General features: G+C 36.9%; 29 protein-coding genes and 2 long non-coding RNA genes across 61 annotated transcripts; 16 read left to right on the top strand and 15 right to left on the bottom strand.

Annotated features, from left to right (window-relative positions):
- Positions 1 to 24,772: 24,772 nt before the first annotated feature.
- LOC133521322 (cyclin-dependent kinase 11B) lies at positions 24,773 to 56,859 on the bottom strand. Its single transcript, XM_061856222.1, has 12 exons — positions 56,544 to 56,859; positions 55,940 to 56,095; positions 54,836 to 55,671; positions 53,537 to 53,761; positions 53,118 to 53,331; positions 52,748 to 52,919; positions 51,427 to 51,609; positions 31,419 to 31,563; positions 31,036 to 31,157; positions 30,258 to 30,482; positions 27,166 to 27,384; positions 24,773 to 25,826 (listed from the first exon to the last, which is right to left on the bottom strand). Exons 1-12 carry the CDS (start codon positions 56,624 to 56,626, stop codon positions 25,617 to 25,619), a joined length of 2,790 nt encoding a protein of 929 aa, XP_061712206.1. The 5' UTR covers positions 56,627 to 56,859; the 3' UTR covers positions 24,773 to 25,616.
- Positions 56,860 to 60,194: 3,335 nt separating this feature from the next.
- On the top strand, positions 60,195 to 69,348 carry LOC133521325 (sorting nexin-29-like). Its single transcript, XM_061856228.1, has 11 exons — positions 60,195 to 60,403; positions 60,745 to 60,911; positions 61,676 to 61,803; positions 61,891 to 62,032; positions 62,868 to 62,974; positions 64,710 to 65,439; positions 65,729 to 65,849; positions 66,421 to 66,597; positions 67,062 to 67,202; positions 68,064 to 68,191; positions 69,155 to 69,348. The coding sequence occupies exons 1-11, from the start codon at positions 60,401 to 60,403 to the stop codon at positions 69,243 to 69,245; spliced, it is 1,935 nt and encodes a 644-aa protein (XP_061712212.1). The 5' UTR covers positions 60,195 to 60,400; the 3' UTR covers positions 69,246 to 69,348.
- Positions 69,349 to 82,242: 12,894 nt separating this feature from the next.
- LOC133521331 (uncharacterized) lies at positions 82,243 to 85,256 on the bottom strand. The gene is made up of 2 exons (XR_009799888.1): positions 85,104 to 85,256; positions 82,243 to 84,495 (listed from the first exon to the last, which is right to left on the bottom strand). It is a non-coding gene; the product is annotated as an uncharacterized LOC133521331 (long non-coding RNA).
- Positions 85,257 to 85,392: 136 nt separating this feature from the next.
- On the bottom strand, positions 85,393 to 104,233 carry LOC133521329 (kinesin heavy chain). Its single transcript, XM_061856238.1, has 18 exons — positions 103,907 to 104,233; positions 101,857 to 102,028; positions 101,597 to 101,740; positions 101,374 to 101,517; positions 101,167 to 101,291; positions 100,817 to 101,070; positions 99,986 to 100,094; positions 99,372 to 99,506; positions 98,394 to 98,566; positions 98,010 to 98,199; positions 96,943 to 97,233; positions 95,090 to 95,251; positions 93,434 to 93,600; positions 90,720 to 90,821; positions 87,770 to 87,887; positions 86,972 to 87,199; positions 86,616 to 86,730; positions 85,393 to 85,693 (listed from the first exon to the last, which is right to left on the bottom strand). Exons 1-18 carry the CDS (start codon positions 104,051 to 104,053, stop codon positions 85,536 to 85,538), a joined length of 2,934 nt encoding a protein of 977 aa, XP_061712222.1. The 5' UTR covers positions 104,054 to 104,233; the 3' UTR covers positions 85,393 to 85,535.
- Positions 104,234 to 105,958: 1,725 nt separating this feature from the next.
- On the top strand, positions 105,959 to 142,827 carry LOC133521324 (integrin beta-PS). 3 transcript variants are annotated; one of them, XM_061856227.1, is made up of 17 exons: positions 105,959 to 106,117; positions 124,119 to 124,449; positions 125,678 to 125,830; positions 126,466 to 126,694; positions 126,934 to 127,018; positions 127,649 to 127,819; positions 128,016 to 128,123; positions 129,349 to 129,501; positions 130,267 to 130,386; positions 130,885 to 131,052; positions 136,352 to 136,588; positions 137,219 to 137,393; positions 137,827 to 137,933; positions 138,781 to 138,931; positions 139,706 to 139,842; positions 139,992 to 140,144; positions 140,852 to 142,827. In XM_061856227.1, the coding sequence occupies exons 2-17, from the start codon at positions 124,149 to 124,151 to the stop codon at positions 140,915 to 140,917; spliced, it is 2,514 nt and encodes an 837-aa protein (XP_061712211.1). In that variant the 5' UTR covers positions 105,959 to 106,117; positions 124,119 to 124,148; the 3' UTR covers positions 140,918 to 142,827. The 3 variants fall into 3 exon arrangements, with proteins under 3 accessions (XP_061712211.1, XP_061712209.1, XP_061712210.1); XM_061856225.1 differs by lacking the exons at positions 137,827 to 137,933; positions 138,781 to 138,931; positions 139,706 to 139,842; positions 139,992 to 140,144; positions 140,852 to 142,827 and having other exon boundaries at positions 136,352 to 136,926; positions 137,219 to 137,358; XM_061856226.1 differs by lacking the exons at positions 105,959 to 106,117; positions 137,827 to 137,933; positions 138,781 to 138,931; ... (1 more) ...; positions 139,992 to 140,144; positions 140,852 to 142,827 and adding an exon at positions 120,513 to 121,062 and having other exon boundaries at positions 136,352 to 136,926; positions 137,219 to 137,358.
- A 6,231-nt stretch (positions 142,828 to 149,058) lies between these two features.
- LOC133521326 (RNA binding protein fox-1 homolog 3) lies at positions 149,059 to 313,508 on the top strand. Of its 7 annotated transcripts, none has more exons than XM_061856230.1 (14): positions 245,882 to 246,287; positions 266,367 to 266,411; positions 292,161 to 292,415; positions 292,825 to 293,094; positions 293,217 to 293,270; positions 296,461 to 296,553; positions 297,552 to 297,606; positions 298,700 to 298,720; positions 299,755 to 299,857; positions 300,913 to 300,973; positions 301,123 to 301,143; positions 308,644 to 308,816; positions 308,968 to 309,031; positions 309,145 to 313,508. In XM_061856230.1, exons 1-14 carry the CDS (start codon positions 246,276 to 246,278, stop codon positions 309,187 to 309,189), a joined length of 1,272 nt encoding a protein of 423 aa, XP_061712214.1. In that variant the 5' UTR covers positions 245,882 to 246,275; the 3' UTR covers positions 309,190 to 313,508. The 7 variants fall into 7 exon arrangements, with proteins under 7 accessions (XP_061712219.1, XP_061712214.1, XP_061712216.1 ...); XM_061856229.1 differs by lacking the exon at positions 299,755 to 299,857 and adding an exon at positions 299,899 to 300,022 and having other exon boundaries at positions 245,976 to 246,287; XM_061856234.1 differs by lacking the exons at positions 245,882 to 246,287; positions 299,755 to 299,857 and adding exons at positions 265,703 to 266,077; positions 299,899 to 300,022.
- An 842-nt stretch (positions 313,509 to 314,350) lies between these two features.
- Positions 314,351 to 328,941, top strand: LOC133521323 (cGMP-dependent protein kinase 1-like). Its single transcript, XM_061856224.1, has 11 exons — positions 314,351 to 314,624; positions 318,072 to 318,445; positions 321,473 to 321,756; positions 322,075 to 322,244; positions 322,497 to 322,735; positions 323,025 to 323,125; positions 323,726 to 323,942; positions 324,832 to 325,063; positions 326,657 to 326,755; positions 327,442 to 327,695; positions 328,456 to 328,941. The coding sequence occupies exons 1-11, from the start codon at positions 314,529 to 314,531 to the stop codon at positions 328,613 to 328,615; spliced, it is 2,226 nt and encodes a 741-aa protein (XP_061712208.1). The 5' UTR covers positions 314,351 to 314,528; the 3' UTR covers positions 328,616 to 328,941.
- A 129-nt stretch (positions 328,942 to 329,070) lies between these two features.
- On the top strand, positions 329,071 to 362,783 carry LOC133521319 (ATP-binding cassette sub-family C member Sur). Its single transcript, XM_061856218.1, has 28 exons — positions 329,071 to 330,138; positions 336,802 to 336,950; positions 337,491 to 337,651; positions 338,384 to 338,598; positions 343,980 to 344,213; positions 345,432 to 345,761; positions 346,183 to 346,377; positions 346,632 to 346,932; positions 347,204 to 347,385; positions 347,482 to 347,803; positions 347,880 to 347,985; positions 348,512 to 348,663; positions 348,747 to 348,991; positions 350,745 to 350,966; positions 352,000 to 352,145; positions 352,417 to 352,536; positions 352,961 to 353,034; positions 353,120 to 353,247; positions 354,205 to 354,360; positions 354,753 to 354,965; positions 355,471 to 355,628; positions 357,635 to 357,830; positions 358,150 to 358,366; positions 358,502 to 358,629; positions 358,782 to 358,940; positions 359,158 to 359,290; positions 359,823 to 360,025; positions 360,824 to 362,783. The coding sequence occupies exons 2-28, from the start codon at positions 336,814 to 336,816 to the stop codon at positions 360,962 to 360,964; spliced, it is 4,974 nt and encodes a 1,657-aa protein (XP_061712202.1). The 5' UTR covers positions 329,071 to 330,138; positions 336,802 to 336,813; the 3' UTR covers positions 360,965 to 362,783.
- A 1-nt stretch (position 362,784) lies between these two features.
- On the bottom strand, positions 362,785 to 394,996 carry LOC133521321 (carbohydrate-responsive element-binding protein). Of its 3 annotated transcripts, none has more exons than XM_061856219.1 (17): positions 394,538 to 394,996; positions 391,508 to 391,614; positions 389,740 to 389,813; positions 389,208 to 389,333; positions 388,497 to 388,653; positions 387,810 to 387,905; positions 380,570 to 380,737; positions 379,613 to 379,879; positions 379,158 to 379,504; positions 378,112 to 378,315; positions 376,576 to 376,756; positions 374,735 to 374,844; positions 369,452 to 369,616; positions 368,234 to 368,361; positions 367,144 to 367,267; positions 366,212 to 366,341; positions 362,785 to 365,585 (listed from the first exon to the last, which is right to left on the bottom strand). In XM_061856219.1, the coding sequence occupies exons 1-17, from the start codon at positions 394,894 to 394,896 to the stop codon at positions 365,461 to 365,463; spliced, it is 2,868 nt and encodes a 955-aa protein (XP_061712203.1). In that variant the 5' UTR covers positions 394,897 to 394,996; the 3' UTR covers positions 362,785 to 365,460. The 3 variants fall into 3 exon arrangements, with proteins under 3 accessions (XP_061712203.1, XP_061712204.1, XP_061712205.1); XM_061856220.1 differs by having other exon boundaries at positions 378,112 to 378,312; XM_061856221.1 differs by lacking the exon at positions 394,538 to 394,996 and adding an exon at positions 391,666 to 391,850 and having other exon boundaries at positions 391,508 to 391,576.
- A 434-nt stretch (positions 394,997 to 395,430) lies between these two features.
- On the top strand, positions 395,431 to 398,774 carry LOC133521328 (RPA-interacting protein-like). Its single transcript, XM_061856237.1, has 3 exons — positions 395,431 to 396,644; positions 396,722 to 396,918; positions 397,877 to 398,774. The coding sequence occupies exons 1-3, from the start codon at positions 396,384 to 396,386 to the stop codon at positions 398,193 to 398,195; spliced, it is 777 nt and encodes a 258-aa protein (XP_061712221.1). The 5' UTR covers positions 395,431 to 396,383; the 3' UTR covers positions 398,196 to 398,774.
- Positions 398,759 to 410,679, bottom strand: LOC133521330 (ribosomal protein S6 kinase beta-1). Its single transcript, XM_061856239.1, has 9 exons — positions 410,388 to 410,679; positions 410,090 to 410,130; positions 409,719 to 409,980; positions 409,164 to 409,297; positions 408,487 to 408,678; positions 408,126 to 408,216; positions 407,499 to 407,741; positions 403,429 to 403,536; positions 398,759 to 403,023 (listed from the first exon to the last, which is right to left on the bottom strand). Exons 1-9 carry the CDS (start codon positions 410,490 to 410,492, stop codon positions 402,844 to 402,846), a joined length of 1,356 nt encoding a protein of 451 aa, XP_061712223.1. The 5' UTR covers positions 410,493 to 410,679; the 3' UTR covers positions 398,759 to 402,843.
- Positions 410,680 to 414,584: 3,905 nt separating this feature from the next.
- Positions 414,585 to 508,713, top strand: LOC133521312 (phosphatase and actin regulator 1-like). Of its 8 annotated transcripts, none has more exons than XM_061856205.1 (14): positions 414,585 to 414,838; positions 435,437 to 435,538; positions 454,963 to 455,130; positions 455,636 to 455,734; positions 462,156 to 462,341; positions 490,544 to 490,654; positions 493,227 to 493,397; positions 495,527 to 495,725; positions 496,796 to 496,828; positions 499,585 to 499,770; positions 501,172 to 501,299; positions 503,224 to 503,363; positions 504,772 to 504,908; positions 505,021 to 508,713. In XM_061856205.1, exons 1-14 carry the CDS (start codon positions 414,748 to 414,750, stop codon positions 505,034 to 505,036), a joined length of 1,767 nt encoding a protein of 588 aa, XP_061712189.1. In that variant the 5' UTR covers positions 414,585 to 414,747; the 3' UTR covers positions 505,037 to 508,713. The 8 variants fall into 8 exon arrangements, with proteins under 8 accessions (XP_061712189.1, XP_061712188.1, XP_061712191.1 ...); XM_061856204.1 differs by having other exon boundaries at positions 414,586 to 414,838; positions 493,224 to 493,397; XM_061856207.1 differs by lacking the exon at positions 496,796 to 496,828 and having other exon boundaries at positions 414,586 to 414,838; positions 493,224 to 493,397; positions 499,588 to 499,770.
- Positions 432,339 to 433,991, top strand: LOC133521314 (uncharacterized). The gene has a single exon (XM_061856213.1). It carries the CDS (start codon positions 433,125 to 433,127, stop codon positions 433,977 to 433,979), a length of 855 nt encoding a protein of 284 aa, XP_061712197.1. The 5' UTR covers positions 432,339 to 433,124; the 3' UTR covers positions 433,980 to 433,991.
- Positions 508,714 to 508,922: 209 nt separating the features above from the next.
- Positions 508,923 to 561,637, top strand: LOC133521310 (atrial natriuretic peptide-converting enzyme-like). Of its 2 annotated transcripts, XM_061856201.1 has the most exons (13): positions 508,923 to 509,347; positions 534,846 to 535,032; positions 538,494 to 538,689; positions 547,309 to 547,465; positions 553,074 to 553,334; positions 555,324 to 555,507; positions 555,976 to 556,191; positions 556,610 to 556,805; positions 557,401 to 557,576; positions 558,153 to 558,331; positions 558,933 to 559,149; positions 560,115 to 560,263; positions 560,699 to 561,637. In XM_061856201.1, the coding sequence occupies exons 1-13, from the start codon at positions 509,285 to 509,287 to the stop codon at positions 560,882 to 560,884; spliced, it is 2,367 nt and encodes a 788-aa protein (XP_061712185.1). In that variant the 5' UTR covers positions 508,923 to 509,284; the 3' UTR covers positions 560,885 to 561,637. The 2 variants fall into 2 exon arrangements, with proteins under 2 accessions (XP_061712185.1, XP_061712186.1); XM_061856202.1 differs by lacking the exon at positions 534,846 to 535,032 and having other exon boundaries at positions 508,924 to 509,347.
- Positions 540,114 to 745,310, bottom strand: LOC133521318 (uncharacterized). Its single transcript, XR_009799887.1, has 2 exons — positions 744,658 to 745,310; positions 540,114 to 540,483 (listed from the first exon to the last, which is right to left on the bottom strand). It is a non-coding gene; the product is annotated as an uncharacterized LOC133521318 (long non-coding RNA).
- LOC133521305 (uncharacterized) lies at positions 565,023 to 592,135 on the top strand. Of its 2 annotated transcripts, none has more exons than XM_061856189.1 (6): positions 565,023 to 565,186; positions 585,602 to 585,757; positions 587,418 to 588,786; positions 589,828 to 590,485; positions 590,713 to 591,776; positions 591,860 to 592,135. In XM_061856189.1, exons 1-6 carry the CDS (start codon positions 565,130 to 565,132, stop codon positions 591,901 to 591,903), a joined length of 3,348 nt encoding a protein of 1,115 aa, XP_061712173.1. In that variant the 5' UTR covers positions 565,023 to 565,129; the 3' UTR covers positions 591,904 to 592,135. The 2 variants fall into 2 exon arrangements, with proteins under 2 accessions (XP_061712173.1, XP_061712172.1); XM_061856188.1 differs by having other exon boundaries at positions 591,855 to 592,135.
- Positions 592,131 to 598,902, bottom strand: LOC133521307 (probable cytosolic iron-sulfur protein assembly protein Ciao1). 2 transcript variants are annotated; one of them, XM_061856191.1, is made up of 6 exons: positions 598,647 to 598,902; positions 596,518 to 596,739; positions 595,597 to 595,728; positions 595,196 to 595,372; positions 594,472 to 594,665; positions 592,131 to 592,472 (listed from the first exon to the last, which is right to left on the bottom strand). In XM_061856191.1, the coding sequence occupies exons 1-6, from the start codon at positions 598,652 to 598,654 to the stop codon at positions 592,288 to 592,290; spliced, it is 918 nt and encodes a 305-aa protein (XP_061712175.1). In that variant the 5' UTR covers positions 598,655 to 598,902; the 3' UTR covers positions 592,131 to 592,287. The 2 variants fall into 2 exon arrangements, with proteins under 2 accessions (XP_061712175.1, XP_061712174.1); XM_061856190.1 differs by lacking the exons at positions 592,131 to 592,472; positions 594,472 to 594,665; positions 595,196 to 595,372; positions 595,597 to 595,728; positions 596,518 to 596,739 and adding exons at positions 597,021 to 597,828; positions 597,902 to 598,089; positions 598,168 to 598,487 and having other exon boundaries at positions 598,647 to 598,890.
- LOC133521304 (methylosome protein WDR77-like) lies at positions 599,231 to 607,259 on the top strand. The gene is made up of 6 exons (XM_061856187.1): positions 599,231 to 599,585; positions 599,682 to 599,851; positions 600,745 to 600,921; positions 601,851 to 602,016; positions 605,321 to 605,492; positions 607,008 to 607,259. Exons 1-6 carry the CDS (start codon positions 599,474 to 599,476, stop codon positions 607,207 to 607,209), a joined length of 999 nt encoding a protein of 332 aa, XP_061712171.1. The 5' UTR covers positions 599,231 to 599,473; the 3' UTR covers positions 607,210 to 607,259.
- On the bottom strand, positions 608,708 to 636,438 carry LOC133521303 (tyrosine decarboxylase-like). Of its 2 annotated transcripts, none has more exons than XR_009799885.1 (11): positions 635,697 to 636,438; positions 620,120 to 620,171; positions 618,368 to 618,438; positions 617,589 to 617,825; positions 615,150 to 615,436; positions 614,537 to 614,789; positions 612,911 to 613,097; positions 611,501 to 611,565; positions 610,640 to 611,113; positions 610,029 to 610,109; positions 608,708 to 608,862 (listed from the first exon to the last, which is right to left on the bottom strand). XR_009799885.1 is itself a non-coding variant. In XM_061856186.1 (11 exons), exons 1-11 carry the CDS (start codon positions 636,009 to 636,011, stop codon positions 608,751 to 608,753), a joined length of 1,878 nt encoding a protein of 625 aa, XP_061712170.1. In that variant the 5' UTR covers positions 636,012 to 636,089; the 3' UTR covers positions 608,708 to 608,750. The 2 variants fall into 2 exon arrangements, 1 of the variants encoding a protein (XP_061712170.1); XM_061856186.1 differs by having other exon boundaries at positions 610,896 to 611,113; positions 635,697 to 636,089.
- LOC133520969 (integrin beta-1-like) lies at positions 643,259 to 646,528 on the bottom strand. Its single transcript, XM_061855689.1, has 3 exons — positions 645,318 to 646,528; positions 643,778 to 643,947; positions 643,259 to 643,564 (listed from the first exon to the last, which is right to left on the bottom strand). The coding sequence occupies exons 1-3, from the start codon at positions 645,553 to 645,555 to the stop codon at positions 643,457 to 643,459; spliced, it is 516 nt and encodes a 171-aa protein (XP_061711673.1). The 5' UTR covers positions 645,556 to 646,528; the 3' UTR covers positions 643,259 to 643,456.
- LOC133521317 (ribonuclease P protein subunit p25-like protein) lies at positions 664,020 to 665,940 on the top strand. 2 transcript variants are annotated; one of them, XM_061856217.1, is made up of 4 exons: positions 664,020 to 664,256; positions 664,334 to 664,518; positions 664,673 to 664,729; positions 665,750 to 665,940. In XM_061856217.1, the coding sequence occupies exons 1-4, from the start codon at positions 664,161 to 664,163 to the stop codon at positions 665,874 to 665,876; spliced, it is 465 nt and encodes a 154-aa protein (XP_061712201.1). In that variant the 5' UTR covers positions 664,020 to 664,160; the 3' UTR covers positions 665,877 to 665,940. The 2 variants fall into 2 exon arrangements, with proteins under 2 accessions (XP_061712201.1, XP_061712200.1); XM_061856216.1 differs by having other exon boundaries at positions 664,040 to 664,256; positions 664,673 to 664,792.
- LOC133521316 (MOB kinase activator-like 4) lies at positions 666,139 to 668,492 on the bottom strand. The gene is made up of 4 exons (XM_061856215.1): positions 668,334 to 668,492; positions 667,961 to 668,124; positions 667,633 to 667,842; positions 666,139 to 667,370 (listed from the first exon to the last, which is right to left on the bottom strand). Exons 1-4 carry the CDS (start codon positions 668,385 to 668,387, stop codon positions 667,124 to 667,126), a joined length of 675 nt encoding a protein of 224 aa, XP_061712199.1. The 5' UTR covers positions 668,388 to 668,492; the 3' UTR covers positions 666,139 to 667,123.
- Positions 668,748 to 671,512, top strand: LOC133521311 (T-cell immunomodulatory protein-like). Its single transcript, XM_061856203.1, has 2 exons — positions 668,748 to 670,228; positions 670,632 to 671,512. Exons 1-2 carry the CDS (start codon positions 668,878 to 668,880, stop codon positions 671,060 to 671,062), a joined length of 1,782 nt encoding a protein of 593 aa, XP_061712187.1. The 5' UTR covers positions 668,748 to 668,877; the 3' UTR covers positions 671,063 to 671,512.
- On the bottom strand, positions 673,566 to 679,422 carry LOC133521315 (corepressor interacting with RBPJ 1-like). The gene is made up of 5 exons (XM_061856214.1): positions 679,203 to 679,422; positions 678,934 to 679,028; positions 678,273 to 678,523; positions 675,386 to 675,644; positions 673,566 to 673,997 (listed from the first exon to the last, which is right to left on the bottom strand). Exons 1-5 carry the CDS (start codon positions 679,272 to 679,274, stop codon positions 673,913 to 673,915), a joined length of 762 nt encoding a protein of 253 aa, XP_061712198.1. The 5' UTR covers positions 679,275 to 679,422; the 3' UTR covers positions 673,566 to 673,912.
- Positions 679,791 to 750,595, top strand: LOC133521308 (receptor-type guanylate cyclase Gyc76C-like). 7 transcript variants are annotated; one of them, XM_061856196.1, is made up of 25 exons: positions 679,791 to 679,808; positions 680,387 to 680,570; positions 723,837 to 724,038; positions 728,701 to 728,898; positions 729,629 to 729,694; positions 729,953 to 730,193; positions 731,161 to 731,307; positions 731,539 to 731,741; positions 732,165 to 732,333; positions 732,708 to 732,877; positions 733,749 to 734,039; positions 734,662 to 734,781; positions 736,927 to 737,067; positions 737,560 to 737,631; positions 737,710 to 737,799; positions 737,884 to 737,959; positions 738,237 to 738,392; positions 738,738 to 738,927; positions 739,606 to 739,746; positions 741,271 to 741,493; positions 741,603 to 741,747; positions 741,930 to 742,132; positions 747,040 to 747,178; positions 748,875 to 749,007; positions 749,766 to 750,595. In XM_061856196.1, exons 3-25 carry the CDS (start codon positions 723,865 to 723,867, stop codon positions 750,301 to 750,303), a joined length of 4,026 nt encoding a protein of 1,341 aa, XP_061712180.1. In that variant the 5' UTR covers positions 679,791 to 679,808; positions 680,387 to 680,570; positions 723,837 to 723,864; the 3' UTR covers positions 750,304 to 750,595. The 7 variants fall into 7 exon arrangements, with proteins under 7 accessions (XP_061712180.1, XP_061712178.1, XP_061712182.1 ...); XM_061856194.1 differs by lacking the exon at positions 679,791 to 679,808 and adding an exon at positions 679,837 to 679,972; XM_061856198.1 differs by lacking the exon at positions 679,791 to 679,808 and adding an exon at positions 679,855 to 679,972 and having other exon boundaries at positions 680,475 to 680,570.
- LOC133521309 (guanylate cyclase 32E-like) lies at positions 750,549 to 814,895 on the bottom strand. The gene is made up of 26 exons (XM_061856200.1): positions 814,177 to 814,895; positions 804,123 to 804,252; positions 800,618 to 800,733; positions 786,713 to 786,820; positions 785,561 to 785,701; positions 784,062 to 784,254; positions 783,904 to 783,981; positions 779,941 to 780,179; positions 778,272 to 778,417; positions 771,829 to 771,946; positions 768,980 to 769,070; positions 765,919 to 766,095; positions 763,921 to 764,159; positions 759,019 to 759,123; positions 758,469 to 758,540; positions 757,744 to 757,915; positions 756,619 to 756,832; positions 756,028 to 756,162; positions 755,644 to 755,756; positions 755,073 to 755,224; positions 754,557 to 754,655; positions 754,279 to 754,423; positions 752,645 to 752,743; positions 752,035 to 752,302; positions 751,531 to 751,639; positions 750,549 to 751,269 (listed from the first exon to the last, which is right to left on the bottom strand). Exons 1-26 carry the CDS (start codon positions 814,195 to 814,197, stop codon positions 751,012 to 751,014), a joined length of 3,738 nt encoding a protein of 1,245 aa, XP_061712184.1. The 5' UTR covers positions 814,198 to 814,895; the 3' UTR covers positions 750,549 to 751,011.
- Positions 814,896 to 826,769: 11,874 nt separating this feature from the next.
- Positions 826,770 to 832,990, bottom strand: LOC133521301 (uncharacterized). The gene is made up of 6 exons (XM_061856184.1): positions 832,569 to 832,990; positions 832,252 to 832,451; positions 831,154 to 831,261; positions 830,874 to 831,053; positions 827,341 to 830,729; positions 826,770 to 826,948 (listed from the first exon to the last, which is right to left on the bottom strand). The coding sequence occupies exons 1-6, from the start codon at positions 832,598 to 832,600 to the stop codon at positions 826,937 to 826,939; spliced, it is 3,921 nt and encodes a 1,306-aa protein (XP_061712168.1). The 5' UTR covers positions 832,601 to 832,990; the 3' UTR covers positions 826,770 to 826,936.
- Positions 832,991 to 833,782: 792 nt separating this feature from the next.
- On the top strand, positions 833,783 to 838,963 carry LOC133521302 (syntenin-1-like). Its single transcript, XM_061856185.1, has 5 exons — positions 833,783 to 834,052; positions 834,166 to 834,405; positions 834,492 to 834,823; positions 835,337 to 835,600; positions 835,892 to 838,963. Exons 2-5 carry the CDS (start codon positions 834,175 to 834,177, stop codon positions 835,938 to 835,940), a joined length of 876 nt encoding a protein of 291 aa, XP_061712169.1. The 5' UTR covers positions 833,783 to 834,052; positions 834,166 to 834,174; the 3' UTR covers positions 835,941 to 838,963.
- Positions 838,964 to 844,949: 5,986 nt separating this feature from the next.
- LOC133521300 (sterol O-acyltransferase 1-like) lies at positions 844,950 to 879,838 on the bottom strand. 2 transcript variants are annotated; one of them, XM_061856183.1, is made up of 10 exons: positions 879,665 to 879,838; positions 878,389 to 878,633; positions 877,534 to 877,685; positions 870,126 to 870,262; positions 859,339 to 859,481; positions 853,663 to 853,792; positions 853,085 to 853,231; positions 850,436 to 850,573; positions 847,150 to 847,327; positions 844,950 to 845,764 (listed from the first exon to the last, which is right to left on the bottom strand). In XM_061856183.1, the coding sequence occupies exons 2-10, from the start codon at positions 878,631 to 878,633 to the stop codon at positions 845,619 to 845,621; spliced, it is 1,416 nt and encodes a 471-aa protein (XP_061712167.1). In that variant the 5' UTR covers positions 879,665 to 879,838; the 3' UTR covers positions 844,950 to 845,618. The 2 variants fall into 2 exon arrangements, with proteins under 2 accessions (XP_061712167.1, XP_061712166.1); XM_061856182.1 differs by lacking the exon at positions 879,665 to 879,838 and adding an exon at positions 878,845 to 879,658.
- Positions 879,839 to 898,951: 19,113 nt separating this feature from the next.
- On the bottom strand, positions 898,952 to 907,377 carry LOC133521299 (fungal protease inhibitor-1-like). Its single transcript, XM_061856180.1, has 3 exons — positions 907,222 to 907,377; positions 905,183 to 905,382; positions 898,952 to 899,112 (listed from the first exon to the last, which is right to left on the bottom strand). The coding sequence occupies exons 2-3, from the start codon at positions 905,379 to 905,381 to the stop codon at positions 898,994 to 898,996; spliced, it is 318 nt and encodes a 105-aa protein (XP_061712164.1). The 5' UTR covers position 905,382; positions 907,222 to 907,377; the 3' UTR covers positions 898,952 to 898,993.
- Positions 907,378 to 946,310: 38,933 nt separating this feature from the next.
- Positions 946,311 to 1,005,401, top strand: LOC133521298 (5-hydroxytryptamine receptor). 2 transcript variants are annotated; one of them, XM_061856179.1, is made up of 5 exons: positions 946,311 to 946,681; positions 1,002,393 to 1,002,477; positions 1,002,857 to 1,003,117; positions 1,003,733 to 1,003,976; positions 1,004,295 to 1,005,401. In XM_061856179.1, the coding sequence occupies exons 3-5, from the start codon at positions 1,002,883 to 1,002,885 to the stop codon at positions 1,005,160 to 1,005,162; spliced, it is 1,347 nt and encodes a 448-aa protein (XP_061712163.1). In that variant the 5' UTR covers positions 946,311 to 946,681; positions 1,002,393 to 1,002,477; positions 1,002,857 to 1,002,882; the 3' UTR covers positions 1,005,163 to 1,005,401. The 2 variants fall into 2 exon arrangements, with proteins under 2 accessions (XP_061712163.1, XP_061712162.1); XM_061856178.1 differs by having other exon boundaries at positions 946,312 to 946,681; positions 1,002,854 to 1,003,117.
- Positions 1,005,402 to 1,005,640: the final 239 nt, after the last annotated feature.

The following is a 1,005,640-nucleotide window of genomic DNA, read 5'->3' as shown; positions in this document are numbered from 1 at the left end:
CCTTAGCGTCTGCGAGGCTCCGGGCGGAAAATCTTTGTTTTGCCTCTATTAGTAACAATCATAACAATTAAATATGTATGTATAAATAAACTTTATTGTATCTCATTCTAGGACCTTCATCGGCAGTAGATGTAATCATGTTAAGAAGCGCTGGCATTTGAAGAAGTGATGAAAATATATTATAAACTGATATCGACCTAAATAATTGTGCAATAAGGATGAGATTTCAATGTATACCGAATCAAAACAAGGCCAAAATTGGCACGAATTCGGTAGCAGTCTAGCAGAGCCCATGGGTACGATTCACCGAACGGCCGTTCGGTGAACGAAACCTGGCAAATATGTGGAACCTATTACGCGAACAGATTTTGAAAATAGTGTTTGTATCGTAATTTATATGGCGTAACCACAAATTTTACATTAAAACGTATAATTGAATCCATCACAAAACCGTAGAACTTACCTATTACCAAAAGTGACGTAAAATACCTCAATTTTTTTTTTCAATAACCTTGCGAAAAAGCTTATTTTGAAGCTAAAAAGTCGTAAAACATTATCATTTCAAACGCAGTTTTACAATAATATATATAGGTAATTGTTGTTCGTTTTGCTCATTAAATTACAAATACATTTTTTTTTATTTGTGAAGTAAGGTAGTTAATTTAAATAGTTCATAATCAACCCCTAAAAAAATAATTTTAAAAACATACGCTTTCTCTGATTCCGGACGCTGTTCGGCAATACCTTATAATCAAATTATGGGTGCACTCATCACCGAATCCACATTTTACTTAAGTTATGAGAACATGACTGCATTGAAATAGCATATTTTGCTAAAATACACACATTAATTAAATAATAAACCATATTCTGAAAGGATTTTATGTCCGTAATTTGAAACGGTTTTATGTCCTTAAGAAGTATACGCAATTACTTAACGATTTTCTTAAGGTAGCCCATACAAAGCGGCAGTCGGCGGAAGTCGGCCGACTCTTTCAATTGTTCCATCCCGACTACGGTGCAAACTATTAGCTCTGCCACACAGTAGAAGGGAAAGGTATTTAGCTTGCGGAAAAAAAATACACAGCTTAATATGAGCTGTAAGTAATCGACTTATAGCTTAAAGTAGACGAAATTCGGAGAAAGGGACCATTTTCGTCCGTTCGGTGAACCGTACTTTTACCTTATAGACATTTGATCCTCAGGAAAATCAAGATCGATTGAAATTATTTACAAAAAACTGTCAAGTCAAATTTTGTTACGTCGCAAGCAATATGGAAATAGCTAGAGTGGGGGTAGGTAGGTCCCAAACTAATAGTAGAGGTTGTTTCCTACTTCCTAGTAGATGTCTTATTTGTAAATAATATCTGGGAGACCGAGCTTTGCTCGGATAACATATTGAAACTCAAAAATGCGCGTTTTCCCAGAGATAAGACCTAGCTAGATCGATTTTTCGCCCCCGAAAACCCCCATATAACAAATTTCATCGAAATCGTTAGAGCCGTTTCCGAGATCCCGATATATATATATATATATATATATATATATATATATATATAAGAATTGCTCATTTAAAGGAAAACATATTGAAACTCAAAAATGCGCGTTTTCCCGGAGATAAGACCTAGTTAGATCGATTTTTCGCCCCCGAAAACCCCCATATAGCAAATTTCATCGAAATCGTTAGAGCCGTTTCCGAGATCCCGATATATATATATATATATATATATACAAGAATTGCTCATTTAAAGGTATAAGATATATGCTAATTAGCTAGAACTACTTTTACGAAGCTACGTGAAATTAGTCCGTTTATTAAACCACACACCTACGCTGTACTTTCACCATGCAACGAGACACGTCATCTCAGATAGAGTAGCTGTTGCTCACAACTTGTTCCGCGTGGATTTATTTCCCGAATGACACAGGCATGCAGGCATGCATTTTCAAAAGCACATATTATTTTTCGTACTTTCTAAGATTTTCTCTTCCTACGAATTTCAAGCCACCACTCAAGTTGTTCCAGTTACACGCTTTCAACCCTTTTTAACCCTATTAGGGAATGAATTTTCAAAAACGCTAAAAATTCGTTTTTGTATTTTATGAAAATGTCTTATAATAACGCAGTTCCAAACTTGATCCCCATACAAACGTTCATTCCATTTATAAAACCCCCTTCGGGGTTGAATTTCCATAAACGATTAAACTACTTTTCTTATTTTAATATAATCCTTTTCAAGACTTTTAAAACTTGGTTTCCATATAAACTTTCATCCCCTTTTTAATCCCCTTGGGGAATGAAATCCAAAAACACTGAAATCACTTTTTCACGTCAGCAACTGGAGCAAGGGTAATTTGCTGCTTAAAAACAATGAGCAAAATCGCATTTTGCTCACTGAGTGAGACAAAATAACATTCAAGTGACCTTTGTATTCGAATGTTTCAAAGTCCGAAATATTTGAATTCTATTGTCTTTGTCCCTTTCACGTCATAAGCAAAAAGAAAGAGACAAAAAAGTGCATACGTAGTTCAACGATATATTGACGGTTTATAATAGACCCCCGAAATAAGGCAGACCGCATTGTTCCAAAACACCCTACGAATCCTCATTCGTAATAATTAATTAATTAAATAAAAGTTTTTATTTGTAATAATAACACCATATTTTACGTATTTTATTATACAATCAAAAAAATGAACTCAAAAAAATACGCAATTGCTACGCAAAGTCAATAATTCTACTTTTAACGATCTCTACTATAATTGACAAATAGTTGTATCCGCAATTCTCACAAAGTTTTTTTTTTTAAAAAAAGTTGTCGTTTGAACTGTCAATTGAAGTTCGTTATTTCATTATTTCCGTATTATTTTATTGAAATGTATTAAACTTTTTTTTATTTTTATTATAGGACATTATTACACAAATTGACTAAGTCCCACAGTAAGCTCAATAAGGCTTGTGTTGAGGGTACTTAGACAACGATATATATAATATATAAATTGTTAGAATACCTTACGAAAATATTAGTGAAATAGTGATGAAGACGGATTACATTTTTTCAGGTTGTATTTTTACCTTCTAAATATGTTATATTATATATTATAGAATCTTTCGCTTGCACGGAACTCAAAATAAGCACTTGAAAGAAATATCAAACTTTGCTCTCTTGTTGTACCTACAAATAACTATTCTTCTTTTTTAGGGTTCCGCACCTCAAAAGGAAAAAACGGATCCCTTATAGGATCACTCGTGAGTCTGTCTATCTGTCCGTCTGTCACAGCCTATTTGCACCGAAACTACTGAACCAATTAAGTTGAAACTTGGTAAACATATGTAGGTCTGTGACGCAAAGCTGGACATGTAACGAAAACAAATGATTTTTTAACACAGGGGTAGGGTAGGTAGGTAAATGAGAAAATTAAAAACAAAGTTTTGCAAACTAAATTGTGTTACATATATCGAAAGAAAGGGCTCGGCTCATTGTGAGGATATCAATTTTTTTATAATTTTCAAGTAAACGATTTAGAAATTATTCAACAAAATTGAAAAAAAAAATACCCCAAAAACTTATACTAAATATGTCATATTAGAAATCTGCAGTCAAGTGAGTCGGACTTAGAACAAAAATTCGCACAGCCGCAATAATTTACGTGAAACGTGGTAAGGACAGGCCGCGTAGCCAACGTTACAATCGTTAACGCTCCGTAGCGTAGCGCAGTCATCTCTGTCTATCACTCTTCTATATTATTGCGACTGTGACAGTTGCGTTTCGTTCGCCACGGAGCGTGAAAGATAGGCACGTTGACTACGCGGGCAGGTATTGCAAAGGCCGAAGGTCAAGATTCGCTTAGAGACGAATGCCCGAAATGTCCTGAAGAGTGGCTACATGCGAGACTGAAGGCCGTGCTGAGGGAGGATAGTGCTTGAGCACTTACTGTGTTTGAACAAAAAACAATAGTACAAGTAGCCATGTGCATACTTTCTGCCAATTTCACAAGATTCCGCGTAATCCGTACGCGTAACGTTAAGTAGCTAGTAGTAAACCCCTTTGAGTTGGGCTCATAAAATTAATTAATATAATAATTCTAATAATATAAGAGTACCATAATAATATAACCTTATAAACAATTAATAATGTAAACTAAAATTAAAATATGACTAAATATATTATAATTTATTTCACAGATAAGACAGCATTTTAACCCCTTCTCTTGGGGCCATAGAGGCAGCACATTGCACCGAGGCCAGGAATGTTTGGTCACTAACCTGTGGCAACACAGATCCACCTTCCAATCCCTGCTCGCAGAGGCAGTGGGACGAGCCGCTCTGCCGCCTAGTACGGAATAGTCTTGTTGATACGTCAACTGGTACGGCAGATCGAGCTCGTCTTCTTGCCACTGCGGAGTGGGAGTCGGGACTGTGGTTGCAAGCTCTACCTTCACCATCCATAGGCACCCTAATCGACAACTCCACTTTTCGACTGGCAGCTTGTTTGCGTTTAGGGACTATAACGAACGTTCCCCATCGCTGTCGTTGTGGTGCCATGGTGGATAGTTATGGTCACCATGGACTCTCTTGTGGCAGAAGCGCCGGCCGCATACCCCGACACGCCAGCATCAACGATGTCATCCGAAGGGCCTTTGTCAGTGTCAAAGTTCCGGCCATACTGGAGCCCGTCGGTTTGGCAAGGGACGATGGCAAGAGGCCCGACGGTATGACTCTGGTGCCTTGGAAGTTGGGACGGCCTCTAGTTTGGGATGCCACATGTCAAATATCAAACATTTATTCAGCAAATAGGCCACAGGGGCACTTTTACATGTCCATTTTTACAAACAATAAATAAAAAAATAAAAAAACAATTACAAATATCGAATCTATGAAATAATAAATACTTTATTAGAGATGTATACTGTCTCTAAATGTCAAATTACACAAAAAAAACTATGATAAAAAAATAAAACCATAAAATACTAAAATTCTTTAGAGATGTATAAGTCTCTAAGTGTCAGAGATAAAATATAAAAATATATATTAAATTATCCTTGGAGATGTAGAGGGTCGCCAAGGCTTGAATTCTTATATAAATAATTAAAAGACAAAAAAAATTAAAACAGACAAGAACCGAATGAAGTGTCTCACGTTAATGTCACTCAAAAGTAAAGTTACATACTTTAACATAACCTGTACCCCGTGTAAGCTTAAACAGACCGGTCTCCACAAACATGCGTTGACACTCTCGCGCCGTCCCACCTTCCGGGTACCAGCAGTGGTGCTGGTCGTGCCGCGTCCGCGGCCGAAGACCTCAAACGCCGAAAATACGCCACCCTCGTCAGTAGCTACATTTTCGAGGCGTTTGGGGTCGAAACGCTGGGGCCGTGGGGGCCAAGCGCGCGTCGGCTCTACAAGGACCTAGCGTCGCGCCTTATAGATGCCACAGGTGACCAGAGGGCTGGCCAGTATTTTGCTCAAAGGATAAGCATTGCCATCCAACGTGGCAATGCGGCCAGCCTTCTGGGCACACTGCCCATCGGCAGCGACTTGGGAGACGTTTTTTATTTACTTTAAGTTTATTTGTAGCCTTTTTTATTATTATTAAGTTTATTTATAGTTTATTGTTATAATTATGTAATATCTGTGACTAAATTAAATCTAAAACTAAAATAAATCTAAAAATGGCCCCTGCGGCATAGTACCGAAGACGCTGGCAGCATTTCCTCGCTGGATCGTTAGACTGATACGTTGAGCGAGGAAGCTGCCAGCTCTTTGATCTCCTGAATTGGGCTCATTAGATTCCTATCAACGGGTCCAATGAATTGAGGGTCTAAAGGATCACAGTTGCAGTCGACAATAAAAGTGTGTTTTTAAATTTTTTTATTTTTGGCAGAAAACATAGCTAATAACTACTAAAGAGTTCCACAATCCGCTTTCTGGTTCCCTCATGAGATCAACTGGATTAATTTGATGGAACCAAACAATCATTTTATTACTTAGTATCTATTAACAGAATTTAGTATAATAAAGTTCTATATATTATCGATTTTTGTTACAAATGAAGTCTATATTTCCGAGCGTTAAAGTAGCTAATCTTTTTCATGTCGGCTTGTCAGTTGTCACTGTAAATAGGTAAATAAATAGGTATCTGCAAGTGACTTTTATACTTGATAAGTATATTATTATGTATGTATACCTGCTTAATATAAGATTTAGATACGATCATTACGTAACAGATAGAAATAAGACGACAAACTAAATACCAATCTAAATAGCATACTCGTAGTCATAATAATATTTTTATGTTATGATGCAAATTAAAAAGACTAGAACGTACTTACGGCGGTAAAGGCGATTGCTCACTATTCTGATATGATAAATTGATAATACCGGAAGATAACATCTTGACCTTTAATAATTTAAAGGATTTGTGATTACATTTAATAAATTGACTATTTTATATAATATCGTCAGGTGACAACCAAATCTCACTAATTACTAAAAAATAATTAAGCAAAAATCAATATGGTTCATTATGGCTATGAACTTGTGGTGGTAATTAGTGAGTTTTGCTTGTCACTTGACGATATATTAATGTCGCAACTTGCTCACATCACAACCGAAATATCTTGAAATACGTCTAACTAGAGTAACGAGACCTCGTGATGTCGACGTTAAGTTCCTTCGTTTAAAATCCTTTTTGTTGCTGATGCGATACATAAACCGACACATATGTACATATCTTTCTTTCTTAATAGCCTATTTAACGCTTATTCTAACGACTTGAATAAATATATACTTTCATTTCATACATCATCATTATCATCATTGGCCTTTGCGTCTATTTCAGACGAGACTACATTTTGGGTGGCTCAATAGATAAATACACAGATACTGTCTCTCTCAGACACTCAGACACACTGTACATCTATCGGGTCTCCGCAACTTGACTGTTTTAGCGCAAATCTGCGGCGCCACTTGAATACTGTTCGCGACGCCACTTGTGAAATAAAAATAATAAACATATTCGTATCTCGTACATACAAATGTAAATCCTACAAGTACGATTTGCAGCAACCAGAGTAACATGACTAGCATGTGCACCCCGACAGCGGCGCTAGAAATAATGCTAGGACTCCTACTATTACACATATACATACAGAAAGAAGCGGCTACCACGGCTCTTCGATTGAAAAATCTAAACCTATGGACATCCTTTAGCTCATCGCACAAGAAGATCTATGAAAATGTGATGTCAAAACTACCTATGCTGGAAGGGCCCATCGACAAAATACCAAAAACTATGATCTTCTGGAAAGATTACGCCATATCATTAACAGAAGATCCGAAAGAAGGACTAGACTAAACAAACCTAAGAAAATTCACAGATGGCTCAAAAACAAATGAAGGGACAGGATATGGTGTCTTCTCGGAGGACCTGAACATACACGTCTCAAAACTTCTAGGAAAACCCAACACGGTATTAAGTAAAGTAAATAAGTAAGTAAATATTGTTTATTTCAAAAAAATTAACTTGGATACAGTTTTTACTGACCTCCACACTAGGCTTTGCCTGTCCCGTGGAGGAGAGAATGATAACCCTAAATATCTAGTAATACAATAATGCTAATAACGAATAACAAGTTTAAATGAAATTATTAGACAAAATAGTATTAGAGAATTGAACAATGGGTAGGTACATTCGTTACATACATACATCACAGACTAAATTGTAAAACTAGACGATATATATTTAATATAGTGAAAGAAGATAGAGAAATAGAGATAAAGATAAAGTAAAATAAAATTGTTGCCTTCTATTAACTTAATAAAGTAAAATATTAGGATAGAATAAGAGTTGTACTTGTGTGTGTGTGTGTGTGTGTGTGTGTGTGTGTTTGTGTGCGAGTGTGTGTATTGGACTGGGATGCATAGGAGTGCATATGTTTGTGTTCATATGAGTATGCAAGTGTGTATCAGTATGGTATCCTTATGAGGTTCTCTGTCTCTGAATAGGATAGGTGCATCATGCACTTTATTAGTAGCTTTTTTGCTTCAATTACTGAGTGTTCCTGAAATTTATAAAGCCTGATTAATCGGTTGTAGATACGGGGATACAAGAAAATTGCAAAGCGGTGTGAAAATGAAGTGTTGACGGAAGTGACAGGTACTTTGAATATTCTGTTTGTAAGTAATGTCTTATATTCGGGGAGGTTTAAGGCTTTTTTATGTACATGTAATGCAACCCTTATTATATATAGCTTTCGAACACTGAGCACTTGAGCGTCATGGTATAGAGTAGATGTGGGATATCTCATTGGCTTTCGCAAGGCTACTTTTAGAACAGGTCTTTGCGCTCGTTCAAGTTTTATAAGGTTGGTAGTTGTTGTGCCTCCCCAGGCAAGAATACAATAGTTTATTATTGACTGACCAAGGGCCAAATAAACTGTTTTAAGTAAGGAAAGGTTAGCGGACTCTCGGAGCATTTTCATTGTGTAAATTAATTTTCTTATTCTTCCTGAGACAGCAATCATATGCTCCCTGAAGGTGAGTTTATCATCAATTTGAATTCCTAGGTACTTGATTGAACTGGCTCTCGTCATGGTGTCACAATTGCATAGTTGGGCTGGAGCGAAAGGGGTAAAACAATTAGGGATATGGATTTTAAGATTACTTAGAGATCTTGGAGATGAAGCAGATGTTTTATGGAAACAAAGAAACTTAGTTTTTGATGTGTTCAAGGTAAGAAGATTCTGTTTCAGCCACTTTGATACTAGCGAGATTCCGTGTTCGGCGGTATCTTGGACAACCTCCCAAGAAGGACCGTGGAAAACTATTGCAGTATCGTCGGCGTAACACAAGATGTCAGCATTTTTTATTGATACAAGCGAGATATCGTTTATATATAAGAGAAATAGAGAAGGTCCTAAAATGCTGCCTTGTGGTACACCGAACGATATTGGTTTAATGTCACTAAGGTATTTGCCAATTTTGATGCATTGAGTTCTATTTGTCAGGTAGCTATTGAACCAATGCAGTATTTTACCTCGAATACCGTATGCTTCCAATTTCTTCAGCAGGATGGGAATGGAAACTGTGTCGAAAGCCTTTGCTAAATCAAGAAAGACTCCGACACAGGCCCGTCCCTCATCCAAATGCTTTGAAATTGTTTTTGTAAGAGTCGATACCGCATCTTCTGTCGATAGACCTTTGCGAAAGCCAAATTGTCTATTCGTTAAGAGTAAATTTGTTTCGAGATAAGCCACTAATCTTTTATTAACGATACGCTCTAAAATCTTTGAAATAGATCCTAATAGAGATATCGGCCTATAGTTACTAGGTGTATTTTTCGCGTTTCCTTTATGTATCGGTACGACTGCTGCTATTTTCCAAGCCGAAGGGAATACTCCGCTCTCAATACTTAGGTTAAATATTGTTACAAGTGGGTCCGCAATCACTGTTGCGATAGCTTTCAAAATCTTATTATTTATGTTATCTAGGCCTGGGGAACTGTTAGGGTCTAATTTTTGAATGAGGCAGATGACTTCTTGCTTATCTGTGGGAGGCATGAACATAGAGTTCGATGGGGACCAGTTTACTTTAAGCTTGTTGGCTAGGGACTCTTGTGTTTCATTTTCCTGAACGAGTATTTTGTTTGAAAGGATTTGGCCGACTGAGGAAAAATATTCATTACAAACGTTTAATGAATCCGTTTCATTGTCTTTTATTTTGGTCAAATCTTGCACCGCGGGTGCTGATGGATTACGATGCGTAATTTTATTAATGGTTTGCCATAACTTTTTGGGAGACTTTTTGTGAGCGGTTAGTTGGTTTTTCTCGTATTCTGCTTTTAACTTTCTAAGAAGATTATTGAAAAAGTTGCGATACCTTGTGTAAATAAGTTTCTTAGTGTCATCATTCGGGAATTGTTTTGAGATGAGATGGAGTTTGTCTCTCTGTTTTGAGCACCTAATGAGCCCAGGCGTCATCCATGGTTGTATGCAGAACTTGGCGCGGCTTATTTGAATGAGTTTAGAGTGTTTTGAGATTGCTTCTGATATTGTAGTGCTAAAGCTGGATACTGCGTCGTCGACAGAGTTAGTGTATCCAAGGGGGGACCAGTTTACAGATTCTAGCTCTTTATACAGCCCTGCATAGTCAACTTTCAGCGTTGATCTTTTCAGAGGTGCTTGTTTAGGATGTTCTGTTTTAATGCCTATCATGGTCAAATTATGGTCAGTGAGGTCAGTGGAACAAACGATTGATTTAGCTTCAAAGGTACTTTGAATGAATATGTGATCTATGCAGGATTTACCACGTGTGGGTTTGTTGATGTATGGTAGTAACCCATAAGAAGCAAGTAGTTCAAGGTAATTAGATACGTGTTCTTCATCTGATGTTGCGTCTACAATGTTAATATTTACATCTCCGGATAGTATGAGGCAAGGATTCCGACTAACAAATTTAAGGAGTTGATCTAAGGATGAGATAAAATTATCGGTATTAATAAATGACGGTGACCGGTATAAACCTAGAACAGTAAAAATATTTGGAACTTCTATCTTTAAGCAATTTGCGTCAATTGTATCTGGTTCAGTAACGGTTGGTGACCATTTGTTACTAACATAAGCAATTACTCCGCCGGATTTATTTATGTATTTTTTGGTGCAGAATGATGTATATCCTTCGATTTGTTTAATAGTAGAATTATCATTAATCATTAATCCAAGCTGAATGTCCAGGAATAATAGATCCGAAGCTTGCAATGCTATAGCTAGACTACAAGTGAAACACGATAATATACTAATACGGTCAGACAGTAAATCAGTACTACAAGCGCTATGCAGCGACAAACTTAATACAGAGCTCATACTCGAATCTCATGGAAGCCTCACGGAGCTGAGCAGAGGGGGCAACAAAGTAACAATTCAATGGACAAAGGGGCATAGTGGATCGAGAGGAAACGATGCAGCGGACGAACTGGCTAGGAAAAGTTCACAAAAAACCGGCATATGGACCCGTCACCCGAGCCCATCATACTCTTACCAATATCATACACATAGACCTACATCACAGACAACTGCACAATAAATACTGGAATGACATGGACACATGCAGGCAGACCAAGGATATTTTACCAGAACTGAACTACAAGCTCACTAAAATACTACTGAAAACACCTTGACACCAACTCCGTATAATAAAACTTTTTATCAAAAAATAAAACCGAGTTCAAAAATTACCAAAAGCGCCATACATGTATCTAGAACATTTGAAGAGTTCTCTCGATTTCTCCAAGATCCCATCATCAGACCCCGACTTGGTGCCAACGGGACCATCTCGGGGTTATACCCGTTCGATTAAAAAAAAATTTGAAAATCGGTTCACGATTCTCGGAGATATACCTACATACAAAAAAAATCAGACGAATTGAGAACCTCCTCCTTTTTTGAAGTTGGTTAAAAATTGTAGAATTAATTACAGGACATAACACACTAAACAAACACCTACACAATATGGGTAAACAGGCAACCCCATGTGCAGAGCGTGCATGGAAGAAGAGGAAACAACAAAACACATTCTCCTAGACTGCAAACAGGTTAGAGTATACAGGAACAAATACCTACTCCGTGCACACTAAGAGAGGCAGTTAGCAACCTGAAAACTTTGCTAGGCTTCATGGAGGAGCTGGGGTGGTGAGAGTAGCGCTACCTCGTTTCACGCAAAATAGGCACAATGGTTGTTGTTATGCGGAAAATGCCCAGAAGCACTAACTAACTAACCACAGTAACATCTGAAATTTATTAGCTACGGGCTACTGCGTAGCACTTCGTAGCAAATATGTTTTTTCGTTTTCGCTTCCCACAATGCACTGAAAGAGTAGGTAGTGGGAATAAAGGGGGTTCGGCACATAATCCCTTTCATATTAACTCATTCACATAATGACTGAACATTTCCAATGCCTCTAATTTAATCGGTTTTATGGTAAAACTTCCTTTCCTTGCATATGAAAAGACATACGAGATGAGACTTACACGCAAGCTTAAGTTTATGCGATAAATTATTTATCGTACAAGCAATTTACGACTTGCGGCCGTATTCGAACAATGCTTATAAGATGTCATAGCGATACGATACCGATCTGACAGTGTCAAAAGTGACGTTTTTGGAAAAAGAAACCCTTTACTCGACTTAATCTTAAAGTTTAAATCAATACTAGTACTCTATAGATATAAATGAGAGTGTCCTGACTGAGGAACCTGAAACTTCTTGAAAAGGTATTATATTAAGATAAAATAAAAGTAATATCAGTGATGTTGGAAATTCATCCCCTAAGAGGCTTTAAAAGGGGATGAATATTTGTATGGGTATCAAATTTTATTTTAAGTTAGGAACTTGAAACTTCGTGAAAAGGTGTAATAATAAATTAGAAGAAAAATATTCAGCATTTTTTGGGAATGCATCCCCTAAAGGGGTTAATAAAAAAGCGGCCAAGTGCGAGTCGGACTCGCGCATGTAGGGTTCCGTACCATTTAAGACGTATTAAAAAAATTTACTTACTAGATCTTGTTCAACATTTTACCACTTTGGACACACATTTTACCACTTTGATACTATTCAATTCCAAGCAGCCGTCTTATCTCTATAAGAAACTCCTGTGGTTTGGAAAAAGTAGCATTCATCACCAAATGAGAGCCTCGCGAGCGATAGTGTTACAGGTCCCCCAGCACCGGTCTGCAGCTTTTAGAGGGAGTTTTCGGTACCGCGCAACAAAATGTTGGAATAATATACCACCTCCAATTCGTCAATCAAATAGCAAAGCGATTTTTAAAGTAAAATATCGACTTCAACTTCTTAATCAACAGAAACAACAATGTAAGCCTTAAACTCCTTTTCGCTTCATCCTCCTATAACTAAATACTTTGCCAACCGCGTTTTTATCTTTTTATCTTCATTAGAATTTATCAAAAGCCCATAAAATAGAAAAAACACGCACACACGCATATATATGTATACACTCACTCACATAATACTTACAAAGTACACGGCACACACACAAATTGCACAGTAGTTTTTCTTTATTTCTTGTACCAACTTAGGTGTTTAAAAAGCGTTGCCCATTTTTGTGTAAGGTACTGGCAGAATACCAGCGATGTGGCTTGCTGCATCATTATGCTGAGTCAGCGCCTTTTCTGTGCCACGACACATGGCGTATTAATTAACTAAAAAATGTTATTATTTTACACTTTTCTTTTTTGTTTGTTTTGATGCTAATGCCATGTATGTTGTGGTTATGAATAAAGAATGTATCTATCTATCTAAGTTACAGGGGGGGGGGGGGGGGGGGGACACACATTTTTTTCACTTTAGAAGTGTCTCTCGCGCAAACTATTCAGTTTAGAAAAAAATGATATTAGGAACCTAAATATCATTTTTGAAGACCTATCCATAGATACCCCACACGTATGGGTTTGATGAAAAAATATTTTTTGAGTTTCAGTTCTAAGTATGAGGAACCCCCAAAATTTATCGTTGTTTTTTTTCTATTTTTGTGTGAACATCTTAATACGGTTCATAGAATACATCCACTTGCTAAGTTTGAACAGTATAGCTCTTATAGTTTCGGAAAAAAGTGGCTGTGACATAATCGGACAGACAGACGGTTAAGACGAATCTATAAGGGTTCCGTTTTTTGCCATTTGGCTACGGAACCCTAAAAAGGGGATGAACCTTTGTATCGGGAACTTGGAACTACGTAATAAGACATTTTCAATAAAATAAGAGAAAATTAATTTTAGCGTTTTTGATAATTCATCCCACAATAGGGTTAAAATGGGTTGAAAGTGTGTTACGTCGTCGTGGGAAACAGCTAGTAGGTATTTGATAAAAAAGTATAAGCCATTCAAATAAAACAACAGTGTCTAAACCAACTGACGTTATGTTTACATTATGTATCAAATTTTCAATAAAAATGTACCTGTGCTATCAGTTGCTTATCTTCGTTTCTTGCCTAGTGGATGCAAACCCTTACTCCCGTTGCGGCCCGGGGAGCGGAGGGCGAGCTGTCGCACGCATTGCTCCGTGGGCCGTCTTCCGCTCGAGCGCCCATCCCTGCCGATAGCCGATACCACCCACAACATAACTCGGCAACAACCGCATTTAACCGTCGGCTCTTACCGCAGCCACATCGCACTACATACTCGTAGTTCAAGACGGCTTAGCTCGATTCATTTGGCAGTGGCTTTTGGGATTTTAAAGTTTTTTAGGGTAAGTAAATTTAAGCAAAAAATGTTAAATAGAGTCTCGACACTCGCAAACCTAGAAAAAGGCGCGAAATTCAAAATTTTAAAACTAACCCCTACATTTTAAAAATTTGCCGCCCTTTTCTACTCTCAAAATTGCCTTGCCCAAGATTTTTGGCTAATATGTAGGTACCACCTACTATTTTTTTTAAATACGTTTGATGGGCCTGTATATAATTAGTGAACTTATTACAATAGATTGAGATCTCATATCAGATAACTTTTCGGCTTGGGCCGGTGCGTTATTCACGAAGATACGTGCCTTGACTCATATTGTCACGTTATTAAAGGTTATGACACGAACTATAACATATATCTAAGTCTGTCCTGTTCTACGTTTTATTGTTTACCTTGGAGGATTCAACAACCGGAATCGCCTTTAAGAGCTTACCCCTCTGTCGAAAACCTTGGTCAATGGTCATATGTATAATATATATTGTATGGACTGACGTTTATCGGACATAGCTATTTATACGTTACGTACAAATAGCCATACATTTGACGTGCCCCTCCCCCGCAAAAATAGGCTGACTGTTTTGTACAGAAAATTACAGACAAGGCGTCTCCAGTTGTTAAATCCTCCAAGATCGTTTATCCTATGCCTCTTATATACAAAAATACAAGTTTCTTGTAATTTCATGCTATAATCAATTGCCTATTTTACTTACCAGGGGGCGTAGCCAAGATAGAATGACGAAGATTTTTTTAAAGTATCAGGATGACCAATGCTACGAAAAGGCACATGACTATTTCCATGCATTATTTAAGTTTCGAGTGGCATTTTCTATCCATGACTGTCATCTTGACTAGGCCCCCTGCTATTAATAACAAAATTTTACTCTAATTTACAAAAGTGCTGTTTCAACGAAGCTTCCGTTACATTTGAAGTGGATATAACCGGTGTAGCTAATCCCATCCGTTCAAAGCTAAAAGTGCCGCACATCTAATTACCCGAGTGAGGATTGAGTAGATTGGCCATTAACGAAATGCCATCGAGATATGAAATCTGCTTCCACGTGTTATGCACGATATTGATAAATTCAAACGACAAAATAATATTTTGTATTAGTAGAGATGCAATGGCTGATATGTACATTGCATTATTAGGGTTCCGTAGTCTAAATGGCAATAACGAAATCCTTATAAGTAGTTATTTCTTGTTGAAATTTTGCATGTAGTATGTTTTATGAGCCAGTTTGAATAAACACTTTCCAGGAATTATTTTGAATATGATGATAATATTATAGGTTGAGTGATCAATGTTTTTTCTTCCAAAAACTTTTCTTCATATTAAAAAACGTGCCGCAAACTTATGAATTAGGGTACGGAACCCTCCATTATGCCTGTTCCAGCACACGCTTGGCCGGTCTTTGTTAGTTCAAATTAAAATAATCACTAGTGGCTCTGTGAGCTATAGGCCTCCCGAGCATAGCTTAAAACTGAATAAATGTACTTATTATTCCGCCATTATGGAAAAATTACAAAAACTGATTCGATATATTTAAATTAAATCATCGATACTGCTCACAAAATTTCACTAGAATCGGTTGAGAATTGTGAACTGTAGAAGAGGACATCCAGACATACGACAGCATTTTTACCCAAGCTGAAATTGAGACCTTCGCTATAACTCTCGATCAATAAATGTGACCGCGGCCGGCAAAACGTCCACTTTGTCGCTTGCCATTAGGACAAGATTTGTTTGTATCTTTATACGAATACCCTGTCAAGGCGTCCTTATGGCAAGCGACAAAGTGGGACGTTTTGCCGGCCACGGTCACAAGTACAAAATTGCTTGGTAAAAATGAATTATTTAATAGTAACATACTACATACACAGAAAAAAGTGACTAAATAATATCAACGTACCTACTTATACTTATATTTTTTTTATACTACGCCGGTGGCAAACAAGCATACGGCCCGCCTGATGGTAAACAGTCTCCGTAGCCTATGTACGCCTGCAACTCCAGGGGAGTTACATGCACGTTGCCGACCCTGACACTCCGCACCTTCGTTGAGCTCTGGCAACCTTACTTACAACACTATGAGTAGGTTTAAAATGAGGATGAAAATAAGTTTCTCAAGTCTGTTATAGCTACGTTTGACATTGACTATGTTCTTTTTAACCTACTTAAAAAAGGAAAAGGTTTTAAATACCTATAGTCCCAAGAATTATCGTCGAGTTGGACCCCGCTAAGTTTCATGCCAAGGGTTATGTCATGTTTGTCGCTCCTATGCATTTTCAGCCGTTAGCTTGCAAACTTAGCGTAGTCGGAGTACTAGTTTTTTCGAAAGTGACTGCCATATAATTTGGCCTTCCATCCAAGACGAGATACTAGGTCTTGTTGAGATTATTTTGCTTTTCTCGCAATGTTTTCCTTAACTGGAGAGCCACGATTAAAACCGGTCAAGTGCGAGTTCGTTTTACTCGCACACCGAAGGTTCCGTTCAAGCTTTGAATTATCTCGTGTAACTATAAAGGCGAACTTTGGACCAGAAGTACCTATACATTGTATAATACACAAATAAATAAATAAATAATAATAAAAAATATTATAGGGACATTCTTACAAAAATTTACTAATTCTCACGGTAAGTTCAAGAAGTCTTGTGTTGTGGGTACTCAGACAACGATATATGCAATATACAAATACTTAAATACATAGAAAACATCCATGTCTCAGGAACAAATATGTGCTCATCCCACTTCTGAAATATTATAAATATATCCCATTGCTCTAATTATAAAATGGAAGTGCCTCTTTAACTTTGCTCAACCCGTTACCATCAATATGTCGTCTCTTTGACTTCCACAATCAAAGTGAACGAGTCTGTACAACACTCTCCTTAGCTTTCGCTTACCCCTACCACTTCTTAACTAACGTGTTGCCAGGTAAGTCATGAAACATTACCGATTACTCTCACATTAATTTAGGTATTTTCGGAATGTTGCCAACGTAAAATTCATATTTGCTTACACTATTTAGTATTATTATTAAGAAATCATGACATTATATTTGTCGTATAATGACGACCGGTCTGGCCTAGTGGGTAGTGACCATGCCTATGAAGCCGATGGTCCAGGGTTCAAAATGTTCAAATCCTGGTAAGGGCATTTATTTGTGTGATGAGCACGGATATTTGAAGACCGGTTTTGCCTAGTGGGTAGTAGTGACCCTGCCTACGAAGCTGATGGTCCCAGGTTCAAATCCTCGTACAAGGGCATTTATTCGTGTGATCAGCATGGATATTTGTTCCTGAGTCATGGGCGTTTTCTATGTATTTAAGTATTTATAAATATTTTTATATTATATATATCGTTGTCTAAGTACCCTCAATACAAGCCTTATTGAGCTTACTGTGGGACTTAGCCAATTTGTTGTGTTATAGTTATATAATGTAATGGATTGAAATTTAATTTGAATTTATTGTGTAATGTAATATTGAAATCTAAATTGACATTATTGTGTATCTTTAGCGATAAGGTATTATAAAACTTCGAATGTAATTTTTTTTAGGAAAAAATAAGTGTCAGCCGATGTAACAAAACACGTGCTAATTTTTTTTTCCTGCTCTCAAACATATAAGTACTCAAACCAGCCATTAACTAGCATGTTGCTTGAGCATCACTTTCTATAGGAGTTAGAAGATTTAGTAATTTTTTAGTACTGTGGAGGACAAAAGGTTGAGTTTGAGCAGCTAAAAAAAAATACGTGTCTGTTATTTTAGTCTACTCTATAACATATATAAATATAAATCAAATCGGAACCGGACAGTTGGGTACCTTTCCTTGTTAGTCAATTTGTGTAAGAATGTCCTTAATATAAAAAAAAAATGGTGTACAGCGCCATCTATCGGTAAAATGTCTAACTTGCGCGTATGTAATGCAATTTAATATAATTTCATAGAAATTTCAAGTGTAATAAACACGTGAAGTTTTAACCAAATTGCAAACTGAATTCGGAGATGTTTTTTGTTAATAAAAAAAAAGTTACCAAGATAGAGGTCCGATTATATTTTTCCTGTAAAATTTATAGTAATGTTAATATTATGTAAAAATTTCATAATTTTTCTTCGGTAACCTTCGGAGATAAAGGGGGGGAGGGGTTTCACATTTTCCTCCATAAATCTTTTTTTTTTCACTACGAAAAAAAGAAAAAAGTTTATAATGTACAATTTGAACTCTTTTAAATGATACCCCACTTAACCTAGTCAGTCACTAGACTTTGAATTTTTGCCCCCTCTTCATATTGGGTGTTTTCCATAGTTAATAAAAATAAAATACAAAAATAATACTTTCAATGTATCTAGTTTAGCGTTGTTCATAATTACTCCAAATTTCAAATCGAGTTATTTAGCGTTGTGACAGACAGACAGACGGACAGAGTCACCCCATAAGGGTTCCTTTTGTACCTTTTTGGTACGGAACCCTAAAAATGAAATGACCAATCGCCTTTTATACAATGTTTCCTTGTTTTGTGACAGCATGGCAGCCGTGAGGTGGCACCTCTCAACGCTGCTAGTGACACTGGTCCTGGTCTTTGGTGTGGCTGAACACAACTTCCGGCAGAACCACCGACCGTTGTCGGTGGAACCGTATATTACAGACGAGGAAGTATGGCACCATTAATTTGAATCATTCTAAATCTGCAAAGTTCATGTAGGGTCAAGGCCGAAACAGTGGCTTAGTCGCCCAAATATCACCTCTCTCGTATTGATCTTTGGTTGAGTGAGCCACTGTACCTGGCGGTTTGACCTTACTTAGCAGGAAATTGTAACTTTCAATCGCGGGGAATCATTGAACTTCGAATTTAAAAAGGATTTGGTTTCAGAACGCTTTCATCATGTACTTATTTGTTAACGTGTATTATAGCTGACTACTTTACTCTTTGTATTAAGTATATAACATATCATAAAATTCTTAAGCTTGTGTTAAAAAATCAGCTCCCTAATTTTCAAAAAATTATCATTTCATTTATTTATTTCAACATAAACTTACATTGCATCACCAAAACGTTTACTTGAGAGTTTTACATATACATTATTTATATCAAAGACATTAATAAGTATATTAAGAAACAAAAATAAATAAATAAACAATCATCATCAATGTTTCCCCGAGATTCAAAGTAGTAAAGTTTACGGTATCTTAATATTTAGTGGCCCTACTTAACATATTTTAACGTTACCGAAATAACAATTATGATCAGATCCAATGAACATTCATCGCATCTTTTAGCATCAATAAATATAGGTAGGTACCTATATAGGTAGCAATAAATATAGGTAGGTACCTATATTTACGCCTAGGTATAGGTATACACGAGTAGGTATTTTTTCAACCGTGAGCTAGGTACTTTTACTTTAGAAATGGAACCAACCTCAGAATTACAAAAATATTGGTTGTTACAACAGAAATGCTAATTGCAGAAACTTGCCAACAAGTTTGAAAAGGACTCGGGAGTTTCTGGAAATTTCGTAATAAAAAGCTCGAGCAAACGAACGTTCAAAACAAGTTCCGTAAACACTTATTTAAATTGTATATTTGTGACCACGGCCAGCAAAACGTCCCACTTTGTCGCTTGTCATAAGGACACCTTGTGACTAGCCATATGCCTATTTCGTAATATTAGCCTTGGTTTTATATTAAAACACATAGAAAATAATGGAAAACTATAGTCCTATTCGTTTGCATCCTCATTCATGATTTCACTCCGTATTCTAACAATTACAACTTAAAGGACACGTTTCCGTATTTTACCACTTGTGATTTCGATTAAATACATAACACTCAGTAAATTTTCATTTTTATTTGTTTTAAAATGCTGCGTAGAATGGTAATAATGAATTGAAGTTAACCTAGGATAAATGCATAATTTTTGGTGTAATAAAGAACAAATACTTACTAACTTAATAATAAACGTGAAATATTACAATACAGACGTTATTTTCAGAACACAAAACTATAATACCTGAAATTAAATAATAATGTTAGCATATTCATGCTTGACAGGTTTTGGAACGTTCCCTTTTTATCATTGTTTTGGTCTACTTAAACTGACTACTAAGCAAATGCTGTCGTTGGGTGCGTAAAATACATTGTATGCGTGACCAACATAATGTGCGTAAATGTCATTGAAATTATCACCGTCTTTCTATGAACCGCGTGAGCGAAAGAGACACAGATGATAATCGGCGCTAGCGTGAACGCTATTGTATAGAGCGTACGCATTGGTAAACAGGACGGAACTTAGGACCTTCTTCCTTGAATCAAACGCAGTCAGGTGCCGCGAGGCGAACAACCTCTTCTCTGATTTTGATGTCCTTTTACATCTAAGCTAAAATGACGTCATTAATCGTCGCCTGTCGCTGTTATGTCGCCATTATGTCGCTAATCGCCGTCATGTCGCTAGTCACCAATATGTCGCCGTTATGTCGCTAATATATCGCCGTTATGTCGCCAATATGTCGCTAGTCGCCGTTATGTCGCTATTATGTCGCCGTTATGTCGCTATTGTGTGGCCAATATGTCGCTATTATGCCGCTAGTCGCCGTTATGTCGCTAGTCGCCAATGTGTCGCCGTTATGTCGCTATTATGTCGCCAATATGTCGCTACTAAAGAGTATAAAAGGCCCGGAAAGTACGGTGGGGAGGCATTCATTCTTCGACCATCGGACTAGCAGTATCTCTGGCTTTGGGTAAGTGAAGTTTCTCTACTATTCTTTCTATTTGTTTGTGTTTGCTGGGAATTATCCTGGTAAATTTAAACTTGTAAAATGTGTCTGTGTCTGTTTTTGTAATGCTATGGTGGAGATACTTTACTTCCCTATTTGTGTTACTATTATTGTGAAGTTTGCTACACTGTGTCTTTCTAAGTGCCGTTGCGCTATGCAGGGACAATACCGTTGCATATTCGGGACTTGGAATCGTGTCTCTAGTTTAATTTTACGGGAAGAAATTTTCGTAATGTCAAGCTTAGATGGTGTCTAAGGGAACTTCATTTTTATGTTTATTTGATTTTTAATGATTTTTGTTAATAAATTTAACTTTGTTATTTTACTACCTTTCTATGGGGTCAGTTTGTTATTTTATAAAGCCAGAGCGCTGTTTCGACTAACAGTTTGTACGTCTAAGCGACTTCTCCCTAACGGTGCCAAACTGAAGCCGTTTAGAAATCTTTTGCTCCAAGTTGAGTTGCCTTGGCGTCTCTTCTTTACCAACATAGGAGCCGAACATACTCTCCTTAGTCTCAAGGTCCAGCTGTTAGATGAACGCGAGGGCATCACGTGCGTGCCATTGGGAGTGATCCCTGCTCGCTGAAGTCTACAGTAATTGAGGCTAGGTCGTATTATATCCATTTATATATTTCGGTACTCTGGCTCATGCTGGTGCTGGTTATGGGGAGAGCTTCTGTCGTGATTGATAACAAACACAAATAAAGTTTTAGTCATGGCAGGGTATCCCATGTGACTGGTGCGGAGGTGTGTGCTAGTGTGCTGATTACCTATAGACGTGCTAGGGCGTGTGGGCGGAGCCTATACCCTTATCCGCGACATTGCTCTTACCTTGTAGTTTAATATATAATTATTTTCTTTCTACTCATAAGGTATCAGTACCTGGGCGACCGAGCCTTGCTCGGTTATAACTATTTATTGTAATATGGTGGTGTATAGGTGATAATCATAACTACCGTAAAACCACCCAACTATAGTCCAATACTGCAACTATGGTCCATAAGTTCAAAAGGAAATTAAGTATCTATACCAATGTTCCTTGTGGTTTACTCCTAGTTTTACCTTCCATTTATAAACATACTTTGCCTTAGAACTACAAAAATATAGTAAAATACACACCTGAACGAGAAAGAATGAGTTTATTTGTGGACCATACTACCATAGTTGGGAGCTTTGGACTATAGTTGGGTGGTTTTACGGTACATTTTTTTACTAAATTAAACTTGTCTAAAACAATAAAAATTTAAAAATTATATATAAACTTGAACATATAAAAAAAACATAAGTTAGCCACCGGGCGAGATTCGAACCCGTAACACTCGTTTCTAGCCATCCGCGTCTTAACCCGCTGGACCAGACGGACAGTGGCCGCTAACACGAAATTAGCGACTATATTCTGCGTCGAAAGAAAAACGTATGAAAACTCGAAAACTTGCGTTTTCCCAAACATAAGACTAATCTAAATCGATTGTATACCCCCAAAAACCCCCATATACCAAATTTCAGCGAAATCGTAAGAGCCGTTTCCGAGATCACAGAAATATATTATACAAGAATTGCTCGTTTAAAGGTATAAGATATTTAATATAAAAACCGGCCAAGAGCATGTCGGGCCACGCTCAGTGTAGGGTTCCGTAGTTACTCTTCCGTCACAATAAGCTAAACTGGAGCTTAAAGTATAGTAAATTGTTAACCAAGGGATGAAACGGTACCTTTCACGCGAGTTAAACAAATAGGCAAATTTGCATAATCAGTACCTAATTAAATAAGTCTTTTTACTATGAAGGGGAAACTTTGCGATAACTTAAAAACAGCTAAACTGATCATGTCCGCTATAGTTTTCATTTAATGTCTTTCTTAAGCTCTACTACCACGATTTTTTTCATATTTTTTGGACCTATGGTTCAAAAGTTAGAGGGGGGGGGGGGATACTTTTTCTTTCGGAGCGATTATCTCCGAATATATTCACTTAATCAAAAAATGTTTTTTTGAAGACCCATATTAGTTTTGAAAGACCTTTGCAACGATACCCCATACTGTAGGGTTGAAGCAGAAAAAAAAATTCACCCCCACTTTACGTGTAGGGGAGGTACCCTAAAAAAAATTAAATTTTTAGATTTTATTGTACGACTTTGTCGGCTTTATTGATTTATATATCCATGCCGAATTTCAGCTTTCTAGCACTAACGACCACGGAGCAAAGCCTGGGACAGACAGACGGACATGGCGAAACTATAAGGGTTCCTAGTTGACTACGGAACCCTAAAAAATGGCTTACAATAACTTAGTTGTACGATGTTTTGCTGGAGGTGGAATCTTAACAATATCCTTTAAATTATTTCCTATTACCTTAATAAGTTATTTAGTACAGTAAATATCTGATCCTTAACATCTAGGTAATAAATAATTAGGTACAATCACGAGTCCAAGATTTAGTTGTTTCTCATTAAAGAATTAGGGTTGCGCGGTTCACTTCGAGGGGTTCTAACCTTTAACTAGACCAGTGGTGGGCAAAGTACGGCCCGCGCAAGGGTTCCATCCGGCCCGCCGCCGGTCCTTCGAAATAATTAGTATATGGCTCGCGACATAACGGTTTCAAATCAAAATACATTTATTCTGCAGTTCTGGCCCTCCTTGGATTTTTTTCAAATTTTCTGGCCCTCCGTGAAAAAAGTTTGACCACCACTGAACTAGACGATCACTTGGCCAAATTATTGTTGGGGTAAGATTTTAGGGCTAATTTTAAAAGTGGGGTTGTTTACGAATAAGTAGAGTATTTTATTAGGTCTGGGGTTTATTTAGAGGGGTAGGTTGGGTTCGTTTGGCTTAAGGTTAGAGTGTAGGTTGAGGAAGTTACAACCTTGACAGGTCATTCGTATAAAGGTACAAGCCAATCTCGTCCTAATAGCAAGCAACAAAGCGGGGCGTTTTATAGTATATTTATAATACTAGTCCATGACATTATCCGAATTCTATGTGGTAAAATTAGCTATTTCCGAAAATTTCCCTTGGTAGATCCATCGGCATTTGGTATATGGTACTTGGTTTTGCAATCTGAATCCGTTGCCTAGAATTATCCGGGAGGGTGTTAGGGAGGGAACTTTGAGGCAGAATTTTTGGGTAGATAAACTTCATAGGGATTCATATATAAAAATATTATTTGCAGTACATCCGTCATATCCATTCCATGATCGACGCATACAGAGGAGACATCGGCGGAAGATTCATCATAGAGACCAACGCCCTCATCGACACCAAATACCGGACGTGGAAACGAAACGCGGACATGATCAACTCGCTCCTAGCTCTCCCGAAGGGCCTGAACGATGCTGGACGCTAAATACCTCGCACTGCCTTGGCTTTTATTTTAAATACAAAGAACCGTGATTATCATTTAATTCGAATATTTTATTTAATGTTAGGGACTTTTCGTGTTTAATACGACTGAAAAAAATATTTACAGTACATATGGTGCTACTTTAGCACTAGTGCGAAAATTAGCATATTACGTTACTGTGTCGAACATTTAAAGGGCCATATGTACTGTAAAACGTTGTACGATACATGTGCGAATAGGTAATTCCTATTTTTCGCACTTGTATCGTAATGCACTATTATAAAATGAATGTTAAAGGTACGTGATGAAAACGTCAGTTCTATAAACTATTTAATGAGTAGTATCCTATTTCACTGGCGTTTTAACGATTATGTGAGAAAATTTGGATGTAAATAATAAAACATTGTTGTCAAAACACTTTATATTGTACCATATTTTATTTATAAGTCTAATTAGACTAAAACTATTCTATTGTTACCATAATGTTAAGGTATACCATTAACAGATATAATAGCAAAAAGTATTAACCCTATTTACACAATATTATATTTCAACTAAAAAGTGAATTTATTCAGTGTAAAGAATGATTGGTTTCTCTACTACATTGATAAGCCATCTCACAGAATTTAAACTGGCCACATTTACATCAAAATTTAACTGTAATGCAAAAATATCGATCTATGTATATACATCTGCTATGACACCAAGTGTTTGACTAATTTATATCGTTAAAGATACCACTACGTATTATACATACACATTTTATAAGTACATGTGGTTATTTGTTTTACCCATGTTTGCACAAAATGCTAAACATGCTAATGTTAAATAAAGCATTTATTAACATTTCTCTCGACTATTTTACCCGGACACAACATCTAATCTCGTGCGGGACAAATAATACTACCGGGAAATCTGATAACAAATATCATACAAAAGATGAAGACCTTATCACTAGCGAGGTAAGCAAAAATAAGCATCTTTGTGCTAAACATCAACAAATAATACAACAAACGATTCGTTTAGTAAATGCGTCACCAGACAGTTTATCATGCATTGGTTCGGGATATATTTCAAAACATCAGAGTACAATTTAAAATTTGAATCCCAACAGTGGCCACGAATGTCAACTCCGGGCTTGTAAAACGTATCACATAGAACGGCAGTTTCTGTAGTAGAGCGGATGACCACACGGCGGCCGACAGCAACAGCAACGAACGTCACCGAGTTTAGGTGCGCGCGGGCCGCTAGAACTTGAGCGAGAAGCCGGGCGCGACGTTGAGCGAGCGCGCGGGCTGCACGCGGAAGCCGAGCGCCTCGTCGGAGTCGGCGCGCGCGTACTGCGCGTAGGCCGCGCCGCCCGCCGGCGGCCGCGGGCTGTGCGTGCTGCGGCTCTTGCCCTCCGACTTGGCGGGCCACGTCGGGAACATCGCCGGGTCGATGGCCACCGGTTGCTCCTGCAATGTTACTTACTTATTACACTCGATCTCAAACATCATCATTATCTTTAACTAGGCACTATTTGCGTTCGATATAGAAATAAGATTTTGGCAAAAATTTATTTTTGGTACAAGCTTTTATCGCTGACTGTACCTTTCTTTCTACAGGCAACTAATACACATCGAGACGATTCTAAAAACCCCAAGCACCATTAGGTTGCGTTGTTTTATCACAGAGTTCTCATGGCGACTTCCTCTCTACATCATCAGATTGGCTCGATGGTACCACAATATTGCATTGTCACCTGACTTACATATGTATGCATAATATCAGCTCAATCGGAAACCGGGAAGTGGGTCAAATTTAACTTCCAAGATTTGACCCACACATACATTCTAACAGGGCAAGTCAAATTAAAGCTTGTAACAAGTAACCGTCAAAAATATTTTTGCCGACTGCACTTTCTCTTTTTTGTATGTCTATCAAGTACTTCTGGAAACCTTTCAAATGAGCCTAAATTCAATGTGTTTACGTTATCCCATCGAAGCGTTCCTTTGGCTACCTTCTGACTGCATCAACAGATCAGCTCCATGTTAGCATACTATTGCATTGTCATTGGAAATACGGAAGTATACCAGGAAGTGGTTCAAATTTAAGTTACAAGATTTGAAGCACATATATTATACATATGTAGATTTATACAAAGAAGATACGCGGTGAAGCTAAATAAAAGTGTGTAAAAATATAAATTAAATCAACTTTCATACTAAACAATTCGGCCGATTTATAACACAATATTTTCAAAGCTATTTATTACTTAAAGTCGGAATATCTAAATTTACTCCTCTTTTACACTCTATTTTAATATGAGTAAGGAATGTGTTTATTCGTCATCAACGGAAAAAATATTTTAAGCAATCAAAAAAGATATAGCCATCTATAAAATGAGGATCAAAGAGGAAGGCTTGTAGTAGCATTACCAGTTTATAACTCAGCCTCTGGCTCAGTCGGTCCAATAGGCAACTTTGGAGTTACGGGAGTGGTGACAAATAACGTCACGGTAACTTCACGCTACCTACCACAAGCTACACACGAAATGAGATTGATTTGACAACAACGACGATATCTAATAAGTAATAACCGTTACGTGAATATTAGATTACTTTCACTTCTAAAAATAAACCGAACCGATTGTTTACAATAAGTAATTTTATTCTTTCACTAATTCAGAATCATCGAATTAAAAATATACACGTCCAAAAATTCTGCTTACTCTTTTTAAAAACCGACGAATGATAGTTTTTGTATTATATTTATCACACAAATGTTATAACAATAGAGATGGTGTCAACTCACCTGAAAGTATTTATGCTCCAACGCGGCATCGGCGGTGATCCTCCTGGCGGGGTTGTAGGTGAGCAGCGCCTGCAGCAGCGACAGGCCGGTCTCGGAGAGCAGGTCGGCGCCCACGCGCTGGCGCAGGCCGCCGGCCGGGTGCTCCGCGAACGTCATCTTCTGCACCGCCGGCAGCTCGCTGTAGCCCGGCCACACCAGCTCCGACGGGGTGCCCAGGTCCTGGTGGTTATTTAATGTCGACTTAGTATCAGACATCGATATTTTTTATTTTATACTAAGAATTAGGTATTATTAATTATAAAAGACTAACTAACTAACTGCTTTGGCTCAGCGATCCAAAAAGAATCTTGGCCTCCGAAACGAGAGAACGCCACCTGTCCCGATCCAGCACGGTTTCCTGCCATGAATTGGCATTCAGCCGACGCAGGTCCGCCTCCACGACATCACACCAGCTTAATTTTAATAATTTTGTACTCTTACTGAGAAGCCTGGACACCAATACTTTATGGAGGGCTGCACTACATCGTAGTGCGTTTTGAATGCGGAGTGCAACCTCCTCCTCCCGGGTGTTTGTATCGGTGACTGTACATCCGAGGTAGCGGAACTTCTCAACACCCTGATAGACGGTACCCTCCACATGAAGGCTGTCACGGCGAACTCGCGTGTTTTTGTACCGTTTCATGTGAAGGTATTCGGTTTTTGCTTGATTGATCCTGAGACCTATCTTGGTTGCTTCCTACTCGAGGACCTTTACCGCCTCAACCACCTCTTCACGGCGTTCCCCTAACAAAGCAAGGTCATCCGCGTACCCAATCACCTTGTGCCTCCCACCCAGCTCTACTCCTATGTCAAGGGTTATCACGTTGGGGACGACATGCTCTAGAGCCAGGTTGAAGAGTACAGGCGACAGGGCATCACCCTGCTTTAGGCCGGTTATTACCGCGAATTCGTCCGTCAGTTCTCCCCCAACTCTAACTCTCATCCTGCTCTCCTTGGTTGCCGTGGCGATCAATGAAACTAGTTTTTTAGGGATGCCAAAATTAATGAGGATGGAATATAGAGCCCGCTGACCCACACTGTCGTAGGTGTCGTGTATTATAAAAGAACTATATTTTATAAGTCGGTACTTTATTTTACGGGTAATGTGGAATCTTTATTATTTTTTTATTGCGTCTTACTGTGTATGCTTTACAAATAAAATTATAAATACAGATTAAATAAATGATATAAATAAGATATCTTATTACAAAAACACTTTACTTTTAGTTCTTACTGTTTGGTCGGTTGCTTATTGGCTTTATTGGGTTGGATGGAACAAATGAAAAATAGTACATTGTGCAACGCGAGGGGTAAGTGATATTTTGCAAACGAGGCTTTAGATCAGGGGTTTCCAAACCCCGGCCCGCGAGGTTACAATCCGGCCCGCGGACACCCTATACGACAGCCCACGTTACTGCCCGCGGGAGGTTGCCAACAGACTCCAGGGGTTCAGCATTCAATGAGAGTGGAACTGTTCCTAACAGCAACTAATAACTTGAAGACCCCTGCTTTAGATGATTAGACTCGAGTTTGCAATATTCTTACCACCGGAGTTACACACAATGTTTTTTATCACACTTGCGAAGAAAAAACTAAATTTTAAGCGAAATAATTCTAAAATACGGTGACATTTCAAACATTCGTCCGCCATATTGTCATTCTTGAACAGGTTAGGCATCGAAGGCACAGACCTATCCGGCATTAATTAAATAATAAAGGTCAATGTATTAGTCAAACCAGTGGCGTGCCACTCGACCTTTCTGACGCTCTCGGATCAGAATTGCTCCGAGCAGGGCCCGTACTTTTCATGCTGTTGACGAAAATATGACGTAATTTGACACACATGAAGTTTTTTTACAACACTACAAATTTAGATAACTTACTTATTGACGCGTAGAAAAATAAATACTTGTTAGGTGAAATATGCTGTTAAAAATCAAAAATATGTATTATTTAATAAATCAATAATCTATTAATTAGTTGAGTGACGATAAGATGAAAGCCAGTTAGACGTTTCTGTTCTGATTGTCAAGTATATGTATCAGTTAACTAAAGAGGTTGACAAATGATGAATTATTCATCATCACAGGCCTTGGCGTCTATGCAGACGATTTAAGCATTGCTGTTTAGACAACAGTTTTGGTGACTGTGGAGGCCGATGTGTGAGCGGCACGACCTCCCACATTTTTGGCAGAGAAAGCTCATGCCACCTGAGGTTCCAGTCCCGGTTTGCTTTCTGCGACACCTTCTGCTATCTAATGTATTGGCCAGGCTTGGTCGCATAGTCTTCTCCCCTCCACAACACGTTTGCGCCATCCATCACGGTCTTCAGCTAAGGTTTCCCAGGTATGGTGGTCGATTTCAAATGCTGACATGCCTCGCTTAACTCAGTCTAAAGCGCAGCATCGGTCTTCCAACGTTCCATTTAGCATACGCAACTGCACCAAGCAAGACACATCGAGGTATTCTAGAGGGTTCCATCCGATGCACATGCCCCAGCCACCGCAAGCGCCTGTTTGAGAAGAGCTGCTACGAATATACTAATTGGAATCATACTCTATGTAGCGTGACGTCATTTTTCTGTCAACGGCATGAAATGTACGGGCCCTGACTCCGAGCAATAATTATGGCACAACTTGACGTCCCTTTGCGAGCACAAACACAGAAATTGCATACATTAGAAAGGGACAACATGATTCGTCCCTGAATTGCTGTCAAACTTCGATTTTGTAGGAAGTGTCATATCTGTACGGTAGTACTATTGTTTATTCTGTGGTAAAACTCATTTATACCTACTTGGTTCGTATGAATTAAAGACACAATTTAAAAAAAAGCTTTAACTCCCGGGAGTTACTAGATTTTTTCCACGATCCATAACTCCCGCGGGAACAATACATGCCTTTGTCCTTCAGTACACCTGCATGAAACAAGATCTTATTCGAGCCAGTGTGATGAAAAACAAAGAACCAAATCTAAGTAGTCAGAGCCGCAGACGCTTTTGAAATAACTATTGTGTCGACGTCGGCGTCCGCATGAGATATAGAAAAGCTAACCTTAAAAATTCGATTCAACTGGTCCACTTCGGACTTTCCAGGAAACAGCGGATTCATGGTAATAAACTCAGCGAAGATGCAGCCCACACTCCACATGTCGATAGGCGTGGAGTACTCCTTGCCGCACAGCAGCAGCTCGGGCGCGCGGTACCACAGCGTCACGACTATGGGCGTGTACTGGCGCAGCGGCGAGCCGTACTCGCGGGCTAGACCGAAGTCACCCACCTGTATATAATAATATGGCGTTAAGTTTTAATTCGGTAACAATGACCTAGTTACCCAAAAAATCTGCAGGCATATGTTACTTTAATATGATTCAAAAAGAAATGTTAAAGATTGCGCCAGTTGTTTGCGCAAGAAAATATGACTATTCGTCAGCCAATTATACGGATTATGTGTTTGACGCTATCGTTAGTAGGAACTTTAATGATATCATTAGATTCGACGACCAGTTTGGCCTAGTGGGTAGTGACCCTGCCTACGAAGCCGATGGTCCCGGGTTCAAATCCTGGTAAGGGCATTTATTCGTGTGATGAGCATGGATATTTGTTCCTGAGTCATGGGTGTTTTCTATGTATTTAAGTATTTATAAATATTTATATATTATATATATCGTTGTCTAAATACCCTCAACACAAGCCTTATTGAGCTTACTGTGGGACTTAGTCAGTTTGTGTACTAATTTTTTTTTTTAATTAGATTTACTTGAGTCTTGACACTCAACGAATTTATTTATTATAGTCTAGCAGATAAACTCTAGTAGACCAGTATAACGTACCTTTAGTATTCCCTTGTGTGAAAGAAGAAGATTGCTAGTCTTGAGATCCCTGTGCAATATCCAGTTATCGTGAAGGTGGTGAACAGCTTTCAGTAATTGAGTCATCAGACATTTTACTTCCCCTGGAAGAGAAAAACGTGGTTTGTTAATGTTTTCATTACATGCATGATTGATGACAATGACGACATGTTCAGACACGTGTAATGGTTGACAATTAAAAATATAATGTAAATGTAAACTCACATTTATCAACAAACGTTTGCAACTCTCAGTGAGCCATCACTTAAAGTCCGAAAAATTTTGCAAAAAGAGCGAACAAGCGACAGATACTACTTACGCCAGCGATGAAAATAAGCCCTTGAGGGGGTAAAAGGATGGCTTACCAGGTAAAAACACCTGCTTCTTTCCCCTCATTGTTTCCATAAGACTTTTCAGATCATGCTCCACGTAGTCCATGACGATGAAGATCTTGTCCATATTGGAGCCCACTACGATCTCCCTCACGGTGACTATATTCGGATGTTGGCCCTGCAACAAGCAAATGGAGCGTGTCGCTTGTTAGTTAAAATAGGGCGCACTTTGCTGTTCGCCATGACGGCGAGACCCCACATTAAGAGACATTTACCCCCAGGCGCTCAAGAGACGAACTTTCCACCACATACGCTTCAGGATCTCCATTGCAGTGACAATGACACATTGATCGAGGGACCGTACCTTTATGCAGTAATTTAATTGTACATCCCTCATGTCACTGCCTTAGTTACACTAAAACAGCTTTGCTTGACGAACCTGCTTTACTGTGGTGATGACCCATGGGATTATCACAGTATACCGCGTTGGATAATAATAATAGTGGCAGGTAGATAACATGACAGAAGTGTCTTCACTACTATATCCATCAAGAATTGCTATCACAATGAGAATTAAAATATTTTAATTATCAGAATTCAATAGAAAAGCTTATATACTAATATTTCAGAAAAACATGGTGTGAGTCTAAAATATTCGAATAACTGTCCATCATGTCAGTATTATTAAGAATGGATAGTGGCCAAGCCTCAAAAACATTATTTCGTCAGGTAACAACTAAAATTCTGTAATTACTACCACAATTTCAGAACCACAATAAGATAGTAACAAAACAAGGTTGATTCGTTTATTTATTTTTATGCAATTAGTGAGTTTTAGTTAACGCCTGACGATTTGATAGTTTACATTACATTCCTACTACCTACAAGCAGCATGTGGGATAATAATCTGGTCTTTGACAGTCTGGCCTCTTATCCTAAGTAAATAAAAAAACGTATCTTTATCTTATCGTAATAAAGTCAACAGTTCAGAGGCTCTACTTCGAAAAACATACGTTTTTCACGGTAGGACCTCAGAACCACAACTTTTATTGCGTACATAACTACGTAGCAAACATTTTACTAGGTTCATTTATTAGCCGTATTTTTGTTCTCAAAATCAAAAACCAAGCAAGTATGCAATAATACATTGTGCAACGAGGGGGGGTAAGTGAAATCCTGGACACGAGGGTGGTAATTCCCGACAGCCGCAGGCTGGAGGGAATTAAAGACCCGAGTTTGCAATATTCTTACCGCCGGAGTTACACACAATGTTTTTCATCACACTTGCGAAGAAAAAACTAAATTTTAAGCGAAATAATTCTTAAATACGGTGACATATCAAACATTCGTCCGCTATTTTGTAATTTCTTGGCAGGTGAGGCATCGAAGGCATAGACCTATTCGGCATTCAGCCACGATTGAAAATTGTGTAAAAATATTTTAATCGGCTGTTAAATTAATCAAATTAAATAATTTTAATCATAATTTCATAAAAAATAAAACATTAAACGTCAGTATTTTAAAAGTAAAACTCATTTATGCTACTTGGTTTGTATGAATAAGTGACATAATTAAAGAAAAAGCAATAACTCCCTAGGGAGTTATAGCTTTTGTTTTCCAATCCATGACTCCCGCGGGAACAAAATAGGCCTTTGTCCTTCAGCACACCTGCATGAAATAAGATTTTTTTTCGAGCAAGTGTGATGAAAATGATTTTAATTCTCATACAACGCCGCATGCCTCATCAGTGTTGTATAGGGCCTTACTGAGATTGCACTGATATTTTTAACTTTATACCCGGAAATTTGACTTTACAAGCACTAAACAATGAAAGCATAATGAAAGCTTTCATATGGATAGTAAAGTATACTCCACTAATGTTTTAATTCACTCGAAAATATCCATCGGGCTCACTGGATAGTATTGTACTTTAATAGCTACATATACCTAAACATCTTTATTATTTATACTGCCGTTGTTATTTTGTGGCTGTGGCAGATGTCAGTAGGCTTAGCACTTTTTTCGCTATATTGTGCTAAGCCTACACCAAAGTCAGCCACAAGACCAGCCAACGGGTATAGCCGGGTAAGCTTGGTCAAACTCCCTTAGCGAAAAAAATAATTTCCTTTTACCGGATTATTAACCTATTATATATATGTAGTGCTTGAACCAAAAATTAAGCCTCGAATGCTTCAGGTATTAAAAAAATGCAAAAAAAGAAAAACCACTTTTATTTTATTACAGCCAAAGTACTAATTCGATTTTTTGTAATTTGGGTATGTTGTATATACAATTAAGGTGGTTTCCTGAAAAAAAAAAATGAATTATCTCTTGAAAAAAATAGTAAACAATTGAGTTGAAAAATTCCAAAAAAATTAAAAAAAATACGTGCGAGATTGCGACTGTTATCAAATTTACATATTTCATGCAGAATTTAATAATGTTTAACATTCGAGTTTTCAGTTTTAATTTTTTTTTAAATATATTTTAAAAATTATTAAAGTCTACATTAAATATGTAAATTTGATAACTGTTTAAATTTGTAATTCAATATCTTTTTTTTTTTCAGAAACCTTAATTGTATATATAACATACCCAAATTACAAAGAAATCGAATTAGTACTTTGGCTGTAATAAAATAAAAATGTTTATTCCTTGTTTTGCTTTTTTTTTACACCTGAAGCATTTGAGGCTTAATTTTTGGTGAAAGCACTACATATATATCGCTTAATAATCCATTAAAAGGAAATTATTTTTTTCGCTAAGGGCAGTTTGGCCATGCTTACCCGGCTATACCCTTTAAATAGCAATAGCAGAAAAATGAGTTTACCGTCGCATGCGGCGACATGGAGTTCATTCTTCTTAAAAAAAAATTATGGACCTGTGAAAATAACATTCCTAATACTCAAACATATTTTGGATTCTCGAGAGTAGATCCTTATATAATTCGATAGTTCGTCAATTGCATTATGGATATATTACATAGTAAATTTTAGTAGAAGCGGTGGTGGCCGAGTGGATATGACGTCCGACTTTCAATTCGGAGGTCACGGGTTCAAATCCTGGCTCGTACCAATGAGTTTTTCGGAACTTATGTACGAAATATCATTTGATATTTACCACTAGCATTTCGGTGAAGAAAAACATCGTGAGGAAACCTGCATACATTTGCGAAGAAATTCAAAGGTGTATGTGAAGTCCCCAATCCGGGCTTTGCGCTAGCGTGGGGACTGTAGCCCCAGCCATCTCGCGCACGAGAGGAGGCCTGTGCCCAGCAGTGGGACACGTATACACCGTGTTTTTTTTTTATTTGCTTTAATTTCGAGGGTGCACTCTTGAGCTTAAATTAAGTAACTTTCTCAAAGACACCGATATTCTAATTACCTCCATTTCGGAGATAATCAATCATTAATTTTTATCTTATAAGGCCCTTACGAGCGTGTACACTTGCCTTAGGGCCTGTTTACTTATTGATTAGTGTTTAGTGCGAGTTCATACATTTACTACTAAACGTAAGTACTATCTCGGACGATCGACGTTCGAAATGACATTGATATGTCACAGTTTTCAATTGTTTGGTTGAGTTAAATGTAATGCCCGTGTTACAACAACGCTATATGCAACATTTAGTTACTTTTTATAAAAATAAAAATGGTAAAAAAATAACAAAAAAAATTTTTTTTTTTGCAAATTAACTATGCCATTTAGTTTCCTTAAACGTACTTACCAATACCCCGAAGTTAACGGAATTCAATAAAAACACGGTGTATAGGCTGAATTATCATTATTCATATAAATGAGGACTAACATTTATATGAATAATGATAATTTTGGACCTTAAGTAGCATGACGTTAAAAACGGACTCGATTAAGAAACGAAAAGACGACCAAATAATGTTAAAAAAAATCTGTTTGAAATAATTTTTCGAAGCATATGATAGCCTTCGAGAATTTGTAACTGAAAATCAAAATCAGGTGATACCAGTCCTACAAAAGTGACAGAGATTATTTTATAACTTAACTTTACACATAACATTTAATATACATATTGAAGTAAACATCTGCTCAATGGGACATTCTGTTTTTCGGACCATTATAATCGGTTTTTTTTATGATAGAGGAGGCAAACGAGCAGACGGATCGGCTGATGGTAAGCGATTACCGCCGCCCATGGACACCTGCAACACCAGAGGTCAACAACATCAGTCTTCACATTTAACGTATTTCGAGATTAAACTAAAAGTAAAACTAAATATTGCACCACATACAATAAACAATTCGAGCCGCAGTCAAGATATCAATGATTTATGTACAAACGCCAATCGAAAAGTTAAATGTATCGTGTTGACAGAAGCGTTCCATACCTACATTACTTCAGTTTCTACTTAGTCATAAGTTCTGTCACCAAGATTTTTACTGATAAAAAGTTATAGGTAACGATCCCTTATTATTTATCTTTATTTTAATATATGTGAATTGGGCTGACAAGATAGCGACTATACATGTTTTACCAAATGTACTTGTTCTAAGACAGTCAAATCTAAGCGTACTTAAGTACCCTACGTTTGAAGGGTGAACAGAAAACTAAATAAACAATTATTGTACCTACCTATTTTATTAATGTAAATTTTTTGTGAATTATAATTTTTCATAATCCATCAGCCGCGTATTCACTTCTAACGACATTCCCAAAGTAAACAAGTAATGTCGCGATCTAAATTTTAAACTAATTATATTACGTTTTGATCAGTATAAAACAAGGTTTTTAATCATGGGAAACTTTTTTTATTACAAGCTTTGTATTACATTTTATCAGTCAAAATATTTGTGACCGAATTTATGACCTGACTAAGTATAAACGACTGTCACTTGGCTAGATAGTATCTAGCTGTGTGTCTAATCTTTTATTATAAGATAAGACACACTGCGGCGTTAGCAAGATTGCGCCGCGACACTATCTCGCGCGAGAGATACATGCCCCTCTTCTTCAAAAGAACCGGGTCGCGTGCGAGATACTGTCGCGGCGAGCTCGAGCGACGGCCGTTGGTCAACTCAGCTGAAGAAGCTGTCAACCCATAGACAGCTGTCAAGCTTGTCATATAATTTTTACAAAAGTATGTAATGTACAACACTGGGATAGGGAAGAATCCCAATTATATGGTAACAGCAGTGGTATTTCGTGTGGGTAACTTGATGACTGCTTGATGCAGTGGTAATTTTTAAGTACAAATAAATAAATATTATAGGACATTCTTACACAGATTGACTTAGTTCCACAGTAAGCTCAAGAAGGCACAGTAAGTACAAAATATTACAAGAAAGCAACACGTGTTATTTTGCGGGCAATCAACATTGTCGGTTGTCGATAAGGGTAATTGTAACATTTTTATTGTGACCTTATAAGAACCGACAATATGTTACATTTTGCTTTATACATATATATTTCATAAATTCATGACAAACAATGGAGCTAACATATACGATGAGGGTAAAAGAAGCGTTTAAAGCTATTTAAAATTATTAAATTCTCATCCCTGTTTTCTAGCCCGAAAAGTAGAATGGCCCATTTAGTAAATGGTACAACACAATTTTGTTGAATCTGGAGAGTAAAATGTTTGTTACGTATATATCCCACGAAAAAATATATTTAATATTAAACAAGGAAACAAAAGCGATTTTTTTTCAGAACTCTGATGATTAAAATATTTAAATACAAATTAAGATAACAATGTAAATTATCTTACATTATACAAAAACAGTCCAGTGGGAGAATAGTTAACTTAATCTAGTATAAAGACGTAACAAATGATAAAAGTAATATTTCCGACACAAAGTTATTTTAAATGGCGATACAATGTCCAATACACGCATAGATGCATACTAATTATTGCATGATTCGTACATAAATGTAAGAAACCACACATTTTAATAATTTATACTAACATCACACACATTATTGATGCCACAAGCTGACACTGACATTTTTTATTGTAAACGTGACAAGAAAAATATAACATTGATAATATGTATACAATGCCGTGAATCACACTAGTCTGTAGATGGAGCTCCTAAGAACCCTTTCCCACGGCAACATACCATTTTTACATGTACGGTTTTCTGCAAGGGGATCCTTTACTCGTTTACATGTTTATATATACGAATGTTCACACGGGCATTCAGATTGCAGTATCAGGCAAAAAACCGCTTAGATGTGCCCAGTATGCTCATTTTCATTGCTGTACCGCAAAAAAAACTGGATGAAAACTAATTTTTGCGGGATTCAATAAAAACCGTCCCGCAGAACTGGACCTTAGTGGGAAAGGGCTCTAATTTTGACTGCATGCCTGTGCGTGTGACAACTAGTATTTGTTTTAAATAAAAAAGTTGGTCTGACTTAGCCGTTGCCTCGGGCAAAAAACTACAGTGAGCACAATACGTTTTAGGCATAGAAATTGAAAATTTTCTTTACTTGGCTCTGTACCCATATTTCAAATAACAAGGCTTCTTAAGTAATTCTATATATTCATAAGAACGCGTGAAGTCTCGTCATCCTGATAAGACCAATAACAGTCCACAGGGGTGCAAGCGAAAATAATAGGCTTAACTATGTTTTTTTTTACCTGAATGCGCAACTTGACGTCTATGTATATAAATGTCAGTATTTTTTTTACCTACATATACTGAAGTTTACAACATACTTGTAAAGACACAGAGTACATTTTTTTGCATACTAGTAGCCTTTTTAGGTGTAACATGAAATCTTGTTTAATTATTTATTGTGATAAAAAACAATCATAATCTAAATACATAACTTTATCAACAATGAAAACTTATTTATATTAGTCCGTCTCACAGTACAGTCCTAACCGGAACAGAGAATGTAGCTTGTCGGGAAAGCAACTTGTCAATCACTTTTTCCCACTTTGCAGTTTTTAATTTTTATTAGAAAAACGGTTGATGTTACAACATAATTGGCAATGTATTCTTAATTAACATTCTCTACAATAGTTGCTTTGGAATATGGTAAGGAATTAAGCTCAACACATGGCGAGAGCGTGCATGCGCGGGCGTGCGCGCGCCTAAGAGGGCCCGCGACGGGTTCGCGGCGCAGTGTGAATGCTCGGCGGCGGTTCCTACGTAGTCTGTATTAAGAGGCTGTCAATACCTAAAGCGCGCACACTGTCTATTTGTATCGGAGTAAATGAGATAGCACTGTCGCATGTTACTGGGCCTGGGCAAGGGAATAATAAGAAAAATATTTAAATAAAAAAAAGTGGATTATTAGTGTGATATTTTACTCAACAGCGGTTTAGATACAAATGTTATCAGTCTTCTATAATTCCACAGTGAGTAATTATTTCAGCGATTCTTATAATGATATTCGTAAGTTAATTTAGAGAGGAAATAGGGTGTATATATTTTCTCGAATTTTGACTATTCATACAATAGCTGGAGAACTGGTAGACATTTTATAGTATCTTTTATATTAGGTATTTGAAGCAAGCTAAACATTTATCTCATGCTTCTATCATACCCTAACTTAACTGCAGGGCAGCGGGACTACACTGATGCTTATATTTTTAAAGATTTCTTTTTATTTGCCTAAAAATTTTCTTGAGTCAATTTGTAATTTATTGTAATTCAAAATACTTATAGATAAATGTTTTGGGTTATTATTTTTATTACTCTATGGTATATTCTATTTTAACTTATGATACATTAGCCTCGGTCAGGGCGGCCTCTTACCACATAGAGGCGATCAGTTGAGAAGGAGGCTGGACAACAGGACTCGGATGGACAGAGCTGGAAGTAGCCGCTCAGCGAGCCCTATATCCCTAATGAGGGATAACAGGATTACATCATCAAAAAATTCATAAAGTTTTTGGGCAAATAAAAAAAATCTTTATAAATACAAGGATTGATTTAGCCCAGCTACCCTGTAGCTAGATCTGCAGTTCGGAGTTAGGGTACCTATTATAGAAAATATCAGACAAATTTTCAGCTTTAAAAGTTTGTAACAATTTATGCACAAAAGCTATCAATATGAAAATTGCTTCTAAAAAACTTATCAATTACTTTTTTTTGTTAAAACTTAAGTACAGAAAATTAAAATTCAAAAAAATGATATCCGCGATCCTAACACGCACATTCATCTCGCTTATGTTCATTGAGGGCATAGAGAAATAGCTAAGCAAAGAGTGTTCACTCCATTAACTCCATACACCAGTTTTGTTACCAAAACGCTTATTATATTCGTAGTCGACATCTAGCGTCAAGCGGACCCCAGGCTCCCATGAGCCGTGACAATATGCCGGGACAACGCGAGGAAGAAGGAGTCGACATCTAGCGTCAAGTAGCGGATTTATCAGTACCGCTATTTGACACTAGATGTCTCGGGCGTCGCGATTGATGAAAAGTGTATTGCTCAACAATTTACAACTAATATTACAAGCAGAAGGATTTGAAAATATAGTTCCGGTTAATCCGGTTATAATATTAGCTGAAAATTATTATTAGAATTTTCGTTCGTCGCAACATCTATTGTCAAGTATAATATATAATAAATAAACTGGTAGTTTATCATCATCCTAACAAAGTCATTATCATTTTCCTAACAAAGTTCTAAAGTTTCTAAATACGCATAATTATATTGCTGTCCCGTTCGCACGTGGCATTGACTACCGGCATCATCGTCGGGACATCAATATTATTATGCGCGTGCGATTGAGACAAGAAATAGCGTGTCAATGTACCAAATTCTTCGTGATTAGAGTCCTAAACAGTTCCTTCCGTAAGAAAGCATGTAACTTGGCATGCATGTAGCTTAGCTTATGTAGGTAAGAAAAAATGGAAGGGAAAGCAACTTATCAAGTAGATGATTCCCTTTCCCCCACTTTTGTATCCCATTTTCCAGATTTTAATTGTTTTTAGATTTTTTTTAAAGTTACGGCAAAACTTTATATGAACAAAATGGTACGTAAAATTTCAAAATTTTCTGCCTTTAATTTTAAGTGTTTCTAGAGCGTATTTCTAAGTCACCCAAATTTTGACTAGAATGTTTTTCTACCTTACGACGCTGTACGGGCAGTATGGGCGACGTGGGAGATATCGGCCCAGCGGAAAGATTTATTTGTCAAGTACTGTAAATCAACATTTAATGTCAAAACCCGTCCATAGCCTGTCTCTTAGCAAATAAAGCCTTTCTTGCCAGGTTTTTGTTACTCAGGTTGCCCATACCTTGATGTATGGCAGAACAGAATCATTCGTCAAAATTTATAATTTGAAAATTTTGAAATTTGAAAATGCTCAATGCACATGCACGACGGGAGCGGGAGTAAGCGTACGTGCACGGGCCAGAGCGGGCCCAAGGCGAAGAGTGAATGCTCGGCCGCGGATCCTACGTAGACATACTAGCGTCTTTTGAGCGTCGGCGTTATGGAAAATGACGTTGCTGCGCTGTTGCACCAACGTTGCGTCGAGCATGTGCCATAGAGTTGACTTGACGCCGACTCTCGGGAGACGCTACTGTGAGCCACACAGAGCGAGCATACGCGCGAGGCAATTTCCTCGCACACAAACCGGCGAGTGTAGACGTGCCTCGGCCTTGGCGGTTTGCGCGTTTTCCTCGCCTGAGCGCTCTACACTGGCCGGTTTGTGCGTAAGGAAATTGCCTCGCACGTATGCTCGCTGTGTGGACCCGCCCAATGCAGCGCACGCACGACCCGACCTGCGCACGCCCCTGCACGACCTGCACAGGCTCCTGCACGACCGGTCTCGCGCCCTAAAATGAACATTAATACTGACTACGCCTACGTAGTCTGTATTAAGGGTCCTAACCCTCCGCCGAGCATTCACACTGCGCCCGGACCCGTCGCTGCCGCGGGGCAATCTGTAATTTATTATAATTGAGAATAGAGAAATGTTCTGACATACTATTTTTATTACTCTTTGGTATAATCTATTTTAACTTATGTATAATCAATTAGCCTCAGGAACATTTTTTAGGCAAATATATTTAAAAAAAACTTTATAAATACAAGGGTTGATTTAGCCCCGCTACCCTGCAGGCAGACCTACAGTTCTGAGTTATGCTAGGAGAAGTATGAGACAAATTTCCAGCTTACCCCAAATACCTACTCTAAAATGTCTCGGACCACAAGCGGTCAAGGTGCGGCAGGTTCAGAGAGCGGAGTTTTTGAAAAATCGTACCACTTACGGTTCACAATACGGTTGTCAAAAATTTAATTAGCTTGAGGATTTTTTCCAATGGCTTCATCGATTCGAATCCTGATTTTCTTACTTTCGCTCAATATAAAAATATCACGAACATTCTAACACGCAATTTAAAATTTTGTAAAAAGGGTCTAGCAGGCTAAAGAAGGAGAAGTGGCCCCTATAACAAATATCGGATTTTTATAAAGTAATTGGTTGGCTATCTTATAACATAGAAACACCTTAAGTTTCAGCCCCCTATCTTGAACCGTCACCGAGATAATGTCAATAACGTCATTTTATGGACACATTTTTGAAAGTCGTTTTTCTCCTGAACTAATAAGGTAGAGCAATCAAACTAAATCATATCTACAAAGAATGAGTAGGAGTGTAACTCACGATTTTTTTAAATATTTCATTCCCTGAAAAAATAATGATTAAAATGTCAGAGATTTTTTGACAGCTCTTTTCAACAAGTATTTGTAAAGGTACACCTATGGAAAAAATCACATAAACTGCAAATAGTATTAGCTGCTACCATGCGAAAAACCAATTAAATATGATTGGTGCAATATACTTAAAAAAAAACAACGAAAGCATTTAACTATCAAATGAGTCTTGCAATTTCATATTTATTTGTTATTTGATAGTTCTTATATACCTAGAATAATAAACCTCTTCGAGACATACGTATACTACGAAGAAGTTTAATATATTTTATTATTAAAAATCTGAAAGCAGATAGGGCAAAGGAATACATGTGCAAATACCTTAAGCTGAAAGTATCATCTATATGGACCTACACTACTACTCAATAGTTAGTACCTAGTCGCTTATTTGGCACCCTTTTTAACTCCTAATTACTTAATCAACGCTATTACAGCACTACTTTAGCGCTCTTCTACCTGTTATTTCATCTTTTAACCTTATTACGGAGTTATAGCCGGCTATAACTCCTATTTTTAGAACGGCAATAGAACCTTTGGAGTAAACGCTTATGTAGATCTCTTTTAACCCTTATATTTAGCGCCTAATGTTAGTTGGGTAACGTTGTTATCTACAAAAAAATCTTCATCTAATCTGTCTTAGGATTAGGATATATTAACCGATCTCAAATAGTTATATGATCTCAATTACTAGTTTATTGTGAAATACGTAAACTACGATCTTTCGTTTGCATTTTTTATCGTTAATTGTATCATTTTATCGCTGGGCCGTTTCGTAGTGTTAGTAGTTTTATTATTTTTATTCTATTTATTTCTATTGGACCCCCGGTTTAAATGTTAAATGGGGGAGGGTGGAACGTTTTTTTTTATGAACTTAAGCCGATTATTTTCATTTGAAAATGGGAATGTATTTACGTTTACTAATTGAAATAGTGTTTTAGATTCTTTATATATATTGTATCATTTATATCGAATGATATGCCACATGTAGATGTTTGTGTTTTTTGTTTTTAGCGTGGGTCTCAGTCGCCGAGTAAAATAACTTTTTCTGTAAATTTGCTTTCACTGCCCTTTTGATTTAAATTAAATACCCAGCATGGTTTTTAACATTGACAAAGGGTAGTTTTGAGTGAGTCAGGATGGCGGGTGTACCTAAATAAAAATAAAAACCGGCCAAGAGCATGTCGGGCCATGCTCAGAGTAGGGTTCCGTAGTTACTCTTCATCCACAATAAGCTAAACTGGAGCTTAAAGTATGGTAGATTGTTAACCAAGGGATGAACTGTGGGTGTACGTCTTTTTACTATGAAGGGGAAACTTTTTGCGATAATTCAAAAACAGCTAAACTGATCATATCCGTTATAGTTTTCATTTAATGTCTTTCTTAAGCTCTACTTCTAAGATTTTTTTCATATTTTTTGGACCTATGGTTCAAAAGTTAGAGGGGGGGGGGACACAATTATTTTATATTTCGGAGCAATTATCTCCGAATATATTCACTTTATCAAGAAATGTTTGTTGAAGACCCCTTTTAGTTTTAAAAGACCTTTCCAACGATATCCCACACTGTAGGGTTGAAGCAAAAAAAAATGTTCACCCCCACTACGTGTAGGGCAGGTACCCTAAAAAAAAAAAATTTTTTAGATTTTATTGTACGACTTTGTCGGCTTTATTGATTTATATATCCATGCCAAATGTCAGCATTCTAGCACTAACGACCACGGAGCAAAGCCTCGGACAGACAGACAGACAGACAGACGGACATGGCGAAACTATAAGGGTTCCTAGTTGACTACGGAACCCTAAAAAGTGGCGGTGACATGATCGGACAGACAGACGGACATGACGAATCTATAAGGGTTCCGTTTTTTGCCATTTGGCTACGGAACCCTAATACATAAAAAGCAAACCATATTTTTGTACCTAAATTGTATGTTCAATTAAAACCTACTTAAAAAATTTTTTTTCCTCTTGGTACTTTAAGTTTCACTAAAAAACAGTATACCCGCCTTTAAGATAGGGTGTATTTTATTACACAATGATCCTGCGTTTATATTGATAAATTCTATATAAAAAACATGAATATTCAATTATGAATTGAGGAATTTTATTTGCGGTTTCTAATTTTTACTCATTTTACTTTTTACATTGCTATTACATGAAGGCTGGCTACCATTTTTCACCTCACCGATTTCATTTTTAAGCAAAAATGCTACGGTACAATTATTTTTATTACGCTAAGAATTAGTACCTTTCACGTTCAATCTAGTAAGTTCAATTAACTCAGAAAATTAACACTGCATAATTTTCTGAGTTAATTGAACTTACTAGATTGATTCTTACTAGGAAAAAGAGTTTTTCTTAGAAAGAATCCCTAGACACGGTGCCTGGGCTTTTTAGACACAATTTTCTGAGTTAATATAAACGTATCATATTAAACGTGAAAGGTAAAAAAAATAATTGTACCGTAGCGTTTCTGCTTAAAAATGAAATTGGTAATGTGAAAAATGGTAGTGCCTGCAAAAACGTAATAACAATGTAGTAGTAGTAGACACTTTATTGCACAAAACAAGTACATAACACAGAAAGAATAAATGTAAAAAGTGAAATGAGTAAAACTAGGAAACCACAAATGGCTCAATTTATAATTAAGTATGAAGGTATAAAAATTTGGATTTTATACAATTTGCCAATCATTGCGTAGTAAAATACACCCGCCATTCTGACAATCAGAATAGCAGGTGTACTGTTTTTGGTAATAACTTATAGTATCGGGCGCTACAATTTTTTTTTAAGGAGGTACTAAATAGTAGTAATTTGGTACGAAAATATGGTATGCTTTTTGTTTATTTTTATTTAGGTACACCCCCTGTCCTGAATCTCGCAGTTTAGATACTATTATATTTAAAAAAAACGCATATATCGGTTATAAAAAACAAGTTGCTTAAATGTTGCCTTTCGATATCATAACAGAATAAAAGTTGGAAAAAAAAATAGTGTGACTGAATTTTCGATTCCGATTTCGGCAGATTTCACAAAAACCATGAATCTGCACCGTAACTGCACCGCAATCACGGAAACTGAACCCTCGGCCACAACAAAATCAAAACCGAACCTTCAGTTTCGGTCGGAGACTACAAAAATAGTGATGTATCACTAGCAAATCTCTCTCAGAAAGGTTTTGATCCGTACTGAACGCCCTGAATAAACGTGGTGTTATGTTGATAAAATATACATTTGAAGGGTCTCAAACTATTTCTGCTTCCGAAGAACTACACAAATACACAAATGTCTCTGTTTGACCCAATGGTTGACTGGTAGAGAATGCCTTTTGGCATTAAGTTCGCCATTTGTACATTTTTCTTTATGTGTGCAATAAAGTTTAAATAAATAAATAAGAACTATTAAACGGTTTAGTGGTCAATGCGTCATCTACTATCCAGGTGTTAACGAGAATATAATCCTATAGTATCAGCGTAAGGCAATTTACCCATTTAGACCTTGACAGATAATTTAAGCCCCTAATTGGTTTAACGGCCCTTCGCGATGGCAGCTTTAAACCCATCGCGGTCTTAAACAAGATCGTGTCACGTGCTCCATTCGATATTAAAACTATGGCAAACATTCGATATATCGCGTTTAACGCTGTCCTTGAAACGTAGCATTGAACGTCTTACGTGTCGCTTTCCATCTTTCCAAGTGCTACTTGGCTCACCATAATCTCTCTCTGCCTTGGTAAACGAGTACTGTCCACGCGTTGCACATGTCCAAGCCACCGCAAACGTCTTTATCGCAATAGGGCGGTGATCTGTGCAATCTCCAAGACTCGTTAGTGGCCTAGTCCTTGCAAGAAATGTTGAGGAGTACAGACGTCGAAATTTCATCGACATTTAACTCAATCTGGTCATAAGGGCGCAACTGGTTAGTGGTAGCTAAAGTGATTATTGCCAAGATTAATTGCTATTTTGTAGTTCAAATCTATATCCAGTTGTGAGAATTCAGGACGCATCGTAGGTAACAATTTCCTTTGATGCTGATTTATATTGTTTGGGCTGACAGAAATCACTGATGCACGGCATAATGAAGTTTCACGCATAGTTCCATGCCTTCCGTGGGTCCTTACAGGAACCGCTGGAATCAACAAATCATAAAACAGCTCTCAATACAGTTGCTAACAGAATCCCACTTCTGAGCTGCGAGCAGCAGTAGAGCTTTTAATAAAGACCAGCATTAACCACGAAAATCTCTTAGTAAAATATACAGCTGTTGAAAGAGACTGCCACATGTATTTACAGCCTTTTGGTGTGATTCCGAAGGGGTTTTCATTTATGAATCTTTATTTATTGTTCGAGGTTCTTAATTATTTCCGTTCTCGTTGACATCTAGATAGTAAATGACTTTTTTATGACTTTTTACCAAAACAAATTAAACTCCGAAGAGATCTTAAATTGCGATTCATCAAATCAGTATTTTATGGACTCGTCTGATTCTTAAAACGACAGATTTTCTCAAAAGCGCTAATTTAAAGATTAATAACATTATGACTCCAATACGAACTAGATCTAGTATTACTTTTACGCTTTAGCGATGTGATCGCCACCATTATACTGGCTAATTGAAGGAGACTTATGAATCTTACGATAATAATAAAATCACAAATTTTCAGTCTTAAACTTTCTTCCTGTATGATAGTCGTTCTGGCGCATTTTATTGAAATAAACACCTAAAAAAATGGAAACTACCTCATTGTAGCAAACTTTGCCTCGTAAAGCTGTTCTGTTGTAAAGTCGTTGAACAATGTACAATAAAATAGCACAAGTGCTAAAACAGAAACTATTACTATCATCTATGATGGAATAATAAGTATTACAATGTTTAATATATACTTTGAACAGATTAATATGTGTAGATGTGAAATTCTAGTTCCAGCACTATTCATTTCTTACAAAATCAAACTCAGATTTTGTTACTGTTTTAGCCGTTCCGTGTGTAGCGTTAGTAAAAATATATATATTAGTTTCTGATATTTTCGTCTTATTACGCAAAACTAAATTTTCGTATCTCGTTTCGGATTTCGTCATTGCTCCACTGCTGTCATTACCACTTGGTAAGTAAAGTAACTTGTATATTGACTATTTTGAAAAATAAAACTTATTGAAGCGACAGCCATTTTCATTTTAGTTAAGGATCACTCCAACTTAGCCAAGGGTATTTTTACAACAAAACGTCGCATTGGGCAGCCTCGGACAAGGTATTTTCTCATTTTATTTTGATGCTTTCGTGTTCATGTGTTCAAAAAACCTGATATACACAAATAATGATTATGAAATTTATGAATTTTGTTAATTGACCCATGAGAAAGACAAAATCGTATTCTGTACCCCTAGTGTAACTTTGATCGACATCATAACGTGACGAACGCGTTTGCGTTAAGTCTCATTTTGTATAGGATTTTGAGGTTCCAAAACGTCCCGCTTGGCGCGCTCTTTCGAAATCCAATACAAAATGAGACTAAACGCAAACGCGTACGTCACGTTTGGAAATCGAATTTATTTACACTAGGGGTACTGTACTAAACGCCTGTGAATGTCGTCAACGAGCTACATTTTAGCACAGCGCTGCTCGAAGTTAAAAAAAATATTGTAGTACCACATTTCCGTTGATGAAAGTCATAATCTGTAGATTCAGGATGGCGGGTGTACCTAAATAAAAAAGCTTACTATATTTTTGTCCCTAATTTGTACTATTTAGTACCTCCTTTAAAAAATATACCTCACGGTACTTAAAGTTATCACCGAAAAACAGTACACTCTGACACTCGGACAGTACACCCGCCATTCTGACAGTCAGAATGGCGGGTGTACTTTACGCGATGATCCCGCAATTATTGATAAATTCTATAAAAACCAAATTTTGTACCTTTTTTTGTACCCCCATATTCAATTATAATATGAGCCAGTTTATTTGTGGTTTCCAAGTTTTACTCATTTTATATTTTGCTTGCTTGCAACCATGTACTGAAATGTTCATTTTTCTTTAATTGTTGGTGATTAATCAAATAAAATCTGCAAATTATGCGCCTTTGTCGGTATATTATAGTAATGAATAAACTTCTTTGTGGGATATCGATGATGTTTTTTTCGTCAAATATTTCTACTATGACTACGACTAGTGGCTCTGTGAGATGTAAAATGTAAAAACAAAACAATACTTCGTTGAGCCATTTTCACAGCGTACTTACAATGGTCTTACGTGCCATAGACGACAAAACGTTTATATGTCCGTAACTAGAAATGAGCATAAGGAATATAAAGATCCTTCTCTCATGGAAGGGCACAATTGGTTGTTTCGTTGTATCAAGATGATAGAAAAACATGTAAATTGTAAAAGTCAAACTTAAATATTGCTTTGTAAAAGTTATGTACATATTTTAAATGACATAAGCGTTAGCGAAGGTCTACGTTTTAACGCGAGCACAGGATGTTCTCATCTACGGGTCGTAATTCTCAACAGAATCTCGTGAAATTTTGTGAGGAGGTTCAGTAGCTACATGGAATGTTTCTGTCGTTTCGTTTTTTGGAAAATGTAAAAACTGGTGGAAATTAGCCTGAGGACTTAAGTGAGTTGACCATTGTGAGTACGCTGTGAAACTGGATCAACGTAGTATTTTTTTGTTTTTACATGTTTAATATTATCGATCTTATCGCGATCCACATCTCACAGAGCCACTAGTCGTGTCGTAGTCATAGTAGAAATATATAGGTATGGTACTTGGTACATTTTACAAAAAAGGACATCATCGATATCCCACAAAGAAGTATATCAATATAAAAGTATATTATTTTATTTGATTAATCACCAATAATCAATGAAAAACGAACATTTCGGTACATGGTTTTTCTTTGAAGGAATTCTTTAACATGGCGCCGGACCTTTTTCAAGACACTATTTTCCGAGTTATTTTAACCTATCAGATTAAACGTGTAAGGTACTAATTCCTGGCATAATAAAAATAATTATACCGTAGCGTTATTTCTTAAAAACGAAATCGATAAGATGAAAAATTATAGCGCCTGCAAAAGTGTAATAGCCAGCAAAATGAAAGATAAGTAAAACTTGGAAACCACAAATAAAATGGCTCATATTACAATGAGGCAAACTGTCATCTTATCACGCCAGGTGGCGACCTCATAACAGTACTGCTGTCACTGTCAAATCACTTTTTTTTTCAAAAAGATTGCAAACTGTTGTGTTGTTCTCCAAAATACTTCAATGTTGTGCGACAGATTGTGGAACTATAGGACCTCACTATTTTCCCAAGGACTAAGGGAATATTTTGGAAACAGTAAATACATAGATAAGCTAAGTTTTATTTTGATGAAGTAATACATAATATAAGGCATGGCTTGGCCACACATGCTGTACTCCGTACGCATCACGACTTATATGAAACACCTTCTTGTACATCCAGGTATACTCCAAAGCTTTGATTTCGATCGAACACTCGTAATATAAGAGGGAAAACTGCACGTGAGCCTTCAAAAAATGAAATAGGCAGTAAAATACAAAAGATAACCTCAAATATATTAAGTGATTACCTTTGTATTAGCCTTTTCTCCATCAACTGTAGCATTTATTCTTGGAAGATTGGTTGGTTGGCAGTTCCCGTACAGTCAGAAAAGAATACATTTTACTTTAATAATCACAAGTATTACTAAAAAATCGCAACCATACACTTGACACGAATCGTAAACAAAGAACGGTCGAAGTGGCGACATCTGTCCTAACCTTTCAATGCGCCTCCTTATTGAATATGAAGGAAAAAGCAAAAAGGTGCAAAAGTTTGGTTTTTATAGAATTTATCAATAATCGCGGGATCATCGCGTAATAAAGTTCTGACTGTCAGAATGGCGGGTGTACTGTTTTATGGTGATAACTTTAAGTACTGTGAGGTACACTTTTTTTTAAAGGAGGTAGTAAATGGTAAAATTGGGTACAAACATATGGTATGCTCTTTATTTATTCTTATTTAGCTCACCATTCTGACTCTCACCATAAACTCTATGACAAGTTCAATAGAAAAAAAAAGCTACACTCTGCCCTTTGCAGGAAACGTATATAAAAAATATAACATTTAAAAGTAAACAGGTTTGAGTCATTGCACAAACAACTTGTTTGAGTAAAAATTAGATTAACTTTAGTATTAATATCTTGCAATAACATAATGACATTTATGTCCACATTGCCATTTTTTTATGTATTACACTTAGTTTGTACTAAGTGTAAACATTCGTGTGACGAATATCTGTCTTTATGACCAACATGTTCGTTAGCTGTGCGAAAAGAGAAGAGTCGTGGTATGAATTGGGCCCCATACATTGGCCCAATACATTGAACAGACTCTACTATTGAGTACAATGTTTGCACTGGCCGACAAACAGATTAAGTCATATCTGAACTGTTAGTGAGATCCTGGTTATCGTTAACACAGCCGTTACACTCCTCAAAAGACGATATAAACTTGTTAAAGTGAGGAGAATTCTTAACTTCTGCGATAAACTTAATGTATTACGCAAGCTATCATTAATCATATTATACTTAATAACTAAAGGGCCCACCACACCGAAGGTCGACGCTGCGTTCAAGCAGTGACACGTATTGTATGTCTCGTTGTTGATTAACGGTTGGCTACGTTAACGCCGTGTCAATTCAATTAAAATATTCGGTGTAGTTGGTCTTTTAAGCATTACCTGAACAGATGTGATGAAAGATGATCTTCCTATGCACTTCAATTAAACTATCATGGATATTGTATCGCCATCTTAAATAACTTTGCAGCTCAATAAATGTAGCTAAGCATTTTTAATATTTACTCATCAGTGAACATTGCGTTCGTACATAATTAATTGAGGAAGCATTGGAGGGTCGATCCCCTGGAATAAATCCCTTATAAGATACTTAGGCCCGCCCGTGTATCGAAGTTGTTAACCCTTGCAATTGGGTCACACCTCTAGCACAACCCTCTTGCAGGTAAGAGGTGCCGGGCCTGTAGGAATAAAATACAAGGCATTAATCAATTGAATTGAACACATGAGCCATCGAGTGCTTCACAGCTTGCGGCTCAAACAAGCTGCCTCATTGCAAACTAATATTTGTGTCATTCTCTGGAAAAAGAGCTTTAGTGCATCTCACGATAAATGTGAAAAGTGACCTAAATACACTTTGCGACTAAGCCCTATTTCACACCTAATCGCAAGGTGCATTGGTCCCTCTTTGAAGAGAATGACACATTTAAACTAAATACCTTCTAACAGCCAGCAGTGATGCATTGAGATGGCTCAAGTGAGCTTACTCTAATAGAATAATACGAAATTGTGATCCTACCTTAAGTAATGTGTTGATCTCTCTCAGAGAGGTTATAGGGAAGCCTTCCTTTTCCTTTTCCATCTTTAGTCGCTTCAAAGCAACTATTTCATCACTTGTTTTGTCTCGAGCTCTGTAAACAACTCCATATGTGCCTTCCTCTATTCTATTCAGACATTGAAACTCCTCAACCGATCGACACCCCTGTAAATAATCTTAGTTAATCATTTTTCCACTACATATTTTAGGAAACTAAAATAATACAACATGCAGTAAACAATAAGGAAAACAACAAAACAACATTTCGAAGCACATTTAATACTTTTAATCTGGTTATGTTATATTTTGATCTTAAAATAATTTATCCAATTAATAAATGTGTTCAACTTACTCATACAATATTAACAAGTATAAAAAATCATCACAATGAACTCTAGCTGTTGTATTAATATACACTAGAATAGTAAAATCAAGGAGAATTTGAAATAGAGGTGGGTTGTCAAAGAAAATTTTGTAGCCACAGTAAAGGGTATAGCCGAAAAAAATTATTTCCTTTTACTGGATTATTTGCTTTCACCAAAAATTAAGCCTCAAATGCCACAGGTTTAAAATGTCCAGCAAAAGGAAATTATTTTTTTCGCTAAGAGCAGTTTGGCCATGCTTACCCGGCTATACCCTTTACTGCTATCTTTAGACACATGATTAAAACTTTTAGAACACCATTTGACTTTGATCCCTATTTCACTGATGTGTTAAATATCAAAAAGTGGCGCCATCTTACCGGGCATAATCCAAGAGTTGTATACCCTTTGATCTATTAGATGGCGCCACTTTTTGATATTTAAATAATTTAACACGTGAAAGAATAGGGACCGTGCGCGTTGGAGGGTCTGCCATCTTGTGGTCTGAATCGGAACCATAAACAGGCACATTTACACGTCAAGTGTTTTCTTGTGCATAGTAGGTTCTGCCATCTTGTGGGCTCCATCGGAACAAAAAACATCACATTTACGCCTCACGCCAAAAATCTGACGGCTCCTGTGCTGCCTCCTATAGTTCATGCACGCTCCCTATAAGGATCAAAGTCAAATGGCGTTCTAAAAGTTTTAATCGTGTGTAGAAAGATGGCAGTAAATTTACTGTAGCTACAAAGTTTTTTTTGACAATCCACCTCTACTTCAAATACTCTTTGGTATAATTACACAATTAGGGTGGTTAGAGACCTCAGAACTGCTGTCAAAAAAACACCAATTAAATCTGTCAAAAGCTACCAAGCTCAAATAATGCGATAAATATTATCACTTTATTTTACCAGGGTAGTAAGGTTTGTAAAGATAATTACCTGTAGTGCAGGGAAATATGGTGGCAAAGCATTAATAACCTCTTCCCTAAGACGAACTTGCTCTTCATCTTCCTTAGATGGTTGTGTTTCTTCCGCTGGTTTCCCATTTTCTCCAGGTGGAGGAGGTGAAAAAGAGTGAGACCGGCTTCTACTTTTGGATCTAGAGAGTGATCTACAATGAAATGTTGAGATTAGATACAATATATTTCTGTAGCGACAGGTTATTGTTGTAAGTATATTAATTAAGTTAAAAAACAGTATAATACTCAAGATTATTGTTCATAGACATCAAAAAGTGTTAGAACTGAAATTCCTAATATTTGTTCTTATTTGGCATGAAACTGTAGCAGTGTAACTCTAATTGACTTACCTTCTAGACTCATTTGATGATGGAGTCCCATGATTTGATTTGCGGACTAGTGGTGACTGAGATTTTTGTTTAACATTCTCAGTTTTTTGCTCTTCCTCCTTGTCAGTTTTCCTATCCTCTTCATTTTCATCACCTTCATCTGATTTTGAATCAACATCAGAGTCTGAATCTGTACTAGAACTACCATCCTCTGTTTCACTATTTGAATGCTCTCCTAAAATTTAAAAACAGTTTGTTACATATTGGACATATTGGTGTAGAATTATAGACAAATCGAAAAACCATATGCATTTAAATATGCTATGTACCAGTGTTGGATGAACGTTAATTAGAATTAACCATTACAAATTGAACCGTAAACTGTAACGGACGGTTACAGTTTATGGTTTACCCTAATACTGTCAATGTCAATGAATTACCTTCCTCTTGTTCCGAATTAGATTCTGCCTCACTCTTCAGGTCTACATCACTAGCATCAGACACTGTGACAATATCCCCATAGTGTGGAGAATGTGTGGATTTATTTTTTTTGCTAGAAGGTTCTTCAGAAGATGCAGAGCGTTTTTTACCGCGACGACGACGCTCTTCGCGTCTTGCTTCCAATTCATTGCGTGATTCTGTTTTCCTTTTTTCCATTTCTCTTTCTAAAAAGGAAAAGTTCAATTGAACAAATCTAACTAGTTTAGGAGGTTTAATCATACATGCATGAACTTAAAAGTTCATCAAGCTTAAAAGTTTAAGTATCAGATCATATAATCTATATATATAAACGCAAAAGTCCTGACTGACTGACGAACTTAAATCAACGCCTGGAGAGCTGAATTTTTCACAATAGGTAGTTTTTATGACGTTAGTATCCACTAAGAACTTATCTCTCGAGGTGGTTAAAAAGGGATTGAAAGTTTGTATGGAGATCATTATGTTTTTCGAGTACGGAACTTGAAACTTTGTATATTTGCATATTATTAGAATACAAGACAAGTAATTTCAGCGTTTTTAAAAATTCATGCCCTAACTGGGTTAAAAAGGAGATGAAAGTTTGAATTTTTGTTGAAGTTAAAAAGATATATTATTAAAATACAAGAAAACTAATTTCAGTATTTTTGAAAATTAATGCCCAAAGGTGGTGAAAAAAGGGTTATAAATTAGTACACAGAAAAAAATATATGCGGAACTTGAAACTTTGTATATGCGCATATTTCAGCATTTATAAAAATTCATCCCCTGAAGGAGTAATGAGTTGAATTTTTTAAATAACGCAAAGCAGGAGCTACTATGGCCAGAAACTTGAAGTTAGCACATCAGGTTATATTTATAACGTGTACCAACAAGAAAAAATTACCGGTCAAATGCGAGTCCGACTTGTGCACAAAGGGTTCCGTATCATTTTAGGGGTCATTACGCAAGAAACTGCAAAAAATCACGTTTGTTGTATGGGAGCTCCACTTAATTATTCATTTTATTTTGTTAGCAACAGAAATACATTTACTGTGAAAATTTCAACTGTCTAGCTATAACGATTCACAAGTTACAGCCTGGTGACAGACAGACGGATAGTGGAGTCTTAGTAATACGGTCCCGTTTTTTGGGTACCAAACCTTAACAAGTTTTCAAAATGTATCGCCTTCATTAATTGCACCTACTGATGTAAAATGTTCAAGATAAGATTCCACGCGGACGAAGTCACAGGCAACTGCTAGTAAGTAATAAAAGCTTACCTGCTTCTAGTAATTTGTTTCTTCTTTCTTGTTGGTGTTTATCAAGAGCAGGTTGTCTCTCAGGCTTGGACTCCTTTTCTGTATTATCATTCTGTCTTTTTTGATCATTACTCTGCATTCTTTTACTTAATAGTCTACTTCTTAAATCTTCTAAGGCTTTATCCCCTGATGACCTATTTTCTTTTTCATTGTTATGGTTTGCATGTCCATCTTCTGCTAACAATCTTAATCTGGATTCTATTCTTTCAGTGTCTTGATGTTTTCTTTCAGTTTCAGAGCCCTTATATTGCCTTTCACGATTTGCATACCCATCTCTATCTCTCTGTGGCTCTTTGTCTCTGTATGCTTCCCTTGGTCTTGCTGCTTCTCTATAAGACGGGTCTCTGAACATTTCCCTATCTCTGTAGTGTTCTCTATCTTTGTATGACTCTTTTTCTCTATATGTTTCTTTTTCCCTATATCCTTCCTTTTCTCTATATGCTTCCTTGTCTCTGTATACTTCTTTTTCCCTGTATACCTCTTTTTCTCTGTACTGCTCTTTATCTCTATAGGCCTCCTTCTCTCTGTAGGCTTCTTTTTCTCTATAAGGGTCTTTTTCCCTATAGGATTCTTTCTCTCTATAGCCTTCCTTCTCTCGGTAAGGATCTTTTTCTCTATACACATCCTTATCCCTCATTTCTCTCTCCCGAACAAGTTCCTTATCTCTAACTTCTTTGTCCCGATAAGAATCTTTTTCCCTGTAGTACTGTTTATCTCTATGATAATCTTTGGACACATCATCACGTTCAATAGCTTTAGAATTTTCTCTAGTAGATTTATCAGACTTTTCACGGTCCCTGTTAGAATGGAAGAAAGATGTAGAATTAGTTGAATTTCTCTGTCACTTGTTTTTTACACAACTATTAACCTCTTGTGTCCTTCCGATGTGACATTGCATCAGCGATGACAATCAAAATTCAATAGTAAATATAAAGCCTTGAGTTCATTTTTAGAACCTTGGGACTTAAGGGGTTAATGTTTTATGATTTTTTGTATTTCTGGATTACATATACAGGATTTTGACTATGTTAAAAATAATTGACAAATTTAGATAGTACTGCTTACCTATACATATGTTTCTTATCTTTTCTTGAACTTTCTTTGTATCTGTCTTTGACAGATCTCTTGTGTCCTCTCCTGTCTCTATGAGATGGCCGAATTACAGCTTGGGGAGGCTTGATCACCAAAGAATCAGCATTGTCACGGTCCTCATCAGATAAACTAAAAATAAACCACTTTAGGCTAAATTTCTATAACATGGACTAATTTATAAATTACCGTTATTTATCGTTAGCTTGAAGCTATTATTATACTATTATCCTAGCACTAAAAATTGTTGATTTGTTAATTGCACAATGCTTTCCTGATCGAACATTATCAATCAAATGCAAGTTAGGTCATAGAAAAGATGTTAGGTACCCAAATAAAAGCAGTCAACTCGATTTCATTACAATTTTACGTTGTAATATATCATCAAACGCAGATTACTATGTACGTATGCAATATAAAACATTACACAAAATACTCGTGTAGTGGCTCTGAAGAGTATGTGAGTCATGTGGCAGTGAAATTGTTAATCAGCTTAATGGCAATAAGTTAGACTAATTCAAGTTAAAGTAATTCATATAACGTTACTGTTGGTATTGAATTGTATGATTTAGATAAATACCTGAAATCCATGTCTTCGTCGTCTTGGACAGGGCTACGCGCTAATTCTCCATCTTCACATTGTTCATCATCGTAATTACTCATAATGAGGTTTCACGTTTAATATCACAGTAATGTTTAGACTAAAGTTTTATAAGCACAGTCACAAATTTTTACACATACACGCTTTTGTCATACGTAAAATTCAGCAACGTAACGGGGACTTCAACTCAACAAAAAAGACTCGACGCCATTTTAGTCAAGTGTATATGTCATTCCATTCGTAGAAAAGAAAAGAATAAAAAAATAACGATGAGACTATGCATGGACTATGCGCACGCTCGAACAAGTGAAACAGGATTACCAACAATACAGACAGAATAACAGACGATTGAACGGACTAATGTGGAGAATAAGGCCGTGGACCAAAGAATACAATACTCACTAGGAGGCTCGACCCGTGAGTGAGTATTGTATTCTTTGCCGTGGACTGGACGCACCAATTACTATTTCCACACTAACTCAGGTCAGAGGGCCTACCGAGAACCACGTTCGACGTGTTACCTCTCTGTCGCACTTGTAAATTCGTACGTAAATGTGACAGGAAGGCAACACGTCGAACGTGGTTCGCGGTAAGCCCTCAGGGGGCCTACCGCGAAAATCGATCGATCGAGCTCCATCCGCACGTAACATAACTCGAACGAAACGACCCGATTTTGGGCCCGAAAAAGAGTATTTTTCAGTTTTACCAAATATCAGCACATCGTTTACAATATATAAAATGTAAAGAAAACATTGAGCATTTTTGAAAATTAGAGACAAAGGATTTTTTACACTTCAAATATTGTTAACGCTGATATTAACGAAAACGATTATCAGGCCCGAAATCGGGACTGATTTCGGGCCCGAAATCAGAAAGTGTGGATATAATAGGGTTGTTTCCAATTTTTTGAAACGCTTGTATATGCCCTAAACTTCAGCTTCTATCCTAAAAACGGCTTAAAATATGTTAAATTAACAAAATTTTTTATTGACAAGAACAATATACATAATGGATATATACAGATGATTACTATAACTAGCTTATATATAAAATAGGCCCTTGAGGCATTGTACCAAGGATGCTGGCGGCATTTCCTCGTTGTATCGCAATACTGATACGTTGTGCGAGGAAGCCGCCAGCTCTTCGGTCACCAGTTACGTCAACCAGACGTTTCGCGATTTCTCCAAAAAACTTGTGCACGCTGGGACCCCATGGACCTAGGGTTTCAACGCCAAAAGGTACAAAATGGTACTCTCTACCGAGGCTCTTATATTTATTACGTTTCAAAATTTCGGCGCTTTCCGCCGCTGCGCCCGCTTTTACATTAGTCCGTTGGAGGTGGGACGGTGCCAGTGTGTCTACGCAAGTAGCATCCCACACTAACATCCGTCCCAAGCTCCAAGGAACCAAGGACACCCCATCAGGCCTCTTGCCATCATCCCTGATAATGCCAGTTGGCTCAAGAAGAGCAGGCACATTGATGGTGGCAAGAGATCGACGAATTAACAAAATATATTTTGACAGATGCTTTTGCTCCCAAAACGCTCTTTGAAAATTGTGTGACGTCACAGTTTACGGTTTGACACATAACTACATACACACGTAGAAGATACGAACTGTCAACTGACATTTGTCATTTGTTGTTTATCGCCTAACTGTCAACAGTGTCAATCCGAGAGTTGTGACGTCATCAGAATCTTCAATGACGTTTCGAGTTTGGTCACGTGACGTGTGCCAAAAGATATTTTAAATTCAATATTTACAAAAATATGGCCATTACAGGTCCCCTAAAAGTAGTTTAACATGTTTTTATAATCCAAAAGAATTTATTGGGATACAATTCTGCCCTAAGATTTGTAGATGGAAACAACCCTATTGGCGCTTTACAATAAATAGTATGTAAAATTTCAATCGATCGATTAAATGCGGCAATGTATTGAAAATCGTAGGCGATTATCGTAACGTTAGTATAGTTTGTCAAAGGGCTATCTCATTTCAAACATAGACAGAGGGAGTCATACTATCTTTGTCTTACACTAGTACTAGCATCCAAAAGAAAAGGATGAGTATAGTTTTTTTTGTTCTTATTTACTGACAAATTGGTTTGACCAACTATAGTATCTCTACCTTCCGTAGTTAGTAGAGTACATTAAAAAAAAAAAAAAAATTTTTATTTTGTACACAGCCATAAAACAGATTGACCATAGAGGTACAATAAGTATAGAGATAAAATGGTAGACCCGGCAGATGACTGAACTAGATGCTCTTATGGAACTTTTAGTAGGAGTATCAGAGAAAGAGCTATGATTTTTTGTCCTTGGCACAGTTTCAATTTTTTTATTCCCCACCGTAAATTTTAGAGTCTGGCTAACCAAATATTGTTGACAGATGTTGTATCACCAATTGTCTATAATTAAAAAAAAACTAAGTAAGTCTGATGTCAATTTATGTCATTCATTTAAATTGTTCGCGGTTTATAAGGGGTTTATTTCAGTTTATTTTAAATAATATTAGATTCGTAATAAGATTCATATACTAGCCGTGTCTTATCCACCCTCGACATTGGCAGAATCATCAACACCTTGATGGAGCCATAACACGAAAAATTGATTGAAATAATATTAATAATGACTATACCGAGTGAGGTCCGCAAACTATTATTTAACCTCGTAAATAATTACGACAATGTGCGAAGTCGACGTGAAGCGTTATATAACGAAAAACTGCAATGTTTACAAGTCGTAAACAATTTAGCAGGTTGGAGCTCTAATAATATTTTGATACTTTAAGTACCAGTTCTAACATTTGCCTATAACTTTGATTAAGTACGTGAATTTCTTAATACCTGAATCTCATGAACAGGACAAGTGTGTAAAGAAACGGATAAACTAGAAGTTCTGGAAAATATCAATAAAATCGAAACATTGGAACGTAACGAGTTACTGAAAACCAATATTTAGAAGAAATCTGTGGAGTGACTGGTCAGTAGTAATTTGATATAAAAATATAAAATATATAAAAATATCTTGGCGAAACATGTCTATACATATATGTCTTTGTACTTTACATAGTGCACGTCAACGTATTTTTAACTCATTTCCTTAGGTACCTTACGTGTGCATTAAAAATCAAAAATATTTTCTAGTATCAAAATTATAATTCCTAATACACAGTGTGACCAGCCCAAGATTTTTTGAATTTCCCGCCAAAAATGTGTAATATTTGAGTAGCCAGACTCTATAGTTCGTTCGCGTTTAGAATGCAGTAAAATCATTATTGTCGGCCGGCCTAGCTACGCCCGTAACCAATCAAATCGTTCCCAATTAGAAAATATAGTTTGACAATGATCATTTGAAGGCATATTTTCTAATTGGGAACGATTTGATTGGTTACGAGCATCGCTAGGCCGGCGGCTTGTAATGATTTTACTGCATTCTAAACGCGAACGAACTGTAGTATCGCTTATGATGGGCAACAAATAACGCGACCAAATAACGTAGGTTGTTTTTGGTATGTTGTCAGAGATGTTCAAACGTGTTTTTAATTTGGCGCATTACGTATGTTCTGTCCCTTATTTATATAGCACATCTATTTGATCCTATCATCTATGAGATTGACAGTGAGCGAGACAGAAGTCATGGACAGTCACAGTCAGACAAATCAGACAAATGGGCAGTTTATTATTGTAAGACACAATACGAAAACTATTTATTTTTATATTAAAGTAAATTAATTCTAATTATGATAGTGTTAATGATGATGTAAATAACATAATACTTCGTTTATTTATTTTTACGATTGAATGAGGCCTATAAACTAGGAAATCATTTGAAACAATGGTAAGCTTGTTTAGATTTACATTCAAATTGTTATTTTTTAATTATTCGATGTTATCGATAATATTGGACGCAACTAAACTACACTAGATAGAACTACTTAAAAACATTAGTGTCCTCTCCTTGAACAGCCACTTTTATTACCTGGTAAAGAATTTAACCAGCATTATAAGTGTCCAGGGTCGTATTTACCCTAGGGCCAAGGGGACCATGGCCCGGGGCGGCAGGCTTCGAGAGGCGGCGAAGCAGGTTTTTTTTCTTTATCAAGTTAACTGGCCCGGGGCACCAAATATTTAAATATGCTTCTGTACATGTCTATTAACTTGCTAAAATGTCAATTACAGAACAGTAAAATATTGAGTACAATTGCTAATGCTATAGACACCAAAGAGGAACTAAAGAAGCGGATAGAATCATCTAAACTTGTATCACAAGAGTTGCACACATGCATTCAAAATTGCCAAAACCGATTTGGAGGTAAAGCTGAACTTGCTACAGAAGATGATATAAGGTGATTGCTTATTTTTATCTGTATGGGTAAATTTACAAAAAAATATAATTAATAAATAAAGAAATGTCAAGACAAAAAAGAAAATGTCAATGTATACATAGCTAGGGACAACCTAGGTATTGTTGAAATGTCAAAAAGAATAAAATACAAATATATTTACAAAAACATTAAGTTATAAATAACTTTATCTGTAAAGTAATTTAAATGAAAAGTATAATGCTATTTATAAATTAATATTAGACTAATATCATTTGATAAATGCTCAACGGGTCTCAACTGTGCAAAAAGTTATTGTAATTGACCAAGGAATGGGATACAGTACAGTTTACTTGCATTGAACATATTGAGTTACAGCAATATCAGTTCCATCTATTTTGATAAGCATACTTGAATAGCAACAAAATTATATTATAGTAATTATAATCCACCAAACTAAAACCAAAAATAGTGAAATCTCAATAATCCGAAACTTTAATGGTCCGATCCTTCCAGTAATCAGCACTGAAATAGGACTGCAAGAGATCATTCTATGTCCAAGTTTACTATCTGTACTTATATTATAACACTGCCTTCTCTTTATAAATTGCAAAATAACTGTCAAAATTCTTTGGAATTGAAATTACTTTAGTGTAATGTATTTCTACAACATACTTAAAACACATCAAAATAAATACAAATTTAGTCTGACCTTGTGTCAGCATTAGTACCAGATTAGCGAGATTGTACTGTAATGAATAGACAATAAATTACTTTCTTTTTTACAGAATAGTACAGCTTTGTGAAAAATGGGAAAAAGTTCTCAGTCATGGTATAAGAACCAACTTATCCAACTCTGCTTTACAAAGCTTAGTGACTGCTGGGTTAAATTTTACATTTAATATTGTCAATATTGGTGTGTACCTTATGATACTACATTATATGATATATCACAGGTATTTATTTTGATGTTATTGTTACATTTTTCATTTTCTTATTTCAGGGAACTCATTGTGGAGTTACACATGTCTTCACCTCACTAAACATGAGAAAGAAAGATTTAAAATTCTATCAAATATTAACACTCCACTTGGGTACTTCAGGGCCTTCATTAGAGCTGCTTTAAATGAAAGATCACTTGAAAGGTTTGCTATTTAACACTTTTATTGGATCTTATTTATTGTATGTATCATTACTTACTTACATACTTTTTAAATGCCTATTTTCTTAATTATATCAAGTTATGGTGTCTTCAAATATATATATATATTTTTAATTACTTTAATATACCTACACTACAATCTAAACCAGTTTCCAGAGAAGCAAGTAGCAAGTTGGAGCTCTTATTCACTCCCATACCATCTTTTAAGCTTCTTATTGTATGCCAATTGTTTTTAATATGCTAGAAATCAGATTGTTTTTTTTTTTCTGGCCTTTGCTTAAATTATGCTCGACACCCCCCGGGAGGGAGGGATGGGGGATCCCTATCGTACATCGCGTGATTTGTGCACAAGCCCTTAATTAAAAAAATCGTCAGCTGGTTGTATCGCGGTGGAATGAACGTCAGCTGGTCGCATGAACATGTAAAAATAAGCGCTTTACTTTACCTTTTTATGATAGTAATAATAATCAATTAATGTAGCATTCCATCAGGCGTTTCAAATAAACGGGATGGATCGGAACGGATCACGCATACTTTGCGGACATAAGTGGTAAGATACGTATTTTTTAGATGTTCATGTAAAAACAGTATCAACTGGTAGGCGATGACTGTTTTTTTTATATGTTCATGTCATCAACTGATGGTCTTTCCACCGCGGTACAACCGGTTGACTATTTTTTTAATTCATGATAGCATCTAAACTATCATCTGACAAAGTATTAGCCGGGAGGCGATGACTGTCGATATATGCTCCTGGCCCGCGGTCTATATTTGCCGGAGTTCATGTAATTGAAGTGCAAACATTATCAAATTGACAGGTATCTCCAAAGCTGGGTAGCACATGGTCTTCTGATGGAGTACTATGAAGAAGGCGCATTAGTCAGGAACAATGAATTAGCATATCAGTTACCTAACATGGCTTCAGGTAATTCCTTACAATATTTAATTCCATCCAAGTTCTTTAGTAAACGACTAACCAGAAACCCTTTTATGTATTTTCACTATTATGCTGTCTCCCTGTCCATCTGCAGCTCAGAGACCATTACATACATACATACATATAATCACGCCTATTTCCCGGAGGGGTAGGCAGAGACCACGGATTTTCTCTTGCTACGATCCTGACATACCTCTTTCGCTTCCTTCACTTTCATAATATTCCTCGTACACGCTCGTCGGTTTAGGGTGCTATTGACCTGGCCTTTCTTCAGGATTTCCCCGATTTGATCAGAGAAAGTCCGCCGAGGTCTACCCCTTCCTGCTCCCTTTTCTACTTCGCCCTTATACACTGTCTTTGTTAACCTTCTTTCACTCATTCTTTTCACGTATCCAAACCATCTCAACATACCTTTCTCACTTTTTGTCACTACATCTTCGTTCAGTCCACACTTTTCCCTTATCACACTGTTCCTAATTCTATCTTGTAATTACACACCACACACTTCTCAACGCTCTCATTTCCATTGCATTCACATAATTCTGATGCCTCTCGTGCCATACCCACCTTTCGCTACCGTACATAAGTGTAGGCACCAACAACCCCTCTATGCGCAGCGTTGAGTGCCTGATTCACACGATTTCCAGCATTCACTCTCCTTTCAATGTCTTCATCATTGTGAACAAGGTTCCCAGATACACAAACTCTTTCACTTGTTCCCCTCTTTCTTGACCAATCAAAATTTCACAGTTTGTCATACTTTCTCCCTTTTCAAATACCATTACTTTCGTCTTACTCACATTTATTTTCATTCCTTTCCTTTCAAATAAGGACGAGATTTGCTTATATCTTTATGATGATGATGGCCTCCCAGACGTATCCGTCGACGGCGACATCCTGACAAGATTTTTTATTTATTAATATAGTTTTTAAAGGTTCTTTATTAACTATTACGCGCATGGGCGCGAGCGTGACTTGCAAATCCAAATTTGGTTTTGAAAGTCCGGCTGCAAGGAACACAGTAGAGCTGTCCAGATGAGTTGTATGTATAGTTGTAGGAGGGCTTGGCCGAGTTTTTCGGAGCTGACGTTTGGCGTCAAGATCTTCAAGCCAAGCGTTCAAAGTTGTCAATACCCGTATTGACAGCAGTTCGCCAGTCCGATCTCCGAGTCGCAAGCTCCTCCCACGACTCACAAGATATGCCGGTGGCCGACAGGTGGCGTTTTACGAATATCTTTATACGAATAACCTGTCAAGGCGTCCTTATGGCAAGCGACAAAGTGGGACGATTTTCCGGCTGTGGTCAGATTTTTTTGGTTATCTCAAACTAGGTCTAGTTAGCTCTTGATAAATTGTTCTCTAAAAATAATTGTTCCGAAACTGATATTTTACCGCCTCCTAGCCTAGTCGACAGTGACCCTGTCTACGAAGCAGGAGGTCCCAGGTTCGAATCCTGCTGTCATTTATTTGTGTGTTTATCACTATTTATTGTGCCTGAGTTATGGATGTTTTCTATGTATATAAGAATTTAAATATAACTATATATTGTATATACTCGTATCGTCGTTTAGTATTCATAACACATGCCTTATTGAGCTGTACTGTAGGACTAGGCTGATCTGGTAAAAAAAATACCAACTATATTATTTATTAAACTTATATTAACTACTTATCTCTTTGATTTGGTACTATTGGAATGCTTTAAAACTTGTAGTTTTTTTAGGATTATCAACAATTTTGTTTGCATTATCAATTGATAGAGCGGAATTAAATGAAACTCAGCAAGCAAATCAGTCAAATAAAGCAGAACTAGTCATATCCTTGCCTGCTCCTGTGAAACCTTCCAATGTAAAGAGGAAGCCGCTGCGCCAAGTCATATCATTTGACAAAAATGATTCGAAAAATAAAACCAAAGATGACAGAAAACTGTTACGCTCGCCAAGTATGAAAGATGACTCTTTATGGAACAGCGCGCCCGCTACATGCCTGAACTCTCCAGATTCTAAAACTCTTCCTCAAGCTTCCACTAGTGAACCCACCAGTTCTGAATATAAGAATAGCATACGACATTTCTTCCCAGATAGCGTAAAGGGCATAGATAGTCCCTCGCAAATCCTTTCAAAATTGTCAGAGTGTGCTAAAGAAATATTTTCGTCATCTAACAGCATAGATACAAACAATGTAGCAAAAGATGATATATCTGTATCGAGTATTAACAATTTAAAGATATCGGAAAGTGACAGTGAAGAAGTAGCGGGTAGCATTGACGGGAGCACTTCTTGCCTGGAACTCTGTTTTACGGAAGACGAAAGTGTACCTGAAGACAAATCTTACTCCATTTTAGAAATAAGAGAAAAGGAATATTTGAATTTACAATTAAAGTGTAATCATATTGAGCAGACCAGCAAGGAAAAAATACTTAAATTAGAGAAAATCATTTTGGATTTAAGCAAGTAAGTTTGACTCCACATATATTATGATTCTAAATGATATTATTCAAATCAAAATATAATATCAATGTATATTTTTTGTGAGATAGTTTAGTTATAAACATTGACATAATATATATCTAAGGACGGGCCTTACGGGCAATAAGAATGAGGCCAGTAGCGGTGTCACGTACACGAATTCGAGTCAATCGTGCAGTCTAACGCAACTAGTTACACTTAGACTGCAGGATTGGCTCGAATTCGTGTATTATAAGTATATACCAATGTTGTAAGATAATGTTTTGTATTTCAGAGAAAATGATCGTCTTAAAGAACAATTAAGACAGTACATGTCTGCTGTTGAAATGGGGGTTGCTTTGAAAAACAACGGCGAGGAGCAGGAAGCTGAACAGTATGAGAAAAAACTGGTCCAAGTATGTATCATTTTACACATCTCTTAAGTGTATAAGGGTATTCGTTAGTTATAGTAATAGTTAGTATGTTAAGAAAGTATTAACAAAGAAACCCGACCCGAAGTGGGTGTTAGTCCTGCGCGTCTTTTTGTGCCATTTCCGCCCAAAGAATTCTTCTTCCTCGCGTTGTCCCGGCATTTTTGCCACGGCTCATGAGAGCCTGGGGTCCGCTTGACAACTAATCCCACGATTTGGCGTAGGCACTAGTTTTTACGAAAGTGACTGCCATCTGACCTTCCAACCCAGAGGGCAAGCTAGGCCTTGTTAGGATTAGTCCGGTTTCCTCACGATGTTTCCGTCCAAAGAATTATGCTACTCAAATTTGTCAGCCCATATAGATTGTGCTTAGGGAAGGTGTTTTTCATACGAACTAATTAACAGTTGCATTCCCTAAGTGTTGTACGGTCCCAATCATTATGCGGTAGTTAGTTTGTTTTGCGCTAACACTGAGTTTTGCACCGCTCTTCGTTTTAGTTTTCCTTATATAAATATGGTCATAGTCCTACTCTTGTGTCGTCTATATTTACAACAGGTTGCAGAAATGCACGCAGAGCTGATGGAGTTCAATCAACATTTACAAAAACGCTTACAAGAATTAGAGAGCAGATCGGAACTCGAGATACTCGACCATCCTGAAACTAATGTGAAGGCTTATATCCCCACCGCGTTTCTGGTCGGGAAGAAAACTCAGTCCTACCACGTCTATCAGGTTATGACTACCTATAATCTATATAAAAGATAATCTAAGATTTTCTTGTTTTATATGTTATGAAAAGCACAATAATATTAATGGTCTTTTGCCATTAACTACATTCTAATATTTCTGTGACTCTGTTAAGTCACATTTAGGATTAACTTTACATTGGACATTTCATACCGTTAATATTTACAACCAAATTGGCTTGAACCCTAAATGGCTCAACAATCAAAAGTCTATTTAAGTTTCTACACGATATAAATATGATTTTATTTTTCAAATAGTCATTGGATTGGTATTGAAAAAGGCGAAAATATGGTTTTCTATATATAATACATATTCTAAATTCACATAAAATATCAATGTAAAACTCTACTATGAGTGACCGTTTTTTTTGCTTAGAGGCAAGAGACTGAACTTTCTGACCGAACAAAGCTTTGAAACTTGTATGTTAATTGATGTTATAAATTTCACAGATATTTCTCAAAATTGGTCATGAAGAATGGAATGTGTATCACCGATATGCTAAGTTTCACGAGCTCCACATGCAGCTAAAGAAATTACATCCAGACATAGCCTCATATAATTTTCCTCCAAAGAAAACGCTGCGAAAACGGGTACGTTATACGTTATTTATAGTTTTGGTTTAGTTAGCTAATCGCACACTAGATAGCGCTGTTCCGTTAGTTACAAATTCTGAATCGCGCTATTGAGCTTTTTATTGTTATAATGACACCTAGACTCCTACATTTTTTTAGTTTCCTAATCTCACGCTAGATGGCGTTGCTATTAAGATTTTTCTTTCTTTGATTAATGACCCCAGACTATTTAACTAACATTATATTTAATTATCAAATTCCTCGCTAGATGGCGCTGTTCCCTGCTGCAAATTTCTGAATCGCGCTATTAAAATGTTCTCGTTACAATGACACCCAGAATCATATTCTTTAGTTACCTAATTCCACGCTAGGTGGCGTTGCTCCCTGCAACAAAAATTCTGAATCACGCTATCAAGATTTTTCTTGGGATAATAACCCTAGACTAATATAACTAATTTTATTTAGTTATCCCGTTCTTCGCTAGATGGCGCTGTTCCCCTACAGCAAAATTCTGAATCACGCAAATTTCGAACTATTATTTATAGCTGACAGCTGGACACTTTTGCAACAGTTCTACCATAAGAGATTTCACTCCTTTTAAATCCACTCTGTCCTTTATGCCAATTTCCACCATTATGAACTTTTTCCAAAAAACGATACGTCAGTAAAATTATATCTAATTCACAAAATTTCACGAGAATTGCGACCTGTAGAGAACATACGAAAGCCGTTTGCCCGACTAAAAACTGACACCTTCGCTAACGCTTCGGTCAATAAATCATCGCGCTATGGTGAATTGGACATTGACCACGCTAACTTGGTGGACGGTCGTAACTATCAATGAATGGACTATAAACCGTTGGTTTGTTTGTAAATCAGGACGCGCATCTCGTGGAGAGCCGGCGATTGGCGCTGCAGGCGTACCTGCGCCACATTTTGCTGGTCCAACCGGAGTTGAGGGAGTGCACCAGTCGAGCGCAGCTTATCACCATCTTGCCGTTCTTCGGGTAAGCAAATATAAACAAATAATACCTGGATAAGATCAGATGGAGGGTAGATCGTATAATCGCAATTGCTACCAAACCAGCAGTTATTTTACATCACTAGCAGTACAATGTATGACGCCATTTCATCCCGCCCCTCTTGCCATATTGTAGTAACCGCTCAATAGTGTGTTAGGAACGTTTAAAAAAACGTGTGAACAGGGTGAAATTTATTTATTTATACTCTATTTTGAATTTAATGGATAAGACTGGATTTTTCAACGTATGCATGCAACTTATTTTCCTTGCTTTAGAGTTCGAATCAGCAATTAGTCCGATCTTGAAGAAAGAAGAAGGTTTGCTGTCTAGAAAAATATTTTATTTTTTATCTTTATTATTTGCATGTAACATTCAGAAGTAAAAGTTAGTGAGAAATAAGTAATATAGTTTTTTGTACCGCCCTTCCAACTCTACTAAAAATAGCCGATCTTATCCGGGTATACCTTATACAGAGAAATTCAGCACCATATAGTTAACTTCTTGCCTTCAGCTCTCAAATCTGCTACAATATTGGGCTATTTTACAGTTTTAGGGCTCATACCTCAAAATTAAAATAATTCAACACTTGTCGTGCTCGTCTGTCTGTATGTTACAAAATTACTGGACCGATTGAGTTGAAATTTGATGTGTAACCTTAATGAATTAACTAATCTAAAACGTACTTTGTGGCACCTTGTTGGTTAAATTAGAAAAACAAGACATACTTTATTGTGTGATATGAAAAGAAAGGGCTAGATTGAGAATCTCAAGTATATTTTTATTATTTTAAGGAAAATTGTTGCGAGGTCGGCATAATATACCTACTATGGTTTTTAAGCAATAAGACGGCCTGTTGTTTACCTTTACTTCTGTTGCTGTTTTTTTCTGTATTATTTTTTATTGAGGCGTGCAATAAATAATATTTGTATTGTCTTGGATTCCTTCCAGCACATCATCGTCCTCGAGATCGAACGGATCGAGTCACGTGCTAAATCGTCAACATTCCACCGAGTCGACTTCCACTTACGATGCTCTCTGATTGCCAAGTAAATAGCTACCATTATTATTATTACGACCTTTAGACATGGTTGCGTAAATAAACTGCAATAAAACATGTGTAGAGGCAGTTATCATGTAAGTCAGACATGTATTTTTACTTTACACAGTTTTTTTCACGTACCTAGTTAATTTAGGCTTGTCTAAAGCCTGCTTTACAGAAAACCTATGAGAATTAGCTAGCGTAAATTGAGGGCCGTTTTGAAATATACTTTTGTATTTTTTCGTTAAAATATAAATAAGAAGAAGTAACTTACTAAAATATTATTTATACAGGCTGTTTATTTAGTCACCTGCAATAATTTACGGACTGAATATATATGTAGGTCATACTGACACCGAAATAGTACATTACGATACAAGTGCGAAAAATAGGAAATTCGAAACGAGTGGCGATAAATTAAAACACGACCGAAGGGAGTGTTTTAAATCGACACGAGTTGCGAATTACCTATTCGCACATGTATCGTACAACGTTTTACAGTACATATGGCCCTTTAAATGTTCGACACAGTAACATAATATGCTACTTCTCGCACTAGTGCTATAAAGTAGCCCCATATGTACTGTAAAGTATTTTATAACAGACAACTTTAGGGCAAAGCAACAAAGTAGACTGGGTATCTGGCAATCTAAATAGGAAAGCTTAGTTATTAGAAAAACTACTTGGAATAATAAAATATATTGAGTAGTTGTCATGTAAAATTGTAACTAGAATTCATAAAAAATTTTGAAAAAAATAAATAAAAGCCATACATCTCCTTAAGGTGGTTCGATTTTCATACAAAAAACAATCGCTATTAATTAATTAATTACACAATATTATTATATAAATAGTTGCGCATCTATCTACTTTCGAATATTCATTTGCGCTAAATTAATAGAAAAACTTTGTTTCATACAGAAATCATGCAATAATCAACGTTATATTTTTATACATTTTACTCATGTGTGTGTGACAAATGTCGTGTACAAATACATTGCGGCGTTGCCACTCCATGCCTCGCACGGCCATCGGCGCGACGTTGCGATGTTTGACGCGTTTTTAGCTGACTCTGTCGACACTGACACTCAGTGTGACCAGGCGTACGATAATTGTCGTACATGTAAGATAATTTGAAGAGCATTATCGTACACTAAAGTACTATAATTTCAGCCCTTGGATGATGCCACCTTAAAAGTCTAGTAATTTGAAGCAAAATATGACACTTTCTCTCAGAAATAGGCTAAGATTAGTATCTTTTGGGTGTTCGGCTCCTTGGTGTAAGTTTAAAGTTTAAAATGTCACAATTTCCTGTATACCGTTTGAGTCTATCCCAAAAATACACAAACATAAACAGATTTTTTGCGCAATTTAGACGAAAATTGTCTTTTTTTATTATATATTGGAAATTTAAGCTTATTTTGCTAGACATTTTTAGGGGCTGCCTTTTTGATTGGCGTACGATATTTTTTTCAACGGTACAATAATATTGACACTCAAGTGCGATAATTCTCTTCCGGTCACCTGGCAACACTGCTGAAACTTGACAGGACCTGGGGGCCTACCGCGAAAACCGAAATTCGCAAATTGCGGGGATCTTTCTCTTTTACTCTCACTAAGACGTAATTAGAGTGACAGAGAAAAATGCCCGAAATTGACGAATTTCGATTTTCCCGGTAGCCGCCCTGGTGCTTGAGGTACTTGATAGAAAACAACGCTGCCGCATGTTCTGAATTGTGATTTTATTTGTTTTTGGATTGAAAATGATAGCAACGTCTAAATCAAGTTACAAAAATCATCGATATTCTGGTCCGCGAAAAACCAGGAAAAGTGTAACTGTAATTGGAGTCTACAAAAATGACCAATTCATAGAAAATATGACCTAGAAACTAGTTCACTTTTATAAAACTCAATTTTGCCCGAGATTGTACTTAGGCGAATACCTAAGGGAGCTAAGTGTATTGATCTTGAATAATTAGTTGGCTAATACATATATGACTCCAACATGTTATGGACATTTACATCATAACTATTATACCTAGTTGGTTACTAAGTTCTGTTACTCGATTTCTTTCTTTCTTCCTAGCGTTGTCCCAGCATATTGCCACGGCTCAATGGAGCTTGGGGTCCGCTTTGACTACTAATCCCAAGATTTGGCGTAGGCACTAGTTTTTACGAAAGCCACTGCCATCTGACCTTCCAACCCAGAGGGTAAAACTAAGCCTTGTTGGGATTAGTCCAGTTTCCTCACGATGTTTTCCTTCACCGAAAAGCGACTGGTAAATATCAAATGATATCTGTTCTGAAGTTCTGTTACTCGATTTGCAACCTCTTTATTTCCGTTAAAACAAATGCTACCGAAAAAATAAAAAATGACATAATGTGGTGGATTTGTGAGCTATAATTATATATCACACATAACGCTTATCTCGTCGTATCTATAATGAATTGGGGCCTAAAAGAGAATCGTATTCCAATTTTTTGAAACGCTTGTATTACTTTCTATATTAACTAAAAGTTGCCTTAAAATTCAGCTTTTATACTAAAAACGGCTTTAAATATGTTAAATTAACAAAATATATTTTGACAGATGCTTTCACGCCCAAAACGCTCTTTGAAAATTGTGTGACGTCACAGTTTATGGTTTGACACATAACTACATACACACGTAGAAGATACGAACTGTCAACTGATATTTGTCATTTGTTGTTAATCGCCTAAGGGGGCGTCCATTAATCGCGTCATACGTTTTTGGCTTGTTTTAGACCCCCCCCTCCCCCATGGTGATCTTTGGTGATATTTTCAGGACCCCCCCCCCCATCCAATATGACGTGTATTTTTTTCGACAACTAAAGAACAGTTTTCTAACAAATGAACCTAAGTACACGTGAAGGATAATAAGGGCGGAAAACTATTATTTTTATTTTATTGACTATAATACAGTATAGCACAGATGAAAAAAAAATACACGTGATACGTGTCCATACCCCCCCGTCCCCTGTGGTGATCATTGGTGATTTTTTGCTGACCCCCTCCCCCCCCCCTATACAATATGACGCGATTAATGGACGCCCCCTAACTGTCAACAGTGTCAACATGTTTTTATAATCCAAAACAATTTTTTGGGATACAATTATGCCCTAAGATTTGTAGATGGAAACAACCCTATTGCGTTGCACAAATGTGAGCACCCGCCAAACATGATTTTGGGTGTGTCATACTCAGGGCTAACACAGATTCATTTCTGTGAAAAAGGTGTGAAAATAGTGAAGCCCTTAAGCCACACCCTATTTCAAAACCAGCCATGGATCTTTGAACAGGACTTAGCTCCTGCACATAAGGCAAAAACAACTCAAGCCTGGTTTCGAAGGAACAAAATTGACTTTATTGCCCACGAAGACTGGCCGTCCTCCAGCCCGGACCTTAACCCCCTGGATTATACCATATAGCAGGTTATTGAGGAGAAAGCCTGTGCTAAACCCCACACAAATCTTAACTCCCTCAAGCGGGCCATAGTTAAGACAGTGACGGAATTAGACATGACAATCGTGCGTGCCGCTATTGATGACTGGCCTCGTCGTTTGAGGGCCTGTGTCAAAGCCAGAGGAGGCGATTTTGAATGATATTGTCATATGTAATTCCTGATTTTGTGTACTTCATTTTAATATATACTTTATTATACTTTCGTTGGTATATTTTATGTAGATAAAGATTATTGCAGGAACAGAATTTAATAACCAACTAGGTAGAAAACAATGCAATACATAAACACATAAATTGGATATGATGTGATCCGTTGAATGAAATTGACAATAAATAAATAATTTTCTATCTCTAGGCATTGTGTGAAACTTCTAGTTGTGTCAAAATATCGGGAAATCAATAATATAAACAAACATGGTAAATATCTCATTTCTTTTTATAATGGTTATAAATAGAAGGCCATGCAATTTTGTAACTCACTGTAATTTAATTAAATATATCGTAAAAAAATGTTTTAATTCTACTGTAAAATAGTACCTACTTTTTTAAAGGCTGGGCAGTAAGGGATTGCTTTAATTTTAGAACAAAACAGCGTTTTTTTTTTTTTGAAAAAAATACCGGAAAATCTGACTTACAAATTTGACTTTCTTAGGTTCATTCTACTTAGAATCTTCTCCACCCTAGCATTAAAAAAAGATATCCTAAAATATCCATACTATTACGTCACATTTTAGTGTGAAAGAAATTTCAATGTAAAACTAAAATTTCAATACAAATTTTCGGGTTTTTTTAGCACGAGGATTGATTATGCTAGTGATTCTGAGTTGGAAGAACCCAAAAATATCATGATGTGTGAGAATCAGATTTTTAATATTTTTATGGAAAACGCTCATATTTCTCATAAAATAATTTATTAATAATAGGTACTTGATAATACTGATAACAAAAAAAAAATTAATGAGTCTCGAACCCACATCCTCTTGCATGTATTTCCACGTACATACCGCAACGCTATTGAAGCCTACTCACGCTGTGCCAAATTGTCTACTACAAGGATCCCAGTAAGACTGTTTGAATGTGTGAGTGATACTTAGAAATAGAGTCAAGAAACATTCTGTCGACATTAAGGGGTAGTTTTTGTACAATTAAGTGTTCAATGTTTGTTGTAATAGTTCAATATTTATTTAAAGAGTGCGCTAAACATAATTTACAGTATAGAAATACCAAGACTACTCCACAAAAAAATTAAAACTCAAAATTTGCAATTGTGGCGCCATCTAGTGAGGTTTAAGCTTTGGGTAACCTAGTCGAACCACCTTAAATACGCGCTTGCAAATGTTAGTTTGCTCTAGCTAATTCGAAATAATACAGTAGGAAATATTTATTCATAAGCTCATTACAAGCTTGAATTAGCGCAAGCAATCGTTTCTTGAATCGTTTGTCTTTTTCTTATGTCTTAATTTGACATTTTGACTTATGTATTCGTAAGAAAGGGATAAAACATCTATTTAACTAAATCAGGCTCGTAAAGTTTTATGAATAAGGAGGTAAGTTAAGAACATTTTCGTGCAGCTTGTTTGTAAAAAGAGAGTGTTAGTTTAAGGTGCAGTAAGTTCGTGTTCTTCTCTCACTCTCACTGAGCGTAAGCGTGAGCGAGATGGAAGCGCGCGCCCGGGAGCGCGGATATCGTTTGATTTTTTTTTGTATGTTTAATAAAAAGTAATCGCTGTGTTACCTCAAGCATATATAAGCATATTTGTGTGTGTCTTTTGCTCATTTTAAAATAAAACTTTAGCTTCTGTGCAAAATTTATTAAGTATAATTTTTTAAACTGCATTTAAGACTTATGTTCGTGATTTGTTTGTGACTTTTTAAAATGTGTTTTCTGAACCTACTGCACCTTAATGCTGTGATTACAGCAAGTTTAAATAAACGGAGTGGAATTAAAGGTTTCAATTTAATAAAATGTATGTATGCGGCATTGGTATGAAGCCTCAATGCAATCAGTTTTGTAATATGCTAGAAAACATTGGAGATCATAATTTGGAAACGTATGTACAGTCAGCAATATTATTCGCTTTGCATACAAACTTATATGCGGTGGGGGGGGGGGGGGGGGGTGAGGGGGGGGGGTGCCTTTTCTCTGCAGCCGACAGTACAATTACACCATCACTCTAGGAACTCTCTCTCTTTGATCAGACAATTACAATAAGCCAATTTCACATATATCAAAGATTCATTGATTGTTAGTAATGTGTAAAATCTAAGACAAATTCGATCGTGCGTCCAATTTGACATCTAATGTAGATGGCACTGTACACATCCATACATTTGTGGCAACTGTGGTTGTTAAAAGTTAACGTCAACTGTCAAACACCGGCGCACGATTTTTTTCTTAAACTACCAGGCGTTCTTCACATTAGGTGCGAATTCGCACGTCGCTGCGGTGTGCGAGCGGGACATCGCTATTTACGTGCATAGCGCTGTCACGCTCGTACACCGGAGCGACGTGCGAATTCGCATCAATGTGGGAACCGCGTACATGAATCTATGCCCGTAACAAATGACGAGTGCATCTAGTCAGACCAAGCTAAGTTTGCACCGATTTTGTTAGCCCAGCCCGTGCAAGTGTTAAGTAAACGTCATAATTTCATAGAAGTTTGACGTTCAAAATAACACTTGCACTGTCTAGGCTGCCAAAATCGCTACCAACTTATCTTGATCTGATCTGACTCTATCATGTCTCTTCTCACGATAGGATCTAATTAAATATAAGTAGTATAATATAACAAAATCAAATATTTTCAGTAAAAATGCACGTAGTGTTAAGTATTAGAGTAGTATTATTTACTTTAATATTTTGTACTTTATATACATTTAAAAGTACATATGAGACATACACTAGCTTTAAAATGTATTGAGACGTATAAAATATTGGAATTTAATTTTTATACGATTCCGTTTAGTATAGTTTCTATTTTTCTCCGTGAGCTTCTACGGATTATCGTCTTATCTATTGTTTAAAAACCGCAAAGGCGCGTGCCACTATGAAAAAATGGTCAAGCCGCATAGGTAGCGTTTATTGAATTACTACTCTATTGAGCACGGAATAAGATTCATTATGAACTAATACAGAATTCTAACAGAATAGCTGTCTGATCTCTATTGGTGCGTTTAAGGTAGGCGACTAAACGCTCTCAAACCAGCTTAACTTGTGACACTGCGATCCGAAACAAAGATACGTATTCGAAGACCTCGCTTGCACTGGTAATGCGAGCGCACGGCTAGCTAGCGCCAAGGAAGCAATGTTATGTTTCTCGAGGAGCAGGTAAAAAACAGGGCCGGATTTTCACACAAATATATTTGGGTGGTCACAAGTTAAGCTGGTTTGAGAGCGTTTAGTCGCCTACATTAGACGCACCAATAGAGATCAGTACCCCTAGTGTAAATTTGATCGACATCATAACGTGACGAACGCGTTTGCGTTAAGTCTCATTTTGTATAGGATTTTGAGTTTCCAAAACGTCCCGCTTGGCGCGCTCTTTCTAAATCCAATACAAAATGAGACTAAACGCAAACGCGTACGTCACGTTTCGAAATCGAATTTATTTACACTAGGGGTACAGACAGCTATTCTGTTAGAATTCTGTATTAGTTCATAATGAATCTTATTCCGTGCTCAATAGAGTAGTAATTCAATAAACGCTACCTATGCGGCTTGACCATTTTTTCATAGTGGCACGCGCCTTTGCAGTTTTTAAACAATAGATAAGACGATAATCCGTAGAAGCTCACGGAGAAAAATAGAAACTATAGAAACATACGAAAAAAATCATATTTAAGTAAATAAGGAATAATATATTTATTTTTACTGTTATAGTCAGCATTGCCCTTTTGACCGATTATTAGACTCTAGAGCAGCGTTTCCCAAATTATGGGTTGCTTGGTGGGTCGCAAGCGCATATTGAATGGGCCCTGAAACTAATAGGTAATGTGAGCGTTAGCAATAATATTTTATGCTCCCCTTTTAAGAGGGCCAAGAGGTTCCGAATGTGGCAATTTTGTTAGGTGTGTCGGAACCCAGTTAATTTGGGAACCACTGCTCTACTTAGTAAATAAAACTAAATTGTCCTCAAATATATGCAGTCAGCATCAATTTATTTATGAGTGTTGCTGTTAATTGATCGATCGATTTTATTCAACTTAAACTAACGACATAATAGCGTTGGGCATTAACTTGGGTGTCAGTAAATTTATTGTGTAACTGCAAAAACTTAAAATACAAGAAAATGATAATAGCAATGTTGACAATATCATTAATGAGTTCTAAGTATGTAAGTATATATGTTTAAAGTATCTAAATACTACGTACAACTGCAAAACGGTAAATAATTTACTTATAACTTGTAACACCAGCTCATACTAAAACCCGCATCCCGCGAGCCAGGAACAGATTCCCTAGCTAGACCAATGGCCTCCCGGGCGATAAATCGTATAGTAGGTAACGGCTATACATGATGAGCCCTCATGGCCGTCAGCTACCGCTCCGTTGCTGGACAGTCACCGAAACATATAAAAAAAAAAAAAAAAAATTTAGTCATCGCCTCCCGTTTCATACTTTGTCAGATGATAGTTTAGATGTGAATTTAAAAACGTCAGCCAGTTTATTTTATTTATAAATAGCATCTAAACTATGATCTGTCACAGTATCAATCGGGAGCCGATAACTGAAAAAAAAAATTAACATGTTCATGTCTTTTCGCCGCGTTACAACCGGCTGACTATTTTTTTTATTTACTTCATGATAGTATCTAAACTATCATCTGACAAAGCATCAACCAGAAGGCGATGACTTTCATTATATGTATGCTCCTGGCCCGCGGTCTATTACGGGTAGACCTTAAGTTTGTGTTCTGATGTTTTGGAACTCCCGGGAGTTCTGTGTACTCAGGTACCGTTCAAGACCCGCGCCGTATCACATTCGTCTGAGGACTTCAGTGACGCGACGTGAGTTTAACATTTTGGTATATTGAACACCGAAGTTCGCCAATTGCGGGCATCTTTCTCTGTCACCGTAATTAAGTCTTGATTGGAGCAAAAGAGAATGATGCCCGCAATTGGCGAAATTTCCGCCCTCTGGCCTACACCGCGAACCACATTCGACGTGTAGCCTCCCTGTCACACTTACGTACGAATTTACAAGTGCGACAGGGAGGCAGTTAAATAAATAAATAAATATTATAGGACATAATTACACAAATTGACTAAGTCCCACAGTAAGCTCAATAAGGCTTGTGTTGAGGGTACTTAGACAACGATATATATATAATATATAGATATTTATAAATACTTAAATACATAGAAAACACCCATGACTCAGGAACAAATATCCATGCTCATCACACGAATAAATGCCCTTACCAGGATTTGAACCCGGGACCATCAGCTTCGTAGGCAGGGTCACTACCCACTAGGCCAAACTGGTCGTCAGTTAGGTACCACTAAATACTTGACGTTCAGTTCCGTCAGCGCCATTTAGTGGGGGTAACTATTAGGACGCAACGAAATATTTTTCAGTTTCGCACGTCAGTTGTCTACTGCAAATAATGGGAATCTAATAAATCAAAACAACCGATATTCTTGACGTCTCGTTTCTTTAATCCCCGGTTAATTTAACTGGTACTTACTAGATTTATTTCCGTTCGGCAATATTTTGAAACGTTTTGAAAGTTGTACGTGGTAGGTAAGTACTCACTGTTCTATAATTCCAAGTACCTAATCGCATACATATTATAATGTGTTTCAAGAATGATGTCTGTGATATTTTTAGTCAGTATAAATGAAGAGAAATGTTATGTGAAGGAATATTTATTGGAGCATTTTATTTGTCAGTTATCATGATCAATACGTATTATAAGTTTTTATTTTAGAAAATATCATTAAGGTAGAAAATATACTATTTTAGGAATCATTAGCCTTTATATTATTTTAAAGCATTAATAATCATATAATGATTAGAATATAGCAATTCCTCCTTAATGGCTTAATGGTCTGCTCAGAATCACGTTATTTATAACGTCTGTATAAACATATAATTGCTGTTTCCCTATACTTTTAACAAGCGTGTTATAAAATGCGAATCAGACAGTTTTATTTAAAATATTATAAGAAATCCTTGCGAATAAAGTATTATTCCTATGAATATATTGTTGTATTTGATTTACAATACAAGTACCTACCAGTTAGTATTAAGAGCCCATCAACGTGCTCACTAGCGCCACTGCTAAATAATTGTGATTATTTAAATTTAACGATAGATATTTAAAAAAGGGGGCCCCTACGTACTGTATGTAGTATTTAAGTACCTTTTGAATACATCAGAATAGTTTTTACGTTGCTGGATTCGTCAATCTAGGCGTCCAAAGTTAAAACGGCCGTTTTTGTTTCTAGTTCATAGATCGACGAAACCAGCAATATAGAAACTAGTTTGATGTATTCAGAAGGTACTTAAATACAAAATACAGTACGTAGCGGCCCCCTTTTTTAAATATCTACCTACCGTAAAATTAAAATAATCACAATTATTTTCCAGTGGCGCTAGTGAGCGCGTTGATGGGCTCTTAATTCCGCAATTATTTTTACACACAATGACACAAAACACGAAAGCCCTACTGTCAGGTCACTCCATTATGCGTGGACACACACACACCGGCCTGGGAACCCCGGTGCCTGATAAATGTTTAAGTTACACTTGACCCAATTTTGAATTTTTCAACTGGCTGAAATTTAGCAGTCAAATTGTAAAAGTCCGCATTTTGTAAAAACCTTATGTAATGATATTAACAGCGCCCTTTGCAATTTGCCGCGGCATAACTCGCGGCGGGTCGAATTCGTTCTCTAATTCACCACGCGTGGAGCTGCACATCAAAACTATCAAAGAGCTGTATAGAAATAGAGGTGTATTGTCTACGTATCTTTCGACACATAATTAAAATTTTTAGAACGCTATTTGACTTTCATCCTTATTCTTTCGCTGACATGTGTTCAATTTGTTAAATGTCAAAAGGTGGCACCATCTTACCGGGCACTACCTAAAGGTTATGGCGTCATCGCTCGAAACGATGCTGCTATACCTTTGGTATATTAGATGGCACCACTTTTTTGATATTTAACAAATTGAACACATATATGTGAAAGAATAAGGATCAAAGTCAAAGGACGTAAAAGTTTTAATTATTTGTCGAAAGATGGCTGTCGCTACAAAGCTAGTTTTCTTTGGCAATACACCACTATTTCAAATTCGCTTTGAAACTGTGAAAAACGCTGAGCGTAGAGCGTAGGATGGCGGGTGGACCTCAGCAAAATTAAACGAAATATTTATAAACATATTGTACCTTCGGTGTACCTTTAATAAAATCCAGTGTACCTCGCCCTAAAACGAGATAAGACAAAAAAAGCGGCCAAGTGCGAGTCGGACTCGCCCATGAAGGGTTCCGTACCATTTATGACGTATTAAAAAAAACTAATTACTAGATCTCGTTCAAACCAATTTTCGGTGGAAGTTTGCATGGTAATGTCTATCATATATTTTTTTTGATTTTTCATTCTGTTATTTTAGAAGTTACAGGGGGGGGGGGGCACATTTTTTCACTTTGGAAGTGTCTCTCGTGCAAACTATTCAGTTTAGAAAAAAATGATATTAGGAACCTAAATATCATTTTTGAAGACCTATCCATAGATACACCACACGTATGGGTTTGATGAAAAATTTTTTTTTGAGTTTCAGTGCTAAGTATGGGGAACCCCCAAAATTTATTGTTTTTTTTTTTTTTGTGTAAAAATCTTAATGCGGTTCGTAGAATACATCTACTTACCAAGTTTGAACAGTATAGCTCTTATAGTTTCGGAAAAAAGTGGCTGTGACATAATCGGACAGACAGACGGACATGACGAATCTATAAGGGTTCCGTTTTTCGCCATTTGGCTACGGAACCCTAAAAAGGTCCACCCGCCATTCTGACGTCAGGATGGCGGGTAGACCTATGAAATTATGGAAGGTAGAGGCAAGGAACAGAATCTCCATAGGCAGAACTGTTTCAAAAGTGTCCAGCTGTCAGCTATAAATAATAGTTTCAAATTTCTCCAGAGTAGCGCTAGAGTAGCTAAGAACCTAGGCGTTATTGACGGAGTGAAGTGCGCTGTCTATGATTAGATTTTTTTTCTCAAGCATTCTAAGTATTGTTTATAGTTTTTTGTCGGACACTTTTTGGTATATGGAGATTCTGTTCCTTGCCTCTACCTTCCATATATGAAATCTTGCATTATGCTGCACTTAAAGTATGCAGTTGTATTGTATCTTTATTATTTATTTTTTGAACCTGGTGTCAGGTTGGTGGGTGGACCTATTAAAATTTGCATTATTTCAAACAAAATATATGTAGTTATAATGTATCGTCAGTGTACCTCTCCCTAAAACGAGATATTATTAAAAATATGGTCCACTAAATCGGGTTTATTACACGTAACTCAGTTTTGGGAGAGGTACAGCTATTTTTGTTAAAGGTACAGTGACGTACACCAGAGGTACAGCAGCATAACCACTTACATTTTGCGTAAAATAAAGAAAGATCCTGACGCTAGTTTGTAATTTTAGGGTTATTTAGGAATATAGGTTCTATTTGGTCTTTTCTGTTCCTGAATATGAAGGCCTTAAACATTTTACGATTTTGGGGTTAATAGGGAACCAAGCGGTAGGGGAGAGTGAGGCAAGATGGAATACCTAAGATTTATACATTTGCTTAATGCTCACTATTACTATTTTTTCATAAGTAAAATAGTAATCGGTGATGGTAAGTAGTGATTGTGGGGTGTCCATCAAATCTGAAGTTCGTCTGATTTATAAGGGGGACGGGGGAGGCTTTTGCATCTGGGTGCAATGGGTCCGGCACTCCGGAAGCACAGTCCTTCCGCCCTCGCGTGACGAAGCACGGAGCACGGACACTACACTTGGCTCCGCAGCTTCGGCTTGCTGGTCGCCCCGATTTCGCATTGCTCTCTCTAGGGGTACGACAGACAGGACCACGTGTATAATGGGGTGCTCCGATTCGATTTTGGGTGACCTTGAGGATGGTGGTGTGGTATAAAAGTGAATAAAACACTAAATCATTATATCACCCTTAGACAGCCGAATCTTACTATTTGACTGGAACTCGTACATAACTTCGGTGACAACTTGTCTGACTAAAGATTATACACCGAATAATGTATAAAATAGTGATCCGTAATAATCTTTGGGCATGTTAAAATTGTCTTGACGAGTACAATATATATTTCTTAAAGTTAGCTTTCGATTTCGAGCCAAGGAAAATAGCTTGATTCAATTTTATTTTCAGCAGTAAAATGTTGAAATTATTTGAGGAGTATGCTGCACTCTGGATGGATATTCGTATTTCAATTAATTTTGTGCCAAGCCTTAGGGATGGGGATTGGCTTTTGGGAAATGAAAAACACTCTAGCAAATTAAATTCATAATTTTATTTTATAATAAATAAAAATCAAGAAAACGCTCTTTCTGAGATTTTCCTGTATATTAAATACATCATACAAAAGATGTCAATACAAACTAAATCACTTGGTGCAAAGGCAAGCCTGTCGGTTTGTTTGCGATGCGCCGAAGCCCGTCGAGCGCCACCATCAGGCGCGTGTAACCGAGGGTAGCCTCTTATGTACCTACACGACAACAAAACAAAACAATCTAGACTTAACGACGACAAAGACACAGACTTGAGTTTCCTCGTGGAATGCATCTTTGCTTACATCCCCATTTTTAATGAAAAAATATATGTATTTGATCATGATTGTTAAAATAATGTAAATAGAGGTATGTAAAAAAAGCGTACAACACTTTAAAAGTGAAAAAAAACGAGATAATTTTGGTTCGTAAAACAATAAATAAAAAATAATAAAATCGAGAACCTAACTTAATTGTGAAATAATTTACTATAACTTTACACCTAAATCATATATGTATTGCAAGAAAAACAAGGAGTTTTGGAACCATCGAGTAATTCGGGATATAACTTATTGAATTTCAGGTGGCATTTAATCTCAATCAATAAATCTAAAAATGTGATTTATCTTTGGTTTTCTGACATGTGGTTCACGTAGTTCCATAACTCCTCATGTACGCGACGCGGCACTGCTGGCCCCTATCCGTGATTACATTCGTAAGTACTTATATAAGTTACAGATCTAGATGAAGCGGATGTATCCTAAAAGCAATAGAGAACTTCAACCAATCGGGTACTGGGTATTTTAAGCATCACTTCTCATTCGTTTATGTGCTTAGGAATATTGCACGTTTATCGTTTACGTTCCGCGGCATTACATATTACTTGGAACTTACTAAAATAACCACTGAGACTTTCTAAGCAGACGGGGTTCATTATATTATGTGCTAAAATCACAGATCACAAGCAAACGTGAACATGACGCGCGATGAGAGCTAAGCGAAAGGTGATAATGAATGATAACCAACCTACACTAATTTATGCAGAAACTCTTCTATAAGTGCTTTTACTACGCATTGGTAAATATTATTTTATATGTATTCCTATGTAACCAGAGCAAATATGTAATTAGTGAATGAGACTTTCATATTCCTGGATGGAATACAAAAATCACCCACTAACAAAGTATAATATGAATCCTTCCGGCGCCGCAGACTGTGCCTGACAGCTGAGAACTTGCTCGTTGCAGCAAGTCGCGCAGGCACTCTCGTCCTGAATCCAATGCCCGACAATCTATTATAAACTGTTCCTGACTGTTTCGAGTTCTCGTTATCACCCATGACACCTTAACGAACGTACCAAATCTTTCGTTAGTAATTAAATAAATGCTCGCTTGTCGGCATAACAACGCTTATCACAATATATAAAAATATATATCAATGAAGCCTAATCTACAACTACACATTGAAGATGCATACTGGTATGCATTTGCCACCACACGTGATTACGAGGACCTTTACAGCAACCGTAATAGACACTTATTTTAAAACATTTTTTTTTTGTATTTTTATTTTATTTGTGCGGTAGCATATGCAAGTCTGCAAATTATTCACAGCGATTCTTAACATAATAACGTATTGCAACTTTTGAAAACATTAATCGTGTCCGATGGGAGAAATGGGAGCACTGTCTCAGTGATTCCAGAAATCTTGGTAACTGGCTCGGTATGTCTTTGTACTGCACATTTAACGTACTTTCATCGGCCGCATTTCATCCCACGGAATCATACCACTAAGATTAATTAGAATATTTAATTTAGTATGTAATGCGATCAGCACTCAAGACGTTATCAAGCTAAATTTAATACTTTGTCATTTCATAAAAATATTTTATCTTCTTTGTAAAAAAAAGCAACCGTCAATGCTCCTGATCTGATTATATAGAAAGTAATACTTTTTGCGGGGGTACCTAACAATTATACATATCGAATTTTAAGTAGCTTAAATATTAGCAAAAAGCTATACCGTCTAAGTCCATGTGCACTGACATTATTAATTAGATCGCCCGAAACATTTAAGCTTAAGAGAACTACGATATTTCTTTTTTTTTTTGCAGCTTAAATTAGGCTTTTATTAAACACGTATTTTTATTATAATGGATATAATGCTCGAGAATGATTTTCGCCGTAAGTTAGGTACACCTATGAAGTTCCATTTAAATTCTCTAATATGTGATGCGGTTAGCTCTTCAACTTTCATCTGAAACAAACATTAAATAGGACATTATTGTTGAGGCTCGAAAGTAGCTACTTGCTGGCTGAGGCAGATTCGTTTGAAACGGACGACTTTTCCGTTTAATTGAATCCGACGCCAGCAAGTAGCCTTCTTGCGGAGGCCTATATAGTGTTTTCTCCAAATATGCGAGGAAATAAATTATTTAAGCATCAAGCATCAGTCAAATCGAACCTTCACATAAAAAAGTCAAAAACTATTACTCTCCTTAATTATATAAAAAAGTTAAAGCCACAACTCATATTGTCATTAATTTTTCGTTTATTCAACGTATATTATGGAGAACCCAGTTTGTGAGTAGAAAAAGGTGCGAATTTCAAATTTTCTATGCGCCTATTTTTTTTAAACTTGCCGCCATTTTGTACTGACGGAAATGACTTGCCAAACTCAAATTCTGCAATAAAAAATATGGTAAATTCATTTTGTCATTAGAAAAAGGCGCGAAATTAACATTTTCTATGGGACAACATCTATTTGCGTACACATTTTTTAAATTTGTCGCCCGCCGCCGGCGCGGGTCGGTTCCTTGCTATCTAGTATAGAGTACAGGTTGTAGTGAGTGGGGGGGTACTGACCGCGGCCGCCCACGACGATGGACTTGCGCTTGATGTCCTGCGGCGGCGCGGGCCGCAACACGCCGGGCGCGCCGCCCACCAGGTGCCCGCCGCCGGCGCGGGTCGGTTCCTTGCTATCTAGTATAGAGTACAGGTTGTAGTGAGTGGGGGGGTACTGACCGCGGCCGCCCACGACGATGGACTTGCGCTTGATGTCCTGCGGCGGCGCGGGCCGCACCACGCCGGGCGCGCCGCCCCACCAGGTGCCCGCCGCCGGCGCGGGTCGGTTCCTTGCTATCTAGTATAGAGTACAGGTTGTAGTGAGTGGGGGGGTACTGACCGCGGCCGCCCACGACGATGGACTTGCGCTTGATGTCCTGCGGCGGCGCGGGCCGCACCACGCCGGGCGCGCCGCCCACCAGGTGCCCGCCGCCGGCGCGGGTCGGTTCCTTGCTATCTAGTATAGAGTACAGGTTGTAGTGAGTGGGGGGGGTACTGACCGCGGCCGCCCACGACGATGGACTTGCGCTTGATGTCCTGCGGCGGCGCGGGCCGCACCACGCCGGGCGCGCCGCCCACCAGGTGCCCGCCGCCGGCGCGGATCGGCTTCGCTGGAACATTACCGAACACATTACTTATACACATCTGTAATTTACACTCTTTATTTCAAGTTTTTATTTTTATTATTTTATTTATTACATACAGACAACCATCGTTACAGGCTATCCTAATTCGACAGTATGGAATTTGACACACAACAGAAAAGAAATACATAGGTATATAGTACATAGATTATTACAAACTATAGAAACACAATACATATAGCGTGGCCCTTGTAAATTCGCTCAAAGAACAAAGAAACAAATCTAACTCGATCGCTACTCGATTCAGTGTCCGAATTGCTTGCGTAAAGGGGGCCTGGCGAAGGAGTTGCGTTGGAGCGCGCGGCTCGGCCGCCGCCGCCGCCGCCACACGTACCGATCTGGTACGGTCAAACGCACCTCTGCCAGGACTCCAGGGTTGCATAACTTGCCTCATACCAATTTAAATATATATGAAGCTAGCCCCAGTTCCCTTCTAACTTCTAGTTTATTGTATCCTACCATTTCTAACACGAACAATGTAGGATACATTAAAGGATAAAAGGGTATACTCCGTATAATTTTAAATATATAAACCTAATAAATTTATTTTGGATACGTTCCAACATTAGCCTATATTTGGCCTCGTGTGGACTCCAGATGGCCGCATTACCTTCTAAATGACTCCCGACTATTGCCTCGTACAATACACGTTGTTACAATGAGGTGGCTAATTTATATTCTTATTCTCACAACCACTTCCGAGTAAGGACGCCGACCATAAGATAGGTACAGACGACCTGACTAATATTCGATAAATGATTTGAAGAAATTTTTTTGCAAATCCAATCTGATGTGACTTTACATCGAAGTGCTAAGATTGAGATTCTATCGACTCGTAAATAGTAAACATATCGTCCTATACCTCGAAAAGGATTAATAAGATACGTACCGATTTGCGCCTGTGGACCTCTTCGGGCGAGATTCTTGGCACGAACGGCCTCTTTGATCCTGTCCACTTCGAATTGGTACCTTTTGCGGTCTCGCATAGCGCCCTCCTTCGCTTCCTACAATTAAAAACAAATCAAGTCAACTCAATGAATCTTTTAACTTTCGAGCTTGCAATAGAATAATGTATGATGTCTGAATGAAGTCAATATTTAAAACACGCCGCTAAATATTGTGATCCTTGTAATATAGTATTGATAATATTATACCTGTATTCAGATTCACAAGCTAAATTTGACCAAAAAATATCTGCAATTGACATTCGTACAGAAACAATTGGCACGAGTATAACGCAGGTACCTTGAGCGCAGTCTCCAGCGCCTTGACGCGCTCCATGGTGGCGCGCAGCCGCTTCTCCAGCTTGGGCAGCTCGCAGCGCAGGTCGGCGTTGTCGCGCACCAGCTGCTTGTGCACCTTGGTCAGCTGCTCCAGGTTGTTCTCCAGGAACGAGATCTTCTGCTTCTGGGCCAGGGAGCCGCCCTCCTCCTCGGCGCCTTCCTCAGAGTTGATCGATTTCTTTATTCTCGCCTGCGAGTTTATGCCAAAGGTTAGACCGGGAGGTACCAAACTTGTATGTAATGCGACTCCCTTTACGTGTTATAATTTATAACGACGCCCTTGAATATGGAGATAACCTACGGGTAGCTCTAGAATCTAGAGCCTAGAGACAATCAATGCGCAGAAATCACTGGGTTAGATAATAGTTAAGTATCGCACTGTAATGGACATGTGCACAACAACTCGTTTAGTTCTGGCATAAAAATATCAGTGTTATCTTGATTTATCACTTTCTACCGGTCTGTGTAGTTCAATTTTGATGACTGGTCTGGCCTAGTGGGTAGTGACCCTGCCTATGAAACCGATGGTCCCGGAATCGAATCCCGGTAGGGGCATTTATTTGTGTGTTGAACACAGATATTTGTTCCTGAGTCATGGATGTTTACTTTGTATGTATTTATCTATATACGTATGTATATCGTCGCCCGGGACCCATAGTACAAGCTATGCTTAGTTTGGGACTAGGTCGATCTATGTAAGATTGTCCCCAAATATGTATTTATTTGTTCATTATTTAATTCATAGTGAACATGTACTCGCCTGCAAGTCTTGTACGAAGAGTTTGCGCAGGTTGTGCAAGGTCTGCAGCTCCTTAGCAACCGTGTCCTCCAAGCCCTTGAGATCGGCCCGCGCCTGCTCGCGCCTCTCCACGCTTTGACTGCACCGAAACAAAAACCATCACTTAATAAATAAATACAAACAAAAAAATTTAACAAAGTATGATTTCCGAGTTTACCTGCGAACAGATGCGATTGAGTTGTCATGTCACTGGCACGACCCATACATATACATCGTCCCCTGCTGTAAGGCCGTTTCGGATCGCCAGCTCCCGGCGGAATGAATATGAATGGGATACGTGCGGAATAAAATGACAACTCAAAATTTTATAAAAAGCAGAAGGCGTTGCGACAAGACTGCACTACGTCTACTTCATACTTACGCTACTGCGACTGAAACTGTGCGCCTTACTGTAAGGCCTGAGTGGACGCTCGAAGCGGAGCGTGCAGCGTGGCGTCGGGCGTGCACTAAGGCCGCTCCTATACGTTTGCATTTGTTTAACATGCACGCTGCACGCCCAAAGCGAGCGTCTACTCAAGCCTTACACTTAAAAATGTACGGCTGCGATTACTTGAGATGAAATCGTGTGTAGTTGCCGATGACAGGAAGCGCACAGTTATAATCGTAGTACTATACAGCCGGGGTCGGATATGCTTACATTATTTTGAAAGATCAAATAATGAGTTTAAGAAATGCAAACATTTTGGACCTTAACTGTACATCGACTAACAATTAGCATCCTAGAGAATGTTTAGTAACTACACATTACAAGACTAATCTAGAAATTCCTCATTAAACAATTTCATCTCATAGGTTTAACATTTTCTAGATCAAGTCTTGACCAACCTTATGGAGTTTTGTGCAAATAGTTTTTTTTTTAAGTAGACTAGGTATTATGGAAATACATGATTTTCTATTTACACAAGACTGCATGACCGGGAATAGAGGCAACAATCACTCTTCGGCATTTCGAGTGCACATAGACTAGAGGGAGTGACGTGGACACAAGGACAATGTTATCTGTTAAATGCAATATAATACTGCTAGAGTGGTAATGGCAATGATCAAATGTCTCAAGCATGCGTGATCACAGGACCTGACTATAGAAATAAGAAGTAAGCATAGTGCTCACTCCATAGATCAGTTTTGGTATCAAAAGATGTTGCGACGCCGACGAACGTAGTATAATGCTCAACAGTTTTCAGTTAATATTGTAACCGGATTAACCGGAACTCTATTTTCAACTCCTTCTGCTTGTAACATTAGTTGTAAATTGTCGACAAATGCAATTTTTGTCAGTCGCGACATCTAGTGTCAAGTAGCGGTACTGATAATTCCGCTACTCGATGTTAGATGTCGACTAAGAAAATAATAATCGTGTTGGTACCAAAACTGGTGAATGGAGTGAGCACTCTATGCTGACTTCTTATTTTTCCATGACATGACAGAGCAACATGACAATGATATAATTAAAATAAAAAATGGTAATGATATGTAGATAAAATGCCAACATTGGAATGTCCTAAAATGGTTCTAAAAGCTTATTATATACTGTATTGCCGTTATTACTTAATGGTTCCGTGTTACCTAAGTAGCGTCTTATTGCATCGTATTTCTTACTAGAATAACGTATTGATAGAATGTATACAACTAGGTAATAAATTCTCCTATTTCTATCTTCTGTGAACCATACTATATCTAAAAATGTTGATGGTTTATAGTTGTCATATATAAAAATATTTGTTAAAAATATGCGCGCGTTCTCTATACAAACATTTAAACTATTTACAATTATTTACACATTGATAAGTTTAACGTTATAACGTTTTTTGTAGAAACAATTCATTTTGAAATATTGTGCCTAAATTTGCACCTTTAAGTAGAAATATGAGACCAAAATAACTGCACCGTTCAATTTCATCTTTTCAACGATTTCCGAACGAACAATATACTAGACAACTAATAACAAGGCAGTGTAAGTCAACACAACACGAAAACACACCAACATTTTTAATTTACCTACCCGAAATGGATCCGGCGTTGAAACAATATCATTAACAAGTAGGTATTTGAACTGAACATTATCACGTACGAGTAACGACCAACTTTAACTAAAATGCACATCACACTATCAAACATGCTACGAAGTCAAGAACTACGAACACACGTAGATTGCGTACAACACGTATTTATCTTACAAATAGATAATGTAAATATTCTCTACTTATAAGTAGTTTGTGACTAGTGAATTATTTAAATGCTTTATCGACTAGCATCACAACTCTCGGAAGCGAAGCATAAAATGTATAAAAAAATAAGGTATATGTTAAATTCCAAAATAATTACCACTTCATCCAAAGTGGTGTTATAAAAACGAGTAATTTTCACTACTGGCTGATATTATCGACGAGAAAAAGTTACCTCTAGAAGTCCATTATTGATTAGGTCATACATAATATAAGCCAGCTGAAAAGCATTAACTTAATAGTTTCAAGACAAACCATGGATCTCCACACATAGTTTGGAACCCTGGGTAGTGGTCAACCAAGGAATGAAAAGGCACTGCAACTAATATTGTACTAAGTGTACAGAGATCCATGCAGAATATGAGACACCCGGGTAAGCTTAAATCAAAACAACTATTTGGGGGTAGCGATGGGTGAGGAGGATCATGGTCACGGAGATAAGTAGATGCAGCTGGAGGGGGTGAATGTTGCAGGAGTGACGGGTGAAGGATTTGGGGAGTGCCGAGAGCGACTTTTCCTCTGTCGCCGCGGCCTTCTCGAGGCCCATGGCGTATCCGAAACCTAGCTTCCCCTTCTTGGGGGATAGCATGTAATCCCTGAAGGGGTCGAATTCGTCTTTGAGCAGCATCTGTTGGTTGGCCTGCTCTTTGGCCGCCTTGTCGAGGCGGCGGCGCGGGGACACTAACATGAGCTCCTTGAGTTTGGCCGACTTGTCCGCCTCCTCGCGCTTCAGCTTGTCGTAGTCGTCCTGCAGCTGCTGCCGCGCCAGCGTCAGCTCCTGGTACGTGCTGCAACAGGACAAACGGGGCCCTTTATTCCTCATTCATTATTACTTACGTAAAGCGGCGTGTGCGTCATCAATGGTAACAATACAAGTCTGTTCTTGTCAAGGTTAAGGTAACACTTGTTCAAATATTTATATGAAAGTTCAATGCGATAGGTTCATGACTGGATTATGTCATTGAATTGAATGAGAATATGTTTGTATCTTTAAGAAATTTGTCAAACATGATATGATATGATGGAAGGAATTAAATATGGGATTTCTGACAGTAAGAAGAGCATCATTTAAAGATTTTAAAGTAACTATTAGCTGTTTAAAGTAAACATAATAAAGCATTTTTCTGCATATCGATATATGAAGTAACAAGAAAAAATGATTGTGCGCATATGTGTTAAAACAGGTCAGTGCGTTAGGGTGCATTATCAAAACGGTTGTAAAATATTATATCTAAATAATAAATATGATTGATGATAATGAGAATTGATGATGTAGTCTAGGTAAAAATCCCCCTAGCTTGACAGCCTAAAAAGATTATCGTATAATATACCTACGGAGCCAAATTTGTCTTAAACTTACAAAAGAAATAAAACAATTGGCGGTCACAGTAAGCCAGGGTCGGTAGCTGCAGCTGCAGATGGGCCGGTGGTAATGTACTCACTCCTTGAGGTCCTGGTGGTTGCGCTGCACGGTGGCGAGCTCGTCGCGCAGGGAGGACAGCTGCGTGGCGTGCGCGGCGCGCAGCTGCTCCAGCTGCGCCTCCAGCGCGCCGCGCACCTGCGTGTGTAGGCCAGGGTCGGTAGCTGCAGCTGCAGATGGGCCGGTGGTAATGTACTCACTCCTTGAGGTCCTGGTGGTTGCGCTGCACGGTGGCGAGCTCGTCGCGCAGGGAGGACAGCTGCGTGGCGTGCGCGGCGCGCAGCTGCTCCAGCTGCGCCTCCAGCGCGCCGCGCACCTGCGTGTGTAGGCCAGGGTCGGTAGCTGCAGCTGCAGATGGGCCGGTGGTAATGTACTCACTCCTTGAGGTCCTGGTGGTTGCGCTGCACGGTGGCGAGCTCGTCGCGCAGGGAGGACAGCTGCGTGGCGTGCGCGGCGCGCAGCTGCTCCAGCTGCGCCTCCAGCGCGCCGCGCACCTGCGTGTGTAGGCCAGGGTCGGTAGCTGCAGCTGCAGATGGGCCGGTGGTAATGTACTCACTCCTTGAGGTCCTGGTGGTTGCGCTGCACGGTGGCGAGCTCGTCGCGCAGGGAGGACAGCTGCGTGGCGTGCGCGGCGCGCAGCTGCTCCAGCTGCGCCTCCAGCGCGCCGCGCACCTGCGTGTGTAGGCCAGGGTCGGTAGCTGCAGCTGCAGATGGGCCGGTGGTAATGTACTCACTCCTTGAGGTCCTGGTGGTTGCGCTGCACGGTGGCGAGCTCGTCGCGCAGGGAGGACAGCTGCGTGGCGTGCGCGGCGCGCAGCTGCTCCAGCTGCGCCTCCAGCGCGCCGCGCACCTGCGTGTGTAGGCCAGGGTCGGTAGCTGCAGCTGCAGATGGGCCGGTGGTAATGTACTCACTCCTTGAGGTCCTGGTGGTTGCGCTGCACGGTGGCGAGCTCGTCGCGCAGGGAGGACAGCTGCGTGGCGTGCGCGGCGCGCAGCTGCTCCAGCTGCGCCTCCAGCGCGCCGCGCACCTGCGTGTGTAGGCCAGGGTCGGTAGCTGCAGCTGCAGATGGGCCGGTGGTAATGTACTCACTCCTTGAGGTCCTGGTGGTTGCGCTGCACGGTGGCGAGCTCGTCGCGCAGGGAGGACAGCTGCGTGGCGTGCGCGGCGCGCAGCTGCTCCAGCTGCGCCTCCAGCGCGCCGCGCACCTGCGTGTGTAGGCCAGGGTCGGTAGCTGCAGCTGCAGATGGGCCGGTGGTAATGTACTCACTCCTTGAGGTCCTGGTGGTTGCGCTGCACGGTGGCGAGCTCGTCGCGCAGGGAGGACAGCTGCGTGGCGTGCGCGGCGCTCAGCTGCTCCAGCTGCGCCTCCAGCGCGCCGCGCACCTGCGTGTGTAGGCCAGGGTCGGTAGCTGCAGCTGCAGATGGGCCGGTGGTAATGTACTCACTCCTTGAGGTCCTGGTGGTTGCGCTGCACGGTGGCGAGCTCGTCGCGCAGGGAGGACAGCTGCGTGGCGTGCGCGGCGCGCAGCTGCTCCAGCTGCGCCTCCAGCGCGCCGCGCACCTGCGTGTGTAGGCCAGGGTCGGTAGCTGCAGCTGCAGATGGGCCGGTGGTAATGTACTCACTCCTCGAGGTCCTGGTGGTTGCGCTGCACGGTGGCGAGCTCGTCGCGCAGGGAGGACAGCTGCGTGGCGTGCGCGGCGCGCAGCTGCTCCAGCTGCGCCTCCAGCGCGCCGCGCACCTGCGTGTGTAGGCCAGGGTCGGTAGCTGCAGCTGCAGATGGGCCGGTGGTAATGTACTCACTCCTTGAGGTCCTGGTGGTTGCGCTGCACGGTGGCGAGCTCGTCGCGCAGGGAGGACAGCTGCGTGGCGTGCGCGGCGCTCAGCTGCTCCAGCTGCGCCTCCAGCGCGCCGCGCACCTGCGTGTGTAGGCCAGGGTCGGTAGCTGCAGCTGCAGATGGGCCGGTGGTAATGTACTCACTCCTTGAGGTCCTGGTGGTTGCGCTGCACGGTGGCGAGCTCGTCGCGCAGGGAGGACAGCTGCGTGGCGTGCGCGGCGCGCAGCTGCTCCAGCTGCGCCTCCAGCGCGCCGCGCACCTGCGTGTCCGCGCGCTGCTCCGCCGCCGCCGCCGACACGCGCTCCGCCGCCTGCAGTTGCACCACACATCAATATTATAGTCCATTTTTACATAAATCGACCTAGTCCCAAGGTAAGCTCAATAAGACTTGTGATGTGGGTACTAGGCGACGATATATGTACTAGTTTGGAACATACGGTCAATCAATGTTGTGACGTGGCTTCAACCTACACTTACTCAAAGGCCACGAAACGCACACTCGTTGCTGACGTCGACCACCATACATTAATTACAAATTAATAGCGGCGGGCGTCAGCGTCGAATGTATACGCTCGAAGCGTGCGTTCCGTGGCCGGCCGGGCTAGCTAATGTTCACATATAAGAAAACTTTTTTGAAAAATACCACACCACGGTAAAACTTTAAACACCTAAATATTACTGCCGATATAGTGGCTCGAATTTTATTTTTATTTAGCATGAGCATGCTATTACACATTTAAGTTCTGCGAAGTTCTTTCTAATGCCAAATAAATCAAAACTATATCTGATGACCTCGAAGACTGAAACCCAGACCTGTATGGTCTTAGTTGAAGCCGGTTATTCAAAGGTCATTATTAAGTAATTAAGTTGCAGGACGTATCAATCAGAACCGGACGCAAAGGGGGTTTTAAATCTATGGACGACAAAAACATCCTGTGCGCCAGATTTCTATTGCACTTCCGAACGCACAATAACTTGTGTACTGGGTCGTAACTTGCTGTACTGTCCACTAATTACGATCAATAGTTTAAGCAGTTGTTGCTATTCATCACCATGGATTAATGTGTTGCTAAATGTAAATATACCATCAGAGTTTGAACAAAACAACGTCATATTTGTATACATTTTATAACACGTTTTTTTTAATACAATTCTAATACCAACAGAATTCGGCGTTCAATTTTAGCGTTGCGCGCTAAATTTGGCAGCCCATTAGTTACAAATGACTAATCACACTAGTGATAGCGGATCCATTACTTAACGGTTGCGCCAAAATACTCTTTCCTGGGCATCAAACATCTATGAATAATTGCTTCACGCATGTCCTGTCGCGTTGTTTTTTTACGTTACCCACTAAAGACAGCGTAAATGCATTATTTCGATGTTAAATCGCATTCCACTTTTATGCTATTTTTTTGCTTGTACGGTCCGTCTGGACTTATTTAACAAGTTCTAGAGGTTATTCCCGCTAGTGACCATCAAGTTGTTATCAGTGGTTATTAAACAATGATTTTTTTCACATTTTACCACTGGGAACATTTTTTCCTTTCACTTTTACCCTTCGGTGGTAACTAGGGGGAATAACCCGTTCCTTGCAGCATTGGATCGAATTATCCCATCTAGAGATCTCGGCGAGAGTTGCACATTACGCCTTGTTTTCCGGGATTTCCAACCTTTTGGGTCGCGGGTCACGGCCATACCTTCGCATCCTCATTGAAGGCCGGATTTTATTGAATTCGGCAATTGATAGGCTCGGCTCGGCTGTGGTTTGGTTAGGACATGAGCAGCCTGTATGTTACCTGCAAGCGAGCACACTCCTCGCGCAGCGCGTCCGCGGCCTCCTCCAGCTGCCGCTTCTTGTTCTCGGCCTCGCGCATGGACTCGGCCAGCGACGCGCAGCGCGCCTCGTGCTGCGAGATGAGCAGTCTGCATTCTCCCAGCGAACGCTCGTACTCCTCGATCTGAAACAAGGTTAACGAAGATGTTGATCTTTTGGCCTAGTTATTTGAATTGGAAAACTACCCTTTGACCCTCCAACTTCTTATTGCATTTTATATTGGAGCGTTATAAGAAATATCCTGTATCCTACTTAACAACACATGTTTCAAATTGGAAAGAAACAAGATGCGACATGCAGGTTCTAGCTGGAGTCCGAGGAGACTGCAATGCACATTCTCTGTTCCTGTGGAACACTAATGTTAAAAAGGCCAATCCTATTTAGGGTGGCATGTATTGCAACCCTATGAGTTACAGAACATTACGCCCCAAGAATCTGGACCTTCCTGGATTCCACGGGCATTAGTAATGAACTTTTAAGGGCCGTCACAATAGATCACTGCTTGGTCGACGTGGCACTCAAAAGGCCCGCAACACCCCAGTAATAATAATCCTACTTAGGGTGACCAGATCTAATTTCCGGTTTTACGGGACAACTGCATTGAAAATACGGGATTCGAGGTTATAATACGGGAAAGGCCGTTTTTTATTAAAAATCGTCATTATTTTTTTATTATTAAAATTTAGCATTATCAATTAAATAACCTATACAATTGCCAAATTTATATCATACAACACAGCAATTTTTATATTATCTGGAATAGAAAATGTGAAATATGATTGAGCTTTCATTAATGAATTGAATGCCATTGAATCATAAAAATACGGGACAATGTACTGTCCCGTATTGGTTTCGCCAAATTACGGGACACTGAAAAGATCGTGCCTGAAATACGGGACACTACCACTCCTACTCCGTGTAGATATACTACATCCCACCGACCTAGGTATGTATCTGAAACAACATTAAAATTTTTCGGGTACTGAACCCTAAAAAAATAATTTAATTGACTTCAAAAATTAAAGAGCAACATTAATTCGAGATGACAGATTTATTACTGGCTACACACGTAACTATATAACATATTAGCCATTTCAGACTGTGCAGATAAATCGAAGGTTTAATATAAACTGGAACTGTCACCGATGAACGATAATCTACAACGATTTTTCATACACACGATCGATAAATCTGCGCAAATCGGTTTGGACAGTTTATTCGCTACGATATAAAATTACGTATGTAGCCCGAATTAGATAACAATTCAACCAAGGATCAAAGTTAGACTTCTAATGCAAACAAAAATGATGACATAACGCCGATCCGGCTGACCGTAACCATTAAGTTACATAAGGTAAAATAAGAATTACGAGCACTTTCTAAGTATTCTGAAGTATGGCCTTCATTCAAATGAATATTTCCTATCGCCGCAACAGTAACTGGGTCACACAACGTAACACAGAGTAATTACTTTTGATTGGTGTCGAAGTTTGCGGCATCTAACGAGAGGCAGTGTTGGACGATGATGACGTTTTTGACTTTGCTTTTTTTCTACAGGTTATATACATCAGCATATATATTTTTACTTTCTTATTAACTATATTATGTTCAACACCAAGCTGTCTTGAGACAGTTACTCGTTCAATAGTTTTCTTCGTCTTTTCACATTGGATTGAACAGTGAAATAACTTACCTTCTGATTAGCGTCAATATTGGCAGTCTCCAGCGAGTGGCACCACTGCACAATGTCCTTACCCTCACTCTCCATCTTGCGAATGTGGAGCCTGGCAACAGTGAACTCCTCCTCGATCTTACCTTCTGATTGGCGTCAATATTGGCAGTCTCCAGCGAGTGGCACCGCTGCACAATGTTCTTGACCTCGCTCTTCATCTTGCTGATATGCAGCCTGGCCACGGTGAACTCCTCCTCGAGCTTGCCCACAGTGTCGACGTTGAGCTTGAAGTCGAGCTCGGAGCCGCCGACGGCCGCGCCGATCTCGGCGAGGTCGCGGAGCAGGTTGGAGAGCAGTTCGGCGATGCGTTTGCGCTGGTGTGCGGACATGTCGCGCAGCTGCTGAAGCTCGGCCGTCGCGGAGGCTAACGCCGTCTGTTCAGAGATATCATCATTAAAAACTCACGCAACACATAATAATGTTGGCCGTACATAGTTTCAGTGGGATTAACAATATATTCGTGTATTGCAGCTTAAATAGAAACTTACTATCATAAAACCAGACCAAAGTCAAAAAGACTAGATAAGTCAAAAACCTCTAAGTTCATGGGTTTTTGGTTTATATATAGGAAATCATCACGGTGTGCGACACAGTGTCCGCCGGACTCAAGGGGTTAAAGTCATTATTACAAAAGCAAATTAATTAATAGCAATTAATAGCAATCAATAGTGATATGGTCCATAAATATGAATGGCTGGTAGATGGTAATAATCTAATCAGCTGGTCTATTAAAGTTGAAGACTATTGCATAGCATAATCAAACTAGCAGTAAACATCTCTTCAGTCACATTCGTTAAAGTTTACATGTAGCATAAATGTACCTTACATTCATGCTACATGTAAACTGTGACTCAATTTTTACTTGTACTACCGCATTGACGGCATACTTCTCTATCAGGTGAATTTGTTTGAAGAGCCTTTAAAACTTGAAAACATTGTATACTAGTGACATTGTAGAGTTTAAAATGGAACACCACGAGATGTGGTCTTCAAAAATATGTTTACACTTTTGCACCTCACTCTTTTGTAATACGGCGAAAATGTAAACTTATCGTTCACTGCAACTGTAAATTTACTAGTCGCGTTCTTTTGCTGGATGTAATTCATGTGATACCTTCAACATTACCTAGCACAGAGTACCATATGTTACCTGCTTGGCTTGCAACTCCTCGGACATCTGGTCGCACTCGCGGCTCTTGCTGTCCACCTCCTGTGACTTCTGATCGTAGTTGACGGCCAGCTCCTCGAGGGCCTGCAGCACCTCCTTAACCTCCTCCTTGGCGGCCTCGTTCTCTTGCTGGATGCGGTTCATGTCACCCTGCAGGGCTTCGTAGTCGCGCCTGAAATGCAACATTTGGTTAATTCTTTCAATTTAAGGGTGTAAAAGACTAGCCCATAGGAATGTCTTGTTCTGTTTTTCGACGTGTTACCAACTTTATTGCACTAATAGTGAAACGATTTCTTTTTCCACTAAAATCTTTCAACAAATCCTTTGTCGAATACGATATCTATATAAAACTTTCACATAACGCACCTTGTGCAAGCAATGAGCTCCTCCTGCTCCATCATCTGGTCCTTGAGTTTCTCAACCAGCTGCGACTGCTGGTTGATCTCCTCGTCCTTGTCATCCAGCTGCTGGTACAGAGCTTCCAGCTTGCCCTGCATGGCCGCATCTTCCACGGCACTTGAAACGGCCACAGGTACCGGCTACAAATAATCAACGCCATTTTAACTCTGACATGATGAACCGAGGATGTGTACAATGTCTCATCTCAACTCAATTATCAAAAAAGTTTTAACTTTAAAATTAAACCTAATGTAGTTTTAAAATTTTGCATGCCATTATGTGGCGGAATGTATCTGGAACATTGTATGTACCCTTTTTGTAACATTTTTGACCTGTATTCTTGTTCTTGCAAATAAATGTATTTCTATTTCAAGTGATTCAAAAGACATGATCAGCAACATACCTTTCTGACACTATTTATAATGAATGGTCCTTTTAGCAACAAGAACATAAAACGAGTTTAACATGGGTTTAGTTTTAGTTTGATCATATCTCCTAAATCTTACTAAATCGTACATGGTGAAGTGAGATTATTTTGGCTCCCCTATAGTTGCTGAATCACTTATAATTAGTTATATGGTATCAAATTTAGTCACGATGTTTAAATTTAAAGTTACTGTAATACAAATTATCAGCGACTGTAAGAACTGTAAAACAAATATAATAAACAAGAATAGTTTTGCCAACAATAATAGAATAAAATAATGCATTCCTAAGAAACAATGGAAATAACAATTCAACCTCACTGACGTAACAAATCCTGGAATGACTTTAATTTTCCTGTAAACATTAGATCATCCAATTGCTCCCGCGCACGAGTAGTAGCAAAAACCCGTATAAGTCCTTGCTTACTAATAATTGTCATGGACCTCGAGATCACATTAAACTGGTCAGTCTAAAACCTATTCCAGTCCAGATGAGTCACAGATATAAACGGTCACTTACCGGCGCCGGAGGTTTGTCCTCGATGAATGACGTCACGGGCGTAACGGCCTCGAGCTCCTGCAGGTTCACCTGCTCCTCGGGGCGCACCGTCTCGCCTGAGCGCCAGCGTGCCAGCTCTGCCTCTAACTTTTCAACCTGACGAAGAACGTGTACATTTCTATTTCCAATTTGTGACACACCAGTTGCACCTGAGAAACAGGTCAACTCTTCCTCGAGCGAGGCGCAGTCATCAAAATAGGAATAATTTTCAAAGTGAATAAATAAAATAAAGTAGTATTTACATTGACACCTAGGATTTTTTTCATTAAATCTTAATTTATTGGTATTTATTTATTTGGTGGAGTCACAGATCACACATTCATACGTACATGTAAGATGTTCTCACTACCGTATGACCTCGTGATTTTAAAATTAATCGTAATAATCCATTGTGTTTTTAATATAACTCTACTGACAAAAACACGTTCTAGAAGACGTTCTTTTACTTAACAACTAAAATGTAACTAAAGACTTGTTATTATTAGCTCACAGGCTAAAATATGATAAACATGTGAGATATGAGGTTTACAACAACAATTGTTAATTATTTATAAACAAAGGAAATGCTCGCTAACCTTGCCCTTCAGCCTAGCCACCTTCTCTTTCTCTCTCTCGTAACGTCGTTTCCATTCCTCGGCAGTAAGCTCCTCATTAACACATACTACATTCTTCACAGTCTTGGCCCTGAAATTTACAAACGTGATAATCAGTCCATCTATGATTAGGTCAGCCACTAATTGCATCCATTTAAGAACAAAAGTCAGTACGAATTTCATGATCATGTTTTCGGATCAATCAAGCCAACAGATTTAATTAAGCATTTAAATAAATATGAGAGCATTACAGACAGGGAAATCAGGCTGTCGACTAGACGGAAGGATTTGAAATGCAACTTTGTCCCACGTCTTAATATCATGAAGCATGCCGCTAGCCATCAGTCAGTCTTTCTGTTTAACAAGTTACCAATCGAACTGAAATCTATTTTAAAAAGCAAATTGTTTAATGCAAGGCTCAAACAGTATTTTTTGAAAAAATCCTACTACTCTATAGCAGATTTCTCATCAGACGATCAATGCTAGTGTTTTTTTTTCTAAGACACTTGTCTACATTACTGGAAGCAATTGTTAATGTTTTGTATTATTGTAATAGGAATTTATTCAGTTATTTTTGTATTGTAATTCTAGTAAGTGATTGTTAAATTGGAGGAGTGCTGTGAATTTTTATTCTAATAATTTTGTAATTCTGTTGACATGTAATTGTAATTATTTATAATTATCTTCAATATTTATTTTGATTTTTAATAGGTACAATGTAGATAATTTTAATTATTAAGTAATTATGTTCGACACAATAATTATTGTTGAGAATTAATAATAATAATAATAATAAAATGCTATAAAGATTACCTTTTGCCGAAATCAAGTGTACTCTTGGTTTCACTCTCGTTAAAAGAAGCTGGTGAACAACAAATTACAATGGTTGTCCTTGCGTTACCACCGAGTGATTCTTGTAAGATACGCGTCAGTTTAGAGTCTCGGTATGGGATGTGGGATTTGTTTCCGTCCGCGAGCGCTGAGATGACGTTACCCAATGCAGATAGTGATTTGTTGATGTTCTTAGCCTCATCAAGTACCGTACCTTCAGCACCAGTTTTAGATACCTACACAAACAAATACAAAATTACACTTAGTAGTCCTAAAAAAACACTAAGGCCTAGGCCATTTCATGTATTCCACAAAAAGAGATAAATAATTACCTTTTCAGAACCAGCCAAATCTACAAGGTATAGTTTCCCAGAAAGTTTTTTCTGATTTTCTAAGTTTTCCTGTTTTACATTAATGAGGAAGACAGAATGAGATCTAGATGAGTGTTCATTCATGTCTGAAAAAAGGAAACACATTAGTTACACATTTTAAACAATGCTTAATACTTAAGATAATAGGTAGGTATGTAATACACTTACTAGTTACAGCAATGTGTCGATTTGACTTTCCTTCCTCTATAACTTCAAAGACTTCTTCGGGGCTCGACACAAACCGTTCTGTAGCACCTTTTACAAATGGAACTCTATTTTTGTCTTCATGAACACTGAGGTTAACCTTTGACACTAAAAACAAAATATAAATTATATTATATTATAATATTTGTAATGTTCGAAAATTAAATAATGAAATATATATTTTTACCATCTAATAAATCCCGAATCTTGTCCATATATATTTCAAAATATGAAACTTTTATATGGAATTCCAAGTTTTCCTCCATTGCATAGATGTGGTTGAATATGTCATTGACTATCCGTGGAATAATACCCTGTTTCCCTGGATCTCCTGCAAAGTTACATTTATACATTAATATTCAATATCAAGCCATCAATTTAGTATCAGGCATATAGAAAGAAACTGTAAAGGAATTGCCACTTTTTATAGACATTTGATGTACCCACCTATGACACCTTCCATGGTATGTGTCTTTCCAGAACTTGTCTGTCCATAAGCAAATATAGTGCCGTTATAACCAGCCAGTACATCGGAGACAATACTTTTGGCAGCTTCATTGTATACCTTCTCCTGAGTCGCATTTGGCTTAAATACTTTGTCAAACAAGTAAACTTTACCCTAAAAAATATGATAATTTGAGAATTTTTCAAAATTATATATAGTTTTAAACTAGTACACTTAAGCACTGCTGCTTGTTTCTAATAAAAATATATATATGTATTTTATTACCAAGTATGATAATTATTATGCAATTGACATAGTTTACAGGAGGAATTAAATAAGTATGTGATAGCCATACATCAGGGTTTTTGGTGTGATTGATTTCATGTATTTATAACTTTGTTTACTGTAAAGTAAATACCAAACTATGAATTAAAAATAGGTAGTATGCTCCAAATTTGCTTTAAAAAGTAAAAATATTAATTTTTTTTACAGTGGTACCCATTTTTTTGGCTAGTTTAAAACATTCCCGCACCAAAAACCCTGATGTATGGTGATAGTAAATATTATTTATTATTAGTATTAATTGTGTATTCTTTGTATTGTTTCTGTATTGAGATGTGGAATAAAGAGTATTTGTATTATATATATTCAAAAGAGCTTGTTGCTAGACCTACTTGAATAAAGCATAGTTGATATATACTTTTTAGTATTTCAGAATATTCTGTAGTGACTAATCTTTAAAATTATTCAAATTTTATGCATATCAAAAAGGAAATGGGTTATTTTTGTTCTTAGATGCTAAAAAACACTGAAGAGATAAGACAACACCTATCTGGCTGTTTGCCATATTGGGTTCAAATGAGTTCAATGAAACTAGGTAACACATATTATTTGATACTTGAAAATGACACTTCCCAACTTTTTAATAAACCACTTCTAAGGTGCAGAAAAATTATCAGATATTTTTTGACAATGTGATTGCAATCTGGCAATACACTGTATCACATTGTATCATGTAGGTATCTAGAGATAACAGTTAATAATAAAACATCGGGAATTTGTAATTGTTTTAATATTTAGTGAAAACATATGATGTTCGTAACAAGCCTCTACAATCTTGTAACACTGTCAACTTCATAGGATAGATTGGGGAGAGAGTGGAAGCCTGTTGTAAATTGTTTAATTTTGATTATTTTCACTTATTTTTAATTTTCTCCATCAGATTTGAACTCCAGCCTATTAATCTTGTGCCTAAATCTTTTAGTTTCAGCTTTATTTGCAACTATATGTCACAGTCATAGGTTATTATATATTGAGTTTATAAATATAATATATTTTAATACCCAGTTAGTTAAATAATAAATAATATAATATTAATCTTTATAGTTGTCTAATTATTTTCTGAATTTTTAAAGTAATCTACTGTTTCATTTATACCCCAACCTTACCTACCATATTGTGGCATATTTACTACAAGATTATAGAACTCTAACTTCCTTAAAACAGTTTCATTCATACCTACCCAACAATATATTTAAAAAAAATCTAGACTGTTTTAATTTCAACACATGAAATAATGTCTCTTATTACCGATAATTACGAGAAAAAAACAGGATTTTCCTATTTTACAAAAAGATATGTTATTTTATATTATTTATTGAAAAATATTCTCACTGACAAATATTCTAATAGTAAATAAAAACAGTAAAATTGAATAAACTTTAATGAATTCTGGTGTTATCTGTAACTCTATCACAAAAACAAACAAAGTAAAATAGTGATACAATTCAAATTATTCAAAAAATATTCGAGGTCAAGGTCGGAAGATATTTGTATTGATTTTTAGCAAAACAAAGACGTTCCTGCATTAGAAGTTTCGATTTCAGCGAAATTCTTTAAAATTTCGTGATGGTAATCATAACCACCGAAGCGGAATAAAAAAGAAAGGCCATTTCGTAGCAGGTGAACGAGTCTTAATGTATTAGTCATCATGATCTAATTTAGGGCGATGATACAAAAACTGAGTACAGAACACACAGAATGCTCACTTACCCCTATGGAAATGCAATTGTCATCAGGTCCCGAAGGGAATTTCACAATAAATTTGGAACCAGCTTTTTCCTCGGAGTCATTCAATGGTCGAAATCGGCACACCACTCTTATGCTGTCTTCAGCAGCAATCTCTCGATCAGCTGCCATGTTTTGTAAAAATAAAATATCTTATACTACACACCGTCTATTCAATTAAAAATAAAACGTTTTTGGAACTTAAAACCGTGCATGAAGAACTACAAAGGTAAAATTTGTCACTAGAAAATCTTCATGACAGCAAGACCAAAATGTCGGCCATGTTCTCTACGAAGAAAGGCACGAAATTTTGTTATTGGTTAAAAAATATTACCAACCTAAGCAAAAAAATCGATGAATAGCCAACACTCAGAAAATATTTAAGTATCTATTACACGAACATTATGAGAAAACAGCGCAAAGTTAAACGGCAATTACGTCCACACTTCCCGATATCGGACTGTGAATCGTTTTCCGTTTCACGGAATATCAGCACATCATTAACATCGGGACTGACTTCGGGCCCGATATCGGGAAGTTTAGCTATAATTGGCCCTTAAGACCCGAAAGTGCCAATTACATCCACACTTTATCAGGCCTGATATCAGACCCTATTTCGGACTCGAGAAAGAGTATTTTTCCGTTTCATCAAATATCAGCACATCGTTTACAATATTTGAAATGTAAAAAAACAAAAAGGTTTACATAAAGCTTGTTATCTAGGAACGTCCATGTAAAAAAATGGTCCATATGAAAAAATATCAAACATGGAACATTTTTGGCATTTAAAGACAGTATTTTTACATTTATCAGGCCCGAAATTTGGACAGTTCGGGGCTATAACCGTGAATATCCAAGTTCGTCAATTGCATGCATTTTTCTCTGTCACTCTAATTACGTCTTAGTGAGAGTAAAAGATAAGGATCCCCGTAATAGGGTTGTTTCCAATTTTTGAAACGCTTGTATTACGTTCTATATTAACGAAAAGTTGCCCTAAAATTCATCTTTTATACTAAAAACGGCTTTAAATATGTTAAATTATGCTTTCGCGCCCAAAACGCTCTTTGAAAATTGTGTGACGTCACAGTTTACAGTTTGACACATAACTACATACACACGTAGAAGAAATGAACTGTCAACTGACATTTGTCATTTGTTGTTTATCGCCTAACTGTCAACAGTGTCAATCCGAGAGTTGTGACGTCATCAGAATCTTGACGTTTCGAGTTTGGTCCCGTGACGTGTGCCAAAAGATATTTTAAATTATATATTTACAAAAATATGGTCATTACAGGTCCCCTAAAAGTAGTTTAACATGTTCTTATAATCCAAAGGAATTTATTGGGATACAATTCTGCCCTAAGATTTGTAGATGGAAACAACCCTATTTGCGAATTTCGGTTTTCACGGTAGGCCCCCGGGCCCGATATGGGGAAGTGTGGATGTAATTGGTGCTGAAGATGCGCTGAAGGCAAGATAAGTGCTTAAGTGCCAATTACATCCACACTTCCCGATATGGGCCCCAACTCATGACTTTGTATGCTGTGTATCCGAACGTGCTGCTAATATTGGGGTTGCCGGTATCAATTAATTCCCCCCAATTCAGGAAAATTAATTGTACTTTTGTAATAATAATTATTTTTATTTTTTTAGTAAATAAATATTATAGGACATTATTACACAAATTGACTAAGTCCCACAGTAAGCTCAATAAGGCTTGTGTTGAGGGTACTTAGACAACGATATATATAATATATAAATATTTTATAAATACTTAAATACATAGATCGAATGTAACTTGATTATGTATTTAATACTTTCACGTCATTATAAAAAATACTGCTACTTAAAATCAGAAGTGAAACGGAAGTACCATTTTAAATCACTACGTCAGTTTAGTCCTCTGGAGTTGCAGGCGTACATAGGCTACGGATACTGCTTACCATCAGGCAGGCCGTATGCTTGTTTGCCACCGACGTAGTATAAAAAAAAAAGTAGTTAGTTTCACATCATGGATATTATTTTTCTTTAATTTTGATGGAATTATATGCAGTGAACTAGCAACACTTACACTTTCGACTCAACAAGATGAAGTAATTTCTTTTAATTTGACTTTGTTTTTAAATAATCAATGAGCTATGATTGTGTAGTGTAAATGTTATTGTGCGTTAATTTGTTCACGCGATTATAAGACTGGTAAGTTAACATTAATTATGATTTAGTAAATTAGCTGATCAACGGCCAACCCACGGACGACCTGATTAGTCAGCTCCTATGTAAACTTTACAGCCATATAAAGATTGCGGAGAAGAATGAAGTTTATACAATGTAAAATCATGAATAGATTGTCTACTGGGTAATTTGGTTTAACTTATAACAAAGCAAATTACCTTTGCGTAAAAATACTTATAGTACTTAGCCGCTGTTGTTTATTTGAGCAATTAATGCCAAAATAAATTGTTTATATTCTTCCTATATTTCTAAATGCATACATTTCTGATATCTGCATCATTTTGTAGAGAGTTAAGGATATGAATAGAATTGTATAAAACTTTCGTCTTTAACACAAATGTTATTAATGAAATAAAAACAATTTAAAAGATAATGTGACACAAATAAAAATACTTTAAACACTTTGCCAAAAGTTTTTAGCTTATCACCGGCTCTTGTTGGCTGTGAAAACATAATAATAAGCGATGCCATTAATATAGTTGAACTGTTGGTTGAGCTGGAGTGAAGCCAGAAGGGTCGCTGAAGATAAGAAAGTGTGGTGCAAGCTTGTGAAGGCCTTTTGCACCTCTAGGGTGCCTTGCCTTAGGACAATAACAACATGAATAGTGTTTTTGGCCTAATATTTATACTGAATACTTGGCCACACACTAGGCCAAAGTTACAATGAAACCTGTTCACCTATAAAGCACTCTACCCAGAATTAGTGTAATGTAGTAAGAGCCAAATAAAAATAGTGTATGATAAAAATAACATTATTTGTAATTATTAATTTATGTATCTCTGTAATGCCATATGGCATTACAGTTACTGGATAATTAATCTAGAGGTCAATCTCTCAAAACATCAAGGTTTTGCACTCTACAGATACTGATTGGCCCTTTCATTGAGGTACGCAAGGTCTTCAGTCTGTCTTTTGAATTTGGTGAAAGGGCATTCCAGTACCCCTAGTGTAAACTTGATCGACATCATAACGTGACAAACGCGTTTGTGTTAAGTCTCATTTTGTATAGGATTTTGAGTTTCCAAAACGTCCCGCTTGGCGCGCTCTTTCTAAATCCAATACAAAATGAGACTAAACGCAATATATATGGAGCAGATCTGCTTTTATGCATACCAAAGGTTAAGACGAAAGTGGAGGCTCCATGTGAAATCGCCTTTTCATACAAACAGTCCTCATTTTCCTATCTGGATATTAACGTTACTGAAAATATTTTGACACAATTTGTTATATAGCAACCACAGCTACGCGACTACGTTTGATTTGTTCCGAATTTTCAATTATTATAAGAGTTAGAAGCTTTTAAAAATTGGTATGTAATTTGTTTTTCGCTCCTTATACAATGATCAAAAAATTTGCGACTTTTGGTTGCTAGTACTAGCGTAAGACCAAGACAGTATGATTCTCACTGTCTATGTTTGAAATGAGACAGTCCTGGGCCAAACTATATCTTACAAGGTAGGCACATAATTTTACACCCTCTTTTTGTATTTTTTTTTGTAGAGCATTTTATTTGCTCCTCCATCACATGCAAGGGAGGCTTGAACTTTGAACTCAGGATCTTTTTTTAATTTTGCCAAGTAAATGGACTCCTTAACCTTTTTCTTGGCACACCCACTGTTAGGTAAAGGTTCCTCTTTCCCGATATTTGGTCCTATCCAATGCACACCACAATTTAACCTAGTAGGTAATTATCTTTTATATTTTAAAACCCGTTCACCGGTTACGGAACTTAATTTTATGCTCAAATTCGGTATAAAATCGTAATAAAGTCGCAGCGTCCGCACGGGTAACGGTCATTGACCTCGTCCCGGTTGCACCCCTTAACCGTTATTGTCGATATATGGTAACTGGTTGAAGGCTCAGTCGAAGGTCTTACGGGGATTATCGGCAACTTGTTCCTTGGGCCTGTTATGTCCGTTAAGTCCTGTGATTGCTAAGTACCTAGTAGTTGAATAAAATACCTATTAACAACAGCTCAGGCTGTAAAGTTGCGATTACGGCCAGCCACTGGCAGAAAATCACTTTTACTACTTAGAATAGAATAGAAGACCGCTATTCGATAATAATGCTTTTGCCCACCTCTACTTTTAGTAAGGTCACGTCACGTCTGAAAATATCGATATGGACAAAGTGCCAAAAATATGTACACACCACCCTAATATATGGGCCATAAGGTCGTGTCATTCTTGGCACTTGGATTGTATCGATGTTTTCAGACGTAACTGTACCACACTAATAATAAAAAAAATGCCTCAGATCGAATGTTTATCGGCCTAGTCTCGAGGGTCGCCATTCGTAATTAAAAAATCTTGTCTTAATTTGATATTCAGTGTATCTTGCTTACACTAACATATAAGAACCTAATACAGGTGAGATGCACTGATAGTAATATCCTTAAAGTTACAGTACATTTATATAGTTCGGGTTCTACTCCAGTTCTGTCGATGAAACAGCAGACAGCTGCCCAAAGAATAAAATACGTAAACAAGCCCCCAGTAGATCGTTTGCAAAGCATTTAAGCAACTCATAGCGTGCCAAAGCTGAAATTTGCATATTACTATGGCCGCTTCGGTGGATTGTGTAACCGAAAGAATGCCTACGATGGCTTTGAATCATCGGTATCTGATTATGACGTAATTCGCCCACTATACAGTAAACACCGGTTTCTTGTTCTTAATTAACTGACCACCAGTCACACAGTAATATATCCTTAACATTAACTTTTCGAGACATTAGCTTGCGTATTACTACCCAAACCTTGTTTTTTACATTTCTCCTATCAGAGGTTGATATAAAAAAAAATCTTAAGCGTACCGAATACCGAAGTATATTTATTTACGTAAATCTTTATTGCACAAAGGAAAAAAAGCGGCCAAGTGCGAGTCGGACTCTCCCATGAAGGGTTCCGTACCATTTATGACGTATTAAAAAAAAACTACTTACTAGATCTCGTTCAAACCAATTTTCGGTGGAAGTTTGCATGGCAATGTATATCATATATTTTTTTTAGATTTTTCATTCTGTTATTTTAGAAGTTACGGGGGGGGGTGGACACATTTTACCACTTTGGAAGTGTCTCTCGCGCAAACTATTCAGTTTAGAAAAAAAATGATATTAGAAACCTCAATATCATTTTTAAAGACCTATCCATAGATACCCCACACGTATGGGTTTGATGAAAAAAGATTTTTCGAGTTTCAGTTCTAAGTATGGGGAACCCCCAAAATTTATTGTTTTTTTTCTATGTTTGTGTAAAAATCCAAATGCGGTTCATAGAATACATCTACTTACCAAGTTTGAACAGTATAGCTCTTATAGTTTCGGAGAAAAGTGGCGGTGACATAATCGGACAGACAGACGGACATGACGAATCTATAAGGGTTCCGTTTTTTGCCATTTGGCTACGGAACCCTAAAAATGGACTTAATGTAAGGATAAGGCGCTTTATTATTTTAAAATGAATAAGTAAATCCACGAGGCCGCGGACTGGACACATATACTTACTTTATATTAATACTTTCGTGGACTACAAGAAAGCTTTTGACACTATTTCGCATGAAAAGCTATGGGTCGCACTCGAAGAACAGGGAGTCGACAGCAAATATATAAATATTCTTTCAGAAATATACAGCAGGGGAAAGTCGCTAATTAGGTTGGAGAAGAAAGGAGAGTACTTTGATATTAAACGTGGCGTGAGACAAGGAGACCCAATCTCGCCCAACTTATTTACGGCTCTCCTAGAATACATACAATACAATACAATACAAATATACTTTATTGCACACCTCAATACAGAAACAGTACAAATAATACAACACATAAAGAAGAGGTAAACAACAGGCGGTCTTATCGCTAAAAAGCGATCTCTTCCAGACAACCTTTAGGTAGCGGAATTAAAAAAAAAAAACAGTTATGACAGTAGGTGTTCCAGATGCAATAAAAGAAGTCTAGCACAGAATAAACACAAAACTAAGCAATATAATTATCATATACAAATATAAATAAAAAAGATATATAAATACATATACATACATATATTAAAATACATATTTCGAAGACTAGACTGGCAAAACTATGGTATTTCCGTAAATGGCGAACGGCTTCATCACCTGCGTTTCGCTGACGATATAGTTTTGATGACAGAAGACCACGACGAGCTCGTATACATGTTGAAAACTTTACAACATGAAAGTAAAAAATGTGGTTTAGAAATGAATCCCGAAAAGACATGTATTATGACCAACGGCGACACTAAATCTACGACAATAGCATCTAAAAATATAGAATACGTTAAAGAATACCTATACCTCGGTCAAAATATAACTGTCAAGGATCGCGACCCGGTTCAAGAAGTCGAGAGACGAATTAAAAAAGCCTGGCAGGCATACTGGTCGTACAAACACATATTTAAGTCTAAAATAGACATAAAATTAAAGAAAAAAGTCATGGACTCCGTAGTAACGCCCACCCTATTATATGGATGCCAAACTTGGCCATTAACTAAAGAACTTGTGCAAAAACTTAAAGTGTTTCAAAGATCAGCCGAAAGAAGCATGCTAAATCTTAGGCTAACAGATAGAGTACGCAGTACAGATATCCGCCGTCGCACTAAGATAATAGATGCAGCGGAAATGGCTTGCAGATTAAAATGGCGATGGGCTGGACACACGGCTCGCACTAGTGACGGACGATGGAGCGAAAAAATCCTGCATTGGTACCCGCGCGGCGCCACGCGGCACGCGTACCGCCCGCGGCGACGCTGGCGAGACGACATCGTCGCCGAGGCGGGCATCACCTGGACCCGAGTAGCCGCTGATAGGAACGAGTGGAACAGGAGGGAGGAGGCCTATGTCCGTAAATGGACAGCCCAATAGATAATAATTAGATACTATAATACTACTAATTAATATAAACTAATTTATCATCTAATATATATATATATATAAATTAATGTCTTATGCTACTGCTATTTATATTGCTAACTATATAATTATACAATCAAAATAATAATAATGTAATTAATATATCGAAGCGTGGAATGTTATCTATTGGAAATAAATGGCTTAATTATTATTATTATTATATTAATACTTGCTAAATCACTGTGTGACACTGCCTTTACTGTTCTGAGCTATCTTCTTGCCCTGGGCTCCACGGAAGACCAGCGCTGTAGCATATATATGTTAGAGCATATGCTGAGTGGTGTCCATTTGTAGCCTCTATTACAGCATCATCACTGTAACTACACTCGCGTGCAAAAGTATTGCATCACTTTGCATTTTTTCAACTGCACCCAATATCTTTGTAATTCTAGAGCCGATTCTGAAAAATTTAATGAAATTTCAAATCTGAAGACTGAAAAAAATCAGAAACTGAAAGTAGCGACATAATGGTCGAGAAGTAAATTTAGGAAAGTTAAGAATAAAAGTCATTTATTTAATACAAAATAAATTATTATTATTAAATTAATACCTGGTGTTGCCACCCCTAGCCCCCCTCACACAAATCAAGCGGTTTTTCATAGACCTTATTAATTTTCTAATGAAATCTTGTGGAATAGCGTCCCACTCCTCCAGCAAGGCTCCCTTCAGCTCCTCAACATTGGCCGGGGCAGGATTCCGCTTCCGAATCCTCCTTTTCAGGTAGTCCCACACGTGTTCAATGGGGTTAAGGTCCGGGCTCATCGCTGGCCAGTCCATGGTGTCGATGCCCACTTCGAGAAGGTAGGCTGCGGTGGCCCTAGCGGTATGACACGGGGCATTATCCTGCATTAGGATGAACCCCTCATCAAAAATACCGGCATAAGGAACAACATGTTCCTCCAGGATGTCAGTAATGTATTTTGCAGCGGTCAATCCACCGCCACGGCCCCCGCCAGGCACGAAAACCAGCTCTGTTCGCGCGTCGTAGGAAACACCGCCCCAGAACATCACGGATCCACCGCCATAGGCGACCCTTTCGGAGAAGCAACATTGGGCGAACCGTTCTTCTGACCTTCTGTAGACTCTTCCTCTTCGGTCACATCCATTCAAACATATTCTGCACTCGTCCGAGAAGAGAACTGGGTTCCATTGCTCAATGGTCCAGTCCATATGATTTTCTGCAAACTCTCTTCGGGCTGTACGGTGTCGCGCCAGCAATCTGGGCCCCGTTGCAGGCCTCCTGGGTGTCAAGTTCGCTTTCTTGAGTCTTCTTCTTATTGTTCACTCACTGGCAGCCACTCCTCGTATCTCACGCAGACGCTGCTGGATGGCAACGCTTGTCAGGTGTCGATCTCGGAGAGATGTTGTGACAATGAAGCGGTCGTCCCTCTCTGATGTACACTTATTGCGGCCGCTTCTTGGTCTTGAAGTAAAGGATCCAGTCCGTTGGAACCTCTGGTAAACTCTGCAAACTGTAGATTGACTTAAATTCAGCGTGGCAGCTACTGAACGTTGGCTACGCCCCTCTTGCAGGAGCTGGACGACTTGGCGGACTTCAGCTTCAGTGGTTTCCATTTTTCAACTTTTGATACCGGTCAACTTTTGATAAGTGACTGATAACAACCCCTCCCCCACCCCCCGTTTTATAGGGGTCAAGGGTAGCGCAACTCGTGCGCGTGATAACGCGAAACCGCTCATAAATCGGGAAAATGCAGATTTGAAAAATACTGGGCCGTTTTCCATGTTTTTTAACTTTTCGTAAAGCTAAAACTTCAAGGAACATGATCCCATTAAAATAATTAATCGAAAATAACCGGTTTAAAACGAAGCGGTGGTGGCCGAGTGGATATGACGTCAGACTTTCAATCCGGAGGTCGTGGGTTTAAATCCTGGCTCGTACCAATGAGTTTTTCGGAACTTATGTACGAAATGTCATTTAATATTTACCACTAGCTTTTCGGTGAAGGAAAACATCGTGAGGAAACCTGCACACATCTGCGAAGAAATTCAAAGGTGTATGTGAAGTCCCCAATCCGCATTGGGCTAGCGTGGGGACTATAGCCCGAGCCCTCTTGCACATGAGAGGAGGCCTGTGCCCAGCAGTGGGACGTATATAGGCTGAATTATTATTTTTTATTATTAACCGGTTGGGTGCAGTTGAAAAAATGCAAAGTGATGCAATACTTTTGCACGCGGGTGTATTGCATGTTAGTATAAGTTACATGTAGTTATAACTGTTTAGTGTATTAGATCTTCTTTCTTACAAAAGGCGAACTTAATGCCACGAGGCATTCTCTACCAGTCGACCTTAGGGCAAAGCAGAAAAGACTAGGCGGTGCGTTTAAAACTAAAATAAATTGTTATTGAAAGAATTAGAGTCCTAATACACATACATTAATTATAAACTACTTAAATACATAAAGACACATACATACATTACATAAATAAATAGATATATATACATAATCGATTCGTGAGACTGATACTTAATTGATCTTTGAACTGCCAGCAAATAAATCACGCACAGATTTTTTGAAAGCAAACTTGTTGGGAGCTTTTCTAATGTTTGACTTAAATCTAACAGTAGAATACTTGTACAACCCTATACTGAAAGGATTTTAATTTTGGTGTATTATTTATTTGTAAATAATATAAAACACATGATGCTGAACACTTACCAATTTTTCAGGTAATACAGTGAAACCTGGTTAAGAGAGAGTTCAAGGGACCGTTATTTTTTTTTCGCTTATAGAGGTTTCTCACTAATCCGAGTTTCTAGCTTATAGAGGTACAAGAAAAGTCTCTCTCACTTACAGAGGTTATTCAATAATATGCAAAATATTTTGTTATAAACGAGATAAGCAAAATTTATTAGAGTAATTAGTTTACAATGAAATCAAATAATCTAACAATTTTATTTAAAGAAATCCGTTTTTTTTGTGTTTTTGATTTTATATTTAGTGCACATTTTTCCAATTCATAAATTTAAATAAACATAGCCCTATCAACAACTGCTGAGTATTCAAAAAACTTGTGGAGCGTTTCCAAAGCCTTTTAAAAGCCTTTCCTTCGGAGAACTGAGACTATCGAATATTTGAATTTTATAATTTTATAAAAGGTAGATTCTGCTAATCCAAATTCACTTCGTATTTCATTACGTATCTTGCCCGATTCAAAAGCATTAACAATTCTGAGCTTATCATTTAACGACAACACGTTTATTTTTGTTTTGACATTTTTTGTACCGAGCCTTCCTCTGTAAGTATTATTGATTACAAATTAGTTAGGATAGATTATTATATTCTTCGAACTATAAAGAAAACAAAAATATACACAGTTCCTGAAAAATAAAGAATGAGTCATACATTGCCAGTATTAAACTGCCGCTTATAGAGGTTCAGACAAGAGAGGCTCTCCGTTATAGAGGTCAGGGCGAGAAAAACGACTGTCGCTTATACAGGTTTTTGCTTCTCACTTATAGAGGTTTTTGGGGGGTCAAAATCCGGGACCTGAGAATTATTCTCACTTATAGAGTTTTCTCGCTTACCCAGTTCTCTCTTACTCAGGTTTGACTGTATACAAAGTATTTTTATTTTATTTGATAAGCCATATAATAAGGTATTTTTATGTAATATAATATCAGTGATTTCGTCTATTAGTTTGTGTATGGCTTGGATTAAAACAACATGGTCTTTATTTTAGCAATTTTTATTATTCAATTGGGTTTTACTTTCAAGCCACACCTAGCCTTTTACCAAAAAATAGCACAAATGATACCTTAATTATCCAAAATAATTACCTAATTGCTTCCAGCTGCCGGTGCCTTCAAACTTTTGAATAATGACCATTTAACTAATGAGCGTATTTATAGGTAGGACTAATAATGACATAGATAAACACATTAATGAGGGTAGTTAATTAACAAATGACTTGATTTGGATATAAAATGCGTATGCTATTGTCATTTTCTTCATTTACTATTATCGATTCAAGAAAGTAACATTCTTATTATTTATAGTCATAGCAAGTTTCAGCATTTCAAATGCAGAGTTAGTCGGAATTGCTATTTCAAGTGACTGGGAAGTGCATAAGTTTTATCTATGCAGAGCTTGTAGTACTGACCGACTATCAGAGTATATGCGGATGGGGTAGTTCAAGACATCATGATGCCCATACATTCTGCCTGGAAGACTGTATTATGGGTACCTAGTGGTGTTTAGGTCCTCTGAGAATACTCCAGCGCCAGTGCCTGACCTGGTCTTCGATCCATACGTGAAGATTCTCAACTCTCTTAGGTTGAGTCCTTCACGAGGTTCTTCGTGTAACTGTAGCTTGTATTTCTTGGTGAAGACGAATTGCCTGGGTATTCTGTCAGTCATCGCTTCTATAAGCGGTTCCTTACCTATCGCCTAGTAGAGGATTTCGGTGTGTGGTATCCTAGGTGGTCTCCAAAGATTAGGTTTTTTGAGACGTACCGCCGCTTCCTGTTGTATAAAGAGGTGCAGCGGCGGCAGGCCCAGCAAGGCTTCTAGGGCCGTGGTTGGTGTTGTCCTCATGCAGTCCGTGGTCGCCATACAGGCCAACCTCTGGAATCGTTGCAGTTTAGCTTCAACTATGGATAGTTTGGGGCCACGACCACGACCAATAATAAGCTACGGTGCGATAGTTTGGTGGCCACCCAAACTATCGCACCGTAGCTTATTATTGGTCGTATGACTACCTGTTAAAGCCATAGAGTTAACTTTGGAGTTAGCCCCCAGGTTCTACCCACCATTCTACGACATTGCCAGAATACAACTGTAGCTTTGGAATTCAGTTTTGAACAGTTTGGGAAGGCGGAAGTTTCCTAAATTGCGTTTGTTGGTGAACATACCCAGCTCAGTCTTGTTGGGATTGACTGAGAGTTCATTGTTACCACACCAGCGCAGAGCGGGTAAGATCGCATACCGTACCTGAATGATTGCTGCTGAATCACTGTCGTCAGCATAGCCGATTGTGTAACAGACTGTTACTAAATAACAGTCACTGTTACTAACAGTGACTGTTATTTAGTGTGGTGTACAGGTCATTCACCACAAGGTTCCATAGAAGTGGCGAAAGGACCCCTCCTTGGGGGCATCCTTTTGCCACTATGCCTGCTGTATTTCGCCTGTCCCAAGTTTGATGATTCGTTGGCTCAACATGTTGTTTATCCATTCTGTCATAACTGCATTCGCGCCATGTCTTACGAGTGCCGCTGTAATGCTGCTGAACTTGGTCCTGTCGAAGGCCCCTTCTATATCTATGAAGGTTCCTAAGCACATGGACCTGTTTTTGATCGCCACCTCTATTTTGCTTACCACTGCATGAAGTGCCGATTTTGTAGATTTGCCAGGCATGTTGGTTTGGATCCAAGGGCACGTTAATTAGCACCCTCTCCCTCAGGTACCTGTCGCACAACCTCCCTAATATTTTCAGCATCAAAGAGGTCAGCCTGATGGGCCCAAAGGATTTGAGATCCGAGTAGTCGCTTTTACCTGATTTCGGTATGAAGATAACCTTGACCTCCCCATTGCTTCGGCACGTACCTGTGAGCCAGACAGGCGCGCAAATGGTGGTCAGCTTCATCACGGTGAGATACTTCCCGCCCCATTTAAGAAGTGCAAGCAGGGCCGTCTTTAACTATGCTGGGGCCCCTGGGCACACATAAATTTGGGGCCCCTTTGGAAAGTAAAGAAAACTAATTATATTAACTTTTTTCTACTATGATTTAATATTTATTATTGGTAATCAAATATACAATATAATGTGTCATTAATAATATTAGTAGGCTGCTGCACTATTCTTTTTGATGGTACGCTTGCGATAATAGTGTCCTTCGCGATTTCTGTTGAGCAAAATCTTCTATTATACCCTCAAAGTCCATTTTTTGAAGGATGTCATTTTCTATGCACATAATTGACAAGTTAGTTAGTCGTTCTTGTAACATTGTTGTTCGCAATTCATTTTTTATTCTCTTAAGCCGCGAAAATGACCGCTCTCCACTGCAATTGGTAACCATTAGGCAAAGGAATATTCTTGCAGCAATTTCAACGTTGGGAAAAGTTTCTTCTAATTTATCTGACTTTATTAGTTTATGTAAGGTAGAGATATTTAAATCCGCTGATTGCATTGCTGTGTTTTTTAAATATTGACTTAAATGAAAACATTCTGTTTTGAACTCATATGCATTAATATCTTCATGATAAAATTCTGCAAATTCTTTGCATTTTTTGGTCAACTCGCCAGATTCGATTTTTGTCAACTGACAAAGAAAACTAAATCGATTACCGATTTCTTGGTATGCTGCCGAACGTATTTTTAAATGTGTTATTAACGTGTCAATAATGGGAATGAAAGTATCTACACGAAACTTTTCCTTGCCTCTCAACTGTGTAGTCTCTGATGATCCTTCAAAAAAAGTGATTCGTGTGCTGCGAATTATTATTCTTTCAAATTTATCTTTGTAGTCAGCGTCAGGGTTTTTTTCTTTAGCAGCCGATTGATCAAAATTATTGCGTGCGTCATTGACATAACTGATCAACGATTCGTAAAGTTTTGTTACAATGTCCATGGTTATAGTGCTATTCTGTAAACTTAGACTCGTTTTATTCATAATTCCTAAAAGATCATTCCAAATTTCCGTTAGAAGAAGAATCTCAAATTTATCCATTTTTTTTGCTAGGCTTTGGGCTTCGTTTCTCGTGTCTCCTGGTTGATTTCTGTCACTTGCGATTGAGGACAATGCTTCAGAAATATTTAAATAACCATGTTTCAAAGCATTAATGGCATTGGCACGTGCAGACCACCTAGTTTCCGAAAGAGACTGCAGGACTCTATTTGCACCTAAATGCTCTGTCAAAATTTTCCATCGTTTGGTCGAAGCTGAGAAAAAATTGTACAATGTTTGCACAAATTGAAAGAATGCTACTGCTTCAGTAACACACTCAACAGCCTGAACACCCACTAAATTTAGCGAATGTGCCGCGCATGGAGCGTATATTGCAAATTCGCAAACTTCTTTTATTCTTGACTATACACCGGAGTATTTTCCAGACATATTTGACGCATTGTCATAGCTCTGCCCGCGACAATCTTTTATAGGAATATCAAGGCTTTCAAAGAAGTTTAAAATAGTATCTGCTATATATTGCCCACTATGTTCATTTATAGGGAAAAATTGCATAAATCTCTCAATAGGCTCTCCGTCTTTTACGTACCTAACGATGAAAGTGAGTTGGTCAACGTGAGACAGATCTGGCGTAGAATCCACGCTAATAGAGTAGTATTTTGCTGATTTAAGTTCTTTTACAATTGTCATTAAAACTCGCTGTCCCATTAAATTAATAAATTCATTACAAATATTTGCAGATAAATATGATTTGCTCCCCTTTCCACGATTTCCGTAGTTTTGTATGTGATCAGCAAGAAATGGGTCAAATTCTCTAATCAATTCTAAGCATCCTAAATAATTGCCATTATTTTGCGATCCCAATATCTCATTATCACCACGAAATGCAAGACCTCTTGAAGCTAAAAATTTCACCACTGCAACAATCCTTCTAAGCACATTCTTCCAATAGTTAATTTCTGTATTGTATTGGGATAGCAACTCACTATCAATTCGTCCAGTAGTTTTCACTCTTGCAACATAATTCATCTTAAATTGCCTGTGCTGTAAACTGTTCTCATGCTCCATCAATAAGTTACTTATATGCTTCCAATCTTTATATCCATTTGGAGAACTCAAGTTTTGTCCAGTTCCAGTACCAGCAGTGGTATTAAATAGACGGCAACAAAAACAGTATACAGATTTTTTTGAAGGCGAATAAAAGAGCCATTTTCTTTCTAAAGACTCGCCATTCGTCAATTTACGGGTAAAAATATTTTTAGTCAAGCATCTAGTTTTTGTTTTACCACTTGAATCTGCAAAACTTGCAGAAGTTTCAGAAAAATCACAATTTTTATTTTGGAAAAACTCTGGCCCTTTTCGTATCCAAATATCACGGACTTCTTCCGTTAAAATATCGTCACAGTACGTACCAGGGTCACTAAGGTCAGGAGATACAGATACATCCTCCATGCTTGCAGTTATTAACTCACAGTTGCTTGAAGTCGAGGGTTCAGCATCTGATATTGATATGTGCTTGTCATCTTCGTCACACGTAAGCGTAACCTCTTTTTCCAGTTGATATTCAGGGGTATTTTTATCTTGAGGTGATGAGGATGAAGAGTCTCTCAGCTTACTTGTTTCTTCAACCGTAAAAAATGAAGTAAGCTTAGGAAGTTTCTCCGATACTTCTTTTTGAGTTATAACTTTTTTTCTTTTTTGTGCTTTTCGACATAATGAAATACTGTTTATAAGAACAAATCAAAACTTCTATTATCTTACACAATAATAAATTAAATCATTGACTTCCCAACTTCTGTCAGACTGAAAGTTTAATACACGTATATCATCCGGGGATTCCCAACCATAGACAATGCCAACAACTTTTTTTAGGCCTTGTTTAGACTGTACAACGTGACTTTAGAATCGGAGTAGTTTGCATGGGTGATCGCTAGATGGTGTAGTTTACTAAATTAGAATGCGAACTGAAATATATTATTAACATAATAGTACAACCCAACAAGAAAACGTGGAACTACATGTTTCCTATTTTTGTCAAATATGTCAATGTTGTTGACTAAGTTTATCACTGTATCCGTGGCTGACAAAAATGTTTTGAGGATATAAATATGAGAGAAATTTATTGTCCTTCGGGGCCCCCTGACGATGGGGGCCCTGGGCACGGGCCCCGTGTGCCCTTATGGTAAAGACGGCATTGAGTGCCCTTATGGTAAAGACGGCATTGAGTGCAAGGAAGATCCCGTCCATTCCTGGAGATTTGAAGGAGTCAAAGCTGTTTCAAGGCCCACTGATTACATCGTATGTCTGCAGCCATTCGTTCGCCGTCGGTATGGTTGTCTCCACCTCGTCCAAACTTACTTCGGGTTGGTTTCATTGATACGATAGCATATTGACGACTGTAGGCGTTAAAAGCTTATAAGTATTAAAAATAAAACTTATCAAAACTACTTTACAACTAATATTTGTGAAGTTTCACGATCTTTATCACCGGTGCATTTTATTATTAATGTGCAGCGAGCTGCAAAAGTAAATAAAATATATTCATAAAGTGCAGATTCAATTTTGCAGCTCGTTGTATATAAGAAACAAAAGCGAAGAAAATACAACGCTCTATTAAGGTCTTTTAAGGTTAGTTCGATCCTTGACACACTGAGATTGCTGTAAGTGCCAGACCACAGTCTACCAAGGAGCTTATTGGGCCAATAAACATATTGTGTTGGTGAACTCTCGCTAAATACTGTTTCGGAGAAGCGCCGGTGACTGCGGCTGCTGTATCACCGATGACGAAGTTATTTTCTGTACAATTAGTCAGCCTCGTATCCGCCGCGAGCGCAGGTCGTGCGCTGCGTTGCCCCATCTGTTTTTATTTACACGAACAGTTAGTTTTAGACAAAAAAGTGGCGCCGGCAACGTCTACTCTTCAAACCTCCCTCAGTTAAATGATCACTAGTGAGTGATCAAACATTGATAACTTATCGTCGCTTTAGTTTTAAGCGTGCCTAAAATAGTCTGTATCTCATATTGAAGTAGTCCATCTCAATACTTGCCGAAACTTCTGTATATTAACCGTGGAAACTGTACATAAGAAAAGCTATGTTGTGATATGTGATTCTTGCCACCCTTAAATACTCTAGTATTTTTGAATAGAAATGTGAGCCAAGCTGTGATAAGAAACATTGCGAAAATAGTGGATTCGTTAGTTATGAAACTGAAAGTGTTGTGAAGTACTATACTGTAACGTCTTATGTAAATGTCCCAGCTGTGAACGGAAGTGGGTCGACGGTGTACCTGTATATACACATGTAAAACCACATATAGGATTTTAAACCTTGTTTTGGTAAGTTGTCGTAATAAAATCTCTTAATGGTTGGAAAACCAAGACACGCACTTCTCGTAATACCATTGTCAGTCAGTCATGATTAAAACCTGAAACTGAGACAACCACAGTTCTATTATGTCAATAAGACAAAGTAGTTAGCTAGGCTTAAATAACATCGATCCCGATTGCAAACACGCTGTGCTTTCCCTCTTCTGTTCAAGTGACAATGATAGTTGGATATAAATATTGATGGTGTAGTTCCGATTGTAACCCCTAATTTTGCCGCGATGATTTCATCGCAACATCCACAACGTGACTTCTTAGCTTCTTGCAAGACAGCATGAGTAATATAGGTAGGTAAACTCAATGAAATGACGCGATTGACATTGACGGCCTCGATTACTAGTTTTTTTGTTGAATGTAACATTTATGCACTTCGCGCCTGAAGACCGTTCAATCTAAAATTAAGAGTTCAATGAACAGAGTTTGATACAGATGTATATCACTCTTCTTGTTGTATCTTAAACATCTGGGTTATGATTGTTATTATATGAACCAAAAATATTTGATATTAGATTTATTGATGATACCTACGGCATGTTGCAATGTTAAGAGCCTCGCGAACTAATGTTTTTGTTGAACTATTGATTCGTTAGTGAACTTTTGATGTTAAATGGAGTAAAAAATCATTGCAATTCACTTGAAAAATAAATTTAAATATTTGTTGAAAATGTTATATTTTATACATGGCGATCATCTCATCAAGGCGATTCTAAGCGGAAAACCTGCATGACCGACTTCTACAATCAATGCATCATTATTTTTCAAGTCGGATAATATAATTCCGATAAATTGCACTCGGGTAGTTGTTTCGAGTTTGTCATAATTCTGGCCATAGCTCTCGACTGGTTGGTAACATAAATCTACATTATTTATGTTACCATCAAGAGTTAAGTCTAACGAAGCTCACGTAGCAGAAAACTTGCACCATTTGGTATTCGTAATTAAGATCTCGTGTGGTGCAAATGTTGTTTTTAGGGTCATTTTTTTTTTCTTTATATTATAGGACATTATTACACTAATTGACTAAGTCCCACAGTAAGCTCAATAAGGCTTGTGTTGAGGGTACTTAGACAACGATATATATTATATATAAATATTTATAAATACTTGAATACATAGAAAACACCCATGACTCGGGAACAAATATCCATGCTCATCACACGAATACATGCCCTTACCAGGATTTGAACCCGGGACCATCAGCTTCGTAGGCAGGGTCATTACCCACTAGGCCAAACCGGTCGTCAATTAAAAAATCAAAATTAAAAAAAAAACAAAAATACAAAAATCATGTGACATAAACCGTCCATTCAGCTTTACCTAAAGCCCACCATACAGATGTAGTAAACTGACTTGTACAATCGGTCACACGTTGCTCCCGTAACCGTGCCGGCCCACACGTCAAGTCTGGCTGGCCTCGATCCGTGCGTGGGCGGCGCCCTTTCTAGTTGCGCCCGCGCAACGCCCGAGCCCATGCGGCGTGTGCGGCTGTTTCCTTTCCGCGACACTTTTTCAAATGTTTTTACATATGTAGTTTAACCTGAACTTTGCGGCACGAGTAAGATGGGAGCGGGCGATTTAGCGAAGTTAGAAATGTCATTATCTTCATCTCTATCTTTTTATGTTTCTGAAAGCGATGTAGAAGAACCTACCTACTAAATGTTGTTCATAACTTTTGAGGTTTAGTTAGTTTAGGTTAGTGACAGTTATTAGTTTCCTGCTTAATCAAAGGTTGCCTGGAAGACATCGTTTTTAGGGTTCAGGCACAAATTGAAAGTGTTCTTTTTTTGTTAACTATCGTTAGAAAGAGCTGAAATTGAAATGCAATTCCCCCGTATCTCCGAAGTTTACAAAAGAAAAATTATCAAATTTTTACATAACATTATCATAAATATTACACGAAAAAAATATAATTACACCTCTATCTTGCTAACTTGATAGTTATCAAAAAAAAAACTAATTTTATTTGCAATTTAATCTACTTTGCGGGTGTTTATTATATTTGAAATTTCTACGAGATTACGTTAAAAACACCTGTTCACATAATTATCCCAAAAAAACAACATTATACACAGGTCGCTCAAATTACTTACCGATAGATGGCGATGTTCATAATTATGCTTAGTATACTTTTAATCAAAAGCCTTTCATGTTTATTTTTGACATGCTTTTATTAGCCTCACCTGTATGTTTGTAACCGACTCCTTTGGGCTCGATTTTGACCCACTTTAGATGGACAGATTTAATTCAAATTTTGTACACTTATCAGTTATCAAGAACCGGTGACAATACAATTCGATAAGTTTATCTCATTATCCTGATCAGGATCGCCGGAATTAAATCATTTCCTTACGTATCCTCTTTGAGAGCAAGAGAGATAAAGCAAGGGAGTGGTCTGCGCATGCGTGCTATTTCGACATTCTGCTCAGCACAATGAGATACATAATTATAATTATGGTATCGAGCTGATTTGATAATGGAGACAGGAGATGACCATGGGAACACTGTGATAAAACAACGCAACCTAATTGTGTTTGAGGTTTTTAGAACAGTCTCGATGAGTATTAGTTGCCTGTGGAAAGGAAAGTACTGAAATTTTTGTCAAAATTCTTCATTATGTGGTGCGCAATAAACAATATTTATGTATATCTGCTATGTTTTTATGTTGGCCCGCTAATAAACTCATTTAAACTGCTACTGAAATAAAGTTGTATAAGTGACCTTGTTATCGCTTGCAGGCTGCAGTTTCATATTTGTGTTTTTACATGTTCGTCATCGCACGATATTTATATGTAGGTAAAGTATATCGACTGTGTTTATCTCCGTTGCGCATGTTTATTCAGTCAGGACCTAGGTGTTTGTGAGTGCAGTATGGTTCTCTTTTTCGCAACGACCTCGACTATTAAGTAATTACTTAATTCAATTGGAGCAAATCATATTCAATAGTCTGTAATTATAATTAGGAATTAACAATGAAATAAATATGTGCAACATTTTCGTTTTCTTTCCAGATTTCGATCTGAACACAATCATATCGCACAATGCACACACAACGAACGACGTTACGACTGTGCCTATGGGCTTGCCTGGTCGCGATATGTTGGGCGGATGAACCCGCCCCGCTGGCCCAACTAGCGCAGAACCCCTGCTCCAGCAAAACTACCTGCAGCGACTGCATACGGGCGGCTAGCTGTGCCTGGTGCTTCGCCGCCGGGTTCAACGGCCCGAGGTGTTTCAACCCTGCCTTAGAAGGAGGCACAGCGGGCTGTAATGAAGCCTACATCTTCAACCCCGACAACGAGCTGTCCATAGATCAAGCTTATAACAAGGAACTTAGTAGAAGTAAGTAGACCTTAGAGACACTTACCGCTCTCCCTCCGCTAGCCGTACTCGCCCTAAACATGCTCCAGCAAAACAGCGACTGGGAGCCAGTTGAGCCTTGGTGCTTCGCCGCCGGGTTCAACGGCCCAAGTTGCTTCAACCCTGCCTTAGAAAGAGGCACTGCGGGCTGTAATGCAGTCTAAATTTTCAACCCCGACCTCGAGCTCTGTGTAGATCTAGCTTATAGTAGAATTTAGTGAAATTATTGTAGCCGTTCTCTTCCTAAACCCTTTTCTGGAGCAGGAAAAGGCATCGGTGACCAGGTTTTGACGGCCCCTGCTGCTTAAACCCCGCTGTGGAACGTACTTTAGCTCTTGATTTGCAGTCTAAAAAACTCCATTTACAACAAAGAACTGAGCAGAAGTAAGATTTTCTGAGTAAAATGAGAAGATTTACCTACTTTAACGGGTCAATGTCAAAAATATCACGTGATTTCGAAGTTCATGTTCTTTGTGCTATTATGAAAATGCTAACAATATAGACTAATAAGAATAAGTATAATAAGGCTAATGAGATCCGCCGGTAGGTACTTTTGATAACCCACCGGTTGGCCCAGTGCAATTTACCTACACTTTGGCTTTCGAAGCCGAAGATTAATCAGTTCTGCTGCGACCTAGACACTAAGATAAACTCTGTTTGCCTACAAACACTGCAGATATGAAATGTTAAGTTAGTATAGTTATGATATAGGTATTTAACTTTTGACATAAACCACAAATAAAATAATTTATTATTTCGATATTTGTGGTTTATGTAAAACCGACATAGCCTATTACCAATTTATAGTTATCATCCTCATTCCTCATTAAAGGATTTCGTGATATAAACAAACGCTTAACGCTGTTTGTTGGTATTGCTAACTACTGTGTTATCATTCTTCCCGTGTACCCCGGCAAGTTGCGATCAGAAGGATAATGTGTAATTCCGTAATGTATAGTTGATAAGTAAATGAGTCATATTTTATAGGAATATATTAAAGTATTTGAAATGTTTAAGAGAAAACTCGGATAGATCCTGCATCTAGCTTGTGGATCTCGTCTATTCGCGGAGTGCGGTGGGAGCGACGTAGGGCTCCTGATGATAGTTAATCGATTGCCCGGTTCGATTGACTATTACGTATCATTACTACGATTACTTTTTCCTTTAACTTTTGTATTCATATTTGATTAATCCCTCGTTTGTGTTTCAGCGCGGTCTCGCTCGAGCTCCAGTTCAGGATCGTACGGAGAGTCCGGTTCCTTTGGAGCCGGCGCCAGCGCCGGCGGCGCCATGTCTACAGCGGGCTCTGGCGAGAACCTTGTTCAGATCAAACCCCAGAGAGTCAATTTGCAATTACGACAGAGTAAGTACCTGTAAAAAAAGTGGCTGTGACATAATCGGACAGACAGACGGACATGACGAATCTATAAGGGTTCCGTTTTTTTGCCATTTGGCTACGGAACCCTAAAAACTGCCGATTTATTTTTATTTTTTTTATTCGTCAGATTTAGATAAAATTTGACTGGTTTGGAGAACTCTTTCTTTATTTTGGGCGGATTATAAATAAGAAATCCCAATTTGGGACCAAACAATTTATTTAATTATCCGTTTACTTACGAAAATACCATACGTTTTCTTAAGTCAGTTAAAGATTATTAAGGCGTAAGATGAAATTACGTTATGTACAGTTTAGGGAACTCTATCTATACACCTGGGCAACAAAAAAAAAATCAGCTTAATTATAACACTCGGTACTTCAATAATTACTTTAGCAATATTTGCAATCACAAATCCACACAATTCGCGTATCGCGTCGGCCCGGCACGGCACACACGGTTCAAAATTCATTTAGGTGTAGTTCTTCCATTACTTTGTCTTTTAACTAATATGAAAATGAGGTTTTTCATTCGGTTTGAAGGTTTTTTATGTCTACAGTTTTTTTGTTACATATAAAAACTTCTTACCCGAGTCATTAATTACATTTTAATAATTTTACAGACCAAATGCAGCAGTTGTCCTTCGCCTACTCCCGTGCCCAAGACTACCCACTAGACCTGTACTACCTTATGGACCTCAGTCGCTCTATGAAGAACGACCAGGAAAAACTGGCGGCCCTCGGCAATTTGCTCTCCGCCACTATGAAGAACATTACCTCCAACTTCAGGATTGGCTTCGGCTCGTTTGTCGACAAAGTTGTCATGCCTTATGTTTCTACTGTCGAGAAAAAGTAAGTAGTTGCTCTCGTTGCTAATTTAGATGTGTCTATTTATTTTCTAAAGATCTTGATAGACTTGAGGATTCACTCGAGCATACGCAATATTTAAGCAAATTCGGCGAATTATTCAACGAACGCTAGTACATTTTTCTGAAAATGGACATGAATTTTAGGCGTCAGCCTATTATCATGAAAACTATTATTTTATCGATTTATGTTTCTTATTTACTAATGATGATATTTGTTTTCAGCTTGAGGGCACCTTGTGAAGGCTGTGCGGCACCTTACGGCTTTAAGAATCAAATGTCACTTAGCACTGACACCGCTTATTTCGATGTACGTATAATGTAGAGAGTATAATTATAAGACAATTGTTATAGCTCTAACCCCCTTGCCTAGACGAAGTATACGAAGCCATATTTGGCAGTTATAATAATTAACGCTATTGAATGGGGTTGGCCGGTCGAAGTATTAAACAGATGGCGCCATCATAGCTTGCCCTGTCAATCCCTAGAATTGTGTCAAATTCTTGTTTTTTTTTTGGAATTTTGTGACCTGGATTCCAGTACTTTAAGCCAAATCTCATAGAACAAAACTAGAGACAGGGGCAAGCTATGATGGCGCCATCTATGCAAACCTTTGACAGTTGCCAACCCCATTGACAACTATTGAAGTTCAAAGATTGCGTAAAGAGGACATTCGAAGTTTTTTTGCGAATAACCTATTTCAAGAAAATGCTATTTGATAGAAAATTACTTAAGGAACGTTACATGTATAGGAACTTGTTCGCAGGGGTGGGGGGGGGGGGGGCAGTTATTTCTGCAGCTTACTGTTCATATTTTCAAAATACGACATATTTCAAACCGAAACAAAAAAATCAGTTTTTTTAAGGAACCTAAGCGCTTACGCGAGTTACATCGTAAGTTTAGCTTGCATTTGATGTAATTATTGTAATGTTATATTCAGCAAGCTGTATCTAAAGCCGACGTGTCCGGCAACCTGGACGCGCCGGAGGGCGGGTTCGACGCCATCATGCAAGCCATGGTGTGCAAGGAGCAGATCGGTTGGCGGCAGAAGGCCAACAGGCTTCTTGTGTTCTCCACTGACGCCGGGTTCCACTACGCCGGAGATGGCAAGGTAAACATGTTTACACCAAATAGTATCATTAGGTGCTTCTACGGGACTCATACATGCCACTGCCTTGTCATTTATTTGTCGTTGGTCAACTTTGTAAACGGAGTGTATGTACCATACGACAGCATAACATAAATAATTATAACAATGGAGTATAAAATATACTAGTATGTGAAAGTCTAAATATGTTTGTTCCCAGCTTGGCGGCATTGTTCAACCCAACGACGGTGAATGTCACATGGAAAACAACCTGTACACGTACTCTACCGTACAAGATTACCCCAGCATTTCACAGATCAATCAAAAGGTATGTTATAGGTGTCATAAGCAAACCTGGGATAAATCGGGGCACTCCCACTAAAGTGAGTGAAATATTTTATCGACAATTAAATATATCGATGTTACTGTCAACATCTAAATGTCCTACAAAATAAATATATTGAAGTATTTAAGTCATAAAAATACTATTAGGTACATAAACCATTTCGAAAACTGGAAAACTGTATTTTTCTTGTTAATATTTGGATGAGTATCGGAGTTGACGTGAAGCGTGGCATAATATTTTTTCGGGTGAAAATTGATGTTGCATTTAGAACAAAGTAACTTTGACTCACGTGGTTGTTATCAGGATTAGAACAAAATCCCGAGCCGCCAGACCTTATTTATTTTCTCATCAATAAAATGTATGGGATAATATAGTGTTACTATTTGTCCGGTACAAGGTGCTAAAGTTGGGCAAAACTATTACGAACTTTTCTTAAATTGTCATGGCTGATTATCACGTATGTTTTAGAAAATATTGTTAAAAATGTATCATTAACATTGCCAGACCATTTCCGCCGGCGGTAACTATTACCAGACGCTTTAAAGCTGTCAAAAATATCGTAGCTTTACTTATAGTCTATTACATTTTGTAAGTAGCCACACCAATTGGAGGGGCCCAACCATCCCCCAGACCCACATAAAGTTTCACACAAATACACATATAAACTCTATGTGGGTCTGGGGGATGGTTGGGCCCCTCCAATTGTTAACAAATGTGGACCACTGAGTGTCTGAATAAAGAAATTATTTATTTATTATTATTATTAATTGGTCTGGCTACTTACAAAATGGTTTGAAAAAGGTGTGATATCGAAACTTTTTATAGTGATCGAGAATTTTCAATGAGCACATGTATTATTATATATCGACATCTTTTTTTATCGATATCAAATCCCTAGAATGTGCTCCGAGTTATCACAGGTTTGGTCATAAGGTGTTGATATTCTATCCCGTCAGCCAAGATAAAACGAGAACGCACTTTGTTTTACATATGGACGTCTCGAAATGCTGGCAGTTAACTCTTCAATTAGTTGGAGCATATGTCGTTTTTGAGTTATTGGAATGTTGATTTTATTTCAATTAATCAAATTTGAAATTTAAATGACATAATCGGTCAGGAGTCGACGGCCTACCACTCAACGAATATCAAAACTCCACCTATGTATACAAAGAGCAACATAAAATATATGAGTTTTGATTTCCCTCAGGCAAAGGACCACTCGATCAACGTGATATTCGCGGTGACATCAGAGCAAATCGGCGTGTACGAGGAGCTCAGCAAGCACATCCAGGGCTCCAGCAGCGGCGTGCTGACCGAGAACTCCGACAACGTCGTCGAATTGGTGCGCGAGCAGTACAACGTGAGTACCGTCGGCAGTTGGACCACTCCACCGACGTCATACTCCTGGTGAAGCAGCACATCGTGTACGAGGAGCTCAGCAAGCAAATCCAGGGCTCAAACAGCGGCGTGCTCACCGAGAACTCCGACAACGTCGTCGACTTGGTGCGCGAGCAAACCTGAGTTAAACCAAAAAACGACATTAATGTTTTCAATTTAATTTTTAACCATCCTTATGCAATAAGCAATAAAATGCACTTTAACTTATTAAGCATGCAGTAGTCGTATTTATGCAGTGGTGGTTGTAGGACGGTTGCGAAGCGCGAACCATCCTATTGCACAAGGATGGTTCGCGCTTCGAGCAATAAAATGTTGGTGTTCAACCTTGCAAGCAAATAAGAATACGGTGTCAATTCCAATGTGTTAGTTCCACCGGAGAAATATATCTATATGCCAATTAAAACTCAAACTTTTTTATTTGATGTACACCAAGTAGCTCGATTTGCAGCTCGGCATATGTCCATACATATGATGATTGTAATTCAGAACTTACTCTTTGACGCACCAATCTTAAAAAAATTAAACGTTTGTCATAATCGTATTCCCATTACATTGTAGCATATATGTATGTGTCACAAATAGGGAAAAAATACTTTATTGTCTGTATTGTTGACTAATAGTTTGTTTATTCTTTTCTATTAATGCTTGATGATGATACGTTGTTTCTTAGGATTAAGTGACTAAGTTCTTATCTCGTTTCTGATTATTTAATTGTTGTTTCCTCCAGAAAATCACTTCGGCTGTCGAAATTACGGACACATCGAGTGACGCCATCCAAATCGTGTATTACTCATCCTGCCTTGACAAAACCAACGTAATTCAGACGAATAAGTGTGACGGATTAAGGGTAAGTCATATTTATGCATTAATAATATTATAGTAAGAATTGTTAGTAACTAACCTTTATTTAGTACTAATTATTACTTATGAAAAATTGTTGAGTAGACATAGTTCCACATTTTGTAGTGTACGGTAGGGTTTCCAATTTTTTTCATACCCCACGTACCCCTTATCTATTTATCAGCTGACTGCGAACCACATGGCGAATAAATAACAATACAGTAAAACACACACTACTATAAATAACAGTATTTAAGAAAGTCTGGTCATGTATTTGTCGCGAAACTCTCAGGCTTCGCGTACCCCTGGTGTACGGGATTTTTATTACTGTAGGAAGGATAGTGCAGAACTGTCTTTGTTACATATTAGAATAATATTGAATTTATACTGCACTTCTATTATCTGCACTATGATTTTTATCTTAGTTGTGAACATCTAGTCATTAGTTTATACTCGCCTGTAACGAAAAAAATCTAAATATAAATCGGTCTGTTTATTATTGTAGGTGGGTGATGTCGTGGAGTTCACGGCTGAGATCACTTTGAAGGAGTGTCCGAAAGACCCGAGCAAGTGGAAGCAGACGTTCGTCATCTACCCCGGAGTCATCTCCGAGGGCCTCACTGTGGAGCTGGAGATGCAGTGCGACTGCCCGTGCGAACATCGCGGACATCACGTAAGCTAACTTCTGTATATTTATTTATAACAATCCGATATAACATATCAACACTGAAGAATTAAATCACGTTTTAGATATCTGTGTTTATTAAGAGGAATTCCTAGTTGAGATTTTTCCATACAAACGCTCTTGACTGATTCCTCCCTGGATTTTCAACCTAGAGCAGTGATTTTTTCAAATAAGATCAATATCATCAATATCTGTGCCGCTATGTTTTGCTTTTTTGGATTATTTTATGTTGAAGAAAGATACAGCGCCTCGAAAATCGCAAAAACGGCTAAATTGAATTGGCTGTAAAAAAAGGCACAGTATACAAATATGACAAAAAATATCCAAAAAATCAAAACATAGCGGCATAGATTATTTCTTCCTCTTGCAGTTTCCAAAATTTCATACAGATTGATTGCGTTTTGGAGGAGGAAACAGTCGAGAGCGAAACCTCGATTTTTGAGTTTTTTGCGTGTGAATTTTAGTCCGAGCTGCAGTTGTCCTTATCGCACGAATTAGAGGCGGAGACAGTTTCTAAATATACGTACACAGAAGGAATAGTGATGGGCATAACATGTTAATGGTTAAAATGAGAAAAAATACACCAACAACCAACAGTCGATCGCCGTAATATAACCAAAATACCACGTAGTTCTAAGAAAAGGGTGCCACTCTGTAATGTAACAACTATTATGTACCATGGTTTCGTAATAAAGATTTAAGTATATTCTATTCTATTCTAAAATGTACCCGTAATGGTCTGTCACTTCAAACCGTTTTTTTGTATTTTTTTACATTGCAGGTCATGTAGTGCTTATGTTTAGTGCTATGTTTACTATTAAAGGCCTGTAAACAAAGCTAAGTAGGATAATAGGTACAACCTGCTTATTTTGATTAAAACATCATAAATACCCATTAACAATTTGATTGTCTTGCATTGCTCACACTTGTGCGTCACAAGTAAACCACTAGATAGCAAATTTACATTACGGCTAGCCGATATCAAAATAAGGGCCATTTTGAAATGCGGCGGTTCAACGATTAAGGTATGTTGGGATAATACCGGATGTGGGTGAAGAACGTAGCAAATTCATTTCTCCCTAATTTGGCTTTCTTTTTTAATGTTGGCAACATTGTGTAAGATGCCATTTCATTGCCTCGACTGCCAGTGTCCCAGCGCCACTCGGGGATATTGGGCTTGTGCTATGCGCAATCACATAGAGCAAGGTAAATTTCGTGTATCCGATCGTCGCCCTTTTTTTTTTATACTACGTCGGTGGCAAACAAGCATACGGCCCGCGTGATGGTAAGCAGTATCCGTAGCCTATGTACGCCTGCAACTCCAGAGAAGTTACATGCGCGTTGCCGACCCTAACCCCCCGCCCCTCGTTGAGCTCTGGCAACCTTACTCACCGGCAGGAACGCAACACTATGAGTAGGGTCTAGTGTTATTTGGCTGCGGTTTTCTGTAAGGTGGAGGTACTTCCCCAGTTGGGCTCTGCTCTAGATCTGGAATGACATCCGCTGTGCTGTGCCCTACCACACAAGGCGAGATGACATTCACAATGCCCATACCTCTCTTTTTGACGTAGTTTAAGGACATACCCGGGTCCAGGCCCTGTAATTTATTTTGTGTATTGTGATGAAAATGTGTTTGTTTTTGTAATTGTGTTAATGTATAATTTCGTTTTAGATGTTTATTTATAAAACAATCCAATCAAAAACAGACCTAGGATTGCTGTAGACCAATATCCAATTTTGACCCTTCCAGTTAAAGATCGGAAAGAAACAATACGATCTTTACCCATTTAAAAAACAGCAGTGTAGGTCAAATTTTAAATTTTCTTCAATTTACCTACTTAATTATCACATTTATTGTTTTCTTGATCACACTTTCGTACCCTTATTATTATCCAGTACCAACGCGACGGTAAATCAAAAGGAAAAGATTTAGGTAGTCTATTTTGTATGTATGTGTATGTACACCTACTTACTGACAATGTCATTTTTTTTAATTTCCGCTGCCCAAAGGCTGCCTGGAGATTGCGTTTTAGCGATTAGACCGCATGTTGTTTACCTGTGCTTATGTTTCTGTTTTCTTTTGTATTGTTTTCTTTATTCCATTTTTTATTCCATTCTTTTTAAAACCTTTCTACATAACATTAGGTCTACTTGGGTGGCTTACAAGTTAGTATTTTGTTTAATATCTTGTAAACAGAAAAACTATGAAAGTTACAAGAAATCAAACATAAAACTAACATGTATACCGCCGAAGTAGACCTAATATTATGTAGTACGAAAGTACCTACACATACGGATGCATACGTAGATGCGAACGCACACATATATAGTTAGTTTCAGATACAAAATAGAGATAGCACTTCGAAATTAGTTTCCTTAAAATGCTTCAAGAGGGCTCTTTTTTCCTATATATTTTATTCTATTACTTTACTCTTTGCATACGATCCTTACATTTTATGCAAAAAAGATTGTATATCAACTATATATATAATTGCAATATTTTACCGTCAAAATCGCAATTGTTAGCACATTGTTTACTTATCAAATTACCTTATGACATAAGTATCAAAGTTTGAGAGCCAACCACCACCATTTAAACCAACTTTTATTCACCATCCGATGTTACCCCTTGATGGCAAAACACTTGTTACCCTAAAAAAAGTATGTTTCATCTTTACACGTGTACAAAACTAAAACCTTTATATATTGAAGATTACCAAAATTCCGAATCTACGGTTATTATTTAACGATTTGCTCTGTACTTCAAGAATCTGACACGATCTAGAAAAAAAAATCGCGAGTTCTCTCAATTGATCCCAAAATTGTCCGGCATTATCCCAACATACCTTACCCAGATTGTCATTGCGATACGTTCTTCAATAAGACGGCACAAGTTTAGCCCCATCGTACTACTACTACTATTTAGATTGTAGGTTAACCATACCTACTAAAAAAATTCACAACACACCATGATCATACCCAACTTATTGTCACGGATAGGTACGACGACCGAAGCAAGGACCTCATTCTTTTTCGTAGTCTTTATCTGAATTAATTACTAGATACAGTATAATATAATAAATAAATAATCAATATAAATAAATATTATAGGACATTATTACTCAAATTGACAAGCACCACAGTAAGCTCAATAAGGCTTGTGTTGAGGGTACTTAGACAACGATATATATAATATATAAATATTTATAAATACTTAAATACACAGAAAACACCCATGACTCGGGATCAAATATTCATGCTCATCACACGAATATATGCCCTTACCAGGATTTGAACCCGGGACCATCAGCTTCGTAGGCAGGGTCACTACCCACTAGGCCAAACTGGTCGTTAAAATAATAATTAAAAACAATATTATGTGATAACATCAAAAACAACTTGTGTCGGGCAGCGCAGGATGAATTCCGGCCGGCTCGCCGGCAATGTCAACGGAACGGCGCGCAATGAGCGGGCGCTCGCGTCTCGCATCTGTGTGCGCGCACTCACACTTAGATAGCTCCCGCTCCCGCCCACCGCAGCGCGACAGAAACATAGCTTCAAAAATTCGAGATTTGAAAAGTTGCTCAGCTAGGAATTGCTCTTAAGTGCAGTTCACCTTGACTGATATTCATTTACTTACTATCTTGTATATTTTGTATAGTCATTTAAGAATATCAATGTTGATCAGATTGTTTTTCATTCTCATTCATAAAAATTAATGATTAATATCTTATATCTTTCTTTTACTGTGTGACATGTAAATTTTCTGTCGAGAAACAATATACTTTAATTTTACTTAAGATAGGTGGGGCATATAAGGCCCGGCGGGTAACAAGGCCCAGCATTCAAAAATATCAGTTGCACTAGTATGATTTGTTCAACATATCACACACATATAGAAGTAGCAGATATAACGAGCTGGCAACAACGCTTGTGCATGCACCGCTATTTTGTCAGTAGCATACAGCTGAATGTTGTTTTTTACGAAAACAAAGTTTGTTTTTATTGACTTTCTTGTTTTAATCAGCGTTTTAATGTTTAACGGAAGATATTTAACTGTGTGAGGAAGGGAAATTTATAATTTTAAATATATTTTTATATTGAATATTCCCTATTATTCTTGAACTTGTACTTGTTGCTAAGTAGGCGTACTGTCAGTGCGGGTAACAAGGCCCGCTCCCGGGCCTTATTGAACGTATGAGATGAAATAATAAATTAAAAATAATTTTGAGTTTTTTCGAGCTCTTAACAAGGCAGATTTGATTAGTTATGAGTGTACCTGACTCAATGCTGGATTTAGAGGTTTGGAGGCCTCGGGCAATAAAGGAGTGGAGGCCCCCTGGCCCCAAATTATTTTCCAAATAAAATGGTAAATTTTCCGAAGTCTATTGTGGGGGCCCCTCTTTTGTGGAGGCCCCGGGGCTACAGCCCCGGTCGCCCTCCCCTAAATCTGGCCCTGAGTCCTGATTTAAGAAAGTATAATTGTAGTGTCTCAATGTTATTAGACTTTTGATTCTATAAAACATATGAGTACAATAAAGCCCAGAAAATTTACGTTAGAATGAAAAATAATTACCTTTTTTATATTTGTTAAAAGAGCTGTAACGAATGAAAATTAAATTTCAGTTTTTCCTACCTATTTTCGAGTAATCTAGATAATTTCTTATACATTTATGATAGTAAGGCCCAAAGCGAATTATTTCCACAAATTAAAAATATTCTCCTGTTGTGAAGATATCAAATTTTGTTATTTGTATAACTCTAAAGTTAAAAACAAATAAAATCTGTTATTACTGTCAAAATGAATATTTTTTGCGGGCTTTAATATTCTGCTAATGTTTCATAACGCCCAAAATAGTACTTTTATAAAACGTCCATTTTCCAAGATTGCCGTAATATTTTTATAACTATTTTGGCATATGAAGAAACTTAATTAAACGAGAAACTTATATTGCGTGAGTTTTACATAATATCCTGATTATTTTTAAAAATATTTCATTTTAAATTAAGGTGGGCCTTATATGCCTCACTTACCTTAGTTACAATTATAATGACCATGGATCTATTCTGTTATATTGCTTTTATAAGACACGATATGGAAGATACAACACTAAGTTCTTAATTTTAGGGTCCGATATTCTTAATTAGAAAAATAATGGTAATGCCAGTATAAATGCAAGTTCGAAACGACCACCACGAGCATATTTAGTCGTATCTCGCGATAAATTCGAGTCGCTATTATAGTCTTGATGTCAGCCGGGTTGACTTGGAGTGAATGATGTCGCAGGCGTACGACGACAGCGCCGACGTGTGCAGCGGGCACGGCATCTCGGCGTGCGGCGTGTGCCTGTGCCAGCCCGGCCGCTTCGGCAAGCACTGCGAGTGCTCGGCGCAGGGCGGCGGCTCCACCGACCAGGACCGCAACTGCCGCCCCACCAACGCCAGCTCCGGCGCCGTCTGCTCCGGCCGCGGCAACTGCATCTGCGGCGTCTGCGAGTGCAACAAGATGTCCGACCCCACCGAGGTACGTCACACCCAGCAAGCACTGCGAGTGCTCGGCGCAGGGCGGCGGCTCCACCGACCAGGACCGCAACTGCCGCCCCACCAACGCCAGCTCCGGCGCCGTCTGCTCCGGCCGCGGCAACTGCATCTGCGGCGTCTGCGAGTGCAACAAGATGTCCGACCCCACCGAGGTACGTCACACCCAGCAAGCACTGCGAGTGCTCGGCGCAGGGCGGCGGCTCCACCGACCAGGACCGCAACTGCCGCCCCACCAACGCCAGCTCCGGCGCCGTCTGCTCCGGCCGCGGCAACTGCATCTGCGGCGTCTGCGAGTGCAACAAGATGTCCGACCCCACCGAGGTACGTCACACCCAGCAAGCACTGCGAGTGGAATTAGCAGCATGGGATCTTATAACTGCCCTTTTACCACATCAAATACCGCCTAGTTTTAATAGTTGTTCCTGTCTGTCACCTCTCTTGTTAGGAATTAATATTGAAGGTGGCAACTTACAGGACAGTGTTAAGCACTAAAACATTAACATTATATGTAAGCCTTAATGGTGTCATATTCTACATAGTTACTACCTACCTAGAAAATTAATTAAAAAAAGCATCACGAATTCAGAATAACTCAACTAATCATTGTTTTCAGGTGATATCCGGGCCGTTCTGCGAGTGCGAGAACTTCTCTTGCGACCGCAACAAGGGTCTGCTCTGCTCCGGGCCGGAGCACGGGGAGTGCGTGTGCGGCAAGTGCCAGTGCAAGCCCGAGTACACCGGCGCCGCCTGCGACTGCCTGCTCGACACCAAGCCGTGCATCCCTCCAGGTTAACTAAATACGCTAGCCACGAACTATTTCATACAACGACCTGTCTGTTGCCACCGATGATGCCACTGTGCGAGCGGGACAGCATTATAATTGTGCGTGAGATAGAGATTTGCTTGCTTAGCATCCTTACTTCAAACACGATGTAGTAGCTGCCGCGCACCGCTACGGAGCGGACGCTTGCTCGCGCTTGCGCCACCTTGCGGCCATATCTGTCGTAATTGACGCGTTTTATTAGAGAGTGAACCTTCCGTACGTACTGTTATTTATTCTGTGGTATAAGGTACTAGTGCAGTCAGCCGCTGTGTATTCGAGAATATTTTGCCCTAATCACAGCAACCATAAATGTTAATTATTTTATATAGATATTTCGTATAGGTACACGCGAAACGAAATATTTGACCAAGAATTGTAACCATTTTTTGGGATTACAGGTGACGGTGAAATATGCAGTGGCAATGGGCAGTGTGTGTGCGGTCAGTGTGTGTGCAACGTCAACAGCGCACAGCACTACTCGGGCAGATACTGCGATAAATGCCCAGTGAGTATTTCAATGAGACCCAGTACTCATATACTTTTAATCACCCACTTTATAAAAAAATAATAAATATTATAGGGACATTCTTATACAAATTGACTAAGTCCCCTGGTAAGCCGAGAAGGCTTGTGATGTGAATACGATATATAAATATACAAATACTTGAATACTTAGAAAACAACCATGACTTAGGAACAAATATCTGTGCTCATCACACAAATAAATGCCCTTACGGGGATTCGAACCAAGGACCATTGGCTTCATAGACAGGGTCACTACCCACTAGGCCACACCGATCGTCTTATCACTTTCTGAAAGAATTCCATTCATAAAGTGGGTAACGACTTTTGCAGCTCGCTGTAAACTAAGTTTGACATTCGAGAGAGGGGGACTGAACGCTACGGGGCTGCAATTCAAATTCACTTTGTGACAGAAATCAGAAATGTTGTCATAATTGTATTGTCAGAAATGTATTGTATAAGCTGTATAGCCATTTGCCATTGCCGCCATTTGTACTTTTTGTATTGTGCAATAAAGGTTAAATAAATAAATATTGCATATATTTGATAGGTATCAACAGTTTTTTCGGGCATACAATCTGTTTTATAATATAAGTTAGAACCTTGTGTTTTAGGGATCTTTTAAAAGTATTTTCTTCGAGGCTTTTAACTTCGTTAGACAAGACATCAAAATGATAGCGTAATGCACGCGTGACTATGGCATTTCGAATTTATATATATTGGCGCGAGTGGGACGCACGGACGACTGACATCATTAAGATATTATTTTGATGCATCTAAATGAATATATCTGGCCGATATATGAATCCAACATGTTTCCTATGTTCCAGACATGCACCGGGCGCTGCGAGAAGTTCAAGGAGTGCGTGCTGTGCAAGGTGCACCACCGCGGCGCGGAGTGGAGCGACAAGCAGGTGTGCTTCGAGTCCTGCAAGGACGCCGACGGCGTCACGCCCATCCCCGAGAAGGGGAAACTGGAAGGTAACGGATAAGAACACCTGCTCTAATATCTCACCTTTCTGTAATCTAATCTTTGAAATGGAACATTCTACAAAAAATTTGCGTGGATAGTTGTTCTTTTAGTACTTTTGAAAATACTACCAAGCTTACTTATTTTGAAAATATTACAGTGCCAAAGAAAATGAGTAGCTTTCATAAAATTTGGCGGAACGCTCGAAATAATCATTGAAGGGTAAACAACCCAATGATTTGCACTAAAAAGTGAAATTGGCACCTATTTTTGTAGGATACCACCACGCTCCCTTGACAAGAGATTGAAGGTGCAAAGCGTAGGTGGAGTGCATATACACCATACATATGAAGTTTATTCTATACATACGGAATTTGTTTTGGCAATTAAACAAGACCCCGGCGCTAATCCCTTTTACGTCAAGTATCACTTAACTTACTGCGAAAATAAAAATAGAAATAGCCTTTATCTGCCTGTCTAACGTTCAAATATGCAAGAGGGATACAGAGTCAACTAATGATTTTCAATTTTTCGACCTTGGCGGTAGCCCCTCAGTTTCCCGTGGACAGATAAATCTTATAGCTATAACCAAGCAATCATGGTAATAATTCGGGGATTTCGGAAATGACTCTGACGATTTTTATGATATTTGCTATATGGAGGTTTTCGGGGTTAAAAATCGATCTGGCTAGATCTTATCCCTGGGAAAGTTTTTATATGTTTTCCGAGCAAAGCTTGGTCTCCCAGATATTATGTAGTAAACGACACAACTTTTTATATCTCAGCGAACGAGTCCAGAAATGAGCACTTGTGCAGCTTCCAAGACGAAGAAGACGACTGCCTGTACGTGTTCGTGTACTCGTACGACGAGAAACAGGACCTGTACATCAGGGCGCAGGAGGAACGGGAGTGCCCCAAGAAGGTCAGATATCTAGCATATATTTATGTCCCTTTCCAGGATTAAATAAAATAAAGTATCAATAATTATTAATTATGGAGTTAGATTTGAACTTTTGATTACCGTATTAGATGTGTTTTGATAAGTTTTAAAAGGTTGAACATTATGTGCAGGTATTCATCCTGGGCATCGTGCTGGGCGTGATCGCGGCCATCGTGCTGGTGGGGCTGGCGCTGCTGATGCTGTGGAAGATGGTCACCACCATCCACGACCGCCGCGAGTTCGCGCGCTTCGAGAAGGAGCGCATGATGGCCAAGTGGGACACGGTATGCGTATACTTACTCATTACATCCATTTTTCATAAGGTCAATACGGGTAAGTGTAGCTACGGGGTAAGAGTAGTAACTGGCCTTCACAATAGGGCCTGTTTAGACATATTAGCAACACAATTAGTGATTATTGCGAGTTCATACATTTCGTTGTTTAAGAGTGTAAACCGGTTAGATCCATTTTTAAAAACGGTTTATTTTTTATTTTATTATATAGTTAGACATGTCGTCTTTTTTTGCCAGTTGCCAGGGGGGGGGGGGAGTTCATATGGATGATGGCCAGGGGGGGAGGGAGGGGTATACATATAGTTAGATATTTTGTTCTCTAGGGGGAAGGTGGGAACTCCTACAAAATTAGAAACTTCTAGGGTATTGATTTGAGGAATTTCACAGTAGCACACGAAAGGTTAATTATTATTGTTAAAAAAAAGAAAAACAATATTTTTACCCAACTGTGGCGAAGCCCAAAAGGAGGGATTATTTGTTTATTTAATAATAAAGTCACTAATAATATAATTTAATAAAACAAAAACTCTCGCCGCGTCTGCCTGTCTGTATGTTCGCGATTAACTCAAAAACTACTGAACGGATTTTCATGCGTTTTTCATCTATCAATAGAGTGATTCTTAAAGAAGGTATAGGTGTATTTGTATTTTTTAGGGTCGCTAGTTGCTTATAAACAACCGATTAATATTTGTTCCCAGGGCGAAAACCCCATCTACAAGCAGGCGACGTCCACCTTCAAGAACCCCACATACGCCGGCAAATAAGGATCTGACAACGCGTAATAAGTGTATCAAAGGTTTCAATGTCACGAAAGTAGTCGTCTCAACAAGCGCCCGCGGTCGCGCATGTACCCTCTACGACGCAGATAACCGAGGATCTACCGTAACCAATTAAAATCGAAATATCGTTATTTGTCACTCTATCGCTCTAGTTCTATATATTTGAGTGATAGAGAGGTAAATAACGATTTTTTTTTGTAGGCCCTCTTACTATTCGTAAACCTTATTACAGCGTGATAAGGTTTTTAATGGTCACTCCAGTGTGTCTTCGTTTGTACTGGTCAGTAGTTAGTATTTACTATTGTAGAACCTTTTATGACTTGAAATTATGTAGTCAGTAGACTTTCGATTGAAAAGTTAGTATGATGCCTTAAATTGTGCCTTTGTCGGTAATTTATAGAAAAATCATTTATAATTGACTACTTTCGAATTATGATCGCCGTAATGTGCTAATTATTTCATTAAATCTCAAATAGATCATTAAATATAATAAGTAATGAATTATTTTATACGTTTATGAATCTTGTACATTTTTTATTGCAATAATATGAATTTTCAAAGGGTCTGTTTTTATCAATATTTCTCTACATTGTTTGTAGTACGCTTTTTGTACTTATTGTGCGAGTGTTTGTGTATTGTACTTACGTATTGTGTGATAAATAGGGGAAACGAATCGAGCGTCTGATCGAAACACTATAGCCTCCTAAGGCCCAAGGTTTCAGTTCGATGAAATTTAAATCCTATTCAATTGGAACAGAGTCGCTTTTACATAGTTTCTTTCAATCAAACAACGCAAAATCAACTCCGTTTCCTACACAATAGGTTCAAATTTTAGTGGCGTATTTTGTATATTTCTTTTGTATGGTTGGGCCTTAGGATTGTAGTTATTCGAAATGATAGGTTTTCTCCTTGTCGCGACGACTGAATAGTGCGACGCGTCCTTGGAAACGATGTAATATTGGAGTTATTTTGAATAATGCGATATTCATTGAAATACCGGTGTTTGATTCCCGATTCCGTAAAGAAGCTACTTGTAATGTTGTGTACTTTTTATATGAATTTGTTAATTATCATAAACGTACCCTAAAGTCAGTCCTCGATTGTTTGCAGTCGATGATAATGTAAATTATAACAGAGGTTTGTAGTTTCTCAGATGTAAGTTTAACGTATTACAAAACTGTAATGATGACAAGAAGATGTTTTGTGTGTAACGTTTTGTGTCACGAATAACTTCCATAAAATCTGTGCATATTGAAGATATGTTCACTGCCAAGATAATATTGTCATCATGTGCCTTTTAACGTGAGAAGTAACAAATTGTGCCATTACTAATGCTAAAAATAGAATATTAACAGTTTTATACACGGGGGTAAATGATGAGAAGCGAATTCATTACAATTGCAGAAAATCAAGAGCATAGGTATTTGTACGAAGCAATACGGTTTCGATACAATCTATTGAGATTCGTTACTGGAACATTCAAAGGCCGGTCTGTTGTTGATATTTATTTTTTAACTAAACAGCTGACAAATTCATTGCCAATGATGTGATGTTTTACTTACGTTTTTTGCAATTGTAATAAAAAATGTGGTTGTTTACTTCTTTGAATGAAACGGTACAGAATATATATTATTTATTGAAATTAATTATAGTTATAAGTGTAATTTACATTTTATTTTCGAAATTAAGTTAAAATAAGTTTTATTGAGCGTGCCTTTATATATATTTTTATTATGCATTTAGAACACAGTCATAGTCATATTGACCGGCAGTCAAAGTTAAAACCAATTAATTCATAAAATAGTAACAAGTAACCTCGATCTGTTTAGAGGGAACAGTATGTTTAAATACAATTTTGTCTATATTAAACTATAGCTAATAAATATTAACGCTAATTTATGCTCTTTCATTTTATTACAAGATTGCGATACATTTGGACACAGCATCTCCGCACTCCTTGCCACGACTCATATCTTTACGAAATAGAGCGTGCAAGCTGTTGTAGCCATGCTAGCACCATTTTCCCACCACCGTAACGCCGGCCAGCATCCAACATATTACCATACCAAACTTAAATGATTCGACCTCCAGGTACCCGGATTAAGGGATAAAGATAGATAAGATGCCATACTTCACACTAGATGCGGATCGGCACGCCTTCTGTATGCGAGCAGGACATCGCGACAACTTGTGGATATTCGAACAATCACTGCTGACTATCAGGCGTGCTGTTAAGCGACTGAAGCCAGGTACGTCTGCAGGTCCGGATGCAATTCCAGCATTCATAATTAAAGGTTGTATTGATCTCCTGATTGATGTGATCACATACATTTTCAACTTGATACTGAACAGTGGCGAGTATCCTGATACCTGGAAAATATCCCGTATCACCCCTATCCTAAGAAGGGTTCCAAGTTGGAAGTGGAAAACTATCAGCCCATTGCCATACTGTCTGCCCTTGCCAAGATGTTTGAGATGGTTCTCCATGATTACCTTCTACCACAGTGCTCGCCATACATCGTAAGCCAACATCATGCTTTACTACCCAAGAGATCTGTGGCCATCAATCTGGTAGAACTGGTGGACCTTCTCTCTAGTAAGATGGACGATCACTGTCAGGTTGACGTCGTCTATCTCGATTTTCAGAAGGCATTCGACAGGGTGGACATCGATGTACTGCTTCTTAAACTGGAAAAAATGGGATTCAGCCCCGCCTATTGCGCTTGTTTTCTTGTTACCTTAAGGACAGGAAACAATTTGTTAAGTATGGCCCATATCTTTCCAAGCCGTACACAACACGCTCGGGTATAAGTCAGGGATCAAATTTAGATCAAATTCGACACAGTAACGTAATATGCTAATTTTCGCACTAGTGCGGTAAAGTAGCACCATATGTACTGTAAAAAATGTTATTCTCTAGTCTAGGCTGAATTGTATTTCCACGCAACGTCGTAGAATAGACTTCTGCCAGCTGATTCTGATAGGTGAGTATGTATTTTAAAACGTTAATTGTTTGTTTCCCTCTGGTCATCATCATCATCATATCAGCCCTTTATCGCCCACTGCTGAGCATAGGCCTCTCTTCCAGTACGCCACTTGTCCCGGTCCTGAGCTAATCGCATCCAGAAGTGACCCGCAATTTTCCGAATGTCGTCCACCCAACGAGCCAACGGACGCCAGGGGCTTCTTTCATCCGAAAGCGGCCACCATTACGTTAACATTTTAGTCCACCTGCCATCACTCTGCCTAGCATAAAGTTCAATATTGTTGCTTGCTCAAATTCCAATCTTAGAATTCGTGGTATAAACAACCTTGCACAGCAGTTTGTTACACAGTCAAGTTTCAGAGAAGTACCTTGTATCTTAAAGTTGATTAAAAACTAAAATAGTCCTCCTCATCGATTTCGATGGCGGCGACCTCAGCAATTACGGATTACGCCGATTATGGGCCCTAATGTGGCCTCAATTTTATTTAGTCCTTATACTTACGAGTGTTATGTTGAACACAAGTCTCTCAAAAGCAAAACAGCGGATGCCATTCAGGATTTAATTAAGGCTTTTTGAATTGACGTGGCACTCGCAGTCGCCCGAAATAGAGAAAAGTACCTGAATAAAAAATAAATCAGTTTCCTGAATAGATGCGGATTATTTAATATTTTATTTAAGTTTAGGGTTCCATAAGCCATATACTTAAAATGAAGCGGATTTACTGAATGAACTGAATGAATGGGTAGGAGCCGAAGCCTAATTAATGCCAGACAAAAATACTGGATGAATGAATAGTCTATTGAGGTGTTCCCGAGAGAGGGACTACAGTAGGTGTGGCATTGACTTATATATTACTTCGTAAAGACGGCCCGTGCCTTCGGGGAACTAAGAATCATCTACTCGTAAGAATGGTGCCAGTTCACCGGTGACTTTTTGGGTGTCACGCACGAATTTGAGAAAATCATGCAGTCTAACGCAACTAGTTGCAACTAATCGCGCGCGTGATGCGAACTCATCAACCAATCGCGTTGTGTGGTATTCCACCGAGTCGAAATAATTCAGGTGTGGGATTTTTTTAGACTTTTGGAAAAGTTAGATATTTTAATCGCAACAATCAATTCCTTTGGGTCCTAAATTCGGTTAAGATTATAGTGATTATAGTGTTGAGTTTTACAATTTTGCTACGGAACCCCTGAAATACCTAGGTATTCGTTTTGACATCGTTTGAAATAAAATGAGTAAAATATTTGTTTGGCCACGATAGGCTTAATTTTAATTAACCTCTTCTGATCTCTTATGCTTTCGAACTTTTTAAGTCCCATCTTAGTAGCAAGGCTTTTGAACTTTTAAAATTTTCTACTTGCCGAATTATCCATCTAAGTAATTCCGTTATAGATATTATTTAAATGAGTAGGCAGGCAGGTAAAAGGCTTTCTAACCCTAATAATTACTCGGAGCAATGCTAAGCCGAACGGAGCCGACAATGACCGAACGCTATAGTGTCTCCCCACATAAACACCTTGAACCTTAAACACCTGGTAGGTATCTAAAAAAAAACTTTATTTAAAAGAATGCATACGACAGTGGTACAGTCAGCGTCAAATAATTCGTAGCAGTCAAAGTAGCCAAATAGTTCGGTACACCATATATTTGGCCACTTTGACTGCTACGAAGTATTTGACGCTGACTGTACACCGTATACGCAAGAGCACCAACGGGATCCTGAAAATGATAGCCGGGCGGTTTGATTCTGTTATTTTGGGACGATTTATCGAATTGCATGTTTACAAACATGCAGTTCGATAGATCGGCCACAATAATCAGCAATCTAAACTAAAGTATGTAAGTTACCTAATTTAATTTATGTTATTTATTGTACTGTAACGTAACATAGGTTGTAAATTGATACTAACAAATATGGACTGAATTAATTGTCTGAGAATAAATATTTTATTTTTATTTGGCAAATAGGCTACAAACTGGCATAAAGACACTTTTACACATTTATTACCCGTAGATGCATTTTAGATACAATTGAAAATAACAATTCAATAATATGTAGTTAAATATTTGTTTGACAAGGGGGCAAAGTTGTTGTTCCAAAGCTCCAAGCGAGATATTCCAAAATTGAGCGTAGCGACTGTTTCGAAAAGTGGAATCTTGAACGTTGCGAAGGTTTCAAGGCACGGGGGTTAAAAACCTTTGCTACCGAGTGAAACATAAAAAAATTCACCACACCAACACGTCGGAAATACTAATTGTAAAAAATTATCAAAACCGACGAATAAACGCTATCTACTAAATATTTATACACGAGGAAACAGCTCAAAGAAATTTGCAATAACTTACTTTGCCACACTTGTGGATAAAATGCATTTTTCAAACTTTTTGAATAATAAAGAAAGCGTTTACGAGCTGGTGTAGAGAAGGTATTATAATTACTAATTTATCACATTATATCCTTAGAGATATAATATAGGTCGGGTCTCACTGAGTTGAAGACATTGAAGTCCCATATAATTAAAACAAAAACACAACAAACAAAGAAGAAGGAACCCAATGAGGTGTCTCAAGTCAAACGAGTCGGACTCGCCCATGAAGGGTTTCGTACCATTTATAACGTATTAAAAAAAAACTACTTACTAGATCTCGTTCAAACCAATTTTCGGTGGAAGTTTGCATGGTAATGTATATCATATATTTTTTTTAGTTTTATAATTCTGTTATTTTAGAAGATACAGGGGGGGGGGGGGCACACATTTTACCACTTTGGAAGTGTCTCTCGCGCAAACTATTCAGTTTAGAAAAAAATGATATTAGAAACCTCAATATGATTTTTGAAGACCTATCCATAGATACCCCACACGTATGGGTTTAAAGAAAAAATTTTTTGGAGTTTCAGTTATAAGTATGGGGGACCCCCAAATTTATTGTTTTTTTTTTCTATTTTTGTGTAAAAATTTTAATGTGGTTCATAGAATACATCTAATTACCAAGTTTAAACAGTATAGTTCTTATAGTTTCGGAAAAAAAGTGTCTGTGACATAATCGGACAGACAGACGGACATGACGAATCTATAAGGGTTCCGTTTTTTTGCCATTTGGCTACGGAACCCTAAAAATGAAGCTTCAAATATACCTTATATAGCCAGCCAGTGTAAGCTTAAACAGACCGGTCTCCACAAACAGCACCCGTTCATGACGCGTATCTCAGCCATCGCGTCCCTCAATTTAACTATCCTACTTATTTGAGATATCTAAATTTGATATCTATTACGAACTTTTTTGAACTTTATAAGCCCCACTCCGATTAAATACACTGTACTTATTTCTGATGCTTTCTGCCGCTGACTGTACCGCAATTAACCGGTTAAACAATACACCGAATGTTGCATTTGCTACGGTTACTAAGTGATGTATTGTTCCTATCATGTCCATATTCCTATGTGGTCCACAGTGCTAACTCGCCCACATTCTTATATGGTCCACGTGGTGGCATTGGTGGAGGTCAAAATGACAGGCCAACAAAAGTTTTCAGTTGGAAAAGAGAAAGTAATACAAAGGTAAATGAAAAGTGCAGAAGTCTTATCTATAGAAGGCAGTCAGGACAATGGGTGGTACAATAATTTTGACTATTTAGCACTGGTCAAAATAGGAATGTAGACGAGTTAGGAAGGTGTCGACTTATGAATTGTATGCTGACGACATGGCATTGTGGACGATTAAAAAAGGTGACGAAATAGGATTGTGGACGAAGCGGTCCTGAGCCATTATAGGCAACGAATAAAGTAGAGTTATGATCGTGATGTTTTTGTCTGTTAAAACCTAACTGCATTTTTTTCTATAAATGGGGAAATTGCAGAAACAAAAGATGATTCCTAAGGGTACGTACGAAGTGAAGGGGACTGGGACACTGGCTCTGAAGCAAAAGTAATGGCACAAATACACCAAACATCACTTATCTAAGGAAATTCAATTACTGCATTATTGTTAACATATAACACTGCTAGTTTCCGGAGCAAACGACAGAAGGACTATACTCCTGCCCGTGATGTATCAGTACATGTAGGTAGTGAATAATCATTTCCCATCGTTTTTTTACGTACGAACGTGTTATGTCAGTTTCAGTACAAAATGTACTGAGGTTGACTGAAGTAGCATGACAAATACGAACGATCCCGAGAAAATACGATAGGAAAGGACTATTCACTACATCTGTCTGTACTACCTAATTAGTAGGTAATATAGGAGTTACCTTCTCCTAAATTTTATTTTACTATTTTTTCGCTGTGACTTTACTGATCTTACTATAAGGTGTCTATACAAATACTTAAATTCTGTGGCCCTAGTGAAAAAGGGTACAAGTCTCTGGCAGTTTAGGTGTATAAGGGCATAAGTGTTACGTGGAACTTACACCCCTTTACACCTGCGCTGCCAGAGACTTGTACCCTTTTTCACTAGGGCCACAGAATTATTATATTCATTTACCTACTGTACATCTCAATAAAATTAATCCCTAATTTCTTAAACCCGCTGAACTGAAATACGATCACTTAATTAATTCAATCAATTATGTCTTTGACGCTGACTTTATTTGTAATTGAATTATTGACTAAACGTCAATTAAGAGTCCGCAGCATGCTCGGCCGAATTTGAACACCTCAATAAAAAAAATATACAGCAAGAAACTATTTCTAGAAAGAAACTACGTGTTGGATTGTGATGAAAGTTTGCACATACCTGCAATTAGTTTATATAGCTCCAGCTTATAAAACAAACGAAATAGAGCAAAAACATAATTCTCATGAAAAACTTAGATTTGCTTTATTTTATAACTATGGTATTTGAAGCTACATAAACTAATTACTGGCATATAGATATCCTATTTTAAGTACTAAGTTTCAGAGCAATCTAGCTGGTCTTTTTAAAATAAGAGGACTCTTAAAGAAACGGGACACCTTATTTCGTTTTAATTTACATTTAGGCGAGTTCTCGATGTAATTAATGCTTTCAAGTATCGAATTATCTTATATTTATATTATTTGCGGAAACATCATAACATAACATATATTCCTAAACGCTACACCGGATCCGCAGGTGGCTTGCCGATTAATCACAACAAAGAATCAAAGCTCGGGGCTTTCGACATCAACCTAAATCGAAATGCAAGTCGATAAACGAGATTGTTAATAACCTTACTGCACATTACGGAATTCAGCGCGAACGGGACAGAAGTTGTACTCGAACATTGTGGATTACAAAGAGCGAATTTGAGTAGGGTGTTTCAGTGGTCGTTGGGCGGGCGGCGAGCGGCGGGCCGGACTCGGAAGCGCGGTAGTGCCACCGCGGTGCCGCGTGATACCTCTCGCTTCGCATCCGCGCTGCCCGCTTATCCTCACGCCAGCGAACGCGGGAAAACCTAATCTACTCGCCTAAAAGTTTGGCTGTTACTAACAGTTACAATAAAGGTAAGAACTTTTTTAATCATCAACATTTTAAACAAACAATGTGCTTTGATAAGAAGTCGTTTATAATTTTATTTGTTATTGAGATGTAATTGTTAAAATACAGTTATTTAGATACCTACTGTAACCGGATCTGAATCTGTTGACTGCATTTTGGTACGTGTAAGTTAAACGTAGACATTTCGTTTTACCGGGTACTCAAATTCCTTAGATAAACTGGCAATGCTTTATCTCTTTCCAATATTTATATCTTTTTGCTTCATAACCAGAGAACACGTCCCACATATGGTCATTTGTTTGGAAGTTGAAAAGTCGGAAATCCAATTCCAAAGTCCTGGATATCTGGGCTTCATTACGACATTACGAGTTCTGTGATCCGCTGAAGCCCTCTCACGAGCGTGCAACGACTTTTTGAACTTTGAAAGTGCCTGAAACTGAAGTGTTATTGATGCATATTTACGGGCCCTCATTTTGCAAGTAGGTAGATTTTGTTTACGCAAATTGCCTGGTATCTGGCAGGATATTCAAAGTAGGCTTTGTGGTGGCCATTACCACAAATCCGTCAACGTTGATCGGAAACCACAAATTCCCTGTATTTACGAGTACCAACTTGCTTGTTTACGCTTGGGTTACTATGTAGGTACTTATGTTCAGGTTTTCAGGAATATATCAATATACCTACACTGAAAAAAATAATAGCCGAACTGGTTTTGTAACTTTACTAAATAACTAAACTACGGTTATAAGAAAATAAACTTTGCATAAATTTACAAAACTTATTTTGTAGTGTATACCCAGCCACTGAACACTGATAGCCAAACACGGTTTTGTAACATATAACACATAGTTCGCAAGTCCCAATTTTTGTGTAAACAGTAACCAAAATGCTTGTTACAGTTATGCAAACATTTCTTTCAGTGTATACCTAAGTACACAGGTATTAAATATTTTGAGATTGACAGTATTTTTATTTTTCCAGTTTTGTTGCCATTAAGTAAGTTTCAGTTGCTTAGTTATAAACGGTACTGATTGCGGCCGCCCTATCGTCCATTAATTATCTCTAGTCCATCAGATTAAATAGATAGTATGTAGATTGAAACATAGTTGATCGCGTGCCGGGGTGCTCGCAGAGCGTTGATGCGTGTCTATCAGCGGGCGGCGCTGGCACGACGCTGTCGGCGGTGCTGGCTTCACTGAACATTTTGCTCGACTGTAAACAAGTCACTAGTTTAACTTGACACCGAGACTCGTAAGAAAGATAGGTAACTAGGTCAGACTTTATACTGGTACGCCATTAGTGCAGAAGTCGGTAAGAGTTGCGAAAAGCTGTATGCATTATGTTACTGCTGCCCACTTTACAAAGTGTAATTAATAAATACCTACTGAGCACTTGAGGAGGTGTAACATTTTGTAATGTTGATTTACGATACATGTATAAAATACTATGTAGATGTGGGTATTAATATTAACACAATACCTCCTAGAGTGGTCGAATTCTAGAACAATGCCAGGCCGCGTAGCCAACGTGCAATTCGTTAACGCTCCCCGTAGCGTATCGTAGTCATCTTTCTCTATTACTGTCGTACTAATGTGGAAGAGTGATAGAGAGAGATGATTACGATACGCTACGGAGCGTTAACGATTTGCACGTTGGCTACGCGGCCAGCTCATTTTGCGTAAAATGGAAGGACGTCGTAGGATGTAGGTATATACGTATACCAAAATAAACAATAGACAAAAACAGAACATGTTAAGACCCTTCACAAGTTAGATCATTCCAATGACCGGGTGTCAATAAATACTCCTAACATCGGCAATACTCGTGTTATATTCAGTTCACCAGACTGGACAGTAGTTGTGAAACAGATGCATCTATGCAGATTGTGCTGGGGTAATTCCAGTCGCTTACGAGACAAATTGAGTCCTTGAAGGATCAGTGACTTCGAGGTCCGTGGAATACTACTGGGTATGCGTATCTGAAAGGGCTTATTCTGGTTCATATGAGCTTTCGACTTCTCTGTGCTCAGAGCGATTAGAAGGAACTGAAATCGCAGCGTAGCGTGCTCGCTGATGCGTGTCTATCAACGCGCAGGACGTCACGATGCTTGCCGGGCGCATCGTCTTTAGATACCAGTGTCAATGATCTTCAGTATTGCCTGTTACCCGAAATTATTTATACTGGCTGATTAGAATTCCCTGACCGAGTTATACTAGAGCTGAGCTCCCAGCTTAAACAGGCGCGGCTCATTCTACCTTGTATTTACTGCTACATAAATGTACGCACACTTTACATGTGCTGTCGGCACCTAGTTATTTTAGGTCTAAATTATCAAGCTAAGTCTAACGTGCCAATCGTTTACGCGCCGTAGCAAACGAAATGCAACTGTCTCTGTCGTACTAATATGAAAGAGTGGTAGAGAGAGATGCCTACGATACGCTACGGAGCGTAAACGATTGACACGTTGGCAAGGCACCCAGGGTTCGCGCACTTCGCATTTGCAATTGCGATTTCGCACACAATTCCAATCAGCGTATATAAACTTACATATAAATTTAGTTTTTGTTATTCTGTGTAGTACCTAAATACTTACTAGGTATTAAATTTATTTATAGCTGTTAACTATTTGTCATGCCACTTTTAGGCTAATCAAATTAGATAAAAAAAAACGTTTGGAAGAATTAGTTCCCATTCCCAGCAAGCTGGAAATAATTTTAATATCTTCATTTTGTCCTAAATGCGTCCAATCCGAGTTTGTGCAATCCCAGGAGGTGTGCATAAATTTTGGGAGCCTTGGGAAAAACTTTTTTCCTTGGATTGCCAAGCCACTCGATGTAGAAGGAACCGTCAGTTATAATTAGAGATGTCACGAATATTCGCATTCGTATATACCTACGAATATTCGCATCATTTTCAACATACTCATTATATTTTTTGACGACCGGTCTGGCTTATGTGTAAGTAAGTGACCCTGCCTATGAAGCCGATGGTCTTGGGTTCGAATCCCGGTAACGGCATTTATTTGTGTGATAAGCGCAAATATTTGTTCCTGTGTCATGGGTGTTTTCTATATGTATTTAAGTATTTACATATTATATTGGTTATATAGGTATATCGTTGTCTGAGCACCCACAACACATCAAGCCTTATTGAGCTTACTGTGGGACTGTCAATCTGTTGCAATGTCCTATAATATTTATTTATTTGTATGGACATTCGCATCCGCATTAAATGAAGCGAATGTTTTGGGAATGCGAATGTGCGCAGGTCGTGCCCTTGTCTCGTCGACTCGCGTATGAACAGTGTAGTGCGCGCAGACTGTTTTCAAGTAATGCATTTTGACCAGTAGACAACATTTTTCAACACTTTATAACATCCTGTTCTAAGGTAACATATCTTTTATGTGCTAACACATTTTTTTTAACCGACTTCAAGATTTCAAAAGAGGAGGTTATCAATTCGGTTGTATGTTTTTTTTTTTGTTTTTTTTTTTTTATGTTTGTTACTCCATAACTTCGTCATTTCTGAACCGATTTTGAAAATTATTTTTTTGTTTGAATGTACATATATACAGATTGGTCCCGTTTTTGTCAAAACTGAGTTCTGATGATGGGATCCATGAGGAATCAAGGGAACTCTTCAAATGTGAAAGGCATACATATCGTGATTTTTGTATTTTTTTTGACAAATCAAGCGTTTACATTTAAAAAAGTGACATTTGATGAAGTGGAACTGCTGATGATGATCAGAATGGAACTCTTCAACAACGCATAGTACACGTTTGGCGATTTCTCCTTTTTGTGTGTTTTTTTGTGTGTGTGTGTGTGTGTGTGTGCTTTTTGCTTTGTGTGTGTGTGTGTGTGTGTGTGTGTGTGTGTGTGTATTAGATTTTCAAGACAAATTTTTGTCAGGTTCGAGTTCTGACGATGGGGTCCATGAGGACTCGAGGGAACTCCTCAAATGTTAAAGGCATATATATAGTGATTAGTATTTTCATTATCAAATCTAGTATTACATTTGTAGAAGTGACATTTGATGAAGTGGAATTGCTGATGATGAACAGAACGGAACTCTTCAATGATGCATAGTTCACGTTTGGCAATTTGTTCTCTTTGCCAAGCAGTTAGGTTTTCAAGGCACATTTTTATATTTCTATCCTATTAGTTTTTTTAATAATTATCTGGTGCTTTATTTCATGCATGGTTTGAAATACCTAATTTATCTTAAATACAGTCGAATATCATCTCAGTCAACCATAGGGCAAATCTGAAATGTGTCAAGGTGGGGCAGTGGCAAAAAAAAAACATGTTACCTCCTTTTCTACATAATTAGGCGCAGGACGCTGTCTTTTTATTTTCATTGTATGAAATCTCAAATCAACAATAATCGTTCTTTCACCGGTCTCCCTCAATGAAGTCGGTTTTTTTTTCTTAAAAATTATTCTAATTAGGAATGATATTAACACCTGCATATTCCCTAACATTCGTATTCGCATTCGGACATTCGCAACCTGTATATTCGGATTCGCATTCGCGAATGTGAAGAATACGACATTCGTGGCATAACTGGTTATAATGGCACTACCAGCAAGGTTTGGTGGACCAAACATAGATGAAAAGGCTTTTTCGTATTTTAACATGATCCAACCAAAAACAATATGGCGGCAATTTTTTACAACTTTTGACTACAAATGTATAGTACCATTCGGTTCCTCTGATCAATTTTCACCATGATCAGAGCAAATTTTCTGTCGGACGTACCGTACCGTTTTCGAGCTACAAGCGAAAAACTGAAAAGAGCAACTTTTTTTGCTCACCTTGGGATTACGCAAGTTGAAATTACACGCATTATAATTAGCCTTTTTCACTACCATTGATTTTATTATTTCAACAAGCCAACACGATTTTCCATCCGCATCCGCCCTGTTGTATTCCGTGACATTGGAGCAATAACTAGCTACCTACCTACTTAGTATAATAGAAATAGAACTCTTGTATTCAGTCGACACGATATGTTTTGTGAGTTAGATAACATTTCACGGAGATATGTAGGCACCTACTGTAGTCCAGGGGTCACCAATTAGTTTCTTGAGAGGTTCGGTTCTTAAAATAAGATGACCCGGTTCTTTTCTCGGAGGGTTTATTAAATAAGCAAAAAAAATGTATAGGTCGGCGGACCGGATCCTAATCGCGGTCCGCCATTTGGTGACTCCTTAACTACCTTGATGCATAATGTGATGGTAGCTTGCTGTAAGGATATGCGAGCGTCTGTAATTACATAGATATACCTAATTAAGGTCGAGTTTCACGTGTTGTAGTACTAAATTAACAATCTATCTCTGCTGTTGTAGGTACCTAAGTAGCATGGGAGAGATCTATACCAAATTTAACTTATCAGGTTGTACAAGGTTTTTCTACTTTTTATATAGGTTGTAGGTTTAGGTTTTCTACGGGGAAAGTACCTCCACCTTACAGATAACCGCAGTCAAAATACAATTAATAAAACAATAAAAATAAAAGCTCAGCCTTGCCAGAGCTCAACTAGGGTGCGGAGTGTTAGGGTCGGCAACGGGCATGTAACACCTCTGGTGTTGCGTCCATAGGTTACGGAGACTGCTTACTATCAGGCGGCCTTATGATTGTTTGCCACCGACGTAGTATAAAAAAAAATGTGCGTGGAGTCCCTCCGCGCGGAAGAAGTGAAACTTCATAATGCGGAGATGAAAATAATGCTCTAAAATACATATTGTTTTTATTAAGAGGTAAGTGATACGAAGTTCACCGGGTCATCTAGTATTATTATTATTATTATTTATTTGTTGTAAAGTCATGTACATAATAAATCAAGATGTTATACCATAAAATACAAGTCAGACCATGACACCCTGTAAGGGCACACAACATTAACTTAAAACTAAACAAAACAAGTCTTCTCATTAATCATGACAATTAATAATATTACAAAAAAAAGCATGTTATAAACTATCGTCATTAAGAAAATCCTTAACCGAATAATAACATTTATCAATTAATAATATTTCTAATTTATTTTTAAACACTGTGTTTCGAGTTTCTAGCTTAATATTATTGGGAATTTTATTTGTTATTAAAATACATTTATATTGGGGACTATTTTTACACATCTCTAGGTTAGTCTTTGGTAATAGTAGTTTATTTCTAGACTGCGTTCTCGTGTTTTCCTTGTCTTGTTTTAATGTGAATAAATATGAATGTTCCCGAACAAAAAGTGCAGCCTGTAATATATAAATACAAGGCAAGGTTAATAACCTATATTGAATAAAGTATGGGCGGCAACTGTTTGGGATACGCACATTAGGCCATTAGCTAAGATACGAACACATTTCTTTTGCATCACAAACAGCTGGTCGGCCTCGGTGCTGTCCCCCCACAGCACCACGGCGTAGCGGAGCCATGCGTACGCATATGCGTAGTAAGCTGATAACGCACATTTAAAATTAGTATTAGTTCTTAGTACATTAAGCGCATATATAAATTTAGACATTTTTGTTTTAATATTTTGGATATGTCCTTTCCAATTTATTCCAGAGTCTATTGTTATGCCTAATAAGTTAAATTCTGTAACTTCCTCTATCTTATATGAATTACTTTCCAAATTTAATTGTATTGGTTTTTTTTGTACCGGTTTAAATTGTATAATTTTAGTTTTATTCAAATTAATTTCTAAATGATGGTCACTAAGCCATTTTTTTACCGTGGAAAAAATATTTTTGAGTAGTAGTAGTAGTAATGAATATTATAAATTAAAATACGAGTAGAACAACAAGTACGTACGAGTATTTCAGCTAATTTCACGACGCTCACACTGTTTACTTCGCTGCATAGCAAGAATACCACGCGCATGTGCTTGGGATCTACTGACTCACTCTGTTTCTCTCTCCTACTTTCTACATTTGTGTATCGTTCTTTCTCTCTCCCTCTTGCGTTGGAATATTGGACGCTACTCGTTGCTAACGCTCGCGCTGGCCTGTAACAGGTATACTACGCGCATGCGTTCAGGTGCCACTCTCGCTCTCTCTCTTTCTATTCCCCCTCCCCAGGAGCGTTGAACGTTTAACGCAACAATGCTTTCATACCCCCTCCATGATAGCGTTAAAAGTTTTTCCTACTCCTCTACTGTTATCTGTCATTTATGCATTCATTAACACGAATATAAGAACATACATAAAAGATTTCAAGAAAAGTCTATATTGTCTATTCCTCATAAAAGCTCTTGCGCTTTTATAATCTATAACGTTACTGCGATTAATGGCTACCAACCTAACAAAACCAAAACGAATACAGTTATAAACTAAGTGCATTGCTGCTAACTTACAAAATATTCATTTGGTTGCATAGTAAAAATAATTACTTCATAAGTCAGAAACACACATGTGACACCCGTAATATAGCAACACCCATAGACTACGAAGACCGCTTAGCGTTGCTTGTTAGTCTCCGTAGGCTACGGTGGCCAAAATTGAGAAAAAACTGTCCAAAAAATTAATTTAGCAAGTAGCAAGTACCAGGGCCTCATGAGTTACGAGAAGGTGTCGCTGACCGGCCGGCCGCGGCCCGGGGCGGGCCGGGCGCGGAACAAGGTATGCTCGCGCGTCTTGGCTATATACTTTTGCTGTAATTTGTTTACCTAAATTAAGATTTATTTTTGTTGACTCGTAGGAAAAATATTGTATGCAACGTTGTATAAGTAGGTCAAAAAATGCTCGTGGCGTATTCCTTTACAATGTTCGCCTACGCCTTCGGCTCCGGCTCACATTGTAACTCACGCCACTCGCCTTTTTTGACCCTTCTTATACAACTGTTGCATAAAATACTATAACACAACCTTGTTGGAAGTCGCATAAGAAGTTTCACTTCAAAAAGGTTTTTCTAGGAAGGATAAAATCAATAGGGTTGTTTCCAATTTTTTGAAACGCTTGTATTACGATTCTATATTAACTAAAAGTTGCCCTAAAATTTAACTTTTATACAAAAAACGGTTTTAAATATGTTAAATTAACAAAATATATTTTGACAGATGCTTTCGCGCCCAAAACGCTTGTAAAAATTGTGTGACGTCACAGTTTACGGTTTGACATATAACTACATACACACGTAGAAGATACGAACTGTCAACTGACATTTGTCATTTGTTGTTTATCGCCTAACTGTCAACAGTGGCAATTCGAGAGTTGTGACGTCATCAGAATCTTCAAAGACGTTTCGAGTTTGGTCACGTGACGTGTGCCAAAAGATATTTTAAATTAAATATTCACAAAAATATGGTCATTACAGGTCCCCTAAAAGTAGTTTAACATGTTCTTATAATCCAAAAGAATTTATTGGGATACAATTCTGCCCTAAGATTTGTAGATGGAAACAACCCTATTGAAGATTTGGAAAACTAGGTATTCACAGCGAAAAATCGTTTTTTTCAAGTTTTTAGGGTTCCGTAGCCAAATGGCAAAAAACGGAACCCTTATAGATTCGTCATGTCCGTCTGTCTGTCCGATTATGTCACCGCCACTTTTTAAATATTAAACGAAAATGATTTTTTTTACATAATACAAGTTGGTGTCCCTTTTTAAGTATACTAGAATATAATAGAAATATCTGTGTTAAGCAACACCGCTCAGTACCCCTAGTGTAAATTTAGTCGATAGCGAAACGTGTCGTTTTTGAACAGTGCGCCAAGCGGGACGTTTTGGAAAGTCAAAAATCTCATACAAAATGACACTTAACGCAAACGCGTACGTCACGTTTCGCTGTCGAAAATATTTACACTAGGGGTACTGAACTGTAACAGTAACAAATATGCAACTCGCAATACTTTTTTTTAAGATCAACATAAGTAGTATAATACTACTTGTGTACCTTCTAGAAATCAAATAATCAAAGCAAACTCTTTGTGTATCTTTGTCTTACAAATCACGGTAGTAAATAAAGCGTATCTTTTACAAATGATTTTTAAAACGTTAATCATGATGGCGATGTGACGATGGACCTTACCTATATGTTTGTCTGTAGTTACAGAGATACCTATAAAATTATCTTTGTCAACTGCTTGTCAATCGGCCACGCAATTAATCAAATATTTGCTTAAACCCTCTGCTGGAATGTATGCTTGATTGCCAGCCAGTTTCATAGCAGTAGTGTACCTACTATAATCCGTGGCAGTCGATGTTACATGGCTGCAGGCACTTTACAAAGTAGGCTCTGTACTAGTGGACATTTGTAATTATAATTAGGGTGGGCGTAGCAAGGACCGTCAGCTTAAAAAACTGCACGTGGGTCAAACACATTTTAGAAAAGGTCACTTCTGAGGACAATACAATAAAAGTTAACGAGTCTGGTACATATCCCGTTTTTCTTATTACTGAAAAAATCTATCCCGTCTGTAGAGGTGCCGCGTAAAAATTTTCTTTAGATAAATATGCGATGTCTACAGGAAAGACGCGAACGAGTCCGAACACCTTTCAGAAATAGGACAATATCTCTACAGGAAAGACGCAAACGAGTTTTCTATAAAATGTGTATCGACCCACGTACGTAATATGGCCGTGGTTTGAGTTTGGCCAAGAAGTTCAAGCACCAACTTTATGCATTTATCAGCTTTCACGTTATACCGGCTGACGAGATAGATATTTACAGCATTTAATGTAGCTTTTAATCTTAAACCAACAGAATACAGGCATATTTGCACTTTACTGTACTTAACATGTACTTACGGTACCTAGTTAGTCATCAAGTACTTACGAAAGCTATGAACTTTTCTCGAGTTTTCTTGGTATGACCTTTATGATGTCGAAAAAAAATACATGCAGATAGGTACGTATTTATAGACTATATTGATTAATAATATTTACAGTACATGGGTGCTACTTTCCCGCACTAGTGCGGGAATGAGCACTTTCCGTGCCTATGTCGAAAGTGTAAAGGGCCATATGTACTGTAAAACGCAAAAAAATCGCAACTCGTGTATAATTTATCGCCACTCATTGCTAATTTCCTACTTTCCACACTTGAATTGTATATCGTATTTGGCACGTTGTGTTATACAGGTAATGGCGAGTGCAGTGCAATTAGGTTGATACGGAGAAACCTGGATAGCGTCTCAGACGTCGGAGATAAGCTAATAGAGGTTTTCACGAACAGGTTTCTTGTCCAACTGCGATTTTTAGATCTGATACCAGAGCTCGCGTAGCGTATTTATTTTAACGAGTTGTCGCTTTTCCTTGTTAGATAATAATATTATATTTTAGTTTAGGACGCTATATAAATAGCATAAATCTTAACGACAGCCATTTGGAAAGCTTTATTATTTTTCTATATTTTTACATTATCCATTCGTTTATACTCCATTTTATTTACAACTCTGACCATTAGGTATTTCAGTCATAATACTATGTAGTCGATTTACATTGTAATGGAACAATAAAAAAAACATTGGGTGAATAAAGTCATACCAAGATAAGTTGGCAGCGATTTTGACAGCCCAAACAGTGTAGGTGTTATTTTAAACGTCAAACTTCTATGAATTTTTGACGCTTCCTTAACACTTGCCCCGGCTGGGCCAGAGACATGTCAGTCGCTTCGCTTGACAGACAGATGAAGTGTGCGAAAGGGAAGCCATCACGTATATGAACAAGCCATAAGTGCGAAAGAGACAGACTACATATGAGAAAACATAACCATTTTTGAGTTCGAAGGCGGCCGTGGCGGCCAAGATCATATTGCCGTATTTTTTAACGTGAAAAATATAAAAATTATAATAATAATTCAGCCTATATACGTCCCACTGCTGGGCACAGGCCTCCTCTCATGCGCGAGAGGGCTCGGGCTATAGTCCCCACGCTAGCCCAATGCGGATTGGGGACTTCACTTTTAATTAAAAAAATTAATTTAAAAAATACACCTTTGAATTTCTTCGCAGATGTATGCAGGTTTCCTCACGATGTTTTCCTTCACCGAAAAGCTAGAAAAATATAAGAGAATCAAAAAGAAAAATATATATTAAGTAATTTAGTGACGATGGTGTCTTGTGTTGTTTCAGGGCCAAAAAACCCAGGAAAATACTCATTTTACTGGTAATTATGATAATCGTAGCGAAATTTTCGTAACGCTATTTTATCAAATTAACAGCATAAAAAGTGTAAAAAGGCAATTTATACAGTTCATTATAAGTTTTTCTTCAATTGTGTGTTAATATTTCATCATATTAGTCAATAATTTAGAATATTTTGTGTAAAAACCTAAACTGTTACTTTACGCTAGGGCTTGACAAAATGTTCATATGACTGTATCGATAACTCGTCGGTATATTAGTAGGTATGGAATTAGTTGTTCACAAGACATTATTAAGATATTAACCTTTATAACCGATTTAAAATCATAACGATTGTTATAATACCTGTTTTGACACATACAATTTAAACTTCACTTTCCAACACAGTACTTACATTTTAACCACTTTTCCACGACTTTGCTGCCAATACAAGGAAACACAAGACAGCGTATACTTGTGCACAGTGTATACACACCCAACCCAACTTGTCAGTAGAAAATGGCGCGAAATTCGTATTTTCTTTGGTAAGTCAACTCTTTGCGCCTACTGTTAACACTAAGCATGTGTTTGTATTAACGACATTACACATGTTACACCACTCACACCCGCATACGACAGAAACCTGCTTTATCAACGCGAGTCACCTGCTTTACCGATAGCGCCGCGTTCCTTAATGCTTGTTCGGACTAACTACGTTAGTAATTTAATCAAGTAGCGAGTATTTTTAGTTACTTAACGTCCCAGAACACCAAACAAGGTGAGAAAAATAAAAAATTGCAATGAGTGGCGATACGATTTTAATTCGACACGAGTTTCGAATTAATTTGCAAATGTATTGTACAACGTTTTACAATACATATGGCCCTTTAAATTTTCGATATAGTTACGTAATGTGCTAATTATCACACTAGTGCGGTAAAGTAGCTCCATATGTACTGTAAAATAAGTAACAATATATATCTGACCATTTTGATGCTGACTGTAACTGTAGCCTCGGTTATCACTATCAGTATTGTTATTTACTATGCGTCTGCTGTAAAAGAAAATTAAAGGTACTATAGGCGCTAATAAGGTCTAATAGTAGTAATAATACTCATACCTATTACATTTTTTATAAAAACAAACACATTTGAAAAAGTAGTCAATAAAGCAGTTAAACGTCGATAGATTATTAATATGTTGTAACATGACATCACTATTTTTGTTCGCACATAGACAATTTACGCACACACTTGCATTTCATTTTTGGTCACACTTTTGAAGTTTGACAGTCGTTCTATACTATCCTATTTCTATGGGCTGGGCTATCAAAATCGTTGCCAACTTACCTTGGTCTAACTCTATATGTTTTTCCTTTTTTCTCAGTAAACACATTTAAGTTTATCCCTCTTTCGTACTGTTCCTCTTTTCAACAAAGGATTTTTGACAGTGTCATAATGTCAAACAGTAATGTGTGCGATTTAAAAATATTTAAGCAAAAAATAAATAATGAAGTGGAAGTGTCAGTCAAGAATACAATTTAATAGGTCCATTAAAAATACATGTTTTTTTAATGTTTAATAACTCTATGTTTTGTTATTGAAAGTGATTCCTTGTACTTACAAATATAAATACCATATATCGGAATTGAGGAAGGAGGAAGCATCATGCATATGCCATAGGAACAACTCGTGAGTGAATTGAATAAGTAGTAAATGTAGTGTGCAATGCCGATGCACGTAGAGCCTCTTAGATATATCAAGCAGTATCAAGCACTATAAATTGATACGCTTACTCTGTATTTGCTTGCTTTACTACATACTGTAATGGGTGATTTTGGATCCCGAATGTAAAAAAAATATTGAGATGGTCATACTGAACAAGTAGCATTTGATAAATTCTACACATAGCGTTTACAATAGTGACTAGCCACCCCCTACTAAACTGTAGACCTCCTAGATTCATTGTTTACTCGTATAATGCCAGCATTGACAGTTTGCTAATTGAGCCGGCCCGGCCTGACATAAACAACAATGCTAAGTTATTTATTGTTGTCTTTATGCATTGCAGTTTGTTATAATTTTTAAGAAAATAAAACCGACTTCAATGAGGGAGACCGGTGAAAGAAAGATAATTTTTGATTTTGTATTTCATACAATGAAATTAAAAGGACTGGTAAAATACCCGCAATAGGGTATTCGCTTATATTTAGAATAAATTATTTCACACCATGCATGAAATAATATTAAAATTGGCTATAAGTTTGCTTAAAAGAGTTGAGAAATACCCTCAATTCCTCATGGTGTCCATCATTCTCAAGCTTAACAAAACTGTACCTTGAAAACCTAACTGCTTCACAAACATGCAAAGAGAACAAATTGCCAAACGTGAACTATGCGGCGTTGAAGAGTTCCATTCCGTTCATCATCAGCAGTTCCGCTTCATCAAATGTCACTTATACAAATGTAAATGCTTGATTTGATGATGAAAATACAAAAATCACTATATGTATGCTCTTCACATTTGAAGAGTTCCCTCAATTCCTCATGGATCCCATCATCAGAACTGAGTTCTGACAAAAACGGGACCAATCTGAATATATATAGATTCAAGCAAAAAAATAATATTCAAAATCGGTTCAGAAAAAAAAACATACACGCCGAATTGATAACCTCCTCTTGAAATCTTGAAGTCGGTTAAAAAGCACAAGTAAAGCCCGACCAGAAATATATGATCATTGTCAAGAGGGCGCTGTATTTCTCATGACAGTTCAGTTTAGTATGAAATATTTAGTTCCTATAAAATTCCGCAATATGGCGCGTGTTCATTTATTACTGGTCAGGCTTTACTATGCTTGGAAATCTACGAGTGGTCCAATTAAATTATTCTTTAAAATTATTTTTTTTAGAATTAAATAATAAATACTTCTACGAGTAAATTACTAAATAAATATATTGATTCGTCGGTAAGAAATTTTACACTATTTATTTTCACAATTCCTACATTTCTTAGATCGCTGAAACAATGCTAGATTACAACTGATGTAAATCTACAAAGGATCTACTTAATATTTCTTATTGCACTGTGATATATATAACAGTTTACTGGAAAACCGATAATATCTACATATGAAAAGTTATGTCGGTATGTTTATATTTATGTAAAAGCTATTGCGGCTGTGCCAGTCAGTGTTTTTTCAGTAAACAAAGAACTAAGGATAAGCGGTGGCAGCGAAAAATGCGACATTGATATCCGCCAGAACCTTTCACTTTGAAAGGCTTCTTTTATTCTGATACAGTCAGACTATAAATTATTGCGCTACGACGAAAGTAGGATTTACAGTCTATGGAAAATGTTACCATGTCATTATCAGAAAAGCTTTTAAGAGTCCATATAAATTATTGTGTCAATTTTGCTTACATTTTCTTTACTGTTCTATAATACCTAAATAAGAGGATTTTGTGTTCGTTTTAGGGTTTCCTACCCGATGGGTGACAATTGGAAGCCTACTGGAAGCGTACGCTATATACCTATCTATCTTTCTACCTGTCTGTTAGCCGGCTCTATCTCAAGAACCGTTATTGATAGACAATTGAAATTTTCTTAGAGTACCTATTGGTGAGCTCTTGCCAGTATTGCAACAAATAATGATGATTGAAAATTCGCCTCCGTACAAAAAACTTGGTTTTATGGTTTTTGTCGTTCAGCGGGCTCTATATTATGGGCCTTAATAGGTAAACGGCAGAAATTTGACACATTCATTATTATGTAGGTCGTGTGTGTATATTGCTATTGCATTCAACAATAAATAACAACATTACGAGTATTCCTACCAAGAAAACTGGTTTAATTTAATTTGTATTTTTGGATCATAAATATTGTATTTTCTGTTTGAACTTTGCAATTAGCCATGGTTCCGATTATTTAGGTACCCACTTATGGTTTAGTACTTAATTAGACTAGTGCTCACTTTACAGTTATGAAAAGTCATTTCAGTAAAACATCTATTTAGGTACAATCCACAAGTAGGTAATAATGAGAAATATAGGTAGGTTTACCTTTTTCTTTTACAGAAAACACTGAGCTTATGCTATCCTATCTATCGCCCAGCAATATGACCTGAATTATCTTTCTCCCCCCTCCTCTTCAACTACATTATTGAAGAATAAACTTAGCAAGCGGTACAACAGCCGGTCGAACAGTGGCTCGCCCAAATATCGCCTCTCTCGTGTTGAAAATAGGTTGAGTGAGCCACTGTATCCGGCTTTTTTTCCACCGAGTCACTGTTCCCTTCTTGACCCCACTCTTGTGTTAATTTGCATGCTACTTTCCTCAGATTTCAATCGTTTGTAAAAAAAAATTAGGAAAACGCTGTACCATTGAGTGGATCATGTGTTTGTTTGTTACTTTCATGGTATTAAACAGGCTTATAAAAATTGTTTTTGAAAGTACCACCGTAAAGTTCGCCTAATCCGTTGTCATACGTTGTAACAATAACCTTTCATTGTTACTCATGTATTTCCCCTGTGGTCGCCGCTTTACGAACTCAGAGAACTACAACTTGATGTAAGCAGCGCGCGCTACAAACGCAATCCTTTTTTTCATATTTTTAAATGAAATGTCAGTCAAAATTAGAATGTTATTTACATTACATTACAACACAGTATACTTATAATAAAATGAATATAAAAGGGCATTTTCATACGAACCGATGAAGTCCCATAGTAAACTCAATAAAATTAATATTGCGCCCACATTTGAACCTAAGACCATCAACTTACACCTTCACATATAGGTATATCTTTAACCCTGACCGCCGTAGATGGCAACAGACCCGCGCAGTTACCTACAGTGTTACGATAGTGTTATATTTAATAGGCGTGGCGTTCAAAGGGTTAAATAAAAGGCTCTGCAGTTGTCTGTATCTGTAAGGATATTTTAGACTATTTGTGAAATGTAACATTACCAGCTGTTACATTTGGCAACAATATCGTGTTTGTTACTCATGTATTTCTCTTGTGGGTCTCTCTTTAGGAATTCGGAAAAGCACAAGTTAAAACCGCGCAAGGAATTTTTAATTTTAAACAAGGGAAGCTAGTACTATCAAAATATTTAATAAATAACATTTACTCTATATTGTACGTATTAATCAGGAGGAAGGAGGGGAAACTTGCCGAGCGGGAGGCACGAGGGAGACCTCTGTCCCTTTCAAAATTTTGCCATTTAAGGAAAATTGGTCAAGCCACAGTCATGACTCCGGTTAGATTCGGATTAAATCTTGGGCATTTACTTACTCACCATAATCTTTTACTCTCCCACAAATCAATTTATTTTCCAGGAGAAATAAAAAAAATCCGATTTGTCCTTTAGGATATTACGGAGTCAGCTGCTATTAGGCGGGCCATAGGGCGTAAATACCTACGTTGTTTCATAACATTGTCGTATAAGATGTAAAAAAAGTAAAGAAAAAAATTAAAGATCTTAGCGCCGGCGAGAATTGCATGTAGACGAGTCGCTAATTTTAAAATTAAATATTTAATTACGAGCCATTCAAATTTGATTCTAATTGCAACGAGCATAGACTTAGTGTTACATTCAAAACGTACTGTCCGCTTATCTCGTTTTAAAGTGAAGTGTTGTAAAACAAGAAGCATCGCTAATTACCTCGAGTAAACGAGACAGAGTAACAAAGACAGTTGCTATTTTTTCACTCTGTCACACCGCAACTACAGCCAGAAGCGTGAACCGTATCGGCGAAAAAACCTACAATTAAAGATCATGGGCGACAACAGTGGTGCCGATACAGAGCATCACTGTTCTTCATGATAGTGATGACAAATCTGAAAATGCAAAACCATAACCACCTATCGCACACGTCACCGCGGGCACAGGGTCGCCCGTATCATTAGCGAGGGCCCTGTGTCTTTACTTGACACTTATAAACCTTAAAAAAAAAACAGTGGTGCCGTGCGTTGTAGCGAATCTCAACCCGACCTGTCGAGTTTAGCCTAGACTAGATGAAAAAATAGCGCTGCGAAAGCGTAAGTTACCAGTAGGGCTTCCAAATACCGGACTTCTCACAATACCGGTATTAATACCGAAACTGTTTTCATCAATACCGGGATCCCGGTATTGAATACGAATCGCTTAAAAATCTAGAACAATATTCAACTCGCGAAACAGCTACAACAAAAAGTATCTTGGACCATATTATAACGAACGTGAAGGACAACTTTATCCAAATAGCTTTAATTGACCCTTCTCTATCAGATCACAAGCAAATTATTCTAGGGATGAAGAACTGTGTATTAAAGAAGCCAAAATCGTAAAACAAAAAAGTACAGTATGAAGCAATTGACTACAAAATACTTAATGAATTAGCGGAAGAAGAGCTTTTGAACTATACTGAAAATAAAGCATTGAAGAGTTCCACATTGCAATAAGGGACTTAGCTAAACGCAGAACTACTTTAAAAACTAAGATATCTAACCCACCAAGGCAAGAGTGGATCAACAAAAGTATAATTGAAAATATAAATAAATGAAATGAACTGTGGCTAAAGTTGAAACAACACCCCAAGTGCGCAGAGATATCGTCAAGTTTTAGAGCTCAACGAAATAAAACTACTGTCCTTATAAACAAGACTAAAAACAAATATTATAACGATTCTTTTGAGAAATGTAAAAACGAACCTAAGAAAATGTGGGAACTGATCAATTCTTTATCAATTAATAAACATAAATCAAACTGTGCTCCTTCAAAACTGATTACGACATCTGGAGTCATAACAAATGACAAAGAAATTTGCGAACTTACTTATTTACTTTTTCGCAACGATTGGTCCTCATCTAGCAAACCAAATACCTGCTCATTATCACAGTAATAGGTATGCGGTGACAAACCTTAATAATGAGACAGTACATTATACGGACCTATCTGTTTTTCCACTATGTAGGTACCGAAGAGGATATTGAAAAAATAATAAATAATCTGGATACAAACAGCAGTTCAGGCATAGATAAAATAACAACTAAAACAGTTAAATGTATAAAACAGTATTGAATACCAAAACTTACAACATGCGTTAACAGCTGCCTGAAAAACGGGACTTTTCCAGATTGCCTAAAAATAGCTAGATTTACACCTATTTATAAATCAGGTTGTAAATCGGATCCCGAGAGCTATCGACTAGTGTCAGTTCTGCCAATACTCTCTAAGGTCATAGAAAAAGTAATACACACCCGTTTAAATAACTATCTAAAACAAATAAACTAATAGTCAATATGGCTTCCGGTCCGAATCTAGTATTACTTACGTAGTTACTAAAATTAAGACAAATATTAATGCCAAAAAATGTTGTCTTGGAATTTTCATTGATCTTAAAAAGGCATTTGACACGGTTAGCCATCCACTACTTTTAGAAAAAGGTGCAACCGGTGCCAAATAGTGAGAATAGGTAGGTAATGTACAAAGCAGTCCTCAAATTATAGCCTGCGGCGTCCCGCAGGAATCGATAGTTGGCCCTCTCCTGTTCTTAATTTACATCAATAGCATCTGTCAAGTACCTTTGCATGTAGAGATAAGCCTATACGCAGATGACACTTGTATTTTTTATTTCGGACAGTCTATAAAGGATATTAAAAAATTAGCACAGGAAGACCTGAATAACCTTAATGAATGGTTCCAGTTCAATTTACTTACTATTAACGTAGCCAAGACCAGTTATATAATATTCAAGTCAAAAAATAAAAAAAATATGGAAGACATAGAACTGTAAATTAACCAAACACAATTAAAACAATCCAGTGAAGAAAAATATCTTGGCCTAATATTGGACTGTGACCTACCTATCATGGAAACAACACATAAATAAAATCCGATCAAAACTCAGATCTTTAAGAGCCTGCATCTACAATACAGCACAATGTCTTCCCCGCCGGGTACGATACACGATTTATAAATCATTAGTAAAATCTATCTAATTGTAATATGGGGCAGTGTCACTAAAACTACTATTAAAATCTCCAAATCGCTCAAAATGAAATTATTAAAACACTTTCCAGTTATGATTACTTAACTTCTAGTAGCAAAATTTATTAAATCTTAACCAACTGTACTTGAATAATACCTGTCTACTGATTCGAAAAATAATAGATAACAAAGTCCACTCACAACTAAGTTTTACAACTAAATTACAAATGGCTTACCACCTCTACGTAATTCTAACGATCTTTGTCTTCAACCAGCTAGAACCAAATGTGGCAAAAAAAAAATTGGTTATAAAGGGGCACAGTTTTACAACAGCCTAACTAAATAAATTAAACAGTGCAAAAATTACAATACTAATACTACTACTACTACGTAATTCATAATTATCTAAATACGGCCCCGGCAAACATTCCACATGGGAACAATAGTTATTTGTACAACAAGAGAGCAAAGTTTGATATTTCTTAGAGTGCTTATATTGAGTCCCGTGCAAGCGAAAGATTCTATAATTTAGTATCTTGAGCGTAGTAAGGGACTCATAAGCGCACGAGATGTAAATAACTTTGATCTCGTGTAGTACACAAAAATTTTCACGTCGGCAGTGAGAACATATTTGGCAGGTAAAAATACAACCTGAAAATTTTTAATCCGTCTTCATCACTATTTCACTCATGTTTTCTAAAGGTATTCTAATAATTAAGTTTAATTACCGCAATAAAACAAAACGAAAGAAATGTCCATAAAATAATACGAAAATAATGAAATAACGAACATCAATTGACAGTTCAATCGACAACTTTTTTTTGTAAAAAAAAAACTTTACGACGGATACGGTCCGAATTGCGGATACTACTTTTGTCAACTATAGGAGTGATAGTTAAAAGTAAAATTATTTACTTTACGTAACAATTGCGTTAGTTTTTATAAGTTCATTGTTTAGATTGTATAATAAAATACGTAAAATATGGTGTTTTTATTTAATTTTAAACTTTTATTTCATTAATTAATTATTACGAATGAAGACTCGTAGGGTGTTTTGGAACAATGCGATCTGAATTATTTCGGGGATCTATTATTAACCGTTAATAGACCGTTGAATTACGTGTGAACTTTTTTGTCTCTTTCTTTTTGCTAATGATATGAAAGGGACAAAGACAATAGAATCCAAATATTTCGAACTTGTATTAGGCTCCGCACGTTGAAATGACATTCGAATATAAAGGTCACTTGAATGTTATTTTGACTCACTCAGTGAGCAAAATACGATTTTGCTCACTGTGTTTAAGCAGCAAATTACCCTTGTTCGAGCTGCTGACGTGAAAAAGATATTGCACTATTAAGTAAAATATTGTCGCTCAACTCAACGAGTATGTGTTTAGAGTTCAAAGTGCAATACGGCTACAGTGTAAGTGATAAAATGACTTAACAACAGTTTTTAGTTAGTGAAAAATAAGCAGCTTGTATTTAATTTAGACATACCCACATGTTTATTTTATATACAGTACATATACAGCTTTATTTTATTGAGCGTGTTCGTGCCTGTTTCAGGGGCGGATTTAGAAGGCGCGGGGCCCTTAGCACAATAGGTCGCGGGGCCCCCTGGTTTGAAAAAAAAAGATTAAGTGCGAGTCGGACTCGCACCCCTAGGGTTCATTACCATCACGAAATTTTTACGATGTCTTCATTTTTTTCGACTCGTTCTCGATTAATTTTTAACATGTTATGCAGTGTATTTTTTAGTCCTAGAAACTCTTATATAAGTAGTTTCGCCATGTCCGTCTGTCAGAGGGTTTGCTCCGTTATATTAAGTGCTAGATAGCTGTCATTTGGCATGGATACATAAATCATGCATTGCGACAGAACGAGTAAAATAAAAACTATAAAAAAAAAATTGGGTGTACCCTACTCCCATACAAAATGCGTTTAATTTGATTTTTTTTTTGCTTTGATGATAGTGTGGCGTATGGTTGGATAAGGTCTTTCAAAACGAATAACGGTCACCAAAAAACTTTTTTTTATAAAGTTTTTATTTAAACAAAAAATGTGAACCATGGACCCTAAAAATATGAAAAAAATCGTCAAACAAAAGCTTAATAAATAAATACTTTTAATAAAAACTATACCGAAAATGATCGGTTTAGTCGCTTTTGGGTTATTGCAAAAATCTTCTCTTCTTACTAAAAAGACGTACAAAGCGCTGCAAAGGTTACTCCCTTATGCTTGTAATGTAATGTAAAAAATACTTACTAATAGACCCCGTTTGGCCTTTTTTGACTGAATAGTAATAATAATAAATATATAAAAAACTAACGGAGCCTCTACACAAGAGATGTTTTTTTTTGTCTGTAGTTCGTGTCATCTACGAAGACGCGCCCCACTGCACCCTTTTACTAGTAGTACTCTGTCTATACACATTAATTAGTAGACATAACTACTACATTGCCAAAAAGTGGCAGATTTGTACTATAAGCGATTAGGAAGAAGAGCGGGGCGCGTCTATGTGGATGACAGGAATATGACGTCATTTAAAATCCGAATTATTTTCCTTATTTATTTATTTTAAGAAATTCCGATTTATTTATTATATTTTTTTTTTATTTAGCCATTTTAAAAGAGCCTAATTTTGATGAAGTTGTGTTATTTTATCACAGTTCCTTTCTTCTATATAGGTTTCCTCCTTACCTTCGGTGTTCATGATCAGATGTGGTCGATTTTGGCAAATTTTGACAAATGGTAAAAAAAATAGTTTGCAGATGGTTTGCAGATTTTGAAAACAACTTACAAGTATTGCAAGTTAAATAAAAGTATGTAGGGATACTGTTCAACAACATCAGTTTAATAAAAGCTTGTAAAAATAGGTGAAAAGTGAGTCGGACCTAAGAAGTGGGAACTAATGGCTAAGTGAGCCAAAAAACAAGCCCAAAGGCTGAGCCCCACTAGCTGAATATCCGGACCACCCGATTTCGTAGCCTTCTCGTGCGAAGCTGAAGGCCAAGCTGCAGGAAAGCAGAGCTTAGAATGAAACCAATGCCATAGTGTGAACGAGGCCGTAGGCCGAGCTCCGTATAAGGGCGGAGGCCCAGAGCGTTCTATCGCGGCGCGCCACCATGCAAAGGCTGAAATTGACTGAATTGTAGGAGAACAGAGTTTGGAATTGAACCATGTGGTCTCGGCTCGCCTGATGCTCGGCCTTACTTCTTGCTCGAAAGTGCGACTTGCTGGTATGCTTTGGGTATCGGGCCCTATGTAGGACTTTACATCCGGCCTATGCGAATGCAAAACCCTGCATAGGGGCCCCGCTGTTTTCTTTTTATAACATTTTGACAACTAGATCATATGTATCAGGGCTTTGCAGCAACTCTGCATATTTTGGGCGCCCGGCATGCCGTAGAGGAGCGCGTCCTTTGGCCTACTAAGTACGGGCTCAAAGTTGATCACATTAGGCATTAGCTGTAAGGTGCAATTTGTTATTTGAAATAATAATTAATAAATAAATCATCCTTCCCTGTTTTTCACTAATATCTTTTTAAACACAGTATCTTCTTTTGTTCGTTTCCGAGCTCTGTTTCCTGCAGCTTAGCCATGCATAAAAGTTTTGAGACACTGCACCTACGGTTTAATGCTAAACTCTGTTCTTGGTCTTTGCGTAAGCCTAAAAATTCTTTGAATTTGGTATCGTCATAAATAAAAACAGACAGGAATTGATCGATTGATTGTTACTGACATACTAAAAAAAATACATTGTAAATAAAATTTGGTAGTACAGGATCCGTGGAGTGCGAGTTCTACTTGAACTTGGCCGGTTCCGTGTGCCGAAATCGCATGGTCAGGGTCGGAGCGCGGGGCCCCCCCTAGGCGCGGGGCCCTTAGCATATGCTTTTTCTGCTGTTCGGTTAATCCGCCACTGGCCTGTTTTTACATGTAATGCTCGTAAATGACATGTTCTAGTTTTAATTATTAGTTATTTTAATTTGTTAATTACCTGCATGCTCACTCATATTTAGTTATCTTGTATTTACTCTATTTAAGTGAAATGTTAAATTTCTTTGGAGAAAATAAATTTCGTTAACCACAAAAAATAAGCTCGATTTATAACCCCATAACCAAATTGTACGTTTAAACAACAACGGATGTTCGAAACTCGTGTACTTAATATTTCCCCTGCGGTCCCCGCTTTAGGAACTCGAGCATTGCAAGTTACCGCCTAGACAAGTAGACACAAGCAGTGCCGACATCAGACGAAACTCTCTTGTAAACCGGAATCTCGAATTCTGACTTGAGAACAGAAAGAGTTGGCACAGAAATTAATAAACTTAATTTATTTTGTTAATTAGTACGCGCTCTTTGTTTTTTTTCGTTTCTTCTTTGAATATTCTTTTTATACGGTTTTGTCTAATGTTTCCTTATTTATCCGCGGCGTCATTATAATTAAGGACAAAATACCGTTTGATATTCAGAGTGACGAAAGCGTTAATGTTGATGCGAACTTAGGACAAGGTAACTGCGCCAAAGAAGACTCAGTAAGCTTGCCTACTTTCATACTTTTATTAAGTGCGAATGAGCTTAAATTTTACGTCCATGTTTGCTAGTACCATAGCCACAGGGTGTAGAAACTTCCTATTATTTCAGTGCGAAAGGTGGAATTTTTTATGTACTATATTCCTTCATATATAATCTTTTTTCACAGTAAAAACATGTTTTTTAATGTGCAACTCTGCAACTCAGCTCTTACATATGGCACTTGATTTAAAACCTAGTACTTTAACTAGACTTTGTAATTAAGCTAGATATTTTAAACTAGATGTCGCAAGTGACTGTAAGTTTACTTTAATGCAAGTTATTAAAATATGGAATTGATTTCTCTATCTGTCACAGAATTTGCAATATCGTAATTCGTAATTAAGAAAAATTGAGCGTACAGTCAGCATCAAAAGTAGTGGATGAAATAACGTTTCATAAGTAACTACCATTCTGTAACAGCTTAACAAAAAGTGATTTCTTTAATATAGAACAACTAAGACTGTAAAAGATATACTTTTGAACGCGAATTTTAGAAATTTGTCTATATTTGGAAAAAAAATCCGGAATATCACATACTTTTGGCGCGTTGTTTCATCAGGTACTTCTGATGCTGACTGTACCTACCCTAAAACTATTTGTATTAAATCGCATATTTGTATTTGCAATCATCTCTCGATTTCCAATATTTACATCAATTTCATCGCGTTCGAAAAGCTGAATGGAATATTTACACAGGGAGGTATTTCAATTGAAAATGATAAATAATAGTCCGGGAGGTAGGTTATGGAAATGTAGCGCGTGAATACATTCAATTGTGATATTTTGTCCGTGGCGTTGCTAACGTAGTAAGTTCCTCCATCCATCACTAGCCAGTATCCTGTTCTGGTGTAACGATTAACGCGTGTAGATAGGGCCCTAGAGCAGGCTAAGTATAAGCGAAGTGTACGGCGGAAGCAAACGTCACGGCGCCATTGTAGAGCGCTGCTCCGCCCGCCCATTCCGTAAAATGACTGCGAAAAACTTGGGCGCTTACTGTTCCACTGTTTCTAGTAATACAAAGCTGAATTCTGAAATTCACTTAAATAGTTCAAAATCATTACTAACGAGATTTTTACAGCACAGGCATCGTTTTTGATGCTTGAAATATGATAAAACTTCGGCCTTTCCTTTGAGCAACAATTTACTTTAATAAATATTGCTAACGGCAAACCTCGTTAACCAGAGTACTCGGGTTTATTGTTTTAACCTTTTTGCTGTTAATGCGATAACCTTAAAATGTAGGCCAGAAAAGATCAAAACAGGCAATAAATATACACAGACGTAGGTGTAGTATTGCCGTATTTTCCTAAAGTAAATATTGTTATAAATGTTGTAATAATATGTTTATCATTAAAATATATGTATTATCTTGAAGTAGCCGCTGTTAAACCCTACCTTACGGACATTTATTTTTATACATTTTCAAACAAGCTCCTAATTTAGACGTCCATGCAATAATACCATATTTTCCTTTAAGAAATTGTATTCCGTAAATTAAAAAATAAATAAATATATGTATTATCTTGAAGTAGCCGCTGTTAAACCCTACCTTACTGACATTTATTTTTTAAATTTTCAAACAAGCTACTAATTGAGACGTACATGCAATAATACCGTATTTTCCTTTAAGAAATTGTATCCCGTAAATTCTGTTCAACATTTTCTTGCGCTGCACAATGTTAAATCCCGAGTTAAAAGCCATGACGCCACTTGTTAGAATGGGCATTGCTTATTTTCTCAGAAAATGTATTAGTGTAACAGATATTTCATTACAAACGGAGGAATCGGTACCGATTTCAATAATATTTAGATATCTATTATATGCAATTAGTCTACTCGTTGTTGGCTGTAACAAAGCAGTCTGTGCCATTAGCTTTACTGCGCAGTCGACGGGATGTTTCTTTCAACGGACACTCATTTCCGTGATATGGGAGCCATTTTCCTATTAACTACAATAGGTAATAGGTATGTTGGTAGCTACAGAAGTAATTTATAGGGCCAATACGAGGTTTTTGATGTCCTCATGATCAAGACTGCCCCTTTTTACAAGACGTGTCTATACGCATAGCTTGAAGAAAGTCAGCTTTATTGTACCACCGCACCGCCTAAAACGCACCACTTTTTAGGGTTCCGTAGCCAAATAGCAAAAAACGGAACCCTTATGAATTCGTCATGTCTGTCGGTCTGTCTGTCCGTCCGTATGTCACAGCCACTATTTTCCGAAACTATAAGAACTATACTGTTGAAACTTGATAAGTAGATATATTCTGTGAACCGCATTAAGAATTTCACACAAAAATAGAAAAAAAACAATAAATTTTGGGGGTTCCCCATACTTAGAACTGAAACTCAATTTTTTTTATTAAACCCATACGTGTGGGGTATCTATGGATAGTCTTCAAAAATGATATTGAGGTTTCTAATATCATTTTTTTCTAAACTGAATATTTTGCGCGAGAGACACTTCTAAAGTGGTAAAATGTGTCCCCCCCTGTAACTTGTAAAATATGAGAATGATAAAACTAAAAAAATATATATGATGTGTAATGTACATCATGCAAACTTGCACCGAAAATTGGTTTTAACAAGATCTAGTAAGTAGTTATTTTTAATACGTCATAAATGGTACGGAACCCTTCATGGGCGAGTCCGACTCGCACTTGGCCGCTTTTTTTTGTTGTTTTTATGATACTGAAATACAAATAATGTTGAAATACATAAATACAATAAAGCTAACTCAAACCCTGAACTTTAATTAAATCCCAAGTGAATTAGAACTTGGCACCTATATAGATCTCAATTCTTTTGCTGGCGAAGTCAACAAAGACGCATATTCTTAATATTGAACTTGGCTCTCATTTCACATTTATGTTTGATGGTCATATTTAATCGATACTACACGAGAAACATAATAGCACCATTGTTAACGTTAGTTAAACTGTGTAAATAATAACCTCACTGCAAAATAGGAAATTATAAAATGTTATAGCTAAATGATCCTGCCACAACGGCTAGTTACGTACTATGTATTGCTTCCTAGATGGTAGATACGGCGTGCAGTTTCTTTTTACGGTGCTGTTAATTTAATACGAAAACACGGCAAAGAAAATGGCTCGCACACAGCGGAAGATATAAATTTCGTTTCACAAAAACAGTGCACTAATGCTACCTTTTATTTCTAGTTGGATGTGGTCAAAATGGTAGTAGGTCGTGGGTCGGCGGACGGGCCCTTATCAAAGCAGTTTGCATTCATTGACTGTAGTAGCAAACTGAAAACTTTTTCTTAAGTTCCGATAGCAGCTATATTACTTACTACTTATGGTAATGTGCAGAAATTATGCCAGTTTTAATCAGGGCAACGTGTGCGGTAATTAATTTCATTGCATTGCATTACATGTTTTAAGTGGAACATTATGATTTTGTAGCATGCTAACACTGCTTTCTCTATTGACATCATTATTCATAAATGCCATATACGAGATACGAGAGAAACGTATTTTGTTGATTAGATTAGTTTAAAGTTTATACTTTTATAAAATCAAAAGGATTTTTTTATCCACAAAATGTATGTACTTTTACTACTGATTTAGATATCTGTGGCGCTGACTGCTTTGAGGCCAAAAAATATTTTCCTAATTGTATAGAATCTATCCGCAAAGACCACAAACTCGTGTCAATAATGTTTCAATTAAACTGAAAATGTAGGGGTAAAAAATGTACAAATTACAATCACGTATCTTATATGTAGGCCCTTAATTTTTTGTTATGATATAGCATTAACTATTTACCATTGTGTTAGAAAAATATATATTTATTTTATTAGTCAGTGTCGCTAAAAGCAAAACAACGGTACAATACGATAAAAGTATTGTTTACGTTTCTGCCGAGTGGCACGGGGAAAAGATCTTAATACCTACTTCAGTAAATATAATCCCCGGCCCAGTTTGATGTTTTACGTTGTAAATTTAAACTTGGGCTACGCACAGATGGCAGCCTGCATTATTACTTAAGCCGCGCAATAATAAACAAGTGTTGCAAGATTTTAGCTAAAGCATAACAATATATTATGTATAGAGAATTTCTACTAGGTATATGTTAGTTATATTCCAAAAAGATCTGGCTGTCAGGTGTCTGCGTACATTTTTCAGGCCTCCACGTCGTCGCTTATCTGGGGGCTTAGCTTAACCAAGATGACCGTTGTATATCGACGAACGCTAAACAAAAGAAAAATTGTATCCGAATGACAGATGGTACAATTTTCATACATTATTGAAAGTAAAGTAATAAATGATTAGGGCCCCAGCCCGCGTAGCCAACGTGCCTTTCGTTAACGGTCCGTGGCGAACGAAACGCAACTGTTATTGTCGCACTAATTTGGAAGAGCGATAGAGAGAGATGACTACGCTACGCTACGGAGCGTTAACGATTGTAACGTTGGCTACGCGGCCAGAGGGCTAAAATAAACGATTGTAATTTTGGTTAGGCACCCAGAGGGCTAATATAAACGATTGTTAATTTGGTTAAGCCCCCAGAGGGCTAAGGTAAATGTGAATAATATATGAAAAAGCTTACGTTTCGTTTTCTGTAAACGATTGTCATCTTGACTTAGACTTGGCTTGGCCCTATGTAGACCTGCATAAAAATACTCTAATAATTAATAAAAGTAAAAATTAATTTAAATCATAACATATGCAATGCTGCCTGTGGGGTCCCGTCCGCTCTAGGAATTGTATAGTATTTCTGTATCTACATGAAGAGGTTCTAAAAAAGACTAGGTATTTACATTTTTTATACCTAAATAAAATATTTTTTGACCACAAATTTTCGAATCGATTATTTCGATTTCCAATATCGTTTCCTGCCGATGACAGGTTGCAACCGTAAATACTCGTATATTTAGCCTATTTTATTCCAAATTATAACTGAAAAGTCCTTTGAATCTCACACGAACTTATCCAACCTGGATTGGTTAAATTCATTGAATCGCATTATTCGCATTCAATAATACAGTACGTAGCGATTACTTATTTTAATTAATGCAGATTGCATGCAAAATGCCTATATCTGTCTAGCGTCTCTATCTATCCACCTCCTCGGTATGAGATGGGTTTTTGTTGGGTAATTAATCTTAAAATCTTTAAGAGCACAACCAAAACTTTGATTTTGTTTCATACTCATATTTAACTTACGGTTGCTGTAAATCAGTTTAATAAATTATAGGTATTTATAGAAATTATAGAAGATATCCTATCCTCTCGGCGCTGATACTGATATGTTACTTAGTTACTCAATGCATCAAAACAGCATAAATTCCTTTATGCGATTCAAACTGGCGCTGCAATATTGCGTGGCTGCAAAGCCCGTGTACTTACTCGTACTAAACCTCTACAGGATGGAGTTGCGGCACTGTGTGTGCTGATTCAAATCCAATACGATCTAGGCACAAGGCTCATTGATGTAAATAAATTTTGCGAATGGAGGATGGATTTAGGCACTCCAATTACCTAGTCTACATACACCACCTGTGTATTGAGGGACACGTACTATCCGTGTGATATGTTTCTATGTATTTACTTATATGTAGTAGCCTTGTATTTTTTCTAAACATTTCGTTGAAAATGGTCGTCACCTTTTATGGAGTCTTTGTTTGCAGTTTCATATTACAATATTACCCTAATTGTAATTTAATACCAGTTCCCTTATCCATCCAGTATAGATACAGTGTACCTTGCATCTACTTCCTATAATTAACTTTAAATTTGCTAAAGTGCCTAAGGTAAAAAATAAAATAATAAGAATACGAACGTCTAGCTTGTCTGCAACATTGCCTGCTCAAATCAACCTTGATTTTGGCCGTGCCGTTCGTTGTTAAATCAAAAGACTCGATAGTTCACTTGTTGTCTGGCGTAGGTCCTATATAATTGTTGTTCATTTATTGATTGATTGATTATTTAATGAGGGTTTAAAAGAGGTCTTACAAGCTTTAGCCCTGAACTTCTGCAGTTAGCCGTTTGTGCGTATGTAAGTAAGACAACTTCGGAAGTGGATGCATGCAGAGATAGACCCAGGCACTTAGGGGAAACACGCGAAGTTGCAAGTCGCAAACTAAGACGGCAACCAGACCTCGGCAATAAGCCATGAGTTAATGTTGCAAGCGAGATAAGCCCAGACCGTCTATTCTTGTTACTTAGGTATTTGCTCGAGAGCGAGCGGGTCAAATTCTTTAGCGAACTAGAGTAGCGTGCCCTCAAATCCTTAATATCCTTAATATCCATACATTCAATATTGTCCTATATGGTATTATACTGTGGGGGAAACTTAACTGACTTTGAACGTATCTTAAAAATGCAAAACCGAGCTATTCGAATCCTGGCCGATGCAAAATACAATGATAGCTGCAGAGAACATTTTAAAAACTTAGAAATATTAACATCTGTATCGAGATATATCCTAGAAGTTATAATGTATGTAAGAAATAATCCAAGTGAATTTGAACGTATCGGTGATGTAAATAAACGACCGACTAGATATCATGACAACTTAAGGCAAAGCAAATGCAGATCACAAATCGCAAAAAAAGTGTCCCATAATAATAGGGCACAACAAGCTGCCAAAAATAATAAAAACTGAGACTAACATCAACACTTTCCGTCGCAAAGTTAAGCAGCTCCTACTTGACAGGACACTTTATAGCGTTAAATAATACTTAAATAATAATTATTAATGTATCAATAGATTACGGATAATTGACGTATTATTATTCAAATTGTATGTGTAATTATGATTGTATTATATATATATATATATATATATATATATATATATATATATATATATACATATATATATATATATATATATATTAATGCTTCTAATGTGTAAAATAATGTAAATGTAAGTTTAAAATGTACCATCTAATTATGTGTGCATATTTTTGTTTGTTTTAATGAAAAGTCTGTATTGCTATAGAGAAATAAATATATATGAATCTGAATATCTGAATCTGAATGTGGCCGTTGCAGTTTCGCGAACCGAAGATTTCCTATGGCAGGATTGGTGTGGCAGGAGTGGATTTAAGAAGTGGAAGCAGTAAGATGTTTGATGTAAAGTTTTAGGGGGGGGGGGCTCTCAACTTTATCTTGATATCTACATGATTTAAGCTCGTAATGGAATGAATAACCGATGAACCGATCACTTTACTGGTTCTGCTAATGTGGTAGGTCTAAACTAACCAAACCCACTTTTCTAATAGCACTGCGGTCTGTAAGAGTCACAGTTTTAATTTGGCATCAGTATACATATTTGGTAATATGCATACATACATTTTATGGCAATTTTATTTAGGTAGAAAATAATGAATTAATTGGCTCGCTACGATTTGGTGATCATTATCAATTGATTATTTACTACATTTGGTCTTTGAATACAATTTAAAGTTAATTTTTTTGTAAGGGGGTCATAATATTTAATGGCAATATTCATTCTGCTAAAGGAAACCTTTGGCTCAGACAAAGCATATATCCGCAACAAGATCCGCTATGAACTGAAAGTATTCCATTACGTGCACTTCAACTCGTTTGTAATGCGCGTCCCGCGGCCGCTGCTGGAAACCATCGCGACTTCTGGTCGACTGGTGGTGATGTTTGACGATCTTTTTGTGAAATTCTTACTATTAAGTTTACCATATCTATAATAGTTCAATGTTTTTTTTAGAACAATAATAACTGCATCAATAAATTGCTCTGATATTTAGATTAAGATGATATTTGTAAAATTTGACGATTTAAAAGTGCTTGTTGCTAGGCCTATTTGAATAAAGAATATTTTGACTTTGACTTTGACTTTGAAGGGTGTGATATTTCGGCGGTTTCGTAGGAATCTGCCGAATCCCGCACCAGAACAGGGGGTTCAACCGAAAACTGCGTCGTCAAAATGATTTTTAGATTTTTAAACATGTATGTTAGTTTGTAAGGTACCTATATGTATGGGCCTTAGTTGTCTGGAAATAAATGATATTTCATTTAATTAAATTAAAAGCCGTATTTGGCCTTTTTATGTCGTGTCGTGTGCAACTACAGCCGAAACATAAGAGGCATATTACGCGCCTCCGGCCCGACCCGACTCCCTGCGTGGAAAATCGCTGACTGTAATTTTCCGAATTATGTGAGACCTGAACGGGCACGTGTTTCACCACAGAATTGGTGTGAATAGTTGACCACAGTAAGCTAAATAAGGCTTGTGTTGTGGGTATTAGGCGGTGATAATTATAATATATAGATATATTTCAATACTTACATATTATACAGTTACATGGAAGTCATCCACAACCCAGAAACAAAATATGTATTTGTGATATACATACAAATAAGTGCCCTATCAGGATTCAAACCCCGAACCTCCTGCTTCATAAGCAAAGTCATTACCGACTAGTTAAAGCTAGGAGGCCGTCAAACAAATGCCGGGAAGCGGACTAAATTTAAACATAGACAACGGGCAGGTTAAACTATAAATAAAACCGGCCAAGAGCATGTCGGGCCACGCTCAGTGTAGGGTTCCGTAGTTACTCTTCCGTCACAATAGGTAAGCTAAACTGGAGGTTAAAGTATAGCAAATTGTTAACCAAGGGATGAAACGGTACCTTTCACCTGAGTTAAACAAATAGGCAAATTTGCATAATCAGTACCTAATTAAAATAAGTCTTTTTACTATGAAGGGAAAACTTTTTGCGATAACTCAAAAACAGCTAAACTGATCATGTCCGCTATAGTTTTCATTTAATGTCTTTCTTAAGTTCTACTTCCACGATTTTTTTCATATTTTTTGGACCTATGGTTCAAAAGTTAGAGGGGAGGGGACACATTTTTTTTTTCTTTCGGAGCGATTATCTCCGAATATATTCACTTTATCAAAAAATGTTTCTTGGAAACCCCTATTAGTTTTGAAAGACCTTTCCAACGATACCCCACACTCTAGGGTTTAAGCGAAAAAAAAATTTCGCCCCCACTTTACGTGTAGGGGAGGTACCCTAAAAAAAATTAAATTTTTAGATTTATTGTACGACTTTGTCGGCTTTATTGATTTATATATCCATGCCAAATTTCAGCTTTCTAGCACTAACGACCACGGAGCAAAGCCTCGGACAGACAGACAGACAGACAGACAGACAGACAGACAGACAGACAGACAGACAGACAGACAGACAGACAGACAGACAGACAGACAGACAGACAGACAGACAGACGGACATGGCGAAACTATAAGGGTTCCGTTTTATGCCATTTGGCTACGGAACCCTAAAAAGCTCCTTTTATATTAAAGTTTACGTTGAACAAGGGTTATCCGCGTAAATGGCATTGTCACCTCGTGTCTCATTTCAAAAATTCTGAATTAAACTCAGTTATGTAATTTTTTATTAAATTATATATCTGTTCTGACGGCTTAACATAACACTTTGAAGGTGCTTTGAAGTAATTCTATTAACTAGGTATACAATAACAACGAAACATCACTTAAGGATTCATATCTAATATTCCTAGTGCCCTAAAGGGACTACTTTAAGTAAGTTTCGTACTAAAATTACTAAGCTTTACGAAAGTTAGAGGAACCATATACCTGAAATCTATTTCTAGTTTACAGCTTGGCGGCACAACACAAACGCAACACCTAGCAACGAAATGAAGCTTGTATATTTTCAAGTGTATGTCATAGTCATAGTTTTTTATTTGCTAGAATTATGGTACATATGGTAATTTTGTAGTTCAACGTAATTCGCCACTGTATTGGCATGCAAAACTTCTAGATACTTCTACATACATACATCTAGAAACATAGTAATATACACACATGGCACATGAAAATGTCAACTTATAACATGTTTAAATGTTGTTATGGTACTATATTTACCATAGATCTAAACTATAGGGACCGTGCGCGTTGGAGGGTCTGCCATCTTGTGGCCTGAACCGGAACCATAAACATGTACATTTACACGTCACGTGTTTTCTTGTGTACAGTAGGTTCTGCCATCTTCTGGGCTACATCGGAACAATAAACATCACATTTACGCCTCGCGCCAAAAATCTGACGGCTCCTGTGCTGCCTCCTACAGTTCATGCACGCTCCCTATTAAAACAATTAAAAATAAAACAGTAGAAAATAGTAAGATATAATTTGCAAAACATTGATTTGTAAAATCTTTGGCATTAAGTAGGGAATTTAGTGTACTCGCATGTACCCTAGAGGATATTGAAGAATGCCGGTGACCTTAAAGAGCGGACATGATTAGAATGCCCTGTCAGTTAGGGCTGTTTCAGACTAGCGTATTTTTCTGCGCGTATACGATCGTTTCGGCGCGGTGGCGGTGCTAGTTTTCCCTGCATTTAGTCTAAACGAGCTTACACGCACGTACGCGTACTATTAGTTTTACGCTCGTATAAAACTTTAGTTTGGAACGCCCTTAGAACGGGTTTATAAAGATAGTAGACGCAAAATGTGTTTCACGAGCAGGAAGCATTAACCATTTAATATTGAACCGTGGCCATTAAACATTGAGAAACTTAATATAAAAAAATGTAAGGTATATTGGTAAGTAGAACATGTTTTATTCAAAATTTGACAACATTAATAACTAAAAATTCCAACATCGTTCAGTATGTTTTGCTTGTGTTAATACATTGTATAATTTTATTATTGAAATACCAATCTATATTATACCAACTAATAAAATCAAAACACTCGAAACAGATCCGACCTTCCTACGCGGTAAATGTTTTTCATATTAAGCCCTTAGATAAATGATTTATATTGAGATAATTTTATTTTGGAGGATGGCGGGATAACTTAGACTCCTTTTGGAGAGATTGGCCATTTTTCTACAAACCGATACGTGTGGGAAAAAGGAGGCTTTAGCCCAGCAGTGGGTCGTAATGAGCTCATAATAAATAAACTAAACTTTGGAGGATGTAACAATTGAGAATCTCGAAATTACAGTTTTAGTATGTGTGACGTTCAAATAAAAAAGTATGATTGCGAGACTACCTGCAAGTCGACACTCCGTTCTCAGTGCCGAGCGAGCAGCTGGTTCGCAAAGCATACGATCACAATCTGTATTTTATTTACCATCACCTTGCCATACAACGGAGCCAAGACGTCACTCTATGAACTAAAAAACAGTTAAAATTAAACTGAATCATAAAAGTTTATAGGGTAATTGGCTCATGAAAATTGCCCATATTAGCGGATCATTTACTGTTTAATAGTATTTATAAAGTAGCTCTAGTAGTTTGGAGCAGTGCTTGTACTTGCTGCCATGCATTAGGTAACTCGCATGCCAATTATGTTGGCTGTAGTAATAGTCTTAGCGATTACTGTCACGCTACCCGATTTATAGGCGGGCAGGTTAATTGCGAATGGAGTAAACGTTATCAAAATCATATTACGGTTTATTAAGTTGTTCATTTGGATTGCAAGGTAGAGCTAGATAATAAATGAAGATTCAAGCCGTTTGTACCTGAATCAGCATTAATTGTACGAAAAAGGCGCCACTAATTCTTGAAGTGTAACTACTGTAACTAACTACAAAAATTGTACCTCTATATCGCTTCGATATTTAAAACACAAAATTGCAATAAACATAACGAATCCAATTTTGCATTAATTTAGAGCATAACCATTGTTGACACAAATGACTGATCATTTTAAAGCCTTATGTCAACGAGATAAGAATCATGGTGAGTTAAATGTATTTTTGTTCACATTACTACAATTTACTAAGACACAGACTTGTTTTGCTGTATGTACCTCATGTACCTGTATTTACCTACCGTAAAATTATAGTTCCCAGCAAGAGTGAATGATTAAATTGGTTTGTGTAGTGGATGTTTTGAATACTATCTATCTTCTTTCCAGCTGTGGGTACTTACGTTCAAATGTGTGGCAATGGGGTAACGCCAAGGTTATTCGATAGTAGTTCACCGGTAGTAACTTGACCTTGATAGTCTTGAATTGGTCTAATAAAATATACCTGTACTATACCTACCCACGCTATAAGTAGTTATACTATAAGCGGTAATACATTGTTTTATTTTTTTATCATAGTTTTTTTTTGTGTAATATGACATTTAGAGACAGTATACATCTCTAATAAAGTATTTATTATTTCATAGATTCGATATTTGTAATTGTTTTTTTTTTTTATTTATTGTTTGTAAAAATGGACATGTAAAAGTGCCCCTGTGGCCTATTTGCTGAATAAATGTTTGATATTTGATATTTGATATTTATATATAATTTGAAGCTTCTTCTTGCGCTTTGGTCAGTCATATGATTCGTGTAACTGTCGCAATCCTGAATAACTTCCACTTATTTCAGCCCCTTTATTTCCCTCGTACTGTTAGTGATCCCTTAAAAAGCTAAAGATCCCAAAATCGAACTGAATTGAGCGAGTGGTTTGAAAAATACTAACTGTGTAACATTACAAATCAAATCCAAATGAACGTTATTAAATATTTATTATTCAAAATCATCACTTAAATTAAGTCAGTTCCACCAGGAAACATGTCAAGTTACTAAATTGTCAGTTAACAGTGTAGAATGGCACCGAGTTATACGAGTATTGGGAATGAGCCGCTGGCCTGTTTGTGCCCCTATCTTACCTCGCCTCATTTCTTGTGGCCTTAAGTGGCCTAATTGGCTTCTATCGTTAATTATGTTGTTTGGTTTTTGTCCATCTTAATAATGCACTGTTCTGGGAACGAGTGGGCTTTTGTGTGTAAAGCCTACGTACAATAATATAGTGTAACTACGTACAATAATAAAGATAACCATTGAACAACCTATACTACTACCTAAAGATATTTTAACTATAAAGTTACCTATAGGGCAGAATTTCCACCTAGGCCCAAAAGGCCCGGGCCTAGGGGCCCAGGCAAGATAGCAATTGTTTTCAGATGGAGAAGATGGCCCCTCTAAATTCTTAGTGCCATTCTAAATGCCTAGGAGTCCTATATGTCTCTAAATCCGAGCCTGGGAACCTATAGTTTTCTTTATAACTTTCCGACCTAAGATGACAGTAGGTGGATGAAACCTTATTTAAAATTTAGTAGTAGGTACGATAATTACCTATATTTTTTGTCTAAGAAATCCAACTGTCAATAGGTAATAAACATAAAATGAGACTAATAAATATTATTTGATATCCTAAGGATTTCACTTGCAGCAAAATAAAACGCGATATTAACTTATTGTACTAAAGATAATAAAATGTAATAAATCTTATAGCCCCGGGCAGTTCGTAACAAGATACCTATTTAATATTTTTTCTCGAGATAATACTTATCACGTGTGAAATGTGACAAGAACAACATTTCCATCAGATTCGAAAGACTCTTTTTGTTTATATCTTACCTATGTAATTGGATACGAATATGTAGGTAAACAATTTTCCTCTTTGGGGATCCGAAATGCTACGTGCTCTTTATATCTTCGTATTACTGAGATCCCTGGAGGATTAAACCAACAAATTGTAAAGGTGGGGAATTGGAAATTAATAAATAATACTGGCCTATTCCAGTGCGGCTTTTGCCCTACAGGCCACTATGTTCCAATAGCTCTCTAAGCAGAGTTTTAGTCGAACGTTGAGGAAACACTTTCAACTGTGACCGGGGTGCGTAGCCATTAGCTAACATGCCAATCGTTTACGCTCCGTAGCGAACGAAACGCAACTGTTACTGTCGCACTAAATGAAAGAGTGATAGAGAGAGATGACTACGCTACGGAGCGTTAACGACTGGCATGTTGCACCCTGTGGGCCTGGCCAAGATGACAATCGTTTGCAGAAATGAAATCGAGAGTGTATTTAAGGCAAATACACACAAGGTGCGTGCATGTGCACGTGCCGGTTGGAACGTTTGGAATTGTGCAGTATCTGTCTAGGCACTTAGGCAGTACGCTAAACTCGTACATTAGGTATCTGGTGTGATTTTGCATTTATACTGGTTTTTATGAACATTCAACTAGTCCTGGGGAAGCGCTTGTTATAATACCCCGGGGCGAGAACCGCGGGCCGTTGTATTTAACGAGCGAAAATTACTGTAATTTATGGATTAATTTATCTAATTGACTTTATTTATCTATTAACAAATAAAAAGCTTAAATGCTTTATTTTGTTAACTCGTTAAAACAGGGACATAATTATAATTTACCGTTTGTGGGGATCTTTAAATTGAACGAAGTGGATTTTCCATTCAAATGCGAGTTAATGAATGTACTTAGTTAACTAAAAACATATGACAAGAATTGTCATAGTTAAATCTTCTGATTTTGATACGTAGGAGTATCACGACCCAAATCACTTCAAATTATTAATACTATCTTTTTACCAGCTCAACGCCTTCAAAAGTTTCTTCAAATACTAGTTCATTTACTATCCTGTTTATAAAGACATGTTCTTTATGTTCTGTTCCTGTTTCCCTATCAATTGTTGTCGGCCGCATTGTGGTGATTTATATGTAAATGTGTTATATATGATATTTATTTATGTATGTAGTGTATGTAGTTTATATTATTTGCTATTTATGTATGTGTTTAATTTGGTATTATTATCTCTCAACTTCTATCACTCACTGCATCACCTACTCACATTACTTGTTTTTTTTACCTTGTCTCCACTACCCTAAGGTTGTCTGGAAGAGATCGCTCTTTAGCGATAAGACCGCCCGTTGTCTACCATAGTCTAAGTTGTATGTCATTATGTTCTTTCATATTGGTGAGCAATAAAGAATATTTGTATTGTATTGTATGTTTAGCACATACCTACATATGATCGTTTAGCACGTAGCTCTACTAGCTCTTAATAGGTAGGTATACCTAATACTGTATCTATTTACTAAATAAATGGCCACGCGCAGTCACGGAGGAAGTTATTATTAAAAGAGGTTACCTAAAACTTTTTCTCATTATACCCGAATATGAGGGCAGAGCTCGAGACTCGAAAGAGCCTCTTTATGGGTTGGAGGGGCAGTTATTCCTGACGCGTATCGAGTGCAAACTAGTCTACTTTTATTTAAACCAGAAAATGAACTGTCTGCGATTGCAGATCTTAGTTACATTAGTCAACCCAAGCGTTTAAGACGCCTGTGGGAGGTGAGCTAAGGAAATAACAGGGTCTGGATGAGCTTCGATGTGCAGCTGATTCAACTATAATCGATGGTCCTTTAATATAAGTTGATATGAATACTATGTTCGGGTATCGTTGCTTTTTTTTTTGTTGTAAGTACCTAAGAGTATTATTAGCAGCCGTAAAATGTACTTTATTTAACATAATCGACATTTACACCGTGGCCCAAAATTACGTTGACAAAATTAAAAAGTAAAATTTTTGAATTTGGAACGCCAAACGAATTCGGTTCATTTTCTGTTACATTCTTACACATATTGGCAACGTTTTATGAATAATAGCTTGTTTGAATTATACATATGAATATTTTTGGTTTTTATGATGTCTACGCAGCGTAAAGCAATAATTTCCTTGCACGAAGCGGGAAAACGACAGTGTGAGATAGTTAGATCGCTCGGTGTCAGTCGTCAACTGGTGTCCAAGACTATTGGGCGGTATAATGAACTCGGGCATCTTGCTGACCGCCCAGGAAGAGGAAGAAAGAGGACTGTAAGGACTCCGAGGCTTCGAAATGTTATAAAAAAACGGCTTAGTCGTAATCCACGGACCAAAGTGCGAAAAATGGCTCGGGAACTGGGTGTAAGTCGATCAACGGTCCAACGTATTGTCGTTAATGATCTAAAATTAAAGGCATATAAGCTACGTAAAGCTCAGCTTCTAGAAGATAAAGATAAAAAAGTTCGTCTACAGAGATGCCGTTTGATTACGCGACGTGCCGCTATTGAAAAATGGAAAAATATCCTTTTTACTGATGAAAAACTTTTTTGTATAGAACAGGCCCACAATCACCAAAATGACAGAATTTACTCTTCTAGTCGCCCCGGAGAGGTCGCAGTCATTCCCCATCGTCAAAAGCCGGATTCAGTTATGGTTTGGGGTGGTATTTGCTCTACAGGCAAAACTCCTCTCATTTTTATTGAAAAGGGTGTAAAAATAAACCAAGAAATATACAGGAGAGATATTCTGGAAGCTGTAGTTCTTCCTTGGAGTCAACAACATTTCGGCAACCAGCCGTGGATATTCCAGCAGGACTCTGCTCCATCTCACAGGGCCCGAAGTGTGCAGCAGTGGTGTAAAGACAATTTTCCAGGGTTCATAAGCTCGAAAGAGTGGCCGCCCTACTCACCTGATCTAAATCCAATGGATTATAGTTTGTGGTCTATCTTAGAAACAAGGGCCTGTGCTACAAAACACAAGAGTGTAGACGCTTTAAAAGCGAAACTTACCCAGGAGTGGGCAAAAATAACCATGGAGGAGCTGCGGCATATCGTTGAAAATTTTACCAAACGTTTGCGTTTGTGCATTAAAGCCAAAGGGGGCTATTTTGAAGACAATTGATTTTTCTTAAATAAAAAAGGCTGTATTTTTAATTTTAAGTTGTATTGAATAAGTTATGTAAGTATTTAATATTAAAACTTAAAAAAATCTTTGTCAACGTTTTTTTGGGCCACCCTGTATAAGTATATGTAGGTACGAGTATGTTGTAAAAAAATATCGAGTTTAGCTCGTGCCAGGGAACTACGGCGTTGTTTTAATTTACGAAAAAGGCACTAATTTTACTTCGTTTTATTCAATATTTACATAATATGAAAATAAAATGGACAATTATAGCACAAAACCACTTGCGAAATGAAGCTGGCGGTACTGGCGAGCCGGTCATTTAGCTACGAGTTCATTCTAAGCAATTTAGATCAAGTACTTAATTTTAGGTTTATGAGTGAAACTTAGCAAACTTTCATTTTATAGAAGGCCTATATATTTCTGTGGAATGTTCGAATATATTTAGTGTGTTTATAACTAATATTTGTTCCTGAATTCGACTATTTATCTAAGCATGTATTTATCTGTTTGTGTATATGGTCGTCTATTACCCATAGAACAAACTTCACTTTGCTTGTGGTTTGTTAGATCTGAGTAAGATTATTCCTTAAATATTTATGTACTTACCTATGTAAAGATTCCTTCACTTAATCAATACCTCAGCAATGAATGACCGTGTTAGTGTTACAGGCACAGTAAAAAAAATCAATTATTTTATAAAATAAATATGAGCTCTCTTTTTGGAGAATCTACGAAAAGCGTTACAATGGTTGATTACATGTTTCTGTGATTTCCACGGAAAATAAAATGTATCGTCCATATATCCATGCCCTTCTATGAAACATGAGAAAATATTACTAGTATACAACGTGTCCCAAAACTCAACGATAAGCCGGCACCAGAGGATGGAGCTGCTTATGATTAGTCGAGAAAAAATAAGGAAAAAAATATATCTCAATTATTTTAGAAATTACAGAAAAAAAATGAAATTCATTGAAAATCGACATCCCTAATGGTATTTTTAACGACCATGTCTACAAATATTCAAATATTACTGTTTTTTATTTTGTTTTTGGAAACTTCAGTAGCCCTGCTATCTAACACAGTTCTTAAAAATACCAAAATACATGTAGTTTTTACACAAAAAATAATCAAAATTCATTTTGTCCCTACAATTTTGAAAGATTGTTTCTTACAGTCCACTTTCAATCATCATGGTGTAAAAAAATAGTATCGACACCACTATGGCAATTATTTTCAAAAGTTGACGCAACTAACCAAGATTCCAAAATGGTATAATACTTTGGGAAACCTAGTCACAACAAAAAACAACGAATTTTTAAACAAGAACCGACATTTTTAAATGTTGATATTAATCACTTTTGAAAAGGGTTGTTGTTGCAAGTTTTAAAATTTCAATGGAAAATGTGGGTAGTTAATAGTTGGAGCAATGAAAATCCGCACTTGATGAGAGAAGACAAATCTCAGTATCAATTCAAGGTTAACTTATGGACGGGCATCTTAAATGGAAATGTAATTGGACCCTTTGAGTTACAAGGAAACCTTAATGGTGATGGCTATTTGACCTTTTTACAAAACGACTTGCCTGAATTATTAGAAGACGTGCCTTTACGTGATTTACAAAACATGTGGTTTCAAAATGATGGTTGCCCAGCTCACTATGCCCGTGCAGTGCGAGAATACTTAAACCAAGAGTATCCAGGGCGTTGGATCGGGCGACTTGGTCCTATCTTGTGGCCACCCCGTTCGCCCGACCTGAACCCCCTGGACTTCTTCTACTGGGGCTGTCTTAAAGACAAAATCTACTCAAAACCCATAGCAACATTGGACGAGCTTCGCCAAAAAATCACACAAGCTGCGGATCATATCAATGGTAGAAGATATGCACGACGGATAAAACGATCATTTCTAAGGCGATGTCATGTCTGTATTAATGCCGGTGGCAGGCAATTTGAACATTTACTGTAGTATTAATAATGTAGTAAATGAATTTAAAAAAAAGGAAAAAAAAAATGTACCATTTCTTTGCATTTATTCAACATTTTTCAACAACAAAAATCCTTTTTTGGGTACAGTAAAAGTGATTACCGCCAACATTAAATAATGTCGATTCTTGTTTAAAAATTCGTTGTTTTTTTTTGTGACTAGGTTTCCTAAAGTATTATACCATTTTGAAATCTTGGTTAGTTGCGTCAACTTTTGAAAATAATTGCCATAGTGGTGTCGATACTATTTTTTTACACCATGATGATTGAAAGTGGACTGTAAGAAAAAATCTTTCAAAATTGTAGGGACAAAATGAATTTTGATTATTTTTTGTGTAAAAACTACATGTATTATGGTATTTTTAAGAACTGTGTTAGATAGCAGGGCTACTTAAGTTTCCAAAAACAAAAAAAAAAAACAGTAATATTTGAATATTTGTGACATGGTCGTTAAAAATACCATTAGGGATGTCGATTTTCGATGAATTTCATTTTTTTTCTGTAATTTCTAAAATAATTGAGATATATTTTTTTCCTTATTTTTTCTCGACTAATCATAAGCAGCTCCATCCTCTGGTGCCGGCTTATCGTTGAGTTTTGGGACACGTTGTATAGAGGTAGTAATCTTTTACTTTGGCTTTACTTTTTTTACGTAAAACGACGCTCATTACATATTCAGCAGTTTATCTAAGTGGTTAGGTGTCTGATACGACGTCGCTGGCCCCAACGAACGGCCGGCTCGCACCTCTATTACCCTAATTTATGTAGTTAGGTATTGCTTATTTATAAATAGGGACAGTTAGAAAAAAGTCACCCTCCTGTCAAGAAATGTATGCGTATATAAGTATTTACGATACAAGTGCGAAAAGTAGAAAAACGGCTGAAAACTCGTGTAATGATTAACGGCTAGGTATGATGAACCCTTGTGGACGTCAGCTGCCGCTCCGTTGGTGGGTTGAGGAATGGCAGCCACCGAAACACATAAAACAAAAAAAAATTGTCATCGCCTCCCGTTTGAAACTTTGTCAAATGATAGTTCAGAGGCTGTTAATTAAAAAAATCGTCAGCCGGTTATATCGCGGTGGTAAGAACATCAGCTGGTCGCATGAACATGTAAAAAATAAGCGCTATATCTTTTATGATAGCAAAAACAAATCATGAAACGTTGCATGTAGCATTTCATCAGGCGTAAAAAGCCATCAAAGGATTACGCAATTTACACATTACGCATACTTTGCCGCACATATAGTGGTAGGCGCATATTTTTTACATGTTCATTTTACATCTGACGATCATTCCACCGCGATAGAACCGGCTGACGGTTTTTTAAGTTTAAAACACCATCTAAACTATCATCTGACAAAGTATCAGCCCCCGCTCCCGCGGTCTATATATATCTTATACCTTTAAACGAGCAATTCTTGTATGTATATATATATATATTATTTAGCACACAGCAAATCAAAATTTTACACGATAATATGTTGAAATAGAAGAAGTTGAGGACTCTGTCTTCTTAGACATCACACTTCTTAGATACACACTGTGAATGGAAAAATATGTGGATAATGTATGCAAAAAAGTTGGCAAATTTATTTTTGTACTATGGCGACTTAAAGAAACCGTTTCGCAAAAAACGGTCGTCATAGAATATCATGCCTATATCGAGTCTGTATTAAAATACGGTATCCTTCTATGGGGGAACTCGGTGGAAGTAGATCGAGCATTTATAGCTCAAAAAATTGCATATGAACGATTTATGGCAAAAATCGAAGAGAACCATGCCGATCTATTATTTTTACTGAGTTAAAACTGCTAACAAACCCATGTCTGTATGTATATATATGAGGCAGCTGTATTTGTAAAACAAAATTTAGAACTATTTCTATCATTTCATAATTTGACGTTGAATAACATAACATAAACTTGCTGTGCCCGCCCACCGCCTCCGTAAGGTTAGTACGTCTTTCGTCGGGAACTGTACACGTTTTTATAACAAAGTTCCCACTGATATAGTGAATTTGCCTCTTAACAAATTTAAGTCACACATTAAGAGCTCTTTGTTAAGTAAGGCGTATTATGCTGTGAATGATTTCATAGATGATAAGGATGCCTTTAAGCCAGTAGCTTGATCTTGATAGTATGATAAAAATGTCAGTAATAGTGTTTTCGTTTTCTTCCTGTGAAATAACCATACTAGCGTCCAGTAGAACTGACACAAGAGAACATCATGTTCTCGTTTGATTGTATTATTTTAGTTTTGGACACTTAGAGACCTTATACACCTCTAAGATTTTATTTTATTTTAAATTTTATTTTATTTTAAATTTCATTTTATTTTAATATCTATTTTAATGATTTGGACACTTAGAGACCTGTACATCTCTAAGTCAATTTAAATTTATAATTTAGTTTTATAGGTAGGCACTCCTTATGAATAATATGTAGTCGCGTTTATGTGGCGCTATGCCGTCTTTAATGTAACTTACAAGCACAAATGTTGTATCTCACATTTTTTTTAATTATATTTATATTAATACAACCCGGCAGCTTGAACATGTCATGCTCGCTTAAAAGTCTTTACTTACGGTGGCGTCGTTGATCGGGTCGCCACTTTCCCGAATGAAGGTTGAGGGAGGCGATGGCTGAGATACACGTCATACTCGTGAACGGGTGCTGTTTGTGGAGACCGGTCTGTTTAAGCTTACACGGGGTACAGGTTATGTTAAAGTATGTAACTTTACTTTTGAGTGACATTAACGTGAGACACTTCATTCGGTTCTTGTCTGTTTTAATTTTTTGGTCTTTTAATTATTTATATAAGAATTCAAGCCTTGGCGACCCTCTACATCTCTAAGGATAATTTAATATATATTTTTATATTTTATCTCTGACACGTAGAGACTTATACATCTCTAAAGAATTTTAGTATTTTATGGTTTTATTTTTTTATCATAGTTTTTTTTTGTGTAATTTGACATTTAGAGACAGTATACATCTCTAATAAAGTATTTATTATTTCATAGATTCGATATTTGTAATTGTTTTTTTTTTTTTTAATTTATTGTTTGTAAAAATGGACATGTAAAAGTGCCCCTGTGGCCTATTTGCTGAATAAATGTTTGATATTTGATATTTGATATTTGACGAATAGATCACTCAGGCCATATCAAATGACACCTCCCTGCAAGCTGCAAGTTAAAACTAAGAAAGAATAGTGCCTACTATATGTGTATAAGTATTTTCAATAATATTCCCGCATCTATTAAGACACTTCCAGATGCAGAGTTTAAGAATAAGTTCAAAAACATATTATCTTACGCATGCTTCTAGAAGGATGACGAATATTTTAGTTATAAATTTTAGTAATTAATTAGGTACTCATATTTTATTATATTCATATAGAACCTTTGACATTCAACAATTGTAATTTTAAAATTAATGTAATAATAATATGTTATAAGTTATAATATTAGCATAAGTACTTGAGATATAGCATGCACGCAATTAATATTCACATACATGGGTTTGTTATACCATGGATAAACCATTTTCACATGCCATATGGCAAACATATTAGGGGTCAACAATGTAAATATTTATAACATCATTCATTCATTCATTCATTAATAGGGTATCTCGTAAACTGCTCTAACAATTTCGGTGAAATTAGCTACAAGGGGATTTTCGGGGGTGAAAAATAGATCTAGCTACCTCTAGGTCCTATCTCTGGGAAAACGCGCATTTTTGAGTTTTTATATGTTTTCAGAGCAAAGCTGTCTCCCAGATATTTGATATGATTATGCGTGTATTAAATCATATCATACTTTGCTGCAAAAGGTGGTCAGATAATGGAATAGGAGTACCAAGTTGAAAGTGTCACATATTGAACAAGAGGTGAGGTTGTAATGTAAGTTAAATAAATATGTATAAAACTCCTACGTTGCAAAGGTAAAATCTTAATTTGTATTGTATTGAGTATAAAATCATGTATATGGTCAATGAAAATACTAAACATGTCACTCAAAAGTCGCAACACTTACATTATTGGACATTTCAGATTGACAGAAGCTTTGTAAAAGCTTTTAGGTGAACATGTATGATCGCTTACTTTGGGAACATTTTATTTGGTAGATGTTTTTTAATGATAAATATTTAATATCGTTCATTTGGATTTGATTTTGTTGGTGTGGTGAAAAATTTTGTGATTTACCTTCATACCTTGAAGCCCTCGCAACGCTCAAGATTCCACTTTTCGATCACTCGCTAAGCTCGTGGTTCAATTTTGGAGTCTTAAGCTAGCTCGGGTATCAATATTAGCACGAGGAGTTAAACAACAACTTTGCCCCTTTGTAAAACAAATAACGAACAATTATTATTACACGAGGGTTAAACAAACCAATGTTACCGAGTGAAACACAACATTTTTCAACCACACCAACGCGAGGAAAATATTAACTGTAAAACATTACATAACAAATCCAAATGAACGATATTAACAATTTCTCATTCAAAATCATACCTGAAAAGTCAGTTTCACCAGCATGAGGCAACTTAAAAGCATCACTTAAAAATATATTATCGTTCATAATGGAGTCATCAATGTAATTTAATTCTGCACCAGGTGCATTATTTATTCGCGCAGCGTTGGTGACAGTATCATATATTTGGGTATGCTATCACGCAGCCAGCTTACGATTAAATAAACATCGGTCTCTTGCGAGTTTCCCTTTACCTACCTTTTATTTACGACGACGTGAAATGTGAAATACATTGTGGATTTGTCTTGTTGAAATAAGGAAAGAAAACACGTAGGTAAGTAGTTATTCGTGCAAAATGTTACGATATAATTTACCTAATGTTTAGGTACTTGCTAAGTATGCCAGAGTGGAAACACAAATTAGGTTTCAGTGATGTTTCTCATGGTGAAACATTTTGGTTGGACTGTCAATAATGCGATGTTTGCAACTTCACTACAATATTGTAACAGTTGAACCTCATTATTCTGAATTTAATTCATATTTAATTAATTAATTATTCTCGAATCGACGATTGTGCAATCCCTACTAATATTATGACGCGTTAGTAACGTTGTTGTCTGTTACCTCTTCACGCTGTGCCGATTTAGATTAAGGCCCAGAGAAGGACATTGACCTAATTAAATAATATGTAAAAATTATAAAATACATTCAGAGTTAAACTAGACCAATACTTCTACGAGGTATGCTTGGTGATAAAACAAACGTACCTACTTATAATATTTTCACAGGCTACTGACCAAGTTAATGATTTTTTAACGCTAGCCGCTAAAGTAGCATTTTCATTAGACGCTCCATGTCTGCGAACAGTCTTTTGTAGTTCGGGCTGCATTATCGGGTCAAGGTGGCATGCAAGACGGCGTTTAGCCCGAATTTTTACAATGATTAGCGAATGTCTAGAAGGAAATTATAATTGTAAAGTGGGTAGAATAGGTAGATTATACACGCAAACGATGCTTATAAGTTCAAAAAAGCGCAGCACAAGGTTTTATAGTGTGCGGCATGAAACATCATCGACACGACAGGACACTAGATACACTTCAACATATGTAAGGGGTTGCCAGACATATAAGAAATCCCTGATATTTTTCGAAAAACTCAACATGCTATGCTCTGCTCGAGAATCATAATAAAATTAATAAAGTTGTCGCATAGGTAAACATATCGAAAACCTTAAAAAGAAATGTAGTCCAAAATTTGCACATTTTAGCTATGGCATAATTACCTAAGTGCATTTGTTTAAAAAACATCCAAGTTTTCTCAACTATTTAATAATAGTACATTATGATATAAGTGTGCTAAGTTGGTCATTACACACGAGACGATATTATGCGCGCGAGCTGTAAGCGAGCGCGCAATAAGGAAGCCGATGTGGGTAATGACCAATGCACACGCGTTTCATATGACGTTTTTCAACACACTTGCGAGGAAAAAACAAAGCTTATAAATATTGTCAAAAAGTAAAAGTACAATTTTCAAAATGGTGGCTTACAGTTTTATCATCGAATAATTGCACCAAAGCGTGCTGGGCTTGTAGGCACTTACTTATTCGCCAGTTCATTGAAGGAAGCTACCACAACACGTTTTCCAAGAAAGACTGGGCGTTTTTGTTGATTTACCGTTGAATAAAACTTTCATATGCCGCCAATTATTTTTCACCCGATTTTGATGGTAAAAGGCAATCGTTCTCGGCTCTTGCCTCTATTAGTACTTATTATTGGCAGCGTCAATTTATGTGTTCAATATAATAAACTAAAAACATACAAAACTAATCCAATTTTATGACAAATACGGAAAATTGCTGGCGCGTTTTTTTTTACGCACGATTCCAATCGACAAACAGCCAATTTTTTTTTAAAGCTAATATTTTCGTATTTCTATTCGACGGATGGAGATCATATCGATAAAATGTTATGTTTATTCATTAATGTAATTTAAGAGATAATTTAATCTATAAATTATGTTTGGTGTGATAAAACCTCTTTGATTGAAAATTTAAAAAAAATTTATACTCGACCAAATTAAGAAGGCTCCGTTTCCATGCATATTATTAGGAATCAGTTACCTTTTTAACTCAGACAGATAATATAATAAAAAAGCACGAGTGTTATAATATACTTTTACAGTACATATGGTGATACTTTAGCGCACTAGTGCGAAAATTAGCATATTACGTTACTGTGTCGAACATTTAAAGGGCCATATGTACTGTAAAACGTTGTACGATACATGTGCGAATAGGTAATTCGCAACTCGTGTCGATTTAAAACACTCCCTTCGGTCGTGTTTTAATTGATCGCCACTCGATTCGAATTTCCTATTTTTCGCACTTGTATCGTAATGTACTATTAGTAATATACATTATTATGAGCCAAAAATCGTTGGAATAAAAACGTCGTTTTAAGCAAGTGTGTTGAAAACGTGTATATGGCATACTCGTATGTAAGTTTGGCCGCTGACAGAGCTTAGTACTAATTTCCAGCGCTATTCCTAGTTTGTAACAAATGACCAAAATTTCAAAATGTTACGAATAAATCCTGACGTACAGTAACCCTGGCTGGAGGGTTTCGGCCCGGAATGGTGTCGGGCGTCGTAACAATGCACGTATGGTACCTATTGTAGGCCGCTTCAAATTAATGGACTCTGTACAATTTGTTTACACATTTTACTTTCACGGGCTTTTTTGTGAAACTTGGCGGTATTATACTGAGGATAGCTCGTCGACAATGAACTGAAACAGATAATGGCACAACGAAAACGAAAATATATAATTAATGCTTTCTTTAGAGAAAGGTTTTACGCTCAGTTTTTATTTACACCTTCTTTAGTAATAAATAGGGAATAAATATGATGGGGCAAGCTTACACAAATCGACGTAGTCCGGCTCAATAAGGCTTCTGTTACGAATATAGTACTATGTATCTGTATCGTCATATAAAATAAGTGTACAGTTAGTAGGTACCACTTAAATACAATGAAAATACCCGTAACTTAAGAACAAAATATACGACTTAAAAAAAAAATGAAGGGGAGCCTAAGAAGGGATTTTTGTTAGTTATTCGAGCGTGTTAGATTAAGTTATGAGTGATATCTTGCTACCCGTGGAGATCTACTTTAACCACTTTGAGCCATCTATATTGGTGGATTGGTTGGTGGGGGGTCGGTGGTTAGTTAAAAAAGTAGATTGTATATGTGGTTATTTTGGTCCAAATTAATGTTAAAATTAAATAAATAATAATAAAAAATATTATAATTGACTAAGTCCCACAGTAAGCCAAGAAGGCTTGTGGGTACTCGGACTACGATAACAAATACTTAAATACATAGAAAACATCCTTAATTCAGGAACAAATATCTGTGCTAATCACACAAATTAACGCCCTTACCGGGATTCGAACCCAGGACCATCGGTTTCATAGGCAGGGTCACTTGCTCTTGCCTGATGGTAAGCAGTGACCATAATCAAGTGACAGAATGAGAACATATATCGAAGGTAAAAATACAACCTGAAAAAATTTATTCAGTCTTCATCACTATTTCACTCATGTTTTCTTAAGGTATTCTAACAATTAAGTTTAATTACCGCAATAAAACAAAACTAAAGAAATTTCAATAAAATAATACGGAAATAATTAAATAACGAACATCAACTGACAGTTTAATCCTTTTTTTTTTGGTAAAAAAACGGTCCGAATTGCAGATACAACTTTTGTCAACTATAGTAGATATCGTTAAAAGCAGAATTATTCACTTTGCGTAACATTTGCGTCTTTTTTTAAATTCATTGTTTTGATTGTATAATAAAATACGTAAAATATGGTGTTCTTATTAAATTTTAAACTTCTTTCTTTATTTCATTAATTAATTATTACGAATGAGACTTGTAGGGTGTTTTGGAACGATGCGGTCTGACTTACCTATTTCGGGTGTCTATTATACTTCCTATCCAAATCCAAGACAACAAATATAATTTACTAGCAGCAGTACACGTTATCGTGCAGTCCAAGTCACACATTTTAGAGATATAGTATTTAAAAAACAAGTTCGCGCTGTCCCTCTCACTCGCTCCGCTGCGTTCCTGCTTCGACATCGCTCCTCCAGTACTCATTTACATGTTTTTGTGTTAGTCCGAGTCACACGTATTTTCGCCAAAATAGTGTTCCTCTAAATATGTGTACCTATGTGTGTTTCGATTAATGTTTATTGTGCGCTGAATAAGAAGTATAGAATCAAAACATTATTTGAACTGCCGGCCGCCGTACCCTCGAACGAAAAATTGATGTTTATTCAGCTCGGCAAGTCTAGTCTCGTTTGCCATACTTACATGGCAGTTAAACTTTCAATTTGAAGTTGTAGGTATATTCGTTTAGCGTAATAAACTTATCACCTAAGAAATCAAGTAAGTAATTTTTACGTTCATACGAAATCACTTAATACAACTACCTTCTTTTTTGAATAAATAAATTACGGAAAAAATAAGTATGGGGCTACAAATAGATTACAATTTGAACTTTAAATAATTGTAATACGTACTATTATAGTATTATTTACTAATATAATATTATTTAGATTTCATTTTATGATTGCATAAAATGCAATGTATGCTCACAATATTTTTTTTACGAGATGCTTACGCGTACAGATTTAAATATACAAACCATACTTATCTGAATAAAGTTAATATATACTAGGTAATCGTTTCACGAAAGCGGCTTTTACCATGTCCGATCTATCCTACCATATAATAAAATAGATAACAATTATAATCCTTGCCGATTGGTAATAAGTGCCTATGAATGATGACAAAACTCGTCTTTATGCAAATGTACATACTCAGTACCAACAAGTTTAATGAGCGTCTTATGAGGATACCTATAGGTATAAATGTACAGGAGTAATGTCAATCAATACACAATCTATAAGACATTGGAAGACTATTTAGTCTGACTGACAGTTTAAAGTGTTTAATGCCATTAATCGACGTATACAAACGGGACGTGCTATGCGTGCTCCGATACCGTGCGCCCCATGCGCCCTCATAGTGAATCTATCGTATGGATCATGACGGATTAGGTAGTAGGCTTTAATCGGACATCGCGGTATCGTCGAGTCTTGGGTCCATTCGATGTGGTCGCCTCCTAAATTTGATCATTAGTTAGTTACCCGCTTTGTTATTATTAGACAGCTTTGATTATCATAATATAATATAATTTTAAAATGAAATATATTATGGAAAGATATACTTGATTTGCGTAATATTGTGGACTCCGTCTAATAATAATACTCCTTTCCGTGAGTACTTAGAAGCTTAGGTTTACTGTGCAACAAGATATTCATCAAACATAAAATCGGTATTGACCGTGTTGATTAAAGTGTCAAAATTAAAGCCAATACCGAAGGAAAATTTTATAATGCACATTAATTAATAGTTCAAAATCAAAACACATATTAAATAAATATTTTCTTATAAATGAGATGTCGACATGGTACTATATTTGCCCCACTTTAATAGTGAAGAGGCTATCATTACTCCACAATCATTGTGTCGAGGGCTCCGCTTTCACAGCGTCGAGGTTATATTTGCCCCACTTTAATAGTGAAGAGGCCAACATTACTCCACATCATTGTGTCGAGGGCTCCGCTTTCACAGCGTCGAAGCTATATTTGCCCCACTTTAATAGTGAAGAGGCTATCATTACTCCACAATATTGTGTCGAGGGCTCCGCTTTCACAGCGTCGAAGCAATATTTGCCCCACTTTAATAGTGAAGAGGCTATCATTACTCCACAATCCTTGTGTCGAGGGCTCCGCTTTAACAGCGTCGAAGCTATATTTGCCCCACTTTAATAGTGAAGAGGCTATCATTACTCCACAACCATTGTGTCGAGGGCTCCGCTTTAACAGCGTTGAAGCTATATTTGCCCCACTTTAATAGTGATGAGGCTATCATTACTCCACAATCATTGTGTCGAGGGCTCCGCTTTAACAGCGTCGAAGCTATATTTGCCCCACTTTAATAGTGAAGAGGCTATCATTACTCCACAACCATTGTGTCGAGGGCTCCGCTTTAACAGCGTCGAAGCTATATTTGCCCCACTTTAATAGTGAAGAGGCTATCATTACTCCACAATCATTGTGTTGAGGGCTCCGCTTTAACAGCGTTGAAGCTATATTTGCCCCACTTTAATAATGATGAGGCTATCATTACTCCACAACCATTGTGTCGAGGGCTCCGCTTTAACAGCGTTGAAGCCATATTTGCCCCACTTTAATAGTAAAGAGGCTATCATTACTCCACAGTCATTGTGTCGAGGGCTCCGCTTTCACAGCGTTGAAGCCATATTTGCCCCACTTAATAGTGAAGAGGCTATCATTTCTCCACAATATTGTGTCGAGGGCTCCGCTTTCACAGCGTCGAGGCTATATGTACCCCACTTTAATAGTGAGGAGGCTATCATTACTCCACAATCATTGTGTCGAGGGCTCTGCTGTCGCAGTGTTGAGGCTAAATTTGCCCCACGTCATAGTGAGGATGCTATCATTACTCCACAATAATTGTGTCAAGGGGTCCGCTGTCGCAGCTGTCGCAGTGACGAAGATATATGCCGCACATTAAGTTATATGTACTCTACAATTCCACAATAATCGTATCGAGGCCTCCATTTCCGCAGCGTCGAGGCTATATGAGCTTCATTTTAAGTGTCGAGGTTATAATGCTTCGGTCATTTGGTTCTTCGGTTGCTTTGCTCCTTTTGGTCGCTTCGCTCTTCGGTCGCTTCGCACTTCGGTCGCTAAACTCTTCGGTCACTTCGCTCTTCGGCATATTTGGTCTTCGGTCTACAGTCGCTTTGCTCATTATACATATCTCAAAATGATATCGTCAAAGATATATAACGTTGCTCTACTATAACAGTGTTGATGCCAATGTAATGATTGAAGACTTTAATAGTGTTGGAAGTAGCTTTACGCATGTAAATATGAGGGACTAAAGAGCAAAAATATTTAAGGTTGAGCTAAAGTTTACAGGACTTGTAAAAATAATGAAATATAAAGGAGGTTCTTGTTACGCTGAGGTAATTTAATTGGTGTTAATGCGGCTTAAAATACCTTAAACAAAATGTACGCAATGTCATTGCCCTTACAGACAAAGAAATGCTGTATGTAAACAACATATAGGAAAAAATATATCTATAAACCCTTTAATCCAAATTTATGATTCGTACTCATATCACGCTGTTATATACTCCTAATAACTTCAAACGTCAGCTTTGATATGCTGTCAAGAATATACCATATCAACGAGCCTAATGTAATAAATCCGGTACAATTTACTTACGGATTCTCAGCTCCAAACTTCAGGGGAACATCGCCGCAACAAACAAGAGCTGAAACGCCGTTGATGCACTATCCCGCGACGCGAAATAAGTGCTGTAAATTGTGCAACCATGCAACTAGAGTTATGCTGCCACGTGTTGCAGTCGCTTGCGCTAAGTAGCTAGATTAATAATCGCAATAAATGGTTGAAATCCTTTAACAATAACATTATTATTGTCTGAAATGTAAATGCTCGGGTTGTCATATTGTCTTGCTGTAAAAGAAAGCTTAAATAGTTTTCATTTTTCGTCGCAATGCACACTATACAGTTTTATTGTAGATAACGTTAAAAAATGTTACTCCTTAAAATGAAGTACAAGTTACAAGTCATGCCAGATATTTTGTTCACAAATATATCATAACTCAACACATAATCTACCTAAGTTCCTTGCCACTTGTTAGCGTAGTAGCCATCATCATTCAGATACGCATAAGCAGATGAGATTAGCTATTTAGTTATAAATAATATCATATTACTATTTCTTGATCTGTGGTAATAACTAAAATTAGTCCATCTATATTTTCAAAGTGATAAGTTTCAAATACTTAATAATTACAGGATACTCTACTAGTAATTGTCCAGACTTAGTTTTAAAGTACTTACATATAGCCTTGATATTTATGGTAGCTTTACAATGAAGAAAATTCTCCTTTATCTACCTCACTCAAAGGCTATTTACCGAGGAAAGTATTGATTGATGTATTCAAAATTAACTTTAAAGTGTCGTAAATTACATCCAGAGAATGGTTGGTAAATTCTAAATTATACAAAATGGTTTGTTTATATCGTTACAGACAGAAAATGCCCATCTAAAACTTATTTAGAGCCAACTAAAGCTTGAAAACACATTTACACTTAATGGCGTCCTGGCTTATAAATGACATAAAAACAGTTGTACCTTGTGAATATTAGGATATTTACAACTTTATCAATATACTACAGTGAAATCAAAGAATTTTTTATACTTTTTTAATATTAACGAAATGAAATACCAAGAGCAATTTCACTCCTTAATGCATGACGCTTATCATTATAATATTTTATTATGCTATACATACATTTTACATTTATACTATGTAGATACATAAATAATTATTTAAATTGGATATAAATTAATAACTTCTAGGTGGTTCGTTGTTCTCTTTAGTCAAAATCAATAATATCAGTATGTTCGTAACATACTGATTTGATATCGATATTTTATTTTATTTTCGCATTCAGGATTTGAATTTAAATACAAAGCTCTGAACATCTGCTAGTAAATTATATTTGTTGTCTTGGATTTGGATAGGAAGTATAATTAATAATCAAACGAACTTACCTGTGAAGTTTGATTACAATTATGCGAGTATCCAAATCCAAGACAACAAAGACCCGCCCCCCATCCCCAAAAATGAAAATAAAATAGTCTCTGTTAATAACACAAAAATAACTCTGAAATAATGAGTACTGGAGGAGCGATGTCGAAGCAGGAACGCAGCGAAGCGAGTGAGAGGGACAGCGCGAACTTGTTTTTTAAATACTATATCTCTAAAATGTGTGACTTGGACTGCACGATAACGTGTACTGCTGCTAGTAAATTATATTTGTTGTCTTGGATTTGGATACTCGCATAATTGTAATCAAACTTCACAGGTAAGTTCGTTTGATTATTAATTATATACCGTTGAATTACGTATGCAATTATTTTTGTCTCTTTCTTTTTGCTAGGGACGTGAAAGGGACAAAGACAATAGAATCCAAATAGTATTTCGAACTTTTGTTAGGCCCCGCATGTTGAAATGAACATTCGAATATAAAGGTCAATTGAATGTTATTTTGTCTCACTCAGTGAGGAAAATGCGATTTAGCTCACTGTTTTTAAGCAGCAAATTACCCTTGTTCCAGTTGCTGACGTGAATTTTTTTTTGTTATACTCATAATATTAAAATGTGATTTAACTGAACAAGTGGATGTTTTTATTTTCATATTTACCATGAGCCACTTAGACGAAAAGCGGGCAGCGTCAGATGATGATTTATTAAATAGAGATGAAAATAATACTACACCGCCAAATACTTACATCACAGCAAGGGCAAAAAGAAAGCATGGGGATGACATAGCAACAGACTTAGCCGCATTCAAAGAAGAAATGAAAAAAATGATTAAGACCTTGTTGGGCGAGCAGCTCAGTGAAATCAGAAAAAACAACGAAACTTTACGAGAAATCAAAGAAACAAACAAGAAAATAGAGGACTCCGTGACATTTCTGTCCGCAAAATATGAAGATTTTAAAAATAAAATAGACAACCTTGAGTGCCAAATTACCGAGTACAGGACACACATACAAGACCTTGAATGCAAACTCGAGGACATCCAGCGAGAATCCCGCAAAACCAACCTAGAACTAAGAAATGTCCCAAAAACACCAAAGGAGACCAAAGAAGACTTACTGAACATGACTATTGAACTTTCAAAAACGATCTTGAGTCCAATTACCAAAACGGACATCAAAGATATTTATAGAGTACGCCCGAAACAAGGAGGAACAATCAACACGCCAATTATCATCGAATTATCATCCAATCTGATAAAAAACGATTTCCTCAAAATGTGCAAAGCACACAATATTAAGCAAAAGGGCAGTCTACGTGCCTCGCATCTAAGACTACAAGCTCCAGGGAACCCTCCGGTTTTTGTTGCTGAGCAACTGACTGCAAAGGCGTCAAGACTATATTTCCTTGCCAGGGAGCTAAAGAAAAGAAACCTTTACAAATATTGTTGGACAAACTATGGCAGAGTTTACCTACGCAAAGATGACCACTCTCAGATCATACTCGTAAACAATGAAGAACAAGTCGAAAGACTAAGCAAGGAGGACCCGCAGGCTTGTTTATTTAATATCAATAGACCCCCTACCACCAGAACCCAGACCGACCAATCAACCGTCAAGGATACCCCAGCCCTTGAGCTAGACGAAAGCGCGACCCAGAATATGTGACTATCATACTTACTTGTATTCATGTTTCTCGCCTATACACTTGCATGTTATCCTGGTACTAACTTACGCTCGTATCACTTAGTATTAAGACTAGCTTTAAATATTATTAGTATTTCTAATACACTTTACACTCTTCACACACACAGAATCTTTAAATTTAATTTCTCTCTGGTAATAGCATCATTACAAATCATGCTTACTACACCCATCTGTCATCTATGGGTTCCTAGTACAAATTTGCTATTCATTCTCACTTTAAAAACTCTACCAAACAATCAGTCGGTTGCTTTACTTACACGATATTCACCTAAAACACACACCAACATAAAACCGCTCTACATTCTACATAATAAAACTTTTGTCTTTGCACATTCTACTACCATCTATAAGGTAAGTAACATTATGACTCTTTTAAAACCCCTTGTTCACAATTTCAACTTAATATGAATAATATACTTACAACAATAAGTGACTTAGATACTTCTGAAATATCGACGTCAGTTCAATGTGACATTCAAGACTTAAACAAACACATCACAATTTTCGATAACAGTTTTACTATAATATCGCAGAACATTAGGAGTATTTACTGCAACTTCGATAATTTTATTATTACACTTTCAGAGCTAGAGTTTAAAACCGATGTAATTATATTAACGGAATGTAGATTAAACGACACGAAACCATTACCCTACTTACCTAACTATACTGCATTATCAACTAAAAATAACCTAAATCAGAACGACGGAGTTGTGGTGTTTGTAAAAAACCATTTAAAGGCGGCTTTAGGCGAACTAGAGCTTGAACAAGCTTCTGGTATATACATTAAAATAAATAACATGATAATACTAGGTATTTACCGGTCACCTTCAAATACAAATGCAAATATTTTTATCAACTCTCTTAGCAAATATTTAGATATTATTAAATCGTTTAACAACATAATAATAACCGGGGACATCAACATAAATCTTATTTCCCGTCACCAAGATTCCCCACAGGAATGTTTAAACAGACACCAATATCTAACTATGCTCTCCACCTATGGCTTACTTTCTGCTCACTCACTACCTACTCGTATGAACAACTGTTTAGACCATTTTATATTAAAAATACAAAGTGACAAACTAACTGCCTCTGTGGCTGTTCTTAATACTACTGTGACGGACCACAATACCATTTTTCTATGTTTAACGGGTTACAAAGCTTTTGAAAAAACCCCTAAAATTCTAACAACTTACGACTATAATAAAGCCCTCGCAAACTTACAAAATAAAAATCTAGACTTTTTGCTATTAAGTAATGATCCTAATTTTATCCTTGATCAATTAACAAACACTATTCAAAATTCATTGGACGCAAGTAAAAATATCAAACTCATACCTAAAAGTCGTAGAATAATAAAACCATGGATTACTCCTGGAATCTTGCGCTGTATCCACAATAGAAATAAAATGCAACTTAAACTTCGTTCTGACCCACTAAATATAATCTTGAAGACTACGTTTACTAGATACCGTAACTATTGCAATAATCTTATTAAAAAAATAAAGCGGAATTATGAAAGGGAAAAACTTGCAAGTTCGATGAAAGACTCCAAAGCACTTTGGGACTCAATCAAGTCAATTACTCACTATAAAAAAGCTAAAAATAATAATAATGAACTATTAAAATGTAAATCTACCCCTTTAAATGCAGTTAATTATGTAAATAACTATTTTGCTAATGTTGGTAGAAACTTAGCCGGAGAAATCAATATCGCAGAATCAAATTCCTCCCCTAGTAGTGTAGCTCACCCAATAAAATCCAACCTTTCCTCATTTTTTCTTAGTAGCACTGATCCTCATGAAGTGGACAAATTACTTATGAACCTAAAGACCAAAAGTGCTCCCGGACTAGACAATATCCCCACAGAATTTCTAAAACTCTCCAGGCATCTCGTGGTCCCAGTAATCAGTCACTTGGCTAACCAATGTTTTATAAATGGAGTTTTTCCATCAGCTCTTAAGAAAGCTGTAATCACGCCTGTGTATAAGAGTGGGAAAAGAGATGACGTCAACAACTACAGACCTATTTCCGTTCTCCCTGCAATCTCCAAAATTTTAGAAAAACTAATTAATACTAGATTGATTTCATATTTAGATAAATATAAAATTTTATCTAGTTCCCAATTTGGCTTCAGAAAGGGTAAGTCTACTGAGGATGCAGTGCTAGCGCTCACTTCAGTAATAACTAAGCATGTAGATAGAGGCGACCGTTGTATGGCAGTCTTTTTAGACCTTAAAAAAGCCTTTGACACCGTCTCGATTCCCACTCTTGTGCACAAATTAGAGCTGATTGGAATTAGAGGTAAACCTTTGGATCTGATGAGTGATTACCTGCAAAATCGGCAACAGCGTGTTAAAATTGAGGATTATGTAAGCCACGACTCAGACATATCCTATGGTGTTCCTCAAGGCAGTGTACTGGGGCCGACGTTATTCTTGATTTACATAAATGATCTGACCAACCTGCTTGTAAAAGATGGACAAGTGTTTTCATATGCAGATGACACGGTTGTAGTGTTTAACGGGAAGTCTTGGGATAGAGTCTACAATAGCGCCGAAATTGGTTTAAGCAAAATAAGTAATTGGCTAAAATGTAATCTCTTAACGCTAAACACATCTAAAACAACTTATACCTGTTTTACAAAAACCATAATTACTCAGCCATCTGATAATCACACTCTAAAAATACATACGTGTGATCTTATTAACACCAACGATTGTAATTGCACGCAAATAGAAAAAGTTAGCTCTACTAAATACCTTGGCATTCTAATTGACCAACGCCTTTCATGGTACTCACATATTGAATACGTAAATAATAGGATTAGGAAACTTAACTGGATTTTTAAAACTCTTCGACATGTAGCTTCAAAGCCATTACTTAATCAACTTTATACTGCTCTAGCCCAATCTGTAATGTGCTACTGTATTACGGTTTGGGGTGGGGCAGCCAAAACGAAATTCCTCGAAGTAGAGAGAGGACAGAGAAGTTTAATTAAGTTAATGTATTTTAAACCTTATAGATATCCAACTGAAGAGCTTTACAAATTTTCCGAACTACTTTCAATTAGAAAGCTATTTGTCTTGCAATCAATTTTAAAATTACATAAGTCCTTACCATATCCAATCCAAACCAATCTCATAACTATAGGGAGACGTAAGCAAAATGTTGCACCGATACCCCCGACTAAGTCACGATTTGCCAAGATTCAGTATAGTAGAGTCTCAGCTCATCTGTATAATAAAATTAATAATAAAATTGATATCTATCCTTTGCAGTTATTTAAATGTAAAAAAGTTGTGACAGAATGGTTAAAATTACAAAGCTATGATGAAGTGGAGACTCTCATATTATAATATACACAACAAATAGAGAATAGGCCAACTAGCATATACATACATAACATATACACACACACATACACGCACACGCACACGCACACACACACGCACACGCACGCACACGCACACACACACGCACACACACACACAGTTTAGGAAATTTGTATCACATTAGATTACAATTTACTCAAAGTTAAATGTATTAGTAAAATTAAAATTAAATGTATTGATATTATAAATATCAAGATTGTTATATTTGTTCTTTTTACTCAGCAAAACTGCTTGTTGTTTATATTATTTGTTAATTCAATTCTACACGTGTTGTTATGGAAGAGCGGGGTCTTCTGTCACAGGTATTTTATACTTACTAGAAGACTCCAACCTTTACAATTGAACCCTGTATCATTAACAAATAAAACATTTTTCATTTTTCATTTTCATTTTTTCATATTTTTTACCAGATGGTCTTTCATTATACATTTTGAGTGAACGAACAACCAAATAAAAACAGCAATAACAAAACACTTACCGTAATTTAATTACTTATCGTCTTTATTTGTTTGATGCTGACGGTTTATTAGGGTAGAAAATTGTATCAGCTTTTGTCGTGAATTGAACCCCGAGGAACCCGCACGTTAGTAAAATATTTCATTTATTAGAGATAATGTGAGCGATACAATACAATCATTGTGTTTAGAGTAAGCTGGGGTCATTTACTTTGACCTAAACATGTAATATATGATACATCTTTCGCTTTATTTCGTTTTTTTCCCTAAAAAAGCTACTCAGAATGGGTAGAAATGTGGCATACAGACTTTTTAAATATGTATGTTGAGAATCAAACAGTACGGCGAAAGGTTGAATGAAGTTAATACAATTAGAATTAACAGGGTCCTCTGTTACAGCCTGAATTCCAGACGGAACAAGTCACTGTAAGAAATACACAGCAGTTACATTGTATTGCGAGCGATTAACCGTACTCGAATTTCCGGGTGACATTAGCAACCCCATTCAAAGAATTTCACCAAAACAATAAGACTGTGATAAGATCTCTTTGTAACTACTTCCTCGTCGTTACTGCACAAACCGTAGCTCTTACCCAAATAAACAACTTTAATATCTAATATAGCCAAGCGAGTTTTATGAAATATGCAGAAATAGTCCAAAGCGTAAACAACGTTGAGAAACTGACAATTTTGTGCTGAATTGTTGTTGCCAACTCCAGAACTATTCGTTTAGTTTGATCCCATTTACTTTTAACACTTAGCTAGGTACTAAATGCCTCTAATATTACTTAGGTAGGTTATTAATATACATAAATACAACCAAGACTCAAAGACATATGTTCCTTCAAAGTGACCCGTTTTCATTGCTTTTAAGTGACGAAGATCAGAGCTAACTTTCGGGTCTGTATTATGCTGTGGCGAGACCATTTCAAGGTAAAACTTAACTCTTACGTTTTTTATTTATACTTACTTGTATTTTAATAGTTATACTTTTTTATGTAAGTTTATCATATTCATGAATAAAATAAATGATTCTGATATGATTTTGATTCTTAAGTGTTTTTGTGTTAGCCTTTTATTTAGTACAAAATTAAGTACAATGTATTATAATTTGTATTTAGTATAATATATTATTAATTTATAATTATTAAAATTATCTTTATAACCAAAAGGTTGCTTCAAGGGACACTCAGTTGTTGAAAGTTAAAAATTACATGGACATTGAAATTATTAAAAACAAAAATAAAAATCATATTAGAGTATATTTAGGTACACAAAAAAGGAAATCACCTAATTGCTACTTCACCTACGTGAAATATTGTTGTCTATATACATAGAAGTATTTACTTGTTTTAATCATCTTAAAAACCGGCGTCATGATAAATCAACATCAACAATCATTAAATGTCATGACATTACATAACATACCGGCATCCATTTCAGTGCTTCTTTTTTGGTAAGATACATATTTCTAATATACATATATTGTATGTACTAAGTTTTATACTCAAACAAGCCTTGGTTTTTGTAAATATTTAATCCTTTTTTCCCTTGTGCACATACAGAACCCAGCTCTACCACGCATAACTACATGTTTACCGTATAGCTGCGCAATAAAGAACGAGTTAAAACGGTTTCCAAAGTTACAGACGGCTGTCGTTCGTGCTGGTGCATGTGTCTAATCTAACTCTCTATTACCTATCTTTGTAAAGTCCATTTGGTACTACTTAAAGTAATAGTCCAGAAAATTTCTTTATAGCTTCTGCTCCGGCGATTTAACGCGAAACTTCGCTCAGCTACTATGTTGGCAAATCGTAATTTTGTGTTCGGCATTCATTCCGCCGCTGTGCCGACCCTTCCGTTGTGATTGATTTTAGATCTTTAGAATAATGCCCAACATTGAAAAAGAATGAGTGTTTGAGAACTCCTTTAGAATACTAAACATGAATGCTGTTGCTCTGCATAAAAGGGATCATGAAGCTGATGGGTGCTTATTTATGCTGTTCGCAAAATTTACGCACCACGAAAATCTGTACATGCCAAAAGGTACAGTATAGATGATAGAATTTCGTAGAAGACACACGGTCTAACTAAATGATGTTGTTCTTCCCTAACACGTCAAAGCACGTTCGGCTAGCGCTCTATCGGAAAAATCGGCTTGTCAAGCTTGCGAGTCAGTTCCAAGCATATCGCGACAACAGAATTTACCCGAAGAGATGGATTATCTGACAAATCCCTTTTTACACAAAACAATACATATCTTAACATTTCAACGTTTTACAAATGAACGGAGCAAATGTACTACAAAAACCGATGCTTCATTCGATTCCCGTTGAGTGTAAGCGACCTTTGATCAGGGCTGCCAGTACATAAATCTTGATTATACAGCCCAACGTCAAAAATTATACGAAATTCGAGTGCATTATACGAAAACGATTATACCCAATTTTTTATTACTTACTTCAAAAACAGACTTATATTTAGTAACTAGTAACTAAAATCTCTTAATAAGTAGCGCCGAAACACAGCACAAAAAAGTAAAACACGTCTCACATATTAACAAACACCCATCATATAGAACACCAAACCGATCAAATGGTGAGTATAAAGAGAAGAAAAACCACTCAACCGTCACCGTATCGTATTAACAAATTGGCAATCGGTCCTTGTTAATTCCGTGTTGAAATAGAAATGCGAAATAACTATTTGTGTTTTTTCGTATCCAATTATACCGAACGACTACCTATACATAATAGATACGATAATCGGTCCGATTATACGAAATTCGTATCGAATTATACGATCTGGCAGCTCTGCCTTTGATTTAGTCGCGAACGTACAACGATGTCTCTATGTGGGACGAAAGTAATAAATATTGGCGGCAAACATTATATATGCGAACTCTATTAAAGTGTTACTAGTCGATGTTGAATGCGGCTAGTAAGTACCTACGTCAACCTTTTGAACGCTCTATGTCATGTTGACGACCGGTCTGGCCTCGTGGGTAGTGACCCTGCCTATGAAGCCGATGGTCCCGGGTTCAAATCCTGGTAAGGGCATTTATTCGTGTGATGAGCATGGATATTTGTTCCCGAGTCATGGGTGTTTTCTATATATTTAAGTATTTATACACTGTTCAAGGAATTATCCAAAAAAATTGCAGACGCTACCGGTGATCGTAGAGCTGGCAGCTTCCTCGCACAGAGAATAAGTATTGCGATACAACGAGGAAATGCTGCCAGCATCTACGGCACCATGCCGCAGGGGGATAGTTTTTAATTATTTATTCAAAAGATTCAAAGATTCAAAGAATTTATTTGCATAGAACACAGTAATATAAAGGTCTTACAAGATAAAAGAAAATCCGTGCATTCAGTCTGCATGCAGGCGTGCAAATATTTAAAAAAACAGTCAATATATATAAAAATAGAAACAAAAATTTAAAAATATCAAATTTACACAATGTCAAGTAAAATAATAATCGAGGGTCGAAGTTAAACAAAATGTCAAAGTTATAATAAATAAAATAGAATTTACAATTATTTCCTGAATATGAATGTCAATTATCAACTAGAAATTTCAGCAGCATGTCAGTTGTGATCTAAATATTTTTGTACACTATAGAAACAATTATCAAGAAGCCAAGCAGTCAGTTTATTCTTAAATCTATTTCCTTTCAATAATTTGATGTCATTAGGTAATCGATTATATATTACTATACACATGTTATATACATTTTTTTTGTAAATAATTTTATAAGCTCGTGGTTTATGTAGCAAATTCATAATATTTGGTCGGGTCTGTCTGTGTATCACTTCCCCACGTTTTTTGAAAAAAGGTCTATTGTTATTTACAAACATGCATATTTCTTTTATGTATAAGCAGGGTAAGGGGAGTATCTGCAATTTTTTAAACAGTGGAATGCAAGGGTCTTCAGGCCAGGCGTTACAGATAGCCCGAACACATTTTTTCTGAATAATGAATGCTCTTTCAACATCGACAGAATTACCCCACATAATCAAGCCGTAGTGAAGGACTGAAGACACATATCCGTGATAAGCCGCCAAAGCTGCTTCCACAGATATTGTGTTTCTCAATCTTCGTAGAGCAAACACAAATCTGTTCAGTCTAACACAAATTTGCTCGATGTGGTCTTTCCAGTGTAAATGGTCATCTAAAGTGAATCCTAGAAACTTTACAGAAGATACCTCATCTACGTTTGCATTTTGGTACTGGACTGAAATTGGTACTACATTTGAATTATAAGAGGTAATCTGCATACATTTAGTTTTAGTAATGTTAATTTTTAAATCATTCATATTCATCCAACTAATAATGTCATTTATAGTATTATTTATTTCTTGATTGAAAGTTAACCTATTATTACATTTTACCAGAATAGTCGTGTCATCTGCAAACATTATTATTTTATTGGGGGTCACATTAGGCAAGTCGTTTATATATATCACAAAAAGCAACGGACCCAAAATACTGCCCTGTGGGACACCGATGTGGTTTGTTCTAAACTGAGAGCGGAAAACCTCTTTAGTGGTTACATTATTGAATTCTACTAATCTACTGATCTCTGTACATTGCGATCTGTCTGATAAATAGCTTCTGATCCAATCGAGCGCTCTTCCTCTGATACCATAATGTTCTAGTTTGCTTAAAAGTTTCAAGTGATTTACAGAATCGAATGCTTTTGACATGTCTAGGAAAAGCGATGCCACTGGAGTACCTTTATTGATGTTTTCTGTGATGAATTTTACGAACTCAAACCCAGCATGGGTTGTTGATTTCATTTTACGAAAACCAAACTGTTCCAGACATAATATGTTAAATTTTGTTAAAAAATTACTAAGTCGGGTATGAAAAGCTTTTTCAAATATTTTTGACATTATAGGTATCAATGCGATGGGTCTATAATTGCCTGGGTCCTGACTGTCACCTTTTTTAAAAAGTGGCTTGACTATTGATATTTTTAGTTCTTTTGGGAAGACACCTTCGACAAATGACAAATTTATAATTTAAGATTAGTTTTATTTATTTTTAGATTTAGATTTTAAGTTTTATATGTATTATGTCGTGTTTATAAATACTTAGATTATGTTAAATAAAATTTTTTATTTGTTTGTATAATTGTAGTGTTAATAAAACATATTATATTTAAAGTATTTATAAATATTTATATATTATATATATCGTTGTCTAAGTACCCTCAACACAAGCCTTATTGAGCTTACTGTGGGGCTTAGTACATTTGTGTAAGAATGTCCAATATTTATTTATTATTTATTTATTTATAAACACAAACATCACTGAAACGCCAAGCTCCCGGGTGAAAGCGAGTTATTGTAAACCTTACTTGAAAGTGTGAAGGTTACTTTGACAGCGTCCGCCATAACACCTATAGTTATCCTTGGCGCTGTGGGCACGACAAGTAACGCCGACTTTAGGCTTGGCGTTCAAAAGGAAAAGGAGGTTAATAACTAGTCGTACCGCATCTTAGCTTTTAATTTAGTCTCGTCTGGCCGAAACCATAAAATTTGTCATGCATTTAGGTTATTGATGTGTTTTAATTCCATAGTTTGGATAGTGATTTTTTTTATACCACGTCGGTGGCAAACAAGCATATGGCCCGCCTGATGGTAAGCAGTCACCGTAGCCTATGGACGCCTGCAACTCCAGAGGTGTTACATGCGCGTTGCCGACCCTTTAAAAACCTGTACACCTGCCTGCTGCTGCTGTGTGTGCCTGTTACTTGATTAGTGTGGGTTTACTACCTGCACGATCAACTGTAGATACTTATAGAATCTGCCTAAAGAGATAGAGAGAGAGGGTTCGTTTTTGGTCTTGGTAGCATGTTAAATATTTCAGAATATTAATTACATTCGATGTGTCTCTTTAGAATCAGGTTTGTACAATATTTAAGGCCCTGCATCGAAAAATAACGGGATCTTTGAAGCGTGGCAGTGGCTAGCCCCGGAAACAAACAGACGTGATTTTCGGATATATGTATCTTGACTATATGATAAGAGATATGATACTAGTCGAAACAAAAAGGCTTAAAATTTTCTCGATAGAATATAAATCTAAAGTTACATCTACATTTTTAGTGTTTACCTCAGTGCAACTAGAAAACACATCTTCATCCAGCATAATCCACTTTAAATTAAAGGTTTTCATCTCGTCTTAAACATCATTCAACTAAATATTAACTTATTATCTTATACAAACGGATTTATTCTCGTTTTTGATTTTATGAATTCAACAGAAAACGCCCATTTTACGCAGTTCGACTTCTCTTTTTGTCATGCGTCAAAGTCATATATGCGTCCTTTATGCCAGTAATGTTAGATGGCCGTGGTGCCTCAAAGAGGTAAGACCTATGTCAAATCGCGCAGCGCTTCAAATTACGTAAGATCGACATATCCAATAAACGTTGAGTCGTAGCTCTATTAACTAGTAACGGAATCCGAGGTCTACTACGAATGGAGCTATCTTTACAGGCCTATACGTTACGCATGTGTGCGTGTTTGCTTAGCTACCTCAAAGTCAAATACTCTTTGAACAATTACAACGGGTAAGGAAGTTTCGACAGCATCTGTAATGTATCGGTAGCTGTGTGGTCGTGTAGACACCAATGAAAAAATGCGAGACATCTATAGACCGATCGAATCTAATCGTAACTTTTTGTTTTCTTTTTTTGTTACTATATAATATCTTTATTGCTTATTTTCTATTTTATTGTAAAAGTAAATCTTGTCTGTCTTATACAGAAATAAAGTTATTCTTTTAAATATGTGTATTAAAAACATATTTTAATGACACGAATAATTTTATTTTATTCATACCAATTTTTCTATAGCCTAGGTAATCTTTATGTAAAACAAATATACTTATTATATTTAAAAAAAACGAAAAAAATCAACATGTTTATTAGAAAAAAAAAACTCGTTTGCACGGGCCGGGGTTTGAACCAGCGACCTCTGATTTGTAATCCGCATGCCTTGAAAACAATTCACATAATTTATTTAACAGGATACTGTCAAAACGTCAATGACTAATATGACTTTTCAGCAAAGAGTAAAGTAACTATGCTTTTCAGTTTGATTTTACTTGACAAAAACGTACCGAATCGTCCCTTTCTTAAAATTGCCATTCAAAGAGAGAGATGGGCATTGAGATAAGAGAGGTATGGGCATTGTGAATTTCATCACGCTTTGTGTGGTAGGGCACAGCCAGTACAGAAAACCGCAGCTAAATAACACTAGACCCTACTCATAGTGTTATGTTCCTGCCGGTGAGTAAGGTTGCCAGAGCTCAACGAGGGGGGGGGGGCGAGTTTAGGGTCGGCAACGCGCATGTAACTCCTCTAGGCGTACATAGGCTACGGAGACTGCTTACCATCAGGCGGGCCGTATGCTTGTTTGCCACCGACGTAGTATAAAAAAAAAAAGATAATTCAGCTCGTGTGTGGTGCTATCTATAGTTTTTTTTATATGGGTACGCTGACAGCTGTCGTTTCAATACGATTTTGCGAGATTTGGCGTTTTTAGGTTAATAATTATATACAGATAACACTTGTCACCCTACCCATCGAGTTTGAAAAATACTATAAATGTTAACATATACAGGATGGTTTTTGATAATGTATATCTTAGAACTTACACTGTTTTAAAAAAAAAAATTCAGATTTTAAAATTATACTTATTTACCTTAATAATATATCTTAGTCTTGACAAAGACGATTAAAGTTTTATACTTAGCAAAATCGCTTACTAACAATGTCTTTCCTGTAAGTTTAGGCAACTGCTATAGCAGATACCACCATTTAACAGCAGTATCAGTTCATTACACTTGGTTCGGTGCTTCAACCTCTTGTCTAACTGTCTGATAATTAAAGTAGTTCCTAATAGACGGCGTTGTGCAATTTTGGATATTCCGATCAAACTTTTCATTTCAGAGGAACGCGATTCTGTGTTGATAATGTTAGTCAATACTTTATTTGTCCATGCTCTTGAAACCATTAGCCAACCAATTAGCTTATGGCGGGCATTGAAGGGTCGTTCTTTGAAATCAGATTATTAAATATAATTTCAATATAAGCCCATCAATCGAATAGGCATACATTTTGGTCAATTTCTTACCTATCAGGGGAATAATAAAATCGATAAAAAGAATGTAAAAGCGACGAGGGAATGAAAAAAACCGATAAGGGAATGACAAGGAATGACATAATGACAATGAATTTCGGAACAATTACTTCCAAAATAATACACTGAATCATAGAACGCTCTTAGCAACTTAATGTTATTTTTAAGATCTATAGAACGAAGTACCAAACGTTGATTTTAGTTGAAACCCCAGTCCAAAGGCATTGAATGAGAACCAGGGGAAAAGAAATAAGTATGTCTTTGATCGACTGTTATGATTACGATAATTTTTACTTAATCCATGAAAGTAAATAATCATTTACTTGACATATGATTTTACATTGTACATGCCCATGAAGAATACATTTTATATCAAAACACACGGGAATGAAAATCACAGTGAACCAAAGCCACGGGAACGATATTATGAAATCGTTTATTTCAGGTGAAAGACCCATAATTACATCACAAACAAACGAAAATACAATACAAATTAACTTAAATTAAAAACAGTCAAAATAACAATCATAAATACATACGTCAATTTTGTGTTACCTGTAAGAATAGCATATATTTTTAAGAAAATAAGTAAACTAAATATCAATATCCTTAGTAATTTACCTCTAGTTTTATGTCAACCTAATATCCTAAGAGCATTTATTAGAAACATATTAAGAAGTTCTAAATGTCACGGAACGTGTAGTGTGACTTCCTCGGATTTTATGATATTTTATTTTTCTTTGAAAGTGTTTTTGGAAGAATTTCATATCAAATGTTAACACTTACACCTATTCCACAATACGGTTTAAAAATTGTATGGATATATAACGACTTTATAACAATTTTAATAACATACATCTTGTGATCAGTTTTCGTGTCACCGCCGCGCGTGGTAACATAAACATGCAGTACTCGGTAGAAAGTTACCTTTACGTCTGGCAGCCTTTTTAACGCTTTTTTTAGAACAGCAATACTGTGTTGGTGTCAGATTTGCAAATGGCTGAAGGGAGAAATGTTGTCGAAAATTATTTTTTTGTGTTAATTAAAAAAAAAGGTCAACCTTAACGCGTCACCGCCATGTTTGAGTTTTTAAAAGTCAGTGCTCATTTCACGTTATTGTTTGTAACATAAGATATACCTAATACATTCGAGATTGAGCTAATTATTTAATATTTGCAAAGTCAAAGGTAATTTTTAGGTAATACCGAACATGTTTCAAATTGTCACGACAGTGGCCTCAAAATTCTCTCCCCGCCACGGACTATTGAATCCACGTTCGTGTCATATAGATACGTGGTCGTGACATTCTCAATTCGTTTGATTAATTTAGAGGCATATTCACTCTTTAGAAATGGATTTTATTAGCTACGTTCATTTGTTATTATTGCCCAACTGCCGAAGCAGAAAAATGGTTTCCGCGTGTATGTGGATGTATGATGTGTATCCGATTCTTTGTCACGCTCTACAGCGTTAGTTTGACGAATTTCAACGTATGAGCTGTCATTCGATGTGTCGTAGTCATGGGAGTAACTTAGGCTATATTAAAAATATTGTATAATTCAAAATAGTGGAGTTGGCCGCCAAAATGCCGAAACGTCACGGCTGAGGGACACTTTGTGACAACCGTGATTATGTACTCATTTTATTTACCTTTCCTGAGGGTATTAAGCTTGACCATATGCATCAAAAAATGCTTTTTATACGTAACAATATGTGAAAAATATTTTTCTGGACACAATTTAAGAATCACCCTGATTGTTTGAGTAATTGTTTAAAAGTTTCACTTTTTTTGTAGTTTTCGTTGTTACCATATACTTACTTTTTTCTTTTTTATATGTAGGTGACAACTGTGATTCACTATCATCCGAAAAATTGGTCGTCGGAAAACGGCACCCTGTATTTCCTGCCTCAACAATATATTACTAAATAAAATATGATAACTAACAATGTAAGATACCGAATTTAAAAAGATAGGTAGTGTTATACCTACAATTATCTATACTATTGACATCTTCCAAAAATCAACAATAAAAATTGGCTATATTGTAGTCTCAGATTTATTACAATTTACAACAATATATTTTTTTATTTTCTAGTAGCAAGTAATAACGCCATCTTTTTTATTTTCTAAGAATTAAGTTTCTGGCCGACCGCGTATAATCGTAGTTAACTTTTGTAACGCTAGATGGAGCTTTCACCTTCACGTTCGCCGCGGACTCCGCGGAGCGCTTCCATGTGTGCGTGCTAGCGGGGAGTGAGGAAGCTATCGGGCGTGGCTTACGAACCGGTATTCACGGCTTTAGTAGGCCCTTAACAGACAAGGAGTTCTTGAAAAGGTACCTATACTGTAAACAGATCTTTGCAGTGTACTTTGCACTAAACTCTGCAAGTACGTGTTCACATGGCAAACGCCAAAATGCGTCGCAACTTCAAACGCGGACGTAGCAAAGGCAAAGCCTGACATTATCGCTACGCGGGAGCTACGGCGCGTAGCACTTCAAAGGCGAATGTCCCGGAAGGCACTTCAATTATTCAATTTACTTTCGTCTAAATATGAAATACTTACTGTTTATTATTATCTTAAAAGTCATTAAATATTATTAACTTTTTTCTATTAATAAATAATTCAGCCTATAAACGTCCCACTGCTGGGCACAGGCCTCCTTTCATGTGCGAGAGGGCTCGGGCTATAGTCCCCACGCTAGCCCAATGCGGATAATAATAACATATAATTAAAAGACATCCAATATTATTTTTTTTACTTTTGTATGTCTTTCCCATTACGGAACAATGGTGTTCCGGAAGCGTGCGCGGAGCCGAAGTCAACACGTAGAAGCCCCTTTGCCACTTTAATGTGATGTAAGGGGTACACCGAGCATGGGACTCACGCAGAGGTAGCACCCAGCAGGGTGACTAATAGAAAGTCGATGGAATCTGAGATGAAGTAGGCTATTGGGTGAAAGCGATGGAATAAGTACTGGGCTATGGGATAAAAAAACGGACGCCTGCTGATTAAAACGGGATGCAATGTTACTTCTGGCAGAAGGTGACTCGTCCCCACCAGATGGGCCTCCACCAAAGGCGACATCTAGGATTGCTCAAGGGCAACACCGGTGTGAGGGCTGAGGGCAGAAAGGTTTAAACATATGGTCAACTCGCCACTTACCTTTCCACGTCTACCCTCGAGCACGCAGCTCTCGCGACTCCACTCCGGACGGCCGGCCAAGGCAAGCCAGAGGCAGAGAATCCTTCAACACCCACCCTGCTTTGGGTGTCAGAATTCCACAGGATAATAATAATTATTATATAAATAAAACACCAAATAAATAAATACAAAAAAAAATTGTATTCATGTTCATTTAAAACGGATAGGCCTATTTAAAACCTAATTCGTAAAAACTACCGATTCAAAAGTGAAAGTATAGTAATTAGTATAGTAAGAAACTGCTAAATAGAAAACAGTGCAGAATGTTTAGCAAGTAATATAATGAAACATAGCAAATGGTAGGGTACCTTTCCCTTTCAATTTAAATATTCTGTAAAGCGAGACGTTATCTTGACTTGTTAGGTTTATCACGCTTCAACAGGATTACTTTGCATTTTTTCTAACTCCAGCCCGCGTAGCCAACACGCTAATCGTTAACGCTCCGTAGCGTAGCGTAGTCATCTATCTCTATCACTCTTCCTTATTAGTGCGACAGTGACAGTTGCGTTTCGTTCGCTACGGAGCGTAAACGATGGCATGTCGGCTACGCAGGCAGGAGTATGACTTACAACTCTTACAAGCGTGTTATCGATCTTAGTGTTAGAGTTCTCTTCTATAAGACTCGACTGTGCTTTTCTTCTAGTTAAATACCCGTAGTTTATTGTAGAGACTTCGAGGCCTTTTCAGAGAACTCTCATAAAAAAAATCAAAATATAAAAGTCACGGGTTAGGTTCACCATACAATAACACTTATTTTCTTTACTGGTACTAGTATCTTAATAAAACCTTCAAAATTGTTGATCAAGTCGTAATTCGGAAGGACTCGATTCGGGACTTAAAAGACTCCGAAGTTTTTAGCGCAATTTCTCGTAAAAACGAGTCGAATTATTCAAGTTTAGACTCAAAAGACTCGAGTTCCTATCAACACTAGTATTATGTAAGTTCACGAATACACTATATTTGACTTCTTTTAATTGTTGTTCCATGATAAAAGTCTATCCATGGTCTGTTTAAGCTAACACGGGTATTATATTAAGTAACTTTATTTTTGAGTATAATTACTTACAGTGAGACACCTCATTCGGTTCTCGTATGTTTCTTTTCTCTTAATGATTGTTTTAATTATACAGGATTTTGACTCCTAGAGATCCTATAAATCTCTAAGGATAATTTGATAAACATAAATTATAATCTTTTAGGTCTGCCACTTGGAGACATTTACACCTCTAAATATTATTTTTGTATCCGTTCTATTTTTATTTTATTATGTTATAGTTTTATAAGTAATAATAATACTTTAGTTTGAATTGATATTTTCATTAAATTTTATTTTATAATTGTTGATGTGTTTTTATTTTGCGTGTGTGTTAATTCCATGTTGTGTAAAAGTGCCCTTATGGCCTATTTGCTGAATAAATAATTAATAAATATAGGACCATCTTACACAGACTGACCAAGCCCTTCAGTAAGTTCAAGAAGGCTTGTGTTGTGGGTACTCAGACAACGATATATGGAATATATAAATACTTAATACATAGAAAACACCCATAACTCAGGAACAAATATCTATGCTCATCACACAAATAAATGCCCTTACCGGGATTCGAACCCAGGACCATCAGCTTCATAGGCAGGGTCACTACCCACTAGGCCAGACCAGTCGTCAAAATAAATAAAATAAATGTTGAAGTTTGAAGTTTGAGCACCGGTGGCCATGCACTAAATCATGCAACTTTCAAACCAAAAGTTGTGGGTAGGATTTGGAAGCCATGCCCAGGGTTGAGTATATATCAATGAGTTTCGGGACTTGCGAACTTAATTTTATATACCCTGGGCTCCTTTGAGATGCTAATGAGTAAGCACTAAGATGAGGAAAACTTTGCGACTACATGGTCACTTTCGTGTGAATTTGCAATTTTCATCACTGGTGAACTCCAAACTTTTTGTTACCTACCCACTCTAAAATATGTATAGTAGGTGGCCCAAAATCACATTTACAAATAATTTTGGATTATTTTTCTTACACATCTTTTCCAAATTGTCATTAAAAATTATAACTACAATCATTTATTACTCCTTTAGTTTTGATACACAAACGTATGATAAAATAATCAACAGTATGCCTCACTAAAAAACGCAACGTAATTTTAGGCCATCTTTTATCGCATAAATCAACCACACGCTGAAGGTTAGAATGTTGGAGGAGGCTCCACATAAGACCTTAGGTTCGAAACGTCCGATTGCAGCGCGCTTTCATGCAAGGCCGAAGACAGAGTTGTAGGAGAACAGAGCTTGGATTTGAATCAATATGATTTCAGTTCTCATGCTGCTCGATATTTGGCCTCGCTTAGAAGCGGAACTTGCTGGTATATTTCGGGTCTTCAGCCTTCAGATGGCGCCGAATCCGACCGTAAGGCCTTTTATTTTGCCATCAACCATCATTTGACGACCGGTCTAGCCTAGTGGGTAGTAAGTTTCATGACTCAGGAACAAATATCATCAGGACCATCGGCTTCATAGGCAGGGTACTAGTAGTGCCGATGGTGCTTCGAATCCCGGTAAAGGCAGTTATTTGTGTGATGATATTTGTTCCTGAGTCATGAATGTTTTCTATGTATTTAACTATTTGTATATTATATATATCGTTGGCTGAGTACCCACAACAAAAGCCTTCTTGGGTTACCGTGAGACTTAGTCAATTTTTGTAAGAACGTCCCTATAATATTTATTTACATATCAATTTATTTTTATAACACAAAGAATTAGACGGTCCTGCAGTAACTCACTCAGTCTTCAGCCTCGGGATGCGCATTTTGGTATTTTGCACTACGTGGAACGCACCCTTCGGTGTCCTTAGGCTTCGAAGTTCGCTCATCATCACACTTGCGCTCCTTTGGCTCATACAATATCGCGCCTCGCTGGGACGCTCTGCGCCTTCGGCTTTATCAGGAACTCGGCTTTATATTTTTCGTAGCCTAAGAATTGCCTTCAGGTTTTCGGAGAGACACTTAGCTTTGGGTCGTGACCTAACTTTGTCTGCCTGCAGCCGGGCCTTCGGCCTCGCAACGAGGTCTTTTTTTTATTTATTTTTCCTCGACGACGTATCCAAGTGCTCAAACGGAATAAGTGATGACCACACGATGGTCGCCCTAAATATCACTTGCTCTCATAAAGCCTCCGCCACAGGTCTCTTGACAGAAATGTGAAAAGCCAACATACATTTTTAAGAAGGTACCAGTTGTTTAGCAACCTAAGAACGTTAGCTCAATTTCATCTCCTGACTCACAAATAAGTTTAACATGAGTTATATATACACACCAACACTTACGCAACACTTGGCAGCACTTAGGTACGCTATAATGCAACGCTTACCAAGGCATCTTGTCTACTGTAGCTTTTTTATACTACAAACAAGCATACGGCCCGCCTGATGGTAAGCAGTCTCCCTAGCCAACAATAAAAAACGCTTGTAGTTTACCTAATAGGTAGATATTTGTAATTTTCAAAATTACCTCGCTTTCGAAGTTAACTCGATGCACCTTATCGTGGTGGTTCGATTTCCATACAAAATACAATTTCGTTTTAGTCATTGACATTACACACTATTACTACATAAATATGTGCACATCTATCTACTTTCGAATATTCGTTTACGCTAAATAATTGGTTGCATTCACGAGTTTTAGATTTATTGCTACGATTCTTTAAATTTATATTTTATAAATTCGTTGTGATAAGTTACTTGTTTACTTTCCAATTTGTTTGTTATACTCATTAGTTTGTGTAAATTTTTTTAATTTTGTGTTACGCTTCGTGCTGCACACGGTTATGGCCCCGACGGAAGACCAGCGCTAGCCCAGCCAGGCTAGCAAAATGTTGAGTCGGGACCATTTCGTGGCTTATATGTTATGTTTTGTTAGTTGTTGTTTTCCTCTTTTATTTTGCCACGAATAAATGCTCATTACTCTACTCTACTCTAAGTACTCTCAAGTGATAGAAAAACTTTATTTTATACAGAAGTCACGAATATTCGAAAGTAGATAGATGTGCATATATTCATGTAGTAGGTAAATGTGTATTATGACTTAATAAAACGCAATTGTTTTTTGTACGGCAATCGAACCACCTTATTAACGTCTGTGGTGTCGAAACTCCAAATGCTGAACCGACTTTGATTGCTAATCCGACTGCATGTTATGATTTAAGTAATCTGTCTTCTATGTTTGTGTCGTGTCGATTTTAACCAAATGGGGTGTCTAATGACTGATAGTTTTTGTGACTTAGGTAACGAAAGTTACATTTTAACCGATATCCAAAAAGGAGCAGGTTCTATTGATCATGTAGGAAGTGAGGTGCGAGAACTTTAAGTAAGTAACGACAACGCATGTCGTGGGAAGAGAGTGAACTCTCACGGGACAATAGTTTTCATATTATTTAAGAGATGTCAAATATCAGAAAACGAATGTGTCCCATAGACGCTAGGGCGGCGCCGCCATGATGCTCTGTGAGATTCTGACAAATACCTAAGTTTTTGTTTGAAAGGTGATTTATAGAGTGTTTTGTAGCTGCTCGTAAGGTATAGGTGTATTCAATCCAAGCTAACGAAAATTTAAAAAAGCTTTTATTGATTTACTTATTTACGCAAAATACACGAAATAAAAGAATGTCCAGCTTAAGACACTGAATACTAGTCTACTTTTTGGATACACGAAACAAAAAGAGGTCGTTGGTATGTGTATGGTGACTATGTATTATGTGTTGTTTCATTAATATGTATTATTTAGTTATATTTCAGTCGCTTGTGTTATGCATTAATAGTAGACTTGGAATATTAATAACCATCCCGGTAACTTGGCTCTCATCAATGCAGTGAATTTATCGGTCGTCTTAAAACAATTTAAATGAATTACCTACTTCAAAGGATTTAATAAAATTATTGCGTTCGTAAATTTAATAAATTTAACCTGGGGATTGAATTATTGATAAGCTAATTTGAGATGATAGACTGGGGTGAATCCCTCATCAAACAACTGACCAGTTTTACTTGTTACAAACCTTGACGTGTAAGTATTTATAAAAAAAACTACGCTCGTAGTTCAACTCTGGAGTCCTTCGCTATCAATATTAACACAAAGAATTAAACAACAACTTTGCCCTCTTGTAAAACAAATTAACTATTTAATACTTAGCATTTTTTTCTAATACCCCTTTTGGCGTAGCGCGGTATAAAGTTTAGGTTCAACATAAGCGCTCACGATAACGAAACATATGTATATCCAGCAACACATTTTCCCTGTATTTCACGCAATTTGACTTCCCGTCGCAATATTGGTAATTTCACCGCTGTAGCGAACTACGTGTAGATCGTACCTAGGTACCTATTCAGGTAAAGCATGAGCAATTAGGTATGTCTAGAAATATTGGCACTTGATGCACAATGATTTAAATTTATTTTAACGATCGTCCTTATGAAAGAGTAGTTATCGACAAGTACCAACATGAAATAGTTATTTGTTTTACAAGGGGTGGCCTAACTTCTCGTGCTAATATTGATACCTGAGCCAGCCAAAGATTCTAACATTTAATCACGAGCGTAGCAAGTGCTCCGAACAGTGGAATCTTGAGCGTTGCGAGGGTTTCAAGGCACGAGGGTTTAACGAATTTTGCCACCGAGTGTAACACAAAATTTTTCACCACACCGACACAAGGAAAGTACTAACTGTAAAATATCAAACAAAATCAAACCAAACTAATTTAAAATGATTGTAATTAAATATTTTAAGATTCTATATCATCATTTGAAAGTTAATTCCACCAGCCAACATAAGGAAACAACTCAAAATTTGATTACTTTGCCACACATGTGGATAAAATGCAACTTTCTCATCAGTTTTTGAACAATCAAGACGGCCTTTACCAGCTGGTGAGATGAAAACACTTTTTCAATAGAAGCATAATGTTATGATGATAAAAATGCATATAAATAACATTAAAATAAATTTGTTGTAAAAATTATTTATATCACTCAAGTCATGCTTAATATAATTATAAAAAAAACTATCGTCCATTTATTATAATGCCATTTGATATATTATTATAAAGGATAATTTTCAACAGTCAGTTATACAACGGAAAATATAGTCTCATTACTAAGTCGTGTGAGATGTAGTCCCAACAGCATGCAGCAGCAAGGAAATTGCTAATAGGTTCGATTGTCCGAAGATTGTCTTAAGGCACTGGACCGAGCAAATTAAAAGTGTAGCGTAATTTATAATATAGATATATGCTGTAGTAGCGTAGGTATATATATTGTAAATTAGCACATCAAGTTTAAATTCTATGTGTAAATACTAACACTAGGTTAAGATATTTTCTTGTTGTACTAACACTATGGATACATTCTTTGTCCGAAATAACGAAATTTATTATTATTGTTATATGTCATAATCTAATTATTATTAAAGGTACGTTTCTTTTGTTATATTGTGATTTTATCTAAACTGTCATTGATATAATGCCTTTTGTAATATAATCTTTAAGTAGTAGGTATATAGACATGTTTTATACACGGACTTATAAGATTATCTCCATAGAGATATTATCTCCATGGTTTTACAATGACTTATGCTATATTATATTTTTATATAACATAATACTTATCAATATTATCATCCAACCTAATCAATTTTTTCCAGGTTTTTGATTCTGCGGCGGCCGCAGTTCAAACCTTAACAAAACCGCTCTTTTGCTAGGTATTTTATTCTACGGGGAGTTCTAACCTAGCCTAACCCTCCTTTTGCTAGGTAGCCGGGTCAAAATTCTCTTCTATGTCTTGTTTCTGACAGAGTGCTGTCACGCTTGTATGTTTTTCTAGCTGTAGATTATATTTTACATAAGAAAAATTCAAAACCAAAGTTTCATCTCATACAAAAAGCTCCACTCCGTCACATTTTTTGGGGACAAAAAACAAGACAACGAAAAGAATTGTGACCTAGTTATTCGTTTGTGCGGAGTCTCAGTTTCATTCCAACCTAACCTAACCCATTTATGTCATGCAACTAGTAATGACACACAAATAATTATGTGATGTCACTTGTTAGAAAAAATAATATGCTTTAGAGTAGGTATGTAATAATTATGGCAATGTATATTAGATGAAGTGTAAATATACCTGATACCAATAATAACATTATGTATTCCGCTAATTAGGTATTACGGTAGTATGCCATTTATTACGTTATTCAAAATAACGCTATATCAAACTATAATATATGAAAAGTAATTATAAAAAATGTAGTGCACCCATCACTCATCAGCTTTTGAGAATTAAAACCACAAAACAAACAAGAAAAAGTGACTTGTTTACCTTGATCTTGTGACTTGACTGACATAATTTGAATACCGTATTTCATTTGTTTAGTTAGTCCCAATGGGTACACGTTACTTGATAGATATAACCCATGTATAATGGAAATTCATGGAAATTGGTTATTTCTTGTAAGGGTTGCGATGGGTAAATTGAACCGACATCGTGGTCCAATTTGTGTCTGGTATTATATGGTAAAGCCGTATCTATCCTGTTAATAAAACGTGTAAGTAAAAAGAGCGGCGGCAAGGGCGGCTCGAGAGGCTTCTCTGAGAAAAGCCTGAGCTTTCACGTCCTCCTGACCCCACGCAATCAGGGCGTGCTTGGCATATTCCTAACTCACAACACATAAATGTCCGTGCGACTGCAAGCTATACCTTGTGTAACTTGATCTTCTTATTACTTAGTAATTTTATGGTAATAATTAATTTAAAAGAACTTCCTTTATTTTATTAACTTCCTAGTTAGGGTTCCGTAGCCAAATGGCAAAAAACGGAACCCTTATAGATTCGTCATGTCCGTCTGTCTGTCCGATTATGTCACAGCCACTTTTTTCCGAAATTATAAGAGCTATACTGTTCAAACTTGGTAAGTAGATGTATTCTATGAACCGCATTAAGATGTTTACACAAAAATAGAAAAAAAACAATAAATTTTGGGGGTTCCCCATACTTAGAACTGAAACTCAAAAAATCTTTTTTCATCAAACCCATACGTGTGGGTTATCTATGGATAGGTCTTTAAAAATGATATTGAGGTTTCTAATACCATTTTTTTCTAAACTGAATAGTTTGCGCGAGAGACACTTCCAAAGTGGTAAAATGTATTCCCCCCCCCCCCCGTAACTTCTAAAATAACAGAATGAAAAATCTAAAAAAAATATATGATATACATTGCCATGCAAACTTCCACCGAAAATTGGTTTGAACCAGATCTAGTAAGTAGTTTTTTTTTAATACGTCATCAAATTAAAAAAAAAATTTTTTTTTCATCAAACCCATATGTGTGGGGTGTCTATGGATAAGTCTTCAAAAATGATATTTAGGTTTCTAATATCATTTTTTTTCTAAACTGAATAGTTTGCGCGAGAGACACTTCCTAAGTGAAAAAATGTGTCCCCCCCCCCCTGTAACTTCTAAAATAACAGAATGAAAAATCTAAAAAAAATATATGATATACATTACCATGCAAACTTCCACCGAAAATTGGTTTGAACCAGATCTAGTAAATAGTTTATTTTAATACGTCATAAATGGTACGGAACCCTTCATGGGCGAGTCCGACTCGCACTTGGCCGCTTTTTTTTATAGTTGTATAGTTTGAGGGCCTGTGTCAAGGCAATGATATTGTCATATGTAATTCCTGATTTTGTGTACTTCATTTTGGCATTTGTACATTGTTGTATATATTTTGTGCAATAAAGTTTAAATAAATAATAAAATCTTCCCCCCTGAGATCTTTCTTTAAAAGTCTGAACAGGAAATAGTCACAGGCGGCTAAATCTGGGCTGTAAGGGGGGTGGTCGATGTCGTCGAAGCCATTTATGGCCATGGCTAACTGTGTAGTGCGAGCCGTATGCACAGGTGCGTTGTCGTTTAAAATCAGAACTCCTCTGCTAAGTTTGCCCCTCCTTTTTTTTGGCGTCTCTCAGCTGGTAAAGTAAATTTGCGTGATAATTAGCATTCATTGTCGTTTTTTTTGGTTAATAATCTATTAGTAAAATCCCTTCAGCATCTCGAAAAATTGTCGCCATAAGTTTACTAGCCGATGGGTGAACCTTGAACTTCCGAGGAGGTTTTTCGTCTTTGAATTTCCATTGTACTGATTCCTGTTTACTTTCTGGGTCCCATTGTCTAATCCAAGTCTCATCACATGTCACAATCCTGGAAATAATTTCTTTCTCTTTGCCGCGACTCATGACTAAAAACTCTTGACAAGATTTGATACGTCTGTCCTTGTCTAACGCGGTCAGGATTTTGGGGACCCAACGAGCACTAACCTTAGACATATTGAAATAGCCATGAATTATTTCATTTACTCGTTCCTTACTAATGCCCACATCTCTAGCTATCTCCCACTCTTTCACTCGTCGGTCTTCAAGAATTATATTTTTCACTTTGGTCATATTTTCTTCAGTGATAGCCGAAATTGGTCACCCACTACGAGGATCGTGTTCTAGGCTTTCGCGGCCCGATTTAAATTGCCTAGACCAGAACTTTATTGTGAAATCGGAAGGACATAAAACAACAAACACGGGCAACATACGTTGTTTTATCTACGAAGGCGTATTTCTTTCTTTAGTGAGAAATTTAATCACTGAACGTTGCTCAATTTTGATCAAATTATTTTTCTGTAGCGACATGTTGCAAGCATTCGAGTGTCAAAAACAAATGAAGGGCAACTGACAAATAAAAGTTTGTAACTTTGAAAAAAGAATAGTTAAAAACACAAATTCATACCGGCCAGTATTTTCTTTAAATTATTTATAGGCTAGGTAGATTACTTTTCAGCCACCCCTCGTAGTTTTTACGAGAAAAAAATCACCAATTCATATTAATCCATAAATTTTCCAAGAACATGTACTTGTTATGTATAAAAACATACAAAAAGTTAAAAAAAAACACAATTTTTTTTTGGCGGAATTGACTTTTTGTATAAGATCTTTTCCTTCTTATGACCTCAGGAATACATGGTTAATTTTCCATTTCCTCGCAGGCACATTGTATAATAGACACGTTACTTTCTATTTAGGTCTGTGGCACTTTCCGTGCTTAAGCTCTATTTTTCAATAGCAACCTCGTAAAATAATTGGCAGCCTTGAACCACTCTTGAACTGTGGTACCGGAAACTGGGGTCCACGATGAGGATAAAACGGACTACGAATCAAACTCTTCCGTCGTATGTAAATAAGGGAGAGTGGGGCACAGTGGATCCCTTTTAATGCACCATTTTAACTTTAAATTGTATCGTTACTTATAATTCTTAAACATAATAAGAAAAATACCTGTAAGGAAGCTTAGAAATAAAATAAGATGGGGTTCAAAGTGGAGAAAGATCCACTGTTACCCATTGTAGGTGCGTCCAATTAAAAACGAAAGGATAAGAACTGCTGTATTGTTTGAAAATTTATTCATTAAAATATGTTAAGTTTAATGATAAATGTGCATTTTTTTTAACACATCCGTTAATTATAATTATTCAGAGTATGCTATGACTTTTTATCTTATTTTTTCCATATTGCCTACAATTTGAATTACTTACAGGGATTTCGCTCTTTGCGTGGGCATTTACTTTAGTGTTGTGTTTCAAGTTTCACGACTTTATCCTTAAGAGAAAACTTTTTAAATTTTCATATCCAATCTTTCTTTCATCCACTGTTCCGCAATTTCATGTGGTCCACTCTTAAAAAAATACTCAAATTTCGTAGTCACAATAGTATTTTTACAGTACATATGGGGCTACTTTATAGCACTAGTGCGAGAAGTAGCATATTACGTTACTGTGTCGAACATTTAAAGGGCCATATGTACTGTAAAACGTTGTACGATACATGTGCGAATAGGTAATTCGCAACTCGTGTCGATTTAAAACACTCCCTTCGGTCGTGTTTTAATTTATCGCCACTCGTTTCGAATTTCCTATTTTTCGCACTTGTATCGTAATGTACTATTTTATAGCTTCTTAATATCTGATGCTCTCCACTGCGAAGTATAGAAGCTGAGGGCCGATTTTTAAAATTTCGATCGCTCGATTTCGTGTTCTTCCTTCAATTGTATCTCCACTATCAGGCATTTAAATTCTACTAATAGAATTGAAAACGAGTGGTCAATACCACTAGATTCCCAATTTCTATCTGTCGTATTTCAAAAATAGCATTTCACCGTTTTTTAGAGTGACGAAATCGAGCGCTCGAAATTCAAAAAGGGCCCCTGAAGCTCTGAAGCTGACATGGTAACTTGTTAGCATACGGAGGGGCGTAAAAAAGCTGTAACATCGTGAGCGCTTTACCTCTGTATAAATGATATTAGCAATATTATTACAAAAGATCCACTGTTAAGCTTGATCCACTCTCCCCTACATAATTTTCTCGTTCCTTTACACATTTTTGTTACACCTCTACGAAGCGTAGCGCTACGAGTGTAGTTTAGCAATAATTGGGATGAGTTAACAGAGTGTAGGTTCTACTATTCAATAAACTCTATGGGTTCCTACTTAAACTGGTCTACTTTAACCGAGGAAATAAAGTTTACTAAACGTTGTGAATAACAACTGTGCCTCCGATGTAACATACAGCCCCGCTGGAAATTTAATGAATATGCCCAATACTGTGTCGAATTACTAAAGCTTTCACAAAATTATGATTAATAATCAACCCCTAGCGTGAGGTAGTTCCTCACGTTACACCCCTTAACATTTGGAGAGCATAATCTATTCACAAATAACTGATTTCCATCGGAGCCGCAATTTTCGAGCTACAAAGGCACGAACACGCCTAAATCAAGCGTTATATTCCCCTCCTTTGTTCGGGGTTAAAAAGAGATTATAGTAAACGTGGCAATTACCGTGGGCCCACATTTAACACTAATGGTGACCTTATGATTTATACGTCGTTCGAGTTCCTCTTCCTCTGCAAATCACGTAATTCGCATATTAATATTTTACGTCCTTTCTTGGTCGCACGTGCATAGCACATAGGTTAAAACATTTTTAATCAGTTCTTTATGAAGATTTGACCATCGCATTTACCTTGTAATGTTATTTACCTGTACCTGTATTTAAAACGGTGGTTTTAAAATCGGTCTATTGCTTCGGACCTTCAGTCTACAATCGATTACCGATTGCATTAGAAATGCTACTTCCACTGAAGGATTCAAATCTAAACTAAAATAAATCGGCCAAGAGCATGTCGGGCCATGCTCAGTGTAGTGTTCCGTAGTTACTCTTCCGTCACAATAAGCTAAACTGGAGCTTAAAGTATTGTAGATTGTTAACCAAGGGATGAAACAGTACCTTTCACCCGAGTTAAACAAATGAGTAAATTCGCATAATCAGTACCTAATTAAAGTAACAGACTTACTGGAAATCGGAGACTTTTCATGTCTAAAGATAAATATCCCATAGCGAAAAACATTTAGATTGCTATATGGATGAATAAAACACATATTTCACAAACTGCAGTAATTTTAAAATGATTTGGTTCATTACAGCATGAAAAAGTAAAGTATAACAAAAAGTCCTAGACAAAATGCATCGTACATGAGTGCAATAAACGATTTAATATAAAATTTGCGGGATTGCCTCTAACTTTTTAATTTTTACTCTTTCGTTCTAAAACTGCCAACAGTCAACGGCTTTACTCATACAGCCAATGAAACTGTTTTAGACAAATTAGATATTAAATTAAAATAGAATGAGTAAAATAACTAACGTTTTATCTTATAATAATGCCAAATAACTTTAACAACCCATTTAATGTCGTAATAACTGTGGATTGTACGTCTTTTACTATGAAGGGAAATCTTATTATAACTCGAAAACAGCTGCACTCATCATGTCCGCTATAGATTTCATTTAATGTCTTTCTTAAGCTCTACTGCTGCTTCAAAAGTTAGAGGGGGGGGGACACATTTTTTTTATCTTTCGGAGTGATTATCTCCAAATATATTCACTGTATCAAAAAATGTTTCTCTTTTCTAACTTACCTTTCATAGTGTTTGATGGTGTCCCGGTTCCATTATCGAGCCAGGTAAAAAATCTTGGAGTCATATTTGATCGCACACTATCTTGGGTACCACAGATAAGTGAGATCAGTAGGAAGATGTTTGCTTCTCTGGGGTCACTTCGCAGGTTTCGTAGCTTCTTGCCGTTCGCTACCAGAATTACGCTTGCTCAATCTCTTCTTCTCCCTATATTGGATTATGCCGATATTTGCTATCTTGATCTTACAGAGGACCAGCTAAATAAACTTGAGCGCCTTCAAAACGTCTGTATAAGATTCATATTTGGATTACACAAATATGACCACGTATCTGAATTTCGTACCCAGCTCAAGTGGCTCCCTATTCGTCATCGTCGTAACTCTCATATTCTTGTACTTCTTTATAACATTATTTTCATCCCCTCTACCCCTCTATATCTTAAAAAGCGTTTCAACTATCTTTCCTCGGTCCGCTGTGCGGAGCAGCATCTCCTTGCTCCACCACCTTCATCATCAAAATTTTATAGCAACTCTTTTTCTTTTCGTGCTGTTCGGTTGTGGAATGCTTTGCCATTAGACATTAGACGTGCTAAATCCGTTCCCGTTTTCAAAAATCTTTTGAAGACTCATTACCTTTCGCTGCCTTAACTTGCCTTTATTTATGATTGTATAATATATAATGCATGTATGTATAGTTTCTATTTTTCTCCGTGAGCTTCTACGGATTATCGTCTTATCTATTGTTTAAAAACCGCAAAGGCGCGTGCCACAATGAAAAAATGGTCAAGCCGCATAGGTAGCATTTATTGAATTACTACTCTATTGAGCACGGAATAAGATTCATTATGAACTAATACAGAATTCTAACAGAATAGCTGTCTGATCTATATTGGTGCGTCTAAGGTAGGCGACTAAACGCTCTCAAACCAGCTTAACTTGTGACACTGCGATCCGAAACAAAGATACGTATTCGAAGACCTCGCTTGCACTGGTAATGCGAGCGCACGGCTAGCTAGCGCCAAGGAAGCAATGTTATGTTTCTCGAGGAGCAGGTAAAAAACAGGGCCGGATTTTCACACAAATATATTTGGGTGGTTTTACGAAATAACGCTAACTCTTCAGACTTCTAACAAACTGACACTGTTGTATGGTTTGCTTGAAAGAGTTAGCGTGATTTGACTCTAAACGATATGCATATTTTGTTTTATATTTATTTATTTTATGTATACACTATTATGTATATGTTACTTATTTTTTTGTTGACTCATAATATAAATTTGTATAAATGTTTTACTAAATGTGTACTCTATTGTAAATAATATCTTTATTTTAGTGTACATAATTATAACATATAGGTCTATTTTAACATTAGTAGTACGGGATTGTTAAATGGATATACATATTTATTACTATTTTACCATTGTTTTATTATTTAAAATTAGCCTGTTTAAAGTTTAAAATTAGCAAACAACTGTTTAAACAGTTGATTATAAAAATGAGTGTATCTCGTTATTATTGTAATTACACAAACCCATTCTGTTAGATGTGTACCTACTATTTAAATAGTGTTATGTTTTATCTCTTTAAATTAAAGAACGTAAAACCACCCAAATATATTTGTGTGAAAATCCGGCTCTGTTTTTTACCTGCTCCTCGAGAAACATAACATTGCTTCCTTGGCGCTAGCTAGCCGTGCGCTCGCATTACCAGTGCAAGCGAGGTCTTCGAATACGTATCTTTGTTTCGGATCGCAGTGTCACAAGTTAAGCTGGTTTGAGAGCGTTTAGTCACCTACCTTAGACGCACCAATAGAGATCAGACAGCTATTCTGTTAGAATTCTGTATTAGTTCATGATGAATCTTATTCCGTGCTCAATAGAGTAGTAATTCAATAAACGCTACCTATGCGGCTTGACCATTTTTTCATAGTGGCACGCGCCTTTGCGGTTTTTAAACAATAGATAAGACGATAATCCGTAGAAGCTCACGGAGAAAAATAGAAACTTATATATATGTATTTATTTTATTAGTATGTAGGTATGTATTATATTGTTTGCGTCTTCATTTTGTTGAATTATATGTATATCGGCACTACCCGTTGAATGTTGTTAGTTCATAATTTCCTGCTACCCAAAGGTTGTCCGGAAGAGATCGCTTCTTAGCGATAAGAGTGAGAGTTTTACATGAGAATTATCCTCGAAAAACCAACATACGTGCATTAAATCACGCAAATTAGTTAGACAATTTGCCGATACAAGGCGCTGTACACAAATATACTAGTATAGGTGTACTTCTGATCAAAAGTCTTTCGCCTTTATAGTTATACGGAACTCTCGGTGCGCGAGTAATACGAACTCGCACTTAACCGGTTTTTTAATTCAAACTTTACTTGTAGTTTTTAGTATATGTTCGAAATATCATTTGATATTTACCAGTCGGTTTTCGGTGAAGGAAAACTACTACTACTAACTAATTCCAACAAGGCCTAGTTTACCCTCTGGGTTGGAAGGTCAGATGGCAGTCGCTTTCGTAAAAACTAGTATCTTGGGATTAGTTGTCAAGCGGACCCCAGGCTCCCATGAGCCGTGGCAAAATGCCGGGACAACGCGAGGAAGAAGAATGTTTCTTTAAATAAAATGAATCTATTAAGTAACAAACATTGTGATACATATAGTAACAAGAAACAAGAAATCGTTATATAAATTCATTTTAGAATGATGGATGTCCTCACTATCCGGATTTTCTCCACATAACTTGGCACCCATGATCTGCCGACGACCAGTTTGGCCTAGTGGGTAGTGACCCTGCCTACGAAGCCGATGGACCCGGGTTCAAATCCTGGTAAGGGCATTTATTCGTGTGATGAGCATGGATATTTGTTCCTGAGTCATGGGTGTTTTCTATGTATTTATAAATATTTATATATTATATATATACGACGATATATATATATATATCGTTGTCTAAGTACCCTCAACACAAGCCTTATTGAGCTTACTGTGGGACTTAGTCAATTTGTGTAATAATGTCCTATAATATTTATCTCAATTCTTTTGTCGGCGAAGTCAACAACGACGCATATACCTGGGCTCTCATTTCATATATATGTTTTTGATAGAATTCAGATATTACACGTTACACGCTACAAATTGAATGGATTAATTAATTAATATCATTAGTGGTTGAGCGAATCGAAACTTTGAGGATTGTTGTTGGTACGTGGGTTACGGCGGAGTATATATCTAGATATCTACCTACCTACCTAAATTAGTTTACAACAATTTTATTCGACTTTACCAAAGTCGTTACGTGCAGTAGATAAAGCACATACAGTTTATGTACTTATATATCTACAAATATCTTTAATTTAATTCTTATATTTTACCAAAACGTGTACCAACATTAATATATACATATTATAGGGCATTATTGACTAAGCCCCACAGTAAACTCAATAAACGAGGTCAGATAAGTCGATATAGTCAAGAAGAAAATGCGATTTTTGTTATAATAAATATATAAATAGGTTACCATGGAAAAAATGCCTAGTCTAGAGTAAAATGCCTACTCTTTAAAGCAGCGATTCTTAACTTTTGAGTTACAACAATCCAAGTAAGCAGCTTCTTATTTTGGAATATTCCTTTTGTTATTTGCTCATGTAAATAAAAGAAAGATGAAAATACATATTTATACTACTTAATAAAATGTATGAATTTTATAATTTATTAACCTGCCTGGCTTGAATATTGATAATCAAGTATAATTCCAAAAACAAAGCGATATTATATAATAACGAAGTCGAAACGATAAGAATAAATTTTAAAATAATGATAAGGAAAGCCATATAACAAGGTACAATATAGCGCTGTCAAAATTCAAATTTAGAACATTACACCCCTAAAAAAAAATCAAATAGAGAATCATGTGTGGTACTCATAGTACTTTTAGTTGTATGTGCCAGTAACATAATTAAGTTAAATTTGTTTTTATTAGTGAATATGAATGATAAGTTTTTTTTATTGTTAGAATGGTATCAAGATTGGGATGATTTAAATTCGTGTATTTGGGTAAGTCTTTAAAAACAATATTTAAGTAATTTGTTTTTGTTGGGATTATCATAAGTACCTTTTGTTACGCATAATAGTCCATTAATTTCATGTTTTAGTACTTAATAAGTAATAAATGCATTTATAATATTAATTTCTTCATTTTAGAACAAATAAATGATTACTAATAAACCTTATAAAACAAAGTCCCCGCCGCGTCTGTCTGTATGTTCGCGATAAACTCAAAAACTACTGAATGGATTTTCATGTGGTTTTCACCTACCAATAGAGTGATTTTGGAGGAAGTTTTAAGTGTATAATTTTAAGAGTTTTGTGTAAATTGGTTGAACTACCCGTGTGAAGCCGGCGGGTACTTTTATATAAACGAAACATTTCTTACGACGTCATTAAAATGAACAAAACATAATTATTACTTTTTACAGATACCTAGAGTCAAACCACGACAAGTCTGTAAAGATTTTGATAGCCACGCAGTGCAAGTATTATTTATACGTCACAATTTCATAGAAGTTTGACGTTTAAAATAACACTTGCACTACGTGTGCTATCGATAATACTGCGGAATGGAGTATCGAGACAAACCATTGTGGTTTAACGATACTTTTTGATCAAATATTCTGTAATTGTAATTTATCTGTAATAAAAAAAATAAAAAAATCGAAATCGTTGCAGACTTGTCTTCGTCTGAGTGTATCTTCTATAATATATTTGCCATTTTTCATTACTTTTCAGGTACTTACTATACCTATATGTCTACAATAGTTTGCGCTTTTATGTTCAATTAATATATTTATAGAGGAAATATATATGTCGCTATTTGCACTTGATTTAGGTTGTTGAACAGTTCGGTGATTGATTGATAGATAGACAGAATTATTTTAACACGCTTAAGCTATACTTAACCTAGACATTATATGTATAATAGTGAGCTCAAATTACATCTACGTGACAATAGGACAGTCTCAGCTATGTGCTGGAAGCCCCGCCTTTAGGGCGTGCTTTACTTACCGATAACAGTTATGTCGATATTTCATTTAGTCAATCCCTCGTTTTTTTTCAAAAAAAAGGCATCCATATTTTAATGATTTTATATAAACATCCGTAGCCCGAAGGTTGCCTACTATAATAGGCACCGAACCTATTTAGTACTCAGTACATTGCTCAGTCGAGGGTACTGTCGATTTCTATATTGTCCTTATTATTAATTTATCCCTTTCTAGGGTTGTAGAGTTTCTCCCGTAGTCATAATGGCAAAACCCTTATAGTTTAGTCATGTTCGTATGTCCGTCCGTCTGTCTGTCTGTACGTATATCACATCCATGTTGAAACATATTTAGGTATGTGTATTTTCGCTACTTAGATTAGAAGTTTTTCAAATTTAGAATATTAATGTGTTTTTGGGGCCCTCAATAAATTGACAATAAAAATCAACGGTAGCACATCGTTCGATAGGTATTTAACACATTGAGTACCCGGATTCCGTTCGGTGGGTTCTCTGTTCGTAGTCACTTTCCTCTACAAAGCGGGAAAACGCTGGTATCCGCTACGAGTGTAGCGCTACGAAAACGTAGGCAGTAAATCTGCTAACCTTAAAGTTTGTAAAAAAGTAGAAAAACAACCGCTTCGAAAGTCCAATAAAATGTATAACTATATGTAAGTATCGCCGTACATACCCTGAAAAACGGCCTTCAGGTTAACACCGCTGAAGGGAACCCTGCAAAATTATAGCGAAACACGAATGTTACTTTAGCGGCATCTAATGAACACTTTTAAAAACCATTCGTAACGCGTCTTCTAAGCACCCAACTAAACGCCTCAAACGACTTACGGAGCTACGTTGATCGTCTAAATTATGGCATCGTTCCACAACAGATGGCGCTGAATGTACTGTTTTCTACATTTTCTCGCTCGAGCATCGAGTCTAGCCTAGCGGATGTTTATCATGTAGCGTGCCGTCTGGTACTCTGGGGTGATTTTGAGGTTGCAAGCTAGTTCAGTTTGTTTAGGTCTGGATTGAGATTCGAAGCCCGCCTAATCTTTTGTTTGTTGATAACATTTCAACATAGAACTAACAGATGTCGTACAAAAATAGAACGTTAACGTTATGTATACCCTCATAAACAAATCCTGGTTTGATGGGATTAAAAATGTACTTCTGCTATTTAGCCCTTAATAAAACTATCAAGTCTTTGAATTTTGGGTGTGCTCATTAAAGGCATTACGATTAGGTGCAGTTACTAAAAGATTCCTTGTGCATATACCTATATGCATGTGTTATGTGTTCATAATGCATTATCGTCATTATTATTTACTTACGATATGGCATCATGAAGTATCTCGTATCACGAAGATGCCTGAGCGAAGATAGTTACAAATGCAGTAGCGTGACATTTCTTTAGCAATGTCATCAGAAATTACAATAACTATCATAGATTTAAGAGTGATTGCCCGGTAAATTGGATAGATAGATGATAAAGTCTTGTCTTGCATTTACTCCTAGCTCGCTTCACACTTTGCTTTTCCAAAACACTCGTAATCATGTCACCAATGAAACAAAAAATACAAGATGAAAAGCTGTTTATCCGCTGAAGGCAGGGGTCCGAAAACGATACGTTAAGTAATTAAACAAATAATATGAGGGTACCTAAGTAATTAGATTTACGCTTTACACGAGATGTAAGTGTATATTCCAAGCCTAAAATGTTTTCAAGTTCAAATATACTACCGGACATAAAATGACCCAATCCGAGAATCGAATCCTGTCGTAACCTCTTCCCTGATAAGTAAGTAGGTAAAGTTATCCTTAAGTGGTCGCATGATAGCGGATCCTACTCACTTAAGTATATGGGATTTTGTGCATCTTATCTCGCTTATCTTAGAGTTGATAAATCGTGGGTAGACCTACCTGTGTAACCGCTAGTCTTGGAATGTTTAACGTATAATCCAAATCCCTTCCTTTATAAGTAATCTAGGTAGATCCTTTTATTACGTATAGGTATCGTTATTTTATTCTGCAAAGAAAAAAATCGTATTGTTTCCTCTTTCTCCTGCACACTTAATCAATTTTTCAAGGAAAGTTGATTGATTTTACTGGGTTGTCCCATAAGTAATGTCGGGTTTCGTAAGAAAAAAAAATCTACACTACAATCTATGCATGTCGTAACCTGTTATGACAATTCTCTAGTCCTATAAAGAGTGCAATTGTTGTACTTTATTTAAGTTATACTATCTTTGTTGATTGACGGTGTAATACGTTTTGATAGTAAAAAGTATGGAGGGCGACAAATACGAAATTCGTGTATTGTTGAGACATTATTGGAAACAAAAATTTAAAGCAGCTGCGGCAGCAAGAAAAATATGTGAAGTTGAAGGGGAAGACGTGTTAAATGAACGTACGGCACAGCGTTGGTTTAATCGTTTTAATAGCGGAGATTTGACCCGTGAAGATCGACCGCGCTCTGGTCGGCCACCCGTGTGGGATATTGAGGCTACAAAAGCAGCTGTAGAAAACCAACCCAGTACCAGCACTCGTCGATTGTCGGACTCACTTGGACCTTCTAAAGACACTATACATCGCCACTTAAAATCATTAGGTAAGACCTATAGAAGTTGTCGGATAGTGCCCCGCGAATTAGACGAAGTTCAGGCAAAACGACGAGTAGAGGTTTGCAAAAAACTCCTTGCCCTACCACAAGGCGATCGCTTTCTCAAACGAATCGTTACTTGTGATGAAAAATGGATTTACATGAACAACCCAGACATGGCGCATCAGTGGTTAGACAAGAATGAATTACCTGAACCTGTCGCGAAAAGAAGTCGATTCGAGTCAAAAGTCTTGTTATGTGTCTGGTGGAATTATGAAGGTTTAGTGTATTTCGAGATAATTCCAGAGGGTCAAACTATCACTGCCGAGATATACCGTGGCCAACTGACACGAATGTATGAGGTTTTATCGCAAAAGTATCCAGGTTTTGTAAATCGAAAACAGGTGCTCTTACAACAAGACAATGCTAGACCACATACTGCGAAAGTCACACGGGCTAAGATCGATGAACTTGGTGGTATTGAACTCCTGCCACATCCAGCATTTAGTCCGGACCTTTCACCATCTGATTACTATTTATTCAGATCCATGGCAAAACTCTTTCGCGGGAAAAAAATCGAGACAAAAGAAGATGTTGAAAATGCAGTACGACAGTTTTTTGTATCTAAGACCAAAGAATGGTTTTATCAAGGACTCAAAGAGCTTGCAGAACGTTGGGTTAAGACTATAGAATATGATGGGCTATATTTTGAATATTAAGGTTTTCTTTTTATATTATTATTTAATAAACGAAACTGAACATTGAAACCGACATTATTTATGAGACACCCTCAGTAGAATGTGAAAGGTGGGCTCCGACTTAGCTCTTTTGACCATCGTAGGTATTTAATTAATTTTTCACGTCAGCAGCTGGAACAAGGGTAATTTGCTGCTTAAAAACAGTGAGCAAAATCGCATTTTGCTCACTGAGTGAGACAAAATAACATTCAAGTGACCTTCATATTCAAATGTCATTTCAACGTGCGGGGTCTAATACAAGTTCGAAGTATTTGGATTCTATTGTCTTTGTCCCTTTCACGTCATTAGCAAAAAGAAAGAGACAAAAAAAGTGCATACGTAATTCAACGATATATTGACGGTTTATAATAGACCCTCGAAATAAGTCAGACCGCATCGTTCCAAAACACCCTACGAGTTTTCATTCGTAATAATTAATTAATGAAATAAAAGTTTAAAATTTAACAAAAATACCATATTTTACGTATTTTATTATACAATTAAAACAATGTACTTATACAAATTTACGCAATTGTTACGCAGTAAATAATTCTACTTAACGACTTTTAACGATCTCTACTATAGTTGACAAATAGTAGTATCCGCAATTCGGACCGTATCTTACAAAGTTTTTTTTTTAACAAAAAAAAGTTGACGATTGAACTGTCAATTGATGTTCGTTAATTCATTATTTTCGTATCATTTTATTGAAATTTCTTTCGTTTTGTTTTACTGCGGTAATTAAAGTTAATTGTTAGAATACCTTCAGAAAACATGAGTGAAATAGTGATGAAGACGGATTACATTTTTTCAGGTTGTATTTTTTGATGGCTGACTGACGTGAAAAATTTTGTGTACTACACGAGATCAAAGTTATTTACATCTCGTGCGCTTTTGAGTCCCTTACTACGCTCAAGATTCTAAATTAGATTCACTCGCTACGCTCGTGAATCTATTATAGAATCTTTCGCTTGCACGGGACTCAAAACAAGCACTCGAAGAAATATCAAACTTTGCTCTCTTGTTGTACAAATAACTATTGATCAGTCCTGAAAATAAAGAAGGGGTGAATAAATGGTACGCTACGTCCCCCCAAGTCCTCTCTTACAAATTACTTGTATAATACAATTGTACCTATGCTACCTACTCAAATTATTCAAACAAAAATCTCGCGGCATTCAAAATTTCAATCCTTTTATTATAATAATGTAGGGTACCTATAAATAGTTTTCGTTTGATTTACTATTTTTTTCGTTTTTGTATTATTTTTCTATAAATAATATTAACCTGTAATAACTAACTATTTCAATATAGGATGTAACTTATTTTATGTGCATATCGTTTTCTCACAATGGGGTGCGCGCCCCTATGGGGGTGTAGAGAGACGACAAGTGGGGTTCGAAATGTTTTAACAATAAGATAACTTGTAGATTTTCTCGGTTTTTACCACGACGCAAATAAAAGGAGACGCTAAAATATATTATAACTTGGTGCAGAAAAGGTTGAGAAAGCCTGATTTAAGGTGTTTTAAATAAATTAATAGCGATTATGTTTATAAATTAAAATTAAATAATCATTTAATTTAGACATGACCCATATCATATAAGTGTTAGTAACAGACTTACAAACGAATGTTAAAATGTACAATTTCATACAACCTACCATGCAAAACAATAAAGGTAGGTAGGTACTTAGGCTTAGGACAAAACCGGATGAGCCTTATACTTTGATCAAGTAAAGTTACTTAATTTCATATTCTCATTAAAAATGTTTTTTTTTCTGACTAGCGTCACGAATATATTGAAAAATAAATTAAAATTAAAAACATTTCTGTTAAAATTCATTAAAGTGAGCAATAAATAGTATAGGTTCATATAAAATAAAACTATTAAAATTACAATTATAATATTATTAAATCAAATTGGTTAATTCAGTGAATGAATGATTATAAATCTAAATTAGTTCATTAGTTTAGTTTTTAAATATGTCCTTCATTTTAATTAAATATATTGTATTTTCTGTTACATCTGTTGGCAAGTGTAAATTGGTACATATATAAGTTTTAATCTATAAGCCGAAATGTTTCTTTCACATAAAGACACATCAAATACGTAAATTTATGTAAGTACCTGAGAGAAAAATCATCTAAGTTCGCCATAGTGCGACGTAAATTGATATGTAATTAGGTGGGCATTGTGATCAGCGATGATTCAAGTCGCGAGACGACCACTAGAGGGCGCTCGGAGCGCAGGGAGGAATGTAGATGTAGGGATGACGCCGGCCGGGACCGGGGGGCCTGGAGCGATTCATTGATCCGAACGCTCTCGGGCCCGTGACAGGGAGCGCCGAACTAGGGGGAGGGTCGATCGCAGCATCTCTCTCCCTCTCCGTTAAGAATGAATCTCACTAGCTTACCAATCCGGTATTACTTTATAATTTTACGTGTTATTAACTTAGGTAATAGAGGCATTTACGTTGAGAAAAAATAAAAACTTAATATGTATTTTGTAATTATTTATGATATTATACACCTGTAGGTGTGTGCCAAAAACACCTTGCTATAGATGTTTCCTTTCTATCTCCATGTTTTGTTTTTAAACTAACTAAACAAATTGTTAACAACTTTAGTCTCATATAAATGTTACCAACAATCTTTTAAGAATGATTGATTATAAAACGCCATTCGCAAAGTTCAAAAAAGCAACATGAGCGCGAGAAATTTGTAATCTGTCCAACCGTCCAATGTTAACGTCAAGGAGTAAGACATATATCGCTATCTAGCTCTAATAGTCCGAAGCCGAAACATTCGGCTGTCTCGTTCACACTCCGCGCGTTCGAGCAGCTGTCGCGTCTTGTGGCGTCTGTGTGAGTGAGGCGAGCCACGCCGTTGTTGCATTTAACGCACAGTCACAGCACATCGACACCAACCGCGACAGTGTTCAGCGCGTTATTCTGCGCTGTTTCTAAATAACCTAAAAAGTTGAACAAGCCAGATTATTTTTAGGAATAATCGTAGTAATTATCATAAAATACTCATGACTGCTTCGAATTTATAAGAGTTTGTGCTGTGAAGTCGACGCCCATCTCGGAGGCGTACGTGGAGTGTATTTTTGTGCAACACAAAGCAAATACAAACGGCAAGCTGTGGGGATCAGGGGCCTTTTTTTTGCCGCCGCAGGGGATGTACTATCCTGTGAGTATACATCAATGTGGTTTAACTAACAAAATCGTGAGGTTACATTGCCAGTTATTATTATCTCAAGTCATCTGAAGTCGTGATAGGATATTGGCGCACAATAGTACGGCGCATGTCGTTATTGTCAGATGCGTTTTGTTTATACAACGTCCTTTACATATTACAATCTTGCCCTCTGGTTCTTTAACATTCTGATCGGTAGATGATACCTGTTTATATTCGTCTAAATTATGGTTACTTTGAGATAGATACAAACCTCAAGACCATGAAGGTTTGATTCAATTTAAATCATGTACATGACAGGAATTATCAATCTACCGCGGACGCCTCTTAAAATGTGTTGTGGCATGAATGAATGAGTAACTTTTGCCTTCTACCACTGGACGTTGTTTTGTCTCTTGAATATTAATGAAATTTAAATGTAATCTTTAATAATATTTTAATCTGTAATAATGTAGGTAGCCGGTATCGGCATTGTAATTAGCATAATAAGAATAATATTACTCTTTTAGGCATAATGTTTATTTTTAATAACTTCAGGAAATATCAAGTCAATTGTCAACTCATTCTGTAACTAAGGGCTATTTTTACAAGGATAAACTTAAATCACATTGACATGAGAATACAGATAATTCTGTTCATTATACCGTTTCATTTATTTTGCTATGTACTTACCTAACTTACAATAACGTTACGCGATATATCATCTGTCGGCAATGCCGGTAAATGGAATGTCGATAAATACCGATTTTCACTTCGGGTGAATGATGGGCGCCAATTTGATTTATTATAACTGAGAAAATGGAGACATTTCTATAAAAATTGAACAAAACACGCGGAAGATAGATTGTTACCATTTTCATCGCCTTTTAAAATTATGATACCTTCCTATTTATCAATGATAGGTACCTACCTACATTATGTGTTGTTTTGAATTGAACTTTACAATAAATTGGTCTGTTGTTACTGCCAGTGGCGAGCCGGGTGACCCTGAGCATAACCTATCTGCGAATCTGTTTTATAGTCATTCTATTTTAATTGTCCATGTTGTTATAGGTGGATAACCTAACTCACCTATTGATTACGAACCGAATTTATGAATTTTAGTATAACTAACCAATGTTTTATGAGGTCATTGTGACAAGGCTCAATAAAAGTCTGTAAATACACGTCTCCGTCGCGTCGGACCATACTAACTTCCAAGTTTAACTCGGAAGTTAGTATAGAAGTAATACTCGAGAAGCCTATAGGTATTTATTTAGTCATGGGAAAAAATGCCATGTGCCATCTCGCGAAGGCGAGTAGCGGTTCATCGAAATTGGACCATAATCTCGTAATATAGATACACTAGGTACCTCTTTAACCAGAAGAAAGAAAAGCCTCGAGAAACTATATTCTGGCCAATTAATTATGGCACTTGTTCACTTTTCACATTTACTTATAACTCGGAAAATTCTATGGGTAGCGTAGTTAGCATTTTTTAATAGTGGTATGATGGATAAATAGATGAGATATGGGGGTTCTTTAGGATACCTATCCCTTATAATACCTATAAATAAAAAGTACGGGACGCATCACTCTGTAGCGTGAGGCTCACCGGACTATTAAAAATCGGTGAACCAGTGGTTAATCTGCTCCTAATATAGGTACCTACTCGTAAGCATGGTGTTAATTTGATACCTACTTTGTATAAGTCCACCTATCTAAGTTATAAACCGCCCTATTTAGGAACTTGCGAAACATGCAAGCGATCTTGGATTTTGGGGTTGGGTTTTGGCTTAGGTTTCCAATTTCCTTCAAAAAAGTTATCTGCGTTATCATACAAGAAAAAAAGGATCTGCATAACACCTTCACTTAAATTTACATCACGCTGCTAAAGGTTTAACTACCTATCTTTGTCTTGATTTTGTGTAGGAACTAGTTAAATTACTAATCAAAAACGACTAATGAACACAATCTGTAAAATGGCTTGTAAGGGAAGTCTGCCTTAAGTTAAACATTATTAACATAAGATAGCATACGAAACATGTAAACGAGGTCTAGCCTGAATAGTTATTAAACTTGCATAATTTACTAACTTTGCCCAGTAAACTTGGTAATAACAATAGGTACCTAGGCACCTAAATAAGCATCCGGAATTAAATTGGGGTAGTTTGCTCGTCTGCCAGCCTACGTAAGATATGCAAAATCGCTCCCGTTTCTACCTGCGTTCGAAGTTGCCCTTGTTGCTAAAATAAATAGCAGCATGTTTTTGTTCCTTTGTTCAAATTTTGGGCGGAGTCGTAAGGGCAGATTACTGGAACCCGTTCAAAGCCTCAAGGTGAACGCGCGCGGCCTGCGGGGAGATGCCGCTAATAAGGATAAAAATATTTACAACATCTTTCGAGTTCACGGACGATCCACCATTTTGAAATGTGTGCCTACCTGCTTACGACGCAAAGGAACCGTTTGGCATTGAATTGAATGCGCCTGCACTAGGTAGGTAACTTCTTTATAACAAAAGAAATGTTCACTTACCTGGAGTTCGTTCTCACCTGCAAAGATTAACGCAGGTAACATACGATACAGAATTACAGACAGGTTTGCCTGGATTGTTGAGGCTAACCTAGCTCGGTAGACCTTTTTAAATATATAGGTAGGTACTTAATCTGTGGAATGTCTAGAGGTAGGTGATAGGTACAGTTATTTTTTAAGATATCAGAATTGTAATAGTAAGAGCTCTAACATTCGGATATCGGATACCTTAAAAATCCAAGCATTTTAGGTAATAACCTCCATTTGATATAAGAAAATGATACACGAATTATACGTACGATACGTAATTATTGATTGGAATCGTTGCAAACCTTACCTACCGTTTAAAACGTACTATTAATCTTGTTTTTATTCATTCTCATCTCAATGCCAAGTTGCCCATGGCATGGCATCCGATTCCCATCGTCTTGCTTAATCTAACAAGTTCACGGACACTACGTAAGATAGTATTATTATTACTAGGTTTGGCTACACCGGACAGTGTCCACGAACAATAAAAATGTTAATGAGGGTTTTTAGAAACAGCGATGCGTTCAAATAGGTACTTGACAAGTTGTGACAGATGAGAAGAAAGATAGGACCTACTTATTCCCATTTGCTCCCGCCCAACCTGACATACATAACTTACTAGGTTTCATATTTTAACTGTGCGCTATTAAAAATAATTGTTAAATTTTAATTATATAAATGTGCTTTTTTTCCTTACTCACTTAAGGGCCCGACGGAAGACCACGCTGAGTCGGGTCCGTTTCGTGGCTTATATAACATGTTATATGTTATATTATGATGTCTGATTAGTTTGCCATGAATAAATGATTTCTCATTCTAAATTACCGTAGCTTGTCAATCAGATGCACGCATTATAATAAGAGTTCCCTGGTGGATCCTATCAGTGATATTTACTATGGAGAAATAAGTTTGAAAGGAGAAGAAACTTAGAGTGTTCACTTTATAATAAGTTGTATGGAAGAAACTAGACGCTCATATGCACGCATAGTAGGTAAATAAGAATTCACTGGTGGATCTTCTCAATGATACCATAGAATAGGGGAATAAGTAAACAATAAACATTGTAGATTGCTCACTCCATAGTCCAGACATGTACATGGATTTCATTACTGAATAATAATAAGTATGGTTAAACTTATGATTAATACCTAAGTTTAAAACATGCTAAGCTGACTTAAAACTTATTATAAAAGGGTTAATCTATGTATGGAGTGAACACTGAACACACAAGCTTACTTATTTCTCTATCTTGCCGTCATTGCTGTACATGCATCCTACTTAGTCGTACTGTACCTATCTCTATTACATATCAAAGACGAACACCCGATTAGTACAAATGTACTTACTTGAGGGCTGTTTACTACCGTATAACCTGCGTATTGCATGATTTAAAGTGTCATGGCGCATATAGTTATTTCCTTACATGGCCGATTGGCCGTTCAGTAGACCGATGTCAAATCGGGCAATTATCGAGAGCTCGTGACCTATTGTGATTGCGAACAGAGTCGGCCGGCATTCGATTACAGTTCAACAAATCTCCTGTACTCCGTCGCGCAACTACAGTGTTCCTGGAAAATTGCTCTATATATCCATTAGATATTGTTATGGTTGGATTTTTTTTTATTACATCACGACAAAATATCGCGCGCGTTGTATTATTTTCGTACAAAAGAACCTTTGTTAGGAATGTTAGGAATTACGTTGACGAAGAAAGTAAAACGTTCGCAATCCTAAACAAAATGTTTGGTAATGTTCTGCTCACTTTGCAGAATAGACCAAAACAGACGTGATTTCAAGACAATTGTGGTAGTAGTAGCTACTGAACATATTGTATTGTACATATGAATTAGTGCCAATTCACATGTTGATTTAATTTGGTACTACATATACATAACTATGTATTATGTGTACTAATGGGCTTTGAACATGTTATTAAAATACATTCTTCCTTACCTAATAATACCTGAGTAACCTGAGGGCTTACCGCGAACCACGTTCGACGTGTTGCCTCCCTGTCACACTTACGTACGAAATTACAAGTGCGACAGAGAGGTAACACGTCGAACGTGGTTCGCGGTAGGCCCTCTGGGCCTTACTCCCGAAGGTACAATATTGCGTCGAGTAAAAACTACCAGTTTACGAGACCAGAGCCCATTAAGGTCCAAAATTGTCTGGGGACCTATTTTTAGGGTTCCGTACCAAAAAGGTACAAACGGAACCCTTATGGTGCGACTCTGTCCATCCGTCCGTCCGTCCGTACGTCTGTCACATTGCTAAATATTTCGAGAACTAAGTATTTAAGCTATCGATTTGAAATTTGGAACTAGGTACCTAACCCAGACACATTGAAAGTGTTATTTTTTTTACTATGGAAAATGCCGAATACATGTAAAGAGGCGGCAAAATTTAACAGCTGAAACAATTTTTTTTATCTAGTGAAAAAAAAAAAGATTATTGAAGGAAAGTTTGAAAAAAATATCATTATCTCATTTTATTTACAATTTAACGTCCTCTGCGGGAGTTTATTATAGTTATGTACTTGAAATGTCTACAAGATTACCTTCAACACCTTCTTTCAAATTAAATAAATCTTTTTTAAATCGATTCAAATTATAAATAATTATTCCAAAAAAAAAACAACATATACACAGGTCGCGCAAATTAGTTAGCCAATTTACCGACAGATGGATGGCGCTGTTCATAATTATGTTTAGTATATGTACTTCTGATCGAAAGCCTTTCGTGTTGAATTTTACATAAGATAATTGAAAGTTTGTACGGAACCCTCAGTGCACGAGTTGAACGGACTCGCACTTGACCGGTTTTTGATAGTTTCGTCTGTGAACGTCTCCTTTGTAGCAAACGGTTGTGTGTTTCGTGTGTATTTGACGTGAAGTAACACTATTTTACACGTGTCGATATTACCTATATCAATGTTACTCTTAATATAAAAGAAATGTAGGTATTCCGCTGATAATATAAAGAAAAGTATTTCATAAAATTGTTATTGCCAAAACGTGCCCCAGAATATCTCGGTGACAGAAATTGCGACATTCTTTTCGACTCCAGCTTCCTCGGTTTGGAAGGATTTTAGTAAAACCGATAATATAGGTACTGTCTGTCCTTTATTCGCATGGTCGCTTTATCGTTAGACACTAATAGTCCATGTTAGCTACAGTGAAGACAATATTATCTGAGGGTAAACGTTAAACCTATCTGAGAAAGGTTAAATCGAGTTGCCCTCTCTAAACCCAAGATAATTTTGTACGGTTTGTCGTCATCTCTATTGTTATCCCTATAGTAGTGATGGCATTATATCATTCTCGGACACTACGAGTACATGTAGGTCCCGGAGCCCGATAAAAACATGTTGAATCAATGCATTTGAATATCCTTTGTCATTGGCCTTACTCAGATATTTTACCTCTTCTTTTTCTTCCTCGCGTTGTCCCGGAATTTTGCCACGGCTCATGGGAGCCTGGGGTCCGCTTGACAACTAATCCAAAGATTTGGCGTAGACTGTAACTAAGATATCTTACCTAATATAGCTTAACCAATTGTGTTTGTAAATTGAAAATTTTCCACGGTTTCCTAGGACTCTCTTTTTGCCATGTTTACTTGTTTAGGGATAGCAGAAATTAATGTTCAATTATGTCATAGCGAATTTTATTGAAAACATACAATAGATCTGTTCGTTTTCATCTAACTTGTAAGTATCTAATCTGTCTCGTACATGCGAGGAACTCAGTAAGTTGCTATACCAACATCTACAAATTCCTGTTTGCCGCAAAGCCTCCAGGTTTCCCTCTAATTCGCTAGCTAGGTCCCTACCGCTTTTAATGGCGGTCTCCATTGTACACGCCTCGTGAAAGTTACAAATTAATTTAAATGTTCTTAAGTAACACAGCCATCCTTGTTGGAGCTGTTAATGAGTTACTTATTTCGCTCATTTTGGAGTAACAGGCAGAGCGGAAAATCGACTTATCTTGTTCACCCTTTTGTTGCTTTCTAACTTCCTAGTACGCTCGACGCGGTATTGCGTAGATATGTGATACCTACGAGGGTGGTTTGATGAGTCGGCGACTTTTTGCAAAAAAAAAACTTATTCACCTTTTTTAGTTTTATTTCTCTACATAATCTCCTTTCAACTCCATACACTTCATCCAACGATGTTCCAGTTTTTTCAACCCCTCCAAAATTTTTTTGTCAAACCCTGAAAAATATGCTTCAGCTATGACTTCCTCATTTGATGAAAATCTTTTCCCACCGAGCCATTTCTTCATGTTTGGGAATAAAAAAAAATCACATGGGGCCAAATCTGGAGAATAAGGTGGGTGGGGCAGTATTTCGTAACGCAATTCTACTAATTTGTTGCGACTGCTGACGAGTGTGCAGGGGCATTGTCGTGGTGAAAAAGGATTTTCTTCTTTGCCAGATGTGGCCGTTTTTTCACAACTTCTGCGTTAATTTTTTCCAACAAATTAGCATAATAAGGGCCCTTCTCTAAATAATCTATATAAATAACCCCTTGGCTGTCCCAAACAACAGTGGCCATTACCTTTCCTGCCGAATTAACGGTTTTCGCTTTCTTTGGGGCCCGTTCGTTAGCAGAAGTCCACTGTTTTGACTGATTTTTCGTCTCTGGCTTATAATCCACGTTTCATCTACCGTCACAAATCGACGTAAAAATTCATTAGGATTACGCTTGAATTTGGCTAAGCATTGCTCGGAAGTTATTTCTCGAAGTCGTTTTTGATCGACTGTCAGCAAACGCGGCACCCATCTTGCAGAAAGCTTTTTCATATTCAAAATATTATGCAAGATATGAAAAACTCGTTCAGATGAAATGTGTACAGTCTCAGCTATCTCACGAATCTTCACTCGACGGTCATCCAAAACAATATACAGGGTGATTCATGAGACGTGAGCAGGTCCAAGCCTACACAATCAGTAAATTTTAATGAATCGTTCACAGTCATATTTAAGTAAATCAATTACGCTTTTTTCTGTTATCTAACTTTTTTTAAAGAACAAATTTGATGTTCTACAATCATGGACACCCTACAACACTTAATTAACGAAGATATAACTTTTTTAACCGTTATGACAGTATTTTGATTATGAAGAAAATAAAATGTCACACTTGAGTGAGATACGATTTTTCTAAAGTAACCAGACTCCAATGACATTCAATTTGTCACTTGTTATGGATAAAACAAATAGGGTGACCATTACAGTCGTAAATAAAATAAAATAAAAATTTTGAAGAGAAAAAAATAATTTAACGTTAATCTCACAAATACTGGAACGAAACAGTTACTAATAACTTACTGAATACGCAGGCTTGATCCTGCTCACGTCTCCTGAATCACCCTGTATAGTAACTTTATTCACGACATCATCAGTGGTCACTTCAATCGGAGCGTTCTGCGTCATTGGTAGTGGTACGTCCAGAACGAAATTCTGTAAATCACTTATGTACCATTCCATGAGAAGGAGCAGATTCCCCATAATATTTTTTTAAACAGTTTTCAGTCTCTAATAGTTTTTCCACGCAAAAAGTAATGTTTAATTAACAAACGAAATTCGCTTTTCTCCATTTTCCAACAATTTTCGTATTTGACATATGCCTCAACAACTTTTTTATTGCCCCGCCTTTAAAAAAAAAAAACTGCCAGCTACTAAGGATTGTATTTAAAAAGTTTATATGTTAAAATGATTTTTGTTTTATATAAAGTCACTGACTTCTCAAACCGCCCTCATATTTGCTTATCATTTCATTAACAATTAAAATTGATTAAATGATTTAAAAAAATCATAATACCACATTCCAAAAAAATATTCTTTTGTTGGTGGTGATTCGTATTATTGAAATTTCATGTTTAAATTAATATGGTTAATATAAAAGCTGTCATCAATCAGGCATCATTCATTATCTCATGAAACTGCTTCACACATATTTCGCCAGATAAAACATGATAAGTAGGTAACCTACTATATATTTGTAAAATGTCAGCGCCTCGCGGAAGCAGCCGTGATGAATACTAAGTATTAATCCTATCACGTTATTATAATTCTCCTATGATTATAAATATGAAAGGGTGTTCGTTAGGTACGTTTATGACGCCGACATGATTTAGCTAGCTGGCTTAAAAGCGATACGGCGAGTATATTTCTGCAGCCAAACCCTTGATTTCCTAACGAAAGCCAAACCAATATTCACCCACACTTAGTCAAAATGTATATTCATATTCATACAGGATGTTTCCAAATTGGACGAGAGAGAGATAATTACTAGAGTTAATTTGCAATAAATTTGTTTCTAAAGAACACGGGCTTTAACTGTTTCCGTGATATAATGAGATTTTCTACCATGTTCTGCCTTCAGTTTATGATGAAAAAATAACTTAGCTCGGTATATTACGATATATTTTGGTACATTTCTTCTCTTTCACAATGTAGGTGCTAGACAGACAGCGATATTTTGTTTGGTATCCTTTGTCGTGTGTGGTGCTTAGCTATACTAAGAGATATTTCGGTATCTTACGGTATATTAATAAATATTATCGCTCCGTCTGTGATGGGCTTTTGATTTGGCAGGCGTGTATGAATAACGCCATTCAAAAACAATATACTCGATATCACGATTTACTCCTTATAACGTCGACATTTGTTGGCTATAGTTGCGTATTTTATTCATTTCTCTATATATAACGAAAACTCTTTAGCGTCAAAAAACGTCCGGTACCTTGAGTGTCGCTATATAGAGTTTGCACTGTATTTATAAAGCCTAGTTGTTAGCGGCTTATCTGTTGCAAACTCACCTAAGCACATATTAATTACTACCTTAATGTAATACGTCCAATTAGAAAACACCCTATGTATGATATGATACACGTATGGTGTTGCCGCTTAATTGAGTTTACTTGGTTTAGATTTCGTTAGCCTGGCTCTTATTCCTCTCGTGAATTTGCCGGGATGAAGGACATCAAGATGAATCGGGCCAAATTATACTCGTATTTCGTCAAACACGCTTAATAAGGGGACAAAGCCGCGGTAAGAACCAGTCCTAAATTTGCTTTTGTTTAACAGAACCTACTAGGACAGACAGTTCATGAAGTTAATCGAGATTTAATAGAGATTAAGCGGTATAATATATAAACGAGATCATAAAGACATTTTACTATTAGGCCATATGTGGTGGTAGGTGCTCCAGGGGATTGAATTTCAAATCAAACAAACTGGGCTTAAAATTTGTACGTCTTTAATATTTACGCAATCTCTGTAGTCTGTAGTTGAATCGTAAAAGATAAGAGACAGAAAGACAGGGTTACTATCTTTATATACCTATATAATTCAAAAGAAATTCGGGAGATTCTCACAGCCTAGAATTGGACCACTGAATAAGGCATTTTTAGAATACGTACGATTGCGTAGGTAATAGTATAAAAAATCTACTTAAAATAACATTTTCTCACGTTTCTGTGACAGATGTTTAACATCTGTTCAACAATAAATATGATATCCTAATGTCTTGAACACTGTAAATCTGCGGGCTATTTCCTAATACGTATGTATTCATAAATACCTACACCTAAAAAACAACTATGGTGCAGGGTAGTTGTTCAATGTATTTTATATTATTTATGTCGGATTATTGTTGATTTAAAATATTCATTACAATTATAATTAAATTAAGTACATTCAGTTTGTGCTATTTTGTAGGTGTTAGATGCCGAAATCTCCACAGTCAGAATAAGTATATTTTAGAGAGCCTTGAGCCTTTTTAACAATCCTCTTAAACGAAAGTAGCTTAAATAACTACAAATTATATATATATATATCCTAAAAGATGTGTCGTTCTTAGGGTTCCGTACCAAGGAACCCTTATGGTGCGACTCTGTCCATCCGTCCGTTTGTCTGTCACATTACTACGTTACTTTTGCTTGTTGATACATCTCTATTGCCATAAATATGCAAGTTAGAATCCTTATCGACAACTGACAACGATATAAGTAGCCATTCTACTAAACGTTGTTCTTGTAAACGTTGTGATGTAAAACAGTTTGTTTCGCTTGGGTAAGAAATGGTATCACAATCCCTGTTTAGAGTGCCACTTATAATATATGTACCTCGATGTTCGTTCGTTAGACAACCTTATAGGCTTCCATGAAACGGATCCTTGATGTTATCGAGAAAACGCTTTTTAATCAAGTACATCGGTAGAGTTTTTGGGTAACCAGAGATGTGTAAGAATTTCGGAATAAACAAAAAGAACCGTACGAGTGCGAGTTGGACTCGCCCACCCGGCCCACCGAGGGTTCCGTACTAATTTAACTTATTTTTATTTATTTCTATTTTACAAATATACGTAAGAAGTGAAGAAATTTAATAGTGTAAGAAGATACTACGTGCCAAATTTTATAGTTCTAGGTCAACAGCCTATAAATTTTGATTCCCGTCAGTGTCGAAATACACGTTTTTGCGGCATAAAACGGCCTTATCTTATTCACAGCTTCAAGAGACCTGTGTATATGGTTTTAATTTCAATTTGATACCTCCACGCTTTCCCGAGATAAAGGGTCTTGCCAGACGGACGGATAACAAAGTGATCCTATAAGGGTTCATTTTTTTTGTTTTGCGGTACGGAACCCTAAAATAAATTTCGATAAAAAACTTGAAAACTTTATAGGTAGGTAATTATGATATTTCTTAAACGGGGTCATCACTGGCGAACGTTACAGCGCTGAACCAGTAATTTTGTTTATGTAAACGTACGAATATCGTCAATATTTATGTCCACGCCCAACACTGTCACTTCCGAGATTAGATAATAAAGTCTAGAAGATAATAAAGGTCATTAGCAACCCCCTATCTAACACTAGTAGGACAACAAACCTTTATTGCATCGACAAATCGTTTACTAAATCAAATTTTACGAACAGAGGTAAGAGCAGCGAGTAATTACAGTCCCGATTTTATTTACCCTTCTGTATTATGTTAGGGATGTGCCCCGGTTTATTTACTACCCCGAGCTCAGTCGGCAAGCGGCTGCGCAGCAAGTGTAATTATTCATTCTAGAATACCGAGGTTTCACTCGTTTGAATACAGTAAATTACACTTTCAGTTAACGCATGCATTTTACGGCACAATTTAAATTTCTACCCATTAAAGTGACCGACGCGATGTTCGCTAACGAGTCTATTTGTAACTGATTTCAGCTGGTATACTCGTACATGCTCATGTAAGTCCTTTTTCATTTCCTCATATTCGTATTTAGATAGAATACGATTCGTTTCAAAATTACATTTCGAGCCGTACACTACATTTTGTCGAATTTCCGCCTGGTTTTTACTTTTACCATTATTAACTCTAATATTTAACTTCTGGTTCCATAAAAGAATTGTTAACAATTCGTTTAGCTAAACGCAATTAAGCTATAAGCACCAATTTCAATCCTACTTCTGATTGTCGAAAGCGGCTCAGTATTTTTATAAAGCACACACGACCATGTGGAGTGTTGAAAGCCGGGCGCCACCCATTTTCCGGAAGCTTGACTAGCCGCGTGTCTCCGGCAAGTAAGCGTTCATTTGTCTCGCATTGCGCACGTTGATAGACATTCATTTATCAATCGTCTAAGAAGGTGATTAAATACCGTGTAGCGACTTTCGGAATCCGAGCTCTTAATTATGTTTTCTTAGGATTTAATACAAATACTTAATACATATATTGCAATTTATGTAATAACGCTAGACGCTCATACATGTAGCGCCGGGAGCTAAATTTAACTAACTAACACGCTTTCAAAAGTTCGAGCCATCATAATATTTATACATGTAGAATCCATTGTGGTAAGTCAAGATCTTATTATCAGGCCCATTTAATTGGGACGTCGAGCTATAATTAACCCGCGCTTGACGTTTAGTATCTTGACTCCTCTCCGTTGACACGACAGTCGGAAGGTACAATCGTCGTCAAAAATATCTGTATTAGGTACAAGATGCATAATGTCTGTCTTTTGATGTGTTTAGGTTAGAGTGTTTAGTATGACAACCATGTCGGCTACTTCTGACTGTAAATCCTATTATAATAAAATATAGGGTTGTAACAGGTACTAAATATCAAAAAAGGAATCCTTACGAACTATATGAAAATATGTTAGTTTCACTATAAATCAATGAATGAAAAATTACTTAGCCAAGGGTTTTATTTTTCTGAGTGGTACCATGAAATCGTGAAACAAAACCTATGATTTCCTTGCTGTGAAATCACAAGTGCTTATTACGCTGTAAATTGGTAGTTAACGGTATTGGCAGCGTGGTTTATCTCGCGACCTACAGATTAAACCTTGATTTGAGTGTTAACAACACCTAAATACTATTATTTTCAAAATGGTGTCCAACTCATCTCACTAACCGTTCAGTTACTTGTTTTTTGCGGTTTACTGTTCATTATCTGTGCGTCTGCAAATTGAATGTCATATTCACTTAAAGCTACTTGTTAAAACACCAACGGCAGCGGCACCACAAAAGTAACAACACTCGTTAATTCGCGCGGTCACTGAACTGCGACTATCAATTAATTTGTAAATGCACGTTCATGATGAGTAAGATCCATTCCACATGCTTGATAATCTTTACAAAAATCTGTTTTGGACAGAAATTGGCCGCAGTCCAAGAACAGTCGCAGAGGATTGTTGGATGCGAGGAATGTCGGCAATCCGACTGCGTGTACGTGACGTTGCCCAATGGCAATACGACTTAAATGAGAAATTTATTGCTCTGTCAACTTGTCTCACGTCTTTGTACTTCATGCAGAATAGACCTGATCCAGCCCTCTTTCTATCGAACGCAATCGATCATTTCCTTATTATGCTCATCATGTTGTTGCTAAATAAGCAACAAAAGCATGTTTTATGTTGATCCTATGAGTTTCCATTTTTAAATTTTAGCTATCTAAAATTGGCTATAGGTCAGACGGTGTCACGCCCAAAACCCTCGGGGCGTCGCTGTAATTTCGCCTGATATAAAACTTCTTATTTTCTCTTCTTATTTTTAACTTTTCAATCTTCTCGGTAAATATCACTGCACTGTTTGTCGTGATGCTCAAAGACACCACATTCACAGCTCCGTTGAAAAAGGTGATCCAGCCAAAGTTTGGCGGTTTTTGAGATCTCTGGGTGTAGGGAAAAATCAGCCACCTTCCAATTCCAACAATATTGATTTTGATAATTTAAATCAACATTTTTCCTCATCTACAGCATTTGGTGGTTCCATTAAGGAGGATACAATAAATAGTATTTTTTCTGCTCCTAGTCGAAATCTCCCTCAATTCTCTTTTCGTTGCTTTACCGAGGATGATATTAAGAAAAATGTAATGAGCATTACTTCCAATGCTGTTGGAGTTGATTGTATTAGCCGCAACATGATCCTTCCTCTTCTTGATCTTCTTGCTCCCGTAATTACCAATATCTTAAATTATTCCATCTCAACCTGTGTATTCCCCGTCCAATGGAAAGATGCCGATATCATCCCTTTGCCTAAAAAGTCAAATCCCTGTTCCTTCTCCGATTACCGTCCTATTTCCATTCTTCCATTTTTATCTAAAGTCTTCGAGCGGCTAATACATCAACAGCTAACTTCGTACCTGAACAGAAATGATTTATTTAACCCATTCCAGTCTGGTTTCCGATCAGGTCACAGTACTTCCACAGCATTGGTTAAAATCACAGATGATATTCGATTTGGTATGAACAACAGAATGCTAACAGTGCTGACCCTACTGGATTTTAGCAACGCCTTCAATACTGTTGATTTTGATATCTTGCTTGCTATCTTGCGATCACTTAATATGTCACCCTCGGCAGTTGACTGGTTCCATAGTTATTTGGTTGGTCGTCGGCAAAGAATAAAGGTTGAAGATTTCCGTTCTTCTTGGTGCAGTACATTGGCCGGCGTTCCGCAAGGCGGGGTACTGTCGCCTCTATTATTTTCCATATTTATTAATTCTATTACCCATAATCTTTCTTCCAAATTTCACCTTTACGCCGATGATCTCCAGATATATAGACAGGGAGTAATTGGTGATCTTCCTTCCCTCATCGAGAGCACGAATGATGACTTGTTACGCATTCTGAAATGGAGCACAACTCATGGTCTGAAAGTGAATCCTTCGAAGACCCAAGTCATCATCATTGGCAGTAGCAAACTAATTCCTAGAGTAGATTTTGCGAATCTTCCCCCCATATACTTTGATGGTATCCAGATTCCATTTTCACACCAGGTAAAAAATCTTGGCGTTATTATGGACCGGTCCTTATCTTGGGTGCCTCAGGTGGGTGAGGTTAGTAGGAAGGTGTTTGCTGCTGTTGCTTCTCTTAGGCGACTACGTAATCTCTTGCCGATCGCCACCAAAATTGCACTTGCTCAATCCCTTCTTCTTGCGATCCTCGATTATGCCGATATCTCCTATCTTGATCTCACAGAAGAGCAACTGAATAAGCTCGAGCGAATACAAAATCTCTGCATCCGGTTTATATTTGGATTGCGTAAATTTGACCACGTTTCTCATTTTCGCGTGCAACTCAAGTGGCTCCCAATCCGTTATCGTCGTAATGTTCATATTCTTTGTCTTCTTTATAGTATACTCTTTAATCCCACCACTCCCCGTTACCTAAAAGAACGCTTTAGTTATTTAAATTCCACTAGATCCGCACAAAATTTGCTTCTTTCTGTCCCTCCTTCCTCCACAAAATTTTATAATTGCTCATTCACTTTTCGGGCTGTTCGGTTATGGAACTCTCTCCCTGTCGAAATAAGACGCGCTCAATCCCTTGCTGTTTTCAAATCCCATCTTAAAGACTATTATCTGTCCCTTCCTTAGTGTTTCTGTCCGCGTTACTGGTTATCACTTTTGGCAAGAATTATATAGTATTGTATATATGTATATATGTAGGTATATAATTATGTAAGTAGTGTGTATATGTATATGTATTGTCTTACTGTTGTAGACTTAAATTTTAAGGGTATTTTAGTTTGCTATTTAGTTTTTTTGCACCTCCTAATTAGTTAATTTAAGTTTCAGTTCTCCACTACCTAAAGGTTGTCTGGAAGAGATCGCTCTGTAGCGATAAGGCCGCCTGTTGTTTACCTCTATCTTCATGTTTTTTATGTGTTTCCATGTACATTATTTTCAGAGGATGTGCAATAAAGAGGATTTGTATTGTATTGTATATCAACTACGTTTTCTGTTACAAGTGAACACCGAATTTAATAGCTCACCGACCGTGGACTGAAGTTGGCACTAGCTTTATCTGTTCTCAACTCGAGCTCAAGCACAAAAAGGCCTGTTTAGGTGATAGTCGAGCCACTCGATTCACCTGCCAACTACCACACTGCACCCCTACAACTGCACTATCGGATAGTTCATGTGAGCGAACTTGGTAAAGGATGTCCTAAAATCGTGCAAAATTTAGATTACCTAGGCACCATTTGTGCGGTGAAGTGTCGTCAAAGCATTCCACAACCCTCAACCACAACCGAACAGCACGAAGACTAAAAGTGTTCTATAAAATTTTGATGAAGAAAGTGGTGGAGCAAGGAGATGTTACCCCGCACAGCGAACCGAAGAAAAATAGTTGAAACGATCTTTAAGATATAGAGGGGTAAGAACGAGGGGTATGCGAGTTACGGCTATGGCAAATAAGGAGCCACTTGAGCTGGGTACGAAATTCAGAGACGTGGTCATATTTGCGTAATCCAAATATGAATCTTATACAGACGTTTTGAAGGCGTTCAAGTTTATTTAACTGGTCCTCTGTAAGATCAAGATAGCAAATATCGGCATAATCTAATATAAGGAGAAGAAGAGATTAAGCAAGCGCAATTCTGGTAGCGAGCGGCAAGAAGTTACGAAGCCTGCAAAGAAGAAGCAAACATCTTCCTACTGATCTCACTTATCTGTGGTACCCAAGATAGTGTGCGATCTAATATGACTCCTAGATTTTACCTGGCTCGATAATGGAACCGGGACACCATCAAACACTAAGGAAAGTCAATCCGAGAAATGAGTTACCTAAAATTATAGTTACACCGATTTAGCTAGATTTCCACCTACAATGGCTCTTGGATAATTGTTAAAATTGCTGCGTTTCGGGTTTATAAAACCCCTTCCGATTTTCAAAACAAATTAATTTCCAACGTGTCACCTTTTCGCGCGGATTTTGGGCAGAAGCCATCATAGAACCATATTTCTTCATAAAGCAGTCAGTAAGTAACTATCATCGGAAAAATGTATAAGATATAATACAGGGTGATTCAGGAGACGTGAGCAGGATCAAGCTTGAGCATTCAGTAAGTTATAAGCAACTGTTTCGTACCAGTATTTGTGAGATTAACGTTCTTTTATTTTTTACTGTTAAAAAAAATGTTTTAATTTATTTACGCCATGTATGGTCACCCTCTTTGTTTTATCCATAACAAGTGACAAATTAAATGTCTGGAGTCTGGTTACTTTTGAAAAATCGTATCTCACTCAGGTGTGACATTTTGTTTTCTTCATAATCAAACTGCTGTCATAACGGTTAAAGAGGTTTTATCTTTCTTAATTACGTGTTGTAGGGTGTCCATGATTGTAGATTATCAAATTTGTCCTTCCCAAAAAGTTAAATAACAGAAATAAAGCGAGATTGTTTTACTTAAATATGATGATGAACGGTTCATTAACATTTACTAATTGTGTAGGCTTAGTCCTGCTCACGTCTCATGAATCACCCTGTATATATATATATTGTTTTATTCAAACCTCGAGTTATTTTTGGGACACCCGTTAGTTGCCACGGAATATCGAGTCAGCTCAATAATTAACTAGGTTCCATTTGTTTACTTTGCTGCTTACTATCTCCCAATTAAACCTATTGGCTCGTTCGGTTTGCCGATGTGCAGGCAGTCCAATTGCTGTCACACTAGTGGATAACATTGCATTGTATAGGAATTAAAGACCTTCCGGTCGTTCTATTGTTTACCTTTTCTGCGTCGCGTGTTGTCTGTAATGTAGTTTAGATGTGAAGGTTGTATCGTACCTATTAATCTGTCCTATTCTAATTGCATTAATTTTATCTGAGCATTCAATTCTCACACGATAGCTGTGCTGGGCTAAAGTAATTCGCTGTAAATAAATAAATATTTGGGGACAATCTTACAAAGATCGACCTAGCCCCTAACTAAGCGAAGCTTGTAATAGTATGGGTACTAGGCGACGATATACATATATACTTATGTATGTATAAATAGAAAACACCTATGACTCAGGAACAAATATCTGTGTTCATTACACAAATTAATGCCCTTACCGGGATTCGAAGTTCGAACCCGGGACCATCGGTTTCATAGGCAGGGTTACTACCCGCTAGGCCAGACCGGTCGTCAACTTCATTTCATTCCTAACGTCTATTTACTAGTATGTTTTCCGTTTTGATACTTTTTTATAATTGAAAGTGACACCATTATCCAAATCTGAAAATATTTTTTTTATTAAAAACGGCTTGGCTATATGACATATGCAGATAATATATGTGTGGTTTTATGCGGGTTAGTCGTCATTGATATGTGCGGTTATAGCGATTAATCAAACGCGGCTCGCCTCGCTGCGGCTGCTGCGGCGGCGCGCGGCGCGGCGGCACTCCACGTGTGCCTGCAGCGAGCTGTTAGCGTGCGCTGATTGCGCCCACAGACCGCTTCAAAGCGAACCGGTGAAAGGAAGCGTTCCCAATGTTTCCACGCTTATGGACCTAGAATGAACTTTGTTCCCATGTTCTCTTTATCCTGTCATATGGAAACTTGAAACCCTTATGTTGATTTACTCGCTTAATGAGAAACTATTTGTTAATAATAATCATTCACTGCTATCAGTTTGTTATTTAATTACGCAAATAAAGAATGCTTAATGCGGTAGTTAACTCATTATTACTTTGTTTGTTACCAATATCGGAGCGTGATTGTTTCGTATCCTCGTGAGACCTACACAGTATACCCTCGCTGCTTATAGGTGAATTTGTGAGAAGCAGCTTTATTTGTTAGACGCTGACGTGTTCGCGAGGTAATATCAGAGGTTTGCCAAATTTCTAAATGTATATATTCCGTCAAATTATTTAGTAAGGAAACCTATGTATTGCATCTGGCATTTGAAGGCGAACCAGTTCAGTTGGTGGTAAATAAATACCAGTTTGTACGGCGCGCGGGCGCAGCGCCACGAGCGCCGTTTACTATAATTATTGTTTCACTTCATTCAATCCACAAGCGATGTCCGTGTAATTGGAGCGAATTTTGATGACTTATTACGCTCATCTGACACGTTCACTTTGGAATATGATTCTAGTAAAAAAAGGCTATTCGGCTTTATTTTATGTAGGTTCTTATTAATAATTTGATAAAGTTTGTTTTGGTTCCGATGGTCAATAGATCATTGCTTGGAAAAATAGGGCGCCAAATTTGACGTACCTACGCGATTGCGATCCGTTTTGTTTGTCAGTGATTTAGTGCTAGAATTAAATACCTATTAGGTATATGAAATGTTTTGCTGTAGCAGTTGTGACCCAAGAACAACAAACTTAATTGCAAACCCTCGTCTCAATATTTGGCGGTAAAAGTGTGGCTTTTGGTTTCATGTTCCAGAGAATCCTCTTAATATGATTTTAGGACCCAAGTAATGTACATAATGATGTTCCTATAATCGCCCATTTGGCGAGCGTTTACCTACATTAACTTTTAATCGTATAAGCAATAAACATACATAAGGTTATATTGATTGTGGTTATATACTAGTCATCATAATGATTTTAAGTCTCATTTAAAATAAGTCTACTGTTTGAAAAAAAAAAAAATAGTGCACTGATAACATACTCGTATTGTAAGTTTGAATTGAGTAGAAACCCTTGAACGATATCTGAACGCTGAAGGCACAGTAATTGTCGTACACGATTTGACGTCAATACCTATAACCTCGTTATTGGACAGGGCGGGTACGGTGCAAATTACGATCGCAGTATAATGTAAATGTATTCCGATTCAGGTGAATAGGGCAACTTATCCCGGTCTCGAGAGGAGTATGAAAATTATTTGGGCTCGTGCCAGAGTTGCTCAGTTTGCGGGCAGCGACGCCTCGCCCATCCGACTCGATAACTAGTGCCCGCGTAATGCAAGACTACTCCGAAAGTGCATCATTTGTCTCGGCATCGTGTTTAACATGTATGTTATGTCAATTTCACTGCCAATATCGTTTCATACGCAATTATAACAGTAACTAGATCTCTCCTACGCTCAACGACCGCGGTATCGCCGTCCAATCACATTATGCGAATGACACAACAAAACTCGAATGCTTTAGCGTGATTAACATTGTAGTTCGCAGGGAGTATTTACGTTAGACGATTAGTTTATATTAGCCAACGCGTTTTACGTAAAGCTGTGTTATGTTAAGGTCTAGCCATGCAGTACCGCTGACAACAGAGTTGATCTGGTACATGTTTGCTTTCAGGTGAGTAACGGCAATGTCATCGATACGGGGACCACAACCCTACTGGTATTTACCATTTGATATTTTCGGCACTGAGCATGTGAATGCATTGTATAATCGTTAAAAATAAGACTCATTAATCCGACATCTTACAGCAATCTCAGACACGTGCCTGCGAATGTAATTGACTATGTATGTTTAAATCGTTTAGCACTCTTAAACCCTACAATTCACACTTTTGTTTCATCTGGGATTCTTGTTATGTGTTTAAGGCATGTTTGTATAGTTTCTTAGGTTCATTACAAGCCTCGTCGGTAATAAATTCATTAAGTGTTCTCATCAGCATGATCTGCGCGTCAATTACTCCGAAAACTGTTCGCACGTGATAATCTACTTTGCTTTTGTTTTAATAATTTAATAATTAAAATACAAATATTATTGTTCTTCTTCTTTTTCTTCTCTGTATTTTTTTTTGAGTAGCGTTGCAAGATAGATGTTTTAGTTGCCAGTTGTAATTTGTAGTTATCTCAAGTCTCAACCGGCCTAATTTGATAAGATAACATGTTTTAGACAATTGGTATCGGATCTTTAACCCAATGTCATTAATCATTTCGATCCTCCTAACTATTTGAAATACTTCTATTAGATCAAGATAAGCTACGGTTCACTTTATATTCTTTTTGTTACGTTATAGTGTTTCTGTCTAGTTAAAATACATTTTCCGATTTTATCTTGGGCCGTAACAAATTTTGAAAAATAATTTCAAACTCTTGATCTGTTATGATAAAATTATAATAAGACGCGCATTTTTAAATGAACCCGATGAACCTACAGAAAATTTCGGTCGCTATGCCCGAGGGGGCTTTGTCAACTTTTTATTACACGCGACAAAGCTCTGTAAAAAAAAGTATCCGTTTTAACTTCCGACCTGAGGCAAATTTTGCAGATCTGCGCATAATTTCACAAAATAAAATTTAACAAAGTCGTCCCTTGACACCATGTTGGTTTAAACTAGTCAAGTAAAGAAGGCTCTCAATGATATAGTTATTTATGTTATCACATAAACATGAAATGTTTTTTGTGACGTGCAAAATTGCTCCGAGTATGTACTTACAATAGTTATTTGTTTTAAAAGCGCGCAAAGTTGTTGTTCAACCGCTCGTGCTAATATTGATACCATGCAACCGAAAGAGTCCAAAATTCGACCACGAGCGTAACGAGTGATTCTAGAAGTGGAATCTTGAGCGTTGTGGGGGTTTCAAGGCACGATGGTTAAACAAACTTTGCCTCACACTTTTTTTTTACAACACGAACGCTAGGTAAATACTATGAAATACCAAAAAAATCAAATCCAAATGAACGTAATAAAAAAATATAATTTAAAATCATCATTTCAAAGTAAATTCTACCAGCTAACAGAAGGAAACAACTCAAAATTTGCATCTTATTATTTTCCCCCACATGTGGATAAAATGCAACTTTCTCATTAGGTTTTGAACAATCAAGAGGGCCTTTGCCAGTTGGCGTGGTGAAAAAAATACTTGTTAGTAAGCATCACATCTGATCTTGATCATCTTTATTGATCATTATCTTCATCATCATTTAGATTAGGTAGCCACATAAAGTAGCTTATTTTTATAAGGTAGGCAAATGTTTTTTTTTTTACTATTTTCTGCAATATAGAAAAGAGCACCTAAGATTAGATTTAGTATCATTTGTATAAGTAAATGTAATAATAACATAGTTAATATCTTCTGCGAATCTCTTTCATATTTGATTAAGGAATAACAAAAACTTATTAAACCTCTAAAACGTCAGATGGTGGCTGTATAATGAGCTTCCAGTAGTTAAAAGTTACGGATTTATTCGCTTTATATACTTTTATGAAAGCTTTTACTATTAGCGCTTTTTTAATCTTATAAAAGCCATTTAAAGCGTAACTTTGTTCATATTATACCTTTGTTACTACGGATAGCTAATCGTTGGGCAGCGTAGATGGGATGTTCATTTGTTTTGGCCGTCCTTTATTAGGAGAGCTGGGAATTCACCAGCCTCTGAATAACTTATCAGTGTGAGATCAAACAAATAAACGATATAGCGCGTCACCTTTGAGAGTTGTCGTGGATCGAAGTACCATTAAGGCCTCGCCTGGCCACGTGCCAGAGTTTCGGTATTATTAGTTCGTCGACAACGTCTGAGTTAATCAAGCTCAAATAAGATCAATATTTCCCGTAGGTGATGGTCCAGGGCCGCCGTGCGCCGGTGCCTGTCACCCAGGATTACCGACCAGAACCGACAACGATGTACGACGCCCGTTTCAAACTTCAATTTACGTCTTAACCTAATTATGTCGAGGACCGACACGTAAACAAATTAATCTTTCGTAATTGATTTAGCCACCAAAAAGGAGTACATTGGCAGTACATAATCCAATTCCAGAACTCTGTTTAAAATATACTGTAACTAACCTGTAGGTATATTGAAATCAAATGTGAATTCTATCTTCGGAATTCGGATATCCGTAAATACCTACGTTTGTTTGACCTGATTGTTTGTATTATGCTCAAAGATATGTAAATCGGTCACTTGAAAAATGCTACATAAGACACGTAGTCAGTACACTATCTTTGACTTCGACTTACGTTCAAAGACGCTTTATTAATAGACCTGTCATACTCTCACGATATGCATTCAAAGAATGGCGCCAAAAAATGGCACTGTCCTTGCGGGTGAATGGGGTATCCATTTGCTTAGTTAGTCAATTTCATTAATTTGAAGGCATTGATAAAACATTTAAATACGATCTAATCTACTTATTCCTACTACCTATCTGTTATAATCTACTATCAACGCAATGTACTAACCGATGGGGTAGGTTATATAAGCGTATTCATGCATAATTGAGATACCAATACACGTCAGCCCTTCCACAAAGCGCAAGAGGGACTTATTACAAAAGTTATACGCCGCGCATTTAATATTCTGTATTGGGGTAGAAACGGACCATTTTAATCTTCCAGCAGCATTTATAAGTAAACTGCAATGTATGAAGAATGGGCAACGGGGATGTTATTCTTTAATAAATAATGGGACATCTTAATTATTTGCAAAATGTATTATGGGTCCTATTCATATACACAGTGCTAGTTGCTTTCCATACATACTATGTAGCGTGACTATGCGCATGAGAAATTCTGCGTTCCAACAAGAGAAACGCTTAGCTGAGTCAAGTTTAATTAATGGCATTACCTACCTTCTGTGGCTTTTGTTTTGCCTATTGCAATATTCGTTAAATGGTTCAAGTCTCATTTGCCCTTTTTCTTTAAATTTAAATGCTTCGCCTTCTGGAGAATTCCGTCGAAGTACGACCGAAAGTAGCCTTGAAGCAGCTTTACATTGTTCTCGAAATAGTATTTAATTTTAATTGCGTGTTTATGAACTAGCTCTGATGGTGCTCTCCTTATTATACGTATAATGATCGGTAGAAAGTGTAAAAGCGAGTTCGTTAAAATTTATTTCAACCGAACCGCAGACGTAACGAACACTTGTCAACTTATCGCTAGCAGGGAGAAAATATTTATTTTCTATTTATTTATGTGTTCGAAACTCAGAGGTCAGAAGAATCATCGGTCGCCGTGGTATACTATAGGTAGTTAGTGAAATAGTTATTTAGTGTAAGTAGTAATGCCATCCTGCGCGGGATCAGAAACGGAGCCATGCGGAAACGTCGCCTAAATCGCATTAGGAGATTCTTGTTAATACGTTTCAATGTAATTATTTAAATTAGCTCTTGTAGTAGAATTGTAATACGCATTGTCAAAAATATAATTTAAAAGAACCAATGCCAGCTACTTGGACACTACCAATGCCAGCTAGATTAAGTTAAACCAGTAGGGTTAAGATGGTCGGCTCTCTATCATTTGTCACTATGCCTGTCACGTTCTAACAAGTATGTAAGTGCGAAAGTGACGGGCATAGTGACAGTTGATAAAAATAGAACCATGCTGCCACCGCAGAGCTAGATACAATTAGCCTATTATATGTATAAAATAGTCGTAGTTCGTAATTGCATGGAGAAATTATGAATTAATTAATTGATAAAGCCGTCATGCACTTTTACAGCTGATGGTACATATGCAAAGGAACTGTGAGCTCTGGGAAAATAAATCGCGTTAATTAACGGTGCCGGCGACCCATAAAACGGGCTACAGGGCGCAGTTTCAATGAGATCGCTTCCGCAACTCGAGTGCATGTTGACTCGCGATGCACCCTGTTTTTTGTAGTGAAATATAAATCTGCGTGAGAATTTCGCTGTAGGTAGATGTTGTTGCTTAACTGTAATTATTCTTACGAGTACATGCGAATAGTCAACATATATAGTCTAGTCAACTAATGAGGTTGCAGCAACCAAGTTGACAAGGGGATTGAAACACCGACAAAAGCCATAAAGGAAGAAAAGTGGAAAATTGGTTCCTAACATGCTGCTAACTCTTTAGGCAAATCTTTTAAATTTTGCTAGTTGTGTTACAACACAAGCCTTATTGAGCTTATTGTGGGCTTAGTCAATGTGTGTAAGAATACTAAGTATGTCCTATAGTATAGTATAGTATTTATTTATTTATGTCAACATCAAAATATGTATCACCATTAGGGGACGAACGTTTACGTTTGATATTTTTAATTTTTTTAGTCAAGACGGGCGGGCCGTATGCTTGTTTGCCACCAACGTAGTATAAAAAAGCGGCCAAGTGCTAGTCGGACTCGCCCATGAAGGGTTCCGTACCATTTATGACGTATTAAAAAAAACTACTTACTAGATCTCGTTCAAACCAATTTTCGGTGGAAGTTTGCATGGTAATGTATATCATATATTTTTTTTAGATTTTTCATTCTGTTATTTTAGAAGTTGCGGGGGGGGGGGGGGGGGGGGACACTTTTTACCACTTAGTGTCTCTCGCGCAAACTATTCAGTTTAGAAAAAAAATATATTAGAAACCTCAATATCATTTTTGAAGACCTATCCATAAATACCCCACACGTATGGGTTTGATGAAGAAAAAAAAAAATTGAGTTTCAGTTCTAAGTATGGGGAACAGGGATCGGAACCGGTTTTTTGGAAAAACTTTGAAATAAACATATATTTCGGTTTATTTTATACTCCAAATATAGGACTCGGGTGTGTTTTTAGATAACGACTTCGTATTATTAGATTGCCCAATTAGAAATGAAATAATTAACAAAGAACGAAAAAATACCGTTTTCGTTCCCATACAAAAAATACCGGTTTCCGATCCCTGATGGGGAACCCCCAAAATTTATAGTTTTTTTCCTATTTTTGTGTGAAAATCTTAATGCGGTTCATAGAATACATCTACTTACCAAGTTTGAACAGTATAGTTTTTATAGTTTCGGAAAAAAAGTGGCTGTGACATAAACGGACATGACGAATCTATAAGGGTTCCGTTTTTTGCCATTTGGATACGGAACCCTAAAAAAAAAGTTCGCATTTAAAATATGTATGAATTTGTTTTTCGCTCCTAATTAGAAAGTCTGCAGACTAGTCTGTAGACTTCAAGTGGGTTATCATTTGAAAGATCTAAAATTGTACATTCCAAAACATATTTTCTTTTTTTTCATAGTGAAAAAAAATGTGATTTTTGAAGGAAAATGTGAAAAAAAATACCATTCCCCCTTACCTCCGAAGTTTTTTATAAAACTACCAAAAAATATTTCCGAATTCAGTTTGCAATTTAACCAACTTTACGTGTGTTTATTACTTACACTTGAAATTCTTTTTAGTTCCACGAGATACTGCAAAGTTTGTAGGAACCCTCGGTGCGCGAGTAAAACGAACTCGCACTTGACCGAATTTTTTTACAATGATCAAGAAAACGAAAAAAGTCATAATTATGTAAAAATATTTTCCATAATGTCAATATCCAGAGAGGAAAATGCGTTTGGAAATGGATTACTTTTGTATTATGGGGAAGCGGTCGTCCCCTTTCCTCTTAAGGATGACTCACGCTAGAATGGGCTCGGGACGAGGCTTCCGACACTTCTTTTTCTATGGATAGGTGATCGGTGATCACGTGATGCTTCCTTTAAAAAACTGAAGTATCGGACGCCCGGGCCCGGGCCAGGTTGTAGAGTGAGTCATCCTTTACCCATATTCCATCATTTAGACGCACGCTACTGACTTTTCTTGTAGAAAACCACAATAATTTTGTCAGCAGTTAATAAACTTAACAGATCATTGATCATGCTTTCCATTCATTACTGATACGATGAAACGTGGAAAAAAAAAATGAAATTTTTTATACATACGAAATTAACATATCAGATAAAAAAATTATAAAACAGCAATTGTCCATGTCTTGTTAAATTAATGTGTAACAGGTTTAGCGAGCCTCACCTAAACAATAAACGGAAATGCGACCCGAAACAGAATCCCATTTCCCCGGAAAACGTTTATGTATTCGATATTTTGTTACGAAACTCGGAGCCGTTTAAAGTGGGCTGCGCTGGGTCACGGCTTTCATGGATCATCCAGTTGATTAGGGGGCTGTAACTTCACCCGTCTCCTATATACTTTTGCGTCACAGCTTTTTTAAAACCACTGGTGATATTTCTTGCTCGTTCAAAAATTCCGAGAATGATTTTTTCTTCTTTGTCGTTTTCACTCTTGACAGAGTTGTCGTGGTCATCATTTTAGGTGCTTATAGTAGGAAGACTTGGCAAGCTTTACAAGACGCCTCCATTCTTCTCTGTCATCAGCCATCAGCTGTCTTCCATATGCTTGCGTGTATAGTTGCGTGTCTATTGCATCTTAAAGGATGACTCACGCTACAACGGCCCGGGCCCGGGCCGAGGTATTATGACTTCATTTTCTATGACAGGTAACCAGTGATCGCGTTGTGCTTTCTATAGAACATACCCCGGTCCGGAGCGGGGCCGTTCTGACATAAATCGTCCTGTAATCTCATATCACACCATTTATTCGTTGTAAAGTCGTGTACATGTTAAATCAAGATATTATACAATAAAATACAAGTCAGAAAATGACATCCTGTAAGGGCATACAACATTAACTTAAAAAACTAAACAAAACAAGTCTTGTCATTTAAAAATAACAATTAATAATATTACACAAAAAAAACATGTTATATTAACTATGGCCATTGAGAAAATCATTAACCGAATAATAACATTTATCAATTAATAATTTTTCAAATTTATTTTTAAACATTGTGTTTCGAGTTTTCAGCTTAATATAATTGGGAATTTTATTTGTTATTAAAATACATTTATATTGGGGACTATTTTTACACATCTCTAGGTTAGTCTTTGGTAATAGTAGTTTATTTCTATACTGTGTTCTCTTGTTTTCCGTCTTGTTTTAATGTGAATAAATATGAATGTTCCCGAACAAAGAGTGCAGCCAGTAATATATAAATACAAGGAAAGGTTAATAACCTATATTGAATAAAGTCTGGACTCTGGACGGCAACTGTTTGGGATACGCACATTAGCTAAGATACGAACACTATTCTTTTGCATCTCAAACAGCTGGTCGGCCTCGGTGCTGTCCCCCACAGCACCACGGCTAGAGATGAAAATTCCGGAACAAAAAAACAAATGTTTTTTTCAGGAATATTACTAAATTTATTTTTTTTGTTTTTTTCCTGTTCTATTCAGAAAATATAAATACGTCATACACAATGCCAGTAGTGTCAAAGTTAATAAAATGCCAGAAACTAACACATAGACGTGCAACCTTAAGCTTCCTGTTATACATATATTATAAATTCCTAATTATTGGAAAATACAGAAATTTAATAAATACTTGCTTATTTCGGCTTTATTCGTTTTTTTTTCGGAAGTATTGTAACTGAAATTTGCATTGTTTTTTTCGAAAGAAACTTGAAAAAATGAGCAGTATGGAATTTTTCCCGTATTTTTCCGGGTTTTTTCAACGCTAACCACGGCGCAGCGGAGCCTTGAATACACATATATGCGTAGTAAGCAGATAACGCACATTTATAAATTAGTATTAGTTTTTAGTACATTAACTATGTACATTAATCTGGTCGGTTCATCGCATAGGGAGCGTGCATGAACTGTAGGAGGCAGCACAGGAGCCGTCAGATTTTTGGCGCGAGGCGTAAATGTGATGTTTATTGTTCCGATGTAGTCCACAAGATGGCAGAACTTACTATGCACAAGAAAACACGTGACGTGTAAATGTACATGTTTATGGTTCCGATTCAGGCCACAAGATGGCAGACCCTCCAACGCGCACGGTCCCTATAGGTGATCTGCCTCGTTGTCCTGTTCCATCGGTTTTGCCTTGCGCCACAAGTAACTCGATAGCTACGTCACCCCTACGACATATATGGCCGAAAAAAGAATGCCTCAGTGGACCACATTTTCGGTTTACAGTCATCCTAAAAATTAAAAAAAAAAAAAAATGTTCGTGACGGTCTAGGGTAATAATTTCGCTTCTGCCTACAAACCCGGATTACTTAATAGGAATCTAGCAATACCTCACAGATTAAAATCAGTTGAGCTGATTGGACTGCATACCGCAGGGCACATTCACAATAGGATCACCCCTTCCTTCCGTGTCAGTCGGGTAAATATAGAACACAATTATTGTGTTGCAACCGGCAAGTTATCTGTAGCGTGATAGCCAGCTTAATGCTTCTAAAACCCTCGTAACTCCGGCGTTGATTGGTGAACTCTTTTTACGCATACTCTGAACCACTTATTGCTACTTATTACAACGTCATGCCTCGCGGCACGCAGGGAAGCTCATTCTATCTTGCTCTGGTTGTTCATATGAAGCAAACGTTCCAATATATATATTAATGCTAGAACAAAGATAATTGTATATTACGTGCCCGACTCCCTAAACGACACGTTGGGCCAGAATAATAATTCGTTACGTTAGGAGTTATGACTTAGGACGAATAAAATGTTTGGCTACGTGATCAATTAATAATAAAAATAAATTATTAGAGGCGGGGTTTTAACAACTTCCTGGTCACTGAGTAATTTCCCTAGGATGAGTGGATCCCCAAAAATCCAGGGCATTACTGTAAATATTCGTGTAGATATAATGTCACTTTCGACAGCAGTTTGATAGTTTGTTAAGGCTCGGCCGCCAAACTCTATTTCCTACAATTACGTAGGTGGTGTGTTGACGTGCCCAAAATGCGAAATCGGTCAGGAGTCATCATCATCATCATCAGTTTGTTGTATATATATAATCTGTACAAAGTGTGCTAATTATAAGTCAAACATAGATATTTGACTTATTTTCAAAGTGAGTAGAGATGAAATGGAAAATTCGGCTAAATTTGATTCATATTTGAGCAGTAAATATTTCTTTATTTAGTATGTTTTGCACGTCCCTGAGTAACGACGTATGTGGGAATATGTATTACTTCCTACTTCCTAACACTAAGACGGTCGGATGATAGATGGATCTGTCTTAATACGAAGAAACCGATGGATTTATAATGTTGATAAATTTGTACCTAATTCATATACAACTCCTATAGTTTGTTATAGAAAGATAAACTTTTTTGTCTATGTAAAATTGAACTTGGTAATATTGTTATATACAATAGTAACTACTCACCTAATATGGTTTTTGATATTTTGCATTACAGCTTAAGACGAAAGTGGAGAACCCGCGCGAAATCACCGTTTCATACAAACGTAGTCTTCATTTTCCTCTCTGGATATTAACATTATTGAAAATATTTTAACACAGTTCGTTATATATTAACCTAACCACAGCTATGCCTCTAAGTTTGACTTTTTTTCCAATATTTAATTATTATAGGAATTAGAAGCAATTAAAATTTTGTATGTAATCTGTTTTTTGCTCCAAATTTTTATAATAATACAAATATCGAAAAAAGTCAAACATAGGGGCATAGCTATGGGTAATATACATCAAATTATCTAAAAATATTTTCCAAATATCAATATCTAGACAGGAAAATTGAGGACTACGTTTGTATGAAGAATCGGCCGTCCTCTTTCCTCTTAAATTACGACGTATCTAACGTCGATCACAAAAAAGCAGCGCACTAGCCAAAAAAAATCCAACGATAGCAGGACATTGCATTACATTTCGACACTTAGGACATTATTACACAAATTGACTAAGTCCCACAGTAAGCTCAATAAGGCTTGTGTTGAGGGTACTTAGACAACGATAGATGTAATATATAAATATTTATAAATACTTAAATACATAGAAAACACCCATGACTCAGGAACAAATATCCATGCTCATCACACGAATAAATGCGCTTACCAGGATTTGAATCCGGGACAGGGTCACTATTATTATTTATGTTTTTGCTTTTTTATTTCTCTCCTCCCGGAGGTTGCTTTACTTCTAAACTCGCGGGCTTTTGGCCAAACGAGTATAGAAGGTACTTAGTGTGTTTTATACCTACTGTTCTAGGGCGAGAAATTTACGCACTATGCGGCATGTATTCATGATAGCAGCTTTCCGGGCGCTGGCCGCTTGACAACCCCTCGCAAGCTTCTTACTACATTTGTCAATCTGAAGCCAATATCCCTTTTGATAATGCTCGTTTCTTTTTATAAATTTCTCTATTGGCTAGGTACCTTGGCTAATGTCCACTTTTATACAAAATAGATGCAAAAAGACGGGAGTACAAATTAAGTAACAAATTTACTTTTAATTGAGGAATAGCTAATCAAGTACCTAATTCTACTAATTTATCAAAGTAACAATGCACTTAATATTCGCTACGTGCACGACTGTCAAGCCACCTAGCATCCCCACAAATCTAGCGGAAAACGGCAAATCACTACATCTTAAAAACGTCCCCCAAACTCAAAAACTACTGAATAGATTTTCGTACGGTTTCACCTGTCGATAAAACGATTCTTGAGAAAGGTGTTTATAATTTTTAAATGAAGTAATTAACAAAGAACGAAAAAATACCTTTTCATTCTTTGTTATGAATTATATGCACGAAATGGAATTTTTCATTTACGATAACTCATAAGATATTCATTTAAATTGTATGGTGTAAGGTACCATTCTACCATTGTAATCTGTATGAAATAAATTGATAATGATTAATACTGTATCCATGTAAATAGCTATGCAAATACCACATATATGTGATCTTTTTCTATATGTTAAGAATCGGTATATAAGTTTTCCTTAAAAGATAGACATACATTGTGTTGTTATAGCTCAAACGGTTAGGCAGTTGTTTTCGATTAAAGCTCCTAGACAGAGTGATTTTCTCAACATCGTTAGCAAATATCGTTTATATTCAACCAATTTTACAAAAAACTTCAACAAATTATACACACCTTTCTCAAGAATCGTTTTATCGACAGGTGAAAACCGTACGAAAATCTATTCAGTAGTTTTTGAGTTTGGGAGACGTTTTTTAAGATGGAGTGATTTGCCGTTTTCCGCTAGATTTGTGGGGATGCTAGGTGGCTTGACAGTCGTGCACGTAGAGAATATTAAGTGCATTGTTTCTTTGATAAAATTAGTAGAATTAGGTACTTGATTAGCTATTCCTCAATTAAAAGGAAATTTGTTACTTAATTTGTACTCCCGTCTTTTTGCATCTATTTTGTATAAAAGTGGACATTAGCCAAGGTACCTAGCCGGTAGAGAAATTTATAAAAAGAAACGAGCATTATCAAAAGGGATATTGGCTTCAGATTGACAAATGTAGTAAGAAGCTTGCGAGGGGCTGTCAAGCGGGCAGCGCCCGGAAGGGAGCTATTCCAGCTAGTTACGAGCGGGCACTAAACGACCCGCCTCTATTGTCGCACACATGTCGGGCTGCCAATGTACACACTTACATGTGGCTTTCTATCAGGCCAGTGTAATGACAACTTGCCTTGATTGTTGGTAGGTACCAACGGCTACTTTAGGTACTTTACTCAGTTTAGTCCACTTAAGAAGGAAGGAAACTTCTTTTTTAGATATATATAGTTCGATTTATTTTAGAGGCCCTATTGACCCACCATAAATTATACACCGTGTTGTTATTGGATTCCGTTTCGGGGTATGGGTAAGTAAGTTTAAGGAAACTAAATAGCATAGTAAATTAAAAAAAAAAAAAATATATATATAGGATTTATATGTTGTCTTTTGAATAGAGGCCTGGAAGCGGCAGATCTCTAGGAACAAATGACCCTGGGCCCATCTCAAAGATTGCTAATAGAATTTGCGAAAACGAAGCATACCTGTCATAATTATCGTAAAAACTGGGGTAGATATGCGGCTAAAGTGCAAATAACTACGATGAAAGTCAATTCAGTTCTTCGTACGAAGGTTAGGATAACTAAAGTTACAGAAAATGTGTGTTACTTAATTCTAGGCCAAGTCGAAAATCATACAATTTCTTCGTACAAAAATCGCATTTGGTCGTTGACATAGAATAGAGTAACAAGTCCAAACGTCCTGCAGTGCCGTTCTCTCAACCATTATTGGGCTCAAATCAAAAGTGTATTAAAAGAGAAGAATGAAACAGTCACAAAACATTAACAATTCCAGCAGGTGACGGGCTGATGCAGGCAAATATGAAAACGGGTCCGTAAAAAGCTGCCATTGAATGCGCTAGGAAGAAGCTGCCTGTGACCCCTACAGAAAAAAATATTAACAAAAAAACTGACAAATATCTAAATTAAAAGTCGCTTTTTATTGTAGTTATTCTAAAAACCCTAGTTTGTTCTCAATCGCACTCAGTTTTTTTCATTTGAAATTACCAGTTTATGCACAACTATAAGTAATAAACATATTATTATACCTACGAAAATATATTGTTACATACAGCAGATGACACATAACACATAATATATAATGGTGTAGTAGTACATAGGCGAACTTTCCCTAAGAGGGATCTCTTCCAATTAACCTACTATGTTGTAGGTTAATTGGAAGTATATTTGCTTGTCCTCCGTTATTTAAGCCCAGGCTGCTTAGCCAATGTGCCAATCGTTATCTCTTTCACGCTTCCATATTAGTGCGACAGTGACAGTTATGTCTCGTTCGCTACGGAGCGTTAACGATTGGCACGTTGGCTACGCAACCAGGACCTCCAGCTAGGCTAATTTCGACGTTTCTCTGTAAAAGTTTGAATAATCTTATTGTCTATTACTCAGTCATATTCATATCCATCTAACACATTTCAAACAAGAGTTTTAGATTCCTTACAGCCTATACCTTGTTAGCGACTTCGTTATTTTCGTAGAAATTATTTGTTGATTATAATTATTTGCAAAAATTTGAAAGGTCTGAATCATCTTAGACGGGAAGTTTTTAATTAAGAACTTTGATCAAACAGGCGAACCAAAAACAGACAAGTTCTCCTTCCGAGTCAGAGATGTAATTGCTGTTTAGTTAACTGTCGATACAATTAACGTGTTTTATTTTGTTTACAACTGTAGCGTCTTTAAGTACGAGCATGAATTTTCTACTATCCACCAATAATACCCGCAAAGAAATAACTGTGAGTACTTGGATTTGATTTTTTGTTGCGTATTTTCAAATAATCCATATGCAAAGTCGTCGACTCGAGGGTGCCTGCTGCCTGCCCGCCGGTAGCTGAGGCTGCGCGCTTCGCTAAGCACTGTAAATACTCCCCCGGTCACGTACCAAGCTGCAAACTGTTGAATATTAAAATATAAAATAATATTCCCACAAAGATCCAGCTGAAACTAAGAGCTCCGTGTTCGAGTTGAAAAAATCCGGCCTAAAAACAAATCCCTCGCGCGCCAGCGCGAATTGTAAAAAATTAAATAACTCCGTCTGGCTCTGAGTGGGGTATTTCAATTCTGCTTCCAATGCAATGTCGTACGTGTTTTTTCGGCATTCGGATTTGCAACACGAAACCAAGTTCTCGTGTAGTAACTTTGTTTAGAATTCCAAGCACGAGAGATGAAATAGAATATTGCGCTCCGAAGGCTCTTAATTTGTCTTTTCGATGAAATTGTTTTGAACTTGAGTTATTTCCTTTGGAGTCGTACTCGCTATTTCCATTTGCAAGGAGGCAGTTTGTTCCATTGAAAAGTAACAGGGCCTTTGAAAAAATATTTAGGTAGATTCACCGTTCACATCATGTACCTAGTCTGCTAGCGTCTGCTTGATAATGCGTAAGTTTCATTATCGCCAGTTGACGGGTCTGTTTGTGTTTACAAAATCCAGCATCTGTTCGGTGACGAGGGAGAGTGCGGGCGGTCAGGCGGGCGGCTGGGGATGGGCGGGGGCGGGGGCTTGCACCTACGCACTCCCGTAGCCCCATCCCATGTCATTAATCTAACATTGCGCGGTTGAGAACCGCATTCCGCATTCGAATAACGCTATAATATTATGGCATTCTTATGATTTTTTCCCCTGTCTTTTGTTATTTCGTAATAAATACAATACTTTAGCACGTAATAAAAATACGAAATTGCTGTAGGTTTAATGCAATTGTAAGGTTCGCAATCTTCAAATTCAGATTTTAAACACGTCATATGTGGATGTACATTATGTCTAAGTAACCATAAAATCGTTCTGTAGTATAAACTGATTAGGGATAATATAGAAATACGATATAATATAAGTACTTAAGAAAAGTTTTCATTACAAATTCCCTTATAAAAAGGCCTTCAAGATTACTTGGAAAGTTTTGAAAGTAGGTACCAATGCTACCTACTAATACTCTTCGCATATAGGGTTTTGGTTGTGAAATAAGAAGCACTAAAGTGATCCTTTTGTGAGACTTCAGCTTACCTACCCTTTTCATCCGCGCTCATCCTAACCACCGAACTTTTCCGTCTGAAATGTGAAAAATATCTTAAGCGAGAAATTGTTTCTAAGAGATTGTGGTGTATTTTCTTATAAGTCACAAAATAAGGAGTCTACTATACATTTATTATCAGTTTTGGATGCTAACCTCGAATATGTATTACTACTACTATTCATATACTATTTATACTCATATAATATGCCAGTAGTCTCATCTATTCAGTGTAAATGTAATGATAGGGGGGCACGGCACAGTCGCATTCTCTATAGAACATGAGACTCTTAATTGCTTATTCCAACCGTCCAGCACTCCCAAGTTTCCATTTATCTACATTAAATGGAACTATTTTAAATAAACTTTAAATAAATCAGAGTACCGACTTGTATATTTTGTTCACTAATAGTCGTTGAACTTGTCAATAGCTGTTATCTATGGGTCAATACGCTTCTCTTGAAATTATCAGGAGTCTGAACGCAAGGTCCCTCGACGGTGACCCCAACTAGCCCCTATCACCATTACATGCATATATAATCTATTATACTTATATGTACCTTTATGTATAAATAGCACAATTTATCTTATATAAGTATCAATGCTTATTTTATGAGTTTATAGCAGGTTCAAATGTCATGTTATAAAACGCGTTTCGACGTCTGGTATTGGCTTCGCTTTTCAACTTTTCTCATTAAGCATCAGAGTTTTCGACTGGACTGGTTTCGAGCCTGGGCCTTTTGTAATAACATTTCCTAATGAAAAAGTCTTGTCTTAAAAGTTATCCAAAGTTGGAAAACACATAATCTCTCGTGTGCGTCGATTAGGTAGGTACGTACAAACTTGGGAGGAACGGATTCAGATTTGCAATTTCGTAATCTTCTTATGGGCAAATATTTTATCTCTTTTATGTGTTCGTTTATCATCATAAATTGCTAATACAACTGGCAACAAGTGCCGTTACGGGCTCTAAACGTCTCTTTCTCTTCATATGTATGGCAAAACAAAAGTACTTAATTATAAAATACCTACACAGAAAAAAAAATAGTTCTCCAGCCAAGTAAATACTCTTGTGTCAAGACATTTTGTGTTTCCTATATAAGGAAACAATAAAATTCTTGCGTCAAGATATAAAATATTTCAAAGTTTATTATTTAAGCTAAAAAATTCAATTCTCTATCAGAGCTATAAAAAGTTTTTTTTTAAAAGCTTAATATTCTCACCAAGAGCGTTTGCGTTTTGTTTTATGTATTGTATTTTTTTTATTGAACCTAAGTGTCTCAGTACAATACTTAAAGAACTTTTGCCAAGAAACATTGTCTCTTGGGGTTAGATACTCATAATTGAATTGAGAATTATATTTCTCCATAAAAACAAAAAAAGGATTGGTTCAAGAGTACCTTACTCAATTTGAAATATCATATTATTTATATCAAGAGCTGAAATTTCTTAGCGCCAAGTTTAGTATGTCTTGAATAAAGTATTAATTTTCTTAAACCAACATGATTTTCGTCATCCGTTGAAAATGTAATGTTTGTAGTTCTAAACTTTTCAATAATCCTCTTCATCTTTTTCTTCTTCTTCCTCGCGTTGTCCCGGCATTTTGCCACGGCTCATGGGAGCCTGGGTCCGCTTTGAAACTAATCCCGAGAATTGGCGTAGGCACTAGTTTTTACGAAAGCGACTGCCAGACCTTTCAACCCAGAGGGTAAACTAGAGGACTTATTGGGATTAGCCCGGTTTCCTCACGATGTTTTCCTTCACCGAAAAGCGACTGGTGAATATCAAATGATACTTCGTACATAAGTTCCGAAAAACTCATTGGTACGAGCCGGGGTTTGAACCCGCGACCTCCGGATTGCAAGCCACACGCTCTTACCGCTAGGTCACCAGCGCTTTTGTCCTCTTCATCAAATATATTGATATCGTTTTATGTAAAAGTCTCAAACCAAAGTATTGGTGCTTTTTCTTTAAAATAGCTTTGGCTCTTGACTCTATATTGAAAACATCAAACCAAGAATGAATCGCTCTTGCGTAATAACTTAAAAGTCTCAAAGCAAAATTTTGATGCTTCTTCTTTGAAATAGCTTTGGCTCTTGACTGTTGGTTGAAAACATCAAACCAAGAATTTATCGCTCTTGTCTAAAAACTTTAAAGTCTCAAAGGAAAATTTTGGTGCTTCTTCTTTGAAATAGCTTTGGCTCTTGACTGTAGGTTGAAAACATCAAAAGTCTCAAAGAAAAATGTTGGTGCTTCTTCTTTGGAATTGGGTAATATTATTGGTTTGAGGAAGAGTTACTCAAGATAAAACCCTTTTTAAGAGCGTGCTATATTTCTTGCTAAGACGTTTTTTTTATTGCGGCGAATAATTAATATCTTAACTCAAATCACTAGTATCACTACCATTCGCTTTAAAAATGTGTAAAGATAAAACTAAATAATTTTTATTCTCCTTTAAAAAATCATGATCTTTTTAACTCAAGACATATTTATTAAACTAAGCAATTTATTATTTTCTTTAAGCAACCGTGCGCGAGAGAGTTTTGCGTTTTAAATTAAGATGTCTTTTTTATCGGTGTATGATCATTAAAGATGTTATTTTTATGTTAAAATATACATATACACACTATTGAGTATTTCGGTTGCAATACAATTTATTATTCTTTAATAAATGTATTTAATTGCTTTTTTTTGTTATGGTGATTTGGTGATTTTATAGCCATGTAGCTGAATTATAATTGAACTCCAGTCAACATGTAGCCTCAGGGCTACAATGTTGGGCTCGAAACAGACACGATGACGCTGACGCACACCACTAAATCCAGAGACTCGTGTCGCCTTCAATTACTTCCAATTGTTCCTGATATAATTACCTAATTGTGAAACGTAGTGTGTCTCTACTGTGCTCTGGTAATAAACAGTTTCCACGGGACTGCTTAAGATACAGCTTAATCTTATAACAAACCTGTTCACTGTTTTGTTAGCCTAGTCCAGAATATAATGAAATTTAATATATGATTTAGTATTAGTAATTAAAACACGCTGTATATAAAATATAGGGTTTCTGCTCGAGAAATTTGTCCTACGGCGAGGCGGGAAAATAAAGCCTCGCCGAAGGACAAATTTGCCAATGCCTCGAGAAATAAATCTCGTGTGATAAGTAAAAAGAATAACACATGATCTGTGTCTACAGTGTATTTGATTAGGTAGTAACATAAATATAACATTTTTTTTTTTACATTTTCAGGTCCTTAAGAGATTTATTAGTTAACCAAATAATATAAAAAAACCAATTAAAAAACTGCCTTGATCCGTGCCTGCATGATCGGAGTATCATGCTGGCTTCAACCGATTTTCATGTTTTGAAACTTTTGAAGTACTACCCTCAAATGTCCAGAAATTCGTCTCGTTTTAGGTTCTTTACTGTACTTCGTTTTTCGTTTTTTAGTTTGTCACATCGAGTTAAATTTATTGACTTGAATATTCTTGACTAAAAAATACCTACCATAATGTCGTTTTTAGGGTTCCGTAGTCAACTCGGAACCCTTATAGTTTCGCTATGTCCGTCTGTCTGTCTGTCTGTCCGAGGCTTTGCTCTGTGGTCGTTAGTGCTAGAAAGCTGAAATTTGACAAGGATATATGAATCAATAAAGCCGACAAAGTAGCACAATAAAATTTTAAAATTTAATTTTTTTAGGGTACCTCCCCTACACGTTAAGTGGGGGTAAACATTTTTTTTGCTTCAACCCTACAGTGTGGGATATCGTTGGAAAGATCTTTCAAAACTAATAGGGGTCTTCAACAAACATTTCTTGATAAAGTGAATATATTCGGAGATAATTGCTCCGAAAGTAAAAAAAATGTGCCCCCCCCCCTCTAACTTTTGAACCATAGGTCCAATAAATATGAAAAAAATCTTGGATTTAGAGCTTAAGAAAGACATTAAATGAAAACTATAGCGGATATGATCAGTTTAGCTGTTTTTGAGTTATCGCAAAAAGTTTTCCCTTCATAGTAAAAAGACGTACACCCACAGTTCATCCCTTGGTCAACAATCTACTATACTTTAAGCTGCAGTTTAGCTTATTGTGACGAAAGAGTAACTACGGAACCCTACTCTGAGCATGGCCCGACATGCTCTTGGCCGGTTTTTCTTATTTTACATTTTGTTAAATACCTAAAGAAATACACTAGCATATATAATCGCCGGCGCGCACGTTTGCACATATAGTTTTTTTGTTTATTGTTGAAGTTTTGATTATGAAGTGCAATTTATGGTTACTAAAAATTGACCATTTGTTTGATTATTTATCTCACCTACGACTCCTATAAGTTTGATTTGTAATAAAGCTTTTGAAACTTTAAAAAATTCTCGGGATACTCGAGAAACTCGAGAAATTCCTGGTCGAGAATTCCCGTGCCTCGAGAAATCAAAAAGGCCTAGAAACCAGAAACCCTAATAAAATACAAGTTATTAAGAAGGTACGTTTAGTTACAAGATATATATATGTGTACGTCAAATTATTAATTACAGTTACTTCGTACCTATTCTGGTAAAATAATATATAAGTATGTCAAATGTTTGAATGGGTTGAATTGGTAATACTACAGGGTGATTCATGAGACGTGAGCAGGTCCAAGCCTACACAATCAGTAAATTTTAATGAATCGTTCACAGTCATATTTAAGTAAATCAATTACGCTTTTTTCTGTTATCTAACTTTTTTTAAAGAACAAATTTGATGTTCTACAATCATGGACACCCTACAACACTTAATTAACGAAGATATAACTTTTTTAACCGTTATGACAGTATTTTGATTATGAAGAAAATAAAATGTCACACTTGAGTGAGATACGATTTTTCTAAAGTAACCAGACTCCAATGACATTCAATTTGTCACTTGTTATGGATAAAACAAATAGGGTGACCATTACAGTCGTAAATAAAATAAAATAAAAATTTTGAAGAGAAAAAAATAATTTAACGTTAATCTCACAAATACTGGAACGAAACAGTTACTAATAACTTACTGAATACGCAGGCTTGATCCTGCTCACGTCTCCTGAATCACCCTGTATACTTGGAGAGTACTTATTTATTAGATTGATACTAACCTCGGTAATTATTTGAATCTTTATAGGCAGGAACATATTAAAATAAAAATATGTAATATATAGTAAGTGCGTCAACTTGTAACAGATAGTAATAATAGGTATCTAGGTATATTGAGATTATGTGTATCATAAAAGTTACTGAAATAGATTAATTTTACGGGCGTTAGCATCTCTTCTGCCTAGAAAACGGTACGAATAAAAATCCTTTTAGACTAAGTGGGAATAAAACTTTCTGAACTATACTATAAACCCTTTTCTTTTTTCACTTATCTTTCTGAATCCATCCGCACTGTACCGTACCCAATTACCCAATGTCTTAACGAAAGTGATCAGGTTAAGTGGAGATATTGAATTTCGTTAAATTAGATTGTACACCTATTTCGTAGGTTATACACGTTGGATACCTCTTATAAATACGGTTCCGGAATGTGAATTAGCTAATCGCCATTCCAGAACAAATGGTCTGCCCTCATTGAGTTTGGATTTGGAATTCAGCATAGATACCTAGTCGCAGCAAATGGCAAATATAATTTGTTGAATGTGAATAGCTCAAAGCCCGTGCTTAAACTCACATGATGTCGTAAGGGGTTCTAATAGCGTAGTAAAATATTAATCCTATCAGATAATATCTGCCGAAATGAGTAGGATATAATCCTTTATACGCAGTGGGGTACTTTGTTATTGCACACCAGGGTTACACAAAGGTCTTGTGCGAAGCTAAATTCATCCATGCTATAAATAAAACAACGCTTCCATGTGTTGCCGAACGTCGTCGTTAGTTAAGGCTATGTTGCACAGCGTAAATTTTCGGATTGTACGGATATCTGCTTCTGTTGGGCATTCGACAGAACGGATTCCTCTTAAGCATTCAGACGTTTGGATGCGAGACGAATCGCAGACTCGCTGCTCTATAAAAAGTTCGTTTGTTTACGCGACAGCGCTCGCCGGATATGACTGGACGGTGGTACGCCACATGTAATGCGTATGGTAGCTTTTCACAAAGTGTTTGCCACTACTATTATGGTTCAAGCTACATAAAATGTTAATGATCATTTGTCTTTATAGTTGGCCCAGTCGGCGTCGGTGGCGTATCATTAACCGCAATTTACTTTATTGTTTTGATTATTGTTGAATCCTGAAACTGTACTGAAAGAACAATTGTATTGACTGAAGAGTATGTTTTAGCTTGTTATGTTTGAATTGGTATTATATGTAATATATGCCTATGTAAAAAGTATACAAAAACCAGTCGAAGTCTAAAATATTCTATAAGCTGTGTTATGTAAGACATAACAACCTATAGGTATGCCTTCTTAATCCTGGTTATTTTTCTATAATCTGAACACGTACACAGAGCTTCATGGAGCACGGAGTGTGAGTCACTGCTATTGTCTGGTTATGATACCATAAATAGCGCAAGATCTTAGGGAGCGCTGCTATGCAAACGCAATCATGATTTTAAACCGTCGAGTCGCCCCCGCCCAGCGGCGCGACTCGCGATGGACAATTAGAACTAACAAAAGTGGAGAGCCCTTGCGCGGTAGCGCTGACGCCACGCTATAACCTCCCGGTGCCTGGGGCGACTCTTCTAAATATACCTTCACACGTGATACTACTCCCTCTCGCCTGATAAAGTATTATACCACCCTATACTTGTCTTTATAGTCACATGAAAGTTATGTCCAAAGCCTCGTTATACTTCTTATGGCGTATTATCAGCTTTACAACTTTTCATTATTTGATCACGTTTATTACATTTTCGCGCATGAAACAGTTTTATAACAGGATTTATCAACAATGACAGAGAGTGTAACATCGTAAATGATTTACGCATTAAACCCGAAGCTACTTATGTAAGATACCTGTCAACAATACAAATATTGTGTACAGAGTACCTCCATAAAAGCGTGGGAATACAGGAATGGAATATTCCGTTTGGAAGGGGGAGTCCATGAAGAATAGCAGCAGGAGCGACGGGCAAGGAGACCCACTTCGTCGAGATGCGATTAATAATATCTTTAAAAGCTGTCCCCACCCTCCTTTTACTTGTATCGGTATTACTGTCCTACATTTCCCACGAATAGAGCATAATAATTTTGTAACCTATTCAACGAGAAAGAATTAGGAACCCTCTTTACACAGTCCTATTTATAATAGAGAACGTCTTTACATATAGGTATTTGAATGCATAAACATTTAATGCTCTGTATATTAGAACAGAACAAAGTTAACTTTTCTCATAATTTATTACTTTTATTAGCCTCTACTTTGTGTTTAGGTATAACGGCTAAAGAATTCCGATGGACTCATCTCAGTGTGCTAATCGAGGCCGACATTAAAACAACAGTCACTAACTCTTAAATATACTATATTGTTTTTTTATAGGCTATAGGCCAAGCAACACGAAGGTATCGAGGGAAATGCTTTTAACACAATTTGTGACTCCGTAATTTTGGTTTGGACTTTAGGTTAGGAGGTGAACATACCAAAAGTCCCCAGCCATAACCCTTGAGCCGGGGGGAAAGGGGGGGTTTGAACATGTCTACTTACACAAAACGACAGCTGATTAAATATTCTTCCAAGTTCAATATAGTCAAATTTTTCGATATCTTGTATATTTTTGAGATATCCGCTCTGGAAAGTTTATTTTGGGCTCTCATTTTTATCTTGATATCTACATTTCATTTCGTATAAGTGGGCATGTCGCTAAGATGCATTGTTCCTTAATATAATCGAAAAACTGAAAAATGGTACCTTCAAACCCCTCTCTTCCCCCCGGCTCAAGGGCTCCGGCCGGGGATTTTTGACATGTTTACCTCCTAATTAGTTCAAACAAAGTTACGACATTTCCCTCTATAATTTGACTGTATTCTAGCAAATGAATGATTTGATATTGAACCTTTTTTAAAGCATTCGTTGCCTGACCTAAGTACAAGGCATTCTAGGCAAGAGATTGGTATTTTCGGGTGTAGGTATTAAGAAAATTGGTTCCATATATGCCACCTAGGTATCTCTTTGTACTTGCCTGTGAAATAAGGTGTTCAGTTCATTACCATCTTAAAACAGGCTAGCCATTAGGAATCTGTAATAATTAATAAAGCGAAACAATTAGTAAAGCTTGGTCAAGTAAAACGTACCTACCTACCTAGTTGAAAAAAAAAACACGGGTGTTTTACATACCGCTGTGTTCCAGTCAAGTTAATGGTAAAACATAAATAGTGAAGCTTACGTATTTCAATTTGTTGAACACTGACAAATTGTTAATACAAACTACTTGTAATCGTGAGATGTTGTTCAATATGAGCAGAGATAAAGGATTAATCTAGGGCAGGCATCCTGCAGAGCTCATTCAAGATGGGAACAATAACATAATCTCGTGGTCTCAACTACACCGACGTTAAGGGGCACTAAACTCAACTATCCCTTCGCAATTCTCAGGCTTCCCGCGCGTCACGATTATATCTTAACTTAACCCCGCAAATACAATATACCATATATATCGTTTTTCTATTATTTTTTACAAGTATCTGTCTATTATTAATATTATTATAAGTGTCGATAAACTGTAACACGCGTAAAAAAAAATTCATGAGCGAAGGCTATTTAAAAGGGATTTTTTACTTACCGAGATAATTCTACACAATCATAATACTTACTTATTATCCTCTTTCTTAACCTACGAGGCGTGATTGAAAGAAAAGGAAAAAAGTAAATAGACAGAGTTTGCATTTGTAATATTAATTGGTATATTATTACAGCAATTAGCTACCCATGTCCAAATCACGTTCTTTAATGAGAGTATGGGCTCTGCCTGCCACTGTGCCAGTGAAGCGTGCAGTTGTGAGTAGACTACGCAATTGTGCTCAATAACCACTTCCTAATTTTGTCGTATCCGCTATGGCGCCTATGTAGCGACGCATGTTATAGGAATTTTAACGTACAAACTATGGAACTAAAAAGATCAAAAATCTTTTATTATGGATGATATTTTATTTTATTGTCAAAATGGAAAAGCGTAGAAATATGATAAAACTGTTCATTATTTTTAACAGAACTACAATTAACATTACATATGTATATCTGTCTTATATACATATAGGTATCTAGTTGTAAACAAGAAACCGTATAGTAAATTAGCTTCAATAAAACAGTTACGTATGACACTAGTCACACTAATTCAAGATATTATGAAGTAAAGCTACATACACCGTACACCTAATAGACGCTACCTAGAAAAAAGCGGCCAAGTGCGAGTCGGACTCGCCCATGAAGGGTTCCGTACCATTTATGACGTATTAAAAAAAACTACTTACTAGATCTCGTTCAAACCAATTTTCGGTGGAAGTTTGCATGGTAATGTATATCATATATTTTTTTTAGATTTTTCATTCTGTTATTTTAGAAGTTACGGGGGGGGGGGGACACATTTTACTACTTTGGAAGTGTCTCTCGCGCAAACTATTCAGTTTAGAAAAAAATGATTTTAGAAACCTCAATATCATTTTTAAAGACCTATCCATAGATATCCCACACGTATGGGTTTGATGAAAAAAGATTTTTTGAGTTTCAGTTCAAGTATGGTACTTACCAACTTTGAACAGTATAGCTCTTATAGTTTCGGAAAAAAGTGGCTGTGACATAATCGGACAGACAGACGGACATGACGAATCTATAAGGGTTCCGTTTTTTGCCATTTGGCTACGGAACCCTAAAAACTCCCCAAACTTGAAAATTTTGGGCCAAAGCTAAACACGATTATCAGTTTAATCTTCATTATTATTTTAGTTCATAAAGCAGCTGGCTATCCATTTCATGTAAAGGGTGGCGGTACTCACGTTCCAATATTGCTTAAATTCAGCGGTACCTTACAAAGCGGGAGGGTGTCCTGCCCGCGTGAGACTTCACTCGCAATTTAATTTTGCGCCGGCAGGCGTTTCGGACGTAAAATAAAAGCAATTCTGTCTACGTAGTAAAAGCCGTTATTGTGCTATCGATTCGATCCTTAAATAATTTAAAGGTATTGTTGGGAAAGCCGTTTATTTTCCTAAATTAACGTTTGGTAAAAAGCTATTTCCTTTACAAGGGTTGCAAATGGTGTGTCAAACAAGCCTCGCATGGTTCCCGCATGAGTGATGACTGACGGACGGGCCCGGCGTCAGTTCGACAGCGTTGGCACCAGCTTGCCGTGTCAATATTTCGATTCGCAGCCGAGAAACGTCAACTATTAACGGAAGCGCATAATTATTGCGACAGAATTATGTGTTGACCACATCCCTGAGATGAAATGACTATAAATCCTTTGATATAACTACGTCGGGCCTATGAAAACCATCATACTTGATCTAAATTCTTCAGATTAATGTTGATTTTTTATTGCACAATCTAAGACTCGTCATAATTTAAGTCTATCGTGTCTTATTATATTTTATGAACCCTACTTATTGTTTATCACATGAGGCTAGTTTAATGAGCATTACGTTCGTCATCGGAGATATTTCTGAATGTTTATTTATTGATACTCATAATTTGCGTCAAACTTATAATTTGCTACTGATTCTCCATTATGTTAATGTAAGCCACAAATCAATCCGTATTATCCGGATTTTGCTAACGAGGTAGTTATGCATGTGCATCAGCCATTGAATATTTCTGTTCCTTTTCTTCACAATTTTGCGCGACTTGCGCAATCAACACGTCTATCAGTAGAATGCCAAGTCCAAACGTATAAAAAAACGCTTTTTTTTACAATTGATGACACAGAACTTGAAAAACGATAGAAGAGTGACGTAACGTGTTAAGCGTGTTGAAAAAATTACCTATTCACTTCTCATACGCAAAATAAAGACAGCCCAACTGTTCAGTAAAATAATGTTGTAACTTGTATGTATTTCAGCACATGGTGGGGACGGGCATGGGGAACCCGTTCCCTGCGGCGGCGGCGGCTGCGGCCGCGGCGGCGCAGTTCGCCGCCAACGGCGACGCGCTGGCGGTGAAGTCTGATGCGAACGCCGCGAACCCGCCGCAGCCACCGCTCGTCAAGAGCGAGGGACCGCCGCCGCCCGCGCCGCTCCCGCCGGCCAACTTCTCACCACAACCGCCGCCTCAACCGCACCCGCCCAACTCTATAGACAATCAAAACAGCAGCTCAGTAAGTTTTACCACTTACTTCGATTATTACTATTTTGTACTTTATCAGAATGCCTTATTAGTTGTAGGTCTATTAATTTCTGGTGGTGTTTTGGAACCTGCTCGATTTCCTTATCCGGTTTGTACATCATAATGTAGACATGAATCATTATTCCAATAAGTTGTTTTTTTTTCACCAGTTTTTTCTGAAAATCGAAATATACAGCTTCATTGCAGAAATGCAAAATCCGGATATAACACTCAGTTTGGGTACTCAGTTAGACTTAGCTCTAGCATGCCTCGTATTAATTTATACTGACATTACATGATGACGCGGAATGCCTGAAAAAAGATTTGTATCAATTCAGTTCCCACATAAAACATACGTGTATCGTCATCCATATTATTAAGAATAATTTAACCGTTTGCAGCAAAGTGACGGAGACTCAGCAGAAGAGAGCACACCTGTGAGTGTAGCGGCAGTGGTGGCCCAGCAAGCGGCCGCCGCCGTAGCGGTGGCGCAGCAAGCGGCGGCGGCGCACGCGGCGGCCGCGGCGGCCAGCGCGGCCGTCGCCGCCGGCGCCACCGCCGCCTCCCCCGACAAACTGGTCCCCGTCTCGCAAGCCTCCCAGCCCAAGCGGTTACACGTCTCCAACATCCCCTTCAGATTTAGAGACCCCGATCTCAGAAACATGTTTGGGGTACGTACCGCACAACTATCGCCCTTCAATTCACTAGCGAAAGCACGGCATGAAAGAAACATTTGTGTTTTAATTGTAGATAAAAATATACAGATTTTAATTTACAACGTTTTACATTTCAGCAATATGGCACAATACTTGATGTAGAAATTATCTTCAACGAAAGAGGTTCAAAGGTAAGAATATGTTTTATACATAGCAAGAAAACTTGAAGTGGCTCTCTGAAATTGTATCATCGCGATAACAATTTCAGTGTGGCTACTTCTAATTGGTAACTCTCTATTTGAAATAATTCGTACTCTCAGAATGCGAATCACGTTACATAAATCCGTGTTCTCTGTGTACGCATTAGTTTCAGTTTATAAACCGAGTGAAATATTGGAATGATGCGCGTTTGTGGAATAACAAGTCTATAGCTTATCCTATTATGTCGTTAATTGCTACAGGCAGATACACTATAATGTCTATAATATATAGTTTGGCCCAGGACTGTCTCATTTCAAACATAGACAGAGTATAGTTTTCCTGGCTCTTACTGACCGACAAGTTGTGTTTGCCAGACTATATATAGTACAGGCAGCGGTTACTTTCGCTGGGCAATTCTAATTAAATTTGTGTAAGTATTTGATCTTTTGATTTATACGTAACGTAGCATTCCAATAGTTCTCTTCAAATGCAGTCACTGGGGAGCTCTGAATATAATGATTAACATTAATCGGCCGTAAAAATGCTACGCTGGTTATTTAATATAGTTTTTTCGGCCATTTAATGTTACCCTAATGTTCAAAGTTGCTAAATTGACTATTTAATTGATTCGTTTCTTGTTTTTTTTCTTAAACAAATATGAATGTTCATAATTTAATTCTTTAAAACTCATGCCAATATATTGTTTAAATGAATTTAATAGTAAGAAAAATTATATCGTGATATTTTATTGTAACAAAATATTTGTAGAAAAAAAAAACTTGAAACTAACATTTAAATCTATGTACCTTCAAAGCTATCCAATGGATGTTTCCTGTATTCAAATATGAGCGAGATTACAATATTTACAGCAGCTTTGAAGTTACATAAGAAAATACAATTTCTTTTCAAGTAATTGCTGCCCAAACAAAAGTTTGTAACTATAACGTTTAAAGATTTCCCCTATTTTAACAAATCATTGATCATGCCTTTATTTTCGATTACATGCAATTATCTTTTGGGTTAACAAATCTAAAGGCAAATGGGCTTAGATTATTAATATTAATACATTGTGTTTAAGACTATCTATCTCATAGCATATTCTTGGTTTTAATGTTTGGTGCAGTATTCTAATTGCATTGTAAATTTTCATCGAATTAATATTATTACAATATCTATGACCTTGATAACTATCTGAAGATACTATGAACAATATATGTGCTAGTGACATATTTTCCACCGTGTCTCTAAATACCAAGGTTGAATCTGCTAATTACTTACTTTTACTGTCACTAGTTTAACTTTGAAAAATATGTCGTTAGCGTATGTATGTTAATAGAGAATGTTTCTTATTCATTGATACTCAAAAAACAACTCACTGTAAATGTCAGTTCCCTATAAAAGTAAAACACAAGATATCTAAATGATTTTTTTTATAATAATTGATTGGATTGACCGCTTTTTCGTGTTTACTGCTTTCCTTGTGTCAGTTTGGTGACCGCCCCTAAAGTAGTCCATGCTCGCTCATAAAGAAAGTATTTACTTCTTACAAATAATAGCTCCAAGTTTATTTTTTCTTCAAAGCCTCACATTGGGATATGCAGTATTAGAGAATGATGCATCGTCACTTTAACAGCTGATTTTCTGAGTCATATTTTCAGGACAGCTCTATTATTCATCACTAATATTATGTTATCGTCCCAACTGCACTCGCATTTTTCTCGTTGTACATACTGACCGTGAACCTAGTTTACGAATCATAGCACATAGTCCTGAATGGCTTACTTAGGTCAACATGACGCAAACGCAACGCGTGTAGTTTGGATGATGGACTCATTCTGAATTTAATCCTGTCTATTATATTGATAGTGATCTTAATATTTTTGTCCTCTTTAAATAATATGAACAGTTCCATTACACGCTTCCTAACCAGGGAACATGATGTATTCATTAGTATTGGGCATGATTTCGCTGGTCCTGATTATTGTCTTAGTCAATCGATAACGTTAGTATTCCGTGTTTCCTAGTACTACTTATCTAGGGTGCATCACTTAGTTTGGCTTTATCTCGAATGTCATTTGTGTCTTCTTGGTCTGAACGATCGAGTATTGTCTGTGATCACAATGAGCTTGCCTAGCGCGTGTTGTATCACGGGGCGCCCGCGCCGAGCATCGCGTCGCGGAATGGCTCGCGCCACCTCTTGCCAACGGTTTTCCTTTCTCTCTGCCCAAAAATATTTTTACTATTATAAATACTTGCACTCAGAATGGTAATAATAGAGCTGTCATTGCTTTTATAAGTGTAAGCGTTTCGTACAATCAGCAACTTGTTTGTCACTTTCACAACTCGTCTCTTCCACTGTACCGTGTGCTGTGCTAGCTGCTTTTTGTATCTATGGATTATCACCGTTTATGGATAGTAGCTAACTTGTCTCAGCACGACTATTTGATACAGACATTATAATGATTACCTATTGTATTACTTTATAGGTTCAAATATGAATGCCATTTATGCTGTTGAATTTTTGATGAACTTAAACCATGATATAATACGAGTAGAAACCAAAGCTAGGTTTTGATTGCTTATGACTTTCATTAATGTATTAGACTTTGGACACTGTACAAACATGCACATTAATTATGTCTTAGTGTCTTCGTTAGTGTAGCCAATATAAGTTGTAATTGATAAGAATATATAAACCCACCAGTCATCAACCCCGGCCGTTCAAAACACCAAATCGTTAGCTTTGCTGTGCGTAGTTACGGCCAAGCATACCGGTCGGAGGTATGAAAATATTAATAGAACAAATCGCAGCTAACATCTCACACAAAGTTGATCGTTGTGTCATAAAGTAGACCCTCTTTACATAAGACTAGCTCCGAGGTGTATACATGTGTGAACTTTGAATACTACTCGAACACTGTGATACAAATACTCCTTCCAATAGTACAGACTACTAGGTCGAGCGACATATTAAGTTACTTTAATCCAAACGCTTCTGTGTACCCATTCAGCTAGAATACGCTCAAAGTATCAACGTAATAAAATCAATTAATATCCTCTCGATTTTTTCACTAGAATATTTAAATAAAGAATATGCAATGCATAAATGTTAATTTTTGTTGCACGTTGTTTTTTGAGCGACGCTGTTTTTAATGCATGTTTTGTCTGTCTTGCATGCAGGGATTCGGTTTTGTAACATTCGCAAATAGTGGTGATGCGGAGCGAGCACGAGAGCGTCTTCACGGCACCGTGGTTGAGGGCAGAAAGATAGAGGTGTGCATGACTCAATGAATACCATCCGTACCGTAGCACTGTAACTTACCCGCTCCCTGGCCACGCCCGCCACGCCGCCACCGCCACCGCCGTCTGCTCTGTAGTTACTGTCATGCTAGCGTGCAGCCCGGGCCCGGCGGCCCGCCTTAGCACTAAGTATGCCCGACTCTAATCTAATCCACAAACAAACCTTATTTATTTTATCCCTTTACTCTCTAGACGGTCATTTAAAATGCCGATCGAAAGAGAGACTCTCACAGAGAACTGTCTGTAGAACGAACCGTTCGTCCCAATGCCACAGAGGTAAGACTACAAGTTAAAATTTTAGTTCGATTCTATCTATATATTCTAAAAGTAAATCGAAGCACTAACAATGATTTCGGCGACTGAATGGCATTAAATATTGTTGTTCACGAATCTCCCTGTAACTGAACCCCCGACGGAAACTTACTAACACCTCCCGTTTTTCCTGTATCTCGCACTGCAGTGTCAAATGTCTCAACTATTATCGCCATATTATTTATAGACAATAATTTACATTCAAAGTCAGAAAGAAAGTCAAAGTAGCTACTTTTAGTCGTACGTGCTGTAAATTGAATTCTGTTAATTGAGACATTTGACACAACATTGGCTGATTTTACAGAGCACTAAAACTAAATCAGTACCCCAATTCGCAATAGTACTTAATGTATCATTAACACATTTATGATTTTGTATGTTGGGTTCGAATCCCAAATCAATGTATCGATTGATATCTAATTAAACTGTTTATTTTACTGATACGCTTAGTGGTTTCGAGCACCACTGTATTAGTATCATCATGTTTTTGCGATGTCGAAAAATTTACTTGAATATTTTTTGTTTCTATGTATTTTATAAATTCGTGTAATAATTTATTCTGAACTTGTATTTATTTAAGAAAAATCAGCCAATATATGTTTATTGCAATCGTAGTTTAAATAAACGTATTCTGATCTAGTATTCAATTTCCAAACCAGGTTAATAATGCGACGGCAAGAGTTCAGACAAAGAAACCTCCCACAGTACCAAACGGTAAGCAAGGAATAATCTGTTAAACCTTACAATTTTTTTTTTAATTACTTTGTATATTTTTTATTCTTGTGCATCAAGCGGTTATAGTTTGTCAAAGGGCTATCTCATTTCAAACATAGACAGAGGGAGTCATACTATCTTTGTCTTACACTAGTACTAGCATCCAAAAGAAAAGGATGAGTATAGTTTTTATTGTTCTTATTTACTGACAAATTGGTTTGACCAACTATAGTAACAAAATAACTAGATTAAAACATTTAGCCCTTATCTGAACGATAAAACGTAATCCATCCTGAGGTTTTCTCTTTTGATCCATCCAGTCTTTCAAGCTAGGAATGGATCAGTTCCCACGCTGGGTGAGAGCTGGAATCGTAAAGATCAGTGTTGTCAATGTACCTTTGTATACATATATTTATGTTGGCTAGTGCCGTTGTCTGAATGCAATTAGGTGAATGCTATTTAGAGATCGAGTCCACTGTCAGCCGGAGACGGTCTGGGCCTGGCCCGCTCCACAATGCTGCGCAATGCACCGACTAGCGCAATCCCTGCACTCTACGGACTTTTACTCTTTGTTTATTAATAAACACGTTGCCCAACTGCATTCCTAACCTAAATAACGCTCTCGATCGGGCTATCTTCACACGATAATACATTACAGCTCACATTTACATGGGTCTTGATGGCTGTCTCCGGTGGCGGTGTCACTTGTCTGCGACAAATTAACGCTCGTCTGCGAGCGGATTACACCACCAATTAGACAGCTTGTTAGTTTAACGTTAATCATGTCAATGAATGACTAGGTACCCATGAATATATTTGTTACGTTATCATTTACTGGAATGAAAGTCACTATATTGTTTTGCACTGACACCTAGGTATACTTACAATTCATATAGTGCGAATGAAATTCTTTTTATAATGCTAGAAATAGCTAATTTAAAAAATGATATAGTTCGTGTCATCCTCGATGACGCGCAGATTTATCAAATCTAACCTTTAATAACAGAGCAATACGAGTCAAGGCACGCGTCTTCGTGAATGACACGATCTTTGATTGTTAACACTTTCATAACATGCTTTTAATTTGTTGCAGTGTGCGTCCAGTGGCCTGAAGGTAAGATTTTGCACACATACTGTACACATCTCTTCTTCGACGATAAAAATGCTTACGCGTATACATTTTATTATAACAATCATTCGAGCATGATTTCTTTACTTACTGTGGTGGGACTATGTGGTTGATTAGTTCTAATGCTCGATGCAATCTTGTATGTCACGGATTGAATTTACGACATTTGTGAAGTTAATCTCACGGCCATGCTTCTTTAGAGCAGAAAGTCAACGGCTGAATAGTTGTGTGATATTCGCGTAATACGGACGCGGACTCGGACCGCGTGTGCCGTGTGTGACCTCTGGCGAGCTGTAATGTGGCATGGCCCAGACATCCTTTATGTGAATAATGAATTACATTCCAACATTACCCGACTGCGGCCGAGCCGAGGGAAGGGTATATATTATACTAGCCTTGTAATTAGAACTGCATTTTAGTATAGCATTCTTAGTAATTTTAGCATTTGTTTATAATTTGTGATTAATGGTCGGATAATGTCATACTGGCTTCCTTAATCTGCACTCGTATGAAAAACTATATCGGTTAACTGAGGAAAACGGCGACGGTTCCGGCGAAATTCGATTACAAGAGAGAATGCAGGTATTACGCAATCACCACATCACAAACGTGACGTGAGCTTTATTTATTTGCGTGTTTTGCTACGGTCTTACGCTCACTATACGCTCGTTACAGGTATACCTAACTTTTGTTAAATGCCTCTTAAAAAAAACTTATACATACCAAATTCGCAAGGCATCCCTCTCGACAGACGACTCAACTTTGATGTTATTTATTATTTTTGACTTGTTTATTGGCTGTATGAAATAAATGACTATGACTATGACTGGGGATAAAAGGCGTCCGCGGCCCCTGAACCGAGATGCATACCTAACATTTTTAGTGAGAAAAAGACAGTTTATACCCGGCATCTCGAGTAGTCGCATAGGAATAGTTTATATAGTGATACCGAAGAGCAGTTATGCGTTTTGTGGTGTGGTGATGCTGGTGCGTAACGTGCCTTGCGCGTGTGTGCGCAGGGCTGCGGGTGTCCGGCGTGTCGTGGCCGTGGCTGGGCGCGGCGCCGGCGGCCGCGGCCGCGCCGCCGCTGGTGCTGGCGCCGCGCGCCGCGCAGCGACGCAGGTAACGCATGCCCTGCACCGTAGTCTGTGTGTTGCATGTAGCCGTGCCGCGCGCCGTGCTGCGCCGCGAGCCCCGCGCGCCCCTCGCCCCCCTCGACCCTTCGCTGGCGCACGCCGTGTTGCCCCGCGCCGCCTACGCGTCGCCCTTGCACGCTGCGTATGCACAGTGAGTACTCACCGCACCGCACCGCACCCGCCACCTGCACCGCTCACATAACACTAACCTGTCCTTCCCCCTTCCTGCTCCTCTTATTTATTTTTTTAACAAAACTATATCTTTAAAATTATTTTACATGACACACTGCCACAAAAAGTTCTATCTATCAATGCATCTATGTTAAGAGTTTTTCTCGCAATGAGAATGTTAAAGATCATAATCGTATAATGGCATATCGAAAAAAGTATAATCCTTGATTATTGGTTTAATTGCACTTTACAATAACAGGACATCAAATTTACCCCGGCCAATCCGTCCCAAACGCCACCACTGATTGAAGGCCACCAGTCCAATATCCCTGCTCCCCGCTCCGCCCTATCCTTCCTCCCACTGGTATGACTGTTTACAATAATTGTTACAAATAACCTCTTACATACTTGTTTGTGTTTTACGTTCGATGAAAGTGTAACTAACGACTAACTGGAACGTTTGCTTAGCGCACTGTCATGAACGGTAGATTGCAACTCTTCGCAACTATTTTCACACACTCTTTCAAAGTAGATATTACTCGTATTTTCTCTTGTTATATGGATCTTAATTTTATAGATGTTGTAGTTAACTTTTGTAGTAGCCTTTGCGATAACTTCTGTTTTACCATAGTTTTATTACAATGTTTATTAGAGAAGCTGACTAGAACTGTTTATATACACATTAATTTGGAATTAGAATTACATAATATACTCTATTCGCGTAGGCTTATAGGTAGTTACACTGACGATTTAACCTAAGCGAATGAAATATTATGGAATACAACGTAGCATAGCTTTATTTCTTACAATGTGCTGGTAGCTCGATGCCGATGGATATAAAAAATAATAATGTTTTATTTCAATTTTCAGTGTTTATTACGACCCGTTCTTAGCTGCAGCTGCGACGGCTGACTCCAACTACAGACTTCAGGTACACATTCACTTGCATGAGTTTTATTTTGACATACATGAACATTATTTCGCCATATATATCTGTTGTGTGTGAAGGGCCTCTCTGGCGCGTCCGCGTCAGACGAACCGAGTGGCAGGTTGTGTGAACCTATACATGTGTTGTTACAGGCCGCGAAGCCGGCAGCCGAGGTAAAGATCACGCCTCTAGCTCAATTTGATCGATATGCGACAATATCTGTATCTCTATCGCTTCCTGATTCATGTTACCACCACGCTAGTATAAGTCAGATGTAAACCATTGTGGAGTGAGTGCTGGGATTTTGTTTGCTCCTTTTTATTCGTATGGTCCTATTGGTTGGTAATCCACCGTAATATATTGAGGGTGCACATTGTGTTTGTGGTAACCGAGACGATGGCTGCTGTTGAGTTATCCTTGTTCCTTTGGTACTGTGGTGGGTGAATTAGTTTTGCGCGTTTGCTGCAGCTGTGGATTGACTCGAACAGAGGCTAATTATTATCATGCTCCGAGTAGAACATTGAGCCCACAAAGTCGTAATTGCTACTATCGAAGTATGCTAACCATCACCACGTAGCACTTACAAAAGAATGTTAGTAATCGTAAACTTTGAATAGTTCTTGTCTTTATTTAATTATTCCTGTTTCAATCAATAGTGCATGACTATTTCTTCCATTACCTTATTTCATTTTCTGCAACAACACTTACCTTTCGTTCCTACTCCACATTCCGACGAACCGCATTCGCAAGTTTCCTAACATTCTTCACTTGTGTGGTAAGGGAGAACTAGCGACTGCCGTGTAATACCCTCAGCAGCTTGGGCTATTCCCAGCAGTTGTATGCAATAAGTTCCACCGCCGACTGAACATAAACTAATGGGAATAAGCGAGCAGCGTCGGCTTTTTGCTACAGAAAATATGACATCATTAGACTATAAAACGAACTCTGCATGTCTAGAAAACTGTGTAAAACTCACTGACATTCGTAATTTACCACGTATTGTGTTACAAATGGTTTTAAGTGCTTTATTATTATGCATCGTTCTGGCTTTTTCTTTGTGGCTCATGTAAGCTAAGGGCTTTTAAGTTTCACAACGAGAGACAGTGACTGGTGAGTGATCTTCGAGCCGTAGACATGGTAAAGTATTCTCTCAATTCGAAATGTATATTTCTTCAGTCAAACCGTAATGTTAAAACCTTTTGACCGCCAAACACGTCATATGACGCGCGCGGCTACAGCCCAATATCAATCTTCATGCATACCGACAAGGTTCACGATTACGCGCCGCGTACGATAGGCGTGGCGTTCAAAAGGTTAAACATAGAATCCAAACTTATGGTTTCTAATCGATGTATACAGGGACAGGGTGATCCCCTACCCTGTATTGCCTTCTTGTGGGCTCACTGTCAACATTAGATATTAATGGTTAGGTACCATATGGTCTTTTAGTTACTTTACGTCACAATGTCGTTTTATGTGTTATTGACAGAACCCGGAATTTTCGCGGCAAAACAAAATACTGTCGCAATCTTGCTAGTTTCAGAAACGGTGTTTTATCGATATCGAGTATACCTCGAGTATACCTACATACAAAAAAATCATGCCGATATATTTATATTATTTCATAATCATTCCTGACAGTTAATTTAAAATATGCAAAAGAAGTGGTGAGTTAAGGGAATGATTTATATGTGTTATTCCATCTAAAACAAAACTATACATAGGTACCTACTGTATTATAGTAGTGTATGTGACTGCTACATAATAAAAATACACGAGTGTGGGTTTAAGAAGCGAACGAAGCGAGTTTCTTAATAGGATTACACGAGTGTTTAATGCCTAATTATTTTATTTATTTATTGAGAGGTTCTACAGCGTTTGCAATGAATAATATACAACAAACATAGTACTTATAAGCATAGCCAATAACAGAACTCCCTGGAAATTATACAAAATAAAATATCATCTGTGGGTAGACTTGTGACTTGTGCTGTACAAAAAAAATTTTTGGTCAAAACAGTAAAAGTACACTTTTCAAAATGATGGTTTACAGTTTTAACATCGAATAATTGCACCAAAGCGTGTTGGGCTTGTAGGCCAGATCATTGAAGTAAGCTACCAATACATTTTCCACGAAAGACTGGGCGTTTTTGCTGATTTTCCATTGAATAAAAGTTTCATATGCCGCCAATAATTTTTTTACTCGATTTTGATGGTAAAAGGCTATCGTTCGCGGCTCTTGCCTCTATTAGTATCACTGGCAGCGTCAATTTTATGTGTTCCTCGTTTTCAATGCTTGAAAATGACATTTTCGTCAATATATAAACTAAAAACATGCAAAACTATTCCAATTTTATGAAAAATACGGAAAATGGCTGGCGCGTATTTTTTTTTTTTACGCACGATTCCAATGCGCGCGCAAGGCAAAGGCGCGAACGAAATCGACAAACGGCCAATAAAAAAGATGTAACAGCTAATATTTTCGTATTTCTATCCGACGGATGGAGATCAAATCGATAATATGTTGAGATAATTTAATCTATAAATTACGTTTGGTGTGATAAAACCTCTTTGAACTAACATTTGAAACCTAATAGTTGGTTAAAAAAAATGTATTACTCGACCAAATTAAGAAGGCTCCGTCTCCATCCATATTATTAGCAATCATTTACCTTCTTAACTCAGTCGGATAATATAAGGTGACTGTGGGCAAGACCGGCATACTTTATTTATTTTTTACGTTGGAGTATTCTAGCTCCATTAATTATTCAACTACGTAACCGCTTGTAATCAAATACGACGAAGAATTTCATAAATAATACTTAAGCTATAGTGACAGATCATTTTAATCATAAATTAAGCAAAAACAATAGTATTTCTTTAAATTCGGCGAGTAGACGGACTTCCCGTGTAGTTTAAGGTAAGTCCGTCTAGTAACGATATCAGCCATACTATGGGTGCTTATATGTTCCTATTCGAATCCTTACAAAGAATGAAACAAGACAATGAAAAGTGTACTCTAAACTTGTTAATATAGGGCTTAGATTCGAAATAAACACAATTTTTCTTATTCAAAGGTAAGTCCTGTAAATATATTACGTACATGGGGTGGTAAACCTTTTTTGGAAAATACTTATACGTACTTATTTTTTGGACTTCTCAAATAAAATACCAATAGTAATTTAAAAATTTACTCGTTGTTTTAAATTTACGGAGATCAAAGAGGGTTACATAAATAAACTTATAGTTGTAGCAATTTTAAACTACGAACACCGTTTAAGTTTAAATCGAATAGTGATTGGCATATCAAATTCCATAACACAAGTACCTACATACGTACATTTTCAGGATAAGCAAGGCGAAGAACCCACGCCACGTAGCGGCGTGGCACGCGCGGTACAGCGTTGGCGCGGCGCGTAACCTTGTATCACGGTGTAAGCAAACCGCCTAGACTACGATAAGTGCAATAAATGTTCCGAAATAAAAAAATACGCACCAACTGATATGACTGCAATGCATTTAATCTTCAAAACTATCAAGTAATATGACTGAAAAACATTCTTCTAAAATTCAAGAGGAGTTAAAAGGGTAATAAAATGTGTCATAGGTATAATAATATACCATATGAGGGCGATTATCATGGGTTGAAATCCCATATGTTTGTATAATCTACACAGATATTTGTTCCTCCAGTCATGTTTGTTTTTTTTTATGTATTTATCTTTATAAGTTTGTATATGTCGTCGCCTAGCCCCTATTGGTATAGTATATGCTTTGCTTAGTTTGGGGCCAATATTTATTTATTTACATAATAGGTATTTTCTTATTTGTATTTTCGGTTACATAGCGCTGACACATTACTATTTTCGAAATTAAAATTGTTAATAAACACAAACATCATACGCAATGTCGTAAAGATTTATCTGTAGTAACCTTATAAATTCGTAATAAATAATATTTAAGCCATTTAACAGTTGGTAACCTCTGATTCAAGGAAAGTCTTGCTCATATGACTGACTTGCCCTGTGCATAGTAGACGGACTTTCCTACTTAACCAAATTTTTATGTGATGAATGATGGAACGTATAATTACAAAACTAAGCCAATATCTGATAATTTAAACACATAATAAAGATAGCCGGGTCTTATATTACTTACGTAGTCAATTTCTGGCGCAAAATCTTGTGATAAACTATTTTTTACAATTTTATTTGCAGAGACTGTCGCACTATCACTTCGAGTTCCATACACGTAATGACTTGTTTAGGCAGATTGCTCTGAAGTTCGTTGTCACAGCGCCATCTGTTTTAGAGTGAGAGAACTAGCACGAAAAACAGACATAAACTCGACGCTAAACCGGCAAACGCTTTCAAATTCAAAAGTTAGAACGTGTTGACGGACTTGCCTTGTAGACGGCCTTGCTCACAGTGAACTTGATGAAAAAGCACGAGTGTTATAATATACTGAAAAAGCACGCGTGTTTAATATCTTTAGGATTATGAGCCAAAAATCGGTGGAATAAAAACGTCGTTTTGAGCAAGTGTGTTGAAAATATAAATTAAATTGTAGATCTTTAAGATACAAAGAAAAAGAGAATAAGAAAAAAAATAGTAACTGAAACCTGGAAAATTTCCTAAAATGTGTAGATAAAGTTATAATTTTGCGAGTACGAGTATCACTCTCAAGAACAAATTAAATCTTCTTTCCTATGAAAATATTTTAAATTGTATTTATTTCGTAAAAGTGTTATAAGAATATTACATGCAGTACATAAGCGAGCGAGCCTATTATTTTGCTTGCCTTTATGGGAATTTAGTGTTTGTGTGTGCCTGTGTATGTGAGTGAGTGGGTGTGTCTGTGCGTGACTACCAGGAAAGCTGTGCTGCTGCGTGACTACAGTTACATACACTATTTTATCTACACACATATTATAAGTAAACTTTCTATGATATATTCACTAACCCAAATTACAGGGCATCGTTGCTCTCTTGGCGGAACTCGCGGATATGTGGTGGCGTCACCGAAATATTTTTATCGCTCATTTTACACGAAACTTTTGCTATAGTTACTTTAAAAACAAAAAAACATATTCATTTTATACTTAAAACGAATTAAAAGATAAACTTTACGTCAAATGGCGGCAAATGAAAACTTTTTCACGCATATCACGCATTTGTAGTTTTTGTTGTTTTTAATTCAGATACAAACTAGAGTCGGGGGCCTATTTCCGTATCATTCGATACAAACTAACATACGAGATAAGTATATCAAAATTGTATGCAACTGACATTTCATTTCGAACAAAAAGGCATCTCGTCTGATGTTAGAATAGGGTTCAAATGTAATTGTTTTTTGTTTTCAGAGATGTTCCCAATTTGAATGCATAACCAAATCGATTTTGATGTAGTTATGAAGCAATTAAAACATCATCACAGATAAGAAATTTGTTGTAACAAAACAGTTTATCGTAATGTTGGCCATTATTTACGGATTTTGAAGGCATCATAGAGGGTGTATGATATGTGCGTAGATAAAGTAATAACATAGTGTTAAACCAAACTGTTCACTCACGGAGAATGGGGAGAAATTAATCATTATCGAATACTCCTATGACTATCACAAATAAAATAAAATATCATGTGCTGCTGCGAGTACCTACTGACGTGGATCATGTGTGAAGAAAATGCATTTGTTTCTATATAATTTTATACAAACTTCACGTATTTTTTTTTAGTAAATATTTAATTAAAGCAAGAAATATTACTTTGCTAATCCGCGAGAAAATAACGTGTTAGTCAAACAGTGCTAACCCGTTATACTTACCTGCGTATTTTTTCATGCAATTAATGTTCCCACCCTCCCACCGCAAAAATAAATACGTAAATAAATATAACAACCCACCACCAAAAGTACAAAACTCGAGACGTGTTTCGCCTCTCTACGAGGCATCCTCAGGAGATGCTGGAGATGTTGACGGTCTGACACCCGACAACTGACTGAGCTGTCGTGAGTGAGTGAGTGATCTGTCGATACCCCCCGTCAGGGGGGTATGAGGGGCCGCTACCGCCTCACGGCTGCGGCGGCTGTCGCGGGTCGCTTCCCCACCGACTGGTGGGGTGGTCGAATGGCCGTCATTTTGGGGACGGTGTGGGTAGCTGGTGTAACTGAGCTGTCTAGAATGGTCGGCCATATTTATACCTTGACCAGACCAGTCCCCCTACTGTGCAAGTGTGAGTGAGATGGAAAAATTCGTAATAACGGCGATGACGCAACATTCAACTGTTCGTTAAGAATCATCCCCCTATTGTTGTACCTAATTATTTCCAACAGTTCTAGAACACTCAAACGCAATCCTTTCTCTTTTTTTTCTTTCTTTCTTTTTATATTTATTTGCGTATTTATTTTTGCGGTGGGAGGGTGGGAACATTAACTGCATGTAAAAATACGCAAGTAAGTATAACGAGTTAGCACTGTTTGACTAACACGTTATTTTCTCGCGGATTAGAAAAGTAATATTTCTTGCTTTAATTAACATGGATTTCCGCAAAGTAACGCCTGATTCTATTAATTATTATTAATTTTTTTTTTACTGATGGACCGTTACTTCCTTCTATTACACAACTATCGATATCGATAAAAGATTGACACTAGCAAGATTACGGCAGTCTTTTGTTTTGCTGCGAACATTCCGGGCTCTAGTTATTAATAAATAAAAAGTTTGGGTCTTTTTCATCAACTCTCCTTAATATTATTATAGTAAGTAAGCCTCAGGTTCAACACACTCGTTCACTTACCATATTTAAGATCGTTCATCAAAGTGGCGTGTAGGTTTGCAGAGTTGGAGGATAGATGCCTACAGCCAGATATACGATTGTGAATAATCGGTCTGGGTTAGTTTGTTTGGAAGTATATCGAAGCAATGACGAATGACATTATTATTACCAACGCTTCAACTCGCGCAATTAGTAAGCCAATAAATGTTTCGGAATCGTCGGTTACATTTGCAGATTTGTATCATTACGGTTTCAAGTTAACAGCTAAATGTTCTACGGCCCGCTCCGCGACGTGTTGCAACCGCAAGTGACTATATAGATCCTATGTCCAATATGCAAAACGAATGTGTTATCAAATCGCCTAGTTTAATCCGATCGACGACAAGCACTCTATAGATACCCTGGGTGAAGGAATCCTATGTCCAATATGCAAAACGAATGTGTTATCGAATCGCCTAGTTTAATCCGATCGACGACAAGCACTCCCCGCGTCCCCTAGGTTGCGAATATCAATTATAGAAATCTATATAAATTGACCCTGCCTACGAAGCTGATAGTCCCGGGTTCAAATCCTGGTAAGGGCATTTATTCTTGTGATGAGCTTGGATATTTGTTCCGGAGTCATGGGTGTTTTCTATGCATTTAAGTATTTATAAATATTTATATATTATATATATGGTTGTCTAAGTACCCTCAACACAAGCCTTATTGAGCTTACTGTGGGACTTAGTCAATTTGTGTAATAATGTCCTATAATATATATATATATATATATTTATATCTGAATGACTGACTGAGATCGTTAATAACGCGTGACTTGGGCCGTTGTTGATAACACAGTATCGGTAAGCCACGAAGATTTTTCATGAAGCATTCTAACGATGCTCTTCGTGTATGTAGGCGGCAGCAGCAGCAGCCGCAGCGGCCGCGCCGCTGCTCAAGTCGCCGCTCACGTCGGCGCAGCACGCGGCCGCGGCCGCCGCCGCCGCCAACTACGGCGCGGCCGCGCGCGCCGCCGCCGCCGCCGTCAGCGCCACGCCGCAGCCCACCGCGCTCACGCCTCTCGCAGCCACGTGAGTATCACAATAAACTTAAATAAATAAATAAAACTTTGGTATTTTCATCTATGGTAGGGCAAATTTGTATCAATCATGTCAGTGAATGTATCTTGGTTATATTTTGTGATACAGCGATTTTACTTAATGGTTTTATTTTATTTTTCAGGTACGGCAGAGAATACGCAGACCCGTACCTAGGCCACAGCATCGGCCCAGTCACAGGTTATGGGGTCAGTATCTAGCTGTTATCGTAATCATAATTAGTGCCATGTTATTAAGAGTATTCACTATTTGCTTAGTACAATATGTCATGTTTTAACTTTGCTTCATCGTTGTTTTCCAGACGGCGGTGTACAGAAGCGGCTACAACAGATTTGCGCCGTATTAAGCCATCGGAAGAAATTACGTTTTTTACTCGAATATGGATCTACCTTCGTTTCCTTTGCCCTAACATGACAATGGACTCTCTTTGTAAAGGTACAAACATAATTTTATTATATATTAAGGAAACAGTAATAGTGTTAGCCGGTTACTATACAAGCAAGCTTGGGTAGCATAGTCGCCCGCCGCCCGGGCGGGCTCAAGATACCAAAGTCATTATTAAACTTTCTAACACAAATAGTATATTAAGTTCAGCTGTTATTGTTTTCGTGTAATGCATATACAAGTGCGAGCAGCTAAAATGATGCATTCGACGGTTTTGATACTTGTAAGAAACCTATTTTACTCTATCGCTCATGTGAGTGAACCTACCTAAATTGGTAAATAATGTACGTTATTATTTAGTGTAGATGTTACACTTAATATGTAATTGACAATAGAAAAATACTTCATGTTATAACGATATTTAGTGAGCTTTGCACTTGCATATCATAGAAAAAATTGTAAATATTGAAACCCAATCGCATTTCGACTTGTTAGTTTACGTGTAAACATTTGGCTGAAACTATTCATTTCTTGAAAATTGTTAATATAGTTAGGAACTCTTTTTACAGCTACCTAACTTAGGTAACATTTTAGTTTTCTACTAATCATTTGAACAAATCATTGTTTTTAAAGCACCGAAAGTAGATTTTTTATCTATTACGTAGTATATTTTACTTTAGGAACTTATAACTATTTTATAAGTAGGTACAGGCGCAAAACTAACCATATTGGAACTGTTTTGAAATGTTTCGTGGTGCAAATATAATGCGGTGCCATCTACTTGGTTGTTATTTTAAAACATATTTTTCTAAAGTTACCTATGTATTACGTACTTTTTGATGTTTTACTTTATTTTGGGTAGTAGTAGAGATTCCTCGGTGTAAGTACCCCGTTCGAGTATAATTATGTTACGCGTTGTAAACGTGCCGCTTGGAGCTCGCGCCGCCGCGGGCGCTCCTACGTTCCGGTCTCGCTGCGTACAGCTTCGCAAACTTCCGTAAATGTTTTCTTTCCCATTCTGTTCATTCAAAAATTTAACAATTGATCGCTAGTTTGTAATTGATAGCATTTTATTTAATCGTAATCGTAGGCATAACGCTTATGTAGTGTATAAGAAAAGAAAGGAGCTCCATCGAGCTCTTACATATCATTGAGATTTCTCCTTGTATATTAATTTACACGATATTTTCATTAACGGTTTCTAATTTTGACAGCGCAATTTTAATATTTTTATCCGATTTATCTTTATTTTATTGATCAAACACGCGTTCGGGTCCAACCCTTTTAGACGTCGTAAATTTTAGATCAAATGTTTAAATTAGGATTGTAAATTCGCTCAAACTTTATACCAAAGCACAAAACCCATCGATTCATACGTATTGGAGCATTCGTGTCATTAATTTCCACTCAATAGATTTAGTAGTCTTTCAGTTAGAAAAACTTACAAAGTCTGCAAAATCACGGCATCACTCACAAGGCCCACGTTTTGCACCTTCGAGTAGAAACTACATGCGATACCCGCTTGCAGGTGTAAAACTGGCGTTTTCAGCCACGACACACAATTATCCGTAATGAGTTGACATGTAGTTTGCCATTTAGATTATTAATTTAACCTCACAAACAGTAGATCTGATTTTTGATTTATTAATTATTTTTAAGCTTTTCTATGTGATTTTTCATAATTTGAATATTCAATCGAATAACTACTGCCATGAACAGTTTTACTTAACTTTTCTAAGCAAACTCGATGATGTTTATTTCGCCGTTTCACATTTGAACATATTGAATTAGTAACATATCAAATAATATAGGAAAGTGTTGCCGCAGAAGGGATACCTACTTGGAGAGCCATGTAAGAGCGCAGTTAGCGTCTGCGAAGATAGCTTTAATTATTATCCACTTTTAGTATAGGGCGTCCACACTCACCCTCCGTAGTGAGTTGTCACGAGTCACGTTAGCGAGCGTAGTTAGCCGGCAACAACCATGACAAGTTCGGGCTTAGAGGTCTAGTCCTTCGCGCACAATCTTCGTTGTAATTATTATATTTGAAGGTGCTTTTGTAAAGGTTTCATGTGATAATTAAGAATCCAGTTTTGTGTACCTACTATACCTTCTAAACCGCGTTTTAAGAATATTATTTTATTGGTTCTACTATTCTATTAATTAAGCTATATTGTGTCATATTTTCCGAGTGCCGGTTATTTTACATTCTCTCTTTTAGCGCCACTGGCTATTTACAATTATTAGTTAATTATTAATCATTAGGATGTATCATTATTGTAGTCATGTTGCAGCTTCGAACAATATTTTGTGCTTTACTGCTGAATACTCATGCGTGTATGCGTAATTTTAGGAGGGTCTTAGATTTTGAATGTAACTGATTGTTTAATGCAATTTTTTTATGTAAAGTACAGGAAGAAGTACATGTGATTCGTCAGGATGATTTTTATATTTTTTGAAGTAGCCGTAGTGATGTCACAAACATGTTTATCTAGTGTCTGGAGCTAACGGGGCGTGTTCTGGGCGAGCGCACTCTCGCTTTACTCTACCGTCTATAATAAACAAATACTGGTACATGACAGTTTTTTTATCTTACCATATTTAACTACTTTACGCGTTCATAACTCGCCTCGTTATCTTTATTTTTTTCTCAGATTTGTAGATGATTTTTGAAATCTTATTAGAAAATCACAGAAGTCCTTAGTTTTATATAAAAGTTTCGTAATCTAAGCCAAATTGTTATTACGTGGAGAAAATCTGAATTTAAATAACATATCTGACAAAATGGTTAGTGTGCTACAATAAGAAAAGAAAAAAAAGCATCATGAACAATGTATAAATATAAAGTATGATCATTATAATAAGGATGATATGTATTTTGTAACGCGATTTGTTTCTCAGTTTTTATGAGATGTTGAATTTCAAACTGTTCTCGTTTCCGTATGCTGTGCACAAAATTATATCGATGGCTTCGATTCCGTAGTTACTAGATCTAAAACGAATTGTTATATTGTGCATAATACGGTCATATCAGTAGTGTTGTTAGCGACTGTAGGTGATTGCTAACAGCATCGCACGCGGCGAGTATGACTACTGTTACTGTGAGCACGCACACTGCTGCGCCCGCGCCCCTCCGCAATTTTGTTCAACACTGCATACTCTTTGAATAACCTTAACATACGTAACTCGCAGCAGGCTTATTTTTATCCATTGAGAAATAGTAATGTAAAATATTCTATTAATCTCTCCAACTTACTCGTAATTTTGCGAGTTTTTTGTCACCGGGCGCGGACGCATCTCTACGTGCTTTGTATATAATGTTACCGGCGGGCGACCGCTGCATGTTGTGCGATTGATTTCTGCCTTCGGGCCAATATTGTTAACGTAGCCAGAGTTATAAGTATCACTTGTTCGTCAATTGCACACGTCGACGCTGTTCAGTTAAGTAGTAGCGTACTCAGATTTCTATTAGCAGGGTTAGTCATTACGCCTACGTATCCAAATGTCTGATGTACATTTAAGATTGAACTCGTAGACCTGCCCGAAGCTCCCGGACATGCCGTACGTATGGCTGGCACGTCTATGAGTTCAATAAATTCGATTATTAAACGAGGGAACAGGTGGACGCAGCGCATACTAATCGTCAATCATTAAGTTAGAGAGGATGCGTGAGCTATGTTAGCGTGTGGCTTGCGACACAGGTGCGACGTGTCACATGAGCGGTAAATATTAGTTGCCTTCGCACCCCACACGGAAGCAAGCTCGCCGCGGAGTATATTTTTCGTAAGTAGTTGCCTAAAGGCAGTGACGAAGTGTGCGCTGCCGAGTGCCGCCGCCGGCGCAACGGCCGCGCCTGCGCGCCCGACGACCAGTATTTGAGATACTAGTAACGTGCTCAATTTCCGTATCTGTATGTTGTACGTATACCTAATGTTAAACGTAAATGTTTTAAAATTAACTAACCTACAATAGATTTGTTACATAATAAATGTCTTCCGTTTGGCACATTTTATAGATTCGTCGCACGTTTTATTGTTGCACAGTACTATTAACAAGTGATTTTGATTACTCGAGCCGAGTGCACAGCGAGCTCCCTAATAAGATTTGTGATAAAACAATTAGATTTTCGTTTCCCGTGTGGCAATTTTAAATAGATTGCAAGCTGATTTTTCCCTTTTATTGTAAATATTTTTTTCAATTGTGAAATATTGAATGAAGTGAATAATTTTAAGCCTTCGGCATTGTATACTCATTTACGTTATTAATAAATTATAGTATGAATTTCGATTTTTATTTATGAATCCACCCAACCCACCACTTGACTATCTTAACCCCCATAATTTTTTAATACATAGGTATGCTGAGAATAAATAAGCCCGATGACGATGCACTCAAGAAAAACTATAATTAGGTACACACCCGCCATCCTGTCTCTCACATTATTACCTTTCTTTATTAAAAATCAAACCGTTAGTGTGAATATTGGATAGCAATTAAAGCTATAGTCATAGTCCCATACTAGAACTACGGCCCAAATTTTAGTATCGTTCATATACGATATTTCTGTATTTCATGTAGGTATGTACATTATAAACGTAAGAAGGTACCTATGCTAATTTGGATCATAGTTGTGTGATGTCATGATGTGGGCTACAGTGGCCAGAGTTTACGGTAGGATGGTGTATTTGGGTAATTCCGAAAGAAAAAAAAAGAAAAAAATGGCGGATCATTCTGAAAAGGGACTCTTCTTACAACGGGATAAATACGGATACACACGTACATATTTGAAATATGATGACGCCTTACCTACCTTATTTTGTTTTTACGTACTGCCGTAAAATGTGTTCTCATTGCCACATTTATATGAAAAGGGACAGCTGTTAGATAGAATATGATAAGTAATATATGTATTCATATCTCATTCTACAGTTTCTTGCATTTGACCGTTTCAAGGTGGCTAGTAACACTTGTGCTAAGTATTTATAGGCACACGAAGTAAAAGCAGAGAACCGCACGACTGCCGTCATTGACAGTGCTATGAAAGGTAAAAAATACTAGCAAATTGTAATTCCGTGTGACTGATACTCATTAATATTATTAGAGCTGATAACATTGCAAGGCTCTTTGATAATGGTACCTAATCATTCTTTAGTATATATATAATAATTAAAACAATCGGTTCGCCGAGATAATCTGGTCGCGATAAGGGTTTGCTCGTGCGCCGATCGCGCAGTGCGTGGTTTGCCACAATCCACGATGTAATGTTGTGCTCACCTTGAACCGACTGTTGATATTGCGAACATGGTGCTGTGTCCCCCGTTCAGGTGGTCGTCGAAAGGCGGCTTTAACCTGAGCAACGCTGCACCGGCCGAACCAGACGAGCGACGTGGGACTATCGTAAGTCTATCACTTCTTAGTTTTGTGTGTTGCTTACATCCTTTATAACGTAGGTTTTAATACGTTATCTTTCACAAACTTTACACAGGTGCCTCGTATGAAGTGAATATTAATTAAAATAGGTAATTTAATTTTCGTGCCGAGAGATGTGTTCATTGTTCAGTGGAACGAAGTAGTGAAACAAAACTTCGGAAAATTGAAACAGCAACATTTGACTTTTCGTTATTTAAATCTCTCAAATATGAAGCACGTAGTACCTGCCGACAAATTAGGCTAACCTTTTCAGATTTTCAGTTTTTTTTTAAAGAAGTCTATGTTATTTTCTTTATGAATACTTAAGATAATAGTTAGGTATCACATCGGCTTAAATAGAGGATTAATTTGCATGATTTTTTTATTAGTTATCTGTTTGTCACGAGTAGTCTTAGTCAATAAATACTTAGCTAAAGTACTGGTTTAAAATACGGGACTGATAAGAGAGGTACAGTCCCGACATGAAATCCCTCAAATAAGCAAGGTAAATGACCTATATAATCTAGGAAAAGTAGGTAGTAAAATATGATCTTAAATAGTATATCTAAACTAAACAAATCTAACAAAAACGTACCATAATAGGAGTAGATTTATCGTTTGATTGAGAAGAATGTATGGCACTAAACTTATTCCCCGATTACTACGTTACTACGACGTCGTAACATTTAGCTGCACATTAGGTACCTACGTACGACTGTGCCTTTAGATACAGGCTACAAAATATTGACCCTTTGAACGCAACCGGCGTCCTAATAATAAGCTGGTACTGGTACTAACTGGTCGAAAATCTGTTAATAAAGTTCTAATCGCTTATATGTACTTACTCTTCACGTTTATTGTAGAAACCGGCAGCATAATTTAGTTTTTCTTGTAACTTCCCTCAAGAATTAGGTAAGTATTAATAATAGGTAGGTAGTAAAAGGGGTGTATAAATGTGCGTTAATTCGGCTGTCAACAATTCGCTTACCACATAATTTTTAAGAAAAAAAAAACCGACTTCATAGAGGGAGACCGGTGAAAGAACGATTACTGTTGATTTGAGATTTCATACAATGAAATTAAAAAGACAGCGTCCTACGCCTAATTATGTAGAAAAGGAGGTAACATGTTTTTTTTTTGCCACTGCACCCACCTTGACACATTTCAGATTTGCCCTATGGTTGACTGGTAAAATACCTACCCGCAATAGGGTATTCGACTGTATTTAAGATAAATTATTTCAAACCATGCATGAAATAAAGCACCAGATAATTATTAAAAAAACTTAATAGGATAGAAACATAAAAAATGTGCCTTGAAAACCTTACTGCTTGGGAAAAACAAATTGCCAAACGTGAACTATGCATCATTGAAGAGTTCCGTTCTGTTCATCATCAGCAATTCCACTTCATCAAATGTCACTTCTAGAAATGTAAATACTTGATTTGTTAATGAAAATACTAATCACTATATATATGCCTTTAACATTTGAGGAATTCCCTCGAGTCCTCATGGACCCCATCGTCAGAACTCGAACTTGACAAAAATTTGTCTTGAAAATCTAATTTGCTTAACAAACACAGCGAAGAGGACAAATCGCCAAACGTGTACTATGCGTCGTTGAAGAGTACCATTCTGATCATTATCAGCAGTTCCACTTCATCAAATGTCACTTTTTAAAATGTAAATGCTTGATTTTTTAAAGAAAATACAAAAATCACTATATGTATGCCTTTCATATTTGAAGAGTTCACTCGATTCCTCATGGACCCCATCGTCAGGACTCGAACCTGACAAAAATTTGTCTTGAAAATCTAATTTACTTAACAAACACAGCAAAGAGGAGAAATCGCCAAACGTGTACTATGCGTCGCGACGCGTCGTTGAAGAGTTCCATTCTGATCATCATCAGCAGTTCCACTTCATCAAATGTCACTTTTTTTAATGTAAATGCTTGATTTGTTACAGAAAATACAAAAATCACTATATGTATGACTTTCACATTTGAAGAGTTCCCTCGATTCCTCATGGATCCCATCATCAGAACGGGACCAATCTGTATATATATACATTCAAACAAAAAAATAATTTTCAAAATCGGTTCAGAAATGACGGAGTTATGGAGTAACAAACATAAAAAAAGAACAAAAAAAACATACAACAGAATTGATAACCTCCTCTTTTGAAATCTTGAAGTCGGTTAAAAATATATGACGCAGCACTGAACTTTGAGGCGCGGTGTTTTCTTTGACAGTAAACCTCTTCTCATAATCAATAAACATAGTTAACAAAATTAAATTCCCGGAAAAATAGCTGTAGATCTAAAAAAAGCCACGTGGCAAATGTGACTCCTTAAATTTTATCGATCTCTTAACTGACTATTGACCGAAGCATTAGCGAAGGACTCCGGGCATTTTGCTTTCGTAAATATGTCGAGATGTTCTCCTGTACAGGCCGCAATTCTAAACCGATTTTCGTGAAAGTTTGTGACCAAATTCTATGATCAAATAGTTTTTTTTGTGTCGATCCAATTTTTGCAAATTTTTCAAAATGTTGAAATTGGCATAAATTACTTAAGTGCCAATAGCGTCTATGGCGCTTAAGACCATTGTGAGTTCACTGTGATAACGAGTCAACGAATTAAGTATTTTTCACTTTTACACTTTCTAAGCTTTACGCGAGGCCTACAGCTCACAGAGCCAGTAGTCATAAATAGGTCAGCTTATTGAATTACATAGGTAGGTAGGTACTTAAAGTCCTTTTAAGAAATCACTGCTGAAGTGCTGACGCTACGAATTAAAATATTTTTCTAATCTAAATTCTTTAAATGAATGCTATTAATGATAAAATTATCTAAAACTTGATAAGAGTATTAAAAATCACTGCAATAAGAAGCAATTCGTACCAAATCCATTGAATACTTCCGTTCCGCACGAGATTGCGATTGTTTTGACCACTGCCAAAGCGAAGGTAAACAATGTTCTTTGTTGGAAATAGCTAAGATTCTCCAGTCGCTCACGTTGGGCAAGCTAGTAATGTTAGTATTAACTCGTTAATTAAAATTTTTTTTTATCTAAGATTCAGATATAATTGACACAATCGCAGAGCAAGATATGAGATAAGTATAAAACAATTACTGGGTATTCTGGGTCAGGTGTAACGTGTTGATACGTAGGATTAATATCCGTTTATATTGTACAAACTGCATATAATAGGTGGTTAGGTAAGCGTTAAGCGACGGTTCGCTTAACGCTTGATTACACAAAATACGATAGAACAAATCATTAAATGGTTCATTTTAGGTCCCTACGGTTCGTTGATTCTATATGTATATACCTAAGGTATCTACTTACCGACCAAGTATCCTGCCATTATATCTTACAAGCTGAAAAAGTAGGTACCTACATAGTCAAATTTATACAAACTATTTTTCAGAAACTAACTGACAATGTCGATGTCCCAATGCAAACCGTTAACGGCAGCGTCTCAAATGGCACTGCGGAGCATCGGCCACAACAAGATGAAGTCCAACAGCAGGAGCCAGAGATATTGGCCAAGATGTCCACCACCAGTTACATGAGCATACAAAGCGGGAGGACCACGTATAGCAGGGATTCAGATTTCGAAATGAATAGTAGAAGTAACAGCAGCACGGATATGAAAACTGTATCGGATTTCATAACCAGACCAGCGCACGCTGAACCGCAGCGCACTGAGCGCAAGAGAGGCATCATCGCGCCGCACGCGCCGCTTGACACCTCGCGCGCCAGTGTGGATCTGCAATACATGAAATATGAAAAGGATGAAAAGTAAGAACATATAACTAATAAGTTTCCGTAAGAAATCCCCATCTATTCCGTTGGCGGTATACCCCAAAGTCGCTGATCGTTATACGACCGGCGAACACGAAGAGACTTAGTATCAGTTGACGGACTGATCAACGTCACCCGGCGCGCCGCGGCGGATTAGGGTTTCTGCTCGAGAATTCACGAGGCGGGAAATCTCGAGAAATTCGTCCTTCGCCGAGGCGGGAAAAAAAAACTCAATGCCTCGAGAGCTCGAGAAATAAATCTCTTGTTATAGTAAAAAGAAAACACCCGTATAACTATGTTTTTTTACATTTTCAGGTACTTTTTTTTTTTTATACTACGTCGGTGGCAAACAAGCATACGGCCCGCCTGATGGTAAGCAGCCTCCGTAGCCTATGTACGCCTGCAAATCCAGAAGAATTACATGCGCGTTGCCAACCCTAAACCCGCCCCCCCTCATTGAGCTCTGGCAACCTTACTCACCGGCAGGAACACAACACTATAAGTAGGGTCTAGTGTTATTTGACTGCTGTTTTCTGTAAGGTGGAGGTACTTCTCCAGTTGGGCTCTGCTCTAGATCTGGAATGACATCCACTGGCTGTGCCCTACCACACAAAGCGAGATGACATTCACAATGCCCATACCTCTCTTTTGGACGTAGTTTAAGGACGTACCCGGGTCCAACGGGTCGTACTTAAACATTTATTAGTTAAGCAACCAAATAATAAACTGCCTTGATCCGTCCCCTATCGTTCTGGCTTCAACAGATTTTCATATTATGTAACTTTTGAACTACTTCCCTCAAATGTCTAAAGAATTCTACTTGTTTAAGGTTCATTACTATGCTTCCTTTAGCATTAGGAAAAGGTAAACAGTCTTGACGCGTCTTTTATTAAAAACGCTTAAAAAATTGTAACTATTACTTTTGAAAGCAAAATAATGTAAGTGAGTGTAAAGTGTAATATGATTTATAAATGTTACATATTTGCCTCGACTTATATTTCAACGGTGTTTTTCAATAAAAAGACACGTCAAAATTAGATCGCTTATCTTATTTCTAATGCTAAAAGGTGAATTAGAGGGCCATGTAATAATAATAACAAATATTACAAACCTAATTGACTTTTAATAAATAAGCACAATTTAGCAGCTTATTTGTATCTCCTTGGATTTCACGGGCCTATAAATCCCGGTCTTTTGATAGGCTTGCGTGGGGATATAGATCCAACACGTAGAGGAGCAGCTTTATTATTACGTTAAGTAAGTATATTACATAATAAATCTTCTGTAATTTGTCACATTGAGTTAAATTAATTCACTTGAATATTCTTGCCTAATAATTTTGTAGTTAATTTACATTTTTTTAAATACCTAAAGAAATACACTACAGCATATTACCGCCGGCGCGCACGCCTACGCCTATATTTTTTTTTGTTTGTTGTTGAATTTTTGATTATTAAGTGCAATTTATGAATTTATGGTAATAAAAAATTTACCATTTGTATGATTATTGATCTCACCTACGACTCCTATGCATCTGATTTGTAATAAAGCAAAAAAATGAAAATAACATCATGTATTTTGAGACTTTCCAAATTTCTCGAGTTACTCGAAAAACTCGAGAAATCCTGGTCGAGAATTCCCGTGCCTCGAGAACTAAAAAGGGCCGAGCAACCAGAAACCCTACGGCGGATTTACTATAAAACTTCTCATACAATAAAATTTAGCGAATGCTTTAACGGTAACAATTTGGTGCAACCGGTCTTTAACTTTAATGTCTAGAAAAATACGTACAAATCTATCTGTTTTCAGAAATTGATTTGGCAGGTTTACACTCTTAACCGACGTTTGTAACAGAAATAAAAAATATATGCAAAAAAAAATTACATTATATTAAAAGAAATAAATTGAAATTGAAATGTCCTTTTTTGTCAAATATCATTGTTGTGATCTTAAATTAGAATTAATACAAGTTCCATCATATTCTACCGTAAATTCGGTGTACAAATTTTTTTACTTATATCTATTTCTTACATTTGCATCTTTGGTAAATCTAATGAATGTGATCCAGAAACACTTTTCGAATCAGTAAATATGGGTAAAATACCGAATTTTAGAATAAAAAAAAAGTAATCCTTTGCACAAGGTCAAAAGTTGTGGTACAGTCAGCATCAAAAGTAGCGGATCAAACAAGGTTTCAAAAGTATCTACCATTCTGTAACAGCTTAACAAAATGTGATGGTTCTATATGTAGAACTAAAGACGGTAAAAGATATACTTTTGAATGTAAATTTTAGAGATTAATCTATATTTGGAAAAGTTATCCAGAATATCAGATACTTTTGGCGCGTTGTTTCATCCGATACTATTGATGCTGACTGTACCTATACACCAGACCAAAGTTTTTTGCACTTGTGCCTTAGAGTCCCTTGCGAGTGCGACGCACAAGATTCTCTACGCTCGTAATTCTATTATGTAATCTTTCATTTCCTCGAGACGCAAAATTAGCACTTGCACCAAAATAGTACATTACGATACAAGTGCGAAAAATAGGAAATTCGAAACGAGTGGCGATAAATTAAAACACGGCCGAAGGGAGTGTTTTAAATGGACACGAGTTGCGAATTACCTATTCGCACATGTATCGTACAACGTTTTACAGTACATATGGCCCTTTAAATGTTCGACACAGTAACGTAATATGCTACTTCTCGCACTAGTGCTATAAAGTAGCCCCATATGTACTGTAAAGTAACTTTGTAGTTTGACTATTCGTGAAATGGGATGGGATATTCCTGGTATAATGTAAGTAGGTAGGTAAATCTCCTTCAACAATCCCCCTTCACCAACGCTGATGTGGTCTAGATCTCTGGTTTCTAATTTGACTTACTTTTTCTTTACGCAAAATTATTTCATAATGGCCAAACCGGCAGGAATCGAGCCCTATTTTGAACACCCTGCCACTAATAGAGACGCCTAAGCGCTAGATGTATAATCTGGATTCAATATGCACTTTTTGTTATGTAGATCTGCCGAACAAATAAGAAAAGCAATAATGGCCAATGACTTTCTAAAAAATTTGATGGATGAAGAGCTATTAACGATGGTGGTGGAAGCGATGAGCCCACAGGTGTTCCAAGCCGTGAGTTTAATAATCCGCGAGGGCGAGTCCGGGAGTCATCTGTACGTATCTGCCGATGGACAGTTCGAGGTTCTAAAAGGCGGACAGGTTGTGAAGAACTTCGGGCCTGGAGAAGCGTTCGGAGAACTCGCTATCTTGTATAAAGCTAAACGATTTGCGTCGATACGATGTAAGTGATAAGTTCGTTATGAATACTTATGACTAACTCGCATTCTCATGTGTCACAATAAAAACCCCATTAATCTAATTGATTACGCCTCAATTGAAAGAGATGCGATAACGAGGATTTCTAAAATATTACAATCTCTTTCAGATTCTTACAGTAAACTTTGTACATTGATTATAAAACAAACATAATTTTATTCACCTTTTCAGAAAGTATAATGATAAGGTTCCGAGACGGGTTTCTAATAAATTAAATTCCTAAATAACGAATCAATTGCCTAATTAAAGAATTATCATGAATTCCTAGCCACTGTTTTTCCAGGTATAACAGAAGCCAAAGTATGGACACTGGAGCGGCGTGTGTTCCAAAAGATCATGGTGGGCAGCGGGCGGCGCGAGCAGGAGTACAACATGCGCTTCCTGGCCTCCGTACCGCTGCTGCAGGGCATACACCCCATCGAGCTCGCCAAGATCTCAGACTTCCTCAAAAGGGTGAGGAAATATGATTAATTCAATTATTCCTGAATTAAGAATTAACGTATTTAATTGCAGAAAAAATAAAACATATTCCGTCTTCATCAACGAAGTATGACTGAAAAGTTTAGTAACATTCAATGACCACAATTTGGGTGCACACAAAATTCCTTTGGCAGCGCTATTAAATTTCGAGAGCAGTGTGACTATTACTGTTTTATTTTGCAACATGCCTCAACCTTACAGTGCGGTCGCAATCTTCGATTTCAGGAGTTCTTCTCAGCGGGTACGGCGGTTGTGCGGCAAGGCGAACGGGGTGACAAGTTCTACATCATACGCGGCGGCACCGTGGCGGTGACGAAGCGCGAGGGCGAAGGCCCCGACCGACGCGTGGGCACGTTGCGCCGAGGCGACTACTTCGGCGAACAGGCGCTGCTGCATGAGGACCGTCGGCTTGCCACTGTAACCGCTGAGCCCCCCGGAGTAGAGTGCCTCACACTAGAACGAGGGTAAGGTTTACTTAAACAATGCGAGGGCGGTTCTAGTGTGTGCGTGGGCATGGGCAAGCTTTAGCGTGGTAATTGCTTCGGCAATTACCACACTAACCTTGCTGTGTGAGGCCTATCGCTCCACCAGGTTTCCTCCGAACCTATCGAGTACCTACAACACTAACCGAGTCTAAGGGCAAGAATCGGCATGTGGGTATCTAATTCGCGCCGTATTCACGCCAAATCTACTTACCATAATTGCTCTTTGCCGCAATTTTAAATTACAAATTGTTTTTTTTTTAATCCTCAGACCCTTCACGGAACTCCTCGGAAACTTAGACGAATTAAAGAATATCAGGCATTCCGTCCCTCCGCCACTGGAGCAAAGAAAGTCATCCCAAGTTAAGAGCGGTAATCAATCTACCTAACCTATTTATGTGTGTTCCTTGCTAAAACAATGCAACGTTTATTTTAAAAGCAGACAAAACATATCAATTCCAATATTTTAATTAAGGAAGCTGCTTTAATCCCACGTAGATAATTACTATTCTTAGCAGGCAGTTTCCGCTGCAATAGTTGTTGCCGGTTGAATTAACATTCAAGATCCACACAATTTTCTCGATAGACCTGCATGCCAAATTTCAGTTACTTAATTTTACCTGCCCGACCAGAAATAAATAATCATTGTCAAGAGGGCGCTGTTATTCTCATGTATATGGTGACATTTTAGTTTAGTATGAAAAAATTAGTTCCAACGAAATTCCGCGATATGGTGCGTAGGTGAAGTAAGAGAAACACTTTTACTCCACCTGACCTTACCTTTACTTTTAGAAAGTTGTGTTAATCAGGTACTATCAATTTAATAATAAGTTTACCTAGTTATAGGTAATATCCATTCGAGTTCAAAGTTATCCACTATTAACAGAATTTAAAAATGTAGGCAAATACTACCTACTTAAGTCTATTGTATTAGCAGTGTCTCTACGAGTATCACATGTTTTATTTTATCAGAATTTGAATACGTGGAGCTTAAAGACCTTGAGATTGTGGGCACGATGGGCGTGGGCGGGTTCGGGCGCGTGGAGCTGGTGCAGTACAAGCGCGACCCGAAGCTGACGTTCGCGCTCAAGTGCCTGAAGAAGGTGGACATGGTGCAGCAGCAGCAGCAGGTGCACGCTTATAACGAGAAGAATATTATGATGGTCTGCAACAGCCCCTTCATTTGCAGGTAATCCTCAAATTATCTACTTATAAATTAGACGTAATAAAGTAATAACAATATTAAAACAGGCCGTCATAATAGTTTAACTATTTGCTCGAGTTGAGTCATTTTTCTACGTTACCCACTACTTGGAAACTGTTACCAAATTGACCGAGTGATCGGGGGCATTGAAAATCAAAACCAACTAGGTACGCTCCGGGTGCTCTTCGGTTTTTTGGATAACAATAATATACACACATATCTATAGATATACGCAAATTCTAACACGCACCTAACAAAGGTTGTTTTAAAATTAAATTAGGAGCACATTTATATAATGTTTGCAACTGAAGCACTTGGACTCCATATTTCCCCAAACGGCGCAGCGCCTTGAAAATTTTCAGACTTTGTTTATAATCTGGCTCATCGCCAAGTCTAGAGAAATTGTAATGCATGCGATATTATTCAGAGAGCTATGGATTGTACAATCATATCGGCCAATGCAGCTTCACCACGAAAAAAAAGAAAGGTTTGGTAACTTTTTGGTTTCGTTAAACACCTTCGTATTCTGAATAACGTGTTATAAAGTGTAACTATACCCATTTATATAATACTTAGTACCTAAGTAGTAAGTATCTAACATCATCTACTATATTAAAAAAAACATAATTATAGAATGTCTGCAGCTCTGCCAGCAGCTTTACCGCGGTAGTTCAGTTGGTGGAGCGGTGGGCTGGTAACTCCGAGTCGCTAGTTCGAGTCTCGCCTAAGACTGTCAACTTTCCACTTTCCAAATGTATCTGTTTAATATAAAATAATTATATTGTGTACACAAGAGGGCGATTAATTGTATCTCAACCAACGCTCTCGTGCTAAGCCTACAGAACATTCAATTAATATGAACACTATATTTTAGGTTATACCGCACATTCAAAGACAACAAGTACATCTACTTCCTCATGGAGCCGGTCCTCGGCGGCGAGGTGTGGACGATCCTGCAGAAACAGCGTTTCTTCCCGGAGGCCACCGCGCGGTTCATGGCGGCTTGCGTCGTCGAGGCCTTCCAATACCTGCACTCCAAGGATATCGTCTATCGGGACTTGAAGCCCGAGAATCTTATGCTAGATAGACTTGGATATATTAAGTTGGTAAATAAATTAGAACTTGTTTGGAATATTATCGATTCGTTCGGGCCTATTTCCGCTAAGGCGAAATCAAATACTAGCGCAAGTTGCAATGATAGATAAAGCAGGAATTATGCTCAATCCATTTTTTTTTTTTTTTTTTTTTATTATGGCAACAAACAGTCATTACATGAAAAGATACAATAAATGGACTACGGAGAAGACAAACAGTGCCGAAACATTTTTCAAGTTATATTGTGGAAACATAGGAGTTGATACTGAGTGGTAAATAGATTCATCGTGCAACACAACAGACAGGTTTAGGATCCATTACTTTATATACATATATGTATATAATATATTTATATTGCAAACCTTCCGCTGTCAGTTAAGTTGCCGAAGTAATCCGGTTAACAGTGGAATTAAATGACAGTAAATAGGAAATATTAAATGATTTCTTACAATCTTTATCCTTCTGATACAACACACACACATATATATGTATATCATTTAGGTTTTACAATATTCAATGTTCAAATTATCGGGGATTTCAATAAGCAATTACGTATTTCGTTTTTATAAGTTAAAGTGGATACATTAAAAGGGTTTATATGCAAAAATTGATTATTATACATTTCAGGCGCACGGGAGAGAAAACAATTTTTTGTGTATTTTTTCTTCAAGTGGGGGGGTGAAAATAGATATTTTTTACGTGAGGAGCGAGCTGGACGATTACTACACGAAAGCCTTATTTTAGATAACAAAGTAGGAGAATCGATAAAATTATTTATAATTTTGAATAAAGTAGTCGCATCAGTCAGTTTGCGTCTATTTTCTAGAGATAGAAGTTGGTAGTGTTGTAGGGATTCCTGGTAACTTGAGTTAATACGAAAATTGCGATAGTTGAGTATTTTAATAAATTTCTTTTGGACTTTCTCTATTCTAGATTTATGGCACTGAAAGTAAGGGCTCCATACAACACTACCGAAGTCTAATATGGATCTTACAAACGAAAAGTAAAGTATTTTCAAAGTTTTATTGGATTGAAAGGGTTTACCGAGTCTATTGATGAGGCCTAAATTTCGAAATGCTCTTAGAACTATTTTATCTATATGTGCATTAAAAGATACCTTATCATCCATTATGATACCTAAATCTCTAATATTAGTAGCACGTTTCAGTGTATTACCACAAAGGTCATAATTAAATATTATTGTTTTTTTTTTTTGCGGGTATAACTGATGACAGAGCACTTATCAGCATTTAAAAATAATTGATTTTGTAATCAGTATGACGACAACGTTCTAAGATCATCCTGCAAGTCCCAACAATCTTTGATTGAGGTAATCCACATTGTTGTAGGACATTCGATTTTGAGCCGCAATTCTTTGTGTAGAGATGCATTTTTGTTTTAAATATGATGGCAAGTCTGGATTAAGGAATTGTACGGAGGCCAACCCATAGGTAATACAAAATTACTGCCTAGGTTTCTGTCTTGGAAACAGATGTAGACATAAGAAATGAATTACCTAATACGGTCACACTTTAGGAGCCATATGACTATGTCATATGGTAATTAACGTTATCGTTTTCTTTAAATACTGCTTTTATTTGTAGGTCGACTTTGGATTTGCGAAGCAACTTGACCCAAATGTCAAGACGTACACTTTCGCCGGCACGCCCGAATACGTTGCTCCAGAGATAGTGCTAAATAAGGTAAGATACATGTCTGTCTACCTACTCGTACCTACCAACAGCAATAAAAATAATACAAATACGTCAATCGTGCGTGTCTGTTACTGCCGCGAGGTAAGTACCTAAATCGGTAGGTATATTTATTTTTAAAGCATTTTATTAACCACCTTAATTGGGTAGATATACTCGTATTTGTTTGTATCAAATCAAACCTTATAATGTCCAAAACAGTTCAAATTAAAAATACATTTAGTACCTACTGCACAAAAACTTGTTTGCGGTTCTTTTTTAACACGAGCTACTGCCTCGTCATCGAGAAGATTTTAATCGACCCAAACTTGATGAGGTTGCATCTGTATTACATCCGTGCATCCGTTCAGTTCTTCGTCTTCGTGTAAATCAACTTTATACACTAAGGGCCTGTCTCACAATGTCCAAGTAAAGTATTGGGTAGCTATAATTAACAAATAAATAAATTGCCGGCTAAAACTTCCTACAAGACCTAGCACTTTATCTACCAGTTAAGATTATGAAACGTCAACGATGACTTCATTCGTCAGATAAGTGGCAAGTAGCTTATTATTCAGAACTTTACTTGGACATTGTGAAACAGGCCCTAAATATCATTTGACTCAGCTCCAGCATGTAGTACACCTAATTTAAGTACCTACAGCTTGTATATTTGTTTGATGTATCACTTGTATCAGGGCCACGACCGAGCCGTGGACTGCTGGGCCCTAGGCGTGTTCATCTACGAGCTGCTGGTGGGCAAGCCGCCGTTCCGCGCGGCCGGCAGCGACCACATGAAGACGTACACGCTGATCCTGCGCGGCATCGACGCCGTGCCTTTCCACCCTCGCGTGCCCAAGTCCGCGCAGATGCTGGTGCGCAAACTGTGCCGCGCCGTGCCGGCCGAGCGGCTTGGCTACTTGAAGAAGATGATGGACGTTAAGAATCACAAGTATGATTTTTTTTACATTAAAGGATTTATCATCAACTTCGATTGACAACACGACGATGTATGGTTTTTCAACCGGCGATATTCGTTTACGCTTGGACACATTGAAAAACCAGACATCATCAAGTGTTGTGTGCCGACCGAGTTCTCCTAGTCCTAGTGGGGTGCTAGTTTGCAAAAACAAACAAGTTCGAGTGCGGGTACTTCGAAAAACTTGCGCAGCTGACGTTAATGCCATTTTCGAAAGTAAGGGGTCATCCATTAATTACATTACTCGTTTAGGGGGAGGTAGGGGGTCAAGAAAATGTGACATGTTTTGACAAGGGGGAGGGGGAGTCACAAACTTAGTGACGTCACTTTAACTTCAACAGTATTTTTAAAAAATAATTATTCGCTGTACAGTTAAATAACGAGTTTTTAGAACGATAATCGTTTTATGCGATTAATTTTCTTTCCTAGTTGGTTTTGGGTTATAATTATTAATATTTCTTTTGTCCAAAATAATTTGATAAAATATTAATAGAAACAAATTCGATTCGCCGTTTTGTTAATTTAAGTTAATTTTTGTTGAAAAAAAATGCAAAATATTTGACGTCACACCAGGGGGGGAGGGGTTTGCCAAATGTGACCAAGTGTGACAAGGGGGGGGGGGAAGGGGTCAAAAAACCTAGAAATTCGTGTGATGTAACTAATGGATGACCCCTTATAGGTACGCGATCGTGAAAGTTTAAATCATGGTTTGACGGCGATTGTTTTTCGACAGATGGTTCCTCGGGTTCGACTGGGAGGCGCTCCGCGAGCGCAAGCTGAAGGCGCCGCTCGTGCAGCGCGTCGCCAGCCCCACCGACCTCTCTAACTTCGAGAAGTATCCCAAGGAGAAACTGCCTCCGGACGAAACTTCCGGCTGGGACCTTGAGTTCTAGAACAAACTGTTTTTAACGAGTGAATAAAAACAATATTAGGCCCTTTGCTGAAGCGGGTCGATTTCTTATCCATCTAGATTACCTATTTTCTTTCACGAAATATGTAAAATCTTGAAATAAGATATGAATACAGATGACATCGTAAAATGGGCTTAAAGGGTTTTAATGTTGCTTCAGCATAAAAGGTTCGAGTAGAGCCTGTATAGGGCCTCCCAATTAAGTTAGAACGAAACTCATTCAACAAACAATGAATATTATGCGTTTCTAAATGTAATTATTGACATTTAAAAATTGTGGATATTACACAGATGTTTATTATTATTTTAGTTCCAAGTTGTTTCATTTCTCCTGAAGTAAACCGACGTATACAGGAGGATTTTTGTACACGTCACAAAATTACCGTTTTCGACTGATTTCGAACAAAGTCCATATGTATCAAACCGAACCCAAGTTTTATTTGTGTTTTCATCTAAGACCGCTAAAATGTGATAAAAAAAAACCTTGGGCTTCATGAACTGCGCTTGTTTCTGATTTTGTGCGTACAAAATTGCTAACTGTCAATCTCGGTCCTATAATACGTTCACCGAGATATACAAAATGCTCCCGGCAGCTTTGAAAACAAAGCAAGAGTCGAAGGAAAGCCGGTGCAGCGCGAGAATGCAGGTCAATAGGCGGAAAACCTGTGCTAATAGCGCCGCACCGCATGCCCTTCACCGACCACGGACAAAAACCTGCCGCACCATGACATTGGCTTAATGCGACCCAGCTGACCAACATTACACACATTGTATGTACCTGTAACACATATATGCTGCCGACTTTATGATAAACCTTTGTAACGCATCTATCTGTTTTGGGTCAAGAATCTGTATCGATGGCACACATCTGTTTCAGTTTACTCACATGATTGCGTCATTGGCAAACAAACCGGTGTTTGTTTTCCCTTCCTGCGTTATTAAATTCCGTCCAGTTCCAGTTTCATCGCATCATGACCAATAAAGGGAAACAAATTGTTTTTTCAACAAATCTTTAGGTGCTTGCAAAGTTATAACGAAGAAAGTAGCTATGCAAAAGATTTGCGGTTGTAAAATTTATTATACATGAGAGGAGCACGCAACTCCGAGCATCTACCTGTGCCGGCTGCATTATGCATGAAAGTGCACTAGAAAAACAACCAGTTATAGTGAACTATATAAATCGTTGGTTGCGCTGGTAGGTCGGTCACTGCATCCACGCTAGCGGCTGCGGCGGCGGCGACGCGGAGTCGCCGTGACGCGTCGGTCCCTCACACGCATGCAAACTGGCGGCTACTCAACTCACTACTCAGTCACACAGCAACCGGCGCCGCGAGTACCGATGTTCCTCCGCCGCGTTTAATCCACCGACGAATATACACAAACCGCACAATGCTAACTGAATGAACATGAACATCGGCATCCGTATGCAATGGAACGTATTACAAAAATGAGAGTGCAGTGAGTTGAATCGTTCCGGCAGTGTTGTTAAAAGTTGTTTAGTTTTAGGTGAGTTTGTTTTGGTTGTGATAACAACATCGCGGCCCAGGGAAAACGCTACAGTAAAACTTATGAAATACTACAAGGTTTATTTTATGAATTTGATCACACATGACATACGCTTATAGTTACATTAAACTACTACTATCTTAATACTAACTGCGAATAAGTACAGTTAGCAAATTGAATTGAAAGATAGAAATTAACAGAAGGATAGAATAATTATATTTCGAGCATTACGAGTATGAATGATACCTTCATCACATCAATTGCCAAAAAACGCTAATCAAGTAGCAAATTTGGTACCTATATTTACCTACTTGTACTCGGTAAGTATATCTCTTCCTTAATCACAATTCCGGTTAAACGTTGTTTTGTTAGAGTTGTAACACAAATAAGAAAAGTTTCATTTAGTGTCATTATTGTGTAGAAAATGAGATCGCTTGTACAAAATAAGTCTAACAGTTTGCCCTTTCATTTGCATAACATGATAAAAAACTGTTGTAATTTGGCAATTCATTCGCTATATTCATATGGCGATGGTTTACAGTTAGGCCCGCTTCCGGAGAGAGCTCTGAACTCAGCTGATTTTCCCACTATTGAATCATTAAGCCATGACACGAGAAGATACCTGTCACCTTTTACTACAGGAAGGTCGGATTCTCATCAGTCGTCACTAAGTTGTACATACCTATTGTTTACAATTATTAGTCCCCTTACAAGAAAGCAACATCTAGTTTAGATCTTAACAGTCATAGTTAATGATAAGGTAAGTGTTGTCATTAAAGGGCTTGAGTTAAGTACATCCCGGTTGATAATTGCGTGGATTTTGAGTGTGGACTTTATATAGGTAAAGTAATATTTTTTTTACAAAGAAGGTAAAACACTCCACTTCACTTCACTTTCTATATTATACAAATTAATCAATTAAATCATCGTTTTAGGTAAAAGGTTTTTATTTGTTATATTTGTACATGTTCAAGATGAGGGACCGATTAAGTAGATATGGTAAATAGTAGATTTGAAGTAGGTATTAAAAATACTACTCATCACGAGAGATGTCGATAGCAAGAAAATTATTTTATTTCATGTGCAAATACGCAAGTATCTACGTAGGTATATGTATTTACAGATTTTTTGCTAAGAATAAGCTCAAGTTAGATTTTAATTAAATCTCTTTGACGGTCAATACAAGGTCTAAGACGAACAACCTTACCGACGAGATGCCTTTGAATCTTACTCCACGGGCACAATCATAATAATATTACCCTTGTTGTTGGTTTGTCAGGTTGTACCAAGTAAGAGGTACCTAATACTTACTCATTATAATTTTTGGGTATGATTCATCACTTAGACCAGCTTACAAATTTTATGGCAACGAATTTTTAAAAATCCGTACATTAAGGCCCCTAAAGTTCGTGTTCTTCTCTTCTCTCAGTCTCAGTGAGCGTGCGCGCCGTGCGTGCGTGCTCGGGACCGTGGATTCATGTTTTGGAATTTTAATTTGTTGTAAGTTTTAAAAAAGAAAAAAGTAATCGCTGATTTCCCTCAAAACTTAAATTGCGCATTTTTAGAAGCAATTTTTATCCTTTTATCTTTTGTGCAATTAAAATTGTTTCGAATTTTTAAAATCCGTTTTAGACCTATGTTCGTGGTTCGCGGTTCAAGATTGCTAATTAAATTTTTGGCAACCGTATTAAATTGTTATCTAAAAACGCGATACGATTTATCAAAAACTCTGCTCGCTGAACCTACGGCACCTTAAGGATAAAATACTGAACTGAATCACCTCCTGTGATAATTATCAGATAAGTATGTCGTATTGAGAAAAAGCAAAATCTTGCAAAAAAAATAAAAAAAATCTTGCAATCTTGTGAAATTGGCGTTAAGTTTGTTTGTTTAATTTGCAAGTCATGTCTGCTGTAGTAATTAGATATATCTACCTATTCATAGGTCCATAAAATGGATGCAAAATCATTGAATACGGACTTTAATATGCAATGTCTTCCTGTTACTCGTAAGTAGGCGCGGTAACGTCGTTCACACAGCCAGCGCCATAAACCTGTACGTATGGCTAGGTATACTCGTACTAAGCTGGGACAGTTTTGTATTTATTTAAAGTGAGAACGAGAACATAAGGTAGAAGTACCTACTAGTGTTCGACGCTGCACTAGTCACCGACATGGGCACTTTATTTCATAGAAATATAGGCTAAATTTGAACAACGAAGATTTTTCTGTATTCGAACTTAATCCTTGTCACTTTGACATAAAGTGCCCATGTCGAGTACTAGTGCAGCGTCGAGCACTAGTACTTCTACCTTACATCTATTTTACCTTACAAAGAGATAAGATTCTCTCAAATTTCTTATTCTAAACAAACCGTCATCATATCATCATTCAACCCACTTTTTTGGCAATTTTGAGGGCGGGTAAAGTTATCTGAAGTTTCGCCAACATTGCCCACGTCGATTTTGTATGGGAATACAGCTCGTAAGACGTTGAAACAAAGTTCAGTTAAAGATAAAAGGTAATCCTATAGTTCTCTTTTTAAATCTTACAGTTAAATAAGTTGACATCTGTACAAAATGGGTGGATACCTAGCCGTTTTCTCATTTTTCCATACAAGATCAAAATACAGGGGGTTCCCATTCAAGGGGTTATTCTACAGCTTATTTGGAGTGATTTAAGTCCAGTCAACCAGGGGTCAAAACTCATTGGTTTTCAAGTTATTCAAGATTTTAGATTTTTTTAATAAATACCCGCTTTTTGACCTAAAACTAGTATTTTTTTTTAAATTACGTATTTTTCAAATAAAAAAAAGATTTTCCGAATAGCCAATGAATCACTGATTACGTAAAATAATAAAAAAAGTACAAAACATATCAAAATTTTGCAATTAAAAGCATCTGAAGTCAGAAGTTTTTGTAAAAATCTTGAATAACTTGAAAACCAATGAGTTTTGACCCCTGGTTGACTGGACTTTAATCACTCCAAATAAGCTGTAGAATAACCCCCTTGAAGGAATACGACGAATTACCAGTCACCCAGTATAATATTTACTTTTCAATAATGTTAATATCCACAGAGGAAAATGAGGACTAAGTACGTTTGTATGAAAAGGCAATTTCGCACTTTCGTCTTAACTAAGTAGTTTGTCGTCACCTTGTTTACACGAACCGAATGTTTTCCTCTCAGATTAATTTAATTCATATTTCATATTCATTGAACGGCATCGCCCTACCTATAGAAATAAGTAATTCCTATAATAGTGTAATGGGCCACTTCAAAGTGGCTAAGTAGGCATGCGTTTTTTTCCTGGACATAGATAACGTTATTTGTGAATATCTTTGCTCTTAATATTTGGCAAAGGAGCAGGAAGCTATCCTTATTCCTTATCCCTAAGTATACGTATGCCGGAACTTAGAAGGTAAATATTATGAAACCGCATTTCCCAGACAGAAATTATCGCATCAAACAAAACTTCTAATTTACACAAAGCGCGTCCATTCGGCGCTGTCAGACGGCACATATAAATCGACATGCGTCCATCCTGCGTAACTGGACTACGTCGCATAGTGCTTCAGATAAACAATGAAGAGTGTAGGCATATGTACATAGGGTAGGCTGGGTACGGTTGTAACAATTTCATTTCGATCGCTGATGTAAATGTTAATATCTCAGCTCTAAGAATGAAAGAAAATATTATACACTGACGGATATTCTTTTGGGTTAACGTTTAATTTAAAATGAATATTCTATTTTCAATAGTTTTCCGTCAACTTTTCATTTTTCAATTAGTGTGCAACCGTCCCCATACCGTGATCGGTTGTAACACATGTAACGGTGAAAATAGAAGAAAAGTAATTTCAGCGTTTTTGAAAATCATTCCCTAATAGTGTTAAAAAGGGGTTGAAGGTTTGTAACGGGAACCATTTCAATAGAGAGAGAGAGAAAATATTAGAAAGTACAAAAAATAAATTTTGGACTTTTGAAAATTCAGCCCCTAATGGGTTAAAAAGGGGTTGAAAGTATATTTCGGGAAATAAATCCACACGGACAAGGCAACAGCTAGTAGTTAATACGTGGCTTTAGGTATTTATGTTTCGTTACGTGCTAGAGGGAGCAAGGTGAAAGCAGCCATATAAACCCATCTAATCGCAACGATAACACCACATTTTAAATATACCTACTTACCCACATCACTAGATAATTAATTAATTACTTATATCTATTCGATATGAAGTATATCCAGTTCCCCAGGAAGTACTCGTATGTTCAGAGAGACTACAAATGACTGGGTATAATATTTAAAATAAATAGCATGAGAATTACCAGCTTATTCTTGTGAATAATAAGGAAGATGCTTGACTAATGTCGCCGTTTGTCTTCGTGATAAATCGCAACGGCCTTTCATATTCAATATACTTATACCTACATATTATAAGTTATTATTTTATGTTTTATAGTTTTGGCCAAACTTCATTGGATCTTGTTTTATTTTAATTTTCGAAGTTTTTTTACAAATGCCTAGGGAATATTACGCTAAACTCTGCGTAGGGGGCGCCACTACCCCAATCCATCGCAATTTGAGGGTCTAACGGGAAACAAGAAATTCGAAATTTCGTTATTAACCTTTCTATCACTCATGCAATATTCGAGCGATGAAGAAGCAGATAACTAAATTGCGATTTTCGCGTTTTGCGGTAAATCTCTGTAAATAAACCGCCTTGATGCATCAATGTTATAGTGAAAACTTCTCAAATAACTATTTAAGGCACAGTATGTATAAGTTACTCTATGGTTTATGTGATGTGATAGTGCTGCTCTCTGGCGACATAACATTGCAGTAATACTCCCTATTGATATTGTCGAAGTGTGTTTGATTTAATGAATTTAACTCGAGAACCGTGCAACTTTTTAACCCCCGACGCAAAAAGACAGGGTCAACCGACGCGACGCCGCTTGGAAAATAAAAAAATTTGAACTTACATAATATATGTGACGATAATAATTATAATAGGTTTAAAATATTATTTGTTCGTTTATAGAGTTTATTTTTTGTGTTGGGGGGTCTTTCAAATTTTTTATTTTACTTTTATTACTGATGTGTGTTAGACGACCGGTTTGGCCTAGTGGGTAGTGACCCTGCCTACGAAGCTGATGGTCCCGGGTTCAAATCCTGGTAAGGGCATTTATTCGTGTGATGAGCATGGATATTTGTTCCTGAGTCATGGGTGTTTTCTATGTATTTAAGTATTTATAAATATTTATATATAATATATATCGTTGTCTAAATACCCTCAACACAAGCCTTATTGAGCTTACTGTGGGACTTAGTCAATTTGTGTAATAATGTCCTATAATAATATTTAATAATATTTAATATATTTATGTAATTTGAAGCAGTTCCCGTGCTTGTTGGGCTGGCGCTGGCCAATAATGAGACCCCTTGTATAAACGGCAGGGCAGACATCACATTATCTCCATTATAAAAATACATATTAAAGCAGTCACTAGACGGAGCGGGCATTAATCAAACTTAATTCCAGGGTAAAAGAAGTTAGGAAAACGTTAATAGTTATAAAGTAATGCAGTTAGGAACCGCCGCGTGCTTAATTGCTATGTTTATAACAGGTCGTTTCGAGTTCAACTACCTATTCCTATCAAACGGGACATCGTTGTCGTTACAATAGACTTCAAGAGAGAGTGCTCTTTGCCATCGCGTTACAAACAAACAAACGACTTCGATATTCACACTGTCATCAGAAGATAGAGAAAAGATGCCTAGGATTTAGGAAATTAAGCTTTTCTATGTCTTAACCTAAGAAAAACTGAACCAATCGCATATAGTTAAGCATTAAAAATTACCTCCGGCGTTTTGAAGACGACGTTGTCTTTGTGTCACCATTAATATTACGCGGGCTCTACCGAGCTTGTGAGCATTGCCTATCTTTAGTAAATATAATATATTTATGCCGATCTTTGTGTTTAGTTAGTTGTACATACTCCTATTACTGAGGTAAGCTTATTCAATTCAATTCAATATTTTATTTTAGGCACGAAGCCCATATTATGTTAGTATAATGTTATATTCTTATGAAACTAAGTGTTATGTGTTAGTAGATTACAATATGTATATACTTTACATATATACACCGTGTTTTTTTTCGTTAATTTCGTGGGTAAATTCCTGGGCTTAAATTAAATAACTTTCTCAAAGACACCGGTATTCTAATTAACTCCATTTCGGAGATAATCAATAATTTATTTTTATTCTACAACGCTCTTATGAGCGTATACACTTGCCTTATGGCCTGTTTACATATTGATTAGTGTTTAGTACGAGTGTATACATTTGCTACTAAATGTAAGTACTACCTCGGACGATCGATGTTTGAAATGACATTGATATGTCACAGTTTTCAATTGTTTGGTTGAATTAAATGTAATTCCCGTGTTACAACAACGCTATATGCAACATTTAATTACTTTTGGTATAAATATATATATATAGGTATATTATTATTTAATTTTTATTTATTTACTATGCCATTAAGTTTCTTTAAACGTACTTACCCTACAAATACCCCGGATTTAAAGGAATTCAATAAAAACACTGTATATTTATTCCGTTTCGTTCCGAATAAACCATACCAAATTCTACTTGCAGGCTGGCGGCAGCATGGAGGCAGTGTGCGAGCGGGGCGACGGAGCGTGCGCCGCGCGCGCTCTCTCCGCTGCGCTGCACGCGTTACACCTATACTGCGCGACCATCTCCACTGCGCTAATATGTTGCTGCGCGAAGCCATCACAACACAGGTTAGACAATGTAGGCTTGAATCCTTCGAGACACGAGTACCTTTGTCCCGCTCTCATACATTATGCTGCTGGTATAACGGTATACCAAATGCTGCTGCACAATCTCCTAACAATATAGTGTATAGACAAGATGCCAATCGCTTACGCTGCGTAGCGAACGAAACGCAACTGTCTCAGTCGCACTTATATAGAAGAGTGATAGGGAGAGATATCTCAGATAACTATTACGCTACGCTACGGAGCGTTAACGATTGGCATGCATGTTGTCTATACGCACCCAGGTCAGAACTTTAGGCTGGGCCCTAGGATACATGAGTGTTAGTGTCCGGTCATATTTGTTGCGACAACTGAGAGCTCTTCTTGAGAGGGGTCTCTTAACCCCTAGCACTGTTGGCTGACGCCCACCCTGTGGCTTTACTTTATACCTTATGCTATAGTTGCCCACGCTGCTGTGCGTGCCAACGCCAACAGTACTTGTTAGGCAATCCTTGTTCTTGACAACCACGTTATTTTATAACTTTCCAATTGACTTACGTACAGGAGCCCCAAACGATGGCGAGGCCAGAACGTGCGAGGTGCCGCAAGTTTGGTGCTGGGTGTCGCGATGATCCTTGGAGCAGCGGCTGCGGGGCTGAGGCCGGGTCTCGTGGTCCCTCTTACTGCTGCCCTCCTGGCCCCTCTAGCCTGGCTTTCCGCTGCGGGTTAGTGGCATATAAAACATTACTAATATTACTATAGATGACTATTGTGGAAGTGGAAGTCATTCAGCTTTCGAGGGTTTTTGAACGATTATAAGTACATAATTTTCTATTTCTATAATTGGGATTTTCGGTATTACAATAATTAAGAGTGCGTTTTAATTACCTACCTTAAGTTACTTAAAATTAACATTATAAAAGTGGTTACAGAAACTAAATGAAACCGTGGGTCACAAAGAAATTGCTTATAGTCTGGCTCATTTCGCTAAAATATTTCAAAACTATTTTTCTAAAAACGATCAAATACTAGAAATTGAGACACAAAAGTGAGGGAAGAGGGGAGGATAAATCCACTTGAACACTTATTTTCACTTCTATTTTTTACATAATGCACGCCAAGTTTCATGCTTTCTTCCCGTTGGGACTGTTCTTTAAGTTTGACTATTATGCCATATTTACTTTACATAGGTATGTATATATTATAAATTTGATATAAATCAAAGAACTAATAAAGGCAAAAAATAATAAAATTAGTTATAAGGATATGGTGGAAATTTTCGTTGTCAACGGGTAGGTCTTGGTATATCAATACGAGCGGCGGGCCGGACCTGGAGCCGGTAGTCTCGCCCGAGACAGTGAATATTTCCACGTGTCATTTAAATATTTATATTATATTGAAACTGTTCCATTTAGTACATTATAAAATAAATGATACACTCTTTCATTCCACCGTAGCACTCCACGTGGCCCTCTGGACCCGGCGATCGGCAGCTTCCTTGCTCTATCTCGCCATATACTGGCTCCTCACCGCAGTCTCCACGGCAGCCGTCATGTGGCAACAACTCGAGACGGGCCTCGCGCCAAACCAAATAGAAATCTATATCCATGCAGTCACCTTGCTCATGGCGATTATAATGGCTGGAGTTGATTGCGTTTGTTTTTATGACGAGGTATGTGTTACGAGATTTTTACCTTGGCGTATATTCTAATTACTAAAGGTACTTACAAGCGAATAAATTGGCTGCTTTCTGATATATTCATATGGTCTGATAATGGCAATAAATTAAATTTATTGTCTATATAGGCCTTTTATAACTGGTATATTTTAGGTACAGTTAGCAAAGTTATTAGCATACTTTGTATGTCGGTGTGCGAAGCTAATGGCTTTGCTGACTATACATAAGCATGATGTTTAATTTAATTTAACTAATGCCTTTTCAAAATGTCGATGATCAACTCAAGCAGCTGAATGGTTTCTCAAAAATAAACAAACGTACCTAATTCCAATACTCATTACACCGCTTTTAAGATTCTTATCAACAAGTATGCGATATATGTAAACGGAAAGTGGAACGGCAGTATAATAGCTTGATGAGAATTATAATGCGTGTTGGCATATCATTTTAGCTGTAGCGCAGAGGAATGTCTATGCGGCTTTTCAAACGCGGCGACACACATTTACAGCGGGACCCACCGCCATTGACCTAAAAACACCCTACCACAATTAATTTGCACATGAAAAGTACATTTGCCTGCCACTTGTTACTCCCGCCCCGCGTGTATATGGTTTTATAGGTGTTTTATTGATGTACTCATAATGGCTCTGCTTACAGTAGTTTCTCCTTGCTCATGCTCAAAATATGCACCGCTAAACTGGTTTTTGCATTTCACCCATACGAGTATAATACGTCCTTTAAATTCGAAATAATTAATAATTATTTTGATTATATACATATTATTTTTGCCGAAGTCGTATCACGTGATACATAGATAGAAGTGGCATTGGAAAATTAGTTTGAATTGAACTTGAATTTTTTTTGCGCGATATGATAAACAAATGCTAAAGTTTTCGAATGTCACGTTAGGTTTTTATGCGCGTTGATGTAGGTAGGGTCATTGGCAGAATCATCAACACCTTGATGGAGCCATAACACGAAAAATTGATTGATGTAGGTAGGGTAGGTACCTATACTATAGAGAAATAAGTAAGCTTCACTTCATACATATATGAAAACCCATTTATAATAACTTTATAGGTACAAGCTTAGCAAAAACTTATTTATGATAAGTTTCAACCTTTACAATTAGATGTCAAGTTTTAATCATAAGATTGACGATACCTCATGTGCATTTCACGAATACATATGATATGATGTAGGTACTTAATCCTCACTTTCATGTATCAAATTGATATCGAGACTATCGAGTATGTAAATGAATTTTGTATTTGATTTATTTCAAATGGTATGGTTTATTCAGCCTAATCTAGTATTTTGTCCGATGAAGGCGATTAAAACAAACACTACACGTTACGCTTCATGCGTGCTCGCTCGAGATTAACAACGGAGAATTATGTTCTCTTCCCGAGTTTTAATTACCGACGCAAACACTGTCGCTGCATACCACATAAATATAACATCGATGCAGTTTACTTACATAGAAAATGTTTATCTAGATTATTTCTAATAAATATCGCCTGACGCATAGGTAAATAATTGTCTCCCAAGGAAACCAATAGGCTGTGAATTAAAATGTAATACGCATTTAAGTTTTTTTTTTTGCTTTACAGCTAACATAATGTTAATTGTTAACTTCGATTTCCAATTGGAAGCAATAGAAAGTCGATTTGTAAGACCTGATTAAGTAGGTACTTAGGAGAAAGTGGGGGAATTGGCTTTTGACACTTAACTTCATAGGATTTAAAAAGATATAAAAATGTCACCAATTGAATCATTTTTTATGCTAACCGTTAGTCTGCCTATTTAATTTTTAAATAAACGTTTTAATAATTTCATAACTTAAATAAACGTTATCATACTTAGTTCGGACGAAATCAAAAACATTGCCGTTCCAATATATAACAGTTGAAAATATTATGTTGGATTAATTGTGACCACATGTGCGTAGCTTCCGAATCTTACTTACTTAATGTTAAACATACTTAAGAATTTTTTGTGCAATTCTAATTACCCGCCGTTCCCAATTCCCCCACTCTTCTATACATGGCTACCACAGAAATACGAATATGGCTATCGACTTCAATACAAGTGTAAGTAGTATTGTAACATTTATAACGTATTACCTATAGGTAATACGTATAATATGTAGGCCTAAAGTTACTGTTAACTAAAACTGTCAATGTGTTAACCACTTGATGCGTTAAAAAACTTTTATTTTCTTGTATTAATGCATGTGTACTCGTATTTGTAGAATAGTGTTTAAGTCTAGTGTTCCAAATTAATATGTATGAGTCATTATTATGTTACTCGAAATAAACGAATTTTAATTATTTTTTTTAATTAATTTAAAGGCATATATTTAACTGTGGGAAATACAATTAGCGACACTAGACTCAATTGATTGTCTCAGGAGAACGTTCAACCAACATTAATGTTATTAATTTGTTTCATCTAAGCTCAACGGTATCCTAACAGTCAAGTCAGCGTCCTAGAGCGATTAGTCAAGCTAAGACCCGGCTATGCACTTAATAATGCCTGCCACGTACTCGTACAGGGACTCACTCATCCCATTAAGTGGAATTATGTCGCTTATCTAGTTAGGATAGTGCCCGAGTCACGCTAAGCTGAACGAGTTGACGCGCTTAATTAACTTTTTGCATGAATAAACAAAACTAGATAGGTATTTCGATCTATTATTATAACGACGACCGCTCTGGCCTACGAAGCCGATGGTCCTGGTTTCGAATACCGGTAAGGGCATGTGTTTGTATGATGATGAGCATAGGGGGCCGATTTTTGAATTACGAGCGCTCGAATTCGTCACTCGAAAATCTGTGGAATAGAAATTGGGAATCTTGTGGTATTGACCACTCGTTTTCAATTATATTAGTAGAATTTAAATGCCTAATAGTGGAGATAAATTGAAGGGAATTACACGAAATCCAGCACTCGTAATTCAAAAATTGGCCCCCAGGTATTTGTTGATGAGTCATGGATGTGTCCTATGTATTTAAGTATTTGTATATTATATATATCGCTGTTTGAGTACCCACAACACAAGCCTTCTTGAGCTTACCGTGGGTCAGTTTGTGTAAGAACGTCCCTATATCTGTCCGTATACATGTATATATGATAGGTTGGAAGTTGGTAGGCCGTAGGTTAAATTACACAAATAGTATTTTATTAGGCAATCCCTGAATCGGTATATTACAAAGGTAGGTACTAAGTAAAATTAAACATCATCATTGTAACTAGCTATTTAAAGTTTAGGAATACAAAAATAACCCAACTTTATCAAATTCGAAAATATAGAGGGAAAGTATTTAAATAGATATAGGTACCTAATTTCTTGGCAACAATAAATAAACTTTAAAGAAGTTTTCAAAATGTTATAGGAAAAAATATGCTACTTCATATTTTATCATTTATAAAATCAACGCGCAGCGCAAATTATTTAGACGTTAAAATAAATACATATGAGTGTTTAATATGATGATGAAACGATGTGAGCGATAAAACAATTGCATCGTTGAAAAATAAAACTATTCATAAGTCAACGCTTTACACCTTTTACTCAACAGACATATGATTCATTAGATTTTTTCTGCTACAATTATTGTACCTATCATGGAGACTGAACGCTCCGAGAGTCAAACGGGCACCCGCCAGACAGCCGCCGTCTGCGACACACTCGGTTGGCGCCAGCATCTTTGCTAGCAAATCCTTTTGAACCTACTTCCATTATTAGCCGTCGACTTATTGATGCATTTTGCGCATGACTTAATGGCTTTCTCCTGTCTCTGTCTGCAAGCACACAGGGTTGTTGACAATGTTGACTGGTTTTGAGTCTTAGAATAAAATATCTAAGTCGGCGACGTCTGAGGTTAATAATTGTTTAAGTTTAGGTTCTAAGTCAAGTTTGGTATCATTTTCCACTAAATCAAGACGTATGTCTAAATTGGATCAGCGGTTGTGGATTCCCCAAACAAACTTTCACCTCCCTTTTCAATTTTTAAGAGATATTTTTTGGGATTAAACTATCCTTTGTTCTTCCCTGGGACTCGGAGATTAAATCTCTATGCCAAATTTCATCAAAATCGGTTCAGCAGTTAATGATTCCCCATACAAACTTCCACCTCCCTTTTCACAGCCTTCAGGGATGATTTTTGGGATAAAACTATACTATGTTATTCCTCGGGGCTCAAACTATCTCTATAGCAAATTTTAACTAAATTGGTTTAGCGGTTTAAGCGTGAAGAGGATTTATAAATAAAACTTTATATTTTATGTTTTTTTACTTCGGAATCATGTCAATATAATACCAAACTTGGTTTAGTAGCTTAAATGATATATATATCAAGATAAAGATGAGAGCCCCAAGCTTAAAATTTTACATAAAAAATCTTGGTGGCTCTTGTTATTGTTACCAGCATTTGCGTCTAGTACAAGGGCGTCGCCAGCTGGTAAGGCTAGAGGGGGGGGGGGGCAGTTCATATGGCCGATGGCCAAGGGGAGAGGGAGGGACATACATATAGTTAGAAATGTTGTTCTAGCTGCCCCCCTTGGCGATGCCCGTGGTCCAGTATAAGATGTATCGTATACTTATGTAGGGTTCGTACGACTGTCGTATATTTAAACTTTTCAAAAATGCCAAAATTCAAAATTCAAAAATTTATTCTGCAAGTAGGCCTCAAGGGCTCTATTACAAGTCAATAAAACATAAATAAATAAATAAATAAATATTATAGGACATTATTACACAAATTGACTAAGTCCCACAGTAAGCTCAATAAGGCTTGTGTTGAGGGTACATAGACAACGATATATATAATTTATAAATATTAATAAATATTAATATTATTAAATACATAGAAAACACCCATGACTCAGGAACAAATATCCATGCTCATCACAGGAATAAATGCCCTTACCAGGATTTGAACCCGGGACCATCGGCTTCATAGGCAGGGTCACTACCCAACCCACTAGGCCAGACCGGTCGTCAACACAAAACATTTATAGTAACATCATATAGTGACATGAAAAATACATAACAACATTTATAAATACAACAGCCAATACCTGGGTAAACATTACATTATAATAATCTTAAAATAAATAATTACTTCAATACAATAGAGATGTATAGTCTCTATGTTTAAAAATACATTAAATCTGGAGATGTAAAAGGTCCCCAATGTCAGAGTACTAATACTAATAAGATTTGGAGGTGTAAAGTCTCTCCAAGTGTCAAAATAAAATTTATACTAGCATATTGAGCGATTATGCCCTCTAGCATATTGAGCCATTTGAGCTAGAACCATTCAGATTTTTTTTAAATATCTCTCTTTAATTTAATATGTTTATTTCAGGTTTCGAAACGATTTCAGAATACTCAAAAATCTTCATCAGATATTTTAAGCGACATCAGTTACTTGCATAACGACAGCCACTTTTATTCGAAAATATCGTTTTATTGGCTCAATTCGCTATTGTACAAAGGATATGAATCACCTTTGGAGCAAGAGGACTTAGGAGAACTACCGGAGGACGAACGACCAGTGAGACATTACAATAAGCTTAAGAAGATTCATGACAGTCAGAAGGTTAGCTAACTTATATTATGATTGTTTCTTTGAAATTCCATATTAATTTAAATTGTATTTTTAGGGTTCCGTAGCCAAAGGGCAAAAAACGGAACCCTTATGGATTCGTCATGTCTGTGTGTCTACCCGTCCGTATGTCACAGCCACTATTTTCCAAAACTATAAGAACTATAATGTTGAAACTTGGTAAGTAGATGTATTCTGTGAACCGCATTAAGATTTTCACACAAAAATAGAAAAAAAAACAATACAGTTTGGGGGTTCCCCATACTTAGAGCTGATGAAACTAAAAAAAAAATTTCATCAAACCCATACGTGTGGGGTATCTTTGGATCTTGAAAAATGATATTGAAGTTTCTAATGTTATTTTTAGGGTTCCGTAGCCAAATGGCAAAAAACGGAACCCTTATAGATTCGTCATGTCCGTCTGTCTGTCCGATTATGTCACAGCCACTTTTTTCCGAAACTATAAGAGCTATACTGTTCAAACTTGGTAAGTAGATGTATTCTATGAACCGCATTAAGATGTTTATACAAAAATAGAAAAAAAACAATAAATTTTGGGGGTTCCCCATACTTAGAACTGAAACTAAAAAATCTTTTTCATCAAACCCATACGTGTGGGGTATCTATGGATAGGTCTTTAAAAATGATATTGAGGTTTCTAATATAATTTTTTTCTAAACTGAATAGTTTGCGCGAGAGACACTTCCAAAGTGGTAAAATGTGTCCCCCCCCCCCCCGTAACTTCTAAAATAACAGAATGAAAAATCTAAAAAAAATATATGATATACATTGCTATGCAAACTTCCACCGAAAATTGGTTTGAACGGGATCTAGTAAGTAGTTTTTTTAGTAGGGTACGGAACCCTTCATGGGCGAGTCCGACTCGCACTTGGCCGCTTTTTTATTTATTGTGTTGTGTACATGTTAGTTATAAGATGTAATGTCTTCAAAAGATGTGTCACGCCGAGTTTCTTGCCGGTCCCATATTGGGATACCCTCCTACAATTTAAGTAGGAAGGATTTAAATCTTCTCGGGTCGGTAGAGGTGGTAGGGTTAGAGCCGCCGTAGCTTTATTTGACGTTCACAAGCGCATTGTAATATGCCTACTTACTTGAAAAATAAACTAGGTACTTTTATCTTTATGTGTCTCAAATTGTCCCAAGATTTTGCTTTAGGTATTATTTATTTGATTTGTTTTATTTATATTACAGAAACCTAAAATAGAAAGCAACCCTCCCAGTATATGGACGTGCTACATTCGTATGGTGTGGCCAAACTTTTATATAGCCGGAGTTCTTAAGTTGTTTAGCGATTTAATAGGCGTAGTGCCGCCTATGGGACTGGCTGTGGTCATTAAATTCATACAAGATGCGAGACAAGAATACAATTTAGACGCTCCGGTGACCGTGGAAGAATTTTTGAGTAATGGATATATAATGCTCATTATAGTGACGTTGGCGCTGATAAGCCAAGGCTTCCTATCTCAAAACTCGACGCATTTAGTGACAGTGGAGGGGACCCGGTTAAAGACGGCTTTACAAGTATGTATGATTCCATTAACTTAGATCATTCATGATTGAAAAAAAAAAGAGATAAACATGAAACATGAGAGATGATGGTTAACTGGTAGAGAATGCCTTAAGGCATTAAGTCCGCCATTTGTATAATTTTATATCGTGCAATAAAATTTAAATAAATAAATGAGAGAAAAAAGAAGTTTGAAAATATAATTAGGTGTTTTAATGACGGTTCAGGCTTGACCGTTCATTATGCGTAGATTATAGGTACCAGTACCACCATCATCGAGTAATGCTACAAAATATAAAATATTATGCTATGTCGCGAGCTGTAATTAATACTTTGTACAATAAGGCTTCTCCTGGTAATGTTGTATTTTTCCATTTTGGATTCTAAACTTAAATAAAGTGCGTGTTTTAGATTGTTTTGAATTGACGGTAACAGGGCATGGTGTACGACAAGTGCATGCGGCTGGCGCCGTGGTCATCGCCCGACGGGGCGGGTGAGGAGGCTCCACTGCTCGCCCCGCCCGAACCGAACACACAGACCGGGTATCTCACCAACCTGGTCTCGCAAGACACTTACAACGTCATGTCCTGTGTCTGGATTTGCCATTATACGTGGGCTATACCGCTAAAGGTATTGTGATTAGACAAGTTCCTTTAAATACCTAGATAACACAGTCAGAGTCGCTGGATATAGGTATTATTCCAGACCAGGGGACAATGAAAAACTTTTTCCATGACTGACCGAAAATCTAATCGCTTTTTCCTTGAGCAAGGGCGGTAAACATAAACTGCAATCTTAGCAAATAATTCTTTAAAATTATTCTGGAATGACTAAAATTAAGTTAATATAAATTTGTATGATTTTGACATTCCTCAATATTTCAGGTAGCTGTTATATTATATTTGTTATATACAAAATTGGGAGTAAGTGCAATTATTGGTTCAGCAGCTAGCATATTGTTTATCACTCCTTTGCAATTCTACTTAGGGAAGAAAATTTTTGACAATTCTAAAGAAATTGGGAGATGTACTGACCACAGGATGTCGAAGCTGACGGAGATATTGCAAGGGATGCATGTGATCAAACTGTACGTATGGGAGGATCTCTTTAACGAGAAAATTCTTAACCTAAGAGAACTGGAACTGAAATTTCTAAACAAGGAATCAATTTACTGGAGCTCTCTGAGTACGTATAAACCTACATACCTACCTAGGTACTACTAAATATCTGAACACCCACTATTTACATTTGATTTCAAATCATTAACTTTAACTAATATTTAACTTTTTTTTGTATAATAATATCAAACCTATGGTACTACCTACACCGATTTAAAAAAAATTGAATTATTCAAATAACCTTGCCATTTTGCGCAGATTTCTTAGATGTATTTGATTGAGATTCGACACATGCTTTGTATCGACTCATGCTTATAACTAATTTGTCTTGATTTCAGCTTTTACAACTCAAGTTTCTACGATATTGGTAACCATGATAACCTTCACAGTGTACTATTATTTAGATGACAGTAACACATTCACAGCAGTCAACATTTTTACTGGCCTAGCACTTTTCAATCAGCTGTCCGTTCCGCTACTTATCTTACCGGTGACCGTGCTCATGGTCATTCAGGCGATGGTAAGACGTCATCAATGTTTTCTCATCTCATTTTAATGTTGCCACTTTTAATGCACTAGCACTACCAGTTAATAAAGGTGTTCCCAACGGTTTCAGGTTAGCACGAACAGAATAAAACGGTATTTAGATCTTCCCGAATCAAAGAACATCAGAGAAGACGATAACGAAGCGGTTTGTCAAAGGAAATCGACGGATACCTTTAACGACGCTTTTGTTGATGTCAAGCCAGACGATAGTTTAACTGAAAACCCCGCTAATGATGAGGCCGATCTGAGTAGCGACCAATTTTCAGATGAGGACATGTTTAATGCTGCAGAGGATAAACAAGAAATTCTAATTAGATTTAGAAATGCAGGATTCAGCTGGGGACCAAAGAATGACAACGCCTTAGAAGTTGACTATTTAGATATTCCTACTGGTAACACAATTTACTACGTTATCTTTGATAATTCTTACATAGTATCTTTTTATATATTACATTTTATTTTTCACAGGAAAACTCATAATGGTGGTTGGCGCTAGTGGATCGGGAAAAACCTCTTTTCTCTCCTGCATTTTAGGAGAGATGTACTTTGACCGAGGTGAAGTCTGTCGGAGCGGGTAAATGTTGAATGTAAATTAATTACAGCCTTCGCTACATATCCAATACACAGATCAATCGAAAGAGGCGAGTAGGTACACTTGCGGGATCAATAAAATTCCGTGAAGTGCAGATCGCCGAGATGTATTTTTAATAAGGCGTACATATATAGGCTATTATCTGATTAGGTAGTTTTAATGTCTTATTTCAATTTTATATGCAACTTCGTAGAAAAACACTTTGGAAAAACCTAAAAACTTTTTATAAGATAAGATATAGATTTTGGATAAGGACGCTGCTGGGTATACCTACACTAAATATCAAATAAAATGTTGCAAATCAGAAACTTAAAGAAAAACCATTAGGTACCTGTATGACTTATGCGTCAATCAATAGCCAATGGATTAAGAATTGCATTTGTAAAATTATTCCCCAGAGCCATTCAAACGGACGATAGAAGGTTACCTACGTTGCGATTATAATTAGTGGAACCTTATAACTATTTTTAATTACCATGAAATTACGATTGTTGTAATATTTTTTCAGAAATTGTTCAACGTGGTTCGCGGGGCAGCCGCCGTGGCTGTTGGAAGGGTCGGTGCGAAACAACATCGTGATGGACAGCGCTTGGTGCCATAGCAAGTACTCGCGGATCCTGCGCGCCACTGGCCTGGTACCCGACTTGCAACTGCTACCCGGTACGCCATAAACTCGATGTGTCGCCATTAACTGACGAGAATAAGTAACTAATGAACAAAATGTATATTTGTTTTAACTTCAGAAGGTGACGCTACTCAACTCGGCAGCCAGGGTTCGCCACTATCCGGGGGACAACGCGTACGTGTGAGCGTGGCTCGTGCTCTCTACTCAGGGTCCAGACTCTTGGCGCTGGATGAACCGCTGGGAGCGCTGGACGCAGCGCTGGCGAGACATTTGGTCGCGCGGGCACTCGTGCCCGCAGCGAGAGGAGGGGCCACTGTACTGCTAGCTACTAACCGGCTCGAGCTGCTGCATTATGCTGATCTGGTAAATCATATTATATCCAATCAATCCAATAATCAAATTATATCCGATCAGGTGTTAACGGTGGCTAAGCCCGTTATGATTGTATAGAGTGTGCGGAAACAGAAGAATCGAGGAATGTGTGGGGCCCAATACATTTCACGACTCTTCTCTTTCCGAGCAGACTCTAGAAAAATTTAATCAACCTTCGCATACTTTACATGATTGCGTTCGTCCTACATGTCGTGTCGGTTCGAAGTTCGAACTCGAAATAAACGCATATTTTACAAAATGCAAATTACCATAACATCCATAACAATAGGGTAGTGATACTTTACGTAAAAGCTTGAAAATAAACTAAATAAGTTAATTAATATGTATAGCATGGTTGTACTTTTCTCGTTAGATAGACGAGTGACTCACATGCGATGCGGGTAATAAATATAGACGAAATGGTTGGTTCTTAGAAAACTATTCATATTTTTTGGATCATTTTACTATTTATGACGAAATCACTACGCGTAACTCAATTCGATGTCGATGGGTCTCCTCAATTACTTATCTATTAGATAAGTGGCATTGGAAATAGTTATTTGTGCAACAAAAGAGGAAAGTTGTTTTTTCTTGCGAGTGTTGATTTTGAGTCTCAAAAACACGAGATGTAAAATAACTTTGCTCTCGTTTGAAACATACAAGTTTTCACCTCAGTAGTGAGAACATATTAAAGTTTAAAAAAATTCAACATCAAGTAAAGTTAACCACATTTATTTACATTCATGAATGAAAGGCATCATCATTGATTTATTTAAACTTTATTGCACGATATAAAATTGGACTTAATGCCTTAAGACATTCTCTACCAGTCAACTATTGGGTCAAACAGAAACAAGTTGTAGTAAGTGCAGGATTGTAAATATCGAGATGAAAAAAAAATCACAAATCCAATTAAGTACTTATGTAACCAATATAACATAGTTATACACATACACATATAAAGATGGTAATATATATAAGTAACATGCAGATCATTTATCCTTAAGCGTGTTAAAGAGGTGGTTACGTAACTTGTTTTTAAAAGATAATTTGCTCTGTGCTTGCCTTAAGGGAAGAGGGAGATCATTCCAAAGACGAGCTGCCTGAAGGGCGAAAGAGTTGGAAATAAAGCCAGTGCGGTGATAGGGAATAGCCAGTTTAAGGGACGTGGTGCAATAAAATTTTACACGTAAGATAGTCGGGAGCAGCCTGCAGCCGGATCAAATAACAGAATTAAGAGTGCACAGAATTCTTAGGGACCGACGTTCACGGATGGGAAGCCAATTCAGTTTGCGGCGGAAGGCCGATACGTGATCATATTTACGAAGCCCAAATATGAACCTTATACAGCTATTCAGCAGTCTATCTAATTTGTTGAGCAAATCCTGGCTGATTGGCTGGACTAATGGCCTCTTCATCATTATGACGGAAGCTTCTAGAAATATTCCTGTATTCATGACCTTCACTAAATTATAAAGCTACTTTGTCTCACTCCCTGGAGTGACGAAAGTCGCACTTTCCTCACTCTCTGGAGTGGCGAAATTTCGCACTTTCCTCACTCCCTGGAGTGACGAAAGTAGGCTCGTTCGAGCTGCTGAGGTGAAAACTATTTTGCACTTGCAGTTTGTTGCGCTAGAAAACAATTAAATGTGACCTGCGTTATAAAATAGTGAACGCATAGTCTTATTGGTCACATTTGTGTTCAACATTATTTTTAATCCGTTGTGTTTAAATGTATTTTCAGATTATAGTGATGGAAGATGGTCGTGTAGCTGGTTTTGGCCGGCCCACTGACAACGACCCGGCTATATCGCGCTGGGCGAGGCTCGCCGGGGAAGCGCGGGCGGCAGCGGCGCGGGGGGGCGCCGGACCTCCGGGGGGCACGGCGCGGGAACGCACCAGGCTCGTGCGGGCACTCAGCCGCGCAAGATTCAGCAGGAGCTTGTCGGAGGATACTACTGTGGGGGTAAGTCAGGGATGTCAGTGACTACTGACAACGTTTTCACAATATCGTAGGTAAGACTGGAAATTACATCAGGACGAGCGAGCGACCGTGGCTCTCAGGAGCTGCTGTGACACTCAGCATGGTGCGGTTAGGCACTGAAACGCGCTCGATTTGTAGATTTCTTTAATTTACGTCACAACACAACTGGGATTTATGTAATTCATTCATGACAGCATTGAGCGTTAGGTCGGTTGGATAAGCAGTAAATTGGCTGGTACCTACACAACTATGTACTTCGTTATTCTTATGCAGTTCAATACGCAATTTTAATATTTCCCTCACGCTTTAATGTAGTGATTTGAATAGTCATGAGTCATATAATGTTAGTACCTATAGATGTTTGGACAGATCGAACAATAGATTGTTTTGCCCGTAAATGTCATATAGGCAGTTTGACGTCAACCTCGCGCGCAGTTCTGAGCGATTCATCGCCTCATTTTCCATTGTCGGCTAAGTAATATTGTTACAAATGAAGATAATAATCGGATCGATTCACTCATGATCAAAAAAGTAAACAATATATTTACGGCAAGGTAATTTACCATGGGTGATGGGCAGAGTAACGTTCTACGGGTAAAGGTACCGTATGGCGGTTGGCGCTTATGCTATTATTAACGACACTTCTATACTAACGCGGTGCTACGCAACGTAGATGCGCCGACCGCCATAAGGTACCTTTATACGTGGAACGACAAATTTGATTGCTAAGTAATTTGGACCGATCAATACTAACATTAACAAAACTACGAGTCATAGTCATACAACATACGTATATTGTATATCCATTACATTAAAATCCAATTTGAAAGTAATAACAGATACTTATCACACATCATTCTTACGATAAGAATGATGTGATAAGAATCTTATCCTAGTCCTAATACCATTTACGAACCTCTTGAAAGGCCTACTCGTAGGTGCCGGCATCAGCTGTTGTGGCGGGCCGCGATTCCTATTATCTTCTATACCTTTATTTTTCTCTTTGATCCATTAGGTGGGTATTAGCGAAGCGGCGGGGGCGCACCTTCTGGCCGAGGTCCCCACATGTGCCGGTGGTAGCTGGCGGAGGGCCACGATTAGGCAGCGGCCGGCGCTGTCGCGGCAGTTCTCATCGCCTCCTCCTTCTGTGCATAATTACAAGTAAGTACATATAACCTTAATATTTTATCACTTGCATACAATAATTTATGCACAACTTACACACCTTTAAGTTATCAGATATTTAACCCAAGTGAAATTTCTCTGGCATTATTGCATCTGCATGAGAGACTTCCCATTATGACGTGTTGTGAAAAGTGAAAACACGTTCATAAATCGCCAGCCATAGGTACTTTCTAATTTTAATGTAGCACCTTAATTTCCTTAACCACTTAAACAAATGTGATATATTTATAATCTAACATGTTGACAGGTGGCGAAGAGACGTGCGCCGAGCCGTCAGCGCAGACGAATCAAGCGCGGGGTTACGTCGAGAGGCCAGTCTACTGCGGCGACTGCTGAGAAGGCCACGACCACATCGGACACTCGGCAGGTCAGTTAATATGGTGACATGTGGCAGAGAGGAAGTACGCAGCCATCAGCACAGACGAGGTGAATACCTACAAGATAGCGAGGAAGGCCAATCTACAGCGTTGACGCCGCACCGAATCTACGCCGCACCGAACACTCATCAAGTCAGGCCAACACAACTGATGAACGTTTACTGCTTAACGTTGTTATGTAACATTAAGTCGCTACTCGTATAGGCTATAACAGGTTCACAAAAAACATTAGATTTGATTTGATATGATTATAAGGTGTCGTAAAGACATGGAAGTTTAACGTTATGTTGGGTCCCTACAACGTGGTGGTAGCTCGTTTGCTGAATTGCCCTACTGAACACATAAGAACCTAAATTGAATTACTAATTAGGGTACCTAATGCATTGTCAATGCAAGTTGATATCTCGGTTACAGATGGACACCAAGAACTCTTCGCAGGCTACTAAGTGCCGATTCAGAAAGTGCACCTGAAGAAACTCAAGCAAACGGTATACCTAACAATTATACTAATTAACATAATAAATTACGATCAAACGTAATAAGTAGTACTGACTGTTTGTTTTTTCGGAACAGGGACAGCAAATGAAACGGCTCTTGAAACATCCTGCCTGTCGACGGGCACTAACGGAGTCGATGTCGCACTAGCTATGCCTGACACGCCTACTGTGAATAAAGAGGAAGAACAAGAAACTGTTAGCGAGGTACGTTATTGACCGAGAGTTAGCGAAGATCTCCGTTTCCACTTGGGCCACATTACGAAGAATGTTTGGATGTTCTCCTCTGCAGGCCACATTTCTCAACCGATTTTCGTGAAATTTTGGGAGCAGGTTAGAGACTCGGTAGTTAGAGAGAATTCTGCCGTCTCGTTTTTTGTCCCGTTCGTTCGGAAATAACCGCTCCGAAAGAAAAAAAAAATACCCTTTTTTATCCCTCTCTTACTTTTTAACATTGGTCCAAAAACTTCTAGAAAAGGAAGGAACTTCTTGAAAAAAAAAATCTTAAAACAAAAGCTTAACAAGTACTTTCAAAACTATAGCGAATATGATCCAGCCGTTTTAGAATTATTGCAAAAGTCTTCTCTTCTTAGTAAAACGACGAACAAAGCGTTGCGAAGCCTAAGCCTGCGAAGGTACTCCCTTATGCTTATTACTAATAACCCCCTTTCAGCTTATTCTGACAGAATGGTAACTACGGAACCCTAGACTGAGCATGACCCGACATGCTCTTGACTGATTTCTTATTTTTTTAAGCTTATGAAGCTTAGCTTATCGCGAGGTCTACAACTCAAATAACCAATAATTTACGCTGGTAACATAATTCCAAATCGTATGATTAACGTGAATAAATTCACACATCCAAGCCGTACGTGAATGACTAAGATATTTAAAAAATAATAAATACATGGGTATTTTTGAACTGAAATGACGTTAATCTTTTAGGAACAAGTATCAACTGTTCTTGGTAGTGAAATAAAGTTGAATTTGGGTCAAATGAGTGTCTGATCAAGCACTATGAATTCTGTGTCTTCCTACAGTCACAATCAACAAAGCCGCTAAGGTCTCTATTTTGTCACTGGGACAAGGTACGAAGTGGAACAGAAATCAAATTTCTTGACAGTAGGTACCAACCTCTAGTCTTAACCAATAATTTGTTCCTAGTGCACGATATGGTGGGCATACGCCCGCGCGTGCGGCTGGTGGGGCGCGGCGTACTGGGCGGCGGCGGCGGCGGCGCAGGGCCTCGCGCTGGCCGCCGACTGCTGGCTCGGCTACACCGCCGCGGGCAACGCGCACGCGCCCTTTACGGACGAACAGGTACCGTAGTGTCGCAACCTTTCACTTTTAAAAAACTATCCAAGTTAGGTATAGATCACTTTATATATATGATTTATGGCTGACAATAAATAATGCCGTGATAGTAGTCGAAGCTACATTGGCTTAATAGACGTATGCAGATAACTATATAACTTCATATACTTATGATTTAGCGAAATGTTTTACAGTTTGGCTCAACGGACCTTAAATCAAGACTGACGATAATAATTGAAATGAAAATGAAATGGTTGATAAGTACCTATTAAAACAAGCTACGAGTACACATTTATCTACTTACAGAGGCATAACCCTTCCTAACTCTGTGACCTCTGATCTATATACCACCACGAAGATGCACAACAGGATGACACGTGACTCGTTGGTATTTGCAGATGTGGGAGTCAGTGCGCAACTACGCCCTGGTGTGCTGCGCGGGCTTATGTTGCGCGGGCGGCGCGCAAGCAGCATGCGCGCTGGCCGGCGCTCGCGCGCGCCGCACGCTGCACGAGCGCCTGCTGCATGCTGCGCTGCACCAGCCGCCGCTGCAGCAGGCGCCCGGCGCCGCCCTCATGCGCTTTGGCGCGGATATCGCGGTCATAGACAAGGTATATTCAGTGCACAATTAAGCGCTTAATTTCAGCGTCACTCAAGCCGCAAACTCAAAAAGATTTTTATTTTTGTGGATTGCTTGACTTGATTTTTAGGAAATATTTTTTCTGTAATGTCTAATCAACTAGTGACTCTGTGAGCTAAATACCTCGCGAACCGCTATTTTGAATAATTGCTGAAAACTGAATTAAAAACAATCCTTATAATTATTGAACCTTAAACGAATTCTACGGATTCCATTCACGTGTTTTTTGCCACTCGCGCGACATGTTTCGGGGAGCCTAGTTCTCTTTTCTCAAGCACTAACAGTGCGAGCAGAGTTCACGACGACAGTTCAAATTCGATTATTGAACTTAACTGTTCTTAAACTTCATCATTCGTTCAATAATCGATTGGTTAATCCGACACGGCCTAAGAAAACATATTTGCCCACGCTGGAACGCAATGAATATCATAGTTGTGAGCTACCACGACCATGATTTAATAACCTTTTTTTTTCAGAAATTGCCCATTGCTGTGAGCAGATGGGCACAGCTAGCGTTGTTGTGCGGGGCCGCACTACTTGTCAACGCGGTCACCGCGCCGTGGACGCTGCTCGCGCTGCTGCCCGCCTGCCTCGTCTATCTGTGTCTGCAGTCGGTGTATTTACACAACGCGAGGTAAGTATCATTTTTTTTTTCGGTAACTGCTGTGATCTAATATATGAGACAAAGTTATATTTTCAAAATAATGTACATGATATATTTCAAACGTAACTTAAGTAAATTATTGAAAGTGAAAGTATGATTACTATGCTATAGGTATATTGCCGACTAGCTGTTGCCCGCGACTTCGTACGCATGGATTTGTATGTTGGTGGTTATATAGGTACATGAGCATAGAACATTATGCAGCAAAAGGTAGCAGTAGGGAAGGTTAATCACTTGTTAATAATTATACAACGCATGAGATTTGTCTGACACAACCTACGAAGTGAATAAAAGTGAAAAAAAAATCCAGTCTAATGCAAACTTTAAACCCTTTTCAACAATTTGGGGGATTAATACTTTCAATGAACGCCATCTTAAAAGAAAACTCGTACCACATGTAAACTTCTATCCCCTTTTTAACCCCCTTAGGGATTTAATTTCCAAGAACGTAAAAATAACTTTTTTTAATCTTACATTATGTTTTTCTATGAAGTTTTAAAACATTTGTAATGGATTCAAAGTTTCAACCCCTATTTAACCATTTTAGGAGAAGAATTTTTAAAAACGCCTAAATATTTTTTGTTTTATTCTAATAATATGCCCATATACAAAGTTTCAAGTCTCGCACTCAAAAAAATGTTTGACTTCCATAGAAACATTCAACCCCTTTTTCACTACCTTGGGGAATGAATTTTTAAAAACACTTAAAATTGTTTTCTTCTCTTTCAATGAAGTACCAATTTACGAAGTTTCAAGTTCCTAGCTTAAGTTAAATTATTATAAAACTTGAACCCCGTACAAAATTATTCCCCTTTTTAACCCCCCTTAGGGGTTGAATTTTCAAAAACGTTGAAATAACTTATATTTGCAATCGGCTATTATGCCTTTATAAGTTTCAAAGCATTAATAATAGATTCAAATTTTCAACCGCTTTTTAACCCCTTTAGGGGAAGAATTTTTAAAAACGCTGAAATTACTTTTCTTGTATTTTAATAATATGCCTACGTACAAAGTTTCAAATCCCGGACTCAAAAATATATTTGATCTCGATACAATCTTTCAACCCCTTTTCACCACCTTAGGAGTCGAATTTGTCAAAATCGCTTCTTAGCTCTTGTACACTTTATAAATGCAACCTAGTGTGTAAATTTTAACTTTCTAGCATTTGTAGTTTCGGCTTTTGCATTCGTCTTAATAATATTAGAAGATATTTGTAATCTTATAATCTATTCATACATTTTTAATTTTGTAGCTGCAAAAATGTACTTTAAGGGATTGCATTCTCAAAAGTCTGGATCATGTGTGGCTGTAAATCAGCGTGTATGTTACAACCGTTCAATTTCAAAATCTATGCTATCTTCGTAATTAGCATTCCCCACCAGGGGCCATAGTTCACGTCGGCTACGTTATATTTTAATTTTGATCCTATTTTTGTAATTAAAGACTCATAAAACCATGGAAACGATACCCATATTGATATTTTGCGATTTCAACCCCATTGCAACCCCACCAGGGGGATGATTGTTCACTTCAGCTACGTTATATTTTAATTTTGATGCCATTTTTGTAATTAGCGTCTCAAAATACTATGAAAACGATACCCATATTGACATTTTGAGATATCAACCCTATTGGGGACTTTTCCTCCTCTGAGGGGTTGAATTTTCAAAAACCTGAAGCATGTGTTACTCATTTATCTTTAGGAATACTCCTGTGAAATTTAGAATAAAATAGTCTAACTAATCTTGTTTCCCCATACAAACTTTGGACCCCCATTTCACCCCTTTAGGGGATGACTTTGAAAAAATCCTTTCTTAGTGGACCCCTAGACCTTATAAGGAACCTACTTGCCTAATTTGGACTTTCTAGTCCCAGCGGTTTGGGCTGTGCGTTAATTTAAGTCAGTCAGTCAGGTCTTTCACGTTTATATATATAGATAAGTATATTTTCTATTATATTCGGTATTCTATTCGCAGAGAATTCCAACGTAGCGAAGCATACAGCGCAGCAGGGGTGGTGTCCCTGGCGGCGCAAACGCTTGCCGGAGGCGGGACAGTGCGCGCGGGCCGCTTACAACCGCGCCTGCGTGCCGCCTTCCTCAAGCGGCTCGACCGCAACCATAACGCCCTTCTGCTACACAACTCGGCTATACGTTGGCTGGGGCTGACGCTGGTAACTAACCTTTTTTGATGGTCACGTATCACGTCGCCATTCCTAACCATTCCCTCTATTCCCTAATCCACCATGAGTACAAACAACAACATGATGCCGCTAAACAACTAATACCTACATACTACACGCCTATATACGACTTCTGAAACTAACAACAGTAACTGCCTTAGGTACTTTAACCGCAAGTTACCGTATTAGAGTGATAGGTACCAAGAGAAACTGATAATAGGCTGTCTAAACTGTTTATATTTAATATGGAATACTAATCAAACCGTCCGAATAAATACCTCTTCTAAGTGTAGATGATTTTTCTATTCAGGATCTTGTGGGAGCCGCAGCAGTCTGCGTCTCGCTTGGCGTAGCGTTGTACGACGGCAGTGCAGCGGCAGCAGGACTGGCTGGGGCCTACTCTCTGCTGCTGCCAGCGTTCCTCGCTCATCTGGCCAAATGCCGCGCAGACTTAGACCTTCAACTAGCGGCCGTTGAACGCGTCCGCGCGCATACTGCTGTACCGCAGGAAGATTATCGGGAAGACTGTAATTAGACTTTATGAAACTATATAATGTATAAGCTTCATGATAACCACCAAATCCCGGTTCATGCTCAATTTATAATAACACCCTAAGTTAAATGCATATCATATTCATAAGGTACAAAATGTTTTGTTTAAGGTCCAATACCGACGGGTTGGAAACGAGATGGGAAGATTGAGTTTGAAAACGTTACCGTCCAAGGTCAAGAGCCGGGCACGCTTCCAATACTTCACGACATCAATATTTCTATAAATCCCGGTGAAAAGGTACGGAATCTCAAAAAATCATGATTTGTTTAGCTGCCCGCGTCGGGCGCCAACTTTAACAAGTCGACTTAACTAATAAAAATATTATTTTAATCAATTCACAATCGAATTGTGCCAACTGTAGATATGCTAAACAGTCCATAAACTTTCAGGTCGCGATATGTGGTCGCAGTGGCAGCGGCAAGTCGACTCTTCTATTGTCCTGCGTCGGCGGGACCTCCATCACCAGCGGCCGCGTCCTGATCGATGGAATCGACGCGACGCGCGTGCCGTTGCGCACGCTTCGACATCGAATCGTCGTTCTACCGCAGGTACGTATAAGAAGCGTATGAAAAAGCACAGGTGCAACCTTTTTTACTAGTGCTAAAGGTGTGAATGTTTCCGATTTAAACTACGAAATTGCAGGCTCTCGAGATCGAGCGCGTGTGAACTGTAGCATAAAGCGGTGGCAATCCCGCTAACCATGCTCTTTATAGTACCTAATATTTGACGTCACGAATGTTAATAATATGTTTTTGACATACACAGGAGGCTATTATGTTCTCTGGCACTCTACGCGAGAACTTGGATCCTCTCGCCGTTCATACAGATGAAGAAATATGGCACAGCATCAGAGCGGTCGGACTCTTTGACTTCGTTACATCCCAACCTGCTGGTTTAGGTAAGAGTGTATTATGCTTAAACGTAATTATATAGTCCGTTCCGTAACATAAGTATCTACTTTTCTATACAATTAGTATGACTACTTGGTTGGGGTACCGACTTATACCTACATTTAAATTTAATTTTACACACAATCTGTCTTTATTCATCACTCTTGTCATCCCCTATCCATGGATACCCCTCGAACCCCTCGAGTCCCAGTACTTTAAATGTCAATTACTTCTTAAGGGTTTTACGACATTTTATTAATGCCTCGATATCGCATTGATGCACATTCCTTATTTTTAAAATCTGCAACCGCCTTCTTCAAGGAATCTTCTTACTAAATACTTAACACACATAAAATAATTCGCCCCCATGACGAAAAGCATCGCAGATGTGGGTACTATGCTGCTTTGAAGACACTGACTCCTTTATAAGACACGTCACGATTCCCTTTTCTAAGCTGATCTTCTAGCCTCAGTCCGGTTTAGCCGAACACCTTTCAATTGATCAAATTTTCGATGTTTATATGTTCTCTTATGTTCCAGAATGTCCTGTGGGCAAAACGCGATGCGGTTGGAGCGACGGGCGGGCAGCGCGCGCGAGTGCCGCCAGGGCGCTGTTGCACGCGCGGCTGGCCAGCGCCTTGCTGCTGGACGAGCCGGGCGCCGCGCTGGACGCGCCTGCCGAAAGGAGCCTGCTGGCCAGCATAGCAAGCGCCGTGCCCGATACTACTATCATCACAGTAGCGGTAAGAATCATATTCAAAATATGTGGACAAGGTACACTAATATGGCTGGAGTGAAAGACGCGTAGCGCTGTTAAAGCTCTGTTGGACGCGCAGCTGGGCAGCGCGTTGCTACTGGATGAGCTGGGTGCTACGCCGCCGGATGCGCCTACTGAGTGGACCCTGCTGGCCAGCATAGCGAGCGGGGTGCCTGCCACTACCATCATCACAGTCGCGGTAATGGTCATATCAAAAATGTGTGAACAAGACACACAGTGGCTGGAGCGATGGGCAGACAGCACGTGCTTACGCCGTAAGAGTCATATGTCATATCCATAATGAGGGTAATATGTGGACAAGACTCCCCGAAGCTACCTACAGGCGGGCACAATGAGATGCGTAAAGATAATCGTCATCATAAGATAATCAATGTTCAATTAAATTTCTCTCCGATTTATTGATGCCATGGCGAGGTAAACAGAGTTCCAATGTTAAAGATTACAGTGTTGTGATGAAATAAGCTTGATATCGTGTTGTGGCCGGGCCAGATGAAATAACTCGCAATCGAGGTCAGTGCTCTGATATTTTTAGCTTAAAAAATGTAGTTCAACCCAAAGTAATAAATTATAAAACGACATTCTTTATCCAAACAACTATATACTTAGGTACTCATCAGTTAAAAAATAATTCTATTTCTAACCTAGTCGTCAATTTACAATCTATATCTAACGATAATGTCAATAGCGACGCTTGATAGGTAAAAGATCGCCAAATATCACATGCGAGAGTTTCAATTTATTCTCATTTACTTGCGTGTTACAGCATCGCGTTTCATCGGTGCGCGGATACGACCGCGCAGTGGTGTTGGAAGCGGGCCGCGCGGCCGAGCAGGGCGCGCTGCCGGCGCTGCTGGCGCGGCCTGGCTCGCGCCTGGCGGCCATGCTCGCGCAGCCGCACGCCTGACGACTCTATACGACGGCGCAGTGGTGCTGGAAGCGGGCCGCGCGGCCGAGCAGGGCGCGCTGCCGGCGCTGCTGGCGCGGCCTGGCTCGCGCCTGGCGGCCATGCTCGCGCAGCCGCACGCCTGACGACTCTATACGACGGCGCAGTGGTGCTGGAAGCGGGCCGCGCGGCCGAGCAGGGCGCGCTGCCGGCGCTGCTGGCGCGGCCTGGCTCGCGCCTGGCGGCCATGCTCGCGCAGCCGCACGCCTGACGACTCTATACGACGGCGCAGTGGTGCTGGAAGCGGGCCGCGCGGCCGAGCAGGGCGCGCTGCCGGCGCTGCTGGCGCGGCCTGGCTCGCGCCTGGCGGCCATGCTCGCGCAGCCGCACGCCTGACGACTCTATACGACGGCGCAGTGGTGCTGGAAGCGGGCCGCGCGGCCGAGCAGGGCGCGCTGCCGGCGCTGCTGGCGCGGCCTGGCTCGCGCCTGGCGGCCATGCTCGCGCAGCCGCACGCCTGACGACTCTATCAAGTGCAGCTACTATTTCTTACACGATCCCGGTTCGATATTTTAGTCGTTTTTGAAGTCCATGCGCGGATCTTTGAAATTTTAAAACGCAGCTAAGGACCTCGTCGATGTAACTAATACCTTAACGAAGCGACGAAAAACAACTCTGACGCATGTCCAAAATAAGCTGGTCTCGCTGGTTTGTTATGTATCTTCTAAGATAAAGAACCAAACGCCCAGAATTAGGATGAAAAGACTTATAAGTATTGGATAAGCACAGCAACTCGAAACACTAATGAACGCAATTGTTCCATAGATCGAAATCCAATAAATAATATATGTGACTCATACAATAATGGTAACACTAGGAAGTCAACTTAAAAAACTGTATAATATTGTTAGAAATTGACGATAACAATGGCAAATTAACTGGATATAAGGCGTAATAATTTCACTCGACAGCAAGCTCTCGGGAAATAACATCAAGCACTTTATTTAAATAAATAAATAAAAATATAATGTGGGACCATCTTACACAAATCACCCCGTCCCACAGTAAGCTCAATCATTTAGATAATAAACAATTCAAAAATTACCTACATGCAATAAAATTCCGAGACGAAAAGATTTTCTAAAAAGTGTGCAGAAAGTGATACGTTTCTGCACAAGAGCATTTTACTTTCCAAGTACGTCTTTTTTTTACTTTAAGCTATTTGGTTTTAAATACAATACACAACATACAATTACAACGTATACATTCTGATTTTTAACTCCCCATTCCATAAATAACGATACTTTTACCAAAATGGTTAATTTAATGTCATATTTTAAGAAACACATGTATTTTACTTTCCTCGTTTTCGAAATGAAAAGTACCTTTCATGCCTTGGTTAACAATCTACTATTTGACATCTGTCAAAAATCTGTGTCGAGTCATTTTATCTGTGAATTATTATTATTTAATACTACTTATAAGTAAACTTCTTAATATAATTCTGAATACTTGCAATTGTATCTAATTACTGATTAGGTATACAAAACAGATTATGCTTATGTATTTAAATTATAAATAGATACTTAAATTTATTTTAACAGCACTCAAGAAAGTGTAATAATCATGATACCTGGTCATAAATATTCGCTTTAAGGGACCTGTACGTATACTTCATATGACATGAATGATAATCGTTGTAGTTTATAGTGATAGCATTTTTATTGAAATGCTCAGTGTGTACCAAATAGTATTGAATTGTAAATATTGGTGAGTAATACTCGAATGCAGACTGAGTTCTTGGAGTAAGAGAGGGAGAAATAAATGATCAAAACATGTAGTGGTTTTGTTTCCAAACTGTATTCCGATAGAACAACAATTGCACATTCCTTGTTAAAGCTCGCGCCGCGGGCGCCCTCGGAGACAACGATACATCATAAAATTATATCACTACATAACAAATTACAACAATATATTTACGTTGGCACCGATTTATATATATAAATATAAAACATTTGTGTAACCACACAATCCATATAAAAATATTTACTTAAAGTAGGCACTTACGTAAATATACTTACAATTTAGTCTAAATAAATCTCGACATCATTAAATTCATTTTCTCTTATCGTACTATAAGTATTGGCATTCACGGCTCGCCGGGGAGGACGGGTATAGTTCACAATGTCTGATCTAGGTACGTCGTGTGCTTGTTAATATAATATATCATTATCATACATAACTGAAAACTACTACTTCTTTGGTAAAAACATAAAAAAATCACCCTTGTTGCAGGCTGACAAAACGTCAGTTAAAGGCACTAGATTAACGCCACATCGTTAAATCAAATATATACAGATATATTTACACTCCAAATTCAGTAATATTCGAGCATAATGTAAGTTGTGGCAATTACTTCCTCCAATATTGTCTGGTGAAGATTTGACATCGAAAAAGTTCAGCTGCCAGAAGTGCTGCTACTGGTTTTTTTTTCGAATAGAAAATATTACGCGAAACTCTGCGTAGAGAGCGCCACTAGCACATACTGAGGGCCTCCCGCGAAGCACAACAATCGAGATTTCGCATTTTCACTATCACTCTTACATATTCGAGCGATCCAGAAGCAGATAACGAAATTTCGATTTTTGCGGTTCGCGTTAGGCTCTGTGTGAACCAACCGCCTTGATGCATCAATGTCTTTGTGAAAACTTCTCAAAAAACTGTTTATGGCATAGCATGTATACGTTTCTCTACGGTTTACAACATGTGCTGGTGCTGCGCTCTCGCGGCAGAACATTACAGTAATACCCCCTATTGCTGTAAAAGAGAACTAGAAATGTTCTGTTCAAGAAATTTTTCTAGATCACCTATCACCGTCCTTGGATTCTAAAATTTAAGTACCTTAATGTCAGGCTTTACACGAATCGTAATCCACTGGCGTGGGGCCGGCTTACACTTCAATAATTTTGTGCGTTGTTGAATATTCATTCAATTGCAAGTGAACACCAATATTTTGCACACTCGCCAATCACCAATATAATTTTGTGTGCAAATACCTCTTACTTTTGAATACGTATAAAATATTAAGCATTAACAATGAAGACACCTGTAGGGCTAAGATGGTCGGTTTTTCATCATCTGTCATCATGCCTGTCACGATCTAACAAGTATGTAAGTGCGAAAGTGACGTATAACAAGTGATAAAAATGCGACCATGATACCGCCGCTGGAATCAGTATAATCACGAATAATTTTCTAAAGTGGCATAATTATGTTTCGAGCCCTTTGCATAAAAAAAGTTATAAATATCCATCGAAATATTTTTTTATATTAATTGTAATGTATATAAATTATTTCATGAGGTATTTGTACATTATGTGCCTAAAAAAAGACCATACAACATAACTATGTAGGTAATATTACTCTCTTCGCCGGCCAGGGATTAGTAAAAACATCCTACACGTTGTTTCTAATTCACGCTAGTGCAGTAAAGGAAACGGCAGTTGTAATTCCAACAAGTTAACTAAGAATAAATAGCAACAAACGAGAATATAATTTATTCAAAGTTCTACGAGTAACATTATACTCACTAGTATGATTATGTAAAAAAATATTAAAAACATATTTTTGCTGCTTCATCAAATTGGAACTGAGTGAGATCACAAACACCGTGTGAAAATACTAGACATGAAACATTTCACTTACTCCACAACAACAAAGAAATACTACATTAGTCATAGATGTAACAAAGTCTAAATGCTTCAGCGAGTAAGGACAAATACTAGCAAAACTATTCACTACTTATGTTTGAAATATAAAACGGTGTATATTTTCTGTAGGACTTTGGTCGTACGTCGATATTAGAAACAATGCAGCCGGCAAAGAGACAGTCACGAGATATTCGCGATGCGAGAACAATATTAAAGTTCATCGAATTAACTTGTCACCTGAGTATTGAGTGAGACGATATTAAAAATATACGTGTTTTAAGAATTTAGTTACATAAATATACATCTCTAGTTATAAAGCGGTAAATGAAGACGTGCCAGATTCAACAAGTGAAAGAAATAAAGAAGTGGCATAAGTGGATGATTAAATTAACAAAAATAATCTAATGATGATCGATATAAGTACAACAGACAACAGGTACATTTCGTTCAATAGAGCACTCGCATCAAGAAAAACCTACGACTAAAAATTCGTGTAACAATTCCACAACATATCACTCTCACCAAACATCTTGTACTACATCTGTATTATTTTCTAGGAAAATACAGGCAGCCGTCCCACTGCCGACGGAGAAGCGACGTGCTATCAACTATTTCCTCAGGAAATATAAAATACACGTGTGACAGAGATCCATATAACAATTCTTGATCACTGACCATTCACATTACTGGCGACCGTTCCTCTTCTCCCTCAGGCAGTGAGCCAACTATCTCAGCAAGAGTATTCGGTACAGACAAGTGCAGCAGCGTGTACCCGTACAAGTGGAGGGCTAGCCCTTGGGCCTTGTGTTATGTGGGCTCGGTCTTGACGGCGGCGCTGCCGGCCGCGGCGGCGCGCGCCTCCTCCGGCAGCCGCTCGGGCGCCGACAGGATGTCGGTGGTGGTGCATAGCACGCGGAGGGAGTTTAGGACCGCTGCAATACAAACAAACGTTATACCAAAAATATATATAACTCCGCATTAGGGAATGCAAATCGGTTATACGTAACCGAAATAATCGGGTATAACCGATATAGTAGTAGGTTCATTCCCTTCGTTCAAAACATTGATAAATAAATAAGCTACTTCAACATCTGGGAATTTAAGCAATCAAAGGAGACATAATAAGTCGTGCACAAGCTGTACATAATGAGGTTTCATGCTCTAGGGCAAGAGTCATCACATGCTGGACCCCGGTCCGGATGCGGACCGCCGAATATTTTTTTTACCTATTTAATAAACTCAAGTAGAAACGGACGTCATATTATTTAAATACTCGGACTTGTGAAGAAACTTATCGGTGACCCTTGCTTAAGTAAAGTCATCTATTAAGACCCTTATTGGTTCAGCAATAGAGTGCTAACCACCGCGCACGTTGGTACGAGCCGGGCCGATCAGTGGGGCCAAGTACTAATTTATTTAGCGCCGAAATTCGCTCATATATAAAATAATAAATGACAAAAATGTTTTGTTTATGTTATGAAATTGGTAAAAATGATAGACAAAAGTGTTGAAGTTCCTGATTTTTGGACTAGGTAAGATACTGTGTAAATTTTGTTACCTGGCCGCATCTCGACGAGCGAGCAGTGCTGCTCGGCCCACAGCAGCGTGGTGCGCACGAGGTCGGCGCCGCTGCCGCACGACACGCACGCGCTGAACGAGTCCACCAGCGCCGCGCACACCACGCTAAACTGAACCAGGGCTAAGGAAACAATTATCTATATGCGACAAAACAACAATCATTGGGGGCCCTGTCGGCACGGCTGATCGACGCCACTGGAGACCATAGGGCTGGCGCTTACCTCTCCCAGCGTATATCCCTGGCAATACAGAGAGGTAACGCGGCCAGCGTTATGGGATCTTTGCCGCAGGCGGAGGCTTTAGAAGGGGTATTCTTTTATAACTAATTTGTTTATTAGTATATCTTATAATTTTAGTTTTATTTAATATTAGTTTAATTTTTAAGTAGTTTTATTTGATGGCTAGTTTAGTTTTAATTTTAGTACCTATATAAATTTGTATTGCGTTGGTGTAATAAAAACCTCCTATTCTGTAATACAATCATTATGAAAAAGACTATTATAAAAACCTGAACAAAGCAAACAATGCAATATGTTGGTTTATACCGATGGCCGGCGTTGGGGTAATATTAGCCGCAGAAAACACGCGAGTTAACTGCCAGTTCTACTAGAAGTTCGCGTAACGGCTGCAATGGGTACATTGGAACGCGTTGCAACTTATGTACGAACAGAACCGCGACTTTTGACGACGTCAGCGTAGATAATGTGAGGAAATTGAAAACATTCACACCCATTAATTACTTTGCCCCACATGTGGATAAAATGCAACTTTCTCATTCGTTTTTGAACAATCAAGAGGGCCTTTACCAGTCGGTGTGGTGAAAAAGTAATTTATACCGACATCATGGCACCGAAGGGTTAAAACTCCTTCGGGCCAAAGACAAACCTGTATTTTTTCAATGAAAAAGGATACCAGCCAATACTTCCAAGTGTGCATGGTGCGCGAGGCCACGTGGCGCGCGAACATCTCGCGCAGGCGCCCGGCGCGCGCGCGCGACACCGGCGCGCCCGTCGCCGGCAGCAGCGAGTGGCAGTTGCTGTACACACAACGTTTGCTCTGCTCACTGGCGGTTGCTCGACCACAATGCATCAATGGCCTTATGATTCGGTCAAGTTATGTTCTAATGTATGGGGACGACAAACAAAATATCCAGTTTGAAACTAATGTAGTATGATATCTGGGTATGGTGCTTTACGCACACCAGCGTCCTCTCCCCAACCCCCTTTTTTAATAGGGGAAATGCGTTTCTCACACCACCCAGGCGCGGGGACGGGCCTGGGATGGTTATGTGACACTCCCATATCGGCTGATGAGACCCATGGTTTACCCACTAAAACCCCTCTGTTGCCGCCTCAGTGCTATAGGGCGAGGTCCCAGGAACGCCGAAGTACTCTTCCGCCCACCCCCTGACGAAACCCCCCTTACTAATGACGTGGTACATCATCAGAAAAAACATCAGGCCGAAAAGCTATTAAGGCACGAGATTTTCCCTTATCCTGCCACGGCCTTTAACTTGTAATGTCAAAGATAACTTATAATTTCAAATAATGATACCCTGATCCCCTAGTAAATGAAACGAGGCTCTTGGAAAATTCATAGTCGCTCCGTTATGAGTGGAAAATTAGAGCGGAGCGATGGATGCCTGCATGTATATTGTTGTCTTTATGTGTATGTATATTATTAATCTATATGTTTTTTTGGTTCAAGAAGATAAATACATTATGTTATAAGACGATAACACTTTTATCTCTCAAGCCAATAACAAACTATCCTAAAATAACATGCATTCTCATTTGGACACAGATTTGATATTCGAAAACAAACATTATAAAACACATGCCTAATGAATCGCAACCTAGTCAAATATAATTACGATAAATTAAGAAAAACGAGTATTATATTGACATTAGATCTGATTTCAAGTATCAAGAGGGTTTATACTAAGTCAAAACAATGTTTTTTTTTTCTATTTAAATATTTGTATAAAATACTGATAACTCACGATATGGAATTGTTCAAACATTCGATTTGCTGTCGTAAACTTTCCATTTCCTCTTTTATTTGGTTTCTCTCAGCTTTCAACTGTTTTATGTACTCTGCTCCTTTTTGTAGCATGGCAGCTTTGCTTATCTGTAAATAACAAACAGATCTGTCATTAACTGCTGTAAAATAAAGCCTACTTTATTTACATATGCTCTTAGAGATTGTAATCGGTAATATCATTTATCATGCGCGACAAATGAACATCTACGTAAACGGCCACGTCGATACAGATGACAAGATGCTGTCAGCTGTTTACGTTAATCAGATCATAGGACAGGAGTCTACCTCGCAAGGTGTCGCGGAATTGAAAGGAAAGCTCTGCTTCAACGCATAACAACCGTATGTTTTTTTTTTTAAACGACGGTGGCAAACAAGCATACGGCCCGCCTGATGGTAAGCAGTCACAATGTTAAATTTTACAATTACATTAGAAAAGTCGTTCTAATTTTATTACTCGACGTGCAATCAACATTTTTTTAGTTTAAATTAAAGATTTCGCCGCTAGAGTCAGACCAAGCTAAGTTGGCAGCAATTTTGACAGCCCAGACCGTGCAAGTGTTATTTTAAATGTCAAACTTCTATGAAATTATGACCTTTACTTGCACATGCTGGACTATCAAAATCGCTGCCAACTTTGCTTGGTCTGAGTCTATTCAGAGCACCAAAACCAAAGTGCGTAAAACTTAGGGTCCAGGTGTACACCTAAATCAACAGTCCAACAATGTGTTAAAACTACTTTTTTCTACTCGTCGACTGTAATGGTTGAATTAAGATTTCGTATACCAAATTATAATTGCGTACGTTTCGTGTATGGGCTCCCAACTCAACTATAAAATTTCTTTCGATACGCTTTAGTCAACTATAAAAAAAAAAAGACCACACACGTGCCGCCGCGCTCTCATAGAAGGGAGACGGGCGGGCGGGGGCTCGCGCGTTTTTGTCTTTTTGTCTACTTAGGTACTTACCAATTTTCATTAATTATTGAGGTTTTATAGTAAAAAAAAAATTATTTGTGATGACTCGTAGAAAAAGTATTGTATACAATAGTGATATAATCAAGCTTTTTAATCTCGTACCTCACTTAGGCAACTCTAAGAAAAGCTCTCTATTATATCACGATTGTTACAAAATACTATAGCGGCCGTGGGTTACACGGAACAATGGTAGTTGAGGTTACCTTAGCGGCGGGGTTGGCGTTGAGGTGGGGTATGAGCGCCTGCAGCGTGTCGAAGCCGGTCTTGATGTTGTAGCGTCGCTTCTGTTCTGCGTGCATGTGCGTGCGGCGCGCTTCGCGGGGGGAGCCGGCTCGCTCGCCGTCAGGAGACACGGGAGGTGAGAGGCTCTGCGCGTAAACAAAATTGACAACCTGTAGCGGTCTGTTAATCAATATTTCACAACTGCACTATTTATTTCATGTATTTTCGTACAATGAGTAGCTGAGAGGGTGTTTAACATAAAGGGGTAAGAGCGAGCGTAGATATTTTTATCTACCTCCATATCATATCTTACCTACAATATGTTCAGAAGCGATAAGCTAATGGCTTATATTAACAAACCTTCATCTGTGGTTGAATCGTAATTTTAACTTTACGTTATCCGATATACGATATATTTTGATTACATTAAAATTTACAACATCTCTGAGAAGCAAAGGAATTTGATTCGACCACTATTCTTATATCAGTCGATGTGATGTTTTAATCAAATGAATAGTCAGTTGCAAAAAAAATTAACGAAACTCGCATGTTACTTGATATCGAACGATCACGGCAGTCAGCCCCCGATTCTAGTTAAAATAAAACTACGGATGCGTGACATGCCTGGAAAAAGTTTTCATTTACCGCTATTTGACATTTTGTTTGTCTTTTAATTAGTTCGTAAGTATAAAAGTAGTTTGTTTTGTTAAGATTATCATATGGATGTAGATAAAGCAGTGTATGTAAATAACTGTACATAATAGGGTATTTGATTGTATTTAAAATAAACTATTTCACACCATGCACGAAATAAAGCACCACAACATTAATAGAGAAACGTAGCCAGCAGTTATTTTTAAACACTATTTCTAATTTGTAATTCGTATAGAACTATAAAGAGTAGGTAACTTGATCGTGACGTCATTTGCTGGTGATTTATATAAATTCCATAGTACACAGATAAAAAAGATATCTTAATTCAAAACGCAACTCTCTTGCGCACGGTTGCTTGAATAAAATAATAAATTGCTTAGTCCAATAAATATGTCTTGAGTTAAAACCAACATAATTTTTAAAAGGAGAATAAAAATTATTTCGTTTTATCTTTACACATTTTTAAAGCGAATAGTAGTGATTAGAGTTAAGATATTAATTATTCGCCGCAAGAAAAAAAAACGTCTTAGCAAGAGATATAGCACGCTCTTAAAAAACGGTTTTATCTTGAGTAACTCTTCCTCAAACCAAAAATATTACCCAATTCCAAAGAAGAAGCACCAACATTTTCCTTTGAGACTTTAAAGTTTTTAGACAAGAGCGATAAATTCTTGGTTTGATGTTTTCAACCTACAGTCAAGAGCCAAAGCTATTTCAAAGAAGAAGCACAAAAATGTTGCTTTGAGACTTAAGTTTTTACGCAAGAGCGATTAATTCTTGGTTTGATGTTGTCAATATACAGTCAAGAGCCAAAGCTATTTGAATGAAAAAGCACCAAAACTTTGGTTTGAGACTTTTACTAAAAAAGTATCAATAAATTTGATGAAGAGGACAAAAGCGCTGGTGGCCTAGCGGTAAGAGCGTATGACTTGCAATCCGGAGGTCGCGGGTTCAAACCCCGGCTCGTACCCGCTCGGAACTTATGTACGAACATTTGATATTCACCAGTCGCTTTTCGGTGAAGGAAAACATCGTGAGGTAACCGGCTGGGATTAGCCCCCAATAAGGCCTAGAGGCCCCCTCTGGGTTGAAAGGTCAGATGACAGTCGCTTGCGCTAAGAGATTTCAGCTCTAGATATAAATAATATCATATTTCACATTGAGTAACGTACTCTTGAACCAATGCTTTTTCTTGTTTTTATGGAGAAATATAATTCTCAATTCAATTATGAGTATCTTCTAACCCCAAGAAACGAAGTTTCTTGGCACAAGTTCTTTAAGTATTGCACTAAGACAGTTAGGTTCAATTTAAAAAATACAATACTTAAAACGTAAACGCTCTTGGTGAGAATAATGAGCTTTTTAAAAAAAACTTTTTATAGCTCCGATAGAAAATTTAATTTTTTAGCTTAAATAATAAACTTTGAAATATTTTGTATCTTGACACAAGAATTTTATTGTTTCCTTATATAGGAAACACAAAATGTCTTGACACAAGAGTATTTTCTTGGCTGGAGAAATATTTTTTTTTCTATGTAGCAAATCGTTTTGTCAGTTCGAAAAAAGAAACTGATTTGAATAGTAGTCAAATACCCTATTAGGCATTAAAATACTCGTGTTAAACCCTCACTCGTATTTTAACGACCTTCAGTATGTAGCAGTCACATAAACTACTATTTAACAACTCGCCTGCATTAGAAACATCTGCTACAGGCATTACATCTTGCTTTTTGCACAGTTTGATTTTCTACCTTGATGCAATAATCATAAAGTCAATATTACACCTTGTTATAAATACCGACTATATATTATTATTTTTATTTGTATCTAAGTCGATAATTAATACTATCTGCCATCACAGACCCGCTTTAAACTAGGTACCTGTAATGTTACGCTGAAATAAAATAAAATAAATGTGGCGCTATTTCATGTATAGTGCCATAAGTACTAAAGAGCGGTACCTGCTTGACGCAGCGGCGCACGTGGATGTACAGTTCATAAATATGAACACATTTGTCCACCTTAATCCATTGCAATAACTTGAATAAATGTATACATATTTATGAACTCGACTGTACTAACGGTTAGTTAGTAACTAACGGCTATACATTTACCGTTATTCATAAAACTTTACGGGCTTGATTTTTTTAAATTGTTTTATCCCTTTCTTACAAATACATAAGTCAAAACGACAGATAAAGATATACGATCAAATTTAAGCCAGTAACGCGTTTATGAATCACGCCATTTAATCACACATACTCCCCGCAACATGCTGAAAGTACATAAAACTTGGAATCAACATTAATAGAGCGAGTAGAAATTTTGAATGTAAAACTGGTTTATGAATGTAGATTTATCTCTGAACCTTGCCGATAAAAAAAATAGGGGTTCGTTTGAATTAAAATTATTGGTATGGGCACGAGAGTTGAAGTCACGCACACAACAACAAAATCATGTGATGACCGCGAGATGCGAGAACTGCCAACTGCAAGATAGACCAAAAAGTGTCTTCGAGGTTTTTTTTAGCTTAATATTGTGCGCTAAGTCACATTTACTCATTCATTCTACACAAAAGATCCCTATGGGTCGAAGTGTATCCGCAAGGGCCCCCGGTTATTAGAAGATACTCATTCATTAATTCAATACTGTTGTTGCGATTAGTACTCTGTGTAGCTGCAGTATACACGGTGTAACGCGAGGAGCCCAAAAGATTTTAACCACACATTTATGGGGCCATAAGAAAAAAATACATTTTTTTTATAGTTTATGTAAATTTCGATAAAAAGAAAAAAAAAATTTTGTTTTTTTTTAATGTATTTGTACCTAAAAATGTAATGTAATTAGTAAACCTGTCACTTAAAATGATTTTTTACTTTTTTTTCGTAAAACCTAGTTTTTGCATAGTGTTATTTGTTACTTTTTTAACATCTATCAATAAGGTTATTTAGACTACGCCCCATAGTGGCATCATCACCTTCAAAGGCGTTTTGCACTAAGTAAGAAAACGAAGATGTTTTTTAAATTGGTTTTAACTCTGAAACTAGGCGAATTCCAGAAAAAAAAACACATTTTAGTCTTTAAATCTGATCTGCAGCGGTATCATGGTCGCATTTTGATCACCTGTCATGTCATGCGTCACTTTCGCACTTACATACTTGTTAGAACGTGACAGGCATGGTGACAAATGATAAAGAGCCGGCCATCTTAGCCTTACACACACTGTTAAAATCTTCCGTGTTCCTCTGTATATATGAGTCCGATGACAAGATAGAAACAGAAAAAACAGATAGATTTTATTGACCTAAGTAGTAATGAAGATTTGTTTATTAATTTCCTTCCGCAATCATTAATTTTACGCATTATACTGTTATAGTCGTGACAAATAATGTCACAGGTCAAAGTAAACATATCTTGTATCTGAGCTGGTTTTGCGCATATCTGAATTTCAAGGCGTCACGTGGCCTGCTGACAGCGAAACGAGTAAAATATTTGTTAAGCAAACGCTTTAAAAAAAATCAAGTAAAATAAGTAGATAAGTAGGCCGTCGATAGATTTAAGAAGAATATAATAACATCTTAACGAAAATAATGATTTAATAAACAATTGTAATATTATCACCAAGCCCTCGTTTCGCATAAGTATTAGGTCAAGGAATTTTAGGTACAACAAATTATTATTTTTTATTTACGTGCGAAGCTGTAAACTGACTAAATCTATTACCATAATGTTCTGAAATAAATGTAGCCTTAATTTTGATATAAAAACGTATAAATTTTTTGGTGATGTCTACTCCACCACGTTTTTATTGACACTAGGACAGGAAATGCGATTTACGCTGAGCTGAGTGAACGCTCGAGCGGGGAATGTAGCGGGCGCTGCGGCGTCTATGTTAATCAGTACACACAGGCCTAAAAGCTACATGTCCCGCCGAACGCTCCGCTGGATGCGCCCCAAAGATAACTTAGTATAGAGGCGTATTGTCAAAGTAAATGTTGTTGTGAACTAAATTTACTGCAGGACTGCTACTCTTAGAATTAAATATGGCCATTTGACCCATGTTCTTTCACTGATATACTGTGTTAAATATCAAACGCCATCTATTCGAGCATAAATCTAGATTTATCGAGGCACCTTTTTTTCTTGACTTTATTTATCTTACACGGTGTTATATATATCTTTGACGCTACTAAAGGTTTTATGCAGACGGTGTGAAAACTCGCAAGGGAATTTCATTACATTATGTTACTAACTATATCGGTCGACTGAATTGGATGTAGCCTCAATAGTCCGCAGTTTAACTAAAATCGCATGCGACTTCGCGCGCCGTTTAATTGAGCCCTAAGTCCGTGTGTAAACTCGGATATAATCCTGTAGCTCAAGCTGTCAATTCGGTTATCTATAGATATCGTTAGATTTGTACCGGTTATGGAGTGGAAGTCTGATTATTTTTAGGTAGGTATGTACTTAAAAATAAAGCTGAATAAAGATGATGAAATAAAAACGAAAACATTGCGAACATATTGCAGTGAGATAAGTCCGACCTTGACAGTATCTTAATACTTTATTGGAGTTTTATTGCCAAGATAGGGGTAATTGGGGTGACTGACCTGGTGGGGGGACATGACGTCGCTGCCGATGGGCGACGGCTGCCCGCGCCGCTGCGGGGACTTCGGGTCGCCGTCGTCCGCGGGGCTGTTTACTTTGTATACACTTTGTGCTGCAAAAAAAAGCGAAGCGTTAGAAAAACGTTCCAGCTTTTATTTAACATTATGGGAGAATATACTAAAACAACAACTAGTAGTTAGCATAAATTTCTTTACTCTTTTTTAGGGGTGTTACAAAATTTAAAATGTGCTGTTTATCTGTCTGTGTACGGCTATTGTAGCTTTCAGGTGTCGTTATCTATCGTATAAAAAACAAATTCATGTGTATTTCCGTGCGTAATGATTACATTTCATAATATCATACTGAGTCGCGTAATATAACACTTAGGAAGAATGATTGAACACAGCACTGCGGCAGTTGTCAGGCGCTGGTGGTTGTGAGTCGATTTACCAACGGGTCTCAGCTGAGGTTCGCGCATCGTGTTTGCTGCACTGCGAACTCAAAACGCGCTTACTGGTAAATTGGGCATACTCTGTCACGAGACTTGAGAACAAGCGGTGTTGATTGCTCGTGTTTACAATTCATGACAATACAATGACATAGAACAGTGCGCGCGCGAGCTCGAAGCATTCAGGGGGGGTGCGCCAAAGTTCATATAAAATTGCAAATTCGATTATTGAAACTCCGAAAATGTTTCTCATAAAATTTTACATTCTAATGATCATTACACGTATTTATTTTAAACAATAATGATCGCAACTTCGAATTTATTATATTCATAATGTCATTCTTCATAAATATCTCTATTGCTAAAATTGATGCATATATTATTGTTCGACATATCGTTAATGATCATTATTAATTTTAATTTTAAACAAAAATGATTGGAAAATCCTGTCACAAAGGTGGGTTAGGTTAGGTTAGAATTGCGACCCTCGCAGAACCGTAATCTTGCTAGAAAGGTGGGTTAGGTTAGGTTAGAACTGCGACCCTCGCAGAACCGAAATCCTGCCAGAAAGGTGGGTTAGGTTAGGTTAGAACTGCGACCCTCGCAGAACCGAAATCCTGCCAGAAAGGTGGGTTAGGTTAGGTTAGAACTGCGACCCTCGCAGAACCGAAATCCTGCCAGAAAGGTGGGTTAGGTTAGGTTAGAACTGCGACCCTCGCAGAACCCAAATCCTGCCAGAAAGGTGGGTTAGGTTAGGTTAGAACTGCGACCCTCGCAGAACCGAAATCCTGCCAGAAAGGTGGGTTAGGTTAGGTTAGAACTGCGACCCTCGCAGAACCGAAATCCTGCCAGAAAGGTGGGCGATATGCTAGTCCTCGTTTTGGTGTTACTGGGGTTATAAAATAATAACATTACATTGCTTATCAAAAACATCGATAAATCTATTAATATGTATTTTGGCGATAAACACATACTTAAAGATTCACACTTCTCGATCACAGTGGAAAATAATTTATGCATATAAGTAGTTATACAAAGTAAGTTTATGATTATTTAGTTTATATAAAACATCGTTATGAGTCATGATGAAGAGTTGGAAATGACAATATTAAAAACAATTTTCGACCAACATACCGTTATGAGTAATGTTGTTAGTAGTAAAAATAAATAGATATTAATAATGAGAAGCAAAAAAATTATGAGAAATGATCATTCTGATCACAAATCGTTATTATGAACAATAATATGACAACTAATTTTATGTGAGCCAATATGGACCCATTCAGGGGGATCTCACACTCAGTTATCGAATTTCTCGAGCGAAGAAAGCGCGGAAATACACCACCCATTGAGCGCGGAAAGCGTGAGGAACAAACGAATTGTAATAATACTAACAGTGTTGCGCGCTCAGCAGCTGCGCGAGCATGACGCTGGCCTGCGGCAGCGCGGGCTCGGAGGCCACGCTGCAGAGCGGCGGCGGGCGGCGCGCGCCCGTCGTGCCGCCCGCCGCGTCTAGCAGGCCGCTTGAGGTTGAGCGCGAGCGGATTCGAAGGGTGCCCGTGCTTAGCTCGCGTGCCTGTTACAAAAATGGACATACATATATAGTAAATGTCACATCCGGTCAACACAAAAGGTCACCAATAAAAAAAAATGGAGTATTAAACATCTGCGCCTACAAATTTTGAATTTCATGGTTTTTCCAGTGACGGAAGGTATTGTTCAGTCTATATCATACTATCATAATATATTTTTCTCAAACTTGCTATGAAATGATGACATGACTTACGTCAAATTAGGTCCGGAAATACTACATATCAGGTGGCATGAGCGAAGATGATATGTAAAGGAATTTCGTACTGCCTTACACACCTAGGACTGTAAAGCAACCTTCTTTTGTTTTTTAACGTCAAATTGTGACACAACGTCTTGGTATCCAACCATCAACTAGCTTCAGTTAGCTTAGTACGGTGATTTGTTGTGCATATTCGTTGCTAAGCAACGGCGGTGGCGCATCGCGCAGGCGCGCGGACTTCGCGCGTAAGGTTGTACACCGCTGGTAGAGTGGCGAGCCGAGTAGGTCGCCACAAAACAAATTGACTACAATTTTTTGTTTTCATTGCATGTTTGAGAAAAGCACTATACATATCTCGTCGAGAAACGGGGTTGCCGGCCGCGTATCTCTATCCGGCTTCGCTACGCTCAGCCGTATATATCTACTTGGCCTGCAACCCTACGTTTCCCGGCCTCTATAGTAATGTACTATTACATTACAATATATGTTCCTCAACTTGAATATTATAAAAGTCAATTGCTACAACAACAATTGGCTACTTGACTGTTTTTTGGAAATAATGTCAATTTTCCTGAGGATCAAATGTCTATATAGGACTCATGGCATTTAAGCAACACAAAGGTCAGAAATGAGAGTTAAAGTCTGACGCTCGCAGTCGACGATTGAAACGCCTCTAACAAAATGATAAGGTGATGTGACGTCACATCATATAAGTTTGTCCTAAATGTATATAAGGTCAAGGAAATTGCCATTTTGACCCTGAAATATTGCGTTTATGTGTATAGTTGTCATACAATTTATTTTTCAATTAAATGTAAGGAATCGAATGGTACCATTTTCTTTTCTATTTTTGAAAGACAAAAAAAAATTTTTTTTGAGACTTCGGAGCCTTGTATTTTTTTATAATCTCAATAAATAAAAAATTCCACTTTTTTATAATGGATGGCTCATTTTCTATCCATTTAACTAAATTTTGTTATAATATTCAACATGTGTCAAGTACCCAATTGACGGATCAACGTCAACCAGCAGTCACCTTTGAAATTTCCAATACGATACAATTTAGCGAACATTTGAGAGACGGTTTGGTGCAATCAAACATAAGTATATCTAGGAAATAAAATGTAATGCACACTCACCCTAGCGCTATGCCTTTGCGCGGCAGCGGCGGCGGCCTCGTGCGTCTGCAGGTGCGCGGGGGCGGGAGCGGGCGCGGGCGCGAGAGCGGGCGCGGGGGCGGGGGCGGGCGCGCTCACCGTCCAGTCAGCGTTGAGCTGCGCGCCCAGGGGTAAGCTGTGCGAGCGGTATTGATCCTTGTTCCGCGCCGCGGTTGACGTACCCTGCTTAATTTTTTTATTAGTTATTTAGACCATTTGACGAGAAGTGATACGAATAGTAGATATTACATTTATTGTTCATTGTCTGTACATATTTGAAGTGGCAAAAGTAGTTCATAAACACCTAAATTACTTAAGAATGCGTAACCCAGACTGCGTAAAAAAGAATTGATCGACTAAGTAATAATTAACGAAACTGCTCACAAATTTTCACAAATCAGTTCAGAAATGCGACTTCTAGGCAGGGAGAATAACAAAAGAAAACATAAAAAAATCAATCAAAAATATGAAATTCAAGTGCAAAAAAAAAATACAAAAAGTAATATCTACATACACGTCAGGGGATCGAGCCCGGATCGTCGCTGTTACCACCTGTTTCTAAGCGGAAGTCAGTATTTTCACTGACTACTTATTCTCGAGAAAGAATTTAAACAAAAGAGGACCATTACGTAAAAATCTTAAGTAATTACATTTTATTTCACCTAGCCCCCATCCGCCTACCATCCGATAAAAAACTTTGTTCCAAAAATCGGGATACCTATTGTTGCTGATATATAAAATAAGATGAAAATATAATTAAATTGATATATTTTGTTATATTGAGTTATGAATAAATGTATTGAAGTTGAACATCAATTAATCCAATTTCCACTTAGCCAGGTTGCATTCACTCAACAAACAAGCGTAGTGATCTACTTTCCAATTGAATCAAATTATTTCCATAAATAAATACTACAATTTTATTATTAAAAAAAATTGTAGTATTTGCAATAAAGACCTTAAAGTTCAAATTTAAAACCTGTCAAGAGAAGGAGTATAGGTTCTAAAAGCTTGATTATTATTTGTACCTGTTGCGAAGAATTAGACAGTGGCGGCGAAGGCATCTTGAACGAACGCGCATTGACAGTGTTCGTCGGCTTCGTTTTGTACGATTCCACTGGGTTCGGCTGTAAGTAGTGCATCGGCTGTGGCCTCGCCTGCGTCCTGTCAACCTGCGAGTTCGGGCTATGTTGCCCATAGTTCGTATATTGGTTGTTTGGAAGCTGACTCGAGTACATGGCCAGCCTCGGCCGTGGTTTTTCTCGAGTATAACCGCTTCGACCCTGAATGACGATGGTGGAAGCGTACTTTTGATTTTGCACTGGTTGCTGCAGTAGTGACACAGTTTCTGGTGCCGTTTGGGAGGGTGGCACAACTGTTAAAAAAAACAGGTGAATTAGTTTCAAGTACATTTTTTCAGTAGACAGTTTTCCCGACTTATCCTATTTTCATGTAAAGTTTGAGTTTTTATATTAGTCAATACCTGTGTTATATTTGTAGGCGGGATCTGGTTGTGATATAATTTTAGACGTATACTGAACGCGTTTGGGCTCAAACACGTTATTCTGCATCTGACTTGTTTGGGCTTGAGGCGAGCTTTGTTCATACGAGTACGGCATGACCTCCTGGTTGATCATGTTGTTCTGCATGTCCGTCTGCACGAACAACCGGTTGTTGTCGTACATATGCATATGCTCGTTCTTTACAGTTTGATCAGACATCGACATCATTTGAGTATTATTGGGAGAACCTAAAATCAGAAATAAACTATTAAGGATGTAGTTTGTAATGATAAAGTTTGTGTTTAAGTCAGACTGTTTTTTAAATGTCAGGCCTATGACTATATCAAGTATATATAGGTAGAGGTTACTTTGCCGCAGCTACGAAAGGTGGGTGGGAAGTCTTGTATGGACACTGGCCTAAAAACCAATAATGACAACCCATATGTCATTTGAAAGGTTTTTTGGCGGGAAATCTTAAATCGCTGTGTAAAACAAGTTATGGCAAAATAAATTTATATAGACAAATCTCTTAATACATTTAGACTTCGAAAAACGGGCCATATGAAGGACACATATCACTGAAAGTATCCCTTCTCTATAAATATATCACGCACGCAGTAGCTTTGCATTTTTTGAATGTTCGTTTGAATAAATATTCATAACAACACTGCTATTATGATTCTATAGATGAGCGCCGGCTCGCCCCACGCGCCGCGCTTCTAATGAAATTGATTTGGATATCACTGGCAGTCATTTAGTTGACAAATAGAAGTGCTGGAGCAGAAAAAATAATATTGTTTATGTCAAACCTCTTGCGCAGCATTACAATATTTGAAGTTGTCAACATGCGCACTGTACAGTTGAGTCGCTCACGGCATAATTCCCGTGGGGCAATTTTAGAGCTCGACAGACTTGTTAATTCTAGTTCGTTGGTGTACCGTGAATGGTCATCTGGCTGGGGGGCATGGTGGCGTTGGCGTGCGAGGCGGACAAGTCGTAGCCGTGCCCATACGAGTCCACGTTCATACTGTTTCGGAACATGTTGTCTTCGGCCGGAAGAGCTGGTTCCTCGGGCACCGGCGGCAGGCGTGGAGTTGAGAGTAGGTCTGCAAATTCTACCAATGAGTCCACTTCTTATATTATTATTATTATTGAGTTGACTATAAGACGCTTTGGTTTCATTGTACATATTTCTTTTTTCCCATTTTAATAACCTGGCAAACTTTAGCGCTCTTGAATTTGGAACTTTCTTTTATTTCTATAAGTGTAAAACTCTAATTTAATGTGTACTTGTGACGACCGGTCTGGCCTAGTGGGTAGTGACCCTGCCTATGAAGCCGATGGTGGAGAGAGAGTGGAGATATTGTTCAAAGTTCAAAGTTATTTATTTGCCTACATGTACAATACAGGTGTTAAATAACAGTTATATGAATCAAACATGCGCCCTGCGAGGGCATAGCAACCAATATATGTAACTTAATCTTAACTTATACCTAATGCAATTAAAGTATTTATCTTAAAAATTATCTTCGAAAAATTCATCAAGAGAATAATAACTTTTAATCAGTAGCATTTATTTTAGTTTTGTTATAAACTGGCTTTCTTTAACTTGTTTTTTCATTGGTTCTGGTAGTTTGTTATATATTTTAACTGACATTGATAAGGGGCCGGATGAGTGTTGTTTTAAACGGGAAGGTGGTAGCATTAACTTTGATTTGTTTCTAACTCCTAGGTCAACTGTACTTCTTCACGTTTGGTATAAAACTCTGGGTATTTGTGGACAAAGGCCATGCCAGGGTAAGCTAAGTGAATCTGCGCCCAGCGAGTTTTCGCTTGTATTTTTTTTTGATGATGTGGCTTTATATTAGTAGCAAGTATGCAAAATACCAGCCCCCCAAATGTAACAGATTTTGGTAAAATATATATATATATTCTTCAAAAAAAATTTTTTGCGAGCCGAGTTTGACGTGCGTCACATATATTGTGCATATAGCAAAGGCAATTATACGACATCAAGTATAGGACACATTGCCATACAAAAAAAAACCTTTTTTTAAGTTCTTTTACGTCAGCAACACCTCCAAGTTTTTCAAGAAAGCTAGCTTTTTTAATAGCCTACAAAATTAATGTATTTACTTAATTTTATCTGTGGTATAACAGGGTGTTTTTTTTAATGAATATATCACTATACATTTTCTTTAGCCGCTCGAAGGAATTAATACTTTTTTATTTCACATCATCAAAAAAATTACAAGCCAAAACTCGCTGGGGGCAGATTCACTTAGCTTATTCAGGCATGGCTTTTACATATTTCTAAAATGTATAGGGAAGGTACTGTAATTATTTTGTGTTCTATATAGTGGGGTTTACAACTGTTAGTTTGTTTTATGTTAACGAGTATGCGGATAAGTTTTTTTTTTGCAATGTGAAGAGGGTGGAGGCATCTATGCCGTAAGTATGTATTTATTTATACAAGTGAGGGAGAGTTACTTTGAAACATTATGATTCAGCCATTTAAAAAAAGAAACAATTTGATATTTAGTAATTTTGGGACTAAATCGCTTCGATATTTAGGACAAGACGATTGCATTATAAAATGTACATACAATGAACCTATAGTTCGTTTTTCAGCATTAGAAAGAAGTTAAGCGATCTTGAGGTGTCTTTTTATTCAAAAACACTTTTGAAAAAAGTCTCAGTCACAGCAAATATGTAACAATTATAAATCATATACGATTATTTTATATAATTTATTCACATTTTTTTGCTTTCATAAATAATATAAACTAATATTTTAAAGGCGTTTTTCAATAATTTACAATAAAAAAGACACATCAAGTTTGTTTACCTTTTTTCTAATGCTTATGCTATAAAAACGAACTATAGTCGGTTTGTCTAAGATTGTCGTATAATACTTATTTATTATTTTTTACTTCATTTCGACAGTAATCATGACGCCGTGTTTTACCGTTATAAAAACAGGTGCACACCTTCGCCTCATATCTGTGCTATATCCATATCATTGCACGCAGTCAAAACATGTATAATCGTATAAGGCTGCGTTTCCACCAGAGTAGTGCGAGGATGCGTACAGTGCCTTAACGTTCATAATCCTTTATCATCCAATTTTCACGGGAACGCACGAACGAGTTATGCTATATCAGTCAGTCTTCGTACAAAAAGTACTGAAGTTGACTGAAATAGCATGACAAATACGAACGTTTCTGAGAAAATACAATGGCAAAATTGGCAAAGGATTGTTCACGACATCTGTAGTAACGAGGAATGTGTTTGTTAAGGGCCTACTAAAGCCGTGAATACCGGTTCGTAAGCCACGCCCGCTAGCTTCCTCACTCCCCGCTAGCACGCACACATGGAAGCGCCCCGCGGAGTCCGCGGCGCACGTGAAGGTGAAAGCTCCATCTAGCGTTACAAAAGTTAACTACGATTATACGCGGTCGGCCAGAAACTTAATTCTTAGAAAATAAAAAAGATGGCGTTATTACTTGCTACTAGAAAATAAAAAAATATATTGTTGTAAATTGTAATAAATCTGAGACTACAATATAGCCAATTTTTATTGTTGATTTTTGGAAGATGTTAATAGTATAGTTAATTGTAAGTATAACACTACCTATCTTTTTAAATTCGGTGTGATATGTAAGATTACATTGTTAGTTATCATATTTTATTTAGTAATATATTGTTGAGGCAGGAAATACAGGGTGCCGTTTTCCGACGACCAATTTTTCGGATGATAGTGAATCACAGTTGTCAGTGGTAACTACCTACATATAAAAAAGAAAAAAGTAAGTAATATGGTAACAACGAAAACTACCAAAAAAAGTGAAGTAAGTATTTTTATTACGCTGAAATATGTAATATTCAACTAATAACTTTTAAACAATTACTCAAACAATCAGGGTGATTCTTAAATTGTGTCCAGAAAAATATTTTTTCATAAAAGATTTTTATTTTTCACATATTGTTACGTATAAAAAGCATTTTTTTATGCATATGGTCAAGCTTAATACCCTCAGGAAAGGTAAATAAAATGAGTACATAATCACGGTTGTCACAAAGTGTCCCTCAGTCGTGACGTTTCGGCATTTTGGCGGCCAACTCCGCTATTTTGAATTATACAATATTTTTAATATAGCCTAAGTTACTCCCATGACTACGACACATCGAATGACAGCTCATACGTTGAAATTCGTCAAACTAGCGCTGTAGAGCGTGACAAAGAAACGGATACACATCATACATCCACATACACGCGGAAACCATTTTTCTGCTTTGGCAGTTGGGCAATAATAACAAATGAACGTAGCTAATAAAATCCATTTCTAAAGAGTGAATATGCCTCTAAATTAATCAAATCAATTGAGAATGTCACGACCACGTGTCTATATGACACGAACGTGGATTCAATAGTCCGTGGCGGGGACAGAATTTTGAGGCCACTGTCGTGACAATTTGAAACATGTTCGGTATTACCTAAAAATTACCTTTGACTTTGCAAATATTAAATAATTAGCTCAATCTCGAATGTATTAGGTATATTTTATGTTACAAACAATAACGTGAAATGAGTACTGACTTTTAAAACTCAAACACGACGGTGACGCGTTAAGGTTGACCTTTTTTTTAATTAACACAAATAAATAATTTTCGGTAAAACTTCTCCCTTCAGCCATTTACAAATCTGACAACAACACAGTATTGCTGTTCTAAAAAAAAGCGTTAGAAAGGCTGCCAGACGTAAAGGTAACTTTCTACCGAGTACTGCATGTTTATATTACCACGCGCGTCGGTGACACGAAAACTGATCACAAGATGTATGTTATTAAAATTGTTATAAAGTCGTTATATATCCATACAATTTTTAAACCGTATTGTGGAATAGGTTAACATTTGATATAAAATTCTTCCAAAAACACTTTCAAAGAAAAATAAAATATCATAAAATCCGAGGAAGTCACACTACACGTTCCGTGACATTTAGAACTTCCTAATATGTTTCTAATAAATGCTCTTAGGATATTAGGTTGACATAAAACTAGAGGTAAATTACTAAGTATATTGATATTTAGTTTACTTATTTTCTTAAAAATATATGCTATTCTTACAGGTAACACAAAATTGACGTATGTATTTATGATTGTTATTTTGACTGTTTTTAATTTAAGTTAATTTGTATTGTATTTTCGATTGTTTGTGATGTAATTATGGGTCTTTCACCTGAAATAAACGATTTCATAATATCGTTCCCCTGGCTTTGGTTCACTGTGATTTTCATTCCCGTGTGTTTTGATATAAAATGTATTCTTCATGGGCATGTACAATGTTAAATCATATGTCAAGTAAATGATTATTTACTTTCAGAACAGTTGATCAAAGACATACTTATTTCTTTTCCCCTGGTTCTCATTCCATGCCTTTGGACTGGGGTTTCAACTAAAATCAACGTTTGGTACTTCATTCTATAGATCTTAAAAATAACATTAAGTTGCTAAGGGCGTTCTATGATTCAGTGTATTATTTTGGAACTAATTGTTCCGAAATTCATTGTCATTATGTCATTCCTTGTCATTCCCTTATCGGTTTTTTTTCATTTCCTCGTCGCTTTTACATTCTTTTTATCGATTTTATTATTCCCCTGATAGGTAATAAATTGACCAAAATGTATGCCTATTCGATTGATGGGCTTATATTGAAATTATATTTAATAATCTGATTTCAAAGAACGACCCTTCAATGCCCGCCATAAGCTAATTGGTTGGCTAATGGTTTCAAGAGCACGGACAAATAAAGTATAGACTAACATTATCAACACAGAATCGCGTTCTTCTGAAATGAAAAGTTTGATCGGGATATCCATAATTGCACAACGCCGTCTATTAGGAACTACTTTAATTATCAGACAGTTAGACAAGAGGTTGAAGCACCGAACCAAGTGTAATGAACTGTTACTGCTGTTAAATGGCTATAGCAGTTGCCTAAACTTACAGGAAAGCGATTTTGTAAAGACATTGTTAGTAAGCGATTTTGCTAAGTATAAAACTTTAATCGTCTTTGTCAAGACTAAGATATATTATTAAGGTATAAAAGTAGAGCTGTATAATTTTAAAATCTGAAAAAAAAAGAAATTAAAAACAGTTTTAGTTCTAAGATGTACATTATCAAAAACCATCCTGTATATGTTGTTACCATTTTATAGTATTTTTCAAACTCGATGGGTAGGGTGACAGGTGTTATCTCTATATATTTTTTAACCTGAAAAAGGCCAAATCTCGCAAAATCGTATTGAAACGACAGCTGTCAGCGTTCCCATATAAAAAAAAACTATAGACAGCACCACACACGAGCTGAAGAGTTACATGCGCGTTGCCGACCCTAAACTCCCCCCCGTTGAGCTCTGGCAACCTTACTCACCGGCAGGAACACATTACTATGAGTAGGGTCTAGTGTCTCTTTGAATGGCAATTTTAAGAAAGGGACGATTCGGTAGGTTTTTCTTATTGCTCCTTGTCAAGTAAAATCAAACTGAAAAGCATACTTACTTTACTCTTTGCTGAAAAGTCATATTAGTCATTGACGTTTTGACAGTATCCTGTTAAATAAATTATGTGAATTGTTCTTATGGCATGCGGATTACAAATCAGAGGTCGCTGGTTCAAACCCCGGCCCGTGCAAACGAGTTTTTTTTTCTAATAAACGTGTTGAATTTTTTAGTTTTTTTTTTATATAATAAGTATATTTGTTTTACATAAAGATTACCTAGGCTATACAAAAATTGGTATGAATAAAATAAAATTATTCGTGTCATTAAAATATGCTTTTAATACACATATTTAAAAGAATAACTTTATTTCTGTATAAGACAGACAAGATTTACTTTTACAATAAATAGAAAATAAGCAATATAGATATTATATAGGAACAAAAAAGAAAACAAAAAGTTACGATTAGATTCGATGGGTCTATAGATGTCTCGCATTTTTTCTTTGGTGTCTACACGACCACACAGCTACCGATACATTACAGAAGCTGTCGAAATTTCCTTACCCGTTGTAATTGTTCAAAGAGTATTAGACTTTGACGTAGCTAAGCAAACACGCACACATGCGTAACGTATAGGCCTGTAAAGATAGCTCCATTCGTAGTAGACCTCCGATTCCGTTACTAGTTAATAGAGCTACGACTCAACGTTTATTGGATATGTCGATTTTACGTAATTTGGAGCGCTGCGCGATTTGACATAGGTCTTACCTCTTTGAGGCACCACGGCCATCTAACATTACTGGCATAAAGGACGCATTTATGACTTTGACGCATGACAGAAAGAGAAACCGAACTGCGTAAAATGGGCGTTTTCTGTTGAATTCATAAAATCATAAACGAGAATAAATCCGTTTGTATAAGATAATAAGTTAATATTTAGTTGAATGATGTTTAAGACGAGATGAAAACCTTTACTTTAAAGTGGATTATGCTGGATGAAGATGTGTTTTCTAGTTGCACTGAGGTAAACACTAAACATGTAGATGTAACTTTGGATTTATATTCTATCGAGAAAATTTTAAGCCTTTTTGTTTCGACTAGTATCATACCTCTTATCATATAGTCAAGATACATATATCCGAAAATCACGCCAGTTTGTTTCCGGGGCTAGCCCCTGCCACGCTTCAAAGATCCCGTTATTTTTCGATGCAGGGCCTTAAGGACCAACAGAATATTGTCCCCTAGAGCTGCGGAGCGAGGATAGGTAAACGAAGGGATCCTATTGGTTCTTAACAAACACATACCTCGGTACGCATCCTCGCACATCCCTGCTGGAAACGCTGCGTGCAATGTTTTATTCAAAGTACAGGTGTTTGGTAGCTAGGTGCAAAGCTTTAAGGGTGTGACAGATAAGTTATTTATGAAAATGATTAGCAATATAACTTAGAAGAAAATTGTTTTTTTTTTAATCTTAAGGGTTTTTTTTAGAAAAGGCAAAGTTTCAGACGATTATGTGTTAACAGTACCCCAATTTGTGTAATAATATTTGTATATATAAAAACCAAACCACAAAAAAAATCTCTATATTAATCTTCCAAGATTTGACACTAACAGAATAACATACATACTAACAGGGAAAGTTAAATAAAAGCTTGTAAAACTATCGTTACATACCTTGGAGAGGCTCCAATGTGTCCATAAAATCGTCAAGATTAGGTTGAAGTGGGCCTAAACTTGGTTGAATGAAGTCTGCTAAGCTGGCACCTCTAGCTGAAAATATATAACATCATGAGAATCAGCATAGTAGGAGTAGGCATAGTTAGGTTTTATCTGTATTTATTACAATACAATACAAATATTATATACTCGTATTAATCAGCAATATCAAAAGAAACATGACATACAAATTAAACATATTAGCCCATGGTAAACACGCGGTCTTATCGCTAAAGAGTGGTCTCTTCCCGACAACCATTGGGTTTATTATATGTTGTTTAAGTTCAATATCCGCCCACGGAAAAGGAAAATTATCTCTATTTAATTATGTTTCATTACACATGAACGGGTGCTGTTTGTGGAAATTGGTCTATTTAAACTTACACGGGCTATTATATTTAGTAACTTTATTTTTGAGTATAATTACAGTGTCTCAGTAGCATACCTTGTAGATAACCGAAGATAAATGAGAAGTTACCGAACTCCCTCGGGCCGGGAACGCGAAGAGCTGGTTGGCCAGATATGGTGGAGAAGAGCATGTCACCCATAAACGTCAGGTAGTCCGTCAGTGTGCGAACGGGACATCGCTATACACGTGCATAGCGCTGTCTCGCACCCAGTAACAGACAGTAAATGAGAAGTTACCGATCTCCCTCGGGTCCGGGAACGCGAACGGCTGGTGGCTGGATATGGTAGAGAAGAGAGTGTCACTCATGAAGGTCAGGTAGTCCTCGTCCGTGAGCATGTTCGCCGCGAAGTCGCTGCACTGCGAGAACGACTCCACCGTGTCCATGTCCGATATCTGCAAGTTTGACTTTCAGTAGGACCAAATTGTCAAACTTAAACAATATTTGTACGCCAGTCATGGCAAAACAAGGATCGGTCAAAACCCATGTAGGTATATACGCTTGTTTGACTCAAATAAACCATTCATTCATTCATTCAAGAAGTTTGAAATGCCATAATTTTATGGTTTTCATCAGCAGCTCCTCTTTACCAAATAATGCTTCCTGAGAGTATGATTTTGTGATTTATTTCAAGATATGTAACTTTTTGAGAAAATGCGATCTAATTTAAACCTTAACTACATCTTCTAAGATTAGACTTTCATTGATATGATTGATACGATAGTTGATAAATTGTACTAGGTATGCTTAAAAAGGGTATTAATTTCAAGACAAATCACTATTCAGAAATAAGCAATCTAATTTAAACCTTCAGCTTAAATTGTAAGGTTTATTTTCGATGCACATTTATGTGTCAATAAATCGTACTATTCCTACAGAGGGATACATTTCTCATATAAAATTAAACTTTTTGTAAACATTATTCGAAGTTAGCCAAACGAATCCTTACCGCATCCTGGACGGAGGTGTCCCCTTTGCCCAGGAGACGCATTATATGAAACATTCGCCATTTTTTATATTCTGCTATAACTGCTTCCGCTCTACGTTTCCAGTACTTCCCCTCTAATATTGTTGTCTAGAACAAAAACATGTGTAAACTCATATACCAAATCTATCTGTAATAAACAAAGGAATTTTAATCATATATCTCAGGAAAAAAGTCAGGTTGTTAAAGTCTATTTCCATTGAATCATAAAAATTGAAAACAACCACTAGTAAAAAACCATGTGACTCGGTCGTCTCACCAATGATATAATTACATAGATACCTACTAAATATTATATTTTATTGGCCGAATGTCACACCTAGCGTTATTTTTTTTTGTTTACATCTTTTTAAGATCCGCATGGAATATTTATGAATAATATTCAACAATATTTTATTTACTCATCTGAATTCAGAAATGGCCTTTCAGCCATTTGACCAACTATTAAATAAAACAGTACTTTTTATATTTAGATGTTATTAAGTAGGTATTTTACCTCTGGCTTAACATGAGTATCCACATCCAACGGCGACGCAAACTGGCACACCAGCGTATTTTGTTTCTTAATGACTGCAAAAATAGATGTTCAATTTAAACGACATGCTTAGGTTACTATTAAAGTATTGATAATGATTTGACCTATGAAAATGTGTCATATATTTTTACTCATATTATACCTCTCTTAGTCATGGTCATGATGTTCAAGACATGGTATACAAAGTGTAACAAAAATAGTGGGGATCCTCTAAGGGCATATTAGTTATCGTAATTACGGTTCCGTAGCCATATGGCAAAAAACGGAACCCTTATAGATTCGTCATGTCCGTCTGTCTGTCCGATTATGTCACAGACACTTTTTTAATAGTAGAAAAGTTACGCATTAAAAAAATCTTTTTCCTAATCAGAACGCGATACCGAATATGCCCTTAAATCCCTTTGGATCCCCACTATTTTTGTTACATCCTGTATACAATTTATTTGAAATAAGCATTATTTTGCAAAATTCGTTGATTTCAAGCTGTTTCGCCGATATCAACCATAGTATGAGATAAACCGGTAATCATGTTTTATTCGCGGGACGAAGCGCTATTGGCTGAGATGTCTGGCGCAGGCGCTACAATATGACCTTAAGATAAGGTGCCAATACTTTGTAATTGGGACAATCAACTTCTTCTTATATCTTGTTGCCATGGTTGTCTCCGGGTATGTTCTTTAATGGCTCCTCTACACGATGGCTCAGCGCTGGACCAGCGAGATGGCCATGCTATGGTTATGGCTCCCCTACATGATGGCCCAGCGAGATGGCCATGCGATGGTTGAGAGCACGCATAGACCGGGCCACCACGTGTAGATGTGTACGCACCATCGCTGGCCCACTACCTTTGACGTGCGGACGAAAAACCGACACCGTAGCCATCCCATCGGCATCCCATCGTACCATAAGCCATCCGACACCACTACCCTCTCTACAGGCTGCCCATCTTAGTGCGCCACTATGATGACCCAACATGCAGAGGAGCCATAAAAACGAATTAAAAGGGTGGATAAACCATATTTTGTTGTTATTCTGTCCCATTGTCTATGGAACAATTGTGGCGTAGTTTGTCAGAAGGAATGTTGTATCACATTCTACAAACATGTTAGTAAATGGCCTATTAAGAGCTTCTGACTAATAATTTTAAATACCATAATATCAGGGTTTTAAGAGTGGCCTAGGGGAACGTAATCAAAACAATGAGTTTAAAAAATTAGATTCACTATATGGCCTGATCTCAATTCATAGTCAACAAGCAACTTTATGAGCAACCTTATTATTTTCATCATATCCGCCTGTCTGTGGCTTATCTAAGTGATCGGTAGTAATTAGTCTACCTGCTAGAAAGCCGCAAATTGGCATGAGTATAAAATTTAACAACTTAAAAGTACCATTTATAGTATAAATGTTGACCACACACAAAAAAATGGTAAATAAAACTAGAAGAGAATTTAAAGTAACTTTACGAAACACATAAGGTGGGGATGAATTTGCTTGCTTCAAGCCAATTTCTAAGAGACTAAGTCGTTATCGTCCTCGGCTAGGGGAATGAAGCACAAAAAAAGTTCACTCAACAGTGTAAGCATGAATTAAAACTACAACCTATTTTATTAACACTGCATTTTTTCCTTGCTGATAAGTTGTTACTATTGTTTACACTATTATTAGAATACAAATATAAAAGAGGCACACAACGCTTGATTACGATAATCAGCAAGTGAATACTCACACTGCATGTGCCAGCATCTCCATATGACGTTGTTCAATCTGATCTTGTCCTTCCACCGAAGTTTTATACCTTTAAAACGATTCCATTTAGGTGAAGTTAGTTTTTGTCTGGGAAACAAATTAATAAAAATATATATAATAAATATAAAAACAATTTACCATGCTCTGCTGAATTTTATGCCTGTGTTCCCCGTCACAAATTTAATAACACCTTACTCCTAAATAAGTTAACTATAAATATTCTACAACTAATAAGGAACATTTTGACTTGAAAAGTATTGAAAACAAACATTATAAAGAATAAAATTGGCCCTGAATGGATAGTGGCAAATGTACAGTCTTTCAGAGGAAACTGTACTGTAGTAATATAAAGCTGGTAGATTAAATATGTACGTGTGTTATCACAATTGCTATCAATAAGTGATCTTAAGCTTATACAAATAGCAGCCTTGATAAGAAGCTAGGCATTTATCTTATCTAGTCTCTACTGTTCAAATGCAGGTGTAAAAGCAAATTGTCAGCACAACTACATTATTTACCATATGAATGTTAATTGGCTAATAATGAAATTTTGTTTTGTGAGAAGTATTAAGAGCCCGGTAACGATTTTAGAGCAAAAATTTAAATTAATAGATTTAATCGCTGAAATTGTATACTTTTACGTAATATCTAAATAACAAGTATTGGTTTCTATTAGCACGTCTTGTCATCTTGCCTTTTAATAATGAGGTCGCAAGCTTGTAGTAATATGTAACGAGAAGGGACAGTTTTTAAAATTTCAGCAAATGTTGTAATTGTTTAAGTATCAAAATTACGTGAAATTTAGTTATTGTCAGAGAAATTGTCACTTGTTTTGAAGTAATTTCTGGAGAAAATTGATTTCGTCTTAGAGAAATAAGAAGTAATAAATTGCTCACTCCATACATCAGTTTTGGTACCAAAATGATTATTATATTCACAGTCAACATCTAGCATCAAGTAGCAGAACTCTCAGTACTGCTACTCGACAATAGATAGCGCAGCAAACAAAAAGTCTAATGCTCAATGATTTTCAGCTAATATTATAACCAGAGTAAGTGTAGGAGTTGAAAATAGAGTTCCGGTTAATCTGGTTATAATATTAGCGGTCATCGTGTTGGTACCAAACCTGATGTATGGAGTGAGCACTCTATTACTTCTTTCTTATTTCTCTATGATTTCATCTAACTTTCATTTACACTACTTCAAATTTATAATAACAAAAATGTAGTTTTTTAAGTTGAAGTACATGATATGTGTAATACAAAATTACCATTTTGAGCAGTCCAAACTTTACGAAATTTACAAATAAGATCTACAAAATCAGTGCTTTACGCGCGTTTACCTAAACGTCCATATGTACCCCTAGTGTAAATTTATTCGATAGCGATACGTGACGTACGCGTTTGCGTTTAATCTCATTTTGTATAGGGTTGCCATCCGTCCGGGTTTCCCCGGATTTGTTCTAGTTTAGAGGGCCTCCGGGTAGGACTTCATTTGTAGTCCGGGTTTAAAAATTTAAAGCCTTAGGCCGCCCGCGACACACTCAAAACCTGTTTAAAAAAACCTGTTGACATGTCCGGGTTCTCGACTCTAAAATCCGGGGTTTTCACGCGTCTTCTCCTGGTTTCCAATTTTTAGAGATGGCAACCCTAATTTTGTATTGGATTATGAGTTTCCAAAACATCCTGCTTGGCGCGCTGTTTCTAAATCTCATACAAAATAAGACTTAACGCAAATGCGTCACATCACACAATGGAATAAATTTACACTAGGGGTCCAGAAAAAAAATCATTAAGTGAACCTGTTTTCTAAAAATTTTTTTATTACAATGAAAGATAACAAGATGTGCTAATAGAAACCAGTACTTGTTATTTCTAATAGTTAACAAAAAGTGTACAATTTCATTGACAATGGACTCTTAAACATACAAATTGACAATCCTCAAATTATGACTTATCAATTTCATGAGCCTCTCTAAGATTGAAAAAAAAAACTAACCTAACCTAATCAAATGCAAAGATTTACATGATTTCTCTTCAATTGAATTTATACAACGATAGAATCTACATTTTTATATCAGAAGGAAGAAATTGTAAAACGCTTGACGCCAGTTAATTCTGGCATATGTTATCAAAGGGGCAACCATTAAATATGCTGATAATTTTTGATAAAGTGCAGTATTCAATCTAGTTTTGTGTCAAAGGTGTATACATATCATCATGGCTAGAATAAATAAATAATTAGCCAATCAGTTCAAAAAACAATTAACCTGTAATTTAATTTATTAATATGAGCTACCACATACTTGTAATATTATTCTAGCACACAATAACTTTAATTACTTTGGATATTAATATAAATTTTATCATGTCCATTAATACAACAAGTATGTAATTGGTAAATAACTACAAAAAAATTAGGAAGTGGTTAAACTAATGCAAGATAAACTACACCTAGAGTTAATACTAAATAAAGGCTATAATAGCCAAATCATATTAATAACAACATTAGATTAATTGCTTCTCAAGTAATATGTAATGCTGGCAAATCAAGAACATAATTGTTATGTGAAGACATATGCTGTAATCAGAGATGAATGATTTATAGAAACTTTAATTGTTTATAAACTTATTCATAGTACATAAATATAATCAATCCAGTTATCTGAGTATGTGACCTGTGTCTTTGGTACAGACTATGATGACCTCTTGTTATCTTTGCAAGCTAATATTATACCAATGGAAGTATACTTGTTTCCCTATTTTTTGATAAATATAATAATGAAAGTTACATAAACTTAATAAATATATTAAATTTTTTGACAAATTTGAATAACTCAATATTAGTCTAAAATGTAATTATAAAACCATAACATCAGATCAATAAATATCCATCAAGGACATTACTACAAAAATACAAGAAAGTGAAATAATTGCTTCTAATTGGAATGTCCAAAAATGAGCATTTTTATTCTTAGCTATCCATTTAATTAATATATAAATAATCATACCTGTAGGCCAAAGTCATACATTTAAATAACTTTGTAAGGGATATCTCAATGGAAAGCTGTTGATGTTGTTTACTATCTTCTTTATCAAACAAGGAGGGAGGTTCTTTGGACCCTGGAACCGTGTACGTCGCCACCACTGACACTTTTTGAACATTTTGTTCTTCATCTGGTACGGGCACGGCCAAATCATCGAAATCATCTTGGGCCTCAGCTTCAAAGTGCGACACCATGAAATGACCAGAATGTATTGTCTCCTTCCCTGTTCGCGCTTGCATCTTCTCTATGTGTGGCATTGTTCCCCCACCGTCGTTCATAAGTTCAGTTATGAACGCGTTTTTTTGTTCAATAATTCTCTTCATGGAGGCCTATCAACTTTTAGATTTAGACATATTTTTACTTATCACTCACTCACAAATTCACATTGTTTTTTTCCATCTGACTGACAGACAAATAAGTTAATGTTGCCAACAATGATATAATTTTCCTAAACAATGTAGCAAGGAGTAAAATATGTTAGAAAAAATTTACATTTTTTAAATCCATTTCGTTTAATAAATAAAAATTATGTATAGTTGTGTTTGTCAGATTTCCATATTTTAAATGACTATTCTATTTTTTTGAATAATATGTAGTTTGAAATTGCTATTCAGCCAATTTCCCGCATGTAGCCTGCGCCATGTGCATAGCACATACAATACAATTTGTGCCTGCAGAGAGAAGTAGTGTGTTACTTATGTTATGCGTTATCAAGTGCTTGAAAATGCGACATCTATGCGCAATATGACTATTTTTATGTCTCATCATCAAAAGCATAATTTTAGTTATTCACTGAGGCATAATACACCTTACACCGTTATTATATACGTCAGCTGTAACAGACGGGCGTACCGAATTGCGACTTGACCTGGGGGCCTACCGCGAAAACCGAAATTCGCAAATTGCGGGGATCTTTCTCTTTTACTCTCACTAACACGTAATTAGAGTGACAGAGAAAAATGCCCGCAATTGACGAATTTCGATTTTCCCGGTAGGCCCCCAGGTCAAGTCGCAATTCGGTACGCCCGTCTGTTACAGCTGACGTTAGTTAGTATATTTCTTTATCGCTCTTACTTATGATCGAAGAGGCCTCGGACCGGCCAAGATCGCAGTCCGGTACGCCCGTCTGTCAAACCCTCTTTAATGCCTGATATATCAGGCATATATAAACGGTGGAATATCGCTTTCTCCCTCGAACGCATAATTGCGTCCCTGACTAGTGATGGTTAAGACTCGAGTACCTTGAGTCCTGTGTTTTGACACTCGACTCAGTTTTTCAGACTCACATATTAAGTGACAGGAGTTGTACGCGTCCATAGGCAGCGTTGACTGCTTACCAACAGGCGGGCCGTATGCTTGTTTAAAAAAAATACTAAACTCGAGTTCTTTTCAACTTGTTAGACTCGAGTTTTTTGTAGGGACTTGAGTCCTTTTCAGAGAGCTCTCAATTTTTTTGTTTGCAAAATTTGAAATACTTTGTTTTTGTGTAATATTCGTGGATTAGGCACACAAATTGTACAATAACGCATAATTTCTTTACTTTTATTTAGGTTAAACCTATGAAATTGTTGACGGAGTCTTTATTCAGAGACTCGAGTCCTTTTGAGTTCTCTTAAAAAAGACTCAAAAAATGACTCGCCTCGGGACTTAAAATCCTCGGAAGTTTTTTAAGAGCTGAGTTTCGTAAAAACGAGTCGAGTTCTTCAAATTCAGACTCAAAAGACTCGAGTTCCTATCAACACTATCCCTGACGCTTGGCATGTCTCGGCATATTTTTCCATAGGTAATATTTTTTGATGTCAGTTTATCAATGTCGGCTGTCACTCCATACTTGTCATTTACGCTGAATTCTGAATTCCTCTCGTGTCATGTATCTTCACTGCTGATTTACCGCCAAATTGTAAAAAAAAAACCACACGCGTGTTCTGATCTGCCAAATAAAAATAAAATCATGAATTCTCCAAGTGCGAGATCTCACATGAATTCTCCAAGTTCGAGATCTCCCTCATATCGGCATATTGCTTTAAAGCACAAACATTCTCCAATTGAACTCAAAGAAAAGATGAGGAAGGTGTGTATTGTTTTATGTTTATCATGCTGGGAAAAGTACTTTGATTCATATATATAAAGCTGTGTGTTTTATTACAGACTTATAAAGATAAAGTTCAAAATTGTCGAAATATGCTTCTGAACAGGCTTCGTGGCACTGAAACGGATTTACGGGAAACATTGACTGATATCTATAAAAGTATGTTTAACTTTTCTGCGGAAACAACAATTACTGATGAAGAAAATGAAATTATGGACGAAATAAGGAATGAACTGGTTCAGGAGGAATTACAGTGGTTAGTTTTTTAAAACCTATATTTTTGCATTATATCCTTTACTGTTCCTAATGAAAATCGGTAGTAATTTCCATACTACCCACATCTTTTTTTCTGTGTTCATGATAACAAGGCCACCACCACAAAAACCTAAACCTGCATAATGCATCATTGGGCGGGTCCACACAAAGCGAGCATACGCGTGAGGCAATTTCCTCACGCACAGAAAGACGGGCCTCGGCCGAGGCGGCATGCGTGTTTTTCTCGGCCGAGGCACGTGTACACGGGCCAGTTTGTGCGTGAGAAAATTTCCTCGCACGTATGCTCGCTCTGTGTGGACCCGCCTAATGATTTTTGTTATCATACAGTCAACAAAAATCACAATATTCAAGAATAAAGTCTAACACCATAGAATATGAAGTCAGTTAAAAATAGAGTTACACCAAGGTAAGTTGGCAGCGATTTTGATAGCACAGACTATGCAAATGTGTCATAATTTCATAGAAGTTTGATATTTAAAATGACACTTGCAGTCATTGCTATCGAAATTGCTGCAAACTTAGCTTGGTCTAACTGTAGGTTTGTAATGGATCACTCATAATTTAGGTTAAATTTTACAACAGTAGGCATCAGAGTTTTAGCACATGGTAAGAAAAACATTTTTACAAACTCGTGAACATTCTTTATTTAATGAGTTATATGATTTGAATTTTATTGCTTATGCCGACTGGCGATTACAACTCCAATGTCTAATGATGGGGACAAATTATAAATGGGTGAATCAATCTTTTAACCAACTTCAAAAAGAAAAGAGTTCTCAATTTGTCAGATTTTTTTTGGTCTCTCCTGATTATCTTTTGCAGGGTGACTTTAAATCATGATTTTATACCATTTACATATTCACAAAACATAAGTAAAATTCACATAATTTCGGTAGTTATAAGTAATAATTTACAGCACATTGTTCAAATTTTTGCAGGTGGCTTGAAGAACACGAAAAATCACATGCTGAAAATGTGGACTGGTCTACAATAGAACAGGAAGATAATGTAATATGTCCAGTGTGTCAAAAACATAACTTAAAACTTGATTTCGGTACTTTGACTTGTTTGCAATGCAAATGTAATATTCAAACTCAAAAGTCTTTAGTAGAAATTAAGAAATCCCTGAACAATTGTATTGAAGCACATAGTGCTTTATGCAATAATCAAGTTATTTTTACTACTGTTTCTGAAGTGAATGAGAGTCATATTTACCTAATTTGTGACAGCTGTATGGAAATGCGGCTAGTGGTATAAAAATAAATGTATAACTCTTATACAAAAATTAATGCACACACTTATTGACAAAGTGGAACAGTATTATAGTCTGTTTGGAAAGGGATCTGTCGACGACTGTTGGCTTTCCTCACAGACTCTATAGATCATTGACAAATTTTTCTTACTTTGGCCACATATGGTGTTGATTATTAGAATAATCATCTACTAAGATTTTTCCACAGGCAACAATATAAGTTAAGATTAATATTATTGTCTTGTATGTTGAACCACATGGTTACTGGTTAACTGTGAAGCCTTAATCTTGGCATGGACAGCCAAATTTCTTTAATATCATAAATTATTGTATGTTTCATATTGGTGTTTATATTCATTGCTTGATTAGGTAACTTTTGCATGTGACCATCCTGTTGATTTATCTTTAAATTGTTAGAAACCATTTGAGGGTCGTGGCTACATTGTTATGAATTTGATTAATATTTGTGATATATCTTTAAGAGAATTGACTTCTTAAGTATTTTCTTTTGAATTTGTTATTTATCCTAACAGGTTTTATGATAAAATGATTCGTAATAAAATTCCAATTACAAAATAAAAAATGACCTTTATTTCAATTCATGAAGCATGGTAACAAGTTATATTGTAAATTATTATTTTTGTCTTATAGTTGGAGTTAGAACATTTTAATATACGTGATTATTCTACCCAAATATTAGACTAAACGGTAACTTGTATAAAATGTCCATTAATAATAGTATAAAACAGTACCATTATTTTCACCGACAGTATTACATGGGCATCTTTGTAGTTTAATTCATCATCCTTAGTATAAATGGTCAACTAATGTGAATTATTCTAGGCCTGCAAACAAAAGCCCTCGATTAGTACACGCATACATATTAAATGATATTTAATCACACATTTACCACAATAGTTATTATGCATATAATATATAATCAAGATACTGTTAAATATTAATCCTTAATAATCTGCCCTCTTTAATATTTTTATAAAATTAAATAGTATATTTTAAGGAACCAGGCAATGTGCCGTTTAATATTAAGAAAATACAAATAATATTTTATATCTGTGAGTGTATCATGGGCGGTAATCGAGTAATCTTGTTAATGCGCTGCAGCCGTGGCCCTGCGGGAGGACACGTTTTACTTATTTCTAATTATCCTCTTGTGCTGAGCATTAGTGCCAGCACTGCGCAACGCTAGACGCTCAATCAGAGAGCACTGATACATAATTATTGATCAACTAGCGCCTTCGAGCAACACCGGGCAGGGAGTCGGCATTAGCCCTATTTCCCCTCTGATGAAGCACATGCCCAACTGGGCATAGCCATAGCGCGGTGTGTGTAGTGTCTCGTACACAAAAAGAGATCGAGGTGTGCAAGATTGGTCTTTGTCGTGTGTCATTTTCTATGTATTTGTGTCGTCATTACAGATTGGATTTTGTATGTAGTGAGTGCGAAGTGCGCCTGTGTGCACGTTTCCCCCCGCAAAATTGGCAGAACGATTTGTACGGTAAGACATCGCTTGGACTCCTCCCTTCCGACGTGTCGGAAGCCGGTGTTGCTCGAAGACCAGCGCAGACAGTCTATATCAGAACCTGAATACTTATTTGAAATATCAACGTGGATTGTACCTAACAGTGCTATACAATCTGGGATTCCGATGATTCTCCTCTTGCTGGCCAATCTCATCACTTGCTGTACTTAATTTTAAAATAAACAGTGAGGTTATAGTGGAGAATATTTGAAATCCACTAATACAATTATGAAACACGAACCTTTGGAAGATATAAGAGGCTAATGCATCAATATTTTCGGTGCATTTATTTCAGATTATTAATGATAATGCAGGTAGGATAACTTATCTACATCTTAGAATAATTGTCGCGTGACTCCAAATCAACATACACCAAGTTAATTTAACCCTTTGAATACCAATAATTGCATGCCAAATGCAAGTCTGTGCCTCGCTAAATGTACCAAAAGCGATACAATGCAAGTTGCTGGTGGTATATAAATACGCGTTTAAAATCAAAACTAGACAAAAGGTTATTGAATCGGTTTTTTAGGGTTCCGTAATCCACTAGAAACCTTTATAGTTTCACCATGTCTGTCCTTCCGCACCTTTGCTGTGTGATCAATAGTGTTAGAAAGCTGCAATTTGGCATTGATAAATAAATCATGCATAGCCACAGAATGGTAAAATATATTCCCCATTTTTTTTTGGAGGTAGCCCCCCCCATATAAAGTGTATTTTTTTTCGCTTTAACCCTGTGGCGTTGGTGTGGGTATGGTTAGATAGGTCTTTCAAAATGAATATGGGTCTTAAACACAATGTTTTTTTGATTAAGTGATTATTTTCGGAACTAATCACTCCGAAAAAAATGTGTCCCAACCCCCTCACACTTTTGAACCATGGGCCCAAAAATATGAAAAATATCGTAAAACAAAATTTTAATAAATACTTTCAATGAAAATTATAGCGAACATGATCGGTCCAGGGCCGTTTTTGAGTTATTGCAAAAAGTCTTCTAAGTAAAAAGAAGTAAGTACTCTAAGTACTAAGCGCTGCGAAGGTACTCCCTTATGCTTGTAACGTACACGATACTTCCTATAGACCCCCTTTAGCTTATTCTGACAGAATGGTAACTACGGAACCCTACACTGAGCATGGCCCTTGGCCGATGTTTATTTTTGGAAACGTTCTTTCTGAGGCAACACTTTTTGGCGGTCAAAGGGTTAACTTAAAGAGTTGTTTGTCACGCCTTGCCAAATAACATTTTCCTAGTTCGGAAGTTATTTTAATAACATAAGACTAACCATTGCGATGTCTGTCTCAGTATACGACGACAATACAAATTAGATGTAATTACTAAACTAACAATTTACGATAAAGAAAAGTAGTTTCTAACCAAATTTACATGGAGCCGGGCCTTCGACATTTGAACCGCTCGTCGTTGTTATTTACACTCTTGTTGTGACGCATTATTATCATATCACCCTATTCAGCACCTTATTTCATATCACTTGTCAATTCATCGTTCCCTTTTTAGACAAATAAGTATACAAAGGACAACAATGACGTCGGTTTAAACTGATGAAGACCTGCCCAGGTATAAATAAGCAATGCAATAAAAATATTTAAAAGGTGGGTATGGGGTAAGACGAACATACTGATATTGCTCGGGGCAAGACTAACATTATAAGGATTCCACACAAGTGTTTGTCTTGTCCCGATCATAGTCTTACCCCACCTTACCTTAAGTATAATTTAAAAAAAAAGAATTTGAATGTTAAAACAGATCCTTGATCTGTAATAATTTGGTATATTTCTTGTGATTATGATTAGAAGGTTAGAATATTCCATTTCTATAGGTAAACACAATCTAGAATATACTTTACTTACATATTTAAACATGGTTTTTTTTATTTGAAAAATAGCGACACTGTTTACTAAACAAATTATCAAAAACGGCACAACAGTCGTCCATATAGGAGTTTACAAATACTTATAATTAATAAAAGAAGAAAATAAACACTATAAAGGCTTCGCGAGAGCTAGAGCACAAACGAGTTTAAGGGCTGCGGTGATCAGGCTAATTTCCTATGAATCATACCAATCATGAAATTAAATTTATAAACAAATAATAAAAGTTAAGACTTTTAAGACGAAAGTGCAGGACCAGCGCAGAATCGCCTTTTTATACAAACGTAGTCCTTATTTACCTCTCTGGATATTAACATTATTGAACACAATTTGTTGTATATCAACCACAGCTATGCCCACGTTTGATTTTTTCGAATTGTTAATTATTATAGGAGTTAGAAGCATTTATTTTGTATGAAATCAGTTTTACGCTCCTGTTTATAATAATTAAAAAAACCGGCCAAGTGCGAGTCGGACTCGCGCACCGAGGGTTCCGTACAAACCTGTAGGTATATATTATTATATGATGTAACTAGAAATTTACGGTTTTCGCAATTTTTCCTTTATCTGTGCTATAAGACGTTGCTTCGTACCCAATTTCAAGATTCTGAGTTCACGGGAAGTACCCTGTAGGTTTTGATTCCCTTGCGAGTGTCGAAAATTTGCGGCATAAACGGCTGTATTTTTAGATTGCGTTGGCTTAGAAGTTTGATTTTTTCACATCTCCAAGGGACAGTAGACCTGATCCTATAAGGGTTCCGTTTTTTCCTTTCGAGGTACGGAACCCTAAAAATCGAAAAAAGTCAAACGTAGGGGCAGAGCTAAAAATATTTTCCATAAAATCCAGAGAGGAAAATGGGAACTACGTTTGTGTGGAGATTCGGCCGTCCTCTTTCCTCTTAACAATTAGTAACGGCGTGCGTCTTTGACTTAATAACCCAGTTTCATATACATTCAACGCGTTTAAAGACCAGCCCAGACGGGAGAACTTTTCGCCCAATCTGGCTAAATTATCAGGTGGCCTGAACGCAAAAATTTAATTAGCTCGCCGATTCCACTTGTTCGATTAAATTGTATACGCGTGGACGCTAGATAAGATTAACGCCAGTTTTTTTCTCTGACAAATTGGTCAATTTGAACATCCCATCTGGACGGGCCTTAACGCTTACGCGCTAGATCTCACACAGCCTTGACAATTTAGCTATTTGTGTCGGGCGTACTTACTATATAGGTAGACCTTGTACATCCATGAGGTCTTCTTGCTGGTGCGCGTGCGCGGTGGAGGCGAGCGGCACGGCGAAGGCGGCGTGGTGGTGCGGGCGCGGGCGCCGCGGCGAGCGCGCGGTGATCACGCGCGGCTTGTGGATCTCGTCCATCACTGATGGCGCCACGTACGTGAAGCCCTGGAGATCGACGTTCAATATATTCATGTATTCCGAGCCAACTCAATTTCATGCGAAGCTAATTTGATTTCACAGATAAAACCCCATGCTGCAGGAGTTAGATTGAAGTTTGCCTATTTTTTGTGCTGTTTCGCTTTATTTATTTTCTTTAAGACAGTCAAAGATTCATTGCTTGTATAATAATATATGTGCGTCTACGACGATCTACGTTTGACAATTGAGTTCCCACAAGTTACATTAGCTGCCAAAATAGAAACACGAATTTGTCTTCAACTTGTGATCTCTGATACAACATTTCTGGATGAAACCCGGATAAATGGCGTACAGGAAGAGAGGACTATTCTCAGCAGTCAGCAGTGGGCGACAAGAGGCTAAAATGATGAAGTCGACGTTAAAAATACTAACCTGGAACATGAGGTTGGCACTTTCGCTGAGTGTCGACTCATCTGGCGAATCGATAGGCGTCTGCAGTGTGAAGCGGGTGTCGAATTGGGAAACGTCGTCTTCACCAGTCTGAAAGAATTTTTTTTTTTAATAAGCTATTTATGTACCTATGTCGGTACCAACAGTCACCCTAACTGACCATCGATAGACCTGTCTTTCCGATTTTTAAGAATACAGCAGAACCTTGACTATCCGAACAAATTGGAACCGAGACTAGTTCGGATAAATCAAAATGCAAGTTTTTTTTGTGCGTGATCAAACATTAACAACTACTAAAAACACTTCGTATAGTATATTCAGAAAACAGAAAACCAGCGTCACGGATTGCCGCGGCATTATGCTTAGTGGGGTTCCTATTTTAGCGTCCAAATGTTTTTTTATGTCTGCATGCCTTCTTTTTAATGTACTATATTGTGGCGTTAAATAAATGTATTTTCTTTCTTTCTTTATATTCAAAGTTTATGTTCATATTAACATTGAATTATAATAGGTACACCCGAAAAAAGTCGAATGCTGTTTTATTCATTTTTAAATCGTCAATTCTAAAGAGGCTGTTATCTATTTTAGTCGCAAATATGTCAAATAAATAGATTTAGTCGATGAAGTTGTACACCTTTTGTTAACTATTAGAAATAACAAGTACTGGTTTCTATTAGCACGTCTTGTTATCTTAAATTTTAATGAATAACTTTTTTGAAAACAGTTCACTTAATTAGTAATGTTTTTTTTTTCTGATGGACGTTTAGGTAAACGCGCGTAAAGCACTGAATTTAAATGTAAATTTTGGACTGCTAAAAATGGTAATTTTGTATTACAAATATCCTGTACTTCAACTTAATGTAGTTTATTACTACAGTTTTGTTATTATAAATTTGGAATAGTGTACATGAAAGTTAGATGAACTTCAGAAATGACTTCAAAACAAGTGACAATTTCTCTGAAAATCAACTTAATTTACAACATTTGCTGAAACTGTATCATTTTGTATAATTTACCATCATTTTTTTTTATGATTTTTAGAAACTGTCCCTTCTCGTCACATATAACCGGGGACGCACGCTTGCGACCTCATATTAAAAGGCAAGATGAGAAGACGTGCTAATAGAAACCATTACTTGTTATTTAGATATTACGTAACAAAAGGTGTACACAATTTCAATGACTAAACCTATCAATTTAACATTTTTGCTCTAAAATCGTTACCGGGCTCTTAATTGCTGAACGGGTGCAGCGTTCGGTTGATTAAGGGTTCGGATAAACTAAGTTAGTGTTCGGATAATCGAGGTATTACGAATACTCGAGGCTCCACTGTAGTCAGTTTACCGTGTAGACGATACATGGCAGTATCGGTAGTTCAGTACTAGTGTTCTCGATTGATTGTATCAATTCAAGGTTCCATAACTGGCGTTAAACAATTGAATATTTATCGCTACTAATCGGCAATCTCGTTCCACATTCTTGGTAGTGTAGTTGCGTTTGAGGAATAGGTATAATAGGGTCAATGTCAATTAAGGTTCATTATGAACTTTAAACTCCTATGGAATTCCTTACCGTCTTCTCTCTTTAAAAAAGTTGTGGCTTTCGGACGGAACTTAATCAAAAAGATGTGTGCGGTTAGGTAGTTTTGTATACTCATATTCATATTAATTTTATTTATAACATCAATAATATTACATGTCAATTGTGTATATAAAAAAAGTTTACAATTTAATAAATTTAGTTAACAATACAGGTAAAAATAAATATGATTAACTATTCGTTAATTTATAATTTAACATTTAGGAACTCTTCCAAAGTAAAAAATGTGTGCTCGAGAAGCCAACTTTTTAGTTTTCTTTTAAAACAACCTAGAGAGGGAGCTGAGGTTATAGTTACTGGCAGCTTGTTGTAGACAGTCGGACACATAACGTGTGTTATCTTTCCTGATCTCGCAAGTCGTCGCTTAACCGGCAAAGGCTAAGCCTATCGGAGCGGACGGGCTGAGTCTGCGCGTTTTTTATAAATGTGTAGATTAATGTAGGCATAAGTAGCAATCTGTTGTATTATTATCGACGGCATAGTCAGTATGCCTAGTTTTTTGAAGAAGGGCCTCACGGAAGTATCCTGAGACACCTGCATTACCGCGCGCACAGCTCTTTTTTGGAGTCTTTTGGAAGTGCGTTGCCAGTCCGCTGCGCGCCCCCACAACTCTGTGTCATACTGTAAGAGTGAATGGTTGCGAAATAGCAGGTTCGCACTACATTCCGTGGCACGACTCGAGCCAGGCGGCGAAGCGCGAGGCAAGCACCACCGATTTTCCCGCAAAGTTTATTTATATGGGGGGCCCACGACAGTTTTTGGTCGATTTCGAAACCCACAAACGTCATGATATCTATCTGCTGCATGCATACGCCACCAGACTGAACCGTAAGTGACCTCGGTGTGCCTCGGTGCATATACGTATTATATAGTATAGATATTATATATTATAACTTTTTTTTTTGTTTTAAATATTATACTATGAAATATAAAAAGACATTCTGATAAAAAAAATGACTATATATGACTATTTACATATTTGTTTTATTTCATATCCCATTTATATATTGTAGGTTATAGGACTTATAGGTTTACCTATCTTTTAGGAAATTAAATATTTTCTTTTATGCCGTTCAATACAGTTTTGATGTCTACCGTTCTCCAATTCTTGCTCAATTACTGAAAGGTTAACTGGAAGAGATCCCTGAAAGGGATAAGTTCGCCTTTGTACAAATGATGTATGTTCTGTCCGGTTTTATGTTTCTTTCTGTACAATAAGGTGTTTTACTACTACATACTACTAAACTCTTAAAGCAGTTTACCTAAAATTGGTCATATCGATTTATTTAACTCAACTAATTTCGATTTTTGTGTTTCGCGGTAGGCCCTCAGTATGTGCTAGAGGCGCTGCCTACGCAGAGTTTTGCGTAATATTCCCTATTAATGTGTTCTAACAATACTGAATCACTTGTTGTCAGAAAATAAATAATTTGTGTTTTGTAAAATAGGCATCAGTCTAGATTTAATAGGAGGTTCCAGTTTGCGAGAGAACACGTCCTCTCAGTTGAAATGTTTAAAGAAGGCGTGACCGCGTACGGCCTGAGCTCCCGCGGCGCCGAGACGCTGGTTCTTAGATCGCTTCATACGGATTGGGTTAACTCGCTAGAGGCAAGGTAGGCTGCAGTAGTAATAAAGAAGATAAAATACTCATCAGTCTAGGTTTAATAGGAGATTCCAGTCTGCGAGAAAACACGTCCTCCCAGTTGACATGTTTAAAGAAGGCGTGACCGCGTACAGCCTGAGGTCCCGCGGCGCCGAAACACTGGGTCTCAGATCGCTTCATACGGGTTGGATTAACTTGCTAGAGGCAAGTTAGTCTGCAGTAGTAATAAAGCAGATAAAATACTCACCAGTCTAGTTTTAATAGGAGGTTCCAGACTGCGAGAGAACACATCCTCCAAGTCGACATGTTTGAAGACGTGCCCGCGTACGGCTTAAGCTCCCGCGGCGCCTAGACGCTGGGTCTCAGATCGCTTCATACGGGTTGGATTAACTCACTAGAGGCAAGGTAGTCTGCCGTAGTAAAAAGGAGATAAAATTCTCACCAGTCTAGGTTTAATAGGAGGTTCCAGTCTGCGAGAGAACACGTCCTCCCAGTTGACATGTTTGAAGAAGGCGTGACCGCGTACAGCCTAGGCTCCCGCGGCACCGAGACGGTGGATCTCAGATCGCTTCATACGGGTTGGATTAACTTGCTAGAGGCAAGGTAGTCTGCAGTAGTAATAAAGCAGATAAAATACTCACCAGTCTAGTTTTAATAGGAGGTTCCAGTCTGCGAGCAGACTGCGAGAGAACACATCCTCCAAGTTGACATGTTTGAAGAAGACGTGCCCGCGTACGGCTTAAGCTCCCGCGACGCCGAGACGCTGGGTCTCAGATCGCTTCATACGGGTTGGATTAATTCACTAGAGGCAAGGTAGTCTGCCGTAGTAAAAAGCAGATAAAATTCTCACCAGTCTAGGTTTAATAGGAGGTTCCAGTCTGCGAGAGAACACGTCCTCCCAGTTGACATGTTTGAAGAAGGCGTGACCGCGTACTGCCTGGGCTCCCGCGGCGCCGAGACGCTGGGTCTCAGATCGCTTCATGAGGCGACGGATTAGTTCGCGAGCGTCTTGTGTTAGGTAGGCTGGCAGCATTAGTTTACCCTTTAAAATTTTCTCTATAGTCTTTGTACGATTGTCGCCAGTGAATGGAGGCTGAAAGCAAAACATTTTCTTTAAATATCATATTTTTACCTATTTTACAGTAACATGTTTTTTTATTAATAAAGATGTTACATGTCACATCACTATCTCACATTGGTGAATAATAAATCATAGTCAAATAATATCGTAAGTCTTTACAAATAAAGGACAAAATACATAGATCTGCTTCAACTATACAGAACTGAGAGATGTCGACCTTAAAGACGTTCTTCTAATATAAGATGAAAAATAGAAGACTGAAGAGGAAAGTGTGAGAATACGGTCAGGGTCGGGATAGTATCCTACAGCTCCAATTCCAGGGAATCAACACTACAATTGATCGACAACTGGTCCTTTCCGCCGGGGAGACTCTACACAATCATCATATGGTCTTACCTGTCCAATGAGCATGTCATACATCAGTGCTCCCAGACTCCACCAATCCACAGCTTTTCCATGACCACTTCGTGTCAGAATCTCTGGTGCCCTACAAATAATAAGATATTAATGGTTGTTCATAATTTAATTTAAATTTAAATTAGAGAATAAAAAATCTTATTGCTAAATATAACAGGTTAAAATGTTAATTTAATAAACTATTACGTATTAGGTAGATACTTATCTATAAAATCAGTTCTTAATATGATAGTTTATCTCTAATGTTGATATTTAAAGTAAAATAATATAATAATATATTTAATAACCCAAAATTATAGCTAGAATGAAATGGACAATTATTTACAAAACAAATACTTACATATATTCAATGGTACCACAGAATGTGTGTGTGACAATACCCTCCTGAATATGTTCTTTACATAATCCAAAATCTGTAAGTTTTACATGGCCTTGGGCATCCAATAGGACATTTTCTGGTTTCAAATCTCGATAAATTATGCCTAAACTATGTAAATGTTCCAGTGCCAATATAATTTCTGATAAATAAAAGCTGAAAAAATATAAATTTGTTATTACTTCAATTTAAATTTATAAAAAAGAGCAGCACATCCTAAAAAACTAGAAAATATTCATGTTTCAAATTGATTTTGTATTGTGTAATTTTGCTCTAAACTTTTAAGCGACACCATCATGATAAACCAATGTCCACATTTAACGATATGAAAAAGGCGTAAAGTGGGCATGAGTGTGAACAACTTGCACTCAACAGATAAGGAATGTAATTTTGTTCCATGGCTCACAACAGGTTGTAAAACATGTGTATTATGCTCTCTCTGTGTGGACCCACCTAATCAATGCAATTAAATATACAAGTCTGATGTCAGCTATGTCAAAACTCTTTATGTTGTAGTGCAATTAAAATATTAATATACATGACAAGCTATCTGATGTTCAAATGTTTCTTTTCTTTACCATGCGAGTTTGTAATTTAGTGTGCAAACAAAGCACTTAATAAATTAATTGAGGTATACTAACCAAGCTGTGTCCTCTAGAAAAATACCTTCTCTCTCAAGATGCATAAATAGCTCACCACCACTTAAGTATTCTAAAATTAAGTATAGTTTACCACCTGTTTGGAAAGCATATACTAATTCCACTATAAATGGGTGCTGAAATAAATAAATAAAAATTATATCCATTGTTCATTCTGCCTTAGAGATGTAGTAAGTAGGGCTGCTACACACACATACATACAGGTTTTCCTGGGTTTATCCTAAAAATATCTGGATAAAAGCCGGCAGTTCTGGTTTTGAGGGTAGGTATTCAAAGAATTTCATTTTTGAACTAGAAATAATTTTCTATGGTCTTGAATCAAGAAAACAATCTCTTACATGTTTTCATATTTTCCAAAATAATCTAATTTACTAAGCGTGTAAATATCAATCACCCTTAATTACCATTATTTTGATGATCGAAACTACCACATGGCAATTTTTACTGACATATTTATTAAAATTAAAATTCTTGAGTATTTCTTAATTGTTAAGGAGTGTTTTAGTTGATAATTTAAAACTGAATTCATATAAATACCTTTACAGCTTCCAAAATATTTCTCTCAGCTTTTGTGTGTGCGGTGTCTTTTTGATTTCGTACTATGGAAGCTTTTTTGAGAACTTTCATAGCAAAATGTGCACCGGCATCAGTTCCTGTAATTTTTCGCACTTGGAACACTTTGCCATATCCACCCTTTCCCAAAACTTTGCGTAGCTCGAAATCTTGAGGACCGAGGCGTTTGCATTGACCTGGGTTAACATTGTCTTCAGATAGTTGAATTGTCTCAGAGCCTTCTTGTCTGCAAAGTCAGCCATTACTTATTACAACAATTTAATAGAATAATTAGGTACCTAATTATTTTATGTTATACTAATTAAATGCTTCATGCATTATAAGCTTTTACTTACTCAACAATGCTATTTACGTGTAATTCCGGCTCGTAATCAACCTGCATTCAAAACAAGGAGAGTTAATTGTTACATGATCATGATTAATCACAACACTTCTCAATGTTTGTGAGTGATAAAATTACAAATAAGGATAAATAAACATTAATGTAGACTAATACCCTGTACTTCATTCATAAAAGTACTACTTTTAACTTCGATGAAATTTATCCTTGAGTTGTAATTGAGAATTTACATGGTCATGTTTTTAGGTTAGCATCACAAGGACTTCGTTGATTAATACAATTGGCATTAGTACCTCATCCACTTCAATAATATCGTCCTCGTCTGAATCTCCAACGTTTACAGTATCAGGATCCACATCTAAATCCAAATCAAAAACACCTGCCATATATGATGACATTTCTATAATATCACATCAGCAAAATGCTCTCTCTTTATATAATACAAGAAAATGAATTACGTGTTGACAATAGTCTAATAATATTTAATAAAACGTGATTTAAGCAGTTAATTAAATTTTAATTCAAGTTTACAATGCAAAAGTAATACAACTTCTGTCACGTAAATGTGAGTGAGAGAACCGAAAAGTGTGGAATGGACTAAATTGAATGAATGAAATTGCTGAAGTCACACACGAGTCAATGACCATTCGATGAGTGTTGAGCATGTGTTGAGACGTGAGAACTTTTTTTTAGTAGATGGCGCTACTATTCCTACTATACATTAATTATAGTCTGTCAAGCCATTTCCGTCAGTACAAAAAGGCGGGAAATTTATAAATGTAGGCGTGAAGGGTTACCGTCCTATATAAAATTTGAATTTCGCGCCTTTTTTTACAAACAAAGTTGTTTGACCGGCTATAATATCAACACATTAAGGTCTCAATACGCACGATCAAAGCGCTTGTTTATTTTGACACAATGTATTGCAAATTTTGTTAAGCCCCCCTCAAGACTATGCGCGTGAATCGCGGCGCGACATCGCGGAGCGAACATACCGCGACGTTGACGTAGACTCCACACTCGCACAACTTCACGGCGATTTCGCGGCAAGATGGCGCCGAAGCGTCAGCTGATCGCATTTAGTTTGCGGCAAGGCACTGATTCAAACTGGGAACTGTTAAATTGATTTTTGGTTGATAAGTTCGCACCCAATATAACCAAGTAGCCGCCATAGAATGTTATGACAGTTCAGATTAACCGACTCGTGAGCGAATCGCGGCGCGAAGCGATCGCGAGTGTGGAGTCTTGCAAGTTCGCGCTTCGCATCTCCTTTGACGCGGCCAAATACCGACAAAAAACGGGGATTAAGGCGCGAAGGCGTGAACAATCTGCAAAATCGACGCGAGGGCCCTCCACACTCGCGTTCGCGGCTTCGCGCCTCGATTCGCGCACGGGTGTGGGGGGCCCTTTATGTTTAAGCGTGACCAGCAACGTTAATGAGGGCTCACCAATTGGCGCCACTGTAGAGTGAGGTCCAGAAAAAGATCTCGAAATTCTACTATGCTAATTAAAAAAGAAAAGCAATATGTTCCTATACAGCAAGGTATTTTATAGTTTCTATTTTCCTCCGTGAGCTTCTACGGATTATCGTCTTATCTATTGTTTAAAAACCGCAAAGGCGCGTGCCACTATGAAAAAATGGTCAAGCCGCATAGGTAGCGTTTATTGAATTACTACTATATTGAGCACGGAATAAGATTCATTACGAACTAATACAGAATTCTAACAGAATAGCTGTCTGATCTCTATTGGTGCGTCTAAGGTAGGCGACTAAACGCTCTCAAACCAGCTTAACTTGTGACACTGCGATCCGAAACAAAGATACGTATTCGAAGACCTCGCTTGCACTGGTAATGCGAGCGCACGCCTAGCTAGCGCCAAGGAAGCAATGTTATGTTTCTCGAGGAGCAGGTAAAAAACAGGGCCGGATTTTCACACGAATATATTTGGGTGGTTTGACGAAATAACGCTAACTCTTCAGACTTCTAACAAACTGACACTGTTTGTATGGTTTGCTTGAAAGAGTTAGCGTGATTTGACTCTAAACGATATGCATATTTTGTTTTATATTTAATTATTTTATGCATACACTATTATGTATATGTTACATATTTTTTTGTTGACTCATAATATAAATTTGTATAAATGTTTTACTAAATGTGTACTCTATTGTAAATAATATATTTATTTTAGTGTACCTAATTATAACATATAGGTCTATTTTAACATTAGTAGTACGGGATTGTTAAATGAATATACATATTTAGGTATTACTATTTTACCATTGTTTTATTGTTTATTTAAAATAAGCCTGTTTAAAGTTTAAAATTAGCAAACAACTGTTTAAACACTTGATTATAAAAATGAGTATATCTCGTTATTATTGTAATTACACAAACCCATTCTGTTAGATGTGTACCTACTATTTAAATAGTGTTATGTTTTATCTCTTTAAATTAAACAACGTAAAACCACCCAAATATATTTGTGTGAAAATCCGGCCCTGTTTTTTACCTGCTCCTTGAGAAACATAACATTGCTTCCTTGGCGCTAGCTAGCCGTGCGCTCGCATTACCAGTGCAAGCGAGGTCTTCGAATACGTATCTTTGTTTCGGATCGCAGTGTCACAAGTTAAGCTGGTTTGAGAGCGTTTAGTCGCCTACCTTAGACGCACCAATAGAGATCAGACAGCTATTCTGTTAGAATTCTGTATTTGTTCATAATGAATCTTATTCCGTGCTCAATAGAGTAGTAATTCAATAAACGCTACCTATGCGGCTTGACCATTTTTTCATAGTGGCACGCGCCTTTGCGGTTTTTAAACAATAGATAAGACGATAATCCGTAGAAGCTCACGGAGGAAAATAGAAACTATACCGTCAAAATTTTCTGTTTTTTAAACCAGTTTAATTTTGTATACTTTTATTTGGCACTTTTTTAAAACACTAACTTTAAATTGAATTATTATATAATGTTTACCATGATTAAACGAAGATGGAAAAATATTTACCACAATTATGAATATGGAGTGAAATATCGTTTAAAAAACCGCAACCCCCAAAAATTCTATGCATTTGACATCTCTAGACTTAAATCGACCTATGGACTGTGATTACCTTTTGTATTGTTTGCAAGTTCCCGATATTTCGACGCAGTTAGGGTAACTGAAGGCCTACCGCGAACCACGTTTGACGTGTTACCGCTCTGTCGCACTTGTAAATTCGCACATAAGTGTGACAGGGAGGCAACACGTCGAACGTGGTTCGCGGTAAGCCCTCTGTAACCACGAAAATCGAAGTTTGTCAATAGGGTTGTTTCCATCTACAAATCTTAGGGCAGAATTGTATCCCAATAAATTCTTTTGGATTATAAGAACATGTTAAACTACTTTTAGAGGACCTGTAATGACCATTTTTTTGTAAATATTGAATTTAAAATATCTTTTGGCACACGTCACGTGACCAAACTCGAAACGTCTTTGAAGATTCTGATGACTTCACAACTCTCGGATTGACACTATTGACAGTTAGGCGATAAACAACAAATGACAAATGTCAGTTGACAGTTCGTATCTTCTACGTGTGTATGTAGTTATGTGTTAAACCGTAAACTGTGACGTCACACAATTTTCAAAGAGCGTTTTGGGTGCGAAAGCATATGTCAAAATATATTTTGTTAATTTAACATATTTAAAGCCGTTTTTAGTATAAAAGTTGAATTTTAGGTCAACTTTTAGTTAATATAGAACGTAATACAAGCGTTTCAAAAAATTGGAATCAACCCTATTGCGGGCATTTTTCTCTGTCACTCTAACCCTTTGTCTGTCATACTGAGAGTAAAAGAGAAAGATCACCGCAATTTTCGGGAACTCGAAAACAATACAAAAGGTAATCGCGATCCATATCCTGGTCCATTTAAGTCTAGTGAAACTAACTGTGATTCATTCAAAATTGTTATTTGACATCTCGTCATAAAATACATAAAAAATGCATTTAACATTTTGAAAGAATTTCGGACCTTCGATTACACTAGCACCCCTAGCGGCGAAATTAAACGTGATAGCCCAAGGATAGTATAGGAACCGTGCGCGTTGGAGGGTCTGCCATCTTGTGGGCTACATCGGAACAATCAACATCACATTTACGCCTCGCGCCAAAAATCTGACGCTCCTGTGCTGCCTCCTACAGTTCATGCACGCTTCCTATAGTGGCCTTCGTTGAGCCCAATATGTATTTTATCTATTTCCGGTTGCCTTTCCATTCGCTTTATACTCTGTGGTGCCCTTTCAAAACATAGGACTTGTGGAAAATTTTTTTTGATTCGTAGTATTCGAAGAATTTTTCCGAAACTTTTAGGCGATACTTTTAAAATTAATCATAGATTTTCCGTATGATTCCAGCAATTAATAATTGATTATACAAAATCTTATTAAAAAACTCTTCTCGTCGTAATTGGGATTTGAACGTACTTAAAATACGATTGTTGAACGTTAAATGAGGGTGTAAACATGTATTTAATGTGTTTTTATTATTTTGATTAAATAGTTTTTCATATAGTTCGTACATTTGCTTTGACATTGAACAAATGTGTGTAAAATGTACTTATGCAATCCAATTTTCAACCAATTTTTAGTTATTAAAGTGAAACCTTTCAATGGCTAGTGACAGCGACAAAAGTTCGAATAATCTTGATTTGGATGGATATTTAAAAAACAACAAGAAACAAGGGAGTGCCGGAAATATTGGTAAGTTACATTTTGTCCTTCGTGTGATTTATTTAATAAATGAAAGGATAAATCTTTTCCTAACCTAATTTGCCCAGATAGATTAAGTCATCAGTGGCTATTTCTTCCACCTACATGCTCCATATATTTGGTCTGATTTCTAATTGATGTAACTTTGCTGCATCATTTTTAAAGTATATGATTGTATACTTGTAGTGTTATAACACTTACTCAGTGAGTCATTACAATACACAAACTTGTCAATAATTTCAATATTAAATAGATGAGGATATCATAAATCAAATTTCGTGCTTGATATTGTTTTCCAATACATCATCCTATTAGGTTTCTCGCTTTTTTATGCTTCCTATTTATATATAATTTAAATTTACTGAAATCATTTATTGCCAATAATCATGTTGGTCTGGCCACCAAAAAATATAATGTAACAATATTTGTATCAATATGTTGTATGACCTGTTAGTTGTGGTTTGTTTGGTGTATGACATACTCCTAGGTAGTGTTTTCCATACAAATCTATTACTGGAAACATGCCTATTGAATACTTTCATGACTAGATCTCTTAAGGTCCAGTAGGTTTGTGTTATTCTCTCACTCTCATTGAGCATAAGCTAGATGGACGTGTGTGCTTAGGACCAAGGATATCAATATGTATTTGAATGTTTTTTTTTGGTTTGTTTCATAAATGATCACCGAGTTCATTCAAGCATAATATTGCTCAGTTTTAGAAATAATTTCCATGTTTTTAGTTTTTGTGCAAAATTTATTAAAACTTTTGCATTTTATTTATCAACCAATAGTTAAAAACTCAGGATTCAAATCGGTGAAGTCTCTAGAGAAAGGCCTCAAGATTGCTAATTAAATTTTTGACAACAGTATTGTGGTATAAAACAGCACCACAACTTTCCAAAAACTCCATTCTTAGAGCCTACTGCACCTTAATGCTTTTATTTTTATTTTTTATTTAAATATGAAACAAACGGTCATACAAAAAATATTATTACACTTTCTTCTCTTAATCTAGACCTATAGTTTCCATGTTTGTTAAACATATCTCTATATAGAAGCACGAAAAGTACCTATCTTCATTTAGGTTCAGCTAAATAGTAAGAGGTTACACAGAATTTGAGAAATCAGATTTACAAAACACTCGGTGAAAAGCACAATGTAAGCACAATGCTTTTAGCTGTCTAATATTTGTACTTAGATATTATGCATATATTATATATAATATTTAACAGATCATTATATACATGGGTTAAAATACATACTATGATCTACATCTTTTGCATAACACCTTGTTTTGTTTTAATAGAGCTGCCATTCTAGTTACTAGATTGTAGCAGATGAGGTGACTTTATACTTTGAAATCCTATAGTTATAATCCTATAGGTATAGGCCTTACGGGCACAAATAATGGTGCCAGCATGTATGCGAGCCAAGCGTGCAGTCCAATGCAACTAGTGCCGGCCAGATTAATAAGGTTAGACTAAATGGGTATTAGATTATAGGCTCTATGGCAATGGGCATTGTCCCGGTTTGCATGCAGCACTACCGGTGTGCAGCCAAGACCATGCTTGAAACTGGGACTAGGTCCAGCACACCATACCGTAGGGCTGTCATTATGTCATTAAAAAATGTAAAAATGTAAAAAGTAAAAATGTAAAAATGTAACTAACAACTATGGATTTTTTATCTGAAATAAAATCATTTTATTATTGTTTATTAACTAAGTTCAAAGGTTATTTCAGAGTTCTAACCATTGACATATATCTAAGGACGGGCCTTACGGGCAATAAGAATGGGGCCATTACAGCAGGGTCACATACACGAATTTGAACCAATTGTGCAGTCTTGAAATTATTCAATCAAGAAATTATTTCTAATTTTGTGGGAATCATCACATATTAAGAGTCCTTATTCCTACAGACGAGCGTATTTTGTAAAATGCTTCCTTTTTCATTCAAGATTACGACGTAACTATTAGTATTTATTCAAAAACTGGTAACGTACTTAAATAATCGTTTCCTAAACTAGCGGCTCCAACAGTTCAAATTTTCATTTTCTCTTTTAAACCTCTTTTTTAATGAGTTTTTTGGGAGTCTTTTCCAAATTTTGCAGTGAGATGTGGCGTTTCGGTTCTCAATTTTGCTGTAAACAAGAATCATTTGGTACATGAATGACTACAATTTGATTCAACATATCTCGTACGAGGGGCTGGAATGATTAACAATCGAAGATTCATTTGAAAAAACTGATAAAATACCTTCCGAGTTTCCTTTTTTTTTTTGGCGAAAACAGGGTTTTATTATTTTTTTTTCCGCAAATTGTACGCATATTTTGCTTTAAAAATAATATTATAGCAAACTGTAACATTATGTTAACCTATAAAAAAGAAATCATAACTATGGGACCTACATTGCCGTAAATTTATATTTTTTTTAAACACGTATAAATCACGCAGCAGGGACGCCCCGCTCTCAGTCCGCGCGGAGCGCGCTTAGAGGACGGACCTGTGCTCGATTGTCAGGCATTCGTTGCGATCGTAATCAGCTACGGAGTTCCGAGAAGTGCTATATACTGCGATTAGAAAATCTTAATAAAAGTTCATTTTTTACACTATGCTTAACAGACTCTCGCTTATTGATGGATTTTCAGTGGTCCTTTTTTTATACTACGTCGGTGGCAAACAAGCTTACGGCCCGCCTGATGGTAAGCAGTATCCGTAGCCTATGTACGCCTGCAACTCCAGAGGAGTTACATGCGCGTTGCCGACTCTAACCCCCTCCCGCCCCTCGTTGAGCTCTGGCAACCTTACTCACCGGCAGGAACACAACACTATGAGTAGGGTCTAGTTTTATTTGGCTGCGATTTTCTGAAAAACGCATTTTTACTTGAAATTACGTTAGGGTTTGCATTTGCATTATTATTTTTGACCCGGATGAAGTCCAAGTTCTCATGATGGAGTCAGGAGTTGGTCACCAGAACTCCTAATCTACTCATTATAATCCCATCGTGTTTGGGCTCAAAAGATTTGCCCTGACGAACACCATCGATTTAGATGAGGTCCAGGGTCTCATGATGGAGTCAGGAGTTGGTCACCAGAACTCCTAAACCACTCATCATAACCTCATCGTGTTTGGGCTCAATAGATTTGCCCTGACGAGGATCATCAATCTAGATAAAGTCCAGGGTCTCATGATGGAGTCAGGAGTTGGTCACTAGAACTCCTAATCTACTCATTATAATTCCATCGTGTTTTGGCTCAAAAGATTTGCCCTGACGAGCACCATAGATCTAGATGAGGCCCAGGGTCTCATGATGGAGTCAGGAGTTGGTCACCAGAACTCCTAATCTACTCATCATAACTCCATCGTGTTTGGGCTCAATAGATTTGCCCTGACGAACACCATCGACCTAGATGAGGTCCAGGGTCTCATGATGGAGTCAGGAGTTGGTCACCAGAACTCCTAATCTACTGATCATAACTCCATCGTGTTTGGGCTCAATAGATTTGCCCTGATGAACACCATCGATCTAGATGAGGTCCAGGGTCTCATGATGGAGTCAGGAGTTGGTCACCAGAACTCCTAAACTACTCATCATAACCTCATCGTGTTTGGGCTCAATAGATTTGCCCTGACGAGCATCATCAATCTAGATAAAGTCCAGGGTCTCATGATGGAGTCAGGAGTTGGTCACTAGAACTCCTAATCTACTCATTATAATTCCAACGTGTTTGGGCTCATGAGATTTGCCATGACGAGCACCATCGACCTAGATGAGGTCCAGGGTCTCATGATGGAGTCAGGAGTTGGTCACCAGAACTCCTAATCTACTCATCATAACTCCATCGTGTTTGGGCTCAATAGAGTTGCCCTGACGAGCACCATCAATCTAGATCAGGTCCAGGGTCTCATGATGGACTCAGGAGTTGGTCACCAGAACTCCTAGTCTATTCATCATAACTCCATCGTGTTTGGGTTCAAAAGATTTGCCCTGACGAGTACCATCGATCTAGATTATGTCGAGGGTCTCATGATGGACTCAGGAGTTGGTCACCAGAACTCCTAATCTATTCATCATAATGGTAATTTGATGGTGCTTGTCGGGGTAAATCTATTGAGCCCAAACACGATGGAGTTATGATAAATAGATTACGAGTTCTGGTGACCAACTCCTGACTCCATCATGAGACCCTGGACTTCATCTAGATCGATGGTACTCGTCAGGGCAAATCTTTTGAGCCCAAACACGATGGAATTATAATGAGTAGATTAGGAGTTCTAGTGACCAACTCCTGACTCCATCATGAGACCCTGAACATCATCTAGATTGATGGTGCTCGTGAGGGCAAATCTATTGAGCCCAAACACGATGGAGTTATGATGAGTAGATTAGGAATTATGGTGACCAACTCCTGACTCCATCATGAGACCCTGGACTTCATCTAGATCGATGGTACTCGTCAGGGCAAATCTTTTGAGCCCAAACACGATGGAATTATAATGAGTAGATTAGGAGTTCTAGTGACCTACTCCTGACTCCATCATGAGACCCTGGACTTCATCTAGATTGATGGTGCTCATCAGGGTAAATCTATTGAGCCCAAACTCGATGGAGTTATGATGAGTAGATTAGGAGTTCTGGGGAGTTCTGGTGACCAACTCCTGACTCCGTCATGAGACCCTGGACCTCATCTAGATCGATGGTGTTCGTCAGGGAAAATCTTTTGAGCCCAAGCACGATGGAATTATAATGAGTAGATTAGGAGTTCTGGTGACCAACTCCTGACTCCATCATAAGAACCTGGATGGACTTCATTCGGGTCATAAATAATAATACAAACCCTAACGTGATTTCAAATAACACTGAAACTCTATAGCACTAATGTGCGCAAACGATTGGCATCTTGACTAGGCAGCATGGGTGCGTAGCCACCATGCCAATCGATACGACAACGAAACACTATCGGTCTTTCTCTCGTACTAATATATGCACAAACGATTGGCATCTTGGCTGGGCAGCATGGGTGCGTAGCCAACATGCCAAACCTTTACGATACGACAAGGAAACACTATCTGTCTCTCTATCGCACTAATATGTGCAATCGATTGGCTTCTTGGCTAGGTATCATGGGTGCGTAGCCAACATGCCAATCGTTTACGATACGACAACGAAACACTATCTGTCTCTCTATCGCACTAATATACTTTATTTATACCTGCAGTCATTTACTAACTTCTTCATTTTCCATTGGTGTGAAAGAGACAGAATAAAGAGCAAGGGTTATAGTACACTCTGTAATCTGTACACTTAGTAGTAGTGTACATAAAAAAAACTACTGTGCATATAAAATAAAATAAAGAGTGCCCATATGATATCATATAACACTAAAATTAATGTTGCTTGAAATTATATTGAAAACTATCAAGATTATTCTAGTCTGCATTGAAACGCGCGTCGCGTTGCCGGCGCTCGCGTACCGAGCGCCAACGCCATCTATCGAGCGTTATTTCGTGAAATCGGAGAACGCTCCAAGGATTAAGGGCTCTTAATTACAATAATTTTCCTGTTACTCATGCCCAATGTCTATTCATTAATTGAAACTGAGAAGAGAATAACTGATTTATTAATATGATATATACTGCTTTATAATACATGAATAAGGTTAAACATTTACAGATTCCAAGTGTCAGGAATCCAAAACTCCCAAAACCATTTTACTTCTAAAAAATTGCGGCCTTTAGCATGGTTTGGTATGAATTAATGGCATTATGATTAATATTTTATTTAGACCATGATAACTGCATAGACTTACTGTGTCACTGTCACCATAAACTTCAATTTGTTATGAAAATATCACTATAACAAGGGTACTTTAATACACCGTCTTTTTATTGAATTTCATTAATTCCGGGGTATGGGTAAAGTACGTTTAAGGAAACAAAATGGCACAGTTAATAGAAAAAAAATACTATTTTATTTTTATAAAAAGTGATTAAATGGTGCATATAATCACTTTTTATCATGGTTGTTGTACCATGGGCATTACATTTAATTCAACCATACAATTGAAAACTGCGACATATCAATGTTCTGCGAGCCCTATGTCCCTAATGAGGGATAACAGGATTACATCATCATCATCATAATCATCTTCATCATCATCATCAATGTCATTTCGAACATTGATCGTCCGACACAGTACTTACGTTTAGTACAGTCAGCATCAAAAGTAGCGGATGAAACAACGCGCCAAAAGTATCTGATATTCCGGATAACTTTTCCAAATATAGATAAATGTCTAAAATTCGCGCTCAAAAGTATATATTTTACAGTCTTAATTGTTCTATATTAAAGACATCACTTTTTGTTAAGCTGTTACAGAATGGTATGAAACGTTATTTAATCCGCTACTTTTGATGCTGACTGTACCAAATGTACCAGTTATCCGGAATTATAAATTACTCCTTTTCCTCTGGTACATTCCCTGCTATGTGGAAACTTGCTCATGTTATCCCTCTTCCTAAAACTTCTAATCCCACATCCTTTTCTCAATATCGGCCCATCTCCATTCTCCCAGTTTTGTCTAAAATCGTCGAACATATTGTTAATCGTCGCCTCTTTTCACATCTCCACAAGCATTATTTGTTGAATCGGTTTCAGTCAGGTTTCCGGCCCGGACATAGGACTGTCACGGCTTTGGTGAAGGTCACTGATGATATTCGTTTTATTATTGAGAATAAAAAGCTCACGGTCCTGGTACTTTTAGACTTCAGTTAAATTTTTGACAACAGTATTGTGGTATAAAACAGCACTACAACTTTCCAAAAACTCCATTCTTAGAGCCTACTGCACCTTAATGCTTTTATTTTTTATTTGAATATGAAACAAACGGTCATACAAAAAATATTATTACACTTTCTTCTCTTAATCTAGACCTATAGTTTCCATGTTTGTTAAACATATCTCTATATAGAAGCACGAAAAGTACCTATCTTCATTTAGGTTCAGCTAAATAGTAAGAGGTTACACAGAATTTGAGAAATCAGATTTACAAAACACTCAGTGAAAAGCACAATGTAAGCACAATGCTTTTAGCTGTCTAATATTTGTACTTAGATATTATGCATATATTATGTATAATATTTAACAGATCATTATATACATGGGTTAAAATACATACTATGATCTACATCTTTTGCATAACACCTTGTTTTGTTTTAATAGAGCTGCCATTCTGGTTACTAGATTGTAGCAGATGAGGTGACTTTATACTTTGAAATCCTATAGGTATAGGCCTTACGGGCACAAATAATGGGTGCCAGCATGTATGCGAGCCAAGCGTGCAGTCCAACGCAACTAGTGCCGGCCAGATTAATAAGGTTAGACTAAATGGGTATTAGATTATAGTCTTACTTACTAGTGCCTTTACTATACTTCAGTAGTGCCTTTAATACGGTGGATTTTGATATTCTCCTTCATATCCTTCGTACGTTTAATGTTTCTCATGCAGCTTTGTCTTGGTTCCGTAACTATCTCTTTGGGAGACGCCAGCGTGTCAGGGTTGACGACAAGGTCTCGGAGTGGTATGACCTTTCTGCTGGTGTCCCCCAAGGAAGGATACTCACTCCTCTCCTTTTCTCGATCTTCAATAATGGCATTACTGAGTCCTTAAATTGTAACTTCCACCTTTACGCGGATGATTTGCAGATTTACGCAGCGGCTAGCATTGATGATTTTCCATCTTTAGTTGATAGAATAAATGGCGACCTTGATGGCGTCAATTCGTTGCTGGGCGAATAAGTTTGGTTTGAAAGTTAATGCATAAAAATCGCAAGTAATTGTCATTGGTGGTCCTTATTTTGTGTCTAAATTGTCGGACATGGTGGTACCCAAAATGCGTTTTGACGGAACAATTATCCCTTTTTCTTCTACAGTTAAGAACTTGGGTATCATCATTGATCAAACCTTGTCCTGGTCAGTTCATGTTTCTGACATTAGCAATAAACTCTTTGCGTCTCCACTCACTGAGGCGTCTTCAAAATTTCCTTCCTCTTCAAACCAAAATAACTCTCGCTTGTTCACTTTTACTCCCGTTGTTAGATTACGCTGATACTGCTTTCTTGGACCTTAGTGAGGAGTTACTGGAAAAACTCGAGCGATTGCAAAATATTTGTATTCGATACATTTTCGGTCTACGTAAGTAAGTTTGATCATGTTCCGATCTCAGCTTGGCTGGCTTCCGATTCGTGGTCGACGAGATGTGCATGTCCTATCATTGCTTTTCAATGTTCTATTCAATCCTGCTTCGCCACCTTACCTTTCCGAAAGATTTAGTTATTTAGCTGCTGGTAGTGGTGATCGCCTTCGATCAAGCACCAATCTTTCACTCACAATTCCTTCCAATACGACGCTCACATACAACAAATCCTTTACTGTCCATGCCGTTAAGTTATGGAACGAGATTCCAGTGTCCGTGAGGCAATCCCAATCTGTAGCATCACTCAAGGAGAGGCTTAAAAAATTGTGGCTTTCCGATACTTTGGTTACGACGGAGTTCCATTCAGTACTTCTACTTTTTTAATTTCCTTTACTTTTCTGGTTCGAATTCATATCTATTTATATTATATATTAAATATTTATTTATGTTATATGTATATATTGTATGCATTATATTATGGTTATTTTTCTATCTATGTATATTTGTATCAATGTGTATTCAAAACAAAACGTGCATTTAATTAATTTCAGTGATTGTACACTTTGGTTTGTGTTTGTCATTCATTCACCGTTACTTCTGTTTTACTCATTTCCTCAAAGGTTAACTGGACAATAAAGTATATACACACTTACATACATACATACATACATATATACTCGTACTAAACAGTACAAATCAATTTCACCCATTATCACCTACGCCTCCGTAGTCTGGTGTAACAAAACCAGTCAAAAGACTGCAAAAGAAACTCTAAACAGCCTGCAACGCACGGCTTGTTTAACAGCAACAGGCGTCTTCTCCTCGACACAGGGGGCGGCCCTAGACGCACTGCTGGACATTTTACCACTCCACTTGCAAGTGCAAAAGGAGGCCAAGCAGTGCGTCTACAGAATATGCACACTAAACAGGCCAAAATGGCGCTCTCAAGCATTAACCAAACTAAAAGCCTGGGTTTTGCAAATAGAACCCTTTGCATGTCCACTGATGACACGCATACTGAATGTCATTTTACTAAACTGTACACAGTAGAAATACCTTCTAGAGACAAATAGAACATCGACCAAATGTACGTCGAAGAGGGAAGCCATATCTGGTACGCGGATGGTTCCAAGAAAGGCATTGATATAAGATGTGTAATCTATGGTGAGAGACCGAAAGCTCAGAGCAAGCGTCAGCATGGGCACACAGGCCTCAATCTTCCAGGCAGAAGTCTACGCCATCAACAAATGTGCGGAGATTAACCTGGATAGAAACCTAAGACACCAATATCTACATCAACTTAGACAGCCAGGCTGCTCTGCTGGCACTAGAATCCAGGCCTTGAATCAAACTCAAAACTAGTCCAGAACTGTAAAACAAACCTAAATGCATTAGTTAACTCCAACAAAGTCATACTTAGATGGGTACCAGGGCACTCCGACATTAACGGAAACCAGAGTCATGTCAAACGCTTCGCTTGACAGACAGATGAAGTGTGCTAAAGGGAAGCCATCACGTATATGAACAAGCCATGAGAGCGAAAGAGGCAGACTACATATGAGAAAACGTAACCATTTTTGAGTTCTAAGTCGGCCGAGTCGGCCAAGATCATATTGCCGTATTTTTTGATGTGAAAAATATAAGAGAATCAAAAAGAAAAATATATATTAAGTAATTTAGTGAAGATGGTGTCATGTTGTGTGCCGGGTTGTAGTGTTTCAGGGCCAAAAAACCCAGGAAAAAACTAATTTCACAGGTAATTATGATATTCCTAGCGAAATTTTCGTAACGATATTTTATCAAATTAACAGCATAAAAAGTGTAAAAAGCCAATTTATACAGTTCATTATAAGTTTTTCTCCAATTGTGTGTTAATATTTCATCATATTAGTCAATAATTTAGAATATTTTGTGTAAAAACCTAAACAGTTACTTTACGCTAGGGCTTGACAAAATGTTCATATGACTGTATCGATAACTCGTCGGTATATTAGTAGGTATGGAATTAGTTGTTCACAAGACATCACTTAGATATTAACCTTTATAACCGACTTAAAATAATAACGATTGTTATAATACCTTTTTTGAAGGTGCACATGTTTAGCGATAAATTTAAACTTCACTTTCCAACACAGTACTTACATTTTAATCACTTTTCCACGGCTTTGCCGCCAATACAAGGAAACACAAGACAGCGTATACTTGTACACAGCGTATAGTATACACACCCAACCCAACTTGTCAGTAGAAAAAGGCGCGAAATTCAAATTTTCTTCGGTAAGTCAACTCTTTGCGCCTAGTGTTAACTCTTAGCATGTGTTTGTGTTAACGACATTGCACATGTTACACCACTCACACCCGCATACGACAGAAACCTGCTTTATCAACGCGAGTCACCTGCTTTACCGACAGCGCCGCGTTCCTTAATGCTTGTTCGGACTAACTACGTTAGTAATTTAGTCAAGTAGCGAGTATTTTAGTTACTAAACGTCCCAGAACACCAAACCAGGTGCGAAAAATAAAAAAATCGCAATGAGTGGCGACTGGCAATAAAATTTTAAAGTCGATACGAGTTGCGAATTACCTATTCGCAAATGTATCGTACAACGTTATACAATAGGTACATATGGCCCTTTAAATTTTTGACATAGTTACGTAATGTGCTAATTATCGCACTAGTGCCGTAAAGTAGCTCCATATGTACTTTAAAATAAGGAACAATATATATATATATACACATGTGTATATATTTGACTATTTTGATGCTGACTGTAACGTCTGTAGCCTCGGTTATCACTATCAGTATTATTATTAACTGTGCGTCTGCTGTAAAAGAAAATTAAAGGTACTATAGGCGTTAATACGGTCTAATAGTAGTAATAATACTCATACCTATAACATTTTTTATAATAACAAACATTGAAAAATTAGTCGATAAAGCAGTTAAACATCGATAGATTATTCATATGTTGTAACATGACATCACTATTTTTGTTCGCACATAGACAATTTACGCACACACTTGCATTTCATTTTTGGTCACACTTTTGAAGTTTGACAGTCGTTCTATACTATCCTATTTCCATGACGGAAACGATGAAGCGGAGGAACTTGCTAGAAAGGGCGCAGACACACCCCTGGCCGCGTAGCCAACATGCAAATCGCTTACTCTCCGTAGCGATCGAAACGCAACTTTCACTGTCGCACTAATATAGAAGAGTGATAGAGAGACACAATGCGTTTCGTTGTCGTTGCGATAGCGATTGTCACCTTGGCTAGGCCGGCTGGTTCTGTGGAATCACAAAACGGGATGCAGCATATTCTCTGCTCAGCAACTTAGAAAAAACAAGAGCAATCGATTGGTGGTGGAAGTTCGTCAAAGGACAAGAACACTCGAAAGCTCTCTAATCAAAAGGTTTCAACAGCAAAACTGCTAAGGAGCTTCTAGGGCTCAAAAGACACAAAGTCTGCGCGGGGTGACCAGAATATTTACTGGACACTGTAAGTTGAACAAACACATGTTTCAAATTGAAAAGAAACAAGATGCGACATGCAGGTTCTGCCAGGAGTCAGAGGAGACTGGAAACTGCAATACACATTCTCTGTTCCTGTGGACCACTAATGTCAAAAAGAAGTACCCACTTAGGGCGGCACGTATTGTAACCTTATGAGGTACAGAACATTACAGAGCAAAGAATCTGGAATTTCCTGGATTTAACGGGCATTAGTAATGAACTAAGTAATGAACTTTATTGCCATACAGAAAAAAATATTTATTAGTCGGTCAAACAAGTTTGTCAGTAGAAAAAGGCGAGAATTTAAAATTTTCTATGGGACGTTATCCCTTCGCACCTACATTTTTTTTATTTTACCGCTTTCTTCTAGTGACGGAAATGGCTTGACAGAATATATTAAATAAATAAATATAGGCTGTCAAGCCATTTCGCGTGACGGTGGCATCTTAAGATACCATGTGATATATAATTCGGTATATTACTATATATTTTAGTATATTTCGTTTCTCTCATAATGTGGGTGCTAGACAGATAACGATATAATATATTTTGGTATCGTTGGCGTGTGGTGCTTAGTTATACTATATCTGTCGGTATCTATACGGTATATTAATATCACTGGCCGACCGAGCTTTGCTCGGTTATAACTATTTATTGTAATATGGTGGTGTATAGGTGATAATCTTAACTACATTTTTTTTACTAAATTAAACTTGTCTAAAATATTGAAAAAAGAACAAGTTACCTAGCAACTAAAGACTATTCTGTTTGTTGACTGTCTAATGTGTCATTGTGCAAAGTTTAGAAGTGAACACTGTTAGTTATATTTATTTAGTGTTGTTTTGTGTGTGTCATGTGTTTAGTGTAATTGAGAACACTTGTGACTCCTATCCGACGCTGCGTGGACTTACGCGTAAGTGGTTATGGGCCCAGCTGCCGGAAATTTGAAAATAAAATGGAGTTGTCAAAAATTTCGATCACCAAACTAGACGACCACAATTGGGTTTCATGGAAATACCGCATGCTAGCGCTGCTCCGCGGTCATGGACTCATGGATATTGTGGAGGGCAACACACAAAGGCCAATTAGACCCTTGGTCGGCAGTGGCGAAGGTGATGCGGCAAATGCCGCTGCTCATGTTGCTGTGCCAGCTGCTCATGCTGCTGCTTTGGCAACATACAACACAGAAATAAAAGAGTTTTTAAAGTTGGAAAGTACAGCCCTACTTTTGATAACAACTAACATTACTGATGAGACACTCGGCAAAGTAATAAGGCTGTCTACACCAAAGGAAGTTTGGGAAGAACTCCACAGGCTATATGAGGGTGCTAATGAGGATCGGTTATATGATCTGTGCCTTGAATTCTTCCAATTAAAGAAGGAAGTCTCTGACGACATGGCAACTCATGTGTCAAAACTAAAGAATTTATGGCATAGACTTAAAGAGGAACTCCTTAAAGAAAAACAAGCAGAACTTCCTGAGGTATTATTGATCTGCAAGATTCTGGACACTACCAGAAATTTTTTTCGCATTCAGATCGAGTTGGCTACTGATGGCGAAAAAAGATCGGACAGTGGAAAACATTACGAGCCAGCTTTGTGCACATGAAAAGGCGCTTCTCGCTAAGGATACTCACGGAGAGTCGAGCGGCACGGCATTGACTGTGAGAATCAGCAAGAAGGTAGCCAGAGGAGACACATCGAAAGATGCAAAGAAACCTGCAAGTAAATTTAAGTGTTTCGTCTGCAAAGAGGTAGGTCACTTGAAGAAGGATTGTCCGACGCAAGCAAAGAGGGACACTCAGAAGAAGTCAACAAGCACCAATATGATGCTGCTCACATTGAGCTCGATTGACTCTATCGCAGATAGTGAGGGCTGGTATGTAGATAACGGGGCTACGCACCATGTCACTATGCGCAGTGACCTTTATACAGACTTTGAGCACTTTGGAGAACCGCATACCGTCACAACAGCTGATGGTAATGTCATTGGAGCTGTGGGACAAGGTACAATTCATGTGAAGGCCACGGTCAATAAAAAGACGCATGACCTGTACTTAAGAGACGTGTGGTATGTACCAAAAATAAGCAAAAACCTTTTTTCAGTGCTCAGTACCCAGGACAGGAATACAAATAGCCTGTTTGAGTCAAAGGTTACACAGTGCTCCATGACTATCAACGGGAAGGTTGTTATGACAGGAACAAGGCAAAGATATGGAGGGCTATACAAATTGGTTTGTAAAGCCATACAGCCAGTTGCTGACTTAAACCTTGTTGAGGATAAAGACGTGCTTCAATTGTACCACGAGCGTATGGGACATCAAGACAAAAATCACATTAAGACACTGATTGAAAAAGAATTAGGAATCAAGACTGTGAAGAGTGGAGAGCTATGCGAAGCCTGCATTTTTGGAAAAGCGCATAGACAACCGTTTGGCACTCGTGAAAAAGCCACTATGCCTGGAGAACGGGTGCACTCTGATGTCTGTGGTCCATTTGCAAGAAGCAATTCTGGATATAGATATTTTGTTTTATTCAAGGATGAATGTACACGTTACCGGTATGTATACTTCTTGAAGAACAAATCGGACGTATATGAAAAGCTCAAGGAGATGTTGTCTGAAGCTAAGAATGCTGGACATACGGTGAAAGAGCTGCTCAGCGACAATGGTCGTGAATACGATGACAAGAGAGTGAAGGATTTGTTGAAGGCAAGTGGAATTAAGCAAAGATTAATTATGCCTTACACTCCTGAACAAAACGGATGCTCCGAGCGAGAAAATAGGACTATAGTCGAGTCAGCTCGAGCCATGATGCACGCGCACGACGAAATCCCTCAGGTTTTGTGGGCTGAAATGGTGAGTACTGCCGTATATATTCTTAATAGGACAGGTCCGGCCAAAGATGGAGTAAAGTCACCTTACGAGCTGTGGCTTGGTAAAAAGCCTCAAATAAAACACCTACGGGTTATCGGCTCAACGTGTTATGCGCATATTCCTAAGCAGAAAAGGAAGAAACTGCATAAAAAGGCAACAAAGTGCATCTTAATTGGCTATGACAACGATGATGGCTACCGACTCTGGAACAAAGGTACGAACTCCTTAGTAAGGTCAAGAGACGTTATTTTTGACGAAAGACCTATTCGAACAGAAATAGACTCAGACGACACGGAAAGAGGAGAAGAAACGACTGACTTCCAGATTCCTCTTAATAAGGAGGTATGTAAATCTGTCGACAAACCGCAAAACGAGCTAGACCAGGATAGAGAACAACGTAACAGACTTGGCGTTGAAGAAGATCACAGCATGGTTGTTCCTGTGATACAGCGTGACGAGGTTGGTCTTAGAGGAGACCAAGGTGTAGATTATCCTGAAGTTCCTACCGCTAGCGGAGATGAATTCGAAGATGCGTTACCAGAGTTACCAGCGCCAGTTCAACAAGAATCTGTTGAATTAGAGGAGGATGAGAGGAACGAAGAGCAAGGAGTAGATCTGGAAGAAATGTTACTTTCGAACGAAGAGCAAGGAGTAGATCTGGAAGAAATGTTACTTTCAAACGATGAGCAAGGATCGAGATTTACGGAAGAAATGTTGCTTGGAGAAAACCAAGATGAAGAACATTTAAGCACAGAGTTTGAGGTACCGGAAAGAATGATATTAAGAGATCGTGCTACTCTTCGCCCTCCTGAAAGATTCAAAGATTTTGTTATGAACGCAGAGATGGGCTACTCTGACTATCAGGAACCGACTTCTATAAAGGACGTCATTTTGAGCCCAGAAAGAGAATTTTGGAAAGCAGCTATGGATGCTGAAATGACATCATTGAATGAAAATCAGACATGGGAACTGAAAAACTTACCGAAAGGAAGAAAAGCAATGCCTTGTAAGTGGGTGTTCCGCATAAAGTTAAACCCTGACGGTTCTGTGGAAAAATACAAGGCCAGACTTGTTATTAAAGGGTTTTATCAAAAAAGAGGAATAGATTACGAGCAAACTTTCAGTCCAGTTACAAGAATGGCGACGGTTCGCTCTGTTATTAGCGTAGCCGCAAGTGAAGGAATGGCAATGCTGCAATTCGATGTTGCAACTGCCTTCTTGTATGGTTCCCTGGATGACGAAATCTATATGAGACAGCCAGAAGGCTATGATGATGGCTCTGGTCAAGTGTGCCTTTTAGGAAAAGCCTCTATGGTTTGAAACAGGCTCCACGATGTTGGAATCGATGTATCTTGGATTTCCTCAAAGATATTGGTTTTGAAACAAGTGACGCCGATCCATGCCTTCTGACACGCACTAAGGGTTCTGGAAAGCTTATTATAGCTCTATACGTTGACGACGGCTTGGTCGCTGGCACTAATAAGGAGCTAATAGACGAACTGGTCAAAGAGCTGTCTGGTCGTTTCAAGATAACGACAAAGGAAGCATCCTACTTCTTAGGAGTAGAGATACAAACCAGAGGAGATAATATAAAAATCTGTCAACCCTCGTACGTTCATAAGATATTGCGCAGATTCGGGATGGATGCATGTAAGCCAGTCTCGACGCCTATAGCAAAGGACAGCATGTTTTGTGACAAAGTTGACCGGAGTTACATGCTGAGCAACTATAGACAGATGGTTGGAGCTTTGGCCTACTTAATGGTATGCACCAGGCCTGATATCGCTTATGCTGTCAGCGTAGTATCACGAAGTTTAGAAAATCCCAGTGATCAAGATTGCATCAAGCTGAAGCGAATTTTGCGGTATTTACAATTTACGCCAGACTTGGGGGTACTGTATCATAAAGATCACAAAAAGGGTTATTTGGAATGCTATAGTGATGCTGATCATGCAGGAGACATTAACACTGGAAGATCCACAAGTGGTGTGCTTTGCATGTATGCGGGAGGAGCTATTTCCTGGCTCAGCCAAAGGCAATCGAGTGTAGCTATTTCAACTACGGAAGCTGAAATTGTAGCTGCGAGCGAGGCTGCAAGAGAATCGATTTGGCTCTCTCGTCTCATCGATGGTATAACCGACCTCAAGCACATACCTTGCCTAAGAGTGGACAATGAAGCAGCTATTAAGCTAGCTGAGAATCCGGAGTTTCATCGTCGAACGAAACACATCCGAGTCCGACATTTCTTTGTGAGAGAACTGGTTACAAGTGGAGAACTTGCCATAGCTAAAGTGTCTAGTGAAGAGCAACTGGCTGATATGTTCACAAAGCCACTTGCAAGACCCAGGTTGAGAAAAATAACTCAACAGATAGGTCTTTGTTGAGAGGAGATATTGAAAAAAGAACAAGTTACCTAGCAACTAAAGACTATTCTGTTTGTTTACTGTCTAATGTGTCATTGTGCAAAGTTTAGAAGTGAACACTGTTAGTTATATTTATTTAGTGTTGTTTTGTGTGTGTCATGTGTTTAGTGTAATTGAGAACACTTGTGACTCCTATCCGACGCTGCGTGGACTTACGCGTAAGTTAAAACAATAAAAATTAAACTATTTATAAACTTGAACACATAAAAAAAAAAAAAAGTTGGTCATCGGGCGAGATTCGAACCAGTAACACTCGTTTAGCAGTCCGCGTCTTGACCCGCTGGGCCAGACGGACAGTGGCCGGCAACACGAAATTAGCGACCATATTCTGCGTCGAAAGAAAAACGCATGAAAACTCGTAAACACACGTTTTCCCAAACATAAGACTAATCTAGATCGATTGTATACCCCCAAAAACCCCTATATACCAAAATTCATCGAAATCGTTAGAGCCGTTTTGAGATCACAGAAATATATATATGTATATATTATATATACCAGAATTGCTCGTTTAAAGGTATAAGATAGATGGTAGGATCGTATAGATGTACTATACCGCGTGCGCCCGTGTGGGACAGAAGAACATTCGGCATGAGCCAAATAAGAAAAAAATCAAAAGCGCCTCAAAACTGTACCTACTGCAAACACCAAGTGACAATGGCACATTTGCAAGTGCCACTTAACCACTAAATGTTATAACTACCCGAAAATTTACAAATTGTTAGTTTACTTTTATTTAAACACCTAAAGATACAGAGTATAATGCGACAAAATTAAAAATACGTTATATCATTCTTGACAACATACCAAAAATAACCTACGTAATTTGGTCTGGTTCATTGTTACCCATTTTACTCACCATAAAAAACAGTGGGCAACAAAAAACATCTACGCCACTTGGGACTTTTTACAAGTACTCAGGACAAATGAGACTATGAGATGAGCTTTGCTATTTCTACTGAAAGTTCCATAAGAGCATCTCGTTCGGTCATCTCCCCCCTCCCCCATTTTGTATCTATATTATTGTACCTCTATTATTCATATTGTGACGGGCTTTAGCTCATCTGTTAAAAGTAAGGTTCATGTTTCTGAACGTGTATGTATTACGTCGTAATCCGAACATCATTTTCGAACGTACACCTTCACGTCGAACTTTGACAGTTGTCAGTTCATGACTTGTGATATTTTTGTTCTGTATGTTTAGAAACAACACACAACACACATTTCTGTACCAAAAGAATATGAGCTAAATACATATTTCCGAAGATGAATTGCACTTTAGAAGAAAGCACAACAGAAAAGATATCGCCGCTGCTGGAAAAAATAATAAGTAGAATAAAGTCTCAAAGCAACGCGCATGAATCTACGCAAAAAGATTATATGTTTATACTGATTGTAGTTTTAATGATTGAAAATGGATTTATACCTATGAAAAGTGACTCAGAGCTGTTACACGACGTTGAATTCCTTGACGCAGAGCAGTTGACTAAGTGGAAGAATAACTCTTCTATTTATGAAGCAGTTTTTTCAATGCCTGGCATGGCTAGCTTTCCACTCAAAGTTATAATGAGCCCTTTGGGAGCAATGGTACTACTCAATGTTCTGATCCACAATTTAGACTCGGAGACGTATTCAGTTTGTTTGCCTGTCAGTAGATATGTTGTGTCACCACAAGCATCAAAAATTCCAATGATTTTTCGGGATTTGAAACATTTGTCTACTGTATTCAAGAATAAAATTTTGTCTGTAGTCAAAAGTATTATTCTTACAAAATTAGGATATTCAAGTGCTAGTTTGATTGGTGTACCAGAAGACGTGTTTATAAAAATTATGTTATACCTCCCTGTTAATGAAATAATTCAATTATCTATGTTATGTAAAAGATTAAATTATTTAATTGATAATGAAACTTTGTGGCATGAACTGTGTAAAAGAGACTTTAGCAATCAGCTTAAAACCAGTTCTGAGGACTGGAAAGAAATTTATAGGGAGTTATATATTGCAGAACACAATAGAAAACTACCAGAAACTCACCGTTTAGCTGGGAGTATGCATGATCATATGGATTATTCGGATTTTGTATCTTATATTGATAACCCCATGTGGGATGTAATAATATAAATGAAGAAATAACCAATTTTTTTTTATTACCTACCATTTTGAACTGCAGTGGACCCTGTCATTACACACTAGGATGGAGTGATTTTTTTTTCTGTTTTGGTTATTCTATTAGCGATAAAAAGTTGTATTTTAAGTTCAAGATATAAAGCTATTATGGCATCTACTCAATCAGAAATTGGTAAATAATAAAAGTAAGGTCAATAAAATTTGAAATTATTTAGACCTAAATAATTTACTTTCATTTTGTCAGCAGTAAGATGGTATCAGAAAAATATGGAAAAATAAATTTTATCCATAATAATTGTACACAACTTTTCGGCACTAGTAGAAATAAATTTCATACATGCATGCTCCACCCTATTGCGCTCATGTGCTTTACATGATTATTTTATATTATAGCTGACAGTAAGGGCCCAGTATTGGGACAGCATAGAAACTTGTTTTTTGGCGGCTTGGATTAAAGAGTAATTCATTAAGCTTGCGATTTTAATCCATCAATTCTTTTAATATCTGTAATCTCAACAACAACTATGTATTTGATTACTTCTGTTTGTATTTTAATTGGAGCATGAAGAAGAAATATTTATCTAAATATAAATATTGGTGTGGGGAACTTAAAAACTATCTGAAGTGCCTGCTTAATTAATACAAAGTTTTGCTTTTTACTTTTAAAATGATATAGGTGTTTTTTAGGGTTCTGTACCCAAAGGGTAAAACGCTGTCCGTCCGTCTGTCACCAGGCTGTATCTCATGAACCGTGATAGTTAGACAGTTGAAATTTTGATGATGATGTATTTCTATTGCCGCTATAACAAGAAATACTAAGAAACAATAAAAAAAATATTTAAGGGACCTCCAATACAACAAACGATTTTCTTTTGCCGTTTTTTAGGGTTGCGTAGCAAAATGGCAAAAAACGGAACCCTTATGAATTCGTCATGTCTGTCTGTCTGTCCGTCTATGTCACAGCCATTTTGTTTCGAAACTAAAAACTATACTGTTGAAACTTGGTAAGTAGATGTGTTCTGTGAACCGCATTAAGATTTTCACACAAAATTAGAAAAAAAACAATAAATTTTGGGGGTTCCCCATACTTAGGTAGGTAGGTACAAAACCCTTCGTGCGCGAGTCCCACTCGCACTTGGCCGGTTTTTTTACTTCTTATGTGTTAAAATAAGGTTAACTATTTATCCGGATTAAAACCTTGCTTCAAGGAGTTTTAGCCTTGATAAATACTGGGAGTTACAAATTTATATGGAATCAAATATTAGACATAGAAATATTGTATAAAGTTGATATTTTTATTTAAATTTAATAACATATTCGCGAAATTGTAATTATTTATTGATTGATCAGGTTTAATACCTGTGTGGTTATTTGGACGTATTTTTTCTTTTGATAAAAAGCTGATGTCAATGAACCACTAATCTAAGGATACACTTTCAATTTTGGCTTAGGTGACAGCGGTGACAAAACAAACCTGGGTGTTCCCCCAGTTGGCAAAGGCGGACGGCATTTGTCCATACCCTTTGATTCAGCGACTGCTAATGGTGATTTAAGTGAGTATACCTTCAACACTACAAAATGTATATTTTTTGAACATACAGATTTGGCCAGAAGTTTTGAGCTTGGGGTTTTCTTTACTTTAAAATAAATATTTATACTCTATGCTTGAAATGAAACACCTCTTTAGGGGCATGGCCCATTGCGTCCGATTCGCACGTCGTCCCGTTGTGCGATTGCGATGTCGCTAAAGTACGCGCATAGCGTTGTCTCGCTCAAACTTTGACGTGCCAATCGGACGCTGTGTGCCATGCTCCTAACTAAATGATAGTGGAGCCACACTGGTCGCAGCCATTCATGAAATATTGCGTTTTAGTTATTTGGTGTAATACCATTTAATTTTAATGTTAGTAACCTATGGACTATAAATGGTACCTACACTCTACACTACACCATATATTTTACTGCTGTCTTATTCATAAAAACCTATGCGTACGTATGCGTTAACTGTTTTATAATATTAATATTTTTTATTTTCTAAATTGTTAACTTGTTATAAAATTGAACTAGTGTCAACATTCCTTTTACAAAAATATGATAGGATATTAATATTTATTTATGTAGCTAGAAAATAAATACGTTCAAAAGACTTATAACGGTACTAATATAAGACAAAATGTCAGATTTCATTTGAAAAGAAAAGTTTAAATATATAAACGAAAGCGATTAGGTATGTACATTCATGTAACATTATACCTATCTATGTATATCACACCTATTATGTATTCGTTTTTAGGGTTCCGTAGCCAAATGGCAAAAAACGGAACCCTTATAGATTCGTCATGTCCGTCTGTCTGTCCGATTATGTCACCGCCACTTTTTGTTGCTAGAAATTGTAATACAAAAAAAATTGCGAGTAAATTAACCCATATACACAATTTCTACTCGCTATGTTTTCTTTGTATTTTACAACTTTTAGCGGCTATTTGGCGGCGCGGTGGGTTCTTGTGACTCGCTTCATGTATAGGGTTCCGTAGTCAATTAAAGAATCCCTGTAGTTTCGCCATGTCCGTCTGACTGTCTGTCCGCGGCTTTGCTCAGTGATCGTTAGTGCTAGGAAACTGCAATTTGGTATGGATATTTAACTCAATCATTCCGATTAAGTTGTAAAAATATATATACAATGTGTTTGTGCACGTATAGTGGAGCCGTTAACCACGTATAGTACGATGAGTTTTATCGACAAATCACCCCCCATGCCTATGTTTTTTCTCAACCATTTTAAAAATGCAGCCCTTCAAAGTTTTAAGGCGCCAAACACGACCACTTGGTTAATGTACCATTTACCTATCTGCTATCTGTCCATTTACCTATCGTACATTTAAAAAATAATAATCATTCGATAGCTCATGAATTCAAAGCATAAATGTCCCAGAGAAAATTCCACAATCACTCGGGAATTAATAACAAAGATAAAAATTGTCTTCAAAAATATACATTTTCACATTTTATCTTTTTTTTCGAATTTGTTGTGGCAAAATCTCTGCGACATTTATGCTTGAAATTTATACCTAAATTCATAAGCTATCGAATGATTATTAATTTTTAAATGTGTGAGAGGTAAATGGACATACATTTAAACCGTGCGTCGTAGCGTAAAAATAATCAAATTTTCGTTCCCCTTTGGAACCCTGAAATAATATTTAACAAACACAAAAAAGAAAAAAAAAGAACAAAAGACAATAAAAGCATAATGGCAGAATCTTGCTTATAGGTTTTTTTAAGGTTGAATGCCAAGACGTGCCATAATTTGACGTTCAAAAACAAAACAACAACAACAACAACAAGCCTACAACAAGCCTAGGTGTCTAAGGCTGTATGAAATACCTTTACATATCATCTTCACTTATCGCACAGATATGTGGTATTTCCGGACCTAATTTGAAGTAAGTCATGTCAACATTTCATTACAAGTTTGAGATGACCGACCGAGATGAAGCAAAATAAAATGTTTTTTTACACAATGAAGTATAAGTACATGACGTGGATTAAAAATGTGTATTTTGTAGCCTATTTTATTATTGTCAAATATAATTTTGTTTCGTTAATCTAACTTGAACAGTTTACAAAATATGCCACTTTCAATGATAAGCTGATTATTTTACATTATCCTGAATAACTCGAAAACAAAAGAAGATCGAGGACTGATATTAAGCATAGAGTGTTCTTAGGACTTGCCAGTACACCACCTGAAAGAATGACCAAATCCGTCGTTGGGGGCACCTCTAGTTCGCTTAGCCTGCTAGACCCTTTCAACTAAATCAGTTCAGCGGTTATTGATTCCCCATACAAAATTCCAAAATTCCTTAAGGGGCTCAAAATATCAAGCTTTGTTTTTTCTTGTTTTTTGTGTACGGTCACGTCTGAAAATATCGATACGGACAAAGTGACAAAAATACGTATACACTACCCTAATGTCTGGGCCATAATGTCGTGTATACATATTTTTGGCACTTTGATCGTGTCGATGTTTTCAGACGTGACTGTACCTACTTAATACTATCCTACATACCAAATTTCAGCTTCCTAGGACTTTAGGAAGTACTCTAAGGGTTTCGATGATCATCACTATTATCAGTGAGTGAGCGAGTGAGTCAGTGACGAAATTGGGGTTTTTTATATATGAATAAATGCTAAAGTATAAGTAAGTATAAGAGCTATGCAATAATTTTTTATGCTTACTAAGTCCACTATTGACATTATAACCCGATAATTTTGTTTATCTGGTTTAATCCAAACCCAAGTTATGAGGGTTCAAAAAAACGACGAAGCGTTTCGAGAAAAAAGGTAGGTAGTGCCCTTGCGCTTCGCTTTGCTCGTCTTGGCAGGGGCACTACCGTGCCCCCAGATTCTCTTTACCAAATACTTTTGACCTAACTGAATCGATTTTTCGGGCTACGTAGGTATTCCCAATGTGTCCTTGTTTCGAATTTAACCTATTCCAATAGCATATAGTTCACCATTGTGTGCGGTGAATAGCCTGTTTTTTTGTGGCCGTAAAGCCATATTGCAAATTTTATAAAATTGTCGAATAATTACAAAACAACGGATATTTATAGCTCATAATTAATATAAAATAAATAAACAATTAGGATCTAATTACCTATGCAACTCAAGCACAACAATAAATAGACTAAACCGTGTTCTATTAGTTGAATCGGCGCAGTTTAGAAGACATATATGAGATTAAGTAATGTAGATAGAGACAGAGTTATCGGTATAGGTGGTCGGAGGATAATACGCGCGGAGTGGCGCTGCGTTTAAGCGAGAGGGGTGCGCGAGATGCGCCGCGCAGCCTCCGTCGTCCTCGCCTCTGTGGCGCCGCGTTCGGCGAGTCGCCGCTAGCTGCGAGAGCTAGACGCCACGTCGCGGGTGCTCGTGGATGTAGGCTCCGTGCCGCTGATGCTGATGGCCTGGTGTAGGTGAGCGGCGCCGTGGAGGGCCCGCGAGCGCCGCGCGACCGACCGCCTTGGCGGTGCTACGGACCCATGCTCACTCACAGCCGCTCCGACGGCGATTTCCCCATTTACGCTAGAGGTGAGCGTATCCTGCGTATCTCATACGTGTTGTTGTCGTTGTGGTTTTAGATCTAGTGATTAGGTTCACGCATGAACGAATCATTTCACCGCATTTCATCTCGCGTCTCTTGTTTTATCGTCATTTTATTATGGTCACTCCTTAAATTTTGTGATTATGTTTTCAACGATGTATATAACTAAAATCATTTATGATTTTTCATCTGCCAAGTAATACTAATATCTCAATTAGAAGTCTAAGAAAATCTTTATTCTATAATCGGATAATTCAATTACTAGTGGCGTCAGTTGGTCGCGGAGCCCCTGCGAGCTTTGCAAATCAATATTATAGCGTATCTGTGTTTACAGGCAGCGTGTTACGTTCAGAATGAATCGCCTCTACTACGGCGTAACGTAATGAATATACAAATATGCGGTTGGTTCCCCAAACTCTTTTTGTTGTTCAGTTCTGATACTCGTAGCTCACAATTTGTTTATGCATCACAGGCTTGGCCGTAAGCGTAAACCTTGAATTTAGGCTTGGTCGCGTATGTTACACGCTACGCAAGCTTTAAGCTTGGAGAGTATGGTTGGATTATTTTCTAGGGCAACATAGTGCCTATTTATAAATAATGGCTGCACGCTTAATCTCCCAGTAGCAGGCGGTTCATCCAACCAAGTTAACGCGGTGCACGGTCGTTCGAGCATTTTATTAGCCCTTGTCTACTGACATTTTTCACTAACGAAATAAATAAAGATTATAAGAGCCACTTTAATCGAAGCTGCTAAATTATGTCTAGGTATCGTGGACTAATTTGGAGATACCTTAGAATTATTTCCTTCATCTTAGTGTTTCGTTGGTGTTGTTTACGTTTGTTACACATGTATATATGTACATAAGCTAAAGTTTCCTATAGCCTTATCTACAGGTTATTAAAGGTTACTCTCCGAACATTGCCTAGTTAAATCCCAATCCCACATCTAGAGTGCATAATAAACTTTAGTAGGTACATAGGTTAATATATACCTACATTACGGGTTGTCTTCTCTTATTAGCTTGGATAATGCGTCCCGTTGCATCGGATTTGTGTAAAACCATGAAAATTAGTAACGCAATTTGTTTTAGCTAACAGAATTCACTTCTTATTAATATTTATAATAGGTATTTACTTGTAAAATAATAAATTGTTTATCAATAAGTTTTTGGAAAAAAAATCATTTTTGGTACAAGCTTTTATCGCTGACTGTACTTTTTTCCATAAGCAACTAATACACATCGTGACAATTCTAAAAACCCGAAACATAATAAGGTTGCGAACGATGAAGATTGCTACATCAAAGTAGGATGTCAGACTAAACCATAATTACTAGTTATCATTAGCTTGATACGTTCAATGGTATTTTTCAAGGCAAGCAATTGTAATAATTTTGAACTCATCGTTATAACGAAATAGTGAGCTAGCCAGTGCCAATTATGAAATGATCTACCTACAATAACATAGCACCCTATGAAGTTGGGTTCAACTTAAGATGTTCTAAGAGAGAGTTCACAGACAGAAAAACATTATACTGGAAACCACCCTACTGTGATAATGTTGGAATGTTGTGCACAGACCAACATGGACATGACTAATATTCGGGCATTACACACCCAAAGTCGTTATACGAAGAAGTCACGACACATTAGTATAAAATAGTTTAATTTGTTTACTATGAATTGAACAGTAGTGTAAGCGTAATATTGTTTTTATTTGAGACGCTACTGTGAATCAGGTCAAAATTCCTTCGAGGAACCTAATTGGCCGAGATTGACGAATTTAACTTTCGTCTGATTGTTGATTTGCCCTTGTATTTTTTAAGAGGTGATTGCTAAACAAACTAACGGAACGCAGGCATTCTACAGAAAACAATTTGATAAGCAGTGCTGAAGTTTTATCACTCGCTATCTAATCTATTGAGACTGTTCTGGTTGTAATACCTTAGTTATAATTCAAGTTTCATTGTATTTGGACATTGCAAAAGTGTGATGTTGTGTGTCAAACGTGTGGCTGAGTGCTCTCATCGTGTTGTGTCAACAGTGCCGTGTGTGATATGGATGACCTAGTCGTCAGCTCTAAAACGAGGCACCGACCCATTGATGACGATACTAGAAGCGACTCCGGAATTTTAGATAAAAACCAAATATCCTGTAAGTGAATTCCTGAATTAACGCGCTATTGTAGCGATAGCATTTTATCAGCTTATTCCAACTTCCATTCTAATTTTGGTAAACATCGTAAACATAGTTGCATTTGTTCACTCAAGTTGACCTATAAATTCTTGTTTATTTTGACATAGTAAAAATAGTTTGCAAAGGTAGAAAGCGGTAGATTTGCTGTAGTTATTTATGCCTTTTTAGAACATCTTCACGGTGTCATAGTTTCGACACGTCACAGTCACTGATCTGATTTTTATGCGTATTAAAAACGAAAGTAACTAGGTATGTAGAGTCAGGCCAAGACAAATCTGCAACGATTTTGATAGCACATGCAGTGCAAGTGTAATTTTAAATGTCAAATTTCTTTGAAATAATGACCTATAATTGTAATTTATATTATCAATAAACTATGACTAAATATGCGCATAAAGAATATTTGCACTGCGTGTGCTATCAAAATTGTTGCAAACTTATCTTGGTCTAACTCTGCTTACCTAAGATCGCAAATGGCAAGTTTTTGTTTAATACCAATAATATATTTGTTTTTATTCCAATGACTCGGGGTTTGCCAAAGAGTTTTGGAGCGCAGCATATTAGGTGTACATTTGTATAATTAAGGGATCGAGTCCGAAATACCACACTGCGCTCTTAAGACTCAAATAATAGACGTAGCTCGGAAATTAAGCGACTAAGTTGAATTAGGACTGCGCTGGTCATGTCTGCCAAATACCGGGTGACTTGTGGGCCAAGATAACCACGGAGTCTAACCGAGGAGCCGGTTGACCTCGTCGACGATGGTGGGATAATTTGACTACTTTTTGAGAGGGTGGCCCTAAACAGTGGAAAAAGGGGGGGGGGGTGGCCTTTGCCCAGCAGTGAGACACAGTGGGCTCTGAATAAAAATGATTCCAATGATATCAAATCACATTCCTTAGAACAATTTAAAATAAGTAGGTCGTGTATACCTAGTTGGTTACTAAATTGTGTTACTGTAATAATCTTTATCTACATAAAATATACGAACGAAAGTTGAATAAACTATATATTAAAATGAAGTACACAAAATCAAGAATTACATATGACAATATCATTCAAAATGGCCTCCTCTGGCCTTGACACAGGCCCTCAAACGACGAGGCCAGTCAGCAATAGCGGCACGCACGATTGTCATGTCTAATTCCGTCACTGTCTTAACTATGGCCCGCTTGAGGGAGTCATGATTTGTGTGGGGTTTAGCACAGGCTTTCTCCTCAATAACCTGCCATATGGTATAATCCAGGGGGTTAAGGTCCGGGCTGGAGGACGGCCAGTCTTCGTGGGCAAAAAAGTCAATTTTGTTCCTTCGAAACCAGGCTTTAGTTGTTTTTGCCATATGTGCAGGAGCTGAGTCCTGTTGAAAGACCCTGTGTATGACATACCCTGTGTTAGCCCTGAGTATGACACACCCAGCCAAATCATCACATAAGAGGGATGATGGCCTCGTTGTACACTCGGAACAGCCGCAATCGCCTCTTGACTGTTTTTTGCATACACTTTGTCATTCTGGCGGTTACAACATGCTTCAATGGTAAAAAAAAATTTCATCTGTAAATAGTATTTTTCGTTGGCCATTTTGTGCGTACCGCTTCAATAGCACGCGACTTCTCTCTAGCCTCATAGTCTTTAATCGTCCATTAAGCAAATTACCTTTTTGTCTGCGGTAAGCGTGTAGTCCAAGGTCTTCATTGATACCTTTTTTAGGGAGCTTCTCTTCACAGACATCTGTATTGCCAACAACTTTTGCTTCCGGACGGGGTTTCTTGCAATTCTCGCCTTCACTGCCTTTATTAGAGCTGGGGTCCGAACGGTGCGTGATCTTCCAGACCTCTTGCGGTCATCGAAGCTCTGAGTACTATTGTATCTATTCATTGTGCGATAAACAAATTGTTTGATGATTTTTAGGTTTTCAAGCAACTTCAAAATCATGTTTGGCGGGTGCCCACATTTGTGCAACGCAATTACTGCGATACGATTTTCTTTTAGGCCCCAATTCATTATAGATACGACGAGATATGCGTTATGTGTGGTATAAAATTATAGCTCACAAATCCACCACATTATGTCATTATTTATTTTTTCGGTAGCATTTGTTTTAACGGAAATAAAGAGGTTGCAAATCGAGTAACAGAACTTAGTAACCAACTAGGTAATAATAATAATAAAATTTCTTTATTGTGCACTACTAAAGAAAACTTCATATTACGAACAAAGACAGGACTTAAAATATGAGTATGATTAGAAACATAGGTAAATTTTTTGACAATAAACATTCATGAAGTATTTGCTATCTGTTATTTAGCACTTAGCGTTGTCCTTAAATGAGCTAGCTTTATATGCTATGAGTAAGTATATCAATAGCTATATCTGCTATCTATCTATGGTGCCTCTATCGTAATAGATCTAGCATCTCACAGCAGTCCAGTTTTGTGTTCATATTACTCAAAATTAAGAGTTACATTTTAATGAACTAATTAAAGTAATAGTACCTAGTTGCTGTAAAAGTTGTAGGTTTAGAATGCTTCGATACTTTATTATAGACATTGAACCAATGTAAATTAGTAATCGCAATAGTGGCCCGTTAGGAACGCTACATTCATCATGCATATTCATAGCAACCCTTAAAAAAACGATAAAAACATTTGTTGGACATGAATTTGGTATTGAAATATGAGCATCGTAATCTTTGTAGGTATAAACTCCAGCTTGCAAATGTCACCAATTGTCATGAATCGCTTAGTACAGTCAGCATCAAAAGTAGCGGATGAAACAACGCGCCAAAAGTATCTGATATTCCGGATAACTTTTCCAAATACGATTATAGATAATTTTTTACAATTCGCGTTCAAAAGTATATCTCTTACAGTCTTAGTTGTTCTATATTAAGGACATCACTTTTTGTTAAGCTGTTACAGAATGGTAGCTTATGAAACGTTATTTGATCCGCTACTTTTGATGCTGTCTGTACCATCGTTCACACTGCTAACTGAGAATTTGTTGACTTTATTGCCAAGACCTAACTCCCAACTAAGTAGGTACGTTGCTACTAGCAAATGTAGCAGCCTATGAAAACGAACCATTTCGAGTAGGTACGTACGTCACGTACCTACGCGGTTTCTTGCTGCAGTGTGATTTACCTGAGGGGATTGCATTCGTGCAGTCAAATAGCACGGGATTCTTGTACAGTGGGGTTGTTTTAATAATGTACACCTGCCCAAGCGGGGTGCGGCGTACCATAGACGAGTAAATAACAGACTGTCAATCCCCATACAAAGTTGCATCGCGGTCACTAATCTTTTTTTTGATGGCGCCACCATGTGAGCGAGGTCGCAGGGCCTAAGCTTTCTGATAATAGACATATATATTACTTTCTTGTGTAGAAAACTGAGAGTTTAACGAGTTTGTGTTACTGTCCTTACGAAAACTGAAAGTTCGATAATGTAACGCTAATGATATGTTACAATTGATGAAAAATACAACTTTGCATGAAATTGGGGAGTGGAGACAACCAATCTACCAGTATTTATAATAATCGTGTCTTTGGATGTACTATTCACGCGGCGCGCTGCACATGCACGGTCGTGTCGCCCGGCCGAGGCGTGCGCCGCGCCTGCTACCTGTCCAGTATCCAATTTAATCGATTTAAAGTACCGGCGCCAACGATAACCCATTGACGACATTAAATTGCTCAAAATGCACATAAGCCGTAACCGCAAATGTAGTCATTAAAATGACGAGGTAATTCGTTATTACTGCATTGAAATCTATACTTTATTACCGTGTTTTTCATCATAAATATTGAAGTGCCCTGAGCGCACAAATGAAGCAAAACGAAACACCGGCCCAGCCGGTGCATTCACGTGACGAAGGAGGCTCGCCACAGCCCGCCGCCGAGGCGAGCGAACAACCGTCAAACAGGCGATGCATTGCAACATGCAGGAGCGCGAGGCGGGGCCCCACTCTGCCCCGCGACGCGGCCCGCACGCCAGTCCGCCGATGCGCGTCCCTCGCGACGCAGGCATGAGAGCCTCGTGATTATTGCCGCGAGTCCGCTTTGTTTGTGTTAGTGTTGTTGTGGTGACACTGAAGGATGTGTTCGGATATGGCCGCGCACAGTTGACATGTCGCTTAGCGCGCCGGCCCCGGTGGTGCTCGGCGGTAGGGCTGGCAGCCTCGACCAGCTCGATTTCCAAGAGCGCAGGCAGCTGATCGCCAGCTCCCTGTCCCTTACGGACTTCTTGCACGTCGGGGCGAAGGAAGTCGCTGCTGTTGCCGGTCAGTCCCCTTCCCTTACGCGCCTAGTCACATTCCTAACAATAGCCTTGCGAAACCAAAGGCTCATGCATGACATTTGGCCTCCAACATCAGTACACACAGTATGTGCGCCTGGCGCACTAACGTCATACGCTAATGAATAAGGACTCTAGTTGCTCAGTGCCTAATAGTTTTGTAGAGATAAACCGTTTGACCTGCATTTATAACTCGTTAAAATTAACAATGAACGTGTTCTAACAAAACATACTAAGAATTCAATTGTATAAGCTTAAAATTTAACCGAAGCGTTATGCCCCAAATTTTCAATACAGGCAGTGTAGGTGTAATAAACTCGGTATTTCTATATGATAGTGAACTAAAAGGGTAAACAATGTTATCTGCTTGCGTCTCATTACTCAATAATAGCTGCCTACTTTAGATAACGACTTCTAAGAATTTGGTATTGTGTAGAGCAAAATTACCATGCGAAAAGATGTCCCATTGTAGTTGTTTATGTATTGAATACAACATATAGCTAATTAAATGTATTATACAACTTTGGTTTCTTTCTGGCAGATACGTATTTAAAATAACCTACATAATTGAATCAGCTGGGGTTTCCTATCTGAATATGTTGGCTTACTAAGTAAGCCCATTTAGAGTTCAGACAATTGTCTATCTAGTTAAGAAAGGGCCCACAATAACATTTTTTAACAATATGTAACAATACTTTAGATAGGTATCCAGAATAATATAATTGTAATATGGTAGTGAATAGGTGATAAGCTTAACTAATTTTTTTTACTAAATTAAACTTGTCTAAAACAATAAAAATTATATATAAACTTGAACATATAAAAAAAAAAGTTAGTCACCGGGCGAGATTCGAACCCGTAACACTTTTAGCAGTCCGCGTCTTAACCCGCTGGACCAGACGGACAGTGGCCGACAACACGAAATTAGCGACCATATTCTGCGTCGAAAGAAAAACGCATGAAAACTCGAAAACACGCGTTTTCCCAAACATAAGACTAATCTAGATCGATTATTTACCCCCAAAAACCTCCATATACCAAATTTCAGCAAAATCGTTAGAGCCGTTTCCGAGATCCCGGAAATATATATATATACAAGAATTGCTCGTTTAAAGGTATAAGATATAGAATATTATAACTTTCAAAAATTCGTATTAGGTTTTTTTTTGTAAACGTGCTTATATAAACAAAAGAAAAACTTAAGAACGGGTAACATTGTAATCCGTATTTAAAGAAATCGAAACAATTTTCTGACGTAGGTAAACGTGCTATATTGGTGCGTACATTTTGGCAATCTTGAGTTCATCAGCATTACGGTTTCGAAATTTAACAAAGAGACGTCGTTCGTAACAGCTCAATTATACAAAAGCATGAAATGACGTCACAAAAGCGGACCCCGAAGGAGTGTCGCCGTGTCATAATTCACAACGCTTAGTGCCTGACTATCCAGTTTACGTCAGAACCCTGGAAACGCATAGCCGTTACAGTCTTCAGGATCAAGTTGTACCAAAGTCGAGCTCACAGCCGCCGTGACAAATGTACTGTTGAATTAGGCAGGCCGCCTGTCACCCGTCTCACACGAATCATATGATCGTAAACCCTAGCCTTCGCGTGTCGGTATTTTGAATATTTCCTTACCTATTTTAAATATGACTACAAACTACAACTAAGGAATATACGATGTAGCTTTAATAATATTCTACTATTCAACTGTAAATACCATATAATTCAATCAATTTCGAAAGGATGTGTCACTTGTATCTCGTATAGAGCGGAGTCTTAGTTTTGATATATTATACATATTGAAAAAATTGTGGTATTTGTTTACTTTATATGTAGTACTCTCGGAAACAGGAAGGATAAATCAAAAAATATATATTTATCGGTATAATTACCCGGTACTCTATGAATTATTTAGTTATCAGTTGTTTCTATTAATAAAACACATTGCGCTGCCATCTGTTTCTAGATTACCAAACATGGTTAACGCGGATAACTGATCGACCTCAAGTTTGACTCGACAGTCATGCTAAAAGCTGCTTATGCTAAGGTCAAATTGTAGGCAAAGGTCTTTGCTATTACCGTGTAACATTTGTTGCATGACGAATACACGTATCAGATTAAATGGAATTTATTCCTATTCAGTGATATTACGATCTAGCGGGTCCAAAAACTGTTTTCTTTTAAAAAACACGAAGCTTTAGGTAACCCTAGAAGGCAGATTTTTCAGTCCTCTAGATAATCCTATCTTTATCGCGATTTGATTTTAGCTCAATGACTTTTGGGGCTCATGTACTCAAACGTCGAATAAAACCCTATAGGCCTATACTATGTCAGACAATAAATTATAAGTAGCTCACTCCATCTTTTCCCATGTGTAAGGAAACTATAGAGCCAAAATTGAGATGTTAAAACTTTTTAGGGATTATCTTGGCTCTATATTTAAATGGAGTAGTCAACAGGTTTATCTAATTCTACATTATATGTTGTTGTTTAGACTACTTTAGACTAGGAGGCCAATTCAAATACTTTGATGTCAAAATGAAGTTTTTTTGTTATAATTCGTGCTTGTATTTCGCTCTTACTTACATGTATTGGCGCGAGTGAGACGCGCGGGCGAATGATAACAAAAAAATATAATTTTCACATCAAGGTCCTCTACATTAATTAAGTTCGTATTCCCCACTAGCAAACTAATTAAATTAGTCACATGTCTGAACCTGTATAACATAGGTAGGTGAATACACCTTTTAGGATTAAAAATGTATAACTATATTTCTACAATCCATGCCATGGGATGTACAGCCAGCATCAAAAGTAGCGGATCAGACTACGCGTCAAAAGCATCTGACAGAAACTTGAACGCGAACTGTAAAGATATATGTCTATTAGGAAAAGTACGAGTACTCGTATTCCAGGGTAGCAAATACGTTTGGTGCGCTATTTCATTCGGTAGGTACTTATAGATGCTGACTTTACATACATACATACAAACGAATACAAGGTGTAACAAAAATAGTGGGCCGTTTAAGGGCATATTGAGTATCATGCCGTAATTAGAAAAAAATTTAAAAAAAAAAATGTTTGACGCGAAATTTTTTTGTCCTTTGTATGGAAGGCTTGGCTGGTTTGAACGACCTGCTCATAGAAAAAAAAAAATTTTCTGGCGTAAAAAATGTATTTATTCTACTTTTTCTTAATCAGAACACGATACTTACCGTGTCATTAAACGGGTCTCCATTATTTTTGTTACACCCGTTTAAAGTTTAACCCGTCAAACTCCGCGGTTCACAGATAGCTAGCCTTAATAGCTCCTCCCTATCATAATTTCCAATTAGTCTTATACGTTTTCCCACGTCTACACCATACTTGCTAACTTGCGAAAGTGAAAATACTGTTTTCCACCATTCATAACTTACGGCGTGTTTTATGTAGAGCTCTTTGCTCCGTACTTTCACTATCTTCATCTTATCGTGTTGCAAAAATAGAATGCACATTAATTAATATACAAATTAAAACATGTTTTTTTTTATCATTGTCTAAATATGTTTGCATAGTCAAAGACAAGTAATTCCTCGCTTTAAATGGTTAATGATGCCAGTTACATTATGTCTAATATACGAGACAAGGATCCGTATTTATTAAGCATTTTGCACAAAGCGACGTAAGCATATGCAATGAAATAACAGTTTCTGTGCCAAAATTTTTGAGAGGGTAGTTATTTACCTAGTAAATAAATAAAACGTTACATGTAACACATATCTTACATAGAACCTTGACAATTTGAACTGAGGCCTCCGATTCGGTAAATGACATTGACGAAGCATTAGAGAACTTAATGTTTAATTGACCAGCTGTGTCGACGTAGGTATGTAGACTCTGGAGTCTAGTCTAGAGCAATGCAAACGCAGCACTTTATATAGAAATTCCCATTGCTCTTAAGGTGATACTAAGCTTGAACTTTACTAATTACACGAATTAAACCCCAATATAATTAGAAAATGTAGCCTCTTATTGAAAATAAATTACCTACTGTTTACAAGTAGGTTATCTAGTGCAGGTTTCTTGAAATGTTATGTGTATTATTTTATTATCTCGTATTATTCACATGATGATCTCATATCGATGATTGTTGTGTTCAATACCCATTTATGACAATACCGTTTTTTGTACCTCTACGCCCAAGCCCATGTGCGAATCTTAATGGGGTCATCGACCTCTTGCTTATTATGGGTCGATTAATGTTTTGTACTAATTATTACTTTGACAAAATTTGAGTCGTTTTCTGTCAATAACTTTTTTTTAAATTGTAAATAAAATAAGGCTTTACTGTCATAAAAATGAAACTAAAAATCGTTCCTGTTGGGAACCAAACTAATGAAACGACACTATTTGCCTGAAAACATTACATTATTACGTAATACGTATTACTTATATAAAACCCGTGTATGCCTCTGTTTGGTTTTAAGCAGGTGTGGTATTAGCTTTGTTCTCGCTTAAGGCTTAAGTGTAGGTACTCATACGCTACTACAGGAGCATACTAATTATTACTGTTTAAATAATCTTGTTATGCAATATAGTACTTTACTATGAATCATAATGCACGTAGAACGCATTCTGCACTGTTATTACCAACTATATGATCTACCTGTGCCTGATGTGAAGAAAACCTATTAAGGAAATTTTATCTACTCGTATACTTACTTTTTCATAATACATTTTCAAGTCTTTCACATTTTTCTTGCTCACCTTGTATCTGTTTAGATACGGCGCGACGGGTAGGACATTTAAGACATGTTTTTGTATTTTCTAGGCGTACTCTTCAAGAATATAACAGCTAATTTAAAACTTCTAGGTACAGTAATGTAAGTTACTTACGAGAATTCGCATTCATTATTAACATTTATATTTCCACCAGGTACTCTGTATTCAGGCATCGTATATGTAGTCAGGTATCTTAACGTCTTAACATAATTTAAATACATTATGTAGAGCAAATGTCAACGCTCCCGGAACGTTCCTTCAAGCTAAACTTGAATTCAAGCCTGTAATGATAAGGATCTCGTCAATCGTTAAGAATAATTTGGTAGTACATTCGCACAATATGCCTATTGAGTCGTGATGGCACATGACTAGCGGTTTGTCGAGGATGACGCCGTTCATCAAACACTTACAAACCAGTATAAGTGTGCTCTCTGACATAACATAATTGTTGTGTCTTTTTAGATTTGTAGCTTTACCACGAATGCCTTAGGGTATCAAACGGACATATTCGCTAACGTCTGCATAACTTACTTTCTATACATCTCGCTCGCACTAACTAATATGCGAGTACGAGCGAGATACATAGAAATTAAGTTACAACTGTCAAACTGGTGGTAGCCGTACTGGTTAAACTTGATATACAAATGTTTTGTGAGCAGTGAGCCGGTGCGGTCGCTCCTACAAAACAGTATAATGATCTATGATTTCACACGTCCACTGCGGTCGAAATACCCCATGCAAATTATGCTTAATTACGAGTTACACTAATTCGTTGTTATTACGGATCTTGACAACAATTTATACTAGAAGATGTTATGTGGACTGTCGCTGTCGGTGCTGCCTCATCGATCAAGCTCGCGTGGGCTGCGATGCGAGCTGCGAGACATCTGCATGACTCATTTCTTATCTACGCAATTACGGGGTTTTGGTACCGTAACCTGCCTCTGCCTCTACTAACGCGTCACCAGCCTTCAACTTGCTTTTACTACGAGTTTAACTCGTACTCGGCAGTTATCAAACTGTGATAACGAGCGATATTAGAAAAAATGCGTGACACGCATCGTGTTCCTAATGAGATAGTTTTTTAAATCGTTCAGGAATTTATTTAAACAATTCATACCCACAGTTAATGCGTTTCAATTACTGTTAAATAGATACGTTTAACACCGTTGGGTCGAATGATAGCATTAATTCTTTCATTCGTTCCTCTTGCTGTTATACTTACAGGACTATTTTCGTAAAATTATGTGTGTGAGGGATGAATTCTTTGTCTAACATAAGGACCAGTGGTAACTGGTAACTAGTATCTAGATCTAGGTTAATCCAATGAGAATGCACGTAGCCGGAGTAGATATACTATTAAGTACAAAATTATGCGGTGTTCTTTATTATAACGTTATTATTCCCGTGTAGGTATATTAAAAAAAAAAAAAAAACAATGTTATTAACAGATGCAGATTTTTTATCGCGAATTTTCACTCCTTATTCGTAATTTTAGTAAATCCTTTTTCTATTTTCGATTATTTGTGGAATACAGTAACATATACCTAATTCAATAAATGTTAGTAGTTTTAAAAAAGTGCCAACTAAAATATATGCAAAATAATTAAACAGGTATAAAAAACGGCAAATTTAGACGGTGAAATACTTTTGTGTATTATACACAACGCTAACGCACCTCGCAATATATATTAGAACGTATTTTTTTTAAATAAGCATAGCAGCTTTTTGAGAGCCACCATCTACAGTGGCGCCAACAGGTCTCATTGAAGATATATTCGTCGAGAAGAGTCGTGGAATGTAAGGGAACCAATACAGAATGTATGCATGAATACATCTTATTGAACTCTTTATCCGTAAAGTCACTTATTTTCTGTTTTTTTTTTTGCCTCCTATGCCTTTCCCTAAATAAGTGTTGTAATTATCGATTTAGTTTAGCGCATATCTGCGGTCTGGCACAGCTGCGCTAACACGATGCCCTGAATTTGTTACCATTATCATTGTAAGGGCTAAGTAAAACCATTTTTTTAAAGGTCACTATTGCCGAGCACAACGAGCACGCATACGCACAAGTAGTAACAACAAGTACCTACTTTGTTCCTCGTTGACGCTAGTATTTATTTAATAACACCATACATACATATTGAGAAGTGACGTTTATTTTTTGACATCATTACAAATTTGATGGTCGCAATCTGGCATGAAAACAATTTTAGTCTAACCTAAAAACTTTGTAAGCCTTTTTCCTGAAACTATTATGACAATCCAATTACCCTAAATATCTCCAACCGGTCTGTTATTTAGTAGGTTTACTACCTATATATTAATGGTAGTAATTTATTCAAGTCCAACTGTATATAATATTTTCGTCCCTAGGAAATACTTGGTTTAGTTATGCACGACGTATTGGCGGTACACCAATACGCGTGCGCGTGTGGATCCATTCTCCATTATCAATAATATCAATATTAGAAATTCGTGTATGTGTAAACATGATTTAATTACAAATGTTTCAATTATGTCTAAGGGCGTTCTACCTACGTGTCCCATAAAGCAAACATCAGGTTTTCATTTAGTCCTACAAACGTGACGGGGATCCCTTCTTTTAATTGAACGGGTGTCTATACTGTCTAGTGTCTATCAATGTACAGTTCAAACAATGGTTCCATGATCAATTTGATTGTATCGTTCTTTCACACACGGTTGCTTGAGTTCGACGCGTTCAACTCTTTTACCTGTCTCGAACCATCCGGGCATTTCGTGCAGGTAAAAAACTGGAATGGTCCCAAATATGGAAGTGCTTCCCTCGCTGCGGGTGTACACTCTTTGAACCTTTCTTATTTTATTTGAAACACCGTAAATACACTTGCCCGTTTTTTATTTGCGGTTATGATGAGAGTAAACTTTCCTAGGGAATATAATAAAAACAATTTCATTTAAATTGGAGGTTTTTAAATGCTTACGAAGAACAAAAACTGTAATTCTTAATAAAAGGATTCCAAGAATCATCTAACGTTGGGACGAAAACTGTGCACTTCGGTATAAGACTGAAGATGTTACTTGAATATTAAATAAGTAATTGAACCGTGTTTTGTTTTATGCATGACCTGACCCTAAACTTTCGTCGGTTTATCCTGTTCCGTCTGTGATTTTAACAAACAACTGTTCAAATTTGATACTTAGTTTCGTTCTTATTATACTGATTTATAAATCAACGTCCCCAAACTGTAGATATAGAATTATACTATAGGTAATGTTAAAGTTTTCTCTTTTGTATGTTCCCGTTGTTATTGTGATGGGTACAGACAGCCTTTGACAATAGGCTCTCGACATAATGGGGCCATTTATTCAGTCAATGTAGGTATGTATGTATGAGGAGGTATATTGTATGTAGGCGGTGTAGGTGTTGACGTGCGCCATCTTTTAATATATTTTTTTATGTTAATGACATTGTAATTTTTCGCTTCATAATTTCGTAATTTGGCAAGACTTAGCACGTCGAAAATAACATTTAAGTAACTATATTTAACTGTAGTTATACCGGGTGTTTCCTGTAACAGTAGTAATAAATTAAACTGTAGGCGGCTCCTCAAACTGACCAATATTTGTTCAGCAACTTTTAAAAATTACTTATGTTTTGATTTTTATTCCACTTTAAAGTTTATTCTTAGATCACTGATGACGGCGTACAGTGAAAATAACATTTAATTTGTATGAAAAAGATAACGTTTTTAAAAGTTGAGTCATAAGTTATATCGTTTGAGAAGTACAATATATTTATTTTTTAATTATTTGCTCGTGTTACAGGAAACACCCGGTATATCATTTAGTTAATAGATATTTACAAAACAAACGTACTATGTGAGTATGCAAGGACAGCGTTCTTTTCAAGCATGTTGGAGTAGTTTGATCTATAACATTCCGTTCTTTTTATTAGGTAGGTCGTTAGGTACAATACTTATAAATTGTTGCAAATCTAGACTTTATTTATCATTCATGCTTCTTTCTTTTCTACACATTTATAGAATAGTAGTGTTAGATTTTAAACAATTTGCCGATATATAAACTACTGTTCCATATTACGGCTCACTAGGTTTCAAAGTACTCTATACGAAATAGATCTTTTCACTATTTTCAACCATGTAAAGTACCGGAGATAACATTTGAGTATTGAAGGGAATAAGTAAATAATCTCTCCGTATAAATCGAAGATAATTTAATTCGTCAACTGTGGCTAGTTACTTTAATTCAAAGTCTGCTTTAAGTATCTATTCAATTAATTTCAAAGGTATTTTTTTGGCAACTATAAACCCTTATGGGTAATGAGATTTTTTTGTGCTATGTAGTCAAACGACTGCAAATGTTTGCCGAACGTGAACTTTATTCACGGATAAGGCCTGAACGTTACCAGTGCCATCAATTTATTTACCTTTCAAAACAATTTTGTTTGTCACTTAATTATCTATTACATACTTCCATTATTGACATGTAATTAATTGCACAATACTTAAATAAGTATTATTTTAGTGGTGACTCGTAGATATTTGGATTGTAACTAATAAGCGATCAAAGTATAGATACTCGATCATGTTAAAAATGTCCTCTGTTATTGCTTGCAGCCAAGAAACAAAATGGCACAACAGTGCGCACCAACAGCCTGGGGTCGGGCGCGCGAACGCCGCCGGTGGAGCGAACCAAATCCAAGTTCTCGGCCCTTGGTAGGCTCTTCAAACCTTGGAAGTGGAAACGGAAAAAGAAGTCGGAGAAGTTTGAAGCAGCCTCTAGAAGTAAGTTGATATTGCAATGTTATTAAATTAAATAACAGGATGGTCCGACAGTGTGGGCCAATAGCCTCGATGTGTTGGTTGCCAGTAGAGCAGATCAAGTCCCAGTTTTCGGCGCTAGGTAACGTAAGCACTCAGTGGGGGTTTATTTACAGCCACTTACAAATTGATGCATAACCATTGGTATGAGGTTTGTACTGGTGTCATTCTTTTTTTTTCGTAGACATTTTGTGCCACATCAAAATCTACGTGTTTTATTAAATTATCTTTAGGGTAAAAAATAACTCAGTATTGAAAGTGAGTCAGCTAATTAAAAAGCGACTCCAACAAAAAAGTTATGGAAGTACGCATTTTTTTCTAAAAACGAACTGTAACTTGTCTGAACTTCTATGGCTAAAAAACATAAATTTAATAGTTTATTTGAAAAATGTGCTTTGGTTAATCAATAATGCTAAACATTTTTGATGTTATTGATACTGTTATTAATTGTCATCTTTCCTCTTTGCAGCTTTAGAAAGGAAGATATCCGTCCGAGCAAATAGAGATGAGCTGGTTCAGAAAGGGATCCTCCTGCCGGAGAGTCCCATTGCGCCGGTGCCCGAAGCTAGTAAGAATACTCTGTTTATTTTGATATGAAAAATAACGGATTATCTACTGTTATAAGGAATAAGAGACGATAAACTCTTTTCTGTGGTATTGTTTCTTGAGGTCAGTGTTTTGTCCCAATGACGTTCACAGACGCGCACGGTTCCTGTGTAATATTTACCTTGGGTTTAGTCGGCTTAGGACGGCGAGTTTTCTATTCTTCTTCTAGAGTTTTATGATCTTCATAAATATGAGAGATTTTTTTTTAATTTACGTTCCCACTGCAACACCTCTTCTAGCCTTAGTGAAATAACAATTACAAAACCTTGATTGAAAAAAAAAACACAATCCTCAATTAGATGAGTAATTCGTACATTGAGAAAGGTATAACACCCTTCATACGACATGCACTCAATTAGTCTTGACTGTTAAAGATATTTGCGTGTAAGTTTCTTATGTCATTCGTCAACACTTTTACTGTTTACATCACTTCCTACATTTTCTAAAGCGAGACATGCATGGTTCATGGCATTTAACACAGCGGAATGTGTCGGTAGACAGCTTTTCTTCAAAACATGAATTCGTTTAAATTAAAGTAATTGATTATACTCACTCTCGCATCGCATTTTACACATTACATAAAGGCGTATTTTGTCAATTATCACGATCACGATATATCTGTGCAGCTGACTCTATATTAATTCAACCAAAGCTGTTAAATGAGAACTCGGCAGGACGAGGTTTAATAGGGCATTAAGTAAATGTATGGCAATAAGCGACTAACTCAAAAAATCTTTGAAGGACTAATCTGAGAGACGAGTTCTTCTTTTGAAAAAACTGCTACGTACTTGTTTACCCATTTTTATAGAATTAACAATTTCATTGGCCTGACGGCGACAATAAGTGTTGTTATTTAGACAGGAAAGAGATTTTTAATAGTAGTTTATGTGACTGCTACATTTCTGCTCTGCTGCTGCACTAAAATACGAGTGTGGGTTTTTGAAACGAACTAAGTTTAATGCCAAAATATGTACCTACAGGAAAATGAAAACTATTTTTACATATGTCACGCAAACGTAGTTTTTTTTAGTTCAGAGACGAAGACTCGGTCCCAACTGTAGTAGGTATCATACAAGAATTGTCAAAATTGCAATTAAATACCTCATTTCGAATAAAACGATATCTCGACTGATATAAGGATAGAGATGACTGCGAAATTTGAATGTAATTATAAAATCGAGTATGTTATAATATTTGTTGGAACAGTACAGTTTATATTTATGATAGTCGTAATTTGCGGTTTTTTAACGCATCATAAAGGGGATTTATGACATATGAGTTAAGCAATAAAAAATAATGTATGTTTATTTTATATAATTTCTAATCAATGGAATTGTACAGTCAAATAATTTAATTTCAGTACCATTTCGTACCTTATCACAGTGACAATCAATGTGAAAGTCGCTAGGGACCAATTGAGGTATAGTACTAAAGTCGGCTTCTCTAACAAAATGTTTCCGCACCTCAATGAAGTGCCGGCACTTCATTGCGTTTAGTACGTCTCCGACAACTGGCGAGATGCCACGCATGTAACAAAAATTAAAAAATAAATAAATTAAAAATGCCTTTGTACGTTATGAAAATGTATTTTAATAATGTCAAAAAATATAACAAAAGCAATATAATTTGATTTTAATTTGATTTTATTGATAAAAATGTTTACATGACATTAGGACATTACAGTTGAACCAATGCGTCACGAAACTTAAACTAACTAATAATTATAAGTATTAACAATTATAAAAACAATAATGGCACATTAACAAATTAAATTGGGACAGGGAATTAGATTGGGATTGAGACCTAGCATCCATCGCCTCACAGAATCTCAAGCATTCACTATACACTGCCGCCCATCGCCAAGCAAATAGATCGCAGTCAAGCGTCGATGCCAGGAGCGCATTGAGCAGTGAGAGGGCGCGGGGCAGCGGCGAGTTCCTGCGCGATACGGTGCGCGCCGGCGGTACGGCCAACAGGTCGCGTTGTCGTGGTCTGAGGGCCATTCTCGGGACGTCCGGAACAAACAGGCGCACGAGACCAGAAACAACTTCGGGACAGTCTGACTCCCCACGCAAGGCTCGGCATGCCATGACAAGGAGTTGGTAATTCCGCCTGACCTCCAAGGAATTGTACCCGAGGGAGCCGAGAAGATACTTTGTCGGGTACAGGTACGGATAGAATCCGAATATTTTTTTAATAAAGGAACCTTAAAAACGCTTTCTGGACCTTCTCAAGCAGTAAAGCATACGTCGACTTGTAGGGGTTCCAAATGATCGACGAAGTCTCCAGCTTACTCCTTACTAGACCATTGTACACCATTTTTATAGCCACCGGGTCATGAAAATCGCGAAGGTTTCGGATTACAAAACCCAGCCTTTGAAAGCTCTTCGCGAGAGAAAAAATATGCTCGTGAAAAGTTAGCCGTGCATCGAACACTACGCCCAGATCCTTGACGGAAAAGACACGATTTATTGGCTCTGACCCCAGTATATAAATGCCCATATATAGCGGAACGAGAGCGGCTAAATGTACACACACAACACTTGACTGGGTTGAAATGAAGTTTATTGTGCATACTCCACCGAAACACCAGGTCGATGTCCTCTTGTAACGTCTCGCAATCAGTTCTTTGCTCAATCCTGTATACCAGCTTCAGATCATCCGCCCAGATCCCTGACGGAAAAGACACGATTTATTGGCTCTGACCCCAGTATATAAATGCCCATATATAGCGGAACGAGAGCGGCTAAATGTACACACACAACACTTGACTGGGTTGAAATGAAGTTTATTGTGCATACTCCACCGAAACACCAGGTCGATGTCCTCTTGTAACGTCTCGCAATCAGTTCTTTGCTCAATCCTGTATACCAGCTTCAGATCATCAGCATACAAGAGACATTGAGCCGCCCGAAGAACTGATTTGAGATCGTTAATCATGATGCCGAAAAACAAGGGTCTCAAGATGGAGCCCTGACTCACGCCGGACCGGGTGTGGTAAGGAGTCGAGACAAAACAGCCATGTCGGACGAATTGCTGCCGATCCCGCAGATAGTTGGCAAAAAAGGCTAGTAGCTTGGGAGAGAAACCAATTTCATCAAGTTTCCTAAGCAGCACATCGTTATCCCGCGATCGAAAGCCTTCGAGAAATCGAAATAAATGACATCGACCTGAACACCTTTGTCAAGATGCTGAGCAAGGTTTTCAGTCAGTATCAACAGATTCGTGTTGACCGAACGACTTGGCCGAAAGCCATGCTGCGCGTGACACAAAAAGGGCCGAACCTGGGAAGATAGAATCCGGTGAAGTATGGACTCAAACAGCTTGCCAAGGGTGGGAAGAACGGCTATGGGTCTGTAATTCTCAACAACGGAAGTGTCACCCGCCTTCGGGATCGGCCTCACTCTAGACACCTTCCAACTTCGAGGATATGACCCAGAAGAGAGCGCCAGGTTAAAAATATATTGTATCGGAATCTTCAAAAACTCCGCACAACCCTTTACAATATACGCCGGCAAGTTATCAGGTCCAACGGAGCTATTGGCCTTTAAGCGTTTTATCCCGGCTTCGACCTCCTGTAAAGTTATTGATTTGATATCAATGCAGTTAGCGTTAGGCTTCCGATCGGCATTTTCTAACAGGTTCGGATCGAGAAGCGGAATATCAGGTAGAAAAACGCCTGCGAAATAGTTAGCAAACGCGCTCGCCACCTCCTTACCAATAAATTCTTCACCCTTACACTTTACTCGGGAAACAAAACCGCCATTTGTCTTAAGACTGCCTACGTGCTGCCAGAAAGCGCGAGGATTGACTTTAAGAGTACTTTGGATATACCCAATGTAGCTATCATAGGCAGTCGCTAGCAGCTCTTTTACTTTTGACCTCAGTGTTGCAAACTTTTTGTAGACGTCTTTATCCACAATTTAATAACAATCCACTGCGTAAAAACTCTTGTTATATGTTCATTTAGAGTATTTTTGAGACGTCACTTTATACACTCGCGGTGGTACGCCATTTTCTTTGGCGCAAAGATTATATTTCGCAGATGTAACACGTAGGTTCTAATGATTACCTACCTTATTGTTTGCAGAATATATATATATACAATGAGGATATATTTTTCTTTATCTCGTAATTTTTTGTAGTGTTTTTCTTATATTTAATGAGTATAATATGCTGTAAGCGTGATTTGATCAAAATTGCTGCGAGTGCGAGAGTCAAATAGAAAGAGTTTTATGACTATTTTTATAAATTTTAATGTCGTCAGTGTCACATATGTAAATACAATTCAATACAATTGTAAAGAAATAAACACATTTTATCTAAATTCTTTACAATTCCTATGTAGGCAAGAAGTGAACAGTACCCCTAGTGTAAATTTAGTCGATAGCGAAACGTGACGTACGCGTTTGCGTTAAGTCTCATTTTGTATGGGTTTTTGAACAGCGCGCCAAGCGGAACGTTTTGGAAAGTCAAAAATCTCATACAAAATGACACTTAACGCAAACGCGTACGTCACGTTTCGCTGTCGAAAATATTTACACTAGGGGTACAGTTGTCATAATCATAACAGTTTCGCCTCTGGCTAGCTACACAGCTACGCTTATTCTTTAGCTTAGTGATAAACGTCAAAAGCCGAAAATGGCGTACACAATTTGTTCTCGATCGGTTGTCTAGTACGTAGTACATTTTTTATACCACGACGGTGGTAAGAAAGCATACGGCCCGCCTGATGGTAAGCAGTCACCGTAGCCTATGGACGCCTGCAACTCCCCCTCCTCCTGATCCTGATTTATGTCAGTGTAGGGACCTCATACTATTGTCTATGTGACAAGGTACGAAATGGTACTGAAATTAAATTCCTTACCCGTACCTACCCTTTAAAATTGATAAAACAGTTATTATAAATTACAAGAGTAGTTTAAGATGTGCTTCATTTATTTGCTTCTTTTTATGAACACTACCACATATTCTCAGACAATACCTGTATTGTTTTTGGCAAACAATCTTGTTGCTAATATATCCCATAAGCTAGGGAACAAAGGTAACATAATTTGTTAAGGTTGGGATCTATTGTCAGCAACCCCTTTCACGTCGTTATTGGCTTTTAACCTTAATCAATATTGTAAAGATACTGACAGACATGTGGGGACCGGTATTTTTGGCTCCAGTCTAAATGTCGCCCACAAAAAAAAGTTAACAAGACAAATTCAATTTTGATTTGTCACAACGACGATTCAAAATACAATGGAATGGAAGAACTTTTTATGAGGGTCTGGGCGGCTAGAGGCTAATATTATGTTTAGGAGATGGGTATCTGCCTAGTTGACAAAAATTAGATTTGATAGAATTTATTTTAAATACAAGAAGTTATTGTTTATAAGAGGAATGAGGAGACAGAATAATGTTTCGTTTTTAGTTTGGCCCATCCAATTAACAGCATACTTAAGAAAGCAAACCAATTGTTAGGTTTCGATAGTCCCTTGACCATCAAGATAGTTCTAACGACATGTTAGTACCGTGTTTTGCGGTAAACCTAACAATTTCTTTGTTTTCGTACTTACGACACGCTGCACAGGCCAACCACGTTTTTTGTGGTACGCTGTTAAGAGGCTGTCAATACCGAAAGCGCGGACACTGTCTAGTCGCTGTTCCTGGGCCTGGCCAAGGGAATAAATAATAAGAAAACTATTAAAATAAATATAAATGTGGATTATTTATATGATTAATTACTCGTTAGCGGTTTAGAGCTAGATAAAATGTTTTGAAATTGTGATTTTAATTGCAGTCAAAACAAGAAAGACATAGCACCGTTTAATGATGACTTTAAACCAGTCTTTGCGAAGAGTATTCTATCTATCTATCTATATTTCTTGCTTTACTAAAACAAATAGTTTTTCTTAAAAACGCTGCTTAAGTAACATCAATTTCGAAACGAAATTGTGTGTTGACAGCCCCTTAATTGGATGGGACGAAAAAAAAACTAAACACATAGCAATATAACGAGCTACAGTTGAATATTTGTGTCATTTTCAAGCAAATGGTACCACATTGTCGCTTACTATAAGGACGCTCTGACAGGTTATTCGTATAATGATATAAGCAAATTTCGTCCTTATGGTAAGCGACAATGTGGTACATTTTGCTCGAAAACGTCACATTTATTGACAGTTTATATTCTAAACTCGTAAAAGTGCTATGTAAAGAATAAGATAATGAGAAAAGGGAAGCTAAGAGAAAAGTGGTAAATTAAAGAATGTCAGCTGAGCCAATTTATTAAGCTAATATGCGCCTTTTGGAGCTATGCAGTGACTCATTTTCATAATCGTACTAGGAACTAAGGCTATTCCCATGTCCCCTTCTAACGTGCAATTTTTTCGCAGATGAAGACTCCCCCACATACGAAGACTCGGCGCGTCCCGAGCAGAATGCCATGGACCGCGGCATCAGCAACGCGCACGCCGCGCTGCAAGCACAGCTCGCGTCGCAGCTGCAACATCAGCAGGCCGCGCTCGCCAGCGCGCTTGCAGCAGCGGCCGCGCACCACTCCATACATAACAACAACATAGGTCAGTCCTGCATTTTATCTATGCCTTTTATTGATTGTACAAGAAACGTAAAGCCTAAGAAAAAGTCGTGTGCCTGGTTGAAATAGTCACTGTACTGCGCCAAAAGGTTTTTGGTCTCTGGTACAGAGTCATCTACATTAGGTTTGGAAATTGAAGCACTAAATTGTCTTAGAGTTGACGCCATCTTATACTATCAATGAATATATTAAAACTTAAGACCCTAAAATTAAGACCCTAGTAAACAGACGGGAACACTCACAGTCTAGCAAATTTCAAAAAAGGTTGAAATACTTTATTTAGGGATAAAGACCTCGGATCCACGATCAACCGTCCAGGAGCGTGGGTCGTAGCCTATGCTCAGTGCGATCAGTTGGAACAGTTGGCCGCGTTGTGATTACCGATCTGTTAAGTAATGGGTAATTGTTGAATGCAAACTTAAAACTTGGCGTCAAGACAAAGTGGAGCGAAGACTGTTGTGGGTCATTGCGCTAAACAAGTGGTAGTAGTAGAAGATTACTTTTAAAAGTTTACAAACATCGTTAGTCGGTATTGAACACGACTTTGGTACGGAAAATTACAATTCGCTTCAATAAATAGTTGTTTGGAACAGTTGTTGTTAATGTTTACTTGTTTGAGTGGTGTAGGTACACATTTTGACGACCGGTTTGGCCTAGTGGATAGTGACCCTGCCTACGTAGCTGATGGTCCCGGGTTCAAATCGTGGTAAGGGCATTTATTCGTGTGATGAGCATGGATATTTGTTCCTGAGTCATGGGTGTTTTCTATGTATTTAAGTATTTATAAATATTTATATATTATATATATCGTTGTCTAAGTACCCTCAACACAAGCCTTATGAGCTTACAGTGGGACTTGCTCAATTTGTGTAATAATGTCCTATAATATTTATTTATTATTTATTTATTTCATAAACAAAACAGATGGAAACCTCGGTTTTTAGGGTTCCGTAGCCAAATGGCAAAAAACGGAACCCTTATAGATTCGTCATGTCCGTCTGTCTGTCCGATTATGTCACAGCCACTTTTTTCCGAAACTATAAGAGCTATACTGTTCAAACTTGGTAAGTAGATGTATTCTATGAACCGCATTAAGGTTTTTACACAAAAATAGAAAAAAAAAAACAATAAATTTTGGGGGTTCCCCATACTTAGAACTGAAACTCAAAAAATCTTTTTTCATCAAACCCATACGTGTGGGGTATCTATGGATAGGTCTTTAAAAATGATATTGAGGTTTCTAATATCATTTTTTTCTAAACTGAATAGTTTGCGCGAGAGACACTTCCAAAGTGGTAAAATGTGTCCCCCCCTGTAACTTCTAAAGAAAAATCTAAAAAAAAAAAATGATATACATTACCATGCAAACTTCCACCGAAAATTGGTTTGAACGAGATCTAGTAAGTAGTTTTTTTTAATACGTCATAAAATTAAAAAAAAAATTTTTTTTACATCAAACCCATACGTGTGGGGTATCTATGGATAGGTCTTCAAAAATGATATTTAGGTTCCTAATATCATTTTTTTCTAAACTGAATAGTTTGCGCGAGAGACACTTCCAAAGTGAAAAAATGTCCCCAACCCCCCTGTAACTTCTAAAATAACAGAATGAAAAATCTAAAAGAAATATATGATATACATTACCATGCAAACTTCCACCGAAAATTGGTTTGAACGAGATCTAGTAAGTAGTTTTTTTAATACGTCATAAATGGTACGGAACCCTTCATGAGTCCGACTCGCACTTGGCCGCTTTTTAAGATCTATTTCCATGTATGTTCAAATTAAACGTCTGTTTTAGTTATGTAATGTTCTTTTGACAGTTTTCTATTTTGCACCGTTAACGTATTAACGTTAAATTGTTTAAAATTTTATTTATTATTTATTTATAGTTATATTTTTTTAACTGTATAGTTAGACGTTAGTATGCTGTCGTCGGATGTGTGAGCAACGTACAAACAATCTGTAATAATTAATATCTGTACTGGCTTTATCAACATTTTTTTCTTAATCAAACAGTATGGTGTTTTAGCAACGCCTTCCTTTTTTGTCTCCTATTTCACTCCTTGGCTTGGGAGATAATTTTTCTTTTCTTCTTTTTGTTTTATCTTCTGCATTCATTTTATCGGTTATTTATAGGTATCATATAATTCTGGTGGTGGTCTTTCAGGTGGTTACGTCACTTACTATATGTGCTCTTGTAATTTTTATAGATATTCTTGGTTAAACTTTAAATGGCAAAGTCGTCTCGAGACTATTTTTTTTTTGTTTTTAGAGTGATATTTTTAAGTTTATTTTGCAGTGAACTCATGTGTAAGTCCGAAACTAGTGAAGAACTAGTCTAAAAAGGCGTTGAACCGTTCTTTAATCAACACCCTGCACTTCATTACCGATCACTTTACTAAAAGCAACTACTACCCGGTCGCTTCAAGTTGGCCGTTACCTTCCGGCTCGCTTCCCCGCATCACTCGGCTACCAAAGCTTTACAACTACTTTTGGAACGAAGCGGAAAGTAGTGTAAGATTTTTCCGTCATGGCGCTCTTTTGACTTAATTATTTCTTGAGAATAAGTAGGTAGCCTAATTTCACCAACTTACGTATATCCTATAGGGGCGCATTTGGCAAACAGCCGCTTAGAAACAGGTGGTATCAGCGACGATCCCGGTTCAATCCCCGGACGTGTATACAGATGGTCCCGTGGCCCGAAAAGACGGCTCATGGAGCAAGAGGCTGGTAGAGTGGGAGACCACTCGCGCCCAGCAGGGAAGCCAAAAATGCGTTGGGATGATATAAAGAGAACAGCAATGGGTAAATAGAGCGTAAAATAAACCAGAATGGAAAAAAGTGGCTGTGACATAATCGGACAGACAGACGGACATGACGAATCTATAAGGGGTTTTTTGCCATTTGGCTACGGAACCCTAAAAAATAAAGGCGAGGCCTACATCTCTAAGATTGAAAAGGGCTAAAAAGAAGAAGTATGCATTACTTATTGTACTTTTCTGCACTAGAATTTCATAATTTTGATTGACCAAGCGAGTGTGAAGGTAATAAGCGTAAGTATCAGTTTCAGCTTATGCAAAAATGTTTTATTATGTTTGGTTGTTCTCCCTGCCTGTAAGCCGCATTTCTGAACTGATTTGTGAAATTTTGTAAGCAGATACGATAATTATTATTTTGTCGATTAAGTTTTTTTTTCCTGTATGTTAATCAATAATATAATACGTTTATCAATAATAATATACTTCGTTCCAACCAAGTCTTCCACGACACTCACGCATATTTTATTACATGTAAATATATAACAATCACAAAAAATATTTAATAAAGTGAGCATTAAAAAATTAGATTATGTTTTTTTTTGTAATTGCACCTGTGACCTTAATCATGTAACGGTCGCCGACGGCCAACTAGAAGCGAACGGTTAGTGCTGAACATCGTCATGGTCTTCGAACACACTTTTGACATTGGCGAAATCGACATAAATTTGATAGAAGCCATTTATTTTTTCAGAAAAAGAATATTATATGGATTTGTGCAAGTTACCTATTAAATCCCTCTTATCATAATGTAAATATAAAAGAACTTGGGCACAAAGATACTATACATGTTTACTGGTAATATTTTATTCTGGTAGTTGATACCTATGCACTGGGTAATGGAAATATTGTGTTGTTTAAATAAGCCTGGTTCACACGAAACTGAACCGTAATAAAGACCTATATCTCCCCATAAACCCTTACCAAATACTCACGCCCCTCCCATTTCGCACAAGGGTTAAGCTGTAAATGTCCATCATATCATTTCGACAGCGAACAAGGGATGCTCATTATTTATTCCACTCTTCAACTTTAGCAAAAAATGAAATCATTTTGGGCCAAAATTATACACCGTGAAACGCAATTTGCGACGACCGTGTTAACCGTCTCGTTTACATTAATTGAATTAACAGTACTAATTAGTCCCAAAGCTTTCCTAATTAAAAAGGCTGAAGTAATTTCAACTCATGCCTTGCAAATGAACGCTTAACTAGGTTAGTGCTAGTGATTATTAAGTAGCAAATGTTGGACGCGCATTGATGAGTGGCTAGTTGGGCGCGTGCTGGGAATTAGCGACATCCTGGACAGAGTTGATTGGGACAGTAGTCTAACTTAGAATATAGCAAAATGAGCGTGCGCAGAAAAATGTGCACACCTAGTCTGGATTTATACTTATATATTAACAGGGACGTGTAGGTTGCTTGCAGGGATTTAAACGTAGAATGTGAAGGCCTAAATGTTTTGAGATAGGTTACTATCATAGTTTATATGCTGTGTCCTGACAGGACGCCGGCCGGACGAGCATTCACCTCTAGCCAGCTACTCGGGATGCAAACGTAACGCCATTCATGACGTCACTAAGCATAGTTAACACTCAATATGCGACATAAGCGTTTAAAAACTCACGCTAGTAAAGCAGAAAAGTACGCGTTAGACAACAATGGGAACTTTTCTTGACACCATACAAGTTCGAACAATGTGTTATAAATAGATGACAATGACAGTGTGTATTTATAAACTGCATAATCTCTCATCAGTTTTAGTAACTCTATTTCAAAAGTTTGTGTGAGCCGGTGAAACACGATAACTCTCACCGTAATATCAGCGGTTTATTCATGACTGAACCCGGGAACGATCGTACACAATGGAGGCATCGAAATGGAGACGGTTTTATGGAAGCTATATGTCAGGACGTGCGCTAGACGTTGTGACGCGGGTTCTCGTGAAAGTCTAGATCTGGCTTTCAGTGGTCGGGGGTGAGCGGGGGTATGTTGGTGCGAGCGGCGGCGCGCGCCTCAGTGCTCGCCCGCCCGCGCCCGCGCCCGCCGGCCCCGCGACCGACCTGCCGCAACCAGCACCGAGCGCGAGCCGCCCTAACCTCATTCTATCTACCCACGACATACGCCACCTGTCAAATCACCGGCTAATCTCTTATGACATCCCCCATAGACGCCACTCTCCACGCCGAAACTCCGCGGCCGATGACACGGTATTGACTCATGCTACGTAATGGGACTTTCCCGCTGTGCCTACGACCCGAAAAAAGTCGCCCAAACGTAACTTTTCACGACAAACCTATGTGCTCCAATAAACATTTACTTCTTATTTGTTTTTGTTGCCTTAAGTGAAAACGGCACAAACTTTCGTCGTTACAATCGGTCCCTTATTAGATTTGTTAAGGTGCTAGTTCCACTTATATTTCCTGTGTGTAATGCCCAACTGGAAGTTGCAATTGTCATTAAGTAGGCTGTATGTGCCGAAGCGCGAGCTTTGCGGGCGGTATCGATCGTCGCCGGCACGGCAGCACGCGACCGCGGCCACTGCACCGGCAATGTCCCACGGCGACCATAATCACCCGACACTGCTGCTCATTACCTTTTACTCGTTTTAAGTACTTTCAAAACAACATTTTTTGCCAAGCACGGTTGTCAGGGGATTTGAATGAATAGCAGTAAGTAATTATGGTCTTAACCTTTTAGTGGTTTCATTTGTCAATAAAATCCTCGAGACCATCATTCCTTCGGTAAAGACAGAGATGAGCTTCGGTTCCCTGTATGGTTTTACTCAGTCAAAGTACTTTCCAACATGTTTTCTTTTGCCAAAGAACTGTTGACTGTTGCCCAAGGATTGTAGTTTAGAGTAATAGTCTAATAAACCTAATTGAAACGTTGTGCACTTAGTGGTTAGACTTTTTAGTAATGTTTTGTTTTATGTAGGTAGGTGTTAGCTGTGTCGGCAAAAGCAATATTCTCGGCGTGTATAATCATCCGCCACTAGGAATGCTCATTATTCAGAACAACATTAGCCCAAGAACTGTTTTTGAGGGATTAAGTTAGGGTTAATTCAATAATAATTAACGCTGGGCTTTTTTAAGTCCTTGTATGATGTATGATGCAGTGAAAAACAACTTTTTGGCTGCAACGCTGCCACTATGTGACATGGTTTAGAAATCGGACACCTACTGACAGACATTAAAGTTTTAAAGGAAACTCGCAAAATTTCTATGTAAATAAAAAATATACTTTACTTTATTCTTTATTTCATTGTAGTCATGTTCATAATACAGTAAGGTGTTACAAGCATAAACGGTTAGGCACATGAACATGACACCCTGTAAGGGCTGTTTATTCATTGCAATGTTTTTTTCTCCAAGATGCAAAAATAAATAACGTGTCGTGTACCGAAAATACACACACACAGACACACAACATTTTTTTTGCCGATTTTAATCTAAAGTCATATAACATTTTTTTGCTCCTTATGACCTCAGAAATGCGTGTTTCCAATCTGTCGGGTTATATGGGCCCACGGTGTATATTTTAATCACCCGTTATTAGAAATGGGTAGGAGTGAGTAAATACTGAGTAGGTATTTACTCAAAGCACCCGATAAATACCCGTAGTTTCATTTAGACGGGTAAAAAAATCTGCTAATAAAATATAAAAAAGCGAGATTAGTAAACTCAAAAATGGCTCAACCGATCATATTCAAAGTATTTTGTTTAGTAATTATATTTCTAAAAAAATACTTTGTAATCTCTCGATATATATATATATATTTTTACTTTGGTTCGAAAGTTAAAGAGGGGTAAACATTATTTCGGCCTTTAGAAAAGTTATTTTCCAAAAGTATTCAAATTATCCAAAAAGTTTTAAAAAACATATATTTCTTACAATTATATTTCTTACAATTTTGTGTACTTAATCCAGTAGCGGAAATAATATAAAATACACCTAGGTATATTTCATATTTATATACCCCTTTCAGCACTCTAAATAGTTTATACGCACCAATTTGTTAAACAAGTAAATACGGGTATATTGAGTAAATACTGTGATAAGTATTTACTCGGTATTTACCCGTGAGTATTTACTCACTACCTATTTTTACCCGCTATTGGGAAAGCTTTCCTTTAATTCGTTCAAAGTACTTTCAAAACAGGACTGTTGCCAAGGGATTAAAATTAAGGTTACTTCATAAGTACTATACTAAAGGTCCGTAACGTTTTATTCGTATTCAGCGGTTTGATATTTCACTAGGAACCTTTGAAACCATAACGATCTCGTTAGCGATGTGTTTTAGGTATAAGTGGATGTAGGCAACACATCATTAAAAAGTTATTAGTAGTCATTATTAATGAAAACAGTTGCAGGTTAGTTAATTTATCGTAAATCTATCTTACTATTACAATTATTAAAATCTAGAATTAGTGAAATCATGCGTGTGATCGACAGTATTCATGGTACAATATCGACTGTGTGTTGTAATAATCGGTTATTACTCGTAGGTTTGAACATAGAGCAAGATAGCAATAAATTTTGCTTTATTGATCTATTGTCCACATGCTTATTTATTAGTTGGGTTATATATTTATGACTAATTGATATGATAATGATAACTTTTTCATTAAAGTGATTGTGTGGGAAACAAAAGCCGTAACAATGAATTGTAGCATAAATCAGTTATTTAAATACAATTACAAGTATACAATAAATACTTTTATAAAAGTATGTAATATATGTAAATATATGTTAAAAAATAGCATATCGTATAGTCATACTAATCGAGATAAGATATCTATATGTAATTAAATGATCATGCGTTTTAAAATAAGGTATTTCACTTTAATTTAATGTTTATCATTAAATATCTAATTCTCATATCGTATCAATTATATAACTTCTAGCATTGTTATCTTACAAAGTGATAATATAATTGAATATGTACACTTCCAACTACAGATAACCAAAGTAGATAGCAGATAATAATTATTTTGCCTCAGGACAAGGAAATTACCTTAGACTTATAGGTATTTAAGGATTATCGAAGCGGGTCGAAGTGATTTTTCACGGACCCTTCATTTTATTGTATAAAGACAACCATGTTTATCCATCAGTACAATATGTATTTGCCCAAATGCCAGTAAACTAAACATACAGACAGACAACGCACAGCCTAAATTAAACCATTGAAAGTGAAGGTTAAACTTCAAAACATACATTCTTCAAATGTGCTGTGGAGTTTTTGAATTTCACATATAAAGAACTTCTACGCGGACAAATTCGCGGGCGGAGACTAGTTGACATATAAAAACCCTAGGCTGGCAAGTCGGTAAGCAGTCTTATTAGTTTAACACTCCTTCCATCATATGACGCTGGCGACTGCGCCTGTCGAGTAAATGCATAACCTCAGGGCCCAGACGTAATTATAACTAACTGGAAAGTTTTAATCTAATTAAACGGTGTCTCCCGACGTCAGTTCAAGTTATAAGCTTGTAGATCTTTTGATTATGCTGTTTTTATTTAGTTAATCTACCATAGTAAGGAGTGTAGTTACTAGTTAGGTGCACAATTCTAAGTATTTTGTACTTTGTTGAGTATTCACGCCTCAACTCAACATATCTAAATGATGTGCCTACATACCTAATTTAATTACAGTATACGAAATCACGTTTTCAAAACGATAATCTGTTCATTGCTGTAACAAGTCCTTCTTACGGTTGTTTTTCCTTTCTTTGAACCTATCCCATATCACAAATATTTGTGCTTGGTTTGAATCACTTATACCACTTTTATTTCGAAATGTCGTATTTGTAAAAAAATCTGGTGTTTATTCGTGACTGTCGTCTAACCTGTCAGCAGCAAATTGACCGTTTAAAAGTCGGCAACGAAGGCGCCACGTAATTTCGTACCATACCATACATACCCTATTTCAATGTTATATTGGTACTGTGTACGGGATTGGATAGTCGCTGTAATTTTATAAGAAAACATATGCTTTGGGCAACATTTGCCACTCATAGATGCCACTTGTGACGACGAGCGGGGATTCAAAGAGACCGCATTCATTAATATTACGATCATTCGACCATTGCTGGTTTCGTGCGGCAGCGTCTGTAGTCGGTCGCGGGCTGCGGGTGGTCATACCGACCGCAGCCAAGCAAGCAATTTATTGAAACATATTTTTTTGTCTCAGTCTACTAGCCTGAAATAAAACACAACAATAAATGTTAAATATGAGTCCGCGGCTGTGTCGTACACGAGCGCTGGGCGCGGGCGAGTCGGGCTGCGGGCGTGGAGTCAGAGGCGGCGGGTGAGAGTGGGCGCCGTGTCGCGCGCGCCGCCCCGAGGCCGGCGCCTGCCGCCACCGCCGCCGGCGCCGAGGGTCTCTATGATGGGCTACATCATGGGCTGTGCCTGCCTAAGAGGTGAGTGACTGGAGGCGAAGTACGCTGTGATGCACGTGCCGCTTCGCGGCTGATTTCTGACACTATACATAGTCGGCACGGCAGCAATTGCGGTCTCTATCATGGACTATATATTCTGCTAGTCTGCGGTTGCTAGCTACTATCGTGTAAAGCCAGCTACCATAATTCCGCGAATTTTTTATAAATTATAATTAAGAGAAAACTTATGGAGAGGAGAATCGCGGCACAGAGGGCTACAGGTTACAGGTTAGATTTGACAAATCTGCGCGTCATCGAGGATGACACGAACTATATACGACTGATTATTACGAGTAAGAGGCAACAGGAGTGGTCATTTCTTTATACAAACGTACCCGACTGTTTCCTCCGCGGTTTTTGAAGCTACAGAAATGATTTTTTTCAAAACAAATGGATATTATCAATATCTGTGTCGGACTGTTTTGCTTTTTTGATATTTTTGTTTCTTAAGGCGCAAGTGCACTTCAAATATTCACAAACGGCTTAATTTACTAGACCGCAAAGAGAAGTATGGTAAGTATTGAAAACTAACATGAATCAGTCTAAAAAGCAAAACAGTCCGACACAGATAATTTCATTAATGATGGACATTTTGTGATGAGCACACTGTCTTTTTTAAACTGTTTATTATGATAATATCTAGATACGACTAACGTTATTCTAAGTTAAATGTAATAGTGGATAACTGTCATTGGCCATCTGTTATGTAATCACTCATGTGTAATACTTTTATTTACGGCTGTTGTTGTCCTAAATATAAATAAATAAATAAAAATCCTCAAATCCTGGTAAGAGCATATATTTGTGTGATGAACACGGATATTTGTTTCTGAGTCATGGGTGTCTTCTATGTATTTAAGTATTTATAATTATATATTATATATATCGTTGTCTAGGTACCTACAACACAAGCCTTATTGAGCTTACTGTGGGACTTAGTCAATTTGTGTAATAATGTCCTATAATATTACCATTTAGATCTCAAAATTTCGTTACATTTGGTTAAGTTTTGGAGAAGGAAACAGTCGAGTATGAAGCATCGTTTTTTGAGATATTTACGCAGGATTTTTTGCCTAACCTGGCGTTGTCCTCATTACACTAGATTTAGGAGTCGCTTCCGTTAGCGAGACAGATATATTCACCTAAAATATTTAAATCTCAGCTCCCGTATCCTCTTAACCATCGACATCTCTATTGTACCGCTACGACAGTAAAACACCTTTTTGTTACTATAGTGCATCCATGAATGTACCAAATCATAACTAAACAACCTGTAGACACGTAATGAAATATTAAATCACATATTTCGAGAACAGCATAAATAGAGGCAATGATGTGATTCACGCAAGCATAAGATATGTTTGGAGCAGAGCAAACTTTAAAGACGTTAATTTAAAGTTATCGAGACGTGGAGAGAAGCGACTGGTGCCTACGATTCATCTGCAGCTTCACTTAGAGTTAGGTAAAATATACAGTGAGACAGGGCAGGTCGCTTTGTGAGATAACCGTAAATCCATCGGCTAACTTCTTCCCACGTCCAAGTGTTCGTCACTTTATCCATTTAAACTAAGATCGATTGTTTCACAGTCCATAAATTTACTTTTTATTTCGTTGTTGAAAAATATACCTATACCTAATGAAGCTAAAGTAAATATCGAGTATAAAGTCATTATTCAAATATAATTGCGTTATACCTCCTAACGATTGTACTATAGCACATTTAAGGATTTGGAAATTCTCGGTCGATATTCATAACATAAGTATTGCGCGTTGTAAATAATGTATTAAATGGAATTGGGTGGAACAATTGCCAGAATTGGGGCTTTACTTTGCCATTCTGTTCTAAATTTCGTATTCCTTTTGTTAGCCGTACAAAGAGAATCGTAACGTATTTAAGGCCTGGGTTGACCTAGCTTTAATGTAACTTGTTCTGAGATTGAAGATCAAAAATTCTATAACACAAAAACCCAATTTGAAAAGTAGGGTTGATTGAAACAGATATTTTAATTTAATGATTTTATTTGAGTGTCTGCGAATATAAGAAAAGAATGAAACATAAACTAAAGTCGTCTTCGTAGAGAGGTCGGTTAAACATATTTACTTATATACCAAGAAAAAAAAATGACCCAGAAAATACCAGCTGACAACAAATACTTAGTCAGGTCATAAGTTCTGTCACAAAGGTTTTGACTGATAAAATCCCGGACCCGGATTGGACCCGGGTACGTCCTTAAACTACGTCCACAAGAGAGGTATGGGCATTGTGAATGTCATCTCGCTATGTGTGGTAGGGCACAGCACAGCGGATGTCATTCCAGATCTAGAGCAGATCCTAACTGGGGAAGGAACCTCCACCTTACAGAAATCCGTAGCCAAATAACACTAGACCCTACTCATAGTGTTGTGTTCCTGCCGGTGAGTAAGGTTGCCAGAGCTCAACGACGGGAGGGAGGGGTGTTAGGGTCGGCAACGCGCATGTAACTCCTCTGGAGTTGCAGGCGTCCATAGGCTACGGAGACTGCTTACCATCAGGCGGGCCGTATGCTTGTTTGCCACCGACGTGGTATAAAAAAAATGTAATACCTATAATAAATGAAAATTTGAAAGCTTGTTTTATGCTGATCGAAATGCAATATATAATTATTTAGATCGCGACTTTATTTACTACTTGTTTACTTTTTGATTGTCGTTAGACGCGAATACGCTGGCTGGAATGTGAAAAATTATAACTTCACAAAAGAGAGTAAAAATGTCACATTAATAAAACATGTACAATTGTTTATTTGTACGAACCTACTGTATTAAAACGTTATTTTATCACCAGCATTTAGTTGCTTAAGTAGAGAGATATATTGGACTAAACCTGAAGAATTAACAATTCAATTGTTTTTCGTAATTTTAAATACATTTTCGAACGCTTTCATCTTGAAATTAATTGTTTTACTCGTAAGTGTACACTATTGTAAAATCTACGCTTTTGAAAGCCATTTCCATTCATGACGTGGATTATACATTAATATTGCGTCTATAGCCGCATCGAGTTCAGCGTTAGCCAACCCGCTCGCCATGAATAATAAAGAAGTAATCCATGTGCGATACATTTGTAATAACTCCTCTGACGTCACAGTGCAATACTACATATGGTTGAATAAGCGTAGCTGAAACTATGTAGGGTTCTCAGATATGAATTTGTAAATTCGTTATATTATTTGACGAAAAGCCTCATACTTGTAGATTTGGGGTATTTTTTTTTTCGTTTGCTTACTGCTTAATGTTATGGTCGTTAATATTTGTTGCTCAACAAATATTCGATAAAATGACGTTCCGGGAGTTTGTCGCCGAAACCATAACGTACACCTGGAAAAATAGTATGCAGACCTTCAGTAAAAAAAAACTGTTTTCCGGCCCCAGTCAGAACTTATAAAATGAATGGCGTGTTAGGAAAAATTCTTACATCTGGTCATCCTAGCTTAAATTTCAGTTATGTGAGAGGCTAGTATTTCAGCAGATTTCTCGCCCACACTTATATCATTGTATAAACACCGATCTACAGAAAATTTTAATTATATGGTTGAACTAACTAATTAATCTTTATTACCTCGTAATTCGCACTTTTTAAGGACGAACTTGATCCAATTTTCAATTTGTACACTGAAAGCTTTTTTTTACGTTTAATTTTAGGCAAAGTGTCTAATAATGATTTATTTTTCAATAAGAAATTTAAAAAAGCGGCAAAGTGCGAGTCGGACTCGCCCATGAAGGGTTCCGTACCATTTATGACGTATTCAAAAAAACTACTTACTAGATCTCGTTCAAACCAATTTTCGGTGGAAGTTTGCATGGTAATGTATATCATATATTTTTTTTTAGATTTTTCATTCTGTTATTTTAGAAGTTACAGGGGGGGGGGGGGACACATTTTACCACTTTGGAAGTGTCTCTCGTGCAAACTATTCAGTTTAGAAAAAAAAATAGTAGAAACCTCAATATCATTTTTGAAGACCTATACACGTATGGGTTTGAAGAAAAAAATATTTTTGAGTTTCAGTTCCAAGTATGGGGAATCCCCAAAATTTATTGTTTTTTTTTCTATTTTTGTGTAAATATCTTAATGCGGTTCATAGAATACATCTAATTACCAAGTTTGAACAGTATAGTTCTTATAGTTTCGGAAAAAAGTGGCTGTGACATAATCGGACAGACAGACGGACATGAAAAATCTATAAGGGTTCCGTTTTTTTTGTCATTTGGCTACGGAACCCTAAAAAGCCATTAAGTTTTATACCTACACTTAAATCGACCGGGATATAAACCGTGATTAACTAACCGTGAATCATTCAAAACTGTTAAGTTTTATACCTTTTAAATGCTAGGTTACTAATTATGAACATTTGGTAAAATTAAAAAAAGAACTACTTATATTATTTTCTACCAGTGCAGGCTATAGCTATACCTAAGCATTATGGATCGCCAGTAAAAAATGTGTAAAAAATATACGTTATTTTCATTGTCATTTTTTGCTTACTTTTTAAACTTTTTCTACATTATTCTCTATCGGTGCAGGCTATATATTTATTTTATTTTATTTATTTTAAGAATCCGCAGCAAGCTCAGCCGAATATCACCTTCCCATACAAATGGAGTCTCGTTCTGATTTTAAAACTACGTGCTGGATTGTAATGAAACTTTGAACATACAATGAACCGAGAACCGAGGTTACTGCGGACTCTTAAAAGCTAAGTAGTTTTATTTTTGCTTAATTTTATCCAAACGTTTTAGGCCCCGGACTGGAGCATCCAGTCCGCAGCCTTATTGATAAGTAGACAATATGTGTCTGACCTTATCTAGTCTTAAAGGTACGGCCACTGACCAAACAAATAAAAATAAACTCAAGAAACAGAAACCGGCAAAGAGAAGAATGCATGCGGTGCATCCTTTGCAAGTAATTTAAATACCTACATTCGTGTAGGTCTTAACTGTGCAGTAAAAATATGATAGCTATAAAATTGATGATACTTGTCAACACCAAGTTATACCTATCCATAGAGATGGATTACTATGAATAATAAAGTTATGACACTTTCAAAAGTTAGTTTGCATATTTTAGTACGGTAACTGTTTGGGAACATTATGCATAGCAAGTATTTTACAGTGATATGATAAAATATTGCTACACTTTTTTATGTGACATAATTTAATACTGTCGTTAAAAATTCCTATTTAATAAAAAAAAAAAACATTGATGTAGGTAGATTCGTGAATAATACCAGCAATTTGTTCAAAGTAATTGTTTTTTTTAACATTCTGATTAATCTTATGCAGTCATTGAACCTGAAGATCTCGTACTGTTGATTCTTTCTCTAGCACTAAATGAATGGCGATAAATTAAAAATTCACAACAAAGCGAGTCAGCGCGTGGGCGGGCGGCCGGCAGCGCTGAGGGCGGGCGGCGATCGAAGGGCGCGCGCGGTGCCGGCGAGAGGGCGGGGGGCGGCAGGGTAACGATCGTGCGGCCGCAGTGTTCAGTTCAGTCTTCCAGCCGCGAGTGCGCCGCGACGCCGCGACGATGAGCGACGTCGGCACGCTCGCCGCCATGGACGCCTTCGCGGGCGGCGCGAGGCGGAGGCCCGCGCGCCTGCCGCCGCCGCCGCCCTTCGTGCCTCCGCCGCCGCCGCAGCGCCACGACCACTACTACATGCGCCGCAAGTCGCCCGTCCCCAGGCAATGCGCGAACCTGGCGCTCTTTACACGCAACGGTACCGAAAACAGCCATCAGCCTTATCACTCACCAGCTGACTGAAACTGCCGCCGCTATCACTCATTTTGCTTACATTTAACATTGGCATGCTACGTAAGCTTCTGACAGCAGCAACAAGCAGTTTGACAAGCTGTTATCGCACGCGCATGCCGGACGCTCGCCGGCCGACACACCGGCAATGTCAATGTCACGCTCTCATCATCACTACAGCGATACTTGACCGGGCTTACCTTTTACCGTGGCACTCGTTTATGACTTTCTTTTGATCAATAATAGCTGAATGAAATTACTAATAAATAAGAGTACGAGGGATGGTATGAAAGTTCTTAGCTACTCCGACTCTTACCGATTCGATTTTATTATGATTTATTCTATTGTGAGGTATGTTTCAATGCCAAGTATGGCCATGAAAAATATTTAAATCGTTGCGTATATTTTCTTTATATAAAGCTGTTTTTTAAGGAGTTGGAAGCTACTCAGAAAAAACTGCAGTCTTTATTACAATTAAACGAATTTCGTAGGTATTCAAATCTTTGAAAATCGACTTAAATTAATAAGTTGATTCCTTCTGCTATTTCCCATGTATAATTGTTTTATATATATATATATAATAAAACACTTTTTTGACTGAAATTTCTGCTTTTCATGAAATGACTTATCGTTGACACAACACACACATATACTCACCTAGTCTTATTGTAACATGTCATATAGATCATATAATATTAAATAAAATCTACAATAATATTGATTTAACATAGATATTATCAACGCTAACTACAATTTTATTGTAACTCTGTCTTGTTATTCCACTTCTGTCATACTTCCAGCAACTATTGAATTTTCTGTATTACTAATCGTAAACCGTACTCGCAGATGGCCAGGGTACAGGCTCAGCCTAGTTTGATCACTGATGTATAGTGTAGGTCCAGATTTGCCATTAGCAGCACCTAAAAAATCTAATATGTATTTAAACAGATACTGAGTCTTAAGAACTGTACCCCTAGTGTAAATATTTTCGACAGCGAAACGTGACGTATGCGTTTGCGTTAAGTGTCATTTTGTATGAGATTTTTGACTTTCCAAAACGTCCCGCTTGGCGCGCTGTTCAAAAACCCATACAAAATGAGACTTAACGCAAACGCGTACGTCACGTTTCGCTATCGACTAAATTTACACTAGGGGTACTGATCACTATGACTGTTTGTTAGGCTTCGATACGTCGAAGTACAAAAAAACATATTTAAAAAAGCTAAACGGTCTCAATAAGTACTAAAAAATCTGTCACAATGGTAGTATAGCAGCTAACAAATTTCGGACCAGCCCCCGTAATGATCAAGCCAGATCTACCTGTAGCCGACGCAACATATCCATCGCAGCTGGTAGGAATGTTTTCTAAAGCAAGTTATGTAATACGGTGTATGTATGCATAATAAAATTGCAAAAAAAAATAGCGATGTAACTATCAAAAAATTAAAGGCGCAAATTTATCAATAACATAATTTAATGTTCTTCTCCTCCTCTCCTCTGCAGGTCGCATTTCTTAACCGATTCTTGTAAAATTTTGTGAGCAGGTTCCATAGTTCCATAAAATTTGATTTCTATAACTCGAAAAATAGACGTATTCTATTATGACCTCTATAGAAGTAATGACTAACAAACCTATGTAACTCGAAGGAACTAATAGTGATTTACTTTACGTATTTACCTCTCTAATACGATTTTTTCTTTTATATTACCTCTTTAAGAGGAAAAATCCCAAAGGGACTTCTTTAAGTGTATATCTACCTTCTTATAATGAAAACTCGTTAACAGCATTTTTTTTGGCGTTTCCCTAGCTCTTTAACGGGCAAGACTGAAAGAAATCCTGAATACCAGCCTTATCGCCAATTCATACTCCTAAAAATTCTGTCGTAGAAAAAAATACAAAAATATGACATTATAGGGTGAGCTTTTTGAGACCTTTGCCCTATAAAGGGCTAGAGTTTCGTGCTCTCCTTCTACTGTAATATAAATAGTAATGCATTCATTAAATATTTTTATTGAGTTTTACAATATAATTATATCAATTTTATCCCTATCAGGGACACACTTGATACCTATCTGCCACAAATACCAAACAAGCAAAAAACAAAATCGAGCTTCTATCTGATGTGATTCTGCGATAGAAAGTAATCGATATTATGAAAATCTGGGCCAGACTGAGGACTGTAGCTTATTCTCTCTCGTCCGTGACAGGGGCCTATGCCCAGCTGTGGGACGTAAGTATTTATAAAATCAAATCATATGTTATTTATTTTCAGGTATCTATATATATGGTCCAAATAAAGGACGACGATGGTGTTATGAATTAAACGAATAACTGTTAGAAAGTGTAAAATTTTAAATAAATTTTCTTAATATCTCTGTGATTATGAGAGTGTTAGAGACAGTATACATCTCTAATAAAGTATTTATTATTTCATAGATTCGATATTTGTAATTGTTTTTTTTTTTTAATTTATTGTTTGTAAAAATGGACATGTAAAAGTGCCCCTGTGGCCTATTTGCTGAATAAATGTTTGATATTTGATATAAATACTAAACCAGTAATAATTCTAGAGACATCATAAATATTCAGTAACTAAAAGCACTAGGTACTTGTCATTTTACCGAAAATTTTAAACAAGATGAAAAGAAAGGACGGTATCCCACAGATTCGTGAATTTTAATGGTATTGTAAATGTTAACCTTTCGGGGAAAACTGAATTACCTATAGTCATTTACGTTTCATGGCTTGTGAACAGGAATTTAAAAAGGAGTGTACAGATTTTTAAAGGGTCGGCAACGCGTATGTAACACCTCTGGAGTTGCAGGCGTCCATAGGCTACGGTGACTGCTTACCATCAGGCGAGCCGTATGCTTGCTTGCCACCGTCGTGGTATAAAAAAAAATCATATGGTATCGTTGGTTGAAAACAAAAGCAGTTCTAATAAGTTAATGCATTATTGGTAACACAATTAATATAACATTTGGAGTAGGTTAGGTAGCACTGTATGACTGCATTGCGACATTTAAAAAAGCACAAGGTGAAAATGAAAGCGATTTAAAATTTGTTAGGGGTTGCGTGATAACACTGATAACGCAAGAAATGTTGTGAATGTAATCTGGATTGCAACAAAAAGCGGCTTTTTGCAACAAAAGAAAACTGACCACGCCGTTTACCCGGTGGTAACACTTCTTTCTTAACTTTCTAAAACAAAAGCCACTATTTAGTTATTGTTCGATTTTTAGAAAGCGACCACGATGCCCAATTTGACCCTTGCTTTAGGATTGAGGTATGCAGAGCGTAACATTAGATTTCATAAGACTTTTTCTATAAGTAACGTTTTCAAAAGGCTACCGAAAAGGAGATGAGGCAAAAGAAAGACGGATATTTGTTGAGACATTGCGTGCTCCGACTTGTGACATTAGTGGCAAGACTTAACGAGAATTTGTCTCAAGACTCAGGGATCAAGTGTGAGCTCTCACGTAGGTACAATAGTTACATATACCGAGATTAACACTATTCGTTCGACGTTAGCGGATTTTCCGATGTGATGAGAATTCGCAGTTTAAGAGTGTTATTCGTATCCCTTGCCAAGAACGAACGAGTTGGTAGTTTATGCGAACCAATTATAGTAGGCATAGGTAGGTACTCTCACTTTTTGGGCATAGTTTAGGTATACCTATCGAACATACGTTACACATAAGTATCCTCTCAAAATTCAGTTACGGTTCTCGTGGTCACACTTATATTGGCGCGCTTGAGGTGAATTCCAGTTAACGGTGGGTTGTAACATACCGGCGCGTACGCCGATAAATAACAGCTGAAGGCGCCGTCGCGTGGCCTCGCGCAAATATGTGCCGAGAGTGCGGCGGCGTCGTGCAAACTATGCCATTTAATTGCTCTCCTGAATGTCTATCACCACATTCCAAGGGGGAATTTGAAGATTTTAACTTTGAGTCAAAGTTTAAAAAATGTCTACATATTATAATGTAATAATATTATACAGATGGGTACTGTATAAATAGTCTCACAGTACGTCAGTAGCGTTAGATCAGTAACCGTCAAATCTATCAGACGGGCCGAAACGCAACTAGGTGGTCATACGCGACACTTCGTCATTTTTAGGGTTCCGTAGCCAAATGGCATAAAACGGAACCCTTATAGTTTCGCCATGTCCGTCTGTCTGTCTGTCTGTCTGTCTGTCTGTCCGAGGCTTTGCTCCGTGGTCGTTAGTGCTAGAAAGCTGAAATTTGGCATGGATATATAAATCAATAAAGCCGACAAAGTCGTACAATAAAATCTAAAAATTTAATTTTTTTTAGGCTACCTCCCCTACACGTAAAGTGGGGGTGAATTTTTTTTTTCGCTTCAACCCTAGAGTGTGGGGTATCGTTGGAAAGGTCTTTCAAAACTAATAGGGGTTTTCAAGAAACATTTTTTGATAAAGTGAATATATTCGGAGTTAATCGCTCCGAAAGAAAAAAAAATGTGTCCCCCCCCTCTAACTTTTGAACTATAGGTCCAAAAAATATGAAAAAAATCGTGGAAGTAGAACTTAAGAAAGACATTAAATGAAAACTATAGCGGACATGATCAGTTTAGCTGTTTTTGAGTTATCGCAAAAAGTTTTCCCTTCATAGTAAAAAGACTTACTTTAATTAGGTACTGATTATGCAAATTTGCCTATTTGTTTAACTCGGGTGAAAGGTACCATTTACTACACTTTAAGCTCCAGTTTAGCTTATTGTGACGGAAGAGTAACTACGGAACCCTACACTGAGCGTGGCCCGACATGCTCTTGGCCGGTTATTATTATTAGAGTTCAAGGGACAGTGGATATGACTTATTTTATGTCGAGCTCGGCACCTAATACTGACTGCCTGTGTTTATTTTGCGTTTCTCTTAACTTGATACTATCAAGTATGTAACAGCTTTTAACTGAGCGCTGCCAGTTTGCTTTACAAGTACTAAGATCTAAAGCCCATTTGGATTGTTTCCAGTGTTCACTTCTGGCAGGTACTTTGTTCTGCAACCTATTCCGATTACTCGTACCAAAATACAATTGTTGATAATAAACAATCTACGGAATTCGATAATCTGGACATATTTACGAAAGCGTAATTTTAATTCATTGTTAACCCTAGTTAGCCTGTGAAACATACGTTTACAAAATAATTAGAGACATGCCACAACAATGTTAGGTACTTACTAAAATAACATTCACAATTTCGCAACCCAAAACACATTGCAATAATATTTCAAACACGACGAGAATTCAACTTATTATCCGAGGCCGCATCCCATTCCAAGCCCGTTTGTCCTTCATGAAAGCGGCTGAGAATGCTGGAATACTGTGAGTTGGGTGAAAAGGCCCGCTTCCTCTGGCAGCGAGTGACGGCCGCGGCCGCGTCCCGCCCTTGACCTGCAGCCGCGCTTGTCTTCCGCACCGGCTGATCGCGGAAGAAGGGTTCTCGCTATTTTTTTATTGTGCTGTTAATCTACTTTTAACACTAACCTATATATATTTTAGTGTTAAAAGCCGAACGGATTGACATGTGTAAAATTGGGCGAATCTGATTGAGCGTTAAAACGACTCTCTAATTTGCAAACATTTGCCGTCGTATAACATAATGTAAGTGCTTACATATTTGTACTAGTGATAGAGGGAAGCATTTGTTGTATTCTAATGATTTTTTTTTCTGAAAAATCATGAGAATACAAGTGAACTATTATTTTGTAATATTGTTGTTACAATAGGTAAAACGTAAATTGCCTACTTATCAATGATATTTTTTGCAAATTCTTCATTTCACCGCTTATCTTTAACGAGGAAAACAATTTCATTACCAGAACAATGGGAATGAAACAGCTGTCGTTCAATTATTTGCACATCTGCTAAAAGAAATCTCTCAAGTAGAAAAGAACCTAATTTATTTCCTCGTTACGAATGCCAAGTTCTAAGTGCAGTTGGGAAAGTTAGGTCTTGGCAATATGCATTAAATCACATTAAGACTTTAGAATTCCGCATTATTTACTACTATATCTATTATTATTTGGTTTGTAACACTTGTTTGGCACTGCCGTATTTTCTTACTATATTGTTCATTTCAATATCCAAATAATTGGGTCGGCTCTGCGTTATAGTTCTTTTATAATATCGGTCATTTTAAAATTAGATGTTGCGACGTAGTCCTGAGTCACGTTACGTAGGTACACAGGGCTAGTGCTATTTATAAATGGTAGTACGTTATTGTTTTGATTCGAAATGTCGGAACAGTAGTTAAGAGCATACAGGATTTAAAACATAAACATCAGTCTTATGGCGTAGCCCCTTAGTCATATCAAGTAGAAAAATCGGTAGAGTGAAAGGTTTTGTAACAGTCGCTGCTACATACAAAACTCCGTACATATTACTTCAAAGCTGAACGAAGAAATAATCATCTCTACTTTACGCGCAGAGGTGCTACGTAACATATTTAAATACTGACGAGTTACAACTAGAGGCTCTGTAGACCTTGCGATAAGCTTAACCATTTTTAGAATAAGAAATACCTACTTTGTTGAGGCCTTATCACAGCGTACTCACAATAGTCGTAAGTGCCATAGAACCTACTGGCGCTTAATTCCTTTTCCGCTATTTTGAACATTTTCTAGAAGACGAAACGACAGAAAAATTGTATGGAACTACGGAACCTGCTTACAAAATTTCACAGGAATCGGTTAAGAAATGCGATCTGCAGAGGAGAACATCCGGACATATGAGAGCATTTTTGTCCAAGCTGATACGGAGACCTTCTCTAACGCTTGGTAAAAAAGTAAAGGTAAAACATATAGCGGTTTTACTGTAATTACTTATTAAAGCTTGGGCTATTTTATAACAAAAGATGGCATATACCAATTACGCTCCTGCCCACCTGAATATAAGCATGTGCACCATACCTGTTTATATTACATTCGAATAATTCGTTTTACGTTTTCGTAGTTTAATAAACAGACGTAACATAATCATCTGTAATGTCAAGTTTTCCGGGCATCGTCGCCCGCCCACGTGTGAGTTGTGTCTATGTCACGAATGTTTCTTATCCACGTCATGCTCGTGAAAGAATCTCTCGGTTTCGTGTTCACGCGACCCAATTTAATCCAAACTAATTTATCTTTCGTCTGAAACATTCAAATAACTTTTTGATAAATTATTTAACTCTTTATATTGGTATTTGGTACAATGCGTATGTAAAGAGTGTTTAACACGGTTAGTGGTGAACTCGTGTGTAAGTAAGATAAGAACATAATAAATATATGATCACTTACACTACATGGTCGTTAATTTCCCCAGAGGCGCTGTTAGTATAGTAGCATGGAATACTTAATAGTGTATTTCTTGTGAAATAACTCTATCATTTCTTATTTCATAGCTGTACGCATTTACAGAGAGTTCTGCCGTACACGTTTATTTATTTATGGTAAATCTCCAAATATAACTTTTGAATTCCTCAAGTACAGCATTGACGATTCCAGAAAACTGTTTTAAATGAGAGTGTTTATTAAGAAGGCAGCGTGCTCGAGATGTCGCGTCATTGATGTTTTCTGCGTTTGTCACGGTAGATGTATTTAACGAGCTCGTGGGATGTGATTCCCAACGAAATCGTATATGGCAAACCAACATAAGAGTGATCTACAGCTCCGCAAGAATTGTGCGTCTACAAAGACATTATATTGGTGCTTGATATTTGAGATGATGCACTCGGTAAGTACGGGAATAACTGCCCTGGGTTCACGCTCGCTGCTTGTGGAATGTGTGCAGAGAATGTTCCACCTAGTGTACCGTACTCTTGACATTGCGTCTATTACTGGACTACTGGCGACAGGTCCTTCGCGCCGTCCGCATTTCTGCCTAATTACATCACCCATCACTCTCCGACTCACCGTACAACTAATATTATATAATTAACGCGACTAAAACTTATGTTTCTGGTAAACAAACCGTTTTTAGTTTCAACACCTAAGAGTCAACAAACCACAACGTTTTATTAACATGGTAAATATTTATAGTAGGTACACGACGTTAATGAAAAATCATAACATTAAGAATATTTTCTCTTAGGTAACTATACAGCGCCGCGCCCTAGGCATTGCGGAAGGCGGAAAACCTTGAATCCGCAGAGGTCCTTCAAAAGTCACACGTACGGGATAGGGTGTTATGGTTACGTAAGATTGCAGCGAGCGACGTCCTCGGAACTGTCAGGGTGCTCGGCCAAGGGCGGCGGGATCGATCGGCGCTGAGCCCACGCGTGCGAACAAGTCAGCGCGCTCGCGCACCAACCCCCACTCCCTCCAGCCTGTTGAATAAACACCAGCGTCCTTGTATAACTTAACGCTTAGGTACAATGATTGAGAGTTATTGTATGTCAACAGGCCTCCGGACATATTGATATTGAAAGCCGTAAATAACAGCATCCATTTTCAGTTGTTTATCTTGGATGCTTCGTCCCTTTGATGACTAATTGGATTTTATAGGGCGAGAAGTAATGACTTTGAGGTTAGGTACGTACTTACGATAATTTTAATTAATTTGGGACACTTTTCAAGCCGTCGTTCGTTAATTGCTGATGTTGAAAATAGTTCATAGGTAAATATTCTAATTTCCCATTTTCTTCTCAAAGCATATTGATTTGTCACTAAGAATGAATTGTCTTTCACTTTTGAGGATTTTTAGAACTTTTGGTAGCGCTATCATACTTATATTCAAACCATACGTTACTTTTATAAGTATTATAGATTACGTGATATTGTTGGTTGACGCAAACTGCAGACGAGTATTTTCTTAAATTTTGCAATTAAATCTTGGTTTGTATGAAGAGTTGAATATTTACAATTGCTTATAGTGAACTTTTTGTCAATTGTTCAGTGATTGTTCACATACCTATTTGGAACTTTGCCATCCGATAAAAGTGGCAAAAGCTTGCACAGAGATATATCACTCGCTATCCAATCTTAATAACAAAGCTGTGTTTACTAAATATTCTCACGAAGGAGGCCAAGGCAGCGCGTATGATGGATAGTGTGGGTACCAAATATAATTATTGAATCAATCATAGTTTCTTTTTCGCGTAGGCGACGTCGGCGCGAAATTATTTGTTCATCGGTTGGTTAATTTTGCGTCGCGGGATGCGTCAATTGCTTTCCGGCCAAGGGCTACCTCGATCCGTTTCTTTCCCGTGTAGACTTATTCTTCCTTTGATGAATTAAGTTGTTTTACATATATTCAAATAAAAAAAAAACAAAGTTAACGATTACTTTATTGGATTTAATATACATTTGTACTAAGTATGTTACGAACTGAACATACGCATTTGGGATTGTCTTATCCCAAGCAGCACATTAGTGAATTTTGCAGCTTATTTTATAGCTTTATGTTCTAAATGAGTGGTTTAACAGTGTTTGATAAAACTTATACCTTTAAACACAACTCAAAATTGTATATGAGTTCATCCTGTCACTTGTAGTTGCTTAGGAACGTTTATTGTTTCTACTTTATTACTTATAGTTGGGTAAGGGCGATTTTGCTACTTAAAGTTGCATGCAGGTTTTAATTGTCACTGAATAAGAAGCAATAGTGCTATATAAGGCCCTAAAGTCACTTATAAGCAACTTCTACATATAAGTGGGAACATACCCTTATTTGGAACTTTTAATTCCAAATGACTAGTATAATAGGGTATTATATCACCAATAGTGGCTAAAGAGAAAATTTTACGGCCCTTTTGGAACCTAAAGTGATTGCAACTTTAAGGGCTAGAAATACTCTTATTACCACTCCAACGCATAATTAAGTTTCAATAAGAGGTTCTTGAGAACCAAAAGCAGTTATTTTCACTTATTTCAAACCACTAACGATCAAACAGTTCCAAAATTAGGTCATATACATAATATCCTATCAAAAACATTTTCATGAAAATGTTGCCAAGACGAAACCATAAGGCTCGCACTGTCAAAATGTTATCAGATTTCTCGTAGAGACAAGCTTCTAACTCTACAAGCCCTAACTTCAGAAACTCTACAACAAGAGTCAAAATATGTGGCATGGCTGTTTCGCTACTGTCACATGGGCGTAAGGTGCAAAATTTATTCACTAAGTATACTTGTAGTAACGAAACGGCCAAGCCACATATTTTGACTAAGGTGTAGAGTTTGTGAAGTAAGGGCTTGTAGAGTTAGAAGCTTGGCTCTACAAGAAATCTGATAACTTTTTGACAGTGCGAGCCTTATGGTTTCGTCTAGGCAACATTTTCCATGAAAATGTTTTTGATAGGATTTCACTTATTTTTGTAAGTGTCTTCTTTGTGTATTGTCATAAGCATGACAATCTTCCATCCCCTAATATAAATGGTAAAGTAAGTAGAGTAAATACACTTTATTGGACCACAGAAGAAAAATTCAGTAACAGATTTACAATGTAAATAAAGGTAGCAACAGGTGTTCTTATCGCTGTGAGCGATCTCTTCCAGACAACCTTAGGGTAGCAGGATATAAAGAACAAAAAGCTTTAGTGACAGGTAGTGCACGAATACATTACAGGAATAAGAAGATTACACATTACAATGAAATACATACCAATGGGTACAACCAAATAGTAAAATATTTATTACATACATATATAATGGTTGGGGGAAATTTACTATTAAAATTCCCGAAATACGTATCTTCTTTTTTTACTGATCCCCCCCCCCCCCCCCTACAAACTTTCCTCTATTCCCCCTAATGCCCTTTTCCTTCCCTTTTCACCTTTACGGGTGATTTTGGGGTTGATAACTATTCTATATCCTTCCCTATAGGAAAAAACTATCTACACACTAAATTTCATCTAAATCGGTTCAGCGGTTATTGATTCCCCATACAAAATTCCACCCCCCTTTTCACCTCCTTAAGGGCTATAAATTTCCATTTTTTTTATTTCTTTTGTTGTTTGTATACTAATACTATGCTACATACCTAATTTTTGCTTCCTAGGACTTCAGGAAGTACCCCAAGGGTTTTGGTGATCATCAGTGAGTGACTGAAGTGAGTCAGTGACGAAAACGGGGTTTTTCCGATACGAACAAAATCTTAAGTATGAGAGCTATGCATCTGAATTTTTTTATGCTTAATAAGTCCACTATTGACATTATATTCCGAGAATTTTGTTTATCTGGTATAATCCAAACCCAAGTTATGAGGGTTCAAAAAAACGACGAAGCGCTTTTAGAAAAGGTAGGCCATGCGCTTCGCTTTGCTCGTCTTGGTGGGGGCACTACCCTGCCCCCAGATTTATATTTCCTATTGCGGCGCCTCGTCTGTCAATAGCACTGCACTGCTTTGCCACTCGCAAGATACAAATAAGTGATTTTCAGACCTGATAGTTCTAAATAGAGAACAAATAAGTGAAAATAAACACTGTAAAATATTTTTTGTTCCGCCATGTTTACAAATGGAGTCCTTGAAAATGAATTATTTTAAACAGAATTTAATCACACTGACGCATAATCACAGAACTTTGATAGTTGTGACGATGTTACTTTAACATTGTACGTAACCTACAATCATTAGGTCAGGTTTTTAACAGTTTTATATCTTATCAGTATCAATTCCTCATTTGATTTAGCCCTCTCCTTTTAAATATTCCTGGATCAAATCAAAGGCGCATCGAAATTTACAAAGAAACCATACTATAGTTTCACAGTAAAAAATCATTCGCAAGGATTTCGTGCTTATTTCAATTCCTGTATAACGTGAAGTTTTCATCACTTTACCAAACAGATATGTACATCCAAAATTAAAATGGCAGATCACATTCACTTTTAAAAAACACAACTTATTGTTTTAATTGTTGCCACGCCACTCAAAGAAAATTGGGCGTCTCATTTATCACTCCTTGACCGAACTGAAATTGTAATACATTCATTCGTTCAATATAAATCGTTCACTGCGCATAACTGTCACCCATAGTTCTAATTGCCACTTAAGGTAATCGAGAGATCTCTTATGGATTCAATTTAGAACCAAAAATAGGCTGCAATTTTTCTCCTTTTTGGTCTATATTGGGTCTATATAGGTTCTTTCCACCTATATAGAACTTAATCATGGCTATATATTTCACTTAAGTATCTAAATAGATATGATATACGAGCTATTTCCCACCCCGTGTGCTACTTGGGATCTTATTGTTTTACTTTTCTATGGCTTTATAATGCTGTTGGTCCTATAAAAATTCTGCCAACTGACTGACACTGACATTCATTTTTATTTGTTTCTCGTCAGTCTGTGTCAATTTTGTGTCGCGGGATGCGTCAATTGCGTTCCCATAGCGCGGCCAAGGACGGGCGGTGGGCGCCGCGATGAATGGAAACGCGTGCCGCCAGCGCGCACGTCTCCTATTATTAGCACGACCATACCCACATTATCCACCTCCACGACATTTTTTTTAACTCGTATCTGTTACTGCAGAATGAGGAGTGTCTTTTCAAACGGCTTTCTTCCTATGAATTTGATACACGTATTGAAGCGCTAAGAGAGAATAAGCCCTTTTGAAAGTCCACTCCTAACATTACCTACAGACTACGTACGTAACGTTTACTGTCTAACAAATCTAATGTTAGAGGAACGTAACTCGAATCACGCGCTTGACGCGCTATCGATTGCAATTTAAAGTTTGCGCATCATTCGCGTCATCTCTGAGAACGCGAGCGACTATATCATGTTGGGAGCAAGCTAGCTGCTCGTAGTAATTTATCTCAATCTAAAATAATCTGAACGGGTAATATTTTGCCACCCTTAACCCCGGGCAGTGATTGCCTACCATAACCGCGCAGAGAACCGTAAAAACGGGCTTTTAGCAAAAATCATATAAAAACGTCATAAATGGGTCTTTTGTATTCTACCATTCTCTCTAGTTACGATCGTGATAAAATAACGATGCAAAATTTACGATTCGGTTCTGTAAGAAGCAATTTAGATATAAATACATTCCAGCCCTACGTTTGTTATTCAGTATTATTCCGTGTGTACCTACTTCACTTCAAGCCAAGTGCCAAAAGCAACGTGATGATAACAGAACTGCTTATGTTTCCTATTATACAATGTTTGTTTATTTTGTTTACAGAACCAAAGAAAGACAAATTGGAAAATGGCGGCGAGCTGATGAGGCCCGAGCGTCCGAACTCCCTGACAGCAGGCAAGCACACGCGACGGATATGTTATCAAGGAGACGTAGGTCAGTACCTTGTCGTTTAGTCGAGGAATTAAACAGTTTGGTTCCTTTGACTCTCATTGCGGTGATTGTTCAGATTCAGAAGTTGTACTGGTATAGGAAAATACCTTGATTTATCTTTACTTTGTAGACATAGGCTCAACGCCGACCGCTTTGTATACGAGGGCTGATCCGAAAGTTGTTAGTTGCTTCGGCTTTACTCATGCGAAAAAAAAAAATATTTATACTATTGTGAGGGATATTTCAATGCTACTTATGGCCAGCAATTTTTTTTTAATTAATGCAAATAGTTTTTTTATTATATATTTTTAACTGAAAGCTGTTTTGTATGGAGTTTCGAATTGCTTAGAAAAAAACGGCAATTTTGGGCACAATTAAATGAATTTCGTATTGAAATCTTTGAAAATTGAACTTAAATTTACCCGGGACTAATTATTATCTTCCTTCTGCTATTTCCAATGTATAAATAAATAATTTAATCTTATATGCATATATATATTTTTTAAATATCAGACATTTTTACTTTTAAGGAAAGGACTTATTGTTGACACCTATTAAATCATAATAATATTTATTCAATCAAAACGAATTATACGTAAAATAACGGCCGAGATTCGTCATTAGTAGCACCTAAAAAACTTTCTTTTTTTTTTACAAAAACTGTCGATAAAATGACAGCACATATGGAGTCTCAATTACTGATTTTCATGACTGAAGGTTAGGCTTCGACGCGTCGAAGTAGAAATAAAATAAAAACAAAAATAACCGTTTTCTAAAAATGTATTTACACCACTTTAATAAGTACTAAAAAATCCCTCACAATAGTATAAATAAAAATTTTATCGCATGAGTAGAGCCGAAGCAACTAACAACTTTCGGGTCAGCCCTCGTACTTACATATTTAAAAAAAATATATTTACCAGGTATTCAAATAAAATCTACCATTTGTGCGTAAAATGCACTGCAGCCGTACTATTATTTATGTAGAGTGTTTCCTATACTTACTATTTGGTGAATATAATAAAACAAGATAATTAAATCTCGCAACAACCCACATACAAATTGATCAATAGTGCTGCCTCATAGGTAATTGAATTTACTTGGTTCAACTTTTGTTAGCCATATAGGTATCATTAATCAATCGACTTGCCCTTGTCAAGTCTTAGAAATCTCTGAAGGACAAGTCTCCCACATTTTTATTCGTATATTGTTAGGTATTTTATTCAGAATGTCGCTGTGAAAACGACCACTGAATACCGGCCACAAAAAGAGCCATTATCTAATGATTGTCAGACAATGTTTGTGTGATTCACCAATCTGGGCAGACGGATGTACCTAACGCTCATTGTTAGCCAAAAATCGTGGCGTAACACGTAGTGGGATAGTACGCTTACAACGTTCGTCACCGTGGCCGCGCATGAGGACAACATACATGTATTTTAAAGTTTATTGTTTTAAACAAATAAGCGTAACAGTATTAAATGCACGTTTCCAGTTTCTCTTTGTATATTGTATTGTATATTGTACCTATGTTGCAAAACAAAACAGCGCGGAATATCTTTTCTAGACAATTTAGATGGTGATAACTTTTTCTATTGCATTCGTTAATTCTGTTACTGACTTCAACGACAAGAGGTTTCATATAAAATTACTCAAACTGTTCTGCACCGCATGGTGAGCCTCCAATTAACATCGAGTAGGAAATTATTAGGATAGAGCGTTTACACTACGGCAGAAATATCGCTAACAGTTATAACTAACATCGTAACTGGATGATTTATACTTAACACTTGGTGAACTGCGTGGAATTCTGTTTCTGGGTTCCGAACAGCGTTACCTTTGCTCATAAGGACTGTGAATGGACCGAGGCAATAATAAACTCGTATCTCAATAGTGCAATAAAATCATTGTGGGAATTTACCCACAAGTTAATGTGGCAATTAAAATATGTAATATCGCCGTATTTAGGTACTCATCTGTAGCACTACTGCCGTTTAAACTTTTAGGAGAACATTGCACGTAGGTATTGCAAATAAGCGGGCCCCGTATTATAGATTCTCACACAAGTATACTCGTTCGATTCTGAAAATAAAAAAGCTGGCTATTGGGTGCTTTATTTTCAAAAGGTTAACTTTTTCACTAAATTAGCGCTAGCTTATCTACGGGATGTTGACCTTCTATTTTTAAGACAATGCTACGCACGAGCTGTCGGGGTGTCGAGGCAAAAGAGAGGGTGTGTTATCTATAAAAGGAGTTTAGCTGAAAATTGCATCAAGCTAAAGCATAGTTCATATAGAATTGCCACATAATTAGCAATGTTTAAAAAATAATATTCCATGGCGAGAAAAAATGAATGAATGAATGAATAAAGTTGAATGCACTGTACCGGCCAATAATCTATCTATTTGTAAATAATTTTCAAACGAAACGCAGGTGATAGTGTGTTTCTATCCGTAGCACGTAGTGTAAGCGCATTCTGAGCATAACTAAATTATCAAAATGTCAATTTGTCGTATTAGGCGATCCTCTGTAGTTAATCACTATGAGTTAATGGTTACTGTTATCGTTCCAGTAGGCGGTTACGGGGAACCCGGCGGCGACGAGCAACTAGTGCTGTCGGAGCTGCCGGAGCCGCCGATCGCGCTGTCGGAGATCGGGCCCATCCCGCCGCCGCCCATGTTCAGCTCGCCCAGCCCCACGCGCCACCACCACCAGCACCAGCACCAGCAGCATGCGCATGAGGACTGTACGTATACATACAGTAGCAACAGCTAGTACTGTCCGAGCCTCCCGCTGTCGGATATCGGGCCCCTGAGGACTAAGCCGTACTTTGTTTGGGATACGCGCAGAAAAGGACTGATCATGGCAAAACGGCGCTCGACGGCTGTGAGGAGATGACAGTAGAACCGCAGTTTAGCCTTAGTAGCCTGGTATCTGATTCTAAGCTTTTTAGGGTTCCGTACCCAAAGGGTAAAACGGGACTCTATTACTAAGACTCCACAGTCCGTCTGTCACCATGCTGTATCTCATGAACCGTGATAGTTAGTTGAAATTTTCACAGATGATGTATTTCTGTTGGCGCTATAACAACAAATACTAAAAGTCAAATAAAAATGAATGTTTAAGGGGGCTCCCATACAACAAACGTGATTTTTTGCCGTTTTTTGCGTAATGGTACGGATCAGTGTCGGCCGAACGTTAATTAAAATTGAAAATATTGAAATTTATTACAAATTGAACCTTATTGAACTGTGTTTTTCGTGTTTTTATTTCTATGTACAATAAAGTATATACATACATACCTTAAACTGTAACCGTCCGTTACAGTTTACGGTTCAATTTGTAATGGTTGATGGTCAATATTTTCAACTCCAATTAACTTTCGGCCAACACTGGTACGGAACCCTTCGTGTGCGAGTCCGACCCGCACTCGGCCGGTTTTTTCTTTTTATCATAATGTAAAACGTGTATGCCAAAGTAGATATTTAATATATATTTTATTTCAAAAGAGAACCAATATTCATTCCCAATGACTATTTGTTTTGTCCTTTGACCGTGACCGACGATGAAATCCACATCACTGCCAGGATTACCGATTGATTGACATGATTGAGCGACTTTATTTCTTTTGTTTCGTTTCTTAGATTTTTACGGTCCGTAGTTGATTTATTTAGACTGGTGACTGACATTATTCCTTACAATTAAGGTGTCCCTCAAAAACATTGGTATAGGAATCAAATGAATACGACACATAAAATTCAGACCAATTATTCCCGTACAGACAAATTATAATGCCGTCAGCTGTAGGACCTATATATAACCTATCGAACAAATTGTCTAATAGCTTTAAAAAAAAACCGGCCAAGTGCGAGTCGGACTCGCACAGGAAGGGTTCAGTACCATTATATATAAAAATGGTCACCCATCCAAGTACTGACCCCGCCCGACGTTGCTTAACTTCGGTGATTGGATGAGAACCTCGAGATTGGAAAGAAATATTTATTTTATTCTGTTTTTTGTTTTTGTTGTTATAGCGGCAACAGAAATACATAATCTGTAGAAATTTCAGCTGGCTAACTATCACGGTTCATGAAATCCAGCCTGGTGACAAACGGACGGACGGACGGACAGCGGAGTCTCAGTAATAGGGTCTCGTTTGACCCTTTGGGTACGGAACCCTAAAAAAGAGATAATACAAATTGTGTCTCCGTTTGCAAAACATAAAGATCTACTCGCTTATTTAGTTTATTCTAGAAGTATGTTAGATGCCGCTCGACTATTATGATTAAACAAATGCTCTATAGTTCGGCAAGAGTAACTTGTCATTGGAGAGATAATCGTACTGGATTTTTCTTATAGCCCCGAAAAGAGGGATCAGTAAGGTCAGTGAGGCAAAGATCGTCTATAACGGAAGACCGCCTACAAGCTTTTACGAGTACATTGCTTTGAACTTTTGTACACATACTCCACTTACAGAACGTCGGTACAACAGGAGTGAAGCTGTTCCTTTTTGACTGTGTCTGAGTAGTTTTTTGGATTCCATACCCAAAGGGGAAAAATGGGACCCTATTACTAAGACTCCACTGTCCGTCTGTCTGTCTGTCACCAGGCTGTATCTCATGAACCGTGTTAGCTAGACAGTTGAAATTTTCACAGATGATGTATTTCTGTTGCCGTTATGACAACAAATCCAGAATAAAATTAATATTCAAGTGGGGCTCCCATACAACAAACGTGATTTTTTTGCCGTTTTTTGCGTAATGGTACGGAACCCTTCGTGCGCGACTCCGACTCGCACTTGGCCGGTTTTTTAATATACTTTTAATGACAAAACTAGTTTTCCTGAGTATATTAGTAATGTGTTATTTATTTTAGCCGAAGACGAGGACGACGGGGACTCGGAAGAGGAGCTCCCAGTAACGGACACGTCGCGCGTGGAGGAGATCCCGCCGAAGGAGCCGAGCTTCAACGCCGTGCCGCTCAAGTCGGCGCTCAAGAAGCGCGCCGGCGACGCCGCCACGCCGCTCGCCACGCCGCTGGCGCCGCGCCAGGACCACCACCATGCTAGCTTCAAGTCAGTATACTTTACCTTTACTATTGAAATATAATCAATTGAGCAAGATAATTAAATAGTTGGAACTATAACTTGAAAGTAATTGAAATTTACTTAGGATTGTGTTTCACTTTGGTTCTGGTGTACCCTTTGACAACTGATAATATTTAACATGTTTGATAAGCGTGGCTTTCACTATTGTTAGGTAATTGATTAAGGTGAAATCAATTTACAATACAATAGTCGAAGCAACCGTTGCTACTCTAAGTATATAAATAAACGCCGAAAAGCACAAAAATATACTTTTCACCACACCAACTGGTAAAGGCCCTCTTGATTGTTCAAAAACGAATGAGAAAGTTGCATTTTATCCACATGTGGGCAAAGTAATCAGATACAAATTTTGAGTTGTTTCCTTATGTTAGCTAGTAGAAGTGACTTTTAAATGATGAATTTGAATGATAATTTTACTATTACATTCATTTGGATTTGAATATTTTGGTATTTTATAGTTAATAGTTTCTTCGCGTTTGTGTTTCACTCGGAGGCAAAGTTTGTTTAACCCTCGTGCCTTAAAACCCTTGCAACGCTCAAGATTCCATTTCTCGAACCACTCACTACGCTCGTGGTTCAATTTTGGGATCTTTCGCTTGCTTAGGTATCAATATAAGCACGAGCGGTTAAACAACTTTGCCCCTTGTAAAACAAATAACTATTGTCTGCTTGCATTTAAGTAAGTATAAAATTATACAATCCCAGCGGGGTTTTCAAGCGTTGTTGTAAAAATCAAACTAATAAATCGTATCAGATTTGTAAATTTTTTTTTAAGAAAAAAAATTTTAATGAAGTTTGTTTTTCTTGCCGACATCGAAGTGAAACACAATTTATTTTTAATAATCTGCTAAATAAAGTAATGTATCTATAGTTAAATTCGCATATTACACTCTATTCCTATGTAAATTTCTACACACAACTATAGACGAAGGTCACTAAATTAAAATGAGTTAACCATGTAATACCTACCTACTAAAAGTGTAAATAAAATTGGGCGTGATTGTGAACTTGTTTGTTTCCACCATGCTCCGGCACAGACGGCCGCCGCCGAAGCCGAGGGCCAGATTCTGGTAATTGTCCACTCCACTCCCGTACTATCCATGTTGTCGGCACCGCCCACCAGACGAGGACGGCCGCTTCGCTGACCACAGGACGGATTTACAAACCAGTTTCATACTATTGTGTTTCGGTTTTCTTTTTGGCCAATCGACTTCAGAGCATAAATCAAAGTAATTGTAAGGTTAACCGCCGAACACGGTAGGAAAAAGTCCTTAAAACCACCTTGAAGGTCTCACGGATTATCGACTCTCTATGAACAATACACTCCAAGTCAAATAATAGGCCATCCCTGGCAAGGACCTGACTACAGGGGCGTAGCTACCGCCGTATCTGCCGTATCAATTATACGGGGCCCTCAACGTGCGTTTTTGTGAGAAATCTTTACCCTTCCTAAGGGCCCCCAAACAAATTTTTATACGGGGCCCCGCCAAGGCACGCTAAGCCACTGCCTGACTACCTGAGAGTGGGCATTTAGAGTAACAGTCCTTTATTGCAGAGGCCGGGACAGGGCAATTCGTGTATGAGTTTCGATGTTTTTGACGTTTTTGATGTGAAGGTTCGATTTGAGTGATGGTTGATACTTAAATTATGATTATTTTACTTTATTTCCTCGCATGTTTGGAGAAAATCACTATATATGCCTCGACACGAACAGCAATTCGTGGGCATGGTTTTCGCACTTGTATCGTAATGTAGTCGATAATCCGTTGGACCTTAAAGATGATTCTAACGCCTTTTTATTATGTGGTTTATTGCTTTGTATTCTTAAGTATGCTATGAAGTGGATTAGCCAAAAAGAAAAACGAGACACTATAACAGCAACAGACGTAACTGACCATTGGAACCTATACCTTACCTAGTTGCAATAAGGCTTACATAAATAGTCAGTTAACAACGTCAATGTTGGTACAACTGAACTGAGAAGTTACACTATTACATGCGCATTAGTTACCAACTAGTATACGTAAAGAGCAACAGGAGGGCCGTTAAAGGCCGTGCTTATGGTAGTGGAAACTTTCAGCGGTTGTATATATGAAGCTGTTACTTTGTCAGTCCTATGTTTGATGCATCGTGCATTGCACGCCCTTGACGGACTAATTCAACATTAACAGCTTGTGAAATTGCGACCATATGGTCAGTTTTGTAATAGTCAGTGCTATTAAAGATAGATTTGATATTCAATATGCATTGACTGTCAATTCAACTAACATAGAACAGTTTTAAAATAACTTCGTACAATTTTGTCAAGGGCTTTGGGAGATATGAAAATTTTTGAAGACGGAAGTTATTATATTTCTATTTTCTAGTTACATTTCTACCGTTCGATTAAAGGTCAGATGAAAGATGTAATTTGTATTTGCTAATATACCTATTGGTTTACCCCTTTTCTGAGATTTGTGTAAATAGGAGTCTCATAAACTCGAAGTTCTTAATATATCTGGCGATATAAGGTTTGCGATATCACAAGCTGTAAAAAATGTTGGATTGTGCCCCATTTCACTTTCATATTCTACATACTCGATCTGTCGTGACGAATGCTGACTCCGCACGACCCTCACTAGACCTCCTTTAACAATACACGCGCAAGTGTTGTGCACTATCTACTAATTACAATAATCACCACTCGGATGTTATCATATCAGCTCACTGATACGAAACAATAACGATTCCATATCGTTATCGTAAACTATGGCGTAAGCGATGTTAGTGTATGTTTAATGGATGGTGTCAATGCCCTGCATTTCTATGTTACGGTCATGTTATGTGTTGCATGTCTATGTTTCCTTCATACAATTAGCCATTAGTACCTACTAAGATGAGCTTGCCCAATTTTTTACCTTATCATGATGCAATAAAGTGAAAAATTGGATACATCTCTTTGTAGTCGACCATATAAAAATATCGTTAGGCTGGATTTACAGATGTAAGTTACTGACTTACTAAAAACACAGTTATTAGTTAGATCAAAAGAATATTGTTTTCTTACTCTGACATACCTACAACTGATCTCTGCTGTAAGTGTAAATCTGGCCGTATGATGCGATTATACTGTATTGTAATTATTCATTAGTTTGATTGCATAAGACATAAGTACGTGCTTTTTAAAATTATAAATTGTTTTGTTGTTGTAACAATAAAAACAATTAAATTATTGCATTCAATTTCGCACTTTAGTAATTCACGAGGTACTGATGCTATTAAAAGCCATATCCTGTTATTCGTGCGTATGTAACCGGCGCATCCAAAAAACAAGCATCATATACATTCAAACGGGTGGAAATTTCCATAAAAAGTGACCCTTTTTATTGCTCTCGCGTGTAGAACTTGAATGCCGTCATAAACATAAAATCCCGAGAGTGAAACGCGTCATCCATTAAATTATCGCATTAACGTAGAGCCGGGAAACTTTATTGTTATGACGTCACGTGCCTCCGCGACTTCCGACCACTCGTTCCTGTTTATTCAAAATACTGCGCATTTAAAATGTTCAACTGTAGCTCTAGATTTAAGGCATTATCCACCAATTATAAAAGCGGTAAGCTGAAACATGTACTTGGACTTTACACAGAATAAAACACCCATTTCACTCGCCTTTATTTTATAAATGAAAGGGACTGGGAAATTTAAAGATGATATTAATAAGTGGCAGACAAGTTACTTGCGCTATATGAGCTTCAATATGTATTTCCTTTCGTTTTCCCTAATTGTAATAGGTAAGCGTTCTTAGACATAATAATACTAAGGATATCTATTATTGTTTCGGCAGCAGTCGACCGGTGCGGGTGGGCAACGCGATGGAGAACAAGGAGAACGCTCGGCCGTGGGAGGGCGCGGGCGAGTATCGAGAGGAACACGCCAGTGAATCCGATCGCGTCGCTGCCAAGCTCGCGCGCAAGGAAAGCCTCAACATCAAGCTCGCGCTGCGGCCCGACCGGCAGGAGCTCATTAACAGGTACACAGAATTATAAGTAATCATGCCAATCGCAAAGGCGTCCTTAGGGAAGGTCCTGGTTTTGCCGGTGCGGGTGGAGAACGCGAAGAACAAGGACGCTCGTCCATGGGAGGGCACAGGCGAAGACCGCGAGCAGCACGCGAGCGAGTGCGACCACATGGCCGCCAAGCTCGCGCGCAAAGAGAGTCTCAACATCAAGCTTGCGCTGCGGCTCGAACGGCAGGAGCTCATTAACCGGTATACAGGATTGTGACTAAGTAAGCCAATCGTAAGGGCCTACGCTAGCTGACGCGGACGCCCGCCGCGTGCGCACGCACGCGGGTGCTATTTGTAGGTGAAATCCGCCGCACGCGTCCGCTTCAGTTAGCGTTGCTCATACTATTTTTCGTTAACCCGCTCGTCCGCTCCGTGCACCCGCGCCAGCTAGCGTAGGCCCTAAGAGGGTGCCCTTAGGGTAGGGCCGGTTTTTAATATTTCGTGATAATGAAAATTTCATCTACTTAACTTGGATTTCACAGTAGCAAGGGATAATATCAACAATTCAAGATTGTAATTGCAATTAGACGAATCCAATCAAACGAAACGCAAAAAACTTATAATTATAAATAGTATACAATCGTGCTATAATGAACGGAGGAGATAATCGCGACGAATCAGCGATCCATGCCGAGGAGTGTTTATTTTTGTGTGCATCGCCAGGCCAACTCATTGTTATCAATCTTTTATTTCTTCCTGTTCTGTTTCTTTGATGACGCGTTCTTGGCACTGGCATTGATAGACCAAAGCTATAAACCCACTTTAGCTTATAATACGAGGCCGCGGTTTTAATCTAGAACAGTTTGTGACAAAATGAAGAACCGTATTTCACTTAAATAGATATGAAGTGTGATAGAGGCGAATATAACAGTTTATTAATTAGGATTACCCTGAACTACGATATTTGGGTCTTAGCCAAGATTTCGCGTTAATCGGACGTTATGAAAACATTCCCGGCGTGGAGCTTCGCAAATTTTATTTCGCTCGCCAGTGCGCGAACGCAATCCAAGCGGATACATCTTATTGTTAGGACTGGTTACGTCACTTACTAAGTTCACACACATTCATGTTATCAGCAGAATATCATTAATCTGAGAATATTTGGCTCTCGCCCTGCTTGGGCTGCTAACTAATAGTGCCAAGCGCGACGATCGCAAACCAATTTTCAAGTGCGGCTGCTCTTTGAGTGCGATAGGCTCTGTGTGTGTGCAAAGTTGCCAATAAAGAGCAAAAACACGTCCTATGTATTAAGAACGTAACAGTATGATTCACGACCTTAGCTGCCTCACTTGGATTTCGTTTGAACCTCGTGCGAATCACTCTGTCAGTGACGTGCAGCTGGATGAAGTGTCTGTCTGGCCTCAGGAACATCCTGGTGGTGCAGAGCGAGCACGAGCGGCAGGAGTCGTGGGAGGCGATCGGCGCGCGCCTCATCCGCCGCCTGTCCATGCGCCCCACCGCCGAGGAGCTCGTCGAGAGAAATATACTCAAAAGTAAGCCACCAACACTCCCATTTTCTTTTGATAGCCAAAACTAACTTATCCGTACCTTGTACAATCAACTGTAAAAATATGGGTGCACGTGTGCGATGCGTAAAAATTTTACCATTTTACGGTGAAAGAACTATGGGATATGTTATTGTTTTGAGTAAATTATATGCACCCATATATTTACCCTTGACTGTACGTACAACCGCCGTACGAAGTACTTTTGAATATCTGAACAGCTAGTAGCACCGCCCACAATTTATCTACTTTGCCTTAAGGTTGACTGGTAGAGAATGCCTTTTGGCATTAAGTCCACCTTTGGTACGATAAGTTTTATTTTGTGCAATAAAATTTAAATAAATAAACAGTCGAACACACCTCTACTGTCAAAGGTTGAGAGGGCAGTGCATGTTCAGATATTTTTGAGCATCTTGGCCGCTTTTATATATATGTGATGGTGACTATCTAAGTATTGATTCAGTATTTAATACGACGTGCTTCTAGTTATGCTATTTTTAAGCATACTAACCAGTAAATTTTTTGTTTATCATCTGTCATCTCATTTCCTATGTCCAACCTCCAGAGGTTGCCGATCGTGTAAACATTTTGCATTGGAATACATGGATTGAAATCTGTTATTTGCCGACCGAAATGGTTAATACATTTGTGTTTGATGACTGGCATGAAATTACTAACACACATTTTACTTGTTATAAAAAAACAAGAGTCAACGAAGAAATTACCTATAATTCCATACACATGAAGTGTCCCATATATATAATCAGGAACAAAAGTGGCTAAACGGACGAGGTTTTAAAAATGATCTGAACACAACTTTATTGTTTAGAGATAAAGATTATGTTCAGATTATCATAAATACCTCGCCCGGTTAGTTTTGTTCCTGGCTGTACAAAACTTGCAGAAGCACAAGTGGTGCATAAGCCAAAACATTTGAGAACATCACATCTTACCCAAACATCACATCTTACCGTTAGCCAAAGATAACTCCGTATAAGATGAATAAAGTCTAAGAAAAACCCTGGCCTCGAAAAATCAAGATATACTTTTGGGCTATACTCGAGTATATGGCGACACCGTTTCATATTTAACACAACACATATCAGTGAAAGAACATGGGTCAAATAGCCATATGTCATTCTAAGACTTAAAAAATAAAACAAAAAAATAGCTTAGTGTAAACTGGCGTTCTAAAAGTTTTAATCATGTGTCGAAAGATGGCAGTACATTTGGTTGACTACAAAATTTACTTTGATAATACGCCTCTATAGTAAATTATCTTTGCCGTTGGCGTAGTTCTCATTACAACAATATGTCCCGATACGCTCTACTAACTCTGTCATCTCAATCAAGTGTGACCATCTTGATTAAAAACCATTTCAGATGTGTTTTTGTTCATTTAAAGTGATAGTTCTCATACTTTTTTTGCAGACGAATCTTAACATAAAAATATACGAAGCCTCGGAAAATAGGCTATTTTTCTGTACACAAAAGTATTTTTCGACAATGAAAGAAAATAATAACTCTAAAAGAAGGGAATCTTTATTTTATGGCATTTCCTTACCTACATACTCCATAATAGATGTGCTTGCCAAAAGGAAATATCGATAAATCCGTCAGCAATGAGCATCTTAAAGCCTAAGATTAATAAATAAAAGAAAATTATAGTGTGTATTTAACCTCGCCGAAAAGTCAAGAATAGAAATCAAATCGAAAAAAAAAGTATTTTTTATAAAAGTTGATTTTGAGGTACATTTGATATGTACCTGTAACAATGATGTAAGTTTCATTTTGTCAATGCCTCGATTTGGCAGTAAAAATTATAGGTATAAATATGGCACAAGTAGTGACTTGCTAAAAAATACAGTTGGTCAGTTGTATATTTGTATTAACAGTAAATATTTTTTTACAGGTCAATCACCTGCTGAGGAAAAGAAACAGAAAGAAGAAAAGAAACGGTACCTTCTTCGCAAACTTAGCTTTCGACCGACCGTCGACGAGCTCAAGGAGAAGAAGATTATACGTTTCAGTGATTACATTGAGGTTACACAGGTATGAATAGTTTACAGTAAACGACTTGTATCCTAAATTACCAATAGTAGTACATATCGTCAATATAAATCATTGTATTTATATTTCTGTGGTTTTTAGCATTTAGAGGATAGATTTGCCTCCGCTTTGAGCTTTATTCAGACGGCAGGCGCTTTCGCACTTCACCTACGCTCTACGCTGAATCATGTATGGTATTAGTTCGCCGAACGTAAATTAGACTTATTTGAGATGTAAGCAAAAAGCGCTCGTGGAGGAATACAGAAAATAGAATCCTACATTTTCATTGACATGTACCAGTAACTTATATTATGATGTGCTTTTCCATTTCCTTGCATTTATTGAGAAGTGTAGCAGCGGTTGTCTAACTCATGTATTTCCGAGATCTTCCGGGAAATGCTTCCTTTCGGTTATAGAAATATACTTACCGAAACTTGTTGATTATAATAACGATGTTATGTTATATGCATGAAGTCCATGAAAAATAAGGACGGAATTTCAATAAAACTGGTTAGCGTTCAGCGTTTTTGTTATACATGTATCAGTTTGACAAAATTTCGAGAAGAAAAATATTGGTTTCCTGGTATTGATTTTAATTATCAGCCTTTGAATACGTTTCGTCGTCAATAATTAAGCTGCCGTGTTTTTGAACCCACAAGGTGTACAGTGATCTAGAACACCTTACTGCTCGATTGTACTAGTCTGTTTGTTTTGTTCGGGTCTTTTTGCTTTTTGCTAGTAGTTATACCTCACCATTCTGTAGTTTTTGTACATATCTTGTACCAATGTTTTTGGACACATCTCGAAATGAGATAGACGGATTTGGATTGAACAGCTCTCGATTTTTTCTATCAGTAGTTCCACCTTTCCTTAACTTTTTAGGTCCTGTACATTGTTCTCCGACTCGTGTCGCAAGTTTTCACAAGCGCCGAAGTAAGAAAGAAACACATTTATCTACGTCACATCAGTTGGTTACATAAGAGAGGGTATAAAAGGGATGGGCGAAAAAAGGACCACCACTTTGCGTTATACACTACTACTACTACTACTTGCGTTTGTGTTTGTGGTTATTATACACTGGGATTACAAACAATTTTGTCAAAATTAATTCACGAACCTTTTTTTTTCGACGTGATCTCATCAGATAAAAAACAAAGTAATGTTTCTTTGTTAAACAAAAAGGTCGCGTGCCAAAGAAAATAACAATAAATGATGACGACAATTTAATAGTACCTACTCGCAACACCCTTTATAACAAGATTTATTTTATCTGTCTAGGTTTTCAACACATTTTATAGTTTAGGTCTTTAAAATCGTGACCCAATATTTAAGTGCATACATAGAATCTACGCCGAGATATGATTGATTATCCTGTAAGTATTAACATTTTGCCGTTTTCTTGATCCTTTAGGCTCACGACTACGACCGGCGCGCGGACAAGCCGTGGACGCGCCTGACGCCGCGCGACAAGGCCGCCATCCGCCGCGAGCTCAACGAGTTCAAGAGCTCCGAGATGGCGGTCCACGAGGATAGCAAACACCTCACGAGGTACTCTATCACTAACCGATCATAAACCCCACTGTGCAAACACCCTTGAACATACATCGTATTAACAATTTTTTAACAATTATGGCTTGGATAATAGGTTGTTTGTTGGCAGGTTCCACAGACCATGACGGCTGTGCACGGAGCTCCCCCCGCGCCGCGCCGGCTGAGCGCCGCGCCGGCCACGCCGGCCACACTGGCCACGCCGGCCACACCGGCCACATCGGCCACACCGGCCACGCCGGCCACACCTGACGCCTACTGCCTCGCCCGGGACGCACGGGCCCGCGCCAGCGACGCGGCCCCGCAGCCGGCCCGCAGCGGTAAAGTGTTGATTATTCTAAAGTTGCGTTGTACCGCCATTCTATACTTACATTTTGTGTATGCGTACAGTGAGTGCAATCTTGTTTTAATTGACTTTTTATTGTAATATCCTAGTTATTGCCGAGTACAATTTTATTACTTTAATTGTATCGTTTTATGTTAAGTCGTATTCTAAGCGTACCTATACATTCTTTGAATTGACCTTCGCGAAAGGTTAGTGATACTGATTATTATGATGGAGATTATGTGCTTGAAGCTCGATGTATGGTGAGATTTTCGAGTGGATCATTTTGAAATGTAAAACGTATCCATCATATGTAGATTTGTGATTTTTTCTTATATTGCTAGCTATTAGCTCCGTAGTCATTAAGCTAGATTCGATTTAAATCATATTTATTTCACATATATTTTTTATGGTCACAATAAATTTTAACTATAATTTGAAAATTATAGCTTTATTGAGGGCGTACGTCTTAAATTTAACTTTTGTCGCGTGTCTTATTGTTGTTGAAAGCAATTTTAAAACGTTGGCCATGAGATACTGCCACTAATTTAAACTGTTTTATCGTGAAACGTTTGTAGTTCATTATAAAGGCAATGTGATATCGCCTGCGACGTAATCGTAGTCACGTTGTTGCATTACACTGCTCAACACAAACTGACCTACGTGTACCGTGTACAAGACGGTGCGGAGGGATGTAGCTGTTATATTGGTATACTGTGTCAATCAATAAATATAACCCAACTAACGTAGGTTTCATAATTTGGAATCCACAATTGATTTCAACATTCGAGAGATTGAGAAGTGCTTCCAGATGCTGTGTAATGTAACAATAAACTTATTAGAACATAGATGCCATTACTACAAAAGAATGTAACTTCAAAACGTATTTAGCTATTGTTTTTTATATTCATATCAAATTCAAACTCGAGCATTCCTTTAATTGAAAATGTCGCAGCTAATGTACCACCTGACATTTCCTTTCCATTTTTAATGGCTGGATATATATGTAGCTTTGAACATTCGTTTACAAACTACGACATAGCGACTGAACTCAAAATTCCTTCACACTTGAGAATTTAAGGCATAACTAGTAATGCGACGACATATTTTAGTACAGGGAAATGCACAGTGATTACAAAACGCACAGACAGCGTACTGTCAAAGTTCACATTATCATAGCTAAGAAGAAACTCGTCAGGGCGCGAACTAACAGATTTCTTATCATAGACAATTGGTAGCACAGGCAAATCGGAGGGAACAACTTGTTAAACATCTTGACGCTCTAACTTAGGACTAGCGTTAGTATTCAACGATGAACGAAGTATTGCGTAAAGGACTTAGTAAATTGATCGAATAAGTTGGTATAAAGTTGTAGATGTTAAAATAATATAAACGCGCCTTCTGAGATTATTATTATCGTTTTGTACTGTATCAGCGGTACGTTGTAATTGAACTACCTTTTTATTTCCTCGAGGACGTTTGTATCGTCTAAAATTGATAGTATAGATAGAGAGCAATAATAATATCAGTTTTGTATATGAATATATGAAATTTTTAAATCTTTAGTGTTCAGAACATGTTTTTATTAATTAATAATTTCTTAGTATGTATAAACTCATTATTAGAGTTCGTATTAAAAATCATTTTATATCGCAATGTTTAGTAGCGGTGCCATTTTGTGACGTGCTTTATACTAAAGTCAAGCGTATACTTGTGAATATTAACCAAGTTTAGTAGACCACACGGTACGGCACCATCGTAAGGCACAGTTAACTGACCTTTTGTCGACTTTATTGGGAGGACTTAAGGTCGACCAAAGATCAATAACTGTGTTGGTGTCAGTACTGGCGAGTACGTGGTCGCGTCGCCGCGGCCATTCCTACACCGACCATAACATTGTCAATAACATAACTTTATGTATTACTACACAATCATTTAATTATAACTCTCTCATGTTAAGCGACTTCGTAATCACATTACTTTATGCAATATTATAATAGAGAGCTACAAGAGTTGTAAATGGTGGTTAACTTTGAAACCATTCCATTATAGTTACAATTGGAAGCCAAAATGACGACTTATTTTTCTAAAAAGTTTTGTTAGATTTGCAAATAAAAAACGTTATAATAAAATGTAGGCGTTAATCGATATTGTATTAATAAGAAGACATTCAGATTTCCAAAGATCTAAGGCTCAACTAAATTCTTTTAACTAGCTTATGTATTGCCATTATAATGATGTATATATGTTATTGCGATATATCGTGCGACTGTTGATATCTCAAGTGACTGTTGGGGAAGTGAGTATATATTTAGCTGTTATATCGAAGAAACATCGCGTTCAATTCACGGGGTTGTTGAAACGAAAAGTATGATCAAGTCGTATATGTGCATAGTTTAGTTAGGATATACAAACGAAGGTAGCGTACAGCGATGTCACTTCAATTTAGCCGCTTCAATAGAAACCTTTGCGTTCGAGTACCAATCACGATCATAGTTGATAATTAGAACCTTTACTTTGAGTAAAAATAGATACTTACCAAAATATTGTGATACAACTTTTTTATCTGTAGTATTTCGCTCGGATTATTAAAACACTTTCTTTTCTTGGTGTTCTAGAGAGAATGTCAAAGCGAATATGGTCAATACATTAAATTGTGTATAAAGTACATATGAAAAAAAGTTTTGAATATTTATTTAGATACGTTACCTAGAATGTTGACGATTATCCCGACTCCCAGATATGTATCCGATTAGTGTAAGCACATTTGTTCAAATATATCCTGGGCACTTGCCAAATTAATTTCCTAGGTTATTGTTACAGTTTTATGACATTCTCTTACATGTTAACCTCGAAGGTGCTATATGTTAGCAATATGTGTGTACACCAAACCATTGTCATGGCTAACGATAGTATTCCATAATGAGATTTATGTGTATACACTTACATTTGACAAGGCGTTCTCGGCAACAATTGTGTTGTAGCTAGAGAATTTATTTTTATACTTAGTATACAGGGGTGTTTATGAAAAGCAAAACGTATAGTTTGCATTTTTGATGTCATACCTTATTCAAGTATTTTATGCACGTGTTTATTCTTTTTTATAATGGAAATATAAATTTGTGGTAAACCTAAGAATATGTTAATCATGTTACAAGAATTATGATACAATTGTATTATCAGCAACAAGTCTTTTTAAATACCGATTGCAAAGTACCAATGAGAACATGTCTGTATATAATTTTAATTATGATGTAAATTATGGAATCTCTTTTTTCCAACGGTATCGCGCGTCTCTTTTGTGCTACTACGATATATAAATTGCTACCATCAGTAATCAGTTTACTGTTGCTTTTATTTGAATATTGTGTAAATTATTAATGACATGTTGTAATAAGTATATTTTATAATAGCCATAATTACTTGTTTTATATAAGGTAAGTCTGTAAATACCATGATTATACATTAAGTTTTATACTCGATTGTGTTTTGTTTTATCTCCAAGCCCTGCATAACAATTTATATACAAAATGCTGCAGTTAAATTTGACCTCCCTTGAATATAAATTTGTAGATAGGAAGGATCAAATATCTCTACAGATGACTGTACAGAACCTCATTAAAAACAATAGCTCCAATGCATAAATTGGGCCCGGTAAGTTCGGAATGAATTATCATTATCATCGCATTCAAAGGGTATTGTTTCGAGAAATGCTACGAAGGCTTTGACCCGTGAGGCTGTGGTAGCACTTTCGATGGCGCCTAAGTTATGGACGCGCGGCCGGGTCGAGACGAGAGAAAGTTAACTGTAGTCCGTGCCCGTTACCGGCTGCGTCCGCGTCCGCGCCAGTCCGCCGCGCCGCCCCGACCCGACCACGCGTGCGCTCCGCCCGCTCCCGCGCAATGTTTACATTACACCCGACGATCCCGCGAAAAGATAACAGAAAGCGACAGTGCCAATAAGTGTGCCTTAAACTGTGGACAGTGAATGAACCGCTCCTTTTTACGAAGAGTCGCGGTGTGTAAGTGCGGCGCCCGGACAAAGGGTCGGGATGACGTTCTCTGGAAACATGAAGGAGAAGCCGCGGTCCGCGAAAAACGCATGGGAGTCGGAGGTGAGATTCGGTGATTTCTATCATTGTCTTTGTCGCTAATTAATACAGGCACGCGTGATTCACAGTATTGTTATGAATACAATTGATAGATCTTTATATGCATGGGTATTTCAGTCATTAACGGTTGTTTAGTACCTTTTCTCTTTAGCATGTAGGCAGAGTAGACTAAGTAGGAGAGCTTATACCTATTGCGACCTAGTGCATACATTTTTGTGATAATATCTAATCGAAACTTGTTTTGAAAGGTAATATTTAAAGTCAACCTTCGTGAGTTTAGGTTTGAAATTATTAATCGGCATTAAAAATAGAAGGTACTAGTAGTTCTGTGAGCTGTAGAGCCCGTAGACCTCGTGAGCATAGCTTAAGACTTAATAAATGTATGGCTCCGCCATTTTGCAAAAAAAAAAACAAAAACAATCGACCAAAAATTTTATTTAATCATCAAATCTGCTCCCAAAATTTCACGAGAATCGATCGAGAATTGCGACCTGCAGACACCATGCAGAGGAGAAAGAACAACCGGACATAGCACACACGGAAGCATTTTTTCCCAAGCTAAAACTGAGACCTTCGCTAACGATCGGTCAATTACTATGTAGGTAAGTACTACGTCAATATCATTAGTGACAGTCATATAGTGGTCAATGGGAATAAGGTAAGTAAGTAAGTAAACACTTTATAGTACATACGAGAAAAAAAGAAATATTGATTGCATTAGACAGATCGTAAATGTGTTGTACAAAGGCTAACTTATCCCTAAAAGGGATCTCTTCCAGTCAAACTATTCCAGTTCCAGTTAACCATAGTAATTGATAAGGATGTGGATGATGCGATACTTACTCGTATATTTATTTGGTCACTTTGGCTTTCACTATTTACAAGGTGGGCAAATAATAAAATGTAAAATTTTAACTATATTAAGTTCAAAGATTGATAAGAATTGTTTTAAAATATATTATTCAGGGTTGGCAAATACATGCGGAACATAGTATCTGACATATGTCCAACTCTACCAGCAGGCAAATGTAAGCTCTTATCATCGCAATTTTCAGCATAGTTTCGCACATTTTCGGCGTTATCTTAGTAAAGTGTCGGATAGTCAGTTTCAACTGTTTAAATTTCATTAGCTTGTTAGCATAGACACGTAATTTTAGATAGCCCAACAGTATTAAGTCAGGAGCTGCACAATTTGGGGAATTAGGGTGCCAATCACTGTCACTTTCTCTCGAAACTAGTCGAGGAAACACCGTGTTTTAAACAACACAAACATTTGAGAAAAAAATGTCTGCTGCTAGAGGTAGACATTTGGTAGAAATTATGTTCCGTATACAATTGCCAACACTGAATAATGTATTTATGAAAAAATATTTTGTAAATTTTGCTCTTAATATAGGTAATTAAAATTTAAAAAACAAAGTGTATCACTCTTTTTTTGCCCAACCTGTATTTGATACTGACTGTATCTACTATTAGGTATATGCTGCATGGCTACGATTGTGTTTTACCTCTTAGTTGAGCAAATTATATAACTTTAATTTGTTTTAGTTGACATTACAATTCAATATAGTTTATTAAATAATAAAGTTTAATAACTACCTAATTGGCTGAATAATCTACCGTTTATTTTTAACTACCGTTTCCTACCGTAGCTGTCGGCTTGAGTTATTTACAACTTAGCCACATCTCATGAGCAACAAAAAGACTTTCCACTTTCCAGTGTTATAATTATAATAAACAATTTACATACAAACCTACAAGATTTATTAACAAATGAAGCTTGATCTATTGCTTAGCTATTAGTGGAACCAATCATCACGCCCCGACAGGCTCGACCCTTTCCATGTAGGTAGGTATTCCTGCAAAAAAACATTCCCTTCCGTTCCCACTATATACTCAATGCAAGACTGGGGTTCATTATTCATTTAGATAATTACTCAGGTACAGTCAAGGTATTCGATAAGATATTTGATCTTTTTATCCAACTGATCGTATATTAGACCTTTTGTAGATCGCCATGAGATGTATAATAGCAAAGCTAACCAAACAAATTTAAGTACTTACCTTCTCTTTGTTGGACAAAAAATCATTTTATATTGCACTAGGACACTATTTTTTCTTTGCTTTCTATTTTTACCTGAAATAATACTTAAAAACATAATAATACTTGGATCCGCCCCCACTACGCTCGGGAATCTATTTTAGAATCATTCGCTTAGTTCGGGATTTAATGTAAGTACCTACACGCCGTAAGTATATAATTTTGTTCCCTTGTACACAATGTACTATTACCGCCCTACTTAAGTTTGGCGACCCTTTCCATGTAGGTAGGTATTCCTGCAAAAAAACATTCCCTTCCGTTCCCACTATATACTCAATGCAAGACTGGGGTTCATTATTCATTTAGATAATTACTCAGGTACAGTCAAGGTATTCGATAAGATATTTGATCTTTTTATCCAACTGATCGTATATTAGACCTTTTGTAGATCGCCATGAGATGTATAATAGCAAAGCTAACCAAACAAATTTAAGTACTTACCTTCTCTTTGTTGGACAAAAAATCATTTTATATTGCACTAGGACACTATTTTTTCTTTGCTTTCTATTTTTACCTGAAATAATACTTAAAAACATAATAATACTTGGATCCGCCCCCACTACGCTCGGGAATCTATTTTAGAATCATTCGCTTAGTTCGGGATTTAATGTAAGTACCTACACGCCGTAAGTATATAATTTTGTTCCCTTGTACACAATGTACTATTACCGCCCTACTTAAGTTTGGCATGGTGCTGTACGCTTAGCAAACATGAGTCAATTCTGAATTAATTTAAAAACGCGACGCTCTCATGAGAATATTTACCTAACCGTGTCGAGGTATTTACTTAGCTAAGTATGTTATGCCGGTCTTAGTGAGCTTCGTACTTTTAAATACATGTTTGGAAGGTGGATAATTATACTAATAAGTTGTTGCGTGGAAGCATGGTTTCTGTCCTTAGAGTTTTTGCGTTTACCTCTCACTACCTCTCGATTCGAGTCAATGCAATGCCGACACCCGGAATATGATATGCCGCGTGACAAGTCTGTAATATATAAATTGGTAACAGAGTATTATAGATCGGTTACTGATCTTATCGAACAAGTTTTGTAGCAGGAAGTGTTTTCAAGCTTTAACCATGCATTCCGTGCACAATTAAATACTGAAGGATTTGACTAAAAGTATGTACTTTTGGAGGAAAAGTCAGACATAAATGCGATCGTGCTAAAGTCAGTCTGCTTTTTGGAAGTGTCTCTCGCGCAAACTATTCAGTTTAGAAAAAAATGATATTAGAATCCTAAATATCATTTTTGAAGACCTATCCCTAGATACCCCACACGTATGGGTTTGATAAAAAAAAAAAAATTTTTTAATTTTTATGACGTTTTAAAAAAAAACTACTTACTAGATCTCGTTCAAACCAATTTTCGGTGGAAGTTTGCAGGGCAATGTATATCATATATTTTTTTTAGATTTTTCATTCTGTTATTTTAGAAGTTACGGGGGGGGACACATTTTACCACTTTGGAAGTGTCTCTCGCGCAAACTATTCAGTTTAGAAAAAAATGATATTGGAAACCTCAATATCATTTTTAAAGACCTATCCATAGATACCCCACACGTATGGGATTGATGAAAAAAAAATTTTTGAGTTTCAGTTCTAAGTATGGGGAACCCCCAAAATTTATTGTTTTTTTTCTATTTTTGTGTAAAAATCCTAATGCGGTTCATAGAATACATCTACTTACCAAGTTTGAACAGTATAGCTCTTATAGTTTCGGAAAAAAGTGGCGGTGACATAATCGGACAGACAGACGGACATGACGAATCTATAAGGGTTCCGTTTTTTGCCATTTGACTACGGAACCCTAAAAAATACAACCAACACATTATAGTTCGTGTCATCCAGGATGTGGTATATAGGTTCATATATATATATAGTACCTGAGAGACTGTACTTTGCGCGGAAAACATATAAAAACTAAAAAATGCGGGTTTCCCTAGAGATAAGACCTATAGCAATATCCCCCATATAGCAAATTTCATCGAAATCTTTAGAGCCGTTTCCGAGATCCCCGAAATATATATATAGGTTTTACTTCACTTGTAAATTAATAATATATTTATGTCGCACCAACACAAACCCCTCCCCCGTCTTCACTTGCTTTTCAGTTAAAAAGAGCAGAAAACAAAACAAGTTTAATTAAAATGGCACCTTGTATTAAGTACGTACCTCTCTGTACGTACCAGTAGGTTAATTATTACCTCCTACCAAAAATAATTACCAACTTACCTAAGGTCATTATATGACACTGAGTATCTACGTACCCAATTTATTAACTAATGAACATACGTAGGCAGGCATACAATATAATTTACTTACGACTTACGAGTAGGAGTTTGAATAGGAATAAGCTATCGGCATCATGTACCTATAAACTAAACAAAAGTTTACTAAAACGTGTCAAGAAGATACCTACGCTAGTCTATGACTAATGCGTTGCATTTTCCTTCGCATATGGCTTTGTTAGCCCAGATTAAATTGAATCAATATTTTTACATTTCCGGTGAATTGGTGCGCGAAGTGTGTCAGTGGACGTTAACGGAGAAGCCTGCGATCCGGGTCAGCTCTTCCGACTCAGTCGGACCTCTAACGCCATTCGTCTATTTAATTCACCAGTAACATCTTTCACGCACGATCATATTCGTAAACAAATAATAGGTTCATATATTTTATTCGGTTATTAACTATTTTCTACAATATTCGTGGGAAGTTCGATTATAAATAGTTATGGTTTTCATTATATTTAATCTTATACCTAAATAGTAACATCTCGCACACATGATTGTGACGAAGTAACACAATACATACCCTGTACGTTTGTATTAATTATAATACTGTCTACTCCACTCTTCTGCATACCAATTAGTTATACTACTTATAATTAAGTGAGTACCTATCCTAAAATAATATTACTTACACCGTTAGGTAACAATAATTTAAAGCCTTTTCATGACACTTGGTGATTCTAATTAAAATTAAAACGTCTTTGTTGCAATAAAGAAAATATACTTAATTACTTAATTAACATGTACCTATTTATTGTTAAACGATCATAGTTTTTTTTTTCGACGTTTCTCAACACCTTGCAATTAAATTTGTAAACACTAAACAATTTCCAGCAAGGTGAACTCTTAAAGTTCACGACATGAAGCAAGTCTTTGAAGTCACGACTCTATCTAAAATTGTAAAGTTTGACTTTGCTTAGAATTTCTAAGAAATGTTTATAAGGTAAACTACCTATACTAATACATATTCGTACAATGGTTGACCATTGGCCTATTCAAACTCATTTTAAGGTAGTAGGAGTGACTTTCTTACAAAAATAGAACCAAATGCCTACTTTAATGTGCCCGTCATTGGGTAGTTTACATATATTTATCGTTTCCAATCGAAAATCTGCCCACGACCGAATTGCAAAATACCACGTTATAAAGCTACCTTAAATCTGAGAGAGTTTCATATTAGGTACTGTGTACTTAATATAGTTTATTTACGATTGCAATAACTATTACTCTAGATGTCGGTAATATACTTAAATTTAACGAATGTCTTACGAATGGGTTTTCTTGGAACCACAGGGAATGCATTAGCCCCTACTAGGTTTTTTAATCAAACATATTTAGGTAAGGTATATTCTATTCTATGGCCTAAACAATAACAGAAACATTTACTATAGGCATCTTTTTTACTTAAACTTATATCATTGTCTTTCCTCCCCTAACGTGTAGAGGAAAGGATGGTGTGACATCTAGGCTCCGTTGTATGACAAGGTGGTAAATAAAATACAGTTTGTGATCGTGTGCTTTGCGATTTGTCCGCTCGCCATGACGGTTGGCAACGGACTGCCGACTTGCAGGTAGATGGCATTGCACTTTTGCCGCTAATCATCGTTTGTCCCTTTCCATCATACCAATACATCGGAAAGGGACAAACGATGATTATTAGCGGCATCGTAACTTTAATACACGTTTATGAATAAGGGGGTTATTGTGTAAACGTCACAGATAGGGAGACGTATACAGATATCGAGCGTTAACGATTGGTACGTTGGCTACGCGGCCAGATAGCGGGTATAACTTTTAACAGCCCTCTTTTTGCGTCGGGGGTTAAAAACGAGATACTTAGCTCCCTATTTCACATTCTAATTATCACTGACTCGCTTTGGATAGTTATTATAGATAGCACAGATGGAAGGAAGATCGGTATGCATGCAAAGGACAGTCCGTGATGTCCTTCGTTTAACGGGTGTATCAGACAAATAGAAAAATAAAGGTGTTTGATCTTTTCATAACCAGTTACCTGTTGGAGGATATGCGTGCTAATGATTTATTTCATTTCATTTATTAATTATTTACATCAAAACAGTGCCTGTTTAATTAAATATTTGTTGCATAATACTTTTTTTTATATGGCCCTGGGGTTGAAGCAGACGGGGTGATATCGGAACAAGTTTCAGTTTTGTTTTTTAATTTTAACAATTGAAATTCGTGAATGTTACGTCAATCAATTGCAACAAGCTTATGCTTTGCAAAATACATATGTAGGTTTGCATTCCTCGTATTCAAAATAAAAAGTAGTGTTTAACTAATAAATAGATCTAGGTTTCACCCGTATACCTACTCGTACAATTGTTGATTTATGTTTTAAATTAATTATTTGATTTTATTACATTCGTGCCAAATGATAGTCAATTATATCCAAAGTATCCGGTGCCATACCCCTTCCCTACCTAACGAACTTACGAGTATAGGTAGTTTACATACGTTCCTAGTGCCTACTCATAGTTATTAATTTGTTACTTAATTGTAGCTACCGAAGTTTTTGTTATAGGTAAGTGTCGACATGCAGCTCAAACAACTGAATACTGTTCTGTTCTAATCTAACTGTCATTTTGTTCGGTTTTGAAATAGTCACGACAGTAACCGCAATAGCATGATTCGGTTACATGTGGTTACATTACCTACAAATCAATCGATCCGTTTCGCTCGTCGCCTATGTTAAATATAATATATGTTGTTTATGAATGATATTATAAATATTTATTCATATTATACATGTCTAAAACGTAGCTTAGTACATCTTAGGATTGTTTTTAGTAATTGACGATTTCACCAGAAAGTAAGTACTCCAAAGTAATTTCCATGGAAACTTCGGAAGTCGGTAGTATGGATAGTATTATTAAGTAGGTAGAATATTGCACGATTTAAATGGTAGGCAAATCGTCGTAATTCAAAGAGAAATCGACGATTCTGCGCCAGATTCTCGCTGGTTAATCTATAGGATGCGGTTGAGACACAGGGGGTAAGTATATATTTTACAAACAAGAAGTATTTAAAAATGAGCTTCTTCAGTGTAGATATAGGATGTCAACAGTACTTAAGTCCTTTAATAGAAAGCAAGTTAAACACGTTGAAATAAAAAAAAAAAAACACTACTCGAAGTTTAATCGATAAACTTCTGCCAGTTATCTAACTCTTAGAGCTAATTGGTAGCACTGTACCAAAGTTGATTGAGAATCCGTAGGTACTTCCCGTACTGAACTTTTAGATTTGATTTTAGATTAGCTACTTTGTTTGACATGAGTCTAACACGATTAGATTTTTAATGACACAGTTATTAAATACCTACAGATTATTATTTAACCAAGCAATGTAGACAACACTTAGAAACGCATAAGATGCGATGGTATCGTGCGTTAAGCCTGATAGGTCGATGCAGTAACCAGTAATCGCTGTATCACCGGTTGACGAATTACCTATCGACTTTCACGGGCGCCTTACTTCCAGTTTTAATAGACAGATTCTTGCTTTCTTTGTCGGCAGTTCGGTCGCTGTCCATTCCAGTCACTTTCCGTAATTGTATTGTTACTCGTATAAGTAACTTTTACTTGTAAAATTTTATTGAAAATTAATAATCGACAAAAAGCTCAGTAATTTGCATTCCCTGAACGATTAAGGTTATTGTCCATGTTTTACCGCTTTCAAACATACTTTCGAGAAAAGTGGGTAGATACATAATTATTTTCTCTATTGCCTGATACCTAGGGCAATGTTTACACAAATGAGCGGGCACAACAACGGTGATTACTACCAAATAGGTAGGTTTAGATCGAAAGTGATGTCGACCGCATTGTTAGCGCTGAAGATCATGATAGAAACTAGCTAGAGGTGTGAACAGCGCCGAGCCTTTGTTGCGCTCACAGATATGATAACTTATCCGCTAGATAGAGCATTAAATATGATATTTACAGCTCTTATTTAATATAAGATAGAGTTAATTTATTTTCACGACACCAACTGGTCCTGATTGTTCAAAAGCTAATAACAAAGCATTGACATAATAATATCTAAGGACGGGCCTTACGCGGTGTCACGCACACGAATTCGAGTCAATCGTGCAGTCTATAACGCCACAACGCGATTGGTTGATGAGTTCGCATCACGCGCGCCATTGGTCGCAACTGGTTGCGTTAGACTGCACGATTGGCTCGAATTCCTGAGTGACACCACTGAACTAGCACCATTTTCAGTGCCCGCAAGGCCCATCCTTAGATATATGTTAATATGACAAAGTCGTAATTTACCCACATGTGGGGCAAAGTAATCAGATGCAAATTTTGAGTTTTTCCTTATGTTAGCTGGTGGAATTTGACCTTTAAATGATGATTTTGAATGATACATTTTTTATTACGTTCATTTGGATTTGATTTGGTTATTTTTTTTTAGTATTTCATAGTTAGTATTTTTCTCGCATTGGTGTTGTGACAAATTTTGTGTTTCGCTCGGAGGCAAAGCTTGTTTAACCCTCGTGCCTTAAAACCCTCGCAACGCTCAAGTTTCTACTTCTCGAACAACTCGCTACGCTCGTAGTTCAATTTATGAATATTTAGCTTGCTCGGGTAACAAAATGAGCACGAGCGATTAAACAACAACTTAGCCCCCCTCTAAAACAAATAATTATTATAAGAAAGCTATTAAAAGCTAGATCACCAGCATACCGATATGTGCATGCGTCAATAAGTATAATATCGACAAATATACAACAAAACGTCCGCTGTTGTAATATGCAATAGTGAGCGATGGAATCGAATGGTGCGGCTTGAGGCCTAGTACTGTACAAGTGTCAGTGTTGCTGTGAGTGTGGACTCCGAGTTTTCCCGTATTGTATTCTTTGTAACGAATCGTAATGCGCAGACGAATGGCAGGTGGTGTATAGTCGCGCGGCGCGGGCGCGGGCGCGGACGCCGAACGTGCCGGGATGTAGGTCGCGACAAGTGCACGCTGCTGCATTCGCAAACGCCGCACTAGGTAGGATCGCGGCATTTAAACGTGCATTTCCTAAATAAACCGTTCCACTTCCTTCAAGCACGTTCCAACGTTCGATGATTTCTAAATCATGGAAAGTTTATTTATTTTACAACCATGACCGTAGCTCATTGAGTATGTTTTCTGTAACTATAGCAAACGACACGGATTCACGGAACTCGCTCACGTGTGCGAATATGACACTTATGAGAATAATGAGCAAAGTACTGTAGGCATTAGCATAAGTAATTGTTTGAAAGTTCATAACTACGTAACTGAAGTAAACTTTTGGATGAATTATGCTTGTCTGTATGTTTCGTATTCCCGTGTAGACAGGTAATAAATTATCTTCCACCTGCACTAAGATAGCCCATTACTCACTTTAACTCTTATTTATTTTGACATGACGAAATCGAAAGCTATACCTAAATACAAAGGCATCTGACAGCCGCGCGGTTAGGCCGGCCTTGTTCGAGAGAGGTGAGGCTTAAACTCGAACTTAAAATACTTCAAAATAATCTCTTTGTTTGGCATGCTGTTCAAATGCCACTTGTATGTCAGAGTGTCACGCTTTTGCGATTATAGAAGGTTACCTATTTATGGCTTATTTAGTTGAATAAAGCATGTTGTAGAGCAGTTTTATTTAATTTTCTTGGACGAATGGTAGAGTTCATTCATATACTTTTAAAGCACATAAAGTAAGACTGCCTATTACAAAAGACACGTTTTGCAAGCTCGCCTCGAGCTTCGAATCTTCCAAGATTAAAGCATGCAACATTGTGCAACTGACGTCATTCGTCTTACTCTTAATGCATTAAGCCAGGGGTTCCCAAAGTGTGCGCCGCGGCGCCCTGGTGCGCCGTAGAAAGTAAAAAGGGGCGCCGTGAGTTCTATCATTATCCGAAACCACAAATATTCGCGGGTACCTATTTGAGCGCTCGCATCGGTAAATAATATAGCGTCGTGTCACTCTTTTTCGACCGTGATTTTAAATTTACAAGGGCGCCGTTGCAAAATACTAAACTTGTAACTGCGCCGCATGTTGAAAAAGATTGGGAACCCCTGCATTAAGCTTTATTGAACGAAGTTAAATTACTCTATTTATGGAGAGTTGTTACAGATGCTCAAAATGAAATAGGTATAGGTCTGCTATTTACAAGTATTCAAATATAAAGCCCGTCACAGACGGAGCCATAATATATTGATATACCGTAAGATTCCGACAGATATCTTATAGTATAGCTAAGCACCACACCAAATTCCAAATTCCAAATTATTTATTTGTTAAACATAGGTATGTACAACAGTAGGTCTTAAATTTATAATAAAGTATCACTATGCTACGCCACATGGCATACAAATAGCTACAGAGGACATGTAGCACGCATTTACAAACTAAATCTATGGTGAATAATGAAGACATGACATACAATATAACACTACATATTAAAGGGTAATAAAATTTCCTGAGTCTGACAAAAAATCTTGTATTGAGTAGTACGCTTTAGTTATTAAGAAATCATACAACATTTTTTTAAATTTCTTTAAATCATTAATTTTTAAAATCTCTTTTGGCAGTTTATTGTAAATTCTTGGTGCCATTCCAAAAAAGCTTTTTGCTAGTAATGCTGTTTTACATGACCTAGAGTTTATTTTATATTGTTGGCGATAACTATTGAAATAGGAGAACTGGTTAGGGTTATACTTAATGTATAATGCGACTTCGTATATATAAAGACAGGGAAGGGTGAGAATATTTAACTTAATGAAGTAGGGTTTACATGATTCTGTGTTTTGTATACCACATACTGATCGTAAGCATTTTTTTTGAGCTCTAAATACTAATTCTCTATCAGTACCATTACCCCAAAATATAACCCCGTACCTCAAAGTTGATGTAACGTGAGCGTTATAAGAGATTAAAACAGTCGACTGATTTACTACTTTTCGTAAATTATGCAAGGCAAATGAATATTTGTTTAACTTTTTACAAACGTTATCTATATGGTTGTTCCAACTTAAAGTACGATCTAAACTTAGCCCTAAAAAAGTTGTTGCATCCGTCTCCTCAATGTCTTGGTCTTTGTATGTAATTTTTAAATCAGAAATAAGTTCTTTTCGCTGTTTAAAGGTCATTATTTTGGTTTTATTTAAATTGATAGATAGATTATTTTTCTGTAGCCAATCAATTATTAGTTCTATTGTTTTGTTGACGTGTGGTTCAAATGATGATGGGTTTTCGCTAGTAAAAATCACTGTACTATCATCTGCAAATAGAACTATCTTATCTGTGATTGCTTCTGGCAGATCATTAATGTAGATTAAAAAGAGGAGCGGGCCTAAGACACTTCCTTGGGGGACGCCAGAATTTATTTGTTTTAAGTCTGAAGAAAACGTGACTTCTTTCTTAGACTTAACACAAATTCGAGTTATCTGTGTGACTTGCTCTCGATTCATCAAGTAGGATTGTAGTAGATTGTAGGTATTTCCGCGGATACCATAATTATATAGTTTTGATAATAAGATTTTATGATCTACAAAATCAAAAGCTTTTGTTAAATCCATATACAATGCTGTAACAGGCACTTTTTTATCTAACTGTGTCGTAATTGTATTGAGTAGATCATAAATGGCCATATTTATGGATTTATTTTTGCGGAAACCTTTTTGCTCGTCAGCAAAAAGGTTATGTGTTTCAAAAAAGCTACTTAAATTGAGATAGATTACTTTTTCTATTATCTTGGAGAAAATAGGAATCAATGCCACTGGTCTGTAATTATTTATATCTTGTTTGTCTCCTTTTTTATACATAGGTCGAACGATGGTCGTTTTTAATTTGTCCGGAAATATTCCATGTTCGATACACATGTTAATAATATAACTAAGCGGTGTTGCAATAATTTCTGAAACTGTTTTAATTATTTTTGTGCTTATCCCGTCGTTTCCTGTACTATTGGTGTTTTTCAGAGAGTTGATAATTATTCTTATGTCATCTGGATTTGTTGGCTTCATAAAAATCGAATTAATAGAAGTGTACGTCAATGTCGTGTTACTTATGGTAGTTGAATCAACACCTATTGTATTGAGATGAACATAGTGGTTATTGAATGCCTGTGCTATATCTTTAGGGTCAGTTATAATTTTTCCATTCAAGTTGATTTCTGAAATGTTATCTTTTATGTGTTTCATTTTTGAACTATTTATAATATTCCAAGTGGCTTTAGACTTATTTGATGAATTTTTTATATAGAAATTATTTTGAGATTTTTTTGTGAGCAACATTATTTTTTTAAGTTTTTTAGAGTAGTGTTTAAATTCATTTTTATTGTCAGTGGTTGGCTGGTGTCTACTTTTCCATAATAATTCTCTTTTCTTTTTACAGCATTTCCGTATGCCACGGGTGATCCATTTTGGATTAGTCGAGGAAGATATTTTGCATTTTAGAAAGGGAAAACATAAGTCGTAAAAGAGTGAAAATTGTTCGTTAAAATAATTAAAGGCTTCATTTGGGTCATGAGACATGTAAACTTCATTAAAGTTAAGGACATTTAAGCATTCCGTAAACTTAACAATATTCTCTTTGCTCATATCCCTTTTGGGACTAAACCAATGTGACAGCAGACACGTTGGTTTTACCGGACATTTTATTAGTTGGGCCGTGTGGTCTGAAAGGGCAAGTTCTATGACCTGTGCTTTCCCTCCACGAACGTTGTGTATGATATTGTCAATACAGGTATTGCTTTGTAGTCTTGTAGGCTTCGTTATACCGAAACGAAGGTTGTAACCAGATATAAGATCAATAAAATCAATTGAGTGTTTCGTCCGCTTTAAAGTATCAATATTGAAATCACCGCAAATTATGATTTTTTTCTTATTATCAGAAATGCGGCTAAGTATATTACCTAATTTGCTCAAAAAAATGTCTACATCAGAAGCGTTGTATGTAGGAATTCTATATATACAAATAACGATTACGTTGCTTTCTGTAAGCTCGATCGCAGAACATTCAAATAAGCGTGAAACCGAAGTGTCTGAAATATCGGTGAGCACTTTGTATTTATGTATATTTCTGACCAATATACAAGAACCACCATTTCTACTATTTCTAGAGTTATATGCTGCCAGTACATAATTGTCTATAGTTAGTTGGTTTTCATCTCCTTGTTTCATATTATGCTCAGTGATACAGATTACATCAATTGGCTGTTTAGATATAGATAACTCATGCAAATTTACAGATAGTGCGTTAGCTTTATTAATTAGACCGTTAATGTTCTGATGAAGTACATGTATATGTTTATACACGAAAAAAAGTATTATGGTCACATTGAACACAAATGTTACTATTATGGTACTTATCCGCTGTTGGTGTACTAGTCGGTACGTTGTTCACGTTGTCCGTAGATGCTGGTATCGCTGGCGTGCTGAACTGTTGTTTGTCACGGGGAAAATGTGTCGACATATTATCCTCTGGTGAGCCCATATTTACAGGAGATTGTTTAATTTCCTCGACCATTCTTTCAATATTTTTGAGTATGCATTCCATTCCCATATCTGTGATCTTGCCTGAGCGGAATGAGAACATGTTTAACGATAGTTCAAAATTTGAATCTAAGAAGTATGCATAATTATTTTCTTGGATGTCTTGATTTAAGAGTGTATTAAATAACTCAATTCTATAATTATATATTGGAGCACCACAAATGTAAGTAGGTGTGCAGACTATTACATTCGTATGAGTTATTTTTTCTAATGCAAGCTTTACTTTTTGCACTAGTGCTGACTGATCATATTCTTGAGATATCTTAAAATCTTCTTCTCCAATTATTAAAATGAAGTAGTCTTGTAATGTGTACCCTTGAAGATGATCGTACACGTTAGCTACGAGTTCTTTAATTCCACCGCCAGGAGTTGTAATATGTAAGCACTGATATGTATGAAATATATTTAGCATGCTATTCAAGATTTTCCTACTTTTCCTGCTACTGATGGAACTAATGACGCATATTCGGTTTTTTGTGCTTTCTTTGTTCTTGGTTGTGTGTTGATTTTTATTCTCGGGTGTGCTGTAGTCTGTCTGTTCTATAGTACGATATTTATTAATATCGGGCGCAGTCTGGTTTGCCAAGTCATCACATTTTTTCATTGTTTGTGGTTGTGGTACATGCTGCAATGCTTTCTGTTTTATTTTTCTATGTTTTGGTTTGCTTATAGTGGGCGACAGTTGGTATTCTAGTTCATTCTGAATTTTATTGGGTGAGCCAGTTTCTATTTCTAATGAGTTCGGACACGGTGAGTCGATTCTGCCTTTTGAGCTTTGTTGTGGTGGCATTTGACGCTTGTTACAATGGCTTTCAGTCATATTTTGAATTTTCAAACGTTGCTCTTCTAATACCTTTTTTAAGGCTATAGACTCAGAGTTTAGCCTGTCTATCTCTGTGTTGGCATTGGTCAACTGTGTAATTAAATTCGTGACTTGGTGTTTTAATTCGGTCACTATAACACTTTCCGTCATAGATATATTAGGTAGGCTACGGTATGTATCATCGCCCAAAGTGGTATTCGGGCTGTCTAGAGAGTGCTCTGAAGTAATAACTCTTCTTACTGACGGGGATAGCTGTCTAGATTCCATTTTTATCGTATGAACCAGCGATTCTTGCAACCTTATTTTACTGGGGCCAGCTATGTTGTTAAGAGTAGACTTTAGTTGTGACAATTGCGATGCGTTATGACAAATGGAACATTTCCAATTTATTTTGTTCTCTTTTGTCATTAACTGATATCTTTTAAAAGTTACATTAGTATTCAGTATATCGTAGGTTTTATGACATGATGAGCACTTTAAGTAATCGTGCGACTGAATTTTCTTTGGATTCATTTTACCTTAAAATATGCAGATTTACTCGTAACTCAATATTTCTTCTTGGTAAAATTATTACGGTTATTTGCTGTTTACTTTACCTCTTAAGTAAGAAATAGTACCAAGAGCGCTCTCTGTTGCATTCATTTGCATAACTTGTATCTCTGTGTCTAATGGTATTTTCTGTGTCCCTCTAGTAGAGGTAATGATAACACTGCCGGATTAAGCGTTAAGCAAATGTAAAATAATAGTCTGTCTGTAATAGTGTCAAAATGCATTAAAATTATAATTACACTATACTTATAAACAATGCTGTCCACCTATATAGTACTATTTACAATTATTCACAAAGTTTTGGGTAAAAGTCATTGACCCTTGTAGGTAGCGTCCATTCGGCAGCAGTTATTTAATTTGAATTTTTTCGATATTTACACTAATTCTGTGTATAAATCCTTGTTTATGTAAGTAAGTGAACACTGTTTTTGATCACTGTAATGAGTAATTACGCAAGGTTTAAGGTTTAAGCGGCAACTTTAAGTTCAATTTATCAAATGTTTAGCTTGGATAATTCACTTTATTAATGATGTCAATATTGCCAAAACACTGAGATTATAACTACACTGCACTTATAAACAATCCTGTTCGCCTATATGGCATTTTTTTACAATATTTACAAAATTTTGGCTACAGGTCATTGACCGTAGTAGGTAGCGTCCTTTCGGCGGCAGTTATGTAATTTGAATTTTTTCGATATTCGCACTAATTTAGAGCATGAATCTTTGTTTATATACGCATGTAAACACTATTTTTAATCACTGTAATGAGATAGGTGGAATAATATTATAGTTTTTACGTAAAAAGTCACAATTTGAAAGATTTAAGTAAGGGCACACTATTTGAACCAGCAGCGACGTTGTAACACTACAGTTTATTGAGATAACATTTACTGTTATCAATTACACTTTAGTCTATCATTTAAAACACTTTTTTGTCACTTTAGTTTAACTTTTACTATTTTTACGAATTAATTAACGCGCGGTTTGATAACGCACGGCGTCAGCAGCGCCACCCTTCTTATAACACACGCCAACGATACCAATACGTGGTTAATTTGTTTCCGTTTCCTCGCGGGCACCGTGTATATATCGTTGCCTGTCTAGTACCTACCTAAATTGTGAGAGAGACCAAATATACTTACCAAAATATATCGTAATAGGTATACCAAGCTGTATATCGCTAGGCGTCGTAAGATGCTTTACTACAAGATATCGTAAGATACCAAAATATAGTATATTATAGCTTCGTGTGTAAACTCTGTCAAATGGTACGCGAAATATATCGTAAGATGCCTTGCTATAAGATATCGTTTATATTATCCCTCCGTCTGTGACGGGCTAAGAGGTAATGTACATATATTATGTATGTAGGTAACAAAGTACTCGTAGGTAAGATCTTATAGATCAATGGGGGTGGGTATAAATAGCCTCTACTATAGGTAAACCTATTAACTTACTTAGGTACCTACTATTTTGGAAATAGATACTAAGTCACAAACTTATATCGTTAAGAATGGTTCTCAGTTATGAAAAATCTATTCTATTCAAAGACATCCCTCACCAAGACTTTTAAGCGAAGATAAAATCATCCCCACTTTACATAAGGTAAAGGCACCAGTGCTCAGCCATGCACCAGTGGTCAGCCTTTCTTACTTATTTTTGCTTGTAAATATCAAAGTTTTTCAGATTTGTATGCCAAAAGTAGGTGTTATTCTTCTTCTTCTTCCTCGCGTTGTCCCGGCATTTGCCACGGCTCATGGGAGCCTGGGGTCCGCTTGACAACTGATCCCAAGATTTGGCGTAGGCACTAGTTTTTACGAAAGCGACTGCCATCAGACCTTCCAACCCAGAGGATAAACTAGGCCTTGTTGGGATTAGTCCGGTTTCCTCACGATGGTAAAAGTAGGTGTTATTATACATAGATTAATAAAGTATGAATTGAAAAGTAACTTAATTTTAAAAGAATTGTTTAACATAAACCACAACACTACTTCAAAGAAGTGCTGTCTTCTGACATGAAGGGATATATGTCATATGCGCCATTTTTTTTTGGAGCGTCACATGGTATTTTGATCAGACGTTAGCAGCCGAATTGTGATATTTTTTTTAAAGCATGTGCACTGCTTCACGTAATTAATACTTAATTTATCTGGAAAAAGTAAAAAATTAATATAAATCCATATTAAAGTAACATTTTTAAGGGGGCTGCCTATTGGGAACTACTTTTTTGTACAAAATCCAATAGTCAGCCTCCCCTGGCCGACTGCTGGGTTTGAGGCAGTAATTTTAAAAAGGTCGTAAACCCAGAAGTCAGCCGATAGAGGCTGAGCATAGGTTTCAATTTTTTTTTATTTTCAAATGCAATGTAAGACGTTAAATCAAGCATCTTTAAATATTTACATTATTATGACTTTATTTCATTGAAATACATCAAATACCCAGTAGTCATCCTGTGGCTGACCACTGGACACTGAGATCACGGAACTCAGAACCCAATAGCCAGCCGTTAAAATGGGATGGCAGTAGACTGGGTACTTAAAGGCTGTGTATTGGTAGACAGGGGGCTGATTACTGGCAAAAAGGCCCTTGCATTATATTTAATGAAATATTTCCATAAGCTAAATTAAATTACGTTTTATTCTTTATAAAAATTAAACTTTATTAAATTATTGATGAGTAAAAAACATTCATAATTCTTATTGGTCAATTAGTGGGCAAATGAGATGTTCTTGAACATAGAAATTTCGTAAAAAGGCTGACTACTGGTGCCTTTACCCTATATTAGATACCCTAAACAACTAACAACCGTACTATGATATATTTAAGAAACGGTATTTTCCAACATCACTTACGGATGCATGCTTTGCGTGATCGTTTACTACTAATTCCTAAAAGTTGCTATTGCTATCAAGATATACATATGTGTGCCTATATATAATAGTACATTATGATGTGTGCTAAATTGGCCATTACACACAAGGTGATATTGTGCGCGCGAGCTGTAAGCGAGCGCGCAATAAGAAAGCCGATGTGGATAATGACAATGACCAATGCACACACGTTTCATACGACGTTTTTCAACACACTTGTGAGGAAAAAACAAAACTTATAAATTAGTTTTTTTTGACAAAACAGTAGAAGTACAATTTTCCAAAATGTTGGCTTACAGTTTTAACATCGAATAATTGTACCATGGCGTTCTGGGCTTGTAGACACTTATTCGCCAGTTCATTGAAGTACGCTACCAACACGTTTTGCAAAAAGACTGGGCGTTTTTGCTGATTTTCCATTGAATAAAAGTTTTATATGCCGCCAATTATTTTTCACCCGATTTAGATGGTAAAAGGCTATCGTTCTCGGATCTTGCCTATATTAGTATTACTGGCAGCGTCAATTTTATGTGTTCTTCATTTTCAATGCTTGAAAATGACATTTTCGTAAATACAGGGCAGATACAGGGCGTCCGAAGGAAATATCCTAACTACGATATTTAAGGTACTTTCCCTTGATGTCCCTTAGTCTTGGGACGCCCTGTATATAAACTAAAAACATACTAAACTATTCCAATTTTATGATAAATACGGAAAATGGCTGGCGCGTTATTTTTTTACGCACGATTCCAATGCGCGCGCATGGCAAAGGCGCGAACGAAATCGACTAACAGCCAATTAAAAAATGGTAAAAAAACCGGCCAAGAGCATGTCGGGCCACGCTCAGTGTAGGGTTCCGTAGTTACTCTTCCGTCACAATAAGCTAAACTGGAGCTTAAAGTATAGTAAATTGTTAACCAAGGGATGAAACGGTACCTTTCACCCGAGTTAAACAAATAGGCAAATTTGCATAATCAGTACCTAATTAAATTAAGTCTTTTTACTATGAAAGGAAAACTTTTTGCGATAACTCAAAAACAGCTAAACTGATCATATCTGCTATAGTTTTCATTTAATGTCTTTCTTAAGCTCTACTTCCACGATTTTTTTCATATTTTTTGGACCTATGGTTCAAAAGTTAGAGGGGGGGGGACACATTTTTTTTTTCTTTCGGAGCGATTATCTCCGAATATATTCACTTTATCAAAAAATGTTTCTTGAAAACCCCTATTAGTTTTGAAAGACCTTTCCAACGATACCCCACACTCTAGGGTTAAAACGAAAAAAAAAATTCACCCCCACTTTACGTGTAGGGGAGGTACCCTAAAAAAAAAAATTTTAGATTTTATTATACGACTTTGTCGGCTTTATTGATTTATATATCCATGCCAAATTTCAGCTTTCTAGCACTAACGACCACGGAGCAAAGCCTCGGACAGACATACAGACAGACAGACAGACGGACATGGCGAAACTATAAGGGTTCCGTTTTATGCCATTTGGCTACGGAACCCTAAAAAGCTAATATTTTCGTATTTCCATTCGACGGATGGAAATCAAATCGATAAAATGTTATGTTTATTCATTAATGTAATTTACGAGATAATTTAATCTATATTATATAAAGCTGCAGCCCGAACACTAATCGACACGAATTGTTCTCCCGGAAGGAGGCGCGGGGGGGATTCGAGGTTGGTACGGTCGTACAGGGGGCGGTCCGGTGACCTCCGGAAAAATCCGACTTTCGGTCTACCGGATCGGGACAGAAAAATGTTTGACGGCCCGGCTAAACGGTGGGAGATAGTGGGGGGGTGCTCGACCAAATGTCACAGAGGACCCCGGGCAGTTTCGGAGGCCGCCATTTTTTTTTTCAAAATGGCGGATTCAAAATGGCGGCCGATTTTCAAGTCGGTCCCGGCGCGCTCAAATTTCGGTCACGGAATCTCGGGGCCCTCTAGATCGGTATGGAAAAAAAAAATTTGGAAAAAATCCAAGATGGCGGACACCATGGCCACTTTTATTTTGTATGGCAACTTTTAAACGGTGACAGATAGGTGGGGGGTGCTCGACCAAATGTCATAGAGGGCCCCGAGACAAATGTAATGGCATTTAAAAAAATTCAAAATGGCCGACTCAAAATGGCGCCGAAATTTCAAAACGGTCCGAGAGCGCCGAGAACCGGTACGTGGGTACATATGGGCCCCCGCGTTCGAAAAAAATTTTTTATTTTTTTTTAGCTCGAAAAAAAATTTGTATGGGATTTTTTTTCGAATCCCCCACATGCTAAACGGTGAGAGATAGGTCGGGGGAGCTCGACCAAATGTCATAGAGGGCTCCGAGTGGAATCTGAATAAGAAAAAAAAAATTCAAAATGGCCGACTTTTTTTTTTTCTAAAACTTCAAAAAGGTCCGAGCGCTCTGAAATTTCGGTCGCGGTATCTCGGAGCCCCAATGACTCGTACGAAAAAAAAAAATTTTGGTAAAAATCCAAGATGGCGGAAAAATGGCCAGTTTACTTTTGTATGGCAACTCTCAAACGGTGCGTGATAGGTGGGGGGTGCTCGACCAAATGTCATAGAGGGCCCCGAGACAAATAAAACTGCATCAAAAAAAAAACAAAATGGCCGACTTTTTTTTTTTCTTTTTTTAATGTTGGTCCGAGCGCGCTGAAATTTTGCATGCGGCGAGCCTGGGGGGCCAAGATTACCATATGAAAAAAAGTTTTTTGGAAAAATCCAAAATGGCGGCGGACAGGGGCAAAGTAAAATTTCCAAGTAGGTTAAGCGAGCCCGAAGGGCGAGCTTCAGGCTGGGAGGCCGAAGGCCGACCCCGGCGGAGGGCCGAAGGCCCGGAGCCTTCACCCCGACCCCCAAGCGTGCAACCCCCAGTAACTAAAAGCGAGGCCGAAGGCCGAGCTGCGTGCGTACGGTGCTCCCAAGCGTTCTACCAAGTCGACTGTCTTGATAAGCGGAGCCGGCGGGCCGAAGGCCCGACGGCGACGCGTCGAGGCCAGCGAAGGCCGAAGGCCGAGCTCCGCGTAGGGCCGAAGGCCCGAAGCGTCACCTGAGAGGGGGAAGTTGGAGCTTAAACACGACCCAATAGGAAAAGTGTCTTAGACAAGCGAAACGGCGGGCCGAAGGCCAAAGGCCGTAGGCCCGACGTGAGCTTGTCAAGACACTTTTACTATTGGGTCGTGTTTAAGCTCCAACTTCCCGCACTAATCCCGAAGCGAAACCAACCCTCCCCGAGTGTCTTAATAAGCGAAGCGGCGGGCCGAAGGCCCGACGCTGAGCTTCGAAACCCAGCGAAGGCCGAAGGCCGAGCTCCGCGTAGGGCCGAAGGCCCGGAGCGTCCCACTGGTTCGGCCAAGCACGCGAGGCCGAAGGCCGAGCTGCGAGAGTGCGGCCCAAAGCGGAAGTACAACCGCATTACATTTCACCTTTGGAAAACAAATATTCTTTATACTAAAAATAACGGGAAAAATGCATTTATAGAGCGAACCGGTTACAAGTTAACTGTTTTAATAAGCGAAGCGGCGGGCCGAAGGCCCGACGCTGAGCTTCGAAACCCAGCGAAGGCCGAAGGCCGAGCTCCGCGTAGGGCCGAAGGCACGGAGCGTCCCATTGGATCGCCCAAGCACGCGAGGCCGAAGGCCGAGCTGCGAGAGTGCGGCCCAAAGCGGAAGTACAACCGCATTAACTTTCCCCTTTGGAAAACAAATCTTCTTTATATTAATAACAACAAAAATAACGGGAAAAGTTATAAAGCGAACCGGCAACAAGTCAACTGTCTTAATAAGCGGAGCCGGCGGGCCGAAGGCCCGACGGCGAAGCGTCGAGGCTAGCGAAGGCCGAAGGCCGAGCTCCGCGTAGGGCCGAAGGCCCGAAGCGTCCCCTTCGAAGTTCGCCAGCGGGGAAGTTGGAGCTTAAACACGACCCAATAGTAAAAGTGTCTTAGACAAGCGAAACGGCGGGCCGGAGGCCGAAGGCCGTAGGCCCGACGTGAGCTTGTCAAGACACTTTTACTATTGGGTCGTGTTTACGCTCCAACTTCCCTTCAACCCCCAAAGTAACTATATTGCGAAGGCCGAAGGCCGAGCTCCGCGTAGGGCCGAAGGCCCGGAGCGTCCCATTGGATCGCCCAAGCACGCGAGGCCGAAGGCCGAGCTGCGGGAGTGCGTGCTCGCACGCGGACCATTCCTTGCAAGCAAAAGTACAACTGCTTTACCTTTTCCCTTTGGAAAACACAAACTTTTACAACTAAACAACAGCAACAACAACAAACACTACAACAACAACACATAAACAACAATATTAATAACAACATACGCAAGGCCGAGTGCATGCTCGCACGCGCAACAAAAGTACAACTGCAACACTTCTTCCCTTTGGAAAACAAACTTTTTCACTCAAACAACGGCACCTACAACAATAACTCATCAACAACAACATCAACAACAGCACCAACTACAAAAACAACAATACCAACTACAGCACCATGCACACCGCGGGGCCCACGGGCCCCGCGCACCAAGCAAAATCTAGTCTATACCATCTACAAATGTACACAGTACTGCAATAAATCATTCTCATTCTCATATAAATTATGTTTGGTGTGATAAAACCTCTTTGAACTAACATTTGAAACCTAATAGTTGGATAAAAAAAATGTACGTTCTTAACTCAGTCGGATAATATACCTAATGAAAAAACACGGGTGTTATACTGAAATAGTACGCGTGTTTAATATATAGGATTATGAGCCAAAAATCGGTGGAATAAAAATGTCGTTTTGAGCAAGTGTGTTGAAATAGTTATTTACAGTACATATGGTATTGCATTGGTACAGCATTGTATGTGAAAAGCAATATAAGTCAATATACAATATTTAACAGTGCACGTAAAATTGACAACATAAAAAATAAACTATACAAAACAGCTCTTCTCTCTAAAAGTATATTTGGAATAGAACCCCGAATTTATAATAATTTACCCGAAAGCATACGGAAACTACAGGACATCCATATATTCAAAAAAGAAGTTTTCAAAACTCGTGTCGATTTAAAACAGTCCCTTTGGTCGTGTTTTAATTTATCGCCACTCGTTTCGAATTTCCTATTTTTCGCACTTGTATCGTAATGTACTATTTCGATACAAGTGCAGAAAATAGGAAATTGGCAACAAGAACCTCTCCAAGAACAATTATAGTTTTTTTTTAAATATTACTACCACGTTGTAAGACCCTAATATGTTTTCAACAATAAGCTGGAAGTGTATTAGCGCCTTACACAACCGTCCATTTTAACATTATCTGATCTGGCATTCAATTACTTCCAACTTGAAGTATAATGGTAGCGTTCTTGCAATGTTGCATTCCCGTTGTCGCAACTTTTGGCATTTCGTATCGCTTTTTGTCATTTTGTATATATTTAAAGGTACCATGTTAATATTATTTATAAAGCTCTAACTAAAGGATATTTGGTCCGAGTTTGTAACATGACAAACTTTATTAATTAACTCTTGCATTGAAAAATTTAAAACTTTACGGAGGCATTAGATTGCGGAAGGAACCCGTATTTCCTGAGCTAACTTCTTAGATGTAATATATATATAGGTACTTAGATATTAGGAGGTTTCATCATCATATTCCTCGCGCTGTCCCGGCATTTTTGTCACCGCACATTAAGCCTGGGGTCTGCTTGGCAACTAATCCTTAGAATTAGCGTAAGCATTAGTTTTTACGAAAACGCGACCGCCATCTGACCTTCCAACCCAGAGGGTATACTAGGCCTTATCGGGATTAGTCCAGTTTTCTCACGAGGTTTTGCTTCACCGAAAAGCGGCTGGTAAATATCAAATGATATATTTCGAACATAAGTTCCGAAAAACTCATTGGTATGAGCCGGAATTTGAACCCGCGATCTCCGGATCGCATGTCGCACGCTTTTACTGCTAGGCCACCAGCGCCTTTTATTGGAAGGTTTAATGAGTCAAAATGATATTCATTCTAATGTGGCTGTAGACGATTCGAGTTAACCGCAGGGTTAAACCGCGAGCCACTTTGAGAAACAATCTAGTATGTTACATTCTTGTGCGTCTGCGTAGCGACATTTTATTCTCCTATTTGTTGTTATACTTTATGTATTTTAGAATGCACATAATTACTCTTTTTAAGGACTAAGTGCTGGTACCGTATTCGCTTGATTTAATGCACAGACATTTTATAACGTATTATTAACGTCTACGTACAACTCTACATTACTCATAGGCGTCATTAGAACGTAATATGTTGGTCTTTGACTCTTTGAACTACACTATTTACATCAGAAAGAGAATCCAAAGCGTGGGTAAAACAATTAACCCAAAACAAAAGTAAGTTAGTTTGTAGCCGTAGGTTAGGTAATATGCTGAGAATGCTTACCAAATACGGGAAATGAGTTCACGGCTTTCAGCTTAGCAGGTGCATCTAAGCTGATGGACTTAATGTATTCATCGCCCAACTTCAATTATGCGTCCTCGATGTTTATTCGCACGTAATCCATTATATACTATGTATAACTTACATGCTTTATTGTCTGTATGACAAAAGGAGATGAAGTGTTTCATTCAATCTCATTCCCGCATTCCATTTGAGCTGAATGACTGGCAGGCAGAAAATTAGTTCTAAAGCAGTGTCGACAAAATCTGGCTCATTTGTCTGTTAATTGGCTACAGATGTCACGATTTTTGAGCAATTTGTCATGATTGGCTCTGAATACTTGGTTAATTGCCTGCTTGTTTTGTAAGTTAGGTATGTAAACTCCGACCAGAAGTATATGATCATTGTCAAGCGGGCGCTGTTATTCTCATGTACAGGGTGACAGTTCAGTTTAGTATGAAAAATTTAGTTCCAAAGAAATTCCGCAATATGACGCGTGATCATATATTACTGGTCAGGCTTTAGACAGGTATCTACTTGGTGAAGTAGAATAGATGTATTAAATTACTTTCCTTTACACGCTCCAATTTTCTTTAAACCCAAAATCGTACGAAAATTCCATTATCTTAATCAGCATCACATCTATATGAACTGTAACTTTTTCATAACTTTGATAACTTGTACTAAGCTTTGTCCCGGAACTTGGGCTTCTTTATCTACCTTTTTTATCCTTCTCTGGTTTTTACTTCCAATTAACTTACCTGTACATAGTATCACATTTACTGTTCTTCAGATATTTCTCGATCATTAATTGTCAGCTATTTTTGGGAGTTAGATGACAATTTGCTCAATATCAACAATATTGTTATTTACGGAGTTTTTTTCGTAGTTGGGGTATGGCTGGACAGCGCCGCGGCGTTGCCGCGCGCATCGGCCGCCGGAGTCGACGATGTCGGTGAGCAGCGACATCCGCTTTACCCGCCGCAAGCTCAGCCGGCCCTGCCGCGGCTGCTGCGCCGCGCTCGCTGCACTGCTCGTGCTGCTTTTGTTGGCTGCCGTCGCCGTTTACCTTGGACGTTAGTACTATTTTACTATATACCTGCTGCTTTTGTGGGAATATCTGGTTTGAAGGGCAACCGCAGAAAGTTGTCGTCTTGACTTTGACTATTTTACAATGCTTACCATGTACGAAAAAAACGTGCCGTGGTAATAGTTTGTTTGTTAAGTGCTCACGAGTCAACGTCCAACTCTAAAGATACATTTAAAAGCAACGCGCGTTCTAAAACAACAAACGATTACTTTTCTTTAAAATCCGGTTCGAAGGATCACATCTACAATCAATGTTAAGTATATTTAAAATATCAGTCTGATATTATCATTATGTACAAACCAGACAACCAAATTATACTGCAGCAATATATACTAATTCTTAATTACACTTTAAAGCCTTTAAAGGTTTTTATTCGAATTCGGTTCGCAAGACCATAACAACGCATAACGTCATTAAAAGACTATCTACAGTCATTAGTATTTTATACAATCGTTATATAATAGAGAGCTTTTCAGTCGAGTACCGTATTTAGGCAACGAAGCTTGCTGAGTTGCCTAAGTGAGGTACCAGATTGAAAAGCTTGATTATATCACTATTGTATACAATACTTTTTTCTACGAGTCAACAAAAATAATACTTTAAACTAATAAAATCTTATAGGTAAACAAATCAAAAGTAGGGTAAAGGCACGAGTAGTCAGCCTCTTTACGAAATATCTATGTATCTATGTATGGATATTAAGAATAAAACGTTATTGAATTTTGCTTTTGGAAATATTCCATTAAATATAATGAAAGGGCCTTTTTGCCAATAATCACCCCCCTGTGTACCAATCCCAGTGTACAGCCAACCCATTATAAAGGCTGACTAGTGGGTTCCGATCCGAGTCCCGCCCGGCCGCCGGGACCTGGCGGGGTGGTCAACGATACCTTCTCGTAACTTATGAGGCCCTGGTACTTGATCCATGCTAAATTCCATTTTCAGAAAGTTTTTCTCAATTTTGGCCACCGTAGCCTATGGAGACTAACAAACAACGGTAAGCGGTTTTCGTAGTCTATGGATGTTGCTATATTAAGGGTGTCACATGTGCGTTTATGACTTATGATTATTATTACTTAAAAAACTGCCGTGATCCGTCCCCTATCGTGCTGACTACAACCGATTTTCATGTTTTGAAACATTTGAACTATTTACTGCCCTCAAATGTCTAAAGAATTCGTCTCGTTTTAGGTTTTTTACTACGTCGAGACGGGGAAAAAAAAACTCAATGCCTCGAGTATTCGAGAAATGAATCTCTTGTGATAAGTACAAAGAAAACACGCGTTTAATACGTGGTGTGTCTATAGTGTATTTTTTTAGGTAGTTAAATTAATGTAAACAATTTTTTTTACATATTCAGGTACTTAAAACATTTATTACAGTTATGAAGCAATTGTTTCTACTGTACAATCTAAAAATAAATAATTAATTTGAGCTATCGTTTTGTTTCAACCTTTTGACCGCGGCAAGCTGTGATTGGTCAATTTCATTATAGTTGACTAAACCGTTCCGAAATTAATATTATAAGTAGTTGAGTTGGGAGCCCATACATGAAAAATACTCAATTACAGTTTGGTACACGAAATCTTAATTCAACCATTACAGTCAACGAGCAGAATTTTTTTATCGTACCAACTGCAGCTCTGACTATACTTTTTCTACGCCAGCAGCACTCTTTATTTGTCGACTGCCAGTGAGATCGAAATCAACTTTCATAAGACGCGCGGCGCGTGGGGCCCTGGCGCCCTTGTCTATAGGATCCTAAAACCAATGTTCTTAGGAATATTCATACAATATTATGCAACTGTTGTTTTTTTTTTAAATTTGACATCTAGGCAAAGATCTACAAAACAAATTTTCTTTGATTTTATTTATAATTTTAGATGTTTGCTGCTGTCTTAAAAAATATTCTGTACAACGGTACATAATTTGGTATTGAAATTCTCGGGCCTAACTTCTCCTCTTGAATTTTAAGAACCCTTATTATGTAGCTGTTGCATAAAATACTATTATAGTTATCGTAGTAATGCATCCTCGACAAAGGTTAGTTAGGTGTAACTTACCATATGTACCTGCCTTAAACAGATTCACGTTAAGTAGTTTTTTAAAGATAAAGATAATTTATTTTGCATTAAACATTACCAGGTACAAGGTCTTAATAATAGGTACATATAGTTCACGATAGTTAAATTGCTTCATAAGAAAACATTAACTTTAGAAAACGCAGGCAATTTTTATCTAGATCGGTGTCTTCAGTTGCTTCAAATATTACCTAAGCATGTCAAACTTTTTCATCTCATCTTGGCAAGATGATTAATTACGTAATTTAGCGATGTCGTTACTTAATAGTTACTAGAATGACAAGTCGTTCGTTCGTGTTTTTGATCAAAGAAATAAATACTGTTATCTTCTACTCTACATATAGGGTTACATAAAACACGTAATAAAAATAAGCGTTTCCGGCTCTGCTAATGACGGTCAAATACTTAATAATACTTAACCCAATTTCTCATAAAATAACATTTCTTTAACACAGGCACTCTGCTTGCAAATTGTTAAACACAATTTGATATTATAATATAAAGTCCGTAAATGGTATACCTAATGATATAAATTATATAACCAAACATTGTCGGGTTTTGGTTTGTGTTACGTCGTTATTAATCGATCACATTTTCCACGTTTATTTCCGAACAAGACCTTACTTTAAGGCATCTTTTCTCGTCATCGTCTATTTATATGCAAATTCTCACATCATAACTCACTGTCTAACATGAGCAAATAATTAATAGTTATTAGTCAGTCTTGATGTTTTTGATAAATGGTTCTGCAACTATACGGCATTGTTAGTAAACAGTGCTCATCAAGGCGGAGGCGGCGACATTTACCAGCGCAGGCGGCGACGGGCGGAGCGCAGCTCTTTTGTCCCCATTGTTTACTTTACAAACGCCTAACAAGCACCAGTATAAATATGAACATATAATTTGTAACAACTACTCCCAATCGAATATCTCTGTTACTTTGGTTGACTGGTGTAATTGTTCGATAAGCGGTCGGAATAAAAGTACGGACTACGGAGAGCCCGTCACCGCTAGAACGCAAAGGCCGACTACTTGCTCGGTGCGAATGGCCTTGCGATCGAGACAAGTGGACGATTGTATATGAATATGAACCACTCATTGATGTGTTCATCATGATTAAAGATAAGCAAAATTAACTGCAGCATAGAACAGTTACGAACAATTAACAAAACAATGTGACTTTCGTATTAGCGAACAGTTAATACACACTGCACAGAGTCATTAAGCGTAATGGGCAGGACCCGACATAGCGATAGTGTAACTGTCACAAATGTCACAATCGACACACGTAGGAACCTTGTAATTTGACTACACTCCCAAATATACCTATATACGCTAATTATGCTTATGTTTATCCTCTTTACAGACATGTACCTGTTTGGCGATCCTCTAAACCGGCAAACATTCCGAGGCTCGTTTGTGACGGCCTGGGGGGAGGAGGGGGAAGAGCCCAAGGGCAATCACACACGGGAGGGAGCCATGCGGCAAGCCCTGCACGATCTCTACCGGAATTCTGAGCTTCGGTCCTGTTTTGTGTCTGCGGATGTACTTGCTTTGGACAGGTAATTATGATTATGTAACTACTAGTTATGTACTTTCGTTGTAAAGTTCAATAACTATTATGTTCTAAGGCACAATTAGAGTTGAATCAATGACAGTTCGTCATTTGGAGACAATATGGTGGTATTTCGACATTCGGCTAGTCGAGTTGACAGTTTTCTTACAAATGTCAAAAGTGAAAAAGTGAAGTGGAAAGTCATGATTTAACATTCTAACGAGTCAAATAGGGTCCTAATATATTTTTTAATTTCGACGTGTCGGTCGAACCTACTTACTGGGCAGTATTAATTTATAGATGGCAGAAGTGGACGTATATGGCCAATTTCGTAATGTCACAAGCCACAATCTGTCAAAAAACAAAGTCGAATACCATTCCCGAGTTTCATAAGACCTCTAAGCACGAGTTAGTTATTTCCTACCAGCACTGTAAAATTGCGGTCGTGTTTGGCGAACCTACTTGCAGCAAAATCTGAGAGTTGTTTTGTCACAGCTACGATAAATGGCATGAGCTAATAGTGAATGATTAATTTTCCGGTGAACGGATTCAGGAAAAACTACTTGTTTGTCATTATTGAAATAAGGTGTTACATAAGGAGGTGTTCAGCGTCGGTATCGGCACTCGATCGTTTCGAATGCACCAACATCGATATGGTAGCTTATAGAGAAAGTTCACTTTCTTGTCATCTCGACCAGGTCGGAGCGTGCTACACTGTTGTAAATTGTAAACAAGCAAAAGCACGTATTAACTTGAAACTGTGCTTAATAACCGCGAAGTTTTCTAAAGAAACGTTATTACTATGATTATTTAATATTGCTGTGTTTATTAGACAATGTTAATAGACGGTTTAAATCTGATTTCTCTCATTTAATTGACCTGCCGCGCAAACGTGATAAGTTAGTCATGTCATGTATTTACTTACACGCAATCATTAATATGGCTATAATTGCATATTCAAAAGTTTGATTAGAAATAAAACCAATCTAACCAACGACCTCAACCTCAACCAAAATATAAAATGCTATCACCTCGTCAAGATAGGTACTTAGGTAGGAACACAGATAGTGGTACTATGTGATGATGATGATACTCCTGACCAATTTTGGCCACAGTGACTGTGTGTTCTGGAGTAGTCATTATTGTAGCTTTTCCACTCTCTGGTGCGCTTTTAGATGGCTCGCGTACCCACCCAACCTTCCTACTAAATTACCGAGCACATTTTGGGCACGTCAACTCACCACCTAGGTACATAATTGTAGGAAATAGAGGTACTATGACTATGTAGTATATATGTAAGTAGAATTTGTAGATATTATTTTATGTGCATACCATGTCATGTTAGCGGGCGTGTATTATGAGATTACCGCGTTAAGGCGTAAATGTGCATACTTCTACTTGTTATCATCAGGGGTCGGACAAAAAGTGCGGATGACGTCAAACCACTTATAGGATGATTTCAAATAGTATTTTTGATTTTCATAAACAATTATCACTTATCATTTATCAACCTCTTTATTAAACGATATCGCCACTTGAAATGAGTAAGTACGTTTTTGACTGACACATTGTCAATCAGATGAACAATAAATTGACTTCGTTATTGTTTAGCTATTGTATCTTCACGATTATATTTAGCTAAAATTTATATTTACTAATGTATAAGAAAACGCTCTAAAATGTCATCTTTACTCGAATATTGTGGCAATCTCACAGACTTGTTCTAACTAATTTCAAATAATTATACCTTATGGTAACAAGTTTCGTGAAATTTATTTTATTCACTACATCACCCTACCACCTGTATTATTAATTCCATGGATTTATTTACGATTATTTTGTTACTTCATTAATACTACTTTGTTACTACATGTCACACGGAAGTTTAAATACAAACTCAAACATCATCCTGTGTGCAGGATTACGTCATTTTTACGTCATCCGCACTTTTTGTCCGACCCCTGGTTATCATTTATGTAAATGTTTGTAACTTTTTAAAGTTGCCCTCAACACATCAGTTCATAGAAAGCCTTCCGATGGGTACATAAATAAATAAAATAAATTACTATGTGACCAACCACGAAATCGCGAAAACAAATTAACTCTCCCATAGAAAATGTAAAGGTCAGACAGCCGAAATGTATGAAACAGACAATATTTTTTTTTGCGCTCCGTGGTTGGTTCATATTCATATTAAAAGTTGCTCGGTATTATTTACAGATACGTTAGGTTAGGTACTATGGTAAATACCGCGTGTTTCCTGTAATACGAGTAAATAATTAAACCATATAGGTATTGTACTCCTGAAACGATATAACTTGTGATTAGCAACTTTTAAAAATTATGAAATCATTACATTTTATCTTTTTCATACAAATTTAATATTATTTTCAATGTACGCTGACATCAGTGTGACGTTGCTTGTCACGCTTTAAACGTAAGAAAATTCGCAATACATTGCGTCTTAGAATTAATTTCAATGTGTAATAAAAATGAAAACACAAGTTATTTTTAAAGGTTGCTGAACAAATGTTGGTGAGTTTGAGGAGTACAGCCTATAGTTTAATTTATTGCTCATGTTACAGGAAACACCCGGTATAGAGACGAGATAGACACCGTCCCCTATATGAATATATAAATTGGAGATCCTATACATCTCTAAGGATAATTTGATAAACTATATAGTCTTTTAGTTCTGACACTTAAGAGACAATGGCACCTCTAAATAATTTTAGATTGTTTTTTTGTATCTGTTTGTGTTTTTTAAACATTATTATTTAGTTTTTTTTTTTTGTAATACGACATTAAGAGACTTTATACATCTCTAAGTAATAATAATACTTTCGTTTGCATTGATATTTTCAGTTAATTGTATTTTATAATTGCTGATGTGCTTTTTTTGCTTGTATGTAAATTCCATGTTGACGTGTAAAAGTGCCCTTGTGGCCTGTTTCCTGAATAAATGTTGAAGTTGAAATTTAAGTTACAGTACCTAATTGATTAGTAGGTATTGCTCAAAAGAGCAATTGCACCACTTATGGCCACTTACAAAACTACAAAAGATCTGTGATCGCGTGTGAGAGGGCTAGGTTTCATTAGCGGTAATGCGGTGCGCTACGATTATGGGCATTATGTAGGCTGCGTAATCACCCCGACATATGTATTGTTATATTGACATGAGAAAGTTTATACGTGGTATGTTCAAAGCTTTGCGCTTTCTATGTATGGCACGTCGTTGAAATACAGTGAAGGTCGATCTACAAACGTTCGCGGGGGTCTCACGCAGACCTTTCTTTACGTGGCTCGAATTCTAAAGTACCTAAATGAAACCACACGGAAAATGAGAAATTGCTTATCCGTGTCGCGGTTTGTTACGAGATACCTTGGGTAAAATGAGAATAAACGGTGTTAAATAAACAATGGAGAAATAAAAATAGCAATGTATTGAATAGGCAGACGTAAAATAAACACTTTTTATGCTTAGGTTATATTATTATTTAACTTTACCGAGAGAAAGCTACATATCTAACATCATTGCTAAAAACGTCATTATTACAGGTACTTATGTATTATTATGTTATAATTGTTATATTATAAACATTGCAACAATTCGGTAAGTACTTAATGTGCTGTAAGTAGACTCTTTATGGTTCATAAACGAAATTAACAACACCGTGTTACGTACGGCGGTTCCTATATTGACGTTCCGGTATACTTATACACTTACATACGTGCATGCCGGTAGCTGCCTACATTCTCCTTAACAAGTACTTTTCCGATTGTAGCTTCCGAGCCTTCGGACGATTATTTCTGGAAATAAATACAAGAAAACAGATTAGGAACCTAGAAGATATGTAGATTCCTTAAGTAAAAACAAAACCGATAGGTTGAGACTTGTTTACGAGTCTCCGGCAAGCTCGGCCGAATTTTACCTTCCCATACAAACGGAGTTTCGTTTTCATTTTAAAACTATGTGTGGATTGTAATGATATCTAGCGCTAAAATTAGTTTATATCTTATAAAAAAACGAAATATGCAGAGCAAAAGCTAGTTTTGTATGGAAATCTTAAATTCTTAATTTTTTTTAACTATGGTATGTAAAGCTACATCAATCAATCTAGCTGGACGTTTTAAAATGAGAGCGTAACTACGTTTTACGGTGATCTGAGCTTGCCGGGGACCCTTAATAGTAGATCATTTACCAGTAGGTAGGTAGGTAAATATGTAATTATGCACCTACCTACAGTACCTACACCTAGCAGCAAATTGGCTACACTAAAAAAGACCAAGTAGTCTAGGTACCTACCTAAATAAAGAATATGAACCAGCCCAGTTTCGTTTCCTAATCGTTTTATAAATTCAATACTTGCTCGATTGAACTAAATTTAAATCAATGTTAATAGTTCTATCATTTTGTTACGAAACAAATGACATTTGACTTTAATCGTCAAGTCAATTTTGTTACGGCTACTAACCGCTTGATAACCGTAAAATGGATAGAAATGCTATAACGACTTTCAACTACTTACACCAAATTTAAAAGTGCGAGTCGGAGTCGCCCATGAAGGGTGCCGTACCATTTATAAAAAAAAACTACTTACTAGATCTCGTTCAAACCAATTTTCGGTGGAAGTTTGCATGGTAATGTACATCATATATTTTTTTAGTTTTATCATTCTCTTATCTTAGAAGTTACAGGGGGGGGGGGGGCACACATTTTACCACTGGAAGTGTCTCTCGCGCAAACTATTCAGTTTAAAAAATATATATATTAGAAACCTCAATATCATTTTTGAAGACCTATCCATATATACCCCACACGTATGGGATTGATGAATAAAAATTTTTGAGTTTCAGTTCTAAGTATGGGGAACCCCCAAAATTTATTGTTTTTTTCTATTTTTGTGTGAAAATCTTAATGCGGTTCACAGAATACATCTACTTACCAAGTTTCAACAGTATATATAGTTCTTATAGTTTCGGAAAAAAGTGGCTGTGACAGGCAGACAGACATGACGAATCCATTAGTCCAATCCAAACAGTATTCTAAGCGTGCTGGCGCAGCGCTGGGACTCGCCTTTGTTCGGGCGCTGGGTACGGCTGCACGCGCCGCCGCTCGCCGCACCGCGCCGCTTTTAATTAATGTTTATTATTATTTTTATTTTATTTTTGTTGTTATAGGTGTCACTAACATAGATTTATAAGTTTTGCTGTGCTATGTACTAACACTAATATGGATTGTATTATTCGAATTAAAAATATTGAATTGAAAATTGAATTGAATTAGTTCCGTTTTTTGCCATTTGGCTACGGAACCCTAAAAAGAGGATGTCGGCTGAACCGATCATGTCCGCTATAGTTTTCATTGAAAATATTTACAAAGCCTTACTTGCATGATACTTTTCATTGTTTTTGAGCATTTATTTCCAATCACATCCCACATCATACGATTAAAGCGAAAAATAAATAGATACCCTAAAACATATTGTACAGGAATGACCACTTTTCATTCATATGTTGAAACATTAAAGAGCCATATGTACTGTAAAACGTACGATACGATACGACGTTGTACGATACACCTGCGAATGGGTAATTCGCAACTCGTGTCGATTTAAAACACTACCTTTGGCCGTGTTTTAATTTATCACGTATAAAATATAGCTATCATACGTTGTTCCGTTCTGACTAGAAAGGAGGTCAGAAAGAAACTAGATTACACACTGGCATAAAATTAGCAACCAACTTAAAAAAAGTAGGTATTAGTGTTAATTAGCTTTTTTGAATAATTGTCAACAAATCGTAAACATTAATATTAATTAATAGCTTCTATTTTGACCGATTATAATTTCACATAGGCTATGAACATTTTGTGCTTAATAAATAATTCATGTAGGGTACAAAAACGGTATCTTACATACATATATTGACCTTTTTATCTTCACAATAATCTCAATATAAATATAATAAAAATACAACTTTGGGAACAAATCCAATTATTATAAATGTACATTTTACAATCTTCCATCTTCTTTGAGTTAAGTCTTTAGAGATCAAACTATAATAACAGCTTTAACTTTATGAACTTTATAACACTTCTTACTTAAGGGAAATATTCGTTGCCTAAGTATAACGACTAAGATAATTATTAAATATTTTATCTACACACATATCATAAACCCTATATGATGTCTTCAAAATCCGTAAGTAATGGCCAACATTACGATAAACTGTTTTGTTACAACAAATTTCTTATCTGTGATGATGTTGTAATTGCTTCATAACTACATCAAAATCGATTTGGTAATGACTTTCAAATTTGGAACATCTCTGAAAAAAAAAGTATTCTATTCTAATATCAGTCGAGATGTCATTTTGTTCGAAATAAAATGTCGATTGCATACAATTTTGACAAATCTCGCATATTAGTTTGTATCGAATGATACGGAAATAGGCCCTAGTTTTTCTCTGAATTAAAAAAAAAAACTACAGATGTGTGACATGCGTGAAAAAAGTTTTTATTTACCGCCATTTGACGGACAGTTTACCTTTTAATAAGTTTTAAGTATAAAATTAATTTGTTTTGTTATTTATAAAGTAACTATAGCAGAGACTAGAGCTAGGAGGTCGTGGGTTCAAATCCTGGCTCGTACCAATGAGTTTTTCGGAACTTATGTACGAAATGTCATTTGATAATTACCACTAGCTTTTCGGTGAAGGAAAACATCGTGAGGAAACCTGCACACATCTGCGAAGAAATTCAAAGGTATATGTGAAGTCCCCAATCCGCATTGGGCTAGCGTGGGGACTATAGCCCGAGCCCTCTTGCACATGAGAGGAGGCCTGTGCCCAGCAGTGGGACGTATATAGGCTGAATTATTATTATTAACTATAGCAAAAGTTTCGTGTAAAATTATCGATAAAAATATTTCGAAGACGCCACCACATATCCGCGAGTTCCGCCAAGAGAGCAACGATGCCCCAACGTTGGTTGTAATTTGGGTTAGTGAATGTATCATAGAAAGTTTATAATATGTGTGTGTATATATAATTAGGCATTAAAACACTCGTGTATTTTAATGCCTTTTATTATGTAGCAGTCACATAAACTGCTATTACATTGTATGTCTTTTGTACAACATATGCAAGAACCAATTCTTGCATATGTAGTACAAAAGACATCAACGAGTCTCTAACCCAACAGGTCTGTACTTTTGGGTCTGCGAGAGTGCGGGACTTAGGTTATCAATTGATATCTATAATATTTTTCAAATAGCTTGGGTACGGTGTATCTCGATACAATTTATAACCTTAAAACGCAAAATCTCGTAAAATTGTATTGAGATGACATCTGTCACCATACCTAAGTTGTTTGAAAAATTGTATCCCATCAACAACATTTTCATGTAAAATGTTGCCAAGACGAAACCATAAGGCTCGCACTGTCAAAAAGTTATCTGATCTCTTGTAGAGCTAGCCAATTGAAACGGCCAAGCCACATAATTTGACTCAGGTGTAGAATTTGTGAAGTTAGGGCTTGTAGAGTAGAAGCTTGGCACTACGAGAGATCAGATAACTTTCTGACAGTGCGAGCCTTATGGTTTCGTCTAGGCAACATTTTACATGAAAGTGTTTTTGATGGGATTTCACTTCTGTTTCTATGTAGCTTATGACAATCTTCCATCCCCTAATTTAATGGGTTGGAGGTTATTTACTATTAAAAATCCTGAAATACTTATCTGGGATCTTTTATACAATCTGCTTTTTTTACTCATTCCCCATACAAACTTCAACCTTTTTTACCCCTAACGCCCTTTTCCTCGCCCTTTTCATTCATACGGGGTGATTTTGGGGTTGAACATTATTCTATATCCTTTCTCATAACAAAAACTATTTTCATAACATATTTCAACAAAATGGAATTCTGCGGTTATTGATTCCCCATATAAATCCACCGCCTTTTTCACCCCCTTTTTGGTTTTAAAATTCACTCAACTCGTAAGGGTAACTGAATAAGTTTTGGGCAAAAATTTCATTTTTGGTACAAGCGATCAAGACAAGTTTGAAAACCCCAAACACAATTAGGTTGTGTTGTTTCATCACAAAGTTCCTATGACCACCTCCTGTCTCCATCATCAGATCAGCTCGATGGTACCATAATATTGCATTATCACCCGACTACCATATGTGTGCATATTTTCAGCTCAATTGGTAATCGAGAAGTGTGTCATATTTAGCTTCCAAGATTTGACAAATACTAACTGACAAACTTACAATAAGTACTAACAGGGCAAGCTAAATAAAAGCTTGTAAAAATCGGTTTAAGGTATATTAAAACAAGAATTTATTGTATTTCTAAATATCTTTGCGAGCAGATCAGATCGGAATAATGTTGCATTTGCGTTTGTAATTGTTTTAAATCTATGTATCAATAAGTTATAAGTTAGCACGATATGAAGTGAATTACGAAATCACGTTCATCACGCGATTAACGGTAGACGGAAGATTTGTCTTGTTCTGCCAAATAATGTCAGAAAGTGACATATGCTTGTCGTTACGCGAAAAGCGTGACCATAGTCAAGCCAGCGCAGCATGAGAAACGAGTAAAACGATCGTTGTTTTTCAGTGCGGAGGAAGGTACGCGCGTGCACTTCGAGGTGTCGTTCGAGCCGATCTTCACAGCGGTGAGCACGGGCGAGGTGGTCGCGGTGCTGGCGCGAGAGTTTAATGCGCCCACTGGCTACTTCAACGTGACCGTGCTGCCGGAGACGCTGCACATTGAGGTAACGTAGCTGATCGTACAATGTGACATGTCAAGTCGATCCTCACGAGAGCACGGGGTAGCCGCGGTGCTGCTGGCGCGCGAGCTGAATGCCCCCACCGCATGCCTTCAACATGACTGTGCTGCCGGACACGCTGCACATTGAGGTGACGTGAGGTGTTAAGTCGCGCGAGTAGAACACCCCCAAATTGTAGTAGCAATGTCACCGCGCGCGTGCTGCCACTGCACATCAAAGTAACGTACCGTATAACTACGGACCAAGCAACTGGAATGTCGTCGTTCAGGCGTGAACATTATTTCAATGTCTCAATTCTGAGGCAAACTATTTTCATAAAAGGAACAAAAACTCAAGCAACACCAAAAAGGAGATTGGTATTTATATTTAATTACGCGTTGAACTGGACCATAGTCGTAGTACTGGAATTGAGTTGGGTTGGGTGGTTTTATCATAGTTGGTTATTCCGTGTGGGGTGCTGAGTCGATCCTTAGGGGTTTACAGGGCCACAAGGTAGCCACGATGTTTATTCAGATAAATATTGCTTAAATTAGGCTCATACTTCATATTTTGTTTCAAATGGTTCTTTCTCCTTGCCACACTTATTAAGAGGAAAGAGGACGACCGTTCTCCATACAAACGTAGTCCCCATTTTCCTCCCTGGATATCAACGTTATAGAAAATATTTTTAAAGTACATATGGAGCTATTTAACCGCACTAGTGCGATGATTAGCACATTACGTAACTATATCGAAAATTTAAAGGGTCATATGTATGATATGTACCTACCGAATACTGTAAAACGTTGTACGATACATGTTAGAATAGGTTTAGTTTATCTCCACCCGCTTAACTTATCTATCTTATATACTATTAAGCAATAGTACATTGTGCAACTAGGGGGGTAAATGAAATTTTGGAAATTAGGATGGTGGAATTAAAGACCCGAGTTTACAATATTCTTACCCCCGGAGTTACACACAATGTTTCTCATTACACTTGCGAAGTAAAAAAATAAATATACGGTGACATTTCAAACATTCGTTGACAGGTTAGGTATCGAAGACCTATTCGACCATCAGCCACGATTGAAAATTACGTAAAAATATTTTGAACGGCTATTAAATTAATCAAATAAAATATTTTTAAACATAACAAAAATATTAATTTATAAACGTCAGTATTTTAAAAGTAAAACTCGTTTACGCTACTTGGTTTGTATGAATTAGTGACATAATTTTAAAAAAGCGATAACTCCCTAGGGAGTTATAGCTTTTTTTTCACAATCTATAACTTCCGCGGGAACAATATAGGCATTTGTTCTTCAGTACATCTGCATGAAATAAGATCTTTTTTGAGCAAGTGTGATGCAAAATTGATGTACTTATGCTCCTTCGGTTTTTTATTATTACTATAAAATTTTTTTATACTACGTCGGTGGCAAACAACCATACGGCCTGCCTGATGGTAAGCAGTCTCCGTAGCCTATGTACACCTGCAACTCCAGAGGAGTTACATGCGCGTTGCCGACCCTAACCCCACCCCCCTCGTTGAGCTCTGGCAACCTTACTCACGGGCAGGAACACAACACTATAATAGTTAGGAGTGAAAAACAAACCCGTACAATTTTTAATTGCTCCTTACTCTCATAATAATTAAAAATGCGATAACCAATCAAACAAAATGGGGCAGCGCAATCACGTCTATGATAGCTTGATAGCAAAATATTTTTGACACAATTTGATATGTTTAATATCCAGAGAGGAAAATTGGGACTAAGTACGTTTGTATGGAAAACGATAAGTGCGGACCACCCCGACTTTCTACAAAATGATTATTAAGTCTACGGGAAATCTTATTTTATCATCAGGTACTTCAATTCATCTGGTAATTTTGTGATAGGAGAAAGAAAAGTGCCCCTTCAAGTCAACCGCGCTGCACATATCGAAAATATCGAAATAGTTCCATATTGAGTTTATTTACATATTTATTTACCATTACACTATGGAACCCACCAGCGATGAGAATTGACAACATTTAAATTTTCTGACCCTATAATTTTATTGGTTCTCTACATTTTAATTGAAACGAGGAATACACTAATAACTTCATTAATCTGACGTTGTCTGTCATTGTCAATGTTTTAAACTGATCCGTTGTTGTTTTAAAACAATGTTGATAAAATATCAGATTTAGACGACGATTTGGATATTATAACCTGATTATAACGGATACTGATAGGTACATGAATACGATACCAGGCTTTCATACGGATACGACGGATCGACGGATAAACACTAACGAGTGTAATGTAATTAAATGTTTATACCGTTATCTTTGACGAATCATTTTGGCTATTTTTGCAGTAGGTAAGGGACGAAACAGTATTTGGTATACTTTGGAGGAGTATATAGTATATACCTCATCGATCTATACGGCTTTGTCCATTTTAAAAACAATTAGCAGATAGTAACTTAATTATGTAAATAAATTTATTTGTTTTGAAATTCAATAAATACGTCGTATTTAATTGACAATGTCAAATCCAATATTATGACAGCAATTTTTTTTTCGTGATGAATGGCAATGGCATTTCACCTATTGTGCCGTAGAATTGGTAAAATTACATTTTTTTTTAAATTCTTTTGTATTTTTTGTAATATGCCATATTATATTTATATTAATATATTGCAGTATTCAGGAAGCAAAATACTTTCAAACCGTATGTAAAATTTATAAAAATGAAATATTGTCAATTACGAAATATGGAGATGTATTTTAAATATGTGAAACATTTATAAGAAATAATTTTAGTAGCGAGTCAGTTTACAACCTCACCACCACAATAAAAAACCCAATAAGTAAGAGAAAAGGGTGTCTGGTCACGCGTGACCAAGTAGCATTGCATTAGCCAGCTTTTCGTGACTGGCTTTTATTATTAGGTACCTTCATAATGAGCTAAATTATTTAATATTTTTTAAGAAAAACAAACCGGTTCAATGAGGGAGACCGGTGAAAGAACGATTAATTGTTGATTTTAGATTTCATACAATGAAATTAAAAAGACAGCGTCCTACGCCTAATTATGTTGAAAAGGAGGTAACATGTTTTTTTTTGCCACTGCACCCACATTTCAGATTTGCCCTATGGTTGACTGGTAAGATACCCGCAATAGGGTATTCGACTGTATTTAAGATAAATTATTTCACACCATGTGTCGCCAACGTATTGCGAACCAGCTAATATTTGCCAACATCATGGAGTAGATGGCGCTAGTAGTCACGTTTAAGTTAAGTAACCGCTTCTAGGTTATTGGGATTTTTTGACGGAAGTTGAGAGGGTAGATGAGAACGACAGTAGGAAAAAGGAGGTTGTGTGCGAACAAATCTACGCGGCGGTGATATTTGCTTTTAGATCAAGTCAAGAACGTTCTTATGGTGTTATTAGAATAATGATGTGTCTCTGGTATATTGTGACCAACGTTATCAGTACTCAGAGTGAACAGTGATCCAGTGAGGCTAATATGAACTTAAGGTAAACTTTGTGTGAGGAATGGGGTCGCTATAAGGGAAGGTTTGGAGGCGACAATTAAGCTCAAGAAACCAGGTGGATAATCATGTGATACTCATGTTATATGTAGGTAATAAAGTCGGATACCAGCACAACTCATATCGTCATCTCACTAACATCCAGGCCTCGTATAGGTATGTAGTACATTTACATATCGCTTTCCAGTATCCGTAAAAGCATTAGCTCATTCGATAGGTTAATAAGTATGGTGAGCTTGACGACACCATGCATGAAATGCATGCACCAGATAAATTATTAAAAAAAAAACTAAATAGGATAGAAATATAAAAATGCGCCTTGACAACCTAACTGCTTGGCAAAGAGAACAAAATGCCAAATGCATCATTGAAGAGTTCCGTTCTGTTCATCATCAGCAGTTCCACTTCATCAAATGTAAATACGTGATATTGTTAATGAAAATACTAAGATCACTATATATATATATGCCTTTAACATTTGAGGATTTCCCTCGATTCCTCATGGACCCCATCGTCAGAACTCGAACTTGACAAAAATTTGTCTTGACAATCTAATTTGCTTAACAAACACAGCGAAGAGGACAAATCGCCAAACGTGTACTATACGTCGTTGAAGAGTACCATTCTGATCATCATCAGCAGTTCCACTTCATCAAATGTCACTTTTATAAATGTAAATGCTTGATTGGTAAAGAAAATACAAAAATCACTATATGTATGCCTTTCACATTTGAAGAGTTCCCTCGATTCCTTATAGATCCCATCATCAGAACTGAGTTTTGACAAAAACGGGACCAATCTGTATATATATATATAAATCATAAAAAATAATTTTGAAAATTGGTTCAGAAGTGACGGAGTTATGGAGTAACAAACATTTAAAAAAAAAACATACATCCGAATTGATAACCACACGTTTTGTTTTGTTAGAAGTACATATTGGTTGAGGAGCCCAAGAGGGGATTTTTGTAGGTACTCGCGCGTGGTAGATTAAGATATGAGTGATATTTTGCTAACCGGTGGAGTCTACCTTAACCACTTTTAGCAGTCCATGTTGATCCGTTGGTTGGTAGGAGGTTCAACAAATTGTTAAGCGATTGTGGATTAGGTAATTTTAGTCCAAATTAATGCTATAATTGTGCTATTAGTAAATGTGACAATTGTTTGTACGCATTTTCTTAATCTGACGGTTACAATGTGAAAATCGGGCGTCGAACTTGTGTTCGTTAGATTATCCCTTATTTTTTCGCCATGTCCGTCTGTCCAGCTTTGCGCCGTGGTCGTTAGTGTTAAAAAGCTACAATTTGGCATGGATACATAAATCATACATGGCGACAGTAAAACAAAAACTCATTTTTTTTTTTTTTGCTTCATCCCAATTTGTGAGGAATCGTTGGATAGGTATTTTAAAATGAATAAGGGTCTCAAAAAAAAAAACATTTTTTGATAAAGTGAATAATTTCGGAAATAATCACCCCGAAAGAAAAATATGTGTCTCTAACTTGCCAAAAAATCGAGCTAAAGAAAGCTTAATAAATACTTACTTTCAATGAAAACTATGGCGAAAATGATCGGTCCAGCCGTTTTGAGTTATTGCAAAAAGTTTTCTCTTCTTAGTATAAAGACGTACAAAGCACGCTGCGAAGGTACTCCCTTATGCTTGTAATGTACATGCATAAGGGAGTACAAGATACTTACTAATAGTCCCCGTTTAGCTTATTCTGACAGCATGGTAGTTATGGAACCCTACACTGAGCATGCCCCGACATGCTCTTGGCCGAATCTGGAGCTACATAAACTAATTACAGGCATATTATACTTATGCCTTATCTTATTGTAAGTAGGTACAAAGTTTTAGAGCAATTCAACTAGTTGAACTAGTCATTTTAAAATGAGAGCGTAACTAGGATTGTATGGAGATCCGAGCTTGCTGCGGACTCTTAATAAATATGCCGAGAGAAGAATGTGGACTAGGTTTTTATGGAAACAGGATCGCGCGCCGTCGTTCACTTTATGTTATCCTTTCCTTTAGCAAGTTTGTTTAGTAATATTCTAAATATTCCAGGAAAGCACTGTGATATCATCGCAAGCGTTGCAAGAAACAGATGCAACGCCAGTAGACACGCCAACTACGGAACCTGTCACGGCAGAAACGGTCGAGGAGCCGCGAGAATGCGCCCCCGCTACGCTCTCGCTTTGCTCCACCCTGCCGTACAACGCCACCACGTATCCCAACCTCGTCGGCCATCAGAATAAGGACGCCTTGCTGAGAGATCTAGTCGCTTTTAGAGAACTCTTGGATGCCGAATGTTCTCATCTAGCTCAGGTAAAAAGTTTAATTCTAGAAACTATCACAGCAAGTTGCATTTGTAAGGAAAATTATAACACGTAGAATTCTATTAAAAGCAACTGTATCTGCCGAAACACTAAGTTAGCTATCCTAAGACTGAGATTATGCTTGGGTAACAACCCGATAAAGCGTAACAAGTGCCCTAGATTGGGGCAATTAACACACAATTTCAGGTGATACCTAATATTAATGTCTTGCGTAGAATACGAGTATTATACGGTTCTATGGTAATTATAATATTTTTTCTATTCGTCGACTTTAATGGTTGAATTAAGATTAATACTCAACTATTAATGACTTCATTACGAAATGAAGTTAAGTGAAGTCTCCAAAACCAAAGGATAGAACACCAGACATCTACGAGCTTTATTTTAATGAATAGTATAAATAGTATTTTATACAATCGTGATATAATAGAGAGCTTTTCAGTCGAGTACCGTGTTTTGGCAACGAAGCTTGCTGAGTTGCCAAAGTGAGGTACGAGATTGAAAAGCTTGATTATATCACTATTGTATACAATACTTTTTCTACAAGTCAATAAAAATAATACTTTAAACTAATAAAATCATACAAGTAAACAAGCCAAAAGTATACAGCTATTTAAGATACGCGAGCAGCCGCGATACCTTCATACTCGTACGCACCGGGACCCGGCGGGGTGGTCAAACTGGTCAACGACACCTTCTCGTAACTCATGAGGCCCTGGTACTTGCTCCTTGCTAAATTCAATTTTTAGACAGTTTTTTCTCGATTTTGGCCACCGTACCCTATGGAGACTAACAAGCAATGGTACCTAAGCGGTTTTCGTAGTCCTTACAATTACAGTTTGGTATACGAAATCTTAATTCAACCATTACACTCGACGAGTAGAAAAAAAATATTTTAGTTGACTGATAGAAAAAGTATTGTATTATGCAATAATTGCAATAGTGATATGACTCAGCGGAGTGGCCTAATCACGTTACTCGGAGCTCTCCATTATGTCACGATCTCACGATTGTACAAAATACGAGTATGTGGTCACTTTTAATAACAAAACATCCGTGAGACACAGGCATATTAAATATGTTAAAACGGATCACTGACGTATTTTAAGATTTTTAAATCGCGCATGAAAAGGCTCGACATGTTTCACTCCATACCGAGTAGTGTCGTCAGGAGCAGGAGCTTGCGTTGACGGACCGGCGCAGACTGCGCGGCGCGCTTAAGATACGTGAGTGACGCGTATGTGTTCAGTTTTTCACCTGTTGTTCACCCCGTGGACTTATTTGTATACGGCAATCACGTACCTACCTAACCATGTTTCAGTCACGGCCGAATTGCGTTGAACCCTGCCGTTAATTCGATCGGAAGTGTGAAATATTTCTTTTTTTCTGAATTTCTAAGAGATACCAAGTGGCGTAATAGTGCGGTATTGAGACCTACTTATTGTTTCTAAATAAGAACGTTGTGAAAGTTTGCGCGTAGATCTATATATAAATCAGCAAAATGTTGAATATTATAACAAAATTTAATGAAATGGATAAAAAATTATATTGTGATTAAAAAAAAATACAAGGAACCGAATTCTCAAAAAAAATTTTTTTGTCTTTCAAAAATAGAAAAGAAAATGGTACCATTCGACTCCTTACATTTTATTGAAAAATAAATTGTATGACAACTATACACATAAACGCAATATTTATACATTTAGGACAGACTTATATGATGTGACGTCACATCACCTTATCATTTTGTTAGAGGCGTTTCAATCGTCGACTGCGAGCGTCAGACTAACTCTCATTTCTGACCTTTGTGTTGCTTAAATGCCATGAGTCCTGTATAGACATTTGATCCTCAGGAAAATCAAGATCGTTTGACATTATTTACAAAAAACAGTCAAGTAGCCAATTATGCTCGTTCCAATTTTGATCAAGCACTCGTGAGTCGCGGACTGTAACAATATTTTCTGTTAACTGGTTTTAGGACTTCGTCTGCCAAATGCTGCAGCCTCGCTGCACCGACTCGCGGTTGGTGCCGCCGTGCCGCGCGTACTGTCGCGCCTTCCACGCCGGCTGTGGCGCGCGACTGCCGGACCGGCTGCGCCCGCACTTCGACTGCTCACGCTTCCCAGATTATTTCGGACCCGGCTCATGCGCGCCAGAACCGGGTATGAACTTGACTTGTTTCCCCATATTTATTGAAATTTTTACGCCGCGCGCTGCAGCTTCCTTGGGCCCAGTTGGCTGCTGCTCCTTGGCGCCAGCCAGAACCTTATTAAAGCTTTTGGTTTTTTATTTTACTAAGATACTCTAGTGAGATCAGTTGAAGCTGTTTAACCCCATGTAGGGTGTAAGAAAAGACCTAATATGGATTGTGAGTGGAAGTTGTTGCTGAGCATTTTATTTATCTATGAACTCATTGACTACTAGACTACTGCTGCGGTCGTAACGAGTTCTTGCTCCTGCTTACTATTAAGAGGCGCAATGACAATGTGTCATGATTACCGCTGAATGGACTTGGTACATAAGAATTGTACCCTTATTGTACCTAGCGCATGTGATCATAAGGCCCAAACAGTTACCATAAAAATTTGCTGCCCATTTATTTTATAAGTGATTAAATTTTCCTCTGTCAGATTGCCGGGGCGGTCTCCAACGGCTAGCGCTGTCCCGGCGCTCGTGCGACGGGGTGCCGGACTGCGCGGACGCGGTGGACGAGCGCGGCTGCGCGCACTGCGCGGCGGCGGGCGGCGGCGCGCTGCGCTGCGCGCTGCACCCGCGCTGCCTGCCCCGGCATCTGCGCTGCGACGGCACGCCCGACTGCCCTGATAACAGCGATGAGGCTGGATGCTGTTAGTATATACCTATCATTACTAAGAAACACTAAGCTCTCGTATTAGTAAAATTGTTAATCTCATGCTCTTTATAAACGCATCACGCCAAATGCGGTGTTTCATTACGTTTGTGTTTACGGGTCATAGAAACACACACAGCATAAGTTATTTCTGATTGTCACTTCTAACTTCTTGGTTCTGGATTAATTCGATCTGGTTGGAAAACACTGGTTCTGGGTATCAACGTAGTTTTGGACTGTGTCAATGTTGTAAGTATATGCGCATTTTTGGTTCACCAATGTCATCTCACTGTCAATCATCATTTTCGGGAACAGAAAACATAAACTAGGACTAGCCAATAGCTGTGAACCTTAAATACGCCTCTAGTACCTACCTACCAATTCATTGAATAATCCTAGGTATTGAAATCTTCTAGTGTGGGTGTCTCGTTCCCTCGCGGGGTGGCGGCGGGAGACCAGCGAGACGACGCTCGGAGCAGTACGTAGTCGCGGCGGCTACGCGGTGTGGGCGGAGCGCGGCCGTGCCGGCAAGGTTTGCGCGGCGCCGTACGAAAATGACAAACGCGCGCTAAACAGCGTCGGTGCCTCGCTCTGCAAGGCACTCACTTTCAAGTAAGAGTCGTATGATAATGAACTCTAATATCGAATTATAACGAACTAAGATGGCACTCACTTTCAAGCTATAGTCCAAAGAACATGCCTATGTTATCACTGCCTAGCTATAGTAGCTATAACTAAAGAGAATTGATTATAATAGAGAGGTAAAGCAAAGAGTAGTCTAATATATAGGATAAGGTTAGACTTTCTAAGTAAAAAACGTGCCCTTTAGTTTGACATGCAAAACAGATGGCGCTGTACTACGCCATATGTTTTGCGGTCACTGAATTGTCAAACGTCAACTTTTGACAATCAGGAGTTAGGTACCGCAAAATGTATGGAGCTGTACAGCGCCATCTCGTTTACCTGTCAAGTTCTAAGCACAAAATTATCTTAGATTATACACATCTTACTAAATCAATGTATCTTTGCTATAACGGATATTAACTTTGTATTTTATGTTGTGATATATAAGATAATGAACTCTTATCACAACATAAAATACAAAGTTATGTCAGCGGAGAATAGCCTCTGCAATTTAATGTGAAGGTTTTCAGATTCCCAATTTGACGGCCTTGTTTTATTTGTGACTATAATATTTGCCTTTCAGGGGTGTAGTTAGTGCGGAAGCAGTTCCTGATATCGAAGCAGAATCCGACGATTTGGATGACGAGAAGCCTGATCCCGAATATGTTGAAATAGTAGATCCATTTGCGGCAGAGATCTCATTTTTACAAAGCAAATGTCCAGAGAGGAAAGTTATAAGGGTTATATGTGATCAATTGGGTAAGTTATTTTTGGTCCTTCGAACCGGATAACTTTATTTAACTACAATATGTCCTGTAACGTTGCTGAACATTGCTTGGTTCGAACAACAGTGAATGTCTATATATGAGGAGCTGTTTATATATCTAATTCAAGAAATCTCTCAAAAAGAAAGCAATGTAGTAGTAAGTATAATAAATGAGTAATTTTACCACCATAGGCTGCTCCAAACATTAAACACTTGCTTATGTTAGTATTAAAATATTCTGTCTCTCACATACTCCAGCGGGTTATAATATTTCCCATAACCCTAATTTTAATATTATAAATGCGAAAGTAACTGTCCGTCTGTCTGTTACGCTTAAACCGCTAAGCCGATTTAGACAAAATTTGGCATGGAGATAGTTTGAGACCCGGAGAAGGAAGGAAGGTTTTTATTTTTCATTATCATGATCATCATCATTCCACGCAGATGAAGTTACGGGCCGAAGCTAGCATGATATAATTTTATCCGGCTTAAGAAGTAGACTGTATAGGAATATGAATTCCGATATTGTGGCAACTACTGTACCTCCTAATGTCAGTGTTATCTCTCAGAGTGCGGCCTGCCATCGGGCCGAGTCGCGCAGGCGACAGCCGGAGTGGACGGCCTCCTGAAGTCCGCGCAGCCCGGCGACTGGCCGTGGCACGCCGCCCTGCTGCGCTCCCACGTGCACGCCTGCGACGCGGCGCTGGTGCACCCCGCCTGGCTCATCACTACGGCTTCTTGCTTCCAAGTAACAATAGTCTTATACGATACTACTCAAATATACCACATACAAAATCCAACATCATATGTAGTTGGGGTTGTTGAAACCCTAGAGTCAGACCAAGCTAAGTCGGCAGCGATTTTGATAGCCTAGCCTGTGCGAGTGTTTAGTAAACGTGATAATTTCATAAACGTTTGACATTTAAAATAACACTTGCACTCTCTGGGCTGTTAAAATCGCTGCCAATTTATCTTGGTCTGACTCAATACTTACATAATGTACAACAATAAGCAGCTCGTGCTCAAGTATTTCTGCTTGAACAAAAGAGTATCGTAGAGTATAGTTACTATGGTCTCGTGTCCCAGGGTCCCAGGCAAATATATATTTTCTTTCGTTCTTCCTTTTAAGTCGGTCCCTCACTGCTAGGATCATGACTCCACTATCGGAATTGGTTGCTTTTTTAGAAAACGTTGATCAGTGATCCATTTGGGTCGATGTTTGTTCACACCATCACGTTGGACTGGGCCCTCTCTTCTTTCGCTTAGCTAATTACTAATCACTCTAATCAGTGGTCTTTTACAGAAAACCTCGTTTGTTTTACCTCAATTAAACAGTATGTTATCAACAGGGTCAACCGAAAGCAGAGTGGACGGCTAGATTAGGCACAGTACGGATACAGAGCACGACGCCCTGGCAGCAAGAGCGACGAGTTGTCGGCATGGTTCGCTCCCCGGTGGAAGGAAGCATGTTGGCGCTGGTGAGATTGGAAGAGCCTGTGGAAATGACAGACTTCGTACGGCCAGCATGCTTGCCGGTGGATGGTCTCAATCCAGAGGAATATGAAGGTTAGACATCTAAAAGTTTCCCGTGTGACAAAACTTCGGCGATGAGCCTCTCATTTGTTTTATAATAGGTACCAGCCAGATTTTTGAAAGCCATGGCCATCAAAAGACTATTAGACGGCATTCAATATGACTCGTCCAATCCCACATCTTCCGAAAAGATTCGACATGTGAGACGAGAAAAGTACCTATAATATTTACCATTTTTAGGGTTCCGTAGCCAAATGGCAAAAAACGGAACCCCTATAGATTCGTCATGTCCGTCTGTCTGTCCGATTATGTCACAGCCACTTTTTTCCGAAACTATAAGAGCTATACTGTTCAAACTTGGTAAGTAGATGTATTCTATGAACCGCATTAAGATGTTTACACAAAAAAAGAAAAAAAAACAATAAATTTTGGGGGTTCCCCATACTTACAACTGAAACTCAAAAAATCATTTTTCATCAAACCCATACGTGTGGGGTATCTATGGATAGGTCTTTAAAAATGATATTGAGGTTTCTAATATCATTTTTTTCTAAACTGAATAGTTTGCGCGAGAGACACTTCCAAAGTGAAAAAAAGTGTGTCCCCCCCCCCCTGTAACGTCTAAAATAACAGAATGAAAAATCTAAAAAAAATATATGATATACATTGCCATGCAAACTTCCACCGAAAATTGGTTTGAACCAGATCTAGTAAGTAGTTTTTTTAATACGTCATAAATGGTACGGAACCCTTCATGGGCGAGTCCGACTCGCACTTGGCCGCTTTTTGTAGTTTGTTTGCCATATTTGTCAGCTTTCGTGTTTAGATTTAGCTTTGCTCTTTGTTTACCTTGGATAGTTCCGAACTATAATTCCCACATGTAATGCAGATGCTAATCGGAATCATCATGAAAAGAATTACTTGTTCGACAGAGACAGATCTCTCAGATTCTAAAAAGAGATTCTTTGTGATGTGAGATGTTTTGTTGCATGTTGTAGTATGCAACACACTGGGCTGGACGCGCAACAGAGACCAGGTGCAGCGGATCCAAGTACTCCCGAGTCCCATGCACAACTGCGAGAACGCAAGCATCGCCACCGTCAACGGCATCTGTGCCGAGCCGATGTACAATCAGGATGACTGCGACGTAAGAACTACTAGCTTTATCATGTCATCTAAACAGTTTGGTTGCCAACAGACAGGTTTTTCATGAGAGATTGTGAATTCTAAGATGTATTCTGGTAGTTATGTATCACTTCCAAATGAAGCTTAGTTTGGATTTTTTACGCTGACATGATAGAATTAGAGCAATCATGCATAGATTTTCAAACTTTCAACGACTGCCTACGCCTATCAGAGCTGTTTAACACAGAACCTTTATAGTACTTGCGTTTCTATAAAAAATGCGATAATTTGTAACAGTAAATTTGTCAGCTGAAGTAAATGGCGCTGTAACGCTCCATACCGTACGTGAAAACGAATATCGCTGTACACGGCCTTTAACTTTTGTACTACTTTTCACGTCTTTCAATTACTTGGTCTATTATTGTTATAGCATATAACTGATATTACCTGTTTACAGGAGGAAGAATACGCAGGGAGCTCCATGATGTGCTTTGACAAGCATAGCAAACACTGGTCGTTGCTAGGTGTGAGCGGGTGGCGCATCGCCTGCTCCAAGATCGGGCTCGGCCGTCCACGTATCTACGACTCCGTGACGTCGCATATCGACTGGATCCGACGCACCATCGCCAACGCCGCGAGGTGACCTGACCACTGTGTGATCAAGCCAGAATGAAATTACCAAATGTGTTCATCAGCCGCATATTATTAGAGAACAGTTAAAAAATATTTGTGTCAAATTTAGAAACAGACAGAACATAGTAACAGCAAAAAATGCAAGCCTCATGTAGTCGCGACTGAAGGGCATGTCCGATAATTTGTTTCTTGCTCAAGACTTTTGACATCAGGTGTTAAGCACACTTTTAGAATGGGAGACCCATTCACGTTGTATAATAAAAGAAAAATGTGAAATACCAATTTTTTTTCTAAATGTGTGCTTAAAACCTTATGTACCTAAGCTTACTTGGCTGTAGGTATCCTATCCTGATATTAATTGTGTCATTTGTATGTATTGTTAAGTTTGAAGATTGAATTGTGGACAAATATGGTAGTCATTGGTGTAATTTTAAAACCGAAACTAGACTTTTTTCAAAGATATTCAAGGGAAAAGTTAAGGTCTCTTAACAAATGTTTCTAGTTGTGATCATTGGTTTGTATATGAAATTAACATAATGAGTACATTTCTGTTATACTGTTTAAAATTTTATTTTAACTGTTATGTAAGGTACAAAATGACTTCTAATTGGAAGTCTCTTAGATGTATTTCAAAACCTAGTAATTATAAGATAATTAATTTATTATATATGAAGTATGTACAATTTGTAAGTAAGTATAATTTGACTGTAAATACTTTTTTTATATAAGAAAAACCAAATTCAAAATAAAACTTTTGTAATGATTCATTTTGTTTCAATTAAATTTCAATTCAATGCTGGTTGACTGACTGCTGGCCTTTCAATTGTGGCTGGGTTTACTTTTTTAGGATGTCCATTTTTGATTAATTTATAAAGTTTTATGAAATTCCTATTCACTACAAGCTCGTCTTTTCTGATTGTAATAAATAAAAGAAATGTAAAAAGCTTCCATAAATTTTTATACAAGTTAATAAAAAATGAATCAAATATCTTCCCTTGTTAGGATTGCAAGATTCATGATTTGATTATAGGTATACCTAGAATTTTCCAAATGAAAAATGCAATGGTGTTTGCAATTTTTATAAAATAAATGTCATATACCTGTCTAAAGAAAATTGGAGCTTTTAACAACAAGACCATTTAATGAGGATTAGAATTAAACAAGCGTGGATTTGTAACTATGAATATATTACACAAATTAAATGCTCACTCAATTGTCCAACTTGTAATAAATTATTTAAGAACACGTTCATCTTGCAATTCCTGTCTGATCTTTTCCTGTACATTGGGTGGCAAGTTCTTCAGCTCCTTATTTATGTATTCATTTAGATCTTTCAAGGGCTTGTAGTATTGGTGAACTATCTGCGAGCCTGCGAGCATGGAGAACGCAGCCGCGGCCGTGAACGCCATGTACTGCCCCCAAGTCACTCCCACAGGCATTTCAAAGTGACGAATACTTCTTGATTTTATCTTCAACAATGTCGTGTGCTTGCCTCTTTTTAAAAGTATTGTAAAAGTTCACTTCTCCCACTCTCCAGTTAATCATTGAAAACTCCAAAGATGCTCCCAGAACAAAGAATATGGGCAAGAACCTATACATGCCAAATGTCTTTTTCCCAGGCCATTTGTTCACTAATTTATGTAGCCAGCCTATTCTCATTTCAAATATGTACTAATAAAAGCACAAAGTAATTTCATTGCTTGCATAACATTTCATCTGAATCTAACCTCCCAGAGAATATAATCACTTGTAACTTGTAACCTCCTATGTTTACGTCAATGTCAAAGTCACAGTATGGAATGGTCGTTCAGATACTATTGAACGAAGAGTTATTGCTGGTAGATATCAACAGTAAACATACTATATCAGAATCACGAACTTACAGCACATACATATTATGTTATCATGGACCTCTTTAATATATTTATATTAATGATATCTCTTGCGCAAACTGAACATAGTTTCAGTGAAGATAGTAAAGATAGTAACATCATGTAATATTTGATCGTTCTCCAATCTGGAAAAAAATAGCATTCATAATATATATTTGTGAATTTTGTCAGTATCTACTTAAAATTTGTTTTAATAATAATTTATTACAATATAGAATATTTATATAACATACAATATCAGTGAGAGGCTCATAAAGTCTTAAAATTAGCTTTAAACAAAACCGTTACGTTTTAATGCATATGGAACGCATCTTTATTGCAAATTATACTAAAATTGACATTTAAAATTTTAGGTTATGCTGGTTATGTATGATAATAATTTTATTTGAGTTTTGAAAAGCCGATGTTTGTTTGTGTAATGTTAATGCCTTGATTTAATATAGAAAGTGAATAAGAACTGATTGTATTAATCTCATCACCTAATTTATGCTATGTGAGTTATATGATATTATTTTACCTACTTCTTACCTATTTTCTTAGGATTTCATTAGGTTAAACTATTACCGTGGGATATTAAATATTATTCCGTAAATAACTCCTATTTGTTTATCGTAACACGTGAGATATGTGTGCATATGAATACGTAATGATAAGAATTACAATGCTTTTTACTTTAGTTTGTATTTGAGATATGACTAATACATTTGATTTACATTGATTGATTTACTCCCTTTCTTTTGGATGGTGCCGCTGCTCGGCTTCGCGCACTGTTTGATCGCAGTCAACCTAACACACTCTTCCTCGCTTCGCTCATCGTCGCACCTATCTAGCCTCTGTCACTAAAATTTTCTAAGTCCCAAACACCATTAAAAATTGGCGATTACTACCCTACCCTTCTCCATAACGGTCTTAGAGAAAAATGATACATGACTAAAGATACTTATTTTAACATTTCTTACATGATAAAGTAATAAAAGTTGGTGTCCTGTTGAAGTCCCAAGAACCTATCACCTATTGTGCAGACCTAAGAAATTCTAAGAAAAGTAAAAAGCATATTTTTCTTTATCAAATCCATGGTACTTCAAATTTTTCTTCAGTTCTTCCAGAGGTTAGTGTTTTATTTTATTTTATTCTGTTCTTGCCAACTAAAAAAAATTATTTAATTTTTCAGACTAAATTGCTACATTAGAGACATTTTAGTAAAACTAATGTGGAATGAATGTCCAACCAAGTAAATACACGAAAGTCAAAATATGACAAAAATTATATTGCAACTGTACCACCCATCAAATTGTCAGATGCCAAACGGCTGAAATTGCACAGTGAAAGCTGGGGATTGTTGACGGACTTCTACTTGGAATCAGTTAAAATAAATCGATACAGAGGCCAAGTATACTCAGCTGCTATTATAAAAATAGGAGACAGAGCTGGTCAAACAGTATGTGTCCTGAGAGGACCTGTTGTAGGTGTGTTATTCGGACTTACTACTCAAGAATGGTTGGACATTGAAGGCATGGTGGAAAATGAACAACAGTTATTCTATAGATATTTTAAGGCAGGATTGCATGGAAATTTTAGCTGTGAACAGAAACTGTTTTACAATTTTTGTCTAACAAACCAAACATCCGAAGTTTTACTGGCATTTTTTACAAGATGTGTCAATACAAGAAATAAGGATAAGAGTGATGCTCTGCTTCAAATCAATGAGCTTAGGAAGTGCAAGCATGATGAATTAAGTTATTATATTGATTATTTGCAAACCAACTGTGATATAAATACCTAATTTAACATTTATGAGACATTTTAGTTCATAAGTAATTTTTTTTTTCCTTTTTTTGTTTGTTCTTAATTTTAAAATACCATGTGTTTTGTTTCGTTTCAAATGTTTCATCTGAATAAATTATGTGTAAACTTTTTGTGTCTAATGACTGTGTAATTAATAATTTTATTAAGAAATTAAAAATTTAAGCACTTCTTACTATTGTTGTTTTGAAATATATGCCTATACATTCATGTCATAATTATTTTTTGAGATCCCACACTAAGTGATTGAGTAGCCCCAGAAAACATGAAAACTGAATACCTAGTAAAGGAAATCCTTGTACAGCAGCAGGATAAGGATAACGCGACGTGTGGGCCGGTAGTCTGGGCGGCAGATTTAAGTTCGCCGTGGGCGTTGACATCGAATCGGTATCGTTTTTGTTAATAACGATCTTGAAACAACATTATGTGGGCTGCGGAAGGCTTCGACGCCGCATACGCGCCAGTAGGCTTTGAGCCAGCGCGGCGCGCGGACGTACGCGCAACGAACGAGCGAGCGCTCCCGACTGTAGCTGCAGCGATCGAGAGCAAGTCTCACTGAAATGGAAGTGGCAGGTCAATGGCGGCGGGAGTGGGCTGGAGCCGCCGAATATGGGAAGGTGAGGCCGCCGCGTCTACCCTCCGCTCGACTGAGCTTAAACGACCCAACTAAAGCTTATCAATAACTTCCTAGTATAAGTTTACATAACAAATACTAACACCTGTAAAAAAATTAGCATTAACAATGCTTTTAATACCACACTAGATAAGAATTTTAACTAGGTATGCAGACTTGCCTACAACATGACATGCTTTAGAAATCAATTAACCACCAAATATGGAACATGTTAAGTGGAATCCGTAGTTGCTAATTAAACGTTGATGAGAATGCGAAAGATAGGTGATGATATAGACGATATAGCTATGTTCTTTACCGGTTATACTTATGGCATTTCGATTAAGAAGCGGTCATTGCCAAAAGAGTAAAGCTGTCTTTCCTTATACGGTATTTAAAACTTGGAATGACGCGATTGCCCGAGCTACATAGCTAGGCTATTGCCTCAAAACCTAAATGGCACTAGTGTACCGTTACGGTAAGGTTCAACTTCGGAAAGAGGTCCCGCAGACCTGTCCGGCATGGTGTCTCGTTTTTCTTTGTTTCTTAAATTTTATGGAACATAAATATACCGCATATATAACCACTTTGCTTTTTGTATTTTTATGACCAACGTTATATTATAGCCCGTCTGGTTCAATGTTGGCCCTGGGTTACGAATTAACGATGCAAGTTTAGAAAAACAAAGCTTCGGCAACTGGGTAGAAGAAACCGCGCGCGGATATCTACTCGTATTAATTTTTAGGATTACATATTAAAATAATCTAGGTACCAGCTAGGTACCTATTCATGAAATGCCGTCTGAACCGCTTTACCCTACGACCTACTTTTGCCTCTGGTAAGGCTAAAAGTGCTAAAACAAACGGAAATCCGGGATAATTTAGGACACAAGTTAAATTGCACCTACTAAGCATAACTACCTATATGGAGACTTAATTGAAAATTAAATATAACTTTTCAGCTATTAAAATACACACACATCAAATAGTAGATTGTAAGGGATGAAATGGTGCCTTTCGCCGAATCGAGTTAAAGTCACTACTTTTGATGTCGAATATGTATAAGTAAAATAAAATACATGTGTATTTAAAAATAACATGACTCTTTTATAGTATTTCTTGGTTTAGGTGAAAGTATCGTTATTTAAATGGAATGGAGAGTTGAATATCAGAATAGAAATTGTACAACAAATCTATTAAAAACCAAATTTTAATACTAGTTTTTTCAGATAAGAAAAACAATACACACCTGCATACATACATATAATACTTAGAATAAGTCATAATCATAAATACTTAGATAAATAAATAGTTCATAAGATAAGATCGGGTACCTACACAAAAACTGTAAGTGAGTGCAACATTCGCCGATAAACGTTATGTTTGGCGAAATATTATTTAATGTATATTGTACCAACTTTTTTTTGGATAAATAAAAAAAATAGCTTAAGTATCGTTAAAAAATTAGAAATAAGATAGCAGAAGCGTATCACTTTTAGCCCGCTTCATATATAAACAATAACCCACTCAGAGCATAAAAAATTAAATATATATATCTCAACCGACTCTACGTCAATTAACACTCGTCTCTTAATAATGTAGTGCACTAGAAGCATAAACATTGTAGCTAAGTGTAGGCTACCTATGTATTCTAATATGTAATTATAAAACCGGCAATGATCCCATAAGAATTACGTGACAGCTATAAGAAATAACGCAACGCATAGTCACAAGTCGTGAGATAGTGCGCCATATTTCAAGTAAAACAATGGAGATCGCGGATCCGTAGTGATTATCGAACGGAGAAAGTCGCGACGGATGCGAGGAAGCTACCGATCGCTTTGTCTATTCTATTAGACAACTTCCTGTTCATTAAAATTAGAACTTGCAGCACATCTCAACTGCCTACTACTTAGTATGATTGTGTTGTTACTAGTACTAACTACGCAAGTGGCTTTCCGTAACTTATTCAGGGTGCAATCTTAACGTTTGGTTTTACAAGAGGAAGTTTTAATAAACTTAAACACTTTAATGAGAACTACAAATTCAAGGACAGAACACACGACTTTACTTCCAAATAAGCTTATCCAGGAATTAATAATACACATCGAAGCACGGACGTAGCACCAAAGTTTTTGTTGACGTTAACTGACAGCATCACATTAGTTCATTGCACGTGTATGTTTTAGTCAATTTTGTTCCTGCTCTACGATGCGAATTACCTATCCCTGTTTGCAAATAGATATTATATTTGCATTACAAACAATGCCATTAGAAACTAGTCCCAACATCCGAATGTCATTAAATTGGAAAGTGTCGCTCTTCCGAACAATGGGTAGTACCAGTATCTAGTTTACAAACACAAAACGTTTTGTCGTGACATAAAACGCAAAAATAGGTATCACTAAGTAGTTTTCTTTGTCGTCACATATTATCATAGGTTCTATGATAATAAATACAATGAATTTGCATCACATCCTCTGTAATCTCATTATAAAGATAGGTAGTGGTTACCTCAGTCCCTTAGACGCGTAGGTGACCAGTTGGCCCCAGTGTCATCATAACTGTGGCGAACTTTTGTTTGAAACTTATTGAATAAAAACATTAGCACACTTAAGTAACTTTTTTGCCTACAAATAGCATTGCAACATTTTAGTTTAACATAATATTTACATTGGCGATAAGATACGGAACAAATTGAAATAAGCAACTAAGTGGCCCTATGAAGAGCTATTCTATTTCCTATGTTCAACGGATAGCCGGACAATGTGTAAGGTATAAGATATTGTTGAACCATGATAAATTACTTTGATAATGATATCTTCTAGACAACTATTGATATGAAATTGTATGATCTCTCAATGAATGAAGGGCTTGCGTAGGCTAGTCGCTGTCTACGAGAGAGGTCCTATATATGTTCGAGTCCTAGTGAGAGTATTTATTTGTGTGATGAAACCAACTGTTCTGTATAGATAGATCGAAGCTTATATATTCTTTCCATCATCATCTTCTTCGCGTTGTCCCAGCATTTTGCCACGGCTCATGGGAGCATGGGGTTGGCAACTAAACCCATGAATTGGCGTAGGCACTATAAATAAATAAATAAATAATAATAATAATAATAAATAAATATTATAGGACATTAGTACACAAATTGACTAAGTCCCACAGTAAGCTCAATAAGGCTTGTGTTGAGGGTACTTAGACAACGATATATATAATATATAAATATTTATAAATACTTAAATACGTAGAAAACACCCGTGACTCAGGAACAAATATCCATGCTCATCACACGAATAAATGCCCTTACCAGGATTTGATTGAACCCGGGACCATCGGCTTCGTAGGCAGGGTCACTACCCACTAGGCCAAACTGGTCGTCAAAGTACTAGTGTTTACGAAAGCGACTACCATCTGACCTTCCAACCCAGAGCCTACGCCTTATTGGGATTAGTCTGGTTTCCTCACGATGTTTTCCTTCAGCGAAAAGCGACTGGTAAATATAAATGATGATATTTCGGACATAAGTTCCGAAAAACTCATTGGTAAATACGAGCCAGGGTTTGAACCCGCGACCTCCGGATTGCAAGTCGCGCGCTCTTACCGCTAGGCCACCAGCTTTCTTTCCATGAAACTTGAAATTGTGCTCACGAGCATTGGATAAAGACATCATTGAACGAATAAAATAAACAACCGGTCATATTTGTTTTATGAACGAGGACTCGTGATTTTTTACAAATTCGGCAGTTGAATGGTGGGCGTGTATTGATTTAAATAGTTAAGTATACGTGTACGACATCTGGTATTGAACTTATTTTCAAACGTGTCAATTTGCTTTAAGAAAAACTAAAGTAAACCTACCTACACAATGTGTAGCTCTGGCCATGATTTGCAATTTAGATTAGCTCTACCTCTACTGTATCACAATTTGTATCCAACGTATTTTTTTGCTGACTTTAGTAATACATTTATAATGATATAAAAGTATATAAATAACTGGCAAGCTTTTTTAAGGCAAATAAATAAAGGTGAACGTAACATCTTTCGAATGCTTTTGGCAGATTTTTTGTAAGAGAAGCTTACATTCGAATAGGTAGGTAGACCCAGAAACAAAAAGTAGTTGCTATAAAAGTATTTCGTAATAAAGTGTAGTTTTTGCGCTCCTAGATTCATAGGAAACTTTATTGTTAGTAATTACGGGTTACGTACTTTAGGGTTCCGTTTAAGTGCATCCATCCATCGATATGACTTGATTGAAACTTACGTTACATACAAACTAATACCGAAAGAAAGTACATTCTTTCCGAGAGCAAACGCATTTGAAATATATAATCTATATAGGTGCGTATAAACGAGCACATCATAGTCAGTATTTGAGGTGTTCGTCGATCTTGCGTAGTCGACAACTACCTAATATTACTAAAAAGCTTTATTGACATAATTGTAGGAAAAACTCTAACAGTTTAGATATTATAAAACTAGATACACAGGGTACATGCTACATGTAACTGTTGAAAAATTGGAAAATTAAAAAAATCCTGATTATTGAATATCTCCGTGTCCTAAATAAATGACAAAAATTGATTCCCATCTTATTTCTTCCCTTGAACTCTTCAAAATACAATACGTATTCAATGTCGTTTTGAAAAACTTCAAGATATTATAATTTCCTATACTTGAACAAGGAAATACGATTTGTTGCCAATTAAACTTATTTCACGAGAAAAACTATATATTTGAAAGCGCTCTCTATACATGCTAGTCTAACTCGCTCTTGGCCACTTCAATTTACGGCACAACGAGACAGGCACCCGGCGACGGGTCATGGCTCCACAAGGTCTTGGTCTTGTCACTTAATTAGATCATTCGATAGCCGCATAGATAAAGATTGATAGTAAATTGAGGCTTGCCCAAGATAAAAACGAGGTAATGTTAACCTAACCTGAGATTCGAGACGCGTTGATGTCTTTTTCATTGCAAGATGCAAACTCAAATTACGATTAGAAAGTTTAGATTATTATCAGTACTCAGTAGGAACGTAGAATGTTGCTAACCTTATAATCTAAGGATAAAACCGCGTTGATGTTTTTTTCATTGCAGGATTGTAATTGGAAGAAAATTCTAATTATCTACGTTAAGAAAGTTTAGGTTTAGCGCAAAAACGAAACTCTTTTGCTACATTTCGCGCGTGACACAAATTGGCCTGCTTTTGTTTGCCGCAACAGATTATTGTGGTCATGTCAATTACTCAAAACAACACCTTTCACTGATTTGTGAAACATAGTTTGATGTAGAATTCTTATTAAACATATGTACCGGTCTTTATTTGTATTGACAACATGTATGGAACGGTGTTGGCATACTAAATAATATGACAAAGCTCGGAACCGCGCGGAGCCAGCCTGTTCACAAAAACAAAGAAAACAACGGGCTCGTCCTTCATTCTTATTCCTTTTAATTCAAATATTTATGCTTACACATACAAACACACACAAAATGTAAAGCCTCGAACGATTCATTGTCATTCAGCTACTTAATGTAATCATCATGAAGATGAGCCATCACGTCAAGGATAGAAAACTAACTTATACTATGGTACGTATCAACAGTCTACATCTAAAGACATTATTTTCTTATTGTACTGTGCCAGTATTCTCAATACTAAATATGCGTTAGACTTCAGAAACCAGTATAAGGTGTGATCTTAGACTAAGCATTGTTATTGTAGATGGATTAAGTTACATTAGAGACGAGCTGATAGTCGAGTAAACGTTGGGTTTAGCTGAGGTTGTTGGTCGGGGCTCGTGTGCAGGTGCCGGAAATCCTGCGTAAAGGCCGCGGGCCGGGCCGAGGCTGCGCCAGACCATCCGTGTTACCATCGTTATTACCAGCAGCCTAATGTCGTTTAATGATCATTTAACTAGCAATCATCAAGCCAGTGCTAACATTAACCTGAAGGTAATCTGACAGATTTATGCCCACACTGAAATTAATCATTACATGTATGTTTACGTCTAGCCTTCCTCTAATCCTCGATAACAATAGTAAAGTAAAAAGTACTCGCTTTCTCATGATTGCGTACAAATGTCGTCAGAATGGGAAATATGTAAATATGACCAATATCTAACGGTTTAGCAGTATCCATGACGGGCAGATGACCTGTGAGTCACAGCGACAAAAGAAATCGAATACTTGGGCACCAATTTCGTAATATCAATTTCAATGGCGTAATCAAGGACGTTGACTCGTAAATCTCAATGCAAGGATGAATAGGTACTATTTGCAAACGTATGCGTTACCTGCAGGTAATAGTTGCAGTTTACGAGTACGATACGTTTTATATTTGTGTAATAATGTCCTATAATATTTATATAATCGTAATAGTTGGTATACCTACATTAAAAAGACTAATAGAGCTGATACGTTTCTAACAGAACAGGTTTTCTTAAATTAATCTAAATAACACTTGATCAACCACCTTTCAAAGCACTACATTGTTGGAATAAGAAGTTTCGTTGCTCATATGCGTTATTTCCCCAACTAGAAAATCTGGGAAATTTCATATACGTACCTAAGCGGACGATAATAATTTGCAAGAATCAGTACAATCTTATGTTCAAAGTTTTTGAGATATCTGTTAGTACATAGTGTCGGACATCTCACAATACGGAAATAACAAATGGCTTCAGTCAATCTAAACATGCCAATAATTCATTATAGCAACGAACAGTACTATTAGTAACAGGTATTGGTTAATATAAAGTACGTCAGCATCGGATCATTCGGATCGAAGTTCGGACTGAATCATTAGGATATGTAAATCATCTGAGGTGAATCAGTTGAACGTGGGGATTTTTAAGTGGTTTCTTGCGAGTCGGTGGATATGGCGCGCTCGCCCCCGCGAGTCGACGACCCGCTCGACGCGGATCACACCACTCTGTTCGTTGTAAACCTTAATTATACAAGGTACAATAAAATTCGCAATAATTTAACAAGAGCATAGAAAAACTAATGACGTTGTTCTGAAGTCATCGGGGCGGTACCTATCGGTCAACTAAGTATGTACCTTGAGTTGACAGGTACTCCTATAGATACTTAAATTCTTAATTTAGGTGTCGTATTGTGTTAAACTTGTTGTCCCAAGTTTACAGTAGTGTTTATAATTTAAAAAAGTGAAATAGGTGAATCCTCCGCTCAGGTCACTTAACATAACGGTACTTTTAAGATAACAGTGTTGTTGCCAATAACATGACACAATCAACAGTGGCACGGGGGTGTTAAACTATCGCAAGTACTCGTCATTCATTTCACACGTTTTTCTGGACGCTATGTTAACCTGCTGACCGTTATCTGCCATCATCATCGCGTATGTGCCGCTACAGCGTCATGTCTCTCGAGATCAGTGGGTTGCGACCTTACTTTTGGTTTTCGTTGGCGTTCAATCACGTTATGACGTCACCTTATTTTCTGAGATAATTCGCCTTGATCCAATAATAATGACGGTTAAGGTTTGCAACAACGTTTCCGATTAACGATGTAGATCTAATTTAATTAAGGTTTTTTAACCGCAGACTTAATTGAATTCTTTGAAAACTTTAAAACAAAGGCAACACGAAAATGACTTCCCGTTGAAACTTGGCTACCTAACGTTTGATAAAATAAACAAATGGTCCTGATCATAGTTATATTATTAAACGTTACCGAATCAATGAAAAAGAGTTGATTGATTAGATGCTGTTAGTTGTTGCTGCAGAACGATCTGTTCGCCGAAAACTAGTCAAACGGCATCTGCTATAGCGAATTCGCAATTAGCTTAATTAAGACCGATGGCTTGTTTTATTACTGTCGGTTTTTGGTCATAGATGTAGGCGCGTCGAAAATATTCCGTAAGCTCTATTCTAGAACGCGCTAAATAACTGGTTTAAAGATTAAATTTGAACAATCTCTTCAACTAATTTTCAGAAGACATTTATTATCTTTTGAAATCTCAGAATTTTGACTACATTTAGTAAAAGAAATTAGTCCCTTATTGGTTCCCTGGTTTGTTCTTATTAGCTAGTACTACACTAGCAATATCTTATACCTTTAAACGAGCAATTCTTGTATATATATAAATATATATATTTCTGTGATCTCGGAAACGGCTCTAACGATTTCGCTGAAATTTGGTATATGGGGGTTTTTGGGGGTATACAATCTATCTAGATTAGTCTTATGTTTGGGAAAACGCGCGTTTTCGAGTTTTCATGCGTTTTTCTTTCGACGCAGAATATGGTCGCTAATTTCGTGTTGCCGGCCACTGTCTGTCTGGTCCAGCAGGTTAAGACGCGGACTGCTAAATGAGTGTTACGGGTTCGAATCTCGCCCGGTGACTAACTTTTGTTTTTTTTTATATGTTCAAGTTTATATATAATTTTTTAATTTTTATTGTTTTAGACAAGTTTAATTTAGTAAAAAACTGTAGTTAAGATTATCACCTATAGACCACCATATTACAATAAATAGTTATAACCGAGCAAAGCTCGGTCGCCCAGGTACTATATACTTAAAGTAGTTACTATAATGGTCTACCCATATATAGGGACTAAAACCGAATTGCTTTGTGGTTTGTGCACAACCGCTTCCGCTAGTGGAAAATCAAATGCACGCGAGGGCAGTCCACCGTTGGATTAGATTTGATTTAGGTTTAGATTACACACATAATAGACATTCAGGCTTGAGAGATGACACCCACTATGAGCTGCAGAAGTTCATTCATTGTTCATTGGAAAAGATGGCAATCACCCGACTCGCAATTTCATTTCGCCCCCGCATCGGCGATCACGTCACTACGGCAAATAAATGTACTTGCCACCGAAGGTCGCCTATGCTCGCACTGCTAAGTCTGAGCAGGTTTTACAACAATTGTTCCGATAAGATATGTTTTATCTGCTGACTCGCCATTGTGTAAGTCCATAAGAAACCTACGCATACCAATGAATAATTACTAGATCCTGGATAAAAGACAGTAGGTATTCTATAATTTCTGTAAGTACCGCAGACCGTAAAAAATGACAGAAATAAATCATCCCCAAAAAGTGAGCTCTAAATTGATTTTCACCACACCAGCTCGTAAAGGTTCACTTTATTCTACAAAAACTGATGAGAATGTTGCATTTTATCCACAACAATCCTCGCGTTGGTGCAGTGAATAATCTTGTGTTCATTCGGATGCAAAAAAAAAAAATTAAGTAACCCTCGTGCCTTAAAACCCTCGCCACACTCAATATTAGGGAAACCTATTATTCCTCGGCGGTTTTTTCTTTTATGATATTTAGAAAAAACGCTACAGAATTGTTAAGGACCGTATCGAAAAGAAAGTAGACAACTTTTCAACTGCATATTTTTTTTCACGGACGTCATAGACACAAATATGTTTTATTGAAATATAAACCTATTTCTTAACTCTACTAGTAGCTCTGTGAGCTGTAGACCTCGCGAGCATAGCTTAAAAGTGAATAAATGTATGGCTCTACTGTTTAAAAGAATTTATAAAAACTACATTGTCAAAAATACAGGGTGGCCAAATAAGAAGTATACATTTTGTTTTTAAATTTTAACTGTATTAAGTTCAAAAATTATTAAGTATTGTTTTAAAAATATATTCTTCAGGGTTGGCAAATTCATGCGAAACATAATGTCTCACATATGTCCACCTCTAACAGCAGGCAAATGTAAGCCCTTATCATCCCAATATTCAGCATCTATTCGCACATTTTTGGCATTATCTTAGTACATTTGTGTCGAATACTCGGTTTTAACTGTTTAAATGTCATCAGCTCGTTAGCATAGACACGTAATTTTAGATAGCCCCACAGAAATAAGTCAAGAGCTGCAACATTTGGGGAATTCGGGTGCCAATCACTGTCACTTTTTTCAAAATTAATCGAGCAAACAACGTGTTTTAAACAACAGAAACATTTGAGATAAAATTGCTTGCTGCTAGTGGTAGACATTTGGCAGAAATTATCTTCCGTATACAAATGCCAACCCTGAATAATATATTTATGAAAAAATATTTAATAAAATTTCCACTTCTTGTAATTATAATTTAAAAACCAAGTGTATCATTCTTATTTGTCCACCCTGTACATAATTTTCGAATAGGGTGGTCCAACTTTACTTTGTATGTGGAAAAAAAATGAAATAGATTTTATCTTCACAAGGCTCCCTTTAGTATATAATGAAATAATTTGAACTAATTTTCAAATGATTTAGTGGTCGCTGTACTCGCTATGATTTTGTGATTTGCAATATCATCATACAAATTAAAAAATGCAAAGTAACCAAAAAGTTAAAAAAAAACAACTGCCATATTTTTAACATACTTAGGATTAATAAATAAAACGTATAAGAAGTCCTTAAGGACATTTCCAAGGCAGAATTATTGATGGGTCAATTTATTTTCATACAATTGTTTATGGCAGAATTGTTTTATTTATAGCGACGCCTAAATGATGTTTAATGCTCTAAATTTTGCTAGGGATACTTGTTACGTATATTGGAATAAAAAAAACCCGCATGGAAAAGAAATTTTCATTACTTTATATTTTTGGACCACCTATTATCGAATATCAATGTCATTCAGTTATCATGCATTTCGCTCGTACTCTACGGAGTCCGTACATGTATTGGCGCAAGCGAGACGCATGATAAATAAATAAAATGGTTCATATATAATTAGTGGATTCTAATAATGTCAGTGTACGTTCGAAATTGGCCTGTAAGTTGGAACCGTGATGCTTCATCGTACGCGTCGGTTTGTTTGGTTTGTCAGTCTTTTCAGAATTTTTTCCTCCTCGAAGTCCTTGAATCGCAATAGAAGGAGTTTCACAGTCTTAATTTTAGCGAGGCGATCCAAAAGGCTTGAACCTGAGAAAGCGCAACGTATAAACAACCTACAGCAAGATACCTCAGGTCAACCACTACTCTAAGCAATGTAAAGGTAACGTTCGGATTTCCGACCGCAGCTGCACTACTGCCGCAATATTTGTAACGCAACATTACTGCCAACTGCATTACTGTCGCTGACTGAATAATGTAAGTTCTTTAGGACGCCAAGTTCTTGTAACAGTGCCGTTATCAAATCTGACCACTACAACCTAAAGGCGAGGAACGGGTAGAGCATGATTAGAAAGATACATCAAACAATGCCAACGGACCTATTTTCAGTAAATGACCTCAAAATGGCATCATTGGGCCGTCTCAACATGCAACAAAAATAACGAAACAAAAACATACAAAAACTCTGAGCATTTTAACTTTTTAAGCCAGTCAAGACCTATGTTGGTGCTCTAAATACCGCACAGCAAGGTAGCAAACTGTTCAACTGATTTGGGTTTATACTAATATGCGGCCCCTGCCTGGTAATCTACCTGCTGGTAACTAACAGCAAAGATAATTTGAAATAGAGGTGTATTGTCAAAGAAAACTTTGTAGCCACCTAATTTACTGCCTTATCTTTCGACACGTGATTAAAACTTTTAGAACGCCATTTGACTTTGATCCTTATTATTTCACTAATATGTGTTCAATTTGTTAAATGTCAAAAACCGGCGCCATCTTACCGGGCACAACCTAAAGGTTATGGCGACATCGCTTGAAACGCTATACCTTTGCTTTGGCCTTTGATCTATTAGATGGCGCCACTTTCTCATCGCCGACTGTTAGTAATCTATATACACCAAAATTATCTACAACAATGCCACGTGCCGTACCGGAACTTTCTGCCGCGACAGCCATCTTGAAACATTGCAGCTCCGGCAGGAGCTGGGGAAAAATGCTATAAAAACAGTTTCCCTATTTTAGCTATGATATTCAATTTGGTAATTAAAGCAATATAACAAACATTTACGTTTAAACTTCTGTTCCTAAAATAATATCAATATTCCGATCTACAACTAATCTATAGAAAAGCCAAAGTTGATTAATCTAAAGTGTAAAATTTGCTCCGAAAAATTCTGAACATGGACCCCCCCACACATCGCACCCGTTTTCGCCTGCGCAACTGTCCGTATCCTTGAACTATAACGGCTGAAAAAAAAATTCAGACATAAAACCTGATACGAACGCGCTTAGCTTGATCAATCAACAATACGAAATTTAAATGCAAAAAATAATACAAAAAGTTACAATTCAGGGGATAGATCCAGGGACCTCTCTCTCCCTGCTACAAACCTTAATCAAAAATAGGAAATTAAAATGCCAAAAAAAAACAAAAAAGAATTCATTGTATGGGGTTGGAACCCAGAACCTCGTCATTGTAAAGCGAGCGTATTCCAACTGTGCCACGAGTGGTTATATGTGACACGGTGAAATTAGGCTACTTATTCTCGAGTAAAACTTAAATATCTAAATACCCCCTAAACCAGCGTTCTAAAATATCTGAATATTTCGCAAATCACTCAGTAAACATGTCTCACAAGGAAGACACTCTTATGATATGGATACGGCTATTTGTTTAGGCGTGACGTACCATGACTCCGCCATTTTGAAGAATTTCCAAAAACTGGATCGACAAAAAAAATCTATTTAATCATAGAATATGGTCACAAAATTTCACGCGAATCGGTTGAGAATTGCGACCTGTAGAGGAGAACATCCGGACATACGAAAGCAGATTGCCCGAGTCAAAACGTAGACCTACGCTACGCTTCGGTCAATTAAAACTAAAAATAAATTGGACATTCTATCATATCTGTCAAAATGGGGAAGATTAATTTAGAAGTGAGAAAAAATATTTTGGACGACTGGTGGAAAAATAAAGGGTTAACTATAAGAAAGCTTGCTAAAAAATACAATGTTAGCCCCGCAGGTGTACATAAATTAATTAATAAGTTTGGCACTACTGTTACCTTAGAAGATCTACCAAAGTCTGGACGAAAACGAGGCCCTTCCGACCCGGAATTGCAAAGAAGAGTCGTTCAAATGTTCAATCGAAAACCAACTCTGTCTATTCGGGATGCTGCTCGTAAAGCAAAAACTATAGGAATGATCCAGCGTATCAAGAAAAGGTGCAACCTGAAGACGTACAAAAAACAAAAACAGCCCAAACGTGATGAAAAACAGACAGTTGCTGTTCGAAAACGCACCAGAAAACTTTATGACCGAGTTCTTACAAAAAAAGTGCAGTGTATCATAATGGATGACGAAACTTATTGTAAATTCGATTACAAAACTCTACCTGGCCCACAATTTATAACAGTTTCGGCAAATAAAAAGGTTTCTCAAAAAGATAAGTCGATCAATATGGAAAAATTTGGAAAGAAAATTTTAGTTTGGCAAGCAATTTGTCAATGCGGACTGAAATCAAAAGCTTATTTCGCTACGGGAACTATAAATGCCCAAGTTTACCGCGACGAATGCCTACAAAAGAGGTTGTTGCCTTTTATCAAGAAGCACAGGATGCCTACATTATTTTGGCCAGACTTGGCCTCCTGTCATTATGCGAAAGTGACTAGAGAGTGGTATAAGGCCAACAAGGTAGATATTGTAGAGAAAGACATGAACCCGCCTAATTGTCCGGAAGTTCACCCTATCGAGAGATACTGGGCCCTTATGAAAAGATATCTTCAAAAAAATGCTAAGGCTGCAACTTCCCTTGCTAACTTTAAAAAAAAGTGGCATATGGCTTCTGAAAGCGTGACCAAGAAAGTCGTCCAAAACCTCATGCAGAACATCAAAAGGAAAGTCAGATTTCAGGCAAAGTAGGGGCATTGCAGTTGTTTATCTAAAAAAATATCCTTTTTCAGATTACATATTTCTATTTACTTTTGTTATTTTTCAAAAACACGATCTAATTATATAGCTTTTACACTAAGTAGTTGTCTACTTTCTTTTCGATACGGTCCTTACTTACCCGAATATCTTAACTATCATAAGGTAATTTAATAAACTATTTAATACGATATAAAATTAAGGGGTTGGGGTTTTTTATTTTGATAGAATAGGTTGACGAAAAAAAAAGACAAAAGTATCAAAGGAACAACTTGGATACATCCCGTTGTGACTTGGACATGATAATTTGAATTGTTTAATTTATATTATAATCATAGAAATAATATTGATATACATATGAAATCACAGATATGTTGAGCATTCAACAGATTTTCTAGCACAAATTACCTTAGAAAAATATACCTACTTAGCAATGGTCATATTTTACTTTTGCCTAAAACATTTTAGGAATCCTTTCTAAGATCGATTACTTGGTAACTTACAACGCAGATAACCAGTAATTAGAAATACAGCATATAAAAAACCTTAAGTTAAAAAGATACGGGACTAGTAAGTACGGGCCAAGGTACAACATGTTTTCGGTGTCCGCAAGCAAGTTTTTGAACAAGTAAGCTTCGTAATAGCACTTCCAATTGAGATAAGGCTGAAATGATCCTACCGTCGAGTAGCTAATTAACTTTAAGTTTTATTATCTATTAGCAAAACATAAAATACCTAATCCTTCTTGATGTAAAGTTAGGAATACTGATCGACTTTTCATGACACAATTAATATTTTAATTTTTACTTGAGATACGGGTTGCTTTCCGGTTTCGTTGATAGCTTGATTTTGATAATTAATTTAAAAAAATCAGATAATATAAATGAAATATTGCCAACTGTCCGAGGGAAAACTAGGCCCAAGGTACAACAGGAACCTTAGCCAACGTGCCAATCTTTAACGCTCCGTAGCGTAGTCATCTCTCTCTATCACTCTTTCATATTAGTGCTACAGTGACAAACTATCACGCAACGCAACTGCGTTTCGTTCTCTACAGAGCTTTAACGATTTGCACTTTGGCTACGCACCCAGTTTCCCCTACACTTTTCGAATTATTTTTAATCTTTCGCTTGCTCGGGTATCAATATTAGCACGAATTAAGGGATAAACAACAACTTTGCCCGATGTAAAACAAATAACTATAGTAGCCCCCGTAAACGTAATTTCCTATAATATGTATAACTTTGGAAAAATTACAGTCGTTTTTGAGGTCCGATATCTAAGCAATTAATGGAGTGTAACATGATTAAAGAAAAGCATGTTTTTTTTTATTATATACAAGGTCTGATGGCTAGGTCGTTCTTAGAAGCAAGATGTTTTTATGAAATACGTGTTTATAGTTTTAGGTGAAAGCTCGTCGGTCACGTACACAGGTATTCCACGATGACTTTGGATTTGCAACGAAGAATCTTAAATGTAGAATTGCCGTATCGAAATTATATCGAAACTGTATTGGTGCGGTTGGAAGCGCGTAGCCGCATTTGTTGCCTGAATGCGATGCAATTTTCTCAGAGGCATCGCATCGTCCGTTAGAAATATAGGATTGCCTATATTCAAACTTTATGAAATGCCCTGTTTTATTTAATTGAAGTGCAATAATAATTAAGAATTGGTATGGTACTAGCTAATTGTACCGTGGACGTGAAATTTATATTGTTTAGTAGGTATTTGTACTGAAGTTTCACTTCTGAATATGGTCCTATGCCTGTACTGCGAGCACACTGCGAGTAACTGCATGTTCTCGGCAGTTCGGTGTACGGTTGTACATCGACCGGCGCAACAGCGTTGGCGGACAGTTATAATAACAGTTGAGCTCATCATAAACCGTCGTCATGAATATTTCATATGAGAGCTTACTTGGAACTACGCAAAAACTGAGGAATTGTGGACCTCTCAAACACGCTTCACTTGTAACTTTCAAATATGTTATTTACCTACATAATATTTATATATATTTGGGCGTCTGGCTAGAGGTTTAACGGCTCCTAGCAGTCGGTAGTGACCCTGCCTACAAAGCAGGAGGTCCCGGTGGATTCGAATTCCGGTAAGGGCATTTATTTGTGTGTTCATTACGAATAATTGTTGCTGAGTTATGAGTGTTCTCTATTTATCTATTAAGTATGTACATATTTATCTATATATGTAAGTAAGCAGGTATGTATATCGTCGCCTAGTACCCATAGTACGAGCTTATTGTAAGATTGTCCCCAAAGATTTATTTACTTATCAAACAAAATTAACTTTAATAGTTACATCAAAACTATTTGTAATCAAATAAATATATGTGTACCTAGTGTACCTGCTCGTAGTGTACTTTTTAATGACTTCTGTGACACGGTAATCGGTTTGCCGAGATCCATGAATTAACGCAAGCATAAATTACGCTCGTGACAAATACTTTTCAGTAGCGACCTAAAAACCAGCTAGAAGTGTTTATGTTCTAGTGATTTTTTTTTGTTGTTAGCTGTGTAGGTTGACGTATATTCGAAGGCCTAAATTAATAGGACAAAAAAACCGGCCAAGAGCATATGGAGCCATGTTCGGTGTAGGGTTCCGTAGTAACCCTTCTATCACAATAGGCTAAACAGGAGCTATTAGTAAGTAATAGTAGATTGTTAACCACAAGGGCTGAAATGGTACAGTCTACTTTTCATATCGAATGCGAGGAAACGTAATTTAAGTAATAGACATATGGCCATGATTTTTTCCTTAAGGATTTACTTGAGATCGGAGATTTTGCATGTCAAGAGATAAATAACCCATACCTAGCGAAAAACATTTAGATTATAATAGTAATGAAAAAACAGGCATCAACTTCTCCACATTCTACTAAGGTGCTACTATTGGGACAGTTTTGCACATAAGTGTATGTTTTTACTTCGGAATGGTGTCAAAGCCAAAGTCAATATATTCTTTATTCAAATAGGCTTAGCAACAAGCACTTTTAAATCGTCAAATTGTACAAATATCATCTCAATCTAAATATCAGAGCAATTAATTGATGCAGTTATTATTGTTCTCAAAAAAAGCATTGAATTACTATAGAAATGGTAAACTTAATAATAAGAATTTCAAAAAAGGATCGTCAAACACCAATATGATACCTACCAAAAATGAGTTTGGCACTCCCGATTTATACACAAATGATACCAAACATGGTCTAGCAGCTTCACTAATGTACGAGTACATATGAAGATTAAATTGAGAGCCCTAAAATAAACTTTCAAGAGAGGATATCTCGAAAACTTTTCAAGATATCGAAAAACGTGACGCACATCCATCTCGCTCACGCTTACGACCAGTGAAAGTGAGAGAAGAACACGAACCTACGTGGCTTTAATGTTAACAAGTGCAAAACCGCTTCCATGCATCGACCCTTCCAAAGAAACCTTTCAAGAGATATGTATTATACTTATTTTTTACCTACTAACATAAACAAGTGTTTGTTCGCTTGCATTTATTTTACGCGTCAACTATATGGCATGATATTATCAATTTATTTATGAGACTGCGACATCTACATTTTATTGGCATTTTATTATAATTGACCGAAGCGTAGCGAAGGTCTCCGTTTTAACTCGGGCATTTTACTTTCCTATTTCATTCGATTCTCATGAAATTTTGTGACCAGATTCTAGGATATGTAAATAAAGTAAGTAGTTTTTTTTTCGATCCAGTTTAGGTATGTATTTTTTTAATGCGGTAAGTAATTGGCATATCTTCTTCCTCGCGTTGTCTCGACATTGTGGCTAGGGCTTCCAATATCGGACGGTTTCCTATTCCGGAACTGATTTTCGAAAATTTATTTATTTGCTGATATGTCCACTCACTACTTAGTTTAATTAAATTATAAGTATGTAATTAGTTTGTAAGTTTTCTAACACAATATATTATTGTTTAAGAAATAAATAAATGAAATGAAACTGATTTTCGATATTGGTTCCCAATTCCGGAACTGGTTCCAGGATTGGGGTTCACCATATTTTTTATTAGATTTTTTAATAAAAAACAACAAAAAAGTGAAATTCTGATACTTTACGTTTATCAAACAAAGTATTGTTTCAAAGAAAACTAATTTGAAGTATTATTATTCAATAAATTGAGTACTGCCGTTTTTGCACTTCTTAGTTTAGCACTTTATTACTGTGGTCACTTTTATTCACTTCAATGATACGGCGTATTTATTTGGGCAAACTACGGATGCTAGGAAACCATTTGATGCCTAATTGTATATAATGTCTAAATATAACGGCTGCGTAGCCTAGCAGGTAGTGGCTCTGTTTACGAAGATGAAGGTCCTGGGGTTCCGATCTAAGTAAGGGCATTTATTGTGTTTATAACGATTATTTGTTCCTGAGTGAAGGTTGTGTTCTATGTATTAAAATATTTAGCTATACCTATTACCTCTGTGCATTGCCGAATAGTGCCCAAAACTTAAGCCTTATTAAGATTAAACCAAATGGTCTAAATGATTAAAATTATATTATTATCGCTTCATTACCGCCGGATGAAAAAAATAAATACTGATTACTTTTTACGAAGTTTAAAATAATACCTGTAATGGCTCATACACTTAATTCAAAACATACTTAAACGTTACGCTTTTGAAGTTTGGTTTTTCTTTACTTAGTTCCTGATTCAGAATATAATATTTGCTGCTACAGGATCCGAAATCTATCATTAAGTAAACTTCTTTCTGAATTGTGAACAAAATACTTATAAAAATATTTATAAATTTCAATTTTCAATTTGCAGACGACACAACCGTTGTCCTGAGGGCAAAAACACATGCGCAGTTGGCCGAGGGAATACATGAGGCTTGTGACCAATTACAAACATGGTTTTCATCGAATGGCCTACTGTTAAATATAACGAAATCCAATGTGATGATATTCTCGGGTCGCAGCACCACAGTGCCTCCATGTATTAGTAACGGTCCAATGCCACTATGTAATGAAACAAAATTTCTGGGTTTCATGCTTGACTCGAATCTTAACTGGAAGTGCCATGTCGATCTGCTTTGTAACAGGTTGAGTAGTTCTATCTTTGCATTAAAAAAATTACAACCTCTGATATCAAGGAAGTCACTTAAAGCCGTATATTTCTCGCACTTTCACTCCTTGATGTCATACGGTACACTGCTTTGGGGAAATTCCACAGATGCAAAGAGAGTATTAATTCTCCAAAAACGTGCGATCCGTTTACTAGCTGGAGTTAAACCAATGCACCATTGTAAGGAACTTTTTAAAAATAATGGTATAATGACGCATTCGTTATACATGTTTCAAGTTCTGATGTTCGTGAGAAAAAACTTCTCTATGTTCAAACGTGTCGAAGTCATGGGCAAACAAATCAGATCGACGGGAAGACTGCGAACAGTGCCGCGTCGCATGGCACTTTCATGTAAGAATCCGCGAGTAATAGGCCCAACTTATTACGAACGTCTACCCGCCGAATTAAGAACTGAAATATCTGACGAAGCATTTGAACGTCAATTGAGGAATTTTTTATTGGAAAACCCATTATATTCAGTGAATGAATACATGGAATTAAAATTATAATAACTGTTTAACATTATAGTTTATGTAAAATTGATTTAAGATGACATTTGTTCTAGAATATTATTATTACTGCTCTTAGTTTTAATGACGATCATTATGTGATATCTACTAAATATTTAGTTTGACATGTATTCCATTATTTATTTTTAGTTGTCCTGCTTCTTTTGTTTCGTAGTTTTTAATTTGACGGTAATTTCGAATTTGTTTTTTTTTTTTTTTTTTTGATAATTATTATTGACGTTTTATAATTATATGTTTGCATGCCAAATCATTGACGATCATAATGTAAATTCATATAGATTAACATAAGAATAATTTATACTGTAATTTATCATTATGAAAATAAATAAATCTAAATCTAAATCTAAAATTCTAAAGTTTCACGTAGGTAGGATTCTAGGCAAGTATAAATGAATGGCTTTGCTTTGTACTTCGTTTTTAACTTTAGAAAAGAGGTAAACAATTTAATCTTGACGTGTCTTTTCATTGAATAACGATTTTGAAAATAAATAACGTTTGCTTATGAAAGCAAAGAAATGTAAAATGATCGTATATGATTTATAATTCTTACATATTGACTTATTTTTCTAACGCGTTATTCAATAAAAAAAATATGTCACTATGGCTCACATTCTTTCTAATGTTTAAATAACGAGGTCTAGCAATTAAGTATCAAAAGTAAAAAAAAAAAGGTTAATGCAGAATGTTAATGCATGCTGCTAGACTTCAGACTTTTTCAGCGACGGCTAATACCACCAGCATAGTGTAGTTTCGTAACGATATTCAGTAGTAAACGTAATAAAATCTAATAAAAGTACTAAAATCCAATTCCGGAATTTTCGATATTCAGTGGTCTCAATTTCGGAATTTCGAAATTCCGGAATCTCGGATTGCAAGCCCTACTGATTGACGCCTATTGAGCGCCGCATTATTATGCTATTGAGAGACGAGGAGGTTTCAACTCACGTTCTTCCGTGTTTTGTATATATTTAACGGTTAAACAGCTCCCAGCAATACTTACACTAAACATCGTGTTTCCAGGTGACAGAAGGCGGCGTGACGCGACAGGTGGCGCGCGCGATGGAAGTCCTGCACGCGAGCGCTCCGGGCGCGCGCATGCGGGTTATGCGGGCTGCGTACCACTCCACCGCGGGGCCGGGTGCGGCCACGTCCTACATGGTGCACTCTTCCCGGAGAGTATGTATTCCGTCATCACGATTATTCAAGATCATATAGCTCTTCAGAAGCAGCACCCCATTTTCTGGCGTTACAATGCTGTTTTGACAATTTATTATTATTGGGGTGTTGCAGGCCTTTGAGTGCCACGTCGACCAAGCAGTGATCTACTGTAACGGACCTTTAAAGTTCATTACTAATGTCCGTGGAATCCAGCAAGTTCCATATTCTTTGGGGCGTAATGTTCTGTACTTCATAGAGTTGCAATACATGCCGCCCTAAGTAAATAGGTACTTCTTTTTGACATTAGTGGTCCATAGCAACAGAGAATGTGCATTGCAGTTTCCTCGGACTCATGGCAGAACCTGCATGTCGCATCTTGTTTCTTTCCAATTTGAAACATGTGTTTGGTCAACTTACAGTGTCTAGACAATATTCTAGTAACCACGCTGGTTTTGTGTCTTTTGAGCCCTAAAAGCTCCTTAGCAGTTTTGCTGTTTAACCCTTTGATTAGATTCTTGTCCTTTGACGAACTTCCACCAATCGATTGCTCTTGTTTTTTCTACGTTGCTGAGCAGAGAATATGCATCCCGTTTTATGATTCCACAGAACGGTTCTGGGCCGATCTGGGGTTTGTCTGCGCCCTTCCTAGCAAGTTCGTCCGCTTCTTCGTTTCTGTGTCGGAGTGCCTTGGTACCCATCTAAGTATGACTTTGTTTGAGTTAGCCAGTACATTTAGATTTGTTTTACAGTTCTGGACTAGTTTTGAGTTAGACTCAGGGATTCTAGTGCCAGCAGAGCAGCCTGGCTGTCTGAGATGATGTACATATGTTGGTGTCTTAGCTTTCTATCCAGGTACACAGGTATCTCTGCACATTTGTTGATGGCGAAGACTTCTGCCTGGAAGATTGAGGCCTGTCTGCCCATGCTGACGCTAGGTCTGAGTTTAGGTCTCTCACCTTAGATCCCACTTCCTACATCATTGCCTTTTGACAATTTAGTCAAATTCTCACCACGCCAAGTCATACGTATACGAGTCGATGGCATCTGATGACAACAGGACACAGACCTCGCATGGGGAGGGGCCGAGAGTAGTTTTATTTTCCCAAAATACTTATAAATTTATCTAGATGCTTACTGTGATAAAGTACTTTTAATGTTGTTTCTCGATCAATTATTGATTAGATGACGTAACTTTTCAATAATACAAATGTGAACAGGTAAACGATAATTGAGTAGACCAGTTCAAACACGAGTCTTAAGATCGGGTCGTATAATATATTCATTGTTAGATTTATATCTAAAGCCAGAAACTAAAAAACGAGAGGAGCAAAAAGTGATTATGTCAATGACTGGTGCTGTGACATAATAATCCCTAAAACCATCAAGATAAAAACTACATACTTTTAAAACTTATTGTCTATTGATATGAACTATTAAGGCTCCGGCTAGAGACACGTGGAGGAACTTGTTGAAATTTAATCCTTATGATAATAAGCCTACGAAGAAAGAATACTGTGCTATTTAAAAAAATGTTTTGCTATTCATAATCACAGTCAATGACCAGATTTATCTACATACTTAAATTTCTAATCAGTGAACTCTATTGTTTCATTGTTTTGAAAGTCAGTACATAAATGTATTTTAAATGAGTTTTAAATTGCCTTTTCGTTAATTTCAGGTAATATCTTCCGGCACCAGACTACTATCTCCGTCGTTAACCAGCAGACCGTTTGGAGATACGCCTTCCCTACCATCGCTGCCGTCGCTACCGCTGGAAATATCATCAACCCCTTTGGAGTTGGTAGATACTCCAGAAACAGAGAATTACAAAGTGACGGAACCAGATGACACAGAAATTTCCCATCCTTCAAAATGGAAAAGTTCCACAGGCAAAAGCTCAATTAGAATGCCCAGCGAAGAATCTTCGTCCACTGATAATGCCAGCATCATAGATCTTGACCCTAAACCTCATCACAAAAGTATATTCAGAAAGTATTCGTATGATTCAGAAAATAGTGACATCACGACAATGAAAGTAAGCAGTCGAGCCTCCCCGCTATTGGATGCTCCAGTATCACTGAGCACTCTTAAATACAAATCACTACTAAATGGGAGTAACGATTGGACTAATAGACGCAAAAGTTACAGCTTTGAAGAAACAGATCCGCTAAATGAAACCATCTCACACTGTAACGACACACTGGCAATGGAGTCCTCCACGGACAGTGGCATCTGTAAGTCAACTGAAATAGTAAATGATCACGCAGATTATGAGAAAAAGGACAGGAAATATTATCCTCCTGAAGATTCATTCAAAGATTGGCTTAACAAAAACCGGCTAACTTCATTCAACAAAACCAATCAATACATATCTAATAATAGAGGGCACAATGTAGTTATAGAAGAACCAAGTGAAAGCAGTATTACACTGCAGTCAGCAGGTAAAGTATCAATTACAGTGCCCATCACACTTGAATCTGAAGAAGACTATCAACACAGGAAAGGTATTGAAGAAGCCGACAGAAGGCGAAAGAAAGTCGAATTTTGCAAAACTGAATTACACTTTGCGGCTGAATCTGGAAAAGTTAATATTATAGCCACTGATGAAAAACCGCCACCAACAAATGATTTTAGACGAAGGAAAAGTGCTTTCGTTCCAATGAAGAAACCCGAGAGACCGACTACTCTGTTGCTCGAAAAGAAAACAACTGATGATACGATGATTGATTTGTTACAACATAACACTAGTGAGGTAGTTGAAAACGATGAGAATACAGCAGCTACAAAAAGTATTCTCAAAAACAAAATTCCTAAGCCCAAACCATATCTTCTAGGGGAAAACATGGCTCTTGGGCTCGCTGGCGACGTTCCGAGTGCTAACAAGCCCAGTATATGCATCGACAATTCTGATGTTACAACAGCTGTTTCATTAATCAATAGGCAGTTGCAAGAAAGAAGGTGCAGCAATGACACAACCTCCAGCATCGCAAGTGAAACTGACATAAGCAGTCCTCTAAAAACTTTCACTTCGAGGCCAATTAATGCAGGTAACTAATATAAGAATAAAATATAATTTAAATAATCTATTTAATACATATTATTATACAGTCAATTTTTAATTCTATGTATATATACTAACACTAGATTAAGATATTTTCTTGTTATACTAACAATCTATGGATACATGGTTTATCCGAAATAAATAAATTTATTTATTATTATTATAACGTAGGTACCTAGATTGCAAGTATTCGAAAGTTTTCTTTTATATTTGAATATTCGATTTTTTCTGACGACATATTCGAATAATATTCGAATTATATTAAAAAAAATAAGAAAAGGAACGAGAAATCGGTTTATTTATAATAAATGCATCATTGAGTGAATTAATATTATTACAACTTTAACCATACAAAAAGGTTAAAAAATTTTTTTGTTATAATTATTTTCCAAATTAAATCTAATATTTACTGCTAGTTACTCAGAGGCCTATAAAAAGGCCTTTCATTCCATTGTATTTTGAATCTTTATTGACTTTATTTGTCTTGGCAAGTTTTGATACCTGATGGTCGGTAAAAATAATATTGAAGGAGAAAAGTTGGCTGACTACTGAGATTATTCGTCAGCTAAAGATGCATGGTTAAATTAGTTGGGTATGATAAAATTTGCGAATTGCGAATTGATAAAAGTTGCTTACTTGTACTGAATAAACAGAATGACCTTTTAACTTAAAACAGTCATACTAAAAGCATTAGTCGCACCGTAAAAATAACATACTTTTTTATTTCGTTTTCTTTGAAATTGAGTTAGGTTTCCTGTAATTTCACGAAACCTATCGAGAGGTATTCCTCTAACAATATTATTTTCTTCGCATTTGGGTACCAACCGTTCCTAATTCACTGTAAATACCCGGTAAACACACACATAAATTGTAACTATAGCGGGTGAAATTGATTTTTTCGAGTAATAAAAAAGATTCGAAAACTGAGCCGCCGAATATTCGAATACCAAAACAGGTCGAATAATCGAATTGCAAGCCCTAAACGTACCTAATATGTCATTTAATCTGATGCATGTTTCTTTTTCAGGTCTTATCAAGAGTGTAAGCTCAAAAAGTCAAATTTCAAGCCAACCATATTCGTCAACAAGTGAAGTAACTAACACCTTCAATTCAGTTAAAGAAAAATTGAAGGCATTGCAGTTGTCTCCAACACCAACAAGATCGAAAACGCGTCAACTTCGGCAATCTGATCTAACTTACTTTGGTATTCAGAATGATAAAAAGAATACAGACGATGACAAGCCCAAGGTCATCAGAGACAGAATAAAAATGCAAAATGAAGCAATTGATAACATTTTCCAATCTGTTCGACTTATCCAGCAAGTATCTAACAGTGTGTCCAACAGTGTGTGTCACAGTGAAGCTGAATCTGAAGACGCTGTGGAATATCAAAATATTCCTCTTAAAACAAACTTTGCTCCTATACCGACGCCAAGGTCGCGTACAAAATATACCGACAGAGATTCCGAAAAAGTGACAGTTCTGAAGCCTATAGTAGAACAGGATTCCGTAGTGATAAAACAGAATGTACAAGAGACAACGAGGCGTTCTAGGTCACGAAGATATGAAGAGGCGTCTTCACCGGCAATTCGGAGTATTTCGGAGCCCCCTAAGGCTAATCGATTAAGCTCTTTGGAAAAATCACATCGACGAACCCCCAACGTCAAACAAAATGTTTGTGCAAGGTAATATTATATTAGCTCACTAAAACACATCATTTACTTACATAATCAATACTAACGGGTCGGCAACGCGCATGTAACACCTCTGGAGTTGCAGGCGTCCATAGGCTGCGGTGACTGCTTACCATCAGGCGGGGCCGTATGCTTGTTTGCCACCGTCGTGGTATAAAAAAAATTAACACTATCATTTTCATGTTCTATTTTGAGATTTAATTTTATATTTATTTTAGGATTAATGAATATGAAACAAAGGAAGAGAAAACGAATTATAGTGAAAATCATCCTTCAGATACCGCCAAATTGTATTTAAGCGAGGAGGACGACGGCGACGATGGGGTCCCTACGTATGTCAACGTAAACAAAGAACTATGTGATAATGCAACACCAATAAATGGTGAGGATAATATAATACGTAAGCCAGAAATTGATAGAAAATTGCGCCAGTCACATAAAACTGACACTGGTCATAGAGATATCGTTCAGAAAGCAGACAAGTATACGGTAGAACGAAAATCACGTGCAAGACGTGAGAAAGCTGATAGTGATATTAAACCAACAGAAATCCATAAAAATCAATCTGAATTAGATCAAAAGTCACGTGCAAAACATGAAACAACGAATAGTGATCATAGACAAACTACCCGAAATCAATCTAACTCTCGAGAAAAAAACCATAAAGCAGACAAATATAATGATAGCTTGAATAAAAGAACAAACTCTTCGAGGAAAAAGAAAGTAGACTCAAAGGCTGTGGTAATACCTGCAGATGCTCCGCAATCGAGCGACCCTTCAGTAAGTTCACAACGCATTACATCGCAAGACAAAAAAAATAAGAACGAGAGATCTACGTCGACGAGCAGGCAAAGTGAATCACTTAAACATGCGGACAAAAATATGATTGAACGGATTGCTGAGATTTCCGATACCCCTACTAAGGACTCGAAAGAAACAACCAAATCTCAACATGTGAGGAGTGCAAGTCGTCATTCGACTTCGAAAAAAGACACTATAGAAAACCATAAACGGTCTAGCGCGAATTCTGCTGATCGCCACCGCAACTCATTGCAGCTAAAGTCTGGCGACAAAAACGGAGAAGTGCACTACTCAAAAGACAGAAAGTCAAGGAGAAATGAATACGTTATCAATTACGATGACAAAAACGGGACAGTAGCATCAATAACTAAGGTATCAACTGGCCCTGGATCGACAAAGAAGAAAAAAACCTCTCTAGAAAGAATTAAAGACACCCCTAAAGAGTATAGAACTCAAAGCAAACCCGAGAAAATTCACCTGCGTAAGTAAAGCCGTTTGCATGCTTTCAACAATCTAACAAAAATAAAATACAGCCTCTAAAAATGTAAACGTCTTTCAGTGCAGTTCCCAGAACGAGAGATCCCAAGCGGACTAAGTCACGCGCATAAGAGATCGAGGACAAAAGTGCATATACAACGGTCTTGCCAGCTATTGTGAACTGAGTATGAGTAATGCTAGTGTAAGGAATGCCAAAAACTAGCCGATTGCTGTAAAATTAGTATTTATGTATGGAACTTGCAATTTTTGTATCATTTATGTGGTAATAAACATCGAATAATACTGATCTCACATTAAGGTTAACAATACAATAACAGTTATTAATAAAGTGTACGACTTAAATTGTGTTTCTTTTATTGAAAACGAAATACGATTTAGAACATTAATTATGCGCATACACAAAAGACAATGAAGCCGTACAGCGCAGTTAAAATCATTTCACGATATCTTCAACTGTTTGTCTATTCTTGTGTAGATATATGACAAGTGCACACTTACACAGTAACCAAGGGATCCTTATCAGACTTGCTCACAAACACTTGCACTTGGTTGTCTAATCTTTTCTGAAGATCCGGTGAGAACACTGATAGGAACCCTCTCTCGGAATCTGAATGGTTGGTTAAGATAACCGATATGCCTTTTTGGGCCGCATCAAGCACGTCGTGATGAAGCATTTCACCTGAAAATCATGACATGCATGTATTTAATCGACTTACAGACTTCCTAAACAACACTCACGTTGTAACGTTAGATTCGTAAGTATACTGTAATACACCACTACCTACATTTTAATTTGTAGTCGGTAAAGTTCAATACCTATTACTTTTACTTTGTGAATGATAAATGGTATATATAGAAAAAATAGTTCTTTATTGTACAACCGTGTAACAGAGGTAACGGCACATTTGATTATCTATCTTAACACAGCCGGAATAGAGTCCATAAAACACTACTACGTACAATAAAGAACTATCTTTTCTATATATGGGTGTGTAATGTTTTTAATAATAACAATTTGCGAAATTTCATTTTTCATAATTTGAATTGCATAATTTTGATATGCAGAAATTATGATTTGGTATAAAAACAAATACAATAAAATCGAATTGCATAATTTCGAAAGTAATTATAGTTTAGTAGCATAGTAATGTATTTGCATAACAGGCAACCAGTATAATGTTCACTCTGTATACTACCTCTATTTTATACTCAGAACCGTTTTTATTCATGAAAACCAACAGCATAATGTTGAAGGTGTGGTTTCACAATCAAACCACGGCAAATCGTTCATAAACTTTATTTGATTGAGTTTGCTGAAAGTTTAACAACACTGAATTACTAATTAATAAAAAAACTTAAACATTATATTTGCATGGAACATAATCGATTTTTCTAAGCGTCAAACTGACCTACATCCGTACTTTACGTCTGTCGACATATATCATTTTACCGCAAAGCAGCGGCCAGTGTGAGTTGGAACCTCTGTGGTTCCTAAGGGATTCAGATAAACTTCATATAAACGCCTAGTGAAAATGAACAAGCAAAAATACAATTTCCGAGACATATGGTTCTGCCTATATGGTCGCAGTTCTACCTAACACTCCTCCTCGCTGCGCTCGTCGTCGTACCTAACGGCGACCAGCTTTAAAGTTGAAAAGGTAGATTGTTGTATAATTTAATAGTTTGATTGACACCAAGTATATCATAGAACACTATGTCACCATTCGTTAAAATTTAGTACTATATTTTAATTATTATACGAAATGTATGTTATAACAAGTAAAATTATTCCTAAGGATTGTTATGAAGAATGTTTTTATGATTATAGAGCATTCTGTCATTAAATTAGTATGACTAACAACTTTATATGTTTTGTTTTTATACATAATGTTTATTATGAGTTTCAATAGTAGTTAAATGAAATTATGCTAAAAGTTTGTATTAAAATTGAACGGCACCCAGCTTAAAGTGTTCACTGCATACATCAGTTTCCTTACTTAATAAATAATAAGTTGTATGGGATGTGAAGTATGGTAAAATGTATTACATATTAATAAGTTTTAAACTCGCTTAAAACTTATTAAGCTTAAATTTTATTACAAATAAGATTCCGCAAGCTCACTTAAAACTTATTATAAATGGGTTTTTATCCATGTATACCTGGAGTGACCACTCACACAGTTTAGGTATGGTATATCTAAAGGTGGTATTCCACCTGTCCAATTTCTTGTTTCAATGTGCATTGCGCAAACACTCTCTCATTAAGCAAAATGTGAGACGCAAATACACAACAGACCAAGAAATTGGACAGGTGGAATAGCACCCATACATATTTGGACGACCGGTCTGGCCTAGTGGGTAGTGACCCTGCCTACGAAGCCGATGGTCCCAGGTTCAAATCCTGGTAAGGGCATTCATTCGTGTGATGAGCATGGATATATTTGTTCCTGAGTCATGGGTGTTTTCTATGTATTTAAGTATTTATAAATATTTATATATTATATATATCGTTGTCTAAGTACCCTCAACACAAGCCTTATTGAGCTTACTGTGGGACTTAGTCAATTTGTGTAATAATGTCCTATAATATTATATTTATTATAATTATTTATATGGGCATACTTTGTAGCCATCGATATGTTCAGAAGTAGCTCATAGATAGGTATTCTTCAACTCACCTGTCAGATATAAATCAGCCGCAACTCCTTTAAGCACAGACGCGCCGGATCCGGCGCACAGCGCGACTGTTTTTACGCCGTCCGACGGCGACTTGCCTTTAGCCAGCGCCAGGCGAACGTGGGGCAAGCCGGTTAGCTGCTTCACTTTTGCGATCACGTCTGATAGAGGGAGATCGGCTTGGAGTTGGAGGTACCTGAAATACCAGTAAAATGAGTTATACCTACATGAGAACACTTGCTAAAGGAGAAAGAACCGTTGACAGTTAAAGCAGTCGAGAAACTAAGTTATGGTTAGGTTAGTGTTTTTCATGCCGGTGAGTAAGGTTGCCAGAGCTCAACGAGGGTGCGGAGTTTTAGCGTCAGCAACGCGCATGTAACTTTTCTGAAGTTGCAGGCGTACATAGGCTTACCATCAGGCGGGTCGTAAGCTTGTTTGTCACCAACGTTGTATAAAATGGAACAATCACACTGGATAGTTCGCTAGACTGGATGGCCTGCATGCAAACGATGCGCGAGTATCGCTTGCTTTACAACTTCTTACTTAGCATTTGACGACCGACCCAGTGTGATTGTGCACTGAGTCAGAAATATAATTTAATCTCAAATTTTAAAACCAATGTAATGTAAGAACCATCACTGGTATAGGTATCAAATCCTGTTTAAGTAGGTAACTTCCCGGAATCGTGTGTAGTGATTAAAGACAGTCAGGTAGTAATAAAATTACCTTCCAGCTCCAAAGTTAGGGTCAACTCCTGGCGTGATAGGTTTGGAATTCTTGACCAGGAAGGCTGAAGCCAGCCAGTCATTCACGCCGCCTTGTACGCAGTCCCAGCTCGTGTGGGGAGAATAAAGCGATATGCGTTTCTCGAGTAGGAAAGATATGATGCGTTGCTTCCAAGCACTGAAATAAATAAAGTATTCTTCAAGCTTTTTATTGATAAGACCAGCTCCTTTGCGTTGCCTTTACTGTTACGGTTCCATTTAGTCACTGGAAGCATGTGCCGCTGCAGCCTACATTCTAAATTAGAATTAATTAGATTATACTTCAATGCCCAATTCCTTAAAGTTAAGTCATCATCTCGGCTAGTAAACACGAGTGTCCAATTGAAAAATTAAATAGTTTACCTTTGCACTACGGATTTCAGAGGAGCAAAAATAGGAGGATGGTACGCGACAATCATTTCGCATCCTTGGTTATCGGCTTCTATAGCTACATCCTCTGTCAAGTCATTGGTTAGTAACAGCTTCGTAATATTCCTGAAAATAATATTTCATAGGTGGTAAAAATATAAAATATCCTTTAGCCTCACAAGGCCCACGGTCCTACCCGTAATTTAAACCAATAGGCGGGCCCACACAGAGCGAGCATACGCGAGAGGCAATTTCCACAGGCACAAACCGGCCAGTGTAGACGTGCCTCGGCCGAGGGGGCGCGCGCGTTTTCCTCGCCTCAGCGCGCCGCTTCAGCCGAGGCACGTCTATACTGGCCGGTTTGTGCGCGAGGAAATTTCTTGTATGCTCGCTTTGTGTGGACCCGTCTATTTTCAGTTGGAACATGGATGGAACAGTTTCTTTTGTTTTGTTCGATTTCAAAACGAATGAAATTCAACCATATTTCCTTCACTATTAGGCGGGTCCTCAAAGAGCGAGCATACGCGCGATTCAATTTCCTCGCGCATAAACCAGCCAGTGTAGACATATACTGGCCAGTTTGTCGCGAGGAAATTGGCTCGCGCGTATGCTCGCTCTGTGTGGACCCGCCTATTGATATGAAATTCAAATAGCATAATATATTATATTTGTACTTAAGAGGCTAAAGTGTATTGATATGATTTACAAATTACAGAAAAGTTTATGAGAAAATCAGTGGTAGTGGAGTGCGAAAAATATTACTTTAGTGATAACAGTAGTTACCAGTGTTAACAGAAAGAAATAATTGTTACTGTTACCAATGGCAACAGTTGAGAATAAATGTTCATTTCAAGATAGGGTTATGTCTGCTAGCTTGTACTAGTGATTTTCAACCTTGAGGATATAATTATGTACCTAGGAGTGTATGGCTCTACCAGCAACCCAGTGTTGTCCCAACTTTCTGCAAGGCTTTTAGGTGCAAAATCTTCCAACACGGACACCACCTTGCCAAGCGTCACTCCAGTTTTTTCTCCCATTGACATTTTGATGGATGCAGAAATAGAATAAAATTTATGGAAAATGGTTTGTTTGCCAATTATGTGCAGTCTTCCTATTTTCACAAGCATCAGATAAGACCTGAAAATACGTAAAAATTAGACAATCTCAAACGGATGCTACACACCATAACACATAAATTTTCCATCAGAAGTAAGAACTAAATTAACCATAAGAACAAGATTACAAGCACTTGACTTTTGGACATGGTATATTGTTTTTTTGTGAAGGTAGAAAATCCAATTAATTTAAACCACCTATTTGTCTCAGTCCAGAAGTCATTGTAAATAAAATACAATATAAACATTACAAGTATCTTTAACAAAATATATCATGCTGATTTCATTTCAAATAAAACTATATTTTCTAGCTTATATGAAATTAATTTATTTCACTTCAAGTAAGAATATTTATTTAAAACAATCTGTGGCATTAACAATAACATAATCATTTACCATTATCTCACCATTACACAAACAAATAAAACTTTTAGGTCAATGAAGAAGGCTTGAATAATAACACCAACTAGCATCATCTTAATCTAAGGGGATATACATAACATTCTAAATTGTATACAGTATAGTACAAATTTGACCTTAAAACTAGACAACACTTGTGCCGCTAATCAGAAATCTTCCATATTCTTATTTCACCATCATCACTACAAGAAAGAAGTTCTTGGTTCCCGGTAGGATTCCAAACAACACAATTTACATCTTGAGCATGAGCATTCAGTTTTGTGCAAACCAAATCAAATGTTGGAGCATTAGGGTCAGACTCCTCAGCCTCCTTAAATATTCTAATGATGTCATCACCGCAAGCAGTGGCTATCAACCCAGTCTTATGGCACCAAGCTATGTCATACACACATCTCGAGTGATACCCAGAAAGTGTGCAAACACATTTCCATACAGAATCTCGGTCTGCAACCATCACTCCCTCCGGATTGTCAGGTTTATATTCCTTCCATATTTTAACAGTTCTGTCATCACTGCAGGTGGCCAGTCTCTCTCCCGTCTTATCGAAGGCTAAGCTCCACACGGTAGACTCATGTGAGTGCAAGGTCGCTACACATGACCAGTCATTATCAACAGGATCCTCCTTGTAGAGCTTTACAGTGTTGTCATAGGATGCCGAGGCCAGGATGTCTAGAGTTGGGTGCCATGCCACCTACAAAAATAATCAATTTTAATTTTTACACTTCTTTAAACTTTATCATTCCAGTATGTGTAACAGTACTAACTTTCTTGACATCTTGATTATGAGCATTGAGAACCGATGCACATTCATATTCATCATCCCCTGCAACTTCCCACACCCACACAGATTTGTCTCGCCCACAGGTTGCTAGCAGCTGCCCTGATTGAGACCATGCCACACTTTTTACTTCATTCTCATGACCTTCCAGTGTAGCATTGCATTCAAACTGACCTGTAGACATAGGATGATATTGCAATAGTACTGTACATTTCTATACTAAGATTAGATTAATTAGAAATCCATACAGACCACTTTTCTTATCCCAAATGGCTGTGGTTGCATCAAAGCTGGCTGAAGCAAGGAAGTTTCCACAAGGCGACCATGCCACTTCTCTAATGGTCCGTTGGTGTCCATCCACGAGAACTGTCTTTATGGCCCATTCTTGCCCTTCTTTATTCCAAAGTTTGATGGTTTTGTCTTCTCCACATGAAGCAAACATTTTACCAAGAGGGTGCCATGATACATTCCACACTATCCCTTTGTGACCGGTCACAGTTTGCAACAACTCCATCCTAGCCATGATCTAAGTAGGTACTCAGTTGTTGACTTTGATATACCTCAAGGATAACCTATAAATTGTTGAATACCATAATCAAGTAATTATCACTGAATACCAGGACAATATTTTGAAGGGCAGGCAATGAAATGAGTATAAATAAATTTGATGTCTCGATAATTAATTGCAGTATATCACTGAGGTATCACGTATCATAGATGCAAATACGTACCCGCTCATTAAGTAGAAACAATAGGTATTTTCTTTTGATATATATAATAGTAAGCTTTGAATAATACGATAACCAATTAAGCGCGATTCTGCAGTAGACGGGTACAAAGAAGAAAATGAAGATAAAAAAGTGTTTGTGTAATAAATCTGTGAAAAATCAGTCGCACAGTTCTCACCACACAAATGACAATGACAAATGAATGTCTAAAATTACATTATCAATCCTTATAACAGTTATAACATGGATCGACGTTAAAACCAAGGCTCAAACATTTTATGACTATCCAAATTGATCCAAATTATACTTATTATGATTCTAAATCATAATATTTAAATTACGGAAGGTAGAGATAATTTAAATTCATATAAAAAAATTTAGACTAACTAAACTAAATTGAAAGAAAAATACAATTTGTAACTGTCATAATAAAACGTCGAAGTCCTCAAATCAAACTTGGACAATGTGCAAAAATTTGTTATCGTGCGGCATTCGATAAAATTGTTTTCACACTTAATTTTGGTTCTCGACATCCTATTTAAATTCATTTAAAAAAATTATACTAACTAAACTAAATTGAAAGAAAAATACAAGTTGTAACTGTCATAATAAAACGTCGAAGTCCTCAAATCAAACTTGGACAATGTGCAAAAATTTGTTATCGTGCGGCTTTCGATAAAATTGTTTTCACACTTAATTTTGGTTCTCGACATTCTACACCGTAGTTTTGTTTAGCAAATTAAAAGTAACCGTGACAGAAAGTCTGTTTGATTTTTTTATCGTACAAGTGTTAATATTTATCCTGCTAGGTTATAGCCAGTTACCGTATAATGGAGAACAGTAATAAGATCGTGGCACCACACCTCAATGCCGAAGTATACAGAACAGATACGACTGGAAATGAAGCACCGTCGTACCTTGACTATATTAAGCTTCATCCAGGTAAATATTTATTGTAATATTCTCTTATTGGAAAAACTATGATAGGTGCATGTAAATTTTGTTAGTGGGAAAATAAATAAAATTATATTTCATCAGATGGTAGTGTTCTTGTTGGTTGTTCTGAGCTGACTGGAAGATATTGGGTTGGAGGTGCTGCCATCTTCAAAAATATTGCCGAAGCCAAGGACATAAGCCCTACATCTATGAGAAGTATTCAATTGGACTCTGGTACTGCTGATGGATGCTTTATAGGAAAATCTTCAAAGGTAACGTAAATTAGGACTGGGTTTGTATATTATTACTTAATTTTATGTACATAATTTTAATAGAAAATAATCTATGGTAAAAAGCACATTTAACTTTTTTAAATCATTCTAATGGCCACTTAAATGTCATATATATGTTAAAAAGATTATTTCTGTTTTAAAACTGTTTCATTATAACTCTGCATGGATTTGTATCAACATTTTAGTGTTTATAAATGTGTATATTACCTGTGGAAACTTGTATTTGGCTTACTGTTTTTATTTCGAAACCTATTTTGTTGCATTAGTTGTAAGTTTTCCCAAGAAATAAAATAAAATTATTATGAATATAATATATCATCAGTACTTTCTAAAACACTTATTTATATTTGGTCCTAATAATAAAAAAAATATGTATGATTTACTTGTATGTAGACTCTTTTATCAATAGCAGTATGACAATAGTTTTTTGTGCAACAAGAGAGGAAAGTTAGTTTTTCTTGTGAGTGTTGATTTTGAGTCCCGAGTAAGCGAAAGACTTAAAAACACAAGATGTAAAATAACTTTACTTTCGTGTGACATACAACTTTTCAACTCAGCAGTGAGAACATATTAAAGGTTAAAAAACATCAAGTAAAGTTTTTATTCCGGTATTCATGGCCTTCACTAAATTAAAAAGCTACTTTGTCTCACTCCCTGGAGTGAGGAAAATCGTACTTTCGTCACTCGCTGGAGTGAAAAAAGTCACACTTTCCACACTCCCAGAATTGACGAAAGTAGGCTTTTTCAAGCTGCTAAGGTGAAAATAACATTTTTTACACTAGTGACTATGTGACCCATTCACTCACACTCCTAATACACCCATTAACATAGAACATAGAAGAAGGTAATAAGAGTCTATTTATTATTTACAGGTTTTAATATGTGAGGACAGTGGTGCAATTGGCATTTGGAGCATAAATGAGGATGACTCATGGAAGCACTGGAAGGAAGAGATGACAGTTTCAGAGCATGACAATGGGGTGATGGCAGTAGACTGCCTCGAGCCAGAGAAACAGTATGTGACAGCTGGAGCTGATGGCCATATTAAGGTAATATTGGGTGTTAAACAAATTCTATAATCTCTATACAGTAGAGCCTCTATAATTTATACACAGGCTAATCTGAATGTCATTGTAATCCAAACTGCCAAGTGACCCCTTTCTTTGACAGACAAAGCCTTTCAATAAAAAGAACCCGGCAAACTCAATTAAATAAGTTCTTAAAATTATTTTCATTTCACATCACAATTATGTAGTGTTAAGTTACTTTGTTAATAAATTTCTTTGTTTTTGTCATTTTGGAGTCTCATAAAATATATTTATTCCAGAATATACTTGTTTTATATCTAACATACTATAATCCCAATGCTTCATGAGTCCGAACAGGAGTTTTCTTTTGAAGTATGGATTATCAAGGCCCTACTGTATTCCTAATTTCACTAACTCCTCTTTATCTTGGTAATTTCTTGTTACAGCCTAGAATGGCCTAAGGTACAGTCAGCTGCAGAGAAAAGGTACCACCCCTGCATAGAAGTTTGTATGCACGGGTGCCTATCTCTGCAGTTGACCATACCATCACCAATTTTTAGTACATATTCTAGATTTTCTACAAAGTTGTTATTGCCATCTGTTATTTAAACCTTATGTACACACGTTCTTTTTTCCCCAATGTTTCTTCTGTTAGTACCTACATATATTGTAACACAAACTAGGCTTTTTTAATTGGAGTTCCCAATGCTTCCTTCAGTGTACTGATGAAAAAGCACAAAACAAACATTTATATTTTTATTGTAGCTACAGTCCTCTAAACTGACCTTGCACCCACTTGAACAGAGCAAAGTGAGGAAATGTCATTATAAACGTCATATTTTCATAGAAATTGAATATTAAATATCACATTGTCACACTTTGTCATTGCACATGCCATGCAGAGTTACGTCTGACTCTACATGGAAAGTAATTTAGAATATTTTTTCCAGGTGTGGGATCTGACCGACATGATCTGCATTAGGAACTACAGCTTAGCACACTGTGCAGTGGTGTCTGGTGTCTCGGTGAGACCTGACTCCACTACATGCTTTGCATCTGGATCTTTAGACATGTACATCACACTGTGGGATGATAATATAGACAAACCAGTTCTAGGTAAGTATTTAAATTGATAAAAGAAAACATTCAACTTATACATACTTATACACTGAAAAAAATAAATAGCCGAACTGGTTTTGTAACTTTACTAAATAACTATACTACGGTTATAAGAAAATAAACTTTGCATAAATTTACAGAACTTATTTTGTAGTGTATAATAAATACCTGAACACTGATAGCCAAACACGGTTTTGTAACATATAACACATAGTTCGCAAGTCCCAATTTTTGTGTAAACAGTAACCAAAATGTTTGTTACAGTTATGCAAACATTTCTTTCAGTGTAAATACAGGGTGTTTATTTAGTCGCGTGCAATAATTTACCTACGGGTTGAATACGAGGGTTGATTGAAAAATTCGCGGCCTGGCCAATTAAAAAAAAACTTTTTTCTTTTTATCTGCCGCCATTTTGAACTTTCATTATTCAACTGTCTTCCCGCGAAATTTCAATTGGCGTCTATATTTAAATGAAATTTTACGGCATATTTAAAGTTACGTGTTGGTAGGTATCGTGAAAATGGAGAAATTAGAGCAGCATGCTGTGATTAAATACCTGCATAAAAAAGGATTGACACCGAAACAAATTTATGATGATATGCAAAGTACATTAAGGCAATCCTGTCCATCATATACGATGATGAAAAAATGGGCAGCTGAATTCAAGCGTGGACGAGATAGTATCGCAGATGACCCTCGTCCCGGGAGGCCAACAACGGTGACTAACACGGACAATGTGGCAATTATATGCGAAATGATAATGAAAGACCGGCGATTAAAGGTGCGGGAAATAGCTGACATCGTAGGCATCTCTTATGAAAGAACTCAAAATATTATAGTCAACAAATTAGGTTTTTCCAAGGTGTCGGCGAGATGGGTCCCGAGGCTTCTTTCAGTGGAACAAAAATCGCTCGCCGTACTAATTCACGTGAATGTCTATACCTGTATGAAGCCGATACTCAAGACTTTTTGGACAGATTTGTAACTATGGACGAGACGTGGGTCCACCACTATACACCAGAGACCAAACAGCAATCGAAGCAGTGGGTTCGTCCTGGATCTCCGCCTCCCAAAAAAGCCAAAGCAATTTTGTCGGCCAATAAAATCATGGCATCTGTTTTCTGGGAGGCAAAGGGAATAATAATGGTTGACTATCTCCAGAGAGGTAAAACTATAAATTCCGACTATTATTGCGAGTTATTACGCAGATTACGCGAGGCTCTGAAGATAAAAAGACCTGGAATGTTGACAAAGAAAGTTATCTTCCACCAGGACAATGCACGTGTTCACACGTCACTAAAATCGATGGCGGAGATTGCCAAATGTGGGTTTAAATTATTGCCCCACCCACCCTATTCACCCGATTTAGCACCATCGGACCTTCATCTGTTCCCCAATTTAAAAAAAACATATGGTTGGTATGAAATTTTCAAGCAACGCCGAGGTCCAAGCTGAGGTGGATGCCTATTTTGAAGGTCTCGTGGAAAGCTTCTTCAAAAGTGGTGTAATAGCTCTGGAATCCAGATCGAACAAGTGCATTCAACTCGACGGGGACTATGTAGAAAAATAAAAATAAATTAAAAAACCTCTGTTGTGTTTTTAATATTCAGGCCGCGAATTTTTCAATCCACCCTCGTATATAGGTCATACTGAGCAACTTTTACTATGGGACCAACCCCGAAATCGCGAAATTTTTAAACTCTCCCATAGAAAATGTCAATGTCAGACCAGACAGCCAAAATTTTTGAAACAACAATTGTTAGTGCTAGAAAGCTGCAATTTAGCGATTTGTTAGACCTGTACCCCAAAAGCATAAAATTGTTGTAGTAATTCATCGAATCGCATTTCACCTTGAATGAAAAAGATATCACTGGATTTTTTTACTTGACGCACTTTTTCCCGTAGCCTTTGACATTAGTATAATTAATTTGTAGTATTTAATTTTTCGTGTAGTATGTTACCGAAGAGGCATTTCGCCGCGATCGACGTTTGTTTGGGACTCTATTTTACTTGATACGTTAATTTGATGCTTGCACTAAAATTAAGTGTTTTTTTTTAAACACGTTTTGTACTTGTAGGATTAAGCCTCAAGTGCTATCAAACTCATTAAAATTTTATCTATGTGACGTTGACGTTGCGTTGAATCACGTCGCCAATACAATATCGAGGTGAAATGCGACTAAAGTAATAAACGATTGAGTCACAACGCGATGTTTAAATGTACGGTCGAGGTGAAATGCGACTAAAACTTATAGCCACTAGAAAAAAAAACTATTGAGACACAATGCGAAAATTAAATATGAGATCGAGGTGAAATGCGATTCGGTGAATTACTACAACAATTTTATGCTTTTGGGGTACAGGTCTAACAAATCAATTTAGCAGGGATACATGATCTGCATGGTGACAGAACGTTAAATAAAAAGTAGTTCTTATTTTCGGAAATAATATGTGCCCCCCTTCTAACTTTAAGACTAAATATCGTGAAATTAAATCTTAATAAATACTTTCAATGAAAACTATAGCGAACATGATCGGTCCAGCCCTTTTTGAACTATTGCAAAATAACCTTCTCTTCTTTCTAAAAGGACGTCCAAAGCGCTGCGGTTTGGTCTGTTCCGTCAGAATGGTAACTACGAAACCCTATACTGAGCATGGCCCGACATGCTCTTAGCCGATTATTTAACCTTTTTTTGACACCGTGTCAAACACAAAAGCTTTCACTCGGACTTTGTGCGTATGCACATAGGGCTACGTTGCTTTGTGGTCTATGACGGATTAATCTGTCTTCGGTGTTGGACCTACGGTGCGAATATATCCGTCATTGGGGTTATAAAGGTTAATTGGGAGAATCAACTTTTTAGCGTCACTCGTTGCCATGGTTACGATTAGTTGTCCAGGGGACAAAAGTTCATTGAAATACTGATTTTATGGTACTTAAATGTATTAAACTTGCGTTTTTGTGGTCGTTATAACCAATGTCCATAATGGGCCCCCTACTAAGCATGTTAATAGAACGGCATACAACGTCTCTTCAAACAAACTGTGCCACTATTGTCCCTTGGACAACGGGACAGGATAACAAAACAAAAAAAGTTGATTCACCCAATTATTTATCCAAAAGTAGCATATGATGCACATGAAAGGAATAGGTAATAGATGTGATTTGCCATCGTGAATAGTGCATGCCATGGTTGTTTACAGTCTTTATATTGTACAGCACTGAAGGATTCACATCCAATCTTTTCCCTTTAAATAATACAACATATCAGTTTTAATCATATTTTATTTTGTTTTCCAGACTTAGTTAAGAATGACTGTGGCATCCGTTGTTTACAATGGATAGATGAAAACCAGTTAGTGTATGGAGACGAGGCGGGAGTGCTTCGAGTGATGGATGTTAGATATCCTGAGAAAGTGGCCACGCTGTGCGAGTTCCCCGCGTCGGTGCATAAAGTTGCTGTGCATCCAGAGTAAGTTGAAATCTGGGGGCACGGCAGTGCCCCCACCAAGTCGAGCAAAAAAGCACGGCTGTACCATCCTTTTCTCGAAGCAATTCAGACCATTTTCGACCCCCTGTAACTTCGTTGTGGATAAAACTAGAAGACTGAAATTTTCAGTAACCATGCAGGCATTGTAAAGACACGGTATATTTCAAATTTCATTCAATTTGAACCAGTATTTTAAGAATTATAACGGGTCAAATTTCTTAATTTTGTCACTCACTGACTCACCGATTATCAAAATTCTAAGGCACTTCTAGCAGACCTAGAAGCTTCAAATTTGGAATATAAATAGTGTTTGGTGTATGAATCAAGGAAAAACTAAAAAATCTAGAAAAGACCGCAAAGAAAATTAAGCCCATACAGCCAAGTCTTCAGTTAACAATAAGTAGAAGGTACCGAAAAGGAAAAAAGTAGAACTGTCTACAAAATACAAAAAGAAATGAGATCCCATCAAAAACAATACTTGTCAAAAAAACCAAGTCTCGCAACTCAGTTGTTCTGCGGTAAAAAGTTGTGAGATCCATGTAATACCAAGTCGGTTATTAATTTATTCAGTCTCTACTTAAGCGACTTTCTGTCTTAATACGTCCAGTCTCTAAGACCACGATCGTGGTCCATAACAATTGAAAATCAATTTTGTCTGGAATCTCCGTACTCGAAGCATTAAGTTGTTACGTAATAATTAACAGCATCTTATAGTGACGCATATCAATATTAAAATTCTTTAATGTTTTATATAAATATATTGAGACTTGGCCATCGCACTAAATAATTGAATTTACATGTGTTTTCAGGCGATTGAATTTACACGTGTTTTCAGGCGATGGCCAAGTCTCAATATATTTATATAAAACATTAAAGAATTTTAATATTGATATGCGTCACTATAAGATGCTGTTAATTATTACGTAACAACTTAATGCTTCGAGTACGGAGATTCCAGACACAATTGATTTTCAATTGTTATGGACCACGATCGTGGTCTTAGAGACTGGACGTATTAAGACAGAAAGTCGCTTAAGTAGAGACTGAATAAATTAATAACCGACTTGGTATTACATGGATCTCACAACTTTTTACCGCAGAACAACTGAGTTGCGAGACTTGGTTTTTTTTGACAAGTATTGTTTTTGATGGGATTTAGTTTTACTTTTGGAGATAGTAGAGATGTTTTGTCATGGGTATCTAAACCTAAATCAGTTTCCTAGGGAGGCATGTAAGCCTCATTCTAGTTATACAATACCAAATAAGATAACTGATGATGATATGAAAATATACCTAATACTGAGAGGCACACTATATATTTAAGAAATCATGAAAATAGCAGCTCCACTAGATGGCGCTGGACAGCACTGTCTAGTTTGTGATTCTATGTATAATTATTATTATATATGGTAAAAGCTATTTTTGCATTGCCATCCACTTTTAGACGTCACATTGGTACTGTCTGATATCATTTAAAAGTTTTCTTTATATTTCCAGACACGGAAGAATAGCAGTCTGCTGTGACAATAAAATAGTTTCCGTTTGCGACAAAGTGGCAGACAACAATACGAAAGTATTGTACCACGATCGCCACTTGCACAGCAACTACGTGCGAGGTGTGGCGTGGGACAACAGTGAAAGCAACGCTCTGCACTCCTCGGCTTGGGACGGACTCATCAGAACTCATAATGTTTCGTGAATGTTTGTGGTACAATTTTTAAATATATTTTGATTTTCCCACCAACCATACTTAGGCAGTTTTATGTTTTTATCACCAATCCTATTTGTTGAAATTACTCGAAATGAATGACTTGTTAATCTTATTACAATATTAGCGGTTGTAGTTTTGGTACAAATGAAACATGTTGTTTATATCGATAAATTTCCATTTTAATATCACTATGTGTAACACTACAAAGATAATATATCATATATCACTAGAAATAACGCCTTACGCAATGGCGACAACCCGCCATAATCTGTAGGCCCATTATAATTTACAACTCATCTATTAAATTTAAAATATAAAAAAGGGATCTACCTGAATGTATTTTTATACTATGGTAAAACGACCTGTCATATAGGACCCGTGTGCGTTGGAGGGTCTGCCCTCTTGAGGCCTGAATCGTAAACAAACATGTACATATTGTACATTGACACTTCACGGCACAGCAACTGCTGCCATCTACCGTTCTCGTATGTTGCCTTGTTCATAGTAGGTTCTGCCATCTAGTTACATAGAAGCATAAACTTGACATTTACACCTCGCGCCAAAAATCGTGACATCTCCTGTGCTGCCCCCCACAGTTTATGCACGCTCCCTATCGTCCTACTATTACCACGATAAAGTATAAAATCGCCTATTAAATCCTTTATTTCAAAACCTTTCGTGGGACACTAGCCCCGTAACTTGCCACCATGTGCTGTAGATAACGCACAAACTTTCCTATCTTATTTTTTTGACAGTCAGGGGAAATGCTGACATATGGCAACCCTGACCTATCTGTGAGTTTAATAGCGCAAATGAGGCTCTGATTTTTTTTATACTATAATAATAATAATAATAAATTCTTTATTTGGCAGGCAAGAAACCCAAAAAATACAATGCACATAATAAAAGGTGTAAAAGAAAACATAAAATACAGTAAAGAATAAAAAATAATAATAATGCTTATAACCTAAAACAATGAAATAAAACATTAACAAAACTTACTATGGAAAGCGATGCCATATATCGATCCTAAGTTGACCCTAGGCGGCGTCTTTTACGAACGAACGGGCTTTGTAGAGAGTTTTTCCAACGCTTTATCAAGCTGTCTACAGTCGGTTACACACAGATTCCCGCAAAACCAATAAGATTACGATGGGCAAAGATCTCTGGAACCCGCCTATCTACCACCAAGCTAAGTTTCTCTTTATCTATGTACCTATGTTTCCGCATCCACTGGCTCCCAGCGACGCTTACCTAAGTAAAGAAATATAGATAACGCAGAAGACTTACGTAACCGGCATTTCGTAGGATACTAAGATTGCACGGTGAAGTGGCAACATGCGAAGACATCATCCATTGGGACATGGAAGTATTTCACAGTGGCAACCACGGAAGCCAAGTTTGGGATCATCTAATTCGGTAATAAAATAACAAAGTCTACAACACTAACAGTGAATATATTTTCAATGTGAATGAAACAGGGATGAATGCTCAAGTAGTTTATTGGTTTACGCGGGTGGGTAGCGGGGTCAATGCGCGGGCGAGGGCGCGCGGCGCTCGGGCGAGGCCCCGGGCGACGAGCCGCGCCGCCCCGCCGCGCCGGGGCTCTTGAGGCGCACCATCGTGTCCAGGTGCCGGAACCTGACGAAATTACAGAAAGATGAATTAACAACATAAGTACATATTCGTACATACTCTTGGCAAGCTAACTTTCTTAGTAGAAAAAGGCGCGATCCTTGGCGCCTATATTTTTCAAATATGCCGCCTTTTACTACTGAAGAAGATAGCTTGCCAAAGTAGAGTCAGACCAAACTAACTCTGCAGCGATTTTGATAGCACAGACTGTGCAAGTGTTTGCTTGGTCTGACTCTAATACCGTCCTAGTAACCTCACATTGGAGAAGTTTTCTTAAGGTGCAGTAGGTTCAGCCAGCACTTTTTTTTTAATTGTAGCGCTTTTTTAGATCGAAATAAGTTCGCCAAACAATTAATCAACTATAGTCTGTCAAGCTATTTCGGTCAGTAGAAAAAAGCGGCAAATTAAAACAATGTAGGTGCGAAGGGTTATCGTCCCAAATAAAATATGAATGTCGCGCCTTTTTCTACTGACAAGCCGGTCAAGCTATAACTATCTTGAGGCCTTTCTCTAGTAACTTCATCGGTTCGAAACCTGATTTATTGATTTTCGCTCGATAGAGAAATATCATGAATATCTAAAACGCACCCTAAAAATATGAAAATTGTTCTAAAAATGCGCAATTTTATTTTTGATCGAAATAATCGATTACTTTTTTTAGTTAAAACTTATAAAAAAATCTAAATTCGAAAACGTAATATATATTCGTGATGGCGCGCACAGTCATCTCGCTCACGCTTACGCTCAGTGAGAGAGAGAACCTGCCGGCCTAGCCAAGGTGAAAATCGCTATCGCTTCGACAACGAAACGCTTTGTCTGTCTATCACTCTTCCATATTAGTGCGACAGTGACAGTTGTGTTTCAATCGCTACGGAGTGTAAGCGATTTGCACGTTGGCTACGCGTCTTGAACCGCCGGGGCAGCCGGAGCCGGAACCCAAACACTGAATAAAAATTCCTAAAGGAAGGAAAAAATAAATAAAACAACAAAAACGATAGGAAGACGAACATCTTAAAAAATCTAACTACGAGTAGAGAAGTCTCCACATACGATATCTAGGGTTAACTGAAAGGCGGTGATCACACTCGAATTGATTTCCGGATTCTACGCCAGTGTGATATCCGCCAAAGGGTTTCCATTTGACCATTTTCACAGAACTCTACATGTCGTACCTTAATGGTAAATCGTTTGCGTCGTGGTCAACGCTCTGGAAGAAGAACGCCAGCGGCCAGCTGATCCAGGATGCTTGTTTCCTGAAATCAGGTAATGTTTATATATAATATAAGGGGCGTCCATACGTGAGGTGTTTGTGAAGATTTTTTGACCCCTTATTATTGGCAATATTGGTGTGCCTGAGATGCCCTGCGAGTCGTGTATCATATCAATATCAAAAAAAATCATATTATTAATTTCGAATGCGCCTCCATCCGATTTTTATATACATACGGGCGTCAGAGTAACTTGTCTTGTTGATGGAGATACCTAGATACAAATAGACGGCAATCAGCCTGAACGGCTTACTCACGCCGTATGTGGGTGAGAGGTTCAAGCTGCTTGCCGTCTTCGCACGGCGTATCGGGGGTCAGCGGCGACCCCGGCGTGGCGGGCACGGCACGGGCGGCGGAGCGGAGTCTTGTTGATGTGGAGATACGTACGGCGTGGGTGGCTCAAGCTGCACGCCGTCGTCGCACGGCGTGTCGGGGGTCCGCGGCGCGGGCGCGGGGGGCGGCGACCCCGGCGTGGCGGGCACGAGCGGCGGGGTCTTGTTGATGAAGATACGTACGGCGTGGGCGGCTCAAGCTGCACGCCGTCGTTGCACGGCGTGTCGGGGGTCTGCGGCGCGGGCGCGGGGGGCGGCGACCCCGGCGTGGCGGGCACGGGCGGCGGGGTCTTGTTGATGAAGATACGTACGGCGTGGGCGGCTCAAGCTGCACGCCGTCGTTGCACGGCGTGTCGGGGGTCCGCGGCGCGGGCGCGGGGGGCGGCGACCCCGGCGTGGCGGGCACGGGCGGCGGGGTCTTGTTGATGAAGATACGTACGGCGTGGGCGGCTCAAGCTGCACGCCGTCGTTGCACGGCGTGTCGGGGGTCTGCGGCGCGGGCGCGGGGGGCGGCGACCCCGGCGTGGCGGGCACGGGCGGCGGGGTCTTGTTGATGGCCGGATTGTAGATCTTTGGGTCGCTGACCATACGCACGAAGAACGAGCGCTTGTGGGCGAGTGCAGCGCGGTGCCGTCGAGCGCGCTCCTCGTTGAGATCCTGCAAGAACAGGGAAGGTAAAGTAGTACCATGATTTGTCTCTGACAATATAAGTGATAAAGTAAATGTACGTTTCTACGAACGCTTAAGACTTGGATGTTTTTTTTAAAGGTCTGATATTTTCATACGAGTCTAACGTCCAAGTTGTTACCACCAACTTGCTTTGGTGGTAACTAGTGGGATATTTGTACGTACCTACATTTACCTTAAAGCTAGTAATCGTGTCACTTCGCGAAGCAAATATTTTGAGTAGTTAAGGCAAATACATAAAAATGTCCTTGACGCCTCCGTTCATGAATGCTTAAAATGTGTCTTTGCATTAAAAGTGCACCATAATTTGTGCCTTTCCAATGTCTATGCTATTTAAACATCTTGTTAGGTTGTTACCCTTTCTTTATCCGGTCCTTCGAGAAGTTCTGTTGCGAAGTCCGTTATTATATCCCACGCAGTTTCTGAAAATAAAAAAACTATGCAGGTAGCCATATTATGCCTTTTACACTTGTTAAAATGGCAGAATGAGTCGTGGACTCGTGGTTGCGGCACAAACTGACATTAACTACTTCAGTAAACCCCATGTACAGGATGGGCAAATAAGAAGTATACATTTTGTTTTTAAATTTTAACTACATTAAATTCAAAGATTATTAAGTATTGTTTTAAAAAAATATTACTAAGGGTTGGCAAATACATGCGGAACATAATGTCTGACGTATGTCCTGCACTAACAGTAGGCAAATGTGAGCCCTTATCATCGCAATTTTCAGCATATTTTCGGACATTTTCGGCGTTATCTTAGTAAATTTGTGTCGAATGGTCGGTTTTAACTGATGAAATTTCATCAGCTTGTTAGTATATAAACGTTATTTAGATAGCCCCACAGAAATAAGTCACGAGCTGCAAAATTTGGGTCCCAGTCACTGTCACTGTTTCTCGAAATTAATCGAGCAAACAACGTGTTTTAAACAACACAAACATTTGAAAAAATATTGCTCGCTGCTTGAGATAGACATTTGGGAGAAATTTCAATTTATTTGTTTATTTCCTTTTAATACAATTTTAACTTTACAGCATATTATTCATAAGAGTAGGAAATGATTCCTCCGTGCGTGCGCGTGTGCGTGTGTAAGTCCGTATATAAGAAAATTATGCAATAAATTACGAGGAAGAGAATACTTTAAAAGTTCAGCCATTATTGAGGTTAACATTCTTAGACAGTAGTTTTTAGAAGTTTTTCGGTCTCATCGTAATCATATAATTTCAAAAAATATGTAACGGCTGCTTTACACCGATTCACTGTAAGCTGGGTTAAATTAATACTTGTGGAGATCTTGTTTTTATCTACCCTGTATAATTGCCAACCCTGAATAATGATTTAACAATTTTGCACATAATATAATTAAAATTGAAAAACGTGCATTACTCTTATTTGCCCTCCCTGTACCTACACGTTAAATTTAAGAAGAAGAATTTGTAGAATCTGGGCTTCTACCGGGAAAATCGAAGTTCGTCAATTGCGGGCATTTTTCTCTGTCACTCTAATTACGTCTTAGTAAGAGTAAAAGAGAAAGATCCCCGCAATTTGCGAATTTCGGTTTTCGCGGTAAGCCCCCAGAGCCTATTGCCAGTATTGATTATCGTTATTTGTCTCTTTATCGCTCGAATATACGAACAGCGATAGAATGTAGTTGTATAATATATTTGTTAACTATTAGATTGGCTGGTACAAGAACATTAGCATTACGCCTTTAGTACTGTAAGGTTTTTTTTCTGCTGTAGTTTAAATAAATAAATAATTACCGATATCTTCGCGCGTAGCGTGTTGCGCCACAACACAGAAACGGATGACGAAGCGATCGCGCACATTCGCAGGCACCATGTGGATTTTTCCGGACGCGTTCATTGTGGTAAGGAGTTTCTTGTTGATCTCGTCTTGCTCCGAGGGAGTCTCGCCGCCGCTCACTAGTCGGAAGCATACGAGACCCAGCTATAAATAACAAAAAAAATTATGTCGGGTCAAGAATCGATCATAAGATATTCAATGACCAAAATTCGAGGTAGGGCTCCCATATCGAATGTCGATTACGGGTGGTTCGATTATGTATGATGTGCGCTTTTCGCTCGTGTCGTTTTTCGGTCGACAGTATTAGAAGAAACGATCTCGTGAATAGCAAAACAATTAGGTACAAGTTTCGGCTTCCAAATAGAAAACGCACAGATAAATATAAATAGCTTATACCTATAATAAGAAAGTGTCCATAAAAAAGACACGCAGCACACACCCTTTGTGGCTCGCACCGTCAAAAAGTTATCAGATCTCTTGTAGAGCCAAGTTTCTAACTCTATAAACCCTAACTTCACAAACTCAACACCTTAGTCAAAATATATGGCTTGGCCGTTTCGCTACCGATGGATGACTGGCGTAAGAAAAAAAATACTCGCTCTTTATTATTTTTGATTATAATTATACAATACTTCTTGTAGTAATAAAACGGCTAAAACCACATATTTTGAATAAGGTGTAGAGTTTGTGAAGTTAGGGCTTGTAGAGTTAGAAGTGTTGGCTCTACAAGAGATCTGATAACTTTTTGACAGTGCGAGCCTTATAGTTTTGTCTTGGCAACATTTCACATGATAATGATTTTGGTGGAATATATTTATTCGTAATTAAAAAAAAAATACATTTTTTTAAAATCATACTCTATAAAACTACTTTTCCGATAAAAAATGAGAACAAGATAATATTGGAGCGCATTTAATATAATTTGCTTAAAGTAAAATATCTACTTTTGTTACTAGAACGGATGTCAGAGATATAAGTAGGTAATTTAATCTAAGAACAGTTACGAACTTGTCCTTTCAGGGAGTTTATATTTCCACACCACATTCCATAATCAGGCTTTGGAAACTAATCAAATAAATGTAAACGAAAATTTAAGCACTTGTGAATGGGTAAATATAATAAATGACTTAGGATTGTTAAAATACTTTAAATTGTAATAGGAATAAATGTTATAGGTATAGGAATACATTTGAAAACTATCCTTTATTTCTCGTAGTACGCAAAAAAAATGTCATTTAATTAACTTGAATATCCCTATACCAATCAGGATCCGGTCCGGCCGGATCCGGCCGGATTATGACCAAAATCCAGCCGGATCCGGCCGGATTGAAAATCAGTTCAGTTTACAATTGATCTCAAAGATGGCTTCATTTGATTTCAAAGTTCCATGCAATTTATTTCTCCTCTGCGAGGACGTCATAGGAGACATTTCCGATGATACTACGGCGGCGCCTATTGCGCGCGTTTATTACTGCATCTGGTGTGCGAGAACGCAATATCGTATGTCGGTACTAGTAAGACATAAATTAATCGAGAGATAGGAAAGATATCTTCCGACTAAAATAATGACGATGATAATTTACCGTCACTTTGTTGCAGACCTCGAACCGGTCGTCTTTTCTAACGAGTTGCTCGAAGTACTTGGCCAACTCGCAGTGGCGGCGCACGTAGCGCTGCAGGCCGCTGATGCCGTAGCTGCGCAGCATGAACCACAGCTTGAGCGAGCGGAAGCGCCGGCTCAGCGGGATGCCCCAGTGGCGGTAGTCGATGGCAGTGTGGTCGTAGCAGTGCTGGAGGTACAGTGGGTCCACTACTAACGCTGATGTTAGCAGGTACCTGATCGGTTAAAAATCGGTTTAAACAGTACCGGCAGTAGGTACGTCTAAAGGTTGGCACCCTGGTAAGGGTGATGTGTAAAGGTTTTCAGGATGTTTTAGTGTACACGGTAGCATACCTACTCATTTTGTACTTGTAACGCCTCATGTCTTAAATTAAATGAAGTTGAGGATCCTGGGATTTGTTTATTGTGGCATAGACATGCCATGATGAAACTGCCGTGTTAGAATTAAGGTGTAGAGGATCCTTTACATTTTCTAATCTACATAGCTACAGTAAGAAATTGTCTAAGTTGATAAGATTAACTTGAAAGTTTGGATTTAAAGGAGCCCAAGCGATGATTCGGAAAAAAGGACGTACCTGTTGGTAACCCACAGCAGTGAACAGTCGAAGTTAGTAAGCATGAGCTTGTTAGTGTTGGTGTTGAAGCTATCCGCGTACTCGACTCCGGCCAGGTGGTGCTTGTGCTCCTGACAGAGGAACGCGGCGCCAGCGTAGGCCGCGTCGACATGCAGCCACACACAGGGGTACTTGCGCACGATGGGGCCGATCCCGGGCAGGTCGTCGTACGAGCAGCACGAGGTCGTGCCCAGCGTCAGGGATACGAAAAAAGGCACGCGACCGGCCTCTTCGTCTTCTTCCATCGCCTAACACAGTTAATTTTATTGTCTCATTGTAGTTAAAAGGTAAACGAATTTAAAAAATAAATTGTATCTATTGCTAATTGCTAGTTTGCTACCATACTACTACGCTATCGCCATAGCACGTAATAGCAGCGTTTGACCGCTATTGTACTGAAAATTTTCTTGGTGGGTTGATGGCAGTATAACTATTGGCCCTTATGTGGGAAAAGTATCTTAGAAGGTTAACACATTCACCGCTGAGCTACGGTCGTAGCGCTACGTCGTAGCCGTTAACATGGATTTCCCGGTATGTAGCAAATGCTTCGTAGAGGCCAAACAACAACGTGTCATGATTAGCGCTGAATGGGTTAATGCAACATTAAAATACTATCTTCATATTGACAATTTTATAGGGGTAGGTACTTAATGTATTGAAGTATTTCCGCCAAAAGAACTGAGCGCTTTTATTTCCAAACCACAATTCATTGTCCTATTTTTTCCAAGCATTAAGTAATAAAGTGGTCCACGAGAGCTGTATCGTGAAATTTCAATATTTGCGGTATTGAAAGTGGCACACAATGCGGCTCCATTACCGGCGGCTCTCCACGTATTTCCGGAATCCAGGCCGAGTCATTAAATGCGCGACGCCGCCGGTGGTGCCCTCAAATTAACGCCCGATTATCTGGCCTGCCTCCGCGTGCACCGCACATCTCCCCCAATTAAATTTCCAAACAAAACTAGACGTAACTATTTGCATGCATAAAAGAGGGTCTAGGTTTTTTTACATAATAATTAATGTACCTGTATTTAACTCAAATAAGTTATGGGGATCCGATGGATAGAAATGCGAAACGAAGCATGTTTTACAATCTGATGCATAGCATATCGCATTACGAATATTAGGATCAGTTACGAGTATATCTGAAATGATTATTAGTAAGTACCACGTTTTGCATGTCTGTTCTCCCGCTTTCTTAACTAGTTTTAAACTTACTATAAGTGGATACTTATCCACTTAAGTACAATCAAATTTAAACACAAGCTGTAGAAGTATTATCTTTACAAATTAAATTTGCCCATTTCAACCAAACATATTTTTCAGTAGAACTTAATTCTGAAAAACATACCGAGCGTTGTAGAAACCGTACTGCATTTTAAGCTACATGGTAGCGGTTCTCTCGGGAAATTAGACAGTCGGCATGTGGTTGATGTGGTCGAGATATAATTATATTACAGCTTCAAAATCTAAAAATTACGCTCATGTTTTCAATAGTTAAAAATAGATGGTATCTATTTTCCTTTCTAAAATAGGTATGTCCAGAAGTTGAATAACTACCATTCGTACGTTATGTTGACATGGTTATGTTTAATGCAATACTTATGTATGTAGTATCTACAACATTAACAGCGGGTCTAAATGATGATGCCGCGATTTTCGAAGTATATAGGTATATCTATACGACCAGCACCGACGACCAGACGACCGGTCTGGCCTAGTGGGTAGTGATCCTGCCTATGAAGCCGATGGTCCCGGGTTCAAATCCTGGTAAGGGCATTTATGTGATGAGCACAGATATTTGTTCCTGAGTCATGGGTGTTTTCTATGTATTGAAGTATTTATAAATATTTATATATTATGTATCGTTGTCTAAGTATCCTCAACACAAGCCTTAATGATCTTACTGTGGGACTTAGTCAATTTATGTAATAATGTCCTATAATATTTATTTATTTATCTATTAGGCAATATTAAGCGTTTATCTGGTTGGGTATAAAAAGAAGGATTTTTCATAATCCTATACCTTTAAACGAGCAAGTCTTGTATATACATATATATATATATATATATATATATATAACCCGTCGTTTAGTTAACCCATTCAGCGCTAATCACGACACGTTGTCGTTTTGCCTCTACTAAACAAATTCAAGAAGATGCACCCTCAAATCACCTATACCTTACATACCTTCTTAACTAGGTTAATTATACCTACATATATCCCATCCCGCACACATAGCAACACCACGTTAAAACTGATATTTTCACGCCACCTTTACCTTTGGCTTTAGCGCCCTTTTACAACTCGCTAGTCTTTTCCTATATAATAATACTCCAGTCGAGGCGAAATTAAATTCAAAATTAACCCTAACCATTGACTTTAAATGAGGCTCTCACCTGCTTAAGTGTCTCGCCCCTCAGCGAGCCGTGCTCATCGGGCTGTAAAATGCGTAGTTTGACGAAGCAGATCATGGCGGCCTTCTCGACGCAGGAGTGGGCCTCCTTGGAGCAATAGGCGATAAGCTTGGAGAGCAGAAGGCCTTCGTCTACGTTGGGGAACTGGTGTTTGAGGCGCTTGATGCCGTTGGCGCGGGCGGCGAGCATGGATACTAGCACGCATTCGCTCGCTGAACCCTGCGTCATATTAGACACTAGTAAATGTACAAAGATGATTTATCTACACTTAACGCCGCGTGTCTCGCATTGTTGTATATGTCGCTATGTATTTTAGCTTTTAGCATATAAATACTGTAGGTACCTACTGCAATTTAGAACTACGAATCGTAAAATTGGACTTGCCTGATCATTATCACATAAAACCACAATGAATAAAGGCTTTTTAGCATGGACATAAATACGATTTTTTTTGAAAATATTACAAGTAGATGCCGCTATACAATATTAGAAACTGTTAAAGGTTCGAAATGTTTTTAACCCATTCAAGATACGCGTCAGTCGCCTACGTAAGTACAAGTAGGTGCCATTTTCCAAGCCAAAAATGTTGTTACGCGGTTTATCATTTGGCGTAGAAAAAGGTTGTTGTTGTAACAAATATATAAGTAGATAGCCATATTTTTCATTAAATATACAGGTAGTTTGAAAACTTTAATAAATATAATGAGTAAGAACAGTATTAACATAAAGCTTCAACCTCTCTCGAAATTGTAATTAGTTACCTCAATAACGCCGCCGCCTTTACTCCCTTGCTCGAGTGCGAGGAACGCCGGCGGCAGACCGATTGCTTTACCTGTAATTGTCCGTTTATAAGGTTTCTTATTCACACCTGCTGCTCTCCTAATGCTACGACATGGCCCTAAGGCTAAGGTGGAGGTAGGCAATATTGATTTAAGAAAAATATACCTTATCAATGTATTCATATATATTTTCATGATTCTGCCCGCTAATGAAACACATCTTGGTATTGGAAAAGTCTGCTGGCAAAGAGTGGTTTTTTCTACATATCTGTTCCCGATATGATAACACATGCAAATTATACTGATCTGTCAGTGTCAAAAGTGACGTTTTTGGTATTTTGAAACAATGACAGCTCAGTACCATATCGGAAACAGATGGAATAACTAAAATTCGAATTGACCTGAAAGCCTCTGATATGTTATTAAAATATTAATTTAATAAAAACTGCAAATACCTAATTATCTTAATTTCCGATACCAAAAGCCCGTTACGAATACTTAAGTATAATCTGGATACAATTTTTATTACAAACTCTTATTTTAACTGGCCCTGTTAGTAGTTAGTGAGGAAGCTAAATTTGAACCACTTCCCGATTTCCAATTGTGCTAAAATTTTGCAGACATATGCAAATCGGATGACAATGCAATATTATGATGATATGGAGCTGATCTGATCATGGACACAGGAGGTAGCCATGGGAACTCTGATAAAACAACGCAAACTAATTAACTCAATTGGCTGGGGTTGTTAGAATTGTCTCGATGAATATTAGTTGCCTGTGGAAAGAAAAGTGCAGTCAGCGATAAAAACTTGTATCAAAAGAAATTGTTGCTAAAAACTTATTTACAATATTCAACTCGCCTAGCGAGTCCTACATACAGCATCAACATAACAGGTCCTGCTACGGGCTACGGCGTAGCACACTTACGAGTAGTAATAGTAGTCAAAGTCAAACCCAAGAATTTAGCGATACCAGTCAAAATAAAATACGAAAATTGACGATTGAATTCACAAGTCCGAGTCAATTCCCAGTCCCAAAGTCCGATCGCACCCGGGACATAAGCACCCTTAGGTATTTAAAGAACATGTGAGTGGAGTTCTGCGCTTTCACTGACTGGCACCGTCAGCTTTGTAAGTACATGTATGTGGTATGTGACTTTCAAAACACGCCTTTTTTGCTCGTATTACGGGCTATACGAGTTGGGTATTTTTTTGACCGAGCGTTAGCGAACGTGTCTGTTTCAGCTTGGGCCAAAATGCTTTCTTAACCGATTCTTGTGAAATTTTGTGAGCAGGTCCGATAGTTAGATAGATTTTTTCTGTCGTTTCGCTATTTGGACACCGCTCAAATCGCTGGGATAATAATTTAACGAAGTAAGTTTTATTTTACAGGTCTAGAGCTCTCAGAGCCACTAGTTTATTTATACTGCAAGAAATTCATTGAGAAGTACCTCTTGACTTACGGTCCTATTCGAACTTTAAGATACGGGATCGAATCGGGCCGTTACCTATACTCCTACTTGTTGTGAAATTTACGTATTGTTAAAAATTTCAAACGTTTATTTGTGTAGCTATACTTACATATCACACATTTACAGAGTTGCTTGTAAAATGCAGGTAACCTACCAAAACCAGGGACACAAACAAATCACATTTACAAATCTCTAAACTACAGCCAGCTGTGAAGTCCATACAAGCATTACAAACATAAAATAATTGCTAATTTAGCTTACCCATCCAATCCAGCATAATGATTTCCAGCTCTGTGCAGGCTGGGCTGGCCGCCTGGAACAAATGACTGCAATGAATGGTTACGTATGCTATTTCTGACGCTGCAGCGCCCGTCGGCAACCCGCGCGTATTTATGGAGACATTTGGACTTATCAAGGTATTTATTGGGACACTTCTATGACATGATAATAAGTTAAGTCAAACTTCTTTTTTTCTTAGCTTGAAAGCATATACACATACAGATCTGTAAATGTTTCTCCGATTTGATTTTAATTACTGTATCCAAAGAATCTTCTGCAACTTTAATCAGTGCGTCGCTTTCGCACTCATTAGCTAGTTAATGAGTATTATTTGGACGCCAGTCATGGCAAAACAAGAATCGCCTTTTAATGAAATATGGAACACCTATATACCTATATAAGCGTATATGCTTGTTTAATGCAAATACATGGATAATTCATTCATTCATTCGTACTTGTGTCTGGGAGCATTATGTTCTAATATCGAAAGCATATTGGAACAATGTTTTACTAATCGGAACACGCCTCCTGATAGCAACATTATTTTGATGGTATGAAATAGTGAAACTAGTACAAAATCCATTAACAGCGGCTATATTGCCTATCAAGCTGTGCTAATCGAGTGAATTAGCAAACCGATTGCGATAAATTTGGTGATGACAGATATTCTCGTTAATTTTATGATTTCGTACTTTACGTGCTACAGTCTTAAAAACACCCGGAGTTAAGACGAAAGGGGACGACCGCCCTGAAACCGCCTTTCCATACAAACGTATTCCTAATTTTCCTCTTTGGATATTAACATTATTTAAAATATTTTTACACAATTTGATGTAGTTTAATCATAGCTATGCCCTTCCGTTTGATTTTTAAATATTGTATGAAATCTGTTGTTCGCTCCCATCTTATATAATTATTAAAAAATCAAAAAATATTAAACGCCCGACCGATGATCAAAAATATTCAGGGAGGAAAATGAGGACTACGATTGTATGGAGAATCGATCGTCCCCTTTCCTCTTAACAGGAAAGGGTCGACCGCGTACTCCATAGCCATATAAAGGTACTCCCCATTTCCCTCTCTGGATATTAACATTTCAGAACGTATGTTTACATAATTTGGTGACTTTTTTAGATTTTTTGATTTTTATAACTTTTATAAGAGTTAGGAGCGAAAAACAACTTTCATACAATATACGCAATTAATACAATAAATGCAACATAAGCAGTGTCCGTATAATTTCAAATTCAGAAAAAAACAAACGAAGCTCGCAGGATAGCTGTTTGTGGTTGACATATTTAATTATGTCAAAATATTTTTAATAATGTTAATATCCAGAGAGGAAAATAAGGACTACGTTTGTATGGAAAGGCGGTTTCGGAGCCGTCTTCCACTTTCATCTTAAATGTAGATAATTTAAACACACATTATTTCAACATACGTTCATAATTATATTATTAAGCATACTTACTCTAACCCAGCTAGTCAAGTGGCTTTTTATGACTAGAATTAAGGTCGCTAAAAATTAACATTGAACATTTTTTTTTTAATTTTAGAATCCGATGAGTTAGTTGATCGTTTTTGCTGCTGGGTCCTTTGTCTTTACCTTAAAAATGTTGCCGATATTAACTCATACGTTAAATGAAGTTTAAATTTAAATATAAGCTGCTTTAGGAATTTTTCATAATATATTGAAATAGGAATGCTCATTAGTAATGACTAAATTAACCAGAAGACGTAAATTTTACGTACATCCATTTGCATAATAGGTGGTTTACAGGTGGTTCTAATTGCATAAGTTTTTACGAATGTAATGATGATAATATGTGTACCGTATGTAATCTCATCCGTTTCTACCATCTGTAGCCAAAAGCTATACGGAACATAGGCACACACATGCACGAAGTCAATATATAAATAAAATGGGTGTATTCCAGAATCCATGTGCGGATTAAAAAGATGTTTACGAGTATGACATCATCAACATCATAGATTTTTCATTTTTACTTTACCCGAACGGCCAATCCCTACTAACATTGTATATACGAAAGTAACTATTTTTTCTCAGTCTTCTTCATGCTTAAACCGCTAAACCGATTTAGTATATTTTTAATTTGAACTACATACATACATACATACGGGTTTTCTATGTCCTTTGGGTAGGACATATGTCGACTCCATAGCTCGCTAACGTCTTACCGTGCGATAAAAACTCCGATGCCTAATTCGTCATTCCACAGACGGAGTCGGGAGCAGACGCTAGTTAGATATAAGTAATTACAATAAAAGCGAAGATTGCTTCTACCAACCAATCCAATGCTTATTGAGGCACTTGAATTTGTAATTTTGTATAGTTAACTAAGTCAAATGGGTTGAGCAGATGTGGTTCAGAAGTTCGTACAACATATGACTTGTTAAATATGGGACCTATTTAGTTATACATTATGCATATTTTAAAAACTTGATTGTCAATTTTATATACTTACTGGAAGTATCTATGACTTCCTGTACAGAATGTGTCGAAACCGAAACAAACGCAAATTATTCATAGCGAACGTTTACAGAGCCAATCGATATTGTGGTCGGTGGCTTCAGATCGATGCGTTGCAGTAAGTATCGGAACATTATACGGGTATATCTATGCCTAGTCGCCTACAGTGGCATATTAATGACCGACGTCATTATGCAATTTGATTTCCTCGTTTAGCAGCTTAAAATAAACACGTAGTATGGTATTTTTCCTTAATAACTATGTTACAAATTACTGGTGTAATGTAAACGGGCCGGATTGTTTCTTTCATGTAAAATATCAATGATATTTGAAGAAATACGCCTGCCAACCGTAAGTTGGGACTAAAATGCGATACATTGCATTGTCGATTACTTTAAATGACATTCTGTGTTTTCGGCATTTACGCATGTATAAACGCGTGTATCTACAAAATTTTGCACGCGTAAGTGTTTTTAAGACGAGAGTTGAACGAGTATGCCCTATGGTCATTGACATATATCTAAGACGGGCCTTACGAGCAATAAGAATGAGGCCAGTACAGCGGTGTCATTGTCACACACTCGAACCCGAGCCAATCGGGCAGTCTAATGCCACAACGTGATTGGTTGACGAGTTCGCATCTCGCGATTGACATAATTGAATGTGAGTCTACCTTCACATGCATATTGTGTCTAAAATTGCGCGAAAAAAAAAACTCTTTAACACGAAAGTGGACGACCGCACGAAACCGCATTTTCATACAAACGCAGTCCCCATTTTCCTCCCTGGGTAATAACATTATAAAAAAATATTTTACACAAGTTGATGTATATCACAGCTATGACGCCCCTTCGAATGTTTTTTTTTTTTTTTTTTTAATTATTATAAAACCGGTCAAGTGCGAGTTCGTTTTACTCGCGCACCGAGAGTTCCGTACAAACTTAGAATTATCTCACAAAGGCGAAAGACTTTTGATCAGAAGTAGGTACCTATACTAAGTATAATTGTGACAGCGTCATCTATCGGCAAATTATCTGACTAATTTGCGCGATTGCTCTACCATGTGAACCAATTTCAAAAATTGTTCTTCTATTTGAAAAAAGGTATATTTAATGTAATGTCATAGAAATTGAAAGTGTAATAAACACACGTAAAGTTAGTTAAATTGCAAACAGTGTTCGGAAATGTTTTTTGTTAATAAAAAAAAAATTACCAAGATAGAGGTCTGATTATATTTTTCCTGTAAAAAATTGTATAAAATTTTTATAATTTTTCTTCGGTAAACTTCAGAGGTAAAGGGGGGAAATTGTATTTTTTTTTCACATTTACCTCCATACATCAATTTTTTTTAACTACGAAAAAAATAAAATAAATTTTTTGGAATGAACAATTTAAGCGCTTTCAAATGATATCCCACTTGACCTAGTCACTAGACTTTGAAATTTTGCCCCCTCTTCATATTGGGCATTTTCCATAGTAATTAAAAACATACTTTTAATGTGTCAAGGTTAGCGTTGTTCATAACTATTCCAAATTTCAAATTGATAGCTTAAGTGGTTCTCGCGATATTTAGTGTTGTGACAGACGGACGGACAGAGTCGCACCGTAAGGGTTCCTTTTGTACCTTTTGGGTACGGAACCCTAATAAAGGTATATCAAATTATCTAAAAATATTTTCCATAGAAGAAAATGGGGACTACCTTTGTATTGAAAAGCGGTCGTCCACTATTCTCTTAAGTGATATTAGATCGAAAATCAACACTTACTTAACCCATTCAGCGAGTGATTAGCGAATCACGACACGTTGTCGTTTTGCCTCTACGAAGTATTTCCTCTACAAACCGGGAAACCTGTGTTATCGGCTACGTCGTAGCGCTACCATCGTATCTGAGCGGTGAATACTCGTATGTTAATACATTGACTGCCAGCGCGAGCTACACGCAAGAGAGTAGCCGATAATACAGGAAAACCCGTATGTAGCGAAAAGCGCCACGAACAGAGAACTTGCCTAGCGGATCGTTGGCATTGAAAAATTATGTAATATCGGCCAGGTATTCACTCAAAGAACATTATTTATCTCTCCCTTAGTGTTTGTATAGTACATAGTTATTTTTACTATGTGGCTGACATGCTGCTGTCATATTTAGCTATGTTTCGGTTAATTTTATATATACTCGTATTTATTTATTTATTTAAACTTTATTGCACAATACATGAAGAGTACAAATGGCGGACTTAATGCCAGAAGGCATTCTCTACCAGTCAACCATGCCATATATATGTTTTCGTATGTATTTGTATGTATGTTTGTCTATTTGTATTCCTTATATGTGTATGTTTATTCACTTTAATTGTGTGTGTGAATGTATAGGCTTCATAACGTTTTAGAAACACCTACTTATTCGATTAACTTCTCTATTTCCGCTACCCAAAGGTTGTCTGGAAGAGTTCGCTCTTTAGCGATAAGACCGCCTGTTGTCTGCCTCTACATTCAATCAATTGTTTATTTTCTTGGATCATTTTACTGAGGTTTGCCAATAAAGAGTATTCTATCTATCTATTCACATCCGCCCATGCTAATAAAAAAAACCGGCCAAGTGCGAGTCGGACTCGCACAGGATGGGTTCCGTACCATTATCTATAAAAACGGTCACCCATCCAAGTACTGACCCCGCCCGACATTGCTTAAATTCGGTGATTGGATGAGAACCTCGAGATTGGAAAGAAATATTTATTTTATTCTGTTTTTAGTATTTGTTGTTATAGCGGCAACAGAAATACATAATCTGTAGTAATTTCAACTGGCTAACTATCACGGTTCATGAGATACAGCCTGGTGACAGACGGACAAACGGACGGACGGGCGGACAGCGGAGTCTCAGTAATAGGGTCCCGTTTGACCCTTTGGGTACCGAACCCTAAAAACGACTTATTTTACAGATAAAATACATTTCTCACAAAAGCACTTTCACAAGTCTGACTAGCGAGCTCTTCTGAATATCGCAAAATTTGAAATCTCGAGAAGTCGTACACACAATGGACCAGAGGTCGTTCATTGCATGTGTGTATCTACTTAGTGCACTAGGTACCTACTGTACCTATATGTAGTGCAAGTGAGCGAATTTCAACTTTACGTAAAATTAATGAAAAAACTTGACTTTCATACTTTTATGAAGAAACTTTAGGTACAGTCGGCATGAGAATGCGGTTCCTAAACAGCAGTTGCTATAGAGGAACAGAGGGACTTTATTTTTCTCTACAACAAACTACACTTATGGTTACGTAAATAGATAAATTAAAAATTTGTTGACAGTCTAACACAAAACGACTTAACCTCAAGCTAAGCAAAGTTTTTACTATGCGTACGAGCACTAGGCGACGATGTACATACTTATATAGATAAATACATAATTATCCTACATAGGCAACATCCATCACTCAGGAACAAACATTCGCGATAAACACACAAATAAATGCTCTAACTGGTATGCGAACCCGGGACCTCCTGCTTCGTAGGCAGTGTAGAGCCACTACCGAAGGGGCTAGTTAGTTCATTTAATGATGTAATAAAAACATTTTACAAAAAGATACGAAATAAAACGGCCGCGCAAGAAGCATATAGTTGAGGAGTAGTAAAATGGAAAACGCATTTGTCTGACAATTGGCTGTTTTAAAATACGTGAGCTCAAGTACTTGTTTGTATATTTACTAGACTTAATGAACCAATGGCAGGAATAGGAAGCGATTATCCACCCTCGAACGAGTGACGTTCGACCTTTCGATCAATCACTGTTCGTAATAAAAGTCAACATTTGCTTGGAATTGGAAGACGCATCTAACAGACGTGCACGATACGTTGTCCTGCAAAGCTCGTATGTCGGTAGTTTCTTTTCGAACTAACATAAACGAATTTTTTATCGTCGACTGTAATTCTTTTTCAAGTCTCATCGCATCAAAACACCCAAACATATTAATAAATGACTTAATAATAAATTATATTCAAGTTAAACAAATAAAAGCCTTTAAAAATAAGAATCAAATTGTGACATAGGTAGGTACCTCATATTTATGTCGCAACCAATCGTCTTAATGTAAGCATAGGAAGTACTCAGGCATTTTTTCTTAAATATATTAATTAACTACGTATGCTGAAATACTGTATAATAGGTACATTAAACAAATAAAAAAATGAGATGGAATTATATAACGCGGTTATCACATGAATTTTCCTAAACTTATTTACTGCACTATGGAAACGGGTGCGGTGCTACGAGTGCTACGCCGTAGTCCCTAGTTAGCTTAGCGAAAGTTTTGCAGTTCTTTGTCGCGAATGTAAATACCGAAAATGATGCCATACAAATATTTTTAGGGCAGTGATAATTGATGATTATGATTAAAAATATCTTTAATAAATTACCGTACTCTATAAAACAAATAGAAAATTATTCAAAAAAGCGCTTAATATACATCTAATAAAGAAATATTTTATACGCTGCAGGAGGTTTTTTGTGAGGTACCTATGTAATAGAAATACATAATACCTCTCTACCGTGCTCTCTACATACGAGTAAATAATTTTATCTCATACTATTATATTAAATAAATGTTATGTTATTATGCTTGCTTAAGTCCTAACGTGATCTCGTGAACTATTTTAGTAGTTTTATATTTAATGAAAAATTAAAGGAAAAATGACGTCACACTACATAGAGTATGATTCCAATTAAGTCTTTTCGCAATAATACATCATTTTTCAACCTCTTTAGTTAACTGATATTCGTTATGTGCACGACTGTCACACAACCTAGCGTCCGCAAGTCTAGGGGAATACGTAAATTCATTACATCTTATAAAACTATTCCAAAACTAAAAACTACTGAACGGATTTTCATACGACTTTCATCTATCAATAGTGATTCTTGAGGAATGCTTAGGTATATAACTTGTTAAGGTTTTGTGTAAATTGGTTGAAATATAACGATGTTGTCGGAAAAAATCACGCTCGTTAAGGAGCTTTAATCGAACACGCTGCCTAATCCGTTTGAGCTATAACAACACAAGGTATGGTGGGGTTGTCTCTCATTCATAGGTCTACAAATAATCCGCGATGTTAAACGATTATCTTTTAAGGATAACTTACTATACATTACTTCCTTGATTATTACCTTGATTATGTTCGCCATTTCTCTATCTGAAGGTTGTCTGGAAGAGATCGCTGTTTAGCGATAAGTCCGCCTGTTGTTACCTACATATTTATATCTTTACATACTTTGTACCATTTTTTTTTTTTTTTTTTTGTAGTGTGCAATAAAGCATTTTATTATTATTATTATTACTTCTTAACTTCTAGAAAAAGATCACGTAATATGTGACATTTGCAAAGCTATTTACATGGATACATTATTAATAATTATCAAATTAATACGTTAGTTATATTAAGCATTTCATACAGATTACAATTGTCCATACACCATACAATTTAAATGAATATTTCAGGAGAAATCGTAAATTAAAGTTTCATTTCGAGCCATATAACTTGTACGAAATGTTAAAGACGCTATCCGCAGTTACGGCCCGATTCGAAGAATGATTAAGACACGTTTAAGATCTTGGAAAGATCTTTAAAAAATCGATAGTTAAACGACATGTCAAAATTGACGTTTATTTCGATTCCGCTGTGATCCGAATAAGATCTATCTACGATATTTCTAACGTCAAAGTGACATTGGTTGCCCGAATCGAGCTGCTTCTGTCTATTATACGACATACAAACGATATCTAAATGAGAACTTATCTAAACCAGAACTTATTGTTATCATATCTCATTCTTAGAATCGAGCCTTTAGTTCTAATTTTTACGACCTTATGCGCTGGGATTGCTTTACTTACCCCCACCATGCACTTCGCACAGTCCCAATAGATACTTGACAATCGGTACAGAAACGTCAAACTAACTTTCATCTTACTGTCACGTACCAAAATAATAGATTGTTAGTTTATTAAATGATACATATTTTTAACAGTGTCATTTTTACGCGTCAATATGTTAGGTAAGTATCAAAATTTGTAGTGTTATAAAAAAACTGCCTGAATGTGAAACTACGTATTTTTTACATCAACGGCATGGAATGTACGGGCCCTCTGTATCTACCTAATACTATGTAATATGTTCGCAATTAATTATTTTTGACTATTGACAGTTTTTCAACACACTTGCTCAAAACGTTTTTATTCAACCGATTTTAGGCTCATAATCTTAGATATTAAACACGGGTTTTTCAGTATATTATAACACTCGTGTTTTTTCATTATAATTATTATCCGACTGAGTTAAGAAGGTACATTTGTCTTAACCAACTATTAGGTTTCAAATGTTAGTTCAAAGAGGTTTTATCACACCAAACATAATTTATAGATTAAATTATCTCGTAAATTACATTCATGAATAAATATAACATTTTATCGATTTGATCTCCATCCGTTGAATAGAAATACGAAAATATTAGCTTTAAAAAAAAAATTGGCTGGTTGTCGATTTCGTTCTCGCCTTTGCCTTGCGCGCGCAATGGATAATCGTGCGTAAAAAAATAACGCGCCAGCCAATGTCCATGTGAACAAAGAGGTTCAAAAAATACGAAAAAAAAATCGTGAAAGTAAAGTTTAGTAAAGACTTTCCAGGAAAAATATAGTTTTGCAAAAAGTAGTAAAAGTGCTAAAAATAGAAAATCCGTGAAATTTATGGGACTTTTTGGGTCATTTCTTCTCTGTTGGGATGAAAAGAGATATAGTAATACATAAAAATCACAGAAAATTCCATAGTTAAGAAAAGTGACAATTTCTTAAAGAAATGCTATATTGCAATTTGGTTTGTCGGGATGGTTAAATGAGTAATACATCAAGATGTGACTATGTATTAATCCGTTATTTAATGTAAAAAAGCATAAATTGATATCATGACATCTGTCCTTTTATTCCTTATTTATCCATTATGTTTTGATTGGGTAAATTTACCCTCTCTAGGACTTAAGAGCCCTTATTCCTTGGAGCGTTCTCCGATTTCACGAAATAACGCTCGATAGATGGCGTTGGCGCTCGGTACGCGAGCGCCGGCAACGCGACGCGCGTTTCTATGCAGACTAGAATAATCTTGATAGTTTTCAATATAATTTCAAGCAACATTAATTTTAGTGTTATATGATATCATATGGGCACTCTTTATTTTATTTTATATGCACAGTAGTTTTTTTTTTATGTACACTACTACTAAGTGTACAGACTACAGAGTGTACTACAACCCTTGCTCTTTATTCTGTCTCTTTCACACCAATGGAAAATGAAAAAGTTAGTAAATGACTGCAGGTATAAATAAAGTATATTAGTGCGATAGAGAGACAGATAGTGTTTCGTTGTCGTGACGTAAAAGATTGTCATGTTGGCTATGCACCCATGGCGCCTAGCCAACATGACAATCGTTTCCGCATGTTAGTGCGATAGAAAGACAGATAGTGTTTCGTTGTCGTATCGTAAACGATTGGCATGTTGGCCACACACTTGCTTGGTGCCTAGCCAAAATACCAATCTTTAGCGTATATTAGTGCGATAGAGAGACAGTAGTGTTTCGTTGTCGTATCGTAAACGACTGGCATGTCGGCTACGCACCCATGATACCTAGCCAAGAAGCCAATCGATTGCACATATTAGTGCGATAGAGAGACAGATAGTGTTTCCTCGTCGTATCGTAAACGTTTGGCATGGTGGCTACGCACCCATGCTGCCTAGTCAAGATGCCAATCGTTTGCGCACATTAGTGCTATAGAGTTTCAGTTTTATTTGAAATCACGTTAGGGTTTGTATTATTATTTTTGACCCGAATGAAGTCCATCCAGGTTCTCATGATGGAGTCAGGAGTTGGTCACCAGGAGGCCTACCGCGAACCACGTTCGACGTGTTGCCTCTCTGTCGCACTTGTAAATTCGTACGTAAGTGTGATAGGGAGGTAACTCGTCGAACGTGGTTCGCGGTAGGCCCTCTGAACTCCTAATCTATTCATTATAATTCCATCATGTTTGGGCTCAAAAGATTTGCCCTGACGAACACCATCGATCTAGATGAGGTCCAGGGTCTCATGACGGAGTCAGGAGTTGGTCACCAGAACTCCCCAGAACTCCTAATCTACTCATCATAACTCCATCGTGTTTGGGCTCAATAGATTTGCCCTGATGAGCACCATCAATCTAGATGAAGTTCAGGGTCTCATGATGGAGTCAGGAGTTGGTCACTAGAACTCCTAATCTACTAATTATAATTCCATCGTGTTTGGGCTCAATAGATTTACCCTGACGAGTACCATCGATCTAAATGAAGTCCAGGGTCTCATGATGGAGTCAGGAGTTGGTCACCAGAACTCCTAATGTACTCATTATAATTCCATCGTGTTTGGGCTCAATAGATTTGCCCTGACGAGTACCATCAATCTAGATGAGGTCCAGGGTCTCATGATGGAGTCAGGAGTTGGTGCTAGAACTCCTAATCTACTCATTATAGATCCATCGTGTTTGGGCTCAATAGATTTACCCCGACAAGCACCATCAATCTAGTTGAAGTCCGCGGTCTCATGATGGAGTCAGGAGTCGGTCACTAGAACTCCTAATCTACTCATTATAATTCCATCGTGTTTGGGCTCCATAGATTTGCCCTGACGAGCACCATCGACCTATCCTCGATCTATCGAAATCTTTTGAGCCCAAACACGATGTAATTATAATCAGTAGATTAGGAGTTCTGGTGACCAACTCCTGACTCCATCATGAGACCCTGGACCTCATCTAGGTCGATGGTGTTCGTCAGGGCAAATCTTTTGAGCCCAAACACGATGGAGTTATGATGAGTAGATTAGGAGTTCTGGTGACCAACTCCTGACTCCAGCATGAGACCCCGGACCTCATCTAGATCGATGGTGCTCGTCAGGGCAAATCTTTTGAGCCCAAACACGATGGAATTATAATGAGTAGATTAGGAGTTCTAGTGACCAACTCCTGACTCCATCATGAGACCCTGGACTTTATCTAGATAGATGGTGCTCGTCAGGGCAAATCTATTGAGCCCAAACACGATGAGGTTATGATGAGTAGTTTAGGAGTTCTGGTGACCAACTCCTGACTCCATCATGAGACTCTGGACTTCATCTAGGTCGATGGTGTTCGTCAGGGCAAATCTATTGAGCCCAAACACGATGGAGTTATGATGAGTAGATTAGGAGTTCTGGTGACCAACTCCTGACTCCATCATGAGACCCTGGACCTCATCTAGATCGATGGTGTTCGTCAGGGCAAAGCTATTGAGCCCAAACACGATGGAGTTATGATGAGTAGATTAGGAGTTCTAATGACCAACTCCTGACTCAATCATGAGACCCTGGACCTCATCTAGATTGATGGTGCTCGTCAGGGCAACTCTATTGAGCCCAAACACGATGAGGTTATGATGAGTAGATTAGGAGTTCTGGTGACCAACTCCTGACTCCATCACGAGACCCTGGACCTCATCTAGATCTATGGTGCTCGTCAGGGCAAATCTTTTGAGCCCAAACACGATGGAATTATAATGAGTAGATTAGGAGTTCTAGTGACCAACTCCTGACTCCATCATGAGACCCTGGACTTTATCTAGATAGATGGTGCTCGTCAGGGCAAATCTATTGAGCCCAAACACGATGAGGTTATGATGAGTAGTTTAGGAGTTCTGGTGACCAACTCCTGACTCCATCATGAGACTCTGGACTTCATCTAGGTCGATGGTGTTCGTCAGGGCAAATCTATTGAGCCCAAACACGATGGAGTTATGATGAGTAGATTAGGAGTTCTGGTGACCAACTCCTGACTCCATCATGAGACCCTGGACCTCATCTAGATCGATGGTGTTCGTCAGGGCAAAGCTATTGAGCCCAAACACGATGGAGTTATGATGAGTAGATTAGGAGTTCTAATGACCAACTCCTGACTCAATCATGAGACCCTGGACCTCATCTAGATTGATGGTGCTCGTCAGGGCAACTCTATTGAGCCCAAACACGATGAGGTTATGATGAGTAGATTAGGAGTTCTGGTGACCAACTCCTGACTCCATCACGAGACCCTGGACCTCATCTAGATCTATGGTGCTCGTCAGGGCAAATCTTTTGAGCCCAAACACGATGGAATTATAATGAGTAGATTAGGAGTTCTAGTGACCAACTCCTTACTCCATCATGAGACCCTGGACTTTATCTAGATTGATGGTGCTCGTCAGGGCAAATCTATTGAGCCCAAACACGATGGAGTTATGATAAGTAGATTAAGAGTCCTGGTGACCAACTCCTGACTCCATCATGAGACCCTGGACCTCATCTAGATCGATGGTGTTCGTCAGGGCAAATCTTTTGAGCCCAAACACGATGGGATTATAAAGTAGATTAGGAGTTCTGGTGACCAACTCCTGACTCCATCATGAGAACTTGGACTTCATCCGGGTCAAAAATAATAATGCAAACCCTAACGTAATTTCAAGTAAAAATGCGTTTTTCAGAAAATCGCCGCCAAATAACACTATACCCTACTCATAGTGTTGTGTTCCTGCCGGTGAGTAAGGTTGCCAGAGCTCAACGAGGGGCGGGAGGGGGTTAGGGTCGGCAACGCGCATGTAACTCCTCTGGAGTTGCAGGCGTACATAGGCTACGGATACTGCTTACCATCAGGCGGGCCGTAAGCTTGTTTGCCACCGACGTAGTATAAAAAAAAGGACCACTGAAAATCCATCAATAAGCGAGTCTGTTGTTAAGCATAGTGTAAAAAATGAACTTTTATTAAGATTTTCTAATCGCAGTATATAGCACTTCTCGGAACTCCGTAGCTGATTACGAACGCAACGAATGCCTTACAATCGAACACAGGTCCGTCCTCTAAGCGCGCTCCGCGCGGACTGAGAGCGGGGCGTCGCTGCTGCGTGATTTATACGTGTTTTAAAAAAATATAAATTTACGGCAATGTAGGTCCCATAGTTATGATTTTTTTTTTATAGGTTAACATAAAGTTACAGTTTGCTATAATATTATTTTTAAAGCAAAATATGCGTACAATTTACGGAAAAAAAATATAATAAAACCCTGTTTTCGCCAAAAAAATGAAGAAAACTCGGAAGGTATTTTATCAGCTTTTTCAAATGAATCTTCGATTGTTAATCATTCCAGCCCCTAATACGAGATATGTTGAATCAAATTGTAGTCATTCATGTACCAAATGATTCTTGTTTACAGCAAATTTGAGAACCGAACCGCCACAGCTCACTGCAAAATTTGGAAAAGACTCCCAAAAAAACTCATTAAAAAAGAGGTTTAAAAGAGAAAATGAAAATTTGAACTGTTGGAGCCGCTAGTTTAGGAAACGATTATTTAAGTACGTTACCAGTTTTTGAATAAATACTAATAGTTACGTCGTAATCTTGAATGAAAAAGGAAGCATTTTACAAAATACGCTCGTCTGAAGGAATAAGGACTCTTAAACAGAAGGGTTGCCAGTTAAAATTTTATTGAGATTCTTCATAATATTCATATGTTTAGTGTAATAATATATTAATAAATAAACAAAATATACAAACATCAATGTTTGACACTGATTCGTACCCGCCTCACAATGAACTGAGTTGAGTGACACTTGTCACGCTTTTAGTTAGATAAATTATTTGTTATTTAAAAAGTAATTTCTCATTTTAAAAACTAGCTAGCTAGGGAGTTCTGTATAATATAAGTATGTATCTATATTCGAGGGCTTGTCCGAAAGTTGTTAGCTGCTCCGGCTCTACTCATGCGATAATAAGTATGTATATTTGAACTAATATATGCGAATAGTATATTTTTTACTGAAAGTTGTTTTGTATGTAGTTAGAAATTAGAAATTACCTACTTAGAAAAAATGCCAATTGTTGTCAGAGTTAAACGATTTTTTTATATTAAATATATGAAAATCGAACCTAAATTTATTCGGGATTAATTATTTGGTTACTTCTGCTATTTTGCATGTACCTATAATTGGTAAAATTAAATTTATATACATATATATTAAGACTTTAAATGTGATAACTATCATGAAATTACTAGTTGTCGACACTTATTAAGTCATCATTATAATTTCTCAATCTAAACTATTTAAACGTAAAAATAACGGTCCTGATTCTCAATTAGCAGCACCTAAATCTCCATGACAGTTGCTTTCATTTGATTTGTCAAAGTAAAAAAAAGCATTTTATTTTTATTCATACCTCAATAGGTACTGAAAGTCACAATGGTATAATAGTATATTACGATACAAGTGCGAAAAATAGGAAATTCGAAACGAGTGGCGATAAATTAAAACACGATCGAAGGGAGTGTTTTAAATCGACACGAGTTGCGAATTACTTATTCGCACATGTATCGTACAACGTTTTACAGTACATATGGCCTTTTAAATGTTCGACACAGTAACGTAATATGCTAATTTTCGCACTAGTGCGGTAAAGTAGCACCATATGTTCTGTAAATAATATTTACATTACATGAGTAGAGCCAGGTAGCTCTGCAAAAACTGATGAGAAAGTTACTTTTTATCCACAACAGAAATGATTTCGAATGATAAATATTTACGAGTAATAACGTTAATTTGGATTTGATTTGTAATGTTTCACTTCACAGTTAGTATTTTCCTCGCGTTGGTGTTGTAAAGCATGTTGTGTTCCACTCGATGACGACGTTTGTTTAACCCTCGTTCGTTGAAACCCTCGCATCTCTCAAGTTTTACTAGATAACTAAGTTTTGACTAGGGCCTAAACAACAACTTTGCCGCCTTGTTGTCGTTGTGTTCTATTGCTGTAGTTATTGAACGTATATATAGGACCCTGGACATTATGACACCTAGCTTCATACTTGGTCATATATGCCCCTAAAGGTAACCATAACCACACCAAACAATTATCATGATTCCTACTTCACTTTTCAGTCATACCTACATAACTAATGCCATTTGCGATTTTGGATTTATAAACAAGACAGTTCCTTACCCATGAGAATCCAATGCATCCGATGCCAGCAGACAGCATATCGCCCAAGATAGACGGATACGCGTTGCCCGAAGGAAAGTAGGCGTGGAAGCGCGGATGCTGCCAGTGCGTGACGCCGGGCATGATCTTCTTCTCCACGTCGTCCATAACCGTATCCCAGTCCTCAGGGTGCTGAGGAGCTTCGGCGGGCAGCGCGGCGCGCAGGTAGCCCGGCTCCACCGACGGCGTCACGCGGCGCTTACGCAGCGTCGTCATATACGTGCAGATGTAATCCACCATCTCCTTCCCCCGAACCCTGAACTCTTCCGTATCCATGTCGAAACTTTATAAATTCCCGCGGAGCAGAGTGCGGTGTCAGCGCCGCGAAGGCCTCCGGCTGACTCGACGACCACACAATCAGCACTCGGCTGGTCGAGAGGGCGGGGCGGACGTCGCGGGGGGATGCTTGCCGCGAGTTATGAGCGTCAAAAGCGAGCCGATAATCGATCTAAATGCAGTCACATTTTCTTACTTTTTCCTTGACGTTAAAAAAATCTGTGTAAGATTACATGTTAATCAGGCCTAAGTTTTTACATGAATCGTGTTTAAACTTATTTTGGTAGGTAAGGAAGTTGTTTGTAAAAAATCGCTGCCGCTTGTAAGGGGGCGGGAGGGCCGCCGCCCGCCCTCGAACGCCACTTCATTCAGTGTCCGCTGAAATGCACCGTATTCGAGTTCTCAATGAGTTGCGACTAATATGTGGATAGGTCATGATTACCGCTATGAATATGTAATGAAGCCATAAAAATGTTTAATTAAAAATCTTAAACAAAGCTTTTTTTTCTTAGCCTTTTTGAGTGTGTTTGCTTCCTTTTGTGCAATTTTACTTTAGTTTTTTTATAACCACTTTATACCATTAAATATAAACTAAAGAGTATAGTATAGTTACCTACCTTCTGTGCATTCTCTCCGGGCTGCTCCCGACGCAAAGGTGCAATTTAGAGTAGAGTCAGATCAAGATAACTCTGCAGTTATAATTGATTGGGGAAATATAAGTAGTTTAATTCATAATAACTTATAATGTTGATTTTTTTATTTAAAAAATGGGCGAGTCAGGTTGAATATTCATGAAACCTTTGAAGGATAGATGAGTCGGCTCGAATATTCATGGGATTCATGGGGAAACCTTCAAAAAGATTAATTTATTAAATCTTTATTGCACAAAAGAAAACTTGATGTACAAGAGACGAAAGACTAACACCTTATAAAAAAAGTCACCCGCCGCGTCTGTCTGTTTGTACCTATGTATGTATGTTCGCGATAAACTCAAAAACTACTCAATGGATTTTCATGCGGTTTTCACGAATCAATAGAGTGATTCTTGGGGAAGGTTTAGGTGTATAATTTATTAAGGTTCTACCCGTGTGAAGTCGGGGCGGGTTGCTAGTTATTATTTGAGATTGTAATAATGCTATTACTAAATCAATGACTTACCCTTAGATATACTTATATATTGTGTATACTTTGTAACTTTGTATATAAATAGTAGGTATACTTATTCGTGAAATTCCGCCAATATTTTTTCATACAGAGAAACGAGAGGTGACTCAAAGGCAGACACGTCAAAAAACGATGTCTGTCTTGTACGCATAAACCTGATTGTAACAAGGGCCATAGACGAAAATATATTTGATTGATTGAGTGAGCCTGAAAATAAAAGCAACGGTAGCGATTTTATAGAAATTGTGTTCATCATATTAACTTTTTAACTAGGTATAGTACAGTAAGAACCATAAGGACATACCTATACAGTAAAGCCTCGCTAATCCGGTGAGCCCTGGGAGCCTAGTCAAGATGCCAATCGTTTGCGACGTAGCGAACGAAACGCTAATGTCTCCGTCGCACTAATATGGAAGGGTGATAAAGAGACATTAGCGTCACGTTTGCTATACGGCGCAAAAGATTGGCATCTTTTCTAGGCCCTTGGCTGCTTAGCCAACGTAGCGTAGTCATCTGTCTCTAACACTCATATTAGTGCGATAGTGACAGTGCGTTTCGTTCGATGCGGAGCGCCAACGATTGGCACGTTGGCTACGCGCCCTGTAATCCGGACGGTCTCGACTCGACGCGGGCGCGCTGCCTTTGATACTCACGAAATTTTGAAATGTATTCCCCGACTAAGAAATGATGAATCAGAAAAATACTTAGCACATTTTTTTACTGCAAATAATTGATTCCCTTAGTTTCATCAAATACCGACTCATAACAGTCATAACAAATCTGTGTGCCTTAGTAGCTCTGTTTTGCGCTAGCCTCTGCCAAGAATGATGCTTAACGTGCCGTGGGTTCAGAGAGCGGAGTTTATGAAAAAACGTACTTACCGGTTTTTAGATAACAATACCGTTGCGAAGAATTTAATTAGTAATCTTGAGGATTTTTTAATTTGGAATTAAACTAAATTGTAACAATTTATGCACATAGGCTAAAATATGAATACCTATTTATTTTTGAGGGAACTCAGTGATTACTTTTTTCTTTATCAAAACTTACAACAAATTAAAATTCAAAAACATGATGTCTGCGGTCCCGAGCACGCACATCCATCTCGCTCACGTTTACGCACAGTTAGATTGAGAGAAGAACACGAAACTACCTATATGGTAACTTACGAGAATTTTCCGGTGAAAAGTCTTAGCTTGGTCTTAGCCCTCGCTCTGGCTGATTCCAGATGAAAAGGTTTTATGATCTAAGTTTGACTACCCGTAGTAAATGGGTGTAGGCCACCTTTGCACGTGGAGAGACGCGGGGCGAGCTTTATAAATATATTTTGCTATGCAGCGATTGATAATAAATTGCTATGTCAATTATAAATATGTAAAGTAAAATGCGAAGTAATAAATAGGTATGTAAAGTAAAAGTTCTAGATTTGTAACTTTTAGATAAAGCAACACATAATAGAAAATACTATATATAATCTGATATTAATAATAAATGGAGTAAAGTGCGGCGCCGAACGGCAGGACGGCACGCCGGGCCGTCGCCGTCCGGAACGCGCATTCTTCCTCGCAGCGAATACCAACGACATTATTATGTGCGATCTCCCATTATGCCATATATACGATTATATATCCCGATCGACATTCGACTCCGACATACTTGAGACTTCAGAGCACGTCCTGCAGTACCTAACCAAATTATTCATGCGACTAAGTTAAATGAAATATCCCCAGTCTGTATTTTGGAGCAACATGGGAAGTCGGTGGTGGTGCGTTATGTTGCGGAATTTTGCGAAAAGTTTAAAATATGCTTTAAAAACTTTGATTAAGAAACTTATTGGTGTTGACCTTGCCTCTCAGAGTATCAGAGGGGCTACCGCGAACCACGTTCGATATGTAGCCTCACTGTCGCACTTGTAAATTCGTACGTAAGTGTGACAGGGAGGCAACACGTCGAACGTGTTTCGCGGTAGGCTCTCAGATAAGTATTTGAAATTACTTATCTGTATGACTATTGGTAACACTTTATCAAGTTACTAAGTAATTCAATCATTAGTAACAAACAATTAACAGCAGCCGCCACCTTAACCACTTCAAAATCTTAAAATCGTATAGATCCTTAATAAATTTAATAATGTCTTGAATAGGTAGATCAAATATAACATAACGTTTTTTCGTAAGTGGTTATTTTCGTTTTATAGGTAGGTACATGAATTATCATAATCGTAATATCCCTAATAATATACCTTACATTAATTCGACGCTTAAGAACTTAAAGCCGTAATATTTATATATTATATTAAAAAATGGTGTAAGCTAGTTTACCTTTATATTCGCAATTTTTAGCGAGCGTGTGTTTGTAACAGGAGCACGTTCCTAAAACCATTTGGAAAACATTTTCCGCCACTAAGTTATATATTCAGATGATCGACGTGATCTTCGTTTAAACAATTTAGCTGCTCCTTTCCTAATCGAGTTGTGTGGGAAACGCCGCTACCCCTAGGCACAAAACACATGGACTAATGCATCGTTGAGAACCGCGGCGTTTATTATCTACGATACTTAAAATTTTAATAATATGACATTATTAATTTCTGACGTTTCGAGGACGGAGTTGTCCCGATTAAGTCCCGTTTCTATAATTTCATAATATCATATTAAAAAAAAATTTTTTTTTAATAATATGAACTTTATTCGACGTTACTTGTAGTGCATCTGCTGGTGGAGCGAAATATCGTCTGATATGTGCTCAGCTAGTTATATCTAATATATCTATACTATAAGGCCAGGTACACTCATACACTGCAGGGTTGCCAACATTTTTTGGGTGAGGTATAAGTATTTTGCAAAATTACACATTTAAAATATAAAAGTGAAATGTACTGTGAAAGAGAGGGTTTTAAATAAGCGAAAAATATGCTCAATTAGGTGCGTAACACACATTGGTCTAGTTATATATTTTATGTGTGGCCAAGGAAATCCAGACCCGATAGACGATCATCTCAAAAATATCATACACATTAGGAATTGAAATCATGTGAGACGCGCCTAAGTATACTGTCATCGTAGTGTTTTTGTGTACTACAGTACTATTTCTTCAAAGCTGGCAACACTAGGTCAAAATCAGGGCGGCTACCGGGAAAATCGAAATTCGTCAATTGCGGGCATTTTTCTCTGTCACTCTGATTACGTCTTACGAAGAGTAAAAGAGAAAGATCCACGTCAAGCCATTTCCGTCAGTAGAAAAAAGCGGCAAATTTAAAAAATGTAGGCGTGAAGCGTTATCGCCCCATAGAAAATTTGAATTTTGTGCCTTCTACTGACGAAGTTATTTGACAGACTATATATTATATAGTCTGATTACTTATATATAAATCAGTAAAAAAAGTTAGATCGAATTCGGCTCAAATTTTTGAGTTCGAAATCGGCGCATCGTGTTTGTTGCTCCATTATTTTATGCCAGTGTTTGCTAATGTGGAGCTGTGACCAGTAACATCGATCGTATGTCACCAATAAGAAACAAGCTAACCAACTGCACGGCAATCATGATCGAAGTTGAGTTTATGCTTACGCTTCAATGTAGCTGGCACATAGTCGATAAATCAACACTAAACTATTTCTCTATTTTTATATGTAACCTTTAAGAGGGAAGTAGCACGTAATCGTCCATTAAAAAAGAGAAAAACGTATTTTTTCCATCTCTAAATATTATCCATTATCCGTGATTTTTGAGTATGTTATTGACACAATGAAAAACTAGTTTTATAGGTTTTCCTTTTTTCAAAATTTGCAATACAGAAAAATTAAAGCGAAACCTATGAATCTAGAATATATTATGATGAAGCGAACGACAGATCGACACCAAAATCAAAGTGGTTTGTTAAGATTTAGTTAGTGGAAAACGTTTTCTCCCGAAATGGAATTTAAAAAATAAAAAAAAACGATTGCGCACCGCTCTGCGGCGTGTGGCAACACACAGCTCCGTGTCGTGTTATGTTCCGTATTCCACCGCAATTATTGAGCTCGGGACAAATTCACTTACGGCTTGACGCTTGCCGTCCTAATAAACATACGTAAGAGTAATAACTATTCTGCTCAATTTGTAGCCAATTTGCCTTTTTAACCGTACCAGCTTTTAATTTAACGCATATAACTTTTTAAAAAGTGCCAATGCAGCAGATCTATATCGACTTATTAACTAATATTTTCCAACGTCTGAAAGTTATATGAGTATGAAGTAGGTAAGTAAAATTGCAGTTGATTTCATTAATATCATAATTATGATTTTATGATTTAAACGAAAATTAGGCCTAAAAAAACAACAGAAATAAATTAACCTATGAATTAAACTAAACTAAACCTTAAAAGTAAAATCCAGTTTTTTATTTGTAAAAAAACTGGCCCCAGGTCAGTGCCGTCCGATAGGGTGCCCAGAAGGCTGGCAGCGTTGCCGCGCTGAATGGCAACGCCAATGCGCTGGGCGAGGTATGCCCAGCATCCCAGACGACGGGTCGACCCAGCCTCCAGGGAACCAGGAACCAATTATTATTCACATGGTTGTATCAAAAAATATCCGATCGAAAAGATGCTGTACTAAAATAATAAAGTAGGTATACGCTTCGGGATATTACTATATAGGATTTTAAGTAAGTACCTAATTTTTATAATAAAATAAAGATCTTTTCACCACACTAACTGTTAAAGGCCCTCTTGATTGTTCAAAAACTAATGAGAAAGTGGCATTTTATCCACATGTTGAGTTGTTTCCTTATACTCGTATTAGCTGGTGAATTGACTTTTAAATGATGATTTTTAATGATATTTTTTTTATTCCGTTCATTTTGATTTGATTTGGTTTTTTTTTTTGGAATTTCAATTAATTTCATAGTTAGTAATTTCCTCTCGTTGGAGTCGTTGGTGTGGTGAAAAATTTCGTGTTTCACTCGGTGGCAAAGTTTGTTTAACTCCCGTGCCTTAAAACCCTCGCAACGCTCGTGGATTTTCGCTACGCGAAAATACTAACTATGGTATTTCATAGTTAGTATTTTCCTCGCGTTGGTGTGGTGAAAAATGTTGTGTTTCACTTGGAGGCAAAGTTTGTTTAACCCTCGTGCCTTGAAACCCTCGCAACGCTCAAGATTCCACTTTTCGAGCCACTCGCTACGCTCGTGGATCAATTTTGGAATATTTCGCTTGCTCGGGTATCAATATAAGCACGAGCGGATAAACAACAACTTTGCCTCCTTGTAAAACAAATAACTATTTTTTAATAAGCTACCTACCTAAACAATTAAACTCCCTTAATAGTTAAAAATCCATTATTCCCCTACCTAAACAGATTTTACGGTAAATTAGAACGTTACCACAAGACACATTATTGTAACATTATTTAAAAACTTATAAATCTTTACAAATCGTTTACATAAACTAGAATACTTATGAATAAAATTCGTGAAGTTTCGATAGCCTAATCATAAATTCACCAACTTCGTATTCCGAAAATATTCCTACAATAATAGGGTTCGACAGATCTCTAATAAAAGACTCGTCTCAGCGGAAGAGATAATAGCCTTGTTGAAATCTAATTTCTCGTAACCATAACGGGGCACTCGAGACCGATGAGCCATCAGCCACAGGCGCCGCTCACATCATTCCTTAATTGAGCTTCTTGGAGCCAGCTGAAAAACTTCCGTCTCAAGACGCGGCGATATCCAATTCCTCTAAAATATTTATAGGTTCGAGGTGTTTATTAGGTCCGTATTCCATTAACTGGGTTGGTTAAACGTGATATTTATGTAGGTTTGTATTTACTCGTCATAGTTCCCGGTTCAGTACCTAATGTAAGCGTTTTTTATTGACTTTAAACTTTGTGTTTAAACAAAGGTTTCTCGTTCTTCATATTTACATTTGGGAATGCCCATTGTTATTAGATGATGGTGAGATCCTGGAGAAATCGAGGTAACTCTTTAAAAAATACAGGCGCCTCTGACTGAAGGGATTTGGGTGTTCTCAGCGTTTGCACTCGAATAGCACCATTTAGTTAATTGAAAATCTCCTGCCGAGGGCCATGAAATGATGGCATTTGAAAAGTTTTGTAAATTCAGGTATTTTTTATTGTAGTTTGTTCTTTGTAAATTATGCATATGTTCAACTTACAAGTTGAATAATTATAACAACATAAGTACGTAATGTAAACTCTAATTTAAACTTTTTTTTTTACATTTCTGACCTAAGGCTATACAAATTCACTGAACACAAATCTACCTATTCTAAGAAAGCAATTCATTACGATTCTTCATTGTCCGTATCTTGCGCAAAAGCATAAGGACCTTCGTTGCACTCTGGGCCGTCACAGGAGAAGTTATCGAATTCACAATAATCGCCCATTACCATCTGGAAACAAATCATATTATTATTGTGACGGCAATTTTTTCAAGTACTTATTACCTATATACCTAAGTAGTCAGTTGTTTGGTAGAAAATCACTGTTTTGTGCAAGGCAGTTTACTCAATGTTTGAATGTTGAGGAAGTTTACAGTAAGTACCTACCTAAATACGTAATTACGTAATATCTATACAATAACTAAAATAGTCATAGTTAAGTACCTTGGTGGAATTTTCATAGGTTTCGCAGATGCACCGGCCGCACACGCACGCGCCGCGGCCGCTGCATGGCGGCGTTGTGTCTTCGTCCGCCCCTTCTGGGAAGCAGTTCTGTTCTTGGGCTTCATCTGTTTCCTGCTTGCAACTACAAATTGCGTTTTCTTGCAGACTGACTGAGAACAAAGAGTTGTGTGTAAATTGTATGTCCATTAATATTATTTTCATTTCTCATGCTTTGATGCAATGGATTTGTTATACAATTTCCATTCTGATATTTAACTCCTCATTCCACAAATAACGATACTTTTGCCTAAATGGTTAATTATCTTCGACTTTAATACAGACCAAAATACAACCGGAATACACTGAATCACAACCAGAATAGTGGATTGTTAACCAAGGGATGAAAGGCACTCATTTCTGCCGAGGTAGTTTGGTGCTCAATCACAGTGAGAGCGCCAATAGTCCGAGGTCCGAGGATGAAATGATGCCTATCACCCGAGTTAAACACTCTACTTTTTATTTCAAATACGAGGAATGTAAAATATATGTGTTTTTTTAATATGAATAAATATAGTTTTTCTTGAGGGTACTTTCAATTAACCATGTAGGTAAAAGTATCGTTATTATGGAATGGGGACTTAAATATCAGAATGGAAATTGTATAACAAATCCATTTAAAACCAAATTTCAATTGATTCTCCTCTTCTTCTCCCTCGCGTTGTGCTACCAGCCTGGGGTCCGTTTGACAACTAATCCCAAGATTTGGCATAGGCGCTAGTTTTTAAATTTCAATTACTTATCGTAAAAAAATAAAAAAAATCTACTTGGAGAGTAAAATGCTCTAGTGTAGAAACATTTCACTTTCTGCACACTTTAGAACAACAATGACCCTTTTCAGAGCATGAGAAATAAAAAATTATATTCCAGCAGAACTTTAACCCCCTTATTCATAAACGTGTACTAAAGTTACGATGCCGCTAATAGTCGTGTGTCCCTCTCCGACGTATCGGTATGATGGAAAGGGACAAAAGATTATTAGCGGCATCGTAACTTTAGTACACGTTTATAAATGAGGGGGTAAAAGTCTAGGCTAGCTGAAGTACAAGTTGCAGATACACACCCCTAGGCGTGTATGGATTCCCTGTGTACCTAAGTCTGGTTTGCGGTTATGGCTAAGTATATCCGAAACCATAAGCTTCTTTTAAAATTCTATTCTAGTAAATAAAAGAAAACTTTAGGAAGGCATACATATTATAAATAATAATAAATAAATATTAGACATTCTTACACAAAAATTTACTAAGCTCCACAGTAAGCTCAAGAAGGCTTGTGTTGTGGGTACTCAGATAACGATAAATATAATGTATTTATAAATACATAGAAAACACCCATGACTAAGGAACTATCCGTGCTCATCACACGAATAAATGCCCTTACCGGGATTCAAACCCAAGGCCATCGGCTTCATAGGCAGGGTGACTACCCACTAGGCGAAACCAGTCGTCAAATAGACTTAATAATGAGTCACATTGGTACCTACATCCGTAATCCGTATATTCATTTGTCTCGCTGCATTTTTCTGGCTCTAACTCCTTTGAGAAACACTTTTCCTCTTTTTGGCACCAGGAGCAATGTACCAAGCGTAAACAACTTACACACGATTTTTTTATTTTACACACTTCTCTTTGGTCGATTCCTGTGATGGTTCTGGCACTACTATCGGCACTTTCTATTATGCATAGACTCACGAGCAACACGGTGGTAGTAAAAATGTGCATCGTTGAAGGGAATTAGATTTATATTTAAATTAAGTTAACTTATGGTCTCTAACACAGCTTGATAACTGCTTGCTTAGCCGTGACTTGCTCGTTGTAATGATATCGCAATGATAACCTTTATTCTTCATTGCGCAAATAAATCTGTGCCACAGCGTAGGTACGAGGGCGTGAACGAAAACAAATTATAAGTACATCATTAATATCGTACAAGTATTTTATGTACTTAATTTGTAGATGCATAAGCTATAGGAACACTACAAAAAATAGGAAAATTTCTCAAAAAACTCCCAGACAAAATGTGAAAAGTGTGCGTAATGTGACCTATCTGTTATTTTCCATGTGAAAAATTTCGCAATTTAGGAAACTTTTCATCGACACATGAGTATAGGTATGGTGTAGGTTTACGCATGTAGGTACATTGTAGGTACATATATAAATTGTCTTGTAATCCTTCGCACGCTAAGTTTTCAACGAGAGCAATCGCTCCAAACAACGGCTTTGAAGCCTTGCATACTTAAGAGTCCCCGACAAGCTCGGCCAACGTTCACTTTCATATACAAACGGAGTTTCGTTCTCATTTTACAACTACGTATTGGATTATAATGAAACTTTGCACATACAATGAGATATATCTAGTCTTGTAATTAGTTTATATAGGTCCAACTTATAAAACAAACGAAATAGAGCAAAGACGAGTTTTGTATAAAAAACTTAAATTCGCTGTATTTCTTTCACTATGGTATCTGAAGCTACATACCTAAACTAATTACAGGACTAAGATATATAGCCACCTTCTGGAAAGGCCCTGAAAGCAAGCGATGAAGATCAGGCAAACCGACAGAACGATGGGTTGACGTGATCAGCGGACAGACGGAGACAACTGGAGGAGGCCTTCAGACTAAGAGAGGGGGGGGGATAAATAAGTACCTTCAGTGATCATTTATTTATTGAGAAAATAGCCATTAATCAATGCATGCAAAACTGTGTAGGTACTACAATTTTTAAAGGAATTAAAACTCTTTTTATTTTATTGTAACTACACAGTTTCAGAGCAATTTAGCTAGTCATTTTAAAATGAGAGAGTAAGAACCGAGCTTGCTAGGGACCTTTAACGAATCTTTATTTATATTTGGGTCCAATGAATAATAATTTATTATGATTAATGGCCATTACGGATTTTTAAATACAATTTTGTTTGTTTTACCTTAACCCTCGAGTTTGCATGTTGACTTGCTGTTTATTACTTTCATAAAGGTAGCCAATGCAGGTAATGTTTACTGTGTAAATAACTGAACCGGGTGTAATTATGAAGTACATCATCATCATAATCAACGCTCGTCGTAGTTGTCACCGTACAATATTAGCCGGTCGTTATTGGGACCGTGCGAAGTGCGTGGTGGGGGTAAGTAAAGCGATCCCAGCGCTTAAGGTGGTAAAAATTTGAACTAACTGCGGATAGCGTCTTTAACATTTCGTACAATTATATGGCTCGAAATGAAAGTTTGATTTACGATTACTCCTGAAATATTCATTTAAATTGTATGGTGTAAGGGACCATTGTAATCTGTATGAAATGTTAATAAGTATAACTACCTAACTATTTATTTTGATAATTGTTAATAATGTATCCATGTAAATAGCTTTGCAAATGCCACATATTACGTGATCTTTTTCTAAAAGTTAAGAATGGATATAGTAAGTTATCCTTAAAAGATAGACATTTCACATCGCGGACTTTTTTGTAGACCTATGAATGAGAAACAACCCCACCATACATTGTGTTGTTATAGCTCAATCGGATTAGGCAGCGTTTTCGATTAAAGCTCCTAGCCAGCGTGATTTTTTCCGACAACATCGTTATTATCGTTATATTTCAAACAATTTACCCAAAACCTTAACAAGTGATATACTTAAGCCTTCCTCAAAAATCACTCTATTGATAGATGAAAGTCGTATGAAAATCCGTTCAGTAGTTTTTAGTTTTGGAGTAGTTTTATAAGAGGTAGTGAATTGACGTTTTCCCCTAGAATTGCGGACACTAGGTTGCGTGACAGTCGTGCACGCTCCCAATGGTTGTAGTTTCATAGGTTGTTTGCACAGTTTTGCGAGTCTCTACTGTTTTACTTACATACATAATCAACGTAACATATTATTAATTAATTAAAAATTGGTGTGGGACGCAACGTGTGTCGACACCTTTGCACAGTCCTACATTCAGGGGACCCGCATTCGGGCTGGCGTTGCCGCTGACCAGGCTTATAGTACGGTCGCCAAGCCGCTCCGAGGCCAGATTTAATTGACTCAGCTCGGCCTTACCCACAACCGGTATCAATGTGTTCGGACAGTTCTCCTGATCACCGTACATGCGGTAGTAAAGCGGAAAAATGGTGGAGGGGATAGTAATGACGTCACAAAGATGGCGGCCGGACCTATTCTTTTTGGCGGTGTATCTCGAAAACCACTTAACCGATTTTAATCATCGAGGTGTCAAATAATAGCTTATATTATGGAGATTATTTCCTTTTCTACAAACATTTACGTGAAACCTATAGGAAAAAAAATAATCACAAAAAACAGTTTTTTTATAAAATTATTATTTTTTATTTTGTAAAAATCTCCGTAAATATTAGCATTTCGCAAATTTTGTTTAATATAAAACATATTGCTTCATTATCAAGGAATATAATGAGCCTTAAAACATACAGATCGAGTAATAAACAATGAAGCTACACTCATTTATTTGCGCATGGGTAACGATAACTGGCTTTTACCGGTCGAAACTGTGGTGACTGTTACGATACGTATTGAATGGAATTTATAGTATCGGTTTTAATTCCTGAAATTATAATTAAAATTATAAAAACCAGACACAATAATGTTACCTTACTTCGACGTTTAGTCTCTTTTTTCGTCTTAATCATAGGTAGGTACATATTTCTTTTTACTTAAAATTTTTATACAGGGTGAACTTTTAACCACCAGTCATACTCTGCGCAGCGACTTTATAGGTCATACTTAACAACTTTTACTATGGGACCAATTCCGAAATCGCGAAAAAAATTTTGACTGTCCCATATAAAGGTGCGACCAACTTTACCAGACCAACACTTTTCCAAACTGAGCTACAGCTGTCCGATGAAGTTAAGTACTTAGGACTAACTCTCGACAATAAACTCAATTGGAACAACCACATCAACAAACGGATAGACAAGGCGGGAGTTGTCTTCTGGCAGTGCAGAAGGATGATTGGTAAGAGGTGGGGACTCAACCCGAAAATTACCCTCTGGCTCTATAAGACGATAATCCGCCCCTTACTCTGTTACGGTGCTCTGGTTTGGTGGCCAAGAACAAACCTAGGCAACGTACGAGACAAACTACAAAGACTTCAAAGGCTCGCATGCGCGGCCACCACTGGCTGCACGAGGTCTACCCCGACTGCAGCCATGGAGGTCATGCTAAACCTTCCACCGCTGCACCTACACATACAGCAAGAGGCCAGTCTCTCAGCGGTAAGGTTGCGAACCCTCAAGATATAGTCTAACATCACAGGAGCTCTTCACACAAAATGCCTGGAAAAGGTGTATGACGAATTTCCAGTGCTTAGGTCAGGCACGGACCGGATTCACAAACAAGCTATCGTCGATAAAAGGTACAAAATACAGTTATATGAGGACGACAATCATGAAGGACTCAATCCCCGGGAGCTGAGAATCTTCACTGATGGGTCCAAAACAGACAGCGGATCGGGCTCTGGAACCTTCTCAGAAGACCTGAACATGTCGATCACCACTCCGCTAGGAGCCCATAACTCGGTATTCCAAGCTGAGTGCATGGGCATCATAAACGCGGCGGCTGCCATCACTGCAAGGAAGGTAGTAAGATCCTCCATCCGCATACTCTCCGACAGTAGAGCAGTCTTAATGGCTCTAAATAGCCATATAGTTACATCCAAACTTATACACGAATGCCACGAACGACTAATGGAGGTATGTCATAATAACAAGATCACCCTACAATGGTTCAAGGGACACAGTGGATCCCGAGGTAACGATGCTGCGGACGAGCTTGCCAGGCAAGGATCGAATGCGGGGGCGATTGGTCCGGAACCGATTCTTCCGATACCATTTAGCAAGGTACGCTCAATGCTGCTGGCACGTACAGGGAAACTACACACAGAACACTGGCTGAACCAGACTGGATGCAGACAGGCAAAAGAATACATGCCTGGCATCAACGGAAAACTCACAAGGGCGCTCCTGCAACTAGGGAAGGTCCGACTGAGTATGGTAACCAGTGTCATAACAGGTCATGGACTATTTAACAAACATCTTTTCACAACAGGTGTCACAGACAGTCCCCTGTGCCGAGGTTGCATGGAGACAGAAGAAACAGCCTCTCACGTGGTGCTGGAATGCAGCGGAGTGACTCCATACAGGGCTAAACATCTCGGATCTCCGAGAGACCTCCCCGAGGTCCTACTCAACATCAAAGGTTTGATAGGATTCCTCGAGGAGCTGGGCTGGCAGGACTAGCCCACCCCCAACATATCACGCAAAATAGGCGCAAGTCGTCGAGTTGCGGAAAAATCGCCCGAATACAATACAATACAATACAATACAAGGTGCGACCAGACCGCAGCTTAAAAAACGGTTACGATACGGAATCGCAGTGACGCGTCGTATGCGTACCGTTTTAGACGCATGCTCCCCACACCGCTGTTTAAAAAACGGTGACGGTACGGAATCGCAGTGACGTGCTTCACGCGAATCTTTTTTGTTCGCAAAACAGTTGCGTCTTTTACGTCACCGGTACGGTGTCTGCCATAAGATCTCCGTGTAATATTTTTTGCGATTTTTACGCAGTTCAATTTACGGTGCGTCAGCTTATTTTAAGCAGCGGTGTGGCGAGCATGCGTCATGGACCCGGGTACGTCCTTAAACTACGTCCAAAAGAGAGGTATGGGCATTGTGAATGTCATCTCGCTTTGTGTGGTAGGGCACAGCCAGTGGGTGTCATTCCAGATCCAAATTTTCCTGCGTGATTCGGCATTGGTCCCATAATAAAAGTTGTTCAGTATGACCTGTAAAGTCACTGCGCAGAGTATGGCTGGTGGTTAAAATTTCATCTTATACCTATATTCGACACAAGTAGTAAGTACTTACAGACCAACTATGATACACATTTTGCCTGTATAGTGATACATAGTGAATAAATTAATACCTGATTTAAAAAATAAAACAAAAATAACAAATAGCATGTTATTTAATTCAGTAATCACTAATCAGTCTTAAACAATGAACATCATACTTTTAGATTAGACAACAAAATGTATATTTATACTGTGTTTCGACTTGAAAGATTTTACTGCTTTAAAACATAAGACAAACCTACCAACCAAATGTATAAAAAAAAATGTTTTTTGTGATTATTATTTTCCTATAGGTTTCACGTAAATGTTTGTAAAAAGGAAATAATCTCCATAATATAAGCTATTAGTTGACACCTCGACGAATACAATCGGTTAAGTGGTTTTCGAGATACACCGCCAAAAAGAATAGGTCCAGACGCCATCTTTGTGACGTCATTACTATCCCCTCCCACCATTTTTCCGCTTTACTACCGCATGTACGGTGATCAGGAGAAACGCCCGAACACATTGATACCGGTTGTGGGTAAGGCCGAGCTGAGTCAATTAAATCTGGCCTCGGAGCGGCTTGGGGACTACTAATAGTAAAAGTTGTTCAGTATGACCTATAAAGTCGCTGCGCAGAGTATGACTGGTGGTTAAAAGTTCACCCTGTATAAAATTTTTAAGTAAAAAGAAATATGTACCTACCTATGATTAAGACGAAAAAAGAGACTAAACGTCGAAGTAAGGTAACATTATTGTGTCTGGTTTTTATAATTGTCATTATAATTTCAGTAATTAAAACCGATACTCTATAAATTCCATTCAATACGTATCGTAACAGTCACCACAGTTTCGACCGGTAAAAGCCAGTTATCGTTACCCATGCGCAAATAAATGAGTGTAGCTTCATTGTTTATTACTCGATCTGTATGTTTTAAGGCTCATTATATTCCTTGATAATGAAGCAATATGTTTTATATTAAACAAAATTTGCGAAATGCTAATATTTACGGAGATTTTTACAAAATAAAAAATAATAATTTTATAAAAAAACTGTTTTTTGTGATTATTTTTTTTCCTATAGGTTTCACGTAAATGTTTGTAGAAAAGGAAATAATCTCCATAATATAAGCTATTATTTGACACCTCGATGATTAAAATCGGTTAAGTGGTTTTCGAGATACACCGCCAAAAAGAATAGGTCCGGCCGCCATCTTTGTGACGTCATTACTATCCCCTCCACCATTTTTCCGCTTTACTACCGCATGTACGGTGATCAGGAGAACTGTCCGAACACATTGATACCGGTTGTGGGTAAGGCCGAGCCGAGTCAATTAAATCGTGTTTCTAGAGGGCTTTTGAGATTTGGCGACCGTACTATTAAGTACTCAAGCGCCGCAAATACTCGACGTTGCTCGACGACTATGAGTTTGCGGCGCTCGTGGTTGAGACTTTGGGTCCCTGGTCAGCCGACATGAAAATATTCATGGGAGCACTGTCGGTGCGGCTGGTCGACACAACAGGGGACCCCAGGGGGCCTACCGCGAAAACAGAAATTCGCAAATTGCGGGGATCTTTCTCTTTTACTCTCACGAAAACGTAATTAGAGTGACAGAGAAAAATGCCCGCAATTGACGAATTTCGATTTTCCCGGTACCCGCCCTGGGCTGGCGCGTACCTCTCTCATTTCCCTTGCGATACAGAGAGGTAATGCCGCCATGTCATGGGGTCCATGCCGCAGACCGACCTGTTAGAAGGGGTATTCTCTTTGTAATTGGTTCTTTAATTTTGTAATATTATCTTTTAGTATAGTTAGTCAATATATATTGTTTAAGAGCTTTATTATTTAGCAAGTGAGTTCACAAATGTCACTTGAGTTCACAAGTGAAGTCACTTGAGTGAACATTTGCAGGCACAGGCAAAGAGCATATAAACACTACGTTCTACGTTCTGGGCACAGGCATACATTGTCACCCAAGTGTGTTCAGTAGGCGACTTTAGTGCTTTTTAATTTTTTTTTTTTTTTGGGTTCGAGCCTGATATTTTCAGGCAGACTATTTAAAAAATACGGCAACCTTTTTCTTAACGTTCTGTCTCCATAATAATTGGTAACGCGGGGTATTACATATTTTGGCACAGCCACTGATACCAGATTACCAGTGGTATAGGGTTCCGTACCCAAAGAGTCAAACGGGACCCTATGACTGAGACTCAGCTGTCCGTCCGTCCGTCCGTCCGTCTGTCACCAGGCTGTATCTCATGAACCGTGAAATAACCACTCCCGGAATATTTCACCAAGCCTATTTCATCGATATGATCGATGATTGAGGGAAAATACCGATTAGGTATATTTCTCCTACTAAAACCACACCAAGGTCGCGTCACGAGGTGTTTCTGTATTGATAATAATTAATTTGTTGATCTCGAATATAGTCAATTAAAAATTGAGCTGTGATTTTAGTTGTTTGACGTATATTTAATTAGTATTATAATATTGATTGAAAGACTGATAAATCATAAATTAGGTGCAGTAGTGCAGCTCCATTTATATAAGATAATGACTTAGCGTGACAAGGTACCCAGTTTAGTAAAATGCTAAACTTTATGTCTTACACGACTAAAACAGAAGTTTTTATAAATAAGAATACATTGATTTCCGCTATAATTATCCTAAATAACATTTTGTTACAGATATTTCTTGCATTATAGGTACTAAAATAGTGATCTTCGAGTTTAAGTTACTAAAGTTTAGTAAATGTCGTGACAAGGTACCCTAGTTACGTTTCCATACAAAAGTTTAGACCGAGTCACTAAACTTTATTGTTAAAAAAAACTGCTTTAACACCATTTCTATTATACCATTGTGATACACCACGCTACATTTCATTTGATCTTGTGATATAGCATGAATATACTAATTATATTTTTGATTTTTAATATTATAAGTGATCTTTTTTGTAATTGTTAAAAATGCGGTAATTATTAAATTTCTTTATGATTATGGAGTTTTCTTTCATTCAATTATCCCAAAATGCCATAGAACATGTAACTATGATGAGAAACTAACTGTTATAATCTCATTATTTTATGAATTGGGTATAATTAACACTTTCGTGTTTCTTCCACCCTGGCATGTTCAACCTAAGAAATCAGAAAAATTAACATGTATTTTTAGACATTTCACCTTTATTATAATTCTTTAACATCCAAAAATTATGATTATACCCTTCACTATGTAACTTCGAAGTAGAAGTGTGTTTTTTGCCACTATAAACTTTAAATGCAATTTTCTCAACTTGTGCATTTCGGAAGTCGAAAATTCAAAAATTTATATAAAAATAGTGGTTCCAGCTACAGTCATTATTCTTTTTTGTATTGATAGCGAATTTAATCTACTTTTTGGAACTATGCATAACTCAATACCTGCAACAAGGTACTTTTCCATGTGCACTGACACAATTACTTAAAAGATTTTGAGAACCGCACTCTGTAGCACTTATAATTGGTATCCCCAACTTGAGATATTTCCAAAATACATGAATGGTGGGGCTCAGCATTTAATTGCGCAATATTTAAAAAATGGATAAAAAATGTTGTGTGACAGGTTGTAGAAGTGAAAGTTTTGGTGATTGTGGTATATCAGCGATTGATAATAAACATTGATGATATCAGGTGAGATCGTGGTCAAACGCTTGCCTATCGTTATAAAAAAAAAAAAAAAAAAACATAGATATCGAACTAGCTCTGCAAAATGACCCCACAAACATTGTGCCGAAGCGGGCGGGGCGTCAACTTTGTGCCGCGGAGCTATTTAGTTCGCAAATGGCGGCCCGTTGTGACAGTCATTGTAAGAAGTATTCAAATTATATCTTTAATGAAAGAAATATGCCTTTTCGTGCGTATAAATGATGTGCTAGTCGTTCCAACAAACAGTGGAAAAAATATGGGATTACTTTTCACGTAAAGTTTAGCTAGGATCATATTATTTTGATTTCTCTTTATCACAACGGGCTTTATATGAGGATGATGTTATGCATTTTAAACAACCATTGATATTAAGAAACTTTAATTTTTAATTTGTTCAGGTTGTTATTTTAATAATTTAAAATTGTGATAGTAAATAGCAATCGCCGTTGTAGGTGGAGGTTTTTTATATGTACTTTCTTACTAAGTCCCGGTATCTCGTTGCTATTTATAACTTTTCGTTAAGTTCGCGGACGGCTGGACCGATTTGGCTAATTTTGTTATTGGAATATTTCTAGGTCCAGGGAAGGTTTGAACGGTGAAAAATTATGGAAAGAATGCGAGGAAAATAGTAAAAACAATAATCCTATTTTCTCAAAAAAAAATTGTAACGAAATGTTGACATGACTTACTTCAAATTAGGCCCGGAAATACTTCATATCAGGTGCGATGAGTGAAGATGATATGTAAAGGAATTTCATACCGCCTTACACACCTAGGCCTGTAAGGCAAGTAAGGCAACCTTCTTTTGTTTTTAAACGTCAAATTATGGCACATCTTGGCATTCAACCATAAAAAACCTATAAGCAAAATTCTGTCGTTGTTTTTTTTGTGTTTTTTTTTCTGTTTGTGTTTGATAAATAGTATTTCAGGAATTCAAAGGGGAACAAAAATTCATTATTTTTGCGCTACGACGCACGGTTTAGGAGATACAGCCCCATGCAGAAATCTTTATAGGGCTGTATCTCCTAAACCGTGCGTCGTAGCGTAAAAATAATCAAATTTTCGTTCCCCTCCTAGTAACCCGAAAGTAATGATAACAATCATCATCATCATCATCCTATTTTTTTTTTCATTGCAAGTTTGAGAAAAGCACTAGACAAATCTCGGCGAGAAACGGGGTTGCCTCACTACGCTCCTTTCCCGTCCTCTATAGTAATGTATTATTCCCATACAAACTGTTCCTATGACGACGTGTTCAATACGAATTTCTGCATGTTTGCTCTGATCAAGATGAAAATCGATATCTGAGGATCCTAGAGGACCTTTATAATAAATATGAGGTCAAAATTAAACAAACGCCCGCCATCTTGGATTTCTGCATTTTGGCTCTGATGGATACCTACTAAATGGTTGTAAAGGCGGAAGTACACAATGAGCCAAATACGTTGGCCCAATGTGTAACCTACAGACGCCTTAAGTCGAATGGCCTGCATTAGTAAGACATTTTTACCTTGTTGCCACAAATGGATTTTTATAAAAAAAATATATTTCATACAATATTGTATTGTGCACGGGGGGGCACGACAACCTCAATTTTTAGGTATTTAATACCTAAAAATTGAGGTTGTCGCCCTCTTGTAAATAATAAAAAAAAATTAAACAAAAAAAAAAAAAAAAGTTAGAACCTTGATTTTTTTTTTGAAAATGTATTGCTATTAGTGCCATGTATAATCCGAATTTCAAAGAAATCTAACCATTAGTTTAGCTAAGAAAAATTAAAAAAGATTTTATATATATATTTTTTTATCCAAACCAAGGGAATTCCAGGCTTGAAATATTGTAAAATGATATCTTATAATAAGACCAATTAACGCTTCTAAGAAAGGTATACATTTCAGCCAGGGGCAGTTTCACTATAGGATTGCGGCTAGACCCTTTGGCAAAAACGCCCGACATCTTAAATTTCTCCGTGTTTGCTTTTATATGATCAATGATGAATGAAAATGGAGGGCGCTTTTACCAAATATCTTGATCGGATGAAAAATTCTAAAATTCAACCCGCGGCATTTTTTTTAATTTTGATCGCATATTCGTAAATAAAAGGCCTCTCGGATCCTCAGATATCGATTTTCATCTTGATCAGAGTAAAATACAAAATTCCAAATGCCAGTTGTATTTTTCCAATTTTGACCTATCAAATTTACATCTGACATATTTCTGTGCCACCTAACTAAACGTCGCAGGTGACCTGTAAGATGAACGACACAATGTATTAATTGGTTCGAAGGTTTAATTGCCTTTAAACACGTGCGATAAACGAACAAATAATAAGCCTTTAAAATAAAATAATAAATTATCATACAAAAATATTGCATTTAAAACTAGTCTATATTGCATGAAACCGTCTACCTAGAGCTGGTTCCCATTGACGCTACAGCCAATCACAGCGCCTCATTTTAAAATAGACCAATCGTAGTTCGGGTGGTTTAAATTGGCTAATCATGATCAAGTGAAGTTTCGTCGAAGAAAACAAGACCTGAACTTTGACGAGTTGCAATAGGTCCGTTATTAGTATGGCGTGTTTTAATAGTGGGGCCACTTTTACGCTGATATTTTGTTTTACATTAGTCTTGTATGTTTTTTTTCGTTCGCTGTGGTATATATTTTCACAGGTGAACCACAATCATTCAATTTTACGATAAAAATACAAGACGATAATTGTTGTTGACTCATTAGGGTGACCATGATGTCGGCACGATGTGAATCAGTTTTACACAATTCTCATTAAGTACTTAAGTAAATTTATCTAATTAGGTATGTCTATATTTTGGCATGATTCAATTGGTGGAATGATAGCTATTACAGAATAAATAATTCATGGTGGCAGTCCGGTATGCCTATCAGTAACAGCTTTTAGGACGACTAAATTAAGTAAGATTTTTGGACCAAAGGGGATGAGTTTAATACACAAAATATTTATAATGATTAACATTGTAATCCAAGATCCCTTTAATCACTCTTGCCTTGGTTCAACAATAACTATGATCCAGTAGGATTAAATATCTGCTTCGCTTTATGATTTAGTTAATTGATTTGTTGATAGACATACTTCAGCATTATTGTAATTGAGGCTTCGGTAGTATAAGAGAAATATCGTCATCCTTACCTTAACAAAGTTGGACTCGATGTGACTCAAGATCTCCATCTTTCTCCGATGCCTGCGGCCATCACGGACCACGCTCTACGCCTGACCTGTTTAAATATTGTTAAAATTGATTCCAGATGAATCACTAAATATTTACCTAATTAATGTACAGTACCTGGGCGATCGAGCTTTGCTCGGTTATAAGTGTTATAACTATTTATTGTAATATGGTGGTGTATAGGTGATAATCTACATAAACTTAAAAAGTAAAATGTGAACTAACAATTATTATTATTTACAATCGATTTTAACCTTACAGCACTTGTCACAGAGTAACGCCATCTATTGTCAATTTCTCTTATTACATAGGTAATTTTTTTACTAAATTAAACTTATCTAAAACAATAAAAATTAAAAAATTACTTATATATAAACATGAACATATAAAAAAAAAGTTAGTCACCGGGCGAGATTCGAACCCGTAACACTCGTTTAGCAGTCCGCATCTTAACCCGCTGGATCAGACGGACAGTGGCCGGCAATACGAAATTAGCGACCATATTCTGCGTCGAAAGAAAAACGCATGAAAACTCGAATACACGCGTTTTCCCAAACATAAGACTAATCTAGATAGATTGTATACCCCCAAAAACCCCCATATACCAAATTTCAGCGAAATCGTTAGAGCCGTTTCCGAGATCACAGAAATATATATACTACCATTCAAGTAAACAATCCTTATATCTTATACCTTTAAACGAGCAATTCTTGTATATATATATATATATATATAGTATAGTCTTACTCTATATCTATTATTTATTTATCTGCCAAACACTTATGGCGGTGCAGTCATATAATTATAACTGCACTTCTATTCAGGGCTTATGCACAAATCACGCGAGGTTCGATGGGCCTCCCCCCAGCGAGTATAAACAAGATGTACTCTATACAAGACTATTTATCTTAACATCAGGTCGAACGAAAAGAATAAAATAAAAATACACGTGAGGTTATGTGGGGGAGGGGGGGTTAGCCAAGCACCTCACCAAATATCACCAAGGGGGAGGGGGGGTCAAAAAAGTAGCCGAAAAAACCTCGCGTGATTTGTGCACAAGCCCTCAGCTGCCAAACACTTATGGCGTTGCAGTCATAACTGCACTTCTATTACCTGCCAAACACTTATGGCGGTGCAGTCATATAATTATAACTGCACTTCTATTCACCTGCCAAACACTTATGGCGGTGCAGTCATAACTGCACTTCTATTTGTGCCAAATCCGTCTGGCGGGTACAATCACCTACAGTGATTGTACTTGTATGTTTAAGACTGCCCTATCCCCTGGTACCAAAGGACATCAATCTAATTGGGTGGCCCAAAGCCTTGTTCTTAGTTATTAGAGGCCCGATACGCATGAGCTTGTTATAGGTAGGCAACCAGATCATCCGTGTATAATTCATACAAATATCTCATGCCACCCAAAGCGATGCCACATTGGCCAAGCTCCTACGTCATGTAATTGCTGCTTGCATGTTAGTGTTGCCTCAAGGTATGTTATATCTATTATTCCATTGCATACATGACTTGTATGCGTGGTCTAAGACCTTAGTTTCGTTTGCATGCCACACTTGCCTGCCAGCTAAACAGCATTGAACAAAGTAAGCACATAGTGACAAATTGTAAAACCAAACCATTATAGAATAAATTCAAACATTGATAATTTGTTTTATTTTATCTTATGCTAAATACTTAGCTTTCTTTCACGAGCAGGAATCAGGAAATCTTGAGTAACTATCACAGATTGTAACTAGACGCACTAGCAGATCTAGTTAACATATAAAAATAATTGACACAAATAATCGGTCCATATCATTTTCATAAACTAAAAACCATCATTAGAACGTAGTGATTATATGCTCTTTGCTAAAAACCTCAGTTATTATGTTCCAATATTAATCAAAATACTAGTAAATAGTATGTATATATTTAATAAATTAATTCCGTAAGTTTAATGGAATAGAAGCAAAATATTCTCACGAGAAATTCTAAACAACAAACAAAGACTTTAACTAAATCATATTTCGTAGTGGGTCGTTAATCAGAAAAAGTGATTGGTACTCGAGTTTAGAGGGTAATAAACTAGTCAAACGTATAAGGTAAAGGCATCAGTGCTCAGACATGCATCAGTGTGCCAAAAGTAGGTGTTATTATAGATTAATAAAGTATGAATTGAAAAGTAACTTAATTTTTAAAATAATTGTTTAGCATAAACCACAACACTACTTCAAAGAAGTGCTGTCTTCTGACATGAAGGGATATGTCATATGCGCCATTTTTTTGGAGCGTCACATGGTGTTTTGATCAGACGTTGGCGGCCGAATTGTGATGTTTTTTTGAAAACATGTGCGCTGCTTCACGTAATTAATGCTTAATTTGTCTGGAGAAAGTGAAAAATTAATATAAATTTATATTAAAGTAAGCCCTGGCCGATTACTGGGTTTGAGGCAGTAATTTTAAAGGGGTTGTAGACCCAGAGGACAGCCGATAGAGGTTGAGCATAGGTTTCAAGTTTTTTTTTATTTTCAAACGAAATGTAAGTCGTTAAATCAAGCACCTTTTGTCGCGACGATCGATCCGATCGAGTTAAGTCGAATCGGATCGTATCGCGAAGGTTCAAATCTAGTCTGACAGCTCTGACAACTTCTACTACATTTATAGATACTCATGTAGGTAGATCAAGATTTAAATACGCTGTGGTCGCTAACGGACAGCCATTTTGTCGTTAGAGCTTCAAGTGGTTAGAACTGTGATAACAAGTGTTAGTAAAGTGAACAAAGGCGACGCGTGGAGTCGGTGACCACATGGGCTGGTTTACCAGAAAGCTAAGTGTTTACCGCTTTGTTATATACTTATATCTTATACATTTAACTAATTAATCTTTTGGCTTGCCACGTGACTTTGCCGTGGAAGCAGTAAGTTTGTATGAGTTGAGCTTGCCACGATTTACGTCGTGGAGGCTGTTTAGAGGCCATCTTAGTTAAGGCGGACTAGGGTGTTTTATGCATGTGTAGGAGTCTGCGGCTTCGGCTGCAGATCCTCCTATATCAATGTGTAAGAGAATGGCAGGTTTAGCTGCTAGATGCTCCCCGTAAGGGGAGCGGCTACTATAGAGAAAGGCGTTAGGAGTTCTGTGGCTTCGGCTGCTAGGTTCTCCTTTATCCCCGTGTAGGAGTAAGGTGGCTTCGGCCGCTAGTTACTCCTTTATCAGCACGCAAGGGGCAGCTTCGGCTGCGGTACGCCCCCTTGAATCCAGAGAAAGGCGTTAGGAGTTCTGTGGCTTCGGCTGCTAGGTTCTCCTTTATCCCCGTGTAGGAGTAAGGTGGCTTCGGCCGCTAGTTACTCCTTTATCAGCACGCAAGGGGCAGCTTCGGCTGCGGTACGCCCCCTTGACTATACAGCTACATAGGTAGTTGGCAACTTGTACCCTTCATCCGGCCGGGTAAGATGGTGCTCATGTGTACTAGAGTTAACTGATAGATATATATGTAACTCTTGTGTATTGATGGATGATGCCATCACCCTTGGAAATAGATATATGAAAAAATACCATACTTAGCTGTAAACACTTGGTGATCGTTGTAATCATATAATACCTTTAACCACAGATGGTGCATGAGAGGCAAAAGAGCGAAGCAGATAGACGAGACTACGACGGGACAATAAGGTAGGACTAACCACTCCTACACCCACATACACACACTACCATTATTTCTATTGTCGCGGCGTTCTATAGTCTGTAGACTATTGTCGTAGTCTAGTACATTTACTTGTCTATATTGTATACATAATGAGAACGCCGCGACACCTTTAAATATCTACATTATTATGACTTTATTTCATTGAAATACATTAAATACTCAGTAGTCATCCTGTGGCTGACCACTGGACACTGAAATCACGGAACTCGGAACCCAATAGCCAGGCGTTAAAATGGGATGGCTGTAGACTGGGTACTTAAAGGCTGTGTCTTGGTAGACGGGAGGCTGATTGCTGGCGGAAAGGCCCTTGCATTATATTTAATGAAATATTTCCATAAGCTAAATTAAATTACGTTTTATTCTTTGTAAAAATTAAACTTTATTAAATTATTGATGAGTAAATACATTCATAATTCTTATTGATCAATTAGTGGGCAAATGAGACGTTCTTGAACATAGAAATTTCGTGGAGGGGCTGGCTACTGGTGCCTTTACCCTACGATAAGTACGAGAGAAACTTCTAACACGTCTGGAGCGTTTGCCGAATGTTATAAATAGCTCAGTTTTAAGCCAGGACCGCGATTATATTTTTGACCGTCGGATTGTCACTTTCTCTGGCTTATTCGTAGACGTAAAAACAAAGGTTGTTATTTTGACGATTGAATGTTTGACATTGCGTAGCTACTATGCTGTTCTTTGTCAATCTGTTCAATTGTTATTTTAGTGTCAATACTTACTTATTTTAGTGGATATTTTGTATTTTAGAGCCAGTTCAGTGTCAGGTTGCATGGTCAACCTACCGAGTACACCTAACCAAACGGTGACAAGCAGGTTTACTCGGGAACCAGTAGAGAGTTAGGTCCAGGTCGCGAGAGGGGCCTGGCGTCAGCCTTTTTACCAACACAGGTGACAATTATACCTCTTACGTTCTCTTCAAGGTCTGACAGAGGGATATGAGGGTCTCACGTGTGGACCATTAGGAGTAATCCTTACTCATTGAAATCTGTTGGTAATTGAAGAAGCGTTGTCTTGTTAAATATATTTATTTATACACATTATATACATGGTTAGGGCGCCTTACTCGTCTGTACCCAGGCTTCGGCTAACACAGATGGGGGGAGGCAATCACACAGACACTAGGGTTTGCTATACCTCGGTTTTGTCGGCCGAACGTTTAGAGCTTAAATTAGGGTCCCTCACACACACACTCCTCCCTGTAAAAATAGAGGTTCGCCTCTAGGTTTACACACATTAGAATAGGTGAATTTGGGGTAGAGTTAGGGTAGAGTCATTATTTGGGTGTTAGGTTTATTTATTTTCTTTCACAATTAGTTTGATTGTATACAAAACTAAAATCATTAGAGGTTTAACTGTTTTTAATTACAAAATAAATTAAAATCTATCTTCAGTAGCATATGGATGGGTTACTGAGGCTCGTACATTAAATATGATTGAAGGTTTATATATTTTTACATTGGGTGAGATAGGGGAACAAAGTTATATGAGGACATACTAAATAATTTTGTTATAGGGAGCTAGTGACAGGCGGAGCAGTTCACTAGTGACAATTGAGCTTTTCTATAACTGGGGAATTAAAGGGTAAATAAAGTCATATTTAATAGACGATTGTTTTCAGTATTCCATACATTAATAGTACATTCAGATGAGTTTCTTGGCGTTTCTTCTCGTCTGAAATTAGGTTACGAAACGTTGGTAGAGTAATATTACATGGTGCTTAGGAATACCTATTAAAAATAAAATAAAATAAAATGGGTATTAATTAGCTTAGAGACCCGTCTTCATCCGGGCGTGACAGTAGATAAAGTATGTTTGTACGTGCTATTCTTTGCAATATTTATTTATGGTTACAATGGTTACATATACATATTTTCCTTTAGCTAGCTAGGTTAGCAAAGAGATATATTAAAAGGAAAATATAAGTTTTTAAATTACAAACAAAAAGGGCTTACTACTGTTCACGGTAACTGGTCACGGTAGGGCCCGGTAGGAGATAAATTCTAAAAAAATATATATTATGTACTATTTTTTTTTATTTGTCTAACAATAGTGTTAATAAAAATATACAGTAGGAATAGGAATATTTACAAATTCATAGGATATTTAGGGATAGTTTTGAAAAATCCAAATCATATCAGTTTTCACATAAAAGACGAAGGGTACTAAGGTTCACAACGTAAATACACTAGACGATCACATGGCCAAATTTATTTATTTTCCTATTTTTATTTAATCCTGGTTGAATTTTAGTTAATTAGTTTAGTAGTAGATGGGGTAAGGTACAAGATATTAACTTTTACTTGAACAAGTTAGATATGCGGCAGCCATTTACATTTATAACGAGAAAAGAGCGTCACTTACCACAGACTATATTTCATGTTCTTGATTTTCCGTTTCCGGATTTAAGTGTTGCTGTATGTCATTTACAACCATCGCGTACTTCGCGAAAATTTTATGAAGCGTTTTACAGAAGAGAATAAACTATATCCATCCCTTTTCAGGGGCCATAATACTAGCACAGCAAAAAGACAGTAAGATTCTCTCAGACTATGCACGAATGAGAAAAGATTTTGGCCAAACTATATATATATATATATATATATATAGTTATCCTAATATCCCAGATACATATAACTCATGGTCACCTTAATTAGAAAGAGATGCAACGGCCCAACTTGACTTCTCATGTGGACATACTTTTTGGCCAATCCGGATAATCTTATAAGTCCGTGGCATATCCGTGGTTATTGTCAAATGTCAAAATTGCCAATTTTTTTTTATTTAAACCAGAGAAGCGACTGACATGTCTCTGTTTAAACCGCTGATCTGATAATCTTATCTTAGTTTACTAATAATTGAGTCAGAATGGAAAATTATTTTAAGGGGAAAAATGTTGAAGAAGAACTCCAACGTGATAAAATACCTATAAAAGATTTACCAGAGAACTTTTTGTGGATGCAAGTAAGTTGTATTTTGTAGGTTAGAATTATTACCGATGTTTATTGATTAAAATTACTTTACAAATGGATTGGTTTTAGGTAAAGGGTGGGAGTAAAATGGCAAATCTATTGTCACACGCGTCTGGTATTTTAGAGGATAAGGCTGCTACAGCCGTGGTGTGGACTGGGACTGGAGTCGGCATACCCAAGGCTATATCATGCGCGGAAATCATAAAACGACAATTTTCAATCGAACACCAAGTCACAAAACTCGCTTACAAAAAGTATGTTTTATTAACATTATAAGTACCTAAAATTTTGAAAGGAAGATCAGACTATAGTACAGTTTATGATTCAATTTAATTCAAGGTTGTTTTAAAAGTTTTTCTTGCCATAAAAACGCAAGGTTCTTATAAATACTATTTCTTTTGTTCACAGTGTTGAAGAGTTTTGGGAACCAAAAGTAGATGGCTTGGAAACAATAGTGGTTAAAAGGCAAATACCTGTTATACATATTTTACTTTCAGTTGAAATGCTACCAGACAGTAGTCAAATTGGGTTTGTATAATTTTTAATCCAATAAGAGTCCTGGGCTATAACTACGAAAATCGAAGTTCGTCAATTGCAGCTATTTTTCTGTTACTTTTAATTCTTAGTAAAAGGGAAAGACCCCCGCAATTTGCGAATTTTAATGAAGTAATAAACTGTTGTGATCATAGACTCAATCTGATATGAAGTCATGGCATTGAAACGGTTAACAAATTTATTAAACTGAAGTTTAAATTCCATCTTTATCTTTTCCATGGCAGATGCCATGTAGTTAGTTGCATACAATGATAGTAAGTTGGCTATACTTAACCCTATTCCAGGCCGCACCAATCTACAAGGTTTTCCCAAAAAATCCAAATATATTTCAATTAATCCAGCTTTGATGATTCATTTGAAAACAAGTAACATTTCTTGAAAGTGTAATCTAATTTGAACCTTGAATCGGAATGCTAAAGTTGAAATTCTAATGGCGCGTATGTGGTCAATAAATCATACTATGCCTGGAAAAGGGTTAAAATACAGTAGAATCCCATTAATCTGGCACTAACGCTGACACAAGAGAGCTGGCTTAGTAGGAAATTCAGATTAGTGGAAATTGTAGCAAATCTGCGTATATTTTGGTGAATGTTTTTAAGTATGTGGTATAAAAAAATATACTATACTAAAATAATATGTTCTAAGAAAATTTTACCGTTATCTGGTTTATAGTCACTTTTAAAGAGAAGTCAGTGTGATAATGTAAGCATAGATAATAAACTTGGACAGCAAATTATCACTAGCACTTCTATTTTAGTGCCATATTATGGGATGTACTGGACCATCAAAGTGTTGGATTATCGAGATTTCACTGTATATACATGTAGTCCAATAGGCTGGAATATCATTGCACATAAAGCAATTGATTGGACCCATTCTTGTATTGCATGTTACTGAAATATAAAAGCTTAATATTTTTATTTTTTATAGATACCAGTCATTGCAAGGAAAGAAATTCTGGCAGAAAGATCCAGCTAACAACAGCCAAAAGCAGCATCAATCCTACAAATCAAAAAAACCTTTCAAACATAAGAAAAACCAAACAAACACAAGCTAAATCATCCCATCTGTCAATTAATATAACTTAAAGTTTTGTATAATAAATTGATATTTACCTGATACATTAATAATTTTATTTCAGAATTTATATGGGTTAAACTCATCCTAGTCTCAGAGAATTCATACCTACAAGTTGTGGATGGATCAACTTGTGGAAAAGAGGCCACAAAAGGCCCAATAAAGTAAAAACTACCCTTTGAGTGCCTTTGTGTTTGAGTGTAACATAATATGTGATTAAAGGAACAATAAAAAAAACCTAAAAAATACTACAATTTTATTAGTGTTGATAAAGTGGTTACAAGGTAATTTTAAAAGACTAAATATAAATAGGTTAATTAAGAAATCTTTTATACCTATTACTAACTTCTTATTTTAACCCTTTCCTTTCGGTTCCAAGAATTTACTTGTTGGATTTACACATATTTCCTCTATATTACATAATGCAGTGCTAAAAGTAATTCTGTAGCTTCTAAATGTGACCACATGTGTCAATCTCAGCTTAGTGTGTGGGCTTTGGAATTGGTAGGTCACTGGTCACTGAGACCAAGTAATTTCTATTCAGTACTCAAAAGTAAATAGTATTCTATTATACCACTTAAAACTACTACTAATGTGGTATACTACATTTTTGTTACAATAATTTATTCAGTGTCTCAATTTGCCAAATCCAAAGTTTACTAGGATGGGTGCTCTGTTGGAAATGTTACAGAATACTTTCTGTTAGAGTGGATAATACTGGTCATTTTAGGACTGGCCATTATGAAACACTAGATAATATCTAACATAGAAGACAATTACAGATACTGGACAATATGGAAGTGTATACAGTAAAGACATGTAAACAGTTAAAATCATTCTCACATCTATTATAACGGCTATACACATATTATGTCACACTTATAAAGAATAAGAGATTCTACTTTATTTGGTTACAATAGAATTTATAACATCTCATTATTCAAAGTTATGCTCAAATAATTTATAAACCACACTAAAGAGTCGAAGCAAATTATGGTGGTTATTGTCTAAATAAACATTACAATATTGCATCAGGCTGTGAAATAATAAACCAGCCTAAATTATAGGCAATTAGCAAGCTGTTTAAAAAGAGGACCATTTACCAAAACTAGGTAAAACAATAACATATCAATACAATACATAGCACAAATGACTAAACTTCCAGTTTACTGATCACCACAGTACAAATACATAATTCACAATACAAGTGAATTATTTCTTTGAATCTCAGGCTTCTGATTCTCCAGCAGTTTGAGGGAGAGGTACCTCACCTTCAAGTTTTGGCAAAATCAATATTTCTTTAGAAATAATTGAATACTTTGTGACAAAATAAGTGAACCTTTCACATAAATGAGTTTCCTTCTCAAAAGCATCAAAAATTGACCGATGATGGAAATATGCATGTGAAAAAATTCGGTATACTCTGCGACATACTGAACCCAATTTTGCCACCGATGACTCTTTGATGCTTACCCTGTGAATAAAAAGGGCAGTTTTAATAACTGAAGAATGTAAATAATTCCATAACACAACACCCCTCTATTGCTAAGGAGCTATAAAATACTTGAGAAGCATTCTATGAGTTGTCCCATTTAAACACATTTTATTTAATATATAAATAAAATTCAATGTTTCAAGTCAATGATAATTTTTCTGAGCATTTGTTCACATTAATTATGTCAAATCTTCAGTAGACAATTCCGTGGAATGCTCCTTTATGTACTTGGTCAATTTACCTGCTAGGAAAATACTTGTTGCTGTTTAACAAGCATGCAGCACCATCCAGGGTGTGTCTTGTGTAGTCAATTGCAGGACACTCTTTAGGTGTCTTATGAGCAGCACACAGGAAAATCCACTGCTCAGTAGCAGTCATTTGTGTGCAGGTTTCTGGTTTACACTCACTTTGCAAGCGAACTGCTAGACCATTTAGCTCCATACAGAATTGCCTGAAAATTAAAACATCTTTAATTACAATATGATAGTTGTAACTTTTGACTACAAGTCCTTATTCAAGTCGGAGACTACTTTATTTACGATATCTAAGGGTTTAAAGTTTATTCTCACCTCAAGTGTTCATACTTCCAAACACCTTCATCTTGCGCCTCAGGCATTTTCAAAATAGCTTCAAGATTGGCCGGATCTCGTCTAATTGTTTGCTGTATGAATTGTTGTACGGCTAAAGTGCTGTCCATCTCTTCGAAAGGTTCATCAGGCCAACGGCAGAAGTCCTATAAGAAAAATGTTAGTGGATAGTAGTCAGCGTCAAATACTTTGTAGCAACCAAAGTAGCCAAATAGTTCGGTACACCCTATATTTAGTATGGTGTACCGAACTATTTGGCCACTTTGACTGCTACAAAGTATTTGACGCTGACTGTACCTAAATAACCTATCTCAAAAGTCTAACATCGTCAATAAATATGAATTTGAAATCTTACTTTTGCTTTAGATCCAGGACGGTTACGCCTTAATATTTGCACACCATCTGCCATGGTCTAAAGTATAATTTGATAATAAAATGGATAAAATAATTTCAATCTATCGCAAAGCTTGGAAGTTGGTTCGCATAAATATAGAGAGAGAGAGAGCACAGAACCAGCGAGAAAATATTATTTTTTTGTAAAAGAAATATGTTGTCTATGGTTGGGAGGTTATTATCAAGTCCATCATTCGCGAACACAGATTATTTTCATATTAAAGAACCGTCTGATTGTGTTTCTCCAGCCTTATATAAAAATAGAATAAACATCTATGGAATGGAGTTATAGTTATGAGTTTGTATCAATGTATTTATGTTTGAGCTGATGGCCGTGTTGCCAATGCTCCAAAAAAAAAAAAAAAATAGTTATGACAGTCATGACACTGACCGATGAAGTTCGATAAAGAAATACACAATGTAATGTACACACCAACATAGCCTAGTAAAATAAAAACGTAATTTACAAACCAGACAGTGGAGTTATCACATATGTGTTGTAATATATGATTTTTAAAATGATCCTGCCACAGTTAAAATGTTTAGTGTTCAGTATTTTGCTTACGTGTTGTTTATGTATAAGTGATATGACTGAGAACTCTTTTGGGAAATTTAAGGAAGGGATTATTGCTGCATTTGGAGATTTCAATTCAGATGAACTAACAGATGCCTTTGTTATTAAAAATAGTTCTAGTGTGGAAGTTTATCTAGCGCATGACAAGGAACCGTTCTTAAGGCCTTCAATATTCTCATGCAATTTCAGTAATATTGTCGTGACAAGTGTAGTGCCTGGAGATTACGATGGTGACGCCTATATGGACATTCTTTTGACCACACAGACTGTAAATACTAGCAAATCTGAAGTGCATGAAGTGCGGATTATATGGGGTGGTATGCCAAGTCTTAATTGTTCGGATGCTCTTTTAGTAAAAGCCATAACATTTGGGCAGCCCCTAGTGATGGACTATAATCGTGATATGACACTGGATCTTTTTGGGCTTAACACTCAAAACCAAAGAGTTTTTTGGGTATTCGATAAGACACGGACTACACCGAAAGAGATACCAATGGGAGATACTTTATTCAAACCTATAAAGCTTCCTCACTCACATTCTTTTCTTGATGTGAATGACGATGATGCTGCCGACCTCCTAGTGACTACTAAGTTGGATGTTGAGTTATGGTTGAGTAAAGAAGATGGATTTAGGTACAACAATAGCGTTGAACTGCTTGTTGGACACCCAACAATTTATGGTCAGACACTGTTTCTGGATGTTGCCCTTTCGGGAGAGTTCTTTCTAGTTATACCTGTATGCTATGACACACAGTGTATCAATAGTACTATCCTGATTTATGACAATCGTCAGTGGCATGATCTGCAAGTGGACTTCAATGATGGCAAAGGAACTGTGTGGCGGTTTGTACCTCCTCGCAATGAATTGTATTTGGATGTTATAACAATGCGAAGTGGAGATTATAATATGGATGGGTACCCTGACATTCTCATGACTCTCAGTCCAGTGAATAGTAATGAAACAAGAGCATTTCTTCTTCATAATGTTGCCTGTACATATGCTGAATGTAAATTCCACCGAACATTTCAAGTCCAATGGGATATTTTCAATACATTTGGAAGAGACACTGTTATGGCTACATTTTATGACTTTTATATGGACGGTGTCCTAGATATAATTTACTCAAAGAAAAATGCTACAACTCAAAAGTACACAATGCATGCATACAGAAATGAATTGGAATATGATACAAATTTCATAAAAGTCATTGTTGTCACTGGATTGTCAAATAAAAAAGTGCCTGTTATAAATGGAACTCTGTATAATAGAAAATTAACATTTGGTAAGCTCATTAGGAAATGCCTCTAAATAAATTATCTAATTACTTTTAAGATAAGATAGCTGCTATTTACAAGCTTTTATTTAACTTGCAAAGTTTGTATGTATGTATGTTTGGGTCAAATCTTGCAAGCTAAATTAGACCCACTTCCCATTCATTGATTAAGCTGAAACTTTTCAAACATCTGTAAGTTGGGTGACAATGCAATATTATGGTACAATCAAGCTCAGGCTGCTCAAATGGTACTCTGTGATGAAACAATGGAACTTAATTGTGTTTGATTTGTTAAAATTGTCTCAAAGTATTAGTTGCCTGTTGATAAAAAAATACAGTTCAGTTATTGATAAAAGCCTGTATAAAAAATGAAATTTTAAACAAAAAACTTATTGTATGTTCTGTTTTTCAGGAACTAACTTGCCAGGCCCCAAGATTAGCTACAACACATGGTCACAAGAAGGAACCTACAGGACTGGAGCTTGTGCTCAGTTGTCTCAGTCGGCCTACTATGCGTTGCAGCTCCCATATTCTATATTTGGTCTCGACAGAACCCCTAACTTTGTAGACACTTTAAATGTTGGTCTGTCAGGATTTTCCAAAAGCTGGACTCAGATAATACCTAATTCTCAAATAGTGGTGATTCCTGCTCCTCCAAATGATCCTTCACAATGGAGAGCTCAGTTGTTTGTGACACCAAGTAAGCTAATTTTAAAGAGTGTGTGTGTACTGACTGCCATAATTGTAACTATAATAGGTTGTGTATTATACTTACATTGGAAAGAAAGAAATGATCGTGATGATATCATAGAAATCGATGATAACACCTATGTAAAGATTTAGGACAAGGAATATTCATAGATATTAAATAAATCTAGGTATGTATTTATAATTACATTATCTTCTATGTAAATACTTATATTTAGGTACAGAATAGCTAAGCTACTAAGTATTAAGCGTTTACGTATTATGGGAAATGTAAATTAGATAATTCAATAATTATATAGATTTTTTTTCTTAATGTTCATATAAGTACAGTTAGAAAATTAAAATATGTATTATGATTTGTACCTTATTCCTTGGCTATGAGTTCTAAAGTGTATAGATATTTATTATATGTTCTGTATATTCTAAGTAATTCGAGTGTTTCATGTATCCTAGATTGTGTTGTTAACAATAGAAGAGTGTTCATGACTTCAAGATGATGGTGTACTTCAACATCATAAAATACTGTGATAATTATATTAAATTAATAAAAGAACTGCATTCATGTTAAATAAAAATATAAGTTCATATTTTGTGTTTGTTTTAATTGAAATCAAAATTAGCGTCATATAAGTATATGGATTCATAGGGTGAAAACAGCGTATTTTTTCCTTAATTAGGGTTAAAATGGTAGATATCTACTGAGCTAAATAGTATTTTATACACAATCGTGATATAATAGAGAGCTATAATACTGTTTTACTGTAAAACCTAAATAATTAATGATAATTGGTAAGTATCTTGGTAATGCCCCGGGCCTCGTGCCCTTTTAGTCTTCTATGGGAGCGCGGCGGCACGTGATTGGTCAATTTTTTTTATAGTTGACTATCGAAATGAATCATCAAAAATACGCAATTCTAGTTTGGTATACGAAATCTTAAATCAACCATTACAGTCGACGAGTAGAAAAAGTATTGTTTCTACTCGTCGACTGTAATGGTTGAATTAAGATTTCGAATACCAAACTGTAATTGGGTACTTTTCATGTATGAGCTCCCAACTCAACTAGAATATTCATTTAACGGTTTTGTCAACTATAATGAAAAGGACCAATCACAGCTCGCCGCGGTCAAGAGGACGGAACAAAACGATAGCTCAAATTAATTATTTAGTACCTGGGCGACCGAGCTTTGCTCGGTTATAACTATTTATTGTAATATGGGGGTGTATAGGTGATAATCTTAACTACATTTTTTCACTAAATTAAACTTGTCTAAAACAATAAAAATTAAAAAACGATATATAAACTTGAACATATAAAAAAAAAAGTTACTCACCGGGCGAGATTCGAACCCGTAACACTCGTTTAGCAGTCCGCGTCTTAACCCGCTGGACCAGACGGACAGTTGCCGGAAACACGAAATTAGCGACCATATTCTGCGTCGAAAGAAAAACGCACGAAAACTCGAAAACACGCGTTTTCCCAAACATAAGACTAATCTAGATCGATTGTTAACCCCCAAAAACCCCCATATACCATATTTCAGCAAAATCGTTAGAGCCGTTTCCGAGATCCCGGAAATATATATATATATATATATACACAAGAATTGCTCGTTTAAAGGTATAAGATTTTAGGTTGTATAGTAGAAACAATTGCTTCATAAGTCATAAACGCACATGTGATACCCTTAATATAGCAACATCCATAGACTACGAAAACCGCTTACCATTGCTTGTTAGTCTCCATAGGCTACGGTGGCCAAAATCGAGAAAAAAGTGTCTATAAATTGAATTTAGCAAGGAGCAAGTACCAGGGCCTCATGAGTTACGAGGTGTCGTTGACCACCCAGCCGGGTCTCGGCGGCCGGGGCGCGTACGAGTATGAAGGTATCGCGGCTGCTCGCGTATCTTAAATAGCTGTATACTTTTGGCTTGTTTACTTGGATGATTTCGGTTTAAAGACATTTATTTCTCATAAGAAGTTACATTTCACTTACACGAGAAATATGTATAACTAACTTAATATTATTTTTATATACAAACAGTGAGCTCGGACTTGTGTACATACCAATTTGGGTAGAATTATTTCTTATCAGCATGAAACAGGCACATGATTATGTAGGTATGTACTTCACTGTAACATGATTTTATTAGTTTAAAGTGAATATGAGAAGTGGATATGTAAGTGTTTATTTTTATTGACTCGTAGAAAAAGTAGTATATACAATAGTGATGTAATCAAGCTTTTCAATCTCGTACCTCACTTTGGCAACTCAGCAAGCTTCGTTGCCAAAACACGGTACTGGACTGAAAAGCTGTCTATTATATCACGATTGTATAAAATACTATTATGGCACCACATGTAGTAACGTCTAAGGAAAGGCAATGTGTAAACCTTTCTTAATTCAGCATTCTCCCTCCAATTTTTAAATCAAATTTAGAATGGCCAACTGCATTTAGAAAGCACAATAAAAACGTTAACTGAAGTTACACTTTTCTAAGTTAGGTGACTGAAATAAGCCTGTCATAAGAGTTAATTTTGTACATATGTATTTGTAATCTTCCAAAATACTCCTTTTCTAAAGTTACTCTTGATAGCTTGTTTATGTTATGGTATGGGTTAAACATATAAAATAACTTTATTAGGTACTTAATTATTTATTAAGTAAATAGATTAAATATTAAAACTAAAACACGCAATCTATGTTGTACAGTTAGTTACTTGTAATATTAAAAAAAAACCTTTCTAGGGGCCCTTTTTTATATACGTAAATGAACTATGATACAGGCGGAAGTCTTCTTCAACTCCCTTTATTAGAATGACGGCTACAGACACAAAAGACCCCCAGTTGTTAGGAAGTGCCTCATTCTACAACTTTTTTTTTGTAAAATAGATTAGAGTGTTACAATTATAGGGGCCCAAAAAAAAATTACATGAGAATTAAGTTAAATTTATAGATAATTATAATCTAAAGAATGAAAAATTCAATCTCTGTCCCTTGACTTCCTTTTGTGTTTTTTGTCCTTCTTTGATTTTTTGTGTTTTTTCTCCTCAAGTTTTTCCAGCTTCCTGAAAGCAAATTATACAGTTAAATAAGTAAATAGAGACGCATGTGGCATCAAAGTGTGGATACAATCAATTTTGCTATGGAGCAAATACTTGTAGGAGACAAGCAATTGTGTTGGTCCCAAAAAGTTAGCTGGGCTCTGTTATGCAAGCACTCTAAGCATTCATACAATCAGTGTTGGGCAAAAATCAATTCGAATAAGAATAAAAAAGAAATTTTATTTTTATTCCAACACAATGGAATTACAAAGCCATCCCTTTTTATTTTAAAATAACATGAAATGGAATAAATCATGCAATTTTTATTTTAAATGAAGAATAAAAGACGGAATAATTATTCCAGAAATGGAGTTATTCTAAATAAGGTTTTAGTGGAATATTTATTATTATGTAGAATTAGAATGAAGTTGTCATTAGGTCAATCTTGCGAGTCGATTTACTACCACTTCCTGACGTTCGATTTGGCTCAAATTTCGTATACTTGAGTATCTGGTGGACTTGGTGACTGTGCAATATTATGGTACCATGAAGCTGGTCTGATGATGGAGCCAGAAGGTGGGCAAAGGAACTCCTAAAGTAAACAAAATAAAGACACCGTGTTTCGGCTCATTCGATGTGTCTTGGCAAACACTGAACACCTACGACTGGCGGCTCTTCAAAAGATCTCTAAGCATGTTATTTTTTAATAATATGAAGAAAATTTAAATAACAGGTATTTAAAACGACCATGTAATACAGTAATAAAAGTTCGGTAGCAACAAGGACACTAAAAGCACCGAAGTTAATTTAGAAACATGAAAATATATCCAGTCATCATAACTTAAACAAATGTATTTTGCAGCAGCGGCTCCATATAACCCGATTCTCATGGGTTTTACTAAAAATTTGCATCCCGTAGTCCATCCAAAATATACCTATCTACTTTCATACATGGCATACTTACATACCAGCTTAATCGGCTTTATTAAGAAAAATTCTCTCGTTACAATTCTTGTTCATGGAATATTACTTCAAATAAAAAACCATGATTTTTTTATTTGAATAAGAATAATTTATTTCCATTCAATTTCCTCGCCGAAGAATTATTCCAGATGGACTTATTTGAAATAATTTTGACAGGAATAAAATCAACGTGATTTTATTCTTTATAATCAGCAACGTCCGCGTAATAGTTAAGACCCTTTTTGTTTGTCAGGATGTCGCCGTCGACGGATACGTCTGGGAGGACATCATCATTCATCATCATCATCAATTAGAGTTTGACAATCTGGTTCAAAAATGTATGAAATTATCCTAGTCTGGATCCGGATCCGGGGATCTTCCCATACATTTCAGATCCGTCATGCAAACCCTACATATAATTAAAGAAATATTTTAAAGAGTATTCTTACTTCAACAATTTCTTCTTTTGCTTCTTAGACAACTGGCTTATCAAGTCCATTTCGGTCAGATTAGCTCCACCTTCGTTGTCCTCAATTCTGGTGGCAGCAAGAGGCAGGGCTCCAGGCTTCATGACCAGCCCAGAGTCTCTCATGTGCTGCATCAAGGTCGGAACGTCTGGCTTTTCCTCCTCCTCTTCAGGGGCTGATGTGGAAGCTTGGAGTGCACGGGCCTCGCTCATTGATAGAGAATACATTGAACATTCTTTATCTGCAAAGATAATGATAATCGTAATTTGAAGTTGAATTAAACAGTTGTAATTTCATTTGTATGAAATATTGACAAAGAATAAGGCCTGTGGGCACTCAGTGCCGGATTAAGACATTTTGGTGCCCTAAGCATTTCTAGGCCATGGTGCCCCCTCATCAAGATTACATTGAATTTTCTTGGTAAATTGCGTGACGTTTATTGGCGCATTACTGCTGAGAATAGAATTTTCAATCTGTCACATCTATTTATCACGGAAATTGACAGTACCGCAGCAGTAATGTTCCAACAGTAGGTAACGTAAAGTGTAAGCAAATTCGAAGACCGTGCTTCGCATAAGGGCGGAGGCCATGCCAACCATTGTCTAAGTGTAAGCGAAGACGTAAGACATAGGTCATACTCCGCACAGGCAAAAGCCGAGCTTCAGTAGGGGCTTAGCCATTGACCATTGGTTCTTGTCAGAACAAGTACCAATGGCCACAAATGTCTTAAATAGCAAATTATTGTTTACGAAAACGGGACTTAATAGGGTAAGTTTTAAAATTACCTCTGACCAAACGTTTCAAGGACGGCGTTGTCCCCATGGTCTCGGAGAAGACTGGGTAAAGTCGACATCATTATCTTGACGTTGGAGGTAATTTTAGAACTTAGTCAAACGCGATTAAGTCCTGTTTTCTTAAATAATAATGTGTCACAATTAGGCCAATACAATTAGATTTTTTCGAATTTGGACCTAAAAATACGTATAATCCGAGTTTGCTCCATTCCAGGAGGTGTGCATAAATATTTCCTCTTTTTCTGTTTTTTGCTTGTAAATCGAAAACGGTACGGCCGACGGAAAATTTGTTCTAATTACGAGTATTATTAAAATTGATATCTGAGGATTCGAAATGTAATTTAACTATGTTCTTGCAATAAAATATATTGATTGATTGATTGATTTAAGGTACCTTAATATGTATTCGTAGTAAATTGTAAAAAAAGGTCGACATTTTTTATTTTTGGTAAAATCATGTTAATAATCCGAAAACGCTTTCTTACCAGTGTCTGATCCACCAAGTGCTATTGTAATTGATAGTGGGTTCCTTCTACATCGAGTGGTTTGGCAATCCAAAGGAAAAAACAATCTCCTAAGGATCCTAAAATGTGACACCTCATGAGATCGAGCAAACTCGGATTACACGCATTTAGGACCAAATAAATGTATTAAAACAATTTCCAGCTTGCTGGGAATTAATTCCTCAAAACGCTATTTTTTTATCTAATTTGAATGGGCTAACTCGTGAAAATCTGTGTTTTTAAAGGCAAAGTCTAAGGCTGAACGCGCGGAGCGTTCGGTCGGCGCTTACGGATGAGGCCAAAGGTCGAGCTGGAAGAAAGCAAGGCTTGAATTTGACCAATGGCGAGGTATGAATAGCTGGACGTCCGGAGCGTCCGATCGCGGCGCGTTATCATATAATACAACCAATGGCGAGGTGTGAGCAAGGCAGCCCAGCTGCGAGAGAGGACAGCATGGATTTGGATCCATGGCCAAGCGAAAGTGAGACAGTTTGCATAAAGTAGGTCTGGCGTCGCATAAGACCGCAACGCCGAACTGCAAAAGAGTGGCTTGAAATCGAACCTATGTAATCACGGTCCTCCTACTGCTCGGCCTTTGGCTTAACTCGAAAGCGCAACTTGATAAGATGCTATTGTGTTTTGGCCTTCGTGGGGCTCTTTATAACAGTTTGACAATTAGGTTGCAGGATCCAGGCTCTGCAGCAACTCGGCCTGGCCATCTGACACATCTGGTGTGCAAGAGAGCAATAAACGCTACAAAATCGGTAAACTACGTCGAGAAAATCGTTTGGCACAAGCCCGACGGTAAGATTTTTGGCCATGAGCTTTGATGGCCTCCGCGTAAGGTTGGAGATGTGCTTACGTATTCTCACTCTCTTACGACCCTTCGTTATTATCAGATGGGTACTTGCACGTGTATAGTTTCTATTTTTCTCCGTGAGCTTCTACGGATTATCGTCTTATCTATTGTTTAAAAACCGCAAAGGCGCGTGCCACTATGAAAAAATGGTCAGGCCGCATAGGTAGCGTTTATTGAATTACTATTTCTATTGAGCACGGAATAAGATTCATTATTAACTAATACAGAATTCTAACAGAATAGCTGTCTGATCTCTATTGGTGCGTCTAAGGTAGGCGACTAAACGCTCTCAAACCAGCTTAACTTGTGACACTGCGATCCGAAACAAATATATAATATACTTTATATCAAAAAGTGTTGTGTACATAAGTACTACACTACGACTGCGATGCTGATGCAGCCTGCGCATATTTTGTTCCTACGATTTTGGTGCCCCCCCTAGACGTGGTGCCCTAAGCAAGTGCTTATTTTGCTTAATGGTTAATCCGGCACTGTGGGCACTTGAAACATTGTTGCTGCATAATGTACAGGGCTATATAACACCAAATTTAGCTGTCAATGAGACTACATCATTTTGTACTAATTCATATGTTTACATATGAAATTTAATGAAATGATTCTATATTTCCTACTAACATGAAACAGACTTACAGATCATATTTGGATTTCGGTTGCTACGTTAATTTTGAAGGTAGGCAACCCTTTCCCCTTACCTGTGTTAATGTGACCCCATTTGTGGCACTTGATACAACGCACATTCCTCACCAAAATGCCAAATGGCTGGTCTCTGATTTCATTGTCACCCTTGCAGTAACTTTCCCTAGGTGCATTATATTTCCGCTGCCACTCAAACTTGTACTCTGGTTCGTTATCTTCTCTTTCACGCTCTTTTTTGACACCTGGTGGTGGCTCATACATAAAATTGAGACTGAGTTTGTCTTTACTCTCTTTACTCAACAAAGCCCTGCAAAAATTGAAACATTCTTTAATAAAATTCAGCTACATACAATTTTCAAATTATCTTACTGAGCAGACTCAAACTTGAACAACCAAGGTAGGTTTACTATATATCCTGTGATGTGATGTCAGGGCACATAATGCCCACACATTGTCCCAGCTTGGAAACCATAGAAACTTGATTTTTTGTACCTACATAGATATGTAAGGTATGTAAGAGCAGATGTGCCAGTTAAAAATACTCAAAAACTAAGGCTAACCAATAGGATACATTTCAACATGAAAAGTGGTAGGCCAAGAAATGATTTGTTAAGGTTAACTTAAATTGGGAATATGTGATTATGAGTAAGAATAACATCAAACATTTAACAATAAATTATATAGGCATCAGTTAATTTATTGATGTAGGTATCTTACTTGTTTTCATGTAATTCCTGTTCTCTTTCATATTGTACTTTTAATTCCTCTTGTTTTTTCTTATATGCATCCGTTTTCTGTTCTGCCATCCATACCTAGAGAAAAAGGATTTAGTAACATATCAGAAATTCACAACAAAGACCTCACATATCCCAAGGTTACTGTTGAACATTGATTACTTAATAATTGTGTTGAAACAGGAGGAATATTCATGATTCTCAAGAAAATGTCTTTACTTGATTGTAAATATGTGATGTAACTTTACTTACTCGCTTCAAGTTATCCCTCGAAGCAGGGTGGAAAAACTTTTTACACATGTAATTATTAAAACCTTTTCCCATTTTTATGGCTTGAACAAAATAGCAAAAGTAAGAACACCTTCAAACCCTACAGATTTAATGTCTTTTATATTATTACAGTTATCGTATAGTGATAATAAGTGAATGAAACAGCACAGAAATAAGCCATGACATGATACCATCAATACCATGACAGTTTCACCATCACAATGTTCACAAAAAAAAACAGTTCAGCGGTTACACACTATAAACACCGTCTAACAGGTAGTTTTTAGAATAGACTCCCACTGAAGTTGACTCACACAAATTATTTCTTCGTACTTTTATATTGCTTTGGTATTTTACATGAAATACTTAAATATTGTAATAATTATTTTATGTAGCCTTATTTTTTTCTTATAAATAAATAAAAATAATTATTTAAATTTGTGTATCAAAAAATTTTTTACGGTGTGGACATTGCATAATTTAAAGCCGCATACACTCCATACCGCAATGAAGAAAAATGACGTATATGTTTACTTCAAGATAGTTATCTGTGGTCGCAACTCGCAATGGATGGCACGAAGTCGGGTGGTGCGCTGTGTTATGTGACTTTGTTTTGTATTTTGTAATAAAAAAGAACTCGAAAGTTACTGTGTTACCTTGTTTATGCGCTAAATCTATCGAGATATAAAGTTGATTGCTGAAATATGTGTATTTTTCGTGTTTAGGCAAAATATCTTCAAGGAGTAAACTCAGTATGTTGTGTCGACTTTCTAGTGTTAGTTTTCCACCAACGTAGTTAGTCGCAATGTATGTATTTTATGCAGGTTCGATTTGTTTGTTTAATGTTTTGACTAAATCTCACACGGACAGGATCTAAATCCGATTAATGTCTGTATTTTAATAGTACGAATGAACGTCTTAACGGAAATAGAATTAAAAATAGTTTTTACGTTTTTACTAATTATACGAACTTATTTTGATTATATTGTCACTGCTGTATATATGTTTAGTTATTACATAGATCAGCGAAAACTTAGATGTTGATCCTGCCGTAGTGCAGTGGATAATCCGGATCCACAATGAACATGTACATATTGTCATTGTGTTGCTCTTGCTCTATGTATTTAACACATTCATACCCTTTTATCATATTGAAGTATTTTTAGAATACCACAGTGCTATTGGAGCTCGATTTAAAGTGTAAATAGTTTTTTCTTGCAAAATGGAATATAGTGTGGTTTTTTAATTGTGCAGTGTAATGAATGAACTTGGACTGTGATGAAAGTGCAAAGTGATATGGCTTCATGAAGAACAAAAGGACCTTACAAACAAGATCATTTAGAATTTATGGTAAGTATACTTTTGTTCAGATGTTTTCTTCTTTAAAATTATTCAATATGTTCTATTGTTTCTGTAATTTTATTCTTTACTTAACTTTAGTGATATCATCACATTTGGTCCGAGGTTTTCTACCTCATTTAAAAATATTAAATTATCTGAAGAAATTGCATTTGTCATTTTGTTGGTTCTATATTCTTTAGGTATACAAATAAATGCCAATTTTTAGAAATAACAAAACATAATTTCAATTTTTGCTGTAGTAATTTTATGTTTGTTCTAATTCATTCATCTTGATTATATAGGTTGCAACTGTCTAAACTACAGTCTATGGTTTATGTTTTCCACTATTTGTAAAAAAAAATTAAAGATGTCTGCATGTTATAGACAAAGCCGGTTATCAATGTTGCAGTTCACTGAAAGAAGGGGATTAGTACATAAATGGCATTAAATTGTAATTCCATTATAAATTGTATCATGGGTGTTAAAAAATTCACGATTTAGGATATAAATTTTGGTATAACCTTAATACTTAAAAAATATATAAATAATGCGAAGTTGAGGATGGGTGGTGAAGTTAGTTCTACTATTCTACGGACGGCCTCATAGCCCAGTCGGTGGTGACCCTGCCTACAAAGCAGGAGGTCCTGGGTTCAATTCCTGGTAAGGGCATTTGTTTATGTGTTCCTGAGTTATGAGTGTTCTTTATGTTTATAAATATTTATACATATATAACTATATATTATATATATTGTCATCTAGTACCTGCAACATAAGCTTTACTGAGCTTACTGTGGGACTAGGTTGATCTGTGTAAAATTGTCCTATAATATTTATTTAATATATATAAAAAAAAATTAATACTATTTTTATTCAGCTTTATTTAAAGTGAATTCCATGGATATATATTTCTTGGTAAAATGATTATTTTATTATTGTACTTTGGCAAAGCTGGGCACCAATGGTGAAGTTAGTGTTCTTTAAGATAGATGATAGATAGTTATGGCAACCCTTATTTTTAGTGAATAGCAACACTGATAATGGGGTTATGAACAAGTCTTAACCCTTTTTTTGCAACAATAGTTCAAGTTCAAATATACTTTATTCATATAGGCCTAGCAACAAGCACTTATGAATAGTAAGACAGTATTACATATAATTATCTTAAGCTAAATATCACAGCAATTTATTGATGTAACTATTATTCCATAATACTTTTGAATTATAATGCAGATCCAATTTTATACTAAGAATTTCACAAACATTCATTCATTTCATTTTATCAACTATGTGAGGTGTTCAATAAAGAGTATTGTATTGTATTGTATATTGTCAAATATTAAAAAAAAAACAATTGTTTAAAAAATACTAGTCTAGAATGTTTCTAGAATAAATTCAAAATGTCCAAAAAAAAAACACAAAAGGAAGCACATACATTGGAATATCCATTTCATCATCATCATCATTATTATCATTATTATTTAATAAGCAGGCAGGCAGTTATGACAACTGATATGACCTGTATCCAGTATTCATAAAGATAGTTATCATTAAGTGAGTAGTAGATATAATATGCTTGTCTAATTTATTTTTAAACTGGTTCACATTTTGTGCTAAAACCACATCTTCTGGGAGTTTGTCCCAAGCCTTCACCACTCGATTGCTGAAAAAAAAAATGATTCAAATATAATAAATAATTAATCATTTCGAATCACAATGAATCCCACGTTGTTTTATCATTCTTGTAGTCTTGTGTGGTATAATAAGCTTTAAAAATAAGTTTACACTTTACATGATTCTTAAATTTATTAATTAATAATTCAGTAATATGGTGTGTCTGTGAACCTAGCATATCAAGTGTTAGCATCTCAAGTTTTCTTGGGAGTTCTAGTAGCATCCCTAATAGTTCTATAGTTCTAGGTAGTTTTTTTTAATAGTTCTACTTATTTACGCGAAAAAAATGAAAATTGAAAATGAGATGCTAACTTCCCATTTTGACACACTAGCATCCCAGCCGTTATCCACTCCACAGCCTCAAAATAGCATTTAAATGGAAGCTAGTAACATTTCTAGGCGATCTATAATGAGTTCTAGTCAAAACTGTAAAAAAAATTTTTTTCATATATGTATGGGATACGAACATCAAAAAAAATTGTAGGTTTCTTCTAACTAAAACTAAGTTCGAGCTGAAATCCAAAGTTTGACAGCCAGCATCTCAGGAGTTCTGGATAGCCAGCTCCCTAGTGCATTAGAATACATACAGTTCTATCTTCTAGAACGAAATTTGACAGAGTTTTGATAGAAATTGTCCGAAAATAGTCTTGAAATCCTGTAAATGCTAAGTTCTGAGCATCGCATCCCAGCCGATGCAGATCTGATACCCAGCATCTCAGCAGTTCTAGATAGCCCGCTCCCTACTGCATTAGAAAACACACAGTTTTATCTTCTAGAATGAAAATTGAAAAAGTTCCGAAGGATTTTTGTTCGAAATAGTCTAAAAATCGAGTAAATGTTAAGTTTTGAGCTAGCATCCCAGCCCATCCAGGTCTGATACCTGGCATCTAACCAGTTATAGATAGCCAGCTCCCTAGTGCATTAGAATATATACAGTTCTATCTTCTAGAACGAAATTTGACGGAGTTATGATGGAAATTGTCTGAAAATAGTCTTGAAATCCAGTAAATGCTAAGTTCCGAGCATCGCATCCCACCCGATGAAAATCTGATACCCAGCATCTCAGCAGTTCTGGATAGCCCGCTCCCTAGTGCATTAGAAGACATACAGGTTTATCTTCTAGAATGAAAATTGAAAAAGTTCCGCAGGATTTTTGTTCGAAATAGTATAAAAATTACTCCAATATTAACTTTTGAGGTAGCATCTCAGCGAAAGCTGGTCTGATACATAGCATCTCAGGAGTTCTAAATAGACAGCTTCCTAGTGCACTAGAATATACAGAGTTTTATCTTCAAGAACGAAATTTCACCGTTTTTTTACAGACTTCGTCCGATACTAATCTGAAATTCGTGAAATTGCTAAGTTCTGGGCTTAGCATCCCAGGGAATGCAAGTCTAATACCCAGGATCTCAGCAGTTTTGGATAGCTAGCTTCCCAGTTCATTAGCATCCACACGGTTCTATCTTCTAGAACGAAATTTAGCAGAGTTTTGATAGACTATGTCCGAAAATAGTATCGATATCGAGATATTGCAAAGTTCTGAGCTTAGCATCCCAGCCAATGCAGGTCTGGTACCCGGCATCTCAGGAGTTCTGGATAGCCAGCTCCTTAGTGAACTAAAATACACACAGTTCTATCTTCTAGAACTAAGTTTGGCAGAGTTTTGAAAGGCTATATCCGATAATGGTATCGAAATCGATGTAATGCTAAGTTCTGAGCTTAGCATCCCAACGAAAGCTGGTCTGATACCTAGCATCTCAGAAGTTCTAGATAGACAGCTTCCTAGTGCACTAGAATACACACAGTTTTATCTTCTAGAACGAAATTTGGCAGAGTTTTGATGGATTATGTCCGAAAATAGTATCGATATCGAGATATTGCAAAGTTTTGAGCTTAGCATCCCAGCCAATGCAGGTCTGGTACCCGGCATCTCAGAAGTTCTGGATATCCAGCTCCTTAGTGAACTAAAATAGACACAGTTCTATCTTCTAGAACTAAGTTTGGCAGAGTTTTGAAAGGCTATGTCCGATAATGGTATCGAAATCGATGTAATGCTAAGTTCTGAGCTTAGCATCCCAACGAAAGCTGGTCTGATACCTAGCATCTCTGAAGTTCTAGATAGACAGCTTCCTAGTGCACTAGAATACACACAGTTTTATCTTCTACAACGAAATTTGGCAGAGTTTTGATGGATTATGTCCGAAAATAGTATCGATATCGAGATATTGCAAAGTTTTGAGCTTAGCATCCCAGCCAATGCAGGTCTGGTACCCGGCATCTCAGAAGTTCTGGATATCCAGCTCCTTAGTGAACCAAAATACACACAGTTCTATCTTCTAGAACTAACTTTGGCAGAGTTTTGATAGATTATGTCCGAAAATAGTACCGATATCGAGATATTGCTAAGTTCTGAGCTTAGCATCCCAGCGAAAGCTGGTCGGATACCTAGCATCTCAGGAGTTCTAGATAGCTAGCTTCCTGTTGCACTAGAATACAGACAGTTTTATCTTCTATAACGAAATTTCACCGTGTTTTGACAGACTTAGTCCGATACTACTCTGAAATTCGTGAAATTGCTAAGTTCTGGGCTTAGCATCCCAGAGAATGCATGTTTAATACCCAGGATCTCAGCAGTTCTAGATAGCCAGCTCCCCAGTTCATTAGCATCCACACAGTTCTATCTTCTAGAACGAAATTTGACAGAGTTTTGATAGACTATGTCCGAAAATAGTATCGATATCGAGATATTGCAAAGTTCTGAGCTTAGCATCCCAGCCAATGCAGGTCTGGTACCCGGCATCTCAGCAGTTCTGGATAGCCAACTCCCTAGTGAACTAAAATACACACAGTTCTATCTTCTAGAACTAAGTTTGGCAGAGTTTTGAAAGACTATGTCCGATAATGGTATCGAAATCGATGTAATGCTAAGTTCTGAGCTTAGCATCCCAACGAAAGCTGGTCTGATACCTAGCATCTCAGAAGTTCTAGATAGACAGCTTCCTAGTGCACTAGAATACACACAGTTTTATCTTCTAGAACGAAATTTGGCAGAGTTTTGATGGATTATGTCCGAAAATAGTATCGATATCGAGCTATTGCAAAGTTTCGAGCTTAGCATCCCAGCCAATGCAGGTCTGATACCCGGCATCTCAGGAGTTCTGGATAGCCAGCTCCTTAGTGAACCAAAATACACACAGTTCTATCTTCTAGAACGAAATTTCACCGTGTTTTGACAGACATAGTCCGATATTACTCTGAAATTCGTGAAATTGCTAAGTTCTGGGCTTAGCATCCCAGCGAATGCAAGTCAAATACCCAGGACCTCAGCAGTTCTAGATAGTCAACTCCCTAATACATTAGCATCCACACAGTTCTGTCTTCTAGAACGAAATTTGGCAGAGTTTTGATAGACTATGGCCGAAAATAGTATCGATATCAAGATATTGCAAAGTTCTGAGCTTAGCATCCCAGCCAATGCAGGTCTGGCACCTGGCATCTCAGCAGTTCTGGATAGCCAGCTCCTTAGTGAACTAAAATACACACAGTTCTATCTTCTAGAACTAAATTTGGTAGAGTTTTGAAAGACTATATCTGAGAATGGTATAGAAATCGAGGTAATGCTAAGTTCTGAGCTTAGCATCCCAGCGAAAGCTGGTCTGATACCTAGCATCTCAGAAGTTCTAGATAGCCAGCTTCCTAAAGCACTTGAATACACACAGTTCTGTCTTCTAGAACGAAATTTGGCAGAGTTTTGATATACTATGTCCGAAAATAGTATCGATATCGAGATATTGCAAAGTTCTGAGCTTAGCATCCCAGCCAATGCAGGTCTGGTACCCGGCATCTCAGCAGTTCTGGATAGCCAGCTCCCTAGTGAACTAAAATACACACAGTTCTATCTTCTAGAACTAAATTTGGTAGAGTTTTGAAAGACTATGTCTGAAAATGGTATAGAAAACGAGGTAATGCTAAGTTCTGAGCTTAGCATCCCAGCGAAAGCTGGTCTGATACCTAGCATCTCAGGAGTTCTAGATAGCCAGCTTCCTAAAGCACTTGAATACACACAGTTCTGTCTTCTAGAACGAAATTTGGCAGAGTTTTGATATACTATGTCCGAAAATAGTATCGATATCGAGATATTGCAAAGTTCTGAGCTTAGCATCCCAGCCAATGCAGGTCTGGTACCCGGCATCTCAGCAGTTCTGGATAGCCAGCTCCTTAGTGAACTAAAATACACACAGTTCTATCTTCTAGAACTAAATTTGGTAGAGTTTTGAAAGACTATATCTGAAAATGGTACAGAAATCGAGGTAATGCTAAGTTCTGAGCTTAGCATCCCAGCGAAAGCTAGTCTGATATCTAACATCTCAAGAGTTCTAGATAGCCAGCTTCCTAAAGCACTTGAATACACACAGTTCTGTCTTCTAGAACGAAATTTGGCAGAGTTTTGATATACTATGTCCGAAAATAGTATCGATATCGAGATATTGCAAAGTTCTGAGCTTAGCATCCCAGCCAATGCAGGTCTGGTACCCGGCATCTCAGCAGTTCTGGATAGCCAGCTCCCTAGTGAACTAAAATACACACAGTTCTATCTTCTAGAACTAAATATGGCCGAGTTTTGGAAGATTGTCCGATATAGGTATCGAATTCGAGGTAATACTAAGTTCGGAGCTTAGCATCCCAGTGAAAGCTAGTCTGATACCTAGCATCTCAGGAGTTCTATATAGCCAGTTTCCTAATGCACTAGAATACACACAGTTTTATCTTCTAGAACAAAATTTCACCGTGTTTTGACAGACTTAGTCCGGAATTACTCGGAAAATAATGAAATTGCTTAGTGTTTGAGCTAGCATCCCAGCCAGTGCTGGTCTGATACCAAGCATCTCAGCAGTTCTAAATAGCCAGCTTCCTAGTGAACTAAAATACACACAGTTCTATCTTCTAGAACTAAATTTGGCATAGTGTTGATAGCCAATGTCCGAAAATAGTATCGATATCGAGATATTGGAAAGTTCTGAGCTTAGCATCCCAGCCAATGCAGGTCTGGTACCCGGCATCTCAGCAGTTCTGGATAGCCAGCTCCCTAGTGAACTAAAATACACACAGTTCTATCTTCTAGAACTAAATTTGGTTGAGTTTTGAAAGACTATGTCTGAAAATGGTATAGAAAACGAGGTAATGCTAAGTTCTGAGCTTAGCATCCCAGCGAAAGCTGGTCTGATACCTAGCATCTCAGGAGTTCTAGATAGCCAGCTTCCTAAAGCACTTGAATACACACAGTTCTGTCTTCTAGAACGAAATTTGGCAGAGTTTTGATAGACTATGTCCGAAAATAGTATCGATATCGAGATATTGCTTAGTTCTAAGCTTAGCATCCCAGCCAATGCAGGTCTGATACCTGGTATCTCAGCAGTTCTGAAAAGCCAGTACTCTAGTGAACTAAAATACACATAGTTCTTTCTTCTAGAACGAAATTTGATATAGTTCTGATTGACAATGTCCGAAACTACATTAAAAATCTAGTGAATGCTAAGTTCGGATCCAGCATTCTGGCCAATGCAAGTTTGATACTCATTATCTCAGCAGATATAGATAGCCAGCTCCATATTGAACTAAAGTACATACAGTTCTATCTTTTAGAACGAAATTTGGCTGAGTTTTGAAAGACTATGTCCGAAAATAGTATAGATATCGAGATATTGCTATGTTCTGAGCTTAGCATCCCAGCCAATACAGGTCTCATACCCGGCATCTCAGCAGTACTGGATAGCCATCACTCTAGTGCACTAGGACACACAGTTTTATTTTCTAGAACGAAATTTGACCGAGTTTTGATAGACTTAGTCCGAAACTACTTGGAAAATCGTGAAATTACTAAGTTCTGAGCTTAGCATCCCAGCCAATGCAAGTCTGATGCCTAAAATTTTAGCAGTTATCGATAGCCAGCTCTCTAATGCACTAGAATCCATAAAGTTCTATCTTCTAGAACGAAATTTGCAGTTTTGATCGACTAGGTCCGAAAATAGTATTGTTATCGAGATATTACTAAGTTCTAATCTTAGCGTCCCAGCGAAAGCTGGTCTGATACCTAGCATCTCAGCAGTTCTAGATAGCGATATTCCCGGTGTACTAGAACACACACAGTTTTATTTTCTAGAACGAAAGGACCATGGGCAACTTTGTATGGAACTTCGCCGCAAAACCAACACAGCTAAGAGTTAGGTCTTTAAATCTACTTCATTTCGTTCTATAGTAGGGATTGCAAACCGGATTGATTTTCAATCCGGCCGGATCCGGCCGGACCGGATCCGGATTGGTATAGGGATATTAAAGTTAATTAAATGACATATTTTTCTAGTTTTCTGCGTAATACGTATTCCTGAACCTATAATTTGAAGTTAATAAATAACTTCTTAACAATAAAATAGAACTTAGTAGTAGAAAGTGTTACAATGTCAATATTACTTTAAAAACAAAATATGAAATCGGTCATTTATTGTATTTAACCATTCACAAGTGCTCAAATTTTCGTTTACAATTATACATTTGATTAGTTTTCAAAGCCTGATGATGGGATGTGGGTTGGGAATTGGAACTTCTTGAAATGACAAGTTTTCGTAACTGTTCTTTGATTGAATTCTTTGTAACGTTGACATCCATTGTAGTAACAAAAGAAGATATTTTACTTTTAACCAAAATGATATTAAATGCGCTCCAATATTATCTTAGACAATATTACTTAGAGAAAATAGTCGACTGATTTAAAAAAATTGTTTTATCTTTAATTTAGAGAAAAGTACATTGTTCAAATGATAGGAAACAAAATACGACACGACGATCTCATAAGAAAAATAATAGAGTGTAGGATTGAAAACCAACGCGGAAAGGGACTCCCTAAGAAAAGTTACATGGATCAAATAAAGAATTGGCTAGACGTAGAGTAGCATGTACCAGAAGATGAAGGAAATAGCATAATATTTATTCAAATTGTAAAGACATTTATCATATATTCATTCACACATATTGATGAGCCCAACTCTAGTCGGTTGAGTATCGCCGACTTAATCCTGCTCATTTGTTTAGTTTAAAATCTTATCACAATATTAACCTTCTCTTTAGCATAAATTACAAATGCCTTCCATGGCATCTCCATCCTTTATTTGTTCCTTCTATTACAGTATTTATGTAATCGTCATATCGTGCCACCAACATGAAAGAAGAAGAAATCCTCTTCTGTTCCCAGTAATCGTCATAATAAATATATTTTTATCTTAGTAAATTTAAACTTTTTCATTCGTTTTTTGTTCTGTTCAACTTCATATCTCTCATCCGTCGTCTTTTTCTCATCTAAAATGCACAGCGCGTGCTGCATTTAGGCGTTTTTTTTATTTTACCGGATCCGGTCCGGATCCGGTAGCTCCTGAAAAGTGCCGGATCCGGCCGGATTACCGGATCCGCCGGACCGGATTGCAATCCCTATTCTATAGGCATCAAGTTGAATTCCATTGCAGAACTATGATATTCATATGTTAGTCACTGTGAATACAATCTATCAGAAATCGGGTTACCTACTCAAAGAATACCGGTCATTAATCATTAGGATACCGAAGATATTTTGTAGTTACTTATTGGTTTTATTAACACAATTACTATTTACAGCAAGTTGTTATAAATAATAAATAAATAAAATATTATAGGACAATATTACATAAATTGACTAAGTCCCACAGTAAGCTCAATAAGGCTTGTATTGAGGGTACTTAGACAACGATATATGTAATATATAAATATTTATAAATACTTAAATACATAGAAAACACCCATGACTCAGGAACAAATATCCATGCTCATCACACGAATAAATGCCCTTACCAGGATTTGAACTCGGGACCATTAGCTTCGTAGGCAGGGTCACTTCACTACCCACTAGGCCAAACCGGTCGTCTCAGTCTGTTAGCCTGTTATCTCAGCTGTTTGCCAACATCGTGGACATGTGGCTTGAATATTATTAAATGCAACTTACAAATAAAACAATAAAAACTCAGTAGTAATAAAACAATATAAGTCAATATCGTAATGCATAGTAGAGTGTGTATTTACCTCAATATGAGCATGTTCGTGTAGGTATTCTGCATTTCGAGGTTGTGCTTATGGTAATCTGTCTTCTAAAATATATCGACGCACTCGCAAAACCGAACGAGGACATAATACACAATAGCGTCCTTCTAATACCATAGTTATATATTATTAAACGGCAGGTGACATAGCTATTATAATTGAACACTTGAACATAGAACATAGGTACTCATATATGTACCTAGAGTAGATAAGAGTTTTTGAACGGTTTTATATAGTAATAAAACATGATATTCCAGAAAAAAATACAAGTTAACCCAACGAATGTAGGATACGCCATATTCGGTAAGAATACCTTCGATATTCATATATTTTGTTTTAACTACTCACCAGAATTATTATATCTACAGAATTTTCATAGCTCGTATTCACGCTGACAAACATATTAATATCTCAGTTCTGCAATGGAATTCCATTATAGTGCCTATAGAATGAAATAAAGTAGATTTACAGTACATATGGTGCTAATTTACTGCACTAGTACGAAAATTAGCATATTACGTTACTATGTCAAACATTTAAAGAGCCATATGTACTGTAAAACGTTGTACGATACATGTGCGAATAGGTAATTCGCAACTCGTGTCGATTTAAAACACTCCCTTGGGTCGTGTTTTAATTTATCGCCACACGTTTCGAATTTCCTATTATTCGCACTTGTATCGTACAACGTTTTACAGTACATATGGCTCTTTAAATGTTTGACATAGTAACGTAATATGCTAATTTTCGTACTAGTGCAGTAAATTAGCACCATATGTACTGTAAATCTACTTTATTTCATTCTATAGGCACTATAATGGAATTCCATTGCAGAACTGAGATATTAATATGTTTGTCTTCAACAGAAGACCTAATTAATGGCCCAACTCTCATGATTGTTGGTTTTGGGGCAATTTTGACGCAAGGTCCTTTCACCGAGTTTTGACAGACTAAGTTCGAAACTACTCTGAAATTTGTGAGGATACAAAAATTTTAGCTAGCATCCAAGCTAATGCAGATCTGATACCCAGCGTCTCGAGAGTTCTGATAAGCCCACTTCCTAGTGCATTAGAAAACTTACAGTTTCATCTTCTAAAGAGAAAATTGAGAAAGTTCTGAACGATTTTTATTCGAGTTAGTCTAAAAATCAAGTAAACGCTAAAGTTCTGAGCTAGCATCCCAGCCAATGCTGGTCTGATACCTAGCGTCTCAGCAGTTCTGGATAGCCGGCTCTTTTGTACACTAGACTCCACACAGTTCTAACTTCAAGAACGAAATTTGGCAGTTTTCATAGACAAATTAGACAATGTCCGAAAATAGTATCCATATCGAGATATTGCTAAGTTCTGAGCTTAGCATCCCAGCCAATGCAGGTCTGGTACCCGGCATCTCAGGAGTTCTGGATAGCCAGCTCCTTAGTGAACTAAAATACACACAGTTCTATCTTCTAGAACTAAGTTTGGCAGAGTTTTGAAAGGCTATGTCCGATAATGGTATCGAAATCGATGTAATGCTAAGTTCTGAGCTTAGCATCCCAACGAAAGCTGGTCTGATACCTAGCATCTCAGAAGTTCTAGATAGACAGCTTCCTAGTGCACTAGAATACACACAGTTTTATCTTCTAGAACGAAATTTGGCAGAGTTTTGATGGATTATGTCCGAAAATAGTATCGATATCGAGATATTGCAAAGTTTTGAGCTTAGCATCCCAGCAAATGCAGGTCTGGTACCCGGCATCTCAGAAGTTCTGGATATCCAGCTCCTTAGTGAACCAAAATACACACAGTTCTATCTTCTAGAACTAGCTTTGGCAGAGTTTTGATAGATTATGTCCGAAAATAGTACCGATATCGAGATATTGCTAAGTTCTGAGCTTAGCATCCCAGGCAGTGCAGGTCTGATACCCAGCTTCTCAGCAGTTCTGGATAGCCAGCTCCCTAGTGAACTAAAAACACACAGTTCTACCTTCTAGAACTAAATTTGGCAGAGTTTTGAAAGACTATGTCCGAAAATTGTATCGAAATCGAGGAATGCCTAAGTTCTGAGCTAGCATCCCAGCCAATGCCGGTCTGATACTTAGTATCACAGCAGTTCTGGATAGATAGCTTCCACGTGCACTAGAATCCACACAGTTTTATCTTCTAGAAGAAAATTTCACCGAGTTTTGATAGACTTAGTCCGAAACTACTCTGAAAATCGTGAAATTGCTAAGTTTTGAGCTAGCATCCAAGCCAATGCAGGTCTGATACCTAGCATCTGAACACCTACGGATAGCCAGCTCCTTATTGAACTAGAGTACTTACAGTTTTATTTTCTAGACTGAAATTTGATACAGTTTTGATAGACTATGTCCGTAACTACACTGAACATCCAGCATCCGAAAATAGTATGGAAATCGAAATATTACTTGTTTCTGAGCTTAGCATCTTAGCCACTGCAGGTCTGATACAGCATCTCAGCAGTTACAGATAGCCAAATCCCTTGTCCACTATAATATATACAGTTCTAACTTCCAGAACAAAATTTGACAGAGTTTTGATAGAGTGTGTCCGAAAATAGTATCGATATCGAGATATTGTTAAGTTCTGAGCTTAGCATCCCAGCCAATGCAAGTCTGATATAGCATATGAGTGCATATATATCATATATCATTTGAAAACAAAAATACTTTTATTTACGTAAAAAGAGTTAAAACTAAATCTCTTAAAAGCATATTTGTGTGATTTGTGTGAAATATTTAAAAACCTATTCTTTCTCGTTTGCGCTTTATTCTTGCAAATAATGTCCTAGACTTTGAAGAATGTCTGAAAATAAGTTTTTCATTTTAAATTCAAATATATTTTTTAATATATAATGAAAAACGCTCCAAAATTGGTTAAGCAGTTTTTAAGATACAAGTTTCAGAAGTTGGCTTACTTTAATTTGTATGGAAGTTTTTGTCTTTATAAGTCCAAAGAGCGTGTAATTAGTAAATTTGATAATAATTTGTTTTTTGTTCACTTGTTAGAATAGAATAGAATAGATTTTGAACTAATGCTACGGATTCCACTCACGTGTTTTTAGTCACTCGCGCGACATGTTTCGGACTTCGGCGAGTGACTAAAAACACATGAGTGAAATCCGTAGAATTAGTTTAATGTTAGTATAACTCACGACAGTTAATTTCGAAAATAGATTTTATTTGTATGATTGTACACTGTCATATTACCTAAAACGAATGATTTACACATAACAATGAGCAAAACCAGAAAATACATTACTATGCAAGTCAATATAAGTCTATGTAAGTTACGCGTTACATGTTACACGTTTTGGTATTTGTAAGTAGTCACTAATTAAAAATCTTCATGTCAATAAAACTAGGCCAACTTCTGGAACATACATTTTAATAAAAAGCGGCCAAGTGTGAGTCGGACTCGCCCATGAAGGGTTCCGTACCATTTATGACGTATTAAAAAAAACTACTTACTAGATCTCGTTCAAACCAATTTTCCGTGGAAGTTTGCATGGTAATGTATATCATATATTTTTTTTCTATTCGGTTTAGAAAAAAATTATATTAGAAACCTCGATATCATTTTATCGATATTATTTAAAGACCTATCCATAGATACCCCACACGTATGGGTTTGATGAAAAAAGATTTTTTGAGATTCAGTTCTAAGTATGGGGACCCCCAAAATTTATTGTTTTTTTTTTCTATTTTTATTTAAAAAATATTAATGCGGTTCATAGAATACATCTACATACCAAGTTTGAACAGTATAGCACTTATAGTTTCGGAAAAAAGTGGCTGTGACATAATCGGACAGACAGATGGACATGAAGAATCTATAAGGGTTCCGTTTTTTGCCATTTGGCTACGGAACCCTAAAAAGTACTTAAATGATTTTGATGCGGTTTCCAGTTTTCGATAAGAAATATGTTTGACTTTATAATAAAGTACTTATTAGTAGATATTTTCCAACGTGGAAGACACTTTTTGAAAAAAAGCGTCAAAAAGTTTTGTTTATATTTGAATACTTTAATACTAAATTTCTTTAAAAATATTTTGTGTATATTTTTTTACATAAAACAAAGCTATTTTCTTTCGATTGACACAAAATGTATCTTAATGGAATGATTTGTGAAGGTTGTAGATTTTTTTTTCTTTTTTTGAACAGACCTCACTTTACCTTGGCTCCCAAGGGACGAAATTACGGGTGCTTCCAAAAAAAATCGTTTTATTAAGTCTCCACTATCATCGTGCAAAGTGGCTTGCTTCCATCTCAAAATGTAGCTTTTTGACAAAAAAGCTCGATAGCCAGTAAGATTATAAGTTCCGAGTTCTATAATTATAAGCATAGATGGAGTTACTAATTTTGTTATTTCGCACGTCATGTACATTACGCAGTTTCTATCGGTGGAAACTTGTAATTACATAACTTAATGCTTCTATTTCGAAACCTATTTTGTTACTCTAACTCTAAATTTTCCTATGAAATAAAATAAAAATCGAGTAAATGCAAAGTTTTGGGCTTATAACGTTCAGAACTGCTGAAGTGCTGGGTATCAGACCTGCATTAGCTGGGATACCAAGCTCTAAACTTTCAATAGGGAGTATTACTGCAATGTTCTGCCGCCAGAATGCAGCACTAGCACCTTTCGCACACCATAGAGTAACTACATAGAGTACTATGCCTTAAGCTGTGTAATGACAAGTATTCACAGATAATAAAATATGACATTGACGTATCACCGGGAAACGCGAAAATCCAAATTTAGCTATCTGCCTCTTCATCGCTCGAATATGCAAGAGTTATAGATAGGTTAGATGACGAAATTTCGGTTTTTCTTGTTTTGCGGTAGATCCGCAGATCGTGATGGATTGTGGTAGTGGCGCCCCCTACGCAGAGTTTCGCGTAATATTCCCTATAGACTGCTAAATTTCGTTGTAGAAGATAAAACTGTGTGTATTCCAGTTCACTATCGATAACTTTTGACATGCTGAGTATTAGACCTGCATTGGCTGGGATGTTAGCTATAAACTTAGCATATAATCATTTCCTAGATTTTCAGAATAGTTTCGGAGATAGACTATCAATATATTGTTAAATTTCGTTCTAATCGATAGAACTGTATGTATTCTAGTGCAATAGGGAGCTGGCTATTCGGAAATACTGAGACGCAGGGTGTCACATCTGCATTGGCTGGGATGCTAGCTCAGAACTTAGCATTTACCCGATTTTTAGACTATTTCGAACAAAAATCCTTCTGTACTTTTTAATTTTCATTCTAGAAGATAAAACTGTGTGTTTTCTAATGAACTAGGGAGCTGGCTATCCAGAACTGCTTAGATGCTGGGTATCAGATCTGGATTGGCTGGGATAGCTCAAAACTTAGCATTTAATCATTTATTCGATTTTCAGAGTAGTTTCGGACATAGTCTATCCACATTTCGTCAATTTACGTTCTAGAAGATAGAACTGTGTGTATTCTAGTGCACTAGGAAGCTTACGATCTAGAACAGCTGAGATGCTAGGTATTAGTCCTGCATTGGCTGGGATGCTAAGTCAGAACTTGGCAATTTCACGATTTTCAGAGTAGTTTCGGACATAGTTTATCCATATCTTATCAATTTACGTTCTAGAAGATAGAACTGTGTGCATTATAGTGCACTAGAAAGCTGACTATCTAGTACTGTTTAGATGCGAGGTATCCGACCTGTATTGGTTGGGAAGCTAGGCTCAAGACTTAGCAATTTCCCAATTTTCCGAGTAGTTTCGGAGTTAGTCTAATAAAACTCGGTCAAATTTCATTCTTGAAGATAAAACTGTATCTATTCTAGTGCACTACTAAGCAGGCTATCTGGAACTGCTGAGATCCTCGGTATCAAATCTGCATTGGCTGGGATGCTAGCTCAGAACTTAGCATTTACTCGATTTCTAGACTATTCCGAAAAAGATCCTTCAGAACTTTTTCAATTTTCGTTCTGGAAGATAAAACTGTAAGTTTTCTAATGCACTAGGCACCGAACTATCCAGAACTCTTGAGATGCTGGGTATCAGACCTGCATTAGCTTGGATGCTAGCCCAAAACTTAGCATTTACTGGATTTATGTATGTATGTATGTATATACTTTATTGTACATAGAAATAAAAACGCGAAAAACACAGTTACAGAGTAAATTAAATACAACAAAGGCGATCTGTATGAGATCTCTTCCAGTTAACCTTTGAGGAGATGAGTAAAACAGAAGTAACGGTGAATGAATGACAAACACAAACTAAAGTGTACAATCACTGAAATTAATGAAATGCACGTTTTACAGTGTAGTTTCGGACTTAGTCTATCAAAACTCGGTCAAATTTAGTTCTAGAAGATAAAACGGTGTGAAATCTAGTGCAATAGGAAGCTGACTATCTAGAACTGTTGAGATGCTAGGTATCAGACTAGCATTGGTCGAAATGCTAGCTCAGAACTTAGCAATTCCTCGATTTCGATACTATTTTCGGACATAGTCTTACAAAACTATAAAACTATGCGATTTCTACTGCACTATGTAGTGAGCTGGCTATCCATAACTGCTGAGATGCTAGGTATCAGACCTGCTTTGGCTGGGATGCTAATTTCATAATTTTGTGGTTTAAGACATTTATTCTCATAAGAATATACATTATTCACTTAATATGAGAATTTAAATTTACCTTAATGCTATACAATAACTTGGTGTGTATGTTTTGGCATCCCAAGGAAACACGAGTACCTAAATTCGAATAGTTACTTATTTGAATAGTAGTAAGGTCGGTATTCGTAGCGCACCCGCGGCCGTGCGATGAAAAAACTACAATATTAATTAATTAAGAGCCCGGTAACGATTTTAGAGCAAAAATGTAAAATTGATAGATTTAGTTGTTGAAATTGTACACCTTTTGTTACGTAATATCTAAATAACACGTATTGGTTACTATTAGCACGTTTTATCATCTAGCCTTTTAATAATGAGGTCGCTTGTTGTGTAATATGTAACAAAAAGGGACAGTTTTTAAAAAATCATCAAAAACTATGGTAGTATATTATACAAAATGATGTATATGGACAGTTTCAGCAAATGTTGTGGATTGTTTAAGTATCAAAAGTACTTTGAAATTAAGTCGATTTTCAGAGAAATTGTCACTTCTTATGAAGTAATTTCTGGAAAAAATTGATTTCGTCAACTTTCATTTACACTGCTTCAAATTTATAATAACAAAAATGTAGTTTATTAAAGTTAAAGTACAGGATATGTGTAATACAAAAATACCATTTTTAGCAGTGCAAACTTTACGAAATTTACAAATAAGCTGCGCTGCTGCACTGCTTAACGCACGTTGACCTAAACGTCCATCAAAAAAATAATCATTACTAATTAAGTGACTCTGTTTTCAAAAAAATGATTTGTTATAATGAAAGATAACAAGACGTGCTAATAGAAACTAGTACTTATTATTTATAATAATTAACATAAGGTGTACAATTTCATACGCTAAATCTATCGATTTGACTTTTTTGTGACTAAATTCGAAAACGGCGTCTTAGTATGCGAGTGCAGTATTTAAGAATTAATAGATTTAGATCGAAATATATCATGGTTTTTTAGGGGCAGTTAATTTTTTTTTTCATGTTAGTTAACATGGTATAGCGGGTTTGTATTTGAAAACATTCGTTCAAGCTAATGGGCTGATTTTGTTTTTACATATTTGCAATTGTTATATTTAACTATTAAAACGAAATGTTTTCACTTTTAATAACATATCGTTTAAGTTTATTTTTCAATATTTAGAACGAAAGACTAATTTTAATACCCGGCGTTAGTTTGTTGCACAATTTTGCACCTTCGTTTAACATATTTCGTTTTCCGTATAATTTGTTCTATGAAAGTGTAAATTTAAACTATGTTGATATCGAAGATTATATTTATTCTGCTTATATATAAATAAAAGTTTCTTATGCAGTTTTTTATGTAAAATTTTATAGACCAAGATACAGGTTTTAAAAACGTAAATTTGTTTTCTCCAATATACTCGGAAATGTTCACCTTATTGTAGCAAAAATAGTACGAGAAGTTCTTCGTTATAGTCAAACACAAATTTAAAAAATTCAAGCCATTATTGTTGTGTTTTAGCCGACGGAAAAGTTATTACTGTATTGTTTTTTACTTTTTGAAAACATGTATCCACTAAGAGAAACGCATACAGCCAATTAATATAGCTGCGGGCCGCGTCTACACGACCCGGTCAGCATGATTTCAAGATATAGGATAGAGTCGTGTAAAACCGACGTGTATGATCGTGTGAATACTGCTTAATAAAATCAAAGACTATATATAACTTTTATATTTTTTTAAGGATTTCATTCGTGCAAATACAGCTTATATTGCACAATTATATTGAATGAGCGAATATTGAATGGTACTGAATGGCAGAATAGTTGTGCCTTTAACTTATCAAAACTGCTGAGATGCCAGGTATCAGACCTGCATTGGCTGGGATGCTTGTCTATCAAAACTCTGCCAAATTTATTTCTAGAAGACAGAACTGTGTGGATAGTAATGTACTAGGGAGCTGGCTATCTAGAACTGCTGAGATCCTGGGTGTTAGACTTGCATTCGCTGGGATGCTAAGCTCAGAACTTAGCATTACCTCGATTTCTATACCATTTTCAGACATAGACTTTCAAAACTCTACCAAATTTAGTTCTAGAAGATAGAACTGTGTGGATGCTAATATACTAGGGAGTTGACTATCTAGAACTGCTGAGGTCCTGTGTATTAGACTTGCATTCGCTAGGATGCTAAGCCCAGAACTTAGCAATTTCACGAATTTCAGAGTAGTATCGGACTAAGTCTGTCAAAATACGGTGAAATTTCGTTCTGGAAGATAAAACTGTGTGTATTCTAGTGCACTAGGAAGCTGGCTATCTAGAACTATTGAGATGCTAGGTATCAGACCAGCTTTCGCTGGGATGCTAAGCTCAGAACTTAGCATTACCTCGATTTCTATACCATTTTCAGACATAGTCTTTCAAAACTCGACCAAATTAAGTCCTAGAAGAGAGATCTGTGTGTATTTTAGTTCACTAGGGAGCTGGCTATCCAGAACTGCTGAGATGCCGGGTACCAGACCTGCATTGGCTGGGATGCTAAGCTCAGAACTTTGCAATATCTCGATATCGATACAATTTTCGGACATAGTCTTACAAAACTCTACCAAATTTAGTTCTAGAAGATAGAACTGTGTGTAATTTAGTTCACTAAGAAGCTGGCTATCTAGAACTACTGGGATGCTGGGTATCAGACCAGCACTGGCTGGGATGCTTGCTCAAAAACTAAGCAATTTCATTATTTTCCGAGTAATTTCGGACTAAGTCTGTCAAAACACAGTGAAATTTTGTTCTAGAAGATAAAACTGTGTGTATTCTAGTGCATTAGGAAGCTGGCTATACAGAACTCCTGATATGCTAGGTATCAGACTAGCTTTCACTGGGATGCTAAGCTCCGAACTTAGTATTACCTCGATTTCGATACCTATATCGGACAGTCCTCCAAAACTTGGCCAAATTTAGTTCTACAAGATAGAACTGTGTGTATTTTAGTTCACTAGGGAGCTGGCTATCCAGAACTGCTGAGATGCCGGGTACCAGACCTGCATTGGCTGGGATGCTAAGCTCAGAACTTAGCATTACCTCGATATCGATACTATTTTCGGACAAAGTCTATCAAAACTTTGCCAAATTTCGTTCTAGAAGATAGAACTGTGTCTATTCAAGTGCTTTAGGAAGCTGGCTATCTAGAACTTCTGAGATGCTAGGTATCAGACCAGCTTTCGCTGGGATGCTAAGCTCAGAACTTAGCATTACCTCGTTTTCTATACCATTTTCAGATATAGACTTCCAAAACTCGGCAAAATTTAGTTATAGAAGATAGAACTGTGTGTATTTTAGTTCACTAGGGAGCTCGCTATTTAGAACTCCTGAGATGCTAGGTATCAGACCAGCTTTCGCTGGGATGCTAAGCTCAGAACTTAGCAATATCTCGATATTGATACTATTTTCGGACATAATCTATTAAAACTGCCAAAATTAGTTCTAGAAGATAGAACTGTGTGTATTTTGGTTCACTAAGGAGCTGGCTATCCAGAACTCCTGAGATGCCGGGTACCAGACCTGCATTGGCTGGGATGCTAAGCTCAAAACTTTGCAATATCTCGATATCGATGCTATTTTCGGACATAATCCATCAAAACTCTGCCAAATTTCGTTCTAGAAGATAAAACTGTGTGTATTCTAGTGCACTAGGAAGCTGTCTATCTAGAACTTCTGAGATGCTAGGTATCAGACCAGCTTTCGTTGGGATGCTAAGCTCAGAACTTAGCATTACATCGATTTCGATACCATTATCGGACATAGTCTTTCAAAACTCTGCCAAACTTAGTTCTAGAAGATAGAACTGTGTGTATTTTAGTTCAATAGGGAGTTGGCTATCCAGAACTGCTGAGATGCCGGGTACCAGACCTGCATTGGCTGGGATGCTAAGCTCAGAACTTTGCAATATCTGGATATCGATATTATTTTCGGACATAGTCTATCAAAACTCTGCTAAATTTCGTTCTAGAAGATAGAACTGTGTGGATGCTAATGAACTGGGGAGCTAGCTATCCAAAACTGCTGAGATCCTGGGTATTAGACTTGCATTCGCTGGGATGCTAAGCCCAGAACTTAGCAATTTCACGAATTTCAGAGTAGTATCGGACTAAGTCTGTCAAAAAACGGTGAAATTTCGTTCTAGAAGATAAAACTCTGTATATTCTAGTGCACTAGGAAGCTGTCTATCTAGAACTCCTGAGATGCTATGTATCAGACCAGCTTTCGCTGGAATGCTAGCTCAAAACTTAACATTTACTCGATTTCTGGACTATTTCGAACAAAAATCCTTCGGAACTTTTTCAATTTTCATTCTAGAAGATAAAACTGTGTGTTTTCTAATGCACTAGGGAGCGGGCTATCTAGAACTGCTGAGATGCTGGGTATCATATCTGCATCGGCTGGGATGCGATGCTCAGAGCTTAGCATTTACTGGATTTCAAGACTATTTTCGGACAATTTCTATCAAAACTCTGTCAAATTTCGTTCTAGAAGATAGAACTGTATGTATTCTAATGCACTAGGGAGCTGGCTATCCAGAACTCCTGAGATGCTAGCTGTCAAACCTTGGATTTCAGCTCGAACTTAGTTTTAGTTAGAAGAAACCTATAATTTTTTTTGATGTTCGTATCCCATACCTATATGAAAAAATTTTTTTTTACAGTTTTGACTAGAACTCATTATAGATCGCCTTGAAATGTTACTAGCTTCCATTTAAATGCTATTTTGAGGCTGTAGAGTGGATAACGGCTGGGATGCTAGTGTGTCAAAATGGGAAGTTAGCATCTCATTTTCAATTTTCATTTTTTTCCCGTAAATAAGTAGAACTATTAAAAAAAACTACCTAGAACTATAGAACTATTAGGGATGCTACTAGAACTCTCAAGAAAACTTGAGATGCTAGCACTTGATATGCTAGGTTCACAGACACTAATATGGTTTGGAAGTTAATTATAAAATCTTACACAATTACCCATAATAAAAAAAAAATCTTTTCAGACAGAGTCCATAAACATCTTACAATTAAAAATACAAATGAAATAAAATAAAATAAAATTAAAAATCACAATTACAAATTAGACCACAAATAAATACTATTATTATACACAATTTATTTATATTACACTATTTGCGCATAAATACCCATTAATAATCAATATCATAAATAACATTTTTATTAAGTTGGATAATGCAACAATGATTCACATATGTGCAGTCGAACCTGCTCGCAATCATTGTCAGAATGCTGTTGGAGCTGCCCCTCACCCGGCGCACCAGGGAGGCGCAGCGCTTGCGCATCGTGGCATGGAAGCAGTCTACCCTGGCTGTCGCAAACATCCCTGATGCGTTGCAGTATCGGGGCAACCTCATCAGCACTCTGAACGCATCGTTATATTGGATTCGCAGAGCATTGTACTGTTTCTGGGTATAATCATAATGATTTTTTTATTTTATAGAGCCGAGTGAAGGGCACTGCGAGCTTATGTTTATTTCTAGTATTAATATTATGAATGTCACCATATTGTAAGAGGTCGGATTTTAACACCTCTCGAGTTGCATGTGTCCATAGACTATGGTGACTGCTTACCATTAGGCGGGCCGTAAGCTTGTTTGCCACCGTCATGGTATAAAAAATAAAAATAAAATAAAATTATATACACACTATTTTCAATGATTCTTGTTAGCGGGAGTTTTAAATTCCTAACTCTACAAGATGCTGGTCACATAGCTAACATGTATGGTACTGGCATTCACAGAAACAAAATTTTAATGTTGTTTTTATTTATATGAATGTAAGATTTTTTAAAGAGATCTTTATGGGAACCAAGTTCTGTACATAATGAGATAATTTAGGACAACTTGATGCTCAAGACTCGACAAGATTTTATTCCCAGGTTCAAATCTTGGTAAAGGCATTTATTTGTGTGATATATTTATTTAATTACCATAGACAAATAGCCAAGCTTAAGATAACTTGTATGTAGAAACCAGAGAAAAAAAAAAAAAATATATATATTTATTGATTCAAAAAATGTACACAGCATTACAGCGAACTAATACACTGTGAAATTTATAATAGACAGTATTTATAGAACTTTGGTACATGATACAGTCTAGAAAGGAAAACAGAACAAATGTAAGAAAGAAGACTAATACAAGACAGAAGATTCTCGCTTATCCATCGTCTCACAGAACTTCATACATTCTTTACACAGATCCATCCAACTACTTGCAAATACATCACACTCCAGTGCTGATGCGAGGAGCGCGTTAATATATTGTAGAGCGCGGACAAGTGGTGATTTGCCATGGGACATAGTGAGTTCCCCCGTAATAAGACATTACATACAGTAGTCAATAGCCCTATAAGCCCTAGAATTAAACCCTAAAACGCCAAGCAGGAACTTTGATGGGTACAAATATGGGTAATACCCGTAAACCTTTTTGTATAAGAATCGCAGAAAGGCTTTCTGGATTTTTTCCAGAAGCAAGATGTACTTGTCCTCAATTTATATATAAATCTTGAACTTCAATCTACCTAAGTTATCTACTTATCTAGAGAACTTGGCTAGGATCTCAATTATTTTGTTGATGAAGTAATATTGAACTTGGCTTTAGGATGTCAGCCATTTTTTGGAAAATTTGTTAAATCATATAAAAATTGTGTTTTATCCGTTTTGTATTCACTTCACAATCATACAATACCCAGCTGGACAAAAATTGCACCTTGCTATTTTTAGTTCAACTGGAAGTAGGTTAGGTATTTGTTTAAGTAGAAGAAGTTTGTAACTTAGTGATAAAAATGCCCACTTTTAAATGTTTGCATCTCAATAATCGTTTGCGATATAGGTATTTATAAAAGATGGGGCCCTACTTAGTCTTAGGGGCATTATTTAATAATTGAACCAAATTTAATATAGTGTGTGTAACAAAATGTGGCTCCAAATGGTTCGTAAAACATACGAGTGCAACACCCCTACTTTCCAAAACATGACAACTTAGTGATGCAAAGTTCCTTTTTTGGTATTTTCTTCATAACTTGGAAACTATTTAAATATTTATCTTAAAATTAAAAAATAACAAGCCCTCGTTCTGAGACTCTCAAATAGTATTTTATACAACCGTGAGAGATTTTCAGTCGAGTATCGTGTTTCGGCAACGAAGTTATGTACGTAGGGTACGTGATTGAAAAGCTTGATACAATACACTAACAAAATACTAACAAAAATATGGATTTGAAAAAGTCTAAAATAAAATAAATTCATTCATTCATTTATTCATTCAATACTTTTTCTACGAATCATCTTAGGGCTTGTGCACAAATCACGTGAGGTTTTTTCGGCTATTTTTTGACCCCCCCTCTCCCTTGGTAATATTTGGTGAGGTTCGAGAAATCTAAATAATGAAAATTGTTAAGTATCTCAGTAGATAAAAATGTAGTACAAAAAACATAAACCCGCGAATATTTAGTCTCGCCCCGCGCCCGTTTAGTCTTTTTTATGCAAGCGCGTCGGCACGTGATTGGTATTTTTATAGTTGACCAATCACGTTATAGAATATTTTAATTGAGTTGGGAGCTCATACATGAAAATTACGCAATTATAGTTTGGTATATGAAATCTGAATTTAACCATTACAATCGACGAGTAGAAAAATATTATTTACAGGACATATGGTGCTACTTTACCGCACTAGTGCGAAAATTTGCATATTTCGTTACTGTGTCGAACATTTAAAAGGCCATATGTACTGTAAAACGTTGTACGATACATGTGCGAATAGGTTATTCGCAACTCGTGTCGATTTAAAACACTCCCTTCGGTCGTGTTTTAATTTATCGCCACTCGTTTCGAATTTCCTATTTTTCGCACTTGTATCGTAATGTACTATTTTTCATTCATCATTTCGATATATATTTTTTAACCTTTTCTCATTTATCCCCACGACCGTCCTGGGGGCACCGTCTCACATAAGTGAAGGTTTATCAATTATCGCTTCGTCTGTGACGGGCTTAACTCTTATTATACCGCTCTAACGTAGAAATAGAGTCCGAGAAAAAGGCTACGCGGAGGCGAGGCAGGGGCCGGCGAGATTGTCCGTTTTGGCTGTCTCGGATTTCATGTGCAAACTATGTTTACGCTAAATCTCGGCAGTCTCGAGACGAGGCATCCAATAGCCAAGGGGACTCTGGGCTCCTTTGGGATGCAAGCGTACAAGCGCCCAAGATAAGCAGGATGTTGCACAACAATGACTTTCGCAATATTAAGGAGTTCTTCGATGATCAGTACGAGTACAGAGTTTACCGTACGGAGGTACGGAGACGAAGCTAAGGCATGTTGGAGTTTCAATGCGGTGTTATCTGCTATATAGTTTACGTTCATATTTATAATACTAATTTTTGATTTATGTGTTTTGTCATTTTGTCTAACCCTGAAATCGGAAAAAATTGGCTGTTGCATACATTTTAATTGTGATTTCGCGATTAGTTCCATAGTAAAAGTTGCTCATTTTGACCTATAGAACCTGGGCGACCGAGCTTTGCTCGGTTATGACTATTTATTGTAATATGGTGGTGTATAGGTGATAATCTTAACTACATTTTTTTACTAAATTAAACTTGTCTAAAATAATAAAAATTAAAAAAATATATATAAACTTGAACATATAAAAAAAAACAAAAGTTAGTCACCGGGCGAGATTAGAACCCGTAACATTCGTTTAGCAGTCCGCGTCTTAACCCGCTGGACCAGACGGACAGTGGCCGGCAATACGAAATTAGCGACCATATTCTGCGTCGAAAGAAAAACGCATGAAAACTCGAAAACACGCGTTTTCCCAAACATAAGACTAATCTAGATAGATTGTATACCCCCAAAAACCCCCATATACCAAATTTCAGCGAAATCGTTAGAGCCGTTTCCGAGATCACAGAAATATATATATATATATATATATATATATATATATATATATATATATATATATATATATATATATATATATATATACAAGAATTGCTCGTTTAAAGGTATAAGATATTCACCCTGTAAATTATTGCAGGTGATTAAATAAATACTCTGTATATCAAATAGGTTGAGAAATGATCAATAATAATAAGGCAATGAAAAATCTCTAGCACAAGCATTATTGTTGATCTTTTCTTTAATCTTCTCTTCTTTTCGTTATTTATTCAAAGAAATTCCAATCATAAAGATAGTTTATTTTTCAAGTAGGCATATTATAATGCGCTTACGAACGTCAAATAAAGCTACGCCGGCTCTAACCCTACACCTCTGACCCGAGAAGATTTAATTTTCTCCTAAATTGTAGGAGGGTATCGCAAAATGGGACCGGCAAGAAACATCTTTTCAAAACATTACGTCTTATAAAAAATACAATTTAAATTAATATGGAATATAAAAATTCATACAATAACATACAGTAGGTACTTTCTCATAGAAATTTGATGCTTTAGATTGCTAATGCAGGACGTTATCATTGCCAAACCTTCATTTCCATGACCACTTATTTTATATAACCACTTATTTTATAGGGTTGCGAAATGAGTTTTTGCTTAACAACAGTTTTGAATTTAGAGTCTGTAAGCTCGATTACATTCGGTGACATGACAAAGGTAGGGTATAGGCTACTTTGCAATTTTTTTAAGTGCAGTAAAGTAGCCATGAACAAATCCGTTACTTCCGTCGCCGGCACATAGGTATCTACGTCCATTAATTAGGACGTCATAGGTTTCACAGTAATGCTATGACCACGATTTAGGAAGGAGCGGATTACTTCTCTCGTTCTTTTGTTAATTTTTGTGTTGTTATTCTGTACCGTTGTCCAAGTGTCCAACAGTTTTAAGGGTTCCGTAGTCACCTACGAATCCTTATATGCTCGGTTTCGGTTACGGTTATGCCCGAAAAATAACCGAATATCGGTTATAATCGGTTTACGGTTACTTTTGACATAAAATGTTATAGCCACAGGCGACACAACCAAAAAAGGCAAGACTTTGTAGTCATTAGAAGATCAATTCATAGAATTTAAGTCATAAATAAATAACCGAAAATACCGTAACCGGTTATTCGAGTTTCCAATAAACGGTTATGAAATTTTGTGTAAATAATCGGTTATACGGTTATAACCGATTTGCATTTCCTAATTAGAAAGAAGGTAAGCTATCTTGACGTGTGTTTTTTTATTGAAAAACACTTGGAAAAAAATTGCAGCTCGTATGTAACAATTATATAATATATAGCAACTATGATCATTTGCATTATTTTAGTTTCATAAGTAATAGTTACTATTTTTTCAAATAGCGTTTTACAATGAAAAGACATATCAAGATTGTTTACCCTTTTTCTTATGCTAAAAAACGAAGTATAGTTTCAGCATGTCCGTTTGTCCATCTGTTCGTCCGCGGATTGCTTTGTTGCGCGTTTGAACCGTTCAAGGTAGTCTATTGTGACGAACGGATTTTTTTTTCTTAGGAAAACTTCAGCTAAAGTAACAAAATATGTTTCGAAATAAAATCAGTATAGCCAATTACAAGTTTCCACAGGTAGAAACTGCGTAAAGTACATGACGTGCGAAAATTAATAATACGAGTAACTATTATAGTTATAATTATGTTGCTTGACAGTGAGACTGAGTTTAAACATTGAACGAGAAGAATAAAAGAGAAAGAAATAAGATGGAATCGCATAAGTGTTTACAGTAGGAGAAATCTTGGCTCATTAGTGTAACTACGGAACCCTACATTTGAGCATGGCCCGACATGCTCTTGGCCGGTTTTTAGAAGTAATTTTGTGTCACGCAAAGAATTCTGAGGGTAATTTCACTCCTGGACAACTAATTGTAAATTGACCATGTCAACGAGTGTCACTAAAAGTTGGTTCACCATATTATTGAAACAGACGCACGTTTACAATACTTATTCCTTCCTTGTTTACTAAAATATGTCATGTAGACGTTTTAATCGAACTCAGCCTTTGATATCTACCTACATTTATATAATAGTCTAAGAGCTTAGCCCCGGAAAATGGACAACGATTTAAACGGAAAGTAGTAACCAAAAATTAACCACACCGATCCGATCTGGGTGTATGGCTGACTGTTCATTGGTGGAGCTCAGAGTGACAGGTCAGCAAAACTTCTCAGCTAGGAAAAAGGAATGATATAAGTGCCGAAGTTGTCTCATTTATGTATCATTAGACATTGCGCATTATTGCGGAAATAAAAACACAAGCGGCAACAATAACATAAGGCGTCACCTGGCTCACGTCACTTGTCTTCCCCAACAGTAACGCCTGGCAGTGTTAATTTCGAATTGAATACATAAGTTACCCTGAAGAAGGGGCCGTAAAGCCAGGAAATTAGAAAGGAATAAAACATTAGGCGCCCCGTGAGAAACTTGCGACGGAAGATTCCGGATTCGCGCGGGTTTTGACGTTTTTCGTCAATATCTTTGAAATTATACTTCTGTTTAAAATTTTGGCTATATAGTCGAATCATTAGCTATTTTATTATACTAAAATTATATTGCTATGGTACGCAGGTTAACGATATACAATTGAAAATAAATGAAAATCAGACTTTTTTTTGTTTTTTTTTTTCTATTCTCTAACCTAAACTCTAATTTAACCTTGCTTAGAGTTTGCCCTCGCAAATATAGTCTAGTCTAGTTTCTGAATGTTTTCGTAGCATATGCCCTTGATTATAAGTATTAAAACTCGTATAAAATCAATATAAAAACTGCAATTTTGCGTTAACTCCCTCAATATCATACTGCACGCATTAATAATACTACATCCAAACCCAAAACTCTAAAAACGTGCATCCTTCAAACTCTCTGCATTCTCTAACCTCTGCCGATGTACACCTGCCAGGCCTAGCCAGATCCTGTAATAAGGATAGTATAGCCACAGAACTATATCGAGATAGAAGGAAAGAGTGTATGTCCCTTGCGTGCAAAAAAGTCGCCGCCCGGCTCCTATGCTCGCCGCGAACATCAATCGGCTCCCGGCCGTTTTCCGCGTGAAACGTCAGATTTCAAAATCAAAATGACGGTTTGTTCAATAATTGGCTACTTGACAGTTTTTGCAAAAAATGTTCCTGAGGATTAAATGTCTATATGGGACTCATGGCATTTAAGCAACACAAAACACAAAGGTGAGAAATTAGAGTTAAAGTCTGACGCAGTCGACGATTGAAACGCCTCTAACAAAATGATAACATGATGTGACGTCACATTATATAAGCCTGTCCTAAATGTATGGAAGATCAATTTTTTGAGACTTTGGAGCCTTGTATTTTTTTATAATCTCAGTATAATTTTTTAAATTCCACTTTTTTATAATGGATGGCTCATTTTCTATCCATTTACTCGTAACTAAATTTTGTTATAATATTCAACATGTGTCAAGTACCCAATTGTTCAAACACTACAAATAAAGTTAGAGCTGTTAATCCTGGTATTTCCTTTCATCGGTAAATGCTCTTTGTCCTAAAATATCTGTTATTTAATAAATTAAAAAAAAACAATTTATATTGTTTCCGTGTATTATTTTCATCATGAACAAACTGAAAATGTACTAATTCGTAATTTTTCATCACGGTTGTAAAGAAACTAAAGGAAAGAAATAAAACTTCAGCTTAATTTCGGACGTACATTAAGAGCCCACGGTCGAGATTTAGAATTTTGGGACCGCATCGCCTACAAGTAAACTTTTAAGAGTAAGTGTGATGAAAATATGTGTCCACGGCTGGCAAAACGTCCCATTTTGTCGCTTGCCGTAAGGACGAGAGTTTCTTGTATATTTATACGAATAACCTGTCAAAACGTCCTTATGGCAAGCGACTAAGTGGGACGGCCTTGGACACATGAAGGGTAACAGGCAGGTTATGGTTACATCGATAGCAGAAATTTACTAAGTTAAGAAGTCAAGATGTTTTTTTTTTCTATATATCTTTATGTAATAGTATGTTATCAAATCATATCAACATTTAAAGTTTTAATCAGCATTTTTTAAACAATAAATGTTTTAAGTATCTCGTAACATAAGTTATCATTATTGCTTTTTTCTTTCAGACTTTCTTTCGCACTTCTATCTCTTGAATCTACTATCCTCTCACCTCTGTCGGTTCTTATCGATAACGAACGACGGCGATGCCTAGAATCGGATTGCCGCATTCTAATCAATGCTTCTAAATCGTTTCCACGCGGCTTATGTTTCCCATCACTAAATGTCACTCTTGACGTCAAAGTGCCTTCGCAAAATGTTTTACACGCTCGTTCCCCGTACAAATCGATCAACTCTTTTCTTCTATCTCGATATAGTTCTGTGAGTTGCTATACGCAAACTAACTGTCCAGTTTCGCTTCTCAAAATCGTTGTTTCCGTGTGTAGCTCTCCGTTTATAATTACTGCTCGCATGTTGAATATTCAAATCTATCGCTTATACACCGTGTTTTTTTTTTATTTCCGTTAATTTAAAGGGTGCATCCCTGAGCTTAAATTAAGTAACTTTCTCAAAGTAACCGGTATTCTAATTAACTCCATTTCGGAGATAATCAATATCTTATAAGGCCCTTACGAGCGTGTACATTTGTTTTAGAGCCTGTTTACGTATTGATTAGTGTTTAGTACGAGTTCATACATTGGCTACTAAACGTAAGTACTATCTCAGACGATCGGTGTTCGAAATGACATTTAATATCTCACAGTTTTCAATTGTGTGTTTGAGTTAAATGTAATGCCCGTGTTACAACAACGCTATATGCAACATTTAATTACTTTTTATAAAAATAATTGAGAATATATATATTTTTTAATTACCTAAGCTATTTAGTTTTCCTAAACGTACTTACTGATACCCCGAAGTTAACGGAATTTAATAAAAACACGGTGTATGCGGGACCAAAAATGTGTACCATTTACTTTTTCCGAATTTGCGAAAAACCTAGTTTTTGGATTATTTCTACTCAGAATCACGATGACCTATCGATTTAAAAATAAAAAGTATCCGAAACAAAAAAATATAAAGTTAAGTGACGCATTTTCAAATAGGTACCTACGGATGCTGTTAAGCAATAATGTAATGTGGGTTACATTCATATTGCAATAAGATGTCAACTCAATAATTTGACGGTTGAAGTTATTGCAAAATGAATTTGGGTTGACACATTTATGCTATTTAAACAGCATCCAGTCATTTTGTATGATCCGTCATAAAACTGAACCCAAAATTTTGTACGGAAAACTTAGGGCACTTTTTTTTTAAGTTCTCGTGGATATTGAGTCGAATTAACCCAATAGGTAATAGGTTCTCGCAAAAAAGATATTATTCTGTTTTTTTTTAATATGCCCGTAAACGAAACATTGAAAAAATGCTGTAGGTATAGATCGTGTCATTCACGACGACGTGTGCCTTGAATCGTATTATCATTTGACAAATCTGCGCGTCATCTTGGATGGCACTAACAATACTAGTCATTTACAGAACTTCTTCATCAACCATTTGTCTGTTTTATGTTAACCTGTTTATGTGCAATAAAGTGACATAGATACATACACACATACATACCATTAAGATGAATCAATTTGATGTGCCTAATGAATGCTTTAAAATAACCAAGTGCCCATATTCGTACCCTCTCATTAAAATTACCGTGCGACGGGTAATAATTACCCATAGCCTCTTATCAGCGTAGGTACCTTCCCAGTTCATTCATGCGACCCTGTGCGAGTTCCAAGCTTCTGTAAGGCCAACATACGTAGAAGGCGACAGAATTTTGTTGAATCATGTACTTATATGTACTTAGGCAGTGCGGCTCGGTGGTGTGGAGTGGTCGATTTTTATTATCTTGAGAGTGGGTGCGGTCGGGAGTGGCAGGCCAAACATCGACTCGACGAGATCAATAGCATAGGTATGTTCTCGATTCCGTATATACACGTCTAGTACCTATACTATGTCCAGTCCGTAATACAAAACAATATTTTTTTAAGTTACGTAGTGTGAATTTTCAAAATTGGCAGCCCATACATAATTACAGTATGACAGTAAATTGGGCTCGAACAAACTCTTCATGCCATAACGTCATAGAAAGGTAATAGTTGCGCCTGCATGATACCTGTATTTAATTGCTATTAACCATAAAATAAATAAATAAACCCTCTGTGTTTTAACAGCTTTTGCCAATTTTTTTGAATGACTCCATAGAGCGTCTAGTGGTACAGGGTAGAGAAATCATACGGCAAGTAACATCTGTGCCTAATGTCGGCAGCCACGACTCTGCAAAGAGTATAACGACAAAAAAGTAAAAGGAGGAACATGTTATTTACGTATTGTACACACCTTAAACTAAGTCAAACCTCGAAGCTCCGGCGCTTCCACGGCGCTACTAGGTATGACTAAACAATCCCAAAAGCTAAAGTTAAAGCCCAAATAAATGACGTTTTTTGGCCTTTCACAATAGAATTTTCGTCAAACTTAGGAGAGACTAACTTGGTCAGGAAAACGTCGCAACTCAATTTCAAGAAATCGGAGTTTGACCAGTCAAGCTTCAATTATGTATTAAAATGTCTGAGTTTTTTAGATTAGGTATTAACACGACATTTTTTAATTTTAATTTTGTGGTAATTATAATCTCGTTTCCTGGGGTCGATGGAACCCCGCTACTTATTTCTGGACAGTTTGCCCTTCGGGGATCTGTAGCAGGGCGGAAAATCCGGCTTAAACATGTTACAAGTGTTCTAAAATCGTCTAGGCAAAGCCCGCAACAGATTATTTTACTTTCGACGTATGACTGAAAAGTTAGGAATTTCTAGGTTTAAAAAAAAGGCCTAAGGATTTACTGGTCAAACCTAGGATAAACCAGTCATTCTCGGAAGAAACTGCATATCGACCTTTGACCATAACACATATAATATATGTAGCATAGCCAACAAGTTGTTCTTATGTTCGAATTAGTTCGGAATTTACTTTTTATAAAATTTAGAAATAGAAAAACCGACTTTGCTATGGAACATCCGTAGGACGAGGATATGACACTAAATTTCAAATTATGTGACCCTTTTTTACTGCTTTTGAGTATATTTTCAACAGTAATTCTGTTCTATTTATAGCTCAGAAAATAATTATGTAACATAAGTCGAGGTTACAAATATTAACTTCGACACGATACGTTAATCGCATAGATATTCAGTAGACACATTTTGTGATTAGGTCTCGTGTTAACAATAGTCCGAATACTCAATTATTAATTATGCACTTATGTAAAGTGCTCAATCGGCAATAATGAAACTAGTTCTATGTTCTACTTCTAATAGCTGATTTGACCGGTTCCTTGAGAAGGCTTGATGATTGCCGTCGCGCGCTCTTTCCCCGGTTTAATTTTGTCAGCGCGACCAATTAAATGCTTTGGATCTATCGCCATATTCAACGCGTAAACGAGATAACCTTTGCAACATTTCCCGAGATTAATTTATCAATAATGCTGAAGAACCGGTCACTCGTGCGTCGCAAGCTTGTTGTAGTTCCTAACCACTAAATTAGTATGTGATGTTCCATGCGAAAAGGGACGGCGAGGCTGTTGGCTCTTGCGTCAACAATAATATGCCTTCCATATAAATTTGACGCAGTGCATCGTAAACTTCAATTGGCAACTACACATACACATAATATGTATATTATGAGGAAATTTCGTGTTTTAAGGTACTATTATAAGGTTGTGAATGAATGATATGGCAAATTGTCCAATTAGAAATGGTCATTTTAACTACTGACTGATTTATAACTTCTGTCTAAGATCCCCACATTTGTAAGCATCATATCCCCGTAGCAAAAATAGATGGAACTCTAAATCATCTCTCGAACATCTCGCCTCGATAGCTACTCATTTAGTATGCATACCTACATTACAGCCTAGTTTATACACCTAGGCATGCGTTTTAAACATTTTATGTACCTTGTTTGTACTAATACACGATGACCGCTCTGAATTAGGTGGTAACTTAGAAAGTAGAGGAAATGAAATTGATAGAGGACATTTCGTTCGCTTTCGTCAAAACTTGGCTCTGTCATTAAGCGTATGCCCGTGGAATGTAGGTTAACCCAGTGTTTTTCGAATTAGGTATTTCATTGCTTATATAGGGTGATCTTAGCCATTGGACAAGCCCTGAAATCCCACGTAGGGTTACTTCTCAGGAATGCTCTGACGTTAATATTTTTTTAATTAGAACAAAGGATAAAAAAATATTTTTTTCGAACAAAAGTTATTTGCAATAATCGACAACAAAAAGAAACACACTGTGATAATCTTTGGCAGTGTTTTTGGCAATTTGTTCGAAATATTTGATAATGATGACATTTTACAAGTCAGAAGCTTATTAGTGTCATAAATAAAAAAGATAATCAAAAAGGTCGAAGAAGGTTCCATACTATTCTTTGAGGATATTACCTTAGGAGCTACTAACACATACAGGCTGCTCCAAAGTAAAAAATGGTATTTAGTTAATTTCTTCGAAACCGCTACAACGCTAGTTATGATACTCTGTACACTGGTTCTAAATACCATAATGCATATGTACATTTCGGCTTTGTCCAATGGCTAGGGACACACTGTATACTTGGTATTAAAAATAATAGGATTTACGAGCACACCTACACTCTACAGCAACCTACTAGTTAAAAAACAGCCAGATACACGACTTATTTATGAGAAATTCAATTGGACATTTCATAGTAATGTTAAAAATACAAAGCACTAGGTCTTGAGTAATTGATTTATTTCCCAATTGAGTTACATGATAATGTTAAGACCACGACCGGCGCTCCCGTTGGCGCGGCAACTAACTTGACAGCCCGCGCCCATGACGGCTGGGCTGTCAGTTAGGACACGTTTATAAACCCGGCTAATATAAATATTAACAACTAGTATCAAAATAGAAATAGTTTGATAGCAAAAGGTGTTTTTCCAATAATAATGATATGAATTATCTTATATTTCTAATAATCGGCCATCCTGAATTTTTGCCTGACCCGAGGCAAAGAGATATAAACTATTTATTTTCTAAGGATATAATAATAAAACGTGACAATAACGTGCTCTCACGCACTTAGTAGGCAAGAAAATAAACAAAATTTATCTTACAAAATATTCAGTAAAAACTATAAGAGAAAAAAACGTCAATCACACTTGATTAATTAGGTAACAATTACAGAAATGAAAATTAAATGTACAAACAATAAAGCATTTGAACAACACTGAAACAACAAATTTTTTTTTTTTCATTATTTGATATCATAATCGAGCCTTGTGGAGCAAATAAGAAATCTAACTGATAACATTTTCGGCCATCCTTACAAGATTGGATGTCCCCATTCAATCATTTATATTATTAACATGTATTAACAAATAGAGCTTAGAGAAAAAAAAAAATATAAGAAAGATAATATTAAGATTCTGTTACATTTAGTATTAGGTACTACTACTTTAGGTAGCTACTACTTGAATAAAACTCTACTGGGATAATATTGCCTTTTATGGTGCAAAAAAATATATCCTGCACTTTTACGCATTTGCGTTTATTCTTAAACAGTAACGATGCCCCTCGGGTAGTCACTAACTTGATGTGGTGTAACGTAACAGATGTAGAATCTAGTGACTTTTGATCTTATTTCCTGTCGTACACACTACATATTACCGTCCTTAAAATGTATTAATTTATTTAAAATTTAAATTTGGCAAAAGGGCCTATATTACAAACATCTTACAGACATATATATTTTTTTTTATAAACCAAACACAATTTTGGCGACAAAACAGTCTTGTGCCAGATTCAGCAGTTTGCTCTGGAACCTCCGAAAGATGACACCCTTTGGCCCGAAGTCGGCGCACTCGACGAGCCCCTGCAGCGGTTGCAGCGCGCTCACCAAGCTCACCACAAAAGGGTTGAAGTGCACGTAGTGGTATAGTGGCGCGATCGAAGCTGGAACACCCTCAGCGTACCTGGACTCAGAAACGGGGATTAACAGCGTCTCCTTCCATCATGTGTCACCGCACATAGGATGTAACAGGGTCTCGAAGGTTGTCTTGTCACATAGTCGGTTCCCTAACATAAGTATACACTTTTCTATACAACTATTGTGGCTACCAGGTTACTTAAGTTGGGGCACCGACCGTACACATACAGAGTGTAATTTAAAAGGTTGTCTTTTCTCAATTACAGGTCACAAAGACAGGATGTGACGGTATTCGTTAGGTTGTGGCAAAGTATACAAATAGGGTGTAAAAAAAACATTTGTACTATTATCATTATATATACCACAATACACATAGAGGATGTAAGGGCTTTTAGTAAGTTGTAGCAAAGTACACACACACACACACACAGGGTGAAAAACCTTCGTACGGTTATTATTATACATACCACAATACACACACAACATGTAAGGGCGATAAGAGTACAGACACAGGCTGTATGGTGAGCTTGTTACGGCGTACCCGCACAGGGAGCATCCGTCTCATGCAAGCTTAACTGGTACTGCTTGTTACCGCTTTCTCGCACAGGGAGCTATCGGCATCAATCAAGCTTAAGTGGTGCTGCTTGTTACCGCTTTCTCGCACAGGGAGCTATCGGCCTCAATCAAGCTTAGGTGGTTCTGCTTGTTACCGCTTTCTCGCACAAGGAGCTATCGGCCTCAATCAAGCGTAGGTGGTTCTGCTTGTTACCGCTTTCTCGCACAAGGAGCTATCGGCCTCAATCAAGCGTTTCAAATGATCTTCGATACCGCGTACGTACACTGGACGTAGCAGCCCCTCAGCTACCGCGTACACACGCTGGATGCAGCGGCCTCCAACCATGTCGTCTCAGCATTCGGACGTATGGACTCAGATCCGACATGTAAATCATTAAACATTTTACACTTTATTTATTTATTAAGCATATACACAAGGATATATTCATATTTCGGTTAGACTTTATTTGGAATTACATTAACATTAACTTCAATGAAAATGAAACACGTGTGCATTGCGTCATTACGTGACGAATATGAATTTTATGTTTACTATGAGTAAATTATAGTACGTTAATAACTGTATAGTATATAATAACTGAAGTAATATTATTTATTCACTACCTCTCCGAGTCACAACTTTGATTTTCAGAACCAGGCTCATAATTAGAGTCTAGTCCTATCCACCGTTTTATTTTATCTGCGGGGTTCTCATAATTATATTTTTCTGATCAGAACTGTTTAAAACCATTACTCAGTCTACTATAAAAACACTATATGTAAGTATAGTCTACTATGATACAATAACTCCAAATTGGATTTAAGCTCTAGGAGTAAAGATAAAAAATAAAAATAAGTTTATTGCACACAAAACATGATATGAATGCAGAATTGGTGTGACATCGGTTGAGTGCATAGCATTGTTACATAACAGAGTTTCCAGCGATCCCCGTACTAGGCTAGGCCTGTACCGCGGGAGACCAAGTATGCATTTGTATGTCATGTGTGACAGTTGGAATATAGAGAAGGAAATATAACCTAAACATACATTAGGAATGATTGAACAATTGCCAAATCGTCGTACTGTAAAAGTTGCCTGTCTCTGTAAGATCTTTGTTGTTTGCTTATCCCTTCACGAATTCAAGTCAAAATTGCTGTAAGTAATTAGATTATTTTTGAATCTCTCAATTGGTTTCCAAATAACTATGCCTTTTGCATTTGATACATTTAACATTTCCTTTGACCATAATAATGCTAGTATAGTTCGCCTGTAATGTTATTATATAGTTTGTGGTCAAATAAGCATTACAGTAGCCATGTAAACGTCTATAATGCTACTATAGAACTAACTAGCTTAAAATATAAATCGTTATAAGACTGCTGTCGGCCATAATACAGCTCCAGTGTTTTACTAGGATTAAGTTTCCAGCGACTTAAAAGCATAATGTTGTAGTAAATTTATGAATTAAATTATATTGGAAAGAATAGAGGTACTGTAAGTAAGCGGGATCGATGGGGCGTTCCAATCAGCGTTGTAGTCAGCAGTAGTTGACGACAATTAGTTTGTTTTCAAACTTGGCGGGTTATTTTTTTTTTCCAGATTTGGTGTGTAAAACTGTCGACTCACAAAGAGTATGCAGGAGCAATCCCTCAGCACGAACTAAACCACGTGTTTCGATACAGTTTAATAATTAGTCTCCGAGTATCTTTAGATATAGAGAGTACGCAGAGTAATTGAATCTTTATGTAATATATACCGTATCCTATTGAATCTATCAAATAAATAAAATCAAACTTGGAACTTAACTATTCTATGAAAGACAAACGCTTGCGCGTTCTATTTCGCCGCCACCGCCATCTAGCGAACGGTTTGCATACAAATGTCTAATACATGCCATGAAACTTGCGCGATCTAACTCGACGCTAGCGCCATCTAGCTTGCAATTGGGTAAACTTTCGTATAGGAAGTGGTATCAAGTTATAGTACTTAAGTAATTATACAATAACAAGCATCTATTTATTTATTTTAAAACTAGATTATTTATAATGGTAACTAAATGAGCTCTTGACTGTATGCGGTATTCATTTTCAATGTTAGTTGCTATAACGTGGAAGATACAGAACATATAGAATAAACGCAAAAATTCCCTATTGTTGGTAATTACCAAAAACATAAAAAGAAACTAGTTATTCCTACTAAATCGAATTTGAATCATTTACACTATCAGTCATGTATACATAACTGGAACTAAGTCACGTGTTTTGTGGAATTAAAAGTTTATTTTAAAACATTTATGTATAGGTAATTAATCTTGATTAATACTGAAAAGATATTTAATGCCTGTATGCACTACTGCAATATACTTATCAACTAGAACTTTGTCCACTGACAAAAATAATAGCTACTAAAAACTATAGAAATATAAATATGAATAAAATTATTTCAACAAATAAGTACACTAGGAGGCGGTTATCATTCATCATGAAAAGTAAAATTACTGAAAATAGTTCTAGATAAATACAACGCTGGTTGCGTTGCGCAAAAAAAACTATGTGCGAATGGTGACTGTATATTTCTATTGTCTGTATTTAAGTCGTCAATAGGATTTCAACATATTCAGTGAAGACGAACTGCCTACTTGTTACCATTTACAACTTATAATGAAACTTCTGGTGATAGGTAGGATATCAACTTAAAATGAGTTTGTATAAGTACCTGCTTTTCAAATGATGAGAAGTACTAGCATATTTTCAGCATCAATAACTGTTCCACCAAATCCAATGGCAAAATAAATATTTTAAAGTATGTATATATTTATGTATTCCTAACTTACCTCCAATTATTTAATTGGAGTGCAATTCTTGAGGTTAAGAACAGTAATTTAACAACCGAAGACAGATAAATTGAAATATCAAATTAAGAACTGAAAGTACCCACAATAGGATGTAACTACATACACAACTTCATTTGATGCTTTTATGAAACATTGTTCTAATTTAGCTGTTCATTATTTTTATTGTTCAGTATCAATGCATGCTACTCGATATCATTTTAAGTTTAAAAGTCATATTTCAATAATTCAAATAATTTTGGTCATGTAAATTAAAGGATTACTGAGCAAGCTACGTAAATGCCCAGTCAGTACAGTGACTTGGTTGACATTCCAATCGCTTATCAAGTAACCATAACCATATGACTGTCCAGTCTAAATACCAGTTGCACAAGCCACATTTGACGGGCTGGCCAACATCACTCAGTAGTGACCTATGAAAGCCATACAATAAAAACTGAGTATGAGAAGCCATACCAAAGAATTTAGCAAACACTTTAAAGGTGACAGACAGTTTGGTGCAACCGACCCTAAGAAAACTCCCTGATTATATATGACAAGAGCTATATAAGTCTTGAGGTCAGGTTATACTGGTTTACGTGTTAGTACAATAGTAATAGCTAACAATATTGTTCGTAAATGTTTAAACAGAATATTATTTTGAAATAAATATGACTACCACAAGAAATAAATAGTTAGCCATCCCCGTCCCAACTAGCCGATTCAGAATGATTAATATACGAGTATACTACACCTTATTCATATTGGACATAGAACTTAGTAGTTATACCACTCAACCATGATACATTATATACTTATCATTATATTTCTAAATAATCATATTTTAAGAAACTTCTAAAGTGCAAAAACATTTCTTCATACTTTAATTTCATTACCTATTTTACTCAGTTAAATTTTACATTAAAATTACTTGGCTAACATGTCAATCACAAACTTAGGATTACCCTAGCCACATAATCTCAGGGCTAGAACACTTAATAAACACACACCTCTATCTTTTGATTTCTTGAGAAATATACAAATAGCATAATATTTATTTTCATGTTAGTAGGTATACATGATGATGTAAAACATTACTGGTGTTGCAGTTTTATTACCATAATTCATTACTTTTATACATTATTAACATTACCCTCCCTTACTGACTGATCTAGTAAAGTTTGAACTTTAGTCAGCCGTTTAAATAGACATCACCATAGTTAATATACTGTATTACAATAGTGAATGAATAAAACCCTTATACCTACAACTCACCCTACTTTCCGATTGTAAAACTCATATGAGGTGCGTTAACCACAGTTGAACAGGTAGCAATCAATTTTATCAAACAATTTGCTTTTAGACTTAAGGGCAGTTCATCATGCATTTCTTACCATTAAGAACATTCCTAAGATATAATTTTAAACATTATTCCAATACTTTCCAATTGGTAGGCCTGAAGCTGAATGACCTTATATGACCCCAGTGGAACTTCAGCAATATTACACTTATATATTACCTCAATGGTAACTAAAAATTAACTTAATACAAATCATTACTTGTTTTAATCATGATTTGATATTGAATTAAGCATTTCAACAAGATGCCAAGTACATTTATTGTACACTACAAATAAGAATACCTATCAAATTTGAAGCTGCTAAGCCTGGTTTCCTGACTTGACATGTCATGTAAGTAATACAATTTCGATCACTTATATACTTTTCAACTGCACAAACTAAACCATGCGCAATCTCATAAATAATCCAATTACGCTTCGCACCTTTTAGGTGAACATTCACTACATAAGTATTCAAATTACTGTTCAGTTTGAAATATAATAAATATCTCATAGTATTTATTACCTGTTTTGCTGTCATAAACAAACCACTCTGCTGTCTCTGCTGTATTGTAGACCAACATCATGAGTTGTGATCGAGTGCTGTATCGCCTCGTTGACGTAGCTTACCGGCAGGTCAATGACCGGTAGGTGATAATATTGTGCTTGCGTACTCTTCCGAATTCGTATGATTTATAACAATTCACACATTTGTTAAATAAGTTTTGAACAATATATTTAAACACTTCGTGACCCAAAACTTAGTGCATTTTACCAAAGTAGGTACGTGCCCAATTTGAGCGTAATAATGCTACTTCCAACATAACAATTTCGTAAGAGAATCAACTTATTTAACTGAAATACTTTGTGAGCATGAATGTTGTCACTTCTGAACTGTTAAAAATACAAAGCACTAGGTCTTGAGTAATTGATTTATTTCCCAATTGAGTTACATGATAATGTTAAGACCACGACCGGCGCTCCCGTTGGCGCGGCAACTAACTTGACAGCCCGCGCCCATGACGGCTGGGCTGTCAGTTAGGACACGTTTATAAACCCGGCTAATATAAATATTAACAACTAGTATCAAAATAGAAATAGTTTGATAGCAAAAGGTGTTTTTCCAATAATAATGATATGAATTATCTTATATTTCTAATAGTAAGAAGATAGTTAAAAAAACATTGACAAGTGTATTAGGTATGATGTTATAATCGCATAAACACTCTGTTTAGCAAGATATCGTAACTATTTGAACATTAAAATGACACTGCGAGATTGCTATAGCTTTTTATTGCTTTATCAGTTATGTTTGGGATGCACGTCATGTAATTGATTATGAGCAGGTTACCTTTTTATTTAATTCTAAAAATAACTTGCCGGCGTTATCGCCGACGCTATCTCAAGGAGAGATCATGCCGTCGCAAAGCCGCACTGCTCTGCGCCGCGAACGAACGCACCGCGCGACTCCTGGCCGATTATTTTCATTACTTAGCGCAGGCACATGAACTCTCAGGCTAACCAATGTAACTTGACCTCGAGACCAGTTACAAGTTTATGTAGTCGAATATCGCTGGTATACTGGATCCTTTGAGCGTTCGACTTGCAAGCGCTGGATGTGCCGTAGGAATAACAGCCCTGCACCCAGATTAGCACTGCTTATTGCCCAGCTAGGTACGGTTGGCCTTAAGTCACTTGTAATTTTTTGAATAGACTATAAAACTGTAGTTTTATTTGTGATTGTGGAGCCGGCTTCCCAGTTAGACTTTCTGTACGCTTGTGACATCTTGCACATGCATAGACGACACATGAAACGCTTCAACTGTTTAATCTTCACGATTTATTTGCCACGTCACTGACGTACGTTTAGCTTGAGCATTGAACTCAACATCCATATTAACATCAATTTAATTAGCCATTATCATGACTCGTCATCTCCGTGGGCAGCGGCCGGTAGACGTTGGCGTGTTGTCAAAACAGCGGCACGTCAATTGGTCTAATTGGTGTCCGGCTGTGAGCCAATTACTTACTTGACAGTATGGAAGCAATTCCTACATTTAAGGGCGGAAAGCGCACTGCAGGAAGACTTCCCTTTATTGAGATACAGAAATAGACGCACTTATTGTCGCCATCGCACGCTGAGCCGCGTTCTATTTAACTATACTTAGTTCAAGAGATGATTAAAAATCTTTTGCGTTTAGTTTAATTAATTTTCGTGTTGCTCTTTAATACTACGCCCTCGACATAAATGATGAGCAAGTCTGTAGTCAGTAAATACTCGCATGTCCACACAAAAGTTTCAACAATCAACTTACTTGGTTGCTGGTTGTATTTATATAAACACGAGTAAGGCTCTCGGCACACGGAGCGTAAGCGTAAGAGACGCGTAAGCATATAATATCATAATACGCGTGTAGAACGAGAGCGCTATGAGCGCGAACAAGTTCTAATAAGTCCGCACACGAAACGTCGTCGTAGCGTAGAGTATGAGGCTTATGTCGTCGTAACGACAGGCGTAGCGTAAAACAGGCGTGATAAACAAAACTTCTGACATAAGCAATAAAAAATATTATTCATCTGACGAGGAAGTAAGATCGTCGATACATCCCCCGAAGACATCTGACGAGATTTCACTAAAACGATTACGCTTACGCGACGCTGGTGCCCAGAACTCTACGCGTCTCGTATTCGTTACGATACGCTCTGTGTAAGGAGGGCCTTAGTGTCCTTCGTATCTATCTTAAGTATGGAAAAAGTAAATATAGGTAAATGCAGAACATTTGCTAATATGATATGACCAAGTCAGTCGTTCGTTGATATTGTGCATACGTCTGTAGCTTGACAGTTTTTCTAAGACGACCGCTATCGGTACCATATGTGATACGTATTCTACCTTAAAACATCCGTGTGGGGGTCGATGCAACCCGCCCTTGAAACTCCGTTAGTGCTGGATAGTATATTATATGTATGTATAACCTGTTGAGTATGTTCATACGAGAGGATGAAGCAGAAGTTGTGAAATGTATGCTGTTAGTAGGCAATCAAAGTGTTTCTAAAATGATTTATTACCTCACGGTTGATTCAACATTGTGTTAATGTAGACAATGAGCAGTATTTGTTTTGGTGGCAGTTGCGGCTAGTGCGGTGAAGGCGTCGGCATGTGGCGCGGCGCTGTGCTGGCGCTGGCGGCGCTGAGCCTGCTGGCGGCGCCGGCGCTGGCGCTGCACAAGAAGTACAACATCACCATCGGGTACCTGCCATCTATCAAAGGCGAGCTCCGCGACCGGCAGGGGCTCGCCATCTCTGGAGCGCTGTCTATGGCGCTTGAAGAGGTTAGTGCTAGACAACTATATATACCTATACATGATTCATAAACTCTAATGAAATCGATAATCTGTCATTTTCACATTTGTTTGTAAGAAAAAGACAACATTTAAAAGAGTTTAATGAATAAGCTAGAGGATTACATAGGTAAGCGTAATGTTAGCGAATGTGCAAATTACAGAGGAATCAAATTAACATCACACACCCTCAAAATTTGGGAGCGAATTATAAGTAGACGTATACTAGACTAAATAACACTATCTGAAAATCAATTTGGCTTCACAGCAAATAAGTCGACTTCAGATGCTATTCACGCATTGCGAATCTGTAGCCGCCGTGCAGGTCAGGATCTCGACGACTTAAATAAAACTTCGATTTATAATGAAGTGAAGTATAATCATCCCAAAGGTACTGGTTTACAAGGGTTCTTGCCAAAACGGTTCAATGTAGAAAATAGGTGTTGAAAGTATGGAGGATGATGAAAGAGTGATTTGTCATATTTGATTTGATCAGTACAAAAGGTTTAGATTTAAATGCTTCCAATTGGCCGCGATACAGATTATGTGGAGCGCTCCTATTGGTGCTTTTAAAAAGCCTCCGAATACTAGCCGAGCCCGACGGCTGCGTTTAGCTACTGCATTGATTTTTATATAATAATAAATTGCATTCGCAACAGAATCGTTATGGAAAACTCAGAGCAAATAAAGAGAACCTGCATGTTGTCTTTATTGATTTAGAAAAGGCCTTTGACAGAGTCCCCCGAAAATTAGTGTGGCAAGCGATCAGGGCGCAAAACATTCCCGAAAAATATATCAGCATAATCAGGGACATGTATCACAACTGCACAACTCGAGTCAAAAGCCCAGGTGGCCTTAGCGAACCGTTCGAAGTCCAAGTTGGTGTTCATCAGGGATCCACTTTAAGCCCTTTACTGTTTAATTTAGTAATAGATTATTTAACCAAGGATATACAACTGCCGGTGCCATGGTGTATGCTATACGCGGACGACGTAGTACTCTTAACCAAGTCAGCTGAAGACATGCAGACCCAACTTACATCCTGGACTAAGGCATTGGAACAAAATGGCCTCAAGATTAGCAGGAGCAAAACCGAGTACATGCAATGCAAATTTTCTACCGAAGTCAAATACGACAGAGACGTGTGCATCGGAGAACATCCTGTACCTAAGGTAACAAAGTTTAAATACCTAGGATCTGTCATCTCATCCGATGCCAATATAGATGCAGACGTCTCCCACAGAACACAAGCGGCATGGCTCAAATGGCGAAGCTTATCAGGGGTTCTATGTAACAGCCGTATGCCCATTAAAGCGAAAGGAAAGGTGTATAAAACGGCCGTTAGACCTGCCATGCTATACGGCTCTGAGTGCTGGGCCATAAAGAAATACCACGAGCAAACCCTTCACGTAAATGAGATGAAGATGCTACGCTGGGCTGGTGGTGTCACAAGACTAGACCGGATAAGAAACGAGTACGTTCGCGGAAGTTTCAAAGTGGCTCCAATTCAAGACAAACTCCTTGAATCTCGTCTACGATGGTACGGCCACACTCGAAGAAGAGGAAATGACCATATTGTAAACATTGCGCTAAGCCTTCCTGAACGCCCTAGAGGAAGTGGCAGGCCAAAATCCACGTGGTGGTCCAATATTAGAAACGACCTGAAGAACCTGAACATCGAAGAACAGACAACCCAGAACCGACCACTCTGGCGCAAATTGACAAGGAGACCCGACCCCACATAGGTGGAATAAGGGAAGGAAGAAGAAGAAGAGAGAAAGTCTTGTCGTATCATCCATTCTCGTATACATACCTATATACAATTATACATATGTATAATATATTAATATATAAACTACGTCCTATATATATTTTTCACTTGTTCTATTTATTCACGCTACTCTTTGCTGAACCGACATGTGCATAGAATAACCAACTGGGCCACTTCTCTATACACACGTAGTCTCTATTTTCCTTTATGGATATTAACATTATAGAAAATATGTTTAGGTATTTTCTAATTAGAGTTAGGAGCTTTCAAAAATATGTACCTATGGTATTCGTTTTTTGCTCTAATTCAAAAATTTTATACTCTAACGAAAGGGCATTACACAAACGTATACATTCTAAATAGAAAAGTTGAACCTTGGCCCCTTATCCTCGGTTTGCAAGGATTCTTCAAGCTTCATTATATCACCTGATGCTGATAAACAACATAAAGGTGATAAACGATATATTATTGGCTGGTATTGTACACATAATCTGGTTCACTGATATCTGTCGTTTTTAAAATAAATTTTAGTGTGAGACACGTGTTAGCAATAATCATGAAATATGCCTACGAGTATGTAAGATGTAACCACTCCTTACATCTTACATACTCGTAGGCAGAAAAAAAGTAGCAGCACATTAATTGGATTTATCATTTTATTTAGTGATAATTTTTAAGTAGCGCATTTTTGTAGTAATCCGTACATACTATTCTATACAATTAAATACAATCGTATTTAAAATAAAAGGTCGAATTGAAGTGTTCGCCTTATATCGCCTTGTCTCTTAAGACTTTTTAAACAGCATCTTCTGAGAGAATCTATGAGGTGTTTCTCTGTCAGAGGTTAGATTGGAGAGACTTCCTGACTACCGAAGATGAACTCCAGTTCATTGGTATAATTTACTCGTAAGATGATATTCCTAAAAGCATACAACTAGTTGTGAAAATTGAAATTCAAGTGTGGCATTGTGGAAAACGGCAGGTGGAGATTGTCAAATTGTGTTGTACAAAAAGTTACGAAGTACATTGCAATAAAAATGAGAAAACTCAAGCAATCTGATATTTTTAATTATGATTTATATTGTTATTATATAGTATTTTATCTACAGATTACTAAAAAAAACTATTTCATAATTAGTAAAAATAAAAAAATATAGTAGATAATTCACTGCCACTTTTTACTGAACCACTCCTTGAGAGTATACTTATGTTTATGACACGAGCTGTTAGAGCGAAATAATTTCTGTAGATTGCTTGTAAAATTTAGCGGTGTAAGATGACAAAACCGCATTCCAAGTACCTAAACTAAAAAGACGTTCTTGTTTATTTAACACGAATTCATATCTAAACTTCCGTATCTAAAAATAGCTATAGCAAATAAAACATGGAGTCAAACATTCCTCACACGGGCGACGTACATCGAAATATTGTAGGACGCAGAAATAAATCTTTCAGCTAATGCTATTGACGTACGTAAATAAAGCAGGCTCTGTATGTTTGTTTTTCTAGGTCGGTTTCAGAGCATACGGTTGTGATAGTTGATTTATTGGTGATCCCGAACTTGACCTAATCATTAGCAGTAAATTCCATTAAACACAGGGACATTTCAATTATCTATTTCGCTATTGTATAAAGCAGTACCTACCAGGGCTTTTGGGTTGCTTGGAATTAGGATCTCTGTGTACAATTAAAAAAACTCTTATTCTCTCACACATATCAAACAACAACGACGTCCGAGCTGAGTTATATACTTACTGCTTAGTATAGTCGAAGAAACGAAAGTATTGTAACAGATATAGGTACTTACAGGAGAAATTATTTGCATGTTTCAAACATCTGGTTTGTTAATGCCTCTGCAAATACATGAAGTCGTATCAGAACTTTGATTACGCACTTAGCAGTGAAAGAGATCATTGCATATTTAGTTACGTAATATTTATTTTCAATTATACCTACAAATTTCTTTGTGGGCAAAATAAATAAAAAAACGACTGTTCGCCCTTATGACCCTGATAATTATATCATAAAATTAACTGAAATCGCTAAATAGGCTTCCTAGAATGCAATTATAATGTTATAAATATTATTATTTATTTACTATGTAGTATCAACGTTGATTATTGCTTATTCCCGGCAATTCATGAACATCGATAGCTACGTATTTACTTGTCAACATGAGGCAACTTTTAGAGAAAGAGTTACGTTTACAGCCCCATAGGGAGTCTCGTTATCGATATTAAACCAGAGGGAATTGAAAATTAACAATAAGTAACACTATCGTTAAACGTTAACATTTTCCTTGAGTTTTTCAAGTACATATATTCCTTAGGTAGGTAGTAAGTAGTAATGATTGCCACAAACGTATGTATAACTAGACCGAATAATTTACTTAAACATTAAATTTTAGTGAAATGTACGACAGATATGAAAAGTAACTTAACCACTCGTGCTAATATTGACACCCGAGCATAACGAGCGTAGCGGCTCCTAAAGTGGAATCTTAAGCGTTGCGAGGGTTTCAAGGCCGTGCAACAAGGGTTAAACAAAATGTGTCACCGAGTGAAACACAAACGTGAAGAAAATACTAACTGAATACATGAAATAAAATCCTAAATTAACGTTATTAAATATTTATCATTCTAAATCTTCATTTAAAAGTCATGGCATTAAGGTTAAGGTCCTCAAATTTATAACACTAACTTGCCATATGTCCCGCTCAATAAAAAAATAACTTTGCATGGGCGTTTGATACACATGCATTTTGATACATGCAGATCATGCAGTAAAAAAAACTTTGGCAACACATACCAAAGTCATATTTTATTGCCTATGTCAGAAAGACTTTCATGACGTAATTTTTCTTATAATTGTGTGTTGTGCAGATCAACAACCAAGACATAATCCTGCCGGACGTGGAACTTTTACTGGAGTGGAACGATACCCGCGGTGACACGGTGACGGCGACGCGACTACTTACACACATGAGTTGCTCGGGTGTCGCCGCGTTCTTCGGGCCCGAGGGCCGCTGCAACACGGAAGCCATTGTGGCGCAGTCCGTCAACTTGCCCATGATCTCTTATGTAAGTAGTCACATGCTTCCGATATGCTGCAACGAAGTGTTGGAACAATTTACCGCCACCAATCAGAAACTGCAAATCCGTTTTTTAATTACAACCTTAAAAAGTACTCGTAACTTAACAGGTTTTATAACTAAGCGGACATAGTGCAAGATGAATATTTGTAAACTATCTCTTTCTTTATTTCTATTCTGTTCTGTTTCTGTTTTAATTTTTAATTATAGGTGCCCTGAAAACTAGTGCCGTGTTTAACAGACACGGCTTATGCTGAGCGGCACCCTATTTGGTGTACGTGTCATCATTTATTTTGTTGTCCTTATGTCATGTTTTTACGCCAAATAAATGTTTTTCTATTGTATTATTTCAATTTAGTAAAGGAGTGACACGGAAGTGACTGGGTGACGGATATATAACTGACGTCTCGATGGAATCGACTATAATCACAGTGCGTGTAAATTTGGCTCCGCCTAGCTAGTATAACTAACCGTTTACGAGTAAATAGTGAGTTAATGAGTTTTACAGACATGTAAACGTAGACTCTGCTTAGGTCCTTCTATATGATTTGGTAAACACATTACTTTTATCCGTCAATAAACGTAACAAGTAATAAGTTTTCTATCCGTGTTTTAAAACCGACTTAAAAAGGAGGCTATTATAAACCTCTAAACTCTATCTTGCGTAGGTATATCATCTATAAAGTATATGAGCATTTCATAATACGTTTTCTTTTCAGAAATGTTCCGACTATCAAACTTCAACCATGCCTAACTTTGCCAGATTGGAACCTCCAGACACCCAGGTAAACACACAACTCACAAAGTTATTGACAGAGTATGAATGTCCTTTTGAACTGGAAAGCTGTTTGTTGAAATATATTTTTGCGAGTATTATTGCTATGTTAATTACTTACTCTTATTAATGACAATTTTGTAAACTTTGAGTTTTGACTACTCAATCACTGGATGGTTAAAACATTAGCTTGGTAATCAAGCCACAGGGTCGACAGGGTTTAATTTCCAGTCTGTTCCCCCAGTTAACGCCCCATTTTCTTTATTAGGCTACTAAATCAGTAATGGCGCTACTACGCTACTACCGTTGGAACAAGTTCAGCATAGTGTACGAGGAGTCGTGGGTGACAGTAGCGCTGACGCTAGAGAACCACGCCAAGAAGAACAACATGACCGTCAACCACCAGCGGCCGGTCATCGAGGGCTTCAAATGCTGCTCTGAGAAGATGGCCTGCTGCGCGCCCGGGTTCTGGTACCAGTTCATACAGGACACCAAGAATAGGACCAGGAGTGAGTATACTTATTTAAATACAAGAAAAAGCAACGACGTCACCAAAATGGCTTCCGCCGCCTTTTTAAAAACGAAATTTACAGTAATGACTTAGTCTTCTCCGAGACTGTCCATGATGTTATGTGTTACTTGGTTAGTACTGCCCCATACTACTCAATGTACTCATAGCCACATTAAATGCATTTTAAAGCTAACTTAATAAATAATTAATAGTTCGGGGACAATCTGGACTTAAATAATGTTAATACCTATAGTTAATCATTGCAGTCAATATGTAGGATTACATTGTTGCAAACATGTGGCAGTGGTGTTAAATTTAAATTTAATAATCTTTCTCTGTGAATTTGCAAGTGAGTCATAAATTCTCCATTCTTTGTCTAAAAATATTTGCGTACCATCGTCCAAGTGTTAACTGTCTGTTTATAAGCAAACTTTAGTGCGTCAATTCAAACATCTGTATGTAATAATTAACGCCACTGTTCGAAATAGTATTAAAAATGTTTTCACCACACCAACTGGTAAAGGCCCTCTTGATTGTTCAAAAACTAATGAGAAAGTTGCATTTTATCCACATGGGGCAAAGTAATCAGATGCAAATTTTGAGTCGTTTCCTTATGTTAGCTGGTAGAATTGACTTTTAAATGATGATTTTGGATGATACATTTTTAATTAAGTTCATTTGGATTTGATTTGGTTTGTTTTTTTTGGTATTTCATAGTTAGTATTTTCCTCGCGTTGGTGTGGTGAAAAATGTTGTGTTTCACTTGGAGGCAAAGTTTGTTTAACCCTCGTGCCTTGAAACCCTCGCAACGCTCAAGATTCCACTTTTCGAGCCACTCGTTACGCTCGTGGTTCAATTTTGGAATCTTTCGCTTGCTCGGGTTTCAATATTAGCACTAGCGCAGCAGTTAAACAACAACTTTACCCCCTTGTAAAACAAATAACTATTGTCTATTCATGTTTCAGTATACGTGTTTTTGGGATCAACGTCGGGGTTAATTGACATGATGCAAGCCATGGAATCTTTACAGTTATTTGTTAATGGCCAGTACATGGTCATATTCGTCGATATGATAACTTATTCTCCTAAAGAAGCTATGAAGTATTTAATCAGTAAGTCTTTATTTTTCTTCTGCTTAGGTATATCTACGCATGTCTATTAACAATTGTTCAATGATATAATAGCTGCTGGCTATAGTTTTAGCATGACTTCAGGATACAGCTATGCGTTAAAGTGAGTGTGATACTACATTTCTTTATAATTAAATAATAAAGAATGGTGGTACAGGAAATTCGTTAGTAGTAAGTTTCAGTATCTTTATGGTAACATATGTTTACTTTCAGAGACCGAGGACCGGGGATCACAGCCCGGTTGCGAACACGTATTCACAAGCGAGTTCAAAAAGCGCGCGCAATCGTTACTAGTGGTAGTTTCCTCCGAGCCAGACAGTTCATATGAAACGTTTACAAATAGAGTCCGGAAGTACAACACAATGAAACCGTTCGATTTGGGATTACCGACCATATTTGGAAATAAATTTACGAAGGTAATTTTGAATATTATCTTGATTAAACAGATCTATCGAATAATCAGATATCTATACAGTCAAAGATGTACCTCTATAGAACGCGTTTCTTTATCAACCTTTTTGGGGCGGGTCGTGGAGCGTTTCAAACACTGCCACAACCAATTTTATGGAACTAATTATTTTCATATTTTTTTTAAGTTGGCGCTTTTTGCACCCATAAGCATTAAACATAGTAAACTATGTTTAATGCTTATGGGTGCAAAAAGGTCTACACAAAATTGTAACATTTTTTTTATTTATGACAAAGCAGAACAAATGTCAAACAGTCTACCAAATGTTGTGCACTTAGGTAACTTAGTTATGCTTCGACATATAGTACCACTTTTTTATCTGGATCATAAAATTAATAATCAATTTAATAATATTGTTTTCGTTTTACAGTTCGTTTCCATTTACGCCGCATACTTGTACGACTCTGTGAAACTTTACGCGAAGGCGTTGGATAAACTATTGAAGGAGGAGAAGAATCTGACATATGAGAAGGTGATGACCATTGCCAGGAACGGTTCACGAATAGTATCAAAAATGATCGAGTCGACGCCATATAAAAGTAAGTTATCTAGTCTACCTAGAGACCGTGTTGGTCCAATCCTAAAAAAAATTTTTCAAAAAATACCATTATCATTTAAATCAGTGATGCCATCAGCATATACTTAGATGAAAATATTTTGGATACAAATGTAGTAGCTAAACTTGAAACATATTCAATGCAATCAATATCAAACTCTAATAGTGCGTAAAATTAACCTTGCTTATTGTCACCAGAGTTAGAGATTGTAGTTAATGGATCCTTGTTCTCACTATGACGCGTCTAAGTTTGTAATCTTTAAACTAGTATTCCATGAAACTAATTGTGGCAATCCCTCTTAAAATCATCACGGAAAAGGATTACTATACATATGTAGTATTGACGAATGACTGCAGGTGTCTCCGGAATGATGATTCGTCTCGACGAACGCGCTGACTCCGAGGGTAACTTCTCGGTGCTCGCGTTCAAGGCGCGCTCGGCCAGCAACCTCAGCGACGACGACGTCAACTGCACCTACAGCATGATCCCCGTCGGGCACTTTCAGCAGAGCAGCCGCGAGTTCCCTGTCAGTATAATTATAACCCTAACCCTTTCCTTAGATTGCTCCCATAATCTGTGCCCAGCAGTGGAGCTAACGGTTAAGCCGTCGAAGCCGAGGAGCTCAGTATTGGCGTTCAAGAGTCGGTTGGCTAGCCACAGCAGACGACGCCTAGCTTCATCCCTGACGTAACAGTGAAGTTGGAGTTATAGGTCAAATGGAGTTTAGTGTGTAGAGTATACATGATTCTGGAATGTATTTCGCTCTGGTGTCAGAGGCGCTCCATGTACAACGTTCGTGTAACGGATGCCAAAGTAACAAACTATTTCGAGTGAAAATAAAAATAATAGATGATATTAATTATTTTTATAGTGATGTAAAAATAAATATGTTCTTGATATGCCTGTCTCCAACTCTCTATGCCCGATAATTTATGTATGTATTAACTTCTGAGATTGATAATTTGACTAGGTGACCTCACATTTGATTAATTACGCGTAAATGGAGATACTCTCATCTGTAATGTACTAATATAATTAATGCTAAATAATTAAAGGTACATTCCTAATGAATTGTCTCTTGGGCATACCTAATAAGCCGTGGTATATCCAGGACACTACGCCCAAACAACTGAATGTTTACATTGTTGGTTCGCGTAGTCCCATTAAAACGAACTGTCAAATGTATATTCAACAGTCATAACATGAAATATGTCTAGGAGCAGACTATGCCATTAATCTTAACTTGAACTTCCATTCCAGTTGTTGACGTTGATTTTCAATGTTTTAATGTCTACTAAAAATGCAAGTTGAAACTACATACCCTACTAGCCCCAAAAAAAAAACTACTAAAATATCTTCATACGTGTCTCTAAATAGACCTATTTCCATAATTTCAGGAATACAAAACGAACCCGCGCATCCAAATCGACTGGCCCGACAACGTGAAACCCGAGGATGAGCCCTCGTGTGGTTTCCTGAACGAGAAGTGTCCCAAAGACGACTCCCAGATCACTGCCCTAGTGGTCGCCGGGACGCTGGCCGTCACGCTATTCTGTACTCTAGTCGTTACCATTAGCATTTACCGCAAGTGGAAGATCGAGCAGGAGATAGAGGGTCTACTCTGGAAGATAGATTCGCAGGATATCAATGGATATTATGGGAGTGGATTAGTCTGGTCACCTAGTAAGGTATGTCTAAACTCTAGAGCCTTGATGTAATTGAGACTTAACCTTCTAAGGCCCATGGCCTTACCTATAGTACCAATGACTTCAGTAAATGTTAAACTAAATCAGTGAGAACGGTTTCATTGATTGTTTCGTCCGTTTTAATACAATAAATGTCTGATCACTTACACTATTGATTTCTAGTTCAATTGCCAATTATTCATAAATGATGGATAGCTGCTCAATGTCCTTTTAAATATTAGCATCCATTTTCGGGGAGGAAATATATATATACGTGTCATTAAAATTGAAACGTTCTTTTCTAGACCATACGATTATTTAATTCGGTATTTTACAAGAAATCTGATGACTTTTTGACAGTGTGAGCCTTATGGTCTCGTCTTAGCCACATTTTACATGAAAATGTTTTTGATGGGATACTTAATCATTTTCTCAAAGCTGACCTAAATGAAGTGATTTAATCAAATAAAATCTATAATTCTGTAATAATCAGTGACAAGTTCAGCATTTTGACTGTTGAATGTTGGTCAAGCAATCTTCTTACTCAAAATTTGGTTCGTGAATACCTTAATGGTTTCATTGATTTTCATTGAAAATCAGTGATGCACATGTTGTTTTGTTTCAGTTAAGTTTAGCGAGCGGTATATCGTGCGAGAGCCGATGCTGCCCTCAGATATTCGCGGAGACTGCTCAGTACAGGGGCAACGTTGTTAGGATTAAGGAGTTGAAGTTCTCCAAAAAGAAAGTAAGTTCATTCTTGATTTCTTTCTTGATTTTTATGTCTAAGGAACGGAACTAATTATGTCGTGAATTTACACGAAAGTTACTACTAATAGGGATAAGTTTGCCTTTATATTATCTGCCGTAACCTATCGTTTTTAGGGTTCCGTAGCCAAATGGCAAAAAACGGAACCCTTATAGATTCGTCATGTCCGTCTGTCTGTCCGATTCTGTCACAGCCACTTTTTTCCGAAACTATAAAAGCTATACTGTTCAAACTTGGTAAGTAGATGTATTCTATGAACCGCATTATGATGTTTACACAAAAATAGAAAAAAAACAATAAATTTTGGGGGTTCCCCATACTTAGAACTGAAACTCAAAAAATCTTTTTTCATCAAACTCATACGTGTGGGGTATCTATGAATAGGTCTTTAAAAATGATATTGAGGTTTCTAATATAATTTTTTTCTAAACTGAATAGTTTGCGCGAGAGACACTTCCAAAGTGGTAAAAAGTGTGTCCCCCCCCCCGTAACTTCTAAAATAACAGAATGAAAAATCTAAAAAAAATATATGATATACATTGCCATGCAAACTTTCACCGAAAATTGGTTCGAACGAGATCTAGTAAGTAGTTTTTTTTTAATACGTCATAAAAATTAAAAAAAAAAATTTTTTTTCATCAAACCCATACGTGTGGGGTATCTAGGGATAGGTCTTCAAAAATGATATTTAGGTTTCTAATATCATTTTTTTTCTAAATTGAATAGTTTTCGCGAGAGACACCTCCAAAGTGAAAAAATGTGTGTCCCCCCCCCTGTAACTTCTAAAATGACAGAATGAAAAATCTAAATAAAAATATATGATATACATTACCATGCAAACTTCCAGCGAAAATTGGTTTGAACCAGATCTAGTAAGTAGTTTTTTTTTATACGTCATAAATGGTACGGAACCCTTCATGGGCGAGTCCGACTCGCACTTGGCCGCTTTTTTTGCACAATAAAGTGTTTATTATTCACTTACTTATTAAAAGGCAGAAATATTCCTACAGAATAAATAGTATTTTATACAATCGTGATATAATGAATAATAATAGTTGAGTTGCGATCCCATGGATAGACAGAACATTTTTATTCAACATCACATGAAATGGCAGAGTTAACAGACAGTGACATGTGCATGAAAAGTACGTAATTATAGTTTGGTATACGAAATCTTAATTCAACCATTACAGTCCACGGGTAGAAAAATATATTTAGGGATGTGATGGCATTAGTTTTACTAATGGACCGCTTATTGGTATAAATTACTCTATGATACTGTCAAAGTTTGCCAGTATTTTACATTAGTAATCTGATACGCATGAAAACATGCATATCATATAATCGTAGATAAGACCTGCGTAAACCAATTATATTGTATGGCACGTGTTAGCGTGCGAACGGCGGTCATAGGTGGGAGCGAGAAATAGCAATCCGACCTTTCGTTCCCACCTAAGCCCGCCGCTATGAATAAAATTAGAATAATGAATTTAAGAACGGGCTATTTTCATGCTCCTTAAATAGAGAAAATTGGTGATATGTCTTTATCGCATGTGGTTTATCTAATTTTTATTATATGTTCTTGTTTACTTTACATTTTAAGACAAATATGTAATTGCATCTCTTAAGTTAAAGTATAACATAGTGTCTTTAATACATACCTAGAATTAGAAGTTATTTATTTAGTTATGGTTATTGCACGTCACGGTAAAATAGATTTTCGTAGACTAGTATGACTGTATTATTTATAATGCTTTTTCAACCGAGGCTCGGAACTGGTTTTTAAAATACCGGTAAAATAACGGTTTTTCGAGTGAAACCAAAATTAAAAAGTTTAGCGCCAAGTACATGATAATGGTTTGGAAATTTAACCGGTTTCTCGAGCCTTGCTTTCAACCTTTGATATTTTTCGTATCCAGCAATATTTTAGTTGAAGTATTATTACAACTTATATCTGATATACATCCAACAGCTAAACTCGGGGCCCGTCTTACTTAGGCGCTACCATCAATAAGGAATGTAACTACTGTATGGAATGATCGAATTGCTTGGACTCTCATTTGATTTGAGTTGTACATAACGAATACTATTTACGTAAGTAATATTCATGACGTGACTCGGCAGGACATTCCGCGTGACGTGATGAAGGAGATGCGGCTGCTGCGCGAGCTGCGGCACGACAACCTCAACTCGTTCATCGGCGCCGTGGTGGAGCCGCTGCGCGTGCTGCTCGTCACCGACTACTGTGCCAAGGGGAGCTTGTATGTAAGTACAGCCACCCCATACAGGACCGTGCACTTTCGAGGGTCTGCCACTTTGTGACCTAAATCCATAACAAACTTGACTTTGACGCTTCATGCTAATAATCAGGTGCTGCCTCCTAGAGCTCATGCACGCTTTCTTTGCGCGTTGGAGGATCTGCCGCATTGAGACCCAAATCGATAACTTGACAGGGGGGCTCCTAAGCTGCCCCCTGCAGTTCTTGTACGTTCCCTATGTTTAAGCTTTTCACAGTTGTATAACAAAAGCTGCGATATAGTATGCTGGACAAATATAGTCAGCTGTAGAGATAGTCGACTGCCCTGCATAGAAATTAATTTGTTGGGCTATCAACAAAATCTGCAGTTGCAATCAGTGTATGTACGCATGAAAAATCCGATAGCTATTTATCATTGCGTCGTGTAGGACCATTGTTTTCGATATCGTATCGGAAGAAGTTGTAGCATCGGTCCTTAATATATACTTGTATTGTTTCAGGATATAATTGAAAATGAGGATATAAAATTGGACCAAATGTTCATATCATCATTAGTACATGATCTCATAAAGGTGAAGTATAACTTTCAATAATTTTATTTATGACATGTTAAAACCCTATTTTAATCATTATAAATGTGTTAATTTCAGGGTATGACGTTTATTCATAATTCTCCATTAGTGTTTCACGGAAATCTCAAATCCTCGAATTGTGTAGTTACTTCAAGATGGATGCTACAGGTAATACTTCACTTCGCGTTTGATACATGAATTAAATAATACATTTTATCTTTTGCCGTGTTCTGTAAATTATATATTTTACAGGTCACTGACTTTGGTCTTCATGAATTGAGGTACTCTGCGGAAGTTGGTTTCATGGGTGATCATCAATATTACAGAGGTAAAGTGACATTGTACTGCTATGATTACTTCTAAATTAAGTATGTCAAAAAACTTAACTCCTCTAGTTATTTTTATGTACGCCGACTTGCATGAAAACGTCATATTGTGTAAAGATCCCCATCACATTTGCACCGTTGCCACGCTATTATGGCAATTGATACCTGTTAGACAAGTCGTCATGACTCGTTCAACAGGAATCAATTGCCCGAATGGGTATTGTTTTCATGGCACAACGTTTATTTGATTTGTACTGTAATAAAACTTACGTGATGCAGGTTTGTTGTGGAAGTCACCAGAGCTGCTTCGGGAGTTGGACGACCCAAACGGCACAGTGGGCGGCACGCAGAAGGGCGACGTGTATGCATTCGGCATCATACTGTACGAGATCATCGCTCGTAAAGGGCCGTTTGGCAATAGCCTAGATCCCAAAGGTAACTTGGCAGCTGAGTTTCCGAAACAAAGACACGCAACTTATCCTGATCCAGCGCTTCTCGAAGCAATAATACTTTAGAAAAATCAAATAACATCGGCGCCTCGTTTTATAAGTTCCCATTACATGACAAGAGCCTTAAAGAAATCTTTACGGTCAGATGTTAGGCTTAGTAATAATGCCCTTGTGGCATTCAAAGGCACAGGAGTATCCTTGTGGTTAAGGACTGGATTAAAAAAATCTCATCCCACAGCTTAGTGCGTCCTGTAGATTTCTCTTGCATCTTTAAATGTTACGTAACTGAATAAGATGATGTCATTTACAAACTATTTACTTGTCTACACAGAAATAGTGGAACGCGTGAAGCGAGGCCGAACTGAGGGCGAGGAGGTGTTCCGGCCCGACACGAGCGCCCTGGTCGGCGTGGCTGACGATTACGTGCTGCAGACCATGCAGGACTGTTGGGCCGAGGAACCGGCTGCAAGACCAGACTTCGTCACGTTGCGTAACCGGCTCAAGAAGATGAAGTCCGGCAAGTACGTCTAGCTATGTAGTCACTCTGTTTTTTGTGTGTAGATTTGTAACGCTCACGTCGGAGGCCGTACTTTAGTGCGTGAGTACTTTAGTGCTTGGAATATGACAAAGAGACTAGATTTAGTATAACTGTTAAATGTACAATAAAAAAAAAACCCACGCCATATGCCAACAAAACTCATTTTAAACTGCTGGATGAATTTTTATGAAACATAGCTAAGAATTACCGCTTTTACGTAGAAAAAACGCATGTTAATCGGCCCATCCGTCGAAGAGCTACGATGCCTCAGAGAGACAGACATTGGCGTCAAACATATGCCTTTTGGCATTAAGTCCGCCATTTGTACATTTTTCTTTGATTGTGCAATAAAGTTTAAATAAATAAATAAACATATCTTTTTGCGTCGGCGGCTAAAAAAATGCGTCAACAGGCCCCTTTAAAAAAGGTCCTAGCAATGTCTCCAATATCCCAACGTGCTCGTCAATATAGCTGATATATTTTACACGTTTATACTGACAGCTATCCTGGTCACGGCACCAAATTGTAACCACAATTAAAAAAATACATTACCTAATTCAAACACTTACGAATCATTTAGGTACAATCAAATTCCATAAAGTCCATGTGTTCAATTATGAACGTTTGTATATACATTAATAACATTGTATTCATTTCTCAGGTCTAGGAATATAATGGACCAAATGATGGACATGATGGAGAAGTACGCTAATAATTTAGAAGAACTAGTCAATGAGAGAACGAGGCTATTGTTTGAAGAGAAGCAGAAGACGGAAGATTTATTACATAGAATGCTACCAAAGTATGTATCGCAATACCTTATACCTTTTCTTTATTTATTGGGTAGGTACAACATGGATACATTTTCTATTATCCCTTACGATTATTACCAAACAGTAATGTCCACGACATCAAGTTCTAATGTCAACTTCCATACTATGTTAACCCAGCTTCACTAATTGTGTTAATTTAATGTGTGCATGTAAACTACTACCTGGTTAGATATAAGCCATCATTACGAGTTACTAATAAATTGCTGTAAACGAGAAAGTGAAGAAAAACGCAAATACAACAAGCTGAAGCAGGGGTGTGAAACTCTGACGATTGGCGGCGGCTTTAGTGTGCACACTGGTTTACATTTTGTCCAGTTACCTGATATTTGGATTCATTCATCATTTACTTTACTTCACATTTAAGTAGTTATCATGTTCAATTGAGTATAATTAAATATAAAAACACTTGTCTCACTGATGTCAATTATTATGGGAAAAGTGAATTTTCATAACTGCGTTTCAAAATAGTAAAACTAACAGGATGGCGATAACAGGATAAGGAAGATACTCATTGGAACAAATACTGACACTCTGACTTGTTGTATTTTCTTTAGTGAATATTTTAAATTATTTTGTGATTAGCAATTCATATAAATGTATATAAGAATAGTGACGTCTTTTATGAAATATAAATGCTTCGTTTTGTTATGTGTGGTATATTTAAATTAGAATTTTTGTGGTTTTGTTTCTTAGCTCAAGTGGTTTAAATACCAATGGTTTACACATTTTTGAAAGCTTTTAAATTTTCTTTAATTCACCCTCAACATATAAGTAGAAATTAAATAATCGTGATGAAAAGCTCTGTGCATAATCCTAGATCTCGGCAAACCACCTTTATTAGTACCCTCAACGGACCAAATACAAATACATAGCCAAGGTTCCCTACCCAAGACATGGACTTGATGTAAACCGTGGTACATTATTGTATAAAAATTGTAAATGTATTCACTTTGTTGTACTTGTGTTCTTTTCCAGATGTGGAGGTTGAATCCATTATAGAAATGTCGTGAAAATGTCTTGAGGTAATTAACTCCCTACTGGTAGTTGGTCGGTTCGCAGATGCCCTGCCTCAGCAGGCGGTCTCGCTTGTTCTAACACAGTTTGAGTAGTAGTAGAGCTTGCTTTGGGTTTTGTGGCGGTTTTTCGAGCGTCGTGTTCGGTGATGGCGTTTTTCTTCTCTCTGAACAGGACTTAGGTTAATTTAGTATTAAAATAGCTCCGTAAATTGGCATGGTATTTAGTCTAGCAATCAATTTTATTTTTAAAATTGCCTATTGGCCTTGCCTCATAGTTAAATAGTCGAGTGAACGTAGATTCTGACACTAATGTAGTAAGTATCGATTGACGCTAACATCGCAATTAATTCACTTTTTGTAGGTTGTTCGCACGGATTTATTCACGGATTGGCTTGAAATATTTGAAGATCGTTTTGCGATATAGTTAAGTTTATATCGATTGCGCTCTGTTGTAATATGTGTGGGTATTTGTTGCAGGTCCGTTGCGCGACGACTGACGACGGGTGAAGGCGTGGAGCCGGAATCCTTCGACTCTGTGACGATCTACTTTAGTGACATCGTCGGGTTCACCGCCATGTCCGCGGAGAGCACGCCGCTGCAGGTCGTCAACTTCCTCAATGACCTGTACACCGTGTTCGACAGAATTATTAGAGGCTACGACGTCTATAAAGTGGAAACTATAGGCGACGCTTACATGGTGGTACGTGTTTTATAATTTCTATGATTAATAAGGAACTTAGCACTTAATATTTCACATATAATTACGTTGATAACGCGACGACCTGCTTTTCAACTAGATTTTTTTTCAGGTATCAGGTTTACCAATCAGAAACAACGATAAGCACGTGGGTGAAATCGCGTCGATGGCGTTGGAATTGTTGAACGCTGTCAAAAGTCACAAAATTTCGCACAGACCAAATGAAACTCTTAAACTTAGAATAGGAATACACACAGGTATTATGGAATTTTTTTTCGTTACTATTTGTTGCTAAAATGTATGAACATCAATCCACTGCTAATAAGCAAGATATCCCAGAGGGGTGTAGCTAGGTTTTTAAATTAGGTTGACTTCATTCTTGGGCCGGCGTGCAATAATAAAATATGCTTAGATGACTGATTAAGCATTTGTCTTGCAGGGGCGGTAGTAGCAGGCGTAGTGGGTCTGACAATGCCCCGCTACTGCCTGTTCGGCGACACGGTGAACACGGCGTCGCGCATGGAGTCCACGGGCGAGCCGCTCCGCATCCACATCTCGCCGAGTTGCAAGCTAGCGCTCGACAAGATCGGCGGCTACATCGTGGAGCCCCGCGGCGCCGTCGCCATCAAGGGGAAGGGGGAGGTACTATACCACTAAATTAATGTCGGCGGCCGATCGTAAAATCCTCCTGATCATTAAATTCCTAGGCATAGCATGAACCGCCGCCATTTTATAATATGCCTAAGATTTGACCAGGAATATCACAATCTGCCGAGGTAGATCGACGAGAGTGAAGAGTCACATAGTAGAGTAATTGCACTTTGACGATGGTTGCTGTATTTCTACATGAAAAATGTTGGAGTCACAAAAAATAATAAATTTGTACCCAATATAATGATTAATAAGCTTACTAAGGAGAAGTGCATATTTTATGGACTACCTATAGGCAAAGAGAATTTGAAATAGAGGTGTATTGTCAAAGAAAACTTTGTAGCCACGTAAATTTACTGCTATCTTTCGACACACGATTAAAACTACTACTATATTTTCCTTATTCTTTCACTGATATGTGTTAAATATCAAAAAGTGTCGCCATCTTACCGGGCACAACCGAAGGGTTATGGCGCCATCGCTCGAAACGATGCCGGCGATGCCGCCATACCTTTGGCCCTTGATTAGATGGCGCCACTTTTTGATATTTAACACATATCAGTGAAAGAATAAGGATCAAAGTCAAATGGCGTTCTAAAAGTTTTAATCATGTGTCGAAAGATGGCAGTAAATTCACTGTGGTTACAAAGTTTTCTTTGAAAATCTCTCTTTGCTATAGGTTTCGTTCGACAATTTGGTTGCAAGGTTATTTATACTTGGTCAAGCAAATCTTGTCGGTAGCAAAAGGCGGCATAAAATCGCGGGTTAGCAACACTGTTTTCCAATAATTCCTAAATCACGTGTCATCTGTGTTTTATCTGAGGAATGTGGATAGTGAATGACAGCCATCGTGTTTGTTTACATTCTGAATCGTTGCTATTTCAAGAAAAAAAACTGCTGTCATCATTAAATACCAATATATTAAATAAGCTTGTGCATGAACTTAAGCAAAGTCAAGGTGCCTACAATATACAATTATGCTCGTTGATCGTAAATATTTGTAAAATTGGAGGTTATGATAATTACATGTTTTTGTTCGATGTACATCGCTGCTCTTTTTAGCGCAATACCAACGCAGTACTGCTTTTTGAATGTTGCCCTACTTCACGTTGCTGTACATTGCTACTGACATACTTTGCTTGACAGACTATATAAGGTTCAATTCTAGTAATAATATATTTTTTGTTGAATTAGATAAAAATATATTTTTACCTAAGGTCCTTTTTTTTTGCTAAAGCTTTGGGTACCCTAGTTATTCGATATGCCTAAACGTCGCTAGGCGAGTCATCAAACGATGAGGTTTGAACGATATGGCTAATGGCTGGTCAGATCATGAAATAGAGGCGATTCATGATCTGGCGGATTTTACGATCGGCCGCCGACATATACACGGTGCCCATGAGGAAAGGGAAAATTTTTAACATCATATTCCTGACCATATTAGAAGTTAAAACTGTTAATGAATGTCTGCTAAATTCGGCTTTATTTTAGAGATATTGCCATTTTTGTGTAAAAAAGTTGTAAGTTAATCACGAGTACAATACACCTTTATGATTGCGACGTTGCTAGACTGACACGTCTAAATTGACTGCATACGTCAAATCGAGTTGGATAATGTCATTGTTGACTTAACCCTAAGAATATTTTCTCTCCCAAAATACAGAACATCAGTAAATATGAAGAATCTAACAGTTTACGAATTAATTGGAATCTTGCAATGCAATTGCCCGCAAGCCAACAACAAGTTTTGAATTGTGAATCGTTTGGTCTCGTATTTACTAGTAATTTCGAAAGCAACATACCTACAACAATGTTGTATTTTTAAATGAAAGTGATATTTGTTTAGAAGATTAAATGACCTTTTTCTATGACGGGAATGGTAGTAAAAGGTAGTAATGTAGTAATCAAGTCCGTTTTGTAATTCTTGGGTTTTATTAAAAGTTTACGCTTGTTATTATGTATCTCATTTAGCCCATAAATTAACGTACACAATATCTTTAGCATTCATTTGTTTAATAAAAGGCTACCTACCTGAAATTCAATTTACAATTACAACCTAGGTATTATTCAATTAAAATCATACAATACATACTATTATTATCACTATCTCCAATACGATTTTCAGGAATAATTTGAATTGCCAATCCTTTATGGCTGTCTGGGATCCGTCCTCCCATCTGGAACATCTAAATATTCTAAATGCTCAAGTCACGATGTTGCCGGAAGATGCATGATGCAACTTATTTCACCATGAGTGTTACACTCAACAGATCGTTTCTGAACGTTATTAAAGGCTGACCGTCTGAACTAGACAACCCTCTTTTTCTTAATATTATACGGTGACTCTTTGAGAGTTTCATGTATGTACTTCGTAAAATTAATATTATTCGTTTAAAAGTACATTTCTGGAAAGTCAGGTCCAGGGGTCGGACAAAAAGTGCGGATGACGTAAAAATGACGTACTTAATCTTGCACACAGGATGATGTTTGAGTTTGTATTTAAACTTCCGTGTGACATGTAGTAACAAAGTAGTATTAATGAAGTAACAAAATAATCGTAAATAAATCCATGGAATTAATAATACAGGTGGTAGGGTGATGTAGTGAATAAAATAAATTTCACGAAACTTGTTACCATAAGGTATAATTATTTGAAATTAGTTAGAACAAGTCTGTGGGATCCTCAGATAAATAGGTTTAATAGTCAAAAGTGGGAACAGTAGGTAAGATTATCAGTATACGTGTTTGTCACGTACCTCCAAAAACGGAAAATTGCCACAATATTCGAGTAAAGATGACATTTTAGAGCGTTTTCTTATATATTAGTAAATATAAATTTTAGCTAAATATAATCGTGAGGATACAATAGCTAAACAATAACGAAGACAATTTATTGTTCAGTCAGTATACTAAATATATGGTGTACCGAACTATTTGGCTACTTTGACTGCTACGAAGTATTTGACGCTGACTGTTCATCTGATTGACAATGTGTCAGTCAAAAACGTACTTACTCATTTCAAGTGGCGATATCGTTTAATAAAGAGGTCAATAAAGAGATTGATAAATGATACGTGATAATTGTTTATGAAAATCAAAAATACTATTTGAAATCATCCTATAAGTGGTTTGACGTCATTCGCACTTTTTGTCCGACCCCTGGTCAGGTCCATTGCTAAAATCAGAGACATGTCAGTCGCTTCGCTTGACAGACAGATGAAGTGTGCGAAAGGGAAGCCATGACGTATATGAACAAGCCATAAGTGCAAAAGAGGCAGACTACATATGAGAAAACGTAACCAATTTTGAGTTCGAAGGCGGCCGAGGCGGCCAAAATCATATTGCCGTATTTTTTAACGTGAAAAATATAAGCGAATCAAAAAGAAAATTATACATTAACTAATTTAGTGACGATGGTGTCATGTTGTGTGCCGGGTTGTAGTGTTTCAGGGCCAAAAAACCCAGGAAAATACTCATTTCACAGGTAATTATGATATTCCTAGCGAAATTTTCGTAACGATATTTTATCAAATTAACGGCATAAAAAGTGTAAAAAACCAATTATAACAGTTCATTATAAGTTTTTCTTCAATTGTGTGTTAATATTTCATCATATTAGTCAATAATTTAGAATATTTTGTGTAAAAACCTAAACTGCTACTTTACGCTAGGGCTTGACAAAATGTTCATATGACTGTATCGATAACTTGTGGGTATATTAGTAGGTTTGGAATTAGTTGTTCACAAGACATCATTAAGATATTACCTTTATAACCGACTTAAAATAATAACGATTGTTATAATACCTTTTTTGAACGTGTACATGTTTAGTTATAAATTTAAACTTCACTTCTCAACACAGTACTTACATTTTAACCACTTTTCCACGGCTTTGCCGCCAACACAAGGAAACACAAGACAGCGTATACTTGTACACAGCGTATACACATCCAACACAAGTTGTCAGTAGGAAAAGGCGCGAAATTCAAATTTTCTTTGGTAAGTCAACTCTTTTTCAAACAACTTCAACTTTATCATTTTCCACTTTTTCAAACACATTTGAAAAAGTAGTCGATAAAGCAGTTAAACATCGATAGATTATTAATATGTTGTAACATGACATCACTATTTTTGTTCGCACATAGACAATTTACGCACACACTTGCATTTCATTTTTGGTCACACTTTCCAAGTTTGACAGTCGTTCTATACTATCCTATTTCTATGGCTAAAATTAACAACAACACCACTGACGTTTAAAGTCATTCTGAATGTTAAATGACGTGGACAATTTTTAAGTGGCCATTCATTTATCGCATCTAATCTAAGGAGCTAAGGAGTATCAATGATGGCGAAACTCTTGTAAAAGAAAGAAAGAAAGCGAGAAAGACATATTTCGTATTCGTATTTTTGTTTTGTATTAACCAACCTTTTTATTATTTAATATTCAGTGCGGTATTTGTTGCGGTTATTAACAAAGAAGGATCTAGACCTTACCCAAAAAAGTCTTCATGACATTGCCTCTTGTAAAAATAAAAGACATAGCAACAATAAACGTTGCCAGCTCGCCCTAAGACACTTTTACACTAGAGAATCAAACGTTATGTATTTATTATGTATGAAAAATTAACAAAATTAAAAAGCATAATTCGACCTAGGTTTATATAACATTTATTACTCCTTATGACCCCAGGAATGCGTGGTTTAATTTTATCCCTTTCCTCATGGGCACCCTGTATAACAGCTGGAGTAATCGTGCAAGTCGTTGTGAATCCACATTTCGCCCAACAATAGTTTTAACTGAAAATCTTCTCTTCCCTGAAGATATTTTAAAAGGAAATGAAGACTTAACTAAAATTGAAATGAGTAAATAAAATATTTTGTTTTGTTTATTTTAGATTCAAACGTACTGGTTGGTGGGCACGACGGAGAAAGCGATCCAGAAGCGATTCGTGGAAGGCGACGACCTGCGGCCGCTGTTCTGTCGGCCGCGGCGGAGCCCGCGCCTCGCGGACTCGCGGCACCCCTCGTTATCAGGTACGATCTCCAGCACATTATTAATATAGTTTTTTTAAAGATTTATTGGTGTAGGTAATAGTAGTTTATGTGACTGCTACATAATATAAGGCATTAAAATATACGAGTGTGGGTTTAAGAAATGAACGAAGTGAGTTTCTTAATAGGATCACACGAGTGTTTTAATGCCTAATTATGTACAGGTACATACACTATTTTATCTATACACATATTATAAACTTTCTATGATATATTCACTAATCCAAATTACAGGGCATCGTTGCTCTCTTGGCGGAACTCGCGGATATGTGGTGGCATCACCGAAATATTTTTATAGCTCATTTTACACGAAACTTTTGCTATAGTTACTTTAAAAACAACAAAACATATTCATTTTATACTTAAAACATTAAAAGATAAAAAGTCGGGGGCCTATTTCCGTATCATTCGATACAAACTCACATGCGAGATATGTCAAAATTGTATGCAATTGACATTTCATTTCGAACAAAAAGGCATCTCGACTGATATTAGAATAGAGGTCAAATGGAATTGCTTTTTTTTTCAGAGATGTTCCAAATTTGAAGTCATAACCAAATCGATTTTGATGTAGTTATGAGGCAATTACAACATCATCACAGATAAGAAATTTGTTGTAACAAAACAGTTTATCGTAATTGTGTCCATTATTTACGGATTTTGAAGGCATCATAGAGGGTTTATGATATGTGTGTAGATAAAAAAAAGATAGTTCCTTTACGGTACTTTTATTAACGTGTGATTATTATATAAACTATAACCAAATCGATGGAACAAATCACGCGCACAGGTTCCTTTCGAGTCAAATTCTAATACAATCTAGACGTGGCTTACCCGAATGCCATGGCTAAGTAAGTAATGGACAGAGGTAGAAGGCAAAGTTATTCAGTAGATATACCTATAATTACCTAAAATCTGTTTGTAACTATACTCCGATACTAAAATGACTCTTCATTTGGTAAATGTGCAGTAAGCTGCAGAGACAACTGACCTCCCTGCATAGAAACTTGTTTGCAGTTATCTTTGCAGCTAACTGTACTATCAATCATCATGTTTTTATATCAATATTATTCTTAAACCAAAATGACACCGGTTGGATAAATTAAGGCAATGGCGCGGTCATTTTGGTATTTGAGGGGTGAATCAACTTTTTCTTGTTACTCGTTGACATGGTTTCTTCGTAGGATAAATAATAGTACTATCGTACAGAAAAGAATCTTCCTACAAAACCGAAGTTTGACAACGATTCAGGAACGAACCATGCTGTCCCTTTTTAATGTATGGTATAGCACTAACCCTATCGGCTATATAGGATTGTCAAAATTCAAGTCATTATCTTAGCTGTGGTTGTGCACGCAAAGGGACGTCAAGTTGTTCAAACCCTAATAATTGCTCGGAGCAATGCTGAGCCGAACGGAGCTGGGAATACACGAATGTTGTAGTTTCTCCTCCCTGGTTTCGTTCTCCTGGGTCACTCATAAAAATCTTATTAGTAATTTTAAATTGAGAAAACATGCATTTTTGCGATAGGTACAAAACTTTTCAACAATGAGTATATATTAGTAGAACGTGATTCACTTTTATTCAAATAAATTATGGTATCGTTATCTCCCTAATGACGAGACAAAATAAGAAGAAGAAATAATAAAGTAACGTCCATGGTCCCCGCACCCCGCAGGCGGCGGCAGCGGCGGCGGTAGCGTGGTGCGGCAGCGCGCGGCGTCGGGCGCGCGCGGCTCGCGCTGCTCGCTGCCCGCGCCCGCCACGCCGCCCCCGCAGCGCCGCGCCAAGGACATGCTCGCCAAGGCCAGGTAATTACCAAACACTTGCATCACGACCAATACCCCCTACTTTATGCTTGAGCCCTCGACTCTCAGCCGTAGCCGATGTCAAAAACTATTCCAGGGATTTCTGTCTTTACATACGTTTTGTATGATATCGCGTTTGTGGGACTTAGAGATAACTTTTTTGCCGGAGTGACCGTGGGTCTTCAGAGGATTTAGGCGAGATGACAATCGTTTATCGTGAGAGTCAGAATGGCGGGTGTACCTGAATAAAAATAATTGAAAAGCATACCATATTTTTGTACCTAATTTGCACTATTTAGAACCTCCGTTAAAATGGCCTCCGTTAGGATGGCGGGTGTACTGGTTCTTGGTGACTTTAAGTGTACGTGAGGTACAATTTTTTTTAAAGGAGGTACTAAATAGTACATATTAGGTACAAAAATATGGTATGGTTTTCATTTAATTTTATTTAGGTACACCCGCCATTCTGACTCTCACCGTTTATCGATTCGAATCGAAAAGGATATATCATGTTTTATTTTTCAAGGAGTTTTAAACTTCAAGTAATTTTTTAAGAAGTATGTCTCAAAAGTTCAATTTTAAATTCGTGGATTAATTTAAAAGCTTAAGTAATCAAAATCGAAAAAAACCGGTCGTAGTACCGACTGTAGACATGTGGTTTGTGGTACTTCATGAATTAATTATTTGCTTCTCCGTACAAGATATTTCAGGTTAATCGTAGCATTTAAATTGTTGCTGCACAAAACACTACCTCGTTGCAGGAATGCGTTAAGTTCGATCGCGTCGTCGACGGCGGGCGAGCGGGGCTCGCGGGGCTCGCGGGGCTCTCGGGGCTCGCGGTCGCCGTCGCCGCCGCGGGCGCTGCGCTACGCCGCGTCGCTGGACGTGCTGCCCGAGCGGCGCCGCTCGCCGCGCCTGCGCCGCCAGCACACCACGCGCTCGCTCGACGCCGAGCCCGAGCCCGTCGCCACGCTCACGCGCCCCGGCGATCCCGTCTTCAACGGCACCGTCATCGGCATCCTCGCCGACCCGCGCCAGGAGGAGGACTCGCCGCTGCTGCGCAAGTGCAGCCTCTACAACAAGCCGCCCGCCAAGCGGAAGGTGCAGGACTCGAGCTACATCGAGTTCTACAAGAAGTGGCGGTCGCTGGAGAACGTGGCGGACGCGGCGGAGGCGCGCAAGCTGCCGCGGCTGGCGCTGCGCTCGTGGCTGCTGGGCATCTTCGCGGGCCGCTCGTCCACGCCGTCGCTGCGCCGCGCGCCCGGCCCGCCGCTGCTGGACTCCGAGTCGGCCGTGTGACCCCGCCCCGGGGCCGACGACCGCTCCCGGTACTAAAGCCTAGAAGGCGACTCCGGTCCGTCTCCCCCTACTCGAGCCCGTATTTATGAGAGCGTCAGAGATTAATATAATTGTAATTTTGGCTTCATTTTGTAGCAGGTTCCGTGGAACTCGGATTCTAGGCTTTAATATTCTTAGGTTTCCTAGATGTATATTAGCCGTATCGACTGTTGTAAATAATATGTCTAAGTAAAACGATGTTACCGTGAAATGTGAAATAAGAGTTTAATGTTATTAAATAATTTCTATTGAACGTGGTCTCTTAATAACTTAATACTGACACAGATCACATCGACGCTATAAATATCGTCCGTACACTGAGCTTACGTTTAAACTATCCTATCCCGGCTTTGCCTGGTTTTCGCTAACTTTCTCATCCTTCGTAAATATATCAACATCAATTTCCTAATTAACATATAAATATCCAAACAGATAGGTTTGGCACATATTTTTTTGAATCGGATCACAACAAAATCCAGTCAAAAATATTGAACATTCATTCACTATTCCAGCCTTTAGTCTACCGACTTACACGTTTCTTTAAATCCATATTACTCTCATTAAACAAAAATAGAGAGCTATTGAGAAAAGAGCCTCTAACATCCTATGCTATAGGCCCAGGGCATCGCCCATGACTAGTGCGAGGAATTAATAAGTACATGTATTAAGTCACGCGTCCGCGAGCAGCGGCATGCCTGCTTCGTTCTCACTGTACGAGCAACCGTTGACCACGAGCTTTATATCGCAGGGCTTGGTTCGTTTGTTCTCGTGGGGTAGGGTGGCGCAAGAATTAGCCGGAATAGGAGCTGGTGGCGTCTCCGTGTGCTCGATGATGGGGCAAGACACGCTGGTTTGCTCGTGGCGGAGGCTGGGCGCTTCTAAGAAATCCCCGCGTTGCGCTGTTGCTAAATGACCATCGCCTATCACCTAAAACACGACAGAGGACGTGATATAATTTAACGATTCACAATAAACTGGTGGAATCAGGGCGCCTCATACTAGAGTCGAAGGATTTGAACCTTCTGTTCAGCTTACATTAAGTTTAGATTTCTCTAATAAAACGTGACCTGACTGCTGTGAATTCTACAAAAGTCTCGCGAAAAAACCTTGGAATGTTAGAAACACTTTCTAATTTCTATTGTAACTATAATATTTAAAGGATTATTTGTGTAGAATGGCAATCCTTACCTCCATTAAATATTCATCACTCCGATGGTGTAAGACGCTATCAGTATGCGATTCTAATAAATTGCCTGAAGCAAAACGCAACTTCTTTGGAGATTCTAAACTGCAACACCTGCAAAGTTAAAATGAGAAAAAATCCATTATGTAAATAATTATTCATAAGGACCTTCTTTTCATTACTAGTCTGTGAGAGAATATTAAAAAACATAACCACGTGACTCGATCAGTCGAACAATGAGATAATACAATAGATACAAAAAGTTACTAAGATTGGTAAGACTTATTGTTTTAAAACTTTAACTTTTCTGAAATACTTGCCAAGGACGACAACGACGGCTACAGCCGACAGTTTCACCAATGCAATAGGGACTAACGCGGTACTCCGTAAAGTTCAATTTCGTGTACATAATCGTGATCGCCTGCGTCCGGGGCACGGCATGTTCCTTCGCTGTCTGGCGTTCAAGAGGTTAATAATGAATAGACTAGAATAGAGAATACCAGTTGTACCTGTGTAGCACTCCAACTTGATTCTTCCAGCACTTGTTCTTAAGAGAACTCCTCTGGCCTCGTTTCTCCGCGGCCAGCTGCGGCACGCCCTCCGCTTGCGCCCGCCGGTGCGCGCGCGCCGCCGCCGTCTCCGTCTCTTCCCCCTTCAGCCAGTACGTCACCTGGTCGCGTTTGCCTTTCATAGCTACTATCCCTCTCTCTTCTAGGATATATCCGCCTAGTTTATCCAACAATGCTTTACATGCCCCGCTACAGTGGATTTTGAGAGCTGAAACATGAATAATTAAATAAATATTTGGCGATAATCTCACACAGGTCCACCTAGCCCCAAAACAAAGAAAGCTACGGGTCCCGAGCGACGATATACATGTCGGCGGCCGACATGCCTAGATACATGTTTAAATAGATAATATATACATTTTCTATATAAATATATATTATAAAATATCCATAACTCAGGAACAAAATATTCGCGATAGACACACAAATAAATAGCCTGACCGGGATTCGAACTCGGGACGTCCACCTTCGTAGGCAGGGTCACAGAATGATTAATGGAAACATCCGCTTGGGAGGACCAATTTAATAGCGGTAATTAGTTGATACGTACGTGCCCCAGTTGATTCGAAACGACTCGCCGTGTTTACGGTGTCGCCAAATAAACAATATCTAGGCATTTTTAGTCCGACGACTCCTGCACAAACGGGACCTGAGGATACGTAAATTAATATTTAGAATATATTTAATATATTCAGAACTAAATAGTAGATATAGATACATCTATAAACGTTCTACCAAGGAACTATTTATGGATTGAAGTTTTAAAAAAGTCGTGCGCCGAGATTGACAGCCAGACTAGATGGCGCTATACGGTTACATGTTTTGTGGTAACTGAAATGCCAATCGTCATCTTTTGTCAGCCAGAGTTAGCGCTTACCTAATGCAGGGGGGCTGTACAGAGAGATATTACTACTGTATTGATGTATTACTTCAGATGTCAAATTGGAAGCACGAATTTTTCTTACCCCCTTTTTCATAAAACTTTACAGGCCTCAATTAGTTAATTTATGTTTTATCCTTTTCTGAATAACGCCATTAGACTTAACAGCTCTTCCATTATTAACCTCTAGCGTCCCACGGTCCTAATAATAGTACAAATTACCTCCAATGCAATCTAATTCATAATTAAACGGAATAGAGTTGCTTTTGTTTTATTTCGTGCGATTAAAAAAGAACAAATTAAATTATATCCTCGTAAGGCCCAGCCATACAAATGAAAAATCTAAAATTTGTTACTGAAATTTGAACTGGTGCAGGGAATACAGTTATTTTATTTATTTTTATTTTATTTATTTAAGGTTCACCAACAATTGTTGACATCGATACATTAAAAACGTATAAGCTAATACATGTAAGGAGTGGTGTCACAATTACTTACAGGTAAACACGGCATGCGAAATAAATATAAGTAAACAACTATAGAACTACCAAAATTTTAACTTAAATTCTAATTACTTATGTTTAAAAAAATATTTTCGGACAGATTTTATAAATTTATTTAGTGGGTCATAGTGCATATCCGCCTTGTCACAGCAACCATTAGCAATTTTACATAACCTATATTGGAGAGTTAGTGCCTGAAACTGATCTTCTAAGCGGAGCGTAAAGAGGGGTGATAGCATTACGGGGGAAACGGGATGGAGCACGAAAGTTCAACAATGTCAGCAGTTGTGGACAATCTATTTTGTGGTTCACTAACTTGTACAAAAAAGTTGCATCTAGGAGCGTCCGTCGGTCTTCTAGGGAATCCATCTTGAAATATTGCAGTTTTCTTTGATAGGATATTTATCTTTTAGCCATAACACGTGCCTGAAAAGCTAAGTGACGAGTGAACCTTTTTTGAATACGCTCTAACCGTAATGAGTGAGTAGCATAATGCGGCCTCCAGACAACGCTGCAATATTCCAAAATACTCCTCGCCAGAGTATTATATAACAATATTTTGGTTGCTCTGCAGTTGATTTTATTTTATTTAAAATTGAACGTAACAAAACAATTGCTTCTCTGTTCCAATTGAATATGATTTAAATTTCGTCGAACTGAATAAGTCCTATAGGTAAGACCTTGAGCCTTACGAGGATATTTTCTAATACCACATTTGACTGCCATTCTATTATCAAATTTGACTGCCAATTTTTCTTGCCGCTAAAAGTTAATAGAATATCTTGGATCTACTAATCTTACCGGAATGTATTCCAACTCGTAGTAAAAGCCTATGGTCGGGCCTGTGTCGTACCCTGAAGGACCGCGTGGCCGAGAGGAGAGCCAAAGCCATTGACGCCACCTCGCCCGCGTGCATTATTCCGTTACGTATGGGAAGTCCAGACACCTGACGAAATGATATAAAAAAATGTGTTACATTGTGACCAGTTGCAATTCGCGATTATGAAACTGATACTTATAATCAACCATCGGCGAGTGTTCTTAAAATATATTTTCCAAAACGATTCCAAAATACTTACAACCATATAAGCGTCGCCAATAGTTTCCACTTTGTAAACATCGAAGTTCTCTAGGATTGAATCAAAACATGTGTATAAGTCGTTCAGGAAGTCTACCACCTGTAAAAAAGTTAGTTCAGTATTACTTAGGAACGACATAATCTATGGATATGTAGGTATTTTTACGCAATTCGGCGATGACCTAAATAAATATTTAAGCAATAAGATACATTATTTAATTGTTATCTATTTAATGCGCGAGTAAAAACCGGTTGTAAGTGTTGTAACTGTTTATACATGACTAATTTTGTACCAAACGAATGCATCTGCGAGTGATCGGTATTCCAAACATAGGAAAAATTTCAAAATGCACTGCTTCGAGCGGGGATCTGATAAGGTTCGATAGCTTAGTTGGTTGAACGATCGGGCCGGTGTTCTGATAGGTCGCGAGTCGAAATATTGCCTGTACCTCGGTGAATTTCACATTTATAAAAAAACATTGAGATATTACACCTGACCTGATATTTCAAGACTCACTTGTAAAGGCGTGCTTTCCGCGGACATGGCAGTGAACCCCACGATGTCGCTAAAGTAGATCGTGACGGAGTCGTAGCTTTCTGGCATGACGCGACGCCCGCGCTTCAGCTGGTCGGCGACTGGCACTGGCAGCATTTCTTCTAATAACGCCTCTGCAATTCACAACTAATAAGTGAACTTACCTAAGTAGTAATTATCATTGGATATAGGCAGACATAACCCATTTTTAAACTGTGCACTCCTCCTCAAGGTACCTATTGCCCACGTTGCGGCTACTATAGTCGTCAGCGTAGGTACCCCAATTCTTCGGTGAAGGAAAAGATCGAGATCCAGCGGATTTCAAGCAGTAGATACACTAGAGTCCATCTAGTACTCAAGCACTCAGCAAGCGTAACTCAGTGCCGACATATACGAACGGTGAAAGTGTAATTTTAGGCGACATACCTAGTTACATAGATATTTAATATTTAGATGTTTATGATGGTATATCACTACATTTTACTATCGCAAAGTCCCTGAAGAGTTAGCTCAGTTTGACTCTATTTCTACTAGACTATTAGATATACATCACCTGTTTTCTTTTTCTCTTCCTGTAGCTGGTCAGTGCGCTCATCTACTAACACTTCCAAATTGTTTGCATACTTTTCCATCATGGCAATCATGTTATCGAATATATTTGGTTTCCTGAAAAATGTGAAGCAGATTAGTCAGATTGTATTTTGCTTTGTGAGCCAGAAAATATTTTTCCCTTAACCCTTTAACTGGCATAAATCATTGAGTTGTGGAAATTGTATGTATCTGACAATTATCTATGTAAATTTTAATTTCTCATTTCCGCTGCGGGAGTTAGCCACACGGTGGGCTTAGCACAGAATATGGTTAGGTGGGTTATGGTGAGAGAGGTTAGATATAAAATATTAATAGATAGAAGATACTGGCTGTCAGAAGCACTTACATTCCTTTCCGTAGGGGTCTCAGTTTGGTCCTAATAGCTTTGAAGTCGGGTCGCATAGCGGGGTCCTCGGCCCAGCACTCCACGCAACATTCGCGCGAGCAGTCGAACTGAGCCGCCAACACGTCTACTGGTGGTCTGAAAATCATGTGAAATAAGTAAAGCGCATGAACATATTTATAGATGTATTCTAGATCCTAATTATATTTCTGACGAAAAACTTGGTATCTACCTACGACTGTAACGTATCGTAAATCATAAGTCGACAATTCGAGAAACCTATGGATACATTAGGTATGATCACCGTACGTTGTTAGATCGTCAACATATGTCTCACATACGTACATTTTACTATTTTGTATTAAATTGGTACTTAGTGAATTATACTAGCTATATAACAACTAAAACCCGGCATTAAAATCGTGGTGTCTTCGTCTCGTCCTTAAGTATCGAGCAAACACATAAATAAATAAATATTACAGGACATTATTACACAAATTGGCTAAGTCGCAGTGGCTAAGTTGGTTTTATTTTACTTGTATCGTAAATTACTATACTATCTCTTGCGGATCGAGCAAGCACATACGTACCTACCTGTAAAGCACCGGTTCCGCTAGCGCGACGCGGCGCAGCAGCGCGGGTGCGGGCGGCGCATCAGGGCCAAATGGACCGCGGCGCGTATGCATCTCGTACAGCACCAGCGCGAACGCGTACACGTCCGCGGCTGGGGAGCCGTCGCACGGCTCCGAGGCCGTCGGGCTGCCCCAGCCGGCGGAGCGGAGCAGCTCGGGCGCCAGGTATACTAAACCTGGAATAAGATCAGTCACAATATTCTTATATTTCTTCTTGATATTTTTGATTCACTTTAAGGTCCCTTAAGAACTAAGTGTAATCACGTTCTAGGGAACCGGGAAAAAGCTCGACTACCGTTCGTCAAAAAAACTACGAAAGAGTCAGGGCTTAAAAAGTGCAGGTAATATAAAAAAAAGTATAAAATCACGATAAGACGGTTCTAGGAAATAATAAAGATAGCAAATACAGATTTCATAAACAATACATAGGTAAAGCAAAGGAAATAAAGTGTGGGTAGATCTCAAGTGGCACAGATGCACCGGTAGCATCTCATATGAAACTTATTACTTACATTTTCTAAAGTTTATTCCATATATGTTAACATTGCATGCTAGAATCACATATTTTTCTTGTGTTGAGTTTTAGTGGGCGCAGGCACACTGGCGATTTGCGAGCGAGTTGAAAGCGAGGCGTACTCGTTACGCACTCACGACGAATACGTTGCGCGCTCTCGGCGAACTCGCTGCGCGCTCGCCTCGCTTTCAAGCAGAGGCGTGCTCGCACCCTTAGGCAGAGTAGTAGATCAATTTCTCACGGAAGACACTTTCGAGGTAAGTCACCATCCGAGAACATCACTTTAAGTATAGGTAGGTACATTCCTACGATTAAACTGTAGATCAAAAGTGTGACTCACTCGCAATAGGCGATCGAATTGCGTTAGGTTTTATAGGTAGTTGCCCAGTACGAAAGGCTTTTTGCTTTAGCCCAAAGTTAGGAGATCCGGAATCAGGATTTTCTGACACAAGTATTAATGCTGATTCTTGTTTTGTAAACTCTATATACACAGAAGTAACCTCAAATACTTTAGTTGGATGACCGCAGTGCGCCGTAGTAGCGCAGCGGCGACTTGTTGGTGAAAATACTCACTTTCAATATGCGATCGAATAGCGTTTGGTTCAGTTGGTGGTAGTTCCCCAGCACGGAAGGCTTGGAGCCCAAAGTCTGCGAGCTTGACGACCCAACGCGCGTCCACTAGACAGTTAGACGGACGTAATGCCCCGTGGTACTGCAGCGGTGACTCGTGGATAAAAATCATCCCCTGATAAAAAAAAAAATGATATCACTCTCTCCAAGAGGCCTCGGTGCTTAGCCAACATGCCAATCGTTACAGCTCCGTAGCGTAGAGTAGTCATCTCTCTCTATCACTTCCATTTTAGTGCAACCATGACATTTGCGTTCTGTTCGCTACAGAGCCTGTGCCTCGGATTTACTAGTGTTGTAGAAAACAAACTCGCTAAACTGCCAAACATGCCTTCCAAAACATTAAAACGTTCTGGTAACCAAATTACAACAGCAATCGGTGATTCATCCACTACTGTCTTGCCTTGGTCGATCTCTTTTGAGCTCCGCAATCTATGTAACATGCGCAAATGCCAAAAGGCCGTTACCACGTCGTATAATAGCTATCAATCAATCAACTTAGACTAAATATTAAACTTTATCACCGTAAACTCGATAGTTTGCAAGTTGAAACCTATCCATTTGCATCTCAATTTAAATTTAGGTACATTACACAAGATAAATCTCAAGTGTTTATAGAAACAACTTTAGCCCAAGCAGAAGTGGGTCGCAGCATAAAATTATTTAGTTACCCTGATGATATCTCCGACTAATGATGCGATAAACATGTTGTCCAGTTTGATATCTTCGTTCTCAAGGATATCCTGCAAATAAATGCACATTAAGATTTCCAAAATAGATACAATGATGTGAGAAAAAGGAATGACACTAATAAATATGAGCTATCATACCACATATAATGTGTTAGGTAAATACATATTAATAACTTGTAAAATAAGCCAAGTGATATAATAAAATTAATTCACCCCGAAATGTAACGCAAGGAGACACTTGAAAATAAATTTCATAAATATAGAATGCAATAACAATTTATATATAAAAAAATAGTACATTTAACCGCGAATTTAAATGCCATAAATATGTAATATTATTACCACTCGCTTCGCTCGATAAATTGGGCTGGATAAAATGGGTTATTTACGGTCTTGTGAATACTAAACTTCAAATTACAACGGTCGCAATTTCACTACGATAGTACAGTAGAGTTAAATATTTGCTCGTAGTCTATTTGTGCGATCTATTTACATGCTTAGAAATTGAAAGCTTTATTGGATTTCTTGCCTTCAGGCTGCCGCGGGTGCAATATTCCGAGAGCGCACATACGTTAGGCGGCTCTATACACGCTCCTACAAAACCATTCACGTTGTCGTGCTGTAGATCCCGCATCTGAAACAACAAACAAACTTATCTAACTGCTTCGGAATTCGTTACTAAGTTTCAAACTAGATTTATTCAGAACAACAAGGGATAAATGAAGGCAAAAAGCGAATAAACTACCTGCCTTAACTTAGTTCCACTAGGCGCCTCTCGTTGTGTAACTTTTGTTTTTGATAAATAGGTACAGTCAAGGTATTAAATATCGAATCGGACAAAGTGCCAAAAATATGTATACACCACCTTATTTCCTATACATTAAAGTAGTGCATAGATATTTTTAGCACTTTGTCCGTGTCGATATTTAATACCTTGACTGTACCTACCTATGTCAATATTTAATAATGTACCTACTCGTAGCTATCTAGCTATATAGGCACTTCTTCAATAAATATGTACCTGATTCATTTATGATTTATGATAATATTAGAGTTATCATGTACCTAATCTAGTATAGCCCCACGGATCCCAAAGTCAAACTGTGCAAACAGTTTTGTGGGACGTTGTATTTAATATTAAGACAGTATCCACTGTATTTTATTGAAATAATAATAATAATAAATTATTCCATACAGGTAAGTAAGGAATAATCGGACAGACAGACGGACATGACGAATCTATAAGGGTTCCGTTTTTTGTCATTTGGCTACGGAACCCTAAAAATCAACATAACTTATGTAGAAAATGATACGTATGAAAATATGCTATTTTTTAAATGAAAATAAGTACAGATATATAATTTCTTCGTATCCCAGAATATATTAACTCGTATCACGTGCAAATAGGTGGAATTCAACAAAAACCTTTCCATTTTGACTTTGTTGGTCCTGATTTAAAATACTCTGATGCTGCGAACCGGAAGGTGTTCGTTTACCCGTATATTTTCGGTCTTTGAGAGGCGCTACCCGATATCGAAGATAATATATTTGAGCCGGAACAACCGAGCAAATACCACCTAACTTAGAGCTCACTAACACCTGAACAAATTGACATTATTTACTGTTCGTCGAAGCGTTTGCACTCGAGCAGCGCACCCTTTTCCACTGCTCCTCGAGAGTTATTGGAGGAACCGAGACTTTGCAAAAAATAACGTGAGCTGCGTAATAACTCTGTAGGACTTTTCAAAATATTTTATCAAAAAATGTTACTTGTTCCCCATGTATCTACATACCTTCTGTCACTGTTATTTTAGCTACACATATTTAGTGAATTTAATAAAAAAATAATACAGACATTTCTTCTTCATATACCTAAGTAAAAGTTATGAAAAGAAATCGCTTCCCGTAAATAATACTACGCTACAACCAAATTAAATAAGATGAAATCAGAGCACGTAAATATTTGCCCCAAATAACAGAATACGTTGATGTTTGTAGTCATCAGAACATATTATGATTTATTCCTACAACGCTATCGAGGTAGGTAGGAATATTGTAGGTAAAACAAATGTGAGTAAGAAAGTGATTTGTCTCAGTCAAGGCGCACGTCATATTCGCAAATGCGCTGCCAAGTAGATAGGTATTTGTTTGTTTCACAGCAGACGAGGCTTTAGCTTCCCTTTTCCTTATGGATACTTGAAGGGGTTTCTGTCACTAAGCCCTTTAGGATCCTACGAAAATAAGGATGAGATGTTGCTGCACGCAATATATTATATTCAGTACAGTGTGATGAAATCAATAGCTTTTCTCATTGACGTTTGTCTGAAACGAAGTGATTCCGTAAATATAAATTGAAAATTTTATAATTTATATACCTACCTTATGCTTATGCTGCTGCTGTATGCTTAATACAGGGGATGATTCAGTAGACGTGAACAGGATCAAGCCTGCGTATTCAGTAACTTATAAGCAATTGTTTCGACCAGTATTTGTGAGATTAAAGTTAATTTAATTTGTACTGTTCAAAATATTTTAATTTTTTTTTAAGTACGACAATTGAATGTCATCGGAGTCTGATCACTTTTGAATGAGAATGACAAAGGCCGTAGCAGAGTGAGGTAAGGAAATGTGGCATTTGACATTTAGCAGTGCCATTGTGCCAAGATTAGTTGAGAAATTTTTGGTGGTTCCGCAGAAGAAAAAAAAACATCCGAATTGTTCAAAAATGACTACTCCAATACTATTAAAATTTAATATACCATTTTATTTTTATTTTGTTAAGTTTAGTCAAATTTATGTTCCAAGAGAAATAGGAGTCTGTATCTTTAAAATTTACGTAAAAAAACAGGTAAGTCAATTTTTTTAAAGAGTAGGAGGAGACTAATCATTATTTTTAAATAAACTTTACTTAACGTTCCATCCATATTATCGTATTTTATCCATCAAACTAATATGTGTGTTAGAACGTTAAGTAAGGCTAATTTAGAAATGACAATTAGAGTGGTAGCTCTTTTAAAAGTAAAAAAATATATTTTTAAAATTTTGACTTACCTGTATTTTACGTAAGTGTTAAAGGTCGAGACTCCATTTTCTCTTAAAATATATATTCGGTTAAGTTTATCAAAAAGAAAAAAAAAGTCTAAGTATAACAGTTTTAGAGAAAAGGCATATTTAATGTATCATGTTTTTTTTTCTGCTGAACCACCAAGAATATTTCGACCAAACTTAGCACAATTGCATTGCTAAATGTAAGTAACTATAGAAAAAAAACGGCCAAGTGCGAGTCGGACTCGCCCATGAAGGGTTCCGTACCATTTATGACGTATTAAAAACTACTTACTAGGTCTCGTTCAAACCAATTTTCGGTGGAAGTTTGCATGGTAATGTATATCATATATTTCTTTTAGTTTTATCATTGTTATTTTAGAAGTTAGAGAGGGGGGGGGGGGGGGGGGGGGACCAACACACATTTTACCACTTTGGAAGTGTCTCTCGCGCAAACTATTCAGTTTAGAAAAAAATGATATTAGAAACCTCAATATTATTTTTGAAGACCTACCCATAGATACCCCACACGTACGGGTATGATGAAAAAAAAAAAATTGAGTTTCAGTTCTAAGTATTGGGAGCCCCCAAAAATTTTTTTTTCTATTTTTGTGTGAAAATCTTAATGCGGTACACAGAATACATCTACTTACCAAGTTTGAACAGTATAGTTCTTATAGTTTCAGAAAAAACTGGCTGTGACAAACGGACAGACAGACGGACGTGACGAATCTATAAGGGTTCCGTTTTCGCCATTTGGCTACGGAACCCTAAAAAACAAGTCATAATATTAAAGGGCATTTTTCGTTCCCTTATTCTGTTACGGCCTTAAACCATTTAACCAAATCTCTTAGTTTTATGTTCCACATTTTGACCCTTTCTAATCGCACACCCTGTATATGTAGGTATTGTGTGTTCCAAAATGTTATGTATTTTCTCGTAAACAAGGATGCCATAACATAAATTAGGTACACGTCGAAATGTTTCCCTCATCGAGATGTCATTCCATTCCACAATTCGATATCGTGCGGGTTCAGCTTCAGCTCGGCCTTCAACAAAGTTGGGCAATTTTTTCCTCGTTGGGTATTATCTCCCTACTTAACTTATTTCTGCTGAACGCGTCGCTAACTGCACTCTATTTATAAGTAGTGAAGTAAAACAAGGTCACTTCGCAGAATACGTTTTAATTTTTAAACAATTATGCAACAAAAATATGACACTTGTCCATTGGCGAACCTTTTGCCCTACAAGGTCACTTCACAGAATACGTTTTAATTTTAAACAATTATGCAACAAAAAAATTATAACAAATTAAACAGTTTCCCAAACAATATTAAGGTGATCCCTGCTCTCCGGAAAAAGGTTATTTAAATATAGAAAAATAAAAAATCTGGAGAAAAAATTGGCTAGGAAAAAAAAGTATCAATGGGGCGAATGAAATGAAGTGATGGTTGAAAAAAAGTGTATGAAGGAAACCTACTTTTCACGCCGAAAATGTAATGGCTCGACTATTGGAGCAGTTTTGGAATTTAGAAAATTTATAATTTAAGAAAAATGCGGGTATGCGGGCCTGTATTCGAAATTCGGATACTTTATGTACAGCTCTTAAATAATTCATTTGTGACAGACGAATAGATAGGTAAATGGAAAATCTTTCTCGCGGAATAAAGAATTCCATTAGGAATAAGAAAATGCGCCGCAATTACCTAGTTCAATGGTTTGACCAAAACGATGTCAACGATATTGATGGCACAGAATTTGAATTATTTTTGTTGGATTGGATCAGGATTAAACTTCGTTAAAGGATGACGAATAATGAATAAACTACACCGTGCCACTTCCATACAATCGCAACTTTTTATATAAAATAACATCATTAAACCCTTTTGTGCAAAGAGAGAAAGCAGTGGAACGTTCCATTTTATGCAAATAATGATGATGACTTCCATGTTATATGCTACTATTGGGCGTTTCCGATTCATTTTTAAGTACCTCGGTACTGGGTGCGTAGACAAGATGCCAATCGTTCACGCTCCGTAGCGTAAGCGTAGTTTTATATCTCTTTATCACTCTTACGTTTTAGTGCGAAAGAGATAGTTGCGTTTCGTTCGCTACGGAGCGTTAACGATTAGCATCTTGCATACGCACGCTGATAACACTGATATACTATATGTATATATATTCCTCATTGTGAGTATGACCACTCAGAGGGACATGGCATGTGGCACAAGCAAATGTTTAAGAAATCTGTCGACCAACCGCCGTCAAATGAGTACCTATTGTGAGGACCTAAACTTCAAACCAACCTATTAAATTAACTCTAATGTTGTAAATAAACTACCTTTGCATTTAAGTGATGTAGGTAGTAAAGTTAAATTTAACTCACGGTTTTAAGCTCTTTCTTGATTTCCCTCGTAATGTCGATATGGTGTCTGCGGATTCTTTTGACGGCAAGCAGGCGTCCACGGTACAGCGCAACCTCAGTAAAGATGGCCGAATAACGAAAGTCCAGGTCAGGGTTGGAACTCAGCGAAACCTGGCTGGAGCGAACGCCGCCTGTACTGCCATTTTTCTCAGGGTTGGCAACTATGACCGATGGGTTCCCGTTGCCGGTCGCGCTGCTATCTTGCTGGAAAAAATAGGCTCTGACCAACTTGCTAACATGGTTTGTTATTATCTAGATAAATACTAAGTAATATAATTGTCTAGCTATTTATTGGGCGGGTTCCACCATGCATTATCAATGTTGGCGTCGGCAGAGCAGTTATTCCATAGAAATCCGTCCTTTTAATTAATTTTTTTAACGAACATACGTCATCCTATCGTTGACACACGGTTTGGTGCAGCCAGCCTTTAGTACATCTATTTAACATTAAAGGGAAAATTGCGTTCACTTCTCTTCAACTACTTTGAACTGGATTGAAACCTTTGACCATTGGAAATACCTACTAGTCCAGTCACTTTCAAACAGTACAAATACTAATTAATACTAGTCCAGTCACGACACAGATTCGAACCATGTAAGCTACCGAAGCTGGCTCGAAGCAGATGAATCTTTAATTTACATTCATTGACTTACAGCCTTGAACGGTTTGTTTGTGTCAAGTACTTATTTCACTTGTTTACCAGTAATGAGGTCATGATTATTAAATCGCATGCCGTCATTCTTCTATTTCTATTACCTATTTAAGAGATTAATAACTTGTGGGTTAGTTGTAACGTATAAACTCGTAGTAATATTAAGTCATCGTCTGTTCCCATAATTGTGAATCAACATTGTTATTGATGTGGGTCCTGTCCGGAAAAACATAAATTCCAAGTTACATGATTCAGCCGTTTTAACCCAGTACGGTTCAACGTGTCAGCGGAGTTCCGGAACTTTCCAAGAAAGCCTTTAGTAAGCTGAACAGGGAACTTATGTAACAATGCTTGAATGCATGGACCAGCTTGCTTTTAAATTTGCTGATGTTTATAATAAACTGCTGATTAAAGGGAATTAAAATCGAAGTATTAGGTTTGCTTCTTAAAGTGGTAGTTCTACTATATAATTCGTGTAGACCTATTTTCTAACGCTCAGTTTAATTTGGAGTTTAATAGGTGCAATTCAGTTCTAAAAATGTATTACTTATTTACCATGAATATTTTCTCCTCATTATTTTATTGGAAAAATAACGGGTGAGTTCACTCAGGTGCATTTATTTTACTTATGTCAGGGAAATATATATTCAAATATGTTTCCTTGTTTTCCGTTATCAATTAATGATTTACCTAATAAGGAATATTTGTGAGGCATATTAGCTGATTTAAAAATATTTTTTTTTTGAAAAAATATAATAGTTTTATAAAAAAAAATAGTTTAGTTTTCCTATCAGGTACATTATTTCGAAATGATTAATAAAAAAAGTTTTTGGCAATAATTTCATTTTTGGGACAAGCTTTTATCGCTGACTGTACTTTTCTTTCCATAGGCAACATTTACTCATCGAGCAAATTCTAGAAACCCCAAACACAATTAGGTTGCGTTGTTTTATCACAGAGTTCCTATGTTCACCTCTTGTCTCCATCATCAGATCAGCTCGATGGTACCATAATATTGCATTGTCACCCGACTTACATTTGTATTCAAATTTTCAGCTCAATCGGAAACCGGGAAGTGGATCAAATTTAACTTGCAAGATTTGATTACAAACAGACAACGGTCAGGTGAAAGTAAATAAAAGCATGTAATAAAAGCTTGTAAAATATGTTCTTGACTCATTTAGATCAAGCTGTCGGTAAGATTGGACTACAAATAAAAATAATTGCTAAACTGACACAGAGGGAAAACAATTAAAACTAGAAATAAAACGCATGCAAACAACACTTACAAATTCGTTTTACCTACTCAGTTTGTTGGCGCGCTGTTCCTTGTCGGGCAAATGGAGGTCCCTGAAGTCGATTTTCCACAGCAGCGAGTCCAGCTCTTGCTCGTAACGCCAGCCGCGGTACAGCGCTAACGCTGCTAGCGCCAGCAGGGCTAGGGCGCCGCCTGCTGCGCCGAGGGTCCAGGCGCCCACGTGACCTGATGAGGGCAAGAGAGTTTTGTACGATTCCCAACGACCGGCCGGAGTTGGGCCGCGCCGGAGCGCATTTTCGAGGTGCCTATACATTATGTATGACAGAAGCCATGAAATCCGACAGGAGCTTCCGCGAGGAGCCGACCGGCTTGCGACCGTACAAATGTGATAGACCGCGAGCCAGGAACAATTTTCATGACCAATCGCCGTTCGACTGAAAACTCATGTAGTGGTTAACGGCTAGGTATGATGATCCCTCGTGGACGTCAGCTGCCGCTCCGTTGGTGGGTTGAGGAATGGCAGCCACCGAAACACGTAAAAAATAAAAATGTCATCGCCTCCCGTTTGATATTTTGTCAAATGATAGTTCAGATGCTGTTGTTACTTAAAAAATCGTCAGCCGGTTATATCGCGGTGGTAAGAACATCAGCTGGTCGCATGAACATGTAAAAAATAAGCGCTATACGTGCGCTATACCTTTTATGATATAACAAATCATGAAACTTTGCATGTAGCATTTCATCAGGAGTAAACGCCTGAAAAGCTATCAACGGATACGCAATTTACACATTATGCATAACTTTGCCGCACATAAAGTGGTAAGGCTCATATTTTTTACGTGTTCATTTTACTCTGACAGTTATTCCACTGCGATAGAACCGGCTGACGTTTTTTTTTTAACTTTAAAACAGCATCTAAACTATCATCTGACAAAGTATCAGCCGGGAGGCGATGACTGACGAAATATGTTCCTGGCCCGCGGTCTATGAAATGCGCGCTGACTCCGCCCGTTCGGTGAGAGTCGTACTTTAGTACCGTACAAATTGTTCCGTTTGGCGTTTGGCGATTTACGATTGTCATCTTGGCTTGGCATCCGCAAGACCATCTACAAAAAAAAAGAAGTGACGATCTGACGATACACGATAGGTCAGTACACACCTAAGGACGAGCAGCCGTTGCATTCGAAATTGGAAAATCAAACGCAAATCCCTAAATGAAACATGGGTCACCGCTCAGTCTTTGTACAGCCAACATCAGATATATCGGAAGATCGGAACAACCAAGGCGGTCACAAATATCTGAACACTCGGCCGCTCGATTTATATGACAATCTGACGGCGACTGTACTGTGGTACCCATTTCTTTCTCTCCCTTTCTACCTTATCAACTCGTAAGCAGCGAGCTTACCTCAGGAATTTACGTACCTACTAAGAACTGAAAAACAATTACTATACGCCGATAACTCGGGAAATTTAATGCGGTTGAAACTCGAAACAACTCGCAGGCATATGTACCTATGTATCTGTATTGTTTGACTTTATCGCATCTACCCTCATATTTACGAAAGTTTCCGAGCGAGGAAGATAGGTGCTCGTATATGAAATGTTCACGCACAAAAGTTTAGTGTGCCAGCCTACATTACTTATAACGATATCACTTATCATCAATGTAACACTTTTGACTGTACTAAAGTAGCTTATAAGTATTCAGAAAATCCGCACGCGTAGGAACTTGCAAGTAAAAGTATCATTAATTTTTAATCCGCGAACATGGGAATGGCAGGAACTGTCGCAACATTACACGAAGTAAAATGACAGAGATTTATTGAACATGAATAAAAGATGTCTCTAACAAACGCGACAGATTTTTTTAACAAGTTCCTTCACGGGGTCCTCTATCCGGGCAAACGTTTAGCGCGAGCTTTATAAAGCGTTTCGATTCAATTTGTAGCAGAATCCGCAAGTTGATATAAAGTAGACTAAGGGCGACTTGGGCCATTAAAATGGAAAAGCGGGAGCAAAGCACCGAAACCGGGAAATCTGTCTTTGAGTCCATGGGAACATAGGGACGCGTTATCGTAGCGCGGAATAATTAAATCACGTCTTGCTGGCGATGCCCGGCCGACTTTTTATTATGAGCGTAAAAACTTTTTATAGGACAGAGTGTGTATTTCGTTCATGGATAGTGAAGTAAAGGTGCTTTGGTAGCTATGTATCTACAAGTTGAACAACAATTAATTTTAAAATATTGGTATGAATTGTGAAATATATGTATGTTTAAATTATTTACCTACAGGACCCTGTCCAGTAGCATTTGTTAATAGAATTACATATTCCTACATAAAATTTTTAAAATGATATTAATTTTCTGAGTGTGTTTGGAAGGAAAATATGCGCGAAAATAAGAAACCAAAAATAGAAGTACATATACATATTTAACAGTTGTTAAAAGTTCAACTTAGTTCAACTCAACTACACTTTACTTAACTATGACTATAAGATAAAAGGTAATGACTAAGCTAGTAATCTATAGTACCTAGAGGTACGTAGTTCGAACTGTACCTAGAGCCATTTAGACGGACGCGGTCGCGGCCGCCCAGCGGGAGTCGCGTGCCAGCGATGGCTTTCCACTCGCTGTCACCGCCGTTACGACGCTTTTACGACGACTATACGACGGCTACACAGCTCCCAACCTCTTGCTCTTAATGCCGGCTCCAACCACCAAAACCTATTAGTTTTTTCCGCAAACAAAATGGCAACGACCGCTGCCATCGTCGTCCATTAGAACTATTCCGGCCCACTTGCTGATTCTTTTAGCCGCTTACACAATTTCGACATTAGGGCTAACGTAAAAATCGTGTACCTACATCAGTTGGAAGTAATCGGTTATTGAGAGGCTGCTATTTATTCGTTAAAAACGATAATAATTTTATATACCTAAAAGTAAAGCCTCTCTTATATCATGATTGCCTCATACAAGTAAAACATAATAGGTACGAAGTTGGTAGGAATCGTGAAATTTTACAGCCAATTGTACTGTAATGTAATGAATAAGGAAAAGGTATCTAAATTTTACATGTCGTTGAGGAGACTACGTTATTGTACTTACTAGAGCATTTTTCATCACGGAACCCGCAAGGAGGCTCAGAAAGCGGCGTGTGACCGCCAGGCCAACTCATGGGACGTAAAAATCTCACCTCCTGTACAAAAAACGTGTAATGATGGGATTATTTTACGGTATACTCGAACTAACAGATGTCGCGTCACTTTTTAGTGGGCGTCACATACATGTAATCATTCTCGTAATGATTTAATTACCGCTCGTTGACAGTAAGATTAAGTAAGCTAAGAGATAACAGTAAGAAGGAGGCGATTTCACATGTTTATGAGTTCTTTACAAACAAAAGGTAATTTGAAGATTGGTAGTGCCTTATTGACCATTACCTAAAATATAATTTAGGAAACAGTCTCCCTCGTACAATATAACGAACGGTCGTAAAAAGTCATTAAATTATAGATCAAGAAGAAAGTGGGTAACATTTAAAGTAAAAGTTGAAATATTTTAATTGCATGTTAAGAAGTAACGACGAAGAGTTTAATTCAAAATGTTAGTTGGCACTAAAGTGCATCTCTGGCGCCAAGATCTGAAGAAACTTTCTGGCAGAACCGTTAAGTCCGCGTATTCAAACCACGTCCCGATTCGCTATGCGAACGTGTGCTGATTGTGGAATTCTGTGCGTACAACTACAAACTATTTATGCACTTATGCGTCCGAAATACAGTTAGGTACTTTGTAAATAAGCCCATTTGGTATTTGGCCGTCGCCCAGATCGCAAAATTTTGGAATATTATGTAAATGGTGTTTATAAGTACTCTATCTCATAAATACAATATGTGACGCTGTTTGAAACTAGAAAACTGCGTATAGAAGAGACGGTATGTTTAGTTAGAAGGAAAAAGTTATATTTTCTTGCCGCTGCCTGAATAAAATAGCCTCTGGAAACATCGAAAATATTATTGCTCACTTATGAGCATCATTTGGTGCAGAAGATAAATGTTTATGGCGCATTATGTTCCAGTGATTCAATATAAAACGCAAATGTATGATAATAATGCGCGCTCTTAGATGATACTCGGATTTCACAGCTCTAGGAATTATTTTATTCTAACTTTAGTATTTTTTTCTCAAAGCCAAGTTTCCCATTCTTTTCTTCCATTAATTACATTCCAAGTCCCAGTTTAGAACTGTTTCTGAACACGGTCAAAAGTTAAATTCAAAAGGAACATAAAAAATGCGAATGAAAGAAGTCTTTAGTAAATAATTTTACGATTTCCACGAATTACATAAGATAAATGAAATGGGATGTCATTAATCAAAATGAAGAAAAAAAATAGTAGAAGTAGGTACTCATGCTACAATATAGGTACAATAGTGTGGCGCCGGCTTCTAATTAGATAATGGATTGACGAAGGAAACATGAAATAAACAAGGAGTAAACAGGGAGATATTGTGCAGAATCGGATTGTCCGGTCCAAATTGGTTCGATTCAATGGACTGGAATAGAAGATTGTGTCACTCGTGGGAGCAAATTGATTTATGGCAACAGCGGTGCATTTTGAATCTAGAGCGAAACGCAGAATCCTGAGTGTAGCGAAGGCTTCAAGTGATTAAACCTAGGACGAGAATAAATTTGCTTTGGAGAAAAAAGACACCAAAACATTTTGTTTCAAACTTTTAAATACGATAACTTTGCCACTTCTTTCTTAATTTAATAGATGAAGTAAAAAAACTTCACATTACAATACCTCTGCTTCTAAGTCCCGATGACTTTTGAGTTGAGTTGAGTCCCGATGACAAAAGGACAAATGGAAAAGGACTAATCGAATTTTTAATACTAATGGAATAATAGTACATTACCTACTATAGAGGCCGGAAACGAAGGGTTGCGGATAGGGATACGCGGCCGGCAACCCCATTTGTGGCCGTGATTTGTATATTAAATTAAATTATCATTTATTTCGACCATCTGGGATCATACAACAAACAACATAATACATTACAACAAAATAAATAAATAAATTAGTTAATTAATAAAAATTATCAACATTATGATTACATTAAAATTAGATATAACAAATTGCCAAAATTACATGTCAATGTTAGTACCTACTTATCTTACATCAAGTGTTAGTATACATTACATATTGCCCTATACATGGAGCGCACTGCAGTGGTTCAGATACGCACCATCCAACCTGCTTGCAAACATATTGCTTTTCTCAAAATTGCAATGAAATTAAAAAAAAATGTAGTCAATTTGTTTTATCCATAGGTTTACACAACTTAAAAGCAAATCTACTACTAGCAAATCTACTACTACGTATTTGATGGTTGAGTGCCAAGACGTTGTGTCACAATTTGACGTTTAAAAACAAAAGAAGGTTGCTTTACAGACCTAAGCCGCACCGAATACGTAGTATTTCCGGACTTAATTTGAAGTAATGTCAACATTTCATTGCAAGTTTGAGAAAAAGAAGGTTACAAATTCAAAACTGCAAAAATGACTCAAACAATCACAATGCACAATGCGATTTCAAACTCACAAGTTCATCGAACGAGCGAGCGAAGCGAAGCGAAGTTTTTATATTCAACATGGCTAGGGCTAGGAGCATGTCCCGGTATTTCTAATTTTTCATTTTATTTTTCTAAGCGAATTACTCGTTTATATACCGTTATTTTTCATAAGACTTCCGCATACATTTTGGCGCAGTCGTGTGATGTGACGTCACAGGGCGCACGCTTTTTGTGTGGGGCATTTAGACTCGCGATGCGCGCGCTTCATTTACTATATTTGGAAGTTTCTGGGGTACAATAGATAGCAGGTTTATAAGAAGCATTTGAATCTCACGGGACGTAGAATCGATTAACATTAAAAAAAAATACATGCAGCTAGTTACCGGCGCAGATTTGTGCAGCACAGCAAGTGGGTACAAGCCAGGCGGTTCTGACGGGTCGATAGACAGCAATGTGTAATTTCCTTCAGCATCGCCACTTTCGTCCATGTGAATAGAATACCTGTCAAAAAAAGTAAGTAAAATTAAATGAATAAGTAATGAAAATTATTACAGGTAGGCACAGTCAAAATCAAATAGTACCAGCTAAAAAATCACTAAATACTGGTTGATTCAGGAGACGTGAGCAGAATCACGCCTGCGCATTCAGTAAATTATAAGCAATTGTTTTGCAGCAGTATTTGTGAGATTAACGATAATTTATTTTCTACTGTTCAGAAAATAGTTTTTTTACGACATTTATGGTCACACTTATGGAGTGTGGATTTAAGAGGAGAGAAATCTCTTATGGTAGAACTGTTGCAAAAGTGTCCAGCTGTCAGCTATAAATAATAGTTCCAAATCTCTCCAGAGTAGCGCTAGAGTAGCTAAGAACCTAGGCGTTATTGACGGAGTGAAGTGCGCTGTCTATAATTGGATTTTTTTGTTCAAGTACTCTAGGTATTCTAGCGCCACCTATTTAAGTTTTTTTGATGACACTTTTTGGTATATGGAGATTTCTTTCCTTGCCTCCACCTTCCATAGTCATACTCTTTGTTTTATCCATAACAAGTGACAAATTGAATGTATCGGAACCTGATAACTTTTGAAAAATCGTATCTCACTCGTATGACTTTTTATTTTCTTCACAATCAAAGTACTGTCATAACGGTTAAAGAGATTTTATCTTTGTTAATTAAGTGTTGTAGGGTATCCATGATTGTGAAAATCAAATATGTCCTTACCAAAAAGTTAAATAATCCAATAAAGCGTGATTTATTAGTAATATATGATGGTGAACGATTAATTAAGATTTACTGATTGTGTAGGCTTAGTCCTGCTCACGTCTCATGAATTACCCTTTAATCCCTATATGTATATCGTAACCAAGGTGTGATGCTACTTTAAATGGCACTATCTCACATAGATATACGTACGTAGGATTTTAGAATCCCGTCTCTCCAATGCGGCTCTCATCTCAACTCAATAAAACTCTGTATAAAACCCGTCTCGGAGGACACAACTGTCCATAAAAGTTGTCTGATGGCAATGACAACATAACTACGCCTTTTCTAGATTTGGCTGTAGAATTATATATAAAAAAAACCGGCTAAGAGCATGTCGGGCTATGCTCAGTGTAGGCTTCCGTAGTTACCTGTCCGTCACAATAGACCTTGAACGGGTTTTATTTAATAAGTGTCATGTACAGTGAGCTGCGAATGTCGTCATGCACTTTTGCGGCTGATGGTACATAACAAGAAAAAGGGAGTAAGTCCTTCACAGCGCTTTGTATTAGTTGCATATACGCGTCTTTTTGCTATGAAGGAAAGATTTTTTGCGATAACTCAAAAACGGCTTGCTGATCATGTCCGCTACAGTTTTCATTAAATGTCTTTATTAAGCCCTATTTTCACTATTTTTTTCATATTTTTTGGACCCATGGTGTCATGTGCAGGGGACATTTTTTTCTTTCGAAATGGTTATGTCTGAAAATATTTACTTTATAACAAAATGTTTGTGAAAACCCCTATTCGGTTATATGATTGATGATATGATTCACGGTTAGTATCACTAGACTAACACAAAACAAACAATACAAAGGTTAATCACGGTCCATATCACGATTTGAGTCTAGTGGAGCCCCTATTCGTATTTAAGAGGCCGTTATCGATTTTAGTCGCAAAAATGTCAAATTGATAGATTTAGCGCATGAAATTGTACACCTTTTGTTAACTACTAAAAATAACAAGTACTGGTTTCTATTAGCACGTCTTGTTATCTTTCATTATAATATTTTTTTTTAAAACAGACTCCATTATTAGTAATAATTTTTTTTCTGATGGACGTTTAGGTAAACGCGCGTAAAGCAGTGATTTTGTCGATCTTATTTGTAAATTTCATAAAGTTTGGACTGCTAAATATGATAATTTTGTATTATACATATCCTGTACTTCAACTTTAATAAACTACATTTTTGTTATTATAAATTTGAAGTGGTGTAAATGAAAGTTAGACGAAATCAATTTTCTCCAGAAATTACTTCAAAACAAGTGACAATTTCTCTGAAAATTGACTTACTTTCAACGTAATTTTGATACTTCAACAATCTACAACATTTGCTGAAACTGTTCTTATACATCATTTTGTATAATTTACTACCATAATTTTTTGATGAATTTTTAAAAACTAACCCTTCTCGTTGCCTATTACCGGGGACGCTCGCTTGCGACCTCATTATAAAAAGGCAAGATGAAAAAACGTGCTAATAGAAACCAATACTTGTTATTTAGATACTACGTAACAAAAAGGTGTACAATTTCAACGACTAAATCTATCAATTTAAAATTTTTGCTCTAAAATCGTTACCGGGCTCTTAAAGATCTATCTAACGACACCCCACACCATAGGGTAGAAGCGTTTTTTTTTTAGATTTTACTATTTTGTCGGATTTATTGATTTATATATCCACGTCAAATTGCAGCTTTTTAGCATTAACGATCACGCAGCAAAGCCTCGCACAGACAGACAGACGGACATGGCGAAAATATAAGGGTTCCTAGTTGACTACGGAACCCTATTTAGGTACCATTTTCGGGAACGCCATCTACGATTAACTTTTATCGGCCTTCTCCATTGAAACATTTCGGAATAAATACATATAATGGGTCATCAATCATTATAAAACTCAACAACATTGATCAAGGAAATTGACGTTATATAAAAGCAGGGAACATTGTCTTGCTTGTTTAGGCTTGGATAACACATAGGTCAAATTAAGTATCTCCATATCCTACCAGCAGTATTTTTAAGCTTTAACTTAAAATCTACTTGATTTCTTTCATGTTTTGTTTTTTTAAATTTGCAAGTTTACATATAAATTCACTTGGTGTGCTCAATAAAGCGAAGCGATACTTTACTCCGAGGCAAAGACTGCTGCTATATAAATCGCAAGCCAGACCCCATATGGAGTACTGCTGTCACCTTTGGGTAGGAGTACCTGGAATACCTGGATGCTAGCTTGAACCCTTCGACCAACCAAAGGCGCGCTGCATGAACCTTGAACGATCCTAAACTGACAAGCGGTATTGAAACCTTAAGTCTAAGGAGAGACTTTGCCTCCTTGTGCTTGTACAGCGAGCTGTGCTCTGAAGAATTGTTTGACATGATGCCACTTTCTATCACCGCATACTGTGCGGTTTAAGAGAAAGGGCCTAGCAGGCTAAGGAAGGAGAAGTGGCCCCTGTGACGTATATCGGATTTTTATAATGTAATTTATTGGCTATCTTATTATACAGAAACACCTTATCTTCCAGCCCCCTATCTTGAACCGTCACCGAGATAATGTCAAAATCGTCATTTTATGGACACATTTTTCAAAGTCGTTTTTCTCCTGAACTATATAATGTAGAGCAATCAAACCAAATTATAGCTACAAAGAATGAGTAGGAGTATAACTCAGATTTTTTAAATATTTATTTCCCTGAAAAAATAATGATTAAAATGTTAGAGATTTTTTGACAGCGCTTTTCAACTAGTATTTGTAAAGGTACACCTATGGAAAAAATCACATAAACTGCAAATAGTATTAGCTACTACCATGCGAAAAATCAATTCAATATAATAGGTGCAACATACTTAAAAAAATGTCAACGAAAGCGTTTAAATTTCGTATCAGTTATGTAAACGTTCAAATGTAACTTGGAGAATGTGTAACTTCAGTTTAAAAAAAAAAAAACCTTTAACAGATTATTTGTAGCAGACTTTAAATCTGAAAGCTGCTTCTCTCTAAGTGCTAAGACTACTAAGTGCATTATGTCTATATAAAATACCTACTACTTTTCTATGGAGTACCCAGTTGTTAGCGTTGATATTGCAAGTATAAGCTATAAATACATGACTTGGCTTTCACGATACTGTAAAATCGAAAGACACTGACATTGTTTGTATAAAATAAACATTGTCCTTCGCCGCTATCGCCTGGGTTAATAAGCAAGAATATTCCATTCCAAGAAAGTATACTACAGATGAACTAAGTGTTATTTGCAACCCTAAAGAGAAAAAATACAGTGGGGATGATAAAACAGTAGGTAGGTATAAATAAAAATCCTAATTACAATGGCGTAGGGTTCCGTACTGAAAAGGTACAAAAGGAACCCTTATGGATCGACTCCGTCAGTCGGTCCGTCTTTATGTCTGTCTGTCACATCGCTCCCCCCCTTTATCCCTGAACTTTACCGAAGAAAAATTATGATTTTTTTTACATAATATTAATATACAGAAAAAATATAATCAGACCTCTATCTTGAGAACTTTTTTTTAATTGATAAAAAACCGTTCCGAATTCAGTTTGCATTTTAACCAACTTTACGTGTGTTTCTTACACTTGAATTTCTATGAGATTACATTAAAGGCACCATTCTTCAAATAGAAGAGCATTTTTTTGGTTGGAATCGGTTTACTTCATAGAGACTTATTGTCCTCAAATAACCAATATACGTGCATTACATGGTGCAAATTAGTAAGACAATTTGCCGATAGATGGCGCTGTGCACAAATATAGATTACCCTTATAGATTCGTCATGTCCGTCTGTCTGTCCGATTATGTCACCGCCACTTTTTTCCGTAACTATAAGAGCTATACTGTTCAAACTTGGTAAGTAGATGTATTCTATGAACCGCATTAGGATTTTTACACAAAAATAGAAAAAAAAACAATAAATTTTGGGGGTTCCCCATACTGAGAACTGAAACTCAAAAAATCTTTTATCATCAAACCCATACGTGTGGGGTATCTATGGATAGGTCCTTAAAAATGATATTGAGGTTTCTAATATCATTTTTTTCTAAACTGAATAGTTTGCGCGAGAGACACTTCTAAAGTGGTAAAATGTGTCCCCCCCCCCACCCCGTAACTTCTAAAATAACAAAATGAAAAATCTAAAAAAAATATATGATATACATTGCCATGCAAACTTCCACCGAAAATTGGTTTGAACGAGATCTAGTAAGTAGTTTTTTTTTAATACGTCATATATGGTACGGAACCGTTCATGGGCGAGTCCGACTCGCACTTGGCCGCCTTTTAACTTATTCTAATCATCTCAGGGATAGGTATTTAGTCAGTTTTGATATCCTTTTCAAATAAATCAGACGCGCAAAAAGGATATCACACGATTTGAATCACAAGTAGTAGATACATGTGTTTTGTTGTTGTTTAGCATTTACTTAGTACCTAGATGTACATAAATTAGATAGTTTATTATTAATTTGATAAAGACAAAAGCGAAAATACTCCAAAGATAGAGGCAAATTAATTAAAGTTAAGCTTATAAAAGCTAGTATCGTCAGACGTGGGAGTAGGTAGGATCAAGTGCATTAGTTGTTTGTGAACATAAACGTGCTTAACTCATACAGCACGCACATAATGAATAGCACCGTTTGTCATCTTTACGCCGCATGTTAAGGCAAATGAGGTGTATCTTGATGCGCTACCGAGTCATGCGCGCTGGTCACGTAAATATTTAATTAACTTTATCTATTTTTTAACTAGATCGAATACATAATAGGATTGTTGAACAATTATGGTGTTGCCTCCTTGCATTTCTAATGGCGTAAACGCATTTCTCATCCGAATGTGGATAGAAACACGTGGTTTACAGGGGTTCAAAAAGGTATATATAGGTAAACTGTTGTATCTGTCTACCAGGATGGATGAGACTTGCAAGAGATAGGGAGAAATGGAAAACTTTAGAGGAGGCCTTTGTCGAAAGACAAGCTGTTGTTACAAAACCCAATCGTCGGAAAAGAAAACCCTAATAATGTTGTCATTGTTGAACAGCAATAAAGGCTTTTTTATACATAGGTAAACTATATACGCATAAATTAGTTCTTAAGCTCTCGTCGCACTCGTCTTCCATATTAGTGCCACACAGACAGTTACGTTTCGTTCGCTATATTGACCCTAAACGATTGGCACGTTGGCTAGGCACCCATGGCTGCTTTTATTGCTCGCGCGTCCACACTACATCACAAGGGCGGATCCAGCTTTATAGTCAGGGAGGGGGTTATAACCCAGACCAGGACCGCCGATTTCCTAGACGGGCTCGATCTTCTTTACTTGCCCCTTACCGTATGATGTTAGCTGGTGTTCCGCATGCATCTGGTGAGCGCGCGTTCATCCTCGCCGGTGAACGTGCGTACCCACCACGTCTTGCGGACACACCGTGTACGCAGAGATTTACTGCACATGTTTACCCCATCATGCTCTCGTAGGTGGTGTTTTCTCATGCACGTACTCGCCGACGAGCAGCACTGCATGTATTCAGAGATCTATATTGCACATACTTACCCCATGATGCTCTCGTAGGTAGTATTCCGCATCCGCCTGGCGAGCGCACGGCCGTCACGCATGTCCTCGCCGGCAAGTAACGCTGCCTTCAGTGCGCGTGCGTATACCCATACTGCGTCGTGCAGCCAAGCCGCGTATTCTGGGATCTACAAAACACGCTCTAGTTAATTTTTACCGGCTAGGTTAGAACATATCTTAAAATTTCATTTTCTCCAAATTCTTAAGTTAATGCTCATTCTTAATCCGGTTCGAAGGACCACATTGCTCTGTAGACAGTTTACTAACATTTTTTTCGACTTTACGGAATTTTATTGTGGATACTAAAATACGTTATTTAAAAACACGTTTATTCAATTATCATAAATAATTGATAAAAATAGAAAAACCCCAATTATTTTAAGCATCTCCGGGAGTGAAATTTAAATATTCTAACACAAACCCCTCCCTTTCAAGACGCAGCACCTATTTAATCACCGCCATTTGTGAGAAAATTGGAAATATGCATGTATTTGCTTTTGGTCAGGGGCGAGTAATACGCATTTAAGCTGTAAAGGAATTTAAACCTTAGGAATTTGTAAAAATATACAAATCTCACGAAACTTCGAATATTTTCGAGGCTTCATAAGCTTTTAGCAGATTATGTTAAATGTTCAGAAAATATATATGCGATTCTGATCCAAGCTGAATCTTCAAACGTCTCGTACTATTAGTAACGCGTCATTTGCCGCGGTCGGGCCATAAAAAAATGTTATTTTAGGAATCACTTCACAGGCTAGTCCCACATAAATTCTAATTTATTGTTATTTAGGTACTAGCTATATAATTGGATTTCTCCCATTAGATCAACTCTCCCCATCCTAAAATCTACGAGTTGTACGATAATATTTTATCCCCCGGTCTTCATATAGGCAGTTTAAGGGTAGTCGTTACATTGATGTTAGCAACTGATTTGCTGTATGATGTCCTCGTTTTCACATTATGTACAAGGTTATTGGGGTGTTACCTAATTTATTGTTGTCTCTCTTGCATTTATATTGAAGGTTTAACATGATATTCTGTACTAATACCGCCTTACCGATGTTCAGATAACGATTTACAACGGTGCCCTCAATATGCGTTGGTTTTACGATCACGCAATATACGATTGAGAGATCTTGTTTTGCATGATCGTTTCAAACGGGTTCAATAATAAAGTTTTAGAAGTGTATGTCTGTCAAGGAAGACATGAATAATGTTTATTGCTTTTATAGTGGTCCACTTTTGTATTTTGCAACTCCAAGAGACAATTTTTAAAAATTTCTTCATTCTTAATTGTTTCGTTTTGTAATTCAGCAGCAGTCTGTTTGTTTATACCTTGTCATTTTACAAGCAATCTTGGAGAATATAAAGTTTTACACGTGCCGTAAAGTAGCAATTACTTGCTATATGATGCGTTCAGAAAATACAACTTTCAGAAGAATAAAGAAACCCCTTATTGCATGTTTATAATTATCACCGCCAATTTAAGTCACAAGTGCCTGTGAATTGCAAGCATTTACTTTGTAGCGATAGTTGTTTTATTTCATACAGTAAACAAAAGAGAGACTAAATTTATTTTGGTCCTCGAGAGCATAGGGATAGGCAGCAAAGGAGTGTAAGTGGACGTATTTTAATGATCGTTATTACTTACGACTTTACCACCGAAACCCATCAGTGGATTTGCAAAATTGAACGGTGGCATCTGAAGTCTCCTGTTAACTTCGGCTGCGAATTTTGGGTAGGCGGGCGAAGGTGAGCTGGGTGCCACCGAGAGGAAGGAACGAAATATGCGAAGAGGTGGATGCTCGTTGCTCACGGGGCCCGTGAGGTACTGCCGGGCTCGCTCCTTCGTGTACATGTCAACGTCTACGCCGATGGCGGCGTATTCACCTGTTGATATATGCTTTGTAAGGTAAGAGCGTCGATTATTCGCAGTTTTTAAATTATAAGGTAGAACTAATTTAAACATGAGAGCATGTGTCATGGAGACTTAATAATTATACAAAAGTAGCGTTGTCACCAGCAAATCGGCAAAACTCATAAAAAGTTGTAGTGAATAGGTAGATAGTAGTTTTGCAGTAGTTAAATTCAAATTACCTACTCCTTTATTTAGTGATTAAAAAATACAGAGGGAGCTAAAAGTATAAAATTGACTAGTTTAAATATAATTACACTATCATATTCCTCATCGCCTACTATTTTTTTTTGGCTTTTATATAGTTAGGTTTTGGTAGAATAATTTTAAAGTATTATTTGTAAATATATATATATATAATTAGATGATAAATTTTAATTATTAAACATATTAGTATAGAAACGAATGAATGCATAATGTTATACTTTTATCAGCAAGTACCTAGGTACCGCCCTTAGCGTAGGATGTGGACTGCTCTATTTATTTAAAATGGTGAGCACGTCCCTTAGACTAACGTCCACTACGCTTCAAGAGATCTTAAAGCTTGTCGCGAACTCGTAAGTGGTAAGAAAAAGACATTCTGATTTAACCAAGTATTGCATCCATAAATGTATACCTATATGCAATTTTTGAAATGCACTTTCCTACTACGTTCATCCTAAATGTGAACATTTGTATGCGATGTACTCGGTAAGTGACAAACGCTTTTACAATTAAAGGAAAGTTGTATCGAAATAATCCATGTAAAGTTGACGAAATATGAAGTGAGCCGATCTCTCGAACAAGTTTGAACAAGATCGGCTGACTTTATATTTCGTCAACTTTACATATTGCTACTGTATGATCTAAGATGATCAAACTGTACAAACTTACCCCCTTATTCATGGCTAATAGGGCGTATATGAATAACGCCAATTTAAGGTACGCGTGATTAACAAGTAGATACTGAATGGTATCACAACTCGACCCTAGAGCGACTTTAAGAGAGTAGTGAAAATAAAATAGAACTAAATATTGTTTAGTTTGGATAAAAATTGGTCTTGGACATTTATGTTTATTTCGATTAAGTAAATTTGTCGGACAAAATGGACACATAAATCGAGGGAACATAAAACTAAAATCAAAACCTGTATAGCATTTAGGTACTTTTTATTTATTTTTGGTATTTTGCTACGTTCCGTGAGTACAGGTTACGTCTGAAAATAATAATTAACTTCAAGTTCTAGATGTACTGACATTGCTGTAAGTGTCTACATAAAATGCTCAATTTACCATGTATACAACATTTTCAGGAATAAAGTAAATTTTATGTAAAAGCAAAAACAGATACTGGAAAAAGCAGCATAAACACTGATGTGAAACAGCTTATGTAGTTCCCGGGAGAATTTTACAACTTAGCGATCCCGGTAGTTTTCTATTATAGATAATGAATGGGGCCGTAAAGCCTCGACGGCGAGTTCCGTCGCAACTCGAGCTACAAAGGGGATCTTACATAAATGTATCGGCCTGCTTATGGAAATACGAGCGTAGGCCTAGAGGCGCTAAATAGGTTCGTATCAGAATTTATGTAAAAAATATTTTTTGGACCCATGGTTCAATTTAAACGTTAGAGAGGGGGGATACATATTTTATTACTTTTGGGGCGATTATTACCGAAAATATTAATTTTATAAGAAAATGGTTTAGGAGACCCTTATTCGTGAAAGACTTGTCCAACGATATACCAAAAAAATGGGTCAAGAAAAAAAAGTATTTTTTTTTTGTATGGGAGCCTGGGAGGTACTCTATTTTTTTTGTAGTTTTTATTTTACCGTTCTTTCGCCACGCATGATTTATGTATCCATGCCAAATTGTAGCTTTCTAGCACTAACGATCGCAAAGCCGCCGACGGACGGACATACGGATATGGCGAAACTATAAGGGTTTCTAGTGACTACGAAACACTAATAGTAATAATACAGACATTAGGTAAACCATACTAAAAACACATTATTAGATTTCAATACAGTATTATAATTACAAATAAACAATTCAAATAAAATATGCCATAGCTATCCTAGAAAGTCTACCCGCGAGAACCAACGTGGATAATGTCTTTCATCATTCACCTGCTGGTAGATACGAATTCAATTGGTTTTCGTTGAATGCAGGACTGAACTACGAGCAGGGTATTTTCAATAACGCCTTAAATTGACCGCGTTCATTTTTCCTTAGAACGCTTGAAATCGTAAACTTGGTGTTACTGGTTTACCGCAAGTTCCGCGACGCTCATAAAACGTGTTTTATATTAACTTTTTAGTCTCTTTAGGATCTTTTGTCACTTTATAACTTATCATCGTTAAACGTCACTTAAAAATGTAATCACAAATACACACACTGGGTAGGGTAAATTTTCTCATTGTTGACACCCTTTAATTAATACCAACTATTAATAGTACAATTTTTCGCATGTCTTTCAAGAACTGAGTGTCAGTAATAATTAATTGATGGTGAACTTTAGAATTGTATTACGCTTCGAAATAAGATGTTTTAGAGTTTCTTTTTTAAATCAGTTTATATAAAGTCCTTATTTTCAACCAACTTTAAAAAAGGAGGAGGTTATGAATCCGACCGTATGTTTGTTACCGTGGAACTCCGTTATTTGTGAATAGCCAATATTACGCGAAACTCTGTGTAGGAGGCGCCACCACCACAATCCATCACAATCTGAGGGTCTACTGCGAAACAAGAAAATTCGTTATCTAGCCTCTCTATCACTCCTGCATCTTTGAGCGAATAAGATGCAAATAACAAATTTTCGATTTTCGCGTTTCCCGGTAGTCCCTTTGTAAACCGCCTTGATGCCTTAATGTCATAGACATACCTAGACATAGACATTCTTTATTGGTAATAATAACTTACAGGTCACAACTTACATATTATTCAATTATTATAAATTAGTCATTATATACATATTATTTACATATTATTTCATAATTATACTTTAGTGATTATGCATATTATTTTATTTCTTTTTGTTCAATAAATTCTTTGTAACTGTAGAAACATTTTCCAATGAGCCATTTTTTTAATCTATATTTAAAGCTAGTGTCGCTTACAGCTTCTATTACAACTTTAGGCAATTTGTTGTCAACTACAGGTGCTGCAATATGAATAGACTTTGCAGTCTTTTTGAGTGTGTGAGGGATGGTCTTAATTTTGTGCGCGTTTCGAGTGATCCGTGCATTTCCGTCACCTCGTCTCCCATACAGTTCATATTCATATTTTATTATCTGTGAAAATTTGTCAAAAATCAGTTTAAGGCATAGTATGTCTAAGATAATCTATGGTTTACGATAGGTGCTATTGTACTCTGCAGTAACATTGCAGTAATACCCCCCTTTGGCACTGTCTTAAATATATCAGTTGCTAGAGTTGGTATACAAAAGGAATATTTTTTTAATTCCTTTTTGAAGTCGGTTTTCTTTTTTATGTACAATTATTTCGAGTTATTGAGTTTTAGTTGCCCTACATCTCTTAAATTAGTATTTTGTTGTATGAGGTGTCATTAGATTGTGAACGTGCTAAAACATTTTTTTATTGAGTATAGGTATACACCTATCAATTAATTCCTAAAAGTAAACTTAAGTAAAGTCAATATATTCTTTATTCAAATAGGCCTAGCAACAAGTACTTTTAGTTACTTTATTCGGTACTTACCAGAATCTAAAAGTTGCATGGCGTCCAAAGCCATCAAAAGTCCAACGTGGTCGTGGTAATTCCCCACCAATACATAAACTGCGAAAAATATTTCCAATTCAAGTCAACGGAAGCACCACAAAGCTGTATTTTATATGCGAACAACTTTTGATACTAACTTCTAGTGTCTTTGTAAGTTTCCTGAACGATCTCCAAGAAGGGGTTGCGAGTATAGTTATTGCCGAAGTAGTAGGAATGTCTGTATGCTTCAGTTTTCCGAACTGATATCTGCCTCTCCTTAACTGCAGCGATAATGGCCTGCGCGAGTCTGGAGAAGTCCTTGTTTAGTGCGTTTGAATAAAGAAAGGTTACCTGCAACAAATTCGAATTGACAACGTTCTGAATTTTTGTTTGTTTAGACTATTAAGAATGTAACTTCGATACTTACGTACCTACTTAAGTAGGTACCTACTAAAAACATTTCGTTAGGAAATTGTTAGGAACAGTTGCCATTTTTATTAGATTAGATTAGGCACCCAGTTGTACAACAAAAGCAAAAGAAGTAGAAGTATACATGTTTCGGATTAGAAGCGGATTCAATCAGAGAAAAATGAAATCGAAGGTGTAACAGGTATCCCCTAATTTCTAGTAGGCAAATATGTATAAATATATGTCTCATCTAGGGGGAAAGAGTCACTAGTTAATAAATAAATCTTCTATACAAATGCAGATGACAATCAGGTTCCCATTCACGAAGCAGATCGGTCCATAACGCACGGAACCACTTGGCGCATCTGCTCCGGTCATTCCTGTGCCAAATGGACCGCCAATAAAAGGAGCAGTTCAGAGGGATACCGAATGGGATGTTCTAATTTTAAACGTCAATAAATGCTACATTAATCTTTGGAGTATTTGATACAGATACATATCCTATGATATTTCGAGAATATTCAGATGTAAACTTATCGTATAGTTAACAATGATATTATATAACTATAGATAGGTTATACTCAGTAACGAGGAGCACAAAAATACTTACATATTTATTTCTTTACCTATAAAGAAATCTGTTATTTTTAATTAAAGCCTGACCAGTAATATATGATCACGTGCCATATTGCGGAATTTCATTGGAACTAAATTTTTCATACTAAACTGACCTGTCACTCTTTATATGAGAATAACAGCGCCCTCTTGACAATGATCATATATTTCTGGTAGGGTTTTAATTATCGCATTCTATTAATTTCTTTCTCTTTCGGTGAGCGTTAGCACGTGCACATCTCTCGCTAGCCCAGATGCGACTAAAGGCAACTTGTACAGTTTGTCACAAGCTAAGTGCTTCAATTTTGGAACGCCTATAACCTATCTTGAGTTATAATAAATCATTGACAGTCAACAAACTATTAGGATAGCACCTCTGAATATATATTTACATCTAAAATGGCGGGATAAAAAAAATTGATCGAATTTGTATTTTTGTTTTCAGTAGTTCAAAAGACAGAACATAAAGTAGACACATGTCAGTTATAATTTTATAGTTTTTCAGTTATAAACTTACAATTAGTAATAAGTTTTGTAAATAGTACAAGCATGTTTAGGGTGTGTACTCTGTATTCCTGTTTGATATTTCGGTCTGTAAAAATGCTCTAAATAATTTAGAAATGGTAGTACTCACATGCATAAAGTTGAAATGCGACAAAACGTCAACGACGGCACGTGAAATGCTGGTGTCGGATGGCCGTGTACGTACGAATGTGGAGTACCCTTGCATGTTGTTTGGTTTGTTGGAGCAAGGGAGGGTCACGTCGCGGCAGTACTGTCAACATACAAAATTGTTATAAAGATAAGATCGTTTATTATTCAAGTAGTTATATTACAATATATACCGAATATATACCGCATATATATACCGAAGTCAATCTTTAAAACGAAACTAAATGAGTTTGTTTACACTTCAGTACCCCTAGTGTAAATATTTTCGACAGCGAAACGTGACGTACGCGTTTGCGTTAAGTGTCATTTTGTATGAGATTTTTGACTTTCCAAAACGTCCCGCTTGGCGCGCTGTTCAAAAACCCATACAAAATGAGACTTAACGCAAACGCGTACGTCACGTTTCGCTATCGACTAAATTTACACTAGGGGTACAGTACCCCTAGTGTAAGTTTATTCGATAGCGAAACGTAATGTACGCGTTTGCGTTAAGTCTCTTTTGTATGGGATTTTCAGTTTCCAAAACGTCCCGCTTGGCGCGCTGTTTCTAAATACCATACAAAATGAGACTTGACGCAAACGCGTACGTCACGTCACGCTATCGAATAAATGTACACTAGGTGTTCTGGTAATTGGAAACCTTACCTAATAGTTGTAAGACTTTACGCATAAAAAGTAAGTGTGTTTGATTAAAAAAAAATACAAATTTCGTTTATTTTATGATAAAGCGAGCAGTAGAATCGCCTTATAGTAAGCAATTACCGTTGCCCATGGGCACCCGCAACCCCAGAGGGATTGGAAGTGCGTTGCCGTCCTTAGACTTAAGTAGGTAGTGTATAGAAAATAGAAGCCAGTATTGAAACTGTTTCTTCTTAAATGTAAATATTTATTTTCCTTTTTTATTGTGGAACATATCACATTACAACACATTACATTTATTTCTTCTTAGCCATAAAATAACGGAAATATGTCTAGATACAACAGGTACATTGGTACGCCTCTTAGTCGTACAGTTTACAGGGAAACAACGCGCCTTAAAAAGTAGGTAGGTATGTAATGTCAAATTTGATACATTATTATAATGAAATTATTTAACTACTGTTTGTATACTTACATAACTGATCATAGGCAAATTAAATGCAGCAGCCATCCTCCCTTCATGAACGCAGGTCTCCTGAGGTCCGATGAACGCAGATACATTCCTTGCCCACAGCGCCGCCACCTTAATCAAGGAGACACAAATGAAGCGTAAATACTCCACATCCTTCAGCAATATAACGATTATGGTCAGTATCACCAACGTCCACACTGTTAACTAATGATTCGTAAACCTTATTCCAAAGACATAGGGTCCACTAATGGTCAGTGAAGAGCGTTGCTTTTAGTACGTGTACGTAACATCAAAAGAGGGCAGAGATTTACGGCCCCGGCTAGAGGCATCTGCCGATAGCCCGGTAGGTTTAACTTCTGTTGAAAAGACCACGAGGCGCTTTTGTGGCAGTAAATTTAGCTGAAGCGCCGTAAAACAAATTTTATGGTTGTCTAGTTTACGAGTTATAACTCCTTATGACAAAGTCATGATAGAGATTTATAATATGTACCTATAGTAGGTAGTAAATTTATTTTATTGGGAATTTCGCGTATAGTTACTAACTAGGAGTCAATGCATCTATTGGCTACTTGACAGTTTTTTGTAAATAATGTCAATCGATCTTGATTTTCCTCAGGATCAAATATCTATCTATATAGGACTCATGTCATTTAACCAACACAAAGGTCAGAAATGAGAGTTAAAGTCTGACGCTCGCACTCGACGATTGAATTGAAACGCCTCTAACAAAATAATGATGTAATGTGACATCACATTACATTAGTCTGTCCTAAATGTATGGAAGATCAAGAAAATTGCTATTTTGACCGTGAAATATTGCGTTTATGTATATAGTTGTCATACAATTTATTTTTTAATAACATTTAAGGAATCGAATGGTGTAATTAGGGTTCCGTAGCCAAATGGCAAAAAACGGAACCCGTCATATCCGTCTGTCTGTCCGATTATGTCACAGCCACTTTTTTCCGAAACTATAAGAGCTATACTGTTCAAACTTAGTAAGTGGATGTATTCTATGAACCGCATTAAGATGTTCACACAAAAATAGAAAAAAAACAATACATTTTGGGGGTTCCCCATACTTAGAACTGAAACTCAAAAAATCTTTTTTCATCAGACCCATACGTGTGGGGTATCTATGGATAGGTCTTCAAAAATGATATTGAGGTTTCTAATATCATTTTTTTCTAAAATGAATAGTTTGCGCGAAAGACACTTCCAAAGTGGCAAAATGTGTGTCCCCCCCCCGTAACTTCTAAAATAACAGAATGAAAAAACTAAAAAAAATATATGATATACATTGTCATACAAACTTCCACCGAAAATTGGTTTCAACGTGATCTAGTAAGTAGTTTTTTTTTATACGTCATAAAATTTAAAAAAAAAAAATTTTTTCATCAAACCCATACGTGTGGGGTATTTATGGATAGGTCTTCAAAAATGATATTTAGGTTCCTAATATCATTTTTTTCTAAACTCAATAGTTTGCGCGAGAGACACTTCCAAAGTGGTAAAATGTGTGTCCAAAGTGGTAAAATGTTGAACAAGATCTAGTAAGTAGATTTTTTTAATACGTCTTAAATGGTACGGAACCCTTCATGCGTGAGTCCGACTCGCACTTGGCCGCTTTTTTTTTATATATTTGAAACTAAAAAAAAAAAAATTTTTTTGATCCTTTAAAGTCTTGTATTTTTTTATCTCAATATGTCTTTTTAAATTCCACTTTTTAATAATGAATGGCCCATTTTCTGACCATTTAGCTAAATAAAAAAAATGTAAATTTTGTTATAAATTCACCATGTGTCAAGTACCCAATTTTTCATTGATTAAAAAGTTTTTTGTGTTACACTTAATTATGACTCCGAATTATTATTTAATAATTTACCGAGCAACAATGTATCTACTGCAAACATTGAGAAACATAAGATACATGACATTACGAGGTATGAGCTTTTTAATAGTAACTGCCAACAAGCGTTGACAGTTACTTCAAAAAGCTCGTATGCCGTAACGTGTGTTGTATTACATTGCGAGCCGAATTATGTTGCATAGTTGAAATGTTCATTGTATGTCTAAGCAAAATCTATCTCAATGTACTTCTTAGGTCCTATGCTAACCGCCGATTAAATTTTCGCCCTATTGAATTTACACACAGTATTTCAAAAGTTCTATTCAACTTTTAGATTTAATGTTTTCCTAATTCGAAATAAGAGTGCGTCAGAATTAATGGCGCCCTTATTTGAAATGACGAGCTCGAACATTTCGTTAGAAGTTCGTTATTTGCTTTCCTTTTAAGCCATTAAGTAAGTACAATTTGTTTTCTGTCAGTTACCCTTTCGGCACAACGGGTAGCTAAGTAGCTATCAACATCAGGCTGTGTATTTGTATTCCTTCCACATTTCAAGCGGAGGCGAGTACTCGTTTGAAAATAACAAATATAAGTGCACCTTCAATTACACATAGGCCTTACTATGTTTGAAGACCAAGTTATAAAGGCTTTGGCTAGGTTAAGTCGTAAGTTCGGCAAGCAATAGAAACATAGAGCCAGGCCTGAAGTTCTCAGTGGGCAGCAAGCGACACGGAACTACGACGCGACGCGACAAATGAATAAACATTATTGCGAGAAGTTTCTAATAAACGAAGCAGAAAATTTATCACTACAATCTTTCTTCCTTGAAATGGTTATTTGTGACATTTTTAATTACCTGTACTAATATATCATTATATCTTGAGGACCGGTCTGGCCGAGTGGGTAGTGAATGGGTTACTCCCAGGTGTTAATAAAGAATTAAAGATCAATACTTGATTATAGTACTAGAAAAAAAACTTGGCTAATAATAAAATAAACCGGTTAACTAAAACTTAATAATATTTATGTAAGTTACTTGGACACGGGTAGTCTGATGTAAAATTAATGTGGAGAAGACCGTGTACCAGGCAAGACCGTCTACAAGCTCTTTCGACGCTTCTAACTCTTACGTTGGTACACATACTCCACTTACAGGGTCTGTAAGCAGAAGGATCAAAGCTCTTCCTTTCTGGCTATATATGAGCGAAGTACGTATAAAAATACGAGAGTTCTTGCCCCATGAACCCATGATGGAACCCAGCCAAAAATTGATATGCCGGTTTTCCTCACATTGACCTTAACCAGATTCATATTAACCCTTTACCAGGCTGACAGTTTAAAAATGACAATCGAATGTCAGTCTTACTCATCGAAAATAGAACACATGTTTGAAGAGCCGCATGTGGGAAATATATATCCCTTAGCCTGGTAAAGGGTTAAGTCATAATTTTGTCCTCTTTCGTTTATTTTAAGTACATTAATTACTGGGACCAACTGAGAGTATTTGTCCACTGCTATTGGTTTGAGTTTTTTCAATGAATTTACGCAGAACATTGACCTATCTTCTCTGGTATGTAGAAGATATACTGATGTACCTGTGTTATACATGCTAAAAGCAAGCTTATTTAGTCCCTTCATAATCTATGATTACATTCACAATTCTGGGTCAAGTCGGGCTTCTATTGTATTTTGAGAACAATGCGTTTTTCTAGGAGTAGAGATTTAGGTTGGGGTATGTTTTTATTGTGTAGGATTTTTGTCATCCTTGTACTCACTATTATATTATATACGATTATTTAATTAAAATATATTTATTTAATTTCAACCTAGCAATAATACCCCAGTTAAAAGAAAAATAATTTATTTGTTAATAATATCACAAGAATCCTTTCATTTTTTTTGTTTTCCTTGTTGCTTTATTATCAAAGTCGACATGTTTAAAAAGAGGAAAAGACTGTTATTAGTACTTGGTAGTCTAAATTGCAGCAGTGTTCAAAGTTTCTGAGTTTTATATATAAAAAATATATATTTATTCACCATTTTAGACAGTGTGTTAAAACAATAGTTAATTATGTGGGTATAACAGACTGTCAGGTAGATACTGTACCTATTATTGATAACTGGTCAAATATCTGCAGATATAGATAAGTAGCACGAAAACCATAGAAGAAACCAAATGAAACAAAAATAAAAGGGCCAGACGAATCAGACAATAAAACTGAACCTGCTATTATCTTTCGATTTCTATACTTACCTAAGTTTAGTGGAGATGCTGGAGGCAAAACTTTTCCTATTACGAAGTCCATTTCGAGTGCTTTTTAATACATAGTTTTCAGTGAGCACGCGGCAATATCGTTGGTATCTATGCAATGTAGCATATAACAGTCTCCGGGAAAAGGAAATACGACTGCAAAAGTTTAATTAAAATTGTTCTCATAGTTTAGAAGGTCGCCATTCCGCCATATAAAGCTCTTTTATAGACGTGGGTCTATAATAAAACTATCATATTGTAAAACAATATGATAATAACTGAACATTAGGCCACTGACTACTATAATAATAAGATGCGTAATTATTTCAGGTAACTAGGTGATATTTATTGGCAGATATTGTAGTCACGCTAAAACAAAAGTACACTTTAAGTATACAGTGTGGAAAAAATACATAATGGGCCCTGGAAGAAAAGTCGTTAATTCAACGAAACATTTTTATATTTTTAAAAATAAACGAATGTGCATTAATTTTTTTTTTATTACCGGAAATCGAACCAACTGAAGATGCCAAAAAAAACCACTCGCTATTTTATTCCGCTCTTCTTCTTATTCGTGTAAAGGGATCACACTTTTTAAATATTTTTTTGTCTGCCAATGCTTTGCCACTTCTTGCCCTCTGGGTGTAGCCCTCAGGAGATCTTCTCCAGTGCACATCGTAGAGCATATGGAACATTGGATCATGTGTTTTGTTGTTTGGAGGACTCCACACTCGCAGAAAGTATCACCTTGTCGGCCAATACCCCATCTCAGAAGATTATGTTTTGACCGACCAACTCCCGTTCTAACTCTGTTAAGGGCTTTTCATATTGTCCAGTTTTCCTTCCCCCTGGAGGCAGGAGTTCCGCAGCTGATATTCGTAACGATATGTCGTTGAGTTGTGAGTTCCATGATTTGAGTCGAGCCACCTGGGGAGTTTAGTGCTGCAGAGCTGAATTTGTAACGAAGCTCTTCCGGAAGCCTTGCAGTAACTGGTTTGTGGTTGTGCAGGGGGCGACGCGGGTCGCACTCCACAGCCGCGGCTACGTCTCTGCGTATGTCCGGCGGTGCAATTCCACTCAGGTGGTCACGTTTGGTGGGTTTTAGGCAACCGGTTACTAGGCGGCAGGACTCGTTGAGAGCTATGTCAACCTGGGCAACGTGTGAAGAATTTTTCTAGACTGGGCATGCATATTCTCCAGCGGAGAAGCTGAGAGCGAGAGCCGTTGTGCGTAGTGTATGTAGGGTTACCCCCCCATGTGGTACCGGTGATATGACACAAGTTGTTGTTCCTCGCCGCCACTTTCTGTTTGGTGTTGAGGCAGTGAGCTTTGTAGGTCAGTGACCGGTCCAGCGTCACTCCTAGGTATTTAGGGGCGGCAGTGTGTTCTAGCCGGCTGCCTTCCCAAACGATATTTAGCTGTCTGGTGGCCTGCCTGTTTCTTAGGTGGAAGGCACAAACCTGTATTTTAGATGGGTTCGGTTTAAGTTGATTTTCTTTATAATACAGTGACAAACTCGCCAAACCTCCCACAAGACGATTCTCCACTGCCTCGAAGGATTTTTCTTGCGATGTGTGTGCAAAGTCAAAGGAAATGTTGTAGGTTATCTAAGATATTGAAAAGTGCTGGTGCCAGTAAGCTACCCTGAGGAAGACCATTTTTAAGGGACCTCCACCTACTTTTTTCCCCTTGGAACGATACATAGAACCTTCTGTTGGAGAGTAGTTCAGATATAACCTTCGTAAGTTTATAATCTTTTGTACTTTGACATAGTTTGGTTACTAGTCTCCTATGGTTTATTATATCATATGCAGCCATGAGGTCGACGAAGACTGCACTACCTGTCACCATGCCTCCCTCGAACCCATCGTCAATGTACTGTGTCAGGTTAAGAACTTGCGAAGTACAGGATTTACCTACCCTGAAACCTGCCTGCTGGTCTATGAACGTAACCTACAGGGTTGTTGTCGTGCGTTCAAGTATGAGGCGTTCAAAGAGTTTGAAGGTACGGCAAAGAAGTGAGATTGGTCTGTAACTTTTCACGTCGGCGGGGTCTTTACCAGGTTTAAGAATAGCAGTCACGTGAGATTTCCTCCGTATCTTCGGAAAAAGTTGTAGTCTCCACACAAGCATTGAACAGTTTCAGTAGCCACAGTTTAGTTGCAGGCCCGAAGTGTTTTATTTGTTCCAGTCTTATTTTATCATCATCAATCCCGGCAGCCTTCCCTGCTTTTGGATACCTGCTTCTAATTCCGACATCGAGAAGGGATCTCCTAGATGGTTAGTTTCATTTTCAGGCTAGTATCGGCCGAGCTTTAGTGGTTTGCACTTAGGTATCTGTCGTTTTTCCGTTGAGTAGAGGTTGGTGGGCTATATGGTCGGCTGTTATGTTAGCTAAGCTAGCTTTTATTCCGCTAGTAGATACAGTTAACGTTAATGGTAAACTTTATCTAAGAAGGTTGTAGGTCTCTCGTCATAGACATCTCGTCTGTCGTACAAAATATCGATAAAAATGAATATTTAAACAAATTAAAACAAAAAACAAAACAAAAAAATCGTAATTCCGTTACCTAATTCGTACCTCGTAATAAAATTGTAAGCTTGTCTTGTATTTATCTAAACTGCGAATTGTATTTTAATTGTTACTGTAATTGTATATATTGCTTGAAATTAAAAATTGAAAATTGTGCTTATTATTTTCAAAATTCGAAAATATGCTTGTTATAATTTTAATCGTACTCGTGTAATATCTTGTTTACTGAATCTTACTGTTAAATTCAAAATACCTAATAATTGTACTTTTATTCAGAGCAAAGGAATTTTGTATTAGCTATAACTGAAACTGTTTTGGCTTATGTTATATCTTTTACCTTATTGAATTATTATGTGCTGTATGTTTCCCAAATAAATATTTAGTAAACAAGAATGTTTTTGACTGGCAAAAAATCTTTGAATGCAGTTTCTTTTTAAAAATAAAAGAAAGTTTCCTTTAAGTAAAATGAGCTAGCTTAAGGTTTTAAGGCAGTTTTCCTCCAGTATATTAGCAACAACAAGTACCTACCCAGTTCCAAAAATGTTACTTCAACCTGTGTTACATCAAATTTGGGGTTATAATGAAAAGGAATTTGTGGAATCAGTCTGCTTAGTGTTAATAACATTGTTATGCGGTGGGTAAAAGATCGCAGCTACGCAAAGTGAATTAAACTAATGAGCGAAGCCATTCAGCGGGTCGGACGCGCATTGCCTTCCGATATCGAAACATTAAATAACTATATATAACAGACTTAGGTATTATATACTGATATCTGGATTACTAGGCCTAGGTCATCGCGATACGGAATTACTCTACGTAGAATTATTTCTGGAGTGCAACGGCGAGCAAGCGCTTCTGATATTCTGATTAAATTAGTGAGGTGTCCAACATGTCACACGATCATACTAATAATAAGTGTATGTTTATAGCTAGTTATGAAAAGCTCGTAAATAGTACGTGTCCTCGAACTAAAGAAAAAAACTGCCAAAATTTTAGATACTCTACATACTTATTGTAAAGTAATTACCTTGTAAAAAATTCGGTAGTACTTATTTGATAGTAGGAACATGTAAACAGCTTATTTGAAAGTGATATGTACTAGGTACTAGGATTAATATGTCAGTAGATACTGTTAGTTTTCAGTATAAAGGTGACAGTCCATTTCTGACCGCAGCTGCACTACTGCTCCGACATTACTGCAGCGGCCTGATCGTGTCGGTGTTATTGTCAATTTCCATAGTAAAATCAATGACGGTACCGACTGCACGTAATATGGTAATTTTAACGTATTTCCGACCGCAGCTGCACTACTGCTCCGACATTACTGCAGCGGCCTGAATACGTCAGTGTTATTGTCAAATTCCATAGTAAAATGATGACAAGACCGACTGCACGTAGCATGGTGATTTTTAGTGATTCGTGTACATACGACCGCAACTGCAAACCGCACGTCAAATCTTTACAGAAATGTCTTTGGTCACAGATATTAGTAGCTCTAAGCAAAGAGGATATAACCACTACAATATAAGGAGTTTATTACACCCGCGGATAAACAACCCCGATAGTTTCTGTGTTTCGCGGTAGTTCCTCTGTATCTTGGCGTTGCTCTTATTGTTTTTGTTTAATGTTTCCTGATAAATTCATTTTGCCTACCTTGAAAATCTTAATTTGAAAATCGTATATTTGGCTCTCTATCGTTCTTGCCCTTTCGAGCTTATAGCTGTTCTCGGAAAACTACGAAAAAAGGAAAGAACTGTTTATTTAATGAATTTATCAGGTAACTAATAATAGTGAAAAAACTGGAAAACTAGTTCGCCTTTGTATTAATGATGAGTGTTTTTTTCCTGTTTTGTGTTCATTTTTGTACAATAAAAAGTTTTACTACTACTACTACTAAATTACAGGACGCACTTATGTGTTAGAATAAGATCGATGTAGGTATGCTAACCATTATCGTACAATCATGTACACATAGCATAAAAATGTGACAACATAATATTTCTATGATGATTCTAATACTGAACGGAGTGGTCGTATGCAATTTCCTCTCTCTTTCCTCTTTCTCTCTTTTTCCAAATTTTGACCGAGAAAATGTTTTGAATGAAATAGCTTACTCTGTATCCTCTATATTTGTGTTAGGATACTACGAAACCACAGTAGATTACATTTTTTAGTGGCAACAATGGTCGCGCACTGTGCGGCTTAAGAGGAATTTCCTCCCGCGGGCGCTCCGGCTTTAGTATGAGCTCCCTGCCGAGGTTTTTCTGAAGGTCTACAGTAGGGGTTCTTGAAAAAAGAAGTGTACAGGTTTTTAAAGGGTCGGCAACGCGCATGTATCACTTCTGGAGTTGGAGGCGTGCTTAGGAGTTTCAGTGACGCTTATATTTAACAGGATTAATTACTGAATTCTCGCTGACAGTACCGTGGCACAGTGAATTTGGCGTGATAAAATGTGAAAGTGTCGTAATATCATATTATATACACCGTGGGTTGGTAAAATCCGACAGATCTTAACCACGCATTCCTGAGGATCAAAAAATGTTTAGTAAAATTCGGAAAAAAAATGTTCTGTTTTTTTTTTAGCCGATTTAAAAGCCATTTTCTGCACACAGCACGTTATTTCTTTCTACATCTTGGCGAAAAAAAAAACATTACAACGAAGATGTAAAGTTTTCTTAATTCATCTATAGATCAAAATTGCGAGTGTTCTTTTTAGTTGAGTAATGTTTGTCAGAAGGTATGACTAAACCAAGTCACATAGAGGCAGCGCCGCAGCGAAAAAGGCGTTTTTCACAAAGTTACCTACAGCAGAAACAAATTTTCGCAAGAATTGCCATTATCTCTGAAAGAAGACCGATTACAGAAAATTTGTATGATATTTTAGCCTCTAAATGCGATTAAGAATACAACTTTAAAACTATCAGGTTTTACCAGCCCACGGTGTATAATATCGTGACACTTTCTCACTTTGTCATTTCAAAGCCATTTTTGAGATAAAAGAAGCAATAATTCAGTTGTATTACCTAGAAATACAAAAGGCAAAGTTGTTGTTTAACACCTCATGGTAGCATATGGATACTCAAACGTAAGAAAAATTACAAAATTGAACCACAAGAGAAGCGACAGCGGTTTTAAAATAAAATTGTATTGACAGTTGCGGGGACTTCAAGGCATGAGGGTTAAACAAACATTGCTACAGAGCGCAACACGAATATATATCACACCATCACGAGGAAAATATTTATTATTCCAATTAATTTATTAAATATTCTTTCTATCAGCCCCTTGGCTAACGTAAATAGCTTTCTTCATAAAGGATTTCTTGTCTCGCCCATCAAGTTTTATATGGTCTAGTCATACACTGTATCTGCCACGACCACGAGTGCCGTCGCCCATGGATACCTGCAACACAAGAGCGATTATAAGATTTAAATTTGTGCTTTAGTTTGAAATAGGAAACTGGACAATATTAAGTGTAAATTGCGTAATTATAGCTCTTACAAATCAATTTATTCGTTTATTCTTTACTTTTAGGTAACTAATGAAAGATTGGTTTAATATGAAAACTCAGAAAGATAAATCTGTAATATTTTGCTAACACTGAACGACTGCATTGGAGAATTTATTTTGTCGCATCGCCATCTCCGAAGCCCACGAATCCCTTTGCAAAAATAAAGTAAACCCGGGATAAAAGAGCCTACCTAGCTTTTTGAGGGGACGTTTATCACAGACTTCTACATCCAGGCGGTACTAGGCCACTAAAAACGTGCAGACACCACCGGCTGGATTTGGCTGCATCACGTGATGCAAGTGGATCAAGTGCGCATACCGTATCCATCACGAGCAACATGAGTCCCGCTCTCGTCGGGTTGCTGTGTGCAGTGGTCACGCATTTAGTCAAGAGGATGGGGAAGATAATTTCAAAATGTTAACTTACCTTAAGTGAAGAAATATTTCTCCTCTGCATTCATTTAATTTGAGTAATTTGGTTGTATTTCTTCAATTTGAAGTTAAATTGTTATTCATTTAATCGGCAAACAAACGATCACCAACAATATCTGGTTTTTTAATAATATTGCGTAGCTGCCTTCGACTGAATGTGACTTTTGTAGAAAGGCAAACTGTTTTTCGTTTTCGTGTACCATGTAGCATTATCGTCACTTACTTCTTCTCGTAAAAAATACAAATAAGTAAATTAGTAATTTTATTTATACGTCTGACAGTGACATTATTCATTGATTTTGGCAATCAACTGACGAACGCTGCCGCGACTGCACGCCGCAAACAGCAGCAGTCGGCCGCTGCAGTAATGTCGCACCAGTAATGTCGCAACGGTAGTGCAGCTGCAGTTGGAAATGGACTGTCACCTTAAGAGATTTTTCATTGTTATTTTACAAGATAGAAAATCCCGGACGAATAAACACGCTGCGTATTTATTACTTACTAATACGCCAGGAACAACCAAAATTCGGCAGAAAAATAGTGAACATTGTTATACTTAAACTTAAGCATTGAAACTATTTCGCAATATGTATGTGTTCACATTTCGGCACCCACATCAACGGCGCGGCGAGGTCATGACACGAGAACATTGAAATATTGTCGAACTTAGTAAAGGGCAGATTTATTATAGTGCGGCTTCTTCGCCTTAACTACGGTCCCATCCGGCAGAAAGCACAAAACTTGGCATACATATAGCTTTTAGGTCTCCTAGATGGTTACTTTCATTTTCAGGCGAGTATCGGCCAAGCTTTAGTGGTTTGCAATAGAAGTAGAAACCCGTCGACAAGTTAAGTTACACTGAAAGAAATGTTTGCATAACTGTAACAAAATTTTGGTTACTGTTTACACAAAAATTGGGACTTGCGAACTATGTGTTATATGTTACAAAACCGTGTTTGGCTATCAGTGTTCAGGTACTGGGTATACACTACAAAATAAGTTTGTAAATTTATGCAAAGTTTATTTTCTTATAACCGTAGTTTAGTTATTTAGTAAAGTTACAAAACCAGTTCGGCTATCTATTTTTTTCAGTGTATTGATAAACTTACATATCCCCATTTATAGTTTTTTATAAATTTTCATGAAACTTATAGTTTTAAAATTATGCTTAATTTCTCCTTATAATATTTGAGTCCGACGACTAGTGGGGCGAGTAATTGCAGTAAGTATGCACTTTGGTCTCAGGCGATGCCGCTTGGCATGATTGTTTTTAGGTGAAACAAAGCTGATTATGTCTGTTATTCACGAGATCGTGCGTGACTACCTCCCAAAAAGAGGGGGGTTCCCCAGGTCCAATCTATGCTATATTTCTTCCTGTTCGTTGTATATCATTTCGTATAATTTAAGGAAGAGAAATTCATATTTGAAATAATTGTCATACCTTTTCATACAAAAAACTGATTTGTGCACAAACAATGGAACTTTCTGTGACAGTTTTGTTTGCCTTTAAAAAAATAACAATTGAGCCCATATATTTCTTATGCTTAAAAATATCACTTCAAAACACGTACTCATACATTTATTTGTGGAAAAATAATAATTAGTATTAGTAGCGCGTGGCGGTGGCGATAAACGATTAAAAGAATGCTGAATTTGGCATTTGAAAAATATGGATATAATATTTTAATGATGGTTCCATGCGTTTTTAGGGTTCCGTACCTCGAAAGGAAAAACGGAACCCTTATAGGATTATAGCCCTAAAAAAAGGTTCTTGATAGACAGACAGACGGACACGTGCAGGTATCAAGCTGGAATTTATATCAAATACTCAAGTCTACTGTCCCTTGGAGCTGTGAAAAAAATCAAACTTCTAAACCAACGCAATCAAAAGATACAGCCGTTTATATGCGTTTATGCCTCAAAACTCCGCAAGTTTTCGACCCTTGCAAGGGAATCAAAACCTAGTTTCTGTGAACTCAGAATCTTGAAATTTGGTACGAAGCAATGTCTTATAGCACAGATAAAGGAACAATTGCGAAAACCGTAAATTTTTTGTTACATCATATAATAATATATACCTACAGGTTTGTACGAAACCCTCGGTGCGCGAGTCCGACTCGCACTTGGCCGGTTTTTTCTATAGAAACTTTCAAAATCGCAATTATTAGGTATAAGGAGAAATTAAGCATTAATATGAATATTATAATAAGTCTTAAGAATATACTTCCAAAGACAATATTGTAGAAAATGTAATGGAGAATTTTTATTGTCGCTTTCCCAGTTTTCATGAAAATTTATAAAATAAAGGTTTTTAATTTAATTTCATTCCGGTCAACGCCCCCGAAATAATAAGTATATCTTATCACAATTAGGATAAGTGCCTCAGTGGCAATTTACCGGTTATCTACGTCTTTTTTATTAAATTATGATACTATATATCTCCTATTTTGCCCTAATTAACTAGGTAGATAGATGTAAATAATGTATTTCCCAGACAAAATATAACAACCTATGATAATAACTAGTACCCACTGTTATCATAGGTTATGTTATGTTGACCTAATCTAAATTAAAATCAAATAACCAATTATTCCTAACTCAATATTTACAGTACAAGTAGAAAAGTTCGGCCAAGTAACATTTAGCAGACGCTACCGGTGATAGTAGAGCTGGCAGCTTCCTCGCACAGAGAATAAGTATTGCGATACGAGGAAATGCTGCCAGCATCTACGGCACCATGCCGCAGGGGGATAGTTTTTAATTATTTATTTTAAGATTAGTTTAATTTATTTTTAGATTTTATGTTTTATATGTATTATGTTGTTGTGTTTGTACCGAATAAGTTGTGACTGTAAAAAAAACTATTTGAAAATTTAAATTTCGTTCTAGCAATAAAATATTTGGACATTTTTATTAACCTTTAATTTTACTGCGGGTCTCAGCATTAAATGCTTTCAGAATTCACATTATTATTTTCTGTCTATATTCCCAAGAAACGGATTTAGATTTCAGATATTAGGTGAGTGAAGTACCTACATAATAATACCAAAGATAATATCTAATATATAATAACATAAGTAACAATTAAATTAGCTTGAATCTTAGGTAAAAACCTTAAAAATTTCAATCCGTAGGTAAGCGTACCAACGATCACCATCGGACATATATAAAAAAAAGTATGGCAACATTGGCAACAAACGACTCAATCTCCACGATTTAATCGATACCTATAGTTTCTTACTATCTACTCAAATACAAAATCATGTTTATTAGGTACCGGAAAACATCCCATATTCAATGTGCGTAACTTTATGCTTGTTTAGGAAAGTTTACCTGCTTGATGGAAATTTCTTCGTCTCCGTACGTTTCTGCGACTTCGAACCGTAACGAGTGATTCATGGCGCCGAGAAGCTTTTCGTTCACTTCATCAACTGCCATAGAAATTGCACCTGTTGAAAAAGAAACATACATTTTAAAAGAAATGATCTGATACACAACATTTTGGTATTATACAACGTGTCCTTACTCTCTGGACATTGACCGAGATCCCGAGTAGAGTCCCTTCTTAGGAATGTTCTAATATGGTAAATTATTTGATTAAATAAACTTTTTTTTTTCAAAGTTTAATTAATTCAAATAAATAGGAGCATACTGTATTAGTCGTTCAAAATGACGATAAGATTAAAGTGAGACTAAGTGACATGACATACTCTTTGATTACCGTATACAGGCTGTTTCGAAGTATTAAATTGTAAATCATTAATTTCTCCATTAAGAGGCTGTCAATACCTAAAGCGCGCACACTGTCTATTTGTATCGGAGTAAATGAGATAGCACTGTCGCATGTTACTGGGCCTGGGCAAGGGAATAATAAGAAAATTAGTTAAATAAAAAAAGTGGATTATTAGTGTAATATTTTACTCGTTAGCGGTTTAGATATAAATGTTTTGAAATTGTGATTTTAATTGCAGACCCATAAGTCAAAACAATAAAGACATAGAACCGTTTAATTGTGATTTTAAGACCAATCTTTGCAATTATTTTCTATCGAGCCGATTTCGTTCAATCATGTATCGAGTACAACCACGGTCTTTGAAATATAATTAATATGAACATATATTTATCTTACTTGACTAAAACAAATAGTCTTTCTTAAAAAACTGTTTAAGTAACATCAATTTCAAGGACATTGGGTGTTGACAGCCACTTAATACTGTGTCGTTTGGAATGAGACTTTGTACATAGGTTAGAAATTCCATAATCGACACGTCCTATTCATCTGTGTCCAGAGGGTAGAGACACGTTGTATATTTGGGCCTTTCAAAGTTTTGGTATTCTGGCACTTTTTTGACAATGACAATGGAAATTTTAAGCCAAATTTTAAGGGAGCCCATTTTTGTGGCAGTTACCTATACGTTCGTTAGTTAGTCATACTTTCGCGTTGTATTGTTTATGTAGTTTCATAAATGATTCTAAATAAGAAAAGAAAAACACTTGTTAATTGTATTCTCCTGACAAAACCGAAAGAGCATGTCGGTATTTCTGTGTACACAATAATTTAAACTTTCCCAAGTCTAGAAATTTATTTTATTTTATTTCTTAAACTTACAACTATTTTTACAGGTACTGAACCTAGTATATAGTGTAACTACTTATATATAAAAATACAATTTAATACTGCAGGGTACGATTTTTTTTATAGTGGCCGCCATAACGCATAAAATTAAAATAATAATTTTAATTAACTATTTACGAAGTATCATTATAAGTGAAACTTTGGGAGCAGCTTATTAGATTCATGTGTCAGCTGCCAAGAAGTGGCAGGTATTAATTGCATTAGGTCATATCGATTTAGCCGCGATATAAACAGCTACAAGTTTAATTGAGCAACGGTTGTAATAACGATGGAAGTTAAAGTAACTAGTTGGTAATGGTTTTGTTGTAATCCCGCTAAGAAAGTTTTAACTGGAGCGAAGTGTTGCCTCAACAGTCTCAACACCTACGGACAACTTTCGAGGCGTGGAATCTTGACGTTAATGGAAAAATATCAACGAAACAAGACTTTAGTTTCATGAGTAAACATTCTAAAGCCGATTTTCAATGAAACATGCTCCTTGTTAATGGCGCGATATTGTTTATATATCCGTACACAGCGGGAAGAAGTTGATAATTCTAGATTTATATTGAAGGAATTAGAACCTTTACATCTCGAGTAATAACTTCTTCCCGCTGTGTACCGATAGACCCATACATATCTACAACCAAACATACTAAATAATAGCTTCTGCTTGCGATTTCGGTTTGAGTTGGGCTTAAACTATCCCCTTACCAAATTTCATTTAAATCAGTACAGCGATTTAAGCGGGAAGAGGTAACAGACAGATGGTAAACAGACAGAGTTACTTTCGCATTAAATTTATAATATTAGTAGTGTTTCAACTGCGTTATTTCCTTAGGTAAACGTCACAATAAGTTTTTTTTTATAGTATAGTCAGCAAACGAGCCGCCTGATGGGAACCGGTTATCGTCGCCCATGGACATAAGCAACATCATAGGAGCCACTTAAGCGTTGCCGACCCTTGAGAACCCTAAATACCCGCTTCTTGAAGAATCCCATGTCGTAGCGCAAAGGAAATACCTCCTCTTTTACCTCAGGAGGCAACTCATTCCACATTCTGCACGTTCTAGGAAGAAACGAGCGAGATGCCCGATTATTCTTGGTGTGCCATGTATCTAAGAAGTGAGGACGAGCTTTGCTCCTTTGGCGGGAGGTGTGGTGATAAAAACGTGACGATGGCAGAAATTCAAAAAGTTCTTCGGAGCATTCCCCATTGTACGCGTACAGACGGTAGAACACGTAAAGAGAGCCAACGTCTCTCCGAAGGCTAAGAGGTTCTAAGCCGTCAGTAAGTTCAGGATCGCCGACAATACGAACTGCCCGCCGTTGGATGGAGTCAAGAGGAAGGAGCTGGCATTGTGGAGCCCCAGACTAGAGATGAGAGCAGTACTCCATAGTATGAACCATCCATTAAGTACCTAAGTAATTTAAAACTCTTTTAATTAGTTGTGATAAAACTCACTGTTTCTTACATTCGTAATAGGTACGATTCAGAGATAGCACTTCTATGAAATTTTCGATTACATCGTCAATAGGGATGCAAGTTGTTTATATATTATGGTCAAGGAAGGAAAATCCGTGTCAAACTGCAGGTTCGCACGTCACGCTGTATGTCTTTAACCATAACAAGCTGTAATAAAGCTAGAAATAACCTGACATTGAAATAAATCATACAAGTAACTAGGTATAAATATTACTTACGTTAAAAACTTATTACAATGTGGCTGCGGAAAACAAAACAATACTTACCTACAATTTAATAGTGTATTTAGAGGCAGATAGCAAAACGTTTTTAACTTATTACTACACTGTTGAGCTAGACTATTCAAAGTATGGCGTTTTAAAGTATTCTTTTTTTGTAAATATAATTTGATATGCCGTTGCGTATCATGCTACACGAGCCAATCAATGTTTGACAATCAATTACTTGTATACATCCATTTAATTTAAGTATGTTTTAGTGAGGGCGTTTAAGGCAGTAAGTGTTCATCTCAATAATATGTATATGTACCTAACAATGTAACCTATAATATCTTGTCGCATACTTCTTTTGTTTCTTCAATAAATAAAATCAAAGAAATAAATCAACAAACTTATATATTGTGGACTACATAAATGTTATAATACTTACGAGTAACAGGAGTGATTTTTGTATATATTAAGACTCTCTAGCATTGGTGAAACGAATAGTTGCAAAGTGTGAAAAAAAGATTTCTTTACCTGAAATAACGCGTCCGAGCCTCCAATAAGTGTTGTCGCCCTCCTGCCTCTCCGAACCCGTGATGTAGCCGAGCGTGAAGATCTCGCCTGAAGCTGGGCAGCTCATCAAGAAATACCAGCACCAGCTCCACTGAGGACAGAAGAAAGCAAATATTAATTAACTAACAAACAATAATGACCGTCACAGCACGTTGAACAACAATTAATCTGTTTAGTCCGCAAAATAATGAAGTTTATATTGTACCTATTTGCACCTCTTCGTTACTCTCAAAATGAGAGAACGGTTAGGTGTTTTAATATGTAGTTTGGTAAATATGTGTCAAATAGTATTTGGCGTTTTAGGTAATGTGTTTCTAAAAGAACTTGATCATTGTAATCAATCAAAAAGTTTACGTTTATTTAAGTTACTTACGCGCGCGCGTCGCACTCATCGCATAACTGAGTTCGGGAATTTCAGGTTTGAATGTTGATAAAAGGATTAAGGAAAATAATCCTCTTACAAATAAGCCACCAAAACCCCAAAAAGGAAGGGTTGCCACGAGTTGGAATTGAAAAAACTCATCCCCGCGACCCGTTTGTCAGTCCACACGTGCGACCAACATTTTTCCGATATTGCCTGCTCATAAAGTGCCTTGAAGAGTGGATACATGGGGCTTTTAAACACACGCTCCGGTATTAAGGCTTAGTCACATACAGCGTTTTGCTATTAACGCTTATATCCAGTTTTATGGACACAGCAATGTGCTCGTATTGTTTGCGAGATTTATTCGTAATCGAGGCTTTGTTGAAGAAAGTAAGTGGCTGAAATTTATTGCCCAGGCGGCAGCAATTTAGGCTACATTTTACATAAGTATCTACTAACGTTCCACCTCCTATGCGGCCTAATGACAGTTTATTTTTATAAAGCTTTTGGGTACCCAAATTAGCCAAGCACCCAAGGCTATTAATTTAAAAGACTCGATTATAAAGATTCTTCAACTAATAAAGGTTAAGATCAAGAATAGCACTTTTCCTCATCATATCAAGGAAATGAAGAAAATAAAAAATAGCCTCGAATACCATCACGAACTGAACTATTTCGCATTGTCGGATATAAACTTCATCCGTTTATTAACCACATTTTCTCGTCTTCAGATTCGGAATTCGGATTTTACGCGTCATTCGACCCGTGTCGATGTTGCAGCCTTGGGCTATATTCAGAATATAAAAATTAAAATCAATACAATGTGCCCAATACCTATCCTGCATGTGAGCATGTGAACCCATTTGACCAATTCGTTTTGGATATCATTTGAATACGTGAAATTAACATTTGAAATAAACGGGGACATATTTCCCAGATATTTCAGTCGTGATTCACGACTCGTGAATAATATCCATATTTTTTTCCGAATAAACTTCCTAAAACTATATTAGCATTTTAACGGATAAAAATTTATGTATGCATAAACATTCATACTGGTTACGTTGTTAATCCCATTCTATGAGTTGTAACTGTATTTTCTTCTTCAACTTTATGCAGCAATTATAGTAACCACGCAACCGTCGATTTCGATGAGTCGTTTTTGCTCTTGACAAATTTAAACCGTGACGCACAAATATTGGGACCATATTTGAACCATATTTAAGGTTTCTGAATACGCTCCCATTTACGCAATTGTAGGTATAACATGTGATATCGAGACCGAAACTTGTTGGGTCGGCGACAGGTTAAAAGTGCAGGCTCTGCTTGTACGACTCACATACAATTTGCTTGGCATTGTGAAAGTTGACATCTCGGTTTGCACGAATGACGCAATGGGATACTCTCACCAAGATTTTTTGTTGAAAAAAAAGTTTTATCCTCGTTGTGATTATGAACCGTGCAATATTACGAATTTTAAGCAGTTTATATAGACGCTGAAAATAACATGAGAAGGGTACATATTCATCGTATACATATAGGTATATAGGTACACAGTTGTTTAATTTTACTGAGATTCATCCCTGGGTGACCAATGAACTTGCGAAAATGGATTGTTTCGAATTTAAATTATCTATTTATCTTGATTTTCTCTCCTTCATATTGTACCTAGATTTCATTATAATCGTTAGAGGTGTTTTTGAAAACTGATTCATAAATATTCCTCATATTATTAAATACCATATAATACGTATGTGTCTATAGGAAATATTCCTGTAGGATACAAAGTAATTTCACTGTAGATGTGTCAATAAAAATATCTAAAAAGCCTCTTAAAAGAAAATAAATGAATTGTTTATAAACAGGTAAGAAAACATCGTGACTGCGCACGAAGTGAGTGACAATCTGTTTGTAGATGCTCGGCCCACATTAGATGGGAGGGCGCATTTTGTACAATGCGGTAAAAATAGCTTAGTGGGAGATATTTATGAATCTATGACCGGGTTAAAACAGCGGGGAACGTAAATAGGGTTTCATGTTCATTAAAATGTTGCACTACACTTAGATTGCAGTTCCATATAAATTGGGAATTTATGCAATTTAGTAGGTACCGTTTACAGCACAAGATGCTAATGTTACCGCTTCAGACCTATAAATATAAATTTGTAACTCTGCTATAAAATCTAGCGCGCTCAGTTAATTCTGTTGCTGACAGTACCTAATCCATTGCACATCGCTATTTTGTTGCCAAGAGTATAATTCAATCGGTAGGAGGTTCTTATTAATAAGTACACAACATACATAAGTAGTTAAGTTTTAAATAGTAGGTAAATGTAAAAGTATAGTTCGTGTCATCCAAGATGTCGCGCAGATTTGTCTAATCTAACCTTTAATAACATGAAAACACGAGTCAAGGCAGCGGTCTTCGTAAATGACACGATCTATAACTGTAACTTGTATAAAATGAATTCATGGAAAATTGTATACACATGTCATTTCAAATTTGTGTCACATCAGCAAACATTTACTTGAAACTTCTTGTACTTACTTAATTAATTTAGTCATAAGTAAGTTACTACACGTTAACAACTTTATCCACCTAATCTATATGTCAAGGGTATATAACATTAATTAACCGATAACCACGTCAGTATTAGGTAAACGTGTTAAACTGAGCTGTGAATAATTATGTCGCTCCTTAATTAAATCTCGGTTTTCCTATTAGTCAACCAATATTGAAATCCGTCAGCAGCGGCGGGCTAATTGGTTTCTTGGTAATAAATATCAGTGATCAACTACAGGCCTTTGGTCAAAGCAAAGGTTCGGAAATAGGTAATTAGCTGAAATGCTTTGGTGTTGGAAATTATTGGTTAATTGCTATTAAGCATGTCAGGTACGCGTTATCATTTGTTTACAGCGCCTGTAAAGTTTAAATACCTACTTCAAACAGTACCCCTAGTGTAAATAAATTCGATTTCGAAACGTGACGTACGCGTTTACGTTTAGTCTCATTTTGTATTGGATTTAGAAAGAGCGCGCCAAGCGGGACGTTTTGGAAACTCAAAATCCTATACAAAATGAGACTTAACGCAAACGCGTTCGTCACGTTATGATGTCGATAAAATTTACACTAGGGGTACAGAACTCTAATCATTGATGTCTATTGTCTATCTATGCATATCCACGTTTTTTTATGCAATAGAAATTTCAGGTCCAATCCTCGCGAAGTGTACGGCCGGCTGGATCCGTACCTAAGGTCCTATAGCTCTCATGAATTTGTGACACTGGGATGTTGTTACATTATAATGGATGATGATGATGGTGATGTATGTGAAAATGTTTTGGAGGATGGGCAGTATACTAGAATACTAGATGAGATGTACTTATATGCCGTTGAACTTTTTTGGACTGTTGATTATAGTGCTGGATAGTTTGCACATCCGCGTCATAATTATCCATTGGAGACATTAGTTTTCTATTGTTGAATTGACCCTAGTTGAAGACTCGGATGCATAGGTTTTTAAAGAGAACATGTTCTGTCGTGGCAAGCATCCATATAATAGGTCGATAGTCATAAGGCCGTATGTGATGTTACAGAAACTTGGTATGTATAACAAAATTGTTCTTCGTTTCGCCTGTATAGTAAAAATCTTAATGATTTTCGTTTATACGAATTATTACCTTTAGCTAAGAAGAGTTTATATGAAAGGATATATATATTTTCAATTTGCGCTATTGGATTCAGTTGGGGTTTATTTCAATACAACAGTATTATCAACCATCCGCGAACTATCGAGGTACGAGTACTGCGAGAAATAAAATTTATTGACTCCAGGTTACTGGTATTCGTAAAGTATGCCATTGAGATTAAATAGAAGAAATACCCCGTTCGAATGTAAATAAGGAGTGGATGTAATTTTCCAATAACCGAATAGGTCGATAAGAGTATTCGCGATAGTGCCGCGAGCTGGCATTGACATAGTTGGCGTGTCGCGGCGTCACAGCGTCAATGGCCTAGCCGCACGCGCACCTTCACAACAATACTCGACACATGGATTATGTTTAAAAAAATATACTTATATAATAACATGAATAATAAGTGAAGTTAAATGAGGTTAAAATAACTCTTGTTTCCCACGTAGTGACACATTTTCAGAGTTGAGCATTTTTTCTTACAGCCGATGAAAGGAAAGCCACATTAGTCCGCGGCTTGCGATAGAATATTTTGGGCGCGCCGTTACTGACAGTTGCTGAGTATTGTCAATACGTATTTCAGCTCGTAGAGATATAAAAACTGATGATAAAGTTTAATTTTATCCACATGAGTGGCAAAGTAATTTGATGCAAATTTTAAGTTATTTCCTCGTGTTGGCTGGTAGAATTTTTAGTTTGAACGATAAATTTTTAATAGCGCTCATTTTTATTTGATTTGTTATATTCTAATATTTTACAATATTTTCCTTGCGGTCGTATGGTGAAAAATGGTATACTTTACTCGGTGGCAAAGTTTAACCCATGCGCCTTGAAACCCTCGCAACGCTCAAGATCCATAGACATAGACATAGAAAAGTTTTATTTAACATTACAAATATCGCATTGGTACATTTGAACATAAAATCTTAAAACTACTAAAACAATTTAATACTAAGATGCGTTACAGCGTGATGTTAAAAAGGAGCTCGACACAGCATAAAGTTGCAGTAAATGAACTGCAACGCTGGTTTTCAGTTGGACCCTAGTAATAAAAACAAAACAAGAAAACACATTTCAAAACAAAAACATTAAGACAAAACATTAGGAAGAGGAAAAGAAGAAAAAGTTAGATGGGTGTGTATAGATATGTGTATATGTGACGGAACGGAATGCAATTTATAAAATTATTTATGTACCTACTGTGTATTTTTTGTGTGTGCTTTAGTTTGTGTACAATATCATATTAGAGTATTTTAATAAAGCATTTTTTTTTGTATATATAAGTTAGGATAGGATATATAGTTGAGTGTGAATTTGTATTTATTAAGAATATAAGTAATGAATGAATTATGTTTGGCTGGGCTATTATAAGAGATAAGAAGGTATGGGCTCTACAGCCAAGAGGTAGTGCATTTTGAATATGTAGAAGGTGTCGCTTAAGCCGTATTTTAAAACTGTTAAGACTATTAAAAATCTGTAATGATCCCACCTTTTGAACCGCTCGTGGTTTAATTTTGAATCTTTCCCTTGCTCGGGCATTAATATCAGGACGAAGCGTTACACAACAACTTGGTTTTTGGTGGTTCCGTCGGCTAGCTACAGAATTAGTTGAACCAAAATTGAAGTCGCCTGCCCGACGACTGTCCTATTGAATTGAGCAGAATATTAATTCTATATCTGATTTTCTTGTTCGACTGCACAAGACGTGCTTTATTGCAATTCAGTTGGACTACTTATTGCGCTGACGTTATTCTCTGACGGTAAGAAGGTGCTCACTTTAGGAACTATGACTAAGTTTATTAGGTTATCGAGACTAGTAACGAATAGTTAATCAACTTCGTAATCAGTGAAATGGAATCTAGTTGCAGGAGAATATCTGATCTACTCTAGCTAAATTTCGTTACTTACCTCTCTATCACTCCTACATATTCGAGCCACAGAGAAGCAGATAACGAAATTTCAATCTTTACAGTAAACGCTCAACCTAAGCTCTCATATGTTTTAGACCCTTAATCTGCCATTGAAATCAAAATGATATCGTAATAGTGGTACGTTCCTAAGTCATAATGATATCATATATGTCGTGTTACTTCCCTAACTAGATTTGGCCCATAGTACGTATATGTAGAGGTACATATGTCTTATGTATGTCTTCGAATGTATAAGAGGGTTTGAGAACTTGGGTATTGAACTCATTGGTAAGAGCCGGGGTTTTAACCCACGATCTTTAGTTGGACGCGACACTTGTGATGTACCTATATATCATGTAAATTCTGTATTATCATGTTGTGATCGCAGAATAGCATTATTCAATTCATTAATATTCCTATCCAGTATTGCAGGTACCGTGTTGATGGCGCGATCGCCCGCATCACCGAACAATGAGCCCTGCGCCCGCGCTACCTTCGCGCTAGATACATGCTAATGTAACGATGGATTAGCCAACCATCGAATCCAGTATACCTAGAAGTATCTAGTATTTTACCCCACCACGCATAATAATAAATGGCCAGTGGAATACTAGTTTGTGTTTGGAATTTTCTGAGCGAAAATGCGGTAAACTATTATATGAGCATATATTCCATTAGCATATCAAATTATATGAGCGTTACATATACACGTGGTTTTAAGTGATATTAAAATTTAAAAAAAAGCGTTGTGTTTCCGAGGGAGTAACGCTAAATCTGGCGCAAAATAAGGGAAAGTAGTGAGTTGTAAAAAAATGCAAAAAGAGGGTCAAAGGTTAAGCAAAGGCACAGCACAGGCATATTTTATACCATAATTATTAAATCGAATGGGACAGTGATACCCTTATTTACTCTATAAAAATAACTGTATTACATTCGTATTGTTTTTTACTAAAACTTTTTATTGTCCCGTAGTCGACTAGGAACCCTTATACATACTCGTAGTTCTGCCACGTCCGTCTGTCTATTCGCGGCTTTGGTGGTCGTTAGAGCTAGGGAGCTGCAATTCGGCATAGATACGAGTATTTAAGTCAGCTATACTGACAATCTCCCTTTTTTTCGCTTTAACCCTTTCGTGTGGGGTGTCATTGGATAGGTCCTTCAAATCTAATAGGGAACTTCAAGAACCATTTTTCGATAAACATAAAATTTACGGAAATAATTGCTCTGAAAAAATAATAATAATTGTGTCCACCCTCCTTCTAACTTTTAAACCATGGGTCCAAAAATATGAAAAACAATCGTGAATGTACCTAAAGCTTAGTAATGACTTTCAAGAAACAATAACGAACATGATCGGTTCGGTTATAAGCCATTATTGAGTTTGAAAAGTCTTCCCTTCTTAGCAAATGTGCTAAGACTCCCTTTAACTTGTTATGTACAAGATACCTACTAATAGCCCCCGTTCAAGGCCTATTCTGACGGACGGGTAGCTACTGTTCCCTCATTTTATCGCCAAACTTTTTGCCGAAAACAAGCAGGAAATTATTCATTGAACAATCGAATCCCATATTTTTGTTAGTCAATGCGGAAAGAGTAGAGTCGTAGGATGTTTGAGCTCCCTTACATTCCACGACTCTTCTCTTTCCGCACAAACTTTACAATTAATTATGTTTCTTTGATTATTCATTTCATAGAAACATACTTTGCAATATAATCAAAAGTCAGAATATTAATTCAAAGTTTTTAAATAAACAAAAGAACTGTACTGTAAAATTATTATTTTCTGTGAAACAAAAATCAACAGAAAAATCGTCGACAAAACAAAGGTAAACCGCAAACCGTCGTATTTACTGATACCTCACAATGTGACTACATGTTAGATGCATAAAGTCTCAAGTCACTGCCAATCACAAAATCGCAATTGATTTGAGAAGACACAAAATTTGAGAACCAAACGTATAGAAAAAGACGGATGTGAAAATAATGCTTTATATTATTATTATTATATATTAATATTATATTATAGGACATTATTACACAAATTGACTAAGTCTCACAGTAAGCTCAATAAAGCTTGTATTGAGGGTACTTAGACAACGATATATATAATATATAAATACTTAAATACATAGAAAACACCCACGTCCCACGTTCCACGTTTATGCTTCACGAAAATAAGGAATATCATGAAATCCGACCTTATGCACTTTTGTATCTCAAAAACGAACAATAATAGAAATACCAGAGTCAGTTTGTTAGAAGATACAAGTTACTTAAAGATACAAGTTAATTTATAATTTCTTACTCTTAATGTTAAAATGTCATTTTGGTCAGTTGTTCACATCCGACGTTATGGAATTCGTGTTGAGATATTTAAAAAATATATACTACTGGTTAAAGAGATACCAGGTGAATGCATTATATCTGCAAATGAAGTTTTTGCTCGTGGTTATGTTGATACCCGAGAAAGCGAATTATTCCAAAATTGAACCAAGAGCGTTGCGAGGGTTACAATTTTCACCATACCAGCTCGAAAGGCTCTCTTGATTGTTCAAAAACTAATGAGAAGGTTTCATTTTATCCACATGTGGGGCAAAGTAATTTGATGCAAATATTTGAGTTGTTTCCTTATGTTGGTTGGAAGAATTGACTTTTAAATGATTAATTTGAATGACATATATTTTATGATGTGGACACGGACAGATAGTTTTCCTAGCGTTAGAGTGGTGACCAATTTAGTATTTCATTCGATGGCAATAGTTAAACTCCTCATCAGTTTTTGAATAATCAGGAGAGCCTGTACGAGTTGGTGTGGTGAAAATATAATTATTAGCGTATTTTTTTACATGCTGCAGATTTAGATGGTCTGGCGTCCGGCAACGGTAAATATTACTTATTTAAGTAAGGTATTATATATGGCTAGTAGGATTTATCAGAGTTCGATTGCCGATTCCGAGATTATCGTCTTATAATTCCCATCGCCGCCGCCGCTTACAAGAAATGGGGGTACAATTAGCAATAATAGTAGACAGTGGATAAAACTACGCGCCAGAATTATGTTCTTAACATCTACAGTAGGGCTAAGATGGTCGGCTCTTTGTCATTTGTCACTATACCTGTCACGTTCTAACAAGTATGTAAGTGCGAAAGTGACGGGCATAGTGACAGGTGACAAAAATGGAACCATGAAATCGATTTTTAACTTGAATAAAGTGACGCAATTATTTTTGCGTTTTATTACCTGTACCCCTAGTGTAAATAAATTCGATTTTGAAACGTGACGTACGCGTTTGCGTTTAGTCTCATTGTGTATTGGATTTAGAAAGAGCGCGCCAAGCGGGACGTTTTGGAAACTCAAAATCCTATACAAAATGAGACTTAACGCAAACGCGTTCGTCACATTATGATGTCGATCAAATTTACACTAGGGGTACAGTTAAATAGTAAAAACGTGTAGTTACATGGAAAAAATATGACGACATCCTTATATGTCAAATGGAAGGAAAAACGTTTAGGACGAGGAAAATTAAATAATATATGAGTGTGAAAACTAAAGGAAAAGAGAGGGATACCGAGATAATCCCCAATCTAAACCTAATGGAAAGACAACGGTTCGGTAGTTTATGCCGGATAACCAATACCAACAAAATTGTCCAATAAAATATTGGGAAGGAGTTTTATTTATCAAATTGTGTGGGTAACACTACTCTAATCTTAAGGTACGTAACTAAATATTATAAAGGGAAATAAGTTAAATATTTATTGTTTTTTTTACCTTTAACCTATAGTCAGATACAATATACGTTTAGTGTGGTGTAAGTATTGTTATTGGAATTAATTTTATCATTTCTGATATGTACTTTATTTCCATTATCAATATTGCATAGCCTATTATTGACCCGGAAGTGCTACGAGTGCTACGTGCCGTAGCACTAGAACTATCGGTAAAGGACGTCCCAACATCCTCGCTTCCTCATTTGCGTCATTTCAGTCACCATCATTCTTTTAATAAATAGTTACAACATAAATAACTAAAAGTTACACATACGTTTATCCAGTGCCCATTCATGATGTCACACGAACTTTCACTTCACAACAAATTCCATACAATCCTTTAAACTAAGTCATTACAAGTGTCGATCTATTTTCCGCAGAGTTTCGCCATCCGGTAAAGTTTTCCCGCTAGGCGGCGGGCGCGCGCGTTCATCCGGCGGCGAGTGCAGACTGGCGGAGCGGCGTGACAACAGTCTTTGACATCTCCCTCCTGACTCATTCGACGATCGCTCACATTTTACTCACTTGTCAAGAACATAGGCTCTACGATGCTTGGATTAAACGTATGGTCGCTTAACATTTTTTTAGTATTTTTTAACATAGACCGCTTACAGTACCTAATTACATACATGCAAAATAGTTACACTGACGACCGAAAGTGGGAGGAAATCGGCTTAAAAGATTTAAATACAAACAAGAAGACACCATCAAAAACACACGTACTTTGTAAGGGCAGCAAGCTCACACAAATCTGAAAGAATACGGACGCTACAATAGTAATAAATAATGATAAGTAATAAATAGTTGTGTTCAGATATTTAAGAGCGTCTTGTTCGCTGCTGATTATCGTAGTTTTTCGGCGGTGACAGCTGCAATCTAAATGTACCTATTTTTTTAAAGGGTAAACTTAATATATAAGGAAAGCCTTATTTATTCAAAATAAAGATTTTGTTCAGGAACTCTCTTAAAGTAGTATTGCTATTATTATTCCACAACTTCCCGAAGACTGATAGTCAGACAGACATATAGATCTTATTTTTGTTTTATTAAGAGGGGGCTACTTAATGTATAAATGCAGTTTTTATATTGAAATTTTACACGTTTTAATCAAGGGCAAATGCCATTAAAAATCACTATAAAACAAGAGAGTTTAAGCCGTAAAATATTAAAGTTGGCTAAATAGAAAGAAAAATCACGAAAACATGTCTAAGTTACATCTAATTTCAATTATTTGTCGTTGCATAATGTACAAATTTTAGTATATATTTTTTTTACATAAAAAGTAAACCGACTTCAAAAAGGATAAAACAAAATATTATCCGTTTTTATGCGTTACCAACTATGTGTGATATGTTTGAAGTCGCCAAGTCAAATAGTAACAATACCGGTCAAAAATAATCAGCTCTCTATGTCTATAAAATCACATCACATATTAGCCACGCAATCGACAAATCTTCCCTCGCAAGTCACGCGCAGCGCGCCGTATACTGTGTTCCTTTCTAATTTGGTCGCTTTACGCACCCTCTTAATATAATGTCTAAAACGACTCATGAGTGGTGTAGATCGAGGACTAGATCAGTGACATTTTATAACTATAGATAGGTTATATTCAAACATAAGCACAAAAAATATACTACCATATTTATTTCTATAACTACCTACATCTGTTATTTTTGATTAAGTAATTTTCGCATTCCATACATCTTAGTCATACACATTAGCTCTTTCACTTTCCGTGAGCGGGAGCCCGTTAGCACGTGCTATCGCGTATACGCGTTATCTCGCTTGTCCAGGTGCGATAAAGGCAACTAGTACAATTTGTCACAAGGTATGCGTCAATTTTCGAACGCTTATAACCTATCTTGCCTAATCATTAGACTAGACTAGACATTTTTTATTTCATCAATTCGCATGCCTGCTGGCATGAATGAGTTACATAAGCATAGTGAGTGGTCAAGGCAAACGTGCTCTTGTTATAGGCACCGCTTATCGGTACGTTTAACTTTAATGTTATAAGGTTGCGTACTTTGTTACCGTTTGACACAAAATAAGTCTACCAGAAACCACAATATAGAATGTGTTACATTGATCGCGTTTTCGTAGCAGTTATAGCTGCTCAGACAATCTTTATCTATAAGGTTATGAGAAACACTGGGGAAAGAGAAACAATAAAGGTTAGGGAGATACTTCAAGACATTACTAAAAAATTATAATTATAATATTAAAGATAAAGCTATATGCATAAAGAAAATTAATTTAAAAATACTTACGTAGAAGGACTTTCGTCATATTGTTTCTCTCGCCCCGAGCAAAAGAAACTATGTTTCTGTTACCCAATCTGACCTTATCTACATGTGTGTTCCGCTTAAAAACTGCGACTTATCGAAGGAGATCCTAAGTGTGAATTCTCATTGCTTGCAGTTCAAATTATAACGGTGGGAGTCGTCGAAGATCACATTTATGCCTCGGGCACGTAAAAAGCTCCGAGCGAATCATTCGTCGCTAACGATGGTAGCGTGAACAGCCTCAAAAATGTAAGTTTAATACGTCAATTCCCACGATCGAGATATTAAGTCATAAAAATTGGATCTGCCTTCCGCAGTCGACAATTTGCCTGAATAATCTAAGCAGCTCAAAATTATTATTATATATAAAAAATACTTTATAGTCACTTACCAATCTCAATACTGATTGTTAAGTTGTTCGATTTCCAACATAAAATTCGCTGACTTTTTTGATGTACGTACAGAACATTTCAATTTCCACTTGTCGAACGAAGCGTAGTTGAAAATCCTGATTGAAAAACCTCAATATTAGCGTGATTTGCTGGGTTTCCCATATTCGGTATGGAATTGGTAACACCTACTAACCTGAAAGTAGTTAGTAACGTGTTCTGGTTATGACAGAATTTGTTCCGCATAACTTTTTCTACCTGCAGCCTACCCTATTTACTAAGAATTTTCATGAAAAGTAGGTAGGTAGGGATACCTTATTAGACTACATAAACATTAGGTACCTAATAAACGTTAAATTAAGAGAGCTAAATTGTATTATTCAAAACGGCTAAGATGACTTCCAGAGATAAGCTAGAGCAAATATTACTATCCTCTCTGTTATATGTATGTAGGTACAAGTAGAATAACGCGTTCGATTGTCTATTATTGCATGAAATTACGACATTGCAATGTATGGATGCCTCACTATTGCTATTAAAGGCATGAGATATATGTATACAGGATGGTTTTACTGACAGTTGATATTAACGACATGGTCATTTAAAGTTAATTGCGCTCTTTATGCACCCTAACTGACTTTGTATACACATAAATACACTTTAAAGACTTCTATGCGTGCGAAGTTGCGGGCAGGGGCTAGTTGTGTTCATAAAGACCAACTGAAAAATTTAAGTTAAGTATTTTAATTTTTTAACTATATGTTGTCTCGGTTCTAAAAATGTACACGGCCATAATGCGGATATTCAAGATCCAAGAAAAATATATTGCAGGTAGATAATGTATATTTATGAGGAAAGCGGGAACCTCTCCACTTCCGTAGGTGGATAAATTGTCTATTTGCCATCAACATTTTGAAAGGCAATTTTAATTAAGGAAAAGGGTGATTCTCAAAACGAGCATACCAACGTTCTATTGGTGCGTTTGAAACATTGATTAGGATAAGTACAGTACAGTTACATAAATTCTTACGATTATAGGTATCCTTTTTGCTAATACGTTCCTATTATTAGGAGCATAATTAAATCTTGAAGCTTGCAAAAGCTCTCGTTTCAGAAGTAGGTAGGTATCACGAAGTGAACTCAAATTAGATTTGACACTCCTTGGGCTCCCAAATTAAAGGTTCACCTTTTGATAATCAAGACACCTTTCTTCTGATCAAAAGACGGCCTCGGGTCGTTAGGTATCTTCATTGAGTTTTCCTGTTGATAGATTATACAATTTATGTATGAGTACAATTTATATTTTGTCCATAGTTTGAAGTAAGTAATCCATTCTGCCCTATTAGGTATACTTAAATCCCTTTAGAAAACGTTTAGTTTATTACGTTACTTACGGTAGATTCCCTTAAGGGTTTTATTATTTTGGTACTTATAAAACAATTTGTATTTTGTAATGTAATTAAGGGACTAAATACTTAGCGTCTATACTAATTGGGATCTTTATCTTAAATAAAATTTATTTTGCCATGTAATTAAGTACTGAAGTTAAGGACCTGTTTTCTATGCTTATCTTTCTTAATTTCTTTTCTTTCTTTTTAATAGTCATTTAATCTTATCAACTGAGCTCATTCCAAAAACTTCAGAAGAGGAAGGAATAGCCATAATCATTAATCATGTCTTTATCAGCATTGCTCTAAGATGCTTGAGGCTTGGAAGCTTGGAACCCATTAATCTGAGATTACAGCAAGTTTCTGATGTCAGTTATCTGACCTTTAATAGATATTGCAAGACGAACCCACAATACGGGAAACCGACAAGCTGAACTTTTTATCGCTATTGGTAATCTTGTTTATTTATTACCTCTTCAGTAAATTGACCGAAGAGCTGGCGGCTTCCTCGCACAACATATTAGTATTGCGATACAACGAGGAAATGCCGCCAGCATCCTTGGTACAATGCCTCAAGGGCCTATTTTAGATATAAGCTAGTTATAGTAATCATCTGTATATATCCATTATGTATATTGTTATTGTCAATAAATATTTTTCCTCTTCAGTTATTAAGATCGATATCAGACGATTTCAAGAGTCTACCTCTACTCTACTTACCTACCCAATTTGAAAAAAAAAATTATGAGGGAATTACCTAGGGCCTGGTGAAATTATAAATTGCTGGGAAGTTATTGACCCAGTTATTGTCAATGAAATATGGACGTCGATTACCATAATCATTAGACCTAGGCACCTAGTCTTAAATTGCATTACCTATACCTATAGGCATATGCCTAAGTAGATATACACCCGTGCTTTATTGAATTCCGTTAACTTCAGGGTATCGGTAAGTACGTTTATGGAAACTAAATGTCATAGATAATATACAAAAAAAAATTTTTTTTTTGCTATTTTTTTAGTATTTTTACAAAAAGTAATTAAATGTTGCATTTAGCGTTGTTGTAACACGGGCATTACATCTAACTCCACCAAACAATTGAAAACTGATGTGACATATCAATGTCATTTCGAACATCAATCGTCCGAGATAGTACTTTACGTTTAGGAGCAAATGTATGAACTCGTACTGAATACTAATCGATATGTAAACAGGCCCTAAGGCAAGTGTACATGCTCGTAAGGGTCTTATAAGATAAAAATTAAATATTGATTATCTCCGAAATGGAGTTAAGTAGAATACCGGTGTCTTTGAGAAAGTTACTTAATTTAAGCTCAGGGATGCACCCTTGAAATTAACGGAAATCAAAAACAAAAAACACACGTATACTTCCCGACCGGCGTCACATTGCGTGTTTAATTTCTCTATAGGAAAGAGATTATATTAGAACTTTGTCATTTGCACAACTCACAAGAAGTACCTACATTTGCTCATTAAACAAAATGGTTGTGTTGTAGTGTTAATTTTTTATAGTAGTTTTATGGCGCAAAAGTCGCTTCTAAGTAAGTATATAGATAATAGTATATATAATAAACAATCTGTTCAAACGTAACGTAAATAAGACGTGTCATTTAGAACTGGCTGTACCAAACTTGTTTACCTACTTACATGCAGTTTCTAGGTAGTGTTTCAAAGAGCTTTCTGTAACTCGGAACCATGCAAGGAGTAAGTTTAATTCATCTGATTAAAGCCTTCCAGGCTTCGTCGCTTGCCGTGTTGGGGCATATTCCTACATACATCTACCACTGACTTACATAGGTACAAGAGTGAGTTGACTTAGACGTCCTAATAGAGTTAAAGTTGTTAACAGTAAAGTTTCTATTTGCTTAGTTTTGGTTTATTTTTCCTTAAATACCCACCGGAAACGCTTGAACAACGTGATTTCTAATAGATAATATCAGGTTCAAGTCTTTGTTTTAAACTATGATGATGGAAATGTGCTTCATCAGAAGTCGTAACGTAGAAGTGGTCGCCACTCCGGATGTGCTGTGCTGTACATTTATTATCCCTGAATGTGTTTGGTACCTTCACCATGAATATTTTAAAAGTCAACTGCTGTACACGAACTACCCACACTTGGCCTACTTTAAGTACCTGGGTAACTTTTCTAAACGTTAACGATATTTTCAGAAATAATTTGGTTCGTAACCGTTCCGCGTGTAACAAGCGACCGTTGAATAGCTTTTCGAACTAATTTAAAGTTCCAACATAAATCAATGCTAGTCAATTTAGGGCCCTATTTAACTGGAAAAAGTGACAGAAAGTGTCAAAAAGTCACCGTACCTCTAATTTTATGATAAGTGGCAATGTTACGCCCTAACGTTTAAACGCCGACAGACCATAAAGTGACACGTTGAATTGCTGAGTCACAGAATAGATAAATAATACCTACTACGTAGGTACAGTCACCTGTAATAATATTTTTCTCTCCGAAGGCCGCAAAAATATCTGACACGATCTTATGTGTAGAGCCATGAGAGCGCGTCACATATTTTTGCGGCCTTCGAAGAGTAACATTAGCCAATGAGAATTTAGTATAGAGGCGTATTGTCAACGCAAATTTTGTAGTCAACTAAATTTACTGCCATCTTTCGACACGGGACCGGACTAAAATTCTTATTCTTTCATTGACCACTGTTCTTTGATCGACATGTGTTAAATACCAAACGGTGTCGTCATCTACTCGAGTATGGCCTATACTAATATAAAGAAAGGTATATATATCGCCATCTATTCGAGCATAATTTTTTCTTGATTTTTCGAGGCACGTTTTTTTCTTAGACTTTATTTATCTTATACGGAGTATCGGAGTTATACATAACTTTGATATGACGCAGTACGACAGCGCCATCTGTTACGGCTATCAAACTAGGGGCACGTTTTTAGACTTTACCTCTCTATTACAATCAATACCTTTTTGGTCTTACAAAACCGATGTTTGCCAGCGAATCACGTTGTCCGTCCCTCTCTATTCCATGATTCGCATGACGAGTTATCTTTGTCGCTTATTAGACTGGGCCTTAACTCAATCACCGCTGAGCTACGGTCGTAGCGCTACGTCGTAGCTGATAACATGGGTTTTCCGGTATGTAGCGGAAATGCTTCGTAGAGACAAAACGACGTGTCGTGATTAGCGCTGAATGGGTTAATGACTGCTCGGAACAGTCATACATATTATTCATATTCATATTCCTTTATAGATAAAATTACAAATTTGGCATGTCAAAAGGGTAATTCATAAAATTAGGTCGATGTCAATTGAATTACAATTTATTAAAATAATAATTATCATATTAAAGTAAAAAAAATAAACGAATATAAAAATAATCAACACAATTCAAATATAAAAATATTAAATTAAATAAAAATAAAATGGTTATTATAATATTATGGCATGTCACAAAATACATTTGTAATCAGTCATTTTTAGGGTTCCGTAGCCAAATGGCAAAAAACGGAACCCTTATAGATTCGTCATGTCCGTCTGTCTGTCCGATTCTGTCACAGCCACTTTTTTCCGAAACTATAAAAGCTATACTGTTCAAACTTGGTAAGTAGATGTATTCTATGAACCGCATTATGATGTTTACACAAAAATAGAAAAAAAAACAATAAATTTTGGGGGTTCTCCATACTTAGAACTGAAACTCAAAAAATCTTTTTTCATCAAACCCATACGTGTGGGGTATCTATGGATAGGTCTTTAAAAATGATATTGAGGTTTCTAATATATTTTTTTTCTAAAGTGAATAGTTTGCGCGAGAGACACTTCCAAAGTGGTAAAAAGTGTCCCCCCCCCCCCCCCCGTAACTTCTAAAATAACAGAATGAAAAATCTAAAAAAAATATATGATATACATTACCATGCAAACTTCCAACGAAAATTGGTTTGAACCAGATCTAGTAAGTAGTTTTTTTAATACGTCATAAATGGTACGGAACCCTTCATGGGCGAGTCCGACTCGCACTTGGCCGCTTTTTTTAATCGAGTGCCGAGCATAAGCCGAGCGAGTGAAATAACTCTGACAGTAGGCACCATTTCGAACTTTGGCAATATATGTAAGGGAAGGTGACGTGGACCGTAAATAGAACCTATAAAAATACTACTACTTACTAGTTATGTAAAACAAGCGGTAAGAGCGTGCGACTTTCAATCCTGAGGTCGCGGGTTCAAACCACGGCATGCACCAATGAGGTTATCGGAACTTATGTACGATATATTAACTTAACGACTATAAACTTTCTTCCTCATCAACTTAATGATTCACACTTGGTATAATTATGTGTGTATCAATATGTTTATTCGTATTAGTATATGTGTAAGTTTATCAATATATACTCGTACTTTATATTCATATATAGTCTTGGTTACAAATTTATTTACTTTAAAAGACATTGCACCTACTTAATCTTTCTGGTTTAACCCATTGGTTGACTGGTAGAGAATGCCTAAAGGCATTAAGTTCGCCATTTGTACCTTCATGTATTTTGCAATAAAGATTAAATAAATAATATCATTTGATATTTACCAGTCGCTTTTCGGTGAATGAAAACATCGCGAGGAAACCGGACTAATCCTAATAGTTTCCCCTCTGGGTTGAAAGGCCAGGTGGTCGTCGCTTTCGTAAAAACTGGTGCTAACGACAATTCTCGGGATTAGTTGCCAAGCGAACCCCAGGCTTCCATGAGTCGTGGCAATAAGCCAGGACAAACGCTAGGAAGAAGATGAAGAGATCATACTAAACAATAAATTGTAGGTAATAACGTAATGTAGATGGTATAGTGTTGATAATTGGCATGCTAGTGACAACTAGTTCAACTCTGTGCTACAAGCTACTACTGCTACAAGTGTTGATCTCTACTACGGCCAGACTGTGCTACTGGTGCTGCTCCTCGCTCTGCTTCTCGCGCTGCCTGCTCCGGGCACAGGGGCACACACTGCCCTACTCGTGCGATTAATCGCGACGCTCCATACTTCATATTGCTGATCATTTGACTCGCGCCAAAAAACCCACAAAATAGAGAGCGGTGGGCATGACGAGTAGCGCGGCAGCACTACATCTCTGCCTACTTACCTCGCTACTTCCCATGTCACTCGTCAAGTATGTGGCCGGTGGTGGCCGGGGTATACGAATACGTAGAAAATATTAGAATCAAGGTGGTCGTAATTAACCAGTACCCCTAGTGTAAATAAATTCGATTTCTAAACGTGACGTACGCGTTTGCGTTTAATCTCATTTTGTATTGGATTTAGAAAGAGCGCGCCAAGCGAGACGTTTTGGAAACTCGAAATCCTATACAAAATGAGACTTAACGCAAACGCGTTCGTCACGTTATGATGTCCATTAAAGTTACACTAGGGGTACAGGTCCGAGAAAGTGAAATTATAAATAGAATATGTCCAAGAACATTTATCAGTTTGTGTGTTGTTGAGTAGTTAGGACTAGTTACTGTTCTTACTACTATAGGTCTACCACTTATCACAGGTGGTTAGCAAAAAATTTGCGAGGTGAATTTCTAGTAGACGGTAGCTGAGTTTTGTACAAACACTAGTTTATATAATTATATTTTTACTTAACGCAAAGCCCGTCACAGACAGCAATAAATAATATATCAAAAGATATCTTATAGCAAGGCATCTTACGATATATTTTAAGTAACATTTGACAGAGTCCACATACTAAGCTATAATATAAATTTTTGTATATTACGATATCTTATAGCAAGGCGATCGGTATATTGCCATATATTTTGGTATATTTCGTCTCTGTCACAATATAGGTGCTAGACAGACAGCGAAACGATCGAATATATTTTGGTATCGTTGGCGCTTAGCTATACTATAAGATATCTGTCGTTATTTTACGGTATATTAATATATATTATCGCTTCGTCTGTGACAGGCTTAATACTAATCAAGAGTCCGTAGATGACTACAAAAACTTCTTACCTTCTTAGCGACCAGTGCCGGATTAACCATTAAGCAAAATAAGCACTTGCTTAGGGCACCACGTCTGGGGGGGGGGGGGGGCACCAAAATCGCTGGCAAAAAAAAACGGGTAGTTTGTACATGAACCTTTGTGTATCGTGTACAGGGCACGTAAGCGCGTCTCCAACGCAGGCCTTTGCCCCTACGAGGAGACTCATTCCATCAGGCTTGCAATATCCTGATTTTTTCCTCATACTTTACCCATGTGTTCGTGGTTGATTTTTGATTGCCAGCATTCTGCAAGTCTGTCAGCCTTTGGGTCAAAGGGCCTTACACCCAACGTAGAGCTCAGTTTTAGAAAGCTATTTGTCTTCAACCCTACGTGGAGCTTGTTCTTCAGCCTTCTCGGGGTGTCGAATTTAATAGTAGATCTACACTTTTGTCTTAATTTATAATTATGTCGTGTCCGAATTTCGCTCTCTTGCAACTCGGCCTTCGGCTTCGCACCGAAGTCTTAACAGGTTTTCGAGGATCGGAATTTGTCACTCATGCTGCCCGATCTCTTGCACCCAGATTGGTTTGCGACGTATTGCACACGGCTAAGCTGCAGAGCCGCGATCGTGCGAACTAATTGTCAAAGTTTTATGATAAAAAAACTGATGACGGAATCAAAGGCTAAAGTGCAGGTTCGGGGCCCCACGAAGGTCGAAAACCAAAAGCTTTTATTTTGAGGTTTTATTTGAACCAAAGGTTTTTAGCAGAATTAATCTTTGTTTTCCTAAGATGTAATTAAGAAGTGATGCCACCCAGATTTTTGATTCTGGTTTATTTCAGCTTCGGCGAAGTCGGTCAGTCGGAGGTCAATAACTGTTCAAGTTTAGGTTCTAAGTTACGTTTGGTATCATTTTCGACAAAATCTAAAATGTAGATCATACCAAATTTCATTCAAATAGGTGCAGCGGTTATTGATTCCCCACATAAACTTCCACCCTCCTTAACACATCCTAAGCGATGATTTTTTAGATTAAAACTATCCTATGTCCTTTCTCGGGACTAAACTAATTATCTCTATACCAAATTTCAACTAAATTGGTTCAGCGGTTGAAGCGTGAAGAGGAATATGAAAAAAAATAATTAAAAATTTACATGTTTCCACTTCGGAATGGTGTCAATGTGATACCATACTCGTAAATGAGTTCGGCATTCCCCATTTTTACGAAAACGATACCAAACATAGCCTACTAGCTTAACTGATGTAGATGTCAAGATAAAGTTGAAAGCCCACACCCTCCTCTAAAAATATACACTACAAAACTTGGTGGCTCCACTTCTTAACTAAATCAACCCTTGGGCTTGTGTCCTAACTCCTAGGGGCCAATCCTGCCAAAGGAAATCTTCGGTTCGAAACGCCTATTTCATCGGCTGCAACTAACTCTAATCACGTGCCCTTTTGAGCGAGGCCAAATGCCGAGCAGCAGGAGAGCCCTGATCACATTGGTTCGATTTCGTTAGGTCTTATTCATACTCGGCTTTTTACTAATTTACTTTATGCAAAAGTTGACCTTAAGCCTCACATAAACTTGGCCATGTGTCCAAATCCATGCTTTTGTCTCTCGCGGCTGGGCATTATGCCTTGTTTACAATTCGCCATTGTTTTTTTTTAATAGCGCGCCGCCATCAGACTCTCCGGGCGTCTAACCTAACCTTATGAGGACCTCAGCCTTCGGCCTCATTCACACAATTTGTCAATTCCAAGTTCTACTTTCTTGCAGCGTGGGCTTTGGCCTCATACGTAAAAGCGCGGATCTGACCGCGCTTTCAGCCTAATGAAGAGCTCAGCTTTCGACTTAGTTTTTTAAGACACTTGGCCATAGATTCTTGCCAGAGCTCAGCCCTGCTGAAGCTCGACCTTTGGCCTCACATGAATGCGCTTCTCAGAAAAGCTCTCTTTTCAACCCTGCGTGGAGCTCCGCCTTAGTCCTCGCTTACACTGGGTATTTTTTTCAGTCAGTTATAAAACCCAGCCCTCTCGCAACTTCGCCTTTAGGTCTTGCTCGGAAGCGCCAAGTGGGCACTTCGGATCTTCAACCTTATGAAGAGCATGGCCGTTGGATTTGTTTTTTGACTATTGCCACCATTGGTTCAATTCCAAGCACTGCTGTCCTGCAATTTGGCCTTCGGCCTCGCACGATTTCCCGCCACGGTTGAAAAAACTGAGGGTCAACCGCGAACCACGTTCGACGTGTTGTCTCCCTGTCGCACGTACGAATTTACAATTGCCTCTGGGCCTCAGTCCTTAATGTAACTTTCGGGTTACTTTTGGTCATGTTACTTCTAGGGTTTATTTGTGAAGTGAACCAAAGCGGGTTTTAATCACATAGTTAGCGGAAAGGCAAGTACACAATCATAGATATAGGTAATTTCAGTCATTTAGTTCTCACATAGATATAGGTAATTTCAGTGATTTAGTTCACGCATGCTTTGATAAAGGTGACATTAGGATGGCGACTGCACCAGCATTACTGTTGCAACGTTTCTGCTGCAGCACTGTCAATTTCCTTGATAAAATAAGTAATGGATTGAAAATACAAATTGCAGCAGTAATGCGACCATGAACGTAACTTAGTTTACCAAAAAAAAAAACAATGTTGTCAACGTAATCTGGATGAGCCTAGGCAGAGGGGGCAGAGATCTAGAAATGCTTAGGGCATCAAAATTTCTTAATCCGGCACTGTTAGCGACATTCTTAACCTCGCGGTAGTACTATAGGTATGTTCTTGAATGTCTAAAAGGGCTTGTAAATAATAGGTAAGTGATTGATCATATTTACCAACTATACAAACTTTTAATTGATATAACTTATAATCCAGTAATACTTATTCAACATCACAGACAAATACTTAGGTTGATGCGTATACCATTCAGAAATTCCAAGGAGTAAATATACTATCCTCATTTATGGACGTAAACCATAGAATGATTTTTACTGTACTTTCTGAAAAGAAAAAAAACATACTTTTAAATTACATTCAGTCCTGTTTTTGTTTAGGTTCCACAGTATAGTCGAACACCCATTCACCCAAAGAAGTAGGGGTCTACCAGTTACGTACAGTGTACGAGTAAAAAATGCTTGATCGAAACCAGCTACGTACGAGTAAAAGAAAATGCTTTATGAAAGCTAGTGACGTACATGTAAAAAAAGCTTTAGTCGTTAGGTTACGAAACTTCGGTCTCGTAGGCTGCCGAAGGGAATCTATCCATAATTGTATGTACCTATCCAAGCAACTTAAGTAGCTGATCATCAGTAGATTAAAATTAATGTAATGTGACTTGTAGAGGTCAGACAAACAAAACTCGCTGTTATTTTATAGTAAGAAGCATAATTACCATTGTTATTTCCGGAAATATGGTGCTAAGGTTGAAATTGGCGCGCGAGGTAGCAGGGAATGTGGCGAGTGAGCGATCGGCGGGCGCGTTCACCAGGTGGCTGTTGAACAGCTCGTGCTGGTACTGCGGCGCCATGCCGTTCCCCACGTAGTTCGCGAACGACAGCTCCTCCGACAACATATTGGGACCCTTCTTATTCTGACCCTTGTTCTGCCAGAATAAGTTAGCATCGCTCCATTCCTCCGTCTCCGTCACTTTAGCACGCTTATTTTGATACTTTTTACCATCCTTCTTGGAACATTCCAGTTTGTGCTTTGTACCAGATTCTCGCCTAGAACTCTTGTAATTAGAAGGAACTTTTTCTTGGAAGACTGGGTTACCGCGCATTTTAAAGTCCTCGTATTTGTTGTTGGTATAATTGCACTCTGCCTGGTTGTAATCCATGAAATCTCCAGTGAAAGGGGCACTTGTATAGCTGCCAGTCATTATATTCGCGCTGCCCGACATAAAATTAGAATAAAATGAATTCGATATAGTATTAGTGGTGGCGTTATACAACGTTGTTCCGGAAAATTGTTGGCCAGTGTAACTGTTGTCGGAATAATCCAGTATAGGAGGAAAATGAGAGACCTGAGCTACACTCGTGTCTTGTGAGGTATTGAAGTCACCATACTTTTGGGACGGGGCCATGAACTTTGGACCGATGTGATCTTGAACCTTCTGCGTGCAATTACCACTACGAATTAAAGCTTCTGCAGAATAACTATTCTTATGAACCTTAGTGCTTTTATCGGACTTATTCGGTTTTGGTTTAAGTTGCGAAAATTGCCCCATGTTTTCATAAGAGTGCTTTGGCTCGTTAAAAACATAACACGGTTGCGGTAAATTTATTTCAACGCGTGACGACATTGGTTTACGGTTGACGTCACTAGAGAATTGCGCATTACTCTGTTTTCCCGCGATCGCTTTCGGAATTTCCGTAGTAGAGCCATGATATCGTGAAGTTGCATTGTCAGATGAACGGTTCATAAGCTGGGTAACAGATAAGAAGTTACCACAGTTCTGAATGTCTGGCTGGACTCCGATTCTATTTGATAAATCTGCATTTTTCTTCTTATCGTGTGGTCCTAAAGCTAGATCTCCGATCAATGTCGGTAGATTTATAGGCGGAGGTTCAATGCTTATCTCCGTAGTACCTAGAGGTCTCGTCGACGGCCAAACCTGAAAATCTTCCTGGGCAGGTTGAGCTGCAAAATTATGTATAGCAATGGGGAAATAATTTCCCTCGTGTTGGTCTTGCTTTTTAGAAGAGTGTTCTATTTGACCATACGGTTGCTTGTGAGGTTCTTTCATTTCCGTTTGTGGTGGTGGGTTGCAATTATTTTGCATTGGCCGCAGCTCCGACGTCATCCAGTTGATATGCATTTTATTTTGTGACTTTTTGTTGTATTTCTCAGGTAATTGCTGCCTAATGGTTTCATTGGGGGGTTTCATAATATTTTGCAAACTGGGATCCGGGATAATTTTGGTTTCATATTGTTTGGTTACAGGAGGTTTGATTGAAGCATTCGGTTGGGCGTGTTCTAGATGAAGATAATTCTGGTGTTTATTCGTCAATGTTTTAGAAGCACTACTATTGTTATAAAAGCACATGTCTTCTGACCATAGATTCGCAGGTTGTGGAGTCGAATAAAAGCTTGTTATAGTTTCTGCAAATGAAGCCATGGGTTTGCTTGATGAATCTTTTTTACTGGAAGCTGATACCAGTGGGACGTGGAACTCTGGGTTGAATGGGTTGTAAGACGAAGAATATGTGGGGGCTGTCGCGGTGGTGAGGATGTCCTTACTAAATGTATTGGAATTTGTGGTGCCATTTACGAAATCGAACCCTTTATGTGACCAACCGAGATCAATGTCGTATGTTAACCGAGAGGATCCAATTTTCATAAGATTATCCTCAACATTTGTGTAATCTGATTTATTTTTACTATATTTCTCCATAGCACATGGATAGAGCCCGAGGCTATTAAATTCGTGCCCTGAAGCGATACTGCTGGTGCTATAAATAGTGCTTTTGACAGCGTTAAACGGATCGCTCTTGTAAAATAAGTTACTGTTGCTAACGTAGGATGACGACTGGCTCGGGATGGACTTAGTTATACTGCAGTCAAAGTCCAGGCTGAACGTGTCAGACTGTGTCGTCGTTATTATTAATGATGGCATTGGTAAATTCAGGAACGGGTTTTCATTGGACGGATTCGACGGTGCAACAGAACTAGACGGTTTCGCTAGTGATTTGCTCAGGATATTATTGTCCAAATATTTATTTTCTGACGATTGTTTCTCAGGAATAGCTGTTGAGGTAGGTGGTTTATGTATTGGTTTTGTTTTGACGTCATTATTAGTGCTAGGTTTTTCAAAATATATCTCGTTTGGTGCAGGAGGCATAGCTATTTGTGTGCTAGTGTCTTTGACATTGGTATGAACGGTGTTTGAAGCGTCTTCTGCAGGACTGTCCGCGCGATTACCACTGACGAGAGGGAAAGACATGAGGAATGCAGCAGTAGGAGAGGCTGCCAAGAATTCCTCAGCTAGCTCTAGCCGAGCATTTCCACCATCTACTCCACTCTCACACAGAGATGTATCTAGAATATTTGGTAATTTATTTTCTTTGTCTTTATCCTCCACTGAGCTTGACTTCAAAGATATGTTTACTTCTTTGAGGATTTCATTTCTATTCGTTTGAACAGGTGGTGCAATCGCCTTTAGATTGTCATTTAAATTTACATTTTCAACAGTTTTTATTGTTATTGAGTTTGGTGTTTCTCCTGTTTTTGAAGTATTAACAGTTACTTTATTATTAATAACACTACTTTCGTCCTCTTTATTTTTCTGGCTTTGGACAACATTATCATCTACATTTGAAGGAGGTTTAATATTCGTAATTGGATCTTTTGAACATTTAACTTCTGTATCAGTTGCTAACACTTCCTTTTGTTTTTCTATGGTCGGATTTTCATTATTTTTCAAGTTTGTTTCAACAGTGACATTATTAGTTTGTTTCTTATTTACCGATTCTTTTAAATTTTTAGGTACATTTGGCTTCTTCTTTACTTTTTTTGTGGTATCATTTTTAGATTTAGAGTTCCCTTTTTTTGTTTTTGTTGCTGATAATGGTCGCGAGTAAGCAGATATTGGTAAAATGTTTACCATGGTAGTTTTAGTTATATCTCCACCTGTTCTATTTACAATCGGCACAGAAGGTTTATTTAAAGTCTGTATGTTTGGATCCACTATAACAAAAGCAGGTGGCACTGCTGGCAAGAATAATGGTCTTTGGGGAAAGAGGTATGGAGCAGCTGGCAACACCACTATAGTGTTTTCAGTTCCTGGAATTATAAAAGAGATATAAATTACGACAGGAAGTACTTTTAGACAACGCATTGTGTTCTTACACTTTCGAAACAATAAGCTATCTTTTTGTAATAATTTAATATTGAAACCTAAGTTTAAAGTATTATAAAGATACTCACTTTTTTTGTCATTCAATATTGACTTAGGCAATATTTTTGGTGGTGGTGGAGGTATTTGATTTATTTTTAGATCTTTCTTTGATTTTCCTTCCACTGTAACATTGGTTGTCAGTATTTGCTTTTCCTTAAGAGCTTTCCTTTTCGACTTTTGTAACATTAATAGTTTAACATATTTTCCATCTGCAATGTGTAACAAAAGTCTATTAGTAGTATGCACAGTATTATTATATTATTATTAATTATATTTTAAATATGGCTATAAATAATAATAAAAGCTTACTTTGCATTTTTTTACTGAAACTTGTATGAACTTGGGTTGATGCATCCTTGGATTCAGGACTCTGTTTGCTTGCTTCAATTTTGACTTGCAGAGCTAAAATTTCAGCCTCTGAAATAATATCATAAACACATACATGGTGCATAGTGGCATACAAGATATGATAATCAGTTACTTAATAAAAGATGTAACATTACAATTTGTATGAAATTATTCTATAATATTTATTATTTTATAAATAATTTCATAATATAAATATCTGCAGTGCTGTCGCCAAGTTGAGCAATAAAGCGGCACAGCCGTACCATCCTTTTCTCGAAGCAGATCAGGCCATTTTCAACCTTGATTTTGAATAAAATTAGAAGCCTGAATTTTCAGTAACCAAGCAGGCATTGTATAAACACAGTATATTTCAAATTTCATTCAATTTGAACCAGTAGTTTAAGAATTATAACTAGTCAAAGTTCCTTAATTTTAATTGATCATCAAAACACTAAGGCACTTCTAGCTGACATAGAAGCTTCAAATTTAGAATACAATTAGTGTTTAATCAAGGAAAAACTCAAATATTTATCAATTTCGGTCCAGTTTTATAGATACATCAACTGCATAACTGCTTTGTAATCCCATATGAATGAATCAGTGTACTTGTATTATGTATAATATAATGCAATTCAAGAAGTAGAATGTACCGGAAAGAAAAAAAAGTAGGACTATCTACAAAAAGAAATGAGATGCCATCAAAAACTTAACTTGTAAAAAAACAAGTCTCGCAACTCTACCGTAACAAGTTGTGACATCCATGTAATACCAAGTTGGTTAATTTAGTCAGTCCCTACTTAAAGGACCTTCTGTCTTAAGTTATGACGTAATTAGCTAACCTAACAGCATCTTATAGTGACCATATCAATATTAAAAATCTTTTGTTTTAAATAAACAGAATGTGTTGGCCAACAAATGAAAACACAATGTATCTCTTGTGATATATATTTTAATACATATAATATTAAATTAGATTGTTTAGTGTGATTAGTGGAAAACCAATACATAAAAAACTGTGCATAACATAAATTGTGTTTGTTACCTCTCAATTTGACTTACTCAGTTGTGTTTTTTCTTGTGCACAATTTGTGAGGCATGCTATGGCTTTCTGTACAATTTCAATTTTTGGATACTGTACATTATCTGAATCTTTTTCCGATGGATTGTCGACTTTGTTGATAGCTTTTACAGCTTCGCCCAGTTTTGTAATTGCATCATTAAATTTGTTACGCCTTTGTCTCTCCCATTCACGGCAACGGCTAAATAGAAAATATTAAAATTATATCAAGATCTCAGTACGATTATATGTAAATAAATGATATCTTTATACAGATAGATGATGTTGATGATAGCGACGTCTTTATAATTACACTAACCTTGGTGTTCGAGCTTTTGATGTTGTTTCCATAGTATGAATTATGGTTATTAAACTGTTTTCTTATTACATAGGGAAGCTGTGGATTCTTATACACCAATCCTTAATATTATAATATACTTTTGGGCCTAAAACGATTGCAATAACAATGTTATCCATACATTGTAATCTGTTTGACAGTAATGAAATGACAGTGACATGGTACAGTACAGTCATCTGTCATAAGAGGTATATTTCCAAAAGCCGTCAAATTAATTGTCTAAAGCTTTGGTCGTTAATAGTGCTTACAGACGGGAGTATCTGTCTCATTGGTCCGTTCACGTATGTTTTTTCGATTTATTTGGCTGCTTAGCCAACATGCCAATCGTTAACGTTCCGTAGCGTAGCGTAGTCGTCTCTCTCTATCACTGTTCCTTATTAGTGCGACAGTGACAGTTGCGTTTCGTACGCTACGCAGCGTAAACGATTGGCATTGACGATTAAAATGACCCGTGTACCATCTGGGCTATTAAAATCGCTGCCAACTTATCTTGGTTTGACTCTAGTTACATGTGTAGGTGGCATTAGAAACCATATTTTTATTATTGTTATTTTTGAGAAACAACTGAAGTATGCGACAGGATAATAGGCTACATTGTTAGGTACATACAATATAGAGATGAACACTTACTTCCTTAAACGCTCTCACTAAAACAAAGACAGAAAAGTTTTGGAAAGCACTTTGTTATTTACAAGAGTTGCCAGCTGAGGGCCTACCGCGAACCACGTTCGTCGTGTTGCCTCCCTGTCACACTTACGTACGAATTTACAAGTGCGACAGAGAGGCAACACTTCGAACGTGGTTCGCGGTAGGCCCTCTGACTTCTTTCCGCGGAATCCACGGATTTACATTCGTGACTCGTGGCTCGGCTCACGGCTCGTGTCGTGTCTCGGCCCCAACTCAGCTCCACGAGCTAATGAACACATTCTCGCCTTGTGGCTTGGCTCGCGGCTCGGCTCGTCTCGTGTCTCGGCCACAGCCTCTAAGCCCCCTAAGCTCGTCGAGCTAATCAATTTTAATCACAAGCAGCACGGTATAAGGTTTGTAACCGAATGAAAAGCGGGACGCGATTGTAAACAGCAAGCGCGCTTCCCCCACGAGCCACTTTTGACTCGTGCCATAGACATACAATATACTCGTGCCCAAAAAATCGCTCCGGACGCGAGCCGAGCCACGAGCCCAGCGGCTCGCCATTCGCACGCGAATGTAAAGCGCCATTTGTTTTTTTATTGGTTTATATTTATGTTTTTTTTTGTGACGTGCATACATATCGCATGTCTGCAATTGCATTATTGTGACTCAGGGTGGGCCTTTCCCAGTTCTCAGTGGATTTTGACAAACTTGTTCGTGTATAAAATAAGTTTTCTGCGTATATTAGTTTTGCTTTGGGTTAACTAGGAGATATCTCCGTTAAACTCCGTCATACTTTATTTTGTTGTAATAAGGTGAGTGATTTGCCGTTTGTTACTACTTCAATCAGAAACTATACTGTTATAAGTTGACCTTAACGCGCAACTGTTTAGGTAAAAATGTAACGTAGTAATTGTTTCATTTTTAGGTGGTAAGGATGTCGCTGTACCCTTCTCTGGAGGACATGAAGGTGGACACTATGGTGCGGGCCCAGATGGCCCAGCATCAGGGTCCGCCACCCTACACTCACAACCACCTGCCAGTGGCAGCTGCCCCATCCGCCCCTGCCCCAATTGGCCAATTCTACCCCTCCTTGGGAGAATACATGGGTTTAGAGTTCTCCGAAAGTGTCATTGCCGCGAATATGCCAGAATATCGTGTCCAAAACGTAAGTTAATCACTATCCATAAACATTCAAGATTTAATAGTACATTGATGTATGCTTATGCTTAGTATTATTTCACTACATTTCAGGTGCAATCTGGAAGTACAGTAAGCAACCTGATAGCTCCCCTATCCTCTCAATCAGTCTCCCTACCGAAAGCTACTGTAACTAATGCTATAAGGCAAGTGGTTCTTTGCAAAGATGCAGATGGCAAGTGTGGGGTCCGTCTGCATTCCGTCAACAGTGGTGTATTTGTGTGCTATGTCGCTGCTGGGAGCCCTGCAGCTCTGGCCGGGCTCAGGTTTGGAGACCAAGTACTGGAAATAAATGATGTAGCACTTGCTGGCCTGACTATGGAGAAGTGCCATGAGTTGTTGCGAAAGGTGCCTGTTAATGGAATCACAATGGCAGTGAGGGACAGGTACATTTCAATGATTTTCATCTTACACCTTGCCATTGAAACAACAAATACTGTCACCCTTTTTTACTTGACTGCTACAATAGTGCTGATTTGATAGAATCTTGCTAGGACTTTAACACAGATATGTTACTGCAGATTGATTAAATTTTATTTTAGTATGGCATGAATATGTTATTCCAGTCTGACAGAGAACTTTGTAACATAAAATTCTATATCATAGTCCATAATACAACCGGTTTGACCTAGTGGGTAGTGCACCTGACTATGAAGCCGATGATCCCGGGTTCGAATCCCGGTAAGGAAATTTATCTTTTCTTGAAATCTGTTCCTGAGTCATGGGTGTTTTTTATGTATATAAGTATGTAATTATCTATATACATATCTATATCGTCACGTTGTACCCATACTACAAGCTTTGCTTAAATAATTTGGGGCTAGGTCAATCTGTGTAAGATTGTCCCCAAAATATTTATTGAAAAAATATATATTATTGTCTCATTTTGTAATTTTTAGGCCTTTTGAGAGGACTATTACTCTGCACAAAGACTCCATTGGACATGTGGGCTTCCACTTCAAAGATGGGAAAGTTGTTGGTCTAGTAAAGGATTCATCTGCGGCTCGTAACGGAATGCTGACCGATCATCAGCTAATGGAAGTGAACACAGTCAATGTTGTTGGAATGAAAGATAAAGAAATATCAAAAGTAATTGATAACAGCCCGTCTGTTGTAAACATTACAATTATTCCACACTATATTTACAAGCACATGATAAGCAAGTAAGTACTTGATGCAATTGCAAAATTGAAATATATCTCTATTTAACAAAGAGAAATTATACATTTGTGTTTTAAAATATGATTTAGAATGAATCAACTTACAGGTTGCTTGAATGTAATGTATGTAATGTAATGGATGTATGTAATGTATGTATTTAAGTATTTGTATATTACATATATATATTGTTGTCCGAGTACCCACAACACAAGCTTTCTTGAACTTATTGTTAGTCAATCTGTGTAAGAATATCCTATAATATTTATTTATTTAATGTGTATTTTCTTTTCCAGGATGTCTTCGTCACTGTTCAAGGAGTTTGATCGTACACCAGCTGTCTAAGTAAAGTTATTGCTTTTACACAAATTATCTTATATTTAAGGCTCAACTATACATGCATTTCTTTAGTCACGAATTTATTAAGAGGTATCACATTTATCGTAATTGCCACAGTTCTTTTTAGAAAGTCAGAACTCATCTCTTTCATTGTTTAAGCTTAGTTTAATTTTAAACCTACTTATTGCATACATTTCATTGTGTTTTTCTAACTTAAAAAGTAACACTTTGCCAGTTATCAATTAGGATGACTGATATTTGTCTACAATCAAAGTGGTACATTTTCTGCCTCAGAAAACGCAACTATATATGCTATTTTAGTCTTTAGGGGCTGTGAATCGAGATTGTCTCAAGGCGAGTCGCTAGTGGCAGGAAGGCCTAACAATCAGCCATTGTTTAAAGTCCTTATCTAACGGAATTACCGCTGTCCGGGTACACGGTGCTAATTAGACTGCCCTAGTTTTGCTTATTTAGTAGGTAAAGAATTTGTGAGTCATAACCATAACTGACCAGAGTTTGCGATCCGTTGTGAAAAATACGGCATGAGTCACTAGGCATGAACTTAATGATAAACTATGTCACATAGTGAAAGGCTACTTAGTTTCCACGTGATATCATTAAAGGAAGGAAATGAAGGTGTTTGGACGTAAGAACAATGCCTGTTTCTTTTATTTATAAAGACTTAGTTTTATAAAACAAGTAAATATCGTTAGGGCAAACTAAATCTCGAGTGGTAGATGGCTGAGTATGAATCAGGGCAGCCCTAGTAAAGCTGAGTTTTTTTTTTTCTGTAGACGCTGTGACATAGTTTTTCTTGTTAAATCAGGTAATACAGCGAATATAAATGATGGTAGGTGTCGCTATAGCCTTTCTAAGGCTCATATATGGTGGAAATGTTGGCTGTATTGGTAGCTCAGATGGCAGAGCACTGTACTAGTGATCCAGTTGTTGTGGGTTCAAGTCCTACCCAAGACAGTAAATTTTTCCACTTTTAATTTATTTCTAAGCTTAATAGCATCGTTCACAGACGTTTCTGCTTGATACAACATTAATTTGGAGACAGTAATGTTAATGCGATTTAGTGTTTAAAAAGCAATGAAAACAATATTGAACAGGTATTTGTTTTCTATCTTTCTTATATTTAGCAATCTAATTATATTAGGCATAAGTACTGCACAAGTATATGCCTCTACCTATGCACTTCTCATTTAAAGACTGGGCTGTTTACTTTATAATTTTCATCCCATAGTGTGCTATAGTAAAGTTGTTCTTTCGATTTTCTGTCAAATGCGATTGCTTGGTTTTCAATCGAGCAGTTTATTCAACTATTTATAGACTGTTACTTTCTTTATTTGTAGTTATACGATATTTTATAACCTTTACACACTTTAGATGTACAGTCAACCAATTAGAATCCTAGGCCACTATAGAACCTTGTCGCTTTAACTACTAGATACTTGACACGCATCACTCAATAAGCACTGTTGTAGAAGTCATTATGGCATGGTTCTATAGTGGCCTAGGAATCAAATTGGTTGACTGTACCTATGCATATGCATGTGTTATATTATTATAGAAAAATTAGAGTTGATGTTTACATTTAATACCTTGTTTATTTTATTACAGTAATAATATTTTTAAAAGTGCCATTATGATTGTCATTAAACATTTTGATAATAGAGTACCTAATCCTATTTGATTGTGTATCTTAATGAAAATTATAGATTGATTAATATAATAAATTTGGTTTTCAATTGCATTAGAGTATATTTAGAAGAATAATTGGTCTTGATTTATATGTAGAATTTAATATTATTTGCGTTATTTGTAGATAAAATATTATATTTCTAAATAAGATAGATGATAATACGACTGAATGTTGGTTTTCGTAATTTTAATAGTCATATAACAAAACCAAAGAGTTATTGATTGTAATAGAGAAGTAAAGTTTAAGAAAGAAACGTAGTTCTCAGTCAGACAGCCGAACAGACGCTGTAGGATCATTCCACCGTTACATAATCGACATTTATGCACAAATTTTTATGACTTTCCAAACCTGGCACTCTTTTGGATTGTCTTTTTATCGTGTATTATAGTATCATATTAAAGCCGTTTGTGCTTGTGCTTTTTAAGACTTTCCTTGTCAACTTAGGTATTCACTAGACTTAACTCAAAACTCATCATTCAAAACTGTAACTAGGTACTATAGTAAAAGTATTAGTAGAAATTCGGCATTATAGCAAACGTTACGCAAGCGACTCGTAATCCATATAATACTCTAATAACGCCAATAGTTTGAGCTACAATTAGGCATTGCTTATATAATGGATTTTGTAAAAAAGACTAGATGAGAAACTTACCCTTTTCACGGAATGCTTTGCTCCTGTACTGACCAAATGCTCAATTTCTTTATTCAACATCAACTCTTGACAGTCAGAATTACATCATAATTGAGCATAATGTACAGAGTCGTGCAACTCGCGCAGCGTCATCTACATCAGCTGTCAAATTCGAAACTCTGATTTGTCTTGGCCTTTACACAATCAATGAATCTTTGACAAAACACAATTGCAAATATATTGTATGTATGTGTACCTATTGTGTAGCCCGCCGCTTAGAAATACATTTTCAGACTTGTCATTTTCAAAAATTCATATTTTAATACGTTTGTGCCATAATGTGAAAGAAATCATATCTTTGACACAACATGTAACCTGTTCAAAGGACATGTCTCAAAATTTATCTACTTACATATTTCTAAGCGACGAGAAACAATTAAAGTAACAGACACTTTATTTTCAGTAGATACTCTTGCCTATATTTGTCAGGTCAACAAAATCGTCCGTGTTTTCTTACAAATCTAAGTATTCAGTTTGCAATAAGATCATTATTGTCTATCTTATTTATTAATAACATTAAGAAGTAAGTCAACGTAATTACGTAAGTTGTTAGTTTATCCACTGTAATAATATATTGTATACTTATATTCTTTTATACAAAATAAAGTACCTATATTAAAAAAAACGTAATAGCAATTATTATTCGTACTACCTATATACTTATAGACCAAGATCCCAGAGCCGCCAGACCTTACATATTTTCTGATGACTAAAATTTATGAGATAATATAGTGTTAGTATGTACTTTTAATGTCTGCATACTTGCTATATTGGCCCGACGGCCATTTGTGCGGTACAAGGTGCAAAAGTTAGATAAAAATATGACTAACTTTTCTTAAATTCTCATGGCTGATTTTTATGTTTTAGAAAATATTGTAAAAAATTGATTATCGGCATTGCCAGACCATTTCCGCCGGCGGTAATTATTACCAGACGCAAGGCGCGAGAAAATAAGTAAGGTCTGGCGCCTCTGGTATCTTGGACTATTAGGCACCTTCCTAGTTTTAGTAATGTTGAATAGAACCGAATGTCTTGATGTCTGTTATGGGCTTGTGCACAAATCACGCGAGGTTTTTTCGGCTACTATTTTAACCCCCCTCCCCCTTGGTGATATTTGGTGAGGTTCTTGGCTAACCCCCCCTCCCCCACATAACCTTACGTGTATTTTTATTTTATTCTTTTCGTTCGACCTGATTTTAAGATAAATAGTCTTGTATAGAGTACATCTTGTTTATACTCGCTATTTTGGAGTGGCAAGTGAAGATTTATGTTTAACGAAACTAAGACAAACTATGTGGTAGATATTTTTTCTTAGTTTCGATCACTATAGAAAAATATACGTGAGGTGTCCGTGTACCCCCCCTCCCCCAACGTGATCTGTCGTGATTTTTTCTTGACCACCCCTCCCCCCATCGAACTTCGCGTGATTTGTGCATAAGCCCTATGATAGGTAAATAGATTTAGTGGTGGTGGTGGCAAGTGAGTTGAGATGAATGATTACACACACAATAATTATATACACTGTGTTTATTGAGTCAACTGCGATAATTTACGGGGTGAATATATAGGTCATACTGAGCAACTTTTAGTTTTGGACCAACCACGATCACATCGTGAAATGCGAAATCGCGAAAATTTGGCTGTTTCATACAATCTGGCTGTCTGACTTTGACATTTTCTATGGAAAAGTAAAGATTTTTTTCTCGATTTGGGAGTTGGTCCCATAGTAAAAGTTGCTCAGTATGAACTATATATTCAGCACGTAAATTACTGCACGTGACTAAATAAACACTATAATGAGTGAATGTAATTTACCCAAGTCCACGATATTTAAGGTAAGCACCTCGTACAAACTTTGAGCGGTAAGAGCGTTCGACTTTCAATCCGGAGCTCGTAAGTTCAAGTTCAAACCCCAGCTCGTCCCAATGAGTTTTTCGGTAATTATGTACGATATATCAATTTCATAGATACTAGTTTTTTAGGGTTCCGTAGTCAACTAGGAACCCTTATAGTTTCGCCATGTCCGTCTGTCTGTCTGTCTGTCCGAGGCTTTGCTCCGTGGTCGTTAGTGCTAGAAAGCTGAAATTCGGCATGGATATATAAATCAATAAAGCCGACAAAGTCGTACAATAAAATCTAAAAATTTAATTACACCCCTACACGTAAAGTGGGGGTGAATTTTTTTTTCTGCTTCAACCCTACAGTGTGGGGTATCGTTGGAAAGGGCTTTAAAAACTAATAGGGGTCTTCAACAAACATTTTTTGATAAAGTGAATATATTCGGAGATAATTGCTCCGAAAGAAAAAAAAAATGTGTCCCCCTAACTTTTGAACCATAGGTCCAAAAAATATGAAAAAAATCGTGGAAGTAGAGCTTAAGAAAGACTTTAAATGAAAACTATAGCGGACATGATCAGTTTGGCTGTTTTTGAGTTATCGCAAAAAGTTTCCCCTTCATAGTAAAAAGACTTTAATTAGGTACTGATTATGCAAATTTGCCTATTTGTTTAACTCGTTTTAATTACTTTAATATTGACTAAAACTAAACTAAACAAAGTCACAAATAAGAACTTAGTCATACAACTCGTCCTGCGACCTTCCGGATGCAAAGGTGCCCGTTACGCTCGCCACGTTACCACGCTGGATCGCGATAGACAGCCTCTGCATCAGGAACGGAACGAGGGTCAGGACCTTTCTCCCTTAAACGCTGCCCCAATTCGCTTAAGAAAATCTTGGCCTCGGCACACCAACACCTGGACGTCTCTACCGCTAACGGGACAAAAAGATTCTTTGACTGCAGCCCCTAGAAATGATCTCGCTTACGAAGTGCCGCTAATTCAGCGCCGTCTGGACAGTGCGACCAGTGTGCGAGGCGGTAAAAGTGCTGACACCCAAAGTAGACTTACCCTTCTCCCATGGAATAAGTCTCAGCCCATCAAGGCAAGGTCTTTTGCCATCGGACCGGCTTAGCCCTGAAGGTACCAACATGCACGGCACATTTGTAGACAAAAGTGCCCTCCTCACATCGTAGGTAATTTACGGAATGGTGGCGCGGAAACCTCCCCACATACCGATAATAACTCAACGCATGATGACCATTATTCTCAACCATAGTGTCGCAGATGCATATGTGAGGTTCGCAAACATTGCGATCCATCAGGCGAAGAGCGACAGCCACCCGCATGGAGTTGTTATCGAGAAGGGTACCTACCCATGTGAGGAGAGGGAAGTGCATGTAACCATGCCCTAGCCTCAGGTCTAGCCCTGTCTGCACCAACAGCGCTTTCCAGCAGGCCATCAAAAACCCGCCTCACACTTATGCCATCTCACATCCACATCACATCACATCACAACATCTAAGAGTCGGTTTTCGATGAAGGAAAACACCGCGAGCAAACCGACTAATCCCAATAATATTTGAAAAAATATTTAATAGAAAACTGTTTATTCTATACAAGATTATTTTGATTGGTATACATTTAAATAATAGTTCGATTATGTACTTTTTTTGTGTGTAGTTTTGGTTATAGTTTTGCAATGCCCTAACAGGGTCTCATGTTGCGCCTTAATTTTGTAAGTTTCACCTGTATTTGTTTGTACCAACGTGATCGCAATAAAGATATGATAAGAGCTCTTTCCCACTTACGTCCAGTTTTTTGTGGGTACGGTTTTTTGTAGAATCCCGTTTTAGTAGTAAGTAAGTGCTAATAATTATACTAACGTTCACACCAGCATTCTGTTTGCGGAATACTGGACGCATACTATACAAAAATCGATCCTGCAAAAAAACCGTACCCGCATAAAAACTGGACGTGAGTGGGAAAGAGCTCTAAGGCCTAGCCTCTTGGTTGGAAGGTCAGATGGCAGTCGCTTTCGTATAAACTAGTATCTACGCCGATTCCTGGGTTTAGTTGTCAAGAGGCAAAAAGGAACAACGCTAGTAAGATGATGTTGGCTTGACCTCTATGAAGCGCTCAGCTCACGCAATGAATGGATGCCGCTAACTGGACGCTGACGGCCGCAAATGGCCTCACAATTTACAGAGTCGCAAGGCAAATGAAAATTTCAAAAATGCACTAGCACTTTCAAGCTGAATGAATTTTGGTTTACGGTTTAGCTGCTCGAGGGCTTTGCACAAAAACAGTGTGACAATTAATTTTAGACCTTACTGCAATTATAAAAAGTAAAGAGTCGAATGAATGTTTCATAACTGAAATAGTATTTTAGGTATAACTTAATCGACGTTTTCCGAATGAAAGGGTATCACAATATAATGTATATTTAAGTAGTGCAGCGCTGCAGTCTAATGAAAACTATCATTTATATACTAAATTAAAAACAAATATACTTAAGTATATTCGTATTGAAATCCAGAGTGGCTTCGACTCATGCCTAGGGTTGCCAACTATTTTTTGGTGGAATATAGTATTTTCCAGAATAAGGCATTAAAAATATAGTACATTTCAAAAAATATAGTACTTTGAGATAAAATGCTTAACATAAGTGTAATATACGTTTAATCATACTTACTAGCACTCTGTTAAGATTAGTTATGGTAACGATTTAAGAGCAAAAATGTAAAATTGATAGATTTAGTCGTTGAAATTGTACTCCTTTTGTTACTAAATAACAAGTATTGGTTTCTATTAGCACGTCTTCTCATCTTGCCTTTTAATAATGAGGTCGCAAGCGTGCGTCCCCGGTAATATGTGACGAGAAGGGGCAGTTTTTAAAAATTCATCAAAAAACTATGGTAGTAAATTATACAAAATGATGTATAAGAACGATGATGTAGAAAGAAAATTATCAAAATTACGTTGAAATTAAGTCGATTCTCAGAGAAATTGTCACTTGTTTTGAAGTTAGTTCTGGAGAAAATTGATTACGTCTAACTTTCATTCAAATAACTAAATTCAAATATATGATAACAAAAATGTAGTTTATTAAAGTTGAAGTACAGGATATGTGTAATACAAAATTACCATTTTTAGCAGTCCAAACTTTACGAAATTTACAAATAAGATCAACAAAATCAGTGCTTTACGCGCGTTTACCTAAACGTCCATCAGAAAAACAATCATTACAAATTAAATGAGTCTATTTAAAAAAAATTAAAGATAACAAGACGCGCTAATAGAAACCAGTAGTTGTTATTTCTAATAGTTAACAGAAGTTGTACAATTTCATCAACTAAATCTATGAATTTGACATTGTTGCGACTAAAATCGATAACGGCCTCTTAACTATTCCTTTTGTGTAGACCACTCTCTGTTGTCAAAATTATCCTATTCCCAGACTCCAGCTTTCATGCATATCATCAGTTAGTCATATATGTAAAACTGCTCACTCGTCATCTCATACGCCCAGTAATAATAAAGAGTAAAAAAAAATCTCTTTAATAACAATATTTATTTAAAGTTTAAATTTATATTTTTTATTGAGCTTTGTGCACTTTTTAGTAATGTTTAATTTTTAATAAAATGAGACAACGATTCAGTACATTCATACAGAATATTTATGACAATTGAATAGCTCACTTTTTATTAAATTTATGTTGTCAGCCCTGTTGCATTCCTCACGCCATTTTGTCTTCATACTTGAAATAATTTTATTTGATTAGAATTAAATTGATAATCGATCTTGAACAAATTAGAAGGCTGCGGAAATATAGTATTTTAGCGTACTATATATTTTTTCAACAGTATATAGTACAGAGGGCCAAAATATAGTACAATACTATATAATATAGTACGGTTGGGAACCCTACTCATGCCATACATGGTCCCTATGATTTTCACTATTTTTCATCAGTCTTTTAATAGTTTACAATTTATAAAGCGTTCCATAGGCACCAACTGAGAAAACCGGTAGCGACAAGCATCAGTGTCACACCGTATTCCAATTTGCGAGTTTAACACAATTAAAAAAGGGACACCATCCAAAAACAAACACCGCTGGGACACTTTTTACACGTCATTCCAATTAAGCCCTTTCAATTTACCTAAGTACCTACTCTTTATTTAAACTACCAAGTTTAAACAAGAGAATGATGATTGTTGCGGTCACCTGGCGATTATGTAACTAGTGGATAAAATATATCTTCGAGATCGTTAGAGGGGCGTTAACGCTCTGCGATATCGCAGTTCGTTTTACTCCCTGTTTATTTCTTAAATATTCGAACGGTATTTGGACTGACACCCTAATTAGACAAAAACTGGGATAATCCAGACGGATGACCTACCAACACGCGACTTAACCGCGACACACGCAATAGTATTTAGGTACCTACCATCAACGTAGGTACACATTCCCTACAGTTAGCAGTCATCTTTAGGTATAATATATCTATATACATCGGAACGAACAGTGTTTAGGAACAAATATTATATATTCGCAAATACCTTATCGTATAAAATGTATAAATAACTTTGATAGACTACTCTCGATTTACTCGATGCAGGGGTGCATATGTTATTATAGTTATACCTACTCTTAGATAGGTACACGAAGTCGATCTAACTTCAGATGCAATCAAAAATATGTAGTCTGTTTTAGTAGAATTTGGTCACTTATAAGGGTATTAGATTTACAAACATGAATTAAAACATTATTATGATACATAACACATAACATACATATATAATTTATTTAAATTATTATCTTACATTAATTTCTTAACAACATAACTTGAGTAACAATTTACAATTTATCTATAAACCTTAGGAAGCCTATTCGAACATTATGAATCTTATCTTAATCTATGACTGATATGTTATTCACATCTGTGAAATCTTACAAAATAATCAACAATTTAGATACCTACTATTAGAATGTCGGTACTTAAGTATTCAGTTACTGGTCAAATTTAAACTACTTTTTAAGTTCTATAAAGTCAGACCAGCCAAGCTAACGTTGCACAATCTTTTCAATGACAAATAGTGGCACACGCGTCCAAAAACTTTTATGAAAATATGACGTCATTGACATATATCACACACAGCGGTGTCTACTCTAAATTCGAGCCAATCATGCAGTCTAACGCAACTAGGTAGTTGCAATCAATCGCGCGCGTTATGCGAACTTATCAACTAATGGTGTTGTGGCGTTATACTGCACGATTTGCTTGAATTCGCGACACCACTCTACTGGGCCCATTCTTATTGCCCGTAAGGCCCGTCCTTAGATATATGTCAATGTATGACGTCTATAGTAGTACTCCCACCCTTTTTTTTCAGCCTAAGTCAGTCAGGTAGTGCAGAAATAACTTAGACGGATTGTAAATGGTTTAGAAAGGATTTTGAAATGTCCAATTGGCTTTGAGAACAATTTCAGGGCACGTCCACGATTTGGGAATGAAGAAGCTGTCATTTTCTGAGGGCGGGCAATTTTTGCGAGCGAAGTATTCCATCGGGTACAGGCTCCAGAGAATACCTGTTGACACATCCAGTTAGTTATAAAAGTGAACAATTTAACAGTTAGTTATAAAAGTGAATTTCGTAGATCATTCATTTAACTATATAAAATAAGTCATACCTACTTAACTAGTACCTACTTTAACAAAAATATACCAATAATACCTACTCGACAACTTAATCATTTGTAGGTACTCTATATTTTCATAGGTCCCAAAAAGTAGATATTACCTAAGAAAGTAACGATCGCAACTGATCTTATGTAGCATTTTGTATCCTCACCTACCTACCTATTCTGTTACTGATGTTAAAATTCGGTAGCTACATGCGCGTTATCGACGAGTGGTTCAAATTTAATAAACAAAGATTACGTCAGTAGAACCAATCGGTCGGAAATATACCTGTGTTTGTGTCATTATTTAACCAAGGTTTTGTATACCTCTCACCAGTACCACTATCGTTTCATTCTAGTCCTTAGCCACCGTTGCATAAAAGTGCCCACGGCCGGCAAAACGTCCCACTTTGTTACTTGCCATAAGTACGCCTTGTCAGGCTATTCGTATAAAGATACAAGCAAATCTCGTCCTTATCGCAAGCGATAAAGTGGGATATTTTGCCAGCCGCGGTCACAAATGTTTGCTTTGCTAACTTCTGTTGATTGGCGGCCATAAACAATTGTGATAGGTACGAATGTTATGATAACAGTAGCAAAACATTATAGTCTAACAAAGTTATTGTTTGTTGACGTTATATGGGCGCGAGGTATTTGTTTTATTCGTTTATTATTATTTCGCAATAAGTACTCGCTTCTGTCCGAATTGTTTTAGAGAAGTAGTTGTGAGGTGCTAGTGTACAGTGAACACTTGTGGTACCTAGGTACCTACGTACAAGCGAATATTCCATTCCAAGATAAAAGGAACAGTTAAATCCATTGTCCGGTTTCATCTATTCGAGTAATGTATAACTTAGGGAAATGGTCATCTAACGATTCGGAAACAGAATGAGCAAGCCAAAGAGAATTTTAATAGAGACATTCCCGGTAATGTCAACCTATTGTTTTACTGAAATATAGCCGTAATAAACGCTCTGAGCCTGTAATTACTTACATTATTTTCAATTCTTTACAAATGCGGCAATTTTAGTCTCTAGTCAAGGGTTGTTTAAAATTAACTTTTGTTCTTCAATGGCGAAGATTTAATTTAATTATCGTACCTATTATATTTCTAAACGCCGAGGAAGTTTTATTGGATGTATTTTTAAGAACGTAATTGAAACAACTTACTTCATTAAAATTTGGATAAATCTACATCATGTACCTACTACCCATATCGTATTTCGCTACGAGCAATTTATGCAGACGGTGTCACATCACACTGTCATTACATAGTTACGTGTTTCACCTACCATTCCCGAAGAAAAAAGCCAGCCACATAAACAGGTTCAAGGCGCTAGGATACCGGCGGCCGCTGGCGGCCGTGACGGGGACCAGCAGGAGGCCGAAAACCCCGAACTGCATCATCAGTACAGGGTAAAAGAACCCGAACGACAGCGCTAGGATCACTTCATGCGCAGTAGCCGATACCTGCACAAGAAAATTTGTATTTCAAACAGTTAATAAAAATAGCGCCGGCAGCTGTTATCCCATAGAGAATTGTCTAATTCTCCATATTATAAAACCGTAATAGCGGACTAGAGAGAGAATACTACGTTGAATACATAATATTGACGAATTTTTAACCGACTTCAAGATTTATCAAGAGGTTATCAAGTCGGTTGTATTTCTTTTTTTATGTTTGTTACTTCATAACTTCGTCATTTCTGAACCGATTTTCAAATGTATTTAATTGATTTTTATGTACATCAAATTGGTCCCGTTTTTGTCAAAATTCAGTTCTGATGATGGAATCCATGAGGAATTGGGCGATCTCTTCAAATGTGAAAAGCATACATATAGTGATTTTTGTATTTTCATCAACAAGTCAAGCATTTACATTAAAAAAAAGTGGCATTTGATGAAGTGGAACTGCCTATGCTCATCAGAATGGAACTCTTCAACGAAGCATAAGTTCCCGCTTGGCGATTTGTCATCTTCGTTATGTTTCTTAGGTAAATTTGGTTTTCAAGGCACATTTTTGTCAAGCTCGAGATCTGATGGTAAAATCTACTACTACTACTAATCGACGAAACGCTTCAAATATGAAAAGCATACATATACCTAGTGATTTTTGCATTTTCATCAACAAATCAAGCATTTACATTTAAAAAAGTGACATTTGATGAAGTGGAACTGCTGATGCTGATCAGAATGGAACTCTTCAATGACGCATAGTACGCTTGGCGATTTGTCGTCTTCGTTATATTTGTTAGGCAAATTAGGTTTTCAGGACAATTTTTTAAACTTCATTGCATAAAATCCAAAATCAACAATAATCTTTCTATCGCCGGTCTACTTCATTGAAGTCGGCTTTTTTTCTTAAAAATTATTAGGTTCCCTTTATAAGTTTGTTTAAAAATGGAAGAAAAATTGAGGTGTTATAAAAACCGCACTTTGTATAAAGTGTTAACAAATTAGTTACCGATATTTTAAAATGATTCGATTGATTCGATTTACATTAAAACAAATATTCTATAAATAAAAATTAAGGAAACTTTTCATATATTTTTTTTGTTTTCATTTACTGAACAAAAAAATAAATTAAACAAGCAATGCATTTAACTGACAAGATGATTAACACTTTCTGTCAACAATTGTTTGTCTTAAATGTCATGTTATCAACGTGTCACAGACGTGTCATTCGATTTATCAATATGAAGTGACCAGCTAAGTGTTAGGTAAAAGAGGTTCTAGAATTTGTTCAATGATGTCTCATTAATTATCTCATTAACAGGGTTCTTCTTACGCAGCAAATTTCCTTTCCAATTTTCTCCAAAAAACCATCATGAAACTTATAATGTTTTATACCTACTTAAATGTACTCCAGGAACCAAGTACCTAACATATTGGTAACTAATTTGTTATCACCTTATATACTTTAAAGTTCAAATAGGTAATACCTACTCGCAAATGTCCCCAAATATATACCTACAAATATTTTTAGGATATCATTCCAAAAGGAAAACGTATTTTCGATCTAATTCGACGAATGAAGTATGTGAGTAAGGGTTCTATCTTCCGTACAATATCGATTCCCTATCACTCACGAACAATAATGAGCTGTTATCCGGCGGACCGACTCTAATGCGGCTCGCATTTATATTTCAGGAAACGAATGGGAAACCTTACATTCGGCGTCTGATACAATCCATCATCTTTGAACCTAGGTAAGTACTCTATTCTTTTCGTCGTATCTATTTTATTTATCTCGGAAACTAAGAGGTTTTTTGTTTATGTTACCATCTAAAAAGGGATTTATATGCAGATTGCTGAACTTGAACCCAGGTACGTCCTTAAACTACGTCCAAAAGTGAGGTATGGGCACTGTGAATGTGATCTCGCTTTGTGTGGTAGGGCACAGCACAGCGAATGTCATTCCAGATCTAGATCAGAGCCCAACTCGGGGAAGTACCTGGAGGTAGGTAGCTTACAGAAAACCGCAGCCAAGTAACACTAGACCCTACTCATAGTGTTGTGTTCCTGCCGGTGAGTAAGGTTGCCAGAGCTCAACGAGGGTGCGGAGTGTTATGGTCAGCAACGCGCATGTAACTCCTTTGGAATTGCAGGCGTACATAGGTTACGGAAACTGTTTACCATCAGGCGGGCCGTATGCTTGTTTGTCACCGACGTAGTATAAAAAACCTACAAGTGAGAATGACATTCATTAGGTACATTTATTCATTCCATAGGTGCCGTACAGTTGCAATCGTGGCCCGCAAATGGTCTTGCCGGAAGATCAGCGCTAACCTTCAGGTCAGCATTATGCTAAGGCGAGCCCATTTCGTGGTAAACAATTCAATATATGTTCTTATCTTATTTTTTTTGTAATACAAATACTTCTGTATGTAAATTAAGTTTTACCACGAAATAAATGATTTATGAGTTATGACGTTTAAAGCAAGGATTCGTTGATTGTGTCAGATTTGTAGTTTACGACAAATTCGTTCTTTGATGTAGATGGCGCTGTACGCTGTACATACGGTAATTCTGGTTACAATACATATCTCAATACTGTTTTAACTGTTAAACTAAGGGGCTTGGTACTTCCTTAGATTTTACCTCTCAAGTATAATAAATTAATAATCAATAATTATTGCTTTTAAATATGGTTGTAAAAAAATGAAATACATTATGTACAAATTCGAATGGACGGAAGGTATGAAAATATTATGTATTAATGTCTGGTCCGCATATCTGCCCACTAACTATATTGTACAATTTGTTCGTGTGGCAGGGTTATTCCTACACTATAATATCCTATTACTGGGCCTAGAGAAGACAAATGAGAAAAAGATCACAAGCGATATTGAGCTATTAGGGAGAGACTTTGCCTTCTTGTGTATGTTTACTGCTATGATGGGTTACAACCGTACAGTTGCCATCAGATATATCAGAGCGGCCAAGGTGCTCACAAATATCTGAACTCGCCTCTATTGTCCTTTGATTGGTTTCTGCCAATGTGCCCTATCAAGTTAAAGTTAACTAGAAAAGGAGGCCAGTTTGAGTATACATTTTGAAATCACATATAGTACTTACGAAGAACACGGCGAAGACAGCCCCAGCGCGACCAGTAAACGGGATCAGCGGCTTGTAGATGTGATCGCGCAGCCATGAGTGCACTACGCGGTTCCAAGCGCGGTAGAACTTGGAGAATTGAGATGTTGTCCACCACTCCTGGTATCAATGCATGTAAGTGATGTTATGTAGAGTGCACAGATTATGCAAGTGTTATTTTACACGTCAAACTTCTATGAAATAAAGACTTTAAAATAACACTTGCACAGCTTGTGCTATCAAAGTTATCTTGGCAGTGATTTTGATAGTTCTTATGCACGTTTATAATGCGAATATTATGCACTAAATGCTCTGTTTTTATTTTCTATTTGCCAAAGTATGTAATTAATTGACTTGTTCTTCGGATATTTTATACACATATTTAAGATATTTTATACAAAAAAATTATGAAATTCCTAACGTTTTTTAAATTCATAATTTAGGCTTTTCAAGTTTTTATATTACGTTTTATTAATACTTACGTGTTGTTTTAAATAATATACGCAGTTTTATAATCTATTATATATATTTTCGATTCGATATTATATCGAAAAAAGGTACCTTTTCATATCTTGAATATTTTTGCTCATATCTTAAATGTGTGACTTTTTGCAAAAAAAACGGAGCTCTACTTTAACGATTTTTTTCATATTTTGGACACAGACTGATTATTTCCGAAAATATTACTTTTATTAAAAAATGGTTATGGAAGACCCGTATTAGTTAGTAAAATACCTATCTAACGATACCCCACACTAAAGGGTTGAAATGAAAAAAAAACATCCCCATTTTCCGTATAGGGGAGCAACACCTTAAAATTCTTATTTAGTTTTTATTTCACTTAGTTATTCCGTTAGTGTTTCATCGCCGTTTCTTACTATATGATGTTCACCTTACATACATATTCAACTTATTATACGAGGTGTAACAAAAATAGTGGGGGTCCTTTTAAGGGCTTATTCGGTATAGTGTTCTGAGTAGGAAAAAGTAGAAGAACATTTTTTTGATGCGAAAAAAAAAATCTTCTACTTTTTCCTACTCAAACCACGATATCGAATATGCCCTTAAACAGATCCCCACAAATTTTGTTACACCTGTATTATCTATGGCTAATAGGTTACTATACCTACCTAACTTGATCTTAGAAAACAGAATTTACGCTTTCATGATTGTTGATAGGCAGTTAACTGATCGTATCAAATCAAATTACATTATATTCCGTCATAATACCATAATGTGTCAATAAGTTTAATTAATTATTGATGAAAGGAAGTTATAACAGTTAAATCAATGTTGATTAAGTGTGCTCTTGGTTGCGTAGAGAGGTACCTACACGTTAAGTACTTAGGCTGTTTAATTTGCTTTTTTTTTAACTAATTTAAGCTAAAAAGTTTATTGCGTTGAAATATGTAACGACTGTTTACACGCAAGTTCCAAAACCCCGTGATCAATAGGATAACGAGTGAGTTGCAAAAAAAAAAACTTAGTGAAGGACCTGTAATTGGTCTAAAGTTAATTGATTTCATTATGTTACGGCAAGTAGGCCATTTCTATTTATGATTTCATTGGTTTACGACAAGTAAGCCATTTCTATTTATGTTATATGCATGAAAGTATGTTAGCGTACCTATGCAATAAACTTATTACGTGTATGGATTAAATACATTAAATAGGTATAGTCTGTCAAGAAAAGTATGTCAGTAGCGATGTGCAGCAAATCAAAGTAGGGCACACTCAAAAAGCAGTATTGCGTTGGTATTGCGCTAAGAAAAGCAGCAATGTACATCGAACCAAAAACATGTAACTATCATAACCTCAAATTTTACAATGATTGTATATTGTAGGCACCTTGATTTTGCTTGAGTTCATGCACAAGCTTATTTAATATATTGGTATTTAATGGTGACAGCACAAATTTCTCCTGAAATAGCAACGATTCAGAATGTCAACAAACATGATGGCGATGGCGATTTTGGAATTATTCGAGAACCGTGTTGCTAAACCGCGATTTTTTAAATTTGTTGCCTTTTGCTACTGACAAGATTTGCTTGACCGAGTATATAATAAGGCATTAAATCCACCATTTGTACCTTCATGTATTGTGCAATAAAGGTTAAATAAATAAATAAATAATACAATACAATTTAAGTACATGGTTCATTTTTGTAACACAATTGAATCAATGAAGTTAAGACTAACCATATTCTGAACTACGCTTCATTATGTTTTTTTTTTTGCAATTCACCCTAATACCTATGATAATACTTAACTTTAATAACTTATACATGGGCATACACTTCATATTCATAGGCCTGAAAACTTTACAATTCAGGTTAGTTCCCGGTAGTCCCATTTTTCAAGTTTCTAATTATTATAGTATTCACGCAAACCTGACGCAAACACCTAGGACGGGGAGCACATTTTTCGAAATTTATATATTTTAATATTAACTTAATTTCGTCCTCTCAGCACCTAAATCACCTACAAGTACCAGTAGGCAACGATTGTGGAGTCAGGAACGTGATATTTAACTAATATACCTTTGCACCTGATAAATTAACTGGGACTGAAATTCGACATATGAATTCAGTCTTGTTTGGGATGACATATATATTTATTCGACTTACTTACTTCATAGAACAGCCTGTCTGCGAATTTTAGCATCTCTGCAAAGGCGTTCAGCCAGGCATGCAGAAGGCAATAGAATCCACACAAGAATGATATCACCCCGGGCAGCACACACGCGAACATGCCACGGACTACCGTGCCTGCCTCCACCTGGAAAATAAGCCTTATTTAAATAACATAAAGTTTAAGTTCAAACGAAATGCAATTCAACAATATAATGTGTCTTCACATCAAGTTGAACTAGCATTTCAATAAATTCTCGTGTTGGAGTGCATACTCGTAAACCATCTAAGGAAATGTTTGTATAACAACGATGAAAATGGGCGTCACGAAGAAGTCGCAAAGTTAGCTCGATTATTTTCGTTGTTCTATACAGGTGATTCTCTAAAATTTATCCATAGAAATTCGAAATGAGAAATTCGTTTTCATATAGCATATTACTCAATTTCCACTTTTTGTTCTTATTACGAAATTGAAAGTCCATTTGAAGCTTTTCTTTTAGAGACTTGTCCAATGTTACTTTAAATACTTTGATTTTCCTTTACATTCACTGACAATAAGTAATTTGTAATTAGACTTACCTTACTTTGTTTTCCGTACTCGGACCAATAGGGCAGAATGAACCGCTCCCACAGGAAGCTATTGTAGAATATGATTGCTGCCACTTCCAAGAAGTTGAATATCACTGAGCCCCACCGGATCCTCCTCGTTCTGAGAGCAGATTGTTCCCGTTAGACTCGTAAAAAGTCAACGTAAACAGATATACATATATGAAAACTCAATGATATGAAATGAAGAAAAAATTGTAAGTATGTTTCGTAACTTATTTTTTTTATAATGGCTAATTATGTATAATCTAATTATGTAAATACAACTAGGTACAATTAACCCATTCAGCGCTAATCACGAAACGTTGTCGTTTTGCCTCTACGAAGCATTTCCGCTATATACTGAGAAATCCATGTTATCGGCTACGACGTAGCGTTACGACCGTAGCTCAGCGGTGAATGTGTTAAGGGCGTCCGCAAGCTCGCGGGCGCCACTGAGAGAAAATCTGTCGCACGCATCCGCGCCAGTAAGCGTTGCTCATACAATTTTTTTGTTAACCCGCTCACCCGCTCCGTGCAACAGCGCCAGCTAGCGGACGGCCTAAAGATAGACAACATAAAGCTACGTAATGTTCCCTCCACGGTTTATCCTAGACAACAACTGTAGCAATTACTACTAAATTGTATAAAAAAAAATTGTTACAATCTACACAGCACTTAATATTCAAAACAGAAGTTTCCTGTATCATAAAATGGTTAGTGTCAATAATTAATTAACTCTAACTTTCTGATGATACGTACTCTTTTCAACAGTTGACGATAAAAAGAGTTCGAAATATCGGAAAGTATAATCAGTTTCATTTGCTTTATTTGACGACCGGTCTGGCCTAGTGGGTAGTGACCCTGCCTACGAAGCTGATGGTCCCGGGTTCAAATCCTGGTAAGGGCATTTAAACGTGTGATGAGCATGGATATTAATTTGTTCCTGAGTCATGGGTGTTTTCTATTTATTTAAGTATTTATAAATATTTATATATTATATATATCGTTGTCTAAGTACCCTCAACACAAGCCTTATTGAGCTTACTGTGGGACTTAGTCAATTTGTGTGATAATGTCCTATAATATTTATTTATTTATTTATTATAATGTTTAATTAATTAACTCCAACTTTCTGATGATACGTACTCTTTTCAACAGTTGACGATAAAAAGAGATCGAAATATCGGAAAGTATAATCAGTTTCATTTGCTTTATTGAAATGAGTATAATTACGAAAAACTAAGTTGATAAGCTAAGTAGGTATTTGCTCGCAAGTGTTATTTTTTTAGAAAAATTCACCGCATTGATAGAGTATTGGACTGATATATCGATAAAAGCGATGCTCTCTCCCTTAGATATGTCAGTAGCCTCACGCAAAATTCCGGGCCCTAGTAGAATTTGAGATAGAAGTGGATTATCAAAGAAAACTTTGTAGCCACAGTAAATTGACTGCCATCTTTAGACACATGATTAAAACCTTTTATAACGCCATTTGACTTGGATCCTTATCCTTTCACTTACATGTGTTTTATTTGTTAAATACCAAAAAGTGGCGCCATCTAATAGATCAAAGGTCAAAGGTATGGCGGCATCGTTTCGAGCGATGGCGCCACAATCTTTGGGTTATGCTCGGTAAGATGACGCCACTTTTCGATATTTAACCAATTTAACACATACCGATCAGTGAATGAATAAGGATTAATCAAAGTCAAATGGCGTTCTAAAATTTTTAATGAATAGCTAAAAATCTTATCATAACATATCATATAATTTATTCCATTGAAATCATGTACATTTGTACATTTAGGTCTTATATATGGTCAAGTAGGCACATGGTACTTTGCTAGGGTGTACAATTTAGGATTTTAAAGATTTTAATCTATAATTTTAGGATTACATTAATTTCTAGAATAATTAAATATTGAAACAAATATATAAGCTAATGCTTAATGCAGAAATATAAATAATTAATGCAGAAATATATTTACAAAATCATTGGTAATCGTCAGTCATAGACTCATAGTCATACGAAAATAAATTTAACAATAATTAATCAATAACATCATATTTAATGAATAGCATCATATTTAAAATCATAAATAATCATTTTTCACAATCCAGACTTTTATCATTAAAAAATTCATCCATTGAGTAAAAAAAAATCCTGAGGTTACCTTCTGTATACCTACGTATTCGAAGCATGCAAGTACATACGACGCAATCTCGAACGGATCCCCTCTAATTGCCAAAAACTACAGACTGTAACGCGCCAACGCAACCTCCTATACGTGCCTCCGCGACGTCTAGCAAAGTCTAGGTAATCCTTACACATAGTAGGCATAGAACTTTACAATATTCTAGATGAACAATTAAAATTTACTTCGGACTCGATGTTTGAGAAAACTCTGTTGGACATGGCGTGCTATAGTGTTGACGAATACACAATAGTTAAATCTGATGTACCTGTGATATATATTGTAATTGTATTATGTTACCTAATGTTTAGTATAGAATAAGCAATTAGCAAAAATTACATGTAATTTTTTTTTATCAATAAATGATTTATCTATCTAATCATGTGTCTGAAGATGGCAGTACATTTGGTGTGGCTACATAATTTTCTTTGACATTTCACCTCTATTTTGAAGGTGTAACTGCTGCTATAAGTTTATTTTTAATTACGTTTCCATGATTATCTTTTATAGCCTTTACGGAAACTCAAGCCATTTTAGAGAAAATATCCTAGTACGAAAGTCGTTTCCTCAGAGCTATTAGATATTTAATGGGAGGTAAGCTAGCAAATGCCTTTTAATTAGGTACTTTAGAAAAACCCTAGAAAGCTAGCGTTATCTATCTAGTTCCTCAAGTCTAGCAAGTCTAGTCTTCCAAGTATTCACAAGCATTAAGTAATTTATTGCGGTCCTGCTTGTTTTATTAATTATTTATTTGATTTTCTAGACTCAAGGGAAGTTATTATCTTTCAGGAGAACGCGATGCTACGAGTATTAAACATTATATTTTAATTACCAACCTCTTTTGATTAAGTACGTAGAAATATGTGATAATTTATTTGGCACTTATAGCCGGTCAAACAACTTTGTCAGTAGAAAAAAAGTGGCTGTGACATAATCGGACAGACAGACGGACATGACGAATCTATAAGGGTTCCGTTTTTTGCCATTTGGCTACGGAACCCTAAAAAGCGCGAAATTCAAATTTTCTATGAGACGACAACCTTTCGCGCTTACACATTTTTGCCGTTTTTTTCTATTGACGGAAATGGCTTGAAACACTATAACCTTTCACGTGTCGTAGCTAAAACTCGTCGGTTTGAATCTCGGTTGTACTAAAAAGCAGAAAATAATCTTTTTCGAAAAAAAATGCAAAAAGTGGCCAAAAAAATCGGTTAAGATCCTTATACACAGACACAGACAGACAAGAAGTGAAAGGTTAACCAAAGTTAGTACTCTCAATTTAATATATTAATTCTGTTACATAAAAAGTTACCTAGAAGATATCATGCAACAACCCGTACCTATAGCCTATAGGCTATATCAATACGGCAGCGACATCGAAACGGACGATATTGCGAGCACCGAGCACATGCATGCCAAGCGCACGCTGTCCCATAATTGCAATTGTATGCATTCTTGGCTCGCTGTACTTCTCAGACCTACACTACCTACAGCCTATTCACAGAATTAAGCACCATTCAGACGGAACAATTTTTTGCAATTTTCGTTACATTACGGTATTTGGTCGATCGACTGAATTAATTGTAGGTACTATGTAGTTAGTAGTGTATCGAATATTGCATGCATGTTCTCGAGTCGTCTACCTATAAATGAGGTTTTAGCGATCAAAATCATGCTTGCGATATTCTGCACCACTTTATGGGATGTGGGTACAATTTTCTTCTCTGCTTATAAATAGGATGTATTTGGCCTCTAATGTCACTTAACTGTTTTAATACTTGTGCCGTAGTCGCAGTAAAATGTCACGGAAAGTTGAAAATATTAATTTAAGCAATGACAATGTGCTGAAGCGTTCAGTCTTCCCAGGTCGACCGAAATTTCATATTTCATTTTACGTACCTACCTATTTATGTATTACCTTAGTTATTATTTTACAAGCTTCTGGATTTCACGATTTAAACAAAGGATGCGTTTGAAATGAACAGAACAGTTAGAACAGTTCAATTCCATGTTAATTAAATAATTTAGGTGAAACTAAACAATAAAACAGCTTAAACCGTGTCATAAATATGAAATTAATACAATTGGAATCTTCAATTTGCCGTTTTATGCTAATCAATTAGTAGTACTTTCAATATCGTTAAACGTAAAATCCTTGTTTAACGATATAACAAAGCTTTTCATTAAAATTACATAAATTGGCCTGGACGGCTACGAAAATTACAGCAAGTAATTCGAGGTAAAATGTGTAATTTAGACAAGCACTTAAATATTAGGTATAGATATTCGTCGTTGGGGTCCCTTGATGGTTTCTGTTATTCATGTTATTATAGTTAACTGCTGCCAAACTGATAATATAGCCTCGGACAGTAAAGTTTCTAATCATCTTGTTTTAGTGATGGTTATCAATGCGCATTTAGGACTTCTGTAGGGCTAATATGGTCGGCACTTTATCATTTGTCACCATGCCTGTCACGTTCTAACAAGTATGTAAGTGCGAAAGTGACGGGCATAGTGACAAGTGATAAAAATGGAACCATACTGCCACGGCTCAAGGGCGTCCTAAGGCATTTTAAGGTTGCGAAATCAACCGTCCGTGGCTTAGCTCTCCAACCATGAGTGAGATCATGTATGAGAGGTATCACGATAAAAATAGTAATATAAAATCTAAAAAAATATATTAGGGATCTGGTACAGCAGGGTTGTTTTTTTGCTTCAACTCCATTTTATTAGGGGTGGTATTAGAGAGAAAATCCCGTCTGTCTGTTGATGTTGACTTTGCTGCGTGATCGTTAGTGATATAATGCTGCAATTTAGCATGGATAAATGAATTATGCCAACAAAGTGGTACAATAAAAACTTTTAATAATTTTTAGGGTACCTCCCCTACACCTAAAGCGGGGATGATTTTTTTGTTCGCTTCAACCCTAGGGTGTGAGGTGTCGTTGGAAAGGTCTTTCAAAACGAGTAGGTAGTGGTTTTTACGACCATTTTTAGATAAAGTAAAAGATATAATCGCTGCGAAAGAAAAAAAATGTGTTTCCCCTTTGATTATTGAACCATGGAAATAAAAAAAAAAAGTGAAAGTCGAGCTTATTAAAGACATCCAATGAAAACTATATAGTAAAGCCGTTTTTGAGTTATCGTAAAATGTCTTCCCTTCTTAGTAAAAATACGTACAAAGCGCTGCGAAAAGTACTTCCTTTTGCATGTTATGTACATGATCACTATAGGACGGGTAACTACAGAACCCTACACTGACCATGGCCTGACATGCTCTTGGCCAGTATTTTTTGTTTAAAGTATCACGCTCCGAGCGCTAGTAGCGTGGCGTCCGAGATATTCGGTGGGCAAGTTTTTCTGTGGTTTAAAATTCGTGTAGCTCAGTAAATTGCTTATTGCCGTTAATAGTCAACTCGTTAAGAGTTTATTATAAACTATCTATACATTGTTTACAAAAACAATTCCTTACCTCAGGTATTGATCCCGGTAAATAAGCGTCGGCGCAAACAGATAATAGAGATAATGCCTGAACGTCGGAAGGGGCGCGCTACCGTCGCGCCAGCGAGGCGCGCAGGCTATCGCTACCGCATGGATTTTCATTGCGAAACGGAACTGTAACAAAATAGTACATTTTAATGCAAGTGTGAAAATTGTGTCATCATATACGAGCCCCGAGATGTATTTTATGAGCCGTAGGCGAACAAAAGACACGGGACAAGTAATGAAAAAATCACAATATGTAGAACAAATTTTTTTTTTAAAATACTACGTTGGTGGCAAACAAGCATACGGTCCGCCTGATGGTAAGCGGTTACCGTAGCCTATGGACGCCTGCAACTCCAGACTTGTTACAGGTGTGTTGCCGAGCCTAACACCCCGCACCCTCGTTGAGCTCTGGCAACCTTACTCACCGGCAGGAATACAACACTATGAGTAGGGTGTAACACAGTGTTATTTGGCTGCAGTTTTCTGTAAGGTGGAGGTACCTACTTCCCCAGTTGGGCTCTGCTCTAGATCAGGAATGACATCCACTGTGCTGTGCCCTACCACACTAAGCAAGATGACATTAACAGTGCCCATACCTTTCTTTTGGTCGTAGTTTAAGGACATACCCGGGTGCAGGTTGCGGGGTATTACACTTACAGAGCTTACTGTTACGAATTTTCACTTTAACTTGAATTATATTGTTTATTCAGCACTATACACTACGTTCTGGGATGATTTACATTGCAAAAATTTACACAACAACTCATTTCATACAAACACACTCGCACAGTTTCAATCTGAATTATTATGATACAACTAAATTTTAAGTGAAAATACCTACTGAAAATAACGGGCGTTGGTATTAATTTTAAATTTATTTATATAATAACAAATAAATATTTAATTTATATCGTGTAATAATATTATTTGAATGTAATAAACATGTAATGGGAAAATCATAAATATAAAGTTTTTGGACAGCCAAACTTGTTGGTGTGGACGTATGAATTACGGTCAGAAATAAATTTAAAAAAGTTGAAATAGTAAAAAAGCACTAGTTTGCAAAAAACAACTTTGCGAACGCTAAATAGCCACGTAAAGTGGCACTTTTTGCACAACTGTAATAAAAAAAAAGATTCTTTCACTACGTATACGTATAAAAATATTCCAGGCTACACCTGTATAGAATGCCTACAGTAATTTGGTACGATAATGTCGGTAAGTAAACAATGTTTTGGCAAACTGTAAAGTTAGGTATTAAATCATTATACTCTCACTACAATTTACTTTGCGCTACGACATCGGATTCTTTAAGAATAGGGTATTTAGGGTTCTCAAGGGTCGGCAACGCTTAAGTGGCTCCTATGATGTCGCTTATGTCCATGGGCGACGCTGACCGCTTCCCATCAGGCGGCTGGTCTGCTCGTTTGCTGACTATTCTATAACAACAAAATATCTGCGTATGGAATGAGGCCAATAGCGAGCAAACTGTTTTTTTTTCTCATCCGCATGAGTGTGTAGTATCTGATTTTCCATTGTTTATACGAGTGCGCGTAAGGCAAACCCAGTGCTCCTTAACCTGAAGGTTCGTAATAATTGCGTATAAATCGCAGAAATTAGTCTTAATATGAGATACTAAAATATTAACATAATAAATTTTCGTAGTTTATATACATAACAATGGATAGAATTTACACTCCATAAGCCAACAATAACTTTAATTAGATCAAAAATGTATTCATAAGATTATGAAAAACATATTATGAAAATTATGAATGTATGGCTAAGATTTTAATTCCTATAAAAATTCGGCAACTGAATAGGCTTTATTTATAAGTGTGTAATTGCTTCAATTTATTAACAAATGATTTGTAATTTTCTTCTGATTTAATGTGTCTGGGAATGCTATTATACCTACATATATGTGGATAGATCGGCGACCGGTTTGGCCTAGTGGTTAGTGACCCTGCCTACGAAGCTGATGGTCCCGGGTTCAAATACTGATAAGGGCATTTATTCGTGTGATGAGCATGGATATTTGTTCCTGAGTCATGGGTGTTTTCTATGTATTTAAGTATTTATAAATATTTATATATTATATATATCATTGTCTAAGTACCCTCAACACAAGCCTTATTGAGCTTACTGTGAGACTTAGTCAATCTGTGTTAATGTCCTATAATATTTATTTATTTATTTAGATCTGTAGTAACGTCGGTCACTTGTGCCATTGCGTTATGGACTTTTTTTTTTAAACATCTCTATTTTGGGTTCCCGTAAGGCTAAATCATGATTTCGGTCAGGATTTGTATTGAATTCAAAGAGGTAAATATATTTACTTAAAAATTTGTCAGTTTATAGCATACTTATATATATGAAGGGACGGTTACCTAATACTTAAAGTTGAATGAAATATGGTTTACAGCTAGAAGTTTTTTTCATTTTAACTACGATGCGTATATACTTTTTTGCATAATAAATGCGTCATGTGCATCGACGCTGTGTCCTCACGTAATAGGCGTGCGTGAACGGCTGAATGAGCACAGTAAATACCAATGAACAACATTGGTATTTGCTTTTAGTTAGATAAGGCAAACACAAAGGAAGATAATCTATTTTTAATTTGCGCTACGTGTCCAATCTAAATGTGTATCTATTGTAAAGCCTAACAATGTAAATTTTGATACTTCTTCTATATTTATTTAGTTTTCTGGATGTCGAACTTATATATATGGAATATTGTTGATGATATCTGACATCTTTTTGTCTATAGCCTGGAAAATTAATTTATCATTAGAAAAAGTGCGTAATACTATGGAATCATTCGTACGTGCATCATAACTCAATCTTATAGTTTATTAATTTGAAACATTAAGCCATGTAAATTATTAAAATAGTAAAGTAAATTCTGCGTAGATGGCGAGCTAAACGTATGATGGAAGTCTTACCCATCCGCTAAATAATCGTGACACATTGTAGTTACGTGTCTACGAAGCATTTAGCTACATTCTCAAACTACCGGCTACGACGTAGCGCTACAAGCATAACCGTGTATGAGCTTAGCCTAACGAGACCTATTGGAATTTTCAAAATCAAAACATTATTTAATGCGCACCAATATTACTCGAGCGAGCCGTGACAAGGTCACATCATATCAATAATAAATCAAGTTATGATTTATTTATATCTGAATGCCGTTCTGCGCTTTGTTGTCTTGCCTGAGACTGAGACTCGTCCTTCGCTAAGCAATCACAATGATATTGCAGGATCCTAGAATAGGTGGCAGTGTTGTGCTCCGATAACGTTTATTGGTGTAGCACAAATTGGTCGCGATAAAGATAACACTTTCCGAATGAGATGACGCGATTACTGTATTAAAGCGTGGCATCTTTTTTAGTACCTACCAAGAATACGTATATTTTCTTTCATCATATAATTTTAAATGAAACAAACATTTTTAAAGTCCTACTGTACAGAAATAAGAAATTATAAAAGAAAGCGTTAGAAACGATGAATAGGTTTCGGGGTCTCTAGCTCTCAAATTACCCCAGCAAGCTCTTTTATTGGCGGGAATAGTTTAATCGTTAAATATCAGTTTAGAATTGTGGGTTTGAGTTAGCGCTGTAAACAAACTATCCTAAATCTCTGAACTATGGTCTAGTTTTGGACCTCAACTCGAATAATTTTAGTTCAGTACAACTATTATTCGAATTAGCCAATTCTAAGGCGAAATATATTCATAAATGAGAGAAATGACTCAGAAAAAACTGAAAACTATATTGACAAAGATACTTAGAGGTAATTACGTATGGAACTTGTGGACTATATTTGTATACAGGACATTAGTAGGGTAGTTTTATGGTGCCTACATAAATTAAATTTTAATGGGTAATTGATATTTGCGTATTATACATAACTGGTAATGTTATTGACGAGTATATAACAACATTATAATATCTCTTTACTTGGCAAAGTAATGGCGGCTTTCATTCGATACCCATGAGATTTGAGTCACGTTCTTGTTTTACTCAAGGAGCCGATTCTTCATCAGAACATAATACTTTCTTGGGACTAACAATTTGTCGATATCCCTCGGGTAATATAAATTGCTTAACGGGAATACGTAATCGGATAGGCTTAATGTAAATTATACGGCTTTAGGTTATGATTCTGCAAAATACATTCAGTGTAGCTCTATATTGAATACTAATCTACTCATTAGAATCTATTATTGATTTTAGCTCTTTACGACTTTCATTAATATTACCTATTCTATTACGCGTTATAGTTCATTGATTTCCCACACCACTGATATTTAAACGTGATATTATGCCCTTGGTGTAGAGATTGTGCAATATGCTTCATATTGAAAAAAAAAAGGTATAAAGTGAACCGCATTTCATTGTACTTTTTTATGTATCGGCCTAGGACGAGCTGAAAAATTGGTTTGAATTAAAGTGCTTGTTTTATGATTTGTTTAACAATCTAATGTTAAACCTCGATGGAGGTTGCAACTAGGCTATCCCCATAGTCAATACAATATATTATGTATGCTCGATATAAAAAAAAGGAAGCATTGTTTAGAAATCAGACTTTGTGTGTGAAGATAGGTACTACATTTTAAACTGCGAGTTAATACCTCCGTGTTTTTTACAAGCTTTTTGTTTGAAAATTGCTCTTTAGTTTGACAATGTTGGTAGCGGCAACAGATGCGATGGCGTTATTTACCGCCGCCGCTGACGAGGGTCCAGGTGATTTATGTAGCGTTTCACTTTCAACGGTTTTGCCGGTACACTACTCCATCTTTGAGTTATTGTTACGAGTAGGTACGCGTGACGCTAAACCGAACGGTGTGGTGTGATTAACGAATGCGGCTTTAGCAGTTTTTTTAACCATCGTCAAAGACATTGTTTTTTTTTGCGACTGTATTTGGGTGAAAACAACTTTCTTGTCACTCGTTACCCCGGTTACGGTCTCCTGAGTCACATTTAGGGTTTAAAGAGGTTTTATGGCATTTTAATAAACCAAACATGCTGGTTTGTGGTAGTTTACTGCCTTTCCACAATATGTTGTTTACCAAGCACGATATTATAACGTGGTACAAATGGTATATTAGCAATTCTGTAAACAAAGTGTAACTATTGTCAAATCCTACCTTACTTAAAAATCGGTAACATAACAATATTTTTTTTAAATCTGGAGGGCATTCAATGTTTCAATAGGTACCTACCGCTTTGACATCATATATCTTTACACACACGACAAGTAATTACATTTAATTTTATCAATACGATTTTTCTCTTTTAATAATAAACTACTTAGATAAACTAGTTTGAGTTACACTACAAACTTGCGGGCATGAACAAAAAATATTACATAGGTACCCTACTGAAAAAAAACGTCAAGGGGTAGGTTCTGAGGTCTAACGATGTTACGTTATCTAATAAACAGTCCTTAATATCTCTGAACGAACTCATTCTTAAAGTAAACATGCCTCGTAACGAAAATATATAGCTACATTATTATTTAGGACCCGGACAGGACAAAGGACGATTCCGGGCCCCCGTGGAAATAGAACCGCTCATTTTCGAAACGACTTAAATCGCTATTGAAATCATGTATGTATATAAGTTATTTTGGCGTGACCTTTTGAATTACGATATTAATAAGCTATTTATATAAACTGGTGAAATTGATTCCCATGCATGCGGGTGTCTATAATATCTAAATACACCCTTGATCACTCAATATTTATAGGCATCAGCTTCAAAGGGAATCTTTAAATAGCTGCAATAGTATTTACCGAAAATATACAGTAATATACACGGTGTAATATTTAGTAAGATTTCTAGACCCTTGGTTTTATAATCGAAATAAGAAACCTTGGAGGTTACGATATCTATTGGCATTAACTTGTAAGGTAGTTTTATATAACAATAATGTAAACCTTATTTTAATTTCAGAATAGATTCCAAGATTTAGTTACGATAACGATAAGTTCTGGTTTAGATAAGTTCTCATTTAGATATCGTTTGTGTATCGTACAATTAACAGAAGCAGCTCGATTCGGGTAACCAATGTCACTTTCACGTTAGAAATATCGTAGATGGATCTTATTGGGATCACCACGGAATCAAAATAAACGTCAATTATGACATGTCGTTTAGTCATCGATCTTTTAAAAGACTTTCCAAGATCTTAAACGTGTCTTAATCATTCTTCGATTCGGGCCGTTATTATCCTTTCTTAGCGTACTTAAATTTCCACTCACGAAACTAGCAGACCTTATATTTGCAAATTACATTGGATTTACGGTACGGTATCTTTAAAATGAAAGTAGGTCCCGCTACCTTGGGCTATTTGTAACTGCTGGGGTCATTCAGACCTAAAAATATCACGAAACTGGTCTAGGTCTAAACTAAAAATTACTTTCAATAGATATGGCCATTGGAAAGAAATGACATCACTTTGAAAATAGTATGGGATTTTTCGGAAGGCATGAATGGATTTTGTATAAGGTCAGAAATGACATGAAAATATTTATAAGAAGCAGAACCCTAAAATTAAACGTAACTTTGACTCACAAAAACTATTAGTTCAATACCCATAACTCGGTAGGTAATACTTTCCGCGAATATTAAATTACTCTTTCTAATTCTGAATGTTTATCGATTTATACAACAAGCAGACTTGATGCCACTACAGGCATTCTCTACCAGTCAACCATAGGGCAAAACCTAAAAGCGTCAAGGTGGGTGCAGTGAGAAATAAACAAAAACGTAATATTTAATAACATTGCAGTGTTGTACCTTTGTAGGTAAGTAAGTATGGGTACAACTATGTATAATTAATTTAGTTAGGAAGTCGAAACACTTATTCACAAGCAACTGTGGAAGTTGCTGATTAGTTGTTGTTGCAAATTTCCAAGCTCTAAATTCTGTAGCTACCGTCGTAAATATACGTATATTTCGTTTTTTAACTTAAGCCAATGGAATAAGATACAGAATTGTATGCATATTTCTGACTCAATTGTGTACGTATCTTTGTTAGGAGTACGAGCAACGAGTGCGGGAACTTTGTTATTCAACATTTGTTCAAGCATAGTTCTTATAGTTATGGATGCTCCCACTTATCACGAAAATCGCACGATGTTTATTTACTGAGGTTCTGGAGCATAAGAAGCCTACATAAGAATCGTTAGAATGAATGACTGTATATGAAATACGGGAATTAATAAATGAACTACTTAGGTATATTCCCGTATTTCATTTTGATATGAATGGAGAAAATTGTTGAAACACGAGTAAGATTGTTTAATTGACACATTAATTTATTAAATAATGTAATTAATTTAAATAATAACATTGACGATCATAATTAAAAACCGTGTGGATTAATTTAGAATAATACATATTGTTATTTTATATAATGAGAATAAATATCTAAATCTAAAATCTAACTAAAATGTTACCTTTAAAATTATCAATTAGCAAAATAGATACTTATTCAGTATCACAATCAGTAAGTCAAAGTCAATATATTATTTATTCAAGTAGGCTTATCAAAAAGCACTTTTACTTGAATCGTTGTTTTTAAAATATCATTTTATTGTTCTTAAAAACATTAAATTTTATAGATATGTCAAACTTGATAGTAAAAAAATTACAATAATATCGTCAAACATTACATTTGTACTCGTAGGTATAAAAAATGCTAGTCTAAAAGCTTTCAAGAATAATTGTAATTTACCTTAAGGCAAAACAGGTAGGTTGCCTTGAGTGAACCTTGGTGATGCGTTCCTTTGTGATGCAACCGTGAAACAGCTAAAATAAGGCGGTATTAAAAAGCTACTTTGATGCAAGCAGATAAAAAAAAGCTTAATTACTATAGTTATTTGTTTTACAAGGGGCAAAATTGTTGTTTAACCGCTCGTGCTAATGAAAGTGAGAGCAAACCCGAGCAAGTGAAAGATTCCAAAATTGAACTACAAGCGTAGCGAGGGGTTCGAAAAACCATTTTTCGCACACGTCTTACATCTTGAGCGTTGCGAGAGTTTCAAGGCACGAGGGTTTAACAAATTTTGGCACCGAGGGAAACACGAAATTTTTCACCACACTAGTGCGACGAAAATACTAGCTATAATATATCAAACAAAACCAAATGAACGTTATTAAATATTTATAATTCAAAATCATCATTTAAAAGTCAATTCTACTAGCCGACGTAAGGAACCAACTCAAAATTTGCATCAGACTTTGCCACACATGTTGAGAAAATGCAACTTTCTCGTTAGTCTTTGAACAAGCTGGTGTGGTGATGTGATTGATTTCGTCCAAAGAAACTTTGCAGTCAGTCCTGAAAGTCGCAAGTTTCCTTAGGTACAAAGAAGTTCCAATCAAATAATTTAAAAATGTCCAAAAATGTAAAATTAGCAGAATTCACTGAATATAAAATTAATAAACACTATTGCAAAACGCAGATGTTTGTCTGATGTTACTTTAAAACTTTGTGCTCGTAAACTATTGGAAATAACACTTAAGTATTAAGTGAAAACATGATAAACAATTGAATATATTTCAGTGTTGAACTCTTGACTTAATAGTGGTCTCCTGTCTCTTGGGATACGCTGCTTTTTCAAATATAAATAAAGATAATTTACGGTAAAAAATTCTTTATTCTCATAAGAATTAAAAATTCACTTACATGAGTACATTATAAACTAAAATAAATTTTCAACCGTAACCGTCCGTTACGGTTTACGGTTCAATTTGTAATGGTTACTTATTGATCAATTCTAATTAACGTTAGGCCAACATTGCCTCATCGTAATTTAGTATTATAAACAAAATTAACACAATTTCAAATTTTCATGAGACGTAATTTTCTGTCTAATCCTAGCATTTATCTCATTTCTATCATTAGCTACTTCTGTGTCCATTAAGGTACTAGTGCGTAATTTTGTAGTATTGCATACCAGTTTATGGAACTCGTATGGAATCACTTCGGGATATGTCCGACTGGTATTTTATGAAATAAATCAACAATCGCTACATACTTTCAGTTAAGATGAATGTTCTCATTATCTGCTTACTCCATAACTTAACCGGTTCTGTTCGAGTCCGGGCTTAATCAATGACTACCTAGTATAATATATTATGTTCCCTACACGTATGTTTACTACTTTTCCCGGCTATATTGCGCATGTGGAGCGTGCATTAGACGCGAGCTGCTCCCGAAATTTGTTGCACATAAATCACACAATATTACAGATAAGCCGGCCTAACATCAATCAAGCTAGCTGGAATCACGATTTTATCCATTTTTTATCTGATTATCAATGAAATTGCGAGGGTATTGACACAACGACCCGGCTTTTGTGGCAAAAAACACGTGTAGGTAGGTACATATAAAATTTTGTACTTATTATAGAGGGATGGGTATTTGGGAACTTATACTTATTATTTCGGTGATTGAGGAAATCAGACTAGTAGCAATGCCTTAGTTTCCTTCGGGGTAGATTTAAATAAATAAATAACTAAATAAATAAATATTATAGGATATTATTACACAAATTGACTAAGTCCCACAGTAAGCTCAATAAGGCGTTGCAATAAGCTCAGTAATGTGTTGAGGGTACTTAGACAACGATATATATATTATAAAAATATTTATAAATAATTAAATACATAGAAAACACCCATGACTCAGGAACAAATATCCATGCTCATCACACGAATACATGCCCGAAAATACAAACTGTAATATATCAAACAAAACCAAATGAACGTTATTCTACTAGCCGAGCATACTGCTACTGTGTTTTGTCATGAGATTTAGGAGAGATTTCCTTCAGATGGCACATGCTTTTGCAATATTAACACTTACTGGTGTCTGTGCAAATACTTGAGCCATTTAACTACAAAATAATGCTTCTGTTGTGGCAATCGAACAGTCACTTTATTATAAAAATAATAATAACGGTGACACTAACGGTAGATGTCGGAAGAAATATTTGTTGTTAAGAGGAAAGGGGACGGCCACTTCTCTATACAAACTTAGTTCCTATTTTCCTCTCTGGATGTTGACATTATGGAAAATATATTTACATGTATATTAACTATGTATAGCTATGCCCCTACTTTTTTAGATATTTACGATTATTGTAAAAATCAAGAGCGACTCTTATAATACTTAAAAATTCGTGCAATTCGTAAAATTCTAACGTAAGGACATCAGCGCTATGTCCTACGTAAGTATACAACAAATTGTGTCAAAATATTTTCAATTATGTTAATATCCAGAGAGGAAAATGGGGAGTACGTTTGTATGAAAAGACGATTTCGCGCGGGTCCTCCACTTTCGTCTTAACGTGTAAGTCTCGGTAGCTCAGTTTATAGAGCGGCGGGCGGGTATCCCAGTGTCGCGAAGTCGAGGCTCATAGTACAGTAAAATTTTCCACTTTTCCATGGATGAAGTTACTAGAAAAATGCCTCATTATAATCGTATTATTACCAAAAACGCGCTACGATTTTTAAAAACTGCTGGCTGAATCCACTGCACCTTAAATACCTTAATACCACATTAAGGATTATGGTGTAATATGTGACGATGTCGTTCCGTGGGTAAAAGTACCTAAAGGCGGTTGGCGGATGGCCATAGTATTGGAGCGTCGTTAATAATAGCGTAAGCGCTAACCACCTTAAGGCACCTTTACCCGTGGAACGTCACATATCTATACTTAATGCAAAACAAAAATATATAATATTTTACCATTTCGCAGGTAACGGTGACCCCGGAGGCGAGGGCCAGATGTTTCCGGGCCAGGTCCCACACGGGCACGGCGACGAGACATCCCTGGAGCGACGTCAGCCCCGCGATGGCTGTCGTCTTCCATAACCACCGAAGACCTTTAAATAAATGGTGAGGGTTTTTGTAATTTTTTTTATATTATTTTGAATGATAACCGAACGCTGGCTTTTAACCCCTGACGTGTATGTTTACAGTCCGTGAGCTCTAAGAATGATTTTCGGGTAGAATTGGATGTAAGTAATCGTCTAATAGAAAATGATGATCAGCCCGATTCGAACTTTAAGATACGTCAAAAAAAATTAAAGATACGATATGGATATTTCAGTGTCAAAAGTGACGTTTTTGTTTAAACATACGTCACTTTTAAAACTGTCATATCTAATCCATATCGTATCTTTAGAAAATTTTGACGTAAGTATCTTAAAGTTCGAATCAGGCCGAATATTTCAATAATAGAATATTTTTTATCAATCAGTGGAAAAGTGCCTACTTAAAAATTTAATTAATATTAAATAATACTATATTCAAACTAACTTAAAGCTAGCAGACGAATAAATGTAAAAAAAAAACTGTAAATAAACTTAAAAAAAAACCTTTTATCAATTGATTTTCTTGGTGATGATATTTCAAAAGTCAAAACTAATATCTCTACAATAGTCAATCATGGGATCTTATGTATAACGTCGTTACTCTTCTAATTTAACATTATTATAATAATTTAATTTAACCGGAAGGCTGGAGCATATCTCGCCCAACGCATTGGCGTTGCCGTTCAGCGCGGCAACGCCGCCAGCCTTCTGGGCACCCTACCGAACGGCATAGACCTGGGGCCAATTTTCTAATTGTAGGCTTTTATGTTTTTAGGTAGTTTTAGTCTAATTTGTTTAGTTCTCAGTTTAATTTATTTTAACCTGTTTTCCATTAATGAAATAAAAGTTTAAAATTCAATAAAAAACACCATTTCATTTAAATATGCGAGAAGTATTAAATAATAATAATAATTCAGCCTATATACGTCCCACTGCTGGGCAAGTATTATTAGCTCTAATATACAATTCTGATAGAAGCAGTAAATAGAGTTGTGACATTCTCAATAACTATAATAAAAAAAAAATTGTTAAAAAAATTAAACATATTTGTTTGATATTAGGAAGTTAGGGTTTATTTTATATTGTTGGTTATTCTTTATTTTACTTCTTAGGGCACGTTAAATAGTTTTTCATCACACTTGCTCGAAAAAGATCTTATTTCATGCAGGTGTACTAAAGGACAAAAGCCTATTTTGTTCCCGCGGGAGTTATGGATCGTGAAAAAAATATATATAACTCCCTAGGGAGTTCTAGCTTTTTTTTATTATGTCACTTATTCAGACAAACCAAGTACCATAAATGAGTTTTTTTATATACTACGTCGGTGGCAAACAAACATACGGCCCGCCTGATGGTAAGCAGTGTCCGTAGTCTATGCACGCCTGCGACTCTAGAGGAGTTACATGCGCGTTGCCGACCCTAAACCCGCCCCCCCTCATTGAGCTCTGGCAACCTTACTCACCGACAGGAACACAACACTATGAGTAGGGTCTAGTGTTATTTGGCTGCTGTTTTCTGTAAGGTGGAGGTACTTCCCCAGTTGGGCTCTGCTCTAGATCTGTAATTACATCCACTGGCTGTGCCCTACCACATAAAGCGAGATGAGCGAGACCTCTCTTTTGGACGTAGTTTAAGGACGTACCCCCGGGTCCAAAAATTACTGATGTTTATAATTTAATATTTTTGTTTATGTTTAAAATTGTTAAATTTGGTTAATTTAACAGCCGTTTAAAATATTTTTACATATTTTTCAATCGTGGCTGAATGCCGAATAGGTCTGTGCCTTCGATGCCTAGCTTGTCAAGAATTTACAATATGGCGGACGAATGTTTGATATGTCACCGTATTTAAGATTTCGCTTAAAATTTATTTTTTTCTTCGCAAGTGTGATGAAAAACATTGTGTGTAACTCCGGAGGTAAGAATATTGCAAACTCGGGTCTTTAATTCTACCCTCGTATCCAAAATTTTACTTACCCTCCCCGTTGCACAATGTACTATTGTGAGTTATTAAGGCTCTAATACGTATTGCGTGGCTTAAATCGTCTGCAATAGACGCAAAGGCCTGTGATGAATACGTATTGTTATTCTGTTTAATAGTTTAGTAGTAGTAATTAAAATTAATTAATAACCATTATCTGACTTTAAGAAACATCGTCGTAGTTGATTTTAATTTTATATAATGGAATATCGTATGAACATTTGGACAGGCTTTATGTGGGTTTATTTAAAAGTGGTCTATTACTGATATTTATGAATAATTTATCTTAAAAATTAATGGGTCTACTAAGTATTAGAATCGTAAAGTTTGACGATAAAATTTGTTAACATTCATGGATCTGCAGCAAACTACTTAATAAAAAAGTGATATTTTCTTTGTATTAATTAAAATTCGTATAATATACTCGTATGGCCCAGTTTTAATTGTTCGACGATATATATCCTAAATAATGATGAAAGACATATAAAATCCAGAGTAACAGCGTTTAATTAATAAAATTAATGATGATTTCAAATTCCCGTGCCTAGAAAACGAGGCTAGGGAATTGGGTTACGTAATAAATAAAATCGTCTAAAATAAAATCCAATTCGTATATCAATTTTATCCTCAATTTTATAAGATAGAAACAGGCTATGTTAAACTAGTGTTCGTTAAAGAAAAGATTACCCCCTTATTCATAAACGTGTACTAAAGTTACGATGCCGCTGATCATCGTTTGTCCCTTTCCATCATACCAATACGTCGGAAAGGGACAAACGATGATCAGCAGCATCGTAACTTTAGTACACGTTTATGAATAAGGGGGTTAAAATATATACATTATTTTGGCCATGGAAATTAGATAAAAAAATTCGCCCTACTCGTTTTTATAGTTCGGACGTAAATTTCTAGAAACTTCAGTGACTTGTCACAAGTCTTACCTATACGAGTATTATCTGTTAGAAGATATATGACAGAACAAGAAAAGGGAAGTCAGTGTTGAAGTGTGACTTCTTTATTAATAAAAATAAATGGTACGTATTATCTGATGCTACCTTCCAATTTTCATCTCGAACAAACAAAAATCGCGTTCAGAAAATGACCCTGTGTATTATTGTCATATGGCTCGGCTATTACCTGCAATAGCACCCCATTCGTGTTTTTATTGTGTAATCCGAGAACAGAAGGGCGTCGCGCCGAGATTAATTCAAGGCAGTGTGTCTGTGAAGCGGCAAATTGGAAGCTTTGCCGGCTAGGCTCAAGTGGACAATGAGTTAAGCCGGCCGGCGCTCGATCAATGTTCCCGTCTTACGGGCAGGTACCTTACGTGGGCAAATGGATAACTAACCGTGACCCAGCTTGCAATCCTCATTCTCCAGTTCTTTGAATTAATGTAGGGTGAGCGTCTACTTAAAATGAACAAAGGTTGCTTCCGATTCCGATCGAATCCGATTCGTCACCAAGATTACCTTTACCTTAGTGTGTTGTTATATTATAATTTCTTGAGAAAGTAACTAGTGTTATTTAATAAATATAGAACTTAAATAGGTACCTGGATTAAAATCATTTTCTTTGTCTTGTTTTTTGTCCCCAAAAAATGTGACGGAGTGTAGATTTTTGTACGAGATGAAACTGTATTTTTAATTTTTTCTGATGTGAATTATAATCTACAGTTAGAAAAACAAGCAATAGCACTGGATTAATTTATTTATTTGATAGAAAAAATACAAATACAAGCGTGACAGAGTGGTCAGAAACAAGACAAGGCAAATAATTATTACCCACCTAATTAAAATAATGTCTAACTAACAAAATTCAGCTACTTATCCGATCGTATCGTATAGAAGAAGTTAAATAGAGGCAAAATAAACTTAAAAGCTATGTATAATAAAGAAGATGGAAGATATTTATAAACATTGAAACCAATTCCAGTAAATGCAGCAACAGAAAGTTTTTTCAAAACTTTACAACCGGTGTCCTGAAATAAGTATATATGAAAGTCTAGTTTTGGAACTGGCAGCACTCATATTTATTCTAATCAAAAAATAAATACACGCATAAATTAAGTATCTATTCCAGGGTTTCCCAATCTTTTTCAACCTGCGGCGCAGTTACAAGTGTAGTATTTTGCAACGGCGCCCTTGTAAATTTAAAATCACGGTCGAAAAAGAGTGACACGACGCTATATTATTTACCGATGCGAGCGCTCAAATAGGTACCCGCGAATATTTGTGGTTTCGGATAATGATAGAACTCACGGCGCCCCTCTTTATTTTCTACGGCGCACCAGGGCGCCGCGGCGCACACTTTGGGAACCCCTGATCTATTCTATGCTTAACTTAAAATAGTGATATGTTTCAAATAAACCTTACAGACTTATAAATTAAGGGTGCGTATGAAGAAGTTTTAAACTACAGTTAAGTACCAGATATGTATGCCATGTCAGTATTTTTATCAATAATTAGCTATACATTATAACTATATAAAAAAACACTACTATATTAAAATATCCACACCATACTAGTATAAATAGTAGTGTTACATAAAAATTGTAATGTATTTTGTATGTATAATCAACCTAAAAATTTATAGTTGTTGTTCATCTATGTGGGTAGTTTTGAAAATTGTAATTTTGACACATGAATAAATTTTCCCCATAGATGGTAGAATTCTATACTTGTGTTTTTTATACGCTTGCACCCTTGAGGGACAAAACATGCGCAATGTGACAAACTACCTGACAACATAACTAAACCTGACAAAATGACCAAAAACAATCTACGTAAGTTGGTCGGGTTATCTGTTGCCCACTATAAATCATACTAAAATTTACGGTAGGGAATAAAGATAACAATAATAGCGCTTTCTTTCCTACTCCTACTGAAAGATACGTAAGGCTATCCCGTTCGGTCGATTCCCCCCACCACTCATGCCTGATCCAGTTATACTAGATTCATGATTTTTCCTCACTCTCCCATCGACAACAAACTCTGCATAGGGTTTGAAACGTCGTTGTACATATATTCCGTTTACATAATTTTATTACCTACATGAGCAACTATCGCAGTAACCCAAGACAATATTAAAATAATTGGCATTCCCGGGCTTTAAATTTGCATGGAATTGTATAACATTAATTTATTTAATTATTTTAAACTGTATTGCACATCAAAAGGTACAAATGGCGGACTTAATGCCTCATGGCATTGTCTACCAGTCAATCATAAGGCCAAACAGAGAAATGTCAAGGTGGATGCAGTGTGAACCGTTCAGGAAACCAACTTTTCTGGACGATGTTCTCAGCCATGGGCACAGGAGGCCTTGTTACTTTATTCTTACACACACCCCTTTCTCTTTCAAATGACACAAATCAAAATACATAATTTGATTTGTTTCCTAGTTCTCCCTGTACAATTTCCAGTTTGCATGTAGCTTAGTAATTAAATGCCGCACGTACATAACCGTCCAAGTGACTAATTAGAGGGGAGAGGCTGTTTGCAACAAAAGGCCCTCTACGCGGAGTGACTGCAGCTAGTGCTGGCGAAAACTTGAGGCCGATATTTTTTAAAGAATTCATTACAGTTTCGTTCTTGCTTTGAGACGACCTTGACTCGACTTTAATTGTGTTTCGGTTCAACCAGTCAGCATGAGCTACCGTCGAGTTCATATCAAAACAAGATAGAAGCTGTAACAGATTTTTGAAACGGAATCGGTCTCCGTGTCCCGAGACTTAGTGATCGTATTTAAATGAAAATGAAGAAAACTTGTCACTATTGAATGACTAAACTATGATATGTATCAAAGGACGGTTTCTAACAAGCTAAAATAACTAAGGCGTTGTCTTATTGACTAGAGTCTAATGTAACTGAGGCGAGTCTTAAAAATCGGTCAAGAGCATGTCGGTCATGCTCAATGTAGGCTTTCGTAATTACCATTCTGGTGGAATAGGCTATGCGGAGACTATTAGTAAGTATCATATACATTGCAAGCAAAAGAGTGGACCTTACGCAGCGCTCTTTTTACTAAGAAGAGAAGACATTTTGGAATTACTCAAAACGGCTAGACCTAGGCTAGACTAGAGAAAATTATTGTTGGTGACCCATGTTAGTTTGAAAGACGTATTCAACGATACTCACACCAATGATGGTCTAAGCGAAAAACAAAAATAAGAAACATTTTGTATGGGAGGTACCGTAGATTTTTTAAAGTTTTTTTTACCGTTCTATTGCAAAGCTTGGTTTATGTATCAATGCCGAATTGCAGCTTTCTAACACTAACGATCATGGAGCAAAGCCCCGGGTGGACAGACAGATGGATATGGCGAACTAAAAGGGAGCATAGTTGACTACGGAACCCTAAAAATTTATAACTTAATTGAAACTTCACCAACTCTTAATTTTACGATTTCCGAAACACAATTCAGTCATTTACAAGACTAAAACCCATAACCGGTTATTTGTTTGCGCGCTCAACGCGCAGCGCGGCGAGAAACGGTACGGTGCGTAGGTACGCGGCCCTACCGTTCCTCAGCAGTGTGATTCAAAATAGAGAAATATACTATTTGCTATTTTTGTGCTTATTATTTGGTAGTATTATATCGCATCTAGCTCCTAGTTAGCAGTCAGATTATTACACGCTGAAGACTTTCAGCATGCATGCTTTCACGAGAAAGATGCGGTTTTTCGTCGAAACCTACCAGGTTTTATTTTCACTTCAAATAAAAACTCGAAGTAAATAATATTTTATATCAAGATTTGCCCTCGAAGTACGATCAAAATTATATTGATAACTAGACGGTTTGTATTTATGTTCGTATAGAAGTTAATAATTACCTGTTCATCAAACTTTCTCAATTGTTTTGATATTTTATACGAGTATTAAACTCAGGCTAGGCACGGAGTGAAATTGATTACTTACTCGTCTCTTACCTTGGTTTCATCAACTTTGTTTCTCTCTACTGATTGAAAAAGTTATTGAGTATACATAAATCTACATTGTTTCACGTAAATTTGAACGCCAATTAGCTCATGAATATAAACTACGAAAATGATTGGGCGTTCGTGCAAGAGTACTTATAAATTTAGAACTATTGTGAATATTAATTAAAGATATTTTCTCAAGGGACTTCAGTCTGGGGATCTTAGTCTTGAGTGTAGATATGTACACGTCCACGTTTATAAAAGATCTGCAACTCAAATTTTTAATTTGGCCAAAATATCGAGTAAAATTCGATCAGGAATCAGGTGGATCGTACACTCTTCTGATATTGACGGGGGGTTAAATAAAGTTTTATTACCTACCAGTATGATTTTTGAATAATCTTGCTCCGGCAGTATAGAGCAGTAGTCCCGGGTAGAAGGACAGAGCGATAGAAAACTCGAAGAGCCAGAGTTTAGCACCGCGGCCGATGTCACCAAAACCGTATTTCACTGTACTTGTCCCTATATTTATCCTGCGAAATTATGTATTAAAATAAGCAACGGTTCTACCACGCACATAAAACGGAATTCACTACATCCAGTAAAAAAAACTTTGGGTCATCGCAAGATAAACAGTGAACTTAGTTGTAACCATTCTAGCCGATTAATTGCTGCATCTCTTCATAAATCATTCATTTTATAAAAGTAAGTGAATAATTGCAGTTACCACAGTTGTTGTACCAATCATTTAGTAGTATATTTGAGATCAATATCAATAAGAATATAAGAATTATATGTTTGAAAATGTTATTTTCAACACAATTATACTGCCAGACTTCGCTTAGAGTTTAAACCTGGTGTTTACAGTGCCTTGAAATGCATGAGCATTGGTTCATTTTCAAACAAAGATTTCATAATGTTTACATTAAATTACATTCGTGTTATTCAGCAAAATACATATATTTGCGTTCAAGGTACCTATTGAATGTGGCAAATCATTTTTTTTTCGCCTCGCTTTATATCATAGTATTTATGACATATAAATTGCCAAGGTTCACGACTTATCGTGCCATGTGATGTATGACCAAATTATCGTGTCCACGCTGAAGTTTTTTGTAAACTAGTCCGCCAGACAGCTTAGTGGGCAATGATAGTAGTAATCTAAACAGCTATGCTAGTCACGTACTAATTTCTAATACGGTACGCGCAACGGCGAGCGACTCGACGCAGACTTACTTGCCACGTTCCACGAGGTCGTAGATGGCTGTGTCAAATAACAGCACCAAAAGTATCACAACAAAAATGTGATATATAGCTCTTATATGAGGAGAAGTCTTTATAAGAAATGTTAGGGGAGATTCTCTGTGCTTGAACTCCGGATCCTGTATGTTTTCGTACTGATGTTCGATAATTCCATTTGGTTTCGATTCTCGTGAGCGATGTCGTATGTAATTTTCTTCTGCCATTTTTTCCAGGTACATCTGAAAACGGAAATGTTAGGTTAATATTGAATCAAAGCTAGCTTATAGTCAATACAGGTAACTTTAAATACCCACGTTACAAGAAAAATGCCAAAACATAAATACAATAGATGAAAAGGATATCAAACAGGACAACAACAAACTTAGCCATATGGTGTTTTTGTAAGACTTTGAAAGGTTTATTTTTAGACCCATTCAATAATACCCTTACACTCAAATATGTTTTCCAGGTTGACTTTTTGTAGTTTATTAGAATTTCCAATTCAAATAATATTATTATTTTGAGTGCGCGCGTACCCGATGTCCTAATTGAACCAAATAATATAATCGTAGATGATAATAGCATTAGAACTATTTACTAGTTAGTATGATAAGTCGAAGTAACCTTTCACACACGATAAACATGTCTGGGTTAGGCGTAATTATTATATTCGTCACTATTACGTATGTATGTAAAACTACAAAATATTGCTTTTAATTAAACTACATAACGGATTTTTAAATTAATTAGTCATACAACTCTACCTCACTTCGATTTTTCTACACAAAACTCTTTGTAATACTACACTGTCTAAAATGCGCGCCAAGAAAGTTTTGTGAAAAGTGGAAATGATGAAACAAACGAGAATCGTAAAACCGCTATTTAACGAATTACCTGTACTTAACAACATAAAAATGCAATAAATGTACAGCTCTCCCTGATTTAGTACTTTTTTTCGTGACGGGACTTGAAAACCTATTGCAAGGCATTTTCCCCATTTAATGGGAAGCTATTTTAGATGGTTTATGGTATTTACACTATTTACCTCTTATGTTAAAGTATAGATGTAGTTCTGAAACGCGAGGACCGTACACATAAGGTGAGATGGGGGTAAGAACATAGTTTATTTTGCTCGAGGCAAAACGAACTCTGATAATTCCATAGAGTGTTCTTCTTGCCCCGGTGTTCGTCTTAGCGCATCTCACGTTTATTTTATATAAAAAACGTTTGTTTAAAAAATGACATTATTAAATTAAGATATTTAACTTACATTTATATCGCACTATAGAAAGTTACGCTCACTTATTTTCGTAGTTAATCGTCAACCGTGCAGCCTCGAGCTTTCGATTTAAATTACTGCGATGCACTATAAGTAATCACTAGTAAACAGCAAATGCACCCGCGTGTGACCCATGTCTCAGTGTTTACTACACCACTTAATCATTAATAGGTACAATGTTAGCACAGTATTTTTTTTATCACTAATTCGAAATGGACGAGAAGTCAATGACAATTAATCGGGTTGATAATTCTTATCACAGTTTTAGCGATTGATTATTTTTTCATTGTTATGCAATAATAGAAATTGAATGATTGATAATAAGTGTTTTTGTCATCGTCAACCGTATTATCTACTTCTTCTTTTCATCCTGTTACCCCCTGCTGGGGTGTAGGGCTTGAACCATTTTCTTCCACTGACTCCGGTCCTGGGCAGCTTGGGTAACCTCCTCCCACCCCATCCCCAATAGACCCAACTCTTGCTCCACGGAACGGCGCCAAGTAGATTTAGGGCGACCATGTTTCGGTTTACACCGTATTATACGGAATGTTTTTTTTTTAAATCCACTAAATTCGTCAAGTGGCAAGGTATGTGTGTACATTTTCGAATACGTAACGGGTGGCTATTTTTTATTTATTAAGTACGTGATTTATACAAAATATGTTACGTATCAATACAAAATATCACTCGCTTTTGTAAAAGGTCGTTATAACCTTTGAAACTCATAAGATATTAATGTCGGGTCGATTATTAATAGAACGAGATATTTACCTGCATTAATTATTCTTAATTTCTCATGCTTTGAAAGTGGCTCATTGCTTATGTTATATGAAGCGAGTTGAAAGTGATACGTTGCGGTTCTAGGGAATATAAAAAAATAAAAAATAAATATATTTTCTTATTTACGATTAGCAACATAGTTTCGCTCAGTTGTTCAGTAAAAAGTACCTTAAAAATAGCATTAGCATATACTCGTACTTTCTCATGTTTTGTAAAATACTCATATATTTTGCTTGCCTCATTCGATACCCTCTGAGGATACCCTAGTTCAAAATCGTATTAATTACGAAGAAAAATCGTAATTATTACGATAGTGTCGTAATTAGTAGGTACCATAATGCACAAACATAGAGTAACATAGAAACATAGAGTATGTTAGTATAAATTGATCAATAACATAGAGTTGTTATTACAACCAATTTTTTTCAAAATATAGAGTAGGTATTTAAGTTGGGTGAAAACACCCATTTTTGACTTGTTAGCGCTCTCACCCCGGTTGAGCGCCAAAATACCTCGTCAGATGGGCGTGTTAATCCTGACAAGGTATCGCTAGAATTTCGTACCCGAAGGATGACAATCAGAACCCAAGACGCTCTCTGGTCCGTCTATATTTCTTGCTTAACAGTCGAAAAATGTATACGTAAAGGATGACTCACAATAGAACTGCCCGGATCGGGGCCGAGGCTTCCGACACGTTCGTTTTCTCGGTGATCACGTAATGCTATCTATAGAAAACTGAAGTGAAGTGAAGAAACCCGGACCGTTGTAACGTGACCCATCCTTAATGCCCTTTTGGTTCTTGTACTGTAATAATATTTGAAGTACTTGCATTTATGAATGTCAAAGCTACTGAAAATCAGAGAAAAACCGACGGAAATTCCTAGTTTATTAAGTAAACTTACTTGTACATCCATATGCAACTCGTTTAGCCATCTACCGTAAATAAATGTAGCGCTGCAGTATTTCTGGCAGTCAAAAAATTAAGCGATTTTTACGTTGGTGGTACTTATGTAGGTATGTTTACTCGTACTAGCCTATTTTTACGGTTCCGTACCCAAAGGGTAAAACGGGACCCTATAACTAAGATTCCGCTGTCCGTCCGTCCGTCCGTCTGTCAACAACTAATAACAAATATTAATGAGTACGAAACCCTCGGTGGGCGAGGCCGACTCGCACTTGTCCGATTTTTTTAGATTCTAGCTGTAAAAAAGGAGAATCAGAGTATTAAATTATTTACGCTTAAACGGAAATGCATTGTGGAACGGGGTCGTCCTGGCCGCCTTTTGTCATGTTTATCGGAATGGATCTTAAAATATTAAATAGGTCCCAATAAACTAAAGTATATCCTATATTATTATACTAAGTGCTTTAAAAGTAAATTTTGCTACCCGATTCCTAAACCGATATTTTATTAATAAAAGTCCTTACAGCCAGTATATATGTAGTTACATATAGTCTCGGATGATAAAGCCCAGGTTTAAGTACATGCTATTACTTTTACACAGATTTATTGAGGGTCGTCTTAAGGTAAGTACCTAAGCTCCTCAGTAATGGCAAGTGATAATTCATTTTATAGTTTACGCTATTTCACTAGAATTAGGTTTGAGCTTTGTCGTAGAGTTGTCACTTTGTATGCCGCTAAAGGTCAGCAGCGCCTGTCACCATGCCTGTCACGTTCTAACAGGTATGTAAGTGCGAAAGTGACAGGCACAAATGATAAAAATGCAACCATGCTGCCACCGCAGGTTGCACAGGACTTCGGTATTTCCAACGGTGTATATTCAATTTAAATTGCGCTTTGCTTTGTGAGCGTTTCATATTTACGAGAGGAACCCATCAAGTAGCTCCAACTTTCTATTGATGTTTAACGACACAACAAAGTTGCATTAACACTTTGACCTGCCCCATGAATTGTTAATGAATAACCTAGTGATAATATATTGATAGCATTAATGTTGCAATTATAAGTAAAAAAAAGTTTGAAAAACAATTTACCTCAAATAAATATGGCGATAACCCAACGAAAGTTGAGCAGTTCGGAAAAGTACCTATAATTAATTGCCGATCGTGACAGTTCATATCGCACCCAGATATCACAATATCCAGGAGATAAATAACCAGAATAGGTAGCGATCGTAATAAAAGTGTCGAAGTTATAGCTGATACAGCTTTACGATTTTTTTTACGTCTGTTTATCATCGTATATGGAAGATCCGATAACAACGACAGAGTGTGCAATATGTGTATATTTATTCCTTTCAATCATATACTTTATGACACCTAATAAAATATAGCAGTCTGTGCCTGAGGGATCCGTAGGCACGTAAAGCTTAGGGCGCCGTTGGTTTTTTTTTGAATTATGGTGTTCTTGTTTCAAAATACTTAGGCTGAATAACTTTGCATAATAATACCGGATATAGATGGCGTTTGGTGTTCACTAAGCGGATAAAGCCTCTGCCGATGCTCGTGGCCTTTGGCATTCATGCCAATCGCCGCTGAAGCATGTGCTCGATTCTGACGACACATAAGTTTATCCCCTAAGCGAAGTGTTCGGTGTGGCTTCTTTACATATTAGATGCGTTTTCACGACACATTTATATGGCAAAAAGTATGGAAACAAGTTTATATCTTTAATAGAACCGACTCCATAAAACAGTTTGAAATGCCTCTAGGTACTATTATTTGGGTGTTTTCGGAAATAAATATTTGGTGTACTTTTTTACCATCAAATAGTGGATTAAAGTGTACTACATTTATACAAAAGTTGTAAAGTGACTTATTATCTGAGTATTAATGGCAAAAAAATATGATTAAATGGTACTTAAAAGAAAAAAAAAATAATGTAGAAAAACTAAAGAGAAGTAACTGATTTTTGAGTGTCCCATGCACACTTTGCAAATTTTGGCCAGTCAAGAATTATATATCTGTCTCATTCTAGCCTCGAACCTGGTTGTTTTGTGATATGGTCGCATTAGCCGAAATCAATTTAAAAGCTTATTTTTTAGCATCTAAAGTAAGAAAATGTACTAAAGTTTAATTTATTTTTGTCCTTCAATATAGAATGTAGTGGAAATTTCCACCAACGTCACGCAGTTTTTACCAACTTAGTACCAAAAATACACTAATATATCAAACGCTCTCATTAAAACCCTTAATTGTCCACCACCAAACTACTTAAAAATCTCATAAAAAGATGAATAAAATTGTGTTCAAAATTTTATTTGAAACTATACTTACTTTACTTTATAAAAAAGGCATTTTACTGTAATACAATAAAAATAATTTTAGTGCTTTGGAAAATTTTCTTCTATAAGGGTTGTGAGGGTTTATATCGAGAACATTTATTTGAATTTTTGAGTGACGCACTTGAAAACTGCGTAGAAAGACATTGTGACAGACAAATCTCACTTGTTGTCAAATAAAAAACGAAACTATAAAACTTAAATTCTAGATCTAAAAATAAATAATACTACCTAATTTTAAATTAAAAAAAATCTTACTGCTATCTTTTGCTACACAATATAAAATTCACGCGTACGAAGTCACGGGCAACAACTAGTTTTGCATGTCTTGGCAAATAAGCAGACATCGGATTCTAAGGGTCAAATTTATGGATATTTTGATAAATAACGTATTCTATTTGTTAATATTATTTCAGGGTTCATAATAAAGTTAGTACAAAGCATATGGTTAAAAAAAAACGATGATAAGTGTAACTTCAGAAATCCATTTAAAATAAAGAAGAACAGAATTGTTATTATTTTGTGTTATACTTTAATGTTGTATACTGATTTAAACTTTCACGATTTTTACACATTATTAACTAATACAAACGGGACTTAATCGCGTATTAAGTTTTAAATTTACCTCTGACGTTTCGAGGACGGCGTTGTCCCCGGGTCTCGTGGTCGGAGGTAAATTTAAAATTTAATACGCGATTAAGTTCCGTTTGTGTTACTTTAATGTTGTACTTTCAAATTTCTTCAAGTAAAATTTGAAGCGGTCCCTAGTACCTATAAGAGAGAAGAATCGATAATTGAGTCTATCGATATAGGAACTGTATATTACCTGTCATTAAATTTTGTCCTCTAGAATCCGATGTCTGCATGCAAATAAGACACCTACAAGGTGTAGGAAGAAACCTAAGTACTATTAATTTTGAAGATACAGTATAAAATAGTACTACCTATTACCGTTTGTCTGGACCACAGTAGGTCGGGCTTCACTAGCTATTTCTATATTGCTTGCGACTTACAATTGTTTGTGTCCCTAAATGTATATAAACCTTGTTCCTATAATCTAGCATTTTCAACATTACAAGTGTTTTAAATTATGAAATTTGGGAATAAAAAAAATGTATAAACATTACAGTGGAATCCATTATTATGACTCCGCTTATATTGACCAACCGCTTAATATGACGTAATTATTATGCGAAGTTTGGTTTTCATATGAAATTCCTTGTAACAAAATCGGATATGATTTCGCTTATCCGATAAATCCCTTACCTATGACCTATTTATCCCATTTTTATGAAATACATTCGCTGGTTTTTGTGGCAGTCCCCCCCATTTTTCCATGCGAGGATGCTTGGTGCGCCTGCGGGCTTGGCGTATAAGTTGTTTTAGTTTTAATTCTACGTGTAAGTGTCAATTTGATAATTGGTACAAAATTAATAAAAGTCATGAGAGATGTCTCATAAAGGAATTTCAGATAATTTAGAAAACTTAATATAAATAAGAAGTTGATGAACTACGTTTTATATGATACCCGCTTAGTATGACGTATTTTACCTTCCCTTTCATGTCATTATTAACGGCACAAATCATGGGACATTTAAAAGAAAATTTGGAGTATTTTTTAATATTTTTTAATTTAATATACTCATATTCACCGACATCCGTTAAATTTTCTACCGCTTTGTGCTTTAAAAGTTGAATGTCCAATTCGTCCTCTATGTTTTCTATGTATTTATTGAATGTTACTGCAATTGGTTTCAATATTATTAACCAATTAAAACTATAGTTTTTTGCTCCAGTCATGGGATGTATGGCACCATTAATTTTCAAACTAACAAATATAAAAAAAAAACGCAAGCAGCTCTTTGGGTCTTGTTTATGGTAAAATGTTGCCAGCGATTAAAAACTGATGGTAAATACTTGTTTTACAGGATTTGTCTATACCATCCCATTACTGGTGCCAGTTCCATTATAGGGGTGTTTACTATATATACGGAGTAGGTACAAAAGTTTTACCTTGTTGGGATCTACTAAATCGCGTGAAAGAGCGTTCGTTTAAAATTAAATAAGTACATATTGTTTAGCCATTTAGGGTTCAAGCTAATTTGGTTGTTTATACTTACGGTATTAAACAATCAAATTAGCTTGAACACTAAATGGTTCAACAATTAAAAACCGTGACTGTACCTACATTACATACAACAGGAGTTAACAGGACCTAATCAGAGGGCCTGCCGCGAAAATCACGATTAGGCCCTTTAGTAACTTAATTACTCGCTTCTCAACTAAATTACTAACGTAGTCTGAACGAGCCCTTAGGCTCTAGTTCTAGTATGTGGTTCAATAAATTCGATGAAGGAACTTAAATAAAAAGGATAGGTAAATAAAATAGTTTCCGCGACTTGTTTTGCTTCAGATTTATTAAGTATTATTAAGTTTTGTTGCTATGTGTTTGTATTAGTTTATTTTAGACCACAAGAGTACGGCATTTCTTTCGGCCGAGGGAGCGCGGAGCAGGGCGGTTGCCCTCGCAGCCAGCCCCCAAGCACTTTAAGTTGCTGCTCCACGGCCTGCTTGGCTGTCCCACCAGCGCTCGAGTACTGCTCCATGCTTGATTCCCACGAGAGCAAGGAGGCCAGCTCTTTCTCTGTACCGAATTCTGGACTGAAAATTAAGATACAATATTATTTCGTAAAATATAGCTAATTGAGCAAGTACTTAAAGGCCCGTGGGGTTGGGGTATAGTAGAGCCCAGATCACGGGCGTTGCGTTGGTTCAAGACCAAAGGTATAAATGTTAGTATTAATACAGACAGTGACGAGGATGAGTAATTATGTGGTTGTACACCGATCATTTCTCGTCAATAACTTTTACTGGTTACATTTTGTTCAAGTAACCAGGAAAAATATATTAGCTCAATAGTTACACGATAACAACTAAAAAACCGGGCAAGTGCGAGTCGGACTCGTCCACCAAGGGTTCCGTACTTTTTAGTATTTCTTGTTATAGCGGCAATAGAAATACATCATCTGTGAAAATTTCAGCTGTCTATGGTCTATCTATCACGGTTCATGAGATACAGCCTGGTGACAGACGGACAGCGGAGTCTTAGTAATAGGGTCCCATTATACCCTTTGGGCAGTTCCGCATGTTTGTGAAGCAGTTAGGTTTCAAGGTACATTTTTCAAAATGTGAGTAGAAAGCCGGTTGCGGCGATTTTGTGACAGCACGGCGGAGGATATTCGGCTCGCAATTTTATTGATTAAAAATCAAAGTTTTGGTGAAGTTGCTATTTAATTGTTATGTGCAGTTAAATGAATCTTCAACATTTTTACGGCAGTCCACATAAGTAAACACATTTGTATTACAATTATTTCTTTGATTAAACTTTGTGACATATTCGGAACACTATGCATTAATGGCTTTTTTAACTAAGACAAATGTGGCATATCATGCAGTCTGGTTATTTACTACTTGTTTTCATATTTGGAACTGTATGCAGTATGATGCATTTGAAGTAGTTTAGGGTTTCGTAGTTATAAATAATAATATGTATTGCATCGATTGAAATTTATGTTTACTTTATTGCTGAGAAATTTTGTGGTCTTAAATTATTTTTATTTTTTTTAAACTACTAGCTTAAAGTAGCTACTGTATGTAATTGCATGATTTGTATAGTAATCTAAATTGTATTTTTTTTCTTATTTAATGCATGTTAATTATAAGATGTAATGTTTTGAAAAGATGTGTCCCGCCGAGTTTCTTGCTGGTCCATATTGGGGTTAAACCCGGTGTAGCTTTATTTGACGTTCATAAGCGCATTGTAATATCAGTAATATGCCTACTTGAATAATAAACTATCTTTATCTTTATCTTACTAAAAAAATTCGCCAAACTGTGACAGTTTATTGGCGAAATTGGCTGTAAGGTAAATGTACTAATGCTCGACGCTCTAACTAATGCCCACTAGGTAACATTGCGGTCACCTCTATTGTTAGTGGCTTAGCATTCAAGATGCGTCGTATTGAATTACCCCCAATCGAAGTAGCTAAAGATGGTTTTAACCATTGGCCAGAATGCATACAAAAGCGGGCTTCATAGAAAGTAATGTGCCAAAAGAATAAATGTTTCTTGTACAAAGATCTTATTTCTTTTGGATGAAAATGTTGATTAAGAATGTACTGCTGTACTGCATATTGTTACATACAGTACAGCAGTACAAGTTACATACAAGCGTAACACATCTGCGGGCTTAGCCAAACGAAACTTAAATAATGTACGAAAATAGTCACGTGGCATTTGGTTCGTATCTGTCATTCCGACATTGGCAATTGTCGATAAGTTATTGTCATATTACTCGTAGCTATGGCCCAACGTAACAGCATTTCTAATTGGTGGTTGCCGTGCAGGGTTGATAGGCCACGCTTTACGAGAGGCGAGCTCTCGGCCTTCGATTTTCTCGTTAAAGACCGTAGAAATTACGAAGTAATATTTATAGCTTTTATTAAAAAAACAGTTTGAACGTGTTTTGTGAATCGCACGAGAATACGATATACAATTTAAATAGGTAATTAATTTTCCTGTGTAACAAAGGGTGTATGCGTGATGGGGCATGGCATGGGTTGAGTAACCTGCGAAATGTTTGGGAAGACGGCGCCATTATTGTACCTACACACATTTTGGATGCAATCATTAATTTCGATCCTAATCAAACACGCTAACAGTCCGAATCCGGCATGATTGTTGAAAAACAATTCTCTATGTGACCTTGGAAATTTTAAGTTATTTACATCTCAGTTTTTAATTGGAGATTAACGGTGTGTCAAAATAAGCGCTAATTTGTCTTGGATCTTGTAGTCCGTATCGTTTTATAATCTATAGAAAATAAATCGACTCTCCGTGAAGTAGTTTATAATACTAATGCTATCTTATTATGGTCGTCACCAGCAGTTTGAGTTCACTGAATGGTATAAGGGCAAATGCACGAACTACTTAAATAAGGGAACTCCAATCATGAAATGTGGGTGCGTATATAAAATTTGAGGGGTTTCCTAGATTTTCACCGATCTAGGACCAAGTGACCCTTTCAAAGAAATCGGTCCACCCTGTCTTGGAGAAATCGGGGAAGATAAGGGTAGGGTACATAAAAAGCGATCCGGCCGATTTGAAAACGTCCTCCCTCAAAAGGAGGAGTTTAAAAATAAAAAGACATTCCAGTTAAAAGTCATAAATAACACTCGTAAATGGAGTTTCACAAAGGCCCTAGAGGGAGAATTAGAATTAGAGACTCCAATTTCTACAAAATAGCCAATGTTACATTTGGGAAACCGTGAAATCTAATTTAACCGTATGATACACACGCAATAATATCATTACAGATCGTGTCATTCACGACGACGCGTGCCTTGAGTCGTATTGTCAAGTTATTAAAGGTTAGATTTGACTAACCTGCGCGGCATCGTGGATGAGACGAACTATAGCTAGCTACGAGTAGTTCGGGTTTTGTACCAAAAAGATATAAAAGGAACCCTTATAGTGCAACTCTGTCCGTCCGTTTGTCTGTCTGTCTGTCTGTCACATCGCTAAATATCTCGAGAACCACTTAAGCTATCGATTTGAAATTTGGAATAGTGATGAACAACGTTTACCCAGACACATTGACTGTATTTTTTTAATTATATTTATTAACTATAGAAAATATCCAATGTGAAGAGGGGGCAAAATTTCAATGTCTAGTGACTAGGTCAAGTGGGGTATCATTTGAAAGTGCTCAAATTTACATTCAAATTTTATTATACATAGTGAAAGAAATATTTTATTTATAAAGGAAAATGTGAAAAAAAATACCATTCCCACCCTCCCCTTATCTCCGAAGTTTATAGAAGAATAACTATGAAGTTGTTACATACTCGTAATATTAACATTACTATAATTTTTACAGATCTTGATAACTTTAAAAAACATTTCCGAACCCAGTTTGCAATTTAACCAACTTTACGAGTGTTTTATTAAAAAATAAAATTTCTATGAAATTACAATAAAGACACCTTTTTAGGGTTCCGTAGCCAAATTGGCAAAAAACGGAACCCTTATGGATTCGTCATGTCCGTTTATGTCACAGCCACTTTTTTCCGAAACTATAAGAAATATACTGTTCAAACTCGGTAAGTAGATGTATTCTTTGAACCGCATTAAGATTTTCACACAGATTTTCAATAGAAAAAAAAAACAATAAATTTTGCGGGTCCCCATACTTAGAACTCAAAAAAAATTTTTTCATCAAACCAATACGTGTGTAATCTATGGATAGGCCTTCAAAAAAAATGATATTGAGGTTTTTAACATAATTTTTTTTCTAAACTGAATAGTTTTCGCGAGAGACACTTCCAAAATAGTAAAATGTGTGCCCCCCCCTGTAACTTCTAAAATAAGAGAATGATAAAACTAAAAAAAATATATGATGTACATTACCATGCAAACTTCCACCGAAAATTGGTTTGAACGAGATCTAATAAGTGGTTTTTTTAATACTTCATAAAATTAAAAAAGAAAAAAAAAAAACATTAAACCCATACGTGTGGGGTATCTATGGATAGGTCTGCCAATGTCGAAATGATATTGAGGTTTCTAATATCAGTTTTTTCTAAACTGAATAGTTTGCGCGAGAGGAAGTTCCAAAGTGGTAAAATGTGTGCCCCCCCCCCCCCCTGTAACTCCTAAAATAACAGAATGATGATCCTAAAAAAAATATATGATTATACATTACCATGGAAACTTCCCTTAGTTTTTTTTTCAATACGTCATAAATGGTACAGAACCCTTCATGGGCGAGTCCGACTCGCACTCGGCCGCTTTTTATTTAAATAAAAGAACAATTTATGAAATCGGTTCATTCTTTTTATATTTTATCATAGAGGTATGCAGGTATGTTGTTTTTTTGAGGATAATTTCCTCAAAAAACAACATACCTGCATTACATTACGCAATATACTTAGTATACTTAGGTACTTCAAAACCCCTAGTGTACATTTATTCGATAGCATGACGTGACGTACGCGTTTGCGTTAAGTCTCATTTTGTATGGGATTTAGAAACAGCGCGCCAACCGGGACGTTTCAGAAACTCAAAATCCCATACAAAATGAGACTTAACCCAAACGCATACGTCACGTTTCGCTATCGAATAAATTTACACTTAGTTACACGAGATAATTCGACGTTTGTACACAACCCTCGGTGCAAGTGTTGAACACACTGTAAAATAAAATGTCAGTTGGGTTCAGAATACCTATATGTATGCACGGCGAGAAGATGCACTCAACTGTATCTAGTGCAGGCTCTACATATTAACTGGTCACTGAGCATTCTTGTTTAATGCATCCACTCTTAGCCTTTTCCTTACACATCTTATAGGAAGCCGTTAAATGAATTGGAAATAAACAACATAGAAATGCGATAGATTTTTATTAAATTTAAAAAATATTTGCTCTTTACACACAAATATCTGATTAGGTATCTACCCAACGTCAAATACGTTGTTCAAATGGGAGGGATAGAAATTGTAGCAAAGAAACATTTCAATAAATTTCCTGCAGAAGTTATCAGTCAATTGTGTAATTCGGTTTCAAGAGCCATAAGTCAAAATATTTAGTACTTCAGAAATATATGGCATGAAGATGACAATAACTTTAACTCTATTGGGTTGTATGCTAATCGTGTAAGTAGTTTTGCGTGAATTAAATATTCCCAAGCGAATGGTTAATATACGTATTCCCTACGCATTGAATCGAAACGATGGTTACAGATCATTTACCTACTAGATGAAGCATCCTTATTTTTAAATTATACATGCGATAGTAACGCTGTCTTTTTGTGTGTTACCTCTTCACGCTTAAACCGCTCAACCGATTTGATACTATTTGGTATGGAGATAATTTGAGGCTTGGCAAAGTACAAGGATACTTTTTATCAATCATTATCATCATTCCACGCATCATCATTACTAAGATTTATAACTTTTTATTTTGTCTGCCTTCTGGGTTACCTAAAGGATAACGCGTAAGTTTCTTTTTTTACAGTAAATTGTAACCTGACTGAATATTGTCCATTTCCTAAAATATCTCATTATATATTCTATTAGTAAGAGAGTTAATAAAAACTTAGGGTAGGCAACGGATGCATCTAATAGGTGTGGTTTACATCGTTGTATTTTTCAAGATAAGGGCGTCTATGTATGCTAGTCGCACGTTTTTATAGTGCGTAGTCTGTCTTGGTAACAAATAGGTACGAGTAAACGAGTGGATGTATATATGGTGAGTGTGAGTTCTCGTAAATGATTCATAACGCGGAGTCTGTGGGTGCTGATATATTCCTGTAGTTGCCGCCGGAATACCAATATTTTTTTCGGTAAAATCTCAATGTGACATAGAAAATGCCTACTTTTTGATTAAAAAAGTACTATACATATCTATCCAAAGCATTAAACCGTGACAAAAAACACTTCATTGGTGAGATACTTATAAAGCAATATTGTACAGGTTTCCTAAAAGATTCTAAGCTGGCAGGACGACTGACACCTTCATCAGCAATGCGTAGTCAAGGTGCCAATAGTTTTTCTCTGTCGCACTAATATGAAAGAGTGATAGAGATGACTACGCTACGCTATGGAGCGTAAACGGTTGGCACGTTGGCTAGGCACCCTGGCCGGAAAAGAGGACAACAACGGGAGTGGTGGAGATTAAAGGGAGAGGCCTTTGCTCAGCAGTGGGACACTATTACATAACAGGCTTATTAATTAGTAATACAGTTTTTTGTGCAGTGTGTTCGGCCCATATACAGGCACGTATTTAGAAGAGAAATAGGTGGTAAATTTGAAAAATGTCGGCGTAAAGGATCTATGCCCCATATTAACTTTGAATTTCACGCTTATTTGTAATGATAAAGTTTGTTCAAAAAGTAACGAGTTATTAAAGTCACGACTGATCTAATTGCTGACGAAACACCAATTTCAAATATACGCAAATACATGAGAACAATCCGTTTATATTAACAGTAACGTCCGTCCGTTCGTTATTAATATAGCCCGAGACCCGATGGTCCCTATATTTCAATATCCAACTGCTAAAATATGCATCAATCGTTGTTCAATTATTCTCTACATTTCAATTCGCGTTATGAGACAAAATAATAGGATTCATTTATACTACTGAATTCGTTACCTATTCTAAATATTTTCACTATTAAGTAGAAACAAATATTATCACTATTTCGAACTGTATTCGACCTATTACAAACATTTAAAACATTTATTTTTCAGTGGTATGAAAGTTTTCGTGAATAGGTTAGTATCAATCAGTCAGGCAAACTATCTCTGGCTCTGAAAATAATAAAAACTCGACTACCAATCAAGGGGACGGGGAACATATAAGTCATATGTATATTAGTACAGTCCAGCACTTAAATACTAAACGATTTTTTTCTTATATATTTATTTTATTTTAGTAATGAATGTAGGACTACGTAGTACCTACTACTTACCTACTTATTCACTTTAAATAACTTGATTTATTGTATAATAATATTTCAGAAATATTAAGTAGGCAATACTGCTCTTCATTGTAATCGCAAACTGTTTATGTCTAGCTCGATGCTACCGTACTACAGTTCCAAGTAACGGACAAGGATTATTTATTATTGGGATTTTATTTCATATAATACCTTGTTTATATAGTACATAGTTAATTTTACTCTGTGGCTAAGATGCTGCTGTCATATTTAGCTATGTTTCGGTTAATTTTATATATATTTATATGTATGTTTATGAATGTCTATTTGTATTTCTTATATGTGTATGTTTATTCACTGTAATTGTGTGTGTGAATGTAGGCTTCATAACGGTTTAGCAATACCTACTTTTTCGATTAACTTCTCTATTTCCGCTACCCAAAGGTTCTCTGGAAGAGATCGCTTTTTAGCGATAAGACCGCCTGTTGTCTGCCTCTACATTTAATCAATTGAGGTGTGCCAATAAAGAGTATTCTATCTATCTTTCTATCTAATACCATATTTTCATGATCTCATTGAAAACATGCTTTTGTACTGCTCTTATCCAATGTAATAGGTAGTTGTTATGTGCAATGATGTAGAAAAACTAAGACACCTGTAATCACTGGTACAAATAAAAAAATCACTTTGTTGAACTTTCTCGAGTAGGAACTCATTCACTGTCGTCTATTTCGTCTTAATGCTTTACCGTTCAGAGTAAACTATTATAAACAAATGCCTAATATGTGGCAGATAGCACCATGAACCTTGGCCGCCTATTTTGAGTTCTATGACAAGTAGTTACGTGTAACGTGCAGGCGCGTGTGTGGTCATCCCTTCATCGCCGCATTAGATATATAATTTTCCTAACCCTTTAATTAATAAAAATAAAATAAATCATTACGTGCAGGCTGATTTTTCTAGCCAAAATGTTGGGAACATTTAGTCAATTGACTTCATTATTTTGAGGTTGATTTAATAAGTAATGCATATGTATTGGAAAGACAGAATATCCAATAAAAGAGGCAAGAGGAAGATTCAGAACGTATGGAGCACCATACGTTCCAGACTAGCAGTCTGTGTCTTGGAATTTATTTTACAAAAGGAAACAGATAACTAATAACACATCAATTTCCGATTTCAATAGTTTCAAATGTTTCGGTAACACTTGACTACATCGCTGTGATTGATTAGTTGTCAAGCGGACCCCAGGCTCCCATGAGCCGTGGCAAAATGCCGGGACAACGCGAGGAAGAAGAAGAAGAAGAAGCAAGATCTTCAAAGTAACGTTATGGTCGTGTATAGGTACATACATAGTTTCTATTGATAAAATTGCTCAATTGAAGTAGGAATGGGCCGGCCATTTCTGTCGCAGGGATGACAGCCGATGAGGTCAGTGGGGAACTGTTTTGAAAACTTCGGAAAACCAGATGGTCGAACGACATTAAAAGTATTAAAACAACGCCAGACCATCATAGAACTGCCGCATTCAGAACAAATTGAAATCCATGAAAGAGGCATAATGCCCAGCAGTGAATGCGTATATGCTGAGAAGAAAGGAACATATTTTCGGTAATTTGGTTGCGTAGATATCTGACGGCCTATATCTGTATCAGCCATGCTACTCGTAGAGGGCATTTATTTTGTCCCACTCGTGAGACCGATTTACGGAATATGTTTGCGCGTATTAGGGTCGGGGGCACCGATCTGGGATGAGAAATGGACGTGAAGGAGCTCTCGAATGTGAGCGGAATCACTTCACTTGAGAGGTTTTGTTTTGTTTGCCTTGCGCTCCAATTACGACTTACGATAAAAAATAAAGCGTAATATCTTATAGGGATTATTAATTTTTCGAAGTATTGTAAACAGGTAAATATTTACTTTCCAAAATTATCTTTTAGATTATTACCTACCTTAAACATTTTATTTGATTCAATTTTCCATCATAGATTTTATTAAAAACAAAATTTGCTAAATACCTACCTAACAAAATAGACTTATCCTACTTGAAGTACTTACCCATAATTTAACCGCATATATATGGATGGACTAAAGTCTGTGCACTGAAGGTTCCTAGCAGCAAAAAGGGAAAGGAATCATACGACATTTCGTACCTAATTTTTTTATGAACCTAAGAAACCTCACACACAGCTACAGGCGCTTACCGAGATATCCTAAATATTTAAACCGACATTTGTTTTGTTTGTGTGTGTCTTTTAAACATGTATTGTCTATTCGAACACGTCACAACTACATACAACAGGTGACTTACTTAAGTTTTTTACCTCTACATGCCTACCCAAATTAATATAGGACACAGTGTCTGTATTTTCCCTCCCCTCGTGTGCCTACGACAGTTTTTTCGCTTTTTCCATTACAACATGACAACATGATTAATCCTGAATAAATAAACTGTTTAAAAATACATCTAAATTTCAAGACGTCTTTGAGAACTTGTGGAATGTCTTTATAAAAGAGATCACGACGAGATTGCGAACATCCTGGTTTAAAATTTTGAAGTTTTTTATAAATACACAAATTCAGGTAAACTCTTTGTTAAAGTCGTTTTCTATGACTGAGCTCAACGAACAGTACATTACGATACAAGTACGAATAGTAGGAAATTCGCAATGAGTGGCGATATATTAAAGCACAACCAAAGGGAGTGTTTTAAATCGACACGAGTTGCGAATTACCTTTTTGCATGTGATTGTACAACGTTTTACAGTACATATATGGCCTTTTAAATTATTGACATACGCACGTCTAGTTACCGCAGTAGGGCGGTAAAGAAGCACCATATGTACTGTAAACGCCTATTGTAAAAACAGCAGCAATATTTACATAAGAATTACAATATTCTTATGTAAATATAAATTAGAAGCTTGGCACTACAAGAGATCTGATATCTTTTTGATAGTGCGAGCCTTATGGTCTCGTCTTGGCTACATTTTACATGAAAATGTTTTTGATGGGATACGAATTTGCTGTAGCCGTTTTGGTGGTTACACTGCAAATACAAATACAAAAGTAAGTGTGCGTAAACATGTGTATGTGTGGGTTTTTAGGGATGTGGACTGGTCAAATTTAATCATGTTATATATCGATAAGCGCTACACAGCGGAACGGAATAGTGACTTATTGAGGCTTCGATATCTGCACTATAAATAAACATCATAGATATGCTAATGAATAATAAATATTTTATAATATAATAAAATAACTCAAAACTTGCGGAAATCATATTTTATTAGTTATTTATGTATTTTTATTAAAATTTCAAACTTAGCCTTCGTTCGAACCTGTATCGTCACGATAAAATCGTTACCTGATAACCACGATAAAGATTCTAAAGGCGTTTTGGTTCATTTTAAGTATAATTAATCCTTTCAAGTGAAATTAATATTGTAAGAAATGTCGATAGTTTATCGATATGACTTTACCGACATGGCCGCAGCAACCTGGTTACACATTTTCAATCGTACATAAAAACAAAGTGGTGACGGTGATAGCTGGCTTTCGCTACATCTATTGAATCACATATATCTATGGATTGTACGAGTGGTGGCACTTTCACACTTTGCCACTGCAAATGATGTGCTGAGCAGAGTTAGCTTAGGTGGACTCTAAATCATTGAGTTTTCACAAGCTCCAATTTATGTCATAAATATTTGTTAATTAATAACATTATGCATATTTACATTTTAAATCTTAACAAATTATATTAAATATGTATTAATGAAAAGGTAGATATAATAAATTCCATCAAAAACATAAATGTGTAAGTTCAATATTAAGAATATGCGTCGTTGTTGACTTCGCCGGCCAAAAATTAACATCTATATGGGTGCCTAGTTCTAGGTCACATGGGATGCAATTAAAGTTCAGGATTTGACTTGGCTAGTTAACTGTTTTGAAATACAACCAAATTACTACTAGACAAATGCCATTTATGACGGGGTGCCTAATCCTAAATAAAATAAAACCATGGAAACGAATTATATCGCGTATCTTCTTCTACCTAGCGATATCCCGACCTTTGTCAGGGTCCGCTTTCCTGCTTGCTTTCCTCAACTTTGCGCGATCCTGGGCGTCCTCTCGTGTGAGCCCGTTTACGCTCATATCCGCTTTCACGACATCGAGCCATCGCTTTTTAGGTCTGCCGTGGGGTCGGGGGCTGTCAAGTCTTCTTAAGAACGTTCGAACGTTCGGGCTGCTATTTTGGGTGGAGGATCCACCGCAGCCACAACGCCACTCTCGCCAGTAGAAGGGCGAGCACTTCATCAAGCCCCGGGCAGCCAAGTACAGTCGTCCACAATTGCGGCGCCCGCGTACACCACCGACGGCACAACCCAGGCGAAAGTACCTAACCGCAAAGTGGATAGGATCTTTGTGTGAATTTATAAAACCGAACCTGCGACCCATTTTAGTTAAGTTGTTTTTTTTATTTTAAATTAAATGTTTTTTTATTTTGCACGAATCTAGTCTACTCATTTCGCCCTTTTAGTTAGTAAACTAGATAGTAACCGTGACACTCCGTTCGTTCGTACGAGGTGTGTAGTCTTGTTTTTTTGTTGTAAGAAGAAGGGGGATTATATCGCTTATACTTAATATATTTATAATACATCCCGCCATTTCTCTTCTCGGGTCAGAGGTGTAGGGTTAGAGCGGGCATAGCTCTATATTTGCTTGAAAATAGTTTTAATTAATTTAGCCTCAATATTTATAGTTTTTATGGTTCATTATTTTTGTATTTTTGTACCGACATAGTATAAAAAAATATATATATTTCATGAGTAACTATTGTGGTAACCGAAGACAATATTAGGTCCTAAATAAATAAAAAATACAATTTATATATATTAATACAAGTATAAAAAAGTAAAATGGCGTCTGATCTTTAGAGAGGATGAGCAAGAGTGGAAGCAGTTACATATTTTTAGCTATGGGAATGCTAATAGCGATCGAATATAAAAGCATTGAGCCACTTACACAGAATAATAAAGCTCTGAAGGTGAGTTCGGGTACATTTTCAATAGTCTTTTTCAAGTTTCCCTCGATTATTGTAACACCGACTAAAATGTACCTACAGTAGATGTGGTCTGGCTTCAAGTTTTGACAGATTAGTGCTATGAATCGAAGCTGTACTTAATGATTGTATTAAGTATTTAAGGTCCCATAATTAATGGTATGATATTTTTACTGCTACTGTTCTACATCTTACCTCGCAGAAACCAACCAACCGACTATTGAATACCTACCCTGTAAATATTTAATATTCAGAAAAATTAAATAAATTCTGTACAATATGAAGTAATATGGTCTCCCTGTTTTCGCTTTGCAAACAACGAATCGGAAATTGAGTTCCGTTATGCTCCCGCTTGTTTACGGATTGAATTTTCATTTATGTCTCATTTATAATATTTTTAGGTAGGTACCCTGTTTTATTTAAATAAGAAAGTCATAGAATTTTTTTTTACGGTTTCGAAAGGTCGATATATTAAAAAAAAAACTTTTTTATATGCGACTTCTTAAAAATCTTCACATCTAGGAAATAAGCTAGAAAAGAGGCTCTTCGTTTTATATTTCCAATTTTCATTCTGTTGGGTGATAGGTATTAATACTAAACATAATTACTTTCTGGCTGGGTATGGTACTATCTATGTGTAAGGGTGTAACATAGGTCGTCTGGTGAGGTGCGAACAAAAATATAAGCATTAGGAAGCATTTTTTATTGCATGTTATTACTTATTTCTTGATTAGTTCCTTCTCTGCACTGTAGTACAAACGCCACCGACGCAGACGAGCGGCTCACGACACACGGCGGACGGGGTCTCCCCTAACTCCTTGCTGTAAGTCTTGCACCTGGCATCTTTCCCTGTAAAATAATTACGGATAATTAGTAAAAACGTTAACTGTAAAATAGGTACAATGCTATCTATGTAAATAGAAAATAATATGCATAGATAACGGCAGTTTTATCTAGTTGACTTCGAATCTCAGTAAGCACTTTTATTTTGTGTTGAGCACGGATATTTTTGTGTATTCAATTTAAATTTTTATTTTGAGATTTTTTTAATTATTAAAGTGATTGTTTATTTATAAAAGAATAGTTCAGATTAAACTAAGTAGTTTTACTCTTTTCCAGTTGTACCTACTGCTGTAGCAGGACAGTATTGACTATTTCTGAATTTAAGGTTAAAATTGATTCACTGTTAAATAAGCAGAGCGAGATACTTATTGAAGCTTTAGATATATACCTTTTTAACTCAATGTTTTTATTTTAATTTATTTTGTAAAAGCGATTGTAATCTCGTTTATCTCTAATGTACCAAATTTTATTCGATTAACTAAATTTACCTGCTTTTAATTTAAAAGGTGATAATTTTTCAAATTTATAATATCAGTTTTATGCTGGCTACATCCTAGCAAAACGTTTTACAATTATATCCCCGTCCTTGGCTGATTGCTCTGGCTGGTTATAACAGGAACAAGTTTGAAGGCCTTCATAACAAAAGATTAATAAGTTCTATGCCCACGGGTGCGGATGGGGCTCATTAGCCGTGCTACGTGCAACTGTACCGTGTTGTGTAACAAAAGAGACGATTATGAGTTCTATTCCGTAGTTACTTTACTACTTCTAATACTTCTAAACCCTATAATACTTGGAATAGGATAGAAAAAAGTGTCTGGGTCAACTTTTATTGCTATAGGCAAGCGTAGATTCTGTTTTATATAGGTTTGCTAACTTCGACGTAACCATACATGAAAAAAATCATTAACATTCACGATATGCACCTTTTTGTGTAACACTTCATCCCTTACAAATATCGGTAAGTAATTATATATTCATATACAACGTGTTTCTACTCTCTGGACATTGACCGAGATCCTAAGTAGAGTTCCTTCTCAGGAATGTTCTAATATGGTTAATTATTCGATTAGATAAGCTTAAAAAAAATAACGTTAAATTACATACTGTGTTATTCGCTCTTATACGATAAGATTAAAGTGACACGACATACTCTTTAATTACCGCGTATCTACATACAGGCTGTTCCGAAGTATTAAATCGTAAATCATTAATTTATCCGTTAATACTGTGTTGTTTGGAATGATACTTTGTATCTCTGAGAAATATCCTAATCGACACCTCCTATTTATGTGTCTAGGGGGTAGAGACACGTTGTATTACTCGTAAACTTAATAAGGAATATAATACGAGTTGTTTTCTTTTATACCATGACAGTGGCAAATAAGCAAACAGCCTGCCTGATGGTAAGCAGTCACCGCAGCCTATGGACGTCTGCAAATCCACTACTATAATAATATACTTCTAATCAGAACATTAGAGTGCTGCATATTAAAGGTATTTTATGTACCTGGGATAGTATCATTACGAAAATGATGAATTTTTCAATTAGTATTTTCATAATCTGAAATACACAATAATATTTTGAAATTTGAAATACAAATTTATATTAAAACTGGTCATCCACATAGTATTTTTATTTAAACGATAAGAAAGGCAATCGGATATGTTTCGTTATTTCGTTGTTATGTTATTTTTACTCAGAATCACGAGAACAATCGATTGCATGAAACAAATTTTCAGTTTTATGAAGTATTTTCACAAACAGTTTGTATGGACTGTCACAAAACATCTAAAATTTGTATGAAAAATTAGGGACAGTTTTTTTATTTGTTTTAACCAATATACGATTCTGAGTCCAAATAACGTAGTAGCACCAGTGACCGTGAGGGGAGCAGTAATCTGACACTTCAATTTTTATCCAAGAAAATAAGGGTAGGAAGCCGATTTCTTAACGTGGCGACACTGTCCAGTAGCTGCACACTAGCAGAGTGTTGCCGTCTTAAGGTGATCTGGGGGCCTACTGCAAAAACCAAAATTCGCAAATTGTAGGGATCTTTCTCTTTTACTCTCACTAAGACGTAATTAAACTGACAGAGCAAAATGCAAAAAAGTATCTCAAAATCGGGCGTAAATCGTGAAAACAAAAAACTTGATAAATACTTTCCATGAAAATTATAGTGAACATGATCGGTCTTCTCTTCTTAGTAAAAGACGTACAAAGTGCTGCGAAGGTACTCCCTTATGCTTGTAATGTACATGATACTTACCTTTTAATAGCCCCCGTTTAGCCTATTCTGACAGAATGGTAACTACGAAACTCTACACTGAGCATAAGAAATAAACACTTACGATACTTTCTTTCAAATAAAATAAAAATTGTTGAAATCGGTTCACACAAAAAAATATCCCTGAAGAACCAACATTGGGTCACAAATATTAGTTAGCCGATTCTCCTACAGATGGTGCTGTAAACAATTTTACTTAGTATACTTCTGGTCAAAAGTCTTTCGTGTACCTAAGTTAGTGAACCCTCGTTGCGCGAGTTAAACATACTCTCACTTGACCGGTCTTTTTAATTATATATGACACTGTAAGTTTGTGCCCCATTAGTTTACAATCTAACATAGGTTAGGTTAGTTAGTAATTTTCCTACCGGTAGTTAATTATTTAATTAGCGAGATTGTAAACTGACGAGTGTTTACAATTTTACGGTGGCATATATATTTCAATTTAATCTGGGTCATTTATCTTCCTTTTTCTTACATTCTCCCCTTTATGCGACGCTAATGTCATATCGATTACTCTTTGTTTGATTTTAACCGTATAATAATTAATCGAGTCGGTGCTCTCTCGAAGTGAAACGAATGGCGGTACTGGGACGTGAATTTATATTCCGACCAGGCGAGCAAATGCATTGTGATAAACTTAAAATAATAACGTTTTATAATAATTCGCTTTCAATTGTAGGGCTTATTATAAATAATCATTAATTTAGCGCGTAAGCAACAGGGAACAACATGCGTAAACGATTACGCTTCGTAGCGAAAAAAACGCAATTGTCACTGTTAATATGGAATAGTGATAGGTAAAAAGATATAAAGCGTTTCGTTGTCGTAATGAAGCGATTGTCACCTTGGCTAGGCACCCAGGACAACCTAATACCGGGTGGGGTCTATAACAGGAGCAAAAAGTTGAAATAACTTTCACATAATTTAGAATATTAATAGGGATAACGACAGGAGAATTTATAATATTAGAAGGAATCACCTATGGCAGCGATTGCTAAAGAAGACAAGAGCATGATTAACCAATCGGAGCCGTGTAAATAACATTTCAATGGTTCTCATGGAAATGCTTATCTATAGTTCACTAGTGAACAAGACCCCACTCTAGATGTCGCTTGGAAATAAGAAAAGCTAACGAGGTCAAGTGGGAAAGCGGCGCTCTCCACCGATCAATTCGAGGGCGGTAGTAAATGTGTGAAATGAAGTAGCGAATAAGTTGACGCTGCTGGTTTACTGATGCTGAAGTAACATGGGTGAAATGAAAAGATAATAATAAGAATAAGACCACTTTTATCATTTACCTAACTTATTTTCTGATATCATACACCTACCTAAAGAAAATATGAGTTTTATAAAAAAAACGCCAGTTTTCCCTTTTTAGTGCCAGTCGTCTACCTTTTGAGGTAGCTTTTGATTTTTCAATAATTTTGTAGATATACATCTTGCGAGAAATACTTTTATTTTTATCGGCTTCAAACTTTTGTACCTATCTACTGTTTGATATCGTTTTGGTGGTTTTACAAAACAGGGACCTGTTCATGGCGACTCTTTGAATAACTTTTGAAAAGCGATGAGGATATTATTTTTTTACCGAATTTTTTTTATTTTTTATTTGTCAAAGCGAGAAAACTTGAATGATAACTGATTAAAAAAATAACATTGAGGATAAGACAATAAGTAAAGATTTTCACAAAGTAACATCATCTTAATCTTTAGTCCCTTGTCCACTCCCCAATAGCCGTCCACGTATACCATGTGCACACAACATACATCTCACGCCATTATGGCGGCCGCGGTTTTAGTGCCGCTAGTGGCTGGCTTCAAACGATAAAAGCGCTAGTTGTGCCAAACTAGAGGTAATATAATAAGGTTTAAGAAGTAGATGATTTAAACGACGCCACTTGCACCAATCACTAACCCGGGGTTAACCGGTTGAACCTAGAGTTACCATGATTACCAGTACAATTTGACACTGGGTTAACGGTTTAACCGGTGGGATGGTGCAAGTGGCCCTTAGGCATTTGATATTTGTCGATTAGGTGTAAAAAATGCATATAACCGGCCATAGCGTGTCGAACCGCGCACTATAGAGAGTTTCGTACCGAGACACGATATAAGCATGTATTTAAAAAACATAAAACGTAATAATAAAGTAGCGGATCTTAGAAGCACGCAAGAGTGTTCTTTGGGCAGTTTTTCAGCCGTAACTCAAAAATGAACTTTTACAAGCCAACGCATAGTGCAGTCAGTATCAATAGTAGCGGATGAAACAATGCGCCAAAAGTATCTGACATCCCGGATAGCTTTTTCAAATATAGATAAATCTCACGTTGAAATGTATATATTTTACAGTCTTAATTGTTCTACATATAGGACCTTAGAACCTAAATGGTCGCGTACTGTGCGGTTCAAGAGGAATTTCCTCCCGCGGACGCTCCGGCTGTGGAATGAGCTCCCTTCCGAGGTTTTTTCGAGGGTCTACAGTATGGGGTTTTTCAAAAAAGGCATGTACTGGTTTTTAAAGGGTCGGCAACGCGCATGTATGCTTGTTTGCCACCGTCGTGGTATAAAACAATATATATAGAACCATCAATTTATTTATGTTGCAGATTGGTAGATAATTTTGACGCGTTGTGAATAAGTGCAATAGGCTAAGGTCCATATTATGTAAAATAATTAGCTTAAAAAATATTGTAAATAAAAAAATATTACGTATGTTATATTATTCACTGGTTGACGCTGTAATTGGATATGGATTGATAGCCTACGGACGTACTTTTAAAACCTATTTAAACCATGTGCTTAATTTACAACTGAGACTGTTAAAAAATATTACAAACGAAATCCTATAAAAACCTATAAGAATGATAACGTAGCCTTATTCAAAACATTAAGCGTCTTACCAGTGCATGACAAGGTTAGATATTTATTAGCAACTGATCAGTTTAATTGTTCTGAGTTTAAAACGCTGCGAGTGTACACACGACCGCAAAGAGGGTCAGAGCGCCGTAGGTACGCGGAGCCCACCGCCAACAACTACTATGGTGAACGAACGCGCAGCTATCTCACATCGCGAATTTTTAACAAAATTTCCTTTGAAGACGAGTGTAGCAGCAAAAACGTGTTTAAAACGAAACTGAAAAAGTTGCTACTAAATACCTCAACTCAAAACGTGCCTCAACTTAAAAATAAATAAATAAAATATATAAAACGATCTCAAGCTTGGGCAACTAGTTTTTTCAGATAAGAAAAACAATACACACCTACATACATACATATAATACTTAGAATAAGTCATAATCATAAATACTTAGATAGTTCATAAGATAAGATCGGGTACACAAAAACTGTAAGTGAGTGCAACATTCGCCGATAAACGTTATGTTTGGCGAAATATTATGTACCTAAATGTATATTGTACCAACTTTTTTTGATAAAAAAAAAAAAAAAAATCGTTGTTTTTGAGGCTGACTGTACTTTTCTCGAATAATTTTCGTGGAAATACGATAAAAACCCAAAACTTTATATAAAATCTAAAAACAAAAATCTAATCTTTATATAGTATCAAAACATAATGCATAATTACTAAACTAACTTGTGAAAAAATACTGAACACCATTGCCGGCTGGCGCCAGGTATGTGTGCTACCTAAACTACATTCTTCGGTGGTTATAGACGGTATTCCATCCACCACTACTGGTGAGCCCATCATCCCTTCTGGTTCCCCCGGACCAGGTGGCATGCGTAACGCATTTCCCCAACGTAAAAAAAGGTAGGGCCCGACTCACCGAGCAGAGTGACGCAAGCAGGGCAGCAGCCGCACTTGCCGGAGTGGTTGGGCTTGTAGACGGACGGGGAGCGGCAGCTCGAGGACTGCACGGGGGCGCTGCACGGGTGCTGCTTGCAGTAGTTGGTGCCGCACACCAAGTCGCCGCAGGCAAAGGCTAGAGCGCACGCCAGCACAAATAGGATCAGGGCTGCCTTCATGCTGTTATAACCAAAATTAAACCTTAAATAATACCTCACCTACAACAGCACGAAGGCTACAATAAATGCTTAAATAATTCTAGAGAATACTTAATTATTATAGTCACACGAAAGTTTGAAAAAAGTATGTGTGGCCATAGTGTAGGTATATAGTAGGGTAAGTGGACTGTTGCCTGGTCAATTGTGGCGTGTAACGCGGAAAACTGGGCAGGTCATTTTACAGCAGGTTTTTACGATTTAAGGAATCTTGAAATTTCAATATTCGTAATGCGTTTTAACTTACACTAACAAATAAAATATGATAAGCACAGAATAGGCCTCAATATTTGACCCTTGGCTTTTTTTACCTTTAGAATTTATAGCCTGGAGCATGCAATATAATTTTTGCTCTAATCTGAGGATTAGAACGGCTCCTTAATAGGAATCCGAAATTGTAAAAAAGGGCCGCCTTATTGAATTTCGTCATTTTTGTCCCGGCGATAATGAAAATTGATGTATAAGGATGCCTTTCAGCCCTTTAATAGTCCGTAGTCAAAATTATTATAAACGTCAGCCATACTATATATAGTTTTTGGCAAACCGCGTCTTTTCAGTTCGGGGCGAACTACTTACTGGTTTAAGTTAAATGTTCGTGCGTGCTAGATACATATCTGTATTTTTGAAACAGAAAACCGAATAGTAGGGACCTACACGATTTTTAATATCGCAAACGAACGCAAATGGGTTATTCCCACTAGTTACCACCAAGTTGTTACCAGTGGTAACTACTGGGAATTTTTGTCTCACCGTTTACCACTGGTAACTACTGGGAATAAAAATCCCACCTTTTCCCAGTAGTTACCAGTGGTAAAACGTGGGAAAAAATTCCCAGTAGTTACCACTGGTAACAACTTGGTGGTAACTAGTGGGAATAACCCACGCAAATAAACGCAAGGTGCTCTTACATACACTTCACAACGTTGAAATGAGAAAGGTGTGTAGGTAAACGTTACATCAAATATTTAACAATAATAAACAGTAGGTAGCGTAGGAACATAATGTTAAAGGAAGCTGTGCCAGTTTTGGTAGGTAAGTTTATTCAAAAAGTCTATTTGTTTAGAATGGGGGCTATTAGATATGCGTTTGCCATTTGTGTAGTAAGTATTATTTGCCTATTGGATTGTTACCCATATTATCCTTTCAAATTGAAATTTATGCCGGGCTTAGGATGTGTATAAATTAGATTAAATAAAAACAAGAGCATGAAACCCGCGAACCGATCGGAAACTGATTAATTCGGGATTTGGTAATCCCGAGTGATCTGTACCAAACTGAAAACGATTGCCCGCTCTCGGCGGCATTGAACGCCGATTCCTGAGCGTTCGTGCTACGAATTAATAATGTACACTCACAGAAAAGGTTTTTCAATGTCTACGCGATGCGATTTACTACAAAACGGAAGTACTCTCTCTACCTACGCTAATGATGTGATGTGCTGTGATACTCTCATAGTATTTTATCTATTACAAACTATGAGAATACCACAATACCCTAATGTCTAAAATATTGTATAACTAAAAATAATAGTAATTGTAAACGGAAAATATATGATTCGTATATGTAGCTGAGTAAATTGCGCACGTGATTTTAATCCCTTAACGAATGTCATAAAAAATATTTATTTAAATTTGAACTTTAATCTTTCAATAATGTTGAATATTATAACTGTCATATACGGTTGCATATGCGGTAAAGCGTTAAAACAGATCACGAAACCTCTTATGTTGTAATAGCATTATTAATTCACGAAATGTGTAGAATATTTAGTGGATTAAATTATTTGTTAAAAAAAGTTGCTTACTTTCTTATATGTAGTTTAGATCCGTGTTAAATGAGCTGCGTTCGCCGAATGGAATACGAATCGAAAAGCACCGAGGAGCAGTTATACAAATAGCTCCAGATAACCCCGGGACGTGTTTACTTCGTAAGTTGCTCTCTGGAGCTCATATCTTTGTGTTTCTCGTCTTTATCTTTAAATTTCGTAATTAAGTGTAAATCATCACAATTTATGAGTATACCTAACAAACATGATTATTAAAATTTTATAGGCAAGTGGCGGCCAATTGCATATATTTTTTTGTAGGTACCACATAAACCTTTGAAATTAAATGTATCATGATAGTTATTCGTTTATTTAAGAAACTAATTTTGTTGGTGATATAGGCTGTCATTTTCTCGATATCATAGCTACATCTATCTTTTTTAGGGTTCCGTAGTCAACTAGGAACCCTTATAGTTTCGCCATATCCGTCTGTCTGTCTGTCTGTCTGTCTGTCCGAGGCTTTGCTCCGTGGTCGTTAGTGCTAGAAAGCTGAAATTTGGCATGGATATATAAATCAATAAAGCCGACAAAGTCGTACAATAAAATCAAAAAATTTTTTTTTTTTTTAGGGTACCTATACGTAAAGTGAGGGTGAACATTTTTTTTTGCTTCAACTCTACAGTGTGGGATATCGTTGGAAAGGTCTTTCAAAACTAATGGGGTCTACAACAAACATTTTTTGATAAAGTAAATATATTCGGAGATAATTGCTCCGAAAGAAAAAAAAATATGTGTCCCCCCCCTCTAACTTTTGAACCATAGGTCCAAAAAATATGAAAAAAATCTTGGAAGTAGAACTTAAGAAACAAACTATAGCGGATATGATCAGTTTAGTTGTTTTTGAGTTATCGCAAAAAGTTTCCCCTTCATAGTAAAAAGACGTACACCCACAGTTCATCCCTTGGTTAACAATCTACCATACTTTAAGCTCCAGTTTAGCTTATTGTGACGGAAGAGTAACTACGGAACTCTACTCTGAGCATGGCCCGACATGCTCTTGGCCGGTTTTTAAATATTCGTTTTTAAAAGTAAGTAGGGCGATTCCAAACTCACAAGCGGTATTGAACCTTTAAGTCTAAGGAGAGACTTTACCTCCTTGTGTGTGTTCTACCGCTTGTACAATGGGCTGTGCTCTTAGGAATTGTTTGATATTATGCCAACGGCCACTTTCTATCACCGCACCGCTCGCCGTCGGCAGGGTATTCTGTTCATCCTCACACCTTAGAATCTAAATGGTCGCGTACTGTGCGGTTCAAGAGGAATTTACTCCCGCGGACACTCCGGCTGTAGAATGAGCTCCCTTCCGAGGTTTTCCCGAGAGTCTACAGTATAGGGTTCTTCAAAAAAGGAGTGTACAGGTTTTAAAGGGTCGGCAACGCGGATGTAACACCTCTGGAGTTGCAGGCGCCCATAGGCTGCGGTGACTGTTTACCATCAGGCGGGCCGTATGCTTGTTTGCCACCGTCGTGGTATAACAAAAAATGCTTATATATATCGAACAATTTAAATTTAAACATTAAACATTTATTCAGCAAATAGGCCACAGGGGCACTTTTAGATGTCAAATTTTTACAAGCAAAATAACCAGAGATTACAAAATACTATTACAAATATGGAATTAATGAAATATTAGATACTTAATTAGAGATGTATACAATCTCTAAATTTCGAATTACATAAAAAAACTATGATAAGAAAAAAAAAACAACAAATACTAATTTTTCTAGAGATGTAAAAGCCTCTAAGTGTCAGAGATAAAATATAATTAAAAATAACGATCACTAAATTAACCTTATAGAGGTGAGGGATCTCCAAGACTTGAATTCTTATATAAATAATTAAATGTCTTTTAAATTAAATCAGACGTCTAAAAGAAATTAAATCAGATAAACAAACAAGAACCGAATGAAGTGTCTCACGTTAATGCCACACAAAAGTAAAGTTACACACTTATAACATAACATGTAGCTCGTGTAAGCTTAAACAGACCGGTCTCCACAAACAGCACCCGTTCACGAGTATGACGCGTACCGCCTCCCTCAACGTTCATTCGGGAAAGTGGCGACCAGTACCCCTAGTGTAAATATTTTCGACAGCGAAACGTGACGTACGCGTTTGCGTTAAGTGTCATTTTGTATGAGATTTTTGACTTTCCAAAACGTCCCGCTTGGCGCGCTGTTCAAAAACCCATACAAAATGAGACTTAACGCAAACGCGTACGTCACGTTTCGAAATCGAAAATATTTACACTAGGGGTACTGATCAACCGTATGCCGAATGCCACCGTAAACGATAAATAACAAGAAACAAATGAAGAATTTTACATGACCGCTGGACAGGATAGGTAATGGTTTGGTTCATTAGTTTTATATAAGTATCATGGCTCGATTGTTTAAAAGGTTTTATAACATTAAAAGGCTTGAAAAAGGGTTAAATGAATAGCAAACAGACCCTGGGCTATGTCACTAATGACAAATGTACATTACGAGTATATACGTGTACTAGGTGTGTTGTAGGTATAAGATACAATAATAACATGGGCGACCTTTAGCATTTTCCCGGGCGAAAGTCGCGAGAGCCTAATGGACTCCATAGCTTTTACGAATATCGTCTGATGAATTTTGTGCGCTTGCCACTTAGAGCGATATTCGATATCGTTTCGACGTATCGCGCACTCATAACATGTCTTGTGACATTTATGGCTGTTGCTCAATATAGATTGTATGTATTTAGTATTGCTAAATTACATTATAGATGTATTACTAGCCTACGCTGACGACTTCGTCTGCCTCAAAGACATTAAAAATATATCTTAGTGCACCTTTAATTTCTTTGAAATCTGTTGAATCAAATCAGAATGATTCAAAGGTTAAACTGGTCGTAGAACAAACACTCTAAGAGATTAAAAGTAGATTAGGTCGAACTGAACGAAGTTACTTATTCACGTGTTTCAGATTACAAAAACTCAATAAAGGCGCCTTCATATAAAATATGTTTCGCCTACGCGAACATCAATCTTGGTTCAGTTACAATTCAATCACGAAGACATGAAACCTAGCTCGATGACGCTATACGAGTACTTACGGTGCTTTATACTGACGCATAATAATTTGTCATTCGAAATTAGCTTCGGAATTTTGGCGTAAATTTATAAAGAAAGTACTGCCATCGATATACAAAATGACGTAAATTTGAAACGAACTTGTACCTATTTGGTTTGTATAAGGTTAAAAAAACATAAAAAGTTCTTTCATACAATATTAGTACTCGGTGTAGCATGGGATGGATACTGATTTTTGTTAGATGTGTGTATGCTATGGATATGGTATATTTCATTTGTGAATGGATTTTAGTAGTAAATTGAATTGGGCCATCGCGATATTGCGTACACTTATAGTTAGGTATTGGTATCTTACAATTCACATTTACAACTTGTCTATCCTCCTGATGACCAGCGTCCTACACATAGTACACAATTAAGTTTTGACTTTTTGTAAACTAGAATTAAATTTAAATTAGCAAATTTTGAGACATAAGCTAGACGTCAGGAGGCTATAGACGTTTGCTAAATTACGTTGGAAGGTTCATCGGATCGATTTCACCTCTGATGTATGATTTTATAAATTGATCAACTTATATGTCACCGGAATCAAAACGAAATACTTCGTTAGGCGTTAGGTACAACGCTGGTGGTTTAATGACAATTTTAATAAACGAAATAATATGCTTAAATTATACATATAATTCCGTGGGGTAAGCTGTACCATCATTTTAACTGTAACAACTATTCTAAAATAAAGGAAATAACTTTTCGCGATAAATATAAGTATACGAATCGCTCCACTGTTTACTTGCGTTCCTATTTTCATCAGAACAACTTACCCCCGGCACTTTTAGCCCCGATCTCCCCTACCTATTAAAAGTGTCGTGATAAATCAAATGTGGTTTGTAAGATATCAATAACTAGCGCTATAAGCTTGCAAAGTTCCATTAAGTGGTTGAGTGCAAAAAACTGAGTTGGGCTTAGAGGAAAAATACATGAAACTGCATTTCAATTTCGTGCTAACACCGCCACCGCCACAGTGCGTCATTTACCTAGTGGAAAAATAAACGAATGCAAAGGACGAGTGTGGAATGGAAAAGTAAAACAAAAGCGTAGCATGTAGAGTGCGCGGTCTTAATAGAGTGGTATTGCAGTGGAAGTGGCAAACGCGCCGTTTGCTGGCCCGGGGCCTTATTTTTAAATCTACATTTGAATTGTCTATATTATGATAAAAACGTATTAGTTGCGTTTGCATATATAACAGTATATCGTAAAGATGGTACAAAAACCGTGTTTGACAAATGAAGGTCACGAATAAAGTTGTTTCTCTTTAAGACCTTAGACTTGTTGCTACGTATGGATGCGCAGAGAGGCAGATATACGAAAATTATGTTTTATATTTTCGCGTTAGGCCCTCTGATTGCGTGCGTTTGCTCGCTTTCGACCGTAAGCATACATTGCTCGTACGCATGCACTGCTGCTTGTATTAAGTTGGTATTCCATATTTTTTTTTCTGAATATGGCACTCGAGCTGCGAGTTGCGACGGTGAATGCGATTAATTAACGACCGCGGTCCAGGGGATGTTAACAGTACACATGTACTGAAGCGTCAGCTATGATACGACTAACAGAAAACGGTTATTATTTTCGTATATTTCATAACCTGCAAGTGTTACTAGCGTCATGTGGGGCAAGTGTGTGTACTTTTATTTTCAAACTAGTATTAAAATTAAACAATAAGTATGGTACCTCATACTGCGGGTAAGTGTGCGCAGCTAAATTAAATTTGTAGATTTTTTATTATTGTAAGCAGACTAATTTTGATGACATTTAGCGAACTTTATTGCGACATAACATAGCTTCAAATGTTATACTGACTAAAAGGCTTAAAAACATTACTAACAGGAAAAACAAACATTTACTTGTGTCAACTTTCATCTTGACGGCAAATTTTACCTTAACAGTACCGGATTTTAAATAGGTATTCTTTTTTTTTTGAGTAAACGAATGATTCCATCTGGTTTTTTTTTGCATAAACTAATTCTTCACTAACATATCTTTAATTTTTTTACAGATATCACAAACTTCCCCCTCTACATTAGTAAATAAAGGTGTTGCGCACACTTACCTGCTGCGCACAGTTACCCCACATGACTCTATGTTTTTTTTTTAAATCGCAATCAACTTAATACAGCTCGCCTGAACTTAAGCGATCATTGCAGCTTATGGATGCTAGCAACTATAAGAGTGTTACATGCGCATTGCAGATCCTTTAAAAACCTATGCTAAGTTTAATTCTAAGGCTTGTAATGTTTTGTAGCATTGCCTGTAAACGCTTTTCAACGTGGTGTTAAATACATTTTTTCTATATATATGTCTATACTCGTACACTCCTTTTTGTAAAGAACCCAAAACTATTGTTATATAACTACCTTATATGTATATAGGTATACATCAAACTACAGGGTAAGGCAGGATACCACTGCACTTATAATCTCTCTATGAAATGATATTTAAATACCTAAATATGTTAAACATAATATCCATAGACATTTTCAACTTTATCACTTTCACGAGAAAAATATAAAAAAGAGAACCATATGGTACATATAAAGGCAGATAGATTACTAATAACCATTAAACTATCAGTCGACATTGACACTTCTTGACTTCTTTCGTAATTTCAGATAACATTCGTACGCCATGTTCAACAACTTCGTAAATAAGATAAAATGTTATTGTATACTTGCTTATTGTCATAATTTAAAGAAAGAACACATCAAATCCTTATTAAATAAATTGTGTGGAACTGCACCTCAATCGTTTTTGAGCGCCTGATAAAGCTTAGAATACTTAAAATCTTGGTATTTCGAATCCAAAAACCTCGTCGATGAATTTCAATGTCATATCATATGTAAAGGCACCTCGCAAGAGCCAATGCGACATTGCTTCTGGCCTGAGAGTTGCGACGCTGCTATATATATCGCGTCTGCGTGTTTCTGCCACGGCTAATGATGTGGTGGAATATGTTCGCAAGAAGATCCGCTACTCGCTGAAAGTCTTCCAGCTGCGTTCGCGCCATTACGTGCATTTCACCTCGTTCGAGGTGCGCGTCCCGCGGCCGCTGCTGGGAACCATCGCAAGCGCGGACTTCCGGCCGAAGGGTGTGATATTTCGGCGGTTTCGTGGGAATCTGCCGAATCCTACACTGGAACATGCGATGCAAGAGAAAACTGTGTGGCCGAAATAATTTTTAGTTTTTAAGACTTTTATTATTGTATGTATGTTATTAGTTTGTAAGGTATGTATTTATGGGCCTTAGTTGCCTGATAATTCATGATATTTAATTTTAATTAATTTATATCAGGATTTTGCAATCGCAATGATTAAAAGTACCTATTCAAACTTTAGTTAATTATACTTAAAACTAGCTGCAAAACCCGGCGTTGCTCGGGTTAAAATAAATCGCATGTTTAATGGTATAAAAAATATTTGAGGATGCATTTTTTAACGTAGATAATATAGATTTCTATCTTAGATATTGAAAGACTTAGTCGACCATTAAATATGCGGTGTATAGAAAGTATATTTAATTAATTAACTAATTGAAATAATCATAAGTTAGAATAAAAAACACCTTAGTAAATGGAAAATTTATGTTTTATTCACACAATTATTTACATATGATATTCTACATACTACATATATGATAAATACATTAACATATTACACGTTATATTATACATTTACATTTTGTTGAATTTTTCTATAATACTTGCTTATAGACTACATTTATTGTTTTATTGCCCGGGCTGTAGATGAACAAATTTCGAGGTGATCCTGCTCGTGAGCATGCAACGTATAATTGACCATGTGCAAAGCATGGTTCCTTTAAGTCAACGCCACAGTATTTGAATGTTTGGCCCTGTGCTTTGTTGATGGTCATACTGTAAGCCAACTTCACCGGGAATTGTAAACGTTTAAACGTAAAGGGCAATCCATTTGATATTAAAGGTATTCGTGGTATAAATACTATTTGTCCTTTTTCTTTACCAGTCATTATACTGGCTTCGATGATGTTATTTTGTAGCTGTTTAATACAGAGTCTCGTACCATTACACAATTTTGGCGAGTTCAGATTTCGTAATAGAATAATTGGTGAACCAACTTTCAATTTAAGGCAGTGCAATGGCATTCCTGGAACATTTAGTGAATTCAAAAATTCAGAAGGAAAATTTACGCTTTCTTGTTCATCAGTCATTGTATCGATTGAGTTGTAGATTTTCTCTTCTCCCGGAATCATTTCCTGGATGATGTTGTTGATGCTATTGACAATGTCGTTTTTCGTGGCTAGAATAATGCGCTCCCGTAACCATTCTGAATTAGTATAATTTTCAGCAATACTTGGATACACTTCATTTATAAGTTGTTCCGGTGTTTCAACAGCATTACATAACTCATTAGTTAGTGTGATTTGGCCAGTATTTTCGTCTATTGGATAAGTGCCCTCTCCTATTTGTAAAAGTTTTTCAGCAAATTCTTGGGCCTTTTCATCTCCTGAAATCTGTGCTCTCATATTTGTTGTTAATTTAATTATTTTTACCTGTTCCCATATGAACGACTTCTTCAGGCAAGCGTTAATTTCATCTGCCGGCGTTGATTTCGGAATGACAGGTAGCGTTTGACGGAAATCGCCTGATAGTATTAACAATACACCTCCCATTATATTCGTGTTGTCGCGTAAATCTTGAAGTGTTCTGTTTAGTGCTTCTAGGGATTTTCTATGAGCCATTGTGCTTTCATCCCATATAATGGCTTTGCACTGTTTTAATATTTGTCCACGTGCCGATGATTTTGTGATGTCACATACCGGGAATTCGTAGTTAGCTACATCTAATGGTAATTTTAAACCAGAATGTGCCGTTCGTCCACCATCCATAAGTGTTGCCGCTATTCCAGATGATGCTAGGGCGAGAACGATTTCTTTATTTGCACGGATTTCAGCTAGAATTAAATTTATCAAAAATGTTTTCCCGGTGCCACCAGGTGCGTCTAAAAATATTATACCACTTCGCTGATTTTTATAATAATCCATTATTATGTCGTAAGCTTGTTTTTGACTCTCAATTAATAAGGGTTTGTTGTGTTGGATGTAAAGCCTCAATTCGTCGATATTATAATTTGTTTCTCTTAAAAATTCACTGTTCATAACATCCAAATGATTTCGTTTAGGAGATTGAACACCTAGTTGTATTAACGTTTGGTTAGAAATTGCTAAACATTTATCTTCTATCAATATCAAAGCTTTGTTAAAAATTTCTTCATTAAAATTAATTTCTAAGTCCGGATTTTGCTGTCGTAAATCAGCCAAGATGTCATCGCTCATATATTCTCGATATTTAAGCCATAGTCGATTTGGATTAGAAGGATTACATGTAGTTAATATGATTGCAAATAGCTCACGAATTTGACTTGCTGTTGCCGTTTGGGCTGCTTCATTCATAGCTAACTCCCAATGATTATCGTTTTCTAGTAGACCCAATCTTTGACATGCTTCACGATATGTCTCACAAATGTAACCATTGACAGTTTTTAGGTCTTCAAAACACGTTGGACCACGAATAGTGTGAAGTAATAAGCGTAGATAGAAACATTCAGCGTTTTTTGGATGCACTGTGTAGACTCGTCCTATTGTGTTACTCTTGAACACTCCATCATGTCCTTCTACTTGCATTCCACGTTTTCGAGGATTAAATTGTTTACTTGTTGTATCCCATGTATAATAGCTGGGTACTTCTGAGTAAAGTAAAGTCTTAGCAAATTGGTCTTTCTGGCATAATTCAAAAAATGCTGTTAAAGTTGTTCGAGTTGGTGGTTCCGTCGCAACTTTTTGTGCTGTTTCTGTGGTAAAAAACACACGTTGTCCATTTTCTAGGTGGACGGATAAATGTTGAACCGGTGGATCTCGATCGTGTATTGGAAAACTTAAAATTCGCCAAATTGCTTCGTTGGTATTAATGTAACGACCCATTTGATACTGTACTATTTCATCATGCTGGTTTTCATTGGTTAACGTAAAAACAGCCATATCACTGCCTTTGTTAATATATTTGCATACATATTTTATAGATTTAACAGAACTGCAGTATTCAACATTGATATGGGCATTGAACATTTTAGATAAAAGTGGATTATATGGTACTACCCATTGATTATTAACTTGAATTTCTGCATTACCTCGTATTTTAATTTTAGCTGTAAATCCGCCTTGTTCTGGTGATCGACGTCTATATTTAGGATATCCGTCTTCGCCTGTAACTGTTTCGTTCAAAAATGGCTTTGGATAACGTTTCGTACATTTTCCATCTTTCATACACGGAGAATTTCTATTTAGCTCACCACACGGGCCATGAACCATGTTTTTTACGATTATACTATAAAGATCAGAATCTTCTTCCGGGTTTGGAAATTCAGCTTTGATGATATCATCTATTTGATTCGGTTGAATTTTATTAAATTAAGTTGTGTGAATGTGGCAATCCTCGTTTCTGCCATTCAATTGAAAACATCCAGCAGATAACAACACCAAATATTTGATTTTTCACAATGGCGTCTATAAATTTAATTTGTTTTTGACGGAAAACTCGGGCAACAATATCATGTCGATCGCTGGCCGTCTGACCATATTGTAATTCTTCTTTGATTTCCATCCATGAAGAATTACATGTGAATGTTATAAATAAATCTGGTCTGCCGTGTTTCCTAACATAAGTTATTGCATCTTGAGCATATTCATGCATGTGACGTGGACTTCCAGTGAATGTCGATGGCAAGATGACCAATTTTCCCATGTTATCGACGTTTCCATCATTTATCATTGCATCTTTCAAATGGATGTATTCATCCGAACGCAACTTTCGTTGATTATGGCGAATAAAATCTAATCTTTCCGTTTCAATTTTAGCATACATGTCTACAATAAACTGCTGAAATAGCTGCCGACAGTTTAAAATATGGTTATATTCACCATTTCTAGTCATAATTCGATAAGCATAGAATTGCATAGCTGATACTTTTTTGTTAGTTTCGACACCTGTAGCTGGATTGATTTGTTGAATATTGAAATGATAACCATCCTCACCTTGCCAAAAAATTAGCGGATATTGTAGCGCATCATAACTACGATGTGTTTCAGCAATACGTTGCAATTTATTACTTCGACGTTGAATAATAATATCACGACGACTACATTCGTTATCAACAATGACTACGGCAACTTCGTTCGTTTGAGGTGCATTAAACCTTCGTTCGTGTTGACCGGCTGGTCTTTTATCTGCTCGAATGACGATCTTATAATTATCTGCAGCCATTTGGTCTAGAGAAGTCTTGAACACATTGATTAGTTGATTATGATTATGAAGTAGACGTTGTAATTTTTGAATAATATCTCGTTGCAGTCCCTGAAAGTTAGAGCAACGTTGGTCTGTTTCAAGTTCATCGTTACCAACAAAGTATATTTGAAGAAATTTTGGAGATTCATTAGACATCGGCAAAAGAGAGCCTAATCGGTGATAAATTTGGCCTTGAACCTTAAAAACCGGGCTGAAATTTTCTTCCTGACATATTAATGAAGCTCCAAATGAAGTCATTTGAAAACAACAGTTGTATCGACGTATATTTTGTAGAAAATGATTGGAATCTGGTGTTTCTCCAGTCATATATGCGAGTAATTGAGGTGGTGGTACATCTAGTGCTGGTAAATTGACTTTACCACTCGAGCAGCATATACCAGCAGTTTCGCCTTTAAATTTCCGGGCATGACAATACTCGCATATCGTATCCATTTTTCCGATGACAATATTTGGATGTTCACTGTATTGTTTTTTGCAATCATAATGGAAAGCCTGAAGTTCTAAACTTCCAACTTTACATGAAGCAGCTCGTCGTTGGCGTAAAGTAGCCATTCTTTCTTTTTTTTTGGTATTTTCCAGTTCACGTTGATCAGCAGATTGACGATTTCTGAGTGATCTTACTCGACATCTGGTTTCTTCATTAATACGTGCTCTTTCCTCTTCGGTTAAATTTTCTCTAATTCTTTTTACTCCTTTACGAATGTTTAAAACACGTTTTTCTTTTTGTTCTTCTGTTTCATTTTGACGTGCTATTTTTCTTCTTTTTGAAACCACTTTGGGTTTTGTAAATACTTTTTTTCGCCTTGGCATTGTAAATATAAAAAAAGTAATAAAATTAATCAAAACGAATATCTTGGTTGTTACAATGATAAAACTAACGAAAAGTTACTCACTTTCGGTTTATATACCGTTGAAAATCGAAATTTCTAGTATCAGAACACTCTAGAATAGTCAAATAGTTTTTACTTTTTCATTTGTTCAAATCACTTCAATTTATGTAATCACTGTTCACTCTTGGCTTCAATTGATCTTTTCGCGACTGTAAACACGGTTCAACTGACAAAAAGTCACTGATTTTCGGTTTATATACCGTTGGAAATCGAAATTTCTAGTATCAGAACACTCTAGAATAGTCAAATAGTTTTTACTTTTTCATTTGTTCAAATCACTTCAATTTATGTAATCACTGTTCACTCTTGGCTTCAATTGATCTTTTCGCGACTGTAAACACGGTTCAACTGACAAAAAGTCACTGATTTTCGGTTTATATACCGTTGGAAATCGAAATTTCTAGTATCAGAACACTCTAGAATAGTCAAATAGTTTTTACTTTTTCATTTGTTCAAATCACTTCAATTTATGTAATCACTGTTCACTCTTGGCTTCAATTGATCTTTTCGCGACTGTAAACACGGTTCAACTGACAAAAAGTCACTGATTTTCGGTTTATATACCGTTGGAAATCGAAATTTCTAGTATGAGAAAACTCTAGAACATTCCGAGGTACTTAATTACGATCTGGATCGTCAGGATTAATTTCAATAGTTGCACACATTTCGGAACTTTCTAGAAGCTTCTAGATTATTCTAGTCATTTCTAGAACTATCTAGAGCATTCCATATCGATTTTTACACTTGCAAACAATTTTGAATCTTTCTAGATCTTTCCAAACATTTCTAGAACTTTCTAGATCATTCCAGAAATTTTTAGAACTTTCTGGAACATTCTAGATCGATTCTAGCAGTCACACACAATTTTGGAACTTTTTAGATCATTCCAGAAATTTTTAGAACTTTCTGGAACATTCTAGATCGATTTTAGCAGTCACACACAATTTTGGAACTTTTTAGATCATTCTAGAAATTTTTAGAACTTTCTGGAACATTCTAGATCGATTTTAGCAGTCACACATAATTTTGGAACTTTTTAGATCATTCTAGAAATTTTTAGAACTTTTTGGAACATTCTAGATCGATTTTAGCAGTCACACACAATTTGGGAACTTTCTAGATCATTCTAGAAATTTTTAGAACTTTCTGGAACATTCTAGATCGATTTTAGCAGTCACACACAATTTTGGAACTTTTTAGATCATTCTAGAAATTTTTAGAACTTTCTGGAACATTCTAGATCGATTGTTACAGTCACACACAATTTGGGAACTTTCTAGATCATTCTAGAAATTTTTAGAACTTTCTGGAACATTCTAGGTCGATTTTAGCAGTCGCACACAATTTTGGAACTTTCTAGATCATTCCAGAAATTTCTAGAACTTTCTGGAACATTCTAGATCGATTGTTACAGTTGTACACATTCTGGAGTTTTCTAGATTATTCCAGAAATTCCAGAAATTTTTAGAACTTTCCAAAAGTTCCCATGTGTTAGAAAAGGACAGATATATATTTTTTCACATTTTAGCCACCCACAACCACCCACTTCCACCCACCGCGACCAAACTCCCTTACTCCCACCGGGAGACCAAGGGGTATTTACCACCCCAACAGGAAGTTGATTGGAAATAGTGGTGATAGAGAAAACCGTGTCTTTACTTACGCACATTAGCATTTTATATATATATTAAGATTTAAAATATTTTATGAATCATAAAAAGAATCCCGTGAACTGAAGTGATCTCAGTATGAAAAGTTTTACACTTTATTGATATTTCCGCAACAAGATCAGCGGCATCCATATTTTAAAAATCTGTTATTGATTTATTTAATATTAATACGATTATACTCTTAGTGCACTTGCGGCTTATTGTGTAATTCATAAATGTTTCTAATCTAACAGACCATTGATAATTGTTTGTCCCTATCCATCATTTTACATTTCTGTTTGTTGCTACGTTTTATGATATTAGCGTTTCTTGCGGTTATTATTTATGGATGCGATCGTGATGCATGAAAAGTAATATCATGCTGTGTAAAAATGATTTGTAACAAATTAGGTAATTATATAAAAACGGGTCACTCACGTATTTGCCAAATTGCAGCTTTCTAGCACTAAAGATCACGGAGCAAAGCCTCGGACAGACAGACAGACGGACATGGCAAACTATAAGGGTTCCTAGTTAACTACGTAATCCTAAAAATTTAAGAAAAAACACATATAAAACCAAAAAGAACATTGATACTTCATTACGCATTGAACTTCTATATTTCGTGTCATCCGCGATGACGCGCAGATTTTACAAATCTAACCTTCGATAACATGACAATACGAGTCAAGGCACGCGTCTTCGTGAATGACACGATCTATAGAAGTACTAGATTAATTATAAATTTCTTTATTTCGGGCAAACAATGTATCCACAGAGTGTTAGTACAGTCAGCATCAAAAGTAGCGGATCAAACAAGGTTTCAAAAGTATCTACCATTCTGTAACAGCTTAACAAAATGTGATAGTTCTACTCGTATATGTAGTACAATTAAGACGGTAAAAGTATATACTTTTGAATGTAAATTTTAGAGATTAATCTATATTTGGAAAAGTTATCCAGGATATCAGATACTTTTGGCGTGTTGTTTTATCCGCTACTATTGATGCTGACTGTACAACAAGAAAATATGTTAGTATTTAAGTATATATAGGATTTACCCTTTAACGGTCAGACAAGTATCAGTAATTACGGAAAACTGAACCCTGTCATTTTGAAATTAAGTTTAAAATCATTGATAAAGGGTTAAACAACAAGTAACAACATATATCTATATTATAAATTGCGCTATACTTTTAATTTGCTGGGTCCAATACCTTAAGATCGGACAGTCAAATCAATTAGCAATTTCCCTTAGAATGCTTAAAGTTGGGTGGTTTAACGGCATGTATTAATATATTTTGGCTATGTCTAAACTTATATAAGAACCTACGCATATGTGAAGGCGTCAGCCATATACCATGGTAATTATAAGGGTCTGATTACGGCTATGACACCTACGGCTTATCTGCGTTAATCATAACACCCCAGTGTCAAAATTGCTTGAAAAGTGCTTATTCGGACCGATATTGCCTTCTACGGGTAATGCAAACATTTAACATGGATGGGGTTGAAAGTCTACTAAATAGACTTCACCATTTTATATAATAAAAATAATTTCGTAGGTACCTAAGTAAATAACTTTTCTTTACATACTTCAATCATCTTATTACGAACAAAATATTATGTTACGCTTGTTTTTTACTAATGATATTAAATTTTTCACTGTATAGATAGTTAATAGCGCCTGTTTTTATAACGATCGGATCACAATAAGTATTTTCAGTCGGCAAACTCATAAAACATCAATCTTTACTGGATTTACTATCTTGACGCACACCTGGCAGTAATTAACTGCTTAAAACATAGACTACTTGCCGTCGATTCCGCATTATAAATCACCTAAGAAGAATAGTGGTAACAATGTGTCTCTGTCCTAGGTAATGTAGGTTTACCATCTTTACAGCTTTCAGTGTCGATAGACGTTGACTGGCAGTAGATTTTTTTTAAATTTAGAATTTGTAGTCACTGTCAGATGAAAAGGATGTGCGGCATTCAGATAGAGCCAGCGATTAGAGTTGCATATCTGTAATTTAGCTGATAAAATTATTATTTTTTTATTAAGAATAAGATTCGCATGTGTGTTTAAATCGACTACGTCCTCCCCGTCATACTCTTTACAGTACTTTCTCTATTGACTGTACTTTGTCATACGGTACTCCTGCCTACAAGCTAAAATACCTGTTCCTAAGTGTAGATAAATCTCGGTTGCTTTAGGCAGGGGCGGCTTTTGGGGGTGACGAACGGGGCAACCAGGGCCTCGCACAACAGGCTTTTATTTACTTTCACATGACCGTTGTCTGTTTGTAATCAAATCTTGCAAGTTAAATTTGATCCACTTCCCGGTTTCCGATTGAATTGAAAATTTTCATACATATGTAAGTCGGGTGACAATGCAATATTATGGTACCATCGAGCTGATCTGATGATGGAGACAAGAGGTGGACATAGGAACTCTGTGATAAAACAACGCAACCTAATTGTGTTTGGGGTTTTTAGAATTTGCTTGATGAGTATTAGTTGCCTGTGGAAAGAAAAGTATAGTCAGCGATAAAAGCTTGTACCAAAAATGAAATTTTTGCCATAAACTTATTTTAACGTGAAATTGCAAGAACAACTTAGAAGTTAAAATTTGTTTTGCTGCGCTGCCGTAGCAATTTGGTATACATATTATATAAAATTGGCATGCCAAAGCTCGGATAGCAAGAGGTAGATTCGAGAACCCACCACCATGACACGAGGCTAGCACTAGGCAGAGCTGCAGGAGGGTTGAATTTGGATATGACAACGGTTAATTTTTTACTAATGAACCGAAAGGCTGGCCTAGCTGTAGGACAGTAGACCACTGAGACAAACAAAAGGTGTTGTGTTTGGCAGATCAGGCCAGCCCGTTTGCCGGCCTCAATTATGAAAACACAATTTATTAAAAGAGAACTGCATACGGTTGAAGACCCAAAACAGCCAAGCAAGTCGCACTTTTGAGTGATGCCAAAGTTTGAGCAGTGACCCTGCCTCTGAAGCTGATGATCCCGGGTTCAAATCCTGGTAAGAGCATAAATTTGTGTGATGAACATAGATATTTGTTTCTGAGTTATGGGTGTTTTCTATGTATTTAAGTATTTATAATGATATATATATCGTTGTCTACGTACCTACAGCACAAGCCTTATTGAGCTTACTGTGGGATGTCCTATAATATTTATTATTTATTTATTTTACTGGTAGCCCCTACTACTAACCTAAGCCCTGCTATCTTGAATGCGTCGTGACTGCGAGCATATTGTGAAATTGTATACCGTTGTCCCGCACAAACTTCTATAAGTTTGTTTTTCTATTACAAATGGTAAAAAAACATGTGTAAAACGCCGAATATTTTTTATACACGTACAATCCTTCGTCTAGTAATAAAGTAATCTGTGGTTTAAACTGAGGTAGACAGCGATCACAGCGACCGATAAGCCGCTAATCACAAATGCTTTATTATGTGATGCATCTAATCGAGATGTTTATCAATAACACAAAATATAGTATACTTTAATAGGTAAATAACTTATAAATTAATTTATTAGTTAGGTAAAAGCAGCAATAAGAACAGCACTCCTAATAAGGTCTACTTTTTTTCTGGGTTCCAAGGTCAGGTGGCTCGCTTTCGTAAAAACTATGTCCAAGGCCGAGACAACGCGAAGAAGATGATGAACTAGGTAACAGCAATTGCAAACGGTGTTGTCAAAGTGTGCTGACACCAGACGTAGTTCCATCACTTTGTGTTGTGTAAAACAGTAAATAAGAATCTCGAAAAAATGCAAGAAATTAACTTAAAATTCGGACAGACGAGGTATATCGAAACAAAAACACAGACAAGAGGTTAATCGAAACAAAAACATTTCATTACCGATTAGACACAGATTTATGCGAATACCAAATATTGATACAAATTTCTTCAGTTAAAATAGATCGTAGTTTAATATTTTAATACAATTTTGTTCTCATTAAAGTATTTGTTGGTGTAGAATGTGTTTGTTGCAAGCATTGATCGATTCTTAATCAAGTAGGTACCTCATTTTTTTAAAACTTAATATTATAAAGCCGAATAGGTACACCGTGCTTATAAGTAAAGAGGTTATTTCAATCAACACGTCTTGGTCCTTATTAGCGATTCCGGTCCGGTAGGCAGGAGACATGATTTAAAGCATTTAAAACTTTAAATTGGTCCAATACTTATAAGAACCTTTAGCCAGCCAACCTAATGATTTTTATAACTGCGTCAACCGTCCATGACGCCTTCATTGGGGGAATTGTGATTTCTAATAAACCAATTAATATCAGTATAAATCAGTAGGTTTACTCGTATTAATATTGTTGTCCTACTGATTTCCCAACTTTTGGTTTTTGTTGGAGAATCAGTAGGACAACAATATTAATACGAGTACCTATACTGATTTATACAGAAATTAATTGCCCCAATGCCCCTAATGAGGGCGCCACTGGTCGTTCCGCGCAGTCTTAAGCTTAGAGAGTGTCCTTAACTGGCAAGAAGATTTATCTGAAGGCCTTTTAATGACATCTTGTAAAATATTACATTAGCGACTGCATTTGTATTCCTACTTTTATTACGAACGGCACCAACTACACCGGTAAATTTTAGTATTGTTATTTGAAATTATTTAAATCGCAGTTACATTTGTTTATTTACATGTGTTTCAGCATTTGCAGCGTTGTAAACACTTCTGTGTTTTTGGATGAGATGGTAGGTAGTAGATACAGTCAACATCAAAAGTAGCGGATCAGACTATCAAAACTTCAAAAGTACTTAATTATATCTACTACTACTACTACATTCTCTAATAGCTTAACAAAAAGAGATATGTTTGCATATGTAGAAACGCGAATTATGGAGATTTATTCCTAGGTATTTGAAAAATGAATCCAGGATGGTATATACTTTTGGTACGTTGGTTTATCCGCTACTATTGATACTGACTGTACCTACTACCTACCATCTCATCCAGAAATTATTTTACTTATACCGGAACTCTCATGAATCTCACAGAGATTGAGAATAATCATGTATACGTCGTCTAATAAGCTCTGTTTGGTTTTAATTATTCATTTCAGACAGACGTAATCCACCGCAAGAACCAGAATTGTCGTAAGTACAAGACGTGCTCATGTATTTAGGCGAGTTAAGCACCATAAACACATGTGATTGTCAGAATACGCAAGACGTTCCCAGGGTTGGCAAAATTGGGAATAGGCTGGGAGAGAATATCGTTTCTGCAGGCTAAGAAGTAGTGACCGTGAATATAGTGCCCCCTGTCAATGTTACCGCGGGGTCTGCTATTGTCCGCCCCGCCTTTCATGTTGAACGCACAAGGGAGTATTTATTTTTATTGTAGTTCATATGAGCGTCTTTCATATAAAAAAAGACTAAGTAATAAATGATTTTAAGCTAACTTGTTTCACATTTACTTGTTTCACGTAAATTTGTGCCATAAGTTTACGAATCATCAGCACAGTTTATCTTTGTATCTAATTTTAAAATACAGGTATAAATCGCAATTTAGCATTCGTGACAAGTGTTCGATGTATCATGGTCGTATATTGTTTACATTTCTCGAAAGTATCTTTTTGTTTCAATTAGGAGAATTTCATGTTGAAATTTTAAAGGAAACCGAAATTTGAAAAGTACGAGTATAATATAATAAAATGTACAAAAACAAAATTTGATCCGCTGCCAACCCTGCTGTTGTTGAATAAGAATGTTTTCTTCTCGTAGAATAAACTTTACGCGTAAATGGAATTGTTGTTGTAAACTTTAACGATTCTCCATTAGCTTCTTTGATTTAAGCATTTGTGCGCTCCTAAAAGCGAAATGAAAATATAAAATGCCTTATGAACTCAGCAATGTTGGGCAAGTTTATCTGGAAAAGAACACATTTCAGGTGATATCATAAAGGAGGTCGTGAATTACAATGACAGAACCCTCGTCACTCCTCCCGAGGCGCGGCTTTACTTTCCGACTTACCGGATAAAAAATGTTTACCAGACTTAACAAGCTGTCTCTGTGTTCTACTTTCGACCTTATTTTCAAGTCATTGGCGTCAATTAGGTAAAAGACGCGTAAAAAACGGCGACGACTTTGAATGCGAGCACAAACAAAAGAATGTTTTGAATGAAACCTTTGTTGCCGCGACGTCTTGATGAAATATTTATCATTAATTAAATATACCAACCATTATTTAACATAAATTACGACCAAATCACCTTCAGCTTTCTAGGTCATGCTAAAACCGTGGAAAATAAAGATCTATCATTTTAGAATTTTATAGATCGTGTCATTCACAACAAAGCGTGCCTTGACTCGTATTATCATGTTATTAAAGGTTAGATTTGACAAATCTGCGGGTCATCTTGGATGACACGAACTATATTGCGATACGGATGTGTGCTCTAATGGCTTTTCTCTTATTTTCTTTATGAAATTTGTCATCATCATTACCATTCTTCTCGGCTTTGCGTCTATTATACAATTTATACATATAGACAAAGGAGACAACGCATTAGGTGGTTATGAAAGCTGATACGAGTGATTTTTCGCACTTCTGACAAATGAAGTTGATGTCAGAGGCTCTACTACTTATAGTGGATTTGTATCCCGCGCAACCATCTCCTAGCTTATGTTCCAAGTTTTTCTATTTATAATATATAAAGGATACGTAAATCTTTATATATTTTTTTGAGGTAAAGGTACGAGTATGTCACTCAGTTGTTTTTGTATTTCAGGATTGCAGAGAATTTGATTTTTTTTATATCAAGTGTTATTCCTACCCGAGATTTTTTTCGTGTCATTTTGATACGGTTTTTTGTGAGGCTCAGCCAACAACAGAGTCAAGTCTATGACGCCTAGTTTTCGTGCAACTGTTGCCCCTTAGATTTTTAAATTTGTTCGCTAATGTAGTTCTTTAACGGAAGATATAGAAAAGTATGTCATTCAACAGCGACGTCAACATATCGCTGTTATACCGTTAACAAAAAAAGAGTGTCAAAAACGGAATAAAAAGATATGCCATAAAAAACTTCGATAGGTACCTCACCAATTTCATACAAATTCTCTTTTACCGTTTTTAATTCAGGGTGATCTTATTGTAATGAAAATTTGTACCTACGCATGGCAAGAGCACGCATATAAACAACAATTGACGACCTAATTCTTCAGTTTGCTTTTCGTATGTTCCCAACATTTTAGCGTTCGCTAGATACTTTAGTTTGTGTAATTTGTGAACTATCGATCATTAGAACACATAAATGTAGAGAAAAAAAGCTTATACGGTCACGTTTGAAAATAATGATACGAAAAAAGTACCAAAAATATGTATACACGACTTTATTGCCCATATATTAAGGAAGTGTAAACATATTTTTGGTACATTTTTCATATCGATATTTTTAGACGTGACGTGATTAGGATGATATCAAAGATAAAAATTATATTAACTTAAGTTTTCTTTTACTTTGTTGTATTAAAACCTACTACCTACTTAATTAATTTTTAACAAGCAGAAACGTCTACGAACGATGCTATTAAGCTTAGAATAAATTTAAAAGTGCTAAAATTACTGCCAAGACCTCATCCATAGGCAGCAGGTCCCCTAGACCCATATGGTGGGAAAATTTGCTGCCTATGGATGAGGTCTTGGTGGCTCAGATGGCAGAGCGCTGGAGTATCGATCCGGAGGCCGTGAGTTCAAGTCTCACCCAGGGCAGTATTTTTTCCACTTTTAAATTTATTCTAAGCTACTAACTACTTGTTGCTACGGAGGAGCGAGGCTTCATTCTTAACGAATACTTATAATATAGGTACTCAATAGGAAGTCCCAACCTTTTACTTTATTATGTAACATTTATTACTGCAATAAATAAAAAAAGATTTTTATTTACATTTTTTCATAAGAATGATCTATATTTGAGTTCACACTCTAATATTTAGGTAAGCATGTAAGAGTCTCGCAAAAACAGTGTTCATTATTTTAGTTAATAACACATCGCAACTATTACACTAAATACCTAGTTTAAGAAAAGAAAACTAATAGGTACCTAGTTCATATAATGTCACTTTATTGGCTCATAAACAATCGCGAGTACCTACACCAAACATCATTTAGTGTATTTTACGATGTAACTTAGAAAAGAAATTACTGCGCACAAGAGCCTTATCTCGAGCGAAGTGGTGCTTCGTTTAAGCGCTTTCCTTTGGAATGGAACTTCTGTTTTTTCATTAGACCGCTGAATGTGGCTGCGGCCGTTTGGGTAAAATAGTTTCCTTGGAAATTATACCTACTCACCCGCATTATTCTTTTAGGGGAGTTTCCGGGAACCCGCGGCTTCCCCAGTCGATCATCCTTCAAACTTTACAGTGGGTATATGTACTTGACCCTTCAAGTAGGTTTCGCGGTAACTAACGCCCGCTGCGAATGAAATAAAAATAGTTTTAAATTCCTGCGGATTCGTTAAGAGCGAATGGTTTTTGCGTAGGGAACTTTTTTTTTCTTTTCAGTTTATATTATTTACAACTGAATACGTTAAAGTTTTTTTTTTAAACATTACGGAATGCTATCACAGATTCAATGGCAGTTTAATCATATAATGGCAAGATTTATTGACAGATTATCTAAAAATCTCAGCGCTATCCGGGGAATTATTAGCTATTGTAGAAAGTAGATATTTTCCGTATTGTAATAAAATTCTACGTAGGTAAAGCTAACGCACACTAAAGTGACGAGGTTCAATAAAAGTATATGAAACCCTTGAATATTTCATATATTCAGTTTTCAAATCCCTACTTCAGTACAATAACATACTCTACTGTTATCAGCCACGCTCTCCGCAGCTTTATTTCCCATTATAACTGGATGTATATTACCCATTGAGTTTTATTGATAGAAGTGCTATTTTGCAGAAGGTTTTCTGCAGCAGATGATGCGCAAGTGTCTCTATAATGCTAGGATATTGACTGCTTTCTCGTTATTTATTTGCCATGAGGAGTAAATTAATTTGTCAATTTTATATATTGCCGGAGGCGGAGAGGTTTTCCATGTTAGTTGTTCATTTTACTTAGGTATTACTACGCTTTTATTCTTTGTAATACGTTCCATTATCATAAAGCATAGTAATAAGCTTTATCTTCCAATGCAACATACCATCTCGATTTTATGCTCCTAAACGTTCAGAAGTTTTATATTAATTGACAAAACGTAATGAGTATTTAATTCTATAAAAGTTTACTAAAATTTTGCGAATATAGCCGCAGACCACGTTTTAGTTATATACCTGATATATAAATAGTGCACGCACCGAGTTGCGCATCCGTCTGTACCGACGAAGCTATAACTAACTTTTGTAAACGTAAGTACAGTGGAGCACATTTGTACACGAACATGTTCACCTGGAAATATAATCTGATACATAAAAATATATCTGAAATCCCAAAGTCCGAAGATTTAGAACCAGCTACCTTCTTCTTTTCCCTTCGGTATTGAAGTATAAGACATATGAGTATGAAAGAGCAAACAAATTACTTTCCTCTTATCAGTTGTTTTCTATACGGTTTGTCAATGCAGTAATAAGTTATTACTTGCATTGAACGCGACACTCCAAACATTTTGCGTTACGGACTTGAATTTTATGAAAATGAGTGCAATCAGTGACGATGAAGATTCTAGTAGGAATAGTTCATTAAAGTCATCTGATGAACGTAGTGATTCTGTGATCACTAACACATCCAAGTTGACGATATTGGATGGTACATTTTTTCCACAAGAATCAGAGACACCAAGTCAAAGTACTACTCGAAAAATTATATGGTATCGGGGTGCGCGGAATAAGTTACAAATGGTTCCAGTCTTATTTAAGTAATAGAAAGCAATACGTAGACATTATGTATGCAAGTGAAAATTAAAGAGAAATGTCGATTATCAGTTCAGATGTTCAACCTGTGGTAGACTCAATTCCCCAGGGAAGTGTCATCGGATGCTTACTATTTATAATTTACATAAATAACCTCCCTAAATCCATAAACGAAACGTGTGTTATGTTCGCGGACGATTTCTCACTTCTATTGTCGTGTGAGAATATTACAAAACTTGACGAAAAAATATATTTAATTAATACAAACATTATAGGCTGGTTAAACGATCACAACTTAGAAATTAATTTCACTAAAACTAAATTAATGCAATTTAAGCCTCACCAAAAAATAGAACTTGACATAAACTTTTCTTACAATGGAATTAAATTAGAATGCGTTTCATCTTTTCCACTCCTTTGCATAACTATTGACACCCATATTAACTGGAAAGACCATGTACAAAAAATAAAAACAAAACTTAGCCAAAGTACGCCTTTGCACACGCGTGTCTTAGCTACGGTGTGACCCTATGGGGGAATAGCACCGATGTATCGGAGCTATTTATCCTGCAGAAGGAATGCGTCCGGATATTGTCAAACACCAGACGTCCAGCGGGCTATTAAAGCGAGTTATTAAAAATCATCCTGAGCGTATACTAGAATCTGAGATGTGCCCCGTCGATTTGAATCCCGCCATAAAAGTATCGCCACAAGTATCATCAAAGTTAGCAATACATAAAAACGGACCTTATCCCTCGTCAATAAGGATCTTTAATAACCTGCCAGTCCACATAAAAAACGAGCAAAACCATAATAAATTTCAAAAAGTGTTGTAAAAATATCTCGTAGAAAAAGCCTACTACTCGTTCGACGAATATCTATAGAATAACAATGACTAATTACACAAATAATATGCCGGATAAATACATGCATCTCTCTATCTTTCGTTCCTACTCCTATTCTTTTATTTCCTTTTATTCGTTTTATATTTAATAGATATAAATTTGACATATAAAAATTAAAATATTGTAATGATTGATACAACTATTTAATACATATGTGACGTATATCTTTGTTAATGTATGATAAATTGATGACGACTGTATTATATATATTCTATCTGTAAGTGAATTGCAGTGCCCTCTCAGGGTTGTGTTAAGACATAATTTATTAATAAGACTTACTGTACACAAAAAGCAAGAAAATAAAAGAAATATTAATTCCTCAAATAGTTAATAATCCGGTAGTTACATTACAAAGTAATCTGGGAATCGGTAATCAGATTCCAAAAGTATTCCATCATGAAATCAGGAATCAATTACGAAATGCCCATCACTGCCGTCCGCTAAAACTATACAGTAATGTGTTTTTTTTTTTTTTTTGATTAAGACATAATGAAAAAAAAATCCGTTCTAGTTTAGATATATATATATATATATATATATATGGACATTCGTTGCAGCCAATCGTTTTAGCCAAGGTAACGTTTTTAAAGTAACCCCAAGAATGAAAGTAACCTCATTTTACGGTAATAACCAAATTTTACTCAATTGGTACCTTTTCTCTGTCACTGTCACAAATATATGCCGCGTTCATATGAAATTTCAAATCAGAGCATAAGTACATCGTATTGTAAGAATAAAGGTTGGGTTCGGGTTATTACACACATTGAGCGTGTGGAATACCTCTTTGACGTTCGTTACGTAATGTTGATTAACAAATATGCGACAGTTCCATCCTGAGGGCCTACCGCGAACACTGAAGTTCGCAAATTGCGGGCATCATTATCTTTTCTCCAATTAGACGCAATTAAATTGACAGAGAAAGTTGCCCGCAATTTGCGAACTTCGGTGTTTATTCTTGCAATAAGATGTACTTACATTTCTTTTGCACAATGGTGACAATGTACAATATGTATGTATTAAGTCTAAAATAGGTAGAAATAGTTCGACGCATTCGTTGCTTGTATTAGTATAACAAGTTAACATGCGTTGCGTACGCACGTGTGGTTTGTATAGAGAGGGCCTTACCCGCCGCCACGCCAAGGTCGCGCCACGGTCCCCCGCTGCACGGCCCATTTAGCGCCCGCATTGAAACCGTCCGCTAGCTTCGTTTGAACGCAAATATTATTTGTTTATGCAATGGATGAAACTAACATAAATTCATATTTATTATTTCTTCCGCCTTTTATAGTATTTTATGCAACAGTTGTATAAGAAGGGTCAAAAAAGGCGAGTGGCGTGAGTTACAATGTGAGCCGGAGCCGAAGGCGTAGGCGAACATTGTAAAGGAATAAGCCACGAGCATTTTTTGACCTACTTATACAACGTTGCATACAATATTTTTCCTACGAGTCAACAAAAATAAATCTTAATTTAGGTAAACAAAGCAAAAGTATATAGCCAAGACGCGCGAGCGTACCTTGTTACGCGCACGGCCCGCCCCGGGCCGCGGCCGGCCGGTCAGCGACACCTTCTCGTAACTCATGAGGCCCTGGTACTTGCTACTTGCTAAATTAAATTTTTGGACAGTTTTTTCTCAATTTTGGCCACCGTAGCCTACGGAGACTAACAAGCAACGCTAAGCGATCTTCGTAGTCTATGGGTGTTGCTATATTACGGGTGTCACATGCGTGTTTCTGACTTATGAAGTAATTATTTTTACTATGCAACCAAATGAATTTTTTGTAAGTTGGCAGCAATGCACTTAGTTTAAAACTGTATTCGTTTTGGTTTTGTTAGGTTGGTAGCCATTAATCGCAGTAACGTTATAGCGATTAAAAGCACAAGAGCTTTTATGAGGAATAGACAATATATAAACTTTTCTTGAAACCTTTTATGTATGCTCTTATATTCGTGTTAATGAATGCATAAATGACAGATAACAGTAGAGGAGTAGGAAAAAGTAATAAGATGTGAACTCTAACAACGTTAATATTCTTTTGTAACGGTAACAACCTGTTAGAACAGGATCATCAAAAATCTTATGAAGCAATGCCTTAACAAGACACAAAAACATTTAATGGACATATCTGAACGATTGAATGCGATGTAGGCTTTTTTTTTAACTTTAATTATTTTTGGTATCATTTTGAATAGTTTGACATAGTATCAGATTGCAATGGACGTAACTGACACAAACTTTGTTTCTACACAAAAAAAAACCATCCTTACACAGTTCTCACGAATATTTTTTTCTCCAAAATAATTCAAAATAAAAATATTTACCACAAATTATCAAATTTCTTAAAAAGCAAAATATATATATATATGGCACAAAACTAAATATAAGATTTAAATCTTAACAAAGTATTCAAAAGCGAAAAAAGAATTGACTTTAATATTTTTTTTTAACTTACGGCTCCAAATATAGCCAGCGCTACAGGACTAGAAGCTTAGAGATAGAAGGCGGATTGGCGTGTCCTGTAAGATAACTATCGTTAATATTTCTTGTACAGATTTCACATTATTCTAAGTACCTACAGTATTATATCACCGGAAAGTAGTTATCCAGAAGCTTAAACGATCGGGCGCGACTGCATATCATTACGTTTTCGTGCACAGGTGTATGTAATGGCCAATATACTCGTAGCAGTTCGTTCCGCTCGGTTTTAGCAGCCGACCAACGCCTTTCGCCTTTGTACAAGTAATGTGAACCAATCATGTTTTGACAAAGTAACACAGTTTATGATATTAACCAACTTAATTAGACAATTTTTTACAGTATATTTTAGTCACATGTGGATTTAAATGTTAATTCATTTACGCTACGTTTTTTTTACAGAATATAGGTATTTGCGTCAGAGAAAATTGGCGTCACATTTTTACAGCATATTTTAGTCACATATGGATTTACATGTTTATTTATTTATTTATGTTACGGACAATCCAACAGCTAGTGAAAAGTAGAGCAAATGAATAAAAAATGCACAGTCAATTAAAGGAGCACACAATGTTCTACGATTCACGACGTAGCGCTACGTTTTTTTTACAGAATATTTGCGTCAGAGAAAATTGGCGTCACATTTTTACAGTATATTTTAGTCATATATGGATTTACATGTTTATTTATTTATTTATGTCACGGACATCCAGCAGCTAGTACAAAGTAGCGCCAATGAATGAGATATGCAAAGCCAATTACAGGACCACACAATATTCTATGATGTACGACGTAGCGCTACGTTTTTTTACAGAATATTTGCGTCAAATAAAATTCGCGTCACATTTTTATAGTATATTTTAGTCACATGGATTTACATGTTTATTTAATTATTTAGGTGTATGTGAAGTCCCCAATCCGCATTGGGCTAGCGTGGGGACTATAACCCGAGCCCTCTCGCACATGAGAGGAGGCCTGCGCCCAGCAGCGGGACGTATATAGGCTGAATTATTATTATTATTTATTTATTTATGTTACGAATATCCAACAGCTATTAAGACGCGTTTAAGATCTTGGAAAAATCATTAAAAGATCGATATCTAAATGAGAACTTATCTAAACCAGAACTTATTGTTATCGTATCTCATTCTTCGAATTGGGCCGAAAGTAGCACCAATTAATAAGAGATGCAAAGCCAATTACAGGACCACACAATGCTCTATGATGAACGACGTAGCGCTACATTTTTTTTTATAGAATAAATTCTCAGGTACTTAGCCGGTCTCCATAAAAACAAGCATTTCTTTTAAAAGCCTCCATCGCATTACAACTTTTATATAATAGCTACGTCCCTTCTAAACATCACGGCAAGTGGTTTTTAAGTAAAAGTTGCCTAAGTAGCACACAGGTGTAATTCAACTCCGAAAGTCCGTAATTGAGAAAACTTTGGCATAATGGATCTTAATAATAATTTATAGGAAAACGAACTTCAGTTGAGGAAGCATTTTTTGTACCTGTAACATTGTTAAGGATTATTTTGTATGTTAGAGATATTAACGAGGGTCAAATAAAGGGATCAATGATGCTATATGTATTATGTCGATATATTTTATGGTTTCATCTCCGTACGTAAATATCTGACGATAATGATTTATTGCCCTAAAACCATCTTCCAATATTTTTACTTTTTGTGTATACATTTTATATTATCCCTTTAGCTAAGGAGATTCTTCTGCGTAAATGGCGCTGGAGAGGACATGTTTTACGAAGGCCAAGCAAACACCTATCCAAGCGAAGGCTGACTTAGAAAATTCCCGGAAAAAAGGAGCAAGGTCGCCCACGTTCCACCTGGAGGCGCACAATGGAAAAGGAGGCTGCATCAGTTGGGGTCGGCTAGGCGGAGCTGGAGGAGACCGCACAAACTATGAAAAATAGAAATCCTTTCTGAGAACCATGTGTCCCTGATGGTGGATAACAGGATACCATCGTCATCATCATTATATTTGATATTAATTTCTATACGTAATGAGTGTAGCTGTCTCGTCAGTACTTGCGCCATAAAGACGTCCTCAAGCGGCGCTTGGAAGACCTGTAGGGCTAACATGGTCGGCTCTTTATCATTTATCACCATGCCTGTCACGTTCTAACTAGTATGTAAGCACGAAAGTGACGGGCATAGGGATAAGTGATAAAAATGGAACCATGCTGCCACCGCAGGATGCTAAACACCATCTCCGTAAGACGCGACCGAAGCCCTCTTACACCTATATCTACAATCCAGCCGACCAGCTTTATAGCGCACTATGTTATCGCATTTTCAAAACCAAGTTTGGCTTTGCAAGTCGCATTAGAGCGTTCCATGTTTCCGATTGCAAACAGTTGGAGGAGCCGCAGTCGTCGGATACGGCGAGGAGGACTACTATCTGTCTTTTTTATTTTCAAGTATATCCGGGGAGTTCCGATTCAATCATTCTAGTACTAAATATGTACACATACGATTTTACTCTAAATCGGTGGCAAACAAGCATACGGCCGCTTGATGGGAAGCAGTCTCCGTAGCCTATGGATAAGTCCAGAGGCGCGTACGCGTTGCTGACTTTAACACTCCGTACCCTCGTTGATCTCTGGCAACCTTAAAGTAAGGTTTTACGAGTATTATACACAGACGCTCAGAGTAAATGAAATGAATACATCTATGAAGTGGATGATGAAAGACCAAATACCATCCCAAAAAGTCCTGAGTAAATACGCCGTACCTTTTATAAAAGAATTGTCGTCAAAGCGATAACAAGTAACAAAAAGCTTTGTTTGGTTTGGTATTGTGCTTGAAAATAAGTAAAAGTGCAGAAAAGTTGGTGTAACTATTCCTCATGTTGACAGTTGAGAGGATTTTTGAAACTCGGTTCGGCGAGTTAGTCTGCTTTTACAATCATCCAACTATATATTTCATTTATACAATATTGTTATATTATGTAAGCTGTGGAATATATTCTTATTACATTAGTTAGTAAGTATACGTATTAGTAAGTACATATTGAATGAATGGCATAGCGCCTATTCTGAACTACTAAAGACTAAAATCTAAAGAAATCTACAAAATAAAGCGATTAACGACTAATGATCATAAAATATGTAAATTCAGTAAACTTACAGTACTTAACTATTTGTTTCTGGCCTGAAAACGGTTAATGGAGTGAAGTTACATTCCGACCGAAAACAAACCGACCCGAAACCAACTTCTGACTTTATATTCACCACAGAAGGATTTCAACACAAGAAGTTTGTGTTACCTATATTCGTATGTCGTTGCCGCAACATTAAAATAAAATTAAAAATTGATATCAACTAACTACATACTTTTAAGCATGCTCGAAAAGCTTACCTTATATATCTATGATTTCAGGAAACATTTATTTATTTATTTATTTAAACTTTATTTCACAAACAAAGTAAAATTTACAAATGGCGGACTTAATGCCAAAAGGCATTCTCTACCAGTCAACCATTGGGTCAAACAGAGACATATATGTTGGTGCAGAAGATATTCATAAATGATTTAACCGAAAAACAAAATATTACATACAGTTAAACATAATAAAAATAAACCTACAAAACTATGATCAAATACTATTATACGACTATGATATACAAAAGATAAACTAATACATATTACTACATGCTTATACATACAAGATGGAGAACATTATTTAAATTCTTCTGACAGAAGATGCTTGCGGAGTAGTTGCTTTAAAACAGGTTTGCTTGGGGCTTGTCGAATCGAACATTCATTGTTTTCTGTTGAGCTTTATAGAAATTCGAATTTATAAGATAAATCGGACTTCTATTAAATTTCTAACTCCCGCAAAATATATATTTATTTTTAAATTAATGAACATTAGAATAATGTAACTTTGTATCTACCAACTTAGATACGTATAGATTACATGCACCAATGGTTTTGGGCAGTACGGAAACTGCCCAAAATCGAAAGTAACTACTTATTTATTATAAATGTATACGGGTAAAATTTCACCTATTTATTTATTTCCCAAACTATGCAAAATGCTGAATGATTGGTGGGTCGAGAGCGAAATTTGATTGGGCGCTGAAACATAAGACTACATGCTGACCGATCGGGTTAACAGCCGATACTGATAATAATTGTGCTCTCTATTTTAGACGGCCAAGAGGTCCCGAATGCGTCATTTTTTCTTAGGTGGGTCGGAGCAGAGTAACTGACTACTTTGGAACCACTGCTTTAATTATTTAATCGCCATTTTGCGAAGTCGATTTAAACGTTGCGTTATTCTGTTTTGTGGGATTGGGATACGATGTGTTTGCACACATTAACGCCGCATTGAGTGTGGGGATATCTCACAGTCGGCAGCCCCGCCAAGTTTAACGTATTAAATTATTCAGCAGCTGCGACCGGCGCGAGGTGTGCGAGGAGCCTACCTTTGTTCCGTAGCTCAGGGCTTTTATATCCACTGCTAACCGATCGTTTGTACGCTTCAGGCGGGCCCGTATAATCTCCGTGTGTTACGCATTGTTGTTATAAATATCAAAGCCACGTTTATACTGGTCTCCCCAAGGTGACGGGCTCAGTAGGCGGTGAGAATAAAAGGTATATGCTTCCCGCGCAGGATCATTCCTAGAATGCCAAAGGTCGTGTGCCTTTCCTCTGCAATAAGTGAACTCCTAATCGCTCTTCACTTGTTTTCGATTTGAATTGGATTCGTCAATTTACCCTTTGGCAAAGCAAACGCTTAAAGAATTCAGAGCCCGCATAAATAGGGCTCGGGTGCAGGCTATAATAACTGGCCTAGATTGAGCTTGTTCAAAGAAAGCCTTGCGATTATTGCTGATACTAGTAATATGTAATATAGGTAGTTTTTTGTTCTTAACATGTTCTTATAATACCTACTTACCTATAACAAATTTGTTTTATTTTAAGCAGCTACACACCGTGTTTTTATTGAATTCCGTTAACATCGAGGTAAGGGTAAGTACGTTTAAGGATAGTTTAGTTAAGATAGCATAGTTTAGTTTTTCATTTTTTAAAGTTTTTTTTTTATGATAGAGGATGCAAACGAGCAGACGGATCACCTGATGGTAAGCGATTACCGCCGCCCATGGACACCTGCAACACCAGAGGGGTTGTAAGTGCGTTGCCAGCCTTTAAGATGGGAGTACGCTCTTTTCTTGAAGATTACATGTTATACATAAATTAAATGTTACTTACATATAGCGTTGTTGTAATACGGTCATTACATTTAACTCAAACAACCAAACCAACCAACAAAGTTAAGTTAGGTAAGTTGACGAAGCCTGTTGCAGATTTTACCGCTGTATTGTATTGTGACGAAGCCTGTAGCTGATTATGAGTTTGTGTTTACCTGGCGAAACCTGCGTCGCGGATATAAAATTATGGTCCCTGAATAAATGCTCTTTAACTCAACCAAACAATTGAAAACTGTGACATATCAATGTCATTTCGAACAACCGAGAAACGGCCCGATTCAAAGAATGAAATACGATAACGATAAGTCCTGGTTTAGATAATTTCTCATTTAGATATCGTGTGTATGTCGTATAATTTACAGAAGAAGCTCGATTCGGGCAACCAATGTCACTTTGACGGTAGAAATATCGTAGATAGATCTTATTGGGATCACAGAATCGGAACGGAATTGAATTAAACGTCAATTTTGACATGTCGTTTAGCTATCGATCTTTTAAAGATCTTTTCAAGATCTTAAACGTGTCTTAATCATTCTTCGAATCGGGCCAATAGTACTTACGTTTAGTAGCAAATGTATAAAATCGTACTAAACACTAATCAATATGTAAACAGGCCCTAAGGCCAGTATACACGCTGGTAAGGGCCTTAATAAATAAAAATAAATTATTGATTATCTCCGAAATGGAGTTAATTAGAATACTGGTGAGGTTTGAGAAAGTTACTTAATTTAAGCTCAGAACCACCCTTGAAATAAACAGAAATAAAAGAAACACGATGTACTTCGCAAAAAGGTTATTGTAAGCGCGTTTAAATCTACTTATTTAGCGATTTTTTACTCATAAATCGCACTGTCAAAATATTAAATAAATAATATAAAATTGATTAGGTATGATATATTAATGTACGTTAAAGCATTTTCGGCTGGTTTTGTTTACGGGTTACGATAAAAAGATTTGAATAAATCTCAATTCTTAGTTCAAAAAAGTGGCTGTGACATAATCGGACAGACAAACGGACATGACGAATCTATAAGGGTTCCGTTTTTTTGCCATTTGGCTACGGAACCCTAATAAAAAGGAACAGCATTATTGTCAGCTACACACCTCTTTTGATTTTGATACATGTAAAACCTACACAGTTCCATATTACTTTCGTGGTGACTGGGACACTAAAATCAATACTGGTAGTTAAGTAGATAAAATAGGTCACGTTTTAATCTGAAAAGTATATCTGATACATGCTGAATGTAAAACAATGGAGTAAAAAAGTATGTAAGAAGATGTCGTAATAGGTAAATCAAACATTACGTTGGTTGCATTTTGGCAACTCAATGACATAAAACTAAGTCCGGATTTTTTACGAGCATCCCTTTGTCGCCGAATGAGGACGAAATACCGTCCCACGAGGACTGGACAAAATCTAATTTAGGGCGAGATTTCATGAGCTCGTCACCTCCGTTTATATGCAACGTCGGCTCTGCTGCTAACGGGCGGTATAATCGCGATATTGATTCCTACCCGACGGTGAGATGCGATTAACATTTACCTTACAGTCGTTGCTCTTACCTACGTGATCCGCATTCTCCTTGTAAAATTAACATTCAATTAGTGTTATCTGCTACATTGAGTGAGCATTAAGCATTAGGCGTCCGAACTAATCTGCCCTTCTACAAACCGTACCTATACACTTAATTTTCGTTGAATTTATTTATTACGTCGCGCTTAAAAGGAAAACATCACTTTGTGAATATTAAATAAGTACATGCATTGATTTACTTCAATCAAGGCGTGTAAATTAAGACATACAATGAACGAATAAGTATGTAAATAAATAGCAATTAGTTAGCCTCCGCTGTCCGTCCGTCCGTCCGTCTGTCACTAGGCTGTATCTCATGAACCGTGATAGTTAGCCAGTTGAAATTTCTACAGATTATGTATTTCTGTTTTAACAACAAATACTAAAAACAGAATAAAATAAATATTTACAGTACATATGGGGCTACTTTATAGCACTAGTGCGAGAAGTAGCATATTATGTTACTGTGTCGAACATTTAAAGGGCCATATGTACTGTAAAACGTTGTACGATACATGTGCGAATAGGTAATTCCCAACTCGTGTCGATTTAAAACACTCCCTTCGGTCGTGTTTTAATTTATCGCCACTCGTTTCGAATTTCCTCTTTTTCGCACTTGTATCGTAATGTACTATTCTTTCCAATCTCGAGGTTCTCATCCAATCACCGAAGTTAAGCAACGTCGGACGGGGTCTGTACTTGAATGGGTGACCGTTTTTATAATGGTACGGAACCCTTCCTGTGCGAGTCCGACTCGCACTTGGCCGGTTTTTTTCTAATTCATGACAATTTATTTATATTTATTTTTAATGTACTCGGGTATGTTGCAGTTGCATTATATCAGCACCAAATATATGCTGTGAACCAGATATCTAAATGTTTTCAAGTGACGGTTAACGTTTCCAAAGCACTCAAGACGATAAAGTAAGTAATATAGTTACCAAATATTTTGGGAATAAACTGACAGGTTTTTTATGATAAGGCAAGGTAAAGTACGTACTACGCAGCAGTCTATATATAACAACAACAGCTTGAATGATGATGTCGCTCTCACTTTCCTTTTTAGTAGGTATCTATCCCACGGTACGATAAAATATGTAAAGAAGGTCTTTGTTCTGGAAATGATACTTTTAAAGTACCCAAAGATTTTCTGGAAGTCTACTGTATTTTCTTTAAAATAAAAATAAAGAAATGATAAATTATGGTTTAAAAAAAGATTTTAGCTTATCAGTCAGTCCTTCAATTTAGGCGATACAAACCACATATCAATGTAACATGAAATGGAAATTCACATTAACGTTAAAATTTTGCAGCGTGTGTCAAAATAAGAGTACATCCAAATATGTACCGAATAATCATTTCCATATATATAATAAGCATATCTAAGGCTAGTACTTACTATATCCAAGTAAAAACACCCTAAACCTATACTAAAATAAAAATTCACCCCTCGTCAAGGTGCCGTAGATGCTGGCAGCATTACCCTACTGAATTGCAATATAATGCGCTGTGCAAGGACCGAGGAAGCTGCCAGCCCCACGCTATTGTAATCTATATCAATATTGTAATCTTTATTGAAAAGAGCAAATAAATAAGTAATAGAATTAGAAAGGGCAATAAGCCCCGTTTATTTAAATACGATCCCTCTTCTTCCTGTTAGTGAACCCTTTTCATTATATAAATATATTGTGGCAGAGCGAAATAACTTCGGTATTGTATAGGCGATCAAACTGAAACCACAACAGTACAGGAACGAATACTTTATAGATAGGTACGAGTATTTGCTCGGCGTAAGTAGCTTAAGAACCCCGCTGGGCCCTTTTAAGATATTTATGTCACTGTAAAGCCTTTGGAAAACGCCCTCCCGCGAATATGGCTCATAATTTACTGAGCGCAGCTTCTGGTTTACTTGCAGGTTATTTCATTACTAATCAAACTAACTTTTTAGGGTTTCGTAGCCAAATGGCAAAAAACGGAACCCTTATAGATTCGTCATGTCCGTCTGTCTGTCCGATTCTGTCACAGCCACTTTTTTCCGAAACTATAAGAGCTGTACTGTTCAAACTTAATAAGTGGATGTATTCTATGAACCGCATTAAGATTTTCACACAAAAATAGAAAAAAAAAACAATAAATTTTGGGGGTTCCCCATACTTAGAACTGAAACTCTAAAAATCTTTTTTCATCAAACCCATACGTGTGGGGTATCTATGGATAGGTCTTCAAAAATGATATTGAGGTTTCTAATATAATTTTTTTCTAAAATGAATAGTTTGCGCGAGAGACACTTCCAAAGTGGTAAAATGTGTGTCCCCCCCCCCCCCCCCCCCCCGTAACTTCTAAAATAACGGAATGAAAAATCTAAAAAAAATATATGATATACATTGCCATGTAAACTTCCACAGAAAATTGGTTTGAACGAGATGTAGTAAGTAGTTTTTTTTCATACGTCATGAAATTTAAAAAAAATTTTTTTTAATAAAACTCATACGTGTGGGGTATCTATGGATAGGTCTTCAAAAATGATATTTAGGTTTCTAATATAATTTTTTTCTAAACTCAATAGTTTGCGCGAGAGACACTACCAAAGTGGTAAAATGTGTGTCCAAAGTGGTAAAATGTTGAGCGAGATCTAGTAAGTAGTTTTTTTTAATACGTCATAAATGGTACGGAACCCTTCATGGGCGAGTCCGACTCGCACTTGGCCGCTTTTATTATTATAACTTATAACCAAGGTCTAACCTAACTTCTGTTGGCTATTGTTAGCTAACTAACTAGGCTATATCTAGGTCAATATTTTTGGCGTCTATTTTGATAAAACGCTATTGAAATTATACTGGAATCGTATTGAATTGGTGGTCCGTTATCACTATCAAGCAGCCAATCAATGTAAGAAACGTGACGCACACATAGCCATGTGCGTTCATAGACATGTTTGGGTTGAAAAAATAACAGAATGTTATATAAGGTGTGGGCGATGCACCTTTTTAGGAAATGTTTACTTTTTATACTTTTTAAAAAATTTTAATTCTATTGTTTTATTATTGATTTATGTTCTTTTTTACATTCTGATATTGTGCATTCTTCTTCTTGTTTCCAACGATTAAAGTACTATCAATGATGTTTAGGCTTTTTGCTTTGTCTTAAACTGTAATAAACAATATAGGTACTGAATTACTATTATAACGCATTAAAGTATACTACTGGAACACTGAGTTACGTTGCCGTTCACCGTCTCCAGTAGGTATAGGTATTTTGTTGCAATATAGTACTATACCTGTAATATACCGAAACGCCATACATTTGATTGATTAAAAAATGTGCCGACCGGCGGCGGCTTGGATCCCGTCGGAAGCAATGTGTCTCGAGCGACAATAGGACGAGTCGTCCCTAAACAGCGCTGCAACCAATTCTTAAGTGGATTAAACGTCTGACAAAGCCGGTTTATTGCGCGCCACAGACCACCAACCCACTGGGTGGAGTACTCATGTGCCGTCAGGAAGTTTTCAATATTGCGAAATTTCAACATGTAACAATTATGGAAACTACTCATATGTTTTTTAGGGATTGAAGTTTTCCAGTTCCATAGTGGAAACTATCTTTATTTCTTATTAATTCCGGAAATTTCATTTTTTTTTCCAAAGTTTTGCAACATGGTGCATACTCTAAGATGTACCATGTAAGACGGCGTATGCTCATAACACGTATTGATGCTTCTATACATTATTAGTATGAAATCACCGCGTCCAGGTTTCCTTCCTGCGAACGTTTCGAACGTAGATTGTAAAATATGAAATTGAAATTCACATTTAAAACATTTTGTTAATGTTTTAAATGTCACTCTCCCTAACTTTTCTACGCTACAAGCTAGTCCATATTTTATAGAAGTACGAATTTGTGTCAATTATTCATTTCAGATACAATACATATGTACAAATAGATAGATAATAGATATTTATATAGATATATTCATAATAGATACAAAAATGATCAAGATTATCCTCTAATTATCTAACTAAAGTTGATATTCATGCGGTAATTTTTTAAATCTAAACTATATGTTTAATATGGACACCCATGAATGAACTTCATGGATTCAGTGTCTGAGGAAGCGGGCTGATTCTACATCTAGAACGGGGACGTGAGGGATATTGCTTTCTGTATATTCTTTGATGTGTTCTTCTTCCAGTAAAGATCTATGGGAGGTAGTCGACGATTGCTCTAACTAGCAAACGTCACCAGCACACGTCCATTTGCTATTGTTTGTCCTCTGGTCCCGACTTACTACATTTATTATAAACTCCTTTTCAAGCTTGCCAGATACGGACGCTTTCTTGTTAGCACAAACGAGCTAATTTGGTTCGTGTCGCTCACTTCTGCCTCCTGAATCCCGCGTGGATTTGAGATAGAAATAAGATAAGACGGAATAAAGGATAATTAGAGACGAAAAACATTTTGATAAGTCTGAATAGACTCTAAGATGTATATAGTACAGCATCGTTGCGCTTGCGAATTAAACTACTTACAGTTAAATAAAGAACATCCCGTCATAAATTTAACACTTAACACTTAACTAATAAACTGCACGTGGGGCACACATATGCTTTTTGAATCTAACGAAAAAACGGTACTTTTTCTATGAAATTTCATTTCGGGAGAAAACGTTTTTCTAACTGAATCTTGACAAATCACTTTGATTTTGATGTCGATCGCTTCAGCGTAATATATTCTAGGTTTATAGGTGTCGCTTGAAAAAAAATATTTTTTTCTTTTTGTTTTGCGAATTAAAAAAAATGGCAAACCTATCACCTACTTTTTCATTGTGCCAATAACATACTAAAAAATCATGGATGGAACATATTTAGAAGTGGAAAAAGGTTTTCTCTTTTTGTATGGACGATAACGCGCTATGCTTCCCTCTTAACTCGTTCGCGTCTTTTCTGTAGACATCGCAAACTTAAGGGAATCTATTTAAAGCTAATGTTTACTCTGCACCCTTACCGATGGGGTACATTTTTCAGTAATGGGAGCTCAAATAAGGAAAACGGGATTGGTATATAAGTATCTACCAGAGTCGTTAATTTTTAGTTGTGAGTCGTTGTCTAAAATATGTTTGACCAAAGTCTCGTAGCCAACACAGTTGTGAGATCTAATATAGATATTAACAAAGTCAGTTGGTTTATTTTATACTTATCTACCTATATGTGAGCAACAACGTGTTAAAGTGACGGTATCAATATTATACATACCTAATATTATTTTTAGCTACTTGATCATCGTATGGCAAAATAATAATCTACTATTTGAATTAGTCTTAACCGAATATAAATAAATATAAATAGCGCTTATTGCTGAAATTTGATAGAGTTTGTTGCATGTAGATGCAACCGAAAGCTATTTCTATCTATATTCTAAAAAAATATCATCTTGTTAGAAACGTACTTATGTTTACAACAGGGATGATATAACCGCAATTGGATAGCCTTTTACGGTCTCATTTCAGAAGGGACCATCAGCAGAACCTTCTACAGGTAAGTTAATCAAGGCTCGCTCGTCATCGAGTAGGGAGTAAGGACCACTTGAGTTGATCAAATTATGATTTTTAGATCTAGATACTAGAGATTGGATTACTGTTGGAAGGTAAATATAAATTCATTTTATTTATTAGTGAATGGTTATTGGACATGTGTATTTTATGTAATAATGAATAAGTACCTATAAAGTGTCCTAATTTTATTTATTGTGTATGTGATTAAGATTTGAGAAATTTCCTTAGACATGACATTAATTCGCTGGTAGATTTACTATATGAGCATATGCACGTGTCCTACTGCATTGAGATGAAGTATCTACCTTTGAAAAGATTACCCGTTGCATTAGAAACGGTTTCATTTTGCCGCGATCGTGGATTTCGGGAAGGTTCACGTGGTGACGTCAGAGCCGGCGCGGGGGGCCATGGCGCGCGCCGCCGGAGCAGCGCAGCACCCGGGCGGCGGCGGCGGCGGGAACCCTACGCTCTGTATCTGTTGCGCCGCGCTGAGCGCGGTGGACGCGCCTCGCATCGCGCCCGCCGCTCGAAAACAACCCGTAAACATTTCTTCTCTCGATCACCAAACAACTGCCAACTGTTAAAATCGGTGCAACAATTATTTCTCTTCACTTTTACTTCGACTTTTTGTGATAAAAAAATATTTATGTGACTTTACCGGCATTTAAAGTACGGCCGAGTAGTCTAAAGGACAGCTGAGGTAAACGGCCCGTCTCCCGCCCACGGACTGTAGTACAGTTGTAGTAGCCGCCCCACCAGACTTGCCTACACCGAGACACCCCATACCACGATATAGGTACGGTATACACGTTATATCAGCGGATTATTAAAGTTTACAACTACTTTTAAGATACACAGCAATATATTTTTGATGAGCAGGCAACCTAATTATTATACTTAACTATTGAAGTGTGACAGATATTATATAGTATTACTCGTAAAGTTGGTATCCGATTCCGATAATATGCACTCATTGCTTGTAATACGATAATGAGAAGAGTATTACGTGACTACGCCTAGGATTACGAATGTTTGCTTACTTGGATACTAGATGATATGCATGTTTCTATTAGTATTAACTTTAATTTCACGGTTTTCTCTAACTATAGGCAACGTGTAGTAAGTTAATTTTAAATCTAAGAATTCCTTTAAAATTGTTTACTATATTCTACAAGTAAGTTTTTACAGCATACGTCAAACGATAAGAAAGATTTAATAGTACTTTTATGTGACTGGTACATAATTAAAGGCATTGAAATACGAGTGAGGGTTTATGAAACGATCGAAATAATTTAAACGAATAATAGATATTGAATACTTAGGTACATATTATGTTTATTTGGTGCTTAAAAGTGATAAATACCGATTTGAATAAAAATAAAAAATAAATGTGAAATCTGTTCATTGCTCTTTCTAGTCTTTATTCTGTCGAATATGGTACCTGTAGGACTCCAAAAATGCCACACCAGAGATATAGTTAAAAAAATCAATAAGTACTTGTTTAATATGGTAAATGTTATCTTTTTTTAATTACCTGTTAAACGTGGAACCCACCATAAAATTCATACACCGTCAATAGTATACTGTACGCATTTTATAAACTTAACATTTCTCTTAAAATGATTAGATGGAATTTCTTATAAACAACGATTTGGTGTTGAATTAATCTGCAACTCATTTTAACGGAATTATTATGCTCCATTTGCAACGAAACCCAGTGGTCCGTATTAACACCGAGATTAAGAATGATTGTTTTTCGTAAGCAATTTATTATGAAATCTATTATTATTCTTTGATAATTTATCTTTAATAAATGATAATAATGAATGAACCATGGACACATTTTATTAGTAGAACTTACAAACTAAGGGATTAGTAGGTATAATCAAAAATTAAGTTTAGGTTTAGAACAAGTGATATTCAGAACAAATAAAAGATTATTGTAAGCAATACCAATTATCGTTCGTATTAATTGACTAGACCCGGAATAAACGGCAAATTAAATGCTCGAGTTACATATTTCATTAATAGTGGCCTAGCCTTTCCACGAAAAGTCTTCTAGAAATCGATTTTCACTCATCATGTCGTCTCGGATATGGATATATTTGGTATCTGTCAATAATTATGAAGTCATGAACACAAACAGATGACAAGCGCGAAAGTGATGAGGGTAGTTGCTGTGACGTCAGAAAGTCGGCAGTACAAACTTTATATACCATGTGAGATACCAAATGAAATGGCTTTGTAAGTAGATCACAAATATATTCACAGTCATTTGGTATAAAATTTGGAATAATCTATTCAGTAATTCTCAATTAAGAGCAGTTCAAAATTAATTCTGGATTGTGAATTTTTTGAACGTTTCCTAATAATTTGTTAGACTAAGTAGTGAAAATGTTACAGTACCTTATATATTTGTGATCAACTAACAAAACCCTTTCATTTAGTACCCCAAATGGTGTGTAAAAAAAAAAGTTTGTATTGCCGAATTTATGACGTCACAGCAGCTACCCCTACCATTTTCGCGCTTGTCATCTCATATATATTTGTGTTCAGGACATTATACTGAATGCATTAATATCATATTTACTCATATCCGAGATGACATGAACGAAAAGTAACCTGTTCCGTCGCCTTACTATAAAGATAACACTGGTTTGCAACGAAATCCCCCTTTAAAAAAATTTGCTATAAATATCAAGATTTTAATGCTCTTAATCTGTTCCCGTTGGCCGATGTTTTCTATCACGTCTAGTATTTTTGATATGATTTTTTTTTAATTTTTTTGTCAACATTAAGAACAGTATACATACAAAATAAGTTTTAGCGAGTTGTAAGAGAAAGAAAGTATTGAAAGTGATTTTTATGGTAGTACATATGCGCATGCGCAGTATTCGCTTTGACTTTACAACAGTTAGTTGAAAACTGGTATTTTAATTGCAGTTGACAAAAAAAAGAACAAAAAATCTAGACGTGATAGAAAAAATCGGCAAACGGGAAGAAATTCAGAGCATTAAAATCTTGATATTTATAGCATAATTTTTTAAAGGAAGATTTCGTTGCAGACCAGTGTAATTAATCAATTAATTTATAATTGTAATGTGTACTTAAACCAACAATCACATAACAATAAGAACTAAAAGTTGGTCAAAACTTCCGTAAGATTAGTGTGTAACTGGCATGACTACATATAGCCTCTAATTTTTTCCGCATATTGTCCCTGATTTTTAAACTCATATTACTTCTGTGAAGTTCTTTCTTATTCTAAAACTAAGTTGACATTACCTCAATTATGTATCTTCTAAACAAATATGGCGGTGAACATAAGGATACAGCCTTCTGACCCGGCCACGCGCGCCGTAGTCGACCAGTGCCTTTACTTCGACGCGGGAGTTCTGTTCAGACAAATTCTAGAAGATTCAGTAAGTATCTGACTAGATCAAATTCATAGACAACGAAGCCTGGATCTTAGTAACCTTAAGACCAGTCGTGCGCTATAGGGAGCGTGTATATGTATAAACGGTAGGGGGCAGCCCAAGACACGTCAGATTTTTGACGCGAGGTGTAAATGTGAAGAGCACCTACTATGCACAAGAAAACGCACGAGAACGGTAGGTGACAGCACATGCTTTGAAGCAGCTTTTGCGTGAAGTGTCAAGTGATGTTTATTTTTCCGATCCAGGCCACAAGATGGCAAACCTTCCAACGCGCACGGTCCCTGTTTTCTGTTTACGGTGCGTCTTCCGAAGAAACATTCTGGACCAAAAACGATCGTTTTAACTATCACCAGCATGAATTACCCAACCCAAAATCGGCAATTCTCTGAACTAAACTGATTGCCTTTGTTAGAATTTCTGAAGCGCCAATAGATTAAGTAGGTACTTATAGAGATATTTATTTCTAGGAAATACCCAAAATTTAAGGGGTATTTGTACACCTATATGAATCGAAATATGTTTTTTACTGTAATCTTATTTTATTCGATTTAACATTGAACATATGTGATCCCATTTCCGTCCATATTCCATCCCAATCCTGTAGTACTTTTTTTTTAAATTACGTATTATTACATTTATTACACATGTATTTTGCTTTTTAATAACTTAGTGAAGGTTGTAGCCAGTAACTATGCACATTATTTTATGCTCGGTATAAAAGAGATGTTTTTCGTTCGACCCCATCACGTTGAAGTACATATATGTATACTCGTATGATATTAAAGGTCAGTTTGAACTGGTACTTTATATTTGAAAGTTCGCGTGATCACGGTAAATTATCAAATGAGGTTTCGAATGCAACACGATTTTTGAGGTGGGGCATTATTTTTCATTCATTAATAAATGGAAAAAATATTTGAGGACAATTACATAGATCAACTTTGTATTATAAGAACTAGCAACGATATACATACTTAAATACATAAATACGTACTTATACAGCGTGTATATTTGATACGACCGCATTATCAAAGGGTAGTTAGTTTTAAAATTAAATTAAATTTTAAATTGAATAAATTAAAAAAGTATAAGCTTTAATCAACACATTTTCATGGGTTTTATAAAAAAAAACCGCCCAAGTGCGAGTCGGACTCGCGCAAGAATGGTTCCGTACCATTATCTAAAAATCACTATTTTGTATAGGAGCCCCCTTAAATATTTATTTTATTCTGTTTCTAGTATTTGTTGTTATAGCGGCAGTAGTAATACATAATCTGTAGAAATTTCAACTGGCTAACTATCACGATTCATGCGATACAGCCTCGTGACAGACGGACGGACGGATAGCGGAGTCTCAGTAATAGGGTCCCGTTTGACCCTTTGGGTACGGAACCATAAAAATGGACGACTTATTTTTCAGTATAAAATAATTCAGTAAGCAATGTAGCCCTACTTACATAGTTTTAACTCAAAACGTCGCATTTAATGGCGCTATGTCACAACTGTCACAATTGACCATGGTGTGCGAAATATTATATTGGCTTTAAAGTACTAAAATAAATAAATACATTTTCAGAATTGTTTTATAGCACTAAAACCTACGTCTAGTTTAAATTTGCGGTTATATCATAAATACACACTGTATACAGAAAAATCCACAACTCTGAAAGATATAGAATAGAATAGAATATTTTTTATTCGTAGACACAAACAAGACACATTAAATTACATGATATAACAAAAACAAAGGAAGTATAAAGTGCCACGAAATGGCCTCATCTCAGCATGTTGCTGGTGGCTTCCAGCGCTGATCTTCCGATGAGACCATCAAGAGAGAAAAATCACGAAAGGTAACAGACAAGAAGGAAAAAGACATAAAATAATATAGAGTGAACAAATTGAAAAATAGATAAAAGATAACGACTAAATTAAGTAAAGATTATTTTTATATCAAGCATCGTAAACATAACACTGTATCGGTCCGGTCCAACCATACCTTGGCTGAACATTATATATATATATATATATATATATATCATCATTATAAACACACAAGTATATGCCCTTGACAGGATTCGAACCCTGGCCCTCCAGCTTCGTAGGTCACTACTGAGTATTTTTTATAGGTTAGGAGGCCGTAGTCAAATATTACGTTATATACCTTGTTGCTTACATTAGAAGAAAGTGAATGTATATGAGACTTTTAGATAAGAATTTTATTAATGGGGTAATTACTTGTAATTTTATTACGCCACATTAAAATTTAACTCAATCCCTAATGTCCCTGATTGGATGCCTCTTAGTTACTCACGCTCAATCACTGCAGGCGTAGCGAGACGCGTTACATTAATTTGAAGCAATGGCACCGGCACAGGCGCTAAATGTCGCTTAGCGTAACATATGGCCTTCCGCTGATCCTACCCTACCGACCTCGGCAATTAGAGGTTCGATTTCGAAATTTACGAGGGAATCAACATGGAAAATCAATATTGAAATGTGTTGAGTATTAGCAGATATAGTTTAGTTCTAAGTAGCAAGAAATAAAAGCTGTGTATTTGAGAATGTTGGCACAATTGCCACCAAACCAAATACTTACCTTTTTATTTATCATATCGTTAAAACCTCAAGTCTCAAGTTATATCAAATATACGTTTGTGATCACCTTTTGGCGTTTCATCATACTATTTTAACTATATTTGAATTATAATTTAAGCAGATGTAACTTATGTTGTTGGACTTGCCTCACTTATTTAAACAAGTAGTAATTTTTCTTATAGATTCACAAAGAAAATACAAAATTCACATTATTTATTTGCCACCATCTACATACCCACTGAATTCTGGATACAGTGGGTATGTAGATGGTGACAATATTGTGTCTGTGACATAAAATTAGCCGTGCAGTACTCTACTCACAATTGAGCATGCAAGCACCTTTAAACACCTTTGTGTTCTAATTCTTCGGTTAAGGTTGTAAAAGCAGACTCATTATGGGCGCAACAGGGAACATGCATTTTATGTGTTTATGAATAAATCTTAAGTATATAATATATTCGTTTTATTTTATTTATAACATATTAATTTGGATTTAGTATGATAATAACGCACTACGATGAACATGTTTCAAAATTGTTGTTGATAAACGTCGTAGGTATCTACAAGTAGGATAAATGTTTTAGGATTGTTGATTGTTTCTGTATACTTAATTTGAATAGATAGTCCTTGTGTAATGAATTGTAAGCTACAATATTTTATGCTGATTTGTTGGACGTACTTTTGTTCGAGCACAATAACTTTCAACGCGTATTTGCGAAGGACCAAAATTCATGAAACACGAATAAATCAAATCGTTAACTCAATACCGAGTCCGTTGTTAATACAACAAGCTCTAAGTTAATATGAATGACCGGAAATTATTATACTTTGATATATTTTAGCGCCTAAAATACTATTTTATACAAGCGCTTTTCATTCGAGTACCGGGTTTAGGCAACAAAGCATGCTGAGTTGCCTAAGTAAGTTACAAGATTGAAAAGTTTCATTAAATCACTATTGTATGCAATACTTCTTCTACGAGTCATCTAAAATTATATTTACTATAAAACCTAAATAATTAATGAAAATTGTTAAGTATCTCAGCAGACAAAAATGTAGTATAAAAGACATTCAAGCGCGAAAACTACGCAATTATAGTTTGGTATACTTAGTATAATACAATACATTACTCTTTATTGAACACCTCACATAGTTGACAAAAAATGTACAAAAACAAACAGAGACAATTTGATAAAGGTAACAACAGGCGGTCTTATCGCTTAAGAGCGATCTCTTCCAGACAACCTTTGGGTATCGGAGACAGTAAAATTAGAATATACGGTAGGTGGCACAAAGAGAAACAACAACATAATAATAATCATTAAAAGTAGAATAGAATATAACCAAACAACACAAGACATTAATATGAATAAACATACTTAAATACGTCTAACCATAAACATACTTAGACATACATACATAACATAACAATATTTATTAAATAAAGGAACAACAGTGTCATTAATAATAAAAATAATTTAATTAAATTCCTCTCTCTGCAGCCCTGACCACCGGCAGCTTGGGCCCCGCCCCGCTGCCGGCGGCACCCTAGGTTAGGTTTTTTATAATGTGTTTATATGTTTTGTAAGTGTTTTTATACTTTACTTTTATATACATATTGTAAAAAACCTAACGTGGAAAAAAATGGAATAAAGGAAAAAATAATAATAATAAACTATGGAAGGGAAAGATAGTATTCCTTAAGGTCTGATTTGAAGGAGGTAATAGATTGAGAACGTCTTAACTCAACAGGGAGAGAGTTCCACAGTCCAACAGCCTGGAAAGTAAATAAGCAATTATACAATTTGTAAGAGGAAGATGGCACAGATAGGAGCAAATTGTGAGAGGATCTAACAGAATTCAGATAAGAGAAACGCTCTTTAAGTTAGCGGAGAGTTGCAGGATTAAAAAGTATAGAATAAAGAAAAGAAAGTATGTGGGAGCTACGACGATAACGGATAGGGAGCCACTTGAGTTGGGATCGGAAACTGGAAACATGGTTATATTTGCGTAACCCGAATATGAACCGAATGCAGACATTTTGAATGCGCTCAAGTTTATTGAATTGTTCCTCAGTAAGGTCGAGATAGGAGATATCAGCATAATCAAGAATAGGGAGAAGTAACGTCTGAACAAGCGCAATTTTAGTAGAAATAGGCAGAAAATTACGAAGTCGCCTGAGAGACCCCATAGCGGCAAACATCTTCCTGGTCACTTCACTGACTTGAGGTACGTAACATAGAGAGCGATCCATTACCACTCCAAGATTTCTCACTTGGTTGGAATAAGGAATTTGGATACCATAAAACATTGTCGGGGGAAGCTCAACGAAGTCGATTTTGGAAATCAGTTTAGGGCTGCCAATCACAATTACCTGAGTTTTCAGTGGATTTACTCTAAGGCCATAATTCTGACTCCACTTGGATAAGCGCATCAAGTCAAGATTCGTGCCCTCTATGACTGAATTGAGATCGCTTAGTGATCTCCACACCCTGCGAATGAATCTGGAGGTAATAAGGAGAGAGATAAGAGTGATGGAGTTGATAAATATCGAAAATAGTAGTGGGGACAGCACACCGCCTTGTGGAACACCAGCCAGCGTGTTGCACCAAGAAAAGTAAGAAGAATCAATCTTTATCCTTTGTCGACGACCAACTAAATAACTATGAAACCAGTCAGTCGCTGTAGCTGATATGTTAAGAGAGCGTAAGAAAGCAAGCAAAATTCAAAATCAACCCAACCTTAATTCAACCATTACAGTCGAGTCGACGAGTAGAAATAAGTATGTTAGTACTCTTAGGCATCCAAAAAGAATTTTGCACGTATGTTTTGGATATAGCACGGCTGATTTCATGTATCTCGGTTAGGGAAAATCTGGATGACACGGCTATACCGGCAAAAAAAAATCAATTGAAATTTTCCCTATTAAGAATACAGTAATTGTAAGGGGAAATAATATCAACGAATTAAGCCACGTGGTCTGATTATTCAGCCACGGATACCATACAAAAGCTTACCAAGATTGGCTAAATCTAAAATGTTCTATTTTTTTGCCTTTTTGATTCCATAAAAACGTAAAAAATATAATTAGGTACCTTCACAAATCCACGGCAAAAAAAAAACATAATATTCTTGCTTAATAGGTAAAATGAGTCATTAATCATTATCCAAAAGCATCAATGTTACAAATTATTCATTATTTTCCGTTAGACGATAATAATGAGAATAACAAAAGGATCACGTGACAAATTAACATTCAGAGAAGTGATTGCGAACTGCTCGTTAAGAGTCGATTACATTTTCAGAACGGATATTTTACTTTTGAGAGGGAAATGTAATAAAAGCGGGGGATATTATTTACGCAGTGGAAAACGTCCTGCTGCGAACAGCGTCCCCTGGTTTTAACTTTCTAACAATGTTATTCTCGATACAGACTTTCGTATCTTATATTTCCATAATAATTTTTATAAACAGCTTATTCCGCGTGATTTTCAGGAAAGTTTGTATAAGAAGCAATGTTTATAAATAAAGATCATATTTTAAGCGTTTACATTTTTATTTAAATAGCTTTATAGGCACGAGCATATTAACGTTATGGTTTATAAATAATTTTCATAACTTACCAGCCACTTTTATATAGACACTTTCAGAAAAAAAAAATTTAGCCAATGGCAAAAATTATTGACCCATTTTAAGGTTATGTCCTCAGTTAAAAGCATCTTAACGTAGTAGCGAAAAACTATCTTTGTGAAAACCTCATTAAAATCTGCTTAATAGAATATCCGCGCTGTAATAACAAGCCTCTATTTATTTACTTATAAAGATTTAGATTTATGACTTAAGGATTAATAATAAATGTTTCTACTGTTATCAAAATAAAGCTACTTTAAATTTCGCATTTTTTCTCTATAAAGTCATAGTTACATATAAAAGTAAAATTAGGTCAATAAAATGACTAATTGTTTTATGTTAATAAAGTATATCTCTAATTATTTGAATCATTGTTAACAATCACCGCGTCTTTACATTAGTAATCAAATGGAACGTTAAAATCAATAATTATTTGCGGTCGTCTTTATCGATTGAACGTCGCCGCGAAGTTGCTTTGTACGATATTCAGTACTTGAGCAAAGTTTATGTCCATCTGGGGGCCTAGCCAAGATGAGAATCGTTTGCGCTGTAGCGAACGAAACGCCTTTGTCGCATTATTATGGAAAAGTGATAGAGGTACATAAGCATTTCGTTCGCTACGGTGCGAACGATATTTATCTTGGCTAGGACCCCTAACCTCATATCGGCTTTAGGCGCTTTCTTACGAAACTTGTGGGTTTTATTCGGTACACGTGCATAATAAGCTGATGTCGACTTTGGAAGGAGATAAAAAGTTGTCTTCCTTGAAAAGTTACGAACATAGGCTGTATAATTTTCCTTGCACGATTACATTTTCGTAAGCTGAAGAGTAACGTCATGTTACAAATTTACTGAGTTGTTTTTGATCTTGATAAATTTTACCGGTTAGTCTCTGTGTTTTATGTACACACTCACAATCATATTACTCTTACTACTGAAGTAATTTACTCTTTGAAATCACAGGTCGGTAATATTTCCGACGACATATTCGTATGTTCATTTTGTTATTATTTAAGGCGGCATACGGTCGTATTACGAGCTGGGGGCCTAGCCAAACAAAAACGCCGAACAACAATCAAATAAATGTATCAAAATGATCACATAACTTTTTTGTTAGCTGTTATTCCGATGCATTTTTACTTTCCAATTACCGTTCTGACAAGTTGGCCACTATGTTCCCCTACAATCATCGGTTTTAGTGCCCTAAGATAATGAGTTTCATACCTCTATAGACCTCTATAGAGACTATTTTATGGTTTTATTTTTTTATCATAGTTTTTTTTGTGTAATTTGACATTTAGAGACAGTATACATCTCTAATAAAGTATTTATTATTTCATAGATTCGATATTTGTAATTGTTTTTTTTTTTAATTAATTGTTTGTAAAAATGGACATGTAAAAGTGCCCCTGTGGCCTATTTGCTGAATAAATGTTTGATATTTGATATTTGATATAGAACCTAACTTATTCCTTAATACAAATTCAAGTAGGATAATGGCTGTGCATAAATCAGGAAAAAATTGCAGGAGCCCGGAAATACCTTTGTCGGATGCAATTGTAAATTATTTGTGCCGATAAATGACGTGTTTGATTGATTAACTTAACTACGAGACGACTTGTAACTATTGTTATCAATAAATTTTCATTTTCATTTTCATGATTTGATTTTCCGTCATCTTTAGGGCTCCATAGCCAAAATGACACGAACAAAACCCTCTCAGTTGAGTCTGGGACCATTTGACGGTATGTCTATATTCGTATAGGTGTATATTTTGTGAGTAATTACTTAGTTTAAATTCATTAAAAATATAGTTTTAGGGAAATCTTATACAATAAGGTATGCAACATGACACGATTTTGGACCTTAAGTCTCATTTACATTATTTTTTTAGAATGTGTAAATCCCATATATAATCGCGAAAACGTGCAAGCCTAAAGACAATTTAATTTATATTCTACACGAGAATTAATTAAACCGTTCATGGGCTTGGGCTTTGCCTAGCCTGTATAATATCTAATTAGACTTACCATCTATAGTGCGGTCGGCAAAATGAGTTTAGGAATTAAGCTTTCGTCACCAAGCAAACAATATTATATGTTAATCCCCTTTGCTATGTACATAATACGAATAGAACGGGACGTAGAGCTTTCCCGCTTATCTTTTATTAATATATCTGATGACAATCAATTTGGGTAGTAAACAATCAATCGAGCCACAAAACAATCACAAAGAGTAGGTAATATATGTATTTTCTGATCTACTTGATAGTTACAGTTTTGTCATTGTTTTTATTTCATCCTCTGTCATGTGACAAACCTTACATTGTTATGCGATAATATGATACGAATGGTTTAATTTGTACTTACTGTTCAGTAGAAATTAAAACATATAAGTTGTAATAAGTAATACCAATTATTTCTTGTATTTGAACCATAGGATTGTAGTAAAATCAGTAGTTTTAAGTAGTGCTTTAAAATTAATAAGCTTTTTAGTACACTAGTCTGATTAAAATAAAAAAAATCATACATAAATAACTAGGTTCTCCTTCTCCTCTATTTGTACAGTATACATAAACTAGTTACTTAATTAAAACGTGAAGTGTGCTTTGTATTATTCATATCCACACAACTACAAGCGATCTGGATTAATCAGAACCTAGCCTTAGGGCCCGTTTACATATTGATGAGTGTTTAGTACGAGTTTATACATTTGCTTCTAAGCGCAAGTACTATCTCGGACGATCGATATTCGAAATGGCATTAATATGCTATAGTTTCTAATTGTTTGGTAGATTTAAATATAATGTCCGTGCTACAACAACGCTATTAAGGACTATTTACGAAAAATAAAAATAAATGAAACTTAACTATCCATTCAGTTTCCTTAAATGTAGTTAGCCATATATCCCAAAGTTAACAGACTTTAAAAAACCACCGTGTATATCTCCGTTTTTAACATAAAGTAAAATAATAAAATATAAACATTAAAGAGCTAACGAGTACATACTGCACACATAATCCTTGAGATGCCTAGGAGGTCTAACATCTTTGTTAGATCTTCTAAGTGGTACTAGAGGAGTAGGGTTCTCTGTAGCACTCGTCGACTGTTTCAGTCTCGGAGCTATAGCTGGATTCAAGTCGGTAGCAGGTGGCTGCTGAACAGCCATTTGAGACCAAGCCGATTGTACATGCGGTTCGACAGGCCACTTTGACTTTGAAAAGACTGTATGGAAACTTAAAAACAGAAACTCGTGGTTCATGTTTTTAAGTTGCCATACAGTATTTTATTGTTACAGATAGTGGGATGTTGGTGATTTTGTACCGACGCATATATGCGTTCACCGTCATACAAGTTTGTTCCTAGGCCACGCCCCCTGGCAGTGAATGCGTTAACTATCTTTTGTCTTTCTTTAAAAATGTCACTCTAGGTTGTGGTTGTGGGTGTGTTGATCGTAGTATGATTTGTTATTAAATATTACTATTATTCAGTTAGTTATTCTGTATGTCTTTATGCAGTTTTAATTTTAATACAACCTTTATACAGGGTGATTCATGAGACGTGAGCAGGACTAAGCCTACACAATCAGTAAATGTTAATGAACCGTTCACCATCGTATTTAAGTAAAACAATCTCGCTTTATTTCTGTTATTTAACTTTTTGGGAAGGACAAATTTGATAATCTACAATCATGGACACCCTACAACACTTAATTAAGAAAGATAAAACCTTTTTAACCGTTATGACAGCACTTTGATTATGAAGAAAACAAAATGTCACACTTGAGTGAGATACGATTTTTCAAAAGTAACCAGACTCCGATGACATTCAATTTGTAATTTGTTATGGATAAAACAAATAGGGTGACCATACATGGTGTAAATAAATTATAACATTTTTTTTTGAACAGTAAAAAATAAAAGAACGTTAATCTCACAAATACTGGTACGAAACAGTTGCTTATAACTTACTGAATGCTCAAGCTTGATCCTGCTCACGTCTCCTGAATCACCCTGTATATAGGACGTTTGGTTCTACAAAGTCTATTGAACAAGAACTCAGAGGGGGAACTTTGAAGACTAAGGGGTATTTCTATAGTCCAACAAAAACAAATCAATATCAGTTTTCGTCTCGGCAGCTCACCGTGAGCTCGAGCAACCCAACAGATTTTGATCACGTATTCTTAAGGTCATAAGAAGCAAAAAAATACATGACTTTTGGTAAAATTCGCCAAAAAAAATTGGTGTGTGTGTGTCTGTGTTTTCTGCACATAACACATTATTTCTTTTTACATCATGACGAAAATAAAACCAACCACGAATAAGAGACGTTTTTAGGGTTCCGTACCAAAAAGGTACAAAAGGAACCGTTATCGTGGGACTCTGTCCGTCCGTCCGTCTGTCACATCACTATTTATTTATTTATTTATTTACAGCTTAATTTTGCGAGTTCTTAAAAACGAATGTCTTGCCAGTAGGCAAGTCTAAACCAAGTCACATAGTGGCAGTATTGCAGCCAAAAAAGACATTTTTCACTGAGTTATTACAGAAACAATTTTTCCCAAGAATTGTCATCATCTCTTAAACAAGACTAATTTCAGAAAACTTTGTATGATATTTTATTCTCTAAATGCGGTAAGAATAGACCTGTAAAATATCTTGGGTTATTCGAGCCCACGGTTCGTATCCTACCGACTGCGCCATGTAATTTTAAAATATTAAATAAACAACAACCATATTTAGTCTTAGAATTATTTATTCATCTGTTCAATCATAGATAACAAAAATATAAGTCACACACAAACTAAACATTACAAAAATAAAATACAGGAATTAAACGCGTTCTTATTAATAAACCAACCGTGATGCGTTGTTGTTTATTAAATACGACTTGCGTGAATATCCCTAGAACAAATTGTTTGCAGAATCATAAAAAAATAAAATATTTTCTACTTACAAATAAATAGAAAGCTTTAACTGGATTTTTGTTCGAAAAAGAGAAAATCTGATACACATTTTACCATGGACAATGAAGTAAAATGATAGTTACTTTCATTTTACTTCATTGTCCATGGTCGAATTATAATCTGTAAAAGGCGCTTGCTTGCTACCCGAAACCCGCGCTCATCCCGATACTTCGCATCGCGCGTATTGAATTTGCGGCAAAATGGGGTTTACCGTTTAAAGTAAAAAAAAATCATCAAAAATCACAATTACCGTATGTATTGAAGTGTGTGCTTAGACTAATCTACATGGAAAATTGAGAGACTCGATTCGGTCCCATTTGCCTGTACAATGAAAATGTTTGTTTGAAAAAAGGCATCTTTAAAACGATTTTCTCTGCTATAAGTAAAAGTCAATTTATCGAAACGACAAGTACAGAAATAAAGTCGATGCCTTGAATAACCAGTTCATCACACAATACTTTCATGAGTTTTGTAATTGCTGTAATAAATTAAGATACCTGCCGCCAAACTTGATAACGAGTCGTCTTAATTAAATTTAGTTAAATGAGTTTTGAAACAAAATTATATTTATGAATATCCCAAGTATCACAACAGAAATTGGAAATGTAATACAAAAGCGATTTCTATATTATTTATTATTAATAAATGATTAGAACACGAAATGCGTGGTATGTGTGTTTTGTATTAGGCTTATAATCATAGTGGTTTTTAACAAAGTTTTGATTTTTCACAAAATTAACCGGATTCTAGTTTATTGTCGCGACCGAGATAATATATGAATATCGTCCTTGTTCTGCTGTAAATTATGATGTATGCATGATGTTAAAATGAAAATAAAAGAAACGTAAGGTAAGCAGGCCTAACGCGGGTAAGCTAACAATAACCGTCAAGAAATATACGATTTTATTCTATTAAAGTAGCCAATATGCAGTCATTAGTTAGGAAATACATATGTCGAAAATTTATAATAATAATAAGGTTTATTGAGGCAAAATAGCAATATAGGTACATCACAAAACTGTTATATAAACAATATACTAAAATAGTCACTACCAAACGGTATCATGAAATGAAATTCAACGTCATTGAATGCCTGAAGCTTCCTCTACATAGCGCGGATTAGTCAGACCTATTTGAAACTTGTTGGCGGTCGGTTTCTTACGGCGCATGCATACATTCACAATACTGTTACATACAACGATGTATAGGCGCCTACCCGCTTTTAGCTTGATTACCCTATGTAATGAATCGTAATGTTTATTTATTATGTACATTTTAGTGTAAAGCTCCACAGATTAACTGTACAATGGATGATATTATTCTGTCAGTTAATCGCAATAGGTCACACACTAACATTTCCATTTAACGTTTCGGACTAACGACTAATACGAACCGAGTGTGTGGCTGTTTGACAATTCCGGTCAGCGTTGACAGATATCGGCTGGACAATCCGTGACCTTGGGGCCAGCCCAAAAGCGACATCTAGGATGACTCAAGGGCAACATCGGTATGAGTGTTGAGGGTAGAGAGGTGCACTGGACTTTAAACATATAGCCACCTCGCCACTTATATTTCCACAAATGTATATAGATATTGTATTATTTATCTTTAATAAAAAAAATATTAAAATTTTCTGTGACATTATTTAAGGCTGTCCATGGTAATTCAGCGTGGAAATGCTGCGTGTATCATGGGCGCCTTTGCACCCGGGACGGTGGGGAGCGGTTTGTTTGTGTGAATTTTAAGTTTTAATAATATAATAATATGCAATATTTATTAATAAAACATAAATATTTTATATAATAGTGTGTACATATAATTACAAAATATATATGATTTTATTTAATTGTCTTTATACTATAGAGTCTTTTCTGATGTTCAAGTTCTGGTACTACTGGTGTTTCATGTTTCAGTAACAGGAAATATTAAAATCCTCTTCAAAAACTTTTCTGGTAGTTCAGAATCAAAAAAATTAATAAGGTTTTAAATTCGAGATCATGAACATGACATTTTGTTCGCTAATAAGTCCATACGTATTATTTAAAGTTAAAATTAAACTGTAGGCGATAACCGTGGTCGTGATGCAGACGGGTGTCGGACCACAGCATGCGTAGCCAACTACTATTATATATAAGTACCACTATTACTTTATATAGTCAAAAATAGCCTGTATAATCGGGCTGTATAATTTGCTTCATATTTTTGACAGTAAATACGTATGTGGCTCATGGTACGAAGCAAAAATTTTAGTTATTTAGATGACCACTCGAAGCACTGTACCATTTTTCCATACATTTTCCTTAACGTTCTCGCTATTGCGTAACGTATTGCTGATCTCATGGTAAGCGTACTTGACTTGTGTAAGTCTCGATAACGTTCTCTATTTCCTATGAGAAATATTTTCGAGCTCTCGCTGTTCTCACATTTCCCAAACAAAACAGAGAAAGTTATCGAAAAAGGTACAACTCTACATGTAACCTGTCTCTCCCGAACCCTCTCTGTACTCCCGAAGCTCCCCAATTCCTTTTACATTTACACCACCTAATCGGAAAAATAGGGCTCAAGAAACAAAAAAAATCTAAAAGCTGTTAAACATAGGTTTGTTTTTTAAGCAAAATTAACACGTTAAACGCCAGACCAAAATATTCATTTTTTCTTAAAAAAAAACTTGATGTAAATTCAATTATTACTTTGATATGTATATAGATATATATTTTATTTTGTTATTGGAGGTTTAGTTAAAAAGTTATTAAAAAAAAAATACTCGCGGTCACCGTTGACCCCCGTGGCGCTGTGAAGTTCATATTTCAAAAACCGTTACCATGACGCCACGCCGGTCCCCCCGCCGGCCACGCCGGTCACTGTGCCGGTCATTATACTGTCACATTCGCACCCGCTAAAATATGCTTATAATATAAAATTTAACTGCTTTGGCATTGTGTGACAATAGCTTGGTTTGGCAATTCCTGCTACTGGTTCAAGAAGATACGCTGTTTTTGTTTATTTTTGTTAATTTTGGGTTTTTATGATGTTTTTTTGTGGAATGCATGTATCAGGTGTGTGTCTGCATTGGGAAATTTATTTTTTCTTATTTTTTGATAATTGTCGTGTATCTCCAGATAATTGAAATTAATTTCTATTAATTATATAATTATTGCAAATACTTAATTATATAAATTATAGAATTAAAGCTGTGATTTGAAAAAAATGCCTTGTTTTTTTCATTTTTTCAACAAATCTACTATGTCACTAACTGCACCCACGTCCCAAGCCACCGTTTTACTAACGAGCGCCATGCCGGTCCCTTGCATACAACGCATTGCTTATAACTGCTACACGCGGCGCAGGATAGCGTCTTAAAAACAGGTTTAACACGAGGTCACCGGTGCCCCCCATGGCGTGTTGCAGTTGACTTTGTGAGGTCGCCGGTGCCCCCCATGGCGTTCAACGTGTTAAGGAAAACATTAAATTCTGAATTTTATTTTAAAAGGTTCCATAAATTAGGGCGGGACCTTTGGTTGTAATTATTGAGGTTTCCCATTTATCCAGGTTCCAATTAATCAGTTTTCACTGTTGTAGGCCGCCGGCTAATGTCTGCTTAGTAGGGCTTATAGGACACGGTCCGTCCAATAGATATCTGTCGACGCTGATCGGAATCGTCAAGCGGTCACACGCGTTCGGTTCGTATGAGTCGTCAGTCTGAAACCTAAAAATAGAATTGTGAGTTGTGACGTATTGCGATACCCTGATTGACTGATAATATATCTTCCGGCAAAATGTTAATCTGTAGGGTCCTGTGTGTGGACGTCCAAACCGATATCAGACCATAGCCAGAACGCAGTGCTGCGGCAGGAAAATGCCGACTTTCAACTGCTAGTGTGTAGTCGCAGAGGGGTCAGCAAGACTGTTAATAAGTGAGGCCTTTATATTACTATGACAGACGAAGCCGTTGACAGACCCAACACGAGCCTATTTGACAAGAACTGACCTAACGCACAATTAATACAATTTATGACTCAACCTTCGCGAGTTTCATTAAATTTACTCACCTTCAAATATTTACGACAAACTTTTTAAGTGATAGCTATTAATTGATTGTGAAGACCCTTCTTAAAGTGTGCGAAAGTAATTTAACTCGTAGAGCACCGCTTGGCTACTTTGAGGAAATCTTTCGTGGAACTGGCGGTAAAAAGTTTATATTTTATGAAGGATAAATTATTTCAAGTCAGGGAAAAGATGCAATTGTTTTTTTTTTTTGTTAATAGCTTTTCGGTGGATCTTATCTATTCTTCATAATCCAATCCTCTTCCCAACAGTAGCTATAACAATATGATAATTACCATATAATGCTTTGCAGTTAAAATTTAGTAACTAATTTGTCGTTCTTAACTAGGAAGGGGACTGGAGTATGTAGGTGGACAGAATTACTGAGCTAGTAGGTTGCTGTGTGCAATGGTTTTAGGTTTCAGTTTGCGGTCGAGTGCTCGAGCGCGGGCGCCGAGTTTGAAATCTGTACGAGGGCTGCTATTTATATATCCGGAAACCGGGATTACAATCTTCTTAAATAGTATATTTGACCTCCATGGTAAAATTTGAACTTTTTTAAGTACTAGCCGGTATATTTCTTCTTTAGTGTTTTGTTTTTGACGGGTTTAAAATGTCATCTCGCTGCAAGAATGGAACTCAATCGTGAAAATATTCGTGCTATGATTTATTATGATTTTCGGCGTGGTTTAACGCAACAACAGTGCATAGATCAACTAACTTCAACTTTTGGTGATGAAGCTCCATCTAAAACTACTGTGTATCACTGGTTTAGTGAGTTTAATCGTGGACGTAGTATGCTTACGGACGAAGTTAAGGCAGGTCGCCCGAAATCGGTCGTTGTAGGTACCACAAAATATTGAGGCTGTGCGAAAACTTATAATGGACGACCGACATGTTACGTACCGCGAGATAGAGGCGACTCTGGGTATTTCTATGACTAGCATTAATAGCATAATACATGATCATTTAGCTGTAATAAAAATTTGTTCGCGTTGGATACCGCACAACTTAACTAAGGAGCAAAAAGATGCTCGCGTCGAATGGTGCAATAAAATGTTAAAAAAATATAACCGTGGTGACTCAAAGGCCGTTTATAACATCTATGCAGGTGACAAATCCTGGATCTATGCATACGATCCCGAAACGAAGCAACAATCAACGGTATGGGTGTTTCAAAATGAGCCGAACCCTACGAAAGTTACTCGTGCAAAAAGTACATTGAAACAAATGGTGGCCTGCTTCTTCGGTATTAATGGCCATGTAGCTACAGTGCCACTAGAAAACCGTAAAACGGTTAATTCAGATTGGTACACGACCATTTGCTTACCGGAAGTATTTGAACAAATTCGTAAAACTAACCAGCGACGAAGAATCATTCTTCATCATGACAATGCCAGCTGTCATACGTCACGCGAAACAACTCTATTTTTGGAAGGTCAAAATGTGGAATTAACGGGTCATCCGCCGTACAGCCCTGACTTGGCACCCAATGATTTTTATTTATTTCCCAATATAAAAAATAAATTACGCGGTCAACGTTTTTTGACCACTAAAGATGCTGTCGACGCATTCAAACAACACGTTATGGAGGTACCTCAGGCGGAGTGGCAGAAGTGCTTCAAAAATTGGTTCACACGAATGCAAAAGTGCATAGATCATCAAGAGGAATACTTTGAAAAACAATAAAACCATTTTCAGCCGTGTACGTTTGTTTGTGTTTTTGTTTCCGGATATATAAGTAGCAACCCTCGTATGACAGTTCCAGTGTAGGAACTGTGAGAGTGATGTAGTCCATCGAAGCCGAGATTTATTATGGGCCGGGAATTAGCTGTCATTCAATTTTAATAAACCACAAATCAATATCTATCAGTATATTTACGTTATAATGTTCTACTTTCCTGTTGCACTTGCACATTGCGCCTATGATGAGATGATGACAACAATACAAGATCGTAGTATAGTTTTGTCCAAAAGTGTAGACCACTACGTAAAAACGTAAGTGAATAACATGAGAATTTAATGTGAATAACTAAAACTTATTTTACTTAGTAAAAACCGGCCAAGAGCATGTCGGGCCACACTCAGTGTAGGGTCCCGTAGTTACTCTTCCGTCACAATAAGCTAAACTGAAGCTTAAAGTATAGTAAATTGTTAACCAAGGGATGAAACGGTACCTTTCACCCGAGTTAAACAAATAGGCAAATTTGCATAATCAGTACCTAATTAAAGTAAGTCTTTTTACTATGAAGGGAAAACTTTTTGCGATAACTCAAAAACAGCTAAACTGATCATGTCCGCTATAGTTTTCATTTAATGTCTTTCTTAAGCTCTACTTCCACGATTTTTTTCATATTTTTTGGACCTATGGTTCAAAAGTTAGAGGGGGGGACACATTTTTTTTTCTTTCGGAGCGATTATCTCTGAATATATTCACTTTATCAAAAAATGTTTCTTGAAAACCCCTATTAGTCTTGAAAGACCTTTCCAACGATACCCCACACTCTAGGGTTGAAGCGAAAAAAAAAATTCACCCCCACTTTACGTGTTGGGGAGGTACCCTAAAAAAAATTAAATTTTTAGATTTTATTGTACGACTTTGTCGGCTTTATTGATTTATATATCCATGCCAAATTTCAGCTTTCTAGCACTAACGACCACGGAGCAAAGCCTCGGACAGACAGACAGACAGACGGACATGGCGAAACTATAAGGGTTCCGTTTTATGCCATTTGGCTACGGAACCCTAAAAAAGAATCTCATCAATTGATCAACGCCATTTGATAAGACTATTTGTTAGTTTTTTATTCAAAAGAACTGATAATTATTAACAGTTTTTTTTCTCTGTAAACCAGTGGTAATAATATCACCCGTATAAAAATAATTTATAAACAGTTTACTATCGAGCACCCTTTACGATCCCCGTGTTGAAGCAAGTATTAGGTAGTTGAATAAGCAATTTCTATGAAGAAACGTTGCATACGCATCGTTGCTTCTAGTGCAGGGTACCGCCGCCAGATTTAAAGCTGCATAAGATATCATACTTACCCACGGTTACGTACAGTTCAGGTGGAAAAAAAAATTGTGACTAGTTTTGAGCGGCAAAAGCAACGCGCTACGATTCATAAACATATTTTTTTAGTACAAGCTAAGCGGCAAATAAAGGATAAATATATTAAAAGATAGTAATTTCACGAAACGCGTCGTTATTGCACCATTTGTGGCTCTGAGGGCTTATTTCTGCTATTTTTAGGAACGAAACAAAACTTTAGTACGATGGCAATATTGTACGGTATGTTCAAAGCCTCACAAAAGTTTCGCCTATCTTTGTTTTAAATTAATTTAATAAATATTTATTTTAAACTGACTAAACATAATATAACATGATCTACGGGTATAAAGGCATAGAGGTACAACAAATCTACTGTGTATGTACCTACGCGCTACAAGCATAACGTGCGTTAATTTGTAGGTAGCCCAAGCTCCCACAATATCTAAAACTATGCAGATTTAATAGCGTTTACTTTCATTGACCTATCGAATGTGATTGCTGGTTTTCCAATAATTTTCTCATTTATTTTGGAAACATAAATTTACAATACCAATTTCCTCACCCGTTTAAAACAACCGTAAACTGTTCACAAGTTTCTAAAGCGTTAGGTGCATATTGAAAAAGCAAGCGTAATTTATTAAATAAGTATGTTAATTACTTATTTGCCAGCGTTATAACATAAAAATATAATATGTAACCAGTTTTATTCTAGAGCAAAGTACATACATATATTAGTAGAACTGTACCTCCGTCGGCGCCGCGCCGGGTGCTCCAAGTGTTCACGCGTCACGGAACAATCCGCGGGAAAGGGTTTCCCTCTAAAAGTCGTGCCCAAAATTACTTTGCACATTCAAGAATGTTTTGTTGACTGTAGTCATTACTGAGTCATTAACTATTCATAACAGACGCAAATAATGGGGATGTTTACTGTATTTAAAATAAGTTATTTTGCACCATGTATAAAATAAAGAGAAACGTAGCCAGCAGTTATTTTTAGACGCAGAATATAGAACTATAAAGAGTAGGTAACTTGATCGTAATGTCATTTACTATTGTTTCATATAAAGTAGTCGGTAAAATATACTCCTAAACACAAGTCGAATACGACGGTGAAATAAATAGGCACTAGTGTTTCATAGTTTGTTCCCTTCTTCGCCTCTTGCGAAATAGTGAGTTTTGTGCGAAGTATAACAAATCTACTATTACCGTGATGATGTTGGTTGTGATGCCAAATATAAACTAGTCATTCACCCCGAACTGAGTAGGTACTCGCAGTTTGCCAAAAAGTATAAGTACAGAGCGAATCTTGAATTTGTTAGATCTTCTTAGTCGGTTATGGATACGTTAGGATACGTGAGATTTATTACAAGTTCTGTGGAGCCCTTAACTAATAGATTTAAGTCACTAAAGAGATTAAAATAAACTGTGTCTGTGGTAAGTCGTATAATGTCAAACACCTGTATAAGTATTATGTTTATATCTCGCAAAAACTCGTTTAAAGTGATAACGCGTTCTCCGTTAAAACGGGTTTTTACGGTAACATACTCGTAGTTACAATGTTACCGTAAAAACCCGTTTAAAAAGGGTATTATTTCAATTTCATGCAGATATTGGCATGTAAACTACTAGGTTTATCTCAAAGTACGTCGGAAATAGAATATAACTCGAATTTATTTATACAATATATTAACTAAAACTCGGTACCTACTCAAACTTGTTTTGTTGTCCTTGGACTCAGACCTTTGTACTCTAGTCAACAATCCCAGTTTCAAATAATATTAATTATTTATTTAGTTTCACCATTCAACTGTCGATCGCAGTCAGTTTGTTTGTTTCAATTATTTAGTTCCTCTGTTAATTAATAATAAGGTTCAAAAAAGTAAAAAACAATTAATAGTCGTCTGCTAAGTATGTTTTTATTTATTTATTTTGTAAACATACTTGATAATAACTTCAGCTAAGGGAGGGGAAAAATAAACTCATATTAAATCATTTACCCCACAGATTTTTTATTTATTTATGTGGAAAAAGTCAGTTAATATTATATTGAAATAATGTCTATCATCCCAATAGTTGAAAGATATATTTTATACTCGTATGTACCAACCTACCATTAATAAAGCATTTGTTTTAACGTCAAGCGCTTACCCATTAGATTCTTATAAAATAAAGAAATAATTACACAAATTGACTTATCCCCACAGAAAGCTTAAAAAGGTTTGTGTTGTGGGTACTTAGTCACCGATATATACAGATAAATAGAAAACACCCATGACTCAGGAACAAATATCCGTGCTCATCACATCAATACATGCCCACCGGCTTCATAGGGAGGGTCACTACCCACTAGGATATTCGTTATAATTTCATATTAAATAACACAAAGGGGTCACGGTAGCCCTCGATTGGAACCTAATAACCCAAGCTACATAAATTGTAAGCCTGGGTGCGAAAAGCACAGCGGTCGGAAGCTCAAGTACAACGCCGAATCCGAATCCGGATGCGCGTGCTTTTCCGTTTTTTTTATCGCCAACTAACTGGTATGTCCAATGAATTACAATTACAGTTTTCTATTTTTATGTGATTACTTCTTTAATTGTTAATACCTTACCAAATAATTTCGAAGCAAACACTGTGTTATGTCCATTGTCTATTTGAGATGCTATATAGTACAACTTTCGGCCGGATTCTATTCTAGATACGACATAGATCGAATATGTCCGTGTTAAGAGTGATGTCTTTTCAAACAAAATCGTCACTTTGACACTAACATATTCGACCCATATCGTATCTAGACCTAATATTTGATGTATCTTAAAGTTCGAATCGGGTCGTTTATCAGCCTTACCACGTCAGATTTAAATGAAGAGATATTGCAGCGTAAATCCCGAGTCCTATTTAAAGAAAGTAGCTGCATTTGTTGTGTTTTCTCGTGTTTCTTTTCTACTATTATTTCATTCCCGGCATGTAGCTATGAAATCTCCGCGTTTTGAAGAAAAATGTTTTTAGTTATTTTTTATTTGATAATAATAAGCTGCCGCTTTAGAACAGATAGCATCAGACCAAGATAAGTTGGCAGCAATTTTGACAGCCCAGACAGTGCAAGTGTTAATTTAAACGTCAAACTTCTATGAAATTATGACGTTTAGGTACTCAACATGTGCACAGGCTGGGCTGTCAAAATCGTTGCCAATTTAGCTAGTTCTGACTCTAGATACGTACACATAAGTTACCTATTACTATTACGAATATAATAAGAATAGTATTGAATACAAGGATAGGAAAATTAAAGTTTATAATTTATTAGTGTACCCATATACTGATAAAGGTGCGCTAATATACTAGGTTTACAAAGAGCATACTTTTAAATAACAAACATGTATGATCTGGCTATATTTGCCCCTAGTTTAATCTAAAACAGCCATATCAGTCACGCTATATGATCTCACTTTGGTGAATCAAATAGCCCGCCAGTAAAGTTACGCTTGTAATTTATCTTAAGCGCCTACCGAGTACAAAATATGGGAATCGGTTCGCAGTATGGCATTCGGGAGACCTCTTTCCTTGACATTGGAAAGGTTCACAAGGGCAAAATCGGAGCGGCCGAGGTGCTCAAAAATATCTGGACATGTACTCTAGCGTCTTGAAAATAGAGGCGTGTTCAGATATTTGTGAGCACCTTGGCCGCCCCGATATATCTGATGGCGACTGTACCATGCTTTAGATTGTTGAAAATCCACAATAGGGTACGAAATGACTAATTACTTCTAGTGGATCATTTATTTTGTGAGCGTCAAGATGATAGATTGGACTTCAGGAATTTATAAACAGGAACATTTCTATGGACTGCGCTGAAGGAATAGTGTTAGGGTAAAGGCACCTATTACCGTGGTAGTTAAGGAACTTTTCAAAAGAGATCCAAAAATTAAGGGTATCAATGCTGTCTAACAGCCAGGAATTTTTTTTTTCATCATAGCATTTAATGAACTTTCCGTTTCACACGTTTTTGGATTCATTTTGGGTTATTATATGTATTAAAATATTTTTTGAAGCCAAAATGACCAAATCTTCTATTACCGTGGCAAGGGACAGGCTGTGATTCTATTATCGCGAATTGAGCTTTCATTACCGAGGGTACAATTGGCATGATTTTTCTGCACTCGTTAACAGAAACCAAACTCAAAATTCGAAACCTAATACCGAGGGTAATAATAACGACGTGGGTTCTGTATATTATTTTTGTGTCATTAAGTTTAATATTGACACAAAAATAAAAAATAAAACTATAGGAGTATGTTTAAAAATAAGAGATATATTCGAAGAGATTATAATTACACTTTGGCACAATCAAATACTATTAAATAGTTAACTTACCAAGTACCCACGAGTACCTGTATAACAAGTTATAAGTTGAATGTTTTACATGTAAAACAACAAAAATCATTGTTATTAAAGTTTTACTAAGGACGTATATGACAAATATGCCTGCCTGTTATTAAATAAAGTAATTTTTAAATGCTATAAAGATTGATAAGAGTTTGTCTTACTGACATAATTAGCTGCACAAAAAAAACAAGTAAGTAACATTTTCTCATAAGGCACAGCGTAAATTATAGTCGAAATTTTATAAGCTGGACGTTTACCACCTGAGTGAAAGTTTACCACAGTGAAATGGTAAACGTCCACATTATAAAATTTCGACTATATATAAAAACATGAAAATTTTTAATTCTAATATTTTTGATAAGGTAATTAAGTTAAATAAAGTCTCTCACATATTATGTGTTATAATTTACCCGTTTATAACTAACAAATCACAGTACTTTTCTTATTGCTGATTCTTATAGCTAAAAAAAATCATGTCTGAGATTTTGGACTACTGTATAAATAAAATTATATAAAAAAAAAACTAATCGGAATTGTCCGGCGTACCCTTCCTTGTCTGTCAGAGTAATAACTGAATCAGAAAACAGAAGAATTTAAATCTGATAATGATAACTGAAGTCTAAATTTTATCAACGAAATCTGTACTTGCGGTACCCTAAATGCGATATTTCAATACAATACCAAATAGTCACTCGGTAATAGATAACTCTTTAAGAGCCTATTACCGACCCATTCGATATTTCTCTGGGTCGGTAATATATTTCTATACATTCTATTACCGAGGGTAATCTGATCATACCATCGGTAATAGGCTTAATTTGGAGTTTAATTAAACCTAATTCCGACCCATAAAAAGAATAAAACACAGATGTTTTTTCAAATCAAATCAAACACGTATATTACAAGCTTCTTGTAAAGACAAAATCACATAACTGGCAAGTAAATTTTAGGTTTTAACTCAAAATAAAAAAAAGTTGACAGATTAAGGGTTCCCATAGAAACAAGGAAATCGGTGCTGAAGTTTTTGTTAAAAATTAAGGGTTAGTTGAATACTTTCCATACCACGGAAATAGCTCTTTAATAGCGTGAATAGATCAAGATTGGAATAAATAAAAGAAATTATAAAATTGATAATTTGTACCAAAACTAAAGAGTAAATAACAAAACTACCACTTTTTCTATTAACGTGGCATACCACGGAATTACTTACCACAGAAGTAATTGGCGCCTATCACCGCTGTATTTTATTTTCAATTTTAAACGTATTTCCCGGTCAAAAACTAAGTTAAAAGTAATTCAAAATCGTGTAGAAAACAATACACAACCTCTTAAAAGGCATTGCACTAGTTTATTTGCCATAACTATTACGTAAAACACTAAGTAAGATTGGAGTGCACTTACCTGTGGAGTCACGCGTCTGTATGGAACAACCGGTTCTTCGCCGCCGTCGCACAAACTGACGAATCGCGAGTTTTTTGTTACACTCACACAAATGCACACTAATGGGCACGATAGACCAATGAATGAGCTTGTTTTGTGTATGCTTTATTTCTTAGAGAATAGATCTGTTTGCTTGCAAAATGCGTATTTGTAAACACCGCGGTGTTAGACGTCGATTTTGATACCCGCGTTAATAGCCGCCGTTACCCTATCTAAGTGATCTACAATCGACTGATTATAATCGTAAAGCTGGCTTAAAAAGTAAAACAACATCATTAAAATGGAATATTTTAATATCAGCAATATCAGTGACAACCCTTCTACACCAAAGTTATTTACCTTTTCATTTGACACATGTCACGATATTGGTGTCCAGTATAGCGATATGGGAATGGTTTTTTTCTGCGTAGACGTGCTCGATACGCTTGCTCCACATTCCGTTTCGCGTGAACAAAGTTTCGTCACTCCAAATGGTGAATGCATTTGATGAACTGGCCATCGTGTACCCTTTGCAAAGGCCACCGGCAATGAATTTCCCGGACAGGACAGTCTGTGGGTAGCAAAGCCTGAATGAACTCTTTGAATTTTAAAAGGGTGACAGCCGGCACGTTTCAGTATTTTAGAATGATTTGTGTCAAAATGTCGGTGCGCCTGCCTTGAACTTGTTCTAGGATTACGGTAAAAGTAGCATAGGACTCTCTGTTCAAATCTAACTGCATTGTTAAACAACGCGTCAACCGTTGGTCGTCCTGGCTCGTTCGTGGTACGATAGGACGATTTTTAGTGACACGGTCCATAGCTCGTAATATTGTCCTATGCCTGGTTGGATAAGATGGTGGGCTGGTGCGTAACTGTTTCGGTATTGGCGTAAAGCCTCGGCAGCATTATAATTCTTCTTCTTCCTCGCGTTTTCCCGCCTTTTTGCCATGGCTCACGGGAGCCTGGGGTCCGCTTGACAACTAATCCCAAGATTTGGCGTAGGCGCGCAGCATTATAATTGCACTCCAAAAAAGATAAGTAACCTGTAGCATCTAATTGTGGCATTTTTGAACGTAAAGGTACGTTATGTCAAATCATGTGACCTTGTTAATAGTATTTACTCAATCACCAAACCAAAAACAATTTCATTATTGCAAAGGTTTGTTTGTGCTTAAAACTGATTTACATAAAATAGTATCATCCTTCGCGAGAAATTTGACCATTTAAAAATAAAATGAGAGTGCTTAAGTGAGAAACAAAAATTTGCAAAATATAGCAAATAAATAAAAAATAGGAACAGTTTTAGTTGGTTATAAACCTTTTTTTTATAACTATACTCCACAATTTCATGATAGGGACCGCGCGCGTTGGAAGGTCTGCCATCTTGTGGCCTGAATCGGAACCATAAACATGTACATGTACACGTCACGTGTTTTCTTGTACATAGTAGGTTCTGCCATCTTGTGGGCTACATCAGTACAAAAAACATCACATTTACGCCTCGCGCCAAAAATCTGACGGCTTTTGTGCTGCCTCCTACAGTTCATGCACGCTCTTTATACCATGTGAAAACAAAAGTCAACTTCACAATGACATGAAAATAATAAGAAAAATATAAAGTTAATGCTTGATAATTCTGCATGGTAAAAATTTTTTAGTCACGGTAATAATACAACATTAGCTAATTTAGAAGTTTGTATAAGTAGATAGTTTCATTGCAAGCGGGGGTCGGACCCCATCGTGTGATTTCAATGACGGGTGACTGTTCCTGTATTTTCCATTCCTTGACATTATTAATAAATTAAGTTCGAGATGGCATTTAAAGTTAGGTAAGTTTGTTGTTCATGTTGAGGAACATTGGGAGTTACGTAGCGCTTTCAAGGGTCACTAATTTGATTGGAGTCCACCTAATTAATATTGATTTTGACTGTATCAAAGCACAACAGTCCGCTGTAGTTGAATATAATTGACTTAGATCAAAATATCGCCCTGATTTATCCATTATTGAATATAATAAAAAACAGCCAAAGAAAATAGACACTGATAGAGAATGGGCTTTAAAACAGAAATAGCCGAAGCGCAAATTATCCAACCCGAAAAAGTACCCGAAGGGCATCTTACAAAAAGAAATGAAACTCCACCAAGAACATTTCATGTAAAGTGTTGACAAGACTAACAAGCACCTATAGTTTTTACACTAAATAGTCATCAGATCTCTTAATACCAAGACTTTTACTCCGTTAATCCCTAACCCTTTAACTCTATAAATCCTAACTTTACAAGCTCTAACTCTATAAAGCCATCATCTTGGTTAAACAGTACAGCTTAGCCGTTTCGTTGCTGTGACATTAGACATGCTCGTGGTCAACTTTTGTAACGGCAGTGAAACGGCCAAGCTGTACTGTTTAACCAAGATGATGACTTTATAGACTTAGAGCTTGTAAAGTTAGGATTTATAGAGTTAAAGGGTTAGGATTAACGGAGTAAAAGTCTTGGTATTAAGAGATCTGATGACTTTTTAATGTGAAAACTATAGGCGCTTGTTAGTCTTGGCAACACTTTACATGAAATGTTTTTGGTGGGATTTAGATATCTAAGAAATACTTAGTCTTGATGACGTCATCGGATCTACTTGCTAGGGTTAAAACGTGCAAAATTTTGCACTACTTTTTAACAAGCTGTTAGAAATATTAACGTTAGTTAAGGCGAAAAATAAAGCACGAAACCTGAACGATTCCCCGTTTGCATAAAAGTTCTTCGGTTTGTTTCTCCTATAATCTGTGTACTTGAAAAGAAGCATCTGCAGTAACGAAATATTTATGTAGTTATTAGGTACTAACACAAAAATTGGGACTTGTGAACTATTTGTTACATCGGCCAGTAGGTCGGTTTATAACAACAAATTTGGTTGTGGGATATTTATCAAAATTGATTTCTTTATTACTTAAGTTCAGTTATTTTTTTTATTACCAGAATTCGCATTTTTCAGTGTACCAAGGTACAGGTAAATCAGTGTAGGACCTTCTTGAAAGTGGTTGTTCAAATTGTACCTAAATAAATACGAATTTCTTATGCCCAATAATTATAGATACCTAGGTACAATTCTTATTTGGACGTTTGAAGTCATATGCCATAGCTTTAATTTAATCCCGAGTTTATTCCGTAGATATGCACGTATAACAATAACAACCTTTATTTAGATATGAAAGTTTTGCGTCATGTACAACGACGACTACGTATTGCAATAGTAAGCAGCTATTGATAGCTTAGCTTAAGATAGAAGTACTTAGGCTATCTACTCGTATGTATGTATAGTTTTTCTTGCGAGGTTGTGCCACACCGGACGTGACGACATCGCAGCCTCCCTCAGCGAACAACCGATGGCTTAAATTACCACCATAAAAGCCCAGCGGGAATCCACTGAGATTAATGGCACACTAAAACTTATATGTAGTGTCTGAGGCGTGAATAAAACCCGTTTCAATAAGAGCTCCTTCCGTTATTAGGTCATAATCGTCACACAGGCCAATTGGACTATGCACCTAACATTAAACCGATATTTGAATCATAAATGCCACAAATTTAATGATTTTTTGACCCCTCTCCGCCTCTTTGTCACACCTGGTCACATTTGGCAACCCCTTCCCGCCTATTGTGACGTCAGATATATGGCAATTTTGTTTTCAATGAAATCAGCAATTCGAATTAATGGATGACCCCATATTGGAATCATACAAGTTAGCTGTCATTCGCGCGTAGTAGTTAAGTTTCCAGTGCGTAAAGTAGGTATGGTAGTAGTTACAAAATTGCAATAGTAACAATTTGTAGAATTGTTAAATATCAATAGTAGTATTAAGCCGCAGTTAACGCCAAAAATTGGACAGTATTCAGCCCATTTTAAACGCATTGAAATGTATAAAAACCCTCCCAGTGGTTTTTTAGATTTATTGGAGATATCGAGCAAATGTGTTCTGTATTTAAAAGGCGACTAGCGCTTCGATGAGCTATATTGAATCTCACTATTCGAATGTATCAAGCTCCGGATTTTATTGGTTTTCAATCTGGTCTTTTGTTGCTCAACAGGCCTTTTATACTCTGTCGCGGCTCGTTTTCTGCGGCACGAAATTCACGCATATCCTCACGGGTATTAATATTGCAGAACTGACTTTACTTATATTTCTATAACCTATTTATAGCACTTTTACCACAAAATAAAGATATTTGCATGCGCATTATGCATCAATATTACATTCACTTGAGTATTTACGCAGAACGGACACATTCAGTATTTAGGTAACCTATGTTGCTATACTGTGTTATTAATAAGCGCATATTCCTATAATTGAACAGTCGCGTTTCCAATAGGATTGCGGTTTTATTGAAATAGGTTTAGATATAGTGGGGAGGACGTTTTGTGTTGGGCGGTAAGGCAAGCAAATACGTGCATTTGAATGATTTTTAGGGTTCCGTGGTAAACTAGGAACCCTTATAGTTTCGCCATGTCTGTCTATCTGTCTGTCTGTCTGTCTGTCCGAGGCTTTGCTCCGTGGTCGTTAGTGCTAGAAAACTGAAATTTGGCATGGATATATAAATCAATAAAGCCGACAAAGTTGTAGAATAAAATCTATTTGTTTTTGTTTTGCTTTAACCCTACTGTGTGGGATATCGTTTGAAAGGTCTTTCAAAACGAATAGGGGTCTTCAACAAATATTTCTTGATAAATTGAATATATTCGGAGATAATCGCTCCGAAAGAAAATAAAAAGTGTCCCCCCCCCCCTCTAACTTTTGGACCATACGTCAAAAAAATATGAAAAATTTTGTGAAAGTAGAACTTAAGAAAGATATTAAACGAAAACTATAGCGGACATGATCAGTTTAGCTGTTTTTGAGTTATCGCAAAAAGTTTCCCCTTCATAGTAAAAAGACGTACTATCCATAGTTCATCCCTTGGTTAATAATCGACTATACTTAAAGCTCCAGTTTAGCTTATTGTGACGGAAGAGTAACTACGGAACCCTACTCTGAGCATGGCCTGATTTGCTCTTGGCCGATTTTTAGGGTTCCGTAGCCAAATGGCAAAAAACGGAACCCTTATAGATTCGTCATGTCCGTCTGTCTGTCCGATTCTGTCACAGCCACTTTTTTCCGAAACTATAAGAGCTGTACTGTTCAAACTTGGTAAGTAGATGTATTCTATGAACCGCATTAGGATGTTTATACAAAAATAGAAAAAAAAAACAATACATTTTGGGGGTTCCCCATACTTAGAACTGAAACTCAAAAAATCTTTTTTCATCAAACCCATACGTGTGGGGTATCTATGGATAGGTCTTCAAAAATGATATTGAGGTTTCTAATATCATTTTTTTCTAAAATGAATAGTTTGCGCGAGAGACACTTCCAAAGTGGTAAAATGTGTGTCCCCCCCCCCCCCCCCGTAACTTCTAAAATAACAGAATGAAAAATCTAAAAAAAATATATGATATACATTGCCATGTAAACTTCCACCGAAAATTGGTTTGAACGAGATCTAGTAAGTAGTTTTTTTTTTATACGTCATGAAATTAAAAAAAAGAATTTTTTTTCATCATACCCATATGTGTGGGGTATCTATGGATAGGTCTTCAAAAATGATATTAAGGTTTCTAATATCATTTTTTTCTAAACTGACTAGTTTGCACGAGAGAACCTTCCAAAGTGAAAAAAAAGTGTGTCCCCCCCCCCCCCCTGTAACTTCTAAAATAACAGAATGAAAAATCTAAAAAAAATATATGATATACATTACCATGCAAACTTCCACCGAAAATTGGTTTGGACGAGATCTAGTGAGTAGTTTTTTTTAATACGTCATAAAATTTTAAAAAAATTTTTTTCATCAACATATACGTGTAAGGTATCTATGGATAGGAGGTCTTCAAAAATGATATTCTAATTCCTAATATCATTTTTAGGGTTCCGTAGCCAAATCGCAAAAAACGGAACCCTTATAGATTCGTCATGTCCGTCTGTCTGTCCGATTCTGTCACAGCCACTTTTTTCCGAAACTATAAGAGCTGTACCGTTCAAACTTAGTAAGTGGATGTATTCTATGAACCGCATTAAGATTTTCACACAAAAATAGAAAAAAAAACAATAAATTTTGGGGGTTCCCCATACTTAGAACTGAAACTCAAAAAATCTTTTTTCATCAAACCCATACGTGTGGGGTATCTATGGATAGGTCTTCAAAAATGATATTGAGGTTTCTAATAGCATTTTTTTCTAAAATGAATAGTTTGCGCGAGAGACACTTCCAAAGTGGTAAAATGTGTGTCCCCCCCCCTCCCGTAACTTCTAAAATAACAGAATGAAAAATCTAAAAAAAATATATGATATACATTGCCATGTAAACTTCCACCGAAAATTGGTTTGAACGAGATCTAGTAAGTAGTTTTTTTTTAATACGTCATGAAATTAAAAAAAAAAATTTTTTTTTCAACATACCCATACATGTGGGGTATCTATGGATAGGTCTTCAAAAATGATATTAAGGTTTCTAATATCATTTTTTTCTAAACTGAATAGTTTGCGCGAGAGAACCTCCCAAAGTAAAAAAAAGTGTGTCCCCCCCCCCCCTGTAACTTCTAAAATAACAGAATGAAAAATCTAAAAAAAATATATGATATACATTACGATGCAAACTTCTAACGAAAATTGGTTTGAACGAGATCTAGTGAGTAGTTTTTTTTAATACGTCATAAAATTAAAAAAAAATTTTTTTCGTCAAACCCATACGTGTGGGGTCTCTATGGATAGGTCTTCAAAAATGATATTTAGGTTCCTAATATAATTTTTTCTAAAATGAATAGTTTGCGCGAGAGACACTACCAAAGTGGTAAAATGTGTGTCCAAAGTGGTAAAATGTTGAACGAGATCTTTTTTTTAATACGTCATAAAGGAACCCTTCATGGGCGAGTCCGACTCGCACTTGGCCGCTTTTTTTTCTAAACTGAATAGTTTGCGCGAGAGATACTTCCAAAGTGGTAAAATGTGTGTCCAAAGTGGTAAAATGTTGAACAAGATCTAGTAAGAAGATTTTTTTTAATACGTCTTAAATTGTACGGAACCCTTCATGCGCGAGTCCGACTCGCACTTGGCCGCTTTTTATTGAATGTAGGTAATACGGCAGAAATAAAAGTGAAGGCTGATTTTAGCAGTTTCTGGGTACTGTGTGTATTTTAGCCCGACTGCCATGTGTTTATTCCCACCTATGACACCTATGTAGTTTCCATTGCAGTGAATGCGGCCAGAGAAGGTGATGTGAACTTACAATTCGCCCAAGTATCCATGTAGTTTGTGCTTATTAGTGGACATAAATTAACAAACAATCATGAATCCTGGTTTGGTTTTATTATTGTAAGATATAAAAGTACTTTCAAATGTATTTACGTTATAGACGTATGTATACCAAAGTTCATCCAGTTAAGATTGAAGCTAAAACAGCAGGGAGGTCGCCTCATTCAAGATTTACGTTTATTGTGCTCAATAACAACAATGGGTTGTTTGTCTCGTATTTGTCATTTACTGTTGAAACGGCTGGAAATGTCATTTGTCTGTCGGGCAGGGGCTCTAGGGGACATTACATGGCGTAAATACATTTATGATATTGTTTGACAATTGGTCTTTCATTTCAAAGCAGTTTCAGATCCACATTTGAAATGTCTGTGCAAAGCGGCAAATAATCTAAATGCCGTTCTCTGGATCACATGTACCTAAGGCTACTGCAATAACTATTTAAAAAATCAGAACTTAAAAACTATTTTAGGTTAGTGATAAATCTAAGATAGATAAGGTAAACTATGATCTTTCAAACTGTTTACCCAATCTCACAATCGAATGACCTTTATGAACACTTTTAGCAATTTTCACAAGTTCAGTAGTCTAATTGCATTTAAGTTAGCATAATTTTATACACATAATCACGCCTTCTTCCCGGAGGGGTACGCAGAGAACACGGATTTCCACTTGCTACGATCCTGACATACCTCTTTCGTGCCTTCACTTCCTTAACGTTCCTCATACATGCTCGCCGTTTCAGTGTGCTCTTGACCTTGCTTTTCCGCACGTTTTCCCCGATTTCATCAGAGAAAGTCCGCCGAGGTCTACCTCTTACAGCTCTCTCTTCTACTTCTCCCTTATACACTCTTTGTTATCCTTCTTTTACTCATTCTATCCACGGGTCCAAACTATCTCAACATACCTTTCTCAATTTTTGTCACTACAACTTCGTTCATGCCACACTTTTCTCTTATCACACTGTTCCTAATTCAATTTTATAATATCACACCACACACATTTATGAAATAACTTGAATGAATTGAAGAAGAAACATCATTTTCAGTAAAAGCAATTCAAGTTGTGTAAGGTACTCTGTACGTCACGTGGGAGCAATTTAGCTCTCGGCAACGACGCTAAAGTACTTATATTTACACTACTGCCAATGTGCTAACCCCAAGCTGACCTAAGCTTCCAAGACGTTGCGGGGACGTGACTGCTCTAAGCGTTCACATCTACGATATCACATCGTAGCCGGCTCCGATATTACGATGGCAACGAAAATTCAATCGAAATTGTTGACTCTATTCGAAGTGCAAACAATAGCCGTCCAAGGCGCCACGATGCGGTAATATTCTAATATATTGCTAAACACATACATAGATACACATTATATGGTTCTTGTTCCTATAGAAAATACACTTATCGAAAATTTGCGATACTGAAAGTTTGAGCAAAATAAGAGGATTTGTCGATTAAACTTTAAAAGCGATAGTGCATTGTCAGACAAAAGATCAAAAGATGAAAGACCAATAAAAACCTATAATAATTACCTACCGAAATTAAGGCTTGTTACCGATCTTGCTATTGTGTACGATTGAATAGAACTCTTTCATGAGATACGATAACCAAGCAGATAGGGAGCGCGTCTCAGATTGCGTTTCCTTCAATGAAGCCTCGTGTAACGGCTAGGTAACTCGGAAATAGACCGTCTAGTCTTGAGATAACTCTTATGTACGAGATAAGATGCCTTATTTTGAATGAAAAGGATTCGTTTTTTATAATTCAATAGTCATATACATATGTAAATGACAGCCTATAAAATATGTCTTATCACTGCAAACCGGTCCTTATAGCCAGTGTTTTAGAGACATCTAAATATACTTTTGAAACAATTATTTGTAAAGATTTCTGTAAACTCGACCGTTTCTACTCATACTCGTATCGTTATATTTAAAAAAAAAAACATTTCATAAATCGATATCACGTAAAACATGAATGATCGTCCCTGATCTATCAATGTAACCTTTTTCTTATGCTCATTCTACACGAATTCCATGCGAGCACAGCGAATTCAATTGTCTCCAAAGTGAAGATACAAAGTCGTTAAATTATCATTAGAACGTTTTGTACATTTTGTAAAAATGTCAAATTCTCTTCAATTTATAAAATCACGCTGCCTTAATCTTGTATGTAATTGTAAATATAATATTTATAACGTAAAATGAATTAAAACATGGTCTCTAATTCTTATTTTCTATTTCCTGAATCAAAGATCGTGTCTGGACAGTAAATAGTAAGTACCTGGAGCGATACTTCTAGTTCAAACTACGACTAAGAAAAGCTGAAGATGAAGATAAAGGTGGGATAACAAAGACTCACAATGTTCACAAAAATCGTATTTTTAAAACTCTGTTCTGCACCCTGAAGTATGAGTCTCTCATATAATAATACCTCAATAATCTCAAGTCTCTTTGGCTACTTCTTCAACCGATTAGCAATTGACAAAGAGTAAGGCTGATTTAATGATTAAATGGAAATTCAATTAAAAAGAAGACCTCTGACGTGATTTGATACATTTTAAATTAACGTTTTCGTTTTTCAAATGTTACTCAAATTGACGTAGTAGGTCAAGCTCAAGTCATAAGTACGTAAGAAAAACGAGTAATCTTCTTTTAGCGAGCTTTTCTTAAGCACCATAAAATGTAATATTTTAACAAACAAAGCAAGCATTAAAATGAGGCAAGAAAAAAAGCAATGTCTTTCATTTGACTTCCGGGTCACGAAACTGGGCTCATAAGCCTAGTGGCTAATGGTTTTGTTAGTTACATTTTGTAAGATATAAATATCGTTGAATTATTTATTTAAAATGGTAATCATTTCTAAGTAAGCGAAACCTTCCTCATGCGTGTTGTATGTGTAGATATATAATATACGGGTTCTCGACTGGTAAAGTATTCCCCAACTGTCAATCTGTATTTCAGATATATAAGTGTAGTTTATGATGTAATATATTTTAAATTTAATAAGCAACAAAGCTGGCAGCAAATAGAATTGTCAGCTGCAAACATCTTGCGGCCGACGGCCACGGCTTGCACAATAATAGATAAACCGAGCCCACCTAGGGACTACATTTAATGTGTTTTAATCCAATAATAATCTAGCATCAATACAATATGATTATCGGTGCAATGAGAGCACACGCCTGTAATTTATCATGTACGTCCAATGTCATAAATTTGCCGTCACGTAAAGCAGAAGACCTAGTTGAATGAAATTGTATGCATATAGCGCATTATTAGAAGATATTAACGGCCCGATTCGAAGAATCAAATACGACAACGATTAGTTCTGGTTTAGATAAGTTCTCATTTAGATATAGTTTGTATGTCGTATAATTGACAGAAGCAGCTTAATTCAGCCACCCATGTCACTTTTACGTTAGAAATATCCTAGATAGATCTTATTGGAATCACAGCGGAATCGAAATAAACGTCAATTTTGACATATCGTTTAGTTATCGATCTATTAAAGATCTTCCCAAGATCTTAAACGTGTCATAATCATTCTTCGAATCGGCCCGTAAGTAGTAGCTGCACATCGTGACGGTAGAAAACATAATACGCCAGACGTCTACAATATAAAGCGCACATTTAGTTCTGCTCAAGACAAAGCTGATGTGTACGAACCATAATGAATACTATAAGTATAATTAATGCCAATATGTCCATTTTGTACCTACTTAATCGAAACTGACCTCCTGGCTGTATATGACAACGCCCATGATAGTTTCATTTTATTGATGTAATATAAAATATTTTCACCTGCGATTACAATGCAAAATACCACGCGGAGAGCGCTTCCGCAAGTACCTAAGCTTCACCTTCGTCATTTTTTCGCTCTAACCAGATGTGACATTATAAAAAGGAGCCATTTGGATGAACTCATAAACAAACGATAGGCTGCCATGGCACGTTTGCCTCGTACTGAACTCACTATATTCTTTATAAGTCTGGATCATTAATTCAGGCACTGTCTCTCGATTTCGTGTGATTAAATTTATCTTTCAATGGAAGCACGGTATCTTGTAATTATGTAGACGCAGATAAGTGTTTTGATAAAAAATATACATAAATTTTTGTTAGCCATAAAATACTACTTACTATACTTACTGTCGTACAAAAATAAAGATGTACCGTACATTTCTTGCGCGAGAAAAAATAGCTACTCGCTTTACCGCCACCGTAAAGACACCTGCCTAAAACTTATGCTTAAATGGTTTGATGAATTATTTTCAATAGCTTAATCTCATAGCTTCCATCTCAAGTACTCCGTCAGTTAAACGGGGAGTGAATTGTTCGAGCAGTCATCCGCACACGGCCTCGCTAATATCGCGGTCTATCCAGCTAGATTTACGACCGCAAACCCAGTCATTACCGGGATAATAAATTACTTACAGTAGCTGTTTATTATCTAGTTAGGTAGCAGTTCGTTGATGTGTTATTGTTTTGATTATAATAACAATATGTCTTCGACTTGACATACTATTATTATTGATTGATTGATTGTTAACGACCGGTCTAACAGTAGGTTCCTAGGGATTGCAAACCGGATTGATTTTCAATCCGGCCGGATCCGGTTTGGTGTAGGGATATTAAAGTTAATTAAATGACATATTTTTCTAGTTTTTTGCGTAATACGTATTCCTAAATCTATAATTTGAAGTTAATAAATAACTTCTTAGCAATAAAATAGAACTTGATAGTAAAAAGTGACACAACGTCAACATCACTTTAAAAACAAAATTTGAAATCGGTAATTTATTATATTTAACCATTCGCAAGTGCTCAAATTTTTGTTGACAATTATAAATTCGATTAGTTTCCAAAACCTGATGATGGGATGTGGGGTGGGAATTGGAGCTCCTTGAAAGGACAAGTTTTCGTAACTGTTATTTGATTGAATTCATTGTAGAGTCAGTATTGGGCCCCATATATTCCACGGCTCTTCTCTTTCCGCACAGACTCTAAAGTTGACATCCATTCTAGCATAGAGAAATAAGAAATACATAGAGTGCTCACTCCATACATCAGTGTTGGTACCAAAACGCTTATTATTTTCGTAGACGACATCCAGCATCGAGTAGCGGAACTCTCAGTACTAGCGGAACTCTATTTTCAACTCCTAAGCTTATTTTGGTTATAATATTAGCTGAAAATCGTTGAGCATTAGACTTTTTGTTTGCCGCGATTTCTATTATCGAGTAGCAGTACTGAGAGATCCGCTACGTGACGCTAGATGTAGACTACGAAAATAATAGTATTAGTGTTTTGGTAACAAAACCGTTGTATGGAGTGAACACTCTTGGTCTTCTTTTTGTTTCTAGTAACAAAAGAAGATATTTTACTTTTAACCAATTATGATATTAAATGCGCTCTAGTATTATTTTGCTCTAATTTTCTTGTCCGAGAAAGTAGTAGACTGTATGACTTAAAAAAATACTTTTTTTTAATTTATAGAATAGTATATTGGACAAATTATAATGAACAACACACGACACGACGTTCTCATGCGAAAAATAATATAATGTAGGATTGAAAACCATCGCGGATTGGGAGAAGGGGACTCCCTAAGAAAAGTTACATAGATCAAATAAAAAAAATGGCTAGACGTAGAGTAGCATGTACCAGGAGATGAAGAAAATTGCATAAGATTGGATGAAATTGTAAAGACAAAAGATTCTCTCTTAAATTTGAATAGAAAAGAATCTATATTTTATCATATATATACATATATCGGAGAAAACTAAAGATTATCAATATTATATATATTCATTCACACATATTGATCCAACTGTATTCGGTTGCCCAACTGTAGTCGGTTGAGTACCGCTGACTTAATCCTGCTCATTTGTTTACTTTTAATCTCCTATCACAACATTATGACACGACATTAACCTTTTCTTTAGCATAAATTACAAATGCCTTTCATGGCATCTCCATCCGTTAATTTTTCCTTCTATTACAGTATTTATGTAATCGTCCAATCGTGCCACCAACATGAAAGAAGAAGAAATCCTCTTCTGTTCCTAGTCATCGTCATAATAAATATATTTTTATCTTACTAAATTTAAACGTTTTCATTCGTTTTTTGTTCTGTTCAACTTCATACCACGCATCCGTCGCCTGTTCCTCATCTGAAACGCACAGCGCGTGCTGTATTTAGGCGTTTTTTTTTATTTTACCGGATCCGGTCCAGATCCGGTAGATTCTGAAAAGTGCCGGATCCGGCCGGACTACCGGATCCGCTGGACCGGATTGCAATCCCTAGGTTCCCCTATAATTGTAGAATTTTTTTAGTTAACAACAGCATCTGAACTATCATTTGACAAAGTATCAAACGGGAGGCGATGACAATTTTTTTGTTTTATGTGTTTCGGTGGCCATTCCTCAACCCACCAACGGAGCGGCAGCTGACGTCCACGAGGGTTCATCATACCTAACCGTTAACCACTACACGAGTTTTCAGCCGGGAGGCGATTGGTCATGGAAATTGTTCCTGGCTCGCGGTCTATAAGTGGTCATGAAAAATATTTTGAACACTAGTCCCTGAAATGCCCAATAAAGCTTCTATCTCACGGTATGTCGCATGGCGATCTTCGTCGATCAGTTGCCGTACAGCATCAATGTTCTCCTGAGTCACGGCTGTTTTTGGTCGACCTTCACGATGCCTATTACTAAAACTAGAGCAACCACGTTGAAATTCAAAAATACCAACGATCCACAGTGCGGAGGCGTGGTGCTTCATTAATAAAAACAGTAGTCAAGTCTTCAAAGCGCTGAAGATGCGTTAAACCTCTTTTGAAGTTGTAAAAAATTATCGCATGTAAATTTTCCTTCGAAATTTCCATTTTCACAACTGACTTGTCAACTTTGAACCGACGCTGTACTGAAACCATTCGGCCGATCTCGAGTCATTCTTTTGTTTTCGAGTTCTAAATTCAAATATTTTACGATTATACTAGTTTTTTAGTTTTCCGTAGTCAACTAGGAACCCTTATAGTTTCGCCATGTCCGTCTGTCTGTCTGTCTGTCTGTCTGTCTGTCCGAGGCTTTGCTCCGTGGTTAGGGCTAGACAGATGAAATTCGGCATGGACGTATAAATAAATAAAGCCGACAAAGTAGTACAATAAAATCTAAAAATTCATTTTTTTAGGGTACACAAAAAGAGGGGGTGATTTTTTTTTTGCTTCCACCCTACAGTGTGTGGTATTCTTGGAAAGGTCTTTCAGAATTAATAGGGGTCTTCAACAAACATTATTTGATAAATTGAATATATTCGGAGATAATCACTCCGAAAGAAAAAAAAAAGTGCCCCCCCCTCTCTCTAACTTTTGAACCATAGGTCCAAAAAATATAAAAAACAAAGACATTAAATGAGAACTATAGCGGACATGGTCAGTTTAGCTGTTTTAAAGTTATCGCAAAAAGTTTCCCCTTCATAGTAAAATGACGTCCATCCACAGTTAAATGTTATTACGACTTTAAATGGATTGTTAAAATTATTTGGCATTATTCATGTAAAAATTTGCTTCTTTTACTCATTCTATTTTTATTAAATATTTAATTTGTCTAAAACAGTTTCATTGGCTGTATGAGTAAAGCCGTTGACTATTGGCAGTTTTAGAAAGAAAGAGTAAAAATTAAAAAGTAAGAGGCAATCCCGCTAATTTTATATTCATATTCGTTTATTGCACTCATGTACGATGCATTATAACAATAAGTCCTAGAGACTTATTGTTATATTTTACTTTTTCATGCTTTAATGAACCAAATCATTTTAAAATTACTGCAGTTTGCTAATATATGTGTTTTATTCATCTATATAGCAATTTAAATGTTTTTCGCTATGGGATATTTATCTTTAGACATGCAGTCTCCGATTGCAAGTAAGTTTCTTACCTTAATTATATAGGTACTGATTATGCAAATTTGCCTATTTGTTTAACTCGCGTGAAAGGTACCGTTTCATCCTTTGGCTAACAATCTACTATACTTTAAGCTTTACCAATTTAGCTTATTGTGACGGACAGGTAACTACGGAATCCTACACTGAGCATGGCCCGACATGCTCTTGACGGTTTAATTTTTTATAAAATCGCGGGAGGTTTGCAAACGACAGAACTTAAAAGGCAGCCCTCGTATAATAAATAATAATACATGGAAATCATACCAGAAAAGAGGTGTTGCCTTACATCAGATGAGGTAGTTCTTTTTTTTATATATATTGATAGTGATGAATTAGTAATGACAAATCCAAGTTTTCCACCTCGAAAGCCCTTCGGATCATAGTGTGTATAATATACAGTACAGCGAGGGAAATTGTTATAACTCGTATCTCTTGTATATCTTTGATGGACCAGGCTTGTGCTTTGGATCCACAGCACTCGTTTTGGGGCCAGCGTGTGCGGCAGCATTTCATCGTCAACCTGATCAGGCCGATCGAAATTGTCATTTGATGGTGGATTATCAATGAATGGTTTTTCAATGTCGGCACACATCTCCGGTCCTGTATATTCTCGCAGGATTGACCATTGCTATAGTTGCAAATAGCTGAGCATTTCAGTCCTGCTTTCCCTCAACCACAAGTGCTGGTACAACTTTTTTTGCAGTTACAGTTAGTTCAAAATTTTAGTTAGTTGAAAAGCCGTATCTTAGAAACTATTTGGCTTACTAAGACTAAATTATAGTCAATTAATTGCAAATATTATCTTCTTAAAAGTGTCCATAGTGACTTTTGCCTTGACTCCGGTTCTTAGTGGAATTTTTTTACAAAAACTGAAAAAAATCCTAAAATTTAACGGATTTTCATGTACTTTACAATGGTCCCAAGGGCTTTCGAGGTCAAAAACTTGGATTTGTTATTACCATTTCATCTTTACCAACATATTAAAAAAACAGAACTACCTCATTTGATGTTAGGTAAAATGTACCAATTCCATGGGCTATAAAGTCGATGGCTCTGAATTCGAGTCCTGGTAAGGGCATTTATTTGTGTGATGTGCACGGATATTTGTCCCTTAGTCATGGATGTTTTCTAGGTATTTAAGTACTCATGTATTATATGTAATTAAAGGAATGTTGATATTTTTTTCTAGAAGGTGATCAATTAAGGTTCATAAAGGTATACAGATTATTTTAACCCAACACTGCTACACCAAAAATGCTACAAAATTTATGGTAAATGTTTTAATGATAATTTTAATTAAATCTGAACTATAGAAAAATACATTTATGTATTAACGGACTTTTTCTTGATATAGGTATCGTGCGTTTTTTGTACTCAATATAAATATTTTATTTGCTATACAATCGTGTACCAAGGTTTATAATTACATCGTATGAACCTTGGTACCATCAGCCCTAAAAGTGCATGGCGACTTTATCAATGAATTCATTCATAATTTCTCCATGCAATTTCGCAGCTCACCGTACTTAATTGTACCTTGGTACACAATTGACCTATTATTTACCCATACGTTGCAAATATTGAAAGTAAATAAAATTTAATGGCAGGACTTACAAGCACTAAATCAAAAGGCAATCTCAGTCAGTGCTCTCTCTCCCTATATTGATGACTCGTCTTAAACGGCACGACGCGACGCGGTATATTATGGGTCATAGCTCCCGAAAGAAAACATGCGGGATGAGCTGATTGCGCGCAAGCTCCGGATCACTGCATGTCTATAAAATTGTCGTTTTGTTTTGCGAAATCAATACGGCAATTGGATAAAGATTTTTTAACTTATACTCCCCTAGGTTTCATGTTATTATACTTACTGCATCTTTTGTGTAACGGTGTATTTCATTGTTGCAAATAAATATAAAAATAAATAAATTTACAGTAAGTATATATGGCACTACTTTACTGCATTAGTGCGATACTCGATTAAAAACACTCCCTTCGGTTGTATTTTAATTCATCGCCACTGGTTGCGAAAACCCTATTTTTCGCATTTGTATCATAAAGTATTATTATTACTTAATAAAGCGATACCACCAAAAACATTTCATGTAAAATGTTGCCACGACAAAACCATAACGCTCGTACTGTCAAAAAGTTTATCAGATCTCATGTAGAGCAAACCTTTTAACTCTTCAAGCCCTAACTTCACAAACTCTACACCTTAGTCAAAATTGTGGCTTGGCCATTTCGTTGCATGAACTATTGTAGAAATCTATAGCGAAAAAGTAATGAATAGTGAATAAACTTTTCACCTTACGCCCATGTGACGGTAGCAAAACGGCTAAGCCACATGTTTTGACTAAGGAAAGCGCTTAGAGAAAAGGTAGCTAGTGCCCTTGCGCTTCGCTTGGCTCGTCTTGGCTGGAGCACTACCGTGCCCCCAGAGACGTAGCAATAGCAACCTAAAACAAAATTCATTATAAGTTATAAGATTACCCTTAAGCGTCCCAAATATAACATTGACATTCTTAATTAATAGAATGAGGCGTTACTTTGCGGTAATTCCTATTAACTAAAACACTTTGCAAATCAAAGAAATAATAACAAGCTAGTCAATCAGTGCTAACCCGTTTTACTTACATGCGTATTTTTGTATGCAATTAATGTACCCTCCCACCACAAAACTAATACGCCGTAACCGTGCAAAAAAATACGCAAACACATAACAAACCTCCACCAAAAGTACAACCGACAGGTGTTTTGCTTTACTACGAGGCATCCTCAGGTGATGCTGGAGATGTTGATTGTCTAGCGTCCGGCAACTAAATCTGATGTTGGTCAGCAAAGTATTTTTTGTTTTAATTGACATTCTTATTTAATATATAAAATTAATCCATATAACAGAATCGGTTTCTAGACTTAAAATCCGTACGAACTTATCCAATCTAATAACAATAGGTATTTTTTGTTTAGAATTAGTGCTGATTTTTGTATGTGCTGGTTTTTTCGCAAAGTGGTGTGGCAAAAGTAGATTTAGCACTCATTGCGGGATCTGTGCCAAATACGATCAGCAGATGAAACCCATTCGGCCGTTAGAATATGATCCGAAAACATGTTTCATCAAAGTCACGACGAGATATAAATTGTAAACATTTTGACTTAATTTTGCCAATTTTCAGACTGGTAGTAAATATCGGTAACATGCAAACAATTCCTTCAGAAAATTCATAACACAATTAGCGTGTCGTTCTTTTTTAACAGACTTCAAAATTGCAAAAGGAGGGGACGAGGTATTCAATTCGGTTGCTTTTTTTCGTTTGTTACCTTATAACTCCGTCAGTACCTGGGCGACCGAGCTTTGCTCGGTTATAATCAGTTCACATTTTACTTTTTTAAGTTTATACATAAATTATTATTTATTATTATTATTTACAATCGGTTTATTTTTTTATCTAGGTAGCTATTGTAAAAGCTTGTTTATCAAACAGCGACCATGACCTCATTATATACTTTAAATAGAGTAAACGTACAGCTAATTCAGAATGGGTAATTAATTAGTCGCTAAATTTAAGAGTCACGATTATTTTCCTCGCCCCAGCTGACTGGCGCCATTTGTAACAAAAATAGAGCTTATTTAACGAAAACAAGGATTATTATTCAAAGTTCATTTAATAAATTTTCTGAGAAGAACCTTGTTAATATTTAGTAAAGGTAGGTTAACAAATAGGCACGAGAGATTTATTTCTGGAGATTCGTTTTGAAACGAAAACGGAAATGAAATCAATAATAATTAATAACTTACATCCTTATAGCTACAGTTTAGTATTCTCGAGGGTGTAATTAATTAACACGTTAAACGCCAGACCAAAATATTCATTTTTTCTTAAAAAAAAACTTGATGTAAATTCAATTATTACTTTGATATGTATATAGATATATATTTTATTTTGTTATTGGAGGTTTAGTTAAAAAGTTATTAAAAAAAAAAAACTCGCGGTCACCGATGACCCCCGTGGCGCTGTGAAGTTCATATTTCAAAAACCGTTACCATGACGCCACGCCGGTCCCCCCGCCGGCCACGCCGGTCACTGTGCCGGTCATTATACTGTCACATTCGCACCCACTAAAATATGCTTATAATATAAAATTTAACTGCTTTGGCATTGTGTGACAATAGCTTGGTTTGGCAATTCCTGCTACTGGTTCAAGAAGATACGCTGTTTTTGTTGATTTTTGTTAATTTTGGGTTTTTATGATGTTTTTTTGTGGAATGCATGTATCAGGTGTGTGTCTGCATTGGGAAATTTATTTTTTCTTATTTTTTGATAATTGTCGTGTATCTCCAGATAATTGAAATCAATTTCTATTAATTATATAATTATTGCAAATACTTAATTATATAAATTATAGAATTAAAGCTGTGATTTGAAAAAAATGCCTTGTTTTTTTCATTTTTTCAACAAATCTACTATGTCACTAACTGCACCCACGTCCCAAGCCACCGTTTTACTAACGAGCGCCATGCCGGTCCCTTGCATACAACGCATTGCTTATAACTGCTACACGCGGCGCAGGATAACGTCTTAAAACAGGTTTAACACGAGGTCACCGGTGCCCCCCATGGCGTGTTGCAGTTGACTTCGTGAGGTCGCCGGTGCCCCCCATGGCGTTCAACGTGTTAATATTGACCGATGACAGTATCGCAGAAGACTACATTTAAATAATTATGATCTATGAGTATAATCCTCTTACTAAATTATAAGATTCATATTCTATTTCGATATATTTTTATTGAAAATCTGTATTAAACTGTTAATATACAGCATGTTTTTGTTTTTTTTTTAATTAATCAGGTAAATTTATAATTGTATAAACAGTTATCCGGCGAATACATTTTTTTAAACACGATATTAATCTCAGTGCAAAAACGCGTGCATGTATAAAGGTCACATTCGGATGTGTGAGTGGGTGTAAGTATCGGCTACAGAAACTTCACAGCTTCTACAGCATTGCAGCAGCGGGAAATGGGAGATGTCATCTTCAATTTTCGTTATAATTTCTAAATATTGCCCATGCCCCATTGCTGTCGCGATTAGAACCCTTAATCCGACAATCAATTTATCATGAAATTTTATAGTAACATCATCTATTTCCCGCATCTAGCAACGCTTAAGTAGTAATGCGGCTGCAGTCGCAATAAGGATGTTACCTTAATTTATACAAGCGTACGAGACTGCGATATGCTGAGAGTAGTATGATATAATATAATACACTTGTAGCACGATAAGTAATTATCGCCGTACAGATGTAGTGAACAATTCTTTGCCATCGTATTTAACATCCTATTTCAGTCAACCTCAGTACTTTTTGTATTAAGACCATGGGCGTCGCCAAGAACGTCACCTCGCCCCTAGAGAACAAAATTATTCACTACACCTGTAACCCGTAGCGTTGCCAATGTCCCCATGTTGTGAAAATCGTCCCTAAAGGTTTATTCCGTTTAGAGTAATAACATTTGAACCATTAAACAAATAAATTAAAATAATAATTAAAGCACATAACGATCCCCAATACTCAGGCAACAACGTGACAAGATCATTAATGGCATCGTTAAGAAAGTTCATGGAATTCGTCTCTAGGGAAAACATGGTAATAACTTTTAATCTGAGTTTTCATACTGTGGCAACATTTAGTTCATATTCTGATCTTTATACATTACACGAGAATTTAACCAATACGATTTAGACTTATTAACTTATAATTGTTAAAATTATTTGGCATTATTCATGTAAAAATTTGCTTCTTTTACTCATTCTATTTTTATTAAATATTTAATTTGTCTAAAACAGTTTCATTGGCTGTATGAGTAAAGCCGTTGACTATTGGCAGTTTTAGAAAGAAAGAGTAAAAATTAAAAAGTAAGAGGCAATCCCGCTAATTTTATATTCATATTCGTTTATTGCACTCATGTACGATGCATTATAACAATAAGTCCTAGAGACTTATTGTTATATTTTACTTTTTCATGCTTTAATGAACCAAATCATTTTAAAATTACTGCAGTTTGCTAATATATGTGTTTTATTCATCTATATAGCAATTTAAATGTTTTTCGCTATGGGATATTTATCTTTAGACATGCAGTCTCCGATTGCAAGTAAGTTTCTTACCTTAATTATATAGGTACTGATTATGCAAATTTGCCTATTTGTTTAACTCGCGTGAAAGGTACCGTTTCATCCTTTGGCTAACAATCTACTATACTTTAAGCTTTACCAATTTAGCTTATTGTGACGGACAGGTAACTACGGAATCCTACACTGAGCATGGCCCGACATGCTCTTGACGGTTTAATTTTTTATAAAATCGCGGGAGGTTTGCAAACGACAGAACTTAAAAGGCAGCCCTCGTATAATAAATAATAATACATGGAAATCATACCAGAAAAGAGGTGTTGCCTTACATCAGATGAGGTAGTTCTTTTTTTTATATATATTGATAGTGATGAATTAGTAATGACAAATCCAAGTTTTCCACCTCGAAAGCCCTTCGGATCATAGTGTGTATAATATACAGTACAGCGAGGGAAATTGTTATAACTCGTATCTCTTGTATATCTTTGATGGACCAGGCTTGTGCTTTGGATCCACAGCACTCGTTTTGGGGCCAGCGTGTGCGGCAGCATTTCATCGTCAACCTGATCAGGCCGATCGAAATTGTCATTTGATGGTGGATTATCAATGAATGGTTTTTCAATGTCGGCACACATCTCCGGTCCTGTATATTCTCGCAGGATTGACCATTGCTATAGTTGCAAATAGCTGAGCATTTCAGTCCTGCTTTCCCTCAACCACAAGTGCTGGTACAACTTTTTTTGCAGTTACAGTTAGTTCAAAATTTTAGTTAGTTGAAAAGCCGTATCTTAGAAACTATTTGGCTTACTAAGACTAAATTATAGTCAATTAATTGCAAATATTATCTTCTTAAAAGTGTCCATAGTGACTTTTGCCTTGACTCCGGTTCTTAGTGGAATTTTTTTACAAAAACTGAAAAAAATCCTAAAATTTAACGGATTTTCATGTACTTTACAATGGTCCCAAGGGCTTTCGAGGTCAAAAACTTGGATTTGTTATTACCATTTCATCTTTACCAACATATTAAAAAAACAGAACTACCTCATTTGATGTTAGGTAAAATGTACCAATTCCATGGGCTATAAAGTCGATGGCTCTGAATTCGAGTCCTGGTAAGGGCATTTATTTGTGTGATGTGCACGGATATTTGTCCCTTAGTCATGGATGTTTTCTAGGTATTTAAGTACTCATGTATTATATGTAATTAAAGGAATGTTGATATTTTTTTCTAGAAGGTGATCAATTAAGGTTCATAAAGGTATACAGATTATTTTAACCCAACACTGCTACACCAAAAATGCTACAAAATTTATGGTAAATGTTTTAATGATAATTTTAATTAAATCTGAACTATAGAAAAATACATTTATGTATTAACGGACTTTTTCTTGATATAGGTATCGTGCGTTTTTTGTACTCAATATAAATATTTTATTTGCTATACAATCGTGTACCAAGGTTTATAATTACATCGTATGAACCTTGGTACCATCAGCCCTAAAAGTGCATGGCGACTTTATCAATGAATTCATTCATAATTTCTCCATGCAATTTCGCAGCTCACCGTACTTAATTGTACCTTGGTACACAATTGACCTATTATTTACCCATACGTTGCAAATATTGAAAGTCAAATAAAATTTAATGGCAGGACTTACAAGCACTAAATCAAAAGGCAATCTCAGTCAGTGCTCTCTCTCCCTATATTGATGACTCGTCTTAAACGGCACGACGCGACGCGGTATATTATGGGTCATAGCTCCCGAAAGAAAACATGCGGGATGAGCTGATTGCGCGCAAGCTCCGGATCACTGCATGTCTATAAAATTGTCGTTTTGTTTTGCGAAATCAATACGGCAATTGGATAAAGATTTTTTAACTTATACTCCCCTAGGTTTCATGTTATTATACTTACTGCATCTTTTGTGTAACGGTGTATTTCATTGTTGCAAATAAATATAAAAATAAATAAATTTACAGTAAGTATATATGGCACTACTTTACTGCATTAGTGCGATACTCGATTAAAAACACTCCCTTCGGTTGTATTTTAATTCATCGCCACTGGTTGCGAAAACCCTATTTTTCGCATTTGTATCATAAAGTATTATTATTACTTAATAAAGCGATACCACCAAAAACATTTCATGTAAAATGTTGCCACGACAAAACCATAACGCTCGTACTGTCAAAAAGTTTATCAGATCTCATGTAGAGCAAACCTTTTAACTCTTCAAGCCCTAACTTCACAAACTCTACACCTTAGTCAAAATTGTGGCTTGGCCATTTCGTTGCATGAACTATTGTAGAAATCTATAGCGAAAAAGTAATGAATAGTGAATAAACTTTTCACCTTACGCCCATGTGACGGTAGCAAAACGGCTAAGCCACATGTTTTGACTAAGGAAAGCGCTTAGAGAAAAGGTAGCTAGTGCCCTTGCGCTTCGCTTGGCTCGTCTTGGCTGGAGCACTACCGTGCCCCCAGAGACGTAGCAATAGCAACCTAAAACAAAATTCATTATAAGTTATAAGATTACCCTTAAGCGTCCCAAATATAACATTGACATTCTTAATTAATAGAATGAGGCGTTACTTTGCGGTAATTCCTATTAACTAAAACACTTTGCAAATCAAAGAAATAATAACAAGCTAGTCAATCAGTGCTAACCCGTTTTACTTACATGCGTATTTTTGTATGCAATTAATGTACCCTCCCACCACAAAACTAATACGCCGTAACCGTGCAAAAAAATACGCAAACACATAACAAACCTCCACCAAAAGTACAACCGACAGGTGTTTTGCTTTACTACGAGGCATCCTCAGGTGATGCTGGAGATGTTGATTGTCTAGCGTCCGGCAACTAAATCTGATGTTGGTCAGCAAAGTATTTTTTGTTTTAATTGACATTCTTATTTAATATATAAAATTAATCCATATAACAGAATCGGTTTCTAGACTTAAAATCCGTACGAACTTATCCAATCTAATAACAATAGGTATTTTTTGTTTAGAATTAGTGCTGATTTTTGTATGTGCTGGTTTTTTCGCAAAGTGGTGTGGCAAAAGTAGATTTAGCACTCATTGCGGGATCTGTGCCAAATACGATCAGCAGATGAAACCCATTCGGCCGTTAGAATATGATCCGAAAACATGTTTCATCAAAGTCACGACGAGATATAAATTGTAAACATTTTGACTTAATTTTGCCAATTTTCAGACTGGTAGTAAATATCGGTAACATGCAAACAATTCCTTCAGAAAATTCATAACACAATTAGCGTGTCGTTCTTTTTTAACAGACTTCAAAATTGCAAAAGGAGGGGACGAGGTATTCAATTCGGTTGCTTTTTTTCGTTTGTTACCTTATAACTCCGTCAGTACCTGGGCGACCGAGCTTTGCTCGGTTATAATCAGTTCACATTTTACTTTTTTAAGTTTATACATAAATTATTATTTATTATTATTATTTACAATCGGTTTATTTTTTTATCTAGGTAGCTATTGTAAAAGCTTGTTTATCAAACAGCGACCATGACCTCATTATATACTTTAAATAGAGTAAACGTACAGCTAATTCAGAATGGGTAATTAATTAGTCGCTAAATTTAAGAGTCACGATTATTTTCCTCGCCCCAGCTGACTGGCGCCATTTGTAACAAAAATAGAGCTTATTTAACGAAAACAAGGATTATTATTCAAAGTTCATTTAATAAATTTTCTGAGAAGAACCTTGTTAATATTTAGTAAAGGTAGGTTAACAAATAGGCACGAGAGATTTATTTCTGGAGATTCGTTTTGAAACGAAAACGGAAATGAAATCAATAATAATTAATAACTTACATCCTTATAGCTACAGTTTAGTATTCTCGAGGGTGTAATTAATTAACACGTTAAACGCCAGACCAAAATATTCATTTTTTCTTAAAAAAAAACTTGATGTAAATTCAATTATTACTTTGATATGTATATAGATATATATTTTATTTTGTTATTGGAGGTTTAGTTAAAAAGTTATTAAAAAAAAAAAAACTCGCGGTCACCGATGACCCCCGTGGCGCTGTGAAGTTCATATTTCAAAAACCGTTACCATGACGCCACGCCGGTCCCCCCGCCGGCCACGCCGGTCACTGTGCCGGTCATTATACTGTCACATTCGCACCCACTAAAATATGCTTATAATATAAAATTTAACTGCTTTGGCATTGTGTGACAATAGCTTGGTTTGGCAATTCCTGCTACTGGTTCAAGAAGATACGCTGTTTTTGTTGATTTTTGTTAATTTTGGGTTTTTATGATGTTTTTTTGTGGAATGCATGTATCAGGTGTGTGTCTGCATTGGGAAATTTATTTTTTCTTATTTTTTGATAATTGTCGTGTATCTCCAGATAATTGAAATCAATTTCTATTAATTATATAATTATTGCAAATACTTAATTATATAAATTATAGAATTAAAGCTGTGATTTGAAAAAAATGCCTTGTTTTTTTCATTTTTTCAACAAATCTACTATGTCACTAACTGCACCCACGTCCCAAGCCACCGTTTTACTAACGAGCGCCATGCCGGTCCCTTGCATACAACGCATTGCTTATAACTGCTACACGCGGCGCAGGATAACGTCTTAAAACAGGTTTAACACGAGGTCACCGGTGCCCCCCATGGCGTGTTGCAGTTGACTTCGTGAGGTCGCCGGTGCCCCCCATGGCGTTCAACGTGTTAATATTGACCGATGACAGTATCGCAGAAGACTACATTTAAATAATTATGATCTATGAGTATAATCCTCTTACTAAATTATAAGATTCATATTCTATTTCGATATATTTTTATTGAAAATCTGTATTAAACTGTTAATATACAGCATGTTTTTGTTTTTTTTTTAATTAATCAGGTAAATTTATAATTGTATAAACAGTTATCCGGCGAATACATTTTTTTAAACACGATATTAATCTCAGTGCAAAAACGCGTGCATGTATAAAGGTCACATTCGGATGTGTGAGTGGGTGTAAGTATCGGCTACAGAAACTTCACAGCTTCTACAGCATTGCAGCAGCGGGAAATGGGAGATGTCATCTTCAATTTTCGTTATAATTTCTAAATATTGCCCATGCCCCATTGCTGTCGCGATTAGAACCCTTAATCCGACAATCAATTTATCATGAAATTTTATAGTAACATCATCTATTTCCCGCATCTAGCAACGCTTAAGTAGTAATGCGGCTGCAGTCGCAATAAGGATGTTACCTTAATTTATACAAGCGTACGAGACTGCGATATGCTGAGAGTAGTATGATATAATATAATACACTTGTAGCACGATAAGTAATTATCGCCGTACAGATGTAGTGAACAATTCTTTGCCATCGTATTTAACATCCTATTTCAGTCAACCTCAGTACTTTTTGTATTAAGACCATGGGCGTCGCCAAGAACGTCACCTCGCCCCTAGAGAACAAAATTATTCACTACACCTGTAACCCGTAGCGTTGCCAATGTCCCCATGTTGTGAAAATCGTCCCTAAAGGTTTATTCCGTTTAGAGTAATAACATTTGAACCATTAAACAAATAAATTAAAATAATAATTAAAGCACATAACGATCCCCAATACTCAGGCAACAACGTGACAAGATCATTAATGGCATCGTTAAGAAAGTTCATGGAATTCGTCTCTAGGGAAAACATGGTAATAACTTTTAATCTGAGTTTTCATACTGTGGCAACATTTAGTTCATATTCTGATCTTTATACATTACACGAGAATTTAACCAATACGATTTAGACTTATTAACTTATAAGGTAAACGTCCCAGTGCTTGACATGCTAATGCCCAAGAGTTGACATTCTGCTATCATGTTTGTAGCTACTGACGTAAATTTAAAGATGATAATGTATCTGGGCCAGTGACGAACACTCGGAGGTTTACCTTAAATAGGGTACTGTACTGTGTAGTGCATAACGTGTCACAAATGATCATAACTGCAAACGTCTAAATAAATATATTTATGTTACTGCACTTATTTTGTTTAAATCCCATTTCTCCGTATTAAGATGAACAAGTTTTGTTCGGTAAACGGAAATATCAAACGCTTCAACTTGATTAAACTTGAGCGGATCAATTTCAGACGAACGTTTTTATACAAATGTAGTCAAGTGCACTAAATTGAGGTGCACTCAAGGTGACCCGTTTTCATGGTGCTTGGGTATATTAATGGGTATATAAAGCTCAAAGTAAATTCACTTTCAAGCGCATGTTGCGCAAGCATCTATCTGACAGATGTAAGTAATGTTTCACAGTAGGTACATGTATAATGTATATATGTAGATATTTATGTAAGTATATCATACAAAGTATATGTTTAAGTTTATGATTTCATTATATTATATTAATTAGTATTTAATTTGTAAATAGTAGGTAGGTAATATCTTATTCTCAAGTACAAAGCCTGCACCTAACAAAAGTCTCTTTTTGACCCAGTGGTTGACTGGTAGAGAATGCCTTAAGGCATTAAGGTCACCATTTGTACTTAATATTTTATGTGCAATAAAGTATAAATAAATAAATAAATTAGGTTAGATAGTATAAGTATAAACGTATAAATTGAGTGTATTTCATTCGCCAACAAACTGTTTCCCCGTGTGGCAAAGTTTTGTAATAGTTATAAGTGTTAATTTGTTAATTAGCACTAAATTAAAAAAAATGTTTCAGATTTTATCTATTATTGAAGACAAAATATTATTTCACGACTTTGTGCTTATCATACACCAAATTTATAAAAAATAACAAACGAACTGTGCTCATAAATCTAAAACTGATAAATGTTCGATTTGATAGTCAAAGTTACTCTATTTTCATTGAAAATCTTTAAATGAAACAATATTATGTGTCTCTAAGAATTCAAATTATCGAAGTTTCGCTTTTACAATTGTAATTATAGAAACCTCCTGCCACATAATTAGCTCCGTATTAATAATGCAATTAGCCACGCACATGTCGCCTCATAGAGACGTAACCGCAAATTACATCTCCCCAGTCAAGTCGCTTAGTTTGCATCAGAACTAGGAAATCTAAGATTGCCTACCTCGTGTTATTGAGATGTCAACGATCTAGGTCAACATAGATGAATTATTCCAAAGTAATAGAATACATGGGACTGGCATTATATAATGCATAGAGAGCGACCGTGCTTGCCAAACATAAACAGCTACGAAATGGCACACAAAATAATATTAGCCTATATCTGTACTACATCGGAATTACATTGCATAACTATTCCGTGTAGGTAACACATAGGTTTGTTAAGATGTTAATATTAGGCAATGTAATACATTAATATTTAGTTTTTTACGTTCTCTTTCGGATACACGACTGCATCCTACTGAGGCGTATTAATTAGACTTTATAGCTGTAACTAAATTAAGCAATTGAAGTGTTTTCACCCATCAGTTATAAAACATTGTATTGCAAAAAAATATCCTTCTTAAACAATGGTTTATAACTACGCCCATAGTCATTGGACTACCGTAACTTATTTTAACAATAAAACCTCTTTTACAGATTGGAACAGAAGCATTACATAAATTAGAAATAACAATGGTGGACCGAGCATTGAGCCTCCTGCTCCAAAAATACAACACAAGCAGTAAGTACACATCTACACAAATAAGCTATACATACGTTTTCACGTTAAAATATAATTGAAGAAGTATAGATGCCTACATTGGGCCTAAGCAAGTAATAAGCAAGCAGTACAATTATATTATCTAAAAGACTTGTACCCGGTTTTAAAATCCAAAAATGCAAAAATTGAAATATTACATCAGGTCCTTAACAATATATTTTTAGCAAGCCTGCGCTCTGTGCAGATTAGCATTAGTAAATTGCTGTTGGTAAAGGTCACAGATGGTGACTGCAGCAAGGTTGCTGTTGTGTCCTAGACACAGGCGACGTCACTTTCCTTGATAAAATGAGTGGCGGGTCGGATCTAATGGCAACATATGTTAAGTTACATTTCTCAGCAGGTGGCGCGGTGTCTCGGTGAGGGGACATGGGGGGCGCGGACGGAGGCGACCTGCTGGAGTGGGAGGCTCTGTACCTGCGGCTGCCGGGGTCCAACAACCACTCGTGGAACTCGACGGAATGGGCTCCCGAATGGAACGCCACCGAGATCTCGAACGCCAGTTGGTGGGATTCGTCCGCGCCCTTCGACTCCACTGCGGCGCTCGTTCGCGCCGCCGCCAAGGCTGTTGTTCTCGGCTTACTCATTCTAGCTACTGTTGTAGGTATGTACATTTCGTAATCTGTTGTCATACAAATTTAATTATAGATGTTTAATTAAAATCATTAATCGCTTGGCACGGGTAATCCAGATTCATTGTTTGGAAGGCTTTGTACCGTTTTCTTTGAAGTACCGAATTGTATGCTTTGGATTTACCATCGAAAATAGATGTTTTTCATTGAAATCTTTAGTAAGACTTCTAATTCTTTGTTTCATTTAAGTAACGAAACTACACAAAATTAATGTTATTAAATGTCTAGTTATAAAGCAAACAGTTTTCATTTATATATCATTATATACTTTTAGATATTTAATATTCTGCAACTTATTTTTAACCCCTTCAAGCGCATAAAAACCCAACGACATAAAAACTAAAAAAATATTGTCCTCATTTGTATGCTAACCTGTGTAGGGCTAAGATGGTCGGCTCTTTATCATTTTTCACCATGCCTGTCACGTTCTAACAAGTATGTAAGTGCGAAAGTGAAGGGCATAGTGACAAGCAAAAAGATAAAGATTTTTATTCAAACGTAGGTGTACTTGGTACGTAGCATTTCCTCAGCTCTTCTAATTCCCTTTACAATACATTTGCAACATATTTTGTTGTTTATCTGATCAGGTAACGTATTCGTGATAGCCGCCATACTGCTGGAGCGGCACCTGCGCAGCGCGGCCAACCAGCTGATCCTCTCGCTGGCGGTGGCGGACCTGCTGGTGGCGTGCCTGGTCATGCCGCTGGGCGCGGTGTACGAGGTGGCGCAGCGCTGGACGCTGGGCCCCGAGCTCTGTGACATGTGGACATCGGGCGATGTCCTCTGTTGCACCGCCTCCATATTGCATCTTGTCGCTATTGCTCTGGACAGGTAACTTTACAAATTGTTATACAAAATACATTATGTTAATACAAATTCAAATTATTTCAGCCTTATTATGACCTTCCAGGCCTAGAAGGCTTAACAGCAACAGTTTCTATTTTGAATTAATTACATGAGAATACGATTATCAATTAAATATGTTTTCTATACTTAGGCTATTACGGCTGATACGTACAGAATGCTTGTTTTTGTGGCTGTTTGCAACCCACGAGTTTCTAAGTTAGGCCCTTTTGGGTTAGACATTTTTATGTCTGGATATTATTTAAAAGTAGGTACCTCATTTAATGCTTGCTGTTTTGTCCATAGGTATTGGGCTGTGACAAATATAGATTACATCCATGCACGAACCGCGAAGCGGGTAGGTGCCATGATCGCGTGTGTGTGGGTCGTCAGCTTTATGGTCTGCATTGCGCCGTTACTGGGCTGGAAGGACCCCGACTGGAACCGACGGGTTTCTGAAGACCTACGTTGCCTCGTTAGTCAAGATGTGGGCTACCAAATATTTGCAACAGCCTCCTCGTTCTACGTGCCAGTGCTAGTTATATTAATACTGTATTGGCGAATATATCAAACAGCTAGAAAGAGAATACGCAGACGGCGAGGAGCCACGGCCCGCGGCGGCGTCGGGCCGCCACCTGTGCCGGCGGGCGGAGCGCTCGTCGCGGCTGGCGGTAGCGGCGGAATTGCAGCCGCCGTCGTCGCCGTTATAGGACGGCCGCTGCCCACTATTTCCGAAACCACCACCACCGGTTTCACCAATGTATCATCAAATAACACGAGTCCAGAAAAGCAGTCGTGCGTAAATGGCCTCGAGCAAGACCCACCAACCACCGGCTACGGAGCCGTCGCCGCCGCCTACTACCCAACGCTGGTGCGGCGAAAGCCGAAAGAAGCCGCCGATTCGAAACGAGAAAGGAAAGCGGCGAAAACACTTGCAATAATAACGGGCGCATTTGTGGCCTGCTGGCTACCGTTCTTCGTGTTGGCCATACTAATGCCGACGTGCGGCGACTGCGAAGTGAGCCCAGTGCTGACATCGTTCTCGCTGTGGTTGGGCTACTTCAACTCTACGCTCAACCCGGTCATCTACACGGTGTTCAGCCCAGAGTTCCGGCACGCGTTCCAGCGGCTGCTGTGCGGCCGGCGCGCGCGCCGCCGCCGCGCTCCCCCGTAGCATTCCCCCGCCCCCGCCGCGGTCCCCGCCCCGCTCGCTGTTGTCTCTGCTCGACTGACCTCGTCTAGATCAACACACGTTATGTTACCTTGTTACATTTTCAGAGATATATTTACACCCCTTTATTTTTTGTACGTGATGAATGTGAATACGAATAGCTGTCTAGTAAATGAATTTAAAACTCTCTAAATAATGTTTTGTTATTGCGCATGAAGAAATAAATACTTTTCGTAGATGTTTATGACAGTTTTTACCCTACTGAATAAAATAATGAAATACTACACGGAATAAAAAAAAAGTATTAACTTCATCCATCAAACATACCATAAATGTTGAAGTGAAACTATGCTGAAATTTGCAGGCTTACTAAGTTAATAATCATCAGGGATCAATCCATCAACCTTATAATTGATAACGATACGAGAACGTGGCATTTTGTGGTCATGATAGATAATAATTCGGGATTGATAGCTGTAGT

The sequence above is a fragment of the Cydia pomonella genome, chromosome 9, assembly GCF_033807575.1.
Source record: "Cydia pomonella isolate Wapato2018A chromosome 9, ilCydPomo1, whole genome shotgun sequence".
Lineage (NCBI taxonomy): Eukaryota > Metazoa > Arthropoda > Insecta > Lepidoptera > Tortricidae > Cydia > Cydia pomonella.
This window is presented reverse-complemented; position numbering and strand designations above follow the sequence as displayed.

Bases quoted from the DNA above. Each gene is read 5' to 3' on its own strand.
- LOC133521330 (XM_061856239.1), bottom strand. From the start codon at position 410,492: ATGTCATCATATATGGCAGGTGTTTTTGATTTGGATTTAGATGTGGAT. The intron at 410,131-410,387 runs GTACTAATGCCA...TTTTGAATGCAG, and splicing joins ATATTATTGAAGTGGATGAG to GTTGATTACGAGCCGGAATT. The intron at 409,298-409,718 runs GTATTTATATGA...TATTTATTTCAG, and splicing joins ATATTTTGGAAGCTGTAAAG to CACCCATTTATAGTGGAATT.
- LOC133521308 (XM_061856196.1), top strand. From the start codon at position 723,865: ATGTGGCGCGGCGCTGTGCTGGCGCTGGCGGCGCTGAGCCTGCTGGCG. The intron at 737,800-737,883 runs GTAATACTTCAC...TATATTTTACAG, and splicing joins CTTCAAGATGGATGCTACAG to GTCACTGACTTTGGTCTTCA. The intron at 739,747-741,270 runs GTATGTATCGCA...TATTTGTTGCAG, and splicing joins TTACATAGAATGCTACCAAA to GTCCGTTGCGCGACGACTGA.
- LOC133521322 (XM_061856222.1), bottom strand. From the start codon at position 56,626: ATGAGTAATTACGATGATGAACAATGTGAAGATGGAGAATTAGCGCGT. The intron at 53,762-54,835 runs GTAAGCTTTTAT...TTTCCTTTTTAG, and splicing joins AAACAAATTACTAGAAGCAG to AAAGAGAAATGGAAAAAAGG. The intron at 52,920-53,117 runs GTAAGTCAATTA...ATTTCATTGTAG, and splicing joins TCATCAAATGAGTCTAGAAG to ATCACTCTCTAGATCCAAAA.
- LOC133521317 (XM_061856216.1), top strand. From the start codon at position 664,161: ATGGAAAATTATTTTAAGGGGAAAAATGTTGAAGAAGAACTCCAACGT. The intron at 664,519-664,672 runs GTATGTTTTATT...TTTTGTTCACAG, and splicing joins ACAAAACTCGCTTACAAAAA to TGTTGAAGAGTTTTGGGAAC. The intron at 664,793-665,749 runs GTTTGTATAATT...TATTTTTTATAG, and splicing joins CCAGACAGTAGTCAAATTGG to ATACCAGTCATTGCAAGGAA.
- LOC133521301 (XM_061856184.1), bottom strand. From the start codon at position 832,600: ATGGAAACAACATCAAAAGCTCGAACACCAAG. The intron at 831,262-832,251 runs GTAAGTCAAATT...ATATTATTTCAG, and splicing joins ACAAGAAAAAACACAACTGA to AGGCTGAAATTTTAGCTCTG. The intron at 831,054-831,153 runs GTAAGCTTTTAT...TACACATTGCAG, and splicing joins TTTCAGTAAAAAAATGCAAA to ATGGAAAATATGTTAAACTA.
- LOC133521314 (XM_061856213.1), top strand. From the start codon at position 433,125: ATGAATTGCACTTTAGAAGAAAGCACAACAGAAAAGATATCGCCGCTG.
- LOC133521328 (XM_061856237.1), top strand. From the start codon at position 396,384: ATGTCGGCTGTCACTCCATACTTGTCATTTACGCTGAATTCTGAATTC. The intron at 396,645-396,721 runs GTGTGTATTGTT...GTTTTATTACAG, and splicing joins TCAAAGAAAAGATGAGGAAG to ACTTATAAAGATAAAGTTCA. The intron at 396,919-397,876 runs GTTAGTTTTTTA...AAATTTTTGCAG, and splicing joins GTTCAGGAGGAATTACAGTG to GTGGCTTGAAGAACACGAAA.
- LOC133521326 (XM_061856229.1), top strand. The intron at 293,095-293,216 runs GTACGTACCGCA...TTTACATTTCAG, and splicing joins ATCTCAGAAACATGTTTGGG to CAATATGGCACAATACTTGA. The intron at 300,974-301,122 runs GTACACATTCAC...GTGTTGTTACAG, and splicing joins ACTCCAACTACAGACTTCAG to GCCGCGAAGCCGGCAGCCGA.
- LOC133521325 (XM_061856228.1), top strand. The intron at 62,033-62,867 runs GTTTGCTATTTA...TCAAATTGACAG, and splicing joins AATGAAAGATCACTTGAAAG to GTATCTCCAAAGCTGGGTAG. The intron at 67,203-68,063 runs GTACGTTATACG...TTTGTAAATCAG, and splicing joins AGAAAACGCTGCGAAAACGG to GACGCGCATCTCGTGGAGAG.
- LOC133521302 (XM_061856185.1), top strand. From the start codon at position 834,175: ATGTCGCTGTACCCTTCTCTGGAGGACATGAAGGTGGACACTATGGTG. The intron at 834,406-834,491 runs GTAAGTTAATCA...ACTACATTTCAG, and splicing joins CAGAATATCGTGTCCAAAAC to GTGCAATCTGGAAGTACAGT. The intron at 834,824-835,336 runs GTACATTTCAAT...TGTAATTTTTAG, and splicing joins ACAATGGCAGTGAGGGACAG to GCCTTTTGAGAGGACTATTA.
- LOC133521299 (XM_061856180.1), bottom strand. From the start codon at position 905,381: ATGAAGGCAGCCCTGATCCTATTTGTGCTGGCGTGCGCTCTAGCCTTT. The intron at 899,113-905,182 runs GTGAGTCGGGCC...ATTATTTTACAG, and splicing joins TGCTTGCGTCACTCTGCTCG to GGAAAGATGCCAGGTGCAAG.
- LOC133521311 (XM_061856203.1), top strand. From the start codon at position 668,878: ATGATTTTTAAAATGATCCTGCCACAGTTAAAATGTTTAGTGTTCAGT. The intron at 670,229-670,631 runs GTAAGCTCATTA...TCTGTTTTTCAG, and splicing joins TAATAGAAAATTAACATTTG to GAACTAACTTGCCAGGCCCC.
- LOC133521298 (XM_061856179.1), top strand. From the start codon at position 1,002,883: ATGGGGGGCGCGGACGGAGGCGACCTGCTGGAGTGGGAGGCTCTGTAC. The intron at 1,003,118-1,003,732 runs GTATGTACATTT...TTATCTGATCAG, and splicing joins CATTCTAGCTACTGTTGTAG to GTAACGTATTCGTGATAGCC. The intron at 1,003,977-1,004,294 runs GTAACTTTACAA...TTTTGTCCATAG, and splicing joins GTCGCTATTGCTCTGGACAG to GTATTGGGCTGTGACAAATA.
- LOC133521307 (XM_061856190.1), bottom strand. From the start codon at position 598,438: ATGGCTAGGATGGAGTTGTTGCAAACTGTGACCGGTCACAAAGGGATA. The intron at 598,090-598,167 runs GTCTGTATGGAT...CTATGTCTACAG, and splicing joins CATTTGGGATAAGAAAAGTG to GTCAGTTTGAATGCAATGCT. The intron at 597,829-597,901 runs GTTAGTACTGTT...TTATTTTTGTAG, and splicing joins ATAATCAAGATGTCAAGAAA to GTGGCATGGCACCCAACTCT.
- LOC133521315 (XM_061856214.1), bottom strand. From the start codon at position 679,274: ATGGGAAAAGGTTTTAATAATTACATGTGTAAAAAGTTTTTCCACCCT. The intron at 679,029-679,202 runs GTAAGTAAAGTT...CTTTTTCTCTAG, and splicing joins CGAGGGATAACTTGAAGCGA to GTATGGATGGCAGAACAGAA. The intron at 675,645-678,272 runs GTAAGGGGAAAG...TTATCTTTGCAG, and splicing joins ATGGGGTCACATTAACACAG to ATAAAGAATGTTCAATGTAT.
- LOC133521321 (XM_061856219.1), bottom strand. From the start codon at position 394,896: ATGAAGAGAATTATTGAACAAAAAAACGCGTTCATAACTGAACTTATG. The intron at 389,334-389,739 runs GTAAAATACCTA...TTTTTGTTCTAG, and splicing joins ATACTCATGTTAAGCCAGAG to ACAACAATATTAGAGGGGAA. The intron at 388,654-389,207 runs GTAAGGATTCGT...TCAAACTTGCAG, and splicing joins ACACCTCCGTCCAGGATGCG to ATATCGGACATGGACACGGT.
- LOC133521305 (XM_061856188.1), top strand. From the start codon at position 565,130: ATGGAAGTGGCAGGTCAATGGCGGCGGGAGTGGGCTGGAGCCGCCGAA. The intron at 590,486-590,712 runs GTAATATTATAT...TATTTATTTTAG, and splicing joins AAACAAAATGTTTGTGCAAG to GATTAATGAATATGAAACAA. The intron at 591,777-591,854 runs GTAAGTAAAGCC...AACGTCTTTCAG, and splicing joins ACCCGAGAAAATTCACCTGC to TGCAGTTCCCAGAACGAGAG.
- LOC133521324 (XM_061856227.1), top strand. From the start codon at position 124,149: ATGCACACACAACGAACGACGTTACGACTGTGCCTATGGGCTTGCCTG. The intron at 127,820-128,015 runs GTAAACATGTTT...GTTTGTTCCCAG, and splicing joins ACTACGCCGGAGATGGCAAG to CTTGGCGGCATTGTTCAACC. The intron at 129,502-130,266 runs GTGAGTACCGTC...TGTTTCCTCCAG, and splicing joins TGGTGCGCGAGCAGTACAAC to AAAATCACTTCGGCTGTCGA.
- LOC133521323 (XM_061856224.1), top strand. From the start codon at position 314,529: ATGGTGCTGTGTCCCCCGTTCAGGTGGTCGTCGAAAGGCGGCTTTAAC. The intron at 321,757-322,074 runs GTAAGTGATAAG...CTGTTTTTCCAG, and splicing joins ACGATTTGCGTCGATACGAT to GTATAACAGAAGCCAAAGTA. The intron at 322,245-322,496 runs GTGAGGAAATAT...CTTCGATTTCAG, and splicing joins TCTCAGACTTCCTCAAAAGG to GAGTTCTTCTCAGCGGGTAC.
- LOC133521316 (XM_061856215.1), bottom strand. From the start codon at position 668,387: ATGGCAGATGGTGTGCAAATATTAAGGCGTAACCGTCCTGGATCTAAA. The intron at 667,843-667,960 runs GTGAGAATAAAC...TTTAATTTTCAG, and splicing joins TGGAAGTATGAACACTTGAG to GCAATTCTGTATGGAGCTAA. The intron at 667,371-667,632 runs GTAAATTGACCA...TTTTATTCACAG, and splicing joins AACAAGTATTTTCCTAGCAG to GGTAAGCATCAAAGAGTCAT.
- LOC133520969 (XM_061855689.1), bottom strand. From the start codon at position 645,555: ATGCACATTTTTACTACCACCGTGTTGCTCGTGAGTCTATGCATAATA. The intron at 643,948-645,317 runs GTAGGTACCAAT...CTTTGTTCTCAG, and splicing joins TGAATATACGGATTACGGAT to TCAGTCTGCAAGAAAACGCA. The intron at 643,565-643,777 runs GTACTTAACTAT...ATTTGTTTCCAG, and splicing joins CCTATGAAAATTCCACCAAG to ATGGTAATGGGCGATTATTG.
- LOC133521303 (XM_061856186.1), bottom strand. From the start codon at position 636,011: ATGGATACGGAAGAGTTCAGGGTTCGGGGGAAGGAGATGGTGGATTAC. The intron at 618,439-620,119 runs GTAAGCTAAATT...GGACAATTACAG, and splicing joins CATTATGCTGGATTGGATGG to GTAAAGCAATCGGTCTGCCG. The intron at 615,437-617,588 runs GTGAGAGCCTCA...TAACTGTGTTAG, and splicing joins GGGGCGAGACACTTAAGCAG to GCGATGGAAGAAGACGAAGA.
- LOC133521310 (XM_061856201.1), top strand. From the start codon at position 509,285: ATGACGTTCTCTGGAAACATGAAGGAGAAGCCGCGGTCCGCGAAAAAC. The intron at 553,335-555,323 runs GTAAAAAGTTTA...AACTGGTTTTAG, and splicing joins AATGTTCTCATCTAGCTCAG to GACTTCGTCTGCCAAATGCT. The intron at 559,150-560,114 runs GTTAGACATCTA...TGCATGTTGTAG, and splicing joins CAATCCAGAGGAATATGAAG to TATGCAACACACTGGGCTGG.
- LOC133521329 (XM_061856238.1), bottom strand. From the start codon at position 104,053: ATGGCAGCTGATCGAGAGATTGCTGCTGAAGACAGCATAAGAGTGGTG. The intron at 101,518-101,596 runs GTAAAAATATAT...TTTTGTTTTTAG, and splicing joins GATTCGGGATTTATTAGATG to TGTCAAAGGTTAACCTCAGT. The intron at 85,694-86,615 runs GTACGTATCTTA...GTAATGTTCCAG, and splicing joins AGGTCCACAGGCGCAAATCG to CGAAGCCGATCCGCGCCGGC.
- LOC133521312 (XM_061856204.1), top strand. From the start codon at position 414,748: ATGGCTAGTGACAGCGACAAAAGTTCGAATAATCTTGATTTGGATGGA. The intron at 455,735-462,155 runs GTAAGAATACTC...ATTTTTTCGCAG, and splicing joins TGCGCCGGTGCCCGAAGCTA to ATGAAGACTCCCCCACATAC. The intron at 496,829-499,584 runs GTAATTGTCCAC...TTGTTTCGGCAG, and splicing joins AAGCCGAGGGCCAGATTCTG to CAGTCGACCGGTGCGGGTGG.
- LOC133521304 (XM_061856187.1), top strand. From the start codon at position 599,474: ATGGAGAACAGTAATAAGATCGTGGCACCACACCTCAATGCCGAAGTA. The intron at 602,017-605,320 runs GTAAGTATTTAA...TTTGTTTTCCAG, and splicing joins TATAGACAAACCAGTTCTAG to ACTTAGTTAAGAATGACTGT. The intron at 605,493-607,007 runs GTAAGTTGAAAT...TTATATTTCCAG, and splicing joins AAAGTTGCTGTGCATCCAGA to ACACGGAAGAATAGCAGTCT.
- LOC133521300 (XM_061856182.1), bottom strand. From the start codon at position 878,979: ATGCTATTATCATCTACGATTATATTATTTGGTTCAATTAGGACATCG. The intron at 859,482-870,125 runs GTAAAATATTAT...ATTTTGTTACAG, and splicing joins TCACCGTTACCTGCGAAATG to TTCCGTTTCGCAATGAAAAT. The intron at 853,793-859,338 runs GTAAGGAATTGT...ATCTGCTCTCAG, and splicing joins TACCGGGATCAATACCTGAG to AACGAGGAGGATCCGGTGGG.
- LOC133521309 (XM_061856200.1), bottom strand. From the start codon at position 814,197: ATGAATGGGCACTGGATAAAC. The intron at 786,821-800,617 runs GTAAACTTTCCT...TCCTTGATTAAG, and splicing joins AAGAAATTTCCATCAAGCAG to GTGGCGGCGCTGTGGGCAAG. The intron at 783,982-784,061 runs GTTAGTATCAAA...TATTTTTCGCAG, and splicing joins AACTTACAAAGACACTAGAA to TTTATGTATTGGTGGGGAAT.
- LOC133521319 (XM_061856218.1), top strand. From the start codon at position 336,814: ATGGAGGCAGTGTGCGAGCGGGGCGACGGAGCGTGCGCCGCGCGCGCT. The intron at 346,933-347,203 runs GTACGTATAAAC...TCTTGATTTCAG, and splicing joins AATTTACTGGAGCTCTCTGA to CTTTTACAACTCAAGTTTCT. The intron at 353,248-354,204 runs GTACGTTATTGA...ATTTGTTCCTAG, and splicing joins AACAAGAAACTGTTAGCGAG to TGCACGATATGGTGGGCATA.